At 33.1% G+C, this 1,153,433-nt stretch overlaps 12 protein-coding genes and 1 long non-coding RNA gene across 21 annotated transcripts in view; 8 read left to right on the forward strand and 5 right to left on the reverse strand.

Annotated features, from left to right (window-relative positions):
- Nucleotides 1-13,617, reverse strand: part of LOC140445544 (uncharacterized) — a 299,013-nt gene extending 285,396 nt beyond the window's left edge. Inside the window, exon 1 of the mRNA XM_072537640.1 lies at nt 13,251-13,617. Coding sequence (XP_072393741.1) covers nt 13,251-13,451 — 201 coding nt within the window. The 5' untranslated portion in view covers nt 13,452-13,617. The remainder of the gene's footprint in view (nt 1-13,250) is intronic.
- Nucleotide 13,618: 1 nt separating this feature from the next.
- Nucleotides 13,619-16,995, forward strand: LOC140445545 (uncharacterized). Its single transcript, XR_011951410.1, has 2 exons — nt 13,619-14,196; nt 14,338-16,995. It is a non-coding gene; the product is annotated as an uncharacterized lncRNA (long non-coding RNA).
- Nucleotides 16,996-32,539: 15,544 nt separating this feature from the next.
- On the forward strand, nt 32,540-35,690 carry LOC140446509 (uncharacterized). The gene is made up of 3 exons (XM_072539066.1): nt 32,540-32,742; nt 32,854-34,688; nt 35,635-35,690. Exons 1-3 carry the CDS (start codon nt 32,540-32,542, stop codon nt 35,688-35,690), a joined length of 2,094 nt encoding a protein of 697 aa, XP_072395167.1.
- Nucleotides 35,691-57,478: 21,788 nt separating this feature from the next.
- Nucleotides 57,479-60,957, forward strand: LOC140446510 (uncharacterized). The gene is made up of 2 exons (XM_072539067.1): nt 57,479-57,835; nt 58,507-60,957. The coding sequence occupies exons 1-2, from the start codon at nt 57,479-57,481 to the stop codon at nt 60,955-60,957; spliced, it is 2,808 nt and encodes a 935-aa protein (XP_072395168.1).
- Nucleotides 60,958-64,229: 3,272 nt separating this feature from the next.
- Nucleotides 64,230-66,053, forward strand: LOC140446511 (uncharacterized). The gene has a single exon (XM_072539068.1). The coding sequence runs from the start codon at nt 64,230-64,232 to the stop codon at nt 66,051-66,053; it is 1,824 nt and encodes a 607-aa protein (XP_072395169.1).
- An 8,272-nt stretch (nt 66,054-74,325) lies between these two features.
- LOC140446837 (uncharacterized) lies at nt 74,326-76,881 on the reverse strand. The gene is made up of 3 exons (XM_072539421.1): nt 76,598-76,881; nt 76,407-76,544; nt 74,326-76,348 (listed from the first exon to the last, which is right to left on the reverse strand). The coding sequence occupies exons 1-3, from the start codon at nt 76,839-76,841 to the stop codon at nt 76,110-76,112; spliced, it is 621 nt and encodes a 206-aa protein (XP_072395522.1). The 5' UTR covers nt 76,842-76,881; the 3' UTR covers nt 74,326-76,109.
- Nucleotides 76,882-102,386: 25,505 nt separating this feature from the next.
- LOC140445546 (importin-4-like) lies at nt 102,387-652,936 on the forward strand. Of its 6 annotated transcripts, none has more exons than XM_072537643.1 (16): nt 102,387-102,607; nt 102,708-102,880; nt 143,145-143,319; nt 188,194-188,379; nt 280,443-280,700; nt 280,795-281,017; nt 357,979-358,324; nt 361,109-361,335; nt 370,709-370,944; nt 473,307-473,509; nt 495,136-495,481; nt 520,728-520,913; nt 527,089-527,297; nt 536,985-537,117; nt 617,243-617,420; nt 647,722-652,936. In XM_072537643.1, the coding sequence occupies exons 1-16, from the start codon at nt 102,554-102,556 to the stop codon at nt 647,847-647,849; spliced, it is 3,261 nt and encodes a 1,086-aa protein (XP_072393744.1). In that variant the 5' UTR covers nt 102,387-102,553; the 3' UTR covers nt 647,850-652,936. The 6 variants fall into 6 exon arrangements, with proteins under 6 accessions (XP_072393744.1, XP_072393748.1, XP_072393745.1 ...); XM_072537646.1 differs by having other exon boundaries at nt 102,398-102,607; nt 102,689-102,880; XM_072537647.1 differs by lacking the exon at nt 617,243-617,420.
- A 3,236-nt stretch (nt 652,937-656,172) lies between these two features.
- LOC140446513 (uncharacterized) lies at nt 656,173-656,730 on the forward strand. Its single transcript, XM_072539070.1, has one exon. The coding sequence runs from the start codon at nt 656,173-656,175 to the stop codon at nt 656,728-656,730; it is 558 nt and encodes a 185-aa protein (XP_072395171.1).
- A 98,069-nt stretch (nt 656,731-754,799) lies between these two features.
- LOC140446514 (uncharacterized) lies at nt 754,800-756,425 on the reverse strand. Its single transcript, XM_072539071.1, has one exon. It carries the CDS (start codon nt 756,423-756,425, stop codon nt 754,800-754,802), a length of 1,626 nt encoding a protein of 541 aa, XP_072395172.1.
- A 12,913-nt stretch (nt 756,426-769,338) lies between these two features.
- Nucleotides 769,339-774,905, reverse strand: LOC140446516 (uncharacterized). The gene is made up of 2 exons (XM_072539072.1): nt 772,543-774,905; nt 769,339-772,186 (listed from the first exon to the last, which is right to left on the reverse strand). The coding sequence occupies exons 1-2, from the start codon at nt 774,903-774,905 to the stop codon at nt 769,339-769,341; spliced, it is 5,211 nt and encodes a 1,736-aa protein (XP_072395173.1).
- Nucleotides 774,906-776,486: 1,581 nt separating this feature from the next.
- LOC140446517 (uncharacterized) lies at nt 776,487-780,572 on the forward strand. The gene is made up of 2 exons (XM_072539073.1): nt 776,487-777,626; nt 780,171-780,572. The coding sequence occupies exons 1-2, from the start codon at nt 776,487-776,489 to the stop codon at nt 780,570-780,572; spliced, it is 1,542 nt and encodes a 513-aa protein (XP_072395174.1).
- Nucleotides 780,573-782,883: 2,311 nt separating this feature from the next.
- LOC140446518 (uncharacterized) lies at nt 782,884-786,204 on the forward strand. The gene has a single exon (XM_072539075.1). The coding sequence runs from the start codon at nt 782,884-782,886 to the stop codon at nt 786,202-786,204; it is 3,321 nt and encodes a 1,106-aa protein (XP_072395176.1).
- Nucleotides 786,205-832,613: 46,409 nt separating this feature from the next.
- Nucleotides 832,614-1,153,433, reverse strand: part of LOC140445547 (STE20-related kinase adapter protein alpha-like) — a 322,390-nt gene continuing 1,570 nt past the window's right edge. Inside the window, exons 2-6 of one of the 4 annotated variants that reach the window (XM_072537649.1) lie at nt 1,100,925-1,101,072; nt 1,100,791-1,100,875; nt 971,843-972,024; nt 886,822-887,001; nt 832,614-833,063 (exon numbers count right to left, since the gene is read on the reverse strand). In XM_072537649.1, the coding sequence (XP_072393750.1) occupies nt 832,774-833,063; nt 886,822-887,001; nt 971,843-972,024; nt 1,100,791-1,100,875; nt 1,100,925-1,101,072 (885 nt within the window). In that variant the 3' untranslated portion in view covers nt 832,614-832,773. The remainder of the gene's footprint in view (nt 833,064-886,821; nt 887,002-971,842; nt 972,025-1,100,790; nt 1,100,876-1,100,924; nt 1,101,073-1,153,433) is intronic. The other 3 variants (XM_072537653.1, XM_072537650.1, XM_072537651.1) reach the window with 3 other exon arrangements.

Below are 1,153,433 nucleotides of genomic sequence, written 5' to 3' on the forward strand. Positions count from 1 at the left end.
ATGAAAGTGTAAAATGTTCATCGGGCCTCTCAAATCCGACCAAATGCACGCATGTCTTAAAACAAATGCGATTCGTCCATCGCGTTCGTCGCGTCCACTCCGTCTCAATGAACGCTTACCTTTAATCAGCGTTTTTGGCATGCAGTTCTTAGCTGCGATATTTGATGGGGAATGATTCTAGATTATCAAAATACTCATCAGAAAGTTTATGTCCAGTGTTGTGTAGGAGTTTAGCTGGAAGGAACGGAACTTTTTTTTTAGGAACCCTGGTGAGTATTTACACTCGGCGATTGCAAGGCGTCTTTAATGTTTGTTTGGCTCGGCTGAGCCTGTAATGGTTCGAAGGACATACCTCCTGCTGAGAGATAGGATGTTGTCCTTAATCGGTGTCAGATTAGCTACCTGATATATGTGTGCTGATGGATAATGACTGCACTTCCTCATGCAGAATCTAAGGATTTTCCTTTCTGTGACCATAATGGTGTTAATTTGGCGGCCGTTAAGTGATGCGTAGAAGCATGCCTTGTATTCGATTATCGGTCTTATAAACGTTTTGTGGGTGTGCAATAATGTTTTAGATGGCGTCCTGCCCATTTTACCGGCTAGCCCTGCCAGGAGTTTAAACCTCTTTCTCACCCTATCTAGGATATATTGAATGTCGGTTTTCCAGTTGAGAATCCTGTTAAAATGAACTCCCAAATAGGAGACCGAGTTTCTGAGAATAAGGTCCTCTTCTAACAGAGTTATCCGGCCATGAACATCGCGACAATTGGAGGAATTGAATAAGATAAGTTGTGTTTTGGAGGCGTTTATGATCACTCTCCATTTATTGCACCACCTAATAACTCGGTCTAAGTTGTTTTGTGCTCTTTCGAATACAGACAATTGTCCACGCTCTCTGTGTGGTCCTGACGTGAGGAGTGCAGTGTCATCCGCATACAGAAGAAGGGTTTCCGATCTATGCTGCGGGCGGGGGATGTCACTATTGTAGAGAGATTTTCGATTTTCTTGTGCCAGACCTGATCGAACGCCTTCTGGGCGTCTAGGAATATGCCTATGACGTGTTTCCTTTCGTTAAGTGGTTGTGAGATGAAAGTTGTTGCTTCAACCAATGCATTTTGCGTGAAATGTGTAGCCCTGAATCTGAATTAGTAATCTGGAATGGCGAGGTGAGCGTCTAGGAATTCTACGAGTCTCAGTAGAGAAATGGGTCTATACGATTCAGGGTTGGTTAGGGTTTTCCCTTGTTTGGAAATCATGACTGTGCTTTCTACTTTCCATGGAATTGGATAATAGCTCAGCGTAAGACATGCATTGATTGTGTTGTTGAGCAACGAGATAATATTCTCTGGAAGATTTTAAACGCATCTATGAATGCCATCTGATTGAGCCAAATTTAAGTAATAGCAACAGAGATGGATGTAACTTAGCCAAAGATTGGTTTTATAAAGTTCTTAAAACTGGAGAAAAGGTAAAGAGATCGTGATTAGGCTATAGGGAAAGTAATAAAGCTCTATATTGTATTCCCTACAGGCTGTTGTTTTCACACTTAGCATCAAATCAAGTGTTTGCCTTAGCTAAAGAAAAAGGACTTGCCAATTGGAGAAAACTCGATGAAAAATTGCCTGAACATGAAGAAAATTCATCTAACCCCAAACTTTGATTTTATTCGTGGAAAGAGTTAGAATCTTGTTTATGTTTAGGGCAGGGACGTATTGATGCAGAATTCCAAAACAAAATCCATCAAGAGGAATTCTTACTGGAAGGCGATATTGCTCTACATTATTGATGCTATTCTATTCATAGCAAAGACTGATTTCAGTGACCCGCTTGGCAACAGTCTGTGTGATTGGAAACACGTCAAAATTATTTCGCTCCAAGGATAAGTAGAAAAACAGTGGTTATAAATTAAAAAAAATATACACAGAAAGTAGCATCGACATAGAAAAATGTGCAGTGAATAGAAATCCACAAGTAAAACTGTAAGTACACATAATAAATAGCGTAAACAACTAAAAAGTAAGCGGACAGTTTAACAAATTTGACAATTGACAGTTAAGGAACCCTCAGGTCACGGAATACAGACAGATAAACGGCGACGTTACCGGCTTGTGAGAGAAATCTGCGGAAGTAAGTGTGTCAAAAGTAGTTAACTCCTAATCTCTGAGATTAGATAAAAGCAAAGTCTTCCGTTATGGTCATACAGAAGGATCCTGAAGATACCATGGACAAAGTTACCAATGAAGAAGTACTGCGAAGTATGAACACAACTGCGGATTTAGTCAACATCGTGAAGAGCCGTAAGCTGCAGTACTTAGAAGAAGAATATCCTGGCTTGCTAACCTGAGAGCATGGTATAGAAAGACCTCAACACAGCTATTTCATATAGCAACGAACAAAGTCATCATAGCCAGAATGATCGCTAACGTTCGGAACGGACAGGCACCCTAAGAAGAAGAAGAAAGTCTTCCGAACCGTTGAGGTGAGAAACCTTTTAACGCTATCCTAGAGATTTAGAAAAGAATCTACAGTTGAAAAAAAATGGAGGAAATAATGAAAAAGATGAGTGAAAATTAGATTGTATGGATAATAGAGATAATATAAGAATAGAACAAAAACTAATTGAAGTGTAAAATGATTGACAGCTCATAAAACTGGAAATCGCAGAATTAAAAGCTAAAAATATAGCATTAAAATCAGAAAATAAAGTACACGAAAAAAGAATAGAAGATCTAGAAAGAGAAGTAAGAAAGAAAAATTTATAGTATATGGTATAACAGAGAAAGAAGGTGAACAAGAAAATGATATGATAAATAGTATAAAAAATATGGCAATTAAAATCCAAGTTCCACTAAATGAACACACAGACATAATAGATATAAAACGCGTCGGTAGCCAAAGAAATCCCCTACGACAGTTACCGAGACCTATACTACTGGAACGTAAAAGCGGTTCCAAAAGAACAGAAATAATGAACCAATCGAAAAGACTAAAAGGAACTGACATTTATCTAAGTGAAAATTATTCCAAGGAGATACAAGACCAGAGAAAAATACTGAAACAACTCTTAAAAGAAGCAAGAGAAAGGAGTCAGAAGGCATCGCTAAATTATAATAAGCTAAAAATAGACGACAAAACATATACTGTGGAAAGCTTAGGATACAAGAAGACACAAAGAGAAACGATGAATACTAAAACACCTCAAGGAAAATCCAGAGGAAGAACATATACTGAAACAACAATTTAAATATTTGGGAGAAATGAAGAAGTAACGGAACAAATACTAGCAGGCAACAAAACATACTGGAGATATCATAGGCTCATGAAGGACAAGAACTTATCCAGAAACACAAAACTGAAAATATACAGAGTTGCAATCAGACCAGTAGTTACGTATGCAGCTAAGACAATGTGCCTCAAGGAAAAAGATGAAGAAAAATTGAGAACTTTCGAAATCCTCAGACAGATTATGGGCCCGATAAGAATAGACAACGGAAAAATGAGAAGAAGAATAAACCATGAACTAATAGACATAATGAAGGGAGAAGATATAGTTAGATTTATTAAAGCACAGAGGCTGAGATGGCTGGGCACATAGAGAGGAGGAAAAACGACCTACTGATTAAGAAGATCACCAGATGGAAACATACACATCTGACATACGCGTCAGAGACATGGACTATGGTAAAAAGCGGGGCCGGGGGATGCGCTCTTCTTCTAATCGGCGTAAAGCTGAGCGGGAAAAGAACAAATCTCAGGGGACAAGTTTTGCACGGAGAGTCTTACGGCTTTGCACCTCCTTAAACTATCCCAAGACCGCTGGGTACCCCCAACAATGATTGGGGGTGTGTAATCAATCTTTGATTGCACCCTTCACGTGGTGGCCCTGTTGAAACTAAACTCAGCGGATCTAGACTAGATAGTCGATAAACAATCCCCACGCCAAGCCGTGAGACACCGTGGTGAAGGCTGTGAGGCACTGGGGTGACAGTGTCGCAAACGGTTCCTTTGGGGCAACAGGTCACACCCCTTAGTATTTAGACCTTACCCTCGCAAGCGGGGCTCTGCGAGGGGTTGACTGTCTTTCCCTAGCTACTCGTGGGATCAATATGGAATCTCAAAAACAAACAAAAACAAATACAAAAAAAACTCAGGGCCAAAGGGTTCCCGATGCCGAAGGGCCAGGGAACTCCAAAGTCAAAATCACAGTTCCTAAAGCCGAAGGGCAGGGAGCTTCTGGAGAAAATCCGAACGCCGAAAGGCCCGGAATTTCTAAAGAAATCTCCCAAGCTGATAGGTAAGGAAACAAAAAAGCTGTCAGAGTAACAGCGTTGGAAGACGTTGATCTCATGACAGACGAAGAAATTAGGGCTGCAAAGCTATCTGGCGTTTCTAAAGCCAAAATCAGTAAGCTGGTGAAACAAGGCCAAGATTACGTTCAAGCCAAAAGGGCTGTAATCAAGGCCAATTTCATCAACGCGACTGAAAGGGCAAAAGAGATGCCATCAAAGCCAATAAAGGCCATGACAAAAGTAATACAAACCCAGAAGATCGATGGCCCAAAAAGGCTAAGGTCAGACGGAAGCACACCACCCGAAAGCCTACGCAAAGGGAAAAGGCCAAGAACCGAAGGTGTGACTTTCAGCGAAGCTGCCGCTTCTGTTAAGGTTGCAGTGGTACTAACAGGATTCCCGGAAGCCAAGATGGATATAGACAAGCTTAAGGCAGTACAAATAGCCATCTTGGGTGCGTATGACAAAATTCCGGAAGCAGGACCACAGGTTCGCTTCCTGAAGAGTACATACAGGCCGGGTTTCCTGGAACTTAACTGTGCGGACGACATAAGTGCGTGGTGGCTGAAAGAGGTGATTCCAACCCTGAGGCCTTGGGAGAGTGCATCTCTCAGGGCTGTGGAGGGGGAAGACATACCCAAGCCGTACTCATGCACTGTCTTCGTACAGGACGAGCATGGGGAACGTCTTGAGTCCAAAAGGATCCTTAATAGACAAAGGATAAGTAACCATGGGCTCAGGACACATCTATGGACAGTCTGGGGTAGAAAGCCTTTAGAGAAAGGGGTGTTATGGACCTTCTCGATGGATTCTGCATCTCGAGAAGAACTCCAGAAATTAAAAATGTCACCCTTTTTCGGAGTGGGACGGTTAACGTTCCGACCCAAAGAAGGGAAGACAAAAACACGGAATGAAAAGCCAGTAGCAACTCGTTCCAGTGAAACAGGGGAGACCTCCCTACATATGGAGGTTCAGGACGAGGAACAACCTTCTTCGGGTGGAGCTGACACACCCATAAGGACTAATGTCCAAGAGTGTGTCGGACCCACGGAAGAAGGAATGTCCACAGATCCAGAACCGGCCATCTCTTCGCAATGAAGAGAGTAATAAGGCTCCTGCAGGCCAATCTTCAACATGCAAAAGCCGCATCGGCAACGCTAGTTAGAAGATTGGAACAAGAAGGCATTGATGTGGCCCTCCTGCAGGAGTCTTGGAGGATAGGTGAGAAGATTGCTGGCCTATCAACCAAACAAGGTAAGGTTTTATACACACCCAAAGCTGTAAGGCCAAGGTCGTGTATAATTCACAGTAATAGAGTAGATTGTACATTAATCCCGGTGCTCTGCACTGATGATATTGTTACAGCTGTTCTAACTATGACCACGGAAGTAGGAGAGAAGAAACTGGTGGTGTGTTCAGCCTACTTTCCAGGTGATAAGGCTCTGTGTCCACCAAGCATTATAAGCGACATAGTTGCATATTGTCTAGGAAAAGGATTACAGCTCATTATAGGATGTGATGCCAACGCACACCACACCGTGTGGGGAAGCACAAACATTAATGCAAGGGGTGAGTCTATTTTGAATTTCATCTTATCTGAAGGTTTAGTTATATCCAATATAGGAAACAAGCCAACTTTTGTCACTAAGGCACGCAAAGAAGTGTTAGATTTAACACTCTGCACGAGCAGGATAAGTGATATAATAACAAATTGGGTTGTGTCTGACAAACCCTCATGTTCGGATCACAGACATATACGATTTGACCTTGATATTTTTCCATCGGAAATTAAATACAGGAATCCTAGAGATACAAACTGGGTAGGATATAGGGAATCCCTCAGTAAAAATCTCGAGGAATGTACGATTTCGTTTAAAAGCCCAGAGGTTATAGATTCGGCGGCAGAAACGATAAGCGAAGCTATTATGGCGGCTTACCAGGAAAATTGTCCAGAAAAAACAAGGAAAAGTACGGGCAGTAATACAGTCTGGTGGAACAACGGCTTAAGGAAGATGAGGTCGGAAGTCCGAAGCCTATTTAATAAAGCCAAAAGTAACCAAGATTGGGATGCCTACAGGTATAAGCTAACGCTATACAATAAAGAAATTCGGAAAGCCAAAAGGAATTCATGGAGAGAGTTTTGCGAGGAGATTACAGATATCCCGGCATGTTCTCGAATCCATAAAGTCCTGGCAAAGGATGGTGCTACAACCAAAGAAGTAGGTTTCCTAAAGAAAGCTAATGGCAAATTTACGGACACCAAAGAGGAAAGTCTTAGAGAACTAATGAACACGCACTTTCCGGGCTCAACAATTCTGGATGATGCAGATAGGCAAACCAACATAGACCAAAGACTCACTAGACCAAGGTCTACAGATTGGAAAATAGCCACAGCAATCACAAGACCAAACAGAATTAGATGGGCTATAAATAAGTTTCGGCCATATAAGTCTCCAGGGACAGATGGCATATATCCAATACTGTTGCATATGGGATTAGAGGTATTGATACCACACCTATGCAAGCTCCTCAAAGCCACTTTAGCATGGGGGATCGTACCGGAAATACGGCAAAAGGTCAAAGTCATATACTTGCCTAAGGTAGGTAAAGTATCAGACCTAACACCAAAGTCATATAGACCGATAAGCCTATCTTCTTTTCTATTAAAAACGCTGGAAAGGCTTCTTGATAGGTACATCAGAGACGAAGTGCTAAAAGATAATCCTCTAAGCAATTGTCAATATGCATACCAACCTGGTAAATCTACGGACTCTGCGTTGGATGATCTAAATAGGCTTATCTCAAAGTCAATGGAAGACAAAGAGATAGCAATGCCCGCTTTTTTAGATATAGAAGGGGCATTTAATAATGTTACCACCAGCTCTTTGATAGGGGCTATGAGTAGACGAGGCGCACCTGCGGTAATATGCAGATGGATAAGGGCATCCCTGGAGAATAGGACAGTAATGTCCACTCTGGGTAAAGCAACCATCAAAGCAAAAGTAGGTGGAGGCTGTCCACAAGGAGGAGTTCTGTCCCCTCTACTTTGGGCAACCTTGATAGATGATCTCCTCAGAAATCTGTCCACAGAAGGCTTTTATTGTCTAGGATATGCTGACGATATAGCAATCGTTGTCAGGGGCAGGTTTGCTCAGGTAGTGTCCGAGAGAATGCAAGCAGCCCTAAATATAGTTGACGACTGGTGTAAACAAGAGAGACTGATAGTCAATGCTCAGAAAACACAAATTGTCAACTTCACCAAAAAACAGCACTACAAGGCCTAAAACCACCGGTGCTGGGAAGAACAGAGATTTCATTTGCCAAAGAAACAAAATACCTTGGGGTATATTTTGATCATAGGCTTACATGGAATACTCACATTCTAAAAACCACACAGAAAGCTACTATGTCCTTGGGCAGATGTAGAAGAATGTGCGGTAAGAATTGGGGACTTAACCCCAAAATGACTCTATGGTTATATACAAGGGTTATTAGACCCATGATAACCTATGGCTCGGTGACGTGGTGGACAAAGACGCAGCAAGTGGGAGCAATAAGGCTGCTAGGTAATACACAAAGGCTAGCATGCTTGTGTATTACGGGGGCCTTAAAAACAACTCCTACTGCATCGCTGGAAGTCCTGTTGAATCTACCACCACTTCATATCTTTATACAGGGCGAAGCCAGATCCGTGATGCACAAATTAATCCATAGTCAGCGACATATAAGCCAGATGCATGGTACTGACAACAGAAAGCTAATCGAGGAGCTAAAAGCCGATATTGTGATGGGGAAACCTATCGATGCAACAGTTACGAGATATAGCTTTAACAATAAGTTCACAATTAAGATATCAGGCAGGGAAGACTGGAATAAAGGTGTACCCATACAAGCTGCTGCTACCTGGTACACGGATGGCTCAAAAACATCGGAGGGTGTGGGAGCCGGCATAGTAGGGACAAATCAAGGGATAGATTTCCCGGTAAGTCTATCTAAGGATGTGACAGGCGGAAATAACTGCAATCCATCACTGCGTGGAAGAAATAGAAAGGCAGGAAAGAACGTTCTGTTCAGTTGCCATCTTCACAGATAGTCAGGCAGCGCTTAAGTCACTCAATTCAGTAGAGGTCAATTCTAAGCTAGTATGGGATTGCGTGTGTGCCCTAAATAAACTAGGAGACCGTAACAAGGTTACGGTAGCCTGGGTACCGGGGCACGAGGGTCATAAGGGCAATGAAAAAGCAGATGAAATGGCCAAACAAGGCTCATCATTGCCATTCATTGGACCGGAACCCTTCTGCGGAGTTGCTAAATCAGTAACAAGAACGGCTACAAGGAAGTGGGTAGCTCGCAAATCTCTGGAATGGTGGAGGAATTCACCAGGACAAAGACAGGCGAAACAGTTCATTACAGAACATTCTCCAAAATTTACGGCAGACCTAATAAGCAAAGACAGGAAAACAGTCAAGGTCATAGTAGGTCTTCTAACAGGGCACTGTAAGCTGAATAGGCACTTGAAGCTGATGGGATTATTAGATGATGACCTGTGCAGATTCTGTCACCTCGAAGAAGAAACAGCAGAGCACATTTTATGTCAGTGTGACAGTCTGGCAAATGTGCGGTTCTTTGCATTAGGAGAAGAAAATCCACTGGCAAATAGCTACATGGAAGGTACAGTCTCGAAGCTACTAGACTTTATAAAAAGGGTCACGCTAGAGAATGTTATGTAGGACTAAAGGACCACAATAGATCTGAAAAGGTCGCAGTGGAATAGGCCGAAAGGCCACCTCTCTTAATCTAATCTAATCTATGGTAAAAAGCGATGAAGAACTGTTAGGCCGCTTTGAAAGAAGAATACTTAGGCACATATACGGAGGAGTACAAAAAAGCGTGATATGGCGCAGGCGCTACAATTTTGAATTGTATCAATGCTATGAAAAATGCAACATCGTCCGGTCTATTAAAATTAATAGACTAAGGTGGCTAGGACACCTTGAAAGAATAGACACTGGAGGCCCCCAAAGACGGATATTATATCAAGAGCCAGTAGGAACCAGGAAGAGAGGCAGGCCAAGATCTAGATTTAAAACTCAAGTCGAAGATGACTTGAGGAATCTAGGGGTCAGAAATTGGAAAGCCAGGGCGAAAGATAGAGGGGAATGGAGACTAGTTCTTAAACAGGCCAAGACCCACACAGGGTTGTAGAGCCAAAGATGATGATGATGACCAGATGGAAACCAGCAACTGAAAGACCAAGGGGAAAACCCAGAGAGAAATGGGAGGATCAGGTCATGAGAGATATCAAAATTCTGGAAGTGAGAAACTGGAGGGAACTATGCACATATCGAAATGAGTGGAAGAAAATTGTAACGAAAGCCAAGTCATACAACAAACTTTGACAACATACAAGTGGAAGGAGGAGTGATTCACCACAATAAGCGAATCAGAGAGGCAAATAAGTAAGAGCAGCAAACATTCCACACATAATGAAAAGCCCTGATGATGATGATGATGATTTCAGTGGACCCATCCAGTGGAAAGTTAAAAACAACCTTAGCCGTAAAACAACGCTAGGCGCTTGTACTACCTATATTTTAAATTTTATCATTTTTGTTCTAGACGAGGTTTTTCGCTTGCTCAAGCCTTTGATATAATTTATAATGATGAACTGATGGCGATATTTTTGTAGAACCTCCAGATACAAATGTAGACACTGGCTATGATTCAGGAGAGTATGTAGTGATATAATAACCAAATCTTTTATAATAAAAATAGAGGAGATCCGTTTGTTTGTTACTATTTTATTTATAAGTGGGTATAATCAATTACCATACAAGCGACATTATTGGGATTATAATGACGATATGAAAAATTATGCAGTATCCAAGGCCATGCGAAGAGATCGATTTTTACAGATTTGCCGGTTTTTGCACTGGTCAGATAATACCAAAATCAACCAAAATTACAAGGCATAGGAAAATATGACCTCTTATGGACATGCTTAAAAAAAGTGTTAAAAATTTTGTACCAGAAGAACATTTATCTTATGATGAAAGTATAATAAAATACTTTGGCAGACATAGCTGCAAGCAGTTTATTAAAGGAAAGCCAATTAGATTTGGATACAAAATGTGGTGTGTCAATACACAAAAATTGGGTATTTAGTTAACTTTGACTTATACCAAGAAAAAAATCCAAAATCAAATAATGAAAAGTATGAAAAACTATTTGGAAAAGCTGCTAGTTCTTTGTTATTACTATTAGACGATCTGCCAGTCAAGAAAAGCAATCTAAGATGCAATATTTATATGAATATTTTGTTTTCTGGAACGGCTTTATTTTCATGTTTAAAATTTCGTTGTTATAACGCCATAGGAACCATTCGCGAAAACCGAGTTCTCAGAGGATGTCCTAAAAATGAGTTTATGAAAAATGATCGAGGTTATTTTGAAACATCTATTGAACGAAATGATGGACAATTATATATGGTGGTCCGGTGGATGGATAATGCAGCAGTAACAATGATTTCATCAACCTGTGGCACTCAAGAAGTAGGTCTAGTAAGAAGATTTTCTCAGAAACTCAAATGAAACATACTTGTTTCTAGACTGAAATTGATCGCCAAGTATAACACATTTATGAGAGGAACTGATCAAATGGGTCAGAAAGTAAGTTTCTACCTGATCAGTATTCGTGGCAAAAAATGGTATTGGCCAATTTTTACATGGATGCTCGATGTTGCATTACAAAATAGTTGGATATTGTATAATAAAACTGGCAGAGAAAATGTATCGCAATTAAATTTTACAAGAAAGATTGTGAGTACATATTTAGTAAAGTATAGTGTACTTAGCAAAGGAAGCGGAAGACTGTCAGCTTCCTTGACAGCATCTGTCGATAGCCGAGTATCTGATGATATTCATTTTGACACCATCAATCATTTGATACAGTACATTCCAGATGGGAAAAAGAGAAGATGTGCGACTAAAACATGCAAATCTATCACACATTGTTAGAACAATGTGTTTAAAATGTGATATTGGACTATGCACTTCTTGTTGTATACGGTTTCACTCTCATATAGTGTAAATTTTTATACTTAATCACACCGAATTACATTTTTTTATGAATAAATCTCTATTTTTTTTTTTATTGAATACTTTACTGTATCCCAAATGGTTTAATTTTTGGTTTATTATGTTCAACAAAAACTAGGTAGTGTAAGCACCTAGCGTTGTTTTAAGACAACACTTAATATCTCAGAAATAAAATATCTCAGAAAAAATATTTTATGAAGTTTTTTATTTGTTAATCTCAGCGCTGAGTTAATATGTATAAGTGTATTAATAAAAGCGTTTTTCATAAATAAAACTATTTAATGGAAGGGGAGGGGGCGGCAAACTGATCTTTGTCAGTGTCCTATTTTTTGCCAAAATTGCAAAGATGTAAATTAATTTCTTAAATATTTTCTTATTAAGAACAAGATTACTGATAATATGTAAATATAAGCAAAATTTTAAAACTTAAAAGAAAAATTAATTTGAGCATTAATGGGTTAAAAGGAGATTTCCTGTCCACATGGAAGGGCTACACCATTTTTTTTATCACTGTGGCAGAATTGTATCCACAGTCATACTAAGGTAGGTTGATATCCATATGTATTTGACTTAGAATGATTTAACAATATATATATATATATATATATATATATATATATGAGTCGCTCAGAAGCAGAGTGGCCTAAGTGTAAAATTGATGTTTTGAGATATCGACAAGTAAAGAATTGAGCTAAAAATGAAACCAGTTTTTTTCATTAACTAGTATTATTTTATTCACGTACACAAACATTTCTGGAACCTAATACATTATATGAGTCGAATGCGCAAAAAATTAACAAAAAAAAATCTTTTTTTCTACAAAAAAAAGTCAGTTGGGCCACTATGTCAAATATTAAGCTTTTACGAAACAACATATAACTTTCACTTGGTTCATATATCAGTTTTGGTTCAGTTTAACTTAAACTATACCTTCTTTTTTTGTTGAGTAAAAATAAATTTTAAATGTGGCAACAATATGCATGTCTACCAAAAATATGCAAACATGGAATCCTTTTAAATAGAGGATGCCTAAACAACATCCGCTATGCAGATGACACCATAATTTTTGGAGACAGTTTAAACAGTTTACAGCAACTAATAAACAAAGTAAATGAAGTAAGTGAAAGATTTGGACTACAAGTAAACATATCAAAAACTAAATTTATGGTCATCAGCAAAAATAAAATTAGAGACTTCCAACTGCTTATCAATTATCAAAGAGAAGTGATGTATACAATTAAAAGGAAAAAGGTAGAATATCTGGGACACATAATGAGAAGCAGCAATAAATACAGATTACTGAAAATAATCCTTCAAGGCAAAGTATTTAGAAAGCAAGGAATTGGGAAAAGAATATCATGGTTAAAAAACCTGAGGAAATGGTTCTCCACAACAACTAATGTATTTAAAGCATCAGTTACTAAAATAATTATAGCCAGAATGATCGCAACTATTCGAAACAAATAAGCACCAAAAGAAGAAGACCAAAAATCTACTATTATAGCATGTATAATTTCTATGTACAACTTAAATGAATTTGGACTATTTAACAATATTAATATGCATTTTTATATAATTTACATCTAAAACCTTTAGATAATTACAATTATGTTTGTACGTTTTATTACATTTCATAATATTATGACAATTTACTATTTTATTAGGTGTTTGTATTGTCAATAAGACTTTTTATTTGAGATTTAATTTTGTTTTGCCTTCTTTCTTAGTTTTTAAAACTTGCGGCATTACAATCATTAAAAATTGGCCTTTTCTGGGGTTTTCAGCCAAAGTCCAAAAAATTCACGATTTTCAACAAATATGTTTAATGAAAGTATTTACCAAATAATGAATTATACTTTACCAAAGTAGGAAAGCACTGGTTAGTAATCCTTTGAAACCAAGTATGTTCTTCCTGTTGTAAAGATTCTTTCATAAACCATCTAGTTATATTTGGGGCTTCAATTGACGGCATATGGAGATTAAAAACCTTCTTTTGATCACTATGTAATAGCAAATATTCGTCCAAGTCTTTTTTTAAATCAACCATATTTTGTTGCTTCATTCATCACTTCACTTCTTCTTTTCTTCTCTTCTTTTTTGGCGCTGCACTTAGGCAATTTGCCAGCTCGATACATGGGAATTCCAAATAATCGAGTATCCTGTACTACTGTGAATTCCTATAGCTAAAACACAAACTATAGCTGCGGGTGTGCCACAGCATAGATAAATTACACCTAGATTGGTAACAGGGATAGCCAAGGTCAAATCATGTTCGGATTAGGCGCCCATTCGCTTGGTGGCGCTGCTAGTCTCGTTCCTGCACGGAGTGAGTGTGCTGTGATCAAGTCAAAGTTGAGTTTAGACAAATACGGCGCCATATTTGTATTTGTTTTATTTTTTATAATTTATTTTATAATTTAAAATTTTTTGTATAAATAGTGCAAAATCGTACAATTTTCGACGATTTTTTATTATGGAATCGAACACATTACATGGAATAACAATGTAGAGACGAAGAACTGAACAAAAAAGATGTGTTCCAGATTGCATGGATACTACCAAAGAATATAGACGCTTAAGCGTCTATATTCTTTGATACTACTTTTTTAAGTCCAGGACATTATATGGATATGTTTGATAAATGGGTGAATGCTGTTAAGAGCCCTAATTAGAGAATGCTGCAAAAGAAACTATTTATAACAATTTTCGTGTATGCGCTAGTCATTTTAAAGAGGAAGATATAGTCAATGTTGGAAATGGCGGTATTACGAGAACAGCCGTTCCGAGTTTGTTTTTACCAGGACCAGGTAAGAACTATTATACCACTGACCTATATTCTTATTCACATTATATCTGACCTTTTACTATAAAATTAGTTTATAAATTTAACCTAAAATTATATATTATAAAACCAGTCTTACTTAGCTTAGTATTTGAATTATTTGTAGGTGGTGGTTCAACAACTATCTTAAAAAGCATCACCTTAGAGAGGGTTCGGCATAAATTTCTACAGGTGTGCGCCTTTCAAAGTTGGATTAGATTAGCAGACCATGACTACACTATCATGGAGAGGTCTATGAGCTTGCCTGCTTTAAGTATGAGGAGGGATCTGTCCCTCTCTTGTGAGTGAGATTGGTCTTAGAGTACCATATTATAATACCATGGTTTGCCTCATCTATGTACTTTTAATGTTCCATTTTGTAAAACAACCTATGGTGCTAATAGCCCACTGAATAGATACTTATCTTTGTTAAACAACCTAAATGTAAATGTATTTATTATGTCCCTCAATAAATATATAAATATTAGTAGAAGAGTTACTGGTACCATAGAGTTTGGAAACTTAACTGTGTAAAATACTTCATGTTTTTATTGTAACTAGGTAATACTTTACATATTTTTTTATTTTTGTTATGTTATTTTTCCATCTTTATTGTTTGTGCTGGATTTTAGAATCATAGAACTAACTGTTGGGTTTATAGGTTTTAAAATGTCATTACATCTTTAATTATATATATATATATATATATATATATATATATATATATATATATATATATATATATATATATATATATATATATGTGTACATGCATGTGTTTGTGTACATAATATATTTTTATTTCACATTATTTAATTTTATTATCTTAAAATACTGTGTACTTAACCACTAAGTTGTAACACTTAATCGGCTTGTCCCGTATATTAGCCTGCATCCACATAGACAGCGGTAAGGTGTTCAGAGTTATGAATAAATAAATTTGAATGTGTTGACAGGGATCTTTCCTATTCTGTTGATGACAGGGATGGGATGTCTGATCTTAAGATGACATACTGGTGAAAAAATCTGTTGATTGTAATTGTGTTTGTCATTTCAGGCATAAAAACATTATTATCCTCTGTTGTTTGGAGTTTATACTGAGCAAATAAAGTTACTATATCAGGTTTTAGCAAAGCTTACATTCTGGGTGAAAACTTTAAGCATACCTTAGAAATAAATTATTTACCTTATCCATTGTTCTTTTTTTTTGTTCGTTTTTTCTATTTGCTATCATTCGGTTATTCCTCATTCTTGGGTTTTCTTTTTGCAAGAAGCAATATTTTGCTAATCTAATCAAAATCATAATTTTGTTGATAACCAGAATATTTTTCTGGAACTCATATTATGATTCTGATTATAAGAATAAAAGTATTATCATATAAATATATAACATATAGTATGAGTATAAATGTATATAAACTTCTTTCTAGAACTAAATCATTTAATTGTTCTGTTTCCAACTTAGCAGGGTCCTTGAGTTCTCTCTTTCTGTGAGTAGAACGCCAGACTGTAAGAGTTTTCACTGACCACTGATAGTGTGTGTTATTGCATTAGGATGAAAGTACTACAAAAAACTCAGAATGTCTGATGGCTGTCTGTTGCTTATTAGGCTTTAATTTGACATTAGAATTACAAAAAAAATATTTAAATACTGACAAGTTCCTGTCACAACATTTAGAACACTAAATTATACTACATTCACCCGTCCCTATTTTTGAACAAAATATTGCAACTATTTTGGTTTATTTTTAGCTCCAGCTGATTTACAGCTAGAATGAAAATCTGAATTTTCCAATCTTGGTTCATCATTATCATCAGGTTTTTGAACAGGTAAATTTTCTGTCTCATCTGGTATTTATTTAGTAGTGGAATTCTCTAGTGTGTTATTTGGACCTTCATCATTATCTTGATTCAATAATATAACAATTCAACAGTAAACTTCTTATATAGTGCAGAGCACATGGTAAAGCAGTTTTCCATTAAGTGAATTCTAAATTTTTGGTTTTCTATGCTAGATTCACCAATTTCCATATAACTCATTGTATTTTTCGACTTAACCATTTTCTTCATGATTATATGGTGTTGTTCTACTTGAATATATTCCTTTAGAGTGTAGATAATTAATAAATTCTTGTGAAGTAAAGCTAGTTCTCCTTGTTAGATTTGATATATACCGTCATTCTATATAAACCAAATAGTGATTTAATCTGTAATTGGTTAGAATTGCTTTTCTACCAGATAATGTCTGCATTTTTTTAAATACTTCAACTCATTTGCTTTTTTTTTCAATTGCATAATGTTTTTATTCAGAATCTGTGAGGGTATGTGTGAAAAAAGCAATTGGTTTTCCAGATTGATTGCTTCGCTTATGTAATCGTAGATTAATTTTTTAAAAGCATGTACTTATCTTTACCTTCTAGGGATTTATCTTTAGATTCATTGCTTTCTAAAAATTCTTGAATGTTATATACTTACTAATGTTTGAATTCTTTGGTGGAAGTTTGACAGTTTGGACCAGCCTCTAGTTTATCTGGTCTAAAGTACTTCCCCATTGTAAATTTATGCGAATAAAATTGTAGTAAAATGTCTTTTGCAGAATTAGGCTTTTATTCACATAAAACTTGATAAGAATGACAAAACAATTATTTAAATACTGACCCGTTCTTGTCACAACATTAAGAAAACTAAATTATACTACACATGGCTTGTATTATTAATATTTCTTGTAACACATATAACATTTCTTGTAACATTTTTATAAATAAAGATTTTATTCTATATTTTATTCTGTAATTTTTTTAACCACTTTGGCATTTTAATGTAATGGAAAATAAATATAGTCCCAACATAACAAGAAAACCCAAAAAGTATACGAAAAATATTTATTATCGTATAGGATAAGGATTTTTCTTGTTATTTTAGGATTATATCGATTTTCCTTTACTTTAAAATGAGTTCACAATCCTAGGTAATATTACTAAACTTTTGAATTTAGCGCCATGTATATATAGTTATGCGCCCGATCACTAGGTGATGCGCCAATCATTGTTTTATTCCTTAACACGGAAGTTTCAATGCTAGGTGGTAGTGTGCTATGTGCCACAGTCAGAGATATGTAAGACAGGGGATATGACATACGGTGAAATAGATGCATCCATGATACTAGGAATAACAAGATAGGATCTTCCCGTAGCACAAAATCGGTCGTGTTCGCGCATGCCGTCATTGGAGAGCAGAATTTGAATTCTTGTTAAAGTTAAATGGGATTTTTATGCATTCTGTGATGAAATTATTCGATTAGCAAAATAATAATATTAAAAAAAGGTTTAATAATTACAATAATCGTACACAAAAGGATATCTCCAAACTATTTATTAAAGATTATTATTGACACATACAAAAACCTGACATTACGAACGTGCAGCTCTCCAATTACGTCACCACTTATGCGCAATATCTTATCTTCTTAATCATAGTATCATGGATGCATCGAGTTAGAATCTAAACTCGATGATCGGTTCGCCATATTGGTGAGTATCTGACAGATTGTTGTTTGTGTGGAGTAGTTCTGTGCATAGAAATTTAATTTTAAAAATATTTTGAGCTTATTTTTGTACGGTTTTTACGTTTATTTAAAGTGAAACTATTATGACATCGTGTTCTTTTATTTTGTGTCCAAATAACACTCGTAATAATAAGAAAATCTCCACTGGAATATCTTTTCATAGGTTAGTATGAAATTGTAAACAGTGTACAGGGCGGTATTACTTCCGTTTTTAGTGATGCCGCGTGTAAAAAGAATATGTAATCTTTTTAATTTGGTTTATGTGGTTGTAGATTTCCTAAAGATGTTGAAAGGAGAATTGCCTGGATACAGTTCGTAAATAGTGTGGGAACTGGGAACCTTCAAAATTTAGTAAATTGGACATTATAATTATAATTACACCTGGACATTACACAGTATACAACTTTAATTGTACATTTCACTTGCTTTCATTTGCAAATAAATAAGTTTGTATAGGTGTGAACAAAGAGATTTCAACTAGAAGGTTCTTGATATTTTGTATAAAGTACTAGTTAATAATTAATCACATTTTTGTTTTGGCCATTCTTTAAATATGTACTATTTGACATTTTTTTTTATGTAACAACAGCAGTTTTTTGCGTTTAAAAATATGATTTATGCTTTTTTTATAATAAAGCTACTTTATTTGTGTACAAAATGAAGTTTCAGTCAGCTTATAAAAAAATTTTGGTGCATGTTGAACTGAAAAATAAATTTAGTGGTAACTGCTTTCCTTTAGAAGATTTAAATATTTTAAAATGCAATCCCACCGATCACATTAATATCACTTTCAGAGAATATAGATTGAGTAATAGTTGTGATACTGATGTGTCAGTAGATATAATTGATCATGATCACAGCTATATCAATCCTTTCTCTCAATACTCTAAAAGCATAACTACATACATTGCTGGTTATGTTGTGTTTTACTTACAAAAAAGATTAGTCTGTAGTGAATGTTTAAGCGCATTAGTAAGTGTCACTCGGAACAACTTTTTATTTTTATTTATTGATAAAAAAAATAATAAAGGATTGCAATATCCATCTGAAAGTGTAATTGATATATGCTTTATGGCTGAGACAATTTTAAAAGAAATCCCTTCTACAACTTGTACGAGTACCAACGATTTAGTTACAAAAGTTTTACGGAGGTACATAAACAAAGATATCTTTTTAAATTTACTTAGTCATAGCATTGATCAACAATTCTCAGATAATCACAGAATACTCCTAATAAAGGCTGTAGCAAGCCGCTATATTGATATTAGGATGTTCTATATGTGCAAGAGTAAGACTGACAAATCTCTCAGTATGAGACCTCTTATTAATAAAGTGGTATTATTTAGTGAACACTTTAGTGGAATTCAAATTGTTTAAAAAAAAATATTGTTTAAAAATTCTTGTAAACATTGTTAACATCAATATAATAAAGCTCTTTCATTTTTCTAATTTTTATTCGAGGGCTCGATATACCATCATATTGTGAGCTAGTTTTTGTACCAGCTTTATACATAGGATGAGTGTCTCAAACTTTATATGTTACGGAAAATAAACGAAAAGCCGGTGAATATCGACAATCGCCTGTTAAGTTAGTTATTGTTGACAGTTGCAACAGCTAAAAAGTAGTATTTTCAACCGTTTAAAATATCCCGCGACTTTGACACTAGCCAGACAATATCCCTTGTCATAGGCTCGCATTACTGGAAAAGGGATCTTTATATGCAGATATAACAATTCCATAGAAACCACAATAAGTTCAAAAAGGATAAAGAACACGGCATGTCTTTGATACAATTCTTTAACTACCTACCTATACACAATAACTAATTTCTATATTTTTTATATAAATATATAAAATAATTATATATAAATATATAATTTATATTAATAGTACATGGAACTAACATATCTAAATGTATATAAACTTATGTAAGTGCACTTGCTAATTGTTGTTTTTTACTTGTATGTAAATGTTATAATTTTAAAACCATATCATTGACTGGTTTTGTACATTTTTTTAAACTTTATGTATGTAATAAATTTTATAATTATTATTAAACTGTACTTGAAGAGTACTAAAAATGAAAGTAATTTTATTCCAAATAACTATTATTAATCTAACTCAATGCTTATTCCCAAACTAAACAGTAAATCGTAAATACAATTTGAATTAATTTGAATCCGGACCTGCCCGTCGCCATATTGGAGAGTACATCCTGCAGAAGTGGACAGAAATATCGTTTGTGTCATATCCCCTCTCTTACATATCTCTGGCCACAGTACATAAAAAAAATAGTAGTGCCAAGCACATTACCACCTAGCATTGAAACTTCCGTGTTAACGAATAAAACAATGATTGGCGCATCACCTAGTGATCGGGCGAGTAACTATATATACATGGCGCTAAATTCAAAAGTTTAGTAATATTTAGGATTGTGAACTAATTTTAAAGTAAAGCTGGATTTATAGTTTGACGCTCTGTAAACGTAGACGCACTGGAAAAAGATCAATATATAATCATAGAATAATCGAACACACATAGAAGCGACGCAACTGTCCAAAAGCGTGTACCATTTTTGTATACGCATGCCCGATTCTGGTTGTGTAACTGTCAAAAACCCGTGCTTATTCTTGAATTCTGGTTCTTTTCGATAGTCCGTAGGCGTCTATGGTAAATACTCGACACAACAATTGCATTTGACCATTTATATAATTATTTATAGTTAAAAGGTTATAGTTATAGTTAAATATATAAGTTTATATTTATAGTTTATAGTTAAAAGTTTAATTTATATTTAAAATGTCTGGATATATTTGTGCGATTCGCGGATGTTCATCTGTGACAGGAAAAGGAATAAGATTATTTAGATTTCCTAAGAATAATAACAGGTAATTACTATTGCTTTGTAATTATTATTAGTTATTACATAATAGTATTGGTTTGACTTTCGAACAGTAAGCCGACGCCGACGTGTCTGTCCGAGCTATAAAAAATAAACTTTGGTCTGCCAAGGGATAGTTCAAAATGAAAACATTAAATTTGGTGTCAGTGCTATTTCTTTTATTGAAAGACGCAAGTCTCCGAAGGCTCAGGCCAAAAAATCAACAGATGGTTGCCGGGTATCAGCGCGCTCGAAGACAACAATACGAATATAGTATTTTTAGGAAATAAAAATATATAGAGGGTTTTATACACGAGAATATTTTTGATTTAAGAGCGTAGGCGCAAAATTTCGGGCAAATGTTTTTTAAATGTATTCATTTTTTTCGAATCCTGAAAAAACTAATAAGTATTTTTGAAAAATTGAAACGCAGAATGAAAGACCACATTATTACTGAGGGCCAAAAGTTCCCGAAAACTTCTATAATGTTTATTTTAATAAGTTACAGGGGTGAAAAAAAAGAGAAAATTTAGTGTGATTTTTAATTTCAAATATCTCATTCAAAAAAACTTTTTGTTTATTCTAAGGGACTTTCGGCCCTCGGTAATAATGTAATCTTTCATTCTGTGTTTAAATTTTTCAAAAATATTTGTTAGTTTTCTCAGGATTCCAAAAAAATGTTAAAAAGCATTGGCCCGAAATTTTGCGCCTACGCTCTTAAACGAAACAAAGAAATTACTAAAATGCTCAAACTAAAAATTGTTGGAATCATAATTAGACCGATAATTAGGAAAATCTTAAAATTACAACAGAACAAGACTTCAAAATTGCAAAAACATGGTTGCATATAAACAAACTTAAATTAAATTATGAAAAAACTAAATAGGTACTCATCTACTTTTTGCTATAGGTATACAAAAGTTGTCTGCCAATTTTTAATTCGTTAAATATAAATAAAAAAGATCAAATAGGTATATGGATCGAAGTACATAAAATATTTAGGAGTTTTAAATGGGAATTACAAATAAAAAATATTAAAACTTTAAATGGGAATGGGGAATTACAAATAAAAAATATTAAAACTTTATTTGTTGCATATCTCAATATTTAGTGACATTTTTGTGACTTAGGAGAAAACTGTAAATTTATTAAGATTAGATATTGACAAAAGTTAAATATTTCATTACATACAATATACTTAGAATATACTAATACTCTTATAGTTGTAAGTAATAAAGTATTATTTATAAATACAGAAAAAGTTCTTTGTTTAAAATATGTTCTGTTAAAAATTTGTAGTGCCAAAGTGTGGATAGAAGCTTGCAGACGAGAAGATTTGTTATTCAAAATGGATTCACTTTATAATAATTATAGGATTTGTGAACTGCATTTTGAAGATAATGTTATTGTAAAAGGAAATAGAAGAAAAATATTGGCGCATGACGCAGTACCTTCAATGATCTTTGTTATTTATATTTAACGAATTAAAAATTGGCAGACAACTTTTGTATATAGCAAAAAGTAGATGACTACCTATTTAGTTTTTCCATAATTTAATGTAAGTTTGTTTATTTGCAACCATGTTTTTGCAATTTTGAGGTCTTGTTCTGTTGTAATTTTAAGATTTTTAGTAATTTCTTTGTTTCTCTTAAGAGCGTAGGCGCAAAATTTCGGGCCAATGCTTTTTAAATACAATCATTTTTTTCGAATCCTGAGGAAACTAACAAATATTTTTGAAAAATTTAAACACAGAATGAAAGATTACATTATTACCGAGGGCCGAAAGTCCCTTAGAATAAACAAAAAGTTTTTTTGAATGAGATATTTGAAATTAAAAATCACACTAAATTTTCTCTTTTTTTTCACCCCTGTAACTTATTAAAATAAACATTATAGAAGTTTTCAGGGACTTTCGGCCCTCAGTAATAATGTAGTCTTTCATTCTGCGTTTAAATTTTTCAAAAATACTTATTAGTTTTTTCAGGATTCGAAAAAAATGAATGCATTTAAAAAACATTGGCCCGAAATTTTGCGCCTACGCTCTTAAGAATTTATATTGTGTGATATGCCCACTGACTATTAATTTTCTGGTTGTTAGCTGTCATTGGCGGCTTGGCCACGTAACTTCAAAGGACTGTCGCTTCTCTGTGTTCGGTTGTTCTCTGATAGAATTTTGTGTACTCTTATTTATAAATGAACGTAAACGCATGACGGAACGTAAGTGAAACGCACTGCAACGGAAGAGTTGGCCAATATTCATCTTTTACAGTGCGTTAATTGCGTTTGGCCAATCAAAAGGAAGAATTTTGTGCTGTCAACCAAAGTGAACTGTCTGGCACGCCCACCATTTTGTAAAGTTGTTTATCAACATATTCGAATTTTGATTTTGTTGATTATTTGTTACAATGAACGTTAAGAATTTATAAAATAATAATAATAATTAATAAAAGGGTATTATAGTATCATGTTTACCAACTCAAGCCACTGTTTCTACTCATGCGAACAAATTCCACTCCGTCGATTTATAAATTGAAATAATATTTACAGTCCGTTTGTTACGTCTGCAGTGCGTCTACGTCTACAGTCCGTCAAACTATAAATCCAGCTTAAAGGAAAATCGATATAATCCTAAAATAACAAGAAAAATCCTTATCATATACGATAATAAATATTTTTCGCATACTTTTTGGGTTTTCTTGTTGTTGAGACTATATTTATTTTCCATTACATTAAAATACCAAAGTGATTAAAAAAATTAAAAAATTATAGGCTTCTTATTGTTACCGCCTTTTTTTAATTTAAATTTGATGTTCTGTCAAGGTTGTCAATGTGTAATGACAGATGACAGACGACAAGAAGACAAGACATGCAGTTGGAATAAAATTGTGTGAACCATGTTGGTGTTTTATTTTTATTTCTTAAGAAATTGAAGACATCCTTTCTACATAATCAGGTGTGGGGTTATACTTATGTTCCCCCTGTGTTGTTAGGACAGAAGGAAATTATATTTTTTACGTTTCGTTATGGGTAACCTCGAAAATAACCTACCGGGTACACGACCACCTGTGTTAACACCCCAAGTGAATAGCCCCGGCACAAATAATAATGTGAATCCGAATGATGATATGGTAAATCTTGTTAATTCATTGCTTCAACAGAATGCACAGATGCTTCAGATGTTACAACTACAAAACAGCATCTCAACAATAAGTAATCCTGTACCAAATTTTAATATAATGCCAGATTTATCTAAAACTATTGAAAAATTTAGTGGTGAAGGTGATTCCAGCCAAGCAGCAGTATGGTTAAAGCAAATTAAGTCTACAGCGGTACTATACAATTGGCCAGATGCATTTATATACCAAACAGCCAAAAGCAATCTCGAAGGTGCTGCAAAGTTCTGGTTTATAGGCAGAAATGAAGAAATCACAGATTGGTCCAAATTCAAAACGGCTTTCCGGAAAACGTTTCTGTTTTCACAAAATAAAACAGATTTATGGAGAAAGATGCAAGAGCGTACTCAAAATCCAAATGAGAATGTTTCCATTTATTTCCATATGAAAGTTTCTCTATGCAAACCACTCGAACTGCCATTTGAAGAAACAAAAGAACAAATTGCCATTGGTTTGTGGAGTAAGGAATTAAGTAATTTTATTATGTCAAACGAACATCGTGATGAAGACATCCTGTATAAAGACATCATGAGTTATGAAAGAATTGTTAGTGCTCGAAAAGATAGAATAAGCGACAGAAGAGAGAAACCTAATGCAAAGGAAAACTAGAATACAAAACGTGAACATTCAAAATATGACTGGCAAAGACCAACTACTTTTAAAAATAATCTAGCTACACGAAGCAAAGCTATTAGTACAACTGTAATGAGATGGGACATTCTGCAGTTCAATGTACTAAACCAGCTAGACAGAAGGGTTCATGTTATATGTGTGGAGCAATGGATCACCAAAGAAATAATTGCCCCAAGAATGAGTCCAGGATGAATCCACCCAAGGTCAAGGTAGAAAGCAACACTGCACTTTTTGTGGAACAGCATAATGCAAGTGGGTATATGTTGCCAATTTGTCTTTTGAAGGACAACATTTCTATTTATATTGATTCTATTGTAGATTCAGGTAGTGCTATATCCTTAATAACTTTAGATACTGAAAAATCTTTCAATTTTGAATTTTATGATATTCCTGAGAAAACTTTCCAGGGTATTAACCAAAGTAGATTAGAAATTTTTGGTTCTGTGTTGTTTAAAATGAAAGTTAATGACATACTTATTGATTTACTCATTTATGTTGTACCAAACGAAACCATACCATATAAATATCTGTTAGGTAGAGATTTTATGCAGAACAACAACCTTACTGTATCTTTTTCAGGGAATCAAGTAGAGATTTCTTCTAAAGATATTGAAAATACAAATATTGACAATGATATTTTACATATTGATTATGTAGATAAAAATGAAATTAATATTGATATCAATCCTAATTTAAATAATTTAGATCGACAAAAGTTAGTTGATATTTTTATGACTGATTATGTAAATCCAGAAAGACCTAATGAACCTATGACTAAATGTGAAATGAAAATTGTTGTAGATCCAAATCATGTTCCTTTTTATTATAAACCACGTAGGTTATCATATACTGAAAAAAATGCTGTACAAGAAATAATTAATGACTTGTTAGATAAGGATATTATTCGTAAGAGTAATTCAGAGTATAGTTCACCAATAGTTTTAATTAAAAAGAAAACTAATGACTTCAGACTATGTGTAGACTATCGTTCATTAAACAAAATCACTTTACGGGATAATTTTCCAATCCCACTAATTGAAGATCAACTTTGTCAACTTAAAGGTAAACATTATTTTTCAACTTTGGATCTCAAAAGTGCTTTTTATCATGTTAATGTAGAGGAATCTTTAATTAAATACACATCATTTGTAACTCCCAGTGCTCAATATGAATTTTTGAAAATGCCATTTGGTTTGCGCAATTCACCATCTGTTTTTATGCGATACATTCATACTATATTCAAGGACTTAATGGAACATAACAAATTACTAATTTATATTGATGATTTATTAATAGCAACAAAAACTGTTGAAGAGAACGTATCTATTCTAAAAGAGATATTTTGCTTATTGGTTCAAAACAAATTGAATCTCCGTCTTGACAAATGCTCCTTTTTAATGACTGAAATAAATCATTTAGGCTACATAATTAATGGTGATGAGATAAGACCAAGTGATAGACATATTAATGCAATTAAAGAGTACCCAGTACCACGAAATGTTAAACAGTTACACAGTTTCATAGGCCTTACTTCATATTTTAGAAAATTTGTTTCCAACTTTTCAATAATTGCTGGACCACTTTATGATCTATTAAAAAAGAATGTTTCATTTGAATTTGGAAGAGAACAAATGAAAAGTTTTCATAGTTTAAAACAAATTTTAGTGTCCAAACCTGTTTTAGCTCTCTATTTTCCTACAGCTGAAACTCAAATCCATTGTGATGCAAGCTCTAGTGGTTACGGTGGGATATTACTACAAAAACAAGCAGACCAAAAATTTCATCCAGTGTTCTTTTACAGTCAGAGAAGTACTCAAGTAGAAACTAAACAGCATAGTTTTATTTTGGAACTAAAAGCCGTTATCAACACATGTAACCGATTTATACTTATATGGAATTAAATTTAAGATACTGACAGATTGTAATAGTGTAACAACAGCTTTACAGAAGAAGGATGTTAGCCCTAAAATTATGAGATGGAGTCTCATTCTTGATAATTTTGATTATACTATAGAACACAGAAGTGGAACAAGCATGAAGCATGTTGATGCTTTAAGTAGGTACTTTGGAAGTATTTTAATAATTGAGGAAAACACTTTTGAACATAATTTAGCTATTAAACAAGGGCAAGATGATATTATATGTAAATTAAAGGAGACGTTACAATCCAGTGAGCATAAGTTGTTTGAAATGAACAATGACATACTTTATAGAAAAAGTAATAATTTACTACTATTTTATGTACCTGAATCAATGGAAAACAATGTGATTCGGAGTTGCCATGATGAATTAGGACATGTGGGCTTAGATAAATGTTGTGAAGCCATAAAAGAATCTTACTTGTTTCCTAATATGAGACAAAAGGTAAGAACTTATATTACAAATTGTTTGAAGTGCATTGTATTTGCTCCTAACAGTGGAAAAAAGGAAGGATTTTTACACAGCATACCACAAGGAGACAAACCATTTAATATTTTACATTTGGATCATTGTGGACCACTTGAAAAATCTAAAGGAACTGGTTATAGACATATTTTTGCAATTGTAGATGGCTTTACCAAATTCTTGAAATTGTATGCTTGCAAGTCAACTAATTGTAATGAGGTTATTAAGTATTTAAACTCATACTTCTTTACTTACAGTAAACCTTTAAAAATAGTCACTGATCGAGGCTCAGCATTTACATCCAAACAATTCACTGAATTTTTAACAGATAATGGAATACAGCATGTTCTTGTAGCTACTGGCGTACCAAGAGCCAATGGACAAATTGAAAGGTTCAACCGGTTCATTATACCAAAGATAGCGAAACTAACCAAGGGCCCAGAATGTTGGGATCAAGTAATTAATGAAGTTGAATTTGGCGTCAACAACACTGTTATTCGAACTACAGGTCAGACACCTTCTAAACTATTGTTTGGAATGAACCAAGTAGGTAATATCAAAGATCATTTAAAGTATTTTCTGTCATCCATTAACAAAGACAAATCTGATATTAACGAACTACGACATAATGCATGTGACAAGATAGAGAAATCCCAAGAAGTCAATAAGCTGTATTACGATTCAAGACATAAACAAGCTTCAATTTATAATATTGGTGATTATGTCATGATACCTAATATTGATGTTACACCTGGTGTAAATAAGAAACTATTACCTAAATTTAAGGGACCTTATATTATTAAGAAAATATTACCTAATGACAGTGAAATGATAAAGCAAAACCTAGGATATAAGGTTTTAATCAACATAAATTGTACATAGAATGTTAACAAAAACAATAGAAATTAATAGAGAGTTTTTGTGCAAGCAAATACGTATACGTAACGTATCTTTTTGACATATAAGCATGCGCATTAATGGTTGAACTAACGTATCTAGATACGTATTACCTAACGTAACGGGCTGGTACGTTACGTTCATACGCATCCCTATCGAGCCGAAGGTAACCGAATGCGCAAGGGAATCTTACCCGATTACCAAAATTTCAACATCCACATTTCATAAGCACACGTGGTACGTGTATTTTTACATTTGTGGTTACGTATATTTGTTTTGATTTTTATAAATAATGGAAAGCAGTAGAAAACGACTTCACTTCAGCAATCAAGATGATTTGTTCTTGTTGAAGGAAGTTGTAGGCAAGAACCCTTACGACCATCCAGAAAGGTGGAATTTAATTCCAAAGCGAAAAATATTTTTAATTGTATCAAAATTAAAGCGGCCGTATAGTCGTGCAAGATGTGGAGAAGAAGGGCATCTTCTATGTCTTCGTCTTCTTCATCATCAATAAAGGCACCTACATTTAATATCGCGTCCATGTCAAAAATTATGAAAAATATTTGAATATCAAAAATAGGGTTAAATTACAAGGACAAGACTGGCACTGACAATTTATTAGTTAATCACTAATTCGGTGAGGGCAACACCATCGTTACGTTACGTGCAGAACAAAAACTATCAATTTAACGTTCATCTTCTTCGATACGTTAGTTCTTTACGTATAGGGAGATACGTTACGTTAGGTAGTTACAAAAACTCCCTAATATGGCAGTGACAGTGACTTCTTTCAAACACTGACAGCATAAAGTTGCCTACAATATTAGAAGTCTACAGCCAAAGCAATACTAAGGAGGTTAATATCACATCATTCTCCCACACTATAATCTTCCAAATACCGTGGTAAATGACGAATTCTTTCAGATCTTCTAGGTAGTGCTGAAGGAGGCGATAAGCTCTGTTCAGAACTCATTGGGGGTTCTTCAAGAAGTAATGAATCCGGTGGAGGGGGAGATGTATATGTATCTGCCAGGGGCTGCATGTTTTACGTGGTTGTATTGGATGAGGAATCATTAAGACTCGAATGTAACTCATGTTGGTCTTCTACGAACACTGATTCTTGACCTGGTATATCTAGTATTTCCCCTTCACCTCGTCCACACGGAGCCAGATGACGATTAGACACTGTGGTCTCCCGTCCGTCTTTCAGTTTAACAAAAGAGTATTCAGAATTTGACTCTATTACCTCCACTTCCTCTACGATAGGCTGGTACTTGTTCTTCCGATCGAACCTTTTCATCAAGACATGCCCAGATTCTGCTAGCCATGACGGTATTGTATTCCCATTTGGAGATCGACGTGTGTGCACGAACATCCTTTCATGCGGCGTACAGTTAGTTGCGGTACACAACAGTGAACGAATGGAATGCAGCACGATAGGTAGGTATTGTTCCCAATTCTCAATAGGTGCTTCATGTGATTCACAGGCCAGTTGAATAGCTTTCCAGACAGTAGAATTCAACTTCTCCACTTGACCATTTCCTTGGGGATTATAAGCAGTAGTTCTACTTGTTGCGATTCCTCTGGAGTTGAGAAACTCTTTGACTTCAGCTGACAGAAATTGAGTCCCCCTATCCGAATGAATGTATGCAGGCATTCCAAACATCATGAATAAGTTATTTAAATTCTTGATTACTGTTTTGGTACTAATGTCACTGCATGGGAAAGCAAATGGGAATCTGGAAACCTAGGATATAAGGTTTTAATCAACATAAATTGTACATATAATGTTAACAAAAACAATAGAAATTAATATGGCAGTGACAGTGACTTCTTTCAAACACTGACAGCATAAAGTTGCCTACAATATTAGAAGTCTACAGCCAAAGCAATACTAAGGAGGTTAATATCACATCAGACAGATATCTAATTTCTGATGTTGAGGGGTTTCAGATGACTCAGAAACCATCTCACATTAACAATGTTTTAGAAACCCAAATGGATACAGAACATGCATCATCTTCAAACGAGGAGCCGTTAGGATTTCAAAATCTGGTTCTGGTTATACAGATAAGTACCACAAAACTTGTTAATAATAAACCCATTATCGATAATGACTTTGCTAATGTACACACTTCAATAACAAATACCATAAACAAAGAAGTAGGAACAAAAAGGGAGGAATTTCTTTACCGACAAAACGACTTGGGACCTCATTACGTGTATTTGGAAAATAATTCACCCGATTTTAAAGGCAGGTTAATGCTTTAAGGATAGGTGACATTATTATCACAAATTTTAAAGAAATTGATGAAAAAATTGTGAGCATTGACGCAGTAGGGAGAAATAAAATACGTATAAAATTTAAATATTATAAATCGGCCAACTATATCATATCTAAAAAAAATGAAGCAATATTTACAAAAAATAATTTAGACATATACATTCCTAAGTTTCTTGTAGTTAGACAGGGCGTAATAAGAGATATTTCCACAGAATTTTCAGTAGAGTATGTTAAAGACAGAATCAAAATGTACGATTTACACTGTAAATTTGAAGTCATTCAAGTCAAAAGATTAAATAGGAGGCAAGTAGATGAAAAAGGTACCCAATATATTCCAACAAAAACATGTGTAGTTAGTTTTAGGTCACAGGTACTACCAAAATATGTAACAATCAACAAGGTACTAAAGGAAGTCGAGCCATATAAACAAAAGGTGCTATTATGCTTTAATTGTCTAAGATTTGGACATGCAGGGGGACAATGTAAGAGCAGGGCTAGGTGCGAAAAATGTCAGGAATCACATAACTCAAAACAGTGTAAAACGACCGATATAACTCCAAAATGTTTTAGTTGTTCGGGGAATCATTTTACTACAAATTTGAGCGCGTGTCAGGAATTTCAACGTCAAAAACTTGTAAAAGACGCTATGTCTTCCAGTAATATTAGTTATCAAGACGCCAACAGACAGTTTCCCAGGAACTCCTATGCAAAAGCAACAACCATTAATACGGAACAAACTACAAACATTTCCTGCCTCAAAACTTTCCCTCCATTAAATCCCAATAATTATACACCCACCCAGCTCCCATCAAATTCAATTAACCAAATGTCAACAAATAACATATTTTACAATAATTCAAATAATACAAATTCTAGAACATTTAAAAGACAGAGACCAAATAGTCCAGATCCAACATTAATTTTGCATAATGAAATTATAGCTTCCCCTAGATCTCAATTACCTAAGGGAGGAATATTAGACAGTATTAACTATAAAGGAAACATTAATAATAATTCAGTTGCATCTCCTTCAGACCTGAGCATGATAAATTCAATATTAGAATTAGTTATAGAAATTGTCACAAAAGTTTTAGTAACAAAAAGTATAAATATAAATAAGGAAGAACTCGAAAACTTAGTCAAATTAACTATAAATGGAAACACGTCATCACATTCTCAGACCTCAACCATTCAATAAATATTCTTCAATGGAACTGCCGTTCAGCAGTTTCTAATAAAACTAACCTAGAATATCTACTAGATAGGGGCAACTACTCCGTTGCACTTCTATCGGAAACATGGTTTAAAGCAGGAAAATATTATAATTTTAAAGGCCTCAACAATATTCGCTGTGACCGGGACGACGGGTACGGCGGCTCAGCCATTTTATTAAAATCAGACTTAATATACCAAGAAGTCTCAATTCCAACTACAATAAACTTTGAGCATAGTTGTATCTCGGTTAATTTTCCATTTATACATAAAAAAATCTACTTCGTTTCAGTATACTTTAAACCGAGAACTAGAATATCATTACAACAGTGGATCAACTTTTTGGAACAAATTCCAAAACCATTCATAATTGGGGGCGACTTTAACGCACATAGTTTGGCTTGGAATGATGGATATGACGATATCTATGGCAAGACTCTTTTGGAAGCTATCGAACAATGCAACCTAGTAATTTTGAACGACGGATCACCTACATTAGCAAACAATAAGAAGTCAGCTGTAGACTTGACCCTCTGTACACAGGATCTGACGCACCTAATTACGTGGTCTACTTTAGAAGAACCTTATGGCTCTAACCACTTACCAATACACATACAATTTGGAAGGAATAGCCCGCTTGCGCAAATTAAACAGACAAAACATAACATATGGAGACTCAAGGCTGCTAATTGGGATGTATACACCGCTACACTTGAAGCTACAGAACCAAAATCATCACTAATGGGCATTATCGACAATATTAACAAAGCTGCCAACAAAGCAATTCCCTTACAAAATTCAAACACACAAAATAGAAATGATTGTTCGAAGGACTGGTGGAATGAAACCTGTAACATAGCTGCTAAAGCAAGAAAACAAGCTTACTTAACCTACACACATGCTCCAAATCTTAATAATCTAACAGAATATAAAAGACTTGATGCAGTAGCTAAAAAAACTTTCAAAGAAACTAAGAAAAAAAGCTGGATTAATTATTGCCAAAATCTAAATCAAAATACACCAATTAAAGAAGTGTGGAACAAAGTAAACCAATATAAAAACCGAAAACAAGTAAATAAACCCCCAATAAACCCCAAAGAAGACTGGATAAATGAATTCCACACAAAAATCTCGCCCCCATGGTTGAAAACAACATTACTCAACAAATAGCTACCGTAAATAGAAACACTTCTTTTCTACAATCACTATTTCAATTATGGGAACTCGAACAATGCATTAAATCAACAAATAATAAATCTCCCGGGGCGGATAACATTTCATACAATATGTTGCATAAAATGCCCTTAGGCCATAAGAAAGCCCTGTTAGAATTGTTCAATTCGATTTGGATAAAAAAGATTCCTTTTCCACCAATGTGGAAAGAATACATCGTAGTACCTATCAAAAAACTTGGAAAACAGAACGGAAATGCAGATTCATATAGACCCATAGCTTTATCATCGTGTATATTTAAAACCATGGAAAGAATGATAAAGAACAGGCTTGAATATTGGCTAGAAAATGAAAAAATATTACCTGACACAATATGCTTTTAGAAAGGGAAGATCTTCCTTAGAATCCCTAACGATACTAGTAAATGACATCTATCTAGGATTCACACACAAATACATTTGGCTACATTTTTGGATATCACTTCAGCATATGATAATGTTCAAATAAATATACTAGAAGAGAAACTTATCAATATTGGTCTACCAACCTCCTTTGCCAACTTCATAAAATCAGCTTACTCTAGTCGATCAGTTTCCTTAAAGATAAATAAAGAAGTTTCGGAATCAAGAATATGTAGATCTGGATTACCACAAGGTAGTATCTTGAGCCCAATCCTCTACAGCCTGTACACAATGGACATAGAAAATGTTATATCACGTAAGTCCAAAATTATTCAATACGCCGATGATGTTGTTATTTACACCAGTAACAAATCAGAGGACAAATGTATAGAAAATATCAACACTGAATTTATAGAAATCCAAAAATGCCTAGACAACATGGAAGTTTCCATATCCGAGTCCAAAACCAATATATGCATTTTCTCTAGAAATAGAAACAACTATCAAAGACCATTAACAATAGGAAAATATAAACTCCGTATTAGCAACTCTGTAAAATATCTTGGCCTACATCTAGATAGAAAACTATTATGGAAGGACTGTATCCACCAAATCATCAAAAAAACAAGTAATTCTATAAATATTTTAAGAGCGTTTTGGAGGGGAAAGTGGGGAGCAGATCCAAATACGGCTTTACTTTTCTACAAAACAATGGTACGATCAATAATGGATTATGGAAGTCAACTCTATGGAACAGCAGCAGATACACATCTAAATAAAATCGAGATACAACAAAATAAATGCTTAAGAGTTTGCCTGGGATATCTTAAGTCAACACCCATAAATATTATGCAAGCTGAAGCTGTGGAACCTCCTCTTAAACTAAGAAGACAACTATTGAGCAGAAAATTTGTGATAAAAACCATTTCCAAAAAAACTTCTTACCTCAATAGTATACAATCACTAACAGTTCAAGTTTTGACCCATAGATACTGGCACTTCAAGAAAACCCCCCTCATAGTAGAAACTTTCTCAGAAATACTTGATATTACAGATATACTTTATTCCAACCAACTCCCCCCGGTTCTAATTTACTCGCCAGAACAAATTTTTTCACGGGAAATTAGAACCTACTATTTTGAAAGTCAAGAAGTAGCAAGTTTCAATCAAACAAAGTTTAACGAAACAAAAAACAAATACTGGCCAAACTATGATTCTATATTCACTGATGGATCAAAGTCAAAAGAATATACCAGCTGTGCCTTTTACCATGTGGAAGAAAATACTGACAAAAAATTTATTCTACCAAAGGAAGCTTCCATATACACTGCAGAATTAACAGCAATTGTGCAAGCTATGAAATACATACTCGGCTCTAACCACGACAAATTCATAATATGTACGGACAGCAAAAGTGCAGTAGATAAACTTAAAAAAGTAAACATAAATAGATCAGTTAATCATATTGAAGCAAATATCCTGTATTTACATAATGAGACCCACATCAAGAATAAAGTCGTCATATATCTATGGGTAAAGGGACACGCAGGGACAACAGGTAATGAAATAGTAGATACCTTAGCAAAAACAGCCCCAACATCAGGAGAAGAACTAAATCTTAAACTACCCCCGTCCGACCTATTCTTAAACCAAAGAAACAAAATAAATGAGATGTGGCAAAACCTACACAACGCTTCAACAACCGGAACAAACTTTTGTAAACACCAGCAAAGAATTCCCAGAAAACCATGGTTTCACAAAATACCAAACAGATACTTTGTCGCCACAATAAATCGAGTACGTGCTAATCAAGCACTAACACCTTATTATAAGCACAAAATGAAAATTACAGACGATCCATTGTGTAGTTGTGGTAAAATGGGTACATTAGTACATGTTTTACTTGAATGTCGAATAAATAATGTAAACATTAATAAACTATATAAAAACTTAATTCACTACAAGATAAACCTTCCAATAGACCTAAATTGTATTATTTTTTCAGAAAATAATGACATCCTTTATGTACTTCATCAACACATCATAAACTGTAAACTAAAACTGCAAAATTACTAACCAATTTTGTATGCAATTCTGCGAAAGAAACTGAACGTAAAGCACACAAAGAGGGCTGAAACCTCCGAGGGGATGAACCGGGTTGACGCCCTAGCGCGAAAAAAAAAAATGAATACATCATGCTCAGGTCTGATGAAACATTTTACACAAATTAATGATTCAATCTAACAGTCTGGCTAATTGGTTCTCACCAAAGCCATAAATTCCACGAAAAAAAAATCTCAGATTATGGATGAAATCATCAAACTAAATTACTTACTTTATGTTTAACAACTACAATTTATATTTGCGCAAAACAATTAGTGTCTATTATTACCCATTATGTCTACAATTAAGAACTTATTTATGATGAATTACGTTTATGAGGAATAATTCCTGAAATGTTTTTATGATAACTTATGTTTACGAGAAATAATGTTTGACAAATATTTATGAATGTTATGATTTTTGTCATGTTTATGTACTTTCAGTGTAGTTATATTTTTGTTTATTGACAGACGAGATATTGACAAATATTTATGTTAAGATTTTTCATGTTTATGTACTTTCAATGACAGTTTATAACAAATGACATGTTATGACAAATATTTATGAATGTTATGATTTTTGTCATGTTTATGTACTTCCAGATAGTTGTATTTTTGTATATAGAAGAGCGAGGGCGCTCTTGTTGTCGGTTTGCCGAGTTGTAGGCTTCTTATTGTTACCGGCTTTTTTTAATTTAAATTTGATGTTCTGTCAAGGTTGTCAATGTGTAATGACAGATGACAGACGACAAGAAGACATGAAGTTGGAATAAAGTTGTGTGAACCATGTTGGTGTTTTATTTTTATTTCTTAAGAAATTGAAGACATCCTTTCTACAAAATAAAATATAGAATAAAACCTTTATTTATAAAAATGTTACAAGAAATGTTATATGTGTTACAAGAAATATTAATAATACAAGCCAAGTGTAGTATAATTTAGTTTTCTTAATGTTGTGACAACAACTGGTCAGTATTTAAATAATTGTTTTGTCAAGTTTTATGCGAATAAAAGCCTAATTCTGCAAAAGGCATTTTACTACAATTTTAGTCGCATAAATTTACAATGGAGAAGTACTTTAGACAGGGACTGACTAAGGCCTAGGTACGGGCCTAGGGCCGGTAAATTTTGGGGCACGGAAATTAGGTCTTTAATTTTTGTTTTGATTTACTAGAATAACGCGGTATTGATTAATTAAAAATCCACCAAAATAAATAAATACATCTTTGGAATCATCTTCTATTCGATTTACCAAACAACGCTAATGACAAAAGAAACGAATAATTGACAATGACCATGCAATGACCACATCAACCTCAGCAATTTTTATAACAAGATCTAAAATTACCGGAACCATTGACACTGGACTGGAAAAAACAAATGATAAATGAAGAAAAATATTGGAATGAAGTACGTACACGTGTGGTAGCTACAATTAAATTTATTTCTTTATATTCTTTAGCGTCTCGTGGTAAAAATTAAGTGTTTTTAGTAAAAATAATAGTAATTTTATAGGTCTTTGGCATATGTATCTGAGGTTGATCCATTTCTGCAGGAAAACATGCAAAAATATGTAAACTGCGGCACCACTACTAAACTATTTGTCGTGTACAATATGTGATGAATTTATTTCTATTATATAGAAAGATTTACAACTCAAAATAGTGAGCGAAATAAAGGAAGCCAAATTTTAAGTGCAAACACTATTTAACCTATTTGTGACACCATGCGGTGGGCTCGTAGCGATGCTTTAAAATCCTTAACGGAAAATTATTAAGAAATTAAACATTATTTGTGCATTTTTCTTCAAACAAAGATCAAAACCCGCTAACAAGGTCCGAAGCTGCAGGTTTATATATACTAAGTGACATAGAAATCCGAACACCCAGTTTAAATGATTTTGTGATGTGGGTATTAGTTAAAATAGTTAGGTAATGACTGTGAATATTGATTTACACGATTTTATTAAAAGGAAAACCATGTATTACAATTTAACCTACATCTTACAACAACAAAACATATATATCTATCTGTGTCTCTTGTCACCGTTCACTCTCGGTGGACACTGTCATGGTAACTTCGGTGGTATTCAGCCATGGAGCGGTGTGGCTGTTACATCCTCCCCCTTTGCACCACCCTGGCGACTCGCGGGTGGGGCAACAGAGTCTAAGCAGGAATAGAGCTCTACAGGACAGCAATGACAACGTTTTGGTCGGGGTTGTCTACGTCTGGTAATAGGGTCAGGTTCAGGTTCAGCTTCAATTTGAGCAAGGTCATCTCCAACAGGGGGGCCCATTTCGCTATCGTCTAACCCAAGGGTCAAAGACTCTGGGCAGGAGACCAGTGGAGCAGGAGGGTCGGCTTCTGAGGATTTCGCTGGACGACCTCTTCTACGGAGAGGTTGAACTGGAGCAGGGCACGGATCTTCTGGATCGGCATGGAAAGGCGTCAAGGCTGAGACATGATATTTTCCAGCAGGAACATCCGGAGTGTCGATGTGTGAAACTTCATAGGTTGTAGGGGACAGCATTTTGGTCACCTTGTAGGGTCCGTCACGACGCGGCGCGAACTTCGAAGTTATGGACTTAGACGCGTCACTTAGTGTATGCGAATCGACTAGCACAATATCACCTACTTCGAACGAAACCGAGCGGCGGTGGCAGTCTTTATACTTCTTACGTCTATCTTGGGATTGTTCATGTGTCTCGCGGGCTTCACTAAGAGCTTTACTCAAAGTTATTAGATAGGGCGTGATTTGTGGCACGAAGTTGTCCTTGGCTATGATGCTTCGAGAATCGTAACTCGCGACCGAACGTGAGGTACGCGGGAGTGAAACCGGTTGAGTCGCACTTCACAGTGTTCATCGCGAACCGTATAGCGGGTAACTTTTCAGACCAAGACGAATGGTCATTATTTGTTAGAATAGCTAACTGAGTTTTAATGTCTCTATTTTTTCGTTCGACGGGGTTAGCTTCCGGGTGGTATACAGGTATAAGGTTCTGTTGGTACCCAAAACAATGCGCCACTTGTTGCATTACCGCACTCACGAACTGAGTACCGTTGTCACTGACGACTCGACGAGGGATTCCGTATCTTAAGATTATGTTGTCTATGAAACACTTGGCGCAGGCAGCGGCAGTAGCAGATTCTAACGGGAATAATTCTACCCAACGACTAGCAGTGTCTTCCACTACCAGAATCCATGTATAACCTTGAGGAGAGAGGGGCAAAGGCCCAAATAAATCAATAGATAGCACTTCAAACCTCTGGGACTGAACAGGGGTTTGTAGGAGACCAGCGGGTTTGAGGTTAGAGACTTTATAGCGTTGGCACTCAAGACATTTACTTACATGGTCAGAGATAATTTTCTTCATTCCAGGCCAATAGTAGCGTTTTATTATTCTTTGATATGTCTTCTCCACTCCATAATGACCAGCAGTAGCGGAATCATGGTACTCATGCAGTATGTGGGGAATACGTGTACTAGCCGCTACCAATTGGGGCTCTTCTTCATCTACTTCAGGAGTATAACGGTATAATATCCCATTGTTCATGACATATCCTCTTTCTGCCCACCTCTTGAAATCTACGCTTGTGTCAGAAGAGGGATCTTCTAAACATCTAATAATCTTGGCAACATCTGGATCATTAAGCTGCTCTTCTCGAACATCAGCAACACTAAGAGTTGGAAAATCTACTCTTACTAGATGAACTTCAGCTATGATGGGAACTTCTGTCATGGGAGGCCTTGATAGAGTATCTGCGATTACATTTTTTCTTCCTGTGATATATTCTATTTTTAGGTCATATGGCATGAGCTCTAAAGCCCATCGAGCTAACCGTCCAGTAGGGGACTTTAAGGGCATTAGCCATTTTAAGGCCTGGTGATCACTTTGCACTATTGTAGTAGCGCCTTCTAAGTATCTTCGAAATTTCTTCACGGCCCAAACCACAGCGAGAGCTTCTCGTTCTGTAGTGCTATAGTTTTGTTCAGCAGGAGTCAGAAGTCTCGAAGCATACTCTACAGGTCGTTCGTTCTCTTTCTCCCCCTGGAGAAGACATGCCCCCAAAGCATAATTGCTAGCATCTGTACGAAGTATATAAGGTAAATTGCAGTCAGCTTGTCGTAGGATTGGGGCGGAACACAATAATTGTTTCAGACATTCAAAGGCCTCTTGTTGTTCTGCTCCCCAGGTCCATTTCACATTTTTCTTGGTTAAATTCGACAAAGGTTTAGCAACATGGGAGAAATTTTCGATGAATCTACGGAACCATGAGCATGTTTGCAGGAATTTTAGCAGTTGAGTAACATTTAGGGGTGGTGTCATGTTTAATATGGCAGATACTTTATTTTCACTTGGCCGGATACCCAAAGGTGAAAGGATGTGTCCGAGATATAGGACTTCCTCACAGGCGAATGAACATTTTGCTCTATTTAGACATAATTTAAATAGGCGCATCCGGTTGAATACTTGTTTCAAATCGTCTATGTGATCAGAGAAGGATGGGGATAATATTATCAGATCATCTAAATAAGCTAGGATATTCAGATTTTGAAGACCAGCACGAAATTTATCAATCATCCTTTGGAAACTAGCGGGACTGTTACACATACCAAAGGGCATGCGTGTGTAACGAAAGGTGCCAAATGGACACACGAAGGCTGTTTTGTCACGATCAGCTGTTCGTACAGAGATTTGATGATAACCATATTTTAAGTCGAGGGTAGTCATAAATCGGGTTTCCTTTGCTGCATGCAAAATATCTTCAATACGTGGCAGAGGGTACTTATCTGCACGTGTTATTGCGTTTAAGCGTCGATAGTCTACTGTTAATCTGATACCTCCATCTCTCTTAGGCACAAGTACCACGGGTGAAGCATATGGGGACTCACACTCTTCGATTATGCCTTGAGCCAAAAGTTTATCTAACTCCTGACGCAGTAATTGCCTTTTGGGCTCTGACATACGGTAAAGTAAAACAGATATTGGTACATCATCAACCAATACAATGGAGTGTTCAGCATATGGAGTAGGGTCTATATTATATACGAATAAATCAGAATTTTCCTTAACAATGTTGTTAAGATTGGATCTTTCTTCTACGGATAGAGAAATTCCTTCATCTACTCGTAGTTCTAAATGAGCAAGAGTAACGCTATTGACCTGGCAAGGAGAGCTGACCTGATCTATATCTGGAGCAAATGAGTAGGGGATATTAGGGACATCACCATAAAACCATGAGTCATTAGGAATGTCTAGAATGATGTTAGCTTTTCTTAAGAAGTCTGCCCCCAGTAAGGTACGACTATTTGTGTGTGTGGGCACAGAAATTAAGGAAATGCTATGAGAGCGGTTTTGTAAGATAACAACTAAATCAAAGACCAAAACAGTAGTAGAAGTAGTCCTACCATCCGCTAGGGTCATGTCTACACTTTTTGTGGAAAAGGGTACCTCATCCTTCAAGAGGATATCTCTTAGCTGAGAGCCAGCAATACTGCACTGTGCTCCCGAATCAAGATAACAATGACCTACATGACCTTCAATAGTGACCTGAACAATGGGTTTAGTTGATAGGTTTGTGGCAAAATGTTGGTCGACATTAACTGTTTCAGCAAGCATAAATTCAGATACTGCTGAGGATTTACTGGATGATTTGCATTTTGGACAATTACTCTTAATGAATCCAGGAGTCTTACATCCATAACACGAAATCTGATTCGAAGTGGAAAAGGTTGGTTTAGGGCTAGTACGAGAAGTTACTAGAGGAGGATTAGGTTTGGGCTCAACCGAAGATTTTCGAGAATCTGCTTCCCTGGTTCTGGCTGCGGCCAATTTTCGACATTCATCCTTCACGTGACCTGGATTTTTGCAAAAGCTACACCGTACCCGTTTTGATTCGTTTTCGTTTTTAATGTTTATTTCCGGATTTTCATACGATTCTTCAATTTGCCTCGCTTCTTTTAAGAGTTCGCTAAATGTATTGATCTTATCACGTGCTACTTTTTCACGTATTTTCCTATGCAACAAACCGTATACCATATCTAATTGAGTGGCTTCGGTTAATGTATCTGCCGGTAACTGAGCTATTATCGCGCGCGCTTTGCATACAAAAATGTCACACGGAGTTTTAGCATCTTGTTCCGTCGAAAACAGTTCCCGATACACTCTGTAGGCTGGTTTTTGAGGTCCAAAAGTCGATCGTAATAAATTAATGGCGCTGGCCCACGTGTTTACCGTATTTTTAACACCTTGAAACCACGTGGCGGCGAAACCGTCTAGCAGCATGGGTATACCCTTTAATGCGTTCGCGTCAGACACGTGGGTGCACTCTTTATAGATCTCGACCGCATCTATAAAAGCTTTTACATCAGCCCCCTTTGATCCATCGAAGCGAGAAGCGCATTTTGCTAAACTACCTGAGTCCGAAATAGGCCTTGCTATTGTATTTAATAAGGCTTGAAACTGTTCGCTTGTTAAATTTACCGAAGACATTTCTGCTGATGTTGATTCGCTTGAACTAAAAACCGTCGTCGACCTAAGCGAATAACTGTGTTTATCGTTTGTTGCCGTGATTGCAAGTTTAACACAAAAATAGTAATAAAAATTAAAGGCTTACAGTTTCTGTTGCTTATTTCTTGTAAATACCCTTGAATGGAAGCTTGATATTCCCACAGGATGTTTCTGAATGGTCTGTAGTGGAAGATTGATATTCCCACAGGATGTTTTTGGATGGTCTGTGCGGAGTTTCCACAGCAGTCACATACACAGTAGATTTATTGTTGTGAAGCACTAAACTAAGTGAAAATGTCCACTAATCACCTTACAATGGCGGGAGCAAAAACACTTTTTCCTGTTCACAATGAAACTTTACGATTTTCACAGTACGAACTACACTTTAAACTATTTTGCCCAAGTTGGGTGCCAGTTGTGATGTGGGTATTAGTTAAAATAGTTAGGTAATGACTGTGAATATTGATTTACACGATTTTATTAAAAGGAAAACCATGTATTACAATTTAACCTACATCTTACAACAACAAAACATATATATCTATCTGTGTCTCTTGTCACCGTTCACTCTCGGTGGACACTGTCATGGTAACTTCGGTGGTATTCAGCCATGGAGCGGTGTGGCTGTTACAATTTTATTTTAATAAAATTTTGTATAAGTACTTAATGAAGCATAATAAGTAAATGATTAAAATTTCAAAATGATTGCATTGCTTTAAAGCCCTTTTACCTTTAATAATGTGTGGATGCACCCCGATGTGTTACGCGTTCTCCAACGCGCCTAGGCATGCTTCTGATCAGTTAGTCAATATCCTCTTGTGGTATCTCATTCCAGGCAACCACCAACTCCTCTCGAAGTGCTTGTAGAGTCTGAGGAGGACGTTGCAAATTGAGCAATCTCCTACTCATCATATCCCACACATGCTCAATTGGGGATAAGTCGGGATATCTTGGTGGCCATGCTAACAATGTGACATCATTATGTTGAAAGAAGTCTATTGTGACTCTTGCAATATGTGGTCGGGCATTATCTTGTTGGAAAGTTGGATTTGCCAGGGTGTCAAGATAGGGTAAAAGGTGGAGTTCTAGAACTTCTTGGATATAACGCTGCGCGTTCATGTTACCTCTAATTAAGATTAAAGGTGACCTGGAACCATAAGCTATAGCACCCCAAACCATAACTCCAACAGTGTGATGAACATGTCTTTAAAAAAAAACTGTGGATTCCTCCTTTCACCACGTCGCCTTCTAACCCTCCCTGGACCATCGTGCATGCCTAAACAAAATCGACACTCGTCACTAAAGATAATACTGTTCCATTCCTGATTCCAGAGTGACCGTTTTTTGCACCACTGAAGGCGATTACGGCGGTGTTCTAGAGTTAAAGGGAGGACCCAGTGTGGTCGGTATGAAAACAGGCCAAAACTTCTCATTCATCGGTAAACACTTCGCATGCCAATAGGTCTTCCGTGTTCTGCAAACCATTCATTGGCAATGGAGCTGGTAGTAGAGAAACGGTCTCTTAAGGCCAATGATCTTAGGCGGCGATCTTCACGGTCTGTTGTTCTACGGCGGCGTCCAGTGCCCCTTGCTCTTTGCGTACGGCCTTCTTGAAGCCATGCCTGACAACATCTAACCACGGTGTCTACACTTCTTTGCACTCTAACTGCAACTTCCCGAAAAGAAAGTCCAGCTTCCCGAAGTCCCATTATACGGCCCCTATCAAACTCACTAAGTTGACGAAATCGTACAGGTCTCCGTACTCTAGGCATCGTAACCAATCGTAAAGAATGTCAAGAACCACAATCCGCCAAATTTGGATCTTTACTGCGGCTGAAATATTCATTTTTAGATTGTTAGCGAATTTAAAAAAAAAAGGATAAAAACCGGAATCTCCAACTGATAAGGCTAAAAACTTTATCACTTGTTTTTTTCAGTAAGATAAATAAATTACACCAAATTTTATTGAAATAAAATCATTTAAACTGGGTGTTCGGATTTCTATGTCACTTAGTATACAAACTTCTAATAATACGAATATGAATATGGTTTACTCTTTATAAGTACAAGAAACCAATTCGCCAAAGGATTTTTGCTTAGATGAGGAGATATACCCTGGAATGCAACTTTTAGATTCTCCATATCTCTCGTACATCTTTTAGCATCGTCTGTTTAGTCCGTTTAGTTTAATCTCAGTCCGTTACTGACTTTAAGGCCCAGTTGTACATTCGTAGCTCAACTCAAGCTCAGCGCCATTACCGAGTTTAACGCATGAAGTGGGTTGTACATCTAAAGTTTAATTCTTGAGTTCGGCTTAAACACGGGTTCTACTGAGCGGTAGAAGTTTGACGGTTCAACGTCAGCTCAGGCATTTTTAACCTCACATGTTTCTATATATGTGTTTAATTGTCAACAGAAAGCTTAGCTTAATAATTAAATTATCTGTTACTGTTCTATTCTAAAAAATGAATCAAATTGAAAATTTAACTGATGATGAAGATTTTCTGGAAATGATAAATATTGTAGATGGAAGAACCCAAAAACAATTTAGGAACAGAGACAATCATTTTGAAAAATGGAATGATAATGAATTTTTGCAAAGATTTAGGTTATCTAAAGGTGCAGTTCATTATTTACATCAAAATATTGCTGATAAAATAAAAAATCCAACGGATAGGTAAGAATGATAAAAAATGGGAAATATGTTAGTTATTAAATGAAATTTATTTACATTTCAGGAACCAAGCTGTATCTTCTGAGAATATGGTTTTTGTTGCCTTAAGGTTTTATGCAACTGGCTCATTTTTGCAAGTAGTGGGTGATTTTATGGGCATTGACAAATCAACAGCTTACAGAATTGTCCATCATAAAGTTTCGAGAGCAATTGTCAGTCTAGGTAAACAATTCATTAAGATGCCACAAAGGGAATGTGAGATGAAAACAGTTAGCAAGGAATTTTATAAGATTAGCCGTTTTCCAAGATGTATTGTGCTCTTGACTGTACCCATATCAAAATTTCTTCTCCTGGTGGACAAGAAGCAGAAATTTATAGAAATAGAAAAGGATTTTTTTCTATAAATGTTTAAGTAATGTGTGATGCAGAATATAGAATTGAAAATATAGTTTGTCGATGGCCTGGTTCTACTCATGACTCAACAATATTTAATCATTCTAGGTTAAGAGCAGATTTAGAAAGTGTGTGTTATGGAAGATATCTTTTGGTTGGTGATAGTGGTAACGGAGTCAAGAAATATCTGATAACACCCTTAGGCAATCCTCAATCACCAGCCGAAAATTTATTTAATGAGGCACAAATTAGAACCAGGAATCCAATAGAAAGGACTTTTGGAATATGGAAACGGCGGTTTCCTGTCTTAGCCTTAGGGATAAGGGTAAAATTACAACGGGTAGAAGCAATTGTAATTGCAACATCTGTGTTACATAATATTGCAATTCTTTTTAATGACCCACTACCCATACTAAATTATATATTTAAAGATTATAATATAATCCGCCAGGATAGATACGATGGATATGCCGGTGTAGTAATTTTGATTAAAACTTCTATCTCATTCTGTCAAGTGAATATTACTAAAAATTTCAATGATAAAATTTTAGTTTGTGGTATCTGCGTTAAATTTAACAATTTAGAATTAAGTTTCTTGTCTGTGTATAGGCCACCTAAAGTCCATACTTCTAAAGATGATTGGAAAAATATCTTCTCTCAAGTTACATCACCTTGTATAATTGGAGGGGATATGAATGCCCATAACTCTTTATGGGGCTCACTGCACAATGATGCTGCAGGTCATCAAATCGTCAGCAGTGTCGAGGACCTAGATCTTATTATTTTGAATAATGGGGAACCCACATATCTTTCTAAATATGGTACTCAGAAATCTATGATTGACATTTCTCTCTGTACAGCTAATCTAGCCAGTAAAGTTTCCTGGTCCGTATCTTCAGATACCTTAGGGTCAAATCATTTTACTATAACCATGAACCTTTCAACAACTAACACGTCACATGAAACAATTTATCCAAAAAGCAAATGGAATATCAATAAAGCCAATTGGTCACTTTATACATCCTTAATAGAAAAAATGTTTGTCAACTATAGTATCTCTTTAAACACTTACGAAAATTATAATTTTCTTATTAATTGTATTAATGAATCTGCTTCAAAATCTATCGCTCAATATAAAATTCTTAAACTCAAAAATCGTCCCCCTCCACCATGGTGGGACCCTGAATGTGATATAATAATTAATGAAAGAAAAAAGGCATTAAAAGCTTACAAACTTTCATCAAGTTTTGATAACTACTTAAAATGTCAGGAAGTTACTGCTCGAACAAAAAAGCAGTTGAAGCAAAAAGCTAAATCCAGTTGGATCAAATGGTGCTTCAATTTAAACAAAAATACCTTTTCTAAGCAAATATGGTCACAGGCCAACAAAATGAATCGAAAACCGCAGAATAGTATAAAACCTTTCAGCAATGAAGTTTTAGATGACTTCTTTAATAAAGTTTCTCCTCCCTGGGTTCAATATTTCTCTAACCAATCCGAACAAAGTCACCAATCCAATCACTTTTTGTTGAAACCTTTCACTAAATCTGAATTAGATTTCGCTCTCAAAAATTGCAATAATACCTCCCCAGGGATTGATCAAATCAAATACCCTATGTTAATCAACCTACCAAGAGCCGCTAAAAATTTAAAAACGCCATTGTTGTTCCTATCCTAAAGTCTGGTAAAGATCCAAATTTTGCAAATTCATACAGACCCATATCGTTACTTTCCTGTGTTTTTAAAACTCTGGAGAGACTCATAAAATTTAAACTGGATTGGTGGTTACAAAAAAATAATTTGCTACCAGAAAATCAGTTTGGTTATAAAAGAAGCTTTGGAACACTAGATGCTCTAACAACCATTGTGGTAGATGTACAAAATACCTTAACCAGAAACAACTATTTAACAGGACTCTTCTTGGATATTGAGGGAGCATACGAATCAGTTTGCTTGTCAACTTTAAGAAATAAAATGGTTAATTTATTTTATATGCCAATCGCATTCGTGGATACAATAATTGGATTTTACACAAAGAGGATCATCTATGTAAGAGATCATAATAACAAGCTAATTGGACCGCGATATAATTATCAAGGTATACCACAAGGCTCAGTTTTATCTCCAATCTTATTCAATATATACAGCTCTGACATACATAACATCCAAATAAATAACAGTTCATTTAAAATCGTACAGTATGCCGACGATTTCTACATCTATACAGAAAACAAAAAATATGAAACCTGTATACAAAGCCTTAGCAAAATATGTGAATCCCTTTTTTCATGGTTCTTAGAGAATGGTCTCAATTTATCTATAGAAAAATCAGTAGTATCTATCTTCACAAGACATAACATTCCTAGAAATGAAAATATCATTCTGAACCATCAATGTTTTAAGCTTCAAAATCATGTCAAATATCTAGGCCTTATTTTGGATAAGAAGTTAACTTGGAGACAACACATAGAGTACATGCTTGATAGATGTAACAAAGGCAGCAATTTCCTCAGAATGACAACTAAAACGTGGTGGGGTTGCGATGTAGAAACATCCTTGTTGTTTTATCGCGCATATATACGATCTATTCTAGATTACGGTGCTACTCTATACGATTCCGCCTCTAAGAACCTTTTAAGAAAAATCGACACGTTTCAAAATTCTATTATGAGGGTATGTTTGGGTGCTATGAGATCAATCCCTATATAACCCTTATATGTTGAAGCCGCTGAGCTACCCCTGGAAAATAGAAGAAACTTTTTAAGTGAAAAAAGCCTTCTTAAAATTCTATTAACTAACTCCCAGTTATTTTCAAGCGTCCGTCAACTTAACGAGTCAGATCTTACAAACAAATATTGGGAGAAAAAACCTTCCCCGCCTTTATGCATGGCATTACAGAATAATCCTATTTTTTTCAAGAAATTGGACACGGTTGACAGAAGCTTAGACTACTATTCTTTATTTCACAGAACCCAGGTTATAATACCCACTTATAGTGAGAACACCATTATGAGTAGCAATCTTCTAATATCTCTACTGCAGGATTATAGGGAAGCCACAGTAATATACACGGATGCATCAAAAACAACAGAAGGGACTGGATGCGCATACTTTTTACCTGCTACAAACGTAGAATTCAAGTATAAACTACCATATGAATTTTCAATCTTTTCAGCGGAATCAATAGCTATACTTGAAGCTCTAAAATATGTTAAAAACACCTGCAATAGACATATCTTAATTCTGTCAGATTGCCTTTCAGTTTTGCAGAGCATAAAAAACATTGAATTGCCCTCAACATTTAGTAACCCCTACATATTTGAAATAAAAGACCGATTGTATCATTTATCATCGACTGGAGTCAACATAAAATTTATTTGGGTCAAAGCACATATTGGTCTCAAACATAATGAGTATGTAGATCACTTGGCTAAAATGGGTGTAACAACTGGCTCTACGTTGAAATATATGCTTAATATATCAGATGTTACTACGATTTTCAAAAAAAATCAGCAACTTAGATGGAAAGAGCAATGGAAACATTACTGTTCTACAAACCATAAAAGGTATACCTCTTTACAACCAACTATACCTCAAACAACCTGGTTTCAGAATTTCAAAGCTCCTCGTAAATATATTACTACTATAAATCGAATACGCTTTGGACATGCATGCTACCCATGCCATTTATTTAAAATTAAAGTCATCGATGATGATAGGTGCAAACATTGCGGCAAGTTAGTTGACCTCGATCACATCTTCTTTGAATGTCCTAAATTTATTCAGCATTCAAACTCCCTGTATATAAAATTAACTAAATGCAATACATACGCTCCATATAATATACAGTCCTTTTTAGCCATAGGTTCTGTAACAATATATAATTTAATTATAGAATTTTTGTCAGACACATGCATAGCTTTATAAATCTGGTACTCGTTCATGAAAATTTTCATGAGCGTGTATAGGGTTAGACTTGTACCCTTTGTTTATCCTACATGTAATAATACCTTATCCGTGGTCCAGTATTGTTTGTCTGTTAAAATAAATGTCTTGATGGACCCCTAGACGAGAAGCGAGTGTCCTTGTATTTTCCTTCGACGTGTTCTTCTATTAATTAATTTATATAAAAAAAAACTACCCATACTACATGAAGAAGAGGAAGCAGCAATGGCATTAGGAAATGTAGACAATGAAGCTGTCTTTGATAGAGGAGCAAGAGAAGTAGATAATAACATAACAAGATTTCAACTTGTAAATGAATACTTTACAAATTTATTAAATTAAATATACATAATTTATTAACAAATCTAAAATTATATTTTTACAATACTTACATTTAACACTTAATATAATAATTATACAAACCAATTTACATTATAAATTATTTAATTGCCCTACCCACTTCCCTAGAATAAGACAAATATTAACTTTTTGGTGATTTTGATACCATAGCAATTAGTATTAGTATCTTTTGGTTGGTGATAGAGGTTACGGAGTCAAGAAATATCTGATAACACCCTTAGGAAATTCTCAATAACCAGCTGAAAATTTATTTAATGAGGCACAAATTAGAAGTAGGAATCAATAGAAAGGACACTTGGAATATGGAGACAGTAGTTTACAGAATTGGATTTTTGGATACAGGTAAAGTTAGAACGCATAGAAGCAATTGTAGTTGCAATATTAGTGTCACACAATATTACAATGCTTTTTAATGGCCCTTTACCCATACTACATGAAGAAGAAGCAGCAATGGCATTAACAAATGTAGAAAATGAAACTGTCTTTGATAGAGGAGTAAGATACATAGACAATAATATAACAACATTTCAACTTATGCATCAATACTTTTCAAATTTATCAACATATCTAAAATTAATTATATTTTTGCAATAATTATATACATATCATTTTATCTAATAATAATACAAACTAATTTACATTATAAATTATTTAAATGCCCTATAAACTTCCCTAGATTAAAAAAATATTAACATTTTTGGGTGATTTTGATACCATAGCTATATACAGTTATCTATGAGAAGAGCATGTGAAGAGCATATAGTTTCCTGTATTGGTTTTTGGGGTAGGCGCAAAGTTAGAATGCATAGAAGAGATTGTTATTGCAACATCAGTGTCACACAATATTGCAATGCTTTTTAATGACCCTTTACTCATACTACATGAAGAAGAGAAAGCAGCAATGGCATTAGTAAATGTAGAAAATGAACCTCTCTTTGATATAGGAGCAAGAGAAGCAGACAGTAATATAAAATGATTTTAACTTGTGCATGAATATGGATAGAATGTGTATATAACATAATAGGAGGGTATATAACATAGGAGGGCTAATCCTAAGAGAAAATGATTTACCACAATAAAGTACTGAAAAATAGCATATCTAGGCATGCACTGAGAGAGGAAAAATACAATGTCCTGGAGATTAGACAAGACACGCAAGAAAAAAAAAGCTACAAAAAAGAGATATGATGACACAAATAGAAAGATGATCAAACAAAAATTCAAAATTTAGATTTGATTTATTTTAAATCAGAAATTTTGTTAAATATTATATTTATCTGCTCTTTTGATAAATTTGGATGTTTTTCAAATATTGACAATTTTATTTTACTTTTTTGGTCCTCTTTCATTGACGCAATTCTTGCATCGGATTCATCTTTTAATACCTGTAACTCTAACATATGTTTCTCTTTCATGAGCCCTTTTTTAAATTCCTCTATCTCTGTTTTTGCAGCTGCCCATTGCGATATCTTGGTAGCAATTGTATCAGTCTTATATTTTTTTTCTGAAAAATTAGAAAATTAAACTAATACATACAACTATTATTTATAAGGTAACTTACTATCTGCTACAACCAGTGGTTTTGAAACATTTTTTTTTAATTTCTCTGGTTCACACTTGCTCCATTTACTTTCACTTCCTGTAAGTTTTAAAAAACATTATAAGTACTGTAAATAAGCTATATACAAATCAAACATACATAAGTCAAAAAGTACTAACAATAGAATAACTCAACAACAATGATATTAAAATATTGAATTCAAAATATCAAATCCATTATGTTTGTCTTTTTAGCTTTGAGAAGCCAGATCTTTTAATTATATTTTTATATTTAATTCCATGTTATATAACACGAATAATAATTCCTTTCGTAGATACGCTTGATATAACCATATCTTATTTTACTCTTACTAGAAGAACTTAGTTCTTTATACAACAGTTATACAAGCATTCAAACAAATAAGGAAACAATAGCAGAGAATATCCATACAATTTTGAAAATATTGATAACATAATAAGATAAATATGAGAGCAACAATTCAGGAAATAAATGATCAGTAATATATCAAACTATAAACTGTATATGCAACTGGTACAGCCATGATTTTTTGCCAGAACTTATTATGTAAACCAGATAATTTACCAAAATAAGATAATAAAAAAAGTTACACTTTATTTGTTTCTACTTACTGTCACCAAGTATATGCTTTGATCCGCCACTAGTGGATGGTTCCTGATCTGCATAATATGTGTGATCATCAACAATTGCATTATTTGTAGGAAGCGAGGGACTCCAATCATACCACCTTCCTCGGTTTCATCAATAATACAATCACCAGCTTCATAAACCTCTTCAGGTTGTTGGACCACAGCATCATCATCAAATTCTGAATGCAATCCTTCTAATCGGGTACCTAATGTCTCTTTTATATCTATGTCAATTTCATTGATCTTACTGTCCATCTGGGAACCTCCACCTGTACCCATAACATGTGCTTTTCATCAGCAAATTTTCGTTTGGACCTTTTTTTAATGTTCTCATACTTCTTTCGAAGCACTTTTACCTCACGAAAATTTGACCCGACGAATTTTGATAATTTTAGGGTTAATGGTTAATCTCGCATAGAAGCATTGGTATGTTAATTGGGGTTTTAATATTAATTTTGATCAGCTCCTGGTAGACATCATAATCTTTTATTTTGTTTATTGGGCATTCCCAAAATATGTGTTCTAGTGTATCCATTTGCCCACATGAATGTTGGTTTTATATAAATGTACTCCTGTAAGGCAATGACCACTCCTCATTCTAATAATGGTAGTAATATGCAGCCTATCTATGTATGGGATTGTGTCAAACCATGGTTTATTAGGAAAAAAATTTTGTATGTTGTTATACCACTTGCCTTTATATTGAAAATAATGTTGTGAATTTATTAATTGTTAAGTCTTTAATTTATAATGTCTTGTTCTTATCTTAATTCATTAAAAAGCACAATAACTGATATTTATTTATTTATCACTACATATACAATAATTTATTAGTAGGCGAGCGTAACAACAATATCGCGAGCGCGAATCTTCTCTATTAACTGTTCTCAAAATAAAAGTTCCCTCATATTTATACGAAAACAGCTGCTCTAGAACTGCATGGATGTTGACCTCAATTGACCTGGTTTCGCCTCGAATGGACAGGCCTAATTCCGGAAGATTCGAATGGAACCAGCTTTTTATTACTTGGGGTTTATGGTCGAAAGGTCTCGTATAATCTAAAACATATTAGAATCAGTCATCATATATTTTACAGTTATTTTTAGGCCAGGATATTTATCGTAACATTGCCCCCCTCTTAAAAGATGGTTCCTCCTGGAACCTTGTCGGGACTAGAACTGGAACGGTATGCTGGTATCGGCAACTGGACCCTCTTTTACAACTTCCAGTTGTATAAAAATGACAAGGGACGGTTTTCTCTCCGCACCAGTAACTATGCGGATTGCAACAGACTAACACCTGGACTTCGGTGTCTTTAAAGATCTCCTCCACCATATTTCGGATAACCCTCCAATCTAATTGGCGGCACTCCAACTTTGGCATGGCTAACTTTTGCACGTCGGACTCCAGTACGTGCTCTCTCAATTGAAGTAAGGCTTCCCATACATCTCGGTAGGTAGGTTGGTCACGGGCAGTGTCTTTTGTTACCAGGTAGAAAAGGTAACGTGATGCATCTTGGAGTTTCAAGGTTTTACCGGGAGCTGGCACTTGGCATTGAAGTTCTGCAACTCGACCAAACTTCCTTCGAAAGACGGATGCCAACCCTGGTGCGTCTTTGATACTGGCCGGGATGGTAAGGGCCAGCGAGTAGTCATCGGGGAGCGCGAGTAGATCTTGCTTTTCTTCAGTGGTAACACCATGTCTCGCTTTACCGGTACCTCCATAGGCACCCATGAATTCCTCAAACGTGAGGTCAGACACATCGTGGACTTGGTTTACTTCCACTTCTTCATCTACGTCGTGGTCACCTTCGAAAGACGCCAACCGGTTATGGTGTACTATCATCGGCTTTCCCCTCGGAATCTTGCTTATTCGGTAGATGACATCGTTGATCTTCTCCATAATTAGGTATGGGCCTTCCCAAAACTGCTGCAATTTGGGAGAACAACCTTTTCGCTTCTTGGGATTATAGAGCCAGACCTTGTCGTTCTTCTTAAAGCAACCCTTTTCGGCTTGTGTATCGTACCGTTTCTTCATTCGGTCGCTAGCGATCTGAAGGTGGGAACGGACTAACTCATGTACATCGTCCATTCTTCTTCGTAATTCGATCACATAATCTTCACCTGCTACATCTTCTCCAGGTCGACATCCAAACTCGAGATCACAATTTAGTCGCATTTCGCGTCCGAATAGGACTTTGGCTGGTGTCTGGCCTGTTGATTCGTTAACAGCAGATCTGTAGGCCATTGTGAAGAACGGAAGGTATTGGTCCCAGTCTCGCTGATGATCGGACACCATCTTTGTCAAATACTTGCCAACTGTCCTATTCATTCGTTCTACCATACCATCCGATTGCGGATGATACGCGGTAGTTCTTGTTTTCTTCATGCCTAGTCTATCACATATTCCTTGGAATAGATCACTTTCGAAGTTCCTGCCTTGGTCACTATGGATCTCCAAAGGCACTCCAAATCGGCTGATATAATCTTGGATCAACTTATCTGCAACGGTGGCGGCCTTCTGGTCTGGAAGTGCGTAAATCTCGACCCACTTAGTGAAGTAATCCATTACTACCAACATGTACTTGCCCCCATTTTCACTTTCTGGAAATGGCCCTGCAATGTCCAAAGCTATTCTTTCAAACGGGCTTCCAACATTATATTGTCTCATAGGAGCTCTCCTTTTTCGGTGAGGCCCGTTACTCGTAGCACAAATAGTACATTTCTTACACCAGTCTTTTACGTCGTCGGAACTGTTCATCCAATAAAACCGTTCCCGAATTCGCTGAAGGGTTTTCCTTACACCAAAATGCCCTCCCGATGGACTGTCGTGTAACTGACGAAGTACTTCGGCTATTCTACTCTTTGGGATCACCAACTGTCTTCTCTTCTCCGAACCGTCATCATTTTCCAGGACTCGTTTGAGCAAGCCATCTTCGATGATAAATGAGTCCCACTGGGCCCAATACGTCTTAACTACTGAGCATAGGTTTGATATTTCCTGCCAAGGTGGTCGACGGTTTTCCTCTTTCCATTTTCGGATTTTCTGTATAACTGGATCTCTCTCTTGTTCTTCCCTTATCTTAGTAGGCGTCCAGTCGTCGTTGACAATCGTCGTTCTTAGCACTGCTGCTTCCTTGGATTCCGTTTTGTTGCAGTGGGAACACTCTGCTGGGCATGGCCTTCTGGAAAGAGAATCAGCGTTTCTATGGCTAACTCCGGCCCGGTGCTCAATCTTAAAATCGTATTCTTGGAGTCGTTCGATCCACCTGGCTATCTGACCCTCTGGATTCTTAAACTGCATCAACCACTTAAGGGCGGCATGGTCGGTTCGGATTAGAAACTTTCTGCCATAGAGGTATTGATAGAAGTGCTCTACTGATTTCACTACTGCCAGAAGTTCTCTTCTCGTGACGCAATAATTCCGTTCAGGTTTTGAAAGAACTTTACTAAAATATCCGAGAACTCGTTCCTGTCCTCCTTGAATCTGAGACAGCACTCCTCCAATTCCCACATTACTTGCATCCGTATCTAAGATGAACTCTCCTTCTGGCAGTGGATACCCTAAAATTGGTGCTGTTATTAAATGCTTTTTCAACGTTTCAAAGGCATTTTGGCAGTCTATATCCCAGCGGTATTCTCTTGCTTCCTCTGTAAGTCGCGTTAATGGCTTAGCGATATCTGCAAACTTCTTAATAAACCTCCGGTAGTAAGTACATAGTCCAAGAAAACTTCTCACTTGATGTTTGTCAGTTGGTTTTGGCCATTCCTTAATGGAATCGATTTTTCCCTTATCCACGGCCACTCCTTCTTTACTGACTATATGACCCAGATAATTGACTCTACCTTGAAATAGCTGGCACTTCTTGGGGTTTAGCATCAATTGGGCAGCTTTAAGTCGATTAAAAACGTTTTCTAAATTCCTCAAATGATCTGCGAATGTCTCTCCCAAGACGATTATGTCATCCAAATAAACCAGGCATGTTTTCCAAGATAACCCTCTCAACACATTTTCCATAAGCCTCTCAAATGTCGCAGGAGCATTACAGAGTCCAAATGGCATAACGTTGAATTGCCACAATCCAGATCCTGTGGTGAAGGCTGTCTTTTCTTTATCTACTGGGTCCATTTCTACCTGCCAGTATCCAGACTTCAAATCCAAAGTAGAAAACAATTTACTTCCAGCCAATGTGTCCAATGTGTCATCGATCCGAGGCAGAGGATAACTATCTTTCTTGGTAACGTTGTTCAGCAAACGGTAATCCACACAGAACCTCGTCGTTCCGTCTTTCTTCTTAACCAGGACGACCGGAGAGACCCATGGGCTCGTAGAGGGTTCTATCACCCCGTCTTTCTTCATTTCCTGAACAATCGTTTCAGCTTCCTCTCTCTTCGCCTGTGGTAATCGTCGAGCTGTTTGACGAATTGGCTTAGCATTACCAGTATCAATTTTATGCTTAACAACGGTAGTTCTTCCCGTCTTTCCTCCTTTCGGTACGAAAATATCACGATACTGCCGAAGAAATTCCCTTAATTTCCTTTTCTCCATCTGATTTAGAGACTGTCCTGCAACTGCAACCATTTGGTCGAATTTGTCGTTGGAATTATCAGATGTTGTCGCCTGACGGATTATGGATGTCACAGGTACACAAGTTCCTACTTTTGTCTCTTTCTTGATTGTCACTGGGTAGTCATTGACATTGATAAGCCTCACAGGAATTTCCTTAGCCAAAGTCACCAATTCCTTTCCAATTATGATTCCACGGCCAACCTCATCGTCGTGGTTCCAAGGCTCCATCATAACAGGTCTCCCTTCGTCCACAATTCCCTGTAGCCGCGCTACTATGATCGTTTCGCTTCTCGCAGGCACGACTGTATCTTCTTTAATGGCTGCTTGCACAGTGTTGTCATTATGTGGATGGAGAAATACTTCCTCGTTGCCAACTTTGATTACCTTATTCTTAAAATCCAATTGGAATCCATGCATATTCATTACGTCCATTCCTAATATAACATCCTCTTCGATGTCAGCAACTATAACAGTATGGACAAACTTTTCTGCCCCAATTCCCAATTGTACCTGGATTTCTCCATGAATGTTGGCATTTTCACCTGTAGCGGTCCGAAGTCGCAACCTCGTTGGTAACAGTTTCTTTCGGCTGTTTATAACTGTCGGGCGTATAATGGTTCTGGTCGCTCCGGTATCCACCAACAACGTATGTCTTTTACCATTTATTTCTCCATCTACATATACACTATCTTCACGACATTTCAAAGAGGCTATTAGTATAAGAGGGTCTTTGGAAAAGTTCCGGGTCGAAGCTGCTCCCCTAAAGCCGACTCGTTCTGGTTTTTCCGATGGTGAGTTTCTTGATTTTATGGTCTTCGTTTTCTTGTATGTCATGTGTTGTAAAAACAACATTTTATATTAATTTCAGTTTATTTTTCGTTTTCACAAATGTTGAATTTTATCTTATGCGACAGACTGTATTTGACAGACTGTCAAAAGTGCGGTGAAAAAAGTGCATTTAGTTTTCTCTATAGTCGCGCGCCCCTAAAACGCCGGTATAAAAATGAACAATTTATTAAAGCGAACTCTTTATTTAGTAATAGTGCCTTTGTAAATATTTTCTCGTTATTAAATGTGTAGTATCGATTAATTACGCTTATTTTTCTCTAAGTACAAACCCCTATAAAACCAAACACATACTGAACCATCGCCGTGAAGTCTGCTTATCTATATCGAAGGAAACTCTTGTACAGTCCATGGTCCTAAAATATTTGGTACTGTACACGCACGGGGAAAGGAATTTAATAAGCTTTCTCCCGAACAATTGTTGGAGATCAATCAAAGTTCCAACATTATTTTTGGTCCTTCGAGCCGGATTTTGTGTTTGGTGATCGCGTTGTTTGTACTTTACTCTTAGGTTTGCATATTTATATAAATGTGATTAAAAGACCCTCGAAAAGACTAATGTGTCGCAATAAACTCTAAAACAAAAGGACAGAAGTGAATTTTATCTGGTGTTTGTGCCTGTTGCTGTAAACTACTGGACAAATTGGGTGAGATTTTTCCATATTATAATTTCGCTTATGCACAAAGTGAACCGCTTTTCAAAAAGACTATCTCTTTAAAAAATTTATTAGTAGACATTTGTAGACATTTACCACGTGTGCGAAAAATTTAATTGAAAAGTAAACTCTCAGTGTAATTTAAGACATTTATCGCGTTTTAATAAACTATAAACTCTCGCCGTGTGCTACACATGTTATTATATGATATAAACATTATTGACTCTATTCGCGTTGTGTGCTCTACAGGTTATTATAATATAAACATTATTGACTCTATTTTCGCCGTGTGATACAGATATTAGTATATAATATAAACATTAATTTCTCTAAAGAATTCGGTGTTTGCACGGCCTTAGGCATTTGTTTTTGTAGTAGTACCTTTTGTTAAAGTCAAAATGGAAGATCTCAAGAAGAAGAGAAAACCACTGAAGGCCAAGATTACCAGAATAGCGAACTGGTTACTAGAAAACGCAGATGCAGAAACTGACGGTCTCCAGTTTCAACTCAGACACACCGAATTGAAAACATGTTATCTGAAATATGAAGACGTGATGGATCAGATTGAAGAAATCGATGAAACCGATTCTGAAACAGAAGACAGGGTACTGATGGAGGAAAAATACTTTTCTACACTAGCTGGACTGCAGCATAAGATGGAAGCTTTAAAGTTACCCTCCCACTCGCTCATCTCAAACGATACTCCACCAACTGTAGCCACTGCTAAGGTTAGGTTGCCGGAAATTACGATGCAGGTATTCTCAGGAAACTTCGCCGATTGGAACGCGTTTTATCAGCTATTTGAAACGCTAATAATCAATAATGTAGAGCTAAACAATGTGCAAAAATTTATATATCTGAAATCTTTCTTAAAAAATGAACCTTTACATTTGATAGAAAATATAGAAGTTGTAGAAGAAAATTTCCGGATCGCTTTGGAGACGCTTAAGAATAGATACGAAAATAAATCGCGTGTGATTAGTTTACACATCCAAAAATTGTTAAAGGCTCCATCTTTAGCTAAAAGTAACGCAAAATCATTACGAGAATTTTTAACTCTTTGTAAACTTTCCTTGCTCTTAAAAATATGTCTGTACCTATCGAACATTGGGATTTACTATTGATCGAAGTATTTTTACAAAAATTAGATTTCGCGACGCATAGGTCATTTGAGTATGAAATAGATTCAAAGGCTTTACCTACTCTCTCACAGTTTTTTAGTTTTCTCGAGAAAAAATGTGATATACAAGAAAAATTAAACGTTTCTGATAATGATAAAAAATTTAATAAACCTCAATTAAAAACATCTTTGTTTTCATCAGTTAATTTACAAACAAACTCGTTTTCGGATACTAATTGTATATGTTGTAAAAGTAATTCTCATAAAATTTATCAGTGTAATGATTTTAAATGTCTCTCTTTACAGGAAAGATTTAATTTTGTAAAAGGTAAGAAACTTTGTTGGAATTGTTTGGGTAATAAACATTTTTCTCAAGATTGCAACTCTTCACGCTCATGTAGTATATGTAAGAAAAGACATCACTCGCTCTTGCATAGTACCTCTGAAAATGTCTCTTCCTCTAGGAACACGAATAGGCAATATTTCTCTATTGATCGCAACGCTCAAGCTCCCAAACATTCTCAAGGCTCTTCCAGTCGTGTTGCTTACACATCTACTCCGCCCTCTTATAATGCTCATGCCCAAAACGAAGCTTCTACCAGTTCGTTCAAACCTCCTTTAGAAGTACAAAATACTGCAGATTCTCATACAGCCACTTCTCTCTCTGCTTTATCAGTTAAAACTGATGTATTGTTGGCTACCGCTTTAGTGACAGTGTATTCTAAAGATGGCAGACCTATGCATGCCAGGGCGCTCCTAGATAATGGTAGTCAACATTCGTTCATTTCTCGTGATTTGGTTGAGAAGTTAAACCTCACCCCTTATTTTAAACAGTTACAGATATCAACCATATCCGAAAATACCTCAATGTCAAATCAAATGATTAACATAGATTTTTTTCCCGATAATGTGAAGGATAGAAGTTTCAAAACTTCTTTTGCTGTACTTGATAGTATAACCTGTAGGCTTCCTAAAGCTACCCTAGATAGAAGCAAAATAAATGTTCCACCTAATCTCACTCTCGCAGATCCCTCGTACTCTGTTCCCGGTAAAATTGATTTGCTTCTAGCTGGCGACATCTATAGCGAATTATTGACTGATGGATTCATTCGTTTAGGAAAGAATCTTCCCATTCTTCAGAATACCCACTTAGGTTATGTTATTTTTGGTACTATTCCCCCTCATGTCTTTCATCGGAGTTCAAACTTGGCTATTTCTCAGTCAAATGTTTCTCTCTTTGTTCAGTCCGAATCCGAAGAGAATAATTTAGATAAATTGATACAACAATTTTTCGAAATTGAAGAAGTTCCCCACGTTAGTAAATTAACCCCCGATGAGGAATTGGCTGAACAAATATTTAATAAAACCACTCGTATTTTACCTTCGGGTCGTTTTCAAGTAAACCTACCACTTGTCTGCGAAAATGCGCATAAAAAATTAGGTGAATCTTTTAAATTAGCTTTAAAGAGATTTATTAATTTAGAAAATAGGCTCTTAAAAAATGAAAATACATACGCTCAATATAAGTCGTTCATTAGTGAATATCTTTTTCTCGAACATGCTAGAATAGTCCCTCTCTCTCTTACTAATGAAAATTTAGAAAATAAATATTTTCTCCCGCATCACTGTGTAGTAAAGGAAGAATCCTTAACAACAAAACTTAGGGTTGTTTTCGATGGTTCGATGAAAAGCTCTAGTAGTTACTCGTTAAATGATATCCTACTCAAAGGTCCCACTCTTCAACCGGAACTTTTTGATATTTTGCTACGCTTTCGATTATATTCCTTTGTTTTCACAACTGATATACAAAAGATGTACAGACAGGTTAAAATCAATCCTGATCAAACCTTTCTGTTAAACATACTTTGGCGTGACTCCCCGGAAAAAGATATCGAGTGCCTGGAATTGCAAACAGTTACATATGGAACTAAAAGCGCCAGTTTTCAGAGTACTCGCTGTTTAATGGAACTGGTAAATACTCATCAAACTGAATATCCCCTGGCCAGTGACGCTCTTCAAAATAATTGTTATATTGATGACATTCTCTACGGTGCTAATGATGAGCAAACTCTCCTCAAAGCTCACAAGGAATTAACTAGTTTACTTGGAACAGCATGTATTTCTCTACATAAATGGTGTTCTAACTCGGACTCGTTTCTAAAAAACATTTCTTCTCTCTCTTCAAACTCTTCTTATGTCATAGCTCCAGATAATTGCTCTAATAAGGTTTTAGGTTTATGCTGGAATCCTGTTCTTGACACGTTTTCAATCTCTCTTCCAGATTTCACCCTAAAGAACTCATACACTAAGAGAGAAGTACTGTCAATGATTGCCCAAATATTTTATCCTCAAGGTCTTATTAATCCCGTTACAGTTGTCGATAAGCTTATAATGCAAAAGATTTGGATTTCCAAAATCGGTTGGAACGATACCATTGACGCAGATACGTTACATGAATGGCTAAGTTTTATTAGCAGTCTCTCTCATTTTAAGGACTTAAGTATACCTAGATGTCTCTTTTTAAGTCAAGAAATCACTGGTGTTGAGATTCACTCATTCTCAGATGCAAGTTTAAAGGCTTATGGAGCTTGTATCTACTTACGTGTGACCTATAAATTAGAACAGGTGTCTTGTTCCCTTCTAGCATCTAAGAGTCGCGTTGCTCCGTTAAAACCCTTGACCCTTCCAAGATTGGAACTCATGGGTGCTCTATTGTGTAGTAAACTCACAGCAAAGATTGCTAATATTGAAAAATGAAAAAGACAGAAAATATTTTATTTCACGTTCAAAGCGTCTATGTACCTATTGATACGTATTTCGCTTTAATAAAGCTCATCAGAATAGTTATTCATAGCCGTTCTTAACGTGAAAAATAAAATTCTCTGTCTTATTAGAAGTAACAATAACATGACTTCGTTATGGACGCAATAGCGACATCTGATAGAAAAATCGGTAAGATAGTTTCGAAACAAATTCAGATTTCTGCTTTAATCTGGAGCCTTCTAAAAATTGCAAGGCATGGCCAAACGATGATAAAGATGTTAATAGAGACATGGGGAATCTAAAATTTGCATTCCACGACATGTCTATTCATCTAAGCAGAAATCCTAACGAATTTGTTTCTCGTACTCATACAGAGTAGATCCGAAGAAAAATGAAAAAGACAGAAAATATTTTATTTCACGTTCAAAGCGTCTATGTACCTATTGATACGTATTTCGCTTTAATAAAGCTCATCAGAATAGTTATTCATAGCCGTTCTTAACGTGAAAAATAAAATTCTCTGTCTTATTAGAAGTAACAATAACATGACTTCGTTATGGACGCAATAGCGACATCTGATAGAAAAATCGGTAAGATAGTTTCGAAACAAATTCAGATTTCTGCTTTAATCTGGAGCCTTCTAAAAATTGCAAGGCATGGCCAAACGATGATAAAGATGTTAATAGAGACATGGGGAATCTAAAATTTGCATTCCACGACATGTCTATTCATCTAAGCAGAAATCCTAACGAATTTGTTTCTCGTACTCATACAGAGTAGATCCGAAGAAAAATGAAAAAGACAGAAAATATTTTATTTCACGTTCAAAGCGTCTATGTACCTATTGATACGTATTTCGCTTTAATAAAGCTCATCAGAATAGTTATTCATAGCCGTTCTTAACGTGAAAAATAAAATTCTCTGTCTTATTAGAAGTAACAATAACATGACTTCGTTATGGACGCAATAGCGACATCTGATAGAAAAATCGGTAAGATAGTTTCGAAACAAATTCAGATTTCTGCTTTAATCTGGAGCCTTCTAAAAATTGCAAGGCATGGCCAAACGATGATAAAGATGTTAATAGAGACATGGGGAATCTAAAATTTGCATTCCACGACATGTCTATTCATCTAAGCAGAAATCCTAACGAATTTGTTTCTCGTACTCATACAGAGTAGATCCGAAGAAAAATGAAAAAGACAGAAAATATTTTATTTCACGTTCAAAGCGTCTATGTACCTATTGATACGTATTTCGCTTTAATAAAGCTCATCAGAATAGTTATTCATAGCCGTTCTTAACGTGAAAAATAAAATTCTCTGTCTTATTAGAAGTAACAATAACATGACTTCGTTATGGACGCAATAGCGACATCTGATAGAAAAATCGGTAAGATAGTTTCGAAACAAATTCAGATTTCTGCTTTAATCTGGAGCCTTCTAAAAATTGCAAGGCATGGCCAAACGATGATAAAGATGTTAATAGATGCAAATTTTAGATTCCCCATGTCTCTATTAACATCTTTATCATCGTTTGGCCATGCCTTGCAATTTTTAGAAGGCTCCAGATTAAAGCAGAAATCTGAATTTGTTTCGAAACTATCTTACCGATTTTTCTATCAGATGTCGCTATTGCGTCCATAACGAAGTCATGTTATTGTTACTTCTAATAAGACAGAGAATTTTATTTTTCACGTTAAGAACGGCTATGAATAACTATTCTGATGAGCTTTATTAAAGCGAAATACGTATCAATAGGTACATAGACGCTTTGAACGTGAAATAAAATATTTTCTGTCTTTTTCATTTTTCTTCGGATCTACTCTGTATGAGTACGAGAAACAAATTCGTTAGGATTTCTGCTTAGATGAATAGACATGTCGTGGAATGCAAATTTTAGATTCCCCATGTCTCTATTAACATCTTTATCATCGTTTGGCCATGCCTTGCAATTTTTAGAAGGCTCCAGATTAAAGCAGAAATCTGAATTTGTTTCGAAACTATCTTACCGATTTTTCTATCAGATGTCGCTATTGCGTCCATAACGAAGTCATGTTATTGTTACTTCTAATAAGACAGAGAATTTTATTTTTCACGTTAAGAACGGCTATGAATAACTATTCTGATGAGCTTTATTAAAGCGAAATACGTATCAATAGGTACATAGACGCTTTGAACGTGAAATAAAATATTTTCTGTCTTTTTCATTTTTCTTCGGATCTACTCTGTATGAGTACGAGAAACAAATTCGTTAGGATTTCTGCTTAGATGAATAGACATGTCGTGGAATGCAAATTTTAGATTCCCCATGTCTCTATTAACATCTTTATCATCGTTTGGCCATGCCTTGCAATTTTTAGAAGGCTCCAGATTAAAGCAGAAATCTGAATTTGTTTCGAAACTATCTTACCGATTTTTCTATCAGATGTCGCTATTGCGTCCATAACGAAGTCATGTTATTGTTACTTCTAATAAGACAGAGAATTTTATTTTTCACGTTAAGAACGGCTATGAATAACTATTCTGATGAGCTTTATTAAAGCGAAATACGTATCAATAGGTACATAGACGCTTTGAACGTGAAATAAAATATTTTCTGTCTTTTTCATTTTTCTTCGGATCTACTCTGTATGAGTACGAGAAACAAATTCGTTAGGATTTCTGCTTAGATGAATAGACATGTCGTGGAATGCAAATTTTAGATTCCCCATGTCTCTATTAACATCTTTATCATCGTTTGGCCATGCCTTGCAATTTTTAGAAGGCTCCAGATTAAAGCAGAAATCTGAATTTGTTTCGAAACTATCTTACCGATTTTTCTATCAGATGTCGCTATTGCGTCCATAACGAAGTCATGTTATTGTTACTTCTAATAAGACAGAGAATTTTATTTTTCACGTTAAGAACGGCTATGAATAACTATTCTGATGAGCTTTATTAAAGCGAAATACGTATCAATAGGTACATAGACGCTTTGAACGTGAAATAAAATATTTTCTGTCTTTTTCATTTTTCTTCGGATCTACTCTGTATGAGTACGAGAAACAAATTCGTTAGGATTTCTGCTTAGATGAATAGACATGTCGTGGAATGCAAATTTTAGATTCCCCATGTCTCTATTAACATCTTTATCATCGTTTGGCCATGCCTTGCAATTTTTAGAAGGCTCCAGATTAAAGCAGAAATCTGAATTTGTTTCGAAACTATCTTACCGATATTGCTAATATTGTTAAAGAAAAGTTATCTCAATTAGACTCTATAAATATGTGGTCGGATTCAGAAATTGTTCTCGCTTGGCTTCGTTCACATCCTTCTCGTTGGACCCAATTTGTAGCAAATAGGGTTGCACAAATTTTAGATAATTCTCCTAATGCTCACTGGAGGCACGTACGATCCAAAGAGAATCCTGCCGACATACTCTCCCGAGGAATGCTACCCTCTGAATTAATAAATTCGTCCTTATGGTTTCATGGTCCTCCATTTTTAAATCAACTTCGGTTGGATTTATTGAAATACAACCCAAAGGGGTATACTTCCAAGTTGCCTGAAGAAAGGAAAATCATTCTCCACGCTCGAAATGATCCAATAGATTTCTTCACCTCACTTTCTGATAGGTTCTCCAATTTTTCAAAGTTTGTAAGAACTTTAGCCTATATGTTTAGATTTGCTAATAATGCTAAACCGCTTTCTTGCAAGTTAACTAATACCCTTGAAGTCAGCGAACTTCAAAACGCTGAACTTAAGATTATTAAGATGCTTCAGTATTCCAACTTCTCGAGTGAGATTTCTGAGCTTAAGAAAGGTAAAACTTTATCTAATAAGTGTCTTTTACCCCTAAATCCCTTTTTGGATGAGAATGAAATGCTCCGGGTGGGAGGTCGCCTCAGAAACTCAGACGTTACCTTTGATCAAAGATACCCTCTTCTCCTCCCCTCAAAAAATCGTGTAGTTCGTCTCATCCTCCACAGAGAACATGTCAGACTCTGTCACTCAGGTCCTCAAAATACTTTGTCACAAATTCGTCTCAAATATTGGCCTTTAAATGGACTACGAGAAGTCAAGAAGGTCACTCACCAATGTATGGTTTGTTTTAAGTTTCGTGCCAAACCCGCTACCCAGATCATGGCAGATCTACCAAAAGAACGTTTAAACTCCTCTCGAGTGTTCGCTCACGTCGGATTAGATTTTGGCGGCCCCTTTCAGATAAAGTCTTCCAACCTTCGTAAGGCTCCTTTATTAAAATCGTATATTGCTCTTTTCGTTTGCTTGTCGACTCGAGCTGTTCATATTGAAGTCGTTTCCGGCCTCTCTACGGAGACGTTTCTTCTCGCTCTAAAACGCTTTATTAGCCGTAGAGGCCTCCCTCAAACAATATTCAGTGACAACGCCACGAACTTTCTTGGTGCTCGCAACCAGCTGTTTGAACTCTATAAGTTTTTCAAGGAAAAGGAAAGCTCTCGTTCTATTAAGGAATTTTTGGCCTCATCTCATATTCGCTGGAAAACTATAGTTCCTCGAGCCCCTCACCATGGTGGTATTTGGGAAAGTGCTATAAAGAGCGCAAAGCATCATATGCGTAGGCTCCTTGGCAATGTTAAGCTTACGTTCGAAGAATTCACTACAGTTCTCGGTCAAATTGAAGCTGTGCTCAACTCCCGGCCTCTTTGCTCCCTTTCAAATGACCCCTCCGATTTTACGTATCTTACTCCTGGACACTTCTTGATTGGACAATCTCTTACGTCCTTTCCTGAAAAAGATGTGATCCACATTCCTGAAAACAGATTGAATTTATGGCAACATTTGTCCAAACTCCAACAAGTGTTTTGGAAAAAATGGTCTATCGACTATTTGAATAGACTTCAAAATCGCCCTAAATGGTTTCTGCCTCATAAAAACCTAGAACCTAACGATCTCGTGTTGCTGATTGAAGACAACACTCCTCCTCTTCATTGGGTACTAGCAAGAGTTATTGAGGTCTTTCCCGGAAAAGATGGGAGAGTAAGAATTGCCTCGGTGAAAACTAAAGATGGAGTCTTCAAGCGCTCTATTACAAAATTGTGTCCTCTACCCAATGACGATTTAATTTAAGTTAGTATAAGATGATAATTGTAATGTATTTTTTCTTCCGCATGCTCTCTTGGCATAATATAATCTGTTTATTTGTGTTAAAGCCAGCGCTTCAACGAGGGCGAGTATGTTGTAAAAACAACATTTTATATTAATTTCAGTTTATTTTTCGTTTTCACAAATGTTGAATTTTATCTTATGCGACAGACTGTATTTGACAGACTGTCAAAAGTGCGGTGAAAAAAGTGCATTTAGTTTTCTCTATAGTCGCGCGCCCCTAAAACGCCGGTATAAAAATGAACAATTTATTAAAGCGAACTCTTTATTTAGTAATAGTGCCTTTGTAAATATTTTCTCGTTATTAAATGTGTAGTATCGATTAATTACGCTTATTTTTCTCTAAGTACAAACCCCTATAAAACCAAACACATACTGAACCATCGCCGTGAAGTCTGCTTATCTATATCGAAGGAAACTCTTGTACAGTCCATGGTCCTAAAATATTTGGTACTGTACACGCACGGGGAAAGGAATTTAATAAGCTTTCTCCCGAACAATTGTTGGAGATCAATCAAAGTTCCAACATCATGCTTTTTATCATATTAACGAGCTGGTCAAGTTTATCTTCATCTCCTTCCTCTTTTACAGTTCTAACTTTACTGTACCCGCCAGAGGCCTGCGTAGCTGACTCGTACTCGAGGGCGGCGGATAAGACATCAACCAGCGTCTTGTGACGAGCTAATCGTAGTGTTCTCTGCATTTCATGATCACGAAGACCATCAATAAACGTTTGAACGGCCAATTTTTCCATCATGTCTTCGGGAGCTGTTGGATAAGCATATCGTACTAATCTGGCAATATCTACCTCATATTCTTGAAGAGCCTCATCTTTCTTCTGTTTACGATTTTTAAGCTGCGACTGATATACATGCTCCAAATGTTCGTGGCCATATCGCATATTTAACCTCTTCTTCAGTTGTTCGAAATCATCGGTCTCCTCTACGGCTATGGTCTGAAGCACATCTAAGGCATCTCCTCGAAGAGCGATAGTCAGGTTTACCGCCTTTTCTTTTTCAGACCATCCATTGGCTCTTGCGGCTGATTCGAACTGTTTCATGTAGTTGTTCCATGACGATTTTCCATCGAAAGTTGGGACTTTCACATGGACAGAACCTCCACTTCCTTCAAATTTCGGCCGTGTTTCCAACTTACATTTCGTCTCTTCTTCTTTTGTCTCCACTGTAATTGGATTGTTTCCTCTCTCTGCTGTCCCTGTTTCCTCCATCTTCCTTTCCATCTCTTTAATCTTTTCTTCGAAGGCCAACATATCGGCAGCAACTTGGTTTTTTAACGAAGACACTCTATCGTCAAGAGCAGATATCTCTGAAGTGACTTTAGAGATGTTAGCAGAAACTTTGCTTTCCAGAGAAGAAATCTCGTTAGAAACTTTGCTTTCTAAAGAAGCGATGTCGCCGGATACTTTGTTCTCCAATGATGCGATGTCGCCGGAAACTTTGGCTACATCACCAGAAACTTTGGCTACATCAGAAGATACCTTCGAAATATCGTCAGAAACTTTGTTCTCTAATTTCGAAATCGACGAGATAACAGCATCTTCAAATATATAAGTCTCTGGATCTAGTCCTTCTTCTAGCAAAGCGTTCTTTAGTCGTTGGACTAACTCAGCCTTTTTTCCGGTAGAAGCTAATTCTCTGTCTTCGAGATGTCTTCTTAAATTAGTCACTGTCAGCTCATAAATCGTCGTCATTTTCACAATTTATAAATATTCACTTGTATTATTATTATAAGTCTTTAATTTATAATGTCTTGTTCTTATCTTAATTCATTAAAAAGCACAATAACTGATATTTATTTATTTATCACTACATATACAATAATTTATTAGTAGGCGAGCGTAACAACAATATCGCGAGCGCGAATCTTCTTTATTAACTGTTCTCAAAATAAAAGTTCCCTCATATTTATACGAAAACAGCTGCTCTAGAACTGCATGGATGTTGACCTCAATTGACCTGGTTTCGCCTCGAATGGACCGGCCTAATTCCGGAAGATTCAAATGGAACCAGTTTTTTATTACTTGGGGTTTATGGTCGAAAGGTCTCGTATAATCTAAAACATATTAGAATCAGTCATCATATATTTTACAGTTATTTTTAGGCCAGGATATTTATCGTAACAATAATTTAACCAATTATTTTGATGCATAGAACATATTTTATTTTTTAATAATGGCATGATATCCAAGTTACTTAATCGAATTTTAGCAGGAATATTTAATTCAGCCCCAATCTTTGCCAGTTTGTCAGCTATTTCATTTCCCTTGATATCTTTATGTCCAGGAATCCAACATAATCTAATATCTTTCCCATATTTATTTAAATAGTATAGTTTCTTTTTAACTTGCAAGACTCTGTAATCTTTTGTTGCAGTTATCATATTGTTATTAATGTTGTCTATAGCGCTCTTTGAGTCTGTAAATATTATAGCTTTATCAAAACTTTTTTCCTCACAAATCATTAGACCCTTTTGAATAGCTATTATTTCTGCTGTACAGATATTAATAAGTGAAGGAATTTTTTCAGAAAAGGAATAATTTATACTAGGTATGTGTATTCCTATGCCCGTTTTGGCTTCCTCGAGGTTTTGATTTTTTTGTTTTTTTGAAGCATCTGTAAATATTTGTATGTAATTATAGTAATACGAATTTACAAAATTGTAATATTCCCAAAGGTTATGGGAACTATTTTTTTTAATAATGTTTTTATAATTGGTACATTATAAGTGTAGATATCATATTCATTTGAGTAGCAGGCTGGTATGTCACTTGTGTTCATTGATGGTAAAAACTTTTTAACTTCTGTTAGAGCGTCAATCAAATATGTTGGATTTTTTCCCTTCCAATATCCTTGTTGATAACCATGATATTTTTTTAAGTCTAGAAGCATATTTAATAATGAGTGATTTGGAGTTGTGCTAATCTTTGCTATGTATTTCGTGGCAATCCATTTAAATCTATGGTGTAGATCGATAGTTGCACTTTCTGCTAAAATGACATTAGTGGGAGTAGATTTCATCATCCCATGTGTTGTTCTCAAAGCTTGGAATTGTATTCTGTTTAATTTCATAAAATTTTGTTGAGAGAAGTTATTAATTATACTAGCGCCATAATCTAATTGTGATTGTATCAAGCCATTATATATTAATTTTAGTGTTCTTGGGTCTGATCCCCACCATACTCTACAAAGAGCACATATTATATTAATGCCCTTTTGGGCTTTATTAATCATGTTATCTATTTGGTCTGACCAATTTAGATTGTGCTTAAATATTATACCTAAATATTTTTTCGGCAGAACATTAGGGATTATATAGTCATTAATTTTTATATCTGGTGGATTACTAATAGGACGGTTCATTTTAAACCACAAAGTCTCGCATTTTGATGAGGATCGTTTAAGATTATGTGTATCAAACCATTTGGATAATTCATATAGGATAAAATTTACCTGATTTGCTATATGGTTAAAATTACTACCTTTTGTTAAGATAATTAGATCATCTGCATATGACAGAAGTACACAATTTTCAGGTATTATTGTGTATATATTTAAAAGATAAATATTGAATAATATTAGGCTTAAAGGTGAGCCTTGTATTAGACCTTGTGTAGTATGCGATGGTCCAACCATTTTGTGATAATGATTTTTAACATATAGAGTCCTATTGTTTAAGAATTGAAATATAAGGTTATTGATGTCTACTGGAATATGAAGATTATTCACATGATCGAAAGCTGCTTTAATATCTAAGAAAGTAGCATTTACATATTGGTTTTGTGAGAAAGCCAATTGAACATAAGTATTTAAATAATTTAAATTATCGTTAACTCCCATACCTTTTCTAAATCCTACTTGAAATTGGCTAAATGTTTTTTGATTTTCCACGATCCAATCCAGCCTATTTTTAATCATTGATTCCAGTAGTTTTACTACACATGATGAAAGTCCCAGAGCTCTATAATTTTCTGCTCTTAAATTATAATTTTGAATTTTGTTGTTCTTAGGAATACTTAGGAATACTAGAATAATAATCTGAGTTTTCCACTCATTGGAAATCAGTTCACCTTCTTTAACCTTGTTGTATAAATTTAGTAGCCATATTAGCCCTATTTCAGGTAAATGTTTTAACATATTAAAGTTAATATTATCAAGGCCTGGTGATGTGTTTTTCTTTAAAAATAGACTATTTTTTAATTCCGTGAGATTGAATTCACTAGACAAGTGATCAATGGTCTGTAATTCAAAATCCGGTTCAATATTAGTTACTGAAAGGTTAGTTAATATTTCATAACTTATTTTTTCATTGGGAAGTTTATTGTTTGAAGGTTGAGAGAATGCATTTTTAAATTTTCTTATAGTTTGCCAAATAGAGCTGATGTCTACGTTTCTATTAATACTCCCACAATATTCCATAAACTTTTGCTTCTTTATTGTTTTTAGAAGTCGTTTTGATTTAGCAATTATATGTTTTGCATTGATATAATTATTAAGATTAAAATTATTTTTAAATTCCTTTAACGCTTCTTTTCTTTTATTTATTATTTCAGTGCATTCCTGGTCCCACCAAGGTACTCTTTTTTGATATTGCAGTTTTCTTATGCCTCTGCCTTGTTTATTTGGGATAGCAATTTCTACTGCTTGGTTAATTATACTTGTGAAGTGGTCATAGGATTGATTTTCTATATTTAAATGTTCTTCTATGTATTTACTATACTTGTTCCAATCAATTTCTCTAATGTTGTTTCTAAAATTTAAGTTTTTATTGGTTGTAATGCTTTTTCCTTCACTATAGTTAATTTTCATTAGAATAATTGTAGGAAAATGATCGCTACTACCACAATCTTTCAAGACATTCCATGTACATTGTATTGCTAGAGAGTCAGATACAAATGATAGATCTACAGGGCTGGATCCCTCTAGTGGGGTATGAATTCTAGTGTTTCTTCCATCATTTAAGTATATATAATTAAACTCGTCAAAGATTTTTAATAAAAGGTTACCATTTCTATTACTTACTTGACTACCCCAACATGGGTGATGTGCATTCAAGTCTCCCATAATGAGCACATTGTTCCAATTATTATATATATATATATTCAAAAAAATTATATGATAATTTATTTTTTGGGTTTGAGTAAATGTTTATAATTGTATATTTATCTATTTTGATAGCTATATATCTAAAGTTAGGACTTTGCCATTTGGAGTCTAAATTAACCCTACTGTAAATTAGATTATTTTTAATGAGTGTGGCAATACCTCCTGCTCCATTTTCTACATCTTCCCTAATTACATCATAACCTTTGATTCTACATATTTGATGAGGTTTAAGTTTGGTTTCATTTAACATAATGATATCAGGAGAATGTTCTGTTATCAAGATATTCAGGTTGTAATTATTGGATTGAAAGCCATTCATGTTCCATTGCATTAAACTAATGTTTTTAAGTGAGTTGTTGGTATAACTCATATTTTGTTTTATTTTTTTAATAATATTTGTCCTGATCGTCTAGATCAGGAATCGATTTGTTGAGTTCTGAATATGTTAATATTAATTCTCTAATTTTAATTTGTTCTTCTTTATTCATATTTGTAAATTTTCTGTATAAATCATCTATTGTATTACAGTAATTTTGCGATGCACTAACAGGCGTTGATTTATTAAAATTATGTTTTAAATTGTTATTAATACCAGATATAGATGGAGTGTCATTAATTTGAACTGTACTATTTAGTTGAGATAATCTACCATTTTGATTTATTAATTGCGATTCTTGTATAGTTTTATCATATGAAATATTTCTTTTCTTTATTGTTCCCGTTGATTTGGCTGCAGAAACGTAACTCCTTTTAGAATTTATGCACTGGCTTGCAGTAGTTCTTCTTTGATTAATATTAATACTGTTGTTTTCTGTATTTTGTTTTGGTTTTATACTTTGGAAGTTAGCCGGATGGTATTGACTATCTTCTTTTCTATAGTCTTTACTTAAATAATTTTTTGGTGCTAGTTGTGCAGCTTCATAAAATGATAAGTTTTCATATGCCATTAACTTTTTAATTTCTGTTTGTCTGGTATATTCAGGACACTTTTTATTAACTGAGTTATGCTCAGGACTCTTACAATATATACACATCGTTAGGCATTTTGCCTCTAGATGTGACTCTAATTCACCTTCTTCCACCTGTTGTCCACAATTATGACATTTTGGTTTAGTTCTGCAAAGAGTCCTGGTATGACCATATATCAAACATTTATAACGTTGTGTGACTCTCGACACATATGGAATAATGTTGAATTTAAGATAACTAATTTTTATTTCTCTTGGCAATATCTTACCATCAAAAGTTATAAGTATTGTGCCTGTAGGAGCATATTCAACCAAGTTATCATCTTTAATAATTTTCTTGTTTAGTCTTTTGATGCCTATAACATCGAAGGGTGAGATTAATGATTTTTTGATTTGATCTTCGGTTAGTGACGGGTTAACATCTCTGATGATGCCCTTACATGTTATTTGATTATATGGAATATATATTTTATATTTATCTTTAAGATTGATAGGGTTATTAATAAAATTGTTAGCCGCTTCGCTGTTTGCGAAACAAACACCAATTTTATTTATACCTTTGACTTTAACCTCCAAGATATCTTTTAAATTTAAATTGAAGAGGTCATTTGCTATTTGTAAATGATTATACTTGCCTATTTTTTCTCGATTCCTTCTACTACAACTAAGTATGGCCCTACAGCATTATTCTTGTATCTGTTGTCGCTTTGATTAAATTTATTTTTTTTTCTCATTATCAGACTTATCATTTATTATTGTATTATTTTCATTATTCGAAATATCCATATTATCGTTTTCATTATTGATCGCTTGGAGATCAGGTGGCTTTTTCTTGCCGCCATGCGGTGACATATCAGTAGCTGATCAAAATTTTACTAATATAGAAAAAAATATGTAATGGAAAAGACTTACCAATGCTCTAGAAGTTATTTTATGTATAAAGAGTTATATAAAAGTAGATTAATTATCTCTATCTCTTAAGACTCTTGTCTGAAATTTCTTTAACCCAGCCAGTAAAAATTGTAGTATATTACGTTGTATATCGAAACTGTTGTTTCTACGCTGTAATTGTGAATTATATATTTAATTTTGCGATATACTCTCGTAAGTATAAAGACAACCAATATTTAAATTTACCGCTAGAAAGATTCAAACTTTTTTTCAAAATTACACCTTTCCAGATTCAGGTTAGAATTCACATGTATGTCACAGTATAGACCTAGAATAACAGAGACACATGATACAGAGAACAACCCATGTGTTGGGTTGTTCTCTGGTATAGATAACAACATGATACTGTTAGTCATAGTATCATGGATAACAACTTGTTGTCTATACTGTGTGTATGTTTTATAAATATTAGGTTATGTGGTGATAGCCAGTGGAGGCGTTATAGTTGTTATTTATTTAATAAATAAATAAATTATTATTCATTATACTGAATACTAACAATTTCCATTAAATTTTTTGTTTTTTTTTTTATTAAAATCATTGCATAGAATTTTTCTTACTAATAGTACTAGCGTATTCTAAACTCCAACCAATTATACATCCGTACGTAAGTAGAATTAGCTTTACGATATACTTTTCTAAGTTCTATGTATAATAATCACAGACTCACGTTTTTTTCTGTCACTTCTAGCTTAATGTGTTAGAGAGAATTCGATCAACTATGTCGCACTGAAAGAAGGAGCGGCTATCGAGAGCTCTCCGTGCTGGTTGTGATATTGGCTACAGGTTGGAATCTTGACTTAAAACCGCGAAATTCAAATGTTTGTTGCAAGTGAACGCTGTTTCAAAAACAAAAATATTAAGTTATAAGCCATCGGAATTAGTATATTCTAAAAATTATTAGGTTATTATTTATAATATGTCCACGGAGACTGTGCTAAGAAACTTAATTATTTTTATTTTTAGCGAAAGTTATTCTTCATTAACTTTTACATGTTTTAAGACAAGGAAAAAATTCATAGTTGTTTTTAACAGAGACAAATTTATAGGGAGTTACAGAAAAGTTGACTATAAAATAAAGCAGGTTTTGAAAAACTTGAATTTTAGTTCAGTTTATGGAATTTTAAAACAAGAATTTTTGTTGTAAAAATTATTTATTAGTACTTTTACAATATTTGTGATCGTTATCCACATTTGAGCTAATATACGGACGTGTATTTAAAACATCCGAAATTAACTGTTTTTCATCCATATTTGGCTTTTTGACAAAAGTTTTTTTAAGTTTTTGTTTCTTCTTTGTAGAGAAAAACTGCAATTGCTTCTCAATTTTTTTGTTTGTAGGTTCAGATCTAACAGTATCGGATAGCGACAGCGACACATTATTAGCTTCAACATTTAATATTAAAGAAGCCTTTTTTAAATAGCTGCAACATTCTTGTAAAGCCTTTACATTTGAAGATTCTCTTACTTGTTCAGATATATTTGTTAGCAAAGTAAAAACTTTTTTCTGCATAGATTCAACTTCAATATTACAATTTTCATTGTTTATGTTTTGCATTGTGTTTAAGTGCATTTTAATTTCTTCACTACTTTCATTTTCATGTTTGTTTACTGTCGGTGGTTTATTATTATGTAATCCTACGTAGTGTATATGTTTACATATTGTGTTATTTAAAAAGTAATCTACACACGAACATTGGTAAACGTGCACACATATACTGCAGTATTTGCACTGTAATTCACAACAAGGAATGTCGTTTACTTTTGTAACAGTATAAGTAGTATTATCATCACCAAATGTTGATAAAAGCGTTTCATTTTCATTCTGATTTACCTCAAAAGATAATGTTATTGCTTGACGATGTTTTGAAACAATTGCAGAAATGCGTTTAGTATGCTTACCTTTAGTTTTTTTTATTATTCTATCAACAACTTTATCTCGAATATATTTTAAAACCGCATGTAAGCCTTTATCTAATCGTTTTACAGTTGTACCTTGCAAATAAAAGTATTTTATTGTCTTGTGCATAGACTCTAGGTACATATTGGTATTGATTCCACATTATCGCCTATAGCAGACTGCCCAAAGTTTGGAATTAGTACTATAATTATTCTTAAAATATTTTGCAAACTCTACAGTATCTGGATCTTCATAAAATAAATTTAAAGTGTTAATTAAACTGCTTTGAAATTCTTCTGTCTCTGGAATATATTGCAAATATTTCAGAGTTTTATACACCCACTTTTTTTTGTCACTGCTGGATATTTTTGATAAATTTTGTTGCCAGGCACGGTCAATGTGCCATGCACAATATAATTGATAATAAGGTTTGCCCATTACTTGCTGCCAAGCGTTGTAGAATACCCCCGTAATGTCAGACATAAAAGTTTTAGGAGTAATTATACGTCCTAGAGCATCCCTAAGTTTTTCAAAAAAAAGCTTATGTATAAATGTGTCTTGTCGGTTTGTGAACATACATGCACATGGAAACCCTTCGCCAAATTCGTCCACAACCATTAATGTTGTAAGTTCAAAGTTGTAACCATTTAAACCATGTGTTGAATCTATGGCAATTATATTTTCACCAAACTTCTCTAACATATATGTCTGTGATTTATTCATAATTATTAAACAGAAATCATTCTGCTCAAGATTATTATGTTCAATACCCTGCTTTTTATAAAATATGACCGCATTTTCCTCAAAACTTCGTTGTTCTTGCACCCACATGTCCACACTGACAGCATCATTTCCATTTCTTCTACCATCATCTGATATGCTTATACCATAAGAATTTTTGATATTGTATATATCTTTTTTTGTTAATAGATGAATTCTTTGCACATCAGTTTCAACAATCTGATCTCTATTTTGATCCAGTATCCTGTAAAATATTTTAAATTATAACTGATGTAAAATATGTGCTATTACACACCTATGGTCAGCAGACCGTCAGGTGAATATATGTGCTAGTAACTTACTTAGAAACAGATACTCCTGCTAATAATTTGTTTGCAACTTGGTTTTTATCTATTTTTGATAAATGCAAATGTCGAATTTCATTGTCATGGTGGTAGTGACTTTTGTAATATGTAACTATACATTTTCCATTATTTAGTTGGCTTGATATAATTTGACTTGTGCAAGAAAACAATAGTTTTTCTGAACCTTGCATCTTTGGCAACCTTTTTCTGACCTCATCCTGAATAATGTTACCTGTAATATTGAAAGTATTTAGTAAAACATTTATTATTCAAAACGTTTTATGCATTACATTTCTTATAGCTTCTATTACAGTGGTAATAATACATTTTAACAGTGCCATCATCAGTTTTCCTCAATTTGCATCCTCTTGTCAAAACATATTCTGTTTTTTCTTTTTTATTTATATCCTCCAACCAATCGTCAAACTCTAAAAATATATTTTATTATTTTAATAACACAATTTGTTGTACAAATACTTACCTTTAGAATCATTAAAGGTAATCTCTATCATTTCTATTGCTACGTTGTGTTTGTCCTGTAGGTGTGTGCGTAAATCCTTAATAAATTTAAAAGAAATTGCACATTCAAAACACTTCGAATTAAACACATTTAACTCGTAACTTATTATTTCAGTCTTTTTCTGGTTGTGAACTTTTTTATTATGTCTATTCAAGCATGATTGACTGGAGAGAATTTTTTTACAAATTTTACACATAACAGCCATATTAAAAAAAAGAAAATCGCAGTTCCCTGATTACAACAGCTTTATTTAAATAGCAATAATTTAAATGGTTATGTTACGATTTTTCTTCGCGCCCATGCCAATGACAATGCGTGCCAGCGCCCTCAGTCTGTCTTCGTCGTAACTATTACGGCACGGAGAGCTCTCGATAACCGATCCTCTGAAAGAAGGGTTTGGGACGAACTATAAGTGAAACGCACTGCAACGGAAGAGTTGACCAACTTTCATCTTTTACAGTTACAGTGCGTTACTTGCGTCTGGCCAATCAAAAGGAAGAATTTTGTGCTGTCAACCAAAGTGAACTGTCTGGCCCGCCCACCATTTTGTAAAGTTATTTATCAACATAATCGAATTTTGATTTTGTTGATTATTTGTTACAATGAACGTTAAGAATTTATAAAATAATAATAATAAATAATAAAAGAATATTATAGTATCATGGTCACCAACTCTAGCCACTGTTTCTATTCATGCGAAAAAATTCCACTCCGTCGATTTAGAAATTGAAAAAATATTTACAGCCCCTTTGTTACGTCTGCAGTGCGTCTACGTCTACAGTCCGTCAAACTATAAATCCAGCTTAAAGCTTTAACAAAGACAAACTCCTTTAAATGTAAAGAGAACCGATCCAGTAAGTTCATATGTAGTTTCATTATTTTTAACTATTTTAATCAATCAATCTATTTTAATCAATCTCTTAACTTGAAGAATCTCTACCGAGCTGTCTGTTTTACAGCAATCTAACAGTTCTCTCTCTCCTAATTCGACATCAATTTGCCTAACTAATCCCTTACAAGTTACAAAATTGAATGGGATAAATATTTTATAGCCTTTATCAAGAAGAGTTTTATTTTTTACAAAATTATTTGCAGCTTGAAAGTTAACAAATTCTACTGAGATTCTATTTAAGCCTTTGTTATTAATTTTTTTAATATCAGTTTAGTTTTGAATACAAATATCTCTAGCAATTTTAATATTGTTAAATTTACCAATATTGAAACCCACTTTTTCAGTGGATTCCACATATACCAAAAAAGGCCCATTATCGTTTTGTGAATAAAAAACTGGCTCTTTTTCAAGGTTATTGCTATTACTGGTCGGATTATTAACAAAATTATCACCATTATGCATAAGTTCCTTGCATTCTTGCCCTGTATTGGGGGGGCCGCCCCCCCCCTCTGTGTCGCGCATACTACTTCAAACAATCAACCAAAAGAGATAAGCATGCAATCAGAGAAAACAAAAAATTAAGTCAATAAGCAAAATATATAATCTAACAAAATAAAGCTTATTTAGCTGTTATCAAGCTCAACTCACCTTTTAGAAACACACACCAACAGAAAATTAGATGGAAAGGGTTGGAAACACAGCCTCCCAAACTAAAGCTTATGTCGTGAACGAACTCAAAATACTGTGCGAAGCCACAGTTTATTGGGTGTTATTTGTGATGAAAATCACATGTTATTATCTAAAATATCTTCTGTTTTTATTTGTGATGTTGATGTTGCATTGTCATATTGTATATATTAAATTTCTATTGAATCAAATGCCTTCTCATAATCTACCATAGCTATCTAGAGTGTTATATTGTTCTCGTTTGATTTTTTGATTAGTGTCCTTATTAGTTAATATTAAGTACTAAATTATTGTACATTTTATTTAATAAAAAAACTTTTGCATAATTCTGTTTTTATATTCTATTTATTTCTAAAAAAATACAAATTTATTTTATTTATTTATTTCAATGGTAGAACAATTTACAATAAAATACAACAAATAGTAAAAAGTAAAGATCATGTACAATAAACATCAAAACAAGTAAACAGTTCAAATTTGTACATTAAAACAGTATATCAAATCACAAAAATTAAAAAAAAAATCGGTTGCCTGTAAAGTCGGTTTAACGGGCGAAGATTTTACGTGACAACGTCTTTTTCTCGGTAGAATATTTATTGATATGAATATTATTAAATTGCACAATAGGAACAAGGAATTGAATGAAAATAAGAATTGCACAAATTTTAACTATAGAAATATATTTTGTTTACTAAAACATTGTACATGTAAACTTAAACTTAACTAATTTCTATTTGAGTGATTTTGTTGAGGATAGGACGATGATAGGAGAAATATGAAATGAAAGGAAGTGTTTCTGCTGTAATGTGTCTTGAACGCCAAGAACGCTCGAGAAAGACAGAGACACAAGCACGCATCGATTCAACGCGCCTAATTCTCTAGTGCTGCGCGCGCAGCGGACCGATCATGTTTGAGTGGGAGAGAGACGCAAGGCATTCGCCGGTCCGGCGGGCCTCTCTCTCGTTCGGTGACTCATCGTAACAGACGTGAGCGGGCGTTACACTTTTTCATGAATGACTCCGAGCCACAACCTAATTTAAGACGTTGTCACGTCAAAAAGTATCAGTGTCACATATCTAGATTAATAATTAGATTCTTAAGTTGCCCTTTGAAAGCATTAATGTTTGGGCAGAAAGGATCCAATAGGAGGTCATTGCAAGAGCTGAGCATTCTCGACAAGGGAAAATGACGAGCATAATCAGTCCTATGAAAAGGAATATAAAAGAGTGCAGTGTGTCGAGTTCTATGTATTGTGTTTAAGTGTACATTGGCTAATAACGAGCGACAATTAATAACATTGTTTAGAATTTTAAACAAAAATAACATATCAGCTCTCAACTCACGGTTCTTCAATGTAGCAATGTTAAATCGAGACATTATTATAGAATAATCTATGAAATAATTTTCAGTATTTTTGGACCAGAATGAAATGAAATAGGGACCAGACAACAGAGCAGTATTCAAGACCTGAGCTTTCCAGAGAGCAATACAATAATTTGAATACAATAGGTGAAAAATCATGACTGTTACGATAAATAAAACCAAGATTACGAAATCCTGTTTCCTCACTCACGATTGCCAGATTTATAGATAGGTGTAAGAAAACTATTTTTCCAATATTGTGGAAATACAGATGATGACAATGATAAATTGAAAATTTGTTGTAAAGGTTTACAAAGGGAAAAAATACAGCTCTTAATAAGTGCTGCAGGTATACCATCAGGCCCTGAAGAATATGTAGTTTTTAAACTCCTAATCCCTTCTAAAACATCAGTCAGACTAAACTTCAGAATCTGGAAATCCACACTATAGTCCAATTTAAAATTAGGTACATTATACTCACTATCATTATATGTACTTGAAAAATAACTGGCAAATAGATTGACTATTTCATCAATATTTTGAGCTATTACATCCATATAAGCCACACATATTTAATTTATTGACTCAAAAATATCAATTATTTTGATTAAACATCTTTAAATATAAAAAAATTACAGCAGTTACACTTTGACATAATTTCACATATCACAAATATCTGAGGACTAGTCACTGCCTGATAGGAGTACAATTACATAAAATCAACATTAGTAATAACCCATATTGTGAATGCGAACAAATAGAAACATTAGAACACATATTTTGGGAATGACAAATAAATAAAATAAAAGACTATGATGTATATCAAGAACTGATCAAAATTAAGATTAAAAACATATCAATGCTTCTATGTGATATTAATCCTAAAACTATCAAAATACTTATTAGATTCTTACAGCTTAATCATATAAAATTATAATCTATCCAATATTAACATTTAAATCACTTATAAAAAAAACCTAAACCAAATATATACACCTTTGCAGCTCATACCAAATGATTCAAGATCATAGGGCATGAGATACATTCTCAGAATCATGACAGTGGCCCTAAAAAATAAATAAAACAAATGCAATGACTGATTATTCGGGAGAATAAAACCCAATGAGAAGAAGAACAAGCTTATTACAGTTGAGCTGCTGTTCAACTGTTACAAGAAGACATCAACAACAATATTTGTTGTTGATATCTTCTTTAAAGATACCAGTAGATGAACACAAATATTTTCTATCAGGGTTAATATATAATTAATAAGGCCAACCTGAAGCACTTTGCAATTAAAAGTTTGTTCATACAAATGTCTGGCAACTGGTTCATTTGTTACACCGTATTTGGTTGAGTCTGTATTAACACTATACAGCGTTCCACATTAAGAAAATAACATTGCGGAGATAGGGCCATGTATTTCTTATGGACGATAGAAGCGCAGCGATGCCATGATGAACACAAGCACGATTCAGGGTTGTATAATTTGTATTTTCGTTTTCACAGCCATGAATTAAATAATTGTTTTTTAACGTAATTGACCAAAAGTGTCCATTCGAAACAAGAGATGAAAAGTAGGGAAAATGATTTTAATTAAATAAATAGTATTTACAAAAGATAATTTTATTTTATCTTATTTTAATTATAGTAACGACAGTTTATTTGTTTTTCGGTAAGAATATCATATACCATGAATCATAGAAATCAGTAGAAAATATTGCTTAGTTAAATCATGCACTTTGCCGGCTATTAAAGATTTAAAAGCTAATAAACGGACCGCTTGAAATGCATATGTCTAATTACTAATTGCAACTTAAAATAATACGGTGTGCGTATGTCAGCGATTTTATGTCGTTCTCTGAGACTACGTAATGATAATAAGGCTTTGCGGTTCTTCAGTTGTTATTCTGACTTTACAGTTAAATGTTAATTGAAAATGGAAATTCGAAAAATATATCGACAATCTAGTAAACCGCATGCCTGAGAGTTTTGGCAACACTGATCTCCATAAGCCTAATGTTATTTTCTTAACGTGAAACGCTCTATAGTTGGATTCAACTTAGTTTGAACATTCAATAGTTTTTGTTCTCCGAACTTTAATATTGTGCACATCTTTACTGGCTGTTAAACATTGCCTTCGCACATCAAACCATAATTTAGACATCAATTGTTTAATAGTTTCACAGCACAGTTTCTTCCTCACTTTTCAGAATGTTTTCCTCATAAAACTGTTTCACTTCCACATGAAGTTCATAACTTGTATAATAAATTTCATGCTCATCTATTTGAAGTGAAAAAAAAAGTGAATTTTGGTTATATAGTCCTTACAACCATAAATTATCATATTTTTTTCAACTTCATCTAACAAATATGAAACTGTTGCTTTGACTGCCAATTCTGTTTTATCTGCACATTAGCTGCAACTAACTACCTCTTCGGTAATTACTTACATTAGTGAGGATAGTCGGATTTGTCTGAAATTTGGACAGTGGATTATGTTTAATTTTTTATTCACTTTTCAATCTATACATTCTTTTACGCTGAGCTATAGTTTTTCTGTATTTCGCATTTAAAAAACTGATATTTTGACATAAATTTCAAGATGCCGCCGCCATTACAGCTGCTGTTAATGATGTGCGTGTGCGTAACTGCGTAGTACATACTTCTTGATCCAATGTTGCCACACTTTTTAAATATATTGTTTATTGTGAAAATATTATTTCTCAAGCTTCTCAAGTACAATAATAAATAGTGATAATGAGTATCATTTCCGTTTTCTGTTTCTAAGGGATTCGTATAACTGTATTTCATTTGTTATTCACTTATGTTATTACATATAGATTATAGTTTATTTCGTTTTATGTTGTATTTAGTTGGATGCATTAGTTATTAACTTCTTTATTAATTTACATAGTTAGATGTGATTATATTAATTAAGATTACGTTTTAATTTGTTTTTTTTTTATTGGTACCCCATTTTGCTTATTTAAAGTACGCCGTAGCGTGTTTAAATTCAACTTTCAAAAACGCGTGTGTTTTAAAGTTACCCTGGCAACATCAACAGTTTTAAATATTTAGCTGACGTGACAGGAGTACATAACTTGTAATGTCAAACAAATAATATAGGAATAAAATATTACTAACAAATATTTCAAAAGCTTTATTCAAATATTTGGAAATCTCAATTGTCCCAATCTTTTAATCTTATACTTACTTAATATACTATACTGATAACGAATTTTGCAAAAATATTTTGAGTATTTCGTTTTATGTTGTATTTTGTTGGATGCATTAGTTATTAACTTCTTTTTTAATTTAAAGTTTTAGATGTGATTGGATTAGTTTAGATTAGGTTTTATTTTGTTATTTAATAGTCAATAATGATTTTTACAAAAACACTAATTCTGCAACCTGACAACAGTGTTTAAAACTTAATTTCAATATATTTACTCCACAAAAAGCAATATTAAGTCATATGTGGTACACTTTTATTAAAACTTAAAAATTTAATATATTTACTCCGCAAAAAAACAATATTAACTCATATGTAGTATACTCTTATTAAAACTTAAATTCAATATACTTACTCTGCAAAAAAAAAACAATATTAAGTCATATGGAGTCTCTTATTAAAATTTAAATTCAATATATTTACTCCGAAAAAAACAAATATATATGTGGCAACATTGAACCTGCGCAGAATATTGTATATTGTGCGCAAACGCGCTTGACTTGTTTTTCCAAATAAATAAATTTTGGCCATTTTACAATATTTTATATTTTTGGATAATTTAACGGGGAAAATGATTGGTATTTACAATTGATTTATAAATTTTATGTAGCTACTAAGGCTATTTCGTCTTTTGATAACATTTTTCTCTTGTTAATTTTTGATTTCCTATACTTTTTATGATTTTTTTTTCAATGTTTGTTACATTTTTTCACTTTTTGTATATTTCCGTAGACGTAAACATGAAAATTTTGCCTTTTTTCTATTTTTCAGGCTAAGTCCAACAAAAATTCGCATTTTTAGGGACCCTCACTAATGTAAACAAATACCTTGTCGGTAAAGCAGAATGTTGTAATTCCCTATGATTGACAGTAAATTGTTTCCAAGATTCTGGAGGTTCTTGATGTTTTTTTGGAAACATTAACTTACAACTTCTCTCCTTTGAATATTTTTCCAGTGCTAACTGGCGAGTACTTGGAATTCCCCATTGTTTTACGCTACTTGTTTTTGTTACACTTTCATCACAGTTTATAAAATGAATAAGAGCATATAGATGCTTGTATCTTTGACTTTTATTATAAATGCATGTACAAGATACTTTAATTACCTTCCTCTTTTCATTTAGCCACAATTTTGTAGCATAAGGCGGTTTGGAAACTGACGTTTGTCGGATAACACGCCTGGATGCAGCTATTATATTCCGAAACATTGCGTACATGCCCTGCATCAACTAAATCTTTCCCCCTTTTTTGGTGTAGCTGGTTGAAATGGGATAACATGTGATATAGACTTAAAACCAGTGTAATGTTTAATATCCATTTTGATAAAATTCAAACAAATTAATATCTAAGCACTAAGGCCTACGCACACAAAAAATAACACCAACAACAGAATGAAAAATGAAAACAAGAGGTAAAGGTAACCTTTAACCATTAATATTTTCACATAAACTTTTTCTTTTTCTCAATGGCCTCGTGCGTAAGTAGTCATCCAGTCGCAGGAACTTATATCTTAAATATTAAAATTATAATGAATAAAATATTGTTGTTGTTGTTTGTTTGGGTTTATATGACTGCGGACACTAAATCCATTCACCAATCTTACAATTTTTACTCATTTTTTCATTAGTCATTGTTTCTTATACAATCTTATCCTAAATCTATTACTAAGTAGTATTTATCTCTAATACATAGTCTTTTTTTTTTGTAATTTGTTTCTATTTTTTTTTTCTATCAGGTGCTTTTTAGTTATTTATAATTATAAAATAGGTGTTGAGGTCCTCAGAGTTCCACAGCAAACTCTTCTGCAGCTATCTACTTAATTCAATAGCTACTTTACTGTGGACTGTCCAAGTTCCTCATTTTTTCCCTTTTTTTTTTTTATTAATTTTTTTTCATTTTATTATTTTTTTATTATTTTTTTATTTTCTTTTTCATTTTTTTTTTTTTTTTCATTTTTTTTTTTTTTCCAACAAATTTGAGTTTAATATCTAAAACATGTTTATACAATAATCTATATAAAACCTCATTGTTTTCTAATGTTAATAAATAATTTAAATTAATGGGATGGTGGACATCGGTAAAAGAATACAGCGAATTTAAAAAATTATTAATCTTATTAGATATAAGAGAACAGTCCAAAATCTTATGTTGTAGGTTACCTATCTGACCACAAGTACATTGTGGACTATCAGCTAGGTTCATTTTAAACATATATGATGGTGTAAGACAGTGGTTAAATCTCATTCTGCATATAGTTCTTGTCATATCCTTTGTCGACTCCATTTTAGAAAACCAAGATTTATCCGTAATATAGTTTCTGATTGCTTTGTAATGGTTTCCTGTATTTATATTCTCATTAATATACCTTTCTTTCCATTCTTTCTTAAGCTCTTTGTATATGTCTGATTCTATATCTCTAGACGTACAAAGATAATGAGTTAATACTCCTTGTGTAACCGCGTTTTTTGCCAATTCATCTACTATTTCATTTCCAGTTATTCCACAGTGGCTTTTAATCCATGCCAACTTAACAGTTTTGCCTTGTTGCTGAAGTTCTTTAATTTTATTTATTATATATAATTCAATGTAATTTACTTTTGATTTAGGATTTATGGCACCAATTTTACTTAAAGAACTTTTGCTGTCACTATAAATTGTAAACTTTGAATGATTTATATTAGATAAATATTTTAGTGCTTCCACTATAGCTATTAATTCAGCTGTGTATATACTCATGATGGAATTGAGTTTAAACATTTTACTGTTTTTATTATTGTTATCCCAGTATGCACATCCCACACCTTCGATACTTTTGGATGCATCTGTATATAGCATACCTATAATAACCTTTGAACAATTGTGAACTGTCAGATATAAACATTAATTTTCTTAAAGATAAAGGTAAATTGCTGTAATCCCTTAAGAAGTATACCTGAACTTGTTCCAGAGTATTAAAGTCAATATTGTAATTTGGGTTTAAGTCATATTTATATAGTTGTTTATCATATATTGTCATTTTTGAATAGAAATCTACTATATTTAGAGTTTTCTTTTTTATCCAATATTTTTCTGTTAAGTCTGCTAAGAACAGCTGGTGTATTTTGGATATTAAACTTGACTTTTTCTCGTACAATCTAACTAAAAGTCTGACTCCAAGTTTTTTTCGTCTTATATCCATTGGCATTTCACAGCATTCGACTTGTAGGTTACTAATGGGTGTACTTCTTAGGGCTCCTATACACAATCTAAGGCATTTATTAACGATTTTGTCTATTTTGTTTAAATGACACTGTGATGCGTCACTGTATAATATTGATCCATAGTCGATAATAGCTCTTATATTATTTTTAAATAATAACAAAGAAATATTTGGATCTGCTCCCCACCGTAAGTGTAACACGAATCGAAGAAGATTTATTCCCTTTTCTGTTTTTTTAACTATGTTGTCTATATGTTCTTTCCAGAGAAGCTGTCTATCAAGAGTAATACCCAAATATTTAACATAACTTTGCACTGGATAGTAGACATTGTTTATTAAGATGTATTTGGGTATCTCTTTTCGTTTTCTTGTAAAAATACATAATTTAGTTTTGGAATCAGATATATTTAGTCCATGTAATTTACTCCATGTTTTAATATGTTTGACTCCTTTTTCAATGGATTTGACTACATTTTCTATTTTAATATGTTCTTTATAAATGACTATATCATCGGCAAATTGTAAAATTCTTGTGGAGTTTAAACTTTTTGCTAGATCAGCAGTATAAATTAAATATAACAACGGGCTTAATATTCCTCCTTGAGGTAAACCATCCATCGCTAACCTTGGACCAATTGTGTTACCATTTACCGATACATAAATTTTTCTACAGTCATATAGTTTTATTATTTTTTGACAGAAACATTCGGGAAGACCTATTTGTGTCATTTTGTTATATAGTATACTTAAATTAACGTTGTCGTATGCTGATTCAACATCTAATAAAAGAGCTGTTACTGAAGAATTTGACGTAAACGCTAAATTTATGTCTGTTACCAAGTGGCTCACTGCTTCCACAGTAGAATGATTTTTTCGAAATCCAAATTGTGTTTGTGATATTTTATTATTTTTTTCTAACCATCTTCCGAGTCTAAGTTTTATCATTCTTTCCAGTGTTTTTATTATGCAAGAGCTTAATGAAATACCTCTATAAGATTCTGCCGAATCAGAATTTCGATTTGGTTTAAAAATAGGAATCACCCGGTACTCTCTCCAACTATCTGGAATATCTTCTGATTGCCATATTTGATTAAAAATTTTTAATAGTGTTTCTTTTCCTTTTTGATGTAAATTTGCCAACATAATATAATGTATATTATCTATTCCCGGAGAAGTGTTTTTCTTGTTCTTAAGACTTATTTCTAATTCGTATAAACTAAATGGCACTGAAAGTGGATGATTAGAGTTTTTCCTTTCCATTACATTAATTTTTGAAAATATATTATCTGGACATAATTTTCTCAAAAACTCCTCAACCCATTCTCCTTCGGTCACTGGATTTATTTGTGGTTTAAAGATGTTATTTAAACGTTTGACTTGATTCCACATATTTTTTATTGGTGTATTTTTGTTTAAAGTTTCACAAAAATTTTTCCATGCATTACGCTTACTCCTTAATATAACTTTCTTGGTTTCTGCTACACATTTATTATAATTTATATAATTTTGTATATTGGACTGTAACTTAAACTTGCGCAAAGCAAGTTGTTGTTCTTGAATAACCTTTTTACAATTGTCATTCCACCAAGTTTTCCTAAATCGTGGACTAGTCCCTGTTCTTTTCTCCGGTATACATATTTTACAATATTCGTTTAATTTATTTAAAAATTGTTGGTAATTTAAATTATTATCGAGTTCCATGAAATTATCCGTGATAGAAGAGAAAAGAGACCAGTCCGCTTTATTTATATTCCATTGGAATTTTGTATTTACACATTCAGCTTTATTAACATCAATATTTGACTTTATAACAATAGCAAAATGATTGGATCCCAAAGTATTGTCCACAACATCCCAATCGAAACAATGACTAATATTTGCTGAGCATATTGTAAGGTCTATTGCCGATTTATTAATACTGTTAGGTCTACGCAGCAAAGTTTCTTTGCCATTATTTAAAAGTACGAGATTACAGTCCTCAATAGCTTCTAACAGATTTTTTCCTATAGTGTCTACAGTACTACAACCCCAAACATAATTGTGGCTATTAAAATCACCACCAATTATAAAAGGCTTCTCCATACTATTAAAAAACTTTTTCCATTCATTGACTGTAATTTTGAGATTTGGTTTTACATAAATAGAATAAATGTTAATCTTTTTACCGGTTTTAATTTTAATCGATATGCTATTACACATTACGTCATTGATTGGATGAAAAGTAGGACTATTATAAAAATTAATTTTTTTTTTTCAATAGTATGGCCACACCACCATATCCATCATCCCTATCGTTCCTAAAGATATTATAACCCGTAAAGTTAATAAAGTTACTTTTTTTTAACCATGTTTCTGATATAAGTCCTATATCTATTTTATTGTCATACAAAAATTTTTCTAAATAACCCTTATTTGTTTTAATTGATCGCGCATTCCATTGAAGAAATGATATGTTAGCCATCACGATTTAATAATAATTGTGAAATATTGTTTTTCAGTAACAGCAATGTTTTTTCGTCTAAATTGTGATTAATCTGATTTAAAGTTGTTGAAATAAAGTTTACTATAATTTCTCCTATATTACTTTGATTATCGTTTTGTATCTGTGTTTTATTATAATAAATAGGGTTGTTAAAATTATAACAAGGTTGACTTTGTACTTTTGGTGTTTGCAAGATTTTTCTGTGCGCTTCCATTATTTCTTTGTCTACATTACTAGAATCAATACTATTTGATCGTTTTCGTTTATAGATTGTATATTTATTGGAAGTACTTTCTTGTTCTTTACTTACTGTTGAATAATATTTTCTATATTTATTATTAGCTTCGTAATATGTTATATTTTCAGTATTCATAATCTTTTTAATATACTCCTGTTTTTCTCTTTCCATACAATTTGCTCCCTTGTCAGTAGGGCTATGTTTTCCTTTGCACAATACACAAAATAAATTGTTCGGATTGGTACAATTTGATTTATTATGTTCTTCACCGCATCTTTCACACCTATCTTTTCCCCTACATTGAGCACGTATATGCCCAAATCTCAAGCACTTTAAACATTGTAACATTCTGGGTGTGTAATTTTCAACCTCGTATATCATTTTTTCTATTACTACGGTTGTAGGTATAGACTGACCTTTAAACGTTACTATTACAGTTCCAGTTTTTACATAAATGGTAGATCCATTTTCTTGTACCACTTTCCGCATTATTCTTTTTACATGTAAGACTTCAAACCTCATTCCAAACCTAGGTTGAATTAATGATAACAAATCATCCTCTTCTATCTCTTTATCTACAGACTTTATAACTCCTTTCCTTTGTGTAAAAAACGTTGAAATATATGCCTCGTACTGTTTGCTTTTTAAATTTTCAGATTCAATTAATTTATTAGCACTAGCAAAATTATTGAGTTCTACCTTAATTTTATTCCTACCAACTACCGTAATTTGTGTGATATTATTTTCAATTTCAGGTACTGAACGTAAAATTAATCGAGCCGTGCCTATCCTGTGTAATTTGCCGATATTACCGTTTTTATTTTCTATATGTACTATATATGGTGCATTATCTCCTAATTTATATCTATTATTTAATCTTAAATTTATAACTTTATTTAAATTTGGATTACCTGATCTATCTGTTACCTGATCTGTTGTTACCTTTACATCATTCACCCTAATACTTCTATTCCTTTTCAATTCCTCAATTTCCATCATCCTATCTTCCCCCAATTCTATATAAAACTTCCCTCCATCTGGAGGCTTCGGCGGAATCTCCTCCATGTCTATTTTTTACTGCCTTCTCTTCGAGTTGCTTCTGCTACGACTTGGTTTTTGCAGATTCAACCGTTGATCCTAGATGAATTTGATTCTAACACTGTTTTTGCCCAATAAAAACTAATTAACTCGAATAGGATGTTGATTTTACTACTATTCACTATTTACACGTTCAGAATTTAAGAAATAATCGTTTAAATATTTAAATTTTAAGGAGAAACTTTGAAATGCTTCTATACACTTTGACAGTTGTTTGACGTTTTGAATAAAATAAAAAGGCGTAATTACTTTTACTATTAATTCTGTGTATTCGTTCAGTCTTTCGAAAGTTCTGCGAACCTTTGGCAACAGTGCGTCGGCAGTACGTGAGACTATCAAATGGGGAGGCACAATATTGTGATAATTATAATTAGAGTTTGGATCGGATTTAAAAGCATAAAGAAACGCAAAAAAAAAGCATTCAGATTTTATGAAATAATTTTATTATTTATTTATTATACAAAAAAGAATAAACATAAGCATATAAATTTTAACGAACCTTTTTTTACGAAAATTAGTATAAAACATCTTAGCTTAAGAATTAGTAAATACCTATCATAAATTTAATAATAATATACAGTGTGTTCCAACGAAAATTTGACTCCCCATAAACTCAGAAACCAAGAGTTTTTCCAAAATAAAAAAAAACTCGTCAATTTGTATTGGGCGCGGGAAGAATTTTCATGCAAAATTCATGCCCTCAAATGTAACTCCCTACTGCCACGCATCAACCCCCAGTTTTTTTTTAAATAGCAAGTGTGGTAGAGTGGCATACCATCAGAAAGGTATTTTTTCCTCTACACGATACTTTTTTTATTTTACGAAATAACTTTGAAGATAATTTTGGCTAATTTATTGGTTGAACATCAGTAATAACAAAAAACATAAAATTTCATTAAATTAACCAATTTAATGTTCGAAATGACCTTCATACAATAATACAGTATATTTTCAAAGCCTCTTCGTGCATTTGCAAATACCTTTAATGGGCATTCTGTCACAATTATTTGTCGCAACTCTGCAATATCTACAGGCGAAGTGGCGTATATTTTTGATATTAGGTGTCCCCACAAAAAAAATCTAAAGGCGAAAGATCCGGTGTCCGATCTACTCTATTGGATCCCTTCTGACAATCCAGCGCCCAGGAAAACGTTGATTCAAAAATTGTCTTACGCGTATATGATAATGTGGGGATGCCTTGTCCTGTTAGAAAGTCATTTTATTGTTTAACAGATTATCATCAGATTTCAATGTGTCAGTGATCAGCGGATAAATACTATGTCCTATGTCTATTATGTTTCGGACACTTAAAGGTTCAGGCAGAATACTAAAATAAATTTAAAATAATATAAGACAAAATTGTTTCTTTACACTTTGTTTTAATATAAATAATAGTAAAAGTAACAATAATAACTTTGATTTTTTTTTAAAAAAAGCTTTACTATTATCAACACTGTCGACAATGCTCACTATGGGGTCAACCTAATTGCTAGTTGCACAGTCAGGTTGCGTGTCAGTTTGAATGTTGTTAGCTCCACTAAAAATATAACTGGTAAATTCCACAAAATTAATGTAGATACTTGCATCATGGTATTTTTAATATTTTGAAAAATTGGACGATTACTATTCCTGTAAGAACATGTCTATTTTACTATGTTAAACAGGGTGCTCCAAATATCTGATTTCCTTTTGTTACGGCTAAACATTGACATACAAATACATGTTTAATGGCCAGAATACTTTGGTTTTTGCTTAGTGAATGCACAAGCAGTCACAATATATCACCTAAATTAATAATGTATACATCTAAACAAATGAAGTATAAAGGAAATACTACCCTGGAAATTGCTCGCTCGATCCGAGCTCTACTACTTATAACGTTCATTATAAACGTATATATCAAATAGTTTAGCCGTAAGAAATGAACTACAAATTGATGCATAGTGGTGTATAGCAAATAAAAAATATAAGTTCGAAAATATTGTCGCCAATGAATATCTACCTACTGGAAAAAATTGGCGTTTGTACTCTTCTATTTTCTATTTCTGTACATAAATACAGATTTTTATTACCAATTTCATTTTTATGGGAAACCACTTTTCACACTTTTTATTTACGACAACAGTAAATTGCTTATAATTACATTATTAAAATTTGTGGTGGCTCTAATTTCGATTTTCGAATCATTTCGGACTTTTTCTTGGAAGGCGTGGCGTGACTTTATCTTTCGCTTGAGAAATTTTTCTGTTTTAAAAATATTTATATTTCTAGAATAAAAAATCCTCCTAAAACTATACAGGGTGTTTCAAAAAGGTATTATTAAAGGTAAATTTTGATATTACAATGGCCTACACATTTCAGGAAATGGCAGATATGTATTTAACTTTGGGTAAGTTGGATCAGATTAAATTATGATTTCAATAAACTATCGGGAATATCGTAAGTGAATGTCAAGTAAATAGTGCAGCCGCAAGGCGTTATGCAGTAAAATACCTAAAATCGAAATGCACCCGATAGACGATTATTTTTGACCATTGATCGTCGTTTACGGCAAACGGGTACTTTCCAACCGCAAGTTGCTGGCAATAGTGGTCGTCCAATAATGGATGCAACTGATGAAGACATTTTAGAAATCATTGAAGAAGTCCCTGGAACAAGTACAAGGGTAATTTTGCGATTAGTTGTTAATGGAAAACACTCGAAATGTTAATTTTATTAGAAATATTTTGTTTACCGACGAGGCTACCTTCAGTAGAAATGGAATAACAAACCATCATAACGAGCACATTTGGGCCGAAGAAAATCCTCACGCCAAAAAAACGACTTATCACCACAGGACTTTCAAAGTTAATGTATGGACAGGAATTGTGGATAACAATCTAATAGGCCCAATATTTCTTTCCAACAATTTAAATGGTGATAATTATTTGCAGTTCTTGGCGAAAGATTTACAAGAGTATTTGGAAGAAGTGAATATTGCAATAAGGCAAAATATGTGGTTTCTACAAGATAGCGCTCCACCGCGTTACAGTAATGAAGTCCGGGAATACCTTTGCAGGCAGTATCCTGGTCGGTGGATTGGAAGAGGTCGTGACGCACCTATTTCTTGGCCACCCAGAAGTCCATATCTTAATCCCATGGACTTCTGCTTTTAGGGGTTTATTAAAGAGAAAGTGTATTCTACAACAATAGAGGACGAACAACAATTGAGGGTTAGAATAATTGAAGCTGCAAATCAATTTCGTCAGAAAAATATGGTTTTTCAGCGCATTCGGTTTTCCTTATTTAAACGATACCAAATGTGTATTGAAGAAAATGAGGGTCATTTTGAACATTTATTGTAATATCATATTTATAGAGGTTATAAACATTTTTTGTACTTGTTAATTCATTTAAGCCATTTATTTAGTTGCACGTAATTTTTTAAAGGTTAATGAAAATAAGGTCAAACTGTTTTTTGAAAAAAGTGATAAGGCAAAAAATTTTAAAAATAATGTGTTAAACTAATGATGCCACAAACTTCATTTGATTTGAACGTACTCAAAAGTTTTGAGGGATTTAGGGCTGCACACCCCCCTTAAAATGTTTCTGTGCGCTTAGATTTTGTTGTTTCTTTTTTATGAAAAATGCTTTCAGAACAAGAAAGTAACGTGTCCATTTTTATTACAAAATGTCAAGTAGTTTAGGAGATAATGCAAAAAAACAATTTTTATTTTGTAATTTCAAAGGGCTGTAACTTTTTTGTGTATACTTTTGTACTAAGGTAAGTTGGATTCAATCAATTTATTTTTGTCCCCGGAATGCGTGATTTAATTTATGAAATATCTTTTTGAAACACCCTGTATACTTGCATTAGAATTTGAAATATTTTTACTTAAAATATATATTTTTTTCAAATAGTCCAACAACCTAGTTCTATTACACAAATATAATAAATTCATTTTAAACAAACACTAAGTACTTCACTATGAATCAACAATAACGAATAGAAAATAATATCCATAATCCACATCCAAAATAATATTCCAATATCTGGCTGAACAGATATCGATACAGATAACAGAGCAGAATCGTGCTATCACTTACACAGAAAACAGACGCAGGTGTGCAAATGTGATAGCACTGACTAATTCTCTATGTTGCCAACTCACTCAGTTAAGTTCGATTTCTTGTTATAGATCATTGATTTTAGGTGATTTTTGTAATTCCAATGTGACACAAAATCTAGGCATGGGATAAAAAAGTTTATTTGAAGAAAGTGTATTTTATTGTTTTTCTTAATGGCGGTACGGACTCGTTTTTGTAATATTTTATTTAGTTATAGAGTAATTTCCACAAACTAACATATTTCTCAAATTGGGCTCCGTACCGCCATTCTTTACTATATCATGTATATGTGTGCCAAATATCTCGACAAAATATTCAAAATTAAAGCTGTAATCTTGGAACGCGTTTTCCGTCTTGATGACGCGCTGATGTAGCCTCTTAAAAGAGGGTGGCTGCATAAACTCATAGCGTGGTGCCGTGGCCGTCGGCTTAAAACTATCATAATGAAATATGTAGTTAGGGGAAAGTGGGAAAGGAGTACGAACGGGTAACTTTGCATCTACGCCTAAACAAATTTCGATGCCATTTGCAAACTGTCTTTTTTTTTTGTTTTTTCACAATAAAATCTTTATTTTTAATATATTAAATTTTTAATTTTAAAACTTAAAAAATGTATGATATTTACAATATTCAAAGTAATTATTTTTTTAATTGTATAACTTTGAATTAAAAATTGGTTTGTTCCAACACAACGAAAAACCGTCACATAACTTTTTATTATACTGTTTTTCTGCCCAGAAATTAACGAAACATTTTTAAAAAATTTTCAATTTAAAAAAAGTATTCAATGAAACTTTTTACTAAATTATGAAATTTTCCATTTCGCCAAAACTTCCAAACTTCCATTTCATCCATAATTTTTTAATAACAACAAAAAGCATTCCTGATTTATTTTTGAAAGAACAAAATAAACTTTAACAGTACCTTTTAATGAATAGTATATGTGAAAGTTTTTACGCTGTATGGGTACTATTTAATCTTGTTTTAAAATAACAACTAGTAGTATCTAAAACATAATTTTCACAATGAATGAATATTGGTGAACTTATTACAATATAGTCTTAAACTGATTTATACTTAAGATTTGTACATATTTCAATTAAAAATTTGAATCATAATAATTTTTCTAAAAAGATTAATTTATTAAAAGTTAAAATAATATTATTTTCTTTAAAAAATTTTATAAAACGCAAAAATTTAATCCTATTCTACGACCACGCGGTATCTACATATAAAAATATCTAAAGTTTCATTTATTGCCCCACTCTTTCATATTTTAGAAGCAATAGTAGAGCCACAGACATGACCGCTCCTTAGTGGTACCACGTGCGTTCCACTCGACTCACTTTTTGCTAACTTTCAAAAATAACAGTGAACAATTCTTCTATAAGCGTTTTATACCGCTCGCGGCTTTGGGAGTACAGCAGGGTAAACCCTATTCATTCTACAAATTCCCAATCGTCAATAGAACCACGTGTAAGCCAAACAGGGTCGTACTGATGTACGACCTATGTATCATATGATTTTTAAAAATATTTACTTTTGAAACTGTTAGTGTAAGAATTCCTTGAAATTTAATCATTATATCACAATTAAACTAAACTCTAAAAAATAACACGACCAGTAAATAACTTAACAATAACTATAACATAAATATAACACAATATATTAATTTAAAAATCAACACGATACAATTAGAATTTAAAATGATCACAGGTTGGGATCTGTAACATGAGAATCTGTCTCGCTTACGGTAATAAATTATATTTTATAGCCTCTTGACGAATGAGACGGCGAATATCAACACGTGCTCATGTTTACTGATGGGAATTTGGTAAACGAATAAACTTTAGTCTGCTATATCTAGGGCCTACGGTATACAAGGACGGTAACATGGCCAGTGCTACGCTTCAACCGCCTATTATTACCCCTGGTTTTACCCAAGGTACTCATTTTATTCAGGCTGAGTCGACCTGGGGCCTAGACATTTTTAAAAATGTCTAGTTATTCTTGCCGGCGGTAGGATTCGAACTCCGGACCACCGGCATGCGAGGCAAGCATCCTACCGCTTGCGCTACGCAGGCCCTATATAACTATATATACATGGCGCTAAATTCAAAAGTTTAATAATATTACCTAGGATTGTGAACTCATTTTAAAGTAAAGGAAAATCGATATAATCCTAAAATAACAAGAAAAATCCTTATCCTATACGATAATAAATATTTTTCGTATACTTTTTGGGTTTTCTTGTTGTTATGTGTTACAAGAAATAATAATACAAGCCACGTGTAGTATAATTTAGTTTTCTTAATGTTGTAACAAGAACTGGTCAGTATTTAAATAATTGTTTTGTCATTCTTATCAAGTTTTATGTGAATAAAAGTCTAATTCTGCAAAAGACATTTTACTACAATTTTATTCGCATAAATTTACAATGGGGAAGTACTTTAGACCAGATAAACTAGAGGCTGATCCAAACTGTCAAACTTCCACCAAAGAATTCAAACATTGGTATATAACATTCAAGATTTTTTTAGAAAGCAATGAATCTAAAGGTAAATCCCTAGAAGATAAAGATAAGTACATGCTTTTAAAAAATTAATCTACGATTACATAAGCGAAGCAATCAATCTGGAAAACCAATTGCTTTTTTCACACATACCTTCACAGATTCTGTATTAAAAAAAATGCAGACATTATCTGGTAGAAAAGCAATTCTAACCAATTACAGATTAAATCACTATTTGGTTTATATAGAATGACGGTATATATCAAATCTAACAAGGAGAACTAGCTTTACTTCACAAGAATTTATTAATTATCTACACTCTAAAGGAATATATTCAAGTAGAACAACACCATATAATCATGAAGGAAATGGTTAAGTCGAAAAATACAATGAGTTATATGGAAATTGGTGAATCTAGCATTGAAAACCAAAATTTAGAATTCACTTAATGGAAAACTGCTTTACCAGGTGATCTGCACTATATACGAAGTTTACTGTTGAATTGAATTGTTATATTATTGAATCAAGATAATGATGAAGGTCCAAATAACACACTAGAGAATTCCACTACTAAATCAATACCAGATGGGACAGAAAATTTACCTGTTCAAAAACCTAATGATAATGATGAACCAAGATTGGAAAATTCAGATTTTCATTCTAGCTGTAAATCAGCTGGAGCTAAAAATAAACCAAGATAGTTGCAATATTTTGTTCAAAAATAGGGACGGGTGAATGTAGTACAATTTAGTGTTCTAAATGTTGTGACAAGAACTTGTCAGTATTTAAATAATGTTTTTGTAATTCTAATGTCAAATTAAAGCCTAATAAGCAACAGACAGCCATCAGACATTCTGAGTTTTTTGTAGTACTTTCATCCTAATGAATACATGAATAACCCATACACACACTATCAGTGGTCAGTGAAAACTCTTACAGTCTGGCGTTCTACTCACAGAAAGACAGAACTCAAGGACCCTGCTAAGTTGGAAACAGAACAATTAAATGATTTAGTTCTAGAAAGAAGTTTATATACATTTGTATAATATTTTTACTCATACTATATGTTATATATTTATATGATAATACTTTTATTCTTTTTATATATATATATATATATATATATATATATATATATATATATATATATATATATATATACATATATAAGAAAAATATTCTGGTTATCAACAAAATTATGATTTTGATTAGATTAGCAAAATATTGCTTCTTGCAAAAAGAAAACCCAAGATTGAGGAATAACCGAATGATAGCGAATAGAAAAAATGAACAAAAAAAAAGAACAATGGATAAGGTAAATCATTTATTCCTAAGGTATGCTTAAAGTTTTCACAGAAAGTGTAAGCTTTGCTAAAACCTAATATAGTAACTTTATTTACTTAGTATAAACTCCAAACGACAGAGGATAATAATGTTTTTATGCCTGAAATGACAAACACAATTACAATCAACAGATTTTTTCACCAGTATGTCATCTTAAGATCAGTCATCCCATCCTTATCATCAACAGAATAGGAAAGATCCCTGTTGACACATTCAAATTTATTTATTCATAACTCTGAACGCCTTACCGCTGTCTGGGTGAATACAGGCTAATATACGGGACAAGCCTATTAAATGTTACAACTTACAATATAAAAAATAGTGGTTAAGTACAGTATTTTAAGATAATAAAATTAAATAATGTGAAATAAAAATATATTATGTACACAAACACATGTATATATATATATATATATATATATATATATATATATATATATATATATATATATATTGTTATGATGTGTTTTTTGTTTGAATTATGAGCAATGAGTATTTTTAATCATATAATATATAGGGTTTTTATCGCGGTTCTCAAAGAATTAGCTTGTAAGTACTTTTTTAAATTATCTTTATTATAACTATTATGAAACACACATATATATCTAACCTAGTCAATGTAAATTTAAAATAAACTATCTTTAAACTGATATTCTTATAAAACTAATTGAATTCTATAGACAATCTAAAATTTAAACAAACTATCTTCAAAATTGAAATTGTTATGACACTAACTAAATTATATTAACAAAATTTTGTACCTTTCCTTCACTGAATGCCTAAATGAACTGTTTTCCACTAAGTATATAGATTCTAATCACCACTGAATGTCTTCGTACTTCAGTTATCCTTGTTTTTTGTGAAATTACTTTTTTCAATTATCAGCTTCTACCAATTTGAGATATAGTTTTCTTCACCAGCATTTATACACCACCAACCAAACCAGCAAACAGCATTTATATTTATTCTTCTTTTCAATATACCAATATCCAATTATTATAAGTTGATTTATACTAATCTCCAACCATAATATAATTTAATTTCTTCCAATATACCTTTTTTTATCTTCAATAATTATTTGTGTATAATTATAAATGTGCATTAAATTATATGCATAATTTTTAATCTTCATTTAACTCACTATATTAAACTATTGAACTATTTGTACTTGATTCACTGACTCTAATTAACTTTCATAATAAACTGCTTGACTTCTGACTAAAAACTTAAAAACTGCCAAAAACTCTTCTGACTGCACTATCTACAACTTTTCTGACTAAAAACTTTCAAAAACTGCCATCTTGAATCCAAATCACGGGTATTTATATCTTTTGGACATTCTAGAACCATCTCGTAAGAGATCATGTTCCAATTTGTTCTATTTCATACTTGTATGAATTTTCTGGAACAAACCATTTCGCAAACATGGCCATCTCCGGAGATCCAGAGAATTCCATTCTTTTCTATTAATAATTTTGTTTACATTTAGGCTTTTCAGATCAGAATATATAATTAAATTAGTAACTTAACATTCTAATTTAATAAAATACACATTTCAAACAATATATTATTATAACCCACTTTATATTCGTAAATATTTTTAAACGTCACTTCAGAGTATAAATATCTGTCAATCTCCGAGAGTATTTTTGGTTGCCTAAGCACATGGCTCACTTATATATATTTACAATATTAAAATACAACTTTTTACAATTATTATGCTAATTTATTAAAAATGCCCTCACATAAATATATTTTTATTAAATTCTCTAGTATATAACTTATTTAAAACAACCAAATATCTAATATTATGTAGTATATAACTTATAAATTATTTTCTATAAACCCTAATCGTCACAATATATATATATATATATATATATATATATATATATATATATATATATATATATATATATATATATATATATATATATATATATATATAGTAATTAAATTTTAAAACCTATAAACCAAACAGTTAGTTCTATGATTCTAAAATCCAGCACAATAAAGATGGAAAAATAACATAACAAAAATAAAAAAATATGTAAAGTATTACCTAGTTACAATAAAAACATGAAGTATTTTACACAGTTAAGTTTCCAAACTCTATGGTACCAGTAACTCTTCTACTAATATTTATATATTTACTGAGAGACATATTAAATACATTTACATTTAGGTTGTTTAACAAAGATAGGTATCTATTCAGTGGGCTATTAGCACCATAGGTTGTTCTACAAAATGGAACATTAAAAGTACATAGATGAGGCAAACCATGGTAGTATGGTACTCTAAGACCAATCTCACTCACAAGAGAGGGACAGATCCCTCCTCACACTTAAAACAGGCAAGCTCATAGACCTCTCCATGATTGTGTAGTCATGGTCTGCTAATCTAATCCAACTTTGAAAGGCGCACACCTGTAGAAATTTATGCCGAACCCTCTCTAAGGTGATGCTTTTCAAGATAGTTGTTGAACCATCACCTACAAATAATTCAAATACTAAGCTAAGTAAGACTGATTTTATAATATATAATTTTAGGTTAAATTTATAAACTAATTTTATAAGTAAAAGGTCACATATAATGTGAATAAAAATATAGGTCAGTGGTATAATAGTTCTTACCTGGTCCTGGTAAAAACAAACTCGGAACGATTGTTCTCGTAATACCGCTATGACTAGCATATACACGAAAATTGTTATAAATAGTTTCTCTTGCAGCATTCTCTAATTAGGGCTCTTAACAGCACTCACCCATTTATCAAACATATCCATAATATAATGTCCTGGACTTAAAAAACGGTATTGCTTGCCAGTAGTATCCATGCAATCTGGAACACATCTTTTTTGTTCAGTTCTTCGTCTCTACATTGTTATTCCATGTAATGTGTTCGATTCCATAATAAAAAATCGTCGAAAATTGTACGATTTTGCACTATTTATATAAAAAATTTTAAATGGACAGTGGAATATGACGTCACAACTGTCCAAACAGAAGTTACTTTCCAAACAAAAGTTGAAATGTCCAATCTCAAGACTTTTTAATTTCTATAAAGTTAACATTTTGCTTCCTCTGCTGCTTTTTCTTTTAAGTATAGTGTTTTTTACGATAATACCATCATAATTCAGTGTTCTATTTCTATGAAATATAGTTTAAAATTTTAAATTAAAGACATTCTAACCTTACTTTATTGATAAATGTATTTTATTGCTATTTTTATTAAACAACATGCTTTATTATTTACACAACCTTGTAAAATTGTTGTAGTAACTATTAGAATACTTAGATATTGCAAAAAGCGGAAAGATTCTGTAAAAAAAATGAAAAAATAACGAAAAATACAAATTATCCAAACTAAACAAGGTTTGTTTGGAAAGTGAAACTGACATATGTCAATAAAATCTACGTCATCACTTCCACGGTCCATTATAAAATAAATTATAAAAAATAAAACAAATACAAATATGGCGCCGTATATTTGTCTAATCCACAGACCACTCTAATCTGAATCTAGTCATTCGGCCATGACACTGCAATCGAGCTGCCCTCTACATTCAGTTTCAATCGCGAATATTGGGTACATATACTACATAAATATTAAGGTCTGGATTCTACTAAGTAGACGAGAGAAAAAAAGAGGACTTAAAAAACTTTATTTGTCATGTTTATTTTAAACCATATAATATGATCTCAAACTAAATGAAATATTGTAATAGACACCTGCTACTTGTTTCACCTAGGTTTGAATCACTTTCAGAACTTGACGACATAACTATTAAATTATTGTTACGCGTACAATAAAAAATTACGCTACTAATACAATAACACGACGTTACGAGTTACGACTTCACAAACCTCAACTGACTGAAATTTAAATCTTTAAATGAGTCTGTGACTAGGAATCGAATACTTATCCGAGAAACGAAAACTCAAGTATAAAACCTTTTTACAAGGAAATATTATTCAACAAACAAACTACCGAGTTTTTATGTGAGGTGCACTCGGAAGCTTAGATTAACTATGCGTTGTTCCGTTCCTAACTTGACAAATTCCCAGAACCAAGCGGTCGGGATCACAATGGATTTGGATTCATTTATTGCATTATTAGCTTTTATGACATCGTGTACTTTGTAAGTACCGCTTAGGTATCATTTAAGAATAAATTTTTGAATGTTTTCACACGTTTTCGTGAATACACAAAAATGCTCAATGCAAATTACACGTATCGGAAAAAAAATTGTTTTGTCTCTTACATATTTCTTCTCAAATTTAAGAATAAGTAAAAATTTCTATCTGAATATAAAAATCGGTAAAATTTAAGCCTGTGTCGGTAGATCGGTAGAAATACGTCGAAATCGGTAGATCTACCGATTTATCGGTAGGTTTGGGAACACTGATCTAGTCTAACTAAACTCAACCCTAGAATGTGTTGGGTTGTTCTCTGACTCAACTTTGACTTGACCACAACACAGCACACTCCCACCGCGCAGGAATGAGACTAGCAGCGCCATCAAACGAACGGGCGCCAAATCCAAACGTGATTTGACCTTGGCTATCCCTGTTACCAATCTAGCTAAGGTGTAATTTTAATTTTATCTATTCTATTCTATGTCGTAAATCGTATAATCTTTGTTCTTAGTTCTTTGGTTGAAGTTTTTAGTTAATAAAGTCATTTATTAAAAGACAAATAATAAAACCCTTCAATTCTGAAGAAGGTTTTGGCTTGTTAGATCTAGAATATTTATTTTACACAATGGAAGAAATATTAGGAAAATTACTAGTATCTAATAGCAAAACTATTCATGAGGTAAGTGTCTAGTAATTATATTTATGTTTATAACCTCACATTGCACGTGCTGAGCCTTGTTTGTAATACCGGAAAGTTTAGCGAAGTTTCTTCGTTTTAGGGCACTAAAGAACTTAAGGAAGCTTTTAAAAAACCAGAGGCTGTTTTCGCAATATGCGATGTCTTAGTTACCTCCACACATCCACAAATACGGCAAACAGCGGCCGTTCTCCTTAGAAGAAAATTCGGGAAAAAGAGATATTGGAGTAGAATTAATGTTGACATAAGAAAAAGGTATTTTTAAAAACAATATGTATATATATATACATATATATGTATATATATATATATATATATATATATATATATATATATATATATATATATATATATATATATATATATATATATATATATATATATATATATATATATATATATATATATATATATATATCTAAGGCATAAAGTGGACTCCGCCCATGTTAAAATTCAGGTTCAAGTGAGCTCCATGGTCAAGTGGCCACCGATATACGGAGCTCACTTGACCATTCCATAATATTGGCTCTGTCGATTCGTCAACATGTATAGTTTCACAATTTTTAAAAATTTTGTGGAGTCCCTAAGTACCCCTGTATCATGAATGTATATCGCTTAGTTCACGTGTATATATTATAGGGGTCGTTCAGATTTTTTTCTGTGTATATTGGAACCATAAGTATATCGGTTTAAGTATAGTTTTGGCAACTATGGGATTAAGCCGTTTATTTCCAGCGTATATTCTAAACGGTTCATATGGACTCCTTACTTTTGTTATCATTCATACGCATTACAGTATGTAACAGATATGTGTACTACCAAATACCTGTTTTTGGTAGGTACGTGCTTTTCTAAAAATAGATTTATAGATACAAAAGGATTCCATTACCAAGTTGGATGTATTTTTTCATATGCGAAAATTTTCTAATGTATTTTGTTAAAGTGAGTATGTCTTTATACGTTTTATTTAAGAATCCGGTTAATAAGAACTTCTTTTATTTCATCCATTGTTTCATGATATTTTATATACAGCTTTTTTATTATTTTATTTCTTCTATTTTATTATTTTATTTTTTTATCTGTGTACTACATATAATTCTGGATAGAAGGTTATCTCAAAATAAATATTTAAGTGCTGAAATAGATATTTTTTTGTTAAAATGGGTAGTAGTGCACAAAAAAGGGAAGAATGATTAATTTATCTAACATGAATTATACAACTTCACCAATATTATATATTTCTGAATGTTTTATCTCCTATTTAGGGGTAATATGTAATCAATATAAGTGGAGTTAGTGTCAAATTTGCAATGATCTTTATAAGTAATAGCTTACTGACTGTACTTTTCATGTTCAGTTCACATAAATAAACCTTGTCCCTTCAGAAAAGAGCGATTCGAATGGTAAAATTTACTAAGAAAGTGTGATAAGTCTTGTACCACCCCACATGCACACAAGTTAACCGGTGTTTGCAGACCAGAGTCCTCCTGGCAGATTTAAGAAAGATAACTACCATAAGGAAGTTCCTTTCGAGGGATCAGATGGCGTGGAGCAGCTTATTTTTGTTTGTATATCTTGCAGATTTGTTGATATAGCCATTTTTTCCTTGATTTTAGTCATAAAATGGGCTGATATTCGTGGAGTGAGTGTTACAAATCTGTACTTTGTTTCTTTTGCTCTCTAGCTACTTCGGATATTAGGTGGATTGATAGCTACGATATTGTAGAGCTTATGTATGGATGTGAGTCTTAATATTTGCTGAATTTGGCTGACTAATTTATAACTAAATCTACGTGTTAAGTATGTGTTGGTGTCACTTATACTATCAAGGTATATTAGGCAGCAGAAGCATAGAGTTCAAGCGTCTACGTTTTAAGGATGGAAGGATGTGCTTCCCATTTTTAGCTGACAAGTTTGCAGAGAATATTATTTTCTGGTTCTAGTTTGGCATTTGATTTTAAACAAAGTACTATGAATGACAAAGTGTGATAGAAACTATCTTCAAGCTATTTATAGCAAGTCCAGAGTTTAAGGATTGATATTCAGATTTGTGAAAGTGTCTCTGTTAGGGACATTGAAGGAGCACACCTGACTTTTTTCGGGGTTTGGCTTAAAATTGATTTATAATCTATTTTTGTTGTATTTAAGGTATGATTTAGATTTTTCTCCACTTCACCAACAAAAGTTTTTGGCTGTGCAACAATAGATAATCTGCAAAAATATCGTCTACATAATAAAAGTCCTAGTATTTACTGGTATGGGTTGTGTAAATGTTATACAGAATAGGTGCCATTAGAGTACCCCAAAGGAGACTGTTATTCTACGTTCTCCATCTGCTATTCTTACCATTGAGTGATACGAAAAATCTTCTGTTGTGTAGGCATACGCGGATAATACAAGTGAGTTTATTACCTCAGGGGATATTACATAGATTTTGGAGAAATACCCTATAATTTAAGGTGTCGTAAGCGGCATTTAGATTAACAAATACCACTCCTCATACCTGATATTTTTCGTACTTCTCTTCGCTGTGTTGGGCAAAATTTAGTATTTGTGACATATATGATTTAACCTGTCATATATAGCCACTTTTGTCTTTTAATTTGAGTTTTTCTTCTATTATCGGTTTATATTAAGGATCATGTGCAGAAGTATTTTGTATAGCTGACAAAATAAATAGATATATTGGCCGATAGCTTTTGTGGTCGTTGGGAGTGTTTGCCAGGTTTAAGCAAGGCAACAACTTTGTCTTTGCTTTGCTTGTCTAAAGACTTTGGATATTAGCCATTGTTGTATTTTTGGTTCAAATTTTAGAGTTAGTTTTGTGCTCAGATCCTCAGCCAGGAGCCGTAATATTGTTCATTATATACGTGGATAGCGGAGCCAAGCTCAACATCGTTGAAAGGTTCTCTCAGCTGACTAGTTTTGTTTTCTCTCATTATAAGTTTTTCTTTGCTTCTTTGCCTGCATTTAATATGTAATTTTCAGCGATCAGCTTAATACCAAATACCATAGGATTGGCCATCTATGTGCTTCCTGCATTTTGTTAAGCGCATATGTAAAGTGGAGTGTCTTTATCTCTAGATATACTCTTAATATTTATACACATAATTAGAATAGGTAGAGACGAAAAATATCCTGGCTTAAAAACTTAAGGGAATGGTTTGAAAGCAGTAGTGCAGAACTTTTTAGAGCGGCAGTCAACAGAGTCCGTATAGCCATGGTGATTTCCAACCTTTGATAGAAGATGGAACTTAAAGAAGAAGGTGGAAAAAAGCATAAACTATCTACGTAATAAATCCCATTAACCTGTTAGTAACGGATAACCAGATATATTTAAAAAGATTAAGTGCCTTTCTTTTTAAGCGCCTCTTGCGAGCGTTTTAATGATTGTAAATCGAATATTTGGCAATGTATGTACATAAACGTTGTTAACAATGGTGACGTTGGCAACTTGTTGAGGCGTTTAGGTTAAGAAGTAGTGGCAGTTATTGCTTAAATTTTTCTATAATAGTCACATTACAGAAGAGCTAACACAGAAAGAGAATACCTAACAAAAGACATAACATTAAGTAAAATGTATAAATTGTATATTGTAGAAGCAGACAAACCTTGTTAAATTTTCGTTTTACAAAAAAATGTTTTTAACACGATTTGATCTTCAAAGAAAAAAGTTGAAAAAAGTTACTTGTAGTAGATGTGATTGTTTCGAATTAGAAATTAAAAATTGCGCAGATAACGAACAATTAAGCAAGTTAAAAAAAAGAAAGCTGGACATGCAGATAAGCAACTATCAACCAGAAGTGGAAACCTTTTGTTTTGATTTAAAGAAACACTCTTCCCCTTCCGAGAATTCTAATAAATATTGTATATTATAAGCGTCAATTATGTATTTACAATCTTGGTATCCATAGCGACAAGGATAACAAAGGTCATTGTTATATTTGGATAGAAGGTGAAGCTGGTCGGGGAGCCCAGGACGTAGGCATTTGTCTTAAGAAACATATTGAAGAAAATGTTAGTTCTGCAGCACATGTAATTTTGTGGTCAGACTCTTGTGGCGACCAAAACCGCAACATCAAAATAGTTTTGATTCTGAAAACGATTTTGGAAACTCATCCTACCATTGAAAAAATTACATTACGCTATTTCCTTCCTAGTCAGCTTTTACCCAATGGTAGTGATTTTAGAGATTTTGAAAATGCCCTAAAATTTCAACAACGTTTATATATCGTTGATGATTAAATAAAAGTGATGAAAAAATCCCGTAAAAAGAACCCACTAGTAGTTCACAGAATGAAAAAAAGAAGAATTCGTTGGAACAAAGAAGTTAGAAACTATGATTACAAACCGTAAGTCAGACATAGAAAACAGTAAGGCTGGTTTAAAACAAGAGAAATTTAAATAAGAAAGGATTGTTATGATGTGTTTTTTGTTTGAATGATGAGCAATGAGTATTTTTAATAATATATAGGGTTTTTATCGCGGTTCTCAAAGAATTAGTTTGTAAGTACTTTTTTAAATTATCTTTATTATAACTATTATGAAACACACATATATATCTAACCTAGCCAATGTAAATTTAAAATAAACTATCTTTAAATTGATACTCTTACAAAACTAATTAAATTCTATAGACAATGTAAAATTTAAACAAACTATCTTCAAAATTGAAATTGTTATGACATTAACTAAATTATATTAACAAAATTTTGTACCTTTCTGTCACTGAATGCCTAAATGAACTGTTTTCCACTATATAGATTCTAATCACCACTGAATGTCTTCGTACCTCGGTTATCCTTGTTTTTGTGAAATTACTTTTTCCAATTATCAGCTTCTACCAATTTAAGATATAGTTTTCTTCACCAGCATTTATACACCACCAGCAAACACCATTTATATTCATTCTTCTTTTCAATATACCAATATCCAATTATTATAAGTTGATTTATACTAATCTCCAATCATAATATAATTTTAATTCCTTGCAATGTCCATCCAATATTCTTCTAATATACTTTTATAATCTTCAATAATTATTTGTGTATAACTATAAATGTGCATTAAATATATGCATAATTTTTAATCTTCATTTAACTCACTATATTAAACAATTGGACTATCTCCAACTAACTTTCATATTTCTTATTAAACTGCTTGACTGACTTACTAAAACTGTGAAAAATTTGACTTCACTAACTAATCTACTAACTTTCATAATAAACTGCTTGACTTCTGACTAAAAACTTCCAAAACTGCCATCTTGAATCCAAATCACGGGTATTTATATCCTTTTGGATATTCCAGAACCATCTGGTAAGAAACCATGTTCCAATTTGTTCTATTTCTTCGATATCGATGTTCTCGAAAAAATATCTGTTCCATCCACCGACATAATCATTATTCCAGAATGTTCGACTGTAAACAATAGTCACACTCTGCACTCTGGAGAATTCGTTAATGTTCCATTGATAATTTTGTTGACATTTAGGCTTTTCAGATCAGAATAAACATTCAAATTAGTAACTAACACTCTAATTTAATAAAATACACAATTCAAACAATATATTATTATAACCCCACTTTATATTCGTATTATGATTAATTTCTATCTGTCAATTCGAGAGTATTTTTGGTTGCCTAGGCACATGGCTCACTTACATATATCTACCACATTATAATTACTAAAATACAACTTTTTACAATTATTATATGCTAATTTCTTAAAATGCCCTCACATAAATATATTTTTATAAAATTCTCTAGTATATAACTTATTTAAAATAATCAAATACTTTTTTATATCTAATATTATGTAGTATATAACTTATAAATTATTTTCTATAAACCCCAATCGTTACAGGATATACCACTGATTATTTGTATGAAAACTTAACACTAGTGAAGTTGAAGTAAATCTTTACAAGGATTTTTAAAAAGGACGGCCTGTTGCAATGCAATCCGTAAGTAACCACTTGATTCCTCTTTGGCCCACAGGCAAGCCACTTTCTGTGCCTAAGCTTAACGACTTAAGATCTTTAACGCACCTAATACCAAATGATGCAAAACCTTTGTATTGCTCTCTTTTCAGAAACAATACAATAGAAGACGACATTAAAAGATTTTATATTTTTGATTAATTTCTTAAGTAATATAAAATATTCAAAAACAACGACTATTTTTGTCATACCCAAAAAGAAATAATATCTTGTGGCCTACCAATCATTCACTAAAAGTGATATTTTAGTTACTCATCACTAGACCAAACGAGCTCCATATCGCTTGGTCTATTGATGTATAACACAATTACACAATGTGGCGAAAATCGTAAGTCGACCGAAAGACTTTTTATTTTTTTTTTTTTTTGTTTATTTTGTTTATTGGCTAAGTTACTATTTCGCACTTATAAGAAACATAAAAAACGTAAACTAAAAAAGTAATATAAAATATTCAAAAACAACGACTATTTTTGTCATACCCAAAAAGAAATAATATCTTGTGGCCTACCAATCATTCACTAAAAGTGATATTTTAGTTACTCATCACTAGACCAAACGACCTCCATATCGCTTGGTCTATTGATGTATAACACAATTACACAATGTGGCGAAAATCGTAAGTCGACCGAAAGACTTTTTATTTTTTTTTTTTGTTTATTTTGTTTATTGGCTAAGTTACTATTTCGCACTTATAAGAAACATAAAAAACTGTATTCGAAAACAAAAAATTACGACAATTTTAACATATAGTGAATTTTAATAGAGTGAAAACTTTAAAGTCAAATATCTCAAAATCAATTTTTGGCGCTTGGTCAAGTGATGCATTACGCCGTCCATATAAAATTACGAGACAATATTCATATGCTGTGACCAAATCGGCATATTTGCGTTACATTGATATGTATACGACAATCAGCTGTAAAAGTCATTGCTTTTTTTTGCCGTATCATATTTTAGCATAGTCTTCTGATTTATTTTGTAGTATGTTAACTAAACCGGTTTAGTTTGCATGAAATGAATCCACAATTCGTCTAATAATATTATGTTTTTAAAACAGTTGTGTTTTTATGCTCATTCGTTCACCTTTTGTAAAGCAGTCTGTGTAAATATTAGGGATTTACTTATATAATCTTTTTGTATATATATTTTGTTTATTGATTTTACTTTTAAGATAAAGTTTCATAATTATAGTCCTCTTGCTTTTATTATCTATGGTAATACATATACATACCCAATTCGAAAGGGAGAAAACCAGCGGGTTCTAGATTAAACATAGACATTCTTCTCTCTATCTCCCTCTATGTTATATAAAGATCATCGTCATCGCATAGTCAAAACACAGCAAGATTCTATTGCCTTTTCTTCTTTTTGTCTTCTCATTTCTATTGTAAACTCAGCCACGTAAATGACGTTTTAAAAATTTATGTCAATATTTCTGAAGTGCCTTTCCTGGGATAATTTTTTTAAGCCTAGTTCGTTTGATTACAAGTAATTGATTTGATAGCCCCCAACAGAGAAGTATTGATTGTACGTAGAATAGCACGTGTTGATAAATATGATGGGTCGGTAGGTAGTCTCATTATTCCTAAATCTGATCATATGTTACCTCCACCCTTCATTCGTAGACATCGTCTCGTGGCATCCTCCCAATTTAACTTGGTAATGCAGTTATTGAGAGAGCCTTTGGATATAACGTTGGAGTTGAGATTGAGTTTCTTGTACGACATTGCTATCTTTATATATGTGTTTGACCTTGGCATTAGTTCCGTTCGGTATTGGTTAGTACGCGGACCTTTGTAAGTCGGAAAATACTTCTGATGGCTTTTATAGCAATCCTGATCTAATTAATACCTGAGTTTCACGTACATTGTTTTGTCAGCGTTCTCGTCACATATCCACACATTAGCACTGGTTTAATCACTGTTTTATATATCCTGATTTAAGAGAGTCGTATTAGACTTATGAATTTAAAAGTATTATAAGAGTTATGTATACATCAGTTAACTACCTGAATATTCCCTTTTATTTCTTATGTTACAAAGTTATCTACGATAGCTAAAACGTTTCAATCCTTTAAAATTATATGGGTTTATTGTTACGTTATGCCCTTCTCTACGTCATCTCTTTTGTATGTTAAAGAACATTTATATGCTTTATTACTGACTATTAGACCGATTATTTTTTTATTAGTGACTATTAGACCGTTTTTTGCTGCTAATAGCATTATTTTATAGCATCCTAATATTTAATTTATGGATTAAATCCGGATAGCAAATTAATATTCTTCACTTTTTCGGAAAAATAATATTCTAACACACAAAATCCTATTAAATTGCCAAAACCTTCCTTGCATATTCTATTCACTCATGAGGGGCAGCATCAATATCAGTACCATAATAAGGCGTATAGTACTGGACTGGCTAATCGTTGGATAATGGGAAGCATGAGTTTTAATGTTTTCGGGACTGCCATCTGTTAGCCGAGAGCAGAGATATCAGTACCAAGTTAATGCATATAGTAATTGTTGCTTGAACTTTATTATTATTAAACAACACTATATTTTCTAGTGAAATCATCATGACTTTACAGTAAGACAAATTTTCGAACGTTGGTTATGAAAACATCATGTACGTACCACCAGGTTCCCTATGTCGATATCCAGCAAAATCGTTGTCATAATGATACGGCAAACAAAAATCCAGAAATAAAAATATGCACCAAGAAACTCTGTTTTATTCAATACTCTGTTTAGTCGAATAAACTACAGATTCTTGATTTAAATAGTCAAAAAATCAATAAACAGCTTACTAAAATAGAAATAACGCCTATTTAAGATGTAATCCATTAACGGCCAAAGCACTCCTGGCATATGCTAATGATATGGATCTCATAAGAAACTCTCTCCGGTCCTCAAACATCTTTAACAAAGTGCACGAAAAATGTTTCACTTAAAATCAACGAAATCAAATAAAACATTTTAAATTTGCTGTTGCAAAATTATCATACTTGGGTTACATTGATATTTATGTGGCCATCAGCTGTAAAAGTCATTGCCTTTTTCCCTGTCGTATCATATTTTGAGTTAAATTGATCCTAAATTCGTCTAATAATATTAAGTTTTTAAAACAGCTGTGTTTTTATGCTTATTCGTTCACCTTTTGTAAAACAGTCTGTGTAAATATAAGGGATTTATATAATCTTTTCACTTCGTAATCTTTTCGTTTCATAATTATAGTCCTCTTGCTTTTATTATCTATGGTAATACATATACATACCCAATTCGAAAGGGAGAAAACCAGCTGGTTCTAGATTAAACATAGACATTCTTCTCTCTATCTCCCTCTATGTTATATAAAGATCATCGTCATCGTATAGTCAGAACGGAACAATATTCTATTGCCTTTTCTTCTTTTTGTCTTCTCATTCCTATTGAAAATACAGCCAGGTAAATGACATTTTTAAAATTTATGTTAATATTTCTGAAGTGCCTTTCCTAGGATAATTTTTTTAAAGCCTAGTTCGTTTGATTACATGTAATTGATTTGATAGTCCACAACAGATAAGTATTGATTGTAGGTAGGATAGCAGGTGTTGATAAATATAATGGGTCGGTAGATAGTCTCATTTTTCCTAAATCTGACCATATGTTACCTCCCCTTCATTTGTGGAAGTCCTAAAGGCATTTTTTTCTCTTGGGGCATCCTCCCAATTTAACTTGGCAATGCAGTTATTATAGAGTCTTTGGATAAAGCCAGCGTAACTTTAGCATTTAGATTTAGTTTCTTGTACGACGCTGCTATCTTTATATATGTGTTTAATCTTGGAATTAGCTCTGTTCGGTATTGGTTAGTACTCAGATCTCTGTAAGTCGGAAAATACCTCTGATGGCTTTTCTAGCAATCCTGGTCTAATTAATACGTTCTCGTCACGTATCCACACATTAGCACTGGTTTGATCACTATTTTATATATCCTGATTTTAGAGATTCGAATTAGACTTCTGGATTTAAAAGAGGGTTATATATACATATACATCAGTTAGCTACCTGAATATTCTCTTTTATTTTTTATGTAACAACATTACCTACGACATCTAAGACGCTGCAATCTTTCAAAATTATATGGCTTTATTGTTCCGTTATGCCTTACTCTCGATCCTCTCTTTTGTATGTTAAAGAACATTTATTTGATATTCTCATTAGTGACTATTAGACCGCTTTTTTTTGCTGCTACTAGCATTATTTTATAGCAATCTATTATTTAATTTATGGATTAAATCCGGATAGCAAATAGATATTCTTCACTTACTCGGAGAAATAATATTCTAACAGACAAAATCCTATTAAATTGTCAAAACCTTCCTTGCATATTCTATTCACTTATAAGGAGCAGCAGCAATATCAGTACCATAATAAGGCGTATAGTTCTGGACTGGCTAATTTTTGGATAATGAGAAGCATGAGTGTAGCAGTTTTAATGTTTTCGGGACTGCTACCTGGTATCGGGGAGCAGAATTATCATTACCGGGTTAATGCATATAGTAATTGTGGCTTGAACTTTATTATTGTTAAACAACACTATATTTCCTAGTAAAATAATCATAAATTTAGAGTAAGAAAAATTTTTGAACGTTGGTTATGAAAACATCATGTACATACCACCGGGTTCACTATGTCGATATCCAGCAAAATCCTTGTAATAATGATACGGGAAACCAAAGATGAAAATATGCTCCAAGAAACTCTGTGTTATAAAACAGTCGAATAAAATACAGATTCTCGATTCCAATAGTCAAAAAATTAATGAACAGCTTACTAAAATAGAAATAACGTCTAGTTAAGATGTAATCCATTAACGGCCCAATAGATCTTATAACTCTAATAAGAAACTCACACTTTAAATACTTTAAATATCTTAGATCAATAATCACGGTTAATAATAATGTCACTAAAGAAATACAGAGCAAAATTCTTCTAAAATTTTTTAACCTCATTATTATATCACTACAAATCCGTATAGAATAAAAACATATACTGAATAAAGAAAGCTCTTATAACGATATTGTTCAGGAAAATAACTCGCTTAAGGTAGATCGGACACATGCATAGCCGCCAAGATGTCAAACTTGTAAAATTGGTATGGAAGAAACTTAGCGCAGAAGAATGCCACTTGGGTGTCTCAGTATACAATGTAGAGAAAACATCCAATCATATCTTAGAAAATTAACATTTCATTGAAGATTCGTGGAAAATCGATCAACTTGGAAAAAAGTTGTAGTTAGCGAAGACCCACCCAGTGTTGTAGCGCTACGTAATAATGACAATAAAAAAAAAAACAGTGACAAAAAGCAACAAAAATGGACTAATGGAGCACATCTGCTTCAAAATCATGATAAGAAATACAATAGATGATTGACGGATTCGAGAAACTTGAGACTTGAGAAAGGCACTCTGCCGAAACAGCTGTAGTGATAAGATACAATTAATTTGGTGTAAGTTTTGAAAACAAAGTTTTTAGTATTTTGTTGTTAAATAAAATGGAATTAACATACGACATTATATACGCTATAATAACTAGACAACTTGTATGATACGGACATATAAGGAGAAAGTCATGAAACAATAAACTACCCAATATTCGTTATGAGTGAAATCGATATGAATAAAGAAAATGAGGAAAACTATGGCAAAAGGTAAAAAAAGTAGTGATTAAAAAATGAGAGAGGTACCTTGTGGACAACATGTGCTTAATTAAGAACGACTTGAGATACATAATCAGAAGACGACAAAGGAAAATCTATATAATATATAATAATCTATATAAATGTATACAATTTTTAACAATGCATATTTATAGGTCATTTCCAGTGCCAACGTGCTAATTGTATGTAAAATGAAACTTTTTAAGGTTTTTAATGTTTGTATGAAAGATGAAACCGTATGACACATAACCGTGAAATTTGTATACCAACCTATAAATCTCTTTTAAAAGAATACTGACACCTACACATTATCACAATACTACATATCATAATACTAAGAAGTTTGTTATTTTAATCTAAGAATAGGCTTTATAATTTACGAGAGATTTAATTTAATGTATTTAAAATTTTACAGGATCCGGTATAGATATATTAGATATTCTTTTAGATTTTTTAGATATAATATTTCTTCAACACTGAAGTTAGTCCAATCTCTGATATTTCTCTGCCAGATTTTGTCTTTCTTCCCAAGACTTTTCTTCCCTCTACTCTTCCTTGCATGATGACGCGTAGAAGAGAGTATTTATCGTTTCGAACTGTAGCCCAGATACGATGTCCAGATAGACAATTCGTCTTAACACTTCTTCGTTTGAGACTTTTACAGTCCAAGGAATTTTAAGAATACGCCTATATAGCCACATTTCGAATGCCTTTAATTTTTTTACAGATTTGGCTGTCAGGGTCCAAGCTTCTACCCCATATAGCAGTTGCGACCATACATAACATTCGACGATCTCAATCTAATAACCATACTCAATTTCTTATTTGTAAACATTGACTTTTATGTTTAGTTTAGTCCTATCTTTTTGCTTTATCTGTTAATGATTTCTATAAGAATTTGTAAATCCTCTATATTTTCTGTCATAATTGGGATTTAGTATGCAAATTTTATGTTATTAATGATGCTCACTCCATTGCTTACTTCTTTCCCATAGTGTCTCCTAAAATATTAGTTGGGAGTACACATTAAATAATTGTGGTGACAACGCACATCTCTGGCTGACTCCTTTTTGAATTTCTGCTTGATTTGTCTCTCTATCTTTCACCCGCATGACTGCTGTTTGATTTTAGCAGATTTTTTATTAAATTAATATCTTGGTATCTATAGAGCGTTTCACGTTAAGAAAATAACATTGCGGAGATAGGGCCATGTATTTCTTATGGACGATAGAAGCGCAGCGATGCAACGATGAACACAAGCGCGATTCAGGGTTGTATAATTCGTATTTTCGTTTTCACAGACATGAATTAAATTAATGGTTTTTAACGTAATTGACCAAAAGTGCCCATTCGAAACAAGAGATGAAAAGTAGGGAAAATGATTTTAATTAAATAAATAGTATTTACAAAAGATAATTTTATTTTATCTTATTTTAATTATAGTAACGATAGTTTATTTGTTTTTCGGTAAGAATATCATATACCATGAATCATAGAAATCAGTAGAAAATATTGCTTAGTTAAATCATGCACTTTGCCGGCTATTAAATATTTAAAAGCAAATAAACGGACCGCTTGGAATGCATATATCTAATTACTAATTGCAACTTAAAATAATACGGTGTACGTATGTCAGCGATTTTATGTCGTTCTCTGAGACTACATAATGATAATAAGGTTTTGTGGTTCTTTAGTTGTTATTCTGACCTTACAGTTAAACGTTAATTGAAAATGGAAATTCGAAAAATATATCGACAATCTAGTAAACCGCATGTCTGAGAGTTTTGGCAACACTGATCTCCATAAGCCTAATGTTATTTTCTTAACGTGGAACGCTGTATAGGTGTATGTGTTTTAATGCATGTATGGGCTTACCAGGTTGAACTATGTCAAATACTTTTGAAAATCTATATTAGATATGAATACGTTTTCATTATAATCTCTACATTTTTATAATAGTACCACCATTGCGCACAATTCCTATTTTGTTCCCAATCCACCTCTAAATCCAAACTATGTGTTGTCCAATTGTTCTTCACATTTTTGATTGATGACGATTTAATGTTGTTATTAATCGGATGGCATTTATGACTTTTATTAAATTTTGATAATCGTTACAAATCAAGTCTTTTAGTGACATATTATTCTTTTAATTTTTACTTCTCATTTAATGTCTATGTTTTGTTAGTTATTTTTAGAGTAAATATATGATGACTGACATTATTCCCACTTGATTCTTTTGTTTCAGTTATTGCTCTAGCCTAATTTGACATTTTCTTCCTTCAAATCATCAAATTTTCATGGTTTGTTTATATTTCGTTATAGCAAAATTCATATTTTCCACTAAGCCTAACATATGCAGCAGCAGTGTCATCAAACCGAAATAATCCAGTTGTGCATATGGTTTTTGCTGATCGATTTACAAATAAATTTTAACAAACACATCAAATTGATCATCCTTTTTACTTTCGTATACGATCATACTTATCCAAATTAAATTTTCAATTTCCAAAAACTTATGATACCTCCTCAATCCACAACCCTGCGCCATGGACAATATCTATTCCGGCTATCGACATCAAACAAACCTAAGAAACCAGAGATATCGTCAACCGTCATTAAACAAAAGTTTCGTACACTATTAAACAGATATGGCAATACCTACAGCGTATACACCGATGCATCAAAAAATGAAGACAGAGTTGGGCCAGAAATTTATTCGGAAGACATCTCAGTTAGTTTCCAATTGTCGTCAATTACAACCATCTTTTCGGCTGAATTATTCGCAATTCTAAAAGCACTATCGTTAATACAAAACAAAAACCAAGAAATATGTATAATAATCACAGATTCTCTAAATTCATTATCCTCACTGACTCAATAATTATACTGTGACAACTCCCTTCTACTTCTTAGTAAAAAAGAACATAAAAACATTTCAAATAAGAAAATCCAAGTTCATTTTTTATGGGTACCTTCTCATGTCAGAATTGAAGGTAAAGGTTATTCCACGAATATACGACTGTTTTGGATTATTTCGACAACGAATATTTTACTGTGCAAGTAGAAGTATGAAAGTAAATTGGTCTAATTATTATTCCAATAAAAAGGATCTACTCTTAGTATGACAAATAAACTAAAATTATTTCAGTTAATAGATGTTCAGATACAAAATTTATTGTGAAATTTAATCCGAAAATAACAAAAATTTTTACGCAAATGTGTTCATCAGACATTTGGGTTGGTTTTCGGTGAAATGTAAACACCAAAGAGGCGTGCCGGGTTTCTTTGATATTACACTATTTTATTACTTTATTAGGTACTACAACTGTAATAAAAAGAAATATACTATTTTTAATATAAATGAAAAGAAATTGGCAGAACGATGGTTCAGGAACCAGAAAAAGAATCTAATATTTCACTTTGTTAGTTTTAAATATTTGTTTGCTTTGAGTGGATGTACTCTTAAAAGTTCCGAAAGTAACGGGTATAAGATATCGGCTATTGATAGTTAAAGTACCGAGTTGTTACAGATATTAAAATATAACGAAAATTTACATACAATTTCATATATCGCCGACTGATTTTAGTTTTAAAAACCGTCCGTATAGAGGTGTCCGGTGAAGAGAGGTGTTCGTTAAGAAAGAGTTTAGAGTATTAGTGTTTTAGATGTAGACAACTTTAAATTTAATGTGCTTTCTTATTTTACTGCTGAGAAAACCAACGGGTCCCTTTGCGACCAGTTCAGTCCGTACATAAACGTGTGTGTGATACACTCTGTATTAGTGAAACAAAACTAAAGTCGGTTTTGCAAAAAGCAAAAAAAAGTGGACAAAGTGAACAAAATGTCGCACAATATAAATCTCGCCGACAACCAAAGACTATCGATCTTTCCGAAGATTGCAAATTTGAAATCCGTGAGACAATATGTAAAATGTGCGAAAAGAAAGAAAATTAGAGAATAAGAGAATAAGTAAGTTTTTTGATGTTTTTAATACTAATTGAATATTCGACTAAATAAATTACACTATTTAATCACTTAGGTATTGTTACACTTCGTTTAAATCACTTAATTTAAAAACCAACTTGTATACAATACTAAACTCAATGATAGTAATTATATACTTCAAAATCTAAATTACAACTACTGTTCTATAAACTATCAACTCTATATTTATATCATGACTTGATATTTAAATCTAAGGTTTATATTTGCCATAACAGTATTTTAAAAATGGGGAGAATTTACTATTGTACAATTCAGCACATTGGACCAGTTAAATCGATACCTTAAACCGAATTTAAAACAGTCTCGTATATTCGTGGAATGGAGTATAACGAAGTTGTAGATAAACTAGCTAAAAACGCACCAACTAACCTGATGTCCGAAGAAAGTAACATATTGGTACAAAACGATTTAAACTATAAACTTATACTTAAAACAAAAAATAATTCAAAAATGGCAACAAACTTGGAACAACACTCCATCAAGGCTTTATGAAGTCAACAAACATCCACATCTTTGGAAACCAAAAATAAAAGACAGAAGAGAGCATGTGATACTTACCCGTCTCCGTATCGGCCATACACGACTTACTCATGGCTATTTACTACAGCGCAAAAATAAACCAGTTTGTGAAGTGTCCAACCGTGTTCTAACGTTAAAACATTTTTTAATACAGTGTCCTAAATATGTGTGTCCTAAACAGTGAACGAAATGTAGCATACCCAACTGCCCTAGAAGAAAATACAGATACCCAAAGAATAATTTCTTATCTTAAAGACTGTCAACTTCTTCATAAGATTTAAAACATACATTGTAATACACATACATATTATTATTATTAATTCTAAACTAAATGATGATGATAGTGTGTTTGGCATGGAAACCAGTCCTTTTGTCACAGATTTTTAAATGATTTATGTTATGTTTATCAATTAAAAACTTGATTGTACTAAATTTATATTATATATCCGGATGCATATAAGTGGTTACATATGAGTTCGTATATAGATTTCTGATTCAATGACAGTAGGTGGGTTATGTTTACTGGAAGTTGCACATTACTTTTAACTAGGTTTTCATAAAACGTAGATGAGAGTGCTTTATTTTTAATACATCCAAACAGGATGTGGTTAACATTACACTGGGAAATATTATCGCATAAACACTTTCCTGATTCTATAATGTTTAATCTAGCCAGGTGAGCAGGAACAGCACCGTGACTAGTTTTTAATCTTGTAATAGTTGCTGCTGATCGTTTGGATATATTATAATGGAATATGTGTGGTAATTCTGTTAGGGATGGTAACGTAGGATGGATCTTGTAATAATGATTATTTGAAGTATTCGCCAATATTTTCCATCTGTCTTGCCAGTTAAAATTTATTTTTTTAGTATAAAAATTGATTAGGTCTGATACTGTGTAAATATGTTCTTGTATACCTGAATGAGTAGAATCCTTAGCGAGCTCGTCTACTATTTCATTACCTTTTATCCCGGAGTGACTTTTTGCCCAAATAAATGTTATATCTTTGTTTCTCATTTTTTGTTTAATGTCACATATCAGCTCACATGTTTTATGGTTTAACTCAGTATTATTAAGTCCACTAAGAATTGACTTAGAGTCTGAGATGATCACAGCATCTTGCAAATTTACGTGCTCTAGCCAATCCAGAGCTTTCCCAATAGCTACCGCTTCTGCAGTGTAAATAGAGCAATGTGGAGGAAGCTTTATTTTAAGTGATTTGTTTTTGGAAGGAATATACACTGCAGACCCTACTTTCCCATCGTTCAGTTTAGAGCCATCTGTGTGAATTATAGCTTTATTAGTATAGTCACTCAATATGGAGTTTAACAGCTTGTTATTTATTTGATGTGAATCTGAATGTTTCGGAAATATAATATTTAATTTTTTGAAGATTGTATTAAATTCTAATTTATAAGATGGTTTAATATAATTTGTTGAAAGTGTAACCGGTAAATCATTGGTTTCCAGAAAGGCATCTGCTAATGGTGGTGAATTTTTTATTCTCCAATAACTGTTTACTAGATTTTGAATGGATAATTCATACAGCATACTTAGTAGGCCACTTGTTCTAGCCCTTAATTTTAATACATATTTTGTTGCTAATAAATTTCTACGATATTCTAATTGCATTTCATTACTTTCAGCAAGTAACAGGGGGCATGGTGTTGATTTCATAGCACCCAAAGTTAATCTCAAACTTTTAAACTGAATACGATCTATTTTTAGTAAATGTGTTTTGCTTGCTGATCCGTATAACACACATCCGTAATCCAAAATTGATCGCACGTAGGTCCTGTAAAACATCAATGCAACTTTGGGATCAGCACCCCATTTCCTGCAAGTGACACATTTAAGAAGATTAATGCCTTTCTCACATCTTTTTTTTACATATTGGACATGTTTGGACCATAGTAATTTGGGGTCTAGGATTATACCAAGATATTTATACTCAGTGACAACGGGTGGAGTTGTCTGTCTCCCATCGGACGCGTCCCCAGGTGGTGGATAGGGGAACGCCCTAACCGGTTCTAGGACCGGCGGATAGGTGGGAAATAAAATACCACCCGTGAACCAAAACGGACTAAGGTATGGTAACCCTAACAGAAGAGTCCCTGGCCCTCCAGGTTGGAGGTTGGGCGTAGGGCTAACAACTCTACCCCGTAAAAAAAACATCGTTACGAGATCTACAGCTAAAGAAACCGGACGGAACTTACGACGACGACCAATGCAACGAAATAAGGACAAAGATTTAAAAATTTACACGTGGAATGTGCGGACACTTTATGAACCTGGAAATCTTAAAAAATTAATAGACATACTAACTCAATATAAAGCACACATTACTGCCGTGCAAGAAGTAAGATGGACTGGCCAAGGAATTATCCAAAAGAGACAATGCGATATATACTACAGCTGTCACAAGAATAATCACGAATTCGGGACCGCATTCATTGTTAACAAAAAAGTAAAACATCTTATTATGGACTTCAAACCAATAAGTCCAAGAATATGTTACCTAAGAGTAAGAGGTAAGTTTTTTAACATCAGTCTCATAAATGTACATGCCCCAACCGAAGACAAAGAAGAGGATGTCAAAGATCAATTCTATGAGGAAGTAGAGACCATCTACGATAGATGTCCCAGAAACGACATCAAGATCATAATTGGAGATCTTAGTGCAAAAATAGGGAAAGAAAATATATATAGTCCATACATCGGAAAATGCAGTGCTCATGACGTCACCAACGACAATGGAAATAGAATAATAGGATTTGCAGCATCCAAGGGCATGGTCGTTGGAAGTACCCACTTCCCCCATAAGAATGTTGTACCATCAGCAACATGGACGTCGCCTGATGGTACAACCAAAAATCAAATAGATCACATCCTAATAGAAACCAGGCACTTCTCTAATCTAATGGATGTACGTACTTATCGTGGAGCTAATATAGATTCAGACCACTTCTTAGTAGGCGCAAAAATAAGAGCAAGAATCTCAAATGCAAAAAAAGAAAAGGGCAAGAAAAGTACTCGCTACAATTTAAAACTCTTGAAAGAGCCCCGTGCACTAGAAAGGTATCAAAATTACCTTGAACATGAAAGCACAACAGGTGAGAATTTAACAGCTAGCGAGCAATGGGATATATGTAGAAGAACAATTAAGGAAGCGGCAAACAACGTCCTAGGACCAGAAGAATCCACCCCACGCAACAGTTGGTTCGACGATGAATGTGAAGATATCACTAAAAGAAAAAATTATGCATATAAACTTATGCAACAAAGAGGAACACGGGATAAGGAGCAAATGTACAAAGATCTTAGGAAGGAGGAAAAACGCATACATCGAAGGAAAAAGCGGACCTTCGAAAACCAGATTATGCAAGAGCTTCAATCATTAAAGGGGCAAAATGAAACTAGAAAGTTCTATAATATCCTAAATAAGACAAGAAAAGAATTTAAACCACGGCTGACGATGTGTAGAGACAAAAATGGACATATAGTCAATACCGCTGACGCAGTACAAAGCAGATGGGTTGAGCACTTCAAAGAACTACTTGGTACCGAAGTGGAAAATGACGCGTCACCCCAAAAACCAAGAAATAACACTCACGTAGAACCTCCTTCAATATTTGAAGTGAAAGACGCAATCACACGACTCAAAAATAGCAAGTCCCCAGGAGTGGATTGTATCCCCGCAGAGCTCATCAAACATGGAGGTAACAGCATTATGCACCAAATTCACAAAATAATAGTCAAAGTCTGGGAAGAAGAACAAATGCCAGAGGAATGGTGCACTGGAATCATATGTCCACTGCACAAAAAGGGAGATTTGTTGGAATGTAAAAATTATAGGGGTATAACTCTTCTGAATACAATGTACAAAATATTCTCCAACACCCTGTACAGCCGTTTAAGTACGTACGTGGAAGAAATCCTTGGTGAGTATCAAAGCGGTTTTAGGCCAGGTAGGTCAACAATTGACCAGATTTTTGTGCTACGTCAAATCTTAGAAAAAACCAATGAATTTAATATTGACACGTTCCATCTCTTTGTGGACTTTAAGTCAGCGTATGATAGCGTCCTAAGAGGTAAATTATACGAAGCCATGAATGAACTTAACATTCCCCATAAATTAATAAGGCTCGTAAAAACAACTATGAGTAAAGTGATCTGCAGAGTGCAAATACAAGGCGATATGTCACAAGCGTTTGAAACATATGCAGGGTTACGGCAGGGAGACGCGCTGGCGTGCCTTCTCTTTAATATAGCGTTAGAAAAGACTATAAGAGATGCCGAGTTACACAATAGGGGAACAATCTTTAATAAATCAACGCAGATTATGGCTTACGCTGACGATCTGGATTTGATCGCACGTACTACACGAGGACTTAAAGAGATGACTTCCACCTTCTTGACAGCCGCACAAAATATGGGCCTTAAAATAAACGAGGAAAAAACCAAAATGTTAGCATCTATTCCAAATAACAGAGATAGAGCTAGAAACGCCGAAGAAAACTTCAGTATAGACCAATATAATTTTGAGGTAGTAAATAAGTTTACATATTTGGGTTCTCTCATAACAAACGATAATGACACATCTGAAGAAGTAAAACGGAGGGTACTGCTAGCAAACAAATGTTATTTTGGACTAAGCAAGCAGCTAAAAAACAGAAATTTAAGCCAGAAAACCAAACTAATAATATATAGAACACTCATCCTACCAGTGCTGACATATGGGTCAGAAACATGGACCATCTCCAAAACAGACGCAAATCTTCTGCTCGTCTTCGAAAGGAAGATACTAAGAAGAATAATGGGCGCATTCTGTGAGAATGATGTTTGGAGAAGGCGATATAATTTCGAATTGTACGAGAAGTATAAAAAAATAGTAAACGGTAGAGATGTAATATCCTTCATAAAAATAGGTAGGCTTAGATGGGCTGGACATGTGTCAAGAGCAAATGAAAATTACCCACCCAGACGAACTCTATTATCGGTCCCAGTGGGAAATAGGAGTAGAGACAGACCACGACTGAGATGGAGGGACGGTGTGGACGAGGACGCAAGGAAAATCGGCGCGGCAAATCGGCAACGGTTGGCGATGAACAGAAACGACTGGCGAAATAGACTGGGGAAGGTCAAGGCTCAACTAGAGCTGTAGCACCACTGATGATGATGATGACAACGGGTATATCATATCCTGACAGGTGTAGACTATCAGGCGTACGTAACCTATGTCTTGTAAATATCATAATGGCAGATTTTTCTGGGGATATAGTAAGTTCGTGGTCTTTAGTCCAATTATCTACTAGTTTCATGATGTGTTCCAGGACCTCCACACAATCGTCATATGAATCACGGACGGAGTAAATACATATATCATCGGCGTACTGTATACATTTTATGGAATCAACAAAAATGTCGTGTATACTTGCCGAAAATATGTTGAAGAGAATTGGGCTTAATACAGACCCCTGTGGTAATCCTGTATGAGTTATTCGTGGACCATGTAACTGATTACTATGGTCTCTGATATATAAAGTTCGGTTGCTAAAAAGATTAACTATATTAGCGGATAAATTTGTGGAAAACCCCAGTTTGCATAACTTTGAATGCATTACTGTTAAATTAACACAGTCGTAAGCGCCTTTAAGGTCTAGAAAGAAACATGCTAAATATTTATTTTTTGAAAAATTTAGTTGGATATCTGTTGTTAAGTGACTTATTGCATCTAGTGTTCCCAGACCAGATCGAAATCCGTATTGAGTGCTTGGCAAAAGATTATAGTGTTCGACTGTCCAGTTAAGACGATTTTTGATAATTCTTTCGAAAGTTTTTGTTATACAAGACAATAGAGAAATGGGTTGATAAGACGATGAGAGAGTTTTGTCTTTGTTGGGTTTGATAAAAAGACATAATTGTTTCTTTCATTTTGTCAATGTAATTTCCTTTCAAAAGCCAATCATTAAATATTTTTAATAAATGATTTTTTGCCTTATCGGGAAGGTGGTTAATTATGGAATAAGTAATATAATCTTTCCCGGGCGCAGTAGATTTTGATATTTTAATGGCTGCATCCAGTTCTTGGATGTTTATTGGATTTTCTAGTAATTTAAATTTACTGGATTGCATATTGATACGTGTTTTAATTGGTCTTGAACGTATGGTGGAGCGAACTTGTCAAGTAACTCTTCTATTAGCTCTGTTGAAATTGGTTGTGTCTTTGAATGATAATTTTTGTTAGCCATTTTATTAACAAATTTCCATATTTTGTTGAGCGGTGTATTTTTATTGATAGTATTTACAAAGTTGATCCAAGATGTTTTTTGTTTTTTCATAAAAGCAACTTTGCATTTGGCTTGGATGTGTTTAAATTTTAGATAATTTTCAAGATTTGAGACAATATTATACTCTCGAAAAGCTTTTTTTCGACACGATATTAAATTTTTACATTCGTCGTCCCACCATACGGGAAGACCGGATTTTGGTTGAAATGATTTTTGAGTAATCATAGCAGAGTCTGCAGCTTCGCTAATTGTTTTTATTAAGTTATTAAACATTTCCAAAGATGTAACATCTATAGAATGAGTGTCTAGAAGGCATTTTTCTAAGTAATTTTCAAATATAGACCAGTTCGCTGAAGACTCTTTCCATTTTGTGGAGGTATGGATTGTTCTTGGGAAATATTTCAAATCTAGGGTGATTTGGATAGGGATGTGGATTGTACCTAGTGAGTCATTTAGAGGATTCCAGGTAGTAAAGCCTGTTAAATGAGAAGATACTAATGTTAAATCTATCATTGAAGGACGTTCGTTTGGTCTGGATATTTTGGTAGGTCTTCCGTCATTGAGTAAAATTAGATTAGTATTGTCTAAAGCGTCAGCTAAAATATTACCTTGTGCACTATCCTGTATGGAACCCCACCTACAGTGATGACTATTAAAGTCGCCCCCAATTAAAACTCTGCCTTTAATTTGTCCAAATAAATTTTCCCAATCTTTGGATGAGACATATATTTTAGGAGGTTTATAAACACATACTATTGATAATTAAACTTGTTCTAGAAAAACACCGCAAACCTCTATATTTGGATTATAATTTGTTTTGAATTTTATATCTGAAAAGGAAATGTTGTTTGCAACTAAAACAGCAACGCCTCCATAGCCATCACGTCGATCAACTCTAACATTATTAAAACCTTTAATATATAAATTTTTATTTTGTGACAACCAAGTTTCGTTCAGAAGAATGACATCAATTGTATGACTTTCTAGAAAATTAAGCAAATTAGTCTTTTGTTTTATAATAGATTGGCAGTTCCACTGAAGAATATTAAGTGTTCTATGATTCTCCATCACTATGGTTGTCTGATAAACAAGAAAGTATATTTCTGATTTCATTTTGAGTAACTTTTTGGAATTCAACTGAGACTAGTTTGGGGTCAATTTGTTTAATTATTCTTTCTAAATCAAATGGAATTTCTTGTAGAATTTGTAATTGTATTTTTTCTTTATATGCTATAAACTCATTACGATATGGGTTAGGAATTATAGGATGTGACACTGATTTTGTTTTAGAAGTTGAAGGAAATTGTAAGGCAGTTTTACATTGAGTCGGGGATATGGCTTTTCGTTTAAGAGGATTAGAAGTTTGTTTAGGTTTAGGAAAGAATGAATTGTTTACTGTACGGTCATTTGCCGCAGTCGGGAGTTGGGGAAAGTTATTTAAGTTACTAAGCAATTCAAATTTATTATGTGTCGTGATTTTGGCATAGGATGGATTTTTTGCTAAAAACTCAGCTTCTTTAAATGTAGTATTCTCAATCGCCATTATTTTTTTAATATTATATTGATGTTGATAAGCTGGGCATTGTTTCGTTAGAGTCGTATGATCGTTTGTTTTACAGTGAAGACAATACTGTGAGTTATTACAACGGGAGTTGTCTTCATGTTCTTTGCCACAATTTTTGCATAAGCTGAAAGTGGACTTACTCTGTCTGAGAGTATGACCAAATTTAAAACAATTTAAACACTGTACCACAGGGTATATGTATTGTTCAACTTGAAACCTTACCAAATCTAACGTTATATATTGAGGAATAATATTTCCTTTAAATGTTAAAATTACCATTTGCCTAGGAACAAAAATAGTTTCATTATCTGAATCAATAAGTTTTCTTTTCATACGTCTTACCTCGGTTATTTTTTGGTCGGAAATAATATTATTCATCATATAATTTTCGTCCAAAAAAGTATCAACTTGCCTAATTATTTCTTTTTTGTGATTAAAAAAATTCGGAATGTAAGCAATAAATTTGTTAGAAATAATTATGTCGTGATTGACTAAACTATTTGCACAAGTGTAAGAATTAAAAATTACTTTCACTTTATTTCTACCGACGAGTTTAATATCGACAACATCTTTCTTGAAAAAGTTATTAATGAATAAATAATGACCTACTCGGACTGGTGATAAACGTTTAATATTTGGGTCGATGGACTCGACAAAAACAAAAAACGGGCCTTTATCAGAGGATTTATACCTATTATTTAAATCAAAACGGGCACTTACTGCCTCCATATTTTCACTTTTATCAGGGGGTGGCTTTTCGCCAACCTAAGAATCATCCATTTTTAAATATAAAGAACAACCCTACCTTGTGTTATTATTCCTTATTATTTAAAAAACTAAACTTTAACTGCTTAGAAATTGAAAACTAATTAGCACTTAATTGATGTGGACACTATCGATGCCAGCACACAACTCAATTCTAAACTAATGTATATACACTATTTGTATCAACTGTAACATTAATCTAAATACGCTAATGCCTCTGCGTGGTAGATGCGTTTAAAAAAAAGGTATTTATATTAGATTATACATTATATTAGATTAGATATTCAGTTTTGTGAAAGCGCCTGTCTTAGACAAATTGAAGGAGCGCTCCTAAGATTTTTCGGGGTTTGGCTTAAAATTAATTCGTAGTTTATTTTTATTATATTTAATTTATCATTTTAGATTTTTTTTCACTTCAGCAACAAAAGTTTTGGTTGTGCAATGTATCGTCTACATGAAAGTCCTAGTATCTACTGTTATCGGTTAATCATTTGTGTAAATGTAATACAGTGTAGGTGCCATTACGCTACCCCAAGCGAGACCATTCATCTGCGTTCTTGATCTTACCATTGAATGATACGAGAAATCTTCTATTCTGTAGATATACGCGGATAAAACAAGTAATGTTTTTATCTAAGGCGATGTCATACAGTTTTGGAGAAATGTTCTCTCATTTAATATGTCGTAAGTGGCATTTAGATTGACAAATACCACCCCTGATACCCGATATCTTTCGTAATCGTTGTTGCTTTTTGCAAAACGGGTACGTTATTACGTACGTTAATAAGTATTACGAATAAAAATAAATAAGCCAGAAGAATATAAGTGATCTATATTTAAACTAAGTGACAGAAAAAAGAATATTATATATACATTTACTTCTAAATTAAAAATTAAATTTTGATATGCCTGACAACGAAAGATACAAAAACACAATTATTTAAAGTTGAAAATAATAATAGCTTGTACCAGCGACAAAGCATTTAAAACAATAAGACCGAACATATTATATGTAATTGTAATAGATATGTTGCCGAGAATCCAGTTACCCTAAGGTACCCAAATATTTCTTCTTTTAGTATCTGCCATAAGTGTATCCATGTGTTTATGTGTATCTAAAATATAGTATATAGGATATTGAATTCCCTACATATAAAAATCGAAATATTGAAATTAGACAGTAAAAAATTGGAATTTTAAGAATGATTTATAAATTGTTATGATTTAAATTTTACTACTCCATGAAACAAATATTTTATACGTCATAAACTGTAGTAATCGAAACATCGGAACGTACATTTATATAATAAATATTTCAGTGCCAACGCATTTAAAAAAATACTAATAAATAAAAATGAACTCTTGCCTTTTCCAAGTTTATAATAGACACTACTTAAGTTTAAAAATAATTAAAGCAAGTAATATAAATTACCACTCTAAAATATTTAACTGCATTAACCAAGTATTTGTGAAATTTCTCGATGACTAAATTGATTGATATTTAAATAAATTTGAAGTACCAAAATGTACCTGCTGTAAAATTTGAAAGTCTATGACTAATCACATTATTGGCAACATCGCAAGAGTTTGGTTGTGTACGCGAAAGTATATATACGGATCCCAAAAGTGTTTTAACCTATTACAGAGTTCACTTAATCCTACGTGTTGCTCGGAGTCTACATAAAGCGCTACGCAGATAATAATATACACGGTGTATATTCCACTGGAGTTAGTATAATATCGTTTTAGAACGGAGCTTACATTAACCGCTAGATGTATATATATATATATATATATATATATATATATATATATATATATATATATATATATCTAGCGGTTAATGTGGGCCCCGTACTAAAACGGTATTATACTAACTCCAGGAGAATATACACCATCTGGGTAGCGCTTTATGTAGACTCCGATCAACACGTCGGATCAAGTGGACTCCGTAATAGGATAAAACATTTTTGGGATCCGTATATATATAACTTTTTGCGTACACTTTTACACTCCTGCGATGTTGCCAATAATTTGATTAGTCGTAGATTTTTAAATTTTACAGCAGGTACGTTTTGGAACTTAAAATTTATTTAAATATCAACCAATTTAGTCATCCCGAAATTTCACAAATACTTGGTTAATGTAGTTAAATATTTTATGGTGGTAATTTATATTACTTGCTTTAATTTTTTTTTAACTTAAGTTAAGTTAGTGTCTGTTATAAGCTTGGAAAAGGCAAGTCAGTGTCCATTTTTATTTATTAGTATTTTTTTAATGCATTGACACTGAAAAATTTATTATATAAATGTACGTTCCGATGTTTCGATTGCTACAATTTATGATGTACACTATTTGTTTCATAAAGTAGTAAAATTTAAATTATAATAATTTATAAATCAATCTTAAAATTATAATTTTTTACTGGCTAATTTCAATATTTCGATTTTTAAATGTAGGGAATTCAATATTATCCTACTATACTTTAGATATACATGGATACACTTATAACAGATACTAAAATAATAAGGAGGCACAACACCTTATTTCGCTTTTAACTATAAATGTATCGTATAACGTAACATAGCAATCAGTAGTGAGTCATTACTCAGATAAAATATTTCGGTGACTTTATGGTAATTTGATTCTAGCCAACATATCTATTACAATTATTACATATAATATGTTCGGTCTTATTGTTTTAAAAAATACTTTGTCGCTTGTACAAGCTATCATTATTTTCAACTTTATTCAATAATTTATTTTGTTTTTGTATCTTTCGTTGTCAGGCATACGAGTATTTTATTTTTGATTTAGAAGTAAATGTATATATAATATTCTTTTTTCTTTCACTTATTTTAAATATTGTTAACTTATATTCTTCTTGCTTATTTATTTTTATTCGTAATACTTATAACGTACGTAATAACGTACCCGTTGTTGCGAAAAGCAACAACGGGTACGAAAGATATCAGGTATCAGGGGTGGTATTTGTCAATCTAAATGCCGCCTGCGACACATTAAATTAGAGGACATTTCTTCAAAAACTGTATGACAAACTGTAAACATCGTTTTATCCGCGTATATCTACAGAACAGAAGATTTTTCGTATCATTCAATGGTAAGATGGAGAACGCAGGCAAACGGTCTCGCTTGGAGTAGCGTATTCGCACCTACATTGTATTACATTTACACAAATGATCAACAGATACCAGTAGATACTAGGATTTTCATGTAGACGATACATTGCACAACCAAAAACTTTTGTTTTTGCAGTGGAAAAAAATCTAATAGATGCCTTAAATATAATAAAAATAAACTACGATTTAATTTTAAGCCAAACTCCGAAAATCTTAGGAGCGCTCCTTCAATTTTCCCAACACAGGCGCTTTCACAAAACTGAACATCCAATAGTGTGATGAAATCCTTGAACTCTGAATTACCTATAAATACCTTGTAGATAGTTTATGTCGCACGTTGTCAATCACAGAATCTTTTTTAAAACTAAAAGGCAAACTAAGGACCAGAAATAGTATGCTCCGCAAGCTTGTCAGCTAAAAATGGGGCGCACATCCTTTCACCCTTAAAACGTAAATGCTTGCACTCTTCTTCTTGTTTAACTGTCTTTTTCCTTTTATTCCGATATACTCTGTACGAGTACTAGAAACCTATTCATTAAGGATTTTTGCTCAGTTGAGGAAATATGTTGTGGAATGCAATTTTTAGATTCCCCATGTCTCTAATAACATCTTTATCAACGTCTGTTTTCCTTGCAATTCTAAAAGGCACAGATTAAAGCAAAATACTGAATTTGGTTTCAAAAATTAGTTTACGTTTTTTAACCAAGTTTGACATCTTGGCGTCTATGCATGTGTCCGATCTACCTTAAGCGATTTATTTTTCTAAACAATATAGTTATAAGAGCTTTCTTTATTTAGTATGTGTTCTTATTCTATACGGATTTGTACCAATATGACAATGAGGTTAAAAAAGTTTTCTTATTATTTTTCTTTCAAATATTCGGAGTTCTTCCTTATTTGTTTTAGTCATTGTCTATGATTCGCATCCATGTATTAAAATAGGTCTGAAGTGAGTTATGCTCTGTATTTGTTTAGTGACAATATTATTAACCGTGATTATTAATCTAAGATATTTAAAGTGTTCCATACTTTCGAAATTATAGTTGTTGACTTTAATATTTTATCTAGATGTATTGAATTGCTTTCTTCTGTTGATTCGCTTGTATTTGGTTTTTATTTTGTTGATTTTAAGTGAAACATTTTTCGTGCTCTCTTCACTTTGTTGAAGATGTCGTTTGCGGACGGGAGAGAGTTTCTTATAAGATTAATATCATTAGCAGATGGTAGGACTGCTTTGTACCTTGAACCATTAATGGATTGCATTTTAAATAGACGTTATTTCTATTTTAGTAAGCTGTTCATTAAATTTTTGAATATTTGAATCGAGAATCTGTATTTTATTCAACTGGTTTATAACACAGAGTTTCTTGGCGCCTATCTTCATCTCTGTTTTTTTTTTGTTTAGTTTGTTTAGCGTATCATTCTTCTTCTTCCTATGCCGTCCCCATTAACGGAGGTTGGCGACCACATTTCTAAAAGTATCTCTGTCTTTTGCAACGTCTACAGAATACGAATAATTCGTCTACAGTCATGTTTGTCCAGTCACGAATATTTCGCAGCCATGACTTCCTCTTTCTACCTTATTCCCTTTTTGCCATCGACTCTACCCTGCATGATGGCCTGCAGAAGACTTTATATTCCTTAGTATGTGTCCCAGGTATGCAGTCATGCGTACTTTTATTGTTCTCAACAATTTTTTGTCTCGACCCATCCTTCTCAGCACTTCCTCATTGGTGACCCTGGCAGTCCATGGAATTCTCAACATTCTCCGGTATATCCAAAATTCGAAGGCTTGAAGCTTTTTAACTATTTGCGCTTTTACCGTCCATATTTCTACTCCGTACAATAGTTGAGACCAGACGTAACATTCAACAAACCTCAATCTCAGCGCAGTATTCAGATTTTTGTCACAGAACAATTGCTTGAATTTTAAGAACCCTGCCCTTGCCATTTATATTCGTACCCTGATTTCTTAGTCTCGATTTAATTCTTTGTTGATGTAAGCTCCCAGATATTTATATTTTTACTCCGGTATCATTATTAAAAGGATTTTGCTGAATGTCGACCTAGGGAATCCGGTGGTATGTATATGATGTTTCCATAACCAACGTTCGAAAATTTGTCTTACTGTAAAGTCATGACGATTTTACTAGGAAATATAGTGCTGTTTAATAATAATAAAGTTCAAGCAACAATTCCTATATGCACTAACTTGGTACTGATATCTCTGCTCCCCGATACCAGGTAGCAGTCCCGAAAACATTAAAACTGCTACACTCATGCTTCCAATTATCCAACGATTAGCCAGTCCAGGACTATACGCCTTATTATGGTACTGATATTGCTGCTGTCCCTCATAAGTAAATATAATATGCAAGAAAGGTTTTGGCAATTTAATAGGATTTTGTATGTTGGAATATTATTTCTCCGAGAAAGTGAAAAATATCTATTTGCTATCCGGATTTAATCTATAGATTAAATATTAGAATGCTATAAAATAATGCTATTAGCAGCAAAAAACGGTCTGATAATAAGTAATGAGAAAACTAAATAAATGTTCTTTAACATACAAGAGAGAGGACGTAGAGTAGGGCATAACGTAACAATAAACCCATATAATTTTGAAAGATTGCAGCGTTTTAGGTATCGTCGATAACGCTGTCACATAAGAAATAAATGGAATATTCAGGTAGCTAACTGATGTAAATATAACCAACATAACACTTTTAAATCCAGAAGTCTAATACAAATCTCTAAAGTCGGGATATATAAAACAGTGATTAAACCAGTGCTATTGACTGAAAATGTGACGAGAACGCTGACAAAACAATGTAAGTAAAACTTAGGTATTAATTAGATCAGGATTACTAGAAAAGCCATCAGAATTATTTTCCAACTTACAAAGGTCCGAATACTAACCAATACCGAACCGAAACTAATGCCAAGGTCTAACAGATATATAAAGATAGCAACGTCATATAAGAGACTAAATCTCAACGCCAAAGTTACGCTGGCTATATCCAAAGGCTTTCTAATAACTGCATTGCCAAGTTAAACTGGGAGAATGCCCCGAGAGAAAAAATATTTATCAACACATGCCTGTACATCCAACTGCTATCCAACCTACAATCAATACTTATCTGTTCTGAACTATCAAATCCATTAGATGTAGTCAAACGAACTAGGCTTAAAAAAAGTTATCTTAGGAAAGACACTTCAGAAATATTGACATATATTTTTAAAACGTTATTTACGTGGCTAAGTTTTCAGTAGGAATGAGGAGACAAAAAGCAGAAAAGCCAATAGAACCTTGTTGCGTTCTGACTATACTATGACGATGACCTTTACAATATATACAATACTTGAGACAACTGTTTGTCTCAAGTTGGTCATTCAGAATTATGTCTGTATTTTTTAATTTGCTAATTTAGATAGATTCTAATTTCCATAGAATCTAAAGATATCTTAAGGCCTTTATTTTAAATATACTTTTTTAGTAATGAAAATACGTAAATAGAACCTGGAATATACATGTAACCTTTAATCTCTGGGATAAATCCATCTCCTGAACAATGGCGCCGATATATTTAGTTAAAATTCTGTGCACTTATTTTAACCGTTTATGTCCTTATCATTCATATATGAGTTGTGACCGATATTACAAATTCATATACTTTTCACAAAGAGACTCCATATTAACTATAGTTATAACTATACAAATCTGATTCGAAATATCGTCGAAAAGTAACAGTATGTAAACTTATTTTTAATGAAAAGTTATTAGCCATTTCTTATGGGGTTCAAAAGAGAAGCCTTTACGAAAATTTGAGTACAAATAAGACCACCGTAATCATTCGTACCCTGGGCAATGAATAATTAATTAATCGGCTAATCAGAATCACCCGTTCAATATGATTTTTGTCAAATCGGTCCTTTTTAGGATCAATTATTCTAATTATGTCTATAAATATTAAGGGCATATCTAGAGATAAAGACACTTTAGTTTACTTAACCTTATCAGACATATGCACTTAGCACAAATGTGACGTATTTCTAGTGCAGAAAATACATAGAGGGCAAAACCTAGGGTATTTGGTATTAAGCTGATTGCTGAAAATCACATAATAAATGTGAAAGTGCTATCTCTGCCGGCAAAGAAGCAAAGAAAAACTTAAAATGAGAGAGGACAAAACCAGTCAGCTGAAGGAACCTTTTAACGATGTTGAGCTTGGATCCACTATCTACGTATATAATGAACAATATTACGGTACTGACTGAAGATCTGAGCACAAATCTTATTATAAAATTTGGACCAAAAATACAACAATTACTGATATCCAAAGTGTGCAGACAAACAAAGCAAAGACAAAGTTGTTGCCTTGCTTAAACCTGGCAAAAACTCCAACGACCACAAAAGCTATCGGTCAATATATTTATTTTGTCAGCTTTACAAAATACTTCTTAAGAGGTAAAACAGAAGAAAAACTCAAATTAAAAGACAAAAGTTGCTATAGACAGGGAAGATCATGTACGTCACAAATACTAAATCTTGTCCAACACAGCAAAGATGGGTGCGAAAGATATCATGTATGAGGGGTGATATTTGTCAATCTAAGCAGAAATTTGCAGCTTATGACACCTTAAATAAGAGAGCATTTTTTCAAAATCTATATGATATCTCCTTAGGTAATAAACTTACTTGTTTTACTAGCGTATGCCTACACAGCAGAAGATTTTTGGTATTTCTCAATGGTAAGAATAGCAGATGGAGAACGTAGAAGAACGGTCTCCTTTGGGGTAGCGTAATGGCACCTACACTGTATAAGATGTACACAAACCATCAACCCATACCAGTAAATACTAGAACTTATTATGTATACGATACATCTATTATTGCACAACCAAAAACTTTTGTAGCTAAAGTGGAGAAAAATCTAAATCATGCATTAAACACAATAAAAATAGACTATAAATCAATTTTAAGCCAAACCCCGGAAAAACTCAATGGTGTTACTTTAATGCCCCTAACAGAGACGTTTTCACAAATCTGAACATCCAATAGTGTCATGAAATCCTTATACCCTGGACTTGCTATAAATACCTTGAAGATAGTTCGTATTACACTGAGTCATTCACAGAACTTTGTTTAAAACTAAAAGGCACACTGAGGACCAGAAATAATATTCTCCGCAAACTTGTCAGCTAAAAATGAGAAGCACATCCTTCCACCCTTAAAACGTAGACGCTTGCATTCTATGCTTCTGCTGCCGAATATACCTTGCCAGTATGAATGACACCAACACATACTTAACACGTAGATTTAGCTATAAATTAGTCATCCAAATTCAGCGGATATTAAGACTCACATCCATACATAAGCTCTACAATATCGTAGCTACCAAGACACCTAATATCCGAAGATAAGTAGCTAAAGAACGAAAGAAACAAAATCTAGATTTGCAACCTGTACTCCACGAATACAAGCCCATTTTATGACTAAAATCGAGAAAAAACTGGCCACATCAACACATGTGCAAGATATACCAAAAAAAAGCTCTTTTTCGTTATCTGAACCCTCGAGAGGACCCTTGCCTGCAAACACCGGTTAACTTGTGTGAATGTGGGGTGGTAGAAGATTCTTCACACCTTCTTAGTTGACTTTGCAATTTAAATTGCTCTTTTCTAAAGGGACAAGGTTTAATTATTTAAACTGAACATGTAAAATACAGTCAGTAAACTATTGCTTATAAAGATCATTGCAAATTTGACACTAATTCACTTATATTGATTACATATTACCCCTAAATTACCTTACCATTCAGAAGTATGTAATATTGGTAAAGTGATATATTCTGGCTAGATAAATTAAGCATTCTTCCCTTTTTTGTGGACTACTATCCATTTTTACACAAAAATATCTATTTTAGCACCCTAATATTTATTTTAAGATAACCTATCCAGAATTATATGTAGTATACAAACAAAACCAGAAATAAAATAATAAAGAAGCTACAAGATATCGTAAAACAATAGATGGATGAAATAAAACAAGTTCATATTAATCGGATTCTTAAATATAACGTATAAAGACATACTAACGTTAACAAAATGCATTAGGAAACTTCCGCATATGAAAAAAACATCCAACTTGGTAACGAAATCCTTTTGTATCTATAAAGCTATTTTTAGAAAAGCACGTACCTACCAAAAACAGGTATTTGGTAGTATACATATCTATAACATACTGTAATGCGTATGAATGATAACAAAAATAAGGACTAAGGAGTCCGTATGAACCGTTTAGAATATCAGCTGAAAATATACGGCTTAATCGCATAGTTGCCAAACTCTCAGAGCTTACTTAAACCGATAAACGTATGGTTCAAATATACATTGAAGAAGATCTGAACGACCCCTATAATATATACACGTGAACTACACGATATACATTTATGATACAGGGGTATTTACGGGCTCCAAAAAATTTTTAAAAATTATGAAACTATACATAACGAATCGACAGAGCCAATATTATGGAATGGTCAAGTGAGCTCCGTATATCGGTGTCCACTTCACCACGGAGCTCACTTGAACCTTAATTTTAATATGGTCGGAGTCTACTTTATATATATATATATATATATATATATATATATATATATATATATATATATATATATATATATATATATATATATATATCGTTATTGTTATCTTCATCGTACCTTTTAAAAAACCAATAATCTGGATTTTCTATATAAATATTTGATTGTCACATTGAAATCATTGAAACATAACGAATTACAATAATTAATTTAGTATAAAACGTTTAAAATTTTACTTAAAGTAACAGCCAGGATTTCCACTGATTGAATACAGTTTCTCATTTTTGAATTTTGACGCTGAATTACTTCTTTCAGCCGACCACGTAGTTCGTCAAATAATAAAACTGACATGCGGAAATAATTGAAGAATTTTACTTCATCCTTTCTTAAATCTTCAAATAATGTGGCAAACATCCCAACATCGTATCTTTTTGCGTTAATAGGATAGATCCAATGAATTTTGTCCCTCTTATTTCTCTTACTTCGACGATAGTTGATAACAACACTATAATTTGATTTGGCTCCATATATACACTATACCTGTTATTTTATGAAATTATATTATAGTGTTATAAGGTTAACGGCTCAATGAAGACTGAAAGATGGCGGCAGTGAAGTCTTGTGTGAAAGGACAATAAATTACCAACGTACGTCAAAACCACCGAACGTCCAAATTCTTGAGAGTGTGAAAGGAGCGTTACTAGTGCATTATAAATGCTCTTTCAGTTAGCTAAGAGACTAAGGATATTAAACGGAGCCTGTATATTAAGATCATCTTCAATTGTTGAATAAAGTGATCTCTTTCATTCTTATATTTTTGACATTCGAAAAAAATAGTATCTAAATTACCTTTTTACCACAATTTTGACAATGATCATTTTCGAGAACACAAATTTTATGTAGATGTGTGGGATAACAGGCGTCGCCAAATTGAAAACGTGTTATAGTTGTGATATATTTTCTTGAATAATTATATGACTGGAACCACGTTCGATTAAGTATTTAATTTTAAATACTTCAGTATCTAGAAGAGTTGTGAAGTGTACTAAATACTACAGTATCTAGAAGAATTGTGAAGTATGTTGTGCCAACATTCGTTCCAAATTTTGAGATATTTAATTTTAATATAAACGACTCCATCTCAAAAACTTATAGGTAGTTTATTAGTCAAACTATATTTTACATTTTTTTTACCAGCATATCATCATGCTCGTTATGTTCGAGACTGATATGTGCTTTAACCTATACAAAATTAATGTAACGACCTGACACAAAGAGGACAAAATGGATGTAAGAAACAGCGGAGATGTTAGAAAGTTAGAAAACACTTGGAAAAATTAATTGTAAAACACTATAGGACAAAGCTAGAAGTACAGATATGCGACGTAGATGCAAGCTGGAGAACATCAAGGACTTGGTAAGAAAGAACGACAACTTACTAGAGGCACATTGAAAAACAGACAGAGCCATGTCTACATAAAAGAAGAGAAGAGGGAAATTAATGTTTTTATTAACTTTTTGCAGTTCCAAAATCCGTTTTTTAATTAACATAATTGGAGGAGTAACTTGGGTACTTATCCAAAACCAAGGAATTTAAAACAGACTGGAGTCCGATATAATTATTACAGAATCAATTGTCGACTCTGTTACATATGTCAAAGCTTCGTAGATTGCAATAAATTCAGCACTGAATATAGAAAATGTTATAAAGTTTGTAGAAATAATTAATATTTTTGGGGATAATAAAAAAAGCACATCCCATCCTTGGAATTAGAAGCAACAGTATATATTGCCACAGATTCTTCGAGTCTTACAAATATTGAATTTAATAAATTAATAATGTGAAAATTATCACTATATGAAGGTTTTACAATCTTTATATTCAGAAACAATGAATTGTAATCATAAATATCTGACAGAGCTGAGTTCTGCGAGATATTTCAGTATTATCTAGCCTTAAAAGTCCACTGCTGAACATAGGCCTCTTCCTCGTGTTTCCAACCTCGTCTATCTTGCGCCATTACCATCGAGTTTTTATTTTTTCTTCTTAAATCGTCAACCCATCGTGTAGATGGCCAACCGACGCTTTTCTTGTCTTCCCTTGGTCTCCATTCCAATAACCTCTTTGTCTGGTCAATTATGGAAACTCCAAAATAGAGAGATGAGAATTATTTTAAGGATTCCTATATTTACCCTGACAATATTTATGTTTGTATGTACGGTAGTTTTCTTCACGAATTAATATTAAACTCGCCAGTCTTCAGAGTTGAACCGCGTCGATTATCATTGCGTCGAGCTTTCGACATCCTCTTCGATGTCTTCTTCAGGGATTCCGAGGTCTCATTCTCCCGAGTCCCCAGTCACTACTACACTGATCACTAATCAAAGCATTACTGGTGCTGGGAATAGAGGATGGGTCATTTTACCGTCGATGGTGACGTGGCTTTGGTGTGGTTGGCGTGGGGAGCTGTGTAAGTCTCTAAGCAGAGTTTTTTAAAAACTCTAAAACCATAACCCTCATCCGCTTCTATAAACCAAGAATTATCCGAGAAGCCATAGAAATTGAAAAAAAGCCAAATTGTCTCAATAAAAGAGATGTTACCTTTGACATGGAGACCTCTCAAAGAGCGGACATATCGTCCGCTCCACCCGCGAATCAAAATTCTAGTGTCCGAAATATTCGCGCCAACCTCCGCGCCAATCCCCACGCTAACCACCACGTCGCCATCGACGGTATAAATGAACCGTCCTCTGAAGACTCTTAAATTTAATATTAATTCTTGTAATAGTATTAATCTTAGCTCTAGGTTTAATTGTACTAACTGCGGAAATCTTTCGGAACATATGTATATATGAAGTTAAATGTGTCGATAGCAATTAAAGTAAATTGTATACTCACGCTTAATCAAGCCATTAAGAGCGATGCTGGGAATATTTATATTCCACTATGCATCAACAATTTGCCCATATAAATTACCATCTTTCTTGTACTCATTGCGCCGAGTAAGAACGATAAATATACGAAAATGGTTGCGTTTCGATTTAATTTGAGCTTCTTACCACTCCCTAACACGTGTTTCTGGGTCTACCCGTCATCAGAGAGAGTTTGTAAGAAAACTCTCAGTTTTCTTACAAACTCTCTCTGATGACGGGTAGACCCAGAAGAAACACGTGTTAGGGAGTGGTAAGTAGCTCAAATTAAATCGAAACGCAACCATTTTCGTATATATATATAGTAAAACCGCTGTTAACCGAAATAATTGAGGGGGAGGCCGTTTCGGAGAACAAGAATTTCGGTTAAACATAACATTGTTTTTTGTATTGCTCTTGTATCAAATTACATAGTACTCTTGGTCAAAGTTGGTATTAAAAATACTATGAGGTGATTTTGTAATGTTTTATAATATGTAAATAAAATACAGAATAAAGTAATAAATAAGGAAAATTAACATGTTCTGTTTTTTTTAAGAAATGTCTATTTTCGTTTGTGTTTTTCTTTGAATACGATGTTTTGCAGCTATACCTCTCCATCGTTTCATTTGCAGAACGTCATGCGGTTTTGCCTCATTAGATTGTTCGACGAAACGTAGAGCTATCTGAAAAGGACAAAACGTTATGCCATGGACAACAAAAATTAAGAACCTAGCCGTGTCCCTAACTAATTAGACCTACTGTATAAAATTCTTACCTCTAAGGCATTGAAAATCTCGTCGGCGTTGTGCTGTATGTCGTCTGCTGGGTCGTCATCTTCTTCGTCTGATACGCTCAGGTTGTCTGGATGAAGAACCATATCAATGTCTTCGTCGATGAATTCACTTTCTGAGTCATCGACTGCTAACCACACACGTATCTCTTCTTGGTTAATTTCGTCACATCCTGGCAAATTTCTTATCAAAGGTTCAATTTCTTCAGTCTTTTTTTCCACATTTTCTTCTTTAGGATCGTCAATCAAAATTCCATCAAAAAGTTTGTTCCAGCATTTTTCCAATGTTGAAGATTTGATCTTGGCCAACGACTCAGCACACCAATAAACAACATGTTCCATTGTTAAAGATTTAAGAATTTTAGGAATGCTTTTGGATTCATTCGTCTCCTGTAATAACAGATGCCTTAAGAATGCTCCTCCATAATGTCTTTTGAATGTCTCTGTTACTCCCTGATTATTATGTCAGAAAAATCTGACAATTATGTCACCATTTTGTAGATTTTGAGGGTGAGTTGGCGCATTGTCAACAAGCAACAATGCTTTGATGGGAAGATTTTTTGATTTTAAAAAGTATTTTACACTTGGGACGAATTCATTTTCGAACCATTCTGAAAACAAAGTGGTCGACATCCATGAGCTTTTTTGGCTTTTATAAAAAACTGGAAGTGCTTTTTCTGAAAAATCTTTTAGAGCTCTTGGTTTTTTTGATTTCCCATCACACATAGGCCTCAATCGGTGAGTTCCTGCTGCATTGCTACAAAACAAAACTGTTATTAGTTGTTTATTCATTTTTAGGCCCGGTGCACGGTGTTCATATTTTGATGCAAATAATTTTTTGGGCAGCATTTTGAAATTTAATTCAGTCTCATCTGCGTTGTAAATTTGATCTTTAGTGTAGTTTGTCAATAACTCATCCATTTCAGTTTTAAAAATATTCACAGCATCGTGGTCAGCAGATACCTTTCTCCACATAAATTAACTTGACGAATAGCGTAACTATATTTCCATTTGTCTAGCCAACCTGACCTTGCTTTAAAACCTTCACCTTCATCGCCCATCATTTCGGATAACATTTTTGCCTTCTCTTGAATTATTGGTCCAGATAATGCTACTCCTTTGGTTCTTTGTTGTGTGAACCACAAATAGGCAGCTTCATTTACCTTTTCATTTTGACTTAGTTTCATAGTTTTTTTGTTGGCATTTTCGAAGCATGTTCCTCAAATTTGCTTTTGATTTTAACCCATTCGGAAACTGTAGAAACGCCAACGCCAAAATCTCTTGCGACTGTCCGTAAAATCTCTCCATTTTGAATCCTTCGGGTAGCCTCTAATTTCTGTTCAATCGCAATCACAACACGTTTCCTTTTATTTGACATTTTCATACAAGGCACACAACAAACGATCAAGTATGATACTGAATCAAAGAACAGTCTGAGGAATGAGATACGGCCGCCTGCACCCTAAATGTGTCATAACAGTGAGACAGTGAGTAATTGATACCGATACAACATATAATTAGATAACTACAGTAATAAAAAACATGGTTTGTATATTTAATTGCATTCTTTAGTTGCATGAAAGCAATGCTGACGAGGTTTTTTCGTTTTGCGATAAAAATTTATGTTGTATTGACGAAATTATTGAAACTGTCAGCCGTTTCGGTTAAACGATGTTTCGGTTAAAAAGGTTTCGGTTAACGGAGGTTTTACTGTATATATGAGTTGATCTTTCCGATTTTCAACCCTTCCTTCTAGGGTAAGCTTCTCAAGAGCATCTTAAAAAAAACGAAATAGCCTAATCGAGATCTCCTATAAAATATGGTCAAACATTTTGCATGAGAAAGCCAATCCTTGCCCTGGGAAAATAATAATCAGATTTCAGACCTGGTCATTTGTCTACTAACCAGATCTTTTATTATCAAATTATTGAAAAAAATTAAACCCATTGATAAATCTAACCCAGCCCGATGACTCTTTTCTGTCTATTTGTGAAGGAAAGGATACTCAAAATTTTTGTGACGAGACAAAACAACTATTGAACCAGGAGAAATCCTTATAAGAAAATTGGTGATTTTATCAGAAGCACAGAACTTCTTGGTGTAGGTTACGACTAGGTTTTGAGACAATTGTTTTGAATCAATTTCAATGTTTGATTCCATTGGTTGTTCTCTAATTTCAGAAATGTGCCAATTGTAAAAACTAATATAATAATATTTTTAGGATTAAAGAAGGAATGCTGCAAGCTTTGGTCAATGAGCAAGAAAAATTGGTAAAAAATTCAATTGCTCAATTCATAGGTGTAATAGGAAAACATGAATTTCCGGAAAACTGTTGGCCAGAAGTTTTACAATTTATCCACACTTTAACAAGTGCTGAAAATAATTTTGATAAGGAGGTAAGCGATTAAAACAAAAGTATTTTTTGTTTAAGCATGTAATTCGTAGCTTAATATTACTAAACTATAAAGCCATCTACAGTTGGTACAGTATAAATCCCGATGCACGTCATTATCTACCTTAGAGATCTAAGTAGACATTGTTGCTGAATTACAAAAAAAACCTGAATTTCTTTTAAATCACATAATATATCACATAATTATTACAACAAAACAGGATTATCCAAAATCTGGGGTGTAATAGTTGGTAGAGCTTCTTTCCTCATGTTTAAAGCATCACATATTTGTAGTCATCTCTAATATGTAGGTTATAATAGCATTGTTTAAAAAAGAATAGTTAGACAATCCTTATGGAACAAATGTTTGACTTTAAATCAGCCGTCAGGTGGCGGCCTCTAGTAATAAATTTGAAAAACTATTAACAGAAACTTAATTGTACGCAGGGTTCTCCTCGAGTATATTTTCAGCTGTCTGAAAACCAATAATAACCTGTACACGGGTGCCAGATTGTCAAGAAAATATATTTAAATAAAACGCTTACTGCTATTACCATTAAATTCGTCTGATGATAGATAACTGAACTATTTCGAGAGAATATGTCTAATTTTCTTTTATTTACAATTTGTTTCAACCACAAAGGGCTATTATCATTGAACTGTATTTACGTGAAATGTGAAAAATGAACAAAAAGTTAATATTAAATTTGGTTACTCAGTCCTATGGTACGTAAGAAATTAAGAATTTTAAATGTATTCATTTTTTGGTAATCCACTTATCTCGCAATGTGAAGGTACCCAGAGGATCTGAGCTAATCTTTGATTTTGTTGGCATGTTAAAGAGTTTCGTCTTAATTAAAAGCAGGACAGGATATTCGGGGTACAATTGCTTGAGGGCTGTTAATGCACTCAAAGAATCGCTAATAATTAGAGAGCATATGATGCCATGTGTGTTAATAAATGTTAATGCCTGGAGGATAGAAAACAGTTGAGCAGAAAATATGGTGGTTTGGGAAGGGAGCTGATAGGAACTGTTATATTTATCTGTTGTGAAAGGCGCTCCTGCTCCTTTTGCAAATGCGTCGGTGAAAATAAGGATGTAATCATTAAAACCATTAGTGTTTCTCCAGTAGTATATCTCTAGTACTTTCTATTTGAAAATTTTGGCTGGTGTTTCACATTTCTTGTATGCAGAAAGGTTTGTATTACAATCAGGGAGGGCAATGGTCCATGGTAACATATGTTGACTGACTTCTGAAATATTATGTCATAATAAAATGCTAAGGTTCAGTCTGCTCATTTTTTAGCGTTTTGTGGGGGGATAGAATTATTCGTCGGATCGTGACGTATAATATATGATTGGAAAGAAGAGGGGGTAGCGAAACACATCATATCTCCTTTGTTAATGGTCCGATTGGAGCGTGTGATACGTTATATAAAAGGGAAGGATAGCACGAATATATTAAGATATTAAAAACAAACAAGACGACTACCAAAAAAGCACTACATAGTGTCTTCATTAATAATGAACGTATAGTTACATAAGAGATGCCATAGGATATGGCATCAGGTATGTATGGTATGTATGATATTATGGATAAAAAAAGTTTAAATAAAAGACAAATTATGAGTTATTGACTTAAAGAAGGCCTCTGGCTGGGTACAAAATAAACAACTGAACGAATCCTAACATGCAACATAGCGACTGAAAGGGAAGGAAATAACGAATATATTAGGTAAGAAATAACAAAAAAGGCGACTACCAAAAGGGTATTTCACAGTATCTTCAGTAATGATGAACGTATAGCAACATACGAGATATCATAGGGTACTATGCATACAAATAGATTTACTATAAGAAAAATTTTGAATTAAAGAAGGCCTCTGGCTGAATACAAAATAAAAAACTGATCGAATCCTAATATGCGACATAGCAAATGAAAGAGGTAGATATAATGAATATACTTAGATAGAAAAACAAACAAGGCAACTACTTGAAGGGCACTACACAGTATCTTCATTATTAATGATCGTATGGCGACATACGAGATATCATAGGGCACTATAGATAAAAATAGATTTGCTGTAAGACAAATTTTGATTTATTGACTTAAAGAAAGCCTCTGGCTTCATATAAAATAAACAACTGATCGAATCCTAACATACGGCATATCAAATGAAAGCGGAGGATATAACGAATATACTTAGAAAAAACAAACAAGGCAACTACTTAAAGGGCACTACACAATATCTTCATTATTAATGAACATATAGCGACATACGAGATATCATAGGGCACTATGGATAAAAGTAGATTTACTGTAAGACAAATTTTGATTTATTAACTTACAGAAGGCCTCAAGCTGAGTCCAAAATAAACAGCAGGTCGAATCCTAACATGCGACATAGCAAATCAAAGGGGAGGATATAACAAATATATTTAGATAGAAAAAGCTAACAAAGAGATTACCAAAAGGGCACTACACATCGTATTCGTTATTAATGAACGTTAACGACATACGACATATCGCACGATACTGTATGTGATAATAAGGTAAATATAAGGTTTGATTTATTGACCTGAAAAAGGCCTCTAACTGATTACAAAAAAAAACAACTGGCCTACTACTCGCATATGACACGTCAAATCAAACGACGTAAGACGTATAATACATATATTTTATATAGCGCTCCATTAATATATATATATATATATATATATATATATATATATATATATATATATATATATATATATATATATATATATATATATATATATATATATATATATATGAGAAGGTGAGAAGTGCATCAGACCATACTTTATATGTACTTGGATTAGGTATATGCAAAAGGTTTATTATTTTAAAAATTTAATGACTGATTGTAGATGATACTAGTGCTTAAATAAAGAGTTAGTTGTTCCTCTTCTTAGAAAATTCATTGGAGTTATTTAATCAATGCCAATATTTTGTAGTACAGCTTGTATAATACTGTGAGGTATTGTTGGGCAGGCATTAGAAATTATGTCTTTCGCTTAGTGTGACTAACTTCCTAGCTTGGATACGTTCGTGATTGATTACTATTGTTCCATTATCTGTTCCTAAAAATTCTGCGACTGTTTCTTCAGTACTAACATATATGCAAAGACGATCATTTACAATCCTGGAAATGCCGATAATTTTATTAGGGTCGATTTTTGTAGCTATGGCACTTGAATAATCTTCAATTTTAGTAGTTGGAAATGAATTGAACAAAGTGGCTTGTTTTTTGCTTGGGAATTTTTTGTTAGATTGGTTCATAGCAGTAGAGTATAATTTTGATGTATTGTATGGAAGAGTAACATCATTATTTAACATGTTGAAAATTAGTAAGTCCAGAAATTCCTTCCCCTGGATTTTGCCAATGGGTCTATATTACCTGATTACGGCCCTCATACTTGAACAGGTTCATTAGTAATAAGTAAATTGATTAACCTTACTTTAATATTTCTGGTCGTTGTTTGCTATTTGTTGATGAGGTATTAATAAAAAGATGGTCTAACTTACAGTAAAACATGTCCAGAAATTATTTTACTAAATTGCACTATTTAAAAATCAAAAATAAATACAATAATTACTATTATAGCACTAACGCAAACTGGAATTTAATTATATTTGACACACATCTTCCTCGTTCGAGTGCTTAAACAAGAATCAAATAATGTTTTTAATTGGTTTTTATAATTTGAGACTTGTGTGTGTGTGTAGCTAGTGGATGTCTATTTGCCACAAAATATTTATAATTTGACACTTGCTGAATCTAAATCGATCAGTAATCTATTTAAATGATATAAATATTTAATTAAAATAGACTTGATTGCCATCGTCTTAAAAGGTTCATCCGGGGGTTTATTTTTCAGTTGAGACTTAAGTTTTATCATTGTTTAAATGAAAATCTTTTTAAAACACATATTTGGGGACAAATCTATGCGTTGGATAAAAAGGATCAATAAGTAACAAAAATAAATAGTACTCTTTAGTTTATTTATTTATTATTATTACACTAGTGTCGTCTGTCTCCTTACATAAATAAGAATATTTTTTCAATCAATTCGCCGATCTGAGCTGTTTTTATTAATGAAATAATTTTAAATTGCAAATTGATAGATATTGAAAAAAATTGAATTTGCATTATTTTAATCGTTTTATAACAATAATTAAAATTTTAAAATCTACGCATAAACATTAATAACAAAATAATAATTTAAGGTAAAAAAAAACAAAACAAAATTGTTTACATAAATAATTATAAAAATGCATTGCAACATTGTTTTCATGAACTAAAATAAGCAATGTATGAGTATTCACTCGTGGACTACGGGTGTTGGATATGTATGGTTATGTATCAACCAGCAATACAAATTTAAAGATATTAGATCGTGCACAATACAGATGCTTAATATAAATACTGTATAAAGATGGGAAACACTGAGTCAGACCTTTTAACAAATCTCATTAGCATTATTAAACATTGAAAACTTAACTAATAAATATTGGAAACTGAAAAATTCACTCCAACTTACAGATCCATTTATTGAAACCAGGAGTTATACAAATTTATACAAAAAAATTACTACCAATTTATAGATTTCCGTACAAAAATTTGACAAAAAACCAAGAATCATAATTTTTAAATATATTTTAAATAACAATAGTTTAGTAAAATCTTTTGTGGACTTTGTGGATTACACATTAACCCCTTAACGTACACATTAATTTTAAAGTTATGGTCAAAAAATGATCGAATTTTTTTTTTAGCGAAAATGTTTTGTTTTGGTTATAATTGAATAAAAAAAATATTTTCAGTGGCGTAGAACTTTTACTTTTCCTGGGGGGCTAGGCGAAATATTTATTTTTGTTTTCATACATACACTAATAATAAACACATTATATATGTATATATATATATATATATATATATATATATATATATATAATGCCAATGATCTTACTAAATTACTATAGATAATAGTGGCGCACTCTTTTTTGTATGCAAATCCATTGAAATTTAAAAATTTTGTGCAGAGGAAACACTGTGAATAGGTAAATAGTAGTATGATTGATATGAAAAATACAAATAATCTAAAATATTGACACACACAATATGGTATTTTAGATGAATTATAATGAAATTTAGTAAAACAAAGAATATACGCATTACTCTAACCTACCGATTATTATATGCAAAATTTACTTGCCAAACAGTATAATAATATGATGAAAATAGAGCACAAATTAGTTCAAACGCAAAAACAATAAATATCGACTTCAAACGACTTTACACCGGCAAGACAGAAGGCTTGTATAAAAACAAAAGTTCGAAAATAATATCGGTTACCAATGGTGACGATTGCAAGTTATGAGATAATAAATATATTTTAAAGTAACTTAATACTGACTGAGTCATCTATTTTATAATAGAAAAATAATTTAGATATATGCTTACATAAACATAAATATGTCCCTTTATACAAATATCCGCTTCGCGCGAGAGCTAAAAAAATGTTGTGGGTAAAATAACTGGCGCCCGTGTCCCAGACGAGCGCGTACAAAATTACCAGTAAGGCGCGCCCGTGTCTGAGACGGGCACGTACGTTAAGGGGTTAATGTAAATTAATAATTATTTAGGGATCAAGTATTCAACTCGCAATACTACAATTTTTCTTAAATATTACACATGATGAAAAGGTCTAGGAAACGAGGTAATGTCGACAACAACCGAATGCAATCAATTGTTTGTATCAGGTATAGGTACTTTACAGACTGAGAAATATAACGCGAGTTATGGGAGCCAGCCCTGTTCTAGTCATTCATCTAAGAATGATGATCCAGGATTTGTGTTCTAATGAACTTTGTAATAAGATTAGTTACATTTTTATATTTACTTAATTAATCATTTTACCATTGCATTTTTATTATAGATATTTTTCAGACTGTTCGTAAACTTGAAGGAAGGAACATTATAGTTTTATATAAAAATTGTCACGATCTTTTTCGAATTTGTAATTTTTTAATAAAGTAATTATTTTTTAAAAACTACAAGTGGCGCAGTTAGTGCAGATTTTCGGAAAAATCCATCGCGGAAAGTTTTTTTCGGTTTCAACCCTTCGCGAAAATCGAGAACCAATATCCCAGTTTTGCCAGTGAACTCCATCGATGAAGACAGTGTGCAGCACAGATGTGGTAAGTAATTTTTGTTAGACTCCTCTTCTGAAAACGAATCCTTTAGTGAAATTGATACTAATGAAGAGTTAGGTTTAGAATTTACAAAATTTATTTACAAATATCCCAACACAAGAAGTCATAAGTATAATTACTATGGACTTATGGAATAACAATTATTCCCCAAATCAAATAATTGAATATGCAGAGCTTTTGAATATTTGCCTGAGCCAGAATTTCTTCAATTTCAACAATGAGACATTTGTTCAACCAGATGGACTTGCAATGGGTTCCCCTCTATCCCCAATTCTCGCAGATATCTTTTTGAATGATCTTGAATCTAACAAAATAATGAAGAACAATCCTTTTACTAATTACATCAAGTTCTACTCGAGATATGTAGATGACACATTTATTGTATGGGGTGGTTCTCTTGATAATCTACATTCTTTTTTAGATTACCTTAATCAATTACACCACACCATAAAATTTACATTGGAGATTCAAGATGACTCAAATAGCTTAAATTTCTTAGATTTAACATTAACATTAAATAATAGCACGATTATTCTTGATATTTATAGAAAGCCAACTCATACTGGTACAGTTATACCAGCTGACTCGCACCATCCTATTCAACATAAAATGGCAGCATTCTACAGTTACATTAATCGTTTAATATCGTTACCATTAACTTTAATATCATTCAATAAAGAATTAAAAATAATTCAACAAATAGCTGTAAATAACGGTTATTCAATTAATCTACTGAATAAAATTTTACACAAAAAGACAAATAGAATGCTAGAACACCAAGTATATACACAAAATTCTAATGAAATAGTGGAACAAAAACCTTACCAATCTTTAACATACATAGGTGAACTATCTTATAAGATTGCAAAAGTCTTTGATGACTATATAAACATCTCTTTTAAAACTGCCTCTAATTTAGGATTGACTTTCTTGAATAACAAGGATAAACGTAACTCACTTGAGTACAGCGGAGTATATAAGTTTAGCTGCCATACCTGCAATGCATGCTATATCGGTAGAACCTTCAGATCCTTCAATATTAGACTAAGAGAACATCTTAGATATATAGAACGTCTAACATATCCGACGAAAAAACCACAGCTTTGATCCACAAACAGATTTCACAATCCTTCATACTTGTAATAAAGGCTCCTTACTAAATAACCTGGAACATTTAGAAATATTAAAATCCCTAAAAAATCACACATCAGATACATTAAATGCACAGTTAGAACTAGAATACACACCAGTATACTCAGTATTGATATAAAATTTAATATAAATAATATTACCTGATCCCACGCCATTCCTGGTTTCCACACCAAAGCCCATATACTTATAGAATTGATTCACCAAAATCAACTTTCATGTGAGGTTTCCATATAGTATCCATTATCTTCATGCAATTTTGGAATTAACTTCAATATCATGGTCAAACAATATTTTATTCCAGAATCCCATATACATTCAGATACATTTGATATACTTCTTGGATTATTTAAATTTTCTACATAAAGTTTAAAATATGTTCCCCCATGGTTCTAAGTTTTTTGTTCACAGAATTTCATTAATATATTACTAGAAACTACATTTTCCTAAAACTATATTAAATATCAGTATTGAACTGGTATGGTACCTCAACTTATTTAACCCAAAATTATTATTACATCCCGATGCTGTGATCGTTTAACAGTTCGAACCGTGGGAGTGTCAATATTTGCGCATCCACTTCTACGACGTGACTTCGTAGTGGGATTCAGGACGGCTATTTAAGGCGTGTGAATAGCGGAATTAGACAGTCTTGTAGCTAGCGCTCTAGGCTCCCTGACTCGCCGGTGTAGTGAACCAGCGAGACATTCTGGACAGAGATAGTTCCGTATTGAGGATCATACTCTGTCCCTAACCAAGCGGAACCCATCGGTATTGCGTATTGAGCATTACCGTGGATCTGCACAGAACCAACCGGGACAGAGATTTCCGTATTGAGGATCATACTCTGTCCTTAGCCAAGCGGAACCCGTCGGCATTGTGTATTGAACATCGCCGTGGGTCTGCACAGCTAAATATTTTGTTTGCGAGCATATGCGGAGCTTTCTCTGAATTGAAGCGAAAGCGAGTATATTAGTAGTACTAATTAGTTTCTTTTCTTTTATAGACGTTTGCCGGGGAATTTCATTCATCGCGGGACCCAGACGGAAACGTAGAATTCATTTTATTTTTGTTTTATAAGTATACAACGTAGAATTCCTTTTTTTTTAGTTTTTATTTATTGTATATATATACTTAATAGATTTATTTTTATTTCAAACCTGTGTTTTACTGAGTCTGTCGCCCCGAAAGAGCTACCCATCACAAACTGTGGTCCCTGCTCGGGCGCCAGTTTGTGATGGGTAGCTCTTTCGGGGCGACAGACTCAGTAAAACACAGGTTTGAAATAAAAATAAATCTATTAAGTATATATATACAATAAATAAAAACTAAAAAAAAGGAATTCTACGTTGTATACTTATAAAACAAAAATAAAATGAATTCTACGTTTCCGTCTGGGTCCCGCGATGAATGAAATTCCCCGGCAAACGTTTATAAAAGAAAAGAAACTAATTAGTACTACTAATATACTCGCTTTCGCTTCAATTCAGAGAAAGCTCCGCATATGCTCGCAAACAAAATATTTAGCTGTGCAGACCCACGGCAATGTTCAATACACAATGCCGACGGGTTCCGCTTGGCTAAGGACAGAGTATGATCCTCAATACGGAAATCTCTGTCCCGGTTGGTTCTGCGCAGATCCACGGTAATGCTCAATACTCAATACCGATGGGTTCCGCTTGGTTAGGGACAGAGTATGATCCTCAATACGGAACTATCTCTGTCCAGAATGTCTCGCTGGTTCACTACACCGGCGAGTCATGGAGCCTAGAGCGCTAGCTACAAGACTGTCTAATTCCGCTATTCACACGCCTTAAATAGCCGTCCTGAATCCCACTACGAAGTCACGTCGTAGAAGTGGATGCGCAAATATTGACACTCCCACGGTTCGAACTGTTAAACGATCACAGCATCGTTACATGGTTTCGAAATACACTCATTTTACAAAATATTTGATTTCAAATTCAACACGTGGTTTGATTGTTCCCAAAATAACATTGTAAAGTCGTTCAGACTAGCAGTATTAATTAAATAGATCTTTGTTATTCCTAATAATATGCAAATCTACATTTTCAAATAGAAATATTATATTTTAACTATAAACTGCTATAAATTTGAAATTGTTAAAGTGTTACAGAAATTATTATACAAACTCACCATTGTTCATGTCGGTGTGATGATATTTCTGCTCATGGTACAGAAAATTGAAATAAGAATAATTTTGCTTTACACCGGTTTAAATAGAGAACCTTTTACCTGTTGGTATAACCAATTTCCGGTCCCAACTGTCAGATATTAAAATTACCAACTAACTATTGAATGCTTAATAATTCAGTCAATTTTCTTAAATTTATCATCAATAGTTTATTTGCTTATTATTTAAATTCCATATTAACATATCAGAACTGGAATAAATATTTGAAAATATTTATACACACCATGACAGATAACTCACACCAACAATTATTTCAAAGAAAGTTTGTAATTTTGTTATACATTTTGATTACAAATGTACATATTTATATTTATATTTAATTACCAAATAATCACTTAAGTTTGTTCTGTAACTTTGACTAAGCTGAGTTAGTTATCATAGAAGATGTATTACAGTTATTTATATTGTTTCATTAAAATTTAATTATTTATAGTTTGTTAAAGTATGCCAATATTAACACATCAAATAACTTTGATATCTAAAATTAAAAAATTTTAGACATTTATTAATATCAGCTTATTTCATAAAACTAGATAACTTAACTTACAGCTTAACTTACAGCATTTAAAATAGAAGAAGAACTGTCACACTTTAACCTACATTTGTCAAGTTTACCTCTAAAATCTGATATATATATATATATATATATATATATATATATATATATATATATATATATATATATATATATATATATATATATATAACATAAAAAACTCATTGTCTCCAAGTAAGAGATGTAGTTCTTCCAAATCCTCCCCCTTTTTAAATTTAATGTCTGTTTCGTCCCCCCGTTTTTTAAGTGTTTTCTGTGTGTCTTAAAGTGCCTCAATTTTAATTTTTAACTTTATATAGTGAACTTTACATCCATTTGCCACATATTACAAGATAACTCTATCAAAGAAATTTGATAATTACAAGCTAATCTAATTGCACACCCACACAATTTGTACATCTATTCTTATTCATTGTCTTACAACTGTCACCTTCCAAAACAAAAATAAAAATCTCAATAAATAACACACATTTCATAAATATATCTCCAGAATAAATATACTCAGTGACATTAGAAGTGTTACACTCAGAAGGAATAATTTCTTGAACTTAATTTTTTGGCAACATGGTAGATTTACATCAAGAATGAAACGATAACGTTGTCAAGAATTTTTATTAACAAGTAATCAAAAAAAAATTAATAATGTGTTTGGCGACCTCGTAGCTGAATACACTCCTGTATACGTCTAGGCATGGACAAAATGAGACGTTCAATATCTGCTTGTGGCTCCTCGTTCTAAGCAACTTAAACTTCATATATTAACTGTGCCAGAGTCTGTGCAGGATGGTGCAAAGTGGACAGTCTCCTTCACATTATATCCGATACATGTTCGATAGGATTTAAATCCGGAACACGGGCTGGCCGTGGCAACACATTAACGCCAGCTTCTTGGAAAAAGTCCATAGTTTGATGAGCAATATGGGGACGCACGTTGTGTTGCTGAAAAAGGACGTCTCGACGGCCCTCGAGATAAGGCAGTAAACTGGTTTGTAAGATGTCTTCAACATAACGCGCAGCTGTGATATTGCCTCGAATAAACACAAATGGTGATCGGTTACCATAGGCAATAGCCCCCCAAACCATTACTCCAACTGTCCTGTATACATGCCTCTCAACAGCAAACCCGATCTCTCGTCGTTCTCCACGGCGGCGTCTTACCATCCTAAGACCATTATGCATTACTAAACAGAATCGTGATTCATTGCTGAATGCTACATTACGCCATTCTGCTACCCAATGCTGCCGTTCTCTGCACCAATTTAAACGTTGATGACCGTGGTCCGCAGTCTAAGGAAGCACTAGTCATGGGCGGAATGAAACCAGTCCAAAGGCTCGAATACGACGGTATAGTGTACGCATAATAACAGGTCTACCTACTACTCCAAACCATTGGTCAGCAATTTGACGCGCAGTAGCAAAACGGTCTCGCAGAGCCAGTAATCTAAAGCGCCTATCTTGACGCTCTGTGATACGCCTTGGTTGACCAGTTGGTCTTCTTCGTATTCCTCTGCCTTAGTTTGTCCACACACGACAGACACGGATAGCCGTCATTGCCGTACAATTAACACCACGGCCAATTTCGCGATCCGACAAACCCATATCTTAATACACAATAATTGTACCCTTGTCAAAATCGCTAAAATGGTGGTAATTATGGTTTATTCAAACTCGAGGCATTTGCTTACACTGAATACAATTAGACTGAGGAACAATAACTAAAAATTTCTATACGAACCGGTTTTCACAGGTCGGTCTCTCACAAAAAAATTTAGAAGATAAAACTTTATTTTTGCAAAAAGTAGAAGAGATAAACCATTGGTATTGGTATCATAGCATGTTTTAAATATAGTCATTCTGTTGCCAAACAATTAAGTTCAAGAAATTACTTCTTCTGGGTGTAACACTTCTAATGACACTGAGTATATAAATAACTTTTAAAGAACTTAATGGTATAGAACATTACTTTCATCAAACAAACAATTACATTTCACCTATCTCTACTTCATTGGATAAAATCTGTCTCCTCAAGAACTTCCCTGTTTACTGTTAAGCAATTACAATAGTTGACTTGAGTTCTCCAATCAACAATACAAGATAGTTTGAACCATGTTCTTTCAACCATCAATTAATAGAGTACCGGCATGTGAGTAATGTTTTATTTATTTGTTTATTTATTAATTCATTACAGTTTAATAGACTATTTTACCAATTTGTGGGTCTTACCTTGTCTGCTTAAACATCTTATTCATTTTGAAAAACCACAGACATGTAATATTGGCATAATTACTGTAATTTATATAATTTATATCATCTATTTTATCTTTATTAGACAACACCCTAATATGGGTTTATTATTTTCAGCATTTATTTAGCTTTGTATCGTGACCTGAAGATGCTTTGCATATTGTAGAAAGCGAAACCGGTCGTCTGATTAGTTAAATTAAATTGATTGTGAGTAAGTCTAATTTATTATTTCTTTTACCTTTTGAAATGGACTCACACAAGTAACACATTCATGATTTTTTACCTTTTTGCTTTCCATGATATATTTGATGGCCTTTTAGGCATAGATACCTTAAAAATGTTACAAGCTCATTTGGATCTTAAAAATTCTAAATTAATTACACTTGAGACAACTTTGCCAATACATTAGTTGGGAAGTAATCCAGCTATTTTTAAATTACTTGGATTCTACAGAAGATACATAAAAGATTTTGCTCGAGTAACAAAACCATTAACATCTTGTCTAAAAAAGGGTGCCAAAATTGAACACACACCACAGTTCATTAAATGTTTTGAAGATTACAAAGAACTGCTTACCAACGAACCAATCTTACAGTATCCAGATTTTATAAAGAAATTTATTCTGTCAACTGATGCAAGTAGTTTCGCTATTGGAGCAGTTTTAGCCCAAAATACAGGCGGACAAGAAAAACCTGTTGCATACGCATCCAGAACGTTAAATGAATCCGAACAAAAGTATAGCACTATCGAGAGAGAACTATTAGCGATAGTATGGACCACAAAATACTTCAGACCTTATCTCTACGGAGTTAAGTTTACAATTAAGTGTGACCATAAACCACTTAGATACTTAATGTCTTTGAAGGAACCAAATTCTAGACTAGTTCGATGGCGATTAAAGCTAGAACAATTTAATTACGAAATCGAATATATAAAAGGAAAGACAAACGGAAATGCTGACGCTCTATCTAGAGTTGAAATAAATACTAATGAATTTATAAAATACATGGAAAATCTTAATAACGACCAAAATATGGACAATGAATCAGTACTTGCAAATGCAGGCGATTTGCAAACAATAGATGAAGAGAATCAAGAGAATGAAGACACAGAAGAAAATTTAGAAAGAGAAGACGAAATAGATAAATCCAACCCAGACGGAGACAAAGAAGATGATGACAACAATACCGTACATACAAGTGCAGAAGATCCTGTTCTATGAATGCAAATTACGGAAAAAAGCATAAATTCTTTTGACCACCAAATTGTTATTGACGTCGTTTTACATTCATCAGTTAAACCAAAGACCGAACAGATATTTCCTAACAAAAAACGTCTTCATGTACAAATTTCTACTAATGGCCTAGAGAATAACACCATAAACGTCTTTAAGAACTATATTCATCCAAAATATACATACGGTGTGTATTTCAAAAACCAGGACCAGAATTACATTTCCCAAACTCTCGAAGTATTACGAAATGTATTCAAAAATTCTGCTTACAAATTAATTCAGTGCAGATCCTAAGAGATATTACTGACAAAGACGAACAACACCAAACTATCAGACAATATCATGAAGGAAAAACAAACCATCGTGGCATACTTGAAACAGAAACCAAACTTAAACAACTCTACTATTGGCCTACTATGAAAACCGACATAACGAACTTCATAAATAAGTGTGAGATTTGTCAAACCAATAAATATGACCGAAACCCTCCACGGCAGAAATTATCTATTACACCAACACCGTCAAAACCAATGGAAATTATATTTTGTAACACCTTATCTGCACAAGGACATAAATTTTTGATAATTATTGACACTTTCTCAAAATACGGACAAGCCTATCCGCTTACAGCATTAACTGGTATCGAAGTAACATGAGCATTACTAATATTTATGTCTCATCACTGTGAACTAAAAAATTGGGTTGTTCAGGAATTTTTCGATGTTCACAAAGTCGAAACACATTACGTCACCGCAAACAGTACCCAGTCGAAAGGTGCTATCGAAAGATTTCATTCCACTATTATTGAACATCTGAGAATTATAAGAACAAAAAATAACAATAAAATAGGTATCCTAAACGATATGGTTTATGCAGTATTAGGAGACAATAATTCGATCCATTCTGTTACGAAACAGAAGCCAATTGACATACTGAATGGACATTTAAATTCAAAAGAAATATTTGATATACATTTGGACCAAATTGTAATTAATAATTATATCCAAAATCACAGAGAAGCTACTGCAAAAATTTATAGATCTTTAAACGAAAAACTAATATCTCAAAAGGAATCTACAATAGAACGTCACAACAAAGACCGACATGAACCATTAGACTATTTACCCGATACTGATGTATACAAGAAAAACACAACATTAACCAGAAACAAACTTAATCCAAAATTTTATAAAGAAAAAGCTATCGAAGACGAACACATAAAAGTAAAGGTACACAGCAATAAATTATGACAAACAAAACCTAAAAAAATTCCACAAGGAAAATAATTCCTGCGGCTGGCTGTATACCACGTGTCGCAAAAAAGAGGTTAAATCTTTGTAAATGGGTATATTTAAAAAAACCCTTAAAAGGGCTACATCAAATAACACGAACGTTTTCGGAACAACAGTTCCATCATCAGGTTAAAAATACAGGTTAACATGCCTGAGCCACCAAAATATTAGGGTAAAAACCCTTTAAAATATATAAGGTTAACAAAGATTGTACATAATGTTATTATTAATATTTGATGTTTAATATTTAATTAAATTTTACTTCTGGTAACATACACCCATGCCTTAAGTGAGTTCCAGCGTCCGGAGAGTAAACCTCTTCAAACGGACTTCAGCTGGTAACTGAAGTTGGTAACAGTTATTAATTAGAGGTGAGCGCTTTTTCAATATGAAGAAGTTCACTTTGGAGATGCTGTGGTTCACAAATTCTCTTCGCCGTCTCCGCAAGAGTTTTGTTGATACCTTGTTTTTGGTTTGGATGATGATTTGAGTTCCTGTTTAGGTATCTGTCCGTGTGTGTAGGTTTTCGATACACTTTATGTCCTAAGTAACCTTCCTTTAGATTTACTAATACATCTAGGAACGCTAGTTGTTGATCTTTTTCTGTTTCCATCGTAAATTGAATATTTGGATGTAGTGTGTTTATATAAGACAGGAAATCGTTCAATTTTTCTACTCCGTGACCCCAAACCACAAAAGTGTCATCGACTTATCTAAACCATACCCTTGGCCTAATCCTAATATAGAATCCTAACCTCATCGCTAATATAGAGTCTGCGATTCGCAACTTACCAATGGAAAAAGCTGAAGAAATAAGGACAGAATCAGCGAGAATTCTGCATAAAGCTAAGACACCGAAAAATAACCTGAGCCACCAAGAAATCCGTACCATAACTGTTAAACGCAGACAAAGATGTTGTAATTTTACCAACAGGCAAAGGAAACGCCACCGTCGTAATGAAGACAACAGACTACAAAACGAAAATACAAAATCTTCTAAATCCATAGGATCTCCGTCTTACAGCCTTGCTAAACATCTGGCCGATATTTTACAACCACATATAGGAAAAAACGATGCCTTTGTAAAAGACTCCACCCATTTCATTGAGAAAATCAAAGGAATAACTTTACAGGAATCTGACATTCTTGTTAGCTTTGATGTTGTTTCCCTATTTACAAGAGTTCCCCTAGAAGACGTTCTGAATTTAATTGAGGGACTAGTCTCCAAGGATATGGTGGAATTATACCGTATTTGCCTCACTACCACCTACTTTTCATGGGAAGACCAGATTTATGAACGGATAGATGGAGTAGCAATGGGAAGCCCACTAAGCCCGGTCGTAGCCAACCTTTTCATGGAGCATTTAGAGAAGGGGGTAATGGACTCAACATACAGGCCAAGGGTATGGTTTAGATACGTCGATGACACTTTTGTGGTTTGGGGTCACGGAGTAGAAAAACTAAACGATTTCCTGTCTTATATAAACACACTACATCCAAATATTCAATTTACGATGGAAACAGAAAAAGATCAACAACTAGCGTTCCTAGATGTATTAGTAAATCTAAAGGAAGGTTACTTAGGACATAAAGTGTATCGACAACCTACACACACGAAGAAATATACTCCATTCCACGAATATACGACTGTTTTAAATTCGGTTTAATGTATCGATTTAACTGGTCCAATGTGCTGAACTGTTCAATAGTAAATTCTCCCCATTTTTAAAATACAGTTATGACAGATATAAACCTTAAATTTAAATATGAAGTCATAATATAAATATAGAGTTGATAGTACAGTAGTTGTAATTCAGATTTTGAAGTATATAATTACTATCATTGAGTTTAGTATTGTATACAAGTTGGTTTAAGTGTAATGTAATGTAAAAGTGTAAAGTGGAAGTGTAACAATACTTAAGTGATTAAATAGTGTAATTTATTTAGTCGAATATTCAATTAGTATTAAAAACACCAAAAAACTTACTTCTCTAATTTTTTTTCTTTTCGCACATTTTATATATTGTCTTACGGATTTCAAATTTGCAACCTTCGGGAAGATCTATAGTCTTTGGGGCAAGATTTATATTATGCGACATTTTGTTCACTTTGTCCACTTTTTTTGCTTTTTGCAAAACCGACTTTAGTTTTGTTTCACTAATACAGAGTGCATCACACACATGTTTATGTACGGACTGAACTGGTCGCAAAGGGTCCCCGTTGGTTTTCTCAGCAGCAAAATAAGAAAGTACATTAAATATAAAGTTGTCTACATTTAAAACACGTCTCGACATTTTTGGCTTCAATAAATAAATACACTAGACTAAACTCTTTCTTAACGGACACCTCTCTTTACCGGACACCTCTATACGGGCTGTTTTCAAAACTAAAATCAGTCGGCGATATATGAAACTGTATGTAAATTTTTGTTACTTTTTAATATCTGTAACGATTCGGTACTTTAACTATCAATAGCCGGTATGTTATACCCGTTATTTTCGGAACTTTTAGAGTACATCCACTCAAAGCAAACAAATATTTAAAACTAACAAAGTGAAATATTAGATTCTTTTTCTGGTTTCTGAACGATCGTTCTGCCAATTTCTTTTCATTTATATTAAAAATGGTATATTTCTTTTTATTACAGTTGTAGTACCTAATAAATAATAAAATATTATAATATCAAAGAAACCCAGCACGCCTCTGGTGTTTACATTTAACCGAAAACCAACCCAAATGTCTGATGAACACATTTGGTTTCATAGACGTCATTTTATTTATTTGTAGGAGCGTTTGCGTAAAAATAATAGAGAATATAAAAAGAATAATAATTAGACCAATTTACTTTCATACTTCTACTTGCACAGTAAAATATATACTAGAGTTGAAATAAATACTAATGAATTTATAAAATACATGGAAAATCTTAATAACGACCAAAATATGGACAATGAATCAGTACTTGCAAATGCAGGCGATTTGCAAACAATAGATGAAGAGAATCAAGAGAATGAAGACACAGAAGAAAATTTAGAAAGAGAAGACGAAATAGATAAATCCAACCCAGACGGAGACAAAGAAGATGATGACAACAATACCGTACATACAAGTGCAGAAGATCCTGTTCTATGAATGCAAATTACGGAAAAAAGCATAAATTCTTTTGACCACCAAATTGTTATTGACGTCGTTTTACATTCATCAGTTAAACCAAAGACCGAACAGATATTTCCTAACAAAAAACGTCTTCATGTACAAATTTCTACTAATGGCCTAGAGAATAACACCATAAACGTCTTTAAGAACTATATTCATCCAAAATATACATACGGTGTGTATTTCAAAAACCAGGACCAGAATTACATTTCCCAAACTCTCGAAGTATTACGAAATGTATTCAAAAATTCTGCTTACAAATTAATTCAGTGCAGATCCTAAGAGATATTACTGACAAAGACGAACAACACCAAACTATCAGACAATATCATGAAGGAAAAACAAACCATCGTGGCATACTTGAAACAGAAACCAAACTTAAACAACTCTACTATTGGCCTACTATGAAAACCGACATAACGAACTTCATAAATAAGTGTGAGATTTGTCAAACCAATAAATATGACCGAAACCCTCCACGGCAGAAATTATCTATTACACCAACACCGTCAAAACCAATGGAAATTATATTTTGTAACACCTTATCTGCACAAGGACATAAATTTTTGATAATTATTGACACTTTCTCAAAATACGGACAAGCCTATCCGCTTACAGCATTAACTGGTATCGAAGTAACATGAGCATTACTAATATTTATGTCTCATCACTGTGAACTAAAAAATTGGGTTGTTCAGGAATTTTTCGATGTTCACAAAGTCGAAACACATTACGTCACCGCAAACAGTACCCAGTCGAAAGGTGCTATCGAAAGATTTCATTCCACTATTATTGAACATCTGAGAATTATAAGAACAAAAAATAACAATAAAATAGGTATCCTAAACGATATGGTTTATGCAGTATTAGGAGACAATAATTCGATCCATTCTGTTACGAAACAGAAGCCAATTGACATACTGAATGGACATTTAAATTCAAAAGAAATATTTGATATACATTTGGACCAAATTGTAATTAATAATTATATCCAAAATCACAGAGAAGCTACTGCAAAAATTTATAGATCTTTAAACGAAAAACTAATATCTCAAAAGGAATCTACAATAGAACGTCACAACAAAGACCGACATGAACCATTAGACTATTTACCCGATACTGATGTATACAAGAAAAACACAACATTAACCAGAAACAAACTTAATCCAAAATTTTATAAAGAAAAAGCTATCGAAGACGAACACATAAAAGTAAAGGTACACAGCAATAAATTATGACAAACAAAACCTAAAAAAATTCCACAAGGAAAATAATTCCTGCGGCTGGCTGTATACCACGTGTCGCAAAAAAGAGGTTAAATCTTTGTAAATGGGTATATTTAAAAAAACCCTTAAAAGGGCTACATCAAATAACACGAACGTTTTCGGAACAACAGTTCCATCATCAGGTTAAAAATACAGGTTAACATGCCTGAGCCACCAAAATATTAGGGTAAAAACCCTTTAAAATATATAAGGTTAACAAAGATTGTACATAATGTTATTATTAATATTTGATGTTTAATATTTAATTAAATTTTACTTCTGGTAACATACACCCATGCCTTAAGTGAGTTCCAGCGTCCGGAGAGTAAACCTCTTCAAACGGACTTCAGCTGGTAACTGAAGTTGGTAACAGTTATTAATTAGAGGTGAGCGCTTTTTCAATATGAAGAAGTTCACTTTGGAGATGCTGTGGTTCACAAATTCTCTTCGCCGTCTCCGCAAGAGTTTTGTTGATACCTTGTTTTTGGTTTGGATGATGATTTGAGTTCCTGTTTAGGTATCTGTCCGTGTGTGTAGGTTTTCGATACACTTTATGTCCTAAGTAACCTTCCTTTAGATTTACTAATACATCTAGGAACGCTAGTTGTTGATCTTTTTCTGTTTCCATCGTAAATTGAATATTTGGATGTAGTGTGTTTATATAAGACAGGAAATCGTTCAATTTTTCTACTCCGTGACCCCAAACCACAAAAGTGTCATCGACTTATCTAAACCATACCCTTGGCCTAATCCTAATATAGAATCCTAACCTCATCGCTAATATAGAGTCTGCGATTCGCAACTTACCAATGGAAAAAGCTGAAGAAATAAGGACAGAATCAGCGAGAATTCTGCATAAAGCTAAGACACCGAAAAATAACCTGAGCCACCAAGAAATCCGTACCATAACTGTTAAACGCAGACAAAGATGTTGTAATTTTACCAACAGGCAAAGGAAACGCCACCGTCGTAATGAAGACAACAGACTACAAAACGAAAATACAAAATCTTCTAAATCCATAGGATCTCCGTCTTACAGCCTTGCTAAACATCTGGCCGATATTTTACAACCACATATAGGAAAAAACGATGCCTTTGTAAAAGACTCCACCCATTTCATTGAGAAAATCAAAGGAATAACTTTACAGGAATCTGACATTCTTGTTAGCTTTGATGTTGTTTCCCTATTTACAAGAGTTCCCCTAGAAGACGTTCTGAATTTAATTGAGGGACTAGTCTCCAAGGATATGGTGGAATTATACCGTATTTGCCTCACTACCACCTACTTTTCATGGGAAGACCAGATTTATGAACGGATAGATGGAGTAGCAATGGGAAGCCCACTAAGCCCGGTCGTAGCCAACCTTTTCATGGAGCATTTAGAGAAGGGGGTAATGGACTCAACATACAGGCCAAGGGTATGGTTTAGATACGTCGATGACACTTTTGTGGTTTGGGGTCACGGAGTAGAAAAACTAAACGATTTCCTGTCTTATATAAACACACTACATCCAAATATTCAATTTACGATGGAAACAGAAAAAGATCAACAACTAGCGTTCCTAGATGTATTAGTAAATCTAAAGGAAGGTTACTTAGGACATAAAGTGTATCGACAACCTACACACACGAAGAAATATACTCCATTCCACGAATATACGACTGTTTTAAATTCGGTTTAATGTATCGATTTAACTGGTCCAATGTGCTGAACTGTTCAATAGTAAATTCTCCCCATTTTTAAAATACAGTTATGACAGATATAAACCTTAAATTTAAATATGAAGTCATAATATAAATATAGAGTTGATAGTACAGTAGTTGTAATTCAGATTTTGAAGTATATAATTACTATCATTGAGTTTAGTATTGTATACAAGTTGGTTTAAGTGTAATGTAATGTAAAAGTGTAAAGTGGAAGTGTAACAATACTTAAGTGATTAAATAGTGTAATTTATTTAGTCGAATATTCAATTAGTATTAAAAACACCAAAAAACTTACTTCTCTAATTTTTTTTCTTTTCGCACATTTTATATATTGTCTTACGGATTTCAAATTTGCAACCTTCGGGAAGATCTATAGTCTTTGGGGCAAGATTTATATTATGCGACATTTTGTTCACTTTGTCCACTTTTTTTGCTTTTTGCAAAACCGACTTTAGTTTTGTTTCACTAATACAGAGTGCATCACACACATGTTTATGTACGGACTGAACTGGTCGCAAAGGGTCCCCGTTGGTTTTCTCAGCAGCAAAATAAGAAAGTACATTAAATATAAAGTTGTCTACATTTAAAACACGTCTCGACATTTTTGGCTTCAATAAATAAATACACTAGACTAAACTCTTTCTTAACGGACACCTCTCTTTACCGGACACCTCTATACGGGCTGTTTTCAAAACTAAAATCAGTCGGCGATATATGAAACTGTATGTAAATTTTTGTTACTTTTTAATATCTGTAACGATTCGGTACTTTAACTATCAATAGCCGGTATGTTATACCCGTTATTTTCGGAACTTTTAGAGTACATCCACTCAAAGCAAACAAATATTTAAAACTAACAAAGTGAAATATTAGATTCTTTTTCTGGTTTCTGAACGATCGTTCTGCCAATTTCTTTTCATTTATATTAAAAATGGTATATTTCTTTTTATTACAGTTGTAGTACCTAATAAATAATAAAATATTATAATATCAAAGAAACCCAGCACGCCTCTGGTGTTTACATTTAACCGAAAACCAACCCAAATGTCTGATGAACACATTTGGTTTCATAGACGTCATTTTATTTATTTGTAGGAGCGTTTGCGTAAAAATAATAGAGAATATAAAAAGAATAATAATTAGACCAATTTACTTTCATACTTCTACTTGCACAGTAAAATATTCGTTGTCGCAATAATCCAAAACCGTCGTATATTCGTGGAATAACCTATACATAAAGCGATGAACAACATCTCTAGAAGAAAGGACGAAGAAACAGAATGTAAAGGCAAAGCGTTCTTGCCCTATATATCGGGGGTAACGGACAGAATTGGGCGAATACTTAAGAAAGCCAAAGTAAAGACCATTTACAAGCCTACAAAGAAAATCAAGGACTGTTTAAGATCGGTGAAAGACAAACGCGACCCATTAGCAACGGCCGGAGTATATCGAATACCATGCACATGTGGAATGGTATTTGTGAGAACCACGAAAAGACACACAAACACAAGGATAAATGAACATAAAAGCCGTTGACGTTTAGGACATATTGACAAATCTGCCGTTGCCGAACACGCTTTGGGTAGCGGAGAACATCGAATACTGTTTGAAGAAACGCAGATGCTGGACAAAACTTCACAGTACTACCCACGGTTGTACCGGGAAGCGGTGGAAATATATAAGCACCCAAATAATTTTAATCGGATAGAAGAAGGACTGAAAATTAACAAGACATGGATACCAATATTAAAATCCACAAACACCCTTCCCGCCAAACAAGAAGAAAGAAAAGCTACTACAAACGACGACACGCCCCCTGAAGCCGAAATCAGTGGAGGGGGGGCGAGTGGGAAATATAAATCTTGCCTCCGTAGTACAACGCAGCGTCATTTTCAGGTTACAAGCGAAGTAGTAACATCTCCAGAAGATGCCAACCCCTAGTGTTGGCGAAGCGTCGGGAACTAATTTCAGAAGACTACGGCCTAACAGCCCGAACAAACAGTTTAACAAGTTAGACGATGGCCGTGAAAGCCTAACGCAGTTTATCAATTGGCAAGGACTTTAAAGGCTCTTCCACCAAGAAAGTTTTTTACAAATAAAATATTACTATCTCAATTATAGTGGGATATTAGAGTTTGTCAATAATTTCTTTTTTGGAGATTAAATCAAATGCCCCTTCAATGTCAAATATAGTTGCTACGACATCTTGTTGATTATTGATTGCTTGAGAAATGTGTGTTTGAAGAAGAGCAAGGTTATTAAGAGTCGATTAATTACGTCGGAAGCCGGATTCATATCATACTTTTCAAGGAACCAGGTGAGTCTTTTATTGATTATTTTGTCAAGAAGTTTGCAGGAGGTACAAGTAAGAGAAATCGGTCGAAAAGGTTTAGCAGTTATAGAGGGCTGGTCAGGACTTTAATTGGAATGATTATACACCTCCAACACCCTCTATGTTGGAGGAACATTTTTGAGCTTTTTGTAGTGGAGTGAGACATCTAAAACAGTTCTCAAGAAATGCAATAGGTTGCGTGGAATTAAGTGTAAAATTAGTCAGATTATCTTTGTATATCGTAGATCGTTTCTATAGCGGGAATATAATTAGGTTTCATCGAGTGATCCAATCGAAGATTATATTTGAACCTTTTTTGGGTTGCAATTGGGTTCGAATTGGAGTTGTTTTGTGTAGATGTAAATAGTTAAGTGCTGTTTATGAAGTGTAGTTCTGGTTACCAAGACTGTAAAACAATATGTAAGAGTAAATAATAGACGATCTCCCAAACTGGAAAGTAAGAAAAAAGGATCTTTCCTGTTTCTCAGGATTTTCACTGGTTTTCTTTAATTACACCAATATAGCCACAATTAAATTCGACCATTAAAATATTAAACCAAATTTGATACTCGTTCCATTATCACATTGTGATTAAAGCACTTTGCTTCTTATTGTTAACTCATCGATGAATAAACTTATCTGTTTAACAGTGGACAGAAGAGGTTGCATGATGATGATGAAATCTTTCAAATACGCGAGAAACTTTAAAAAGCGTGTTTAAACTGTGACAGTTATTTGACCTTTTTTGAATCAATTATTTGAAGCTTTATTATAAACTTCCACATTTTATTAAACTTATTATTAAAAAAAGTTTGGAAAACGTGAGCACTTTTTAGCTTCTAAACATTTATACTGCCTTTGATTTTGTAGTGAAACTGGAGAACCATCTTTACTACACTGTCGCATTTATTTAACATTAACACATGAAACTTCTATAGCATCCAATCGAAATAGACCTATTTTTGATAATACATTCAATAACAAACATACACAAAATAGATCTAATTCACACAAACCTTTCTATGAGAGAATTCGATTCTATCTAAGATATTCAAACCTAGAGTTTCTAGATATATTTCAAATAAATTTGGACCATCTCCACCTTGGTGTACCCATATCCCCGAAATAAATTATAATCTTACTGTATTTAATAAGCGTTCTACAAATCCGGCTGTTATTAAAAATAACCTCAATTCCATCATAAACAAATATGGAGAAAATTGCTGCAGGATATTTACAGATGCATCCAAATGCAACACAGGAGTTGGTGCTGCATATGTAACGTCTAACAATCAATTTTAATTCAGACTGCCCAAATATTTCAGCATCTTCTCCGCTGAACTTTATGCAATACTCAAAGCTCTTGAACATATCAACAATAATAAAATACCAAAATACTTGATTCTAAGTGATTCTTTACCTTCATATGGATCCCATCTCATATTGGTATTGATGGAAACGAAGCTGCAGACCAGTGCGCGAGTAAAGTGTCGGAAAGTGTCGAAACAGATGTAACGGAGTGTCGAAATCCCGCGGGTGATATAAAAACGTCTATAAAAAATTTAATTACGTGTAAGTTAAATCAAGAATGGAATTATTCACAGACAACACTACGGAAAATTAAAGTTTGTCATGTTTATCCATGGCTACCTAGAACTCGAAACCGAAAACTGCAAACCTTCATTACTCGTCTACGTTTAAGCCATACAAGATATACGCATTCGTACCTTTTTACCACAGATAATCCCCCTAAATGTGACATTTGTGACGAAACAAACAGTGTTAAACATTTTTTAATTGACTGTCCACTTTTTGTAAATGAACGCAACAGGTTCAATATTGCAAACAATATCAATAAACTCTTAGGTACAGACTTAAATTATGCTGATTTGGGAAAATATTTAAAATGTATAGGATTATATTATAAAATTTAAACTATTAGAATTGTACACCTACACTGTGATCCCACTAATCACCTTATGGTGGGTGCGGTAAACTTTTTCAATAAAAAAAACAGAACCTTCCATGACCAATAACAAAAAACAAGCTAAGATATTGCAGCGGACAGTTCTCCCCGTTCTGTGGCGATATTTTACGAGTACCATTATTTAAACGTTCGATAACTTTTTACTTCTTCACTGTGTATGCCATCTATTCTATATAGATATTCTTTTACAATGTGTTTACGTCTCAGCTCTTAATGTTAATAAGATAATAATATAAAAGTGTATGACACAAAAAATTATTAGAAATGTTTATAAGCTAAAAATCTGCCCTTTTCAAACTGATTTTTAAAAACAAATTTAATATAATCTTGATGTTTAAATTCAAATATGGTTGTATAAATTAATCAATACATTTTTCCTCCCCTGTATTCTTCCGATCACTTAATAGTACCGCTGAGACTCGGAAATGCATTTCGCTGCAGAGAAGAGCACCAGTCGTTGAAAAGAAAAGACGTAACCCGGCAAGTGAACCCATGCACGCATATTGAATTGGTTTTGTTCGTTGTTTCGTAGTGCAAACCCTGGTAATTAGACCTAGCGGTAAGTTTTTACCTAGTTTTACCTAAACCTATAAATTGTTTTTGATTGTTTATTGCAACCATTTAAATTTTAATAATTATTTGCACCTATGAGTTAAAAGTTCATTTTTTCTCGCCAGAGTTACCGAAGGAATAGTTCTGTTAATTTAAGTACTATTAATTCGTAATAGTACATTTGTTTGTTAATACCCCACATTGGCCTATCTAGCCGGATTTAAACTCATTTGTTGAAAAAAAAATATTTTGTTATAATATAAATTTGAATGGTTGGTTTCGTCAGAGAACAACCGAACACAGAGAAGCGACAGTCCTTTGAAGTTACGTGGCCAAGCCGCCAATGACAGCTAACAACCAGAAAATTAATAGTCAGTGGGCATATCACACAATATAAATTCTTAAGAGCGTAGGCGCAAAATTTCGGGCCAATGTTTTTTAAATGCATTCATTTTTTTCGAATCCTGAAAAAACTAATAAGTATTTTTGAAAAATTTAAACGCAGAATGAAAGACTACATTATTACTGAGGGCCGAAAGTCCCTGAAAACTTCTATAATGTTTATTTTAATAAGTTACAGGGGTGAAAAAAAAAGAGAAAATTTAGTGATTTTTAATTTCAAATATCTCATTCAAAAAAACTTTTTTTTTATTCTAAGGGACTTTCGGCCCTCGGTAATAATGTAATCTTTCATTCTGTGTTTAAATTTTTCAAAAATATTTGTTAGTTTTCTCAGGATTCGAAAAAAATGATTGTATTTAAAAAGCATTGGCCCGAAATTTTGTGCCTACGCTCTTAAGCGAAACAAAGAAATTAATAAAAATCTTAAAATTACAACAGAACAAGACTTCAAAATTGCAAAAACATGGTTGCAAATAAACAAACTTACATTAAATTATGAAAAAACTAAATAGGTACTCATCTACTTTTTGCTATATACAAAAGTTGTCTGCCAATTTTTAATTGTACAAACTAATGTTTGTATTTTGAGAACGATTTCCGAAGTGGAAATTTTTTTTTTTTTTTTTATTTACAAAGAAAATAGTCGCTTCAACCACTTGGGTCATTAGCGACATTAGTTTTTACATTAGATTAAATTATATAAAGATGTATCTTTAAGAAAATTAATTAAGTCTTTGATGTTTAAATGTTCACCTAATACTGTTTTTAAATTGTTGGAAATATTGTTATTTTGTCTGTTGACTGTATATTTTCCACATTCTGTTAGGAGGTGTTTAACAGTAATGTTGATTTGACAGTATTCACACACTGGAATGTCTTCCTTATTCATTAGGTACTTATGTGTAATGTTGGTATGACCTAATCGAAGTCGAGAGATTTTGACTTGATCAGCTCTTTTTAAGTTCACTAGGCGCCACGGACTCACTGTCGATTTAATTTCTTTTAGTTTAGATTCCGATAAATTCCACTCATTTTGCCACGCACTGATCACTTTTTCTTTGACGAACTGTTTTATATCACTGGAAATAGTCTTTGACACTATTGTAGCATGATCGTTTTTGTAAGCTTCCCTTGCTTGGAGGTCTGCTTTTTCATTACCTTGTATTCCCATGTGAGATGGAACCCATATAAATTTGACTTCGGAACCAGTTTCTTGTAAGGCTGCAAGTTCTTTCTTGATAAGTAAGGCTATAGGGTTCTTAGTGAATAGTTGATCAATTGTTGTTAACGAGTTTAGAGAATCTGAGATAATGACGGAGGAAGACTGTTTTGTACTTTTGATATGAATGAGGGCTTGTAATATTGCATATAACTCTGCTGAGTATATAGAGGTGGCCGACGTTAATTTAAATTGGAAGGATGCATATGGAGTGACAAATGCTGCTCCTACGTCGTTTGCAGATTTGGAGGCATCTGTATAAATGCAAAAACTTTCCCCGCAAGTCTCGAGTTCTTTTAAAAATGACTGTCTGATTACATTTGGTGATGTCTCTGATTTGTGATATTGGAGTAGTGTCGTATTAATCTCGGGAATCATGATTAACCAGGGAGGGGGAGTTTTTAGATTTGAAGGATAGAGGTCAGGAATTTGCAGTTGCAGATCTTTTAAATTTCTTCGGACTCTTTCATAGAAAGGTGGATCGAACTTACTTTTTTTATAAGCTTCTAGATACCGGTCCGTAAATGTATTTCGAAACACTGGGTGGAATTTGTTACTGGCAACTGAAGATGCATACGAAAGGCTTAGATACTTCCTTCGTAGGGTAAGAGGTGGTTCTCCTGTAAGACATTGGAGATTCTTAACGGGTGTGGTTCTAAATGCACCTGTGGCGATCCGAAGTGCTGTGTTTTGAATGATTTCAAGTTGATTGGTAACGTGTTTTTTAGCCGAGTCATATACAATAGCCCCATAATCTATTTTTGATCTAACAAGTGACTTATAAATATTTAATAATGTGGTTTCGTCGGTTCCCCATTTTTTATTTGATAATGTTTTCATTACGTTTAATCCACTTTGGCAAGACTTTTTTATTTCTGAAATATGATGTTTCCATGTTAGTTTTTGGTCGAATACCATTCCGAGAAAATTAATTTTGTCTGAGAATGCCAGCGGCTTGCCACACAGCTTTAGTGTAGTTCTTTGCATCCGGTGCCTTCTTGAGAAAATCATGCATCTTGTTTTTAGTGTGGAGAATTGTACACCTACTGATGTAGACCATATCTCTAGTTTGTAAATGGATTCTTGTAAGTGTTTTTGAACCATTTTTATATTCTTGCCCTTTGCAAATAGAACCAGATCATCGGCATATAGGCCTTAACTAGCGGGGAGCAATGATCCAGTATATCGTTGATAGCGACAAGAAAGAGAGTTGGGCTCATAACTGATCCCTGAGGTGTTCCGTTTTCCTGAATTCTTTTTGTTGAAGTGGAATTATCGGCGCGCACAGAGAAAGCTCTTGACTGAAGAAAGTTTTCTATGAATCTTAGCATATTACCCCTGATTCCCCATTTGTGTAATTTTGATATAATGTTAAACCTCCAAACTGTATCGTACGCCTTGGTAATATCGAAAAACACTGCGATGGTTTCTTGATTAGTTGCAAAACCCTCGTGTATCTCTGATTCTAAATCTAATAGATTATCTACGCATGATCTATTTTGACGGAAGCCACTTTGCTGTGGAATTAAATGTTTTTCTTGTTCTAAGTACCACAATAGTCTTTTGTTTATAATTTTTTCTAGAACTTTACAGGATACATTAGTGAGTGATATAGGACGGTACGAGTCTACCTTTGTTCTGTCTTTGTTGGGCTTGAGCAGAGGAATTATAATGCTGTCCGACCATACAGATGGAAAGACCTGATTTGTCCATATAAAATTGTATAATTTTAGTAGCCAAGACATTCCACTTTCTGGTAGGTTTAACAAAAAAATTAATGGTATGCCGTCTGGACCTGGAGCGGAGTTTTTAGTTGACATTAGGGCATCCCTTAGTTCTTGCATTGTAATTGGCACATTTAGTATATTATCATCTTGAGAGTAGTATTCCAACTTCGTTTTTTCTATGCTTTGTTTCTTGAGCTTAAATTCCGGTGAATAGTTATCGTTACTTGAATTTGACTCAAATTCACCGGCGAATAGTTCCGCAATTTCTTTTCGGTCGCTTATAATTTTGTTATCTTTTGCCAGGAAAGGTATTTTATTTGAGCATTTTTTTCCAGATATTTTCCTTATATTTTGCCACACTTTACTTGCTGGGGTAGAACTATTTATACTTGCAACGAATTTTTGCCATGATGTTTTCCTGCATTTTTTGAGAATATATCTAGCTTCTGCTCGACGTTTTTTGTATTCTACCATATTTTCACTAGTTTTGTGATGATTATACCTATTGAAGGCTCTTTTATACGTTTTTACTGCTTCTTTGCATTCTGTGGTCCACCATGGTAAAGGTTTATGATATTTTAGTGTTTTTGTTTTTCCAATATGATTTTCTGCTGCTTTTTTAATTATTAATATGAAGGTATCTAGGTCTTTATCTATGTCATTAAGAGTAATATCTTTTATGTTGTTTATTTCATTTTGTATGTATTTTGTAAAGTTCTCCCAGTCTGCATTTTTTGTATTCCATTTCGATGGGGTTGTGGTAATATTGTTATTTTTTTGTTGTGGAAACGTAATTTTAATGGGATAGTGGTCACTTCCGTATAGGTACGGGATAACGTCCCATTCTAGTGTTGGGGATAACATTGGATCACATAAAGATATGTCGATGGCCGACTGACTACCCGTTTGAATGCTAAATCTGGTGGGTCTACCATCGTTTAACAAATTAAGATTTTGTGAGGTCATACAAAATTCCACAATCTTGCCTCTAGCGTTTGTTTTTGTTGAACCCCACATAGGATTGTGTGAATTAAAATCGCCTAAAATAATGCGGGGGCTGGGGATTTGTTGCAGTAGATTATCAAAATCTTCTTGGACTATAATTTGATCAGGAGGTAAATATATGTTGCAAATATTGATTGTTTGTTCCATGTTTACTGTAATCGCTACTGCTTCAAAGCTATGTGTGTTGATTTGTAATTGCTGGGCTTCATATTGTTTATCGACGTAAATAGCAACCCCTCCACTGGCTATATCAGCGTTTTGTCTGTGTTTGAAAAAGTTTGAGTATTTTTGAAACTTAAATGCATGGCTGGAATCCTTAAAGTTGGTTTCTTGTAAACAAAGTATCATTGGGTTGATTTCAGAGATAATATGCTTTAGCATTTCGTAACGGCTGAAGAAACCGTTTACGTTCCATTGTATTATGGACGCCATTGCTTCTATTTACTATGTACTTTACGCTGAATCGACAGAGGTGTCGGATTCTTCTTCTAGATATATCTTCATTGCTATCGGGTCCATTTTTAGTTGCTTCATAATCTTACGTCTTATTCTCGTGCTTCTGTTTTTCATTCTTCGGTCTTTGTAATAAGGATGAATTTTAGCTAATAGGTTCAAAAAATCATGAACATTCTCGGTATATGTTTTAACTAAGCTTAACGGATCTGTGTTTCCTTTCACATTTACAAAGAAATCGACGATTTCATCAAAACTGAGTTTAAGCGATTCTTCTTCGAATATTTTCCTAGTTGGTTCCAGTAACGGCAGTATTTCATTAGATTTTGGTTCATGTGTTTTGGGCAAGCATGATTCTTCTTCAGTATCAGTTTTGGATTTCTTCTTTCTCTGCGTAGTTGGTACTAAAAATGTAACTTCAGTTTGTGAGGACGGAGGAGGTGTTATTACGTCTGTAATACTGCGTTTGGAACCTGTTTGTTGTACATTTTCTGATTCCTTTATTTTTGGGGAAGGCGTAGATATGTCTGTGGTTGGTTGTTTATCTATATCGTTATTATTATTTTGTGTATTTGGTGCTATGTTATGGGTTAGAGGTTGGGAAGGTGAAGATTTTTCATTTACTTGTACAGTTGTCATGATAGGGATTTCATTTGGTGAGGTAGGGATGTTGGTATTGTTTGTAGGCTCTTGACTTACTGCAGTTAAGCAATTGTTTGAGAAATGACCTGTTTGATTACACTTTGAACACAGCTGGCTTTCATGAGACAAAAAAATACGATATGATATGTTATCATGAGATAATAAAATCGAGTCTGGGACCGTATTGTTGGGAGGTGATATATAGATGTAACGACGAAAACTAAGAATGTGTTTATACTCAGGGTTGGTTGTCCCAATTCTGAGAAAATTTAAAGGAGATACTAAGTTATAGCCTTGTTCTCGGAGTTCTTGTTCTATACAATCATGTGGGATAGATGGACACACATTAGATAATAATAAGCGTTGGCTTGGAGTAATGAATCTGCGAGTTTGAATTTGTTCTGAATTTACTGTAATTATTCCATTGTCAGTGTTCATGAATTCATCGACCTTTGCCACACTGGATAGATAAACACATATTCTATTGTTAGATATCCTAGACGAGAAAAGTATATTTTTCGGACTAATTTTCGTTCCGATGGATATAAGATATTCTTCTAGTTTTATTCCATTAAGGGAGTTGAAAACTATAGCTTGATTTTTTAAAGGGAATTTCGGTTGGGTAAGAGCTCTTGAGTAACTTTGTTGTTGATTGTTAGTATTGTTGACAGTAATAATTGCAGCATTATTTTGAAGTTCCATTATTTCCAAATAACTATTTGTACCCCCTCAGGCCGGACCTGCCTTGAAGCAAATCAGACTGATAAGAGGCACGAAAACTAATTAATAAGAAACCTGTCTTTGTTTTTATTTCTTACTTTAGTAGATTGTTTATTTACTTCAAAATAAAATAATAATTGTGCATCTTACTTTAGTTTTAAAGATGCAAAGAGACTGCACTCACTACTACTTATCACTACATACTTATTTGATTAGGAAAATTAACTATTAGTAGATAAAAATTATGAATAATTATTTTAAACTTGGTAAAATTAAAAATTCAATTATCACTAATTGCTATAACTGATAGCGTGTTTACACTTCGATTGCTCGATCGACCTCCGAAGTGGAAATTGAAACGTCAATAAACGTATTTAAACCTTTAATTGTGGCTTATTCCCATTTAAATAGTAATTAATTATTATATAATAATTATAATACCAACAAAAACGTAAAATTCAAATTAATGCATCTTAAATATGACGCGTGCACCGTGGCGATAATGAAAAATAATAGATGAAAAAAAAATAAACATTTTTTCATAATAATTGCGTATCGGAAACGGTCTAAAATACAAGAATAAAAGAGTAAAATAAAAGAAAAAAAAAGTTTATATTTACTTACCAGAGTGGAAATATCCATGTTTGACAATCTGAAGGATTTTTTATCAGAAATCTAAACATTCTCAATCCATGAGTTTTATATGGATTTATAATATATAAAATTCCCAATATGTATTTTTACTCATAGTTGTACTTTTCCTATATATTTGATTATAATGAGATTTCTACCAATTGTAAATATTCCAAATTATGTTGTTTTCTAATTATTGTACTTTTCCCATATTTAACTTTAACGTGATATATATTTATTTGTAATGATAATATTTTATATAAAACTAAAATAGGAGACATTGCTGAAGTCTGTTCCAAACTAGTAGTTGAGATTGTAATCATTAGTTGTAAGTTATTTTGTGAATAAAAGTTTTTAAAAATAGTTTTCTAAGAAGAAAAACAAAATTGGCGCAGTCAGTAGGTGAAAAGAAGAACTGTTTTCGCCTTTGGTCCCAACCAATTTCCCTGCATGACGAGAACCAAGAAATAAACCTCTGAACAAAAACAAGTAAGTGTTGAGCAACTATTTCCTTCGTTTTCCTTTCTTTTAATTTTTTCAAGTGAATTTTAAAGAAAATCATAGTTGAGAAAATTTTTTTAAAGTTTTATTTTGGTAAAAAGGTAAATTTTTTGTATAACAGAAAACGAATTCCCTAAATCCATATATTTTTATTATTTTATTACCTTCGTAAAAAGACTATATTATATTAAATTTTATAAAGTTTTATTTTGGTAAAAAGGTAAAATTTTTCTATAAAAGAAAACGAATTTCCTTAATCCATTTCATTTCAATCGGAATTGCTCTACACGTGTTTCGAGTTATTCAACTCATCATCAGGAACACTTGTGCAATCTTTACTTTCGTTTAAACGTCTTTCTCTACGTAAAGAGCGAAAAAGATAGTATTTTTCAAAGGTAAATCGTAGATGCATGTCGAAGTAAAAGGATACTTCTAGCGTCGTTAAAAGCCTCTAGTAAGAGGCTTTGAGTTTGCGGTTCATCTAATTTGCTATCAGAGAGAGGTCTCTGGACTTCTTGTTACTTCGTGTATATATATATATATATATATATATATATATATATATATATATATATATATATATATTTATTTTATTAACTCTGTAATAAGACTATTTTATATCCTTCATAAAATTTTATGAACATTAATCATTTAACTGAATCTTTAAATAATTTAAATATAAATTCCGAAATGGCAACAATCATTGCTGCTAAAGAAATTGCAAATACCCTTCGCCCCTTCTCTGGGAGAAGCGAATACATGGAAACACAACAGACAATAGCCTAAGTGAATTTGTTTTCGCTGCTATATGTTCTAAAATTGTTGACGAGGCTGGAGACTTTTTGTTGGCCCCAAATAAAAACTGCTCTCCGCGAAAAATTCGGAGATAAAGTTGACAGGCATGTATTATAACAACAATTTATATATTTAAGTAAAAATAGAAATGAATCAATGACAGAATTTTTAGACAGGTTAAAACTTATTAAAATGCGACTTAATTTAAAAATAAATTCTGATCCTAATATCGATCAAGCCACCAAGCTGGTCTTGATAAACCAAAACGAAATAACAGCTATTACTGTACTAATATCTAATTCTGACTGTGAATTAAGAACTCTTCTTCTATTAAAAAATCCAAAATCTATTGAAGAAGCTACATCTCTAGTCATAAATCATTCTCTCTTCGAACAACAAGTTAATTTGAAACATTTTAATCACCCTAGTTCTAGACCCCCACAAAAATATAATCCACAAAATAATTATTCTTCTAGGCCCCAACAAAATATTAATTCCGTTAGAAGCCCAAATCATCTACCAATGAGTTTTCAACACACCTACCCAAATCAAGCGTCAAACTTTCCTAACGTTCAAAGAAATTCATTTCCAAGTCAACCCATAAACATTCAGTCACGACCAGTTCCACAAAAATTTTTCACAAATGAACAAGTATTTGGCAAACCAGCTAATGTCTTTGCACCCAGAAATTCTCATAAACCTACAGGTAGACCAGAACCAATAGCTACTTCTACTTCTAGTAGATTACCCTCAAATAAGAATTTCTCACAGAACTATCAACCTACAAGAAGACCAGAACCAATGGATACTTCTACTTCTAGTAGATTACCCTCAAATAGGAATTTTCCAATGAACTATCAAAGACCACAAAATCATTTTCAAAATCGATATCCCAACAATACAAAACTACCATTTATTTTTGAAGAATTAACAAACGTAAAAACTGGACATAATAACGACTTTGAAAACTTTTCTGACTACCAACAAAATTATTTTGATCATCAATATAATGACCATTATACATGTAACGAGACTAATTACACTAGAGAATATAGTAAAAATCAATTTGAACAAAACCCTGTCGTAACAGATGAAGAATTAACCCAAGAAGAAAATTTTCAGTTTATCCATCCCCAAATAAACGACACATAGACCTTAATAATTTTTTGCCTAATTCATTGCCATACATACAAATTTCAAATCCACCTCTAAAATTACCTATTGACACTGGGTGTCATCCATCCTTACTTCGCCCCTTTGTGGCAGAAAAATATTTTCCAAATAAAATCTTTCATTGTAATATCCCTATTATCACCTGCAACGGCAATAGCAAAGCAGAATTCAAAGCCGATATTCCTCTTTTCAATGAATTTAGACCTCTTATAGGAAACTTAGAATTCGTTTTATATAATTTCCATGATTACTTTGATGGAATAATAGGTGTACGAGATATCCGTAAACTTAAACTAAATATAGATCTAGAGAATAAAATTCTTTGCAATGCCCATATAAAAATACCTCTAATGTATAGAAAATAATTTAATAGCCAAAAAATCGAAATTCCCCCATACACATCAACCTTAAAAAAAATTAAGACCAATTTATCTGATGGTGAGATTATCATTCCTGACATATCAAACAATACAATTATAATACCTAGTTCAATTTTACAAGTTAAAGATCATTCAACAGTTATAGAATTTTCCAATCCCACTTCTAAAACAATACTCTTACAAATAGACGAAAACTTCTTAAATCCATTCGCAAATATATATGAAAATGATGAATTTAAATGTTTTAATATTGAAGAAGTACTACCAAAACAAAGATACGAAAGAAATGAAGACTTTGACTTTTCTCTATTTAGAACAGCTCATATGAACCCTGAAGAAAAAGCTGCCATAAAAAATCTCCTTATTAAATATAAAGATATCTTGCATAAACCTGATCAAAAATTAACATTTACTAATAAGATTAAACATGAAATTAAAACCACAGACGAAATACCCGTGCACACAAAATCGTATAGATACCCTTTCGTACATAAACAAGAAGTCCAGAAGCAAATCGCTAAAATGTTGGAAGATGGTATTATTCGACCATCACAATCGCCCTGGAGTTCGCCTATCTGGATCGTACTGTTAAGTCTTTACTAATTCTAATTTATTGTTCTTATTTTAATTTACTAAAATACGATAATTTATTATCAATTTATTAAACCACTGTACAACAATTTATTTGACTAATAATTACATAATTTATCTATACGAGCGTTACATTTTAAACGCGAACGCGAGCTTTTTTTTGACTGCCTGTTTTCTTAAAAAGGTCCTGTTATATACCCAATACCGTTAGACTAGAAAAGTCGATGGTCTTCCCGACTAGACAGAGCGGCGAATGGTCTCCAAAACTGGTATTTTTACATCGGCTCGTCTCCAGAAAGTTCGATTGTTGTTTTTATAGCGGAGGGGGACTCATTGTGTGTCAGGTAGGTATTACCTAGAAAATACGCGAATGAATGAGAATATTATTAATAAATATGTTTACGGTTTTGGGTCAGAATTTATCGTAACAGTACCAAAGAAAGCAGATGCCAGCGAGAAAAAGAAATGGAGAATAGTAGTAGACTATAGAAAAATTAATGAAAAAACCATAGATGACAGATACCCCTTGCCCAATATTACGGATATCCTGGATAAGCTTGGAAGATGTCAGTATTTTACCACCCTCGACTTAGCTTCAGGTTTTCACCAAATTGAAATGCACCCAGACTCCATCGCTAAAACAGCATTTAACGTAGAAAGTTAAAACAAGTATTTGACAGATTGAAAGAAGCACATCTAAAAATTTAATTAGAAAATCTGAATTTCTTCAGGACTCAGTCGAGTTCCTAGGACACGTAATCACCCCACATGGTATTAAACCGAATCCAAACAAAATAGTAGCGATTGAAAAATTTCCCATCCCAAAAAATCCAAAAGAAATAAAATCCTTTCTTGGCTTAGTTGGCTATTACCGAAAGTTTATAAAAAACTTTTCAAAACTAACTAAACCACTCACAAACTGCCTGAAGAAAAATCAAAAGGTAGAACATACACCAGAATTTGTGAATGCCTTTAATATATGTAAAAAAATATGAATGAACGACCCCATTCTGCAGTATCCCGACTTTTCTAAACCTTTTCTCCTAACAACCGATGCTTCAAATTACGCAGTCGGAGCCGTCTTGTCTCAAGGACCCATCGGATCCGACCTTCCAATCGCATACGCCTCTCGAACATTGAACCCTGCTGAAATTAATTATAGTACCATCGAAAAGCAATTTTTTGCAATCGTTTGGGCAACCAAATATTTCAGACCCTACCTTTTTGGAGTAAAATTCAAAATTATAAGTGATCACAAACCTTTACAATGGTTATTTTCACTCAAAGAACCAAATTCCAAATTAGTCCGTTGGAGACTGAAATTGGAAGAATATGACTACGAAATCGTCTATAAAAAAGGAAAAGCAAACACAAATGCAGACGCACTTTCTCGAGTAGAAGTCAACCCAATCGAGACTGACGACATAGATATAGACAACTTATCAATATTCGCAAATCCAGAAGAACGAGACGAATTAGCAGACTTTGACTATCACGAAATTGAATCCCTTTTAGATTCCATTCAAATAAATCGAGAGAATTGCCCACAAAATGAAGAAACTATTCAAAACCCAGAACCTAAGATAATAATTCACAGTGATATACTTATAAACGCGGAAAAAAACCCGACGTCACCTGAACAAGAACAACCTGAAATTATTACCAATCCACTTAATCCCAATGACAATCGACTTACAGACACAGATAATGAAACCGTACATTCTAGTCACGAAAATCCGGTTATAGGTATTTCCCATATAAACAAATCTATTAATACTTTCAAAAACCAGATTATTATTTCTAGCCATAGAAATGCAGAAAATAAAAATCGTAAAGTAATAAGAGAAAAAATTTTCAAGAAAAATCGAATACAATTATCCGTTCCCGAATCTGACAATGAACATATTATCACAGATTTTATGAAGGAATATTTTATTCCGAAACAAACGTATTGTTTCCTTTTCAAAAATAAGACCTTAGAACCAATATTCATTAACATTTTCCACAAATATTTCAAAAATAACGCATTTATTCTATTCAAAACAGATACAATTCTTACGGATGTTACAGATGAAGACGAAATAAAAGAAAAGCTAAAATTATATCATGAAACAAAAACTAGTCATAGAGGAATACAAGAGAATATAAACGCCATTAAGCGAATATTCTACTGGCCCCGATTAGAACAAGACGTTAGAGAATATGTAAACTCATGTGAAATATGCCAGATGACGAAATACGAAAGGCATCCTACGAAATTAGTATTTAAACCTACACCTATAGGTTGCGAATCGTTTGACCATATATATACGGACACATATAAAACACATGGACAATATTTTGTCACAATCATAGATAGCTTTTCTAAATTTGGACAAGCCTATCCTTTAAAAACTCCTAATTCAGTAGAAGTTGCAAATAAGCTTATACAATACTTTAGCCACTTTGGACTTCCGAGACGCATTACAACCGATAACGGAACAGAATGGAAAAATGAAGTCATCCAAGGCTTATGCAAAACTCATCATATAGAAATTCATTATACAACTCTCTATAATCCCAATAGCAACAGCCCTGTTGAAAGATCCCACTCAACTCTAAGCGAAACAATTCTTACCCTTAAAAATTCTAAACCCCAAGAATCAATCCAATCTCTCATGAACTTAGCCTTACTATCCTATCATAATTCTATCCACTCTTCCACTAGTTATACACCCTTTCAAATTATCGGTGGAAGACTAGATTACAGAAACCCCTTTGAAATAGACGAGAAAACAAAAATCACACAATATATACAAGAGCACACCCAAAACCTAAAAACTTTAAATAATCTCATAAAACAAAATTTAGAAACAAAACAACAGAAAACACTTGAGAAAATTAACGAAAATAGACAATCAACCGTAGAGCTAGATACTAAACAACCCTTATATAAATTTAAGAATAAAAATGCATCGGAAAAGAAAAAAGCAAATCGTTACGAGAAATTAGAAGATCCCACCATAGTTAATGATATAAAATTTAAAACAAAATCTAAAACTTATCACAAAAAATTATTAAAACCACAACGTCATATTTTAGGAAGAAAAAAATGATCCATTTCATCGTTATACTTTGCGCTCTAAAGAAACTGCAAGCACTAGCCATAACCGAAATTAACAACCCAATACTACCTGTGTACATTGGACAATCTCATGTAATAACCTCCAAACATACCTTTCTTTATCACATTAACCTCACATACCCAGAAAACTCACTTTCTCAAATTAAAATTTCACTGACAAATCTCGAAACTACTCTTAGCGACCTAAAGACAACTAACCACTTTTCAACCTTTTTAAAACAAAAACTTACTAATGCACAAACAATTACTGATATAATTAAGAAAAAATTAGATTCTTTCTTAAAAGTTAAGCGAAATAAAAGAGCTTTACTTAATGTTATTGGATCGATACAAAAATGGCTTTTTGGTACCTTAGATTCAGAAGACGGAGAATACATAGAACAATACTTAACAAAATTACATTTAAATGAACAGACTCTCCACGACGATCTAAAAACCCAACAAAGTCTCATACAACAAATGTCAGAAACATATAGTAGTAATTTCAAAAAAATAAATGAAAATTAAATAACTTTAGAAATTCAACTAAAAAAATTATCAAAAGAAATCCGTTCAGTTATAAACTTAGAACATTCTTTGTCATTTTCCAATATTATAGATAATTTATTAATACAATTGCAATCAATTGAACATATAATAAACAATTTAGAAACTGCAATTTCTTTTGCAAGGATCAATATTTTACATAGTTCAATAATAGAACCTAGTTATATAGAAACAATGCTTGAAAAACTAGAACAAATATATGGAAATTCACAAGTACCAAAGTTAAAACAAATTCTAAATTATTACTCTTTATTCTCTACGCAAGTAGTTATTCGTAATAAAATGATTCTATTTAAAATTCACGTTCCATTAGTCAATTCCCAATATAAACTATTCCACTTATACCCCATACCTATATCAAATTATACCATTATTCCCGAACAACCTTATATGTTGCTTAATACCGAAACATACTGGACCACATCAGAGAAATGCCCAGAGATAGAAGATTGGTATTTCTGCCTCGAGAAGAACTTACTGCAACAAACTTGTCTAGCAGACCTGATCAGAACAGGGAAAAACTCATGCCCACAAACAAAAATACACTTCTCCGAAACAACAATAACACAAATCAACGCAAAAACCATCCTTATAATACCAGCCAATAAGACGACAGTCAAAACATCCTGTGACGCTGATGGAATTTATTTAAACCATGCACCATATCACTAGAGAAATGTAAGATCTTCGTTAACAAAAAACGTTCCAGTCCGAAACCACTACTCATGAACAATTGTATTTCAACTGCCTCAGATAGAAATCAACCAAGTAGAGAAAGATAAAAACAAGGATATATTTCACCTTAAACAACTTAACACAGACGAAATTGACCGAGTTAAAACCTTAAGCAACCTGCTACAAACAAGAGATCTAGAAAATGCACCATCACGACATGCATGGATCAACATGACGACATCATTAGTCATATTCACTATACTTTTAACTATCATTATATACTTTTGTATGAAGAAATATCGTTCAGCAAGAAAAACAGAAAAAGAAGCCAGTCATAAAATAGAAAAACCCCTATTTTCCGCTCTGATAAGGGAGGAGTTATAATATATAAAATTCCCAATATGTATTTTTACTCATAGTTGTACTTTTCCTATACTTGATTATAATGAGATTTCTACCATTTGTAAATATTCCAAATTATGTTGTTTTCTAATTGTACTTTCCCCATATTTAACTTTAACGAGATTTATATTTATTTGTAATGATAATATTTTATATAAAAGAACCATAAACTAAAATAGGAGACATTGCTGAAGTCTCTTCCAAACTAGTAGTTGAGATTGTAATCATTAGTTGAAAGTTATTTTGTGAATAAAAGTTTTTAAAAACAAGTTTTCTAAGAAGAAAAACAAAATTGTGGCGATAAACCACATTTGTAAATAGAATAAATATTTCTAGCCATCTGTAAAGAACCATTTATTTATTACGGAAGTAACATTATTTTAATTCAAAATCACTTTCTTTCAAATATTATTGAATGTATGTATTATCCGATAAAACTCATTTCTAAATAACTAATTCTGTTTTTCTAGTACAAATATTTTTCTTTATGTTTTAAACACATAGGATTAAAATGTTTTACTTACCTCGTTCCAAATGTTTTTAATACACTTCCAAATAAAATAAAAAATGTAAATTCTTTTAACTTATTTACATGTAAAGCCACAGTATGTTTACATACTATTTTTGTAGTCACGACATTTACTATACCAATTCCTTGATAGTAATAACTCTATTTTGAATGAATAATTGTGATTCATAGTCTTTTGCAATATTTTTATTTGTAACTAAACCTGTTGCTACTATGTCAGTGAAATATTTGAACGTTGGTTAATTTAATTTAGGGGAACAAAAATGGACGTTTAATTAGTCTTTAATATTTTCATATAGCACCATCTAGTATATCGTATATCAAACAAACAATCGTGTATTAAAATCTATATTGAGACAGAAAGAGTGGTGACATCTAGTGACTGTCTCAATTAGAATGAAACAAATTTATACATTGCGTTGGCCAACTATTCTTTTTTAATCAATGATAATAGTTTTTGGCAATCCCCCATATTTCTATAGCATTGAAAATACATTGGTATGGTGGCAGTCGTAATACGTTATGTACATATTGTTCTGGTAAAACATCAACAATGTATTTTGGAGGTGGCTTGTTTCTAAAAATAAATATTGATAACCTGGACTAAACTCTCATTAATATCATCAATATCATTAATATCATCATTTTATTAAAGCAATTTGGCTTAAATCGTAATAATTTAAAGTCTAGAATCTACTGTTTCTTTTTGTACAATTACTTAAGGACCCCGCTATATATATACAAACAACACAGTTTATTAGGGTTGTAGTCAGAAAATTGACCGGGATGTTCATGAAACACTCTTTTAACTTTTTGTCTAAAAACTCTGTAAAATTTAGTTTATGGCATCTTTTACTGGTGTGTTTTAACTCTGACAGATAGAGGACAGAAAGTAAAAACCCTATGATTAAAAAGTAATTAGGTGTACTTAATATTATATTTCTTTTTAAGAAATACTATAGGCCCATCTTGGCTGATTTACTTTTTAATTTTTAAACCTGTCTTAATGGTATGCAACATATTATGCATGCAAGTGTAATTTATGTACAGGTAAATATTTTATTTTCGATGTTTTTTCAGTAAGTAACAATAAATATTGCTCAGTTTATCTATGACAGACTTTTTATTGATGCACGATGTACTAGATTTTATGGAACACATTTCCAAGAAAACACGTTTTGAATGGTTCGTTTCCTTTGCCAAAATACAGGAATCCTCGAAATTATATTCATGTTTCAACGTTAATGCATGTTCGGTCAATGCACATGCATTTATTTTTTTGGTTTTTATATTACTACGATGTGAGATCACCCTACTGTGAAAATTGCGAGATGATTCTCCTATGTATATTTTGTTACAATTGGTACACGGTATAGAATAAACAGTATTCGATGACTCCTGTATTGTGAAAGGATCTTTTGTTTTTGTGTATAACTTCGATACCGTTTTCACATTGTTGGTTGTAATTTTTAAACAATGAGGTCCGACAATTGACACCGACACACAACACATCAGTGATACCATCTAAAATAACTTATGGTTGCCTACCCTACATTCCATTTCTGACACCGAAGCTAACGTACATCTTCAAAAATGTTAGTGGTTTAAAAATTACAACCAAAAATGTGAAAACGGTATCGAAGTTATACACAAAAACAAAAGATCATTTCACAATAAAGGAGTCATCGAATGTTGTTTATTCTATACCGTGTACCAATTGTAACAAAATATACATAGGAGAATCATCTCGTAATTTTCACAGTAGGGTGATCTCACATCGTAGTGATATAAAAACCAAAAAAATAAATGCATGAGCATTGACAGAACATTCATTAACGTTGAAACATGAATTTAATTTCGAGGATTCCTGTATTTTGGAAAAGGAAAAGAACCATTCAAAACGTGTTTTCTTGGAAATGTGTTCCATAAAATCTAGTACATCGTACTTTCTGTTCTCTATGTGTCAGAGTTAAAACACACCAGTAAAAGATAAACTAAGTTTTACTATCTGTACCTAAATTTTAAAAATTTTAGAATGTATTTTGTCCATTATTTTATATTTTATATGTGTGTTATTAATGTTGACTGTCAATACTTTTATAAATAATCTCAACGACTAGTAAGTTGCACTGAAGAATTGTGATATTTTATAAATATTTACATATTTTTCTTATTACAGTGTCTTGAAAAAGGAATAAAACCATTCCGAAAGCTAAACAAAAAGTCAAAAGAGTGTTTCATTAACATCCCGGCCAATTTTCTGACTGCAACCCTAATAAACTGTTGTTGTTTATATCGACAGTTAATAATATCCAGTATTTCTTATATATATATATATATATATATATATATATATATATATATATATATATATATATATATATATATATATATATATATATACACTTTGGGACTCTTTGGGAAAACAGCTGAAAGAATAGGCTAAGTGTACTCTTTAATTCCTTTATTATTCCAATATGTCCAGGGATAAGCTATAAATAGTTTTACATGTAAAATTGACAGTCTATTTAAACTAATTTGATGTTACTTGGATTTGAGATTAGCGCCGTAAACAAAGCTGGTCAAAGTTATAAAAATTTTTGTACAAAATTGTATAAGTTTTCGTACAAAAAACATATAAATACTTGAGGAGCTACATGTCTCTCTGCTTGGTTTTTAACACGTGGTTCTTGTCAGTTAAGACGACACAGACTAACTGACAAGAACCACTTGTTAAAAACCACCGAGCAGAGAGACATGTAGCTCCTCAAGTATTAAATTTATCCATTGTCATCGACCTAGAGTCAACATATAATTTAATTTTGGAAAGAAGATTTAATTTTTACATACCTAAATACAATGGTGAAGTGTTTTAACTTCTGTATGTTTTTTTAAACGATGGTATACAGCCAACTACTGGGATTTTCCCATTAATTTTTATATTATATTTATTTTACACAAGCTGCAAAATAAAATATAAAAATACACAAGAACACAGGTCACCATTTACATTTAGAATAAATATTTAAATGACATTGAATTAAAGACAGCATCAAAAATGACACAAATGTTCTTCTTTTTTTTTTCTTTTTTTTTTTTTTTTTTTGTTGTTTCTGCATTAATAACGAGTGAACAATTTAAGAATTTCTGACAATTTTGCAAAGTTGGTATTTTTGAGAACTTAGGTTTTTTCTTGGTTAAGTTAAGTAAAAACTTGTATGGTGGAACGCAAATTACAACTAAGAAATTATTTTGACTAAGCAAAACTTTAAGTTAGATTTTACTTAGATCACGTTGGTAGAACTGGACGTAACTGTATTTGAGGCTAGGCCAAGTGTAATATTCAATGTAAAAATAATTAAAGTGAGAACAAAAATAAAAATACTAAATTACATAAGATTTTTACTAAAATTATTTTCGTTTTTTTCAGCTTGGAATGTATACACTGTCAATAATGACTGAAATCGCTCAAAGTTCTTACATAGTACATGCTGAATCTTTTGCTATATTATTTACAAATATTATAAATCAACTTACAGATCTAAAATTAAATGTAGGTTATTATACAATAATTACCATGAAAAATCTTGTGCCTGCCATAGGAGGTAACCAACAGGTGCGTATTTAAAATACATTTGTATGTAAAGTTATTGTCCACAAAGATGTGTTTTTTATTTTTATATATTGGTTTTAAAAACTTATCCCATCTTTAAACTTTATGTTAATCAAGTTAGCTCAAAAACTTTGTTAGATAACAAGAGTATGTTTCCTAGAATATGTCGAAATATCGAAAATGCTTCTCCAACTGTATGCATTTTTACCTCCCTTCTCGTCTCTTATTTTTGTAAAATTAATTTTAAAGTCGCCTAACTTATTGTAACGAAGTCATTCGGTAAAAAGTCCGTTCTAATTACTCCTTCTACGTTGTCCTAAAAACTTAATTGTCTATAATGTCTATTGCCTTACCGAAAATTGGGGTCGCAATTTAATTTTTCCTCATTAAGGCAATATTTTAATTGGTTTGTGAGGATGCTGCCTACGATTAAATTTAGCTATTTATCTTTACATGGTCTTTTCTGTTCTTTGAATATGTTTCCCGTTGTAGTTGACATTAATATAATTAAAACCGTTTGTTTCGAAATTATTTGTTTCCACACGTGGGGAAACGAAAATGTCTACTTCACTTAATGAATTTGTTTGTAAATCATGCTTCGCGGAATATGTCCCCGCTGTATCTACGATCTATTCCTACAGTTCTCCCCTGTCTCCATTGATTATTGTTTTTATCTTTGAGCTTGCCATGCTCCGGTATTTCTTTGGAGTCTGTTTCCGTTCTAATAATTAAAGTTTTATTCGTATTTTTGTAATAGTTTTTCTTATATTTTTTTTTTCTTTTTGTGGAATTTTTTTTGAATATATATGTTGTATTTTTCTCCCACCTTTATAAGTTTTATCTATATGGTATATTCCTGAAGTTTCTAGTAGGATAAGTCATTCTTCGTCCTTAGCACTGGTAAGCGCCTCCGCTAAAGTGGTAAATTTCTTGTTTTTATTTGCAAATACGCTTATTGAAATTTTTTCGTTTACTTTGCCTAATACGTGTTCCGCTTCAATGTCTTCCTCTGCTTCTACAATGGGAATTGATTATTGTATCCAAAAATGTTCCTTTATATCGTTTACGAGCTCGGTGTTTGAGGCATAACTACTTTTAAGTCGTAACTTCACCGTCTGTTGTCAGTTTAACTTTCAGGATGTATTTTGTAAGTTTTGTTTTTCCACTATCGTCCAAAAATTCGTCGTATAATTCGATTACATCTAGAAATACTTTAATCAAAGCTTCGGTGGTTTCTATATGTGGGATAAGGTTCCCTACTGTTTTTAGATCAAATTTCTCTCCCATAGTGTCGTTATTATCTCGTAACTCTATTTGCACCTTTTCAATCTTATCTCTAATTTTCATAATGATATTTTCCATAAGACTTTCTTCCTTTGCTTTGAACATCTTTAAAATATATCTCACAAACACTCTTTTAAAATTTTTCGTAGTATTTTTGAGTTTTTATACCTATCTGTCGGTGACTAATTGATTTTTCCGTCGTTTTGGTATCTTTCGCAAGATTCCTGTGTACTACCCTTATGTCTTCTAGAAGACGTTGACAATTTTTCTCGAAGATAAGCTTACCTAATATCTAGCTTCCTTTATCGCAGATACGTAATGGGTTCCTATTGCGTATGTATGTCGTTAAAATAATAGTAAAATAAAAGACTCAAGGTAATTTTTTAAATGACAGGCATTTTCTGAATAAGATTATGTTTACCGATGAGGCTACATTCACCACTAATGGTGTTGTATTATCTCAAAATTGTAGATGCTAGACCACACTGGGTTATACATTGTAAAGATCAATGTTTCCAGAAAATCAATGTCTAGTGTGGGATTTTTGGAAACCAAAAATAGGCCCTTTTTTTTAATGAATCATTAAACGCTAGACGTCTAGTAACTTTTTTAATAGGCAATCATGGGATGCTATATCTCAATGTACGACAGGATATGTATTTCCAGCTAGATGGTCCATCTATTCACAATTCAAGGATTGTTGTTCAACGGTGAAACTAAAAATTTCCTATACGCTGGATAGTTAGAAACAGTCCTTTTGAACCCTGGCCTCCGAGGTGCCCTGATATTACACCACTCGATTTTTATTTTTGGGGAGTAACAAAAAATAAAGTTTTTAAAACAAGGCCCAGAAATCGAGTTGAACTTTGTGTCAGAATAAGACAAGCCTCTCAAGAAATCAGCATCCCAGAACAGACGAGTATCCAGACATAATCGAAAACTAATTGAAAAATGTATCTGAATAAATGGAGGACTAGTCGATTGAGATTACATTTTTTGATAAATTGTCATTTGTACTATGAAAATTATGGTTTTAATTATTTTCTTAAATTTAATCAGTTAACTATAAAAATTATTGCTTTTTTAAATAAAAAATTTGTGTTAGTGTTATTTATTTTACTGAAGAATTTAAATTACATGAATTACACTTTTGAATTGACCATATTGTAAAGATTTTTCTTTCCATGACTAGTTCATGACAACAAATATCGACGAAAACAGTGAAACAATCTTTGGAACAACTTTTGCAAATAACGTTTTTTGATATCTCTAACGCAAAGCAAAATATCTAAAATTTACCCTGTTTCTGGATACGTAGTAGGCCGCGTTTAAAAATTAAATTTCAGTTGAGTATCTTAAAAAATTGTCTATTTAAATCTTTATTTATTTTGATAGCCGAAATATAGTACTGTCTCCATCTTAAATACGACAAACATAACATATATAATATATATATATATATATATATATATATATATATATATATATATATATATATATAGTGAAAACGCGATAAACGCTTGTAATCAACGCTGATCAAATAGAATACAAAACTCAAATATTTGGGTGTGCAGCAGAAGATATTACAAAATACAGAAAAAGAGTTAATTTGCATCTTACACTAATTGAGGTTAGTTGTCGTTATGTTTATCAAATGAAATGAGCAACTCATTTGACCCCTACAAATGATGGCGAAAACTATCCAAAATTGTTTTTAAAAAACGTTCTTTAACAAACACATATTTAATATACTTTAAAACACATATACATAAACACTTAAATAAAATTATGTTAAAATAATTACAGAACATGTACTTAGTCACAAAATAAAATTTAGGTTATAAATATTCTTATCAGGAACAAAAGAATTGGTTGTGAATTCGTTACTGCCAACTTAAAACAATAGAACGTTAGATCTTAAATGATAACAATGTAAAGGTAATAGTATACCTGATAGACGCTGAACTTCTTGAAAAAGAAAAGGTAAAAAGACTTATTTTAGAAGTAGGAGAGATATTGTATGTCTCATATAGAATGAAACTTTTATTGTTGACGATGAATTGTCTCTGTTAGTAGATTCGTGTTTATCCTTGTTAACGAACCACCTAACCGAAAAAGAAATCACGAAGAAACAGAAAGTAATGAAAACGAGAACCCCAATTCCTCTCCTAAATACAGACGATCAGCTAAACCCTCGGAGATTAAATGGTACGATGGATATAACCATTTTCCCACTTTCGATGAAATCGATAATCCTCATGCATGTAGAATGGAAAACTGTCACAGTCGGTCAAAAATACGTTGTGAAAAATGTAATGTATATCTTTGCTTATCACGTAAACAAAACTGTTTTGCGATGTATCATAAGAAATAAATTGGCAAATAAAGGCAAAAATTGTTTTTTTAAGAGAAATATTTGTAAAATTATCTACCTTTTCTTTCAAACTCTTTAAATTAATATAGTTTGCATCTATTTCTGCATTTTTATTATTTAATCGAAACCACTAACCTATTAAATACCTAGAAGTCACGATAGTGCACAAACACATTTGAAGCCTGAACGAAACTTTTGTGCAGGGTGAATATCTGCCCCGTGGAGGGGGAAGTATTTTTTTCAATATTTTTTTGTGGCCTTAATATAAGGTCCCTTTAATGGCACTAAGATTAAAAACTAATATTTTTACAAAAAAGAAGTCAGGCCTGAAAGGGATATATATATATATATATATATATATATATATATATATATATATATATATAGGGTGTACCAGACTAATTTACCCACGCTATATCTCTTAAACGAATAGAGATTTTCGAATGAGACAAAAAGTGGTCTATTCTACTTGTAATACACTTAAATATGGCGTAGAAAAAATCATCACCTAAATATTAATCCCTTAGTTACAACCCCTAACTTTAATTTTTTTAATGGCACCCTGTATATTTTTTTATAGTTTTGGATGTGGTCTTCTATCGCCTATTCAATCGATTTTTTTTTTTAATAAAATGGGTTTGTTAAGTATCGAGAAAATATCAGTTTATTTTTTATTTTTGTTAAAATAATCAAGATAGCCTTAAAAAATAGAATAGAAAAGAAATATTATGCTTTATTATCATTGAAAATTTTACTATTTTAACTACGTAGTATAACTTCTTACGTGCGTACGAAGTACACAGTCTTTTTATTTAAACGTTATTTTTAATTTTTCAAAATTTAACTAACTAATACTATTTACATTAAATGTTCGAATTGTAACCCACCTGCTGCAACACACATTTCGAATCGTTCCAGAAGATTTCTCGTACACTTCCCGTCATATAAAACTGGTACACTTTTTTTTCCCAATGTAAACCTGGGTTCAGACTGGATACAGTGGTTCGTGAATTAATTCGCTGTTGCCATCACAGATAACGGAATTGCACTAAATCTAATTAAAAAAAAACAAAGTTATTATTAGATAGGTATTATTTTTATCATTAACAACAAAAAACCGTATTTCAGTACCTCGTAGGGTTCAGCTAATATCCAAAATATTTGAAGGATCTTTAAACCTAGATTATTTGCACAGGGAACATTGGAATGCATCTACTGTCTATCTACCTAATTTTTTACTTCAATTACCTACCGAACACGAACTGTATTTTGTATCAATAAGTTTAGTCACAGGCCAACTACCAAGATTAATTTATTATTTATTATATGAACGATAACATTAACAAAAACTAACATTATACTTTATCCTACGTAGATTATAAAGTGACAGTTACAATCCAATACCTCACTGTAATGTTTTATTATAATAATTTAAAGTTATGTCTAGATTGATTTTATCTATCACTATATTTGAATTGAAATATTTTCATAAATTATAATAAAACACAAATCAAGGTATGAGTACTTAATTGAGTTAATGAAAAATTACAAAATTAATATGAGAATTTTTTAGGATGCATGTTTAAACAAATTTAATGTGACTGACTGATCGATAATTCTCGATGTTTTAGTTTTTAGAATACTCAAAACTGGCGGTTTGTCACACAGTCCTGCTTTTAGCTGATTTCATATAATTTTCGTTGAACTGGCAACAGTGCCCTAAAAATTAGAATGACACATGTGACAAGATCAACTTACACAACTTAAAAAACATGATTTTCGGTAATACGAGGTGTACCAGTTTTTTATGACGTGAACGGTACATGTGGCTCGAATCATTTCTGGAGTAATTTGGCGACATGCTTGTCTTATTTTTCTTTTAATTCCTCTAAATTTTGCGGTTTTCATTGACAAACAATATCTTTTATCGCTCCCCAAAAGAAAGAGTCAAGAGGTGACAAATCACATGAACGTGCGGCCCACATAATTTCTGGAGAGTTGTTTGCTATCCAGTGGTTATCAAAACGGTTTTGTAGGTGGTCGCTAACGATTCTCGCATTATGTGGAAGAGCTCCGTCTTGTTGCCATCACATTTCTTGACGCTCATGAAGAGGAATATCTTCTAGCAAATCGGGTAGAATGTTTTCTAAAAAGTCTAAATATCGAACACCTGTTAGAGTGCCGTTAAAAAAGTAAGGACCTATAACACGGCCATTAAATAAACCGCACCACATATTTATACCCCAAATATTCTGAAATCTTGTTTCTATCGTCCAATGTGGGTTCACGGGAGACCAATAATTGGAATTGTGATGGTTGACAACACCATTATTGTGAAATCTAGCCTCGTCACTTCACAATATTTTTGATAAAAAAAGTGGATCATCACTGATTTTTAACATCATTTTTGCAATAAACTCAGGACGTCTTTGGTCATCACCAGGCTGTAATCCTTGAACTAGGTGCACTTTAAAAGGATGGTACTTAAAATATTTGAGAATTCTATGCACAGAACTTTTTGGAATGCCACATTCACTGGCGAGGGTTCTAACAGACACCTTGGGATTAAAATTAACATATGCTAGTACATTAATAAGGTTTTGGTTACATCTTACTGTGCGTTCAATTGTACCTCTTTTATTATTAGGAAAATGTCCCTGTCTAAGTGAGCGTTCCAAATTCTTAAAGGTTTTTTCGCTTGGAATGTTTCGATTTGGAAACCTTTCTTGATATAATTGTCAGGAAATTTTCCTATTTTTTAGGCATTCTCCATAAATCAAAATGATATCAACGTACTCGTCAGGCGAAAATAAATAAGGCATATTGAAATGTTATAGATACACAATTACAACAAATATAATTATTACTGGTCTAATACCAAACGTCAAAAATAATAATTATTGATTTGACAGATCAAATCATGGCAACCTGAATTAAGGGTAATATCCAAGACGTAAAATAACCGCAAAAGTTTTTCAAATATTGTATTTTGTTAATTTTTGCACACTGGAAGATGTGCTCCTTTGCTCCTTTGCTCCTTTGCTCCTACAAAGACCAAATTTTGAAAAATTAAAAATAATGTTTAAATAAAAAGACTGTGTACTTCGTACGCTCGTAAGAAGTTATACTACGTAGTTAAAATAGTAAAATTTTCAATGATAATAAAGCATAATATTTCTTTTCTATTCTTTTTTTTAAGGCTATCTTGATTAATTTAACAAAAATAAAAAATAAACTGATATTTTCTTGATACTTACAAACCCATTTTATTTTTAAAAAATCGATTGAATAGACGATAGAAGACCACATCCAAAACTATAAAAAATGTACAGGGTGCCATTAAAAAATTTAAGTTAGGGGTTGTAACTAAGAGATGAATATTTAGGGGATGATGTTTTCTTCGCCATATTAAAGTGTATTACAAATGGAATAGACCAGTTTTTGTCCCTTTAAAAAATATAGCCTGGATAAATTAGTCTGGGATACTTAATTAACTAAATTTAAAAAAAAAATTGATTTCTTGATTATTTACAAACCGATTTTATTTTTAATAAATCTGTTGAATAGACGATAGAAGACCACATCCAAAACTATAAAAAAATATACAGGGTACTATTAAAAAAATTAAAGCTAGGGGTTGTAACTAAGGGATGAATATTTAGGGGATGATTTTTTCTACGCCATATTAAAGTGTATTACAAGTAGAATAGATCACTTTTTGTTTCATTCGAAAATCTCTATTCGTTTAAGAGATATAGCGTGGGTAATTTAGTCTGGGACACCCTGTATATATATATATATATATACAGGGTGGTCCTTAAGTAATTGTACAAAAAGAAACAGTAGATTCTACACTTTAAAAAATTACGATTAAGGCCAAATTGCTTTAATAAAATGTTGATATTAAGAAAGATACAGGGTGTTAAAGTGCAAATTTAAAATTTTTCATGTTTGTAAACATTTATGCATAACAATTTACAACTGGGTACTTTTAAATATAAGAAATTATAATTTAATGCACACTTTGATGTAGCTTATAGAGGGCGCCACATATTCCACATATGTTGCATAAATTTGCACTTACCTTTTTTGCTCTTTGAGTTACCTGTATTTGTGACAAAAAATATTAAAGATACATTATTTTAACAAAAAAAAGGTGTACCTGTTAATAACTTCAAAACTCAATAGTTTTCAAAATAATCGCATTTTACAAATCAGCTGCATAATTCTGATTTAGGGCAACTACTCCAGGCAATGAAGGAAAAATGGACAAAAACATTAATAAATCTAAATTTTGGTATAAAATACCTTTAACTAAAGTTAATACTTAACGTATTAGCATTATTAACGTTTAATTTAATTAAATAAATTAAATATATCAGCAGGATAATTAATAATAGGATCTGACAAAAAACAGAATAATAGGATTTTATGTCAAACATTTTATGTTGTATGTTAAATTAAAGACATAACCAAAATAGTTTGTTTACAAACCAAATTAAGAAATAGTTAAACTAAATAATATAACTTTTTGTCAAAGTAAGTGTTCGATATGTCCACCATTTTCTTTAATTCATTTGTCAATATATTCCATAAAAGATCGTCTCGTATTAAATATCTTCAATGGTTCTAAAAAAACTGCTGCAGTATTCATCTCTTCCCATAGTTGGTTGCAAATGTTTATGGGATTCTTAAAGACACGTTGTTTTAATACGCTCCATACACCAAAATCAAGCGGATTGAATTCTGGGCTACGTGGTGGCTATTATGTATAATGGATAAATATATTCTTTTGGATATATAGCCAAATCTTATGGTATATTATTGAACTACATCTTATTTGTCGCAGAGGTTAAATAATGTATTAAACTGTGATGTATCTCATTCATTGGTTACTTATATACACACGGAATAACCTGTTTATATGATTACGTTACAGCTTACGAGTAACTATAATTACATCTCGAACAAATGGACTATTCCGATTAACTAACGAACTAATATTATGATGAACTAAATTGCCTGTGTGTTTACTATATTTATAAGAATATCGGTTATTAGGCCAACGATGATGTTTCTGTAAAAATGGTGAGTCTTTAAGGTTAGATTTGTAACAAAAGTATTATGAAACAAGACAAATATGTGTTATTCAATACCTGTGCTTTATTTTCTAATTGTTCTAATAAAAATGAGTAAACAATATACGTAATGAATAATAAGTATTATTTTGGGATTTTTTATTAATTAAATAATTATATCAATATCTCACCACATTGCCAAGGAATATGACTGCCACGACCAATCCAACGTTAAGAAAAGTTATATTTAAGTATATTCTCACTGCCTTCTCTCTAGAATGTGGTGGTGTACCATCTTGCATAAACCTAATATTTTTAGTTTTTAGCAATTTACAATATAGAAAAAGTAATATAACGCCATTATAGAAACTTAAGAAGCGATAGCAAAGGGAAATTGTAAACATGATGACGGCCAACGTCTGAATATGGCACCTAAAGAAGAAGATGAAATATATTTTCTCCAATAAGAGATTTACCACCCATAACAAAGCATTTTGTGATGTAACATTATCATCTTTGAGTTGTTTTAATAAGAATAAACTATGAATTATGCTTATCTACAGGTATTCAGTGTTTTACTGCACAAATATCAAACTAAGAATTATTGTGCAGCTGACTTATAAAATGCATTTATCTCGAAATCGGTTGAATTTTCAGGTTACTAACTAGTATACCTTTTCTTTGTAAAAATAATGTATATTTGATATTTTTTAAGATAAATAGAGCTAACTTAAAGAGCAAAAAAGTTAAGCGCAAATTTATGCCACACATGTGGCATATGTGGCGCCCTCTATTAGTTACAGTAAAGTAAGTATAAAATTTTAATTTATCCTACTTAAAAGCATTCAACTGTAAATTTTTGTCCAAAAACATTTACAAACATAAAAGTTCTAGCGAAAAATAAAATTTTAAATTTCCACTTTAACACCCTGTATCTTTCTTAATATCAACATTTTATTAAAGCAAGTTGGCTTAAATCGTAATATTTTAAAGTGCAGAATCTACGGTTTCTGTTTGTACAATTACTTAAGGACCACCCTATATATAATATATATATATATATATATATATATATATATATATATATATATATATATATATATATATATATATATATATATATATATATATAGATACATCTTTAGCACAAAGTCAGGCCAAGAATAGTAAACTAAATGCACAAATCCAGGCCAGTGCCGCAATCCCAGACCATATAAGCGGCCTGGAATTGTTTCGGTTTATAACTCGCTTGTTAGTAACGTTCGGGCCACCAAATTTGGTCAGATTAAATCTGCCGCGCCACAGAATCTGACGAATCCATAGCAAGGTTGATCTAACCTGTCTCAGTATAGTTATTTCAAATTTTACTGTGGTCTGTATATGTATCAATAGCCATTTTGTAATGTTCAAAATGACCGCTTGGGGCGCTGAAATCAACGAATTTGTATAGGTATTTCAATTGACAAATCCGGGCCAGTAAAATTGGCAACACTGCTATTCTGTTATTCCCGATCGAGTTTTCAATGTTTTACCAGGCAATTGAAACTGAACGCATTACGTCAGTACAAGTGTGGTGCAAATCCTAGCCATGTCGCAGAGAGCAAATAATGTATTGAGGTTATCCCTTATGAAACAAAATAACGGTAAGTATAAAATTAGTTATATTTCATCTGACGTACTATAATTATAATTTTTTAGCCCGTGCTTTAGAAATATCTCGAGAATGGAATATTACTTATTTTTACAAAATTTGCTAATGGACCTTATTTGTTAAAATTATTTTTAAAATTATTATTCTTCTGGAAATACCTGAAGTAGATTCTATTTTCACTATATCAAATGAAATGCTACCCTTTTTACTTATTTTTTAAATTTTTCCTTTATTAAGGTATTTTGTTCAAGGTTCCCCATATCTAAATTCAATATTTTGCCAGATATTTTTTTAAAGGTTGAAAAGTGGTATTACATAAATAATATTAATTGCTCCGTAAACAGGTGCATTTAGAATTTGAAATTTTTAAACAGAGCTTCCCATAATTTGATTCTAGGTATTGAGTCACATGTTTTTTTTTAGATCGACAAAAACCAGACGGACCGGCCTATCTTTTGCCATTTTTTTCTTTATTAGTTGTTCCAATGTGTAAGTATGCTTTAGGCATGATTTTACTGTGAACCATGCTTGGTCTTCTCCAATTTTTCCTCTTATTTCAGTTTCTAACTTTTCCTTAATAATTTTTCCGTAAAGTCTACGGTTATGAGTACTATTATACTACTGTTATAATGTATATGAAAAAGAAACGATTAGTTATTTGGCTATTTGGCTATTTTTTATTTTTTGCACTATGTCAAATAAAAAATTAAGAGGGGATCCATTATAGTTGAAAATTATAGTTGAAAACCCTGTACATATTAATCTTGCAAACTATTTCTTTATTTATATAATTATACTAAGTATATTATATAATTTATTTTATTATAAAGAGTTCAATACCGAACCGAAAATATATTTCTATTAAGTTTTATCTGTTTAATCTAGGCCATTTTTGGGCGAAAAAGGAAACATGATGATGATGATAACTTTGGAAAGGATTTCTTTCTTCTTTTCTTTCTTCTTAGCCTTCTGTCGTCCATGTTTGGACATAGGCCTCTCCTAACTCCTTCCATCGGTCTCTATCCTGAGCAACATATTTCCAATTTGTTCCGGCTATTCTTTTAATATCATCAACCCATCTCATCTGTGGTCTTCCTCTTGGTCGTTTACTTTCGTAAGGTCTCCAATGTTGCTATGTCCTCGACTTTTGTTTTAGATCTTACCCAGTCGTTCCTCTTTTTATCTGACAGTCGTATACCTAACATTGCTCTTTCCATTGTTCTTTTTGTTGTGGCTAGTTTATTCATGTTTGCCTTGGTTAGGGTCCAGGTTTGACATCCATATGTCATGATAGGAAGGATGCATTGGTTGAACACTTTGCTCCTCAAGTATTGGGGTATTTTGCGATTCTTAAGTATCCAACTAAGTTTTCCAAACCCTGCCCATGCTAGTCTTGCTCTTCTAGTAATGTTCGCACTTTGGTTCTCTTTGTGAAGTCTCAGGATTTGGCCTAGGTAGATATATTCCTGGATTTGTTCTATCTCACTGCCATTTATAGTTATACGTCTGGGGTCATCTGTGTTTGTCATTATTTTTGTTTTTTCATATTCATTTTTAGGCCGACGTATTGGAAGCTGGCTGCTAGTTCCCCCATCATAATTTGCAGTTCCTCGAATGTTCTCGCTATAATCACTATGTCGTCAGCGAATCTGAGGTGGTTTAACTTGTTGCCATTAACGTTAATGCCATAGGTTGACCAATTTGTAGTTTTGAAGACGTCTTCTAGGGCTAGGTTGAAAAGCTTTGGCGATATTACGTCTCCTTGTCTCACTCCCCTCTTAATGGCGATGGGATTTGTATTTTCGTCTAGTTGTACTATCGTAGTTGCATTTTCATATATATTATGTATTAGTTGCCTATATCTCGAATCTATTCTACAATTATTAATAGCTTGTTCTATGGTATCCCCCCACATCTCGATACTATCAAACGCCTTTTCATAGTCGACGAAGGCAAGAAATACGGGTAGTTGGTATTCATTTGCCTTCTCTATCAATGTTCTCGTTGTCAGCACATGGTCTGATGTACTATATCCTTTGCGGAAGCCAGCCTGTTCAACCGGTTGGTAATTGTCCATTTTGTAGGTTAACCGGTTGTTAATAGTTCTCATAAATAGTTTGTACACTTTACTAAGCAACGATATAGGTCTATAATTCTGTAGATCACATTTGTCCCCTTTTTGTGTTATGAGTATTACTAGACTCTCGTTCCAGTCTTTAGGGATCTTGCTATTATGGAGACATCTATTAAATAGCTCTGTTAGTACAGGGATTGTTAATGTCTTGCTTGTTTTTGGAAAGGATTTAGATAACACAATATGTAGCCGTTCAATATGTTCAGAGGTATATTTAATTTATCAATAAATTTTTTACAGTCTGCTTTAAATATTTTCCTTTTAGGACACCAAGTTGGATACAGAATGTTCTAAAACAAATTATTCAGCGTCATCTGCGATTATACAAATTCAACCAAATATATTTACATTAAAAAATATGGTAATTTGAAATTATTTTAAAATTATTTAGCAGATTTGCCTAAGTTTTTATGTTTTATAACGAAGAATCAGACAAAAATGAACATTTTCATCAAGATCCCATTGAGACTGTTCCATGTCAATCTAATATAATTTCTAATCCATTAGTTTCAAACAAAAAGGTGAGGCACCTCTCTTTTCAGAATCAAGGAAACATTTCAACCTAACCATATTTTTTGGTATTCAACAATCATGATTTTTTGTTTATTATAGGGAAGTATTACGAAAGTAGATGCAGGAAATAATACTATCTATGACAAAGTAAGTTTCAAACTAAATTTGTTTAATTTGTAATTTTAAAATAAAAAGACAGTGTCAACATTACCTTTTTTTAGGAAAATGAAGAGGCTGATGGAGTCGAAAAAGTTACGGATGCAAGTTATTATGACAAATTCACATTTTGTTTCTATTGCGAAAAAGACGTGGACCATTTTTCTAGACATATTTTCACTGGCATTTTAATGAAATTGATGTTCAAAAAATTATGGGTGCTTCGCTTGAGTCAAAAAAAAAGAAGTCAAAAAAAGAGAGCTAATTACGTCTTTACGTAAAAAAGAAGACTTCTTAAGAAATAGAATAACTAATGTTGTAAGACCCGTAAAACGATTGGTACAAAGTGACACGTCTCTAAGAGACAGCTTCCTGCCCTGCACCTATTGCTTCGGTTTTTATAAACGAAAATATCTCTTTAAACACACAAAGAAATGTCCAGAAAATAGGGAAATAAGTACTAAACAAAAGAGACAAACATCACAAAGTAATGGCCAAAGTGCAGTACTGGTGAGTACGTTGTTTAAGCATGACAAGTTATTAGTTAAAGAACTATTTCCTCGAATGCGTGCAGACAAAACGAACTTAACTGCACAGCGTGACTTTTTAATTTGTCAATATGCATATTCTAATATGAAAGGCAGAAAAACTAAGGGAAATTTAGACTTAGTCTGTCAAAACATGCGTCGCTTGTCAACCATATTGCTCGATACAATGCTGATCTTGACAAACATGAATCTCCCACAGTTGCAATGACTTTTGGTACCCTGCTTAAGAAAATTTGCGATTTAGCCTACATCCATTATATTTAAATAGAAAATACCGACGATCAGAGAAACGATTTAAAAATACTAAAAAAAAAATAATTCATTCGCAATGGTCTGACGAAATTTCCACTCAAGCAGGATTAAATCTGAATGAGAACAAGTGGAATAAAAATGGTTTAATACCATTAACGAACGATATAAAAAATATTAACCAATTTTTGAAAGAATGGACTGATCGGGCTTTTCTTAATTTACAGAATGACAATACAAATATAAGATCATATAATTTACTTAAAGAAATAGTATATGCGCAAATTATACTATTAAACAGGCGCCGACCTGCAGAGGTAGCTCAAATGAATGTTGACAAGTACCTTGCAATTAATCTTAAGGATAATCTTTCAACAACGAGTTTGAAAATTGCCTAACAGAGTCTGAAAGAATTTTGTTGAATTCTTATTATCGCATTGTTATACGAGGAAAGCGAGGTAGGGGTGTACCAATATTGTTGTCCCCAGAGATGAAAAAGCATTTCGACTACTTTATTTCCTTACGAGACCAATTTGCAAACCAGAGTCAATAATATGGTTTATTATATTATATTTATTATAATTCAAGTGGAGGATGCGAAGACGAGATCCGTAGACGCATCACAATGGCCAGATCGGCAAGCCACCTACCCTTCAGATACTTGGACCATTAAAAAAGCAGATTCAAAGCATATAATGGCGTTTGCAATGTGGGTCTACCGTAGAATGTTGCGCATTCTATGAACCGCGCACCGCACAAATAATTAAATACTAGCAGAACTTAATATAAAAACTAGACTACCACTATCAACCAAAATATACTGAGATATTTTGGATTTATATGTAACTAGTAAAAGAGAAGGCATGGAACGAATTATAGTTGAATAAGGTAACGTTACGGGCAAAATATCCAGAGGAAGATCTCCAGTACGATGGTCGGACCAAATAAAGGACATGACTGATTACTCACCCTCCGAAGCAGAACAACACGCAGAGAAGAGAGATAATTGGACAGAAATAGACAAACAAATTACATTACGCCACTACATCCTTACGAAGGAGAAAAGATACAGGAGGAGGACATACTAAAACTTTATAAATTCTCTTATGAACATTTACACTCATCATATTCTTATTTATATTAACACAGTAATCAATACACAGGTTTTTTGATATACGAAGTCGATAAAATAAGTTTGGCAACACAGCAGTGGCATGGGTTTATACTATTGGATACAAAATTTTGTATACCCTGGTCTGACTTTGTAAGGAAAGTCAATTGGACTGGAATGGTCTCTATTTTTAGGTCGATATACAAAACTGTTGTGGATGAAAAAATTAATTGTATATTGTGATTTCCATGTGCAACATACCTCATTTGAATATTTATACACCGCAATTTTTTGTCTATCTATATTAGAAAGTGGTGGCCCGGGATGATACGTAGGACCGATTGGCCTGGTTTTGTACTAGAGATGTATATATATATATATATATATATATATATATATATATATATATATATATATATATATACACACTCTGGCGCACCCAGGGGGGTTTTGGTGGTTAAACCAGGGCATATAAAGTAAAAAATATATAAAGAATAGTAGGAAAATGTAACTTGTCTTTCACACACAATACAAAAAATCCAAAACGCTAATTAAATAATTAAATCACCACTTTAAATATGTAGAACACAATAATTATTGTAAAAATACAGTATAATTAATATTTTTCATTATATTTATATATAGATACCTAATATTAGGCTTATGACAAAAGTAGACAGAACGAGTGTGTTGCGAGTAGCGTGCGCCTGCAGGACTGTATCTGCGGCGGCCTTGTGAACTATCACGGGTTGTGTTCCTCTGCATGTTTTAGCAGTAGAAAAGAGACATTTGTATGAGAGAAGGGAGCATTTGACAACAGCTGTAACAAACAAGAAGAAAGGAAGGAAAATGTTGCCCAGTGGACCAAGATGCTGATCCCGAACCTAAGGGACTGGGTAGATTGTCTGTTTTAGGGCGTATATTCATAGGTTCAGAAAGACAGATACAGATAAATGCCTATATTGCGAATATTCCGACATTGTTACTCACACAATGCTGGAGTGAAATAGATGTACAGTGGAGAGAAACAGAATGTATAAAGAAATAGGTTTGAACCCTGCGAATGTAAGAGCGATGATCGTGAAGATGACGGGAAGTACGGAGGGATGTAATAGTGTTGGTGATGGAAAGAAAAAAAAGAAGGGAAACAACAACCGGGCCAACGACAAAGAAAAGATCTAATTACTGTTTTATTGGGAATAAGTCGCAATTAAAGGTTAAAATAATATTATGGACGTTTGAATCTTTGATCTTGCACTGATAACTTGTTTATACTCCAACAAATATTAGAAAAAAGAATAGCGGTGGTTGGTACCGAAGTACATCTAGCCTTTATCGACCTAGAAAAGGCGTATGATATAGTTCCAAGACTTAAATTGTGGCAAGCTTTACACAACTCGACATTAGTCCATACCTTTTAGGAATAATCACAGAAGTATACAGCGATAATACTACTTACCTAAAAATCGGAAATAGACTATCAGAGCCAATAAAAATAACTAAAGGACTAAAACAAGGATGCAGTATGTCACCCTTACTGTTTAATTTATATATTGAGGCAGCCCTCCAAAATTGGAAAAACCACTGCCAGGGAATGGGAATCCCCATAGGAAATGACGTACTGTTCTCCCTGAACTTTGCGGATGACCAAGTCGTCCTAGCTCAAGATTCGTATGATCTAGAATTTATGATGAAGCGTCTATACAAAGAATATGTAAAATGGGGGTCACAAGTCAGCATGAAGAAAACAGAATATTTAGTTATCAATTCAGATGCAAGGTTTGAAGTGTTGATAGACGAGGACGTGGAAATCAAACAAGTGGAAAAATTTAAATATTTAGGTACACTCATTGCTAAGAACGGCTTGGGAGGAACTGAAATTAAAAACCGAATTAGTTGCAAACCATGGTTGAATCAGTTCTTTGTTATGGCTCTGAAGTATGGACAATTCATACCTGAAGAGAAGATTGTTGGCAGTTGAAATGGATTATTTGAAAAGAACTGCTAGAACATCAAGGCAGGAAAGGAAGACCAACGAATCTATAAAAAATAACATGAATGCTACAGAAACGGTCATTGACAGAATAGAAAGAAGGGGTTTAAAATGCTTTGGACACATTGAGAATGCCTGACGAACGTTGGCCCCAAATCTTCATAAATGGAAGCCCCCTGGAAGAAGAAAAAGAGGTAGACCTCGACGCTCACGAAATGAAGGAATTAGAAGAACGATGGAATCAAGAGGTTTGGAGGAGGAGCATGCCTTGGACCGGGAGGATTGGCGGAGGAGAAAGGGAATACACCGATAGCCGTCTCCAAAATGTATTGTATTTACAAGTTGGATTAATGTCAACCATCAATAAACTTATTTTAACCTTCAATTGTGACTTATTCCCATTAAAATAGTAATTACATTAAAATGATAAGATCTAGATAAGAGATAAGGGAGTGTTCCAAAAATGTCATCATCCTTACAGCGGCCACCTCACTTTCGGAGTACTGTACGTGCGACAGTCAACTGCGCACAAGTAAGAAAGGGTGGTTTTAGTTGGTAGGCAGGATAATAGGTACCTGAATCTTTGTCACTGCAATCTTTAGTAGTTTAAATTAAACTATAACCCAAATTTTAGGGACTCAAAAGGAAAATAGCATAAAAAATTTCAAAATCCTCCCCCCCTCAGACAAATTCTGGGTGCGCCACTGTATATATATATATATATATATATATATATATATATATATATATATATATATATATATATATTGTTATGATTCATTTTATCAGCCAAAGATAAAATTAAAAATTACAAAATAGACCATTTAAATAAATTTTCAAGATATCCTGGGGATTTGTTATGCTATGTAAAATTGAAAATAATATTGGTTTGCTCTTAAAATATTTCAAAGTACAAAATATCATAATTCAAGTAATTCAACTAATAAACTATAAAAGATATTTCGAAGAAATAAAAACCCATTAGCCTGGATGACCTGTAGTAAACAAAATTTAAGATATGCATAAATTATTTTCTTTGTAAAATATATTCGAGTGACGTGAGTGAGCTTAAGTGAAGTCATAGAACAATGCGACCGGGTTTTCCAAATGGACGTGTACAGTGAATAAGACAATAGAATAGATATTTAGAAATTATATTTCTCCGTTAGTTCTTAAGAATTTGTAGAAACCGATTATTTATTATTTAAATGGTAGATGGGGATAAGTGTGACGAACTCTGATTGGAGGAGATTGAAAAAAAGTGGGATAGGTATGTAGGAATGAGAGTTTAGCTAGTTTTTTGAGGGAGAAAAGATAATAAGTTGTTTTCCAAGGGTGCAAGGCGAACATTCGTTGTTCTCTGGTGGTTCCCAAGTGATAGTAAGCATTAGAAGTGAATGTTTGTGAGTTTTCTTGGAGTAAGTGTATCTGACGGAAGCTGATCCAGTAAAATATTGTAAGTTATACTTTTCTACTTATATATTCCAAGAGTCACTGTTCAGGCCGGAACGAGAGATTCAGTTTATCGAGAGGAGAAGAGGCTAGCATCTTTTGAACGATACGTGCATTTGAAGGAGATCATTAAAAACGAGAGGCTCGCAATAATTTGTTGTAAGATTGCTGATTACCTAGGGAACTGCTAAGAATAGATAGTGTAGGCTACAAGGAACAAGGATTTGGACAACTCATCATCAGAGAGATAGTTTTTTTTACCATTCGTCAGTTTTTCTTTATTAACAAAGTTTTTTTTTAATTGCTTTAGAAAAGATAGAAATATTTTGATCAGGAGATTTAGAACAACAATTTTGATTTGAAATTTTAATTTATATTGTATATAACATTAATTTTGGAAGGTTCACGTACGTAGAACAAAATTTTGATAATCATTATATGAGATATTTTTTGTTGAAGATATTTGAGTGTGAATTTTATTTCAATATATAGTTTTGTATCATATATGTTTTTTATTATTCCGGTATTCTTTGGACCTTACTTTTCAAATGTAAAGCATAGATATTGAAGCACGAATATAACCCTGAGATAAGAGAATTAAATAGTGTGATAAAATCATAATTGCATCATTTAAATAAATTTAATTAATTAATTAATGAGCTAATTAATTGCTTGGCGCACCTCTGACTTTTAATATCACATTAACTGGCTTCCAAAACGTGAGACTTGAAAATATCGCAGCTTTACGTATGATGGTAGGAAAAGAGATCCGGAATAAGTACAGGTGATCCAGAGATTAAAAAATAACATTGAGGGAATTTGAATTTGAAAGTATTTTGACAATTTGTCCAGTGGATAAAAATTTGATTTATTGATTGATTGTAGTTAGTTGATATTTACTGCTATTGAATTATTTGATTTTTCTTTTCTTTACCAATCGTACATTTGATATTTATTTTGAATTATTTGAATTTTACTGATTGCGTATTTGATATTTGTCGTGAAAATTTATTAAATTTGGGGAGAAATATTTGTCGTGTTCTGCAACATATAGAGTGTTGTAAAATTTCACATTTGGCGGGGACAAAAAACAGTAACGAAAAGAAACAACATGTCTACCACAAGAAGTCAAAGCAAAATGCAAGAAAGGAAGGAGGATAACAGAGAAGAGGAAACAATTGTTGAAGAAGGATTAGATAATGAAGGAAATTCTACAATAATGGAGGAAAGAAAAGAAACAGAGATGTTAGAAAAACTATTAGCAATGATGCAAATACAGACACAACAAATACAAGAATCATCACAAAAAATGGAAGAGACAAAACAAACAATAGAGAAAAACCAAAATGAAACATCAAAGAAAATGGATAGAAATCAACAAGAAACAAGACAAGCAATATAACTAAATAACAGGAATATAGAGCAGCGTTTGGAAATCTATGAACAGGAAATTAAAGGATGTGTTGAGGGGATAAAGAAAGAACTGATACAACAGATAGAAGAAATCACCCTAAAGAATGCAAAGCAAGAGACAGATTAAAGATATCCAAAATACAATGAAGGAGATACGAAATTGCCAGAAAAAGGAACTAGAGAAATTAGAAACAAAATTTGAAATGGCGTTACAAGAAGACAGGAAAGAAATGGAAAGGAAACTTAAGCAAAATGAAAAACAAATGGCAGAAATTGAACTAAGAGGAGCAGAGGGAAAAAAAGTTATCGTCCATGGAACAAGCAAGGCGAAAATACAATTTGGCGGGGAAATTAGAAAAACACACCCAGTACCGTTTGTTAAAAATTTGAAAACTAAATTGCAACATGTTAGATATTTTGACGATTGCAAAGAAACGATTAGAAACCATCTGAAAGAAGAAGCAGCGTTATGGTATGAAAGCAAAGAAGATGAGTTTGGAAATTGGACAGATTTCAAAAATAAATGTCTCAACTTTTTCGGGGGGAAAAATAAACAGAGGGAAATCAACCAAGAGCTACAGAATGGAAAATATCACGAGAAAATGGGAATATCTGAAGAAAGATATGCTTTGCAGATATATTAATTCAAAATATCTAGATTACAAATACTCTATCGAACAACTGGTAGAAATGATAAGCAGACATTTCGAAGAAACGTTGGAGGATCACGTGATTTTGAGAAACTATCAAGATATTGATAGTTTGTGCCAATTCCTTCAATTAAAAGAAGCGAAAAGAAGAGAAATGAGAAACAGAAGACAACATGACCAATACAATGGACCGGAAAGGAGGTACCAAGCAAATTATGACCAGAGAAAACGACATCCCCTATCAACAAATGAATGTAGGCCAAGAGAATACCACAATTACACTAGACAACAAAATTATGATAACCGGAATGACACACAAAATTCAACATATGAAAATCACAACAGGAACAGAGCTGCACAAAATCCTCCCAATAGGAATACGAACGAACAAAGGGACGGTAGAGATAATCAGAGCTTCCAACGAAAAATAGAAGGGAGATGAATCATGTAGCAATAGAAAACGAGGAAGAAGATGTATTGCAATGAATCGAGACAGGATCCACTAAACAAAAGTAAAAAACTCTCCGGTATATTTTGTCACCCGAGAGAGTCGACGGGAAACGAAAGACAAAATTCTATTTCCAATCTAATATTTTTAGATGCATTTATAAAACATAAATCGATTAAAATTTTGATTGATTCTGAATCGGAGATATCGTTAATCAATAAAAAACTAGTAAAAGAATTAAATTTGGAGAGATTTGTGTATAAGATTCCTAGATTTGCTTTAGTGGGTGCAAACAATAAAAAATTGACGACAGTAAACGAAGGTTTAGGAGTACGGATTAGAGTGGGAGACCAATTCTATATTATGCAATGTGTGGTGATCGAAGATTTAAATCATGATATGATAGCGGGAATTGATGAATTGAGTGAAAAACATATCACCATTAATTTTTCGGAAAATAAACTGGAAATCAGAGCAGAACCAGACAACACAGAAGAAGAAAAGGGAACAGATAGGAAAAAATTTTCGAAAGAATAAATGAACAGGAACAACATTAAGAAATCAATATGACTGTAGAGGATAAACCGAAAGGACAAGAAAAAAATCAATCAGAAGAGAAAAAGAGAACGAAGAAAAAGAAGAAGAGTTCGAAAAGAAAGCAGGAAAACAAGGTGGAGACAAGAGAAAAACAGGAAATAGAAGGTACAGAGGAATTGTTGGCAACCGACGATAAAACAGAAAGGAAGCAGGAAGAAAAGGAAGTGATCATAAGAGAAACGAAAGGAGTAGAAACGTGGTGCTCGGAATACCAAATGGAAATTGAAGATAGAGAAAAACCAGAAGAAGAAATAAAGGATGAGGACAGAGAAGAAATGGCAATTATGGACGAGAATCCAGAATTTTGTGAAGAAATATTATGGACAGTGAACACACCTGAACAAAATGAGGATGAAAGAAAAATAAAATGTGGAGAAAACACGGAAAAGGTCAAGAAACATGAGAATCGGAAAAATGATGATTTAAACAAAGAACAAACGGTGGAAATGAATTTGACAACGAAGCAAGGACAGAGAAAGAAGAAAAAGCAGAAAACAAAATTAAAAAAGGAATAGGGAATTCCGCAAAAGAAGAGATGAGCTCAGCGGAAGAAGAAAAAAAAATCAGGTTTAATAAAAGAAAAGGGAAAAGTTATAATTGAAACGGGAGTGTTTGAAGAAGTATGCGATATGGAGAAAACGGAATTAAATCCGAGTTGGAAGCTGTAAATTTTGAAAAGAAAAATTTGCAGATGTTGCTGGAAATAAAAACTGATGACAAAAAAGACTTATGGATAGCCTAAATAAATTTACATTTATAGAAGAAAGTTTAAACATGAAAATTGACAGATTGTTAAGACTTTTAGGAGAACAAAAACGAAAAATCGTGGAATTAGAATCTTATGTTACAGCCAGTAAATTTGTTTTTTCAAATTTAAGATCAAGCTTTGATGTAGAAAACTTGCAGAAACAAGGATCTCAAATACCTGACTCATCTGCGCATACCAAAAAAAATATCGGGTACAAAAACTCACAAAAAACATACAGGAAAGCTTTTTCAGGATCAGCTAAACTGGATTCGATAGCAAATGAAACTAAAGAGAACTTAGATCAGATCAGTTTGCAGTACGATCCTAAAATGGGATAAAAGTGTTGTTGCGAATTTGACAGTAGTATTAAATGGGTGAGGAAGCTGCTCGAGAAAGATATGGTTTTAAGACAAGAACAGGCTTCCCAGAAAATTGAATCTTTACGAAAAGTAAAAGAAGTAGGTTAGGATAAAATGATAACAAGAGAAATTTTTTTTTGCACTTATAAAAAAAAATGTATCTCAAAACAAGGCGGGGATGTTGTTATGATTCATTTTATCAGCCAAAGATAAAATTAAAAATTACAAAATAGACCATTTAAATTAATTTTCAAGATATCCTGGGGATTTGTTATGCTATGTAAAATTGAAAATAATATTGGTTTGCTCTTAAAATATTTCAAAATACAAAATATAATAATTCAAGTAATTCAACTAATAAACTATAAAAGATATTTCTAAGAAATAAAAACCCATTATCCTGGATGACCTGTAGTAAACAAAATTTAAGATATGCATAAATTATTTTCTTTGTAAAATATATTCGAGTGACGTGAGTGAGCTTAAGTGAAGTCATATAACAATGCGACCGGGTTTTCCAAATGGACTTGTACAGTGAATAAGACAATAGAATAGAATATTTAGAAATTATATTTCTCCGTTAGTTCTTAAGAATTTGTAGAAACCGATTAGCATGTTAATAGTTTTTAGGAAATTTATAATTGTAGGTAAAATTGTTGTTTGTTATCTAAATGGTAGATGGGGATAAGTGTGACGAACTCTGATTGGAGGAGATTGAAAAAAAGTGGGATAGGTATGTAGGAATGAGAGTTTAGCTAGTTTTTTGAGGGAGAAAAGATAATCAGTTGTTTTCCAAGGGTGCAAGGCGAACAGTCGTTGTTCTCTGGTGGTTCCCAAGTGATAGTAAGCATTAGAAGTGAATGTTTGTGAGTTTCCTTGGAGTAAGTGTATTTAACGGAAGCTGATCCAGTAAAATATTGTAAGTTATACTTTTCTACTTATGTATTCCAAGAGTCACTGTTCTGGCTGGAACGAGAGATTCAGTTTATCAAGAGGAGTAGAGGCTAGCATCTTTTGAACGATACGTGCATTTGAAGGAGATCATTAAAGACGAGAGGCTCGCAATAATTTGTTGTAAGATTGCTGATTACCTAGGGAACTGCTAAGAATAGATAGTGTAGGCTACAAGGAACAAGGATTTGGACAACTCATCATCAGAGAGATAGTTTTTTACCATTCGTCAGTTTTTCTTTATTAACGTTAAGTTTTTTTTTAATTGCTTTAGAAAAGATAGAAATATTTTGATCAGGAGATTTAGAACAACAATTTTGATTTGAAATTTTAATTTATATTGTATATAACATTAATTTTGGAAGGTTCACGTACGTAGAACAAAATTTTGATAATCATTATGAGATATTTTTTGTTGAAGATATTTGAGTGTGAATTTTATTTCAATATTTAATGTTGTATCATATATGTTTTTTATTATTCCGGTATTCTTTGGACCTTACTTTTCATATGTAAAGCATAGATATTGAAGCACGAATATAACCCTGAGATAAGAGAATTAAATAGTGTGAAAAAATCATAATTGCATCATTTAAATAAGTTTAATTAATTAATTAATGAGCTAAAGATTTAAATAGAAAATTTTTTTAAGATACTCAACTGAAATTTAATTTTTAAACGCGGCCTACTACAAATCCAGAAACAGGGTAAATTTTAGATATTTTGCTTCGCGTTGGAGATATCAAAAAAAGTTATTTGCAAAAGTTGTTTCAAATATTAACTCCGCATACCAAATTTCATGACAAAAATTTTTAGTTTTTTCATTGTTTTCGTCGATATTTGTTGTCATGAACTAGTCATGGAAAGAAAAATCTTTACAATATGGTCAATTCAAAAGTGTAATTCATGTAATTTAAATTCTTCAGTAAAATAAATAACACACAAATTTTTTATTTAAAAATGCAATAATTTTTATAGTCAACTGATTAAATTTAAGAAAATATTAAAACCATAATTTTCATAGTACAAATGACAATTTATCAAATGCAATCTCAATCGACTAGTCCTCCATTTATTCACATACATTTTTCAATTCGTTTTCGATTATGTCTAGATACTCGTCTAGTTCTAGGATGCTGATTTCTTGAGAGGCTTGTCTTATTCTGACACAAAGTTCAACTCGATTTCTGGGCCTTGTTTTAAAAACTTCATTTTTTGTTACTCCCCAAAAATAAAAATCGAGTGATGTAATATCAGGGGACCTCGGAGGCCAGGGTTTAAAAGGACTGTTTCTTACTATCCAGCGTATAGGAAATTTTTAGTTTCACCGTTAACGAACAATCCTTGAATTGTGAATAGACGCACCATCTAGCTGGAAATATATATCCTGTCATACATTGAGATATAGCATCCCATGATTGCCTATTAAAAAAGTTACTAGACGTCTAGCGTTTAATGATCTATGAAAAAAAAAGGGCCTATTTTTTGGTTTTCAAAAATCCCACACCAGACATTGACTTTCTGTAAACATTGATCTTTACAATGTATAACCCAGTGTGGTCTAGCATGTACAATTTTGAGATAATACAACACCATTAGTGGTGAATGTAGCCTCATCGGTGAACATAATCTTATTCAGAAAATTCCTGTCATTTAAAAAATTACCTTGAGCCTTTTATTTTATTATTATTTTAACGACATACATACGCAGTAGGAACCCATTACGTATCTGCGATAAAGGAAGCTCGATATTAGGTAAGCTTATCTTCGAAGAAAAATTGTCAATGTATTCTAGAAGACATAAGGATAGTACTCAGGAATCTTGCGAAAGATCCCAAAACGACGGAAAAATCAATTAGTCACCGACAGATAGGTAGTAGAAACTCAAAAATACTACGGAAAATTTTAAAAGAGTGTATGTGAGATATAATTTAAAGATGTGCAAAGCAAAGGAAGACAGTCTTATGGAAAATATCATTAAAAAGATTAGAGATAAGATTGAAAAGGTGCAAATAGACTTACGAGATAATTCTCCGATGTATACGTTGTTACAATTATTGGTACACGGTATAGAATAAACAAAATTCGAAGACTCCTGTATTGTGAAGGGGTCCTTTGTTTTTGTGTATAACTTAGATACCGTTTTCACATTCCTAGTTGTAATTTTTAAGCCATAACATTTTTGAAAATGTTAATTAGCTTAGGTGTCAGAACTGAAATGTAGGGTAAATATGAAGAAAAAGTTTTTTTTTAACGATTTACACTTAGAAAAGTTTGTAAATATAAAATTGTTAATCTGTTTAAACACTTAAGTGGGTCTTATACGGAAGCATCCAGTGGCGGTCGAGCTGGCCTGATGTCGTCTACGTGGATAACTCTGTCGACATCTTGATCTCTACGTCCTTAGTACGTATGGTCGCCTGCCACTCTGAGGATGGTGTGGGGGCCCGTCCAGGTAGGGCCGAAGTTCCCTTTAGAATGGTGCCTCATCAAGGCTTGCTCGCCTTGTAGGTGACTTTGGCTGTCTGGTTGTGGCCTTCGTGGTAGCACATATCAGGCATGACCTGCATATTTCGTCACATATTTTGAAATGGTTGGCCAGTAATAAACTTCTTTAATGGCTTTTGTAGTCTCCGCTTGGCCGGGGTAGTTAACTCTTCGCTGTCATGATAACACTCCAGGTCTTCAGATCTGAAAGCATCGGGTACGAGAATTTTTCGAGCATCCTGGCTGGCTGTGTAGTAGGCTATGTTATTTTCTACCGTTAATTCTTCTAACAGGCTCTGCTCGACTTCGTTCCTCGGGCGTCTGGCGGTGATTCGATGCCATCGTCGAATAAATCTTTGCATGCCGATGTGGACTCGGTGATTTCGTCCGATTCGGGCTTGCAGAGGCATATTTCTTAGGTCGTCGAGGATGGGATGTTCTGCACCCTCTTCTTCGTGGTCTAGGAGACAGAGTAGTGGGAAGTCCTCCGGTTCGGCTTCTGGCGGAGACTGTGTTGGCCAGGAGATTCGGTCAATTTGACTGTCTACGTCTTCTTCTGTGATTTGGTCATCTTCTGCTGGATTTCGTGAGAGGTGGTCAGGAAGTTGGTTTTCTTTTCCTGGTATATGAACTACGTCGAAATTAAATTCTTGCGGTAACAGTGACCATCTGGACAGTTTGGCTTTATCGGGTTGGTATTTATCTAACCATAGCAGCACTGTACTGTCGGTGAGAAGAGTGAATTTTTTCTCTTGGAGGAAGTGACGAAACTTCTTAAGTGCACATATAACTGCCAAGCACTCTTTTTCATTTATATGGTATTTTCTTTCGGCTTGTCGAAGTTTGGTGGAAGCGTAGGCAATTATCTTTCGTTCTTCGGTCGAGCCTTAAAATAGGACGGCCCCCATACTATATTCGGAGGCATCGGTCTGCAGGCTAAACGGCTGGTTCATGTCAGGTCGCTCTAGGTGAAGATCTCCAGATAGGGCTGTTTTCAATAGGGTTGGAGTGATAATGACTGCAAAATTCGGAACAAAATCTCGGAGCCAGCGAAGACTGATGTAACCTATATTTTGGAAGGCTGCAGGTCCATTTTTGAGTCCGAATGACATAACTACGAACTCATAAGACGATCCGTCGGGTAGACTGAATTCTGTAAGCGGAATCGAATCTTTGTTTAGTGGTATTTGCCAAAAACCACTCTTCAAGTCTAATGTCGAAAATATTCTCGCCGTTCCTAGCTCTTTAATTGCATCGTGGATTAGCGGCAGGGCGGAGACCTCGTCGATTGTTATCTTGTTGATTTTACGATAATCAACACAAAATCGAGGTGTGCCATCCTTCTTCTTGACGATCACCACTGGGTTGTTATAGGGTGATCGACTTGGTCGGATGACACCTGCTGCAAGCATCTCCTGGACTTCATCGAACATTATTTTTTCTTAGCTGGAGAACATTTAAATGGCTTCGTATTGATCGGCCGTGTATCTGTCAGCTTGATTTCCGTCACCGTGTCTCGGGTAGTGGATTGCTTAAGTTTGTCGTCGAAGGCGTCTTCGTACTCCTGCAGGAGTTCCCTCTCCGTTCGGCTCGCGGAGATAAGAATACCGCTGAGGTCAGAAGGACCTGTCTGTCGTAACGCACTCGAGACGTTTAGGAGTCACGGTCATCAGTCTACATTCCTAATATCCGAGACGAGACTCTCGGGGATCACTCTACTCTCATTCCAAGAGAACCAGGCGAGGCTGAACGAGCTGGGCCCGTACACATCTCTTTTGGCCTTACACCACCAATCGTGGTGTCTCGGCACGTAACCGCCTGGAGATTTAATAGTGGTAGAGGAGAGATGCTCGGCGGCGACCTGTCTACGTGCGAGGTGGAAATTCCTCTGCCTGCGTCACCTGTCCGCCCGTGGGAGGGGATAACGGATAGGTGAGGTAATCGCAATACAGGTACTACGGGGAAGGTGGAGCCCCGCGATGCGTATGCATCGACTTCCAGTAGAGGATTTTTCGTGATTCTTTTCCCACGTGTAGACATTTTCGGTTAATGTGTATTAGTACCTCTTCTTTTTGGAGCCATGGTATACCCAAAATTAGATCTTGGTTCAGATCTTTGACAATGGCACATCTCATTGTGGACTGGAAACTTTCACAATCGATAGTGACTTGGACTATACCCTGACTGTGTGTAGTGGTGTGTTTGTAAGCCAACTGGACCATTCTCCGCCTTTTATGTACATCTGCCGCTTGAAACAAGTCGGGATTGATATAATTCATCGATGCACCGGTATCGATGAGGACCTGGACTTTCTTTGAATTGATGTTCGCATCGATTCGTGGCAGATTTGAAACCTTCATGGCATTGATTGGATTTAGTTGGGGCACCGCATCTGGAGAGAGGCTTAGTAGGTGCCCCTCTCGTCGTTTCCCTGGTTGTTAGGCTGTTGTCGGGGTTTCGGCGTCGGATTCTGAGTTGGATTTTTACTTCTCCAATCATCTATAGTCTCAGAAGTTCTCGGTTGTCTTTGCGAATATTGTCCCCTGGCTTGGTTCTGGTTCGGCTGTCTTGCTGCTTTTGGCGGGTCAGGTTGTCGATTTGCACGTCGTGAAATGTTTTCGTCTGCTTGCAAATCTTCGCAAATTCGCCTCGGGTCTTCTTCGGTTCTCGGCATGTTTGGGACATGTTTTCTAATTTCTGGGCGAAGAAAGATTCATAATGGCCCTGCACCTTTCTTCCTCGTCGGGGTAGTAACCGTCGAAAAATAGCCATCTTGGTTGAAATACATTCTGCTATTGGCTGATATTTTTGGTAATGTCAAACAGTATTTTCGATAGTTACTACGATGCATAAGGTTTCTGGCGACGAAGCGCTATCGCAGCTCGACCCTGATTGGAAAAGCAATTACAAGTCCCCGTCGGGGCTTTTATTCGCTCTCTACTGTGACAGGTCCCAAAGAACGCTGTGGTCAGTTCGACACAATTTAAAATAGTTCTAAGACCAATGTCTTTCTATTTCAAAAAGTCGTGTTCTACTGCCAGGGAGCGTTCGTAGTCGACACGCAGGTTCTCGTGCTCTGCAGATTAAGCTTCTAAATTGGATGTAGTCTTCTTGGGTTCGACGTCTTCGACAATATCAGGTTTTGGTTAAATAATAAAACTAAAAGTAGCGTGGTAGCACACCAGGCCAACAAGGTCTAGCGGGGCTAGTAGTATATGACGCCTGGATCCCGATCGGAAGATGTAAAAACATGACAAAGTAACAATCTTTGTCGTGATTGGTTACCTTGTCGACAATATATATATATATATATATATATATATATATATATATATATATATATATATATATATATATATATATATATATATATATATATATATATATATATATATATATATATATATATATATATATATATATATATATATATATATATATATATATATATATATATTGTCATCGAATGCGATAGTCTGTGGACTAGTACGCATTTCGATGCGCATCGCCCCGCCTCGAATTTTCCCATTGGCTCTTGACCTGGAAATCCCTATTTATCGCCCGAACAGCGCATATAAATATTGGCGATTTTCAGGTCAGCCAAGGCAGTCCCTCACGGGCTTAGTGCTCTTGGGGCGCTGCTTCCTGCTGTTCCAATTATACTCTGTGGCTGAGATATTATTTAACTACAAGTTGATGTTTTATTTCGACCTATATTTTTGTCATGTAAGAAATATCTTGTCTTTTTCAAGACAAGCCATCAGAAGATTAATATTTACAAGTCCATACCCAGTAAATGGACTTGGGTAGAGGAGCTCTCGACTGCGATATTCGAAGCCCTCTACAGAGCACCCGGAGATAACAGAAGGTGGTTAGACCCTTATTTGTTCCCCCGAGGTGACAATATATATATATATATATATATATATATATATATATATATATATATATATATATATATATATATATATATATATATATATAGTAAACTCTTAAATATTAGGGAGATCTGCAAGAAAGACTCTAGTGGGTATCAATTGTTCCGCCGAAAGTTTTCGGAAACGTGTTTTCATGAAAATGTGTTCATAAACACTAGAGAGTCTTTCTTGCAGATCTCCCCAATATTTAAAGAGTTTACTATTTAACTTATCTGTACAGATTAAACCTTCTTCTTTATATATATATATATATATATATATATATATATATATATATATATATATATATATATATATATATGTAATTATATTTTAATTTCCTTTAGTATTAAATACAGTTACTGATCATATGAATATATCATATATCTTCTTCTTCTTCCTATGCCGTCTCCATTAACGGAGGTTGGCGACCACATTTTTAAAAGCTTCTCTGTCTTTTGCAACGTGGAATAATTCGTCTACAGTCATGTTTGTCCAGTCTCGAATATTTTGCAGCCATGACTTCCTCTTTCTACCTATTCCCTTTTTGCCATCGACTCTACCCTGCATGATGACCTGCAGAAGACTATATTTATTATTTCTTAGTATGTGTCCAAGGTATGCAGTCTTGCGTACTTTTATCGTTCTCAACAATTTTTTGTCTCGACCCATCCTTCTCAGCACTTCCTCATTGGTGACCCTGGCAGTCCATGGAATTCTTAACATTCTCCGGTATATCCAAAGTTCAAAGGCTTCAATCTTTTTAACTATTTGCGCTTTTATTTATATTTTGTCACTCTCTCTATTTGCTGTCCACCAAGAGTTAGTTGTTCATTATTTATTGGACTCCTTGATACTATCATAAATTTGGTCTTATCTGTGTTGATGTCAAGTCCCATTTGAATGCATTCACTATTTATTGCATCTAGTAAAGTTTGTAGTTCTTCTATACTCTCAGCCATAATTACCGTGTCATCTGCAAATCTCATGGTGTTTATGATTTCTCCACCAATTCTTATTCCCTCTTTTCTTTCCCATAAGGCTTTTCTGAATATGACCTGTGAGTACACGTTGAAAAGCGTCGGAGACAAGACGCATCCTTGCCTAACCCCTCTCGCAATCGGTATGTTATTTGTTTCTATATCGTTCACCTTTACTACTGCTTTCTGGTTCCAGTATATAGCCTTAATAAGCTCAATGTCTTTTTTGTCTAAATTGATGTTTTTTAATTCATCTATTAACTTCATATGCTGCACTCGGTCAAAGGCCTTCCTAAAGTCTATGAAGCATACATATGCACTCTTGTTATATTCCCGACATTTCTGCAAGAGTACCGTCAACGCAAATAATGCTTCTCTTGTACCCATGCCTCCTCTGAAGCCAAACTGAGTTTCATCTATCTGCTCCTCACATTTCTTATAAATTCGGTTTTGAACAATTTTCAAGAGAATCTTTAAAGGGTGGCACATTAGGCTTATCAATCTATAGTCATTACATGATTTGGGATTGTTGTTTTTTGGTAGAGGTAAAAATATCGATTTAGCCATTCTTCCGGGATGTTGCCCTCAACATATATGTGGTTGAGAATTCGGGTGAGTCTCTTTATATTACCGTCATCTAAGGCTTTTAACAGTTCAACTGGAATTTGATCAGGACCCGGTGCTCTTCCTTGTTTTGCATTCTGTAGGGCATTCTTTACTTCTGAGGGTAAAATTTGTAGGTATTGTTTTTCTTCACCTATATCTTGTTCATTTTCTCTCTCGTCATGGAACAGATGGATTATATATTGTTCCCATACTTCCTTTATTTTGCTCTCTTCAGTAAGTATTTCTCCATTATTATCTCTTGTTATGAGTGTTCTTCTTTGTCTGGTGTTGCCTGTAAGTTCTTTACTTTTTTTATGTAAGTTTGAGGTGTCATGTTTGTTGCTGAGTTCTTCCAATTCCTGGCATTCTTTGTTCATCCATTCCTCCTTAGCCTTTCTGATTTCATATTTGATTTTATTCTTGATGGTTTTATATTTATTTTCATCTTTATTTTTGTATTTTCTTTTTTCATTTATTAGCTCAACTATTTCCGGTGTCATCCAGTCTTTTTTAGTGGTTTTCTCTTCTTCGCCTAGGACCTCCTTTCCCGCTTTTAGTATGGCTTTTTTCATATCTGCCCATTCAACGCTTCCTTCAGTTAATTTATTTATCTCTGCGTTTAGTTGCTGTTGGCAGTTGTCGTCTTTTAGGTTTTTGATGTTAATTTTGGTGGTTTTAACTTTTTTCTCCGGTTTCCTGAGTTTAATGTTGACGTTTGCTAGTAATAGATTATGATCCGTATCTGCATCTGCGCTTGGATAGGTTTTTACACTTTGTACTCCATTACGAAACCTTTTGTTATCGTTATAAAATCTATTTGGTTTCTAATTATATTGTTGGTGTTATCTTTTGGAGAAGTCCACGTGTATAATCTTCGTAAGGGTAGGTCGTAGTATGTATTTGTTATGACTAATTCTTTCTCCTGGCAGTACTGGACTAGTCTGTCTCCTCTTTCGTTTCTTTTACCTAACCCACTACTATATTTCCAGTTTTTCCTCGACCGACTTTAGCATTAAAGTCGCCCATAATTATTTTTACCTCCTGCTTCTTTATGTTTTTTGTTAACAGTTATAAGTCCGCGTAGAATTTTTCGACTTCAGCATCATTGCTATCAGATGTTGGAGCATACACTTGGATTAGATTTATGTTTAGAGGTTTGGCTTTCAGCTGAAGTAGCATCATACGTTCGTTAAAGGGAATGAAATTTGTCACAAACTCTTTTAAGTTATTGTTGATAATAATACCAACACCATGGCTGTGTTCTCCAGTGCTTTTGCCTGAGTAGAAAATAGTATTATTATCCTTGGTGTAGTTTCCAGACTTTGGCCATCGGACTTCTGAAAGGCCCAATACTTGTATGTCTAATCTCTCCATTTCTAGCATGACTGTTGTTAATTTTCCTGCTTCATAAAGTGTTCCTATATTCCACGTTGCTATGCGTTTTAAATCGCTTACACTAAATTTGTTTCTCCATATCATATATATTATATATGAATTTCAATAAAATTTACAAAACAAACAATACAAATAAATTATCGGGATTCTTTTGTGAGTTCTGAAATACCTTTGCCTTTTGGTAGAGGTCACTACATACAACAGAAATAGAAGGAAAGAAATGCTAAAATGTCCGATATAATTAAAATATATATGAATAAAATACCTTGATAAATAATAAATATAAAATAAAATAAAAGAGTTTACTATTTAACTTATCTGTACAGATTAAACCTTCTTCTTTATATATATATATATATATATATATATATATATATATATATATATATATATGTAATTATATTTTAATTTCCTTTAGTATTAATAGTCCAAGATCCCAGAGCGATCAGACATAACTTATTTTCACACAGATGAAACCTTAGAGTCTGAGTAGCGTCTCGTGTGCTTTGAATACCTGCGTATTTATGAAACTTGCTGAGTGACACCTGGGCAGGTACCAGGTGAGAAAGGTAACTAAAAATAAGAGCTATTTAACTTAAATTTACATAACTGATTTTTATACATATTTTGTAGAATATTATTTTGAAAATGCTGTAATAAGTGTCAGACACTTGTCATGGACCAGAACTTTTGTCAGACGCTTTAAAGCTCCACTAAAATTAAATGAACTTTACTTACTTTTACATGTCTGATTTTTAAATATGTTATTAATGGAACTATAATAAAGTTATATTTAATCAGTCAGACAAATTAAAATGACCAAACATCCCTCAAACACAAAAATTAGTTAACCAGAAGTTTGAGCGCGAGAGTGCTGTGCGCATGAGCCTCAGAGTAAAAATTCAAATACATTAAGAATACTTACTGTTTTCGATCCGATAAAATATTTTTGCATCTCTATTTAAAAATCAGACATGTAAAAGTAAGTAAAGTTCATTTAATTTTAGTGGAGCTTTAAAGCGTCTGACAAAAGTTCTGGTCCATGACAAGTGTCTGACACTTATTACACTATTTTCAAAATAATATTCTACAAAATATGTATAAAAATCAGTTATTAAAGTAGTAGTAAAGTTATTAAGTAAAAAACAGCTCTTATTTTTAGTTATCTTTCTCACCTGGTACCTGCCCAGGTGTCACTCAGCAAGTTTCATAAATATGCAGGTATTCAAAGCACACGAGACGCTACTCAGACTCTATGGTTTCATCTGTGTGAAAATAAGTTATGTCTGATCGCTCTGGGATCTTACTCTATAAATACAGTTACTGATGATATGAATATATCATATATATTATATATGAATTTCAATAAAATTTACAAAACAAACAATACAAATAAATTATCCGGATTCTTTTGTGAGTTCTGAAATACCTTTGCCTTTTGGTAGAGGTCACTACATACAACAGAAATAGAAGGAAAGAAATGCTAAAATGTCCGATATAATTAAAATATATATGAATAAAATACCTTGATAAATTTTATTACAATTGAAGGGGTAAGAACCAAAAGGATCTAAGTGCCGTTATGTTCGTTTGGAGATATTCAATGTTAAAGTTAATTGCTTATTGTAAAATCTGTAAAGACATTTCGTATAGGGTTTTTAAGGAAAAAAGCGCATAATATATTTAAGTGTTTAATTAAGATTCACAAATGTTGTTACATGCTTGATTAACAAAAAAAAGTCACTTAGACCTCTTTGGTTCTAATCTTTTTTAGATTTTTTTTTTAGAAAACGATGATTTTTCTAATAAGAAAACTTTATTGCAATAGTAAACATAAAAAAATATTAATTGTCATAGTCAGAATAGATGTCAAGATCATTATTTTCTTCTTGGACATTTTCTTCCGTTTGAGTTTCCGTTGTTGGCTTACTTTTTGATGAATATTTATTCTTTTTGGTTGATGGGCCATATTTTGGTAAAAGGTATGATAAACTGGGGGAATAAAAGGCAAAAGCTGAATAAGATTTTCCCACTTAGCATATGGAATTTCCAAAACGGCTCTATACAGGGGTTGGTTTAAATTTTCCACAGATAAATTTGGTCTACCTACGTTAAGTAATAAACACCTTTCAGATTGGAAAGCAAGGCCATTATTTGGATGCCTCGTTGTATGGAACACAAGGAATAAAAAGTGTTCGTGTCTGTACTCAAACCATACGATTTCTCGCCATTTTATTGGTCGTTTTTCGATGTCTTTTTTTGGATCACACATGATCCTATGAAGGTAGTCAAAGTCGAGGAAGTCATTTTGTTCCATGGTATATACTTGAAACTTTTTGGAAGTTTTTGTTATTAAATCTGTTCAATGTTCTGGCATAAAAATGTTTAAGGATAGCTTTCTTCTTTTCTCGATTCTAGCAAAAGAACGGTCACATTCCATATACGAATGTCCTGGCTCAAAACATTTATGTTGTATTATTTTCAAAGTAGTACTTTGAACATAAAACATAAACAATTTAGCAATGTTCTTATTTTTATTTTGGCCACCACATTGGTCACTGTAGCAAATCAGTTCTTCGACAGTTGGTGGCAAATCTTTTATGTACTGCAAAAAAAAAATATTAATTAATAATAAACAATGACTAAGTAAGGTATAGCTTTACCTTAATAAGACATGATCCAATTTCTTGGGATCCTCGTTGGCCAATGGTCTCATTCCAGACGTACATAAAGGATATTCCACTAATAAGATCATGGACAAAAAAGTTATACGTCCATAACTGACGTAGATAGTAAACTTTATTTGTTGAAAGTAGCGGTGTTGGAAGAGTTTTCTGTAGATCAAAACACACTACACGAACTTTTTCTGGATTTGCCCTTCCATGTTCTATGTTTAATTTCTTGCCATTTGTTACACTTTCTACTTTCCTTTGATGGAGTTCTAATTCGGCTTTGCTTTTAGCCAACACTCCCAAATCGACAGAATTTTGTATTATAGTATTCAATCGGTCACATGTATGGCACGTATCAGAATGGGGCTTGTGGAATTTTAGATTAAACTCTGCACAGAAAATTTTTCTGTAATATGATTCTTTAACAGGAATTCTATTTGTTTCTTTGCACCACTCTATATACATTAAGTGCATTTTTTTTATATTTAAATCCTCTGGAAGGTAACTTGAATTATTGTTCGCGAATAATGGGTCTTATAGCGGGTAAACATTTTTATGTGACTTATGACATCATTGCGAATATTTGGGCCAATTTTATTCGAAGGAGTGTGAGATCCTCGTTTGTCAGGTTCAGTAATACCTGCAGAAGTTTTTTTTTTTGGCAAACAATTCGGAGTCTTCTGTTGGATATGTCAAATGTACGAAGAAAATACTCCTTGCAGACTCTAAAATTCATAAGACGTAATATTGTGGCCAAATTTTTATGCGAAACTGCCCCCGATTAGGTCGCTTTATATCCGTTTTACTCATACAAGATGCTAAATACTGAGTTTGCAAATCATACGTTTGTATTTCATAAAACTTAGTGAAGAGATTTATTCTCTGTTGTTCAGATATTTTGTCACACTCATATCTACAACGATGGTCATATGGTTTTAACACCTTCTTCGTAATCTTTTTTCCTTAACTATACAGCGTTCCACGTTAAGAAAATAACATTGCGGAGATAGGGCCATGTATTTCTTATGGACGATAGAAGCGCAGCGATGCCACGATGAACACAAGCACGATTCAGGGTTGTATAATTTGTATTTTCGTTTTCAGACATGAATTAAATTAATGTTTTTTAACATAATTGACCAAAAGTGCCCATTCGAAACAAGAGATGAAAAGTACGGAAAATGATTTTAATTAAATAAATAGTACCTATTTACAAAAGATAATTTTATTTTATCTTATTTTAATTATAGTAACGACATTTTATTTGTTTTTCCTTAAGAAGATCATATACCATGAATCATAGAAATCAGTAGAAAATATTGCTTATATCATGCACTTTGCCGGCTATTAAAGATTTAAAAGCAAATAAACGGACCGCTTGAAATGCATATATCTAATTACTAATTGCAACTTAAAATAATTAATTCATTCTCTGAGATTACATAATGATAATAAGGCTTTGTGCTTTGTGGTTCTTCAGTTGTTATTCTAACTTTACAGTTAAATGTTAATTGAAAATGGAAATTCGAAAAATATATCGACAATCTAGTAAATCGCATTCCTGAGAGTTTTGGCAACACTGATCTCCATAAGCCTAATGTTATTTTCTTAACTTGGAACGCTCTATAGTCACATACTCATTGCCACTTATTCTAGCCCGCTTTCTTTGCTGCTTCTTCCATTTACCCATATCCTTATTCTTTTTCTGGTATTTTTTGGGGTAACTGTAATAAATAGCAAGCATTATTATTACTGTTTGTCAGCACTATCAAAATAACATACCATGAATACCGCTAAGGTCTATTCTCCGTCCCACTAATTTCCGATTCAACATATTCTATCTTCTTCTTCTTCAAGTGCCATCTCCGCGGCGGAGGTCGGCAATCATCATAGCTATTCGGACTTTTGAGACGGTTGCTCTGAAAAGTTCATTTGATGTACATCCGTACCACTCTCTCAGGTTGCGCAGCCATGCCATTCTACGGCTCCCTATGCTTCTCTTTCCTTGGATCTTTCCCTGCATAATCAGTTGGAGCAAGGTGTATTTCTACATATTCTATAGATTCATCAAAATCCTCGGATAGGTAGTATTCACTATCCTCGTCTGCTTCGAAGGGGTCGTGTTCACTATCATCCGAATCTAAGCTATAGCTTACTCCCCCTAAAAATATTTTAGGTTAGGTTTAATTTGAATTTAAAAAATCCTATAAATATAAATTATTTAATAAAATATCTATATTCTTTAAAATTCTAAATTTACCTGATGCAATTATCTTTTCTGTAGTCATGTTCAAACACTATAAACTTAATATTTCACTTCGAAAACTACACTAAACTTGCAAGACACAACGTGGATAATAATCAACAACTGATAATAAATTAGCGGCATAATGGTCTAAGCGCGCTTGGACCTCTTTGCCACTAATGAAAACAGGACATCTGTAAACCTAATTTTTCCCCTTACCAAGAGATGGCGCAAAACGTTTAAAAATCAATTGGATCGTTTTGCCAGTAAGTAATGTTTAGTTTTAACTTTGGATATTTGCACTTAACTAGTTTTTAAAAAAAAATGTCACTTAGACCCTTTTGGTTCTTACCCCTTCAATTATCAAACAAATTAACTATAAATACCGCTCTCTTCCTATCCTGACAACTGAAGACTGCCCAGCCAAAATTAATTCCCTTTACTAAATGATCTATACCTTTTATAAACATCTTCTTCTTCTTACGATGCCTATCCGTTCCGGATGTTGGCGATCAACATGGCTATCCTAACTTTGCTTGCTGCTATTCTGAATAGTCCGGTTGTCGATGTATTTAACCACTTTCTCAGGTTTTGAAGCCAAGATATTCTTCTTCTCCCTGGTCCTCTTTTTCCAAATACCTTGCCCTGAAGAATGAGTTGCAATAAGTCGTATCTCTGTTCATTCCTCATAACATGGCCAAGATATTCTAATTTGCGCTCTTTGATGTTGTTAATAATCTCGCATTCCTTGCCTATTCTACGTAGAACCTCAACATTAGTCACACGATCCACCCATGGAATTCTTAAAATACGTCTGTTACACCACATCTCGAATGCCTCGATTTTCTTAAAGAAGCTTCGGAAAGTGTCCAGGCCTCTACTCCGTATAATAACGTAGAAAATACATAGCATCTAATGAGAGAGATTTTGATAGCAAGTGGTAAATCGTGACTTCTGAAAAGAGACTTCATCATTATGAACGCCGATCTCGCTTTTCCTATGCGTTGTTTTATTTCACTGGAGTGATCCCATTGGCTGTTAATGTTGGTACCAAGGTATGTGTAGCTGTCCACTCTGTCAATTGGATGTTGGTTTGATTGATTGTTGTTTTATATAAACATATATAAAAAAAATTATAAATTTAATTAGTTAATAACTATTTGTTCTACGCATATATCCATTAATTTCTGCATTTTATTCTCGAAATTTGCTATTGGTACTATGTCATCCGCATACATTCAGGACTATTGTTACCGGTTGTAACTTGTGGTATCCTATTAATATCTGTAGCTGATTGGTTCTTACTCTAGTATTTCTTATCAATTCGGTCATTACTATTATGAATAGCAAAGGGCTGAGTCTATCTCCTTGTTTAATAGCTCTCTTCCAATTAAATTCTTCCGATCTTTCCTCTTTTATTTGTACTCCTCCTTTTACCTCTTTGTAAGTACTTTCTATAATTTTTATCAATGTATTTGGTACATTTATTTTCTTCAAGCATTTCCCTATAATTTGTCTTTCTATCGTGTCAAATGCTGCTCTTAGGTATATGAATGCTAATATTAGTTTCCCTCCGTGTCTATGCTTCTTTCAGTTAGGTAGCTAATGATATAATGTTGTCATTTGTTTGTCTTCCTGGTCTAAATGTCGCTTGTTCTTCTTCTACCAGTTCTATTTCTACTTCTTGTCTCAGTCTCTTTCTATTATTTTCTTGTATATTTTAAAGCATAATGATGACAGACATATTGCTCTATATTTGTCGCTATTCGAAGTTTACATTATCTTCTTTTGTGTATATTGGTACGATGATCTTGTTTTGCCAGTCTTTAGTTGTTTTTACCACGCCTCTTTATATATTTTCCATAGTCAATTTATTCCTTTTCTCCCATATATTTTACCATTTCCGGTTCAATTTCATCATCTCCACCTGCCTTGCATATTTGTATGTTTGATAATCCTTTTATTACGTTTTCTCTACTTATTTAGTCTAGCTCTATGTTTTCTTCACCTTCATTTATTACATTGTCTTCCTTATTTACTTAGGTATCAATTTCTTTCTCATAATATTCTTTCAGACCTTAACTATTTGTTCCGGGTTTATTTGAATTGGCTTTGATGTATCTCTTACTGCGTTTATTTCCTTTCGTTTTCCTCCCTTCCTGTGTCGTATTGTCGTCCAAAAGTGTATATTATATTATGCCACTTTGCGTCATCACTGTAATCCCGATCGGGAATTATCTTTAAAGGCTCTAGTGTAAGAAAATGTCCAGGTGTTAACATTGAAAAATCATTTGGATCATTACTGACAGGACATAAGGGACGACTATTTAAGACAGCCTCTATTTGTATGAGTAATGTATTGAATTCTTCTTAGGTTAAAACCCGTTCGCCTATGACTCTCGACACATGTGTTTTTACGCTTTTTATACCCGCTTCAAATAATCCACCAAAATGGGAAGCTGCCGGAGGATTTAAATGCCATGTAATGACGTCGTTTTTATCAAAATGTGACTTAATGTCTTCTAAATAGGATTTTGCTCCTACAAAATTTGTTCCGCAAGACAACAGAACAACGTCCTCGACGTGTTATAAAACGTCTGAATGAGGCTAAAAATGCCTCGGTACTAAGTTCAGATACCAATTCTAAGTGCAAAGCCTTAGTGGCAAAGTATACAAATAGGCAAATATAGGCTTTCGTTCGTTTAGCATTTTCAAGCTTATTGGCTCGTATCAGAAAATTACCGCCAAAGTCGACGCCAACGCAAGAAAATGGTTTGGCCTTGGATATCTATAGGTCGGGAAGAGCCTCCATAGGTGGCTGATAATTTTGAGGTTTTAGTCTCCAACAGGAAAGACATTTTGAAAGAACACTACGAATAACACGTTTGGATGAAATTATCCAAAAGTTTTGTGACAAGGCGAAGTGCGTACCTTGAATGTCTGCATGTAGATGCATAATATGAATTTCCGAAATAAGTAATTTGATAAAATTACCTTTGGAAGGCAAAAGAAGAGGAAAGCGCTTGTCATACGCTGATTCTGACTGGCTAAGTCTTCCGCCCACTCTTAGGAGATCATGGGAATCAAAGAAGGGATTTAATTTCTTTCAAATATTTGAATTTTATAGAATTACCCTTAACCTGTTCTATTTCCTCCTTCAAATATCTTTGTTGCACTAATCTAATTAGTTGATTAATGGCGTTACTTTGCTCCTGAATAGAAAGCCTTCCAACTGTTCGTTGATTGGCTGATTTTAGGTTACCAACAAATCTAAGAACATAGAAAAAGATACGTTTTAATTTTGAAATGGAAGAAAATCGATTACAGAGATTATCAACAAATTCATCAGATGGAAAATATAAAAGACAAGTTTTCTGTTTCAATTCTAAGTTATGTTCGATAGAATCAGTCAAGGAGAATGACCAGTTATCTTCAGTAGTGCGAAGAAACTCCGGACCCGCCCATTAAGCAGGAGTATTTAAGAAATCCTCAGGGAAAAGTCCACTGGATCCGTGATCCGCACTATTTAATGAAGAAGGAATATATCGCCAGTGTTTTGAAGCAATCCTGTCTTGAATATAAGAAATTCTGTTACTGACGAAGGTTTTCCATTTATATGGCTGTGAATTAATCCAATGAAGAACAACAGTCGAATCTGACCATGCATAAATTCTACTAAACGGTATAGTGAGAGTTTGCAGTATATAAGATAATAATTTACTAAGAATTACTGCTGCATTGAGCTCAAGACGAGGAATAGTTTGTACCCTGGTAGGAGATACCTTTGTTTAGGCTAAAAGAAAATAAGTTTTGATGACTCCTGTATCATAACAAACACGAAGGTATGTAACAGCAGAAGATTCACGTAAAGAAGCGTCGCAAAAGCCATGAAGCTCACAGGAAATAATTCCATTTAAAGAAATATGACAAGGTATAGTAAACTTAGACAGTATAGGCAGTTGAATTTTAAATTGTTCCCACCTTGAAGTAATTTCCAAAGGTGGAGTTGCATCCCAATCTAAATCAAGTAGCCAAAGACGCTGAATAATAATCTTCACTATCAAAGTGACAGGATTAAGAATACCGTAAGGATCGAATATGCGAGCTATTTGGGCTAAGAGATTTCGCTTTGTACAGGAAGCTTGAAGAGGTAAATTTTGTAAAAGAAATGATCAGATGATGGATTCCATCCAAGTCCTAATATCTTCAACGAAGATTGATCTAAGTCAAATGAAAAAGACTCTTGCAGAATATGATCCAAAGGAATATTAGCGAGAGAGAATAACTGAGGGGCATTACTTGCCCATTTTCGCAACTCAAATCCACCACGTTTCAATAAAGATATTAATTCTTTTATAGCAAGAACACTATTTTGTAAAGAATACTTTCCTGTCTCCACATCATCTACGTAAGTATCTTTTAGGAGTATAGATGAGGCCACAGGTAAGTCCGGTTCGTCGAGTGCTAGCTGCTGTAGAGTACGAATTGCAAGATATGGTGAGCTGGACACACCGAAAGTAACCAGAGTTCGTATTCAGCAATAGATTCCTGTTCCGAAAAACGCCAAAGTATTCTTTGAAATCTTTGTTGCTCAGGAGCGATAAGAATCTGAGTAAACATGGATTTAATATCTGCAGTAAAGACATATTTATGAAACCTGAATTTAAGCAATAAATTTACAAGATCATTTTGTAATTTTGGACCTGAATATATCGTATCGTTTAAAGACGGAAAGATAGGGGCGTGTGTGGAAGCATCAAACACAACGCGCAATGGAGTAGTGCTGGACTCCTTGTAAATACAATGGTGTGGTAGATAATACGCATTATTTATTGCCGTACTTGGCTGAATAGGATTTAAATAATGATTATCTATGAAACTTTTGATAAAGCTTGAATATTGAATATTAAGTGATTTAAGACACCAAAAGAAGCTATTTCGTTTTTAAAAGGCAGATTTACTACAAATCTGCCCTCGGCATTTCTATAAGTGGTATGAGTATACAGCTTCTCACAGAACGAGTCTTCCGGAGAATAAGATTTACCTTCTGGTACTTCCTTAATGACCCAGAATTGTTTTAATGTCGCATCTAATTGCTCAGAATCGTTAGCAGAAAATGACGTAAATAATGAATAAATATTTGTTATATTTGTAGGTGGAATATTTCTCATCAAAACATAACCGAAACTTGTTTCAAGAGCTGAAAGCTGATCATTACGGGTTTTAATAATTCCTTCTGTTAAGATGGAAGGAAGAATATTTGCTCCTAATAGAACATCAACTTTACCTGGAATATTTGCCATTTTATCAGCCAACCTTAAATGTTGAAGATACGGCAAGTTGTCTAAGGAAATTATAACAGTTGGCATGTTTTGACAGATTTGAGGAAGAATTATTGCATCTATCTCGCAATGAAAGTTTATAAGACGAAGAAATGTTAAATTTTACGCCTGATTTGGCTGGGGTGCACATTCTATCAAGACCTTTTATCGATAAAGCCACATTGAATTTAGGGAGACTTAATTTGTTTGCACATTCTTTACTAATGAAGTTAGCTTGAGAAGCACTGTCTAACAAGGCTCTAACTTCCAAGGCTTTACCAAAACGATCGAGAACATGGATTGTAGCTGTAGCTAGCAAGACATTATTTGTTAAAGTATTTGATAAGGCGGAAATAGAAGGCATAGGATCGTTCGATGAACTAGCAACCTCGTTGTGAGAAGAAGAAGAATGATCATTTGCATTGAGATGATCAATGTGAAGAGCAGTATGATGTTTTTTATTACAATGTGTACATATTTTGGATGAAAGGCATTTGACCGTAACATGAGTTTTAGACAAGCAGTTTATACAACATTTATTCTGTTTAGCAAAGTCAAAACGTTTTTGAGGTGATTCAGCAAGAAATTGATTGCATTTATATACAGCATGATCCGAACCACAAAATAGACACTTATTTTTGACAGAACTGGTCAAAAATGAAGTTTGACGAGATGAATACCTTACGTTATTAGAAGTATCGGAATTAATAGATTTAACATTTTTGTTGACTTAACTTATAAACTTCCTCATAGGAAGGTACATTTTTTTAAGCAAAGTGTAATTCAAAAGCTCTAACTGTTTCTACATTCAATTTGTCCATCAGTAAATTCATTAGAATGAGGTCCCATTGAGAGGGAGAAAAAAGTAATTTTTCTAGAAAGGCTAAGTTTTCATTGAAAATATCTAATAACTTTCTAAGTGAAATAGGATCATCAGTTTTAACCACACTGGCATTTTGTATAATTTTGCATAATACTCTAGACAAGTCTCGTTTACCTTCATAGCGATCAATTAAGGTATTGTAAGCAATTATTTAATTAGAATCTTGAAGCTTAATGCTTTTAACTAAATTGTAAGGTACTCCCTTAAGTGATTGCAGAAGATAAGTAAACTTTTCTATATTAGAAAGATCGGAATTATTATGCACAAGAGCATTATACAAATCTATAAATGTGGGAAAATCGGTAATCTCGCCCGAAAATATACTTAAATTTAGTTTCGAAAGATTTACATTTTGAGTTCCACTAGTAGTAATGTTCAATAATGAATGATGTTTAAAATAAAGAGAAGCTATTTTATTAATACTATTAGCAAATTCAAATCTAATTAATTCTTCCGTATCTAAATCTACGCCTTCCTCAACAGCAATTAAATTAATTAATTCAGTATGTTGATCATTAAAACTAGTATTGATAGCATCGTAATCTTTTGCAGCAAAGAGAATCCCTGGAATTAATGAAGCATCAACTAACACTTCATCTGTCAGGTTTTCCATTTGTTTAATTTTACAAATGTCAACGTTTCTCAATGCACGCAAACGAACAATTCTATTTGAATTTCTGGAAGAGATTATTATTTATAGAAAGAGATATTTGTGTAAAACAAAGAACCTTTAAAGAATGATCTCAATAATATGTATATGTAATACTTTTAAAGTTATGAAACTCAATAAGTATCAGTAAGAATAAATATTTATTATATTTGAGTATGTATAATCGAGCAAACAAAAAACACTCCAAGTATTATTTAAACAAAAAAATTCAAAATATATTTATTTAATTGTAACTAAAAATATACGCATAAAATATTTTTAAAACCAAAGGGTTCAATAAATATTGCGTTTTTAAAATTTCCTAAGTTATTTAAATAAAATATATAATCTTATAAACCACCCTGTATTTAAAGAATTCTAGTATTCAAAGATATTTTATGTGATTTTAGAAATTGTAACCGCTTCTACTTAACAATAGGTCAGGTATTCGAAAGGGGCTGATTGCCAGATGTGTATACTGCTTGTGGAACTTTTAAATGATCTTAAACGAACTTTGTGAAGCTTTGCCCAAATATTTAAAATTTTATATAATTTGATCGCGTTTTAAATTGAATAAATTACTTTAAACTAATTTCAATCCGGCTCGAAGGACCAATGTACAAATGTAAATTCTATAAGAGAAACACTCGTTCATAATTGTTTATTTAGGTGCTGGTATTATTTTTATACGAAAATAAGTTATATGTAAAATTTATCAATTAATATCAATATGGTGTGTGTATGCAATCAAATTATGGTACCTGTGATGTTGAACTAACACTTCTTCTTCTTCCACAGTGCACTGGGGGAACTCAGGGGGGCAGAATCTTCTTAAAGTTCCCTAGTTAAGTTTACACAAAAAAACTGGAGTGTTTATCGCGCTGATCTGTACAAGACTGCGACTGATGTGCGTGTCGTCTCGTAGCTTCGCTTCCCTTAACTTAAGTTGCACAGTGCCGTATCATGGTTACGTATATAAGACATACACACACGTCAATTAAAGAATTAAATATAAAATAAAATAATAAGAAATACTTAATAAAAAATAAGCATATGTGTGGAGGGACGTAACACTAGTGGTAAAGCTTTCTGTAATTCATTGTCTTTTAACCCATTGACGAAGTTATCTACAGCAATTTCTTCCAAAATGTTGTCTGGTGCCTCTGAATTAAATAATCTAACCGCACTATCCGAGCAACATCTGCTTCAAACTCTTGCAAATTTTCACTTACTCGTTAAATTCTACTTCTTAGTTGCGCTTTGTAGACTTGTAGATGGGCATCTCCGTAACGTTTGTCTAGTCGAGTGAAAAAGGTCTGGTAACAATTTTCTTGGCCCTTAGGAATCGATCTTAGAATATCCGCACCATCACCACGCAAAGCAGCAGTCAAGGAAACAGCTTTTTCTTGTTCTTGCAAATTGTCTAAGGTATATGGACCAAGAAGACTTTCCAGCAAATGGTGGCAATTTGAATCTCATATGATGTGTCGTTTCATCTCTAGGTAATTCTTCTTTCACTGCAGGATATAAAACTATTGCATTGACTGGTGGTAGCACTTTTGTATTGGTTATCATGCTCTCTAACCGTTTGGTCTTCTCTTCTACTTTATCGAATGTTGTAGAAACTTCTTCGAATTTCTCATTGTTCTTTCTAGAAGTTTCTTCCCTCATTTGAGAAACATTTTTAAATTGCTCGTCGAATCTTTTCGACGAACATTTTCGAATTTATCATCAATTATTAGAGAAACGATTTTAAATTTCTTTTGGAAACATTGGAAACAACATTTTCGAATTTTCCATCAATTATTTTCGTTAAAACTGTTTCTTCCGCTGATTGAAACTGGAATGTCTCTGGGTCATCTCCATTCTTGTTGAGAACATTCTTTAGTTGTTCTTGGAAGGTCTTCTTGGATCCGCTGCAGTCTTCATCGCGTTATTCTAGTTGCTCAGGCAACTGTTTTACTGAAAGTTCTACTAGCAGCATCTTTGGTCAGGCACACACGTACTTTTGTAAATGATCTTACAAAGATCACTACCGAACTACGCGGATGTTCCCGACGAATAATACAGTTTAAAAGCCCTTTTTTTCTAGCAAATACTGCTGAATTTATCTTTAAATCAATGTCACACCGGACATCACTGTAGCGTTTTTAAATAAAACGAGCGGTTCTTAGTTTATATAAATATATTTATTTAAATTATCCTGTGGTAGCGAGAGATCCTGTTGTAACAGATCTGAGGGCTTTACTGTATACCATAGATGAAAAAATACAATATAAACGAAACTTTGATGATGAGTTGAGCGAGTTGTCCATAATACCTAAAATTATCCCTGAACCGATTGATACTCCCTTGCATGACAAAGTACTACCTATTAGTTCTACGAAGTATTCTCATTTACAACAATTGAAAACTGTGTTACCGCAAGACTGTCATGTATTCTATGACTCACTATCTCAGAAGTCTGAATGTGTTGATATGATTAATAATAATAAAGTTTTTTGAATTTAAATTCATTTTTTAATTATATTTAAGACCTCATATCTTCCATTAAAGACATATAGTTCAAGTATCAGAGAAAAACAATACCTCCTAACTGACAAACTGTCTTTTTCAAAATCTCTTTCAAAATCAAACATGTGATGTACATCTTATACATAAAAAGTAGAAAGTCCATATATTATCCGGTCGAAAATAATTTGAAAAATAAAAAACGATGGGCTTTTATCAGAATATTCGTAACATCTATGGAATCCACACTGTAAAGTTAATGAAGAAATGGTGAACATCAAACCAGCAGCTTGCAATATATATATATATATATATATATATATATATATATATATATATATCTACGGCATAAAGTGGACTCCGCCCATGTTAAAATGCAGGTTCAATTGAGCTCCGTGGTCAAGTGGATACCGATATACGGAGCTCACTTGACCATTCTATAATATTGGTTCTGTCAATTCATCAACATGTAGAGTTTAATAATTTGTAAAAATTTTTTGGAGCCCGTAAATACCCCTGTATCATAAATGTATATCGTTTAGTTCACGTGTATATATTATAGGGGTCGTTCAGATCTTCTTCATTGTATATTTCAACCATACGTTTATCGGTTTAAGTAAGCTCTGAGAGTTTGGCAACTGTGCGATTATACCGTATATTTTCAACATATACCGTGAATGGTTTATATGGGCTCCTTATTTTTATCTACTGTTTGCAAACAGTGTAATGTCATACGCATTACACTGTGTAACAGAGGATATCGTATTACCTGGTATAACTACGTACTAAAAGGTAACTGGTTCTTTAAAAAACAGGTATATAGATACAAAAGGATTTGGGCTTATTATTTAATGGAATGTTCGCTTGCATAGAAAATTTTATTTTTTCTGCATTTTTAAAAATGATGTTGATTTTTTATTTAATATAATTTTATTAGTTCAATGCTGAACTCGATGTTTTTTTTTTAATTATAGAAATTTTGTAATATATTTTGTTTACGTGAGTATGTCTTTGTACGTTTTATGTAAGCATCCGATTAATAAAAACTACTTTTATTTTATCCAATCTTCTGCAATATCTTGTATAAAGCTTTTTATTATTTTAGTTCTGCTCTTATTTGTGTACTAAATATGATATCTCGATAGAAGGTTATCTCAAAATAAATATGTTATACAGTGTAGGTGCCTTTATGCTACCCCAAGCGAGACTGTTCTTCAACTTCTATTCTTACCATTATGTGATACAAAAATTTTTCTCTTGTGTAGGTATACGGAGACAATATAAGTGAGTTTGTTATGTAAGGGGATATCATATAGTTTTTTTAGAAATATTCTGTAATTTAAGGTGTCGTAAGCGGCATTTAGAGTGAAAAATACCACCCCTGATACCCGATATTTTTCGTACTGGTCTTTGATTTAGTATTTGTGATGTACATAATCTTCCCTATCTACAGCCACTTTTGCCTTTTAATTTAAGTTTTTCTTCTAATATCGATGATATCATATTAACGATCTTGTGCAAAAGTATTTTGAATAGCTGACAAAATAAAGATATTGGCCGATAGTTTTTGTAGTCGTTGGAGTTTTTGCCAGGTTTAAGCAAGTTAACAACTTTGGCTTGTCTCTAGACTTTGGGTATCTCCATAATTTGAATACAGTTGTTCATTATCCGGATCAGCCATTGTAGTGTTTTTGGTCCAGATTTCGTAATAAGCTTTGTGCTCAGATCCTCAATGTCGGTAGTTGTATTATTTTTCATATTAAATATGTAGATGGTGGATTCAAGCTCAACATCGTTAAAAGGTTCTCTCAGCTGACTGGTTTTGTCCTTTCTTACTCTACAATATAAGAATAACTCTCTTCTTAGAGTTATTCTTTGCTTCTTTTTCGACAGAAATAGCATGTCTATATCTATATTGTGGTTTTAACGATCAGCTGTATACCAAATACCCTAGGTTAGGCCATATATGTGTTTCCTGCACTAGAAATAAGTCAGATTCGTGTTTAGCTCATATGTCTGATAAGTTTAAGTAAAGTAAAGTTTCTTGATCTTTAGAAATACCCTTAACAGTTATAGACATATGTTATTAGAATAGTTGGTCCTAAAAAGGACCAATTTGATTAAATCATATTAAAGAAGTGACTGAAGAATTAGCCGATTAATTAATTAATCATTACCCGGACTATGCCCGATTGCGGTGGCCTTATTAGTACTTCAATCTTCGTAATGGCTCGTTCTTTGAACCACAGAAGTAATGCCCAATCTTTTACTTTTTATTAAAAATTTAAATTTTACATGCCGTGTATTACTTTTTGACGATATTTCGAATCAGATTTGTATAGTAATAATTTTAGATATTAAAGGGCCTCTTTGTGGAAAATAAATAAGTTTGTGATATCGGTCGCAACTCATCTATAGATAATAAAAAAATAAACAGTTAAAATAAGTGTAAACAATTGCAACTACATAAATCGGCGCCACTGTTTAGGTCATAGTTTTATCATAGATATCAAAGGTAACATTTTAATTCAATGTTCTATTTACGTATTTTCAATATTAAAAAAGTAGGAAAAGACATGTTTATGCTTTTATTTTTTTTTAAATCTATTCTATTTTCTTTCTAGAGTTCCGTCTTTTTTTAACGACCTGTGTTATTTTTTCAATTGGGCACTTGTCCAAAGGTATGACAAATCCTCTGTCCTCTGCTATTCTATATTAATATGACTGATTCATTATTTTCTCTAAACACTCTGTCCTCTGCTATTCTACATTAATATGATTGATTTATTTTATCTTTCTTGCAGCTATTTTAATGATTATCCTGTGTATCTTCTTCTTCTTTCTTCTTTTTATATAGACATGACTCTGTCTGTTTTTAAATGTGCCTCCAGTAAGTTGCCGTTCCATCGTTTTCGTGGTTTTCCTACTGATCATTTTCCTATGGGTTAACCGTCTCTTGCCGTCTTTACTACTCTATTTGTTGTCATTCGGCTTATATGATTATTCCATTCTACTCTTCTATTTCTTAACCAGTTCTTGATGTTCTTTTCCTTGCATCTACGTCGTATATCTGTACTTCTAGCTCTCTAGCACTCTCCCATAGTGTCTTACCATCAATTGTTCTAAGTGTTTTCATCTCTGCTGTTTCTAACACCCTTTTTGTCCTCTCTGTGTCAGGTCTTGTTTCTGCCGCGTATGTCATTATTGGTTTGATGAGTGTTTTGTAAATTCTGCCTTTCGTTTCTTTCCCGATATTTTTATTTCTTCGTATTGTTTCATTTAGGCAGCCTGGGGCTCTGTTTGCTCTATTCACTGGATCTTCCACTTCAGTTTCGAGCTTTCCGTAGCTAGATAATGTGATGCCTAGATATTTAAATTAACATCTTAGTAAATTTGTTGTTGTAACCATGCATTTTGTCTCTTTTGGGGAAATTCACATGTTAAATTTTATATGAAATTGGTGCAGGATACGTTGTAAATCATCTTCACTTTGAAAGAGTAGTATTGCAGATTATTTTAATTTGTTTTTCTTCCATTTGGTATCCTTTTTAAGTTCTTACTTTTTTATTATTTCATCCATAATTAGGTTGAACAATAAAGGACTCAGGGAATATCCCTGTCTTATCCCATTGTCAGTTTCAATAGGGTCGGTTAGTTCTTCGTCTACTTTTACTTTTATTGTGTTGTTTTGGTATATATTTTCGATCGTTTTGAGTTTTTCTAGAGGTATCTCTCTTGCGTACAATAAGTGTATAAAGTTTTTTAATTTATATATCTTCTGTATATCATTATTTCTTCTGTGTATTAAAAGTTAAATTTTGGTTATTATTAAGATTCTCTTAACGTGTTTATTGTCTTGTTTCTGCGGTACGAATATATGTGTATCATAATAGATTGTAATGCATATTTCATTTATTATAATTAAAGTGCTCTTTGCGTTTGCCAATTACTTTCTCACTTCCTCTGCGATAGGTCTTTTTTTTTCTCATCAATAACCTTATCCTCGTTCGATACAGTTGTTCTAAGATATTTATATTTCACTATATGCTCTATTGTACCTATGAAATTTATAATATCTAATATCTGGTGCTTTCATATGAAACTGGAATAAAACACTTGGTAGATAATGTTTATTCGTTTTAAGTACACTTTTTTTAGAACCTAGTATATTAAAGAATAAATATTTGTCTGTTCAGTGTTTTCCAAGTCTGCAAAACTTAAACAGGCTTAAATATTAGATTATACATTTATTAAGAATGTTCAATATCTAAATTTAAGATTTTATATCTCAAAATATGAATAGGTTTTTACATTTTGTTTGACGGTTTAATCTTCGAATCGGAGTTCATTTTTCGAAAAACTATAAAATTGTGAAAACAAATTGCTATATAAAAGTACGAGGCAATATTCTCATGCTGTGAGCTTTGCTGCTCTGGTACTTTTATAACGCTTAAGATATTTTTAATTTATTGTCAACATTTTTGAGGTGTGTTTCCTTAAATGACCATGTCTAAGGTTAGTACGTTTGATTAAATGAAATTGACATTAATTTGATAGTTTCTATTTTATTAGTACTGATGGTATAATATGACTAGCATCTGTTGGTACTATATATCAATTTCAACATGTGGAAGTGAGAGCACTCTCTTGTTAGTAATTTCAGTGTAAATTATGACGAAACCAGAAATAACCCATAATATTCTCCCCGTGTGATCTTAGTATTTTTGTTGATTGAATAGTATAGGCCACGGTATCCAACATTTCAATCAGCGGTATGTCAGAGTGGTTTTTATTAATTTTTATATATATTTGCAAAATGAAGAAGAAAGTTCAGTACAGGCAGTTAAACGGCTGATCCGTGAATTTAGAAGTAAGAGCAAGTACCAACTTGCTGAAAAGCATACCCATACACAAAAGGAATATGTAATAAAATGTACTGCATAAACTATAGCGATATAAACTATATATCTATTAATTATTAGGATATACAGTATTTTTTCTAATACACCTAGAACGATTGAGTAAATAGGTGAACTATAAAATAGGTATTAGTGTGGAATTAGAAATACTTAATAAATCGTTGATCAATTATTCACTATTAGGCAGTTAATGAGAAATGTTGGGAATACAAAAAAAAAACATTAAACTAGTTATTTATAAATTTTAAACAAACACTGATATAAGCATAAGAATAAAACTATGAAATACCATGGAAGAACTAGGCTTACCTAATAAACTAATTAATTTAACAAGGAATAATCTACAAGTAAAGTCAGACTTCAAGGAAAACTGTCGACTTATTTTCAAATGTACATTGATTTCAAACAGGAAGATTCCATTCCAAACCCTATTTAAAAAGTAAAATCCAATAGTCATAACCCAAAGTGCTTTAAAAAAGGTGAACGAATTAGCGAACAGCTGTTTTGAAAACTAAATATTATGAAACGAATTGGGGATATTATATTACACAAACTAAACCGCTTGTCTACAAAAATAAAATCAAGAAAATATGATACGACAGAAAAGACTAATCACTTTATAGTTAATTGCCACATAAATATCAATGAATAACGGAAATATTAGGACGATTGTATACATATAAGACAAATAACGATAAATGTTACAAATAAAGGTTAAAACATGCTTTTCAATTCGCGGTAAAAGATTTAATAGAGTTCAGCACACAACATAAATTCGTAACAAAATTCATATACCAGTAAACGGTACTCGAGACAACAGCAAAGTAATTTTGGCAACAAATATGTAGGTTGTACTTTACACCATTGGAATCATAGCACCCGCTATGGAAAATTGTGTCTTCTTTGACATCCAGCAACCACAAATGTGAAATTAGGAAAGATTAATGTGAAATTAGAAAAATTCAATGAACCGTTGATCAAATATTCACTATTATATACTAAATTAAAAATGTTGGGAATAAGAACAACATTAAGCTAGTTTGCAATGCTTGAGAGCATTGCCCGGAAAGCAAACACAGAAAATCTCACAGTTTAATAATTAAGGTCCTCATATTATAGGGACTTTTGACGATGAGTTTAACATAGTAGTGAGTATAATTATTAGTGAGAAAAAAACATTAATACATTCAATAGAAAAAATCGCAAAAAAGGGTCCTCCAAATCAACGATAATAAAAAAATATATGGCTATCATAAGAAGACTATCATTAGAAACAGAATAGGACATAATATTTCAATAGACCAGTATAACTTTGAAATGTTTCATCGGTCTAAATATTTGAGATTTAAGAGCACTTTTAACAAAAACACTACAAAAGAGAATAACAACAGAATACAAGCTGGAAATTGCTACGTTTTAAGCAAAAAATTAAATCCAAAAATACATCCCGCAGTAAGAAAAATAATATTCTACGTATGTAAGTAAAACACGAACAATGAAAAAATTAAATAAGAGCCGATTGAGCATCGCAGAAAGAAGAATTCTTAGAGAAATATATAATTCTATTATGAATCAGACCACAAATCAATACAAAGTGCAAAACAATAACTTAATCGTTGAGATTTAGTTTCTTGTACGACGGTGCAATTTTTATATACCTATTTGACCTTAGCATTAGTTCCCGGTCGTAAAACACTTCTGACTGAGGGCAATCTTTCTAGCAATCCTGATGTAATTAATACCTGAGTTTTACTTACATTGTCTTATATATGTATATATCCTGATTTTAGTAGTATGTATTACACTTCTGGATTTAAAAGTGTTATGAGGTTATACATATATCAGTTTGCTACCTGAATTTTCCCTTTTGTCTCTTTTGTGACAACGTTATCTGCGATATCTAAAACGCTCAAATTTTTTAAAATTATATGGGTCTATTGTTACGTTATATGCCCTATTTTACATCGTCTCTTTTGTCTGTTAATGAACATTTATTTGGTTTTCTCGTTACTATTATACCGTTTTTTTGCTGGTAATAGCATTATTCTATAGTATTCTAGTATTTAATCTATGGAATAAATCAGGATAGCGGATAGATATTCTTTACTTTCTCGGAGAAATTATATTGTAACACACAAAAATCCTATTAAATTGTCAAAAACTTCCTTGCATATTCTACTTACTTATGAGGGGCAGCACTAATATCAGTACCATAATATGCATATATTCCTGGACTGACTAATCGTTGGATAATAGGAAGTATGAATGTAGCAGTTTTAATGGTTTGGTGACTGCTTGCTAAAATCGGGGAGCAGAGATATCAGTACCAAGTTAATGTCTATAGGAGTTGCGGATACATTTTCTGATAACTTTTCTGAGTTCCTCCCTTTTTTTAACATATACTATAGAAGTCTCAAGTACAGTTCCCATGTATTTTGTGAAAGATGCATAAGGTATTTAGACATCTTTTTTTGTAAAATTAATGTTTTAGATTTTCAGATGTATAAACTTGACGTTCATTAATTTGGACTCATTTAGTTTAAAAAAAAAAAAAAGAGGTTAGTCTTTGTATGTGGGTATATTTTATTTTATAAAAACCCTTAAAAGGGCAACATTACAAGCACGAACGTTTTCGGAACAACTGTTCCATCATCAGGTTAAAATGCAGGTTAACATGCCTGAGCCACCAAAATATTTGGGTAAAAACCCTTTAAATTGAAAAATGTTACCGAAGAATGTACATGATGTTTATAATCTTATATGATGTTTAATATTTTAATTAGATTTTACTTCAGGTAACATACACCCATGCTTAAGTGAGTTCCAGTGTCCGGAGAGTAAACCTCTTCAAACGGACTACAACTGTAGTTGCCAACCGTAGTCCGTTTGAAGAGGTTTACTCTCCGGACACTGGAACTCACTTAAGCATGGGTGTATGTTACCTGAAGTAAAATCTAATTAAAATATTAAACATCATATAAGATTATAAACATCATGTACATTCTTCGGTAACATTTTTCAATTTAAAGGGTTTTTACCCAAATATTTTGGTGGCTCAGGCATGTTAACCTGCATTTTAACCTGATGATGGAACAGTTGTTCCGAAAACGTTCGTGCTTGTAATGTTGCCCTTTTAAGGGTTTTTATAAAATAAAATATACCCACATACAAAGACTAACCTCTTTTGTTATACGTGGTATACAGCCAGCTACAGGAATTATTTTCCTTGTGGATTTCATTTAGTTTAGGTTTCCAATTTTAAGTACATATGAATTTTATTTAATAACAGTTATAATTTTTTTGCTGCTACTTTGCTGTTGTCAAATACTGTGAGTGTGACAGTGTCATTAGGTTTACTATTTGCAGGTTAAACTCCCATGCTATACTTTAGCCAAGGCCTAAGCTATGTCAAAAAAGACTAGCACAATTTTTTTTTCTAAAACGTGTTTCTCAACAAGTTTCTCACTTAGTTACCTATATCGATAATTCTGTATATTCAATTAATCATAGGATATTTTTTATCTCTGAATAAAAATTATCGGTTTGGAATCAGCTCTTTTCTTTTATTATTGGTTTCATTAACTTAAGGTGGTTCTTAACTAGCTGTTTCTCAAACAGTTTTAACATTACTGATTTAACAAATATGAACAATTTGTTATATAATATTTTGAATAAATCGAGTAGCGAATAATTAATAAAAATAAGCGATTCATTTATTTTGAAATATTATGTATATATGCAAGTATCACCATATTTACTGATTCTTCATCATCATTCTCTTTGCCTTTATCCCTTTACGCCTTATCCTTATATACAGAGATATCTTTCTATCTTTCGCCATATCAAGATGAATTTCTTTCATACACATATTTCTCCTATTCTTTTCCCGTCATCTCTTTTTCGGTCTTTCTCTCCTACTACTTTCTGGGACCTGGAAAACCAGAATCCTATGTATTGCATGACTCTCGTGTCGACGATCAACATGCCCTAATTATCGTAACCTATGCTTCCCCATTTTTGCATAGATGAGGTGCTGCGCCTAGACTTCTGCTAATATTTTAATTTTTAATTTAATATTTTCTTTTTAAGCCACCCATCCATCTAAGCATTGTCATTTCGTTCATTCAAATGCATTCATTGTTCTTATTTTTTGAACTGTCCAATTACGGTTTTATATCCGTTTTATGGAATTTACCTTTCAGTTTCGTAAGAAACTTTTCTATCACACAAGACATCACTTGCTTCTTTCCATTTTATCCATCCTTATTTGAGTCTACTATATCTCCATCTATTTCCCCATTGCTTTGTAACATCAAATCTAGATTCCTACCTAAAACGATTTTTTTTCAATAATTTCACCAGTCAACATTACAACCTGATTTAAAGTGAAGTTGAAGTTAATTTTTAAATGCACACTTTAGATACTCTGTTTTTGTCTTTCTTAGTACCTTTTTGCTCAAGCGCCCATCTTCATTGTCTCTCTCTCTCTCTTACTAACACCACATCGTTAGCATACATCAGGCACCATGGGATATCTCCTTGACATGTTTTCGTTAATTTTTCCAACACTAATTAGAAGAGATAAGGGATTAGCACTTACCCCTGATGCAATACTATTCTTAAATGAAATTTATCAGTCTTACCCTCACCTGTTCTAACATTAGTTTTCCATTACTTGCCTTATGATAAAAATTGAATCCGTTGTTGATTTGCCTTGCGTGAATTTAAACTGATTTTCTAATATTTCTATTGGTTGGTAAGTTGGCTTTCTCTCTTCTAAAAGCATTTACTAACAGTGGCCATACCTAGTGCTACTGCTAATTCGAGTATATTATCTGCTGCGTTATTTCTAGTTCCAATGCCGTATTCTCCATCTATATGTTCATTTCCTCTGTCTAATTAGCCTATATTAGCGTTGAAGTTACCTTCTATTATGAGTCATTTCTTAGTTGGAATATTTCTAAACCTAACTGATCATAGAAAGCTTTTCTTTTATCGTCACCTATTTACACATAGCGACATGGATTATGCCTGGAGGAACAACCGCTAACCAAATTGATCATGTCTTGATAGACAAACGGGCCGCAACAAGCATACAAGATGTGAAAAGCCGAAGTGGAGCATGCTGCGGATCTGACCATCTTCTAGTACAGATAAAATACAAATGCAGAATTCAGAGAAACAGGAAAGAAAGACAGGAACAAAGAACAGAACAGCTAGATATACAAAAATTTAAACAACAAGATGTCACACAGAACTATGAAAGAGAAATAACACAGACACTGACAGCACTAGGTACCGAAGAACATTGGGAAGAAATCAAAACAAAAGTTATTGACTCTGCAAGAAAAATCATAGGCAAGAATAAGAAAAATAAAAAAAGGGAATGGTTCAATGACTAGTGTAATAAGGCCATACAGAAAAGAAATGAAGAACACAAGAAATATATGGAAAGAAGAACCAGAGAAAGAAGGGCAAGTTACCAAGATTCAAAACGGAGGGCAGATAAAATATGCCGAACAAAGAAAAGAAAATACGAAAACGGAATATACAAAAAATGGAAGAAAATGTTCAGAGCAACAATATAAGACAGGCGTACAGATATATACGCAATTTAAGAGAAGGATATAAACCCCGAACAAATCTATGCAGAAATCAAGAAGGGCAAATAACCAGTGGTCCAAAAGAAATAAAATCAGTCTGAAAAACCTATTTCCAAACACTTTTAGGGACACAAGAAAATGAAGATCATATTGACATGCATCACAATGAGGGAGACACCGAAAATATAGAACCCCCAACGATGGAAGAGGTAAAACAGGCAATACGAGCACGAAAGATCAATAAGCCTCCAGGTATTGACAACGTCCCACCTGAGCTATATAAATTAGGTGGCGATCACCTAGTAGGACAAATGCATGTGCTCATGAACAAGATTTGGAATGATGAAAAGATCCCTAATGATTGGAAAACCGGGAATATATGCCCAATTTATAAAAAAGGGGATAAACTAAAATGCGAATGGTAAAAAATACATCCCCATCCCCCAAAAATACATCCGACTGGTAAAAACAACAATGGATTCGCCAATAGCAACTGTCAGAGTCCAAAATTAGCTCACTGAAAATTTTACGATAGCCCAAGGATTAAAGCAAGGAGACGGGCTTGCACCGACACTATTCAACCTGACCTTGGAATATGTGATAAGACAGCTGATTATTGGAAGAGGTAATCTCCTAACAAATAAATTAATACAGATTGCCCTATGCCGATGATATCAGCATCATGTGTTGCAGAACAGAAGAGGCGGCAGAAATATATTCACAATTAAAATCAAAGGCAAAAAAACCGGACTAGAAATAAATATTCAAATGACAAAAAAGTTAACACAGGCAAGAGCTAGGGGAAACAGACGCACAGTTGAATTAGAGGACGATATTGAAACGGTAGAAAGTTTCATATATTTAGAAGTTACATTAAACACGGATGGAACAGAAGAGCCAGAAATCCAAAGAAGAATAGTAAAGGGAAACAAAGCTTATTTTTCACTCGATCATGTGTTTCGCTCCGACAACACACACTGGAGATCGAAAATCAGGGTCTACAAAACTATTATCAGACCAATAGTATGTTATGGATGCGAGACATGGGTGATGACAGAAGAGACAAAAATAAAACTGGAAGTCTTCGAAAGAAAAGTCCTAAGAAAGATATTTGGACCTATTAACGAAAACGGAATATGAAGATACAGGTATAACCATGAACTCTACCATCTGTTTAAAGAGACACCGATCTCAGAATTCGTTAAACTTCAGAGACTTCCCTGGGCTGGTCATGTAGTAAGAATGGAGACAGAAAGATTGTCGAAAAGAGCCCTTGATAGTAAAATGCAGGGCGCAAGACCAAAAGGAAGGCCACGGAGAAGATGGGAGGATGAAGTGGCAGCGGACGCGCAAAATTTGCTAGAAGTTAGAACCTGGAGAAGATCGGCGCGAGACCGACAAGGTTGGAGGCATAGTTTGGAGGAGACCAAGGCCCGATTTGGACTGTAGCGCTATTGGAGAGAGAGAGAGAGAGAGATGTAGATGGTGGATCCAAGCTCAACATCGTTGAAAAGTTCTCTCAGCTGACTGGTTTTTTCCTCTCTCACTTTGAGTTTTTGTTTGCTTCTTTGCCGGCAAAGATAACACTTTTCTATTTATCACATGGTTTTATCTGCACTAGAAATACGTCACATTTGTGTTAGACACATGTCTTACCTATGAGTTTTAGTAAAGTAAAGTTTCTTTATCTCTAGATATGCCCTCAACTTTTATAAACATAATTAGAATAGGTAGTCCTAAAAGGTTCGATTTGACAAAATCATATTGCACGGGTGATTGAATAATTAGCCAATTAATTAGTTAATCATTCTCCAGGGTATGTCCGATTGCAATGGTCTCATTAGTACTTTAATCTTCGTGAAGCCTCCTTCTTTTGACCCCTTAACTAATGGCTTATCATTTACTTTTTATGAAAAATTTAATTTTTATATACAGACTATTACTATTCGACGATATTTCGAATCAGATTTGTGTACTAATAACTGTAGGTAATAAAGAATCTCTTTATGCAGAGTAAATAAGTTTGTAATTTCAGTCACAAGTCGTTTATATGGATAATAAACAGTTAAAATAAGTGTTCAAAATTTTAACTACCTATATCGGCGCTATTGATCTTGACAATGGCTACTTAGACATAGTATTTTTTAGTATGTAATATATTCTGGATCATATTACATACGTGCCAATATGCTGTACTAATACTGTTGAGCGATATTGATATATTTAATGTATGGAGGATATATTGTTCCCATTCCTACTTACTATGCACGCGTTTAAAAATAATATTTGAAAAAAATATATTGAAGGGAAGTAGTACTTTTACCTATGGTAGCGGCAATCAAATTTATTTCTTACACTTTAACGTTTCGTGGTAAAAATGATTTTGTGTGAAAATAATGGTAATTAAATAGGTGCTTTGGAATATTTATTGAGTTCAATCTACCTTCAAGATTGGTATAATAAATTATTTATCCCTACAATATGTGATGAATTTATTTCTATTGTATTGAAATATCTGCAACTCATAAGAGTGAACAAATTACAGAAAGCGAAATTTTACTCTCTAATTATTGATTCAACACCTGATATAGATCAGCGTACCGTCATTTTTCACTATGTTCTTTTAAGTGGTATAAAAGAGGGATTTTTGAGATTTGAGACTCATCAAACTGATGGTTCGGTAGTCACTACATCTTTTTGCATTTGCTTTTTTAGGTATCGTCACAAAAATCGACAGGCGCCAATCCGTTGGTAAATCCGTTTTTTATATAGCCAGTTTTATAAATTTTATTAAACAGATGAAGGAGAGATATTTTACCTGAACTTTGGAAGCACTTTATTATTTAACTCGGTATTTCATCTGGACCTTTTCGGGTCTTTGCTAATCGTATTGCTTGTTCAATTTCGTCCATAGTTATATCAGGTCCTGTAACTACTTCGTTAATTTTAAGCTCGGGCCTTTCATCACTAAACAGTTCCTCAATATACTCTTTCCATCTGTCTATTTTATGCGAATTAGTGATAGTCAGTTTTCCGTCTCTATCAACGTTGTTATTTGCCTGTTTTTTGTTCTGACCTGTCAGTTGTTTTATTTTTTTATACATATTAAATTAATCATGTTTTTCCTGTAATTCTTCAATTTCTGAACATTTGTTTTCGAAGTATGTTTGTTTTGCAGATTTTGTTTTAGTCCTTATCTCATTATTAATTACTTTATACATTTCTACGTTTTGGTTCTTAAAATTGCGTCTTTTTTCGATCAAATTCAAAATTTCATCGTTTATCCACTGTTGCTTTTTTTGACTGCTCTCTTTTAAGTTTGGAGTTGAGTTGCTTATAATCGTTTTGATTTGGTTCCAATGATCCTCGATGGATTCTTGTTGTGCATAATCATAATTATCAAAATTGCTCTCTAAATTGTTTGCAATCATCTGGCTATTGTTTCTAATAAAATCCATATACAGTTTGTTATAGGATCGTTGTTGCTTTATCCGTTTAAGTTTTAATTTTATTTCTGCTAACAACAGATTGTGATCAGATCGAACATCGGCACCAGGAAGAGTTTTTACAGACTTTACTACATTTCTGTAACGCTCACTGATAGTTATGTAGTCAATTTGATTTCTGACGATACTACGGGGAGTGTTTGCTGGAGATTTCCATGTAAATTATCTCCGTTTAGGTAGTTTGAAAAAGGTGTTCTTTATACATAGGTTATGTTCTTTGCGGAGCACAGAGCCACCTTCTCTGTCGCTCACGTGGGTAACTCCAATCTGGCGCGTCCATGTCGCTGGGATTGGCATCTATCATTTCAGTAGGCCGGAGTGAATACATGGCCAAGTTTAGATCGGGACCCAGCTCTGTGGGATATAACACTGACCCCTACCTAGGGATACAGGTGAAGACCACAACGGTAGGCACGGCGGAGAAGAAGATCTTCGGTGCGACGTGGATGGCGGAAGTGGCATCCCTGGATTTTAGGGATGGTATAAAATCAAACCGATAGCGTCTGACCCATATTGGGCGGTTGTCAATAGCGTCTGTACCTATAATGGGCGGCTGAACTAAAAACTCGTCAACACGCAAAGCAAGCGTGACGTTTTAATTGCTATTACCCTTTTATTATGTCAGATACAAATACAAAAACGGATTTACCCCAGGTGAGTAGAAAGAAAAATTCAGAATCTCACACTGATAGACTATCAGTCAGTCCCACGGATTCTGGGGCGGGGGGGGACAAAATTCTGACATATTTTAGAAAACCATCTAACAGATATATATTTCTAAAAATTGCAACTTTCAATCCAAGAACCCTGCTATCAGAAGAAAAATTCATAGAAATAGAATCTGAACTTAATAAAATCAATTGGGACATTGTTGGAGTCGCTGAGGTCAAAAGGAAAGGAGAAAGCCTAACCACTTTAAAATCCGGTCACGTTTTCTATCATGTCGAAGAAAACGATGGGAATTGAGGTATTGGGCTCTTTATTAATAAAAAACTAGCTGAGAATATCATATCAGTAAAAGCAGTTTCCACAAGAGTTATACTTGCAAAATTACAACTAAACACCCGTTACTCCATAAAGATCATTCAAGTCTATGCACCAACATCGAGTCACGCTGACGAAGAAATAGAACAGTTCTGTGATGACTTGTACACAGCTGTTTCAGAAGACCAAGAACATTTTACGGTAATATGTGGCGACTTTAATGCCAAAATAGGAATAAGCACTGATCCAGCTGAAAATGCCCTCGGAAATTTTGGCACACCAGATAGAAACGAAAAGGGCAAAATACTCTTAAATTTCCTATTAGAAAACAATCTATATTTAATGAATAGCTTCTTCTATAAGGAAATCCATAGAAGATGGACTTGGAAGAGCCCCGATGTTACAGTCTTAAATCAATTTAGAGATTTCTCAATACAACAAGAGAAGACGTAAATAACCTAAACGAAGAAATAGTAGATACATTAACACAAGCTCAGGAAAAATCTGGCCCTAAACATGGAAAAGAACAAAAAATTAGTAAAGAAACGAAACAAAAAATGGAAGACTGTAGAATGCCCAGAAGTCAAGGAAATGTTGACTCACAAGATATAAACAGCATCAATAAAAAAATCTCTAAAGCTATCAGACGGAATATTAGAAAATACAACAACAAGAAAATTATAAAAACTATAGAAGACAACAAAAGCATGAAAGCATTGCGGAGAAAAATGGAAAATGGCAAAAAAGAAATCTTCCAACTTAAAGACAAAAATTGAAATATTATCTCAGATAGACCAAGCATATTACATATAGTAGAAAGTTTCTATGAAACATTATATAAAAGTCAAGTTATTCCACAGCTCATCGAACAACCAATACAAAAGGTACATAATGTAGGATCGGAGGATATACCAGATATATCACGAGAGGAAATTCAACATGCCCTCAAAAATATGAAAAATAATAGAGCTCCGGGGGAAGATGGTGTAGTCATTGAGACAATTAAACTAGGAGGTCCACTTTTGATGTCCCGAATCCAAACACTTTTTAATCTATGTCTGCATAGTGAAAACATTCCAAGTACATGGAAGAATTTGGTTACAATCCTCCTCCACAAAAAAGGGGATAAATCAGATCTCAAAAACTATAGGCCAATTAGTTTGCTTAACCAACTATACAAGCTCTTTACTCGAACACTGACAAACAGATTAGAAGCAAAACTCGATTTCTATCAATCAGAAGAACAGGCAGGATTTCGAGCGGGACACGGAACAAACGACCATTTGAAATGCCTTAAAACTCTAGTTGAAAAGTCTATCGAATATAACAGACCCCTTGCTCTTATCTTTGTCGACTTCCCCAAAGGATTTGACACAGTCGAAACAGTTGCTATCTTAAAAGCACTATCAGAATGCAGAATAGATCACAGGTATGCAAATATTATTCGAAATATATACGAAAATGCGACAACAACCGTTAACCTCCACTGCATAACTGAGAAGATAAAAATTGGCAGAGGTGTACGGCAGGGAGATACCTTGTCGCCAAAACTATTTATAGCAGTTGTGGAGTACGCATTTAAACGGCTAGAGTGGGAATCAAAGGGTATTAGCATCGATGGAAAGATATTCAATCATCTCAAATATGCCGATGATATTGTTCTCATAACAGACAACTTAGGAGAAGCCAAAGTTACGCTACAATAACTACAGCAAGTAACCCAGAAAGTCGATTTAAAAATAAACTATGGAAAAACAAAAATGATGACCAATCTCGTCCCCAAAGAGCTAATAGAAATCGAAAAGTCGCCCATAGAACTTGTGGAATAATATGTGTATTTGGATCACGAAATAAGGTTAACGCGAGATAACCAAACATGTGAGCTACTTAGAAGAATAATTTTGGGTTTACTTACATTTTAGTCTTCTCATATCGCATTTTTGTTACTATTTTTTTTTTTTGTTACCTTCTTAAATCTAAACCGATGTTTACCACCAACATGAACATCATCTGACGATATGTCAGCACTTGCTTATATTCAGCATTTGCTTATATTCAATAAAAATACTTTAATTTCTGATTACTATGGTTTAAATATTTATTTACTGTAGATGTTATTGGACAACGTATAGGTTTCAAAAAATTTAAAATCACGTTCATAAATGTATACGTACCCAGTTTTTCAAATGTAATAAATGAAATAAAAGAGAAGTATAAAAACGTCTATTGTAATATTAGCCATTTTCTAATTTTTATAATAATTCTTATAGCCGACATACGTTTGACTCACATGTTTTGATTTATTTCCTATAATAAGAATGATGACGATGTGCAAAGATCCGGCGGATCGACTGTATATATATATATATATATATATATATATATATATATATATATATATATATATATATATATATATATATATATATATATATAAAGGAAGTAAAAGGACTTCTAGCGTCGTTAAAAGTCTCTAGTAAGAGGCTTTGAATTTGCGGTTCACCTAATTTACTATCAGAGAGAGGTCTCTGGACTTCTTGTTATTTCATATAGATGTCGCTGCTAGCGTACCTGGCTGTTATTTTGGTTATAATAACCAAATACTAGACTGCATTTCATTTCAGTTGAACTTCCACAAGTGCTCCTGATGATGAGTTGAATAACTCGAAACACGTGTAGAGCAATGGTGGAGTTCCGATTGAAATGAAATGCAATCTTTTACTTTCATATATATATATATATATATATATATATATATATATATATATATATATATATATATATATATATATATATATCATCATCATCATGTGCAGCTTTATCAACCGTTTCCAATTACGGTGCAGCCTCCCTTATTTCAATGTTATTCTATATTCGACGATGTCTTAGTTATACGTTGTTCTAATAATTTGCGCTCATTTGCGCCCATATTTTTCTATCTTGTGCTATTCGAGACCACGTTGTTCCTGTTAATTTTCTAATATCATAATCCCATCTGAGATTTGGGCGCCTCTTTGGTCTCTTAGCGTTCCTGGGGTACCACATAGTTGTTCTAGTGGTCCATCTGTTATCTGTTCTTCTTGCCATATGTCATATATATATATATATATATATATATATATATATATATATATATATATATATATATATATATATATATATATATATATATATATATATATAAATTGTTATGATGTTTTATTTGTGAATGATGAGCAATGAGTGTTTTTAATAATATATATAGGGTTTTTATCGCGGTTCTCAAAGAATTAGTTTGTAAGCACTTTTTTAAATTATCTTTATTATATCTATTATGAAACACACATGTATATATATATATATATATATATATATATATATATATATATATATATATATATCTAACATAACCAATGCAAAATTTAAAATAAACTATCTTTAAATTGAAATTCTTATGAAACTAATTAAATTATATAGACAATGTAAAATTTAAACAAAACTATCTTTAAAATTGAAATAATTATGACACTAACTAAATTATATTAACAAAATTTTGTACTTTTCTTTCACTGAATGCCTAAATGAAAATGTTCTCCAAAATAAAGATTTTAATCACCACTCAATGTCTTCGTTCTCAGCCTCGGTTATCCTTGTTTTTGTGAAATTACTTTTTCCAATTATCAGCTTCCACCAATTTAAAATATATTTCTGCTTAACTGTATTTATATTTATTCTTCTTTTTAATACACCAATCTCCAATCACCAAATATTATATAATTTTAATTTTCAATTGATACTTTCTTCCATTATCCAATTACCATTTTTACATAACATAATTTTTAATCTTCAATAATATTATCTTTATACTGTTTATTAATCTTCATGAAACTTATTATATTGAACATCTGGACCTTCTGACTAACAAGGTTTTACAATTTTATTATTATTATCTTCTATTTTCTTTTCTAATTTTCTATAATTCTCTTCCAATTTCTGTTCCATTTTTTTCATGTCTTCTTTGACTTCTTTTGAATTATGTTCCTTTTTTTCATGTCTTCTTTGATTTCTTTTGAAATCTCTTCCGTTTTTTTCGTATTCTCCCATTTTTTGTTCCATTTTTTTCGTATTCTCTTCCATTTTCTGTTCCATTTTTTTCATGTCTTCTTTGACTTCTTTTGAATTCTCTTCCATTTTTTTCGTATTTTCTTCCATTGTCTTGTTCATCTGCATCATTAATGACATCAAAGCTGCCATATTGACATTTTCCTCTCTTTCTGGATTCATTTCTGCAGTATCTTGTGGAACTTGAACTAAACTCTCTTGTATAGGTTGTGTTTCTACTTCCACATCTTCTTCATTCTTTTTGCTTTTTGTACCTTTCTTTCCTTGAGACATTTTGAGACTTTACTTGTTCAAATATGATTAAAAATAAAATCTATAATTTTTTCTTTCTAATGATAATTAATTTAATTATATGAGAGCACTTATCTTTCCAAACTAATTCTTTTAAATAGAGAGCCCCACGTTGGGCGCCAAATTGTTATGATGTTTTATTTGTGGATGATGAGCAATGAGTGTTTTTTAATAATATATATAGAGTTTTTATCGCGGTTCTCAAAGAATTAGTTTGTAAGCACTTTTTTAAATCATCTTTATTATATCTATTATGAAACACACATATATATATCTAACATAACCAATGCAAAATTTAAAATAAACTATCTTTAAATTGAAATTCTTATGAAACTAATTAAATTATATAGACAATGTAAAATTTAAACAAACTATCTTTAAAATTGAAATAATTATGACACTAACTAAATTATATTAACAAAATTTTGTACCATTTTTACATAACATACTTTTTAATCTTCAATATTATCTTTATACTGTCTATTAAACTTCATGAAACTTATTATATTGAACATCTGGACCTTCTGACTATCTTGAACTTACTTAACAATTGACTTCACTAACTAAATGTGTCTATCTTCTAACTAACTTTCTTACTAACTGACTGGCCATCTGACTGAACTGTAACTGATAACTGATAACTGATCCAAATCACCGGGTATTTATATCTTTTTCCATGTTCCAGAATCATCTGGCAAGAAATCATGTTCGATTTGTTCCATCTCCTACATGTCTGAATTTTCTGGAACAGTCCATTTCGCAAACAAAGCCATCTCCGGTGATCTAGAGAATTCCTTACTTTTCTATCGAGAATTTTATCGACATTTAGGCTTTTCGGATCAGAATATAAACTTAAATCAGTGACTATATATAAACTAAACATTTTTAAACTAACATATTATTATAACCCCACTTATATTCGTAAATTCTTATTCAACTGTCATTTAAATGTATAGTTGGTTGCCTATGCACATGGCTCACTTAAATACATCTACAACATTATAATTATTAAAATAAAACTTTTCACACTTATTACATGCTAATTTCTTAAAAATGCCCTCACATAAATAATTTTTATAAAATTCTCTAGTATATAACTTATTAAAATAACCAAATACTTTTTATATCTAATATTATCTAGTATATAATTTATAAATTATTTTCTTTAAACACCAATCATCTCAATATATATATATATATATATATATATATATATATATATATATATATATATATATATATATATATGAAGGTGGCTAGAAGAAAGCGAAACGTCTTCAATAAATAGATGAAGTAGCCACCTTGTTTGTCTTGTATTTCTCCACTTTGACCGAAAAACCCACCACTCTCCGAGTGTACCTTAATTTATATATATATATATATATATATATATATATATATATATATATATATATATATATATATATATATATATATATACAGTCGGTCCGCCGGATCTTTGCACAAGTATGTGCACATTATTCACGAATTATTTTTTATGTTACGTCTCTTTCCTACTCACAGAAACTAAAACTATTAACTTAAACCGCCTGTCCATAGACAACACCATGCATTGAACAAAGACAGCCATAGAACAATGATCGCTGATTGATTCGTCTACTGACAATTGACATGACAATTGGAAATTTTGTTTTGACAGAGTGTAATATTTTTATAAATTATTTTCTTTTGATTTAAATAATCAATACTTTTTCATACTTTAAATATACATATTTTTTAACAAACAGTTGTTATAACGACTATCCCTTACCTTCGTGTTCAATTTATTAAGGTAAGAATTCATGTATTAGCTAATAACGAATAATATATTTTTTGAACCTCTAAATTGACATTAATTATTTAAATATAGCTAAAACTACGTCAACGGACAATATGAAATATTTTTAAAGGTTTTTATTTTTAGAGTATGCCTGGCAAGCCTTTGACTTCTCAAGCTTAGCAACTTGTGTTGAATGTGTTGGAGTATTTCGAATTAGAAAAAGTAAATGGAGTGCCTTTGGAGCCATTTTCATCTGTTCAACAGGTAACATATTGAAATGTATGTTCGTTTATGAAAATCATTAAACAATTCTTTATTTAAGAGAGTAGCTGCTGCATTAAAAATATAACGACGAACAGTATGTACAATTATTAAAAGGAAAGAAAATAATCACATTCTTTCAAAGCCAGGCAAAAGTAGACCTCGTCCGAAAAACAAAACAACTGATCTGTCTGAGGGATCAAAAATGGCAGTGCGTAATACAGTACATATACAACATGTACCAACAAAGTAAGTAGTTACCAATTTCTTCAATCTGAATTTGATATACCATAAGATAATGGTATCATGTACCATGATAACCAGAAGGCACTTTTTAATCAATACTTTATATAAATGTATATTGTACAAAAGATTGTTGAGAGTAGTTTAAGAAAATTTCTGCTGAATACATTAATGGATATTAAGTCAATTTTCTTGTGAGTTTTTTAATTTGAAATAATTTATAGTTTTATAAAAACAAAATATTACTTTTTTTTTTCATTGAACTAGTTATAACAGTGTGGTTTATTCTGTACTTATCTGTTCTTTTTTTTAGAGAAACATGTTACTCTGCAAAGTATAAGTAATGAATTAAGGGATAAAGAAGTTGCATTTTTTGCCAAAACATCTGTTAGCATGAACTACTAAAAGAACACGGCCATGAAGTGTTGAGACTACATCCTTATCACTGTGAATTCAACGCTATTGAATTAATTTGGGCAAACTGCAAGTCATATTACAATAAGCATCTTGGTAGAGATGGACATTCTGATAGTGCTGTTATAAATATGTGGAAAGAGGCACTAAACCAATGTAACACAGAAATTTGGGAAAAATGTGTGAAACATACTCATGAAATTATTACAAAGTGGTATATCCGAGAAAAAAATATGGTTGACACTAACATTCAACCAATCATAATAGACACTGGTAATATGAGTGGCTCAGATTCTGACAGTGAAGAATTCTTAAATTTATGATTGGCTACGTGGCTGTATAGTGTATGAGGCTTCAATAAATATTTAAATTATATTATTGTTATAATAAATTCTTTTTTACCCAGCTCAAAAGTTTTCTATTTTTTAATTTATTATGCACAGATTTCTTTATTTGAAGTTCGTTGTGTTAATTTTTGTATGACCATTTTTTAAAACAAAGTGATTACTTAAGTCTAAAAACCATATTTAACACTGAATAAACAAAATTATTAAGATGATGGAGCACTGGAGCAGATTTATATTCCGTTTTTTAGATCTTCTTGTAGTGTCTACCCGTTTCGGATCTTGGCGACTATCATGACAGTTTGTACTTTGCACACTGCTGGTCTGAAAATATATGTGGTTGTTGTGTTGAACCACATACATAGATTCTTCAGCCAGGGAATCCTTCGCCTTCCTGAGCCTCGTTTTCCATCTACTTTTTCCTGTAAAATTAGTTGCAGCAATCCATATATTTCGTTGTTCCTAGTGATGTGACCAAGGTATTCTATTTTGGCTGTTTTTATTGTGGTTATCAGCTGTTTTTCTTTTTCCATTCTTAATAAAACGTCCTGATTAGTAACGTGACCGGTATAAGATATCTTCAGGATTCGACGATAAAGCCACATTTCGAAAGCCTCAATGTTCCTGCAGGTAGTGTCTGTGAAAGTCCACGGCTCAACTCCGTACAATAGTATAGGAAAGATATAACATGGTAGTAACCTGATTTTTATGGGTGTTAATAAATCATGACATTTGAATAGCTTAGCCATTTTTTGAAATGTAGATTTGGCTTTCTCTATCCTACATTTAATTTCTAAGGAATGGTCCCAATTTTTACTCTTTCTGTTCATTGACCTGAATGCTTTATTGTAATCAATGAAGTATGCATATATATTGCAGTTCACATCTCTACATCGTTGAAATAGCACTTTTATGCTAAAGAGAGCCTCTCTCGTACCCACTGCATTCCGAAAACTAAACTTTGTACTACGGCTGAATTTTTCTTCGCACAGTCTATATATTCTTTGATGTGTGATTTTAAGAAATAACTTTAAAAGATGGTTCATTAAGCTGATGGTCGGCAAATCACTGCAGGATACGGATTTTCTTTGGTACAGCAATAAACGTCGGCGTGACTTCAGCCATGTTCTTGGTTCATTAAATATTTTTATTAGGAGTTGAGTACCGTTGGTGTTAAATAGTTTTATGATCAGCATGTGCATTGTCAGGTCCAGGAGCTTTGCCATCTTTTGGTTGTAATATTGCCTTTTCCACTTCATTTGATGTGATTTGTAAGTGGTCATTACATATGTGGGATGGAGGTTGTTGGGATCTACTATCATCAGAGTTCTTTGATAAACTTGGTCCATATGCAAATTTCTTGATTTTTATCTGTGATGATGTTTCCCTGTTGATCTCGGAGTTTGTTAGCTGTATTTAATTTCTCAAGACCAGCTGCTTGTTTATGCATTTTAAACGTATCGTGTTTTTCTTCCAATAAATATATTTCTTCACACTGTGATTTTAACCAATTTTCTTTGGCCTTTCGTATTTGTGTTCTTATTTGTCTGTGAATATTGTTGTACATTCTTTTGTTGTTCTTTGATTTTTTCTTTTTTCCATGAGTTGCAGTGTCTTGTCATTCATCTGACTGTTCTTTTTCTCTTTTTTCTATTAGATGTTCTTATCTGATCTTTAAAAATGTCTCTTTTGTTTACTTACATTTTAGTCTTCTCATATCACATTTTTGTTACTATTCGTTTTTGTAACCTTCTTAAATCTAAACCGATATTTACCAACAACAGGAACATCATCTGACGATATGTCAGCACCATATATTTGCTTATATTCAATAAAAATACTTTAATTTCTTATTACTATGGTTTAAATATTTATTTACTGTAGATGTTATTGGACAACCTATAGGTTTCCAAAAATTGAAAAATCACGTTCATAAATGTATACGTACCCAGTTTTCCAAATGCAATAAATGAAATAAAAGAGAAGTATAAAAACGTCAATTGTAATATTAGCCATTTTCTAATTTTTATAATAATTCTTATAGCCGACATACGTTTGACTCACATGTTTTGATTTATTTCCTGTAATAAGAATGATGACGATGTGCAAAGATCCGGCGGATCGACTATATATATATATATATATATATATATATATATATATATATATATAAATATATATATATATATATATATATATATATATATATATATATATATATATATATATATATATAAAGTAGTTAGGTATTATAATAAAGTTTTATTTTGAGGTTGCAGTCATTAATAGGGCAGGAAAGTAAAACTCTTTGTTCTTTAATCAAGCTTTCGCAAAATTTATTTGCTTCTTCAGGATATGCTAAAATATGGTATCAGTAAATACAACGAAATTAGAACTAAATAGCATTGTATAAAACTAATATATATATACTAGAAGACATTATTAATTTTATTGATGGAAAGGTCCAAAAAATTGATGGAGAAGTTGGATTCTAATTCCATAGTGAATTTAATATTGGGGTGAATATTATTGATAGTGTTTAGTAAGGAAGAAGCTGTATTTGAGTTACCTCTAATGAACACTAAGCAATCATCAACGTAACGGAACCAGTGTAGAATTGTATTGTTAGTCATGATTTGAGTGGATTCTAGATGATTCATGAAGAGGTCAGCTAAAAAGGGGAAAAGACAACTTCCCATGGCCAAGCCATCAGGTTGTTTACAAAAAATATTATTAAACGAAAAATAATCTTGTGATAAACAAAAGGAAAGTATCTCTATTATATATTTCCGAAAAGATCTTTAAAATAAAAAATTTTAAGCTTTTAATAATCATTTTTTATACCTTAATACACACGACACCACCTGCTTTGTATTCAACAGGTATACTAGCCACTCCAGGATATCTTCACTTCATGGTTTGTTCCAGTTTCACTTTTAATTTTAAATTGACGATATGGTCATTTGGGCTAACCAATACATTCGTCTGGCTTACAAGGAGGAAACAATTAGAGTTGGACATATGGTTTATTCACCAATGTATTAATAATAAAGTAGTTCCTGTATTCGCTAGAGTTAAAACATCAAAAAATGTACCCAGTACATATGTTGATCAACTACAAACCAAACTCCTCAGGAAAGAAATAGGCAAACATTATTCCAAGTTAGATAACATCAATTGTAATATGAAGGTAATGTACAATAGACTTTTACAACATTTTGATAATCTAGACTTAACTTCTTTTTTGCATGATGTACAGGACAAAGTTAACCATTGTGCTTCAGTAAAATTTTTCAAACTTAATAATAAACTTCACAATCTCATTCAACAGAAGTTACATTTAGTGTCCACCAATTCTTCCAATAATAGATCCAAATTTTCTAACTTCAAATTTCACCCTAGAATCAAAAATTTATCCAATATAAATTTCTCACAAGATGAATTAGAACTCTTGAATCATGGCCTCCAATTTTCTATTCCCACAGACATCTCTGAAATAGACCTACAAGAACTTTCCATAGAAATAGACATAACTTTCAACTTATTTACAACAAAAAAATGTCATTAGAAATAATTGTTTCAAAAAACTTCATGCTGCATACAAAAACTTAACTTCCAATTCACACTTTCATCATCCACATCATAATAGTTTAAAAACTCTAAATTCAATAAAAAAGAAAATAAAAAACCATAATCTAATAATATCCAAATCAGACAAAGGAAATTGCTTAGTAATTCTGGATCACACTGAATACATCAACAAAGTTTCCACCTTTTTGAATAATAATGGCTTCATAGTACTTCCACATGACCCACTGAACAGATTCATTAATAAACAAAAAGCCTTTTTAAAGAAATATTCTACTTTTTTTACTGATTTTCACGCACCATATTACAAATTCCCTAGTAACCCATTAATTCCTAGACTGTATGGTCTTCCAAAAATCCACAAAGAGGGCATTCCAATCCGTCCAGTAGTCAGTTTCATCAACACCCCTGTCTCCATAATTTCTAAATTCATACTCAGGGTAATCAAGGACATAACAGGTTTTTCTCCCACTTTTTCCATCAAAAATTCATCCCAACTAATATCCAAACTCAATCACATAAATCTCCTTCCAGATATGACTATGCTTTCATTTGACGTTAGCAATCTCGTTACTTCTGTACCCAAAATGAAACTATTCAGTTAGTCCACGACCTTCTCACATCTAAATCAACTAATCCCTCAGTCATCACACCAATAATAGAGATACTTTCCTTTTGTTTATCACAAGATTATTTTTCTTTTAATAATATTTTTTATAAACAACCTGATGGCTTGGCCATGGGAAGTTGTTTTTGTAAAGTTTTTAAACTATTATAATGTGGATGATGAAAGTGTGAATTAGAAGTTAAGTTTTTGTATGCAGCATGAAGTTTTTTGAAACAATTATTTCTAATGACATTTTTTTGTTGTAAATAAGTTGAAAGTTATGTCTATTTCTATGGAAAGTTCTTGTAGGTCTATTTCAGAGATGTCTGTGGGAATAGAAAATTGGAGGCCATGATTCAAGAGTTCTAATTCATCTTGTGAGAAATTTATATTGGATAAATTTTTGATTCTAGGGTGAAATTTGAAGTTAGAAAATTTGGATCTATTATTGGAAGAATTGGTGGACACTAAATGTAACTTCTGTTGAATGAGATTGTGAAGTTTATTATTAAGTTTGAAAAATTTTACTGAAGCACAATGGTTAACTTTGTCCTGTACATCATGCAAAAAAGAAGTTAAGTCTAGATTATCAAAATGTTGTAAAAGTCTATTGTACATTACCTTCATATTACAATTGATGTTATCTAACTTGGAATAATGTTTGCCTATTTCTTTCCTGAGGAGTTTGGTTTGTAGTTGATCAACATATGTACTGGGTACATTTTTTGATGTTTTAACTCTAGCGAATACAGGAACTACTTTATTATTAATACATTGGTGAATAAACCATATGTCCAACTCTAATTGTTTCCTCCTTGTAAGCCAGACGAATGTATTGGTTAGCCCAAATGACCATATCGTCAATTTAAAATTAAAAGTGAAACTGGAACCATGAAGTGAAGATATCCTGGAGTGGCTAGTATACCTGTTGAATACAAAGCAGGTGGTGTTCGTGTGTATTAAGGTATAAAAAATGCTTATTAAAAGCTTAAAAATTTTTATTTTAAAGATCTTTTCGGAAATATATAATAATAGAGATACTTTCCTTTTGTTTATCACAAGATTATTTTTCTTTTAATAATATTTTTTGTAAACAACCTGATGGCTTAGCCATGGGAAGTTGTCTTTCCCCCTTTTTAGCTGACCTCTTCATGAATCTTCTAGAATCCACTCAAATCATGACTAACAATACAATTCTACACTGGTTCCGTTACGTTGATGATTGCTTAGTGTTCATTAGAGGTAACTCAAATACAGCTTCTTCCTTACTAAACACTATCAATAATATTCACCCCAATATTAAATTCACTATGGAATTAGAATCCAACTTCTCCATCAATTTTTTGGACCTTTCCATCAATAGAATTAATAATGTCTTTGATTATAGCATCTACAGAAAACCCACACAAACAGATCATGTCATACATTTCAATTCTAACCATCCCATTTCACACAAATTATCTGCATTCAACAGTTTCATTCATCGTTTAGAAACCATCCCATTATCCAACATTAACTACAACCAAGAACTAAACATAATCAAACAGATTGCTTTCAATAATGGCTACAACCCTGATATCATCTATAAACTCATTTATAAAAAGAAACGTAAATTGCTTCAACAATCAGCTTACCATAACATTACTTCAGATTCCCCATCTTACTTCTCATTACCATTTCACTGTCCAACACTCTCCGAATCAATCAAAAACACTATCCTGAATTCTGTTGAAAATATTAAGATTTCCTTTAAAGTTAACAATAAATTGAGTAGATCATTATGCAATAGTAAGGACTCTATTGACTTCAGCAAACGTAGTGGAGTTTATAAACTTCAATGTTCTGACTGTGATGCCACTTATATTGGTAGAACTTGTAGATCTCTAGTAACCAGGGCCATGGAACATTCTAAGTTAGAGAACACTTCTTGTTTTTTCCATCATCTCAAATATCACAATCACACAATCAAGGTACCAGATGATATTTCTCTTCTTCATAACATCCCAGGTAGAGATTATCTCAAACTTGACCTTTTTGAGGATTTGGAAATAGTCAAGGAAAGGAAAAACAGTCCCAATTGTGTTAATCGTCACACCAGCATCAACAGAGACTTTGTTCCACTTCATCGACAATTTTTTTCCTGATCTAACTTTCTTTCTGTTAACTACACATCCAGTTTTACTTACTTCTACATTTCTTTCTATTTTCCCATTGCTTAATATCACCTTATATAATCCGCCATACTTAACTCTATTCTTGTCACCATTAATACACTAACATCCCCTTTTCCAATATCCAATTTCCCATCCTCTCCAATAACTACCATCTAACTAATCACACAGGTTTTCTTATAAATACTCACTTTACATCTATCAATCTCTTATCACAATCAGTTTCAGTATCCCCAGCTTACATCTTTACATTCATCTCCTATTTCCTTTTCTTTCTTTTTCTTTTATTTCTTTTTCCTCGATTCATCTTCCATAAATTTCAAACCAACTTTTATCTATACTTACTTCATACAAGGAAACAATTAGGTAATAACATTCTTTTTATTGCCTTTAAAATGATTTATTAATTTCAACTACCTAACTTAAATTTTGCCTTACCCTGGTATACCAAATTTATTTTACATCGCAGTCACTCATTGTTTTACATTCTACCACCTTTTTAAAATACCAAAAATTGCTATTAATCCTACTACACACAAAACACAATTCTTCACTAAAAACTGCCTATTCACAAACTTAAGCACAATGACTTTTGCTCCTACTACATCATTCCACTTGACATTGACGGGTACTAACTGATTTTTCATATTATCTTTCTATCAGTTAGCCCAAGACTCCAGAACAGATCAGAGGTAATTTAAGTCTTGATAAATACCATGAGGATTATATTTTAATACGGATGTCCTTCCAATGTTTTTATGTTGCCATACAATATTTTTAATATTGGTATTTTTACTCTCTCTTTTAGTAAACTGATGATGGAATGATTTAATTCCGAAAAGATCTTCTTTAAAATAAAAAATTTTAAGCTTTTAATAAGCATTTTTTATACCTTAATACACACGAACACCACGTGCTTTGTATTCATCAGGTATACTAGCCACTCCTGGATATCTCCACTTCATGGTTTGTTCCAGTTTCACTTTTAATTCTAGAGAATTCTTTTTCGATCGAGATTTTTATTGACATTTAGGCTTTTCAGATCAGAATATAAACTTATATGTAAATTAAACAACCTAAATTAATAAACTACACTATTTCAAATCCGTAACTATATGTAAACTAAACATTTCAAATTAACAAATAACCCCACTTTATATTCGTAACTATTATTTCACTGTCTGTCACTTATTCAGAGTATATTTGGTTGCCTATGCACATGGCTCACTTAAATATATTTACAATATATATATATATATATATATATATATATATATATATATATATATATATATATATATATATACAAAACTCAAATATTTGGGTGTGCAGCGGAAGATAGGACAAAGAAGTACTCTTTTTAGTAAACCAAGCTTTCGCAAATCTTTATTTGCATCATCAGGGTGCTACAATAAACAAAATTAGTACAAAATACAGAAAAGGAATTATTTTGCATCTTACACTAATTGAGGTTGGTTGTCGTGATGTTTATCAAATGAAATGAGCAACTCATTTGACCCCTACAAATGATGGTGAAAACTATCCAAAATTGTTTTTTAAAAAACGTTCTTTAACAAATACATATTTAAAACACTTTAAAACACATATACATGAACACTTAAATAAAATTATGTTAAAATAATTACAGAACATGTCATAAAATAAAATTTAGGTTATAAACATTCTTATCAGAAACAAAGAATTGGTTGTGAATTCGTTACTGCCAACTTAAAACGATAGAACGTTAGATCTTAATGATAACAATGTAAAGGTAATAGTATACCTGATAGACGCTGAACTTGAAACAAAAAAGGTAAAAAGACTTATTTTAGAAGAAGTAGTAGAGGTATTGTATATCTCATATATAATTAAACTTATATTGTTGATGATGAATTGTCTGTATTAGTAGATTCATGTTTATCCAAAGTTAACAATAATGAATATAAGTTGCTTAAATTATTGGTATCTGTCTTTTTGTTAATAGTTTCTTTTTCTTGAAAAATGAAAGTCATCTCGAGAAACAATCTTTTTAAATAATTGGTCTCCGTGGATAGGATTTTTACATTTGGAAAATCGAAAGAGTGCCCTGTTGTGTTAGCATGTGTGGCTAGAGAACATCTATCAGGGTGTAACCTAATGTCACTCTTGTGAAGAGTCAAGCGGCTAGAAACTTTTTGGGAAGTGTGACCTATATAAGAACCTTCACAGCCCAAACAATTAAGTTTGTAGACAACATCACTTTTATCTAAGTTTGGTACTTTATCTTTCAATGACTTGTACAAAGATCCCACAACTAGAGTGCTTTTATAAGCAATTTTTATATTTGGTAGGTATTGAGCAAAAATTCTGGTCAATTTGGGAGAGACGTCCTTAATAAATGGAAGTGATACAAAAGATATATTAGAAATATTGTTAGTCTGTGAGTGGGAATCAGAGCTAACTTTCATAGCACCTGTATTTTGGGGAGGGTTTACTTGTGTGTTGAGTATGACAGAGGATGTGTTAAAGATGATTTTCCTAAGTAAGGATTCGGGGTAAGAATTATCTAGGAACAACTGTAAAAGGATGTTGAGATTCTTCTCTCTAAAAACAGGGTCAGCTAGTTTACGAACTCGTGTAGTCATTTGTTTGACTAGATTAATTTTCATGCTTGACTTGTGGTAAGAGTGGTAGTTGAGATATCTTCCAGAGTGACACTTTTTTCTATACCAATCAATTGTAATGATGTTATCCAGATCTCTAATAAACATTGTGTCGAGAAAAGGAACAGATTGGTTTTGATCCTCTTTTTCAAGAGTAAATTGAATGTGGGGGTCATAGCTATTGAAAATGTCTAAGAGCTCAAATTCTAAACCTTGTGGGCACGACATAATAATGTCATCAACATACTTTTTAATAAAAGGAACATTGAAAGGAACAACCTGAAGAATAATATCCAACAGATCATCCATTACATATGTAGCTAGAATTGGAGAGATACTGGCTCCCATAGGAGTGCCAAAGGTTTGTTTATAATATTTGTTATTGAAAGAGAAGCAAGTGGAATTAAACAAGAACTCTATCATCTCAATAAACATATCGTAATCGATGCTACATACTTGTGAAATTTTATTCCAGTGTTTATGAATAGATCGGAGAACGGCATTTAAGTAAACATTACTGAAGAGGGAGACCACATCTAGACTAACGAGAACATAATTATGTGGTAATACAGTTCTGTTAAATAACTCAACAACTTGAAAAGAATCTCTGATGTAGTAATCATTATTTGAATCATAAGCTTTGGTCAAAATGTTGGTGAGAAAGCATGCAATATGTTCAGTTGGTGAGCCTATGGAGGAAACTATAGGTCTCATAGTTAAGCTAGGTTTATGGATTTTAGGGAGGGTGTAGAATTTTGCAACAACACTTTTATAGGATGAGTGTCTCTTTTTTGTGTTCAAATCAATTTGTTTCTGTTGCCAAAGGCGTTTTATTATGGCATTAGATTTATTTTGAATATTACTAGTTGGGTCACTAGGGAGGGTTATGTAGGATGAACCCTGATCAAGAATCTCTTGAGAAAGTTTAAAGTAATCATCTTTCAACATTATTACGGTAACATTACCTTTGTCGGATTGAGTCACTACTAACTTAGGGTGAGATTTGAGGAAGCGTTTAGTTTCTTCAAAGAGATTTTGTAGGAGAGAAGGGGAACTCCTACGTTTAAACGAGTTATTAGTGATTATGTTAATCGATCTAGCAATTGCAATATTTCTACAATCAGGATCCGGAATAAATGATGATATAAAATCAATATCTGATAAAAGCGGTTTAATAGGAGAATCAATACCTAACCGTGGTTCAATGCTAAACTTAGGACCTAACGAGAGAAACTTAATAACGTTTGATGGAATTTCAACTCGGGAGATATTTTTTATCCAAGCATCCTTAGTAATAAGTTGGTTGTTCAACATAGTAGATTTTAAATTGTTGAATTTATTAATATTACTATTTTTTATCTTATGAAAAGAAAAATTATAGTGTTTCATTTGTTTCTGAATAAAATTATTACAAATATGTTCACTAGTACTACTAATTATATTTGACTTAAGGGTATTTAATTTATTCTCTAATGATTTTATTAGTTTATGATTAATGTTTATTTCAATAGTTAAAAGTTTATACCCTAATTTGTTAATAAAAGTTCTCGTAAGATGGGTGTGAGTATCTTGCCTGTAAATTAAATTCTCAATTGGGACAGCACAATGTGAAATGTGTTTCGGAAGTATTCCAGATTTCTTACATTTTAAAAGGAAAATTCTTCTATTTCTTTCTTTGGATAATTTTAGACTCGTCTTCGACCATCCTTTGAAGAATCCAACGGCTGCAGTTCCATATGTAGCGTAGATGTTCTCGTAAAAACCCATTACACTGTAAACTGAAAAAGCGATAAACGCTTGTCATCAACGCTGATCAAATAGAATACAAAACTCAAATATTTGGGTGTGCAGCGGAAGATAGGACAAAGAAGTACTCTTTTTAGTAAACCAAGCTTTCGCAAATCTTTATTTGCATCATTAGGGTGCTACAATAAACAAAATTAGTACAAAATACAGAAAAGGAATTATTTTGCATCGTCACGACAACCAACATCAATTAGTGTAAGATGCAAAATAATTCCTCTTCTGTATTTTGTACTAATTTTGTTTATTGTAGCACCCTGATGAGGCAAATAAAGATTTGCGAAAGCTTGGTTTACTAAAAAGAGTACTTCTTTGTCCTATCTTCCGCTGCACACCCAAATATTTGAGTTTTGTATTCTATTTGATCAGCGTTGATGACAAGCGTTTATCGCTTTTTCAGTATATATATATATATATATATATATATATATATATATATATATATATATATATATATATATATATATATATTGTTATGATGTGTTGTTTGTTTGAATGATGAGCAATGAGTATTTTTAATAATATAGGGTTTTTATCGCGGTTCTCAAAGAATTAGCTTGTAAGTACTTTTTTAAATTATCTTTATTATAACTATTATGAAACACACATATATATCTAACCTAGCCAATGTAAATTTAAAATAAACTATCTTTAAATTGATATTCTTATAAAACTAATTAAATTCTATAGACAATGTAAAATTTAAACAAACTATTTTCAAAATTGAAATTGTTATGACACTAACTAAATTATATTAACAAAATTTTGTACCTTTCTTTCACTGAATGCCTAAATGAACTGTTTTCCACTATATAGATTCTAATCACCACTGAATGTCTTCGTACTTCAGTTATCCTTGTTTTTTGTGAAATTACTTTTTCCAATTATCAGCTTCTACCAATTTAAGATATAGTTTTCTTCACCAGCATTTATACACCACCAACCAAACCAGTATATTTATTCTTCTTTTCAATATACCAATATCCAATTATTATAAGTTGATTTATACTAATCTCCAACCATAATATAATTTAATTTCTTCCAATATACTTTTTTTAATCTTCAATAATTATTTGTGTATAATTATAAATGTGCATTAAATTATATGCATAATTTTTAATCTTCATTTAACTCACTATATTAAACAATTGGACTATCTCCAACTAACTTTCATATTTCTTATTAAACTGCTTGACTGACTTACTAAAACTGTGAACAATTGACTTCACTAACTAACTTTCATAATAAACTGCTTGACTTCTGACTAAAAACTTCCAAAAACTGCCATCTTGAATCCAAATCACGGGTATTTATATCCTTTTGGATATTCCAGAACCATCTGGTAAGAGATCATGTTCCAATTTGTTCCATTACTTCCATATAGATGTTCTCGAAAAAAATATCTGTTCGATCCACCGCCATAATCATTATTTCGAGAATGTTCGACTGTAAACAATGGTCACACTCTACACTCTGGATAATTCGTTAATGTTCCATTGATAATTTTGTTGACATTTAGGCTTTTCAGATCAGAATAAACATTTAAATTAGTAACTAACACTCTAATTTAATAAAATACACATTTCAAACAATATATTATTATAACCCCACTTTATATTCGTAAATATTCTTAAACGTCACTTCAGAGTATAAATATCTGTCTATCACTCACTGTATAGTTGGTTGCCTAGGCACATGGCTCACTTAAATCTATTTACAACATTAAAATTACTAAAATACAACTTTTTACAATTATTATATGCTAATTTATTAAAAATACCCTCACATAAATATATTTTTATTAAATTCTCTAATATATAACTTCTTAAAATAATCAAATACTTTTTTATATCTAATATTATGTAGTATATAACTTATAAATTATTTTCTATAAACCCCAATTGTCACAATATATATACATACATCCCGCTATCGTTTTAAGCTCTTTTCACGTTGCAGTAATTTAGCATCACCAAGAAAAGCTATCATTTTCTATTTATAAGTCGTGTATGTTCGTTTAGTGCACCTTTGTAGGCTTGGCACCGTTGTCAGCTTTTCAATAATCCGATTTTTTTATAAATTAAATTTTTTACATCAAACCATCATTTTAACATTAGGAGGTAAAATTACTGTATTTGGTATCATTTTAAAGCCAATAGATGTTGCCAGTGTTAATACTTAAATAATATTTGAAAACATAAAAATATCGATCGGTTTGGGTCAAGTTCAAATGAAGACATTGAAACTACCTGCCGACCGGCTGGGGTCAACCAACTAGTTTTTTTATATCAACGTTCAGTTGTTATATTTATTCAATTTAGATATTTTTTCCCAGAGAGTTGTGTAGAGGAATATTTTACATATTTCAATTTCCAAGCTGTTTAATCGAAGCTATCAGTGAATAGTTTAAGATAAATATTAGATTTTTATGGGATTAGGTCAAAAATATTGGTTGTGATTGGGATGAGAATCACATTTTTAATTATTTAATGTTTAACATTTTGATTTCCATTCAGGAAATCGTTCTCAAAAAAACGTTTTTTGTACAAAATGTGTATACACATTTTTAAATAATTTGTACAATAAACAAGGTTAAATATTGGAAATCCTATCGTTAAATATTAGTTAATTTAAAATGTAATTTTCATCTCAATATCGACCAATAATTGTGGAATAATCACATAAAAAAATAATATTTGACTTTGACCATGCCATAAGAAAGTAGTTCACGGAACCTCGCTAAATAGTTTTAAAAAATCTTACAAAATTTTAAATTCTAAATAGTATGAGGGGTAGCCGACGAAAAATTCGTAAAGACGTACAGTTGATTTTGCTTTGTTTTTTTAAACAATCTTAAAAGGAAAAATAATTTAAATAAAAGTTGTAGACCATAAAAAGTTTTCTATGTAGAGAAATGCCAAATTTAAATACATAAATAATTGAGATAATTCCAAAAAACCATAAACTCTAAGATATTATATGTTTGTAGTAATTTATAAATGTTAAAAACTTTGTTTTTTGACTAACGACAGATAATATAGCTACTTGAAATCATGGCAATTGATGAGTTATTAAAGTGTGCTAAATATCAAGCAGATCAAAAAATATTTTACAATTTATTCAATTTGTTTATCACAGAAAGCGATTATTTAAACAACTGTACTTGTCCAAACTCGTATGACTCTATAAGTATTTTGTAACTTGCAATCGATTCGTTGCGCTTTCAGTTTTAGGGTATATTAAAAAAACTTTTAACATATTATTAAATTTTTTATTAAAAAAAAGTTTGAATAGGGGACTTTTTAGTTTTTAGACCACTTAACGTTTTTTTGGTTTCTTTGACAAGTGAGGATTCGGTTATTTCTTCATATGGGCTATGAACAATTGTCTAGTCAAGTCAACACTATTAGAGAAGTTACCTATACTTTTTCATTAGTCATGCAGACGGTTCATTTTAATTGTCCCCATATGGAACATAAGCTCGAGAAAAGTCTTAAATTCTGTTTGTGTTGTCTCTTTCCAAAACGCAATCCTCGATTTTTCTGAACGGCTTTGTGCAAGTATTTCGTCAGTCACTTCCACCATTCATTTAATCTACATCGTCCTCGCCAGATGCTTCTAACAATGATTGTAATTCAGCAGTGGTCAATCTACGTTTATGTTCACATCTAGCTTTTTTAGATGTCGAAGGCATATTATTTACATCCATTTTTTTATAAATACTATAACTCACTTTTACGGAGGTAATTATCAATAAAAACGTTCTACTGGAAACTATCAACTTACGACTTCCAATACTATAAGGCCACTTGAGGCACAATACGTTTTTACTCAATAATAGTTCCTGTATAAGTAAAATTGTTTTTTAATGTGCTTCATTGGAGCACACTAGATATATTTCAGTTTTGCCATCACATTCTTCAGAGTATGTTTTAACTTTTTTAACTTTTCTATCGGCCTTTCTACTAGTCATGCTTCTTCTTAAAATTTTGTAACATCTTGTACACTTTCTTCTCTTTGTATTATCTACATCGCTTTGTCTTAGATGGTATTTTTGGGTGTAACTGGTCGTAAGGGTTACAACATTTCTTTATTTGTAAATGCCTTCGCGAACTCCACTACGCGAAAGCCACTTGATCACTAAAATCAACACTCTTTTTCACCAAGTTATAATCGAGAATAATTTGTGGTTTTAGTACTTGTGTATAATTTTTCTTTTTATTTGATTAAACCAAGATACAACTATTATGTTTAAATGTTGCAAGGATTAAAACTGGTCTTTTGTCGACCCATTTTATCACTCGTAAAATCAATAATGGGGTTAAATTTCATCGAGAGTAACTGGTTGCAACTTTTTTAATCGAGATTTTAGTTTTACATGTTTTTAGAGTAAAACATCTGCACATAAATAATTCGTTTCTTGAACAATGATTTCAATTCATCGACCAATATTCTAAAATAAGGTGTTATTACGCCGTCCGGAATATTATAAACTGGTTCTCTTTCATAAAGCATTGGAAATATGGTTTACACTCTATATTTAGAAAAATCTTTTACTGCAACTCTTGTTCGACCTAAACTAAATTAATACACAAAACAAATTAATCTACTTTTTTTATAGAAATGCAGATTCCTGTCGGCTTTTTATCAGTGCGGCATGAGTCACTGGTGTCTCGTATATCCGGACCTCTTATCGCATTACAAACATAATTCTTAATTAGCAGTGCGGTACAAGATACATTTATGTCGTATAATCTGAAAGCCGTAATAAGACCATAAGACCGTATGTTATAAATAAATATATTCCTAAAAGAATTATCTTGAAACATGAAATAAATACACTAAAAAAGTGAAATATTAAGTGTTATTTAAAAAATGGTATGTCATTCACGACGGGCGTACAGTTAAAAACAAAAGTTTTCAGTGTTCTATTGCTTGAATATTATTATCTGGTACTCTGAAAATGTTGACATTTTTTCCTGGTCTGATCTTCCTCAACTAACGTCATCTTTCTTAATTTGTGGGTTGTGTTGTTCAGGTCTCTTTAAGTGTTTTTGTTGGTATCCATACTGAATGATCTTCTTTAGACAATATACTAATGTAGTATTCAAATGTGGCATTGCGTGCGTCATGTAGCGCTGATCTTAATTGTCTGATTAGTCGATTATATTTGTGTTCGTCATTAAGATTTCGGCTTCTTGGTCATCTAACTCTTGCTCTTCATTTTTCGACTATTAGTTGTATAATATAATTCGGAGTGTTACTTTTGTTTTCTTGATTTGGAATTGTTAATCGTGTAGCTCCATATGAAATAGTAAAAGATGAAAACGGCAGCATATTCATCCATAAAAAAAGGAAACGCGATAAAGATATCTGAAACAACTGTTTTATATTATAAGAGATGAAATAGTCCGAAATTACCAAAACAGGTGAACAGGGTACTATAAAGAGGAAGTAGAATTAGCTATGAAACAGCTTAAATGGGGAAAAGAAGTAAGCTTAGACCAAATACCAGCAGGAATTATTCAACTGGGGAAAAAATTAAACGGATAACACTATTCACTCCATATTCAGAAAAGGGGGTGACCTGCAAAAATTTTAAGAACTTCTTTAATAGCCTCCAGTCAACAATTTCCTAATCATGTTTAAAAAACGTACGGAATGCACTGTATATACTAACCCAAACCGTCAACATACTTGTTGTTGCAGTTATGTATTACGATCAACTTAAAGGTTATGCACGACTCCCCTTGTATAGGTACACAGGCATGCACCCGTGCGGGAGAAAAAAGACTTGTCATAACGTTACATTATGTCACATTTTAACGTTGAATATTTTATGGTCCCCTTTGGATTATAAAACAAATGATCGACTTTTTCTCGCACAGATCCCGCCTATGTAACTTTACAAAGCGAGTCGTTTGCTGGGTATTAAAGAAACGTCTATGGCCATCATATAATTTTACGCTATTTCACGTTCTACGACGCATTCCACGTTTGACACACTGTCTTGTTTAGTTTTCTGTCATTCTATTTGTTAAATCCTATCTCATGCTCGTCACAGCGTCAAGGAGCAGTAAATGTGTGCAGTGAACGGGAGGAATATGTTTAACAGTGAACGTTGGAGATTTTTCGAGTCTTTCATATTTTCTTCGTTGAGTGCCTCTCCTATCGGAGATTGGATATCATTAGGGCGATTCTAATTTTATTTACTGCTGTTTTGAATAATTCACTCATCACTAACTCATCAGGTGGCCAAAGTGTTTAAGTTTTCTCTTTTTTTATATTCAGTATAACTTCTGGATCGTTATGTATTCTACGTATTACCCCTTCATTTGTAATTTTATCCACTCAACTTATTTTTAGTATACGTCAGTAGCACCACATCTCAAAGCTTTCAAGATTTGTAACATTCTTCTGTTTAAGAGTCCATGCCTCAACACCGTAAAGCTAAGTACTGAATACATACTAAGTAGTTAACTAAAAGTGGACGTATGCAAAGAGATGTATGACGTTATCGTATGGTATTCGCTAAATCCTGTCACGTAATATGCCACATACCTCTGTGCGTAAATTCGTTTTATTGCTGCCAGTTTAAGGTGTTATTAGATGCAGCCATGTTGAATTTCTCTCCACTATCGTATTAACTTCGTTAAATCCTATCATTTTAGGCTCCATATATCCTGATTAGACCTATAGGACCGGAGATACGCAACTAAGGCTCTTTTGACATAACATATATAGGAGCAAAGATATATACCTAAGGTCCTTTTGATGTGTTGATGTATTTGATTTCTACGTCGTAGTATTCTATTGGTTAAATGTTACCATTTGAGGTACTGTACGTTACGATTGGACTAATAGGATCGAAGTAACATAACTAAGGCTCTTTTGCCAGGCTACTCTATTTAATTTTTGTATCTCATTGTATTCTATTAGTTAAATTCTATCATTTGAGGTACGAAACGTCACGATTGGACTAATAGGACCGCAGATACATAACTAAGGCCCTTTTGATAAGCTGATGTATTTTATTTTCCTATCTTATTGTATTCGATTGGTTAAATCCTATTATTTGAGGTACTGTACGTCACGATTGGGCTACTAAAAACGAAGATACGTAACTAAGGCCATTTTGACATGCTACTTTATTTAATTTTTATACCTCATTATATTTTATTTGTTAAATCCTTTCATTTGAGGTACTGCACGTCATGATTGGACTAATAGAACTAAAGATACACAACTAAGGCCCTTTTGACATTGTTCTGTATTTGATTTTTGTATCCCATTGTATTCTCTATGTTAAATCCTATCATTAGAGGTACTATACGTAACGATTGGACTAATAGGACTGAAGATACGTGACTACGGCCCTTTTGACATGTTGCTGTATTTAATTTTTTTATTTCATTGTTTTCAATTCGTTAAATCCTGTCATTTGAGATACTGTACGTCACGATTGGACTTATAGAAACGAAGATATATAATTAAGGCCTTTTTGACATGCTGCTATATTTGATTTTTCAATTTATTGTATTTTATTGGTTAAATCCTATCATTTGAGGGGCTGTACGTCGCGACTGGACCAATTGGAGCGAAGATACAATAGGTAGTTGCAATATATATCATAACCCGTTACTTTTAACCAACCATGATGCCAGAATGATTTGTGGATGAAAAGAATATATATATATATATATATATATATATATATATATATATATATATATATATATATATATACATATATATATATATATATATATATATATATATATATATATATTCTTAAATTTACTATTTCATTGTGGGTAATATTATATTCAACAGCGATGCCAAATTTCTGATGCTAAAATGATTGATAATGAAAGTGGGATATACATTTTCATGTATATAATGGCAGCGAGTAAACGGTAAAACCTTGAACTAAATATATATAATATTTTCACTGTACCATCATTTTAGACTCAAACATTTTCTGGAATAAACTTGTATAACTCAGTAAGGGATAAAAAGAGAAAGCGGATATTTTAAAATATCAACACGGTATCAACACTCTAATCAATGAGATGGTTAAAATTCTTGTAACAAGTACAGGAAAAAAATTATGGTCTTGTAAAGTAGCGTCGATATACAGATGCTACTTTGCAAGACGATGCTAAATTGATGGTAAAAGCATAATGTATCGATGCGAAAATGATAGTATGATGTATATATATATATATATATATATATATATATATATATATATATATATATATATACTTATATAAGAGTAAGAAAAAAGATATATATATATATATATATATATATATATATATATATTCTATATCTGTCAAACATTCCGATACTACTTCAGCCCTAGCCCAACATCATATTCAAACAGGCCACAAAATAGATTTCGAAAAAGCAAAAACCATCGCCCCCATCCGCTCCTTAAAATCGAGAATCATTCGTGAAGCTATCGAAATCGAAAAACGGCCTAACAGCTTGAACACGCGCGATGATGCGAAACGATTGCCGGCAACATGGCGACCCTTGCTTCAGCGACCTCCCGCCCACACCGCTCAGGCCACGTCAGTTCAGACCACGTCAGCGCATACCGTTCCCGCGCATACAGCGAATATAAAAGCAGCCACACAGGGTAAGACCGGTTGTCACTCGACACTGAGGAGTAGGCAGATTGAGACCTCAGTGCCGAGAGACAGTTCTTGCAATACAGAACACGATACTGGTACGTCTCGAGTGAGGGGAGTAGGCAGATTGAGACCCCGAACTCGAACCGAACCGTATCACTCTTGATAAAGATTCATAAGAACTACTTGAATTTGTCAGCGCATGTGTTCTGGCTAAAACAGAACCTCACTTTTAAACTTTCTAACAATCAAAAATTTAGTTATTGCCGACAATTCAAAGAATTACCTCCTTTTAAATGTAGTTACATTGGGTTTTTCGATTAACCTTGGGTAAACCTTTGCGTTTTAAGTTCAAAGCTACCATATATTTCCAACGTTATATTAAAAAAAAACTTTTTTTGCACATAGTAACAAAAAACACCATTATGTTACTAGCAAAGTTTTTTAATATTCTAACTCTACAATTCTAAGTTACGGTAAGATCAATGTTTTTTAATAGATAATATATGGTAGCTAATTATAATTTATTCTCTTTCAGCCCTGAAGAAGCCAAATTAATTCTCTTTGGCGAAAACGTTCGGCGAAACAACTGATACTCATTAGAGTCTTTCTTGCAGATTTCCCCAATATTTAAGAGTTTAATATATATATATATATATATATATATATATATATATATATATATATATATATATATATATATATATATATATATATATATATAGAATTTATCATTAAAATATCAACATACTATCAACAAACTTTCGGTATCCCTATGGGAGCTAAGATTTCTCCTATCATTGCAACTTACGTTATGGATTATGTATTAGACTCAGTCATTCCTTTACTATCCTTTAATATTCCATTTATTAAAAAATATGTTGATGATATCATTTTGGCTATACCCAATGACAAGGTAGATGAACTATTAGACACTTTTAATGGTTATGACCCCTACATCCAGTTCACTATAGAGAGGGAAGATGGTAATTGGTCCGTCCCCTTTCTCGACATAAGGATGATCAGGGAAACCAACAACATCAAAATAGATTGGTATCAAAAACCGACCCATTCTGGTAGATACCTTAACTACAACTCATACCATAATAATTCTACCAAAGTCAACTTAATCAAACAGATGAAAAATAGAGTAACAAAACTATCAGATCCTTCATTTCATACAAAAAACCTACAAATCCTACAGAAACTTTTTATTTCAAACGCTTATCCAACACCATTAGTTAATAAGATTTTGTTTAATACTATCCATGACGAAGATATTTCACCTTCCTTCGCGACTAACAATGCTGATCCTAATGTCTTAAGTGGGAACCCAGTCTCTGATACTCCTATAAACAAATATTTTTCATTACCATATTTCAGAGATATCACTCCGGGGTTAACAAGGATTCTGAAAAGTGTTGAAAATAGCTTTGGCAATAATAATAACAACATTAAACTTAATGTAGCTTGTAGATCAGCCCTAACAATTAATAATCTTTATTCTAAGATAAAAGATAAGACTCCCATAGATAGGCTTAGTAATATTGTCTACAACATTCCATGTCTCTCTTGCAACAATTCCTACATCGGTCAAACATCTCAATTATTGAAATCACGTATTACACTACACAAAAGTGATTCTCGACTTCACCCTGACCGTTGTGCATTAGCCAAACATGTCCATTCCACTGGTCATCTCATGGACTATACTAACACCACAATTCTCCACCGTGAGAACAATAAATCTAAAAGAGAGTTCATTGAAATGTCTTATATTTTCCTTAACGATTTCTCCATTAATTTTAAGAGTGACATCAAGAATCTAAGCGATATATACCACCTGTTACTTATATCAGATACCAAGAACAATACTATATCACAGATTACTAACTTGACTGATATATCCATTAACAACTAACATACCTTTATAATTAATTTTCATTAACAAAAAATATATAACATTCCCTTGCTTTTCTTAGATACGTCTCAATAAGATTCAATAATACATGAACAATATAATATAATTAAATAAAGAAAATCAAAATAATATTTCCCTTTACTGGGATTTATATTCATTCGTTTTTTACCAATGAACCTTAACGACATAAAGATTCATACCAACTAATAATGAAGTTGTCAGCGCTTGCGTTCTGGCTTAAACAGAACCTCACTTTTAACTATCTAAAAATCAAAAATTTAGTTATTGCCGACATTTCAAAGAATTACCTCCTTTTAAATGTAGTTGCATTGGGTTTTTCGATTAACCTTGGGTAAGCCTTTACGTGTCAAGTTCGAAGCTACCATACATTTCAATCCTTATAAAAAACTTTTTTTGCACATAGTAACAAAAAACACCACTATGTTACTAGCAAAGTTTTTTAATATTCTAACTCTACAATTCTAAGTTACGGTAAGATCAATAATGTTTTAATAGATAATATATGGTAGCTAATTATAATTTATTCTCTTTCAGCCCTGAAGAAGCCAAATTAATTCTCTTTGGCGAAAACGTTCGGCGAAACAATTGATACACATTAGAGTATTTCTTGCAGATTTCCCCAATATTTAAGAGTTTACTATTTAACTAATCTGCAAAGATTAAATTTCTTTTCTATATATATATATATATATATATATATATATATATATATATATATATATATATATTGTAACTATAACCAACGAAAATACTCCGACGTCAACAAACTTTTAAATTATTTATTTTTTTAAATAATAATTATCATCCTCATCAATTGCCGAGCAGTGTATTTTAATTATATATTAAATTTTAGATGATTAACGTATATCACTCTCTACTGCCAAAAATTCTTCAAGTGATTAACACAGTGGCAATGGATGACGAAAAGAAAGCTGTTGATATGTTTGAGCTTATCGAGGAATTGATCGAGTATGCTATTAGTGTTGTGGCGCCACATTTGAAATTGATTATTGAAATGTGCCTTCAATTAGCTAGTAATAATTCCATCCCAAAGATAGTTCAAATTAAGGTCGTTGGTATAGTCGGGTGGTTAATTAGATCAAAAGGAAAAGTTAGTATATTTCATATATTTTTATAATTTTTATAAATGCATTTTTTTTTGTGAAGCTAATTATAATAATCTGTTCTGTTTCTTGGCGATATAGGTAGTTCAGAAAAACAAACTCGTCGAGCCAATAATTGATGTTTTAATTTCATTAATGGCTCAACAGCCTGAAGATGAAGGCAACGAAGAATATTTCTTAGGTGACCCAGATCAATTCACATCTATTACGGCTGCCACTCAAACTTTAGATCTGATTGCTCTGCATATTCCGGCAGAAAAGGTTATACCATATATTTTAACTAAAGTGGAACCTGCAATTCAAGGTGAACATTTTTATTCGTTTTCATATTTCGTATTCATATTTCAGTCTTTTCTCCAATGTACCATTGGAGAAAACTTTAAAAATGATAAGAGACAAACTAGAGAGGGATGATACACTCACAACAAAAACCAAACTGAATGTATCAGCTGCCATGGGGCTACTAACACTTTGCACAGATAACACTTATTTTGAACTAGGTAATAATTTCTATAAGCAAAATTTCAAATTAGCAACGGGCTCATCCTTATCTCCATTATTAGCAGATATATTCATGGAGGTTCGAACATAACTTTGTACACAAATAAGACAAGCAACCCAAAGTAGATGATGGTATAGATATTTTCTATTTGGCCCTATAGACCAGAAGCATTAAATTAATTTCTGGTGTATATAAACAATAAAGAAGAATGAATCAAATTCACCATGGAAAAAGAAAACAATAACTCACTTCCTTTTATGGACGTGCTAATCATAACAGAAGACAGGACCAAAGTCTACAGAAAACCAACCAACAACAGATATATAAATTATCACTTCAACCACAACGTAAACATTAAAAAAGGAATTATCAAATTACTATATGATAGAACCCGAAACACCTACTCTAATAACAAGGAATTCCGCAAGATTGAAGAAAGAAAACAACACAACACCACAAGGAATCCAGAAACGCACACAAAAAGTGACTCAAACATGACAATAATACCATATGTAAAGGGCTTATCATAAAAACTGAAGAGGATAGCAAACAAGTACAACATCATAACAACATTCAAAACCACCAACACACTGAGGTTCATCCTGTCCAAAACCAAACACACAAGAAAGATAAAAAACTGCATCTATAAAATATCCTGTGAATGTAATAATTTCTACGGAGAGAAACCGCAAAACCACTAAGTGTCAGGATAAACGAGCATGAAACATACATCAAGAATAGAGACTTCGAGAAATCCCAGATATGCAAACATGCCTGGAATACCGAGAACAGACTACAATGCAAAGATGCATCAATAATCATGAAAGAAACGGACATGAAAAAGAGAAAAGTCAAAGAAGCAGTCCTCATTCTTCTTAAGTAGTCGGCTTTGGTTGCCAATACTAAAAGAAGAAGTCAACAGCAAGAATATACCAACAATAGCGGAGGTCGAATAACATCATCTGCAATCTTACACACAACACATATGCAACACACAATGCACATAAACACGAAATCTATTTTTGCTCAATTTATGTACTCAACCACAACTACGATACAGTGTTTTACACAAGCATTTGACACAAAATACACAAAACAGTCAGATTTTGTTATTCCTAGGGTAAAAAAGTACCTCCCTCAAATTTTGTTCAGCCATTATTTGCTGTTTGCTTACAAGATCAAGGTCTAGCATGTTAATTTTGAAGTGACAAAACCAATAACAAAAACTTTGGTTAGGTATACATTTCCTATAATCTATATTAAAATTTGCTTATTATGTCTGTCTTTCCGTAATTAAACTCCCAGCGCCACCTATCCACAAAGATTACTACTAATTTTAATAAAATATACGTCATATTTCACTGGTTTATTATAAGGAAATATTTATTAAATAAATAAATAAATAATGTTATAAAGAAATAAAGGCTTTGGAAAATTTATTAGATAATAAGTACTGTCTTTACATTACATGATTTAGAGCCTGTATCACTCTTACCTCTTACATAGGTATCATAATAATAATCGAATAATCGATTCAAAAAATTGATCTTCCAAAGTCTATCAAAGAGATGATGGGTGTCGATGTTATATTCACTTGTTTTTTCGAGGATCTGTCGCAGAACAAATATCTGGTCTATTGTTGACTTCTGTCTACAGAAGCCACTTTGGTATTTGCCAACTATTTTTTCAGCGTGTGGTCTAAGTCTTTCATAAATGACATTGGACATTATTTTGTATGCTGCATTCAGCAGCGTGATTCCACGGGAGTTTCCACATTCTAACTGATTTCCTTTTTTATGTAGTGGTACAATAATACCGCTATTCCACTCCGTTGGTAGCTGTTTATTCGACCATATCTTTGTTATCAATTCATGTATTGTTTTTTGTAGTGCGTCTCCTCCTTCCTTTAGTAACTCCGATGCTATTTGATCCGATCCCGGTGCTTTATTGTTCTTTAATTTTTCTACTGCTGCTCTAATCTCGGCTATTGTTGGTGGAGTCTTTTCTCTGTTGTCTGCTTGGTCTAATGGTATGTCAGGGGTCGTCTCTCTCCGATCTCCTTCAAACTTTTCCGTAAAATGTTCTGTCCATCTACTTAGTATCTCTTGCTGTTCTGTCAATATATTACCTTCCTTATCTCTACACATCGTTGTTCTCGGTTTGAAGTCTTTTCTGCTTTTGTTTAGTCTCTGATAAAATTTTCTTGTCTCTGTTGATTTACTTAGTTCTTGTAGTTCTTGAAGTTCTTTGTTCATATATTCTCTCTTTTTTCTTCGGTGAGTTTTCTTTTCTTCTTTGCGTAGTCGTTTATATTCTTCCTCTGCTTGTCGGGTTCTGTGCCCCTGTTGCATCAGTAAATATGCTCTGTTTTTTTTGTCTGTGATGATCTGACATTCTTCGTCAAACCAGTCATTCGTTCTTGTTTTTCTTTCTCTACCTTTTATGCCTAGTACTTCTTTAGCTGTCTCTTTTATGATGTCTCTGCATTCTTCCCGCTCTTTATTTAGGTTTTCATGTGTTATTCTGTTTTCTAGTTTGTTGTTTATCTTTTCTTTATACTCTTTATTTTTGTTTGTTTCTTTGAGTCTTTCTACCTTGTATCGTTCATGTTTAGAGCCTCTTTCCTTTTTGATGTTTGAAATTCTAGCCCTTACCCTACTTTCGACCAGGTAGTGATCAGAATCCGCATTTGCCCCTCTTCTAGTGCGGACGTTTATTATATTCGATTGGTGTCTCGAGTCTACAATAACATGATCTATCATATTTACTGTAAGTCCATCCGGGGATTTCCAGGTACCTTTGTGTATATCTTTGCGAGCGAAGTATTTAAGGGCCATATGTCACCAAATTTCAAGGTTTGAGACAATTATGAACTTCTACATTTGTATGGCGGAAATATTTGATAAATTATTTTTAATTTATGTTTTAATGAAACTTGGAAATATGGGATGATTGTGTTATTATTTTGAATGGAAAATAAGCCACATTTTAACTGAAGAATAATTGGTATTATTTATTTCGTAAGATGAGAGAGTGGTAAACCTGGCTCAAATTGTCGATGTCGGTTCTTTTGTTTATTGCCGATGAGTTCTTAAGGATCTCACACATTTCAATAAAGGAGCGTTTCTGATGGTTATTTTGTTTCGCCAGTATTTTGGTATTTGTGAAGTCAATGTGATGTTTGGTGGAAATGGCGTATTGTGCAAGGGCACAAGAGGGTTTGGAAAGTCTAATGTCACTTTTGTGTGAACTTATACGCCCTAGAAGAGACCGACTGGTATGGCCAATGTAGCAGGAGTTGCATTCTGAACAGGGTATCTGATAGACAACATTAGTGTGCTCTAAGGAGCTTAGAGGAGTTTTAGGTGTTGCTAGGATCAAGTCCTCGGCATAACGCTTTACAAAGGGAACCTGGAAATCTAATCACCACCTGATAAACACCTTATCAGTCTTCAATAGCGTTGATTCTCACCTTCAATTTACATGTGAATTGGAGGTTGATAACATCATACCGTTTTTGGACATTCGAAACATACGCACACATAGTAACACATTGAGCACTACATGGTACAGGAAAGAAATGACTAGCAACCGGTTCTTAAATTACCACTCTACACACCCAATAAGATACTTAACCTATGATAACCTTGTACAAGCTCTTAGCTTTAGAGCACACACTTTGACCCATACGCGGTACAAGAGGGAATCTTTGGATTTACTCAAATCCATTCTCATTGATAACTCTTACCCCATATCCATCATCAACAGATATCTTTTCTCTAAAAGCTATGGTCATTCTATTTCGGAAGCACCTAACGGTGCAATATTAGCCTCCATATCCAATAGCATACAGACGAACAATTCCCTGTTAACCCCAAAACCAGCCACATAATATGCTTCTCTTCCCTATTTCCCACAAATTACGAACAAGCTTACTAAACTATTCAAAAACTTACCCGTCAAACTATCCCTAAAAAATACTAAAACCATTGGAAAGTTATTCTCCAAGTCTAAAACTCCTCTAAGCTCCTTAGAGCAGACTAATGTTGTCTATCAGATATCCTGTTCAGAAAGCAACTCCTGCTACATTGGCCAGACCAGTCGGTCTCTTCTAGGGCGTATAACTTCACACAAAAGTGACATTAGACTTTCCAAACCCTCTTGTGCACTTGCACAACACGCCATTTCCACCAAACATTACATTGACTTCACAAATACCAAAATACTGGCGAAACAAAATAACCATCAGAAACGCTCCTTTATTGAAATGTGTGAGATCCTCAAGAACTCATCGGCAATAAACAAAAGAACCGACATCGACAATTTGAGCCAGGTTTACCGCTCTCTCATCTTACGAAATAAATAATACCATGTAACAATAAGACTACCAAAGAGAATTGAAGTATTATTGTAAAAATAATACCTCAATCAACCATGGGAGCTTATCGTCTATACCTTGCCTAGCTCAGTATCTCAAGGGTGAGTTCGTCTTGTCTTAAACTAGGGATTGAACCTGAGTTCTCAGTTAATAGAAAATAAGACAAATTTTAACCAAACATGTTTATTTAAAAGAATAAAAAACAATAATTAACCCTGCCAAAGCTTAACAGTTAATAAGTGCTACTTATTGCTTCGATGGGCTGCTTGTGTGTTCTAGTTGTTAGGTCCTCCAATTAGAAGTTGTGGCTTCTGGAGAGCTGCAGTCACACGTGGCTGTATGTCCTGACTAAGTTGTAGTGTTAAAATTGAATATGGCCAATCAATTCCATCTGGTTAATAAATCCAAATGACCCCATTAAGTTGTTGATATACCAATAAAGTTTTGATATGCCAATAAAGTTTTGATATGCCAATAAAGTTTTGATATGTCCAATAAACCAAAATATAAAGAACACTTGCATTAGAAACACATCAAAAAGAAAGGTTTAACTTCCTTGCCATCTTACAAAATTACACTTAAACAAATAGCGTATGGCAAGGTTAAAATGAAATATGATTGTTACTACTGAGTTAAATTCTGTTAAAGAGTCCTAATGCATATACCAGAAAAAAAATGTGCTCTCTATAGAAAGTAAGGTTACAAATATTGGAAATGTAGTCAGAATTATAGAATAAATATCAATTTGAAAGTACTTACCCCAAGAGAATTTGTAGACCATAAAAATGAGTCTTATACTAATTTTTGCCTTCTTTTATAAATTTCGAAGACGTCTCTATACATGGATATCACCGAGAGGTGGCCATGGTAGTGTAATGCGTAACCAAATAGATTATATCATGATTAACAATAGATTTCGAAACTCATGTAAATGTACTAAGACATATCCAAGTTCCGACGCAGCCACCGATCACAATTTACTGGCATCTAGAATCAACCTAAAATTAAAGACAATCAAAAAGGCTTCCATTACAAAGAAATACGATAGACAAAAACTAAAAGAAGAAGAATTTAAACATCACTTTGAACAGACAATGAACGAAAAAATTCGAGACAACGTCACACAAGTATACAATGTACCAACAGCCGAAGAAAGATGGGATAACATAAAGAATGGTATCATCGATACAGCAACGCAAAGTGGAACTGTCACCCATTATAAAAAGCAAGCATGGATGACAGATGAAATAATCGAAATGATGGACGAAAGAAGACAGCTTAAAAATAGAAATAACTCAGAGTATAAACGAAAGCATAATCTGATTCGAAGAAAAATCAGGGAAGCCAAAGAGTTATGGATGCAAGCAAAATGTGAGGAACTAGAAGGATTGCAACGAAAACATGACGAATTTAACACACATAAGAAAATAAAAGAAGTTTAAACAGTACACAAAAGAAATACACCCATAACATTAACGAATAATGAAGGTCATGCACTATCCCTAGAAGACGAAGTAATGGAGGAATGGGAAAACTACATTAAAGCATTATTTAAGGATGATCGAGGATCACTGCCTAACTTAAGTGCAAATACAGGACCATCAATCTTAATAGCTGAAGTGGAAAAAGCCATACACCAAGCCAAAAACAACAAAGCCAGTGGACCAGATCAAATATACAGCGAATGGCTAAAATTACTCTCAAATGACAATATAAAAGAACTCACTGTACTTTTCAATCAAATATATGATACCAGTGAAATTCCATCGGACTGGTTAAAATCGATCTTTATTCCTCTACCTAAGAAACCAAACGTTAAGAAATGTAGCGACTGTAGACTCATTAGTTTAATGAGCCATGCCGTTAAAATACTGTTGCATATTCTTCTAAATCGAATTAACAACAAGTACGAAGAAATAATTAGTCAAGAGCAGTTCGGGTTCCGGAGATGCCTTGGAACTAGAGAAGCACTATTTTCTATGCAAACACTCCTTCAACGATGTTGGGAGGTAAGAAAACCCGTATATATGTGCTTCATTGATTTTGAAAAGGCATTTGATCGCGTTCAGCATACCAGACCAATTACCGCCTTGCAGAGTATCCAACTAGATGAAAAAGACATCAAACTTATTGCCAAACTTTACTGGAACCAAACAGCCATTATTAATACCAACAACAGAGAATCAAAGCCAATCAGTATTGAACGAGGCGTAAGACAAGGCTGTATACTATCTCCCACCCTCTTTAACGTGTATTCTGAGAATCTATTTAGGGAAGCTTTAAAAGATCAAAAAGGAATTATCATAGGAGGAGAAATAATTAACAATATACGGTACGCCGACGATACTGTGATTCTAGCTGAAAACATCGACGATCTGCAGGAGCTAATCAATAGAGTTGACATGGAATGCACAAATTGGAGACTGTCGATAAATATCGATAAAACTAAATACATGGTGACCAGTAAAGTGGATATCGACGCAACCCAACTGATATTAAACCAACAACCGCTGCAGAGAGTTCAGAGATTCAAATACCTTGGATGTTGGATTACCCAAAATCTAGATCCATCCTTCGAAATTCGATGTAGAATTGAACAGGCAAGAAACTCATTTCAAAAATTCAAGCCTCTATTATCCAATAACTCATTAAATTTGGAAATCCGTCTGTACTTTTGTATGGTTGTGAAACTTGGACTTTAAACGCCGATATCATGAATAAAATCGAGGCGTTTGAGATGTGGTTGTATCGAAGGATACTAAAAATTCCATGGACTAGCAGAACCAGAAACGAAGAAGTTCTTCGAAGAATGGGACATCAACGAACTCTATTAAATATTATTAAGAGGCGTAAACTAGAATATCTTGGACATATAATCAGAGGACCAAGATATGAGTTCCTTCGGCTAATTCTCAACGATAAAATCGAAGGAAAGAAATGGATAGGACGGAAGAAACTCTCTTGGTTGAGGAATTTGCGGCAGTGGACAGGTTTGACAGAGGACCAATTGCTACACGTAGCGCAAGACCGAGATCAGTATAAAAATATTATAAGCATGGTAGTCGCCGACGTTCCGTAGGGATATGGCACTCTAAGAAGAAGATAAATTTCAAAAAGAGGCAAAAAATAATCCCACCACAGAAAAGTTGTTTTGACAGAAAGTGGGAGACTAAATGAATTTAGCACAGATATCATAGGATGTTGCTATAGATATCATGAAATGTCTAGCTTGCTTGCTAGCTTGTCTGTCAACACGGAATAGAATAGTCTGCCGGGCAAAAAGAGAGAGGGCGAATATTTATTCTACGGGACAGAAAGAGAGAGAAAATAAAGACAGAGGAAAAAAGAAAAAACGGAGGGCGCCAACTATTTTGTAAATAAAAATAGTAAAAATTAAACTGAAGATAAAGAAATTAATAAATTAATAAACAAATTAAAATGAAATAATTATTTAAAATATAAATTAATAGAGATGTGACGTTTATAACGTTACAACCAATTATTCTTCAGTTAAAATATGGCTTATTTTCCATTCAAAATAATAACAGAATCATCCCATATTTCCAAGTTTCATTAAAACATAAATTAAAAATAATTTATCAAATATTTCCGCCATACAAATCCGCCCGTCCAACTAATCATGCAATGACCCCTGTAGAAGTTCATAATTGTCGCAAACCTTGGAATTTGGTGACACATGGCCCTTAAAAAATTTTCGGTATCGCATCACTTTGTTTGCATATTGCAATAAATCAGTGCTTTGTTTGTCTTCAGTGGAGAACCATCTCTAAATGAAGCCAAATGTCCGTTTAAAAATTTTTAAATCTTCGTATCTACGAATATGAACATTATTTTCTGCAGAGTTTGTGTGTTTTTTTGTTAAGTTAGTTTTAAGTAATGAGTTAAGTTTACAGTACATATATAATAACATTGATAATATACTACATATTGAGTTATAAGTTATGAACTATTAAGATCTGTATTTCTTATAAACTCTATGTCATCTGTTACATTTCAGAGAACTGATGAAGCTTTAGAAATATAAAGCGAAACGTCTTCGATAAACTTATGAAGTAGTTGACTTCTTTTTTTATTTGCCAACCTGAATGACCGATTAAACCTCTGAATTCACTAGTTGAATACTTTAGAAATATAAATTGACGGTCGTAGTCTTTACAATGTCTATATATATATATACACATCCCGCTATCATTTTGAGCTCTTTTAACGTTGCTGTAATTTAGCATCACCAAGAAATGCTATCATTTTCTATTTATAAGTCGTGTATGTTCGTTTAGTGCACCTTTGTAGGCTTGGCTCCGTTGTCGGTTTTTCAATAATCCGATTTTTTATATATTAAATTTTTTACATCAAACCGTCATTTTAACCTCGGGAGGTAAAATTACTGTATTTGGTATCATTTTAAAGCCAATAGATGTTGCCAGTGTTAATACTTAAATAATATTTGAAAACATAAAAATATCGATCGGTTTGGGTCAAGTTCAAATGAAGACATTGAAACTACCTGCCGACCGGCTGGGGTCAACCAACTAGTTTTTTTTTATATCAACGTTCAGTTGTTATATTTATTCAATTTAGATATTTTTTCCCAGAGAGTTGTGTAGAGGAATATTTTACATATTTCAATTTCCAAGCTGTTTAATCGAAGCTATCAGTGAATAGTTTAAGATAAATATTAGATTTTTATGGGATTAGGTCAAAAATATTGGTTGTGATTGGGATGAGAATCACATTTTTAATTATTTAATGTTTAACATTTTAATTTCCATTCAGGAAATCGTTCTCAAAAAACGTTTTTTGTACAAAATGTGTATACACATTTTTACATAATTTGTACAATAAGCAAGGTTAAATATTGGAAATCGTATCGTTAAATATTAGTTAATTAAAAATGTAATGTTCATCTCAATATCGACCAATAATTGTGACTTAATCACATAAAAAAATAATATTTGACTTTGACCATGCCATAAGAAAGTAGTTCACGGAACCTCGCTAAATAGTGTAAAAAAATCTTATTCAGAAATTTAAATTCTAAATAGTATGAGGGGTAGCCGACAAAAATTCGTAAAGACGTACAGTTGATTTTGCTTTGTTTTTTTTTTAACAATCTTTTTAAAACAAGGCAAAAAAAAATAATTTTTTGCTTATAAAACGTTTTGTATACATTCTAAAGAAAAATAATTCAAATAAAAGTTGTAGACCATAAAAAGTTTTTTATGTAGAGAAATACCAAATTTAAATATATAAATAATTGAGATAATTCCAAAAAACCGTAAACTCTAAGATATTATGTTTGTAGTAATTTATAAATGTTAATAACTTTGTTTTTTGCCTAACGACAGGTTTAATAGCTACTTGAAATTTGGCAATTGATGAGATATTAAAGTGTGCTAAATATCAAGCAGATCAAAAATTTATTCAATTTGTTTATCACAGAAAGCGAATATTTAAACAACTGTACTTGTCCAAACAGTATGACTCTACAAGTATTTTGTAACTTGCAATCGATTCTTTGCGCTTTCAGTTTTAGGGTATATTAAAAAAACTTTAACATATTATTAAAATTTTTTATTAAAAACCAGTTTGAATAGGGGACTTTTTAGTTTTTAGACCACTTCACGTTTTTTTAGTTTCTTGACAAGTGAGGATTGTCTATTCGGTTATTTTTTAATATGAGCAATTGTCTAGTCAAGTCAACACTATTATATAAGTTACCCATACTTCTCCAGTAGCCATTCAGACGGTTCATCTTAATTGTACACATATGGAACATAAGCCCGAGAAAAGTCTTAAATTCTGTTTGTGTTGTCTCTTTCCAAAACGCAATCCTCGATTTTTCTGAACGACTTTGTGCAAATATTTCGTCAGAGTCAATCAGAGTCAGTTCCACCATTCATTTAATCTACATCGTCCTCGCCAGATGCTTCTAACAATGATTGTAATTTAGCAGTGGTCAATCTACGTTTATGTTCACATCTAGCTTTTTTAGATGTCGAAGGCATATTATTTACATCCATTTTTTTATAAATACTATAACTCACTTTTACGGAGGTAATTAACAATAAAAACGTTCTACTAGAAATTATCAACTTACGACTTCCAATACTATAAGGCCACTTGAGGCACAATACGTTTTTACTCAATAATACTTCCTGTATAAGTAAAATTGTTTTTTAATGTGCTTTATTGAAGCACACTAGACATATTGCAGTTTTGCCATCACATTCTTCAGAGTATTTTTTAACTTTTCTATCCTTTCTACTAGTCATGCTTCTTCTTAAAATTTTGTACCATTGCCTACTGCGGTATTAAATGCGGTATTAAATATTAATTCCACTGCCACTTTCCGGTACCACTTCAGAATTTTGCGTATTGGACTTTGGTAAGAAGCCACTTGATCACTAAAATCAACACTCTTTTTCACTAAGTTATAATCGAGAACAGTTTGTGGATTTAGTAATTGTGTATAATTTTTCTTTTCATTTGATTAAACCAAGATACAACTATTATGTTTAAATGTTGTAAGGATTAAAACTGGTCTTTTGTCGACCCATTTTATCACTTGTAAAATCAATAATGGGGTTAAGTTTAATCGTGAGTAACTGGTTGCAACTTTTTTAATCGAGATTTTGGTTTTACATGTTTTTATAGTAAAACATCTGCACATCTGGTTGTCTTTCACAAATCATTGGAAATATAGTTTACATTCTATATTTAGAAAAATCTTTTACTGCAACTCTTGTTCGACCTAAACTAAATTAATACACAAAACAAATTAATCTATTTTTTTTATAGAAATGCAGATTCCTGTCGGATTTTTATCAGTGCGGCATGAGTCACTGGTGTCTCGTATATCCGGACCTCTTATCGCATTACAAACATAATTCTCAATTAGCAGTGCGGTACAAGATACATTTAGATCGTATAATCTTAAAGCCGTAATAAGACGGTATGTTAAAAATAAATATATCCCTATAAGAATTATCTTGAAAGATGAAAAAAAAAACAATAAAAAAGTGCAATATTAAGTGTTATTTAAAAAATGGTAAGTCATTCAGCGAACAGTTAAAAACAAAACTTTTCAGTGTTCTATTGCTTGATTATTATTATCTGGTATTTTGAAAATGTTGATATTTTTTCCTGGTCTGATCTTCCTCAATTAACGTCATCTTTCTTATTTGGTGGGTTGTGTTCTTCATGTCTCTTTAAGTGTTTTTGTTGCTATCCATACCGAATGATCTTCTTTACACAATGTACTAATGTAGTGTTCAAATGTGGCATGGCATGCATCATGTAGCGCTGATCCTAATTGTTTGATTAGTCGATTATATTTGTGTTCGTCATTAAGATTTCGGCTTCTTGGTCATCTACCTCTTGCTCTTCATTTTTCGACTATTAGTTGTATAATATAATTCAGAGTGTTATTTGTGTTTTCTTGATTTGGAATTGTTAATCCTGTAGCTCCATATGAAATAGTAAAAGATGAAAACGGAAGCATATTCATCCATAAAAAAAGGAAACGCGATAAAGATATCTGAAACAACTGTTTTATGTTATAAGAGATGAAATAGTCCGAAATTACCAAAACAGGTGAACAGGGCACTATAAAGAGGAAGTAGAATTAGCTATGAAACAGCTTGAATGGGGGAAAGAAGTAAGCTTAGACCAAATTCCAGCAGGAATTATTCAACTGAGGAAAAAAATTAAATTGATAACAATATTCACTCCATTTACAGAAAAGGCGGTGACCCGCAAACATTTTAAGAACTTCTTTAATAGCCTCCAGTCAACAATTTCCTAATCATGTTTAAAAAACGTACGGAATGCACTGTATATACTAACCCAAGTCGTCAACATACTTGTTGTTGCAGTTATGTATTACGATCAACTTAAAGGTTATGTACGGTTATGGATGTATAGGTACACAGGCATGCACCAGTGCGGGAGAAAAAAGATTTGTAATACCGTTACATTATGTCACATTTTAACGTTGAATATTTTATGGTCCTCTTTGGGTTATAAAACGAATGATCGACTTTTTCTCGCACAGATCCCGCCTATGTAACTTTACAAAGCGAGTCGTTTGGTGGGTATTAAAGAACCGTCTATGGCCATCATATAATTTTACGCTATTTCACGTTCTACGACGCATTCCACGTTTGACACACTGTCTTGTTTAGTTTTCTGTCATTCTATTTGTTAAATCCTATCTCATTCTCGTCACAGCGTCAAGGAGCAGTAAATGTGTGCAGTGAACGGGAGGCATATATCTAACAGTGAACGTTGGAGATTTTTCGAGTTTATCGTATCTTCTTCTTTGAGTGCCTCTCCTATCGGAGATTGGATATCATTAGGGCGATTCTAATTTTATTTACTGCTGTTTTGAATAATTCGTTAGTGCTACAGCTAAACCACTCTCTTAAATTTCTCATCCAGGATATTCTTCTACCGCCTGGATTTCTGCGTCCTTGGATTTTTCCTTGCATTATATTTTGTAGGAATGTGTACTTTTGTCCTCTCATTAGGTGGCCAAAGTTTTCAAGTTTTCTCTTTTTTATATTCAGTATAACTTCTGGATCGTTATTTCTGTGGAAAGAAGCCATAACTTGATATATCGAGTTTCGCTAAGTTTACAGGAGAGCTATTTTAAGATAAAATGTATCTGGTAAATCTAAATATTAACGTACAATTTATAACTAATAATTTTCCTAAAGCTTAAATACCAATTATTGAAAGAGTTAAGTATGTAAGTGAATTTTTGTTAAATATCAAAGTTATTAAAGGTTGTTGAACATAACAAGTTTTGCCATCTTCTACTTGACCATGTTTTTGTAATCGGAAAATCAATAATACTACTAAAAAATAGAAAGTTTTTGTACAAATACTTACAATTTAAGTTTTGATAACTGTTTACCTACTAGGGAAAGAAGTCAACATCTCATGAAATTAATATAACTTTAATAAACAAAAAAAAGTTGTACAAAAAGTGAACTAGGAGTTTGCTTGTTCTTCAGTCTCGGAGTCGTCTTGCGTATTATTTAGCTCATCGAATTCTGGAGCCGTTAGCGTTGTCGGCAGCTTTTTATAAAAATTATGAAACTCCTTATCTATTAACGTTAACAACGATAAGAGGTCCTTCTTTTTTAAAGGATTTACTCCAATGGTACTGGCATAGGAGTTCGAAACTTCAATGTTTTTTGCACAGATCTTTCGGCCTTTTCTGTTGCGAATTAGATTAAGGGTTCGAAATGGAGAAAATGGATTCAGATCATATTTGAAACGAATGACTCCAAATTCTTTAGTGTATCTCAACCACTCGATTTATTTATTAACACATTTATCTTTAGCCACTCGACTGGCTTTTTTTCAGTATCTTGATTACGATGTACCAAAACGTTATTCTTAACTAAAACAGATAAAAATCTTTTGAAATCGGTCAAGTCCATCTCAATCACATTGAGAATCATAATCCTAAATTTATCTACATCAGCATTCAAAGATCCTGAAGAACCAAGTCTTTTTTTTGCTCGTTCAATGCGGGCATGATCACTGTCGCATTCAAGGCGAGTATGCCCTCGTAGGAGAAACTTTTGATCAATAACCTTAAGATGATCATTTTTGGCTAGAGCATACATAAACATAACTGCCATGTTAATGTTTCTATTCTCGCCGCCACACGTATCTGAGTACGTAATTACTTGTTCTACACTTGTGGGTAACTGAAGCAACTTTTTTAAAATACAAGAGGCAATCTGATCCTCTCCTTCCTTGACTCACTCCACATACAACAGTCTGACGATTCTTTCTCTTGTGAACAATCACGGATGGTTAAGTTGTACATAGTTAATAGCCTTTTGTAATAAACGATATTGGTTGTAAGATATGGCACAGGTAAAATTTGTTGCAAGTCAAAAACCAAAACTCTTTGGTAATCAGTGTTTTTTGCATTCTTTTTGTCTTCGCGTTTACGGTCATAACCTTCCTGTGCCTCTAGAACGTGAACATTATGGTTTTCATCGATTACTTCACGGTCAGCTTTATTAGTAGCATGTCTTTTAAATACATTAAATTCATCGCAAGTTTTGCACGTGTCGATGAATGGCTCTTTGAACTTATAGCCCTTTGTTTTAAAAATGTTTCTAAATGTGTCATAGCCAACCGACTTTTCGTACTCATTTTCTACTCGCCATTGTAAGTACTCTTTGTACATTATTTTGATACTTAAGTGACTAGGCAAAAATATTTTTTCTGATGAGTTATCTCGCCTAGCATAATGGCTTTCGAGTCTAGGGTATTTGCCTATAAACTGGTAAATACAATTCATCTCTTCATCACTTGTTTTATTAGGAGGTGCTTGCTTACCCCTCATGTCAGCATCAACCACACCATAGGAAGAGGCCCTTTTCTTTTCTATCAATATGTCCACTTTTCCTCTGGTTACCCCATATGCACTCATAAACATTAATTTACAAACATTATGTTTTATATTTTCAACAATAATATTATACTCAACAGTCACAAGACGGTCGCGAGTAAGAGCACTCTTACCTCTTCCTTTTGCATTATACTTTGTATCCAAAATTTTCATTCTTTCACACATTTGCAACCAACTATGGGAAGAGATAAATACTGCAGCAGTTTTTTTAGAACCATTGAAGCTATTTAATATGAGACGATCTTTTATGGAATATATTGACAAATGAATCAAAGAAAATGGTGGACATATCGAACACTTACTTTGACAAAAAGTTATGTTATTTAGTTTAACTATTTCTTAATTTGTTTTGTAAAAAAACTGTTTTGATTATGAGTTTAATTGAACATACAACATAAAATGTTTGATGTAAAATCCTATTATTCTGTTTTTTGTCAAATCCTATTATTAATTATCCTGCTGATATATTTATTTTATTTAATATTTCGTTAAGTATCAACTTTAGTTAAAGGTGTTTTATACCAAAATTTAGATTTATTAATGTTTTTGTCTATTTTTCCCTCATTGTCTGGAGTAATTGCCTTAAATCAGAATTATGCAGCTGATTTGTAAAATGCGATTATCTCGAAAACTGTTGAGTTTTGAAGTTATTAACAGGTATACCTTTTTTTTGTTAAAATAATGTATCTTTATTAACATGTATTTTTTGTCACAAATACAGGTAACTCAAAGAGCAAAAAAGTTAAGTGCAAATTTATGCCACATATGTGGAATATGTGGCACCCTCCATCAGTTACATCAAAGTGTGCATTAAATTATAATTTCTTATATTTAAAAGTACCCAATTCTAAATTTTTATGCATAAACGTTTACAAACATGAAAGTTATAGCGAAAAATAAAATTTTAAATTTGCACTTTAACACCCTGTATCTTTCTTAATATCAACATTTTATTAAAGCAATTTTGCTTAAATCGTAATATTTTAAAGTGTAGAATCTACTGTTTCTTTTTGTCCAATTACTTAAGGACCACCCTGTATATATATATATATATATATATATATATATATATATATATATATATATATATATATATATATATTAATGTGATATTAAAAGTCAGAGATGCGCAAAGCAATTAATTAGCTAATTAATTAATTAATTAAACTTATTTAAATGATGCAATTATGATTTTATCACACTATTTAATTCTCTTATCTCAGGGTTATATTCGTGCTTCAATATCTCTGCTTTACATATGATAGGTAAGGTCTAATGGAATACCGGAATAATAAACATATATGATACAAAATTATATATTGAAATAAAATTCACACTCAAATATCTTAAACAAAAAATATCTCATACAATGATCATCAAAATTTTGTTCTACGTACGTGAACCTTCAAAAATTAATGTTATATACTATATAAATTAAAATTTCAAATCAAAATTGTTGTTCTATATCTCCTGATAAATATTTCTATCTTTTCTGAAGCAATTAAAAAAAAACTTTGTTGATAAAGAAAGACTGACGAATGGTAAAAAAAACTATCTCTCTGAAGATGAGTTGTCCAAATCCTTGTTCCTTGTAGCCTACACTATATATTGCGAGCCTCTCCCCTCGATAAACTGAATCTCTCGTTCCGGCCTGAACAGTGACTCTTGGAATGTATAAGTAGAAAAGTATGACTTACAATATTTTACTGGATTAGCTTCAGGATACACTTAGTCCACGAAAACTCACAAACATTCACTTCTAATGGTTACTATCACTTGGGAACCGCCAAAGAACAAAGACTGTTCGCCTTGCACCCTTGGAAAACCACTGATTATCTTTTTTCCCTCTAAAATCTAGCTAAACTCTCCTTCCTACATAAATCTCCCACTTTTTCCACTCTTTGCCAATCAAAGTGCGTCATACGTATTCCCATCTACCATGTAGATAACAAACAACAATTTTACCTACAATTATAAATTTCCTAAAAACTATTAACATGCTAATCGGTTCTACAAATTCTTAAAAACTAACGGAGAATTATACATTTTAAATATTTCGATTCCATTGTCTTATCACCGTATCGGTGTACAAGTCTATTTGGAAAATCCACTTTCATTATTCCATTATTTCACTTAAGCTACCTCACGTCACTCGAATATATATTTTACACAAAGAAAATAATTTATGCATATCTTAAAATTTGTTTACTACAGGTAATCCAAAGATAATGGACTTTTATTTCTTCGGAATATCTTTTATAGTTTATCAGTTGAAATATATTAAGAGCAAACCAATATTATTTTCAATTTTACATAGCATAACAACTCCCCGCCATTTGATTTGCCGAAAACTCTTTGTTAATTTTTTTAATGACATAAGTTTTCCAGGATCAAATTATTTCACTATGTTATTAAAATCTACTCATGATACTGATATATGTTGTGAATGTTAAAAATACCCCGTATATTGCCTGTCTCTATGTGCGCTAATCCATAACTATTTACCCCATTTTCCGTATTGACCCTATATGGACCTTCAAATACCGGCATCAATTTAGCACAAATACCATTTTGTAAATTCGACACCCTCAATGCCCTCACTAAGACTTTATCTCCTTTCTGGAATGTGATCGGCCTTCTTCTTCGGGTCCTCTCTTGCCTTTGGAGATATTTCTCTCCACTTCGTCTCAATCTTCTTTGAACCATCTCGATCACTTCTTCGTATTGTCTGGGGGCGGTGTCTTTCCACGGTCTTGTAGGCATTGTTCCTTTCATTATATATAAAGGCGTCTCTTTGGTAACCGTATTTGGTGCACAGTTCAAATACGTCTCGATCTCACACTTTTCTGTCCCAATGTCGATGATGTTCTTCAGCAGCAATTCGTAGAAATGTTGTGACTTCTTGTATAAAACGCTCCGAAGGGTTGCTCTGTGGATGGCGGATGCTTATAAATTTTGTATTTATGCCTCTCTCTCTCTCTTAACTCCCCTTTAAAGCGTTCGTTCCTAAAGTATGTCGCGTTGTCCAATAAAATGTTGTCTGGTCTTCCCACTGTTTCTATAAAATCGTCTATCTTTCGAAGTATTTCAATTCCTTTCGTGGTTCGACATGCATACAATTTAACATATTTTGAGAAAAGATCCACCATAACTAGTATGTGTTTCTTCCTCTGTGTTGTTGGTATCAAGTCACTCAACATATCAATGGCGACAATATCCAGTTTCCAGGTTCGACATGCGTACAATTTAACATATTTTGAGAAAAGATCCACCATAACTAGTATGTGTTTATTCCTCTGTGTTGTTGGTATCAAGTCGCTCAACATATCAATGGCGACAATATCCAGTTTCTTCCGCGCTACGACGTTTTTTGGGACGTTTTCATTTTTGAAGTTCCTACTTCCACTTTCCACTTCTAACATGTCACACAATTTCGAGTCACCTCTTTGGCTATTGTATAGTCCTGTCGACAAATGTAGTTCTCCCTGAACATAAGCCACACCTTCCTGCTTCCAATATGTCCGTTGTCACAGTGTAACTTTAAAAAAAACTTCTTTTGCCATCTTCTCCGTGATAACATATAGTTCTTTACCATCGACCCTCTTAAAATATAAGTTATCTTCTTGTTCAACCCTTTGCTTTTCTCTTTCATCCAATTCTTCCTGATTTTCCCTGATCTGAGCCAAAGAAAATAAGCCTGCTTCTTCTCTCATTATGTTCATGCCGACGTGGAGAGTTTTGTGATCCTCTTTGCGGAATTGTTCATCTCTCGTCAACGCATCTGCCAAGATATTGTCAGTTCCTTTGATATATTTAAATTCAAAATCATACTCTTGAAGTAAAAGAATGCCCCTATGAATTCCATTATTTACCAGCCTATTTTTCATTATGTGTACCAACGCTGCATGGTCTGTTTCAATGGTGAATTTTGCTCCAAGTAGGTAAAAACGTAATTTATTTACACAAAATAATACACTGGCAAACTCTAATTCAGTAACGCTGTATTTTCTCTCATACGTTTTGGTTACACGGGAGACAAAACAGATTGGCACCTCTATATCGTCTTGGATCTGTGATAACACCCCTGCGAATTTTTTTATGGAAGCATCGGTCCTGAGAATGAAAGGTTGATCATATCTTGGATGGTGTACTCTTACAGCTGTGGAAAACGCTCCTTTTAAATTTTTGAAAGCCATTTCTTGTTCAGTTCCCCATTTCCACCTGACATTTTTCTTAAGTAATGCTATTAACGGTATTTCTTTTGTGCTGATGTCTGGTATCAGCTTTTTGAAATAGTTTACCATTCCTAAAAACCCCCGCAAAGTTTTTAAATTGGTTGGCCTAGGGTAGTTATTTATGACTTCGATTCTATCTTCTGCAAGACTAATCCCTTTTGTGTCTAATTTGAACCCTAAATACAGCATTTCTTTTTGGAAAAACTGACACTTTTGAATATTTAATTTTAATCCCGCTTGATCAAGTTCTTCGAGAACAGTATGAATATGTCGTAGATGGCTTGTTAAATCTGGTGAGAAAATTAATAAATCATCTATGTAATGTACAACAAATTCTCCATGCCTATTTAGGATTGTGTGTAATGCGCGAACCAAAGCAGCGCATGCACTCTGTAGTCCAAATGGTACCACCCTAAATCGGTACACCACTCCGTCGATAGAAAAAGCGGTATAATTTCGACACTTTTCTGCCAAAGGTATTAACCAAAAACTGTGTTTCAAGTCGATTTTGGAGAAAATGTGTGATCCTGTGATTCGTCCAAATATGGCTTCGATGTTCAAAGGCGCTTCATATTGAGCGATTGTGTGCGAATTAATGTTTCTTGCATCTAAACATAATCGCAAATCACCATTTGATTTTTTTACGCTTACTATCGGGTTGATATATGGAGAGTCACATCTTTCAATCACCTTGTCTTTGATCATATTTTCAATTTCCTGTCCGACGCTTTGCCTGTATTTATACGGGATTGGATATGTTTTCGATTTAAAATTTTCCAAGTTTTTAACTTTAAGGGAATGTTCATAATTTTTAGCCACTCGGCTTTCTTCATTAATAAGATCTCCATAATTTTCTAAAATCTTCTCTATTTCCTTTTCCATGTTTTCTCCACATTTTATTTTTCTTTCATCCTCATTTTGTTCACATGTGTTCACTGTCCATATTATTTCTTCACAGAATTCTTAATTCTCGTCCATAATTGCCATTTCTTCTCTGTCCTCATCCTTTATTTCTTCTTCTGTTTTTTCTTTATCTTCAATTTCCATTTGGTATTCCGAGCACCACGTTTCTACTCCTTTCATTTCTCTTATGATAACTTCCTTTTCTTCCGGCTTCCTTTCTGTTTTATCGTCGGTTGCCAACAATTCTTCTGTACCTTCTATTTCCTGTTTTTCTCTTGTCTCCACCTTGTTTTCCTGCTTTCTTTTCGAACTCTTCTTCTTTTTCTTCCTTCTCTTTTTCTCTTCTGATTGATTTTTTTCTTGTACTTTCGGTTTATCCTCTACAGTCATATTGATTTCTTTATGTTTTTCCTGTTCATTTATCCTTTCAAATTTTTTTTTCTATCTGTTTCCTTCTCTTCTTCTGTGTTGTCTGGTTCTGCTCTGATTTCCAGTTTATTTTCCGAAAAATTAATGGTAATATGTTTTTCACTTAATTCATCAATTCCCGCTATCATATCATGATTTTAATCTTCGATCACCACACATTGCATAATATAGAATTGGTCTCCCACTCTGATCCGTACTCCCAAACCTTCGTTTACTGTCGTCAATTTTTTATTCTTTGCACCCACTAAAGCAACCCTAGGAATCTTATACACAAATCTGTCCAAATTTAATTCTTTTACTAGTTTTTTATTGATTAAAGATCCAGAATCAATCAAAATTTTAATCGTTTTATGTTTTATAGGCATTTTTTATGTTTTTAGGCATCTAAAAATATTAGATTGGAATTAGAATTTTGTCGTTCGTTTCCCGCCAACTGTATAAACTCTCTCGGGTGACAAAATATACCGGAGAGTTTTTTACTTTTGTTTAGTGGATGCTTTATTGAAAATCCTGTCTGGATTCATTGCATACCTCTTCTTCCTCGTTTTCTACTCCTACATGATTCATCTCCCTTCTATTTGGTCGTTGGAAACTCTGATTATTTCTACCGTCCCTTTGTTCGTTCGTATTCCTATTCGGAGGATTTTGTGCAGCTCTGTTCCTGTTGTGATTTTCATATGTTCTATTTTGTGTGTCATTCCTATTATTATAATTTTGTTGTCTAGTGTAATTGTGGTATTTTCTTGGCCTATATTCATTTGTTGATCGGGGATGTCGGTTTCTCTGGTCATAATTTGATTGAAACCTTCTTTCCGGTCCATTGTATTGGTCATGTTGTCTTCTGTTTCTCATTTCTCTTCTTTTCGCTTCTTTTAATTGAAGGAATTGGCACAAACTATCAATATCTTGATAGTTTCTCAAAATCACGTGATCCTCCAACGTTTCTTCGAAATGTCTGCTTATCATTTCTACCAGTTATTCGGTAGAGTATTTGTAATCTAGATATTTTGAATTGTTATATATCTGCAAAGCATATCTTTCTTCAGATATTCCCATTTTCTCGTGATATTTTCCATTCTGTAACTCTTGGTTGATTTCCCTTTGTTTATTTTTCCCCCAGAAATAATTGAGAAATTTATTTTCGAAATCTGTACAATTTTCAAACTCATCTTCTTTGCTTTCATACCATAACGCTGCTTCTTCTTTCAGATGGTTTCTAATTGTTTCTTTGCAATCGTCTAAATATCTTACATGTTGCAATTTAGTTTTCAAATTTTTAACAAACGGTACTGGGTGTGTTTTTCTAATATCCCCGCCAAATTGTATTTTCGCCTCGCTTGTTCCATGGACGATAACTTCTTTTCTCTCTGCTCCTCTTAGTTCAATTTCTGCAATATGTTTTTCATTTTGCTTTAATCTCCTTTCTACTTCTTTCCTGTCTTCTTGTAGCGCCATTTCAAATTTTTCTTCTAACTGATCTAATTCCTTTTTCTGGCCAATCTTGATTTAGTTCATCTTATTTTCTACTTTCTTTTCTTGTTCTCCCATTTTATTTTTAATTTCATTAATCTCTTCTATTTGTTGTATCAGTTCTTTCTTTATCCCCTCAACACATCCTTTAAATCAATAAATCAAATTTTTATCCACTGGAAAAATTGTCAAATGACTTTCAAATTCAAATTCCCTCAATTTTATTTTTTTTATCTCTGGATCACCTGTACTTATTCCGCATCTCTTTTCCTACCATCATACGTAAAGCTGCGATATTTTCAAGCCCCACGTTGGGCGCCAGTTAATGTGATATTAAAAGTCAGAGGTGCGCCAAGCAATTAATTAGCTAATTAATTAATTAATTAAACTTATTTAAATGATGCAATTATGATTTTATCACACTATTTAATTCTCTTATCTCAGGGTTATATTCGTGCTTCAATATCTATGCTTTACATATGATAGGTAAGGTCTAATGGAATACCGGAATAATAAACATATATGATACAAAATGATATATTGAAATAAAATTCACACTCAAATATCTTAAACAAAAAATATCTCATACAATGATCATCAAAATTTTGTTCTACGTACGTGAACCTTCAAAAATTAATGTTATATACTATATAAATTAAAATTTCAAATCAAAATTGTTGTTCTATATCTCCTGATAAATATTTCTATCTTTTCTGAAGCAATTAAAAAAAAACTTTGTTGATAAAGAAAGACTGACGAATGGTAAAAAAGACTATCTCTCTGAAGATGTGTTGTCCAAATCCTTGTTCCTTGTAGCCTACACTATCTATTCTTCGCAGTTCCCTAGGTAATCAGCAATCTTACAACAAATTATTGCGATCCTCTCGTCTTCAATGATCTCCTTCAGATGCACGTATCGTTCAAAAGACGCTAGCCTCTTCTCCTCTCGATAAACTGAATCTCTCGTTCCGACCTGAACAGTGACTCTTGGAATGTATAAGTAGAAAAGTATGACTTACAATATTTTACTGGATCAGCTTCCGTCAGGATACACTTAGTCCACGAAAACTCACAAACATTCACTTCTAATGCTTACTATCACTTGGGAACCGCCAAAGAACAACGACAATTATAAATTTCCTAAAAACTATTAACATGCTAATCGGTTCTACAAATTCTTAAAAACTAACGGAGAATTATACATTTTAAATATTTCGATTCTATTGTCTTATTCACCGTATCGGCGTACAAGTCTATTTGGAAAATCCACTTTCATTGTTCCATTATTTCACTTAAGCTACCTCAGGTCACTCGAATATATATTTGAAAAAGAAAATAGTTTATGCATATCTTAAAATTTGTTTACTACAGGTAATCCAAAGATAATGGACATTCATTTCTTCGGAATATCTTTTATAGTTTATCAGTTGAAATATATTAAGAGCAAACCAATATTATTTTCAATTTTACATAGCATAACAATATATATATATATATATATATATATATATATTGTTATGCTATTTAAATTGTATTATATTGCTTATTTAGAAAAAATCCTGTCTATATTTATTAAATGATCTAATCTCCAATTAATCACAATAAATCAGCATTAATTAATTACAATCTCAGGCTATTTAACTTGTACTATTTACTTGTACTTTCTTCGTCACCAGGTTTATTTCCACCGTTTGTTCTTTCTCTGATTCGTCCGTAATTTGTTTCTCTTGTTCCTTATCCTGTTCTTCTTCTTTTTCGTTTGTTATTTTCATCGTATTGGTTTTGAAGTCGATCACTACATGTTTTTCCGTTAATTCGTTAACGCCTACAATCATGTCATGTGACATATTCGGCATTATTACACATTGAAGTGCATACATATTTTTTTTCAATCGTACCATTACTCGTATACCTTCATTTATTGTTGCCAATGTCCGTTTATTTGCGCCCACTAAATTCACCCTAGGTATTTTATAAATTAGACTTGTTAAATTTACTTCTTCGATTAATTTTCTGTTGACCAGTGTTCAGAGCCTGTGTCTATCATAATTTTAATTGGTTTCTCATTTATAAATCCATCCACAAATTTTAAATTAACTCCATTTCTCTTTTCATTGTTTCCTGCCAGTTTAATAAATTCCTTGGGGTGACAAAAAATTCCTGTTTGTTTCTTCGTTTTTAGTGAGCGCCTTCTTGAAAACACGCCTGTTGTTCTTCTGTGTTTTCTCGCCCGTCATCTTCTCTCTCATATTCATTTTCATTTTCATTTTCATTCATTTCATTTCATTCATGTTTTCATTCCATCTCTGGGTTCTGGGTTCATAATTCTCTCTTCCGTTCGGTCTATTTTCGTATCCCCGTCTAGGTATGAATTCTCGTCTTATATAATCTCTTCTAAAATTTTGACCTCTATCTCTATATTCTTGGTTTTCTCTTTGTCTATAATTTTCTTGCCGTCTTCTTTCTCTTCTTTCATGCCTACGTGATTCTCTCATTTGCAAAAATTGACATAAGCTGTCAATGTCCTTGTAATTTTGGAGATTTATGTGGTCTTCCAAGGTATCTTCAAAGTGTCGCGATATCAACTCTACCAATTGTTCTGATGAATAATTATATTGCAAATGTTTTGCATTATTATAGAGTTGTAATGCGTACATCTTTTCTGATACGCCCATCCTCTCATGGTATTTTCCATTTTGTAACTCTTTATTTACTTGTAGTTGCTGGATTTTTCCCCAGAAATAATTTAAGAATCTTCTCTCAAAATCTTGCCAATTGTCAAATTCTTCTTCCTTGCTGACAAACCAAAGATTTGCCTCTTCTTTGAGATGGTTTCTGATGGTTTCCTTTGCTGTTGCAAACGGTCCTATGTATTTGACTTTTTCCTTTAGGTTATTTATAAAAGGCACTGGGTGTAGTTTCCTTATATCCCCGCCAAATCGTACTTTTACGTCTTCCGTGCTATGTACGATGACTTCCTTTCTTTCTACTCCTCTTATCTCCATCTCTGCAATTTGTTTAAATCTCCTTTCCGTTTCTTTCCGGTCTTCTTGTAGCGCATTTTCAAATTTTATTTCTATCTGTTCTAATTCCCTTTCTTGCATACTCTGAATATCCTTCATTTTAGTTTCGATTTCTTCTCTCTGCAATTCTAGTTTCCTCTCTGTTTCTTCCCTACTTCTTTCTAAACAGACTTTTATTTCGTTTTCATATTTGTCCATACGCGTTTCCATTTTTTGTTCCATTTTTCTTTCGTTTTCTTCCAAATTGTCCAATTTTTGTTCCGTTCTTTGTTGTGATTCATCCATCTTCTGTGATTGGAGTTGCATCATCTGTATTAATTTTTCTATTCCCGATTCTTGTTTTTCTGTCTCCATTACTGTTGTGTCTAATACGTCTTCCTGGTCTGAATATTCTTCCTGTTCTGATTTATCTTCTTGTTTTTTGTTCTCTTTGCTCTTGTTTCTTGTGTTTGGCATTTATTATGTTTTTATCCCCGCCAAATATAAAATTCTACTGGTCTGTTGCAACAAACGGGACTTTTCTTGTTCAAATGTAATAACTCTTGAGTACGAGTATCAAATTTCAATATCCCACAAATAAATCAAATGGTAAAATATCAAATGTCAAAATCAATCAAATAAATCAAGTATGGTAAAATTATCAAATGTAAATATCACACAAATAAATCAATTATGGTAACCTATAAATTGTCAATATCACGAATAAATCAATTATGGTAAATTGTATCTTAAAAAAATATATATAAATCTTTATGTCCTCAAATTTTACATCATATTTCACTTTATCCACGGCATATAAACTTTCAAATATCTGCTCGTCTACTCCTATCCTTTTAAATTTGCCAACTAGAAATATTTTTTTCCATTCCTTAAATATTCACTACAATAATTATTCTTTACATTCTTTTGGGACATTTCCCTATCATCAAAATACATTTCTTCTTCATAAACATCATTATTTTCTTTTAATAATATCCTATCAACTCTTATTCCTTCTTCCACCTCATCTTTCTGCATAAATTTAATTATTTGCCCTTCCAAAGTTACCATTTTTTCTTCAAAATCTATCTTTACTTTCTTCTTTTCCAATTCATCATTTCCCATTAATATATCAACACATAAATCCTTGACAATAAATCCTTGCATATTAATTTCTTTATTAAGAATATTAATTTTAAAATTGGCTAGTTTATCAATTTCACCCAACTTCTTATTATTTGCACCAATAATTTTAATTTTTGGAATCTTTATTAAATCTGATAGTTTTAATGTATTAAAAATAAAATTCTCCGAGACTAAAGTACTTTCTGAACCAGTATCTATCATAATTTTAATCATTTTATTTTTGGCCAAAGCATTTATATAAATTAAATTAATAGATTCAATAATTTTCTCTTCATCTAAAGAAATAAATTCAGAAGGTTTTTCATAATAGCAATGGCCTAACTTGTAATTCAGAAAGTTTACTGCACAAAATTTTGATTATTAGAATTGTCAGATTGTATCTGACCACTTGGATCTGATGTCCTATGTCTTTCCCTACTATGACTTCTACTCACATTTCCCTGCCTTGTACTACTTCGTTCCCTGTCTTCGCAGCTTCTATTCCTTCGAACACAATTTACCTGTCTGTTATAGTTAGGTCGCTCTGTATTTCTTCTATTGTTAAAATCTTGTTTATTATTATTAGTACTGTTATTAAAATGTTGTCTATTATAACTAGTATTGTTATTAAAATTTTGTAAACTATCACCATATCTAGTATTATTGTTATATGATTGTCTATATTGTTGATTATCATTTCTATTATATTGAAAGTTATTATTGTTTTTTTTGTTGTTATTATTACTTGTCATATTGCCTCTTTGTATTCTTTGAATAAAATTAATAAAACTATCAATTGTTTGAATATTTTGTACAGTTACTGTTTGCACAATATCAACATCAAAATGTCTAGATACATTTAAGACTGTTTCATCCTCTCTAAGTGGTGGTTCTAAATATTTTGCAACTGTTATCAGTTTCAATGCATAATCTACCATATTTGATTTTAAATTGTGATTATACTTTCCAAAATATAGAATTTCTCTAAACTTTGCTTGCTCTAATTCACCCCAATAATAATTTAAAAATTTATTTTCAAATGTTTGAAAGTTATCTAAATCATTTTCAATACTAGCAAACCAAGTTGCTGCATTGTCATTTAATGTCATTCTAATATAATCTTTAATATCATTAATATTATTCACAAATCTTAATTTATGTTTTAAACTATTTATGTATACTCTAGGATGCAAATTTTTTATATTACCAGAGAATTTAATCCCAGTCTCATTTGTTAAATTTAAGTAAGGTCTCCCTATGTCTCTCATTTGTGAAATATCATCTATTCTCTGTTCCACATTTCTTATTTGATTACTATTTATTTGGATATTTTGTTGTATATCGTCTAATTTTTCTTCTGTGTTTCTCCTGTCTTCGTTAATTTTTACTTCTAAGTTACATTTCTGCAACTCTATTTTCTGTTCTATATCTATCTTATTATCTTGAATAATCCTCTTTACTTCTGTCCTCTCATTGTCTATCCTTTTCTTGTAGTCATTCCGTATACTTTTTATTTCATTTGCTACTTTTTTCTCTGCAGCTTCAAGTTTTTTATCCATTTGTTGTTCTATTTGTTTTACAATTTTATTATTATTATCTTCTATTTTCTTTTCTAATTTTCTATAATTCTCTTCCAATTTCTGTTCCATTTTTTTCATGTCTTCTTTGACTTCTTTTGAATTCTCTTCCAATCTTTTTATGTCTTCTTTGATTTCTTTTGAATTATCTTCCATTTTTTTCATGGCTTCTTTGATTTGTTTTGAATTATCTTCCATTGTCTTGTTCATCTGCATTATTAATGACATCAAAGTTGCCAGATTGACATTTTCCTCTCTTTCTGGATTCATTTCTGCAGTATCTTGTGGAACTTGAACTAAACTCTCCTCTTGTATAGGTTGTGTTTCTACTTCCACATCTTCTTCATTCTTTTTGCTTCTTGTACCTTTCTTTCCTTGAGACATTTTGAGACTTTACTTGTTCAAATATAATTAAAAATAAAATCTATAATTTTTCCTTTCTACTGATAATTAATTTAATTATATGAGAGCACTTATCTTCCCAAACTAATTCTTTTAAATAGAGAGCCCCACGTTGGGCGCCAAATTGTTATGATGTGTTGTTTGTTTGAATGATGAGCAATGAGTATTTTTAATAATATAATATATAGGGTTTTTATCGCGGTTCTCAAAGAATTAGTTTGTAAGTACTTTTTTAAATTATCTTTATTATAACTATTATGAAACACACATATATATATATCTAACCTAGCCAATGTAAATTTAAAATAAACCATCTTTAAATTGATACTCTTATAAAACTAATTAGATTCTATAGACAATGTAAAATTTAAACAAACTATCTTCAAAATTGAAATTGTTATGACATTAACTAAATTATATTAACAAAATTTTGTACCTTTCTTTCACTGAATGCCTAAATGAACTGTTTTCCACTATATAGATTCTAATCACCACTGAATGTCTTCGTACTTCGGTTATCCTTGTTTTTGTGAAATTACTTTTTCCAATTATCAGCTTCTACCAATTTAAGATATATTTTTCTTCACCAGCATTTATAAACCACCAAGCAAACCAGCAAAACAGCATTTATATTTATTCTTCTTTTCAATATACCAATATCCAATTATTATAAGTTGATGTATACTAATCTCCAATCATAATATAATTTTAATTCCTTCCAATATCCATCCAATATTCTTCTAATATACTTTTATAATCTTCAATAATTATTTGTGTATAATTATAAATGTGCATTAAAATATATGCATAATTTTTAATCTTCATTTAACTCACTATATTAAACAATTGGACTATTTGTAACTGATTCACTGACTCCAACTCTCTTACTAAAACTTTTCTGACTGCACTATCTTGAAAATTCTGAACAATTGACTTCACTAACTTAATGAGTCTATCTTCTACTAACTTTCATAATAAACTGGCCTCACAGTAACTGTAACTCATAACTGATCCCTTCTAATCCAAATCACCGGGTATTTATATCTTTTTTTCTGTTCTAGAATCATCTGGCAATAAATCATGTTTCATTTGTTCTATTACTTCTATATGGATGTTCTCGAAAAAAGTACCTATATGTTCGTTCCACAGACATAACCATTATTTCGAGAATGTTCGACCGTAAACAATGGTCAAATTCTGCATTCTGGAGAATTCGTTAATGTTCTATTGATAATTTTGTTGACATTTAGGCTTTTCAGATCAGAATAAACATTTAAATCATTAAATATATATAAATTAAACATTTTAAACTAACATTATTATTATAACCCCACTTTAATTCCTAAAATGTCACTTGGAGAGTATGTATAGTGTGTTGCCTAGTCACATGGCTCACTTAAATATATCTACAAAATCATAACTACTAAAATACAACTTTTTACAATTATTATATGCTAATTTCTTAAAATTGCCCTCACATAAATATATTTTTATAAAATTCTCTAGTATATAACTTATTTAAAATAATCAAATACTTTTTTATATCTAATATTATGTAGTATATAACTTATAAATTAATTTTTTAAACAATATCATTTCAATATATATATATATATATATATATATATATATAAGTATGTATATATATCTACGGCATAAAGTAGACTCCACCCATGTTAAAATTAAGGTTCAAGTGAGCTCCGTGGTGAAGTGGACACCGATATACGGAGCTCACTTGACCATTCCATAATATTGCCTCTGTCGATTCGTTAAGATGTATGGTTTCATAATTTTTAAAAATTTTGTAGAGTCCATAAGTACCGCTGTATCATAAATGTATATCGCTTAGTTCACGTGTATATATTATAGGGGCGTTCAGATCTTTTTCACTGTATATTGGAACCATAAGTATATCGGTTTAAGTAAGCTCTGATAGTTTGGCAACTATGCGATTAAGCCGAATATTTTCAGCGTATATTCTAAACGGTTCATACGGACTCCTTAGTCCTTATTTTTGTTATCATTCATACGCATTACAGTATGTAATAGATATGTATAATACCAAATACCTGTTTTGGTAAGTACGTGCTTTTCTAAAAATAGCTTTATAGATACAAAAGGATTTCGTTACCAAGTTGGATGTTATTTTCATATGCGGAAGTTTCCTAATGCATTTTGTTAACTTTAGTATGTCTTTATACGTTATATTTAAGAATCCGATTAATATGAACTTGTTTTATTTCATCCATCTATTGTTTTACGATATCTTGTAGCTTCTTTATTATTTTATTTATGGTTTTGTTTGTATACTATATATAATTCTGGATAGGTTATCTTAAAATAAATATTTAAGTGCTAAAATAGATATATTTCTGTAAAAATGGATAGTAGTCCGCAAAAAGGGAAGAATGCTTAATTTATCTAGCCAGAATATATCACTTTACCAATATTACATACTTCTGAATGGTAAGAAATTTAGGGGTAATATCTAATCAATATATGTAAAGTTAGTGTCAAATTTGCAATGATCTTTATAAGCAATAGTTTACTGACTGTATTTTACATGTTCAGTTTAAATAATTAAACCTTGTCCCTTCAGAAAAGAGCAATTTAAAAGGCAAAGTCAACTAAGAAGGCGTGAAGAATCTTCTACCACCCCACATTCACACAAGTTAACCGGTGTTTGCAGGCAAGAGTCCTCTCGAGGGTTCAGATGGCGAGGAAGAGCTTATTTTTTTTTGTATATCTTGCACATGTGTTGATGTCGCCAGTTTTTTCTCGATTTTAGTCATAAAATGGGCTTGTATTCATGGAGTACATGTTGCAAATCTAGATTTTGTTTCTTTCGTTCTTTAGCTACTTATCTTCGGATATTAGGTGTCTTGGTAGCTACGATATTGTAGAGCTTATGTATGGATGTGAGTTTTAATATCCTCTGAATTTGGATGACTAATTTATAGATAAATCTACGTGTTGGTGTCATTCATACTGGCAAGGTATATTCGGCAGCAGAAGCAAGCGTTTACGTTTTAAGGTTGGAAGGATGTCCTTCTCATTTTTAGTTGACAAGTTTGCGGAGAATATTATTTCTGGTTCTCAGTGTGCCTTTTAGTTTTAAACAAAGTTCTGTGAATGCCTAAGTATAATACAAACTATCTTCAAGGTATTTATAGCAAGTCCAAAGTATAAGGATTTCATGACACTATTGGATGTTCAGATTTTTGAAAACGTCTCTGTTAGGGACATTAATGTAGCACACCTGAGTTTTTCCGGGGTTTGGCTTAAAATATTTATATTTATATTTATTATAGTCTATTTTTATTGTGTTTAAGGCATGATTTAGATTTTTCTCCACTTCAGCAACAAAAGTTTTTGGTTGTGCAATAATAGATGTATCGTCTACATAATAAAAGTCCTAGTATTTACTGGTATGGGTTGATGGTTTGTGTACATTTTATACAGTGTAGATTCCATTACGCTACCCCAAAGGAGACCGTTCTTCTGCGTTCTCCATCTGCTATTCTTACCATTGAGAAATACCAAAAATCTTCTGTTGTGTAGGCATACGCTAGTAAAACAAGTAAGTTTATTACCTAAGGAGATATCATATATATTTTGAAAAAATGCCTTTTTATTTAAGGTGTCGTATGCTGCAAATTGCTGCTTAGATTGACAAATACCACTCCTCATACCTGATATCTTTCGTACCCATCTTTGCTGTGTTGGGCAAGATTTAGTATTTGTGACGTATATGATATTCCCTGTCTATAGCAATTTTTGTCTTTTAATTTGAGTTTTTCTTCTGTTTTACCTCTTGAGAAGTATTTTGTAAAGCTGACAAAATAAATATATTGACCGATAGCTTTTGTGGTCGTTGGAGTTTTTGCCAGGTTTAGGCAAGGCAACAACTTTGTCTTTGCTTTGTTTGTCTGCAGACTTTGGATATCAGTAATTGTTGTATTTTTGGTCCAAATTTTATAAGCTTTGTGCTCAGATCTTCAGTCAGTACCGTACTATTCTTTATTATATACGTAGATAGTGGATCCAAGCTCAACATCGTTAAAAGGTTCCTTCAGCTGACTGGTTTTGTCCTCTCTCATTTTAAGTTTTTCTTTGCTTCATTGCCGGCAGAGATAGCACTTTCACATTTGTTATGTGATTTTCAGCGATCAGCTTAATACCAAATACCCTAGGTTTTGCCCTCTATGTATTTTCTGCACTAGAAATACGTCACATTTGTGCTAAGCGCATATGTCTGATAAGGTTAAGTTAAGTAAAGTGTCTTTATATCTAGATATGCTCTTAATATTTATAGACATAATTAGAATAATTGATCCTAAAAAGGACCGATTTGACAAAAATCATATTGAACGGGTAATTCTGATTAGCCGATTAATTAATTATTCATTACCCAGGGTACGACTGATTACCGTGGTCTTATTTGTATTCAAATTTTCGTAAAGGCTTTTCTTTTGAACCCCATAAGAAATGGCTAATAACTTACAAGTTACTTTTTGACGATACATATTTCGAATCAGATTTGTATAGTTATAACTATAGTTAATATGGAGTCTCTTTGTGAAAAGTACAATTTGTAATATCGGTCACAACTCATATAGGATAAGGACATAAACGGTTAAAATAAGTGCACAGAATTTTAACTAAATATATCGGCGCCATTGTTCAGGAGATGGATTTATCCCAGAGATTAAAGGTTACATGTATATTCCAGGTTCTATTTACGTATTTTCATTACTAAAAAAGTATATTTAAAATAAAGGCCTTAAGATATCTTTAGATTCTATGGAAATTAGCAAATTAAAAAATACAGACATAATTCTGAATGACCAACTTGAGACAAACAGTTGTCTCAAGTATTGTATATATTGTAAAGCGTCATCGTCATAGTATAGTCAGAACGCAACAAGGTTCTGTTGGCTGTTCTGCTTTTTGTCTCCTCATTCCTATTGAAAACTTAGCCACGTTAATAACGTTTTAAAAATATATGTCAATATTTCTGAAGTGCCTTTCCTAATATAACTTTTTTTAAGCCTAGTTCGTTTGACTACATGTAATGGATTTAATAGTTCCCAACAGATAAGTATTGATTGTAGGTTGGATAGCAGTTGGTTGTACAGGCATGTGTTGATAAATATGATGGGTCGGTAGGTAGTCCCATTATTCCTAAATTTGACCATATGTTACCTCTCCCGTTAATTCGTGGACGTCCTAAGGTCATTTTTTCTCTCAGGGCATTCTCCCAGTTTAACTTGGCAATGCAGTTATTAGAAAGCCTTTGGATATAGCCAGCGTAACTTTGGCGTTGAGATTTAGTTTCTTGTATGACGTTGCTATCTTTATATATCTGTTTGACCTTGGCATTAGTTTCGGTTCGGTATTGGTTAGTATTCGGACCTTTGTAAGTTGGAAAATAATTCTGATGGCTTTTCTAGTAATCCTGATCTAATTAATACCTAAGTTTTACTTACACTGTTTTGTCAGCGTTCTCGTTACATTTTCAGTCAATAGCACTCGTTTAATCACTGTTTTATATATCCTGATTTTTGGGATTTGTATTAGACTTCTGGATTTAAAAGTGTTATGTGGGTTATATATACATCAGTTAGCTACCTGATTATTCCATTTTATTTCTTATGTGACAGCGTTATCTACGATACCTAAAACGCTGCAATCTTTCAAAATTATATGGGTTTATTGTTACGTTATGCCCTACTCTACGTCATCTCTCTTGTATGTTAAAGAAAATTTATTTAGTTTTCTCATTACTTACTATCAGACCGTTTTTTGCTGCTAATAGCATTCTTTTATAACATTCTAATATTTAATCTATGGATTAAATCCGGATAGCAAATAGATATTTTTCACTTTCTCGGAGAAATAATATTCTAACATACAAAATCCTATTAAATTACCAAAACCTTTCTTGCATATTATATTTACTTATGAGGGACAGCAGCAATATCAGTATCATAATAAGGCGTATAGTCCTGGACTGGCTAATCGTTGGATAATTGGAAGCATGAGTGTAGCAGTTTTAATGTTTTCGGGACTGCTACCTGGTATCGGGGAGCAGAGATATCAGTACCAAGTTAGTGCATATAGGAATTGTTGCTTGAACTTTATTATTATTAAACAGCACTATATTTCCTATTAAAATCGTCATGACTTTACAGTAAGACAAATTTTCGAACGTTGGTTATGGAAACATCGTTTACATACCATCGGATTCCCTAGGTCGACATTCAGCAAAATCTTTTTAATAATGATACGGGAATAAAAATATAAATATCTGGAAGCTTACATCAACAAAGAATTAGATCCAGACTAAGAAATCAGGGTACGAATAGAAATGGCTAGGACAGGGTTCTTAAAATTCAAGCAATTGTTCTGTGACAAAAATCTGAATACTGCGCTGAGAAATAGGTAGAAAGAGGAAGTCATGGCTGCGAAATATTGGACTGGACAAACATGACTGTAGACGAATTATTAAACGTTGTAAAAGACAGAGATACTTTTAGAAATGTGGTCGCCAACCTCCGTTAATGGGGACGGCATAGGAAGAAGAAGAATGATACGCTAAACAAAAAAAAACAGAGATGAAGATAGGCGCCAAGAAACTCTGTGTTATAAAACAGTTGAATAAAATACAGATTCTCAATTCAAATATTCAAAAATTTAATGAACAGCTTACTAAAATAGAAATAACGTCTATTTAAAATGCAATCCAAAAATGGTTCAAGGTACAAAGCAGTCCTAGCATCTGCTAATGATATTGATCTTAGAAGAAACTCTCTCCCGTCCGCAAACGACATCTTCAACAAAGTGAAGAGAGCACGAAAAATGTTTCACTTAAAATCAACAAAATAAAAACCAACTACAAGCAAATCAACAGAAGAAAGCAATTCAATACATCTAGATAAAATATTAAAGTCAACAACTATAATTTCGAAAGTATGGAACACTTTAAATATCTTAGATTAATAATCACGGTTAATAATAATGTCACTAAAGAAATACAGAGCATAATTCACTTCAGACCTATTTTAATACATGGATGCAAATCATGGACAATGACTAAAACAAATAAGGAAGAACTCCGAATATTTGAAAGAAAAATGATAAGAAAACTTTTTTAAACTCATTATGATATTGCTACAAATCCGCATAGAATAAGAACACATACTAAATAAAGAAAGCTCTTATAACTATATTGTTTAGGAAAATAAATCACTTAAGGTAGATCGGACACATGCATAGACGCCAAGATGTCAAACTTAAAAAACGTAAAACTTGAAACCAAATTCAGTATTTTGCTTTAATCTGTGCCTTTAAGAATTGCAAGGAAAAACAGACGTTGATAAAGATGTTATTAGAGACATGGGGAATCTAAAAATTGCATTCCACAACATATCTCCTCAACTAAGCAAAAATCCTTAACGAATAGGTTTTTAGTACTCGTACAGAGTATATCAGAATAAAAGGAAAAAGACAGTTAAGCAAGAAGAAGAGTGCAAGCATTTACGTTTTAAGCTATCTACAACGTATTTATAGGAAATTCAGAGTTCAAGGATTTCATCACCCTATTGGATGTTCAGTTTTGTGAAAGCGCCTGTGTTGGGAAAATTGAAGGAGCGCTCCTAAGATTTTCGGGGTTTAGCTTAAAATTAAATCGTAGTTTATTTTTATTATATTTAAGGCATCTATTAGATTTTTTTCCATTGCAGCAACAAAAGTTTTTGGTTGTGCAATGTATCGTCTACATGAAAATCCTAGTATCTACTGGTATATGTTGATCATTCGTGTAAATGTAGTACAGTGTAGGTGCCATTACGCTACCCCAAGCGAGACCGTTTGTCTGAGTTCTCCATCTTACCATTGAATGATATGAAAAATCTTCTGTTCTGTAGATATACGCAGATAAAACGATGTTTACAGTTTGTCATACAGTTTTTGGAGATATGTCCTCTAATTTAATGTGTCATAGGCGACATTTAGATTGACAAATACCACCCCTGATACCGGATATCTTTCGTACCCGTTGTTGCTTTTTGCAACAACGGGTACGTTATTACGTACGTTATAAGTATTAAGAATAAAATTAAATAAGCAAGAAAAATATAAGTGAACCATATTTAAAATAAGTGACAGAAAAAAGAATATTATATATACATTTACTTCTAAATTAAAAATAAAATACTCGTATGCCTGACAACGAAAGATACAAAAACAAAATTAATATTTAAAGTTGAAATTTTACAAGCGACAAAGTATTTTTTAAAACAATAAGACCGAACATATTATATGTAATAATTGTAATAGATATGTTGGCTAGAATCAAATTACCATAAAGTCATCGAAATATTTTATCTGAGTAATGACTCACTACTGGTTGCTACGTTACGTTATACGATACATTTATAGTTAAAAGCGAGATTAGGTGTTATGCCTCCTTATTATTTTAGTATCTGTTATATTAAATTCTCTACATTTAAAAATCGAAAAAAATTATAATTTTAAGATTGATTTATAAATTATTATAATTTAAATTTTACTACTTTATGAAACAAATAGTGTACATCATAAACTGTAGCAATCGAAACTTCGGAACGTACATTTATATAATAAATTTTTCAGTATCAATGCATTAAAAAAAAGACTAATAAATAAAAATGGACACTTTTGCCTTTTCCAAGCTTATAACAGACTCTAACTAAAGTTTAAAAATAATTAAAGCAAGTAATATAAATTACCACCATAAAATATTTAACTACATTAACCAAGTATTTGTGAAATTTCGGGATGACTAAATTGATTGATATTTAAATAAATTTTAATTTCCAAAACGTACCTGCTGTAAAATTTAAAATCTACGACTAATCAAATTATTGGCAACATCGGAGGAGTTTAGTTGTGTACGCGAAAAAATATATACGGATCCCAAAAGTGTTTTAACCTATTACGGAGTCCATTTAATCCTACGTATTGGTCGGAGTCTACATTAAGCGCTACCCAGATAATAATATACACGGTGTATATTCTCCTGGAGTTAGTATAATACCGTTTTAGTACGGGGCCCACATTAACCGCTAGATCTATATATATATATATATATATATATATATATATATATATATATATATATATATATATATATATATAGTAGTCCCAAATTTTTTTGACTAGTTTGGAAAAAATATATGTAAATACTTTTTCTTTTTGGGTGTGGTAGTCAATAAAAACAGAGCTTTGCTAAGGCGTACTATTTATTCTGAATCCAAGCTTTCGGTGGTTTTTTGCCACCTTTATCAAGGTCTACAAAGAAAATTACTATGTTGTAACAATTTGAATGGTGCCAAAAAAAGGCTATAAAAAACTTACCCGAATGTAAGATTTGTGGCAGAAACAACAACGTTAAATAACATGATAATACTGAAGTTGCAACTAAACTTAAAAAATTACTGTTAAAAAAACACTTTAAAATTACTAAATACGTTAAAAGTTAAAAACAAAATGACGGACGACATGTTAAAACAGTCGTCGCTGCAGACTTGATTTCAGTCACATTTCACGAGCAGAAAGAGAACGTGGGTGGACAATTATTGTTTAAATAGTTAGGAGAAAATACAAAAAACAACTTTGAAATTAACGTCTCACAAAATACTGTTTATGAATTTTGAGTACTACCAACTGTATTACCAACTTAAAAATAAGCGGGAAGTTAAAAATGTTATTTATAACATAAGCAATCGAAAGAAAATAGTATTTAGTAAATAGGTTTAGAAAAAATAATAACTCAAACAAAACAAAACTAAATTAGTAACTGAAGTTTGATCACAAGTATTCAATTAATACTGAAATTTAAAAAAAAGAAAAGAAACAAAGAAAACTCTGAGATGCAAAATAGCTCAGTCAAAAGTCAATATAAAATTGTAAATTTTGCTAAGATTCTGGATCTCAGATCTCTTATTAAGATTGTTATTATCACTCTTGCTGATATGTACCATCTCTAAGAAAGTTCTCTTAAATTTATTTTTCTCTCTGGCTAATATTTTTACATTGTTGAAATCTATCTTATGGTCTAGATCGATAGTATGCTCTGCCAAAGCACAAGTAGGTTTGTTTAATCTACAATCACTCTTATGAGAAATAATACGGCTAGACAGATTCCTTCCAGTTTCACCAATGTACGTGGATGGACATTCAGTACATTGAATGCAATAAACAACATCTGTAGTCTCTAGAGTGGTTAGGGGTTGTTTTATTTTGCTATACAGCTGACGTATCGTTTTGATGTTCTTTTAGCTATTTTGATATTCTTAAAGTCTTTAAAAATCTTAGTGAGTTCAACGGTTAGTTTTGGAATATATGGAAGGGCATAAAAATACACACTTGTTGAAGCTGAATTATTTTGTGCTGAGGGCACTGATTGTGACATAGTAAGTCTGTTGTTTCTATTAACAAAGGGAACATTAAAAATTAATTTATTAATCAAACCCACTAACTATAAGCTCGTTAGTTTTGATGTAGTGTCTCTGTTCACTAATTTACCATTACACACAATATTGGTTAGCGTTGAGAAACACTGGGATGACATCAATGCACACAACCCTTAACTTAGCTAATATCAAAAAACTCATTTCTTTTGTTTTTGACTCTAATGTGATTATTTTTAATGACTATTACTACAAACAAGTCTTTGGTACTCCAATGGGTTCCACTATTTCACCAATACTGTGCAATTATGTCTTAGATGACTTGATTGAAGATTGTTTGCAACAAATCAATTTTGAAATACCGTTCATAAAGAGATATGTGGATGACTTAATCTTGGCACTACCTGCAGACTCCATACATTCTACGTTAAATGTGTTCAACCAACAAAACCCACACTTGCAATTCACGTGCGAGGAGGAGCGGGAGGGATCTTTGCCTTTCCTTGACATGAGATTGCATAGATGTGAGGATAATGTTGTGAAAACACAATGGTATAGAAAACCCATATGTAGCAATAGATTCATAAGCTACCACTCTCACCATCCTCCGAGGATGAAAACTAATTTAGTCCTAGCCATAAAAGAACGTGTCAAAAGGTTATCTCATCCGGATTATCTCCAACATGATCTCAACCTCTTACGTAATATTTTTGTTGAAAATTCATATCCTCTAAGACTGATTAATAAATTAATTTTTAATGTTCCCTTTGTTAATAGAAACAACAGACTTACTATGTCACAATCAGTGCCCTCAGCACAAAATAATTCAGCTTCAACAAGTGTGTATTTTTATGCCCTTCCATATATTCCAAAACTAACCGTTGAACTCACTAAGATTTTTAAAGACTTTAAGAATATCAAAATAGCTAAAAGAACATCAAAACGATACGTCAGCTGTATAGCAAAATAAAACAACCCCTAACCACTCTAGAGACTACAGATGTTGTTTATTGCATTCAATGTACTGAATGTCCATCCACGTACATTGGTGAAACTGGAAGGAATCTGTCTAGCCGTATTATTTCTCATAAGAGTGATTGTAGATTAAACAAACCTACTTGTGCTTTGGCAGAGCATACTATCGATCTAGACCATAAGATAGATTTCAACAATGTAAAAATATTAGCCAGAGAGAAAAATAAATTTAAGAGAACTTTCTTAGAGATGGTACATATCAGCAAGAGTGATAATAACAATCTTAATAAGAGATCTGAGATCCAGAATCTTAGCAAAATTTACAATTTTATATTGACTTTTGACTGAGCTATTTTGCATCTCAGAGTTTTCTTTGTTTCTTTTCTTTTTTTTAAATTTCAGTATTAATTGAATACTTGTGATCAAACTTCAGTTACTAATTTAGTTTTGTTTTGTTTGAGTTATTATTTTTTCTAAACCTATTTACTAAATACTATTTTCTTTCGATTGCTTATGTTATAAATAACATTTTTAACTTCCCGCTTATTTTTAAGTTGGTAATACAGTTGGTAGTACTCAAAATTCATAAACAGTATTTTGTGAGACGTTAATTTCAAAGTTGTTTTTTGTATTTTCTCCTAACTATTTAAACAATAATTGTCCACCCACGTTCTCTTTCTGCTCGTGAAATGTGACTGAAATCAAGTCTGCAGCGACGACTGTTTTAACATGTCGTCCGTCATTTTGTTTTTAACTTTTAACGTATTTAGTAATTTTAAAGTGTTTTTTTAACAGTAATTTTTTAAATTTAGTTGCAACTTCAGTATTATCATGTTATTTAACGTTGTTGTTTCTGCCACGAATCTTACATTCGGGTAAGTTTTTTATAGCCTTTTTTTGGCACCATTCAAATTGTTACAACATAGTAATTTTCTTTGTAGACCTTGATAAAGGTGGCAAAAAACCACCGAAAGCTTGGATTCAGAATAAATAGTACGCCTTAGCAAAGCTCTGTTTTTATTGACTACCACACCCAAAAAGAAAAAAGTATTATATATATATATATATATATATATATATATATATATATATATATACATATATACATATATAAATATAGTTATATATATATATATATATATATATATATATATATATATCTTTTCAGCAAAAATTTAGTGTCAACGTTTGGGTATGAGTTATCGGACGAGAGTTAATAGGACCTTACTTTTTGCCAGGCAGGTTAAATAGTCAAGTGTACTTAGACTTTCTAGAAAATGAATTACCACCACTCTTAAAATATTTACCCCTCGCTATCAGACGAAGAATGGTGTACCAAAATGATGGATGCCCTCCACATTGTGCACGTGCTGTTATGGTTTGGTTCAACAATCGCCATCCCAATAGTTGGATCGGACGAACTGGACCGATTTTGTGGCCTGCTAGATCGCCCGATTTAACACCGTGTGACTACCACCTCTGGGGCAGATTCAAAGAACTTGTTTATCAAGATCCAATCCGAACTAGAGCTCATTTAATGGAAAGGATTATCGAAGCAGCTGACATTATAAGGGCAGAACTGAGGTTAAAAGTAACCACATCAGAAATACGAGGCAGGGCAAGAGCGTACATTAGGAATGGTGGTTCTCATTTTAAACAACAATGACTGTTTTCTGAAGTTTATGCACATACTTAATAAGGCATAATAAATGTTGCAAAAAGCATGATGTATCGTTGTTGTGTTTTACCTTTCTTACCCGTTTCATTAATGAAGGTTATTTTAACAATGCATTAAGATTCAACGAAGGGTTTTTCCAATCTGAGCAAGTAATACGTAAGGAATGTTATATGTCAGGGAAGTATCTAGCTTAGATAATTATTTTTAAAAATAAAATAGACGAACAGCCTTATTTTCGAATATTGACAAATTTAACTTTATTTCGGAAACCTTAACAGTTTGAGCGATACATTATTAGCAAAAAATTTTGCAAATGGCGTCCCCTATTATCCCTTAAAAAATTTCCATCGACCTACCAAACACCCTGTATATATACACTCACGATCATAAAATCCGGGTCACCTTGAAAATCACCGATATTTCATTTTTAACGAGCTTTATCGTAAATAATAATAACACAAATACAAACTAATGCATGTTTCTGGGAATTGTTGTCGGCTTAGCGGTTTCCTTTGCGACAAAGAATTACAATAATGCCGATTTCGCGGGAAAGCGCACACTTCCCAAAATGAACGGTACCTGTAACTACCGCTTGTTTTAAATATCTCATTTGTGCTTCGACTTTCTGTCCAAACGCAACGAACAAACGTTTATTATTGCCACCATTAGTGTTTATTAGTGCCATTATTATTGTTTATTTTTTGCCAAAAATACCCTTGACTGTTGTTGAAACGGCACAAATTGTTGCGCTTGTGAAAGACGGTCACACTCAACGGCAAGTCGCAAGAACTGTTGGCGTAAGCCTTTCTACGGTTCAACGAGTGGTTCAACGCTTTCAGGAGAAGGGTTTGCTATCCAGACGACCTGGCTCTGGACGAAGAAGAATGACCACGGTATGAGATGACCGTTTTCTTGTGTTTCAGGCTTTACGAAACCGGACATCAACTGCGATTATGCATCGAAATCGTCTACAGGAAGTACGAAATCGCAATGTTGCACCAGTTAGGAAAAGATTTCGTTCTTTTGGACTATCTCCTCGAGTAATGGCTACAGGACCGCCACTTTGCCTGGCGCATTGAGTTGCACGACTAGCTTTTGCTCGATAATACGCGCATTGGGAATTAACGATTGGACCAAAGAGTTATTCTCAGATGAATCCCGTTTCTGCCTAACTGGATCCGATGGACGTGTAAGAGTTTGGTGGAGAACCGGTGAATGATTTTCACAAGCTTGCATTGCTCCAAGAATGCCATTTGGTGGAAGCTCGGTCATGGCTTGGGGAGGTGTATCTTCCGACTTCCGCACAGAATTACCCTTCATCGAAAATGTGTCCTTAACTGCACGAAGGGACATTACGGAGATTCTGGAAGAACATGTTATGCATAACATGGCAAGGCTTGGAGAAAACGTCGTTTTTATGCAGAACAACGGCGAACGCACTTTGCCACGATCAGTATGCAATACTTGGACGAGGTTGGAAATACGAGGTTACCCTGGCCAGCTAGGTCTCTGGACCTGAATCCAATCGAACATATCTGGGACGATTTGAAAAAAACGTATTCAACCCCTAACATCTCCTCCTAACAACGGACAGGAGCTTAAGGATCTGTTAGTGAGAGAGTGGAATAACATACCACAACATGTAATCCGGAGAAAAATTGAGAGTATGCCCCGTTGTCTGCAAGAGGTCATTAGAGCAAGTGGAGGCAATACACGATATTAGTTATTGAAATTTCACTGACATTTCACCACGTTCTGTATTTTCCATTTTTTTCGTATGCCTGTTTTATCAACAATTTGGTTTGTTTTCTGCTTTTTCAATAAAAGCAATAAAAAACCGTTTTTTTTTCTTTCAAAACAAACATTGATGACAAATAAAAAATACGTTAGCCTAAAAAAAAGGTTATTACTGCACCAGAGGCAAAAATATTCCAGAAACTTGAAATTTTCAAGGTGACCCGGATTTTATGATCGCGAGTGTATATATATATATATATATATATATATATATATATATATATATATATATATATATATATATATATATATATATATATATATATAGATCTAGCGGTTAACGTGGACTCCGTACTAAAACGGTATTATACGAACTCCAGGAGAATATACACCGTGTATATTATTATCTGGGTAGCGCTTTATCCGCCCACACGTAGGATTAAGTGGACTCCGTAATAGGTTAAAACACTTTTGGGATCCGTATATATTTTTTCGCGTACACAACTAAACTCCTCCGATGTTGCCAATAACTTGAAATTTATTTAAATATCAATCAATTTAGTCATCGAGAAATTTCACAAATACTTGGTTAATGTAGTTAAATATTTTATGGTGGTAATTTATATTACTTACTTTAATTATTTTTAAACTTAATTTAGTGTCTATTATAAACTTGGAAAAGGCAAGTGTCCATTTTTATTTGTTAATTTTTTTTTAATGCGTTATCACTGAAACCTTTATTATATAAATGTACGTTCCGATGTTTAGATTGCTACAGTTTATGACGTACAATATTTGTTTCGTAAAGTAGTAAAATTTAAATTATAATAGTTTATAAATCAATCTTAAAATTATAATTTTTACTGTCTAATTTCAATATTTCAATTTTTAAATGTAGGGAATTCAATATCCTACTATACTTTAGATACACAAACACATGGATACACTTATGGCAGATACTAAAAGAAGTAGGCATAACACTTAATTTCGCTTTTGACTAAACTGTACGAATACACCACTGGACCATTTAAAGTAACATTAAAAGTAGATTGAAATTAATATTGAGAAGGCGTTGAAGAGTATCTGACAAATCATACCGAACCGACAATGCGCCTCAACTACACGATATGGATATTTAAGAAAAGTGACGATTATCTAAAATTTAATCAATTAACGACCCATAATGTAGCATAACATAACGTAGCATCAGTAGTGAGTCATTACTCAGATAAAATATTTCGGTGACTTATGGTAACTTGATTCTAGCCAACATATCTATTCCAATTCCATATAATATGTTCGGTCTTATTGTTTTCAATAGGTACTTTGTCGCTTGTACATGCTATCATTATTTTCAACTTTAAATAATTATGTTTTTGTGTCTTTCGTTGTCAGGCAAGTAAATGTTTACATAATATTCTTTTTTCTGTCACTTGGTTTAAGGTTGATCTGCACCCCCCAAAAGACAAACTGCACATTCAAAAAATTTGAAAAAATTTGAGAAGGTGTATGTGACAACTAGAAGTATTTTGACAAATTTTGAGCAAACTTCATATTTTCGTTTTCGAAAAAACTCAAAAAAACTACTTTTTTCCAAGTATAAAGCGGGAAAACCAGACATACAAATTTGTTAATTTTCTTACAGCATAAAGATTTAACCCTAAGTAATACTTATAAATATTTTGAAAATTTTTGAATGTACAGTTTTGTCACAATGGGAAAAATATGTTCCGGCTTATAATAAAGCTACCGGTAAGAAACCGGAAAAAATTTTAGTAACAACATATATAAAACTGTAAAAGTGGAAAGCTTTTGCAATAAAACGTTGAGTATTTTTCCCTAAACATATGAAAAATCTCGTTAAACAAGAATTATATCTTAAACTGCCACCATCAAATTGTATCATAGAGAGATAACTCCATCTGAAACGTGATTAATATTTATCATTGATATATTGCATTACTTTCGGCCTCGAAACGCTTCAAACGAAGCGTCAAACTAACAGGGTTGCCATATCAATTATTTTGTACAACACTTTAGCAGATTACAACAAGATTTAATAAAAATGTTATCGGTTTGAATGAATTTTAACTGGCATGCTGAAACTTACAGAATAGTAGATACTGTACTATTCCATCTACAAGTAATATATCTTTAAAAAAAAAAGTTTTTAGTTAATTATTTTAGTATTTGTAAACAATAGTATTCCTTGCAAAACGTATTTGTGTTAATTTTTATATTAGTATTAGTATTAGTTTTTCTTAAGGAATTCGCATTTGTCAACTTATATTTTAAATCTTGTTTTTCTTAATTTCTCAAATATTCTTAAGATTTACCATGTCGTCAATGTACACTATAGACAGAAGCTCCTCCAGGAGCTTCTTGGGAAATTTTGTTTGCATAAATGATATGGAGCATCATTACTACCACATTTTTTTCTCCTTTTGGGAGGTTTGCGATTAGTGTATTTTCAAACCAGTCTTCGAAAGACTCGCCGTTCATTTCGTCATGGTACTCGCCTGAATATTTTTTTGCTAAACATACACATTCTGAATTTGGTAGAAAACCTCTATCAGATCCAACATAACAAGACAAATCTCGGACCTCTTTGTTTTGGATCATTTAGACAAGTAGTCAAGCCTTTAAAAATGCATCCTTATAACTGGTTATGGTTGAATCCATCCATACCTTATTTACTGTATGTCCGATATTTACCCAACTTTCATCCAAATAGAAAATATTGTATCCTTGATTTCGATCATTCTGTATTTTTCTAAGAAATTTATGCCTCCAATTTATTATGTCAGGACGTTCCATCATTACTGCTTTCTTTCCTCTTTTTTCATAAACAAACCCCATCTCTCGCAATAGTCGATATAGAGTACTTTTGGAAAATTTAGGCAAATGTTCGTGTAAATTAACGGCATCCAGGATAACTTTGATTGTGGGAGGTATGTTCTTTAAGAAAAATTCCATGTGAACAAGTCTTCTCAATTGGCTCCTGTTTCGTTTTACATAATGACATTTAATATAACTAATTAAAATTGTGGCAGTTAATGAGTTATTAAAGTGTGGTATATTTCTTATAGATCACAATGTTATTCAATTTGTTTATCCCAAACAGCGATTATTTAAACGACTGTACTTGCCCAGACAGTGTATTCTGTATACACACTTGTATTCTTTACATAGAACTCGCTTTTATAAGAGTTCATTTTTAAGTTACTTTAAAAAAATTGCAACATTTTATTGAATTTGTTATTAAAAATGAGTATGAAACAGGGCTGACTTTTTAGTTTATAAACTTTCATAATAACTTTGTCATTTTTCATGTCACATGCTCAATGAAAAGCTAGTGAAAAACACAATTTCCAAAAAACAACAAAACCTGTGACCAATAGGGATCAAGATAACATTTTTTTTAAATCATATTTTTATTTTTTATTACCAATAAGAGCTGAAAATTGAATAGATTATAAACAAAGGCCTAAATCTTATCTAAAAAGTGGTACACTGGTATACCGAGAATGAGGTATTTTATTCATTTATAATAATTATATATTTATATAAATAGCATACACTTATCAATAAAATTTAAATATTTCTTACGATATAATAGTAAAATTCAATAATTTTTTTACAGAAAAATTTAGTAAGATAGGTGAAAATAGCACAATTCTTATTATTTGGTTGGGCTACCCCAGTAAAGAAATGAAGGTTCTACGTGCCACAGAAGCCGAGATATTAAATATTTTGCAAACGTGCTTCAATAGATCACATGTCATAAGTCAGTTAAAAAAATATCCGTAAGGGGCGTTTACGTCGAGGTTTGGTATTAAATCATAACCTCATATTATTCCTTAGATTCAGATATACGTTTTAACACATTTTTGCGGATTTTCAGCCATAGTTTCACAGTATTTAAAATTTGTGAAAATAGTGAATTATTTAATCTATAGATCAGAAAAATATTCTAAAATGTCCAAATAATTTTACTGGCAAAACTTTCCACTATAATAAAAAATTTAACGCGACATTTATCCTACAGCATTTCTCTAAAGAATACTATGGTGTGGAAGTGGATAAACTTGCATTTATCTGTTTTAATAAAATTTTAAGAAGTCTCAGTGCATGTTTATTTTATCTTAAACAAAATGCTTATCATGTATAAAATGGTGTGCTTGATAACTAATGTTATTTTTAGTTTTTAAGATACAAATACCAATACGAGGATATTAAACAACATTTAAGCGGCTTGAAACAAAATTTGGTAAACATTTTTTAACTTTGCCATAATATAACCATTCGAATTTTTTAAAAATTTGAATTACAACTGTAAACAAGTAAATAAACCGAAATAAAAGATCCACATCCGTGTTTCACATATTTTTGAAATGTTGGTGAATGTTTATCCAAATATATGTATATGTAACTGCTTTGTTTTATCAATAAATAACTTTTTTTGTCTTATACTTAACCAATGAAATAATAAAAATTAAGTCTTGTTTAATTATTATATTTCCCAAGTTTAGAACAAATTATAGTTGATAAATAGTAATAAGTCATAAATATTATAATATGTAACTAATAAAAAAATAAATGCTGTCTTACCAGGAATTCAATTGATTAATATAGGTAGATATATAGATAGGAAAATAATTTCCACAAAGTGTTACTTATTCTATTTTTAAAATTACAAATCATATTAACAGTTATAAATTATTTCATCAGATATGGGAATAATTTAGAAGAAATTCTATCTTTCAGTATTTTATGTTTTTTCATCCAATCCTATGATATTTTCAACAATGATTGATCAACAATATTTCTTCTTCTATTAACTGAGCCAGCCCATTTTTTATATGGAGGTATATTTAAATGTATTCTTTTTTTTCTAAAGTTCCGCATTCTACTATAATTTTTCTATCTGTAATTTCACCTTTTTAGAGTATTAATATTTTAAAGGTATTGGTTCCATAATATGTACAATATGTTGAATGTTGTATAATACGGTCATTGTTTCGGTCTATTGAAATTTCGGTATACTCCAGAATAATTTTGTACTGGTAGTTTAAATTGTTGATTTAAATTGACTGGTCGCAAGACTGTTCATTTAAATTGACCTGGACAAGGTTAATCGTGGTGGTAAATAGTTGATCGATAGGGTGAAGAAATAACTTGTAAAACGAAATCTCTTCACACGTTCTTTATTTTGTGCTCTTATGGCAACATATGGAAACATACTACTCTTATAAAATTGTAACGACTTTGCCTAGGGCTGACAGGGTTGCCGTCTAGGCAAATTAAAACTTAGAGCTAAGAATTTACATATAGGTACATAGAATAAAATATTTTGAAATAATTTTAAACAAACTCCCCCGTTGAAGGGTACCTTCAAAATAGATAATAAATATAAATAAAGTCTTATGTATCAATATTATAACTAACACTCTCGTGCTGCATTGGTAACGGACACAAATGACGAACAGAACGAATAACAGTCTTATTGTTTGTTTTTACCTCTGCCAATCTTGAAAGTTTATCTTTACCGGAATGCAAGTTAATAATACGTCCCAAAGGCCATCTACATGGTGGTTGTTGATAACTGCGAATTAACACTAAAGTTCCAATCTTCAAATGAGACGAAGATTCTTTCCATTTGTATTGCTGTTGCAGTTGCGAAACGTATTCTTTCACATCATCATCATATAACGGGGGTCCTACGGCGATTGCCGCTTCCCGCATTTCAGCCTCCATCTTTTCCTATCTCTCCAATCTCCCTCTTCTAAGCCTCTAGATTGCATTGTTTTTGTAATTTCTCTTCTCCAGGAATTTGGTGGTCTTCCCCTTTTCCTTCTTTCTGGCGGAACATACATTAAGGCTTTCTTTGGCCACCGCTCCTCCTCCATTCTCATCACGTGACCATACCATTGTAATTGTCTTCCTTGTATTCTATCTGAAAGAGTATCTCTAATTCCTGCACGGTTTCGTATTTCCTCATTCCTGATTCTTTCCATTCTCGATACTCGACATGACCTTCTAAGATAATCCATTTCCACAACGTCTACTTTATCTCGTTCATTCTTTGTCATCGTCCAACATTCGGCACCATATGTGGTAATTGGTTCTACAATTGCTCTGTATACGCGAAGTTTGGTATGCATCTTTATTTTATTAGACCACAGTAATGAATTCAGTATTCGGATGCATTTTTTCCCTTGGGTTATTCGGTTTTGTACATCTATCTTAACTCTGCCATCTGCTGATATGATGCTTCCTAGATATTTATACTGGTTGCAGCCTTTTATGACTGCGTTTTCAAGCCTCAGATCTGTGGTATTTCCTCCAATTTTTAAATATTTTGTTTTGCTTATGTTGACAGTAAGCCCCCATTTGGCATATTCCTCAAATAATTTTCGATTCATATAATTTATATCTTCCTCATCGGTTGCAACCACCACCTGATCATCTGCAAACAACAATGTATACAGAGTTTCTTGTCCCACTTCGATGCCCATAAATCTACATTTATTTCTCCAATTCCTCAATGCTTCTTGGACGTATATTTTAAAGAGTGTCGGTGACAAACAGCATCCTTGCTTTAGACCTTTAGTGACTTTAAATTCATTTGAGGTTCTGGTTCCAATTTTTACACAACTAACTGCATTTTCGTACAATTTATATGCTCGGATATACGTCGAATCCAATCCGGACCTTTTGAGGACCTCAAACATTTTCTTTAACGGGACACTATCATATGCTTTCTCAAGGTCTATAAATACCAAATGGGTCTCTCTACTTCTTTCGACACGCTTTTCAATTATTTGTCGTAGGATAAATATATTATCAAGGCAGGATCTCCCGGTACGAAAGCCGCTTTGTTCTTCAATATCTTGTATCTGTCTTTCAACCCTCTTCTTTAATATTCTGCCGTACAACCGGCCCACAGAGCTCGTCACACTAATACCTCTATAATTGGAACAGTCTCTTTTATTCCCTCTCTTATATATGGAGCTTATATAAGATTTATTCCAATCTCTATTCATTCTTTCACATAACGATTCCAAAATTGTTGATACATATGACGAATCCTTTTGTAGTTGGAGAGCCTGCCTATTGTGCTTAAGTCAGTGTCGGGAATGGTTGTAATAGGACGGCCAATCAGGAAATGGGAAGGAGTAAGTGGCGTTAGGTCAGTTGGGTCATTAGAGAGTGCAAACATAGGTCTAGAATTTAAGACTCCCTCGATCCAAATTAGCAAAGAATTAAAATATTCGTAGATAAGTTTTTTGTCGAGTAATACCCTCTTTAAGTGGTGTTTCATGCTTTTAACTGCCGCCTACCAAAGACCGCCAAAATTAAGCGCATACGGTGGAATGAAATGTCAATTTATATTATGATCAATAGCGTAATTTTGAATGTAAGTATTATTTTTTAAAAGAAATTGACCAAATTGTTTAAGTTCATTGCGAGCTCCAACGAAAGTGGATCCATTATCTGAATAAATGTTATTGGGGATACCTCGCCGAGCTATGAAACGCTTCAAGCAGAATAGGAAACAGTCTGTTGTGAGATTTGTAATGAGTTCAAAAAACACAAACGTAACCTTTTATTTCTTTGGCTCCCCTACCCGATTTATTGTTTAGTAAAAATGGTCCTGCAAAATCTATGCCACATTGCTGAAATGGCAGTGTTGGGGTTGTGCGAGCTTTGGGCAAACTGGCCATTGGACAACTGGCAAATGGAGGTTTAAATTTAAAACAAGTAAGACAATTTCTTACCGTTTTTCTTTCAAGGTCTCTCCCTCGAATTGGCCAATAATATTGTCGAATTGATGAGCGAAGGAGTTGAGCACCTGCATGTAATAGGACTTTATGTTTATGTTCAAATAGCAACTTAGTGAAAGGATGATTAGATGAAATTAATATAGGGTGTTTAGAGTTAAAGTCTAATCCAGATAATCTAAGTCGACCCCTACTCGTAATACATGATTTTCATCTAAAAATGGAGTAAGATTTGAAAGTTTATGTTTGATTTTCGATGGTTTATTGGAATTTAAAATAGATATTTCCTCCGCAATTTAATCCAATTGTGCAAGTTTTATTAACCGCAATGATGCTTGTTCTACTTCGGAAAGAGTTAAAGGGCCTATTGTTCTTTCTGACCTTTTTTTACACGCGTTATTACGAAATCGAAGACAATAACTAACGACATGTTTTAAGGTTATGAACAAATTCCCCTTCGTTGGCTCAGTGAAGATGTTTGTTCAGTTGTAATGGAAACACCAAATAATAGTAGCAGAGTTTATTGATGAGACGTATACTATGGGTGTTGACCCGGGATTACTTTGAGTAGAGACTGATGAAGTTGATCGTTGAAGACTATCAAGTTTGTTGAGTGAATTCTTCTCTAGGCAAGAGATCTTAGTTTTATATAAGTTTTAATTGGGCCAATATATTCGCGGATCTCGCGTGATATGTGTATCTAATTTATGTAAATTGTTTAACTTTTGTCAGCACTTTTGACTGATGTCCAAATTATATTATTGATAATTGACCAAATGTGTATGTAACCTAATTAACTACGTGTGTGTATTTAATAACAAATAAATTCATTCGGTCTACTGGGTGATAAAATTATACTGTCCAATTTCGGATATGAATTCTGAAGATTTGATATTGGACATACTGCGGAATCGGGTAATCTGGCCCAAGTGTCAATACTCAAAGTTTACATATAAGTATTACATAACATAGTAAAATTCAAACATGATAAATTATAAATAGTTTAAGAATAATCAATAATCTTCCAACCGTATCCTAGCTATCAATGTCCGACTCTATCTCTAGATTAAAATTAGGGCAATTGGATGAAAATGTGGAGAGTGGGATGTCGGCCTGGGAAGCCGACGGTACATTGTTGTGCCGATTACTAACTAATACAGGTACTTCTTGTTCGTTAGTCTGAGTTTGTGGATTCCCTGAACGACATAGTCGTGCAACAGGACGGTACTTCCATAACGTGAGTATCCCAATTATTACCATTATAGTAATGGTCCCGGTGGCCACAAAATAATGCCAATTAGATTCGTGAATCGATCGCCACTGCGTATGCGTCATTTCTTGTTCCAGACTCTCCTCCTCAAGTAACACATGACGTAGCTCTCCTCCTGGTATGTCAAGGTAGGTGTTTAGAGGCGTGTTAAACCTGCGGAGTGTCCTCGCCACCAGTTGGGCCACGGGAGTGATTGGCGACTTCAGGTAACTCGTCACTGCTCTGTCCACCCCACTGCTAGTGGGGAGTAATATAATATTTTTCGTTTGGGCGATACATTTGGGTGAAAGCTTCAGGAATGTGACTCGGTCCAGTACTCTTTCGCTCCGATTTCCATCGCAAATAATGGATATGTGTATCGTAACTGGCGTGATAACTAGCCAGAGGTTGGGAGTACCCATCTTACTCCATTGAGCTGTCTGTATTGTCCTGGCTACCAGTGGACATGTGCTATTCTTAGATCGCTCATAAATTTCTTCAAGTATGCAGTTTGGTTGGGTATCCATGTTTCTTATAGCCGTTGGTGAGCACGCTATCTGCGCCTTTGTCAACAGTAAGCACCTTTCTCTATCTTCCGCGGTCAATTCGAAGTAGTGCAGTGTGTTATAATCTACGACCAGTAGATTCCTTGGGGCGACAAATGTGCGCAACACCGACCCCTCAACGTTAAGTGGTATGGCCGTGACTTTGAGCATGCTGTACTTATTTTTTCCTGCCACTATGAAGTAGCCGATGACTGTTATATATCTGTCGTCATGACTGACTTCTGTTTCTATAATGGGTTGTCGTCGTATTCCGACCCCTTGAGGCAGTATCTGCCCTGCTTTCCCTATTAATTTGGTTATTTCACCCGGTTTCACTATATCAATGAAGTGTCCGTGGTTATAGTGAAGGTTTAATATTCCCTCGTAAAATTGAGTATATTCGTTTATGAAGTCCATAACTTGTAATGCTATCGTTTGTATTCGTAACGTGCTATATTCGGTTTCTAGTCTTTGTGCTTTGTCTTCTACTTCGTTAAGTCCTTTAGATATTTCTTGTAGACCTGTGATTAGTGCTTTGTTAAACTTGTTCATTTGCTCGTTTATCCTGTTCTCTGTGTGATTGATTGATGTTATTGTTTCTAACATTATCTTCGCCTGGTGCTGTGATCCCTTTATTAGCTCCTTTTGGTTATTATCTAATGCTTCAATGTTACTGTAGGCTTCGTCATTGACTCCAAATACTGAGGTTAATATTGTTCCTAATATTCCTCTTCTTTCCCTTCCTTTTATTTCTACTGTCAACCCCTCGCTTACTGACTCCGCCTTTCTTTGTCCTTCCTCTAACTTCCCTATTATATCCTTACAATTCACGATTTATATCTCCTGACACAATTCTCGTATGCCTTGTATCATATTTCCTATAAGTTGGTGCTCTGTTCGAATTCTTCCTTTTTCGAGTAACACCTTTATTCGAAATGTTCCCCGGTCTATGACGACCTCTCCAAGGTCTTCTGTGAAAAATCCTGGTTCCAGATTATATATTTTATACGGTTCTGCCTTTATGGGTTTTAACATCGTTAAAAACATTATAGCTATTAGTATTTTCTTCCATCTTAGTGCTGCTGCCTTCTTCGGCTTTTCCTGTTTCTCTTCTTCCAGTCGTATTAGCTTATGTATGGGTCTTTTAGTCAGTTTCCCGTTTGCCTTTATCACTGTTACTACTCTGGTTAATCCCTCCGCTCCAGGGTGTGTTTCTGTTACCCTCGCTAATGGCCATCTGCCTGGAGGTGTATCCTCTTCTTTAATTATAACTATTTCTTCTTCTTTTATGTTAGGGTGCGCCTTATGCCATCTATTTCTCTGTTGTAATTGGTGCAGGTATTCCTGTTTCCAAATTTTCCAGAAGTCTCTTTTTATTTTCTCCAATAATCTCCACCTCGTCGGCATCTTCAAATAAGTCGTAAGCTCTTCTTCCCGATTTGGTGATATAATTTCTCTCCCTATAAGGAAGTGACCTGGTGTCAGGGCTATTTTCCCTTCAGGGTCTTCTGATGACCCACATAATGGTCTCGAGTTCATACATGCTTCTATTTGTGTCAGCACCGTACTCAATTAGTTAGAACTGTTTCCCCGATGATTCTTTTCAAGTGATATTTCATTATTCGCACTGCGCTCTCCGATAATTCTCCGAAATGTGGTGCATATGCAGGTATGACATGCCACTGGGTACCTAGTGCCAGTAATCCTTGTTTTATCTCGTCATCTATTTTTTGATTTTCTTTTTTCAACAAATTTGCTGTTCCTACGAATGTGGTTCCGTTATCACTGTATACGTTGTTGCACTGTCCTCTGCGTGCCGTAAATCTCTTGAACGCCGCGATGAATGCATCCGTAGACATATCGCTTACTACCTCAAGGTGTACTGCCTTCGTTGACAGACACACAAATACTGAGATGTAGCCCTTATAGCTCCTCTGTCCTCTGCCTCTCGTGGTACTTATTTTTATTGGCCCGGCATAATCTATCCCTGTGTTAGTAAAGGGATGACTCGGGTTCACTCTGTCTTTCGGTAGATCTCCCATTAATTGTTGTGCTGCTTGGCTTTTATACCTCCTGCACCTTAAACATTTTGCTAGATGATCTTTCACGGTTCTTCTGCCGTTGATTATCCAGCATTTCCTTTTTATGTACTGTAGTGTTTGTTGTAATCCGCTATGTAGATTTCTTGCGTGACTATCTGTTATAAGTAACTTTGTTAATGCACTATCCTTTGGCAAAATTATCGGATGTTTTTCTCCGTACTTTAGATTCGTGTGTCTCAGTCTTCCGGTGACTCTTAGAATTCCTTGTCTATCCAGGAATGGTACCAATGACGCTAATTTATTTTTCTTGTCTAATTGCTGTTTCTTCTCCAGCTTATTTATTTCTTGTTTGAAGTAGGCGTGCTGTGTGTGCTTTATCACCTTTAATAGCGTTTCCTCTAATTCTTGGACTGTTCTCTTCTCATTCTTTCTAAATTTGAGAATCTCTCGCATATGTCCTCCTTTATCGTTGTCGTGTGCACCGTTATTTTCGTTTTGACTTCGTCCTCATTTGTCTCTGGTATTTCTTCTGATTCCTGCGTTAAAGTTTTGTTACTAGTCAGCCAAGTTAGTCCCTTCCACCATAGCTCTGCTTCTAATAATTCTGATGCGGTACTTCCACGTGAGAGGATGTCCGCTGGATTTTCATTTGTATCTACCTTATGCCAATTTTTCGGTCCTATAACGCCTCTTATTTCCTCTACTCTGTTGGCGACGAACATTTTCCACCTTTTTGATGATCCCCTTATCCAAGCCAGGGTTATCGTTGAGTCCGACCATGCATATACCTCAATGTTTTCCCTGTTCAATGCTTGTAGGGTTTTCTTCATTAAATTTGCTAGTAGTACCGCGGCACACAGCTCGAGCCTCGGTAACGTCGTTTTCCCTTTCGATGGTGCGACTTTCGATTTTGCTATCATTAGATTCGTTTTGATTTCTGGGCCTAATACCCTTGAGTAGATTACCGCTCCATATCCTTTCATAGGCGCATCTGCAAATCCATGTAGTTCTACTCTGTTTATCTTGCTTAAGTTGTTTCACCTGGCAATGTTATTTTCTCCAGATTTACTAATTGCGCCTGATATGTATTCCACCCGCTTTGTTGGTTGCTAGTTAATTCTTTATCCCAACTGGTCTTTTGCTCCCATAATTCCTGTATGAACATTTTCGCCTGAATTACTACAGGTGCTATCCATCCCAGTGGGTCGTATAGTTTTGCTACTTCTGACAGTACGTGTCTTTTCGTTATTTTCTTTGCCGCCGTTATCCCTATTTTGAATGTGATTATATCCTCTTTAGGGGACCAGTGTATTCCTAACGTTTTCCGTACTTCTTCTTGTTTGAATGCCTTGGAGTCTACGTTCCTCATATCCTCCGGTACGTTCTCCATTATTTTTTCTTCGTTGCTCAAACATTTTCTAAGAATGAAACCTCCTTTTCTGAAAAGTTGTATTAATTCCTTTTGGGCTGTTTCTGCTTCCTGCACTGTCTCAGCTCCTCCTAGTATATCGTCTACATACATGTTTTCTTTTACAATTTTCGATGCCAACGGGAACCTCGCTCCTTCGTCTTCTTGTAATCGTTGTATTGTTCTTAACGCTAAAACGGGTGCTGCGGCCGTGCCGTATGTCACCGTCGTTAAGTTATACTCTTGTATGGGGTCCTTTGTGTCCTTTCTCCACAAAATTTTTTGATATTTTTGGTCTTCTTCTGCCATTCTGATTTGTCTAAACATTTTTTCCAGATCCGCTGAGTATGCTATCTTATTGGATCTCCATCGTAATAGTATATTTGTCAAATCTTGTAATTTCGGCCCTGTGTGCATAATATCATTCAGGCTTACCGCCGATTAGCTTTTGCTTGATGCATCAAACACGGCTCTTATTTTCGTTGTAGTACTGTCCTCTTTTCTCACTGGATGATGAGGTAAGTAGTACCCATCTCCCTGGTTTTCTGCTATTACCATATGACCTTGGTTTTCATAATCTTCCATGAATTGTCTGTAATTCGCTTCTAACTGTTTGTCTTTTGCAAACTTCCTTTCTAGTTGCATCAATCTGGCGAATACTTGCTGTTTAGATTCTCCTAACTTTGCGACGTCTTCCCTAAACGGAATTTTTACTTCGTATCTCCCTGCTTCATTCCTTTTTACAGTCTGTCGATACAGTTCTTTACATTCTTGTTCTTCCACTGAGAAACTTGTGTCCTGATTTACTTCTTCTAATTCCCAGAAGTTCTTTATTTGTACGTCCATTTCTTGTCTTGATATCATACAGCATACTTCTGCTTTTATATTCTCCCTTTCTCGTGCTATTCCCGAAACTATCCATCCTAGTTTGGTGTTTTGACTCAGGAGTCCATTACTTATTCTGTGCATCCCTTCTGTCAATATGTAACTGTATTCTTTTACTCCTAGTAGTAAGTCTATCTTCCCTACCTTGTAATATCTTGGATCTGCCAGTATTGCATTTTTCTCGTTATAGTCCGGTAGAATTATATCCTGTTCCGGTAAATTCCTTGTTATCTTCGGTAGTACTAGTGGTTTTATTTCCATCTCGAAGTCACTTTCGTAATGAGTTTCGATTAAAAGTTTCATACTCCAGTTGGCTGTTTTTTCTCCTGACGAGCCTATCCCGGATATGGTCGCCTGTATGGGCTTCCTTGTTGTTCCTAGCGTCGTCGCAGCTTGTTCCGTTATAAATGCGCATTGTGACCCTTGGTCGATTAGTGCTCTCATTATGTGTGTATCTCCTTTCGCATCTCTTATGCGTACCACAGCTGTCGCTAGTAATGCTTCACCTTCCTTATGGCTTGCACAGTTTACTGAATTCTGCCCTCTTTGTTGGTCGTTGCTATTCCTATGCCCATTGGTATCTTGTGTATTTTCTCGCCTTCCGTTATTGTGTTCTCTGGCGTTGTATGGATTATTATTTCCTCCTCTGTACCTATCAGCTTGATACCCGTTTCTTCTATTGTTCGAATCTCTTCCATTTCTTTCTTGTGTTTGTTCTCCTTTCGTTTCATTGGAGTTTCTTTTGTTGCTTGTGTTTCCTTTTTCATAATGCAACATATGGTGGTGGTCTCCGCCACAGTGTCTGCACCTATATTGTGAATAACATTGTTTTTCTTTTTTATGTGCTAGGCAGTTTGTACACAATCCTTTTTCTTTTATCATCCTGTTCCGGTCTCTTACATTGGGTTCCTGAAATTCTCTGCAGTTCGGTACTCCGTGATCTCCGTTGCATATCACGCAACGTGTTCTTGGTTTCCTAAGAGATCTTCCTTGCTTCTCTTGTCTTTTTTCTGACTCCAGCAGTTCCAGTGTCTGAAATCTTCGCTGTAAGAATGTTTGTGTCGATTTGTACGTCGGTATCTCTCTACTGTCTCCAATGCGGTTTTCGTACAGCCTCCAAGTTTCATTGTCCCATTTCGTTATGATAATTCGGGCTATCAATGGGCTCCACGCTTCCGTGTCTCTTCCTAACCCTCCTATGGCTTCCAGACTTTCGTGGAAGGTGTCATGTAGTGATTTCAATGCTCTAGCAGAAGATTCCTTTACTTCCTGCGCTAGTAGCATCCTGTCTATTAATTTAAACAATATCATCCTTGGGTTCTCATACCTATCTTTTAGCATGTTCCAGGCCACTTCGTAGTTGGCCTCGGATATGTTTAAGTGTTGTATCATTCTGTTGGCTTCCCCTCTTACTTGAGTTTTTAGGTACTGCATTTTTTCTGCGTTTGATAACTGGTCGTTTTCATGTATTACTTTAGTAAACAGATCGTGGAAAGTTCTCCACGTTTCATATCTGCCTTCATACACAGGGATTTTTACCTGCGGTAATGTCACACCGTCCCTCCTCTGTGTGCTTTCTGGCCGTTGCATTCCTGGCCTTATTTTCTTCAAAACTTCCCTGACTTTCCTCTTTAGATGATTTATTCTTTAAAAGCAAGCTATATGTATGAACGTTTCTTTTTTCAAATTGTCATACAAAATTACTGTTTAGTAAATTTTAGCTGTGAATGACGTTTATTTTTGTTTTATCAATTCTCTGTATTATTTAAATGGTATACATTCTAAAGTACATTATTATACTATTGATAGAGTGGAGATTGTTGTTCTAAATTGTTAAATTGTAATAAAAAAAAACTTGTTAAATTGTAAGATTGTAAAAGTTGGAAGATTTTGTAATTATTCAAAAACTTACGGTTTTTGTGTTCTTAGACGTTGAGGATCCCTCGCTTCTGGTGGGTTCTGCAATCGGTCCTGTCCTTTGGCTGCTCTGCGGCTCTAGTATGGCTCTCGGCTTTGGTACTGCTCTCGGCTCTAGTATGACTCTCGGCTTTGGTACTGCTCTCGGCTCTAGTATGGCTCTCGGCTTTGGTACTGCTCTCGGCTCTAGTATGGCTCTCGGCTTTGGTACTGCTCTCGGCTCTAGTATGGCTCTCGGCTTTGGTACTGCTCTCGGCTCTAGTATGGCTTTCGGCTTTGGTACTGCTCTCGTTCTTCCGGGTCTAGTGGTCTCTCTCTGCTACTGAGGGTGTTGCTGGCGTGGACTGTATAGGCTCTCTCAAACTTCCTTGAAGTATTCTGTTTCTCGATAGGACCATGAACAAATTCCCCTTCGTTGACTCAGTGAAGATATTCGTTCAGTTGTAATGGAAACACCAAATAATAGTAGCAGATAGGGTGATAAAATTATACTGTTCAATTTCGGATATGAATTCTGAAGATTTGATATTGGACACGTTACCTCACACCTTAGGGTAGAGAGGTGTTCGATTATATATATATATATATATATATATATATATATATATATATATATATATATATATACATTTATATATAAATAATATATAAATATATATATATATATATATATATATATATATATATATATATATATATATATATATATATATATATATATATATATATATATATATATATATATATATATATCACCCGGCAAAATAGCGGAAAGGATAGAAGACAGATTAAGTTGTGAGATAGTATGAGATAAAGCTAGTTCTTGACGTGGCTATTTCACTTCAGTCATAATTATACGGATGACCTCGAAAATATTTTATTTTAATAATTTCTGTTGTTAGAATAAATGATTGAATAAATTAAGATATATAGTAAATATATAGTAAAAAACATTAATTATTAGCGATTTTAAATTATTAATTTTTAAGTTTATTTAATAATAAAAATAACTTAACTGAAATATTTGATTAAACTAAAGGTAGGTATGTTTATCCTAAGACAATTGTGTGTGGAATTGGCGTAATAGTTAGAGACGTGGTCTAGTGACACGAAGATTGGAGGTTCAATTCACACCAAGGATAAAATTTTTGTTTTAGTCAATCAAAAAATAATAGAAAATATGATACATATTAGGTAAAAAGTTTTAGAAAAACTCATTATTTACAATTTATTCTTATTCCAATGTTAAAAAATAGAAATACAAAATAATTCAATTTCAGTTTTACAGTCTTCAGTTGTGATTGCAAAATAATCCGGTTAAGACTGTTTAATGCCAAATCCATCACTAAATTCTCTGTACAGGTAATGTGTTAATATCAATTCCTCTGTACAGGTAATGATTTTCAAAACAATTAACAACATTGTAATGGATGCGCGCGAACAGCTGCCTGCTTTACAGCTAACCAAATCATCAAGCCATCAAAAATAATAACATACCGAGAAGTGTTTTTGCACGGTAAACAGAAACTTTTTATTGAAAAAACAATTCGTGAAAATGGTTTTAACGGTCGAGAAAAAAGTGCAAATTGTTGTCTGGCATGTGAATGGATTATCAGACAACATGATTAGACAACAATTTGTAAATATGTTTCCAAATAGGCCGGCTCCAGCACGATCAACAATTCAGTCTATTATACGTAATTTTTTTACTTATGGATCCGTGTTCACTCCAAGAGGAGTTCGTAGACGAAGGGAGGTAAATCCAGATTTTTAACTAAGGGACACTTTGATTTGTGCAAGTATTGAGCAAAATCCTACCCAATCAACATCTCGTCTCGGAGAACAATATGGAATTTCAAGATTTAGAGTAGGTAAAATTTTGAAAAGACATGGATACCGTCCCTATAAACTTTATAAATCCAACGAACAATTCCCTGGGGATCAATATAGACGTTTAGAATTTTGTCAAACTGCAATGGAAATGTCATCAAGATGAACATTTTTTAGAGAACGTTTTGTTCACCGATGAATGTACGTTTTCATTGCAGGGCCGTCACAATTCAATGAATGCTCGGTATTGGTCTCGAGGAAATCCTCGTCAGATTTATGTCGCTCGTACCCAGCGTTCTCGAAAAGTAAATGTTTGGGGAGGCATAATAGGGAATCATGTCATTGGTCCATTTTTTATAGACGGTATGTTGACTGGGCGGAAATACTTGGAACTTCTGCAAAATCAAATTGTCCCAGCCCTTCGTAATTTACCAATACCTTTCGATTCCATATGGTTTCAACACGATGGTTGTCCCGCACATAATTCTCGCATCGTCAGTGAATATCTCAGTGCGACTTTTCCTCATCGATTGATTAGTGGCCACGGAGATATTTTTTGGCCTGCAAGATCACCTGATCTTGCACCTTGTGATTTTTTTATGTGGATATATATCAAGGCCAAGCTATATGGAATTGAAGACAATAGGCCTAATTCTCTCCAAGAATTAAGAGAAAATATCTCTGATTCAATGAGAGGTATTAGTGGGTTTTTGTTCTGCCGCTAATGGAGGCTTATTCGAACATTTATTGTCTAGTGATCTAAAGCAAAACGATATGTCTGCATAATTTCAAATTTTTAAAAAAGTAAAACCTTCATGTGGGATTTGAACCCCATGAGAACATCGTGACTTGAACTCTGATCCATCAAACTTTTATATTTCTTCAGTGACAGTTTGGGATATTGTTCTGCTGCTAATGAAGGCTTATTTGAACATATTGTAAATACGTTTATTTACAATATTTTTTTTTATTTTTGTAGAATTTTTACTTATTTAAACATTCTTTAAACGTTCTTTTAATTTTGAAGAATTTTTACTTAATTTGTGTTTAACTTTAAACACTTCTAATACTAGTAACGACTGACATAAATGTTTAACGATTCAAAGCAAAACGATCCCTGCATAATTTTAAATTATTAAAAAAAAAAAAAGAAAACCACATGTGGGTTTTGAACTCTAATCGTCTGCGACGTCTTTGTCGAATTCTTACCACTAATCCACGAAGGATATTGATTATTCCGTGACAAGAGTGTATGAAACTCTTCACATCATAATAGAAATTATTCTTGGTTAATAATTTAAAACTTTAGATTAAATAATTACTATTAATTAAATTATTTTATTCACATTTTTGCTTTATTGTGGTCAATCAGTTTTTACTTTATGTGAAATTAAAGAATGGAAATACGTCACACATATGTTACACATAATAATTATGACCGAGGTGATTTAGCTCGAAGCTAACGTCTAAAGGTGTGAGACTATCGATTTATAATGTTAATTATAGGTTTCTACCGATTATTTCCCACCTCTACTACTTTCATCTCTTTTTATTTCACAACGTATTATATTTTCTGTCTTTTGCGTTATTTTGCCGGTTCTTAAGGCACTCATCACTGTATATACACTCGCGATCATAAAATCCGGGTCATCTTGAAAATTTTAAGTTTCTTAAATATTTTTGCCTCTGGTGCAGTAATAACCTTTTTTTGGCTAATGTATTTTTTATTTGTCATCAATGTTTGTTTCGAAAGAAAAAAATGGTTTTTTATTGTTTTTATTGAAAAAAACAGAAAACAAATCAAATTGTTGATAAAACAGACATACGAAAAAAAATGGAAAATACAGAACGTGGTAAAAAATCAGTGAAATTTCAATGACCAATATCGTGTATTGCCTCCCCTTGCTCTAATAACCTCTTGCAGACGACGGGGCATACTCTCAATTTTTCTCCCGATTACATGTTGTGGTATGTTATTCCACTCTCTCACTAACAGATCCTTAAGCTCCTGTGCGTTATTAGGAGGAGGTGTATGGGTTTGAATACGTTTTTTCAAATCGTCCCAGAGATGTTCGATGGGATTCAGGTCCGGAGACCTAGCTGGCCAGGGTACCCTCGTAATTCCAACTTCGTCCAAGTATTACATACTGATCCTGGCAACGTGCGGTCGCACGTTGTCCTCCATAAAAACGGCGTTTTCTCCAAGCCCTGCCATGTTGGGCATAACATGTTCTTCCGGAATCTCCGTAATGTACCTTCGTGCAGTTAGGGACCCATTTTCGATGAAGGGTAATTCTGTGTGGAACTCGGAAGATATACCTCCCCAAGCCATGACTGAGCCTCCACCAAATGGCATTCTTGGAGCAATGCAAGCGTGTGAAAATCGTTCACTGGTTCTCCTCCAAACTCTTACACGTCCATCGGATCCAGTTAGGCAGAAACGGGATTCATCTGAGAATAACACTTTGCTACAATCGTTAATTCCCCAATGCGCGTATTGTCGAGCAAAAGCTAGTCGTGCTACTCGAGGCACCCGGCGAAGTGGCGCTCCTCTAGCCATTACCCGAGAAGATAGTCAAAGAACGAAGTCTTCTTCTGACTGTTGCAACACTAAAATTTCGATTTCGAACTTCCTCTAGACGATTTTGATGCATAACCGCAGTTGAGGTCCGGTTTCGTAAAGCCTGAAATACAAGGAAACGGTCATCTAGTGCCTTGGTCGTTCTTCTTCGTCCAGAGCCAGGTCGCCTGGTTAGCAAACTTGCCTCCTGAAAGCGTTGAAGCACTCGTTGAACCGTAGAAAGGCTTACGCCAACAGTTCTTGCGACTTGCCGTTGAGTGTGACCGTCTTCCACAAGTGCAACAATTTGTGCCGTTTCAACAACAGTCAAAGGCATTTTTGTCAAAAAATAAACACTAATAATGGCACTAATAAACACTAATGGTGGCAATAATAAACGTTTGTTCGTTGCATTTGAACAGAAAGTCGAAGTACAAACGAGACATTTAAAACAAGCGGAGCGTTAATTTTGGGAAGTGTGCACTTTACCGCGAAATCGGCACTATTGGAATTCTTTGTTACAAAGGAAACCGCAACAATTCTCAGAAACATGCAATAGTTTGTATTTGTGTTATTAATATTTACGATAAAGCTCGTAAAAAATGAAATATCGGTGATTTTCAAGGTGACCCGGATTTTATGATCGCGAGTGTATATATATATATATATATATATATATATATATATATATATATATATATATATATATATATATATATATATATATATATATCAGGAAGTTCGATTTCAGACATTGCAGGAGGTGCGGGTTTGTCTATAGGACCACGTAGAAAAATTGGCCCCTTCCACTATAATTTAGGATTAGCTAGATCTTCTGGTAAAACTCCTCTGGAAGCCAGGTCTGAAGGATTTTCTTTAGTATTAACAAAATGCCAATCATCCTTGTTGGTTAACTGTTGAACTTTGGCGACGCGATTGCTTACGAATTGTTGTAACTGATTAGGATCCTTTTTTATCCAACATACTAGTATCTGAGAGTCGGACCAATAGTATATCGGTACTGATGGTGAACTGGCATTGACAACTTGGGCTGTTAATTGTGCTCCCAGTAGGACAGCACATAACTCTAATCTTGGAATTGTGAGTCGCTTTAATGGTGCAACTTTACTTTTGAAGCAAATTAAATGACTTTGATAATTGCCACTTGCATCTATGCTTCGGAAATATATACAGCTTGCATAAGCATCTTGAGATGCATCGCAGAAACAATGAATGTCTAGTATGGAATGATTGGATCCAAGAACATGCCTAGGAATCTCTAATTGATTGAGTTGGGACAATTGATTGTAAAATTGTGTCCATTTAATATAAATGTCATGTGGAACCTTTTCGTCCCAATTTAATTTGAGGGTCCATAATTTCTGAATTATGAGTTTAGAAAGTACAATTGCTGGAGAGAGAAGACCAAGAGGATCCCAGATCTGTGAAATGATAGATAATATCTTTCTCTTAGTAATCGAATTATCGTGTGGAATTGAAGATATTTTAAAATTTAGAATGTCTTTTTTACTATTAAATTGTACACCTAAGGTTTTACAGCTTTCGTGTTCACCGAAATTTAAAATTTCATTCGGAATATCGCAACATGGAATATTCATGAGAACACTCGGATTATTTGTAACCCATTTTCTAAGTATGAATTGTGCTGATTTTAATATGTCTGAAATATCTTTACATCGGGTTTGTAATTCTGAAAGGTCATTGGAACCCGTTACTAGGTCATCAACATAAAAATCATTAAGAATTGTCTGTGAAGCTGTCGGTAATGTATTACAGTGATCAATTGCTAATTGATTTATGCATTTTATTGCTAAGTATGGCGAACTAGTACAACCGTACGTAACGGGGTTTAATTGATAAATTGAAAATTCATCTGCTGGGTTGTCCCTCCACAGGATCTGTTGAAGGGGCTTGTGTGCATCATGTATAAGGATCTGCCTATACATTTTACTAACGTCAGCAGACACAACATACTTCATATAGTATAGTCAGAATCTAATTAAAATGTCAAATATGTTATTTTGCACCTTTGGTCCAACATATTGTAATTCATTAAGAGACCATCCATCGCCTAATGTCGGTTTAAGTGAACCATCAATTATTTTATTTACAAAATTTGTTAATGAAATTAATTTACGTTTAAGAGAACCTTTATTCCTTAATAATTGTGCAATATCTGAGCTCGACATTATATATTTTTTAATTGAAATGTTCGTAAATAATACTTTAAATCTGACCAGTTATAGTACCATGACCATGCAAAAAAGGATCGAAAAGTCTCAAAACCAGAATCTATAAATAGCACTGCGATAAGGGTATGATTTATCTTAAAATGGTATATAAGTGGAACTTGTTGCCGAGAGGGGGCATTTGGGCCTGTAGGACCCATCGCCGGCTCTGCGGACTTCTTCCTGTCCTCGGAATTAGACCGGGTGTTGACCATCTTTGCTTGTCACTGATAAAATGGTTTAATACTGCTACTGGTATAAAATAACGGTTACCGTGACAAGTATCTGTTATAGGTAACAGTTCCAAGGAGCAGTTACAAAATAACAGATCAAAAATAGAAAACAGAACAGGTAAAATAGTCTAAGTATTCCTTGACTTACGGAAGAAATAACTTAGTAAACAAGAACAATAAAATGGTATAAAAGTACAATGCAAAGAAAATGTTTCTAAGTGTTTCTTGACTTACGGAAGAAACAACTTAGAACGAAAAGTAAAATACACAAGATAAAAGAATAGAAAAGTGCAGAAATATTCCTAAGTGTTTCTTGTCTTACGGAAGAAACAACTTAGGACAGAAATACAGATAAATGAAATATGTAAATATAAAACAAGGTATGGAAATATTTCTAAGTGTTTCTTGACTTACGGAAGAAACAACTTAGAGTAAAAACAAACAAGAGAATCAAATATGGAAAAATAAGAATACAAATACTTATAAGTGTTTCTTGACTTACGGAAGAAACGACTTACAGATACGAAAAATCAAATACAGAAAAGATGTGGAAATATTGCTAAGTGTTTCTTGACTTACGGAAGAAACAACTTAGCACAAAATAGAAAATGAAAGAGACAAATGTATTAAGTATTTTCTTAACTTAAGGAAGAAAATATCTTAGATAAAATATCGGAAATAATAATGCAACAATGATTATGAAAATATTTCTAAGTGTTCTTTTGACTTACCGGAAAAGAACGGCTTAGACGCACAATTAAAATAACAAGTCGAATATTCAGAGAAATATTTCTAAGAGTTCTTTGACTTACCGGAAAGAACTACTTAGACAAAGTACAAATCAAGATATAAAATAGAAAAAGCAAGATAAATATTTCTAAGTGTTCTTAACTTACGGAAGAACAACTTAGACACAAAATACAAGAAAAATAAACAATCAGTACATGAAAAAATATAGATCAATGTAGTATCCTAACCTGAAAAGGTCTGAATATACAATAATGCTAAAATAAAAAGGTATACAGAAATCAGAAATAAAACAATAACTTAGTTGGAACAATAATAGCACCGACTAGGTCTACAGTAGAAGAGGCAAGCTCGACTGACCGATGAGAGAAAATCCACCTGCTTTTATGTAAAACAAATCCTTTGTTTTACGTAGCGAAAGTGGAATTTCCCTGCATCGAATCAATTAGAAATTTGGATTTGGCCAACCTTGGAATTCCCAAGTATTTTAACCGATATCCAAATTCCTTGATGCGTCGAGGACATCCCCCCTCCTCTGAAAGACCTAACGGTGCTAAGAAAATTTATTAAAACAATAGAAAAATACAATTTAAGAATAAAAAAAAATACAATAATAAAATTTTTACCCTAAAAGAATATAATGTAAAAGACTTAAGATAAAAAAAAACTAAGATATTGTACTTAAGATATTTGAACTTAATTGTATATGGTCCAGGTGTGCCGGGTGGCTCGTCTGCTTCCGTCAGGGCTACTTTATTCACCCTGAGGAGGTCCTACGACGTCGTGAAGATATAAGGCTACTCAATTCACCTTGATATCTCCACGTGTCGTAATGGGACCTTATCCTTGTTCATCTTTGGCGGTCGGCTGCGCTGTGGTTCCTTCATCCCGTCCGTCCGGAGGGGTCAGGGTCCTATGGTCAGCATCGTCGACCATCGTGAACTCTTGGAGGAGATTCTCTTCAATCTCGCTCCTGGGTACGTCTTCTGAGGTTTGCTGCTCGCGTCTTCGAAGTCGTTTCTTTCTCTTGTGTGTCCGGTGACTTCTCCGGATTTCCTCTCGGAGTGGTATGTCGACCGGACCGTCGAGGATGGGGTCGGTGTCCTCCTCCTCGTCGCCGTGCTCCATTGTCTCTATCAATAGAAGGCATTCGGCGTCTGGCATGTCATCTGCTGTTAGGCTAGATTCTTCCTCCTCGTCGACGTCCTCCATCGTCTCTAGTAATGGAACGCCGTAGGCTTCTTCTTCTTCTTCGGGTGTGCCTGTACTGATGTCCGCTGTTTCGGTTTCTTCAGTGGTCGGCTGACGTGGACGGTTGTCTAATACTTCATTGTCCTCTTGGGTTGACTGCTCTGCTTGTTGGGATGGGGTTTGATGGAATTCCAGCTGTTGTGGTTTGGCTTGCCTTTCTGCTGGGGTCTCCCAGTAGATGGTGGTTCGGCAGGCAGTACCAGCGTGTAGACATTTTCGGGGTATGTCTACATTGGCCTCTTCCTGCTCCAACCAAGGCATCCCTAACACAACGTCGTGGTTCAAATCCTCCATAACCATGCAGTTTACAGTCGTGTCCAGAGTGTCAATGTTCATATTGACTGCAGCAGTCCCTAGGGTGTGGGATGTGCTGCCCGTGCATGCCAGCTGAACCAATCCTGGTCCTCGGTGCAGGTCCCGTCTCTGGATCAACCTCTGGTGAACGAAGTTCCCGGAGGCACCGGTGTCGACCAAAATCTTCACTTGCTGCCCGTTGATCCTTCCATAGAGTTGGGGGAGGCCTGCTGTCGAGGGTTGTACCTGAATAGGATTCAGTTGGGGCACCATCGTCACAACAGGGTTCAGTTGGCGCCCCGATTGGCGTTTCCCTGGTTCTGTGGGGTTGGAGGTGGTGGTTGGTTCATTGATGGCATCCTATACTGTCCACTGAGGTTCCTCCATTCGTCTATTGCCTCAGGGTGTCGTGGAGCGTTATCCTGACGTGGGGGACGGTACGGTTGTTGTTGCTGCTGCTGCTGCTGGGGTTTGCCGGTCCGGCGGATGTCAGATTCTATGCCCTGGGCGATTGTCAGAAGGTCTTCCTCGGTCCTGGGGATGTTCGCTCTCAGGCAGATCGCGATATCTGGTCGCAGTTGATTCACAATTGTGATGCATCTCTGGTCTTCAGGGGTGTACGGGGCGAGACGTCTGAACAGGGCAGCTTTCCCATTGATGAAGTCTTCCGTTGGTTCGTCCTTCCGTTGGTGTTCGCCGTGGAGTTTGGATGTGAGGGCTGAAAGTAAAGCGGGATCGTTGTACTTCTTCAGGAGGCGGCCTCGGAACGTGTCGTATGGCAGGTCCGTATGTGAGAATTTCTGGGCCCATTTCTTCGCATCACCATGGAGAGAATTGTCTATTAGGTAATCAATCCATTGGTCCTCGTCGACATCGTATTTGGTGAGGAAGTTCTCTGCTTTGTTCAGGAAGTTGAGTGGATTCTCGATGTCTCGGCCTGAGAATTGGGGTGGTTTCATGTAAGTGATCCTGGGCTTCGGTGGCTCAGGTGTGTGTTGGGGCATCTGTGGTATTGTGCCTTGGGTAGTTGAAAGGGCCGTCATCGCTTGCATAAGTGCAGCTATGAAGTCAGCGGTTGAAGGCTGGCTTGAAGACGGTCCTGGGGTCGTGGTTTCGGATTTTTGTTGGGCGCCATGTTGCCGAGAGGGGGCATTTGGGCCTGTAGGACCCATCGCCGGCTCTGCGGACTTCTTCCTGTCCTCGGAATTAGACCGGGTGTTGACCATCTTTGCTTGTCACTGATAAAATGGTTTAATACTGCTACTGGTATAAAATAACGGTTACCGTGACAAGTATCTGTTATAGGTAACAGTTCCAAGGAGCAGTTACAAAATAACAGATCAAAAATAGAAAACAGAACAGGTAAAATAGTCTAAGTATTCCTTGACTTACGGAAGAAATAACTTAGTAAACAAGAACAATAAAATGGTATAAAAGTACAATGCAAAGAAAATGTTTCTAAGTGTTTCTTGACTTACGGAAGAAACAACTTAGAACGAAAAGTAAAATACACAAGATAAAAGAATAGAAAAGTGCAGAAATATTCCTAAGTGTTTCTTGTCTTACAGAAGAAACAACTTAGGACAGAAATACAGATAAATGAAATATGTAAATATAAAACAAGGTATGGAAATATTTCTAAGTGTTTCTTGACTTACGGAAGAAACAACTTAGAGTAAAAACAAACAAGAGAATCAAATATGGAAAAATAAGAATACAAATACTTATAAGTGTTTCTTGACTTACGGAAGAAACGACTTACAGATACGAAAAATCAAATACAGAAAAGATGTGGAAATATTGCTAAGTGTTTCTTGACTTACGGAAGAAACAACTTAGCACAAAATAGAAAATGAAAGAGACAAATGTATTAAGTATTTTCTTAACTTAAGGAAGAAAATATCTTAGATAAAATATCGGAAATAATAATGCAACAATGATTATGAAAATATTTCTAAGTGTTCTTTTGACTTACCGGAAAAGAACGGCTTAGACGCACAATTAAAATAACAAGTCGAATATTCAGAGAAATATTTCTAAGAGTTCTTTGACTTACCGGAAAGAACTACTTAGACAAAGTACAAATCAAGATATAAAATAGAAAAAGCAAGATAAATATTTCTAAGTGTTCTTAACTTACGGAAGAACAACTTAGACACAAAATACAAGAAAAATAAACAATCAGTACATGAAAAAATATAGATCAATGTAGTATCCTAACCTGAAAAGGTCTGAATATACAATAATGCTAAAATAAAAAGGTATACAGAAATCAGAAATAAAACAATAACTTAGTTGGAACAATAATAGCACCGACTAGGTCTACAGTAGAAGAGGCAAGCTCGACTGACCGATGAGAGAAAATCCACCTGCTTTTATGTAAAACAAATCCTTTGTTTTACGTAGCGAAAGTGGAATTTCCCTGCATCGAATCAATTAGAAATTTGGATTTGGCCAACCTTGGAATTCCCAAGTATTTTAACCGATATCCAAATTCCTTGATGCGTCGAGGACAAACTGACTTACAGCTTTTCAGGGATGCGCGTCTGCAATCGCTCAGCAAATTGGACACAGGAACACCGCTTCGTGTTTGTCAACGTTCTTTTGACTCGCTGTCCCGTTCTCTGATGGGTTGAAAGGCACACATACACTAATAGAAACTTTTGCTTTACTTTTAATAAATTAATGATTAAAAATTGAAATTGTTACGATTTACCACCGAATCCGGCTACGAACGAATGACCAAAAAATTGTATGTTTAAATTGTTGATTTAAATTGACTGGTCGCTGGTTAATCGTGGTGGTAAATAGTTGATCGATAGGGTGAAGAAATAACTTGTAAAACGAAATCTCTTCACACGTTTTTTATTTTGTGTTCTTATGGCAACATATGGAAAACATACTACATAAAATTGTAACGACTTTGCCTAGGGCTGACAGGGTTGCCGTCTAGGCAAATTAAAACTTAGAGCTAAGAATTTACATATAGGTACATAGAATAAAATATTTTGAAAACACTGGTCTCATGAATTTCTTCCAATATTCCAAAAGTAAGTTTTTTTAAACAAGTGTAAATATGTTTGGTCCGCTTAACAAATATTTTTCGGACAGTTCGAATGTCTACAGCAAAAATTGCTTTCATGTGGAATAAAACAAATTAAAACTATATTTTATAAGCGTTATTATAATAGTTCATTCTGTTTAAATTATTCAACAAAAAATGTATATAATTTTCTTGAAAAACCAGTAAAATGTTTTAACTGTTCTTCTGACAAAAATTCATAAGAAACTAATTGACTTCTATTTCATGTTATCACAGTTTGAGTTGTCATACATGTTTTTGAACTCTCTGATTTATTTTCATTAGCAAGTGTTTCGGTTGAACCACACCTTTTGTGTATCATTCTTAACAGTAATAATTTTGTTTCTGTTTACTCTTTTTGTTTGTTGGATGGCAATATTGCTACACAAAGTCTTATTCTATATCTGTCACTTCTCCCAGAGTCCTTCACTGGAGTCTCCAACTTTCTTTTTGGCAAATTTAATGAAGGTAGTGCATCTTTTTTAAGGATCCTCCATTGTCCTAGAAAAAATAAGGCAATGACAATGCAAGAAATTTGGATAAGTATTTTTTAACTTTCCCAAACTTGTAACGGTAAACATTCATCTGAAAAAGGACTGGAATAGATCTTTGTGTGCTGGTTGATACTTTTTACTGATAGCTGATACTGATAGCAATTAACCATCATTTTTGTAAAGCTTCATTCTAGGGGAATTTATGAAACTTAACATTGTCAGTTTTATTGGAAACTGAACTGCATTGTGGCACACAAAATTGTAAGGCATACTGCAAAGTTTTATTAGAAGTGTTCAAACAATTAAAATGTCCTAAATAACTTATTTAAACTTAAATCACTTACAAAATTGCAAAGCAACTAGGAAACAAGTACCAAACAATGTAAATAAATGGCAGAATAAAATAAGGTTACGTTTTAATACCAAACCGTGACGCTAGCACCACCTACATGCATGTGATCTATATAAAGTTCCAATCTAAAAAAAAAAACGAAGCTCAGACAGTTCTTATCTCCACTTTTCCGTGGCAGTAATTTACGAATACCATTATTTTAATGAGTTATAACTTTTTACTCCTTTACTGTATATGCCATCTATAACTTGGATCATACATTGTAGATCTTAATTTAAAATCCTTTCAATTTTTAGATCTTAGTGTTAATAAACAATGAAAATATGATTTTAAGAATTAAATGCTACCTTAGATCTTATTGGTTAAATAAGGTTGTTTTTTTTTTGACGTGACAACGTCTTAAATTAGGTTGTGGCTCGAAGTCACTCATGAAAAAGTGTAACGCCCGCTCACGTCTGTTACGATGAGTCACCGAACGAGAGAGAGGCCCGCCGGACCGGCGAATGCCTTGCGTCTCTCTCCCACTCAAACATGATCGGTCCGCTGCGCGTGCAGCACTAGAGAATTAGGTGCGTTGAATCGGTGCGTGCTTGTGTCTCTGTCTTTCTCGAGCGTTCTTGGCGTTGGAAAACCGAGAAAGCGTCATAATACAAGTTCACACGTGTGGTTAAAGTATCATCAGCTGTGTCTGTAGTGAAAATGTGGAGTGCTTAGATTCGTCATTTACAACAACTACAACAATAAAGGTAAATAATTGTACACTAATATTTCATTATCGTAAACTATGATTGATTGATTAATTGTTAGATTGACACAAAAGTTGAGAAACTGAGTTTATAGGTTATGTCATACTATTGACAAATGTTGATAGTGTTAAGTAAATTATTAGTTTAAATCACTCTGCAATCAATCGTAATTCAGTCGATTGAGAAGAAACAGCGCGTTTCAACTGCAAACAACTATTGTGCAATTTAATAATATTCATATCAATAAATATTCTACCGAGAAAAAGACGTTGTCACGTAAAATCTTCGCCCGTAAAACCGACTTTACAGGCAACCGATTTTTTAAGATTACTTATAAGCGTGTGCCATAAAAAGTTAATATAAATGTTTAGAAGCTAAAAAGTCCCCTATTCAAACTGGTTTTTAATAAAAAATTTAATAATATGTGGAAGTTTTTTTAAATATACCTTAAAACTGAAGGAGCAAAGAATTGATTGCAAATTACAAAATACTTGTACATGCCACTGTTTGGACAAATACAGTTGTTTAAATAATCGCTCTCTGGGATAAACAAATTGAATAAATTGTAAACTATTTTTTAGATTTACTTGATATTTAGCACACTTTAATAACTCATTAATTGCCATAATTTCAAGTAGCTATATTACCTGCCGTTAGGCAAAAAACAAAGTAATTAACATTTATAAATTAGTACAAATATAATATTTTAAAGTTTAGGGTTGTTTGCAATTATTTCGGTCAATTATTTATGTACTTACTGAATGCAAGAGACATACCTCTAGGAATAATCAAAACGATCGAAAATATCTACCAAAACAACACAATAAAAGTAAAAGTAGAAGAAAAACTAAACGACCCTATTGAGGCTGGCAATGGGATAAGACAGGGAGATTCCCTGAGTCCTCTATTGTTCAACCTGATTATGGACGAAATAATAAAAAAAGTAAGAACTAAAAAAGGACACCAAATGGGAGAAAAACAACTTAAAATAATCTGCTATGCAGACGACGCAATACTACTCTCTCAAAGCGAAGATGATTTACAACGTATCCTGCACCAATTTAATATAACCGCCAGAAAATTTAACATGGTAATTTCCCCAACAAAGACAAAATGCATGGTTATAACAGCAAATTTACTAAGATGTAAATTGGAGCTGGAAGGTCAGATAATAGAACAAGTGATGGAGTTTAAATATCTAGGCATCACATTATCTAGCTACGGAAAGCTCGAAACCGAAGTGGAAGATCAAGTGAATAGAGCAAACAGAGCCGCAGGCTGCCTAAACGAAACAATATGGAGAAATAAAAAAATCGGGAAAGAAACGAAAGGCAGAATTTACAAAACAGTCATCAGACCAATAATGACATACGCGGCAGAAACAAGACCTGATACAGAGAGAACAAAAAGGATGTTAGAAACAGCAGAGATGAAAACACTTAGAAAAATTGATGGTAAGACACTATGGGACAGAGCTAGAAGTACAGATATACGACATAGATGCAAGGTGGAGAACATCAAAAACTGGGTAAGAAATAGAAGAGTAGAATGCAACGATCATATAAGCCGAATGACAACAAATAGAGTAGTAAAGACGACAAGAGACGGTTCCCCAATAGGAAGACGATCAGTAGGAAGACCACGCAAACGATGGAATGACAACTTACTGGAGGCACATTAAAAAACAGACAGAGTCATGTCTATATAAAAAGAAGAAGAAGAATTACTTATGTATTTTAATTTGGTATCTCCCAACATAAAAAATCTTTTATGGTCTACAACTTTTATTTGAATTTTTTTTTAATGTATAAAAAACGTTTTATAAGCAAAAAATTATCTTTTATATTTTTTTAAGATTGTTTAAAAAAAACAAAGCAAAATCAACTGTACATCTTTACGAATTTTTCATCAGCTACCCCTCATGCTATTTAGAATTTAAATATCTGTATAAGATTTTTTAAAACTATTTAGCGAGGTTCTGTAAGATACTTTCTTGTTGCATGGTTAAGTTAAATATTATTTTTTATGTGATTAAGCCACAATTATTGGTCGTTATTGAGATGAAAATTACATTTTTAATTAACCAATATTTAACGATACGATTTCCAATATTTAACCTTGTTTATTGTACAAATTATGTAAAAATGTGTATACACATTTTGTACAAAAAACGTTTTTTGAGAACGATTTCCTGAATGGAAATCAGAATGTTAAACATTAAATAATTAAAAATGTGATTCTAATCCCAATCACAACCAATATTTTTGACCTAATCCCATAAAAACCTAATATTTATCTTAAACTATTCACTGATAGCTTCGATTAAACAGCTTGGAAATTCCCCCCAGCCGGCCGGCAGGTAGTTTCAATGTCTTCATTTGAACTTGACCCAAATCCGATCGATATTTTTATGTTTTCAAATATTATTTAAGTATTAACACTGGCAACATCTATTGGCTTTAAAATGATACCAAATACAGTAATTTTACCTCCCAATGTTAAAATGATGGTTTGATGTAAAAAATTTAATTTATAAAAAAATCGGATTATTGAAAAATCGACAACGGTGCCAAGCCTACAAAGGTGCAGTAAACGAACATACACGACTTATAAATAGAAAATGATAGCATTTCTTGGTGATGTTAAATTACTGCAACGTGAAAAGAGCTTAAAACGATAGCGGGATGTATATATATATATATATATATATATATATATATATATATATATATATATATATATATATATATATATATATATATATATATATATATATTATATATATATATATATATATATATATATATATATATATATATATATATAAAAAAGTTTTTATTAACGTAATCTATAGTAATCCGAAAAATTTTTTCTCATCAATATGTATTACAGCCATCTGCTTTGTATTCTAATTTTGTGTAAAAGTAACAATACGTATTTTTAATATAAATTGTAGTAAGTTTTTACAAAGACCCGTTATACATAGTGTACTTTGTTTAATCCCAAGTTTTGACTTCATTACCCAAATAATAATTGAAATTTGTGTATATATATATATATGTATATATATATATATATATATATATATATATATATATATATATATATATATATATATATATATATATATATATATATATATATATATATATATGTGTGTACAGTGCTTTTCAGACACAACTATCCACCTTGTATAACTTTTGAACTTCTAATTTTTAGGAAAAACGCAAAAACACGTTAATTAATTATCATTTCTCATTTCTAAAATTAGTACAAAGAGAAGAATCCAAATATCAAATAAAAAAGGGGGAAGTAATTAAAAAAATATAAAGGGATGATACGGGGGATGAGAGGGTGCGTTTCCTAGCAACTTTAAATATGATATAATGTCTCCCCCTTCAAAGATTAATTTAATTGACGTATTTTTGTGTTCTCCTAAAATCAGAAGTTCAAAAGTTATTTTGGATATATAGTGGATATATATATATATATATATATATATATATATATATATATATATATATATATATATATATATATATATATATATATATATATATATATATATATATATATATATGTTCGGAAAGATTTCCGCGGTTAGTACAATTAAACTTAGAGCTAAGATTAATATTATTATAAAAATTAATATTAAACTCACCAGTCTTCCGGGTTGAACCGCGTCGATATCCATTTTGCCGAGCTTTCGACATCCTCTCTGATGTCTTCTTCAGGGCTTCCGAGGTCTCAGTCTCCCGAGCCCCCAGACACTACTACACTCACTAGTCACTTCTAGTTCACTCACTAGTTCACTACTGTAAGTACTGTAAGTAGTGAACTAGTGAGTGAACTAGAAGTGACTAGTGAGTGTAGTAGTGTCTGGGGGCTCGGGAGACTGAGACCTCGGAAGCCCTGAAGAAGACATCAGAGAGGATGTCGAAAGCTCGGCAAAATGGATATCGACGCGGTTCAACCCGGAAGACTGGTGAGTTTAATATTAATTTTTATAATAATATTAATCTTAGCTCTAAGTTTAATATATATATATATATATATATATATATATATAATTTTCCTTTTAAATTTCTATTATTCACATTTTCTTCTATTTATTAGATATATTCGCTATTAATTTTGGTGATAATCAAATAGTGTGACCAAACCTATGAAAACCTTTTTTTAATTATACCTAGTGATATGTTTCATTTTCATTTTTTCCAACCTTTTTTTTTAATATATAATACAATTTTAATAGAAAATTACTGTTTAAGGAGGAGATATTTACTTCCAGAAAGCGGCCTATTTAACCTTAGCAGTACTAGCAGAAGGTTGCTCAGAATGTATTAGACACAAATATCTTGAAGATTTTTTAAAATGTGTCTGTACGGCTATTCATAATCCTAATGCTGTTGTAAGAAATGCAGCATTTTTCGCTTTAGGACAATTTGCAGAACATTTACAGCCAGAAATTAGTCAATACTCATCTGAATTATTACCTGTGTTATTTGAATGCTTACGTCAAATTTTTGTACAGATGGCTGCAGAAAGGAAAGACCCACCGAGTTTGGATAGATTGTTCTATGCTTTGGAAACTTTTTGCGAAAATTTAGATGAAGGGTTAGTATTTCACAACTTTTCTAGAACTGTTAAAATAGGTTTCAAAGCGATTGCTTTGATGTATTTATTCAAACAATATAATTTAGCACATTTTTTCATACCAAGTATTATAATTTTTTTAACACTAACACGTCTATGGATAACAAAGGATGAGCAGGTTTGAGTAGTGACAAGTTAATTTTTGATGAATTAGTTGATTGCAATTCCGTACCATACAAGGAAATAATACGTAATTGGTAGATGTAATCTCTGATAGGTATGCAATACCAATGAAAATATGACATGGTATAAAATCAATGATATGTATCTATGTACCCTTTTAAAACGAATAAGCAGCTTAGCCGTATAACAGGGTAGTGTATGTGTCTATGTGTTTTTTACTGCTGTGTTTAAGGCAATCATGCGTATATTACGGACGACTTTGATGGGGAGAGGACAATGTTTAAATACAATATACGCTAAATTATAGACTATTATGATGTTGCATTACATTAGAATGCAAATCCTCACGAATCTTGGAAATACACACGACCGAAAAAAAAAATGAATCCTAAAAACATTAACTATTTTAATTTAATTTTGAATTTCGTGGCAGGGTCGGATTTGCGCGTAGTGTTAAGTACAGGTCACATGATGTCGAGTATTTCCAATAAACAATTATTATGATTATTTAACTTGAAAATTCTTTAGTCAGCGCGACGCATTTATTTTATCTCTCACGCCGAAATATGTTATGTAGTAATAGAATTTTACGACTTCCGTTTTTGCCATCATTGTTGAAAAAAATGGCTATTTATAATAATGTTGATGTAAAATATTTACAATGTGTTTAACTATTTACATTCACAGTTGTGCCCGGTCTTTCATCCAGTGCGTATCGATTTGGATTTATCGAAAATTAACCCGTTATCTACAGACAAATGTTTGTGGGTAATTAGTGTTGTTTTTAAATAATATTGACTGTAAACTTAAGATAAAGTGAATTTTTCGTTTTATTACAATGGATACCTGATTAGACAATATGAATAGGAAAAGAGGAGATCCAAAATACAACAATAATCCTGCCATTGATAAGGAGCAATCAAAAAATTGTTTAATTTTGCAAAAAGCTCATCTTTATTCTAATAAAGTGTATATCTTCATCGAAAAACCAAATAAGGAGGAGAATTTAGGGAAAATTCATCCAATGAAGACACGTCACACTTCACATAAGATTTTTGCTGTCCAAAATATAACAAGTATAGCTAGTGTAGGTAAGAATAGTGTACGAGTTGACTTACAGTCAATAAAAGATGCCAATCAATTAATTAAAGACGAATGTTTAAAGGATCATAATCTAACTGTATTTATTCCTATCAATTTATTGCCAAGAAAAGGTATTATAAGAAATGATACAACTTTCAATGACAAATACCTTTTTGAAAATCTTATCTCTCTTATAACTCAGCTAGGAAATTTAAAATAAAAATAGTCATAGACGGAGAAAATGCTTATATACCCATGCAAATGATTTTATTGATTTTTGAAGGCAATGTACTACTTACTCATGTTTTTCTTATTAGTGTATCATGCGCAGTCGAGTCATATATACAGAAATTTATCCAGTTCTAAAGTGTCTTAAAAATGGTCATGTAGTAAAACATTGTCGCAACACAAAAACTCTCTGCCTTAATTGTACAAAAGACGACAAACGTGAGTGTAGGGATACATCCTACTTAGTATTATATAGCATATTTTTAAAAGTTGTCATAGATTCATTGAGTAAAACAAAATTAAAGAATGTATGACATAGACAAGATTTAACCTTTTTAGAAGCAAAAACTAGTCTTCGGAATAACTACACTGTGGCTTTAAATACAAATTAGAACTACAAACAGTAGAGGTTTTCTAAAAAATATTTATTTATCAATACACTACAAAAAAAATAGTTTGTTATAAATTAAAAAAAAAGTTTTGTTATAAATAAATTTATTTAATGTACTTGTCGCTATTTTATTTCATTACGACTGTGCTACAAAATGAATTGTTTTAAAGTTATAATCAAGGAAAGTAGAAAAAAATCGATGTCTTTAGTAATTTTTAAATATTTTAATTTTTTTACTAATGTTCCCCACGTATTTGAGAGGGAGAATAAGTCAATTATTATTAGTGAAGTCATTACCTAACTATTTCTGCAATAATCCGAATGCCACCTCTCACATCCACCTTGGTCTACACCTCTATGCCCTTCGGCACGTCTGTGGTTGCAAAAGAATATCCTTCAATTCTGCATTTACCGTACTTCTGTAGGAGTTGGATGCATTTGCCTTGTTTTCGTACAAAGTATACGATTAGAATAATAGTAATAGAAAAGTAATATGGTTTATTAAGTCTCAACTTGGTTTTCTGAGACGGAAATAAACTATGGACTTTAATTCACAACTAACAACTTGTTAACACAGGTTCGATTCTTAGTCCACTCTTAATTAATTTGAACCGAATAAATTATATACATACTTTGAGGTTGGAGTGCAGCATTTAACAATATGCAGACGATTTCTGTATTTATATCAACAAAAAAACTTTACTGTAATGTAAAGATGCTCTCCACGTAAATGTAAAGCATTTTTTGATAATCACGGACTAGACATATTACCTAAAAAATCTAGTGTGCTATGTTTTGTGTATGACAGAGTTGGACGAGAGTATTAACTGTTGCCTTATTTAGATTTTATGCTCATTTAATCTATAGAAAACTTTTACTGAACATTATTTACATTCATCTGATGTATATTTGGTTTTCAGGTTAGTGCCATATCTTCCAACATTGATGGCAAGGATTTTTGAAGCATTAGATCCGGAAGGTTTCTCCCTTCAATTAAAAAGAGTTGCATTAAGTACTTTAGGGTCGATCGCTAGTGCAGTAAAAGAAGGACTGCTACCATATTTTGACAGAGTAATAGAATTTTTAAAGATATATATCAATATCGATCCTAACTCGGAGATGCATCAAATTCAGTGTTATGCGATAGGTAAGAAAAAATAACATATTGCTACAACTGCACACTTAAACTACTACATTTTAGCTCGTAATAGTTTAAGGTAGCCAAGATACTTTTTGGTCATATTGATATAAACTAGCACAAGATGATATGACATTTAGACCATTAAAACGGATAGACACGCCTTATACCGAACCGTTGAAGCAAACACCTTTTGCGGAAGTGACGTCACAATACGGCAAGAGCCCGCTTGGATTCTTAGCAAATCACTAATAAAATTACCCAATTTTAGATTAATTTTAATATACTTCAATATTTTGTAAAAATATAGGAAAATAATAAAATACATGAGGGACAAAAAATGTAGTACACCGTACTTATCAACCTAAAGAAGAGCGTGCCTACAGAATAGTCATCAAACACCTACACCATACGACATCGATGAAATAAAAACTGAATTAGCAAAAAATGGACATAAGGTTAGAAACGCGATGAATTGTATAAGTAGAACAACGAAACAACCTTTAAATATATTCTTTGTCGACTTAGAACCAGCAGAAAAGACAACAAAGACATTTACAAACTGACAAATCTTCAAAATAGAGCTATACTCTAGTAAAGTGGAACCTCCGAAAATAAAAAAAGGGATCACCCAATGCATGAGATATCAGCAATATGGCCACTCAAGATCATACTGCAACAGACCATTTGTGTGCGTCAAATGTGGTGGAGAACACAATACGTCAGCCTGCAAAAAAAGTAAAGATACCCCTGCTAGGTGTGCTTTATGTGATGGTGCCCATCCAGCCAACTAGAAACGATGCCAATTCTATTATAACTTACTCAAGCCAAACAATGCCAACAATCGTATGAATATTCAACAAAACGTTAACAATACAACAACTAGACCTACAATGCGTACAGCAACATCAGTGCCTCTAACCCATTACCCAAAACAATCGCAAGGCAGCTATGCTAATGCAGTAAGAAATGGTACTGAACAACAGTCAAACATTAATGACATGATGAACGAATTCTTAGAGGAATTCAAAAACATGTTCCAACAATTACTACAACAAAACAGCATGGTCCTAAACATGCTGAAAACGCTTATATCTAAAATTCAATAGCTTCATTAAAATAGCAGAGTGGAATGTCAATGGACTTCCAAAGCTCAAAAATGAGGTTGAGTTATTTCTACTACACAACAAAATTGACATTCTGTTAATAAGTAAAAGCCATTTCACACGTCAAACTTACTTTAAGATATCTCACTACACAACCTATTCCTCAAACCACCCAGACAATACAGCCCACGCTGGATCAGCTGTTCTGATAAAAAATACTATTAAACATGCAGAACTACCCAAGTATGCTGAGAATTGCTTGCAAGTTACAGTTATCAAAGTCAGTATGAGGTCTTACGAACTAACAGTCGCAGCAGTCTACTATCCACCCCGATACAACTTAAAGAAAGAAGACTTCAAAAACTCAAAAACTCTAGGACATAAATTTATTGCAGGGGGAGACTTCAACAGCAAACATATATTATTTGAATCTCGTCTCACAAAAGGCAGAGAACTAGTAAGCTTAATACATGAAAACAACTACCACCCTTTGTCAACAGGCTCTTCTACATACTGGCCACCGGATCCAAACAAAACACCTGATCTGCTGGATCTATTTATCACTCAGGGCATAACTATGATCTCTCATCTGACCCCTCCCCAATTATCGCAACCATCAGCAACTTTATAATCTACAAAACGGCAAGGCTACACACTGGGACAACTAACTGGGAAAAATACCGCAGCAAATTAGAAGACGATATTAGTCTACAAGTAAGCCTCAAAACAACAAGAGAGATAGATGAAACATTAACGGCTTTAAACAACACTCTTATAGAGGCTGTACAAAATGCTACACCTGCGAACAAAACAGGTAGCAAAGCCCAATACATCCCAGCTGAAATTAAAAAGTTGATAACTCAAAAAAGGAAAGCTAGAACCAAATGGCACCCATGCCCCAGCAGACAAGACTACATTAGACAGGCTAAGCAATCAACTAAAATCCAAACTTAAAGAGGCACAAGAACTGTCATTTACAAACTACATAACAAATCTAAACCGGTACGATAACTCCATATGGAAACCGATAAAAAACTCCAAAATAAACCAAGACTCCGGTATCTCCAGTTAGAAACGAACAGGGACCAACACTACAGTGGACCAGAAGTGATGAAGAAAAATCAACGCTATTTGCCGAGCATCTAGCTCAAGTATTTACTCCCAACAACGACGCTCCAGATATTGAAATTGAAAGGGACATAAATAACATTCCAGAGAACATACCAATCCAATATTTCAATAAATCCAATCAAAATCCAATATTTAAACATTAGAAAAGCTCCTGGGCTGGACAAAATAACACCCAAGATGATGAAGGAACTACCAGATAAAGGAATCATACTGATTACTCCCATCTTCAATGCTATTCTACGATTAAACTACTGGCCAAAGCTCTTTAAAACCGCTGAAATAATACTAATCCCAAAAGCAGGAAAAAATCCAAACGAGGTTTCATCATATAGGCCAATAAGCCTACTATCAGTCGTATCCAAAATACTTGAAAGGTTACTCTTACAAAAAATTAACTTAGGCCCCAATACGGAGGAATGGATACCCAACCACCAATTTGGCTTTCGAAAAAAACACTCGACAATACAGCAGAGAACACACCATAAATTCTGCAATGGAAAGCAAACACTACTGCACAGCTGGTTTTTTAGATGTTAGTCAAGCCTTTGATAAGGTTTGGCACACAGGCCTGATTTTCAAAATCAAGAAATCTTTACCCATCACGTAACTGAAACTGTTAAAATCCTATCTGAGTGGGAGAGAATTCCGAACAAGAGTGAATGAAAGTAATTCCAATAATTTTCCTATAAAATCTGGTGTTCCACAGGGCAGCGTTCTTGGACCAATATTATATGTGCTATACACAGCAGATCTACCCTCCGCTAATGAAACCATCACTGACACGTTTGCAGATGATGCTGTCATTCTTGCAGCCGACGAAAATCCAATTATAGCATCTAACATTCTACAGGTACAACTGAATAAAATCGAGACATGGTCTTACAAGTGGAGAATTAAAATGAATGAAACAAAATCAGTCCAGGTGACTTTTACCTTGAGAAGAGATCCATGTCCCCGAGTTTCACTTAACAATATCCAACTTCCCCAACCCTCTAGCACTAAATACTTAGGAATACACCTTGACTCAAAACTCACCTGGAAAGGACATATTCTTAAGAAGCGGAAACAAATTGACCTAAGAATGAAAGATCTAAACTGGTTAGTAGCCAGGAAATCGAAACTGAGCCTTGAAAACAAAATCTTTGTATACAAAACCGTCATAAAACCTATTTGGACGTAAGGAATCCAACTCTGGGGATGTGCGAGCAAGTCAAACACAGCCATAATTCAAAGATGCCAATCAAAAATACTCCGAACGAGAGCTGATGCACCTTGGTATGTGTCAAACCTAACAATTCATGAAGATCTAAGAATCCTGTTCGTACAAGATGTAATCACTAAATACAGCACGAAGCACCATGAAGCACTGGAATCGCATGGTAACCCCTTACTCCAACCTCTACTAGAACACCAAGCCAATAGGAGACTCAAAAGGAACTGGCCAGCTGACCTGAAAACCGGTTAAGTGGTCTTGTCACTGGAGAAGACCTCACCACACCAACAGGAGCCCCTTGCTCCGCAGCCAGCAAATTAGCTTATAGAACTTTATTTGTGTTTTGATGGCGAAAGATTGTGTCATAATAAAAAAAATTGCATACAAACATATGTCACAATCTAATGTTTTCTTAACTTTCTTAACGACAAACCCAGCGATATAGTCAACATCACAAACATAAGATGACAATATTTTTGAAAACTTAAATTATTTACAGTATAATCCTGATCCTGGTTACTAGTTATTGTTTCCCTTTTATTTTCATCAGTTATAAAGTTGTCAATGAGTTGATGATCAACAGTTTTCATTTTCACAGTATTTGTTGTGCTCATTGCTAATATTATAGAAGATACCTGTTCTATACAATTAGCCTGGGTAGATCCTGTAACATTTGTGTGCATTAAGAGTCTTTTATATGCAGCTTTAAATTGTTTTGCCGTTGGGTTGTTGTAACCTCCATGACTCCTAATAGAGCTAAAGAAAACTTCTAAGTGATTTTGAGAAAGTTTATAGGCCGAAAGATACTTCAGACCTCCATCCATATCCTCCACGTAATTTTTCCAAATTCCCATTAGTGACTTTAAACTAATGATCATACCAATAAAACCCGTCTTTCTTTGACTTAGATATAGGGATTCACCATTTTTGGACGACTTAAGTGAACTAAGATATTTTATAGATTCTTCAATAAATTTCGGCTATTTAAAATATCGAAAATATCATTGATATGTTCAATGGAATTTTGAGTAGCTTCGCTATGTACAAATTCTTTTGAGCTTTTATTTCTCAAATAATGTATTACCTTAACAACTTTACTTGAACTTTTGGGCAGCTAATTTAACTTTCATTTTTTCCTTATACCAGTTTAAATGCCTTCGGATTATCCTAGTTGCAAGATAAAGGCCTTCCTTTTCTTGAATGTCTACTAATTTTTGCAAATATTCCCATTTAATCGCTTTATTATTCCCGTCAAAAAAATTTTTGTGATAACCTATTAACATATGTGGAGAGTCAAATATTACGTATATTGATTGCTGCTCCAAGTTGTTTAACCATGCTAATATTTAATGCTGCACCATCAAACGTTAAACTGGTAATTGTGACATCAGCTTCGTGCATTATTTTTAAGCACATTTTTATTAGATTACTTTTTTGAACACTTGATAACCCATCGATTAAAAAGTAGCCTATCGGCAGCTTCCATGAATCATTTAAACTATTAATTAAGAATACAATTGCTTCTTTTGCTTTAATTTCAGAAGAATCGCTTTGAGGTTTACTTCCTATGTCAACATACCTACAATTAATGTTTTCGATTTTATTTAAATAGAAAATATAATGTTAGGATACTTTTTATAATTGCTAATAAATATTAAGCTACACCTACCCTAAAAACTTTTCACCATCCCTTTCTATTTTCTGGTGTATAGACATTTCATCGACCATCAAAGCACAGATACATGATTTTCCTTTATTTCTAAGTTCAACTACTTTTTGTTTTAATACATTCACTTCTTCTTTTTGAAACCCAGGCTCACAAGCTACTACTTGATACCACTTTTGAAGAGTTCGTGGATGAGGCAACATGTTAGAAAAAGTTTTTCTGACATACAAGTAAGCTTTTGGTGAATAGAAATTAAGATTGAGAGCGAAGCTTTTTTACTCCGGTGGATATGTTTTAGTGCTCTTAGATGTAAGTAGCTGCTTAAAGATAGTTTTTGCAGAAGCATGCATCGTATCCTAATAAAATAAAAAGCAATAATCAAAACTTGATCTATTAACTACAAACAATATAAAATAATAAACTGTTATACATGCCAAAACTAAATAGATCACTAATAAGAAGTATTAATAATTTTCTTTACGAAAATTTCAGAGAGAGATCTTCATCGATCATCTGTTTTTTTTTAAGATGTTCTGATAAAGATTTTAAGGTATTTACTTTTTTAACAAGCCTTCTATTTCGTTGTTGCAACATTTTGATTTGTTTGTTTTTTTTTTTTGAATTAATTTGTTTACTACTTTATATCCCTGGTCTCTGTTAGATGATCCTTGTTCAAAGTCACCAAGATAATGTCTTCGCTTTTTCAAGGGACGTTCTAAGGTAGTTTCGTCTGAAATTTCTACTGGAGTCTTTATGGTGGTAGATTCACTCGTTATATTTATATTTTCCCTTTTAGATCCTGTTGGTTTGACTGAGACAGTCTCTTTTTTTACTGGAAATTTTCTAGTTGCAACTTGTTTAATTAAATGGTTTGGAAAATCGAAAATGCTGGGTACAGCATCTTTTTTTAGTTGTGTTTTTTTAACTCCAACCGCTAGTAATATACGAATCCGCTGTGAAATGTTTGGAGCAAACTTTAGAACTCTTTGTTAATTTAAAATTTGAATGGATGGAATGAAGATGGAGGCAGATAGTCGTGGTAACCAAAAATTGTTTTACAAGGCACTAAAGACGCTAAGAAAAGGTAAAGAAACAACGATGAAACAGGTGAAACGTAAAGACGGCACACTGATTATCAGTCCAAATGAGATTATGGAAAGATGGAGACAATACTTCAGCGAACTCCTAACACCCAGACAACCGAAAGAGGAAACTGTAATGATAGAAGTAGAAGGAGAACATGGACAAGAAAATGATATTCAAATAGAAGAAGTCAAAGAAGCAATTAATAATACAAAGAGAGGTAAATCAGCTGGTCATCACAAAATCACTGCTGAAATGTTAAAGACAATGGGACCGAAAGGAGTTGAATTTTTAACCAAAATTATGAACATGGCTTGGAACCGATGTACAGTCCCCGAAGATTGGAGAATTGGCATAATACTACCAATCTTTAAGAAAGGAGACCCAAGTTCTTGTGAAAATTATAGAGGAATTAATCTACTCAGTATCGTCTCCAAAATATATGAAAGCATCCTAGAAAAGAAATTAAGACACATCGTTGAACCACATCTGGATGAAGTACAAAGTGGGTTTAGGAAGGGACACAGTACGCAAGACCATATATTTACGTTGAAACAAATAATTGAGAAAGCTAGAATAAAGAACACAGAAATATATATGGCATTTCTAGATATTGAGAAAGCATTTGACAGAGTGTCCCAGGAAGCAGTTTGGAAAAGTCTGCAAAATAGAAATATTGACCATCAACTAACAGGTGCTATCAAAAGTCTGTATCAAAATAACAAGAGTTATGTGCGTAAGGATAACTTGGAATCAGAGATGTTTGCAATAAACGAGGGTCTAAGACAAGGAGGTGTTATGAGCCCCATACTGTTCATATTGATTATTGACGACATAATTAAGGAAACAAAAGCAAGTATACACAAAGTACATATCGGATATAGTAAACTACGACCGGTTGGTATAGCTGAGTGTGCATTCGCAGATAATCTCATGTTATGCGCTTCCAACGAGAGAGACCTCCAGAAAAATATAGATAGATGGAATAATGAGCTGGCAATTAGAAACATGAAGATTAATGTTAAGAAAACCAAGGTGATGTTAATAGCGAAAACGAACCGAAATGTTAACATAGAAATTAACCAACAACTCATAGAACAAGTAGATGCATTCAAATACCTAGGGGTTACAATAGACAGAGAAGGTACCATGCAGAATGAAATAACAGAAAGAATAAGTAGTGCTTCAAAAGTGTACCATAATCTTAGTAGAGCATTCATAAGTAAACCTGAAATCAGCAGAAGAACCAAAATGACAGTTTATAAGACAGTATTCCGACCAATATTGATATACGGAAGCGAGAGCTGGGTTTTAACAAAGCAATTAAAAAGCAAGATACAAGCCATTGATATGAAATATCTAAGACGAGTCAAAGGAATAACACGACGAGACAAAATAAGAAATGAAGATGCTAGAGAAGAACTGGGCATAGAATCTGTACTACACGCTATTGAAACACAACAAATAAAATGGTTTGGTCATCTGTGCCGAATGAGCGACAACCGACCCGTTAAGCAAATCTGGAAGGCTAAAGTGAAAAAGTTTAAAACCAGAGGCAGACCACGGAAAACCTGGGATGACGAAGTAGGGCAGATTTTGAAAAGTAGGGGAATAGAATGGTCAGAAGCTCAAAATAAGGCAAAAAACAAGCAAGAATGGACAAAATTCGTGCACAGAATAGAATAGAAAAAAAAAAAGAAAATTCTGTATTTTCATTGGATTTGAGATATAATGTAATGTATATCTGTAACATGTATTTGTATTTACCCACACCTTAGGGTAGAGAGGTGTTCGATTATATATATATATATATATATATATATATATATATATATATATATATATATATATATAATAATTTTCTTTACCGAAAATTTCAGAGAGAGATCTTCATCGATCATCTGTTTTTCTTTAAGATGTTCTGATAAAGATTTTAAGGTATTTACTTTTTTAACAAGCCTTCTATTTCGTTGTTGCAACATTTTGATTTGTTTGTTTTTTTTTTGAATTAATTTGTTTACTACTTTATATCCCTGGTCTCTGTTAGATGATCCTTGTTCAAAGTCACCAAGATAATGTCTTCGCTTTTTCAAGGGACGTTCTAAGGTAGTTTCGTCTGAAATTTCTACTGGAGTCTTTATGGTGGTAGATTCACTCGTTATATTTATATTTTCCCTTTTAGATCCTGTTGGTTTGACTGAGACAGTCTCTTTTTTTACTGGAAATTTTCTAGTTGCAACTTGTTTAATTAAATGGTTTGGAAAATCGAAAATGCTGGGTACAGCATCTTTTTTTAGTTGTGTTTTTTTAACTCCAACCGCTAGTAATATACGAATCCGCTGTGAAATGTTTGGAGCAAACTTTAGAACTCTTTGTTAATTTAAAATTTTCACGGCGCATCGCTATAATCCATTTTTTGCAATGATGAATCTTTAGGAAATCTAACACAATTTATTTACTTAATCCTTCAGTTTTCAATCTAATTATAAAATGAAAATTATATATAAGACTTTCTCGTATATGTATCTATTTTAAACACTTTGAGAGGGAAAAGTAAAATAATAGGTGCTAAATTTCTGGTATGTTTTTCAAGTTTAATTTGTGAATTTACTTTCCCATGAAATGATATATCTGTCCCTTTTTTTGTCGCTGCGTACAATTAAATGCACTGCAAGATAACATCATAATTAATATACTAATGTATTTTACTATTAATGAACACTTTAAAAAGTTTACAACGCCTATAAACACTTCTAATCTCTACCGTTTCTGCCGTAAACTGACGTCACCTACAGCTGTGTGACTAGTTTTATGTTGGTTTCACTCTTCGAGACGAGAGAATAGCATTACGGCGTGTCTATCAGTTTTTATGGTCTAAGATATGACACCATCAGACTTCTATTAAGATGTATACGCCAATATACAATATTTTTTCTCAGTATTCATTCCACGTTACTAAATTTTATTACATAAGTTATATTTTTAGTGATGTTTTGACATACAGTTTCTAAATTATTTTTTACCTAGTTATATCGTTGGTACAAATTATTCTCTGAAAGTTTTTTCATATATCGTACAAAAGTATAAGATTGTTTGATAATTACGGCATTCGCCAACTTGTATGAGCGTGATCATGTTGTTAGTTTTTTTATTAATTATATATTACTTATGTATTTGTTTTAGAATCCTTAGCAGTAGTAGCTCAATTTATAGGTCCTGATAACTTTAGACCTCTTACTGGAGATTGTCTACAATTAGGATTAAAAATATTGAATGAAACTTCAGATCCTGACATAAACAAAAGTATTTATGCCCTTTTTTCTGCATTGGCTATTAATATGAAAGAAGACCTTAGTCCTGCACTGCCAAAAATTATCAATGATATGATAGAAAGTATACAAAGTAGTGAAGGAATAGTTGTAAGTTTTTATTTTACAGTTTGTACAGCATAAATAATATTTTAATTCTTGTGACCAGTATAACCTGGTCCAATTATCAAGAACCTACATGATGGTATAACAGAGTATCATTTTGCTGCATTAGATTAATTTAATAAATATGTTGATACAACCTCGTTAAGTTTCTCCCTGATGAAGGACATAACCAATGTCCGAAAGCTTGGAATAAAAATTTAAAAGAGTACACATTTCATTTTTATTGCTGCAAACCCACTATTTAACGTTTACTTATATATATATATATATATATATATATATATATATATATATATATATATATATATATATATATATGACTTACCAAAACGTAAAACGGGACACAGACATTAATGAACTGACAAATAAAAGTTGATATCTGATATCTCATGGTTTACTGTCATTAGTGTATAATTATTTTTATATGAGCTTATCATTGATGTTTTCGAAAAAGGTTGAAATTATTAAAAAAGGTTGTATCTATGAAAAATCGTGTAACGACAATCTGTGATCGGAGTTTCCTAGATGTCAATTTAAAGAAACTTTTTGAAATGTTTTTAAACAATGGCTACCCAAAACATATATTAAAAAAACTTATTTATAACACTAACTTTTACAATAGAGCTTTAATAAATAATCCACAACCAGTTTCATATAAAAAAATACCTTTCATAAAAAATTTAACAGACCAAATTGTCCCACTTTTCAAAACATTTCCGAACATTAAATTAATTAAATACAATCCACTTCTAAATTCAAGGTTATTCTGAAAAATAAAAGTTAAAACTCCAAATTCATTAATGAGTAATATAATTTATAGAATAAATTGCAGTTAATATCAAAGTTGTTATATTGGTCAAAGTCAACAGTGGCTTAAAAAACGTGTCACTCAACACAAAAGTGACTGTAACATACAAAAAAACTCTTGTGCCTTAGTGGACCACCACTTGAAGACAGGACATAACTTTGACTTTATTAATGTAAAAATCTTGGAACAAGTTGATAATTATAAAAATCGGCTTTTCCTTGAAATGGTACACATTAATAAAACTCCTGAATCTATCAATTATAAGACAGACACCAATCATTTAAGTAATATCTACTGCAACATACTAAACAAGTAATTCTCTAGTAACTGTACCTATAATTTTATTACATTCCTAAATATCAGTGTTGCAGTAACTGACTACATACCATCAATTACATTTTATAGATCAATTTATCGTGTTCCTGATTCTTTCTCAATTCTATTAATTCCATCTTTCCACTTTATAAAATGAATAATACTGTCATAGTAATTGTTTATTTTAACCTACTCGCTGAAAATTGTACAACGGGAATTCACTCTATAAAATATTGCGGTTACCATAACTCCTAAATAAAATCAAACAAATATGTCATTTATTTAGATATGCCAAAAAAATTTAAAATTTCATTCTTATAGTTGTAAGTATTAAAATATTAATTTTGCTTACATATAATCATTAATTATTCTAATAAATTTACAGTTTTCTCTTGAAGAAGTCACAAAATCGTGACGAAATATTGAGACTGAACAAATAGAGTTTTATTTCCTGACCGATTGCTGATACTATAAATCAATATATATATATATATATATATATATATATATATATATATATATATATATATATATATCAGCACCTCAGAGGTAAACAGTACCAAGTCACTATTTTATCAAAAATGAGATTTCAGTACCATATGACTTAATATTCATGCTATTTTCTGTGGTAAACAGATCTCCGTTCAATTCTGTTCTATTCTAAAGATAGGTGGCGTTAAACAGTACTAACCCACAGAGTGTATTAGAAGTAAACTGTATTATGTCAGTTAATACTATTTACCTCGAATGCCTGTAGTCACGTGTCTGACTTGGTATTAAATTGTCATTGCGTTTACGAGTACTAGGTGATTAATAAATATTCTGAAGATAAGTTTGAACTTAGTGACTGTGTTTGTTATACGATATTTAAAAAAAGTGTTGACAAAATGAGCCGTGGACAACGTTTGTGTGCTTTAGTACAGAATATAAATGATATTCAGACGACCCCAAAAGAAGAATGGTTGGAAGAACGTGCCAACATAACCTCACTTGGAAATAATATATCAGGTAATTATTTTGTATTTTATTTTTCGTTAATACCTAACTAATCGTTGTCATCATATTAAAGTGAACAAGTAAAATTTAATCAATGTACTTATGTAAAGCACTTACTAGTTCGGTAAATAAAACAGTTTGAATGGCTTAGTACACAACACTTCTCAATTTATTGGTGGATGTATGTGACATGATACTTTTATTTTAGTAAGCAATTTTGAAAATGATAATTACTATTTTTATAGGTTGAAAAGTTATAAATAGATATCTGCATGTTACACAAAAAACATTTTAAACAATATAATTATTGCGAGATAAATTCAAATATTTAAAGCACTTAAAAGTTGGGTAAATGAAATAATTTGGGTGACTTAGTACAATGCACTTCTAAAATTATTGGTCGATGTATGTGACATGATACTTTTATTCTAGTTAGCAATTTTGAAAGTGAAAATTTCTATTTTGTAGGTTGAAAAGTTATAAATAGATATCTGCAGATTACACAAAAAACATTTTTTAAACAATATAATTATTACAAGATAAATTCAAATATTCAAAGCACTTCTTAAAAGTTTGGTAAATGAAACAATTTGAGAGACTTGGTACACTACATTTCTCAAATTGTTGGTTGATGTATGTGACATGATACTGTTATTTTAGTTAGCAATTTTGAAAGTGATAATTACACAAACATTTTTAAACAATATAATTACAAGATAACCATTCAAAAAAGAGTAAGAACAATCAGTTCCCTTAAATAAATTTTTTGGTGTCCACTTTTTGAATATATTTTAGTTGCTTTGCATTTTTAATGTTACCGTAATACTCCTACTTATACGAGACTTGTTTCAGGTGACCTACAACAGGGACATGTTAGAAATATTGCAACGGGAGTATGTGTTTCCAGTAAATTGTCAGATACTTGCTCATCTATTTTAACAGAAAACATGATACCGCCAGAAAAACCATTACATGATAACTCTAATCAATTTGTGACTGAAGCAGATCATATGTGTGCTATATCACTTAATAGCATAACTGAGCATACACAAAATGAGCAAACATCTGACATAGTATCAACGGAACCAAACCCAATTGATGAGCGAGATAGTTGCTCTGAAGCTGAACTAGACGAAATCTTTGACGACTCAGATGAAGATCCAAATTACCAGTTGTCTGATAATTCGAGTATTTCCGGTACAAATGAAGAAGATAATAATGAAAACGGCAATGTTCTCAATAACGAAGACCAAGAAAATATTACAATCAAGACACGTAAACGTAAGAGAAATTACAAAACATGGAAGTCGACAGTTAGAAAAGAAAAACGAGCAGGTGGTGAACAGTATGTATCAAAAAAGAATAAGTTAATGAAACCACGGGTACTGGGTCCAACATGTAAAGAAACGTGTAAATTGAAATGTACTGAGCAGTTTTCAGAAGAAAATCGTCACGATATTTTAAAACAGTTTTGGTCTGCTCAAATTGACATTAATCAGAAACGTCAATTTGTCGCATCTACTGTTAAAGTCGAGCCCATCCATACACGACGCGAAAGAACGGGAACAAGAAGAAATCAGCGAAACAAAACATTACGATATTCACTCGCAAAAGACCAAACATACATAGTAGTGTGTAAAATATTTTACTTGAATACATTAAATATTTCGCAAACTTTCGTTAGAACCGCTCTGTCTAAGAAAGGAACTAGCGGTGTAGTATCTGAAGATAGAAGAGGAAAAAAGGTTCCGCCCAACAAAATTAACGAAGAAGTAAGGCGTAGTGTAAGAGAACATATTTTACAATTTCCTGTTGAACAGTCTCATTACCGGCGTGAAAAGACAAATAAAAATTATCTAGGGTCGCATTTAAATATTTCCAAGATGTATGAACTCTACAAGCAACAGTGTGAGGAACAGAATATTTCATTGGAAAATATAGCCAAGCCATGGCTTTATAATGAAATATTTAACACAGAGTTCAACTATTCCTTTAAATCGCCAATTAATGACACGTGCGACACTTGTGACTGTTTCCAAATTAAACTGCGTGATTCGTCAACGCTGGAAGAAAGGAAAAGCTTACAGGATGAATATGATAGACATCTGGTAGAGGCATCTAACCGATACAATCTCAAAAAAATTGATAAAGAGAGGTCTTCCACAATTCTTAGTCTAAAAGTCATAATGGTTGATCTTGAAAAGTGCCTACCTACTCCTGTGTTAAAAAATGCACAGAGTTTCTATAGTCTAAAACTGTGGACATTTAACTACACCATCCACGATACAAGTAACAAAAATGTATATTGCTGTATGTGGGATGAGTCAATCGCTGGAAGAGGAGTCAACGAGATGGCCTCCTGTTTGCTGAAATGGATATTGTTCTCAAACATATCACCTACTGTTCAAGATTTAGTAATTTGGTCCGATAATTGCCCATCACAAAATAGAAACCTCGGTATGGTTATGTGCTACTTTTATATCCTCCAAATTTGTCCCAATCTTAAAAGTATAAGTCATAAATTCTTATTGAGAGGACATACACATCTAGAGGTGGACTCGCATCATGCAAGAATAGAAAGTGAATCAAAAAATCAGCCACAGTTTCATATCATGACACCTTGGGATTGGCAACAGATCGCCAGAATGTGTAACAAAAAAAATCCCTATGAAGTGTTAGCAATGGAAACGAACGATTTTAAGAACTTTAAAAGTATGTACACATCTCAACAGTCGTCTTATGTAGCACGTAAAAAATCGACAAATGGAGAACAGTTTTTAATATCTAAGGCCGTTCAATTGCAAGTGAGAGCAGATGCACCTGGTTATTTATTTTATCAAACAAATTTTGAAAGTGACTTTTATGAGCTGGATCTCAATAGACTTAGGAGAAATCCAAAATTAGGTGACATTAATTTGCCTCTTATCCGTGAAGGACTGAATCCATTACCCTCTACTAAATACCAACATTTGCAGAATTTATTAAAATGGGTTCCCAAGGTATTCCATAGTTTTTATATTAATTTACCACATTCTAATAATTTATCAAATGAAACTATTGATGACGATTACGATTAAGTCTATTGTAAAATGTTTGTATGTTTGTATAATTTACGAAATAAAAATTAATTCACCACTGCTTGTTTACTTCTATTACTTTCACTTACAGATAATTTTAATTGTTGGAATACTAAATAATATGTGACTCGAAATATTGGAGAATATTGAAGCTAGGTATTGATGAGCGTCTGTTTAGCAAAAAAAGACAGAGGAATAGTTGAAGACACCTTTATTACTTCAGTATTAAGTCATATTTTTGAATAAATAAAATCGAGGTAAAATGTATTAAGTCATTTTTTTCAAAAAATTCTAGGTTCAATGTTTTTTTATGTTTAGTGTCAAAAAATATAACTGTTACAGAAACATTTGGCCGAATTACAAAATATTTTATTTTACTACTTACTAACAATAGTGCTTTGAAGATAGATAACAACTTCAATCGTCATTTTCTCAATAATTCACTTTTGTGACTTAGTACACTTTACCTCTGAGGTGCTGATATATATATATATATATATATATATATATATATATATATATATATATATATATATATATATATATATATATATATATATATAACCTACATTATGGTATAACAGAGTATCATTTTGCTAATTTAGATTAATTTAATAAATATATTGTGTATACAAATATATTTTATACAATATTATGAATACAAATGGAAAATCCTCAAAAAAGTCAATTTTTATATATAAAAATACACTTTCCCAATGACATTATTCAAATGTATCTTCAATTCCCTAGGGGTACCCCTGAAAAAAATGAGGAGAGGTAGCGTGTTATACAGAGTTTAAAAGGATTGTCAATGCTCTGTTCAGCAATGTAAATATTTTTCTTTTTTGTACAGAGATAGTCAAGGAAAAAATTATTTTATTTCATTCCATCAAAAAGCCATCGAGTCGAATATCTTTCACAATTGACTGGTCTATTTTAAACTTAGGAAATTAGGGATTTTTAAACATTAGCCTAAATTATTTTAAAACGCGCTTAACTGAATTTCAGAAAATTGAAATATTAATAATAAAATTAAAAAGACAGTCAAGATTTCATTTCACGTACAAATCGTCTATGTATCTGTTGATACGTATTTCGCTTTAATAAAGCTCATCAGAACAGTTATTCATAGGCGTTCTATTATGAAATATTAATATTGATTGGAGTGAATGATAAAATAAGAACGCATTCTGAGGTATGCAGATTATTTTATGAAAAGTATCCCGGCCGTCACATTTCCCAGTCTACGGTGAGAAGAAGAAATTGCGAGAAGTTGGAACTGTCAAAGATCTTTCCAAACCTGGTCAATCAAAATTGAATGATCAAAAGAAATTAAATATATTGTTAACTGTTGAGGAAAATCCACATAAACCAACAAGAGAATTGGCTGGTGATAATAATATCAGTAAAACTTCTGTATTGAGAATTTTGAAAAAAAAATACCATCCGTATAAAATTCAACTACTGCAGGAACTAAATGAAGATGATCCATATCGTAGATTACAATTTTGTGGAGTAATTACGAGTAAATGCCAACGGAATGCGATGTTTCCAAGAATATTCTTTTCTCACATGGGGGAACATTTACCCTACATGGAACGGTCATGAAACAAAATAAGGTCAAGGAATGAAATAAAATAATTTTTTCCTTGACTATCCCTGTACAAAAAAGAAAAATATTTACATTGCTGAATAGAGCATTGAAAACCCTTTTAAACGCTGTATCGCACGCTACCACCTTTTCATTTAAAATTTTTTCAGGGCTAACTACTAACCCTAGAGAGTTCAAGATACATTTGAATAATATCATATGGAAAGTGTATTTTCATATATAAAAATTGACCAGTTTCAGGATTTTAAATTTGTAATCATAATATTGTATAAAATTAATTTATCCGTTACTTTAAGACCTCACTGTATATTATATATAAGGAGCAACGACTGTCAAAATCAATAAGCAGTGAAAACAATGAAATGAGGTAAAATCCCTTTCACAATGTAGAAGATCTCAGTCAGATAAGAGGAGAAAAGAAACAAGCTAGATGTTAACTATTCCATATAGCGTAAACGTTTCTATTTGTATTTGCAAAATAGCATCAACCCATATCTGTAAGAATAATGTTCACTTAGAAGGAAGAGAATGGTTCTTTTAATTAAAAGAGAAAGCCAAAAAGTGGCCTTTCATAACGAGTAAAACAGAGATAATAATGTCTAAAAGTGACTTACATGTGTATTAATAGAATATCGATGGTAAATACAGCTACCCAGTTTTACAAAGAATTTGTCATAAAATCAAAAATTCACATAGAGTAATCGTACTTGAAAGATTACAGTAGCTTACTTAACCCATGTATAACAGATTTAAACAAGTATAGTTGTAGCATAAAAGTAGCCTTAAATATTACAATGAAGCGTGAAAAAAGCCGCCTGGAAATTATTTAAGGATTTAAAACATAATTAAGGAAAAAAAGACAAAGGAAGCAGGTGTCTATTTTAAAATGTTAAATTGTTAAATTAAAAACCAATGTAGTTAAAACACAACAAATTTTAAGAAGTGAACTTGTTAAAAAATTATCAAATAAATAATTAATATTACATTGATTGATGGCACTAACGTGCACACCGTTAAAATTTGAAAATTTAAGGCACGTCTGTGATATTAATTCCCAGCCGCCTTTAGATCTAACGGACAAGTTGTAGTTGTTAGAGAGCAACGACGCAGAAAGGAAACAAACATTTACAAATTAACATTACTCTTACAGATATGGACTGATGCTGTTTTGTAAATACAAAATGAAACGTTTCCACTAATATATGGAACAGTTAACAGTTAACATCTAGCTTGTTTCTTTTCTCCTCTTATCTGACTGAGATCTTCAAGAGTTACAGTGATATATGATATATATATATATATATATATATATATATATATATATATATATATATATATATATATATATATATATATATATATATATATATATATATACAGTAGACTCCCTCTATAACGAGAACTGAAATGACAGACTAATTACCTCGTTATAAGCCGATCTCGTTATATCAGACAATCATAATACTGTGCATACATATGAATCTGTAGTTTTCTAAACCATTAACTTCCTATAGTGAAGCCATTCGGAGCAATATAAGATGCTAATAAATATGGTTTGAATGGCGTTTTTGAAAAAAAAGTTATTTACTTTTATTGTCAATGAAATATATTAAAACATAAAAGAGTTGTTTACTTTTATTATCAATGATATACGTTAAAACAAAAAAGCTGTACTTATATTTTTTCCAACTACATAATGTATAAATCGTATTTTCAAGGATAACATAAACTATTGCTTCTGCAATTTTAAGAACTCTGTTATTTTTAACTGCTTTAAATGGTCCAGTATCATTTTATCATATATTTTCTAAAGATGTGAAACAGTTGTATTTATTCATTGTAAAGAAGTTTATTGCGGGCTGCAGTTAAGTTTATTGAGGGGCTGTTTGAAAAGGTATTTATTTATAGCCACGACCGGACTAAAAACGTAAAAAACACGTTTTTGGATCTTATTTTTTCTCGCTATAACCAAGTTTGCCTAGCTATAGACGGTTACAGTTCAATAGAAATTTCACGGAACATCTAATGTATCTCGTTATAAGCGAAACCTCGTAATAACCGTGTTCGTTATAGAGGGAGTATACTGTATACAGATTCGGCAAATTTTCAACTACCGTATACGTTATTCAGTATGTGGAACAAAGATAACACTTAATTGTTTGAATAGAAGTGAGAGGCAGTCACCATCTCGATAGAGTAGGTATGACTTTTAAACAGTGTTGCTATTATTTCTGTTACATCTTTCCTTCTAAAATTTTAGTCCGATACATGAGTCTAAAATAATATTTAAATCCACTACAGTTCATTGTAGAATAAAAATTAATATTGTCGCAAAAAAATTCAAATAAAGTAGCCACGTAATTGTTATTTTCTAATCGATTTTATCAATTACTTTATTAGTTAACAAAGAACAGTGATTTAAGTAATTTATACGTGGCAACAAAGCATTGTTCCCCTGAAGAGTTTAAAATTTTAAGCAACGCCTTCTTTTACAGTGCGAAGCGGCATAAAAATACACCGATGACGATGACCGACAGTAATTATCGGACATTGATGGGGTGCAGTTCTTTGCATAAAATTATTTCGTCGCCAACTTTCCGTCGGTAAATCTTTAAGAAAAACTCAAACACTTAGGTATTCGAGTTTTAAATGTAATTTTTGTAGATTTTTAGCTGTGGTAGCTAGGAAATAAAACAATAATTAACTTAACAAACATTAACTAAATATAAATATTATTTTTATAAGAAAAAAACCAATCAAAAAAATTATTCTAAATAATTAAAATTAAAGGCATTTTTAAAAAATCTCTAACCAATTAAATGTTCAAACAAACCACCATTTTAAGCTAAACAAAATCCGAATCTATCAATTAAAGCTCAAAGTCTCATTGCATTTAGCTGATTTGGTTGTACTCGACTACAAAGTTGAACAATTTTTTCTTACAATTCTGCTAAATTGGTGGCTCGTTCGAATTCATGCCGATATAATTTTGATTTTAGCATTCCTACGAAATAAAATACCAAAGGTGCTAAATCTGGTGATCTAGGGGGCCATTTTATTGTTCCTCGTGTAGAAATTATTCGTCCAGGATATGTTTGTTCCAAATAATTTGTAACTTCGATTGCATTATGTGCTGGGCAACCATCCTGTTGAAACCAAACATCATCGAAGTTGACCGCAAGGTTTCAAACTGCTGGAATAATCTGATTGCGTAATAAATCTAGATACTTTCGTCCATTCAGATTTCCCGTAATAAAAAATGGACCAATTATATTATCGTTTTAAATGCCAGTCCACACATTTAATTTCTTTGGGAATTGTGTTTTCACAGCAATACTCAAATGTTTCTTTTCCCTAGACCATTAGCGGACGACAGATGGATTATGACGTTTATGGATTGTGAATGAAGATTCATCGGGAAACATTTTTTAAAAAGTTATTGTTTTTAAAAAGCAGCAATAAATAACTATTATTTCTACAATAGAATGGTTCCCATAATACCATTTCACCATTTGAATCTTTTCTTTTTGAAAATACAGTAGAACCTCGATAGGTCAAACCTCAATAACTTAAAAACCTCTATAACTTCAAAAAATTATATGTTCCCTTCCCATCGGAGCGCAAAACCTCTACAACTTAAAATACACAATCTCGATAACTTAAATAAATAATATCAATATTGGCCCTCAGTAACTTAAAGAAATGTTTTCACAATCTCTATAACATAAAATTGTTTACCAATGACAGCTGAACAGCTTACTGTATCATAAGTTTTGATCACTGTTCTAGAAACATCGAATTAGGTTACACCTTGCTTAAAATGAGTTCAAAAAGAAAATTAACAACGCTAACATATGCTGATAAATTAAAAGCTATAGAAGCAGTGAAAAATGGATTCAAAAGAAAAGAAGTTGCGGCTCTGTTTGGAATACACGAGAGTACATTATCAATCATCATAAAAAAAGAAACCGAACTATTGAAAAAACAAGAATCAGGAGACAAAAATTGCCGAATTCCCTAATTTGGAACAGTGTTTGTTTACGTGGTTAAAACAGTATCGAAACAAAACCATCAGTATCAGTGGACCCATACTGAAAGAAAAGGCTGTAGAGTTCGCTAATTCACTAAAAATCGATAATTTTAAAGCCAGCAATGGCTGGTTAGAGAATTTCAATAAACGAATGATTTAACCTTATAAAAATGTGCGGCGAAAGTACGAGCGTAAGCAAATCAGTCTGCCAAGAATGGAAATCTGACTTGCATAATTTAGTGAATAATTATGATCCCAATGATGTTTTTAATGCTGATGAAACTGGTCTGTTTTTTAAATGTCTTCCCGCAAAAACATTAACATTCAAAAATAAAAATGTCATGGAGAAAAACACAGCAAGGAACGACTTACGATTCTGCTTTGTGCAAATTCTACGGGCACAGAAAAACTCAAACCTTTAATTATATAGGTAAGTAAAAAAAAACTCGGTGTTTTGCAGGTTTAAAATCACTACCCATGGATTATGAAGCCAATAAAAAAACATGGATGACAGCAGAACTTTTTAAAAAATGGCTGATTAATATAGATTAGCAAAGGGCAACTTGAAATAGAAAAATTGTTCTGTTCATCGACAACTGAACAGCACACGGGGACATACCACCATTAAAGGCAATCAAAGTACAATTTCTTCCACCAAACACAACATCACAACTTCAACCTTTGGATCAGGGTATCATTAAAAATTTTAAAACATTATACAGAAAAGAAGTTGTTAGAAGAATGATAGCTGATATGGAGCAAAATACGATTTCTTCTATCAATTTTCTTCAAGTAATGAGGATGATGGACAAAACATGGCAAAACGTAACACACCTCACAGTGAAAAACTGCTTTAGAACCTGTGGTTTTTCTTCAGAACCTCAAGAAATCATTTTGAAGAGGAAGATAATAATGATCCTGAATAATGGAATAACAACATGTACTGTATTTAAAGTTATAAAGACGATGAATTTAATGACGACCCACAAACTTCATCTAAGAGCATATCAATCAACGAAGCAAGAGTGCTATAACGACTGTACGATCATTTATAGAGCAGTGTAGAAACATAAAAGATAACGTATTTTCTTCTCTATGTTATTGAAAATCAAATCGATTTAGAATCTATGAATTGTTTAAAACAAAAGAAAATCACAGACTTTTTTTAGTAGACTATACCTTTAATTATTGCTTTAACTTTTTGTAACGAATATAATAAATGAATGTAGTGTATGTAGTAATGTATAATAAATGCCTATATTTTAATAAACTTCTGACCTATATTAATCCATCACAACATAGACCCTTGATAACTTAAAATCTCTATAACTTAAAATATTTGGTTTTTCCCTTGTAATTTAATTTATCGAGGTTCTACTGTATACGCTTGGCATGTTAATTATTTGTTTTCAACCTTTTACCACGACAGCTAAAAATCAAAGAAATAGACCTTACCTTATTGACCTTAAACCTGCTGTACAGATAAGGACCGCCTATTCTTTTGAGGGGAAGTCGTAGAGGGGGCAAATGGTTTATACTAATTGTCTGTCTACTGAAGTGCGTTATTTATTTAGCTCACGCTGTTGTCGCATCTCAATTTCTCAATTCAGTATTCTTTGTTAATTAATGAAGTAATGATATAATCGTTTAAAAAATAATACTTACATGATTACTTCATGTAAGGTTCGTTGGGGCAATATTAATTTTCATTCTGCAATGAACTGTAGTGGATTTAAACATTATGTTACACTCATGTATCCGACTAATGTTTTAGTAGGAGTTATGTTACAGAAATTTCGCAACACTGTTTAAAAATTAGACTCGCTACTCCAAGTACGTGGATTGTGTCTCACTCGTATTCAAACAATTAAGTGTTATCTTTGTTCCACATACTGATTAACGTATACGGTAGTTGAAAATTTGCCGAATCGGTATATATATATATATATATATATATATATATATATATATATATATATATATATATATATATATATATATATATATATATCTGGCGTTCCGAAAAAGAAAGTTATTCAATCTGTTTATTAAATTTTTAATATATTTTATTATTTTATTTTTTGAAAATTTACTTATCATTTTTTTATCGAAACGGTATTTTCATTTATGTAATAAATAAAAATTATTTTCCGTATCGTTAATTTAAGAAGGATTAAAATTTTTTTTAATTAGAAATATCTAATTGCATATTAAAACATAGTTTTTAATTCAAACAACTTTTCATAAGAATTATTATCAATATTGTGAAATGTAAAGATACTTTACTCAAAAATAAAACTCATAATCTTTGACATAGGTACCTCGTATAATATTGATAAAATTGTTTCCCACATGATATACTTAATTCTACACACTGTATATATAGTATATAATATATATATATATATATATATATATATATATATATATATATATATATATATATATATATATATATATATATATATATATATCCTCTAAAATAACAGCTGAACTGTTAGATGAAAAAGGGGGGTTGAGGTTAATTGGGTATACAGCTGATTAAAAGCCAAGTGTACTCTGTTTAAAAATTCATTATATTTCGCCAATTTTCATTGGCATCATCAGATGAGAGCTACAATTATTTAAAACATGGTAAAATACAATTTAATAATAGTTTGTTGTTTATATACTTACTTAATTGAGGTTAATGGCAGTGCGATTTATTTTAATACGATCAAGTAAAAATTTTTTTGTTGGAATAATGTTGATTGTAGTTGATGTTGATTACAAATTAAAATATAGGAAACAAATACAATTTAAATTAAAAATAAAACAGACGTAACGTTTAGTTCGGTAAATGTCATTAAGGTTAATAACATTCGATATTTGATAGTTCTAGTACTTAACCTTAATGACATTTACCGAACTAAACGTTATGTCTGTTTTATTTTTAATTTAAATTGTATTTGTTTCCTATATTTTAATTTGTAATCAACATCAACTACAATCAACATTATTCCAACAAAAAAATTTTTACTTGATGGTATTAAAATAAATCGCACTGCCATTAACCTCAATTAAGTAAGTATATAAACAACAAACTATTATTAAATTGTATTTTACCATGTTTTAAAGAATTGTAGCTCTCATCTGATGATGCCAATGAAAATTGGCGAAATATAATGAATTGTTAAACAGAGTACACTTGGCTTTTAATCAGCTGTATACCCAATTAACCTCAACCCCCCTTTTATATATATATATATATATATATATATATATATATATATATATATATATATATATATATATATATATCATATATATATATATATATCATATATATATATATATATATATATATATATATATATATATATATATATATATATCATATATATATATATATATATATATATATATATATATATATATATATCATATATATATATATATATACATATATATATATATATATATATATATATATATATATATATCGAGAAAAGGAGTACGACCGTCAATCCAAAATAAACTAAGGTACACTCGAAGAGTGGTGGGTTTTTCGGTCAAAGTGGAGAAATAAAAGACAAAGAAGGTGGCTACTTCATCTATTTATTGAAGACGTTTCGCTTTCTGCTCAGAAAGCATCATCAGTTCATCTAAAAAGAACAATATGAAACCAAATATCCATAGAGAAGTTAAAAAATGTGTGTTACCTTACAAAGACATGTAGCAGTTAATGATGTTAAAAATATGAAAAAGCTTACGAAACTGGACATTTAGAGTTAAGGTTGTATAAAACAATTAATTGAAACTAGGTATAGTTTGCAATTTAACAAAATTAGCACAGCAAAAGAACATGTGATAAACATACATGTGTATAAAAAAGTTATTATAAAAACTTAAGTAAAAAAGGTTAGCTTTAGGTAACATTATTGAATTATTTAAGATTAATATAGTAATAAAGATAAAAATGAAGTTACCAGTCTTAAGCTTACTGAATCTCGCAGGTAAATGAATTTACAGGTTTAACACCCACGCAAACAACGTGAATAGATATGGCCTTGAGGTCAAAATAACAGAACAGCAAGGCAAAATACCAACCTCTAATATAGTAGAGCGGTAGATTCATAGAATGTGATAAATTTGGTTGACAACTTGTCGTTAAAAAGCCAAAAAATGAAAGGAAAAGGTGGTTAAGATCACCATTTACCTCCCAGTGATTGATTTGTTAACAAAGAACAAAGCATGCGAGGTCAAACCAAAATATCATATATTATAATATTTATGACGTCACTGGTTAGCCAGCCAATAGGTGAAGATTAATTCAACTTCCACAGTCAAAGGTTCATAGCATTTGGAACTGTAATGAAAAAGATTCTATGAATCAATTTCAGTTTAAAATTTTACCAAACAAGTTAGTCAAAAGGAACAATTACTTTAAGTATGTAAAAGTGATATTGACCAAATAGTTAATAACGATGAGTAATGGGTAGTTGGAGTCCCAAGTACAGTATTAGGCAGAACAGTGTTGTTGATTGAATTATTTGATATTATTCTAAGTTGGTCACCATTGGGTATGTCATTTAAAGAAGAACCATAGCTTTGCACGAAAAGGTATTTATTAATAAGGGAGGATGGATAGGAATTCTCAATCAGAATTTTCTTAAGTAATTGAAGGGATTCCCTTCGATTAACCGGATGTGTCAGTCTATTTAGCCTGCAGCTTAAAGCTTTAATTAGGTTTAATTTATATTTAAATGGATGACAAGAGTGGTAGTTGAGAAACCTATTAGAGGCCATTGGTTTCCTGTACCAACTTGTAGTTAGGGTGTTATCTCCCATTCTAATGACACGCATGTCTAAGAAGGGAATACTGTTTGTGTTAGAGTCCTCAAGTTCAACAGTGAACTGTAAATGAGGATCAAACTCATTGAACAAAGACAAGGTGGCCTGAATCTTGTCTGGAGGTAAGGCTAGTAATAAGTCATCAACATACCGTTTAATAAAAGGGATTTGGAAATCTAAAAGACCCAAACGGTCAGATACTAAATTATCCAGTACGTAATTAACTAGGATGGGAGAGATTGAGGAACCCATAGGTGTCCCAAAAATTTGAAGGTAATATTTGTCGCTAAAGACCAAAAAATTAGTGTCAAATATTAATTGCAAAAGTTCCGCAAATACATCCCAGGATACAGGACAGTTAGGTTGGATGGAGTTCCAGTGATTTCTTAAGGAGGTAATAACACTAGAGAGAGGTAAATTAGTGAAAAGAGATACCACATCAAAACTCACTAAAATGTAGCCTTGTGGAAGTGTGTAGCCTTAACCTCAGTCAATCGTTGTTAGATGATGATAGATACTATCAACCTCTCTCTACCAACCCTTGCTCTAAATTTACCAATAAAATAAATAAATTCATTACACACTTAAAAAACATAAAGATCATAGATCAACCACTTGCAAAATTTTTACATAATTATGATGAATATGCTCCCAGATTTTATTGTCTACCTAAAATACATAAGCCTACATTGAGCAAGAGGCCAATTGTTTCCTCCATCAATCCACCAAATACTAATATTTCTAAATTTTTAACTGACATCTTATCTAAATCTTATAATTGAGTTGTATTCGGTTCGTCAAAGCGAATAGACGTGCGATACTTAAAATCTAATTAACGAAATCGGTGTTATCACCTCGTAATTAAAAAAACTAGTGTATTCATATAAAAATTACACATATCGATTTAAAAAAAAGTAAAATTTAAGTGGTTTAAAGATCATGAGTGTTACTAGCGGGGGTAGAAAACCCCCCAAAAAAGATGAGTTGGAAGGTGATATGGATGTGTCCCATCCGGATCTTCCACCTTCTCCAGTGGAGGAATTTAGAGGATTTCAAAATATCAACCCTATTTCACAGATAAGTACTGATCATGTTTCTGAAATTGTTTCCGAAAAAAATTTAAACGTAAACACGGTCATTAACACAATAAATCAATATTCTTCAAAAGATAATGGGCCATTTTTTGTTTATATTCAAAGTAAAACAGGTAAAATAGGCAATTTACATAAAATAGCTACGGCTAGACTAATAATTAATGCGATACCAGAAATTAAACATGATATAGTTAACATATCGGTAATAGGAGCTAATAAAATAAAGGTTGAATTAACTTCTTATGCAAGCGCAAATAAATTATTAACAGCACAGTCATTAAAGGATAAACAATACGATACATACATTCCAATATTTTTTACTCTCGTAAAGGGAGTCATAAGGCAAATAGATTTAGAATTATCGGAACAGGAATTAAAAGAAATTATTAAACCGAAATTAGGATATAATTTAGAAGTAAGTCACGTAAAAAGAATTTCACGTAAAAATGACAAAAATGAAATTGTTCCAACAACTACAATTATAGTTACATTTAGAGGTCAACTTTTACCTACTAGGGTAATAATAGAAAAAATGGTGTATGAAGTCGAAAATTACGTGCCAAGAGTAATGCAGTGTCTTAAATGTCTAAGATACGGCCATATTAGTACACAGTGTAGATCAAAAGAACGCTGTCAAAATTGTGGAGAAGACCATAAAGTAGAAAATTGCCAAAAAAATGAACCAATATGCATTTATTGTAAAGAAAAGCATTGCGCCACTGATAAAAAAAATTGTTTAGAATTTAGTAGACAAAAGAGTATTAAAAAAACTATGGTATATGAAAACTTATCATACGCTGAGGCTTCTTCTAAGCACGAAAAAAGTTTTTCAAGTGTAGCAAAAACTGACACAAATTCAAACCGGTATACTGTTACTTTAAAAAGAAAGAGGTTAGCTATAACCCCAGAGATCGATGAAACATTCGAAAAACACAAAGAAATAATTTCAAATCCAAAAATTTTAACAGAACCTGTTTTCAATAAATTTAAAAATATACCAAATTATAATAATAGTTGTGATGATAATAGCACTTTAAGTAAACAGATAAAAACTCGCGAATCAATATTAAATCTTATCAAAGATGTTTTAACTTTTTCAAATATAGAAATTAAAAATAGTACACTTATTGAAAATATAAAAGACAGTATAACGCAAATTCTATCAGACTATGAGTAACTTAAATATACTGCAATGGAATGCTAGATCAATTCTGTGTAATAAAGGTCATTTTGAAAAATACATTTTCGATAATAAGATTAATGCAGTGTTGCTTTCGGAAACCTGGTTAAAGGAATCTTCACATTTTTTTATTAATAATTTTAATATATTTAGACACGACCGTAATGACGGTTATGGAGGAGTTGCAATCTTATTAAAAAAATTCCTTACATTTTTTCCTAAGCCAAAATTTACTCCAATAAAGTTCGTAGAATGTGTGTCGGTATCAGTGTCAATAAATAAAAATATCAAAATCCACCTATACTCTATATACGCCAAACCAAAACTAAACATTAGAGAAACAGATTGGGTTGCCTTTTTTGATAGCCTAGAAAAGCCATTTTTGGTAGGAGGCGATTTCAATTGTCATCATACTGCATGGGGAAATAGTTATTCAGATATATCGGGTTCAAGGCTTCTCGGTGCTATAGAGGAGTGTAACTTAAATTATTTAAATACAGGAAGCGAAACATTAATACCTAGATTTGGAAGTAATAATAAATCTGCTGTAGATATAACAATATGTTCTAGAGATATAACTTTAAATTGTGATTGGAAAACTGATATTATACCATTAGGTACTTCCAATCATTTTCCTGTTCTAATTAAAACACATTTTAATACTACTCAAGTATCCTTTAAGTGTAAAAACAAAGTTAATTTCAATAAAGCTGACTGGTCCCTTTTCTCTCAGATAGTAGATGAACAATTAGATGAAAGTAATAACGAAAGATCTTATAAAAGTTTTATAGAGTCACTAAATCATGCTACAAAACTAGCAATCCCACAGAAGAGAACAGAGATCAAATCAGAATTTAGCAAAGTTTGGTGGAATCAGAGATGTGCAAATGCCATTAAATGTCAACAAGAAGCTTTTTTGCTTTACAAAAGGCAGTCAAATTTAACTAACTATTTAAAATATAAAAATTCAGTAGCAGTCGCAAAAAAAATAATATTACAAAGCAAAAAAGATTCTTGGCAAAATTTTTGTAAACAACTCAACAGAAACACACCTATAAAAGATATATGGAAATATATAAAGAAAATAAAAAATACATTTAATCCTCCAAAAAATAGGATCCAGGTAGGGGAGTGGGTAGAAATGTTCTTCAATAAAATTGCTCCAAGTTGGGTGGAAACAAATATTCGGCCGATTAGTTTACTGAGCACGGATGATATAGATAGGGAATTCTCAAGTATGGAAATAAAACAAAGCCTCAAAACTAACAATAATACAGCGCCCGGAGTTGATAACATTTATTATAAAATGCTCGCTAGTTTGTCAGAATCAAGTATAGAAATTTTTCGCAAAATAATAAATACAACATGGAATCGGGCAGAATTTCCAACAAGCTGGAAGGAATATTCAGCAATCCCAATTCTAAAGGCAAATCGAGATGCGGAAGATCCAGATTCATATAGAGCAATTTCTCTAGCTTCTTGTGTCTTAAAAACTTTAGAAAGAATGATCAAAGTCAGACTAGTTCATTGGCTTGAAAACAATAAAAAATTACCTAAATTACAGTTTGGCTTCAGAAGAGGATGTTCAACCATTGAAAATGTAGGTAACCTAGTAAGTGATATAAATATCGCTTTTACTAACAACAAATCACTTCCAGCAATTTTTGTAGATATAGAATCAGCATATGATAATGTAATATTAGACATTCTCTATGAAAAAATGGAAAAAATGGGAATTTCTCAAGCTTTGACCTCACGTATCAGATTACTATATTCCGATAGAACAGTTTCAATAAATATAAATGATGAAATATTGGGCCCTAAAACGACCAATATTGGGTTACCACAAGGAAGTATACTAAGCCCTGTACTATACTTAATATACACAGCAGATCTGGAATGTAAAATTAAATCTGAGAACATTTCTATACTACAATTTGCCGATGATATTTGTATATATTCACCATGTCAATATATTGAAGAAGGATGCAAGAAATTAAATATAGCTTATAAGAACCTCAATAAATGGTGTAATGAAAATGGTCTAAAAATTTCCAGGAAAAAAACAGAAGTTTGCATTTTCACGAGAAAAAGAAAAAACATTCCAACCGAATTAACATTGGATACAACAAAGTATAGCGTACGTGCATCATTAAAATACCTAGGAATGCATTTAGATAAAAAAATGACATGGAAAAATCACATAGATTATCTAATCAAGAAAACAGAAAAAGGAATTAACATCTTACGGTCAGTATGTGGAACAAAATGGGGATCAGATCCAAATGTAGCAATCCTTCTGTACAAATCCTACATTAGGTCAATACTGGATTATGGTTGTTTCTTCTACGACCAAGCTTCAAAAAGTCAACTAGAAAAAATAGACCACGTAGTAAATAAGTGTCTAAGACTATGCCTAGGGGCTTTAAAAAGTACACCAATTGATTGTTTATTTGCAGAAGTAGCGGAAACTCCACTAAAATATCGCCGAAAGATTTTAGCTTCCAATTTTATAGCTAAATTAAGCTCCAAAAAAAGCGACTTAGTCCAAAAAATTAATATACTGTTAACATCGGATCTTACCCACAGTTATTGGAAGTCGAAAAAAAGTTTAACTATTACAGAGTCATATTATGTAATACATAACGTAATAGAAGAAATACACTCTTCAGATATAGATCCATTATATAGTATAAATATTTACAACATCCATCCAATTAACTGTGTTTTTCTCCAAGATTATTCAAAATTTCACCCAAGAATTAGACAATACATATTTAAGCAAGATTTAGAAAAGTATCTTCCCAGATGTCGCTATATATTCACCGATGCATCAAAGAGTAACAATAAAGTAGGTTGCGCTATATTTGATTCACATAATAACATTAAAAAATCTTATAAATTAAATGAAAAACTAACAATATATACGGCAGAATTAATCGCCATATTAGAAGCTCTTCTATATATAAGTAATATGAAAGTTACAGAAGAATCATTTGCAATTTGTTCAGATAGTAAAAGTGCTGTTATCAAAATAAAAAATATCCACCAGGTCAATAGTAATTATATTTTTACCAAAATAATTACTAAACTTCATGAACTACAATCTCAAAAGGTTAATGTATCACTTGTTTGGATTAAAGGGCATTGTGGAATAAAAGAAAATGAAGAAGTAGACGAAGAAGCTAAAATAGGAAGTAGAACAGGAGAATATTTAAAGTATAAATGTCCTCACAATGAAATTGCTTGCCACGTAAAGCCCATATTACTAACAGGATTGAGAGAAATGTATAGAAGCAGTCCAAAAGGAAAATTTTATAAAAACATAGTTACCGAGCCTCCTAGCCAATCTTGGTTCTCAAGACTGTCGGGAAGTAAGCGGTTTTTCTCTGTATTGTGCAGATTAAGGTTCAACCATGTTTTAACTCCGCAGTATAAATATAAAATAAAATTAAGTGATTCTCCTAATTGTACATGCGGAGAAGAAGGTACAACAGAGCACATGATATTAGGCTGTTCTAAAATAAGTAATGAAGTAAAAGTATTAAGTGAAGAAATAACCAAAATACCCAAAATCACCAAACCATATAACCTAACCCAATTATTAAGTTTAGAAGATTTTAATATTTATCAAATTTTGTATAAACATATTTTATGTATTAGATTAAGTTTATAGCCTATGTTTTTTTCCCTTTGTGCAAAGCCCTAAGTCTATCCGAGGTCCACCTGTCTCGTCTAAATGCTCTGATCGACCCCTGAGCGTCAAATTGTATCCTAGTCTAATATCCCAAATTATATAAGATAAAAAGATAGGAAAAAAAACAAATAAATAAATATATGTGTGTATATATATATATATATATATATATATATATATATATATATATATATGTATATATAAAAAAAAAAGAAAAAAAAAATAAAAAAAAAAATAATAAAAAAAAAACACAACAAAAGGAAATAATTCAAAACAAGCTGAATATGTTATAAGAGAAATAAAAATCTAAGGTATAATTGTAAAATTAGATATATAGGAAATATTTCTTTGTAAAATTAGAGCAGGACTATGATTGTATAGCAAACGAGAAGAAAGCAAGAGTCACTCCTTTAGAGCTTCCGAATAAAAAATACAAAATAATCCCATAAAGGTTAGATGGCGAATGGACAGAGACTCCGAAGCCAATAATGCACAAGCACACACACACACACACACAAATCTTATAATTATAATAACAACTTTAATATTGTTGATTATTTTCATTTTAGTGAATTTATTAATAATTTTGAACTTACACAAGGCTACATTTTAGTGAGTTTTGATGTGGTATCTCTTTTCACTAATTTACCTCTCTCTAGTGTTATTACCTCCTTAAGAAATCACTGGAACTCCATCCAACCTAACTGTCCTGTATCCTGGGATGTATTTGCGGAACTTTTGCAATTAATATTTGACACTAATTTTTTGGTCTTTAGCGACAAATATTACCTTCAAATTTTTGGGACACCTATGGGTTCCTCAATCTCTCCCATCCTAGTTAATTACGTACTGGATAATTTAGTATCTGACCGTTTGGGTCTTTTAGATTTCCAAATCCCTTTTATTAAACGGTATGTTGATGACTTATTACTAGCCTTACCTCCAGACAAGATTCAGGCCACCTTGTCTTTGTTCAATGAGTTTGATCCTCATTTACAGTTCACTGTTGAACTTGAGGACTCTAACACAAACAGTATTCCCTTCTTAGACATGCGTGTCATTAGAATGGGAGATAACACCCTAACTACAAGTTGGTACAGGAAACCAATGGCCTCTAATAGGTTTCTCAACTACCACTCTTGTCATCCATTTAAATATAAATTAAACCTAATTAAAGCTTTAAGCTGCAGGCTAAATAGACTGACACATCCGGTTAATCGAAGGGAATCCCTTCAATTACTTAAGAAAATTCTGATTGAGAATTCCTATCCATCCTCCCTTATTAATAAATACCTTTTCGTGCAAAGCTATGGTTCTTCTTTAAATGACACCCAATGGTGACCAACTTAGAATAATATTAAATAATTCAATCAACAACACTGTTCTACCTAATACTGTACTTGGGACTCAAACTACCCATTACTCATCGTTACCTTATTTTCCTCAAGTTACTGAGAAACTCGTTAAACTGTACAAACATAATAACGTACCGGTTAAAATTGCTATTAAGAATGCTAAGACTGTCAGGAATCTGTTTTCTAAAACTAAAACACCTCTGTCCCTTCTGGAACAAGTTAATGTAATATATCATATACCTTGTGCTGAGTGTGACTCATGTTACATCGGTCAGACAGGGAGATCACTGAGAGGGCGTCTCACGACACACCGCAGTGATATTAACTTATCGAAGCATACTTGTGCTCTTGCCCAGCATGCTATTAACACTAAGCACTAAGTGAACTTTAATGAAGTTAAAATTCTTGGCACTGAACGCAATCTCGTTAAAAGACAGTTTTTAGAAATGTGTTCAATATTAAAACATCCAAATACCCTTAATAAGAGAACCGACATTAGTAACTTGAGCCAAATTTATCATGCATTAATTTTGCAGAATTAGGCTTAATATGTTGTTTACTTCAAATTTGTCCCTTAATGGGTTTTTTATCACATTTTCATTTATAATAAATTTAAATAAAAATAAAATAAAATAAATTATTCTTTCCTTATTAACTTAGTTTTATCAACTTACATTTTATTAACTATTTGGTCAATATCACTTTTACATACTTAAAGTAATTGTTCCTTTTGACTAACTTGTTTGGTAAAATTTTAAACTGAAATTGATTCATAGAATCTTTTTCATTACAGTTCCAAATGCTATGAACCTTTGACTGTGGAAGTTGAATTAATCTTCACCTGTTGGCTGGCTAACCAGTGACGTCATAAATATTATAATATATGATATTTTGGTTTGACCTCGCATGCTTTGTTCTTTGTTAACAAATCAATCACTGGGAGGTTGATGGTGATCTTAACCACCTTTTTGCGTGGGTGTTAAACCTGTAAATTCATTTACCTGCGAGATTCAGTAAGCTTAAGACTGGTAACTTCATTTTTATCTTTATTACTATATTAATCTTAAATAATTCAATAATGTTACCTAAAGTTAAAATTAAAATCTAATTGATTTAAATAAATTGTTGGAAGTGCATTCTCATGATCTTTCTAGTTCTTTACACTATAAAATAAACCTTAAAGGCTTTAGGTTAAAAGATAATAGGAAGCATGAGTGTAGCAGTTTTATTGCTTTCTGGACTGCACCAGGTATCGGGGAGCAGAAATATCATTACCAAGTTAATGCATATAGGAATTGTTGCTTGAACTTTATTATTATTAACATCATTTAATCTTCGCTTATCCACTGCTGGACATAGATCTCCCTCATAATTTTCCATCTATTTCGATCTTGTGCCTCTTGCATCCAATTCCTATGACAACGTTTTAGATCGTCAGTCCAACGTGTTGGTGGACGACCTCTGCTTCGGTAGGCATCATCTCTTGGTCTTCATTCCAGTATCCGCTTGTCCATCTATTATCTGTCATTCGAGCCACGTGACCTGCCCAGTTCCATTTCAGTGTTGCTACTCTCTCTACTGCATCAGCCACTCCTGTTCTTTGTCGTAGCTGGCGATTTGGGATCTTGTCTCGTAGTGAAACGCCCAACATAGCACGCTCCATCGCCCTTTGACACACACGGATCTTTTGAACTGTTCTCCTTGTCATGGTCAACGTTTCCGCACCGTAAGTTAACACTGGCAAAACACACTGATTAAACGTTTTTCTTTTAAGGCATATTGGTATATCAGACGATTTGAAAATATGGTTCAGCTTGCCGAAGGCTGCCCAAGTCAGTCTTATATGACGGAGAAGCTCAACGGTTTGGTTATCTTTTCCTATGCGAATCTCATGACCTAGGTATTTATATGCCTGGTCTATGGACCTTGTTCCTACGCATATATCTTCACTGACTACAAGATTTGTCATCATCTGGGTTTTAGATATATTTATTTTCAATCCCCCTTCTACCGAGGAAAGGTAGAGCTGATTTAAAAGTTCTTTGGCTTGCAAACCTTAGATGGCTAAGCTTTTCTCCGTTTATATTTATGCCCTTGTCGGTCAGTTTTGCCCTTTTACATATATATTCCAAAAGCGTAGTGAACAGTTTCGGCGATATGGTGTCCCTCTGGCGTACTCCACGTTGTATCGCGAATTTCTGGGTTTGACGATCACCCACTCTAACACTGGCTGTTGCGTTTTGGTATATGTGTTTAATTAAACACATTATTAAACAACACTATATTTCCTAGTAAAATCATCACTTTACAGACTTTACAATAAGACAAATTTTCGATTGTTGGTTATGGAAACATCATGTACATACCACCGGGTTCCCTATGTGGATATCCAGCAAAATCCTTATACTCATGATACGGGAAACAAAAAACCAAAGATGAAAATATGCACCAAAAAACACTGAGTTATAAAACAGTCGAATAAAATATAAATTCTCGATTCAAATAGTCAAAAAATTAATGAACATCTTACTAAAATATAAATTAGGCCTATTTAAGATGTAATCCATTAACGGGCCAACGTACAAAGCACTCCTAGCATGTGCTAATGATATAGATCTCATAAGAAACTCTTCCGTCCGCAAACATCTTCAATAAAATGAAGAGAGCACGAAAAACGTTTTACTTAAAATCAACGAAATGAAAACCAAATACAAGCGAATCAACAGAAGAGACTAATTTAATAAATCTTGATAAAATATTAAAGTTAACAACTACAATTTCATTAATATGGAACACTTTAAATATCAGATAAATAATCACGGTTAATAATAATGCCACTAAAGAAATACAGATCATAATTTAAACTTTTTACCTATTTTAATACATAGATGCGAATCATGGACAATGACTAAAACAGATAAAGAAGAACTACGAATATTTGAAAGGAATATAATAGGAAAATTTTTTTAACCTCATTATCATATCGCTACAAATCCGTATAGAAGAAGAAGAGTACTAAATAAAGAAAGCTCTTATAACTATATTGTTTAGGAAAATAAATTGCTTAAGGTAGATCGGACACATGCATAGACGCTAAGATGTCAAACTTGTAAAACTGGTATGGAAGGAAGTTAGCACAGAAGAATGCCACTTGGGCGTCTCAGTATACAATGAAGAGAAAACATCCAATCATATCTCAAAAAATTAACATCGTGAAGGTTCTTCTTTGAACCCCATAACAAATGGCTAATCTTTTACTTTTCATTAAAAATTTAAATTTTAATAAGCCACGTAAATAACGTTTTAAAAATTTATATCAATATTTCTGAAGTGCCTTTCCTGGGATAACATTTTTTTTCTGGTTTGTTTGATTACATGTAATTGATTTGATAGTCCCCAACAGATGAGTATTGACTATAGGTAGGATAGCAGGTAGTTGAACAGGCATGTGTTGATTAATATGATGGGTCGGTAGATAGTCTCATTATTCCTAAATCTGACCTCATGTTACCTTTCCCCTTCATTTGTGGAAGTCCTAAGGACATTTTTTCTCTTGGGGCATCCTCTAAATTTAACTTGGCAATGCAGTTATTATAAAGCCTTTGGATACAGCCAGCGCAATTTTAGCATTGAGATTTAGCTTCTTGTACGACGTTGCTGTCTTTATATACGTGTTTGACCTTGGCATTATTTCCGTTCGTTAATGGTTAGTACGCGGACCTTTGTAAGTCGGAAAATACTTCTGATGGCTTTTATAGCAATCCTGATCTAATTAATACCTGAGTTTCACGTACATTGTTTTGTCAGCGTTCTCGTCACATATCCACACATTAGCACTGGTTTAATCACTGTTTTATATATCCTGATTTAAGAGAGTCGTATTAGACTTCTGAATTTAAAAGTATTATAAGAGTTATGTATACATCAGTTAGCTACCTGAATATTCCCTTTTATTTCTTATGTTACAAAGTTATCTACGACAGCTAAAACGTTTCAATCCCTTAAAATTATATGGGTTTATTGTTACGTTATGCCCTTCTCTATGTCATCTCTTTTGTATGTTAAAGAACATTTATATGCTTTATTACTGACTATTAGACCGATTATTTTTTTATTAGTGACTATTAGACCGTTTTTTTGCTGCTAATAGCATTATTTTATAGCATCCTAATATTTAATTTATGGATTAAATCCGGATAGCAAATTGATATTCTTCACTTTCTCGGAAAAATAATATTCTAACACACAAAATCCTATTAAATTGCCAAAACCTTCCTTGCATATTCTATTCACTCATGAGGTGCAGCAGCAATATCAGTACCATAATAAGGCGTATAGTACTGGACTGGCTAATAGTTGGAGAATGGGAAGCATGAGTTTTAATGTTTTCGGGACTGCCATCTGTTAGCCGAGAGCAGAGATATCAGTACCAAGTTAATGCATATAGTAATTGTTGCTTGAACTTTATTATTATTAAACAACACTATATTTTCTAGTAAAATCATTATGACTTTACAGTAAGACAAATTTTCGAACGTTGGTTATGGAAACATCATGTACGTACCACCAGGTTCCCTATGTCGATATCCAGCAAAATCGTTGTCATAATGATACGGCAAACAAAAATCCAGAAATAAAAATATGCACCAAGAAACTCTGTTTTATTCAATACTCTGTTTAGTCGAATAAACTACAGATTCTTGATTCAAATAGTCAAAAAATCAATAAACAGCTTACTAAAATAGAAATAACGCCTATTTAAGATGTAATCCATTAACGGGCCAAGGTACAAAGCAAGTTATTGCTCTAGCCTAATTTAACATTTTCTTCCTTCAAATCATCAAATTTTCATGGTTTGTTTATATTTCGTTATAGTAAAATTCATATTTTCCACTAAGCCTAACATATGCAGCAGCAGTGTCATCAAACCGAAATAATCCAGTTGTGCATAACGTTTTTGCTGATCGATTTACAAATAAATTTTAACAAACACGTCAAATTGATCATCCTTTTTACTTTCGTATACGATCATACTTATCCAAATTAAATTTTCAATTTCCAAAAACTTATGATACCTCCTCAATCCACAACCCTGCTCCATGGACAATATCTATTCCGGCTATCGACATCAAACAAACCATCAAAGAAGTCATTAAACAAAAGTTTCGTACACTATTAAACAGATATGGCAATACCTACAGCGTATACACCGATGCATCAAAAAATGAAGACAGAGTTGGGGCAGCAATTTATTCGGAAGACATCTCAGTTAGTTTCCAATTGTCGTCAATTACAACCATCTTTTCGGCTGAATTATTCGCAATTCTAAAAGCACTATCGTTAATACAAAACAAAAACCAAGAAATATGTATAATAATCACAGATTCTCTAAATTCATTATCCTCACTGACTCAATAATTATACTGTGACAACCCCCTTCTACTCCTTAGTAAAAAAGAACATAAAAACATTTCAAATAAGAAAATCCAAGTTCATTTTTTATGGGTAACTTCTCATGTCAGAATTGAAGGTAACGAAGCTGTAGATAAACTAGCTAAAAACGCACCAACTAACCTGATGTCCGAAGAAAGTAACATATTGGTACAAAACGATTTAAACTATAAACTTATACTTAAAACAAAAAATAATTCAAAAATGGCAACAAACTTGGAACAACACTCCATCAAGGCTTTATGAAGTCAACAAACATCCACATCTTTGGAAACCAAAAATAAAAGACAGAAGAGAGCATGTGATACCCGTCTCCGTATCGACCATACACGACTTACTCATGGCTATTTACTACAGCGCAAAAATAAACCAGTTTGTGAAGTGTCCAACCGTGTTCTAACGTTAAAACATTTTTTAATACAGTGTCCTAAATATAACAGTGAACGAAATATAGCATACCCAACTGCCCTAGAAGAAAATACAGATACCCAAAGAATAATTTCTTATCTTACAGACTGTCAACTTCTTCATAAGATTTAAAACATACATTGTAATACACATACATATTATTATTATTAATTCTAAACTAATCTATATACACTATTTGTATCAACTGTAACATTAATCTAAATACGCTAATGCCTCTGCGTGGTAGATGCGTTTAAAAAAAAGGTATTTATATTAGATTATAGATTATATTAGATTTATATTAGATTAGATATTCAGTTTTGTGAAAGCGCCTGTCTTAGACAAATTGAAGGAGCGCTCCTAAGATTTTCCGGGGTTTGGCTTAAAATTAATTCGTAGTTTATTTTTATTATATTTAAGGCAATCATTTAGATTTTTTTTCACTTCAGCAACAAAAGTTTTGGTTGTGCAATGTATCGTCTACATGAAAGTCCTAGTATCTACTGATATCGGTTAATCATTTGTGTAAATGTAATACAGTGTAGGTGCCATTACGCTACCCCAAGCGAGACCATTCATCTGCGTTCTTCATCTTACCATTAAATGATACGAAAAATCTTCTATTCTGTAGATATACGCGGATAAAACAAGTAATGTTTTTATCTAAGGCGATGTCATACAGTTTTGGAGAAATGTTCTCTAATTTAATATGTCGTAAGTGGCATTTAGATTGACAAATACCACCCCTGATACCCGATATCTTTCGTACTTGTTGCTTTTTGCAAAAACGGGTACGTTATTACGTATGTTAATAAGTATTACGAATAAAAATAAATAAGCAAGAAGAATATAAGTGATCTATATTTAAACTAAGTGACAGAAAAAAGAATATTATATATACATTTACTTCTAAATTAAAAATTAAATTTTGATATGCCTGACAACGAAAGATACAAAAACACAATTATTTAAAGTTGAAAATAATAATAGCTTGTACAAGCGACAAAGCATTTAAAACAATAAGACCGAACATATTATATGTAATTGTAATATATATGTTGCCGAGAATCAAGTTACCCTAAGGTACCCAAATATTTCTTCTTTTAGTATCTGCCATAAGTGTATCCATGTGTTTATGTGTATCTAAAATATAATATATAGGATATTGAATTCCCTACATTTAAAAATCGAAATATTGAAATTAGACAGTAAAAAATTGGAATTTTAAGAATGATTTATAAATTGTTATAATTTAAATTTTACTACTCCATGAAACAAATATTTTATACGTCATAAACTGTAGCAATCGAAACATCGGAACGTACATTTATATAATAAATATTTCAGTGCCAACGCATTTAAAAAAAATATTAATAAATAAAAATGAACTCTTGCCTTTTCCAAGTTTATAATAGACACTACTTAAGTTTAAAAATAATTAAAGCAAGTAATATAAATTACCACCCTAAAATATTTAACTGCATTAACCAAGTATTTGTGAAATTTCTCGATGACTAAATTGATTGATATTTAAATAAATTTGAAGTTCCAAAATGTACCTGCTGTAAAATTTGAAAGTCTACGACTAATCAAATTATTGGCAACATCGCAAGAGTTTAGTTGTGTACGCGAAAGTATATATACGGATCCCAAAAGTGTTTTAACCTATTACAGAGTTCACTTAATCCTACGTGTTGCTCGGAGTCTACATAAAGCGCTACGCAGATAATAATATACACGGTGTATATTCCACTGGAGTTAGTATAATACCGTTTTAGAACGAAGCTTACATTAACCGCTAGATGTATATATATATATATATATATATATATATATATATATTGTTACGTAAAAATATGAGTCATAGTTTTAACCTGTAAACATGTTTTTATTCACTAATATGTTTTAGATTATACGAGACCTTTCGACCATAAACCCCAAGTAATAAAAAAAACTGGTTCCATTCGAATCTTCCGGAATTAGGCCTGTCCATTCGAGGCGAAACCAGGTCAATTGAGGTCAACATCCATGCAGTTCTAGAGCAGCTGTTTTCGTATAAATATGAGGGAACTTTTATTTTGAAAGGAGTTAATAAAGAAGATTCGCGCTCGCGATATTGTTGTTACGCTCGCCTACTAATAAATTATGTATATTTAGTGATAAATAAATTAATATCAGTTATTGTGCTTTTTAATAAATTTAGATAAGAACCTTTAGAACAAGACATTATAAATTAAATAGACATTGAAATAAAATCATCACAGTGGTGTAAGAAGTGAGATCGAACATAAATTAGACTTATAATAATAATACAAGTGAATATAAAATAAATTGTGAAAATGACGACGATTTATGAGCTGACAGTGACTAATTTAAGAAGACATCTTGAAGACAGAGAATTAGCTTCTACCGGAAAAAAGGCTGAGTTAGTCCAACGACTAAAGAACGCTTTGCTAGAAGAAGGACTAGATCCAGAGACTTATATATTTGAAGATGCTGTCCTCTCGTCGATTTCGAAAGTTTCTGGTGATGTAGCCAAAGTTTCCGGTGATGTAGCCAAAATTTCTGGTGACATCGCATCATTAGAGAACAAAGTTTCTGACGATATTTCGAAAGTTTCTTCTGATGTAGCCAAAGTTTCCGGCGACATCGCTTCGTTGGAAGACAAAGTTTCTAACGAGATTTCTTCGCTGGAAAGCAAAGTCTCTGCTAACATCTCTTCGGAAATCTCTAAAGTCACTTCTGAGATGTCTGCCCTGGACGATAGAATATCTTCGTTAAAAAACCAAGTTGCTGCCGATATGTTGGCCTTCGAAGAAAAGATATGGAAAGAGATGGAAAAGAAGATGGAGGAAACAGGGACAGCAGAGAGAGGTAACAATCCGATTACAGTGGAGATAAAAGAAGACGAGACGAAATGTAAGTTGGAGACACCGCCGAAATTTGAAGGAAGTGGAGGTTCTATTCATGTTAAAGTCCCAACTTTCGACGGAAAATCATCATGGAACAACTACATGAAACAGTTCGAATCAGCCGCAAGAGCGAATGGATGGTCTGAAAAAGAAAAGGCTGTAAACCTGACTATCGCTCTTTGAGGAGATGCCTTAGATGTGCTTCAGACCATAGCCGTAGAGGAGACCGATGATTTCGGACAACTGAAGAAGAGGTTAAATATGCGATATGGCCACGAACATTTGGAGCATGTATATCAGTCGCAGCTTAAAAATCGTAGACAGAAGAAAGATGAGGCTCTTCAAGAATATGAGGTAGATATTGCCAGATTAGTACGATATGCTTATCCAACAGCTCCCGAAGACATGATGGAAAAATTGGCCGTTCAAACGTTTATTGATGGTCTTCGTGATCATGAAATGCAGAGAACACTACGATTAGCTCGTCACAAGACGCTGGTTGATGTCCTATCCGCCGCCCTCGAATACGAGTCAGCTACGCAGGCCTCTGGCGGGTACAGTAAAGTTAGGACTGTAAAAGAGGAAGGAGATGAAGATAAACTTGACCAGCTCGTTAATATGATGAAAATTATTACATGCAAGAAAACGAAGACCATAAAATCAAGAAACTCACCATCAGGAAAACCAGAACGAGTCGGCTTTAGGGGAGCAGCTTCGACCCGGAACTTTTCCAAAGACCCTCTTATACTAATAGCTTCTTTGAAATGTCGTGAAGATAGTGTATATGTAGATGGAGAAATAAATGGTAAAAGACATACGTTGTTGGTGGATACGGGAGCGACCAGAACCATTATACGCCCAACAGTTATAAACAGCCGTAAGAAACTATTACCAACGAGGTTGCGACTTCGGACCGCTACAGGTGAAAATGCCAACATTCATGGAGAAATCCAGGTACAATTGGGAATTGGAGCAGAAAAGTTTGTCCATACTGTTATAGTTGCTGACATCGAAGAGGATGTTATATTAGGAATGGACGTAATGAATATGCATGGATTCCAATTGGATTTTAAGAATAAGGTAATCAAAGTTGGCAACGAGGAAGTATTTCTCCATCCACATAATGACAACACTGTGCAAGCAGCCATTAAAGAAGATACAGTCGTGCCTGCGAGAAGCGAAACGATCATAGTAGCGCGGCTACAGGGAATTGTGGACGAAGGGAGACCTGTTATGATGGAGCCTTGGAACCACGACGATGAGGTTGGCCGTGGAATCATAATTGGAAAGGAATTGGTGACTTCGGCTAAAGAAATTCCTGAGAGACTTATCAATGTCAACGACTACCCAGTGACCATCAAGAAAGAGATAAAGGTAGGAACTTGTGTACCTGTGACATCCATAATCCGTCAGGCGACAACATCTGATAATTCCAACGACAAATTCGACCAAATGGTTGCAGTTGCAGGACAGTCTCTAAATCAGATGGAGAAAAGGAAATTAAGGGAATTTCTTCGGCAGTATCGTGATATTTTCGTACCGAAAGGAGGAAAGACGGGAAGAACTACCGTTGTTAAGCATAAAATTGATACTGGTAATGCTAAGCCAATTCGTCAAACAGCTCGACGATTACCACAGGCGAAAAGAGAGGAAGCTGAAACGATTGTTCAGGAAATGAAGAAAGACGGGGTGATAGAACCTTCTACGAGCCCATGGGTCTCTCCGGTGGTCCTGGTTAAGAAGAAAGACGGAACGACGAGGTTCTGTGTGGATTACCGTTTGCTGAACAACGTTACCAAGAAGGATAGTTATCCTCTGCCTCGGATCGATGACACATTGGACACATTGGCTGGAAGTAAATTGTTTTCTACTTTGGATCTGAAGTCTAGATACTGGCAGGTAGAAATGGACCCAGTAGATAAAGAAAAGACAGCCTTCACCACAGGATCTGGATTGTGGCAATTCAACGTTATGCCATTTGGACTCTGTAATGCTCCTGCGACATTTGAGAGGCTTATGGAAAATGTGTTGAGAGGGTTATCTTGGAAAACATGCCTGGTTTATTTAGATGACATAATCGTCTTGGGGGAGACATTCGAAGATCATTTGAGGAATTTAGAAAACGTTTTTAATCGACTTAAAGCTGCCCAATTGATGCTAAACCCCAAGAAGTGCCAGCTATTTCAAGGTAAAGTCAATTATCTGGGTCATATAGTCAGTAAAGAAGGAGTGGCCGTGGATAAGGGAAAAATCGATTCCATTAAGGAATGGCCAAAACCAACTGACAAACATCAAGTGAGAAGTTTTCTTGGACTATGTACTTACTACCGGAGGTTTATTAAGAAGTTTGCAGATATCGCCAAGCCATTAACGCGACTTACGGAGGAAGCAAGAGATTACCGCTGGGATACAGACTGCCAAAATGCCTTTGAGACCTTGAAAAAGCATTTAATAACCACCAATTTTAGGGTATCCACTGCCAGAAGGAGAGTTCATCTTAGATACAGATGCAAGTAATGTGGGAATTGGAGGAGTGCTGTCTCAGATTCAAGGAGGACAGGAACGAGTCCTCGGATATTTTAGTAAAGTTCTTTCAAAACCTGAGCGGAATTATTGCGTCACGAGAAGAGAACTTCTGGCAGTAGTGAAATCAGTAGAGCACTTCTATCAATACCTCTATGGAAGGAAGTTTTTAATCCGAACCGACCATGCCGCCCTTAAGTGGTTGATGCAGTTTAAGAATCCAGAGGGTCAGATAGCCAGGTGGATCGAACGACTCCAAGAATACGATTTTAAGATTGAGCACCGAGCCGGAGTTAGCCACAGAAATGCTGATTCTCTTTCCAGAAGGCCATGCCCAGCAGAGTGTTCCCACTGCAACAAAACGGAATCCAAGGAAGCAGCAGTGCTAAGAACGACGATTGTCAACGACGACTGGACGCCTACTAAGATCAGGGAAGAACAAGAGAGAGATCCAGTTATACAGAAAATCCGAAAATGGAAAGAGGAAAACCGTCGACCACCTTGGCAGGAAATATCAAACCTATGCTCAGTAGTTAAGACGTATTGGGCCCAGTGGGACTCATTTATCATCGAAGATGGCTTGCTCAAACGAGTCCTGGAAAATGATGACGGTTCAGAGAAGAGAAGACAGTTGGTGATCCCAAAGAGCAGAATAGCCGAAGTACTTCGTCAGTTACACGACAGTCCATCGGGAGGGCATTTTGGTGTAAGGAAAACCCTTCAGCGAATTCGGGAACGGTTTTATTGGATGAACAGTTCCGACGACGTAAAAGACTGGTGTAAGAAATGTACTATTTGTGCCACGAGTAACGGGCCTCACCGAAAAAGGAGAGCTCCTATGAGACAATATAATGTTGGAAGCCCGTTTGAAAGAATAGCTTTGGACATTGCAGGGCCATTTCCAGAAAGTGAAAATGGGGGCAAGTACATGTTGGTAGTAATGGATTACTTCACTAAGTGGGTCGAGATTTACGCACTTCCAGACCAGAAGGCCGCCACCGTTGCAGATAAGTTGATCCAAGAATATATCAGCCGATTTGGAGTGCCTTTGGAGATACATAGTGACCAAGGCAGGAACTTCGAAAGCGATCTGTTCCAAGGAATATGTGATAGACTAGGCATGAAGAAAACAAGAACTACAGCATATCATCCGCAATCGGATGGTATGGTAGAACGAATGAATAGGACAGTTGGCAAGTATTTGACAAAGATGGTGTCCGATCATCAGCGAGACTGGGACCAATACCTTCCGTTCTTCACAATGGCCTACAGATCTGCTGTTAACGAATCAACAGGCCAGACACCAGCCAAAGTCCTATTCGGACGCGAAATGCGACTACCTTGTGATCTCGAGTTTGGATGTCGACCTGGAGAAGATGTAGCAGGTGAAGATTATGTGATAGAATTACGAAGAAGAATGGACGATGTACATGAGTTGGTCCGTTCCCACCTTCAGATCGCTAGCGACCGAATGAAGAAACGGTACGATACACAAGCCGAAAAGGGTTGCTTTAAGAAGAACGACAAAGTATGGCTGTATAATCCCAAGAAGCGAAAAGGTTGTTCTCCCAAATTACAGCAGTTTTGGGAAGGTCCATACCTCATCATGGAGAAGATCAACGATGTCATCTACCGAATAAGCAAGATTCCGAGGGGAAAGCCGATGATAGTACACCATAACCGGTTGGCATCTTTCGAAGGTGACCACGACGTAGATGGAGAAGTGGAAGTAAACCAAGTCCACGATGTGTCTGACCTCACGTTTGAGGAATTCATGGGTGCCTATGGAGGTACCGGTAAAGCGAGACATGGTGTTACCACTGAAGAAAAGCAAGATCTACTCGCGCTCCCCGATGACTACTCGCTGGCCCTTACCATCCCGGCCAGTATCAAAGACGCACCAGGGTTGGCATCCGTCTTTCGAAGGAAGTTTGGTCGAGTTGCAGAACTTCAATACCAGGTGCCAGCGCCCGGTAAAACCTTGAAACTCCAAGATGTATCACGTTACCTTTTCTACCTGGTAACAAAAGACACTGCCCGTGACCAACCTACCTACCGAGATGTATGGGAAGCCTTACTTCAATTGAGAGAGCACGTACTAGAGTCCGACGTGCAAAAGTTAGCCATGCCAAAGTTGGAGTGCCGCCAATTAGATTGGAGGGTTATACGAAATATGGTGGAGGAGATCTTTAAAGACACCGAAGTCCAGGTGTTAGTCTGTTGCAATCCGCATAGTTACTGGTGCGGAGAGAAAACCGTCCCTTGTCATTTTTATACAACTGGAAGTTGTAAAAGAGGGTCCAGTTGCCGATACCAGCATACCGTTCCAGTTCTAGTCCCGACAAGGTTCCAGGAGGAACCATCTTTTGAGAGGGGGGCAATGTTACGTAAAAATATGAGTCATAGTTTTAACCTGTAAACATGTTTTTATTCACTAATATGTTTTAGATTATACGAGACCTTTCGACCATAAACCCCAAGTAATAAAAAAAACTGGTTCCATTCGAATCTTCCGGAATTAGGCCTGTCCATTCGAGGCGAAACCAGGTCAATTGAGGTCAACATCCATGCAGTTCTAGAGCAGCTGTTTTCGTATAAATATGAGGGAACTTTTATTTTGAAAGGAGTTAATAAAGAAGATTCGCGCTCGCGATATTGTTGTTACGCTCGCCTACTAATAAATTATGTATATTTAGTGATAAATAAATTAATATCAGTTATTGTGCTTTTTAATAAATTTAGATAAGAACCTTTAGAACAAGACATTATAAATTAAATAGACATTGAAATAAAATCATCACAATATATATATATATATATATATATATATATATATATATATATATATATATATATATATATATATATATATATATGTGACAACCATAATCTAGCTTAGAGGAGAGATTTTACATAGGATAAAGATAACCCCATGTCACTAGTTTTTTTTAAAGTGTGTCAACAGCAGTTTGAATAAGCTTCGAGGTGGTAGAAGAGTTTTGTCCATGACAGTAAATTACTAGATCATCAGCATACATGATATGTTTAATAGGAGAAATGAAGTGAGAGCATAAATCACTTATTGCTAGATTAAAAAGTGTAGGACTTAGTACCGATCCCTGAGGTACGCCATCAGTTTGAGTATGAGTAGAAGATAAAATACCGTTGACAGAGACTCTGAACGATCTAGAAGATAGAAAATTTCGTATGAAGTTAAATATATTACCATTAATATTAAGAAGGATAAGTTTGTTTAATATACATTGCCTACTTATAGTCTCAAAAGCACCTTCAATATCAAATATGGCAGCTACGACTTCTTGTCTTTTGTTTAAGGCCTCTGATATATGAGTTTGGAGGATTACAAGGTTGTCCTGGGTTGAACGGTTCTGACGAAATCCTGACTGTTCACTAGCAAATATCTTATGTTTTTCAATGAACCATAGGAGTCATTTATTAATTATTTTTTCGAATATTTTGCACATCGTACAAGTTAGTGATATAGGCCTATAAGAGTTGGCCAAGGAACGTTCTAGGTTAGGCTTTTTAATGGATATTACGATAGAGGTTTGCCATTGATTGGGAAATTGGTTCGATGACCAGATTAAATTATACATCTCAAGTATTTTGAGTAGGCTACAGTTTGAGAGCTTTTTGAATAATATGTAAGGAATGTCGTCAGGACCAGCGGCATTGTTTTTACAAGTTTGAATAACTGATACTAGTTCTTCAAAAAGAAAGGGAGAATTAAGATGTGTGATGTCCATTATTGTTTCGGGTGAGGAACAGGGTGGTGCGTTAGGTAATGGTTTTCGTAAGGAGGTATCTATTTTACTTTTGAATTTAGTGTCGAAGTGCGTTGCTAGGGTTTCACCGATTTCTTGATTGTCAGTGATTGTAGTGTTATTAACAGCAATACTAGAGATTTTGAGGTTGGTGTTGTTTCCTTGGATTTGCCTAATCTTTTTCCAGAGATCCGCCGGATTGGTGCTTGAATTAATATAGGATACATGTTCTCTCCAAGATGATTTTTTACTTTGTTTTATAATATATCGGGCTTTGGCTCTGGTTTTCTTTAGTTCAATGAGATTCTCCAGATTTTTGTTTTTACGGTAATTTTTAAGAGCTAATTTTTGTTGTTCTGTTGCAGTTTGGCAAGATGTATTCCACCAAGGTACTGCCTTTTTTTATGGGAAATACTATTTTTGCCAATGTGCAAATTTGCAGCTTTAAGTATGGAATCTGTGATTAATAATAGATTATTGTTAATATTGTCGGATAGGGATAGAGAAGGTAAGGTGTTATCTGTTTGTGAAGTATAGTCCATCCAGTCGGCATTTTTTAGCCGCCAGAAGTTTCTGGTTATTGTTTGTTCATGGTTGGATAATATCAGATGATACAAATATTGGAAAGTGGTTGCTGTCATATAGATCATCGGAAGTTTTCCAAGTTAGTGAAGTATATGTTTTTGGGTCGCTAAAACTAAGATCTATCGCCGAAAATGTGCCAGAGAAAAAGTTCAGATGCGTATTAGAGCCTGTATTTAGTAGACAGGAGCCTGTGCAATTGATAACGTTTTCTATAGTTTTACCTTTGCCATTAGTGTGGTTTGACCCCCACATAAAGTTATGAGCATTGAAGTCACCTACTAGAATATATGGAACGGGGAGCTGATAGATAAGATTTAGAATTTTAATTTCTTTAAGGGGGTAGTTAGGAGGGATGTATACACTGCATATCGTAAGTTTATTAGGACACCAAGTAGTTACGGCGATAGCCTCGAGTTCCATGGTGATGAGAAGATGGGATGAATATATTTCACTTGAAATAAAAATAGATGTCCCACCACTGGCTCTGTCACAATTAGTTCTGATATAATGATATCCTTCGAACTTTTTTAGTGTGGGAAGCTTAGATATTTTTGAGTTCGTTTCTTGTAGACATCTGATATCGGGTTGTTTTTCTGTCATTAGTTGTTGGATTCTTTCAATACGGGAAAAGAACCCATCGCAGTTCCATTGAATTAAATTGAAGGTGAATCTTGAGTTGAAGGGGTAAGGGGTAACTGAGATGGTTGTTCTGGCTGTTGGGAGAGAAGGGTTTTGGTTTCATCATCGGTTAGGAGTTCAGATGAGACGCTGATATTATCAGAGTCATCTGGGTTTAGCTGTCTTTTGATTTTCTTTTGAAGTCTCGTAAGTCGATTTCTAAGGGATCTTTCCTTACTTTCTAAATGGAGAACTGTTATGTCTTGTAAGTCCTTCAATATTTGACGTAAAAACAAAAGCTTCATTAAGTGGACTAGGATTACCATGTGTATTTTCTAGGAAAGCAATAAACTGAGTCTCGGTCAAAGTTAGACCAGATGGATTATTTTTATAAATGGCCGCTACGGATTGTAGTGAACTAGCTGTTAGATTATGTTCCTCTGATTTTGTAGTTTTTGTTTTTTTTTCTTGTGAGGTTTGGAGACAGTGTTTGTTTTTGTGGATAACGGAGGAAGCATTTGGTTAGACGCTGGTTCGGGTGTACTTGCTGAAGATAATAGAGAAGGAATATCAGAATTGCTGTCTGTTGATATAGCTCTTTTTTGTCCTTGTGTGAGTGGAATTGATGGGTGTATAGTTTCAGTATCTATTTCAGTGTGGGTTTCTGTGCAATTTGAAGTAGTTAGGTCTGATTGAACAGGAGTGTTTACGTCAGAAATTATATCAGTAATTTCAGATGTAGAGGGCTCTAGATGGGGTAGTTCAGTTTGAGAAAAAGTAGTTGGATTATTGGTACATGAGTCAGCGGTATGTCCGACCTCTTTACATAAAAAACAATGCAATTTATCCGTAGAAATAAATATTCTATAAGGTGTATTTTCGTATTTCGAAGTTTCTATGTACTGAAAAGTTCTCCTTATCGGGGATAATATACGTTACTCTTCGGAAGCTTATTGTGTGTGCATAACCTTCTCCGAGTGCACCACATTTCACAAATGACACAGGAGAGACCAGCTGTAATCCAATATCTTTAAGGGATTTCTCAATTATGGAATGTGGAATTGAAGGAGATACGTTAGATATAAGAAGGCGTTTAGCTGGGGTGATAAGTCTTCTGATGGGAACTACTGTAGAGTTGATAAAGATATTTTGATGTGTTTTTAGAAGGTTATAGACAACTGTAGGCGAGGAAAGATAAATACAGATGCGGTTATTTGGGATACGTGATGCAAAGGTAATGTTTTTTGGGATAACAATGTCCCCTATAGCTTTAACATAGTCAAATAAAACAGTATTTGGAATAGCGTGCATTAAAATGGCTTGCTCCTTACGTGGGAAAGTAGGAGGTGGAGGTTTGGATAAAGTAGCAGCGACATATATGATTTCGTGGGGATGACTTGTGGAGTTGTGAGGTTTTGATTTGAGTTCATTTTTGTGAATGTTCCTGGATACCAAAAACACTTCACTTAATTTTTAGTATTGCAACAGTCGTCCTAGTAGGACACTGTGGATAAAATAATAGGAATATAACAGTTACCTGCATCTGCAGTTTTCCTTCAGTTGAATATAATAATATTATAGTCCAATAATAATCGCTGTTTCCATAACACAAAATAATTCGAATTATCACATAATTATAACTATAAGAACTGGTTCGTAAACTGGTAGAAATCGAGAAGGTAATTAAGACTATACCGTTAAGGCAAGGTAATGTTTACTCGTTGGCTACCTGAATGGGAATCTTGAATACTAATTAATTGTAATATAACTATTAAACACTGTTTAATATACACACAATTATTAAAAACTAATAGGAGAACTTTTAATTATCAAGTTTAACTTTGACAGTTATTTGACAATTTTAAAATTTAAATTATAATAATTTATAAATCAATCTTAAAATTATAATTTTTTACTGTCTAATTTCAATATTTCAATTTTTAAATGTAGGGAATTCAATATCTTACTATAATACTTTAGATACACATATATTATACATGGATACACTTGTAACAGATAATAAAATAATAAGGAGGCATAACACCTAATTTCGCTTTTAACTATAAATGTATCGTATAACGTAACGTAGCGATCAGTAGTGAGTCATTAGTCAAATAAAATATTTCGGTGACTTTATGGTAATTTGATTCTAGCCAACATATCTATTACAATTATTACATTTAATATGTTCGGTTTTATTGTTTTAAAAAATACTTTGTCGCTTTTTAAATATGGTTCACTTATATTCTTCTTGCTTATTTATTTTTATTCGTAATACTTACGGCAAAAAGCACCAACGGGTACGAAGGATATCAGGTATCAGGGGTGGTATTTGTCAATCTAAATGCCGCCTACGACACATTAAATTAGAGGACATTTCTCCAAAAACTGTATGACAAACTGTAAACGTCGTTTTATCCGCGAATATCTACAGAACAGAAGATTTTTCGTATCATTCGATGGTAATATGGAGAACGCAGACAAACGGTCTCGCTTGGGGTATCGTAATGGCACCTACACTGTATTATATTTACACAAATGATCAACAGATACCAGTAGATACTAGGATTTTCATGTAGACGATACATTGTACAACTAAAAACTTTTGTTTCTGCAGTGGAAAAATCTAATAGATGCCATAAATATAATAAAAATAAACTACGATTTAATTTTAAGCCAAACCCCGAAAATCTTAGGAGCGCTCCTTCAATTTTCCCAACACAGGCGCTTTCACAAAACTGAACATCCAATAGTGTGATGAAATCCTTGAACTCTGAATTTCCTATAAATACCTTGTAGATAGTTTATATCGCACGTTGTCAATCACAGAATCTTGTTTAAAACTAAAAGGCAAACTAAGGACCAGAAATAGTATGCTCCGCAAGGGGCGCACATCCTTTCACCCTTAAAACGTAAATGCTTGCACTCTTCTTCTTGCTTAACTGTCTTTTTCCTTTTATTCCGATATACTCTGTACGAGTACTAGAAACCAATTCGTTAAGGTTTTGCTTAGTTGAGGAGATATGTTGTGGAATGCAATTTTTAGATTCCCATGTCTCTAATAACATCTTTATCAACGTCTGTTTTTCCTTGCAATTCTTAGAAGGCACAGATTAAAGCAAAATACTGAATTTGGTTTCAAAAATTAGTTTACGTTTTTTAACCAAGTTTGACATCTTGGCGTCTATGCATGTGTCAGATCTACCTTAAGCGATTTATTTTCCTAAACAATATATTTATAAGAGCTTTCTTTATTTAGTATGTGTTCTTATTCTATACGGATTTGTAGTAATATGATAATGAGGTTAAAAAAGTTTTCTTATTATTTTTCTTTCAAATATTCGGAGTTCTTCCTTATTTGTTTTAGTCATTGTCCATGATTCGCATTCATGTATTAAAATAGGTCTGAAGTGAATTATGCTTTGTATTTCTTTAGTGACATTATTATTAACCGTGATTATTAATCTAAGATATTTAAAGTGTTCCATACTTTCGAAATTATAGTTGTTGACTTTAATATTTTATCTAGATGTAGGCATTGAATTGCTTTCTTCTGTTGATTCGCTTGTATTTGGTTTTTATTTTGTTGATTTTAAGTGAAACATTTTTCGTGCTCTCTTCACTTTGTTGAAGATGTCGTTTGCGGACGGGAGAGAATTTCTTATAAGATCAATATCATTAGCAGATGCTAGGACTGCTTTGTACCTCGAGCCATTAATGGATTGTATTTTAAATAGACGTTATTTCTATTTTAGTAAGCTGTTCATTAATTTTTTTTTGTTTAGCGTATCATTCTTCTTTATGCCGTCCCCATTAACGGAGGTTGGCGACCACATTTCTAAAAGTATCTCTGTCTTTTGCAACTTGGAATAATTCGTCTACAGTCATGTTTGTCCAGTCACGAATATTTCGCAGCCATGACTTCCTCTTTCTACCTATTCCCTTTTTGCCATCGACTCTACCCTACATGATGGCCTGCAGAAGACTTTATAGTCCTTAGCATGTGTCCCAGGTATGCAGTCCTGCGTACTTTTATTGTTCTCAACAATTTTTTGTCTCGACCCATCCTTCTCAGCACTTCCTCATTGGTGACCCTGGCGGTCCATGGAATTCTCAACATTCTCCGGTATATCCAAAATTCAAAGGCTTACAGGTTCTTAACTATTTGCGCTTTTACCGTCCATATTTCTACTCCGTACAATAGTTGAGACCAGACGTAACATTCAACAAACCTCAGTCTCAGCGCAGTATTCAGATTTTTGTCACAGAACAATTGCTTGAATTTTAAGAACGCTGCCCTTGCCATTTCTATTCGTACCCTGATTTCTTAGTCTGAATCTAATTCTTTGTTGATGTAAGCTCCCAGATATTTATATTTTTACTCCCATATCATTATTAAAAGGATTTTGCTGAATGTCGATCTAGGGAATCCGGTGGTATGTTCATGATGTTTCCATAACCAACGTTCGAAAATTTGTCTTACTGTAAAGTCATGACGATTTTACTAGGAAATGTAGTGCTGTTTAATAATAATAAAATTCAAGCAACAATTCCTATGTGCACTAACTTGGTACTGATATCTCTGCTCCCCGATATCAGGTAGCAGTCCCGAAAACATTAAAACTGCTACACTCATGCTTCCAATTATCCAACGATTAGCCAGTCCAGGACTAAACGCCTTATTATGGTACTGATATTGCTGCTGTCCCTCATAAGTAAATATAATACGCAGGAAAGGTTTTGGCAATTTAATAGGATTTTGTATGTTAGAATATTATTTCTCCGAGAAAGTGAAAAATATCTATTTGCTATCCGGATTTAATCCATAGACTAAATTTTAGAATGCTATAAAACAATGCTATTAGCAGCAGAAAACGGTCTGATAGTAAGTAATGAGAAAACTAAATAAATTTTCTTTAACATACAAGAAAGAAGACGTAGAGTAGGGCATAACGTAACAATAAACCCATATAATTTTGAAAGATTGCAGCGTTTTAGGTATCGTAGATAACGCTGTCACATAAGAAATAAAAGGGAATATTCAGGTAGCTAACTGATGTAAATATAACCCACATAACACTTTTAAATCCAGAAGTCTAATACAAATCCCTAAAATCATTATATATAAACCAGTGATTAAACCAGTGCTATTGACTGAAAATGTGACGAGAACGCTGACAAAACAATGTAAGTAAAACTTAGGTATTAATTAGATCAGGATTACTAGAAAAGCCATCAGAAATATTTTCCAACTTACAAAGGTCCGAATACTAACCAATACCGAACCGGAACTAATGCCAAGATCTAACAGATATATAAAGATAGCAACGTCATACAAGAGACTAAATCTCAACGCCAAAGTTACGCTGGCTATATCCAAAGGCTTTCTAATAACTGCATTCCCAAGTTAAACTGGGAGAATGCCCTGAGAGAAAAAATGCCCTTAGGACGTCCACGAATCAACAGGGGAGGTAACATATGGTCAGATTTAGGAATAATGGGACTACCTACCGACCCATCATATTTATCAACACATGATTGTACAACCAACTGCTATCAAACCTACAATCAATACTTATCTGTTGGGAACTATCAAATCCATTACATGTAGTCAAACGAACTAGGCTTAAAGAAAGTTATCTTAGGAAAGGCACTTCAGAAATATTGACATATATTTTTAAAACGTTATTTACGTGGCTAAGTTTTCAGTAGGAATGAGGAGACAAAAAGCAGAAAAGCCAATAGAACCTTGTTGCGTTCTGACTATACTATGACGATGACCTTTACAATGTAAACAATACTTAAGACAACTGTTTGTCTCAATTTGTTCATTCAGAATTATGTCTGTATTTTTTAATTTGCTAATTTCCATAGATTCTAATTTCCATAAAATCTAAAGATATCTTAAGGCCTTTATTTTAAATATACTTTTTTAGTAATGAAAATACGTAAATAGAACCTGGAATATACATGTAACCTTTAATCTCTGGAATAAATCCATATCCTGAACAATGGCGCCGATATATTTAGTTAAAATTCTGTGCACTTATTTTAACCGTTTATGTCCTTATCATTCATATATGAGTTGTGACCGATATTACAAACTCATTACTTTTCACAAATGGACTCCATATTAACTATAGTTATTACTATAGAAATCTGATTCGAAATATCGTCGAAAAGTAACAGTATGTAAAATTATTTTTAATGAAAAGTTAATTAGCCATTTCTTATGGGGTTCAAAAGAGAAGCCTTTACGAAAATTTGAGTACAAATAAGACCACCGTAATCAGTTGTACCTTGGGTAATGAATAATTAATTAATCGGCTAATCAGAATCACTCAATATTATTTTTGTCAAATCGATCCTTTTTAGGATCAATTATTCTAATTATGTCTATAAATATTAAGGGTATATCTAGAGATAAAGACATTTTACTTTTGCTTAACCTTATCAGACATATGCGCTTAGCACAAATGTGACGTATTTCTAGTGCAGAAAATACACAGAGGGCAAAAAATAGTGTATTTGGTATTAAGCTGATCGCTGAAAATCACATAATAAATGTGAAAGTGCTATCTCTGCCGGCAAAGAAGCAAAGAAAAACTTAAAATGAGAGAGGACAAAACCAGTCAGCTGAAGGAACCTTTTAACGATGTTGAGCTTGGATCCACTATCTACGTATATAATAAAGAATAGTACAGCACTGACTGAAGATCAGAGCACAAAGCTTATTATAAAATTTGGAATAAAAATACAATAGTTACTGATATCCAAAGTCTGCAGACAAACAAAGCAAAGACAAAGTTGTTGCCTTGCTTAAACCTGGCAAAAACTCCAACGACCACAAAAGCTATCGGTCAATATATTTATTTTGTCAGCTTTACAAAATACTTGTTAATAGGTAAAACGCAAGAAAAACTCAAATTAAAAGACAAAAGCTGCTATAGGCAGGGAAGATCATGTACGTCACAAATACTAAATCTTGCCCAACACAGCAAAGATGGGTACGAAAGATATCAGGTCTATCTAAGCAGCAATTTGCAGTTTACGACACCTTAAATAAGAGGACTTTTTTTCAAAATGTATATCATATCTCCTTAGTTATATCCTTATCACATCTCCTCATAACTTACTTGTTTTACTAGCGTATTCCTACACAACAGAAGATTTTTGGTATTTCTCAATGGTAAGAATACCAGATGGAGAACGCAGAAGAACGGTCTCCTTTGGGGTAGCGTAATGGCACCTACAGTGTATGAAATGTACACAAACTATCAACCCATACCAGTAAATACTAGGAATTTTATTATGTATACGACACATCTATGATTGCACAACCAAAAACTTTTGTTGCTGAAGTGGAGAAAAATCTAAATCATGCCTTAAACACAATAAAAATAGACTATAAATCATTTTTAAGCCAAACCCCGGAAAAACTCATGTAATAAATAATCTTCACTTATCGTCTTGTATGGTAGATTTATTTAAAACACTAGATACTCATAGTTTAGTTTATTAGAATCAAGTACAATACTAAATAGTACTCAGTTGACATTGACTAACATAGACCGTTCTCTTGATTCTTCATTCTTAACTATATTGATAATCTAATCCCGTGATTTCCAGCTATTTAACACAAGTGCGCTTGTTGATATATTATTGTTTTTTCTTGTTTAGTTTGTACACATTATTTAATAAGCTTTTGATTACATTGCAAATTTCACTAGGTCAGAGCGCGTTCCAGTTACACCGATATGTTCAATGTCGTAAACAAACAATCATCCGTTTAACAACAAGCAATAAACTAAATTGGGTTACTTAGATCTGATGCTTAAGTAAATCCCGTTACATCCCTATCCCTCAGAAGAAAAATTTTCTGAGTGCTGTTCGTTTTCAATCAATTACATGAACTGTTTTTACTCTTCCCTTCCGAAAGAAGAAAATTTTTCGTGTCATCATCAACTGATTACTGTACATATATACATTATTTACATTCAATATTTACATATACATATTTATAGAATTATATACAAATTTTTGGTACATATTTCCTTATATCTAAAAAATTTAGTAACCTAACCTAACCTAACCTCAGCATATTATAAGGTTACCCAAATTGTTCCCTTATAATATGCTATCTGGTATCCTTCATTATGCCTTACTGGTATATTAATTTAATATTTTACGTACGTTTTTTCTTACCTTACGTTAAATCATTTAGATTATATTACCTTATATTACCACCGATTATGTGGTTGATTACATATTATATCTTACCCCCTATTATGTTATTATGTATTATATCTTACCCCCTATTATGTGCACATAATATTTACAATAACCTTTACATATTTTAAATAATAAATAAAAATTTATAATAATAAAATCTTATATTAATTCTTGTATTAATTCTTGCATTAATTCTTGCATTAAGTCTTGCATTAATTCTTGCATTAATTCTTGCATTAATTCTTGCATTAATTCTTGCATTAATTCTTGGTACCAAGTAATAGTTCTGTTTACACTTTGCATATACACTATTAATAACTTTGACATCTCACAATAAAGTTTTGTCGTTTTATTCATTTATTCATTTATCCCTATTTCGTTTGTTTAACTACTACTATACAGTCTAACATTTTTCTTTTTGTTATACACATTTTAAATATATATTGTACGAACTTAAAACTATATTTACACATTATACTCATTTAAATATATTTTTATATATTATTTGCATTCAAAAGTACATGTATATATTACGAGTATATTCATTGACTCTAATTGTAGCAAAGTATTGTTTCGTTAATTATTCTAGCTATAAACTTTGTGCCTTGGTCTGCTATTATTTTTCTGGGTACTCCATACCTCAAGATAAATTTTTCTACCAATGATTTGGCTACTGTTTTGGCTTATTTTATTGTCTATTACATATTCTTCTACGTAGTTGCTTAATTCGCATTGTACGTCAATATATCTGTTTCCATTTTCATCCATGTACATTTTCATGGGTTCCTTGTTTATGATTTAGTGCTTATGCCTTTGGCAGTCGTCGCATCTCTTCACATTTCACATATTTCTCAACATTTCTTCGTAATTCGTTCCACAAATAGTATTAACTTATATTTCTGTATTTAACATATCCTATTTATTCTTCCATATCCTTCCTGTAACATGTGGAAGTCATTAATTATAACTCTTCTTGATCTGCTTATCTTGTACTATATTATGTATTGATTGTATTATGTTTATCTTGTACTATACAAGCTTTTATACTTTCCTTAAAAAAATTATTATTTTTCTCTTCGTATTTTATTAAGATTTGGTTGATTCTTTTTTCATCTCGTTTTATTCTCATTTCATTATTATCATTTTCTTTATAATCTTCTGCACTCACATTTGTGAGACAAAATCTCAACAAGTCTCCTAATGCTATTCCTGAAGCATAAATCCTTAAAATAAATTTGTTTTTCTTCGATAAATCGGGGAATTCCATAATCGGGGCTTATTAGATATATCTTGGGCTTATTAAATGCTTCTTGACATTCAGTAGTCTATTAAACTTTACTTTCTTCCTAGATAATCTGTTACGTGGTTTGACTATTTCCGCAAAATTTTTCTTGCATTGTAAATAAAATTTTAGACATACGGATCATAATAATAAAATAATTAACCTGGTCAGTTATATTTTACTAATTTCAAGTTTATGGACATGCTTACTACGTACATTCCAACTGTATCAAATATCATACTATTAACCTAATGTCATTATGTAATGTTTTTATGACGAATACTGTTTGCTATAGTAATGAAATATTATAGTTATGGTTTTTTTTTGTTCATTGTTTGGTTTCTCGTCTTTTACAAACTAAATTTTGCTTGTACATATGGGTCTTTTTCTAAATAAAAACATCTGCATATTTTGCACTTTTTCTATGGTCATTTTTTCTTCAAATAATAATGGTTTTTTACTGTGCTTAATAGGTGTTCGACTCTTTTTTACTCTTTGCCTTGTTTCTTCCATATAAAATATATAAAAAATTTTTCCTGGTTTTGTATCTTCGGAATACAACTTCTAATTTATATTTCTCGATTATTTACATTTATGATTCGTATAGGTAACATAATTTTAATCGGTTTATCTATTAATCCTACTGTAAATTCCTTCTCAACTTCTGGTTTCTTTATTACTGTAACTGTTTCTTCTATTTTTCAGTTCGATCTTGAAATTAATTTCTTCAAATATGTAATAATACTGACATAATTATACTTTTCAAAATAATCTGTTCATCATTATTCGCCTTTGTGCGTTTAATTTACTTAACATATTTTCTTCTCTTGCATATAAATAAAATAATTGTAGGGAATCGTCTTTCATTGTGACAAACTTCCTTTTCAATAATTTTCCATTTACTTTATTAAAAAAAATCATTATTCAAAATTCGTTCCGCAATTTTAATCCATTCTGTAGTTACTGTATTGTCGTGCTGGAGACGCAGGACTCTCAGCGGGTTGGGATTCAAGTACCACCCTAGCTTATCCTCTTAGCAGCCTCCTGCTCGACGTAGGTTTCAACCATTAAGGTCGAACCATATGCAGTTTGCCTACATTTCTGTCAAAAATCTACTCCTCTCACTGTATTCGTATTCGCATGCGGTGCGTAATATGATCTTGCTGTGCCTCTATTTCTGTGGCATCTCACCTGTGTCCATTGACTATTCTTTGTTCTTCGTTGTGATTGCCAATCTGCTCTGTTTCTATTACGATATATCCTCGTATTATGTCTTCCATATTCCCTTATATTTCTATAATTTTTGTTTCTATATTGTTTTCTTTCTTCGAATTTATTTTTATAATATCCATATATTGTATTCTTACTTTCTTTTCTCATATCAAAATCGTATTTGTTCCTGTAATTTAATACTTTTCCTTGTGTGCTATCTTCTGTCTCGTCGATCGATAAAAATTTGTACATTATCTCTTGTGTGGTTGAAAAGTTACAAGCTTCCAAAATGAATTTAGCTTTTTCTGTGTTGACGTTGCGTTTCATTGCAGCTACTACTGCTTCCGTTGTGTATTTTTTTGCTAGTTCCAATGACATTCCTTCCGCTACGTATGCAACTTTTAGCTGTTCGGCTAATTCTTCAACTTCAGATGCATAGACCTCTGCATCTTTATGTCCTTGTCTTTTCTTCGCCAATTTAGCTATTACCGTCTTTGGACTGTCGCCTCTCAGTTCTCTCTTCAGTACCTCTGCTATTCTTGCGATTGTATCCTCTGTAGCTATAACGTTTCTGGCCTTATTGGTTAATCTTGTCTTTATTAATGTTGTCGCTGTCTCCTCGTGTCCTATCGCTATTTTCTCAAGGACTTCTAGTGCATCTAAAAATGACTGCAGTTTACCTGCTTTTCCATCAAACTCGCTGGGTAACACCTTGCTTGCGATATTTAAAAATTCGTTTGTTGTAAGAGCCATACTTATTTCTTGCTCTGTGTCGCTATGTTCTTCCCTCTTTATAGGTTGTTGTTTCTTTGTCACAGGTAGAGAAACTGGTTTAAAATCTTTTACATTTTGAGTATATTCTTTATCCGAAATTTCCATAATGTTATTATCATTTAAAACTTTTCTATCTCTAGTGAGTCCTTGTATTTGCAATGATTCGGCCGTTTCAATGAAGGTATTTAAATTTTCTTGTCTAATTTGTACTTCTCCATGGTATATAAATTGTAATAAGTCTCTTAGTGCTTCGTAAGTCACGTTTGTCAAAATTACTATAGGATGTTGACAGGGATTTGACATAAAAAGTTCTTTAAAATATGGGCTACAAACCGAAAGAACCATTTTATGCGCTTTTATGCATTTTCCTTGTGCTGAAAGCGTTACGTCTACAAAATCTTGACTTTTCCATAATGAATTTATTCCTGAACTCATATTTTCGTGGAAATTGTTCCAACATAATGAAAATTTTTCTGACGCCATGGTCAATTGTCTTTAAAAGTTCTTTTAAATTCGTTTTTCTTCCTTATAAATGTAACAATAATTCTAAATATCCTAATTTATTATAGCTAAATAGTTAAATAAATTCATATCCGATTTCTTCGTATATATTAATTGAAGAATTTGCCATTTAAGCAAATTCATGTCGTAATTTAATATTTTCCGACTTAGTCACAGTATATTTTCATGGTCAAATATAAATATTTTTAAAAATATACCTTTAGTAAATAAAATTATATGGCACATTTCTTTCATTAAAAAATAGAATTTGATATATAAACAGTTATTTGCGATAATTTGAAAATTATTTTCTGTACTTTTAAAATCAATAAAAAATTATGTACTCAACATTCTGAACTTGACTTAGTTAAATTCTTATATTCAAATACTAAGTAATAATTTCTGTTAGACTGCATAATTTACATAAGGGATAAAAAATAAAATTTACTTACATAATATATTTCAAATATTGTTTTTGATAATTCACATTTGTCCATTTATCCATTTTTCCCATTTATTGTCCTTTATCAGGAGCTGGAATTCCGTCGCGGGACTCCTGGCGGGTTTGGTTCGGAATTTGGCGGGAATTTCCTTACCTGCTGATGCATTTTCCACAGTGGGTTCCATATATCATCTATTATGTAAATTTCCATTTAAATTTCCAGTATGTGGTTAGCATTTTTGATTTGTTTCTGCGAATCAGAAAACTCCTTATTCGAAAGGCAGGATCGCCATGTAATAAATAATCTTCACTTATCGTCTTGTATGGTAGATTTATTTAAAACACTAGATACTCATAGTTTAGTTTATTAGAATCAAGTACAATACTAAATAGTACTCAGTTGACGTTGACTAACTTAGACCGTTCTCTTGATTCTTCATTCTTAACTATATTGATAATCTAATCCCGTGATTTCCAGCTATTTAACACAAGTGCGCTTGTTGATATATTATTGTTTTTTCTTGTTTAGTTTGTACACATTATTTAATAAGCTTTTGATTACATTGCAAATTTCACTAGGTCAGAGCGCGTTCCAGTTACACTGATATGTTCAATGTCGTAAACAAACAATCATCCGTTTAACAACAAGCAATAAACTAAATTGGGTTACTTAGATCTGATGCTTAAGTAAATCCCGTTACACTCAGGTGTGCTACTTTAATGTCCCCAACACAGACGTTTTCACAAATCTGAACATCCAATAGTGTCATGAAATCCTTACACTCTGGACTTGCTATAAATACCTTGAAGATAGTTTGTATTACACTTAGTCATTCACAGAACTTTGTTTAAAACTAAAAGGCACACTGAGGACCAGAAGTAATATTCTCCGCCAACTTGTCAGCTAAAAATGAGAAGCACATCCTTCCACCCTTAAAACGTAAACGCTTGCATTCTATGCTTCTGCTGCCGAATATACCTTACCAGTATGAATGACACCAAAACATACTTAACACGTAGATTTAGACATAAATTAGTCATCCAAATTTAGCGGATATTAACACTCACATCCATACATAAGCTCTACAATATCGTAGCTACCAAGACACCTAATATCCGAAGATAAGTAGCTAAAGAACGAAAGAAACGAAATCTAGATTCGCAACATGTACTTCACGAATACAAGCCCATTTTATGACTAAAATCGAGAAAAAACTGGCCAGATCAACACATGTGCAAGATATACCAAAAAAATAAGCTAATCCTCGCCATTTGAACCCTCGGGAGGACTCTTGCCTGCAAACACCGGTTAACTTGTGTGAATGTGGGGTGGTAAAAGATTCTTCACACCTTCTTAGTTGACTTTGCCATATAAATTGCTGTTTTCTGAAGGGACAAGGTTGAATTATTTAAACTGAACATGTAAAGTACAGTCAGTATGCTATTGCTTATAAAGATCATTGCAAATTTGACACTAACTCCACTTATATTGATTACATATTACCCCTAAATTACCTTACCATTCAGAAGTATGTAATATTGGTAAAGTGATATATTCTGGCTAGATAAATTAAGCATTCTTCCATTTTTTGCGGACTACTATCCATTTTTACACAAAAATATCTCTTTTAGCACTTAAATATTTATTTTAAGATAACCTATCCAGAATTATATGTAGTATACAAACAAAACCAGAATTAAAATAGTAAAAACGCTACAAGATATCGTAAAACAATAGATGGATGAAATAAAACAAGTTCATATTAATCGGATTCTTAAATAAAACGTATAAAGACATATTAACGTTAACAAAATTCATTAGGAAATTTCCGCATATGAAAAAAACATCCAACTTGGTAACGAAATCCTTTTGTATCTATAAAGCTATTTTTAGAAAAGCACGTCCCTACCAAAAACAGGTATTTGGTAGTATACATATCTATTACATACTGTAATGCGTATGAATGATAACAAAAATAAGGACTAAGGAGTCTGTATGAACCGTTTAAACTGTTTAAACCGATATACTTATGGTTCCAATATACAGTGAAAAAGATCTGAACGACCCCTATAATATAAACACGTGAACTAAGCGATATACATTTATGATACAGGGGTACTTATGGACTCTACAAAATTTTTAAAAATTATGAAACTATACATGTTAACGAATCGACACAGCCAATATTATGGAATGGTCGAGTGAGCCCCGTATATCGGTGTCCACTTCACCACGGAGCTGACTTGAACCTTAATTTTAACATGGGCGGAGTTTACTTTATGCCGTAGATATATATATATATATATATATATATATATATATATATATATATATATATATATATATATATATATATATATATATATATATATATATATTTATATTCTGATCTGAAAAGCCTAAATTTCCATAAAATTCTCGATAGAATTTTAGTTATAATAGTAGTTTTCTAGATAGCATAAAAAGAATTATCTAGAAAGACGTCAATAGACAGACTTTAACCTTTGTTCGCACTAGAGTCTTCGCGAACATGGTTATGTCTATGAAATAGAAAGATTCGAACAGATATTTTTTCAAGAACATTCGTGAACAAAAAAAAAATGATATAAATATGGTGTGATTTGGATTCAAAATGGTCAGTTGGGGAGATTTTCAAGATAGTGAAGTCAGTTGCTCAGGAATTTTAAGATAGTAAGGACAGAAAGTCAGTCAGTCAGTCAGATTTTCAAGATAGTCAGTCAGAAGGTCCAGATGTTCAATATAGTAAGTTCAATGAAGATTAAGAAACAGAATAAAGAGAATATTATTGAAGATTAAAAATTATGGTTATATATATATTGCATATTGTGATTAGAGATATATTTATTGGAGTTAATGTATATTGGATTGGAGTTAATATATGGTGATTTGAGATTGGAAGAAAAAAAAAAGATTATAAGAAAGAAGAATAAATAGAAAAGAAGAAAAAACAATATTTTAGTGATTTATAAATACTATTAAGAAGAAAAATATTCTAAAATGGTGGAAGCTGATAATTAAAACATTGTGGTGTATTTGGCAAGACAAGTTTACAAAAGAAAGATAACCGAGGCTGACAACGAAGACATTGAGTGGTGACTAAAATCTTTATTGTGGAAAACACTTTCATTTAGGCATTCAGTGACAGAAAAGGTACCAAATTTTGTTAATATAATTTATTTAGTGTCATAAGAATTCCAAGTTAAAGATAGTTTATTTTAAATTTACATTGTCTATATAATTTATTTAGTGTCATAAGAATTTCAATTTAAAGATAATTTCAAAAAGTGCTTACAAACTAATTCTTTGAGAACCGCGATAAAAAACCTATATATATATATATATATATATATATATATATATATATATATATATATATATATATATTATTATTATTAAAAAACACTCATTGCTCATTAAATCATTCACAAACAAAACATCATTAGCGGTGGCTCTCTATTTAAAAGAATTAGTTTGGGAAGATAAGTGCTCTCATATAATTAAATTAATTATCATTAGAAAGAAAAAATTATAGATTTTATTTTTAATTATATTTGAACAAGTAAAGTCTCAAAATGTCTCAAGGAAAGAAAGGTACAAGAAGCAAAAAGAATGAAGAAGATGTGGAAGTAGACATACAACCTGTACAAGAGGAGATTTTAGTTCAAGTTCCACAAGATACTGCAGAAATGAATCCAGAAAGAGAGGAAAATGTCAATATGACAGCTTTGATGTCATTAATGATGCAAATGAACAAGACAATGGAAGAGAATTCAAAAGAAATCAAAGAGAACACGAAAAAAATGGAAGAGAATTATAGAAAATTAGAAAAGAAAATAGAAGATAATAATAATAAAATTGTAAAACAAATAGATAAAAAACTTGAAGCTGCAGATAAAAAAGTAGCAAATGAAATAAAAAATATACGGCATGACTACAAGAAAAGGATAGAAGATGAGGGGACAGAAGTAAATAGGATTATTCAATATAATAAGATAGAGATAGAACAGAAAATAGAGTTGCAGAAATGTAACTTAGAAGTAAAAATTAACGAAGACAGGAGAAACACAGAAGAAAAATTAGACGATATACAACAAAATATCCAAATAAATAGTAATCAAATAAGAAATGTGGAACAGAGAATAGATGATATTTCTCAAATGAGAGACATAGGGAGACCTTACTTAAATTTAACAAATGAGACTGGGATTAAATTCTCTGGTAATATAAAAAATCTGCATCCTAGAGTATACATAAATAGTTTAAGACATAAATTAAGACTAGTGAATAATATTAATGATATTAAAGATTATATTAGAATGACATTAAGTGACAATGCGGCAACTTGGATTGCCAGTATTGAAAATGATTTAGATAATTTTCAAACATTTGAAAATAAATTTTTAAATTATTATTGGGGTGAATTAGAGCAAGCCAAATTTAGAGAAATTCTATATTTTGGAAAGTATAATAACAATTTAAGATCAAATATGGTAGATTATGCATTAAAACTGATAACGGTTGCAAAATATTTAGAACCACCACTTAGAGAGGATGAAACAGTCTTAAATGTATCTAGACATTTTGATGCTGATGTTGTGCAAACAGTAACTGTACAAAATATTCAAACAATAGAGAGTTTTATTAATTTTATTCAAAGAATACAAAGAGGTAATATGACAAGTAATAATGATAACAATGATATTCGGATGAATAATAATAATAATAACAGAAAAAAACAATAATAACTTACAATAGAATAAGAATAATTATCAACAATATAGAAAATCATACCCAATACCATATAAATACAGAGAAGAAGTAAACAGAACGATTAATAATATGTTAGAAGATGGAATCATTGAGAAGGCAGATACACGTTTTATAAACCCTATAGTAGTAGTACGTAAAAGATCAGGTGAAATCAGGTTATGTTTGGATGCAAGGAATATTAACAAGATCACTGAAAAGCAATTTGAAGCACCAATGAGTGTAGATGGAATACTAGGAAGAATTACAGGAATGTCATTTTTCACTAAAATCGATTTACAGCATAGTTTCTGATTAATACATCTAGAAAGAAAAAGTAGACAGTATACGGGACTTCAGATAGATGGAGTAGTATATCAATTCAAAGTAGTACCATTTGGACTTCAATAATCTTGCAGTGCTCTATGTAGATGTCTTCATGATATTCTGGATCAATATGAACATTTTGTAATTCACTGCATTGATGATATTGTTGTGAATTTATTAATTGTTATGTCTTTAATTTATAATGTCTTTATCAAAAGGTTCTTATCTAAATTTATTAAAAAGCACAATAACTGATATTAATTTATTTATCACTAAATATACATAATTTATTAAAAGGCGAGCGTAACAATAAATATTGCGAGCGCGAATCTTCTTTATTAACTGTTTTCAAAATAAAAGTTCCCTCATATTTATACGAAAACAGCTGCTCTAGAACTCCATGGATGTTGACCTCAATTGACCTGGTTTCGCCTCGAATGGACAGGCCTAATTCCGGAAGATTCGAATGGAACCAGTTTTTTATTACTTGGAGTATATGCCAGCTGGTCGAAAGGTCTCGTATAATCTAAAACATATTAGTGAATAAAAACATGTTTACAGGTTAAAACTATGACTCATATTTTTACGTAACATTGCCCCCCTCTCAAAAGATGGTTCCTCCTGGAACCTTGTCGGGACTAGAACTGGAACGGTATGCTGGTATCGGCAACTGGACCCTCTTTTACAACTTCCAGTTGTATAAAAGTGACAAGGGACGGTTTTCTCTCCGCACCAGTCACTATGCGGATTGCAACAGACTAACACCTGGACTTCGGTGTCTTTAAAGATCTCCTCCACCATACTTCGGATAACCCTCCAATCTAATTGGCGGCACTCCAACTTTGGCATGGCTAACTTTTGCACGTCGGACTCTAGTACGTGCCCTCTCAATTGAAGTAAGGCTTCCCATACATCTCGGTAGGTAGGTTGGTCACGGGCAGTGTCTTTTGTTACCAGGTAGAAAAGGTAACGTGATGCATCTTGGAGTTTCAAGGTTTTACCGGGAGCTGGCACTTGGCATTGAAGTTCTGCAACTCGACCAAACTTCCTTCGAAAGACGGATGCCAACCCTGGTGCGTCTTTGATACTGGCCGGGATGGTAAGGGCCAGCGAGTGGTCATCGGGGAGCGCGAGTAGATCTTGCTTTTCTTCAGTGGTAACACCATGTCTTGCTTTACCGGTACCTCCATAGACACCCATGAATTCCTCAAACGTGAGGTCAGACACATCTTGGACTTGGTTTACTTCCACTTCTTCATCTACGTCGTGGTCACCTTCGAAAGATGCCAACCGGTTATGGTGTACTATCATCGGCTTTCCCCTCGGAATCTTGCTTATTCGGTAGATGACATCGTTGATCTTCTCCATAATTACGTATGGGCCTTCCCAAAACTGCTGCAATTTAGGAGAACAACCTTTTCGCTTCTTGGGATTATACAGCCATACTTTGTCGTTCTTCTTAAAGCAACCCTTTTCGGCTTGTGTATCGTACCGTTTCTTCATTCGGTCGCTAGCGATCTGAAGGTGGGAACGGACCAACTCATGTACATCGTCCATTCTTCTTCGTAACTCGGTCACATAATCTTCACCTGCTACATCTTCTCCAGGTCGACACCCAAATTCTAGATCACAAGGTAGTCGCATTTCGCGTCCGAATAGGACTCTGGCTGGTGTCTGGCCTGTTGATTCGTTAACAGCAGATCTGTAGGCCATTGTGAAGAACGGAAGGTATTGGTCCCAGTCTCGCTGATGATCGGACACCATCTTTGTCAAATACTTGCCGACTGTCCTATTCATCCGTTCTACCATACCATCAGATTGCGGATGATATGCTGTAGTTCTTGTTTTCTTCATGCCTAGTCTATCACATATTCCTTGGAATATATCGCTTTCGAAGTTCCTGCCTTGGTCACTATGTATCTCCAAAGGCACTCCAAATCGGCTGATATATTCTTGGATCAACTTATCTGCAACGGTGGCGGCCTTCTGGTCTGGAAGTGCGTAAATCTCGACCCACTTAGTAAAGTAATCCATTACTACCAACATGTACTTGCCTCCATTTTCACTTTCTGGAAATGGCGCAGCGATATCCAAAGCTATTCTTTCAAACGGGCTTCCAACATTATATTGTCTCATAGGAGCTCTCCTTTTTCGGTAAGGCCCGTTACTCGTGGCACAAATAGTACATTTCTTACACCAGTCTTTTACATCGTCGGAACTGTTCATCCAATAAAACCGTTCCCGAATTCGCTGAAGGGTTTTCCTTACACCAAAATGCCCTCCCGATGGACTGTCGTGTAACTGACGAAGTACTTCGGCTATTCTGCTCTTTGGGATCACCAACTGTCTTCTCTTCTCTGAACCGTCATCATTTTCCAGGACTCGTTTGAGCAAGCCATCTTCGATGATAAATGAGTCCCACTGGGCCCAATACGTCTTAACTACTGAGCATAGGTTTGATATTTCCTGCCAAGGTGGTCGACGGTTTTCCTCTTTCCATTTTCGGATTTTCTGTATAACTGGATCTCTCTCTTGTTCTTCCCTTATCTTAGTAGGCGTCCAGTCGTCGTTGACATTCGTCGTTCTTAGCACTGCTGCTTCCTTGGATTCCGTTTTGTTGCAGTGGGAACACTCTGCTGGGCATGGCCTTCTGGAAAGAGAATCAGCGTTTCTGTGGCTAACTCCGGCCCGGTGCTCAATCTTAAAATCGTATTCTTGGAGTCGTTCGATCCACCTGGCTATCTGACCCTCTGGATTCTTAAACTGCATCAACCACTTAAGGGCGGCATGGTCGGTTCGGATTAGAAACTTTCTGCCATAGAGGTATTGATAGAAGTGCTCTACTGATTTAACTACTGCTAGAAGTTCTCTTTTCGTGACGCAATAATTCCGCTCAGGTTTTGAAAGAACTTTACTAAAATATCCGAGGACTCGTTCCTGTCCTCCTTGAATCTGAGACAGCACTCCTCCAATTCCCACATTACTTGCATCCGTATCTAAGATGAACTCTCCTTCTGGCAGTGGATACCCTAAAATTGGTGCTGTTATTAGATGTTTTTTTAAGGTCTCAAAGGCATTTTGGCAGTCTGTATCCCAGCGGTATTCTCTTGTTTCCTCTGTAAGTCGCGTTAATGGCTTAGCGATATCTGCAAACTTCTTAATAAACCTCCGGTAGTAAGTACATAGTCCAAGAAAACTTCTCACTTGATGTTTGTCAGTTGGTTTTGGCCATTCCTTAATGGAATCGATTTTTCCCTTATCCACGGCCACTCCTTCTTTACTGACTACATGACCCAGATAATTGACTTTACCTTGAAATAGCTGGCACTTCTTGGGGTTTAGCATCAATTGGGCAGCTTTAAGTCGATTAAAAACGTTTTCTAAATTCCTCAAATGATCTTCGAATGTCTCCCCCAAGACGATTATGTCATCTAAATAAACCAGGCATGTTTTCCAAGATAACCCTCTCAACACATTTTCCATAAGCCTCTCAAATGTCGCAGGAGCATTACAAAGTCCAAATGGCATAACGTTGAATTGCCACAATCCAGATCCTGTGGTGAAGGCTGTCTTTTCTTTATCGACTGGGTCCATTTCTACCTGCCAGTATCCAGACTTCAAATCTAAAGTAGAAAACAATTTACTTCCAGCCAATGTGTCCAATGTGTCATCGATCCGAGGCAGAGGATAACTATCTTTCTTGGTAACGTTGTTCAGCAAACGGTAATCCACACAGAACCTCGTCGTTCCGTCTTTCTTCTTAACCAGGACCACCGGAGAGACCCATGGGCTCGTAGAAGGTTCTATCACCCCGTCTTTCTTCATTTCCTGAACAATCGTTTCAGCTTCCTCTCTTTTCGCCTGTGGTAATCGTCGAGCTGTTTGACGAATTGGCTTAGCATTACCAGTATCAATTTTATGCTTAACAACGGTAGTTCTTCCCGTCTTTCCTCCTTTCGGTACGAAAATATCACGATACTGCCGAAGAAATTCCCTTAATTTCCTTTTCTCCATCTGATTTAGAGACTGTCCTGCAACTGCAACCATTTGGTCGAATTTGTCGTTGGAATTATCAGATGTTGTCGAATGACGGATTATGGATGTCACAGGTACACAAGTTCCTACTTTTGTCTCTTTCTTTATGGTCACTGGGTAGTCATTGACATTGATAAGCCTCACAGGAATTTCCTTAGCCAAAGTCACCAATTCCTTTCCAATTATGATTCCACGGCCAACCTCATCGTCGTGGTTCCAAGGCTCCATCATAACAGGTCTCCCTTCGTCCACAATTCCCTGTAGCCGCGCTACTATGATCGTTTCACTTCTCGCAGGCACGACGGTATCTTCTTTAATGGCTGCTTGCACAGTGTTGTCATTATGTGGATGGAGAAATACTTCCTCGTTGCCAACTTTGATTACCTTATTCTTAAAATCCAATTGGAATCCATGCATATTCATTACGTCCATTCCTAATATAACATCCTCTTCGATGTCAGCAACTATAACAGTATGGACAAACTTTTCTGCTCCAATTCCCAATTGTACCTGGATTTCTCCATGAATGTTGGCATTTTCACCTGTAGCGGTCCGAAGTCGCAACCTCGTTGGTAACAGTTTCTTTCGGCTGTTTATAACTGTCGGACGTATAATGGTTCTGGTCGCTCCGGTATCCACCAACAACGTATGCTTTTTACCATTTGTCTCCATCTACATATACACTATCTTCACGACATTTCAAAGAAGCTATTAGTATGAGAGGGTCTTTGGAAAAGTTCTGGGTCGAAGCTGCCCCCCTAAGGCTGACCCGTTCTAGTTTTCCTGATGGTGAGTTTCTTGATTTGCGTCGTACCTAGGGTGTTTACAGGAGCTTCGTACGTGTCCTATTTCGCCACAATTCCAGCATCTGATGGTCTTCGTTTTCTTATATGTCATGCTTTTCATCATATTAACGAGCTGGTCAAGTTTATCTTCATATCCTTCCTCTTTTACAGTCCTAACTTTACTGTACCCACCAGAGGCCTGCGTAGCTGACTCGTATTCGAGGGCGGCGGATAAGACATCAACCAGCGTCTTGTGACGAGCTAATCGTAGTGTTCTCTGCATTTCATGATCACGAAGACCATCAATAAACGTTTGAACGGCCAATTTTTCCATCATGTCTTCGGGAGCTGTTGGATAAGCATATCGTACTAATCTGGCAATATCTACCTCATATTCTTGAAGAGCTTCATCTTTCTTCTGTCTACGATTTTTAAGCTGCGACTGATATACATGCTCCAAATGTTCGTGGCCATATCGCATATTTAACCTCTTCTTCAGTTGTTCGAAATCATCGGTCTCCTCTACGGCTATGGTCTGAAGCACATCTAAGGCATCTCCTCGAAGAGCGATAGTCAGGTTTACCGCCTTTTCTTTTTCAGACCATCCATTTGCTCTTGCGGCTGATTCGAACTGTTTCATGTAGTTGTTCCATGATGATTTTCCGTCGAAAGTTGGGACTTTAACATGAATAGAACCTCCACTTCCTTCAAATTTTGGCCGTGTCTCCAACTTACATTTCGTCTCGTCTTCTTTTATCTCCACTGTAATTGGATTGTTTCCTCTCTCTGCCGTCCCTGTTTCCTCCAGCTTCTTTTCCATCTCTTTCCATATCTTTTCTTCGAAGGCCAACATATCGGCAGCAACTTGGTTTTTTAACGAAGATATTCTATCGTCCAGGGCAGACATCTCAGAAGTGATTTTAGAGATTTCCGAAGAGATGTTAGCAGAGACTTTGCTTTCCAGCGAAGAAATCTCGTTAGAAACTTTGTCTTCCAACGAAGCGATGTCGCCGGAAACTTTGTTCTCTAATGATGCGATGTCACCAGAAACTTTCGAAATCGACGAGAGGACAGCATCATGTTTGTCTTCAAATATATAAGTCTCTGGATCTAGTCCTTCTTCTAGCAAAGCGTTCTTTAGTCGTTGGACTAACTCAGCCTTTTTTCCGGTAGAAGCTAATTCTCTGTGTTCTAGATGTCTTCTTAAATTAGTCACTGTCAGCTCATAAATCGTCGTCATTTTCACAATTTATTTTATATCCACTTGTATTATTATTATAAGTCTAATTTATATTCGATCCCACTTCTGACACCATTTGTTGTGAATTTATTAATTGTTATGTCTTTAATTTATAATGTCTTTATCAAAAGGTTCTTATCTAAATTTATTAAAAAGCACAATAACTGATATTAATTTATTTATCACTAAATATACATAATTTATTAAAAGGCGAGCGTAACAATAAATATCGCGAGCGCGAATCTTCTTTATTAACTGTTTTCAAAATAAAAGTTCCCTCATATTTATACGAAAACAGCTGCTCTAGAACTGCATGGATGTTGACCTCAATTGACCTGGTTTCGCCTCGAATGGACAGGCCTAATTCCGGAAGATTCGAATGGAACCAGTTTTTTACTACTTGGAGTTTATGCCAGCTGGTCGAAAGGTCTCGTATAATCTAAAACATATTAGTGAATAAAAACATGTTTACAGGTTAAAACTATGACTCATATTTTTACGTAACAATATATTAATTTTTTCTAAAACGGCTGAAGATCATGAGAAACACCTAAAAATTATAATAAACAGATTAGACAAAGTTGGACTAAAAATAAATCAAGAAAAATGTACATTTTTTCAAAAAGAAGTAATATATCTAGGTAAAACTTAACACTAAGGGAATCGAAATGGATCCAGAAAGGACACAGGTTATTCAGGAATATAAAACACCACACAATTTAAGAACTTTAAGAGGATTCATTGGAATAATTAATTATTATAAAAGGATGATACCAGATCTAAGTATAAAAGAAATTCCATTACTTGAACTGCTGAGGAAAGGTGTAAAATGGAGATGGGATCAGAGAAGAGAACTAGCATTCCAAGAAATCAAAAACATTTTTCTGTCAAATTTAAAAATATACCATCCTGACTACACAAAGTCATTTATATTAAGAACATGCATCAATAGAGAGATTTTCAGGGGTATTATTACAAATACATGATGGGGTCGAATACCCAATACAGTTCATTTTAAGAATTACAAAGCCACATGAAAAGGGTTACTCAGTTTCAGAATTAGAACTAAAAAGTATCATACACTGTGTCACAAAATTAAGATTTTACTTGTTGGGTAATGAATTTACTATAGAAACAGATCACCAAGCTTTAACATCTATATTAAATAACAAATATGGAAACAGTAGAGTACATCGGTGGAGTCTAATACTGAGTGAATACAGCTTTGAAATCAAATACATTTCTGGAAAATCCAACATAGTGGCAGATGCTTTGTCAAGGTTAGAAAATACATCACAAAAAGGGCAGCGAACAATAAAAATTGGATTAAATCAGTTAGTAGAAAGCACTGGATTATATTCTAAAGAAAAAATCATAAGAGATCAGATCAATTTGAGTGAAAAACAAAAAGTCCTTAGGAAAGATGGGGTGTATTAAAAAATAATAAATGGCATAGAAGTATATGTAATAAGTAGAACTTTGGCAAGGAAAATATTGAAAAATTTACATAACAATTATATGCATATTGGTTCAAGAAAGCTATGGATGATATTTAGGGACAATTATTTTGCAAAGAATGAAATAAGTATAGCAAAAGAAATTACTACCCAATGCCAAATATGTCAAATAAACAAAGAAAAGAATTTCAAAAACCAGAACACATATAGATCTAATGTTGCATATGAAAAACTAAATACAGTTTCCATGGATTTCATTTCAACTTTAGTTCCCAGCCCAACAGGAAAAAAGCATATACTAGTGATAGTTGATTTATATACAAAATTTATTAAACTATATCCCTGCTCAAGAACAAATGTTAAAACATTGAAATTATGTATTAATCAATTTTTCGAAGAAATAGGACCATTTAGGAATTGCATAATAGATAACGCTACATATTTTAACAACCAAAAGTTTCGGGCATTTTGTGAGAAAAAGGGAATCAACATTCATTTTACAAGTATCAGACATCCTCAGGCAAATCCTGCAGAAAGATATATTAAAGAAGTTATAAAATATTTAAGGATAGTATGCCAGGATCAACATGAGACATGGCAGCAACATATACCACAAGTAGAATATTTTGACGTGACAACGTCTTAAATTAAGTTGTGGCTCGGAGTCATTTAAGAAAAAGTGTAACGCCCGCTCACGTCTGTTACAGTGAGTCGCCGAACGAGAGAGAGGCCCGCCGGACCGGCGAATGCCTTGCGTCTCTCTCCCACTCAAACATGATCGGTCCGCTGCGCGCGGCACTAGAGAATTAGGCGCGTTGAATCGCTAAAGTTGAAAATCGTTGAAAGTATCGTCAGCTGTGTCTGTAGTGAAAATGTGGAGTGCTTAGATTCGTCATTTACAACAACTACAACAATAAAGGTAAATAATTGTACACTAATATTTCATTATCGTAAACTATGATTGATTGATTAATTGTTAGATTGACACAAAAGTTGAGAAACTGAGTTTATAGGTTATGTCATAGTATTGACAAATGTTGATAGTGTTAAGTAAATTATTAGTTTAAATCACCCTGCAATCAATCGTAATTCAGTCGATTGAGAAGAAACAGCGCGTATTGCTAGTCAAACATTTAAAATAACAAATTATAACTTCTAACCTGTCAAAACAGGGCGACCAAACAAACGAACTAAACCGACCAATCACCACGCGCGGAGTTAGAATTTAACTGTGTTTAGCAAGAATTTCAAATTCCAATTTTAGTAAATGTTTTAATTTTCAACTTTACCATTTACATTTACAAATTTTAATTAATTTCAAATTTATTTAGCAAAAATTTGAACCTTCGATCTGAATAAGTGTTTTGATTTTCAAATTGATTCTTTAAAATTAAAAATATTAAAATATATATAATCAGAAGTGAACGTCACATAACATTATCTGTACTTATTATTATTTAATATGTAGGCAAATACATGTGACCATACTTGGTAGACACAATTGGAAATAGTAATTTTTTATAACTGAAAAAGATAAATATATAAAATACTGGTAGCAAACAATAACTTCAATGATCGATATCTCCGCAACTAATTGATATATCGAAAAAATTTTCAAATAAATTTTGTAGAAAATAATAAGATCAATAATATAATATAAAATAAATAATATATAAAATAATATATAAAAATATAATATATAAAATATAAATAATATATAAAATACCTAATAAATCGGTAATGCAATTCTTATTTTCATTCAATTCCTTGTTCCTATTGTGCAATTTAATAATATTCATATCAATAAATATTCTACCGAGAAAAAGACGTTGTCACGTAAAATCTTCGCCCGTAAAACCGACTTTACAGGCAACCGATTTTTTTTAAATAATACATATAATTTAAATACAGAGGAAGTACCAGAATATTTAATGTTTGGCCATATAGGAAACAGAAAATGGATTAGTTAATATAATCAGGATATGTTAGAACAAGTAATGCAGAAAGTGAATAACCGAATTATGAAGAAAGCTGAAAAATATATCAGAAGACAAAATCGAAAAATAAAAAAAACCAATCACATTTCAAAAAGGAGACAAAGTGTTAATTCGTTCACTTAGAAAGCGAAATGTTAGAGAAAACCGTTGTAAGAAATTACAACCAATGTTTGAAGGTCCATACAGAATCGAAAATCAGAATGGACTAAATAGTTATGTTTTGATAGATGCAGATAATAGACAGAGGAATATTTCATATCAATGATATGTTCAAATATCATGAAGAGATTGAATAATGTTTTCTATACTTTTAACACTAATAATAACAACACTAACAATTCACTGATAGATTAATTTCATTTTGATTTGTTTTCATTGTTGTGAATCAATTTGACATCATACTTGTTGATCTTGTCCATATGGAAATTGTTTTTGCCCTAAAAATCATAATTTGGGGTTAGATACTAAATTGATTCTATAAATGTCTTTCTAAAAATAATATGAAAAGTGTAAAACTTATCATTCATATTGATGAAAGCCTTTTGAATGGAAATGTTTACCTAGTTTTTGTCTATAAATAAACAGACCTGTCTAGAAATAAACAAACACAATATAGACGATTAGGTTATATTTTTATTCTCTGATATAGCCTCCATTGCTCCATTTGACATGACAGTTTGATATAGACAGGGAACAGGGGTGTATTTAATAGAACAATTTTAAATAAAAAATTGAATTATTTAATTTATTATATTTAGTAATGTATGCGGATAAGAAAATTAATATTTAAAAAAATAATAAGTGAATTATTTCTTTTAAAATTAATTTTGGGGTATTGAGATGATATTAAATATAGGAGAAAGAAAAATAGTGATTAAAAATAATTTATAAGTTATATACTAGATAATATTAGATATAAAAAGCATTTATATGAGGGCATTCTTAAGAAATTAACATAATAATAAATTTAAAAAGTGTTGCAATGTATTGTATTTTAATAATTATAATATTGTAAATATATTTGAGTGAGTCATCTTTGTAGGCAACCAAGTATACACTTAAGTGAATTGGATAGTAGGAACTTTTATATAGAATTATGGCTTAAAAAATAGTGTCATTTATTAATTTAAAATGTGTAATTTATATATATATATATATATATATATATATATATATATATATATATATATATATATATATATATATATATATATTTGTATTCTGATCTGAAAAGCCTAAATTTCCATAAAATTCTCGATAGAATTTTAGTTATAATAGTAGTTTTCTAGATAGCATAAAAAGAATTATCTAGAAAGACGTCAATAGACAGACTTTAACCTTTGTTCGCACTAGAGTCTTCGCGAACATGGTTATGTCTATGAAATAGAAAGATTCGAGCAGATATTTTTTCAAGAACATTCGTGAACAAAAAAAAATGATATAAATATGGTGTGATTTGGATTCAAAATGGTCAGTTGGGGAGATTTTCAAGATAGTAAAGTCAGTATGAAGTCAGTATGGGGTCAGTCGGTCATATTTTCAATATAGTGAAGTCAGTTGTTCGTGAATTTTAAGATAGTAAGGACAGAAAGTCAGTCAGTCAGTCAGATTTTCAGGATAGTCAGTCAGAAGATCCAGATGTTCAATATAGTAAGTTCAATGAAGATTAAGAAACAGAATAAAGAGAATATTATTAAAGATTAAAAATTATGGTTATATATATATATATATATATATATATATATATATATATATATATATATATTGTATATTGTGATTGGAGATATATTTATTGGAGTTAATGTATATTGGATTGGAGTTAATATATGGTGATTTGAGATTGGAAGAAAAAAAAAGAGTATAAGAAAGAAGAATAAATAGAAAAGAAGAAAAAACAATATTTTAGTGATTTATAAATACTATTAAGAAGAAAAATATTCTAAAATGGTGGAAGCTGATAATTAAAACATTGTGGTGTATTTGGCAAGGCAAGTTTACAAAAGAATGATAACCGAGGCTGACAACGAAGACATTGAGTGGTGATTAAAATCTTTATTGTGGAAAACACTTTCATTTAGGCATTCAGTGACAGAAAAGGTACCAAATTTTGTTAATATAATTTATTTAGTGTCATAAGAATTTCAAGTTAAAGATAGTTTGTTTTAAATTTACATTGTCTATATATTTACTGTCATAAGAATTTCAATTTAAAGATAGTTTGTTTTAAATTTACATTGTCTATATTAGATATATATGTGTGTTTCATAATTGATATAATAAAGATAATTTCAAAAAGTGCTTACAAACTAATTCTTTGAGAACCGCGATAAAAAACCTATATATATATATATATATATATATATATATATGTTTGTTTTGAGGTTTCCGCGGGAGCTATATGTGCTGTCACTATTTTTCCGGGTTTGACTCCGCGTTGTAAAATGCTGGTTTTCTTGAAAACCATTGTTTTGGCGACGTTTCGGCAAGGTCTCACTTGCCATTCTCAAGCCTGGTGGAACTACTTCTCGTCGTTACTCGATTAGTACTGGTCGACTGGGCATTTCGGCGCTCGTTTAAGTACTCTCTCGGCGGCGCGCGGGCTCTTGTGATTGGTCTTGCCTGTGTGCGAGTGGGCGGGGCCTTGTCTGGCGGTTTCGCTGTTTGTTTTTTCTGTGCGTTAACTGAAGTTGAATTTTTTTGGACGGTTCTTTGCAGAGCTGGTTTCCAAGTTGTTGGAAGTCTTTGGGCATCATCTCGAGTGTTTAGGTTATTTGGATATTTTTCTATTTCTATGGCTTCCCTGATTATTCGCTTGGTTTTGTGTTCGATGTTCGCTAGCATTGTTGTCTGTTCTAGATCGATTGTGTGTCCTGTTGTTAGGGCATGTTGTGCAAGGGAAGATGTCTTTTCTTGCTTTGCAATAGCGTTTCGATGTTCTTCTCGTCTTACTTGAATTCTTCGATTAGTCTGTCCGATGTAGGATTTGTCGCAGTCTCCACAGGGAATCTTGTACACTCCTTGGTTTTCTAGTGGGATTTTGGTTTTTGCGGAGTTAAGCATATTAGCAATTTTCTTATCCGTGTTGAATATTGTCTCTATTTTATGTTTTCTTAGGACTCTACTGATTTTTTCCGTAGTGCCCTTCACGTACGGTAAAATTGTCTTAGCAATAGGTTTTTCTTTTTCTTCTGTTGATTCTTTGCTTTTTCCTCCTTGTGCCTTTTCAATTGTGTACGTGGTGAAGCCGTTTTTTCTTAATGCTGTTTTGACCGTTTTCATTTCTTTGTTCCTGTGTTCTTCATCTGTTAATCTTTCTGATCTTATAGTCAGGGTTTTGATGACTGACTGCAGTTGTGCAGGATGGTGGTGTGAGTCAGCGTGTAGATATCTGTCGGTGTGTGTTGGTTTTCTGTATACCGTGTATCCTAAAGTTCCATCTGTTTTCTTTATTATTAAAACATCCAAAAACGGTAGCTGTTGGTCTTTCTCTAGTTCCATAGTAAACTGAATTTTGGGGTGGATGGTATTAATGTGATTTAGGAATGTATTTAGTTTTTCTTCCCCATGTGTCCAGATAATGAAGGTGTCGTCCACGTATCTCAACCATAGTTTCGGTTTATACTCTGCCGTTGTTATTGCTCGTATTTCTATTTCTTGCATAAACAGATTTGCTATCACCGGTGACAGTGGTGAACCCATGGGTGCTCCCTCGACTTGTTTGTACCTTTGGTCTTTGTATATGAAATAGGTGTTGTTCAGGCAGTGTCTCGTTAGGTTTACTGTATCTGGTGGTATTGGGTATTTTTTTCCTATAATCTCTAACGATTCTTCTACTGGGACGTTAGTAAAAAGTGACACCACGTCAAAACTCACTAGCAAATGTCCCGGGTCAAGAGTCACGTCCTTTATACGCTCGATGAAGTGGCCTGCGTTCTTGACGTAAGAATCCGCTTCCTCTGCGTACGGTTGTAACTGATTGGCTAAGAACTTTGCGAGCGGCTGTGTGGGTGATCCGATTGAACTAACTATTGGTCGTAGTGGCATCCCAACTTTATGAACTTTTGGTAAACCGTAGAGCTTAGGGCACCTAGATGATTTTTCGCGTGGAATCAGCTTGGGCTGATCCTCCTTTTTTATGTTTGAAACTTTGATCTTGGCCTTCGTTGTTTTTTCTAGATACGTTGTTGGATCTGTGGCAATTTTTTCGTATGCTGTGTCGTTTAGAAGATCTGTTAATTTTTTGTCGTAGTCATCTATATTCATTACTACCGTGGCGTTACCTTTGTCCGCTGGAAGGACGATTATTTCTTTGTTTTTCTGCAAATCTCGCAACGCCTCTTTTTCCTCACGTGTTAAATTTCTTTTCGGTGGTTTGGCTGTCCGTAATATCTGCGATACGTCTTGGCGTATGATCTCAGCTGTTTCCGGAGGTATATTGGCAATGGAACTTTCTACTTCGCTGATAATGTTTTCAACAGGGATTCGTGCGGGTGCTACGGCGAAATTAAATCCTTTTGACAGAACACTCGTTGTGGCCTCATTTAATTCGAGATTCGAAAAATTGTAAACCAATTTGTGTGTTTCCGTCGGTGGTGTTTCCTTTTTTCTCGGTCTTTGTTCGGCTGTTAGACTATTGAACTTTTTCAGTTGTTTTATTTTTGTTAAGTCGGCGTTTGTCTCTGCTCGGAAGTTGGATAGTGTTTCCAGTGTATTCCATAGTATTGGATGTAAACTATTACTTAGAACTAGGTGTAGCTCTAGTAATTCTGAATTGACTTTGTCGATATCCCGCCTCGTGTCATGGATAGCTTCCCTAATAAGTGCAAAACTGGCCCTTCTTAAGATGTTTTTAGTTTTATGAGTCTTTTTTCGAATCTCGAATCTCGAATTTTTCGAATCTCGAATTAAATGAGGCCACAACGAGTGTTCTGTCAAAAGGATTTAATTTCGCCGTAGCACCCGCACGAATCCCTGTTGAAAACATTATCAGCGAAGTAGAAAGTTCCATTGCCAATATACCTCCGGAAACAGCTGAGATCATACGCCAAGACGTATCGCAGATATTACGGACAGCCAAACCACCGAAAAGAAATTTAACACGTGAGGAAAAAGAGGCGTTGCGAGATTTGCAGAAAAACAAAGAAATAATCGTCCTTCCAGCGGACAAAGGTAACGCCACGGTAGTAATGAATATAGATGACTACGACAAAAAATTAACAGATCTTCTAAACGACACAGCATACGAAAAAATTGCCACAGATCCAACAACGTATCTAGAAAAAACAACGAAGGCCAAGATCAAAGTTTCAAACATAAAAAAGGAGGATCAGCCCAAGCTGATTCCACGCGAAAAATCATCTAGGTGCCCTAAGCTCTACGGTTTACCAAAAGTTCATAAAGTTGGGATGCCACTACGACCAATAGTTAGTTCAATCGGATCACCCACACAGCCGCTCGCAAAGTTCTTAGCCAATCAGTTACAACCGTACGCAGAGGAAGCGGATTCTTACGTCAAGAACGCAGGCCACTTCATCGAGCGTATAAAGGACGTGACTCTTGACCCGGGACATTTGCTAGTGAGTTTTGACGTGGTGTCACTTTTTACTAACGTCCCAGTAGAAGAATCGTTAGAGATTATAGGAAAAAAATACCCAATACCACCAGATACAGTAAACCTAACGAGACACTGCCTGAACAACACCTATTTCATATACAAAGACCAAAGGTACAAACAAGTCGAGGGAGCACCCATGGGTTCACCACTGTCACCGGTGATAGCAAATCTGTTTATGCAAGAAATAGAAATACGAGCAATAACAACGGCAGAGTATAAACCGAAACTATGGTTGAGATACGTGGACGACACCTTCATTATCTGGACACATGGGGAAGAAAAACTAAATACATTCCTAAATCACATTAATACCATCCACCCCAAAATTCAGTTTACTATGGAACTAGAGAAAGACCAACAGCTACCGTTTTTGGATGTTTTAATAATAAAGAAAACAGATGGAACTTTAGGATACACGGTATACAGAAAACCAACACACACCGACAGATATCTACACGCTGACTCACACCACCATCCTGCACAACTGCAGTCAGTCATCAAAACCCTGACTATAAGATCAGAAAGATTAACAGATGAAGAACACAGGAACAAAGAAATGAAAACGGTCAAAACAGCATTAAGAAAAAACGGCTTCACCACGTACACAATTGAAAAGGCACAAGGAGGAAAAAGCAAAGAATCAACAGAAGAAAAAGAAAAACCTATTGCTAAGACAATTTTACCGTACGTGAAGGGCACTACGGAAAAAATCAGTAGAGTCCTAAGAAAACATAAAATAGAGACAATATTCAACACGGATAAGAAAATTGCTAATATGCTTAACTCCGCAAAAACCAAAATCCCACTAGAAAACCAAGGAGTGTACAAGATTCCCTGTGGAGACTGCGACAAATCCTACATCGGACAGACTAATCGAAGAATTCAAGTAAGACGAGAAGAACATCGAAACGCTATTGCAAAGCAAGAAAAGACATCTTCCCTTGCACAACATGCCCTAACAACAGGACACACAATCGATCTAGAACAGACAACAATGCTAGCGAACATCGAACACAAAACCAAGCGAATAATCAGGGAAGCCATAGAAATAGAAAAATATCCAAATAACCTAAACACTCGAGATGATGCCCAAAGACTTCCAACAACTTGGAAACCAGCTCTGCAAAGAACCGTCCAAAAAAATTCAACTTCAGTTAACGCACAGAAAAAACAAACAGCGAAACCGCCAGACAAGGCCCCGCCCACTCGCACACAGGCAAGACCAATCACAAGAGCCCGCGCGCCGCCGAGAGAGTACTTAAACGAGCGCCGAAATGCCCAGTCGACCAGTACTAATCGAGTAACGACGAGAAGTAGTTCCACCAGGCTTGAGAATGGCAAGTGAGACCTTGCCGAAACGTCGCCAAAACAATGGTTTTCAAGAAAACCAGCATTTTACAACGCGGAGTCAAACCCGGAAAAATAGTGACAGCATATATATATATATATATATATATATATATATATATATATATATATATATATATATATATATATATATATATATACGTTCAAATTATCGGGTAAAGTGGTCTATAATAAAAATCTTTCTTTTTTCTAAATTACTCAATATTTCGCCATTTATTTAAAAGCTTCCTCACGAATATACTTCAATGTCAGTTTTTATTTGCGAAATCTTTTAAATTCTGTGAGTGTTTTAAAATGTATTTGTACGCCATTTTTTGTAATGTTCAAATTGTTTTTAGTTTACTCCTGAGGAAGCTTTTAAATAAATGGCGAAATATTGAGTAATTTAGAAAAAAGAAAGATTTTTATTATAGACCACTTTACCCGATAATTTGAACGTATTTATAAATTGTTTTTTGGTCGAAATAATCACTTCTAATATATATATATATACATACATATATATATATATATATATATATATATATATATATATATATATATATATATATATATATATATATATATTTATAATAAAAAACACTCATTGCTCATTAAATCACTCACAAACAAAACATCATTACAATATATATATATATATATATATATATATATATATATATATATATATATATATATATATATATATATATATATATATATATATATATATATATATATATATATATATATAAATATATATTTATATAAAAAAAAACGAAAAAATTTCTGCAAAGAATTTATTAACTTTAGTTTTTATTATAGCATTTTTAGCAAGAAATGAAACCTAGTCTATTTAAGATTTCCAAAGCAATACTATTTTTAGAAACAATTTAATAGAACAGTTTGTTGTTTACATAAAATCTATTATAAATCAATTATTTACAATTTTATTAAAAAAGTATAAATTTTCATTTCAATAAGTTTTCAAATAAAAATTATCTCAAATATTACAATCAAAATTAAAAAAAAAATGTAACAAATTATATAGTTTATTTAACAATTTTATTGATTTATTGAAATAATCCATATTTGTAATGTACGCAAACAGTATATACAAATTAAGAAAAGGTTAGTCGAAATCCATAAATAAAAACCAGAAATACAGTTAACACCTCCTTCCCCCTCCCTTCGGCTCCCGTGAGTCTTGAAGCTAGCCGATTTAAGGACCACATTTTAAAACTTTGTGGACGATTTCATTGAAGGGTCATCTTTTTAGAATTTGGTACGTTAAAACTACAAAGTATGTTCTTTTAAATATCGCTAATTAGATTTCTTAACTGTTATAAACAAAGCTGCTATGAATTAATAAAAAAAAATAAGCAAACGTTGTCCTAAATTATTTTAGAACAAATTTTTAGTCTTTTAAATTTGTGAAACAATTCAGGCTTTTTAAATATAAAAAAAATAACAGTCTTACAGGCAATGGTTAAAAAGTTATTCTAATTGTTTATAAGCAAAAAATCGACATGTTTTTGCAAAATTATTTTGCAATATTTAAAATTAATTTTCTTAATTTTTTTTTAATGTAAATAATAGTCTTCTTCCAGAAACTGCCCTCACAATTACTAAAAATATATAATTTTCTGACTTATATTGTTGCAAAAAAAATTCGTTTGGCATAAACAAATAAAATAACTTTTAAACTATTTGACCGATCACTTTGAAATTTTGACCATATTTTAAGCACTAAGACACAGTATTCCATGAAATATAAATGTTATGTTTATTTTTAAAAAAGTTATTAATATTTATAAAAAACCGAAATTTTTGACTTATTTTGCAACTTCCTAAGCAACAAATAAGGAGAGAAACATTTAGAAAACGCCATTTTAAAGGTTTTTATATGACTTATAAGTTTCTTCTCTCCTAAAATTTGTTTAAAATGCTTCACTTATGCGAAAATTTGTTTAAAATGCTGATAGGCGAAAAAAGCAAAAATTTTACGTTTTTTGACCTTAATTTGTTAATAACTAATTAAGTCCAAAAGTGGACTGTAGGAAACATATATAAGTTTTTGTTGTAGAGGTCCATACTACTCAAAACAACTGTCGTTTGTCTGGCCGGACGAGTGTCATGAAAAAATGCTTATTTCCCTGGGCTACATGTTCTCTTCAAAATTTTCAGACACGAACCGGCTACGACCATAGCCAACAGGCCAACACGCGTATTCACAAACAAAAGTGGTAACAACGTAATATGCAATCGAGTTACATAAACTCGCCAATATTTTCGTGCATCTAATTGGCTATTTACTGGAATTGCATATTTCTCTTGGTAAAAAATATAAATGAAATTATTTCACAGTAGTCAAAAAATATTTATTTGCAAGATTTTTTTAACTGTTACCAATGGTCATCATCACCATCATCATTGGTGCTACAGCCTTATAAAAGAGCCTCGACCTTCTCAATTCTATTACGCCAGTCAGTTCTATCCATTGCGAACTGTTGCCAATTTGCTGCGCCTATTTGTCTACCATCCTCATCTACACCATCCCTCCATCTGAGTTTTGGTCTGCCCCTACATCTACTTACCAATGGTAACAATAGTTATATGAACGCTTCGTCAGGGCAATATATGCAATGTAATTTTCGTTATATATTTCGACTTTATGACATACAGTATAGGTAAAAGTTTATGGTCGGTATGGACCTTATCTGAGATGGAGTGAGAAACACCTGTTTAAAAAGGGAGAGGTATATTAGGTCCGCCCTTTAAATCGCCGAACTTAAATGAGTGGAAATAATAAAAAAGGGGAAATTCAATGTTGCCAACTTTTTGGTTTTATTTGACCTGTTGTCTTTTTAGCATTTGAACAATGTTCTAAGATAATCAAATTTGGGCGAAATGGATTTAAATGGCAGCTTACTGTTTTTTATTGGGAATATGCCACAATTTTACTTTACAATAAGTGTAATATAACATTTTAATTGCCACTTCGGAAATCGTTTTATATAAATAAAATTAATAATGATTCGTATTTTAAGTACGATTTCCGAATTAAAAATGTAAACATCAAAATAAGCTTATTTTAAAGTCACATTGTGCCTTATTTCTAATAAAAATAATAAAATGAATATAACTTCACAATAAATAATCTTCATACGAGATTATTTGGCAACGTCTCATGTCGCGTAGTCAAAGCACCGAATCAGATGTAGAGGTGGGTCTTTGACATTTTTATCGTTAAGAGCGTAAACGCAAAATTTCGGGCCAATGCTTTTTAAACGCATTCTTTTTTCCGAATCATGAGAAAACTAATAAATATTTCTGAAAAATTTAAACGCAGAATGAAAGAATACATTATTACCGAGGGCCGAAAGTCTCTAAAAACTTCTATAATGTTTATTTTAATAATGCACATACAGGGGTGATAAAAGAGAAAATTTAGTGTGATTTTGAATTTTAAGTATCTCATTCAAAAAAACTTTTTGTTTATTCTGAGGGACTTTCGGCCCTCGGCAATAATGTCGCCTTTCATTCTGCGTTTAAATTTTTTAAAAATATTTGTTAGTTTTCTCAGGATTCGAAAAAAATGAATACATTTAAAAAGTATTGGCCCGAAATTTTTGCGCCTACGCTCTTAACGCAACTAAACCGATTTTTGTAAACAATAACTATGATTGTTTAACAATGGTTTCAAGTAAGAGAGTACCTACATAAACAAAAATAATGGATATTATCGTTTATGTGTATATTTATTGAAGTGAAAGAAACTACTGAAGGATATATTTATTATAACTTGAAAAATAAACTAAACAATACAAATAGTAAATCGTACTTACATTTACATTACACGTTATTATTAAATCGCGAATCGTCTAAATTGACATTTAAAAACGTAAGTTTTTCTACTTTACTTCTTGTTAACCGTGTTCTTCTTTTATTTAAAATTAAACCAGATTTTGAACATGTGTTCACATTTACAATACTTTATGAATATAGTGGTTAAGTTAGGATATACATGACAATGGTTTTTCCACCATTGTAATGGACTCTCGATACAGGTGTACGTTTAGATGAGTCATGTCTAATTAATTGTTCAAAAATACACCATGGACTTAAGTCATCTTTATCGATTTCCTTTTCTTGTACTGGTTGGTTTTCAATAGAACAATCTTCTTTTCCTTTTTTTATAGAAGTAACCAGCTTCTTAACTCTTTCTTTTGTTTTTTTACCTGCATTTTTATCAGAAAATCCCTGCACTTTAAATCGTGAATCCATAAATGTACATAATGACAATGTGCCACTCTGTTCTATCCCTCTAAATCTTTTTGCTAAACCCGATATTAGTAATTGTACTACGTCGGATACTATGGATGTAAGGTTACCGTTTGCTAAAATTTTATTGCAAGATTCTTGCAGGCAGCGTACCATAACAATCACTGAACTACCCTTCAAGTATTTTTGGCCACTTATTGTACTTGTTATTTCTTTAAAAAGCCGTAAAATTTGGGAAAGTTGAGAACAAATAATCCAGTCTTCATTATTTAGATTTGGTCCAAGTCTAAGTCTGTATTCACTAATAAAAATGTGGAACGGATTGCCTCTTCTAACTCGGTCATTCTTTTTAACATGTAATAGGTGAAGTTCTACCTAGTTTCCACGTCTTGAATTGGCCGTTTGGGAACTTTGTTATGTTGTAATTGATACTTTAAAAGCCTTTCTAAAGATAAGGTACTTTTTTTGAAATGTGTTTTTTTAGAAACTGAAATTTGAAATTAGTGAAATAATTTCACTAATTTCAAAAGCGATCTTTTCTGAATTATGGTTTCCAGAAAAATGGCAGCAACCTGATAAAACCGTTTTAAATTTTAAATTTTCGGTTAAATATTGTCCTGTTAATGCGATGTAACTCTCAGTTACTCTATATGTCCAGAGGTCAGTAGTAATACAGATATTTTCTACTTCTTTAACAACTTGTGATCTAATAATTTGCTTAGTTTTGATATAACATTCCTGAAGTAATGAACCTGACGCAATGAACAAGTTTTTCTTGTTGGTGGTTTATATCCAGGAATCCACCCTGCAAACTTTTTAAAAGCTCGTTCTTCAACTATAGAAAACGGATGAAACGAGTCTTTGCATAGGTTTAGTAAATCCATATCTATTTGTTTCTTTTGTTCTAAACTAATATTTTTATTAATGTAAGTATCCATCACCTTTTGACGCTTGGGTGGCGGTGGCAGTATGTCAGTACTTGTAGTAGAAGTAGTCGAAACGGACAGAAATGCGTCAGAAGAAGTTTCAATCATTGCAATATTCAGAAAGTGGACCATAAAAGCTGCATCTTCTACAAATGCGCATTTTTTGAAAATAAAATTATTATTCTTATACTAGGTCAATAATTTTGACTAAGAAAAAGAATTCTTAATTGAATATTTACAATAAATATCCTTTGACGAACTATGAATAAAGATTTGAAATCGAAAATGCAGATCAATCGTAAATCGAAACTCAATTATTAATCAGAATACCTAGTTATAAAAAACACAAGAAAGAGTTAAGCAGCTGGTTACTTCTATATAAAAAAAAGAAGATTGTACTATTGAAAATCAACCACTACAAGAAAAAGAAAATTATAAAGATGACTTAAGTCCATGGTGTATTTTGATGAATTAATTGGACATGACTTATCTAAACATCGAGAGATATAAAAGAAGTCGACATGTATTTGTCTGATGATATATTACCCACAAAAAATTTCGAACGAAGATTGGAACTGTCCATTACCGTGGTGGAAAAACCATCGCTAGGTATATCCTAACTTAACCACTATATTCATAAAATATTGTAATATTGTAACAAAATCTGTTCCTTGTGAACACATGTTCAAAATCTGGTTTAATTTTAAATAAAAGAAGAACACGGTTAACAAGAAAAGTGTAATAATGTGTAATGTAAATGTTAGTACTATTTGTATTGTTTAATTTATTTTTCAAGTTATAATAAATATATCCTTCGTTAGTTTCTTTCACTTCAATACTTATACACATAAACGATAATAGCCAATATGTTTGTGTACTGGCTTATTTGAAACTACTGGTAAACAATCAACTAGTTACAGTTTACGAAAAACGGTTCCGATAAAAATGTCAACGACCCACCTCTAGTTTCTTAGCTATATTACGATCGGAACCAGAAATGTAAAATATCTCTGATCGGAACTAATCGTCTCACTAATGGGCAATGGGTGTCAATTAGAAATAGAGAGGGGATACCAAGGGGAAATATGATTGTTATCTTTGTCTATTCGCTGAAAATATGATTTTATATCTGTGTTAGATATCCTGTTAAATTTTACCATACCGACCATAAACTTTTACCTACACTGTATATGCATTTTTACGTACACTGTCGTTGGATTTACATTGTTTTCTTGGATGTATGTATATATCTCAGACATTTATGATGTTGTACTACAGTAGGTATGTATAGTTATACTATAAATTACATAGATTGAATATTATGTTTTGAGTGACATCATTACCCAAAAATTCTACAATTATCATTTGTCTTGGTACTATAAGTTGTGCCGTTGTTTTTCGTTATTTTTCGTCGCATCCTTTGAACATTTACCACTTGTTTCTCGAATATTATTACGTTTTTTAGATAATCGCCCGAAAAGAAATTATCAGCCATGCGATCTATACTCTTATGTGTGTTAAATTTTAGTAGATAAACAGAGTTACTTCTGGAGCAGAAGTGACGTCACTCTAGGCCACGACTCCCTGGTAACGTAGGAACGTCCCTCATGTCTCTAGGCCACGCCCCTCTGCCAATGGTGTCATAGGAACGCCTCCAAGTAAACGCTTGACCAATGGTGACATAGTAACGTCCCCACTCGTGACGTTAGAAGATATCCTTGACCAATGGTGGCATAGGAATGTCCCCTTGTGACGTTAGAACATATCGTCGACCAATGGTGATACAGAAACGCCCCACTCGTGACTTTAGAACATATCCTCCACCAATGGTGACATAGGATCGTTCCCTCGTGACGTTAGAACATATCGTAGACCAACGGTGACACAGAAACGCACCCAAGTAAACGCCTGACCAATGGTGGCATAGGAACGTCCCCTCGTGACGTTAGACCATATCATCGACCAATGGTGATACAGAAACGCAACAATCGTGACGTTAGAACGTATCCTCGACCAATGGTGACCCAAAACCGCCCTACTTGTGATGTCAGAACATATCTATATCCAATAGCGGCATCATGACATCGAATTGAGTTCATCCTCGTATCTCACCGACCAATGGTGACATAGGAACGCCCCCAATGGGAATGTGTGCATCGACGTCCAATGAGAACGACGTACATCGACCAATGGTGGAGGCTATCACGAAAAGACACCCAAACGCCCCCCATTCCCCATAATAACGAAGATACGCCTCAACGTACACCAATGAGAACGACTGGTGGAGACATATCACGAAAAGACACCCAAACGCCCCCATTAACCCAATAATAACGAAGATACGCCTCGACGAACATCAATGGCGACAGCCGAAAAGAAGATGACGAATTAACGTTGACAGATAAAGAGAATAAGTGTGTAATTTTTAATCAACTTCGTATATATTTTATAGACGATGATTAGCGTAAGAACTTTCGTAAATTTTCTTAATTTATATTTTACGAGTAATTTTTAATAGACCTCATATATATTTTATCCACAACAATTAGCGTAATAGCAAAAATTCGTTTATTTTTCAATTTATATTTTATGTGTAATTTAAAATTCCAACCAGCGGATGTGCATTTCCTTTTAACATTTCTCACACGGTCGCAGGAAACACGTGCAATAATTTTTTTCAAGAATCAGCTTATTAGTCATTAGACACCGGACGTAATATGACGCCAAATATTGCGTATAATTATATATGCAAGGTTAATCGGCAACATTTGGTAAAGTAAATGTATATTTATGTATACAGGGTGCAACGAAAAAGTCTTGTATACAACAAATATTATTTATTGGATTTGTAAAACATTACAACCAAATAATTAGGTTAGAATAATAGCGTAGCAGTTGGGATTATCGAGAATATTATTTATATTGGGGTTTGAATGAAAGTCATTTATTTAACTAATGTCGCTCGTACAGTGCAGGCTAGAAGAGTTTTGCGAAAAAATACAAAAGTTGAAGGTGGATATACAGTGGTACGAAGATATAACGAAAATTGAAAAACGATTTGCAGAGTTTTTTGTCTGATAGAAAACTAACAAAAACACAATACCCATTAAAAAGAATTCAGCCGACAAGATGTCTCAACTGACAATATCATTCATCATTCTCACAGCTATTGTTAACAATGTCCTTTATACAAACGTTCCAAACAATGTTAAGAACATAACGATATGTTTTAATGATGTAAATACTGATTGTAATCGAACTGAATGGACTCTAATGGATCATGAAGTGGTGAATTATGGACAGCTTCCAATATTTTTCAAAGCGATACCAAAGTCAGGAGGAGCATTCTACAAGATCAGGCTAATATCCTCAAATAACACCGAAAGTGATTCAAAATGGTGTAAAACTAATAATGACGTTACGGTTCAATATGGTTCATCCATTATACTGTTAACAATCATATTAGTAATGAATGTATTTCTGACGATTAATATCATTATAAATTTTTTTGTAAATCGCAAATGCAAATCATCTTGCATTAAAATAAATATGTAAAAAAGGAAAAGTGTTAAAATAAAACTAAAGCAAAACTTTTATTCTTTTATTTAAAAAAATCCAATTTACATAGGTAATATCTTTTCACAAAACCATTGGCGGAGGCGATCCACATTTATCGAAGAGCAGAAAAATAATCCAGTTGTGTGACAAGCATTTGAATCTGCAACAAATTTTCCTGTTGCACACGGTGTACCATCATACTTGCAAACATCGATAATTATGGGAAATACGCCAATCATGTGACACTTCTGTTTTAAAAAATCTGCTTTTTGTTCTCCGCGAACGTAGATATAGTCGGCAGCATACAACAACTTAGATTCCAGTATTTCATTTATTTTGGAATATTCAACATCTCCATTAGGATACCGAAGACCATGCACGTTTTTCTCCAAGTACGCAGCAGTCTTCTTATCTTGATTACTCAATGTAGCAAACGGTTGTGGAAGTTTAAATATATAATGACAATGTTTAAAACCAATTTCCATACTTAGTGTATGGAACAAGTATGGCGAAGAAATATATCAAGAAACGGATAGAGAAGAAGAAAGAGAAACAATAACGAATACGAAACAAGATGATGAAGAAGAAGAATTGACCTCTAAAGAAGTGAAAGCAGCGGGAGAAGACGGAATATGTGCAGAACTTATAAAATTCGGTTGGAGGCACTATACAGACTTGTTATAATAATTATTATTTAAATCAGATTGACATATATTTTATTTCAAAAATAATTAATTCTGTAATTAAGGTTTTTTGGTATAAAAAGTCATGGCACTATGAAAACTAAATTTGCACTGAAATAACAAATTCATAAAACAAAAAATTGCGATCACTTTTAATCTCAACTTGACAACGATATTCGAACACATCTGTCCTCTATGACTGTCGGTTCGGTTTCAAACTATTTACGATGTAAATTCATTTTAGTTTATTGTTCATTTTCAAAGATATTGGTTTGAATTTTTAGAACATGCTCTACCTGCTTTTCTATACAGATATTCGGCTGTAAATATGAACGTGGCTGTAAATATGAAACCCCGCTAAATGGAACGCATTTTATCAGTTATTTGAGACGCTGATAATCATATGAAGCTGAACAATGTTCAAATATTTATATATCTCAAATTGTTCCTGAAAAATGAACCTTTACAGTTAATAGAAAACATCGAAGTTGTAGAAGAAAATGTACAGATCGCTTTGGACACTCTCAAAAATCGTTACGAACATAAATCGCCTGTTATTAATTTACACTTTCAAAAATTGATTACTATTTAGTTAAAGCACGATTTCAAGACAGAATATCAGAACAGAAAACTTAGAAGAAGAAGACATTAACAAACTATGGGAAATATACGAGATATTTTGTTACAGAAATCGGTTGAAATATTGAGCAAAACCAAGTCAGAAATAAGAAATTATTGGTTTGATCATGAGTGCGAAATGGCCACAAATAGAAAGAACGCAGAATATTAAAAAACCAACGACGCAGGTTGTACACGGAGAAAAAAAGAAGAGTATAGACGTCTTAGAACAGAGGAAACATGTATCCATCGACGTTAGAAGTGGGAATGCGAACAGAAGACTCTCAATGAGATACAAAGTTTATTCGATAAAAATGAAACGAGGAAATACTTCAAATCCTTAAATAATAGCCGTCGAGAATTTAAACCGCGATTAAAAATTTGTGAAGACACTAACGGTGAAATTCTACATGATAAAAACGCAGTTCTTAACATATGGGCACAACATTTCAGCGAACATCTAAATATAAACGATATTGAAGGATGTTACAACATAGACAACAAATCTACAACGTCAACTACACAGCCATCCTAAATACTATATACAAATGCCATCCTAAAACTAAAAGACAATAAAGCCTTAGGAATCGGTGAAATCTGTTCGGATATGTATAAAAAAGGTGGTGATCAACTTTTTGCAGCAATCCATAAACTAATAGTACTTATATGGCAGAATGAATTGGTACCAGAATAGTGGCTAAGGGGAATAATATGTCCATTGCATAAAAGGGGTGATCAACGTATAAAATTTTTTTCCAAAGGATATTGTTGGTCAATATCAATGCGGATTTACTGTTTTAAAGTCAACTACACATCAAATTCAAGCACATAGGCAGATTCTAGAAAAGTCACTAGAATATAACGTAGATACACACCACTCTTCATCGACTTCAAAGCAGCCTATGACAGTGTGAAAAGAACTGCATTAAATAATGTAATGATAGACTTTGGGATCCCACCTAAGTTAGTTAAGTTGACCCAACTAACAATGCAAAACGTATAGACTTTGGGATCCCACTTAAGTTAGTTAAGTTGACTCAACTAACAATGCCAAACGTAAGCACATGCATTAGAGTTGAACGAGAAAACTCTACGTTCTTTGAAATTAATGATGGTCTAAAACTGCGGAACGCGCAGGCGTGTCTCCTCTTTAATATTGCCTTGAAAAAGACAATCCGGCAATTAAATGTTAGAATGAATGGAACTATTTTTAATAAATTTTCGCATTCGCTGACGATATAGTTATAGTGAGCAGAAGTATAATAGATATGGTGCAGTGTTTTACAAGGCTTGCGGATACGGCAAGTGAATTAAGACTTGTGGTAAACGAGGAAAAAACCAAATATATGTTGTTTTCTAAAAACCCCCGAAATATCCCACAGAGAATTCAAATTAACAACCATACCTTTGAGCAAGTCAAAGAATTCACATATCTTGGATCGCTAGTAAACGCAACAAACACGACAAGCGAGAAAATAAAAAGACCCATAGCAATAGCAAACAGAATTGTCCAGAAACATTTAATATACAAGACCTTAATAATATCGGTTTTAATATATGGGGCTGAAACGTGGACCTTATCTCAAAATGATGAAAGACTTCTTGGTATGTTTGAGAGAAAAATTCTTAGAAAGATTTTTGGGGCCGTAGATGAAAATGAGCTATGGCGTCGAAGATACAACTTTGACCTATATCAGTTATACACCGATCCAGATATTGTGAAATTCCTTAAAGTGCAGAGACTTAGATGGGCTGGACACATTGCTAGGATGTCAGATCACGAATACACGAAGACATTAACATTTTCAAAACCAGAGGGCACAAGAAGTAGAGGACGACCACGAAGGAGATGGATTGATAATGTGGAAGAAGACCTACAGATTTTAAGTGTCAGAAGATAGAGAGGACTTGCCAGGAATCGACAGGAGTGGCGACTTGTGAGCAGGCCATTACGTGAATTTTTAACTTTGAACATTGAAACATTGAATATCGGGATTTACTATTAATTGAAATATTTTTACAGAAATTGGATTTAACGACGTACAGATTATTTGAATACGAAATAGGTTCAAACACTTTACCTACTTTCTCCAAGTTTTTTTGGTTCTCTTGAGAAAAAATGTGATATACAAGAAAAATTAAACTTTTCGGAAAATGACAAAAAAAGTTAATAAAACCCCATTAAAAATATTTTTATTTTCATCAGTTCACCAACCTATAAACTCTTTTTCAGTCACTAACTGTATATATTGTAAAAGTAATGCGCATAAAATGTATCAATGTAATGATTTTAAATGTCTCTCTTAACAGGAAATAATTTAATTTCACGCTCGTGCAGTATATGTAAGAAAAGACATCACTAGCCTAGCTCTTGCATAATACATCTGAAAAGTCTCTTTCTCTAGGAATACTAATAGCCAATCTTTCTCGATGCATCGCAATACTCAAATTCCCAAACATTCTCAAGATTTTCCCAGTCGTGTCGCTCACATATCTATTCAGCCTTCTGATTACTCACACCCAAAATGAAGCTTCTATCAGTTCGTTCAAACCTACTTTAGAAGTTCAAAACTTCCAGATTCTTATACAGCCACTTCTCTCTGTGCCTCGTCAGTTAAAACTGATGTATTGTTGGCTACCGCTTTAATGACAGTTTATATTAAAGGTGGCAGGCCTATGCATGTCAGAGCGCTCCTGGATAATGGGAGACAGCATTCATTCAATTCTCGTGATTTGGTTGAGTTAAACCTCACCCCTTATTTCAAACAGTTACAGAAATCAACCATATCCGAAAACACCTCACTGTCAAACCAGATTTAGGATTTTTCCCTATAATGTAAAGAATAGAAATTTCAACATTTTTTTTGCTGTTCTCGGTAGTATAACCTGCTGGTTTTGAGCATGGATTTTTTCCTTTGAATATCAAATATATAAAATTTATTTGATGCGTCCTTGGCTGGTACGTAACAGCGATTTAAAGTTCTTTGCTTAAACGCCGCTGGCTGACACTTCAACTCGAAGTTTTTTTTATTTAAGTATATTTGAGGAGTGATCTGGAGAAAATATTAACTGCGTAATTGTCGAGTTCTACCTCGCTTTAACTGCGTTTTAATTTAAATAAGTTCCCACAAAAATTTAAAGGCCCTGCGCTTTAAAGTTCAATATCGAATCCAAAACGTAGTTAAAGAGAGATCCGATTGGCTGCGAGTAAAAACTGGTACGACGAGATACGAGTTTGACACAACGGGAGAGGTTGGCGTGGCGGTAACGGAGAACAATTCAGGGTCTGAAAGGAGAAACATCGTTCTCGTAGAATTTCGAAAACCGGCAGTTTCGCTTAATTCCATGAGTTTTGGTGATAAGGTGATTTAAGCTTAAAATTCCATTTGGCAATTTTTGTAATATAGGATAATCATCCCGCTATATGCTTTTAAGCTATATTTCGTGACAGATGATTTGATAAGAGCGTATATTAGCCGACATGGTATCATAACAATCATATAGTTATCATCGAGGATAACCTGAAGCCAAGCTTTAGTGTTTGATTTCTCCCAGAATTTGTCCAGCATCTATTTTGTGTCTCCCAAGGGTCAGATTTAGATTATTTTGAAATTTATGGGACAGTGTTTTTGTATCCAAATCTAAGGAAAGGAAGGAAGGACTCTTTCTAAGTAGCAAGAGGATTTTTTTTAAACGGCGTACTAATTTTAATTAGTTTAGGAATTTTCTTGTGTAGTGTTGCCCAGGGCATCTCTGTAAGTATTTTTTTTATTTCTTTTTCGTAGTTAGTTCTCCTAGTCCTCCCCAAAAAAAGGAATCCTTATCCACAACCTAGCTCTCTAACCAAAATACGAGTAGCCGTTCGTAAATGTTTCATTTTAATTGTGTACTCTGTTTCCAAGCCCAATGATTGTTTAGTCCTACTTTTAGCCCCCTATAAGCAAATTATTAATTGTGACAGTTCTCCCACTCCTCCCAAAAAAAGGAATCCTTATTTACTACCTAGTTCTCCAACCAAAACAAGAGTAGCCATTCGCAAACGTTGTCAATTTATTTCTTTACCCTGTCTCCAAGTCCAGTTATTGTTCAGTCCTCCCTTTTAGCCTCCTATAAGCAAATTATTAATTGTTAAAACAGGCGCCCAACGTGGGACCTGTTGTAAATTGTTGAATCTGTTATAGTTTGGTTCAAGATATAAGAAATTTGGCCTGAGACTGGTGGGATGACCCAGTCGACCGCAGTATTATAATAATGAACGGCATCTATTGATGTTACTAATCACTCAATTATCTTTGCGACGGGTAGCAATAGTTTTAGAATAGCTTACTAGGACCGGACTTTATATTATTTAAAGAACTGACTCGTTACCTATCAGTGCAAATAAATTGTTAAAATTAAAATTTCTACACAATGCTTCGTATTAAAAAAATTTTGCTATACACGAATTAGTCATCTTTGCTTACTCATCTGAAATTATGTTCTTTGGAATCAATTATTATTAACGATCACAAACAATTTTCATGTTCAACGGGTTCATTACTTGAATTTTATGGAGTTAAATTATTATCTGTTTTATGTCGTTTTCACTTTAAATAAAATGGACTTTCGATAATGAAGCTTTCTATCTTTAAATAAAAGAAAATTAAAAAATCATTAGCAAGTATATTAATTAAAGATAAAGTATACCTCTTAATATGATTCTATAGCTTTACACATTATAATTCTCGTGTTAATAGGTATTTAGGTATAAGAAGGTATCATTTATTTATCTAGAAAACATAATTTATAAAACATTATGAAAGGGAGCAAACATATTTAAGTTTGACATTTGCAAATTCAGGCAGTTATTTTCTTGCATTTAGATCGGTGGTTAGATCACGACTATTCAAGTAAAATGTCAGGAATCGGTGAAGCTAGTGCTAAGTGTAAAACACGTTTATATTTATCTGATGATGCCAAAGAAATTATTCGGAATGTTTATCTAGCAGTAAAAGAAGATATTCCAAATCCAAAAGACGGTAAATTTCTCATGAAGGCAACATCTCGATTGACAAGGCTAAAACAAAGGGTCACACAACACAAAAGTGACTACACAAAGAAGAAGAATACATGTGCGGCAGTTGACCATTACTTGAAAACTGGGCATCAATTTGACTACTCAAATGTCAGTATTCTACAGCAAGAGAACAATTACAAAAAAGGTTGTTTTTAGAAATGTGTCATATTAATAAAGAAAAATATGCAGTAAATTATAAGGCAGACACGGGACAGTTGAGCAATATCTACTGTAATATTCTTAGTATGTTCAAATAATTTTTGTTTAAAATTATATTTTAAATCACCCTGTATATTTTTAATGTGTAATTTTATTGTGTTTTAATCGTTTCTTAGTTGTTTTTTTTTTAATTTAATTACTAGTGGCTAGGTGCTTTAACCAATATTGTCAGTACTGTTTTGAATATATTATGTACAACATTTTTAAATATTTTTAACTCCAAATCTGTAAGCAAATCATTGTTTATTTTCACCTGATATTTATATACATTTTAACCATATTTCAGTTGTCTCCTGATGAAGCCGACAAAAAAATCAGCGAAATATAGAGTAATAAAAGAAAAAAGAGTTTTTTTTTAGACAGACCGCATACCCGACATACCAATCCAATAAATTGTTATATATATATATATATATATATATATATATATATATATATATATATATATATACATATATATATATATACATATATATATATATATATACATATATATATATATATATATATATATATATATATATATATATATAAACTACATATAAAATATATACATTTATAATAAATCGAGAACGACTGAATCGAGTTGGCTTATTTTGAATTTGAAATAATTATTTGAAGTCCTAGGAAGGTCTAATAGGTGAGAAAATATGATGAAATTATAGGGAGAATAGTAGAAACAATTGTTTTATTCTCTCATAACTACAGTTACATTACACAAAATGTTTTATAAAACTCCACCTCTACTACAGTGGTAGTTCAATTAAACAAAGTGACGTTCAACAAACTAACTTCACTACTATTTACTTTTTTCGTTTCGCATAAACTCGAGAAAATAGTAAAAACAGTTTTATTTTCCCATACAGTTATATCCTGATCTATACCATATACCATCAGATATCAACTTTTATTAGTTGTATATGAAGTGTTTTAGAAAAATGTGATTTTTACTCGAGAGTAAAATATTTTTATTTTTGGCAGAATTATGTATGATTAGAATTAAAAATAATTTTAAAATGTTCTAAACAGAAAACACAAAGAAATAATAAAAATTTATAAACTAAGGGAAGAAACAACGAAAATAAGATACTCAGAAGAGCTAGAGAAAGAGATGGACAATGAACATGAAATAATAGAAACAATAGAAGAAGAATGGGGAAAATTTAAAAATGCGATGATAAAAACAGCTCAATCAATATGTGGAACTACAAGAAATAACAACAGAGGGAAGCGAACATCTTGAAAAGAAGAAATTATGAAAAGAACACATACAAGACAAAACAACAAAAATACGAATATTATAAGAGACAAAGAACAAAAGTTAAAGAGATAGTTAAGAAAGAGAAAAAGAAAAGTTGGGAAAAATTTGGGGAAAAAATGGAAGAAAACAGCACAGAAAACGTAAAATTATTTTATAGAACACTGAAAAACCTAAGAAGCAATAAACAAACGAAACTGAAACAAATAATGAACAAGGAAGGAACAATAATAAACGACGATAAGACAATAATGGAAAGATGGAGGGAACATTTCCAGCTGATACTGAATGGAAATCAAGGGAATACAATGGAGAAGGAAAGCCACAACAAGACAGTATCCATGAGAAACACGGAAAATCCAGAAACTGTAAAAGAAGAACTGGAAGAAGCAATAGGAAAAATAAAGATTGGAAAGGCGCCAGGAAGCGATGAAGTAGCACCAGAAATGATGAAATATATAGGAGTAAAAGCAAATGAAAAATTGTTATACATATATAACCTAATATGGAAGAGAAAAGTAATACCCAGAGAATGGACAAATGCAGTAATTATACCTATATACAAGAAAGGAAACACAAGAGACTGTAAGAACTATAGAGGTATATCACTACTATGTGTTTCAGCAAAAGTATACGAAACCATAAAAGAAAGGAAAATCAAAAAAGAAATAGAACATAAATTAGAGGACGTACAAAGTGGATTTAGGAAAGGACACAACCCACAAGACCATATATTCGTCATGCAACAAGTAATAGAAAAAGCCTTAAAGAAAAATAGAGAAATATATCTGAGCTTTATAGACATGGAAAAAGCAGTCGACTCAGTCAAAAGAAAAGATATATGGGAAAGCTTAAAGAAGAAGCAAGTAAGTGAAGAACTGATAGAAGCAACAAGAAGTATATACATGAAAACAACAAATACAGTAAGAATGTTAAATATACAGTCAGAACCATTTGAAACAACTCAAGGAGTTAGACAGTTAGAAGTCTCAGCCCAGTACTATTCATAAATGTAATAGATGAGATAGTGAAAGAATGTAAGAAAACAATCAAGAAATACTGCATCGGTTGGAACAAAATGCAAATAATAAACGCTGAGATGTGTATATTTGCAGACGACATAGTATTAATTGCGGAAACTGCAGAAAAACTGAAATACAACTTAGAGAAATGGAACCTAGAAGCAAGCAAATACAACTTAAACGTAAACAAAGAGAAGACTCAGATAATGAAAATGTCAAGGAAACAAGGGACGGAAGATCAAATAGAAGTAATGATAGACCAACAAAAAATAATACAGACAAATTCATACAAATACTTAGGAACAGTAATCAACAACAAAGGAGACATCGAGAACGATCTTAACAACAAAATGGAAAACACAGGAAAACTATTCGAAGCACTAAATAGAGGATTCCTTAATAACAAAGAAATATCAACAAAGACCAAGATGACAATATACAAAACAATATATAGACTTACAGTGACATATGAAGCAGAAAATTGGATATTAAACAAAAGACATCAGAGCAGAATTCAGGCAGCAGAGATGAAAAACCTCAGAAGAACGATCGGAGTAAAAAGAACTGATAGAATCAGAAATGAAGAAATAAGTGAAAGACTCAAAATCAAACCGATACTCGACTCAAGGAGAAAAAATTGGCATGGTTCGGACATCTAACCCGGATGGACAATAATAGACAAGTAAAAATAGTGTGGGACGCCAAACCAATAGGGAAGAACAGAAGAGGAAGACCCATTAAATAATGGAACAGTGACATATCGTAGATACTGCAGAGTAAGGGTAAGACTTGGCAGGAAGCAACACAGATGGCATCCAATAGTAAGGAATGGAGAAAGTTCGTTAAGAGCTAGGACACCTCAGAAGACTGTAAATTATTGTAATTTACTTTACTTAATCAGTAGAACCCATTTGTACTTTTCGGTGTTGGGCCGTTTACAATACAATTCATTAAATTACAATATTTGACAGTCTTCTGAGGTGTCCTAGCTCTTAACGAACTTTCTCCATTCCTTCCTATTGGATGCCATCTGTGTTGCTTCCTGCCAAGGCTTACCCTTACTCTGCATTATCTGCGAGATGTCACTGTTCCACTCTTTAATGGGTCTTCCTCTTCTGTTCTTCCCTATTGGTTTGGCGTCCCACACTCTTTTTACTTGTCTATTATTGTCCATCCGGGTTAGATGTCCGAACCATGCCAATTTTTTCTCTTTGATTGACTCGAGTATCGGTTTGATTTTGAGTCTTTCACTTATTTCTTCATTTCTGATTCTATCAGTTCTTTTTACTCCGATCGTTCTTCTGAAGTTTTTCATCTCTGCTGCCTGAATTCTGCTCTGATGTCTTTTGTTTAATATCCAATTTTCTGCTTCATATGTCACTGTAAGTCTATATATTGTTTTGTATATTGTCATCTTGGTCTTTGTTGATATTTCTTTGTTATTAAGGAATCCTCTATTTAGTGCTTCGAATAGTTTTCCTGTGTTTTCCATTTTGTTGTTAAGATCGTTCTCGATGTCTCCTTTGTTGTTGATTACTGTTCCTAAGTATTTGTATGAATTTGTCTGTATTATTTTTTGTTGGTCTATCATTACTTCTATTTGATCTTCCGTCCCTTGTTTCCTTGATATTTTCATTATTTGAGTCTTCTCTTTGTTTACGTTTAAGTTGTATTTGCTTGCTTCTAGGTTCCATTTCTCTAAGTTGTATTTCAGTTTTTCTGCAGTTTCCGCAATTAATACTATGTCGTCTGCAAATATACAGATCTCAGCATTTATCATTTGCATTTTGTTCCAACCGATGCAGTATTTCTTGATTGTTTTCTTACATTCTTTCACTATCTCATCTATTACATTTATGAATAGTACTGGGCTGAGACTTCCCCCTTGTCTAACTCCTTGGGTTGTTTCAAATGGTTCTGACTGTATATTTAACATTCTTACTGTATTTGTTGTTTTCATGTATATACTCTTTGTTGCTTCTATCAGTTCTTCACTTACTTGTTTCTTCTTTAGGCTTTCCCATATATCTTTTCTTTTGACTGAGTCGAATGCTTTTTCTATGTCTATAAAGCTCAGATGTATTTCTTTATTTTTCTTTAATGCTTTTTCTATTACTTGTTGCATGGTGAATATATGGTCTTGTGTGTTGTGTCGTTTCCTGAATCCACTTTGTACATCCTCTAATTTATGTTCTATTTCTTTTCTAATTTTCCTTTCTATTATGGTTTCGTATACTTTTGCTGCTACACATAGTAGTGATATACCTCTATAGTTCCTACAGTCTCTTGTGTTTCCTTTCTTGTATATAGGTATAATTACTGCATTTGTCCATTCTCTGGGTATTACTTTTCTCTTCCATATTAGGTTATATATGTATAACAATTTTTCTTTTGCTTTTACTCCTATATATTTCATCATTTCTGGTGCTACTTCATCGCTTCCTGGTGCTTTTCCAATTTTTATCTTTCTTATTGCTTCTTCCAGTTCTTCTTTTTCTATAGTTCCTGGATTTTGCGTGTCTCTCCTGTTGTGGCTTTCCTTCTCCATTGTATTCGCTTGATTTCCATTCAGTATTCCTTTTCAGTATGAAAATGTTCCCTCCATCTTTCCATTATTGTCTTATCGTCGTTTATTATTGTTCCTTCCTTGTTCATTATTTGTTTCAGTTTCGTTTGTTTATTGCTTCTTAGGTTTTTCAGTGTTCTGTAAAATAATTTTACGTTTTCTTTGCTGTTTTCTTCCATTTTTTCCCCGAATTTTTCACAACTTTTCTTTTTCTCTTTCTTAACTATCTCTTTAACTTTTGTTCTTTGTCTCTTATAATTTTCATATTTTTGTTGTGTTTTGTCTTGGATGTATTCTTTCCATAATTTCTTCTTTTCTTTTATTCCTCTTTTCACTTCATCGTTCCACCAAGATGTTCGTTTCCCTCTGTTGTTATTTCTTGTGGTTCCAGATATTGATTTAGCTGTTTTTATCATCGCATTTTTAAATTTTCCCCATTCTTCTTCTATTGTTTCTGGTATTTCATGTTCATTGTCCATCTCTTTCTCTAGTCCTTCTGAGTATATTATTCTCGTTGTTTCTTCCCTTATTTTATAAATTTTTATTATTTCTTTGTGTTTTCTGTTTATGTTCTCATTTCTTTTCTTTTGCTTTTGAATGTGGTTTCTAGTAGAATGAATTGTATTATAAACGGCCCAACACCGAAAGTTACAAATGGGTCTAGTGATTAAGTAAAGTTTAAAATGTTCAACATTGTGTATTTACAATAAAAAACGATTTTTCTGCATTTTATCTGCAATAAAGTAAAAAATATAATTTTGTGCATTAATTCAATACATTTTAACAATTATAAATTTAATGAAAGAATTCTAAATAAACTTAAATTTTAAAATCTACTGAAAAAATGTTAAAATCTTGAGTAGACTAAATCCATAAAATTTTCCATATATTTTTATCGTAACTAATATATTTTAATCGTAATTTGTGATAATTTACAGTCGTTGATATGTAGTCGTTGCGCCAAATGTAGGCAACTTATAGTTGTTGATTCAGAAAATTGTTAGATGGTGGGCGAACAGCACATTTAGTACTCAAGCTGCCATTAGACGTTCCTAGCAAACCAAATGCAATATGTAACATTAAAAAAAGAAGTGTAATGGTTGCAGTGATACAAAGGAGCTCAGTTATTATCTGGGATAAATGTACTATGGCTCATAAAGATGCACTCAAAGCATTACATAGAAGTATGCAAGAGTTAAACGGCAATGACACTTCCGTTATTCTTCTCTTTACATATGCTGATGAGAATAATGTATGTTTAACACAATCGTTTTTATGGCGAAATATCGAAACAGTTCGATTGACCATTAAGATAAGAGTACAAGTGCAAACTAATCTATTGGCATAAATATTTGCTAAATATTGGATACGGTAAAATAAAACTGCACACTGGCTACACTGAATAATTACTTGAACCATAATTGGCTAATTGATTGCACAATTTTGCCGCCCATGATACTATAACAAACAAGATATGCTCACTTGCTGTTCTAATTTTAATCGACCTTGCGCATGACGTCATAGCGAGACAAAGCCAGGGGACTTGTGTGGACCTTATTTTAACGATGCATAATATGGCAACGTTGTTCCATTACTGTAATGAATAACTTCGAAACTTAAACTGTTAACGGTAAGTATACCTCGATGCCATATATTGCACCAAGAAGTCATAACTATTTACTTTCTGTAAAAACGTGGTTTGAAAATTAATAAGTAATTTGTAAAATTAATTAAAGAAATATATGAATCTTCGATTTGATTGTGTGTATTACAAACAAAATAGATATTGTTACAAAACATAAATAAAATATAAAAGGCCGGTAAAAAGTAAAGAATTTGAAACATAAGGAAAAGCAGATCATACGTCAGACTTTATGAATATCATTTAGATATTTATTTTACAATCTTTTTTATTTTTCTATTGCGGTTATTGTAATTATCTCTAATATTTTTATTTAGAATTAGTTTTTTAAAGTACATTATAAAAAAATTAATTTTACTAATCTTCTTAATCTTAATCTTCTCTAACATGTACATATTTTGCAGCTTCTATTAGGTTTTTTAAATAATTTTTAGTTACTTTTAATTTTTTGCCATTATAACTACGAAAAATATGTTTCAGTTCACTACATTTAGTTACAAATTCCAGTGTTGGTTTGAGTAAACCACCCTTAGAAACGTGGTTTACCCAAGTAAACGATTTATCTTTAGCGTCCGGAATATATCCAAGTATTTCTTTTTTTTTTTTCTAACTTAAATGCAATGAAACCGGCTAAATTCCGTCCAATCCATCCCATTCCAGGTCTTTTATATTCGAATTAATAAAATCTTGATGGCTGTCAATTAAATCTTCAGGGTTAATTTCTGTATCACCACTAGGAAGGTTTAGCGAGGAAAAGTGACAATTTCAGAATTAATTATACTATTAGTAGTAACATATGTAGAAAACATAGTTTTTCTTTTAAACAATAGTCAGCTTTTGTAAAATGTTTTGATCATATTCTCGCGGTTTCTATATTAAATTTGTCTCTCTGAAATCACTTGAAGCCCATACTTTACGCGTTTGTTTGTCTCTAGGAAACACAAAAAACGACACTTCGAAAAAGATTTACTTTTTTTATTATAATTGTTTAAACAACCCACCACTGCACAATACATTATGGCAACCAAATAATTAATCTTCTTTATAAAGTAGCTACAGGTATTCGAGAGGAAGTTTCGTACGATAAATAAATAAGGTGATAAGTAAACAGTAAACACAGTAAACTGAATGTTTTCACCACAAAATTTATATAACAATATAATATACAAAGTCTTTGCTACATCAATGAATAAATAAAAATCTCATTCACTACGTTTTGAAGCACACAGGATAGCAACAGATAGAGCATTTAACTTATCATTAAAGTTGTCTCGGGCCTACGTCACAGATTTGCGAGAGAGATGCAAGAACATGCGCGTTGACTTATCTTGTTAGTTATAATATCATATTTCCCGCCGAAAAATTCCGCCGATTCAACAGTTGTTAACAGGTAATCTTATATTTTTTAAATCACTCGAGATGATATATTGGGGATACCATCATGGATTTCATGATATTTACTTTACCAAATAAATTTAACATAATATTAGTCGTATAATAATCAAACCACTGCAAAGCGTGGCCGGGTCAGCTAATATATTACACACACACACACACACACACACACACACACACACACATATATATATATATATATATATATATATATATATATATATATATATATATATATATATATATATATATATATATATATATATATATATATATTAAGTTATTATTTTTTTTACTTGATTAATTGAGCAAATCAAAAACATAACTTAATTGTTCTCAGGGTGAAAAATCTCCCTATATTAACCCAAGTTGTGTGGGTCCAAAGATTTCCTAGTTGTCCTTTATCGGGATAGAGAAAAAAGGATAATAATAAAAATAGTATGTTAAAAAAAATTGGTATTCTTTATTTTATTTAAAGAAGAATAAAACAATTATCAAATTTTGCTGGTATCTTATCAATCAGTGCAAATGAATATAATAAAATTTACACAAAAAGAATATTTTAAGTCTTCTTGAAGACAAATTAAAGCCAATTTCAATGAATATCTTTAAAACTTTTTATCTTTCTGATTTTTCAATATTTACTTTATTTGCAAAAACAAAACTTTAAAACATTTTACAAAAAATGAAGTCTACTCTTGAGTTAAAATGGTAATGACAATGATGTCAACAAACTTCATTCACAGTTACAAAATTTTCAATTCTGAACAGAAAATCACTGACCTTTCCTTCGTAGATTGTATTTGGACCATACCCAGAATCGCCCACGCTCCACAGCAATGTGATCTGCCACTATTTGCCTCGGCTTTCTTCTTTTCGTATCTGCAATCCTCCTGCAGCGACTGTACGAAACACCTGACTCAATTCTCCAACAATTAACACTTGAAATTTAATTCTCCAAAACACTCAGCTACTTCTCAATGATACAAGGACTTCTTTCTGTCAACTTGGTGCTGCCAAACTATTTCCTACGTATTCCAGAAACTGCCCACTTTAGATCCAAGGATATCTTTTCATCGACTTGTAACAATTCTGCTAACTTCCTTTCACAATAAAAATAGTATGTTCAAAACATCCAAACTTACGAACACACCCTCTATCGAGACGTGACCTTTCCTTTCGATAATCAAAATGACTACTGGTACTTTCTCTCATACATCGACTATCAATTCTCCCATTAAAAAAAAACTGTCGAATCAAAAAGCTTTATTTTGTTTACAATCATTAAGAAAAAACCCCATTACTGTTTCCAGAGAAACTAAAATTTTTGCTTTAAAATTGGCTTTCCCTTTGGTTACAAATACATAATTCATTCCTATAACAAAAGGTTAATTACAATATCTTAATCGTAGGTCATATACAAACAATGAAAAGATTATAATGAGTATGGGCTTTCTAATTCTATATAAAAAAGATTTTACCTGCGAGTGTTTAAAAATCAGGTGTTGATAGGCAAAACTTTCTGTTAATCTAATCTTATCTTAAATTTTGTTTACCAGGATGTCTTGAAAATTTATTATATATATACATATATATATATATATATATATATATATATATATATATATATATATATATATATATATATATATATATATTATTATATAATTTAGCTTTCTATGTTTAGAAGGTCCATGGCTTTGTTTACTGTTGTTTTCCATTCTTTCCCGTCTTCTGATTTACCCTTCCAATTTGGGATTTTAAGTTCTTCTATGTCTGTTTCAACCTCCTTCTACGTAGTTTTCAGCATAATTTTCTTCTTATTTCCTCCCTTTTCCGTTAATATTCCTCTGTATAGTCTCGCGTTTGGCATCCTTTGGATATGCCCCAACTGTCTCAGTCTTTGTGATTTTATGATCCCTACGATATTCGTTTTTTCATACATCATCTCTAGTTCTATATTGGGTCTTTTGACAGTTTGAGCATGACTTTTCTGATTTGTTCATCGTCCATGTCTCAATACAGAGTTTATTTGTACTAAAAATCTGGGCTCCTGGAGCCATTCTCTCTCCTGATGCCATCCAATATATAGCTTGGTCGATTTTTAATAACTTTTAAACTGTTTGTCCTTGTGTCATGTTTAATGTATCATTTAATGTTTATGACATTCTCCATATATTGTTGGATAGCCTAATTTTGACGAAATGCCCCTGAAGATGCTCTAGGAGCGAAAGTACTTGGGCAAGATTTAATAAAAACTATGCTCGATATCTGCCTTTTATTTGATTCAAATTCTTTTATTCGAGCATTCAACCTTATATCACTTTAAATTATTATTCATTTATAAAAAGTTTTTATACGCGAAAGGGCCTTCTACTAATAATTCTTCTTCAACATATTTAATATGGCTTTACATAAACGCTTTTTTTAAGAAGTGTATGATTTTTTTTTTGAGCATCATTATTACAATATAAAACTACTGCACATAATTTTAACTTTTTCGCCATCATTATTTACCTGTGTGTTTTGTTTACTCTAATCATAACACAAACTTTATTTTTAGGCTATCAATGTAAAATTGATAGACCGTATGCCTACATGCTAATTAAAATTAAGATAGTTGCAAACACAAATCCACATTTTTCGTACTAAAGCGACTTGTAACTAATATTTTTAGTACTTTTTATTCCTTGTATTATTACATTTTTTTCTTCTTTCTCTCTCCAATTTCTCGATTTTTTCATTTGCTGTGTTAATTTCCTTTTCTAATTGATCTACTTGTTTTACAGCTTTTTTTTGTTTGTAATCTTTGTAGTGGCTTTTGTTTATCTTTAGTTCTTTAATTTACTTCTTTAGTTGTTTATTAATTCACTCATCATTTTCATCATTTGGTCCATTCCATTTGTGTTTTCTTCATCTCTTTTTGCGGTGTTCTTGGTGTTTTTTATCTTTTGCTGTAGTATTCCTCATATTCTCTTCTCCTTTTCCCATCATCCTGTAGTACTCCTCATATTCTCTTCTCCTTTTCCCATCATCAGCTTGTCATCTTAATCAATTGTTCTTTCATTCCATTTCATTCCTATAAACTTCCTTTGCTAGAGTTATTACTCACTGCGTTACGGGCATAGTTACGCGAAAACTCTACTCAGTTCAAATTTGCACCCACACTCATTCTCGCCGTGCCCAATTCTCCAGCACTTTTATTCCTAGGTAAAAATCAGAATCCGGCCCTGCTTAACTTTTTAATAAAACTACGTAGCAAAATTATTCAAAGCTTTCTTTACAGTTCTTTTCCTAGTTATTAGATAATATTATTTATTTTCCTGCATGAATGCACCTCTCACAATATTGTTTTGTTAACTATAAAACCTGTCTTGTTTGTATTACATATTTCGGTACCTCGGAGGTAAAGGACCCTATGCCCATTTTCTTACTTTTTCAGGAGAGCAGTTTTAAAATTTTTTAAATTTGTAATCAGTAAATACTCAAATGTTTTTTATGTTTAACCAAGGTTAATATATTATTGTTGTGGTGTGTATAATCGTTTTTCCTTCTATGAAGTGTTATATAGCTGAAGTTTACCGTTCATTATTTAAAAAAATTTTAAAAATGTGTAGTTGGACATAGTGTTGTTTACCTCTAACAACTTTTTTAAATAAAGTGGCATTGCATGTTAAGATATCTACGAAATAAACAATACAAACACGTTAAATAGCCTATACTATTATTTTATTAGAGGTAAATATTATAATGTTTTAATAATTAAGTAAAATTATAGACGACAAGTTTAAAAATTGTTAAAGATGCTCCATATCATCTTCATCTTCTTGTGGGTAATCGTTTGTGGCTACATCGCTATGTGTTAAATTTTGATAAAACGCATGACAAACTGACCGAACAAAAGGCAGTAGTGCAATTAAGTAATTGTACTTTTGTTTTGTGATTGGTAATGGGATTACTGAGACTTGATTTAATTGGGCTGGAAACGTTACTTGCTGTCTTCGATACCTCATGAAGTCCACTTCATACATATTTTGATTATTGAAATCGGTCTTATAAAAGAGCTTACCAATGTGTTCTTGTTGGACTGGTACCAAAACACATGTTTACAGTTAACTAGTTGTTGCCAGTCCCATGGTGTTACAATGGCCAAATTGGAGATTTTCTTTCTTTTTCTTTCGATTAAAGCATGAACTCTGTCTGCTTCCATATGTGTGTGCCCTTTCAGTAAAAACTTTTGAGTGATCGACTTTATTTGAGGGTACGTATGCAGTATCGAAAAATAGCACATTATAATACTTATATTTTTATTTTGTCCATAGCAGTTATCGGTCCAAAGAGTGATGTTATCCAAATGTTATGTATCCAAATCGAGAGGTGTCTCTTCGTTTCTCGTAAAGTGTAGCACAAAACTGTATTGAGTTGTGGCATACTAGAATAAATAAAACACACTGGAAAAATTAAAAATTTAATTTGAAATTAATACAAAAACAATAACTTTTACAGTAAACAAGTGTGGAATTTAAATATATGTATTATAATTCGAAACTGCCGAGATAATAGTATTTTGTCATATCTCCATTATTAAAAAATTCTTCAAACATTTTGGACATTAACTCAACCGTCTCTCTGGTTATTAAATTTTTTAGATACCGTTTTTTGTTGTTAATGATAAAAATAATATTTATCTGAATACATTTTTGAACGTTATTTTTTTTATTTAGATTTAGTGCAATTCCGTTATCTGTGATGGCAAAAATGAATTGTTTCACGAACCATTGTGTCCAGTCTGTACACTGGTTTTCATTGGGAAAAAAAGTGTACCAGTTTTATTTCCCAGGCGGGAAGTGTTCAAAGGTATATAACACTATGTCCGGATGGTAAATGACGGTGCACACATATAGTAGAGGTAAACAACACCAAGTCCACATGGTATTGTTTACCTCTGACTGGAAGTGGACTTGGTGTTTATTAAAAAGTCGGTAACTTACCGTAAAATTGTCTCTGGACATAGTATGGTTTATCTATGTGTAGAGCCAGAAAAGTTATATTCAAAAGTGCAATAATCTAAATTTCGATAAAAATGGACATAGTGTCCTTTACCTCCGGGGTACACATTTGTTATCGACACGATAACACAAGTTTTTATCACTATCCATACAATTTTATTTCCCTTTCGTTAGGATTACTTTTTTCCCGATTATAATGTAATGGTCTATGTTAATATTTTTATTTAAATCGTACATAGTTTAATTAGTATTAAGTAAACAAATATTTCACTACTGTATCTGTCCGAGAATCGAGTTAGGATACTAGCTAAAAATACATGATTTCCTACGCCAGAACGAACCGAATATTTTGTAAAAGGGCATCTGAATATGTCAAGCTGAAACAGCCGTAAATAAAATATTTGAAACTATTTTTAGTTTTTGTATGGAATTAATATTTGCTCAGATTAACTATGTTCCCAAAATATCATGTAAACTATTATTTTATACAGAAAAACAGTTAATGAAGGACATGCTTCTGCATAGTCTCCCGGAAGAGTAATACGTATAAGCGAATAGTGGAAGCATTACTCTGAAATCAAATCATAACTGTCTTTCCGTATTTTCATTTACTCACGTTTTGAGTACTAGAAATAAGTTGGCGAAAGGTTCTTGCCTACATGAATTGATAGGAATGTTGTGGGATGCAAATTTAGATTCCGCATGTCGGTCTATTTGTAGTCTGTCGGTCAATTTGGTTTCGAAAAAATAAGAAATCTTCGGACTTCGACTGTTTTTTTTATACTTTTATAGTTGCTCTATTTTTAAATGTATTTTTAGGCACACTATGACGATGAAGATAAAGACGAAATAGATGTATATGCAGAATTATCCGAGGAGGACGACGATATTGAAGAAGATATTGATGGCTCATCAACTGGTAGTGCTGATTCAGCACAGTGCAGATATTCTGTTGAAAATTCTTATAATGAAGAGAAGGAACAGGCCTGCTTATCTTTAAAAGATATATGTGTAAATACAGGGTAAGGACTCACATATTTTTTAACTATCAGTGCCAAATTGTTTTTGATGTGAAAACTTCAGTAGACAAGCTGATAAAAATCTCATCTTGGCGTCAGCATAAAATCTGTTAATATTATGAGTTGCATAAATTTGGCGAATATGGGGCATAATTTAATAATGAAACTATTTTTTTGTGACATTTTTAACAATTATTTTTTAAACTTTAAAAAATAAAGGCAGATATCGAGCACAGTTTTATTAATTAAATATTGCCCAAGTACTTTCGCTCACTAGAGCATCCTCAGGGGCATTTCGTCAGTTTCGGGCTATCCAACAATCCCAGAATGTCATAAACATAAAATTAACAATAAAGTTGGACATAAAACGACACTAAACAAGGACAAGCAGTTTAAAATTATTTAAAATAGTCTAAGCTACATTTTTGTCGGCAACAGGAGAGAGAATGGCATTTTAAATAATTTTAAACTGTTTGTCCTTGTTTAGTTTAGTGTTATGTTCAACTTTATTGTTAATTTTATGTTTATGACATTCTGGGATTGTTGGATAGCCCGAAACTGACGAAATGCCCCTGAGGATGCTCTAGTGAGCGAAAGTACTCACTCTATTTATCTTATCTTATCTTATCAGTTACTCTATGTGTAATTATTAAGGACACGGGTCTTTATTAGTATCGTGTCATTGTCTGTATGTTTATCTCTCCGTTTAGGCCATAACTTTCGAGGGAAGAGTTTTACAGTCTCCAAATTCGGTACAAAGATCCCCTTAAAAGGTTCAAAGAAAAACTATATTGGGGTCAATCTTCTTCTTATATTCATTGATATATGATGTTGATGTATTGTTGGAATAAAGGTATTCCCAAGTAAACAGTCTTGTAACCTTTAGAAAGGTCGGATTTTGCAGTTTACTTAAAGCACAATGTCCTTTTGTTTTATGTTCTTTCGTATAGAGGTCGCCACAAGCGTGCACTGTTACATTAATTGTTAGTAATGACCAGGTAGAATCTCCTCCTAATGATTGGAAAAACATGAAATATGTATAAGGGAACGGTGAGACTCAAATTAAAAAGAAATATGACTGTCGATATATATATATATATATATATATATATATATATATATATATATATATATATATATATATATATATATATATATATATATATATATATATATATATATATACATCTAGCGGTTAATGTAAGCTCCGTTCTAAAACAGTATTATACTAACTCCAGTAGAATATACGCCGTGTATATTATTATCTGAATAGCGCTTTATGTAGACTCCGACCAACATGTAGGATTAAGTGGACTACACAACAGGATAAACCATTTTTGGGATCCGTATTTACCATTTTGCGTACACCTCTAAACTCCTGTGATGTTGCCAATAATTGTATTAGTAGTAGATTTTCAAATTTTACAGCAGGTACATTTTGGAACTTGAAATTTATTTAAATATCCATCAATTTAGTCATGGAGGAAATTCAGGACTATTTGGCTAATCTAGTTAAATATAAATTGTTAACCGACACATAACTTTATTTTACGTTTTAGTTTTAATAAACAAGGCGGTAATTTAAATTACTTGCTTTATATATTTTCAAACATAAGAAATGTAGTCCATAAATGTACGTACATCGGATAGAGTAATCGTGTAACAGTTTATGAAAGTAGAAGCCCCTTCGGTAGGATTATAATGTTTGTTACCCTATGAATTAAAGAAAACTCTGTACAATAGGGAGGTCTTTGTAATTTTTCGATTACTGTAGTTTATGACATACAATATTTGTTTCATAGCGTAGTTGAATTTAAACTACAATAATTTATAAATCAATTTTTAATAACATAATTTTTTACTATCTAATTTCAATAGATATGTCGATTTTTAATTAAAATATTTAATGCATTAAAGTCGCGTAGAGATTTTCACTAAACATTTAATTTTAAAGCTATTATTATAAAAGTCCAAAAAAAGTATAAAAGTCTAGGGAATTTAATATCCCACTATATAGTTTTATAGATTATCGTAAAGCGTTCGACAGAGTCAAATGGATACACTTATGACTGATACTAAAAGAATTAGGTGTACAACAACACCTAATTTTGCTTATAACTGAACTGTACGAACACACTACTGGACCATTTAAACTAACATTAAAAGAAGATTGAACTTCAAATGGTAGATTAAGTAACGAAATATAAGTATCTGATAGTATCTAATAAGATCTATTGGATTGCTTCTAACAGGATCGGTGAGTGCTACTTGAATAGGTTCATCAGTATTTTTGATCATTTCGGTCCAGGCTAGATGATTGCAGGATTCACTGAGAGTTTCTCTTAGAGTTGCCCCTTGTATTTCTTGTTTTGGTATAAGTATGGTGCCTTTTGTTTGTTTCACTGGAAGTCGTACTTGTGTGATTGTTCTGGGTTCCAATTGAATTGTATAAAATTGTGTTTTGTTGGTTTCGTAATAAAAGATAGGGAGAATTGAGTGTGCTGTAGTTAGTGTGGATGCTGGGAAATTAAGATGTGCTTGTAGAAGTTTTAAGTTATCGAGGCCGATAAGACCATTAAATGTTTTATGGAATTTAAAAAGGTAGAATTTTAAATTAATATTAGAGTTGAATTCTGGGAAGATTGGAATTTCAGCACAATATTCCTGTGAATGGTTTTGAAATATTGAACTGACTACAAACGGTTCATGTTTGATAAAATTTTTATAAAATTTGACTGCAATTTCGGGGTTAAGCAATGATTTGGTTGCCCCTGTATCAAGAAGTAGTTTAAGGGGAGGATTTTTAATTTCGATGTATGGAAGTTCTTTTTTATCTGAATAAGAATTGAGTTCGATTACGTTTCTTCGTTTTCCTCTTAGAGTTTTGGAAAATTTACATCTTCTTATTCGTATTGGGCATTTTGGTAATCTTCTACGTGGTAGTCATCTGAATATGCGTCCTGATTTGGATAGTAGTATGTTTGTTCTCCATAGTAGGCATCGGTATCGTTCTCGTCTTGTTGTTCAATATTGAACAGCTTCTCTACGGTGAACTTTGGGGTGTGTAGTTGCGGTTGCTGCGGCCTAAAGTTTCTGAAGCTTGAACCTCTGTTATGTCCCGTTTGGCGTGTGCTTATAGACATCGGTGTTGGTTTGTACTGTTGTGGTGGTCTGCTTGCCCATGGGTTAGGTCTTGGAGGTTGTGTGTTTGCCATGAATTGTTGCCTTGGTTGTTGGAATCGAGCGGGTTGTATTGGCCATCTTGGGGTAAATGTTGGTCGGGACGGTGCTCGATTACTTCCGAAAAATGGTTGATACTGTGGTCTGGCCATGGGTTGTTGCCATTGTGGTGGTGTTGTGAACTGCGGCTGTCTCTGGGGTTGTATGTGGGTAGAATTGTTATTTGGCAATGAAAAATTGGTTGTTTTCTGCAAATATCTAATATTGTTTTCTTCTTCGATGAATTGAAGAGCGAAAGCAAGATTTGTAGGCCTCATTGATCGTATGGTTGATCCCATTGGTTCTCGTAATCCTGCTAAGAACGTAGTTAGGGCTTGTTGTTGAAAGAATTCCCTTTTGCTCCCCTTTACATCTGCATTGTCGGTATGTAGTTCGATGTGATTCGAAATTGTTTTTAAAAGTGATATTACTTTCTCGTGAAATTGTTGAGGAGTTTTGTTGGGTCCTTGCCTTAAGTTTACCATGTCTCTTGTAAGTGAATTTTCATTACGTTTATCGGCAAAGTTTTGAATTAGTATGGTCCTTATTGTGAGCCAATCTTTACACCCATATACGGAAATGATTTCTCGAGCTCTTCCTTTAATTTTATTCATTACACCTCGAGTTATCATGTGATTTTGGAAGCTATCGGCATTATTGTGATCCCAGCAATGATTAAGAAGCATTGTAGTAACTTCAATGAAGTTGTGAAGTTCATTATGGTTACCATCGTAATCAGGCACGATAGAAATATCTTAATTGTAGTCGAAAACTAGAGCGGGAGCGGGTGCCACGGCCATAGTATTTAATTGACTAGCGGGAGTAATAATTATATATGGTATATCTAAGCTATTTAAAGTATTATTTAAAGAATTAACGTTGGTTTTTAAACTAAATTGAGAAGCTGAGTTATTTTGCGAAATAGAAGTAGCACCAGGTTTGATAATCGATTCACTAATAGTTGAAAAAGAATTACTAATTTTAAGAGATGAAGCTTGTGAAGCAATTATATTATAAAAAAATTTATTAAAATCCTTTGTAAAAGGTATATATTTTTAAAAACCCAAACGGGCTGTTTTAGACAAAACGTTTTCGGAATCCATTATTCCATCATCAGTGTCTAGGAGTACATGAATGTAGCCACTAAATACATGGGTAAAAACCCGTTAACAAATAATTAGTTACATTTGTTTTACATTATATTTTATAAATTATTAGGATGTTAAAGTTACCGTTGGATTAGGTAACATGGTGACATATGACTCCACGTTGAAGTTGCAAGTCCTGAGACGGTGTGTCTACGAGGACTTAATGAGACGTCTCAGGACTTGCAACTTCAACGTGGAGTCATATGTCACCATGTTACCTAATCCAACGGTAACTTTAACATCCTAATAATTTATAAAATATAATGTAAAACAAATGTAACTAATTATTTGTTAACGGGTTTTTACCCATGTATTTAGTGGCTACATTCATGTACTCCTAGACACTGATGATGGAATAATGGATTCCGAAAACGTTTTGTCTAAAACAGCCCGTTTGGGTTTTTAAAAATATATACCTTTTACAAAGGATTTTAATAAATTTTTTTAATATATGGTATACAGCCAAATACAGGAACGTAGATTCCTTGTGGATTACAATTATATTATGATTAGAAAAAAGATTAAATTTGCTTACAGATAAATGATGATGCTTGGGTGCATTTCTTTTCGAAGGAACTGGTTTCTTTTCTTCTTTCGCTTTCTTTTTATCGTCTTTCGTCATATAAATTGATTTCTACACTTTAACACTGGATTTTCGTTGACTTCTGGGGTTGAACGGCCGTAGTTTTCCCTGGAAGTTGGTTGGTTCGTAGCGGGTAAACGTTTAAGAACGACGAGGATCTTCTGTAGACTCTCCCACTATCCTACTGACTGCGCCACTTAAAGGTTTAAACTCACGAAACGAAAGTACTTTTTAACAACTATACTGCACTGCTTTATTGATTGAAAATAACTGAATTTAATTACAATACTATTCCTTTTATATAAAAATTAAATGCTGACAAACTGTTGATTGGGTTTGCTGACCTCCGGGGTTACTGCACCGTAATTCGCACATCGATGGAGTAGGAACTTCTGGTAGGGATGCGTGACTGCGAAGCGCTGACGGTATCGAGGCGAAGCAAATCGTTACAAGATATTGCAAAATTTTAACGTTAATAACATGTATCTGGTAGACATTGGGATGACGCAAAATATTAATGATGTAAATGATGAATTAATATAGGATTTTTTCGAAAGTTTCTTGATTAAAGCTTGTATGGAAGTGCAAAAAGAAATGATTTTTGCAGATCCAGTCATGGGCAAGATACACCTTCTCAATAAAAGTAGATAGGTTTAACAGTTGTCAAAGTCTTTTACCGCGACTATTAAAATTGCCCAAATTTTTAGTCCTCAAGACCAAGAACAACAAATGATGCAAAAGATCGATGTCGAATGGAAAAAACTTCAACAATACCTGGATATTCCAACAAAATTCGAAAATCTGGATGAATTATATTTTAAAGTGGGTAAAAGAAATATTTTGGCGGCAATCCTCTATTTGTTTTAATTTGAGTGACTTCTTATTATCTGTGTTAACTTAGTTAACTTAATTTAACTTGTTTAGAAGACAGTATACAAAACCTTTGACTAACCAAAAACTGAGTACTCTTAAATCCAGCATGTAAATACTTCTTATGAAAATGACGAACTAGAAGAGTAGTAAAGCTAGATTTTTTTGGTAAAAAAAGGATGTTTTGCTTAATACGACAAGGAAGACTGAGATAGAAGACTCTTAGACATTGAGTATTATCATCTAAAAATACTTCTAACTTACGAAATGGTTTCGGAAACGAGTTTGATTGAAAATGTTCTTCAAAATACTTTTTCTGTGTAAATCGGACACGAATAATTAATCAGCCTTTCAATTCTACAGAAGCCAAGGGTACTGACCGTTTCGACCTTTTATAACGAGAGTTGTGCGCGAATCGCAACAAAAAAGTCAACATTTTTTGGATCGAGGTAAAAGACGATTTATTTTTTAGCAAACAAGACAAAAAATGTTCCACTAAAGTTTTCCGTACTTTTTCCAAAGAGTATTTTGGAATGGCTGCAACCAGTATAAATATTGTAGCGAGATTAAATAAAACGAGCGGTTCGAATTTATATACATATATTTAGTTATAAGTTTACAGTTCGGTACTCTCTTATCAACTACAAACTTTAATCATCGTTACTTGTATATATACTACAGTTACCAGATTCTAGAATATTCTGGCGTTTTCCCACCTCTAATTGTCTCATCGAAAGAACCATCGAAGACGGGCGGTATTGACATGCCGATTCTTACGTTTTCTAGATTCGTCCTTCTAAGAATTATGACGTATCGGAGATGGGCTATTTCGTTACACTGCTCCCCTCTTAAATCTGATCGTCCCGATCAGCAACTCTATATGTAGGCACAGGATGGCGGAATTTACAGGACTCTCCAGCTCTGCATGAACCCTTTAGAAAGAAATAACAGTCTACTGACTTTGAAGGATACGATCTCATCGGGTTAATGCAACACACAGTAATTCGTACGCCGGTTTCTCGGAAGATCACTTCAAGCATGCTTCTGACAATCTTCCAGTCCAGATTATCTAGTGCATGGCCTATCTTGGGTAAGGCCAAATTCTGGATGTCGTAATTGCACACAATTTTCTTCAAATTAGTTAGAGCACGCATATATCCTCGTAGCTTGCCCTGTCTGTATACGACTTCCTGGTCACCATATATAGCAAAGATCGAGAACCATCTTCTAATCTCAGTACCCTTCCAACTTTAGGTTGCTGGTTTTTTAACTCGTCTAAACGACCGAATTTCTTAGAAAATACGGATGAGATTCCTTTAGTCATATCAAGATCTTGGGCAACACAGTGGGCTAGAGAGACGTTATGCGGAACACTAAAAAGATTATGCTGAACTTCTGTGGTCACGCCGAATCTAGCACTCTTTCTCTCTGCGTAATTTGACATAAATTCATTAAAGCTTGGTGGCCGGTCATCTTTGATCTCATGTTGAAGGGTTCGTGCTTCTTCTGTTTCATTTGAGCCAGCATATGGTGCAAGACGATTTATGTGAACTACTTTTGGTTTACCTTTCGGCAACTTCTTAATTCGGTATATTACGTCATTTATTTTCTTTTTAATTTCATATGGACCTTCCCATTGTCTTTGCAGTTTGGGAGACAAGCCTCGACGACGTTGTGGATTATAAAGCCAAACAAGATCACCTACTTCATAGCTTTCACTCTTGCATCGAGAATCATATTGATCTTTCATTCTGTCACTGGCTATCTGGATGTGTTGTCGGGCAAGTTCATGAATGTTGTTCATTCTTAGCTTCAGGCGGTCGACATAATCTTCGCTTGCAACATGTTCTTCGGAAGGTCTGCAGCCAAACTCTAGGTCGCAGGGTAAACGAACTTCACGACCTAACATCAGGCAGGTTGGAGTCTGCCCTGTAGTTTCATTCACGGCCGAGCGGTAGGCCATTAGGAATAAATGAATGTGCTGATCCCAATCTCTTTGATGTTCTGATACAACTTTGGACAAGTGTTTACCCATCGTTCGGTTCATCCTCTCGACCATTCCATCTGATTGAGGATGACTCGAAGTTTCGCCTTTGGTCGGAGTGGATCTCCAAGGGAACACCAAATCGGCTAAGAATTCTTTAACAAGTACCTCTGCAACCGTAGCAGCTTCTTGATTTGGTATCGCATAGGCCTCAGTCCATTTCGTAAAATAATCCATGGCTACCAAGATATATGTATTTCCATCATTGGTCTCTGGAAGTGGACCTGCAATGTCGATTGCTACTCTTTCCATAGAACTACCAACATTGTACTGTCTCATGGGTGCCCTCTTTTTACCAACTGGACCATTACTGCTTGCACACAGTTCACATTTCCGGTACCATCTTCTTACATCATCTTTACAGTTCACCCAATAGAAACGTTCTCGAACCTTTTGCAGAGTCTTCGTGATACCAAAGTGTCCACCTGATGCACCGTCATGCAACTGACGCAATACTTCTGACACTTTACTTTTAGGTACAATCAACTGAAGCTTAGTTTCTGTACCATCATCGTTCTCAAAGGTTCTATACAGAAGATCATCTTTCAGCACTAGGCAATTCCATTGGCTCCAGTAACACTTGACTTCTGGACTACATGAACTAATGTCTTGCCAATAAGGTCTTTCACTTCGACGCATCCAATCCAATACTCTTTTTATACATGGATCATCTGCTTGAGCGTCTTGTAGCTGTTGAGGCTGCCATTGATCATTAATGACGGCGGTTCGTCTCACGGGGCAAAGTCGTTCTTCTAATTCAAGACAATGATTACGATTTGCACTGTATGCCCGTCTTGACTGAGCATCAGCATTTGAATGACTCGTTCCAGCCCTGTGTTCCATTTGTTCTAGCTTTCTGACTGTTGTATTATTTTCTTGCAATTTACGGCGAATGTGACCTACGTCGCCATCATTCGAACATCTGGTTTCGTGTCTCTTCGGCATCATGTTACGAACTACTTTCCGTACGATTTCCTCCAGACGTTTCTCGTTTTGTTCGTCGCTCTCTTCAGAGGTTCGTACTCGATAGCTCCGTGAAACTTGACTAGCTGTTTCATGTTCCAAGGCAATAGCGAGCGCTTCATCTAAAACTTTCGGTCTTGCTAGTCGTAAAGCTTTCTGTAGTTCACTGTCTCTTAACCCATTGACGAAGGCATCTACAGCAATTTCTTCCAAAATGTTGTCTGGTGCCTCTGGATATGCCAACAGCACTATACGAGCAATATCTGCTTCAAATTATTTCAAACTCTCACTTGCTCGTTGGATTCTACTTCTTATTTGTACTTTGTAGACTGGTTGTAGATGGGCATCTCCGTAACGTTTATCTAGTCGAGTGAACAAGGTCTGGTAACATTTTTCTTGACCCTTAGGAATTGATCTTAGGATATCCGCAGCATCGCCTCGTAAAGCAGTAGTCAAGGAAACAGCTTTTTCTTGTTCTGTCCAATGATTGGCTGTCGCAATAGCTTCAAATTGTCTAATGTATATGGACCAAGAGGACTTTCCATCAAATGGTGGCAATTTGAATCTCATATGATGTGTCATTTCGTCTCTCGGTGATTCTTCTTTCACTACCGGATCTAAGGCTACTGTATTAACTGGTGGTAGCACTTTCGTGTTAGTTATCATGGTCTCTAATTGTTTGATCTTCTCTTCTACGTCTCCTATCTTGTCGTTTACATTTTTCTGTATCTTATCGAATTTTCTCGAGACTTCTTTAAATTTCTCATTGTATTGAATACATATTTCTTTAATTATTTGTGAAGTCTCGTCGAATCTTCTAAATACATTTTCGAATGTTTCATCGAATCTTTTGGGAACATTCTCTAATTTATTATCATCTCTTTTAGAAGATTCTTCTATCATTTGAGAGACGTTTTCAAATTTCTTATCATTTTTTCTGGAACTCTCTTCGATCTTCATTAAAACTGCTTCTTCTGCTGACTGAAAATGGAATGTCTCTGGGTCATCTCCATTCTTGTTAAGAACATTCTTCAGTCGTTCTTGGAGGATCTTCTTGGACCCGCTGCAATCTTCATCGCGTTCTTCTAGCTGCTCACGCAACTGTTTTACTGAGAGTTGTACTAGCAGCATCTTTGGTCAGGCACGCGTACTTTTTTAAAATGTTCAAAAGTCTTTTAAGTTACTGCTGAATTTATTTTTAACTAAATTAATTATCCTCACACCGTGACACCACTGTAGCGAGATTAAATAAAACGAGCGGTTCGAATTTATATACATATATTTATTTATAAGTTTACAGTTCGGTACTCTCTTATCAACTAAAAACTTTAATCATCGTTACTTGTATATATACTACAGTTACTAGATTCTAGAATATTCTGGCGTTGTCCCACCTCTAATTGTCTCGTCGAAAGAACCATCGAAGACGGGCGGTATTGACATGCCGATTCTTACGTTTTCTAGATTCGTCCTTCTAAGAATTATGACGTATCGGAGATGGGCTATTTCGTTACAATATCTAGGAAGCATCATATCAGCAGATGGCAGAGTTAAGATAGATGTACAAAACCGAATAACCCAAGGGAAAAATGCATCCGAATACTGAATTCATTACTGTGGTCTAATAAAATAAAGATGCATACCAAACTTCGCGTATACAGAGCAATTGTAGAACCAATTACCACATATAGTGCCGAATGTTGGACGATGACAAAGAATGAACGAGATAAAGTAGACGTTGTGGAAATGGATTATCTTAGATGGTCATGTCGAGTATCGAGAATGGAAAGAATCAGGAATGAGGAAATACGAAACCGTACAGGAATTAGAGATACTCTTTCAGATAGAATACAAGGAGGGCAATTACAATGGTATGGTCACGTGATGAGAATGGAGGAGGAGCGGTGGCCAAAGAAAGCCTTAATGTATGTTCCGCGAGAAAGAAGGAAAAGGGGAAGACCACCAAATTCCTGGAGAAGAGAAATTACAAAAACAATGCAATCTAGAGGCTTAGAAGAGGGAGATTGGAGAGATAGGAAAAGATGGAGGCTGAAATGCGGGAAGCGGCAATCGCCGTAGGACCCCCGTTATATGATGATGAATGATGTGGAATATAATACTTTCTTTTTATCTTTTCGGCATTAGGGACCAACTGCATATGACCTAAATCAAGATACTTCTGCATATGTAAAGAATATTCCTTTTGCAAACTCGGTTGACGAAGTAAGCGCTGTTCTAATGAAAACAATCTGTTTAAAGATTTATCATAACTATGTTGCAAACAAGGCGGTGATTAACGAAAAGGCAAAGACACAACATATTTACCTGATAATGCGTTTCCCGATAAATATTCTCACACAGAGAGTCTTGTGACTTCGAAGAGTTTAGTGGGTCTTCAATATTTGAAATACAAACAAACGAAGTCGACGAAAGGTTAGATGTGTTAGTTGGTCCTAATATATCCAAAATCGGTATTTAGGGCATCTGGTTGTCCCGGTTTACCTTTAATTTTACCTTCTAACAATACCTACGAAAATATACTACAACCAATTAAAAAATCGATAGATTGAGCACTGTTAAATTCGGGATCGGCTAACTTCAAATTTTTAATATAATTCCATGTCGATATAACAATTTTGATGCTAGGCAAATCCGAACAAATCTGATCTGTAATAACAATCTCCAAATGAAGCACCGGTGACTCCTGAGGTTGGGTAAAAAAACTTATTTGACTTTGACTCAGTTTCGTTTGCATCGAATTAAGTCCATTAACTTCACATGAATAAGAAGTCTTAGGCCAGCCTAATCTACTGGTAGCTTTTCGACTAATGAACGAACCCTAACCTAGAAGACATCTCAAGAGCTGTTTGCACCCCTTACTATCAATCGCATGAACCAAAACGGTACCGAGCAAGATTTCCTTTTTAGTTTCGTATTTCTTCCGTACAAAACTAGCGACATAATGTGATATTTGGAACGACTTCTATCGAAAGAAATGCATTTAAACCTCCTTCAACAAATCCTGAGTCGCTAACAATATGGCTAATAATGCCATGGGCTTTTAAACCTGTCGACAAACCATCTAGGAAAGCTTGTTGTTTGTTTTTCACATTTAAATCATACCAAATTTTTGTCACAGTATGTCCTTCATTTAACCATGTTTCATCTATATAATATATTTTTTCCGTCTCTTCGAAATTCTGCTATTTGTTTCATATACTTTCGGCGCCATAAAGTGATTTCTTCTTTTTCAATAAGGGTACTATTCCTCTTTCTCTTTAAATGCCTAAAGTTCATTTCACGTAAAGTACGTAACAAAACACATGATATTTTTGGAATATTTTCATTAGATTGAAGAGAAAAAGCAGTTTTTTTTATAGTTGATAATTCGTCTTTAAAATAAAATTCATGTACTGTACGAAAAATGGCCTATTTGGTTGTATAATCCAATATTCTTTGTTTTCTTCATCTTGTCTCAACCTTCAAAGTATTATTATCGTTTGTTTCATCATCTGTTTTAATTACTCTGTACACACTAGCTTTTGAAACTTTTGTCAAAATACTACATAATGTAACTACATCACTTACATTCATATTTTTTTCTCTGGCTCGAAGTCCTTCAAACACATTTCCGATCATAGTTTCTTCTTCGCGTGTTAAATTGTGACGTTTCTTTTTGATACACGGTTCACTATTACTAATGTCAGTCATATTTATTATTTGTCACCAAATTGAATTAAACTAAATTACCCGCAATTCATAAAAAGTAAACGTAAAAGCTTCTTCCACTAATTACTTTACACAATTATGTTCTGTGCTTTATGAAACCCCTGTCAGCGCGATTACGAAACTGACTTACGATACCCGAACAATGGCGTTGTTGTCAGTCACATCGCCTTAATCTGGGACACAATTGTTGATCTCAGACAGTATCTACCGCCAGAGAAAGATATAATCTACAATATTGTAGATAACTTTAAGTTGAATCATACATGCTGACAACGTTACATTTTCGCTAGAACCCAAATCTTTGCCAAAACATTTGAACAGTTTAAAAATAAACCAACCAAGTTATTGAAATGTATTTAATATAAAATTGGATCTCTTCTATCTGAACGTATATTCTTTGAACAGTCAGAAGAAGAAGGTTTTTGTCAATTTTTACGAGATTAAACATATTCTGCAATAATTCACTAATTTGTTTGTTAAATAGTATTTAAATTTTCTCCTTTTGTTGGAACAAAAATATTTTTTTCTAAAGGGTAAACGTCCAATTTTACTGACCTATAAAAAACCATTAAACATGAGTCAGTTGCTACAATTTTGATACTTTACTGTAGATAAGGTACAGTATATTGACGACGAATTGTAACAAAGAATGAACTACGATTATGTCTTGAATCATTGGAATATTTAGAATTATACTTTGGTTCCTTTTAAGTTGGGGCTCGCGGCGATTTGTTAGCTTCACCTAAATTGCTATTAAAATTATCGTATAACTCAATCAATTTTTGAAATGACGGAATTTTATTCGATTTGTTTTGCAACTTAAATAATTTTACTGAATACGTGTCTGGTTTCGACAAAAGTAAATTAAACATTATAAAATCACAATGTTCTGTCGGAAGACATAATATTTTCAATGCAGCTATATTTTATAAAAAGGTGTTACTAATTTAGCCAGATTTTTTGAATTGACTAACGAAATTTTCTGTACACCCATGATCGCATCGCAATGCGCGAACGAAAATTTGTGTAACGTTTCACAATAAAATCATAAGCAATTTGATAATTGTCGCTAGTTATTGGCAAGTTACGAATCAAAATAAGTGGAGTCTCCTCTAAACAACCTTTCAAATATTTAAACTTTTTGCTAAATCTACCAGAGCTGCATTATTATGTACTACCGAATTATATAAGTCTAAAAATGAATTCATTTTCAATCAATAATAGTGATTTTTTAAGAATTCTTCCCGAAGTGAATTTAATTCTTATAGTTTAATTTTAAATAAACCCCGTATAGATGAATCCGATAAAGCTTTATTTCCTAAATCGAAAATAAAGTTAACGTCATTCAATGCTGTCTTTCTTGAAAACTTGAGTTTCTTATTTTTGTCTTCAATATTTTACGTTTTAAATTTATAACAAATTCCAATTACACCCACGAAATGTACAAGAAATGTACTTACAATAGCAAAATCAACAAGTTGGATTTGAAACGCAAATAAATAGTGATATTTAATACTTTGTTAAAATAACTACTCGACTAAACGCACATAAAAGTGTTATGTTATTAACATCGACCCTCGAATATAATAGTTTTCGACGAGAGTAAATACTTAACCCGGATAGCCTACAATAAAATAATAAATGCGACGAAACCAACCATTCAAATTTAAATAAATCCTTCGTTCCTCTCCCAGTAAAATATGTGATATATGCGGACGACCTTATCATATTTTCTCAAGGAAAAGTCACTAAAACTGCATGTTCTTTACTTCAGAACGCTTTACTGTTCTTTACTTCATTACTTGATAACTGCATGTTCTTTACTTCATTAATTCAGGTTTATAATTGGTCGACAGACATTGATTTCAAATTTTCTCCCTCCAAATATAGAGTTATCCAATTTAGTAGAAGATATAGTTCCCATTCTCTTGTTATTTACCTAAACGAAGTTCCACTCAAACTTGTTGGCCAACACAAATTTTTAGGAGTTACTTTTGACACACGACTTACATGGAGATATCACATTGAAAACACTAAAAGCAACTGTTTAAACTGAATGAACATTTTAAAAACTCTAGCCGACTACCAATGGGCGCTAAAGATAATCTTATTGAGAATCTATAGAGCTCTTATTCGCTCCAGATTAGATTATGACAGCATGCTCGACATGACCTCCTGTAATACTTATCTCAAATCTCTAAATTCAATACAGACGACCTCTTTACGTATATATCTAGGTGCATTTAGATCTGGTCCCGCTGAAAGCATGTGCATTGAATCTTTCGAACCTCCCTTTTTCATACGACGTCAGCTTTTGCTCTCTTCTTATTTCGCTAGAGTTTCAGCCCATCCAAAAAATCCAGTAACGAACTAATCAATATTATCCATCAAGTTGCTAAAAATAGAGTCTGTCTCTTTCACAATTAGTAAAGCCTTTGTTAACATATACAAACCTGACAATAACCATCCCCATCAGTATCTCCAATATTCCTCCATGGACCAAAAAGCTACCTATTTTCAACACTAGCCTAACTCAACGTAAAAAAGAAAGAAAACTGCTAGCCGTCTTCTGAGACAATTATGTCAGGAAGCAATAAATACCAAGCAGTACAACCAAGTTCTTTATACCGACGCCTCAAATAATGTAGAAAATACTGTCTGTACCGAAACCACAACCTTACCTGTACACCGACTCACAGCTACTTGTAGCATTCATACTGCAGAATAGTATGGAATCCTTAAATCAAGGTTTACATGAGTCGAGTAGCTGTTCAAGTTACTTAAGCAAATAACTGGAAACCAGTAACTTGAATCATGTAGACAAATATGCGTTTGATCAAGAACTTGAACAAGCAGCTAAGCAAGTCAAATAACTTGACAGCCATTCAACTTACTTGCTCAATAAGGCACCCTAGAACGAAGTGGTGGTGGAACCATACTTAAACGGCCTACCTCACATTTGCTTCATGTAAACAGTCGTTCAAGTAAAGACGTACCCGTTGTCAAGAATTGGTACTGTGAAGTCGATTTTTAAGTATTTGAATTGTATTAAAAAAATATGAAAATTATTATTAAGTTTGTGGAGTTGTACGAAGAACAAACATGTTTTTGGGATATATCTAGTAGTCAGTATAGAAATAAACAAATGAGAGATTCTGTTATTAATAAAATAGAACAAGAAAAGAAAATAGATGATTTTGGTTCTCAAGATGTGAAGAACAAAATAAAAATCTGCGCACGGCATATTACCAGGAACGTGCTAAAATTGTAAAACATAAAAATTCTGGTGCTGGAATAGACGATCTTTTTCGCCTCATTTTTCTCTTTTCTCTTAACCGTTGTTCAAGTTCAGTTACTTTACTTGAATAGTGTAAATATGTACTTTACTTAAATGCCCTTCAAACTTGAATACTTGATTAAAGTTAGTTGTACAAGTAACTTAAACGGCGACACATGTAAACTAGGCTTAAACCTCTTGAAAGATCTCTACCTAATAGGAAATCTCTAGCAATATGCACTAATTCTCTTTCTTCAATTCTGTCCATTACTAACATATACTCATTAAATTCAAACATATAGTCCAAAAAATTCAACATATCTGTCATCAACATGGTTTACAAGCAGTAATGTCGCGCATATCAGATATAAGTCGAGATGTGCTGGAACTCAGTACGAACAAAACAAAGTACATGGTAGTTAGTAAGCGCGAAATATTAAATACACATATTTTCTTAAACCAACAGCCAATTGACATGGTAAACAGCTACACATATCTTGGTACTAACATAAACAATCAATGGGACCACTGTACTGAAATAAAACAACGCATAGGGAAAGCAAGAATAGCGTTGGTAAAGATGAAGTCTCTTTTCAGAAGTCACGATTTACCACTTAGTACCAAAATCTCTATCATCAGATACTATGTATTTTCTACATTATTATACGGAGTAAAGGCATGGGCGCTCTCTGAAGCTTCTTTAGGAAAGCTCGAGGCCTTCGAGATGTGGTGTTAGAGGCGCATCTTACGAATTTTATGGATGAATCGTGTGACTAATATTGAGGTCCTACGTTAAATGGGCAAGGAATGCGAGATCACTAACACTATTAAAGAGCGCAAATTGGAATATCTTATATTAGAATATGTTATGATAAATGAACACAGATATGGCTTATTGCAACTCATTCTTCGGGGCAAGGTATTTGGAAAGAGAGGATCAGGGAGAAGAATATCTTGGCTTCAAAACCTAAGGAAGTGGTTCAATATGTCTACAACCGGACTACTCCAAATAGCCACAAGTAAAGTTAGGATAGCTATGCTGATCGCTAACATCCAGAACGGATAAACACCGTAAGAAGTAGAAGAAGTCATTAACATCATACTAGAGCAACATCAATAACCACTCTTTGGACTCCATCTCATGTGGGGGCCAGTGGAAATGAATTCGCAGATATCGCAGCAATAAAGGCAAGTTGTTCTGACTTGCGCTAAAAAATTCAACTTCATCACGATCTAACAGCAACTATAAAACAAAAAATCCTGAAAACATGGAAAACTCACTGGACTAGACAAAACACAAAACTGCGTATGATCCAACCTACTGTTTACTCACCTAAGATACCTAAAATAAAGAGGAGGGATAAAATCATCATTCGAAGACTCCGTATAAGTCACACCCGCCTCACTCACGGATACCTCATGACTTCCAAAAATCCACCTGCTTGCGGACATTGTGATTCTCATCGCCTTACAGAGAAACACTTACTCATAGAGTGTAGTTATTATAGATTTTATAGACTAGCACATAATATAAACGATAACCTTAAGCAGACATTTTAAAAGATTGCAGATTATATCATCTTACATAATAAATATTGTAAAAAAATATTGTGATAATGTTCGTTAAAAATCAAATTAGATTATAGTGATTTGTGATGTAAGGCCTGTATTAAATAACTGTAATGGGACTTACTGCGTTAACTTAAATGTAATACAACAGATGTTTTTGTACCCGTGTCAATGGCCGTAGCTGTCGAGACACGTTAATTTCAATAAAAAAATATAATAAATATTTTTCAACAAATGAGTTCACATCCGGCTTTCGATAAGGCCAATGTGGCGAATTAAACAAGCAATGGTTTGTTACGAGATAATTAATAATAATTATATCATTACCGACTATATTTCTTTCGATAACCGTGGCGAGATTAAATTAGAAATGGTTGCAATAAACAATCAAAAACATTGTATGGGTTTAAGAAACTAATTAAAGGATTAAATTATAAATGGTTGCATTAAAACAATCAAAAACATTATATGGGTTTAAGGAAACTGTATAACAATTTCTAGGTATGTGTATTGCTCGACTTTCTAGTTGCGTCTGATCCATCTTATCTACTTCCACGCTATCGGTAGCGAAAATACAGTTTTTGAACAATGCTATAGGAATTGAAGGGAACAGAAAGGATAAATAAATGTATGTATTAATTATTTACACAACCATATTTGAATTTAAACAGGATATCTAATAACGGAGGAATTGTGTTCACGGACTTACAGACGGAAATGGTTAATTCAAGGTTTTCTCCATTTTTTTAATGTTGTAAAATGGGTGAAAACAATAAACGAGTGTTATTTAGTAGGTATATGTTGACAAACCAATTCACAGTAATAAGTTGTAGAATAAAAATGCTTCATTTAAGTGAAAAATATCGTATTGAAATATTAATAACTAGAATGAGGCCCGATTCTAACGCATCGGTATTCTAGAACGTATGATGTTCTACCAAAATGCTTTTATTTGTTGTACTCAGCCAGAGGACTTCTTTAGATCAATAAATCAAAATTTCTCTCATAGTAAATGTATTTTTATACATCATATGATATCTCATACATCTCGCTATACGTTCATTAATAAAGAAGATGTTGTGTAGTGCCCTCTTGGTAGTTTATTTTTTCTATCTTAATATATTCGTTATACTCTCCTTTTTCATTTGATATATCGCATGTTAGTATTCGGTCAGTTGTTTATTTTGTGCTCAGTCAGAGGCCTTGTTTGTTTTTTCTATCTTAATATAATCTGTATCCCCTAACCTTTCATTTAACACATCACATGCTCTAATCGGACCAATAACAACGGAGATATGATGTAATGCGGGCACTGGAGTTTTCGTTACGAAGAGACAGACAGAATAAGCAAATTATACAGGGTGTAATGATTTTAGATGTCCACAAAAATAAAAGTCCATAACATTGCATTCTGGTATTCTGGGTGGCCACAGAACGTGTCCATTTCTACCGATCCAACGACGAGGAAAAGTGATGTCGAGGAAATCTTAAATATGTCTCGTAAAATGTGCTGGAGCCCCGTCATGAAGAAACCACATTTCAGAGCGTATTTGTAACGGAACGTCTTCAAGAAGTATGGTAGAACATGCTGCAAAAAATTTAAATAGGATTCACCATTCAATCTTCTGGGAAGTTCGTACGGTCCAATCAGACGATTACCAATAATCCCAGCCCATAAATTTACACTAAATTGTTTTTGAAAATGTGTCCTACCTATAGCATACGGTATACTCCACACGTGACAATTGTGAAAATTAAACACACCATTTCTCGTAAAACAAGCTTCATCTGCACACAACACTTTGCACGGAAATTCGGGTTCTCTGGCGATTTTGTTTTGAAACCATCTACAAAATCTTAATCTTCGAGATAAATCGCCTTGGTGTAAATCTTGCGCTCGTTGGTAATGGTAAGGATGTAACAGTTGTTCCGTAAATGTCTTGTGAACAATGTTTTTTGAAATGCCAACTTCTGCATTTAGTCTACGGTTACTTCGTGTTCTACCGCTAGTTTTTAGGTATCACACAACCCGTCTCTAATAACCTTCGGGACACGTTCACAAAACTTCGGGCATTAGGATGTCATCATTCGGGATAGCGTTCAACATAAAGTCTAACAGCCCTATTACTGTCACAGTGGGCTTCACCGTACGTAATTAACATATCGTGATACTCGCGAATCGAAAACATGACAATACTATTTATTCTTGAGCTACGGGTAATTACAACTGTTTACAAATAATGTACCTTTTCTGTATCAAAATAAATTAAACTATCGCATTCTGCCCATACCTTTTGGAGCGCAACGTTGCCGGATGTATTTGCTTTTCTGTGGACACTAATCAAATGGATTAAATTTAATATATATTTTTTTTTGAAAACGGTTGACTTTATAAAAAAATGTTTCAAGACTTTTTTGTTTTAAATGCTACACTCAGCCCATACCTTTAAGGAACGCACTATTTTCCAGGACACCCTGTATATATTGATGCTCGGTTATGGTGATCGAAACTTAACTGGTGACAAGTATTTAGATTTACTAAATAACCAAATTATTCCTACACTTTAACAGATTTGCCAGTTACGACAAAATTTTTGGTTTCAACAAGATGGACCACTTATCCGCTATTATCAAGGGTTGGAAATTTTTTAAATACGAATTTTTCACATCGATGAATTGGACGTAGAGGATTCATTACCTGCTTATTCTCTGGACCTTAATACGTTAAGATAGGTTTACATCGAGGCCATGCAAGTCAGTTTTGCATGGCATATCTCTTACCTAGCCTGATCTGTTTACATCAGAGCTATTTTTGTGCAATTTTGAGATACCACTTTAATTGTTGCCAATAAAATAAATATATAAAAACATTAATTTTACATGTTTTACTTGGAAATTTCAGTCCAGCATTAAGTATATTCAAATATAAATCACAAATTATTACATCCAATAAATAACATTTACACTTACACAATAAAGTTCAGTTTTATTCTAAGCTATAAATTTTGTTATATCGACAACATGTATTTTGACGATAAATTCATTAAAATATCATGGGGTATCCAGGTATCGGCAACTGGACCCTCTTTTACAACTTCCAGTTGTATAAAAATGACAAGGGACGGTTTTCTCTCCGCACCAGTAACTATGCGGATTGCAACAGACTAACACCTGGACTTCGGTGTCTTTAAAGATCTCCTCCACCATACTTCGGATAACCCTCCATCTAATTGGCGGCACTCGAACTTTGGCATGGCTAACTTTTGCACGTCGGACTCTAGTACGTGCTCTCTCAATTGAAGTAAGGCTTCCCATACATCTCGGTAGGTAGGTTGGTCACGGGCAGTGTCTTTTGTTACCAGGTAGAAAAGGTAACGTGATGCTTCTTGGAGTTTCAAGGCTTTCCCAGGAGCTGGCACTTGACATTGAAGTTCTGAAACTCGACCGAACTTCCTTCGAAAGACAGATGCCAACCCTGGTGCGTCTTTGATACAGGCCGGGATGGTAAGGGCCAGCGAGTAGTCATCGGGGAGCGCGAGTAGATCTTGCTTTTCTTCAGTGGTAACACCATGTCTTGCTTTACCGGTACCTCCATAGGCACCCATGAACTCATCAAACGTGAGGTCAGACACATCTTGGACTTGGTTTACTTCCACTTCTTCATCTACGTCGTGGTCACCTTCGAAAGACGCTAGCCGGTTATGGTGTACTATCATCGGCTTTCCCCTCGGAATCTTGCTTATTCGGTAGATGACATCGTTGATCTTCTCCATAATGAGGTATGGACCTTCCCAAAACTGCTGCAATTTGGGAGAACAACCTTTTCGCTTCTGTTTCATGAATAGCGTCTCTATTGTTTCGAATATATTTAGTTGGTTCCATACTTTATTCAAACGCTGTATATACACATATATACATAACAATCAGATACAACAATAATGGCTTTTTGAAAGTTTCATAGGAAATATAACAATCATTAATATTGTTCTGAAGCTATTTTTTTGTGGCATTTGAATAAACGTATTTGACCGAACTTGTGGTTAATTCCTATTTAAGGTTGTAAAATATCAATTATTTTTAATAAATTTCTTTTTAACAATATGAAAAATATTTTGAATTTTTTTTTAAATTTTTTGTTACTTTCTTTTACAGGACATAGTAACTGTATAGGTATAAAAAAATTATTAACATTTATTAATTATCAATTAATATTTTTTCCATTTTTAGTATTGTTTTTCTACCCTATATAGAAAAATGCTTTGAAGAAATATTCAAACTTATCAACTACCCACAAGATGACATCCGCAAGGCTTCCGTAGAAGCACTTCTACAATTTTGTATTTCGTTACATAAATTCAGTACTCCAGATAATAAACAATCTCTGTATAGAGCTTTGCAAATGTTTGTCCCGAAATGTGCAGAACTGATTAGAATTGATGAAGAAAGGAGTGTCGTTATGGTATGTTTGGACGCCTATGCCACTCTATTAGATGAAATAAAAGGAGAAGTTTTCGTCATTGATGGACACAGGGAGGCTATTATGAATTGTATTATTGACGTATTGAATTTAAAGGTAAGCTATCTTTTATTATCTCTGTTTATATAAGATACACTTATAATAAAAAAACCTCAAATCACGTAATATTTCTTTTGTTGTCATATTTTTAATCTGCCGGACAAGTTAGGATGAATCAAATTTTATTAGCCGACTTTACAATTTCTTAATATTTACAAACACACTCATCATTTGACCACAAACCAACAATCACAATTTTTTTTTAGAAGTATTAAGTAATTAAGTCTTAATTCAGATAGAAAAATTCATAGTAGGATTGGCATTGGATCAAAATCTACAGTTAATTCTGCAGTCAAAAATGGACCGCCATTTAAACTAAAAGTTCTGGGTGCAGCCAGAAGTTAGAAAATCTAGTCTTCTAGGTACACAAACTAGTCTTCCTCTCACTCAACACCACTTCATATTGTCAGCCCCTAGATCAATCAATAATTTTTAACTTGAAATTTCTCTGAAAATATTTTGATATATCAAAAAGCTACTGTTTATGATTTAGGGAATAATTATGCAATTCATTTATCTGGATTACAGCTACTTAAGAAAAGGTTTTTTCTGCTACACTTAGAAAATGTTTTTTAAGGCTGGCTTCTATGGTATTATTCAAGAAGATACAAATTTTGATGAATTGACCTCAATGATTAAAATTAATTTACTTCCATAGTAATATGCTTACAGAGAGCCCCAGCTTCAGTATTACGGATATATTTTTGAAGAATTATGCAAATGATAAAAAAAATAGTCATTTTGAATAGAGTGATGTGGACGAATGTGAACACCACAAAACACTTTATCTAATATAAACGAATCGTATGCAACATTAAGAGATAGAAAAGTACGTATTAATCAGCAATAATCGTAAAATCTCTATGGGAGCTTTTCAAATTTTACTTAAATGTGAGGATGTCTCTTCTAAATGTAAAGAATTTAAAAGCAAAAAAATTATACAGATTTTAAAGTAAGTACATTGTATATCAAATGTCAAATATCGAATATCGAATATCGAATGTCGAATATCGAATATCGAATATCGAATATAGAATATCGAATATAGAATATCGAACGTCGAACGTCAAAGTCTAATGTCGACTGTCAAATATCGAATGTCGAATATCGAATGTCGAATATCCAATGTCAAATAGCAAATAAGAAATAGCAAATATAAAAAAATATCAAATATCAAATATCAAATATCAAATATCAAATATCAAATATCAAATATCAAATATCAAATATCAAATATCAAATATCAAATATCAAATATCAAATATCAAATATCAAATATCAAATATCAAATATCAAATATCAAATATCAAATATCAAATATCAAATATCAAATATCAAATATCAAATATCAAATATCAAATATCAAATATCAAATATCAAATATCAAATATCAAATATCAAATATCAAATATCAAATATCAAATATCAAATATCAAATATCAAATATCAAATATCAAATATCAAATATCAAATATCAAATATCAAATATCAAATATCAAATATCAAATATCAAATATCAAATATCAAATATCAAATATCAAATATCAAATATCAAATATCAAATATCAAATATCAAATATCAAATATCAAATATCAAATATCAAATATCAAATATCAAATATCAAATATCAAATATCAAATATCAAATATCAAATATCAAATATCAAATATCAAATATCAAATATCAAATATCAAATATCAAATATCAAATATCAAATATCAAATATCAAATATCAAATATCAAATATCAAATATCAAATATCAAATATCAAATATCAAATATCAAATATCAAATATCAAATATCAAATATCAAATATCAAATATCAAATATCAAATATCAAATATCAAATATCAAATATCAAATATCAAATATCAAATATCAAATATCAAATATCAAATATCAAATATCAAATATCAAATATCAAATATCAAATATCAAATATCAAATATCAAATATCAAATATCAAATATCAAATAAATATCAAATATCAAATTATCGAATATCGAATGTCGAACGTCGAATGTCGAATGGCAAATGGCAAATGTCAAAGGCCCAATAGCAAATGTCAAATGTCAAATAGCAAATAGCAAATAAGAAATAGCAAATATCAAATATAGTATAAAGTAAAGTATAAAGTATAAATTAAAAGTAAACGTCTAAACGGCTTAACGTACAACAATGTGCAAGGTATTGTCGGAAAGGGGAGAGTCTAACAAACACGTAGACACAAAAACGTTATACACAAAAAACAGAATATGTTAAAACAAAAAAAAAAAGATGGCGGTATTACCAAAAGGACACTAAGTTTGTAACGTCTAAACGGCTTAACGTATAACAAGGTGCAAGATATCGATGGAAAGGGGAGGGGCCAAAAAATACATAGACACAGATAAAAAAAACATGGTGGCGTATTGCCAAAAGGGCACTAAGCTTGTAAGGTCTAAACAGCTCAACGTACAAAAACGTGCAAGGTATCTTTGGAAAGGGGAGGGGGTAACGAATACGTTAACACAAAAAACAAAGATGGCGGCATTGCCAAAAGGACACTAAACTTGTAACGTCTAAACGGCTCAACGTATAACAAGGTGTAAGATATCGATGGAAAGGGGAGGGGCCAAAAAATACGTAGACACGGAAAAAAAATATGGCGGCGTATTGCCAAAAGGACACTAAGCTTGTAACGTCTAAACGGCTTAACGTACAACAACGTGCAAGGTATCAATGAAAGAAGAGGAGATATCCAATAAGTTAACACAAAAAACAGACGGAAAGACATTACCAAAACGGCACAAAATTGTATCCCCGTTGTTATTGGTCCGATTTTAACGTATGAGACGTCAAATGAAAGTAAATGGAATATCGAATAGTAAAAAACATGGCAGCATGCCAAAACGGCACTATATCATATCTTAGTTGTTATCGGTTCAGTTACTACGTATGAAGCGGTAAATGAAATAGGATGGGCTAATGAATATGTTATCACAGAAAACAAACGCAAAGACATAGCCAAAACGACAACCACGCTATATTAATATACTTGAAACGTAGTTTAAATGCTTAAACATCAGCTAATAGATATCTAACGCGATCTAACATATAGCAGACGTATACCTGACGCAATCTAACGCATATCAGACGTATAGCAGACGCATTCTAACTCATATCAGACGTATAGCAGATGCATATCAGACGTATAGCATACGTATATCAGACGTACATCAGACTTATAGAAGACGTATAGCAGACGCAATCTAACGCATAGCAAACGTATAGCAGAAGCAATCTTACTCATATGAGACATATAACAGACGCGATCTAACTCATATCAGACGTATAGCAGACTTATACCAGACGCAAGATGGGACAGAACAATCGCTAAAGAAAAACTGTCGGAAAAACGAAATTTGTCAGATTAAGAAATGAAAGAATCGTAAGAAATTATGTGCGTTAAACACAGAATAACGAAGGACATCACAACTACGCTGGTATGGACACGTCCAAAGAATGAGCAACAACAGAATGACAAAAAAAGACGGAAATGTAGGTCATCAACTACTATACATAAATAAATAAATCTCATCTGAGCAGCCATTACAAGTATCCTCCGAACGGTAACTACTTTAAACATCCACTACTCTACATAAATCTCCAATATGACTATTTTTCGATTTGTTGCATATTATATTTTATCTACAACAATTACCATTTTACAATGATATTCAGATATAATTTAATTATGACGAAGACTAACCAACGAATGGTTACCATCCATAAATTATGTTCAAAAAAATAACGTACCAAAAGACCATTACGTTATATCTTCGTTGTTATTTATCCGATTTTGACGTACGAGACGTTATGTGAAAGGCGAAAGAAAAGCTTACATATTTGCATACTATAGTTTATCTACGACGAGCAAGTAATTTATTGTTTTAAAGTGGATAATGAACATTGGTCGCTGTAAGAATATATTTTGGTCATGACGGTTCTTCGATAGCCATCAGGCAATAATTTCTCCTGATCATGTTTATAAAACATACAGAATGCGCTGTATATACCTAACCCTAGTTGACAGCTCACTTTGCAGGTCCCGTCTCACGATTAACTAATAGGTTTAACTACAACTCCCTTCGGGAAGGGAGCATCCTTTTTATACTCCGTTAAGGACCATCAAATATTTAACGTTAATATATGTAAGGTATATTAACAAAGAAAAAAGCCATAATACAAATAATATAGCAGGAAAAATAATAAGCATAAAATGGAAATAAATACAATAAAAATGTTTAAAAATAATATATATATCCCAACAAAAAATTACTCCAAGTATACAGACAGTCGTTTAATTACTAAATTTATTGATAACTCTATATAAAAACATACAGAGATCATAAAAGATCATAGAAAATATAGCTCGATACACACCAGATCAATAGTGTAAGTGAAAATATGAAATATCGAGCAAACAATTAAAATATAGTGTGTATAACCGTAAGGTAATATTAAAAACCGCAAAAAAAATCCGAATAACGACTAATAGGTATTTAGCAACTTGACACAATCAATACAATAGATAACCTATAGCCAAACACAACAAATTATTGTTGATATTTAGGCATACATACGTACAAAATTAATGAACTGAGAAAAGTTTTAACGATCAGTACTGTAGACATTATGTTAAGATAAAGTCTTTTCGAAAAAACGAAGTCAATAAACTAAAATCAATAACAGGAACGGTACAACAAATAAACATAAATTAATAAATATTTAGTCAGGGATTTAAATAATAATAATATCGCTTACCTTAAATATGATCACTTATAAACACAAAACAATAGCTTTTATATATCACCCATACATACATCCGATAGCTTCCAATATTAAAATTAAACTGACTAGTTCTGTAGAAAATGAAACGGGCTTTTTGAAACAGGACATGCCATTCTCAACAGATCATGTGACGTCATCAGAACAGATGGTCCCACGCATCGCCAATAAATTGAAATTACTTGATTGAATCTGCAACGATAAGTGCTATTAATTAACAAATAGATGTTATTAATTCCACAAATATATTTACACATGTTTCCGGTATATCATCATAGCTGTAGAGGATAACGACAGTTTGGAAAAATAATTATAAATATCAAGTAATTTATTCAAAGATATCACGACATATTGCTAAAAAGCAAGAAAAAAGTATAATGTAATGAAAGTGTGACTTTTAACATTATTAACAAGATATGTGTTATATAAATATTCTCGATAATTTTGGTTTATCTCGGTAAATTTAGATAAGATAAAATATATTCAGCATAAGGGGCATATTTAAATAATATATATATATATATATATATATATATATATATATATATATATATATATATATATATATATATATATGTATATATATATCCATCTGTATACATACCAATTTGCAGGTGACTAGAACAGAAAGCTATGGAATGTAGGGCGATAACGCTAGCTAAATAATATGACAAATGGAAACTTAGAATACTTGTTTGAAATAAGCTCATAAGGAAAAAGATGAAGTTTAATATATATGTTAATACCTATAAAAAAATAAAAAAATACTCGTGTATAATTGGTGAAACGTAGAGATTAACACTGAGAAAATGAAAAAAGATTCAAAAAATACTATGAAAATAATACAAATAGTAGACGATAAACAATAATAAAATACATACAAAATAAAAAACCATACATAAAAGTCTCAAAGTTCATCATAAAATCATAACATAAACATCGTAAATATATCTAGAAAAGTAAAGAAGATGACATAAGTTACGCATTAAATGTTAAGCATTAAATAACAAAAAGCCATAAAAACCACGAAGAAGCTTAAATTACAAACGGCATACAGACATATCAAAATACCGGAAAACTAAGTATTCCTAAAAATACAAATCATGCATAAAAAAATAACTCAAAATTGCGATAAAAAACATAAACGTCTATAAAAAATAACATACATATAGTAAAGCAAAAAACTAACAATATAATACACAAATAAACTATTTACGATCAAATATATAAAACATATTTAAGAAATCAGGAAAAGTGGAATTAACGAAATAACACTTAGTTAATAAAAACATAAGAAAGCGCATGAGGTCATAAAAGTAGCTCAAATTTAACGTGAACACGTGAACTTTGGCTTTTGTACATACATACTGAATTATTTTTATACATATATGAATGATTCATGTATAAAAGTTTTAGACCTGATTCTACTATCTTTACCTTTTCGGTATTTTAGATTTTTATTTAATTTTCTTATATATGTGTTGTGTGTCAGCAGTTTTGCTTGTAAAATGCGTATTTCAAAATAATAATTACAATAAATCACTGTATGACCGAGAACTGTCAATTTTGAAATACCTTAGTGTGATGTTTAACTGGCAAATTTCTTACGTGTTTGTCTATACGCTGGTATATGTGAGTTCGAGTCCCACTATGAATTTCCTTTTTTATTTTTGAAATATTAAAAAACCCCACGTTAGTCTTATTAAATATACGTTATATACGCAAAAATGCTGAATTTTAAAATAAAATGAAAATTTACAACATAATCCGAGTTATAAAATATTTTTTGAAGTTATACTTCTATACGCGCTTTAGACGTTGGAAATTTGTGTGTATTCGTATATATTGAGTGAATCGGCAAAATCATTACATATGTAAGATATAGATAAGAGAGAGACAGAAGATATATTTTCTCTCTCTCTTTCTCTCTCGAGAATAAAAATGTTCTTTTTGTAAACATGTTTAATATTTATTAATTATTATCATGGTAAATTAAATATATGCGTAAGTTATGTATATTGTCATTTTTAAATACTTATGAATATTGCATTTTGATTTGTATTATTGTATTATAATATTGAATTATGTGGCAGTGTATTGTATTGTATTGTATTTTTATATTAATAACAAAATAAACAATAAATTTTACTGCAGAGTATGTGAAAAAAAAATTTTTCTTCAGATTCAATCCTTTATTTACCTACTATACTCTTTTTGCTTTTCAAATTTCGCTTTTCCGACAGATTTTCTTTACCAATTGTTCTGTCCCATCTTGCGTCTGGTATACGTCTGCTATACGTCTGATATGAGTTAGATCGCGTCTGTTATATGTCTGATATGAGTAAGATTGCTTCTGCTATACGTCTGCTATGCGTTAGATTGCGTCTGCTATACGTCTGATATACGTCTGATATACGTATGCTATACATCTGATATGCATCTGCTATACGTCTGATATGAGTTAGAACGCGTCTGCTATACGTGTGATATGCGTTAGATTGCGTCAGGAATACGTCTGCTTTATGTTAGATCGCGTTAGATATCTGTTAGCTCATGTTTAAGCATTAAAACTACGTTTCACGTATATTAATATAGCGTGGTTGTCGTTTTGGCGATGTCTTTGCGTTTGTTTTTTGTGATAACATATTCATTAGCCCATCCTATTTCATTTACCGTTTCATACGTAGTAATTGAACCAATAACAACGAAGATATGATATAGTGCCGTTTTGGCAATGTTTCCATGTTTGATTTTACTATTGTCATATTCGATATCCCATCCTCTTTCATTTGACGTCTCATACATTAAAATCGGACCAATAACAACGGGGATACAATGTAGTGCCGTTTTGGCAACGTCTGTTTTTTGTGTTAACGTATTGAATATCCCCTCCTCTTTCATTGATACCTTGCACATTTTTATACGTTGAGCTTTTTAGACGTTACAAGCTTAGTGTCCTTTTGGCAATACACTGCCATGTTTTTTTCTGTGTCTACGTATTTTTTGGCCCTCCCCTTTCCATCGATATCTTGCACCTTGTTATACGTTGAACCGTTTAGACGTTACAAGTTTATTGTCCTTTTGGTAATGCCGCCATTTTTGTTTTTTTGTGTTAACATATTCGTTACCACTTCCCCTTTCCATCAATACCTTGCACGTTGTTGTACGTTGAGCCATTTAGACGTTACAAGATTAGTGTCCTTTTGGCAATACGCCGCCATCTTTGTTTTTTGTGTCTACGTGTTTGTTGGTCCCTCCCCTATATGGTTTCGGTCACGACTAAAGGTTCGGAACCATGCTAAGTTACGCGTCATGTAGATCCAATGCTTACCGACATTGGCGCCAGTGACGTCAGAGTCTGTCTGGCGACCTGTCTGGCCCAACCACCGCATACTCTTCTATTATATTTATTTAATTATATTATAGGAAAATACAATCTGGTATTACATAACCACAAATAAGCTGCTAGCAAATTCTGACAGATTTTTAACCGTCACATCGCCAGAATGCGCATCTAGTTTGGTCTCCTCTTCGCCACATATCTCCTTCGACTTATCTATGTATCACTCAAATCCTCTTCCACGTCCTCCAGCCGTTGTTTTCTTGGTCTAGCTTCTTTCCTTTCCGTTTTTTCGTATAATTTTTTTCTCTGGGGGTCTCTCCGGAAGCATTTTTCTACGTATCTGAGCCTTGCGTCTTTTATACTTTGCAAACTATGATTTTTTATTCACCAAGGGGTGCTATGATGTATCGTTTAGGTGAAATAATTACATGGTGTAAACTCCAATTTTAGCACATTAATGTCAACATTTTCAAATCTGTATGATATAGGAACTACGTATAACGGGTTGCCTACCTTGATATGTAATTGACCCATCGAACAAAAAGACAAAAGAGGTAATCTAATCGTTATGAAAAGGAGTCCAAAATTCATAAAAGTGGCAAATTTAAAGTAGCTAAAAAATATTTTTCAGAATGAGTCTTAGATGAGAAAGTTTTAATTAAATAATAACGATAATAGTCCAAAATGTGACACAACTGTTAAAAAACTTCAATATAAATAAACTTTCATGTGGCAGTTGGGACAAACAATAACATAACCCAACTAAATTTGATTTCTTAAACAAGGAAAGTGGCTCACTTTCCTTGTTTAATGTGGCCTCTCAAAATAACACTTTCCGTCTAACAATATTTTTGCCACCACTAAGTTTACATTCCCTCTTCTGTCTTTTTGCTCGATGAATTTACCTTATGTAAATGTAATTTTTAACCTGTCTAAAATTACATGCCATTTCGCTCTTAGTTATATTATGTTATTTGTAAAAACATTTGTTATTTGTTTATAATTATAAAAAACTAAAAGAATGGCTTCGGTAAAAATTCAGTAAACCGGAAGAAAAGGCAATTTTTTTTATTAATTTTGTTTCGGAAACTAAAACAAGTACAAAAAAATCTTAAAAAATGATAAAATTATAATTTATTCAAATTATAAAAAGAACTCCCGCGCATCTGTGTAATAATTGGAATTTTATATACATTCACAATGTTGCCACGTTTATAATTGCTTTTTACGGAATGAAAATGTAAAAAAATATATATTTGAAATAATCATATATAATAATTTGAAATAATTCTCAAATTCTCAACATTTTTTAATGACTAAAACATAACCTGACCAAACTTAACCCAACGTAGTCGAAACTAATAATAATAAATAAGTTATTAACTGGAAATTAAAGTGACAAGGTAGAAAATTACGTCGTCTATCTTCCCAACATTCCTTTGTGACTAAAACATAATCTGACCAAACCTAACTCGACGTAATTGAAACTAATATAAACTGTAATAACTGTACCACAGAATAAATAACAATCAGAATGTCCACTCTCAGATGCCGCCTTTGAAGTTTGTCGGCACGCGATCGCCATATTTTAGATGGAAACATAGACTCGAATTGAGAAATTTGTGACAAGCTACGACAGAACTGTTATTTATATTTTTAGAGAGTAAATAGGAAATGTGAGGATATCGGATATGGGGTAGTCATGAGAGCAGTCCGGATACAAGCAAACCAGTTTGTTGCACCTGTCGATTTGCAAAACCAGTTTGTTGCACCTGTCAATTTGTAGCATATGAGAGAATATGGGGTATGGGGTTGGCATGAGAGCAATCCAGATACAAGCAAACCGGTTTGTTGCACCTGTCCATTTGTAGCAAAAACCAGTTTGTTGCAGCTGTTGATTTGTAGCATATGGGAGAATATTAGATATGGGTTAATATGAGAGCAGTCGGGAGTAAACACCTGCGGGTGTATGTTGTTTTGTGCATATAGGGGCTCATTAAATGTTATACCTGTCGTTTTGTGCATATATGGAGCTTATTATATGTTGCACCTGAAATAAGGCGGTATTTATCCAATTAATCATATTCCCATTTTTACATGCAATTGATAATATAAATACTTAGTTTGAGATGGATTCATCATTTCATTTTTACATGCCATCATGCCACTAGCTAAGAAAAACATAAACATTATTATCAATATTAAGTTGAATCCAAACAAAAGTTTGAATTCGAGTTCTGATTCTTTAGTTTTTTTAGGTGATTTAAGTAAAGTAAACCAATTGGTTACAAAAGATTTGCAAAAAGCGTAAAATTTGTGTCAACCCCTATCAGTGTCAAAAACGAACTTGAAAGATGGAACCATGGAAAATAACAACCAAGATGGAAACTCCAGTCAAGAAAATGAAGAAATGGTCAACCAGGAGATAGATGAGTCAATAAACCTTGATGGAAGCCACGAGGACATACTCAACCATGTAGATAGTTCCATGGATTTAAACGAAACATTTAACTTAATAACAGAATCCAAAGACCAGGGATATCAGAAAAAATAAAACCAATAATAGAAAATTTTGTTAGGCTAAGCAGTCAAATATTAAGCCAGAGAATAAATAAACGAATGCTGTTTACAAAAAAAAAATTCAAAAATATAGTAAAAAAGAAGATGAGGCAAAGATAATGTTATCGCAAATTAGTGCAAAAAACAAAGCCTTCAAGATGCACTAGAAAATTTAACTTCAGGAATAAGTTCTCTAAACAAAATAACCAGTGTTGCATATAATTTTAAATTATAAATTGTTCATATTTCTTGTGTTCTTCTTGAATCATATTCAGGAATCTACAACTTTTGTTTAATAACAAATTTTAAGTAAAAATGTGTATGTTTTTAACTTAAATGTAAATTTATATTACTGATGTTTATGTTTTTCTTAGACAATGGTATGAATAAGTTAAAAGAATATAATTAGTATTGTAATAATTTTTATACATAATAAAAGTTTTCAATCATAAGTATGTACAATCATTTTTAATGACCTATTTTCACATTGTTTTATCATAATGACTTAAAAAACATCTACACAAAAATAACCTTGATTGTCCATCTGCTATTTCTGTATGGAATTATAACAAACTCTAATTGGAAAAATTGCAAGTGCATAATCCAATTTAAATTGCCATATTTGGGCGTGCAAGAAATGTGTAGTGTGTAGTAGTTAATTTTTAAAATTCAGTAATTTATACACTCTTCACTTTACTCATATGGGTATTTGTATAAAATAATTGCAAACAAGATCATAATTTCATTAGGTTCTGCTCTTATACAGCACACATGAAGTAAAATAATTAATATTTTGGAAATTTCATTAATTTTAGATGCTAAAATGAGTAAAGGTTAACTGTTTTAATATTTAATAATAAAAGTAATAATTTGTAGTCAGAAAATGTAATTAACAATAAAATTAAAATCATGAATGTGTTGCTTGTGTGAGTCCATTTCAAAAGGTAAAAGAAATAATAAATTAGACTAAATTGTGAGTAAGTCTAATTTATTATTTCTTTTACCTTTTTAATAAAATTAAAGACTTTATATGGATAGGAGTAATTAAATGTCTGCAAAAATACACAGAAGGTAATTAGGATTTACATCCTATAAACAAACTGCTTAATGACAAAAATCAGATAAAGTTGTGGTTTAAAAATACACTTCCACCTTTAATTACACATTTTTACCAAAAAAGGTTATAGTGGGAAAATATATAAATTATTATAAGTTATATTTTACAACCATGAATACATCAATAGGTCAGAAAAACATTAAAATTCATACTAATATTATTGTGCCTCAAACTCTATTTGTTCAAACTTGTATTTTATTGAAATTGTGAAGATGTGATATGTGATGCCAATCGGCTTTAGAAATTTTGGTCAAAATATGAGCAGAACACCAACACCAAACATAAAATTAGAAGATATTTCAGACCCAGAGAACGAGAGAGAAGAGGATAATGAAATAAAATTGAAAACTGAAAATAATGAAACCAAATATAACAACCGCATAAAACCAATCATCACCAAGTATGTAAAGATGAACAGCAAAGAGTTAAGCATAATATTGAAGAAAGAAGATGCCCTCATCAAAAAACTCAATAAATATAAAATTAAAGAGTCAGCAGCGAGAAAGTACTTAACTGAAATAATGATTAGAAAAGAGAAACTGCAAAACTATTTAACAAAACCAGAGGATCAAATTTCATCTCTAAATGAAATAACAAATTTAGTGTTCAATTTCCATTCGAAGAAAACACCAACATGAAACATGGTATTAGAAGATATTTCAGACCCAGAGAACGAGCCAAAAGAATATGATGAAAAAAGGTCTTAAGCACCTCTGAAATTACTGATAATGAAAAATGTAAGTTTTTTTCTGTTAATGATTTAATCAATTTTGATTTAACTAATAATTGCTTTAAGAATATTAAAATAAGTAAAATTAAGAAATAAATGCCCTCATCAAAAAAGTTGATAAATATAAAACCACAGAATTAGCAGCGAGAAAGCACTTAACTGAATCTAGTTTCATCTCTAAATAAAATAACAAATTTATTGTACAATTTCCATACGAAGAAAACAGCAACACGAAACATGGTATTAGAAGATATTTCAGATCCAGAGAACGACACAGAAGAGGACGATGAAAGAAGCTCTTAAACACTTAAATTGCTTTGAGAATATTGAAATAAGTAAAATTAAGAAATAAATGCCCTCATCAAAAAAGTTGATAAATATAAAATTACAGAATTAACAGGAAGAAAGCACTTAACCTAAATACTGACTAGAAAAGAGAACCTACAAAATTATTTAACAATAAATAGAAGATCAACTATCATCTCTTAAAAAATTATGTGTACTATTAGCGTAACTATATTTATTTTCTACATTTATTATTAAAAACATTACAATACATTTTTATATTTGTAAACATTGTAAAAGACCTTGTAACTTACTTTGAATGATATATATATTTCTTAGCTATTGATGTAATTATGGTTGTAAAATATAACTTATAATAATTAAAAATAAATATAATATTAATTGTAATGCTCTTTTATTTTCCAAAGTTTTTAGTTTCTCATTTTCATAAAATTTCACAGACAAGATTTTGGTGGTAATGAAATATAGACAACCAAAAGTTTAATACACGTGAAATGTTGCCACTTTTAAAATTAATTTTTACTGCAAACACAAAGCATATTTTATGAAATGTTAAACCAAAAAAAGACAAAATAGAATTTGAATGTTAATGCGAAAATACCTAACCTATAGTAGAAATCCTCAATTTAGAAGAGTGATTCATTCTATTAAAAAATTATTTAAACCACCCATTAAAAACAAAGTTCAATGTAAAAATATGGTAGGTATTAATGTAAATTTTATTGTATTGTTCAATCTAAAACAACGATTAAAAACTATCAGCTGAAATTTTATCTGACGTACACGGGCCCAGTGACAACTGAAATGGCAAAAATTACTTTGATCGTATACTAGCATCGAAATTCGAATGGTTCATACCCATTCGTGTCGTCGTATAGGAAAAAATTCGTATACGCACTATTCGAAAATATAAAAAACTGGATTTCGAGCGAATTTCTTCTAATTTCGTATGCGAAATATGCTCGAACGAATTCGAAAATACGACCCCTGGTTTATGATTTAGCTTAACAAGTTTTAACAGGAATGAGTTAACAACCCGCGAGCTCATAAAATCTAATAGACCTTCACCGGTACAACCTAGTGTCAATATATCATTAGGAGTGGGAGCAATGAGCTGCATATCTGTATCCGGTGTCAATGAGACTGAGGAGGGTATAAAAGTATAGAAAGGTCATTAATGTAAACAGTATGGACTCAAGCAGGTTTTGTGAACGGCTTAATCAGTTTAGTATACGCATTAAAAGGTTAAAACGTGATATTCTATTTTACAAAAGTAAGAGATGTATCAGTTATATAAATAATCATATTAACCAGTTAAAAACTGAATATGAAGATAAACAACATATGTTTAATCAGTTTTTTCAAAGCTGTGTTTGAGTGATGCGCTTGCGTAGTGGTAAAGTTTACGCACCAAAAGAAAAAGAAGACAAGAGACTATTTTTTCTCTCCCAATACGAAGAGCAAAAGTGGATAGACTTGTTCTTTAAGAACATTAACCGTTTTAATAAAGATGGATTGTTGCCCCCACTCTCGCATAATGGCAGAGCATCCGAAAAAACCGTTGTATAAGTTTACGACCACAGAATTGGAATATTTTAGCCTAGCCTACGTAAGAAATTTTGTAGACCCATATGAACTTCTCCGTTCGTGGTCTATACTACCCAAAAAATTTGTCCAGGATTGTGAAATTCAAACTCGTCTCCCATGTTTCGTTCATTTAAATCGTTCTGATTGGAGAACGGAGTTAGAAGGATTCGTTCCTGCTCAATCTCGTTGTCATTTGTGTAAACTTGCACTTAAAATGTAAATTGTAGATATAACAATTAATGTAATATTTATTGAATAAAATACTATTTTTTAATAAGATTTTTTATTAATAAAACAAAATGTAAAAAAAAATTATTTCATTATAAAAGTATCGTACAAATAAAATACGTTCGATAAAGCACACACACTTTCACTATTTGAATGATATGGGCATTTTGCATCCATTTTCTGCAGGGTTGGTTTTTCATCCAATTCTATAACTTGGGATAAACTATACTTTTTGATGTACTGTGCCTTTTCTCTCCCCTTGACATAAACATCATTAACATTTCTTGTCAAATATTGGATAATATTATGAAACTGGTGTACTGGTGTAAATCCATGATTCCAGTTCAAACTATGATAGTTATTCATCAACAAAACAGCTTGATTATAATATACAGAACTTAATAAACGCATCGGATACGGTGGTTTAAAAAAAAAGACTAATTTTTTTTACCATTATATGTTGCCATTTCCTTCACGATAAATTTATCTTTTTGATAATAAAACCTTGGACATCTACTACTAAGCTCATGATTAAAGACTGAGTTTGTGTAGTGCATAACTTGTATTTTTAAAACAATTTTCAGTCATGCGCATGAGAGAGTTTCACATATAATGTCATAATTAGCACCTGACCCCATACATTATATACATCTGTCCTCATACGGGATGTCTCTCATTAGATATAATTACGTCTTAACACCTTTTTTCTAATTTGCATACACCTGTCCAGCATAATATAAATATTTTACAATTTTTTTTTTTTGATCAGATAAAGGCATATAATTCGAGCATTCAACCTTATATTTATTTATTTTACAATTGTTTTACTATTTTAGTTAGGGGATTATATGTGAATTCTTTCTCGTGGAGTATTAGACAATTGGCTGAGATATCAGAGGTTGTAGCTATATCTGTCTCGAGTTCTATACTTAAGACAACAGAACCTGATTGAATTACTTCATTTTGACGAGAGCAGTCAATGTGTATAAGGGGGGCAATATCTTTAAAATCTTTTGGATTAAATATGGGTTGATTTAAGGTCATGTGATAAGAACTCTCCTGGAAATTGGCAAACATTTCATATAGTTTGGCAAACCTATTAGTCTTAAAATCTAGTTGAAGATCATTATAGGGATACCTTTCATAATTTAAACATTCTAATATACTCTTCACATTTACTATTCTAAAGTGCAATGATCAAATTTATTTATATCTTTTGTTAATTTTGATTTTCTGTTATTTTGAAAAGCAACAATGTGTCGTGGAGTCTCTATTTTGGTACTAGTCCGCACTGACCATGTATGATGTGTAGAGTTATTTAGGGCTGAATATGCAATCATTTGCCAACTTCGAAATTTAATAGGTAGTTCTTGGTTTGTATGTGAAATTTTGTTTAGCCGCAATTGTTCTCGAATACTAGGAATGACATGCGGTCCCTCCCAATATAATTTATTAATGTCAATTTTCGAACGCTCAGTCTCATCTTCGCTTACTACTGCATCAATATCATCATTTGATCGAATAAGTATCAATTCTTGTTTCACGTTCATAATAATTTTTCTGAAATCTTCAAAGAATCCGGATAATAATCTTAAAGGTATACACACATTAAAGTTTCCATTTGAATCCACCAAAACACTGTTTTTAGGGACTTCACTATTAGTTTCCATCCTATTCATTTTTGGAAACCAACCAGCATTTTCCAATAGCAAGCTTTAATTTTCGTTAAGGCTAAGATAGTTTTTAATACTTAATACTAATCCTACATCACGTACTGAGTCAATTATTACCCCATTTAATTAAAAACGTAGTTCACGAAACAAGTAAGCTATACTATTATTAATAAATTTTATTTTGGTTGGTGTTTTTTTGTCATGTGTAGCTAATTTGCCTTCAATATAGAGATCACTATTAGCTGGAAACGTCAAACTATCCAAATCTTGTACTGAAATACGAATTTCATCATTTTGTCCTAATTTTCCAGGAATGTAGGGTTGATAAGTATGGAACTGATAATCTTCAATAGTGTTATCATTAAAAGGTTGACCATTATACCAAGACTTTAAATCCTAATGATTGCAGAAAGCGAAGATTTGATAATGTTATTACTTTAGAAGATTGTGGTAGTGTCCTTATATATGTTTCCGGTCCGCGGGAAAAAACTAAAACCACTATATTTGTTTCTTAAGATAACGGTTTACTGTTACTTCTCCTCCAAAATCAACAAGTTTACCTGCTTGGTTGATAATTTTCACTGTAAGGTTAGAGATTGTTTTAATACTCACTGGAAAATACAAAATATTTTGGGGTACCTCAACTATTTTATACCCAGTTGATACGGTTGGAAAGAACTAATGGATAATGTGAACTGGATTCCCGTTTAAATATGATCCCGATGCTATGTTACAATCAACACACAATCCGTTTTCACTCGAAATCTCCACTGGATTATCTGAGATATGTATCTGATTTGCTGCTAGTACCCTGATTTAACCAAATAATTTCCCAATAGAATTCGCGGGAAGAAATGAAATTTCTCTATTACTATTAATAATAACTTTGGAGGTTGATAACTTTGGAGTAGTTTCTATAGTCGCATCACTATCTCTCTTTTTTATGTTGTCTTTTATAAGTTTTGTAATATCATCTAATTCATATGACCACTTTGGTAATTTATAGGTTTAAGTGATTTTGTATATTCCAGAGGAAAAGGTTATTGTTTTCATCGATATTTGAAATACTATTAAAACTATAAAAACTGGTTAGCCCAATTTCATAATCAAATTCATCTTCAAGGTAAATCGGAGGATTAAAACTATAACTCAGATTTGAAGCATTCCCAGTAAGCAAGTTGAAAGACATTGTTTTAAAATGTAAACAACTAACGTTTGCTATTTATAGTAGTTGTATTTCGTTGTAATCGTTTTGAATTTTATATTTTTATTTCGCCGTTACTTAAAAAATACTTTATTACGATTTGGGGGGGGGGGGTTTAGTCCCCATAAGAATCAAAATAAATTACGTTAGACTTAGATTTTACGTAAGCTACTTAGTGGGTTCCGACTCCACGATTAGAATCTAAATTTATAACACCACACTCGTTTTTATGATTTTTTTGGCAAATTATTTCTCATATACACACCTCTAAACAAAAGAAGAGCTTTACCAAGCTTTATTATATCAGTTCTTGTTAAAGCATGATGAGGAAGATTTAGTTTTTTGAATAAGGCATCAAGTATAATCCATAGCCCTTATAAAGTCTTAGATATAATCCTTTGCCTTTCTGTTCCATGGCTAGATTATGGCGTTTTTGTTCTTCAAGACTAATTCGATTAGCTTTCGCATCTCCAATGGGCTTGTAGATACTAGTACCAAGGCCCCCAACAGCCCCTAAAGCACTGATCAGGGGGTGAAGGAGGGGGAGGAATCCACCTTTTTTTGGTGTTTTAATGATCATTTTTTTCTTATTTATTTTTTTACGAAGAGATCCACCTTTTTTTGCGTTTAAGACCCATTCCCAACTTACGTTTTCCTTTCATAGCTGTTGTAACAAACCAAGCAGCTGCCTTTTGTCCAAAAGGGGCCTCTTTAGATTTTACAATATCCCAAGCTTTGTTTTCTAAAATATTATCCGCCTTGTGTCTGGTTGACAAATCAGTACTTGTAGAGTATGCAATATCGTGTTGTTTACAAGCCTCGTCTAGTTTATTGATTCCCTTATCTCCTCGCTCTAATCTTTGTTGTGAACGAGTTCCTGGTCTACAATAGGAATATCCTGGAAGATATATTATATTATATATAATATTATATATATATATATATATATATATATATATATATATATATATATATATATAATATATATATTAATATTATTATTTATGTGATATGTTTTGTATTATTTATTAAATGTTCATAATTATTTTAGGCTTTTGTATTTCAAAATAATCACTGTATGACAGACAACTGTCAATTTTGAAATCCGTTAGTATCATTGTCTAAGTGGCAAATCTTTTACGTGTTTGGTTCATACGCTGGTGTACGTGAGTTCGAATCCCAATATGAATTTCCTTTTTTGTTTTTGAAATATTTAAAAACCTCACGTTAATGTTATTAAATATATGTAATATACGCAAAAATGCTAAATTTTAAAATAAAATGAAAATTTACAACATAATCCGAGTTGTTGGTTTTTTATTTTTATCTTCGTAAAGTAAGTTATGTATACTGGCAGTTTTAAATACTTATGAATATTGCATTTTAATTTGTATTGTATTATTATATTGAATTATGTTGCAGTGTATTGTATTGTAATTTTTATATTAATAACAAAATAAACAATGAATTTTACTGCAGAGTATGTGGAAAAAAAATTTTTGCACTCAACTCCTTTTATACATATATGAAAATAAAAATATATATTTTCATTAAAATATTGATGCAATCCTTCATTTACTATACTCCTTTTATAGGTCAAATGTTTATATACAGCAAACGATGCATCATATACCTATATACCTAATTCTTTTTCTCTTTCTGCTCTCTCTTACCTATAGCATTAAATATGTAATGATTGTGTAACGAAGATATTTTGCCTACCACACGGGTCATTAATACAAGGGGTAGAAAATTGGGGATAGAAATTACTGGGGGCGAAGATAGGGCAAGCAAAATAATCGCTACTTATGCGAACGGCACTGAGGGTTTGTTAGGAGAGCTGGGGTCGTGGATAAGTAAATATCAAGGGGTTTGGATTGGGGCAAATACAGAAAATATGAAATAAAGGGTCATGAATCTCTTGGGACAAATAAAAACAAAACGAAACAGGGAACACCTCTAGTAATTTATAAAGAGCGCCACTTTAAAGTGCCTAATTATAACTATTACAACAACTAGTTGTAACTTGAGATATAATTATTAAACATAAAAAACATATCTTTTCCAAATGGAAACTCTAAAAAAAGGGTTAGTTGAAAAAAGGATAAACAAAATGTTAAGAAACAAAATTTAACATTTATTTTTGTGTCACCACAAACAGTTACAAAATAGACAGTGAAACAATACAACAATAGTCGCAAAATACAAAAGTACAAAAAAGACTTACACTTTCATCTGTTTACAAATTCCAGGAGTTGGAGATACTATTACAAACTTACAAAATTTACCGCACAGAGATTAACCTTTTTTTAAAAATAAATCAAACTAAAATCAAAAATAATAAAACGAGCTGTCGTGAGTTAACATTAAATTAAAAAAAAACTGAACAAATAAATTGACAGCTAAAGTCAAAGCCTAAAATTTTACAATTTATTAATTATTACAAATCCTTTTTGTTATGAAAGCAAATTCTTATTATTAAAAAAATGTCTGTCTTTACTTTAAAATTTGAAAGTTACCTGGATTTCACAAAAATTACACTTGCGCTGTAAACTGGACTTCTTAAAATCTCAACAATTACTGGGAATCTCGTGACACAAGAACAAAAAGGAAAATGGGTCACTGGAACACAAACCTTGGAAACTAAACTGGACTTGGCTTCTTAAAAACAGGGAAAGGTACAACTGGATACAATGGCAACATTTCAAAACTCACTTAAAACTGTAACTGAACCATTAAACTGCTACTATATTTTACATATTTTTCATAAAAAAAGACGAACAACGAGGAACATTTCAAATTTGACGTAAAATTTGGACATAACATTGAAGACCACCGCTCTTCACCGCGGCTCCAACGAAAGTGACGAAATTATCTTAAAAAATTGATCGCATAAGTTGGAATAAACAAAACACTTTGGGTTTAAGACACATAAACAAGACACAACGGAAATTAAGATGTAAATTCTTAATTTGAAAACGCAATATCGGGCGGTTTGAACAAAGAAATATCGAAGAAATTTGCGCCTGTGACATAAACAAACAATAAAATGATTTATTATCGACGGCGGCGACCTAAAAAGAACGAAAGATTATTTGGGTTTTAAATTGAAGGATACGAACTAAGAAACATTGAAAAAATTGTTCGTTATTATAATGTATATATAAGGGGATTTCAATTAACACATATACGAGGGGATTCCAATAAATTTCAAATACTACAATTGTGCAGATTGACTCCCATATAAATTTGTAACGCCGAACGCGTGTATAGAAGTATAACCTCTACCGGCAGTCCCACTGGACTGCCACACCTGTTTTTTTTTAATTGTATCAAAATGCCCCATTGTTTTTGTCGGACAATTAGATTTTTTTATTTTAAATATAATTATTTACAACATTGTTTTTGTCGGACAAATGATTTAAGGCTGTTTTATCAGTGCACCAAAACCTAGGGACAGTGTTTTCTCTGTTATTTACCGACAAAATGTCTCGAAATTTGGACACGTTATTTGAAATTATGTTGCCTTTAAACTGATGGTTTTACTTTTTTTATTTTTTTGAAACTTCTGTTGAAAAATTGGAATATACTGTTTAACGTTCTATTATAACCAAACTTTTTACGCCCATCACTCGAAAGAGTTTTTTTTTCTGTAATCGTTGATTTTTGTTTCACCTTTCTGTGTCCAGTAATAATCGAGAAAAGCGTGTTCCAACTTTAAAGAAAATTGCTAAAAAATACTGAAATCTAATAGTGAAACGTGTTACTCATCATTGGCGCTTAGTTTCATCGTTATCGCCTTCGTGACGTCAAATCTCATGAACGTACGGTCAGTTAGTTCGTGTTAAAACTAATTTGAATGGAGAATAATGTATTTGTTTTCATTAAACTACCCGTCGGCCGGCGGCACTGAGTAAAGATGGTCTCGCGTAAGCAGTGTAGAAAAGTAAGTGATACGCCCATTTCAAATCGCAGTATGCTTGGACTGCTAAAACAGCCTTAATATGAATTCCACATGCAAACAAACAGAAAAAAATAAACATCTGTGGTAATAAATAAAAATGTTTCATAAAATTGACATCTTTGGCGCGTCCGACTGCGCACATGCCCCGGGAAAATTGTCCGACAAGGTTACCATAATTTTTTAAACAGTTTTTATGATAAATTTTGTTAAAAACAGCTGTGTGGTAATAATTTTTTTTTCCATAAATTTGACATGTTTAGAGAGTCCGACGCGCCAAATGGCCCATTACTTTTGTCCGACAACATTCTATAAATAAACTGCGAGGCCTAAGTTAGGGATATAGCTGAATATTAAATAAACCATAATACAACAATTATACAATTGTATAATTCAATTAAGTCACTTATCTACATTAAAAATTAACACTAGTTTTTTGTTTTTATATTCAAAGAAATAAATAATTAAATTAAATTTATAAGTTGCTTATAGTTTATTACCCTATGAAACGAAGCCAAAAAATCACTTGAAAAATCGAAAATTTCTGGACGCTATTCTTTAAGTGGAGTATCTGTGGACCAATAGAAAAGGCGTATTATTTCATGGTTATCTAAACCTTTACTGCGTCATGACATTTAAGTAAAAAAAAACTTTTTCATTAATTTCTATATTGTGAAAAAATTACGCATTCTACATAAAAACGTTCAACAGACGACTTTCTTGAAAATACTTGCTCTTTAAAATGAAATTTTCTAAATTAAAAAATGTGTACAAACAAAAAAGTTATTGTAAATTAATTCCAAAAGTAAGCGTGTTTTTCAATTGTTTATAATTCATAAAATAAACAATAAAAACGTTTAAAACACATTTCATGATGTGAGTTTTTAAGTAGTTACTACATTTACGAAAGATGGTCACAAAATGGGTCACGTAGTTTTAAACAATTATATTTGTTTATGCCATTTGAGCGGCATAAACAAGAGCATTTTGATATGGTCATTTTCAAATTGCTGTACAGGTGCTTTGTCAATACTGATGATATGTTTTTTAACCTGATTCTCTTTGTACGGTCTCCAATTTCCATGTTTTTTTAAAACTATAATAATTTTTAATTGTTTTCTTACAAATAATTGATGCAAAATGAAATACCATTACCATTATATTGACAATATGCCTAACTTATGCCGCTCAGTAGGTATATATTTATAAAATTATATCTTAATTATGAAATAAACTGAACATAAACATTTTTATTTACTTAATTTAATTTTTATTTACTTAATTAATTTTGGAACACAAAGTTTGTGGTAATAACATTTTTTCGTATTTTCTACGGGTTTTGATAACTTTTGGGCCACTTTGTAATATTTCAAATTTGTTTTGTTTTGACCTCTTTGTAATTAATTGTAACCTATATGATTTATGTTTTTTTCTTAAGCAATATATAAATAGACCGATTGTAAAATTATATCGTGATTATGAAATAAACCGAACATAAACATTTTTATTTTAAAAGTTGTATAACAAAAAGTTTGAAGCAATTCTCTAAGGTTTTTCAAAACTTTTGGTTCACTTTGTAATGTTTTAGGTTTTTTATAGATTTTTTGACTTGTTTCGATCTGTGTGTTATTCTTTTTGATTTTGTAACTAATTGTACCATACATACATGTTTTGTGTTGATCGTAATATTTTATTATTAATATTTTTATTCAACAATATATAAATATATTGGTTATAAAATTATATCGTTATGAAATAAACTGATTACAAACACTTTTATTTAACAATTTGTTTTTATTTTATAAAAACAAGTTTGCAGCAATAATACTTCTTTATATTCTCTAAGGGGTTTGAGAACATTTTGACCATTTTGTAATACCTTTTAGTTTGTTTTAGATTTTTTTACATACATGATTTATAATATATATTTAACATTATATAAATATATTTCTTATAAAATTTTATCAATATTATGAAATAAACCGATTATACACTTTTTTATTTAACAAAAAGTTTTGATTTCACAACACAAAGTTTGCAGTAATAACATTTCTTCGTATTCTCTGCACTTCTAACATCCAAATATTGTTTCGATTCACCTCATTTGGAATCATTTCTAATGGAACTTCAGGAAGTTCTTCATTATCTAAAGGAGGTAGCTGTTCTTTCATAACCATGTTGTGCAATGCAACACAGGAATATTATGTTTCCAGCTTTAATGGTGCTGTAATGTAAAACCGTGTGCTTGTGCAATATAATATTATATTGCCGTTGTAATATGAGCTGCTTGAGTCTTCCTTCTGGGGTATTTTCTCCAGCATTTGAAATAGGACTCAATAGCCATGGTTGTAATGGATAACCTGAATCTCAATTTAAATAGTGATTATTAAGTTCATATGCCACAAATTGTCTTCTCAAAAATCAATTCACTACACTTAACTCCCAAATCCCCGAATCATATGTGGAAGCAAGCATTACAATTTAAAAATATAGAATTGGCATCACAATTTGCTTACGCAAATTTATACTTTAAAATCCTTTTCTGTAGAATAATGCCAGGCCAGGTCTGATCGGATCATCAGCAGATGATGCTATAATTGCAATATGTGTGCGATCAATAGCCCTAATTACACCACTCCGTCCACCAAATCTCATAAAAATAATAAATTTACAAAATCCATTTTTTCAAACCAACACAAAGCCAAAAGTTAGGTTAATCTGAATTACCTGACAGTTCTTCTATATTCTTTGGTTCTTCTTCAGGATGTGACAGAACAGTAAATAACATTTTATGTAATTATCAGCCGTGGCTTTGTCATTTTACACATAGAACGCAGGACATGATACATCATACCGTTTTTACACATTATATTTTGCGAACTGTAGTCTGATATAGGTTTTCTGAATTTTACACTTATATGTAATTATATACGTAAATGATACATTATAGCCCACTATGTTAATATGATGACAAATTTTATTATATCTTAATAATATTACTTAACTCTTCGTTCAGAAGTTTGATTAAAGTTTCGATCTGTTCAAATAAAGACCATAACTGTATATTTTTCAAAGGAAACTTTTCAAAGAAATCTAAATGATCACCTATTATTTTAAACAATTCATTATTGACTGTAAACTTTTGAGTGGCGTACACATACAAATTCGGGCGTTATTAAACAGACGATTTTATATTGTTTTTAATTGGGTGATACAAGATTTATGATGAATTTTGACGTTCTAGAATCTTTACGAATCGAATTTTAGAATCGATCTTTTATATTTCTGTTTGTTTTACTATCTTTTATGGACAGCTATACTTTTAATTTTTTACTTTTCATTTAATATCTCTATTTTGTTAGTTATTTTTCATGTAGTTTTTAATTTAAACCTGCTTAGAGTAAATATATAATTTGTTTTTCATTATTGTTTAATAAAGAATAATGAAAGAAAATTTGCCTAAACGTTTATTAGAAACACACTTACAGTTATAGATTCGTGTATCTAGCCTCGTTTAATTTTACTTGTTTAATAAGTTATGTTTAAAAGACACTATTTTTAATATACAAAAATTAAATTTTTTAATTACAAAATCAAAATTTTTTTAGTCCTAGTGATAACTTCTTTATTATGCAATCTTTTATATCGAAATTGCCCTTTTTTATGTTTTGCATACTGTGATTTTACCTTCCATGTGCTTTAGACTATGTGCCAGGATACGGATTTAGCTGGTCAAACTGAAAATAATGATGATGATGTTGAAGCTGAACAAGACGAACTCTTGCTGGAATCGGCTGGTGATGTCATTCCAAAATTTTCGGCGGCTGTTAGGCCAGATGATTTAATGTCCTATTTTCCAAACATTTTACAATTGATGTCTGCTAGAACGGTGAGAAAACCTATGATATAATTTAGAAACGTAGTGTTCAATAAATTCATAGACGTGCTGACTTTCTGATTTGTTAAATATTTTCCAAAACTTTACAGACAATATTCGCTCGATAGGTACCTATACTTTATAAAATTATTTAAAAAGGTTTTTAAACTGTTTTTTGTGGCATGTCTAATTTAAATATTGTTGTGAATTTATTAAAAGGTTCAATATTTATAACACTTACGAATTTAATTTATTTTTTTATTTATATTAATTTATCGTACAATAATTTGTATAGCCGAACGTAACAATTAAAATCGTGAGCGCGTCTTCAGAATTAACTGACCTCCATATAAAAATGTTTTATTTATATACCGTTATTATTATTATTATTTATATACCGGTACATAAATTGCCGTTATCTCGAAAAGTCGAAAACCTTCTCGACTAGACTGAATGGCAGCAAAACGGTAAGGGCAAACTGGATTTCCCATCGACTCGCCTCGAACATTGTTTTTATAACATCGTGTGTCAGGTATTCATGACCTAGAAAATACTCGAATAAATAAGGATATTAGTAATAAACATGTTTACAGGTTTTTAATATGACTCATATTTTTACGTAACAATATTATGTTTATTTGGGGTTAATCCACAATTTATTGTAATGAAAATTTTTATCTAACTAATATTTAACGTTTCGATTTTCACTCTGGAAATCGTGTTCAAAAAAGATATTTAAAAAAATTGAGCGAAAAGTGTAACCAACAAGTTGTTAAGTCGGTCATTGGTTGTACTTTTCGCACAATTTTTTTAATTTAAATTTTTACGTAACAATATTATGTTTATTTGGGGTTAATCCACAATTTATTGTAATGAAAATTTTTATCTAACTAATATTTAACGTTTCGATTTTCACTCTGGAAATCGTGTTCAAAAAAGATATTTAAAAAAATTGAGCGAAAAGTGTAACCAACAAGTTGTTAAGTCGGTCATTAGTTGTACTTTTCGCACAATTTTTTAAATATCTTTTTTGAAAACAATTTCCGGGGCGGAAATAGAAACGTCAAAAGTTATTAACAATGTAATTTTCATTACAATCAATGTGGCTTAACCCCATATAAATATAATATTTAATAGAAAAATTAATATCTTAAACCTTGCAGGTTAAGGTAAAACCAGAAAATAGGTGTTTCTGGCGACACCTGTACTTTTTATATTTCAATGTGTAAACCTTTGCTCAGAAATATTTTCTTACTTTTTGTCGGTATACTTACTGGCAGTAATTCTATCCGTCTTCCTTCATTACTCTATCCTCAATCCTCTATCACCATCACTTCGAGTAACTTAACTGAATTTCTAGAAGGCAAATGTATGATTTTTAAAAATGGGTGGTTTTAAGGGAAAGCCCGGGGGTAGAAGTGGTAATGGTTATTTTAGATCGGGGCAAGGCCATTTATGAGTCCTTTAGACACTTAGACCTCTTAAGACGGGTCCATTGTATCACCCCTATTATACGGAATACGGACCTAGTCTTCGGCGTTTCTGGGATCTAGGCTATTCCGGGCTTTCATATCTGCAGTAATCAGCAGGGGCTCCAAGTTTGAGCCCTTCCTGCCATTCTGAACGTCTAATCCTTTACTAACCTTGTGGCCTCACAGAAAGCCTATTTAAGGACACCATCCTATGTGGCTCGGTTGCATGAAGACCGAACCCAGGATCAGCCACCTCTGGCAGGCCAGTGCCGGGCATATCCAGAGGACATGTGAGGAGGTTTCCTCCTCCTTATTATAAAGACTGCACCGTGGGCTATCCGTCAATAGAGTAGAAGTTGGACTATAATACTTTTGGATGGCACCACTATGTGGACCTTAGCCTGTCTCATGCCTCCACAACTGGCCCAAGAGTCTTGGAACCTCCGCAGAAGAAGCTCTTTTAGACTACCCCGTCCAGTACTGAAGGGCACTACAGTCACAGGTTCGGGTCCCACCGGCAGAGAGAATGAGCCCTGTCCTATCAGGGTGTCAGCTCGTTCGTTCCCTTATACGCCTATGTCCCAGTACCCATACCAAGTTAACCCTTTTGGTCCGCGCAACATCAGCAAGTGCTCTCTAGCATTCAAGAATTGCGGTGCCCCTGGCCCAACTAACAAATTGGGTGCCATGCAGAGAGCACAGGACAACAATCGAGGGTATGTCTCCAGATGTCACAATGGCCAATCCGACCATTAATTCCCAACCATTATCCAATAGACTTCTCTCCAAACTCCAGCAACTTTTTTCGAGAAAGTGGTCGACTGATTATCTGAATAGACTTCAAAATCTTCCAAAATGGTTTTGTTCCGTTCAAAAAACTTGCATCCTAATGATCTTGTGCTAATTAAAGAAGATCTCCCCTCCTCTCTACTGGTCATGGGCACGAGGGATGGAAGTCTTTTCAGGTAAATATTGCTGAGTAAGAATTGCATCGGTTAAAACTAAGGATGGGATTTTCAAACGCATAATAACAAAATTGTGCCCCCTTACTAGTGAAGGATTATCTTAATGTTATTATTTTTAGTATTTTTACTCATATGTTGTTATATGAATTTGTTTACTATTATTCATATTGTTTTCTATGTTCTTTTTTTTAATGCTTCTATAATATTTCTGACATTCGCGGCAGAAATACGACCTGACACAGAGAGGAGGAAAAGGATGTTAGAAACAGCAGAGATGAAAACACTTAAAAAGATTGATAGTAAAACACTATGGGGCAGAGCTAAAAGTTCAGATATAGGACGTAGATACAAGGTGGAGAATATCAAAGACTGGGTAAGAAATAAAAAAGTAGAATGGAACGATCATATAAGCTGAATGACAACAAATTGAGTAGAAAGACGATCAGTAGGAAGACCACGTAAACGATGGAACGACTACCCTTAAGTACTGTAAAGCTAATGACATTTGTATAATTCTTTTTTTCACCATTAGAATTGCGATAACTATCAATGTATTGAATCAGCCCTTACGTTCACTATCAATAAATCGAAGGAAAAAAGGTTTCTTTAAGTGTTTTATTGCTTCAATGGTCCTAAAATATTTTGGAGCAATCAGGTATTCAAGTACGCCTCTCTAAAATGTGGAAAGTTTGGTAATAAATTTATCCTCTCCACCAACATCTTTGACATCTCAGATAACGAATACGAGGCTCATTTCTAGATAACGGCTCAGAAAGTAATTTCATTTACCAGCGCTTATTAAATCTTCTAATGTTGCCTACAACTAAAACAAATTTTTCTATTTCTTTCTATTTTTTTATCAAGTAATTTCTTGCTTAGTACTTCCGGCAATTGCAGGAAATTTACCTTCTGTCAGATTTGATAAGAAAACACTAAATATTCCTCCTATCGTTACTCTGGCCGATACAGACTTAAACATTTCATCTCCTATTGATCTTCTTATCGTTGCAGACATCTTCTGGAATTTAATTTATATTGGATATACATATTACATTCTCACCTGGACAACTAATACTTCAAAAAACTAAACTTGGATGGATTACCTCAGGTCCATTCACATATACAGGTTTTTCCCTGAACGACATTCTTATGGTTGGACCTACTTTGCAACATGATATTTTCACTATCATCACACGTTTTCGTAAACACAATCTTGTACTAAAAGCTGGCATAGAAAAGATGTATCGACAAATACTCATAAAGGAGGAAGAACGATCCATATAAAACATCATATGACAATCTGATCACACACACTCTCTCAAAACTTATACCTTAAATACCGCAACTGACGGTACTGCTTCAGCTAGTTTTCTTGCCACTAGATGTGTTCAAGAAGTGGCACATATGTATGCAAGCAATTTTCCCGGCATATCTTCTATCATTTTATTGAACTTTTATGGTGGACGACTTGCACACAGGTGGTTCTACTACAATAAAGATATCAAACGCATTAAATCACTTATTTCCGAATTATCATCTCGTCGTGGTTTCCAATTGAGAAAATGGAAGTTAAACGCATCTATTTTAAACATTGAAAATCAAAATAATGCTCCTTTGGAAATTGCAGCTGACAATACTATAAAAATTTATTTTGGAGGAAAAAATCTGACACTTTTCATTTCAATGTTCTACCTATAGTGCACAAGCGTAAAGTTACAAAGATACTTTACCTCTATATCGAAAATATTTACTTACACTTTCTAAACAATTGTAAATTTTCTCATAATCAAAGGAACTTCGACAACCTTTTTTGCGAGAATAGATAAGGCTTTGAAATGTTGGTGACGTTGACTGTAAAAGTAAACTACTTACCCTCAATCCTTTCATCAATAAGGATGGCATACTCTCCGTTGGTGGAAGACTACATAATTCTGATTTTTGTTACGATAAAAATTCTGGCCCTTTAATGGACGTCAAGTGGTTCGCAAAATCGTTGGCGATTTCATTATCTGTTACAATGTTGCTCCTAAATTAGAAACCTATCTTTGGTAATTACCTGGGTAATTTACCCTCGTCATGTCTTGTTCACTCTAGTCCATTCTACAACTGTGAACTTGACTATGCCTATGCTATGACTGCGTTCAAGGTTTGACACACCCGAAATTATGAAACTATTAAGGGTTACATAGCTCTATTCATCTGTTTAACAACTAAGGCAACATTTAGAAGCCGTGAGCAGCTTGATCACGGAAATTTTTCTAGCAACGCTAAACCGCTTTATTTTTCGACTCAGAAAATGCGCTTCTATCCTTTCGGACAATGGTGATACCTTCGTTGGCGCAAAAAATAAGCTTGCCAAATTTTTTGAAACTTCTAGTGCAAATATTAGGGATTATTTAATTATCGAAGATATTAACCACTTTATTGCGCCACGATCACCTCACTTTGGAGGAGTTTGGGAGGCGGGAGTAAAATCTGTCAAATTTCACCTGAGTCATTGGCAATACAATTCTTTCATGTGAAGAATTTTCCACTGTTTTATGTCAAATTAAAGCTTACCTAAACTCACGACTACTCTCACCAATGTCTAACGACCCTACCGACTTACTTCCTTTTACTCCAGCGCACTTTTTAATTGGATCCACATTGACCGCAATACCTGAACGTAATTTCTTAGATGTAAAGAAAAACACCCTTAGCAGATTCCAGAGGCATCAAAAAATGATCCAAAGTTATTGGACTAGATGGTCCAAGGAATACATTTCATCCCACCAGAAACGAGTTAAGTGAAAAAACATTTCAACAGTCTTCTCAAAATTGGAAGTCTAATAACGGTCAAGGAAGATAGGACTGAATCCTTAAGATGGTGTCTGGGCAGAGTGACTCAATTACTGGTTGATTCAAAAGACCAGTGACAAAGGTGTGCATCTTATCCACAGATCAGTGACTTAAACTTAAATTAAATAAACTTCTAACTCAAACTCTTTATTACTTGTTGAACCCCTAATGGCGTTCAAGGAGGCGGTTTAAATATTAAAACTTTCGAGCACCCTCGTATATACGTTTATTATCTTCGTTTCCGCCCCGCATGGGGCTGTAGGTAGTTGCGGACGGGGAGAGGTCGACATTCATTTATTCTCTCAACAACAACGTTAAGACAAGAACGCTATTTTTAAGTTTCTCGATATATGAGTATCATACATGTGTTTTTTCTTCAACAATACAGTTTAGTTATGACCCAGGGTAGTAAATAACAGTCAGAGACAGAATTCGTTTTTATCAAGACATTTATTTTGGTCTAAACAAACAAAATATGTAAATTATTTCGTTATTATTGGGGGAATTAATCAGAAGTTACATTTATATCTCAGCGCGAAATGAATGTCTACGGAAGGACGTGTCCCATTCAACACATCAGACAGTAAAGGAAACTCGGTAATTATATTCAACGCTTGTAGTCGCCGGGTAGGACGGGGAATTATCGATTTCTTTTAACACACCAAATCGACGGTATGGAACATGCTCAGCTCACCTGTCCCGGTAGGTAGGTGTGCTCGGTCTTATACAGCCAGTGACTTTATAAAAACATGTTCTGTTAATACATATGCGTACTCTAGACTAAGAGTATATTATCGTCACAAGTTAGTTTGTTTTTATATTATTACACAACGTGAAATTCAAATAATATTCAATTACAAACCCCCTACAAAAATCTCTTTAATGTTTTATCTCTGATTTATTATTTTTTAGAAAAAACAACACAGTATATCTCAAAGATCATTTGCATTTGGAACTTTAGCAGAATGTATGAAATCTTTAGGTATTTATGTAGAAAAGTTTGTCTCAACACTTCTAAATCTTTGGTTTACTGGTGCAAGGGATTCTGCTGACGAAGTAAGGAATAACGCTATTTTTGGTTTAGGGGAGATGATTTTACATGGAAAGGATAAGATATTGAGGTAAGACGTGTTTATTATTACTTATTTTAACTTTTTTTTACGTTTATATCAAGCGGAGCGTGCATACTCATTTAGGGCCTCAAAAAATTTTTTATTGCACTCCTGAAATCCTTATATTGAGATAGAGTATATATATATATATATATATATATATATATATATATATATATATATATATATATATATATATATATATATAGACATCATTGTACCACAAAATACAAGAATACATGAATTCGTAGATAATATATTTTTTCCAACGATCAAATCAATTAGATACTTTAATAAGAACCTAATTTCAGCAAAGATAGAAATTTGGTTTTTCTCAAAAAAATAATAATAATAATTGTAAAATGTGACTGTCGTTGTCCAAGAAAAAACTTAACTGGTTAAAAGGTACGAAAAATTACAACACATTTCTTATATACTATTAGATACAAACTATCATTAATTAAATATTTACAGAGGATTAAAAATATATTACAAGGTACAACGTACTATTAGAATTCTGGACAACAATATATATCAAACTTTTTCCCGGTGCGGATTTGGCATCTCTAATTACATTTTCCATAAATTTTTTATTCTGGGTTGTACCATATCAATCCCCTTTGCGTACATGCCCTACCTAAGCGTCTCATCCCAGATCTTCTTCTCCTATTCCTTCCAAGAACTAGTAGATCAGAGATTCTTCGTGTAGGCTGATTAACGTCTCGACGTTGAGCATGCGCAAACCATTTTTACCTATGCTCTCTCATTTTGGCATTAATTGGCAATTCTAGATTTATAGCTTGATGCTAGCCTCTAGGCGTCCCCTATTATACTGAGACTTATTTTTACCAATTTTTATCACCCCCCCCCCCGCCCATCCATATAAGAATTCTCATGTTCGCCACATAGATTCCTTTTGTTCCTCTTCCTTTTTATTTGTCCAAAATTCAGTTCCATACATCATAGCTGATCTAATGGCAGTTCTATAAAATTCTCCTTTCTGTTTCATTAGAATACTTCTATCACACAACACATCACTAGCTTCCTTCCACTTCATCAATTCCGGCCTAACTCGATCTCCATCTATTTCTCCATTACTTTGTAATACTGATGCTAAGTATTTGAAACTATTAATTTTCACAGTCGTTTTACCATTTAAAGTTATTATTTTATTTGTAGTGGTAACTCCATCTTCAAATGAACATTCCAAATATTCAGTTTTTATCCTATTACATTTTAAACAGCAACTTTCTTCATTATTTTATTAATCCGAAGTAACTCGAGCCGAGACACCTAAAAAACGCATTACCAATTCCCAAAGATGCTTTAGTTTCGTTGTAAGTAAATAAATTTATTTATACTCCAGTCGTCAGAGACGAAAATGTCACTGAACCTGTAAAATTCATACGAACAAGTTGAATTTTGCTGAGACTGTTAATTTGGGACTTCAAAAAAGATGCAAACGTTTACTATTCTCATCCCCGGCTTCCCGCTCAAACCACTTCTTCCTGTAGGGAGAAAAACGGAAAAAATCAATTTACCAAGATTGTGTACGTCATAGAAAAAATAGTTCAGATAAGAAATTAACATTTCAATCAACTTTTGTTCTCAACCAATACGGTTGATTTATTGCTAATTCATTATATAAATTGATTATTCAAATATTGTGAATCAGAAATTTTTCTACTTCACAGTAATTAATTTTTTCGCAAAATTGTTAAAAATATAGGTTATTGTAATTGTAAGGTAAGGTAAATCACGTATAATATATATTTATTATATTATATTATGGGTAAGATAAACATATACATACGATGAAAATAAAATTACGTTTAACGTCAACGTTTTACCAAAATAAAATAAAATTTTTAACTAAATAATATTGAATAAAAATAAATAAAATTATATAAAATTAAGTAAAAGTTAGCTTGTTATAGCGTTTCTGCTTCATTTCCCATGGTAAATCCCATAAAAAAATTTTAAGGTTCATTCTGCTCATTTTTTGAGCGTTTTGTTGTTGGGGGTAGAATAGTTCGTCGTGTGTTTGTGTGTTTATTTATAAATTATTTTGTATTTTACGGTAGACTTTGGAAGGTAAGTAGCTTTATTTTCTTAAATTTATTTGTTGGTTACATACACGTTTATTTATAATATGTGTATTATTTTTATTATATCCAAAATATAAAATGCGTATTGACAATATACATAAATATTATACTAGGAAATATATCTATACAGGGTGGAGGCGGTTCTAGAAATAAAACTTATTTACTGCCGGTTAACATCATTGGGTCTATTTTTACCATATTTGATTTAGTATAGGTACTAATGCCAAATTAAATATTTTCTCAATTTAAACATAGTTAACTAATTAATATTCAATTATTGATTTTGTTAAAATGTATTGCAGCATTGAACTTTTAAGGACGCGTATTTAATCGGAGAATATCTTTAGAACATTTTCATTTTCATTAATACCACTTATTTTCACATAATTTAGTTACATTCCTAGCTTTAGATTTATTTTATGTAATACCAACTATATATATATATATATATATATATATATATATATATATATATATATACATATATATATATATATATATATACACTTTTTTTAGTTTTAAAATATTAGTACAAATAGAAGTCAGTTTATTTTTGCCAAATAGGTAGACATAAACACATTTAATTGAATAAAGACCAACTATTTTATAGTTAATTTGTAATTTTAATTTTGTAACAATATTATTTTTTTCAAGAAATTCCATTTATTAAGCCATGGCCTCTAATAATATGGAGAGCAGTAACAAACGTGCTAGAACAATTTTAACTCCAGAGGTAAAAATTGTTGTGATAAATGTTCTACAAGGTGTTACGAAATGTTTCGGATGCTGTTTCTCTTTGCAGCATCTTAACGCAAGTATTGTTATAATATCGTGAGAGCAGTATATATAAAATTATAAAAGAAAACAAATAAAGTGTACAGGAAGAACACAAAGAAACAAAGGGGATAAAACCAATAGTACTAGATGATGAAGTACGAAGGGTCATTCGTCAAAAAATTCATTCATTTTTCTTTAGGAATGAAATTCCAAAGTTAAAGAAAATTTCTCCGGAAATTGACAATGATGCCACTTCACCAAAAATCTCACGGGAGGTACTACTGCGTACACTTAATTTAATGAATTTTAAATATATGAAACGATGTCGACAAAGCAGTTTATTAGAAAAAAGTGAGATTGTTATATGGTGTCGTAATTATCTTAAAAATGTTCGTCAATATCGTAGTGAAAGAAGAAAAATCTATTATTTAGATGAGACTTGGTTAAACGAAGGTCATACTGTAAACAAAGTTTGGCACGATTTAAATATTAAAAGCAGTCGACAAGCGTTCCTTGATGGTCTCTCTACGGGTTTAAAAGCACCATCAGGTCAGAACCGACGTCTAATAATAACACATATTGATAGTGAACATGGTTTCCTTCCTTCCGTGGAAGACTCTCAGAACCCAAAAAATGAGGAGATTATCATGAGGACAGGGATGCTGAGAAATTTGAAACTTGGTTTTCGTTCATACTGACAAAAATTAAAATTGGCTCAATAATAATTTTACATAAATCTTCCTATCATAGTCGTCAAATAGAAAAGCTTCCAACAAGTTAGCGAAAAGGAAAAATAAGTGAATGGCTAGATAGAGAAAAATTGGGGTATGAAAAATTTCAGAAATATGTTGTTGATGAAATGGCTCGTAGCCATGTCGTTTTTGTTTACTGATTACCACCTACCATTGTGAGCTAATCTGGGAGCAAGTAAAAAAAGAAGGTAGCAAGTAGAAATACTACCCTTAAGTTATCTGATGTAAAAGTGCACCAAGCCATAAATAACGTTAACCCAGAGAACTGCCAAAAGTGCATCTTTCACACGCAGAAAAAAGAAGAAAAGATGTGGAATTTAGATATACAGGCAGATATCATTCTGGAACCCATTGTCGTTCAACTTGGTGCAGAAAACGATTACTCAGACATTTCTGATGTTGAGTAAAAATAAGTTATGTGATTAATAATTCAATTTGAAAAGTATTTTCGCGAGTTTTCACCAAGACCGTAAGATGAAATTTGATTGTGTTGTTGATATCTTTGTGAACACACTTGTATTATTTGATGATGCCATTTAATTTTATTTTATTAATTTTATTGTGAATTTTATTTCGTTTCTTTTATATTTGAATCCGAAAATGGTAGTAAAGTTGTTTAACTTCAAATATGGTTGTGTAAATTAATCGATACATTTGTCCTCCCTGTATCCCTACGATCCCTCTAGTACCGATCGGGAAATGCATCTCGCGTACCACAAGAACGTGATCGTCGATAAGAGATACAGACGCAACCCGAAAATGAACCGATGCAGACATATTGAATTTGTTTTGTTCGTTGTTTCGTAAAATAGTATAAACCATGGTAATCAACTTCAATTACCGGTAAGTCTTACCTACTTTTATCTGAACCTATACATTGTTTTGATTGTTTATTCCAACCATTTAAAATTTGATGATTATTTGCACCTGAGTTAAATTTAAAGTTCAGTCATCTCTCCAGGCTATTGAAGGAAATATAGTTGATTAATAGGAGGAATAGAAGGAATTAATATAATAATTATTAATTATCTCATAGTAGATCATTGTTTGTTTAATTTGCCACATTGGTCCGTCGAGCCGGATTTGAACTCATTTGAAAAAATGTTTTTATTATATTTAAATTTGAATGGTTAGTTTCGTCTCGTGTCGCACTTTTTATCATTTTGGAGGTTCATAAAAACCAGGTTAATTGATTTGCGTCTCTTGTCGAAAACTATTAAATTCGAGGCTCGAGAATAATTTAGGAGCATTTGAAGTAGATATTTATGGGAGTTTTGAAGTAGGGATTATAGTCGTTTTAATAAAGTATCAAATATCAACTTGTTGATTTTGAGGTTTTAAGTACATTCTTGTAGGTACATTTTGTGGGTTTAGTATTAATTGGAATTTGTTAGAAATTTAAAATGGAAAAACTTGAAGAAAAGAATAAGAAATTCAATTTTTTTAGAAAGACAGCTTTGAATGACAATCAAGTAATTTTCGATTTAGGTTTTAAAGCTTTATCAGATTCATCTATCCGATCTTTATTTAAACTTAGTAGAAGAATTAGATTCAATTCGTGAAGAATTCTTAAAACATCACACAAATATTATTGGTAATATTCTTTCTGTACCAGATGCTGATACGAGGGCTGAAGAAAATGTTCGGGAATTATTTTTGGAACAATTTTATAAAATAAAACTGTTTAGTGCGGAAGTATTTGAGTCACAATCTGAAACTTCAAAACCATTTAGATCGGTAGTAGTTCAACAATATAACATTCGCTTGCCTAAAATAGAGCTGCCTAAATTTAAGGGTGATTTTAAGGAGTTTAGTTCATTTTTAGACTTACATAATTCGGTTGTACATAATAACGTAGGCCTAGTAGACGTAGAAATGTTTAAGTATTTGAAAGGATGTTTAGAAGGGACTCCACTCAGTTTGATTCGTAATTAATGAATAGCGATAATTATCAAATTGCTTATGATCTAATTGTTAAACGCTACACAAATGTTCGTCGTTGTGCGACCGCGCATTGGGATGCGATCATGGACGTACAGAAAATCTCTGTAGTTAATTCGAAAAATCTGGCTAAATTAGTAGACACTAGTAGTAGGTCTTCCGACAGAACATTGAGACTTTATTATTTTACTTTTGTCGAAATTATACGCTGATTCAGTAAAGTTATTTGAGTTAGAAAATAAATCGAATAAAATTTCGTCATTTCAAAAATTTCGGTAGTTTTTTTTTAGTAAACATAGAGTTTATTGAAACTCAGTACATTGCTTACGATAATTTGAATAGTAGCTTAAGTTAATCTAAGAAATCGTCGCGGGTCCCAACTTATACGGAGTTAAAGTATAATTATAAGTATTCGAATGAGGTATAATCGTAATTCATCCTTTGTTATATGCTGTGCCTTATGTAAACAAAGTCATTTTTTAACCCACTGTTCGTTGTTTTTGAAAATATCTCCAGAAGAGGGATACCAATTTTGTAAAGAATCTGCCTCGTGTTTTACGTGTCTTAATCAGGCTAATCATTCTGTCAAATGTAGTAAATAGTCACCTTCATAATAGTTTATTACGCTTCGACAGAAATCGTTCCAATAGTCAGTCGTCCACAGAGAATACTAATAGTCCGGGGGCATCGGGAGTCGAACAAATTTCTCCTGAAATATCACATTGTGCTGCTAGTTTTGTATGGTAAAAAACGAAACAAGAAAGGAAATCTTGCTCGGTACCGTTTTGGTTCATGCGATGGATAGTAAGGGGTGTAAACAGCCCCTGAGATGTCTTCTAGACTCGAGTTCAATAAGTTCGTTCATTAGTCGAAAAGCTGCTAGTAGAGTAGGCTGGCCTAAAACGCCTTGTTCATTTGAAGTTAACAGACTCAATTCGATGCAAACGAAACTAACTCAACGTCAAATAAGTTTTCTATCCAAACTCGTCATCAGGAGTCACCGGTGTTTCACTTGGAGGCTATCATTACAGATCGAGTTTTCTCGGGTTTGTCTAGCACTAAAATTGACATATCGGCGTGGAATTATATTAAAAATTTCAAGTTGGCCGATCCCGAATTAAACTGTAGTCAATCTATTTATTTGTTAATTAGTTGTAGTATATTTTCGAAGGTGTTGTTAGAAGGTAAAATTGAAAGGTAAAGCGGGACATCCAGATGCCCTAAATACCGTTTTTGGATATATTTTGTTAGGACCAACTAGCACACCTAATCTTTCGTTCACTTCGCTTGTTTGTCTTTCAAATATTGAAGACCCACTAGATTCTTCTTTACCAAAATTTTGGGAACTGGAAAACATACCGGAAGAGCCAGTTTCAGAACCGGAGGACGCTCTGTGCGAGAACATTTACCGGGAAACACGTAATCGGGACGTCTCGGGTAAATATGTTGTATCTCTGCCTTTTCGTGAATCACCGCCTTGTTTTGCAAGATAGTTATGATATTCAGCAATGTGTTTTGAGGATTTTGGAGTACGTACGTACCACGTGGAGTTGGAATACATTATATGGAGCTGTCAGCATGGCCTCCAAAATTCGCCGGTAAAATTCTAATAAAGAAGCCACATGTTGTCTATTGTCCCATTCAAGCAAAATCTGAATATCGCCCAATACCATTTTTTAGATCGAATTCGAATCCTATACAAACCTCTTAGCTTATGGAATAAGTCTACACTACCCATTCCCTTGCGCAACGTTTGGTTAAGAAACCACTATATTTTTTCTATCTTTTCTGGGCCATATGTTACATCTTCCTATAGTAAATATTTCTGAAATTGACATATTATTTACCATAGTAATAGTGAGCTTATGTTCTTCACTATGTATAGCGTGGGAAGTTCCACGAATTTCTTTTTTTTTATTTCTTTTAGTGAGGCTCTTTCAATCCTGGCTTCTCTAATTGTGACGATACAGTGTATATTTTGATCCCTCAACCTTGTCAGCAAAAATGAAAAGATATAAGAAAATTATCAATGTACGAGATTATGTACAATTATCTACGTCGTACATAGCAGATTCCTGTGGTAAAAAGCCTATGCACAGCGTTTCTGTTACTGAACTTCCTAATGAGTTACTCTGTAATTTATCTCCACTTCCAGTATAAGGATGAAATTTTGCGTGGTAACCATTACTGGTCGCAATGCATCAGAATTTATATCCGTAACAAATGGGTTTTCCCCCAATAAACTGCTTCATTGAATGATGTCCATAATACGGCTCCATCGTTTCGTCCACTGAGAAACTTCCGTTCACTGGCTTTAGGTAATCATGAACACGTTCATTTAAATAGTCAATTAGGGGTTGAACTTTGAATACTTTATTGGGTTGTTGAGACAACGTATTATCGTTAAAATGTAAAAACCTATGAATCTATTCAAATCTGTTTCTACTCATAGTATTACTAACTAGATACGAGTGAGAGTCTGCTCGACATTTCCAATAAATTCTCTTAAAAGGAAATGACAAAGGAAAGGAAAAAAACAGACAAAGTGAAAGGAAAGGCAGGATTTTTCTGAAGCGTACTTTACCGTTCCTTTACAAAGATAATCCATGAATTTGTCGTCAAAAAATAATTTAAACACATCGATTTGTTTCAAATTTTGTATATAGGGTTTAATTTAGTATATAGGGTTCCGTATTGTTTTTGAAAAAGTCATTTATGGCTGCTTTTTCCAGGTTTTTTCTTCGCACTTTCGATTTTTTTCATAGATTTTTTCTATTTTCACAATAGTGTGAAATTTCTGCAACCTCTCTTTTTCTTTTGTTACCTAATTCGTTAGTTTCAGTCAGTTTTATTTGACAGTACAGTTCTCTCAATTATTGTATTTTTTCGAGAAACAGTTGTAATATAACAGTTGCTTTTAAACAGAGTACCTAGGCCAATATTTGAAAAGTATAATTGAATTGGTCTTCCTCATCACTTCCAGCATCATCTGTCAGAATAATTTCCGTTGTTTGATTAATGCAACGTGAGTTGAACTTCGTTCTTCTTCTTCTGCTAGTGCCTATCCTCTATGGATGTTGGCTACCACAATGGCCCATCGTATTTTATTAGCAGCTGTTTGAAATAGGTCTGTGGTGGTCATATCTGTCCACTGTCTCAAATTCTTAAGCCAGGATATTCGGCGGCGTCCTGGTCCTCTATTTCGTTCTATTTTCCCTTCTAATATCAATAGTAGGATTCTGTATTTATTTTCATTTTCCAAAGTATACTAACTTTCTTTCTTTAATGGATTTCAAGACTTCAGATTCTTTTTGTAAACGTTGCATTACTGCGTCTTTAGTTATATGATGTACATATGATATTCTGAGCATGCGAAGTGAACTTCGTTACACTGGTGAATTTCCTGAGCCAAAGTATCGTCAACTTTTAAACTTTTATATATTTCTAAGAATTCCTCTGCATCTTTGGGATTGTTAGGATCATATTTTTTTTTCATTTCTTCTAAAACTGAAACAACGTTGATTAGTTACCACGAGTGCACAGCCTGCGTATTATATATCATACGCAAGAATTAGAGATCTTCAAAATACTCACAGGTATAAATTTCAACTAAATTTATATTACTATTCGATATTTAGAAGCCTTACTAGTTGAACACTACAAAATTTTCTCAAAATAAGTCGAAAAAGTCCTACAAACTCTCGTAACATGTAACCGGTGCACTATAATATAACCTAAGAAAGCTTAGCACGAAACTAATCACGGTTTACCGCCAAGCGGTTATAAATTTCTAATGTTATGATAAACAGTTACCTTCTAACATCTACTCTGTAACCTATATTAGGACAACAACTAATGTATACTTTTTTTCTGACAAGTAGATGGCTACATAATATGTAGCAGTGTCTCGCTTATTACATAAAATACGGTGGCATTAATGGGTTAATGAGAATATTCACTACTCCCAAATATGTAGGGTATCAACAGGATTGTCCCTGAATGGGTGCTTTCCATCTTAGCGAGCCCTAGGAGTCTGCTATTTGTTACAAAAATAACTAAGAATATTTAATTTCCGTTTTTACTTCCTTTTAATGTTTTTTTTTCTTTTCTGTTACTAGCCATTATCCTGAAATACTACAAGCTCTCTCCACGGCAGTGTCTAAAGAAGCACATTCTGGAACATTAGACAATATCTGTGGTGCTTTAGCAAAAATGATTATGGTAAATCCAAATGCTATACCTTTAGATCAAGTAAGTAGTGTTTTCTTTATGTTATTTAGTAAATAATTAATAGTAATAAAACAGTGTAACACTATAATAATAAATATAATTAAAAACTTTTTTTAATAAGTACCGGAGTTTATATATGCCAGAAAGGAAGATAAAATAAGATTAAAACTGCCATGTTTTAGATATACAGTGAGAGGATAGTAGAGGGGTATCTTACCCCCCTTTGCGAACTCGTTTATTATAATTATAAAACAAATTCGCTCGGAAATGTCGATTGCTCTACTTGCTCTAATATTTAACGGTATCAAAGTTTAGGTATTTCGATGAACACGATTAGGTAACTGCCACACCTTCATTTTTTTTAATAGCAAACGGTGTCATGTGACACTTTTGAAAGGTTTCAAAATCTGACAACAAAAATATATTTCACTAATAATTTTTGCTTATTTATAGTACGTCCACTCTATCTTTTCCCGTACATCATGATTCATTTTCAAACAAGTTAAATCAAAATATTAAATGAAACGTACGTCGATGTGTAGAAAATTATTATTGATGCCTACTACTGTCAATGTAATAATTACGAAATGGCTATTATTCCGGTGGATGTATTTTATAAAGTTACATTTAGTAAATATATTATTTATTATAATTTTTTTGCATTTGGATTAGTATTCGTCGGGAATAGGATTATTAAAATATGATGAAAAGAAGATTAAAAAGTAATCTTAATATTATTTGTACAATCTGCCAAAGTAATTAATTTTGTATCAATTTTATTCTATTGTCACATAGCAGCAGTGTAGAACGTGGTTAAGATTTGGATGGGTGACCACTACGGAACCACGTAGATGTGGAACACTTCGTGTTGTTGTCTTACTTTTTTTTCTTAGTATTATTTTAAGGACTTTTTGGAAAATAGTAAGTATTAAAATCAGTTTAATATTTAAAAAAATACAAATAAACTGTTTAAAATATATTTATTTCGTTGAAATCATATAATAGTAGTATAACTTCTTACGTGCGTACTAAGTAGACACACTCCTTTTTTTATTGAAGTGTTTATTTTTTTTCCCTATTGAGGAGATTGATCAACTCAACATTAAATAGTTTGAACCTCATACCAACTATTACTATTATAAACATAAATATAGAACGGTAATAAATAAATTTAAAAAAAGTCACAACAACAAAGTTAATATTGTTAATAAGATTTATTATTACCTAATCTTGAGAAATACAAAACTATCGAGTGAATTACATAAAAAACAATTAATATTTTTAATATATCACACATTTAGGGAAACATTAACACAAGTGCAAATTTTTCACAAATTGAGTTATCATCACTACGATCTTACTAATACTCATCGTTGTCTGGGGATCCAAAAGTCAGAATTGCAACTCTTCCTTTTGTCACTCATGTGACTTTGACCCATTTATGGATTCAATTGAAGGAAAAAGATCTGTTTAGTGGTTATCGTATGTCACTCAATATTATACTGAAAGATATTGGTTTTAAATGACTAAAAGATGATCCAAGGCGAGGACTGATGGAACAACAATCTCATATTGCTGTGAAAAGAGCAGAATCTTTAATATTATATAAAAAATATAAACATAAAGAACTGTACACGTTTGTTTTTATAGATGAAACTTGATCTATAGATCTATATGTAGCTTATGGCAAGATGAGAATAAAATATATGTAAAATCTATTAAAACTGATGGAAAACCGTAATATATTTTTATTCACCATAATATATAACCATAATAATATTGAAAACATGAAGGTGTTGAAATAATTTTTTTTGTAGATATATTATTCCCCATTCTGGTATTGAAAATAGCTTCATTAAGGGTGCACAGGTTATATTTTCCTTTAATATAATGGACTACCATGAAGAAATGCATCAAGCAAATTTTTTATCGTGGTTTGAAAATCAACTATTAAAAAATTTGTCTGAACCATCCCTAATAATTATTATAGATAACGCTCCATACCATAGCATATTCTTAGAGAAAGTACCAAACATGTCTTCAAACAAGACTGAAATAAAAGATTCTTCTTCTTCATGTGCCATCTCCTCTAAGAAGGTTGGCAACCATCATGGCAATTCGCACTTTCGACACCGCTGCTCTAAAGAGGTCAGCAGAAGTGCAGTTAAACCAAGCTCTCAAATTATTCAACCAGGAGATGCGTCTCCTTTCGCGACTCCTTCTACCCTGTATTCTTACTTGCATTATTAATTGCAACAAGTTATAACGCTTATAATGACATGCCCCAGATATTGCAGTTTTCTGACTTTAATTGTATTTAAAACCTTTTTATCTTTTTCCATTCTTCTCAAAACCTTGACATTCGTGACTCTATCCACCCAACGTATTCTTAATATCCTTCTGTAGGCCCATAACTCGAAGGCTTCCAATCTGTCCGAAACATCTTTCTTTAAAGTTTTAAGCCTCCAACCCATAAAATAATACGGAGAACACGTAGCATCTCAGAAGTCTTATATTTAAAGAAATTGAAATGTCCCTGCTGCAGACTACTTTTTTCAGTTTGTTAAAAGAATTTCTTGCTGTCCTATTCTTGCCTTAATCTCTTCAGTGTACTCATTATTTTCGTTAATTATTGTACCCAGATATTTATATTTTTCAACTTTTTTAATTTGTTCTCCATGTATTGTTATGTTTTATTTGCGCTGTTGGACTTTTGTAATTACCATAAATTGTGTCTTTTTTGTGTTTAGGGACAGTCCGTTTTCTTCACTGACTTCTACCACTCTGTCAACCATTTGTTGTAAATCCTCAAGACATTCCGCTAATAAAATAGTATCTACGGCAAACCGTATATTATTGATTGGTCGGCCATTTACTTTTATTCCCATAATTAGTTCTTCTAGTGCTTCCTGGATTATTTCCTCTAAATACAAATTGAACAAAGTAGGAGACAGGACACAGCCCTGCCTGACGCCCCTCTCAATCTGTATTTCATTTGAAAAGACGTTGTTCTCTTTTACCACAGCGATCTGTTATAATAGATAGCGCTAATGATCCTGATGTCTCTCATATCTAACTTTTTATTTTCAAGTAATTCGATAAGACGGTTATGTCTGACCTTATCGAAGGCTTTGTTGTAATCCAAGAAACAATATATACTGGCTGATTAACATCCATGCACCTTTGCACAAGTACATTCACAGCGAACAGGGCTTCCCTCGTTCCCAGTGCATTTCTAAATTAAAATTGTGTGTCACTTATGTCCTGCTCAAGTTTGTTGTGTATTCTCCGGTTTATAATTTTTGAAAATATTTTGAGCGTATGACTCATTAAACTTATTATCCGGTGGTCTTGGCATTCTTTTGCATTTGGTTTTTTTGGCAGTGTTATGAATGTTGACATCAGCCAATCTCTGGGAATGATTCCTAATAAAAGATTGGGTAACTATATAAGACAAAACTGCCAACCGAATGCCAACCGAAATAGAAACTCATGTATTTTAATTCTCGTCACTGTCTAAATATGAGCTATTACCCGGATTTATTATAATTGGTGAAATGTCAGCATTCAATATACTCTTGTCTCTGATATACCACTTTTTTCATAATTTCATTAGTAAGTCTGACACATTTCTCACAAATATCTGCATTACATTGTTCCAGTGCCTTATTCCACATATTTTAAACAGCAGTATCAGAATGCCCATGCCCATCTATACCACATATTTTAAACAGCAGTATCAGAATGCCCATGGCCATCTATACTAATATACTTATTGTAATACGACTTATACATATTTTCAAATATATTGTTATGATTGTTTATTTTGACTTTAATCTTAGTTCATTGAGCCAATAAAAAAAATATAACTTATTTGTTATCAAAAGTAAAATAAACTCCTTATATTACCTGTGTTCGATGGATTCAAAGATTTTCTAGTTGTCTTTTATCGGGATAGAGAAAAAGGATAAGAATAAAAAATATATTATATTACAAAAATTTACGTTTCTTTATTTTATATGAACGAATAAAACAATTATCAAATTCTGTCGTTATCTTATCAATCAGCATACAAGAAAATAAATCAAATTTTTATAATAATAAGATTTTAAATCTACATACATTTATATTAAGTGAAAACCAATTTTACTTAAATTTTTCTTTACTTGAAACAAGAAACAACAAAACTTTAAACTTTTGATTAGCCTAACAAAACCTCAGTTCTTAAATTTGAATGCTAATGACCATGATGTCAAACCGATCCTTCACAGATATAAAATTCAATTGTACAAAACACTTACAGCTTATTTTCTTATTGAGTCGTATGTTGGAACATACCCAGAAAAATCCAGTCTCCTCAACGATGTGATCTCTCCTTTTTGGCACCTAGGCTCCTTCCTAATGCCGGTATCCAACTCACGAACCACGCCCTACCTTGAGACAAACGACTGTTTCTTTCGATGACCAAATTATAACTGACTTCTCCGGTCCTCATGATCGGCTCACAAATTCCCATTTAAAAACGACCGTCCAATCAAAAGCTCAAATTGTGTTTACCATGATTTTGGAAAAGCCTAATTTCGGTTTCAGAGAAAAACTAAATAGCTTACTTTAATACTGGTTTTGTCAATACACAATTTATACATATTTCAAAAGATTAGAATATGGTCATTTAATACTCGATTATACAAACAATGAAAAGATTAACTTACAGGTAAAATGTCTTCTAATTCTAAACAAAGGTTTTTTGATAATTTTGTTTGAAACGGAAAAAGGGTTTGCCAAACAAATTTCTATTCTTATCTACACTAAATCTTATTTTAAATTACTATATACAATTTGTTTATATTGATATCTTAAAATTTTATTTCGATGGATTTTTTTATTTATTTTTCTTTGGTTGGGAAAGAAGAAACATAACAAATCCCCGCCTTTGCATATGATAAAAATTCCTGAATTATGCAGGGATTTTTCTCTATGCAAAAACAATACCAGTATTTTATTCATAATATTTGTAAACATCGTTGCTATTATAAATTCCCCTAATCTTGTCTGATTCTATGTGCTTCAACTCATAACTATTTATCCCATTCTCATTGTTTACTATGTACGGACCCTCAAAAACAGGCATTAACTTTCCGCGCACGTTGCTAGGTATGTTGGACACGCGCAATGCTCTCACCATAACCTTCTCACCTTTTTTGAAAGTAACTGGTCTTCTTTTCCTATTTTGGTCTTGCCTCTGGATATATTTTTCGTTTGCTCTCCGCAATCTCCTCTGCACATTTTCCATTATCTGTGTGTATTCCTTTTGTTCTCTATCTTCCCATGGTCTTAGTGGCATTATACCCTTCATTATATATTCTGGGGTCTCTTTCGTTACGGTGCTCGGGATGGTATTTAGATACGTTTCTACTTCGGCGACTTTCCTATCTCATCGTCGATGTTGACCCTCTGTTGTAATCCGTAGAAACTTCGTCACTTCCTGTATAAAACGTTCCGAAGGATTACTCTGTTGATGTCTGATGCTAACAAAATTTGTCTCTATTCCCCGTTCTCGAAGTTGTCCCTTGAAACGATCATTTCTAAAATATGTTGCATTGTCTAGAAGAATCCTTCTTGGTGTTCCTACGGTGGCTATAAAATTGTCGATTTTTCTCATTATTTCTTCCCCTTTCGTGGTACGGCAACTGTATAATTTTACATATTTGGAAAACACATCTACCATGACTAAAACATGTTTATTCCTCTTCGTCGTCATAATTAGATCGCTTAACATATCTATTGCTACAATATCTAGTTTGTTCCGGGATATAATATTTTTTGTAACGTTTTCATTTTTGAAATTTCTAATTTTATATTTTTGACAGATCTGGCACTTTTGTGTAATTTCTTTTGCGATGCGGTAATCTTGTCGGCAAATATAATTTTCTCGAAAAACCAGCCAGACTTTTCTGCTACCGATATGTCCATTGTCTTCGTGTAAATTTTTTACAATCTTCTCTGCCAATGTTTGTGTCACCAAATATAGTTCCCTTCCGTCTATTCTCTTGAAATATATGTCGTTTTCTATTTCCGCTCTTCTTTTTTCTCTTTCCTCCAATTCTCCTTGGTCTCTTCTTATTTTATTTAATGAGAATACACCTTCTTCTTGTGTCAAGATATTTAGTCCCACATGTAACGTAATTGCTTCCTTTTTTCCTGTGTCTTCATCCCGTGTTAGCGCGTCGGCTATGATATTGTCTTTTCCTTTGATATACCGGAATTCAAAATCGTACTCCTGTAGTAATAGAATGGCTCTATGTATCCGATTATTCACCAATCGGTTCTTCATGATGTGAACCAAAGCGGCATGATCCGTCTCGATTGTGAATTTAGCTCCCAATAAGTAATATCTTAATTTGTTTACACAAAATAGTACACTGGCAAATTCCAATTCTGTCACACTATATTTTCTTTCGTGAGTTTTGGTCACCCGAGATATAAAACATATTGGCACTTCTTGGTCGTTTTGTATCTGTGACAAAACTCCTGCAAACTTCTGTATTGACGCATCAGTTCGGTGTATGAATGGTAGATTATAATTGGGGTGGTATATTTTTGTTCCTTTTGCAAATTCTTGTTTTAATATTTGAAAAGCCTTCTCCTGTTCTTCTTTCCAATTCCATTTTATCCTTTTCTTCAGCAATTTTATTAGAGGAATTTCCTTTTGGCTTAAATCGGGAATTAGTTTTTTAAGATAATTGATCGTGCCAAGAAAACCTCTGGTCTTCGGCTAAGCTAACTGTTGTAGTGTCCAATTGAAAACCTAGATAAATTACTAGGTGATTCATATTGTGATACCGTGTGCTGGTTGATATGTCTGGCATCTAAACATAGTCTTAATTCTCCACTCCTTTTTTTTACTATTACAATTGGATTAATATACGGTGAATCACATCGTTCAATTATTTGATCTTCCAACATTTTATTAATTTCTTCTTTCACCTGTTGTCGATATTTATATGGGATCGGGTAAGTCTTCGATCGAAAGTTTCCCAAGTTTTTTACCTCAAAAGAATGTTCGTACTTTTTTGCCACTCTGTTTTCCTCATTTATTAAAGTTTCGTGTTCTTTTAACATCAGACGCACCTCATTTTCTTTTTCTTCTCCACATATCAATTTTCTTTCTTTTTCCTCAGATTCTTGACACATATTTATCGCACATTTTTCCTCCTCTTTTTCATCAATCTCTTCCTTAAATACCACTGTTTCAATCATATCCTTTTCATTTTCCTTTGTTGACACTATTTCTTCTTCTTCTTCGGGGTTCATCCCTTCTTTGGAGGAATCTCCGGTATTGACTTCCTTTATCCTTTTCTTAAGTTTTCTTCCTTTTCTTCTTTGTCCTTGCTTCGTTGCCAAATTCATTTCCACTGTTTGTTCTTTTTTCCGAATTATCAATTTTCTTTTTCCCATGTTCATTTTCCTGTTCTCCTTCTTTTTCTTCTGTTAGTTTCATCGTATTATTTTTGAAATCTATGACTACATGTTTTTTTGCCAGTTCGTCCACTCCTACAATCATGTCATGCGACATGTTTGGCATTATTACACATTGTAGTGCATACATTTTCTCATCCAATCGTATCCTCACTCGTATTCCTTCATTTATCGTTGCCAATGTCCGTTTATTTGCACCTACCAAATTTACCCTTGGTATTTTGTAAATTAAATTTGTCAAACTGACTTCTTCTATTAATTTTCTGTTTACCAATATTATTTCTGAACCGGTGTCTATCAAAATTTTGATTGGTCTATTTTTTATGAAACCATCTACAAATTTTAAATTAACTTCTCTTCTTTCCTCATTATTTCCTGCTAATTTAATGAATTCCTTCGGGTGACAAAAAATTCCTGCCTGGTTTTTTGGTTTTAGTGGGTGCTTTCGTAAAAAACCGTCTGTTGTTCTTCCGTATTTCTTCTTTCATCGCTGTGTCTTTCATTCTCATTTTCCTCTATTTGTGTATGATTTACCTCTCTTCTGTTTTCTTTTGGTCTGTCATATCCGTTCCGGTTTCCACGATATTCCTGTTCATTTCGTCTATTGTAATTTCTGTTTTCGGGATATGCGCGTGTGTTATTTCTGTTGTGATTTTCTCGATATCTGTCCTCATTCCATAGCCGATTTCTGAAATCATCATTTTCTCTTCTGTTTTCCCTATTTTCGTTTTCCCTCCTGGGAATAAATTCTCGTCTAGTGTAATCCCTCCTAAAATTTTGTCCTCTCTCTCTGTATTCCTGAGTTTCTCGGTGTCTGTAATTTTCTTGTGACCTTGCTCTTTTTTCCTGTATCCGTGATGCCCTTATTTGTAGGAATTGGCATAAACTATCGATGTCTTTGTAGTTTTGTAGATTGATTTGATCTTCAATTGTGTCATCAAAGTGTCTTGCAATTAACTCTACTAATTGCTCGGATGAATAATTGTATTGCAGATGTTTTGCGTTATTGTACATTTGCAATGCGTATGTTTTTTCTGATATGCCCATCCTCTCATGGTATTTCCCATTTTGCAATTCCTTGTTTATCTGTAATTGCTCTGTCTTCCCCCGGAAAAAACTCAGAAATTTATTTTCAAATTCTTGCCAATTTTCAAATTCCTCCACTTTGCTGTCGAACCATAGACACGCCTCATCTTTAAGATTATTTCTGATCATTTCCTTAGCTGTCTCAAAGTTTCCCATGTATTGTATCTTCTTCTTTAGATTATTCATGAACGGTACGGGGTTAAGTTTTCTTACATCCCCGCCAAACTGTAATTTTACCTCGCTTGTTCCATGGACGATAACTTCTTTTCTCTCTGCTCCTCTTAGTTCAATTTCTGCAATATGTTTTTCATTTTGCTTTAATCTCCTTTCTACTTCTTTCCTGTCTTCTTTTAGCGCCATTTCAAATTTTTCTTCTAACTGATCTAATTCCTGTTTCTGGCCAATCTTGATTTCCTTCATCTTATTTTCTACTTTCTTTTCTTGTTATCCCATTTTATTTTTAATTTCATTAATCTCTTCTATTTGTTGTATCAGTTCTTTCTTTATCCCCTCAACACATCCTTTAATTTCCTGTTCATAGTTTTCCAAACGCTGCTCTATATTGCTCATTGTTTGTTTTGTTTCTTGTTGATTTCTATCCATTGTTTGTTTTGTTTCATCCATTTTTAGTGATGTTTCTTGTTGGTTTTTCTCTATTGTTTGTTTCTGTATTTGCATCATTGCTAATAATTTTTCCAGCATCCCTGTTTCTTTTCTTTCCTCCATTATTGTAGCATTTCCTTCATTATCCGATCCTTCTTCAACAATTGTTTCTTCTAATCTGTTATCCTCCTTTCTTTCTTGCATTTTGCTTTGACTCCTTGTGGTCGACATATTCGTTAGATTATTTATCCCCGCCAAATATGAAGCTTTGAAATTTGTGCAATAATATCCCCGCCAAATATGAAATTCGAGTAATGTTGCAAAGACGAAAACTTTTCCTCTTATCCCAAATGCAATAAATTTAAATAAATGCAATAAAATTTTAAAACTTTTGTCAGTTGTAAAAATCAATAAAATATCATAAATTATATCATGTAAAAATTTGTACCTAGAGAAATTTGAAATGTAATGTCATAAAAGCAAATATTATAAACTTTAACCATCGGCAAATAAATTTTCAATCAATCTGCTTTCTTTCTCTATCCGTTTAAATTTTAACTAGAAATACTTTCTACGCCTTACACGTTGGGGGCCATTTGTTATGATTGTTTATTTTGACTTTAATCTTAGTTTATTGAGCCAATAAAAAAAATATAACTTATTTGTTATCAAAAGTAAAATAAACTCCTTATATAACCTGTGTTCGATGGATCCAAAGATTTTCTAGTTGTCTCTAGTTGTCTTTTATCGGGATAGAGAAGAAGGATAAGAATAAAAAATATATTATATTACAAAAATTTACGTTTCTTTATTTTATATAAACGAATAAAACAATTATCAAATTCTGTCGTTATCTTATCAATCAGCATACAAGAAAATAAATCAAATTTTTATAATAATAAGATTTTAAATCTACATACATTTATATTAAGTGAAAACCAATTTTACTTAAATTTTTTTTTACTTGAAATAAGAAACAACAAAACTTTAAACTTTTGATTAGCCTAACAAAACCTCAGTTCTTAAATTTGAATGCTAATGACCATGATGTCAAACCGATCCTTCACAGATATAAAATTCAATTGTACAAAACACTTACAGCTTATTTTCTTATTGAGTCGTATGTTGGAACATACCCAGAAAAATCCAGTCTCCTCAACGATGTGATCTCTCCTTTTTGCACCTAGGCTCCTTCCTAACGTCTCTGCAAACCTGCTGCACTAACTAAAAACACCTGATGCACTTCTCCAAAAACTCAACTACTTATTAATGACACAAGGACCTCCTTTTGTCAACTTGATGCCGTAAAACTACTTTCACAAATCTTCACAAAATGCCAACGGTAGATACAAGGACCTCTTTCAATCTACTTGCTATCTCCTTCTGCAAAAACTATTCAATTCTTTTCACAATGCCGGTATCCAACTCACGAACCACACCCTATCTTGAGACAAACGACTGTTTCCTTCGATGACCAAATTATAACTGACTTCTCCGGTTCTCATGATCGGCTCACAAATTCTAATTTAAAAACGACCGTCCAATCAAAAGCTCAAATTGTGTTTACCATGATTTTGGAAAAGCCTAATTTCGGTTTCAGAGAAAAACTAAATAGCTTACTTTAAAATTGGTTTTGTCAATAATACACAATTTATACATATTTCAAAAGATTAGAATATGGTCATTTAATACTCGATTATACAAATAATGAAAAGATTAACTTACAGGTAAAATGTCTTCTAATTCTAAACAAAGGTTTTTTTGATAATTTTGTTTGAAACGGAAAAGGGTTGTTTCTATTCTTATCTACTAAATCTTATCTTAAATTACTATATACAATTTGTTTATATTGATATCTTAAAATTTTATTTCGATGGATTTTTTTATTTATTTTTCTTTGGTTGTGAAAGAAGAAACATAACAATATATATATATATATATATATATATATATATATATATATATATATATATATATATATATATATATATATATATATTGAAAATGTTGTATTTTATAATTTTATTTTTATTTATAATAAATGTTGTAATTTTTAAAATCTGTGGTTCGTTGTTTAATTTAATATATATCTCAGCTAGCTCAATTATGTGTTCTAAGCAATCTGTCACTGTGTGACGTCGACTCTGTAGTCTCCTGGTAGAGTTCAAAAAGAAATTAAACCAAAATTTACTTTAGACCTTTGATAAATTAACCCAAATGAAGCACGTTATTTATTAATATTGAACAAATTTAATATAAACAATAAAATTCGTCTGCAACTTGGGTTGCCTTTAAAAATTTACAAAAATAGGAATCGTATAAATCTTAATGTGGTTTAGAGTCGTGACAATAAAAATTTATTACAAAATGTGGAGACTCTATACAAGTACCTAAAAACTAAATAAATATTGCAACTTTATAAAGTGTTTAAATGAACTATAAAGAAAAGAAAATGAACACTTTATTCCGCTGACTTTTAACTTGCATTCAAATATAATCAAAATTTCAAATGATCCCCAAAATTATTACCCAACCTTACTTTAAAACAGTTCTGATTTATTTAAAGAAAACTAACTACTCGCAAAATAATTGGTGAAACTGGAATATCAATCCTCTCTTCGGAAGTTAAGGTACGTACTATTCTATTTTTAATTTAATGATCATTAATATTTTCAATTTTTTTAAGGCCTATCGCAATTATGTTAATTCATGAATTTTAATTTTCTCAATTTAAATGACATTTCTGTACTCCAATAATAATTTATAAGTTAAATTGTTTCTCTTACTCTCTGGAACAAATTCTGGATATCTCTGCTGTGGAAACTGTGGAAAAACTAAAATTCTCTTTAGACGAGTTAAAAAAACACTCCCAACCTATTCCACAATTTCCGGACTCTCCTTTCAAAATTTCTTGTCGGCCTCCCCCAAAATCTATCATTCGTTGCTAACAGTAACCAACGTTCTTTTCTTTTTCTTCTATTTTTTTTTAAACCATAAAACTGTCCTGTTCTGACACATTTGTCAATCCACATTAATTTCTCATAATCACTTTAATCACATCTAATTTGGGAATTTATAAAAAAAAATGTTCAGATATAAATAAAACTTATTCTATTACAATGCTAATACAATTTATTATTTTCATCTCCACATCATTGTAATTTCTTATTTAACAAAACCCCTATTAATTTAGCTCCCACAGACTTGCTTGACAGTTTATTTTCTGACGTTTTTTTAAAATTTCTATGTTTAAATATTTTTTAAGAATTCTTCTTTTTTTTGTTCTTTTTAAGGTTTAGACGATTCACCTATACACTAGGCAACTATACTATTCAGAAATTATTAACACCATACCAGGTAAGTCAAAATTAATTTATTTAACAATTTACTAATCTTTTTCTCTCTTTTATTTCAGAGTCGAACCCACATTGTGATGGCTTCATGAAATTCATGAACAACAAACTCATATAAAAATTCATTTGTATCCAAAAAAGTTGTATCCTTTTTAACATATTGAAATCATTTCAATATATATATTGATATGATATAGAAGAAAGAAAAATAGTGATTAAAAATAATTTACAAGTTATATATTAGATAATATTAGATATTAAAAGTAGTTGGTTATTTTAATAAGTTGATATACTAGAGAATTTTATAAAAATTATTTATGTGAGGGCATTTTTAAGAAATTAGCATATAATAATTGTAAAAAGTTGTATTTTAGTAATTATGATTTTGTAGATATATTTAAGTGAGCCATGTGACTAGGCAACCAAAAATACTCTTTAAATTGACAGACAGGAATTAATAATTTGCGAATTATAAAGTGGGGTTATAATAATATGATGTTTAAAATGTGTAATTTATTAAATTAAAATGTTTAATTTATATAAGTTACTGATTTAAATGTATACTCTGATCTGAAAAGCCTAAATGCCAACAAAATTCTCGATAGATAAGTAAGGAATTCTCTAGATCAACGGAGATGGCTTTGTTTGCGAAATGTATTGTTCCAGAAAATTCTTTAGATATAGATGGAACAAATCGAACATGATTTATTGCCAGATGATTCTAGAACATGAAAAAAGATATAAATACCCGGTGATTTGGATTCAGTTAGTCAATCAGTGATGAGTTATCAGTTACAGTTCAGTCAGATGTCCAGTTTTAGTATGAAAATTAGTTAGAGGCAGTCAATCAGTTACAATTGTTCAATATAGTGAGTTAAATCAAGATTGAGAAACAGTATAAAGAAGGTATCATTGAAGATTAAAAATTATGTTATGTATAAATGATGATAATGGAAGAAGTATTAATTGAATATTAAAATTAAATAATATTATTTGTGATTGCATATTGATATATTGAAAAGAAGAATAAAAATAAATGCTGTTTGCTGGTTTGCTTGATGGTTTATAAATGTGAAGAAAAATATCCTAAATTGGTGGAAGCTGATAATTGGAAAAAGTAATTTCACAAAAACAAGGATAACCGAAGCTGAGAAGAAGACATTTGAGTGGTGATTATAATCTATATAGTGGAAAACAGTTCATTTAGGCATTCAGTGACAGAAAGGTACAAAATTTTGTTAATATAATTTAGTTAGTGTCATAACAATTTCAAATTTGAAGATAGTTTGTTTAAATTTTACATTGTCTATAGAATTTAATTACTTTCATAAGAATTTCAAATTAAAGATAGTTTATTTTAAATTTACGTTTCTTTATTTTATATAAACGAATAAAACAATTATCAAATTCTGTCGTTATCTTATCAATCAGCATACAAGAAAATAAATCAAATTTTTATAATAATAAGATTTTAAATCTACATACATTTATATTAAGTGAAAACCAATTTTACTTAAATTTTTTTTTACTTGAAATAAGAAACAACAAAACTTTAAACTTTTGATTAGCCTAACAAAACCTCAGTTCTTAAATTTGAATGCTAATGACCATGATGTCAAACCGATCCTTCACAGATATAAAATTCAATTGTACAAAACACTTACAGCTTATTTTCTTATTGAGTCGTATGTTGGAACATACCCAGAAAAATCCAGTCTCCTCAACGATGTGATCTCTCCTTTTTGCACCTAGGCTCCTTCCTAACGTCTCTGCAAACCTGCTGCACTAACTAAAAACACCTGATGCACTTCTCCAAAAACTCAACTACTTATTAATGACACAAGGACCTCCTTTTGTCAACTTGATGCCGTAAAACTACTTTCACAAATCTTCACAAAATGCCAACGGTAGATACAAGGACCTCTTTCAATCTACTTGCTATCTCCTTCTGCAAAAACTATTCAATTCTTTTCACAATGCCGGTATCCAACTCACGAACCACACCCTATCTTGAGACAAACGACTGTTTCCTTCGATGACCAAATTATAACTGACTTCTCCGGTTCTCATGATCGGCTCACAAATTCTAATTTAAAAACGACCGTCCAATCAAAAGCTCAAATTGTGTTTACCATGATTTTGGAAAAGCCTAATTTCGGTTTCAGAGAAAAACTAAATAGCTTACTTTAAAATTGGTTTTGTCAATAATACACAATTTATACATATTTCAAAAGATTAGAATATGGTCATTTAATACTCGATTATACAAATAATGAAAAGATTAACTTACAGGTAAAATGTCTTCTAATTCTAAACAAAGGTTTTTTTGATAATTTTGTTTGAAACGGAAAAGGGTTGTTTCTATTCTTATCTACTAAATCTTATCTTAAATTACTATATACAATTTGTTTATATTGATATCTTAAAATTTTATTTCGATGGATTTTTTTATTTATTTTTCTTTGGTTGTGAAAGAAGAAACATAACAATATATATATATATATATATATATATATATATATATATATATATATATATATATATATATATATATATATATATATATTGAAAATGTTGTATTTTATAATTTTATTTTTATTTATAATAAATGTTGTAATTTTTAAAATCTGTGGTTCGTTGTTTAATTTAATATATATCTCAGCTAGCTCAATTATGTGTTCTAAGCAATCTGTCACTGTGTGACGTCGACTCTGTAGTCTCCTGGTAGAGTTCAAAAAGAAATTAAACCAAAATTTACTTTAGACCTTTGATAAATTAACCCAAATGAAGCACGTTATTTATTAATATTGAACAAATTTAATATAAACAATAAAATTCGTCTGCAACTTGGGTTGCCTTTAAAAATTTACAAAAATAGGAATCGTATAAATCTTAATGTGGTTTAGAGTCGTGACAATAAAAATTTATTACAAAATGTGGAGACTCTATACAAGTACCTAAAAACTAAATAAATATTGCAACTTTATAAAGTGTTTAAATGAACTATAAAGAAAAGAAAATGAACACTTTATTCCGCTGACTTTTAACTTGCATTCAAATATAATCAAAATTTCAAATGATCCCCAAAATTATTACCCAACCTTACTTTAAAACAGTTCTGATTTATTTAAAGAAAACTAACTACTCGCAAAATAATTGGTGAAACTGGAATATCAATCCTCTCTTCGGAAGTTAAGGTACGTACTATTCTATTTTTAATTTAATGATCATTAATATTTTCAATTTTTTTAAGGCCTATCGCAATTATGTTAATTCATGAATTTTAATTTTCTCAATTTAAATGACATTTCTGTACTCCAATAATAATTTATAAGTTAAATTGTTTCTCTTACTCTCTGGAACAAATTCTGGATATCTCTGCTGTGGAAACTGTGGAAAAACTAAAATTCTCTTTAGACGAGTTAAAAAAACACTCCCAACCTATTCCACAATTTCCGGACTCTCCTTTCAAAATTTCTTGTCGGCCTCCCCCAAAATCTATCATTCGTTGCTAACAGTAACCAACGTTCTTTTCTTTTTCTTCTATTTTTTTTTAAACCATAAAACTGTCCTGTTCTGACACATTTGTCAATCCACATTAATTTCTCATAATCACTTTAATCACATCTAATTTGGGAATTTATAAAAAAAAATGTTCAGATATAAATAAAACTTATTCTATTACAATGCTAATACAATTTATTATTTTCATCTCCACATCATTGTAATTTCTTATTTAACAAAACCCCTATTAATTTAGCTCCCACAGACTTGCTTGACAGTTTATTTTCTGACGTTTTTTTAAAATTTCTATGTTTAAATATTTTTTAAGAATTCTTCTTTTTTTTGTTCTTTTTAAGGTTTAGACGATTCACCTATACACTAGGCAACTATACTATTCAGAAATTATTAACACCATACCAGGTAAGTCAAAATTAATTTATTTAACAATTTACTAATCTTTTTCTCTCTTTTATTTCAGAGTCGAACCCACATTGTGATGGCTTCATGAAATTCATGAACAACAAACTCATATAAAAATTCATTTGTATCCAAAAAAGTTGTATCCTTTTTAACATATTGAAATCATTTCAATATATATATTGATATGATATAGAAGAAAGAAAAATAGTGATTAAAAATAATTTACAAGTTATATATTAGATAATATTAGATATTAAAAGTAGTTGGTTATTTTAATAAGTTGATATACTAGAGAATTTTATAAAAATTATTTATGTGAGGGCATTTTTAAGAAATTAGCATATAATAATTGTAAAAAGTTGTATTTTAGTAATTATGATTTTGTAGATATATTTAAGTGAGCCATGTGACTAGGCAACCAAAAATACTCTTTAAATTGACAGACAGGAATTAATAATTTGCGAATTATAAAGTGGGGTTATAATAATATGATGTTTAAAATGTGTAATTTATTAAATTAAAATGTTTAATTTATATAAGTTACTGATTTAAATGTATACTCTGATCTGAAAAGCCTAAATGCCAACAAAATTCTCGATAGATAAGTAAGGAATTCTCTAGATCAACGGAGATGGCTTTGTTTGCGAAATGTATTGTTCCAGAAAATTCTTTAGATATAGATGGAACAAATCGAACATGATTTATTGCCAGATGATTCTAGAACATGAAAAAAGATATAAATACCCGGTGATTTGGATTCAGTTAGTCAATCAGTGATGAGTTATCAGTTACAGTTCAGTCAGATGTCCAGTTTTAGTATGAAAATTAGTTAGAGGCAGTCAATCAGTTACAATTGTTCAATATAGTGAGTTAAATCAAGATTGAGAAACAGTATAAAGAAGGTATCATTGAAGATTAAAAATTATGTTATGTATAAATGATGATAATGGAAGAAGTATTAATTGAATATTAAAATTAAATAATATTATTTGTGATTGCATATTGATATATTGAAAAGAAGAATAAAAATAAATGCTGTTTGCTGGTTTGCTTGATGGTTTATAAATGTGAAGAAAAATATCCTAAATTGGTGGAAGCTGATAATTGGAAAAAGTAATTTCACAAAAACAAGGATAACCGAAGCTGAGAAGAAGACATTTGAGTGGTGATTATAATCTATATAGTGGAAAACAGTTCATTTAGGCATTCAGTGACAGAAAGGTACAAAATTTTGTTAATATAATTTAGTTAGTGTCATAACAATTTCAAATTTGAAGATAGTTTGTTTAAATTTTACATTGTCTATAGAATTTAATTACTTTCATAAGAATTTCAAATTAAAGATAGTTTATTTTAAATTTACGTTTCTTTATTTTATATAAACGAATAAAACAATTATCAAATTCTGTCGTTATCTTATCAATCAGCATACAAGAAAATAAATCAAATTTTTATAATAATAAGATTTTAAATCTACATACATTTATATTAAGTGAAAACCAATTTTACTTAAATTTTTTTTTACTTGAAATAAGAAACAACAAAACTTTAAACTTTTGATTAGCCTAACAAAACCTCAGTTCTTAAATTTGAATGCTAATGACCATGATGTCAAACCGATCCTTCACAGATATAAAATTCAATTGTACAAAACACTTACAGCTTATTTTCTTATTGAGTCGTATGTTGGAACATACCCAGAAAAATCCAGTCTCCTCAACGATGTGATCTCTCCTTTTTGCACCTAGGCTCCTTCCTAACGTCTCTGCAAACCTGCTGCACTAACTAAAAACACCTGATGCACTTCTCCAAAAACTCAACTACTTATTAATGACACAAGGACCTCCTTTTGTCAACTTGATGCCGTAAAACTACTTTCACAAATCTTCACAAAATGCCAACGGTAGATACAAGGACCTCTTTCAATCTACTTGCTATCTCCTTCTGCAAAAACTATTCAATTCTTTTCACAATGCCGGTATCCAACTCACGAACCACACCCTATCTTGAGACAAACGACTGTTTCCTTCGATGACCAAATTATAACTGACTTCTCCGGTTCTCATGATCGGCTCACAAATTCTAATTTAAAAACGACCGTCCAATCAAAAGCTCAAATTGTGTTTACCATGATTTTGGAAAAGCCTAATTTCGGTTTCAGAGAAAAACTAAATAGCTTACTTTAAAATTGGTTTTGTCAATAATACACAATTTATACATATTTCAAAAGATTAGAATATGGTCATTTAATACTCGATTATACAAATAATGAAAAGATTAACTTACAGGTAAAATGTCTTCTAATTCTAAACAAAGGTTTTTTTGATAATTTTGTTTGAAACGGAAAAGGGTTGTTTCTATTCTTATCTACTAAATCTTATCTTAAATTACTATATACAATTTGTTTATATTGATATCTTAAAATTTTATTTCGATGGATTTTTTTATTTATTTTTCTTTGGTTGTGAAAGAAGAAACATAACAATATATATATATATATATATATATATATATATATATATATATATATATATATATATATATATTGAAAATGTTGTATTTTATAATTTTATTTTTATTTATAATAAATGTTGTAATTTTTAAAATCTGTGGTTCGTTGTTTAATTTAATATATATCTCAGCTAGCTCAATTATGTGTTCTAAGCAATCTGTCACTGTGTGACGTCGACTCTGTAGTCTCCTGGTAGAGTTCAAAAAGAAATTAAACCAAAATTTACTTTAGACCTTTGATAAATTAACCCAAATGAAGCACGTTATTTATTAATATTGAACAAATTTAATATAAACAATAAAATTCGTCTGCAACTTGGGTTGCCTTTAAAAATTTACAAAAATAGGAATCGTATAAATCTTAATGTGGTTTAGAGTCGTGACAATAAAAATTTATTACAAAATGTGGAGACTCTATACAAGTACCTAAAAACTAAATAAATATTGCAACTTTATAAAGTGTTTAAATGAACTATAAAGAAAAGAAAATGAACACTTTATTCCGCTGACTTTTAACTTGCATTCAAATATAATCAAAATTTCAAATGATCCCCAAAATTATTACCCAACCTTACTTTAAAACAGTTCTGATTTATTTAAAGAAAACTAACTACTCGCAAAATAATTGGTGAAACTGGAATATCAATCCTCTCTTCGGAAGTTAAGGTACGTACTATTCTATTTTTAATTTAATGATCATTAATATTTTCAATTTTTTTAAGGCCTATCGCAATTATGTTAATTCATGAATTTTAATTTTCTCAATTTAAATGACATTTCTGTACTCCAATAATAATTTATAAGTTAAATTGTTTCTCTTACTCTCTGGAACAAATTCTGGATATCTCTGCTGTGGAAACTGTGGAAAAACTAAAATTCTCTTTAGACGAGTTAAAAAAACACTCCCAACCTATTCCACAATTTCCGGACTCTCCTTTCAAAATTTCTTGTCGGCCTCCCCCAAAATCTATCATTCGTTGCTAACAGTAACCAACGTTCTTTTCTTTTTCTTCTATTTTTTTTTAAACCATAAAACTGTCCTGTTCTGACACATTTGTCAATCCACATTAATTTCTCATAATCACTTTAATCACATCTAATTTGGGAATTTATAAAAAAAAATGTTCAGATATAAATAAAACTTATTCTATTACAATGCTAATACAATTTATTATTTTCATCTCCACATCATTGTAATTTCTTATTTAACAAAACCCCTATTAATTTAGCTCCCACAGACTTGCTTGACAGTTTATTTTCTGACGTTTTTTTAAAATTTCTATGTTTAAATATTTTTTAAGAATTCTTCTTTTTTTTGTTCTTTTTAAGGTTTAGACGATTCACCTATACACTAGGCAACTATACTATTCAGAAATTATTAACACCATACCAGGTAAGTCAAAATTAATTTATTTAACAATTTACTAATCTTTTTCTCTCTTTTATTTCAGAGTCGAACCCACATTGTGATGGCTTCATGAAATTCATGAACAACAAACTCATATAAAAATTCATTTGTATCCAAAAAAGTTGTATCCTTTTTAACATATTGAAATCATTTCAATATATATATTGATATGATATAGAAGAAAGAAAAATAGTGATTAAAAATAATTTACAAGTTATATATTAGATAATATTAGATATTAAAAGTAGTTGGTTATTTTAATAAGTTGATATACTAGAGAATTTTATAAAAATTATTTATGTGAGGGCATTTTTAAGAAATTAGCATATAATAATTGTAAAAAGTTGTATTTTAGTAATTATGATTTTGTAGATATATTTAAGTGAGCCATGTGACTAGGCAACCAAAAATACTCTTTAAATTGACAGACAGGAATTAATAATTTGCGAATTATAAAGTGGGGTTATAATAATATGATGTTTAAAATGTGTAATTTATTAAATTAAAATGTTTAATTTATATAAGTTACTGATTTAAATGTATACTCTGATCTGAAAAGCCTAAATGCCAACAAAATTCTCGATAGATAAGTAAGGAATTCTCTAGATCAACGGAGATGGCTTTGTTTGCGAAATGTATTGTTCCAGAAAATTCTTTAGATATAGATGGAACAAATCGAACATGATTTATTGCCAGATGATTCTAGAACATGAAAAAAGATATAAATACCCGGTGATTTGGATTCAGTTAGTCAATCAGTGATGAGTTATCAGTTACAGTTCAGTCAGATGTCCAGTTTTAGTATGAAAATTAGTTAGAGGCAGTCAATCAGTTACAATTGTTCAATATAGTGAGTTAAATCAAGATTGAGAAACAGTATAAAGAAGGTATCATTGAAGATTAAAAATTATGTTATGTATAAATGATGATAATGGAAGAAGTATTAATTGAATATTAAAATTAAATAATATTATTTGTGATTGCATATTGATATATTGAAAAGAAGAATAAAAATAAATGCTGTTTGCTGGTTTGCTTGATGGTTTATAAATGTGAAGAAAAATATCCTAAATTGGTGGAAGCTGATAATTGGAAAAAGTAATTTCACAAAAACAAGGATAACCGAAGCTGAGAAGAAGACATTTGAGTGGTGATTATAATCTATATAGTGGAAAACAGTTCATTTAGGCATTCAGTGACAGAAAGGTACAAAATTTTGTTAATATAATTTAGTTAGTGTCATAACAATTTCAAATTTGAAGATAGTTTGTTTAAATTTTACATTGTCTATAGAATTTAATTACTTTCATAAGAATTTCAAATTAAAGATAGTTTATTTTAAATTTACATTGACTAGGTTAGATATATATATATATATATATATATATATATATATATATATATATATATATATATATATATATATGTGTTTCATAATAGATATAATAAAGATAATTTAAAAAAGGACTTACAAACTAATTCTTTGAGAACCGCGATAAAAACCCTATATTATTAAAAAAATACTCATTGTTCATCATTCAAACAAACAACACATCATAACAATATATATATATATATATATATATATATATATATATATATATATATATATATATATATATATATATATATATATATATATATATATATATATTGTAAAAACTACGACCGTCAATTTATATTTCTAAAGTATTCAACTAGTGAATTCAGAGGTTTAATCGGTCATTCAGGTTGGCAAATAAAAAAAGAAGTCAACTACTTCATAAGTTTATCGAAGACGTTTCGCTTTATATTTCTAAAGCTTCATCAGTTCTCTAAAATATAACAAATGACATAGAGTTTATAAGAAATACAGATGTTTATAGTTCATAACTTACAACTCAATATGTAGTATATTATCGATGTTATCATATATCTACTGTACACTTTACTCAATATTTAAAACTAACTTAATCAAAAAAGAAAAAACAAAAAACAAAAAACAACACACAAACTTTGCCGAAAATAATGTTCATATTCGTAGATATGAATATTTAAAAAATTTTAAACGAACATTTGGCTTCATTTAGATGGTTCTCCGCTGAAGACCAACAAAGTTCTGATTTATTGCAATCTAGCAAACAACTTGACGCGATACCGAAAATTTTTTTATTTAAGGGCCATGTGTCACCAAATTCCAAGGTTTGAGACAATTATGAACTTCTACAGGGGACATTGCATAATTAGTTGGACGGGTGGAATTTGTATGGCGGAAATATTTTGATATATTATTTTTAATTTATGTTTTAATGAAACTTGGAAATAGAGGATGATTTTGTTATTATTTTGAATGGAATACGCCAACTTTTAACTGAAGAATAATTGGTATCATTTATTTCGTAAGATGAGAGAGTGGTAAACCTGGCTCAAATTGTCGATGTCGGTTCTTTTGTTTATTGCCGATGAGTTCTTGAGGATCTCACACATTTCAATAAAGGAGCGTTTCTGATGGTTGTTTTGTTTCGCCAGTATTTTGGTATTTGTGAAATCAATGTGATGTTTAGTGGAAATGGCGTGTTGTGCAAGGGCACAAGAGGGTTTGCGAGCAACCGGTTCTTAAATTACCACTCTACACATCCAATAAGATACAAACATAACCTTGTACAAGCTCTTAGCTTTAGAGTACACACGTTGACCCATACGCGGTACAAGAGGGAATCTTTGGATTTACTCAAATCCATTCTCATTGATAACTCTTACCCCATATCCATCATCAACAGATATCTTTTCTCTAAAAGCTATGGTCATTCTATTTCGGAAGCACCTAACGGTGCAATACTAGCCTCCATATCCAATAGCATACAGACGAACATTTCCCCGTTAACCCCAAAACCAGCCACAAAATATGCTTCTCTTCCCTATTTCCCACAAATTACGAACAAGCTTACTAAACTATTCAAAAACTTACCCGTCAAAATATCCCTAAAAAATACTAAAACCATTGGAAAGTTATTCTCCAAGTCTAAAACTCCACTAAGCTCGTTAGAGCACACTAATGTTGTCTATCAGATACCCTGTTCAGAATGTAACTCCTGCTACATTGGCCAGACTAGTCGATCTCTTCTAGGGCGTATAACTTCACACAAAAGTGACATCAGACTTTCCAAACCCTCTTGTGCCCTTGCACAACACGCCATTTCCACTAAACATCACATTGATTTCACAAATACCAAAATACTGGCGAAACAAAACAACCATCAGAAACGCCCCTTTATTGAAATGTGTGAGATCCTCAAGAACTCATCGGCAATAAACAAAAGAACCGACATCGACAATTTGAGCCAGGTTTACCACTCTCTCATCTTACGAAATAAATGATACCAATTATTCTTCAGTTAAAAGTTGGCGTATTCCATTCAAAATAATAACAAAATCATCCCCTATTTCCAAGTTTCATTAAAACATAAATTAAAAATAATATATCAAAATATTTCCGCCATACAAATTCCACCCGTCCAACTAATTATGCAATGTCCCCTGTAGAAGTTCATAATTGTCTCAAACCTTGGAATTTGGTGACACATGGCCCTTAAATAAAAAAATTTTCGGTATCGCGTCAAGTTGTTTGCTAGATTGCAATAAATCAGAACTTTGTTGGTCTTCAGCGGAGAACCATCTAAATGAAGCCAAATGTTCGTTTAAAATTTTTTAAATATTCATATCTACGAATATGAACATTATTTTCGGCAAAGTTTGTGTGTTGTTTTTTGTTTTTTGTTTTTTCTTTTTTGATTAAGTTAGTTTTAAATATTGAGTAAAGTGTACAGTAGATATATGATAACATCGATAATATACTACATATTGAGTTGTAAGTTATGAACTATAAACATCTGTATTTCTTATAAACTCTATGTCATTTGTTATATTTTAGAGAACTGATGAAGCTTTAGAAATATAAAGCGAAACGTCTTCGATAAACTTATGAAGTAGTTGACTTCTTTTTTTATTTGCCAACCTGAATGACCGATTAAACCTCTGAATTCACTAGTTGAATACTTTAGAAATATATATATATATATATATATATATATATATATATATTCTCGTCAATTACATATATATTTGCTTTTCTGTTATTTTTGACTATTTGTGGCAATTCAGCTTTAGAAAAATGTGGGTCGCATTTAATAGTATTTGTTATCAACCAACTAATAATTTCATCTTTCCTTGAAGTAGTTGAAGGTTGTTTGTTTAAAAGGGCACTCTGGTAAGAACAACATAATCATAACAACCAATGATGGCTCTTCTAAATTAAGTGTTAATTGTGTTCTTATCCACTTAGTAAAAGATTAATTGTTCATTTCTTTATGATAATCATCTGCGTTAGATTTTAAACAAAACAATAAATTTGCTTCCGAAACAAATACTTTGCGTGAACCAGCCTGAATGTTTACCATCATAACCTCCTAGTTTTCGGACACGTTTAGCACTATTGTCTTGCCAAGAATTTGTTTTATTTCCTTTGGAGTAAATCCAAGTTTCATCTAAAAAACAACTTCTCTTGCGATGATTTTCCAATAACCACTACTTCTTTATCCCTTAATTGACAGGTCAAACTCCGCTGAGTAACATGCTTCTCTAAAAAAAAAAAATTATTATCGTCTTTTATAGCCAAAAATAAGTAGATAGAAAATTTCATGAAAATTGAAGTACCTACCCAGGTTCTTGTTTATCATAAAATTCACACTGAAAAAATCAATACCTATTCTGTTGGTACATATCATACAACGTATTTCGTACTGCCATTTTTGATGCCTCGGACATATCAGTCGTCTTACTTTTAAAACGACGCCTATTTTTGCCTGTTTTTGAAAAGACAGGATTGTTTTCTTTCCTTTTTTTATCGAGTATTGTCCACCATGATATTTTTAAAGCAACCCTCTTAAAAAATAATTATTATATAACAACTGATTAACAAACACGCATTTGATATTTTACCTATTGAACAGATATAAGAGGCTCCAAAGGTTCTCCATTACTTCTTTTTAACTCAAAATATTCATATAAATTCAACATAAGTTGCTGCGCTTGAGAATTTAGCATTTTTTAGGCTTATCTTAAAAATAATAATAATAAGTAATCTCGAAAATATACAGATGAGTCTCCGTTCGACGGAACTGTAGCGAGACTCATGTAGTATAATGACAATTTGTAGATTAGAAAATATTACTTTTTTCATTAGCTTAAAAATAAATACTTACCGGAAGTAATCAAATTAAGAAAGCAAAGCAACAGTTAGTCGTTCTAACGATATTTATGCTTGAAAATATATAATTCAAATGAGATACCCAAAGACTACAAGTTAAATAATTTGAAAAACAAAAAAAAAAAATTCAAATAAATAAATAAACACGACAATTGAGCTAATGCCACTGTCAATGAAAATTATAAACGTCAAAATTTACAGTAAACAAGTTATCAAAGACATGCCATATTGTTGATCCTTGTTTAGCTTATTGTGATTTCTATGGACGGGCGACTTAATTTTGCAATGCTAGTTTCTGTGAGTAAAAAAGAGACCTAGTATAAAAAGTAATTCGTGAATAATTTCATGCATGGGAAAAGATAGAGTGGACGTACTATATTAACTGATTAAATAGTAAAACTTAACGTGTTTTTGTTTTTACTCCACTAACGATAAGCAACCTTTAAAAAGCAATATGGACGATTTTAAAACTATCAAAAAATAAAATGGTTGTCAAGAACCTATTATGAAATATTTATTGTTTAATATTTAACTACATTAAGGTTTTGTTAACTTTTGGTTTTAAAAATTGCCCATGTTCGGAATTTAGTTAACAAACGTAAAGTAATTACTGTTTTTGGAGCTAGCCGTAACTACCAGGAAGCCGTAAGAATTTTTAATCGACGATTTTCTGACCGTAAAATTAATAGACATTATTCTAGATACATTATTTCTAAAAATTTTATAACTAGCAGCGTACAAAACAAGAAGCGGTCTGAGAGAAAATCCCCTACAGAAGACGAACAGATAAATATTTTGTCTCAATTCGTTGTAGATCCATCTGTATCAAGCAGATGTGTAGCGCGTGATGGCGACGTCAGTCCAAAGACAGTTTTGAAAATACTTAAAAAAACAGCATGTTTGCTTTAGCGATAAAACAACCTTTTATTCGAATGGCCAGGTTCACCGTCAGAATGTCAGGTACTGATCTGATATAAATTGTCATTATTTCACATTACCGGTCACAATTTACGGAAAAGTTAAATGTATAAGCAGGTATATTGGGTAATATAAATAGATTATAGGAATTAGAAAATGGCTAATATTACGATATATGTTTTATACTTATTTTTTATTTCATTTATTGGATTTTGAAAACTTTGTATACATTTATGAACAGGATTTTCCAAATCTATCGGTTGTCCAATATCACTGACCGTAAATAAATATTTAGACCGAAGTATTCAAAAATAAAAGCATGGATTATGATCTAAAAAACTGAATAGAAATCTACCTCAAAACTTCATCACCTTGATAATTCATTCTCTTTATTCAGAGTTAACTATGGTTTTCAGAATTAATTAATGACTTTGTTTTTACTACTGTTAAGAAGATTGGTTGATTCAAGATCGAAGAGCTTTGAGCCTCATAACGGGTATTATTCATACAATATGACTAAAACTATAATAAACATAATAAGACCGAATACAGGTTACACATGTTATCCAGCTAAACTGAAAAAAAAAATGTTCCTACAAAAATTAACACAACAATATTCAAATAAGGAACGATGTAAAATAAACTTTTGAGGTGGATAAAAAACAATTTCTTTTAAATATTTATTTAAGCATCGTATACAATCATAAATTTAAGATTTCTTCACTGTCAGAATCCGAGCTATTCATTACCACTGTCTAATATGATTAGTAGAATGTTAATGTCAACCATATTTTTTTCTCGGATATGCTACTTTTTAATAATTTCGTGAGTATACCTCACCCATTTTTTTTTTAAATTTCTGTGTTACATTGGTTTAGTACACCTTTCCACATATCTATAACATTACTATCAGAATGTTCATTCCTATCAATATACTTATTGTAATATGATTTGCAATTTTTGCGGTCTTCCAAAATAATTAATAAAACGAGCGGTTCTAATCTATGTAAATATATTTATTTATAAGTTTACAATACGATATTATCTTATCAACTAAACTAACTAATATCAGCGCTGCTTATATATAGAAATGTTTCTTCAACGTTGAGTCTCCCAAAAAAAATCTTTATTTCGAAAATAAAAGTTACAATTTTGAGAAATACTACAAACTACTACATTTAATGATTTTAAACTTGACTATCGAAACATAATAATTACAATAATAATAAAAATATTGATTTCTTTCTATTTATAACGTCGGATATCGGAATCTGCTGATTCTTAATAGTAGGGGAGCTTATGGCTACATTTCTATATACAAGTTATCATGAACTAGAACAATCTGGAATAGTCCACCTCTATTTTTGCTTGTATTGACGCCTCGATCTCTCATCCGGTCGATACATCAGGAACAATCTCGAACACACATTATCGTCTCGAAATGCAACCGTTACATGGGGTACGTCGAATTAAGCTCGTTCGTTACACTGCTCCCCCCTTAGTTCTGAGCGTCCCGATCAGCAACTCTATATGTAGGCCCAGGATAGCGGAATCGACAGGACTCTCCAGCTCTGCATGAACCCCTCAAGAAGAAATAACAGTCTACTGACTTAGAAGGACACGACCTTTTCAAGTTAATGCAACACACAGTAATTCGTACGCCGGTTTCTCGGAAGATCACTTCAAGCATGCTTCTGACAATCTTCTAATCCAGATTTTGTAGTGTTTGTGTAAGGCCAAATTCTTGATGTCATAATTGCACACGATTTTCTTCAAATTAATTAGAGCACGCCATAAATATCTTCGTCCAAACTTCTTATAGAATACGGACGAGATTCCTTCAGTCATCTCAAAGTCTTTGGCAACACAGTGGGCTAGAGAGGTTATGCGGAACACTAAAAAGATCCTGCTGAACTTCTGTGGTCACGCTGAATCTAGCACTATTTCCCTCTGTGTAATTTAACATAAATTCATTAAAGCTTGGTCGTCGGTCATCTTTGATCTCATGTTGAATGGTTTGAGCTTCTTCTGTTTCATTTGAGCCAGCATAAGATGCAAGACGATTTATGTGAACTACTTTTGGTTTACCTTTTGGCAACTTCTTAATTCGGTATAACGTCATTTATTCTCTTTTTAATTTCATACGGACCTTCCCATTATCTTTGCAGTTTGGGAGACAGGCCTCGAAGACGTTGTGGATTATAAAGCCAAACAAGATTACCTATTTCAAAGCTTTCATTCTTGCATCGAGAATCATATTGATCTTTCATTCTGTCACTGACTAACTGGATGTGTTGTCGGGCAAGTTCATGAATGTTGTTCATTCTTAACTTCAGACGGTCGACATATGCTTTGCTTGCAACATGTTTTTCGGAAGGTCTGCAGCCAAACTCTAGGTCACAGGACAAACGAACTTCACTACCTAATATTAGGCAGGTTGAAGTCTGGCCTGTAGTTTCATTCACGACCGAGCGGTAGGCCATTAGGAATAAATTAATGTGCTGGTCCCAATCTCTTTGATCTTCTGACACAACTTTAAACAGGTGTTTACCCATTGTTCGGTTCATCCTCTCGACCAATCCATCTAATTGAGGATGCAAGGGTATCGTTCTGGTCTTATTGACACCAATCAATTTATAAACGTTTTGGAAAAGGGAAAAGCAAGAAGTTTCGCCCTTGGTCGGAGTGAATCTTCAAGGAAACACCAAATCTGCTAAAGAATTCTTTAACAAGTATCTCTGCAACGGTAGCAGCTTCTTGGTTTGGTATCGCATAGGCCTCAGTCCATTTTGTAAAATAATCCATGGCTACCAGGATATATTTATTTCTATCATTCGTTTTTTGAAATGTACCTGCAATGTCGATTGCTACTCTTTCCATATGACTACCAACATTGTACTGTCCATCTTCTTACATCATCTTTACAGTTCACCCAATAGAACCGTTCTCGAACCTTTTGCAGAGTCTTCGTGATACCAAAGTGTCCACCTGATGCACCGTTATGCAATTGACGCAGTACTTCTGACACTTTACTTTTAGGTACAATCAACTGAAGCTTAGATTCTGTACCATCATCGTTCTCAAAGGTTCTATACAGATCATCTTTTAGCACTAGGCAATTCCATTGGCTCCAGTAACACTTGACTTCGGGACTACATGCACTAATATCTTGCCAAGAAGGTCTTTCACTTCGACGCATCCAATCCAATACTTTTTTTATACATGGATCATCTGCTTGAGCGTCTTGTAGCTGTTGAGGTTGACATTGATCATTAATGACGGTGGTTCGTCTCACGGGGCAAAGTCGTTCTTCTAATTTAAGACAGTGATTACAATTTGCACTGCACAGCCGTCTCGAAATAGCATCAGCACCTTTCCATCCCTGTGTTCGATCTCGAAATCATATTCTTGTAATAGTTCTAACCATGTTACCATCTGGCCCTCTGGATTACGGAATTGTAGGAGCCGTTTTACGGCCGGATCCATACGAATAAGGAACTTTCTACCATACAAGTGTTTATGGAAATGCTCGCAAGCCTTCACTACGCCTAGCAATTTTCTCCTGGCAACGCAATAGTTTCTTTCTGGTTTCGACAAGACTTTGCTAAAGTAAGCGATTACTTTCTCCTGTCCATCTTGGATTTGTGAGAGAACAGCTCCTATTGCGCTCGGTGTCCAACACAAATTTTCCTGCCTGTCTAGGCAGGCTAGAAAGCTTTTTGACACTCTTCACTCCATGTATATTGTTCGTCTTCTTCTGTCAACTTTGTTAATGGCTTGGAGATGTTGGCAAATCCTTTGACAATACGTCGGTAATATGTACATAGATCAAGAAAACTTCTAATTTCGTGTTTATTTCTTGGTACTGGCAATTCTTAATTGCTAAGTTTTTCAGGATCAGCTGTTACACCATTACTCGCTACAATATGTCCCAAGTACTTCACTTCTCGTCGAAACATGTGACATTTCGTCGGACTTAACTTCAAATTAGCTACCCGGAATCGTTGAAAGAATTCTGTCAGATTGTTGGCATGTTTATCGAAGGATCTTCCAATCACAATTCCATCATCCAAATAAATCAGGCATGTTTTCCATGTTAGACCTTTTAAAACTGCCTCCATTAATGTTTCAAATGTGGCAGGGGCATTACATAAACCAAATGCCATAACCGTGAACTGCCAAAGTTCTGATCCTTTCGAGAATGCGGTTTTCTCCCGATCAGCTGGCTCCATGTCTACTTGTCAATATCCACTTTTTAGATCGAGTGTGGAGAACCAACGAGAACCGGAGAGAGTATCCAATGTATCGTCTATTCTGGGCAAAGGATAACTATCTTTCTTAGTTACCGATTTGAGCTGGCGGTAGTCAATACAAAAACGCGTTGAACCATCTTTCTTCTTTACTAGAACTACTGGTGATGTCCTTGGACTGTTTGATGGTTCAATTACCCCTTGTTCATATATTGTTCACATATTTGATGATGTCTTCGGCTTCATCTCTTTTCGCAAATGGAAGTCATCTAGGTTGTTGTCTGATTGGCTGAGCGTCTCCGGTATTAATTTTATGCGTTACTATGCTTGTTTTATGCACAATAGGTGCGAAGAATACCTTAGTCGTTCTCAATATGGTTTTAGAAAGGGTACAGGCACTAGAGAAGCAATTATGGGATTGACAGTGATGGCAGAGAGTTATCTTGAGGTAAAAAAATGGCTGTATGTGTGCTTTGTCGATTATAGAAAGGCCTTCGACCGCATCAAATACGGAAAATTGATTGAGGTGCTAAAAGCAGTAGGGTTGGACGGACACGACATAGCTATCATAAGTAATACATACTGGAACCACACAGGATGCGTTCGAACAGAGAACCGAAAAACCAAGTACATAAACATAGAACGAGGAGTGCGTCAAGGGTACATTTTATCCCCCCTATTATTTAATGTATATGCCGAACATATAGTTAGAGCTTCTCTTGAAGATCGCCCTGAAGGTGTCAGAGCCAATGGAATCATCATTAGCAATATAAGATATGCCGATGACACCGTAGTATTAGCAGAAACAGAAGACCAACTAAAAATGTTGTTGAACATATTATCAGAAGAAAGTCACAGCTGGGCTTGGACATTAACTTTTCCAAAACCAAAATTCTGGTATTCCACAAAAACCCCCATGAACAAGTTACACCTAACATACAAATAAATGGTATCACCCCCTTCAGAGTTCTCAAAGCTTCATATACCTGGGCAGATAACTAAATAGTCAACTAGACCATCATCATCATCATCATTTAATCTTCGCTTATCCACTGCTGGACATAGATCTCCCTCATAATTTTCCATCTATTTCGGTCTTGTGCCTCTTGCATCCAATTCCTATGACAACGTTTTAGATCGTCAGTCCAACGTGTTGGTGGACGACCTCTGCTTCGGTAGGCATCATCTCTTGGTCTCCATTCTAGTATCCGCTTTGTCCATCTAATATCTGTCATTCGAGCCACGTGACCTGCCCAGTTCCATTTCAGTGTTGCTACTCTCTCTACTGCATCAGCCACTCCTGTTCTTTGTCGTAGTTGGCGATTTGAGTCAACTAGACCACTCAAAAGAAATTAGAAGACGCATTGAAATAGCAAGATCTGGTTTCATGCGTAAAATGCTCTGTAATTCCAAGCTATCAGTCTCAATAAGATTGAGAACACTAAAGTGTTATGTGTGGTCTCTAGTACTATATGGCTGTGAGACCTGGACATTAAAATAGTATGACGTCAACAAATTAAATTCATTTGAAATGTGGATGTACCGCCGAATGCTAAGAATAAGCTGGACCAGCAGAACTATGAATGAAGAAGTACTGAGAGCAATGAACACACGCCCTCATCTGGTCAATACTATCAAAATTAGAAAGACGTTATATCTAGGACACATAATGCGCCATAGGGAATTTGAGCAGCTACAGGTAATATTACAAGGCAAGATTGAAGGTAAAAGAAAAAATCTTGGCTACGAAACATCAGAGATTGGGCCCACACAAGAGGAAATGAATTAATTCATCAAGCCCAGAACAGAGAGAAATTTGCAACATCGAACTCAACAGAGAAGGTATTTAGGAGGAGGAGGATGCTTGTTTTGTTGCCCTTATCCTTCTTATCAATGGCAAACACATCTTGAAATTCTATCAGCATAGACTTCACTTTTTTCGTTCGTTCATCATCAAGATCTTGGCACGTTTTAATCACTATCTCAACAAGCTGCTTTGGATACTTAGATTTCGATGATTTCTCATTAGTATTCATACAACAAATCCAAGCCACGGGAACACACTGTCCGATCAAAGTTCTTCTACCTAACTTAATAGAAGTTCCCTTTAAGTTCATAAATCTTACAGGAACATCTCGAACTCTCACCAAAGTTTTTGCAATTAGGAACTCGACATTGTCCACATCTTCGACCATCCTTACACTTCCCTCTCGGCAGTGACCATCAAGTTGTAACGGTATAATTTCTCTACCACATTGGGTATCACTTATAGGGGTTTGAAAGTGGGGACTGAGCAATTACTGGGCTGGGGATAGGGTAAGCAAACAAACCGAAACGTTTGCGAACGGCCACTCTTGGTTTGGTTGGAGAGTTGGGTCGTAAGTAAGTGAATAAAAGAGGGACTGGATGGGGTAACTACAAAGAAAGAAATCAAAAAATACGTACATAGATTTCCTGGACAACAAAACACAAGAAGGTTCCTAAACTATTTGAATTTGGACGCCGTTTAAAAGAATCCTTTTGTTGGATAGAAAGAAAGCCTTCTCTTTCCTAAAAAATATTAAAGGGTGAAAATCTTTTTAAAGGAAACAATTTTACAACTCCTGGTTTAGAGAGAAAATTACATATTGATTATTACTTCACATCAACAGTCATTACAAATAATATTAACAAAATTTATCAACAACCCTTACATTTGTAACGATTGACAACAAGCTCCAGACGTTGGGGACACTTATAGGAATTTAAATTATTATTACAAATGAAAATTATCTAAATTTTTCAACGGAGCTTACATTGAGGTTAACCTTTAAACAAAACAATTCAAATTCATGTTTATGTACCAAATGTCCGAAAAGGATAATACTGACCGTCATATGTTGAAATGAAATATCAAACCTTTTTGAAATATTAATTAAATTTTAAAATGAATTGCATTTAAAAGAAGTCTAATATGACAATTAGCTAATCCATAAAACTCATAATTTCATTTATTTACAATTTTTTAGTTTGTCATGAAAGCAAATTTTTTATTAATGAAAAATTGTTTATTTTTTACTTTGAAAATTTTTAACAAAAAGTACCTCATATCAATCTGGTTGGTATTTCCTTTAAGAAGTTTTTGGGATTGGAATTGGATTGCATTGGGGATTGGATTGCATATAAACTGTAAATGGTCTGGAACGACCATAGAACATAAAAATAGACAAATCGTGGAAAGTCAGGACACTGATTCGTGCTTGGGATTATCCTGGATGACAACAAACTGCACTTTTCAAAACTTGGCCTCTCAAACGCTCCTGCTTAAAACCATCTGGACCTTGTCAGATTGTTGTAACACTGCTTTACAAAACTCTTCCATAGGACACAGTACAACAAATCGGTGAGTAACTCAACAAAGACTTCCATTTAGCATCTTGAGCTCAAATTCACATCTCAAAAAAAAATTACCGGCTTTGAAGAACTATACGCCGCAACCTAGTTCTTCTAAATCAAAATCCTAACCTTCACTTAGACCCCACACTGCTACTGAGTTCTCGATGACAAAAAACGAATAACAAAAAAAAATAACGACTTTCAAGAAAAATCCGAACTAAGCAATGAAACCGACTCCTATCGCGCTCCATCGTAGAGTAAATCATTTTACACTATAATTCCATGACAAAACGAGTAACGAACAATACAATAACGAATTTAAAAAAGAAAAATCCGGACTAAACAATGACCTGACTCCTATCGTGGTATATTGCAGAGTGATCTCATTCGCCCAACTCGGTATAAACAAAACATAAACGGAAATATTTTTGTTTATTTATGACACAAAACGATTGAAAATATTTTTCGGTGGTTTAATACATATAAAGGGAAATAGAAATGCTGCAATATCCCCACGTAAGAGCCAAAACTGGACAAACAACATTTAGAGCAAACAAAATTCAGGTTGGAAAACAGTAGCATTTTCTAGCTATTGCAACAGTACATCACGACTCCAGTGAGTCAAACAAAAAAAAACAAACTAAAACCATAACCAAAAACTATTTGTCATAACTGCTATGTTACTACATCTTTGCATTTAAAATAAAACTGGATGCTCGACTTAATGAATCGGCACCAGGTACAGTTCGTTGGCTCTTAGACACAACGATCAATGGCAGATTTCTATGAAAATGGCTCTAGCCTAACCAAAAAGGTGGAACAGACCAATGTTAAAGTTTTTGGAAGCTCAACAAAGGCGGGTGCCCAACAAAGTAGCTTAAGCAAGCTTCGCTATGGTTATCCACTATGTAGATAACCAAAATAGCATCAAACAATAATAAAGTTGACTATGACAGTCAAACAATGAATTTTCGAACTTCTAACTACTGGTTGAAAATCGAACTAACACAAAAAAAAGAAAAACAGCCAATAGTTCCGTAAGAATATCCTTCGGAATCGATCACAGCAGAAAATTTTCAAGTCAGGAAACTCCCGTAAGGTCAAAAGAAGAACATAAATCCAAAATGTTAATACACAATCTTGGAAAAGAAGAAAGAAAACGGGTATATGGCATACAAGCCATAATCGATACATAAACAGTTCAGTCTCACACTAATATTTCCAACAGAAACAAAAAAATCGCAACAGTCTTTCAAGGAAACAAAAAAGTTACGACAGTATATCGTCACTAATAAACAAATTCGTGATGTTGGATGTAACACATACCAACAATATAACACTAGAAGTTGAACACTTTTAACACCTAATCGAAATCAACTTGGTACAAAAATTTCAAACTTGATGGCAACAAGAGTAAAGAAGGAGAATATATATACAAAAGGTGAAAACTAATGCTTATTTTCCTTAGAAACTCAACAGGTCACCTGGCGGACGAATCGAAAACTCATCGCCCCCTAACCGTTCCTCTCGTGACAACTAATGAGGTCAAAGACATAATTTGGGAAAGGAATAAAAGAGCACCATCAAGAAATAAACCTCATCATTCTACGGATGATAATTGAATCCAATGTATCTTTACACAAATCACAAAGAAATGTTTACCATTCTTCAGCAAAACTCGAACAGAGTCACAACAATATAAGACTTTCGATTCTTAGTGGGTCATTTAACTGTAGTACCTACTAGAACTATTTCAGCTGTTTAACGAACGTGGCCTTACAGTCGACATAGACAACATTTTCACAATAGGCGGCGGCAGGTACTTTCACCTCTGCATAACAAAGCATCACAATGGACAATGCAAGTGTTTTTACCTCCGCTTCTACCATATCATGAACAACACCTCACAAACACCACAACACAAAGGAATGCTAATGCCAATTCAGAAAAAGGAATGCTGCTGGAAACGCAATCTTCTACAGAAATATCCAAGGATACAAAAATCTAGGTCACGTGCCTGTACTTCATACAGAATATCTCAAAAAAACAATAATCAAACCACAAAATATGTTCCAATACTATTAACACACATCTACTACAACATCTGACCACACAAAAGACACAAAATTAACAGACAGAAGAAACATAAGAATACTTTCCCTCTTTATCACCAACAAATCGGCCTTAGCCAGAGACAAACGAAGTCATATCATTATTTCATTATTTCCTCCTACTTGTACAACAAAAGACAACTACGGACAAACAAGAACTGCAAATCACAAACCATTTTCTTTTTCTGGAAATAAAAATTTTCACACAGCACCCGTACTATGAAACTTTAAAAAAAAATCTATAACCGAGTTCTTATGTCTGATGAATCACATAAACGATAGCTTTACAAAAATAAATGCAAAAAATAACGGTATTAAATAGTACTGTTATAACCATTAAACCAATTCAATATTATTAAACAAACTAAAATGTTATTAAATAGTTTGTCTACACACTTAAAATTCATATGTAAATATTCAATCTCAATATATTTGCTTTCATTGCCAATACATTAAATCTACAATTGCCAATATACAAAAATTTCTACAATACATTAAAGCAAAATACAACAATACATATTATGTTAATATACAATACATATACAATCATTAATTGTGGGACACTGGAACACTATTCAAAAGGGAGTTTCGTAAAAATGCAAGAAAACTAGGGAAGATTGAAAAAAGAAATGGCTAAAGGGAAAAGGAAGCTGTCTTACTTTGATAAGACTACTTGTAGGCAAAAGAAATGAAAAATGTTGCCACTTGGCATCAGATGTAGGAATATTAACAAGCCACACACTTTGGTGGGAGACTGTTACAAGAATATTCATACGCCCCACTGATTGAGCGACATTTTGTAGCGGTTCCAACAACTAGTTGTAACTATTTAAATAGTTATTTGAAATGAAAAATATTAGTTTACATAGGGTTTACACTTTTGAACAAAACAGATTAAAATTTATGTGGTTATAATTAAAATTGTTTATTTTTATCTTGAAAAATGTTTAACAAAAATTACCTTGTATCACTGGCTGATGTATCTCCTTTAAGAAATTTCTTGGGATTAGAATTGCATTAAAGCACTGCAAACAAACTAAAATGCGTCTCACTCAAGCTGAAAATTGGTTTGAAATGACCAGGGAAATCAAATAGACGATTCTTTGGAAGTTGGTACTGGATTCGGGTCTCGGATTAACAAATTGCAATGTTCAAAACTCGGCCACTCAAGTTCTTGCTTGAAACCATGTGGACCTATTAAATTGTTGTAACGCTGTTTTACAAATCTCCCACATAGGACACAATACAACACATTGGTGATCAAATCAACAAAACTGACACATTTGTATTTGATTAAATTCACCTCTCCACAATAAAAATTTGCCGGCTTTTTGAAGACTACACACGGAGCTCTTTCCCCTTCAAAATTTAAAATCCAACTTCCACTTAAATTACACATTTAACTGCTACTATGACTTTATACTATATTTGCATGACAAACAAACGAAAACCGAACAACAATAACGAATTTGAAGAAAATCCGGACTAAACAATGAAGTGACCACTTTGGCGATCCATTACAGAGTGATGTAATTCTCTTCCCCGCAATACTTTCTCACCAATTTAAGTGGATGTTTATTTGACGCGTAATATTAAGCGGCATCCATATCAGAAGAAGGCAATTAAAATTATGATAGACAAACCAGAATTACAATTCTCAACGACGTACAAGGATTGAGAAAATATTTCGGTGTTATAATACATACAGGGTGATTTGAAAATACTACAACTAATTGATACATTAACTTCAATAACATAAATATATATATATATATATATATATATATATATATATATATATATATATATAGATCTAGCGGTTAGTGAGGGCTCCGTACTAAAACGGTATTATACTAACTCCAGGCGAATATACACCGTATATATTATTATCTGGGTAGCGCTTTATGTGGACTCCGTAATAGGTTAAAACACTTTTGGGATCCGTATATATTTCTTCTCGTACACAACTAAACTCCTCCGGTGTTGCCAATAATTTGATTAGTCGTAGATTTTTAAATTTTACAGCAGGTACGTTTTGGAACTTCAAATTTATTTAAATATCAATCAATTTAGTCATCGAGAAATTTCACAAATAGGTACTTGGTTAATGTAGTTAAATATTTTATGGTGGTAATTTATGTTACTTGCTTTAATTATAGATAAACTGAAATTAGTGTCTATTATAAACTTTGAAAAGGCAAGTGTCCATTTTTATTTACTAGTATTTTTTTTAAATGCATTGGAACTGAAACATTTATTATATAAATGTACGTTCCGATGTTTCGATTGCTACAGTGTATGACTTACAATATTTGTTTCATCAAGCAGTAAAATTTAAATTATAATAATTTATAAATTAATCTTAAAATTATAATTTTTTACTGTCTAATTTAAATATTTCGATTTTTTAATGTAGGGAATTCAATATACTTTAGATACACATAAACACATGGATACACTTATAGCAGATACCAGCAATCAGTAGTGAGTCATTATAATATTTCGGTGTCTTATGGTAACTTAATTTTAACCAACATATGTAAGCCAACAGCATAAAGTGCTGGTACTAAATATACAGGTAAAATATGAAATAAAACCAAAATATCGAGGAGAGTCACAAAAACAATTAACTGACGTTAACAAGCGACAAAGTAGTTCAATTTAGAACAGAAATAAAAAAAAGAATGTGTTGAAATATGGAAAAAGGTCATAATGAAATTTGGAGAAATCTGTCAAAAATTATTAAAGAGGGTGCAACTAAAATACTTGGAAAATCTCATGAAATTGACTTAAAAATTGGTAAATATAGATAGTCAGACGATGTTTAAGACAATATAAAAGACAAGAGAAGGTTATATAAGGAGGGACAAGAAAATATATCAGACTAAGATTAACAAAAGTATCAAATAGATATAGAGGAAGCAAAAGTAGCGTTAGCACAACCTAAGGTAGCAGCGTATGAAAAGCTGTACAATGAACTGAATACTAAGAAAAAAACATATACAAAATTGCTAAAAGTGGGGCAAAGTACGAGATAAATACATTAAACTATTTATGCAAGGAAAGGATGTAAAAAATCGCTGGAAGGAGTTCTTTAACGACCAATTAAACGAAGAGTTTGAGAAAGCATCTATAGAGCCAACAGAGACAGTAATAGCAATGGTGCCGAAAATGACGACCGCGGAAGTAATTCAAGAGCTACATAAGATGAAAAAAGAAAAGGCATAGGTCCTGATGGCATCCCTGGATATATATGATCAGCATTAGGAAAATCAGGAACAAGTTGGCTAACAGGACTAGGAAATCAGTTTAAATTCATGCAAGGCAAATCAACAACGCATGCAATTTTTATCATAAGGCAAGTAATGGAAAACTAATGTTAGAACAAGTGAGGGTAAGACTGATAAATTTCATTTGAGAATAGTATTGCATCAGGGGTCAGTGCTAATCCCTTATTTCTTCTAATTAGTGTTGGAAAAATTAACGAAAACATGTCAAGGAGATATCCCTTGGTGCCTGATGTATGCTAACGATGTGGTGTTAGTAAGAGATAAGGAGAGAGAATTGAATTAATGATTGAGACAATGGAGATGGGCGCTTGAGCAAAAAGGTCTAAAAATAAGGCAAACAAAAACAGAGTATCTAAAGTGTGCATTTAAAAACCAACTTCAGCTTTACTTTAAATCAGGTTGTATTTATTTATGTAAGTTAATGAAACCAACAATAAAAAAAAGAGCTGATTCCAAACCGATAATTTTTATTCAGAGATAAAAAGTATCCTATGATTAATTGAATATACAGAATTATCGATATAACTAAGTGAGAAACTTGTTGAGAAATACGTTTTAGAAAAAAAAAATTGTGCTAGTCTTTTTTGACATAGCTTAGGCCTTTGCTAAAGTATAGCATAAGAGTTTAACCTAAAAAATAGTATACCTATTAGAGCCTAAACTAAATGAGTCAAATTAATTCACGTCAAGTTTATACATCTGAAAATCTAAAACATTCATTTTACAGAAAACGATGTCTAAATACCTTATGCATCTTCCACAATTACATGAGAAATGTACTTGAGACTTCTATAGTATATGTTAAAAAAAAGGGAGGAACTAAGTTATCAGAAAATGTATCCCCAACTCCTATAGTCATTAACTTGGTACTGATATCTCTGCTCCCCGATTTCAGTAAGCAGTCACCAAACCATTAAAACTGCTACATCCATGCTTCCTATTATCCAACGATTAGCCAGTCCAGGACTATATGCATTATTATGGTACTGATATTGCTGCTGCCCCTCATAAGTAAATAGAATATGTAAGGAAGTTTTTGACAATTTAATAGGGTTTTTGTGTTACAATATAATTTCTCCGAGAACGTAAAGAATATCTATCCGCTATCTGAATTTAATCCATAGATTAAATATTAGAATACTATAGAATAATGCTATTACCAGCAAAAAAAACGGTATAATAGTAACGATAAAACCAAATAAATGTTTATTAACAGACAAAAGAGATGATGTAGAATAGGGCATATAACGTAACAATAGACCCATATAATTTTGAAAAATTGGGGCGTTTTAGATATCGCGGAGAACGTTGTCACATAAGAGATAAAAGGGAAAATTCAGGTAGCAAACTGATATATGTATAACCTCATAACACTTTTAAATCCAGAAGTGTAATGCGAACTACTAAAATCAGGATATATAAAACAATGTAAGTAAAACTCAGGTATTAATTAGATCAGGATTGCTAGAAAAGCCCTCAGAAGTGTTTTACGACCGGGAACTAATGCTAAGGTCAAACAGGTATATAAAAATTGCACCGTCGTACAAGAAACTAAATCTCAACGCTAAAGTTATTGTTTTGCACTTTGTATTGATTTGTGATCTTATTCATAACAAAATTATATATTTCTTTCTGCGACGCTCAATCGGCTCTTATTTTATTTTTTCATTGTTCGTGTTTTACTTACATACGTAGATTCTTATTTTTCTTACTGCGGGATGTATTTTTGGATTTGATTTTTTTGCTTAAAACGTAGCAATTGCCAGCTTGTATTCTGTTGTTATTCTCTTTTGTAGTGCTTTTGTTAAAAGTGCTCTTAAATTCCAAATATTTAGACTGATGAAACATTTCAAAGTGATAGCCATATATTTTTTTATTATCGGTGATTTAGAGGACCCTTTTTTGCGCTTTTTTTTATTGAATGTATTAATGTTTTTTGCTTACTAATAATTATTTTCGCTACTATATTAAACTCATCGTCGAAGGTCCGTATAATATGAGGACCTTAATTATAAAACTGTGAGATTTTCTGTATTTGCTTTCCGGGCGATGCTCTCCAAAACGATGGTAAACACGATTGGAGACACGGCATCTTCCTGTTTGAGGTCACTGGACATTTGAAAGTAAGTTGGCAGTTAATTTTCTTATGTATGCCTAGTTCTTCTATAGCATTTTAGTTACAATCTTATAATTATATCATATGTTTGTTGAAAATCTATAAATAACTAGCTTAATGTTTTTTTTATTCCCAACATTTTTCATTAAGTATATAATCGTGAATATTTGATAAACGGTTCATTGAATTTTCCTAATTTCACATTAATCTTTCCTAATTTCACATTTGTGGTATGTATGCTCTTATGTATGCCTAGTTCTTCCATAGCATTTTAGTTACAATCTTATAATTATATCATATATTTGTTGAAAATCTATAAATAACTAGCTTAATGTTTTTTTTTTATTCCCAACATTTTTCATTAAGTATATAATAGTGAATATTTGATCAACGGTTCATTGAATTTTCCTAATTTCACATTAATCTTTTCTAATTTCACATTTGTGGTTGCTGGATATCAAAGAAGACACCATTTTCCATAGCGGGTACTATGATTCCAATGGGGTAAAGTACAACCTACATATTTGTTGCCAAAATTACTTTGCTGCTGCATCGAGTACGGTTTACTGGTATATGAATTTTGTTGCGAATTTATACTGTGTGCTGAACTTTATTAAATCTTTTACCGCGAAGCGGTTTAGTTTGTGTAATATAATATCCCCAATTTGTTTCATAATATATTGTTTTCAAAACAGCCGTTACGCTAATTCGTTCGCTTTTTTTAAAGCACTTTGGGTTATGACTATTTTTAATATTTTGACCACGCATATTTAGCTTTTCCAATATTTGGGATTTGTATAATCTTTATGTATATAATAATCTGTTTATTGATTTTACTTTTTAAATAGAGTTTGGAATGGAATCTTCCTGTTTGAAATTTGACATTCAATTCCTGTTTGACAGTTTTCTTTTCTGCCATGGTATTTCATAATTTTATTCTTATGATTATATCAGTGTTTGTTTAAAATCTATAAATAACTAGTTTCATGTTTTTTTTTTGTATTCCCAATATTTCTCATTAAATGCCTAATAGTGAATAATTGATCAACGATTTATTAAGTTTTTCCAATTCCACACTAATATCCACCTACTTTATAGTTCACCTATTTACTCCATGGTTCCAGGTGTATTAGAAAAAATACTGTATATCCTAATTATTAATAGAGATATAGCTTATATATAGCTTATATCGCTATAGTTTGTGCAGTACATTTTATTATACCTTTGGTGTATGGGTATACTTTTCAGCAAGTTGGTACTTGCTCTTATTTCTAAATTGACAGATCAGCTGTTTAACTGCCTGTACTGAACTTTCTTTTTCATTTTGCAAATAAATATAAAAATTAATAAAAACCACTCTGACATAACGTTGATTGAAATATTGGATACCCTATACTATTCAATCAACGGAAATACTAAGATCACACGGGGAGAATATTATGGGTTATTTCTGGTTTAGTTAAAATTTACACTGAAATGACTAACAAGAGAGTGCTCTCACTTCCACATGTTGAAATTGATATATAGTACCAACAGATGCTAGTCATATACCATCAGTACTAATAAAATGGAAACTATCAAATTAATGTCAATTTCATTTAATCAAATGTATTAACCTTAAAAATGATCATTTAAGGAAACACACCTCAAAAATATTGACAATAAATTAAAAATAGCTTAAGCGTTATAAAAGTAACAGAGCAGCAAAGCTCACAGCATGAGAATAGTGCCTCGTACTTTTATATATCAATTTGTTAACAGACAAATATCTATTCTTTTATATACTAGGTTCTAAAAAAAGTGTACTCAAAAGGAATAAATATTATCTAACACGTGTTTTATTCCAGTTTCATATATTTCCTTTATATAGTTTCATATGAAAGCACCAGATCTTAGATATTATAAATTTCGTCATAGGTGCAAATTTGAAATGATAACCAAATGATAGAGCATATAGTGAAATATAAATATCTTAGCCCTCTATTGCCCGACTTTTTTGTAAACTTAAGAGAAAATGTTTTAATTTGTATATGTGCTCAAATATCCATTTACAACAACTAGTAATTTTTTTAGATTTTTTAAATTTCGTTTGGGGCGAGTTTTGGGAGTGTTTAGCAAAAACTAACGAATTAAGTTATATACTTATTTATTATGCCAATCAAAAAAACAAATATTTGTAGTTGTAAAACATAAAGCAACTTTACATTTATCGCACATTACTTTAGAAGTATTACAGCATCCTGGTTTTTTGCATCTTCCCTTTTTTTCAGAAATTACTGGCCAGTGGAAGGTTTGGTCAAGCCTAACTTCCTTTGGGGTACAATAGCAGTAGCTCCTCTCCTCTATTTTTTTACAATTTCGTTCTCAATTTCACTTAGCCTGGGACGTCTTTTGTTTTTGATCTGGCCAGTTCTTGCTAACAGTAAGCTACATAAGTGGGACAAAGGCAAAAAACTGTAACAAAGGCAACTGGTTTTTCTTTTTAATTTCAAAGTAAGCTCCCCGATACCAGGTAGCAGCCCCGAAAACATTACCAGTCCAGAACTATACGCCTTATTATGGTACTGATATTGCTGCTGCTTCTCATAATTGAATGGAATATGCAAGGAAGGTTTTGACAATTTAATAGGATTTTGTGTGTTAGAATATTATTTTTCCAAGAAAGTGAAGAATATCTATTTACTATCCGGATTTAATCCATAAATTAAATAATAGAATGCTATAAAATAATGCTAGTAGCAGCAAAAAAAAAGCGGTCTAATAGTCACTAATGAGAAAGTCAAATAAATGTTCTTTAACATACAAAAGAGAGGATCTAGAATAGGGCATAACGGAACAATAAAGCCATATAATTTTGAAAGATTGCAGCGTCTTAGATATCGTAAGTAATGTTGTTACATAAAAAATAAAAGGGAATATTCAGGTAGCTAACTGATGTATATGTATATATAACCCTCTTTTAAATCCAGAAGTCTAATTCGAATCTCTAAAATCAGGATATATAAAATTGTGATCAAACCAGTGTGTAATAAATAATGCTTCACTTTTGGTCTCGTATGGTAGATTTATTTAAAATACTAGATACTCATAGTTTAGTTTATTAGAATCAAGTACAATACTAAATAGTACTCAGTTGACGTTGACTAACTTAGACCGTTCTCTTGATTCTTCATTCTTAACTATATTGATAATAATACTATAGTTTGGCCGCTGAAAAGATGGAATGATCACGTGAATGACACACACTCTTAAATATTCCTCTCCCTATGTTATCACTTTTCCCACGTTTACACCGCTCAACAAAAACGAACTAACACTCGCTATAATATATTTATACCGTTTTTTACAGGTTATTGATTTGCATTAAATGTAAACATTTTATTGGCTTTTGCGTATAGATTTAAATTCTAAATTTCAACTTTTATAGGATGGACAAATAAAAAAGTTTATATAAATATGTCAAAAAATAAATTTAAATAAAATTAAGAGATAAATTCGCTTTATAAATTTGATGGAATGCGAATCGTTTAAATAGAATAGAATATCTTTATTCGCAAGAATCGGTTGACAAAGAAATATATGATTTAAATGATTGAAAAACACGTTTCTGTTTCGATGAATATTATAGCAAAATTTAAATTTTGTAAAGAAATTAATAATTGTAAGAGTAAATGTCAAGAATTTTACAATAATTATAATTAATACATAATAATATATACATATATTATATACTTATAATATATATATATGTATATACATACATATATATACATATATATATATATATATATATATATATATATATATATATATATATATATATATATATATGTAATATAAATAAAATAATATCAGGAATATTACAATAATTTTAATAAAAAATAATCTTACCTATTTTAATATTTTTCCTGGAATGATAACTTTTGTAACAATCCTGTATACAGATGGGCACTTTGCATTTTGGACATCCAGTTGCTACAGCTGTGAGCTTTTGTTGTCTAAGTTGTGCATTTGCATATACATGGCAGTTCCTTTGGTGTTTCTGTCCTTTGCTAGTTGGCGAATGTCTTTCCATGAAAGTTGTGGCCGTTAGTAGATAAGACATTCCATTGCATTGTCTTCCATGAAAGTTGTGGCCGTTAGTAGATAAGACATTCCACTGCATTGTCTTCCAGGTCGTTCTGTTGTAAGGACTCCAACATGTGATACAATAATTTTTTGTACTACTTGATGGGTTTTCTGATCCATTTAACTGCAGATATGTGTATGTCTGCTTTATCTACCATTCGTATATTTTGCATATAATTCATGACAGAATCAGGTTTTATCACGGTTTTCCTCGATTATTATTTGTTGATGTAAGTTTGTCATCGTCAAATGTTGGCAGCATATAAAAATCACGTTCGTCTTTCCACCTCATTGCTAAAATATTGTTACTGGTTCTCGTGTCGAAAGTCACACGCGGAAGTACTTTTTGCGGAAATTTTGGAAATTGTTTATTGTGTCTATTTCCAATATATGTCCTGTATTTTCATATTTCGTTATAAAATGTGTTACTGCGCTACCACTAAATTCTAATAAATTGTTCTGCACTATATCTGTTGTAACACCTACGAAAACTAATAAATCTAATACCATTCCAGTTTCACAATCACACAACACACATATTTTCACTCCAAATCGGTGTCTTTTCGAGGAGGTATATTGCCTAAAATGGTGCCGTAATTTAATCACTATCATCAGAGTCTTCGGATGAAGAATCGTTACCTAAATTAATAATAATTGGTTCTAATTGCTGTTCGATAATAAAATCCAATTGCCACATCTTGGATATAATTCCATCAACATGATTGACAGCATTTTGCCAATTATTAGCTGTAACATTATTTAAGGCTTGATTGAACAATACTTTTACGTCGCATAACTTAAATGTACTATTTTTCCTCGCAACTTCGCCCTTTACTTGCGCCCAAATTAGTTCGATGGGATTTAACTCACAATGGTACGGTGGCAACCTCAGCACACACCTTCCTGTGAGTTTAACCATTTCGTCTACCACATATTTTTGCTCAATAGGATTATTTTTCACCAATGTTAATAGTTCTGCCTTGACCATATCATCAGTGTATGGAATACTTTTTTGTCGTAACCAAGTTTGAATATCAGCCTTCCGCGTGACACTGGTTGGCAATTTTTCATATTTCCTACTGTGGTATGATGCATTGTCTAAAACAATAACTGCATTTTCAGGCAAAGTTGGTAAAGTCCTTTGTAACCAATCCTCAAAAAGATGTGAATTCATATCTTCGTGGTAGTCACCATGTTTCTTGGACTCAAACAAAAGCAATCCATTTTCGACAAACCCGTCTTTAGAGCCGATATGTAAGACAATGAGTCTTTTTCCTTTTCCAGAAGGATGTTTCAGTCCTGTAGATAAGCCTTCCACATGTGCTTGTCGAGCACTGGTAATTGACATATCAGTCCAAACTTTATCAACAGTATGGCCAGCGTTGATCCAAGTCTCATCTAGATAGAAGATACTTCGATTTTCCTGTTTATACTGCTTTATACATCGCAAGTATCGACGCCTCCACGATATGATCTCATTTTTTTCCTTTAAGACACTATTGCGGCATCGTTTTTTAAAGCTGCAAAATAAAATAGTTTTAAAATAATTATACTATAAAATAATGTACAAACAAATCGACTTCAATAAACAGCGTATTCATATTCGTAAAACATTCGCATTAAATTTCGCAAATTCGAGTGCGAATGCGAAAATACAAGAATATGCAAATATTCGCGAATAGGAGTACGAATATTCGATACATCACTATTAGTAACATTAAAAATCATTCTCACCGAAAATTAATTGATTTCAATACTTTTCCCAAAGTAGTCTTCTTTAGATCAGGGATATGAGGATTTTCAGAAATTTTCTTCATAATCTTTTGGATTGTTGGAAGCTCATTATCGAAGAAGAAACTGTGAACTATCCGACGAATCATGTTCTTATGCTCATCTGTAATTGTATCGAGCACTTTGTTTCCTCTAGAATATAGTTTTGGTGGTCTAAATTCACCATTATTTTGACGATGTTCTTGTAAAATATTATACACTGATGACTTGGTGACACCTAAAATTTAAAAATATAATTAATAATATTGTTGACATAATAATGCTAATAGTTACCTGTAGCCTCAGCAGTGAATTTTACAATATTTCCCTGTTCTGCTAATTCTTGGGATGCTTTTTTATAAGTGTTCATTATTACACCTTTTTCCTCAATAGTTATATGTCTTTTTTTGATCTTTTTCTTGGTAGTGAAAGAGTGTTTACATCCATATTTAATAAACGTAAGACACAATTAATAAAATCGTTAATAAACCGAACTGACAATAAAATTAATACAAATTAATATACGTACGCGTAAACTCTACAAACAATTTTTAGCACTGCCAACAAAATTCTCCAGACGGCGGAAGTTAAACAAAAATAATTACGGTGTAAACAGTTTCTCAGAAGGTCTAGTTTTGACCGACTGACGATGCTTGCATTGAGTGATCATGCGACCTTGGATTCCATCTTTTCAGCGGCCCGAGTATAATCCCGTGATTTCCAGCTATTTACCTCCCGTGCGCTTGTTGATATATTATTGTTTTTACTTGTTTAGTTTGTACACATTATTTAATAAGCTTTTGATTACATTGCAAATTTCACTAGGTCAGAGCGCGTTCCAGTTACACCGATATTTTCAATGTCGTAAACAAATAATATATTTTGGCAAATGTGTGTCACGTTATTAAAAAGATTACTTGAATCTGATGCTTAATTAAATCCCGTTACATCCCTATCCCTCAGAAGAAAAATTTTCTGAGTGCTGTTCGTTTTTAATCAATTACAGGAGCTGGTTTTACTCTTCCCTTCTGAAAGAAGAAAATTTTTCGTGTCATCATCAACTGATTACTGTACATATATACATTAATTACATTCAGTATTTACATATACATATTTATAGAATTATATACAAATTTTTGGTACAATTTCCTTATATCTAAAAAAATTTAGTAACCTAACCTAACCTAACCTCAGCATATTATAAGGTTACCATGATTGTTCCCTTGTAATATGCTATTTATTATCCTTTATTATGCCTTAGATTAGCTTAATATTTTACCTACGTTATTTTACCTTGCGTTAAATTATTTAGATTATATTACATATATTAACCTTATTATGTTATTATGTATTATATCTTACCCCCTATTATGTTATTATGTGGTTGATTACATATTATATCTTACCCCCTATTATGTGCACATAATATTTACAATAACCTTTACATATTTTAAATAATAAATAAAAATTTATAATAATAAAATCTTATATTAATTCTTGTATTAATTCTTGCATTAATTCTTGCATTAATTCTTGCATTAATTCTTGGTACCAAGTAATAGTTCTGTTTTCACTGTTCATATACACTATTAATAACTTTGACATTTCACAATAAAGTTTTGTCGTTTTATTCATTTATTTATTTATCCCTATTTCTTTTGTTTAACTACTACTATACAGTCTAACATTTTTCTTTTTGTTATACACATTTTAAATAAAAATATTGTACGAACTTAAAACTATATTTACACATTATATTCATTTAAATATATTTTTGTATATTATTTGCATTCAAAAGTACATGTATATATTACGAGTATATTCATTGACTCTAATTGTAGCAAAGTATTGTTTCCTTAATTATTCTAGCTATAAACTTTGTGCCTTGGTCTGCTATTATTTTTCTGGGTACTCCATACCTCAAGATAATTTTTCTACCAATGATTTGGCTACTGTTTTGGCTTATTTTATTTTTTATTACATATTCTTCTACGTAGTTGCTTAATTCGCATTGTACGTCAATATATCTGTTTCCATTTTCATCCATGTATATTTTCATGGGTTCCTTGTTTATGATTTAGTGCTTATGCCTTTGGCAGTTGTCGCATCTCTTCACATTTCACATATTTCTCAACATTTTTTCGTAATTCGTTCCAGAAATAGTATTAACTTATATTTCTGTATTTAATATATCCTATTTATTCTTCCATATCCTTCCTCTAACATGTGGAAGTCATTAGTTATACCTCTTCTTGATCTGCTTATCTTGTACTATATTATGTATTGACTGTATTATGTTTATCTTGTACTATACAAGCTTTTATACTTTCCTTAAAAAAATTATATTTTTTCTCTTCGTATTTCATTAAGAATTGGTTGATTCTTTTTTCATCTCGTTTTATTCTCATTTCATTATTATCATTTTCTTATAATCTTCTGCACTCACATTTGTGAGCCAAAATCCCAAGTCTCCTAATGCTATTCCTGAAGCATAAATCCTTAAAATAAATTTGTTTTTCTTCGATAAATCGGGGAATTCCATAACCGGGGCTTATTAGATATATCTTGGGCTTATTAAATTTTTCTTGCATTCTGCGTAGGTGTAGGATACTGTTTATTCGAAAACTTATATCCTAAGATTTCCTCTTTGAGAAAACATGAACATAATATATCTGTTCATCGATTTTTCTTCTTTGTCAAAAAAAAAAAAAATTCCATACTTGTTAGTTCTTCTTGCATCGTAAATAAAATTTTAAATATTCGGATCTTAATAATAAAATAATTAACCTGGTCAGTTATATTTTACTAATTTCAAGTTTATGGACATGCTTACTACGTACATTCCAACTGTATCAAATATCATACTATTAACCTAATGTCATTATGTAATGTTTTTATGACGAATACTGTTTGCTATCGTAATGAAATTATTATAGTTATGCTTTTTTTGTTTATTGTTTGGTTTCTCGTCTTTTACAAACTAACTTTTGCTTGTACATATGGGTCTTTTTCTAAATAAAAACATCTGCATATTTTGCACTTTTTTCTATGGGCATTTTTTCTTCAAATATTAATGGTTTTTTCCATATAAAATATATAAAATTTTTCCTAGTTTTGTATCTTCGGAATTAAACATCTAATTTATATGTCTCGATTATTTACATTTATGATTCGTATAGGTAACATAATTTTAATCGGTTTATCTATTAATCCTACTGTAAATTCCTTCTCAACTTCTGGTTTCTCTATTACTGTAAATTTTTCTTCTGTTTTTCGGTTCGATCTCGAAATTCATTTCTCCAAATATGTAATAATACTGACATATACTTTTCAAAATAATCTGTTCATCATTTTTCGCCTTTGTGCGTACTTAATTTACTTAACATATTTTCTTCTCTTGCATATAAATACAATAATCGTAGGGAATCGTCTTCCATTGTGACAAACTTCTTTTTCAATAATTGTTCCATTTACTTCATTAAAAAAAATCATAATTCAAAATTTTTTTTCGCAATTTTAATCCATTCTGTAGTTACTGTATTGTCGTGCTGGAGACGCAGGACTCTCAGCGGGTTGGGATTCAAGTACCACCCTAGCTTATCCTCTTAGCAGCCTCCTGCTCGACGTAGGTTTCAACCATTAAGGTCGAACCATATGCAGTTTGCCTACATTTCTGTCAAAAATCTACTCCTCTCACTGTATTCGTATTCGCATGCGGTGCGTAATATGCTATTGCTGTGCCTCTATTTCTGTGGCATCTCACCTGTGTCCATTGATTATTCTTTGTTCTTCGTTGTGATTGCCAATCTCCTCTGTTTCTATTACGATATATCCTCGTATTATGTCTTTCATATTCACTTATATTTCTATAATTTTTGTTTCTATATTGTTTTCTTTCTTCGAATTTATTTTTATAATATCCATATATTGTATTCTTACTTTCTTTTCTCATATCAAAATCGTATTTGTTCCTGTAATTTAACACTTTTCCTTGTGTGCTATCTTCTGTCTCGTCGATTGATAAAAATTTGTACATTACCTCTTGTGTGGTTGAAAAGTTACATGCTTCCAAAATAAATTTAGCTTTTTTTGTGTTGATGTTGCGTTTCATTGTAGCTACTACTGCCTCTGTTGTGTATTTTTTCGCTAGTTCCAATGACATTCCTTCCGCTACGTATGCAACTTTTAGCTGTTCGGCTAATTCTTCAACTTCAGATGCATAGACCTCTGCATCTTTATGTCCTTGTCTTTTCTTCGCCAATTTAGCTATTACCGTCTTTGGACTGTCGCCTCTCAGTTCTCTCTTCAGTACCTCTGCTATTCTTGCGATTGTATCCTCTGTAGCTATAACGTTTCTGGCCTTATTCGTTAATCTTGTCTTTATTAATGTTGTCGCTGTCTCCTCGTGTCCTATCGCTATTTTCTCAAGGAGTTCTAGTGCATCTAAAAATGACTGCAGTTTACCTGCTTTTCCATCAAACTCGCTGGGTAACACCTTGCTTGCGATATTTAAAAATTCGTTTGTTGTAAGAGCCATACTTATTTCTTGCTCTGTGTCGCTATGTTCTTCCCTCTTTATAGGTTGTTGTTTCTTTGTCACAGGTAGAGAAACTGGTTTAAAATCTTTTACATTTTGAGAATATTCTTTATCCGAAATTTCCATAATGTTATTATCATTTAAAACTTTTCTATCTCCCGTAAGTCCTTGTATTTGCAATGATTCGGCCGTTTCAATGAAGGTATTTAAATTTTCTTGTCTAATTTGTACTTCTCCATGGTATATAAATTGTAGTAAGTCTCTTAGTGCTTCGTAAGTCACGTTTGTCAAAATTACTATAGGATGTTGACAGGGATTTGACATAAAAATTTCTTTAAAATATGGGCTACAAACCGAAAGAACCATTTTATGCGCTTTTATGCATTTTCCTTGTGCTGAAAGCGTTACGTCTACAAAATCTTGACTCTTCCATAATGAATTTATTCCTGAACTCATATTTTCGTGGAAATTGTTCCAACATAATGAAAATTTTTCTGATGCCATGGTAAATTGTCTTTAAACGTTCTTTTAAATTCGTTTTTCTTCCTTATAAATGTAAAAATAATTCTAAATATCCTAATTTATTATAGCTAAATAGTTAAATAAAGTCATATCCGATTTCTTCGTCTATATTAATTGAAGAATTTGTCATTTAGCAAATTCATGTCGTAATTTAATATTTTCCGACTTAGTCACAGTATATTTTCATGGTCAAATATAAATATTTTTAAAACTATACCTTAAGCAAATAAAATTATATGTCACATTTGTTTCATTAAAAAAAAAAAAATAGAATTTGATATATAAACAGTTATTGGCGATAATTTAAAATAAATTATATTCTGTACTTTTAAAATCAATAAAAAATTATGTACTCAACATTCTGAACTTGACTTAGTTAAATTCTTATATTCAAATACTAAGTAATAATTTCTGTTAGACTGCATAATTTATATAAGGGATAAAAAATAAAATTTACTTACATAATATATTTCATATATGGTTTTTGTTATTTCACTTTTGTCCATTTATCCATTTTTTCCATTTATTGTCCATTATTATGAACTGGACTGCTGTCGCGGGGCTCCTGGCGGGTTTGGACCGGAATTTGGCGGGAATTTTCTTAACTGCTGATGCATTTTCTATTTTTAAACTGGTACAATGCCTTCCATATATCATCCATTATGGTGATGAATACTTTACTTCATTTTTCCATTTAAATTTCCAGTATGATATTCTTCTCATCTTGAGCTTCTCTGGATGAAGATTTCTGGAAGATTCCTGGTTTCTACCACTTCAGGATCGCCATGTAATAAATAATGCTTCACTTTTGGTCTCGTATGGTAGATTTATTTAAAACACTAGATACTCATAGTTTAGTTTATTAGAATCAAGTACAATACTAAATAGTACTCAGTTGACGTTGACTAACTTAGACCGTTCTCTTGATTCTTCATTCTTAACTATATTGATAATAATACTAATCCCGTGATTTCCAGCTATTTACCTCCCGTGCGCTTGTTGATATATTATTGTTTTTACTTGTTTAGTTTGTACACATTATTTAATAAGCTTTTGATTACATTGCAAATTTCACTAGGTCAGAGCGCGTTCCAGTTACACCGATATTTTCAATGTCGTAAACAAATAATATATTTTGGCAAATCTGTGTCACGTTATTAAAAAGATTACTTGAATCTGATGCTTAATTAAATCCCGTTACAAGTGCTAATGTGTGGATACGTGACGAGAACGTAATAATTAGACCAGGATTGCTAGAAAAGCCATCAGAGGTATTTTTCGACCTACAGAGGTCCGAGTACTAACCAATACCGAACAGAACTAATTCCAAGGTCAAACACATATATAAAGATAGCAACGTCGTACAAGAAACTAAATCTCAATGCTAAAGTTGCGCTGGCTTATCCAAAGACTATAAAAACTGCATTGCCAAGTTAAATTCAATCAATACTTATCTGTTGTGAACTATCAAATCAATTACATGTAATCAAACGAACTAGGCTCAAAAAAAATTATCCTAGGAAAGGCACTTCAGAAATATTGACATAAATTTTAAAAACGTCATTTACGTAGCTGTATTTTCAATAGGAATACGTAGCTGTATTTTCAATTTTCAAACCTACGGTATTTGGTATTAAGCTGATCGCTGAAAATAACGAAATAAACATAATAAATGCCGGCAAAGAAGCAAAGAAAAACTTAAAATGAGAGAGGACAAAATCAGTCAGCTGAGGAAACCTTTCAACGATGTTGAGTTTGGATCCACTATCCACGTATATTATGAACAATATTACGGCTCCTGACTGAGGATCGAAACACAAAACTAATTATAAAATTTGGACAAAAAAATACAACAATGGCTAATATCCAAAGTCTGCAGACAAGCAAAGAAAAGACAAAGTTGTTGCCTTGCTTAAACCTGACAAAAACCCCAACGACCACAAAAGCTATCGGCCAATATATCTATTTATTTTTTCAGCTATACAAAATACTTCTGCAGATGATCCTTAATATAAACCGATAATAGAAGAAAAACTTAAGTTTAAAGATAAAAGTGGCTATATATGACAGGGTTTAGTATGTTCGTCACACATACTAAATCTTGTCCAACACAGCGAAGACGGATATGAAAAATATCAGACATGAGGAGTGGTATTTGTCAATCTAAATTCTGCTTACGACACCTTAAATTAAAGGACATTTCTCCAAAATCTATGTGATATCCCCTTAGGTAATAAACTCACTTGTATTATCCGCGTATGCCTACACAACAGAAGATTTTCCGTATCATTCAATGGTAAGAATAGAAGATGAAGATGGAGAACGTCGAAGAACGGTCTCCTTTGGGGTACCGTAATGGCCCCTACACTGTATAACATTTACACAACCCATACCAGTAAAGACTAGGACTTTTATTATGTAGACGATACATCTATTGTTGCTCAACCAAGCTGAAGTGGAGAAAAATCTAATTCATATCTTAAACACAATAAAAATAGATTATATATCAATTGTAAGCCAAACCCTGGAAAAAGTCAGGTGTGCTCCTTCAATGTCCCTAACAGAGACGCTTTCACAAATTTGAACATATACCTGAACCAATAGTGTTATGAAATCCTTAAACACACTTTGTAATTCACAGAACTTTAAAAGTGAAACTGGAACAAAACCATGAAGTGGAGAGTTAGCCCTAGACTCAGCACAGATCAGAGGTAATGTAAGTCGATAAAACCTCACCAGCTCCAGGGGGTTATGTAAGATGCCCCCTTTTTTAGTTTGTATTAATCAACAAAGTTAACAGTCTATTGCATTTACCTTTATAAATACCATGAGGATTGTTTTTAATACTGATGTCCTTCCAATGTTTTTATGTAGCCATACAATGTTTTTTAACAACTTTTTATTAAACTGATGATGGAATGTTTTATACCTTAATACACACGAACACCACGTGCTTTGTATTCAACAGGTATACTATATTATATTCGCCTAACAGAAAAGTAGAATATCAACACTACGGACGCGTGATATATTCATTCCCAAAATCTAGAGATGCTGAAGAGGTATCTCCTTGTCACAAAATCACTTATACTGTAACTGATTATATACAAAAGCGTATCAAAAGTAACAAGTAGAAACTCACAAGTACCGACAATCTACACCTCTAAACAAAGACGCATAATTTGCAGTTTTAACAGATATGGATTCAGCAATCCTTACGAATCACATTTATGTCTGTTGAATTTATATATATATTGAATTTATATATATATATATGAATTTAATCATATAAATATATGTGTGTGTGTGTGTGTGTGTGTGTGTGTGTGTGTGTGTGTGTGTGTGTGTGTGTGTGTGTGTGTGTGTGTGTGTGTGTGTGTGTGTGTGTGTGTGTGTGTGTGTGTGTGTGTGTGTGTGTGTGTGTGTGTGTGTGTGTGTGTGTGTGTGTGTGTGTGTGTGTGTGTGTGTGTGTGTGTGTGTGTGTGTGTGTGTGTGTGTGTGTGTGTGTGTGTGTGTGTGTGTGTGTGTGTGTGTGTGTGTGTGTGTGTGTGTGTGTGTGTGTGTGTGTGTGTGTGTGTGTGTGTGTGTGTGTGTGTGTGTGTGTGTGTGTGTGTGTGTGTGTGTGTGTGTGTGTGTGTGTGTGTGTGTGTGTGTGTGTGTGTGTGTGTGTGTGTGTGTGTGTGTGTGTGTGTGTGTGTGTGTGTGTGTGTGTGTGTGTGTGTGTGTGTGTGTGTGTGTGTGTGTGTGTGTGTGTGTGTGTGTGTGTGTGTGTGTGTGTGTGTGTGTGTGTGTGTGTGTGTGTGTGTGTGTGTGTGTGTGTGTGTGTGTGTGTGTGTGTGTGTGTGTGTGTGTGTGTGTGTGTGTGTGTGTGTGTGTGTGTGTGTGTGTGTGTGTGTGTGTGTGTGTGTGTGTGTGTGTGTGTGTGTGTGTGTGTGTGTGTGTGTGTGTGTGTGTGTGTGTGTGTGTGTGTGTGTGTGTGTGTGTGTGTGTGTGTGTGTGTGTGTGTGTGTGTGTGTGTGTGTGTGTGTGTGTGTGTGTGTGTGTGTGTGTGTGTGTGTGTGTGTGTGTGTGTGTGTGTGTGTGTGTGTGTGTGTGTGTGTGTGTGTGTGTGTGTGTGTGTGTGTGTGTGTGTGTGTGTGTGTGTGTGTGTGTGTGTGTGTGTGTGTGTGTGTGTGTGTGTGTGTGTGTGTGTGTGTGTGTGTGTGTGTGTGTGTGTGTGTGTGTGTGTGTGTGTGTGTGTGTGTGTGTGTGTGTGTGTGTGTGTGTGTGTGTGTGTGTGTGTGTGTGTGTGTGTGTGTGTGTGTGTGTGTGTGTGTGTGTGTGTGTGTGTGTGTGTGTGTGTGTGTGTGTGTGTGTGTGTGTGTGTGTGTGTGTGTGTGTGTGTGTGTGTGTGTGTGTGTGTGTGTGTGTGTGTGTGTGTGTGTGTGTGTGTGTGTGTGTGTGTGTGTGTGTGTGTGTGTGTGTGTGTGTGTGTGTGTGTGTGTGTGTGTGTGTGTGTGTGTGTGTGTGTGTGTGTGTGTGTGTGTGTGTGTGTGTGTGTGTGTGTGTGTGTGTGTGTGTGTGTGTGTGTGTGTGTGTGTGTGTGTGTGTGTGTGTGTGTGTGTGTGTGTGTGTGTGTGTGTGTGTGTGTGTGTGTGTGTGTGTGTGTGTGTGTGTGTGTGTGTGTGTGTGTGTGTGTGTGTGTGTGTGTGTGTGTGTGTGTGTGTGTGTGTGTGTGTGTGTGTGTGTGTGTGTGTGTGTGTGTGTGTGTGTGTGTGTGTGTGTGTGTGTGTGTGTGTGTGTGTGTGTGTGTGTGTGTGTGTGTGTGTGTGTGTGTGTGTGTGTGTGTGTGTGTGTGTGTGTGTGTGTGTGTGTGTGTGTGTGTGTGTGTGTGTGTGTGTGTGTGTGTGTGTGTGTGTGTGTGTGTGTGTGTGTGTGTGTGTGTGTGTGTGTGTGTGTGTGTGTGTGTGTGTGTGTGTGTGTGTGTGTGTGTGTGTGTGTGTGTGTGTGTGTGTGTGTGTGTGTGTGTGTGTGTGTGTGTGTGTGTGTGTGTGTGTGTGTGTGTGTGTGTGTGTGTGTGTGTGTGTGTGTGTGTGTGTGTGTGTGTGTGTGTGTGTGTGTGTGTGTGTGTGTGTGTGTGTGTGTGTGTGTGTGTGTGTGTGTGTGTGTGTGTGTGTGTGTGTGTGTGTGTGTGTGTGTGTGTGTGTGTGTGTGTGTGTGTGTGTGTGTGTGTGTGTGTGTGTGTGTGTGTGTGTGTGTGTGTGTGTGTGTGTGTGTGTGTGTGTGTGTGTGTGTGTGTGTGTGTGTGTGTGTGTGTGTGTGTGTGTGTGTGTGTGTGTGTGTGTGTGTGTGTGTGTGTGTGTGTGTGTGTGTGTGTGTGTGTGTGTGTGTTATATGAATTGTTATGATGATAAAAGGGTTGCAAGTGTCAGTCCATAATTGAAAAGATATATATATAAAAATATTTACTTTCAAAGTTTTACAGAAGCGATCGGTTTCGAGTCTTTCAATATTTGCCTCATCCTCAGGCCCAGCAAAGAGATTGTTTTGTTATAAACCAATAATATAGATATCGCCAATAGTTTTCCGCTTACATCCAGGGTACTGTCTGTCTTCATCTTTTCCTTATGACACTATCATTGTAGTGAGGTGATATGTTAATAATTATATACGTATGTAAATAAAAGGTCTTACTAAGTAAAGAGCTTTAGCTCTTTACCTTGTAAGAACCTGTGACAAAAACAACAAAAAAAGGACATCATACTGCATAATATGTAATTTTCCATCTTTCACAAGTTTTTAAACTATATAAATTCCGGATGGGGAATGGAGGATGAGGCAAATATTGTAAGCCTCGAAATCGGTCGCTTCTGTAACACCTTGAAAATAAAGATTTTGAGTATTGACCTTTTTAATATATCTATTCAATTATCTATTATCTATCTATTATCTATTATTTTATTAGAATATTAGCTTGTAAATAATATTTTGCAGGTTTGTATACACAGTCACTAAAACAAATTAATATGTCGGACACGGATTCTGCCGATGAACTCGTAAACATACCTTTAACTCCCCCCAAAAAGAGATTGAAAAAAGGCCATTTAAGCGTAAACGTTAAAGAAATAATTGTAAACGGGTATAAACACGAGTTACAAGAAAATCTGGCGTAAATATTGTCCGCTGTTGAGAAAAGAGTAGCCGATAAAGTTGGAGTATCGGATAGTTCTGTGTTTAAAGTTATTAGAGCGATAAGAAGAATAGTGCATCAATTCTTTTTTAGAAATGAAATTCCCACGATAGATAAAGTTCTACAACAGGTCAACGACGACCCAATCTACCTGATTACAAACGTACTACTTTTTACAAGCTTTTGAAAAAACTTCAATTCAAATTTGAAAAACGTGGCAGGAACAGTATGATTACAGACAGAGATGACCTTGTAATCTGGAGAAGAGAATTTTTAAGGCAGATAAAAGATTATAGGAATGGCAATCGTAAAATATATTATTTAGATGAGACTTGGATTAACGCCGGTCATACTAAATGAAAAACATGGATTGATAAGTCAGTCCCCTCATCAAGACAAGCATTTTTGGATGGACTTTCGACAGGTCTGAAAAATCCATCATGTAATTCCTGGACCCCGTTGTATAAATATTTTTCCTATCAGGATGGCTTATAGAAGGGCATATCTGGATTCATTTCGCATAATGTGTCCAAAGTACTGTAACTTTCGAGATTTTATGGTGGTCAGTACCTCTCGGTTTTTCTTCATTCTTCTGAGGACCTCCTCATTGGTGACTCGGTCAGTCCACGGAATTTTAAGTATTCTCCGATAGAGCCACATCTCAAATGCTTCCAATTTTCTGCACATATCTTCGTTCAAGGTCCACGATTCAACGCCATAAAAAAGAACAGATTAGACGTAGCATCGCAGCATTCTTACTTTTATAGCAAGAGAGAGGTTGTGGCTCTTGAAGAAGGCCCCCATCCGGTTGAAGATGGATCTAGCTTTTGATGTGGAAATGAGTAGCAATGATAAATAAAAGATACGAAATTATTCGAAATTACATAAACAAAATGGAATATTTTAAAAATGAAAAACTAACCCATTTTACTCATTGTACCTATGTAGTTTTCCAGTACTTATTTTTCGTAATTGGATATTACTTATATGTAATAGTAAAAAGTTTTTTTCATCATTTTCAAAGAAAACCTTTCGTTTTACATCCGCAAAGTATGTTCCTTTGTGCGTTGTCGCTTATGCAATATTGCTATCTATGCGATCTATCAATGGATTCATATATAGTTTTGTCTCCTGAATCAAAATCTGAAAATGGCATTTTGATATGTCGAACCATCTTCCACATAACCGGCATCAAAGTCAAAAATAGTGACGTCACAATTCTTCTAAATATACATTCGTTTCTGCTGACACAAATAAATGTTAAATCGAAATCGAAACGTCGACTTAATAAATTTTATTTATTAATGTTAATGTAATGTTAAATGTATAAGTCTATATACCCAATAATATATGTATAAGTATTTTCCCTAACTTTTACACAAGAAGAGATCTCTTTTTATATCATTAATGATAATATTATTACTTATTTCCAAATATTGGTCTTAAAGCGTAAAATGTATAAAAACAACTTTCTATTTTTTGCCTTTTGATTAATACCACAATTATCTAATGATGTGTGAATGACAGTTTACAAAAACTAATATTAAAGTATACTTGTTTGGAAGATTAATCATTGATTACTATTATTTTAACAGTAATCCTAAAAATTATAAATTAATTCATTTCAAATTTAGATGTTATAGACTGCTAGAATCTTAATACAACCCTGTACAATTATATAAATATCAGGTTTCGCGTGTTCTGTACATGCATTTGTTGACGGCTACTTTTCTGTTAAATGAATTTAATACTGCTCTCTCACTCCTGCGTATCTCCACTTCATGGTTTTGTTCCATTTTCACTTTTTTTTTACCTTAATACACACGAACACCACGTGCTTTGTCACAGAACTTTGTTTAAAACTAAATGACAAACTAGAACCAGAAAAATAATATTCTATGCGAACTTGTCAGCTAAAAATGGGAAGCACACCCTTCCACTCTTAAAAAGTAGACGCTTGAACTCTATGCTTCTGCTGCCGAATATTCCTTGCTTGTATGGGTGATATCAATACATACTTAACACGTAGATTTAGCTATAAATTAGTCAGCGGATATTAAGACTCACATCCATACATAAGCTCTACAATATCGTAGTTATCAATCCACCTAATATCCGAATATAAGTGGCTAGAGAACAAAAGAAACAAAGTCTAGATTCGTAACATCCACTCCACGAATAACAACCCATTTTATGACTAGAATCGAGAAAAAACTGGCTAGATCAACACATCTGCAAGATATACAAAAAAAATAAGCTGCTTCTCGCCATCTGAACCCTTGAAAGGAAGTTCCTTATGGTAGTTATCTTCCTTAAATCTGCCAGGAGGACTCTTGCCTGCAAACACCGGTTAACCTGTGTGAATGTGGGGTGATACAAGATTCATTACACTTTCTTAGTTGACTTTGCCATTCAAATCGCTTTTTTCTTAAGGTTTATTTATTTGAACTGAACATGTAAATTACAGTCAGTAAGCTATTACTTATAAAGATCATTGACACTAACTACACTTATATTGACTACATATTACCCCTAAATAGGAGATAAAACATTTAGAAGTATGTAATATGGGTGAAGTGATATAATTCTTGTTAGGTAAATTAAGCATTCTTCCCTTTTTTGTGCACTACTATCCATTTTTACACAAAAATATCTATTTTAGCACTTAAATATTTATTTTGAGATAACCTTCTATCCAGAATTATATGTACTACACGGATAAAACCAGAAATAAAATAATAAAAAATCTGTATACAAGATATCATAAAACAATGGATGAAATAAAAGTTCTTATTTATCGAACTCTTAAATAAAACGTATGAAGACATACTCACGTTAACAAAATACATTAGGAAATTTCCGCATATGAAAAAAATCCAATTTGGTAACGAAATCCTTTTGTATCTATAAAGCTATTTTTAGAAAAGCACGTACCTACCAAAAACTGGTAGTTAATAATATACATATCTGTTACACACTGTAATGCGTATGAATGATAACAAAAATAAGGAGTCCATATAAACCGTTCAGACTATACGCGAGAAGTATACAGCTTAATGGCAGAGTTGCCAAACTATCAGAGCTTACTTAAACCGACATACTTATAGTTCCAATATACAGTGAAAAAGATCTGAACGACCCCTATAAGATATACACGTGAACTAAGCAATATACATTCATGATGCAGGGGTACTTAAGGGCTCCACAAAATTTTTAAAAATTATGAAACTATACACGTTGACGAATCGACAGAGCCAATATTATGAAATGGTTAAGTGAGCTCCGTATATCGGTGTCCACTTGACTACGGAGCTCACTTGAACCTGAATTTTAACATGGGCGGAGTCCACTTTATGCCGTAGATATATATATATATATATATATATATATATATATATATATATATATAAATATATATATATATATATATATATATATATATATATATATATATATATATATATATATATATATATATATAAATATATTAAACGTGATTATTTCGACCAAAAAATAATTTATATTTTTATCACTTAGTTCCTACGTATTTATATATATATATATATATATATATATATATATATATATATAAACCTAGAGCTAAGATTAATACTATTAGAAGAATTAATATTCAACTCAACTGTCTTCCGCGTTAACGATTATCATTGCGCCGAGCTTTCGACATTCTCTTTGATATCTTCTTCGGGGCTTCCGAGGTCTAAGTCTCTCGAGTCCCCAGACACTACTACACTGATCACTAACCAATGCATTATTAGTACTGGGAACAGAGAACGGTTCGTTTATACCGTTGATGGTGACGTGGTTTGGGTGGAGATTGGCGAGGTGGTTAACATGGTGATTGACGCAGGGGATATTACTGACAGGATTTTGATTGGTGGGTGGAGCGGACGACCTTTTCTTTATAAGAGGTCTTCATTTTGACAGTAACCCCATGCCGTCATCTCTTTTATTTAGACAATTTGGCCTTTTTTCAATTTCTATGGCTTCCCGGATAATTCTTGGTTTATAGATGCGGATGGAGGCTATGGTTCTGGAGTTTTTAGAATCAATTTTGTGATCTGTATGAAGGTGATGTTGACCTAGAACTGAAATTGAATGGGAATTGCGAACAGAAATGGAATGTTCTTATTTTGTATTCTAGGATTTGTTTAGCCTATATAAGATCAGGGGCAGTCACACAAGGAATTTCATATACGCCATGTTGTTCATTTGGAATCATGTCTTTGATTGATCGGACAACAGTTGAAAATTTTTGTTGGGTGGTAAATATTGACTTTATTTCTCTTGATTTAAAAATTTTGTCGATTTTGTCAGTGACACCATTGATGTAAGGAAGAAAAGCTTTCGCATTATGAGGGTCTTGAGTCTTTGGGTTGAGATTGAGTGGGAGATTGATGTCTGTGGATGCTCCTATTGATGTGATTTTCGCGGTAACCGTTTTGGATGAAGGCTTGTGTTAAACTAGAGAGCTTAGTTAGAAATCCACCCGTTATCATCAAAAAATATCAATCCCAAGGTTTTCATCACTCTGTTTTTCGAAAACCCACCCATACCAAGCGTTACTTGCATGCCAACTCTCATTATCTACCTTCACAAATTAAATCAGTTATTAATATCCTTGTCTCCAGATTAATACGCTTATGCGATGATGCAAGTAGACCCGTTGAGCTCTCTAGTTTAAAACAAGCCCTCATCCAAAACGGTTAACTCGAAAATCACATCAATAGAAGCATCCACAGACACCGATCTCCCACTCAATCTCAACCCAAAGACTCAGACCCTTATCATATGAAAGCTTTTCTTCCTTACATCAAAGATATCACTTACAAAGTCGACAAAATGTTTAAATCAAGAGGAATAAAGACAATATTTACCCCTCAACAAAAACTTTCATCTTATGTCCGATCAATTAAAGACAACATTCCAAATGAACAAAACGGAGTTTATGAAATTAAAGATCTCTCATAAAGAAAATATCAACCGGTCGGCCCTACAATCAAAATCTCGCCGTCAAAAATACTCGCGTCAACCCTCACGCCAACTCCTGCGCCAACCTCCACCCAAATCACGTCACCACTAAGATGGATTGTAAATAACACAAAAATAATTAATCAGCACACTACAAACGTGGTCAAAACAAAACTTACTTTGGCCAGTAGGTGAATCGATCACCGACCATCGTCATATTGCTGTCTTTATTCAACGTTGTTCGATGTATACTGTTGTGTATGGACAGGCAGCTTTAGTTCATCTTTGGAGTTTCTGGGAGTAGGAAAGAGGGTAATAGAAAAAATAATTCGCGAATAATGTCACATTTGTACAAAGATCCAGCGGATGGACTTTAATTATCTTGTAGACGGCGAAAAATACCTTAATATGTTGGAGAATGAAATAAACACATTGTTTTCCGAACAATGAATTGGAGCACGTGGACCCACAGAATGACCAGTGAGATTACTGTATATTAGTCCATTAGATTTTTTCTTGTGGGTTACCTAAAGTTCAAGGTATATCAGGCAAATTCACAAAACATTGCTGGTCTATGTCAGAGAGGTATACAAGTATATGTAAGTTAAACATCATCATCAGTGACATTACAGCTCGTTATGAGCCAAAGCCTTCTTCAGAACAATCTACCACTCGCCCCTGTCTCTGGCAACTCTTCTCCATGCTTTAACTCCGATGGATTTTAGATCATCCTCTATGTTGTCTTGATACCTAAGTTTTGGTTTTCCTCTGGCTCGTCTTTACACTGGTCCTCTTCGGTCGAAAATTTTTCTGATCGTTGCATCTTCATCTCGCCTAATTACATGTCCTATCCACCGAAGGCGTGCTAATTTAATACATTTTACAACGTCAGGTTCCCCAAAACTTCTATATAACTCAAAGTTGTAGCGCCTACGCCACAAACCCTGTTCTTGGATTCCTCCATATATTTTCCTTAGAATTTTTCTTTCGAAACGTTTAAGCAATTCTTGGTCGTTCTGTGTAAGTGACCACGTTTCAGACCCGTATGTTAATACTGGCCTTATTAGTGTTTTATATATGGTGTTTTATATATGTAAGTGAAACATAACTATGTTAAAAAATATCGGGGAAAAAACAAAAAAAGATTATATAATGTCAAGAGGTGAGTGGTGACATTTTGAAAACCTAATAAAGTAAAATTTTTATTGTTGAAATTTACTAATGTAAGTTGAAAAATCTTTACTATTTAATTTAATTTATTTAATTTAATTTAATGTACCTAATTTAATCTATATTCTTACGAAATACACTTGGAACTGCATTTCTACTCCACGTAGTGTGTGGTGGCGCAATCTGTTGTTACATTGCGTTTCTTTGGTTCTTTGACACCTCGACGCGTTCTATTGCACCAATCAATGCATTTCATCAGTAACGCGCGATAAGAAAGTTATGCTTCCAAAAAAATGATAATAATGTAGTTTATTCTTAGAAGAAGACTTTAATAACCTTTTAAATGAAGAGTCACGTAACACCTTTTACTTTTTAAACTAAAACAAAATGGAGGTGTTGCTATTACCTGATGGGAGTCATCGAAATGCTGAAACTTTGATACCGTTCAATATTAGATGTTTAAAAATCGACGTGTCCAAGAAATTTTGATTTGTCTTCAAAATAATCTTCCGTCGTAGGAACCAGTGCACAATATTTTAAACATAAATATAGAACGTGTATGTCATCTAGATTCATAATACGTTGTTCCTGAATCTACGTCAGAACTTCAGGAAACGCGTCCATTGACCGCCTAGTTGCAAAAGTCAAAATGAAATGTCAAAAAAATTAATGAAAAAAATGTCGGATTGAATTTTTAATCTAAGATTCTCGCACAATAAGAAAAGATAATATTTTCTAGTTAATTTGTTCAGATGTTATTTATTGGTTATTTGAAGAAGTGTATTATTTGAATAGTTTCGTTGTTTGAAAAGAAAGAATATAGTGTTCCGATAACCTACCTGAACCGTCCTAATTGGACAGCTCGTCTAGAGAGAGTTCTCGTGTCTCAAATCACGAATATTCTAACCAACGACAAAGTCACCATATATAAAGTGAATTACAGAAATTTGTATCTGGAAGATTAAGAGGTATTGCAAATTTTAGCGCTCCTTGACCATTTCAGAGACACACCAATGTCTATATTTTCTAGTATTTTCTATTCACTACTTACTATATAGTGGAAAATATGGGTTAGTGGCATATCAGAATATCATCCAATAGGGCGAATAATATAAACCAATAAGGCGATAAATTAATAGGGCGATAATGTCTTATTTTCGCCGAGGCACAAAGTTGTAAGCTAGCAGTTACTGGTAGAATTAAACGGACATTTGTTCAACAAATTAGGATGGCGATCTTGCTACCATTTAGAGCGTACTAAGTATTGTAATTACTCCCAACTTGAAGGACCACCCACTGGCGTGGGAAATAAGAACACAATCAGTTTTAACAATATATAGTTTAATAATTGAACATTACTACAACTAAATTAATATCTAGCCAAAGTTTTAGCGCAAGTTCTTTTATTGAAAACAGCCGATCACTGTCCATACACTAGTACGCGAAACACTACACTATCACTGATACAGATTAAAATGTTACTAATAATTATCACTTCAACTAAGGACGTTTTCTTCTATATGAATATACTTGATTAATAATGAGCGTTCAGTTTTTAACTATAAGCTATGTAACGATAACTAAAATGCGAGAGATAAAACTCTAAAACAAGAAGAGACCAGCTCAGCTGGGATACAATTTGATAGTGACTAAAATTCCGATTTTCAATACCTGACTATTGCAAGGGGACAACTTCGATATTTCTATACAGAGGTAGGTAAAACCAACCTTTTGAATTCTTTGAAATGTTTGGAATTGGTCGGAGAAAGTTAATCTATGGGTAAAAATATCTTTTGAATACATTTTCGGCTTTTATGAGAATTTAACTTAGGTATAATTTAAGAAGTGTAAGTTAATTGCTACCAGTGGCGTAGCAACACTTGGATACATTTCTTACAGAAATTTATCTAGTTACTATAATAATTTTTGTTAAATCCTTAGTTTTATTGAATTAAAAACCATAAAAACCATTTTTAAAATTAACATAAAATACAAATAACCATTATTACGTATTTCCTACCTGCATTTTTTTGCTAATACCAAAGACATATATATATATATATATATATATATATATATATATATATATATATATATATATATATATATATATATATATATACATCTAGCGGTTAATGTAAGCTCCGTTCTAAAACGGTATTATACTAACTCCAGTAGAATATACACCGTGTATTTTATTATCTAAGTAGCGCTTTATGTAGACTCCGACCAACACGTAGGATTAAGTGGACTCCACAAAAGGATAAACCATTTTTGGGATCCGTATTTACGATATTGCATATCCTTCTAAACTCCTGCGATGTTGCCAATAATTGTATTAGTAGTAGATTTTCAAATTTTACAGCAGATACATTCTGGAACTTGAAATTTATTTAAATATCCATCAATTTAATCATGGAGGAATTTAAGGACTATTTGGCTAATTTATGTAGTTAAATATAAATTGTTAACCGCCATATACCTTTATTTTACTTTTTAGTTTTAATAAGCAAGGCGGTAATTTATATTACTTTTATATATTTTCAAACATAAGAAAGTGTGTATTATAAACTTGGAAAAGCGAAAATTTCCGTTTTTATTAATTAGTATTTTTTATTAAAATGCAATGGCACTAAAACATTTAGTACATAAATGTACGTATATCAAATAGAGTAATCGTGTAACAGTTTCTGAAATTAGAAGCCCCTTCGGTAAGATTATAAAGTTTGTTACCACAAAAAATCTACTAGCATGCACAGAGATGAGAGAGACCTACACAGAAGAAGATTTATTTTTAGCGAATGACAGGGCCATTTATGTAGCCAACCATTGGAAATACAAAATTTAAAGCTGTTGGTATTCCGGACACGGAAAGTAAAGTAAGTACAAAAAGAGGTGAAAGTAAAATGAAAAAAAAAAAAAAACTAAAATACTTAATATGTAGACCTGAAAGTACGCCGGAGGGTTTGAAATAAGAATTTACCTAAGGAATGAAATAAGAATTTACCGAATATAAAACAGATCTGAAAGAGAATAAAAAACAGATCAAAGAATTAATAGAGATTAAGTACATCCTTAAGTAACATATCTCAAATCCGCCTGCAGTTTTTTTGGGTAGATCGAGTAGCTCGACAGAACTGTTGCCGGTTCCAAGCCCAAATAAAGGAGGAGGGGGCCTACAGCCAGTTTAGCACCCTACTAATAGACTTTAAAACCATACAGCTCATAGAAACAGAATTATGCCTCGGGACAGGAATGATTTCATTACGACGACTAACGGGAGAAAGAGGTCAACGAATTTGTGGTAAACGAGAAATACACTTTGCATCGGTGCTTTGAACGTAAAGTCTCTACAAGAGAGCAGAAAATTACAAAAGAGCTTGTAGAAAAAAAATATAGACATGTGTGCGTTAAAAGATACAAAGAAAAAAGGAAAAGGGTCAAATTATTATAGATGACCATCTCATGATTTACAGTGGTGTTACCAAAGAAACCAGAGCCAAAGAAGGAGTCGCTCTGTTAGTACACAAAAATTTTTTACACCAAGTATAAAAATAGTAAGTGTAAAAATTATACTGGATGTTAAACCTCTGAATGTGGTAGCAATTCACTTCCAGAGAACAACAAAGATACCACCACAAGGGAAAACTTCTAGGAACACCTTCAGACTGTAATAAACGAGACCCCAAATGATAAATATATAATCATTATGGGTGATTTTAACGCCCGTGTTGGCAATGATTTAGTTCCAGCGATAAAACAGCGATATAACGAAAATATCAGAAATGAAAACGGAAACCTTCTAACGGACCTCTGCAGCAAAAACCAGATACGTAATAATACATTTTTCCCTCACAAAGAACAATACAAATACATTTTTGAAAACAGTAGAGGACAAAGATCTATTATAGACTATATTCTGTTGAATAGAGAGCACTAACATCAGCAGAAATAGAAAGCGATCACAAATTGGTATTGTGCCGAATGAAAACACATATATGTGATAACAAAACACCGAAATACACCACAAAGATAAAAGTCGAAAGCTTACAGGATGACTCGACAAGATACCTATTCCAGAAAAGAAGAACCGAAAAAAACAGAAATACATATATCACAGAAAGTGATGGAGTTGAAGAAAGCTGAACAATACTTAAGTCTAATATCTTAGCCTCGGCCAAGAAAGTTCTCGGTAAAAGAAATATAAGTAAAGTGAAGGAAAAATGTAAAGAAAACAAAAAAGCTTACCTGAAATACATGTCAACCAAAACACAAGAGGCATAACATAATTACAAGACAATTAGAAACGAAACACATGCACTTATAAGAAAAATAAAAAATGGTCACTGGGAACGTTTTTCGAAAGAAATGGAACATAATTTTTCTCGTCTGCAAAAGGAAATATAGCGCTTCATCAGACGTCAAAGAACGAAGGTAAAGTAACTAATAGAACTAAAATACATAGAAAATGATACGCGGATTGACTACCTAAAAAAGCTATATACAGGAGAAGAACAAACGACGCTAGAACCGGAAACATCAGAAATTACAACATATAAAGAACTTAATATAAATGTACAGGAAGTTCGGAAAATACTTGAAAACCTGAGGAACAGAAAAGCAGCAGGTCAAGACGAGATACCAAACGAATACTGAAATATTGTGGAGCAGCAATGACAGAACAATTAACAATATTAATTAATAAAATTATAAAACACAATAAAATGCCGGAAGAATGGAGAAGGAGCGAACTAACTCTACTATATAAAAAAGGAGATAAAAACAGACAAAAAACTACAGAGGTATAAACTTGTTAAATACTACGCTAAAACTTACAACTAAAATTTTACAAGTGCTAATTAATCACAATATAAGTTTAGCAGATGAACAACCGGGTTTTTTAAGTGGTAGATCGTGTACAGATGCAAAATTCGTTATAAAGCAAATTACTGAGAAATCACTGAAGTATAATAGACTAGCATTTCTGTGTCTGATTGACCTAAAGAAATTAAAGTACTCCGTTACGCAGATGACGCAATATTAATAGCCCAAGATGAAGATAGTCTGCAAAGATTTGTCCACAAATTTAACATAAGAGCAAAAGAATTTAATATGACAATCTCATCTCACAAAACTAAAACAATAGTAGTCAGCAAAGGACCACAGATGTAAAATAGAAATTGATAGCATTAGCAGAAACAAGACCCGACACAGCCACAACGCAAAGAATAATGGACGCGGCAGAGATGAGAGTACTGAGAAGAATTACAGGAAATACTCTGAGAAATCGAAAAGAAAATGTAACGTATAGTGTATAAATGAATGGATACAAAATAGAAAAAAAGAATGGAATAACCACATAGGTAATGGAAATAAAATACCTGGCATTATGAATTTATTATGACAATTTCATCTCAGAAAACTAAAACAATAGTAGTCAGCAAAGAACCAACTAGATGTAAAATAAAAATTGATGGCATCAGTATTGAACAAATAATGAAAATAATATACTTGAACTTTATTTTACTGTCGTTTTGAAATTTTAAACTTTCTACTGGGTATCTTTATGTCTTTATTACCAATTGTTATTAACATGCGTTTACACAACGTTATAACGTTGTGTATTATAAAAGTATTCTATTTCTTTTTATCGTAGTAAGTCATTACTCAGACAAAATATTTTGGTGTCTTATGGTATTGGTAACTTGATTCTGTAATAAAATTCATGGCAGACGACAAGCGGTTTCATAACCACTAAACATATCTATTTCTTTATTGTTTCCGTATATATTATGTTTTAAGGTTATGATATTATGTTCGGTCTAATTGTTTTAAAAACTTTGTCGCTTGTATAAGCTTTAACTTTAATAATAATTTTATAGACCTGAATCATTTAGAAGTAAATATATATATAATTTTTTTTCTGTCACTTGGTTTAAATATAGTTCTTATTATATATATGAGCAGAAAATAACACTTATTTCAGTTCGTACGATTTGCGGTAGTTTATTTAATGTTAATTTTGGAATTTCACGTTTATACTCAGTTTCTGTTGTTCCGCTTATTTATCTGAGAGATGTTACTTTTTTTTTCTTGTTATTATTTCTCTTTATAAGCAATTTTACTTGTTCATTGGTGGAATAATACCTCTATGGAAGGTTATCACTTCATTTTTTGCGCGATCGTCCGATACTTCTTCTGCCGATTCGTGACTTATCTCTTCCAATTTTGACGTCACGGGTCTCCTCCATTCTGCTTATGTGATTATTCCATTCTTTTTTTCTATTTTGTGTAAATTCATTTATACACTTTACGTTACATTTTCTTCTAATGTCTTCTTTCTGTTTGAGGTCAATGTACATTTGAAAATAAGTCGATAATTTTCCTTGAAATATTACTTTACTTTTACGTTACTCCTTGTTAAATTAAGCCTAGTTATGCCATGGTATTCCATAGTTTTATTCTTATTATTATATCATGTGTTTGTTCAAAATCTATAAATAACTAGTTTAATGTTTTTTTTGTATTCCCAACATTTCTCATTAACTGCCTAATTGTGAATAATTGATCAATGATTTATTTCTAATTCCACAATAATAGTCTCCTATTTGATAGTTCACCTATTCACCCAATCGTTATAGGTTTATTAGAAAAAAATCTGTATATCCTAATAATTAATATATAGCTTATACCGCTATAGTTTGTGCAGTACATTTTATCATCCCTTTTGTGTATGGGTATGCTTTTCAGCAAGTTGGTACTTGCTCTTACTTTTAAATTGACAGGTTAGCTGTTTAACTGCCTATACTGAACTTTCTTCTTCATGTTGCAAATATATATAAAAATTAATAAAAACCACTCTGACATACCGTTGACTGAAATATTGGAGACCCTATATTATTCAATCAATGGAAATACTAAGATCACACGGGGGGAATATTATGGGTTATTTCTGGTTTCGTCATAATTTACACTAGTAAGTAAGTAAGTTCGTGTAACCTTCTGGTTAGGGTTTTCAGGTCGCGCAAGCGCCCCTAACATGACTTAACGACTACTTTCGTAGGCGGGACCGACGGCTTTACGTACCCTCCGAAGCACGGTGGCAGCGCAGTTAAATTAGAAATTGAAAATTTTGTCGGTGCCAGGATTCGAACCCGGGCCCTCCAGCTTGTTAAGCCAGTAACACAGCCACTGAGCTACGGCTGCCACATAATTTACACTGAAAATACTAACAAGAGAGTGCTCTCACTTCCACATGTTAAAATTGATATATAGTACCAACAGATGCTAGTTATATACCATCAGTACTAATAAAATGGAAACTATTAAATTAATGTCAATTTCATTTAATCAAACGTACTAACCTTAAACATGGTCATTTAAGGAAACACCTCAAAAATATTGACAAAAAATTAAAAATAGCTTAAGCGTTATACAAGTAACAGAGCAGCAAAGCTCACAGCATGAGAATATTGCCTCGTACTTTTATATAGCAATTTGTTCTCACAATTTTATAGTTTTTCGAAAAATGAACTCCGATTAGAAGATTAAAACGTCAAACAAAATGTAAAAACCTATTCATATTTTGTGATACAAAATCTTCAATTTCGATATTGAATATTCTTAATAAATGTATAATCTAATATTTAAGCCTGTTTATGTTTTACAGACTTGGAAAACACTAAACAGACAAATATTTATTCCTTTATGTACTAGGTTCTAAAAAAAGTGTACTCAAAACAAATAAATATTATCTACCAAGTGTTTTATTCCAGTTTCATATGAAAGCACCAGATATTAGATATGTATTATAAATTTCGTCATAGGTGCAAATTTGAGATAAAAACCAAATGATAGAGCATATAGTGAAATATAAATATCTTAGAATAGCTGTATCGAGCGAGGATAAGATAAGGTTATTGATGAGGAAAAAAAGACCTATCGCTGAGGAAGTGAAAAAGTAATTGGCAAACGCAAATGAAATATGCATTACAATCTATCATGATACACATATATTCATACTGCAGAAACAAGACAATTAATAAACACGTTAAGGGAATCTTAATAATAAGCAAAATTTAACTTTTAATACACAGAAGAAATAATGATATGCAGAAGAAACACAAATTAAAAAACGTTATCCACTTATTGTACGCAAGAGAGATACCTCTAGGAAAAATCAAAACGACCGAAAATATATACCAAAATAACACAATAAAAGTAAAAGCAGAAGAAGAATTAACAGACCCTAATAAAGCTGACAATGGGATAAGACAGGGATATTTCCTGAGTCCTCTATTGTTCAACCTGATTATGGATGAAATAATAAAAAAGTAAGAACTAAAAAAAGATACCAAATGGAAGAAAAACAAATTAAAATTGCTGTACAAATGACGCAATACTACTCTTTCAAAATGAAGATGATTTACAACGTGTGCTGCACCAATTTCATATAACTGCCAGAAAATTTAACATGTTAATTTCCCCAAAAGAGACAAAATTCATGGATACAACAGCAAATTTACTAAGATGTTAATTGGAGCTGAAAGGTCAGATAATAGAACAAGTGATGGAGTTTAAATATCTAGCCATCACATTATCTAGCTACGGAAAGCTCGAAACTGAAGTGGAAGATCCAGTGAATAGAGCAAACAGAGCCGCAGGCTGACTAAATGAAACAATATGAAGCAATAAAACTATCGGGAAAGAAAAGAAAGGCAGAATTTACAAAACAGTCATCAGACCAATGACATACGCGGCAGAAACAAGACCTGACACTGAGAGAACAAAAAGGATATTAGAAACAGCAGAGATGAAAACACTTAGAAAAATTGATGGTAAGACACTATGGGACAGAGCTAGAAGTACAGATATACGACGTAGATGCAAGATGGAGAAGATCAAGAACTGGTTAAGAAATATAAGAGTAGAATGGAACGATCATATAAGCCGAATGACAACAAATAGAGTAGTAAAGACGGCAAGAGACGGTCAACACGTAGGAAGATGATCAGTAGAAAGATCACGAAAACGATGGAACGGCAACTTACTGGAGGCACAATGAAAAATGAAAGTCATGTCTATATAAATAGAAGAAGAAGAAGAAGAAGATACATAGGATAAACATTAAAATTGCTGCAAGAAAGATAAAATAAATCAGTCATATTAATGTAGAATAGCAGAGGACAGAGTGTTTAGAGAAAATAATGAATCAGTCATATTAATGTAGAATAGTAGAGGACAGAGTATTTGTCATATCTTTGGACAAGTGCCCGATTAAAAAAAGAACACAGGTCGTTCAAAAAAGACGGAACTCTAAAAAGAAAATAGAATAAATTTAAAAAAAAAATAAAAGCATAAACATGTCTTTTCCTACATTTTTAATATTGAAAATACGTAAATAGAACATTGAATTAAAATGTAATCTTTGATAATCTGTGATAAACCCATCACCTGAACAGTGGCACCGATATATGTAGTTGAAATTGTTTACACTTATTTTAACTGTTTATTTTGTTATTATCTAGATATGAGTTGCGACCGATATCACAAACTTATTTATTTTTCACAAAGAGGCTCTTTAATACCTAAAATTATTACTATACAAATCTGATTCGAAATATCGTCAAAAAGTAATACACGGCATGTAAAATTTAAATTTTTAATAAAAAGTAAAAGATTAGGCATTACTTATGGGATTCAAAGAACGCGCGTTAAGGAAGATTGAAGTACTAATAAGATCACCGCAATCGGGCATACCCCGGGTAATGATTAATTAATTTATCGGCTAATTCTTCAGTCACCCCTTTAATATGATTTTGTCAAATTGGTCCTTGTTAGAACCAACTGTTCTAATAACATATGTCTATAACTGTTAAGGGTATATCTAGAGATCAAGAAACTTTACTTTACTTAAACTTATCAGACATATGAGCTAAACACGAATGTAACTTATCTCTAGTGCAGGAAACACATATAGGGCCTAACCTAGGGTATTTGGTATATAGCTGATCGCTGAAAACCACATCATAGATATAGACATGCTATTTCTGTCGCAAAAGAAGCAAAGAATAACTTAAAGTAAGAAAGGACAAAACCAGTCAGCCGAGAGAACCTTTTAACGATGTTGAGCTTGGATCCACCATCTACATATTTAATGAAAAATAATACAACTACCGACATTGAGGATCTGAGCACAAAGCTTATTACGAAACCTGGACCAAAAACACTCCACAATGGCTTATCCGCATGATGAACAACTGTATTCAAATTATGGAGATAGCCAAAATTTAGAGACAAGCCAAAGTTGTTACCTTGCTTAAACCTGGCAAAAAAAAGACGGGTACGAAAAATATCCGGTATCAGGGGTGGTATTTTTCAATCTAAATGCCGCTTACGACACCTTAAATTACAGAATATTTCTCCAAAAACTATATGATATCCCCTTAGATAACAAGCTCACTTACATTGTCTGCGTATGCCAACATAAGAAAATATTTTTTGTATCACTCACTGGTAAGAGTAGCAGATGAAGAACGGTCTCGCTTGGGGTAGCATAAAGGCACCTACACTGTATAACATTTACACAAACAAACGATCCATACCGGTAGATACTAGGACTTCTATTATATAGACGAGACACCTATTATTGCACAATAAAAATAAACTATGAATAAATTTTCAGCCAAAACCCCTGAAAAACTCGTGGGTGCTCCTTCAATTTCCTCAACATAGACGTTTTCAAAATAGTTTGTATCACACCGGGTCAGACATAGATTATTGTTTAAAACTAAAAGGTAAATTGAGGACCAGAAATATTATTCTTCGCAAGCTTGTCAGCTAAAAATGAGGCGCACGTCCTTCCGCCCTTAAAACATAGACGCTTGTACTATATGCTTGTGCTGCCGAATATACCTTGTTAGACAAATTAACCATTCTTTCTTTTTGTGCACACTACTACCCATTTTAACACAAAAATATCTATTGTAGCACTTAACCATATTTATTTTGAGATAACCTTCTATCGAGATATCACATGTAGTACACAAATAAGACCAGAACTAAAATATTAAAAAAGCTTTATACAATATATCGCAGAAGATTGAATAAAATAAAAGTAGTTTTTATTAATCAGATGCTTACATAAAATGTACAAAGACACTCACGTAAACAAAATATATTACGAAATTTCTGTAATTAAAAAAAACATCAAGTTCGGCATTGAACTAATAAAATTATATTAAATGAAAAAACAACATCTTTAAAAATACAGAAAAAATAAAATTTTCTATGCAAGCGAACATTCCATTCAATGATAAGCCCAAATCCTTTTGTATCTTCATACCTGTTTTTTAAAGAACCAGTTACATTTTAGTACGTAGTTATACCAGGTAATATGATATCCTCTGTTACACAGTGTTATGCGTATGACATTCCACTGTCTACAAACAGTAGATAAAAATAAGGAGCCCATATAAACCGTTCAGGGTATATGTTGAAAATATACGGTATAATCGCACAGTTGCCAAACTCTCAGAGCTTAGTTAAACCGATAAACGTATGGTTCAAATGTACAATGAAGAAGATCTGAACGACCCCTATAATATATACACGTGAACTAAGCGATATACATTTATGATACAGGGGTATTTACGGGCTCCAAAAAATTTTTATAAATTATTTAACTCTACATGCTGATGAATCGACTGAACCAATATTACGGAATTGTCAAGTGAGCTCCGTATATCGGTATCCACTTGACCACGGAGCTCAATTGAACCTGAATTTTAACATGGGCGGAGTTCACTTAATGCCGTAGATATATATATATATATATATATATATATATATATATATATATATATATATATATATATATATATATATATATATATATATATATATATATATTGTCGTACGGCCGTAGCGTCCTCCTGGTTTCCAGGGGTTTCTGGACGATCTACGACCGCCGCTCTTAAAGAGGATCTCAGGTTTCGAGAGTCCATCTTCGTTTCAAGGAGTTAAATTGAGATACTGGCCTCTACGGGCAAGAAGTTTCGCCGAGCCTTTGTGGTAGGTGAGGGGCCACCGGCAATCAGAATTCTCTAACAGTTCGAGCTTTCTTACAGACAATATTTCTTACAATGACTTAATTTGTGTTAGAATTCTGATGCGTAGTGTATACCTCAAATTCCACAGAGATGTCGGCCTTCTCACTTCGTGTAGCCGCGTTCCCTCTCCTCGAGAGAGGCACAAGAATGCCGCCAATCTCGATTCTTCCTGTTGCCAGTCGCTTCGTATTGCTACCTTTCGTTAACAGTAATTCTTATAGTTACTATTTGCATAAGGTTTCTGGAGACAAAGTGTTATTACAACTCAACCTGATCGGAAAAGCGATTACAAGTCCCCGTCGGGGCTTTCATTCGCTCTTTACCGTGACCAAATATTTGGTCAGTTCGACACAATTTGAAATAGTTCTAAGACCAATGTCTTTTCTATCTCAGGAAGTCGTGTTCTACTGCCAGGACGCGTTTTGTAGTCGACACGCCGGATCTTGCACACTTGATTTAACTTCTAAATTGGATAACTATTCTTGGATAATTATTATCGAATTTCGACGTCTTCGACGATAGCAGGATATTGGTTAAATAATAAAACTCAAAGGTAGCGTGGTAGCACACCGAGCCGACAAGGTCAAACGGGGCTAGTAGTGTAAGACAACTGGATCCCGATGGGAAGATGTGCTGCTCTTTTATACACATCGTGTTTGATCATTTGCAGCAAACTTCCGCCGAGAGGCCAATGACGGCGCAGTTAATAACATGCGCTGTGGTTGGCCGGCCAAAGTAACAATCTTTGTCGTGATTGGTTACCTTAGCGACAATATATATATAAAAAATACATTAGAGTAAAAAAAAGGTTATTACTGAACCAGATGCAAATATATATATATATATATATATATATATATATATATATATATATATATATATATATATATATATATATATATATATATATATATATATATTTGCATCTGGTTCAGTAATAACCTTTTTTTTACTCTAATGTATTTTTTATTTGTCATCAATATTTGTTTTGAAAGGAAGAAAAAACGGTTTTTTTATTGTTTTTATTGAAAAAGCAGAAAACAAACCAAATTGTTGAAACAGACATATGAAAGAAAAAATGAAAAATACAGAACGTGGTAAAACATCGGTGAAATTTCAATGACTAATATTGTGTATTGCCTCCCCTTGCTCTAATAACCTCTTGCAGACGACGGGGCATATTCTCAATTTTTCTCCGGATTCCACTCTCTAACAGATCCTTAAGCTCCTGTGCGTTGTTAGGAGGAGGTGTATGGGTTTGAATACGTTTTTTCAAATCGTCCCAGAGATATTTGATGGGATTCAGATCCGGAGATCTAGCTAGCCAGGGTAACCTCGCAATTCCAACCTTGTCCAAGTATTGCATACTGATCCTGGCAACCTGCGGTCGCACGTTGTCCTGCATAAAAACTGCGTCTTCTCCAAGCCCTGTCATGGTGCGCATAACATGTTCTTCCAGAATCTCCGTAATGTACCTTCGTGCAGTTAAGGACCCATTTTCGATGAAGGGTAATTCTGTGCGGAAGTCGGAAGATACACCTCCCCAAACCATGACCGAGCCTCCACCAAATGGCATTCTTGGAGCAATGCAAGCTTGTGAAAATCGTTCAACGGTTCTCCTCCAAACTCTTACACGTCCATTGGATCCAGTTAGGCTGAAACGGGATTCATCTGAAAATAACACTTTGCTCCAATCAATAATTCCCCAATGCGCGTATTGTCGAGCAAAAGCTAGTTGTGCAACTCGATGCGCACGGCCAAGTGGCGGTCCTGTAGCCATTACCCGAGAAGATAGACCAGAAGAATAAAGTCTTCTCCTGACTGTTGCAACGCTAACATTGCAGTTTCGTACTTCCTGTAGTAACGGTCATCTGAAAAGGTCATCTCGTGCCGTGGTCGTTCTTCTTTGTCCAGAGCCAGGTCGTCTGGTTAGCAAACTCGTCTTCTGAAAGCGTTGAAGCACTCGTTGAACCATAGAAAGGCCTACGCCAACAGTTCTTGCGACTTGCCGTTGAGTGTGACCGTCTTCCACAAATGCAACAATGCGTGCCGTTTCAACAACAGTCAAGGCATTTTTGGCAAAAAATAAACAATAATAAACACTAATAATGACACTAATAAGCACTAATGGTGGCAATAATAAACGTTTGTTTGTTGCGTTTGAACAGAAAGTCGAAGCACAAATGAGACATTTAAAACAAGCGGCAGTTACAGGTACCGTTCATTTTGGGAAGTGTATAGTTTTCCGCGAAATCGACATTATTGGAATTCTTTATTACAAAGGAAACCGCTAAGCCGACAACAATTCTCAGAAACATCATATATATATGTTCGGAAAGATTTCCGCGGTTAGTACAATTAAACTTAGAGCTAAGATTAATATTATTACAAAAATTAATATTAAACTCACCAGTCTTCCGGGTTGAACCGCGTCGATATCCATTTTGCCGAGCTTTCGACATCCTCTCTGATGTCTTCTTCAAGGCTTCCGAGGTCTCAGTCTCCCGAGCCCCCAGACACTACTACACTCACTAGTCACTTCTAGTTCACTCACTAGTTCACTACTCACACTTCACACTAGTAGTGAACTAGTGAGTGAACTAGAAGTGACTAGTGAGTGTAGTAGTGTCTGGGGGCTCGGGAGACTGAGACCTCGGAAGCCCTGAAGAAGACATCAGACAGGATGTCGAAAGCTCGGCAAAATGGATATCGACGCGGTTCAACCCGGAAGACTGGTGAGTTTAATATTAATTTTTGTAATAATATTAATCTTAGCTCTAAGTTTAATATATATATATATATATATATATATATATATATATATATATATATATATATATATATATATATATATATATATATATATATATATATATATATATTAACAATTGTACAGTTTCTAACTACTAGTTCAATCATGAGTATATGAACTGATTTGTTTTGTTTTTTTCTAGATTTTGTGTAAAAAGTATCACTGGATACGCTAAACTGATGCTGTAGTGTCAGTCAGCAGTTTGCGTTTAAGTTCTGAGAATACTTTTTAGAAATTAGACACTCATTGCATATAATTTTTTGTTTGTAGGTTTTTCCAGCCTTTATTCAAAAACTTCCCTTAAGGGATGATTTTCAAGAAAATGAAGCAGTTATTAAATGTATCTTTTCATTATATCAGCAAGGCAACCCAGTATTAAAGGAGCATTTACTGGATGTCATTAAAGTTTTAGCTCACGTTTATTGTGAAAATCAGACTCCAAATGACGGTAAGACTTTTATTGACTACATAGAAATGAATTGATTTAAAAAGTATATATCTTTAACTATCCCCTTTTTTGGAGCCACGTTTTATCCATAATTATACCTTGTGACATAGTGTGGCAGTTGCTTTATCTAGCATTTCTACGGTAGGTCTCAACCTGGTGTAAAAAGATATTTAATAAATCATCTGATAATGGATTTTCTTGTCTCTAATTACATAATTATTTTCTATGATATAAATGATGTCCTTAATTCAAAAGACACACGAGCATAGGTAATATTCACACGAGCAAATAGTCATGAACATAAAATACAGGAAAATGCAACCGCAATTATTGAAGCAAACCTTTATATTGGAGTTGTATTATTTGTTCTTCATAGTAAAATGCTGAGACTAGCATCACGGAAGTAGCGCCACGAAACAAAACAGCGGTTTCGTTTCGTGGCAAACGAAAGAATTTAATGTGACAATCTCTCAGAACACTAAAACAATTGTAGTCAGCAAAGAACCAACCATATGTAAAATAGAAATTGATGGCATCAGTATTGAACAACTAATGGATATAAATTACCTGGGAATTACACTGTCTAGCTTTGGAGACCAGGACAGAGAAGTGTGAGATCAGGGAACAGACACATTAACACTGAGATGAAGTTAAGTATTTATAAAGCCAGTGTAAGACCAATAATTACATATGCCTCAGAAACAAGACTCGACACAGCCACAACGCAAAGGCTACTGGAAACTGCGGAGATGGGAGTACTGAGAAGAATTACAGGAAATACGCTGAGAGATCGAAAGAGAAGTGAAGATAATAGAAGAAAATGTAACGTATAATGTATAAATGAATGGACACAAAATAGAAAAAAAAAATGGAATAACCACATAAGCAGAATGGAGGAGACCCGTATCATCAAAATAGCAAGAGTTAACTCACTAATCGGCAGAAGAAGTATCGGAGGACCGCGCAAAAGATGAAGTGACAAACCTTCCATAGAGGTATTGATCCGCCAATGAACAAGCAGAATTTGAAGAAGAAGAATTTTCTTGTGGAATCTTAAGTTCCGCAGTACCGAAAGTATACCATTTAGACCTATTTGTTTATTTACAAATTTAAAATAAAAAAGTTAAAAAAATTGTAAAAGTTTATTTACAAATTACAGAATGATGATACATTGGCAACTAGAATAAGACTAAACATATCAGCTATAACGAAGTTATAGAGCCAAAATTTCTTGTTCTAACAAAAATTCGTTTTTAGAGGAGAAACATTTGTTAAAATCTGTTTTATTAAAAAATGATTATCTTTTATCGTTTATAAATAAGGAATAAGGAACAACTTAGATGAGATCCTACAGCATACACAACGAATAATACGAGGAAAATAAGAATACCATACATAAAAATATTATCGGAAAACTTAAAAAGGTGGGAAATAAATTCGACATTTCAACAACATTCAAAATAACAAACACTTAAGATATATTTTATCTAAAACTAAACCTAACAATGAACAAGAAAGAACAAAGAGTTGTGTTTATAAAATACCTTGTGAATGCAATCAGTTTTATTTAGGTGAAATATCAAGGCTATTAAATGTTAGAAAAAGTTAACATCAATCTTATATTAAAAATAAAAAAAAAAATTGATATATCAAATATGTAAATATGCATGGGAAAATGAAACATAGGACAATGAAAAAGAAACCTATGATAAAAAGGAGAAAAATCAAAGAAGCAGCTCTAATTATGGTAAATGAGATCAATTGTGTCGCAAATTTCTCGGCAGAATGTAGTAGGATCAGGTTACCTATATTAAAAGAGGAAGTTTTGATGTTTATCGAGAGTAAACTAAATGTAACACCAAATACTTACATTTCGGGATAGTATGCAGGAGAAATTTACTGTCATCATGGCATGTGGTTGTCTTTTTAACCACGAATCACATACTATGATTTTTCTGACAGATACTCTCAAGTTGAAGTTGATTTCATGTAATCGAATAAACTATATTACAATAAAGTCATCCCAGGAACCCTCAGTAATATTGGCAATATCATTTTAAAGTCGTCTACTTTAAAATATATAGTATGAATATATGTCTGAATTGTCAATATAAATATGTCAGATAAAATTAAATTAGAAGACTTTTTTACCTAGTAACAAAAAACAAAATTGGTTTTATTTAGTAATGTTTGTATTTTGAGAACGATTTCCGAAGTGGAAATTGAAACGTCACTAATTACTTTAACTTCAATTGTGGTTTATTCCCATTAAAATAAAAATTATATATATATATATATATATATATATATATATATATATATATATATATATATATATATATATATATAGATTGTTATGATTGTTTATTTTGACTTTGATTTTAATTTATTGAGCCAATAAAAGAATTATAACTTAATTGTTATCAAATGTAAAATAAGACTCCTTATATTACCTGTGTTCAATGGATTCAAAGATTTTCTAGTTGTCGTTTATCGAGATAGAGAAGAAAGGATAATATTAATAAAAGAAAATAGTATATTACAAAAATTTAAGCATTCTTTATTTTATATGAAAAAGAATAAAACAATTTTCAAATTCTGCCGTTATCTTATCAATCAGTATACAAGAAAATAAATGAAATTTTTATAATAATAAGATTTTAAATCTACATAAATTTATAATAAGTGAAAACCAATTTTACTTAAACTTTATTTTACTTGAAACAAAAAAACAACAAAACTGTAACTTTTGATTAGTCAAACCAAACTCAATTCTTTAAATTTGAATGATAATGACCATGATGTCAACACAGATCCTTCACAGATACCAATTTCAATTGTACAAAACACTTACAGCTTTTTTTTTCTTATTGAATTGTATGTTGGCACATATCCAGAAAAGTCCAGTCTCCTCAACGATGTGATCTCTCCTCTTTGGCACCTCGGCTCCTTCCTAACGTCTCTGCAAACCTCCTGCAGACTACACAAAAACACCTGATTCACTTCTCCAAAAACTCAGCTACTTATTTATGACACAAGGACCTCCTTTTGTCAACTTGATGCCGTAAAACTACTTTCACATATACTTCACAAAATGCCCACGGTAGATACAAGGACCTCTTTTAATCTACTTGTTATCTCCTTCTGCAAAACTATTCACTTCTTTTCACAATGCCGGTATTTAAACTCACGAACCACACCCTATCTTCTAACAAACGACTGTTTCCTTCGATGGCCAAATTACAACTGCCTCTCCCCGTCTCCTAATCAGGCTAACCCCATTACCATTCAAAAACGACTATCCAATCAAAAGCTCAAATCTTGTTTACTACTGTTAATGTTTGTTCTAAAAATTCTGTGTATCATTTGGGAAGACCAAATTACTATTTCAGAGAAGGAATAAATAAAAATTGATTTTTCTATCCTCAGTCTGTTAATACACAATCTATACCTGTTTCCAAAGATTAGAATATGGTCATTTAATACACAAACAATGACAAGATTAACTTACAGGTAAAATGTCTTCTAATTCCACACAAAGGGGTTTTTTGATAATTTTGTTGTAAACGGAAAAGGTCGTTATCCATTATCTTTGGATTACCTGTAGTAAACAAAATTTAAAGATATGCATAAATTATTTTCTTTGTAAAATATATTTGAGTGAACGTAGTGAAATAATGGAACAATGCGAGTGGATTTTCCAAATAGACTTGTACGCCGATACGGTGAATAAGACAATAGAATCGAAATATTTCAAATGTATAATTCTCCGTTAGTTTTTAAGAATTTGTAGAAACAATTAGCATGTTAATAGTTTTTAGGAAAGTTATAATTGTAGGTAAAATTGTTGTTTGTTATCTAAATAGTAGATGGGGATAAATATGATGAACTTTGATTGGCGGAGATTGGAAAAAGTGGGATATTTATGTAGGAATGAGAGTTTAGCTAGATTTTTGAGGGAAAAAAGATAATCAGTTGTTTTCCAAAGGTGCAAGGCGAACAGTCTTTGTTCTCTGGTTGTTCCCAAGTGATAGTAAGCATTAGAAGTGAATGTTTGTGAGTTTTCGTGGAGTTAGTGTATCTGACGGAAGCTGATCCAGAAAAATATTGTAAGTTATACTTTTCTACTTATATATTCCAAGAGTCACTGTTCAGGCCGGAACGAGAGATTCAGTTTATCGAGAGGAGAAGAGGCTAGCATCTTTTTGAACGATACGTGCATCTGAAGGAGATCATTGAACACGAGAGGCTATATATATATTATCTTTCTTAATGTGGTGGGATGTGTTGTTTAGGTCTCTTTAAGTGTTTTTGTTTCTATCCATGCTGAATGATCTTCTTTAGACAATATACTAATGTAGTGTTCAAATGTGGCATTGCGTGCATCATGTAGCGCTGATCTTAATTGTCTGATGAGTCGATTATATTTGTGTTCGTCATTAAGATTTCGGCTTCTTGGTCATCTACCTACTGCTCTTCATTTTTCGACTATTAGTTGTATAATATAATTAGGAGTGTTATTTGTGTTTTCTTGATTTGGAATTGTTAATCGTGTAGCTCCATATGAAATAGTAGAAGATGAAAACGGCAGCATATTCATCCATAAAAAAAGGAAACGCGATAAAGATATCTGAAACAACTGTTTTATGTTATAAGAGATGAAATAGTCCGAAATTACCAAAACAGGTGAACAGGGCACTATAAAGAGGAAGTAGAATTAGCTATGAAACAGCTTGAATGGGGAAAAAAAGTAAGCTTAGACCAAATACCAGCAGGAATTATTCAACTGAGGAAAAAAATTAAATGGATAACAATATTCACTCCATTTACAGAAAAGGCGGTGACCCGAAAAAAATTAAAAACTTCTTTAATAGCCTCCAGTCAACAATTTCCTAATCATGTTTAAAAAACGTACCGAATGCACTGTATATACTAACCCAAGTCGTCAAAATACTTGTTGCAGTTATGTATTACGATCAACTTAAAGGTTATGCACGACTCCCTTTGTATAGGTACACAGGCATGCACCCATGCGGGGAAAAAAAGATTTGTCATACCGTTACATTATATCACATTTTAACGTTGAATATTCTATGGTCCCCTTTGGGTTATAAAACGAATGATCGACTTTTTCCCGCACAGATCCCGCCTATGTAACTTTACAAAGCGAGTCGTTTGCTGGGTATTAAGGAACCGTCTATGGCATCATATAATTTTACGCCAATATTTCACGTTCTACGACGCATTCCACGTTTGATACACTGTCTTGTTTAGTTTTCTGTCATTCTATTTGTTAAATCCTATCTCATTCTCGTCACGGCGTCAAGGAGCAGTAAATGTGTGCAGTGAACGGGAGGCATATGTCTAACAGTGAACGTTGGAGATTTTTCGAGTTTATCATATGTACAGTAGTTAACTAAAAGTTGACGTATGCAAAGAGATGTATGACGTAATCATATGGTATTCTCTAAATCCTGTCACGTAATATGCCACACACCTCTGTGCGTTAATTCGTTTTATTGCTGCCAGTTTACGGTGTTATTACATGCCGCCATGTTTAATATCTCTCCACCATCGTATTATCTCCGTTAAATCCTATCATTTTAGGCTCCATATGTCATGATTAGACCTATAGAACCGGAGATACGCAACTAAGGCTATTTTGACATAACATATATAGGAGCAAAGATATGTACCTAAGGTCCTTTTGACGTGTTGCTGCATTTGATTTCTACGTCGTAGTATTGTATTGGTTAAATGCTACCATTTGAGGTACTGTACGTCTCGATTGGACTAATAGGATCGATGATACATAACTAAGGCCCTTGTACCAGGCTACTATATTTAATTTTTCTATCTCATTGTATTCTATTTGTTAAATTCTATCTTTGAGGTACGAAACGTCACGATTGGACTAATAGGATCGCAGATCCATAACTAAGGCCCTTTTGACAGGCTGATGTATTTTATTTTTCTATGTTATTGTATTTGATTGGTTAAATCATTTGAGGTACTGTACGTCACGATTGGGCTACTAAAAACGAAGATACGTAACTAAGGCCCTTTTGACGTGTTGCTGTATTTGATTTCTATATCATCGTATTCTATTGGTTAAGGGCTCTCATTTGAGGTATCATTTAATTTTTATACTTCATTGTATTTTATTTGTTAAATCCTTTCATTTGAGGTACTGCACGTTATGATTGGACTAATAGAACTGAAGATACACAACTAAGGCCCTTTTAACACTGTGCTGTATTTGATTTTTCTATCCCATTGTATTCTTTATGTTAATTCCTATCATTAGAGGTACTATACGTCACGATTGGACTAATAGGACCGAAGATACGTGACTACGGCCCTTTTGGCATGTTGCTGTATTTAATTTTTTTATTTCATTGTTTTTAATTGGTTAATCGTGTCATTTGAGATACTGTACGTCACGATTGTACTTACAGAAACGAAGATATATAATTAAGGCCTTTTTGACATGCTGTTATATTTGATTTTTCTGTCTTATTGTATTTTATTGTTTAAATCCTATCATTTGAGGGGCTGTACGTCGCGACTGGACTAATTGGAGCGAAGATACAATAGGTAGTTGCAATATATATATGCAATATTATAACCCGTTACTTTAAACCAAACATGATGCCAGAATGATCTGTGGATGAAATATATAGATATATATATATATATATATATATATATATATATATATATATATATATATATATATATATATATATATATATATATATATATATATATATATATATATATATATATATATATATATATATATATATATATATATATATATATATATATTGAAATGATATTGGACGTAGGAGGAGGAAAAATAGTGTTTAAAAAATTAATTTATAAGTTATATACTAGACTAGAGAATGTTATAAAAATTATTTATATGAGGGTATTTTTAAGAAATTAGCATATAATAAGTGTAAAAAGTTTTTTTTTATAATTATAATATATTTAAGTGAGCCATGTGCATAGGCAACCAGATATACCTACTTGAATAAGTGTCATAAGTTACAGAAATTAATAATTACGAATATAAGTGTGGTTATAATAATATGTTGTTTAAAATGTGTAGTTTATTAAATTAGAGTGTTTAAGTTACTGATTTAAGTTTATATTCTGATCTGAAAAGCCTAAATGTCAACAAAATTCTCGATAGAAAAGAAAGGAATTCTCTAGAATACAGAATTTAACCTTTGTTTACGGTAGAACGTTCTCGAATATGGTTATGTCTATGGACATAATCGAACATATACTGCTTCGAGAACATTCATATGGAGGAAATGGAACAATTCTAATAGGATTTCTTGCCAGATGATTCTGGAACATGGAAAAAGATATAAATACCCGGTGATTTGGATCCAAAGACAGTTCAGTCAGATGGCCAGTCAGTTAGTAAGAAAGTTAGTTAGAAGATAGACACATTTAGTTAGTGAAGTCAATTGTTCAGTAAGTTTAAAGATAGTCAGTCAGAAGGTCCAGATGTTCAATATAATAAGTTCAATGAAGATTAAGAAACAGTATAAAGATAATATTATTGAAGATTAAAAATTATGTTATGTAAAAATGATAATTGGATAATGGAAGGAAGTATTAATTGAAAATTAAAATTATATATTTGGTGATTGGATATTGGTATATTGAAAAGAAGAATATATATAAATGCTGTTAAGAAGAAAAATATTTTAAATTGGTGGGAGTTGATAATTGGAAAAAGTAATTTCACAAAAACAAGGATAACCGAGGCTGAGAACGAAGACATTGAGTGGTGATTAAAATCTTTATTTTGGAGAACATTTTATTTGGGCATTCAGTGACAGAAAGGTATATATATATTATTAAAAAACACTCATTGCTCATCATTCACAAATAAAACATCATAACAATTTGGCGCCCACCGCGGTGGCTCTCTATTTAAAAGAATTAGTTTGGGAAGATAAGTGCTCTCATATAATTAAATTAATTATCATTAAAAAAAAATTATAGATTTTATTTGAATTATATTTGAACAAGTAAAGTCTCAAAATGTCTCAAGGAAAAAAAGGTACAAGAAGCAAAAAGAATGAAGAAGATGTTGAAGTAGAAACACAACCTGTACAAGAGGAGATTTTAGTTCAAGCTCCACAAGATACTGCAGAAATGAATCCAGAAAGAGAGGAAAATGTCAATATGGCAGCTTTGATGTCATTAATGATGCATATGAACAAGACAATGGAAGAGAATATAAAAAAAATGGAAGAGAATTCAAAAGAAGTCAAAGAAGACATGAAAAAAATGGAACAGAAAATGGAAGAGAATATGAAGAAAATGGAAGAGAATACGAAAAAAATGGAAGAGAACACGAAAAAATGGAAGAGAATTATAGAAAATTAGAAAAGAAAATAGAAGATAATAATAATAAAATTGTAAAACAAATAGAAAAACAAATAGATAAAAAACTTGAAGCTGCAGAGAAAAAAGTAGCAAATGAAATAAAAAATATACGGCATGACTACAAGAAAAGGATAGAAAATGAGAGGACAGAAATAAACAGGATTATTCAAGCTAATAAGATAGATATAGAACAGAAAATAGAGTTGCAGAAATGTAACTTAGAAGTAAAAATTAACGAAGACAGGAGAAAGACAGAAGAAAAATTAGACGATATGCAACAAAATATCCAAATAAATAATAATCAAATAAGAAATGTGGAACAGAGAATAGATGATATTTCACAAATGAGAGACATAGGGAGACCTTACTTAAATTTAACAAATGAGACTGGGATTAAATTCTCTGGTAATATAAAAAATCTGCATCCTAGAGTATACATAAATAGTTTAAAACATAAATTAAGATTAGTGAATAATATTAATGATATTAAAGATTATATTAGAATGACATTAAATGACAATGCAGCAACTTGGTTTGCTAGTATTGAAAATGATTTAGATAATTTTCAAACATTTGAAAATAAATTTTTAAATTATTATTGGGGTGAACTAGAGCAAGCCAAGTTTAGAGAAATTCTATATTTTGGAAAGTATAATCACAATTTAACATCAAATATGGTAGATTATGCATTGAAACTGATAACGGTTGCAAAATATTTAGAACCACCACTTAGAGAGGATGAAACAGTCTTAAATGTATCTAGACATTTTGATGCTGATGTTGTACAAACAGTAACTGTACAAAATATTCAAACAATAGAGAGTTTTATTAATTTTATTCAAAGAATACAAAGAGGTAATATGACAAGTAATAATAATAATAACAGAAAAAACAATTATAACTTTCAATATAATAAGAATAATTATCAACAATATAGACAATCATACAATAATACTAGATATGGTGATAATTTACAAAATTTTAACAATAATAACAATAATCAAAATAGACAGAATCCTAATAACAATACTAGTTCTAATAGACAAAATTTTAATAATAATACTAATAATAATAGACAAGATTTAAACAATAGAAGAAATACAGAACGACCTAATTACAACAGACAGGTAAATTGTGTACGAAGGAATAGAAGCTGCGAAGACAGGGAACGAAATAGTACAAGGCAAGAAAATGTGAGTAGAAGTCATAGTAGGGAAAGACATAGGACATCAGATCCAAGTGGTCAGATACAATCTGACAATTCTAATAATCAAAATTTTGTTCAGTAAACTTTCTGAATTACAAGTTAGGCCATTGCTATTATGAAAAACCTTCTGAATTTATTTCTTTAGATGAAGATAAAATTATTGAATCTATTAATTTAATTTATATAAATGCTTTGGCCAAAAATACAATGATTAAGATTATGATAGATACTGGTTCAGAAAGTACTTTAGTCTCGGAGAATTTTATTTTTAATACATTAAAACTATCAGATATAATAAAGATTCCAAAAATTAAAATTGTTGGTGCAAATAATAAGAAGTTGGGTGAAATTGATAAACTAGCCAATTTTAAAATTAATATTCTTAATAAAGAAATTAATATGCAAGGATTTATTGTCAAGGATTTATGTGTTGATATATTAATGGGAAATGATGAATTGGAAAAGGAGAAAGTAAAGATAGATTTTGAAGAAAAAATGGTAACTTTGGAAGGGCAAATAATTAAATTTATGCAGAAAGATGAGGTGGAAGAAGGAATAAGAGTTGATAGGATATTATTAAAAGAAAATAATGATGTTTATGAAGAAGAAATGTATTTTGATGATAGGGGAATGTCCCAAAAGAATGTAAAGAATAATTGTAGTGAATATTTAAGGAATGGAAATTTTAAGCAGATGGATGCCTACGAGGTGGAGTGCTTAAAATTGGAAGCAAGGAATAATGAGTACATAATGAAGAATAATTTTATTTGTAAAGAAGAAGATATGATAAAGTTTTAAATTGCCCTGAAGAATATAAATCAATAGTCGTTTCCATATTGCAGCAACACAAGGGACTTGTCAATAAAGAAAATAGAATTGCACAAAATTATATCCATAGTATATATAAAAGTTAAAGAAGAAAAAGATTTTAAAACAAAATCATACCCAATACCATATAAATACAGAGAAGAAGTAAACAGAACGATTAATAATATGTTAGAAGATGGAATCATTGAGAAGGCAGATACACGTTTCATAAACCCTATAGTAGTAGTGCGTAAAAGATCAGGTGAAATCAGGTTATGTTTGGATGCAAGGAATATTAACAAGATCACTGAAAAGCAATTTGAAGCACCAATGAATATAGATGGAATACTAGGAAGAATTACAGGAATGTCATTTTTCACTAAAATCGATTTACAGCATAGCTTTTGGTTAATACCTCTAGAAAGAAAAAGTAGACAGTATACAGGATTTCAGATAGATGGAGTAGTGTATCAATTCAAAGTAGTACCATTTGGACTTCAATCATCTTGCAGTGCTCTATGTAGATGTCTTCATGATATTTTGGATCAATATGAACATTTTGTAATTGACTACATTGATGATATATTAATTTTTTCTAAAACGGCTGAAGATCATGAGAAACACCTAAAAATTATAATCAACAGATTAGACAAAGTTGGACTAAAAATAAATCAAGAAAAATGTACATTTTTTCATAAAGAAGTAATATATCTAGGTTATAAACTTAATACTAAGGGAATCGAAATGGATCCAGAACGGACACAGGTCATTCAGGAATATAAAACACCACACAATTTAAGAACTTTAAGAGGATTTATTGGAATAATTAATTATTATAAAAGGATGATACCAGATCTAAGTATAAAAGAAATTCCATTACTTGAACTACTGAGAAAAGGTGTAAAATGGAGATGGGATCAGAGAAGAGAACTAACATTCCAAGAAATTAAAAACATTTTTCTGTCAAATTTAAAAATATACTATCCTGACTACACACAGCCATTCATATTAAGAACAGATGCATCCATAGAGAGATTATCAGGGGTATTATTACAAATACATGATGGGGTCGAATACCCAATACAATTCATTTCAAGAATTACAAAGCCACATGAAAAGGGTTACTCAGTTTCAGAATTAGAACTAGCAAGTATCATACACTGTGCCACAAAATTAAGATTTTATTTGTTGGGTAATGAATTTACTATAGAAACAGATCACCAAGCTTTAACATCTATATTAAATAACAAATATGGAAACAGTAGAATACATCGGTGGAGTCTAATATTGAGTGAATACTCTTTTGAAAACAAATACATTTCTGGAAAATCCAATATAGTGGCAGCTGCTTTATCAAGGTTAGAAAATACATCACAAAAAGGGTAGCTAACAATAAAAATTGGATTAAATCAATTAGTAGAAAGTACTGGATTATATTCTAAAGAAGAAATTATAAGAGATCAGATCAGATTATAAAATAATAAATGGCATAGAAGTATATGTAATAAGTAGAACTTTGGCAAGGAAAATATTGAAAAATTTACATAACAATTATATGCATATTGGTTCAAGAAAGCTATGGATGCTATTTAGGGATAATTATTTTGCAAAGAATGACATAAGTATAGCAAAAGAAATTACTACCCAATGCCAAATATGTCAAATAAACAAAGAAAAGAATTTCAAAAACCAGAACACATATAGATCTAATGTTGTATATGAAAAACTAAATACAGTTTCCATGGATTTCATCTCAAATTTAGTTCCAAGTCCAACAGGAAAAAAGCATATACTAGTGATAGTGGATTTATATACAAAATTTATTAAACTATATCCCTGCTCCAGAACAAATGTTAAAACATTGAAATTATATATTAATAAATTTTTCGAAGAAATAGGACCATTTAGAAATTGCATAATAGATAATGCTACATATTTTAACAACCAAAAATTTCGGGCATTTTGTGAGAAAAATCAGCATTCATTTTACAAGTATCAGACATCCTCAGGCAAATCCTGCAGAAAGATATATTAAAGAAGTTATAAAATATTTAAGGATAATATGTCAAAATCAACATGAAACGTGGCAGCAACATATACCACAAGTAGAATATTTTTTAAATAATACACATAATTTAAATACAGAGGAAGTACCAGAATATTTAATGTTTGGCCATATAGGAAACAGAAAATGGATTAGTGAATATAATCAATCAGGATATGTTAGAACAAGTAATGCAGAAAGTGAATAACCGAATTAGGAGGAAAGCTGAAAAATATATTAGAAGACAAAATCAAAAAATAAAAAAACCAATCACATTTCAAAAAGGAGACCAAGTGTTAATTCGTTCACTTAGAAAGAGTAATGCTGGAGAAAACCGTTGTAAGAAATTACAACCAATGTTTGAAGGTCCATACAGAATTGAAAATCAGAATGGACTAAATAGTTATGTGTTGATAGATGCAGAGAATAGACTAAGAGGCATGTTTCATATCAATGACATTTTTAAATATTATGAAGAGAACAGCTTACTGATAGATCCATTTCGTAGATAGATGGTAGATTTCTTTGTTATGAATCAATTTGACATCATACTTGATGATTTTGTACATAAGGAAATTATTTGTGCCCTTAAAATCATAATTTGGGGTTTTTTTCCGTGGAATTTATGGCTTTGGCGAGAACCAATTAGCCAGACTATGTTAGATTGAATCATTAATTTGTGTAAAATGTTTCATAGTATCAGACCTGAGCATGATGTATTCATTTGTTTTGTTAGTAATATATAAAATGTGTAAGGTGTTTATATATATATTTGTCTTTTTTTTTTCTCCGCGCTAAGGCGTCAACCCGGTTCATCCCCTCGGAGGTTTCAGCCCTCTTTGGGTGCTTTACGTTTAGTTTCTTTCGCAGAATTGCATACAAAATTGGTTAGTAATTTTACAGTTTTAGTTTACAGTTTATGATGTGTTGATGAAGTACATAAAGGATATCATTATTTCCTGAAAAAATAATACAATTTAGGTCTATTGAAGGTTTATCTTGTAGTGAATTAAGTTTTTATATAGTTTATTAATGTTTACATTATTTATTGGACATTCAAGTAAAACATGTACTAATGTACCCATTTTACCACAACTACACAGTAGATCGTCTGTAATTTTCATTTTGTGCTTATAATAAGGTGTTAGTGCATGATTAGCACGTACTCGATTTATTGTGCCGACAAAGTTTCTGTTTGGTATTTTGTGAAACCATGGTTTTCTGGGAATTCTTTGTTGGTGTTTACAAAAGTTTGTTCCGGTTGTTGAAGCGTTGTGTAGGTTTTGCCACATCTCATTTATTTTGTTTCGTTGGTTTAAGAATAGGTCGGACGGGGGTAGTTTAAGATTTAGTTCTTCTCCTGATGTTGGGGCTGTTTTTGCTAAGGTATCTACTATTTCATTACCTGTTATACCTGCGTGTCCCTTTACCCATAGATATATGACGACTTTATTCTTGATGTGGATCTCATTATGTAAATACGGGATATTTGCTTCAATATGATTAACTGATCTATGTATGTTTACTTTTTTAAGTTTATCTACTGCACTTTTGCTGTCCGTACATATTATGAATTTGTCGTGGTTAGAGCCGAGTATGTATTTCATAGCTTGCACAATTGCTGTTAATTCTGCAGTGTATATGGAAGCTTCCTTTGGTAGAATAAATTTTTTGTCAGTATTTTCTTCCACATGGTAAAAGGCACAGCTGGTATATTCTTTTGACTTTGATCTATCAATGAATATAGAATCATAGTTTGGCCAGTATTTGTTTTTTGTTTCGTTAAACTTTGTTTGATTGAAACTTGCTACTTCTTGACTTTCAAAATAGTAGGTTCTAATTTCACGTGAAAAAATTTGTTCTGGCGAGTAAATTAGAACCGGGGGGAGTTGGTTGGAATAAAGTATATCTGTAATGTCAAGTATTGCTGAGAAAGTTTCTACTATGAGGGGGGTTTTCTTGAAGTGCCAGTATCTATGGGTCAAAACTTGAACTGTTAGTGATTGTATACTATTGAGGTAAGAAGTTTTTTTGGAAATGGTTTTTATCACAAATTTTCTGCTCAATAGTTGTCTTCTTAGTTTAAGAGGAGGTTCCACAGCTTCAGCTTGCATAATATTTATGGGTGTTGACTTAAGATATCCCAGGCAAACTCTTAAGCATTTATTTTGTTGTATCTCGATTTTATTTAGATGTGTATCTGCTGCTGTTCCATAGAGTTGACTTCCATAATCCATTATTGATCGTACCATTGTTTTGTAGAAAAGTAAAGCCGTATTTGGATCTGCTCCCCACTTTCCCCTCCAAAACGCTCTTAAAATATTTATAGAATTACTTGTTTTTTTGATGATTTGGTGGATACAGTCCTTCCATAATAGTTTTCTATCTAGATGTAGGCCAAGATATTTTACAGAGTTGCTAATACGGAGTTTATATTTTCCTATTGTTAATGGTCTTTGATAGTTGTTTCTATTTCTAGAGAAAATGCATATATTGGTTTTGGACTCGGATATGGAAACTCCCATATTGTCTAGGCATTTTTGGATTTCTATAAATTCAGTGTTGATATTTTCTATACATTTGTCCTCTGATTTGTTACTGGTGTAAATAACAACATCATCGGCGTATTGAATAATTTTGGACTTACGTGATATAACATTTTCTATGTCCATTGTGTACAGGCTGTAGAGGATTGGGCTCAAGATACTACCTTGTGGTAATCCAGATCTACATATTCTTGATTCCGAAACTTCTTTATTTATCTTTAAGGAAACTGATCGACTAGAGTAAGCTGATTTTATGAAGTTGGCAAAGGAGGTTGGTAGACCAATATTGATAAGTTTCTCTTCTAGTATATTTATTTGAACATTATCATATGCTGAAGTGATATCCAAAAATGTAGCCAAAGTGTTGTATTTGTGTGTGAATCCTAGATAGATGTCATTTACTAGTATCGTTAGGGGTTCTAAGGAAGATCTTCCCTTTCTAAAAGCATATTGTGAGTCAGGTAATATTTTTTCATTTTCTAGCCAATATTCAAGCCTGTTCTTTATCATTCTTTCCATGGTTTTAAATATACACGATGATAAAGCTATGGGTCTATATGAATCTGCATTTCCGTTCTGTTTTCCAAGTTTTTTGATAGGTACTACGATGTATTCTTTCCACATTGGTGGAAAAGGAATCTTTTTTATCCAAATCGAATTGAACAATTCTAACAGTGCTTTCTTATGGAATAAGGGCATTTTATGCAACATATTGTATGAAATGTTATCCGCCCCGGGAGATTTATTATTTGTTGATTTAATGCATTGTTCGAGTTCCCATAATTGAAATAGTGATTGTAGAAAAGAAGTGTTTCTATTTACGGTAGCTATTTGTTGAGTAATGTTGTTTTCAACCCATGGGGGCGAGATTTTTGTGTGGAATTCATTTATCTAGTCTTCTTTGGGGTTTATTGGGGGTTTATTTACTTGTTTTCGGTTTTTATATTGGTTTACTTTGTTCCACACTTCTTTAATTGGTGTATTTTGATTTAGATTTTGGCAATAATTAATCCAGCTTTTTTTCTTAGTTTCTTTGAAAGTTTTTTTAGCTACTGCATCAAGTCTTTTATATTCTGTTAGATTATTAAGATTTGGAGCATGTGTGTAGGTTAAGTAAGCTTGTTTTCTTGCTTTAGCAGCTATGTTACAGGTTTCATTCCACCAGTCCTTCGAACAATCATTTCTATTTTGTGTGTTTGAATTTTGTAAGGGAATTGCTTTGTTGGCAGCTTTGTTAATATTGTCGATAATGCCCATTAGTGATGATTTTGGTTCTGTAGCTTCAAGTGTAGCGGTGTATACATCCCAATTAGCAGCCTTGAGTCTCCATATGTTATGTTTTGTCTGTTTAATTTGCGCAAGCGGGCTATTCCTTCCAAATTGTATGTGTATTGGTAAGTGGTTAGAGCCATAAGGTTCTTCTAAAGTAGACCACGTAATTAGGTGCGTCAGATCCTGTGTACAGAGGGTCAAGTCTACAGCTGACTTCTTATTGTTTGCTAATGTAGGTGATCCGTCGTTCAAAATTACTAGGTTGCATTGTTCGATAGCTTCCAAAAGAGTCTTGCCATAGATATCGTCATATCCATCATTCCAAGCCAAACTATGTGCGTTAAAGTCGCCCCCAATTATGAATGGTTTTGGAATTTGTTCCAAAAAGTTGATCCACTGTTGTAATGATATTCTAGTTCTCGGTTTAAAGTATACTGAAACGAAGTAGATTTTTTTATGTATAAATGGAAAATTAACCGAGATACAACTATGCTCAAAGTTTATTGTAGTTGGAATTGAGACTTCTTGGTATATTAAGTCTGATTTTAATAAAATGGCTGAGCCGCCGTACCCGTCGTCCCGGTCACAGCGAATATTGTTGAGGCCTTTAAAATTATAATATTTTCCTGCTTTAAACCATGTTTCCGATAGAAGTGCAACGGAGTAGTTGCCCCTATCTAGTAGATATTCTAGGTTAGTTTTATTAGAAACTGCTGAACGGCAGTTCCATTGAAGAATATTTATTGAATGGTTGAGGTCTGAGAATGTGATGACGTGTTTCCATTTATAGTTAATTTGACTAAGTTTTCGAGTTCTTCCTTATTTATATTTATACTTTTTGTTACTAAAACTTTTGTGACAATTTCTATAACTAATTCTAATATTGAATTTATCATGCTTAGGTCTGAAGGAGATGCAACTGAATTATTATTAATATTTCCTTTATAGTTAATACTGTCTAATATTCCTCCCTTAGGTAATTGAGATCTAGGGGAAGCTATAATTTCATTATGCAAAATTAATGTTGGATCTGGACTATTTGGTCTCTGTCTTTTAAATGTTCTAGAATTTGTATTATTTGAATTATTGTAAAATATGTTATTTGTTGACATTTGGTTAATTGAATTTGATGGGAGCTGGGTGGGTGTATAATTATTGGGATTTAATGGAGGGAAAGTTTTGAGGCAGGAAATGTTTGTAGTTTGTTCCGTATTAATGGTTGTTGCTCTTGCATAGGAGTTCCTGGGAAACTGTCTGTTGGCGTCTTGATAACTAATATTACTGGAAGTCTTTTACAAGTTTTTGACGTTGAAATTCCTGACACGCGCTCAAATTTGTAGTAAAATGATTCCCCGAACAACTAAAACATTTTGGAGTTATATCGGTCGTTTTACACTCTTTTGAGTTGTGTGATTCCTGACATTTTTCGTACCTAGCCCTGCTCTTACATTGTCCCCCTGTATGTCCAAATCTTAGACAATTAAAGCATAATAGCACCTTTTGTTTATATGGCTCGACTTCCTTTAGTCTTTTGTTGATTGTTACATATTTTGGTAGTACCTGTGACCTAAAACTAACTACACATGTTTTTGTTGGAATATATTGGGTACCGTTTTCATCTACTTGCCTCCTATTTAATCTTTTGACTTGAATGACTTCAAATTTACAGCACTCAGCTTACTTACTAACTGCACTCATGAGTTTTTAATGTCTTTCCGAATTTCGCTTTTTTATTTGGTGTAATTAATTTACTTTTAAAGTTCACGAAATATTTATTTATATAGCTAATTTATCAACACCGGTTTTAAAAACAAGCTTCTTTCTTACGCACGTCTAACTACCACGACGAATGAAAGCTGACTGTAATTTGGGGTTAGATACTAAATAGATTCTATAAATGTTTTGCTAAAAATAATATAAAAAGTGAAAAACTTACCAATTTATATTGATGAAAGTTATTTTGAATGGAAATAATTCCTAGATTTTATCTATAAATAAACATACAAACTTCCATTTGACATGACAGTTTGACGTAGACATGGAAACATAGGCGTACTTAATAGAACAATTTTTAAATAAAAAAAAATTGAATTAGTTAATTTATTATATTTACTAAGGTATGTGGATAAGAAAATTAATATTTAAAAAAATAATAGGTAAATTATTTATTTTAAAATTAATTTTGGGGTATTGAAATGATATTGGACGTAGGAGGAGGAAAAATAGTGTTTAAAAAAATTAATTTATAAGTTATATACTAGAGAATGTTATAAAAATTATTTATATGAGGGTATTTTTAAGAAATTAGCATATAATAAGTGTAAAAAGTTTTTTTTTTATAATTATAATATATTTAAGTGAGCCATGTGCATAGGCAACCAGATATACCTACTTGAATAAGTGTCATAAGTTACAGAAATTAATAATACGGGTGGAATAAGTGGAAGTGACGCTACGGGTGTCACTTCCACTTGAACATCGACAAGAAGCAGACCATCCAGAGAGACTTGAAAATGGCAAGTGAGATCTTGCCGAAACGTCGTCAAAATGGTGGACATTTTAAACACGGTATCAAATCTCTAATCAATGAGATGGTTAAAATTCTTGTAACAAGTACAGGAAAAAAGTTATTAAGGTCTTGTAAAGTAGCGTCGATATACAGATGCTACTTTGCAAGACGATGCTAAATTGATGGTAAAAGCATAATGTATCGATGCGAAAATGATAGTAGGATGTATATATATATACAGTGCTAGTCAAAAGTCCGTTCCCCCCCTCGTATCTTTTGAACGGTTATTGTTATAATAGTGAAATTTGGAGGGAGGTAATAAACAGACGTAGGCTTCTCAACTAGTCATAACAGATGACGTAATAGTGACAGACGACGTTACAGCGCCACTGTGACAGATAATTTTAAATGGGACCTTATGGCAAGTGATACCTCATTTGAAAGGTATTGAAAATACCTATTCAGTCATAATAATTTTGTATGAGTTTAAGCTCATTTTGACGAATAAATTAAATAAATACTAAAATTGTAGCTCCTCATTTAATTGATAAATATTTAACAACCAGTTCTTATAGTAAGTGTTCAAAATGTGCTCCATCTACTTCCTGACAGTAATGCTCCTATTTCTAAACTCTTGCCGTTCAAATGTGTCGGGGGAAATTTCCCTACATTCTTCAACAATTCGTTGTTTCAAAATGTCAATATTTTCGGTTGCTGTAGCGTAAACTTTAGGTTTCAAGTATACCCACAGAAAAATGGTTGAGGTCCGGTGACCGAGACGGCCATTCTATCGTACCTCTTCGTCCAATCCATCTACCACGATATTCCTCATCTAGGTAACGTCTTACTGCACCATAATGGTGTGCAGGAGCACCATCTTGGTGAAACGTTATTTCCAAGTTGCCGAATTCATCTGGATTGTCCTCCTGAATTTCAAGTATTAATGGTTCAATTGCATTTTGTAACATCTCCAGATACACTTCACCGGTTAAGTTAGTATTGAGAAAAACAAGCCCAACTATGTGGTTTCCCAAAATACCTGCCCAAACATTTATTTTTTTTTTTTTTGGAAATTAAGTATGTGTTTCACGAAAGACGTGAGGATTTGTGTAACTCCAACACCTCACATTGTGTGTGTTAACACTTCCATTAAGAGAAAAAGTACTTTAGTCACTAAAACAAATTGTTTTTATGTAATTGGGCTGTTGGTTAATTTTATTGGACATATTTTCACACAATTCTAGTCTTCGGTTGGGGTCATCATCTGAAAGTTGGTGCACAATTTTTAATTTGTATGGATGAAATCTGTTTTCAGCCAACACTCGGTGTACTGTCTTTTGACTGATTCCATAGATAGATGCAACTTGGGCTGTAGAAGAAGTAGTGTTCACTACCATTTCTGAAATTATGTTAATTTTTTTGTCGTCACTAATTGTTGGTCGACCAGATCGTTTGACATCTTGAACACTACCTGTTTGTTTAAACTTCCGAAGAAGCTTCCTCAAATAAGCTCTCGATGTAGGGCGATCGGGGTACCTCTCATAAAGGCCATGATCGACAGGCGAGTAAAACTGCGGTTTTGTGGCTCGTCGGTAAAGCTCGTCAGTGTATCATTGCAATACCGCGGTTTTATATACCTACGAGCCTGGCTCGCGGCTCGTCAGTTTGTTTTATTTTTTACTTGGCTCGTCATTTAAAACCGCGCGTGTATCACTACTGGCGAGCAAAACCGGCAGTTTTCAGCGACCGTTGGAGTGAAAAGATCAGTTTTTAATCATGGATATGCGAACTCTCAGCCACGACTTTTTATTAGAATTTATATATTGTTTACGAGAATGTGTTTGTTTATGGAAATGTACATCTCCAGAATACAAAAACAAAACAACTCGACTTAACGCATATGTTAAACTTTTAAATACCCAACGTCTAGGGCGTCTCCGCTTTTTTTTTGTAATTTCGTAGTATGCTATAGCGAGGTAACTTCACTTTCAGTTGAACACGACATGTTAGCTGTGGGCGGTTGGCAATGACTGTTTTGCTCGCTAGTCGATCAGCACTAACGAGCCACGAGTAAAACCGTCGTTCTTAAAACCGCGGTATTATGGCTCGCTCGTCGATCACCCACTTTAAAAAGACGTTCCGCTGCATGGAAATTATTTCCACATTCACCAATTATTAACACAGCTGCTACTTTGTCGGCGACAGTACGTACCATTCTGCCTTTGTAAAAATTTAAACGTCTCGTTAAACAATATTTAAACTAAATATTAACTAAGAACAACTAACTAAAAACAACTTGACTAAACTTGAATTGACTAAACTAGGCAGAAACAGAAACTAAATATTCAGATATAAACGCGTTTGCAAACTAAAAGTAACTAGAGAATTGACTAAACTAAGTAAAAACAAAAACTAAATATTGAACTATAAACGCTTTTGCAAACTAAAAACAATTGGAGAATTGACAAACGTCAAATTTTTTGACAAATAACCAAAGGCGGACGTTAGAATTTTTATTAATTAAATATCAAACCAGAATTTTAATGTTAATTTTCTTTATTTATTCGTCAAAATCATCTTAAATCCAAACAAAATTAGAATGATTGAATAGGTATATTAAAATAATTGTAGTTAATTAATAAATATTCTAACGTTCGCCTCTAGTTAATTGTCAAAAAAGTTGATGTTGACGTACAAACAATTAGAGAATTGAAAAATGTCAACTTTTTGACAAGTAACCAGTGGCGGAGGTTTTAATATTTATTAATTAAATGCGAAACTACAATTTTAGTATTTATTTAATTTATTCATCAAAATGAACTTAAACTTAAATAAAATTAGTATGGTTGAATAGGTATTTTCAATATCTTTCAAACGAGGTATCACTTGCCATAAGGTGCTATTTAAAATTATCTGTCACAGTGGCGCTATAACGTCATCTGTCACTATTACGTCACTTGTTATGACTATTTAAGAAGCCTACGTCTGTTTATTACCTCCCTCCAAATTCCACTATTATAACTAAAACCGTTCCGTTGATTTAGTGGGTGCAAACAATAAAAATTTGACGACAGTAAACGAAGGTTTGGGAGTACAGATAAGAGTGGGAAACAAATTCCATATTATGAAATGTGTGGTGATTGAAGATTTAAATCATGATATGATAGCGGGAATTGATGAATTGAGGAAAAAGATATCACCATAAATTTTTCGGAAAATAAACTGGAAATCAGAGCAGAACCAGACAACACAGGAGAAGAAAAGCAAACAGATAGGAAAACAAATTCTGGAAGGATCAATGCACAGGAAAAACGCAAAGAAATCGATATGACTGTAGAGGATAAACCGAAAGTACAAGAACAAGATCTAACAGAAGAGAAAAAGAGAAGGAAGAAAAAGAAGAAGAGTTCGAAAAGAAAGCAGGAAAATAAGATGAAGACCAGAGAAAAACAGGAAATAGAAGGTACAGAAGAATTGTTGGCAACCGACGATAAAACAGAAAGGAAGCAGGAAGAAAAAGAAGGTATCATCAGAGAAATGAAAGGAATAGAAACATGGTGCTCGGAATACCAAAGGGAATTAGAGGATAAAAAGAAAACAGAAGAAAAAATGGCACTGATGGACGAGAATCCAGAATTTTGTGAAGAAGTATTATGGACAGTGAACACATGTGAACAAAAGGAGGATGAAAGAAAAATAAATTGTGGAGAAAACATGGGAAAGAAAATAGAGAAGATTTTAGGAAACCATGGAGATTTTGTTAATGAAGTAAACCGAGTGGCTAAAAATTATGAACTTTCTTTTAAGGGAAAATACTTGGAAAAATTTAAAACGAAAATATATCCAATCCCGTATAAAGACAGGCAATATACGGGGTATTTTAACATTCACGACATTTATCAGTATCATAAGTAGATTTTAATAACATAGTGAAATAATTTGATCCTAGAAAACTTTTGTCATTTTTAAAATTTAACAAAGAGTTTTCGGCAGATCAAATGGCGGGGATTTGTTATGATATGTAAAATCAAGAAAATATTGGGTTGATTAAAATATTTCAAAGTTCAAAAACATTAAAATAATTCAGATAAGTAGGACAATATCCAACAAACATTTCCAAGAAGGAAAGTTATTAAATTCTTGGATTACCTGTACTAAACAAAATGTAAGCTTTGCATAAATTATTTCTTTGTTATACTTGAGTGACCCGCATAATTTTAAGTGAAATCCAAAGACAATTGAACCACATTAATGCAGTGATTAGAGACAAATAGAAGAGATTTTAGAAAGAGGTTTTTGTTAGTTTTAAGAATTATAGAAAATATTATTTGTAAATAAGTTTTAGGAAATTTTATAATTATAGGTAAAAATTTGTTTGTTATCGAAATGAAAAAATGGGGGAATTGTGACGAGTTTTGATTGGCGGAGATTGAAAAAGGTGGGATAAGTATGTAGGAAAAAGTTTAGCGAGATTGAGGAGAGAGAAAAGATATAATCAGTTGGTTTCCAAGTCTGTAAGACGAACAGTGATTGTTCTCTGGCGGTTCCTGAAATGTAGCAAGCAGTAGTGTTGAATGTTAGTGAGTTTTTGTGGAGTTAGTGTATCTGACAGAAGCTGAAGCAGCAAAATATTGTAAGTCATATTTCTCTACTTATATTCCAAGAGTCACTGTTCAGGCCAACGAGAGATTCAGTTTATCGTAAAGAGAAGATATTCCAAGAGTCATTTTTCACTCGGGCCAACGAGAGATTCAGTTTATCGAGAGGAGAAAGGCTATCATAATTTGAATGATTTGTGCTTTTGAAGATCATTAAGGACGATATACTTGCAACAATCTGTGTAAGATTGCTGATTACATAGGGAGCGGTTGAGAGGAGATAATATAGTCTACAAGGAACAAGGATTTGGACCACTCATCATCAGAGAGAGATATTTTTGTTTCTGCAGTTTTTTTCTTTTATTGATAACACAATTTTTACACGTAATTTAGAAAGGATATAAATATTTTGATTAGGAGAGTTAGAATAGTTTGGGATTTTGAGATTTCAATTAATATTGTTTGTACCATTAATTTTGATTGTTCACGTACGGAGAACAAAATTTTGAGAATCCTTATATGAGATTTGTTTATTGAAAACTTTTGAGTGTGAATTATTTCATTATTTTTATTTTCAATATATAGTGTTAGATCATATGTGTTTTTTATTATTCCGGTATTCTCTGGACCTTACCTTTCACATGTAATAGCATAGATATTGAAGCACGAATTTAACCCTGAGATAAAAGAATTAAAAATTGTGATAAAGTCATAATCATATCATTTAAATAATTTTAATTCATCAAAAAAAATTAATTAGCTAATTATTGCTTGGCGCACCAAGACTTTAAATATCACAATAACTGGCTTCCAAAACGTGGGGCTTGAAAATATCGCAGCTTTACATTTAAAGGAAGGGAAAGAGATCTGGAATAAGTACAGGTGATCCAGAGATAAAAACATATAACATTGAGGGAATTTGAATTTGAAAGTATTTTGACAATTTTTCCAGGGAATATAAATTTGATTTATTGATTGATCGTAGGTAGTGGATATTTACTGCTATTGAATTATTTGATTTTATTTTCTTTACCAATCGTACATTTGATATTTATTTTGAATTATTTGAATTTTACTGATTGCATATTTGATATTTGTCGTGAAAATTTAATACATTTGGGGAGAAATATTGTCGTGTTCTGAAACATATAGAGTGTTGTAAAATTTCACATTTGGCGGGGACAAAAACAATAACAAAAAGTAACAACATGTCTGTCACAAGGAGACAAAGTAAAATACAGGAAAGGAAGGAGGATAACAGAGAAGATGAAACAATTTTGGAAGAAGTATCGGATAATGAAGGAAATATGACAATAGTTGAGGAGAGAAAAGAACTATCAGGAATAGATAAAATATTACAACTAATGCAATTACAGTCACAAAAAATGGATGAAACAAAACAAACAATGGAAGAAAACCAACGGGAAACAAGGCAAGCAATAGAACTAAATAACAGAAATATAGAGCAGCGTTTGGAAAACTATGAACAAGAAATTAAAGGATGTGTTGAGGGGATAAAGAAAGAACTGATACAACAGATAGAAGAAATAACCATAAAGAATGCAAAACAAGAGACAGAGATTAAAGATATCCAAAATACAATGAAGGAGATACAAAATTGCCAGAGAAAGGAACTAGAGATGCAGAGAGAAGAAATAGAAACTAAAATGAAAGATAGTAAGACTGTCCAGAAAAAGGAATTAGAACAGTTAGAAGAAAAATTTGAAATGGCGCTACAAGAAGACAGGAAGGAAATAGAAAGAAGATTAAAGCAAAATGAAAAACAAATGGCAGAAATTGAACTAAGAGGGGTAGAGAGAAAAGAAGTTATCATCCATGGAACAAGCGAGTCGAAAATACAATTTGGCGGGGATATTCGGAAAACACACCCAGTACCGTTTGTTAAAAATTTGAAAACCAAATTACAACATATTAGATATTTTGACGATTGCAAAGAAACAATTAGAAACCATTTGAAAGAAGGAGCAGCGTTATGGTATGAAAGCAAGGAAGATGAGTTTGAAAATTGGACAGATTTTGAAAATAAATTTCTCAACTATTTCTGGGGGAAAAATAAACAGAGAGAAATCAACCAAGAGCTACAGAATGGAAAATATCACGAAAAAATGGGAATATCTGAAGAAAGATATGCTTTGCAGATATATAACAATTCAAAATATCTAGAATACAAATATTCTACCGAACAGCTGGTAGAAATGATCAGCAGACATTTTGAGGAAACGTTGGAAGATCACGTGATTTTGAGAAACTGTCAAGATATTGATAGTTTGTGCCAATTCCTTCAATTAAAAGAAGCGAAAAGAAAAGAAATGAGAAATAGAAGACAACATGACCAATATAATGGACCGGAAAGAAGGTATTCATCAAATTATGACCAGAGAAACCGACATCCCAGATCAACAAACGAATATAGGCCGAGAAATTACAATAATTACAATAGACAACAAAATTACGATAACCGGAATGATACACAAAATAGAACAAATGAAAATCACAACAGGAATAGAGATGCACAAAATCCTCCGAATAGGAATACTAACGAACAAAGGGACGATAGAAATAACCGGAGCTTCCAACAACAAAATAGAAGGGAGATGAATCATGTAGCAATAGGAAACGAAAGACAAATTTCTAATTCTAATCTAATATTTTTAGATGCATTTATAAAACATAAAGCGATTAAAATTGTGATTGATTCTGGCTCGGAGATATCGCTAATCAATAAAAAACTAGTAAAAGAATTAAATTTGGGCAGATTTGTGTATAAGATTCCTAGGGTTGATTTAGTGGGTGCAAACAATAAAAATTTGACGACAGTAAACGAAGGTTTGGGAGTACAGATAAGAGTGGGAAACAAATTCCATATTATGAAATGTGTGGTGATTGAAGATTTAAATCATGATATGATAGCGGGAATTGATGAATTGAGGAAAAAAGATATCACCATAAATTTTTCGGAAAATAAACTGGAAATCAGAGCAGAACCAGACAACACAGGAGAAGAAAAGCAAACAGATAGGAAAACAAATTCTGGAAGGATCAATGCACAGGAAAAACGCAAAGAAATCGATATGACTGTAGAGGATAAACCGAAAGTACAAGAACAAGATCTAACAGAAGAGAAAAAGAGAAGGAAGAAAAAGAAGAAGAGTTCGAAAAGAAAGCAGGAAAATAAGATGAAGACCAGAGAAAAACAGGAAATAGAAGGTACAGAAGAATTGTTGGCAACCGACGATAAAACAGAAAGGAAGCAGGAAGAAAAAGAAGGTATCATCAGAGAAATGAAAGGAATAGAAACATGGTGCTCGGAATACCAAAGGGAATTAGAGGATAAAAAGAAAACAGAAGAAAAAATGGCACTGATGGACGAGAATCCAGAATTTTGTGAAGAAGTATTATGGACAGTGAACACATGTGAACAAAAGGAGGATGAAAGAAAAATAAATTGTGGAGAAAACATGGGAAAGAAAATAGAGAAGATTTTAGGAAACCATGGAGATTTTGTTAATGAAGTAAACCGAGTGGCTAAAAATTATGAACTTTCTTTTAAGGGAAAATACTTGGAAAAATTTAAAACGAAAATATATCCAATCCCGTATAAAGACAGGCAATATACGGGGTATTTTAACATTCACGACATTTATCAGTATCATAAGTAGATTTTAATAACATAGTGAAATAATTTGATCCTAGAAAACTTTTGTCATTTTTAAAATTTAACAAAGAGTTTTCGGCAGATCAAATGGCGGGGATTTGTTATGATATGTAAAATCAAGAAAATATTGGGTTGATTAAAATATTTCAAAGTTCAAAAACATTAAAATAATTCAGATAAGTAGGACAATATCCAACAAACATTTCCAAGAAGGAAAGTTATTAAATTCTTGGATTACCTGTACTAAACAAAATGTAAGCTTTGCATAAATTATTTCTTTGTTATACTTGAGTGACCCGCATAATTTTAAGTGAAATCCAAAGACAATTGAACCACATTAATGCAGTGATTAGAGACAAATAGAAGAGATTTTAGAAAGAGGTTTTTGTTAGTTTTAAGAATTATAGAAAATATTATTTGTAAATAAGTTTTAGGAAATTTTATAATTATAGGTAAAAATTTGTTTGTTATCGAAATGAAAAAATGGGGGAATTGTGACGAGTTTTGATTGGCGGAGATTGAAAAAGGTGGGATAAGTATGTAGGAAAAAGTTTAGCGAGATTGAGGAGAGAGAAAAGATATAATCAGTTGGTTTCCAAGTCTGTAAGACGAACAGTGATTGTTCTCTGGCGGTTCCTGAAATGTAGCAAGCAGTAGTGTTGAATGTTAGTGAGTTTTTGTGGAGTTAGTGTATCTGACAGAAGCTGAAGCAGCAAAATATTGTAAGTCATATTTCTCTACTTATATTCCAAGAGTCACTGTTCAGGCCAACGAGAGATTCAGTTTATCGTAAAGAGAAGATATTCCAAGAGTCATTTTTCACTCGGGCCAACGAGAGATTCAGTTTATCGAGAGGAGAAAGGCTATCATAATTTGAATGATTTGTGCTTTTAAAGATCATTAAGGACGATATACTTGCAACAATCTGTGTAAGATTGCTGATTACATAGGGAGCGGTTGAGAGGAGATAATATAGTCTACAAGGAACAAGGATTTGGACCACTCATCATCAGAGAGAGATATTTTTGTTTCTGCAGTTTTTTTCTTTTATTGATAACACAATTTTTACACGTAATTTAGAAAGGATATAAATATTTTGATTAGGAGAGTTAGAATAGTTTGGGATTTTGAGATTTCAATTAATATTGTTTGTACCATTAATTTTGATTGTTCACGTACGGAGAACAAAATTTTGAGAATCCTTATATGAGATTTGTTTATTGAAAACTTTTGAGTGTGAATTATTTCATTATTTTTATTTTCAATATATAGTGTTAGATCATATGTGTTTTTTATTATTCCGGTATTCTCTGGACCTTACCTTTCACATGTAATAGCATAGATATTGAAGCACGAATTTAACCCTGAGATAAAAGAATTAAAAATTGTGATAGAGTCATAATCATATCATTTAAATAATTTTAATTAATCAAAAAAATTAATTAGCTAATTATTGCTTGGCGCACCAAGACTTTAAATATCACAATAATATATATATATTTAGTGTAGATAAGAATAGAAATTTGTTTGGCAAACGACCTTTTTCCGTTTCAAACAAAATTATCAAAAAGCTTTGTTTAGAATTAGAAGACATTTTACCTGTAAGTTAATCTTTTCATTGTTTGTATAATCGAGTATTAAATTACCATATTCTAATCTTTTGAAATATGTATACATTGTGTATTGACAAAACCAATATTAAAGTAAGCTATTTAGTTTTTCTCTGAAACCGAAATTAGGCTTTTCCAAAATCATGTTAAACACAATTTGAGCTTTTGATTGGACGGTCGTTTTTAAATGGGAATTTGTTAGCCAATCATGAGGACCGGAGAAGTCAGTTATAATTTGGTCATCGAATGAAACAGTCGTTTGTCTCAAGATAGGGTGTGGTTCGTGAGTTGGATACCGGCATTGTGAAAAGGATTGAATAGTTTTGCAGAAGGAGATAGCAAGTAGATTGAAAGAGGTCCTTGTATCTACCGTTGGCATTTTGTGAAGATTTGTGAAAGTAGTTTTACGGCATCAAGTTGACAAAAGGAGGTCCTTGTGTCATTAATAAGTAGTTGAGTTTTTGGAGAAGTGCATCAGGTGTTTTTGGTTAGTGCAGCAGGTTTGCAGAGACGTTAGGAAGGAGCCTAGGTGCCAAAAAGGAGAGATCACACCGTTGAGGAGACTGGATTTTTCTGTTTATGTTCCAACATACAACTCAATAAGAAAATAAGCTGTAAGTGTTTTGTACAATTGAATTTTATATCTGTGAAGGATCGGTTTGACATCATGGTCATTAGCATTCAAATTTAAGAACTGAGGTTTTGTTAGGCTAATCAAAAGTTTAAAGTTTTGTTGTTTTTCTTGTTCAAGTAAAGAAAAATTTAAGACAAATTGGTTTTCACTTAATATAAATGTATGTAGATTTAAAATCTTATTATTATAAAAATTTGATTTATTTTCTTGTATGCTGATTGACAAGATAACGACAGAATTTGATAATTGTTTTATTCGTTCATATGAAATAAAGAAACGTAAATTTTTGTAATATAATATATTTTTTTATTCTTATCCTTCTTCTCTATCCCGATAAAAGACAACTAGAAAATCTTTGAATCCATCGAACACAGGTAATATAAGGAGTTTATTTTACTTTTGATAACAAATAAGTTATATTATTTTTATTGGCTCAATAAACTAAGATTAAAGTCAAAATAAACAATCATAACAATATATATATATATATATATATATATATATATATATATATATATATATATATATATATATATATATATATATATAACATGACGCTGTTTTTATTTTGCATTCAACGTATAAAACAAGTGTGTATATAATGTTTGTGCAATAAGGATGTTTCTTAAGAAGTAGTGAAAATTTCTAAAATTCTAAATTACCACATTGCGTGTAAAAAGTTTACTAATTATTAATACACCTTTAGGGACGTTGAAAAACATTAATTGAATTTTAAAGTTATTTTGAAGAGATATTTATTATATTCATTCAAACAAATTTCAGTCTAGAACAAAATTACGTTTTTCATTTTCCTTTTCTCGTGAAAATCTGTGTTAGCGGAAATAATTAAAAAGTCATACCTCTACAGCAACACAGGATGTCCAGAAAACGTAATTATTATAATGGAATTTAATAAACATTTACTACGAAATTAAACCGCTTTTTGTTTCTGAGTTTTTCTAAATTACTGTTTTCTTTTTCAGATGTTAAAAATTTACTGAATGACTTCTTAAAAACAATTAACCGAGATTTTCCTCAAGAATTCGTGGATTCTCTGTCTTCCTTTGAATCATCTTCTCAAAATTCTTTACAGGCTCTTTTATCATCCTAATACAATTGTATACAAAATTGATATTAAATAGCAAAGATCGGCAACTATGTAAAGAAATTTGTTTTTGTTATTATCAGATTATTAAAATATAGAACTAAGTTAAAATGTTTAAATTTTTAATATTTGGGTGCTACTTGGCTTTTGTACTAAAAAGTTGTCTATCTCTGTTACGGAAACTATATTTTGTTCTGTTGTACTTGCTTTATGTTTTTCAAATCCAAAAATATTAAACCATATGTTAAGCATATTTATTTATAAACATTATGTTTTCTTTATTTAACTTGTAACATTACCAACCTTCAAATATCTGTAACTGATTAATAAAAGTAATATTCAAGTATTTTCAAGAACGTAGTACTATAATTCAAGTTTCGTTTATGTGTAAAACACATATTTAGACACAGTGTAAAAGTATTTATGATATTTATTTTAAAAGACACCAGAGACGACAAATCAAATACTAATCTTCGTGGCGAATGGAAAATATTGTAAACAAATTTTGAATTAAATGTATGCTCAATGTGCGGTAAAATAAAATTTAAAAAAAAAGATGACATGATTGAGATGTCATATTCCTGTTGCCACTGTTCCATTTATTTTTTCTTAAACCATTGTTGGATATCATGTTTCTTCTATCGTTTGCCCTGTTTTAGTAGTATCCTTTGCAAGTATATCCACTATTTTATTTTCGTTAATTCCATAATGAGCCTTAATCCAAAATAAATAAATTTGTTTACCTTTATTGGTAAGTGACTGGACCGCTTCTAAAATTCTTATAATCACTACTGATGAAGAGCTTGATAATTTTGCTTGTATTATTGATGAGCTCAGCAGTGTAAATAGACATTTGAGTTAAAAGTTTGAATTTTTTTTATATATATTTTCATTTGAATAGTAAAAAGCACATCCAGTAGATTTCTCAAATTTGGATCCATATTTATAAATGTAATCTATAAATAAATGTAATTTAGTACAAAAAAATGTTTTAACATTTTTTTTTACATAATAGTATGATGAATATGTTCTTTCCAAGAGTACTTCTGATTTAAAAATATGCCAAGGTGTTTAACTGATATTTTGTATGGGAATGTGAAGGGTCCTATATTAATTTGGTTTAGTGGCTGATATCTTCTTCTTGTAAATGAACACCTGACTGATTTTTCTTGAGAGATGCAGAATCCATTTCGTTGTGACCATTCGGCAATACTTCTCGTGGCATTTTCTAATTAATCGATGGCAGGTGCGATCGACTTCTTTTCTGTATGAATGCAAAAGTCGTCTGCGTTTTGAAGTAATCTGGTTTCCTTAGTAATAGAACTGGTAACATCAGCAGTACACAGCATAAATAATAATGGACTTAAAAAGCTTCCTTGTGGCAATCCAACTGATGTTGATTGCGGTATACCTATCACTCCATTTATTTTTAAATGCACTTTTCTATCACAGTACAACTTCATTAGGTTCGCAATAAAACCTTCTAGAATTCCTATCGCATATAATGTATCTGTTAGTATATCTAGATTAACTACGTTATAAGCTCCCTTAATGTCTAAAAATAAGCAGGAGACTTAGTTGTCTCGGGTAAATGTTAATTGTACATCAGTAACAAATGATGCTGTAACTTCTTGAGTCGAGCGTCCTCTTCTGGATGCATATTGGATTGTTGGTAATAACAATAACTGATTTTTTTTCAGCCAGTGTTCTAACCTATTTTTAATAAGTCGTTCATAAGTTCATGACACAAGATCCCAATGAAATAGGTTTGTATGAACCTGGGGAATCCTTAGGTTTATTAGGTTTAGAAATAGGTATAATTAAATGTTTTTCCAGGCGTCTGGTAATTTTGACTTGTTTTTATACATCTAATAAGCGCTGCTTTGTTAAAACTGGGATCTCAGCAATCATTGGGCAATGGATATTTTCTATTCCAGGACATGTATTATTTCTGTTTTTATAAGCTTTTCTTTCATTGTAAAAGGTGCTGCATGCGGTCATTTGTATAAAAATTTTTGATCTCTAGGTTTTTCGTTAACCCAATTCTAAATATTGAAATATTCTGTCCAGTCTCCCCCACTCCATTTGATGTATATTTGATTGTTTTTTGTTTTTCTACCTATTTAATTTAGCTCAGGCGTCTTCATTGAGGTATTTTTGTTCAAACTTGGCGATCGCATCTTGATTTTGATATTTATTAAGGTTATCCAAATTTGAATTATCTTTGTACTTAGATAATAAATAACTATTTGCGTTTCGTTACCGCATTTTCGCAGTTATTATTCCACCATGGTTTGCAGTTTTTCCAAGTAAATGATTTATTTGCACCTCTTTTTGGTATAGCTACTGAAGCTGCTTTGTTTATATGTTCTAATAATTTGTCGTAACTATCGTCGATAAAATTCAATGATTTTTCATATAGGAAATTGCTAAATTTTGTCCAGTCTACTTTGTTAATTTTCCATATTTTATGACTCTTCGCTGGTGGCAGAGTTCCTTTAATTTGACAACTCATAATTTGCAAATGGTTAGACCCAAGGGGGTTTTGAAGTACATCCAACTAAAATATTTGATATTTTGAGAGCATATCATAATATCAAAAGCACTTCTTTGACCTGGTCTAGTAATAAGGGTTGGTTCCCCTATGTTTAAAATTACAAGATTTTATGAGTTTATTACCTCTAACAGGTTTCTTCCTTCGAAATCTTCTAGATTTGATCCAAAAGCCCAATGATGCGAATTAAAATCCTCACCAGTTATACATTGTTTTGGTATGCCATTAAAAATTCAGAATTTGTATCAGTGTTATTCTACTTCAAAGTTTTATATAAACTGAAACAAGATAAACTTTTTTTAAATTGATCACTTAGAAGACGCACATACACACATACTTAGCCATAATCTTTTCCATTTGTAATAATTCTATCTCAGAAAAACTGATTTCATATTTAATTAAAATTGCTACACCAGCTTTTCTATCTTCTTTATCTAAACGTGAACAATTAGTAAACCTAGTAAACGAGTAACCTACGAAAAGAAATGTTTGGTTTAAACAAGTCTCTGAAAGAAGACCTATATTGATTTTATGCTTATGAAATAGATATTCTAAATTACATTTATTTAAGAATGCCGATTTACAATTCCATTGTGCCATAGAAAATGTTTTGTTTATGTCTGCGAACTTAAACCTGATTTATTGAAGAGTTTATCCTTAATAATATTAACCATTTCAAACTGCTGTACATTTAAAATATTATCTCTATTTAAAAAGTTTAAAATATTCATAACCAATTCAAAACTAATTTTATCGATTCTGTTTCTGAAACCTCATTTGTTTTACTAATATTTTCTCGATAAAATCCTTTTTCTAAAATACCCCCTTTTAACCTAACAATTTCGATTGATGTTCTGGGACTCCTTTGGGAGGGGAGTCCCAGTCCACTTTAGAAACCATTTTATAGTCTTTAACCAACTTGAGACAAACAGTTCTCCCCTCCTCAACCTATTTTGTTAAAGACTTTAATGTGTAAATGCATACCAAAAATAGATCACTTGAGAAAGGTACTTTACCGAAACAGCTGTAGTGCTTAGATTTTATACTAAATTTTTTGGAAGTTTCGAAAACGAAGTTTTCAGTGTTTTATTGACAAAAAGTTATAAAAAACAAATAAATTTATACAGCTGCAAAAAAAGGTACTTTGCCGAAACAGATGTCTGCTTAGATTTTATACTAAATTTTTTGGAAGTTTCGAAAACAAAGTTTTCAGTGTTTTATTGTTACAAAAAGCTATAAAAAAATTTGTAGAAAGTTTATTGATGCTACCCGGCTGTCGCGGAAGTTACGCTAAAACGTCTATTGCCGTGACCTGACCAGGTTCTAATTTTGTTAAGATTCTCTTAAACCAGCGCTCAAATACTTCGGAAGTCATTTCTTTATGATAATCTCCTGTTTTTCTTGATTCATATTGAAGCAAACCATCATCAAGGAACCCTGTATCACTTCCTATATGGATACGTCGTCGCTTTCCTGATGCAGCTTTTAATCCTGTAAAGCAGCCTTCTATAAATGCTTCGCGTTTACCTTTGACATTTAAATCGTGCCAATCTTTTCCAACTGTATGATCTTCGTTAATCCAGGTTTCATCCAAATAATATGTTTTCCGTTTAATGCTGCGAAGTGTGCTTCGCGTTTACCTTTGACATTTAAATTTTGCCCATCTTTTCCATCTATATGACCTTCGTTAATCCAGGTTTCATCCAAATAATATGTTTTCCGTTTAATGCTGCGAAGTGTGCGTATTTCTTTAAAATATTTTCTCTACACAATAATTTCTAATTTTTTTTTTCTAATAACACACTTTTTCTGTTTTTACATATCGAAAGTTCATTTCGCGCATAGTTCTGATTAATACTCTACAAGATATCTTGGGTAAAAAGTAATTGTTTTCGAGCCCTTGAGAAATTTTTTCAGTGTTTGAAATTTTACTCCGAAAATAAAATGTCTTGTCCCGTCATCCAAAACAATGTTTTTTCTACCTCTAGTTTTACGTTTTACTTGCTTTTTATTTTACGATGTATTTTTAGGCACATGATAAATACAGCAAATGGATACTTTTGTTAAACTGCTACAAATATCGACCGTTTGGCTAATATTTGATGCCATTTTTCTGCATCATGCAATTCAAGTCCTTCATATCGTATCACTACCTTCTCTTCTGACTTTAACATTTTGCTGTCTTCTCTTGGAACAACTCGGTTGTTCGTCCATTATATTTTAATAATCACAGAATATAATTAAAAATTTACTATAAAACGACAAACTCCAACAACACTAGGATTATCACCACAAACTTCAACCGCAAAAAATATAATCACAAAAGGCAACAGAAGCACTCCCGCCAGAACCGCCTATGTAAATGAACGTTTTTTGTTTCGACAGGTGCGTTGGTATTACCGTTACGATGCTTTACAAATTCCCAAGTTGCCAAGTTTTTGAAACGGAATGGGAATGAAATGTAACATATCAATTATTATTTTATAAACTTTAATATGTAACAAAACTGAATATGTAAATAAAATTTATTTCAATACAATTTTGTGCTCAATTTTTACTATTGAAAAAACTCATTTTTTTGGAATTTTTATGTGGGTAATAATCGCTGCGTCGAAGAATTCAGGTTTGTATAACCATAACTGGTACTTGTAAACAAGAATCGGCTACACTGTACGGCATCTTGTGGTTACGTCTGCTACAGAGAAGTACAAATAAATGTACTAATTATACATTCTATGATTTCTGATGAGAAAACGCAAATTAAACGGGTAGTTTTCGGGGCTCGCTGATACATTTAAATTTAATGACATTCGGCGTTTAAACGATGAAATCACTCTTCCAAATAGTGGAATTTTACTATAGGAAGGTATCGGTCTGGTACTGTTAGGATAGTTTACAATAGGTCATACGAAGTAATATCCTTTTTAATTTTTCTATGTTATAATTTTCTTTGTTTTTCCTTTAATATAATTTATTATTCCTGATATTTGACTTAAAACTAATAAAATGTCAGATATTGCAATGCTACGTAAGAAACGTTCAATAATCAAAACAAAATTAACAAATTTCAAGAATTATTTAGATAAAATAAACCTTATAGACGAGCAGAATCTTCCAGTAGCGGAGTTAGAAACACGTCTTTCTAAAATGAATAACTAAATAGAATCGTTTTAAAATATTCAAGATGAAATCGACTGTCTGGAAGATTCTGTATCTGAAAATGATATTAGTTCAAGGGTAGAGTTTGAAAATAGTTTTTATTTTGCAGTAGCATTAGCAAAAGTAGTTATATCAAAACCTGTTATTGATAAAACATCTAGAATGTCTAATAATTCAAGTCAAAATTGTTCAAATAATGGTAACCATAGCAACATTAAATTACCTACAATAGACTTTCCTAAATTCTCAGGTAACTTTGAAAACTGGCTAGATTTTCATGACTCGTTTGAGTCTCTAATTATTAATAATAGTAGTTTAAGTCAAATTCAAAAATTTCACTATTTAAAATCTGCCATTTCTGGCAATTCAGCAGAGGTTATCAGCTCGTTGCCACTTTCTTCTACAAATTTTAATCTTGCATGGCAGCTTATATGTGAAAGATATGCAAACCAAGATCTTTTAATCTACAGCCATGTAAAGGCAATATTCAACTTGCCAACAGTGAATAAAGAGAACTCTTTTCATTTAAGAATATTGATAGACAATATCTCGAGCAATTTACGTTCTTTAAAATTTCTTGGTGAGCCCATTGAATACTGGGGCACACTTTTAAACTATATAGTATGCAGTAAGTTGGATCCTATTTCTGAACGTGAGTAGGACTCAGTTAAGCCTCAACACCATACATTTGATCAACTCTTAGAGTTTTTAAGGAAAAGAGCTGACATATTAGAAAATAGAGCATTTAAACTCAATGAAAATGAGAACTCACATAAAAAAACTAGCAAAATTATTAATAATAGGAATGCAAAATCATTTGTTTCAACTGAATATGTATGTCAATTCTGTCAAAATTCACACAAAATTTCAAATTGTCCAGAGTTTCTTTATTTATCTGTAAAGCAAAGAACCGATGAGGCAAAAAGTCATAAATTATGTTTGAACTGTTTACATCTGGGGCATATAAATAAAAACTGTAAATACGGAAAATGTCAAAAATGTGGTAGGAAGCATCATACACTACTTCATATTGAGTTTTCTGGTTCTTCACATGCTTCAAGGGTATCTTCAAATCCACAGCATGCTTCTTCTTCTTCTCAGAACATTGTGGAGTCTCGAAATGCTTCCATCACTCTTTCTTCTTGTTTTTCTGATACGCAGGTATTACTGTCAACAGTTACTCTTCTTATTAGTGATGCTCATGGCCGTTATCATTCGTTTAAGGCTATTTTAGACTCTGGTTCACAATCAAACTTTATTTCTGATAAACAAGTTTGGTACAAAAAGGAAACATGTGAATATTGCTGTTTCTGGTATCTCAGGTATCTTCACGTATAAGTTCTAAATGTTCTGTTTCTATTTAAGCAACTCATTCTAATTTCAATCTCTCAATCTCTTGTTTGGTAGTAGAAGAAATATGTAACCTAATTCCAAGTTTTCCTTTAGATACCAACTTATTCAATATACCTCAAAATGTTCGTCTAGCAGACTCAAATTTCTTTAAACCTTCTTAAGATTGATCTCTTAATTAGTTCTGCTGTGTTTTGGGATCTTCTAGTTGGTCAAATTCGTTTAGAGCAAAATATGCCAGTTCTTCAAAAAACAAAATTTGGCTGGATCATTTCAGGTCCTTTGCCAATTTCTCATACAAATAATATTAATTGTAATTTTTCTCAAAATGTGGAGTCACAGGAACTTCCTCGATTTTGGGAAATAGAGGAGTGTTCTACTTCAAGGCCTATATTGTCAGAGGAAGAACAGCTGTGTGAACAGCACTTCATCTCAACATTCAAAAGAAGTTCCAATGGCAGATTCATAGTTTCTATTCCTCTTAAAGAATCTCCAAACAAATTAGGTGACTAGAGTCAATCTGCTTCTAAACGGTTTTATAGCATAGAAAGAAGATTTCAAAACAATTCCTCTCTTAAATCAGCTTATGCAGATTTCATTCAAGAGTATATAGATTTAGGGCACATGTCAAAATCTCCTTTAATTTCTTCTTCAAGTATATCTTACTTTCTTCCACACCATACAGTTCTAAAGGAAGATAGTTTGACTACTAAGCTTCGTGTCGTCTTTGACGGGTCTTCCACTTCTACTGGATTGTCATTAAATGATCTTCAAATGGTTGGCCCTAATGTACAAAGCGACTTATTTTCAATACTTCTTCGCTTCAGGCAGCTTCATTTGTAGTTTCTGCGGACATAGTCAAAATGTACCGACAAGTTCTTATTGCTCCTGAACAGCGAAACCTTCAACAGATCTTATGGCGATTCAATCAATCAGAAGATTTATGTAAATATCAGCTAAATACAGTTTCTACAACTTTCTGCCACAGAGTTTCCTGAAGCATCGAACATAATATCTTCAGATTTCTATGTAGATGATCTTCTAACAGGATCTGATTCTTCTTCGGATCTCTCACGTTTATGCTCCGAAATTACTACCATTCTTGATCGTGGTTGTTTTCCACTTCGTAAATGGGTTTCTAATAATCCTAACATCATCGATAGTATTAATTCTTCTTCTATCTCTTGTACTGATTCTAACTTTCTTCGCATTGGAGAGATAACCAAAACGTTAGGTATTCTATGGTGTTATGAGTCAGATACCCTCATGTATCATATAAATAAACCCACATCTAATTTGGTAACTAAACGTTCAATCCTTTCTTTAATTGCACAAATCTACGATCCTTTGGGTCTTCTTGCAACTTGTGTAATAAAGGGAAAAATATTAATTCAGAAATTGTGGTTGGAGCAGTTGGATTGGGATCAATCAGTACCAATTAGCATCTATACTGAATGGTCATCATTCAGACGCCAACTTTCTTTTCTAAATGAACTTAAGATAGTCCGTAATTTCAAATGCAGAGAAGCTATTAGGCTTGAGTTGCACGGATTTTCTGATTCTTCAGAACAAACCTATGGAGCTTGTATAAACGTTCGTAGTGCTAATTCTTTTGGGGTTGTTTGTGTCAATCTTCTTTGTGCAAAAGGCAAAGTTGCACCTCTTAAGAAAATAAGTCTTCCTCGACTAGAACTTTGTGGAGCTCTTATTCTTTCTAGGTTAGCCTCCAAGGCTATTGATTCATTGACTATTGAATTTCATGTTTTTCTGGTCAGATTCCACTATAGTTCTTGGATGGATCAATACACCACCAAACGTTCTTAAAACATTTGTTGCAAACAGAGTGTCAGAAATTGTCTCCAATACCAATTCCAGCAAGTGGTTTCATGTTGGTACAAAGCAAAATCCTGCAGACTTACTCACCAGAGGCCTTGAACCTTTACTTCTACATTCTTCTAGCTTGTGGTGGGAAGGTCCCAGTTTTTTCTGTGGATCCCTTTGACACACCAATTCAACCTATTCAATACAATAAAGATCTACCTGAGTTAAGGATAGAATCCATATCAATGAAAATATCACCTACTATAGAATTACTTTCTTTTGAGCTTTTTTCCAATTTCAGCCGCTTGCAGCGTAGTTTAGCATATTGCTTTAGATTTATTCATAATGTAAAATGCTCGAATCACTCTCTTAGACAGTTTGGTCCTCTCTCGTTTGAGAAATTGCAAATTTCCGAAAGATATGTAGTTAAAGTAGTTCAAAATAAAGCCTTTAAGCTTGAAATTCAAACGCTGTCACTCAATTGAACTCTCCATCCTAAGTCTAACATAATTTTTTTACATCCTTTCATCGATAATGATGGTCTTCTTCGTGTAGGAGGTAGACTTAGAAATTCATTGTTTAGTTCATTGTTTAGTCAGGATACAGTACGTACTTACTCTAAAGGACAAAGTGAACTGTTATCTTAACAAAATATTCTAATGTTTTTCAAGGCACTGGCAAAATTCCCTATCAGTATAAGATTGTGTTGCATAAAAAAGCCGAGCCTGTAACTAGTAGTTGTCGAAGGGTACCTGATGCTTTAAAACCACATCTTAAAGAGGCTTTAAAAGATCTTGAGAAAAGAGGAATAATTTCTAAAGTTGAAGAGCCAACAGAATGGGTCAACAATATAGTTATAGTGGAGAAACCATCAGAGGCCCTACTTATATGCTTAGATCCAGTTCATTTAAATAAGTGGATATGTTTAGACCAGTTTCCTATTCCTACAATTGATGAGTTATCAATTAAGCTAAAAGATAAAAAAATATTTACTGTGCTTGATTTAAAAGAAGGGTTTTACCAGGTTCCTCTTGATTCCAAAAGTCGTAAACTATGTACATTTATAACACCATTTGGAAAATTTTGCTTTAATCGATTGCCTTTCGGTTTAAATGTTAGTCCTGAGGTATTTCAGCGCATGAATGAGAAAATATTTGGTGATTTGCCGATTGGGATCTACTTTGATGACTTCATGATAAGTGCTTCAACAGAAGAAGAACATGATGAAATCATTAAAGATGTAATTAAGAGAGCAGAGAGGTCTGGTATAAGATTTAATAAAAATAAAATTCAATACAAAGTCTCTGAAGTTAGTTATCTTGGTCAGGTTTTTTCCTCTGAATGTGTTAAACCTGACACTGAATATATAAAAGCTGTTCTGATACTTAAAGAACCTAAAAATAAAAAAGAATTGTTAAGAATATTATGTATGTTTAATTACTTGTCTAAATACTTACCGAATCTCTCTGAATTATTGTCACCGTTAAGAAATTTGATTAAAAATAATGTAGAATATAAGTGGACAGAAGATCACTTAGCAGTCTTCCAAAAAATTAAAAAATATAGTCTCTAAAATACCTATATTAAAAATATTTGATCCTATGTTGCCCATAGAAATACAAACTGATGCAAGCCAGCATGGTATTGGCTGCTGTTTGCTACAGGAAGGTCGGCCAGTAGCATTTGCTTCTAGAGGCCTGACTGACACAGAAACTAGATGGGCTCAGATTGAAAAGGAGTATCTGGCAATTTGCTATAGTTTAAATAAGTTCCATCAGTTTGTGTATGGTAGAAAAGTAATAATAAAATCTGATCACAAACCATTGGTGGCAATTAAAAAAAGACATTTGTAAAATAAGTTCTCGTTTACAAAGATTAAAATTAAAAATGCTTAAATATGATTTTGAAGTACAATACTTGTCTGGAAAACATATGTACATAGCAGATCTCCTATCAAGATCATTTATAAAGACCCCAGTTAAAGATGATAAAGAAATGAGAGAAATTGTTCACTCAGTTGAGTTTGATCTACCCATATCTGTGGAGAGAATTGAAGAAATCAGAGCTGCAACCAACAATGATCAGATTTTGTCACAGATAAAAAAGTTTTGTCAAACAGAATGGCCAAATAGAAAATCGATTTTAGAACGTGATATCCAAGCATTTTACAATATTAAGGACGACATACATATTAACAATTTTTCATAAATTTAAATTGGTCATTCCTAAATCGTTAAGACAGCAAATGTTAAATAAATTACATGTAGGCCATTTTGGAATAGAAAAGTCCAAAGCTAGAGCCAGGAAAATATTTTATTGGCCTGGTATATCACAAGATGTACAGAATTTTGTATCGAAATGTAAAACATCGATCGGATCGCCAAGCGGGCTGGGCGGCTGGCTTCTCCTTCGCTTCAATGCGAGAGATGTCAGTTCAAATCCCCGGCTCGGTGAATAGCAAACAAAAAGGCTAACGCAGTAGTTTAAAATTCTAAAATGAATCTGCGGCTTAGTCTAGAATATGCTGGTATCTGATCGGCCTATGGTGGAGCAGTACGGCAAGAGATAAGGGCTTGCGGCTAGGTGATACTCCTCCATAGATCCCTACCGGAAGGGCGTGGAACGCCTAAATACCGGGTATATATATATATATATATATATATATATATATATATATATATATATATATATATATATATGTAAAACATGCTTAAAATACAGTCGGAAAATTCCTAGAGAACCACTCATTCAGCATGAAAGATCAAATATTCCCTTTGAAAAAGTGGGGGCTGATATTTTAACTTATGCAGGTCAAGATTATTTGACTTTGGTTGATTACTTGTAATTGAATAGAACTTATTCCTTTAAAAAATAAAACTGCAGAGGAAATAATTGACAAGCTTAAACTTGTTGTCTCTACTCATGGCATACCAACTAAATTTATGTCTGATAACCAACCATTTAACAGTAAGAAATTTAAAGACTTTGCTAAAAGTTGGGAAATAAATTTGATAACTTCCAGTCCAAAATACCCAAAATCAAATGGACTAAGTGAAAAAGCTGTTAGTATTTGTAAAAATATCCTTAAAAAATGTTATGATTCAGGTAATGACATTCATAAAGCCTTATTAGAATATAGAACATCCCCCCTCTCTGGTCTAAATATTTCCCCATCAGAGCTATTGAACAAACGATTGCTTCGAACCAATTTACCTGTTACTAGGATGTTATTAACAGAAACAACTGATTTTGACTTTGAAAAAATTAAAGAAAAGAGGATTAAAACGAAAGCTTTATATGACAAGCAAGCTCACGAAAGACCTTCATTTGTAGAAGGGCAGAGTGTAATGATAAAGAAAGACAATCATTGGGTACCAGGTGAAGTGGTTCAAGAACATAGTACTCCTAGATCATATTTGGTGAGGGAGGATAGGGATAGGGTTCTAAGACGGAATTCATCGTTCTTGAGACCAAATCCAAATCCGGTGTCGCTGGAATCCAATAATAAGGATTTATTACCTATGTGCAAAACTGATGTCTCTAAATCAAAATTTGAGATTCAAACAGAAACATCTATTAGTAATGAAAATCAGATAAAACTCAAAGTAAAACAATTATACCAGTAACAGGCCCTAACAAAACCCGTTCTGGTCGTTGCATTATAAAACCAGCTAGATATAGAGATTAATCATATTTTAAATATTGTATTTTTTAGTTTAGTGTTTTCAGTTGTTTTTAAGTTTTGTAAAAGAGGGAGATGTAACATAAACAGCTTAGTGTGAACCAACCTTAACATGAGTTAGTTCACCTGTCGGTGTTATGTCTGTCACTTGTCACTAGAGAACAGACTAACAATAGTTGTCTCAATAAAACATTACAACGTCTCAACGCCCGACAGTGTTGCCAGACTTAAAAAAATAATATAGAAAGGGAAAACAAAGTACATATTACTGGATATATAAAAACTAAGTAGCTTAAAGAGGAGAATTGATCTTCGAGGAGTCGATCTGGATTCATTCTCCTATCGTAAAGCAAACAAAAAAAAATAATTACATAAAAACCATTATATACATAAACATATTTTTGTTTATGTATTTATTCTCCCACGTTAAAAGATGCAGCATATGAGAATCCACCTATAAGAAAGTCCGGTCTGGCACGAACTCCTCCACCGTCGCTTAAAAACAGAACAAACAGTATTTCCTCAAATGAAATCAGGATAAACGCCACTAATAGCTCATCTCATTGTGCCTCCACGTCGACATGCTTGTCAGACAGCAAACTAGCATAACAAACAGAAGCCACTGAACAAACTCGTCAGCATGATGATGATACAGGTTGGACGTTAATTCCAAATAAGAAGCGTCAGCGATCAGAAGATAGCCCTCCGCATAGAATTAAAAAGCAAACTACTATTCAGGATTATTGGTTGCAGAAACCTACTCCAACGACCAATAGATATAGCCCTTTAGCTACTGATGATATACAAGAAGAAAATAAAAATAAAAATGCCGAATCCAAAAAACCTCCACCAATATTCATTCAGAATGTCGAATATATAAAACCGCTACGCGAACTACTTGATGAAAAAATACCAAATGTATATACCATTAAATGTCTTAGGGATAACCAAATTAAACTCCAAGTAGATTCACCTGAAAACTATTCGGATATTATTAAAATTTTATCAGCAAAAAAAAGCAGTTTCACACATATCAGATAAAACAGGACCGTGGATTTCGAGTGGTTATCCGCAATATTCACCCCTCAACAGAAATTAATGATATTAAAAGGGCACTCGAAGAACTAGGACATTTAGTCAAAAATATCTCCAACATAAAACGTAAAGAGAATAAAAAGCAACCACCACTTTTCCACGTAGAATTGGTTGCTAATGCAAACAATAAAAACATTTATAAAGTCAATACTTAACTCAATAGTTGGAAGTTGAACCATCACATCCCAAAAGAGAAATTCCGCAATGCCACAGGTGTCAACATTTCGGACACACTCACAAATATTGCAACAGAATGCCTCGATGCGTAAAATGTACAGCCAATCACTTGTCATCCGAATGTCCAAACCCAACACGAATTAAAGATGTGAAGTGTACAAATTGCCAAGAGAATCATCCTGTCAACTACAGAGGCTGTTTGGTCTACAAAGAGCTCCAAAGAAAACAATTTCCAACAAAAAGAGACATCAAACGATGTCTACCTAGCGAAACCGAATTCAAATTTTTACCACTTTGTTTCCTAAAACTTGCGAAGCAAACAGCTGGATAAATTACTCGGCAAGGGAATCTAAAATTGCATTCCACATGCCGTTCATATAGACGGCGTAGTTACGTCCGGGGGTGTAGAGTTGTGTTATAGAGGTAGCACCTTTTATCGGAACGACCACATCGAGCGTCATAGACGGGAGATGGTTATTGATAACTGGTCCTCATAAGACAGCTAACTCTCACTTATGGCTCCACGTGCCACACCCCGGGCAACTGCATTGGTCTGCAGGCTAAACTAAGTGAGGGTAGCCAGATATGGCGAAAATTTTACCGAGCGATTGCTGGTATAAGCAATCCCACACTTGCAGACCAACGGCTTCGGGCGGATGAGTTGGTAAGTGGTAGGGCACTCTTTTGTCCTGGAGTTGAGAAATCGGCTCCGAAGGCGAATGAACCAAAATTTGGCCAACGGCATAAGGATGTAGAAGGCAAGGGGAAACCACTACATTAAAGATCCCTACGGATTTCTCCAGGAAAATTATCATGGCTTTAGGTAGTGATAAGGAATATGTTACTGATCATGGACTTCGGAAGTCAAGATCCGGCAAGGGAGGATACTTAAACTCAGAATGCAAGGCCTCCCAGGTCGACATCATGCGAAATCCTTGCAACAACAAAACAATTTTGAAGAGTAAAACACCTAAATTGAGATGCTTACAAATCGCCACCTGGAACGTTAAAAGTATGTACGAAAGTGGCAAAGCACATAACATCGTAAAAGAAGTCAAGAGACTCAAAATCGATATAATGGGTATCAGTGAAACTCATTGGCCCAACTCGGGAGAATGTAATATCCTAGACCATGCAATGTACTACTCTGGTAACGATACCCCTAAACACAATCATGGAGTTGGAATAATCGTTGCACCTCGTTTAAAATCGTCAATAAAATCCTACATTGCACTATCAGACCGAATGATTCTTTTACAGCTGTATGCGTCCCCATTTGATTTGAACATAATACAGATATACGCACCTACAGCTGACAAAGAGGAAACAATAATGAAAGACTTCTACGAACAACTAGAAATCTTAACTAAGGCAACCAAAAAGAATGAAATAACACTTATAATGGGAGATTTCAACGCGAAAGTAGGACGAGGCAAAACAGGAAAGGTAGTGGGAAATTTCGGACTTGGTGAAAGAAACGAAAGAGGAGATCGTCTAGTTCAATTTTGCCAAGAACACAACCTAGTACTTACTAACACTCTCTTTAAGCTCCCGCACCGTAGACTCTATACCTGGAAATCACCGGCAGACTCACCTGGTAAAATAATCAGAAATCAAATAGATTATATCGCTGCACCAATCAGGTTTAGAAAGTCCATCAAAGCCGTAAAAACTTACCCGGGTGTGGACGTAGCATCAGACCACAATCCGGTGGTATGTAAGTTTGAAGTAAAGTTAAAAAAGCCAAATGTAAAGAACAGGCCCGAAACGCTAGATATTAGGAAGCTTTCCAACAATAATATTAAACAACAGATGCAGGAGAATTTAAATACCGAAATATCAAAAATCCTTAAAAATAACAATGAACCGCTGGAAAAGTGGAGTGAAATTAAAGAAGAGATTAGGACTTCAAGCACTAAGTTTTTACTACCTGATAAGAGAAAAAAGAAAGACTGGATGACTGCAGAAATCCTTGACATGATGGAAGAGAGACGGATATATAAAACTAAAGATACTGCCAAATACCGCGAAACCCATAGACGAATTAGAGCTGAGATAAGAAAAACTAAAGAGAAATGGTTCTCGGAGAGATGCGAAGAAATCGAACAGTGCGAAAAGGTATACGACTATCACAATATGCATAAGAAGATAAAGGAACTCACAACAAAGAAAAGCTACAATATTTTATCGAAAGGGGTATGCGATGATAATGGAAATCTAAACTATACCCCGACAAAATAGTTAGAATCTGGGAAACTTATGTGGAACAACTGTTTAATGATGACCGTCCTAGTGGGTATACACTGAGCAATGATGATACTGGCCCTTCTATTCTAAAATCAGAAGTGGAGAATGCTATAAAGGGTCTTAAAAATAACAAAAGACCAGGCAACGATAACGTATACGGGGAAGTATTGAAAATGCTGTGCGAAACAAACAGTCAATTTCTAGACTCACTCGTTAGACTCTTTAACAATATTTATAACAGCGGGGAGTTTCCTGAAGACTGGCTAGAGTCAACTTTTGTTGCCATACCGAAAAAACCAAAAGCAAAGTCTTGTGATCAACATCGGATGATGAAGTCTAATTAACCACATTTCAAAGGCATACACCAAGGTTATTTACAACAGAATAAGCAAAAAATGCGAGGATAACATTGGAGATTCGCAGTTTGGGTTTCGGAATTCTCTTGGGACAAGAGAAGCACTTTTTAGTCTACAGGTACTCATCCAGCGCTGCAGAGATATGAACAAAGATGTGTACATATGCTTTATAGACTACGCAAAAGCATTCGATAACGTAAAGCACGAAAAGATAATTGAAGTTCTCCATAAGATCGGAGTCGACTACAGAGACATTCGAACAATAGCGAGTCTCTATTGGGGCCAAACAGCTAAAGTGAAAGTAGGATCTACATTGACCAATAAAATTGAGATCAAGAAAGGGGTACGACAGGGCTGTATCTTGTCTCCTATTGTCTTTAATATATACTCAGAAGAAGTATTTAAGACAGCGCTGGAGGAAAGCACAGAAGGCATAAAGATAAATGGAGAAATAATTAATAACATAAGGTAAGCTGATGACACTGTGATTCTAGCAAGTAGCATGGAGGAACTGAGTTGCCTAATGAGTAAGATACAAAAAACAAGTGCACAATACGGACTCAGACTAAATATCACAAAAACCAAATGGATGTTAGTAAGCAAAACCCAACAACCACCACAGCAACTGATATTAGACAATGAAAGAATTGAACACGTGGATTCGTACATCTACTTGGGAACAACAGTTAACTCAAATTGGGATCAAGCAAAGGAAATACGTATAAGAGTAGAAAAGGCAAGAGCATCGTTCACTAGCATGAAGCAAATTTTCACCTCTAAAAGCCTCACCCTACCTCTCAAAATTCGACTTCTGAAATGTTATGTATTCCCGGTTTTGTTATATGGAATGGAGGCGTGGACAATGACCGCAACATTGATGAAAAAAGTAGAGGCCTTCGAAATGTGGGCTTACCGACGTATATTACGTATATCCTGGACTGAGCACGTGACCAACGAAGAGGTACTACGCCGGATAGGTAAAGAGAGAGAGGTAGGAATAAGTATAAAGAAAAGAAAGTTGGAATACTTGGGTCACGTTATGAGACATAATAAATATAGAGTACTACAACTGATCGTTCAAGGGAAAATAGACAGCAGAAGGGGTCCAGGGAGGAGAAGACACTCGTGGCTCCAAAACTTGCGGCAATGGTTCGGATTATCATCTGCTGAACTATTCAGATCTGCCGTAAACAAAGTCAGAATAGCCATGTTGATTGCCAACGTTCGGAACGGACAAGGCAAATGAAGAAGAAGAAGTTACGTCCGCATATAGTTATTTTGATAACTATTGTCTAGGACGGGAGAGATTTTTGTTTTGGTTCAGAGCAGTGGCTATACCGTTCTGACGAGACCCAAAGAGGCCGAAATACGTATAAGCGGTTGTCGCTGCCCTGTATCAAAACAAAAATCTAATACCGTCTTTATGTGAAATATATATATATATATATATATATATATATATATATATATATATATATATATATATATATATATATATATATATATATATATTGTTATGATGTATTATTTGTTAATGATGAGCAATGAGTGTTTTTTTTACCTACCATTTTTACATAACATAATTTTTAATCTTCAATAATATTATCTTTATACTGTTTCTTAATCTTCATTGAACTTATTATATTGAACATCTGGACCTTCTGACTGACTTACTGAACAATGGACTTCACTAACTAAATGTGTCTGTCTTCTAACTAACTTTCTTACTAACTGACTGGCTTCATAGTAACTGTAACGGAACTGGTAACTGATAACTGATCACTTGAATCCAAATCACCGGGTATTTACATCTTTTTCCATGTTCCAGAATCATCTGGCAAGAAATCATGTTCGAATTGTTCCATCTCCTACATGTCTGAATTTTCTGGAACAGTCCATTTCGCAAACAAGGCCATCTCCGGTAATCTAGAGAATTCCTTACTTTTCTATCGAGAATTTTATCGACATTTATGCTTTTCAGATCAGAATATAAACTTAAATCAGTGACTATATATAAACTAAACATTTTTAAACTAACATATTATTATAACCCCACTTATATTCGTAAATTCTTATTCAACTGTCATTTAAATGTATAGTTGGTTGCCTATGCACATGGCTCACTTAAATACATCTACAACATTATAATTAATAAAATAAAACTTTTCACACTTATTAATTACATCCTAATTTCTTAAAAATGCCCTCACATAAATAATTTTTATAAAATTCTCTAGTATATAACTTATTAAAATAACCAAATACTTTTAATATCTAATATTATCTAGTATATAACTTGTAAATTAACCTGTTAAACACTATTTTTCTTTCTCCTATTCTATTCATTTCAATATATATATATATATATATATATATATATATATATATATATATATATATATATATATATATATATATATATATATATATATATATATATTGTTATGATGTATTGTTTGTTTGAATGATGAGCAATGAGTATTTTTAATAATATAATATATAGGGTTTTTATCGCGGTTCTCAAAGAATTAGTTTGTAAGTACTTTTTAAATTATCTTTATTAGATCTACTATGAAACACACATATATATATATCTAAACTAGCTAATGTAAATTTAAAATAAACTATCTTTAAATTGAAATTCTTATGAAACTAATTAAATTCTATAGACAATGTAAAATTTAAACAAACTATCTTCAAAATTGAAATTGTTATGACACTAACTAAATTATATTAACAAAATTTTTGTACCTTTCTGTCACTGAATGCCTAAATGAACTGTTTTCCACTGTATAGATCACCGGGTATTTATATCTTTTTGGATGTTCCAGAATCATCTGGTAAGAAATCATGTTCCATTTGTTCTATTAAATACATGTCTGAATTTTCTGGAACAAACCATTTCGCAAACAAGGCCATCTCCGGTGATCTAGAGAATTCCATACTTTTCTATTAATAATTTTGTTGACATTTAGGCTTTTCAGATCAGAATATACACTTAAATCATTAACTTAACATTCTAATTTAATAAACTACACATTTTATTATTATAACCCCACTTATATTCGTAATAATTCTTAATTTCTATCTGTCACTTCGAGAGTATGTATATCTGGTTGCCTAATCACATGGCTCACTTAAATATATTTACAACATTAAAATACAACTTTTTACAATTATTATATGCTAATTTCTTAAAAATGCCCTCACATAAATAATTTTTATTAAATTCTCTAGTATATAACTTCTTAAAATAACCAAATACTTGTTATATCTAATATTATCTAGTATATAACTTATAAATTATTTTCTTTAAACACTAATCATATCAATACCCCAAAATAATATTTAAAATAAATAATTTACTTATTATTTTTTTAAATATTAATTTTCTTGTCCACTAATTTAATTTCTTATTTAAAATTTGTTCTATTAAGTACACCTCTGTTCGCTGTCTATGTCAAACTGTCATGTCAAATATAACAATGGAGGCTATAATATGAGAAAATAAACATATATAATCTAATCATCTATTATTGTGTTATGTTTAGTTATAGACAAAATCTAGGAATTATTTCCATTCAACAGGCTTTCATCCATATGAATTGGTAAGTTTTACACTTTATTAGGTATATTAGAAAGACATTTATAAAATCAATTTTGTATCTAACCCCAAATTATGATTTTTAGGGTACAAAATAATTTCCATATGTATAAAATCATCAAGTATGATGTCAAATTGATTCGCAACAATGAAATCTACCATCTATCTATGAAATGGATCTATCGGTAAGCTGTTAGTGTTTGTTATTATTAGTGTTAAAAGTATAGAAAACATTATTCATTCTCTTTATAATATTGAAAGATGTCGTTGATATGAAACATGCCTCTTAGTCTGTTCTCTGCATCTATTAACACATAACTATTTAGTCCATTCTGATTTTCAATTCTGTATGGACCTTCAAACATTGGTTGTAATTTCTTACAACGGTTTTCTTTAACATTACTTTTTCTAAGTGAACGAATTAACACTTGGTCTCCTTTTTGAAATGTGATTGGTTTTTTTATTTTGTCTTCTGATATATTTTTCAGCTTTCCTCCTAATTCGGTTATTCACTTTCTGCATTACTTGTTCTAACATATCCTGATTATATTCACTAATCCATTTTCTGTTTCCTATATGGCCAAACATTAAATATTCTGGTACTTCCTCTGTATTTAAATTATGTGTATTATTTAAAAAAATATTCTACTTGTGGTATATGTTGCTGCCACGTTTCATGTTGATCTTGGCACACTATTCTTAAATATTTTATAACTTCTTTAATATATCTTTCTGCAGGATTTGCCTGAGGATGTCTGATACTTGTAAAATGAATGTTGATTCCCTTTTTCTCACAAAATGCTCGAAATTTTTGGTTGTTAAAATATGTAGCATTATCTATTATGCAATTTCTAAATGGTCCTATTTCTTCGAAAAATTGATTAATATATAATTTCAATGTTTTAACATTTGTTCTTGAGCAGGGATATAGTTTAATAAATTTTGTATATAAATCAACTATCACTAGTATATGCTTTTTTCCTGTTGGACTTAGAACTAAATTTGAAATAAAATCCATGGACACTGTATTTAGTTTTTCATATACAACATTAGATCTATATGTGTTCTGGTTTTTGAAATTCTTTTCTTTGTTTATTTGACATATTTGGCATTGGGTAGTAATTTCTTTTGCTATACTTATGTCATTCTTTGCAAAATAATTGTCCCTAAATAGCATCCATAGCTTTCTTGAACCAATATGCATGTAATTATTATGTAAATTTTTCAATATGTTCCTTGCTAAAGTTCTAGTTATTACATATACTTCTATGCCATTTATTATTTTATAATAAACTCCATCTTTTTTAAGGACTTTTTGTTTTTCACTCAAATTGATCTGATCTCTTATAATTTCTTCTTTAGAATATAATCCTGTACTTTCTACTAATTGATTTAATCCAATTTTTATTGTTCGCTGCCCTTTTTGTGATGTATTTTCTAACCTTGATAAAGCATCTGCCACTATATTGGATTTTCCAGAAATGTATTTGATTTCAAAGGAGTATTCACTCAATATTAGACTCCACCGATGTATTCTACTGTTTCCATATTTGTTATTTAATATAGATGTTAAAGCTTGGTGATCTGTTTCTATTGTAAATTCATTACCCAACAAATAAAATCTTAATTTTGTGACACAATGTATAATACTTGCTAGTTCTAATTCTGAAACTGAGTAACCCTTTTCATGTGGCTTTGTAATTCTTGAAATGAATTGTATTGGGTATTCGACCCCATCATGTATTTGTAATAATACCCCTGATAATCTCTCTATGGATGCATCTGTTCTTAATATGAATGGCTGTGTGTAGTCAGGATAATATATTTTTAAATTTGACAGAAAAATGTTTTTAATTTCTTGGAATGCTAGTTCTCTTCTCTGATCCCATCTCCATTTTACACCTTTTCTCAGTAGTTCAAGTAATGGAATTTCTTTTATACTTAGATCTGGTATCATCATTTTATAATAATTAATTATTCCAATAAATCCTCTTAAAGTTCTTAAATTGTGTGGTGTTTTATATTCCTGAATGACTTGTGTCCGTTCTGGATCCATTTCGATTCCTTTAGTGTTAAGTTTATAACCTAGATATATTACTTCTTTTTGAAAAAATGTACATTTTTCTTGATTTATTTTTAGTCCAACTTTGTCTAATCTATTTATTATAATTTTTAGGTGTTTCTCATGATCTTCAGCCGTTTTAGAAAAAATTAATATATCATCAATGTAGTGAATTACAAAATGTTCATATTGATCCAAAATATCATGAAGACATCTACATAGAGCACTGCAAGATGATTGAAGTCCAAATGGTACTACTTTGAATTGATATACTACTCCATCTATCTGAAATCCTGTATACTGTCTACTTTTTCTTTCTAGAGGTATTAACCAAAAGCTATGCTGTAAATCAATTTTAGTGAAAAATGACATTCCTGTAATTCTTCCTAGGATTCCATCTATACTCATTGGTGCTTCAAATTGCTTTTCAGTGATCTTGTTAATATTCCTTGCATCCAAACATAACCTGATTTCACCTGATCTTTTACGCACTACTACTATAGGGTTAATGAAACGTGTATCTGCCTTCTCAATGATTCCATCTTCTAACATATTATTAATCGTTCTATTTTCTTCTTCTCTGTATTTATATGGTATTGGGTATGATTTTGTTTTAAAATCTTTTTCTTCTTTAACTTTTATACTATGGATATAATTTTGTGCAATTCTATTTTCTTTATTGACAAGTCCTTTGTGTTGCTGCAATATGGAAACGACTATTGATTTATATTCTTCAGGGCAATTTAAAACTTTTATCATATCTTCTTCTTTACAAATAAAATTATTCTTCATTATGTACTCATTATTCCTTGCTTCCAATTTTACGCACTCCACCTCGTAGGCATCCATCTGCTTAAAATTTCCATTCCTTAAATATTCACTACAATAATTATTCTTTACATTCTTTTGGGACATATCCCTATCATCCAAATACATTTCTTCTTCATAAACATCATTATTTTCTTTTAATAATATCCTATCAACTCTTATTCCTTCTTCCACCTCATCTTTCTGCATAAATTTAATTATTTGCCCTTCCAAAGTTAACATTTTTTCTTCAAAATCTATCTTTACTTTCTTCTTTTCCAATTCATCATTTCCCATTAATATATCAACACATAAATCCTTGACAATAAATCCTTGCATATTAATTTCTTTATTAAGAATATTAATTTTAAAATTGGCTAGTTTATCAATTTCACCCAACTTCTTATTATTTGCACCAACAATTTTAATTTTTGGAATCTTTATTATATCTGATAGTTTTAATGTATTAAAAATAAAATTCTCCGAGACTAAAGTACTTTCTGAACCAGTATCTATCATAATTTTAATCATTTTATTTTTGGCCAAAGCATTTATATAAATTAAATTAATAGATTCAATAATTTTATCTTCCTCTAGAGAAATAAATTCAGAAGGTTTTTCATAATAGCAATGGCCTAACTTGTAATTCAGAAAGTTTACTGAACAAAATTTTGATTATTAGAATTGTCAGATTGTATCTGACCAATTGGATCTGATGTCCTATGTCTTTCCCTACTGTGACTTCTACTCACATTTTCTTGCCTTGTACTATTTCGTTCCCTGTCTTCGCAGCTTCTATTCCTTCGTACACAATTTACCTGTCTGTTATAGTTAGGTCGCTCTGTATTTCTTCTATTGTTAAAATCTTGTCTATTATTATTAGTACTGTTATTAAAATGTTGTCTATTATAATTACTGTTATTATTATTAAAATTTTGTAAATTATTACCATATCTATAATTATTATATGATTGTCTATATTGTTGATTATCATTTTTATTATATTGAAAGTTATTATTGTTTTTTCTGTTGTTATTATTACTTGTCATATTGCCTCTTTGTAGTCTTTGAATAAAATTAATAAAACTATCTATTGTTTGAATATTTTGTACAGTTACTGTTTGCACAACATCAGCATCAAAATGTCTAGATACATTTAAGACTGTTTCTTCCTCTCTAAGTGGTGGTTCTAAATATTTTGCAACTGTTATCAGTTTCAATGCATAATCTACCATATTTGATTTTAAATTGTGATTATACTTTCCAAAATATAGAATTTCTCTAAACTTGGCTTGCTCTAATTCACCCCAATAATAATTCAAAAATTTATTTTCAAATGTTTGAAAATTATCTAAATCATTTTCAATACTAGCAAACCAAGTTGCTGCATTGTCATTTAATGTCATTCTAATATAATCTTTAATATCATTAATATTATTCACAAATCTTAATTTATGTTTTAAACTATTAATGTATACTCTAGGATGCAAATTTTTTATATTACCAGAGAATTTAATCCCAGTCTCATTTGTTAAATTTAAGTAAGGTCTCCCTATGTCTCTCATTTGTGAAATATCATCTATTCTCTGTTCCACATTTCTTATTTGATTACTATTTATTTGGATATTTTGTTGTATATCGTCTAATTTTTCTTCTGTCTTCGTTAATTTTTACTTCTAAGTTACATTTCTGCAACTCTATTTTCTGTTCTATATCTATCTTATTATCTTGAATAATCCTCTTTACTTCTGTCCTCTCATTTTTTATCCTTTTTTGTAGTCATGCTGTATATTTTTTATTTCATTTGCTACTTTCTTCTCTGCAGCTTCAAGTTTTTTATCCATTTGTTTTTCCATTTGTTTTACAATTTTATTATTATTATCTTCTATTTTCTTTTCTAATTTTCTATAATTCTCTTCCAATTTCTGTTCCATTTTTTTCATGTCTTCTTTGACTTCTTTTGAATTCTCTTCCATTTTTTTCGTATTCTCTTCTATTGTCTTGTTCATCTGCATCATTAATGACATCAAAGCTGCCATATTGACATTTTCCTCTCTTTCTGGATTCATTTCTGCAGTATCTTGTGGAGCTTGAACTAAAATCTCCTCTTGTACAGGTTGTGTTTCTACTTCAACATCTTCTTCATTCTTTTTGCTTCTTGTACCTTTCTTTCCTTGAGACATTTTGAGACTTTACTTGTTCAAATATAATTAAAAATAAAATCTATAATTTTTTTTTTACTGATAATTAATTTAGTTATATGAGAGCACTTATCTTCCCAAACTAATTCTTTTAAATAGAGAGCCCCGCAGTGGGCGCCAAATTGTTATGATGTATTGTTTGTGAATGATGAGCAATGAGTATTTTTTAATAATATAGGGTTTTTATCGCGGTTCTCAAAGAATTAGTTTGTAAGTACTTTTTAAATTATCTTTATTAGATCTACTATGAAACACACATATATATCTAAAAAAGCTAATGTAAATTTAAAATAAACTATCTTTAAATTGAAATTCTTATGAGACTAATTAAATTCTATAGACAATGTAAAATTTAAACAAACTATCTTCAAAATTGAAATTGTTATGACACTAACTAAATTATATTAACAAAATTTTTGTACCTTTCTGTCACTGAATGCCTAAATGAACTGTTTTCCACTCTATAGATTATAATCACCACTCAATGTCTTCTTCGCAGCTTCGGTTATCCTTGTTTTTGTGAAATTACTTTTTCCAATTATCAGCTTCCACCAATTTAAGATATTTTTCTTCACAGCATTTATAAACCACCAAGCAAACCAGCAAACAGCATTTATATTTATTCTTCTTTTCTATGTACCAATATCCAATCACCAAAATATTATTTAATTTTAATATTCAATTAATACTTCTTCCATTATCATCATTTATACATAACATAATTTTTAATCTTCAATAATATTTTCTTTATACTGTTTCTTATCTTGATTTAACTCACTATATTGAACAATTGTAACTGATTGACTGCCTCCTACTAATTTTCATACTAAAACTGGACTAATAGTAACTATAACTCACAACTGACTGACTAACTTAATGGACCTTCTTACTAAAAACTTGACTGACTTCTTGAATCCAAATCACCGGGTATTTATATCTTTTTGGATGTTCCAGAATCATCTGGTAAGAAATCATGTTCCATTTGTTCTATTAAATACATGTCTGAATTTTCTGGAACAAACCATTTCGCAAACAAGTCCATCTCCGGTGATCTAGAGAATTCCATACTTTTCTATTAATAATTTTGTTGACATTTAGGCTTTTCAGATCAGAATATACACTTAAATCATTAACTTAACATTCTAATTTAATAAACTACACATTTTATTATTATAACCCCACTTATATTCGTAATAATTCTTAATTTCTATCTGTCACTTCGAGAGTATGTATATCTGGTTGCCTAATCACATGGCTCACTTAAATATATTTACAACATTAAAATACAACTTTTTACAATTATTATATGCTAATTTCTTAAAAATGCACTCACATAAATAATTTTTATTAAATTCTCTAGTATATAACTTATAAATTATTTTCTTTAAACACTAATCATATCAATATATATATATATATATATATATATATATATATATATATATATATATATCTGTCTGTATCTGTAGAGTAGGGAGGGCGAGTTAAGTTTCACAGCACTTAGGCCACAATTGACCCATTGTGCATCCTCCCAGGGAGCTGTCACCCTTAGCTCATTGTCCATCCTGCCATTTCTAGGAAGGTAGACAAGTCACCAGGAGACATCTCTCTTATGTGGGCAGGTGTGGGCCAGGACTCGCCGAACGCGTACTCTCGTATTAACGATAACTCTGGGCATTCACATAGGACATGCTCTACAGTTTCGTCTTCTCGTTCACACTTCTTACATAGAGGTGTGTCTGCTAGCCCCAGTGTATGGAGGTGTTTGCTTAGTTGACAATGACCAGTTAAAAAACCAACTGCCAAACGTAGGTTTTTCCTGGTCATTCCCAAGTACTTCTTATATGTTGACTCTTCAAGGTTACTTAGTGTTACCCTGGCAAGTTTACATCCTTTCCCTTCTTCCCATCTTTTTACGGTTTGCGTATGGGAGTGACATTTGACAATTTCCGTGATTGTTGTAGTTGATCAACCAAAAAGATCCCCAGGTCCTAAGAGTCTTAGGCCTGCCGCCTTCCTAGCTAATTGGTCAGCAATGCGGTTGCCTTTATTCCTATTGTGTCCTTTAACCCACCTCAGGATGATGGTATTACCATCCGAAGCTTGAATTAGTGACTCGTGACACTCTATTACTAAACCTGATGTGACACGTGGTCTATTCAAGGTTAGTAGCGCTTGTCTGTTATCTGTGCAGATCATTATAGTTTTCCCTGCTATACCTTTTTGGGTTATCTTTTTTGCGGCTATGGAGATACCAGTCAGTTCTGTCTGAACTACGCTGGCATTTTTGCCCACACCCCACTTTATTCTTAGGTTCAGTGATCTGGAGTATATCCCGCATCCTGAGTCTTCTTTCATTTTGGAGCCATCGGTGTATATGCAATAGACATTTGCCACGTTTGTGTCCATATACTGTCCTGTTTCAATTTTGTAGGGTTTGTTAAAGACAAACTTTGGTTCAATTGAGTCGCAGCCTGCCTGTAGGAGTGGTAACACATCCAACTCTCCTCGCCAGAAACGAGTTCTCAATTGTCCCATTCCTACATCAAGGTTTGCACCAGCTGAGCGCAGTCGCATCATTGTCACTAGCGCCACCTCTTTGACATATATATCTAGAGGCGTGATGCCAATGATCAACTCCATTGCAGCAGTTGGTGTTGTTTTCATGGCACCTGTTATATTTATGCAAGCCATCCGCTGAATATGGTTTAGTTTGTTAATCGCTGTTGCCTGTAGCACTTTTGGTACCCAAGCAATAGCTCCGTAAGTTAGCATTGGCCTAATGACAGCGGTGTAGACCCAGGCGATCACGCTGGGCGTGAGGCCCCAGGTGCGTCCGACCGTTCGTCGACACTGCTCATAGGCAATATATGCTCTTTTAGCTCTACCATCTAAGTGTGAGTTCCATGTTAACTTCTTGTCAAGGGTAATACCAAGGTACTTCACCTCGTCAGAAAAATTTAGACTGTAGTTTAGAATCCTTGGGGGTATTAAGCCCGTGATTCTTCTTTTCCTGGTAAAGAGAACTATCTCTGTTTTCTTAGGATTTATAGATAGTGAGTGAACTGATGATTTACTGATAGAATCAGAAATGAAGAAATAAGAGAAAGACTCAAAATCAAACCGATACTCGAGTCAATCAAAGAAAAAAAATTGGCATGGTTCGGACATCTAACCCGGATGGACAATAATAGACAAGTTAAAAGAGTGTGGGACGCCAAACCAATAGGGAAGAACAGAAGAGGAAGACCCATTAAAGAATGGAACAGTGACGTCTCGCAGATACTACAGAGTAAGGGTAAGACTTGGCAGGAAGCAACACAGATGGCATCCAATAGGAAGGAATGGAGAAAGTTCGTTAAGAGTTAGGACACCTCAGAAGACCGTCAAATAGTGTAATGTAATGAATTGTATTTTAAACGGCCCAACACCGAAAGGTACAAATGGGTCTACTGATTAAGTAAAGTAGTGATTAAGTTAGAATCCTTGGAGGTATTAAGCCCGTGATTCTTCTTTTCCTGGTAAAGAGGACCATATCTGTTTTCTTTGGATTTATAGATAGTGAGTGTTCCTTGCACCATGTGTCTATTAGTCGGAGAGCAACTTGTGATCTCTCACATAGTGTGTTCTCAAACTTACCGCTTTGCAAGACAGCAATATCGTCTGCATTGGCTATTGTATAGAAACCGTTGCTGCTGAGTTAGTCAACCAGGGTATCTAGAACTATGTTCCAGAATAGTGGTGATAGCACATCTCCCTGTGGACAGCCCCTCGTAACCATGCCTCTAACAGAAACGTCTTCTACATTTATGCTTATTGCTCTATTAGAGAGCATACTGAATATCCATTCGCTTATGACCAGGGGACATTCCTGACGTTGAGCTGTTGGGTGATAGTTGGGAATGTGGTTTTATCAAACGCTCCCTCAATGTCTATGAATATACCTAGGGTGGATTCTTTATTATCCAGCGTTCTTTCACTTCTTCCCACTACATGATGCAGTGCAGAATCGGTAGATCTTCCCGAAGTATATGCATGTTGATTTGGGTGAAGTGGGTTATGGACCAGAACTTCATCCCTTATGTACCTCTCGCATAGCCTTTCCATCGTTTTCAACAGAAAGGATGTTAGGCTAATTGGTCGGAAAGCCTTTAGTAGGGTGTAGTCCATCCTACCTGGTTTTGGTATGAAGACCACACGTACCTCTCTACACTTCCTAGGAATATATCTCAGAACCAAAGAGGCTCTGAATATTTCCACGAGGTGCGGCAGAAGGATATCCAGTCCCCACCGTAGTAGGGTTGGATATATGCCGTCAGGCCCTGGTGATTTGAAAGGGGTGAAGCACAATATGGCCCATTTTACCTTTTCCTCATTAATCATTGTTCTGGCGAGATGCCAGTCGTTTGTTGAGGGTATGATTGCTTCTTCCATCCGGTTTGGTTCTGTTGAGACACTAGAACCGGGAAAGTGTGTTTTCATCAGGACCTCAGCACTTTCGCGAAGGTTGGAAGTTTTATTCCCATCTTCCTTCGTTAGTATGCCGACATGCCGATGTGGGTCCTTTCAGTGCGCTTTTTGTAACCTGGAATCCTGCGGGAAATCTTCGATTTCCTCACAGAAGGTTCTCCAAGCAGCTCTTTGTCTTTGTCTGCAGACTTTTTTAAACTCTCTGAGATTTGATTGATAAGAATCCCAATCCTCTTTGAGTTTGGTACGTTTCGCTCTATTTAAAGCTGTTCTTACTGTCTTCCTAAGGTGTTCCAATTCAGTGCACCACCAAGAGTTGGTTTTGCGACTTTCCTGGACCATCCTTATTGGACAGGATTTTTTATAAGCATAGCTTATTTTGTTTTGGATAGATACCGCATACCTTTCCAATTCTGTATTAGTTCCTGGAGTTGAAGCCTTTTCATTCCGCAGAGCATCTTCTAAGAGTCGGTTGTAGAGTTCTACATCCGTCCTCTTAGGTCGCGCGATTTGATAAGGCTTGGATAATTTTATTCGATATTTCAGCTGTTGCCAGCGTGATATCGATGACTGTTTGGCTACGAACATTAATAAAGGTAGGTTCGGTGCCCTTATTTAAGATATACAAATCTTTTATAATAATATAGTTATAAAGAGACTTACCTCGAGCGTTGTTATCTCTGCTGCCCCAGCCTAAAAGGTGAGAGTTCGAATCGCAGCCGATAATAAGTTCTACCTTCTGACTGAGACAATGGTCTACTTCCCTTGTCGGTGGTAGGGTGGCTGCATCTGAGGGTAGGTAGACTGATGCTAGTGTCAACTCTCTATTTTTGCCCTTTCCCCATGGGCACTTCACTTTAACCGCAGTTACGTCTGAGGTGCAAAACTGCGCCATGGGGGAGGCTTTGATTTTTCTGGGAACATATATTGCTGTTCTCGGTTGTTGATTGCTTGGTAAGATGAAAATTTGACCGTTTAAGCTGCTAAGATCAGTTATTTTGGCCTTATTTATCCAAGGTTCTTGGATTAGTGCTATTGCATCCTCCGTTACATCCAGGCGTTGTAATCCGTTGCCACCTTTTTGTGTTGGAGGTTGCATTGAATAATAGTAACCTTATTTTTTTCGACTTCCTTGCCCATGGCTTAGGTATCGTTTCGGCTCTTTTTAGGTGTCCATTTCCTCCTCGTTTGAGAAGGGGGCAGCCTCAGTTATTTCGGAACCTCCTCCGCAGAGTTCGTCGACCATCATCTGATGATCTTCTCCCTGCTGTGGGTCCAGGGGTATCTCAGTCTCAGCAACCGTAGTCGGTTGCCGCGTGTCTGAGGTTCCTGGTTCCGAGGAGGTATCCTGCACTTTGCTTGTGCTTGTTTTTAGATACAATGAGGTGAACGTGCAGCTCAGCCTAATTGCCCTTTTCCTAAGGACAGCCATGTCATCGTCTCCGATTCCGAAGACAAACAGGTGTCCTTTAGAATCCTTTTTTACCTCATGGTGGAAGGTACACCATCTCGCAACTGCCATGTCTGGATTTTGCGCCGCTAACCTCCGCAGCACTCTTTCTGGGACATCAGAGGTGCTAATAGCATCCTCCGGGATCCATAGAGAGGCTTTGATAAGTTTTGGGAGCTTATCCTGACTGACAACAGCCAGTGATGCTTCCTCCCACGGTTTGAGGTCAGATGTAGCCTTTTCAGTCATGCAAGCGCCTCATCGTCATCATAGACTACTCTGATGATCTCACCCGAGTAAGTCCACGACTTGAACGTAGGTGCTTTTACCTGGCTGCTCGAGGGTGACAAGATTGTTCTGTCCAATTCCTCGATTAGGCTGTGTTTAATAAGGTTTGCCCGGTCGGCGGTGACCTTTCCATACGGGTTTACCTTATCTATAATAGCAACCTTGAGATGTCTTAAGGTAGCTTCCGCGAAGCTTTGGGAAGGCGCAGCGGTGTTTCCACCACCGCGTGACTTCTTATGCTTCCTCGGCGTGCCCTCCGTGGAGGTACTTGGGCGAAGGCGCTTCACACCGGGGGCTGTTGGTTCCTGTCCTCTTTTGGAGGTGAAGCCGTTGTCAGCCTCCGATGTGGGCATCTTCACCTTTGTTTTGGGAGGGGCTGGAGAGGGATGAGCTGCTCCCGTGGGTGCTTTTCCCATCGCCTCTCTGGCCTTCTTTCACCTTTTTGCCTCAGCGCCTCAGCAATTCTGCGGCGCTTTGGCCGGTTTTTCCGAGGTGGTCCTTGTCCATCCTCCGCTTGGGCCGAAGCTTGAGGTGAACATTGCTGTTCATCCTTAGCTCCGGCTTCAGACTGAGGTGAACGTTTTGGTCTAACCTCGGAATTTGGTTTTGGTTTTTTATTTTGCGTATTCATGTTGTCCCCACGAGTAGCTAGGGAAAGGTTGGTCGCCCCTGGCAGAGTCCCGCATTACCAGGGGAAGGCTTTATACAGTGGGGTTTGCCTGGTTCCCCAGAGGGATCGTTCACGACCACATAAAACCCTGTGGTCATACAGCCATCGGCACGATTACCTCACACCTTAGCTTGGGTAGGCTGCTTCTTGGTCGCTGAAGCAGTTCTTCCATTCCTAGTCTCTCGAATACCTGGGAAACCCATTAAAGAATATAAACCCATTATAGAATAAAGATACCCCAGAGGGCTATGTGGTATATATATATATATATATATATATATATATATATATATATATTATATCAAACGTATTATTCTAGAATCATCTTGAGTAGTCCCACCTCTAATCCGTTGTTTGACGGTTGATCCTCCCATGCGCTCAAGAGATCTGTCGAAAGATCTCGATTCCTTTTCGAGATGCAACCGTTACATGGCCAAGCTGAATGCATGTTCGTCACACTGCTCCCCTCTTAGATCTGAGCGTCCCGATCAGCAACTCTAAATGTAGGCCCAGGATGGCGGAATCTACAAGACGCTCCAACTTTGCATGAACCCCTCAGAAATAAATAACAGTCTACTGTCTTTGAAGGACACGATCTCTTCGGACTAGTGCAACACACAGTAATTCTTACGCCGGTTTCTCGGAAGATCACTTCAAGCATGCTTCTGACAATCTTCCAATCCAGATTATCTATTGCATGGCCTATCTTGGGTAAGGCCAAATTCTTAATGTAATTGCAGACGATTTTCTTCAAATTAGTTAGAGCACGCCATATATCCTCGTAGGTTGCCCTGTCTGTATACGACTTCCTGGTCACCATATACAGAAAAGATCGAGAACCATCTTCTAATCTCAGTACTCTTCCAACTTTAGGCTGCTGGTTTTTTTTACTCGTCCAAACGACCGAATTTCTTATAAAATACGGATTAGATTCCTTTAGTCATCTCGAGATCTTGGGCAATACAGTGGGCTAGAGAGACGTTATGCGGAACACTAAAAAGATCCTGCTGAACTTCTATGGTCACGCCGAATCTAGCACTCTTTCTGTTTGCGTAATTTGACATAAATTCATTAAAGCTTATTCGCCGAACTACAACCCTTTGTGAGTCTTGGCCTGCTTAACAATGTTCTTCCATTCTGCCCTGTCGGATACTTTCCTTCGCCACTGCCTGATGTTCATGGTTTTAAGATCCCTCTCTACGTCGTCTATCCATCTTTTACGGGGCCTTTCTCTTGTTCTGTTTCCTTGGGGCTTCCATCTCTGGACTACTTTTACAGCTCGATTATCTGGCATTCTTTCTAGGTGACCAAGCCAGTTTAGTCTTTGTGATTTTACAAATCTGACAATATCTGCGCTCTGCATTAGTTCATCCAGCTCGTGGTTCATTTTAATTCTCCACGAACTATCGCTGCATTGGGTTGGTCCAAATATCTTCCTTAGTATTTTGCGCTCAAATATTCTCAGTTGATTTTCATCAGTGGTTGAGAGGGTCCACGTTTCACATCCATATGTGGCCACTGGTCTAATTACTGTTTTGTAGATTCTCAGCTTAGACTCACGATTCAGTAACTTACTTTTCATTAAGTCTTTGTATGCATAAAAACACTTATTACCGCTAAGAATCCGTGCTTGTATTTCTTGACTGATGTTGTTGTTATCATTTATTATTGAGCCTAGGTAGGGAAAAGTGGAGGCATATTTGTAGGTATGGTTGTCTACCTTCAGATTCTCATGTTCATTCGATTTTGTGCACTCCATATATTTTGTTTTGCTTTCATTTATATATAGACCAAACGTAGCAGCTTCTCGTTTCAGTTCTATGACTTTTTCGCTCAATACCCTTTTGTTGCGGCTTATTATGGCAACATCATCCGCATATGCGCATATTTGCATAGATCTTGTATTAATACAGCCGTTTACATCCAGTTTTCTAACAACAGCTTCTAAAGTTAGATTAAAAAGTGTTGTTGATAAGGCATCCCCTTGTCTAACTCCATTTTCAATATCAAAGGCCTGCGTCATATCTCCATCTATTCTCACCATAGCTTTGGAACCCTCCAGAGTCATTCGTATAAGTTTAACCAGCTTATTGGGTATCCCTAACATAGATAGTTGCTTTAACATCTTTTGTCGATCTACTCCATCAAACGCCTGTTTGAAATCGATATACAAGTTGTAAATAGGTATGTTATATTCAACACATTTTTCATGTATACCTCTTAACATATTTATTTGGTCTATAGTTGACCTCTTTGGTCTGAAGCCACATTGGTATTCACCAATAATCTCCTCCGAAAACGATTCCAGGCGGCTATATATAATTCCTGATAATATCTTGTAGATGACATTTAAAACTGTTATGCCCCTATAATTTTTGCAGAGTCGTTTGTCTCCCCCTTTGTACATAGGAAGTATGATTCCCACTTTCCAATCTTCTGGGATGACTTCTAGTGTCCATATGCGGTCGATTAGTTTGTGGATACGCCTCCATATCGCATGTCCACCATTCTTTATCAGTTCTGCAGTTATTCCATCTGTGCCAGGTGCTTTGTTAGTTTTTAGATGTTTTATGACGTTTATCGTTTCTTCCAATGTTGGTTGCTCAACTAGTTGTTCTGCTGTGTGGTGAATTATCTCTTCATCTTCGTTTTGTTCTTTTTCTGGGTTTAACAGCTCTTGAAAATGCTCCTTGCACCTTTCCATTGTTTCCTCTTTCTCGCTGATAATTACCCCATTTTTGTCCTTGCAAACTGTTGATCTTGTTATGTATCCTTGGGTGCATTGCTTGATTTCCTTGTAAAATTTTCTAGCCTCTCTTCTGTTATTATAATCTGTAATTTGTTGTATTTTTCTATTCAACATTCCTCTCTTTTTCCTTCTGCATATTTTCTTTGCATCTTTTCTGAGTTCTTCATATGCCTTTCTATTCGATCGGGAATCCCTTTGTAGACATTTCTGTCTAGCTATATTTTTGCTATTTATTAGTTGTTGGCAATCTTGGTCAAACCATTCCTCGTTTCTTTGGCTTGAGGTTTCACCTAATGTTTCCTTTGCCATATTTGTAATTGTCGTTTTGATGATATTCCATTCTTCTTCAATGTTGTTTTGTTCTCCTCTTTCATTTAATATTACTTTTATTTTCTGCTGGTACTCATTCTTCTTTTTAGGATTTTTAAACATATATGTATTCCATTTTCTTTGTTTGGCGCCTTTCTCTTTTCTTACCATTGATATTCTTTGTTTTATCTTCGATATAACCAAGAAATGGTCCGAATCGCAATTTGCGCCTCTATATGTTCTAACATCTGTTACGGAGGTTGCCCACCGCTTAGATATTAATATGTGATCAATTTGATTAAATTTATTAGTACCAGGTATCATCCAGGTTCCTTTATAAATATTTTTATGGGGAAAACACGTACTAACAACTCTTAGTTTGTTTGCCATTGCCAACTGTGCCACTCTCATACCGTTGTTGCTGGTAATATCATGTAAACTATGCTTACCAAAGGATTCTGCATATATTTTCTCTTTTCCCAGCTTCGCGTTCATATCACCCAGAACTATAACTGCATCTCTCTTCTGTGCGTTTTCACATTCTACTTGTAGTTGGTCATAGAATTGGTCGGTTACTAGTTCATCTGCTGCTTCTGTTGGGGCATGGATATTAATAATTGTAACATTATGAAATTTTCCCCTTGGACGTATTTTGCATATTCTTTCATTAACTGGAGTAAAACCCAATACTGACCTGCGGCATTTATGGTTTACCATAAAACCCACTCCAAAGTCTCCTTGTCTTTCTGCTCCACAGTAGTACATACTGTATTCTTTTTATTTATGCAACCATGCCTTTTAAATCTGATTTCTTGGAGAGCTGCTATGTCTACTTCATACTTCAATAATTCCTGTGCAATACTTTGCATTTTGCCTGCCTGCAGCATGGTTTGGACATTCCAGGTTCCCAGTCGCAAATCCATCATTAAGTTCTTATTCCGTAGCTTTGGTCGTTGTCCGTTGGTCCGTCCGGTTAGTTCATTGTTCGTAGCATTCGTGATAGCTGAGTTTAAGGTAAACAGGTTATCGGCCTATTGCACCCGAGTCCAGTGCCAGGGCTGCTGGCTATAGCTTCTGAACAAGCTATGCTTTCTCCCTTCCTCGTCCGCCCTGACCCTACCTTCCATTGGGGTTGGTTACCCAATCTCCAATAGGGTTGCTCAGGTTTACCGGGGTTCACCTGTGTGATCAAGATCACACTTCTTGGAGGTGAGGATAGGAATTGAGTAGGAGAGGCTAGAGATGTTATCTGGAAGCAATATATTATATTGCGCCTCACTACTCCTTTGAACCCCTCTTAATTCGGTATATTACGTCATTTATTCTCTTTTTAATTTCATACGGACCTTCCCATTGTCTTTGCAGTTTGTGAGACAAGCCTAGACGATGTTGTGGATTATAAAGCCAAACAAGATCACCTACTTCATAGCTTTCATTCTTGCTTCGAGAATCATATTGATCTTTCATTCTGTCACTGGCTAACTGGATGTGTTGTCGGGCAAGTTCATGAATTTTATTCATTCTTAACTTCAGGCGGTCGACATAATCTTGTAACGAAATATATTGCCTACCTTAGGGTAATATTATGGGGGTAGAAAATTGGGGACAGAAACTATGGGGGCGAAGATAGGGCAAGCAAAATAAATCGAAACTTATGCGAACGGCACTCAGGGGTTAGCTGGAGAGCTGGGGTCATGGGTAAGTGAATGACAAGGGGGTAGGATTGGGGCAGCTACACAATGAAACAAAAGGTCATGAATCACTTGGGACAAACAAAACAAAAGGAAACAGGAAACACCTCTAGTAATTTATAAAGAGCGCCACTTCGAGGTGCCTAATTATAACCATTACAACAGCTAGTTGTAACTAGGGAAATAATTATCAAACATAAAGAAACATATCTTTTTCAAACGGAAACTCAAAAAAAGGTTAGTTAAAAAAAGAAACAAATGTTAAGAAACAAAATTTAACATTTATTGTATCTTAACACAAACAGTTATCAAAAATACAAATGACACAAAAAATATACTATATAATAATCAAATTAAAATTGTTAAATATTACAATTTTTAAATTGTTATGAAAGCAATTATTACTTTAGCAAAAAAATGTCTGTGTTTACTTTAAAATTTAATCGCTTAAAAAGTTACCTTAATTTCACTGTTTCGCACTTTGAAAAAAAACTTGTTAAACATCTATGGGACCTCTATCTGGACATATTCTCCAACAGGGGCAAAGCAAACATTTCTATACTTAGGGACGAACAATCAAGAGATGTAAATTAGGTTCGGTGGAGGAAGCAAGCTGACGACGGAGACATCCTATATAATAATTTCATCAGTTTCCGGTATCTACACAAATCTTTTGGTGGTTACTCTTTTCTAAACTGCAATTATTTGCAAAGAGTAAATTAATCACCTTAACCGGTCTTAAGACATTACCACCAAGAACATTGAATCGACCCTTGATTCAAAGTCCGCAAAACGTCTTCTCCATTTAAATCTCCTGCTTTACTCCCTTCTGCGTTACATTTTACAAAACTCAACGCCAAATAATTTCCCTTCACGTCTCCAGCCAGTTTGTGGTCTACGAACCTAAACAAACAAAATACCCCCCTTGGCCTCGTTCTTAGCAACGAACCGACAAAAAAACATCTTGATTATTTACTTTTAAATTGGGTAACTAGAAATTTTTTACCTCACAATACATACAGAGAATAGGAGAATTTTAATGTAAATAAAGACAAAAAAAATATTCTCAGCTTTATTACGTTTTAGAAAAATTGAATACCTGACTTGCAATATTTTTTCTAAGAACCTCTTTTTCAACCGGAATATTAGGAGACTCGAATGTAAACAAATCGTTTTTAACGACAAAAACAACTGAATACAAAACTTAAAACAGAATTTATATTATTATATAGATATTAAATATAAAACGTTACAATGCCCCTTCTTAAAAGAAAAAACTCGGATAATCTTATCCAGTTTTTGATAAAGGCAAAACAACAAAAACAAAATCAGAAGATGACCTCTTAAGTGAGTCGAGACTTCTTAATAATATCTTTTAGATGATGGCTAGCATGGGATTAAACAACAAAAACAAAGTTAGTTATAAAGAATGGGCTAGCGTGCCATCGATCGCCAGACTCTTTAAAGTCGAGTAGACTGAAATTTTTGACTCTCAAATAAACGTGAAACAATATTCCAAAGGGATGAAATCAAATCAACATACAAACTCGAAAGCAAAGACTCGAAACAAACTAATTACTTAAGGATGACATATTGTCCTCATCTGACACAAAAGGCTTTAAATCTTTAACATGCCACTTACCAAGATCAGAACCATTTAAATCTAAAAAACGATAAACCACTGATGACAATTTTTCCTTGATGGTTGCTTCAATATACTTCGGCGCTAGTTTGGACATAAACTTGTTGACAGCATGAGACAAAACCTTATTTCTTTTCCAAACTCTATCACCCACTTGAAATTGGGCTTCTCTTCTACGTAAGTTGTAACTTCTAGCGTTACGTTCATATCCTTTTCGAAGATTAGCCTTAACCTTTTCAAAAACTTTATCTAGACCTTTAACTTCTGAAGCATACATGTTACGGTTACCTGGAATTATCTCGATATCTTGGTTCTGTTGATCTTTGTGATCAACACCATAATAGTTTCCACTTAAAGGAACATGACGGCCATAATTAAGGAAAGCTGGAGTATATCCAGTTACTTCATGCTTTGTGGTGTTAATAGCTTATCTGATCTTTGCTAAATTCTTGTCCCAATCTACATGGTCTTTCACATATGTACGTATTGCTGTACCAATGGTTCTATTGTTCCTGTCCACAAAATTACACTGAGGTGCATATACTGGACTAAACCATACTTTCTGAACGTTATACCTATTACAGAGCTCAATTAAGAGAGGATTATTCAGATTTGAGGCATTATCACAAATCACATATTGAGGAACACCAAACATTAGGAAAACATCATTTTCCAAAAACTCAACAATATTCTTAGCCGTGGCCTTTCTTAAAGGTTGGACTAACGTATATTTACTAAACCAATCAGCAACTACTAATAACCACGTATAACCTTTCTTTGAACGAACAAAGGGACCTATCAGATCTATAGCAACTATTTGCCAAGGAAACTTGGCCTCTCTCTGCTTACCAATTTTAAATAATGGAGCATAATTTGGTGTCTTCTGAGCACCACAAACTTTACATGACCTGACAAACTTAAGCACATCAACACGCATCTGGGGCCAATAATATCTTTCTTGAATACGGGACAAGGTTTTGGAAAATCCAAAGTGAGCACACGTAGGTGGCTCATGACAAGACTGCATCACTTCAAACCTTTGTGGTTTGGGCACAAGAATTTTCCACTCTATATCATTAGTCTTAAAAGAATTGGTGGTCGGGACAAACTTATAACAAAATCATTCTCCACCTTCCACTGTGGAAAATCAATTGGGGATCGGAGAATCTTTGATCTCAAATTATCAAACCAAGGGTCTATTCTATCTACATCAACTTCTAAATAACAAATCTCTCGGGTAGTTTCTACTGGATCGTTGGTGTGAGCTCGAGATAGAGCATCAGGGACTAAAAGGGATTTTCCTTTTCTATGGATCAAATCAAAAGTATGCTGTCTTAGGCGCATGGCCCATCTGGCTAATTTACCAGTAGGATTGGACAATTTATTTAACCAAAGAAGTGAATGATGGTCAGTAATGACCGAAAACTTGACTCCCTCTATGTAACCTCGAAATTTCTCAATAGTGAAGATCACAACAAGACATTCTCTCTCTGTAACTGAGTAATTTCTTTCAGCTCTGGAAAGAGATCTACTAACATATGCTATAACCTTTTCTTCACCTACTATAGTTTGTGTTAATACACCACCAAGACCGGTGTCAGATGCATCACATTGGACAACAAGCGGAAGATCAAAATTGGGCTGGGCTAAAATAGGGGCAGAAATTAGAAGTTCTTTAATTTTCAAAAAAGCTTGTTCAGCTTCACTTGTCCATACTACAGGCTGTTTCTTTCTGCGATGACCTTTAAGAAGATCATTTATAGGGGAGGCTAAACTGGAAAAATCTTTAATAAAACGACGGTACCAAGAACACATACCGATAAACCTTTTAATTTTAGTGGAATTGGTTGGTCTAGGATAATTGACCATAGCAAGAATTTTTTCTGGATCTGCCTTTAAAGAATTATTACCAACTACATAACCAAGATACTTTAACTCTGACTTAAAAAAATCACACTTCTCAACATTAATGGTCAAGTTCGCTTCCTTAAGCTTCTCTTTAATTATCTTTAACAACTCAATGTGTTTCTCAAATGTTGGAGTACATACTATAATATCATCCAAATAACAAAATATATAGGGCTCGAATTCAGGTCCAAAAATAGCATCAACAAGTCTTTGTTGAATCTGTGCACTATTGCACAAACCAAAGGAAACAGAAGTGAACTGAAAAGAACCTCTACCAGAAACATTGAAGGCTATCTTTTTTCTTGAGTCAGGATGAAGTGGGATCTGCCAAAATGCTTTTCTCAAATCAATAGAGCTAATGCATTTAGCTCCTCTAAGCAATGAAAAAATTCTATCTATCTGGGGCAAGGGATAACTATCATGAACTGTAACTTCATTCAATGAACGACCATCAAAACAAAACCTGTACTCTCCTGCTTTTTAACTAACAACACTGGACTTGACCATGGGGATTGTGCTGGTTCGATTACTCCTAAACGTAACATTTCATCTAACTCTTCATGTAGAATTTTATTCATGTATGGGGACAAGGGATATTGTCTTTTCTTAAATGGTTTAGCATCACCTGTGTCAATAAACATTTCTATCTTGTTGGTTCTTCCAATATATTTAGAACTAGAGACTTCTCCAAAAGATTCTACTATTGACTTTGCCATATTTTTCTCAGAAGTAGATAACAAGTCTACAGAATACAAAGTTTCTATTTTATTCTTCCTTTGGGAAGAATGCCATGTTCCATCCTCAAAGTTCAATAACAGCGAGAACAGCTGCATAAAATTATTTCCCAAAATGAAATGTAAGGGACAGAAGGTACAACAAAAAATTTTACCATATGACAAACACCATCAGCCTCTACTGGAAGATCAATGGTACCAACAACTGATTTATTCGAACCATCTGCTAAGCAGACATGCTTAGTAGATGTGGGATTATATTTAATTTCTTGGGAATCCAAAAATTTAATTTAGAAGAACTACAAAGTTTCTAGAGAAAATGGAAATACTAACATGAGGACGACTATCAAAATCTTTCTTTTCAAAAATTGGGTTCAACGATGGCCTGTAAGGTCTATTGGTCTTAGATCTATTTGAAATACAACACTTAGGACAAGAAGATATGGTCACAACTTTATAACCATAACGAGAACAAGATACTGGCTTGCTTCTACAGTCACGGGAAATATGACCTGGCCTATTACAATTAAAACAAATAATCTTTTTCGGATTTCTGGGAGCTTGATAAGGGGGAGACTGCATTAATGGAGGTGGGGATGAAAAAGATTGCACCATTGGGGGTGAGGGTGAGAAAGATTGCATCATTGGGGGTGGGGATGAAAAGGACTGATTTCTTACTTTAGTATTCTCTGGTGGACTGGGTCTATCATTTTCATACATATATTTGGGATTGGGTCTCCTAGAAGAATTATTTTCTCTGTCCTGTCTGTTACCTACTCCACTTTTGTCTTGCTTATTTTGGTTACCCATCACATGAACTTGTTCGTTGGGCTTTTCTGAAACATCAATTGAAATACCTGCAAGACCTTTAGTAGTCTGCAACAATTTTTGCAGAAAGATTTTTTGCTTTCTACTTTTAATTTCACCAAAGAGATTATCATTATAATCTGGGTGCAAAAACATTTTCAAATGATTAACCTGAGTAGACTTCATTTTTCAAAAATTGGATGAAAGCAAACACACAAAATAACTAAGATCAAACTCAACAACTAGTAGAAAATATGAAAATTTTAAGAAACAACCGTTTCTATATAATATATTTACAGTTTTATACGCCATAATTATCGTGTCAATATCAATATTGATAATATCTGTACACCATATACCAAGTTGTTTGCACAGTTGATCCTCATCTTCGTATTAAAAAATTCTTAATGTAGTAATTATATTAGTGTTTGTATTATATACTTTTTCTAATTTGACCCACATAGCCTTCGCTCAGGTTCTGTAATTCTATATTTAGCATTTTTTTATAAGTGACATTTGTACTTTCATGGAATAAATAAGTAAAAAATGTGTTTGATGAAATTTTATTACAACTTATGGAAAAGATACCGGCAAGAAAAAAAATCAAGAATGCCTTCCAACTGCATTTTCATCATATAGAAATTGTAGAATCATTTTAGATTGTACAGAGGTGTACTTAGTTACTCCTACCAGTATGGAAAAACAAAAATTAACATACAGTTCTTATAAGCATCATAACACCTGGAAGGTTCTTGCAGAAGTAGCAGCAAATGGTGTCATCACATATATCAGCAGTGCCTATCCTGGATGCACTTCTGATAAAAAATTGTTAAAAACTGTGGCATTCTAGACCAAATGGGCTATGGTGATGTTATTCTAGCGGATAAAGGTTTCTTAATTAAAGATTTATTGCCTGAGGGGTACACTTAAATATTCCTCCTTTTTTAAGTGCTCCTCAGTTAACAGAGCCAAACAAAATATGTCTTAAATAACGGTGATATTTCAGTTATGTGCTGCTTTAACAAATTTTCAATATTCTCTTGAAAGACTCTAGGGTGTAACATTTATTCTTGTGAAAATAAAATAATGAATGAAGATGGTGAAAGATAAATTTTGTAACGATGAGTCCAAGCCATCACCGTTAAACCAGCGTGCGCGCGAACCAACCCATGAAGTAGGAGTGTATCGACAGTAGAAAGGGCAAAGCTCCGCTATATAAACGGCAACATTTCCTCACAGAGACAGAATCGACAGGTGTTGACTGAAGGTTCTCTTCTTCCCTACCCCGGCTTGTGGACGTGTTGAGTTCACAAGTTGTTTCCGTCCCATACCGTCTTTACCCGAAAAGCGTGTTGAGCTTTTCACTACCCGTACTCTGAAGCAGTCGTGTTGAGACTGTCGAGAAGTGTCCTATTAACCCGAATCACTTAAGGGACGTGTTGAGTTCCTTTCCTTTCTTTGTACCTATCGTCCGCTGTTATTAAATCGATACAACGTTACCGTAAAATTTCAAATACACATTCGCTTGCCGATAAGACTGGTTCCATATGACAAGGTCAAACTTAATTTGAATAAATAGGCCAGGTACTGAGAAGACTAAACCAAATTGTAAATATGTACATAAGATTTTTGTCAATTTAATTTAAGGAAGACAATAAAGTTTTATTTTTATTTTGAACTCTGTCTCTGACTGTCTAAAAGCTACCCGGATAGTGACTCCCACGAGAGGACGTCACAAATGGCGCCCGAGCAGAAAAATACGTTTTAAACAATAATACCGACCGAATTCCGAATTTTATTTTCATGAGACAGTACTACGTTTCAAATTTTAATCAAAGACAGGGTGATTCACAGTTCAAAAATGACAGACGCTCCGGAAACGTCGAAGGTTAGTTGGGTGTACCTATTAAAGAAAGACGAACTTATAGCCGAATTAACAAACAGAGAACAGCCGACGGAAGGGAATTTCAGCGAGCTAAGAGCGAGATTAGTTGCGATCATCAAGGCAGAGGAAATAGAAGAAAACCAGATGGAAGACAGACAAAGAAAGATGGAAATAGTACGCAAATGGGGGTTACACTTTGACGGTTCAAGAGACCCAATAGAATTCATAGAACGGTTGAAAGAACTCCAGACAGCTTACGGCCTACAAGACACCCACGTTTTACAAGCTCTACCAGGAACATTAAACGGGAAAGCATTACTATGGTACAGAAACAATAATAAATATTGGAACGAATTAAAAGACTTCGAACAAGATTTCCGCAATTTCTTCGTTTCCTCCGTTCTCACGCAATCTCTGGAAGCTCAAATCCGGAACCGACTCCAACGAAACAACGAAGGTGTAAAAGACTACATCATTGATATTCAAACAATGATCAGAAGACATGGTGAATTCAATCACCAAGAAGAACTAAACAGGATATACACCAATATGAACCCGAACTACAAGTTGTATATAAAGAGGCAAGACGTATCGTCAACACAGGACATCATCAGACTAGCGGAAGAATATGATATGGTCCAAAAAGAAATATATAACAGAAACAATACAAGGTGTGACTGGACACAGGCAAATAGTCGTAATAACAAAATACAGAATTTCGACAGACAGACTTGTTGTTGGAGATGCGGCCGCAGAGGCCACAATAGAAGAAACTGCAGAGCTATCGCTGTACTCTTCTGCAGCCATTGCGAAACCCGAGGAACAACTTCCAATAACTGCCAATGTAGAAGCCGACCGGAAAACTCCAACAGGACTGGACAAGAAGGAGGCAACCCAGTCAGCATTTAGAGTCCTCCCTAACAACCTCCAGCTACGCACACTATACAGATCAACGACCCCACACAACGATAACGTTCAGCAACGGTAAAAAGTTAAGAGCACTAATAGACACAGGAGCCCAAAATTCGTTTATAGGACAAAAAGGTAAAAAAATATTGGAACAATGTGGAACAAAAAGCGACAGAAAAGCTTTAAAGATCACGCTGGCAGATGGAAAAACCAGCAACATAGAAATCTGTTTTACAGCAAAATGTTCCATAGACAACGTTTGGAGAAAAGCCAAGCTACATTTTTTACCAAACCTAGCTTCAGAAGTAGTACTGGGAATGCATGAAATAACAAGATGGGGCCTTGATTTATCAAACATCTTAAATAGAAATCGCGTAAGAAGGAGAGAACAATACCCAACCAGGACAGAACACGGATCCAGATCGTACAATGCAGACAATAACCGAATACCGACCAATTCCAGGGTCAACGAAACACCAACCGCAAGATATCCGCTCCAACAGAGAAGCAAAATATATAACAAAACGATCTACCGACTACCGACCGATACCGCGGTCGAAGACCAGACCGAAAATATACCGACTACCGACCGATACCGCGGTCGACAACCAGACCGAAGATATACCGAACTACCGACCGATACCGCGGCCGACGACCAGACCGAAGATATTCCGTCATACATACCGGAATTCACGAACAGTCCGAAACGAGAGCAGCTCGGCATCAGTACTACACTAAACAATACCGAAAAAAAACAATTACAGGAATTGTTACTAACAGAATTGGAGAAATTTAAACAAATTAAAGGAACAACACATCTAACCGAACATACAATAAAACTCCAGGTCATACATAATATACCGATCAAACAAAGATACAGGCCCCGAAACCCGGCAATGCAGAAGATCATAAACGATGAGATAGATAAGATGCTAGAAGAGAACGTGATAGAAAAATCTAATAGCCCGTACAGTTCCCCCATCGTCCTAGTAAAAAAGAAGGATAACAACGGATACAGATTTTGCATCGATTTTAGGAAAATCAACGACATCTCAGAAAAAGATGCCTACCCATTACCGTACATCAATCATATCCTAGAAAAGTTAAAATCTGCAAAATATTTTACCACGTTAGATCTAAAAAATGGATATTGGCAAGTACCACTTTCCGAAGCAAGCAAACCCTTGACCGCTTTCATAGCACCAGGAAAAGGACTATTCCAGTTCAAAGTACTTCCATTCGGATTACACGCCGCCTCCGCTACTTTTCAACGATTACTAGATACAATAATCGGCCCAGAAATGGAACCACATGCTTTCGCCTATTTAGACGACATAATAGTACTGGGGAAAACGTTCGAGGAACATATCGAAAACTTAAAAGAAGTACTTCACAGACTACAGCAGGCCAAACTACGAATTAATATAGATAAATGTACATTCTGCAAAGAAGAGATAAATTATTTAGGCCATGTAGTAAACAAAACGGGAATAAAAGTGGACGACAACAAGACAAAAGCTATAGTCGAATATCCCGCGCCAAAAACCGTTAAACAACTACGCCGATTTTTGGGCATCATCTCATGGTATAGGAGATTTATAAAAGATTTTTCACGAACTGCAGCCCCTTTAACAAAGCTACTAAAGAAAAAACAACATTGGACTTGGGACAGAGACCAAGAGGAAGCATTTAACAAAATAAAATTACTACTGACACAAGCTCCAATACTGATCTGCCCGGACTTCCAGAAAAGATTTTTTTTACAATCGGACGCTTCGAACCACGGTTTAGGAGTAGCTTTAGAACAAACAAACGACGAAGGACAGGAACAAGTCATCGCTTACGCAAGTCGAACCCTAACAAATGCCGAAAAAAATTACAGCGTTACAGAAAAAGAACTACTAGCGATCATCTTCGGTATAGAAAAGATGAAACCCTACATCGAAGGATACCCATTTTCAATTATCACAGATCATCAAAGTCTACGATACTTACAAACAATGGAAAACCCTACAGGTAGAATAGCTAGATGGGCAATGCTGCTGCAACAATTTGACTTCGATGTCATTTACAGAAAGGGCTCCCAGAACGTCCTGGCCGACGCGCTCTCTAGAGAACCAGTAGATCTGGTTTGCATAATAAACGTAGAAGATGTGGAACCCGACGAATGGTACAATAAAGCTTTAAATAAAATCCAGACAAATCCGCAACTATTTCCAGACTACTCTATCAAAGATGGACTTCTCTATCGACACTTCTGGGACAAATACGATTTAAAAGAGACAGAGGTATCCAACCCCTGGAAACTATGCATCCCAAACCACAAGAGACAACAACTCCTGGCAGAAAACCACGAGCAACCGACCGCAGGACATCTAGGAATAGCCAAAACAATAACCCGCCTAGCTAGAAAATACTACTGGCCAGGGATGTTTACTGGGATGGCGAACTGGCCGCAAAGTTCGTCAGGAACTGCAAGAACTGTCAGCAATTTAAGCCGCAACAAAGCTTAACTCCAGGCCGCATGCAATCTACACAAATTCCGCCACATCCATGGCACAGCGTTTCAACCGACATCATAGGACCCCTTCCAACATCCAGCAAAGGAAACAAATATATAATGACATTCCAGGACACCTTTTCAAAATGGGTCGAAGCCATACCGATCAGAACAGCAACGGCAAAATCAGTCTGTCAGAACTTAAAAGATAAAATCATTATGAGATTCGGATCACCCAAAGAGCTAATATCAGACAACGCAAGAACATACGATAACAGGGAAGTACGAAAGTTGCTAGACGAATTCCAGATTTCTAAAAGAAACATTCCGCCATATTCACCCCAGAATAATCCAGTAGAAAGAACAAACAGAGTAATCAAAACAATGATAGCTCAGTTCTGCGATAATAACCATAAGAAATGGGACACGAGCCTTCCAGAACTACTATTCGCATATAATACAGCTAAACACGATTCAACGGGTTTCTTCCCAGCCTTCCTGAACTTTGGACACGAACTAGAAATTCCAAGTAAAGTCGTAAACACCCCAAACGACACACAACATACCGATCAAAACATAAAATGGCATAAACTACGAGAAACATTCGAACTAGTACGTACAAACCTGGCAAAAGCTTTTACAACTCAAAGCCATTACTACAACTTACGACGAAGAGAGTGGAAACCCACAATAAACGACAAAGTCATGAAAAGGGAATACCAACTCTCAAATGCCGCCAAAAATTTTAACGCCAAATTAGCACCGAAATTTTCAGGCCCATATACTATAACAAAAGTGTGTTCTAATGTAATATTCAAATTAAAACACGACGATAAAAACCGTACAATAACAGCTCATATCAAAGACCTAAAACCCGCATTTACCGATTTCCCTACTCCTTAATCAGTCCAAGCACTTACAGTCAACACCAAGTAGTGACAGTATATTTTAATACAGTTTACAGTTACCTTCAAATACAATGTCAGACACATTAGAAATATATTAAAGTGACATAGAAATGGACGGCACAGTTACGCCGCCACCATACACCGTTCCAGAATTAATATCACCATTAGGGAACACACCAAAACCTAACACCCCGGGCAAAGGCTGCGAGCCCCTGATAAAGGCTATTTCCAAATTCAAGAACCTTTTCGATGAACCAACCATGGGCATCACAAAAATTCAGAAAGTCCAGTCAATTCCAGTGTCAATCCCGCTGCTCTCACTAGTTCCGCCGCAGCATAAAGGAAAAAAAATACAGACTGAGACTCCCGAACCAGGTGCTGAGGATAAAAACCAATAATTGAAGCCCCACGAAGGAAGACGTTTTTTTTTAAGAGAGAGGAAGACGATTTTTTGTTTAAGAAGACGATATTTATATTTTTTTTAGGGCGGACATTTTTTATTTCGATGTATTGTAAATTTTTTTTAGGGTAACCAAGTACCTGGCAAGGAATAAAAATAAAAAAAAATTTTGTTCCAAAATTTTTTTTTTTCCCCAGGAAGAGGGGGTGTAACGATGAGTCCAAGCCATCACCGTTAAACCAGCGTGCGCGCGAACCAACCCATGAAGTAGGAGTGTATCGACAGTAGAAAGGGCAAAGCTCCGCTATATAAACGGCAACATTTCCTCACAGAGACAGAATCGACAGGTGTTGACTGAAGGTTCTCTTCTTCCCTACCCCGGCTTGTGGACATGTTGAGTTCACAAGTTGTTTCCGTCCCATACCGTCTTTACCCGAAAAGCGTGTTGAGCTTTTCACTACCCGTACTCTGAAGCAGTCGTGTTGAGACTGTCGAGGAGTGTCCTATTAACCCGAATCACTTAAGGGACGTGTTGAGTTCCTTTCCTTTCTTTGTACCTATCGTCCGCTGTTATTAAATCGATACAACATTACCGTAAAATTTCAAATACACATTCGCTTGCCGATAAGACTGGTTCCATATGACAAGGTCAAACTTAATTTGAATAAATAGGCCAGGTACTGAGAAGACTAAACCAAATTGTAAATATGTACATAAGATTTTTGTCAATTTAATTTAAGGAAGACAATAAAGTTTTATTTTTATTTTGAACTCTGTCTCTGACTGTCTAAAAGCTACCCGGATAGTGACTCCCACGAGAGGACGTCACAATTTCGATCTGTGACATCAATCAAATTTTGTACTTGAGCCAGTTGAAGTGTAAACCTTTATAGAAATATTTATTTCTTGATTTATTAACTCCAAGCAACGTATGTTTATAGGTGAGTATAAAAAAATACAATAATAATGTTCATACAATATACAATTCTCAAACAAGTAAAAATTATTAAACTGTGTCATTTTAAAAATTGCTTTATATTTAACAACAGATATATTTTTTTAATTTGGTTTTGAATCTTTAATGTTGCTTATAGCTTTTACTCTTGAAGGTAAAAATATATCTTTACAAATCAACTGTTAAACAAATTTATGACATGCTAGCTTTTTTGTAATAAGAAAAATTGTTTGATGATCAATTCCTAATATTTTTAAATAAATTTTACCATTTGATCTCTCCTAACATAAAATATGATTGTCACTTATTCCAAATTGTCTTCAAACCAGGCATAATTTTAAAATCTGTCTCTGAAGTTACTTGTGACAAGTCCATTTTTCAATCAGGAATTTATTATTGTAAATCTTGTAATAAGTATCCTTTATAAAATGTAACAATATAAAACACAGTAAAACAGGATACAAAACAGTCTCAGGTTAACAAATCCAATGAACAAACCATTTTAAACAAAAGTTATACTCATTCAAAGATTACCGGTCCATGAAAGTTTAAAGTTGGCGACATTGTACCTGTATCAAAGGCAAAACATTTCTTCGAAAAGGCCTACACACCCAATTGGACTACTGAGTTATTTAGAATTGCACAAGAAGATAACAAATCCTATAACGTATTTGCTCGAAGACATGCAAGGTGTATTGATTAGCGCCGGTTTTTACGAAGAAGAATTGCAGAAAACATCAAACCCCGACATATACCTGGTCGAAAAAGTACTTAGACGAAAAGGCAATAAGATGTATGTGAAATGGTTAGGAATGGATATCAAACACAACAGCTTGATAAATAAATCGAATATAGTTTGAGGATCTATATTTTGATACGCCGCGTAGACATACATTTTTTTTAAGGTTGACAATTAACCACAAGGAGTGGGGAATGGCAGAAGTAAAAATTTAAGACAAACTACGATGATCTGTTCAGTTTACATTCACTTCGTCAACGGTGTTCGAAACACAGTAGTACCATGAGCTCCCAAGATAGCGGCTACGAGTCATTTAATCTAGAACACGATGACGATGGCAGTGAATTTAGTGTAAAATTTGACTACGATGAAGATAGTTAACCACTTAGTCCTGGCGTCGAATTAGATCGAGTATTGACAAAATTTGAAGAAGCTGCCAAAAATGAGCCATATTGTTTATTGGAAACTACATATCTAATGAGTTCTCTCCACATAAAAATTGATCTATCTCCAGCTCGAGATTTTTCACCATCCATCATTCTGTGTCAACATGGTAATTTTAAAAAAATCAGTTTAAGCAAGTTCGAGTGGGAAGCCACAATTGAGTGGTTTAAAGAAAAAATGAAAAAATCAATTTTTTTCAAGCAGATCTACCGAGTTATGCAGATGAGTATGATCCAATCGAATTTATGTGTGGTGATTTTTGCAAACTAAGACAATTGGTGATGGAAAATGTAAATTTGCTGACTATCGAGAAATTTGGGATCTTCTTCTTCATGTACCATGTCCTTTCAGAACGTTGGTTACCATAATAGCTATCTTAATTTTATTCACTGCCACCCTAAATAGCATGCTTGTATTAACACCACACCAATCCCGCAACTTCTTTAACCATTAGGTTCGAATCTGGGATCGAATATTATTTATGGATAGATGAAGTCAACCAAATTATAGAAGTAGACCAGAGCATGATGTCCCATAGAGTGCCGTTGTTAAAGAGTTTACAATTTCACGAATACTATATAAATATTTTAACTTTCATCAAGAACAATTTTTTTGCTAGACTCTTTACATGGACCAGTTGAAGCCTTCACAGCATATTGCAATATTTTGCACCTCCAGATCTATAGAGGCACAACTCAAAAATTCACCATTTTGAGTTAGGCCTTTATTTATATGTAGTTTTGAACGATCTTTTTAATGGTAATATCGTTCTGTTTCTAATCTTGTCCATTAATTATATTTTTGAGTTATACCCCTATTTTTTATTGTTCCTTTGTACCGTAAACACAGGTACTTTTTGAGTTGTGCCCTTTGAAGTAATAGGTAAACAATTAAATTTTTAGTTGGGCCCGTATTACCACAAAGGAAGTTGATTAAAATATTATTTATATTTTAATATATTTATACCAAATTTATTTTATAATAACACCTGAAACAAAATTGAGAAGACTAAAGAAAAATGCTGTTCCATCAGCTAAATTGCCCCAACGGCATCATGTTATTAGTAGAAAACGTAAGGCGTAATTTACAAAATATAACGTGGTCAGCTCCAAAAACTGCCTCAGCCTCAACTAAATATCTCTGCCGATCTTTTAACCATATAAATAATTAAGATAATGTAAATTTTACTTCCCGTGTTTCAGACATACTGTAGAAAAACAAACATTTAATTTTATTTTTATTCAGTTTTGGGAGTCAATTACCTTATGTATAAACTCCAATCACAAACAAATAAACTTTGAAGAACGTACTTCAACTTTTACTTTGGCAAAACACACGTATAAATGATTTATATTAAACGTTTTATAGCTTCGAGATTAAATGATAAAATGATTTTTGTTTTCCCGAAGTCATAGATTTGTAGCATTAGCTAAAGACATCAAAATCATATTTTTTTTTGTTGAGACCAGAACAAGACAAGAAAACGAAAACGCAATACCAGACGCTGGAAGTTAGCTCAAGCCAAAGAAAAGCGCAATTCTGGGATGTCATACACAAATGCTAAAGGAAATCATGTAGCTAGTAGAAGTATTAAGCCACCTTGTAATGAAGAAAAATGTAGATTACAGTGTACTACTAAGGTTACCCACGATGATAGAAAAGATATTTTTAATAATTACTGGAGCATGTGTGATATTAATCGCCAAAGAGAATTTATTGTAAGGCATGTAACAATAATTGAGCCCAAGTATAGGTATATAAGGGAGGGCAGCACTAGAAGTAATAATCATGCGTTTAATTTTAATACTAGTCAGGGATTGCAACGAGTCTGTAAACATTTCTTTTTATCAACTCTTGATATCACTGCTAAGGCATTTCGCACAGCTATTGCCAAAAACCTGTCTGTTGGAGTTCTTGAAAAGGATAAACGTGGGAAACATAAAAATCACCCAGTTATTCCTGCTGCTGTTGTACAAAAAATAAAAGACCACATCAATAGTTTCCCTCGCATTCCATCCCATTATTTGGGAGCTCAAACAGACAGGGAATACCTTGAAGGCCAACTTACAATAGCAGAAATGAATAGAATGATTGTGCAACAGTTTAATGACACTAGTACTCAAAAAGTAACTTATGCTCTTTATGCTCATGTTTTTAGTAATAATTTTAACATAGGATTCTTTAAACCAAAAAAGGATTTATGTGTAAAGTGTGAAACATTCAAAAATGCTAGTCCTGATGAACAAGAAGGACTAAAAATTGAACATGACAAACACCTATGAAACAAAGAATTAGCTCGGAAGCAAAAACTACTTGATGCCGCTGAAGCAAAAAAAGGAAATTGTGTTTGTGCTTGTTTCGATTTGCAAGCTGTGATGCAAACACCACAGGGTGATGCTTTCCTATTTTATTATAAAAGAAAATTGTCCACTTTTAATTTCACTATTTATGAAATTGGAACCAGCCAAAGTTTCTGTTTCGTCTGGCATGAAGGTGTTGCTAAGCGTGGTAGTAATGAAATTGGCTCATGCTTATTAATGTTTTTAAAAGATCACTGCCGAGACAAAGATGTTATATTTTACAGTGATAATTGTGTAGGACAAAACAAAAACTAGTACTTGGCCAGTTTGTATTTGTATGCAGTTCAGGAGTTAGGTATCAAAAGTATTACACATAAGTATTTGGAAGTAGGGCATACACAAAATGAAGGGGATATGATGCATGCCCTAATTGAAAAGCAAAAACAAAGGCAATTCAAATCTGGTACTATCTTTGTTCCTTCCCAGTGGGTTACGGTACTGCAAAATGCAAAGAAAACCGGCAGTCCATTTAAAATAACAGAAATAGTTACAGATGATGTAATTGATTTTAAAAGATTATCAGGACAGATTGGGAGTAACTTTTCAAAAAATTCAGAAAATGACAAAGTAACATGGAATCAAATAAAAGTAATGCATGCTAATAAGAATGAACCATTTATTTTACTGTAGAAAACTGAATATGACGAGGAATCAAATTTTTCTCAGTTTAAATGTCAGATCACGTAATCGTGGAAAAGTAAGTAACTTGGTGCTTGAAAAAGCATTCTCCCATCCACCCTCTATATCAGATGCAAAGAAAAATGATTTGCTATCACTCTGCGAAGCAAATCTTATTACAAAGCCCTACCATAATTTTTATAAAAATTTGAATTCATTAGCTTATCTTAATGATTACGATGCAGATGATATTGAATGATGCAGTTGCATATGATCTTAATTTCACAAAAGTTAATTATCTTTTTAAATATTACTAAAGTAATTTACATTGTTGAAATACATAATATTTTAATAGTACAAGTCCAATGATTACCAACATTGTATTAAATGTATTTTCATTATTTATGTCAATAGAGTAATGAGAATAAGTTAGTAGAATAGAATGAAATAATTTTAGGCAGTAAGATTGTTTCCAATTCAAGTATTATTGTATAATGAAATAAACATTTTAATTGTTTTGTATTGTTTTATTAACAAACCTAAAGATGACCTATAGTGTCATATCCGTTTTATTAATGGCAAAACAGGCACTTTTGGGGTTGACATGCTTGAGATGTACATTTTTGAGTGGTAATATAGGCACATGTCAAAAAACAATTTAAATATTTATTTTTAAGTTTTTTTAATGATACTGGTGTAAAATACTGGTGAATAAAAATAGTTAGCTGTAGTAAAATTATTTGTATTTACATTATATTTGATTTCATAGCATAAACTATTTTGTATAAAACTTCAAAAGTGATTTACTCAAAACTATACTTTTTGAGTTGTGCCCTTATAGATCTGGAGGTGCGATTTGTCCAAACACTTTGTTAAGTTTAGCTTTAAAGGAATATGTACATTATTATAAAATTAACCATGTAAATCATTTAACTGAATAAATATAATTTATTAAATATGTTGTTTTTTATTTTACTATATATATTTTACTATATTAAGCGAGTTTACATTTATTAATATTATTTTATTGGTTATTCCATCATTGTAGTGGCATATTGTCCCCAAGGAAAGTGACAGATGAGTCTTTTTGCAAACATTGTTTATCATCATGTGGGCTTAAGGCATTTTTTCCTTGTGTGATTGTAAACATGTTATGCGCGTAGGAACGAAATGTTGAAAGACAATGTCATGTATAAGGTCTCTGCAGCATCCTATCATGTATTATTAGCACGAGTTATCGAACCTCAAATTAAACGATTGAACAAATTCCCCTTTGTTGGCTCAGTGAAGATGTTCGTTCAGTTGTAATGGAAACACCAAATAATAGTAGCAGAGTTTATTGATGAGACGTATACTATGGGTGTTGACCCGGGATTACTTTGAGTAGAGACTGATGAAGTTGATCGTTGAAGACTATCAAGTTTGTTGAGTGAATATTGATTGAATGCTTCTCTAGGCAAGAGATCTTAGTTTTATATAAGTTTTAATTGGGTCAATATATTCGCGGACCTCGCGTGATATGTGTATCTAATTTATGTAAATTGTTTAACTTTTGTCAACACTTTTGACTGATGTCCAAATTATATTATTGATAATTGACCAAATGTGTATGTAACCTAATTAACTACGTGTGTGTATTTAATAACAAATAAATTCATTCGGTCTACTGGGTGATAAAATTATACTGTCCAATTTCGGATATGAATTCTGAAGATTTGATATTGAACATACTGCGGAATCGGGCAATCTGACCCAAGTGTCAATACTCAAAATTTACATATAAGTATTACATAACATAGTAAAATTCAAACATGATAAATTATAAATAGTTTAAGAATAATCAATAATCTTCCAACCGTACCCTAGCTATCAATGTCCGACTCTATCTCTAGATTAAAATTAGGGCAATTGGATGAATATGTGGAGAGTGGGATGTCGGCTTGGGAAGTCGACGGTACATTGTTGTGCCGATTACTAACTAATACAGGTACTTCCTGTTCGTTAGTCTGAGTTTGTGGATTCCCTGAACGACGTAGTCGTGCAACAGGACGGTACTTCCATAACGTGAGTATCCCAATTATTACCATTATAGTAATGGTCCCGGTAGCCACAAAATAATGCCAATTAGATTCGTGAATCGATCGCCACTGCGTATGCGTCATTTCTTGTTCCAGACTCTCCTCCTCAAGTAACACATGACGTAGCTCTCCTCCTGGTATGTCAAGGTAGGTGTTTAGAGGCGTGTTAAACCTGCGGGGTGTCCTCGCCACCAGTTGGGCCACGGGAGTGATTGGCGACTACAGGTAACTCCTCACTGCTCTGTCCACCCCACTGCTAGTGGGGAGTAATATAATATTTTTCGTTTGGGCGATACATTTGGGTGAAAGCTTCAGGAATGTGACTCGTTCCAGTACTCTTTCGCTCCGATTTCCATCGCAAATAATGGATATGTGTATCGTGACTGGCGTGATAACTAGCCAGAGGTTGGGAGTATCCATCTTACTCCATTGAGCTGTCTGTATTGTCCTGGCTACCAGTGGACATGTGCTATTCTTAGATCGCTTATAAATTTCTTCAAGTATGCAGTTTGGTTGGGTATCCATGTTTCTTATAGCCGTTGGTGAGCACGCTATCTGCGCCTTTGTCAACAGTAAGCACCTTTCTCTCTCTTCCGCGGTCAATTCGAAGTAGTGCAGTGTGTTATAATCTACGATCAGTAGATTCCTTGGAGCGACAAATGTGCGCAACACCGACCCCTCAACGTTAAGTGGTATGGCCGTAACTTTGAGCATGCTGTACTTATTTTTCCCTGTCACTATGAAGTAGCCGATGACTGTTATATATCTGTCGTCATGACTGACTTCTGTTTCTATAATGGGTTGTCGTCGTATTCCGACCCCTTGAGGCAGTATCTGCCCGGCTTTCCCTATTAATTTGGTTATTTCACCCGGTTTCACTATATCAATGAAGTGTCCGTGGTTATAGTGAAGGTTTAATATTCCCTCGTAAAATTGAGTATATTCGTTTATGAAGTTCATAACTTGTAATGGTATCGTTTGTATTTGTAACGTGCTATATTCGGTTTCTAGTCTTTGTGCTTTGTCTTCTACTTCGTTAAGTCCTTTAGATATTTCTTGTAGACCTGTGATTAGTGCTTTGTTAAACTTGTTCATTTGCTCGTTTATCCTGTTCTCTGTGTGATTGATTGATGTTATTGTTTCTAACATTATCTTCGCCTGGTGCTGTGATCCCTTTATTAGCTCCTTTTGGTTATTATCTAATGCTTCAATGTTACTGTAGGCTTCGTCATTGACTCCAAATATTGAGGTTAATATTGTTCCTAATATTCCTCTTCTTTCCCTTCCTTTTATTTCTACTGTCAACCCCTCGCTTACTGACTCCGCCTTTCTTTGTCCTTCCTCTAACTTCCCTATTATATCCTTACAATTCACGATTTTTATCTCCTGACACAGTTCTCGTACGCCTTGTATCATATTTCCTATTAGTTGGTGCTCTGTTCGAATTCTTCCTTTTCCGAGTAACACCTTTATTCGAAATGTTCCCCGGTCTATGACGACCTCTCCAAGGTCTTCTGTGAAAAATCCTGGTACCGGATTATATATTTTATACGGTTCTGCCTTTATGGGTTTTAACATCGTTAAAAACATTATAGCTACTAGTATTTTCTTCCATCTTAGTGCTGCTGCCTTCTTCGGCTTTTCCTGTTTCTCTTCTTCCAGTCGTATTAGCTTATGTATGGGTCTTTTAGTCAGTTTCCCGTTTGCCTTTCTCACTGTTACTACTCTGGTTAATCCCTCCGCTCCAGGGTATGTTTCTGTTACCCTCGCTAATGGCCATCTGCGTGGAGGTGTATCCTCTTCTTTAATTATAACTATTTCTTCTTCTTTTATGTTAGGGTGCGCCTTATGGGTGCGCTATTTCTCTGTTGTAATTGGTGCAGGTATTCCTGTTTCCAAATTTTCCAGAAGTCTCTTTTTATTTTCTCCAAAAATCTCCACCTCGTCGGCATCTTCAAATAAGTCGTAAGCTCTTCTTCCCGATTTGGTGATATAATTTCTCTCCCTATAAGGAAGTGAGCTGGTGTCAGGGCTATTTTCCCTTCAGGGTCTTCTGATGACCCACATAATGGTCTCGAGTTCATACATGCTTCTATTTGTGTCAGCACCGTACTCAATTCTTCATATGTTAGAACTGTTTCCCCGATGATTCTTTTCAAGTGATATTTCATTATTCGCACTGCGCTCTCCCATAATCCTCCGAAATGTGGTGCATATGCAGGTATGACATGCCACTGGGTACCTAGTGCCAGTAATCCTTGTTTTATCTCGTCATCTATTTTTTGATTTTCTTTTTTCAACAAATTTGCTGTTCCTACGAATGTGGTTCCGTTATCGCTGTATACGTTGTTGCACTGTCCTCTGCGTGCCGTAAATCTCTTGAACGCCGCGATGAATGCATCCGTAGACATATCGCTTACTACCTCAAGGTGTACTGCCTTCGTTGACAGACACACAAATACTGAGATGTAGCCCTTATAGCTCCTCTGTGGTACTTATTTTTATTGGCCTGGCATAATCTATCTCTGTGTTAGTAAAGGGATGACTCGGGTTCACTCTGTCTTTCGGTAGATCTCCCATTAATTGTTGTGCTGCTTGGCTTTTATACCTCCTGCACCTTAAACATTTTGCTAGATGATCTTTCACGGTTCTTCTGCCGTTGATTATCCAGTATTTCCTTATTATGTACTGTAGTGTTTGTTGTTATCCGCTATGTAGATTTCTTGCGTGACTATATGCTATAAGTAACTTTGTTAATGCACTATCCTTTGGCAAAATTATCGGATGTTTTTCTCCGTACTTTAGATTCGTGTGTCTCAGTCTTCCGGTGACTCTTAGAATTCCTTGTCTATCCAGGAATGGTACCAATGACGCTAATTTATTTTTCTTGTCTAATTGCTGTTTCTTCTCCAGCTTATTTATTTCTTGTTTGAAGTAGGCGTGCTGTGTGTGCTTTATCACCTTTAATAGCGTTTCCTCTAATTCTTGGACTGTAAGCTGACTTTGTCCATTGTCCTTCTTTTTTCTGCATTTGTCTGCAAATCTCCTACAGTATGAAAGTACTCTTCTCATTCTTTCTAAATTTGAGAATCTCTCGCATATGTCCTCCTTTATCGTTGTCGTGTGCACCGTTATTTTCGTTTTGACTTCCTCCTCATTTGTCTCTGGTATTTCTTCTGATTCCTGCGTTAAAGTTTTGTTACTAGTCAGCCAAGTTGGTCCCTTCCACCATAGCTCTGCTTCTAATAATTCTGATGCGGTACTTCCACGTGAGAGGATGTCCGCTGGATTTTCCTTTGTATCTACCTTATGCCAATTTTTCGGTCCTATAACGCCTCTTATTTCCTCTACTCTGTTGGTAGATGTCTGACGAACATTTTCCACCTTTTTGATGATCCCCTTATCCAAGCCAGGGTTATCGTTGAGTCCGACCATGCATATACCTCAATGTTTTCCCTGTTCAATGCTTGTAGGGTTTTCTTCATTAAATTTGCTAGTAGTACCGCGGCACACAGCTCGAGCCTCGGTAACGTCGTTTTCCCTTTCAATGGTGCGACTTTCGATTTTGCTATCATTAGATTCGTTTTGATTTCTGGGCCTAATACCCTTGAGTAGATTACCGCTCCATTGTCCTCCGGAGGCGTGTCAGCCGGGAGCTGACAGCCGTGCCGGACGCATCAAGGAATTTGGATATCGGTCAAAATACTTGGGAATTCCAAGTTTGGCCAAATCCAAATTTCTAATTGATTCGATGCAGGGAAATTCCACTTTCGCTACGTAAAACAAAGGATTTGTTTTACATAAAAGCAGGTAGATTTTCTCTCATCGATCAGTCGAGCTTGCCTCTTCTACTGTAGACCTAGTCGGTGCTATTATTGTTCCAACTAAGTTATTGTTTTATTTCTGATTTTCTGTATACCTTTTTATTTTAGCATTATTGTATATTCAGACCTTTTCAGGTTAGGATATTACATTGATCTATATTTGTTCATGTACTGATTGTTTATTTTTCTTGTATTTTGTGTTTAAGTTAAGAACACTTAGAAATATTTATCTGCTTTTTCTATTTTATATTTTGATTTGTACTTTGTCTAAGTAGTTCTTTCCGGTAAGTCAAAGAACTCTTAGAAATATTTTCATAATCATTGTTGCATTATTATTTCCGATATTTCATCTAAGATATTTTCTTTCTTAAGTTAAGAAAATACTTAATACATTTGTTTCTTTCATTTTCTATTTTATGCTGTTGTTTCTTCCGTAAGTCAAGAAACACTTAGCAATATTTTCACATCTTTTCTATATTTGATTTTTCTTATTTTCTATTATAAGTCCTTTCTTTCGTAAGTCAAGAAACACTTATAAATATTTGTGCATTTATTTTACTATATTTGATTCTCTTGTTTATTTTCTGTTCTAAGTTGTTTCTTCCGTAAGTCAAGAAACACTTAGAAATATTTCCATATTTTACTCTCACATTTACATATTTCATTTATCTATATTTCTGTCCTAAGTTGCTTCTTCCGTAAGTCAAGTAACACTTAGAAACATTTTTTCTTTGCATTATATTTTTATACCATTTAATTTAATTGTTTACTAAGTTATTCCTTCCGTAAGTCAAGGAATACTTAGATCATTTTTACCTATCTGTTTTCCATTTTTGCTCTGTTACTTTGTAACTGTTCCTTGGAACCGTTACCTATAACAGATATTTGTCACTGGAACTGTTATTTATAACAGCGGTAGTATTTAACCTTTCTACCAGCGACAAACCAAAGATCGTGAATAGCCGATCCAATTCCGGGGATAGGAAGAAGCCCGAAGAGCCGGCAATGGGTCCTACAGGCAGAAATGCCCCCTCTCGGCAACATGGCGCCCAACCCACAAAATCCGAATCCACGACCCCAGGACCGTCTTCAAGCCAGCCTTCCACAGCTGACTTTATCTCTGCCCTAATGCAAGCGATGACGGCCCTATCCACTACTCAAGGCACTACACCCCAGATGCCTCAACCTGAGCCACCGAAGCCCAGGATTACATATATGAAGCCCCCTCAATTCTCAGGCTGGGACACTGAAAACCCTCTCAACTTCCTAACCAAAGCTGAGAATTTCCTAACTAAATATGACGTAGACGAGGACAACTGGATAGACTATCTCATCGACAACTCACTCCACGGCGATGCGAAGAAATGGGCCCAGAAGTTTTCACACACGCACCTGCCATACGACACCTTCCGAGACCGTCTTCTAAGGAAATACAACGACCCTGCCGTGATTTCAGCCTTGACGTCGAAACTTCATGGAGAACATCAACGGAAGGATGAACCCACGGAGGATTTCATCAATGGTAAAGCAGCCTTATTCAGACGTCTTGCACCATACACCCCTGAGGACCAGAGATGTATCACCATAGTAAACTAGCTGAGACCCGACATCGCGATCTGCCTACGAGTCAACATTCCCAAGACCGAGGAGGACCTCCTGACCATAGCCCAGGGAATGGGCTTGAATTGAACTTGAACCACGACGTTGTGTTAGGGATGCCTTGGTTGGAGCAGGAAGAGGCCAATGTAGACATACCACGTAAATGTCTACACGTCGGTACCACCTGCAGAACCACCGTTTACTGGAAGAACCCAGCAAAAAGGCAATCCAAGACACAGCGGTTGGAACCCCATCAAGCTCCATCCTTCGCTTTTCAACAAATTGAAAAGTTGATTCAAGAGTACGATGACGTTTTCGACGACCGTCTACGCCAGCCGACCACCAAGGCCACCGAGATGAAAATCGAAGTGACCGACGCCACGCCTATCAACGTTAAGCCCTATAAATATTCCACGGAGAAGAAGCAGATAATGGCCAAGGAGGTGAGAGAGATGCTAGCCGCAGGAGTCATCCGCCCCAGCAAATCTCCTTACAATAGCCCGGTGGTTATTGTAACCAAGAAGGATGGCACCCCCCGTTTCTGCGTAGATTATAGGAAGCTTAACAACGTGACCATCGACGAAGCCTCCAGCATGCCACCAATCCACGACTCCATTAAAGAGATTGGCACGGCTCAGATCTTCACCACCTTAGATCTGAAGAGTGGATTTTGGCAAGTCCCCTTGCACAAGAACTCCAGCCCGAAGACAGCTTTAAGCCTGCCTTACGGGTCCTCCTATGAATTTACCGTGATGCCTTTCGGACTCAAGAACGGACCAGCTGTGTTCCAGAAGCTCGTGACTTCAGTCTTTGCAGGATATATCGATGTATTCATCAAAGTATACATGGATGATATCATCATCTATTCAGAAGACTGGACCCAACACCAGAACCACCTCCGCCTGGTTCTAGAGAGACTTCGGACGCACGGACTATGGGCATCCCTTAAAAAACGTAAATTCGCAGCAGACGAACTGGAGTACCTGGGACATAAAATCACCTCCGCCAACACCCAACCTCTGGCGAAGCACGTGGAGAAGATCAAAGGCTTCGACACTCCACGGACGATGAAGCAACTGCGAAGCTTCATCGGGACAGCCAACTGGTTGAGAGATTTCATCCCTCGATTTGCAGACATCATAACGCCTTTGACAGATCTCACCAAGGGCAACAAGAGACGTCTACACTGGACGGACGCCGCAGATGCCGCCTTCCAACGTTTCAAGACCGAAATCGAGGGAGATCTCCTACTCCATCGACCAGACGCGTCCAAACCATTTTGCCTCCAGACGGATGCCTCCGATGTCGGCATGGGCGCAGTCCTGTTCCAAGGAACCCAAGACGACAAGAGAGTCATCGCATACGCCTCCACGAAGTTAAAGCCAGCAGAGACTCGTTACCACATTAACGAGAAAGAGTGCCTCGCATTAGTTTGGGCACTCAAGAAGTACAAGCACTTCCTCCAGGATCAGCACTTCACGCTGTACACCGACAGCCAAGCTCTCCTGTGGCTTCATCGGTTCAAGGAAGACAAGGCCAAACTATCCCGTTGGGCCTTGTTACTTCAGGAATTCAACTTCACCGCGGTACATATCCCGGGGAAGGTGAACGAACTCCCTGATCACCTGTCCAAGAACCCAACCACAGAAAGAGAAGAAGAAGCTGACCAAGACGAGGAAGTGGTGCGACTTAGCTGGCCTACAACAGACGTGAAGAAGACGGATCCTTCCCCCTATTATGTATGATGGAGGACGTCGACGAGGACGAGGACACCAACCCCATCCTCGATGATCTGGTTGACCTACCACTCCAGGATAAAATCCGGAGAAGTCACCAGACACACCACGGGATGCAGCGGTTTCGGAGACGCTATCTAAAGATCTCTGAACGTGGACCATGGAACGAAGTCGAGGAAAACCTTCTCCGTGAATTCACACTGGTCGACAACGCCGTTTATTACAACGCTGGACCAGACAACAGGACGCTGGTAGTACCTCCATCCCTCCGGACGGACCTGATGAAGGTCTATCACGACTCAGAGGAGGCCAATCACCCAGGACAAGACGAGACCATCCGGGCCATTAAAAACATCTATTACTGGCCCACCTTATCAAAGGATGTTCGTGCTTACGTCAAGTCCTGCCTGACCTGCCTGAGGACCAAAGCTGCTCCACGACAACCAGCAGCTCCTGTGATGCCCAGGGAACCCACCAACCCCTGGGAGAGAGTGTCCTTCGACATTTTGGGACCCTATCCACCAGCCAGAGGAACACGCAACCGCTACATCCTCTTGGCGACAGACTGCTTGAGCAACTGGGTGGAATATCGATGCGTCCAAACTACAAAAAGTCGGGACATCATCCAGTTTCTTCAGGAGGAAATCTGCGGCCGCTAGGGGAAACCTACCACCCTCATCACGGACAACGCAGCCCAATTCCGGACGGATGCATGGGAGAGATTCCTGAGACGGCACAACATCAAAGCCGAATTTAGCCCTATCTTCCACCAGAGGGCCAACCCGGTTGAACGTCGAACTCAGGAGCTCAAAAAGGGACTCCGCGCCCGATGCAAAACTGCAAATGACCCGAGATGGGAATCCTACCTGGCTGACATCATGTTCAGCCTAAGGACCCGGAGGAACGAGGCCACCCAGGAAACACCCGCTGAACTTCTGCTAGGCGATCTTCCACGGCGCGCAGAAGAAACACAGCGGGAACATCGTCTGGCAAACACCGCAGCCAGACGAGACGAAAGGGTTGCCAGAGCTGTTCAAAAGGCCACGGTATACGCGAGGAAAAACACGTTTCCTGACAACCCTAACGCTCCACCTGCCAGGAGGTTCATCGAAGGAGAGCAGGTCATGGTGAGGAACCACGTCCGAGGGAACTTCGGACCGACATGGACGGGACCACACACGATCCTGAAGGTGCTAGGCGATCATACCTATGAGGTGCACCGCGACCGGGACGTGAATAGGACCATTCATGTGGATGACATCCGCGCTGCTCCTCCACCTAGGGACGAACCTCCAGAGCAGGATTAAGGTTTATGACGACACGTGTAGATATCAAGGTGAACTGAGTAACCTTATATCTTCACGACGTCGTAAGATCTTCCTCAGGGTGAATTAAGTAGCCCTGACAGAACAGCTGAGGATAACCACCTGGGCCACCTGGACCACTTTAATTTTAAGTATGATATATCTTAAGTTTGAATTGTAGTTGTATTGTATCTTTTGTATTGTATTTGTATTTATATTGTATTTTTTTAGGTTAAGGACTTCTCACTGTATGTATTTTCGATTTTTTTATCAATAAATTTTCTTTTAGCACCGTTAGGTCTTTCAGAGGAGGGGGATGTCCTCCGGAGGCGTGTCAGCCGGGAGCTGACAGCCGTGCCGGACGCATCAAGGAATTTGGATATCGGTCAAAATACTTGGGAATTCCAAGTTTGGCCAAATCCAAATTTCTAATTGATTCGATGCAGGGAAATTCCACTTTCGCTACGTAAAACAAAGGATTTGTTTTACATAAAAGCAGGTAGATTTTCTCTCATCGATCAGTCGAGCTTGCCTCTTCTACTGTAGACCTCATCATCAGTGGCGTTACAGCTGTTTATGAGCCAAAGCCTTCTTCAGAACAATCCTCCATTCGCCCCTGTCTCTGACAACTCTTCTCCATGCTCTAATTCCGATAGACTTCAAATCATTTTCTAGGTTGTCTTGGTACCTAAGTCTCGGTCTTCCTCTTCTTCGTTGTCCGATCGGCCCTCTTCGGTCAAAAACTTTTCTGACTATGGCATCTTCCTCTCGTCTGATTACATGACCTATCCATCTGAGGCGTGCTACCTTAATGAATTTTACAACGTCAGGTTCTCCAAACCTTCTATACATGTGGGGGTTTAAATGGGGTAGTGATGCGCATTATAAGGTGTTGCTTCCAGTTAACACCTCTAGCCTCTCCTACTCAATTCCTATCCTCACCTCCTAAAAGTGTGATCCGGATCACACGGGTAAACCCCGGTAAACCTGAGCAACCCTACTGGAGACTGGGTAACCAACCCCAGTGGAAGGTGGGGTCAGGGCTGACGAGGAAGGGAGAAATGGTCCTCCGAAAAGGGGGTTGGGCAGTGGGTTAACACCCCCCTCCCGTAAAAAAAATTTACGTTACGGAAAATTCACTGTAGACCTAGTCGGTGCTATTATTGTTCCAACTAAGTTATTGTTTTATTTCTGATTTTCTGTATACCTTTTTATTTTAGCATTATTGTATATTCAGACCTTTTCAGGTTAGGATATTACATTAATCTATATTTGTTCATGTACTGATTGTTTATTTTTCTTGTATTTTGTGTCTAAGTTGTTCTTCCGTAAGTTAAGAACACTTAGAAATATTTATCTGCTTTTTCTATTTTATATTTTAATTTGTACTTTGTCTAAGTAGTTCTTTCCGGTAAGTCAAAGAACTCTTAGAAATATTTTCATAATCATTGTTGCATTATTATTTCCGATATTTTATCTAAGATATTTTCTTTCTTAAGTTAAGAAAATACTTAATACATTTGTTTCTTTCATTTTCTATTTTATGCTAAGTTGTTTCTTCCGTAAGTCAAGAAACACTTAGCAATATTTTCACATCTTTTCTATATTTGATTTTTCTTATTTTCTATTATAAGTCGTTTCTTCCGTAAGTCAAGAAACACTTATAAATATTTGTGCATTTATTTTACTATATTTGATTCTCTTGTTTATTTTCTGTTCTAAGTTGTTTCTTCCGTAAGTCAAGAAACACTTAGAAATATTTCCATATTTTACTCTCACATTTACATATTTCATTTATCTATATTTCTGTCCTAAGTTGTTTCTTCCGTAAGTCAAGAAATACTTAGAAACATTTTTTTCTTTGCATTATATTTTTATACCATTTAATTTAATTGTTTACTAAGTTATTTATTCCGTAAGTCAAGGAATACTTAGATCATTTTTACCTATCTGTTTTCCATTTTTGCTCTGTTACTTTGTGACTGTTCCTTGGAACCGTTACCTATAACAGATATTTGTCACTGGAACTGTTATTTATAACAGCGGTAGTATTTAACCTTTCTCCCAGCGACAAACCAAAGATGGTGAATACCCGATCCAATTCCGGGGATAGGAAGAAGCCCGAAGAGCCGGCGATGGGTCCTACAGGCCCAAATGCCCCCTCTCGGCAACACCATATCCTTTCATAGACGCATCTGCAAATCCATGTAGTTCTACTCTGTTTATCTTGCTTAAGTTGTTCCACCTGGGCAATGTTATTTTCTCCAGATTTACTAATTGCGCCTGGTATGTATTCCACCTGCTTTGTTTGTTGCTAGTTAATTCTTTCTCCCAACTGGTCTTTTGCTCCCATAATTCCTGTATGAACATTTTCGCCTGAATTACTACAGGTGCTATCCATCCCAGTGGGTCGTATAGTTTTGCTACTTCTGACAGTACGTGTCTTTTCGTTATTTTCTTTGCCGTCGTTATCCCTATTTTGAATGTGATTATATCCTCTTTAGGGGACCAGTGTATTCCTAACGTTTTCCGTACTTCTTCTTGTTTGAATGCCTTGGAGTCTACGTTCCTCATATCCTCCGGTACGTTCTCCATTATTTTTTCTTCGTTGCTCAACCATTTTCTAAGAATGAAACCTCCTTTTCTGAAAAGTTGTATTAAGCTCCTCCTAGTATATCGTCTACATACATGTTTTCTTTTACAATTTTCGATGCCAACGGGAACCTCGCTCCTTCGTCTTCTTGTAATTGTTGTATTGTTCTTAACGCTAAAAAGGGTGCTGCGGCCGTGCCGTATGTCACCGTGGTTAAGTTATACTCTTGTATGGGGTCCTTTGTGTCCTTTCTCCACAAAATTTTTTGATATTTTTGGTCTTCTTCTGCCATTCTGATTTGTCTAAACATTTTTTCCAGATCCGCTGAGTATGCTATCTTATTGGATCTCCATCGTAATAGTATATTTGTCAAATCTTGTAATTTCGGCCCTGTGTGCATAATATCATTCAGGCTTACCGCCGATTAGCTTTTGCTTGATGCATCAAACACGGCTCTTATTTTCGTTGTAGTACTGTCCTCTTTTCTCACTGGATGATGAGGTAAGTAGTACCCATCTCCCTGGTTTTCTGCTATTACCATATGATCTTGGTTTTCATAATCTTCCATGAATTGTCTGTAATTCGCTTCTAACTGTTTGTCTTTTGCAAACTTCCTTTCTAGTTGCATCAATCTGGCGAATACTTGCTGTTTAGATTCTCCTAACTTTGCGACGTCTTCCCTAAACGGAATTTTTACTTCGTATCTCCCTTCTTCATTCCTTTTTGCAGTCTGTCGATACAGTTCTTTACATTCTTGTTCTTCCACTGAGAAACTTGTGTCCTGATTTACTTCTTCTAATTCCCAGAAGTTCTTTATTTGTACGTCCATTTCTTGTCTTGATATCATACAGCATACTTCTGCTTTTATATTCTCCCTTTCTCGTGCTATTCCCGAAACTATCCATCCTAGTTTGGTGTTGTGACTCAGGAGTCCATTACTTATTCTGTGCATCCCTTCTGTCAATATGTAACTGTATTCTTTTACTCCTAGTAGTAAGTCTATCTTCCCTACCTTGTAATATCTTGGATCTGCCAGTATTGCATTTTTCTCGTTATAGTCCGGTAGAATTATATCCTGTTCCGGTAAATTCCTTGTTATCTTCGGTAGTACTAGTGCTTCTATTTCCATCTCGAAATCACTTTCGTAATGAGTTTCGATTAAAAGTTTCATACTCCAGTTGGCTGTTTTTTCTCCTGACGAGCCTATCCCGGATATGGTCGCCTGTATGGGCTTCCTTGTTGTTCCTAGCGTCGTCGCAGCTTGTTCCGTTATAAATGCGCATTGTGACCCTTGGTCGATTAGTGCTCTCATTATGTGTGAATCTCCTTTCGCATCTCTTATGCGTACCACAGCTGTCGCTAGTAATGCTTTACCTTCCTTATGGCTTGCACAGTTTACTGAATTCTGCCCTCTTTGTTGGTCGTTGCTATTCCTATGCCCATTGGTATCTTGTGTATTTTCTCGCCTTCCGTTATTTTGTTCTCTGGCGTTGTATGGATTATTATTTCCTCCTCTGTACCTATCAGCTTGGCACCCGTTTCTTCTATTGTTCGAATCTCTTCCATTTCTTTCTTGTGTTTGTTCTCCTTTCGTTTCATTGGAGTTTCTTTTGTTGCTTGTGTTTCCTTTTTCATAATGCAACATATGGTGGTGGTCTTGAAACCTAACTAAAGTTTAGGGGGTGGTATATGGAGAAGGAGATGATAAATTAGAGAAGAACTAGCAAAGAAGTTATAATAAAAAGAATGGCTTAGCTCAAAAGAACACAGAGACACAAAACCTCAAGCACGAATTCGGGCTAGCCTCACTACACTAGAATTTGGCTTTGAGATAAGGGGAAAAGAGATCTTTTTATCCAAAAGAATACAATATAATAATGCACCGGAAAATCTGGAACTATAAAAGAGGTAAGATAAGAGAATATACGGAGATGCCTAGGAAAATACTGAAATGGGCGCCAGCTAATTTTTGAAGGAAATTAACGAAAAAAATAAATGAAGTTATGAAGAACAAGGAATAATCTATTGATTTAATACCCTGTAGTAATGTTTAAAAACCGAAAAGACACTATTGACCTTGTTCTGCTATATTATAACTGTAAGCAGGAACTGAAATAAAAGCAAAACTACTTGTAACAAATATATTTATAATATTAACAACTAACAAAACTCACCTTCCCTTTTAAAACCCGCTATACAAAAATCATGAACCCCTTCCCTATCAATGAATCTAGTTTAATTAATTAATAACTATTTACCTAACTTTTTATAGCTGATACAAAAACTGTAATAAGTACTAACCTTGGTATATGCATATACAAAGTTATAAATTACAAGAAAAACCTTAACCCTGAGAAACTTGTTGTTAATGTCTGTCACAACACTACAGCTGTCCTGGTTAGGTCCCCTTAAGACTCTGACGGTCCTTGAGGCTCCGAAAAAAACGAATGACGAAGAACGCTGTAGTTCTGGAGACAATCGGTTCCTGGTTACCAATGGGTTGAAGTAGGTGTTTGGTTAAATTACTTCTAATATTAAACGTTATCCTAATCGGGTGAAATCTACAAAAAATAACATTTGGAGAAACATCAAGGCACCCAAAGATGAGTGTCAACACATACTCTTACATCGAATTACCACAATAAACAAACATTTTATTTTATCAGCTGACTGTCATCCTGTCTATTTATTGCGTCTGCGCATTTAAAGAATATCTAGTAAATTAGGCATGAAAGTTTTTATACCGAGGAGGTATACAAAAAAACAGAAAAAACTAATTAGGTGTCCGATAAATTTATGATCTAGGCTCAAGGCCACATGATACATATGAGAAAACTCGGATTTTACACTTTTAATATTTCAAAAGACAATGAAAATATCAATAAAATGATAGGCCTATAAAACTAAATGATTTAATTGCTCACCTGGGTTTTAAATAATTATTTCAGTAGATTTGGAAGCCGGGTTTTAAATATTCATTTCTGCAGATTTGGAAGCCGGTTTTTTTCAATCAAGATTTTTATCATTTGTTCCAATTTCTCCCTTGATGTTCGGGGAAAACATTAAATCCAATCCCAGATTTTCTACCCGATTTTAAGACAAAAAAAAAAAAATGCCGGTTAAGGCTTGGAGAAATACACCTCTCTGTGTGAGTTGTTGGCCAAAACTGACTTTAGGCGAGCACCTCTTGACCTGTAGTTGTTACACTTTAGTTTGCGCACCTTATCGTCTATTGCCCATAAACGTTTCATAAACGGGATTCTGAGGGGTTTTAGGATTTTAATAATAAATTATATTAATTAATTATATGTTAGCAGTTGTGACTGCTACATCCTCCCTCAACTCCAGAAAAAAAAAAGGAAAACTTTCCACTTACCAGAAGTTTCCTTTTTTTTATTGTCTAGGACAATCTAGCCTTAAAGACAAACCAGACGATGAATATGATGAAGCCGAAACGTTGTGGTGTCAACCACAAGGACTTTGAGCTTATCAGCCACACTGTTTACTCAGGAGATGGGATAACAGTAATGACACTGACAGACGTACAGTAGACAGACAGCATGTGATCTATTTAATAATGCGTAATTTACCAAAAAAAATTAAAATAATTTAATTTATTTAGACAAAGTATTAAGAAAAGTAAAAAAACATATAACCCAATCACTTAGGTACTTTCTAAATATAATTCAATAACCTTATAGCAATATCAATCTCAATACCAATATATTCAATATAATTCAATTCAACCTTATATAGAGTAAATTAACCTTCAACAATACTTAAATTCTATATTTCCAAGTATTAGTAAAACTATAAATAAACTACACTACTGAGGTGTGTTAACAACCTCTAAAAGATACGACCAAGAACCATTCACAACACAAACTCAAACAAAGTCCTATCAAGTTTACCCAACGTTGGCACTAGAGCGAACAGATTCTATTAATCACTCAAGAGTTCAATGAGGGCTTAATTTATTAGGACTAGTTGAAACTATATTACTATAAACCTAAACATCTATATGATATGGTTCTGGATATCAGCAACATATTCGAAAATTCAAGGTAAAAGATAATTCAATACATCTACTTGCTTTAGCAGCGGTAGGGAAAACACACAATCGGTAAAGGCACTAGCAAGCCTAGATACTAGCAAGCCCACTATACTCATGGTATAGGGTATGTACAAAACTCACTTCTACCAGCTATACACTTGGTAGAAGGAAAGATAAAAGAGATCCTAACTGTAATACCCAAACTGTACTATTGACGTGGTCCAATTCTTTACTCACGACAAGAACAGCAAAGGACAGATTTTTAGGACTCCATAATCAAGATAAAGATAAGATATATATTCATAAGATATAGATAAGAAATAAACTTATCCAGGTAATGGTAAAGATAACTAAATTAAGGTAAAGGTACGAGATAAACTCAATTAAGGTAAAGATAAAGATACACTCAAGATAAAGATAAACTCACATCTACCAATCCGTACGAATGGTAGGTAGACAGGTACAAACTCAAGATACTAAGACATGTTAAACTCAAATTCTTGAGAAGATAACAACATAGGAGATAACAAACCAAGTTAAACAGACTTACTTACTGCTGAATATCAGAACGATCCAATTCTAAATGACACATTCTAATTTCAACCTAAGAGACATTCAAGAAACAACTAATATGTATTGATATATTTCTGAGCCAAGTGAGGGCACACATCCAGGGTGATCAATCCTGAACCCACGCTAAAACACCGACACAGTAAGTGAATATGAATGCATAAGCTTTATGGCCATGGTCCACAAAACCATACAACACTATTAAAGAAAATATTTGGAATGTTTTCCGAATTATCCCTGTAAATATCTATTCAACTCAGAACTCCAGATGGGGAAATTCCCATATATCCATCCTGTACTCCTATGATATGCAGTTGACTTTTAAGAGAAAACAAACAACAAAATTAAAAAGTCCATAAACTAAGATAATAACCAACATTAAGATAAGATAAAAAAAATAGAAGGCAAAATAGCACATCTTATTGTTTTGCCAGGTAAACAAAATAGATAAACCGATCTTAAACAACCAAACTGGTACAGCATTGATAAGGGACCAGTTAATCTTCATTTGAAGATGAAGAATCCAAATTATCTGACAAGTTATGTGGACCTACTGTCTTGTCCTCCAGTAAGTCTTTGACATGAAACCTTCCTAGTTTCCTGCCAGTGGAAGTTTCCTGCAACTCATAAATTAAAGGAGAAATGACCTTAATAACTGTGCAAGGTATGTACTTCTGACATAACTTGGCCGATTGAAAGTTCACTTTATCAGATTTGACAAAGTTTCTTTTCAACACAGAATCTCCAATTCTGAAGGATAACTCTCGCTTTCTCAAGTCATAATGGCATTTATTTCTAGCATAAGATGCTTTCAAACGTTTGCGAACATCCACATAAATATCAGGAAGATGCTGAATATCTTCTAAACGGTGTAATTTATCTGATATAGTGGGAAAGTTATTGGCATTTTCTGAAATTGTACCAAAATAATCACCAGAAAGAGGAACATGACGACCAAACATCAAATAACATGGAGGACATTTGGTTATTTCGTGAGAAGAAGTCCTGATAGCCTGTACTATAGAGTGGATATGAGTATCCCAAGCTCTTTGATCAGGAAAGGAATATGACCTTAAAGCAGTCACGATTGATTTATTAACTCTTTCGGTATGATTGACTTGTGGATGATAGTTCGCATTGTACCAGATCTTTTGGACATTATATTTAGACATGAGGTCGCGAAAAGCCTTAGCTGTGAACTGTGGTCCATTATCGCAAGACACGATCTGTGGAACACCATAAATTAAGAAAACCTCATTCTCAAGATACTTGATAATGGATGAAGTAGTTGCCTTAGACATAGTATGAACCAAAGGAAATTTTGTAAAATAATCAACAACTACTAAGGCATACTGAGAACCTTTATAAGACCTAGGATAAGGACCAATGAGATCTAAAGATATAAGTTGAAATGGAAAATCAATCCGTCGATAACTACCCATTAAACCTGGTTGGGGAAGATTTGTCGGTTTGCATGTAGCACAGATTTTGCATTTAGCGATATAGCTACGTACAGTTTGACGCATCTTCGGCCAGTAATAGAGTTCCGATATACGACGGAAAGTTTTGTAAAAACCAAAATGAGCTGCAGTAGGATGGTCATGAAAAGTGGCCAAAACCTCTGCTCTATTAGGAGTTGGAACGACTATCTTCCAATCCGACATTCCAGTAAGGGCATCCATGGAACTTAAGACATGTTTATACAAAACACCATGTTTAACTTTAAAATCAGGAAATTTACCTGGTACATTCTGTACATCATACAACATTTTTCGATACCAGTCATCTGGTTGCAAGGAAGATAAATCTAACAAATTAATATCGAACGTTCTAGAGAGTGCATCAGCGACTACTACACCTGCAGCTTTACGATGAATAATCTTATAATCATATTGTGCCAATTTTAAAATCCACCTAGCCAAACGAGGAGATGGGTTCTTCATATTCTGTAACCACACCAAACTACTATGGTCAGTTATGACCGTGAAAGAACGACCCTCAAGAAAATATCTGAAATGTTCAATACCAGTAATTATAGCTAGCAACTCTTTTTCAGTTGTAGTATAATTTTTCTGTGCTTTATTTAATTTCTTGCTTGTATAAGCTATAGGGTGTTCTTCTCCATCTACCATTTGATAGAGTACACCTCCAGATGCAGTGTTAGAACAATCTGTCATCAGATAAAAAGGCTTAGTAAAATCTGGGCTACCATAACAGGAGAATTTGTGAGAGCCTCCTTGATTTTAATGAAAGCTTCATTAGCCTCAGGAGTCCACACAATATTTTGTCCCTTTTTCCGATTTTGAAGTAAATCTGTGATAGGAGACAACAAGGTCGAATAAGACTTAACAAACTTCTTATAATAACCAACCATTCCTAACAATCGACGGACCTGAGTGGTATTTTTAGGCACAGGAAAATCCCGAATCGCTGACATCTTATCAGGATCAGTACGAAGTCCCTGAGAATCTACAACATATCCTAAAAACTTAATAGAGTCACGACAAAAGCTGCTTTTATCCAAATTAATAGTCAAATTTGCGTCTTTTAAACGCTGAAACAACTGCTGCAATACAGAGATATGAGTTTCGAAATCAGGAGTAATGACAAGAATGTCATCAAGATAGTATTTACAAAATGGGTCTAAAGCAGGACCGATTACCAAATCCATTAATCGACACATAGTCTGAGGAGCAGACACAAGACCAAAAGGCATTGTAGTGAACTGATACAATCCTTTGCCATTTACTGCAAAGGCAGTAAGCTTTTTACTCTCCTCGCTGAGAGGAATCTGTAAAAACGCCTTCTTTAAGTCGATATATGAAATAAATTTTGCATTCTGTAATTTACTTAGGATGATATCTATACGAGGTATTGGATAAGCATCTCTGTTCATAGTTATACCGTTAAGTTTACGTCCGTCAAAACAGACACGAAAAGTCCCATCTTTCTTTTTTGTCAGCCACAGAGGGCTACAAAAAGAAGAAGTACTGGGCTCAATAATACCTAACTTAAGCATTTCATCTACCTCCTTTACTAGACTTTCATGCCAGGCTTGAGGCAAAGGATATTGATATTGCCTGAAGGGCTTAGACGAACCAACATCAATGTGATGTTCGATGAGATGAGTTCGACCTAACTGATTTTTCGATGAGATAGAAGAGAATGATGTGATGACACTATTTAACTGCTCTAATTCCTGAGCATTAAGTCGACTCATATCTTTAACAGCATTGACACAAGAGATATTAAAAGAAGACACAGATAAGGAAAATTCAGTAAAATTTAATTCACTATTAAAAGTTTTCAGAAAATCCATACCTAGGATGACTGAATTCTTAACTGAAGGAATAACAAAGAATGTAATCATTCTTTTACAAAAACTAACAGAAATCTCAGTAGTGAATTGACCTAAAATTGGTTGAACTTGACCATCAGCTGTAGTCACTTGCAAACTTTGATCTATTCCTATATTTACATTTGAATTCTGGAGAAATTCCAGACCTAGAGAACCTAAAATAGAGATATTAGAACCTGTGTCCAGTAAAGCTAAACAAGAATGTCCTAAGATAGATATTTCAAGATATGGACGATTATCCTTGTTTTTTCGAACTAACAATGAGTTTATATCTAAATCAACAAACGAAGACAAGAGATTACTTGAAGAAACTACAGAAGAATCACGGTGTTCATGCTCAACTAACGTTGTCCTCTCTTCGGTTGGTATTTGCCGTTCTGTGGTCTTTTGTCTTTCGGTAGAGCGTGAGATGTTTGGCTTGTGGAAGCTTGGGCATCCAGACTCGAGAAACTGGTTCCTTGGTTTTGAGGAGTTTGGACAGTGTTTGTATTCCCTGTATTTTGACGAGGAGTAGGAGCCAGGGCCAACCCACCGTTTCCCGAACAGAATTCACACTCAAATTTACGGACACCTTGACGTCCACAACCATAACAGAACCGAATTCTAGGCTCAGGACATTCGTAATACCCATGTTCTGGCTGACAACAATTCCAACAGCTAAGCTTCGAATTAAAAGAAGAGACATTACCAGACCGAGAATAGTTAGGCCTACCAGAATAGGATGAGTCATTATTTCTGAAATTTCTACTATTACTAGACCGTGAATAATTGGGTCTATCAGAATAAGATGAGTCATTATTTCTGAAATTCTGATGAATAGGGACTCTAGACACGTTGTCAGAAGACCATGACAAAACTTCCTTTAACTTCTTACACTTTTCCGTTAAGTCAGCAATTGAAGAAATATCTGTAAGTGCCAGACTAGAATGATACGATGGCCACAAATTTTTTCTAATGATCCTTATGATATGTGACTCAGACAAAGGAGTCTCCAACCGTTTACACAAACTAACAATCTCATTTACAAATATAGTTACCTTCTCCTGCGGAGCTTGTTTTCGAGACTTAATTTCATCAAGAAGATTGTCCTCATAGTTATATGGAAGAAAATCTGACCTAAGTTTGGCAACTAACTCTTGCCATGAAGCAAAACTACCTCGGTTATTGAGATACCAAGTAAAGGCTGAATCCTTAAATAAATCGGCAGCAGAAGAGTAACACTCTTCCTCGCTGTTACCACGCGATATACGCAGACATTCTACCTTCTCTAAGAAACTAACAACATTTTCATTATCTTGACCTGAAAAATGGACACCCCATTTATGAATGGGAGCAGACTTAACAAAGGGAAATGAATTTACTGAAACACTAGCATTATGAGGAGTAGAATGTGCCTGTGGAATCACTTTACAATCAAGTTCACCTTCCAGTATCAGAACCCTGAAATTAAGAGACCTCTTCACTTCCTCCTCTTCCTCTGTTGTAGCTTCTAACAGATGGACTCTAGCTGCAACATGACCTAAGCGAGAAGTATAGCGAGCATAGGCAGTATCACTAGGAGAACCAACAAAAGAACTAATTTTGACCACCAGATCTGCAAGAGTAACCTCTATTTCCGCAATCTCGTCCTTGAAAATTAAGATGGGAAGCAGACAGAATAGCATACTCCGATTTGCTGCAGCTTGCTTTAATGCACCACGCAACACTACCCTTTTCCTTTCCACTGTTGTCAAAGATGGATCGTTTAAGTGACGGACTCTCAACTCGTACTCTAATTCTGGACCTAACAGATGCTCTACCTTGAAAGCAGACATTTTATACAACTGGGAAATATACCAGAAAATATATGAGGGAAACTATGATAAAATAGGTAAAGTCTAACTTACTCTATGTGTCCAGGTTATTATTATAATTGAATTATTTTACCAGTAATGTTTGCTTGTTTATCCAGTCGTGAACTCAGATGCAAGGTACGGCTACAATCCCTGAGAAACCTAGAAATTTCAAAAAATGTTACTTCCAGACAGTGGTGAATTACTTTGGTGCTACTCCGGACTTTTATAGTGTTAAGATAGTTAAATTTAAAATATTTAAATAATTTTCCTTTTTAATATATACTTATGTTATTTATTATTAATCCAATATGGATATTTAGTTAATCAAAAAAAATAAAGCAATTTATTCAGTCTACCCACAATATAGCAAAACAAGGGTACTACGGGTATATTTAATAGATAATGTAGATAAACTAAATATTGAAATACAAAAACCAATGTTGCAGTTAGGAAACCAAGAGTTAAAGAACACGGCTGAAAATTAAAATACAACACCAAAGGTACACAACCAGAAATTAAAGTGGGAGAAATAAAAAACCAAAGATATAAAGCCAAAAGTACGTGCAAAAAAAAAGAGGCCCCACGTTGGGCGCCAATTGAAACCTAACTAAAGTTTAGGGGGTGGTATATGGAGAAGGAGATGATAAATTAGAGAAGAACTAGCAAAGAAGTTATAATAAAAAGAATGGCTTAGCTCAAAAGAACACAGAGACACAAAACCTCAAGCACGAATTCGGGCTAGCCTCACTACACTAGAATTTGGCTTTGAGATAAGGGAAAAGAGATCTTTTTATCCAAAAGAATACAATATAATAATGCACCGGAAAATCTGGAACTATAAAAGAGGTAAGATAAGAGAATATACGGAGATGCCTAGGAAAATCCTGAAATGGGCGCCAGCTAATTTCTGAAGGAAATTAACGAAAAAAATAAATGAAGTTATGAACAACAAGGAATAAAGTACTATTGATTTAATACCCTGTAGTAATGTTTAAAAACCGAAAAGACACTATTGACCTTGTTCTGCTATATTATAACTGTAAGCAGGAACTGAAATAAAAGCAAAACTACTTGTAACAAATATATTTATAATATTAACAACTAACAAAACTCACCTTCCCTTTTAAAACCCGCTATACAAAAATCATGAACCCCTTCCCTATCAATGAATCTAGTTTAATTAATTAATAACTATTTACCTAACTTTTTATAGCTGATACAAAAACTGTAATAAGTACTAACCTTGGTATATGCATATACAAAGTTATAAATTACAAGAAAAACCTTAACCCTGAGAAACTTGTTGTTAATGTCTGTCACAACACTACAGCTGTCCTGGTTAGGTCCCCGTAAGACTCTGACGGTCCTTGAGGCTCCGAAAAAAACGAATGACGAAGAACGCTGTAGTTCTGGAGACAATCGGTTCCTGGTTACCAATGGGTTGAAGTAGGTGTTTGGTTAAATTACTTCTAATATTAAACGTTATCCTAATCGGGTGAAATCCACAAAAAATAACATTTTGAGAAACATCAAGGCTCCCAAAGATGACTGTCAACACATACTCTTACATCGAATTACCACAATAAACAAACATTTTATTTTATCAGCTGACTGTCATCCTGTCTATTTATTGCGTCTGCGCATTTAAAGAATATCTAGTAAATTAGGCATGAAAGTTTTTATACCGAGGAGGTATACAAAAAAACAGAAAAAACTAATTAGGTGTCCGATAAATTTATGATCTAGGCTCAAGGCCACATGATACATATGAGAAAACTCGGATTTTACACTTTTAATATTTCAAAAGACAATGAAAATATCAATAAAATGATAGGCCTATAAAACTAAATGATTTAATTGCTCACCTGGGTTTTAAATAATTATTTCAGTAGATTTGGAAGCCGGGTTTTAAATATTCATTTCTGCAGATTTGGAAGCCGGTTTTTTTCAATCAAGATTTTTATCATTTGTTCCAATTTCTCCCTTGATGTTCGGGGAAAACATTAAATCCAATCCCATATTTTCTACCCGATTTTAAGACAAAAAAAAATGCCGGTTAAGGCTTGGAGAAATACACCTCTCTGTGTGAGTTGTTGGCCAAAACTGACTTTAGGCGAGCACCTCTTGACCTGTAGTTGTTACACTTTAGTTTGCGCACCTTATTGTCTATTGCCCATAAACGTTTCATAAACGGGATTCTGAGGGGTTTTAGGATTTTAATAATAAATTATATTAATTAATTATATGTTAGCAGTTGTGACTGCTACAGTCTCCGCCACAGTGTCTGCACCTATATTGTGAATAACATTGTTTTTCTTTTTTATGTGCTAGGCAGTTTGTACACAATCCTTTTTCTTTTATCATCCTGTTCCGGTCTCTTACATTGAGTTCCTGAAATTCTCTGCAGTTCGGTACTCCGTGATCTCCGTTGCATATCACGCAACGTGTTCTTGGTTTCCTAAGAGATCCTCCGTGCTTCTCTTGTCTTTTTTCTGACTCCAGCAGTTCCAGTGTCTGAAATCTTCGCTGTAAGAATGTTTGTGTCGATTTGTACGTCGGTATCTCTCTACTGTCTCCAATGAGGTTTTCGTACAGCCTCCTAGTTTCATTGTCCCATTTCGTTATGATAATTCGGGCTATCAATGGGCTCCACGCTTCCGTGTCTGTTCCTAACCCTCCTATGGCTTCCAGACTTTCGTGGAAGGTGTCATGTAGTGATTTCAATGCTCTAGCAGAAGATTCCTTTACTTCCTGTGCTAGTAGCATCTATTAATCCTATCTATTAATTTAAACAATATCATCCTTGGGTTCTCATATCTATCTTTTAGCATGTTCCAGGCCACTTCGTAGTTGGCCTCGGATATGTTTAAGTGTTGTATCATTCTGTTGGATTCCCCTCTTACTTGAGTTTTTAGGTACTGCATTTCTTCTGCGTTTGATAACTGGTCGTTTTCATGTATTACTTTAGTAAACAGATCGTGGAAAGTTCTCCACGTTTCATATCTGCCTTCATACACAGGGATTTTTACCTGCGGTAATGTCACACCGTCCCTGCTCTGTGTGCTTTCTGGCCGTTGCATTCCTGGCCTTATTTTCTTTAAAACTTCCCTGACTTTCCTCTTTAGATGATTTATTCTCTCTACTTCTCCATTATCTGTAGCGTCTAGTTCCTCATTTACTGCTGCTTCAATCATTAGTGTATTCACCTTTTCCATGTATTCCCTTAACTCTGACTGCAATTCTTCATCCTCCTGCAAGTCTTGTTCATTTTCTGGCCGTAATAATTCCTCGATTCTTTGTTTTCTTATCTGTATCTCCTTTACTTTCGGTGCTTTTCCTCTTTTCAGCACCCTTCCATATTCTTCCAACAGGGTTTTCCCCTCAATGTTTGTCTTAAATACCTGATCATAGTATTTTGTTTCAAAATATTTTTCTTTCGTTATACCCCCTTCTAGCAGCTTTTCGTGGTTATTCAAAAATTGTGCCCAATATTCTTTTAATTTTTCCTGTCTATCCCGGATGTATTGTTGATTTCTCCGAGATTGGGAATCCTTTTTTTGTATTTGAAACGAGTTTCGCTATTTCTGCTCCTATTTCCGCTTGCTTAACGTATACACTTTCCATGATTATTTTTATAAATTTTTACATTCAGCGGTAAATATATTAGACAATACGAAATGTACGTTATTTATTAAATATACGTGTACTATTACACTTTCTTCTCTATCGGAATGTGCAATTTAGCGAAATATGAGTTTGACCTTGCCTGCTGTGCTATTCTTTGTAATGAGGTAGGTCGAGATGTAATCAACACACTGTTATAATGATATATATTGTTATGATATGTAAAATCGAGAAAAATATTGGGTTGATTAAAATATTTCAAAGTTCAAAAACATTAAAATAATTCAGATAAGTAGGATAATAACCAACAAACATTTCGAAGAAGGAAAGTTATTAAATTCTTGGATTACCTGTACTAAACAAAATGTAAGCTATGCATAAATTATTTCTTTGTTATACTTGAGTGACCCGCATAATTTTAAGTGAAATCCAAAGACAATTGAACCGGGTTTTCCAAATACATTAATGCAGTGATTAAAGACAATAGAAGAGATTTTAGAAAGAGGTTTTTGTTAGTTTTTAAGAATTATAGAAAAATATTATTTGTAAATAAGTTTTAGGAAATTTTATAATTATAGGTAAAAATTTGTTTGTTATCGAAATGAAAAAATGGGGGAATTGTGACGAGTTTTGATTGGCGGAGATTGAAAAAGGTGGGATAGGTATGTAGGAATGAAAGTTTAGCTAGATTTAGGAGAGAGAAAAGATAATCGGTTGGTTTTCCAAGTCTGTAAGACGAACAGTGATTGTTCTCTGGCGGTTCCCGAGATGTAGCAAGCAGTAGTGTTGAATGTTAGTGAGTTTTTTGTGGAGTTAGTGTATCTGACAGAAGCTGAAGCAGCAAAATATTGTAAGTCATATTTTTCTACTTATATTCCAAGAGTCACTGTTCAGGCCAACGAGAGATTCAGTTTATCGTAAAGAGAAGATATTCCAAGAGTCATTTTTCACTCGGGCCAACGAGAGATTCAGTTTATCGAGAGGAGAAAGGCTATCATAATTTGAATGATTTGTGCTTTTGAAGGAGATCATTAAGGACGATATACTTGCAACAATCTGTTGTAAGAGTGCTGATTACATAGGGAGCGGTTGAGAGGAGATAATATAGTCTACAAGGAACAAGGATTTGGACCACTCATCATCAGAGAGATATTTTTGTTTTCTGCAGTTTTTTTTTTCTTTTATTGATAACACAATTTTTACACTTAATTTAGAAAGAATAAAAATATTTTGATTAGGAGAGTTAGAATAGTTTGGGATTTTGAGATTTCAATTAATATTGTTTGTACCATTAATTTTGATTGTTCACGTACGTAGAACAAAATTTTGAGAATCATTATATGAGATTTGTTTATTGAAAACTTTTGAGTGTGAATTATTTCATTATTTTTATTTCAATATATAGTGTTAGATCATATGTGTTTTTTACTATTCCGGTATTCTTTGGACCTTACCTTTCACATGTAATAGCATAGATATTGAAGCACAAATTTAACCCTGAGATAAAAGAATTAAAAATTGTGATAGAGTCATAATCATATCATTTAAATAATTTTAATTAATCAAAAAAATTAATTAGCTAATTATTGCTTGGCGCACCAAGACTTTAAATATCACAATAATATATATATATATATATATATATATATATATATATATATATATATATATATATATATATATATATATATATATATATATATATATATATATATATATATATATATATATATATATTGTTATGATGTGTTTTTTTTTTGTTTGAAGAGCAATGAGTATTTTTAATAATATATAGGGTTTTTATCGCGGTTCTCAAAGAATTAGCTTGTAAGTACTTTTTTAAATTATCTTTATTATAACTATTATGAAACACACATATATATCTAACCTAGTCAATGTAAATTTAAAATAAACTATCTTTAAACTGATATTCTTATAAAACTAATTAAATTCTATAGACAATCTAAAATTTAAACAAACTATCTTCAAAATTGAAATTGTTATGACACTAACTAAATTATATTAACAAAATTTTGTACCTTTCTTTCACTGAATGCCTAAATGAACTGTTTTCCACTAAGTATATAGATTCTAATCACCACTGAATGTCTTCGTACTTCAGTTATCCTTGTTTTTTTTTTTGAAATTACTTTTTTCAATTATCAGCTTCTACCAATTTAAGATATAGTTTTCTTCACCAGCATTTATACACCACCAACCAAACCAGCAAACAGCATTTATATTTATTCTTCTTTTCAATATACCAATATCCAATTATTATAAGTTGATTTATACTAATCTCCAACCATAATATAATTTAATTTCTTCCAATATACCTTTTTTTATCTTCAATAATTATTTGTGTATAATTATAAATGTGCATTAAATATATGCATAATTTTTAATCTTCTTTTAACTCACTATATTAAACAATTGGACTATCTCCAACTAACTTTCATATTTCTTATTAAACTGCTTGACTGACTTACTAAAACTGTGAACAATTGACTTCATTAATTAATTGTGTCTATCTTCTACTAACTTTTATAATAAACTGCTTGACTTCTGACTAAAAACTCCTAAAAACTTCTTAAAACTCTTCTGACTGCACTATCTAAAACTTTTCTGACTAAAAACTTTCAAAAACTGCCCTCTTGAATCCAAATCACGGGTATTTATATGTTTTTTGGATTTCTAGAACCATCTCGTAAGATATCATGTTCTAATTTGTTCTATCAAATACTTGTCTGAATTTTCTGGAACAAACCATTTCGCAAACATGGCCATCTCCGGAGATCCAGAGAATTCCATTCTTTTCTATTAATAATTTTGTTTACATTTAGGCTTTTCAGATCAGAATATATAATTAAATTAGTAACTAACACTCTAATTTAATAAAATACACATTTCAAACAATATATTATATAACCCCACTTTATATTCCCTTATGATTAATTTCTATCTGTCAAATTACTCCGAGAGTATTTTTGGTTGCCTATGCACATGGCTCACTTATATATATTTACAATATTAAAATACAACTTTTTACAATTATTATATGCTAATTTCTTAAAATGCCCTCACATAAATATATTTTTATAAAATTCTCTAGTATATAACTTATTTAAAATAATCAAATACTTTTTTATATCTAATATTATGTAGTATATAACTTATAAATTATTTTCTATAAACCCCAATCGTTACAATACCCCAAAAATAATATTTAAAATAAATAATTTACATATTATTTTTTTAAATATTAATTTTCTCATACCTTATTAAATTTAATAAATCAATTTTTTTTATTTAAAATGTGTTAAATACATCCCTGTTCGCTGTCTATGTCAAAACAGAGAACAACGGAGCACAGTTCGGCTATTCTATGGTCAAACTGTCATGTCAAATGGAGCAATGGATGCGATATCAGAGAATAAAATATAACCTTAATTAAAAATATAATAGATATGGTGTTCTGTTTATTTATAGACAAAATCTAGGAATTATTTCCATTCAAAATAACTTCATCAATATAAATTGGTAAGTTTTTCCACTTTATTATATTAGAAAGACATTTTTATAGCAATTATAGTATCTAACCCCAAATTATGATTTTTAGGGTACCAAACAATTTCCATATGTACAAAATTCAACAAGTATGATGTCAAATTTATTCACAACAAAGAAATCTACCATCTATCTATGAAATGGATCTATCAGTAAGTTATTAGTGTTATTATATTTGTGTTAAAGGTATAGAAATCATTATTCAATCTCTTCATGATATTGAAAAATGTCGTTGATATGAAATATGCCTCTTAGTCTGTTCTCTGCATCTATTAACACATAACTATTTAGTCCATTCTGATTTTCAATTGTATATGGACCTTCAAACATTGGTTGTAATTTCTTACAACGGTTTTCTTTAACATTACTTTTTCTAAGTGAACGAATTAACACTTGGTCTCCTTTTTGAAATGTGATTGGTTTTTTTATATTTTGATTTTGTCTTCTGATATATTTTTCAGCTTTCCTCCTAATTCGGTTATTCACTTTCTGCATTACTTGTTCTAACATATCCTGATTATATTCACTAATCCACTTTCTGTTTCCTATATGGCCAAACATTAAATATTCTGGTACTTCTTCTGTATTCAAATTATGTGTATTATTTAAAAAATACTCTACTTGTGGTATATGTTGCTGCCAAGTTTCGTGTTGATTTTGGCACAGTATCCTTAAATATTTTATAACTTCTTTAATATATCTTTCTGCAGGATTTGCCTGAGGATGCCTGATACTTGTAAAATGAATGTTGATTCCCTTTTTCTCACAAAATGTCCGAAATTTTTGGTTGTTAAAATATGTAGCATTATCTATTATGCAATTTCTAAATGGTCCTATTTCTTCGAAAAATTGATTAATATATAATTTTAATGTTTTAACATTTGTTCTGGAGCAGGGATATAGTTTAATAAATTTTGTATATAAATCAACTATCACTAGTATATGCTTTTTTCCTGTTGGACTGAGAACTAAATTTGAAATAAAATCCATGGAAACTGTATTTAGTTTTTCATATACAACATTAGATTTATATGTGTTCTGGTTTTTGAAATTCTTTTCTTTGTTTAGTTGACATATTGGGCATTGGGTAGTAATTTCTTTTGCTATACTTATGTCATTCTTTGCAAAATAATTGTCCCTAAATAGCATCCATAGCTTTCTTGAACCAATATGCATATAATTGTTATGTAAATTTTTCAATATTTTCTTTGCTAAAGTTCTAGTTATTACATATACTTCTATGCCATTTATTATTTTATAATATACTCCATCTTTCCTAAGGACTTTTTGTTTTTCACTCAAATTGATCTGATCTTTTATAATTTCTTCTTTAGAATATAATCCAGTACTTTCTACTAATTGATTTAATCCAATTTTTATTGTTCGCTGCCCTTTTTGTGATGTATTTTCTAACCTTGATAAAGCATCTGCCACTATATTGGATTTTCCAGAAATGTATTTGATTTCAAAGCAGTATTCACTAAGTATTAGACTCCACCGATGTATTCTACTGTTTCCATATTTGTTATTTAATATAGACGTTAAAGCTTGGTGATCTGTTTCTATTGTAAATTCATTACCCAACAAATAAAATCTTAATTTTGTGACACAGTGTATTATACTTGCTAGTTCTAATTCTGAAACTGAGTAACCCTTTTCATGTGGCTTTGTAATTCTTGAAATGAATTGTATTGGGTATTCGACCCCATCATGTATTTGTAATAATACCCCTGATAATCTCTCTATTGATGCATCTGTTCTTAATATGAATGGCTGTGTGTAGTCAGGATAGTATATTTTCAAATTTGACAGAAAAATGTTTTTAATTTCTTGGAATGCTAGTTCTCTTCTCTGATCCCATCTCCATTTTACACCTTTTCTCAGTAGTTCAAGTAATGGAATTTCTTTTATACTTAGATCTGGTATCATCCTTTTATAATAATTAATTATTCCAATAAATCCTCTTAAAGTTCTTAAATTGTGTGGTGTTTTATATTCCTGAATGACTTGTGTCCGTTCTGGATCCATTTCGATTCCCTTAGTAAGTTTATAACCTAGATATATGACTTCTTTTTGAAAAAATGTACATTTTTCTTGATTTATTTTTAGTCCAACTTTGTCTAATCTATTTATTATAGTTTTTAGGTGTTTCTCATGATCTTCAGCCGTTTTAGAAAAAATTAATATATCATCAATGTAGTGAATTACAAAATGTTCATATTGATCCAAAATATCATGAAGACATCTACATAGAGCACTGCAAGATGATTGAAGTCCAAATGGTACTACTTTGAATTGATATACTACTCCATCTATCTGAAATCCTGTATACTGTCTACTTTTTCTTTCTAGAGGTATTAACCAAAAGCTATGCTGTAAATCAATTTTAGTGAAAAATGACATTCCTGTAATTCTTCCTAATATTCCATCTATACTCATTGGTGCTTCAAATTGCTTTTCAGTAATCTTGTTAATATTCCTTGCATCCAAACATAACCTGATTTCACCTGATCTTTTTCGTACTACTACTATGGGGTTAATAAAATGTGTGTCTGCCTTCTCAATGATTCCATCTTCTAACATATTATTAATTGTTTTGTTTACTTCTTCACTGTATTTATATGGTATTGGGTATGATTTTGTTTTAAAATCTTTTTCTTCTTTAACTTTTATACTATGGATATAATTTTGTGCAATTCTATTTTCTTTATTGACAAGTCCCTTGTGTTGCTGCAATATGGAAATGACTATTGATTTATATTCTTCAGGGCAATTTAAAACTTTTATCATATCTTCTTCTTTATAAATAAAATTATTCTTCATTATGTACTCATTATTCCTTGCTTCCAATTTTACGCACTCCGCCTCGTAGGCATCCATCTGCTTAAAATTTCCATTCCTTAAATATTCACTACAATAATTATTCTTTACATTCTTTTGGGACATTTCCCTATCATCAAAATACATTTCTTCTTCATAAACATCATTATTTTCTTTTAATAATATCCTATCAACTCTTATTCCTTCTTCTACCTCATCTTTCTGCATAAATTTAATTATTTGCCCTTCCAAAGTTACCATTTTTTCTTCAAAATCTATCTTTACTTTCTTCTTTTCCAATTCATCATTTCCCATTAATATATCAACACATAAATCCTTGACAATAAATCCTTGCATATTAATTTCTTTATTAAGAATATTAATTTTAAAATTGGCTAGTTTATCAATTTCACCCAACTTCTTATTATTTGCACCAACAATTTTAATTTTTGGAATCTTTATTATATCTGATAGTTTTAATGTATTAAAAATAAAATTCTCCGAGACTAAAGTACTTTCTGAACCAGTATCTATCATAATTTTAATCATTTTATTTTTGGCCAAAGCATTTATATAAATTAAATTAATAGAGTCAATAATTTTATCCTCATCTAAAGAAATAAATTCAGAAGGTTTTTCATAATAGCAATGGCCTAACTTGTAATTCAGAAAGTTTACTGCACAAAATTTTGATTATTAGAATTGTCAGATTGTATCTGACCACTTGGATCTGATGTCCTATGTCTTTCCCTACTATGACTTCTACTCACATTTTCTTGCCTTGTACTATTTCGTTCCCTGTCTTCGCAGCTTCTATTCCTTCGAACACAATTTACCTGTCTGTTATAGTTAGGTCGCTCTGTATTTCTTCTATTGTTAAAATCTTGTCTATTATTATTAGTACTGTTATTAAAATGTTGTCTATTATAACTAGTATTGTTATTACAATTTTGTCTAATTTGATTACTGTTATTATTATAAAAATTTTGTAAATTATTACCATACCTAGTATTATTGTTATATGATTGTCTATATTGTTGATTATCATTTTTTTTATATTGAAAGTTATTATTGTTTTTTCTGTTGTTAGTATTACTCATCGAGCAAAAAGACAAAAGAGGGAATGTAACGGTAGTAGGGGCAAAAATATTGTTAGACAGGAAGTGCCATCTTGAGAGGCCAAATTAAACAAGGAAAGAGAGTCTTTCCTTGTTTAAGAAATCAAATTTAGTTGGGTTATGTTATTATTTTGTCCCAATTGTCACATGAAATCTTATTTATATTGAAGTTTTTTTAACAATTGTTTCACATTTTAGACTGTTATCGTTAATATTTAATTAAAATTTTCTCGTCTAAGACACATTCTAAAAACTATTTAATAGCTACTGTTAATAAGTGTCGGAAAATTTAAACTTGGCGCATTCGCATTTCCGGATATGTCCGCCATCAGAGGCCACTTTTTTGGTCGCCTTTTCATAACGATTAGATTCCCTCTTTTGTCTTTTTGCTCGATGGTATTACTTGTCATATTGCCTCTTTGTATTCTTTGAATAAAATTAATGAAACTATCTATTGTTTGAATATTTTGTACAGTTACGGTTTGCACAACATCAGCATCAAAATGTCTAGATACATTTAAGACTGTTTCATCCTCTCTAAGTGGTGGTTCTAAATATTTTGCAACTGTTATCAATTTCACTGCATAATCTACCATATTTGATTTTAAATTTTGATTATACTTTCCAAAATATAGAATTTCTCTAAACTTGGCTTGCTCTAATTCACCCCAATAATAATTTAAAAATTTATTTTCAAATGTTTGAAAATTATCTAAATCATTCTCAATACTAGCAAACCAAGTTGCTGCATTGTCATTTAATGTCATTCTAATATAATCTTTAATATCATTAATATTATTCACAAATCTTAATTTATGTTTTAAACTATTTATGTATACTCTAGGATGCAAATTTTTTATATTACCGGAGAATTTAATCCCAGTCTCATTTGTTAAATTTAAGTAAGGTCTCCCTATGTCTCTCATTTGTGAAATATCATCTATTCTCTGTTCCACATTTCTTATTTGATTACTATTTATTTGGATATTTTGTTGTATATCGCCTAATTTTTCTTCTGTGTTTCTCCTGTCTTCGTTAATTTTTACTTCTAAGTTACATTTCTGTAACTCTATTTTCTGTTCTATATCTATCTTATTATCTTGAATAATCCTCTTTACTTCTGTCCTCTCATTGTCTATCCTTTTTTTGTAGTCATTCCGTATACTTTTTATTTCATTTGCTACTTTTTTCTCTGCAGCTTCAAGTTTTTTATCCATTTGTTTTTCTATTTGCTTTACAATTTTATTATTATTATCTTCTATTTTCTTTTCTAATTTTCTATAATTCTCTTCCAATTTCTGTTCCATTTTTTTTATGTCCTCTTTGACTTCTTTTGAATTCTCTTCCATTTTTTTCGTATTCTCTTCCATTGTCTTGTTCATCTGCATCATTAATGACATCAAATATGCCATATTGATATTTTCCTCTCTTTCTGGATTCATTTCTGCAGTATCTTGTGGAACTTGAACTAAACTCTCCTCTTGTATAGGTTGTGTTTCTACTTCCACATCTTCTTCATTCTTTTTGCTTCTTGTACTTTTCTTTCCTTGAGACATTTTGAGACTTTACTTGTTCAAATATAATTAAAAATAAAACCTATAATTTTTCCTTTCTACTGATAATTAATTTAATTATATGAGAGCACTTATCTTTCCAAACTAATTCTTTTAAATAGAGAGCCCCACGTTGGGCGCCAAATTGTTATGATGTGTTTTTTTTTTGTTTGAAGAGCAATGAGTATTTTTAATAATATATAGGGTTTTTATCGCGGTTCTCAAAGAATTAGCTTGTAAGTACTTTTTTAAATTATCTTTATTATAACTATTATGAAACACACATATATATCTAACCTAGTCAATGTAAATTTAAAATAAACTATCTTTAAACTGATATTCTTATAAAACTAATTAAATTCTATAGACAATCTAAAATTTAAACAAACTATCTTCAAAATTGAAATTGTTATGACACTAACTAAATTATATTAACAAAATTTTGTACCTTTCTTTCACTGAATGCCTAAATGAACTGTTTTCCACTAAGTATATAGATTCTAATCACCACTGAATGTCTTCGTACTTCAGTTATCCTTGTTTTTTTTTTTTGAAATTACTTTTTTCAATTATCAGCTTCTACCAATTTAAGATATAGTTTTCTTCACCAGCATTTATACACCACCAACCAAACCAGCAAACAGCATTTATATTTATTCTTCTTTTCAATGTACCAATATCCAATTATTATAAGTTGATTTATACTAATCTCCAACCATAATATAATTTAATTTCTTCCAATATACCTTTTTTTATCTTCAATAATTATTTGTGTATAATTATAAATGTGCATTAAATATATGCATAATTTTTAATCTTCTTTTAACTCACTATATTAAACAATTGGACTATCTCCAACTAACTTTCATATTTCTTATTAAACTGCTTGACTGACTTACTAAAACTGTGAACAATTGACTTCATTAATTAATTGTGTCTATCTTCTACTAACTTTTATAATAAACTGCTTGACTTCTGACTAAAAACTCCTAAAAACTTCTTAAAACTCTTCTGACTGCACTATCTAAAACTTTTCTGACTAAAAACTTTCAAAAACTGCCCTCTTGAATCCAAATCACGGGTATTTATATGTTTTTTGGATTTCTAGAACCATCTCGTAAGATATCATGTTCTAATTTGTTCTATCAAATACTTGTCTGAATTTTCTGGAACAAACCATTTCGCAAACATGGCCATCTCCGGAGATCCAGAGAATTCCATTCTTTTCTATTAATAATTTTGTTTACATTTAGGCTTTTCAGATCAGAATATATAATTAAATTAGTAACTAACACTCTAATTTAATAAAATACACATTTCAAACAATATATTATATAACCCCACTTTATATTCCCTTATGATTAATTTCTATCTGTCAAATTACTCCGAGAGTATTTTTGGTTGCCTATGCACATGGCTCACTTATATATATTTACAATATTAAAATACAACTTTTTACAATTATTATATGCTAATTTCTTAAAATGCCCTCACATAAATATATTTTTATAAAATTCTCTAGTATATAACTTATTTAAAATAATCAAATACTTTTTTATATCTAATATTATGTAGTATATAACTTATAAATTATTTTCTATAAACCCCAATCGTTACAATATATATATATATATATATATATATATATATATATATATATATATATATATATATATATATATATATATATATATATATATATATATATTGTTATCAAAATAAATGAAATTATTTGCTACGTAATTATTTTAATTTTTCGAAATAAAGTATTTAATTGAAATTAAAAGCACGCTATATGTATGAACGTTTCTTTTTTCAAATTGTCATACAAAATTACTGTTTAGTAAATTTTAGCTGTGAATGACGTTTATTTTTGTTTTATCAATTCTCTGTATTATTTAAATGGTATACATTCTAAAGTACATTATTATACGATTGATAGAGTGGAGATTGTTGTTCTAAATTGTTAAATTGTAAGATTGTAAAAGTTGGAAGATTTTGTAATTATTCAAAAACTTACGGTTTTTTGTGTTCTTAGACGTTAAGGATCCCTCGCTTCTGGTGGGTTCTGCAATCGGTCCTGTCCTTTGGCTGCTGTGCGGCTCTAGTATGGCTCTCGGCTTTGGTACTGCTCTCGGCTCTGGTATGGCTCTCGGCTTTGGTACTGCTCTCGGCTCTAGTATGGCTCTCGGCTTTGGTACTGCTCTCGGCTCTAGTATGGCTTTCGGCTTGGGTACTGCTCTCGGCTCTAGTATGGCTCTCGGCTTTGGTACTGCTCTCGGCTCTAGTATAGCTCTCGGCTTTGGTACTGCTCTCGTTCTCCCGGGTCTAGTGGTCTCTCTCTGCTACTGAGGGTGTTGCTGGCGTGGACTGTATAGGCTCTCTCAAACTTCCTTGAAGTATTCTGTTTCTCGATAGGACCATGAACAAATTCCCCTTCGTTGGCTTAGTGAAGATGTTCGTTCAGTTGTAATGGAAACACCAAATAATAGTAGCAGAATTTATTGATGAGACGTATACTATGGGTGTTGACCCGGGATTACTTTGAGTAGAGACTGATGAAGTTGATCGTTGAAGACTATCAAGTTTGTTGAGTGAATATTGATTGAATGCTTCTCTAGGCAAGAGATCTTAGTTTTATATAAGTTTTAATTGGGTCAATATATTCGCGGACCTCGCGTGATATGTGTATCTAATTTATGTAAATTGTTTAACTTTTGTCAGCACTTTTGACTGATGTCCAAATTATATTATTCATAATTGACCAAATGTGTATGTAACCTAATTAACTACGTGTGTGTATTTAATAACAAATAAATTCATTCGGTCTACTGGGTGATAAAATTATACTGTCCAATTTCGGATATGAATTCTGAAGATTTGATATTGGACAACGATTTTAAAACAGGTAGTAACGGTGACAAATTACGTTATAGTGTCAGATACTTTTTGATTTTCATATTATGTCTACATACAGGTTACATGAAAAAAAATTTTTTTGTAAAAGATTTATCTTACATTATCCGTACTAGGTAATGTACTGTTAATACAGTATATACGACAATACACTCAAGGATTCCGTAAGTTCAATTTTAGACGTTGAACATGCCACATCTGTTATTAGACTTTCTGCTTTTTGCTTCGGCATTGTGTTTCAATAATACCGATTTAATTAGCTATTTTACAAAATATGGTTATATGGAAAAAACATTGGTAATAATGATAATCTTGTGGATGTAAAGTCTGTATTGGCTGCGTTGGGTAAGAGCGCTATAACTTACCTGTAGATGGAACATTAAATAAAGAAACGATGGAGTTAATGTAGAAACCAAGATGTACACAAGGAGAAAATGCTTACGCCATACATTCAGCATGGAACAAATTTGATCTTAAATGGTATTTTCCTCAAGCAACCCCTAAAACTCGGAGAATCGCCAACAGAATATTTGAATTATGGGAAGAAGTATCAAAATTTAAGTTTACTAATCTGCGATTAATTTAAACGATATTATATTTTGCCTACCTCAGGGTAAGAACATAGGGGTAGAAGATTGGGGACAGAAACTACTGGGGTAGAAATAGGGCAAGCAGAACTTGGGTTAACTACCAGAATATGAAACAAAGGGATACTTACATAAATCTCCTGGACAAATGGACAAATAAAGACAAGAAGAAATACCTCTAGCTATTTAAAATGGGAAGCCGCTTCGAGAAAACTTCCTGCTGGACGAAAGAAAGGTTCTTCCTTCCTCAAATAAATGCAAACAAAATAATCAGACAAATAAAATTAACATTTATTTTTGTCTCAAACAAACAGTTATAAAATTATAGATGGCACAAAAAATATACTCTTATTAAAAGTTACAAATACAAAATTTCAAAAAAAAAACTTACATGTGTTGTCTGTTTACAATGGGATTGCTACAAAAACTGTCAAAATTGTTATTAGGTTATTTATTGCTGTGGCCAATTTAGATTAATGAAATTAAAGATATCTTTATAATTGAAAATATTCTAAAGTTTAACCTTTCCTACGAAAACACAAATATGTCACAACAAACAAATTAAAGTTAGCTGTCATATGTCAACATTCAATTCGGATGACAAAGAAACAAAAGATTGACAGCAACCACGCCTAGTTTTACAATATAAAATACATATTATCTTATTTAAATTGTTATGAAAGCAATTATTGTTATTTAAAAGAAAAGGTCTATTTTACTATAGAAATCAAACACAAAATGTTACCTCTAATTCACATAAAATAAGCACTGAAACTTCTGGGATTATTGCTAAAATTTCTGGGATTGAACTCCGATCCGGGATTGACACGATCAAAAAACTACATCTATTTAAAGTGGGAACTGGCACAATCAAAATAAAGCTGCTCCAGGAACAAAACAGGAACAAGGACGAGGTTGAAGGGGGCACTTACTCAAACCTTGGAAACTTGGATTTCTTAATTACTTTTCAGATGTTCACACAAATCTTTTAAATATCGAAACAAGTGGTTACTCTTCTAAAACTGACATATTACACTCACACCTTCAAACTGACCTTTTCGTTTTCATTTCAATCGCAGGTCAGCAACACCCCTTCCTCTCCGCATTGCCTACCATTTGCCGAATCAACCCGAAAATTAACCTTGTGACATTTCTCAACTTGAATTCAGAAACGTAAACAAAATAGAACGAAATATATCTTAACATTTTAATTTCGTTGCAAACAGACAAAACAGGGGCGTCTTTAGAAATTTTTAACATATAAATATTTCGTAGTTAAAAGAAAAATTTAAACCGCTACAATATAACTATAACAGTCGTTCCAAAAGAACACTCTTTTAGATATAATTGCCAAGGTAATATCAAATGTGCTACTATATTTGCAAGTGGTGTATTAGCACATTCTTATTTTCCGTCAGCAGGTGGATGCATAGAAATTCATTTAAATAGCATGGTTAATTGGGATTTTAGTTTAAATTCTACGGCAGATGGTCGAAGAAGTTTCTTTATGACCCTTCTTCATGAAGTTGGTCACGCTTTAGGTTTATCACACATGCGAACGCTGTAATGTATCCGTGATATCAAACCATACCTATCAACATATCTTACGATGATGTACAGGGTTTAGAAGCGTAATATGGATCTAAAAGTAAATATAAAGCAATTCCTACACAAACTAGTGTACCAACCCTATCAACGTTGCATGAATCGAGGGTGCCTCCTACAAAAGCTCATTCCAAGAAATCTGAGATTATAGTCATAGTCCAATACGCAACGAACTCTTTACCGCATTTGTGTGCTATCGAATATCCTGATATACTCATTCTAGCATATGATTCTCAGTTTAATAACCATCATATGTATATAATACGTAGAGGTGTGCTATGGAAAAATCATCTAAATGGACATATGGTACCGAATAATCCTGAACATTTGAGTGCTTATTTACCTAAAGAATTAAAAAAGATTTCACATGTTTTCCAGAATATAGCTGGTAACTTAATTGCTACATCATATAAGACAATGTACTCAGTAACATTTCCCAGCATAACTATTTCAAGAGAAATATCTCTGTATGAATTACCGCTCGATGCCGAGATAAATGTAGATTTTCAGACTCACTCAGGAAAAACGTATATATGGTGTAATGGTGAATCATTCATCGAGTATGACGATATAATAGACCAAGTTATTAGCAGAGGACATATAAAGGACATATTTACTGGAGTGCCGACCACTGTTAAATCAGTATTTAAATATATAGATGGTCATTTATACTTTCTAGATGGCAGTACTTATTATAAATATAACGAATTTACAAAGAAGATCATTGAAATTGGTAGATTTCGAATAAGTTCCAATTAAATTTGCCCTGACGAAGGCTTGCAACACAGTTGAGATATTTACTGACTAAAGTTAACTCTTTATGTTATCCTAATTTAGGTTTTTTATTAACGCATACGTGTGTGGGTAAATGAAAAACGTTTTATTTTTCTCATTTCTGTATTTCAACGTTCATTTTATTATATACATTATTTCTATAGGCGACATCGAATACGGGATTAATAACTAGTGCAGTTTCATGTATACGATCTTGGAATCGCATTTGGTTCAGAAACTTAAAATTGTAGACCCTCTTCGGTTTATAGATAAAATATATTTTATTTAAATCTTCGTTAAACGTAACCTTCTTTGTTACCTTCTTCATGTTTGAGGGAGCTTTTTTTCTGATCTTTTGGGATAAAATTAATCAGGAATATTGCATATGTGTAGGAACCAATGTTAAAACGTGAAGATTCAAGTATAAAAAGATGATGATGTGAACAACATTCCCTTTAAGCTACCAAAATTTGTTAATCTTATATAAAAATTATACATTTATCAAGGCACTAATACACACATTGTGATTGACTAATGAAATATAACAAGAGTTTCTCTTTATATTTGACAATGTAAACTACAGCATCTATTATTTTAACTTACATTAAACATGCGAGAAATAACACAATATATTTTTTATAAATTTTTGATGTTTGCAAGATTTGTAAGAAACACTGTCTATTGGCCTGACTATTTTCATTTACCGAAAGAAATGTGGATCGACTACGTCACTGGTTTTCTTATACAATAATACCCTTATAATTTTATGTATTAATAAAATATGTAAGAGATTTATTTGTTTTTTATTTAAACACCTTATTTACTGATCAAGTCTTATATTACATGAAGATTCAAATTTTCTCTTCACAATTTCATTAATAATTTTTAAAAGTAAGATAAACACAGATGCTAATATTACACAAGACATTACAAAGACATTGTCTATTTCACTTTTCATATTTCCGCTGGGGCTGTTGCTATTCATGGTGTAGGCTGAATACGTCTTAATGGATATGTAACTTGTGGTAGTTTTCGAAAAGCGTAAAGACCTTGCTGATGCTGTAGATTCAACTCTTTAGGCTTCCACGTTGTGTCCTCAATATGTAGGTTATCGAATTGTCTATTAATTTGTTTTAATTCCTTATATGATTTAATATCTTTTCGTAACTGATTAAGTTTAATCTGAAATTCCATTACGCTATGTATGTACTCGATGTGATTCATACTAACACTGCTCATGCTCTGTGCGAAATATCTCATAAATGCCAACTTTGAAGCACATGTCCTGCGTTGACTGTCACATAAATGTCACGTCCTGCGTCTAATTTCACGTCATTCACACCATTTCACATCAAATGTTACGTCTTGCGTCGAATGTCACGTGTTGCGTCGAATGTCACGTCCTGCGTCGAATGTCACGTCATTTGACGTCTCGTACATAGCAATCAGATCAATAACAATGGAGATACGCCCCGTTTTCCCATGTTACCATATCTGTTTTTTTTCTATGTTGCCATGCCCCGTTGTCCTATGCTGCCACGCCATACGTAGTAATGTCCTTTTGGCATTGTTGTTGTTGTGCTTGTGCTCCCCTCCTCTTTTCAACGAGCTGTCGTAAGTCACGATCAGATGAGCCGTTTAGGCACTACAAGCTTAACGTATTTCGGCAATGCGCCGCCATGTTTTTTTTATATGTCTACGTACCCGTTGACCGCTCCCCTTTCGCACGTCAAAATAGATCCAATAGCAGCAAAGATATGATAAAGCGCCGTTCTGGCGATGTTGTCATGTTTGTTTGTTTCTCTGTTAGTCTCAGTGACTACTCTCCATTCCTTCAACGTCTATTATGCTAAAATCCGATCAATATCAACGAAGATCCGATATATTGCCGTTTTGACAATGGCTTGGTCTTTGTTTTTGTGATAACATATTCGATAGCTCCTCCTCTTTCCAAAGAGCCCTCATTCGCAAAGATTGGACCAATAGAAACGGAGATTCCCCAATTTAAAAATTCAAAAAAGTTTTGTGTTTCCTTCTATACCTATGAGAACAAAAATAAATGCCCTATTTCAATTAAACAGCGGACAAACGTATTTGCCACGGATGGGTTTATTTACTTTGTCCAGAACAATACCTATTATAAGCACAGCGAATACACACGTCACACGTAAAGTTGTAGCAGCAGGAACGATCAGCTGGGAACTTTTTGGGATACCCAGAAGGTAGCCTATTAAAACAATTAAAAATGTTGTTAAACACAATTATAACCAAATACGAATAAAGGTTGTTGTGTTCCTTCTTAGTGGTAGTTATTTTAATAAAAAATTACATTGTTTATGTAATGGTTTTTTTAATTCCAAAATAGTAGATAGGCTACAGGTCTTTGAGCGCAACCCCTAAATCGCAACCCTTAAAATTGCAACCCCCGGTCGTAAGTGCCAAACGGCTTAACGTAGGATGACGTACGAGGGCTCGTTTTAACGGGGAGGAGACGGGGAGACAAAAAAAAACAAAGATGGCGGCGTTGCCAAATGGGCGCTAGAACGTATCTTCGTGGCTATTGGCCTTCACGTATGGGGTGTCAAATGAAAGCGTTGGTGACACACAGAAGCCATGTCAACGTTCGAACATTCTTCTTTTCCGTACAGTGCCTAAGAAAACGTCGACGTAGGACGTGACATTCGACGCAGAACGTGAAATTTCACGTGAAATGACGTGACATTCGACGCAGGACGTGACATTTATGTGACATTCGACGCAGGACGTGACATTCATGTGATAACGCAAGACGTCGCTTGACATAAAACGTGACATTCTACATAGGACATATTCAGTAGTAATATGAATCCCATCGAGTACATACTGTCCTCCGGAGGCGTGTCGGTCGGGAGCTGACAGCCGTGCCGGACGCATCAAGGAATTTGGATATTGGTCAAAATACTTGGGAATTCCAAGTTTGGCCAAATCCAAATTTCTAATGACTCGATGCAGGGAAATTCCACTTTTGCTACGTAAAACAAAGGATTTGTTTTACATAAAAGCAGGTAGATTTTCTCTCATCGATCAGTCGAGCTTGCCTCTTCTACTGTAGACCTAGTCGGTGCTATTATTGTTCCAACTAAGTTATTGTTTTATTTCTGATTTCCTATATACCATTTTTATTTTAGCATTATTGTATATTCTGACCTTTTCAGGTTAGAATATTACATTGATCTATATTTGTTCATGTACTGATTGTTTGATATTTTATTTGATTATTTTGATTGTTTATTTTTCTTGTATTTTGTGTCTAAGTTGGTCTTCCGTAAGTTAAGAACACTTAGAAATATTTATCTTGCTTTTTCTATTTTATATTTTGATTTGTACTTTGTCTAAGTAGTTCTTTCCGGTAAGTCAAATAACTCTTAGAAATATTTCTCTGAATATTTGACTTGTTATTTTAATTGTTTGTCTAAGCCGTTCTTTTCCGGTAAGTCAAAAGAACACTTAGAAATATTTTCATAATCATTGTTGCATTATTATTTCCGATATTTTATCTAAGATATTTTCTTCCTTAAGTTAAGAAAATATTTAATACATTTGTCTCTTTCATTTTCTATTTTATGCTAATTTGTTTCTTCCGTAAGTCAAGAAACACTTAGACATATTTCTATAATCTGTTTCATTTTTGCATTTCTCGTTTTATATTTTGAGTATTTTATTTTTCCACTCTAAGTCGTTTCTTCCGTAAGTCAAGAAACACTTAGAAATATTTCCATATTTTACTCTCACATTTACATTTTTCATTTATCTATATTTCTGTCCTAAGTTGTTTCTTCCGTAAGTCAAGAAACACTTAGAAACATTTTTTTCTTTGCATTATATTTTTATACCATTTAATTTAATTGTTTACTAAGTTATCCCTTCCGTAAGTCAAGGAATACTTAGATCATTTTTACCTATCTGTTTTCCATTTTCGCTCTGTTACTTTGTAACTGTTCCTTGGAACCGTTACCTATAACAGATATTTGTCACTGGAACTGTTATTTATAACAGCGGTAGTATTTAACCTTTCTACCAGCGACAAACCAAAGATGGTGAATACCCGATCCAATTCCGGGGATAGGAAGAAGCCCGAAGAGCCGGCGATGGGTCCTACAGGCCCAAATGCCCCCTCTCGGCAACAATACATAGAGTAATAGAACTTCAAAGAAAACTTGATCAGTTAAAGAACGACATTAAATCATATAAGGATATAAAACAAATTAAAAGACAATTAGATAACCTGCCTTTTAACAACAACACGTGGAAACCCGAAGAGTTGAATCTACAGCCGCAGCAGCAAGACACCTGGATTTACGCCTGTAGAAAACTGCCACCAGCTACATATCCATTAAGACGTATTCAACCAACACTATGTTTGTCAGCAACAACACCACGGATGTCAGCAGCAACAACACCAGCGAGTATATGAAAAGTGAAATAGACAATGTCTTTGTAAGGGCTTACGATAAATGTCAAATATTGGAGGCATTATGGTGTTGTTTGAACGTGCTCGTTTTTCATACATTGTAGTCATTTTTTCAGTTTAAAACCAAGCGTTTGTAAAAACAATTTGTTTGCGAACGTAAGATGTTGCCGCTTAGACGGTTGCTCAACTAATGGCGTTCTTTGAGCAATAGATAGTCCTATTATTAGTCCCATCTGCTTCTTGATCTAAGTTCCAACACCAAGGTGCTATCTTCTCCTCTAAAGTTCACAGGTCGTCCTTCTTGATCGACAGCCAACACAGTGATATTGGTAATTTCACGCTGTGGCACAACAGGTAAATACAACAAATTGTGTGGAGTTTCGTCAATTGCGTATCCAGGATTTGATTGTATGACAAATTCGTAGATCGTGTGAGCAGGTCTGTTGCCATCAAAGGCTCCGGTACTAATGTTGCATTCAAAGCGTATGCTAGATACTTTAATAATCCTAACAGGAAGATCTGAAGAATCTGTCTGTCCAGGATTTAATAGTGCAGGAGAAAACCCCAAGATCGTACCACGACTATCATGCTGCTTAAATGAAATTCTATATTTGCTGAAAATTTGACACTGCAACGTATTGTGGTTGGGTTTTAGACTAAATATCGTGTCCGGCGCATTGTCAGCACCCAATTTCTTTTGTATGTATTCCTCGATATCGACAATTTCATAACATCCATCGGGGATATCAAAATGTTGCAATCGGTTATTGTCATCGTAGTAATAAAACTTGCAATTTTCAATGTTTGGTATACTGTTGTAGGAATAGAAAAATCGAAGAGCTATCTCATAATGTTTTTTCGGATCCAATACGATCGGTGTGGGAGGTTGAAACGAGAATATGTAATTGGTGCTATTTACTCTCAACAACTGCGACATGATGACTGATTCAAGTCAATAGAGTACTAGGTATATATTGAAAAAACAACAACAACAATTTTTATTTACATATTTTTATTTGTTCTAAAGCTAGTCTACACAAATGACATGATGCTTGAGAATCAGGTGATCCATCCCAGTGATTCCTCCAATCGGGTCTGTTGTAATGTACGAAGCAGGGAAGTAGTATCTGCAGGTTAAATTCTCTTCGATATTCTCCAGGCAATTTATGCTATATTTTTAACAATTCTGAAGGTCGTACAGTTCGTATAATATAATCTAGGGGTATTAATTTTAATTCTTCTTCACCGAATTCTTCAAAACATTTTTTGAGAAACATATGAGCCATAATGTAAAATCCATTATATAAAAACTTTAAGCATATAAATGCCCACAAATGATTTGATTGTAGGTTTGATACTGATGGTTATTATAGGAAATTTTGGTATGTGTACCTAGATATTTAACAAGTTCTTTGGTCGGCTTCAAATTACCAAATGAATCGAAATACTCTACGTTGTTGTTTATCTTTCTGTATGCTACCCAATGTGTTCCGTTATGTGTGGACACATCCAAGTTTACTACTGCACATTCTCGTTGTCGAGGACCGTCTCTCGGCAGAGCGTCATTCATGAAAACGCCTCGAAAATGTGGTATTTTTAGTATTTTGGCATAATGTGCAATCTCCACATCATATAGCGGATGATTGGGTAGCTTTATTGGAAGTTTTTTTTCAAATACAAGCCGAATCCACCTCTCGGTTTCTTACGTAGGTACAAACCCGACCCGATGTGTTCCATTGCCCTGTTATGGCGTATATCCTCCTCCAATTTCTTTTGGGCATTCTTTGCGTCGACTACTGTCTTCGCCACTCCTGCTGCACCCCCCGCTAAAGCCCCAAAGCGAAAAGGCCTGCAAATAGAGGTATGAGGGGTAGAAAACCTCCGGATTTTAGTGGTAGCACTCGTGGAACATCAACTTCTTTACGACCACCAAGTCTTTTGATTATGGATTCGTACGTATATTGATATTCGTACAGCCGTCAAAACAGTGTCTGTTAACGATGCTCCTCTTTTCATGGACTTTGCAATTTTTGAGACAACATCTCGATTGAAAGAGTAACGTCCCCGTCTTCCACGACGAGAGCATCCCATTCCCAACTTTCTTTTCATTTTCATTCCGCCGGTTACAAGTAATGCAGCACTTTTTTCACCAAAGCTAGCGTCTTTCGACTTGAAGCGCTCCCAAGCTCTATCTTCCAATTCTTTATCGGCCTTGTGACGTTCTTCGAGAGATGAATGCTGCGAATAAGCGATATCGTGCCGTCTGCAAGCTGCGTCTAATGGATTAATTCCTGGATCTCCACGTACAAGACGTTTTTTTAGTTTTGTTCCAGGTCCACAATACTGATAACCAGGAATATGTAGTTCAATTGGCAGTTTATTAATTAGAGAGTTTACGAGACCTCCTCCTTCGACGACCAACATTGGACTGATGTCATGCAAGTGGTGACATCTATAATATATATTACCGTACTTATGAACTACACTTGCCACACGATGAAGGTCGTTCAGCAAGAGCAGACGCTACCAATTGATAATCTGGATATTGCCCAGAAAACAACCAACAGTAAACATGGTAAATTGCTACCGAATTCATTCAGAGCCATTATTTGCGGTCCAAGTGGGTGCGGCAAAACGATTGTAATGCTATCTCTTCTATTCAATCCAAATTGCGCCAAGTTTAAAAATGTTTATGTTTATTCGAAATCCCTCTTTCAACCGAAATACCAACTACTGCAAGATGTAATAGCGCAAGTTAAAGGTGTAGGATATTACCCATTTAAAGACAACGAAGAAATTATTAGTTCCAGCGAAGCTAAACCCCACTCTGTGTTTTTATTTGACGATGTTGCGTGTGATGGTCAACAAAAGATTCGCGAGTATTATTCCATGTGTCGGCATAAAGATATCGATGCTGCTTACTTATGTCAAACATATTCAAAAATACCGAAGCAGCTAATTAGAGACAATTGTAATATGATTGTATTATTTAAGCAAGACGAGATAAATTTGAAACATATATTTGATGAACACGTATCGACAGACATGTCATTTGATGAATTTAAAAAAAATGTGTTCAGAATGTTGGCGAGATAGGTATGGTACTTTGGTAATTATGAAAGATTTTGCTCTCAACAATGGTCGATATCGCAAAGGATTTGATAAATATATAAAATTGTAAGGTAATTGTTTAGTCGTCAACAAAATGTCAGATGATACGGTTGTCATTGCCCTTCGCAAGAAGAAAGTCGCCGAATTGGCTAGATCAATTCGCAAAAAATATTTGGCATTGAAATTAGGTCGAACAGAACAAGATGAGTCCCTAAATAAACTGTTTAAACCACTCTCGAAACCTCTCAAGGATATTGCACAATCATCAAAAACGTTACATCATACTATCACTAACAAGTTTGATCAAGATAAGAAAGAAGAAGTGAAAAAGGAGGAGGAGGAGGAGAATGGTGGTGATGATGATGATGTATTTCTTGATGCAGCCGATCTAGCGATACCTGATGAAAACATTATTCAAGAACCAATCGAGATTCCGATGGATGCCACAGGCGAATATATCGATCAATATCCTCCAATAAGTCACAAGTACATAAAAGAATATTTGATAAAAGACGATAAAATTGATAAAAACTATCGTCCATTTTACGATACTATTAGTGGTTGGATATTGGGAAAACGTCGAATAAACTTTGACAAACGCAATGGAGACATAATAATAATTCGAGAACGTGATTTAGAAGAACGTAGGTTGGGTGGTACGCCAGGCCTGTATCAACTTTTATTTTATGTCAACCCCGAACAGTATAATGATGAGGATTTACAAAAGTATAAAACACTGTTGAAAAACACAGAGATTCATCTGGATACCTTAGGGCGTCTTAAAGGTTCCAGCGGAGAAAAATACCATTCTATTATTAAACCTCTATTCAAGCCATCTGATGCAGCAATGAAAAAGCATGCAACTCGATCAAAAAAAAAACTTGAACACAGAACGAAAACAACAACACGATCATCGTCATCTACGGCCAAAGGAACGGGATTGGATGACTCTCGTTTAACATACAACACTGCACCCATGGAGTATATTTATTGGGATGATCCAAATGAGCTAGTTGAACGTCTTAAACTATTGGTGGCTTCGAAAGACGCCGGCAACACATCTCTCGACAACGAAATCGTAGCCATCATCAATGAACTAAAAGAAGCTAATATAATAGAGTAACTGGGAATGACGACATCATTTCCACTATGAGTGTCGACAAATTCGGTCATCACTCTCGTTATAGTAGTAGTAAGGCCCAAAAGGTGGCACGAGTTACTTTTCCACATACGTCTGACGAAAATATTATTGCTGAAAATGTGAAAATTTGCAATGTCAAGGATCCATCAGACACTGACGATGCTGCAACGAAAAAATACGTTGATGAACAAATCAATGAGTTCCGTAACCTGCACTATCCATTAATTCAAACACATGGTGTGATATTGCAGCAAAAAACTAATGACATACAGGATTTAGCAATCGGACTAAACGATGTGAGAAGAAAGCTTCATAAAACTACAGTTCTCGAGCAAAAATTGCAGCAAAAAACTAATGACATACAGGATTTAGCAATCGGATTAAACGATGTGAGAAAGGAGCTTCATAAAACTACAGTTCCACTTCTCGAGCAAAAGTTACAAAAAATAATCAAAGATGGCCAGAATACACTAAAAAAAGATGCGAAGAACAGTATAAATATGTTGAAAAAAATAATCCAAGATGATTTGAATACACTGAAAAAGGATACGGAGAACAATTTAAAATCTGCTGCAGAAACAGTTGCAAAGCATACGATGTACGATATAAAGATGGAACAGAGGATAAAACAAGTGGAACAATCATTAAAAAGCATAGTAGATAGCGTTCATTCATAAAATATAGACAAACGTCTTAAGGTAGTGGAAGGTGCGTTAAAATAATGTCTAAAGAAAAGAAAAAGGTGGTGTATGAGTTGCATAAACCAGCACGAAAAAACTATCCTCGTCGTCGAACAATAATCAAAGGAATCGATGACTTGTAGCAAATGGATTTGGCTGAAATGCATCCTTATGCACACCAAAATAAAAATTACAAACTAATACTAGTTGTAATTGATTGTTTTTCAAAATTTGTGTGGACACGTCCTCTAAAAACGAAGACTGGTGAGGAAATTACTCGGGCATTTTCGGATATTCTCGCTCATACTCGACGAGTCCCAAAAAACTTACAATCTGATCAGGGAACCGAATTTTACAACAGAAAATTTCAAAATTTAATGAAAATACACGAAATTAATCATTACAGCACCTATACGATTAAAAAAGCTGCCATTTGTGAAAGAGTCATTAGAACGTTGAAAGCAAAGTTGTACAAGTATTTCAGTTTACATGGACCGTACAAATGGTTAGATGCTGGAACCCATAATTACCGAGGAATACAATAATACAAAACACAGTAAAACAGGATACAAACCGTCTCAGGTTTACAAATCCAACGAAAAAGCCATTTTAAACAAAAGTTATACTCATTTAAAGATTTCCGGTCCACGAAAGTTTAAAGTTGGCGACATTGTGCGTGTATCAAAGGCAAAACATTTCTTCGAAAAGGCCTACACACCCAATTGGACTACTGAATTATTTAAAATTGCACAAGTTAAGATAACAAATCCTATAACGTATTTGCTCGAAGACATGCAAGGTGCACCGATTAGCGGCGATTTTTACGAAGAAGAATTGCAGAAAACATCAAGCCCTGACATATACCTGGTCGAAAAAGTACTCAGACGAAAAGGCAATAAGATGTATGTGAAATGGTTAGGAATGGATAGCAAACACAACAGCTGGATAGATAAATCGAATATAGTTTGAGGATCTATATTTCGATTCGCCGCGTAGACATACATTTTTTGAAAAGGCCAAAACTTAACCGCAAGGAGTGGGGGATGACAAAAGTATAAATTTAAGACAAATTATGACGATCAGTTCAGTTTACATCCACTTCGTCAACGGTGTTTCGAAAACAAGAAGATGAGCTCTCAAGATAGCGGTTACGACAGTCAGCCTGTTAATTTCGATGATGATAGCAGTGAATTTAGTATAGAATTTGACTACGATGAAGATAGTCAACCGCCTAGTCCTGGCGCTGAATTAGATCGAGTATTGGCAAAATTTGAAGAAGCAGCCAAAAATGAAGTATATTGTTAGAAGCCTCCTTTCCACTCGAAAATTGCATACTTAAAGTTGGTCTATCTCCAGCTAGACATTTTACAACATCCATCATTCTGTGTCAATACACCAAGTTTCGAAGAATTAGTTTAGATAAATTTGAGTGGAGTGACATAATTAAACTGTGTACACTAAAGATGAATGATTTTTTCCAAGCAGATCTACCGACTTATGCCGATGAGTATGATCCTATCGAGTTTCAGTGTGGAGAATACTGCAAGATTAGACAATTGATGTATGATTCAACCAGGTTCCTTGTTATTGAAAAGCATGGTGTGGAATACTATCTAGATGTAAATGATGTTACGCAAATTCTACAAGTACATTACAGTATACTGACTCATCGCATATCCATGTTGGAAAATTTAAATTTTCATGAATATTATAGAAATGTTATAGACTTTATGAAGCAGAATTTTTGTACAGATACTAGTTTATATGGACCGTTGGAAGCTTTAACTGCGTTTTGCGAAATTTCTCCATCAGATACTTTGTTAGGTCAAGCTATGAGAGAATATGTATATTATTATAAAATTAAAGTTGTAAATGATTTAACTGAATAAATAATATTAATAAATATGTTGTCTTTTATTTGTAATCTAATATAAATAAAACCAAAAAACAAAAGAAACACAACTTGAGATTACACAAATTTATTATTAAAAATTACATTATAAAATTCTACAGTACTATACTTATAAAATACTATATTTAAAAAACTACAATTTACAAAAATTTTGCGATAAGTGATCTTTTTGTTCTTATGAGTAGCCATATACTGCACTAAAAGAAGAAAATTATGTATGCATAGAGCATCTACATTGAAAGGACCAAGTAGTATCAAACAAGACATGATCAAACGAAAACAAATACATGTTATTCAACACGATAATCTCCCCACGGAAGCGTATTAAATGATTTTGGTATTAAGTACCGCTTATCGTCATAAGGACTTAGACCCGTTTTGGATTACTCGATGCTGAATACTGAGTGTTGGTACGACCGAATACATCTTTGGCTCGCGGTTTGAATTTTGAATTCTTTAAGACATTTTTCATATTCTTCGTACGTAATTTTATTTCGAACGACGTTATATTTCACTCCTTTTGCCTTTTTCGTTATTCCCAAATTTCCCAAGTCACATTCAATTCTCTCTTTGTTTAGATATTTTCGTTCTAGACGCTACCTTTCCTTTTCTCTCTCTTCGTCAGTTATTTGGATTTTAAATGTGTATATTTTTGATCTTAGCCCAATAAAATGTGTAATTATTTTTCCATTTACCTCGTCCTTCATTAATCCAGGTACCTTTTTATTTAGTCGTTTTATCTCGTATGGGTTATTTTCGGCATAGTCGGAGGTATCGAATTTACTCTGATATGCTTTTAAAACCTCTTTGTATGCATCTGAACATTGTAGTTCATAAATAAAGCTGTCTGTATCCATATAGAGCAATGAACAGTTTTCTCCTCCCATCATTGGAAGCATAAAGTTGTAATGAAAATCATACATACATAATTTGGATATGTCAAGGATTGCTGCGCCTATAATCAGAGGTTTATTAAAACATACCTCTGCTTTCGTTAGTTCGGTGGCCACCAAATTTTCGCTAAAGATTTTACGACTATGAAACCGACTACTTGCAATCAGATTTCTGGCTCCGTACCTTCCATGCCATTTTTTACATAATTTTACAATACGATGACGCCTTATTTTCTCCATGGTCTTCCCGAACACAGCATTATTCATCAATTTGAACACATTTTTCTCGAAGCTACTTGTGGCTGCTGCTCGTAAGTTGGTATTTAACTCAATGTACGGTCGCAGCCACGCAGATTGATTAAATTTCAAAACTCTATGTATCTTTGTTAAAATTAATCCGTTGGCCAATGCCTGTTTAAGATTTCTATAATGAATAATATATTTTGTTTTGTGATATAAGGTTGGTATTAACTTTGGTAATTTTGAACCGGGCGGAATGCGGTGTTCGGCAGCAAATGGAAAATCTTTATGTTTGTCATGTAATTCACGTGGATACTCTAAGTCAACTTGGAAAAAATAGCCTTCTTTCGCATTATCCGGTATTGACATAATATCGATATGACCTTTGGGAAGATTAGTGGAGTTTACTTCAAATTTGGTTATGTCTTCAACCCACTTGAATCCTCCTATTGGTAAAGCTTCACTCATGGCCCAGCCATACAGATTGTTTACGTCTAAGTACAGGATGTACTTAGTGGGCTGTGTGGGATCATAACGTAATGTGTATTTATTATTAGCTTCCGAATATCTATTACTACAACCAGATATTCCACCTCTTATGCATTTTTCCATGAATAAAATCATATCAATATCCTTTAATAAATCTAATTTGCATTGTGTGTATTTGAGCATACAATCCCACGTATACCCAGGCATAGTATAATACCATGCTGGATCTAGTTTATATGTGTCTCGACATTTTTGTCGGAACTGCTCAAATACATCAGCCAACAGCAGAATATCTGTTTTTAAATACAAATCGCTAAATTCTCCCAAATTTTTAAAATTAAATTTCTTCCAAACATTTTGCGCATGAGCATACTTCTCATCACTAATATATTCATCATTCAATTTGTTATAGAAATGATCACTTGAAGGCAAAGAAGTTTCCTCTAATTTATCTGTACTGTCAATATAAACATAGCAAAATACTCCTTTACACGTTAGCAAATTGAATGCATCATCATCTAATTGACTAAATTCTCGTCTTAAAATCTTCTTTTCCGATGTATCTAAAATTGATGCCAATTCGTCGAGTGAAACTCCCATAAATCTTAGTGAATCAATAAATCGTAATTTAATTTGATCTTGATTCGTTTGTAATGTAAATGAAATGTATTTTTCTTTGTTTATGGGAAGTAAGGTCAAGTGCCCATGTTTGCAAAGATCTATAATCATGAAATGCGAGTCGTAACCACTAAAATTGTGAAATACAATGGGAACGACAAACAATTTTTTAAAGTTCAAATTACATGCTTGGTGCGCAAATCCTCGTACTTGTCCAGTAAAATAGTCGTGATCTAAAACAATTGTATCTGTAGCCAAAAAGCGTTTCTCACAAATATGGCACACAGTTGCTCCATTTGAGCAAGGCTTTTCGACCATAGGTACAATTGTCTTTATTTTGGAATTTAAAAATGTGGAAATTTCAGCTATTTCTTTTGCGAACCACTCCATGCAATTTTCACCTCTATAGCTCTTAAAATAAGATAAGCTGTCATCGTTATCACATTTCAAATAATAACCTGCACTAAAAGGTACATGTTTCTGATATTTTGCTGTTTTACTTAATGTGACATTGGAATCCGTAAAATTATGTAATTGACATTCAAAATCGGCATAAACTATAAACGGAGTTGTTTGTTGGTATGTAAAATTACGAAAAGCCACATGATCATATTTAGGAATTTGCATTTATTCTTATCTGAACACATTTCTTCGTGCTCTGCTAGTTTGCTTTCACTGTGAAAATAGTTTAAACAACGATCGCAAATATATTTTTTATTGTGGTACTTGTTTACTCGTGACCTCACTAATTTTCCTAAATCTTTAATCCAACAATAATGAAGGCGTATTTCAGTCTGATCGTTATCTTCTGGAAGAACATCGTAATCGTTTAATTTTGGAAAATATTTATCTTGTACAAGAAGCAAATTCACATACTTTTCCATCTTTTGCGGTGTCAGTCTGGCAGGTACTACTTCGTAAAATTATTTGTCCTTAACTACATTTAATTCTAATAAAAAACATTGACTGATATGGCGTTTAATTTTTCGAATTTTGGTTTAATGGCATTGGGCTTTCTAATTTACCCGTTTGCAAGATAGTAGAATAATGCGGATATTTGGATACTCTTTGTGGATCCTTAGTAACAGGACACAAAGCGCTAACTATTGACCAATAAAAGCATGCCTGATCGAAATTATGCACATTAATGCACGCTCGTTTTTTCTGAATCTCTATTGGTAATTCAATGACGGATGAGCCGTTTCCTATTTCCACTTTATTAATATTAACCTCCAATGAAATTACTTTAGATAGCGCGGCCCCCGAATCTTTTTCAGCAAATTCAGACAACTTTGTAAAAATTTTATCTTTAACGTATTCAACAAACCAAAGATGTAAATCGGTCGATGTATCTATAATAGCATTTTTCGTATTGAAATATTTTAAATCTAAACTTTCACATAGAATGCAGTATTGACTTTGACTATTCTATTTGTTTTCAATATAATTTTAATTTTTCTACTAAAAACTGTAAATACATCATTCAAAAACATTCCTACATCCTTATGACATAAATTTACTATTACCCCGGTTTTAACTCGACTATCGACTAGCGAAACACGAAATAATATTTTCCCATTTAACTCTATTGCGTAATTTTGAATTAAGCCCCAACCCAACGTACTTATTATTGAAATTTAAAATAATTTGCCTAAAATGCTTAAAATGTCCTATGTAAGTTTGCAATTTTCTAACTGTTCCTACGGATAGTTTATTGTTTTTAATTACTTTACTACATCTCCAAATTTGACTATTTAACCGTCTTGTCCAAACTTTACGATCCCTTTCAGTGAATTTGTCAAAAATTATTTGACTAAGCTTTGTAATAATGTGCATCAAATCATCAGACTGTTTAATTACTTGTTCATGCATGGCTACTCACAAAAAAAAATCACTCACCTCTTTAATCTAGTTTTCTACTATCTTAAAAGAATTGGCTGGTTTTCGGTTGACTCCAACAGCTACAGCTCCTTCGAAGACTATAGAATATTTTTTGTCCACCAAGAACTGCAAATACGGGTTATAATCTTTTGTTACACGTTCCGGTAGAAAGACTATGTTTTCCTCCAATTCCAATAGTATCGACTTTCCAAACTTGGAGTTTACCTCCCGGGCATTTATTATTTTCTTCGGCTCGTTTATGGGCAGTTGGTTTAATTTTATTGCAGGTTTTTGTTCTGCAACCAAAGAAACTGCATTTATTTTTGATAGATCCATCTACAATAATCGAAAAAACTAAAGTTTTTCTGTTTAACGTGAATGGAGATGCATTTTGGGAATAGAGATGAAGCATATACTACAAGAAATCGAAATACGAAAAGAAGAGAACACTTCTTATAAAAACAACTTTTTAAACCAACCACGATAGAATGGGCATAATAAATACAAATATTTATTATGCCCATTTATACATTTTTCATAAAATACTGCATGAAATACGAACAGAGATGTACAATCCTCATAAAATACATTGATAAAAAGGACATAATACATAAAAATATAAAAAGAAAAAAAAACGCTTACCTTTATCAAATATGTAAGTCACTGCACAACTGAATACTGCGAAATAGTTGTAGTAAGTTTGAAATGCATCTGTGACAAACAAATGCGCTCCTCGGTCTTTTAAAGGCCCGAACTGCACATCGCCCCACGCGAGCTCAAGTTGCGTCAACCAAATGCGCGTACGGTTACATCGGTAGATCCGTTACAAAGATAAGAAACGCATAATGTTTTGAAAATTTTATATTTTCTGTTTTTATTAGTAAAAACCACACATGATAACATATTTCATGCAAAATTAAGATTGCGGTATGAGAATTGTTTTGATCAATTTTCAAACTTGTAAATGTAGTTACCGCTATCATTATACATTTTACAAAATGCAGCAACTGTGGTTTTATTTCTGGCGTTTCGAAATGAAAAATAAATTTTGTTATCAGATGTTTACGTGTTATGAATTATGCGAGGTCGCGTTATCAAGATTCTTCATCCGGTTTGCTAAGAAATGAACTATTTTAACATATTATTTATTTTTGTATATAATTTCAATTCTTTGATTAATACTAATTTTATCCATATAATATATACTTTATAAAAATACGGTTAATATTACACAAAAACACTTTGTTAAACAAAATTGTAACTATATATGAATAAAGGTTCCTTTTAATGGTTGTTTTATTTAAATTTCATTACACTATACAGGGTGAGTCATGAGGAACTTTACATACTTCTACCATATGTAGAGTCCCTCAGGGAGCATATCATGTGGCCACTAAAAAATGTCAACTCCTCTTCTTTATTAATTAACAGGGTGATTTGTGTAATTGACCATTTATTTAATTTTACTGTAGTGTTTATACGGCTCATTTAATTTTTTTAATTTTTGCATGACACAGTACACTACTATCAAGCATTCGACTGGTATTAGCTAAATTAAAAAATTCCAGGACTGGCTTTGGAAAAATTAATTTAGGGATTCGTATTAAATATTACACCCTGTATATATTTTTTTTAAAATGCAATAAGTGATTTTCAAACTACATAAATAGCCAATGAAAACGACATATGCGACAATGTTGTCGCACTTTTATTAAATTTTTAGTGAACGATCAAATCTTACCAAAAATAGAACAACCATAATGAAGTATCAAATTATAAGGTAATTAATTTAAACAAATGTTATAAATTTCAAACATTTTAATTGAAATGATAAACTGAGTCACTGCACAACAAAAAACAGTAACTACTAACAATAACGAAGAACAATTAAAAAAAAAACTAAAAATATGTACATAGTTATGATAAATCCATAAATTAGAACTGGAAAAGATACAATAATGGTAACAAAATAAAAATAATTCAAAATATATTTTCGAAATGGAACCCTGCAGCCTGTACACATTTTTGTTGCCGAATTGTTAATTGAAGTATTGAATTACGGATACTCTGGGGATCGTTTCTAATAGTATTACAACAATGTATAATTCTATCAATTAATTGTTGTCGGTTATTAATATTCACTGCGTAAACTAGTTGCTTCAATCGTCCCCAAATGTGGTAATCAACGGGATTGAAATCAGGGGATCTTGAAGGCCACGAAATAGGACCTGCACGTCCTATCCACCTGTTGCCATAAACATTATTGAGATGTTGTCTCACTGCCAGTAAAAAGTGTGGGGGTGCCCCATCATGCTGAAAATACATCCCTCGGATAGCAACGTTCGCGTTGGCAAGCAAATTCGGCAAAATATTTTGTAGAAAGTTCAAATAGACCTGCCCTGTTAAAGGACCATCAAAAAAGTGAGGACCTACTAATTGGTTATTTATGACACCAATCCACACGTTAACCGAAAACCTTAACTGAGAACGACGTTCTCGAATAGCATGGGGATTTTCTTCTGCCCACACATGTGAATTTCGTGAATTATTTATCCCGTCTCTGGTAAATTGGGCTTCATCTGTAAATAGTGTCCTGTATAGCGTTGGTCGATTATTGTTAATCCATCTACAAAATTCCAACCTATCGATCTCATCTCCAGCATGTAGTCGCTGAACCATTTGAATGTGATATGGGTATAGATTATTTTTTTGTAAGACTCTACTTACTTTTGATTGAGTAACATTGAGTTCTCGACTTACTTGTCTAGTGCTTATTGTAGGGTTCATAGTAACGGCGTCCATAATGTCATCTTCCTGCGCTTCATCTACATGTCGCTCTGTTGTTCCACTAGGAAAAGTGCCATTTTCTCGCAAATAATTAAAAACTGACCCAAATGTTGGATGACTGGGAGTTCGACGATTAGGAAATCTCCTGCGATATTCTCTACTAGCAGCCCTACCATTCCCATTACAGAATCCATAAACAAATATTATGTCTGCATATTCTGTGGTCGAAAACTGATGTGGCATTTTGAACGAAAGTAACAAAAGCTCTACCAAAACTAACACAATGTACTTAACGTAGATATGACAGAAGAAATATGTATTCTTGTACACATAAATAACAATTGATAATGACAATAATGACAATGGGTATAAAATATCAAGAAACGTCAAACGGTCAACGCCAACCTTCATTTTAAACTTTTTTAGATTTATTTTTATTTAGTACAGTTGATGCAATGTATTATTATTTGACATAAAATTTTAATCATTTCCAATCAACAAAAACTAACACATACAAGAGGTTTGACTTTTTAATCAATTTAATTTATTATCTATCGAAAATAATGCCCCAATACGATCTATGAGTAAAAATTTAAAATTGAAAAACAATTAATTCTATCGTAGAGATAATACAAAGTGACAGTAAAGATGTTAATTTTCTACGTATTAGATTATGTTGTAGGAACTTATTTTAATTAAAATGTTTGAAATTTATAACATTTGTTTAAATTAATACCTTATAATTTGATACTTCATTATGGTTGTTCTATTTTTGGTAAGATTTGATCGTTCACTAAAAATTTAATAAAAGTGCGACAACATTGTCGCATATGTTGTTTTCATTGGCTATTTATGTAGTTTGAAAATCACTTATTGCATTTTAAAAAAAATTTATACAGGGTGTAATATTTAATACGAATCCCTAAATTAATTTTTCCAAAGCCAGTCCTGGAATTTTTTAGTTTAGCTAATACCAGTCGAATGCTTGATAGTAGTGTACTGTATCATGCAAAAATTAAAAAAATTAAATGAGCCGTATAAATACTACAGTAAAATGAAATAAATGGTCAATTACACAAATCACCCTGTTAATTAATAAAGAAGAGGAGTTGACATTTTTTAGTGGCCACATGATATGCTCCCTGAGGGACTCTACATATGGTAGAAGTATGTAAAGTTCCTCATGACTCACCCTGTATATGCCAAGGGACGTCTTGCGTTGACACATAACTGTCATGTCCTGCGTCGAATGTCACGTGAGTAGAGGGCAAATGAGAGTTCTAGCCGCACCGTTCGTATACCCCCACCACCAACCCCCCACCATTATTATACCCCCCTCCAATGGTAAGGTAAGGGGTGAGATTTCTAGCCACACCGTTCGTATACCCCCCACCACCGACCCCTACCCTTTTGTATACCCCCCACCACATCGCATACCCCCCACCACTGACGAGGTCAACGATCGGTCAAGGGGTCAACGAAAGGTCGAGGTCAAGGGGTCAACGACCGGTCAAGGGGTCAACGACCGGTTAAGGGGTCAAAGACCGGTCAAGGGGTCAATAGCCGGTCAAGGGGTCAACGACCGGTCAAGTATTAATAATACAGAAATGTTTTTAGGTAAATTTATTTTAGTTAACTTTATTTTATGTAATACATTTGTGACATTGGTATTTGTATGGTAGGTAATTGTTGTATAGTGAAATAGAACAATGTTCCCAACAAGGTAGCTTCATTTGGATGGCTTCATTACACCGAATATGTGGTGGAAGTTCATTCCATTTATCCAATAAATCAAACCCATCAACATGATCCAGAAGGTACCACGCTGGAAATAGTTCTAACTCTTGTTTGTTAAATAAACAAAAATCTTTACGGCGAAGATAATGATCCGTTATCACTTGCTCTAATAAAGAACTGTGTTCAACAAGATTTAGAATACAAATATAGCAGTCGCTGACCGAAGGAGGATACATCACTCCATCACAGGTGGAAGGCCAATGATTATAACAGCGAGTAATTTTCGCTCGTATATGCGGATTATTTTTCACTTCATCTGATAGTTTATGTTCAATATCTCGTAAATCTGATGCTTTCATATACTGAAGATATTGTAATGGAAAATCATGTAATTCTTCGGAAGAAAAGGCGCTCAATGGAACAGCAGGAAAGTGTTTACTGTAAGAAGTCATGTCGAATACTGTTTCATATAAAACATTTAACCGCCGCAAGAATAACTGGTTATACCCCCCACTCACAAACACCTCCCACTTACAAAAACCTCCCACTTAGACCCACTTACTAGACATAAAAGATAAAAGGTAGGCTAATCTCTCTATGCATTGAGTAAACATGTCTCAATACGACTTTAGTGGTAACACACCCGTTCAAAAATATGGGGTAGATAATAAAAAAGATGTTATAATTGGTGAAAGAAGTTTTCAGTTAAACAGATCGAAAAGCAAATTTGCGTCTATTGGGTTAAAGTACGGTGCGGAGTGTGTACCAGTGATATCACTATATGGAAATCAAGGACAACGGGTAGTATTCACGGAAGAAGATTGGAAAGATTTTTTATACTACCAAGGAGTGATTACAAATTATCTGCACACGGTGGAAAACTATGCACCTATAAAAAGGAAAAATTATAGTATAGAATTTGAAAAGGTACTAGAAGCAAAAGTAATAAAGATATTACAAGGTAACTCGTACATATATTTAGGATACGAAACCATTTGTAAATTATGGGAGGTGTTACCGCTTATACAACATTATATTAACCATTTGAAACAAGAAAGTTTCTGTGAATATTTGAAAAATCTATATCCGCAACTACGAAACAACACAGGTGATTTCTATGAAAACATATTAAGAAGTGTCAAGACAAACACCCATATTTGCTTTGAAGATATAAGTAATATTTTGGAATTGGTGTACGTGTATCCAGAAGCATTAAAAGATGTCTACAGAAACTGGGAAAAAAGTAACTTTTAATGATGATTTTAACAAAACACATGTTTTACGAGTTTGGAACTACGCATATCGTCAAGCACGACAAAGGTATTGGGAAATATTTGTAATAAATAAAATAAGATTTAAAAAAAGAATCGAAGAAACTTCAAAAGTAATATCTCCGATTTTAAATATAAATCATAGATTTTTTGTATACAATAGTAGGTTTAAATAAATATTAAAACACAAAAGTTTTTTATTTTAAAAATTTATTAAATACAAAATGTTTAACATATCTAATAATTACATTTAAAAGTAGAAAAGTAACACAAAAAACTAAATACCAGGATAAGCGAATGTTTGACAGATATTCTCCACCAACTTCGCCAGAAGAGCTGTAGAGCTGACGCCATTCTGTTTCATCATTAAAGTAATTGGGGAAAGGTAATCGTAGTTTGTACACTGTACTGTTATATGGTATGTAAGCAAATCTAAGATCCACCCCATTCAGTTTATAGAGACTCATGTTAGACCATTGCGACGGCCAGCTATCATTTTTTGTACCATTTTTATCAAAACATATATGAATATCCTTCACAGCATAAGGTTGGTAAATATAAAGCACCCCCTGCAAAACGGCATGTAAAATGAGTAGACCTGCTCCAGACATTACTTTATCGCAAACTAAATTCTGCTAGACAAGTTTTCTATATTTATACAACATTATTTTTACCAATCCATAAATTGTGACTTTTATCCAGTCCCAACCATTTAACATAAACTCGATTAGCTTTGCGTCGCAATATCTTTTCCACAAGATATACGTCTGAATATTTAACTTTTTGAAGCTCTTCTGTGTAAAAAGCCCCTTTAATTTCTTCTTGTTTAAAATCTTCAAGTAAATATGTAATCGGATTGGTAAACTGTACTTTTTTAACCTTAAATATTTCAGTCGTCCAAGATGGTGTATATCCTTTAGCAAAAGCGTGTCGATATTTACTTATGCGAACATAATTCCCTTTTTGAAATTTAGGTTTGTTTATCTACGGTTTTTAACCAGTTGTAAGCAGTTATACGCTTCGCATTTCGGTCAGTAACTTTACTTGGAATGACTCCAGTAGTTGAATGTTTGGTGTTATTATATTGTTCAACGATGGAAGGTAGTATGTTAACCCATTTATAAGAACCTTGGAGATTAAATTGTTTCCATAACTTGGACTTTAGAGTTCGTATAACGCGCTCAGCAATACTTGCTTTTAAATTAGAATAAGTACTGTAATGATTTATACCATAAGTCGACATTAGGTTTTTAAAGTGAGAATTATAAAATTCGGTTCCATTATCTGTTTGTAAATGTTTAGGAATTTTAGACATTTGAGATAAAATTTTCTTCATACCATTGGTGACTTCAGATCCCGTTTTTTTTTTAATTGGTGATACCCAGACATATTTACTAAATGCATTTATAACAATAAGGATATAGTTATACCCGTTGTTATATTTAACAAAAGGTGTCATAATTGCTAAATCTGCTTGACACAAATCATGCAAACCTTTAATAATAACGTGTCTCCGTTTAAAGTTTTTTCTTGCTGGTTTATGAAGTTCATTAACGACTTGTTCTTTAGGGTTAGACATTTTTTTCCAACGAGCACTGAAGTGTAATATGAACAAAAACGTTAGGATTCGTATCAAGTTTAAAAGAAAGTTTATCACCTTTTTTTACATGTAAACCAGGCAATTCATGGTATTTATACTCTACCGAATTTAATAAAACTAATCCATTAAAACCGTAATGTTGTATTGTTTCAATTTTACCGTTTACAGAAAATACATATGACGTCCCTCCATGATCCAACACGTAAAACTCCTTGTTCAAACTTGTTTTTTCTTCCCCTTTTAAAGCTATTATACATTTAGTGTGGTAAGACGACGAATCACAAATAAAATATAATGGATTTGTAGAATTATCGTAAGACTTTAAATCAGTTAGAAAGTGATTACCAAATTTATTAATAGGCATTATTATTGAATTATACCACCTTCTCGAAGTTCCTCGATAATGGAAATGATTTCGTTGCCGTGACCGTTATTTCCTGCAGATTGTGATGCTAGAAGCAGTCGAAGTCTATCTATTATTTCATTGTAATCGCCAAAGTATTTATACTCAGTTGGTTTCGTAGTATATTGTTTTGTTAGTAAAGTCCCACCTTTTTTACCGCTAAATTGTTTGGCCCGATTTCTAGTTGTTGCACCAAGACTTGGTCTTGGTGGACAAGGTGGTATAAAAGAAAGTTCCCCAAAGTTGGTAGATGTTTTAGATGAAGGAGAACGTTTATTTGGCGATGAAGTTGTAAGTTGATATGAACTAAGATTTGGTGTGCTTAATCGACGAGGATTATACTTGAGAGATTCAAATTTAGGTGATTTAGCTAGGACAGGCTCTTGTTTTATATTACTTGTAGGTTCTAATTTTAATAACAACTCCTTTAGAGGTTTTGTTATGGGTTGATAATTTTTTTCCAACTGACTTTGAGACTTGGCAATGTCACTTTTTAAACTACGGTATTTGCGTTTTAATGCTTGACGGCTTTTTAACAGCTGTTTCACGATTCGAGTATCCATTTTTACTAACGTTAACAAGACGCATTTCTTCCTTTATATATGTACAAATGTATCAAACCCTTTGCGATATTTTCCCGAAGATGACAAACAATCCTTATCAATCACTACAAACCCATATTTATCTTTCCAACAAAAAGAACTAAATTCTTTAAATTGTTGAAAACTCATATCAATATTAACATGGTCGTCATATATGTGTTTTAAATTTGTCATATCTTGTTGAAAAATCACTAAAAGATTGGCATTATCCCGTACTAACTGTTTTGGTATAGCGCTATAAGTTTGACATAAGTAAAAACAGTCGGTAAATTTATGTCTACCAAAACAAAAATAACTTTGAATAAGTTTTTGATCACACGAAGCAACATCATCAAAAATTATTATTGAGTGATTTTTAATATCTTCTGGAGTGGGTATGTTTGCGGAATCACTATATTCTTCATACCCAATCTCAGACATCGGTTTAATTAAGTTACGTAGGTATATATATTTTGGTTGGTGAAGTGATTTAGAATAAACATAAATGTTTTGAAATCTTAAGCCATTAGGATGCTCAATCAACGATAATAATGTATTAGTCTTACCACATCCACTCGGTCCAATAATAAGACACCGTTTTGAATCACCACCAAATAAATACCCGTGTTTTTTTATTTTAATATCTTGCGCAACTACATCATGGTTTGTAATAGGGAGAGATAGTTGTTGTTTTTCGATCTTCATTGTATCTGGGAATGATGTGAGTATATAAAGGGTATCAGATTATATATAAAAGAAAGTATAATGAGACGAAAAAGGATTAGTAGACATCGAACAGTTAAACGAAGAGGTTGCGGATTATTAAATTCTGTCATCAATAAATTACCAGTCGAGGTACACATCCCAGGTTATTCGTATTGTGGACCGGGAACTAAGCTAGAGAAAAGACTTGCACGTGGTGATTCAGGAATAAATTTATTAGACGAAGCCTGTAAAGAACACGACATTACATATTCCCATCATAAAGAACTTGGTGAAAGACACGAAGCTGATAAAATATTAGAGAACAAAGCTTGGGATCGAGTAAAATCCAAAGACGCTACATTTGGTGAAAAAGCAGCAGCTTGGTTAGTTACAACCGCGATGAAGAGTAAACGTAAATTGGGTATGGGGTTACGTAAAAAAATTAGACGTTTAAATCAAAAAGGTGGTTCTTTAAAAAGAAAAAGAATAACTCTGAAAAAACGTATTATTAAAACACCCAAAAAAGGAGGTTTTCTACCTTTACTATTACCGTTAATTGGAGCTTTAAGTGCGGTTGGGGGTGGAACTGCATCCATTATGAAGGCTATTAACGATGCAAAAACCAACCGTGAACAAATAGCTGAACAAAAACGTCATAATCTCGCTATGGAGAAAGGAGGTAAAGGGTTATACTTAAAACCTGCTAAAGGGTATGGGATGTATTTAAAACCATATTCAAAAAACTAATATTCCCCCATCATCCGTTAACAGATGTTGATTTAAAAAAATATGTAAAATTATTAAAAATCCCGCATTTTAGAGATGTATTCATGAGAGATACTTTACCGAGTAAAATTCGAAAATCTGAATGCGGTATTATAAACATGGATTCAAATAAAGGTGAAGGCACACACTGGACAGCTTATACAAAGGATAACAACGATATAATATATTTTGATTCTTATGGTGATTTACCACCACCAAGTAATGTGATCAAATACTTTAAAACTGGCGGCTCCGTAAATATATATTATAATTATGAAAGGTTGCAACGTAATTCATACAATTGCGGTCAATACGCATTACAGTTTCTATATAACCATTATAGTTAGGGTGTCTGAATCAGTCTAAACAATAGAACCGTCCAGCAAATATGTCGTATAATTTCACTCTGACCGGAAAGTCTTCTATTTTAAGTTATAATTTTAATCCCCCATTTACCTGGACGAAAGTCTTGAATATGAAGTCGGTTTAACGAACTTTTATTCTTTTAACTCCATACCCAACATTGATGATTCTAATAATATATTTCTCTTTGGCCTCGGTAACATTACTTATACAACTGTTATCCCCTCGGGCTCGTATGAATTGGAAGATATAATTCAAATTTTAAAGGTGTTGTAGAACACCGGGGGATTTTATCTTCTCCTCCTGACGTGTTGCTCACTGCTTGTTGGGGCAGTACCTTCGATCTGGTTCTAATTATATCTATTAATTAATTAAAATGTGTTACCTTACATTTGGCAATCACACTTCCCGTATTACACTTTAAAAAACATCTTACTACTTGAGAAACTTTATTTTGCGTTAATTGAACATTGTGTGTTGAAAAATTAGCGAATTAATTTTTTATTAATCAAATGTGACAGTGACACAATGACTGATGTTTTTTTTCTAATAAAATTGAGAAGAGAATACGTGATAATCTCGCAATTATGTGCAAAGAGTATATGCAACATCTATCGTGCATTCTCGGGTACAACTCGACTTAAAACTAAAAGTAGTATTTTTTAAAAAAGGGTGTTCGTCATTTGGATCATAATTTTAGGTTGCGCTATGCAACATAGTCCCCCTCTTGATGTGAACGCATCAAAAAAAAAAAATATTTATGTACAATTTGAAGAAAGGTATAACTAATCTAAAAAAACTATTAAAATTCTTGAAGGTGAGTCATAGGAAGAGGACACAGTTTAGCAATAGAGCGAACGTATAACCCTTCAGGAGTTCTGACCTTAACAACTCTTACCTTGTTGTCCTTTCCCGGATATGTCTCAACTACCCGTGCTATAGGCCATTTGAGAGGAGGCGAGTTTTCGTCCTTAAGCAAGACGAGATCATCAGGCTTTATGCCTACCTGAGGAGTGAACCATTTAGGTCTATTTTGAAGCCTATTAAGATAATCGCGAGTCCAAACCTTCCACATATGCTGCTGAATTCTTGTGCATTTATTCCACAAAGACAATTTATTTTCTTGAATATCAGAGAGATCTAATTCAGGATAAGACATTAAGTTAGATCCAATAAGGAAGTGTCCGGGAGTAAGAAAGGAAAAATCGGACGGGTCGTCTGAGAGCGCACAGATAGGGCGTGAATTGAGCACTGCTTCAATCTGCGAAAGTACAGTGAATAGTTCTTCGAAAGTAAAATTGGAGTTACCCATTATTCTTACGAGATGATATTTGAAGCTCTTTATGGCAGCTTCCCAAATACCACCGTGGTGTGGTGAGCGTGGAGGGATAAACTTCCATTGAATTTGACATGAAGTAGCGAAAGAGCGAATAGATTCAGAGGTATCACCTTTGAGAAGCAACTCATAAAGTTCTTTAAATTGATTTTTCGCACCTAGAAAGTTGGTGCCATTATCGCTGAAAATGATACTCGGATTACCCCTTCGGGCGATAAATCTTTTCAGAGTCAATGAGAACGCTTCAGTAGAAAGACTGGAAATTAATTCCACATGCACGGCGCGAGTAGCTAAACATACAAACACTGCCATATAGGCCTTAGTAAGGGGAGCTCTCTTGAGTTTAGAGGTCTTGGTTGGAAATGGACCACCAAAATCAACTCCAACGTTTATAAATGGACGTGCAATTTGAACTCTTTCCCTCGGGAGATTAGCCATGATTTGGGAAGCGACTTGTGCGTTAAAACGGTAACAAGTGAGACAATTTTGTATTATACGTTTGATTTGTCGAAGACCATCAAGAGGCCAGAATTTCAATCTAACATTGGACAGTGTATTTTGAGGGCCAGAATGTAGAAGTCTTCGATGTTCTCGGGTAAGTAATAAATTGACAATATGTGATTTTGAGGGCAACAGTAGAGGGAATTTCTGATCATAAGAAACATCTGAAAAGAGAAGACGACCGCCTACTCGTATCATTTGAGACGAATCTAGAAAGGGATTCAATTTACGAATAGACTTATCGTTAAGCAGACGATTATCCATTAAAAATTGGATTTCCGAACTGAAGAAATGAGACTGGGTCAATTTGATAATCATTAACTCAGAACTAGAGAGTTCATTTGGAGTGAGAGGACCTGTACGTCTATGAGACTTAGCTCTTACATTGTGAATAAAACGAATGCAGTATGCAAAGGCTCTCTGAAGTCGAGTGAAACATGAAAATTTGCAGAGGGCATCATACACTTGTGAATCTGGTTTTCTGATCAGATGAGTAACCCTTTTGAGTTCAGGCAGTTCATCAACATTAATACTCGAAGGACCATTATATACAAAGAGGTTGAAATCAAAGTGTGGATCTGACAAAAATTGAGGACCATTAAACCAAAGATCACAATCAAGCAACTGCAAGGGTGTAGCACCACGAGATAATATATCCGCAGGGTTGTCTTTCGATCGTACATGTCTCCATGTATGGTTGGAGGTGAGTTCTTGAATTTGAGTTACTCTATTGGCTACAAAGGTAGACCAACGAGAAGGGTGTGAATTAATCCATGCGAGGACGACTTCGGAATCTGTCCATAAATTGACAGAATTTATCTGAGATTGGGATGGAATCAAGACAGAAAGAATCTTCGTAACAAGATTAGAGAGTAATAATACTCCTAGAAGTTCTAATCGAGGAAGAGTCACAACTTTTACAGGATTAACACGACTCTTTGAGGAGATTAGATTGCAAGAGATAAAGCCATTTTCATGTGATGTTCTTAAATAAACGCAAGCACCATACGCGCTAAGACTTGCATCCGAAAACCCATGTATTTGAGTACTTGTTACATTGCTAGAATTTTGCAGCAACCTAGGAATCTTGAGATTGGAGAGGTGAGGAAGTGTTTGTAAAAATAGATTCCATTGTGTAAGCAAATTTGGACTGAGGTGGTCATCCCAATTCGACCTTTCTAACCAAATCTTTCTCATAATTAATTTAGCAGATACCACTACAGGGTTAATCAATCCGATAGGGCCATAAATGGAAGCAATTAAAGAAAGAACTTCTCTTTTTGTATAGGTATCCTTAACGGTAACCTTTGGCACAAGAACTGAAAAATGATCGGAGTGAGAATTCCAACATAGGCCGAGAATTTTGTTCGTGTTATTTTCAGGATTGATTACATAACTAGCTTCATTAGAGATATGAGAAATACCTGCGAGAAATTCAGGTGAGTTTGCACACCATTTATGAAGCGAGAAACAAGCGAGGTTCAAACATTCGGTTAATTGACGATGAATTTCGAAGAGTGTTTCAAAATCGTTACAGCCATACAGCACATCATCGATATAACAGCAATTTAAAAGAGCATCACTAGCCAAGGGAAATTTGTCGGAATGTTTTTGAGCTAATTCCTTAAGACATCTAGTGCTGAGAAAACCGGAGTTATTTAATCCATAAGTGACAGTTTCAAGTTGAAGACATTTCAAATCCTCTTGAGGTGAATCACGCCATAAGATGTTCAACAGAAATACCTGTTCGGGATTTACTCGAATTTGTCTGTACATATGACGTAGATCTGCTACAATACAGTATTTAAATAATCTAAAATTTATCAAAATATCGAATAATTCTCTCTCTGTTGTTCCATGGAACAACAGAGAGAGATGGAAACGGTTGAGCGAGGGAAGGCAGTGAATACTGTAGAATCCCTAAATATATATATATCGAATAATTCGCATTGTACCGTATAACCAGGAAGCATTATGTCATTAAGACTTAGATTTGAGGTAGTTTTCATACTGCCATCAAAGACAACACGCAACTTATTTGTTACGCTATCCTTTAAAACGCAATGATGAGGAATAAAGTATTTTAAATCAGAGTGAATATTTCGAGTGGAGAGAGGCACATATCTGCAATGTCCAAGTGCAATATATTCATGAATAAATTGTTTATACTGTGCGTATAATTGATCTGACTTGATCAGTTTCTGTTCGAGGTTTAGGAATCGCTTCTTTGCGAGGGAAAACGATTCGCCCAATTTTTTATATTCGTTGGGAGATTTGAAAGGGAGATCTACTTGGAATCTACCAGATGATAATATTTTAAGTGACGATTTAAAAATATCTTCGGCTTGTTGCTCCGAAGGAGTTAGGATTTTTGGAGTAAAAGTAGAAGACGAGATTTCTTCTATTTCCCAAAACGACCGTACGAGTGAATCGGTATTTTGAGTTTGAACGAACAAGGATACTTCATTTCGAGGTTGAGTATTTTCTTGAATGTTAAGTATAGAATATGAGTCAATTGACCCAGATGATTGAGGTACATTTCCACCTACAAGATAACCGAGATGAGTATTTGTTAAGGTAGGAAGATTAGGGCCTAATTTTATTAACCCGTAAGTAAGTAAGTCGAAATAAACATCTGCTCCAAGCAGCATTTGAACTTCGGCAGGAGTACAAAATTCTGGATCAGCTAGGTGAATGTTTGGTGGAATTTTGAGAGCATTAAAATCCAATGTAATTTGAGGGTGCTTACAAGTGATGGTTGGGAGAATCGCACAAGAGAGTGTAAAATGTTTTGTGGGATTAACATTTGAGAAAATATTTAAATCCACCATTTTATTCGACGTCGAACAGATTTCGGATATTCCAGAAATTTGAAGACTTTTTGTGTAAGGAATACATTTCAAGCGACTTGCTAATTCCTCAGTGATAAACGAAAGCTGACTAGCTGAGTCTGTAAGGCAGCGAACCTTAACGGGATTATTATGAGAATCATAAATTGTAACACATGCTGTTTGGAGTAGAACCTCCTTTTTGCCTGAGAGTGTAGAGAGAGATGATGCTCGGTAGACATCATTAGACTGAGATTGATTTGCTATTCGTGGGATTGCAGGTGAACTTGAAGTTTCGCTTTGAGTATTGGGATCACGAGATACATTAGAGTGAGTACGAGAATTTGGAGTATCATGCATATTGTGAGACTGGCGAGTATTTTGAGAATTATGATTTTCTTGTGAGTCTTGAGAGTGACGAGTGTTTTGGAAATGAGTGTTTCTAGTGGGTAGACTACGAGAATCTTGATTTGTTCTGAAACGAGAACTATTTGAGTTATGAGTAGAAGCGTTAGAGAAGTGGAGCAATGTGTGATGTCTCCTGTTACATTTAGCGCAATTTGACGCAGAGGTACATGAGCTTGCTGAATGACCACTAGCCAAGCAGTTGAGACACGCTTTCTTTGCCTTGACCGTTTGAAAACGCTCATCTTCAGACATATTTAAGAATTCCCGGCAAGTGTATATTTTATGGGAGTTATTTTGACATAAGAAACATTTAAAATACTGATTATTACTACTATACTGCAAATTATTGCTAACTGTGTTAAGAGAAGTAAAACGAGAAGGTTGTTTTTGTTTCGGAGAATGAGAGTATTCAGGAACAAGATTTTCGAGAATTTTGCATTTTCTTTCAATAAATTCAAGGAACTCCATTAAACTTGGGAGTTTGTTTATATTACGCTCGGTTTCAAATGATCTTTTAGTATTATAGTCTAATTTTTGAGTAAAGAGATTGATGAGAATTAAATCAGTGAGTTGATTCGAGATGTTGAGGTTTTCTAAGGCAGCGAGATGGCTTTTAATTTGAGTTAAGAAATCCCTTAGAGCATGTGCATTGGGTTTTGTAATGAGTGGAGCATTTAATAAACTGTTCAAATGACTGTTTACTATTAAATATTTATTTTCAAATCTATTGCATAAATTTTGTATTGCAATTTCAAAATTGGAATCAATTATTTCTAGATTGTCAATTAACTTTAACGGTTCATTCCTTAACACTGATTTGAGATAAATAAGTTTTTGAGCATTAGATAACTGTTTATCATTTGTTATTAATTTGGTGAAAACATCAAAAAAGCTGGGCCATTCTGAGATTTCGCCCGAGAAAAAAGGTATTTTTAATTCTGGCAACTTTACATTTTGAATTGTGCTAACAGATGGTATTACATTTGTTACAATAGGTTGAGTTTGAACTGGTTTTGCAGATAATTGCGTGATTTTCTCGTACAAATATGAATCTAAATTATAATACTGTTCTTCAACTATGTCTCTATCTGAACAATATTTATCAAAATCTTCTAATTCAAGTTCCTTTTGTAGGTTGAGATACTCGCGATAAGTTTCATTTAATACATTTTTGCGTGCAATATATTGACCGCAATCTAAAACTACATTTTGGTTTTTTGAGACAAATGTTTGAATTCTAGTAATACAAGCTTTAGTATGCCCTCTCAATTTTATAATTTTTGCAACATCAGTCATTTTGAACGTGAGAAAAAATAATACAAATTTTAAATACAACAAGAGATACTTAGTATCATGAACTAAACAATATTACCATAAAAATCTACTTATAATCACTGCGAATCTAAAATCTAAAAATAAAATGACATGCGACGATGCAAAAAACAATTCGTAAAAGTTACAATAAATGATCAAACCGCACATTAAGTCCAACCGCGACCTCACATAAACTCCTTATCCCTTGCAAGTGTCGATGTCGATATACCGGCCTCCCGGCGCTAATAGAACAACCTTGGATCCTGGAACCGCCAAAACTCCAATGTGTGTATATGAGAGAATAAAAACTATGTCTTTTCTTTGCGAAGAAATGAGGAAGCGAGTGATGTTTTTTACGAATAGTGTGAGAAAATCTTGAGTACTGCGTGAAAACGCCTTTGCAGAAACGAGAAATGATCGCCCTCGTGCTATAATTAATGAAAATTCAGCTTCCAGCTTTACATAAACGGGAACAGTTGCTGTATCCGGCTCGAAGGACCATGTAGAACACCGGGGGATTTTATCTTCTCCTCCTGACGTGTTGCTCACTGCCTGTTGGGGCAGTACCTTCGATCTGGTTCTAATTATATCTATTAATTAATTAAAATGTGTTACCTTACATTTGGCAATCACACTTCCCGTATTACACTTTAAAAAACATCTTACTACTTGAGAAACTTTATTTTGCGTTAATTGAACATTGTGTGTTGAAAAATGAGCGAATTATTTTTTTATTAATCAAATGTGACAGTGACACAATGACTGATGTTTTTTTTCTAATAAAATTGAGAAGAGAATACGTGATAATCTCGCAATTATGTGCAAAGAGTATATGCAACATCTATCGTGCATTCTCGGGTACAACTCGACTTAAAACTAAAAGTAGTATTTTTTAAAAAAGGGTGTTCGTCATTTGGATCATAATTTTAGGTTGCGCTACGCAACAGGTGTTGATGAAAGAAAGGGATACAGATGCTTATATAGATATTATTCCAGATAAAAACACATCTAAAGTATCTATTAAGAGTAATTGTTCACTATATTTCGCTATTGAAAACTCAATAGATAAAATTTTTGGATTTAAAAGAAGAGAACTGGAAGCAAATAAAATCCATGTTTCTGATGAACCAGTAGATATTTCAGTGACAAATGCAATCTGTGTTGATTGCAATATCGCTTCAGGCTCGTATTTAAATGGAAACCCAGTTCATATAATCCATCAATTTTTTCCGACCGTACCTAGTGGGTATAAAATAGTTGAGTCACCTCAAAATATTTTATATTACCCCATCAGCGTTAGGACAATCAACAACATTAGTGTAAAAATTGTTGATCAAAACGGTAAATTACTTAATTTTCGACAAGAAGAGATTACTATTAATTTACATTTACGACAACGATTATAATGGTTCTAAACTTTTCTCGCCAACAACCTGATTACATAAAAAACTATAAAAGAACCGACAAAACACAAAAATTGAACAGTTTCAAAAAAACAAGTGGAATATTAACACCATCTAATCGGTTATTATTAAAAAAACTTGGCTTCAAAGTTTTAGTGTGATGGAAGTGTTACAAGTAACCGGTCAACCTTATAACGATACAACTATACAGGAATATCAATTTCACACCTATTCACCATACATTCCCGGAAAGTTGAACTATAACGATGAAATACGAATCCCTATTCAAGATCTCGACGCGTATACGTTACCGTCACCATCATACCTAGATATTGAGGGAAAACTACTCACCCACGACGATAAGGAACCAACAAAACTTAAATTCATAAATAACGCTATTTCCTTTTTATTTCGTGAGCTACGGTATGAGTTAAATGGGGTTATTATAGACTCTGTTCGAGAGGTCGGACTGGTATCAACAATTAAAAATTATTTAAGTCTTAACGAAAACGAAAGTATTCTGTTCCAAAATGCTGGATGGTTCCCAAAAGCAGGGAATGAAAAAATAATTGTGGATGCTCATGGTAACTTTAACGTGTGTATCCCATTACGATTATTATCAGGATTTTTTGAAGATTTTAGAAAAATTATTATGAATGTGAAGCAAGAGCTTATTTTAATACGATCTAATGATGATGTTGACGCAGTTGTAAGTATAGACGACACCGAACGCCCTAAAGTTGAAATAACAAAATTGCAATGGAATGTCGCCCATGTTAGCCCAAGCATGCGTGAACAACTACGATTAAATAGTATAGCTCATAAAAATATTGAGCTACCAATTAAATTTCGTTCGTGGCAAATGATTGAATATCCATCATTAAATAATACAACACGGCATACGTGGGCGGTAAAAACCAGTACTAATATTGAAACACCGAGACATATCATTATTGCATTTCAAAAAGGGAGAAAATCAAAGATTACTAAAGATATGAGCAAATTTGATCATAACGACCTCAAAAATATAAAAGTATTTTTGAATTCTGAAAGATATCCTTATAATGATTTACAAATAGATTTTGAAACCAATAAATTCGTTCAAATCTATGAAATGTTTGGAAGTTTTCAGACAAGTTATTATAATTTAAGTTTAAATCAACCGATATTTAACCCGCAAGATTTTAAAACTAAGACGCCGCTTATACATATAGATTGCAGTAGACAGAAAGAAGTGATTCAAAATGGATCCATCGTTCTGCGGATCGAATTTGAAACAAATACACCATCAACAACTGATGTATCCGCATATTGTTTAATTTTACACGAGAAAGAATTTACATATAATCCATTAACAAAAATAGTAAAACAGTATTAATACGCATGCGTTTTAACTGTATATTATTCAATAGTAATAATTACAAACGTTAGTTGATGATGGAACGTTCACACGAAAACACGATAAGCAAATTTATAAACAATTTAAAAGAACTTAAAAAACAAATTCAACAATACGAAGCATTCAAACAAGTTCTCCAAAAACTCCAACAGTTAAAAATATGAAACTTGTTATTGATATCCAAGGTTTTAAAATTGAGAATAATAGGTTTATTTGTAAAGAATTAGCGTGTTATCACTGCATCTCTTGGAATGAAGGTTTTACCCCCTTATACGAATTTAAAAAAATTATCAAGGAATTAACAGATAAAGATGAAATTGTTTATGTAAAAGGAATGGAAAAAGCGAATTACATAAGAAAATATTATTCCACACCTGTAATTGAAGTAGGCGAATTTCCACCACTACCAATATCAGAAGCAAAATGTTTTCACCACTCTAAACAAAAATGTATATGCGCCCTTTCAAATGTATTTTTTATTTATGAAAATTTTGTAATGGAGTAAATTTGAATAAAAACAATATATTTTTCACTTTTTTATTTTTTTTGATCCAAACTACAATAATAAGTTCTATCTATAACCTACTTGCACCTACAGGTTCCAGCCAAACAACCTTCATACTCTTGGGAATGTTGACACGCTTCAATCATCCCAGAATCCCTGGTGCTAGCAGGTGTTCCATGAGCTTACAGAACCTAAACAACCTTCACATTTGAAGGGATGTTGATACCCCTTACACTGCAACCGTTTCAGAATCCTTGGTGGTAGCAGGTCTTCTATAGGCTTAAGAGATTCCAATTGTTGGTATTGGACAAGTTTTGGAAAAAGAGTGTCGAAAGTTGACGTCTTTTTTAAGAATTGGTCCACCCACAACCAAACGTCGGAAAATTTGAAAATTCTTTCCAAAGCTGTGTCTAACAGATAACGTTTTGTCGGTTATTCGTTGACATACAGACGTAATTTCAAGGGTAGACACACATCATCAAATATGTTGTTTTGACCGAGTTCACAAAGTGCCTCCACCCAACAGTTTACACAAATTTTATTCAATTTTTTTTTGTTGGTATAATATCCAATAGATGTTAAATTAGGTGTTGATTTTTCACTAAGTAATTTCACTTTATCCATAGTAAATTTAATACTTTCTTGAAACATGATTATAGTCTAAACTGATTTTGGAATTACATTAACGAAGTTATATACCATCGACCCCCACTAAACCATATCGAAACCGGTTTTAAAGCTCGTGTCGCTAATACCCCCACTTTTCTTTGTTACCAATAGTATATTCAACTCTATAATAAGTAGTACAAAAACATTTTATAATTTATTACAAATTATATATAAAAAAGATAGAATTACATTTCATCAGTCTTGCAAACAGACATGTAGAATGCTTTATGCACTCATCAATAGGTATATCGTATGGCTCCCATTTGTGTATTTCGACCTTACAGTAGAAACAGCTAACGACATCGACATTCCCTATATGCTGGAACCCTGCTTTGCTTAACAACACGAGTTAACTGCACCTTTCCAATATTTAAAGGATGGTAAACGATCTTCAAACAGATGTATACTACCAAAGTTACCATCGTCAAGACACATTTTTAATTGAAATATATATAAAAATATTTTAATTATTTATTAACAAAATAAAAAAATTAATAATACATATTATTAAAATATATGGTATTATATTGTTAAAACTTCGTTGAACACATTTTTTTTTTTGAACTTCGATATTTTGTCACCAACATTTTTGCAAAAAAACAGTCGCTATACTTTAAATGCTCTTCAATCGGTATATCGGAAGGTTCCCATTTATATATTTCAGTATTACAGTAGAAACACCGAACTATATCACTAACCCCTGTATAGTAAAACCCAGCTTTGCTTAATAACAGGGGTTCCTGTACCCTTCCAATATTTAAAAGAAAGTAAACGGTCTTCAAATTGCCACCCAGTACGAGATATACTATCATTGTTACCGTCGTCAAGACACATATTTAACTAATAAGTTAGTTCGGAAAATAATCTATATATGTAAACTTATATTGGAGGGAGGTATAAGCTTGAAATTTTTAAACAATTATCACATTAATAACACTAATTGTGCTATAAAAAGAAAAAAAATTTATATTAACAAAAAAGATTGACAATAAGATACAAAACCAATAAGACCTTGACCGTTTGTTCACATTTGTTACCCACGTTCATAGGATAAAAATAATAAAACCTTGACCGGTTATTCACCTATCTTTGTTTGAACCGGTTTGGTGACCGCATATTCACCTTTTCTTGTCTATGGTCGGACTATAGAATAAAAAGAAAAAATCCAACAAGACCTTGACGGGGCAATTACCCCCATTGTGGTTAAACCTGTTTAGCTCAGTCTTAAAGATGCTACTTTCGGTTGAGTTCTATCCAAAAATATTTGTTAGACAGTAAGCCTTACACATTCAACCATGGAAGTTGGTTCTTCAAGTATCATTGTAGAGAGTGGTGTGTGTGACTCTAGTACAGATTGGGATAATTATAGCATCATTAGTGATGATGGTCCATGCGATTCTACTACGAATTGTAATCTATCTGTATGGAGTTTGTCAACACTCGAGCTATCAGAGGAGTTTAGTTCTTTGTCTGAGAGTGATATGTCAGATATAGAAAATGATAGTTTATTGTATAATGACGTGGAATTTCAGGATGTCTTGGAAGATGATGTGTTTTTGGGACCTGTGATAGCACCACCCGAACTGATTGAGGATGTATCGGGAAATAATATGTTTTGCGGACCAGAGATAACACCATTCGAACTAATTAATGAACCAATAATTATCTATTAATCGTTTAAATATTAGTACTTTATTATGGTAATATATTTGTAATTCAATTATGTTGCAAATCCTTATTAGTTATTTTTGTACTCAAATTCTATACTTATAACCATATGCTTACCATGAAGTTTTATTGAAATCTCTTTTTAATAACTGTATTTAAAAATTTAAAATAAATGCCTTAATGCTTTTCCGTTTTCTCCTTTATTACATACAAAAACAAAATACATGGTTATAACAACAAATCTACTAAGTTATAAATTAGAGCTGGAGGGTTAGATAATAGAACAAGTGATGGAGTTTTACTATCTAGGCGACACACTATCTAGCTATGGAAAGCTTAAAACAGAAGTGGGAGATCAAGTTAATAGAGCAGAGCTGCAGGTTACCTGAATGAAACAATATGGAGAAAAAAAATATCAGGGAAGAAATGAAAGGTAGGATTTACAAAACAGTCATCAGGCTAATAATGACATACACAGTAGAAACACGAACTGACACAGAGAGAACAAAAAGAATGTTAGCGGAGATGAACACCCTCAGAAAAATCGATGGTAGGGTACTATGGGATAGGGCTAGAAGTCTAAATGTTGAAAAGAATGCTAGAAAAAACATAGATAAAAACCCTCAGAAAAATCGATGGTAAGACGCTATGGGAGAGTGCTAGAAGTATAGATATACTACGGAGATGTAGGGTAAAGAACATCAAGAAATGGGGTAGAAATAGAAGAGTAGAATGGAATGATTATATGAGTCTAATGACAACAAATTGAGTAGTAAAGATGGTAAGAGACTGTCATCTAATGAGGAGACGATTAGCGGAAAGACCACGAAAACGATGGAGCGACAACTTACTGGAGGAGCATTGAAAAACGGAAAGAAGAAAAAAATATAGAAATAACAATTTTTAGATGTTTTTTATTAAAAAACGATATAGAAAATCACAATAAAAATCATGTATACACAAAATGAAGAAGAAGAAAATATAATAACAACAATTTTTAGATATTTTTTATTAAAAAATAAACAATATATACAAATATAAAAACAACAATTTTTAGGTATTTTCTATTAAAAAATAAACAATATATACAAATATAAACATAATTAAAAGTAAACTATATAAACTATATATACTTATATACACAAAATGAAGAAGAAGAAAATATAGAAACAACAATTTTTACATATTTTTTATTCAAAAATAAATAATATATTTATATAAATATCTAAACACAATTAAAAATAAACTATATAGACTATATATACCTATATACACAACTAAAACTAAATATTATATACAAAAATAGACTAAAACTAAATTTACGTAACAGGGTCGTCGGGGTGGGATCTGTAACAAAGAAATAGCAGAATGTAGAACTACATAAAATATCATAATGATATATAAAATTAAAGGTGACACTTATTGAAGAAAAAATTAAAATTTCACAATAGAGAATAAACTAAATTTTCGTTTGTAAAAATTCATGGAAAACTGTTTTATTATGATCCTAAAGAAGGAAAGGTTAGTGTACAAAATTAAAAGTAGTACTTAATGAAGAATAAATTAAAGTTCTGTAATAAATAATAAATTAAATTTTTGTTTGTAAAAATTTGTGGGAAACTGTTTTAATTATGATTGTAAAAAGTAAAAGTTAAGGTAAAAAATTGGATTACTCACGGTTTACTCATCCCCCAGCATCGCAGGATATCACCACCAGCATTTTTGTTGAAAAAGTCTGTAACAAACAAAAAACATTATCAGTATTGTAATTATCATTAATAGCATTACGAAAAATTTTGTTAGTAAAATTGTTGCAATATATTGTAATAAAAATTCTTACCTCGAGAATCCGTTCTTACAGTATTGGCCAGGAAAGTTTTGGAAACTCCCTTTAGATCTATTGTTCATCCAGTTACCACTACATCCAATGTTATCGAATGTCAAGATTGTTATAAAAAAATTTCTGGGAGAGGACTAACAGGACATTTACGTAGTAATTCACACAAAAGTGTTATTAGTAATGATTGTGGGGTTGAGAAACTATCAAATGCGTTTAAAAATCGTATCGGTAGTTACCGTCTTTCTAGCAACAAACATCATACTGATCACTTGGAATTTTTTAGTGAAATTGAAGGTAACGTTTTGAAGCTCCTACATAACTATTTACATAAATTTAAAGTGTTAAAAGTTAATTTCGAACTTTACTCTATGTACACAATACCTGAAAAAGATACTTATGATTTAAAATCATTTAATACAAAAAATCAGATTATTACTATTTCTACTAATTTGAAACAAGCATATCAAGATTTTATTATGGAGATATTACCCAAGGTTTCGGAAATACAAGAAAAGGAATCTGGATGGAGTCTTTTACAAATCCAATCATTAGAAGTTAACATTAATAAGTACAACCCTCTACGATCTTCTTCATATATCAGGTTACCACGACAAATCGAGATGAAGAAAGCAATTATTAATATAATGAATAAAGATGAAGCATGTTTTGGTTGGGCGGTAAACGCATCAATTTTTGACCCAACAGGTAAATCCAATCTTACTACTTCTTATTCGCATTATACTAGTCTCTTAAAGTTCCATAATATAGAATTCCCTATGAAACTCTCAGATATACCAAAATTTGAATTACTAAATAATATTTCGATTAACGTTTTTGGGATTAGTGAATGTTTTAAAAATAATATCACACAATTGGAAATCGTTGGACCGTTGTATCATACAAAATCTAAAAAAGCTACACATGTTAACTTATTACTTATTTTTGATGAGTACGGGAATAGTCATTATTGTTACATTAAAAATTTATCGCGGTTAATATCAAAACAAAAATCACACCATAATGGTCAGACTTTTCTATGTAATGGTTGCTTACAATTTTTCTCATCCTTAGAACGTCTTCGCAAACATGAAGACAACGATTGCAACTTTGTATATACTAAGCTTCCAACTACCAACATGATTCTCAATAAATATGGACATCTACAAAAAGAAAATATCTTGCAGTTTTCCAACTTTCAGAAACAAATGCAAGTTCCGTTTGTTATATATGCTGATTTTGAAAGTATACTGCAACCGATACAATATGCAACACCTTCTGATAATTCCTCGTTTACTGTCAAAACCTATCAGCATACACCATATTCATTCGGTTTTTATGTTAAATGTTATTTTGATGACAGTTTATCACAACTTATCATTTATCGCGGTGACAACGTGGTTGAAAAGTTTATTCAAAAACTAGAAGAAAAAGTTTACACTATTTATCATAAATATCTTAAACATATTAAACCTATGAAAAAACTCACACCAGAAGAGGAATTACAATTTTTTACTAGTAAGTGTTGTCACATTTGTGATAAACCGTTCGATATTAACGAAATTAAAGTTAGAGATCATTCACATTTAACAGGGTTGTTTTCTGGCGCGGCTCATAACGCTTGTAATTTAAATTATAAATTACCTAAGTTCATACCTGTTTTCATGCATAATTTAACCAATTACGATTCGCATCTGTTTATAACAAAATTAGCTCAGAATAACGAAAAAATTGATGTTATTGCACAAACTAAAGAAAAATATATATCATTCACCAAACTACTTTTAGTTGATCGTGGTGATTTAGAGCGAAATGTATATTTAAAATTAAGGTTTGTAGATTCTTTCAGATTTTTACCTCATTCACTGGATAATTTAAGTAAAACCCTAAATGATAATCAATGTCTAGAGTTACAAAAATATTGTCGATCAAATGAAGAGTTCGGATTGTTACGACAAAAAGGTGTTTTTCCTTATTCATACCTGGATAACTTTTCAAAACTTGATGAGGTATCTTTACCCACACAAGAAGAATTTTTCGATATTTTAAAAGGTGAAGGCATTTCCGATGAAAAGTACTTACGAGCTAAGCAAGTTTGGGAAGTTTTTAATTGTAACACTTTAGGAGAGTACTCAGATGTTTATTTAAAATCAGATATTTTATTATTAGCTGATGTGTTCGAAAACTTTCGACATAATTGTTTATTTAACTATAAACTAGATCCTGCTCAATATTTAACAGCTCCATCACTTAGCTGGGATGCTATGTTACGTAAAACTAATGTTCAGCTTGAATTATTGACGGATATAGACATGCTCCATTTTTTTAAAAAGGGTATACGTGGAGGTATAAGTCAGTGTAGCACTAGATTTGCTGCTGCAAATAATCAGTATTGTGGGAATTATGATTGTTCTAAACCTACTTCATATATTCTTTATTTAGATGCTACAAACCTTTATGGTTACGCTATGAGCCAATTCCTTCCGCATGGTGATTTTCGATGGTTAGATGATGTAGAAATCACTCATTTTGATTGTTTATCAGTCGATGATGAATCTCCAAAGGGGTATGTCTTAGAAGTTGATTTAGCTTATCCTGAAACATTACATGATTTCCATAACGACTTACCGTTTTGTCCTGAAAATCTGATTCCTCCTAATAGTAAAGATCCCAAGCTTGTATTAACGTTGTTACCGAAAAATAAATATATTATCCATTATAGAAATTTGAAACAGTGTACTGAACAAGGTTTAAAGGTGACTAAAATTCATCGAATTCTAGAATTTTCTCAATCACCGTGGTTAAAACCTTATATTGAATTAAACACGAATTTACGTAATTCTTCAAATAATGAATTGGATAAAAGTACATATAAAAATTACACAAACTCTATTTACGGGAAAACTATGGAAAACGTTGATAAGAGGGTTGATATTAAACTTTTATCCCACTGGGAAAACTTGCCTGGGAGCGTCGGTGCTGAAGGGTTTATTAGTATGCCGAATTTTCACTCTGTTTCAATATTTTCTGATAATTTAGTTGCAATTCAAATGAATATCCTAAAAATAATTTACGACAAACCGGTATATGTCGGTTTTTCAATTTTAGAAATATCCAAAATTCGTATGTATGATTTTTTCTACAATTATATTAAAGCTAAATATGTAGATAATGTCGCACTTTTGTATACCGACACTGATTCATTAATTTTACACATTCAAACAGAAAACGTTTACCGCGATATCAAAGAAAACCTTCATTTATTTGATACATCCAATTACCCCGCCGATAATATCTTTAATATACCAAAAACACCATCAGTGGTTGGTAAATTAAAGGATGAGTTTAAAGGTAAACCAATTACAAATTTTTGTGGTACTGGTGCCAAAGCTTATTGTGTGACATTAAGTAACAATGATAACCTTAAAAAAGCTAAGGGAATTTCCAAAAACGTTATAAATAAATCTTTAACATTTACGGATTATAAACAAGTAGTTGATAATACTAATGCAAAGATTTATCGTAAAATGTATACATTTAAGTCACATTTACATGAAATGTATACTGAATTAAAAAATAAGGTTGCTTTAACTTCCCACGATGATAAGAGATATGTTATACCTGGAACTATTAACACATTAGCGTGGGGTCATTACAAAATAGATACGTTTATACCTAACCAACAACAAAAAAATCTTGATTATTTAATCCAGCAAGCTAAACTACTTCTACCAGAAGCAGAAAATGATGGTGGGGATAAATTTTATGTAGATAGTTTTGAAATGGATTTTTTATCGTAGTGGGAGAGTTTGTTGGTGGGGTGTTTGTTTAATAACACGTTGAAGAGCTAATTCCTACAGTTCTTCTTCAGCTTTACTGCTAGTATTTACAATGTGGATGTGTTACGTTACCGAAATTGAAGTTACGGATTTAAAAAGTGGTGTTCAAAACTTACACCAACTTTTTTCAAATCTGGAGTTTGATGCTTCTCATGAAGCCGTTTATGGTGCAGTGCGTCCATCATCTTATTCTCCAGAATTTTGTAAAGAATTAGCTAAAAAATATGAAAAAGGTGCTGAAATCTGTGACTTATATCTTAAAAACCAAATATGTTTATATGGATTTGTATCGTTACTAAAAGTTGTAAAGTTGGATGGTTATTTAATTCGAATAAAAGACTATCTTCCATCTGTTTTATACGAAAAAGAAGAAAATAACGAAGATGATACTTCCAGTAATGAAGTTATTGATAAAGACATTGATGGTATGGTTGAAGATGGTTCAAGTAAATCACCAACTTAATAATCCTATATTTAGACTTTATTGTATTAACGGTATAATGTATTTAATAAAAGCATTTCTGTACTAATAATAATTGTTTTATTTACGTATTTAGCATTTATTAATATGGTGTGAGTGTAAAATATACCTTGTTTCCACCACATATTCTATATAATGAATTTATCCAAATAAAGCTACCGTGTTTAAAACACTATTGTACTTCACTATTCTGTTTCACTATTAACCTACTTCTTGTTTTTTTCCTTATTTTACCTTATAAAAATAAAGTTGTCTATTGCTAATTCTTATTTTTACATACCTGACCTGTTTGACTTTCACTGATAATGTATATTTTTATCCTTTGTGTGTAACGTTCATTAACCCCTTGACCGATCGTTGATCCCGTGACCAATCGTTGATCCCTTGACCGATCGTTGACCCCTTGACCGATCGTTGATCCCTTGACCGGTCGTTGATCCCTTGACCGGCTATTGACCCCTTGACCAGCTATTGACCCCTTGACCGGCCATTGACCCCTTGACCGGTCTTTGACCCCTTAACCGGTCGTTGACCCCTTGACCGGTCGTTGACCCCTTGACCTCGACCTTTCGTTGACCCCTTGACCGATCGTTGATCTCGTCAGTGGTGGGGGGTATGCGATGTGGTGGGGGGTATACAAAAGGGTAGGGGACGGTGGTGGGGGGTATACGAACGGTGCGGCTAGAAATCTCACCCCTTACCTTACCATTGGAGGGGGGTATAATAACGGTGGGGGGTTGGTGGTGGGGGGTATACGAATGGTGCGGCTAGAACTCTCATTTGCCCTCTACTCACGTGACATTTCACATCCTGCGTCGAATGCCACGTTCTGCGTTGAATGTCACGTTCTACGTCGAATGTAACGTTCTGCGTTGAATGTCACGTCATTTCACGTTCTACGTCGAATGTCACGTCCTGCTTCGAATGTCACATAAATGTCAAGTTCTGCGTCGAATGTCACGTGACATTTCACGTCCTGCGTCGAATGTCACATAAATGTCACGTTCTACGTCGAATGTCACGTCCTGCGTCGAATGTCACGTCCTACGTCGACGTTCTCTTAGGCACTGTACGGAAAAGAAAAAGAAGAATGTTCGAACGTTGACATGGCTTCTGTGTCAGTCACCAACGCTTTCATTTGACACCCCATACGTCAAGGCCAATAGCCACGAAGATACGTTTTAGCGCCCATTTGGCAACGCCGCATCTTTGTTTTTTGTCTCCCTCTCTCCTCCCCGTTCCAACGAGTCCTCGTACGTCACGATTGGACCAATAGAAACGAAGATACCTAATAATGCCCTTTTGGCATGCTCCGATGCGCACGGCACATACTGCGTTCAACCCCATTTTTCATCCCCTTTCCAACGAGCCCTCGTACGTCATCCTCCGTTAAGCCGTTTGGCACATACGACCAGGGGTTGCGATTTTAAGGGTTGCGATTTAAGGGTTGCGCTCAAAGACCTGTAGACTATCTACTCAAAATTGCGTGAAAAATTAAGGTACCGACGGCACATCTGGTTTACGCACCCCCGTACGACGAAACATGCGCCGCCAAAAAATAGATACCGATCGCGCACCAGCGCCCGGCGATGTCACGCGTATTTTTGCACTTGGACGTCGCCACCGCTTTTATTTGACACCCCATACGTCAAAATCAGGTCAATAGCAACGAAGATACGTTATAGCGCCTATTTGGCAATACCGCCATCTTTGATTTTTACCACAACGTATTCTTTACCTCCACCCCGTTCCAACGAGCCCTCGTACGTCATGATAGGACTAATAGAAACGTAGATACAATATAATGCCCTTTTGACATGCTCCGATGCACACGGCACATACTGCGTTCAATCCCATTGTTCATCCCCTTTCCAACGAGCCCTCGTACGTCATCCTACGTTAAGCCGTTTGGCAATTACGACCGGGGGTTGCTATTTTAAGGGATGCGATTTAGGGGATGTGCTCAAAGACCTATAGCATATCTACTTATTTCGGCCCTACTCGTGGGATGTATATGGATCGTAGGATATGGTAAATGATGTTGGAGGAATGTGCGGTGGGGGTGCTGTGGGTGAGACCTGCAAAACTACCGTTGGCATGGTAGGGGTCAGAGTGGAGAGGGTGAAAGGAGAGATTAGGCCGAGCTGTGGGTTCCGGCTGGTCCCAGGTAAGGGGCAAGAGAAAGATGAGAGCGGAGTCGCCGAAATCGCCGGAGCATCCCCCTGTCAATCTCAATAAGGTTGGGAGGGAGATGTCCCAGTTAAAAGTAGAGCTGGAAGAGGTGTTGAGGTTGACGAAAGTCAACATCAACACTTAAATGGAAGTCAAGTCCGATGTAAAAAAGCTGTGCCGGGAAGCTATTCTCTTTGGCCTGTAGACAGGGACATGGTGAAAGATAGGCGCCAAGGAAGTGTATGACTTGGCCGGGAATGCAGACATAGCATTGCTTTGTGCCCTCCAATTATGAAAACTGGCAGGACTCTGATCTACCTGGCCTTTCGGCATACGACCGTTAGCGCCTCCACTCCCCTACGAGTCCGACACCAAAATGAAGGTGGCGCGATGCATGCGCATCACGGGGCTCCACCTCACCCGTAGTACCTGTGTTGCGATTACCTCACCTATCCGTTATCCCCTCCCACGGGCGGACAGGTGACGCAGGCAGAGGAATTTCCACCTCGCACGTAGACAGGTCGCCGCCGAGGATCTCTCCTCTACCACTCTTAAATCTCCTGGCGGATACGTGCCGGGACACCGACACCCCTATTGGTGGTGTAAGGCCAAAAGAGGTGTGTACAGGCCCAGCTCGTCCAACCTCGCATTCCATGAGAACCTGATTCTCTTGGAATGAGAGTAGAGTGGTCTCACGAGAGTCTCGTCTCGGATACTAGGAGTATAGACCGGTGACCGTGACGCCTAAGCGCCTCGAGTGCGTTTCTACAAATCCGACACCTCAAGCGACGGCTCTTCACCTCTCGATTCCTACCCATTAGTCGCCTCTTACGACAGGCAGGGCCTTCTGAACTCGGCCGTATTCTTATTTCCGCGAGCCTGAGTGGGAATGCAGACAGACGCGTCTTTTGTCGGACGTAGTAAAAGAAATGCAGGTGTGCAGGCTACAATGTCTGATGACCTGCAGATGAATGAGAATAGGGCGAACGAAATTCCAAAGAGTTGGGATGAGTGTAAAGGGGCTGATGAGATCATGGATTTAGTCAGTCAAGAATAGCCGGAGCTGCTTTTCGAGAGGATAAGTATGTGTGAGGGTAGTCTCCTCGAATCCGCTGGCGATGTGGCCGTTGCAATAACTGCGGACACGGCGTTGTCGCCATAAGCGGCCAGCTTCGGGAGATATACCCAGAACTGCCGGAAGTGATAGTAATTAATGACGCCAGCGGAGGAGTGGGAACAATGTTCTCGAAGGTAGGAGTACTGAAGGAGGATGGGCAACAGGTGTGCACGAAAAAGTGCATATACAAGCTTATTCTTGGAAAGGGAGAGGATCCTGCGGCAGTGAAGTTCCTGTCGGTATATAAGTTGCTGAGGGAGAAAATGGAAAAGTGTGGGAGAACGAGTGTTGGACTTGCCGCTCTGGCAGCTTTGAGAACTGAGGTGTCCAAGAAGCTTGAGGAGTGTACGTTCAACGACAGGAGCTTCAAAGCCGTAGTGTTTGGAAAAAGTGGTAAAGAGGCGAGAGCGATCAAGCCCAAGGTGAGAAATGGAGCGGTGATTGTAGAGAAGACGAAGAACAAAACGTATGCGGAACTTTTACAGGGGTCAGGACGGGCCTGTGTGACAGGAGTGATATGATTATCTAGATAGTGCGAAAGACGAAGGAGCAAGGGGTAGTCCTCGAGCTGGAGGGTGATAGTGAGGTGGTAGAAAGGGTCAAAGAAGTTGTCGCCTGGATGCCCTCCTGCGTTGCGAAAGTGACGACCAGGGGTGGTACAGCGAAGAGAAGACTTCTCTTGATAGGTATGGATGCGTTCACGATAGCCAAGGACGTCACTGAGGCAATGCAGAGTGATGCTGGCAGCAATGTGTTAGGAATCAGGCCTTCACGGAATGGCTTAAACGCCACTATGGAGGTCGACGAGAATGTTGCGAATGTGTTGCTTAAAAAGAACATTTTTTTGTATGTTGGTATTACTTGCTGTACCCCAGATTTGTGCTGCATATTGCCATACCGGTTTTAAAATACATTTATATATCAGAAGTTTGTTCTCCAGGCTAAGATTTGATTTTCGACTCATGTACCAATACATTTTCCTGTAGATTAAGCTGAGTTGAAGGCGTTTCTTCCAGATGTGGATGCCCCAATTAAGTTTGCTATCCAAATGGATTCCTAAGTATTTAACGACGTTATTAACTGGTAGTGGAGTGTTGTTTATAGAAACCGGTGGCGCGACACCTTTTTTTAAAGTAAACGTTATTTGTGTTGATTTTAAACTGTTAACTTGGACCCGCCACAGCTTAAGCCAGCTCTCTAGTTTAAGTAGGTGATTTTGTAATACCTGGGCTGCTTCAGCTGCTGTAGAATTTGAAGCCATGATAACTGTGTCATCGGCATATGTAGCGATTGTTGTATTGGTCGTCGTTGGGAGATCTGATGTGAATATTAAGTAGAGGGTGGGTCCTAGTATGCTTCCTTGTGGAACTCCGGAACAAATTGGAAACAGGTTAGTGATTTCCCCACCTCTTTTGACTTGAAAGAATCGATCTGTCAGGTAGGATCTTAAAAGTGAACTTATGGGATGAGGAAATATAGATTTAATTTTGGAGATAAGACTTACATGCCAAACTTTGTCGAATGCTTGAGAGACATCTAGAAATGCAGCAGTACAGTAATTTTTTTGTTCAAGCGAATTTCTGATAGTCTTTACCACCCTTTAATATTGAATTAAATATATAAGTAATTAAACTTACGCCTTCATTGGGTAGATTTTTTAGTACTAAACTAGATATTAAGTCATATCTAGGTGACTTTTTAATTTCCAGATTATCAATTATTTCTTTGATTTCAGATTTCTTAACAGGTTTAATAGGTGGAGCCATTTGATATGGTGCATTTATGACTTCATGGATAGCTTGTTCTTCTTCACCTGAGACTTCCCTCTGATGCGGTTGAAATACCTCGCATAGATGATTTGCAAAAGTATATGCTTTATCTATGTCAGTTTTAGCCCAAGTGCTATTTTGTTTCCTGATTGGCATATTCATTTGTTCGTTGTATTTAAGTTTTTTGTTAGTTTCTACAGCGAATAGTTTGTATCATCTGCAGGTGAGAGGTTCTTTAAATATTTGTTGATTCCACTGTCTTTATGCTGGATCAGTTTTCTTTTGAGTAGTCTGCAAGCTCTATTCAGATTTGTTTTATCTTCTGGATGCCTAGTGAGCTGCCATATCTTTCGCAGTTTTCTTTTTTCCAATATGAGTGTATTTATGTGTGGAGGATAGGACTCGGAATTGTGTTTGTAATAAATTTCTGGGGTGGACGTCCAAGCAGCTTGCTGAATAACTGTAGTTAAGTGAGCAACTGTGTTTTCTATGTCACTATCACTTTTAAGAGGCAAGTTTAGATTGATGGATGTTTTTATTTCTTCTCTATATCTGTTCCAGTTTGTTCTTTTATTAGAGAGTGTTAAATGTTTAGAACAGTTATGAATTTGGCTTTGTAGATCTATGAAGAAAGGGGAATGATCCGATGAGAGGTCAAATGAAGGAGAAATTTGGAGGTAGGTATGTGATATTCCTTTTACTATAGCAAAATCAATAAGATCAGGAATTTTTTGTCTATCAGTAGGCCAATACGTAGGCTCTCCAGTAGAGAAAGGAATTAAATGATTCTCATTAATACTTTTTAATAATTCTCGTCCACGTGAGGTTACGATTCTGGAACTCCATTTATGATGTTTGGCATTATAATCTCCAGCAGAAATGAAACGGTGTCCTAGCATCTTAAAGTATTCAGTAAAATGATCAGCTTTAATTATTTTATTCGGTGGACAGTAAACAGCAGATAGAATAATCGAGCCTTGTGAATCTTCGACCGACACTGATGTGGCTTGGATGAACTAACTTTAACTTTACTAATTTTATTTGTTTCATGATGCTTAATGTTATTTCTTCTAATAATTGCCGTACCTCCGTGGGCTTTACCTAATGGATGTTGAGTTACATAGGTTGAATATTTGGGAATATGGAAATGGCTCTTATTAGTCATGTGTGCTTCGGAAATAAACATAACATCTAGATTATGACAGTAAATAAATGCTTCAACTTCGTGGAAATGAGTGGTTAAGCCATTGGCATTCCAACAGCACATCTTTAGTTTAGTGTTGAAGGTTAAGCTTAGATATCAGAGAAATTATGAGATCAAACATCTTATCCATTCTTTCCGTTAACTTATGTACTAGTAGTTCTAGATTATTTTGTATATGTTGAGGAGTTGTTGTTTCTATTATATGAGGAGTCTCATCTATGGTAGATGTATTTCTATTATCTCTTCCTGCAACAATTTTCGCATAGCTTGTAGTTGGTTGAGTGCTTGAAGGAAATTCTGCACGAGGTGGTTGACTTGCGTTTTTATCTCTAAGTGTTGGAAATTTTTTTTTCTGTAGCTCTTTGTATATTGAGCATCCCTTATAGCTGGCAGGATGATTTTCTAGACAATTTACACATTGAACATCTTTTATATTTTTTGGTTTTGGGCATTGAGATGATAGGTGATCGCCCACACATTTTACACAGCGCGGACTCCTGTGGCAATAATTGTGGGTGTGGCCAAAATTTTGACATCTTTGACATTGGGGTAGTTCCCTTTTCGGATGCGGTGGCTCAACTGTGACAATAGAGTTTAGTAATTTTGTAATATTATATATATCTTTATTGTTACTTTGGATAGCCAGTTCTATATTAAATAGTGGCAGATCTTTCTTTGTGCCTCTTTGCTTAATGTTGGAGATGTTCAGTGCTGTATGTCCGTGCGCTAGCAACGCTTTTTTAATGTCATCTGGATCTGTTGAAGGATGTAAATGACGTATAACAACTCGGAATCCACGGTTTTGTTTCAGTTGGTATGTATGGTACTGAGTATTTTTTTCTGCTAAAGATTTTACAATTAATGAATAGTTTTTGGATGAGTCAGCTTGAACTTTAATTTGGTTGTTAGCAAGACATTTTAAAGTATATTTACCTGGAGTTATCTGCTGTAGTAATTCCTGTAGTGGTTTGATACACTCAACATTTTGGATAAATATAGGTGGTGGCTGGTCATCTTTTTTTTCTTCCAGCATTTCATCCTCTTCATTAGATTTATCATTTTCAAGTGCCTCGTATCTGTTAGATGTAAGAACAGTTTTACTTAGCCAATAATCTTTGAGTGTAGCTTGTTTGGTGTTTTTCAATTCAGGACTATCATCGTTGCGTTGACGTTTCTTGTGGTGGACTGATACCCATTCACTACCACTTTTTACCTCTTCTGCATCTGTGAGATTTTTTTGTGGTTTCTCTATTTGAAAGTTTGATAATTTTGTTTGTAGATCGATGTTGCGTATTTTAGATTTTTTTCTGCTGTTCATCTAGAGAGTTGTAACTGTCTTTTCGATTTCTTCCAGGTGGAGGAGTGCGGGCTAGGCAGGATTTTCTAATGGCTGGATTTATGTCCTCAGTGCATTGGTAGCTAGTTGGTTCTTGGTTATCTAGTTGGTGATCCATAGTTTTCCACTAATTACAACTAGGAATTGTTAAGACATTCCGGCATATTTTGTTAATATACCGGACTATTTTATTTGTATTTATGTTAATAAATGTAGTAATTAAACTTGTATTAGTTCTTTGTTGGATAATTATAATAACATTGAACACAATCACTTTTTCGGTTGTTTTTAACTTTCTTGATAACAAATGGCTTATACTAATTATAGGTACTAATTATAAAAAGATAAGATAATTGTACACAAGTACTTCTTCGATGCTTGTTTCCAACACGAAGGTTCGAACGAGACTGTGTTAATACCAACATACAAAAACTTCAACGTTTCCAATCGAAAGTACTGCGCCAGATCTGTAATGCCCCTTGGTATATCACGAACCACAGATTACACCACGATTTACAGCTACCAACAGTTTGCGAAGCAATATCTGCTGTAAACTCTGTATACAAGAACAGACTATCCTGCCATCCAAATCCGCTGGCCACGGATCTGCTCAACATTTCACACGTAAGAAGATTAAAACGACCAGACCCTTTGGACCTCTAGTAAATCAGGAAAAATAGAACATAGTGTCATGGTGCGGTGAAATAACAAGTTTCTATTCAGGTGTTTTCTAAATCTTTCCTTAATTTGTGTTTTTGCCTTGTAATTCTCATATGTGTGTCAGTGATGTTTACCTGTATTAAACTCTGTTTGTCAAGTGAAAGTTTAAATTAGTTGATATATCATAGATTATATTTATGTTATCTTTTACCTGGGTGCTCGCCACTGGGCAGCTTCCCACTATGATATTGTACATATATTATACATATTGCTTATTGTTTATAATGAGACAGATTGCAATAAACATTGGATGTTAAAAAAAAAAAAAGAACAACTGAAGGTTAGCTTTGTAACATGCCTTGTAAGGGAGAAACTGCCTATCCTACGATGCTATAGGTGTCAAGTCTATGGACATTCCAGGAATGAATGTAAGGAAGAAGAGAGCAAGTGGTGCTGGGGATGTGGCCAAGAAGAGCACATTCTCAAGGAATGCACGGCCAAGATAAAATGTTGCATGAACTGCAATGTAAAGGGTCATTTGAGTGGGTCGAGAGACTGCCCCAAGTTCAGATACCTGGTCGACGAAGCCAGACGTCGTTTCCTCTAGACATAGCAACGAATTGCGGTGCTAAGTTAAGGATTCTCCAGACCAATGTAGGCAGGGCGAGACTATCACACGTTCTCGCCCTGGCTTCCGCCGCTAAGGGGAGAGAGATATGATCTGCTCGTGGCGCGGAACCGAACCCCACGTTGGTTAGGAATCGGGGCTGGTTTGTGGATGACGCTGGTGTTGTCGGTGTGCATATCTGAAACCGCAAATTAGGAGTGTATGGGATTGACGCTCATAGGGCTATATATCGGTGAAAATGAAGAGACGGAATCTGGTCTGCTGCTATATTTCACCGAATATAGTGGTAGGTGAGTAAGAGAATAGGTTAAATGCAATTATGGAAGAGGTGAGGCGACTTGGTAACGAGTGCGTGGTGCTCGGCGACTTCAACGCAAAATCTGCAGAATGGGGCTTGCCGATCACTGGATCAAATGTTAAGGGGAGTTAAGAACATTTGAGGGGGGTGACCCGCAGACCTATTTAGAGAGTTAGCTCTAGCTGTTGTAATGGTTATAATTTGGCACCTCGAAACGGCGTCCTTTTTAAATTGCTAGAGGTATTACCTGTTTTCTTTTGTTTTGTTTGTCCCAAGAGATTCACGTTAGTGCCCCTTTGTTTCACTTTTTGTAGTTGTCCCAATCCGACCCCTTGCCATTTACTTATCCACGACCCCAGCTCTCCAAACAAACCCTGAGTGCCGTTCGCACAAGTATCGATTATTTTGCTTGCCCTATCTCCGCTCCAATAATTTCTGTCCCCCATTTTCTACCCCTTATAATAATACCACATGTGGTAGGCAAAAATATTATCGTTACAACATGACATTATATATGATAATAGACATATCTGCTTTATATATAAAGCGTAAGGTAAATTTGAATTATTGACCTGGAAAAGGTCTCTATAAACAACTACCCTAGAACTAGCATATAACACATCAAATCAAACGACGTAAGATGTATAGAATATAATTTATATAGCAGTTAGGGAATTTGCACTTAAAAAGTCCATTTTAGTATTTAGACGTATATACCTACCTACTGTTATATATATATATATATATATATATATATATATATAACAGTAGGTAGGTATATACGTCTAAATACTAAAATAGACTTTTTAAGTGCAAATTCCCTAACTACGTCCGTCACATCTAAATTAAATTAAAACAAATATCTTCCTCGATACTATTATTATAGCTAAATTTGTAAGCCTGGGTTGGCTCATGGTAGATCTTTAATGGTTTTTTATTAATTTAAGTTTTGAAAATGATAGCTCCCCATGAGCTACAGTGACTGGCATAGTTAAAAATATTCTAAGGGCAACAAATAATTAGGAAATATTCCTTTTAACTCGTTAGCAACGAGATAGGCTAACACTTGTTTGTCCGACATATTTTTTTATTAGTAATGTAAATAGACAATATATCAATCTCATTTTAAAGATCTATTGCATTTATATTTAAATTTTTTGTTTCCGGGTCAGTTAGTTTAGTTATTAAATTGGTACAATATTTCATTATTTCCTCTTTAGAAAAGAAACTTAAGTTATTTAAAACCCCAAAAGATTCAACATGTGTTTCTAAATCTTGAAATCTCTCCATTTAATTTTGAGATGGCAATATCAAGAATATAAAAAGACAAATTTACTTTAAAATGTAATTCTGGCTCTGAGATTGAATTGGCTCATCTTTATGGTCATACTCATAAAAGTCTTTTTTCTTCTTGGTCGAACTGTATGAACTGCAGAAAATGAAGTTTCTGCATCCATTTATTGAGTTATATTTTTAGCTTCTTTGAGCAAATTTATAAACCCATTGTCGTCGGATCTCATGTCTGTTAAAAATATTTTAATTCCATTTAACATTTGTACAGCTTCTGGTAAAATAACGTCAGATTTTTGCATGATTTTGCTAACTACATTTATTTTTAATAAAATATTGTACCAAACGCTAAGGAACGTATAAATTTAAATAATTTTATTTTATTAATCAGGGAACTTGCAGTATTCCTTGTGTCATTATCTCTAGATGTATCATTATAAAGGGCGAACACTGCATAATAAACTTTTTCCAATTCATACCTAAGAGTCTTAACAGCATCAATTCGACTCTCTTAGCGGGTATCAGAGAGCGGTTTTAGCGTTAACCTAGGTACTCCTTTTAAAACAATATTTCATCAACATGTTGATGTCGAAAAAAATACATATAGTTCCTGAATAATACTGAAAAAATTGGTAACTTTAAGCGAGCTTTTTGCTGCATCATTCACAATTAAATTAAGGCTATGTGCCGCACAAGAGACAAAAAACGTTCCGGGATTAATATCTAAGATTTTTTGTAGACCATTGTGTTTGCCTATCATATTGGCACCATTGTCATAACCCCGGCCTCGCATATCGGCAATATTAATATCAGACTCCTTTAAAAAATTTAATATGAAATCAGTTAAACCTTAACCAGTAGTGTTGCTAACTTCGCAGAATCCTAAAAAATGTTCTCGAGCCTCCACAGTTTTAGAAAAATCATGAACAAAAACAAATCAACAACAATTGTCATTTGTTCTTGATGACTAATGTCAGGTGTGCAATCAACGATAATTGAAAAATATTTGCACATGTTTAATGATTCAATTATATATTTTTTAACTTTTTCTTCTACTAAGGTGATTATGTCATTTTGGATTTTATCGCGCCCAATTAATGTGCCATATTTTGCCATATTTTTTAATTCTGCCGATATAATCAGCCATTATACTAGCAGATTTTGCAATTGTCTCAATTAATTTCCCAAAATTGCCATTACCTTTCTCGAATAGTTTTTGACTGTTGCCCATAAAAGCTAAATTTTGTCCAGCCAAAAATTAAATCACAATAATTCTTTCTAAAACATATGTCCATCTTTGTTTTTTCTATTTGAAATAAATTCTGATTCATATAATTGACAGTTAAACCTTCAATTAATTTTTTTAATTCAACCCATTTCTTACCACTTTCTAAATTCCCCTTACTAGTTTCGTGTCTTTCTAAAGCCCGTGGCAAGTGTTGCCAGTATCTAAAACCTTTATTGTCGCTAAAACTATTAGAAGAATCTTCAAATAATTTGCAGGAAAAGAAGTATACGGAATCTTAATATTTTGATTAAATAAGCCAGTTTCTCCAGTAAGATCTGTTTAAATTATTTACAGGATAAATAATATTTTTTAATTGTACTGGACTTATGTCTAAAATCATTAGTCTAACAGTACCTGTCAATACTTTTGGCCAATACGCTGGATCTTTAAATTGCTCTGCACTTACATCAATATCTGCGGTTTCGGTTTGCGTATTATTTGATGAGGGAGTATTCGTTGTATGGTCCAGTGTAATATTTTCGGCGGTCGATTTATTTTGGTCCTGTTCTTCTGCATCGTTTTCACTTAATTTAAAAGGTTGAACACAAAAAAAATAAATGCATGTGCATTTACAGAACATGCATTAACGTTGAAACATGAATTTAATTTCGAGGATTCCTGTATTTTGGCAAAGGAAAAGAACCAATCAAAACGTGTTTTCTTGGAAATGTGTTCCATAAAATCTAGTACATCGTGCATCAATAAAAAGTCTGACATTGATAAACTGAGCAACATTTATTGTTACTTACTGGAAAAACATCCAAAATAAAATAAATATTTACCTGTACATAAATTACACTTGTATGCATAACATGTAGCATACCATTAAGACAGGTTTAAAAATTTTTAAACGTTTACCGTTTTAAGTTTGGGAAAGGTTTTTACTTTCTGTTCTCTATGTGTCATTTGAGAGTGTAGAGTAAAAAACATGATGTCAGGTCAGTGCACCAGATCATACTTTATATGTAATTGGATTAGGTATATGCCTAAAAATAAATAAAATATATAAAACTTAAATAAATAGTACTATTTATTTTATTTATTTATTCATTTTATGTACACACACATTGTTGTCTGTCTCTTTACATAAATAAGAATGTTTTTTAATCAATTCGCCCGATCTGAGCTGTTTATTAATAAAATAAATTTAAATTACAAAGTGATAGATATTGCAAATATTGAATTTGCATTATTTTAATAGTTCTATAACATTAATCAAAATTCTAAAATCAAAATAATAATTTAAGGTAAAAAAAACAAAATTGTTTACATTAATAGTTATAAAAATGGATTGTAACATTGTTTTCATGAACTAAAATAAGCAATGTATGAGTAATCAGTCGTGAACTACGGGTGTTGGATATATGTATCAACTAGCAATATGAATTTAAAAATATTAGATTATGTACAATACAGAATCTTAAAAAACAAACGTTATGCTAGCAGAGTGTAATGAAATCCCATTAAAATTACGTAGACAACTATTAGCACAAAAATACCGTATAAAGATGAGAAACACTGAGTCAGACCTTTTAGCAAATCTCATTAGTATTATTAAACATTGAAAACTTAACTAATAAATATTGGAAAATAAAAAATTCACCTCCACTTACAGATCCATTTATTGAAACCAGGAGTTATAGTCATAGTCATCTTTATTGATCCTTTAAGACATTCAAAATAAATGTATAGGATACGTCACTACAGAATTTGGTATAAAAAACATTAGTGTGTATAATACAATATTCACAGTGTAAAAGAAATTGACGAAACATAAAATATATAAAATAACATTTTTACAAGTAAAATATGAAGCTATTGCAGTTTGTCCTCGAGATATTCATTTATAGAATAATATGCTTTTCTTAAGAGTAAATCTTTAACATTTTTTTTAAATTTAGAGATAAGTGGTATTTCTTTCACAGTTTTTGGCAAATGATTGTATAAGGTCAGTCCCATATATCTGAAGCAATTTTGAAATTTGGATGTTCTGTGTTTAGGAACTCGTATGGATTCAGCACTTCTTGTATTGTAGTAGTGATTGTCTGAATTTACTGGAAATATATTGATTTCCTCTTTGACATAAAGTAAACATTTATAGGTATATAGGCAGTAGAAAGTTAAAATTTGATGTTTAATAAAAACTGGTTTACAAGACTGTTGATAATCCAAATTAAAAATTTTACGGATAATTTTTTTTTGTTAATGAACACTTTGTTACTATCTACTGAGTTCCCCCACAAAATTACATTGTAGCACATGTGGCTGTAAGCAAGGCTATAATAAACGTTCATTAATGCCGAGATGGGTAGTGTGTTTTTAATTCTAGATATAGCATAAAAAGCTTTATTCAATTTCATGTTCACTGAATTCACTTGCTCTGACCATTTGAGATTACAATCAATGAATACACCCAAGAACTTTGTAGAGTGAGTGGACGATAACATATTGTTGATGGTTAAGATATAGTCATATTTAGATGAGTTGTATGAATGAAAATAAATAATTTGCGTCTTGTCAATGTTTAATATTAGTCTGTTGGTATTACACCAGCGTATAAAGCAGTCAACAACAGTCTTCATTGTCATTTTTAATTCCTCTAGTGTACGTGCAGAGACTATTAACGAGGTATCATCAGCAAACATTGATATTATAAGTGCCTTATGTGATCTGGTAGGTCATTAATAAAAATTAGGAATAATAATGGTCCCAGCACGGATCCCTGTGGTACTCCTTTATTTGTCGTGTATGGTTCTGAGCTTGATTCTTTCATCTTAACAACACTCTTCCTGTCACTTAAGAAATTTATTATCCATTCTAGAAATATCCCTCTAAAACCAACGTTATATAATTTATTGTGAATAAATGTTATGTCTAAGCAGTCAAAAGCACGTGATAGATCAAAAAATAGTCCTGCCACGTGGTTTCTACTATCTCATTCATCATAAATACGCTCAAACAAGCTGCATGCAGCCGTGAGTGTTGACTTTTTTTATCTAAAGCCGTGTTGGGTTGGAGTTAATAAATTGTATTCTTCTATAAAATTTAACATTCTGTTGTATACAACCTTCTCTATTACTTTTGAAATTATGCTAAGGACAGATACTGGTCTATAATTTGAAATATCATGAGGGTCTTTCTTTTTGAAGATTGGAATAACTTTTGCCATTTTAAATATGGATGGAAATTGGCTGGTTGTTATTGAGAGATTAACTAAATGGGTTAAAGGAATCGATATATGATCACTTATCAGTTTTATTTTTCAATTGAAGTTACCGGTAAAAAGAAAAATGTTTTGTTACACATTTTTGAGGTAGTACAAGAAGAAGGTAACGATGTGCCAAAATGAGTTTGAAGATTGTATTGTGTAATTGTAGCAAAATATGAGGCAAACGCATTAGCAATATCACAAGACTTGGTAATAATTTTATTATCATAATGTAGAATAATATCAGACCTGTTCTTTTGCCTACCAGTTTCACTGTTTACTAAATTCCAAACTGTTTTTGGTATATTGTAAGATTGATTAATTAAGTCACTATGAAAGTTTTTTTTTAGTATTTATTAATAGAGAATTATATTCTTTTTTTGCCTGTTTATAGGTATCTTGAGACTCGAGACTCCCTATATTTTTTGCTATCCAGTGTAGATTTTTTAGTTTTTCACTAGCGTGTCTTACCTCATTTGTTACCCATGTAGCCTTATTTGTTTTGTGTGCTTTATACCGTGTTTTTATTGGACAATATAAATTTAGATTGTAATCTAAAATGCTAACAAATGAATTTGTGGCATATTCAGCATTCAATTGTGAATAAACTTCATCCAAAACTGTAGAAGAAATCCCTGCTTTAAACATCAGCATATTTTCATCTGACATATCCCTGTAACTGATGGGTTTTTTATCTTTTTTCGATACTTTATTGGCTTGCAAATTTACACTAAGTGAAAATACTTTATGGTCATTGAAGTGACCCTCGAACACATTTGATTTATAAAGATGTGGTTTGATATTTGTCAATATGTAATCCAATTTTGTAGATGATGTTTTACCTACTTTATCTACGAAAACTCTTGTAGGAGCCTCAGATGTGACTCTCAGATTATAACTTACTAAAAACTCGTTAAAAGATTGCTTATTATTAGACATGACAAGATAATCAATGTTTTGATCCCCACAAATATAAATATCATGATATGACTTACTGCATAGCTCCAATATATTATGTGATTTACACAGAAAACTCTGAACTTCTCCTGATGGCGAACGATAAACACTAATAACACAAATTTTCCTATTGGCTATAAACAGAGAAATCGCACAGCACTCACACACCATTTCTTCACTAAACTTAGAGACATCTAATGTTTTGAATTTAATATCAGTTTTGATGTAGATGATGGATCCTCCATGGATATGGAACTTTCGACAAAAATAAGAGGCGATATTGTATCCATTCAGGGTCATAAATTGGATGTTTTCTTCAGTACACCAATGTTCTGATAGACAAATTATATCAGGTGTTTCCTGCAATGTTAAGACTTCAAGTTTGAGTAACTTATTTGTCAAAGATTGAGCATTTAATTGCAATATTTTTAAACACCTGTCTGGTGATGATAAAAGTAACGTTTCTCTTGGATTTACTTGACTAAAAAAGAGTCTGGTCTATCTTCTCCAGTTGACAGACCTCTATTATGATGCTCTCGATCTAAGAATCTTCTTCCTAACCTAAAGTTAAATCGTTCAATGCCAATTTTTTTCTGCCAAAAAAAAGGATTGTAAATTTCTTCCCTTAAGTCAGGTAGTACACCTATCATAAAACATTGATTATCCCTTCTTTTATGGTCAGTTGGTAACAATTTTACTTGTATATTCTCACAGTTTGTCGTAGTTATTATGAAACTCTTGATGTGGTCCTCATTTACACTATCCGGAACTTTTGAGATGAATAGCCACAATTTTTTATCTGGTTTTTCGGATTTTCCATGGAAATCCTTATCACCAATTCCAGTTCCCATTATTTTCTTGCGTCTTGTTGTCACAATCTGATATCCTTCATCGTCGGCTTTATTCTCTGAACCCCTTGTTGTGATATGATTAAGATTTATTTTTGTGCTTTCCTCATTCTCAACAACTAAATTTGTAATGTAGTCACACGTTTGTTTGGTTTGAATTTCCATTAATTGTGCATTTAATTTGTTTGCGGTAATTTTTGAAATGCCCTGTATATTGGAATTCCTTTCAACATGTTTGGTTTTTTTATCATTAAAATTTTTATTTGAGTCAGTTTCATTGTTTGTTTTGTATTTAGAATTAGTCAACTGGACACTGGCCGTCTTATCTTCATTACCTTGAGTTTTTATTAAACACTCATTAACAGTTGAGTTGGGTTTTTGTGAGATTCTGGTTCTGGTTATTTCTGATTTCAATAAATTTAATTTTTCTAGCAAGTGTTCATTATTTGATTTTAATAGATTATTGTTATTTAAAAATAAATTGTACTTATCATCTTTTTCAGCTAACAGCCTTTTTAACCACTGATTTTCTATCGCTATGGCACTAAATGATTCGATGGGTTGTCCATCACTATTTTGGCAACAGATTACACGTGAATCTCTCCTATCTTGAAGAATTTCACTTTGTTTTTCACAGCACATGAGATGTGATAACTATTTCCACATACTATACAAACGAGTATTTTATTAGGCTTAGTTTGACAACATTTAAATGTATTCTCTTCAAAATCTACCTCTTTTACTACAGAGAGAGGTGACGGCACATTTTTACTTTCCGCCATCTTGGATAAGTATCCAATACAGATACAGTACATATAATAATACAGTATCATATACAGATTTCTACAAAAAAACTACTACCAATTTATAGATTTCCGTACAAAAACTTGGTAAAAAACCAGAATCAAAACCAGAAATACAAAATCAAATCAATTAAACAATAGTTTAGTAAAATCTATACTGAGCGACTTTGTGAGCTCACATCTACCCAAGCTAAGGTGTGAGCTAATCGTGCCGATGGCTGTATGACCACAAGGTTCTATGTGGTCGTGAACAATCACCTTGGGGAACCAGGCAAACCCCACTGTATAAACCTTCCCCTGGTAATGAGGGGCTCTGCCAGGGGTGACCAACCTTTCCCTAGCTACTCGTGGGAACAACATGAATACAGAAAACAAAAAAAACAAAACCAAATTCCGAGGTTGGACCAAAACTTTCACCTCAGTCTGAAGCCGCAGTTAAGGATGGACAGCAATGTTCACCTCTAATCTCGGCCCAACCGGAGGCTGAACCAAAACGTTCACCTCGGTCTGAAGCCAGAGCTAAGGATGAACAGCAATGTTCACCTCAAGCTTCTGCCCAAGGCGAGGATGGACAAGGACCACCTCGGGAAAATCGGCAAAAAGAAGGAAGAAGACCAGAGAGGCGATGGGAAAAGCACCCACGGGAGCAGCTCATCCCTCTCCAGCCCCTCCCAAATTAAAGGTGAAGATGCGCACATCGGAGGCTGACAACGGTTCCACCTCCAAAAGAGGACAGGAACCAACAGCCCCCGGTGTGAAGCGCCTTCATCCAAGTACCTCCACAGAGGGCACGCCGAGGAAGCATAAGAAGTCACGCAGTGGTGGAAACACCGCTGCGCCTTCTCAAAGCTTCGCGGAAGCTACCTTAAGACATCTCGAGGTTGCTATTATAGATAAGGTAAACCCGTATGGAAAGGTCACCGCCGACCGGGCAAACCTTATTATACACAGCCTAACCGAGGAATTGGACAAAACAATCTTGTCATCCTCCAGCAGCCAGGTAAAAGCACCCACGTTCAAATCGTGGACTTACTCGGGTGAGATCATCAGGGTAGTCTGTGATGACGATGAGGCGTTTGCATGGCTGGAAAAGGCTACAGCTGATCTCAAACCGTGGGAAGAAGCATCACTGGCTGTTGTCAGTCAGGATAAGCTCCCAAAACTTACCAAAGCCCGTCTATGGATCCCGGAGGATGCTATTAGCACCTCTTATGGTCCAGAAAGAGTGAGAGGTTAGCGGCGCAAAATCCAGACATGGCAGTTGCGAGATGGTGCACCTTCCACCATGAGGTAAAAAATAAAACACCTGTTTGTCTTCAGAATCGGAGACGATGACATGGCTGTCCTTAGGAAAAGGGCAATGAGGCTGAGCTGCACGTTCACCTCATTGTATCTAAAAGCAAGCACAAACAAATTGAAGGATACCTCCTCGGAACCAGGAACCTCAGACATCCGGCAACCGACGACGGTTGCTGAGACTAAGATACCCCTGGTCCCACATCAGGGAGAAGATCATCAGATGATGGTCGACGAACTCTGCGGAGGAGGTTCCGAAACAACTGAGGCTGCCCCCTCCTCAACCGAGGAGGAAATGGACACCTAAAAAGAACCGAAACCGAAAATAAATAGGGTTACTATTATTCAATGCCACCTCCGACACAAAAAGGTAGCAACGGCGACACTATGTCGCCGCCTGAATGTAACGGAGGATGTAATAGCACTAATCCAAGAACCTTGGATAAATAAGACCAAAATAACTGGTCTTAGCAGCCTAAACGGTCAAATTTTCAGCTTACCAAGCAATCAACAACCGAGAACAGCAATATAATGTTCCCAGAAAAATCAAAGCCTCCCCCATGGCGCAGTTTTGCACCTCAGATGTAACTTCGGTTAAAGTGAAGTACCCCTGGGGAAAGGGCAAAAATAGAGAGTTGACACTAGCATCAGTCTACCTACCCCCAGATGCAGCGAGCCTACCACCAACAACGGAAATGGAAGATCTGATAGACCATTGTCTCAGTCAGAAGGTAGAACTTATCGGCTGCGATTCGAACTCTCACCACTTAGGCTGGGGCAGCAGAGATAACAACGCTCGAGGTAAGTCTCTTTATGACTATATGGAAGATCTGGTAGACCATTGTCTCAGTCTGAAGGTAGAAATTATCGGCTGCGATTCGAACTCTCACCACTTAGGCTGGGGCACCAGAGATAACAACGCTCGAGGTAAGTCTCTTTATGACTATATTATTATAAAAGATTTGTATTTCTTAAATAAATGCACCGAACCTACCTTTATTAATGTTCGTAGCCAAACAGTCGTAGATATCACGTTGGCAACAGCTGAAATATCGAATGAAATTCAGAACTGGCAGGTATCGGAGGATATTTCTATGTCTGACCACCGCTGGCTAACCTATATTAGTCTGGAAACAAGCCTTGTCAAATAGCGCGACTCTCGGAGGACGGATGTAGAACTCTACAACCGACTCTTAGAAGATGCTCTGCGGAATGAAAAGGCTTCAACTCCAGGAACTAATACAGAATTGGAAAGGTATACGGTATCTATCCAAAACAAAATAAGCTATGCTTATAAAAAATCCTGTCCAATACGGATGGTCCAGGAAAGTCGCAAAACCAACTCTTGGTGGTGCACTGAATTGGAACACCTTAGGAGGATAGCAAGAACAGCTTTTAATAGAGCGAAACGCACCAAACCCAAAGAGAATTGGGATTTTTATCAATCAAATCTCAGAGAATTTAAAAAAGTCTCCAGACAAAGACAAAGAGCTACTTGGAGAACCTTCTGTGAGGTAATCAAGGATTTCCCCCAGGTTTCCAGGCAAAAAAAGCGCTCTCAAAGGACCCACATCGGGCTGTCGGCATACTAACGAAGTAAGTATGACGGCATATATCCAGCCCTACTACTGTGGGGACTGGATATCCTTCTGCCGCACCTCGTGGAAATATTCAGAGCCTCTTTGTTTCTGAGATATATTCCTAGGAAGTGGAGAGAGGTACGTGTGGTCTTCATACCAAAACCAGGTAGGATGGACTACACCCTACCAAAGGCGTTCCGGCCAATTAGCCTAACATCCTTTCTGTTGAAAACGATGGAAAGGCTATGCGAGAGGTACATAAGGGATGAAGTTCTGGTCCATAACACACTTCACCCAAATCAACATGCATATACTTCGGGAAGATCTACCGATTCTGCACTGCATCATGTAGTGGGAAGAATTGAAAGATCGCTGGATAATAAAGAATCCACCTTAGGTATATTCAGAGACATTGAGGGAGCGTTTGATAAAACCACATTCCCAACTATCACCCAACAGCTCAAAGTCAGGAATGTTCCCCTGGCCATAGGCGAATGGATATTCAGTATGCTCTCTAATAGAGCAATAATCATAAATGTAGAATACGTTTCTGTTTGAGGCATGGTTACGAGGGGGTGTCCACAGGGAGGGGTGCTATCACCACTACTCTGGAACATAGTTCTAGATACCCTGGTTGACCAACTCAGCAGCAACGGTTTCTACACAATAGCCTATGCAGACGATATTGCTGTCCTGCAAAGCGGTAAGTTTGAGAACACACTATGTGAGAGATCACAAGTTGCTCTCCGACTAATAGAAACATGGTGCAAGGAACACTCACTATCTATAAATCCTAAGAAAACAGAGATAGTTCTCTTTACCAGGAAAAGAAGAATCACGGGCTTAATACCCCCAAGGATTCTAAACTACACTCTAAATTTTTCTGACGAGGTGAAGTACCTTGGTATTACCCTTGAAAGGAAGTTAACATGGAACTCACACCTCGATGGTAGAGCTAAAAGAGCATATATTGCCTATGAGCAGTGTCGACGAACGGTCGGACGTACCTGGGGCCTCACGCCCAGGGTGATCGCCTGGGTCTACACCGCTGTCATTAGGTCAATGCTAACTTACGGAGCTATTGCTTGGGTACCAAAAGTGCTACAGGCAACAGCGATTAACAAACTAAACCATATTCAGCGGATCTTCTTCTTCTTCTTAGCCTTCTGTCGTCCATGTTTGGACATAGGCCTCTCCCAACTCCTTCCATCGGCCTCTATCCTGAGCAAAATATTTCCAATTTGTTCCGGCTATTCTTTTAATGTCATCAACCCATCTCATCTGTAGTCTTCCTCTTGGTCGTTTACTTTCGTAAGGTCTCCAATGTTGTATTGTAGTATTCCAACGTTGGTCTTTTTGTCTAGCAGTGTGGCCCGCGAAGCTCCATTTAAGTTTGGCAATTTTTGTTGCTATGTCCTCGACTTTTGTTTTGGATCTTACCCAGTCGTTCCTCTTTTTATCTGACAGTCGTATACCTAACATTGCTCTTTCCATTGTTCTTTCTGTTGTGGCTAGTTTATTCATGTTTGACTTGGTTAGAGTCCAGGTTTGACATCCATATGTCATGATAGGAAGGATGCATTGGTTGAACACTTTGCTCCTCAAGTATTGGGGTATTTTGCGGTTCTTAAGTATCCAACTAAGTTTTACAAATCCTGCCCATGCTAGTCTTGCTCTTCTAGTAATTTCCGCACTTTGGTTCTCTTTGTCAAGTCTTAAGATTTGGCCTAGGTAGATATATTCACGAATTTGTTCTATCTCACTGCCATTTATAGTTATACGTCTGGGGTCATCTGCGTTTGTCATTATTTTTGTTTTTTTCATATTCATTTTTAGGCCGACGTATTGGGAGCTGGCTGCTAGTTCCCCCATCATAATTTGCAGTTCCTCGAATGTGTTCGCTATAATCACTATGTCGTCAGCGAATCTGAGGTGGTTTCTGAACTTGTTTCCATTAACGTTAATGCCATAGGTTGACCAATTTGTAGTTTTGAAGACGTCTTCTAGGGTTAGGTTGAAAAGCTTTGGCGATATTAGATACTTCTCCTTGTCTCACTCCTCTCTTAATGGGGATGGGATTTGTATTTTCGTCTAGTTGTACTATCATAGTTGCATTTTCATATATATTATATATTAGTTGCCTATATCTCGAATCTATTCTACAATTATTAATAGCTTGTTCTATGGCCCACATCTCGATACTATCAAACGCCTTTTCATAGTCGACGAAGGCAAGAAATACGGGTAGTTGGTATTCATTTGCCTTCTCTATCAATGTTCTCATTGTCAGCAGATGGTCTGATGTACTATATCCTTTGCGGAAGCCAGCCTATTCAACCGGTTGGTAATTGTCCATTTTGTAGGTTAACCGGTTGTTAATAATTCCCATAAATAATTTGTATACTTGACTGAGCAATGATATAGGTCTATAATTCTGTAGATCACATTTGACCCCTTTTTTGTGTAAGAGTATTACTAGACTCTCGTTCCAGTCTTTAGGGATCTTGTTATTATGGAGACATCTATTAAATAGCTCTGTTAGTACAGTAATTGTTAATGTCTTGCTTGTTTTCAAGAGCTCGGCAATTATACCGTCGTGTCCTGGAGCTTTATTATTTTTTAGCTTTTTTAAAGCTCTTCTATTTCGAATCCCTTTATATTTGGTAGTACTTCTGATCCCACGTTTTTTTATTTTTCTTTTGACGTTCTCCTTTCTTGTTTCATTAGGCTGGCCTTGCGGGCTGTACAAGGATGTGTAGAAGTCTTCGACAATATTTGTTATTTTATATTTGTCCTTCTCTTCCTTATTGTTGGCGTCTTTAATTTTGATAATTTTTTGAACTCCCAGTGCGGGTCTTAGACATTTTAAGCCTCTGTTGTTTTCAATGATTCGCTCTATTAAGTTCTCGTTCCATTTTTGTATGTCGCATTTTAGTTCTTTTCTAATTGTTTTATTAAGTTCTCTGTATTCTTGAGTATGGCGTTTGTTTTGCGTTAGTAGTTGTCTTCTTTCCGTTATTAGCTGTTTAGTTTCATTGCTTATTTTGTCGTCTTTAGTCCTTGTTTTCTTTGCGACCTGTAGTCCTGCTGCGAAAAGGTTTTTATTTATGTTTTTATTACTCTCGTCAATTTGATCTTGATTATGTGAAGGATCAGATTCGAACTTATCCGCTAAGACCTCTCGGAATTGCTCTTCATTTGTTCTTAGTTTAAAGGCATCTATCCTCGTTGTTTTTTTAAAAATCCTTTTTCTCTCTTCTTTCATTTTAATATTTATTTTTGCTCTAACTTTTGCTCTAATTGTCACTACCCGTTGTTACGTTGTTTATTGTTGTGACGTCTTCAAATATTCCTTTTTTGTTTGAGAGAAAATAGTCTATTTCATTTTTGGTAGTTCCGTTAGGTGCGACCCATGTCCACTTTCTGTTAGGTTTCTTTTTGTAGAAGGTATTCATAACATACATGTTTTCTTGTTCCAGGAATTCCATGAGTTTTTATCCTCTTGTGTTTCTTGTGCCGAATCCAAAATTTCCAATCTTACTTTCAGAGTCTTCAATCTTACTTTCAATTTTGGCGTTAAAGTCTCCCATTATTATTATTTTGGATTCTTTGTTGTTGTCTATAGCTTTTTTAAGGTCTTCGTAAAAATAATTTATTTCCCCATCGGTTGCTTTTCAGTTGGAGCATAAACTTGCACGATCTTTATTTTAGTTTTTGGACATAGTTTTAAGACCATGTATGTAACCCTGTCTGATATGCTGTCAATTATTTGAATTTGAGATTTTCTTTTCTTGTTGATTAAGAAACCTATTCCACCGTATCTGTGGACTCTATTATAAAGGCAATCCACCTGCCTTTATAATAGAGTCTGTTGCCTGAATGTAAGTCCACATATCCTTCACATCTTCTTTTAACTTCTGATAGTCCCATTATGTCCCAATTCAATTTCCCCAATTCCTCTTCTAGTTCGTAGAGTTTTTCATCTTTTGCCATGGAACGGATGTTGTATGTTGCTATGGAGTTGTTTGTTCTTCTTCTTTTTCAATGTCGACTTCCCCCCCCCCCCCCAGAATCCTCGGGGCAGACCGTTGTTACGGTGTGGGACTGTGGAATAGAATTCCTACCCACCTGGGGTACCTTCCGTATTTCTGTTGCAATCGACATGTTTGGTTTTTGGAGGTTTTGGCCATATCCCACCACGCTGGTCAGACGGGTTGGTGGGGTATAAGAATGTGTCGTGTCCACCATTGTAACCTAGGTTAGCGGCCTACTCAGTTCAGCCAACACCCCTAGGAAAAGATGGGTCAGCATTCAGCGGATGGCTTGCATAAATGTAACAGGTGCCATGAACACAACACCAACTGCTGCAATGAAGTTGATCATTGGCATCACGCCTCTAGATATATATGTCAAAGAGGTGGCGCTAGTGATAATGATGCCACTGCGCTCAGCTGGTGCAAACCTTGATGTAGGAATGGGACAATTGAGAACTCGTTTCTGGCTGGATACGCTACCACTGCTACAGGCAAGCTGCGACTCAATTGAACCAAAGTTTGTCTTTAACAAACCCTACAAAACTGAAACAAGACAGTATATGGAGACAAACGTGGCAAATGCCTATTGCATATACACCGATGGCTCCAAAATGAAAGAAGGCTCAGGATGCGGGATATACTCCAGATCACTGAACCTAAGAATAAAGTGGAGTATGGGCAAAAATGCCAGCGTAGTTCAGACAGAACTGACTGGTATCTCCATAGCCGCAAAAGAGATAACCCAAAAAGGTATAGCAGGGAAAACTATAATGATCTGCACAGATAGCAGACAAGCGCTACTAACCTTGAATAGATGACGTGTCACATCAGGTTTAGTAATGGAGTGTCACGAGTCACTAATTCAAGCTTCTGATGGTAATACCATCATCCTGAGGTGAGTTAAAGGACACAATAGGAATAAAGGCAACCGTACTGCTGACCAATTATCTAGGAAGGCGGCAGGCCTAAGACTCTTAGGACCTGGGAATCTTTTTGGTTGGTCAACTACAATAATCGCGGAAATTGTCAAATGTCACTCCCATACGCAAACCGTAAAAAGATGGGAAGAAGGAAAAGGATGTAAACTTGCCAGGGTAACAATAAGTAATCTTGAAGAGTCAACATCAAAGAAGTACTTGGGAATGACCAGGAAAAACCTAAGTTTGGCAGTTGGTTTTTTAACTGGTCATTGTCAACTAAGCAAACACCTCCACACACTGGGGCTAGCAGACACACCTCTATGTAGGAAGTGTGAACGAGAAGACGAAACTGTAGAGCATGTCCTATGTGAATGCTCGGAGTTATCGTTAATACGAGAGTACGCGTTCGGCGAGTCCTGGCCCACATCTGCTCACATAAGAGAGATGTCTCCTGGTGACTTGTCCACCTTCCTAGAAATGGCAGGATCAACAATGAGCTAAGGGTGGCAGCTCCCTGGGAGGATGCACAATGGGTCAATTGTGGCCTAAGTGCTGTGAAACTTAACTCGCTCTCCCACTGTACAGATACAGAAAGAATCTATGGAAATCAAAAAATTAAAAAATACAGACATAATTATAAATGACCAACTTGAGACAAACAGTTCCCCCTCCTCAACTTATTAAATTAAAGACTAGAGAGTGTGACACATACCAAAAATATATCACTTGAGAAAGGCACTTTGGCTGAAACAGCTGTAGTGATAAAATTTAAAATAAATTTTGTGGAAGTGTTGAAAACAAAAGTTTTCAGTGTTTTATTGTTAGATAAAATGAATTTCCATCAAGTAACGGTCGAATCCATCACTTATTAAAGTGTGTTAAATATCAACATGATAGAGCAAATCGTTTATAATTTATTTACTTTGTTTATTCCGGAAAGCGATTTATTAAGCTTATAAACATTTATAATAACTTTGATATTGTTTAGGTCACACTTATAGAGTGTGGCAAAAAAACAACCATTTATGAGCAATACGAACCAAGATAGCATTTGTTTATTAAAACTATAGCATTTTATTCTTAAAATCATACCAGTAAGAGCTAAAAATTGAAAAGATTCTAACATCTTCTACACATTCTCGGTATATACCATCTACAAAATGTTTTGTGTGTTATGTGTACAAAGTGTTGGTACCATATAAATAATTTTTTATAATTTGTTTAATACCCGGCTTTTAATGTTAATAAACAATAGAAATATTATTTTTAGAAAAAAATGCTATTTTGATTCCTATTGGTCATAAAAGGTATTGTTTTATTTAGAAAGTGTGTTTTCCGCCAGCTTGTCATTGCGCCTACTACAAGCATGTGACATAAAAAATGCCAAAGTTATTATAATTGTTTATACGTTAAAAATGTCATCAGGTGCCACCAATCACGCACCTCGATGTGCATCGCCCTTCCTTCTGGAACTTAGAATTAAATTTAATTGGTTGAGAAATGAAAAAGTTTCATATAAAAGTTAATTTATCTTTAAATATGGGACATTTTCGGATCTTGAGTCAGTATAGTGTATAGTGTGGTTTTACCCGTCTAGGTTAGCTCCCTAGAGCACTTTGCTCGAAGGGCTCTGCGAATTTTCTAAGACTCTGAAGCTGAGTTTTTTTCTTCTTAGAAAACCTGTGTTTTATTTCTACAAAGTAAATAAACCATAAAGGCATTGTCTTTTTCAAGACAATGCCACAATAAGAGCGTACCGGCTAACTACGCAATATTGCAACATATTGCGCAATAGCATTGATTATAAACCACACCCTAGATAGCTCACCTCGTGGTAACCGAAAGATGTATCAACAACTAGATGGCGCCATTCGAAAACCGTATCGGGATTTCTCATTCTCTCTCTGGCTTGCGAGGAGATAGGAGTAGTGTCAGGGCCGAACTTACCCTATAGGTGTATTATCTGTGATTAGTGTTGTGAGAAGTTATAGCGGAATTTTATCAAAAAAAGGATTTTAAATAAAATGGCCTCTGTAACGCATAAGTGTGTTTACGCGGGATGTTTTGAAAGAAACGATGGAACAAATAATAATATATCTTTCTTTAAATTTCCCCTGAAAGACGTAGAGCGCACAAAAATTTGGCAAAGAAATTGCGGGAATATTGATATTTTATTGATGGATATCAGTGACATGAAACAGAGGGTAATTTGCCAGCATCATTTTGCAGTGGAACATGTTTACCAAAGTGGCCAAAGAAAATTATCAAGGAAAAATGCAGTTCCTCTAAAATTTATACAGTTAGCAACTGATTTAGGTGAGTACTCAACTTTGTAAATATTTTTATGTTTGCCTAATGCGCTTTGTCAATGAGAATAATACTGTTAAAATATATTTTATATAAAATCAGTTGATATTGAGTGATTTATATATTTTTTATACAATTAAATCAAAAGAGATTTTTTTAATATGAATGCGTTGTTAGTATCATCATCATCATCATCATCACTGGCTCGACAACCCTTTTTGGGTCCTGGCCTATTCCAGGATTCTTCTCCATTCTGATCTGCTTCGTGCTTTTTTTCTCCAGTTTTTTATTTTTAAGGTTGTTATATCATTTTCTATTTGTTCTAAGTATCTCAGCTTCGGTCTTCCTCTCGTTCTTTTTCCTACTGGCATCTGTTTTAATATTTTGTTTGGTATTTCGCCTTCTCCCATTCTTTCTACATGTCCTGTCCAATGCAGCCGTCATATTTCCTTATCTCTACACATCGTTGTTCTCGGTTTGAAGTCCTTTCTGCTTTTGTTTAGTCTCTAATAAAATTTTCTTGTCTCTGTTGATTTACTTAGTTCTTGTAGTTCTTTGTTCATATATTCTCTCTTTTTTCTTCGGTGAGTTTTCTTTTTTTCTTTGCGTAGTCGTTGATATTCTTCCTCTGTTTGTCGGGTTTTGTGCCCCTGTTGCATCAGTAAATATGCTCTGTTTTTTTTTGTCTGTTATGATCTGACATTTTTCGTCAAACCAGTCATTCGTTCTTGTTCTTCTTTCTCTACCTTCTTTGCCTTCTGCGTTATTAGTATCACTCCAGAAATAATGGAGATGCTTGTTTTGCTTTAATTAAAATTACACATACATTTCAATGATTACCTATTTTAGGTGATACCCCACCAGTATGCTCTACATACGTTTATTGCGGTACGAAACGTAAAAGATCTACAAGTGGCGATTGTATGGTTAGGTCAACTCCATCGCCTAAGACATCAAGTAGTAGTCTCAGTGATATTTCCAGTTTTGAAATTAATTTGCCCACAAAACTTGAAACTGAATTGACGGAGAAGGTAAAAAAATTGGAGTATCAAGTAAATGTTTTAAAGAAGAAGTGCCGTCAGAAGAACAGTCAGCGTTGTAGAAGAACAACAAAAAACAGAAAATCGGCAACCAAATTCATGTTACAGGTACTGTTAGAAAATAAAAGCAAATACGTGCACACTTTTGTTAATATGCAGTTTTCACACAAAACTCGTTCACAATGGAGTCACAATGAAAAGGATTTAGCTCTGGCTATTTATTATAAGTCTCCTAGTTGTTACAAATTTTTAATTAGATCTCTTAACTTTGTATTACCTTCAGTAAAAACAATTCAAACTTGGTTGCGTGTCATAAAATTAAGAACTGGTTTAAACACTTCCTTAATTGGCAAGTTGAAGAAAAAAGCAGAGACAATGGATGAGTGGGAAAAAATTTGTGTTAATGTTTGATGAAATTTCTTTGAAAAAACAATTGGAGTACAATAAATTAGATGACATTATAGAAGGGTTTCAAGATTTAGGTGCTTTAGGAAGAACAAACAAACTTGCCAACACAGGTCTGGTTTTCATGATGCGCGGCTTGCTACATAACTGGAAGATTGCTATTTGTTATTTTGTTACAGGTGGTCCAATACATAGCGACAACTTAAAAAACATTGTAGATGAAGTTGTTTTAAAATGACAAAATATTGGGTATATACCAAAAGTGTTAGTGTGTGATCAAGCATCTAATAATAGAGCTTTATTTAAGCTGTTAGGCGCATGTAAGGATCAGCCTGCAATAGAAATAGGAAATCAGAGGATTTTCACTGTGTTTGATACACCCCACTTATTAAAAAGTCTAAGAAATAATTTTCTTAACAAAAAGTTGACGTTTTTTGCCGATTCTAAACAAATATCGTGGCAAGATATTGAATACACATACAATATCGATAGAACCAATGTGAGAGCACGATGAATGGTGAAAATAACAGACGTTCATATAAACCCTAATAATTTTCAAAAAATGCGTGTAAAATTAGCAGCACAAATTTTTTCCAACTCAGTTGCCTCAGCAATATCAACAGCTATAGCTGTAGGGCAGTTACACACCAAAACGGCTCCTCATACTGCTGAATTTTTGAAAATTATAAATAATATTTTTGATGGTCTTAACAGCAAATATTGTAGTGATAGTAATCCAAACAGAAAGCCAATGTCAACTTTAAGCAAGTCAACCCAAGCAGGTTTAGAATATTTTAAAAAAATTAAAGTTTTTGAAAATCAGAAAGAGAGAAATAATATTCACTGTCTACACGGCTTTCAGTGGACAATTTTGTCAGTTTTATGTTTGTGGGAGGAACTTCAAAAATATAATGTGTCATATCTTTTAATATCTTTTCTGAACCAAGATCCTCTAGAAAAACTTTTCTCGATTGTCCGCAATAGGGGTGGTTACAATCCAATACCTAGTGTTAGTCAGTTAAGAATTGCCATTAAGCATAACACAAATATTAAACTAAAAATTGCTTTAGACAATGGAAATTGTGAAATAGCAAAAACTGATAATTTAGATTTAACCCACGAAGTAACCAGCGTCGAAATGTCTGACAAGTCCATTGAAACCCAAACAGTTCATGTAGAAAAATCTTTAGACAAGCAAAAGGAAAATAATGACAACCAAATTTTAAGCACGGCAAATTCCAGCAAATCTAGCATAACAAATTTAGAAACTTGTGCTGTTACATATGTCGCTGGTTATATTTACTATAAGATTAGAAAGAATTTGAATTGTATTAAATGCCAGGAAGATTTGCTAAAAGACAATAAAATTCTATTACAGAAACACGAACTAATGTTACTTTTCAGAGATTATGGCGCAAACGAAGAAATAAAGTTTCTTCAGAGGCCATCAGAAACACGAACTAATGTTACTTTTCAGAGATTATGGCGCAAACGAAGAAATAAAGTTTCTTCAGAGGCCATCAGATTTGTTTGTTACTATTACTACAATATTGTTAGAAAAGTTTGACGAGGCTTTTGATTTATTTAAAGTAGATAATACAGTTTTTGAAAAAATTGAAACCTATGTGACTAAGCATATTTTATTAACTACTAATTGGCTTGAAAGCTGTGAAGACCATAAAAGAAAAATTATAAAATTCTTGGTAAAAATCAAACTTTTAAAAACTTGTCAGTGGTATAACGTTAATGAAAGTAAACAAAAGACTAAAAGGGAAAAGATTCACAGAAAATTACTTATTTTCGATCAAAGTAAAGGTAAATAAACTTCAAGATGTAAAAATTTGACAAATAAACATCAAAAAATTCAACAGACTGACAGCCACAAAAGTAAACAAACCAGAAACATCACAAATTGTACTTAAAATAAATATGAAAACGTCTTTTTTCTAACTATATCTTTGATACATGTAAATCTAAACTATATCAATGTACTGAGTCTAGGGCGTTCATAAAAATAACATGTGTTTTTACTTAATTATAGCTGATTTTTCTTTAGTTTTATGCGTGGAAGAGAATGATGCTAGATCAAAAGTATGTGTTTTATCTACAATAAGATATAATATAAGATATTAACAAGTATTTTATAATATCAGTATATCTTAAAACCTTGGAATCATATGGAAAACTTTTTTATTCAGTTTAGGGAAAAATGTATTATTGATTAAAACTTACATGTCCTAAAACTCAAAATGAAAGAATCAGATGTCAAATATTATGAGTCGTATACCAAGTTTGTTAAAGAATATTAATTCTTCTCAAGAGTAATATACCTTTATTTTTATAGCACTTTCATATAAATATGAACGTGGTTTTTAATTGTTCTCGACTTTTAATAATAAATTGTTTCGATATTGTCAATAATGAAAGTACTTCTTGAGAACAAGAAATAATAAATATTTTTTTTCCTAAAATTTTATTTTACAATCTTAGTTTGAAAAGAATTGACATTCAAATATATTTATTTACTTTGTTTTGAAATATGAACTAATTGAACTAATGCTTTAAACTTTCTAATCCTGTCCGTTTATCAGCTTTTACCTATTGCTCCTAGGCAGATGGCCCTCAACTATTTATATGTTGGAAATTCGCTGTCATTTAATCAAGATAAGCACTTGCATTATTCATTTTTAACGTTGGTATTTTCTGGTATTTTGTCAAAGTTAAAATTGCATTTGGTACTCAATACTACTTGCTTTTAAAACCTCGAGATGACTAATTCCAGATAGTCCTCAGAAAATTTTTAAATGTAAAAAGTATTCGATCGAACAGTAAATCATATTTATTTTAGTTCACCTCTATACAATTTCTTATTTTGTACAGAATATAATTGACTTCTATATTGCCATTTCTAGATAAATTGTCAATTTTTTATAGTACAATGTTACTATCAGAACAAAATTTATATCCTCTTCTTCTTGTCGAAGTTCCTTCTCCTATCGAAGGTTGGCCATCACCACAGCTATCCGTACTTTATTGGCGGCTGCTCTGAAAAGATCTATTAAGCTGCAACTATATCACTCTCTTAAGTTTTTCAGCCAGGAAATTCTTCTTCTACCTATGGATCTTTTACCCTTAATTTTACCTTGTATTATGAGCCTAATATCTCATATTTCGCACCTTCGGTAATGTGACCTAAATATTCCAGCTTTCTTGTGTTGATGTTCTTTATCACCTCGCAATCCTTTTGTAACATTGTAACCTTCTTAACACTTTTGCATTTGTAACTCGTTAGATCCGTTAGATCTCGTTAAATCGCGAATAGACTAAATCTGGAAATAAATTCTGTATATTAGCTTGAAATATTTTAATTTGCATCAATTCTCGAAATTAATTTGTTTGAAAAGTTACAAAAAAGTAATTTACATGAGATGTAATTTATCACTGATAATTGTATTATGTATTTTATATTTTGTTATTTTTTTTTTATAGTGTATTGATAAATAAATAATTTTTAGAAAACCTCTACTGTTTTCATTAATCAATTTTTAGCGTTTTTTCTGAAGTAAAATCGGAATTCAATAATATAGATTACAAGCACGTTAAAATTATTTGTGAAAATGCTGAATGCCATCCTTATATTGTCATCTATTGCACTAGACAATGGCCGGAGCAGGTAACTCAAATTTATTTTTCAATCTTGGCAAAGATTTGAATTAATGTCGCCACCATACAGTCTGGTAGTACTTAGGCGTGTGGGGCAAAGAGGTGTAAGTGGGCGGAGTTTAACACTGAATTCGTTTTTACCTTAGAGTGAGGTATCTATGTCTTAGAGTGAGGTATCTATGTGTGGTTTATAATCAATGGCAATAGTTAGAGACATTAATAAACATGGAAACTTGCACCAAGATGCTATCAACTTTTCATACGTTTATTAATTACACCGGAGACGACAAAAAGTTAGTCCTTTTTTTAACAACAAATTTTAAATCGAATTGTTGCAGTTTGTTTAACATACCTTAAAAATAAATACTTATAAAATCGATATCTGTTTAAGGAATACCTGTAGAGTCTAGAGTTACTGTCTGGACAAGAACAGTTGTTTAAATAATCGCTTTCCAGGATAAACAAATTGAATAACTTATAAACTATTCGGTCGATCTATTTAAAATTTAGCACACTTTAATCATGGTACAATGAACACAAGGTATGATACATAATGTTCCAAAATCGGTTCGCGTCGCGCATGACGTAGTCAAGACCGCTTCTTCACGCAACTTTTGAAAGACTATAGGAAAGACTTTTAATTTTAAGTGTTTTTATATAATTTGGCTAATTTAGTTATAGTAATTATAAAGAGATGATAAAATTATGTTATTATAATATTTAATCATAAATAAAATTTTGAAGTTAATTTAAATTTATTGATTTTTGGTACAGTTATTTTGTTAACATAGATACTCCAGAGTTTGATATTTCAGATGTTTAAAAAGATACAAAAAAGTGATAATGAAGGTACACAAAATTTGTATGTAGGTATATACTGAACTAAACACAAGATCAAAATAAATAATGATAAAGTCAACTTTATTTAGATCAGATGAGCTATCTGGCCATCGAATATGAGTGTAGTAGTGAGGTCTCACAATATTGCACAATATTTTAAATGACATCTTTTGTAATTTTCTCACATAAAATTATCTTGGTATTGTTTAATAATGATAACAATATATATTTTAATAATGATAATATGATTTAACAAAGAAAAATATGTTATTTTGGAAGATGCTAAATTGATTTCCTCCGAAACAAATCTTATTGCAAATTGCATAGCAGGCTGAGGATAGTTTCTTTCTTAACAAATCGATATAAAAGAACCATTTTAGGTTGCTGTAAAAAAATAACAACAATTTGACAGTAACATGTTAAAAAGCTTTAAACTGATATATTCATATGAATTCTGGGTCTTCGTTAATCTAAAAAATGAAAGATATTATAATGGAGTTTTTACTAGTTGCATAACTATGCACATCACTCAGTTTATCCAAATGGTTTTAAAAGCACTCATTTTTAATACATAACAAACATTCAAAAATAGCGATGGTTAATGAAGAATAAAAATGAATTAATGGAGAGCTGGATGAATTACTGCAGAGAGCAGATATCGTTAGATTTGTAAAGTCACAAAGACTAAACTGGCCACTTAAAAAGAATACCAGATAATCGAGCTGTACAAGTAACCCAGAGATTAAAACCCAGCATATAACCAAATTATTTTTCTATTATAAAATAGATGACTCAGTCAGTATTGAGTTACTTTAAAATATATTTATTATCTCATAACTTGCAATTTGCAGTCGTCACCACTTATAACCGATATTTTTGTCAAACTTTTGTTTTTATACAAACCTTCTGTCTTGCCGGTGTTAAGTCGTCTGAAGTCGATATTTATTGTGTTTTGCGTTTGAACTAATTTGTGCCTTATTTTCGTATTATATATTGTTTGGTAAGTAAATTTTGCATATAATAATCGGTAGGTTATAGTAATATGTACAATTTTTATTTCACTAAATTTAAAAATAAAAAAATCTAAAATACCATATTAAATTATAAATGAGATTTTTCTTTATTGTAATCTATTTTGTTTTTATTTCAGTAAAACTGCTTGGAAATGAGTGACAGTAAATCAAAATACGCAAAAAACTACTATTTACCTATACATAAAGAGTGCGTACCTATATTATTAGTATATCTATCAAAACAAAAATAAATATTTCGCCTGAACCCCCAGGAAAAGTAAAGGTTTTACGATACTGAAAATATATTTTTTATTCAATTATAACCAAAACAAAACATAAAAAAAATTCGATCATTTTTGACTATATTTCAAAATTATTGTGTACGTTAAGCTGTAATAATGGGTTCGAGCGGTCTTGACTACGTCACACTCCTGGGCCAGCTGTCAAATGTCATGCGCAATATCATACCTTGTATTCATTGTACCATGCACTTTAATAGCTCATTAACTGCCACAATTTTAAGTAGTTATATTACATGTTATGCAAAAAACATTACATAAAAACATAAAAGTTATTAACATTTATAAATTACTGAAAAATTAAGTGTTTTTTGCAACTATCTTGGTGAATTCTTTACGTATTTTAATATAGAAACACGCAAATTGAAGAAATTTTTAAGATCTACAATTTTTATTTAAACTATTTTTCTCTTAACTGGATAAAAACGTTGTATAGGTAAAAAACTCCCTCACTTTTTAAGATTGTTTAAAACAAAAACAAACCAAAATCAGCTGTACGTCTTCACGAATTTTTCATCAAGTACCCCTCATATATCTTTTAAAACCTTCAAATATCTGTATAAGATTTTTACGTGAAATGAATGATATTTTTCCAGGTGGACTGGTGTATAAATTAGTCCTCCGATGAAGATGTATTTAATTTTATTTTTTTATTACAATAACTAAAAATAATCTAAAGTTATATTTAAATAACTAATACTTTGTTTACCTGATATTTCTTCACTAATTTGCTTTTCGAACGTTTATTATATCATAATTATAATAGCAACAAAAAAGTAAGTATTCACTGTCTTATTAATTAAGATTATCACACGAATCACTTATCTTTCATATGTAAAATTTTTATTTAAATTTTATTATCTGATAAAATTCATTTTTAAATAACTAATTTTGTTTTTTTTTATACAAATATTTTTTAAAATCATGAATGTGTTGCTTGTGTGAGTCCATTTTAAAAAAGAGGTAAAAGAAATAAATTAGACTTACTCACAATCAATTTAATTTTACTACCCAAGACGATCGGTTTCGCTTTCTAAAATTTGCAAAGCATCATCAGGTCAGTGGTACAAAGTAAATTAAATGCTGAAATTACAAAAAAGCCCATATTAGGGTGCTGTCTTATAAGGATACAGATTAAAAAAGTTATGGTAATTATGCCAATATTACATGTCTGTGTTTATTAGTATGCATAAAATTGCTTTAGCAGACAAAGTAACAACCCACAAATTGGTAAGAGAAAAAAAATCTGTTGAATTGTAATAAATTAGAAATAAACAAAATACTACTTACATTCCGGTACAAGAGTTTTTATATAGTGATTGGTGATACATAGTTCAAACTATCCCGTATTGCTGATAATGGGTGATCTTCGGTCAATGTTGTAACTGTCTGACAATTTAGGAGGAAGTTTATTGAGGGGAGGGATATTAACAGATGATATAGGAGTAAGGTATATGTTATTGTTTGTTGAAAGAAAAAGTGATGTAACATGATGCCAATGTAACAAAATATGTGGGACTGCGAGGTTTAGGACGCCAATGTAATAAAAATGTGTAATGTAACACAAGTATTTGGAGTAATGTAAAGGTAACAAAAACAAATAAATTAAAGCTGGCTAGCAGAAGGTGCCGGAGAGTGACTACTTGTAACTAATGTAAATAGAAGTGATTATAGAGGTTGCTCCAAAGTGTGAGTGGGCGCCAGGAAAGTATTAACATGTATTTTCCAAGGTATCTTGTAAAGCTGTTTGCTGAAATAAAAAGGGAAACAGGTATCAATTGAAATATTTAGTTTTCACCAAAATGTAATCCCTATCCAAATATATACAGTCTAATTTTTCTTTTATAACTACCCACCACCAATTATGTACAGTCAACCTAGTTATATACAAAAAAATTAATTCCTTGGTTATACACAACTGATACTGGATGATCTGAATTTACAAATACTAAAATATAAGAAAATTTTAATGATATTAGCTAAAAAGGTAATTTACTTGCCTACTAGAGATGTAACTCTGTACTTCGGCTTTCAACTAAATGTTCTTATCAAGTAATGAGGACACTATCCTGACGGGATAGATGTCCAAAGCTTGTAATATAATAATAAAATACCAATAAATAACTCTCTGATTAAATGTGTACACATAAAACCGTACAACAGAGTTGAATGGGAGTATTTAAAAACTCAACCTGTAATTGACAATTAGTCCTTAAACGTTATTTAAAATTATTTAAAAAATGACGGGTCTTTATTATTAGTATAAGTAGTAGGATTTAAAGTTAAACAAAAATAATAGTATATAAAGATTATTAAAATTGATAACAAGACTTAACACAAATTAACTGTGTTCCACACTCTAAGTTGGTATTTCCAACTGGTTCCCTGAAGTTATCCGGGAAGTCTTAATATGAGACCTGGATCTCTGATGGAACAGCTCGAAGACGGCAGAGGTGCCAACCCAGTAGGGAATAACTCAATTTCTTTTCTTATATAATCCCCAACAAAAATAAAAATGAATTCTTGATTCTGGACTGAACTTCTGAAGTAGGCGGCTAAAATAACATTTGTGTTAGCGTTCCTCCTTACTCTTAATAAAAAGTAGGGAAAAACACAAGGTTTATTAACTTTGAAAGATACGATAAAAAAAGTTACTGGGAACAAAAAGCTTTAATGATTTTGTAAATAGTGTGATCTTCGCATGGTTTGACAATATTTTAAGTAAAATGGATTAATTAAATAGATAATTTTATAAACGAAAACGCATGCTATGGATCTATTTTATAATATCAAAGAACGGTATAGTACAGAATATTTTTATAGATAGTCTTAATAGATATATAATTCTATGTTTGTTTAAGGCCGGAAAGTAAGATAGAAATTGGATATATGATTTTATCTCATAAATTTCAACTTAGACGTAGAATATTTCTTAATGAAATGATGTAAAAAATTACAGATAGATATATCGACTATCAAAGGAAACATGACAATATAGAAATCAAAATGGCTGATGGTTTTTATAATTTTTATTGATAATTGAATCCCCTTACCGGCTAAGAGTGGCTATAACTCAAATGGTATACACTAAAACAAACTAAATCTTTCTTATCTTTTTCCCAAAAAAAATACTTTTCTTAAAACAAATTTAGCTCATCTCTTGCCGCCTATTTATTTTAGTTCAACGAACTTTCTCTTTCCAAAATTGAGACCAGAATGAGCGCTAATTCTTACTTATCAGTCGGATAAGAAGGTCTACCTAAAACAGCCGCTGGGGTCGCTGTTTAATACCAACTTATAAATTCAAAATTAAGAAATATTAATGGGATATGGATTTAAAAATTTTATTTAAAAATGTTTAAAGGATTATTGAAGTCACGGACTCGTTACATACCCCTCTTACTCGGAGAAAAAAAAAATTTAAACGAAAAAAAAATTAAAATATTTTACTTACCTCGGGTCAAAGTTTTTTAATACACTTCCAAATAAAATAAAAAAATTAAATTCTTTATACTTATTTAGGTTAAACACAGACAGGGCGGCGTGCGCCGCGTAGGTGGCCGCGGTGGTGTTGAAAGCGGTCTAAGCAAGCAAGCAATTTAATTAAACCCAGCCTATGAGAAATGTTCACCTCTAAGAATTACGTTCGGGTGTAACAATTCATTGGAGCGAGGTGTATTAACTCGGGTAAAAACAGGAGTCCCTCCACCGCGCTCCAATGCTCCAGACCATCCCTTTCCCCCCTATAGCACTCTGATGCGCGATAGGGGCACAACTATCAGCCAAATGCTCTTCATGTGGAGATCCTATCCTCCGGAGGCGTGACAGCCGTGCCGGAGGCATCAAGGAATTTGGATATCGGTCAAAATACTTGGGAGTTCCAAGGTTGGCCAAATCCAAATTTCTAATTGATTCGATGCAGGGAAATTCCACTTTCGCTACGTAAAACAAAGGATTTGTTTTACATAAAAGCAGGTAGATTTTCTCTCATCGATCAGTCGAGCTTGCCTCTTCTACTGTAGACCTAGTCGGTGCTATTATTGTTCCAACTAAGTTATTGTTTTATTTCTGATTTTCTGTATACCTTTTTATTTTAGCATTATTGTATATTCAGACCTTTTCAGGTTAGGATATTACATTGATCTATATTTGTTCATGTACTGATTGTTTATTTTTCTTGTATTTTGTGTCTAAGTTGTTCTTCCGTAAGTTAAGAACACTTAGAAATATTTATCTGCTTTTTCTATTTTATATTTTGATTTGTACATTGTCTAAGTAGTTCTTTCCAGTAAGTCAAAGAACTCTTAGAAATATTTTCATAATCATTGTTGCATTATTATTTCCGATATTTTATCTAAGATATTTTCTTTTTTAAGTTAAGAAAATACTTAATACATTTGTTTCTTTCATTTTCTATTTTATGCTAAGTTGTTTCTTCCGTAAGTCAAGAAATACTTAGCAATATTTTCACATCTTTTCTATATTTGATTTTTCTTATTTTCTATTATAAGTCGTTTCTTCCGTAAGTCAAGAAACACTTATAAATATTTGTGCATTTATTTTACTATATTTAATTCTCTTGTTTATTTTCTGTTCTAAGTTGTTTCTTCCGTAAGTCAAGAAACACTTAGACATATTTCTATAATCTGTTTCATTTTTGCATTTCTCGTTTTATATTTTGAGTATTTTATTTTTCCACTCTAAGTCGTTTCTTCCGTAAGTCAAGAAACACTTAGAAATATTTCCATATTTTACTCTCACATTTACATATTTCATTTATCTATATTTCTGTCCTAAGTTGTTTCTTCCGTAAGTCAAGAAACACTTAGAAACATTTTTTTCTTTGCATTATATTTTTATACCATTTAATTTAATTGTTTACTAAGTTATCCCTTCCGTAAGTCAAGGAATACTTAGATCATTTTTACCTATCTGTTTTCCATTTTCGCTCTGTTACTTTGTAACTGTTCCTTGGAACCGTTACCTATAACAGATATTTGTCACTGGAACTGTTATTTATAACAGCGGTAGTATTTAACCTTTCTACCAGCGACAAACCAAAGATGGTGAATACCCGATCCAATTCCGGGGATAGGAAGAAGCCCGAAGAGCCGGCGATGGGTCCTACAGGCCCAAATGCCCCCTCTCGGCAACAATCCTGGGTAATAGAACCTCAACATGGTTTCCTAACCGAATTCAAAACTCAGGACAGCGCATTGTCGCTATATTCCTGTTATCTTAATGTGGCTTATCCGCGAACTAAAATTGCTTACTTGAGCCTCAAGTCTCCGCTCTGAGCTAGGCTCAGTTCGGCGACTTGATGCTCAAGGGGTTGGGCCCTACATGCCCGAGTTTTTAGTGGTTTTTGTTAATATTTTTTTTGTGGCTTGCGCTGGTTTTTGTTAGTAGTTTTTTGATTTTTTTTTGGTGGCCGAAGGCGTTTTTTGTTGTTTTTTGGATTTTTTTTGTAGGATACTTGAAACATAAAATCAGAATTAGTGCATATTAATATAATAAATTATCTACATAAAATTAACTGGGTCCACGCTGTACGTTGCGATTGTCCACGAGGGTTATGAGCTACGAACTATCTTCATTGTGCGTTGTTGTTGTTTTTTGAAATGTTTTCTCTCTGGTGTGATTGTTGATTTTCTCTCTAGTATTATGATTTTATTCTACTATTTGTTGTTTGGGTCTTCCATCTGTGGAAAGCGTCGTACCTCAATATCTCTCGCAATATGTGGCTGGGGTGGTTCTCTATCTCCGCGAACTTTGTCCTAGCCTTTTCTTTCATTGTGTCAGTCACTCTGATTTGTTGTAGTTCTCTAAAGAGGAATCTTTCTGCTACGTATCTCGGTACGTTGACTGCTTCTCCTAGTCTGTTGTTATGTGCCGCTTGTATTTTCTTTTTTGATGTATTGCATATGTGTCCCCATGCGAGAGATGCATATGTTAGTATAGGAAGAATTATACTATTTATTAATCTTATTTTTGCTTTCAGTCTTAGCTTGCTTTTTCTTCCTGCTAGGCCTCTTATTGATGCTCTTGCCATGTTGGCTTTTTGTACTGTAGCTTCTACATGTTTGGAGTCTGCTGAGTATTATTCTCTCTACAATCTTGCTGATTGCAGGTAGTAAGCTTATTGGCCTGTAGTTTTGCGGGAATGTGCTGTTTTTTCAGGGCTTTGGTAACATTATGACATGGGCCTCTTTCCATCTGTTTGGGAATTTCTTGAATCTTAGCATCGCGTTGATAATATTTGTTAGATATACTATGGCTTTCGCTGGTTAATATTTTAGAGCCCTGTTCGTTATTTGATCGGGACCAGGTGCTTTTTTCGGCGAGCTATTTTTAATTAGCTCGTTTAACTCCTTCGGTGATGTAGGAGGGATGATTTCGTTCGGGTTTTCGGGTCTTCCTCTTTGTCTTTCGACTTCTTCTATGAAGTCGATGTCCTCGTCTTGGTGGTAATTTAATGTACACTTTCTTTCGAGAGTACTCCTCATTACCTCTGCTTTTTCCTCTGTGGTGTAGACTATTCCGTTTTCTCCATGTAATGGAGGAATTTGCTTTCTGTCGTTTCTCAGTATTCTCTGGAGCCTCCAAATATTTGGTCCTTGCTCCTCCATGTCTCTTATGTGGTTTGCCCAGCTTTCACTACGGTGTTTTTGTAGTGCTGTTTTGACCTCTCTGTTTAGCCTATTTGCTCTATATTTGTCTGCCTGGTTCCTTGTTCTTCTCGCTGTTTGCTTTGCTCTGTTATTTTCCCTTATTAAGTCTTTTATTTCTTGTGGTATATCCTTAAATCTTCCCGTGTGCATTTCTACTTCCTCTTCTGTAGTGCTGTTTCTGAGTGCTTGTTAGATGATGTTTTCCAACTCTAGACTCTGTCTTCTATTTCTCGTGGGTTGTCCATCTTTGGAACTATGTTAATTCCAGTGCTCACGAGTCTTTTAAAGTTTGTCCACTTTGTTTTCTTTTTAACTCTTTTGATTGTACTTTCTTCTTCCCACGTTCCTAGTTCTAATAGGATGGGGTTGTGGTCCGTTGTGTCTTCGTTTAATGTTTGTATTTCTGTTTGTAGTCCTAGGTTTCTTGCTAGTACAATGTCTATGTGTGTAGGAAGTCCGTTTCCTGGGTAATGCGTTGTGTGTATGGGGCCCATTGCCATAACGTCGTCATTATTTTCTATGTATGTGTTTAGTAGTCTTCCGTTTCTGTTCGTAGCTCTGTCGTTCCAGTTTGGGGATCTTGCGTTTAGGTCTCCTATTATGATTGAGGGTTCATCGTTTAGGAACGTATTTAAGTCGTCTTCAATTAGTAGGTCTTGTGGTCTTACGTAGGCGGAGGTAATTCTGACTTCTCCTTGCCTCATTTGTACTCTTATTGTTGTTGCTTGCATAATATTTAGTTGTGGTGTTAGAATTCTGATATGACCTACGCCTTTTTTCACTAATATTGCTGTGCCACCTGATCTTGCTGTGTTGTCGTTCCTGTATATGTCGTAGCCTGGAAACTTGATGTTATTCGTGAGCTTTGTTTCCTGTATTGCCACGACGTCCATTTCATATCTATTGACCAGTTCGTCCAGTATATTCTGGTTGGTCCTTATGCCTCCTGGGTTCCAAGAGCCTATACTTAAGTATCCCCTATTTGCTTGCACTAGTTCAGTGCTAGCTTTATATCTGCGATCGCCTCGTGGACAATTCTAGTGACCAGTTCCTTAACTGAGTTCATTAGGCCGTCTTGCTGTTGTTTCGAGATCAAGATGGTGTTCTCGGTATTTTGCGCTTTCGCTGCCTGTGCGTAGGAAGGTCCGCTTGATGTTTGTTGCGGCCTTTTTTGGGGGGCTTGTCTCTGTGTTTGTTTTCTTCCCCAGGTTGGACATCTGGGGCATCCTCCCGGGAAGTTTGCCGGGTGTTGCCCCTGGCAGTTGGCACATTTTGCCTTTTGTTCTCGGGGCATTTGGCAGTTTCTTGTGGAGTGATTTTCTCCGCATCGAGGTGTCTTAAAACACGCTCTCTGCGCGTGGTGGTACCCCTGGCAGTTGAAACACTGCGTGGGCCCAGTTGCTTTTCTGGGGTCCTCGATGTGGACCTTCATATGCATCAGATTAGTAATGCGCCTGGCTTTTTCCACGTCCTCCTTCTCCAGTGTCAGCACAAACATTGGTAGATTTCTTTTATCACCCTTTCTGAAAATCATGTTCTTTATCGATTCACATTCGATATCACATTCTTCTTTGAGAGTATTGAACATTTCTGTAACGTCTGTGTTTGGAGGTAATCCTCTTAAAACCATTCTTGGTTTTATGTCTTCCTCTAGTGGGAAGGCAATCCACTGTATAGGTGTTTTTTGACTATACTTTATGATTTTCACCATAGACCTGTAATGTTCTGAACTTTTCGCTTGTATTAAGGTTTCTCGTCCGCTTCTCGATAGTCTATTCGACGTTATCACCTTCTTTTTCTGAGCAATGTCTAGTGTTGCTCCTGTCTGGCTGACGCTCTGTAATTTAATTACACGCTGCTTTGGTTTCCACGTTGGTTTATCTTGTTTCGTGGTGGGTTCTCAGTCGGTATCCATTGCTTGTGCTTGGCATGGAGTCGGAGGGCGTAGTGTAGCGCGCGCATCTCTTTCCTGATGACTCTCTAGTGCTGTTGCACTAGGGGTCGCTAGTGGAGGGAAGTCTTCCTTCATGGCCTTCTTCTTGCTGTTTTTGGGTTCTTCTTGTGTTCTATTTTTGGTCTTTTCTATGGTTGTTTTTGTCTTTGGGATTGTTCCCGTAGACTTTTCTGTGGTTGCTTTTGTCTTTGGGATTGTTCCCGTAGACTTTTCCGGTTTTGACGCCTTTTTGGCCTGGGTTTCCCAGGTATCTTCTTTGCTGCTAGTGCTGTGTCTGCCAGGTGTAATTTCTAAAATATTACACCTCACAGTGTCATCCCAATAGTAGCACAGGGAGTGTCCCGACGGGCCAAGTCCGTTTACTTTTTCACTTGCCTATGCCTTGATTTTGGCCTCCGTGAAGATTCGATTAATACAAATCTCCCCGGTTCAGCTTTGTCTCGGCATAGATTTTGCCTCTAGTGGCCTCGGTCGCTGCTTACGCAAGTCTCCGCTCTGTCGTGCTTACATTCACGGCATAGTCTGATAAGTCCGGCTTCGACTCAACGCTGCAGCTCCTCGGCGGTCTTCAGGTGTCGCATCTATTCCACGTCCGTACTGTTCAGCGGCTGATGCTGAACTTGAAAACGGTCTCTTGTCTATAGTACTGATGTTGTGCAACAGACGAGCCGTCGTTCGTCAGCTCGCCGCGTCGGCCGCCGCGCGGCCTTTGCTGAGTACCATGCGCCGTCGGAGGTTTTATGACTTCTGGCGACACATAATAGATATCTCGTGCTTCAACACAGACGTGTGACTGTTTTGCAGCGGTTTTATTTGGTTGCTTTTGTGAGTGTTTGCCAAATTTTGTATATATTATGGAAGCTATAGATATCGATTAATTAATTAATATTGAATAACACCTGTATAAGTTAGATTGAAATATATGTTACTGTAGGCACTCGGCTATCAATTAAATACAATATATTAAAAAAATATAAGAAAAATTTATTTTATAAAATGTATTTTTCCTATATTTTTTTGTATTTAAAAAAATACAACAAACGTTAGCAACATTGTTAAAAATCATAAACAAAACACATAAATAATGCATACATAATAAAAATCACAAAACATGCGCAGTCAACGAGTTAAAATTACAAATATATTTTTAAGATATTTAAAAAGTATGTGACAACTACGTAGTTAACTTACCTTAGTGTTATTATTAGTTTTTCTTCTGGTGATATGCTTTTTTTCATATGGGTGTTATTTCTTGAACATGGCTCTTTAATAATTTCTAATAGCTCTTGAAAAGATTGCTTAGGCATTCGGATAAAATTAAGAAACTATTCTGGTCATCTTTAATTTCTTTAACTAACGTGTAAAACATTCCTTTATTTTTTCCTTCATTTACTATGGGATGTATCCAATACCTGCGTTTCTTCTTCTTCTTTGATCTAATATGAACTAAACTTGCACTTATTAGGAAAAACAAATCGTCGTCACTTTCACTAGATGATTCTAGAGACATCATTATACCATTATACGTCCAAAACTCGACTAAATTTGGCAATACCGAATACAATGGCAAAACTACTGCAACTGTTAAACCGCCTAATATGTTCTAAGCTGCGCAGCAGCCGACGAGGCGCAGACGCGGCGCAAACCGCCCTGCCTGTGTTTAACCTTAGACATAAAATCACAGTATGGTTACATACTATTTCTATACACCACATTTACCAGTTCCTTGATAGTAATAACACTAACTTTATTTTTGAAACATAAACGTAAATAGCAATATATACTTATTTTTCAGTCACTACGTCAGCGAAATATTGCAACGCTGGTTAATTTAATTCAGAGGAACAAAAATGGACATTTACTTTAGTCTTTAACATTTTCACACAGCACCATCTAGTATAACGTAAATCAAACAAACATTCGTATTCAAAATCTAATCCGACAGAAAGAGTGGTGACATCTAGTGATTCTCTCAATTAAAATCAAACAAATTTATTCATTGCGTTGGTCAACTATTCTTTCTTAAACAATGATACTACTGTTAATTAAACTGTCAACGTCCTGTAGTTAAATACATTTTCTGGCGTTCCAGACATTATTAGATATTTCGGGATTTTCGATGACATCCCGAACATTCTAGATTATTTTAATACTTCTTTTCTCGTCAAGGGACTTTTTCTATATAGAATAAATCTCACGGAACTGTCGTAACATATTAACATTGACTAGATTACTCATGAAAAGTTGTAAGATAAAATATTACTATTTAGTAAACAAATGATGAGAAAATAACTGATTAAATTTTTATTGCATCTATAATGATAATAATAATACTATAATACTCAAACAAATTCCTGTTAATGTATTTAAACATTTCTTTTATTTTATATAAATATATAAGAAACATGTTGATATGCATGTTACAGCGTTTTTTAATAAAAAAAAATAATTAAAAATCCCAGTCGCATGTGTAAAAATCTAGTTGAGCCAACTTATTTATTGTATCAAAATTTTCGATTTCATCTGTATCATATCCCACACGGTCGCTTAATGGCAATGCTGGCTTCAGCAGCTCTGGTAGAGGAAGCGCTCTTTTGACAGTCTTAAAAATAGGATGGTTGAGCAACTGTGCAGCGGAAGGTCTATCGGTCACATCCCACATAAAGCAGAGAGAAACAAATTGGTGTAAATTAGGGCTAAATCTTCTGTTTAAAATGCTCGAACTAATTTCTGTATCTACTGAAACAATATATACTACAATATCTCATAACAATGTTGTAAATGTAATTTAATAGGCTAGATAATAAATAATTATACAAGATAATAGCTTCAGAACAATTAATAATTAGTCAACAATAGTGGCGGACAAAGGCTACCCTATTTTTCATAGGTAACCTTATAATTCCGGGTCTATTTTTAGCCATGACACAAACTTTGTTTTTTTGGTTTCAATTCAAAGCATATAGTGTGTAGTTCTATTTAGTTATCGGATTATAAAAAAATGAAAAAATAATATACATGTACAAAAATACACCTAATTTACTAAAGCAAACTATAATACTTATTAAACAAATATACCCAGATTGATAAGTATCATTGCCTTTTTCTCACTTTTAATTTGGCAAACTCGTCAATTAGTTTGTCACAATTAATAGAGATACTTAATAACCCTTTTTCTATATAAGATAATGATAAACTATTAAATTTTTGTTGGCCTAATCTGGATCTTAAAATGTTTTTATTCTGGCCTTTACTTAGAATGATCTTTCTCCGTTTGCATTGCTCATTGGAAGAGTTCAATAAATTCTCAGTTTAAATTTGGGAATGTTGAAATAGTATTATTTTTCTGAATAAATGACCACATGGATACAGGCAAAATAAGATTTTCTTTACTGACCAAAGTCTTAAATTGTAATACTTCATTTTTAAATTTTGCTACATACTACTTACATCACTACTATATAAAATAGTTTTGAATTTATTGTTAATCGTTTTATATCCCTCAGATCTTTGTAACGTTGCTACTCAAAGAATCGCATCCAACAAATTAAAATGTTCTCTGTCATTGAATCTTATTTCATGTTCTGGAATTTCATCATGAAATTGTTTTTGTATTTTCTACCATTTTTTATCATTAGTATATGCAATATCTTTAACTTTTTCTTCTTCTTTTTCTAAATTGTCAAAATCATCATTAACAGTTTGTATTAAACCATCAATGAATCATATATATTAAGACTGGTGTCTTTTTGTTGAAGAGTGTTGTTTGAAACATTTAATCTCTATAATCTTTTTAGATGTTCAACCCGGAAGACTGGTGAGTTTAATATTAATTTTTATAATAATATTAATCTTAGCTCTAAGTTTAATTGTACTAACCGCGGAAATCTTTCCGAACATATATATATATATATATATATATATATATATATATATATATATATATATATATATATATATATAGGGTTTTTATCGCGGTTCTCAAAGAATTAGTTTGTAAGCACTTTTTTAGATTATCTTTATTATATCTATTATGAAACACACATATATATCTAACATAACCAATGCAAAATTTAAAATAAACTATTTTAAATTGAAATTCTTATGAAACTAATTAAATTATATATATAATGTAAAATTTAAACAAACTATCTTTAAAATTGAAATAATTATGACACTAACTAAATTATATTAACAAAATTTTGTACCTTTCTTTCACTGAATGCCTAAATGAAACTGTTCTCCACTATATAGATTTTAATCACCACTCAATGTCTTCGTTCTCAGCTTCGGTTATCCTTGTTTTTGTAAAATTACTTTTTCCAATTATCAGCTTCCACCAATTTAAAATATTTTTCTTCTTTAGCAGCAATTATATTTATTCTTCTTTTCAATATACCAATATCCAATCACCAAATATATTATATAATTTTAATTTTCAATTAATACTTCTTCCATTAACCAATCACCATAACATGATTTTTAATTTTCACTAATATTATCTTTATACTGTTTCTTAATCTTCATTGAACTTATTATATTGAACAATTGGACCTTCTGACTGACTATCTTGAACTTACTGAACAATTGATTTCACTAACTAAATGTGTCTGTCTTCTAACTAACTTTCTTACTAACTGACTGGCCATCTGACTGCATACTTTGAATCCAAATCACCGAGTATTTATACCTTTTCAATGTTCCAGAACCATCTGGCAAGAAATCATATTCGATTTGTTCCATCTCCTACATGTCTGAATTTTCTGGAACAGTCCATTTCGCAAACAAGGCCATCTTCGGTGATCTAGAGAATTCCTTACTTTTCTATCGAGAATTTTATCTACATTTAGGCTTTTCAGATCAGAATATACACTTAAATCAGTAACTAAAACACTCTAATTTAATAAACTACACATTTTAAACAACATATTATTATAACCCCACTTTATATTCGTAATTATTATTTAAAATGTCACTTTAATGTATAGTTGGTTGCCTATGCACATGGCTCACTTAAATATATTTACAATATTATAATTATTAAAATAAAACTTTTTACATTTATTACATGCTAATTTCTTAAAAATGCCCTCACATAAATAATTTTTATAAAATTCTCTAGTATATAACTTATTAAAATAACCAAATACTTTTTATATCTAATATTATCTAGTATATAATTTATAAATTATTTTCTTTAAACACCAATCATCTCAACACCCCAAAATTAAATTTAAAATAAATAATTTACTTATTATTTTTTTAAATATTAATTTTCTTATCCACATACCTTAGTAAATATAATAAATTAACTAATTTAATTTCTTATTATTTTTTTTGTGTTATGTGTTTACATTTTACAATGGATATTAGGATACAAATCTAGGAATTATTTCCATTCAAAAAGCTTTCATCCATATGAATTGGTAAGTTTTACACTTTATCATATTATTTTTAGAAAGACAATTATAGAATCAATTTTGTATCTAACCCCAAATTATGATTTTTAGGGCACAAACAATTTCCATATGTACAAAATCATCAAGTATGATGTCAAATTGATTCACAACAATGAAATCTACCATCTATCTATGAAATGGATTTATCAGTAAGCTGTTAGTGTTGTTATTATTAGTGTTACAAGTATAGAAAACATTATTCATTCTCTTCATAATATTTAAAAATGTCATTGATATGAAACATGCCTCTTAGTCTATTCTCTGCATCTATCGACACATAACTATTTAGTGCATTCTGATTTTCAATTCTGTTGTATGGACCTTCAAACATTGGTTGTAATTTCTTACAACGGTTTTCTCCAGCATTACTCTTTCTAAGTGAACGAATTAATACTTGGTCTCCTTTTTGAAATGTGATTGGTTTTTTTATTTTTTGATTTTGTCTTCTGATATATTTTTCAGCTTTCCTCCTAATTCGGTTATTCACTTTCTGCATTACTTGTTCTAACATATCCTGATTATATTCACTAATCCATTTTCTGTTTCCTATATGGCCAACCATTAAATATTCTGGTACTTCCTCTGTATTTAAATTATGTGTATTATTTAAAAAATATTCTACTTGTGGTATATGTTGCTGCCACGTTTCATGTTGATTTTGACATATTATCCTTAAATATTTTATAACTTCTTTAATATATCTTTCTGCAGGATTTGCCTGAGGATGTCTGATACTTCTAAAATGAATGTTGATTCCCTTTTTCTCACAAAATGCCCGAAATTTTTGGTTGTTAAAATATGTAGCATTATCTATTATGCAATTTCTAAATGGTCCTATTTCTTCGAAAAATTGATTAATGTATAATTTCAATGTTTTAACATTTGTTCTTGAGCAGGGATATAGTTTAATAAATTTTGTATATAAATCAACTATCACTAGTATATGCTTTTTTCCTGTTGGACTTGGAACTAAATTTGAGATAAAATCCATGGACACTGTATTTAGTTTTTCATATACAACATTAGATCTATATGTGTTCTGGCTTTTGAAATTCTTTTCTTTGTTTATTTGACATATGGGGATTATGTAGTAATTTCTTTTGCTATACTTATGTCATTCTTTGCAAAATAATTGTCCCTAAATAGCATCCATAGGTTTCTTGAACCAATATGCATGTAATTGTTATGTAAATTTTTCAATATTTTCCTTGCCAAAGTTCTACTTATTACATATACTTCTATGCCATTTAGTATTTTATAATAAACCCCATCTTTCCTATGGACTTTTTGTTTTTCACTCAAATTGATCTGATCTCTTATAATTTCTTCTTTAGAATATAATCCAGTACTTTCTACTGACTGATTTAATCCAATTTTTATTGTTCGCTGCCCTTTTTGTGATGTATTTTCTAACCTTGATAAAGCATCTGCCACTATATTGGATTTTCCAGAAATGTATTTGATTTCAAAGGAGTATTCACTCAATATTAGACTCCACCGATGTATTCTACTGTTTCCGTATTTGTTATTTAATATAGATGTTAAAGTTTGGTGATCTGTTTCTATTGTAAATTCATTACTCAACAAATAAAATCTTAATTTTGTGACACAGTGTATGATACTTGCTAGTTCTAATTCTGAAACTGAGTAACCCTTTTCATGTGGCTTTGTAATTCTTAAAATGAATTGTATTGGGTATTCGACCCCATCATGTATTTGTAATAATACCCCTGATAATCTCTCTATGGATGCATCTGTTCTTAATATGAATGGCTGTGTGTAGTCAGGATAGTAATTTTTAAATTTGACAGAAAAATGTTTTTAATTTCTTGGAATGCTAGTTCTCTTCTCTGATCTCATCTCCATTTTACACCGTTTCTCAGTAGTTCAAGTAATGGAATTTCTTTTATACTTAGATCTGGTATCATCCTTTTATAATAATTAATTATTCCAATAAATCCTCTTAAAGTTCTTACATTGTGTGGTGTTTTATATTCCTGAATGACCTGTGTCCGTTCTGGATCCATTTCGATTCCCTTAGTATTAAGTTTATAACCTAGATATATTACTTCTTTTTTAAAAAATGTACATTTTTCTTAATTTATCTTTAGTCCAACTTTGTCTAATCTGTTGATTATAATTTTTAGGTGTTTCTCATGATCTTCAGCCGTTTTAGAAAAAATTAATATATCATCAATGTAGTGAATTACAAAATGTTCATATTGATCCAAAATATCATGAAGACATCTACATAGAGCACTGCAAGATGATTGAAGTCCAAATGGTACTACTTTGAATTGATATACTACTCCATCTATCTGAAATCCCGTATACTGTCTACTTTTTCTTTCTAGAGGTATCAACCAGAAACTATGTTGTAAATCGATTTTAGTGAAAAATGACATTCCTGTAATTCTTCCTAGTATTCCATCTATACTCATTGGTGCTTCAAATTGCTTTTCAGTAATCTTGTTAATATTCCTTGCATCCAAACATAACCTGATTTCACCTGATCTTTTACGTACTACTACTATAGGGTTTATGAAACGTGTATCTGCTTTCTCAATGATTCCATCTTCTAACATATTATTAATCGTTCGGTTTACTTCTTCTCTGTATTTATATGGTATTGGGTATGATTTTGTTTTAAAATCTTTTTCTTCTTTAACTTTTATACTATGGATATAATTTTGTGCAATTCTATTTTCTTTATTGACAAGTCCCTTGTGTTGCTGCAATATGGAAACGACTATTGATTTATATTCTTCAGGGCAATTTAAAACTTTTATCATATCTTCTTCTTTACAAATAAAATTATTCTTCATTATGTACTCGTTATTCCTTGCTTCCAATTTTACGCACTCCACCTCGTAGGCATCCATCTGCTTAAAATTTCCATTCCTTAAATATTCACTACAATTATTCTTTACATTCTTTTGGGACATTTCCCTATCATCAAAATACATTTCTTCTTCATAAATATCATTATTTCCTTTTAATAATATCCTATCAACTCTTATTCCTTCTTCCACCCATCTTTCTGCATAAATTTAATTATTTGCCCTTCCAAAGTTACCATTTTTTCTTCAAAATCTATCTTTACTTTCTTCTTTTCCAATTCATCATTTCCCATTAATATATCAACACATAAATCCTTGACAACAAATCCTTGCATATTAATTTCTTTATTAAGAATATTAATTTTAAAATTGGCTAGTTTATCAATTTCACCCAACTTCTTATTATTTGCACCAACAATTTTAATTTTTGGAATCTTTATTACATCTGATAGTTTTAATGTATTAAAAATAAAATTCTCCGAGACTAAAGTACTTTCTGAACCAGTATCTATCATAATTTTAATCATTTTATTTTTGGCCAAAGCATTTATATAAATTAAATTAATAGATTCAATAATTTTATCTTCATCTAAAGAAATAAATTCAGAAGGTTTTTCATAATAGCAATATCTTAACTTCTAATTCAGAAAGTTTACTGAACAAAATTTTGATTATTAGAATTGTCAGATTATATCTGACCACTTGGATCTGATGTCCTATGTCTTTCCCTACTATGACTTCTACTCACATTTTCTTGCCTTGTACTATTTCGTTCCTTGTCTTCGCAGCTTCTATTCCTTCGTACACAATTTACCTGTCTGTTGTAATTAGGTCGTTCTGTATTTCTTCTATTGTTAAAATCTTGTCTATTATTATTAGTATTATTATTAAAATTATAACTAGTATTGTTATTAGGATTCTGTCTATTTTGTTATTATTGTTAAAATTTTGTAAATTATCACCATATCTAGTATTATTGTATGATTGTCTATATTGTTGATAATTATTCTTATTATATTGGAAGTTATAATTGTTTTTTCTGTTATTATTATTTATCCTAATATCATTGTTATCATTATTACTTGCCATATTACCTCTTTGTATTCTTTGAATAAAATTAATAAAACTCTCTATTGTTTGAATATTTTGTACAGTTACTGTTTGCACAACATCAGCATCAAAATGTCTAGATACATTTAAGACTGTTTCATCCTCTCTAAGTGGTGGTTCTAAATATTTTGCAACTGTTATCAGTTTCAATGCATAATCTACCATATTTGATCTTAAATTGTGATTATACTTTCCAAAATATAGAATTTCTCTAAACTTGGCTTGCTCTAATTCACCCCAATAATAATTTAAAAATTTATTTTCAAATGTTTGAAAATTATCTAAATCATTTTCAATACTAGCAAACCAAGTTGCTGCATTGTCATTTAATGTCATTCTAATATAATCTTTAATATCATAATTATTATTCACTAATCTTAATTTATGTTTTAAACTATTTATGTATACTCTAGGATGCAGATTTTTTATATTACCAGAGAATTTAATCCCAGTCTCATTTGTTAAATTTAAGTAAGGTCTTCCTAGGTCTCTCATTTGTGAAATATCATTTATTCTCTGTTCCACATTTCTTATTTGATTACTATTTATTTGGATATTTTGTTGTATATCGTCTAATTTTTCTTCTGTGTTTCTCCTGTCTTCGTTAATTTTTACTTCTAAGTTACATTTCTGCAACTTTATTTTCTGTTCTATATCTATCTTATTATCTTGAATAATCCTCTTTACTTCTGTCCTCTCATTTTCTATCCTTTTCTTGTAGTCATTCCGTATATTTTTTATTTCATTTGCTACTTTTTTCTCTGCAGCTTCAAGTTTTTTATCCATTTGTTTTTCTATTTGTTTTACAATTTTATTATTATTATCTTCTATTTTCTTTTCTAATTTTCTATAATTCTCTTCCAATTTCTGTTCCATTTTTTTCATATCTTCTTTGACTTCTTTTGAATTCTCTTCCCATTTGTTCATGTCTTCTTTGATTTCTTTTGAATTCTCTTCCAACTTTTTCATGTCTTCTTTGATTTCTTTTGAATTCTCTTCCATTTTTTTTGTATTCTCTTCCATTTTCTATTCCATTTTTTTATGTCTTCTTTGATTTCTTTTGAATTCTCTTCCATTTTTTTCATGTCTTCTTTGATTTGTTTTGAATTATCTTCCATTGTCTTGTTCATCTGCATCTTTAATGACATCAAGGTTGCCATATTGACATTTTCCTCTCTTTCTGTATTGATTTCTGCAGTATCTTGTGGAACTTGAACTAAACTCTCCTCTTGTATAGGTTGTGTTTCTACTTCCACATCTTCTTCATTCTTTTTGCTTCTTGTACCTTTCTTTCCTTGAGACATTTTGAGACTTTACTTGTTCAAATATAATTAAAAATAAAACCTATAATTTTTTCTTTCTAATGATAATTAATTTAATTATATGAGAGCACTTATCTTTCCAAACTAATTCTTTTAAATAGAGAGCCCCACGTTGGGCGCCAAATTGTAACGATATCGCACCTCCAGATCTATAGAGGCACAACTCAAAAATTCACCATTTTGAGTTAGGCCTTTATTTATATGTAGTCTTGAACGATCTTTTTAATGGTAATATCGTTCTGTTTATAATCTTGTCCATTAATTCTATTTTTGAGTTATACCCCTATTTTTTCTATGCGTCATGTTAGATTTTTAAATTAATATAGAGGCACTTTTTTAGATGTGCCTTTTTAACAATATTTTATTGTTCCTTTGTACCGTAAACACAGGCACTTTTTGAGTTGTGCCCTTTGAAGTAATAGGTAAACAATTAAATTTTTAGTTGGGCCCGTATTACCACAAAGGAAGTTGATTAAAATATTATTTATATTTTAATATATTTATACCAAATTTATTTTATAATAACGCCTGAAACAAAATTGAGAAGACTAAAGAAAAATGCTGTTCCATCAGCTAAATTGCCCCAACGGCATCATGTTATTTGTAGAAAACGTAAGGCGTAATTTACAAAATATAACGTGGTCAGCTTCAAAAACTGCCTCAGCCTCAACTAAATATCTCTGCCGATCTTTTAACCATATAAATAATTAAGATAATGTAAATTTTACTTCCCGTGTTTCAGACATACTGTAGAAAAACAAACATTTAATTTTATTTTTATTCAGTTTTGGGAGTCAATTACCTAATGTATAAACTCCAATCTCAAACAAATAAACTTTGAAGAACGTACTTCAACTTTTACTTTGGCAAAACACACGTGTAAATGATTTATATTAAACGTTTTATAGCTTCGAGATTAAATGATAAAATGATTTTTGTTTTCCCGAAGTCATAGATTTGTAGCATTAGCTAAAGACATCAAAATCATATATTTTTTTGTTGAGACTAGAACAAGACAAGAAAACGAAAACGCAATACCAGACGCTGGAAGTTAGCTCAAGCCAAAGAAAAGCGCAATTCTGGGATGTCATACACAAATGCTAAAGGAAATCAAGTAGCTAGTAGAAGTATTAAGCCACCTTGTAATGAAGAAAAATGTAGATTACAGTGTACTACTAAGGTTGCCCACGATGATAGAAAAGATATTTTTAATAATTACTGGGGCATGTGTGATATTAATCGCCAAAGAGAATTTATTGTAAGGCATGTAACAATAATTGAGCCCAAGTATAGGTATATAAGGGAGGGGAGCACTAGAAGTAATAATCATGCGTTTAATTTTAATACTAGTCAGGGATTGCAACGAGTCTGTAAACATTTCTTTTCATCAACTCTTGATATCACTGCTAAGGCATTTCGCACAGCTATTGCCAAAAACCTGTCTGTTGGAGTTCTTGAAAAGGATAAACGTGGGAAACATAAAAATCACCCAGTTATTCCTGCTGCTGTTGTACAAAAAATAAAAGACCACATCAATAGTTTCCATCGCATTCCATCCCATTATTTGGGAGCTCAAACAGACAGGGAATACCTTGAAGGCCAACTTACAATAGCAGAAATGAATAGAATGTTTGTGCAACAGTTTAATGACACTAGTACTCAAAAAGTAACTTATGCTCTTTATGCTCATGTTTTTAGTAATAATTTTAACATAGGATTCTTTAAACCAAAAAAGGATTTATGTGTAAAGTGTGAAACATTCAAAAATGCTAGTCCTGATGAACAAGAAGGACTAAAAATTGAACATGACAAACACCTAAGAAACAAAGAATTAGCTCGGAAGCAAAAACTACTTGAAGCCGCTGAAGCAAAAAAAGGAAATTGTGTTTGTGCTTGTTTCGATTTGCAAGCTGTGATGCAAACACCACAGGGTGATGCTTTCCTATTTTATTATAAAAGAAAATTGTCCACTTTTAATTTCACTATTTATGAAATTGGAACCAGCCAAAGTTTCTGTTTCGTCTGGCATGAAGGTGTTGCTAAGCGTGGTAGCAATGAAATTGGCTCATGCTTATTAATGTTTTTAAAAGATCACTGCCGAGACAAAGATGTTATATTTTACAGTGATAATTGTGTAGGACAAAACAAAAACTAGTACTTGGCCAGTTTGTATTTGTATGCAGTTCAGGAGTTAGGTATCAAAAGTATTACACATAAGTATCTGGAAGTAGGGCATACACAAAATGAAGGGGATATGATGCATGCCCTAATTGAAAAGCAAAAACAAAGGCAATTCAAATCTGGTACTCTGGTACTTTGTTAAAATAACAGAAAATAGTTACAGATGATGTAATTGATTTTAAAAGATTATCAGGGCAGATTGGGAGTAACTTTTCAAAAAATTCAGAAAATGACAAAGTAACATGGAATCAAATAAAAGTAATGCATGCTAATAAGAATGGACCATTTATTTTACTGTAGAAAACTGAATATGACGAGGAATCAAATTTTTCTCAGTTTTTAAAAATAAATGTCAGATCACGTAATCGTGGAAAAGTAAGAAACTTGGTGCTTGAAAAAGCATTCTCCCATCCACCTCTATATCAGATGCAAAGAAAAATGATTTGCTATCACTCTGCGAAGCAAATCTTATTACAAAGCCCTACCATAATTTTTATAAAAATTTGAATTCATTAGCTTATCTTAATGATTACGATGCAGATGATATTGAATGATGCAGTTGCATATGATCTTAATTTCACAAAAGTTAATTATCTTTTTAAATATTACTAAAGTAATTTACATTGTTGAAATACATAATATTTTAATAGTACAAGTCCAATGATTACCAACATTGTATTAAATGTATTTTCATTATTTATGTCAATAGAGTAATGAGAATAAGTTAGTAGAATAGAATGAAATAATTTTAGGCAGTAAGATTGTTTCTGATTCCAATTCAAGTATTATTGTATAATGAAATAAACATTTTAATTGTTTTGTATTGTTTTATTAACAAACTTAAAGATGACCTATAGTGCCATATCCGTTTTATTAATGGCAAAACAGGCATTTTTGGGGTTGACATGCTTGAGATGTACATTTTTGAGTGGTAATATAGGCACATGTCAAAAAACAATTTAAATATTTATTTTTAAGTTTTTTTAATGATACTGGTGTAAAATACTAGTGAATAAAAATAGTTAGCTGTAGTAAAATTATTTGTATTTACATTATATTTGATTTCACAGCATAAACTTTTTGTCTAAAACTTCAAAAGTGATTTACTCAAAACTATACTTTTTGAGTTGTGCCCTTATAGATCTGGAGGTGCGATATATTATTTGTGAATGATGAGCAATGAGTGTTTTTTAATAATATATATATATATATATATATATATATATATATATATATATATATATATATATATATAGGGTTTTTATCGCGGTTCTCAAAGAATTAGTTTGTAAGCACTTTTTTAGATTATCTTTATTATATCTATTATGAAACACACATTTATATCTAACATAACCAGTGCAAAATTTAAAATAAACTATTTTAAATTGAAATTCTTATGAAACTAATTAAATTATATAGACAATGTAAAATTTAAACAAACTATCTTTAAAATTGAAATAATTATGACACTAACTAAATTATATTAACAAAATTTTGTACCTTTCTTTCACTGAATGCCTAAATGAAACTGTTCTCCACTATATAGATTTTAATCACCACTCAATGTCTTCGTTCTCAGCTTCGGTTATCCTTGTTTTTGTGAAATTACTTTTTCCAATTATCAGCTTCCACCAATTTAAAATATTTTTCTTCTTAACAGCAATTATATTTATTCTTCTTTTCAATATACCAATATCCAATCACCAAATATATTATATAATTTTAATTTTCAATTAATACTTCTTCCATTAACCAATCACCATAACATAATTTTTAATCTTCACTAATATTATATTTATACTGTTTCTTAATCTTCATTGAACTTATTATATTGAACAATTGGACCTTCTGACTGACTGTCTTGAACTTACTGAACAATTGACTTCACTAACTAAATGTGTCTGTCTTCTAACTAACTTTCTTACTAACTGACTGGCCATCTGACTGCATACTTTGAATCCAAATCACCGAGTATTTATACCTTTTCAATGTTCCAGAACCATCTGGCAAGAAATCATATTCGATTTGTTCCATCTCCTACATGTCTGAATTTTCTGGAACAGTCCATTTCGCAAACAAGGCCATCTTCGGTGATCTAGAGAATTCCTTACTTTTCTATCGAGATTTTTATCGACATTTAGGCTTTTCAGATCAGAATATACACTTAAATCAGTAACTAAAACACTCTAATTTAATAAACTACACATTTTAAACAACATATTATTATAACTCCACTTTATATTCGTAATTATTATTTAAAATGTCACTTTATTGTATAGTTGGTTGCCTATGCACATGGCTCACTTAAATATATTTACAATATTATAATTAATAAAATAAAACTTTTTACACTTATTACATGCATGCTAATTTCTTAAAAATGCCCTCACATAAATAATTTTTATAAAATTCTCTAGTATATAACTTATTAAAATAACCAAATACTTTTTATATCTAATGTTATCTAGTATATATATATTTATATATTTTCTTTAAATACCAATCATCTCAATATATATATATATATATATATATATATATATATATATATATATATATATATATATATATATATTGTTATGATATGTAAACTCGAGAAAAATATTGGTTTGTTTAAAATATTTCAAAGTTCAAAAAACATTAAAATAATTCAGATAAGTAGGATAATATCCAACAAACATTTCGAAGAAGGAGAGTTATTAATTTCTTGAATTACCTGTACTAAACAAAATGTAAGCTTTGCATAAATTATTTCTTTGTTATACTTGAGTGACCCGCATAATTTTAAGTGAAATCCCAAAGACAATTGAAATACATTAATGCAGTGATTAAAGACAATAGAAGGGATTATAGAAAGAGGTTTTTGTTAGTTTTTAAGAATTATAGAAAAATATTATTTGTAAATAAGTTTTAGGAAATTTATAATTATAGGTAAAAATTTGTTTGTTATCGAAATGAAAAAATGGGGGAATTGTGACGAGTTTTGATTGGCGGAGATTGAAAAAGGTGGGATACATAGGGAGCGGTTGAGAGGAGATAATATAGTCTACAAGGAACAAGGATCTGGACCACTCATCATCAGAGAGAGATATTTTGTTTTCTGCAGTTTTTTTCTTTTATTGATAACACAATTTTTACACTTAATTTAGAAAGGATATAAATATTTTGATTAGGAGAGTTAGAATAGTTCGGAATTTTGAGATTTCAATTAATATTGTTTGTACCATAAATTTTGATTGTTCACGTACGGAGAACAAAATTTTGAGAATCCTTATATGAGATTTGTTTATTGAAAACTTTTGAGTGTGAATTATTTCATTATTTTTATTTCAATATATAGTGTTAGATCATATGTGTTTTTTATTATTCCGGTATTCTCTGGACCTTACCTTTCACATGTAATAGCATAGATATTGAAGCACGAATTTAACCCTGAGATAAAAGAATTAAAAATTGTGATAGAGTCATAATCATATCATTTAAATAATTTTAATTAATCAAAAAATCTAATTAGCTAATTATTGCTTGGCGCACCAAGACTTTAAATATCACAATAATATATATATATATATATATATATATATATATATATATATATATATATATATATATATATGTTCGGATAAATTTGCCGAAGTCGCCAGACAAGATGTCGCCAGAATTCTCCGTACTTCCAAACCCCCACCGTCAAATATCAGTCTTTCAGAAAGACGCGCCCTCAAAGAACTTTATAACAACCCTGACATTGTCATTCTTCCGGCCGACAAAGGTAATGCCACCGTCATTCTTAACTCTTCTAATTATTTCGACAAAATTTTCGAACTTCTCAATTCCACAGAATACAAACGCGTTCAAAACGATCCAACCACCTATCTAGAAAAAACGACCAAATCCATCATAAATAAGTCTACCCTACCTTCAGACATCAAAAAATCTCTTATACCCAGAGAAAAATCATCCCGAATTCCAAAGATATACGGCCTTCCAAAAATCCATAAACCTAAGACCCATCGTCAGTGCATACAACTGCTCCACTCAGAAATTGGCAAAACATCTCGCTTTATCCTTACAACCATTAGCCGAAAAAGCCTCGTCTTTTGTCAAAAACTCTTTTCATTTTATTGATCTTCTGAAAAATATTTCTATTTCACCCTCAGATATTCTAGTTAGTTTTGACATTGTTTCCTTATTCACCAACATTCCCATCGATGAAACCATTTCCATCCTGGACTCTAAACATCAAATCCCCCAAGACACACTATCTCTTATAAAACACTGCATGTCTAATACATACTTTTCATTCCAAAATCATTTCTATCGTCAAATCAAAGGTGCCCCAATGGGATCTCTCCTCTTTCCCGTAATAGCTGATATTTTCATGGAACATTTCGAAACAGCAGCCCTGTCCTCATCAAATCTCAAACCCACCTGCTGGTTACGGTATGTTGATGACACTTTTGTCATTTGGCCTCAAGGTAAAGACACGTTAGATCTCTTCCTCTCCCACCTGAATGGGATACATCCTAGTATTCAATTCACGATGGAAGTTGAGTCTAAAGCGTCTTTGCCATTCCTTGATGTTTTTATTCAGAAAAACTTACCTCACAGCTTTTCCTATTCCGTGTACCTATATATATATATATATATATATATATATATATATATATATATATATATATATATATATATATATATATATATATATATATATATACATATCGCACCCTTAGTATTAAAAGGGCACATCTCGAAAATCGTTACTTATGGGAAAACGAGATTAAAGATTAAGCAACTTCATCGTTTTCATTTACTCACCTATAAAATTTTTATTTGAAAAATAACTTTATTCTCAAAAACCAAAAAGTAATAGGCATGTAGCATACAAATCCAATAACAAAAACTATAACACTCTTTTTGGGGCAGTCATATAAAAAAAACCAGAGTTGTCTTAACGTTTATAATGTAACACAAAACTAAAATAGTTCTCAAAAAAATTTCGTTTGGTTTGTTTTTAAAAATATGTGTATGTCCATGTCAATTTTATTATACACTAAGAGATAGTGTCGACATTAAGGTAAGATTAAAATAACATCTCTAATTATGATATTGTAAAGAATGTTTTTCCATTACAGCAAGTTCTGATAGAGCCCAAAATTATGTGGCGAAACTTGACTCTTAATAAAAGACACTCACTTAGAAGCACCCGTTTTTTATTGCTTCCTTAGTATTGGGTCGTTCCCGGTTATCTATATATATATATATATATATATATATATATATATATATATATATATATATATATATATATATATATATATATAGGTATATATATATATATATATATATATATATATATATATATATATATATATATATATATATATGTAAAGAAAAACTATTGTTTTATTTTCCTTTAATAATATTTCTATTTATATTCTCATTTTGTTACGCCACTGTCAAAACATTAAGTTCTTCTTTTTGTTTTCATGTTAGACATACTTGTGAGGTGTTTTGACAGTGACAATTCATTAATTTTACGATTGTCGGACCGTGGAAGTGATGACGTAGATTTTATTGACATCTGTCAGTTTCACTTTCCAAACAAACCTTGTTTAGTGTGGATAATTTGTATTTTTCGTTATTTTTTTATTTTTTTACAGAATCTTTCCGATTTTTGCAATATCTAAGTATTCTAGTAGTTACTACAACAATTTTACAACGTTGTGTAAATAATAAAGCATGTTGTTTTATAAAAATAACAATAAAATGCATGTATCAATAAAGTAAGGTTAGAATGTCTTTAATTTAAACTTTTAAACTATATTTCATAGAAATAGAACACTGAATTATGATGGTATTATCGTAAAAAACACTATACTTAAAAGAAAAAGCAGCAGAGGAAGCAAAATGTTAACTTTATAGAAATTAAAAAGTCTTGAGATTGGGCATTTCAACTTTTGTTTGGAAAGTAATTGACAGTTGTGACGTCACACTTCCACTGTCCATTGTCTGGCCATTATTACTTTTGCCTGTAATTTTAAAATTAGAATATAAGCTTTAAATGTTGTTTCTTTTTTACAGGTAATGTATTTGTTAAGAATTAATATTGTACAGAAAATAATAAAGTTTACTTTTTTACAGAGAAACGCAGTTGAGTTTATTTTAAAGTTTGCTGATAAAAAACCTACAAAACAACATTTGTGCTAACAGAAAAAGGTATAATAATTTTTAATTATCAAAATGGCAAAACTGAGATTTGAATTTACTGTTAACTCATTGCAAACAGATACTAAAACAAATATTATTAGCATAACCACAATTGAGAATGAAGAAAATGAAATTTTTGCAATGCCTCATGATATGCAAAATATTTCCTATCATGAAAAAATCCAGACGCCAGCAGCTTTTCAGAAAGTAAAAAGGGCTCTAACAAAACGGGGTACTACAAGAAAAGTTTGGATTGCAGATGAAAATATTTTAAAAGTTTATATGGATAAAGATGGGAATATACAATTCAATGATTTTCTTTTAGACCAACAAGATATTCAAAGGAAAGAATCTCTAACATCCACAACTGGTATCCCACTAGATGCATTAGAACAGATCTTGGAGAGAGTTACAAAGTCAAATGAAAAACAATGTATTGAATCCTTTAATAAAAACAAAGTATCCGAACAATTTGTGATAGAAAAATTTACAGGTAAAAATGTGAACGTTTTACAATGGATGGAAACGTTTGAAAATGAGTGCACAAGATTACAAATAACAAGATCAAAATACGGAAAAAATTGAACTTCTAAGATTATTTTTAGAAGGATCATGTGTGGATTGGTATAGGTCAATGCTTATAAAATATTCAATAAATTCTAATTGGGATGAATGGAAAAACAAATTTTGTGACACATATGCAGACAAAGGGTGGACTCCAGTGAGGTATGGTTTTCAGTTCAAATACAAAAATGGTTCCTTGTTAGAATATGCTCTTAAAAAGGAAAGACTCATACTACAAATAAACAAATCAATAGATAAAAAAAGTATGATTGATTTAATAGCTATTGGACTTCCAAATTATATAGCTGATAGAATTGATCGAGACACTTTGAAAGAAACGGAAGATCTCTTCAATGACATTAGAGGTTTAGAACACTTAATTAAAATTAAGACAAAAAACTGTTAATACCACCACTAATTAGAATCAAGTTACTATTGAATGACACTTTAGAGATCTATGGAGTATATGATGATCATTGATTAATGCAAAATTATTACAGATAAAAGCACATAATAGAGGTGACCTTCAAATAGTAAACTTGAGGACAATTAATGGTGTTAAAAACCAAATGGTATAGTAACACTTAAGATAAAAATCTATGATATTGAAAAAGAAATGAATGTATTTATTGTAGATAATGAAAATTTCAATTATGATTTTTTAGTTGGGTTAGATTGTATTAAGAATTTCAGATTAATTCAAAATGAAGACCTAAGGATCACACAATACAACAACTCTAAAGAATTTGAAAATTTGTCAATTATTGATAATATGAGTATTCCTGAGTTTCCAGGTAACATATATTTAAATGCATCTAAAGAAAATATTAGTGATATATACAAATTTGAAATAAATTTTAATGAGAGTATAAATACCTACTGACAATTTTGAAATAGCAATTAACCATTTAGATTTAAATCAGCAATCAGAAATTGAACAACTGATTAATAAATATAAATCAGCATTTGCTAAAGACAAATATGATGTAGGTACTATAAGAGAGTATGAAGCTCATATTGACTTAATTGTAGATAAATACTGCTCCAAACGTCCATATAAATGTACCATTGAAGATAGAAAGGAGATAGAAAGTCAGATAGCAGAACTTTTAAAGAATAATTTAATTGAAGAATCATATAGTCCATAATCAGAAATTGAACAACTGATTAATAAATATAAATCAGCATTTGCTAAAGACAAATATGATGTAGGTACTATAAGAGAGTATGAAGCTCATATTGACTTAATTGTAGATAAATACAGCTCCAAACGTCCATATAGATGTATCATTGAAGATAGAAAGGAGATAAAAAGTCAGATAGCAGAACTTTTAAAGAATAATTTAATTGAAGAATCATATAGTCCATTTGAGGTTCCAGTGACACTAGCATACAAAAAAGGAGAGGACAAAAAGACAAGACTGTGCATAGATTTCAGGGAACTAAATAAAATCGTTGTTCCTCAATCACAACCTTTTCCATTGATGGAGGACTTAATAGTAAAAACTAACAAATTGTAAACATTTTTCTACTTTAGACATAAATTCAGCATTTTGGTCAATTCCAATGAGAGTACAAGATAAAAAAAAACAGCATTTGTGACACAAGAAGGTCATTTCCAGTGGACTTGTCTCCCATTTGGTTTGAAGACGGCTCCAGCAATTTTTCAACGGATTTTAAGCAGCCTTATAAGAAAATATGAACTCTCAGACTTTAAAGTCAATTATATAGATGATATCCTAATTTTTTCAAAAACCTTTGATGAACATATATTACACTTGTCCAAGTTATTTAATGCAATATTAAATGAAGGTTTCAGACTAAAATTTTCTAAATGTACCTTTGCAGAACAATCAGTAAAATACTTAGGACACATAATAGAAAATAGTTCCATAAAACCTTTAAAAGACTACTTGATTGCTGTGAAAAATTTCCCTGTTCCAGAAACTAGAAAGAATGTACGTTAATTCTTGGGAAAAATCACATAAGTTTGTCCAAGATATTGCAATCATTTTAGACCCTCTGCACAACTTATTAAGAAAAGATGTTGATTTTATTTGGTCTAAGGAGTGTCAAGAATCTTTCGATAAAATAAAGTCATTACTTTGTTCAGAACCAATATTAAGGATTTTCAACCCTGATTTACCAATTAATATATATACAGATGCCAGCATAAAAGGAGTAGGAGCTGTATTAAAACAAATTGATGAACACGGATGTAGCAAGCCAGTGGCATATTTTTCAAAAAAATTAATGGAAAATCAAAAGAAAAAGAAGGCGATATATTTAGAATGTCTAGCGATAAAAGAAGCTATAAAATATTGGCAACATCTGTTCATTGGAAAAGAGTTTATAGTATATTCAGATCACAAACCTCTAGAAAATTTAAACATAAAAGCTAGAACAGATGAAGAATTGGGAGACTTGACATTTTACTTATCTCAATATAATTTTAAAGTAAAGTATAATCCAGGAAAATATAACCAGGAAGCAGACTGTTTAAGCAGAAATCCAGTTTTAGAATCTCAAGAAAATACAGATGAAGTATTAAAAATAGTAAACCTGATCAATCTGGAAGATATCAAAATTGACCAACTCTCAAATATTAATCTGCAAAATACAGTTTCAAAAATGATATATATTATAAAAAGTCAAACAGAAAAGACAAAATTATTTTATCTGAAGCTTTAAGTAAAACATTGATAAAAAATGTACACAACACTTACTGTCACTTAGGAACAAACCAGATGTTAAATAAAATATCACCATTTTATACAGCCAAAAATATGACTACCAACATTAAGAAAACATGTGATAACTGTGATATCTGCATTAAAAATAAATCAAGAAGGAAACCTAACTATGGTTTAATGTCACAATTAGGACCAGCTACATATCCATTTGAAATTGTCTCCATTGACACCATTGGTGGTTTTGGAGGATCTCATTCAATAAAAAAATATCTTCATCTATTAGTAGACCATTTCTCAAGATATGCCTATTGTTTGACATCAAAAACACAAAACTCTGATGACTTCATAAAGATAATTAAAATGGTAACACAAGATCACAAAATTAAAACTGTTATGACTGATCAATATCCTGGCGTCAACTCAAAAGAATTCAAAGATTTCCTACAGATCAATAATATCAAAATGATATTTATTGCTGTTGATGCACCATTTTCAAACGATATCAATGAAAGATTAAATTAAACATTGGTTAATAAAATTAGATGCAAAATAAATGATATGATTGGCTGTCGCAATAGCTTCAAATTGTCTAAGGTATATGGACCAAGAGGTCCATATACCTTATTCCATCAAATGGTGGCAATTTGAATCTCATATGATGTGTCATTTCGTTTCTAGGTGATTCTTCTTTCACTACCGGATCTAAAGCTACCGTATTAATTGGTGGTAGCACTTTCGTGTTAGTTATCATGGTCTCTAACTGTTTGATTTTCTCTTCTACGTTGTTTACATTTTTCTGTATCTGATCGAATGTTTTAGAAACTTCTTCAAATTTCTCATTGTTCTTTTTAGAAGTTTCTTCCATCATTTGAAAAACATTTTCAAATTTCTCGTCGAATCTTCTAGAAATATTTTCAAGTTTCTCGTCGTTTTGTCTACCTACTTCTTTAATAATTTGAGACGTTTCATCCAATCTTTTGGAAACGTTCTCGAATTTATCATCATTTTTCCTAAAAGATTCTTCAATTTTTTTAGAAGTTTCTTCAATAATCATTTGCGACACATTTTTATTTTCGTCAAAACTGCTTCTTCTTCTGACTGGAACTGGAATGTCTGTGGGTCTTCCCCATTCTTGTTGAGAACAGTCTTCAGTCGTTCTTGGAGTATCTTCTTGGACCCGCTGCAGTCTTCATCGCGTTCTTCGAGTTGCTCATGCAACTGTTTTACTGAAAGTTGTATTAGCAGCATCTTTGGTCAGGCACACACGTACTTTTTAAATGTTCTTTCGTACAAAGATCACTACCGAACTACACGGATGTTCCCGACGAAGAAATACTTTTCAAAAGTTCCAAGGTCTTTTTCAAAAGTCACTGCTGAATTTATTTTTTTTTGCTCACAACGTAACACCAACTGTAGCAAGATTAAATAAAACGAGCGGTTCGAATTTATATAAATATATTTATTTATAGTTTACAGTTCAGTACTCTCTTATCAACTAAACTCTACTCCTAACATCGTTATATATATATATATATATATATATATATATATATATATATATATATATATATATATATATATATATATATATATATATATATATATATATATATATATATATATATATATATATACCATAAGTATTATGTGTTTTATGTTGGCGTAGGTTAGACCATTCTTGTTCTCTTGAATGATTCTGTTCGCCCTTGTAACTGGTGCGCTGGTTTAACTTCGTTAGTGGACTGTATCTCTAGTAAAAATTAAAGGATATCTGCACAGATACCAAATTTATTATCCAAACTCTTATAACAAAAATAATATCGACTATATCGACATGCCATCTGTTAACCTATTTTTTTGACCGACTGTCACTCTCGGCTGGCGGGTGGCGATTCTTCTCTTTTTCGGCAAGACATGAAGTGTCAACCGCCAATACAGCTAAGGCCCCGTCTACAAATGCGCGGCAAATTTAAATAATTCTCATTATTTTACATTTCTGAACATGCCCCCAGCCTTGAAAGACAATCTTTCAACAAATATGAACTATGCAAAAATAAAAGTATATATAACATTATAAATCAAATAAACATTGAAATACAATCATGTTACAAAAAAACGTACGTCTCGATTGGCAATAGACAAATTTTTGCCACGGCCCGTTTGTAAATTCCATTAACAGTTTTAATCGATACCACTCGCACTATATTGTCCTTTCCAGGGTGTACCTTGACGATCCGTCCTAGATTCCACTTGTACGAAGGCAAGTTGTCATCTTTGATTATGACCATAGCTCCCTCCTTGACACTAGCTGCATTAGTTTTCCACTTAGTGCGTTGTTGTAGCTCATTGATGTACTCTCTTGACCAACGAGTCCAAAAGTGTTGTTTACACTGTTCAAGTTGCTCAAAATGGGACAGCATCGTCTTTGAAACAGCTTCAACATTTGGGTATGGTATGGAATTTATCGGACGACCAATAAGGAAATGTGCGGGCGTAAGTACATTGAAATCGTTTGGATCTGAGGAAAGAAGTGTGAGTGGTCGAGCATTCAAAATTCCCTCAATTTGCGTTACAATTGTATAAAAACTTTCGAAAGTAAGCAAACGATTGGACATAATTATAATTAGATGATGTTTTAACCCCACTTTTAACCCCAGCCTCCCACAGTCCACCTTGATGCGGAGAGTAAGCTAGTATAAAATGCCAATTGATTCCATGATTAACACCCAATTCCGTTTGTAAAGTAGATTGGTTGCATATAAGAAAAGAACTAAGATCTTTCAATTTATTGTTCGCTCCAACGAAGTTACTGCCATTATCACTGTAGATGGCAGATGGTTTGCCTCGGCGAGCAATAAAGCGCTGTAATACTTCTAAAAATGCGGGTGTGGTCAGTTCAGTGGCTACCTCTAAATGTACTGCCTTTGTTGCCATACAAACAAAAAGACAAAGATAGCTTTTGAAAACCTTGCAACCACGACCCTTACGATCCTTTATCATGAATGGACCTGCATAGTCAACTCCTGTATGATTAAAAGGAAAAGTTTGAAAAACTCGTGATGATGGTAATTGACCCATTAATGGTGTACAAATTGTCGGTTTACATCGAAAACATGTAACACATTCTCTGACAATTTTTCTTACTAAATTTCTACCTGATATGGGCCAGTATTTTTCGCGAATGACTGATAACATTAGCTGCGGTCCTGCGTGACATAATTGTTGATGAAATTTGTGACAAATAAGGTAAGTTAATTTGTGATTTGAAGGAAGAATTATTGGATGACACTTATCGAATGGAAAAGAAGAATTTTGTAGTCTTCCACCTACAAGAATGATGCCCTTTTGAAGAAATGGTGTCAAACTTAGAAGTCGACTCTTCCTGTCTACCCTACCTAGTTTTAACAGATCATCGATTTCAGTCGAAAAGACTTCCCGATGTACAAGTGATATTAACATATCTAGTGATTGATTTATTTCGGTTAAGGAGAGATCACCTTGAACTCTTTCTTGTTTGGGTTTTCTGCAATTAGAAATAAATCTTAAACAATAAGCTGTTACACGCTGAAGTTTTTGTAAGCTAGAAAATTTTTCAAATGGAAATAAATGAACTGGTTGTCTCTGAAGAAATGTGTAGATTTTTCGAACTTCAAGAAGACTATCTGCTGAGATGGGACTAAGATTAGATATATCTTGTGGCCACTTATCTGGAGCTTGTTTTAACCAGGGTGGTCCACTAAACCAATGTAAATTCTGAAGTAAATTAGCTGAAGTCATACCTCGTGTAAGAATATCAGCTGCATTTGTTGCTGTGGGTACATATCTCCATTTATCTACATTTGTGAGAGATTGAATTTGAGCTATACAATTCCCCACAAAAACTTGTAACATATGAGGAAAAGTTTTAATCCATGCTAGTGTAACTGTGGAGTCGCTCCACAGATAGTAATCATCAATTGAGATTGTTAACGATTTAACAACTTTCTGAAATAATTCTGCTAACAAGAGCGCAGCACATAATTCCAACCTTGGAATGCTGATGGTTTTTAATGGTGCAACCCTTGTTTTGGACGTAAGTAAACTAGTTTGAATAGTGTTATTTGAATCCGTGGACCGTACATAGATACATGCACCATAGGCAGACTGAGACGCATCAGCAAACCCATGAATTTCAACATGTACTCGATCCATACAAACAACATGTCTAGGAATTTGGAGTGAGTTCAGTTCTTTGAGATCTGTTCTTATAGAAATCCATTTATTGCGAATGTCTAGTGGAACCTCTTGATCCCAAGATAAATGTAAAGACCAAAGCGATTGAAGCAATATTTTTGCTTTAATAAATAAATGACTAATTAAACCTAGTGGATCAAAGATCTTTGCTATTTCGGATAAGATAAGTCGTTTAGTGAATTTTGTAACTTGGGGTAACACTACCTTGATAGAAAAGACATCCTTGTTTGCTGACCAATAAAGCCCTAACACCTTTGAGGCTTCTGAAAAGCCAAAATAAAATTCATCAAATTCTTGTGTATGCTGAATATTTGTGAATACCTCCAAATTGTTTGATTTCCATTTTCTGAGATGAAATCCTCCTGATTTTAATATGTCATCTATTTGTTGGCACAATATGATTCCTTGATTGACTGAATCTGCACCTGTAATTAAATCATCTACAAAGAAATCATTCTTTATGACTCGAGCTGCTTCTGGATTGGATTTTTCATTTTCGATACCTAACTGGACCAGACATCTCGTGGCCAAATATGGACCACTTGCAGTGCCATACACTACTCTGTTGAGCGCATATGTCTGCAGTTCTTCGTTAGGGTTGTTTCTCCAAACAATTAATTGCAACGGATGGAACCTTTTGTGTACCATCACTTGTCTGTACATTTTACAAATGTCTGCACAAATTACTATGTTATGTTGTCTAAACCTTAACATAATTGAATACAATTCATCTTGAACTACTGGACCTACCATTTGAATGGAATTATATTAATGTCCTAAAGATGACAATGCGGAACTATTGAAAACAACACGAAGCTTGGTAGTGTCACTTTCTTCCTTTAAAACACCATGGTGTGGTGAATAATAGGTAATTTGAGTATCACTAGGAGTAAACCATGTCATGTGGTTTAATTCTTCATATTCTTTCATGAAGTCTGAATACAACTTCTTTAGTTGGGGGTTGACTGCTAGCTTTCTCTCTAAACTGTAAAACTGTTTCATTGCTATGTCCTTTGAGTTCCCTAACCTTGATATTGGTTCCTTTAACGGAACTGATACAATGAATCGACCTGATGTATCACGTTGAACTGTGTTTATGAAATGTTTTTCCACTTGCTGTTCTTCATTTGACAACTGCTTGTTGTCCGGAATGGTATCTAATTCCCAAAACCTTGCGACCTGTGATTCTAAATCGGTGACTTTCGTAAAATGACATTTGCTATTATTCGATGTTAATTTAGATAATCCAAGTGGACCTGAAATTATCCACCCTAAAACTGTTTTTTGTAGCACTGGTAGATGTTTTCCTAAGTGAATCGTACCTGTACATATGAGATTCCAATAAGAATCTGCACCAATGAGGATATCTATATTTTTGCGTTCATTGAACCTAGCATCTGCTAGTGTAATATTGTTGGGAATCGGTAATGAAGATTTAAAAAAATACCTATTAGGCAAATCATCTGTTATTTGTTGAATAACTAAACACTGAAGAGAACATGAAAACTGATTACTGAGAGACTTAACTGTTACATTACAAGAGGATTGAATCACAGACTGATTCTGTGCAAGTCCTGATACTGACAACTGAACCCTTTGTTGAGTAATCCCTAGGCGATCTGCTAAACCCATTGATATGAAATTAGACATTGAAGCATTATCTAAAAGTGCTGTACAAATATGCTGATTTCCATGCTTGTCAAATACTTGTACCAAAGCTGTGGCTAATAAGACCTGACCACTTGTTGAAAGATTACAAAAATTCTTGATTATTGTATCTGGTTTAGCTTCCCGATTTGATTCTGAAGCTTGATTTAAAACTTGCGACCCATTACTGACTGTACTCCTTAGCTGAGTATCTACTGGTACAGTAATGTTAGTATGTCTCTTTTGACAATATGAGGTTGGATCTGCTTCAAGTCGACAGTTTTGACTTGAATCCAAATTTATACTCTGAGGATTGTGAGCTGAAGAACAATATATACTACCATAAGCTGTAGTTGACTCTTTGCTCTGAGAACCTTGACCAGAAGTATAAAACTGACCTGCTTGTGAACCTATGCTCTAAAAACTTTGAGCTGAAGTATTGACTTGATCTGAATGCGAATCTGTGCTCTGAAAATCTTGAGCTGGACCATAAACTTGATCTAAATGCGACCCTGTGTGAACTACATGGGTATATGTTATCTTGGAATCATGCAACAAAGAATTGTGTTTCTCTGGACAGTGCCTACAATGACCATGCTTACAAGTAGTAGCTTGGTGTCCTTGACGAAAACAATTCTCACAAATCTTGAATAAACTTACCTTTTGCCTCCTCTGACTGACTGGCAATTGCAAAAATTCACTACATTTAAATAAAAAATGAGGTTTTTTGCAGTAATAACAAGATAATGTATTCTGCTTATCCTGTTGACCACCTGAACTTACCACAAACGCTTTCTGTTTGAAAGATGAAACCTTGTGCTTGATTTTATGTTTATTGACCTTGTCAATGAAATTTGCTCTATCTGATAAAAATGAAATAAAATCTTCCAGATTAGGAAAATCTGTATTTACTATTTGTTTCTGCCACTCATCAATAGTATCATTATCAAATTTACTAGAGACAATAAATATAATTAATAAATCTGCCAAATGACTTTTATTAACGCCTAAACTTTCTAATGATGCTAGTTTTATTGAGATTAAATCAACAATATCTCTATAGGAGCTTGAAACATCTGGTTTTAATTCTTTTATGTTCACTAATGATTTTATATGATTGTGAATAATTAATGATTTATCATCATACCTGTCACATAGTGTTTTCCATGCTAACTCATAATTTTCGGCTACAAATGCTATGGATTTAATACATTGTGCAGCAGAACCTTCTAGTGATGCACGTAAATAATGAAATTTTTGAATGTGTTCCATGTGATCAGAATTGTGAATTAATGATAGAAACAAATCACGAAACTCTAACCATCTCTCAAATAAACCAGTAAATTTTGGCAATTCTATAGTTGGTAAACGAATATTTGAGTAACCTTTAACTACAGACATGTTTAATTGTGACTTTTTTGACTCACCTTGTTTTGATAAATATTCTTTGGCTTCCGAAATCACCCTGTAATATGTATTTTCAAAAGTTAATGTTTCTGATTCATCAAAGCTTTGAGCATCTAAACATTGTAACTCTAATTGTAAAGCTAAAAATTCGTTTAATACAAATTGTAATTGATCCAATCTAGTTTGTAACTGAATTGTTTCAGTTTCAGATGTTTTTTCTAATCTCACTGACTGAAAAAAATCTACAAATCTATTTAATTTACTAATTGCTGCGTTTTTTCTAATTGTAAATCTAGCAATTTGACTTTGTAATGCTATTTGAGTTGGCATATGTGGTAATCCTGGATTAACTGTGTCTTCCATCATGTAAATGTACAATCAAGAATAAAAAATGCAAAACCACTCATCCACCTGAATAAATCCAAACAAATTTAAATGACTACTTACAATACCAAATCCTTAGTACTTCAACCTGTGAAGACGACATCCAAATCCTAGCTGTCTGGAAATGAAACCGGCTTTGCCTTGTGGTTGAACTCGTAAAAAACAGTGCTAGTTCATAAAAAAACTTGAAATCCTTGAACCTTGTCGGCAACTTGCTGCTTGTTTGATGTTTGCTTGCAATAAATTAGGTCACCTCTGGCACTTCAGTAATGTAAAAACATCCGGCTCGAAGGACCAAATGTTTTATGTTGGCGTAGGTTAGACCATTCTTGTTCTCTTGAATGATTCTGTTCGCCCTTGTAACTGGTGCGGTGGTTTAACTTCGTTAGTGGACTGTATCTCTAGTAAAAATTAAAGGATATGTGCACAGATACCAAATTTATTATCCAAACTATTATAACAAAAATAATATCGACTATATCGACATGCCATCTGTTAACCTATTTTTTTGACCGACTCACTCTCGGCTGGCGGGTGGCGATTCTTCTCTTTTTCGGCAAGACATGAAGTGTCAACCGCCAATACAGCTAAGGCCCCGTCTACAAATGCGCGGCAAATTTAAATAATTCTCATTATTTTCCATTTTATTGTTCGAGAATATTCTGGGGTAGTCCCACGTCTAATTCGTCTCATCGAAACCGCATCGAAAGACGGGCGCTATTGAAATGCCAATTCTTACGTTTTCTAGATTTATCCTTCTAAGAATTATGATGTATCGGAGATGGACTATTTCGTTACAATATTATGTCAAAATTTACGATTAAGGTTTGCACAAACATAGATACTTCCTCTGTCAAACTAACCTAAAATGAATATAAAAAATAGAAGAGACATGGAAAATATAGTAATAAGTTTTGACTGAAAGAAAAAAGAAAAGCAAATTAATAAAATGTCAAATGTTAAGTCATTCTGCTAATTTTATAGTACAATCCTCACAAGGGTAAGCCTATTGAAGGTCATTGTCTGATGTAGTTTTTTGTTTTCATTTTTAGTATGTTTTTTTTGAGAAAGAGTTAAATAAACTCGAAAGCTTAACAAACCTTAAAGAGTAAACCAAAATATCCATATATATATATATATATATATATATATATATATATATATATATATATATATATATATATATATATATATATATATATATATATAAATCAAGAGAAATCACGATAGTCCTAGGTGATCTCAATGCAGAGATTGGAAAGGGACAAAGCGGAAAGTGTATAGGAAATTATGGTCTGGGAAATCGAAACGAGAGAGGAGACCGTCTGTTACAATTCTGTCAAGAGCAGAACTTGATTATTACAAACACATTTTTCAAGTTACCAAACAGACGATTGTATACATGGCGTTCGCCCGCAGATACATCGGAGAAAGTAGTCAGGAACCAGATAGACTACATTATGATCAATAAAAGATACCGTAATGCTGTTAAAGCCGTGAAAGCATATCATGGATCAGACGTAGCCTAAGATCACAATTCACTTATCGCCAAGATTACACTCAACCTTAAAAATACTAAAAGACATCAAAGAATCCCTACAATAGACACAAGAAAACTTAAAGAGCCTAAAGTAAAAGAATGCCTCCAACATGAACTGCAGCAAATTGAACACAAACACCAATGATATTGACGAGTACTGGGATCGACTAAAACATTGTCTACTGGAACCCTGTAAAGAAATACTAAAGACTTCCGCAAGGAGAAAAGAAGAATGGATGAATGACGAGATACTCAATATGATGGAACAACGGAGACAATTTAAAAACAAAGACAACAATAAATACAAAGAGATAAACCACGAGATCAGGAAGATGATAAAGCAGGCAAAAGAAAAATACTTTGAAGAGAAATGCAAAGAGATTGAAGACCTTCAAAATAAATATGATCTGTTTAACCTACATAAGAAAGTTAAAGAACTGGCAGGACTAAGAAAACAAAATCCAACTCGTGCAATTCTGGATAGACTCGGGAATACTATGACACATAGGGACGAGAAAGTACAAAGATGGGCAGAATATATCGACGAATTGTTCGATGATGAAAGAGGAGATCTGGAGCACATAGAACTTACGTCAGAAGAAACAGGTACATATATTACAAAAGAAGAAATATTACACGCATTAAAAACAATGAAGAGTGAGAAAAGCCCTGGACCTGACATGCTTCCTATAGAAATCATAAAGATTCTAGATGAGAAGCACATTGATGTTATAGTGACACTCTTGAACCAAATTTATAGTTCAGGCGTATTACCCAAAGAGTGGTTAACGTCGATCTTTATTTGTCTCCCCAAAAAGAAAAACGCAAGAGAATGCAGTGATTACCGCACCATTAGCTTGATGTCTCATGTGCTAAAGTTATTACTAAAAGTCATCCATAACCGAATATATCACAAACTGGACATAGACGTTAATGATACACAATTTGGTTTTCGCAAAGGAACGCGTGAAGCTCTTTTTTCACTGATTTTTTATAAATATGTACAGTAACCTAATAATGAATTTATTCCATTTGGCTTTTACACACTGTATATATATATATATATATATATATATATATATATATATATATATATTTATATATATTATATATATATATATATATTTATATATATTATATATATATATATATATATATATATATATATATATATATATATATATATATATATATATATTGTTATGCTATGTAAAATTGAAAATAATATTGGTTTGATCTTAATATATTTCAAAGTATAAAATATAATAATTCAAAATATTTCAATTGATAAACTATAAAAGATATTTCGAAGAAATGAAAGTCCATTATCTTTGGATTACCTGTAGTAAACAAAATTTAAAGATATGCATAAATTACTTTCTTTGTAAAATATATTTGAGTGAACGTAGTGAAATATTGGAACAATGCGAGTGGATTTTCCAAATAGACTTGTACGCCGATACGGTGAATAAGACAATAGAATCGAAATATTTAAAATGTATAATTCTCCGTTAGTTTTTAAGAATTTGTAGAAACGATTAGCATGTTAATAGTTTTTAGAAAAGTTATAATTGTAGGTAAAATTGTTGTTTGTTATCTAAATGGTAGATAGGGATAAATATGACGAACTTTGATTGGCGGAGATTGGAAAAAGTGGAATATTTATGTAGGAATGAGAGTTTAGCTAGATTTTTGAGGGAGAAAAGATAATCAGTTGTTTTCCAAAGGTACAAGGCGAACAGTCATTGTTCTCTGGTAGTTCCCAAGTTATAGTAAGCATTAGAAGTGAATGTTTGTGAGTTTTCGTGGAGTTAGTGTATCTGACGGAAGCTGATCCAGAAAAATATTGTAAGTTATACTTTTCTACTTATATATTCCAAGAGTCACTGTTCAGGCCGGAACGAGAGATTCAGTTTATTGAGAGGAGAAGAGGATCTTTTTGAACGATACGTGCATCTGAAGGAGATCATTGAACACGAGAGGCTCACAATAATTTGTTGTAAGATTGCTGATTACCTAGGGAACTGCTAAGAATAGATAGTGTAGGCTACAAGGAACAAGGATTTGGACAACTCATCATCAGAGAGATAGTTTTTTTTCCATTGGTCAGTTTTTCTTTATCAACAAAGTCTTTTTTTTTAATTGCTTCAGAAAAGATAGAAATATTTATCAGGAGATATAGAACAACAATTTTGATTTGAAATTTTAATTTATATAGTATATAACATTAATTTTTGAAGGTTCACGTACGTAGAACAAAATTTTGATAATCATTATATGAGATATTTTTTGTTGAAGATATTTGAGTGTGAATTTTATTTCAATATATAATTTTGTATCATATATGTTTATTATTCCGGTATTCCTTAGACCTTACCTATCATATGTAAAGCATAGATATTGAAGGACGAATATAACCCTGAGATAAGAGAATTAAATAGTGTGATAAAATCATAATTGCATCATTTAAATAAGTTTAATTAATTAATTAATTAGCTAATTAATTGCTTGGCGCACCTCTGACTTTTAATATCACATTAATATATATATATATATATATATATATATATATATATATATATATATATATATATATATACAGTCCTCTCTCTCTATAACGATATGCAAGGGACCGGGAATTTTCATCGTTATAAGGAGAGATCGTTATACAGAGAGAGACAAAATTCGGCACTGTAATATTAATAATACTGTACTAAATAACCTATTTTAATTTAAAAAATTATCAAAACGAATATAATTGAATTAACATTGTATTCCACATAGATTTATTAACGAATAATATAAGCAATACAGTATAAAAAATGACTGTACAATTAAAACATGTGTACTGTACAATAAAAAAAAAATAATATGCTACTGTAAAACAACAATCCCAAATCATGTAATGACTATAGATTGATAAGCCTAATGTGCCACCCTTTAAAGATTCTCTTGAAAATTGTTCAAAACCGAATTTATAAGAAATGTGAGGAGCAGATAGATGAAACTCAGTTTGGCTTCAGAGGAGGCATGGGTACAAGAGAGGCATTATTTGCGTTGACGGTACTCTTGCAGAAATGTCGGGAATATAACAAGAGTGCATATGTATGCTTCATAGACTTTAGGAAGGCCTTTGACCGAGTGCAGCATATGAAGTTAATAAATGAATTAAAAAACATCAATTTAGACAAAAAAGACATTGAGTTTATTAAGGCTATATACTGGAACCAGAAAGCAGTAGTAAAGGTGAACGATATAGAAACAAATAATATACCGATTGCGAGAGGGGTTAGGCAAGGATGCGTCTTGTCTCCGACGCTTTTCAACGTGTACTCACAGGTCATATTCAGAAAAGCCTTATGGGAAAGAAAAGAGGGAATAAAAAAATAAAAAAAAAAAATAAATAAAAAAAAGGGAATAAGAATTGGTGGAGAAATCATAAACACCATGAGATTTGCAGATGACACGGTAATTATGGCTGAGAGTATAGAAGATCTACAAACTTCTATTGCATCTACTAGATGCAATAAATAGTGAATGCATTCAAATGGGACTTGACATCAACACAGATAAGACCAAATTTATGATAGTATCAAGGAGTCCAATAAATAATGAACAACTAACTCTTGGTGGACAGCAAATAGAGAGAGTGACAAAATATAAATATCTGGGAGCTTACATCAACACAGAATTAGATCCAGACCAAGAGATTGTCGCCGGGCGCTCTCATTCAGTAGCCAATCGGCGCACCGGACACATCTCAAACACACAGGAAAAATTGTCCATTGGTTGGAAATAATGATATTTTCAATCTTTCGACAATTGAAATTTCCTATTGGTCCGATGCTTTGGAAAATCCATCTTACTACGTCATAATCCTAAAGACAAAGGATTTTTCTGTATAAAAGAAGGTGGATTTTCTATCATCGGCCAGTTCGAGCTTGCCCTCGTATTTGAAGACTCTAGGTACGGTGTTAATCATCCACCTAGAATCTGCCTTATTATTTCTTACCTTATTTGCTATTGTTGATATTTGTGTGCATTTTTATATTGATTTTATGGTTGATTTCTATTGCATTTTTGTACGATTTTCTTACGGAAACCTCTACGAGGCTTAGCGTCTGAAAGCGTACGCATTTATTTGATATTTGCCATTTTATTGTGCTATTTTTCTGTTTGAAAAACTACGGTCTCACGTATCATACGTCTGCCCTATTTTTCTTATATATATATATTATTGTGTTGTACGATATTTCTCACGGAAACCTCTACGAGGACTTAGCGTTTGAAAACGTACTTATTATTTAAGTCTTACGTATAATACGTCTGACTACTTTTATTACTTGTTATCTTTGTGCTATTTTATTATTGCTATTTTCATAACTTGTATCTCTCTTATGTTTCTTCCGTAAGTCAAGGAACATAAGATATATATATATATATTCCGGTGTATTTCCTTCCGTAAGTTAAGGAAACACCAAATACATGCCGTTTTATTGTCGCATATATTCCACATATATATATATACCTATTTGATTTGATTATTGCTATTTTCATAACTTGTATCTCTCTTATGTTTCTTCCGTAAGTCAAGGAACATAAGATATATATATTCCGGTGTATTTCCTTCCGTAAGTTAAGGAAACACCAAATACATGCCGTTTTATTGTCGCATATATTCCACATATATATATACATTTTTGATTGGCGCACACAATCCTTTTTCTATTAATTTTGGACTCTAATCGGTCATATTTGTATCTCTACGACTCTAGTGAGTCGTATTTTACTATTTGTTGTTACTTATTCTTTCTCGAACTCATTGACTTGTGATATTTCTCGAAGGAGATCACACACTTGTCTCTTGATATCACATATCTTGTACATTTGCACTCGTATCGCAAGAATAAGAAGGTAGGAACATGGTAGACACCCGCACTACCTCCAGGTCCAATTCCCAGGACCGCAAGAAGTCCGCTGAGCCAGATACGGGCCATTCTAGCCCGATCGACGCCTCTCGGCAACATGGCGCCCAACAAACCAAAACCGAAACCACGACCCAGACAGGAAGGCCATCTACAAGCCAGGACCAACAACAACCAGCTCCAGAGGCATGGATGAACGCACTCCTGTCAGCCCTGACGACACTATCCGTCTCACGACCCACAACCGGACCTAGCCCGCCAAGGATTTGGACATCCAAACCTCCCAAATTCGAAGGACGTGAAACGGAAATTCCAAGACAATTCCTAGCCAGAGCAGAAGAATTCCTCACAAAATTCGAAGTCGAAGAAGATGACTGGGTGGACTACCTGACGGCCAATTCATTCCAAGGAGAAGCACGAACATGGGCGGAGAGTCACAATACAGCCGGGATAGGCTATATGACATTTAAGACTCGTTTTTTGGAAAAATTCGACGATCCAAACCTACTATCAGCCCTAACCGTAAAACTCTATGGACAGATACAGAAAAACGAACCTGCAGAAGAGTTTGTCACGAGGAAAGCAGCCCTGTTCAACAGACTACTACCAGACATACCAGAAGAACAACGCTGTAGAGTAATAGCCAACCAACTGCTACCTCAAATCCGAATCTGCCTGAGACTAGCAATGCCAAAGACAGAAAACGAGCTTAGAACCATAGCCAGAGAGATGGAAGGTGACGCGCAACACATACACGGCGGAAGACCACCTCCAAGACACGACAACCACCCACCTCGACGATCCGAGACAATAAACGAATGGCGAAGCAGGAACCCACCCAGGAATCAACAGAACAACAACCAGAACCGACCTCAACAAAATCAGCAGCCGGAAAACTCCAACAGGGGCACCAACTAAGCCCTGTTGAGGAAATGGTGCCCCAGCTGAACCCTATCCACCTACGATCGAAGACTGCAGGACTACCCACTCTTGATGCCAGGATCAAACAACACCGAGTAAAGATATTGATCGACACCGGAGCCTCCGGAAATTTTGTACACCAGAGGCTGATCCAAAGAAGGGACCTGCAATCTCGACCAGGAACGATACAGCTGGCGTGCACGGACAGCACGTCCCACAGCATAGGGACTGCCAATGTCGAAATACTTATGGACAACTTCTCCACCACCGTCAACTGCACAGTAATGGAGAATCTACATCATGACGTTGTACTCGGGATGCCCTGGTTAATACAAGAGGAAGCCAACGTAGATATTCCCCGAAAATGTTTACACGTAGGCACCGCCAGCAGATCCACACTCTACTGGAAGAACCAAAATAAACCACATCCCACAACTCAAACACTGGAAACACATCAGGCTCCACCCTTCGCCTTCGAGACGATAAAGAACCTGATAAAAGAGTACAACGACGTATTCGACGACCGTCTACGCCAACCGACCACAAAAGCAACGGAAATGGAAATCCAAGTTACAGACAACCGACCGATCAATGTCAAACCCTATAAGTACTCCACGGAGAAGAAAAAGACGATGTTCCGAGAGGTAGGAGAGATGTTAGCCGCCGGGGTCATCCGACCCAGCAAATCTCCATACAATAGCCCGGTGGTTATTGTAACCAAGAAAGATGGTGCCCCTCGTTTCTGCGTGGACTACAGGAAACTGAACGACATCACGGTCGATGAAGCCTCCAGCATGCCTCCTATTCATGATAGCATAAAGGAAATTGGTACAGCACAGATCTTCACCACGTTGGACTTAAAAAGCGGATTTTGGCAAGTCCCACTACACAAAGATTCCAGCCCGAAAACTGCATTTAGCCTACCAGACGGATCAGCCTACGAGTTTGTAGTGATGCCTTTTGGACTGAAAAATGGACCAGCCGTATTTCAAAAACTTGTAACAACTGTCTTCGCTGGTTACATCGATGAGTTCATAAAAGTATACATGGATGACATCATCATTTTCTCGAAGGACTGGGACCAACACCAAAAACACCTCCACCTAGTGCTAGAACGACTTCGCACCCACGGATTATGGGCATCCCTCAAAAAATGCAGATTCGCCTCCAACGAGCTGGAATACCTGGGACACAAAATCACATCAACAGACACACAACCCTTGGGAAAACACGTCGAGAAGATAAGAGGATTCAACACTCCTAAAACCATGAAACAACTGCGAAGTTTTATTGGAACAGCCAATTGGTTGAGGGACTTCATACCTCGATTCGCAGAGATCGTCACACCACTCACAGACCTTACGGCAGGGAACAAACGAAGGATGAAATGGTCACAAGCAGCAGAAAATTCCTTCAATCACATCAAAACAGCGATCGAAGGACAACTACACCTACACAGACCTGATGCCACCAAACCATTCAGCCTTCAAACAGACGCATCCGACCTCGGCATGGGAGCAGTACTGTTCCAAGGGACACCCGAGGACAAACAAGTCATCGCCTACGCCTCCACAAAACTAAAAGCAGCAGAGAAACGGTACCACATCAATGAAAAGGAATGCCTTGCACTGGTGTGGGCCCTCAAAAAATTTAAGCATTTTCTACAAGACCAGCACTTTACGTTATATACAGACAGCCAAGCCCTCCTATGGCTCAACCGATTCAAAGAGGACAAAGCGAAACTATCACGATGGGCACTACTCCTTCAGGAATTCAACTTCACTATTCACCACATTCCAGGCAAGGAGAACGAACTTCCTGACCACCTATCAAGAAACCCATCTGACGAAGAAGAAAGAAACGAACAAGACGAAACAGACGAGGAAGTAAACCGCCTTAGCTGGCCGACACATAAGGCAAACGAAACTGAGGACCCCTTTCCCTTGCTATGTATGCTGGAAGATGTAGAAGAAGGCGAAAACGACCCAATCCTGGACGATCTCACAGACTTGCCATTACAAGATAAAATACGAAGAAGCCATACCCATAACCAGGCAATGATACGCTTCCGACGACGCTTTCAAAAGATCACAGAGAGAGGACCAAGGAACGAAGTTGAAACAAACTTCCTCCGAGAATTCACGATAATAGACGATGCCGCATACTACGTAGGGAACCCAGACTACAAAGCACTGGTAGTGCTACCATCATACCGAAAAGAAGTGATGAAAACCTACCACGATTCAGACGAAGCAAATCACCCGGGACAGGACGAAACCATCCGGACCATAAAACGCCTATACTACTGGCCAACACTGTCCAAGGAAGTCCGGAACCACGTCAGATCCTGCATCACCTGCGCTACGACAAAAGCAGCAGCCAAACAACCAACAGCACCAATCATCCCGAGAGAGCCCAACAACCCATGGGAACGAGTCTCCTTTGACGTACTAGGACCATACCCAGCAGCCAGAGGAACACACAACAGATTCATCCTCCTGGCAACAGACTGTCTAAGCAACTGGGTAGAGTTCCGATGCGTCCAGACCGCCAAATCCAGGGAAGTCATCGCATTCCTCCAGGAAGAAGTGTGCAGCCGTTGGGGCAAACCTACAACCATAATCACAGACAATGGATCCCAATTCCGCACCGACGCTTGGGAGAGGTTCCTGAGGAGAAACAATATTCAAGCAGAATTCAGTCCCATCTACCACCAACGGGCCAACCCAGTGGAAAGACGGGCACAAGAACTCAAAAAGGGACTTCGAGCGAGGTGCAAATCCAACGACGACCCACGATGGGATACATATGTTCCCGATATCATATTCAGTCTACGAACCCGGAGGAACGAGGCGACACAAGACACTCCCGCAGAACTCCTATTGGGCTACCTTCCCAGACGATCAGAAGAAAGTCAACAGGAACGAAGAGAGGCCAACACAGCAGCTAGGCGACAAGAAAGAGTCAACAAAGCCATCCAGAAAGCCACTGTATACGCTAGAAATCTCTTCCCAGACAACCCCAACGCTCCACCCGCCAGACGATTCATCCAAGGAGAACAGGTCCTAGTCAGAAACCACACCCGAGGCAACTTCGGACCCACATGGACCGGTCCCCACACAATACTGAGAGTCCTGGGAGACCACACATACGAGGTACACCGGGACCAGGACATCAATAGGACCATCCATGTGGACGACATCAGACCTGCTCCTCCAACCAGGGACGAACCACCCGCGGATAACGAAGAAACAGAATAAAATACAATTATGATATACTTGTAAAAACTTACGATATACTTGTAAATCTCTTCTTTTGATTGTAAATAAAACTGACACCACCTAGAGTCTTCCAAAGGGGGGGGGGATGTCGCCGGGCGCTCTCATTCAGTAGCCAATCGGCGCACCGGACACATCTCAAACACACAGGAAAAATTGTCCATTGGTTGGAAATAATGATATTTTCAATCTTTCGACAATTTAAATTTCCTATTGGTCCGATGCTTTGGAAAATCCATCTTACTACGTCATAATCCTAAAGACAAAGGATTTTTCTGTATAAAAGAAGGTGGATTTTCTATCATCGGCCAGTTCGAGCTTGCCCTCGTATTTGAAGACTCTAGGTACGGTGTTAATCATCCACCTAGAATCTGCCTTATTATTTCTTACCTTATTTGCTATTGTTGATATTTGTGTGCATTTTTATATTGATTTTATTGTTGATTTCTATTGCATTTTTGTACGATTTTCTTACGGAAACCTCTACGAGGCTTAGCGTCTGAAAGCGTACGCATTTATTTGATATTTGCCATTTTATTGTGCTATTTTTCTGTTTGAAAAACTACGGTCTCACGTATCATACGTCTGCCCTATTTTTCTTATATATATATATATATTATTGTGTTGTACGATATTTCTCACGGAAACCTCTACGAGGACTTAGCGTTTGAAAACGTACTTATTATTTAAGTCTTACGTATAATACGTCTGACTACTTTTATTACTTGTTATCTTTGTGCTATTTTATTATTGCTATTTTCATAACTTGTATCTCTCTTATGTTTCTTCCGTAAGTCAAGGAACATAAGATATATATATTCCGGTGTATTTCCTTCCGTAAGTTAAGGAAACACCAAATACATGCCGTTTTATTGTCGCATATATTCCACATATATATATATATACCTATTTGATTTGATTATTGCTATTTTCATAACTTGTATCTCTCTTATGTTTCTTCCGTAAGTCAAGGAACATAAGATATATATATTCCGGTGTATTTCCTTCCGTAAGTTAAGGAAACACCAAATACATGCCGTTTTATTGTCGCATATATTCCACATATATATATACATTTTTGATTGGCGCACACAATCCTTTTTCTATTAATTTTGGACTCTAATCGGTCATATTTGTATCTCTACGACTCTAGTGAGTCGTATTTTACTATTTGTTGTTACTTATTCTTTCTCGAACTCATTGACTTGTGATATTTCTCGAAGGAGATCACACACTTGTCTCTTGATATCACATATCTTGTACATTTGCACTCGTATCGCAAGAATAAGAAGGTAGGAACATGGTAGATACCCGCACTACCTCCAGGTCCAATTCCCAGGACCGCAAGAAGTCCGCTGAGCCAGATACGGGCCATTCTAGCCCGATCGACGCCTCTCGGCAACAAGATCCGGGTACGAATAGAAATGGCAAGGGCAGCGTTCTTAAAATTCAAACAATTGTTCTGTGACAAAAATCTGAATATTGCGCTGAGACTGAGGTTTGTTGAATGTTACGTCTGGTCGCAACTATTGTACGGGGTAGAAACATGGACACTAAAAGCGCAAATAGTTAAAAAGATTGAAGACTTTGAACTTTGGATATACCGGAGAATGTTGAGAATCCCATGGACTGCCAGGTTCACCAATGAGGAAGTGCTGAGAAGAATGGGTCGAGACAAAAAATTGTTGAGAACGATAAAAGTACGCAAGACTGCATACCTTGGACACATACTAAGAAATAATAAATATAGTCTTCTGCAGGTCATCATGCAGGGTAGAGTCGATGGCAAAAAGGGAATAGGTAGAAAGAGGAAGTCATGGCTGCGAAATATTCGAGACTGGACAAACATGACTGTAGACGAATTATTCCACGTTGCAAAAGATAGAGAAGCCTTTAAAAATGTGGTCGCCAACCTCCGTTAATGGGGACGGCATAGGAAGAAGAAGATGCTACTGTAAAATATATTTAGCCTACTTTACCAAAAAAATCTGTCACCTTGGTCTGTCTTCTTTTCCCTTTCCACAGAACTGACCTGACCATGTCCTGAAGACTCATCGAATCTTCCACAGCACTCATATCGTCTTCCTGGTGGATGAAAAATCGATGCAGTACTTTTGCTGCATCCAATGCCTGCTGAGGGGTCGGAGCTGGTTCTGGCTCTGCTTCCACTTCCGAGTCACTGTTTTCTTCTTCTTCTACACGAACTGCTTGCAGGATGTCCTCGTCAGAAAGTCCAGATGTTGTAGCTACATTTTCATCAACTTCTTCAAAATCTGTTAGCTCTTCCGGTCCGTAGGTGATAGTAAGTTCAAACTGTCTGGCCCAAACATCTAATGGCAGGTCATCTTCATCATCAGTCAATCCTTGATCTTCCAGCCATCCTGCGTGTTTGAAGGAATGTTTTATTGTATTGCTCGTCACCTCGTCCCAGGATTTACTAATCATTAGGATGGCGTCAAGAATGTTTAGTTTAAGATCGTCATTATTCTCAACCATTTCCATCCAAAGTCTTCTCCTGTAATGGCTTTTCAAACTCTTGATGACACTTTGGTCCATGGGCTAAAGGACACTTGTGTTTGCTGGCGTGTTTGCTGGCAATGGCGAAAAGAGAGTTCGATGTTTTGAAGGTCGCGCAATACAGGATGAGCAGGACAATTGTCTACAAGAAAAAGAATTTTTTCCCTTTAAGCTCGATATCCCACTTTCTTATCGCTTCTTCAAAAATTTCCGAGGTCATCCACGTACTCTTGTTTGCTTTATAGGTCACCGGCAGATTTTTTTATGTTTTTAAAGCAACGCGGGTTTGTCGACTTCCCTATCACTAACAATTTTCGCTTCACCGAACCTGTCATGTTAGCAGTCACTAAAACTGTAATGCGTTCCTTAGAGAGCTTTCTACCAATGCACTTTTCCAATTTAAATTTTAAAGTTCTGTTTGGTGTCATTTTAAAAAACAATCCAGTCTCATCGTATCTTCAGTCATATCGTACCTTCAGTCCAGGCCACACGTTTTCTAGCCAATCATCCGTTACGTTTTTGTGCCGCAGCTTTCACTTGCTCAGCCAACCCTCAGATGCCTTGAAATTCTCAATTCCAAGTTCAGTTGCAAAAAACTCAGCTTTTGTCCTGACCAAAGGCCCAGAAAGTGGAATATGGTTCACTGAAGCGTAGCGCGATCTAAATCTTCGTGCTGAGGTTTCCACAACTTCTTCCTGCTACCGCCCTCCATCTCCGCTTTAAGCCACTTTTTTCTGTCCTTCCATATCGTAGCTACAGTTGACTGAGATAGCCCCGTCCGGCGAACGACATCCGATTGCTTTTCACCTTTTTCTATTGCTCGAGTTATCGATAACTTTTCCTCCACCGAGAGCACTTTACGCTTTTTCGAAAACATGTTGATTGTTGACACACTAAGATACAACTCAAACTGGAAATGAAAACTCGTCAATAGATGACAACATCTGTGTGATAACAGTTAGATACGCCGCCCGAACAATAAACGTAAGTCACTTAATTCTCTGATAAGAAAGAGTAGAATGGGTGGCCGCATTCCTTAAGCGCAAAACAAAATAACCGCTGGACAATGATCTTGCCACTCGTGACTCAAGTAGTCTGAACTTTAAACACAATAACATATTTGTCATCAACTATTGAACGCTAAAAAGTTATCGCTATAAAGAGAGAACGATATCGGTATAGAGAAAGAATTAATACATTGTTCTTATGATGAACCAACCAACGTTTACTATTTTCTTCATCGTTATAGAGGAATTATCGTTATATAGGGAATCGTTATAGAGAGAGACTACTGTATGTATATATATATATATATATATATATATATATATATATATATATATATATATACATATATATATATATATATATATATATATATATATATATATATATACATATATATATATATATATATATATATATATATATATATGTATATACAGGATGTCCCGGAAAATAGTTCGTTCCTTAAAGGTAGGGGCTGAGTGCAGCATTTAAAACAAAAAAGTCTTATAACATTTTTTTATAAAGTTAACCGTTTTCAAAAAAATATATTAATTTTTATCCATTTGATTAGTGTCCACAGAAAAGCAAATACAGCCGGCAACGTTGGCTCTAAAAAGGTATGGGTAGAATCGGTAGAATGCACCATTTAAAAGAAAATTTCTTATAAATTCTTTTCTAAAGTCATCTGTTGTCTAAAAAAATAGACATATTTTTACATCTATATTTGGCAACCCGACAGTTTAATTTATTTTGACACAGAGGAGGTACATTATTTGTAAATAGTCGTAATTACCCGTAGCTCAAGAATAAATTGTATTGTGTCATGTTTTCGATTCGCGAGTATCACGATATGTTAATTACGTACGGTGAAGCTTACTGTGACAGTAATAGTGCTGTTAGACTTTATGTTGAACACTTTCCCGAATGACGACATCGTAATGCCCAAAGTTTTGTGAACGTGTCCAAAAGGTTATTAGAGACGGGTTGTGTGGTACCTAAAAAAAAATAGCGGTAGAACACGAAGTAACCGTAGACTAAATGCAGAAGATGTGATTTTGGATATAGTCAGTAATAATCCAAGAGTAAGTACTAGATCTGTGGCTAGAATGGTTAGCATTTCAAAAAACATTGTTCACAAGATATTTACGGAACAGCTATTTCATCCTTACCATTACCAACGAGTGCAAGATTTACACCAACGCGATTTACCTCAAAGATTAAGATTTTGTAGATGGTTTTAACACAAAATCGCCAGAGAACCCCAATATCCGTGCAAAGTGTTGTGCGCAGATGAAGCTTGTTTTACGAGAAATGTAGGACAAATTTTCAAAAATAATTTAGTATAAATTTATGGGCTGGGATTATTGCTAATCATCTGATTGGACTGTACGAACTTCCTAGAAGACTAAATGGAGAAACCTATTTAAATTTCTTGCAGCATATTCTACCGATACTTCTTGAAGACGTTCCGTTACTAATACGCTCTGAAATGTGGTTTCTTCATGACGGTATTCATTAAATATTCGGCTAAAAATAGTATTCAAACCTTGTTTTATTAAATATTTATTGATTTACAGTAATTAACGAAGGATAAGGCAACGTTGCCGGCTGTAATTTTGCCGTTTGCTTTTCTGTGAAAAATAGTCAAATGGATTAAAATTAATAAAAATTAATATTTTTTCTTTTTTTGAAACGGTTGACTTTATAAAAAAATGTTTTTGTTTTAAAAGCTGCAATCAGCCCATATCGTTAATGAACACACTATTTTCCGGGACACCCTGTGACGATAATATATTTTATCGTCTAGAGTCTAGAGTACGCCTATGTGTTAAACAAAACATATTTTTGTTCCGTCTCGAATAGTATAAAAGTCGAAACTGAAAGACAGCTAACCATTCTCGATGCGTTGAGTTGAGAATATCTGACCTTGGGGACAGGTGAGTTGAACGTGTCCCAAATCCTTCCGAATCCAGTCGATCTGGCGCGTTGAGCGAGATTGACAATCCTTCCTCTGGCTGCGTCAATCTGGTGCGTTGAACGATATTGGCGTATTCTTTCTATCTGGTGCGTTGAACTAGATAGACATCCTTATCCCTGTCCAAGTACTCTTTCTGCGTTGAGGTACGAGTACGACTTCAATTCCTCGATCGCCGTATCTTAGTTTACGATATCGAGTATCGTCACACCCATCTATCGAAATAAATAAACAGTACGTCTTTGTATTCGAACATTTTATTTAGTAGGCACTTAACGATAATTACTTTTTCATTTGTATATGTAAATTCGAAATAAATGCCTATACGATCGAATCCTGTTTTTCTCTGGCTGAATTATACTATCCGACCTCACAACCCTTTATGTGTATAATATATATATATATATATATATATATATATATATATATATATATATATATGTATATATATATATATATATATATATATATATATATATATATATATATATATATATATATATATATATTGTTATGATGTATTGTTTGTTTGAATGATGAGCAATGAGTATTTTTAATAATATAGGGTTTTTATCGCGGTTCTCAAAGAATTAGTTTGTAAGTACTTTTTTAAATTATCTTTATTATAACTATTATGAAACACACATATATATATATATATATATATATATATATATATATATATATATATCTAACCTAGTCAATGTAAATTTAAAATAAACTATCTTTAAATTGATATTCTTATAAAACTAATTAAATTCTATAGACAATGTAAAATTTAAACAAACTATCTTCAAAATTGAAACTGTTATGACACTAACTAAATTATATTAACAAAATTTTGTACCTTTCTTTCACTGAATGCCTAAATGAACTGTTTTCCACTATATAGATTCTAATCACCACTGAATGTCTTCGTACTTCGGTTATCCTTGTTTTTTGTGAAATTACTTTTTCCAATTATCAGCTTCTACCAATTTAAGATATATTTTTCTTCACCAGCATTTATAAACCACCAAGCAAACCAGCAAACAGCATTTATATTTATTCTTCTTTTTAATATACCAATATCCAATTATTATAAGTTGATTTATACTAATCTCCAATCATAATATAATTTTAATTTCTTCCAATATCCAACCAATATTCTTCTAACATACTTTTTTAATTATATTAAACAATTGGACTATTTGTAACTGATTCACTGACTCCAACTAACTTTCATATTTCTTACTAAACTGCCTGACTAAAAACTTTCTGACTGACTGACTTACTAAAAACTGCTCTCTTGAATCCAAATCACGGGTATTTATATCTTTTTGGATGTTCTAGAATCATCTGGTAAGAGATCATGTTCCATTTGTTCTATTACTTCTATATGAATGTTCTCGAAAAAAAATATATGTTCGTTCCACAGACATAACCATTATTTCGAGAATGTTCGACCGTAAACAATGATCAAATTCTGCATTCTTGAGAATTCGTTAATGTTCTATTGATAATTTTGTTTACATTTAGGCTTTTCAGATCAGAATATATAATTAAATTAGTAACTTAACATTCTAATTTAATAAACTACACATTTTAAACAACTATAACCCCACTTATATTCGTAAAAATTCTTAAAATGACACTTGGAGAGTATGTATAGTTGGTTGCCTATGCACATGGCTCACTTAAATATATTTACAACATTAAACTACAACTTTTTACAATTATTATATGCTAATTTCTTAAAAATGCCCTCACATAAATAATTTTTATAAAATTCTCTAGTATATAACTTATTAAAATAACCAAATATCTAATATTATCTAATGTGTAACTTATAAATTAATTTCTAATCACTATTTTTCTTTCTCCTATATCATATCAATATATATATATATATATATATATATATATATATATATATATATATATATATATATATATATATATATATATATATATATATATATATTCTTGGAAAGGGCTTTAGTGACTAGGTGAGTATTAATATATATAGATATTTTGGGTCTTTTAGTCAATATTGTTTTTTAAGTTACACTCTTTAAGGTTTGCTAAGCTTTCGAGTTTATTTAACTCTTTTTCAAAACATACTAAAAATTAAAACAAAAAACTACATTAGACAATCAAGTTGTATCTTCAACAGGCTTACCCTTGTGAGGATTATATTATAAAATTAGCAAAATTACTTAACATTTGGCATTATTAATCTGATTTTCTTTTTCTCTCTGTCAAAACTTATTACTATGGTTTCCATGTCTCTTATATTTTTTATATTTATTTTAGGTTAGTTTGACAGAGGAAGTGTCTATATTTATGTAAACCTTCATTGGAAATTTTGATATAATATGTAAAAATGTTTCGTTTGCACTTATTAAACAAGCAACAGAGTTTATGTTACTAAGTAATTAAGAAGGGAAAAAACCAAACACAAATAAAAAATAAATTTTATATCATTTGAACTTAGAATAATCCTTTAATCTGTGTAACTTTTATATCGTTGTTGTTCTTTTCTTTAAAAGAAGATTACTGTATATAGCACTCAAGATTTTCAATTTTCAAAAAGAGAAGACATTTAAAGATCATACTTTATCTCTGGTGTGCAAGCCTGTACTTAGAAAAGTTAAGATACGAACACAGCACATAAGACTATACAGTGACCACAGACCACTAATAACTACACGTTTCACGCAGGTAGCTCAAGGTCAAACCATTTAGGTTTAGAACCAAATTAAAAATTATAATTGTCAATCGCCAATTATCAGTAATTAATTAGTGTCTATATAATAAGATTTCAGATGGTTATTATTCGTCTAAATTGTTTGATTTAATGGTTATTATTGCAAAGAAATCAAACTGAACTTGGCTTAATATCTCTGGGTTATTGTTAGCATTATCCTCAAATTAGTTTATAAATTACAAATCACCTACCTCAGTGATCTGTGTTTTAAATGTTCCTTGCGTTCAAATAGTATTTTGCAGACTAATAATAATTAGTTAAATATGGTTTTTCACAATAAATGTTGTATCCTACAATGAACCAATTCGTCAACAATTAGATATGCCTTTCCAAATCCTGATAAAGACATTATACATTTAGTAAGTAGCTTAGTGTTAATAATAAAAAATCCTAATTTAGATATGATGACACTACAGTTTTTAAAACAAAACGAATATGCCACAGGCACTTTGAAGATAAGTTTGCTTCTACATGGAGTCATAGCTTGTACCAAAATGCAATTCCCGAGAACAAATTGCTGATTGATTTTAGATTCCTCTACATCTAAGAATCTACATCCCAGAAGTATTTCAATGTTGTGTGCGGAAGTAAAAAATGTAATAGAAAGTAAGTAACCCTGATATGTAATTAATAAAAATTATTTTACTTGAAGTGAATCATGGTATAAATTATTATATTCACTTTTTGTTTTAGTTGAAAGTTCTTCAACAAGTAGAAATGCAAATCTACAAACATGTTTCAATCATTTGAGAGAGTAAGGATTTAAAAGGTAATTGTAGTTAAAATTTTATATTTTGTATTGTCATCAGCAGATTTATGAACATTCTCTAATATGATTAATTATAAAATTAACAGTTTGCTTAACCTTCGGATAGTGATACTAGAGTTTTTGATAAGTTTAGTTGCCTCCGTGTCATAGATCAGCTGGGGCTAAAAACTAGAAATAGGAGCTTGCCTGTGTTCATAATATCTTATTGCTAAAATCTAACAAAGATATATGAAGGTACTGAAACATTCTAATACATACAATAAATTGTTTAATACTCACATCAAAAAACAGTCTACTAAGTCTCTCATGCAGTAATGTCACTACACGAAGGTTAATATAATGAAACGATTTTGCCTTATAAGTATTGAATAAAGAAATTAACATCACATTTACTTTTAGGTGTTTCCCTTAAGAATATCACACAGCTGAAAATACTACCGCAGTGTAAGATATCAAGAAGTAAAATTACCCATAAAAAGAAAAAAATTAATGAAGCATTAAAACAACTACATCATAAATATTCTTTGGAAAGAAATAGTAAAAAGTCTTTTAAATGCAGACTGTTTAAAGCTAATGAGTTTTATAAAGAAAATAAATTGGCTGATCTTCAGAACATTAATAGAATGGCAGCTATGCTAATTCAAATTGAGTACAGAGAGAGCTGTAAAGCAAAAAAGCTAAGACGATTTACTCTTAATGAGAAATGTTTAACTTGTCGTTATAAAAACAAAGTGCTCGTTCATATAGTATTCTTCCCAATCTATTTATCTTACCCAGTAAGTCATCATTAAACAAACTTCTGGCTCAAACTATTGGGCTCCCAGGAATTAATAAGTTAATATGTATTTGAGTCACTAAAAGCAACAATATCAAAAATAAAAGGAATTGATAAGCATATAGCTATAATATTTAATGAAATGGCGATTATGCCAAGTCTTCGTTACAATGAGTATAGTAGATGTATAGATGGTTTTGAATACATGAGGGATGACAGAGATTCATATATAGCAGATCATGTTCTAGTTTTTATGGTAAGAGGTCTAAGAAAACAGTGGAAATCATCTATTCCAAACCAATTTTGTAGCAGAGATGGTGCAAAAACCCCTCAAATTAAAATCGTGTTGGTGGAAGTCATTTCTAATTTCTTAGAAGCCTCAGCCATCCCATCACGGGATTTTAACTCTTCCCTCTTTATATATTTTAGAAAGTGTTTGCTTAATTCGTAAACCCCTACATGTTTTTCCAGCACCTAATCATGACCATTCCACCAGAAATTCAACCTTTGATTTGCATTTACTGAACCTGCCCACTGAGTTAGTAAAGAAATCTATAGTATATTCAGCAAAAAAATTGTATAACCATCTCCCTTTGCAACTTAAATCTTCAACTTCTTTCCTTAAGTTCCGTAAAAGGACAAAAGCCTATTTATCTGAAAGACCATGTTACTCAGTAGAAAAGTTTCTGAAAGAATAGCTTTATGTACAAGTAACTAAAGTATTTGTATAAATATATATTTAAGTATCACATGCAGCAACTTACACTATGCAATTTATTTAAATTTTGCAATATATTGTGTATTTTATTATCTTTTATTTTGTGATATTGACGATTTATGTAATTTCAGTAAATTTTAAATTTTTGTTATTTTTCTGACTTTTTGTAAGCTTTATCCATAAAATTGTACAATTTTCAGTGGTAAAAAAGCATATTTGTATTGTATTCGAAATTTATATACAAAGTTGTTTTACATGTATTAAACAAATAAATAAATTATATTTTGCCTTATTTTTTCGTAAATTGTATTGTGTATATTTGAATTTAAAAATAATTTGCACATTTTAAAATTTCAAATGCAATTTGTTTTCAAACATACCAAATTATATTTAAATATTTTAAGCTTTATTTAAATGTTCCGACCAAAATTAAATTTTGAAATTTCCGCGTAATTTCTCCCTTGAATTAGTTCCGATACAAATCTCTTGGAGCGTTGAATTTCATATCTAACTAAAGTATTGTCGTGAAGCATCTAGAGGTAGGTGATTTGTGGTAACGATGGGTAACACACTAAATTTTTGAGTGTTGATACAGCAACACTGGCGCAGTTTATTGTATCAACTCAGTGTGTCAACACTATTGTGTCATATAACACAGTAAGTCATTGACACTACGTGAAAGTTTGAAACCTTCCCTAAGCTGTAACTTCTGTTTTGCATTTACTTAATAGCTGTGCGAGTCTGACCGAGAGTTGATCTTTTCACAAATAAAACCTTTTTGAGAACAAAGGACACAAAGCGATTAAAGATCAGACAGGTTGAAAACTCAAAATGTGTTTGTTGATGATTGATTGATGAACTAGTAAGATATATTGCGACGTTGTCAGTTTTTTGACAGCAGTCCGAGATTTGCAGAAAAAGCTAGAAGTGTGAAAAAATTATGGAAAAAATATGAGATATTTTCGTAAGATATAACTCGAAGTGATAAGAGGGATTGTAGATAGATAAGCCTCGAGAAAACTGACAATCAAAGGTGAGATCACATAACGTGGGAAAGAGAGAGAAAGAAGAAGAGATTCGGTCTCGAAGATAGACAAAAATATTTTAATAGTTCTAAAACGTTCGAATAATTATTTGAACCTCACTGTTACAGAAATAAATGAATTACATAAATTTTGAGAGTTTCACACTGAGGAATGATGAACTGATTCACTCAAAAGTTACCATCTTCAGTCTGCCTGTGCTGAACTGGCAATACACCATTTATCTTTGCGATACAATTCCTCGGTCGGGGGTTACAACCAACTTACTCACATCACATAAATACAGATTTCATTAGTTTAGTATTAGTTCAAGTTCATTGTAACTGTGTACTGTGTGTGGTTTTGTGATCGTTTTACATTATTCCTTTTCATCATATAAATAAAATAATCTTAGATACATTTTAAATAAGTTGTCGCTTCTCTCTAGATTGAAGGTAGAGTAGTTCTCAGTGATAACAACTTTGGTGAGGTATGTATGTTTGTTATATTTTTAGATTTTTGGATAACACGTCAATATGGTACCAAAAAAAAATGAAATTTGGATGCATTTTTTTGAACAGAATAAAAATAAAGTCAAATGTTTGTATTGTGGGCAAATATTATCTGTCAAAAATAAATCAACTTCTTTAATCAGACACGTGAATCAGAGACATCCAATGCAGCAAATCAAAAGGCAAAGAATAGAACATGAGGTTTTAAATGATGACCAACCTTCCACTTCAAAACAACTTACAACATTAGAACTTGTTGAATCTACATCATCGATAGTGCAACCTCATTCATCAACTTCTACCTCGTCAAGTATATTAAAAAAACCTCAAACTATAACCGATTTTTTCCAAAGACCTCTGGCTGTTAGCAAACAAAAAGAAATAGACCAACAATTAATTGTAAAGGCCGTATGACACTATACCTTCTCTTGTATCATTTCTTATATCGTTTCTGATATAGAAAGTTATTTATGTTTTCTTGTATCGTTTCTTGCACGTACATTTGTGCTCTGTATGACACTATGCAAGTTCTTTTATCGGAAATTGTATGTGATTCGGCACATGATTGGTCGAAATTTTGACACATATAAAAATAGAACTGCAGTACCTGAGGACCCCAAGCCAGATACTACTGATTATTTTTTAAAATACTGTGGTTCAAAAAGAAATAAAAAATGGAAAAAAAAAATAAAAAAATAAAAACTAAATTGGAAACCACAATTTTTGAACATATTCAACAGGCTGTAATGGAAGACAGAAATAATAAATAATTTGGTTGTAATAATTTATTTGTTTTTTTTTACAAATTATGTGTTTGAATGGCATGCTCTTGAAATTCTACTCTCTTATTTGGAGATATAAAATAATCTTTAAACTCATCACGAATTTTTAAAGCGGCTATGTATTGTTTTTAGTAATACATCTCCTCCTACTTTCAGTAGTTCCGATGCTATTTGATCCAATCCCTGTGATTTATTGTTTTTCAATTTGGCTACTGCTGTTCTAATCTTGGTTATTGTTTGTGGGCTCTTTTCTCTGATATCTGCTTGGTCTAATTGTATATCAAAGTTCTCCTCCAGCCGCCATTATGACAGAAGTTTTACGTTTTTACTTTTGGAGCTTTGCGCACAAATTGGCGCATTTCTTGTACAAGAAACTGTAGCGGACACAAATTCTTGTATCGTTTCTGATATAAGAACTTATACGCTTGTATGACACTATCCATTTTTTTGTTATATCAGAAACGATATAAGAAATGATACAAGAAAATGCATAGTGTCATACGGCCTTAATGATTACAAAGGAATACCACCATTTATTATTGTCGAGGATAAGGAGTTTAAGCGACTATTATTTTTATTAAATCCAAATTACAAGACTCCTACCAGAAAAACTATCTCAAACTCAATGATTCCAGCTCTCTACAATCAAACAGTTGATCTTGTTAAAGCACGGGTGGAAAGAGCTTACGCAGTGTGTCTCACGACTGACGGTTGGACGTCACGTTCAAATGAGAGTTTTTATAGTGTTACCGCGCATTACGTAGTAGAAAAGGATAAAAAAACATTTTTATCCTCAGATCTGTTAGGATGTGTATCTTATGCGAGGCGACATGCTGCTGAAAACATTCAAACCAAAATTCAGCGTCTGATAGCCGAGTAGAAATTAGACAACAAAGTTGCTGCCGTTATTACCGATAATGCGGCAAATATGAAAGCTGCTGTTCGCATTGGTGGTTGGCAATCTTAGGGTTGCTCTGCTCATTCCCTAACCCTTGTTACCCTATCAGTAGAAAAAATCAAAAATATTGTAAGCTATTTCCGACGAAATAGCCATGCATTAGCTCAATTGAAAGCGACAGCAGAGAGAATGGATATACCATCACTAAAGTTAAAAAATGATACGCGATGGAATTCCACATTTGATATGACTAAGAGAATTTTTCAGATGAAAAATGCAATCATATCAACATTGGCAGTTTTAAATAGTTCAGCTACAGAATCTGTTGGGATTTTACAAAACGAAAACTGTACTATTGCTGAACAGTCCATTAAATTTCTGGAAATTTTTAATTTAGTTACAACTGTTCAATAACATAATAACAAGTTCAACTCATAAGTTCCGAGCAAAAAGTTAGTGCTTCGTCAATAATATTTTATTACAAACAAATTACGAAACACATGAATTCATTTGACATATATCCAATGATGCCTCAGATTCAAAATATGGTAAAAAAGCTGCAATTTGAACTAAAACAAAGATTTTCAGATATAGAAGAACATACTTTCAATAGTTTAAGCAACAATCTTGGACCCCAGATTTAAAAAATTTGGCTTCATAGACGAAAGACAATATCGCAGAGCAGTAGAGAATTTCTACAGCAAGGTAGCCAACACAAAATTACCCACACAAAAAGAAAACGAAGAGGAAAATATTGAACAACCAATTCAAAATATACCGTCTAAGGAAGATCCACTTCAAAATTTTTGGAAAGATTTTGACAAGGAAGTTCAACAGCACCAACAACCAAGCAACCCAACAGCGTCAGCCATTGTTGAGGTAGACAAATATTTAGAAGAGCTCATTTTACCAAGAAAAAATAGCTCCGGTATATCCCAGGATCCTCTATTGTGGTGGCACCAAAGGAAGCACATTTACCCAAAATTATACCAAATTATGAAGACTAGGCTTTGTATTATGGCTACATCTGTCCCGTGTGAAAGGATATTTTCTAAAGCCGGACAGATAGCCAACGAAAAGCGAGAGAGATTAAAGACGAATAAAATCTCTCAAGTGATTTTTTTAAGTTATAACTTAAACAATAACGAATAAGTAGGTGTATATTTTTTTACTTTAAAATTTTTGTTTTGTTGCGTTAACCTAGATTTAGATTTTTTATGTAGGTATCTTTATTCTTTCTTTAGTGTTTAATATCTCTGAACTGATTTTTAAGTTAACTATAATTATTTAAACTATAACAAATTTAAACAATATTTAAACATAATTTAAACAATAAAAATTTTAATTTCAAATTTTTTGTTTTTTGTTTTGTTGTTTGGACCTAGATTTGAAATTTTATTTATTTGTTTTTTATAATACAGTTTTTTTTCTTTATTAATTATTTCATCTGCATAAACAGAAATATATTCAAATTTATTTTTTAAGATTTAAATTATCTGTCGACACTGTAAAAATATATAAAACCAACCAGCAACCAGGTATAATACAAAATAGTCAACGCAGTTGAAAGACACTATCGTTTCAGTGAGATTCGAACACTTTAAGGCACAACTTTCGTGTTCTGTCTCTTTTTGTTGTATCTTGTATCAAATCGCACTATTGCGGTGAATTGCATTGCTCGTGCCGGAAACACTCGAGGTGTTACGACGCTGTTACTGTGTCATGACACTTTATTGTCGCGGGGTCAATACACATGACGCACCGTAAAGTATCAGCACAAAAGTGTCATATCACACAGTGATATACATGACTAGATTAGAGATCGTAGAAAACGTCCTCTATAGCCAAACCGAATACCTAGTGGCTACCATTTGTTTCTATATTTGAAGTCATATCAAACTCAATCGTGATTATTTTGTCGAACATAAGTTAAAAATCTGAGCTTGTTAAAGATATATAATTCATTGTAACTAAAGTAATCGTTCTATGTAAAAGAAATTGACAGTCAAACCTGGCATTTAAAAAGTTAAAGAAAAAACTTTTAATTTTTATAATACTTACCTCCACAGTCTAAAATTTCTCCTCTAGGAATTGTAGTTTTATCTAAAAGGGGTGGAACACAACCTCGCACTTTCTCTGTTAACATTAATGTTTTTGACATTCCTGAAAATGGTTCCGATCCGTTAGCTAATTCGCATATTAAAATGCCGATACTGTAAATATCGGACTTTTCATTGTAACCTATAAAATAAAAATAGATGCTATTTATATTATTATATATAGGAAAAAAAAATTATAATATACTCATATAGTACTATCAAAAATTATCCACCTTAAATGTAGGTACCATAAGTTAGAAGCTACGTTTGTCAGCGTTTTACTCATGTTGTGTTTTTTCATCTTATTTTGCAACACCGTGTGGAATTTATTAGAAAGAACCGCTATATCTTATTAATATTGCGATATAGCTTTCTTTTCTCAATATTTTCATAAAAAGAACATCTTAACATATATTATCAATCTTATATATATATATATATATATATATATATATATATATATATATATATATATATATATATATTAATATGATATATTTTGAACTATGATAAAACAATAATTAAATTAATTATGATCCAATTAGCTAAATGAACTAAAAAAAATTATTTAATGAATTTTCTTTCGAATATGTGAATAATTTTATTAACGACGCCAATTTTATTTGTTTTCAATGTTTCATATTCATATGTTTTCTTATCTCAAGGTTCCTATTTGAGCTCAAAAAAATACCTTTACCTTCAATAGTGTTCAATAAAGAAGAGGGGTAAAAGAATAAAAAACTCAAATTTGTTAAATACAATTAAAATATAATAGCAAAATAAACTTTTTAAAACGGTTTATACAACTAATGAAATCCCTTAGAAATACATGTTCCCCAAATCATATAGCTTTCACATATAAAATTACAATATGAAGATTAGTTAAATCTATTGTCTCGTCTCAATAAATTTTGCTCTGCACTTTATGAAAATGATTCACTTTAATTAAATCTCTATAAAAAAACCCCTTCTCTGGTTCTGCTTATAAAAACAGTCCTGTCGATCAAAAGAACGTACTGACTCACTTTTCTACCTCCTTTTGGAATTGCCCCTATCTGCTTTACTACGAATCTCTCCGCAAATAATAATTTGTTGGTACTTACCGTAAATCTAAATTGAAAAAGTCTCTTTTCTTTACAAAACAATATAACTTCACAACACAATCAAATTAAACCGTACATCTAAATATGCTATAACTATAACATAAAGAAAAATTATAACATAATTATTCTTTATATACATTTTCAGATCATATCAATATATATATATATATATATATATATATATATATATATATATATATATATTATTATTATTATGATGTATTATTTGTGAATGATGAGCAATGAGTGTTTTTTAATAATATAGGGTTTTTATCGCGGTTCTCAAAGAATTAGTTTGTAAGTACTTTTTTAAATTATCTTTATTATATCTATTATGAAACACACATATATATCTAACCTAGCCAATGTAAATTTAAAATAAACTATCTTTAAATTGAAATTCTTATGAAACTAATTAAATTCTATAGACAATGTAAAATTTAAACAAACTATCTTCAAAATTGAAATTGTTATGACACTAACTAAATTATATTAACAAAATTTTGTACCTTTCTGTCACTGAATGCCTAAATGAACTGTTTTCCACTATATAGATTCTAATCACCACTCAATGTCTTCGTGCTTCGGTTATCCTTGTTTTTGTGAAATTACTTTTTCCAATTATCAGCTTCCACCAATTTAAAATATATTTCTTCTTAAGCATTTATAAACCACTAAGCAAACCAGCAAACAGCATTTATATTTATTCTTCTTTTCAATAAACCAATATCCAATCACCAAATATATTATATAATTTTAATATTCAATTAATACTTCTTCCATTATCCAATCACCATTTATACATAACATAATTTTTAATCTTCAATAATATTTTCTTTATACTGTTTCTTAATCTTCATTTAACTCACTATATTGAACAAATATTCGAGAAAGTTCTTCCGTAAACAAAGGTTAAATTCTGTATTCTAGAGAATTCCTTTCTTTTCTATTGAGAATTTTGTTGACATTTAGGCTTTTCAGATCAGAATATACACTTAAATCAGTAACTTAACACTCTAATTTAATAAACTACACATTTTAAACAACATATTATTATAACCCCACTTATATTCGTAATTATTATTTAAACGTCACTTTAAAGAGTATTTTTGGTTGCCTAGTCACATGGCTCACTTAAATATATCTACAACATTATAATTACTAAAATAAAACTTTTTTTACACTTATTACATGCTAATTTCTTAAAAATGCCCTCACATAAATAATTTTTATAAAATTTTCTAGTATATATAAAATAACCAAATACTTTTAATATCTAATCTTATCTAGTATATAACTTATAAATTAATTTTTTAAACACCAATCATCTCAATACCCCAAAATTAAATTTAAAATAAATAATTTACTTATTATTTTTTTAAATTTTAATTTTCTTATCCACATACCTTAGTAAATATAATAAACTAAATAATTTAATTTCTTTGTTTAAAAATTGTTTAAATACATCCCTGTTGTCTATGTCAAACTGTCATGTCAAATAGAGCAATGGAGGCTATATCAGAAAATAAAAATATAATCTAATCATCTATTATTGTGTCACGTTTATTTATAGACAAAATCTAGGAACTATTTCCATTCAACAGGCTTTCATCCATATGGATTGGTAAGTTTTACACTTTATTATATTAGAAAGACATTTTTAGCAAATCATTTATAGAATCTATTTAGTATCTAACCCCAACTTATGATTTTTAGGGCACAAATAATTTCCATATGTACAAAATCATCAAGTATGATGTCAAATTGATTCATAACAAAGAAATCTACCATCTATCTAACAAATCAAGTTTATTGAATAAAATGGATATATCAGTGAACTGTTAGTATTTTTATATTAGTGTTAAAAAGTATAGAAAACATTATTCAATCTCTTCATAATATTTAAAAATGTCATTGATATGAAAAATTCCTTTAGGTCTATTATCTGCATCTATTAACACATAACTATTTAGTCCATTCTGATTTTCAATTCTGTATGGACCTTCAAACATTGGTTGTAATTTCTTACAACGGTTTTCTTTAACATTACTTTTTCTAAGTGAACGAATTAACACTTGGTCTCCTTTTTGAAATGTGATTGGTTTTTTTATATTTCGATTTTGTCTTCTGATATATTTTTCAGCTTTCCTCCTAATTCGGTTATTCACTTTCTGCATTACTTGTTCTAACATATCCTGATTATATTCACTAATCCATTTTCTGTTTCCTATATGTCCAAACATTAAATATTCTGGTACTTCCTCTGTATTTAAATTATGTGTATTATTTAAAAAATATTCTACTTGTGGTATATGTTGCTGCCACGTTTCATGTTGATACTGGCATACTATCCTTAAATATTTTATAACTTCTTTAATATATCTTTCTGTAGGATTTGCCTGAGGATGTCTGATACTTGTAAAATGAATGTTGATTCCCTTTTTCTCACAAAATGCCCGAAATTTTTGGTTGTTAAAATATGTAGCATTATCTATTATGCAATTTCTAAATGGTCCTATTTCTTCGAAAAATTGATTAATATATAATTTCAATGTTTTAACATTTGTTCTTGAGCAGGGATATAGTTTAATAAATTTTGTATATAAATCAACTATCACTAGTATATGCTTTTTTCCTGTTGGACTTGGAACTAAATTTGAGATAAAATCCATGGACACTGTATTTAGTTTTTCATATACAACATTAGATCTATATGTGTTCTGGTTTTTGAAATTCTTTTCTTTGTTTATTTGACATATTTGGCATTGGGTAGTAATTTCTTTCGCTATACTTATGTCATTCTTTGCAAAATAATTGTCCCTAAATAGCATCCATAGCTTTCTTGAACCAATATGCATGTAATTGTTATGTAAATTTTTCAATATTTTCTTTGCTAAAGTTCTAGTTATTACATATACTTCTATGCCATTTATTATTTTATAATAAACTCCATCTTTCTTAAGGACTTTTTGTTTTTCATTCAAATTGATCTGATCTCTTATAATTTCTTCTTTAGAATATAATCCAGTACTTTCTACTAATTGATTTAATCCAATTTTTATTGTTCGCTGCCCTTTTTGTGATGTATTTTCTAACCTTGATAAAGCATCTACCACTATATTGGATTTTCCAGAAATGTATTTGATTTCAAAGGAGTATTCACTCAATATTAGACTCCACCGATGTATTCTACTGTTTCCATATTTGTTATTTAATATAGATGTGACAGCTTGGTGATCTGTTTCTATTATAAATTCATTACCCAACAAATAAAATCTTAATTTTGTGACACAGTGTATAATACTTGCTAGTTCTAATTCTGAAACTGAGTAACCCTTTTCATGTGGCTTTGTAATTCTTGAAATGAATTGTATTAGGTATTCGACCCCATCATGTATTTGTAATAATACCCCTGAAAATATCTCTATTGATGCATCTGTTCTTAATATGAATGGCTTTGTGTAGTCTGGGTGATATATTTTTAAATTTGACAGAAAAATGTTTTTGATTTCTTGGAATGCTAGTTCTCTTCTCTGATCCCATCTCCATTTTACACCTTTTTTCAGTAGTTCAAGTAATGGAATTTCTTTTATACTTAGAACTAATATCATCCTTTTATAATAATTAATTATTCCAATAAATCCTCTTAAATTTCTTAAATTGTGTGGTGTTTTATATTCCTGAATGACTTGTGTCCGTTCTGGATCCATTTCGATTCCCTTAGTGTTAAGTTTATAACCTAGATATATTACTTCTTTTTGAAAAAATGTACATTTTTCTTGATTTATTTTTAGTCCAACTTTGTCTAATCTGTTGATTATAATTTTTAGGTGTTTCTCATGATCTTCAGCCGTTTTAGAAAAAATTAATATATCATCAATGTAGTGAATTACAAAATGTTCATATTGATCCAAAATATCATGAAGACATCTACATAGAGCACTGCAAGATGATTGAAGTCCAAATGGTACTACTTTGAATTGATATACTACTCCATCTATCTGAAATCCCGTATACTGTCTACTTTTTCTTTCTAGAGGTATCAACCAGAAACTATGTTGTAAATCGATTTTAGTGAAAAATGACATTCCTGTAATTCTTCCTAGTATTCCATCTATACTCATTGGTGCTTCAAATTGCTTTTCAGTAATCTTGTTAATATTCCTTGCATCCAAACATAACCTGATTTCACCTGATCTTTTAGGTACTACTACTATAGGGTTTATAAAACGTGTATCTGCCTTCTAAATGATTCCATCTTCTAACATATTATTAATCGTTCTGTTTACTTCTTCTCTGTATTTATATGGTATTGGGTATGATTTTGTTTTAAAATCTTTTTCTTCTTTTACTTTTATACTATGGATATAATTTTGTGCAATTCTATTTTCTTTATTGACAAGTCCCTTGTGTTGCTGCAATATGGAAACGACTATTGATTTATATTCTTCAGGGCAATTTAAAACTTTTATCATATCTTCTTCTTTACAAATAAAATTATTCTTCATTATGTACTCATTATTCCTTGCTTCCAATTTTACGCACTCCACCTCGTAGGCCTCCATCTGCTTAAAATTTCCATTCCTTAAATATTCACTATAATTATTCTTTACATTCTTTTGGGACATTTCCCTATCATCAAAATACATTTCTTCTTCATAAATATCATTATTTCCTTTTAATAATATCCTATCAACTCTTATTCCTTCTTCCACCTCATCTTTCTGCATGCCCTTCCAAAGTTACCATTCCTTCTTCAAAATCTATCTTTACTTTCTTCTTTTCCAATTCATCATTTCCCATTAATATATCAACACATAAATCCTTGACAATAAATCCTTGCATATTAATTTCTTTATTAAGAATATTAATTTTAAAATTGGCTAGTTTATCAATTTCACCCAACTTCTTATTATTTGCACCAACAATTTTAATTTTTGGAATCTTTATTATATCCGATAGTTTTAATGTATTAAAAATAAAATTCTCCGAGACTAAAGTACTTTCTGAACCAGTATCTATCATAATTTTAATCATTTTATTTTTGGCCAAAGCATTTATATAAATTAAATTAATAGATTCAATAATTTTATCTTCATCTAAAGAAATAAATTCAGAAGGTTTTTCATAATAGCAATGGCCTAACTTGTAATTCAGAAAGTTTACTGAACAAAATTTTGATTATTAGAATTGTCAGATTATATCTGACCACTTGGATCTGATGTCCTATGTCTTTCCCTACTATGACTTCTACTCACATTTTCTTGGCTTGTACTATTTCGTTCCCTGTCTTCGCAGCTTCTATTCCTTCGTACACAATTTACCTGTCTGTTGTAATTAGGTCGTTCTGTATTTCTTCTATTGTAAAAATCTTGTCTATTATAATTAGTATTGTTATTAAAATTTTGTTTATTATAACTAGTATTGTTATTAGGATTTTGTCTATTTTGATTATTGTTATTATTGTTAAAATTTTTTAAATTGTCACCATATCTAGTATTATTGTATGATTGTCTATATTGTTGATAATTATTCTTATTATATTGAAAGTTATTATTGTTTTTTCTGTTATTATTATTCATCCTAATATCATTGTTATCATTATTACTTGCCATATTACCTCTTTGTATTCTTTGAATAAAATTAATAAAACTCTCTATTGTTTGAATATTTTGTACAGTTACTGTTTGCACAACATCAGCATCCAAATGTCTAGATACATTTAAGACTGTTTCATCCTCTCTAAGTGGTGGTTCTAAATATTTTGCAACTGTTATCAGTTTTAATGCATAATCTACCATATTTGATTTTAAATTGTGATTATACTTTCCAAAATATAGAATTTCTCTAAATTTGGCTTGCTCTAATTCACCCCAATAATAATTCAAAAATTTATTTTCAAATGTTTGAAAATTATCTAAATCATTTTCAATACTAGCAAACCAAGTTGCTGCATTGTCATTTAATGTCATTCTAATATAATCTTTAATATCATTAATATTATTCACTAATCTTAATTTATGTTTTAAACTATTTATGAGGATGCAAATTTTTTATATTACCAGAGAATTTAATCCCAGTCTCATTTGTTAAATTTAAGTAAGGTCTCCCTATGTCTCTCATCTGTGAAATATCATCTATTCTCTGTTCCACATTTCTTATTTGATTACTATTTATTTGGATATTTTGTTGTATATCGTCTAATTTTTCTTCTGTGTTTCTCCTGTCTTCGTTAATTTTTACTTCTAAGTTACATTTCTGCAACTCTATTTTCTGTTCTATATCTATCTTATTATCTTGAATAATCCTCTTTACTTCTGTCCTCTCATTGTCTATCCTTTTCTTGTAGTCATGCCGTATATTTTTTATTTCATTTGCTACTTTTTTCTCTGCAGCTTCAAGTTTTTTATCCATTTGTTTTTCTATTTGTTTTACAATTTTATTATTATTATCTTCTATTTTCTTTTCTAATTTTCTATAATTCTCTTCCAATTTCTGTTCCATTTTTTTCATGTCTTCTTTGACTTCTTTTGAATTCTCTTTCATTTTTTTCATGTCTTCTTTGATTTCTTTTGAATTCTCTTCCATTTTTTTCATATTCTCTTCCATTGTCTTATACATCTGCATCATTAATGACATCAAAGCTGCCATATTGACATTTTCCTCTCTTTCTGGATTCATTTCTGCAGTATCTTGTGGAGCTTGAACTAAAATCTCCTCTTGTACAGGTTGTGTTTCTACTTCAACATCTTCTTCATTCTTTTTGCTTCTTGTACCTTTCTTTCCTTGAGACATTTTGAGACTTTAATTGTTCAAATATAATTAAAAATAAAATCTATAATTTTTTTTTCTAATGAAAAGTAATTTAATTATATGAGAGCACTTATCTTCCCAAACTAATTCTTTTAAATAGAGAGCCCCGCGGTGGGCGCCAAATTGTTATGATGTATTATTTGTGAATGATGAGCAATGAGTGTTTTTTAATAATATAGGGTTTTTATCGCGGTTCTCAAAGAATTAGTTTGTAAGTACTTTTTTAAATTATCTTTATTATATCTATTATGAAACACACATATATATCTAACCTAGCCAATGTAAATTTAAAATAAACTATCTTTAAATTGAAATTCTTATGAAACTAATTAAATTCTATAGACAATGTAAAATTTAAACAAACTATCTTCAAAATTGAAATTGTTATGACACTAACTAAATTATATTAACAAAATTTTGTACCTTTCTGTCACTGAATGCCTAAATGAACTGTTTTCCACTATATAGATTCTAATCACCACTCAATGTCTTCGTGCTTCGGTTATCCTTGTTTTTGTGAAATTACTTTTTCCAATTATCAGCTTCCACCAATTTAAAATATATTTCTTCTTAAGCATTTATAAACCACTAAGCAAACCAGCAAACAGCATTTATATTTATTTTTCTTTTCAATATACCAATATCCAATCACCAAATATACTATATAATTTTAATATTCAATTAATACTTCTTCCATTATCCAATCACCATTTATACATAACATAATTTTTAATCTTCAATAATATTTTCTTTATACTGTTTCTTAATCTTCATTTAACTCACTATATTGAACAATTGGACCTTCTGACTATCTTGAACTTACTGAACTGTAACTGATTGACTGACTCTAACTAACTTTCATACTAAAACTGGCCATCTTAAATCCAAATCACCGAGTATTTATACCTTTTCAATCCTCCAGAACCATCTGGTAAGAAATCCTGTTCGATTTGTTCTATTCCCTACCTATATGAATGTTCTGGAAAAAGTATATGTTCGATCCACAGACATAATCATATTCGAGAAAGTTCTTCCGTAAACAAAGGTTAAATTCTGTATTCTAGAGAATTCCTTTCTTTTCTATCGAGAATTTTGTTGACATTTAGGCTCTTCAGATCAGAATATACACTTAAATCAGTAACTTACCACTCTAATTTAATAAACTACACATTTTAAACAATATATTATTATAACCCCACTTATATTCGTAATTATTATTTAAACGTCACTTTAAAGAGTATTTTTGGTTGCCTAGTCACATGGCTCACTTAAATATATCTACAACACTATAATTACTAAAATAAAACTTTTTTACACTTATTACATGCTAATTTCTTAAAAATGCCCTCACATAAATAATTTTTATAAAATTTTCTAGTATATAACTTATTAAAATAACCAAATACTTTTAATATCTAATATTATCTAGTATATAACTTATAAATTAATTTTTTAAACACCAATCATCTATATATATATATATATATATATATATATATATATATATATATATATATATTGAAAAAGTTGTATTTTATTAAATTTATTTTTATTTATAATAAATGTTTTTTTGTAATTGTTAAATGTAGTTAATGTTAATTGTTAAATTTTGTAAAAATTAAAAATGTAATTTTTAAAATATGTGGTTCGTTGTTTAATCTAATATATACCTCAGCTAGCTCAATTATGTGTTCTAAGCAATCTGTCACTGTGTGACGTCGACTCTGTAGTCTCCTGGTAGAGTTCAAAAAGAAATTAAACCAAAATTTACTTTAGACTTTTGATAAATTAACCCAAATGAAGCACGTTATTTATTAATATTGAACAAATTTAATATAAACAATAAAATTCGTCTGCAACTTGGGTTGCCTTTAAAAATTTACAAAAATAGGAATCGTATAAATCTTAATGTGGTTTAGTGTCGTGACAATAAAATTTATTACAAAATGTGGAGACTCTCTACAAGTACCTAAAAACTAAATAAATATTGCAACTTTATAAAGTGTTTAAATGAACTATAAAGAAAAACAAAATGAACACTTTCTTCCGCTGACTTTTAACTTGCATTCAAATATAATCAAAATTTCAAATGATCCCCAAAATTATTATCCAACCTCACTTTAAAACAGTTCTGATTTATTTAAAGAAAACTAACTACTCGCAAAATAATCGGTGAAACTGGAATATCAATCCTCTCTTCGGAAGTTAAGGTACGTACTATTCTATTTTTAATTTAATGATCATTAATATTTTCAATTTTTTTTAAGGCCTATCGCAATTATGTTAATTCATGAATTTTAATTTTCTCAATTTAAATGACATTTCTGTACTCCAATAATAATTTATAAGTCAAATTGTTTCTCTTACTCTCTGGAACAAATTCTGGATATCTCTGCTGTGGAAACTGTGGAAAAACTAAAATTCTAATTAGACGAGTTAAAAAACACTCCCGACCTATTCCACAGTTTCAGGGCTCCCCTTCGTCGAACAATTCTCGTCGGCCTCCCCAAAAAACCTCTTATCCGTTGCTAACAGCAACCAACGTTCTTTTTTCTTTTCGTCTTCTATTTTTTTTAAACCATAAAACTGTCCTGTTCTGACACATTTGTCAATCCACATTAATTTCTCATAATCACTTTAATCACATCTAATTTGGGAATTTATAAAAAAAATGTTCAGATATAAAACTTATTCTATTACAATGCTAATACAATTTATTCTTTTCATCTCCACATCATTGTAATTTCTTATTTAACAAAACCCCTATTAATTTAGCTCCCACAGACTTGCTTGACAGTTTATTTTCTGACGTTTGTTAAAATTTCTATGTTTAAATATTTTTTAAGAATTCTTCTTTTTTTGTTCTTTTTAAGGTTTAGACGATTCACCTATACACTAGGCAACTATACTATTCAGAAATTATTAACACTATACCAGGTAAGTCAAAATTAATTTATTTAACAATTTACTAATCTTTTTCTCTCTTTCATTTCAGAGTCGAACCCACATTGTGATGGCTATATATATATATATATATATATATATATATATATATATATATATATATATATATATATATATATACCTTTAAAATTAGTTGCTATCGATTTTGTCAGTAATTTAGCCATAAGTGAACAGGGTTGCAAAAATATTTTTATAATGATTGACATACATACAAAATTTGTAAAGGTATATCCCAGCGAAAGGACAAATGTAAAAACCGTAAAATACTATCTAGAAAAATACATAAAGGAAGTAGGTACTCCAGAAACAATTATCTTAGATCATGCCATATATTTTGAAAGTCCAAGATTAAAAAGAGTTTGTGAAGAAAAGAAAATCCAATTAAATTTCATTAGTATCAGAAGACCCGCATCTAATCCTGCAGAAAGATACGTCAAAGAGGTGGTAAAATTCTTAAGAATTTTGTGTGCTAGACAACATTATTTATGGCAGGAAAATTTGCCACAAGTTGAAAGATTTTTAAATGAGACACCACATGGAATCACCAAACAATGCCCATATTTCCTAATGTCTGGAAAGTATCCAGAAAGACCCTGGGAAATCAGTAATACAGGGGACATTCAAGAAGTAATGAAGAAGGTGAACCAAAATTTAATAAGAAATGCTAATCGTTATGTAAATAGAATCAATAAGAAGAGAAAGAAAAGAGTTACTTTTGAAAAAGGGGAGAAGGTACTTATCAGGTCACTACAGGTGCCTAAAAGGGATGAAAATCTGTGTGGAAAATTACTTTTGCCATTTGAAGGACCTTATGTCATTAGTACTGAACATGGGGTAAACAGTTATGAACTAAGACATCCAGAAACTAATAAAATTAGAGGGATATTTAATATAGAGGGAATTAGAAGTATTATGAATAAACATACAAGGGTAGGCAATATTATGACACGAATTTGGTATTATAAGATATAAGTTTTGTAAATAGAAGGATAATTAATAAATAAGCATATCTTGAGATAAATTTGATAATTAAATAATTTATTAGGAACAGATGTACAGAATAATGATGAATTTATATAAACAAAAAAGGTTGATTTATTTTCAAGTAGATTTATAGGAGTTACAAGTATAAATAAATCAGCAAAGTACTATGGACAAATCGATATTTTGTAGAAATTGGGAAATAGGGAATATTATAATGATAAATAGTATATGCGGAAATAAGATGAAAAATAGAATTATATGAAATATTGAAATATGAAATATAGAGAGTTATATGTAGAGATGATGAAATGAATATTATATGCGGATATAAAAAGAATAAATAATAATGCGGCAATGAATAAAGATACTGAAATAGTATATGAAATAGTATATAGGGGAACAATTATAAGAATTTCTACCAAAATAGTACAAGAAATAAATAGTACAGGAAAAGAAGTAAAGAAATTGGGAAAGTACTTGGAAATTTGATTCTGAAGTTGATATAATTAGTGAAAGATTTGTAGATTTTGTTTGGAGAATTCTGTATTTGTCATAGAGTAAATTATAAAAAAAAATATTCAAGAGATATGATTATTAATAAAAGTCAGTTTATTGTTATGTTAATATTAATAAAATATTTAAGTTTACCGGTAAGAATTTAGATTTAGTAAGTGCTGATAGTTAGCACTGAACAAAATCCAAATTGGGGGAAGTTGAAATGATTTCAATATGTTAAAAAGGATACAACTTAAATGGATTTTTATATGAGTTTGTTGTTCATGAATTTCATGAAGCCATCACAATGTGGGTTCGACTCTGAAATGAAAGAGAGAAAAAGATTAGTAAATTGTTAAATAAATTAATTTTGACTTACCTGGTATAGTGTTAATAATTTCTGAATACGTTTTTACATTTGTCCTTTCGCTGGGATATACCTTTACAAATTTTGTATGTATGTCAATCATTATAAAAATATTTTTGCAACCCTGTTCACTTATGGCTAAATTACTGACAAAATCGATAGCAACTAATTTTAAAGGTATATATATATATATATATATATATATATATATATATATATATATATATATATATATATATATATATATATATCGGTTTCAAAACGTCTTGCGTCGTTGTCCGATGCCTAATTTCCACGAATTTCTATCATTCCATTGTTCTTCGGCCAAGTCTCGGGAGCTCATTGCCTTTGTTATTCCCTCCTTCCATGTTCTTTTTGGTCTTCCTCGTTTCTTACGATTTGGTGGTATCCATTTCATGGCGATTTTTGGTAGTCTTGTTTCTGGCATTCTTTAAACATGGCCATACCATATAAGTTGTTTCCTTTCTATGTCTGTTGCCAGTGATCCATCTACCCCCATCCGATTTCTTATTTCATCGTTTCTAATTCTGTCTGCTCTAGATATTCGAAGTGATCGTCTAAATACATCCATTTCTGTTGCTTCGAGTTTTCTTTTATTGCTTTCTGTTAGTCTCCATGTCTCTGTACCATAGGTTAAGCTGGTTTTTATGAGAGATTCATATATATTGTATTTTCGTCTTTTACCAATTGCTGAGCTCCAAAGAACTCCGTTAAGGCATCCAATTGTTCTACGGGCCTGGGTTATTCGTTTTCTAATTTCCCTATTGTCTGTGCCTGTGGCACAGACAATATCATTTTAAAGGTCTCACTGCAATTATGGATTTTGCTACATTAACATTGTGGAAATTCTTCTCCTTTGCTAACTGACAAATGGTACAACTTTTAGTGATGTTTTTCGCCATGGATATATCTTTTCTTGTAAAATAATTTTCCCTAAACAACATCCATAATTTTCTGCTCCCTATATGACCATATTCAGCATGTAGATCTCCTTATCATAACTCCTTATCATACTGCGGATGATACACTTGCAAATTAGTTGTAAAAATTTGTTTTAATTGTAAAAAAGCTGTATTTCTTTCTGGAGTCCATTCCCATTTCTGGTTCTTCTTTAACAGTTCTATTAGTGGCACTTCCATCCTACTTCTACTACTGGTCTGGAATTAATCGTTTAAAATAATTCAATATTCCTAAGAAACCTCTGAGTGTTTTGAGATTATGTGGTGTGGCAAATTCTTGAATCGTTTGTATCCTTTCTGGATCCATACTGACTCCTTGTGTATTGAGCACATATCCTAGATATTTGACTTCTTTTTGGTAAAAAGAGCATTTTTCCAAATTTAATTTTAAACCTGCTGTTTCTAACTCCTCCATTAATGTTTTTAGGTGATCCTGATGTGACAACTCATCTTCAGAAAATACCAAGATGTCGTCTATGTAGTGGAGAATGAACCTTTCATATTTGTTTAGAATGGAATGCAAAGTTCTGACCAGTGCTGCACATGAACTCTGGAGTCCAAATGGTACCACACAGAATTGGTACACAATACCATCCACCATGAATGCTGTATAACATCTGCTTTCTTTGGCTAATGGAATAAGCCAAAAGCTATGCCGAAGGTCCAACTTTGAAAAGACTTTAGCTTTGATTGACATTTAAGTTGTATCCTTTTTAACATATTGAAATCATTTCAATATATATATATATATATATATATATATATATATATATATATGGAAAAGCATAATGCGAAAGTGAATTGAACAGAATGGTCGCATTGCTCCTGTAGTGATTCTTTCCCAAGTTAACATGCTCCTTTTCTAACTTGACTGCACCGTACTGGATAACCAATAGTCAGAAATACGTATATACGGTTGCCTTCCACCGATATACCTTTTTTGTTGTGTCAAATTTGTAACTATTACTGCCAGGTTCAATTCATATACTATAATTTAATATTTTTTTCAGCGATTTTTGTAAAATAATACGGTAAAACTCTATTGTAAGCTTATTATATTTATTAGAATTCCAAAAATTATTAGAGAAAAAATATTTGTGCACACATGCGTGCACGAATTCGTACTAGCATTAATCCTTACACTCTTGGCCGCTCGGCGGTACATTTTTTTTGTGGTTAAAAAACTGTTTCAATTGCTAATAGATTTGAAAAATGACTAAAGAAGTTTTGTATATGCTACAAAATCAAAGTTGTTCAAAATTTTACATAAACTTACTAATAGGCAAAAACGACTTTTCACAGATTTAATACCCTGAATCATAAAAAAACGTTTTAACAATTCAAACTTTGGTTTTCGAGCACCCAGAGAATTCCACCATCACTTAAGTTAAAGCTCTTGGTAAGTACTTTTATTATCTATATTGAGAAAAAGGGGTTAGTACATATTATGAAATTGATTCAATAATGCCAAAACTGCCGAGTACTTTGGCTTACTTTAGATGCATAATACTCGATTTTTCCAATTTTTGAAGCAGTTAGATAAGGTCGATAATGGCTAAAACACCAAAAATAAAGAGTTATAGGTTGTTGTACATATGAAGAACTATCATCACACCAAGTTTCGTTACTCTAAAAGTTCAAAGATTTTTTTGCTGCTAGCTTGAAAATTCGAAAAACCGCGATTTTCACGAAAATGATCAATTTCAAACAGCTCTAACTCTGAATCTACTCGATAAATTTTAATTTACCAAATCTCATTTTAAAGGTAATAAAAAAACCTTTCAAATAGGACCTATCAAAAGTATTTCTAATTACCCATTCACCATTTATGATTTTTTAAAAATAACCAAAATCTTTAAATTTCGTCGGCACTAATTTAGGCCCCGACAATGGATCTTGGGATCTAGGATTTTGAAAATTGTTTTGTAAATAGCTGACGTTATAACAAAAAAATGAGCTATTCTAAATTAAAATTGGTTTATAGGACATCGAGATATAACTTTTTGAATATAGGCTAAAAAGGGCCTTTTTGGGCATTTGAGAAGGGATTTCTCGGACCCTAGTGTACCTAGAGGGCTGAAATATGAACTGTAGTCTTATTTCATAAGATATAATACTATAATTTGGAGCAAATCCGAAGACCCCTCCCACAAAAGTAGGTGAAAAGTATTGGAATTGCTCATATATATATATATATATATATATATATATATATATATATATATATATATATATATATATATATATATATATATATATATATAATCCAAGATTTAAAAAAAACTGGTACAATAGGCGGTACTATAGGCTAGCGCGAAGCTTCATACTATGTTTTCTGTATCTTTAAATTTTAAATAATATGCCCTATTTAAATTTTCGCTTCAAAAATAGTATTTGTTACAGATTTTAATAAAATTGAACAATGAAAATGAAAGTTTACATGTTGTATGACGGACTTTATCGTCACGTAAATACTCTTTTAACTGTTTACGTCGCATCTTTCCTATGAAGCCTATTTCATGGCGTACGGTTTTAAATAAAGTTTTTTCTCTCAAAAATACTTATTAACGAGTATTCCTGCCTATATTTCTAATTACTTCTTCACAGCGACTAGGCATACTTAAAATTAAGCATCGTATTTCTTATTAATCAATTGCATTCCAAACTTTTCTTAACATGACTTCTATGTGTACCAAGAGAGACAGGTGGTCGTTGTCGACTCCTGAGTTGACGCTCAATAATATCTCACAAATTTAGATCAGAGCTGCAGGATGGCCAGTTCTTGGTTTATATACTAACCTCGTCCAAATATTCAGGAATCGCACGTGCAACACATTTGGCCGTGAATTATACATTAAAAGAAAATTATTTCCTATGCAAGGAACAAAAGTAACTATATTTTTAGATAAAATATCTGTAATATACCTGTCACTTGTTAAGAAACCTCTTTGTAAAGAAACAAGGTCCATTCGTCCTGTAAGAATATTCCTACCCAAAATCATTACAGATCCTCCATTGACTAAAGTTCTAGATCATATATTGCACTGTGCGTAGCATTCTCTTGGCTTTCGAATAACTCTTACGCTGAGCTATATAAGCAATACCTCGATTCATCTGTGAATAATACGTGCTTTCAGTCATTAACTTTTCAGTTAAGGTGCTCTCTGGCAAACTGCAATCTAATTCTACAATTATTTACGTCTAAAGCTGGTGCTCTGGCTGGTATCCTTATATGCAAATCTTGTTCAGCGAGACGCTTTTGTATAATGTTCCTACTTATTTGAATATTATGAAGATTTGCCACTTGTATTTGTAAATATCTCATTGTGACAAAACGTTCTCATAGCACGAAGCCTGATAAACTGATCTGGCGTGGTGTTGTGATTCTTCCTCTTCTTTGTCCAGACGGTATCTATGGTCGTGTCTTTCTCGAAAACGTTAAACGAGTCGTGATATCATAGTATAAGACACTTTGAACATCAAACCTATTTCAACATAACTTAATGCTGCATTAACTCAAGTAATTGTCTACACACATTCATCGCGGCTCAGATTTCTTGAAATACGGTCCACGTCCACGAACTAACTAAGATACGACAAGCTGCAAAACAAATTAACTGCATTCTAAACAATATTGTCACACTAAAACTGCCCTATTAATGTTTTTTATTTTTCATAACCAACTGTTTGCTTATATTCCATTAATGAGTATTCAAAATTCAATAAAATCACGTTATGCTTTCAATATATTTTCTTTTTTGATAATAAAGATGTTGAGATGATCTTTTCATGAAAATTTTGCAAAAATATAAAGCTATCTTGTAATATTAACAAAATGTAGCGTTTCTTTCTAATAAATTCCACACGATGTTGCAAAATAAGATAAAAAATACAACTTTATTTTTACATTTTTACATGTATATCCTCAAAACATTGACATTTCTCAGAAAGTATTAGTACAGTTACGGCATATTTAATGGAGTGCGTTAATTTTGGAGAATAGTAACGGGTGTTTTTTTAGAGGTACATAAAAGTTGGCAACACGTTTTTAACTGTCGGCCATTTTTACAGCTGTTAAGTGAGTTATGCTAAGTTCATCGAGTTAGAATCTATGGAGAAGCTATGAGCATATTAACGTGTGTATTAAAAACGGCGTAGGTAGGCGTGACTAACGATGATACCTATATGGCGGTGGGATCATGGCCGGACTCAATAATATTAAAACTACTATAAAAATATGACTAGTTATTCGGAAGATTTAATCATAATCTAAAAAAGTGCAATACATTTTTAATAAACTATGATTTATTTATCCCGCGGTAAACACTAAAAACACGATATATTAGACATAAAGATAAATTAATACAGTCAAATACTATTAATTTACTCTCTGAAGCACGGGCCATTACTTTGTTTACATATTTGTATACTAACCTGTAGAACGTTATTCCTGAAGATTTTTTATTAACATTGCTTCTGCTACTGCAACTACGTTGAGAACAAGAAACCATTATTATGCACTATCACAATATATTATTACAGTTTCTATAAAAGTATTATAAAATTAAAAATATTCGAAAAACAACAAACGTAAACAAACATATACGAACTGTCAAAAGTGTCAAAACAATCTTAACAATATGGCCGAAGTGAGGTCGTTTTTAGTCACGTGATGCCCTCTCCATAGATTCTAACTCGATGGCTAAGTAAACTTGACTTAAACTTTTTTAAACTAAGTCGAAAACGATTGAACCGATTGGGCTTATTTTGGTTTTGAAATCTTTATTTGAAGTCCTAGAAAGGTTTAATAGGTGAGAAAATATGATAAAATTATAAGGAGAATAGTAGAAGCAATGGTTTTATTTTCACATACAAACAGTTACATTATACCCTTATACCTCTACTACTACCTTTACTACAGTAGTAGTTCATTTAAACATAAAGTGACGTTTAACACAAACTTCATGTAGATTTACTTTTTTCGTTTCGCCGACTTGGGAAAATATGATGAAATTGTAAGAAAAATAGTAAAAGTAGTTGTATTTTCCCATACAAACAGTTATATATACTAATTTATACCATATACAATAAGATATCAAGTTTTATTAGTTGTATATGGAGTGTTTTAAAAAATGTGATTTTTATTCGATAGTTAAATATTTTTATTTTAACAGAATTATTTATGTTTAGAATTAAAATTAATTTTAAAATGTTTAACATTGTTTATTTACACTAAAAAAACTATGTTTCAACATTTTCTCTACAATAATGCTAAAAATTTAAGTTTGTGCATTAATTCAATATTAAAATTGAAAATTAAGGATATTAAAATCTACTGAGATGATAATTTATTTACAGTCGTTGAGTTGCGCCAAATGTAGGATACTTGCAGGTAAATTAAGGAACGCTAAGAAATAATTTCACTAATATTTCCTTAAAGTAAAGCTCTAGCTGTAAAGCTAGTAAAGCTAAAGCAAATTCTAATGATTCGAAATGAATTTCATTATTTATTGAAAATCGAGCAACACTGTTTTGTGATTTTTTTATTTTTATTCATTTGATCAATACATTATATGGTGTAAATAAATAAATTTCTATTGGTGGTAATTCACTGTAATTCACGATATGACTATACACCAAACAAATTATGATGGCTCAAAAGCTATTTTGTAAATAGTGATATTTCTATTTGTAAATACAAATCCATAGACGATTATATAATTTCAAAAATATAAACATTAAACCTTTGATTAATTGTTTAACGTTGTTTTATTTTGCATGTGTTAGTAGTGAATAATTTTTAGTTTACAGACATCCAGTTTGTCAAAAGAGTTAGACTGCGACTAGTGAACCGAGTATACAAACTATTTTGATTTTATTATCATTCTGCCGTTTGTTACTTTATATATTATTAATAACAGTACGCAAATTTAAATTAAGTATATTATTTATACTGTTACTTTAGTTTATTTTTAATGGAAATTTTTAGGTTTTTTAGGTTATTTATTGTCATAAAATTCTACAAAATACAAGAATAAAATAAAAAAAAAACAGGTGGGTTTTACATAGTTAATTTTTAGTAAAATATCTCTAAGAAAATCAAACTCCAATAATGCATATAGAGAAGTCGCTTGACGTAAACGAATTGCAAGGGCTAATATATCGGGCGAACAAACTAATTAAGGTTGATCTTCACCCTCGATTAATTTGTTTCTGATCCTAGAGATGGCTCTACTGCGGCATGCTACTGTGGTAAATTTTTTAACTTAAGTGTAGATTTCTACATGATGACTCTGTAATATTTTCAAACCCTAACATAAATTGCAGTTTTCTATCATTATATCTAGACTTAGGCAAATATGCAAATTGCATATTTTGCATATAATGCATAAAAAATGCAAAAATGTCAAATTTTGCATATTTTTATAAAAGTGAGCATAAAGTGCATATAATTTGAAAATTTGCTGTTAATTATATATTTTTATATTCAAACTTACAGATGGCATGAAAATGCCAATATTTAAGTTTGTTTTATAATCACTTGGTATTCAAATTCTTGGTATAGTAACTAATAAAAGACAGCGGCTTATCGTTTTGTCACGTTTTGTTCTGGAATTAAGGGTTTGTGTTTGCCAGTTTATGTCTCTAGGTAAAAATTTTTATTTTCACAGTCTGTTTCACTTGGTTTCACTTTTGTTGTAAAATTGGAGGCGTAAACAACGTGTATTTCCAATTGAATAATTATTGTGCTTTGAAAATGCCGAAAATAAGCAATGTTTCAACTTGGCAAAAACCTTACATATCTATGGATAAAGTTTGTTGCTCATGTTGTGGCAAAACCGTAAGTACATACGTAGTATTTTTTATTTTATTATAAAAATTTACACGGTGGTACAAACAAAGATTTTAAAATTGGAGATTATGTTTAAGAAAAGTACCGACACAAGGCTAGTTCGCAATAAATCGATGTATTTTTTCATTTTCCAAGCACTTTTTAAACTCCTTGCGATAAGAAATAGGATACCTATTTAAAATTCAAATCATTCAATCGTCTACTGAAAGGTCGCTATTATTTTCTTTCTAACAATAGCATAGGTTGCTTTAATTTTGCTAAATATAAAAACATATCATATATATTGGACTTAATTAATTAAGTGATTTTAATTTATGCTCACAGTATTTTTTCTTTAAATGTAAACAGAAAAAAACCTCATTTCTTGACATTTTCAAGATTACTACACCGATTTTTATTTGATTTAATTTAAATATTTTAATTGTTATGCAAAAACGGTTCATTTATAGTTTATTTCTACAATCTTAGATTTTTAAAATGGGTACAACTATAGAATATTTATATTCTTTTTTAGATTTCATCTGAAAAAAAAAACTTCAAATCGATCAGTATGTCAAAACCGCGAAACATTTAGCTAAAAAAGTAAAAACCACATCCGGTGAAAACTATCAACCTTCTGTGTCCAAGTGCTTTCAGTCAAGTTCCAAAAAACAAACCGAACAAGAAACTTTTAACGAAGGCTTGTGTCGTGCATTAGTATCTTCTAATATATCGCTTTCAAAATTATCTAATGGAAACTTTAGTTCTTTTTTAAAAAAATATTGCAAACAAAACATTCCCAGTGAACGAATTCTAAAGAGAAATAATGTCGATTTGTTATACTCCTTAGTTATCCACAACATAAAAGCCGAAATAGGTAATATTAATTAATTTAATTATTGTAATTACTTTTACATATGTGTCGACGAGACCGCTGACTCGTCAGGAAGATACATTGTGCACTTATTGATTGGTGTACTTAGCGATGAAACCTTTCCAAAATCGTATTTTATTTCCTGCAAACAAGTGGAAAAAACCAACGCTCTAACAATACCACGGTTTTTACAAGAAGCATTAGCAAACTTTTTTCTTCCTGCTGCTGTGCCTAATGATAAATTATTGCTTATTTTATCTGATGCCGCATCATATATGGTGAAAGCAGGAAAAATTTAAACATATTTTATCCAAACTTAACACATGTCACTTGTTTAGAGCATGGAATAAAACAAAATTGCGGAGGAAGTAAGAAAAAACTTTATTGGATACTAAGCAAGCCTTCCAAGATAACATTCTCCAACAGCAACTGTCATTCATAAAATCAAATTATAGTTTTCTCCAGAAAACTAGAACTCAATTAAAATCCTCCAAATTATCATTGTTAGAGAGTACAGTTTTAATAAAAGAATTTGAGTCATTGTGTCAAAACGTTAAAGGTACTATTGGAAAGAAAATTTTTCAAAAATAGTGGACACCAGGTTCTTTCTGAAGTGGTTCAAGTACGAGCTGGGACATTTTCCGAACCAGTTAATTTAGAAGCATCTATCATAGTAAATTTGAAAAATGCCCCAGTTACATCAGTTGATGTCGAAAGAAGTTTTTCTATTTACAAATATATGTATTCAGATAGAAGTTTTTATTAGAAAATTTTGAACATAATTTGATAATCTACTGTTACCACAATTCAAAATAATATTTATATCTTAAAATAATTACATGTTATATATTTATAATGTAAGTATTTTTCTAAATAAAAAATATTGTAAATATTTTTTATTACATGCATATTTTCTAGATAAATATGCATATTTTGCATAAAATACTGCAAATTTTTGCATAAAATACTGCCAAGTAGTATAAACAGTAATTTTATCAAATAAGCCTAACTTATCTGCTTACTAGTAGACCAATTAAGCAAATATATCTTTAACAACATCTTTATGTATAATACTTTACTGCTCTGCTGTGTCAGTCGGAATATAATATACCAAATAAATAATATTATCTAAACAATTTTATTGACAAAGAAATTATGTAGGTACTTGCGGCTATACCTGTGAATATCGTATTACCATTAAATTGTTAGATCATAATTTATACTGCATTTTTGTTGATAGTTAAAAATTAAATGATTTGGTATTATGTAATATTTTAGTGGAAAATAACAAAAATGTTATGCGAACATGTCTTCATTACTATTTCAGTCTTTATGGATTAATAAATTTTACTATGTCTTCCTCTTCGTTTATATTTCTATTTCTTATTTCATGCTTCATTAGTCTTTTATATTCTCCTTGTTCTGGCCTTATTGGTCTGTTTATCCTTATAATTTTTATTTTAATAACACTTACTTTTTCTTCATCTTTGTTCATAAGACACATTACTTCCGCTACGTATGCTATTATCGTTCTAATTGCTGCTCTATATATTTTTGTCTTTGTTTTTTTTTTTTTAAATAAGGTCAATATATTGGGATACAACTCTGCATTTTTTATGAGAGTAAAATGTTATTATAAAGTAAAATGCAGTTTTTTTCATTTACTTGTATATTGTCTTTTATATCATCTTATTTTAATATAATTTAGAAGTTTAAATATCATATTACACAACGTGTTTATTTCCAATTTTAATTGATAGCGTACCGCCTACCGCCTTTTGTTTTGATCTTTATTTGGACATTGTCTGAATATGTATACTCGCAAATTAGTTCATAATAGAAATAGCAAGCAATTTTACTTGAATTTTACAATGAATCATTTACTTGAATTTACCGTACGTAAACAAAAAATCCTTTTTGATTCGCTTTCCGTGTCATTTATTTTTAATGGGACTGATTGTATTTTTATTTTAATTTTGTTCAGGCTTCTTAATGCCATAGTGAAAAGTAATCACATTTTTATCTCGAAAAAGAAAATATAACGATCACATTACAGCTACAGAGTGAAATTAATTACTTTTACTTTTAAGTATACCTACCTTTTAAGCATACCTAATTTTTAATTGTAATTAATTTGTTACCAGCTCTGATATCTAATAAAAAGTCTATATTGTACCAAAGTATCTTTATATTAAACGCGTAGACAGTACACGCAAAAATTTTAACAACGCATACTATTTGCCTTTAGGTACTGAACGTAAGAGAGTATGCAAAATATTCTTTATGAATACCCTAGATATTTCCGAGAAAACCATCAGAACTGTTGTGAAAAAGAACAACTGTACTGTCAAAGGCATTCAGGATGAAGACCTTATAGGAAAACACAATAATCATCACCAGATTAATCCATCTCTACGACGACGTCAGGGATCATATTAACTCCATTCCGAGAATCGAGAGCCATTATTGTAGATCTCGTTCTAAACGCGAATATATAGAAGGCGGTCTTACCATTGCTGCTTTACACAGAAATTATGTTAATAAATGTGTTTCTGAGGATAAACAATATATTCCATACCAAATGCATTATCACATTTTTATGATAGACTAATATCCCCTGTCAGCCCAAGAAAGATCAGTGTGAAGAATCTACATTCTTTAATAATGCTGACGAGAAACCAAGTTTACAAGCGAAACATAAAAACCACCTGAAAGAGAAAATCCTTTCAAGATCAGAAAAAGAAAAAGACAAACAAAAAGTTACTGAGATATTTATAGTTGCAGTATATGATTTTCAGGCTGTAATGCCTTGTCCACAGGGCAAAGTCGCAAGTGTTACTATTCTGTAGTGATCCTTTCCCAAGTTAACATGCTCCTTTTCTAACTTGGCTGCACCGTACTGAAGACGACCAATATTCAGAAATACGTGTATACGGTTCCTTCCATCTATATACCTGTAGAAAATTAATTATATTTTCTACAATAGTTTGTATTGTATTACTTCTATAATAATTTTAATAATGATTGTTATTCTCACTAATATATCTCACTAATTTTAAGACATTCAATCAGCATGACACGCCTTCTTTCTGCTGCATTGTATCTTCTGCGCCTGTCAGTTCTTAAGATTCAAAATATTCAAACCCAACTACCCTTAATATTACTTCGTTTTTGCCTTCTCAAATAGAAGCACGTAAGTCAAACCTTATCTTCAGCTTCTCAAATAGAAGCAAGTTATAATTCTCACGCTTCTCAAATAGAAGTAGTTTTCAAATAACTTATTTTATTAAATAGTTAATTAAATTCAGTGTCTGTGCATCGAATATGTAAGTACCTGAAATTATTCTTTTATACAGAAGAAAATCGACAGTTTGTGTGCCAATATTTAATAAAAGCCGGTCCGACATATTACAGGGTTGCCGGATATTCAACAAACTATAAACTTTCTTGTTCTATAAATCGCATGTATTTAGCTTTAAGAACAATTAATATAAACAGTTGTGCGGTTTAAGAACATTTTATATGAACATTTATGTTTTTATTATTATTAAAAAGGGTGATTTGTTGGCAATCCCGATACTACTATTCATTCATGTAAATAATACAATAAAAATACTTCTAGCTTAATTCTTATTTTAATTATTCTACTTTTAACTTTACTATCCACTATATTATTACTAATCCGCAATTTTGCGACCTAATGGTCGCTGGTCCTTCGAGGTTTCATTTATTTTTTATCTACCAAATGTAGGAAGGTGGGACTATAATTTTTCAAATATTTACTTTTAAATCATCGAACCAGCTACCTCATCCTTTCCCCTACATTTGTTTTGGTCCTTCGAGCCGGATTTCTTGTCAGAATGACATTCCTCTAATAATAATTCTATTACTTTTCAATAGCTAGCACGTTATTTGTCAAAATGACATTTTTATCATAATTGTTCTATTATTTTTTGCTCACAATTGTTCTATCAATTTCTAAACTTATGCCGCTAATCACCTTCGAGTGCACCTGAACAATCTTTTATGAAAAACTCAAAACAGTGACAGTGATTTTATAACGGACAAAATAATTTTAAAACTTTATCGGGAGTGTTCGGTTTCCAGAAATTTTTGCGAACCGGCAACCCTGTTGAAACTGCATCAACCCTAAGTACGCGATAGTAACAGAACTAACAGTCCAGTTCCTTTATCTCTACACCATCTGTTGTGTTTGTGTTAAAAACATTAGCTTTATCGGCATTTAGTGACTGATTTTATAAGTCTTGCCGAAAGATCTTTATACCTGCCTACTTACAAACCTTTTGGGGTGTTTGGTAAATAAACACTACCTGATGTTGCAAGTTTATTTTAAAACGTTTTCGTGAACATTTGTAGTTTTAAGAATTCATTTTTACGATCATACCTGAATTTGAGTATTTATGTACATAATATATTGAGTATTTATATTTCGTTTTGTATATTTTGAACTGTTTGTTATTGTTTTATTTTTATAATCGATATCTGCATTGTGATTTTCGTGATATTATTATTGATATTATCATTTTAACTGGTAATATTTTATTTTCTGTCTATTATTTTCTAGGTTTTTAATGATTATTAATAATTAATTTGAATTTTACCAGTTTGCTTATATTCTATTAACATATATTTGTTACGTAGCGCATTCCTTATTTTCTGATTAGTGGCTTTTAATTCTTTCGTATTTTAAAATGGATCTAACCGCTATAAAAAATAAACGTAAAGGTTGTAAAATTCAATTGTCTAGGATCGAATCCTATATCAAAAATCTTGATGGATCGGAGGAAATCTGCATATTAAATGTAAAATTACAAAATATTTTAAGTACCTACGAAAGTTACAAAAATCTTCAAAGTGATATAATTGCACTTGAAGATTTTAGCGATGTAGAAGTAAATGCAGAAAATTTAGTATCAGATCGTTTCGAGATTGCTATTGCTCAACTTGGATCCAATATTGAAAATCTTAAGAATAAATTATCCAATAGTGATATTATTGAATCCTCTAATGTTGTTTTGCCAAAAATCAACATTAAACCTTTTACAGGGTTGGCTCAAGAATGGCCCTCATTTTTCGATCTTTTTTCAGCGGTAGTGCTGAATAACTCTAAATTAAAAACTGACGGGGAAAAATTTTATTATCTAAAAAGCTTACTGCGCGGTCCCCCTTTAGATTTGATTTCCAGTCTGAGCCTAACTAATCAGAATTTAAACGTTGCTCTAGATATTTTAAAAAAGACATATGACGATAATTTTAAGTTATTAATTTCTTTGTACCAAACTTTGGTAGAACAAAAAAGTTTATCAAAAAGCACAGCAAATGATTTGAAGGAATTCTATATTACCTCTCGTAAAACTTTCGATTTAATAAATAATACAGGTCATACTCCTCAAATAAAATTTGAATGTTTAATTATATTTTTGCTAGAACAAAAACTTGACTTCAATTCTAGGAAAGCGTTTGAGAGCGAGCGAGATACAGGAATCATTCCTACTGCGGAAGAATTTTTTGAATTTTTGAATAAAAGACAATCCGTTTTAGAAAATTTAAATCTTTTTGAACCCAATTCTTCCAAATCTTATTCCAGACAGACTGACAGCCGAAAAAATAAGGTTTCATTAGTTTCTAATATAAATAACCTTCAACGTCAATCTTACAACTTCCGTGCTAATTGTTTTTATTGTAAAGAGTCTAATCATCTTATTTATGGATGTTCGAAATTTTTAACTTTAAAACCCCTAGAAAGATATCAATTTGTCAAATCTAAGAAATATTGCATAAATTGCCTCAGTAACACTCATGCAATACCGCAATGTAAATCCTTAAAAAGATGCTCCACTTGTGGGAAACCTCACCACACTTATTTACATTTTGATAATCAATCAAACTCATCCCCTAGTACTCAGACGCATAATAAAGTTCCAAATATAAATACGACCTCTCGTTTTAGAGGAAACAATCATGGAACAGAACCATCTAATGTACATTTTGTAAATAAATCTTTGTCTCCAAATATGAACCCTGTAAGTAACGAATTTATTGAATATGCTCATCCCTCATCTCAGCAAGCTTCACTCCATACTGTATCTATTTCTGATAACATAGTTCTTTTACCTACAGCTCTTGTAAATATCAGATGCTCTAATGGTCAACAAAAGGTGGCAAGAGCACTATTAGATTCTGCTAGTCAAATGAGTCTCATTGAAAGCTCCTTTGCAAAAAATTTGCAGCTGTCCTCTCGAACACAATTTGTAAATATTTCTGGGTTAGGTAGTACCAATTGTGCTAAAAGTAGAGAAGTGCTAGATATACAATTTAGTTCTCTTGTTAACCCATCAATTAGTTTTAACGTTTCTTGTTCTGTTATAAACAAAATAACAAATAATCTCCCCCAATTTTCTATATCTCCTGAGGTTCTAAAATTACATGAACATATAATACCCGAACTTGCCGACCCATTTTTCTTTAAAACTGGGCCTATAAATTTACTTCTTGGTGCTGATATTTATTTTAATTTACTTAAATCTAATATTATTAATATGGGACCTAGATCCCCCTCTTTAGTTGAAACTTATCTGGGTTACATTATCGCCGGTCCTATACCTAGGAGCCGCTTAAATTTTTCCTCAAACCAAAATAATGTTCCTCATTCTTTTATTACAACTAATGATGTTCAATTCGAAAGAGAAGATGAGTTGACCCGTCGTATGGAAAGTTTCTGGGAATTAGAAACTATTCCACTATCAAAAAATCATTGTTCTAGCGAAGAATTTGCAGAACAAATATTCAAAAACACCACTACTATTTTACCGTCAGGTCGTTACCAGGTCGATATGCCCTTCCTTGAAAATATGCCCACAAAATTGGGGCAGTCTTTTTGCATGGCACGCCAAAGATTTATCTCTCTTGAGAAAAAATTCAATTGTGATTCAGTTTTATTTCAAAACTATAAGAATGTTATATATGAATATCTTACTTTAAATCACGCTCAAGTAATCCCTTTATCTTTTTACAATCATCCTACTAATGAATTTAAATATTTTATCCCCCACAGAGCTGTAATACGGAAACACAGTTCAACGCCTGTGAGAGTAGTTTTTGACTTTAGTGCCCGTACTGATACTGGAGTGTCCTTAAATGACCTAACTTCAAAAGGTTACCAAGTACAGGACAATCTCTTTGACATATTATGTAGGTTCCGTTGTTTCAAATTTGTCATTTGCGCTGATATTCAAATGATGTATAGATTTATAGATATAAATCCATCACAACGTCATTTCCAAAATTTTTTATGGAGAGAAAATTCTGCTGATCCCTTCACCTGTATTCAACTCTCAAGTCTTAGTTTTGGGCAAAACTGTGCACCGTATTTGGCGACGCGTGTCTTAAAGGATATCGCTGAGAGATATCCTAACTTCCCTAATGCTCGGTATGCTCTACTTAGACAAACCTATATGGACGATATTTTGTCAGGTACTAACGATTTTTCATCTCTAGAAACAATATATTCGGAGCTTAATACTATTTTGGGTAAACACGGATTTAAGCTTCATAAATGGCAATCCAACTCTTCTGAATTTTTATCCTCGATATCACAAACTTCGTCCTACGAAATTGATTTTAATATTAATGGCTCCCCTAGTAATATACTAGGATTAAAATGGAACCCTCTGTCTGACCTCTTACTTATTCGTACTACTAATATACAAGAACCTGCTGTTTTAACTAAACGCAGTATTTTATCTTTCATTTCTTCTGTGTTTGACCCCCTGGGTGTGATCAATCCGCTAATCGTGCAGGGAAAACTTATTATGCAAAAACTATGGCAATCCCAAATATCCTGGGACACGCCCATTTTTGATGATTCTATTTTGCAAAGTTGGAAAAAGTTTCTTTCTTTGTTATCTGACATTTCCAATATGTCTATACCTAGATATTTAATTGACAACAAAACCATATGTTCCATTTCCTTACATGGCTTTTGTGATGCTAGTCAACTAGCCTATGGAGCTTGTGTGTACCTTGTGGTTAGCTATAATGATAATACTTTCTCTTCAAGATTAATTGCCGCAAAGTCCCGAGTCAATCCATTAAAGAACAAACTTACAATTCCTAAATTAGAGCTGTGCTCTATGGAGTTACTTGCCATCCTATCTTCTCGGATTATACAAATTTTGCATGATACTATCAAAATTGAGTCCATTAATTTATGGTCCGATTCATTAGTTGCCTTAACATGGGTTAAAAGGTCTGAATTAGAGATATCTCCTTTTGTTAAAAAACGAGTCCTTACTGTTCGTGATAATAGTAGGAATACCACATGGCGACATATCAGATCTCCGTTAAATCCCGCTGATCATTTGTCGCGTGGAAATTTTTCATCTGATGTTCGTCAATTCTGGTTTCATGGTCCTCCCTTTTTATCTCAAACCAATGATTTTGATTCCATTGATTCTTTTGATCTTCTAAATGAAGTACCTGAATGTATGCAAGTATCATTTCCCATTACTGAATCGCCAGAACAATTCTGGAAATCTATATTTTTAAAATTTTCGAAATTTTCTAGCATGCAAAAAGGAATCGCTTTTAGTTTTAAAGTGATTCTCAAATTTAAAAAGATAAACATTTCTGGCAGTCCTTTGACCGTAGAAGAGCTTCAGAATGCCCATGATTTTATTATAAAACAGGTCCAATCTTATTCTTTTTCCAATGAAATCAAACTATTACAGGAGGGAAAATCTATTTCAACTCCCAAATTACTTCCTCTTAATATCTTCCTTGATGAAAATAGCATACTCCGTGTAGGAGGTCGACTTGAATATACCGAATTAAGTTTTTCTCAGAAATTTCCCATTTTACTCCCTGAAAATGACCATGTTGTCGATCTACTAATTAATCGGGAACATATGCGTTTAGGACACAGTGGAGCTCAAAATGTCCTTGGAAATTTTCGTCTTCGATATTGGCCGTTAAATGGTATACGAAGAATTAAAACTATCATTAAAAAGTGTGTTATTTGCCATAGATTTAATGCTCAATTTGCATCACAGATAATGTCCCCTTTGCCTTTGGATCGAGTTCAACAGGCTCGTCCATTTTTTAAGACCGGAATAGATTTTGCTGGTCCTATTATGATTCGCTCCTCTAGATTAAGGAAGGCCCCTACCACTAAGGCTTATATAGCCATTTTTATATGTATGGTAACCAAGGCTATCCATATAGAACTTGTCTCCAATTTGTCCACGGAAGCTTTTATTGCTTCATTAAAACGATTTATTAGTCGTCGAGGAAATCCTCAAATAATTTACTCTGATAATGGCACCAATTTTATTGGAGCTCGTAATCAATTACGAGACTTATCTTTATTTCTGAAATCCAAAGAAAATAATCACGAAATTCAGAATTTTCTTTCGTCCACTGAAATTACCTGGAAATTAATCCCTCCCAGGTCTCCACATTGGGGCGGACTCTGGGAAGCAGCTGTAAAGAGTGCTAAATTTCATTTGACCAAATTGCTCGGCAATACTTGCCTTACTTTTGAAGAACTTTCGACTTTATTAGTGCAAATTGAAGCCATATTAAATAGCCGTCCCTTGTATCCCCTTTCGAACGATCCTAATGATCTCTTGCCTCTTACTCCTGGTCATTTTCTAATTGGAGCTCCCCTTATTTCTTACCCAGAAAGGGATCTTTCTAGGACCCCTACTAATCGGCTTTCTTATTGGAAAGTGTGTTCCAAACTCCAACAAGAGTTTTGGAGAAAATGGTCTGTGGATTATTTGCACCGTCTACAGCATAGACCCAAATGGCAACTACCCCAACAAAACTTGGCGATCAATCAACTAGTTCTCATACAATCTGAAGATCGCCCTCCTTTAAATTGGCCACTAGGTAGAATATTGGAATTATTGACTAGAAGGGATGGTAAAGTTCGCGCTGCACGTGTAAAAACAGCAGAAGGTGAATATGTTCGCCCCATAATAAAATTAGCACCTCTTCCAATTTCTGATTAAACCTTTTCTTAACGGTCGTTTCGATCATTGTATATATTTTAAATTTTCCCCGCCCTCCAGTATGTAGAAAATTAGTTATATTTTCTACAATAGTTTGTATTGTATTACTTCTATAATAATTTTAATAATGATTGTTATTCTCACTAATATATCTCACTAATTTTAAGACATTCAATCAGCATGACACGCCTTCTTTCTGCTGCATTGTATCTTCTGCGCCTGTCAGTTCTTAAGATTCAAAATATTCAAACCCAACTACCCTTAATATTACTTGGTTTTTGCCTTCTCAAATAGAAGCGCGTAAGTCAAACCTTATCTTCAGCTTCTCAAATAGAAGCAAGTTATAATTCTCACGCTTCTCAAATAGAAGTAGTTTTCAAATAACTTATTTTATTAAATAGTTAATTAAATTCAGTGTCTGTGCATCGAATATGTAAGTACCTGAAATTATTCTTTTATACAGAAGAAAATCGACAGTTTGTGTGCCAATATTTAATAAAAGCCGGTCCGACAAATTACAGGGTTGCCGGATATTCAACAAACTATAAACTTTCTTGTTCTATAAATCGCATGTATTTAGCTTTAAGAACAATTAATATAAACAGTTGTGCGGTTTAAGAACATTTTATATGAACATTTATGTTTTTATTATTATTAAAAAGGGTGATTTGTTGGCAATCCCGATACTACTATTCATTCATGTAAATAATACAATAAAAATACTTCTAGCTTAATTCTTATTTTAATTATTCTACTTTTAACTTTACTATCCACTATATTATTACTAATCCGCAATTTTGCGACCTAATGGTCGCTGGTCCTTCGAGGTTTCATTTATTTTTTATCTACCAAATGTAGGAAGGTGGGACTATAATTTTTCAAATATTTACTTTTAAATCATCGAACCAGCTACCTCATCCTTTCCCCTACAATACCTTTTTTGGTTTTCTGTTTTGCGAGACATGCCATTACATTTTACTTTTATTATTCACTCGCATTATCCGTTTCCATTTGTTTTAAACGTTTCAACGTTTGGCATTCCTTTCCCCAGGTAGCTGTAGCTTCCTCCGTGGTTATTGTTAGTTGTTGCCCTGGAAACCATCATGGTCTTCTAACTTTAATGCCACATATTGGTCGCATTGCTCCTGTAGTGATCCTTTCCCAAGTTAACATGCTCCTTTTCTAACGGCTGCACCGTACTGAAGACGACCAATAGTCAGAAATACGTATATACGGTTGCCTTCCATCTATATACCTTTTTTGGTTTTCTGTTTTGCAAGACATGCCATTACATTTTACTATATATATATATATATATATATATATATATATATATATATATATATATATATACATATATATATATATATATATACATATATATATATATATATATATATATATATATGTATATATATATATATATATACATATATATATATATATATACATATATATATATATATATATATATATATATATATGTATATATATATATATATATATATATATATATATATATGTATATATATATATATATATATATATATGTATATATATATATATATATATGTATATATATATATATATATATATATATATACATATATATATATATATATATACATATATATATATATATATATATATATATATATATATATATATATACATATATATATATATATACATATATATATATATATATATATATATATATATATATATATATATATATATATATATATATATATATCTACGGTCTACGGCATAAAGTGAACTCCGCCCATGTTAAAATTCAGGTTCAAGAGAGCTCCGTGGTCAAGTGGACACTGATACGCGGAGCTCACTTGACCATTCCATAATATTGGCTCTGTCGATTCGTTAACATGTATAGTTTCATAATTTTTAAAAATTTTGTGGAGCCCATAAGTATCATGAATGTATATCGCTTAGTTCACGTGTATATATTGTAGGGGTCGTTCAGATCTTTTTCACTGTATATTGGAACCATAAGTATATCGGTCTAAGTAAGCTCCGATAGTTTGGCAACTAGGCGATTAAGCCGTATATTTCCAGCGTATCTTCTAAACGGTTCATACGGACTCCTTATTTTTGTTATCATTCATACGCATTACAGTATGTAATAGATATGTATACTATCAAATACCTGTTTTTGGTAGGTACGTGCTTTTCTAAAAATAGCTTTATGAATACAAAAGGATTTCATTACCAAATTGGATGTATTTTTTCATATGCGGAAATTTCCTAATGTATTTTGTTAACGTCAGTATGTCTTTAACTGTTTCATTTAAGAATCGGATTAATAAGAACTTCTTTTATTTCATCCATTGTTTTACGATACCATTAAAATAAGCCAAGAAACGTTTTTTAAATGAAGAAATTGATTAACCTCGATAAAAACTCGAAGTTAATGGAAGATAAAAGTTTACATACAGTATGGTCGGCAACAGGAGAGAGAATGGCTCCCGGTATTAACGGAAATGTTAAGGTGACATGTGACATATGACAGCTTGGATGGGCAGTCACAATCATGTAGATCTGATCTATGCATTTCAAAATTCTATGTAACTACGCATTGACCAAAGGTCCAACTGACACTACTATAGGAAATTAACTGATGAAATATGACATATAGAATATTTTAACTAGATTAATCTAGTTAATTTTCTATAGTAGTGTTAGTTGGGCCTTTGTCTTAAGTTAAATAGAATTTTGAAATGTGCAGATCACATTTACATGATTGTCACTGCCCATCCAAGCTGTCATATGTCACATGTCACTTAACATTTCCGTTAATACCGGGAGCCATTCTCTCTCCTGTTGCCGACCAGAATGTATCTTCGACTTTTTTAAATAATTTTAAACTGTTTGTCCTTGTCTAGTGTAATGTTATGTTCAACTTTATGTTTAATTTTATGTTTATGACATTCTGCAATTATTGTTGGATAGCCCAAAATTGACGAAGTAAGTTAAAACGTTAATCACACTTTTATCATCCATTAACTTCGAGTTTTTATCGAGGTTAATCAATTTCTTCATTTAAAAAAACGTTTCATCTATGATTTAGATTTTTTTCCACTTCAGTAACAAAAGTTTTTGGTTGTGCAACAAGAGATGTATCGTCTACGTAATAAAAGTCCTAGTATTTACTGGTATGGGTTGTGTAAATGTTCTATTATCGGTAAAATTATATTAAGGATTATGTGCAGAAGTATTTTATATAGCTGACAAAATAAATATATTGACCGATAGCTTTTGTGGTCGTTGGAGAATTTGCCAGGTTTAAGCAATGTTACAACTTTGTTTTTGCTTTGCTTGTCTGCAGACTTTGGATATCAGTAATTCTTGTATTTTTGGTACAAATTTTATAATAAACTTTGTGCTCAGATCCTCAGTCAGGAAACCGTAATATTGTTCATTATATACGTAGATAGTGGATCCAAGCTCAACATAGTTGAAAGGTTCCCTCAGCTGACTGGTTTTGTCCTCTCTCATATAAGTTTTTCTTTACTTCTTTGCCGGCAGAGATAGCACCTTTACATTTATTATGTGATTTTCAGCGATCAGCTTAATACCAAATACCCTAGGTTTGGCCCTCTATGTGTTTCCTGCACTAGAAATACGTCACATTTGTGCTAAGCGCATATGTCTGATAAGGTTAAGTAAAGTAAAGTGTCTTTATCTCTAGATATGCCCTTAATATTTATAGACATAATTAGAATAGTTGGTCCTAAAAAGGACCGATTTGACAAAAATTCATAAGAACCCCATAAGAAATGGCTAAATTTTTCATTAAAAATTTAAATTTTACTGTTACTTTTCGACGATATTTCGAATCAGATATGTATAGTAATCAGTGTACCTAATATAGAGTCCCTTTGTGAAAAGTAAGTAAGTTTATAATATGAGTCACAATTCATATATGGATAATAAGGACATAAACGGGTAAAATAAGTGTACAAAATTTTAAATAAATATATCGGCGCCATTGTTCAGGAGATGGGTTTATCCCAGAGATCAAAGGTTACATGTATATTAAAGGTTCTGTTTACGTATTTTCATTACTAAAAAAGTATATTTAAAATAAAAGCATTAAGGTATCTTTAGATTCTATGGAAATTAGAAGTTATGGAAATTAGCAAATTAAAAAATAAGCCATAATTCTGAATGACCAACTTGAGACAAACAGTTGTCCCCTCTTCAACTTATTCAGTTACATACTATAACATGTAAATGCATATCTGTTTTATTGTCAGATAGAATAAATTTCCATCAAGTAAAGACATGCTTATGCTTTAGAGTACGGGTACTTTATTACAAAGTACCCTTTGCTTTTGGCAATTGGTTTCTCACTTTCTCAGCGATGGGTCTCCCTTTCCTCATCAATAATGTTCTCGCTCGATACTATCTGAATATCTTATTCTACGATATTTAGATTTCACTATATGCTCTACATTTCTTGGCAATACTTCTGATGGCTTTTCTAGTAATACTGATCTAATTAATACCTGAGTTTTACTTACATTGTTTTGTCAGCGTTCTCGTCACATATCCAGTCAATAGCATTGGTTTAATCACTATTTTATATATCCTGATTTTAGGGATTCGTATTAAGGCTCCCCCAAACCAACGCGGAAAATTCGCATTACCTGCGGAATTCCGTACCGCATACGATTCGCATTGAATTGTTTCCACTGTGGTAAGTATACAAGTTCAGACAAGTACGATTTTCGTCGTTCGGGCATGCGTTTTGTCTGCGTATTTATTCGTCCGGAATCTTAGTTCGCACTCGACAGCGTTTTATTGAGTTGGTTCGAAAGTATATGACCTTTCTCATGAAGATTATAAAAATGTAAGGAAAAAGGACACGATTTGGACTAGAATAAGAGAAGAAATAGGCGAAAATGGTGAGTAGTTTTACGATTTGTATTGGTTTATTTTTCTACATCTAAGACTAAAGAAAAGCAGAGGCCTAAACAATACTATATTTACTGCAAGAAGAGTCATCTGAACAATCTATTCATAGTCCTGAATTAAAATACGTGGCAAATTTTTCTCGAACAGAAAATGCCAGTCTTGCAGCTCTCCTTGGGTCATTGTCCAAATTTTGAAATGCTCCAAGTTCAGGCTCTGGTGGATCTAAAAGTTCTATGAATCTATCATCACATTTTTTTGTCCTTAGAAAATTATGCAAAATACATGCAGTTTTCACAATGAGAATACTAGTATCAATTTTTGTTTCCATTGGTCTGTAGAATATACGCCATTTTTGTGCCAATATTCCGAAAGCGTTTTCTACTACTCTTCTCGCTTTACAGAGCCTCACATTATAATTTTCCTTGATATTATCTGTTCTGCTTTGACTGTATGGAAAGGGCCTCAACAAGTATGGTTTTAGTGCAAAGGCTTCGTCTCCAATTAAGACATGGGGGGAAAGTTCATTCTGGCCTGGGAGATTTTTCGGCTCAGGTACCCCCATCTGATTTGTTTCAAATCTTCTTCCCATGTTGGAAGCTTCGAATATTCCACCGTCGCTGTTTTTACCAAAACCGCCAATATCAACTGAAATGAATCTATAATCTGGGCCAACAATAGCCATTAATACTGTAGAAAACTTATTCAAATAACACCAATAATTAGATCCTGTTTTGTCTGGACACTTGATAGTAACATGCTTGCCATCGATGCTACCAATACAATTTGGGAATCGCCAGGTATTTCTAAAACCTTCTTCAGATTTTTTCCATATTTCTGTAGTTGGTTCGGGCAAGTAAATATGTTGCAAATTTCTACATAAAGCTTCACAAACTTCTACAACTATGGCACTTACAGTCGAAAACCCGACTCTAAAACTATGGCCTATTGTATAAAATGTATCTCCGGTAGCCAGATACCTAAAAAAGAGTATTTTGTTTCAGGGGATGAGATTAAAAAAAAATGGAGGAATCAGTACATAAGAACTAATAAAACTAGAACTGGACAAGCGGCAAGCGATAAAAAAAAATGGATATGGGCAGATCATATGGAATCGTTCAAACCGTTCCTAAATTTTGCTAAGACTGCATCCAATGTCACAGATGTTGATACACAAGAATCTGAAGCATTCCCAAATATAGAATCACCCGAAAATATATTAACGGATGAAAATTCAGCAGTACAGAAACCAACGTGTAGTAAAAATCTACTAACAACTCAGACAGATGATTCCCAGAATAAGATTCAACCCTCCTCATCGAAACCTACTCGAAATGAAGCTCCTAGGGTTACTCTTTCAAATGAAACTCCTTCTACAGGCAGAACAAACAGAAAACGCAATTCTGAGCCATCCACATCTGTGAAAGATATGATCAGTTATTTTGAGAGCAAAAAGAGAGTAGTGCATGATGCTACCGATCAACTGTTTTTGGCTCATGCTTCTACGGTAAAATCTTTCTCTCCTAGAAGGCAAATTGAAACAAAAATGAAGATTGCGCAAGTTATCATGGAGCAGGAGTTGCTTCAATTGGAGGAAAGTTCTTTGAATAGCCATCAATCTAGAGCTGAAAGTATAGACACCTATCAAAACCCCTCTTCCGTCGGAAGTATTTCGGTTGTATCCCTACCTTCACCAAATGACACTGCATTACCTAAACAATCGAATACTTCTGGGTTCTATGAAGTGAATTGTGAAAATAATTATGTTACACTACACAACTTGGCGCAGAGTTGCAACCAAGCAGCTTCTCATAATCCATCAGTTTCCAACTATGTCAATTCCTTTGACCCTTACAATACATAAAGTATATTTTAGAGTTATTTTGATCCTTATTCTCTTTTACTGTAGTAAATTAATGATATAAATAATGCCTGCAGTTTTTTTTTCATTTTCTTACCTTAATGTTATGGCCAACCGTTCTTCGGGAGAAATAGCTTCTCGGTAATTCGTGTCTGATTTTCTAATATCATTTTCTACAAGGTGCAACAGTTCATCGAAACAATCTATTGTCATTCTAAAATAAATGTAGCATCTTTTATCGTCTTTTCGTAATTGAGGCATCAGCGTGTGATATTTCCCACATTTCAGTCTTTCTAGATTGATATCATGAACCCATTTTCTTCTTTTCCTAAGATTAAATTCATAATATAGTCCATATTGTTGTTTTAGGATAACTATAGATAATAATTTTACCTTGAATTGTCGTCCTCCATTGCTAACATCACAAGAGCTTCTTCTTCATCTGATGATGTATACATTTTTGTGAAGAATTGAGATCACTGAGTAGTATTCTTTGTTTTTCGTTGTCACCAACTCTTCTCAATACTAGACACATACGAGTATGACGCGAATATATTCGCTTCAATATGAAGTTCTTTACGAATTCCGTCAGGAATTCGACTGCGAACTTTCCGTCACGAATCCGCTGCGAATAATTCGCGTTGGTTTGGGGGAGCCTTTAGACTTCTGGATTTAAAAGTGTTATGAGGGTTATATACAGGGTGGTCCTAAGTAATTGTACAAAAAGAAACAGTAGATTCTACACTTTAAAATATTACGATTTAAGCCTAATTGCTTTAATAAAATGTTGATTAAGAAAGATACAGGGTGTTAAAGTGCAAAATTAAAATTTTATTTTTCGCTATAACTTTCATGTTTGTAAACATTTACGTATAAAAATTTACAACTGGGTACTTTTAAATATGAGAAATTATAATTTGATGCACACTTTGATATAACTGATAAAGGGCGCCACTTATTCCACATATGTGAAATAAATTTGCACTTAACTTTTTTGCTCTTTAACTGTTACCTGTATTTGGGATAAAAAATATTAAAGATACATTATTTTAACAAAAAAAAGGTATACTTATTAATAACTTCAAAACTCAACAGTTTTCGAGATAATCGCATTTTAAAAATCAGCTGCATAATTCTGATCTAGGGCAATTACTCCAGGCAACGAAGAAAAAATAGACAAAAACATTAATACTTCTGAATTTTGGTATAAAATACCTTTAACTAAAGTTAATAGTAAACGAAATATTAAATAAAATAAATATATCAGCAGGATAATTAATAATAGGATTTGACAAAATAACAGAATAATAGGATTTTACATCAAACATTTTACGTTTTATGTTAAATTAAAATCATAATCAAAACATTTTGTTTGCAAACCAAATTAAGAAATAGTTAAATTAAGTAACACAACTTTTTGTCAAAGTAAGTGTTCGATATGTCCACCATTTTCTTTAATTCATTTGTCAATATATTCCATAAAAGATCGTTTCATATTAAATAGCATCATTGGTTCTAAAGAAACTGCTGCAGTATTTATTTTTTCCCATAGTTGGTTGCGAATGTTTATGGGATTCTTATAGACACATTGTTTTAATGCGCTCCATATACCAAAATCAAGCCGATTAAATTCGGGGCTACGTGGTAGCTATAATGTATAATGGATGAATATATCGATGACATTACTTATTTATATGATTACGTTACAGCTTACGAGTAAATATAATTACATCTCAAACAAATGGACTATTATGATTTACTAACGAACTAATATTATGCTGAACTAATTTACCTGTGTGTTGACTATATTTATAACAATATCGGTTATTAGGACAACGATGATGTTTTTGTAAAAATGCTGAGTCTTTCAGGTTAGATTTGTAGCAAAAGTATTATGAAACAGGACACATATGTGTTATTCAATACCTGTGCTCTAGTTTCTATTTGTCCTAATAAAAATGGGTAAACAATTTACCTAATGAACAACAAGTATTCTTTTCGGATTTTTTATGAATTAAATAATTATATCTGCCTTCTCTCTAGAATGTGGTTGTGTACCATCTTGCATAAACCACATATTTTGGGTTTTTAGCATTTTACAATAGAGAAAAAGTAATACAACGCCATTATAGAAACTGAAAAAGCGATAACAAAGGGAAATTGTAAACATGATGACGGCCAACGTCTGAATACGGACACGGCACCTAAAGAAGAAGATGAAATATATTTTCTTCAATAAGACTTTTAGCACATATAACAAAGCATTTTGTGATGTTATATTGTCATCTTTGAGTTATTTTAATAAGAATAAACTATGAATTATGCTTATTTACAGGTATTTACAGTGCTTTACCGCACAAATATCAAACTAAGAATTATTGTGCAGCTGACTTATAAAATGCATTTATCTCGAAAACGGTTGAATTTTCAGGTTACTGAAACTGTATACCTTTTCTTTGTAAAAATAATGTATCTTTAATATTTTTTAACACAAATAGAGTTAACTTAAAGAGCAAAAAAGTTAAGCGCAAATTTATGCCACGCATGTGGCATATGTGGCGCCCTCTATTAGTTACATTAAAGTAAGTATAAAATTATAAATTATCCTACTCAAAAGCATCCAGCTGTAAATTTTTGTCTAAAAATATTTACAAACGTAAAAGTTATAGCGAAAAATAAAATTTTAAATTTCCACTTTAACACCCTGTATCTGTCTTAATATCAACATTTTATTAAAGCAAGTTGGCTTAAATCGTAATATTTTAAAGTGCAGAATCTACGGTTACTGTTTGTACAATTACTTAAGAACCAACCTGTATACATCAGTTTACCTGAATATTCCATTTTATTTCTTATGTGACGTTATCTACGATACCTAAAATGCTGTAATCTTTCAAAATTATATGGGTTTATTGTTACGTTATGCCCTACTCTACATCCTTTCTTTTGTATGCTAAAGAAAATTTATTTGGTTTTCTGATTACTGACTATTAGACCGTTTTTTTGCTGCTTGTAGCATTATTCTATAGCATTCTAATATTTTTAATCTATGGATTAAACCCGGATAGCAAATAGATATTCTTCACTTTCTCAGAGAAATAATATTCTAACATACAAAATCCTATTAAATTGCCAAAACCTTCCTTGAATATTATATTCACTTATGAGGGGCAGAAGCAATATCAGTACTATAATAAAGCGTATAGTCCTGGACTGGCTAATCGTTGGATAATAGGAAGCATGAGTGTAGCAGTTTTAATGTTTTCCTGACTGCTACCTGGTATCGGGGAGCAGAGATGTCAGTACCCCGTTAATGCATTAAGGACTGTTGCTTGAACTTTATTATTATTAAATAGCACTATATTTCCTAGTAAAATCGTCATGACTTTACAGTAAGACAAATTTTCGAACGTTGGTTATGGAAACGTTAGGTACATACCACCGAGTTCCCTATGTCGATATGCAGTAAAATCTTTGTAATAATGATAAGCGAAACAAAAAAAAAACAGAGATTAAAATAGGCGCCAAGAAACTGTGTTATAAAACAGTTGAATAAAATACAGATTCTCGATTTAAATATTCAAAAAATTAATGAACAGCTTACTAAAATAGAAATAACGCCTATTTAAGATGCAATCCATTAATGGATCAAGGTACAAAGCACTCCTAGCATATGCTAATGATATTGATTTCATAAGAAACTCTCTCCCGTCCGCAAACGACATCTTTAACAAAGTGAAGGGAGCACGAAAAATGTTTCACTTAAAATCAACAAAATGAAAACCAAATACAAGCGAATCAAGAGAAGAGAGCAATTCAATACATCTGGAAAAATATTAAAGTCAACAACTACAATTTCGAAAGTATGGAACACTTTAAATATCTTAGATCAATAACGACGGTTAATAATAATGCCACTAAAGAAATACAGAGCACAATTCTTCTAAAAAATTTTAACCTTATTGTTATATCGCTACAAATCCGTATAGAATAAGAACATATACTGAATAAGGAAAGTTCTTATAACAATATTGTTCAGGAAAATAAATCGCTTAAGGTTGATCTGCATCCCCCAAAAGACAAACAACAAATTCAAAAAATTTGAGAAGGTATATGTGATGACTAGAAGTATTTTGACAAATTTTAAACAAACTTCATGTTTTCGTTTTTGAAAAAACTCAAAAAAACTACGTTTTTTCAAATATAAAGCGGGAATTCCAAACATGGGATTTTGTTAATTTTTTTACAGCATCAAGATGTAATTATAAGAAATTCTTATGAATTTTTTGAAAATTTTTGAATTTACAGTTTTGCCCCAATAGGAAAAAATAATATGTTTCGGCTTATAATAAAGTTACCGGTAAGAAATTTTTTTAATAACAACATATTATTATATAAAACTGTAAAAGTGGAAAATATTTGCAATAAAATGTTTATATAAAATGTTTTTTCCTAAACATATGGAAAATCTCGTTAAACAAGAATTATGTCTTGAACTGCCACCTTCAAATTGTAATGTAGGGAGATGGCTCCATCTGAAGCAATGGTAGTATTTATCATCGATAGATAGCATTACGTTCGGCTTCGAAACGCTTCAAACGAAACGTCATACTAACAGGGTTGCCATATCAATTACTTTGTACAACACTTTGGTAGATTACAACAAAATTAATTAGGAATGTTATCGGTTTGAATTTTGAACCTGTCATGCTGAAATTTACAGAGTTACAGAATAGTAGATACTGCAACTTTTATTTTGAAAGTACGATATCATAAAATTTACACTCTATAAGTAATATATCTATAAAAAACCTATTTAGTTTTAAAAACCTATTTAGGCGTTTTTAGTTAATTATTTTAGTATTTATAAACAATAATTTTCCTTGCATAACCAGTGGCGTACCTAGAATTTGTCTGAGGGGGGGGGGGGTTTGAAATTTTTTTATGCTACCTCCATTTTGAGTCCCTAAAATTTGGATTTTAGTTTAATTTAAAGTACTAAAGATAGCAGTGCCAAAGATTCAGGTATCTATTATCCTGCCTACCAACTAAAACCACCCCCTCTTACTTGTGTGCATTTGACTGTCGCACGTACCGTACTCCGAAAGTGGGGTGACGATATTTTTGGAACACTCCCTGCTCTTATCTAAATCGTATCTATTGTTCTGAAGCTATTTTCTTGTGGCATTTTAAAGTAATTACCATTTTAATGGGAATAAGCCAAAATTGAATGTTAAAGTAAGTTTATTGACGTTTGACATTAATTCAACTTGTAAATACAATACATTTTGGAGACGGCTATCGCCGTATTCCCGTTCTTCTCCGCCAATCCTGTCGGTTTAAGGCATGCTCCTCCTCCAAACCTTTCGATTCCATCGCTCTTCTAGTTCCTTCATTCCATGAGAGTCAAGTTCTACCTCTTTTTCTTCTTCCAGGGGGCTTTCATTTGTGAAGTTTTTGGGGCCAACGTTTGTATGGCATTCTCAATAGGTGTCCAAACCATTTTGAACCTTTTCTTTCGTTCTGTCAATGACCGTTTCTGTAGCGTTGGTTTTCCTTTCCTGCCTTGATGTTCTAGCACTTCTTCTCAAATAATCCATGTAACGTATGTAACGATAAGACTACCAAAGAGAATTGAAGTACTATTGTAAAAATAATACCTCAATCAACCATGGGAGCTTATCGTCTATACCTTGCCTAGCTCAGTATCTCAAGGGTGAGTTCGTCTTTTCTTAAACTAGGGATTGAACCTGAGTTCTCAGTTGATAGCAAATAAGACAAATTTTAACCAAACATATTTATTTCAATGAATAAAAAAAACAATAATTAACCCTGCCAAAGCTTAACAGTTAATAAGTGTTACTTATTGCTTTGATGGGCTGCTTGTGTGTTCTAGCTGTTGGGTCCTCCAATTAGAAGTTGTGGAATTAGAAGTTGTGGCTTCTGGAGAGCTGCAGTCACACGTGACTGTATGTCCAAATATGCCAATAAGACCAATAAAATTTCGATATGTCCAGTAAACCAATAAATTGTCCAGTAAACTGTCCAGTGGACCAATAAAGTTTTGATATCTCCAATAAACCCAAGAGAATTTGTAGACCATAAAAATGAGTCTTATAATAATGTTTGCCTTCTTTTATAAATTTCAAAAAGAGGCAAAAAATAATCCCACTACAGAAAAGTTGTTTTGACAGAAAGTGGGAGACTGAATGAAGTTGCACAGATGTCATAGGATGTTGCTATAGATATCATGAAAGTAGCTTGTCAGTCAACACGGAACAGAATAGTCTGCCGAACAAAAGTGAGAGGGCGAATATTTATTCTATGGGACAGAAAGAGAGAAAAAAATAAAGACAGAGGAAGAAGAGAAAAAACATGGGGCGCCAACTATTTTTATAAATAAAAAATAGTAAAAATTAAACTGAAGATAAAGAAATTAATAAATTAATAAAGAAATTAAAATGAAATAATTATTAAAATATAAATTAATAGAGATTATAACGTTTATAACGTTACAACTGCTAACAATCTTCTCTTCAGGTCTGCACTGACAATTGTCCATACTTCAGAGCCATAACAAAGAACTGATTCAACCATGGTTTGCCCTATTCTTTTTTTGTTCCTTTTGGAAATGTTGCAATCCCACCATAAGGAGTTCAGACATCCTACAATTTTACGTCCCTGAGTAATTCGGTGTTTAATTTCGGTTTGTCCCAAGCTGTTCTTAGCAATGAGTACACTTAAATATTTAAATTTTTCCACTTCCACGTTTGATTTCCACGTCCTCGTCGATCAACACTTCAAACCTTGCATCTGAATTGATAATTTTACATATTCTCTGTATATATGCTTCATCATAAATTCTAGATCATAAAAATCTTGAGCTAGGACGACTTGGTCATCCGTAAAGTTCAGGGAGAACAGTACGTCATTTCCTATGGGGATTCCCATTCCGGCAGTGGTTTTTCCAATTATGGAGGGCTGTCTCAATATATAAATTAAACAGTAAGGGTGACATACTGCATCCTTGTTTTAGTCCTTTAGTTACTTTTATTGGCTCTGATAGTCTATTTCCGATTTTTAGGTAAGTAGTGTTATCCCTGTATACTTCTGTGATTATTCCTAAAAGGTATGGACTAATGTCGAGTTGTTGTTAAGCTTGCCACAATTTAAGTCTTGGAACTGTATCATACGCGTTTTCTAGGTCGATGAAGGCTAGATGTACTTTGGTACCAACTACTATTCTTTTTTCTCTTAATTGTTGGAGTATAAACAAATTATCAGTGAAAGATCAAAGATTCAAACGTCAATAAACTTATTTTAACCTTCAATTGTGGCTTATTCCCATTAAAATAGTAATTAGATCTTATCTCTGTCGTTGGCCCGGTTGGTTATTCTCTTCTTCTTCTTTCTTTTTAATGACCGCTCGGATGTAATTGTTAACACTATTCCATTCCTTCGTACTACCCGTCATCTTCACGATCATTTCTCTTACAGTCACAGGGTTCATACCTATTTCTTTCTCTGTTTCTCTCCACTGTACATCTATTACACTCCAGCATTGTGTGAATAACAATGTCAGAATATTCGCAGTATAGGCATTTATCTGTATCTGTCTTTCTGAACCTATGCAGATACGCCCTAAAACAGACAATCTAACCAGTCCCCTTAGGCTCGGGATCAGCATCTTGGTCCACTTGGCAACATCTTCCTTGTTGTTTTTCTCTTCTTACTATCTTTCCATTGATCTTTTCCTTTCTTCTTTTTTTTATAGCTGTTCTCAAATGTTCTCTTCTCTCATAGAGACGTCTCTTTTCTCCTGCTAGCACATGCATTGTCCTATAAGGTCTTCATCCTGAATGCCTTTGACAGTACAGTTGTTGTTCTTTTTCACAACAGTTCTGATGGTTTTCTCGGAAATATCTAGGGTATTCATAAAGAATATTTTGCATACTCTCTTACGTTCAATACCTAAAGGCAAATAGTATTTTACTTTACTTTACTTAAAAGTAAAAGTAATTAATTTCCCTCTGTAGCTGTGATGTGATCGTTATATTTTCTTTTTCGAGATAAAAATGTGATTATTTTTCACTATGGTATTAAAAGCCTAAACAAAATTAAAATAAAAATACAATCAGTCCCATTAAAAATAACTGATACGGAAAGCGAATCAAAAAGGATTTTTTGTTTACGTACGGTAAATTCAAGTAAATGATTCATTGTAAAATTCAAGTAAAATTGCTTGCTATTTCTATTATGAACTAATTTGCGGTGTATACATATTCAGACAATGTCCAAATAAAGATCAAAACAAAATGCGATAGGCGGAACGCTATTAATTAAAATTGGAAATAAACACGTTGTGTAATATGATATTTAAAATTCTAAATTATATTAAAATAAGATGGTATATTACCATAATAAAGACAATATACAAGTAAATGAAAAAAAACTGCATTTTACTTTATAATAACATTTTACTCTCATAAAAAATGCAAGAGTTGTATCCCAATATATTGACCTTATTTTTATTTTAAATGATATAGGGCTTAGAGAATATCATAAACCAAAATGAACATATTCATCAATGCATCCTTTTTGATTAAGAAATAAAAATATATATGCGAATATTTTGTATAAAATGGCCGTATAAACTTAATTCCAAGCACATAGTAAAAGCAATAAACACATACGCAATACCACCATTCACATAGTACTCATTTGACGTTATAAAATCGTCGAATACGGAAACTGAAGAACAAATAGAACCGTGATAACTAAAGACGCATCAACCACTCCAAATCATACATCCAACATACGACTACCACGCACACAAGGCGGGAGAAGAATGTGGTGTTTTATAAATATCACCCACTACTTAAAAATAAAAAAACAGCAAAAAAAACAAAGACAAAAATATATAGAGCAGCAATTAGACCGATGATAGCATACGTAGCGGAAGTAATGAAGTATGAAAAAAGATGAAGAAAAAGTATTATTAAAAGAAAAATTTTAATAATAAACAGACCAATAAAGCCAGAACAAGGAGAATATAAAAGACTAATGAAGCATGAAATAAGAAATAGAAATTTAAACGAAGAGGAAGACATATTAAAATTTATTAATCCATAAAGACTGAAATAGTAATAAAGACATGTTCGCATAACACTTTTGTTGTTTCCCACTAAAATATTACATAATACCAGATCATTTAATTTTTAACTATCAACAAAAATGTAGTATAATTATGATCTACGAATTTAATGGTAATACGATATTCACAGATATAGCCGCAAGTACCTACATAATTTCTTTGTCGATAAAATTGTTTAGATAATATGATTTATTTGGTATATTATATTCCGACTGACACAGCAGAGCAGTAAAGTATTATACATAAAGATGCTGTTAAAGATATATTTGCTTACTTGGTCTACTAGTAAGCAGATAAGTTATGGCTTATTTGATAAAATTACTGTTTATACAACTTGGCAACTCAGCCAATGGATATAATGATAGAAAACTGCAATTTATGTTAGGGTTTGAAAATATTACAGAGTCATCATGTAGAAGTCTACAATTAAGTTAAAAAATTTACCACAGTAGCATGCCGCAGTAGAGCCATCTCTAGGATCAGAAACAAATTAATCGAGGGTGAAGATCAACCTTAAGGTAGATCGGACACATGCATAGACGCCAAGATGTCAAACTTGTAAAACTGGTATGGAAGAAACTTAGCACAGAAGAATGCCACTTGGGTATCTCGGTATACAATGGAGAGAAAACATCCAATGATATCTTAAAAAATTAACATTTCATTTGATTGCAGATTCGTGGAAAATCGATCAACTTGGAAAAAAAATGTAGTTAGCGAAGACCCACCCAGAGTTGTAGCGCTACGTAATGATGACGATAAAGAAAAAAGAGAAACAGTGACAAAAAGCAACAAAAATGGACTACTGGAGCACAGCTGCTTCAAAATCTTGATAAGAAATACAATAGATGATTGATGGATTCGAGGAACTTGAGACTTGAGAAAGGCTCTCTGCCGAAACAGCTGTAGTGATAAGATACAATTAATTTTGTGTAAGTTTTGAAAACAAAGTTTTTAGTATTTTGTTGTTAAATAAAATGGAATTAACATACGACATTATATACGATATAATAACTAAAATAGACAACTTGTATGATACGGACATATAAGGAGAAAGTTTAATGAAACAATAAACTGCCCAATATTCGTTATGAGTGAAAACGATATGAATAAAGAAAATGAGGAAAACTATGGAAAAAAGTAAAAAAAAGTAGTGATTAATAAATGAGAGAGGTACCTTGTGGACAACATGTGCTTAAGGTTGATCTTCACCCTCGATTAATTTGTTTCTGATCCTAGAGATGGCTCTACTGCGGCATACTACTGTGGTAATTTTTTAACTTAATCGTAGATTTCTACATGATGACTCTGTAATATTTTCAAACCCTAATATAAATTACAGTTTTCTATCATTATATCCATTGGCTGAGTTACCAAGTTGTGTAGACAGTAATTTTATCAAATACCTAGTAGACCAAGTAAGCAAAGATATCTTTAACAACATCTTTATGTATAATATTTTACTGCTCCGCTGTGTCAATCGGAATATATTAAAGTTACGCATTTGCAAGAACATAATCCACACAAATCATTGAAAAATGACACATATTTATTATGTAAACATTTTTATCGACAAAGAGGTACTTAGCGGCGCTATCTGTGAATATCGTATTACCATTAAATTTATACATGCAATCATATATTAGATTTTTGTTGACAGTTAAAAATTAAATTATCTGGTATTATTAAATATTTTAGTGGGATTTATATGAAAAATGGTCAATCGTCAAAAATGTTATTTAAAACATGCGAACATGTCTTTCTTTTGGTCTGTTTATTACTGGTTTCAGGTTTGTTATCTTCCTTATTAGTGCGTCTTTTTCTCTTCTTTGTATTTGTCCAAACCATCTCAGTCTGTATGGATTAATAAATTTCACTAAGTCTTCCCCTTCGGTTATATTTCTATTTCTTATTTCATGCTTCATTAGTCTTCTATATTCTCCTTGTTCGGGCTTTATTGGGCTGTTTATTCTTATCATTTTGCTTTTAATAATTCTTACTTTTTCTTTATATTTTACTTTTTATTTATATTTTTATTTTCTTTATATCTATTTTCGTAAGACATATTACTTTTGCTACGTATGCTATCACCGGTCTAATTGCTGCTCTATATATTTTTGTCTTTGTTTTTTGCTGTTTTTTATCTTTAAGTAGTGACTGATATTTCCAAAACACGATGTTCTTCTCTCACCTTGTGTGCGTGGTAGTGTCATACGTTGAATGTCCGATTTGGGGTAGTTGATGCCTATTTAGTTATCACGGTTCTATTTGGTCTAATTAGTTCTTCAGTTTCCGTATTCGACCATTTTATAAAGCCAAATGAGTATGTGAAAAGTGGTATTGCGTATGTGTTTATTGCTTTTACTATGTGCTTGGAATTAAGTTTACTTTTGAGTATTAGTATCCCAGATTTAGTCATACGGCTCACACTCCATCTAAGGGGAAAATTCACTCATCCCAGATACCTACGGTGTCAAAAGGATTGAGCTTTGGTGGGACTCTTTCCGTGTTATCGAGCCCTAGGTGGCTTGGTATGTTGGAGTATCTCCCAAAAATTTTCGTACACATCTGGACGTTGAGAGTACTACAGCTTTCTGCATAGTCTTGTAGAGATGTTCATTCAGACCTAGCTTTTTTATGTTTTCTAGGAGTTTCTTTGGAATGACTCCAGTAGTAGAGAGAATAATAGGTATTGTCTGGGTACTTTCCATTCTCCACTGTCTTCGTATTTGAATTTCCAGATCCCTGTACTTGGCGATTTTTTCGTTCTGTTTAACACGAAGATTATTGTTGTTGGGTATCGCCACATCAATTAATGTTGTTTGTCTCTTTAGTTTATTAACTAGTATGGGATCTGGTCTATTATGTGCCACTGTTTGTTCTGTGAGCACAGTGCAGTCCCAGTATAACTAGTAGTTGTCATTGTCAAGTATACTCTCAGGAACGTATTGATAATATGGAAGACGGTTTGTTTGAAGAAGTCCCAGTTTGATAGCTATCTCTTGATGTATGATCTTTCTAGAGTACTACAACTGATCGTCCAAGGGAAAATAGACAGCAGAAGGGGTCCAGGGAGGAGAAGACACTCGTGGCTCCAAAACTTGCGGCAATGGTTCGGATTGTCATCTGCTGAACTATTCAGATCTGCCGCAAACAAAGTCAGAATAGCCATGTTGATTGCCAACGTTCGGAACGGACAAGGCACATGAAGAAGAAGATGATCTTTCTTAGTGAGTCGTGCCGTTCCTTATATTCAGTTGCAGCAAATGCCTGACAGCCCCCGTAAGATGTTGGATGGTTTCCTGAGCTTAACATCCATATCGGCATTTGTCATTCTGGACCTGAGGGTCTTTGACGATATATTTCAGGTAATTTTTGGTTGGTATAACCTGATCCTGAATGGCCAGTAGTGAATCTTCTGTTTCAGGGAACATCTTTCCTAATGTCAGCCAATAGTCCGACGCTATATTGTCGACATGGTCTTGACTGACCTCAATGGGATGTCGCCCGTGCAGAGGTTTACCCATCCAGGTGCGCATTTTTTCGTCCTTAATAAGATGGTTTATGCGCATTTCTGGTTCCCTCAGTTAGATCGGTGTTGTGATCTACTGCACAAATCGCGCAATGTAAAGTAGATGAGTTTTCGAGTTGCTCACTTATATCCATAAGTCCTCGTCCTCCGAAATACCGCGGTAATGTTCTTTCAACTGCACTTCGAGGATGGTGTTTTTGTGCCTTGGTGAGGTGTGTTCGTACTTTTCGCTGAAGATTTTCTATATCAAAAATTCTATATCAAGATTAAACCTCTTTTTGTGTTACATGGTATACGTTTTTGTCCACTTAACAATACCAAATGAATAGCTAAGCGCGGAACATGCGTAGATGTTTAGTGCCTTAAACAAATTTTTACTGTTAAGGTGTAAACGAAGCAGCTGTTTTACCCTTCGTATAAACTCAGTAGTTATCTCAGTTTTTATTTGCTTATGGTCAATCTTCCGCGCTTGCTTTATTCCTAGGTATATATACATATCATTTTCACCGATGGCCTCGATGTTCTGGCCGTTTTGCATATCGAATCAGCCGGGTTGAACCTTTCCTTTGATTATACGGCACTTGTCAAGACCGAAGTGCATACTAATATCATTAGAGAAATTTTCTACTGTTTTTAGCATCTGATCCAGGTGGTTTCGAGTGGAAGCTAATAGTTTTAAATCATCCATATACAATAGATGATTAAGGTTGATACGCCGGGCTACACAGGATGTGACCAATTTATACAGAGTTGGAAGACAAGTAATTGGGCGGTACTTGGTTGGATCTGGAGTGTTATTTTGATCTTTGGGAATTAAATAAGTTATTTCCTGGGTTAGGAAAGATTTAAATAGAAGAAAAAAAATACAAACAATATAGTTAACATAAGGCTAGGTACAATATTCTGTTCGTTTTCATCAAACTTGTTTTTGAAACTATTTAAACTAGTAGCTTCTACTATAAAAACAAGTCCGGAGACATTCTATGAAAAGCTTTTGATATAAAGTATAAAGCAGAGTTCGCTTTACTAACTATTTTTACTGTTTGAGTAGACCAACTTAATGTTTGGTTGACCGTAACACCAAAACCATTAACTTCACGTAGCGACTTCAGAGGAACTCCATCCCAAACATATTATGTATATCGGAAATATGAATATCGGCATGAGAAGATTTAAATGACAAAAAGTCAGAAAACTTAGCATGTAAAGAAGCAATATTGGTCTAAAAAATATTGGTTGTTGTCTTTATTCGTTTTTTGCGGCATTTTGTTGGTTAGTACTAATAATAGTTGAAACTTTATTAATATACTTTATTGTTAGTTCTTTGTAAAGTACTTTATATTTTTCCAGTTCCTCTCGCCATTTATTCAAATAGTTTAGTTGATATTTAGTTATGTCATCCTTTAAAATTGAACTCTAGAAAATTTGGTTCTTAACCACCTCATCTAATTGTGCAACATAAATAATGGACTATTATTATCTGCAAATTTAACCGTTAATGGCCTAGGCTTATTACTATTGTTAACCTGCCAATACGAAAAACGGAAAAAACGTGGAAACTGATAACGAATATTTGCTTCTTGTTACAATCCTCGAGTTACTCAATTGAGTTACTTTAAGAAAGTTGTTCCAAGGCCTCGAGACAATCCTTAATCGATGCGAATCTATCTGATAACTTAGAAATTAAATCAGATAATTTATTAAACTGATCTTAGAATGTATAGCAACTATTACAGACGATTCTTAGTGACTTCGATTTTATCCTAGTTATTGTTATAACTTCTTCTTGTGCAATATTTAGACATTGAATATGAATACGAATATGAACAAGTTCGTTTGAAATACCTTCTATAATTATTACACCAGCATCCAGTTCAAATAATTCTAATATGGCACCCATTTTTGATGTTAATAAAGATTTTTCTATCTTACCAGTAAAAAAATATATAAAGAATAGTAGGAAAATGTAACTTGACTTTCACACACGATACAAAAAATCCAACAACGCTAATTGAATAATTAAATTACCACGTTAAATATGCAGAACACAATAATTATTGTATAAATACACAATATGATATTAGATACATATCTAATATTAGGCTTATAACAAAAGTAGACAGGTGGTAGACATTGTGGACTATCACGGGTTGTGTTTCTCTGCATGTGCTAGCAGTAGAAAAGAGACATCTCTATGAGAGAAGAGAGCATTTGACAACAGCTATAAAAAAAAGAAGAAAGGAAAAGATCAATGGAAAGATGGCAAGAAGAGGAGAACAACAAGGAAGATGTTGCCCAGTGGACCAAGATGCTGATCCCGAGCCTAAGGGGACTGGTTAGATTGTCTGTTTTAGGGCGTATCTTCATAGGTTCAGAAAGACAGATACAGATAAATGCCTATACTGCGAATATTCCGACATTGTTACTCACACAATGCTGGAGTGTAATAGATGTACAGTGGAGAGAAACAGAGAAAGAAATAGGTATGAACCCTGTGACTGTAAGAGAGATGATCGTGAAGATGACTGGAAGTACGGAGGGATGGAATAGTGTTCACAATTACATCCGAGCAGTCATTAAAAAGAAAGAAGAAGAAGAGAAACACCAACCGAGCCAACGACAGAGATAAGATCTAATTACTATTTTAATGGAAATAAGCCACAATTGAAGGTTAAAATAAGTTTATTGACGTTTGAATCTTTGATCTTTGATCTTGCACTAATAACTTGTTTATACTCCAACAATTAATAGAAAAAAGAATAGTAGTTGGTACCAAAGTACATCTAGCCTTCATCGACCTAGAAAAGGCGTATGATACAGTTCCAAGACTTAAATTTTGGCAACAACTCGACATTAGTCCATACCTTTTAGGAATAATTACAGAAGTATACAGGGAGAACACTACTTACCTAAAAATCGGAAATAGACTATCAGAGTCAATAAAAGTAACTAAAGGACTAAAACAAGGATGCATAATGTCACACTCACTGTTTAATTTATATATTGAGGCAGCCCTCCATAATTGGAAAAACCACTGCCTGGGAATGGGAATCCCCATAGGAAATGACGTACTGTTCTCCCTGAACTTTGCGGATGACCAAGTCGTCCTAGCTCAAGATTTTTATTATCTAGAATTTATGATAAAGCGTCTATACAGAGAATATGTAAAATGTGGGTTACAAGTCAGCATGAAGAAAACAGAATATTTAGTTATCAATTCAGATGCAAGGTTTGAAGTGTTGATCGACGAGCACGTGGAAATCAAACAAGTGGAAAAATTTAAATATTTAAATGCACTCATTGCTAAGAACGGCTTGGGACAAACCGAAATTAAACACCGAATTACTCAGAGACGTAAAATTGTAGGATGTCTGAACTCCTTATGGTGGGATTGCAACATTTCCAAAAGGAACAAAAAAAGAATAGGGCAAACCATGGTTGAATCAGTTCTTTGTTATGGCTCTGAAGTATGGACAATTGTCAATGCAGACCTGAAGAGAAGATTGTTAGCAGTTGAAATGGATTATTTGAGAAGAAGTGCTAGAACATCAAGCCAGGAAAGGAAGACCAACGCTACAGAAACGGTCATTGACAGAATAGAAAAAAAGAGGTTCAAAATGGTTTGGACACCTATTGAGAATGCCTGACGAACGTTGGCCCCAAAAACTTCACAAATGGATGCCCCCTGGAAGAAGAAAAAGAGGTAGAACTTGACGCTCATGGAATGAATCGAAAGGTTTGGAGGAGGAGCATGCCTTAAACCGGCAGGATTGGCGGAGAAGAACGGGAATACGGCGATAGCCGTCTCCAAAATGTATTGTATTTACAAGTTGGCTTATTCCCATTAAAATAGTAATTACTTTAAAAGCCACAAGAAAATAGTTTCAGAACAATAGATAAGATTTAGATAAGAGAAGGGAGTGTTCCAAAAATGTCTTCACCCCACTTTCGGAGTACGGTACGTGCGACAGTCAAATGCACACAAGTAAGAGAGGGTGGTTTTAGTTGGTAGGCAGGATAATAGATACCTGAATCTTTGGCACTGCTATCTTTAGTACTTTAAATTAAACTAAAACCCAAATTTTAGGGACTCAAAATGGAGGTAGCATAAAAAAATTTCAAACCCCCCTCAGACAAATTCTGTGTACGCCACTGGTTATGCAAGAAACACTATTTTTATAAATACTAAAATAATTAACTAAAAACACCTAAATAGGTTTTTAAAGCTAAATAGGTTTTTTATAGATATATTACTTATAGAGTGTAAATTTTATGATATCTTACTCTCAAAATAAAAGTTGCAGTATCTACTATTCTGTAACTCTGTAAGTTTCAGCATGACCGGTTCAAAGTTCAAACCGATAACATTCCAATTAAATTTTGTTGTTATCTGCCAAAGTGTTGTTCAAAGTAATTGATATGGCAACCCTGTTAGTGTGACGTTTCGCTTGAAGCGTTTCGAAGCCGAACGTAATGCTATCTATCGATGATAAATACTACCATTGCTTCAGATGGAGCCATCTCCCTACATTACAATTTGAAGGCGGCAGTTCAAGACATAATTCTTGTTTAACGAGATTTTTCATATGTTTAGGAAAAAATATTTAACTTTTTGTTGCAAATATTTTCCACTTTTACAGTTTTATATATGTTGTTATTAAAAAATTTTTCGGTTTCTTACCGGTAACTTTATTATAAGCCGAAACATATTATATTTTCCTATTGGAACAAAACTGTAAATTCAAAAATTTTCAAAAAATTCATAAGTATTTCTTATAATCATATCTTGATGCTGTAAAAAAATTAACAAAATCCTATGTTTGGTTTTCCAGCTTTATACTTGGAAAAAATTAGTTTTTTGAGTTTTTTCAAAAACGAAAACATGAAGTTTGTTTAAAAGTTGTCAAAATACTTCTAGTCATCACATATACCTTCTCAAATTTTTTCAAATTTTTTGAATTTGGGGTTTGTCTTTTGGGGGGTGCAGATCAACCTTAATTAGGAACGAATTAAGATAAATAATCAGAAGACGACAAAGAACATTTTAAATTGATAAATCTATACGATTTTTAACAATGCATATTTATAGGTCATTTTCAGAGCCAACGTGCTAATTGTATGTAAAATTAAACTTTTTAAGGTATTTAATGTGTGTATGAAAGATGAAACCGTATAACACATGACCGTGAAATTTATATACCAATCTATAAATCTCTTTTAAAAGAATACTGACACCTACACATTATCACAATACTACATATGATAATACTAAGAAGTTTGTTATTATAATCTAAGAATAAGCTTTATAATTTACGAGAGATTTAATTTAATGTATTTAAAATTTTACAGGATCCGGTATCGTAATAAGAAACAAAATTTCACTACATGGCATGGAAGCATGTTAAATTTGACTTTAAATATTCTTTTAGATTTTTTAGATATAATATTTCTTCAACATTGAGGTTAGTCCAATCTCTGATATTTCTCTGCCAGATTTTTCTCTCGTCCCAAGACTTTTCTTTCCTCTTCTCTTCCTTGCATGATGACGCGTAGAAGAGAGTATTTATCGTTTCGAACTATGTGGCTCAGATACGATGTCCAGATAGACAATTCGTCTTAACGCTTCTTCGTTTGAGACTTTTACAGTCCAAGGAATTTTAAGAATACGTCTATATAGCCACATTTCGAATGCCTTTAATTTTTTTACAGAATGGGCTCTCAGAGTCCAAGCTTCTACCCCATATAGCAGTTGCGACCATACATAACATTCGACGATCTCAATCTAATAACCATACTCAATTTCTTATTTGTAAACATTGACTTTTATTTTATAAATCCATTTCGAGGTATTTCAATTTTGACCTTTACCTCCTCTTTTAGTTTATAATTGCTCCGAGGTATTTATACTGGTCGACCTTCTCTAACGGTTTAATCTCCAATGTCAGATGTATGTTGTCAACAGGGGTTTTTCAGATCACCATGTATTTGGTTTTATCTATATTCGTTGCTAGTCCTATCTTTTTGCTTTATCTGTTAATGATTTCTATAAGAATTTGTAAATCGTCTATATTTTCTGTCATAATTGGGGTATCGTCTGCAAATTTTATGTTATTAATGATGATCGCTCCATTCCTTACATCTTCAGTTCTTTCCCATAGTGCCTCCTAAAATATTAGTTGGAAGTACACATTAAATACTTGTGGTGACAGCACCCATCTCTGTCTGACTCCTTTTTGAATTTCTGCTTGATTTGTCTCACTATCTTCCACCCGCATGACCGCTGTTTGATTTTAGTAGATTTTTATTAAATTAATATCCTTGGTATCTAGGTGTATGTGTTTTAATGCATGTATGAGCTTAACAGGTTGAACTATGTCAATGGTTTTTGTATATTTGGCAGCAAAGCATAGAGTGCAAGCATTTAAGTTTTAAGGGTGGAAGGATGTGCTCCCCATTTTTAGCTGACAAGCTTGCGGAACATAATATTTCTGGTCTAGTAGTATGCCTTTTAGTTTCAAACAAGATTCTGTGATTGACAACGTGCGATATAAACTATCTAAAAGGTATTTATAGGATTCAACTCTGAACATAGTAACTAATACGTGTTTTAAAATCGAGCTCTTAAAATTAATTTAAAAACTAGTGAAATACTAAAAATATTTTCGTTTATTAGTGATCCAGTAGTGAAAACAAAAGTTAATACAACAGAGACAGTAAGTTACTTTAATCATAACAGTTTTTACTATTATCAAATATTATTTCGGATTATAATCATTTAACCTACAAAAGCTAGGACAGGTATACCAAAGCTGTTCCACTACAGACTACGAAGGTTATTTTGCTTGGACCGTACTCCAATTACAATTGATTATTAAAAATGGATAGTTCTATTCAATCTGAAATTCCTACAACTAATAATACACCAAACAGCTCCTCATCAAATCAATTTAATGGATCACCTACATATTCTTCCGTAACCAATCAAACACCACAATCCAATATATTTCCATCAAGAAAACAAGCAATTATTTTTGATTCAATTGAAAATACCAAACTAGGTGATTACTTGTCCGCTCTGAGTCGTCTGATACAACCAACCTAGATCATCTTTTGTTCAAAATTATCAAATAATACAGTATGTATATATTTAGCAAACGAAAAACTAGCTGAGGATTTTATAAACAAAACTGAAAAAATTCAAATAAACCAACAACTCTTACAAGCTCGTAGACTAATTAGCCCCAGTCAGCGATTAGTATTGTCCAATGTCTGTCCCTCAATCCCACACTCAGTCCTAATATCTGCAATAAAATCACATGGATTAAATCTTCTGTCACCTATAACATTCCTAAGAATAGGTACATCAACACCACAATTCCAGCATATTTTGAGTTTCAGACGCCAAACATACATATGTCCACTAAATAACCAGCTCTTACTTGATTCTTTTCTTATCACACATGAGATAACGATATACAGGATTTACCTATCATTAGATAACCAAGCTTGCAACACATGTAAGCAAACCAACCACTTAACAAAAAATTGTCCAATGTATACCGCGATTACAACAGATAATTCAACATCAAATAATCCAATTTCAAATATAGACCCAATTGAAAACACAACTAATCAATTAACTTAAAAAACCCAGACAAACACTAAACAACAACAATCATAAGAAGAAAGCACACAACAAGAAATTCAACCACAAACTACCCAACAAGAAAAACCACACATGAAGCCAACCAGAGAAGATTCAACAACAAACGATTCAAAAATAGATATAGAAAATAAGACAACGCATATAAACACAAACAAAGCACAAAACAAACGCACAATCTCCCAAATCTCTCCACCAGCTACTACATCTACAAAGGAACCTATTTTTATTAAACCCTAAAATAAAGAGAAGAAAGGAAAATCAGTTCAAAATGTCAACCACAAACCACAAAAAACAATAGAAGAAATGCTAAGATACTGAAACACTATATTTGAGAACACAAAATCTAACTACCCTATAACTTATGAACAGTTATTAGACTTTTTTGAAAACTGCGAGAACTCACCAGACCTGTTAATTATCGCCAAAATGTATACAGAAGAAACAGCAGAGGTCACAGATCTATTAACTAATATATATCCTTACCTGAAGGACCGAAAAATTAAAGTCAAATGCACTCGAATAAAAAATAAAATATTAAAGCAAATCAACTCACACCTTCAAACAGACTTAGAAAGCGACGCATCTACAGAAACTTATTAATATATCATTTTCAACTCTCTAATTCAGTGGAACATAAGTGGGTATTATACCCATTTAGAAATGTTAAAATTATTAATTTCAAAACATAAACCTAGTTTGATATGTTTACAAGAAACCAACTTCAAAAACAACAAAGCTCATGACTTAAAGAATTTCAATTGTTTCTGTAGAAATCGAGAAAATAAGAAAATTGCAAGCGGATTGGTAGCAATCTACATAAAAGATAGCTTTGATGCTAAACCAATAAAACTCACAACAACTATCGAAGCAATTGGAATTAGGGTCACACAATCCGTTATGGGGTTCAGCAAAACTAACATCTCTAGGTCGAAAAATGGAAAAAATAATATACTTAGTCAACTTAAATATCCTTAACGACGGACAAATACGCGCTTTGACGTGGTGAAGGCACTAGTATAGATCTATGTATTTGCGAACCATCAATTACACATACTCTTACGTGGGGTGTGTTACCAGATCTATATGATAGTGATCACTACCCTATAATAAGAAATGAACTACAATCAACTACCTCGCAATAACTAAAATGGACCTTAAAAGGCGCAAATTGGACAGAATTTCAAAATTACGTTGAAAACAATCTGCAAAACCTAAATGACAATGTAGATATAGACAAAACAATATACTCTCTGACAAACGTAATCACAGAATCAGCAAATAAGTACGTTGGAATAATTAAGTACGATCACAAACACCAGTCGGTACCTTGGTGGAATCAGGACTGCAAAGAAGGATTAAAACAATCGTAACAAGTTATTAATAAATTCAAACGACATAATACTCAAGAAAATTCTATAGAATTTAAAAAATTTAAGAGCAGTCGCTAGGTATACCAATTAAAAAGCCCAAAGTGACTCATGGAGAGAATATGTCACCACAATACATAGTTAAACTCCTATAACAAATATATGGAAAAAAGACAACAAAATCTAGATCGAAACCCCATAAATCAATCAACTTTTTAAATCAAAATAACACTATTTATAAAAGCCCTGAAAAAATATCCAATATACTAGCATCTACTTATGAATATAACTCAAGTAACTTAAATTATACTTCCAACTTCTTAGATATCAAAATAAAAGAAGAAAAAATCCTATAGATTATTACGATCTAAATATACCAATAACAGACGAAGAATTAGAAAATGTATTTCAGAATTGTAAAAACACTTGTCCTGGACCCGACAATATACCGTTTATATTTCTTAAAAATTTAAGCCCTCAATCTAAAGAACGTCTACTCAAAATCTACAATATAATCCTATCCAGAAACGTGTTTCCTAAATTATGGAAAAATTCAATCATAATACCTATTCTAAAACTAACTAAAGCAAAATCAGATCCACAAACATATCGACCGATATCACTCACATGTAGCAGAGGTAAAATATTAGAAAAGATAATAAACAATAGGCTTATGTGGTATTTAGAATCAAACAAATTAATTATTCCAGAACAATGTGGTTTCCGAAAACATCGCACAACTTTAGACAACTTTGTTGACTTAGAATCAGATATCCACGAAGCATTCGCAATAAAATAGCACTATGTTGGAATATTTTTTGATATAAGCAAAGTATATGATACATTTTGGAAATACTAAATCATTAAAACACTTAGCAACTGGTTAATAAGGGGTAACATATTAAAATACATTTCAAATTTTCTTGAAAACAGACAATTTCAAGTCCGAGTTCACGGAACATATTCTCAAACAAAAATTCATCAAAATAGTATACCACAAGGATCAAACTTAAGTACAAGTTTATCTTAGTAGCATTAAATTCGATATTAACACAAATTGAAAACCCCGTCAAAATTAGATTATACGCTGACGACCTAGTTATTTTCTGTAAAGGAAAAAACATAGCAACGATTCAGTCACATTCAAAAAGCGTTAACACACATTGAGAAATGGTCAGCTACAAGTGGACTTCAGTTTAACACTTCAAAAACGAAAGCAATATGTTTCTCAAAGAGAAATCAAATCCAACCAAAAGAATTATATCTACACGAACAAAAGCTAGATTATGTAGAAGAAATCCGATTCTTGGGTATGACGTTTGATAAAGAATAACTTGGAAGATACATATTCAACAGCTGAAAAAATCCTATCTACCTGGTATAAATTTACTACGATCACTCGCCTTAAAAAACTGGGGTGCCGATTATGCAAGTTTAATACTTAATTACAAATCCCTAATTCGATCAAAACTTGACTATGGAGCCATCGTCTATAACTCCTTCAAAAAAACACATTTAAAGTCACTGGATATTATCCAAAGTAGATGTCTACGTATTTCATTAGGTGATCACTATACAAGCCTTATTCACATTCTCTATTGGGAAAGTGGAGAACTTCCTCTTTCTTTCAGAAGACAATATATAAGCCTAACATATGCAGCAGCAGTGTGATCAAACCGAAATAATCCAGTACTGCATAACGTTTTTGCTGATCGATTTACAAATAAATTTCAACAAACACATCAAATTGATCATCCTTTTTACTTTCGTATACGATCATACTTATCCAAATTAAATTTTCAATTTCCAAAAACTTATGATACCTCTTCAATCTACAACCCTGCACCATGGACAATATCTATTCCGGCTATCGACAACAGTCTAACAAACCTAAGAAAATCAGAGATATCATCAACCGTCATTAACACGTTCACGCCGCTACCAGATACATGGGTCTGGTATAAACTTTACGTTCAACCGGCACTGAAATTTGGAGATCTTGCGCTAGCGCCGACAACGATAAAATGGCTAATTATGAACTAAATATTATGATATAGGTACCTACGGAATCGTCATGATGTGCTTTATATTTTAGTTCTGTTTTAAGTTACCAGATGCCAGCACCTGGTAACGTCCCACAAAGAAATTTTTTACGCTATGGGATTTACCAGAACTCCGTATCTGGTTATTAGTATTATAGTAAACATTGTACAAGTCTGTTGTTTTTTTATTAAAATCCATAAAAATGTCGTCTAGAGGCGAAAAAATGGTTAAAATGGTGCTAAACAAGCACCAAAATGCTTGGATACAAACTGAAAGTGAATCTGATAGTGATCCATTTGAAAACTTGTCTGATGAAGATCCTGAATACATTCCTAGTGAAGATAGCGACAATTCTGATGGGGACGAATCCATATATTTGAACGAAGAAGTATCCAGTGATATAGAAACTGATAATTATGAATCGGAAAAAGAAATTGGTAAGAAGAAAAATGAATCTTATAATTTGATTCTCATTATCTTTATTTTTAGGTGATGCTGAGGAAGATGTATGGACTGACATTCAGGAAACAGATAAATTAGATTTTGATGAATATCCTACAGATTCTAAAATAAATATTCAATGTGAAAATATGAGCCCGTTGGATATTTTTTGTCTATTTGTCACAGCTGAAATTTTGGAATTAATTGTTCAAGAAACCAATAGATATGCAGAACAAGAAATTGGTGTACACAGTATCAAACAAAAATCTAACAGTAAGTGGGTTCCGACTAATAAAGAAGAAATTAAAAAATTCTTTAGTATCGTGATCTGCATGGGATTCGTGAAGGTCCCTAATATTCGATTATATTGGTCCAAAAATGACCTTTATAACAATAAGTTTATCTCCTCAGTTATGACTACGGACAGATTTTTGTTAATTCTACGGTATCTACATTTTCAAAATAACGACGGTATACTAGAAAGCAAAGATAAATTATACAAAATCAGACATGTTTTAGACTTACTTAATGACAGATTTACGAAAATCATGACTCCAGGACGGAATGTAGTCATAGACGAAAGTATGGTACCATGGCATGGTCGTTTGAGTATGCGGCAATATATAAAAAACAAACGCCATAAATATGGCGTTAAATTATATAAACTATGTACCGTCAGTGGATATACATATAAAGTGATGGTTTACTGTGAAAAAGAAAACAATATGATAAACAAAAGCCATTCTCAGAAAGTTGTGGTGACCTTAATGAATAGTTTGTTAGATTCCTGACGAACTTTATATGCTGATAACTTTTATTCGGGCATTCCTCTTGCAAAAGATCTATTAGATCGCCAAACTTTTTATTGTGGGACTCTTAGAAGCAATCGGAAAGGTATTCCAAAGGGAATAGTTCAAAAGAAACTAAAGAAAAATGAAATAATTGGCATCAAAAATAAGGACAATATAAAGGTAATCCGTTGGCAAGACAAGAGATCGGTATTAATGTTATCCAGTAAATCTGAGCATACCCTAAACTTCTGCACTACGGGCAAGAAAAAGAGATCAAAACCAAGGGAGGAACCAGTGGAATATATTTTTAAACCGCAAGTTATCCAAGACTACAACAAAGCTAAAAAAGGTGTAGATTACAGTGACCAAATGGCAGCTTATTATTCTTCCTTACGAAAAGGTCTTAAGTGGTATCGTAAGGTAGTCTTCGAACTAATCTTTGGTGCTACAATAATCAACAGCTGGATTATCTATAATAAAACAAACATCGAAAAAAAGATACCAATGCTAACATTTCGTGAACAATTAGCATTACAACTTTCAAATCAAAATGAGTGTATTTCTGAAACCAACTTATCAAAACGAAAACATTGTCTGCAACGAGAAGAAGGTCCTGGTAGAAAACATAGACGAAATTGCGTTGATTGTTACAAGAAGTTGAGACAGACTATGAAAAGTAAGGAAGCTGACAAGAAGGTGACCAAAGTAAACACTTTTTGTGAAAATTGCGGAAAGAAACCGGCTTTGTGCTTTACTTGTTTTAATGATAGACATATCTAATTATTAATTACTATCATTTTATTTATTTTTTAAAAGTAAAATATTTCAAATTGCCACATAAGTATCAGTATATTTTTTATATACCGTAAATACTTTACCGGACATCGGAATCTGGTGCTATGTCTGATAGAAATGGATTAGAGTGTTTACTATGAGATGGCAGTGTTAGATTCAAGGTAATTTCAAATACAAAGTCACAGAAACCATTTATTTATAGATATGTTTACCAGACCCATAGGTCTGGTATCGTCCGAACAGTAGACAGTGTTACCAGATACAGGGATCTGGTAACGTCAATAAATGTTACTGACAAATTTAATGCCGTCGTGAACGTGTTAAACAAAAGTTTCATACACTATTAAACAGATATGGCAATACCTACAACGTATACACCGATGTGTCAAAAAATGAAGAAAGAGTTGGGGCAGCAATTTATTAGTTAGTTTCAAATTGTCGCCAATTACAACCGTCTTTTCGGCTGAATTATTCGCAATTCTAAAAGCACTATCGTTATTACAAAACAAAAACAAAGAAAGATGTATAATAATCACAGATTCTCTAAGTTCATTATCCTCAATGACTCAATTGTACTGCAACCCCCTTCTACTTCTTATTAAAAAAGAACTTAGAAACATTTCAAATAAGAACATCCAAGTTCACTTTTTATAGGTGCCTTCTCATGTCAGAATTGAAGGTAACGAAGTTGTAGATAAACTAGCTAAAAACGCACCAACTAACCCGATGTCCGAAGAAAGTAACATATTGGTACAAAACGATTTAAAACCATACTTACACAAAAAATAATTCAAAAATGGCAACAAACTTGGAAGAACACTCCATCAAGGCTTCGTATAGTCAACAAACATCCACATCTTTGGAAACCAAAAATAAAAGACAGAAGAGAGCAACTGATACTTACCCTTCACGGTATCGGCCATACACGACTTACTCATGGCTATTTATTACAGCGCAAAAATGAACCAGTGTGTGAAGTGTGCAACCGTGTTCTAACGGTAAAACATTTTTTAATACAGTGTCCTAAATATAACAGTGAACGACTCAAATATAGCATACCCAACTGCCCTAGAAGAAAATACAGATACCCAAAGAATCATTTCTTATCTTAAAGACTGTCAACTTCTTCATGAGATTAAAAACAAACATTGTAATATACATACATATTATTATTATTAATTGTAAACTAATGTATATACACTATTTGTATCAACTGTAACATTAATCTAAATACGCTAATGCCTCTCCGTGGTAGATGCGTTTAAAAAAAAAGGTATTTATAGGAAATTTAGAGTTCAAGGATTTCATTACACTAGTGGATGTTCAGTTTGTGAAAGCGCCTGTCTTAGGCAAATTGAAGGAGCGCTCCTAAGATTTTTCGGGGTTTGGCTTAAAATTAATTCGTAGTTTATTTTTATTATATTTAAGGCATCCTTTAGATTTTTTTTCCACTTCAGCAACAAAAGTTTTGGTTGTGCAATGTATCGTCTACATTAAAGTCCTAGTATCTACTGGTATCGGTTGATCACTTGTGTAAATGTAATACAGTGTAGGTGCCATTACGCTACTCCAAGCGAGACCGTTCGTCTGCGTTCTCCATATTACCATTGAATGATACGAAAAATCTTCTGTTCTGTAGATATACGCGGAAAAAAAAAATGATGATTTTATCTAAGGGGATGTCATACAGTTTTTGGAAAAATGTCCTCTAATTTAATATGTCGTAAGTTTCATTTAGATTGACAAATACCACCCCTGATACCCGATATCTTTCGTATCTGGTGTTGCTTTTTGCAACAACGGGTACGTTATTACGTACGTTAATAAATATTATGAATAAAAATAAATAAGCAAGAAGAATATAAGTGAACTATATTTAAACCTAGTGACAGAAAAAAGAATATTATATATATATATATATATATATATATATATATATATATATATATATATATTTACTTCTAAATTAAAAATTAAATTTTGATATGCCTGACAACTAAAGATACAAAAACACAATTATTTAAAATTGAAAATAATGAAAGATTGTACAAGCCACAAAGTATGTAAAACAATAAGACCGAACATATTATATATAATTGTAATAGATATGTTGGCGAGAATCAAGTTACCATAAGGTACCGAAATATTTCTTCTTTTAGTATCTGCCATAAGTGTATTCATGTTTATGTGTATCTAAAATATAGTAGGATATTGAATTCCCTACATTTAAAAATCGAAATATTGAAATTAGTAAAAAATTATAATTTTAAGATTGATTTATTAATTATTATATTTCTAGGAGGGCTGGTTTGATTAGCCTGTGGAGGATTTCTTTCTGAAAAATTATAATTAGGTTGTCGTGGAAAATTGAATGTGGGCTCTTGCATATTACGAAGGGGGTACATGAAGTTATTTTGAAAATTGGGCTGATTGTTGGTTCTATTATTAAACCTATCTGAATTATTTTGATTTGAATTATTTGGTTTTTGTCTGAATATATTTCTTTCGCAATGTGAATGTCTTTCGCAATGTGAATGGATAATAGATAATATTTCTCTCTGTAATCATATTCAACTTGAACCCATCCATGTAGAAAAATTAAATAATTATGAAGTTTCAAATGGCCCAACAAACTTTGATCCTTCTGTTATTAGAACTAGTCATTTAAATTTAGAAGAAAAAGATAAAATTTTAAAATTGTGCAAAAGATACAAAGACATTTTTTATGATGATAAAAATAAGTTAACTTTTACTTCTGGCATTAAACATGAAATTAGAACGCGAGATGAAAATCCTATTTATGTAAGAGGATTTAGGCATCCAAAAAAGATGCAAGAAGAAATCACAAAACAAGTATATAAATTATTAGATAATGATATTATTAGACCTTCCATATCGCCGTTTTCTGCTCCTGTCTGGATCGTACCGAAAAAAGCCGATGCATCCGGAGAGCAAAAATTCAGGATGGTAATTGATTATCGTAAACTAAACGAAAATACGATAGATGATAAATACCCTTTGCCCAAAATTGACGAGATATTAGACAATCTCGGTAAAGCCACATATTTCACAGTTCTCGATCTTGCTCAAGGTTTTCACCAAATCGAGGTACATCCCAATTCCATCGAGAAAACTGCCTTCACAGTTCCTCATGGTCATTTTGAATTTAGAAGAATGCCGTTTGGTTTAAAAAATGCCCCAAGCACTTTCGAAAAATTGATGGATAATGTTCTTAGACCTTTTCTACATAAATTTTGTTTTGTATATATGGACGATGTTATTATATTTTCTAAGTCTTTACATGAACATCTTGTTCATATTGCTACAATATTCGATACATTCCGAAGAAATAATTTGAAAGTACAGTTGGATAAATCATAATTCCTCACAAAAGAAGTTGCTTTTCTTGGTCACTTAGTAACCGCTGATGGTATTAAACCAAATCCTAGCAAAATAGAAGCTATCCAAAAATTTCCATTGCCAAAATCAGTCAAAGAAATCAAATCCTTCTTAGGTCTTATAGGATATTATCGTAGATTTATACCAAATTTTGCGAAAATTACATCTCCTCTTTCCAGATGTACTCGCAAAGGAGCTGTAGTCGATATTAAGAATCCTAATTATCTAGAATCATTTGAAAAATGCAAACAATTAATAACCAATGCCCCTGTACTCCAATATCCAGATTTTTCAATACCTTTTGTTCTCACTACTGATGCTTCCAACGTAGCTATTGGTTCTGTGCTTTCTCAAAACAGTCAAACAAGCTTACTCCACAATTGAAAAGGAACTCTTAGCCATCATAGATTCTTGCAAACATTTCCGTCCCTATTTATATGGCCAAAGATTCTTGGTCGAGACTGACCATAATCCCCTTGTCTGGATCTATAAAATTAAAGATCCTACGTCTAGATTAGCGCGCTGGAGACTAAAACTTGATGAATATAATTTTGATGTAAAATATAAGAAAGGAAAGGAAAATCAAGTTGCTGACGCCCTTTCTAGAGTACAAATTAATGCTTTAAGTACCAGTTCAAACTGTGCCGAACCTTCAGATATTGATGAACAGTTCGACCCAGACGAATTTCTGGAACAATATGACCGACTGCAAAATTGTGACGATACTCAACACACTGCAGTTGAAAATCCCATTTCTGGAATCCAAATTTCGGAAGAACCAATTAATATGTCGACAAATCAAATTATAATTATCGATCACTCCGAAAAATTCGATTTAGTTTATCGAAAAATATTTAACAAACATAGATACAATGTAAATGTCACAGAAGATTGGAAAACAGAAATACCAGAATCCTTTAAAAATATTTTAAGACCCAATCAAAAATTTGGCATAAAAGTATCCCATGAATTTAGACCTTTTATTTGCAACTACTTTAGAGAAAATATTGACTCAACCGTTAAAAACTTTTTCTGTAATAAAATACTGCAAGACATTGAAGAAGAAGAAAGACGAATCGAATGCGTGAAGAAATACCATACCGAGAATCATAACGGTATCGTAGAAACCTACAAACATTTAAAAAATAAATTTTACTGGCTTAATATGCAAACTACTATTTCAAACTATATTAATCAATGCGAAATTTGCCTTAAAAATAAGTACGAAAGACGTCCCTACAAACTTTCACAGTTAGGACCTTTACTTGGTCAAAAACCTTTTGATATCATACACATAGATTTACATATACCATTGCAACAAAAATCTCTATTTGACAGTTATTGATTCATTCTCAAAGTATGGACAGTGTTACAAAATACCTGACAAAACTTCGTTGTCAATCCTAAGCAAACTCAGACACTACTTCTCACACCACAACTATCCCAAAAAAATAGTATGCGACAGTGGTACAGAATTTAATTCCGCCATAATTAAAGAATTCATGAATCTTCACAAAATTGAACTACATTTCACTACAGTAAATAATTCATCTTCGAACTCCCCTGTAGAACGATTTCATTCCACCCTTATCGAAAAGCTTAGAACTTTAAAAGACCAAAATCAAACGATCCATTAGATGATATCTTCACTCACGCTATATTAATTTATAATCAATCAATCCATAGTGCCACGAATTATTCTCCATTTTCTATTCTTTACAGACCTTATGCCGAAGAAATACACTTCGATTTTGATCTTCCGGTATATGAAACTTATATCCAAAGACACAAAGATGAACTTCAACCTTTTATTGAACACTTACACAAAAAAACAAAAAGAAAAAAGACAAAACATACTTGACAAAGCAAACGAGACTGCCGAAGAGATATCCGAAATAAATCTTGCAAATCCCCTGTACGTAACTAAGAAAAAACATCGACCTAAATTACAAAATCCCTATTCTACATTACGTTCCGATAAACAAATTAAGACAAAAATAGTCGGTAAAACTGACAAACAAAACGAAACAAGCACTCACTTAAAATTTGCAAAAAGACCCCGAAAACTTATAGACAAAACTTCTTTACAGGACGATCCTATCCCTGGGACATCTTCTCAAGATCCAACAAATTCCGAATAATGGTTATTTTGCCGAAGAAGTTGGAAAATCCAGAGAAACCTCACACTATCACAGACATATCTTGCACATAAATTTACAAACATTAGAAACCTTAGAAAGAAATCCTATTTACTATTTTAAAACCCCTATTAAAAATGAACCCCTGTCCTCATTGTATTCCCAGTATAATCATTTACATGACCTAGCTAAAGACAATTTACATAAAATAACTAGAAAACAGAAAAAAGGACTTTTTAATTTTCTTGGTACAGCTATTAAATATGTAGCGGGTAATCCCGATAATTCAGATCTAGATATGTTAAGAACACACATTACAGCTATTGAACTTAAAGAAAATGAAATCATAAAAAAATTTAACAATCAAATCTCATTTGGACAGTCAATTGATACGAGATTCGAGAACTTATAAACAAAATTAATAATAATAGTTTCGTACTTCTGTCCGCAGTTAATAAATTATCTGCCGATTTTGACGGCTATGTTGCTCTACATAATGAAATAATTAACCTTCAAAATATTAATGAATTTCTCATGAAACTTATCAGAACAATCACTTTATCTCATTTAGATATTCCAAATATTGAATTATTTACATTAAACGAACTCGAAAGTTTAAAAGAAAATCTTCTTTAAATTTATTCAAGAAATGCCCTCCTCATCGATGATAATCATCCTTATGAACTTATAGAAGCATCTAAAGCCCTTGTTTGTGTCACTTCTCAAACAATGCTCATAATAATAAAAATCCCTATCCTAGACATTAACCTATACCTCACCTATAGAATTTATCCTATCCCTAATTCAGATCACATTATGATATTGCCACCCACACATTTCTATGCTAACAATAAATGGTACGAAGACTGTAAGGGACATGCTGAGTACATAGTTTGTACGAAATTGATCAAATCGAGATGCTCCATACCCAATGTTCAAAATTGCACTAAAATCGTTGTCACAGAAAACTTCTTTCAAGAAACCAATAAAGTAGTATTATTAGGAGTAGTCAATTAAATAAAGATTCAAGAAGAAGAAGTCATAACCAGTAGTATCCTAATGACGGACGAACCAATTATCATAAAAGGAACCAAATATAATAAAAAGACTACACAAGAAATCTCCATCCCAGAAGTTGTTCCCATAAAATTGATACCAGAGCATAAGATTCAAATTGAAAAACTCAAAATTCCAGAGACCCAGGGCCAGCTTCAGCCAATAGAAACATTGGACCCTCTTCCACAAATTTCAACGGGAGTTGGCACGACCAGTTTAATCTTAATAGTTTTAATCTTAATAGTTTATTTTTCTAATAAAAAAGAAAAAAAGAATTTCCAGATTACTTTTTGGACCCAAACTACAGCCAGCCCAAATTCAAATCCTGGATCAGCTCATCGCAGAAGTTTCCCAGACTTCGAGGACGAAGTCAATTCCAGAGGAGGAAGGAGAAAAACTCAGCGACCCAAGCCGACCGATGACCCGGAAGCAGACTCAGCATAACCGAACCAATAAATAGATGCAACATCCATTTTTCAACGTTCTTTTTTGATTTGTAATTCAATTGTTAAACAAAAGTTCCATAATTCATAATTTGTGATTTCTCAAATAAAACCTTTTTTTAAAATACAAGTTTAAGTGCTCCCAACATTTCTGGCGCTGCGAACAGGATTCTTCGTACAGAAACCACCCGTTTCCTGGTCAACTTCAGTTGTTCGACGAGAATCCATTGAACCTGGGATCAGAAGGAAGAGCATGCAGAGAACATCATTACTGATCGTCATCCTGTAAGTCAATTTTCCTTTTATCCTTTATGAGCATTTTAAACGATATTTCTAGAAATAATTTAGAAGTTTTATTTGAAAATCTTATCTTAGATACTACTAGTTCTAGTTCTAAATATAATATTCGTAATTCTAAAAAATATTTAAATAAATCAAAAATGCCTATGTCTAACGCTGATATTTCTAGCCTATGCGCTACTTTGCCTGAATTTCCTACTGGAGATAATCTCTCCACATTTATTAAATCTGTTGATAATCTAATTGTATTTTTGGGTACACAAGATATTACCCAGCCACAAGAATTTATTTTAAATGCCAATATCGCTTCTCGTATCAAGGGCGAACCTAGAGATTTTTTAAATTATTCCAATAAAACTATTTGGCCTGAAATTCGGCCTGCTTTACTCGCTAAATATGGCGATAGACGTTCCGAAGAAATTTTAGTAAATCAGTTATCTACTACTGTACAAAAACATAACGAAAACTACGACCAATATCACCAAAGGGTTTCCAATAACTTAAATGATCTTTTACAGCATATCTCTCTTAAGAGCGTAGGCGCAAAATTTCGAGCCAATGCTTTTTAAATGCATTCATTTTTTTCGAATCCTGAGAAAACTAATAAATATTTTTGAAAAATTTAAACGCAGAATGAAAGATTACATTATTACCGAGGGCCGAAAGTCCCTGAAAACTTCTATAATGTTTATTTTAATAAGTTACAGGGGTGAAAAGTAAGAGAAAATTTAGTGTGATCTAGATTTAATCTCAAATATCTCATTCAAAAAAACTTTTTGTTTGTTCTAAGGGACTTTCGGCCCTCGGTAATAATATAATCTTTCATTTTGCGTTTAAATTTTTCAAAAATATGTATTAGTTTTTTCAGGATTCGAAAAAAATGAACACCATGTCCGTGGTAATATTTTCCAAATCGAAAATTCGCTATCTTTGTCATACAACGCAGTCAGTCGAACTGAAAGTGGTGACAAGGCTACTAAATATTTGGACGGCTTCAGGAATATTTTGTGTTGCTTATTAAATAATATTGATAATTTATTTGATAAATAATTGATTTAAGACGTGAAATTAATGAAAAAATATTTATTGTTTATTATTTATGGAAGATTCAAGTATTTTAAGTCATTAAAGTTCAAATGAAAGTATTATTTTATAAGAGTTTGTTTTCGTTTTCATAATCGTAAATGCGAGTTTGGCAATAAACTAAAGTGTTCATGGTGTAGATATGAAAAACTATGAAGGTGACCCATGACAATATCTTGAGTGAATTATTAAATTTTGACATCATATTATAATAAAGATGATTGTAAGAGTTTCTAATTAAAGGTTTTGCTTTTCATGTAGAGGTTTAACTTTTTTTTTTCTCTAAGAAAAATAATGAACTGGTATTTTCGGCTACATATCTACATATTTTTTGTTTATTTTTTTTTAGAGTGTAAAGATTAAAATACTGGGTTCAATTTACATTCATTGTTTATTTACAATATTTATCCTGAACTATATCAATGGTACATTTAAGACTTAAAACTAAAATTGTTTGCCTATTTATATAGAAGATAGTGGCTACATAGGCCTCTAGAAAATACGTAGTAGCTAGGTTAGCATACATTGAAAATAAATTAAAAGATATTTATGATAATTGTAATAAATATTCTCCGCAATAAGATCCTATTAATCATAATTAATAACTTATCATTATTGGATTATTTCAAAAGTGTGCTTCCTGGATTATTTTATATGCTTTTTATTACCTACCCTAAGAAATTACATATAAATGAGTGTTTACAAGAGGTAAAGAAAAACATCTGTGCTTGAAATGTTTGGGTCTCGATGCCGTTCGGAGAAAATGTCTCAACTCTCAAAACAGATGTATTACCGAAAGTGTTCCAAACCAAATTTGCTGATAATATAACTAAATAGGAATGTAAAGGCAATTTTAAAATTATTTTGAAATATACCAGGGGTCTCATAAAGTGGACATATTAAATTATGTTTGTTTTTATGGAACTCCCGTAGTTTATTGCATTTTTTATACCTTAATATGGTACTTCCGGAGATATTTCGATTTTCCTTAAATTATAGGTCATTAAAAAAATATTAACTCCGAAACCAATGAATTTAGCAAAACAATATTTTAATTGTGGGTACAAGCGTAATAATAGAAAATACCGACTTATATAAAGTTAGATGCAAATACATAGGGTGATAATTATTTACAATTATTATTTTATTATTTGTTATATCACAATTATTTCACAATTAAATTTGGTTTTTTTTAGTTATATTAAATTTTTTAATATTTTTTCCTTAATTAGAATACTTTGTATATGAACGTATGACTATAGTTTAATTATTTTATCGTTTAAACAATATTTAGGATATCTTAGCACAGAATACTGAACAATCAGAATGCCCACTCTGCTTAAAAAAATAAGTACGCGCATCTCGTTTGCGCAGACGAAATCAGCCATGTTTTAGTCGGAACCAGTGCTGTTCAGTGACATTTTATCTGGTGTGCATAGACAAATTAACCCAGTTTAGTTTATTTACGGCAACTACAGATATAATATGCACTATTTTATTCGTACCTTTAGTTGAAGAATAGATTAAATTAAATTTAAATTACAGTTCTGTCGTAGCTTGTCACAAATTTCTCAGTTCGAGTCTATGTTTTCGCCTAAAACATGGCGTTCGCGTGCTGACAAACTTCAAAGGCGGCTTTTGGGAGTGGGTATTTTGATTGTTAATTATTCTGTGTTCTTAAGTGTACCAACGTGTTTCAACATTATTGACATCACATATTTGCACGAAATTCTGAGTAGGCTTTAGTCAAAAAATACATTATTTCCTTAAAACCTCATCTTGTTTTTTGTATACTGAAGTTAATTCTAGGTATACCATTTTTCAAAGTAAAAACGTTGCACGTCACAATTTATATAAAGTGACGTAACTTTCTTTTAAAATTTCCAGAACGTCAATCTTAGAGTTCAAATTTTCCAAACACTGCTAATAATACGAAACCCATACGGAATTACTCGATCTTTTATAGGCGTCACCATGGTATAGTAATCAGAAAAATGTAATCATGATTATATTGGAAATTTTAGAAATATATTGATTAAATAACCAAAAACATTTGTTATTATTACTAATATAAATTTTAGGAAATAACTCTTTAAGTTTAATATTCCACAAAATCATAATTTTAATTAAATAGATTAGACAATTGTACGCAACTGATACGGGAATACTTCAAATTTCAATGACAGTTCAGCTTGTGGCAAAATTGTTTAAAGTGTTGCCGTTTTTGTATAGTAACAATTTTGTTTATGTTTTGATTTCTTACCCAATTTGATCATAATATATTATATATTAATAAATGTATTTATAAATACATATTAAATTTAGATTAGTAGCTATAAAAACTAATTATTGTTGTGTATTTTGATTGTGCTGTACCAAAACTGTGCTGTACCATAGAAAGCTGATAAACTTTCATATAAGATAGATTAGTTTGAACAAGAAATAATGGCGGGACGTTCTTACTGTTAATGCTCTAAAAGATATAAGTTTAAAATTTAGAATATATAATTTTGTATTAAAATGTTTTCTTATGTATTTTAGTGCGTTGCAGTCGTTTTAAAACTTAATGCATTTACTGTTAATATATTTTTGACAAATAGTTGACATTTTAAAAATTCCTCACTTACTGTGAGGAATTCTGATGTTTTGGCAACGCTGTGGGATTCTGACGTAGTAAATCTTGACTGACGTGCAATCATTTTTATATGAAAAATTCTATTTACAACAATGTTCTAAAAATTGTTTACTTTCAGGAGAAATGTACATACTAAAACCTCGATTCCTATTATACAGTAATAATGTAATTTAAAATAAATAAAAAAAAAGACTTTATACAATCAGCCGGCATTACAAAACTATGTAATCACATACAGATAAAATATTATACCTAAGCATTGTAATATATGGAAAATGTAAAAATAGAAAACAAAAAATATAAACACTCAACCTTACTTTTCTTCAATTATTTCTTGTATCAATAGAGGAAGATAATTGTTAAAATAAAATTCTCTTAATTTTTTTATCATTTGCTCCCATAATTGCTCATCTTTTTCAATAAGCTGAAATATCAATCCTTTAGGGGTCCACACGCAAAAGTAACAGAAGTTTTTATTTGCTACAAATAACTGCCCTTGAATTTGATAGTAATATGCATGATTTCTCTTTAAAATATATCTATCATCTTTCACCATATACTTTAGTATCTTCCTATCTATTGCATCTTTAGGAGATAAATCTTTTGCTGAAATTGGACATTTAATTTCGACAATCATATTGTTACCTATGAGTCCATCAGGTGTTGCAGCTAACAAAGGATAATCCTGATGAACATACATTCCTGATGGACAAATATCTAACGCAAGCATTTCGCTTAATTCTTGTACTGCAAAACTTATAATGAGAGAAAACAAAACCAGTCAGCTGAGAGAACCTTTCAACGATGTTGAGCTTGGATCCGCTATCCACGTATATAATGAACAATATTACGGCTCCTGGCTGAGGATCTGAGCACAAAACTAACTATAAAATTGGAACTAAAAATACAACAATGGCTAATATTCAAAGTCCAGATTCGTGACATCCACTCCACGAATACCAGCCCATTTTATGACTAGAATCAAGGAAAAACTGGCTATATCAACACATCTGCAAGATATACAAACAAAAATAAGCTGCTCCTCTCCATCTGATCCCTCGAACGGAACTTCCTTATGGTAGTTATCTTCCTTAAATCTGCCAGGAGGACTCTTGCCTGCAAACACCGGTTAACTTGTGTGCATGTGGGGTGGTACAAGACTTATCGCACTTTCTTAGTTAACTTTACCGTTCAAATCGCTCTTTTTGAAGGGACAAGGTTTATTTATGTGAACTGAACATGTAAAGTACAGTCAGTAAGCTATTACTTATAAAGATCATTGCAAATTTGACACTAACTCCACTTATATTGATTACATATTACTCCTAAATACGAGATAAAACATTCAGAAATATGTAATATTGGTGAAGTGGTATAATTCATGTTAGAAAAATTAATCATTCTTCCCTTTTTTGTGCACTACTACCCATTTTAACAAAAAAATATCTATTTTAGCACTTAAATATTTATTTTGAGATAACCTTCTATCCAGAATTAAAAAATAGAATAATAAGAAATAGAATCCAGAAAAAAATAAAATAATAAAATAGAAGAATTAAAATAATAAAAAAGCTGTATATAAGATATCATGAAACAATGGATGAAATAAAAGAAGTTCTTATTAACCGGATTCTTAAATAAAACGTATAAAGACATACTCACGTTAACAAAATACGTTAGGAACTTTTCGCATATGAAAAAACACATCCAACTTGGTAATGAAATCCTTTTGTATCTATAAATCTATTTTTAGAAAAGCACGTACCTACCAAAAACAGGTATTTGGTAGTACACATATCTGTTACATACTGTAATGCGTATGAATGATAACAAAAGTAAGGAGTCTATATGAACCGTTTAGAATATACGCTGGAAATAAACGGCTTAATCCCATAGTTGCCAAACTATCAGAGCTTACTTAAACCGATATACGTATGGTTCCAATATACACGGAACAAGATCTGAACGACCCCTATAATATATACACGTGAACTAAGCGATATACATTCATGATACAGGGGTACTTAGGGGCTCCACAAAATTTTTAAAAATTGTGAAACTAATACATGTTGACGAATCGACAGAGCCAATATTATGGAATGGTCAAGTGAGCTCCGTATATCGGTGGCCACTTGACCACGGAGCTCACTTGAACCTGAATTTTAACATGGGCGGAGTCCACTTTATGCCGTAGATATATATATATATATATATATATATATATATATATATATATATATATATTTAAACTAAGGTACACTCGAAGAGTGGTGGGTTTTTCGGTCAAAGTGGAGAAATAAAAGACAAAGAAGGTGGCTACTTCATCTATTTATTGAAGACGTTTCGCTTTCTGCTCAGAAAGCATCATCAGTTCATCTAAAAAGAACAATATGAAACCAAACATCCATAGAGAAGTTAAAAATGTGTGTTAAAAATATGAAAAAGCTTACGAAACTGGACATTTAGAGTTAAAGTTGTATAAAACAATGAATTGAAACTAGGTATAGTTTACAAATTAACAAAATTAGCACGGCAAAAGAACATGTGATAATCATACATGTATATAAAAAAGTTATTATAAAAACTTATGTAAAAAACATTAAGGTTTTTTTTATGTGTAAAGAACTAGAAACATCATGAGAATGCACTTCCAACAATTTATTTATAATCAGTTAAATTTTAATTTTGACTTTAGGTAACATTATTGAATTATTTAAGATTAATATAGTAATAAAGATAAAAAATTAAGTTACCAGTCTTAAGCTTACTGAATCTCGCAGGTAAATGAATTTACAGGTTAAACACCCACGCAAACAACGTGAATAGATATGGCCTTGAGGTCAAAATGACAGAACAGCAAGGCAAAATACCAACCTCTAATACAATAGAGCGGTATTACAGCAAACAAACTTAATATGAGAATATCAGTAGAAAAAACTAAATGTATAGTGATCAGTAAAGAGCTGCGTAGATGCAAAGTAGAAATAAACGGCAAAATTGTAGAACAAGTAATGAAATTCAATTACCTAGGAGTAGAGATCACTAGTGACCGGGATATAAGAACAGAGACCACAAGGCAAGCATCAAAAGCGGCAAGAGTAAGTGGTTGCCTCCGAGAAACCATATGGAGAAACAAATATCTGACCACGGAAAGCAAAATGAAAGTATACAAGACAACAGTAAGACCAATCCTAACATATGCAGCGGAGACAAGGACCGATACAAGAAAAACGAAACAACAAATCAACAATTTCGAAATGAAAGTATTAAGATCAATAGCGGGCATATCATTAAGAGACAGACAAACCAACAGAAGTATACGCGAACAATGCAAAATTTAAAATATTAACAGGTGGATAAAAACAAGAAAAATAACTGGAACGAACATGTAAACCGAATGGGACCAGATAGATTAGCGAACATCTGTAAAAACAACAAGCCGTATAGCAGAAGACCCGTTGGAAGGCCGCCAAAAAGGTGGAAAGATAATGTACAGTCAACAACGACTGAAACAGAATAAGAGGCAGACAAACAGGAGTAATCCTAGTCGGGGGAAGAAGAAGAAGAACAAGAAAAACTAGGTCAAGAAATAACTAAGTTTTTAAATAACTTAAGAAAATTAAGGAAAGAAAAGCGTACGAGAGAATATTTAAACAAAAAAAACAGACTAGAGGAATTGTGGAGCGACTTTGAAGTTCAAAACACAGATATTGAAGAAAAAGGTTCAAAAGTTGATAAAGATTTTACATCTAACTTTTACGAACAAGTACAAAAAAGATGTAAAGAAACGAAAAATACTTTAGAGGAATTTATTAAAAATGTATACAAGTCTTCGACAAAAATAGAAATAGAAATAGAAATTAGGATAAAAAAACTTCATCATTTACTGGAAGACGACGAAAACGATGAAGATATATAAGAGGATTTAAAAGAAGAGGTACAAAAAATAGATGCGTTAATAATGGAAATAACTGTAGACAATGAACAGGATGCACTAGAAGAAGGTGAAATAGAAAGATTTTATATAATGAAAAGAAGGGTGCGGCCGATCATAAAAGAAAATAAGACATTCAAGGCGGACGGATGCAAGAAAGAGAAAATAATATTACCTTAAGTGAAGTTACCCTGTTTTGAGAGAAGGTATGAATCCTGGGTAACATTCTATGATATTTTTAAGCGTTTGAGAATAACCAACTATCAAATGTGGAAAAAATGCAGTATCTGAAGACAAGCCTCCGAGGAGAAGCAAGTAGAATAATACAACATTTAAATACAACAGAAGCAAACTACAGTGCCGCCTGGAAAATGTGGCAAGATCGGTACGATAATCCAAGGATGAATCTATTTATATTAATAGACAAGATACTTCAGGCAGCGGAGATAAAAGAAGCGTCAGCAAAGGCGCTGAAAACATTACATGATACTCTCCACGAATGCTTAGAAGCGATTAGTGGACTAGGTATAATGACAGAGTCCTGGAGCCCTCTTATAGCAAGGATAAGCATGTTTAAGTTGGACACAGAAACCAGGAGATTATATGAAACGTCAATTCAAGACAGTAGGGACATTCCGACATATAAGTCAACACAGGAATTCCTACAAAGAAGATTCCAGACATTGGAGATGTTGGAAACAGCAAGAAAAGATCACAGACAACAGGTAAAGAAGAAGATAACCTGTGTGGTGTGTCATGAAGAACATAAACTGTTCAAATGTACAAACTTTCTAAGTCAACAAGTACGTGAAAGAAACAAAATTGTAAAGGAAAAGCAATGGTGCGGTAGATGCCTACTACACAAAAGGGAAGTACCATGTTATTTCTCTTTATAGATGTGCAGAATGTGGTGGCAGCACCATTCATTACAACACATGTCAGAAGGTTAGTATGATAACAAAAGGAATTCTGAAAACAGAAGGCCACAAAATAGACCAAATTCTAGTTGGTTAGAAGGTCAGTATAACAGAAGGAATTCTGAAAACAGAAGGCCACAAAATAGACCCAATTCTAGTGGGACCAGAGGTGACAACAGTTACGACGGATCGTCAAGGAGACCGCATTTCAAAAATGAATTTGAAATGAAGATCGAAGTACTTGTACTGCGAAAAATAACAAAAAATCTACCGGAGAAGGAGATACAGATGAAAGAAAAGAACCATAGGAACTTAGTCCTGGCGGATTCAAATTTTAATAAAACAAGTTCAATAGATATTATATTAGGAGCCAAAGAATATAGTTTGATATTACTGGACGGAGTAGATCGAACAAAATATGGTTTGCTCACCCAAAATACAAAATTGGGTTGGATAATGTCAGGGATAGCACAGCAAGAGAATATCCCTAATATACAAGTACTCAGCATGATATCTAGACGACAGATGAATGAAGAAATAAAAAAATACTGGAAGTTAGAAGAAGTAGATCAAAGCAATGCTCTGTCAGTAGAAGAAAAAGAGTGTGAAGAATATTATAAAAGAACAGTAAAAAGGGATAACGAAGGAAGATTTGAAGTTAAAATACCCTTTAATTCTTGTTCGAACAAATCCATTCAAACATGTAAAACTATTTATAAATATTTTTAATTTAGTATTTGTTGACAAAAATGAACCCAATCTATAAATGTCATAAATGTCAAACAATTTGTCAACAGTTTTTTAGTAATATAGTTTTCTTGTGCACTTAAAACTCTTCAAAAAAAGACTCCCCGAAAAATCAGGCACCCCGCTTACCCTCAGAGCGAATTTAGACGTGGACGAAGCAACATCTCTGTTTGGCAGAAGTCCTAAAAATCCGTCATGGATTTAATCCCCAAAAAGTATACAATGCTCTCCAAATCGGTCAACGATTTGTCCCGCTGTAGGTATAACAGCAATCGATTATAATCACAGATATATACATATTGATTATAATACAGTAGTGCCCGTTTTTGTATACACTAGAAGTGTTAGTTTCGCATGGTTCTCTGGGAGGCCTTTGAAACACGGTTACCACATCCAGGATCTTCGTGATAACGACTTGGATAGACAATAGTGCACATACACTTTCGAAAGATTTATTAACTAGTAAGTAGTATTTAGTAGTAGAAATTTTGTTTAGTTCTTTATGTATTTTTACTGATTTTATTTATGCTATTTGTTTTTCTCTCTTTTTCTCTTTAATAAATCGTTTTGTACCTTTGTATAGCTTTTTGAACCGTTAGTGTTTAAGACATTCTTATATTACAGGTAAAAGCTCTCATATTTTGTAACCAGCAATCTATGTTATACTCTCTATCTCATTTTAGGACATTCTTCATGTTTGTCCTATTGTGCAGATACTAATTTTATCTACAATTCTAATACCAGCCTATTAGGGAAATCAAAACAGCAAGCATATGCTGTTTTGAGTCCCCTTGTATTAGAATTCTTCTCAATTAGAGAAGAAATTTTTAACAATATATTTCAGGTAATCCTGATCCTGAATGGCAAGTAGGAAACCCTCAGTCTCGGGAAACATATTTCCTGATGTCAACCAATAGTTCGACGCTGTATTTTCGACATATTCTTGGCTGATCTGAAGAAAAAACTGTTTCTTTTATATAGTGACCAATCACAATCACAAATGAATCCCTTAATTTGTAATCTCACATTATTCTTAACTTCTTAACCTATTATAGTTTCACCGTGTATAATTGGTACATTGTGAAACCGTTCACCTGCATATCTGCAACTTAATAAATTGCAAATAATAATTTTCTAATCGAACTTCCTAAGTGTTGCAATAATGGCCTAGATTAAATTGTATGGTAAGCTCATAGTTCAAAGTTTGCTAGTATTGTAACGAAATAGCCCATCTCCGATACGTCATAATTCTTAGAAGGAAAGATCTAGAGAACACAAGAATTGGCATTTCAATACCGCCCGTCTTCGATGGTTCTTTCAATGAGACGAATTAGAGGTGGGACAACGCCAGAATATTCTAGAACATAGTAACTTTGTTATATATATGTAACGTTTTTAGGAGTTTAGTAGATAACGTAGTAACGTTTAGTTTAGTTGATAAGAGAGTACCGAACTGTAAACTATAAATAAATATATTTATATAAATTCGAACCGCTCGTTTTATTTAATCTCGTTACAGTTGGTGTCCGGTGTGAGATTTGCAAATAAATTCAGCAGTGACTTTTGAAAAGGACTTTTAAACTTTTGAAAAGTATTGTTCGTCGGGAACATCCGCGTAGTTCGGTAGTGTCCTTCGTACGAAAGAACATTTAAAAAAGTACGTGTGTGCCTGACCAAAGATGCTGCTAGTACAACTTTCAGTAAAACAGTTGCGTGAGCAACTGGAAGAACGCGATGAAGACTGCAGCGGGTCCAAGAAGATACTCCAAGAACGACTAAAGACTGTTCTTAACAAGAATGGAGATGACCCAGAGACATTCCATTTTCAGTCAGCAGAAGAAGCAGTTTTAATGAAGATAGAACTTCTAAAAAAACTGATGATAAATTCGAGACTGTTTCCAAAAGATTCGATGAAACGTCTCAAATGATAGAAGAAACTTCTAAAAAAACTGGTGATAAATTCGAGACTGTTTCCAAAAGATTCGATGAAACGTCTCAAATGATTGAAGAAACTTCTAAAAACATTGAAGAAACTTAAAAAAAAATGATGATAAATTAGAGAACGTTTCCAAAAGATTCGAGAAGAAATTCGAAAATGTATCTCGAAATTTGAAAATGTTTCTCAAATGATGGAAGAAACTTCTAAAAAGAACAATGAAAAATTTGAAGAAGTTTCTAAAACATTTGATAAGATACAGAAAAATGTAAACGACAAGATAGAAGACGTAGAAGAGAAGATCAAACAATTAGAGACGATGATAACCAATAAAAAAGCCTTAGATCCGGTAGTGAAAGAGGAATCAACGATGCAGGTAGCAGATCTACATTGCAGGTCCACTTCCAGAGACAAATGATGGAAATAAATATATCCTGGTAGCCATGGATTATTTTACGAAATGGACTGAGGCCTATGCGATACCAAATCAACAAGCTGCTACCGTTGCAGAGGTACTTGTTAAAGAATTCTTTAGCCGATTTGGTGTTCCCTTCGAGATCCACTCCGACCAAGGGCGAACCTTTGAGTCAACCCTTTTCCAAAACGTTTGTAAATTGATTGGTGTCAATAAGACCAGAACGACACCCCTGCATCCTCAATCAGATGGAATGGTCGAGAGAATGAACCGAACAATGGGTAAACACCTGTCCAAGGTTGTATCAGAACATCAAAGAGATTAGGACCAGCACATTCATTTATTCCTAATGGCTTACCGCTCGGCCGTGAATGAAACTACAGGCCAGACTCCAACCTGCTTGATGTTAGGTCGTGAAGTTCGTTTGCCCTGCGACCTAGAGTTTGGCTGCAGGCCTACATCTGGAGTTGTTGATCGGGACGCTCAGATCTAAGAGGGGAGCAGTGTAACGAAATAGCCCATCTCCAATACGTCATAATTCTTAGAAGGAAAGATCTAGAGAACACAAGAATTGGCATTTCAATACCGCCCGTCTTCGATAGTTTTTAGGAGTGAGTTTAGTTGATAAGAGAGTACCGAACTGTAAACTATAAATAAATATATTTATATAAATTCGAACCGCTCGTTTTATTTAATCTCGTTACAGTATGATAGAAGCATTAACCTCTGTGTTGACTGTTGAGGTATACATTATTTCTTTGTGAAATTATAAATTGGGGTTTTGAGCTCATTTGAGGGCAGTCTATTATAGAAAGTTACCTAACCAACAACTAGAGTGTAATTAACTAGCTGTCAATAAAACTATAATTTTTACTCCACAACTTCAACATTTTATTGTATTACCATCGTCGATCGAGAAGAATCGGACAAAGTAGCACTACAAAACAATTCGATCCTGATATTTACATCGAATCTGTCCATCTTAATGTCAAGAAGTCCTTTATCGACAATTAACAGAATATGAAGGTTAAATGATTTTATATTTTATAAGCTCTTTTTATTTCCTAACTTAAGTCGAAACGTCAAAATATGTAATTTTACCGACAATTATTGTGGTTTATTAACAAAAAATATATAAAAATTTCAATGTAAAACATGCTACAAGAAAGAAGTTATTTAGTGTTTAAACGGAATTAACCACAATTTCAATTAAAAATACTATTTTGACGTTTCCCCTTCGATTTCTACTTCGGAAGTCGTTCTTAAAAGGCAAATTATTTTGTTTTGTTACATGGTAATACAAAAAACTCTTCTAATAATTTAATTTTATCTGCCTCATTCATATTGACAATTCAGACATATAATACACTTTAAAGCAAATAACTTTGACATATTGTCAATATTTTTGGGGTACGTTTCTAAGACGATTTTACTAAAGAACAGTTCATTCGATTACATGAAATTAACTTTAACTTAAAAATACCCGTCAGAAATGTTCAGAGCATCTGATTGTTCTTTTAAAAAACACACCCAATCGTGAACGTAAAATTCTCTTATTAGTAATTCCATCGTAAATCATGAGTAAAAACTAATGATACTATCCCGACATAGTAAGTATTTGGTCTTACATTTAGTTTACTATCAATATTACCATCAAATGTATGATTTTAAATCATAACTGATGTATCCTCGATATATTACTGACTTACTAATAATGGTATTTTCTTTTTATTGGTTTCTTCTTGTAATATTTACACACAATATTAAAATTTCACAAGAAAACAGCTTTAGAACAATATAAAGTACTTCCAGAACCATATTTTTTGTGATATTACTCTTAGTAACGGCCTCAGGAGTTTCATATTTAGAACTTATTTGCTCATAGCAGACACATGAATGTCTAATCTTTTATAGGGAACAGCAGTGTATATCAGCTTATGACTTACCCTGTAAATTTTGTTCAAGTAGTTCAGGACTTAACCAGTTTAAGTTTTTTTCTATAGATCTAGGGAAAGAATGGATAGTTCTCTGCCATCTACCATTTTTTACAATGGGGCATGCATACCGCATTCCAGTTAAATAAATTTGTCCTGTAACTGAAACTAAAATGTGACTAGCCCTTATGGCTCTAAAATATAAAACAGAAAAATGAATTAATTAGCTATACAAACAATACAAAGAAAATGTCTTAACATTTAGATAAACTTTATCATGTTTATCAATAGAACTGAAGCAACTACCAGGCTTTTACAAATAAAACTAAAAACATAAAGCAAATAGAAAAATAAAGTTACAAACAATATAACAATAAACAAAATCTTTTTATTTATAATATAAACTCTTAATTTGACGCCTCTGCTTTCAGAACGCTAACCATTTCAAAATAGGACTTTTTGAAAGACTTAAAGAAAATACATTGTTGCTACATTAGAAATAAAACAAAGTAATTGACTCATGAATAAATCTTATCCACCTAATTAAAATTTGAACATATTAACATTTGAAAGTATACGACCTTAAAATGCTTCTTTAAATGTATTTTTAATGTGCACCTATACCCATGTGCTTATTTGGTTACATGAAATCAACTTTACAGTCTGTCCCAAACCCTTCTTTCAGTGCGTCACTAATTTTGACGTCATATAGGATTTTAAGAATGTCGAGAATTATTGCATAACATTTTAGTTAAATTTGACAGTTGCAGGATGGTAATCTGTCTTTTTCTAATTGAAAATAATTTAATAATTTTAATATTAGTGTTTGTTCTTTTTCGATATATCTCGGCATATTTAAAATATTTTTATGACAATAAATACAAAATTAAATTTTCACTGTAAAATATCTGATAATACTAACCTGGAATGACAATTATCATTTTATCAGTTGACATTGTGAAAGTACTGTCACGATCGAGACAATCTGCGTCAAATTATATTTATGCGCATCATTGATTGGATATCTATTTAGCGTATTCTAAACTCCAACCAATTATACATCCGTAAGTAGAATTAGCTTACGATAAATAATTTTCTAAGTTCTATGTATAATAATCATAGACTCACGTTTTTTTCTGTCACTTCTAGCTTAATGTGGTAGAGAGAATTCGATCAACTATGACGCACTGAAAGAAGGGTTTGGGACGAACTATAACTCAATAGTCTGTATAAGACAAAATATGATATACTCCATTCGCTTAGCTCGGGCATATTTTGACAGATTCATTGTCGGTAACCTACAACACAACAATTCCTACTTCTCAGTCTTAATAGCTAAAGTATACTACTATTGCAGACTTCTTTCTTTGAAAAAAGAAGAATTATTCTAAATAGTGGAAGTGTATACTAAACCCATAACATTTTGGGTAGTATATATTTAAAAGATGTATTTTATTTGCTATAATTTAACATAACTATTTATTATATATGGTGCAAATAAATAAATATTGATTGTCGGTAATTTGTAAAGTTCTATTTTATATACTATTTAGTTTGTTTACTATTAATATTGGCTATAAAGACGTGTGCTTGGTTGTATAGTAATTTCCAGCCACTTCGAGTCTGTCAAAAAGTAACTAACTTCGCAAAAAAATAATTACTAAATTCACTAGACAGTTCGGACTGGAGATAGCGAACCGAGTATAACATCTGATTGGAAGTTATTAATACCGAAAGTTCTATCATGACACTAAAGCTCCTTTATTAATAATTTCAATATAAATTATGAGGTAAAACATCAATGAACTCATAATACTACCCCGATATAGTAAAAATTTGACCTATCTAAAAATATTGGGAATTAAGTTTTCCCCCAATCCCAATATCAAAATCAAATTCTATTTTATTTCATACTTTATATAATTGTTTTTTTTTTTTTTTAATACTTGATGTTTATTTTTTGACGCTGATTATTACTGTAAAAAATGGTTCATGTTAACAGTAATATTATAAGTTTATTCATATGAACAGATATTGTGAGAAAGCCATTTCTTTTACTAAGAGAAACAACAATTTATAAAATTGTGTTGACTTATTTGGATGCAAGTTTTATTCTATTAGTGGAAATAGTTAGTTAGTTAGTTTTGATATTTCCGCGGGAGCTGTATGTTATATCAATGGTATTCCGGGTTTGACTCCGCGTTAAATGTTGTTGGTTTTGATAAAAACCATTTTGACGACGTTTCGGCAAGATGACGACGTTTCGGCAAGTGTTCTTTAGAACGGTGTAGGGACGAAAAGGTAATTCCTAAAAGCATGAAACTAAGTTTTCACAAAAAGAACCAGAAAACCAAAAACATCGTAAGACGGGCTAGTTTAGCACTGATTAGAGAATCCATCCATGACACCAGACGAGAAATCGATCAGATAAACTCGAGATTATTAAAACTTCACCTGATTCTTGGCAACACATTACATCCGGTACTATGGAACATATTAGATACGCTCAGCAACTTTCGAGCAGAGACAAACGCCGACTTAACAAAAACAAAACAAATTAAGAAGTTCGAGAGACTATCATTAGAACAACAACCGAGAGAAACGCCACAACAAGATACCTGTAAACTGGTTTATAATTTTTCGAACTTCACACTAGATGAAGCCACAAAGAGTGTTCTTTCGAAAGGTTTTAATTTCGCAGTAGCTCCTGCACGCATACCGATTGAAAATATTATATGCGAAGTGGAAAGTTCAATAACCAATATACCATCCGACACGGCCGAGACTATACGCCAAGACGTGTCACGCATATTACGAAGAGCTAAACGGCCAAAACGAAATTTAACACACAAGGAAAAAGAGGCATTAAATTCATTGCGCAAAAATAAAGAAATCATTGTACTTCCAGCTGATAAAGGCAATGCTACGGTGGTTATGAATGTCATAGACTACGATCAAAAGATGAAAGATATTCTAGACGATCCATCATACGAGAAGATATCGACTGACCCGACAACATATCTAGAAAAAACAACAAAAGCAAAAATACAAACATCTAATATTAATAAAGAACATCATTTTCAACTTATTCCATGGGAAAAATCATCGAGATGTCCAAAACTGTACGGTCTACCAAAAGTTCACAAGGATGGATTACCACTACGACCAATAGTGAGCTCCATCGGATCACCGTTACAACCACTGGCAAGGTTCCTGGCTGAAAAGCTACAGCCTTACGCAGAAGAAGCTGATTCCTACGTTAAGAACGCAGGCCACTTCATCGAGCGTATAAAAGATGTTACTCTTGGGCCGGGACACTTGTTAGTAAGTTTCAATGTTGTTTCACTTTTCACCAACGTTCCCATCAATGAATCCTTGGAAATTATAAGCAGAAAATACCCAGTACCGCAAGATACCCTAAATTTGACGAGGCACTGCTAAAACAACACATATTTTATATATGGTGATCAACGGTACAAACAAGTTGAAGGGGCACCGATGGGTTCACCGCTATCTCCCGTGATAGCAAATCTTTTTATGCAAGACATAGAGGAACGGGCAATAAGAACAGCAGAATATAAACCCAAACTATGGCTTAGATATGTGGACGACACTTTCATCATATGGACACATGGAGTAGACAAACTTGAACCTTAATTTTAACATGGGCGGAGTTTACTTTATGCCGTATATATATATATATATATATATATATATATATATATATATATATATATATATATATATATATACATATACATATATATATATATATATATATATATATATATATATATATATATATATATATATATATATACGGCATAAAGTAAACTCCGCCCATGTTAAAATTAAGGTTCAAGTGAGCTCCGCGGTGAAGTGGACACCGATATACGGAGCTCACTTGACCATTCCATAATATTGGCTGTGTCGATTCGTTAACATGTATAGTTTCATAATTTTTAAAAATTTTGTAGAGTCCACAAGTACCCCTGTATCATAAATGTATATCGCTTAGTTCACTTGTATATATTATAGGGGTCGTTCAGGTCTTTTTCACTGTATATTGGAACCATAAGTATATCGGTTTAAGTAAGCTCTGATAGTTTGGCAACTATGCGATTAAGCAGTATATTTTCAGCGTATATTCTAAACGGTTCATACGGACTCCTTAGTCCTTATTTTTGTTATCATTCATGCGCATTACAGTATGTAATAGATATGTCTACTACCAAATACCTGTTTTTGGTAGGTACGTGCTTTTCTAAAAATAGCTTTATAGATACAAAAGGATTTCGTTACCAAGTTGGATGGTTTTTTCATATGCGGAAATTTCCTAATGCATTTTGTTAACGTCAGTATGTCTTTATACGTTTTATTTAAGAATCCGATTAATATGAACTTAATTTATTTCATCCATCTATTGTTTTACGATATCTTGTAGCTTCTTTATTATTTTATTTCTGGTTTTGTTTGTATACTACATATAATTCTAGATAGGTTATCTTAAAATGGATAATGGATAAATGGTGTAAAAATGGATAGTAGTCCGCAAAGTTGATCTGGCCAGTTTTTTCTCGATTTTAGTCATAAAATGGGCTTGTATTCGTGGAGTACACGTTGCGATTTTAAATTTTGTTTCTTTCGTTCCTTAGCTACTTATCTTCGAATATTAGGTGTCTTGGTAGCTACGATATTGTAGAGCTTATGTATGGACGTGAGTCTTAATATCCGCTGAATTTGGATGACTAATTTATAGCTAAATCTACGAGTTAAGTATGTGTTGGTGTCATTCATACTGGCAAGGTATATTCGGCAGCAGAAGCATAGAATGCAAGCGTTTACGTTTTAAGGGTGGAAGAATGTTCTTCTCATTTTTAGCTGACAAGTTTGCGGAGAATAATACTTCTGGTCCTCAGTGTGCAGTTTAGTTTTAAACAAAGTTCTGTGAATGACTAAGTGTAATACAAACTATCTTCAAGATATTTATAGCAAGTACAGAGTATAAGGATTCCATGACACTATTGGATGTTCAGATTTGTGAAAACGTCTGTGTTGGGGACATTAAAGTCCTGAGTTTTTACGGGGTTTGGCTTAAAAATGATTTATAGTCTATTTTTATTGTGTTTTGATTTTTAACCACATCCAACCCAGAAGACATCCCAATACCTTCATATAATCATTTGGTCTGAGGGTAAATCAATGACCAACAAAACCAAAATAAGTTTTAAAACCAACGAAACTTGTCCTCAGGAGGGTGTGGGCCTATCCAAATCCCTTGCCCCCAGCAGATTCGGTCATCCTATTGATGATCGGTACTTGGCTATGGGGTGAACAAAAACTCATTCCATTAAGAAAGAAAGACTAAGAACAAGAATTTATAACCTTTCTAGTTTAACAGGTAAAACCATGGCGTTAGTTGCTGCACAAAAAGAAGAAGAATCCAAATTGCGTAGGTATAAGAGTATTTGCTAAAAAAGAAATAAAAGAAAGTTGTAAACGTGATAAAAACGACTAACAGAATAATATCCGTGAACTTTGTACTTACAGAGAAAAGTTGAATTTAGTATGTATTATGTACCAGGCTGGTTTCAGAGGTGGTAAATCAACAATTCATCAGATTTCAACCCTGAGACAAATTCTAGAGAAAACACTGGAATACGGTGTAGACACGCACCACATATTTATAAACTACAAGGCAGCCTACGACTCTGTAAATAGAAGAGAATTGTTTAGAGCAATGATAGACCTAGGAGTACCAAATCAGTTGGTAAGTTTAACCAAACTAACCCTTGAAAAAGTTGAATGCAAAGTACGAATCCAGGGGGAACTCTCTGAACCTTTTAAAATAAATAACGGGCTACGTCAAGGAGACCCACTCTCCTGTATACTATTCAATCTAGCTCTGGAAAAAGTAATACGTACGTCACAAATCACAACTACCGGTTCAATATATAACAAATCTGTGCAAATCTTAGCATATGCTGATGATATCAATATTGTTGGGAGAACGGAAAACGCAGCACGAGAGACGTACGTAGCATTAAAGGAAGCGGCTACAAAAATGGGTTTAATAATAAATACCAATAAAACAAAATACATGAAAATAGGTACGCAACCACAAACACTACGGCCACTTGTTATAGAAAATGACGTCACCGAAGCAGTTAACGAATTTGTATACCTGGGAACGCTCGTCAATACTGAAAATGACACTACCGCAGAGATAAACCGCAGAATTTGCACGGCTAGTAGATGCTATGTTGGGCTTAATCTTCTTTTTAAATCTACAGTTATATCAAGAAATACAAAAGTAAAACTCTACAAAACAATAATACGCCCAGTCCTAACATATGGTTCAGAAACCTGGACTTTAACAAAAAGCAATGAAAACATGTTAGGATGTTTCGAAAGAAAAATACTAAGGCGCATCTATGGAGCGGTAAATGAAAATGGTGTCTGGAGAAGACGATACAACTTCGAACTCTATAGGATATACCAGGAACCAGATATCGTAAAGCACATAAAGATAGGACGCCTGAGGTGGGTAGGCCATGTAATGCGGATGGAGCAAACCGACCCAGCTAGAAAAACGCTCCTTGATAGACCTATTGGTCAAAGAAAAAGAGGAAGACCCAGAACAAGATTCCTAGATAATATCGATGAAGACATGAGAAATATGGAAATACGTGCTTGGCGGAGGAAGGCGATGGATAGGGACGACTGGGGAAAAATTCTTGGGGAGGCTAGGACCCACACAGGGTTGTAAAGAAAAAATGATGATGATGATGTACCATAAGTGGGACTAGGTGACGATAAAAGAAAAGCTTTCTATGATCAGTTAGGTGGTCTTCTTCTTCTAATGGCGCTACAACCCTTTGTGAGTCTTGGCCTGCTTAACAATGTTCTTCCATTCTGCCCTGTCGGATACTTTCCTTCGCCACTGCCTGATGTTCATGGTTTTAAGATCCCTCTCTACGTCGTCTATCCATCTTTTACGGGGCCTTCCTCTTGTTCTGTTTCCTTGGGGCTTCCATCTCTGGACTACTTTTACAGCTCGATTATCTGGCATTCTTTCTAGGTGACCAAGCCAGTTTAGTCTTTGTGACTTTACAAATCTGACAATATCTGCGCTCTGCATTAGTTCATCCAGCTCGTGATTCATTTTAATTCTCCACGAACCATCGCTGCATTGGGTTGGTCCAAATATCTTCCTTAGTATTTTGCGCTCAAATATTCTCAGTTGATTTTCATCAGTGGTTGAGAGGGTCCACGTTTCACATCCATATGTGACCACTGGTCTAATTACTGTTTTGTAGATTCTCAGCTTAGACTCACGATTCAGTAACTTACTTTTCATTAAGTCTTTGTATCCATAAAAGCACTTATAACCGCTAAGAATCCGTGCTTGTATTTCTTGACTGATGTTGTTGTTGTCATTTATTATTGAGCCTAGGTAGGGAAAAGTGGAGGCATATTTGTAGGTATGGTTGTCTACCTTCAGATTCTCATGTTCATTCGATTTTGTGCACTCCATATATTTTGTTTTGCTTTCATTTATATATAGACCAAACGTAGCAGCTTCTCGTTTCAGTTCTATAACTTTTTCGCTTAATACACTTTTGTTGCGGCTTATTATGGCAACATCATCCGCATATGCGCATATTTGCATAGATCTTGTATTAATACAGCCGTTTATATCCAGTTTTCTAACAACAGCTTCTAAAGTTAGATTAAAAAGTGTTGTTGATAAGGCATCCCCTTGTCTAACTCCATTTTCAATATCAAAGGCCTGCGTCATATCTCCATCTATTTTCACCATAGCTTTGGAACCCTCCAGAGTCATTCGTATAAGTTTAACAAACTTATTGGGTATCCCTAACATAGATAGTTGCTTTAACATCTTTTGTCGATCTACTCCATCAAACGCCTGTTTGAAATCGATATACAAGTTGTAAATAGGTATGTTATATTCAACACATTTTTCATGTATACCTCTTAACATATGTATTTGGTCAATAGTTGACCTCTTTGGTCTGAAGCCACATTGGTATTCACCAATAATCTCCTCCGAAAACGATTCCAGGCGGCTATATATAATTCCTGATAATATCTTGTAGATGACATTTAAAACTGTGATCAGTTAGGTGGTAGACTTAGAAATATTCCAAATAAGAAAAGACTCATAATAGAAGGTAACTTCAATGCTAATATAGGCTAATTAAACAGGAAATGAACATATAGATGGAGGATACGGCATTGGAAATAGAAATAGCGCAGCAGATAATATGCTGGAATTAGCAGTAGCAGTAGGTATGGCCACTGTTAGTACATGCTTTTAGAAGAGAGAACGCCAACTTATCAAATTCAAAAGCAGACAAAATCAATTCTAAATATGGATCGTAAGCCAATCCCTTATGTAAAGACTCTAAAGTAATAATTAGTGAAACTGTAAGCCAACAGCATAAAGTGATGGTACTAAATATACAAGTAAAACATAAAATAAAACCAAAATATCGAGGAGAGTCACAACAACAATTAATTGACGTTAACAAGCGACAAAGAAGTTCAATTTAGAACAGAAATAGAAGAAAGAATGTGTTGGAACATGGAAAAAGGTCATAATGAAATTTGGAGAAATGTGTCAAAAATTATTAGAGAGGGTGCAACTAAAATACTTGGAAAAATTTCAGAAAATTGACTTAAAAATTGGTAAATATAGGTAGTCAGACGATGTTTAAGACAATATAAAAGAAAAGAGGTTATATAAGGAGGGGCAAGAAAATGTATCAGACTATGATTATCAAAAGTATCAAATAGATAAAGAGGAAGCAAAAGTAGCGGTAGCACAATCTAAGGTAGCAGCGTATGAAAAGCTGTACAATGAATTGAATACTAAGAAAAAAAAACATACAAAATTGCTAAAAGTAGAGCAAAGAAAACCAAAGATTTTAATCAGATTAAATGTATACGAGATAAATACAATAAACTATCTATGCAAGGAAAGGATGTAAAAAATCGCTGAAAGGAGTTCTTTGACGGCCAATTAAACGAAGAGTTTGAGAAAGCATCTATAGAGCCAACAGAGACAGTAATAGCAATGGTGCCGAAAATGACGACCGCGGAAGTATTTCAAGAGCTACATACGACGAAAAAAGAAAAGCCATAGGTCCTGATGACATCCCTGGATATATATATATATATATATATATATATATATATATATATATATATATATATATATATATATATATATCAGTATTAGGAAAATCAGGAGCAAGTTGGCTAACAGGACTATTTAATAGAATTATAAAAGTGGGGCGAATACCGGACGAATGGAGAAGTAGCATTTTAGTACCTGTATACAAAAACAAAGTTGATGTGAAACTATGTATAAACTAGAGCCCTAAAACTACTCTGTCACACCATGAAACTGTGGGAGAGAATAATTGATGGTAGGAGACAGGAAGAAACAGAAATATTAGGAAATCAGTTTAAATTCATGAAAGGCAAATCAACAACGGATGCAATTTTTATCATAAGGCAAGTAATGGAAAACTCATGTTAAAACAGGTGAGGGTAAGACTGATAAATTTCATTTGAGAATAGTATTGAATCAGGGGTCAATGCTAATCCCTTATCTCTTCTAATTAGTGTTGGAAAAATTAACGAAAACATGTCAAGGAGATATCCCTTGGTGCCTCATGTATGCTAACGATGTGGTGTTAGTAAGAGATAAGGAGAGAGAATTGAATTAATGATTGAGACAATGGAGATGGGCGCTACAGCAAAAAGGTCTAAAACGAAGGCAGACAAAAACAGAGTATTGTAACGTTCCAACGAACATTCATTGGACGTCAATCTATGACGTGCCAACGAATATTCATTGGGTGCCAATTTGTAACCCTTCGAGGCTCAATTTGTAACATCCCAACGTTGAGCTGCTGTTGTCAACTTGTAACCGCAAACCTTAGTTTGCTGCTACAACCCGACTAACATCACTAACAACGTTGGAGCGACAAATCGTTTCCCGTTGGGACCAATTTTTAACGTCATAACCCCTAATGTATCAATTGCAAAATTGCTACATTAGACGTTATACGAAACACTCCCTGGCTAGCTCACTCAGGACGTGAATATGGCCTACTCTGGAGCAACACACGCAAACAAGTAAAAAGAAGAAACAATACACAGTTAAATTAACACATGTTTATTAAAATATTTAAAAAAAATGACAGAAAAATACATGTTTAAATATGATATTGAATTTAAATAAAAATTATTCGACTTCTTGCTACAGTGTTACATTATAGTAAAGAAAAATGTTTGTCACCAAATCCTAGGTTTTATCCTGGTCTTTTCTGCTATGATTGTTAGCAAGCCATGTTGTTAGCTGTGGATTTTCTTGCCCCGGAGTCAACTCTCCTATCGGAATGATAGTGCCATTCTCAGGCCGGTTGGTCTTCTGGATGTTAATAGAATTTGACCCGCACCTGAGAAATGTATCCCGGAGGTGGATTACATACCATAATCATAAATAATGATCTTAGAATTTTCAAAGTTAAAATTATAAAAAGATTTTTATACAACAGGTAGAATCAGGAAACCGATAAAATATATTATACTCTTACCTCCTAATCAGGAGACGACACAATTGGTTATTGTACTTTTACAGAAGTAATGAAGAAAATCGACATTTTTAGAAATAGAAGCCATTATATCGACTTTTGTATCGAACGGGAAGGGGAAAATGTCAACAAAAAGGAGTCTTTGACAGACAGTTAATCAACAATGCAATGACAATGTCACATGTCACTAGCATTAAACTAAACATAGAATAAAGATGGCACCTCTCGTTCCAAAGTAACAGAAATAGAGATGAAAATAAAATTCATTCTTTAGAAACTTGAGTAAAAGATAAAAATGATGATTATTAAGAAAATAGGAAAGGTAGATACTGAAATATATATATAAAGAAGATAGATTTGGACGCCAACTGGTTTTTATACCAAATACCAGTAAAAATGAAAAGAGAATCAATTAAGTAACGACATAATTCTGATACAATCTATATCTGAGAAAATATATAGAAAAATAAGAGATACAATGGAGGATATAGAAGAATATGAATTATGACAGAAGATATGGAAATTGGGGAATAGAATTAACGAAATATATTAACATAAGAAAGAAAGCAGGCAATGTAGCAGTTATAACGCTACACACTTCCACCACCCAGTAGAAAAATTTCGAAAGTACCTTGAGAAATTTTTCTCATCACTAAACTCATTATATGTTATGATCATCAAAATACTAATAAAGGTAATCTTTACCAAATAATAAAGTTATCTAGATACCTAGATATAGGTATAATAACTTGTAAGTTTAGATACTATTATTTAAACAAAATAAAGTGAAAATGGTTAACTTGTGATAAGATATAAAAATTATTATACTTATATTAACCTAAGTCAAAAAATAAATGACTATCACCCAACGAATTATAGTATCCGTTAAACTAAAATTTTAACTACATAATTATAAACTATGTATTACAGTATTGTAATACTATATATATTATATATACAATAGCACTAAAGGCCTTAGAGGCCCATGGCTTAAAAAGTTTGTTCTTTCTTCATTTTCGCTTTTCTTTATGTACTGAGATCTTCTCTGGCTCGATATGTGATTTTTCTCCATTCCTTCTTGTTATTCATTTTTCTTTTCTGGCCTTGTAGTCCAATTTCTTCCATATCTTTTTCTACCTCCTGATTCCATCTATTTTTTGGCCTTCCTTTTCTCTTTTTTAAAGTTATAGTGTAGTTCATTACCCTTTTTGAAGTCCTCGTGTTCGGTATCCTTTCTAGGTGACCTCGCCATCTTAGTCTCTGTGCCTTTATGACTCCTATTATGTTAGGTTGATTATATAATTTCTTTAACTCATCATTTGATCTTCTTATCCATAAACCGTCCCTTATTATTCCTCCATATATCTTCCTCAGGATTTTCCTTTCCCATATCTCCAGTAAATTTTGTTCATTTTTTGTCATTGTCCATGTCTCACTGCAGTACGTTACTATTGCTTGTATAGTTGTTTTGTATAACTGTATTTTTGCCTTTCTTGATAAAAACTTGCTTTTCGACATTCCACTAAGAGCATGTACACTTCTATTGCCTGCCATTATTCTAGCTTGTATTTCTTCTTTAATGTTAGGTTTGCGTGATATTATTGTACCTAGGTATGTAAATCTTTCTACCATTTCGAATTCGTATGATAATCTTTCTTCTACTTCTACTTTAAACTTTTGTCCATCCCTGAACTGATCATCTGTCCACTGCATACATTTTGTTTTAGTTTCATTTATGTAAAGTCCCATTTTCTTTGCTGCTTTTACTATTCTCTGTACTATCTCCTGTAGCTCTTTTTTTCCTCTTGCCAGCAACACTATATCATCCGCAAATGCCAAAACTTGGTGTCTTTTATGATATAGGAGTCCTTCTCTATTGATTTTCGCTTCTCGCATTATTTTTTCTAGGCATAAATTGAAGAGTTTTTCAGATTTTTTATGATTTCCTCGATTTGTTCTTTGCTGGGTGAATTATCTTCTATGTCTTCTAAGTGTTCGATTCTTGCTTCTGTTTCCACGCATTCTCTTTGGTTTGACTTATTATTGCCATTTAGTAATTCATCAAAATACTCTTTCCATCTTTCGGCAATTTCTGTTTCCCCGCTTATATTATTTCCTGCTTTGTTTTTGACGTATATGGGTTTTTGTTGGAAACCTTTTTTTTCGTTTCTAGCACCTTGATATAGGTTTTTTATTTTTTTATTTCTGTAATTCTCTTCTATTTCTTTTAGCTTATTTTCTATGTGTTTTCTCTTCTTTTCTCTCAGCACTCTCTTTACTTTTTGTCTTTGCTCCCTATATCTATTCTTTGTCTCTGTTGTTTCTTTCGTGATCATTTCAATCCTTAATGATTTTCTTATTTCTATTTCTTTTTGGCACTCTATGTCGAACCAGTCTTTCCTCTTTTTATTCTCTTGTTTGTTACATTCTTTTGCTGCTTTGTTCATTATTTGCTTTATGTTTTCCCATTTGTTCTCAGTTTGTTCTTCTATTTGTATCTTTTTTAGTTCTCTTTCCATTGTTTCCTCGTATATTTCTTGCTCTTTCTTTGTTGCTAATCGAATTGGGTTATGTATACATTTCTTTTTTTTTTATTTTGTTTTTGTTTTCTGGTATCAGTTGCTTAATTTTGATGCCCACCATGTAATGATCTGAGTCGGCGTCTGGTCCTCTGTATGTTCTTATCTTCTTTATACATTGCTGTTCTTCTTTTTCGATGAGCACGTGGTCTATTTGGTTTTTAGTCTTTCTATCTGGCGATATCCAAGTTTCCTTGTGTATTTCTTTTCGTTCGAAATATGTGCTGATTATGATCATATTTTTTTCTCTTGCGAAATCTATCAGGAATTGTCCGTTCTCATTAGTTTTATTGTGTTTACTATATTTTCCTATTGTCGGTCTAAATACTTCTTCCTTCCCTATTTTGGCATTTGCGTCGCCTAGAATAATTTTCATATCATATCTGGGTATATTTTCGATTGTTCTGTTTAATTCATTGTAGAAACATTCTTTGACATCATTATCTTTTTCTTCTGAAGGCGCGTGAATATTTATGAGGGTGATTTTTTGGTATTTTCCCTTGAACCTGATACTACATATGCGGTCTGATACTGGTTTAAACTCTACTAGTGCTTCTTTTAGCTCTTTTCTTATCATAAAACCTGTGCCTAACGTTCGATTCTTTCCACCGCTGTTAAAAAACATTGTATCTTCTATTTCTAATATATCATTTCCCAGTTGTTTCGTCTCCTGTAAAGCTACTATGTCAAAATGGAACTTTTCGATTTCTCTCGCTAAGTGTTTAAGTTTGCCTTCTCCATATGTGCCTCTTACATTCCATGTTCCCAAAAGTAAGTGTTCTTTTCGTAATGTTTTCTTGTGTTTTGGTCCCGTTATCATTTTTTTCCTCTTTTTTCCTTTTTTCGTATTATCGCTAACCTTGTTCTGTGCTTGTTTCGTCAACTTTATTCCAGTAGTACATTTAGTTGCTAGTTTTTTGATGTTTTTTTACATATTGCGCCTTCTTTGTCATTCCACTTCCATTCGCTGTTATTTACCCATATTTTGTTTACTCCAATCTTGACTTCATTTCCTTTATTTCTTTCTTCTTGAGCAATGTTTCTAATTGTTTTCTGTATTTCTCGTTCTTTTGTGGTTGCATCTTCGTTGATATATATTTTGTACTCTTTAATTTCTTTTAACTTGTGCTTTTTTTCCATTATTTTTCTTTTTTCTTCCTGGTTTTCCAATTCAATTAGGCATGTTTTTTCGCCTAACTTGTGAGCATTCCTTATTTTAACCTCTACTCCTATATGTTGTTTGATGAAATTATTGATTGTTCCTTTTAACCCTGCTTGCTCATATGTGTCTATCTTTAGGCCGTACATAACTATGTTATTTATTCGTCGGTGTTTTTCCATAACTTCCATGTTTTTTGTTATTTCTCTGAGTTCCTCCTTGATCTCTATATTTTCTTGTTTTAGTTCTGAATTTTCTTTTCTCAGCTCTCTGTTTTCCATTATGAGCTTTTCTATCGTTTCCTTGCATTCTTGTTGATTTCTTTTTATTTCCTTAATATCATCGGTGAGGTGGCTCACCATTATTAGTAATTGATCAATTTTTGTTGCCTCATTTTTTTTCTCTGGAGTTTTTGTTGGTGTTCTCGAAAACTTCTTGCTCTTCCTGAAAATGTTATCTTCTTCCTCGCTGTCTTTATATCTGTCCTTCCTTTTTGCCCCTCCTTCTGAAAGTGTATCATCACTGTCTAAATTTTTCATATATTTTTCCATTTTCCGGCGCCAAACACTGTCTTCCACCTCAACAGTTCAGAGAAGACAGCGTTTACCGTATTTATTTTATGTTTATTAACCGTTGTTATTTTTCTGTGTCTACCCCGAAAGTCTACTCACAACGGCAACGTCGCAATTTCAAAGGTCAGAGTTTCGTTTCTATGCTTTGATGTTAATTAGGCTTATCAATTACAGCGATCTTACTTTTTATAGGGCCTTGGTGTTTTCGGATGTAATTTCACCGATTTTAAAGTTTTTTCTTAGCACTCTCCTTCACTTAATGTCTTATATTGTTCACTGGATATTTTCAATAATTTATTTCCCGTTACAACTCTCAGAAATTGAGTTTATTGCAGACGACAAATAAAATATTTGTTTACGTTTTGGTTACCGTGTTGCCAATCAAAATTGTAATACTATATACACTAAATGACTTTAGAGTGAGCACTCTGGGTATTATTTCATCCCCAACGAATTATAGTATTCGTCACACTAAAATTGTAAGGCAAACCATCCTATGCTATACCTTATAGCAATTCCTTACAAGGCTTTAAGAGTTAATACTCAGGGAAATATTTTATCCCAACGAATTATAGTATTCGTCACACTAAAATTATGAGGCAAATATTTATGTGCTATACATTGTAGCAGCATGTAACAGGGCTTTAGAGTTAACACTCAGGGAAATATTTCATTCCAACGAATTGTAGTATTCGTCACACTAAAATTGGTCGTAGACCAAGAGGGAGAAAAGCTCCGTTAAGGGTTATCCGCAATCTTTGGTACTGTACATCGATTATACACTGGGCCGATTGAAATCATGTTGTTATGAACGCAGTAGCCCATAATCCATGGTTAAACCTCGAAAGCGCTCCTCAGAGACGACAGTCCTGTGTACTATGAACCCCCCGACGCCATACCCTAAAGACAACCTTACCATTAAAGGAAGATCCAGTGGTATAAATGTAGATCTCCACCACAGTTCGGTCCCATATTTATGTAATTACATAAATATCATACAAAAACAACTAATATGGGGACGATGTATCTATCACTCATGTAGATAAACATCGTTAGAAAGACATTCTTTCAAGAATGTTAGTTCTTAAGGGAAGCTAATTTTAAACCAAGGTAATTATGATATTAGCAATATCACTAGATATGCATATAATCATTAAGTTATAAAAGATAAGATATCATAATCATCAGTAATGCAGTAGGTATATAAATCCAAATATTAGTTATCATAATACTAATCTAGATTTTAGTTGCATATATTGCATGAGATAGTATGAGTAGAAGATTATAAGCAGTTAAGAAAGATAAGGTAAACATCAAAATATAAAAGAAATAAGTAAAAATTTAGTAAGACCAATCTAGACATCTATTAAGTATAAAATTTACACAAGATGAAAAGAAAACTGCACAAAATTATACTCAGTTGAACTGAAGAAGAAAAATTAGTCATAAATATACTTTGATTTAAATCCAAACGTTATGCACCTGTTAGAATAATAAAGTAATCTATACAGAAAAATTGTATAGAGCAAAGTTGTACAAGAGGGTATAAAAAACAAAACCTTTCCATTGTCATTTCAAAGAGACACAACCCTACATCAGATTTCTAAATAGTAGTATGCATAAGGTTAAATCTACCTTGTAAATGCAATAAAAAAAATTTCATTAAAATATAACACTCAAGAAAAAGAAAATTCATTGTAGTTATGCATTGATGAGGGCAATAATTGTGAACTAAATCAGAGAAACTTATTATGACTAAACTTCAATAGACAGTATGGTCTGGAAACAATTACATTGTTTATTAAAGATAAGAAGATAATGATAATGAATTCTCGGCATATTGCATATGCATATTTATGGACTAAGGCAAGTCAATAAAACAACAAATTGACATTAAGCTAGTATAAGATAAAGTAATTTTTGTACCAAATAGTATCAAAAATTAAAGGTAGGTAAATATCAAGATAATTAAGTAACACAAGTAATTTTGATTGTCAGATAAAGATAAGTATATTCTTCACAATACCTAGTAAGTCAAAGTTCTACACAAAAGACATTAAAGATACTGCATAAAATTTGGCTTACTTATGATAAAGGAAAATACAAAGCAAAGATAAGATAAGTTGTGGTAATATCATATAAAATTGCTATAACACTAAACACTATCCAGGGATCTACACAAAAGAAATAGAACTAGAACTGCATAAATATAGACGTATGTATTTAAAATGTTAAAGACAATTCAAATGCAATCAAAAACTTCAAAACTTCATAATCTTACACCAGAGGTTTCTATAAAAGAAGATATATGCATAAGATTACTTTCACTCCAAAAGATAAAGAATTATGCCTAACGCAACACCCCTAATGGGTAAATGGAAAATATTAACGCCCTTGTTAATAGTTTTCCTGCAGTGACCTCAAGTCCCGCGAAGATAAATCATCCTAGGCAATTTTTATGTGCTTGTCCGAACAAATCTCATATTTGAAACTACTCAACGGAAAAACAAGACAGTTGCACTAGGTATGAAAATTAAACATAAGTTATTACCGCAATAGTTTTAATAACACCATAAAGGTAATACAAGTAGCTAACTTGTAAAGGTAAGAGATAATGTGTTATTAAACGAAGATAAAGAAAGTAAATAACAATCAAACTTGTGAAAGGTAGTAGATAAATTTTCTAGCAAAGGTTCTCATAACTAAATATTTTATTGAAAAGTCCATAAATAACGAAGATATTTGTTAACGCAGGTAATAAAAATATGTATAAGCTTAACAAAAGAGATAAGAAGATAATTTAAAATACATGCAATACAAGATATATGTAAGTTTAAATTACACTTAAAGGTAAGATATAATAGTATAACTGCAAGTTTTACTCAAAAGATATATTTTTAATATGCATTACTGATTTTCATCGTCACTAGAATCAGTGACATTTAATTTGATATCCTTGACCTGAAAATTTCCAAGATCATTTCCATCTAGATCCTTTAAATTGTAGACTAATTTAGACAAAACTTTATTGACAATACAAGGGACAAATTTTGGTGCTAGTTTTGCAGAGAAATCATCGACAGCTTTTGATAGGACAAAATTTTTCTTCCAGACTTTATCACCAACGTGATATTTGACATCACGTCTACGAAGGTTATACCTGCTAGAATTCGTCGCATAAGAGTGACGTATTCTCTTTTGCACTTCTTTGAAAATAGAAGACATATTTTCTAGTGGTCTTGGGTCGAATAGCTAGTTATTAATATTAATGACATTGCTTGCTTTGTCTTCTATTGCACCAAAGAAGGCACCGTCCAAAGGGATATTTCTGGCAAAAGTTAGAAACGAAGGACTAAATTGTGTAACTTCGTGTTTGGCTAGGCGAATAGCCTGGACAATCTTAAAGATTTCTTTGTCCCAATCTTTATGATTATCATGTATAAAAGAACGAATAGCTGTTACGATAGTTTTGTTAACTCTCTCAGTAGGATTTATTTGAGGAAAATATCTCGCATTATACCAAATTTTTTGTACCTTGTATTTATTCATTAAATTTTTGAAATCATTGGAAACGAACTGTTTCCCATTATCAACTGCGAAAATTTGTGGTACCCCAAAGATAAGAAAAACTTGATTTTCAATAAATTTAACAATAGCTGTAGAGGTAGCATTTGCCATTGGATGGACAAAAACAAATTTCGTGAACCAGTCGACAACAACTAAAAGAAAACGATTTCCATTTTTAGATCTAGGATAAGGACCTAATAAGTCAGCAGATAAAAACTGAAATGAAAAATTAATATCCCTGTACTTTCCCATTAAACCAGCAGGAGGTACATTTCCTGGTTTACTAGCAGCACAGATTTTGCACTTACTGATATAGTTTGCGACATAAAGTCTCATTCTAGGCCAGTAATACAATTCCGTGATTCTAGAGAGCGTTTTATATACTCCTAGGTGAGCAGCTGTAGGATCATCATGAAAGAGTTTAAAAATATCTTTTCTGTGAGGAGACGCAACGAAAATTTTCCATTCTGGGGAAGGATCTGAAAACTTATTCCTTGAAAAGATATGCTTGTAAAGAACATTACCATGAACTTTAAAAGCAGGAAATTGATCTGGATTATTTTGTACTTTTTGTACCATATTATCATACCAAGTATCTGTTTTAAGATTAGATAAATCTAAAAGAGAAATTTCAGGATTTTGTTCAGGTATTCTAGAAAGGGAATCAGCCACAACATTTAAAGAACCACTACGGTGAATGAGAGTGAACTTGTGACAGGATAATTTCATTACCCATCTGGCAATTCTAGGAGAAGGGTTTTTCATGGCATATAACCACTGTAAGGATGAGTGATCAGTAATCACAGTGAAGTTTTCACTTCCTTCAATATAACACCTAAATTTTTCAATAGATAATAAAATAGCCAGCAGTTCTTTCTCAGTAGTAGTGTACTTACGTTGAGCTTTAGAAAGAGTTTTACTAAAGAAAGCTATAGGATGCTCTAAACCATCTTCTTTTTGAAATAATACACCCCCAACACCAGTATCACTTGCATCACAAGCAAGATAAAAATGCTTGTCAAAGTCTGGACTAGCAAGAAAAGGAGCATATGTTAGTGCCTGTTTAATCTGACTGAAAGCTAAGTTAGCTTCTGGAGTCCAAACAATAGACTGTCCTTTCTTTTTACCCTTGAGTAAATCAGAAATGGGAGTACAAATGGATGCAAAATTATTCAAAAATCGACGGTAATAACCTATCAATCCGATAAGTCTACGAATTTGAGTAGTAGTTTTTGGAACTGGATATTCCAAAATAGCTTCTACTTTAGCTGGGTCAGTTCTTAACCCTTGTTGATCTACAACAAAACCAAGAAATTTAAGAGAAGGTCTACAAAACTGACACTTTTCAAAATTGACTGTAAGATTTGCATATTTAAGTCTCTTAAACAACATTTTAAGAATTTTGATATGACAATCAAAGTCAGGAGTAACAACAATAATATCATCAAGATAATAGAAAACATAAGGCTCCAGTAAAGGACCTATAACTGAATCCATAACTCTGCACATAGCTTGTGCACTATTATTTAAGCCAAAAGGTAATACATTAAAACAGAACAAACCTCTATTTTGAACTGTAAATGCAGTCTTTAATTTGGATTGATCATCCAAAGGTATCTGATAAAAAGCTTGTTTTAAATCGATTGACGAAATAAATTTAGCATCTCTTACTTTAGATATGATTGAATCTATTAAAGGCATGGGGTAACTATCAGGAACTGTTATCGAATTAAGTTTTCGACCATCAAAACAAACTCTATAGGAACTATCTTTCTTCGGAACCAACCACAAAGGAGACAACCAAGGTGTACTGGTTGTTAATGGTTCGATGACTTTCAACTTAAGCATCTCATCAACTCCTTAGTTGAGAATTTTCTGCATAGCAGGCGAAAGAGGATATTGTCTTTGCCTGATTGGTTTCGCATCACTAGTGTCTATATGGTGAGTATACAAGTGGGTTCTACCAATAGAATCTGTTGGGTCTATTTCCTTAAACAGTTTGACTACCGAATGTAGCTGTGAAAGCTAATGGGTAGATAAATTCTCTGAACTTACTATAGTATTAACAACACAAGTTGACAGTTTAGCTGTACTATACGAAAAATTTGTGAAATCCAAAGAAATTCTAAACAATTTCATAAAATCCATACCTAAAATCATTTTATGTGAGATAGAAGGAACCACTAAAACTTTTAACTTTTGTGTGCTACCAGATAAGGTAACAGGTAAAAACACATAACCTAAGGTACTTTGGACATTACCATCAGCAGTAGTTAGCTGTACTGAAACATCATAGAATTCAGCTTCTTAAGAAGAAATAAGGCTGGAGAGCCAATAATAGAGACATTACTACCAGAGTCTACAAGTGCAGATATCACTATATATATATATATATATATATATATATATATATATATATATATATATATATATATATATATAGATATATCACTGCCAATATTTATTGAAATATATGGTCGATTATCCTGTGTACGAATATCGAGAAGAGGATTAGTTCTACATAAAGTATAAGACGTTGAAATCAACGGAAAAGAAATATTCGCAGGATTTACAGAAACATTGTGCATTGTATCTATGGGAGTTTTGTCTATAGGTAAAGGATTAAAATCACAATTAGAATCAGAAGTTTCAGCTCGCGTTTTAATAATAGGTGGTAGTTGAAATGTTACTCTGCTTGTCTTTTGTTTGAAGTTTTCTTCAAATTTTTTCCTGGTATGTTCTTCCCTTTTAGGTTTGATGCAGACATTTGACTGCAATGAGGTTGATTCCTGTCCACTATCGAACAACCTCGCGCTTCGTTTTTTTGAACATTTGGGGCAATGTGCCTTAATAACGTTCTTAAAACCGCAACCATAACAAAATTTATTTTTCTGGTACCTGCACTGAGGATACACATGACCTCGTTTGTTGCAATTCCAACAAATTTAATCAAGTGAATTTGTTTCATATGAAAATTTCTTATTATTATTAAAGTTGGGTATAGATAACGCAGACTCAATTCTTTTACAGTAAGAGGTAAGATCAGATACAGTGTCTATATCGTGCAAAGCCAAAACTTTGATGTAGTCTGGCAAAAGACCACGTCTAATTTCAGATACTTTATCTTTCTCTGAAACGACAGAAGGTAAACGGAAGAAAAGAGCTTCAAAATTAGAGATAAATGTAGATACAGGTTCTCGAAAAGATTGCCTTGTAGAACGAATTTGTTCCCACAAATTCCTCTCATAATCTGCCGGAAGATAAGTTTCCTTTAAAGCGGCAACTAAGTCAGACCATGACTGAAATGTCTTTTTAAGAAGATGATTATGCCACCAAGTGAAAGCATTGCCATCAAACAGATCTCCTGCAGAAAGAAACAGGTCATCATTAGAACAATTCCTGGAGATTTTAAGCGTCTCAATTTGTTCAAGAAAAGGAATCAAAGGCTGTTCGCCGGAAAACTTTTGAATTCCCCATTTATAAATGGGCACAGACTTCACTGAAGATGCAGTATGTGGTTCTACCTTAACTGAAGTAGATTCTGAAGGAACTAAGTTTTTCCACAAGCACACCCTCAACTGACAATAATTTACTCCGTAACTGTCTTTTGACTGTTTCCTGCGTCGAAGAAGTGGTTTTCAGACGAGATACACGGCCAGACAAATGAGTTAAACGAGAACAAATACATTTGTACCTATAATCAGACTTACTACCTGAAAATTCATCGATGATACTAGATAAATCAGCAAGAGTAGCCAAGGCCTGATTATGGTCTTGCTCAAGACCTTGCTTGCGTTCTGGCTTAAACAGAACCTCACTTTTAACTATCTAAAAATCAAAAATTTAGTTATTGCCGACATTTCAAAGAATTACCTCCTTTTAAATGTAGTTGCATTGGGTTTTTCGATTAACCTTGGGTAAGCCTTTGCGTGTCAAGTTCGAAGCTACCATACATTTCAATCCTTATAAAAAACTTTTTTTGCACATAGTAACAAAAAAACACCACTATGTTACTAGCAAAGTTTTTTAATATTCTAACTCTACAATTCTAAGTTACGGTAAGATCAATGTTTTAATAGATAATATATGGTAGCTAATTATAATTTATTCTCTTTCAGCCCTGAAGAAGCCAAATTATTTCTCTTTGGCGAAAACGTTCGGCGAAACAATTGATACACATTAGAGTATTTCTTGCAGATTTCCCCAATATTTAAGAGTTTACTATATATATATATATATATATATATATATATATATATATATATATATATATATATATATATATATATATACAGGGTGTCCCAGACTAATTTACCCACGCTATATCTCTTAAACAAATAGAGATTTTCGAATGAGGCAAAAAGTGATCTATTCTACTTGAAATACACTTTAATATGGCATAGAAAAAATCATCCCCTAAATATTCGTCCCTTAGTTACAACCCCTAACTTTAATTTTTTTAATAGCACCCTGTATATTTTTTTATAGTTTTGTATGTGGTCTTCTATCGTATATTCAACAGATTTATTAAAAGTAAAATCGGTTTGTAAATAATCAAGAAATCAATTTATTTTTTATTTTTGTTAATTAAGTGTCCCAGACTAATTTATCCAGGCTATATTTATTAACAAAATAGAGATTTTTTAAAGGGACAAAACTGGTCTATTCCATTTGTAATACACTTTAATATAGCGAAGAAAACATCATCCCCTAAATATTCATCTCTTAGTTACAACCCCTAACTTAAATTTTTTAATGGCACCCTGTACATTTTTTATTGTTTTAGATGTGGTCTTCTATCGTCTATTCAATCGATTTTTTAAAAATAAAATGGGTTTGTAAGGTATCAAAAAAATATCAGTTTATTTTTTAGTTTTGTTAAATTAATCAAGATAGCCTTAAAAAATAGAATAGAAAAGAAATATTATGCTTTATTATCACTGAAAATTTTACTATTTTAACTACGTAGTATAACTTCTTACGTGCGTACGAAGTACACACTCTTTTTATGTAAACATTATTTTTAATTTTTCAAAATTTGGTCTTTGTAGGAGCATACGTTATCTTCCAGTGTGCAAAAATTAACAAAAAATTCTCTTATAATAAAGTCACAATATTTGAAAAACTTTTGCGGTTATTTTACGTCTTGGATATTACCCTTAATTCTGGTTGCCATGATTTGATCTGTTAAATCAACAATTATTATTTTTGACCTTTCGTATTAGACCAGTAATAATTATATTTGTTGTAATTGTGTATTTATAACATTTCGATATGCCTTATTTATTTTCGCCTGACGAGTACGTTGATATCCTTTTGATTTATGGAGAATTTCCCGACAATTATATCAAGAAAAGTTTCCAAATCGAAATAATAAAAGAGGTACAATTGAACGCACAGTAAGATGTAACCAAAACCTTATTAATGTACTAGCATATGTTAATTTTAATCCCAAGGTGTCTGTTAGAACCCTCGTCAGTGAATGTGGCATTCCAAAAAGTTGTGTGCATAGAATTCTCAAAGATTTTAAGTACCATCCTTTTAAAGTGCACCTAGTTTAAGGATTACAGCCTGGTGATGACCAAAGACGTCTTGAGTTTATTGCAAAAATGATGTTAAAAATCAGTGATGATCACTGATCACTTTTTTTATCAAAAATATTGTGGAGTGATGAGGCTAGATTTCACAATATGATGGTGTTGTCAACCGTCACAATTCCAATTATTGGTCTCCCGTGAACCCACATTGGATGATGGAAACAAGATTTCAGAATATTTGGGGTATAAATGTGTGGTGCGGTTTATTTAATGGCCGTGTTATAGGTCCTTACTTTTTTAACGGTACTCTAACAGGTGTTCGATATTTAGACATTTTAGAAAACATTCTACCCGATTTACTAGAAGATATTCCTCATGAGCGTCAAGAAATGTGGTGGCAACAAGACGGAGCTACTCCACATAATGCGCGAATCGTTAGCGACCACCTACAAAACCGTTTTGATAACCACTGGATAGCAAATAACTCTCCAGAAATTATGTGGGCCGCACGTTCATGGGATTTGTCACCTCTTGATACTTTCTTTTGGGGAGCGATAAAAGATATTGTTTATCAATCAAAACCGCAAAATTTAGAGGAATTAAAAGAAAAAATATCGCCAAATTACTCCCGAAATGATTCGAGCCACATGTACTGGAATAGACACGAATCTTCTGGAACGATTCGAAATTTGTGTTGCAGCAGGTGGATTACAATTCGAACGTTTAGTGTAAATAATACTAGTTGGTGTTTTGATTTATTTTTTCATGTAATTTTTATTGCATTTATTTTTATTGTTCCTTTAAGTTTTATTGTTCCTAAGGTTGTATTTTATTTGTACGAGTAGTATGTTCAATTTGCAATTTATTTAAAGTTTGCAATAAATTGTTTTTGTTTTACTTTCATTCTTTTCTTTTGTAATATTGACGATTTATCTAATTTCAGTGGCAATAAAGCATATTTCTTTTCTATTCTATTTTTTAAGGCTATCTTGATTAATTTAACAAAAATAAAAAATAAACTGATATTTTCTCGATACTTTACAAACCCATTTTATTTAAAAAAAATCGGTTAAATAGACAATAGAAGACCACATCCAAAACTATAAAAAAATGTACAGGGTGCTATTAAAAAATTTAAGTTAGGGGTTGTAACTAACGGATGAATATTTAGGGGATGATTTTTTCTTCGGTATATTAAAGTGTATTACAAATGGAATAGACCAGTTTTTGTCCATTTAAAAAATCTTCATTTTGTTAATAAATATAGCCTGGATAAATTAGTCTAGAATTAACAAAAATAAAAAATAAATTGATTTCTTGATTATTTACAAACCGATTTTATTTTTAATAAATCTGTTGAATAGACGATAGGAGCCAACATCCAAAACTATAAAAAAATATACAGGGTGCTATTAAAAAAATTTAAGTTAGGGGTTGTAACTAAGGGATGAATATTTAGGAGATGATTTTTTCTACGCCATATTAAAGTGTATTACAAGTAGAATAGATTACTTTTTGTCCCATTCGAAAATCTCTATTCGTTTAAGAGATATAGCGTGGGTAAATTAGTCTGGGACACCCTGTATATATATATATATATATATATATATATATATATATATATATATATATATATATATATATATATATATATATATATATATATATGTATATATATATATATATATACGGCATAAAGTAAACTCCGCCCATGTTAAAATTAAGGTTCAAGTGAGCTCCGCGGTGAAGTGGACACCGATATACGGAGCTCACTTGACCATTCCATAATATTGGCTGTGTCGATTCGTTAACATGTATAGTTTCATAATTTTTAAAAATTTTGTGGAGCCCCTAATTACCCCTGTATCATGAATGTATATCGCTTAGTTCACGTGTATATATTATAGTGTCCTCGACGCATCAAGGAATTTGGATATCGGTTAAAATACTTGGGAATTCCAAGGTTGGCCAAATCCAAATTTCTAATTGATTCGATGCAGGGAAATTCCACTTTCGCTAAGTAAAACAAAGGATTTGTTTTACATAAAAGCAGGTAGAATTTCTCTCATCGGTCAGTCGAGCTTGCCTCTTCTTACTGTAGACCTAGTCGGTGCTTTATTGTATCAACTTGAGCTATTGTTTTATTTCTGATTTCCTGTGTACCTTTTTATTTTAGCAGTTGTCGTATATTCAGACCTTTTCAGGTTAGAATATTACTATTGTTCATGTATTGATTTATTTACTATTTTATTTGATTATTTTTGATTGTTTATTTTTCTTGTATTTTGTGTCTAAGTTGTTCTTCCGTAAGTTAAGAACACTTAGAAATATTTATCTTGCTTTTTCTATTTTATATTTTGATTTGTACTTGTCTAAGTAGTTCTTTCCGGTAAGTCAAAGAACTCTTATTTCTCTGAATATTTGACTTGATATTTTAATTGTTTGTCTAAGCCGTTCTTTTCCGGTAAGTCAAAGAACTCTTAGAAATATTTTCATAATCATTGTTGCATTATTATTTCCGATATTTTATCTAAGATATTTTCTTTCTTAAGTTAAGAAAATACTTAATACATTTGTTTCTTTCATTTTCTATTTTATGCTAAGTTGTTTCTTCCGTAAGTCAAGAAACACTTAGACATATTTCTATAATCTGTTTCATTTTTGCATTTCTCGTTTTATATTTTGAGTATTTTATTTTTCCACTCTAAGTCGTTTCTTCCGTAAGTTAAGAAACACTTAGAAATATTTCCATATTTTACTCTCACATTTACATATTTCATTTATCTATATTTCTGTCCTAAGTTGTTTCTTCCGTAAGTCAAGAAACACTTAGAAACATTTTTTTTCTTTGCATTATATTTTTATACCATTTAATTTAATTGTTTACTAAGTTATTCCTTCCGTAAGTCAAGGAATACTTAGATCATTTTTACCTATCTGTTTTCCATTTTTGCTCTGTTACTTTGTAACTGTTCCTTGGAACCGTTACCTATAACAGATATTTGTCACTGGAACTGTTATTTATAACAGCGGTAGTATTTAACCTTTCTACCAGCGACAAACCAAAGATGGTGAATACCCGATCCAATTCCGGGGATAGGAAGAAGCCCGAAGAGCCGGCGATGGGTCCTACAGGCCCAAATGCCCCCTCTCGGCAACATGGCGCCCAACCCACTAAAACCGAATCCACGACCCCAGGACCGTCTTCGAGCCAGCTTTCCACAGCTGACTTCATCTCTGCCCTTATGCAAGCGATGATGGCCCTATCGACCACTCAAGGCACCACACCCCAGATGCCTCATCCTGAGCCACCGAAGCCCAGGATTTCATATATGAAGCCCCCTCAGTTCTCAGGCCGGGACACTGAAAACCCTCTCAGCTTTCTAACCAAAGCCGAGACCTTCTTGACAAAATACGACGTGGACGAGGACAATTGGATAGATTACCTCATCGACAACTCACTCCACGGCGACGCGAAGAAATGGGCCCAGAAGTTTTCCCACACAGACCTACCGTACGACACCTTCCGAGACCGTCTCCTGAGGAAGTACAACGACCCCGCTTTGCTCTCAGCCCTCACGTCGAAACTTCATGGAGAACATCAACGGAAGGATGAACCCACGGAGGACTTTATCAACGGTAAAGCAGCCTTATTCAGACGTCTCGCACCATACACCCCTGAGGACCAGAGGTGTATCACCATCGTAAACCAACTGAGACCCGACATCGCGATCTGCCTACGAGTGAACATTCCAAAGACCGAGGAGGACCTCCTAACAATAGCCCAAGGAATGGAAGCTGATACCCGCCGGAACACCGTCGCTAACAAACCCCAACATCAATCCCAGCAACAATCCCGACAGCGACAGCTCTACCGTCCCCCACGTCAAAACAACACACCACGCCACCCTGAAGCGATCGAGGAATGGAGGAACCCCAACAGACAGTCCAGGATGCCACCGATGAGCCAACCACCACCTCCACTACCTCAGAACCAGGGAAACGCCAACAGGGGCGCCAACTAAACCCTGTTGTGAAGATGGTGCCCCAACTGAACCCGATTCAGACACGACCCTCGACGACAGGCCTTCCCCAACTCCATGGAAGGATCAACGGACAACGTGTGAAGATCTTAGTCGACACCGGTGCATCTGGGAACTTCATTCACCAGAGATTGATCCAGAGACGGGACCTGCAACGAGGATCAGGATTGGTTCAGCTGGCGTGCACGGGCAGCACGTCCCGCACCCTAGGGACTGCTGAAGTCAAGATTAACATCGAGACTCTGGATTCAACCGTCAACTGCGTGGTTATGGAGGACTTGAACCACGACGTTGTGTTAGGGATGCCTTGGTTGGAACAGGAAGAGGCCAATGTAGACATACCACGTAAATGTCTACACGTCGGTACCACCTGCAGAACCACCATTTACTGGAAGAACCCAGCAAAAAGGCAATCCAGGACGCAGCGGCTGGAACCCCATCAAGCTCCATCCTTCGCTTTGCAACAAGTTGAAAAGTTGATTCAAGAGTACGATGACGTTTTCGACGACCGTCTACGTCAGCCGACCACCAAGGCCACCGAAATGAAAATCGAAGTGACCGACGCCACGCCTATCAACGTTAAGCCCTATAAATATTCTACGGAGAAGAAGCAGATAATGGCCAAGGAGGTGAGAGAGATGCTAGCCGCAGGAGTCATCCGCCCCAGCAAATCTCCTTACAATAGCCCGGTGGTTATTGTAACCAAGAAGGATGGCACCCCCCGTTTCTGCGTAGACTATAGGAAGCTTAACAACGTGACCATCGACGAAGCCTCCAGCATGCCACCAATCCACGACTCCATCAAAGAGATTGGCACGGCTCAGATCTTCACCACCTTAGATCTGAAGAGTGGATTTTGGCAAGTCCCACTGCACAAGGACTCCAGCCCGAAGACAGCGTTCAGCCTGCCTGACGGGTCCTCATACGAATTTACGGTGATGCCCTTCGGCCTCAAGAACGGTCCAGCTGTGTTCCAGAAGCTCGTGACTTCAGTCTTCGCAGGATACATCGATGTTTTCATCAAGGTATACATGGATGATATTATCATCTATTCAGAAGACTGGACCCAACACCAGAACCACCTCCGCCTGGTTCTAGAGAGACTTCGGACACACGGACTATGGGCATCCCTAAAAAAGTGTAAATTCGCAGCAGACGAACTGGAGTACCTAGGACACAAAATCACCTCTGCCAACACCCAACCTCTGGAGAAGCATGTGGAGAAAATCAAAGGCTTCGACACTCCAAGGACGATGAAGCAACTGCGAAGCTTCATCGGGACAGCCAACTGGTTAAGGGATTTCATCCCTCGATTTTCGGACATCATAACACCCTTGACGGACCTCACCAAGGGTAATAAGAGACGGATGCACTGGAACGACGCCGCAGAAGCCGCCTTCCAACGTCTCAAGATCGAAATCGAGGGAGATCTCCTACTCCACCGACCAGACGCGTCCAAACCCTTCTGCCTCCAGACGGATGCCTCCGATGTCGGCATGGACGCAGTCCTGTTCCAAGGAACCCAAGACGACAAGAGAGTCATCGCATATGCCTCCACGAAGTTAAAACCAGCAGAAACCCGTTACCATATTAACGAGAAAGAGTGCCTCGCATTAGTTTGGGCACTCAAAAGGTACAAGCACTTCCTCCAGGATCAGCACTTCACGCTGTACACCGACAGTCAGGCTCTCCTGTGGCTCCATCGGTTCAAGGAAGACAAGGCCAAACTATCCCGATGGGCCTTGCTACTTCAGGAGTTCAACTTCACCGTGATACATATCCCAGGGAAGGAGAACGAACTCCCTGACCACTTGTCCAGGAACCCAACCACGGAGAGAGAAGAAGAAGCTGACCAAGACGAGGAAGTGGTGCGACTTAGCTGGCCTACAACGGACGTGGAGGAAGACGAGTCCTTTCCTCTACTATGTATGATGGAGGACGTCGACGAGGATGAAGACACCAACCCCATCCTAGATGATCTGGTTGACCTACCACTCCAGGATAAAATCCGGAGAAGCCACCAGACACACCACGGTATGCAGCGGTTTCGGAGACGCTACCTAGAGATCTCCGAACGTGGACCACGGAACGAAGTCGAAGAAAACCTTCTCCGTGAATTCACACTAGTCGATAACGCCGCTTACTACAACGCTGGACCAGACCACAGGACGCTGATAGTACCCCCATCCCTCCGGAAGGACGTGATGAAGGTCTATCACGACTCAGAGGAGGCCAACCACCCAGGACAAGACGAGACCATCCGGGCCATTAAAAATATTTATTACTGGCCCACATTATCAAAGGATGTTCGCGCCTACGTCAAGTCCTGCCTGACCTGCTTGAGGACCAAAGCTGCTCCACGACAACCAGCAGCTCCTGTGATGCCCAGGGAACCCGCCAACCCCTGGGAGAGAGTGTCCTTCGACATTTTGGGACCATATCCACCAGCCAGAGGAACACGCAACCGCTACATCCTCTTGGCGACAGATTGCTTGAGCAACTGGGTGGAATATCGATGCGTCCAATCTACAAAAAGCCGGGACATCATCCAGTTCCTCCAGGAGGAAATCTGCGGCCGCTGGGGGAAACCTACCACCCTCATCACGGACAACGCAGCCCAATTTCGGACAGATGCATGGGAGAGATTCTTGAGACGGCACAACATCAAAGCCGAATTTAGCCCTATCTTCCACCAGAGGGCCAACCCGGTTGAACGCCGAGCTCAGGAGCTCAAAAAGGGACTCCGCGCCCGATGCAAAACTGCAAATGATCCGAAATGGGAATCCTACCTGGCTGACATCATGTTCAGCCTAAGGACCCGGAGGAACGAGGCCACCCAGGAAACACCCGCTGAACTTCTGCTAGGCTATCTTCCACGGCGCGCAGAAGAAACACAGCGGGAACATCGTCTGGCAAACACCGCAGCCAGACGAGACGAAAGGGTTGCCAGAGCTGTTCAAAAGGCCACGGTATACGCGAGGAACATGGTTCCTGACAACCCTAACGTCCCACCTGCCAGGAGGTTCAGCGAAGGAGAGCAGGTCATGGTGAGGAACCACGTCCGAGGGAACTTCGGACCAACATGGACGGGACCACACACGATCCTGAAGGTCCTAGGCGATCATACCTATGAGGTGCACCGCGACCGGGACGTGAATAGGACCATTCATGTGGATGACATCCGCGCTGCTCCTCCACCTAGGGATGAACCTCCAGAGCAGGATTAAGGTTTATGACGACACGTGTAGATATCAAGGTGAACTGAGTAACCTTATATCTTCACGACGTCGTAAGATCTTCCTCAGGGTGAATTAAGTAGCCCTGACAGAACAGCTGAGGATAACGGGGCCCTGTTACGATACGTTACAGACATCAGAGCGAATCGAGTAACTCTACGTGTTCTGAAACGTCGTAAGGCCCCAGCCGGGTGAATTAAGTAGCCTGGTCGAAAAAACACCCGAACCAACTGGACCACCTGGACCACCTGGACCACCTGGGCCACCTGGACCACTATAATTTTAAGTATGATATATCTTAAGTTTGAATTGTAGTTGTATTGTATCTTTTGTATTGTATTTGTATTTATAGTTTTTTTTTAGGATAAGAACTTCTTACTGTATGTATTTTCGATTTTTTTATAAATAAACTTTCTTTTAGCACCGTTAGGTCTTTCAGAGGAGGGGGGATGTCCTCGACGCATCAAGGAATTTGGATATCGGTTAAAATACTTGGGAATTCCAAGGTTGGCCAAATCCAAATTTCTAATTGATTCGATGCAGGGAAATTCCACTTTCGCTAAGTAAAACAAAGGATTTGTTTTACATAAAAGCAGGTAGAATTTCTCTCATCGGTCAGTCGAGCTTGCCTCTTCTTACTGTAGACCTAGTCGGTGCTTTATTGTATCAACTTGAGCTATTGTTTTATTTCTGATTTCCTGTGTACCTTTTTATTTTAGCAGTTGTCGTATATTCAGACCTTTTCAGGTTAGAATATTACTATTGTTCATGTATTGATTTATTTACTATTTTATTTGATTATTTTTGATTGTTTATTTTTCTTGTATTTTGTGTCTAAGTTGTTCTTCCGTAAGTTAAGAACACTTAGAAATATTTATCTTGCTTTTTCTATTTTATATTTTGATTTGTACTTGTCTAAGTAGTTCTTTCCGGTAAGTCAAAGAACTCTTATTTCTCTGAATATTTGACTTGATATTTTAATTGTTTGTCTAAGCCGTTCTTTTCCGGTAAGTCAAAGAACTCTTAGAAATATTTTCATAATCATTGTTGCATTATTATTTCCGATATTTTATCTAAGATATTTTCTTTCTTAAGTTAAGAAAATACTTAATACATTTGTTTCTTTCATTTTCTATTTTATGCTAAGTTGTTTCTTCCGTAAGTCAAGAAACACTTAGACATATTTCTATAATCTGTTTCATTTTTGCATTTCTCGTTTTATATTTTGAGTATTTTATTTTTCCACTCTAAGTCGTTTCTTCCGTAAGTTAAGAAACACTTAGAAATATTTCCATATTTTACTCTCACATTTACATATTTCATTTATCTATATTTCTGTCCTAAGTTGTTTCTTCCGTAAGTCAAGAAACACTTAGAAACATTTTTTTTCTTTGCATTATATTTTTATACCATTTAATTTAATTGTTTACTAAGTTATTCCTTCCGTAAGTCAAGGAATACTTAGATCATTTTTACCTATCTGTTTTCCATTTTTGCTCTGTTACTTTGTAACTGTTCCTTGGAACCGTTACCTATAACAGATATTTGTCACTGGAACTGTTATTTATAACAGCGGTAGTATTTAACCTTTCTACCAGCGACAAACCAAAGATGGTGAATACCCGATCCAATTCCGGGGATAGGAAGAAGCCCGAAGAGCCGGCGATGGGTCCTACAGGCCCAAATGCCCCCTCTCGGCAACAATAGGGGTCGTTCAGATCTTTTTCCGTGTATATTGGAACCATAAGTATATCGGTTTAAGTAAGCTCTGATAGTTTGGCAACTATGGGATTAAGCCGTTTATTTCCAGCGGATATTCTAAACGGTTCACATGGACTCCTTACTTTTGTTATCATTCATACGCATTACACTATGTAACAGATATGTGTACTACCAAATACCTGTTTTTAGTAGGTACGTGCTTTTCTAAAAATAGATTTATAGATACAAAAGGATTTCATTACCAAGTTGGATGTGTTTTTTCATATGCGAAAATTATCTAATGTATTTTGTTAACGTGAGTATGTCTTTATACGTTTTATTTAAGAATCCGGTTAATAAGAACTTCTTTTATTTCATCCATTGTTTCATGATATCTTATATACAGCTTTTTATTATTTTATTTCTTTTATTTTATTATTTTATTTTTTTATCTGTGTACTACATATAATTCTGGATAGAAGGTTATCTCAAAATAAATATTTAAGTGCTAAAATAGATATTTTTTGTTAAAATGGGTAGTAGTGCACAAAAAAGGGAAGACTGATTAATTTATCTAACACGAATTATACAACTTCACCAATAGTACATATTTCTGAATGTTTTATCTCCTATTTAGGGGTAATATGTAATCAATATAAGTGGAGTTAGTGTCAAATTTGCAATGATCTTTATAAGTAATAGCTTACTGACTGTACTTTACATGTTCAGTTCACATAAATAAACCTTGTCCCTTCAGAAAAGAGCGATTAGAATGGTAAAGTTTACTAAGAAAGTGTAATAAGTCTTATACCACCCCACATGCACACAAGTTAACCGGTGTTTGCAGGCCAGAGTCCTCCTGGCAGATTTAAGAAAGATAACTACCATAAGGAAGTTCCTTTCGAGGGATCAGATGGCGAGGAGCAGCTTATTTTTGTTTGTATATCTTGCAGATTTGTTGATATAGCCATTTTTTTTCTTGATTTTAGTCATAAAATGGGCTGATATTCGTGGAGTGGATGTTACGAATCTGGACTTTGTTTCTTTTGCTCTCTAGCTAATTATCTTCGGATATTAGGTGGATTGATAGCTACGATATTATAGAGCTTATGTATGGATGTGAGTCTTAATATTTGCTGAATTTGGCTGACTAATTTATAACTAAATCTACGTGTTAAGTATGTGTTGGTGTCACTTATACTATCAAGGTATATTAGGCAGCAGAAGCATAGAGTTCAAGCGTCTACGTTTTAAGGGTGGAAGGATGTGCTTCACATTTTTAGCTGACAAGTTTGCAGAGAATATTATTTTCTGGTTCTAGTTTGGCATTTGATTTTAAAAAAAGTACTGTGAATGACAAAGTGTGATAGAAACTATCTTCAAGCTATTTATAGCAAGTCCAGAGTTTAAGGATTTCATGACACTATTGGTTCAGGTATATATTCAGATTTGTGAAAGTGTCTCTGTTAGGGACATTGAAGGAGCACACCTGACTTTTTTCGGGGTTTGGCTTAAAATTGAGTTATAATCTATTTTTAGGTATGATTTAGATTTTTCTCCACTTCACCAACAAAAGTTTTTGGCTGTGCAACAATAGATAATGTATCGTCTACATAATAAAAGTCCTAGTATTTACTGGTATGAGTTGTGTAAATGTTATACAGAGTAGGTGCCATTACAGGACCCCAAAGAGACAGTTATTCTACGTTCTCCATCTGCTATTCTTACCATTGAGTGATACGAAAAATTTTCTGTTATGTAGGCATACGCGGATAATACAAGTGAGTTTATTACCTCAGGGGATATTACATAGATTTTGGAGAAATACCCTATAATTTAAGGTGTCGTAAGCGGCATTAAGATTAACAAATACCACTCCTCATACCTGATATTTTTCGTACTTCTCTTTGCTGTGTTGGGCAAGATTTAGTATTTGTGACGTATATGATTTAACCTGTCATATATAGCCACTTTTTTTTAATTTGAGTTTTTCTTCTATTATCGATTTATATTAAGGATCATGTTCAGAAGTATTTTGTATAGCTGACAAAATAAATAGATATATTGGCCGATAGCTTTTGTGGTCGTCGGAGTTTTTGCCAGGTTTAAGCAAGGCAACAACTTTGTCTTTGCTTTGCTTGTCTAAAGACTTTGGATATTAGCCATTGTTGTATTTTTGGTTCAAATTTTAGAGTTAGTTTTGTGCTCAGATCCTCAGCCAGGAGCCGTAATATTGTTCATTATATACGTGGATAGCGGATCCAAGCTCAACATCGTTGAAAGGTTCTCTCAGCTGACTGGTTTTGTTTTCTTTCATTATAAGTTTTTCTTTGCTTCTTTGCCTGCATTTAATATGTAATTTTCAGCGATCAGCTTAATACCAAATACCATAGGATTGGCCATCTATGTGCTTCCTGCATTTTGTTGAGTGCATATGTAAAGTGGAGTGTCTTTATCTCTAGATATACTCTTAATATTTATACACATAATTAGAATAGTTATAGACCAAAAATATCCTGGCTTAAAAACCTAAGGAAATGGTTTGAAAGCAGTAGTGCAGAACTTTTTAGAGCGGCAGTCAACAGAGTCCGTATAGCCATGGTGATTTCCAACCTTCGATAGAAGATGGAACTTAAAGAAGAAGGTGGAAAATAGCATAAACTATCTACGTAATAAATCCCATTAACCTGTTAGTAATGGATAACCAGATATATTTAAAAAGATTAAGTGCCTTTCTTTTTATTTTGGATTTTGAATTTTGCATAACTAGAGCAAGCGACTAATTTTTGTGTATTAGTTTTGCATCAGTAGACCAAGCGCCTCTTGCGAGCGTTTTAATGATTGTAAATCGAATATTTGGCAACATATTATGTACATAAACGTTGTTAACAATGGTGACGTTGGCAACTTGTTGAGGCGTTTAGATTAAGAAGTAGTGGCAGTTATTGCTTAAGTTTTTCTATAATAGTCACATTACAGAAGAGCTAACACAGAAAGAGAATACCTAACAAAAGACATAACACTAAGTAAAATGTATGAATTATATATTAAAGAAGCAGATAATGACCTTGTTAAATTTTCGTTTTACAAAAAAATGTTTTTAACACGATTTAATCTTCAAAGAAAAAAGTTGAAAAAAGTTACTTGTAGTAAATGTGATTGTTTCGAATTAGAAATTAAAAATTGCGCAGATAACGAACAATTAAACAAGTTAAAAAAAGAAAAAATGTGCAATTAGAAAAAGCTGAAAATGCACAATCTAGAAGAAAACTAGACATGAAGATAAGCAACTATCAACCAGAAGTGGAAACCTTTTGATTTGATTTAAAGAAAAACTCTTCCCCTTCCGAGAATTCTAATAAATATTGTATATTATAAGCGTCAATTATGTATTTACAATCTTGGTATCCATAGCGCTAAGGATAACAAAGGTCATTGTTATATTTGGATAGAAGGTGAAGCTGGTCGGGGAGCCCAGGACGTAGGCATTTGTCTTAAGAAACATATTGAAGAAAATGTTACTTCTGCAAGACATGTAATTTTTTGGTCAGACTCTTGTGGCGGCCAAAACCGCAACATCAAAATAGTTTTGATTCTGAAAACGATTTTGGAAACTCATCCTACCATTGAAAAAATTACATTACGCTATTTCCTTCCTAGTCATAGCTTTTACCCAATGGTAGTGATTTTGGAGATTTTGAAAATGCCCTAAAATTTCAACAACGTTTATATATCGTTGATGATTAAATAAACGTGATGAAAAAATCCCGTAAAAAGAAACCACTAGTAGTTCACAGAATGAAAAAAAAAAGAATTCGTTGGAACAAAGAAGTTTACAAACTTACAAACCGTAAGTCAGACATAGAAAAGAGTAAGGCTGGTTTAAAACAAGAGAAATTTAAATAAGAGAGGATATACCACTCATTATTTTTATGAAAACTTAACACTAGTGAAGTTGAAGTAAATCTTTACAAGGATTTTTAAAAAGGACGGCCTGTTGCAATGCAATCCGTAAGTAACCACTTGATTCCTCTTTGGCCCACAGGCAAGCCACTTTTTGTGCCTAAGCTTAACGACAATCTTTAACGCACCTAATACCAAATGATGCAAAACCTTTGTATTGCTCTCTTTTCAGAAACAATACAATAGAAGACGACATTAAAAGATTTTATATTTTTGATTAATTTCTTAAGTAATATAAAATATTCAAAAACAACGACTATTTTTGTCATACCCAAAAAGAAATAATAGCTTGTGGCCTACCAATAATTCACTAAAAGTGATATTTTAGTTACTCATCACTAGACCAAACGACCTCCATGTCGCTTGGTCTACTGATGTATAACACAATTACACAATGTGGCGAAAATCGTAAGTCGACCAAAAGACTTTTTTTTTTTGTTTTTCTTTATTATTGGACAAGTTACTATTTCGCACTTATAAGAAACATAAAAAACTGTATTCGAAAACAACAAATTACGACAATTGTAACATATAGTGAATTTTAATAGAGTGAAAACTTTAAAGTCAAATATCTCAAAATCATATTTTGGCGCTTGGTCAAGTGATGAATTACGCCGTCCATATAAAATTACGAGACAATATTCATATGCTGTGGACAAATCGTCATATTTGCGTTATAGTGATATGTATACGACAATCAGCTGTAAAAGTCATTGCCTTTTTTTTGCCGTATCATATTTTAGCATAGTCTTCTGATTTATTTTGTAGTATGTTAACTAAACCGGTTTAGTTTGCGTGAGATGAATCCACAATTCGTCTAATAATATTATGTTTTTAAAACAGTTGTGTTTTTATGCTCATCCGTTCACTTTTTGTAAAGCAGTCTGTGTAAATATTAGGGATTTACTTATATAATCTTTTTGTATATATAATTTGTTTATTGATTTTACTTTTTAGATAAAGTTTCATAATTATAGTCCTCTTGTTTTTATTATCTATGGTAATACATATACATACCCAATTCGAAAGGGAGAAAACCAGCGGTTTCTAGATTAAACATAGACATTCTTCTCTCTATCTCCCTCTATGTTATATAAAGGTCATCGTCATCGCATAGTCAAAACACAGCAAGATTCTATTGCCTTTTCTTCTTTTTGTCTCCTCATTTCTATTGTAAACTAAGCCACGTAAATGACGTTTTAAAAATTTATGTCAATATTTCTGAAGTGCCTTTCCTGGGATAATTTTTTTAAGCCTAGTTCGTTTGATTACAAGTAATTGATTTCATAGCTTCTAACAGAGAAGTATTGATTGTAGGTAGAATAGCAAGTGTTGATAAATATGATGGGTCGGTAGGTAGTCTCATTATTCCTAAATCTGATCATATGTTACCTCCACCCTTCATTTGTAGACATCGTCTCGTGGCATTCTCCCAATTTAACTTGGTAATGCAGTTATTGAGAGAGCCTTTGGATATAGCTAGCTGAACGTTGGAGTTAAGATTGAGTTTCTTGTACGACTTTGCTCTCTTTATATATGTGTTTGACATTGGCATTAGTTCCGTTCGTATTGGTTAGTACTCGGACCTTTGTAAGTCGGAAAATACCTCTGATGGCTTTTCTAGCAATCCTGATTCCTGATCTAATTAATACGTTCTTGTCACATATCCACACATTAGCACTGGTTTAATCACTGTTTTATATATCCTGCTTTTAGAGATTTGTATTAGACTTCTGGATTTAAAAGTGTTATAAGGGTTATATATACATCAATTAGCTACCTGAATATTCCCTTTTATTTCTTATGTGACAACGTTATCTACGATATCTATTAGACCGTTTTTTGCTGCTAATAGCATTATTTTATAGCATTCTAATATTTAATTTATGGATTAAATCCAGATAGCAAATAGATATTCTTCACTTTCTCGAAGAAATATTATTCTAACACACAAAATTAATAAATTGCCAAAACCTTCCTTGCATATTCTGTTCACTTATGAGGGGCAGCAATATCAGTACTAAAATAAGGCGTATAGTCCTGGACTGGCTAATTGTTGGATAATAGGAAGCATGAGTCTAGCAGTTTTATTGCTTTCGGGACTGCACCAGGTATCGGGGAGCAGAAATATCATTACCAAGTTAATGCATATAGAAATTGTTGCTCGAACTTTATTAATATTAACATCATTTAATCTTCGCTTATCCACTGCTGGGCATAGATCTCCCTCATAATTTTCCATCTATTTCGATCTTGTGCCTCTTGCATCCAATTCCTATGACAACGTTTTAGATCGTCAGTCCAACGTGTTGGTGGACGACCTCTGCTTCGGTAGGCATCATCTCTTGGTCTCCATTTCAGTATCCGCTTGTCCATCTATTATCTGTCATTCGAGCCACGTGACCTGCCCAGTTCCATTTCAGTGTTGCTGCTCTCTCTACTGCATCAGCCACTCCGGTTCTTTGTCGTAGCTGGCGATTTGGGATCTTGTCTCGTAGTGAAATGCCCAACATAGTACGCTCCATCGCCCTTTGACACAGACGGATCTTTTGAACTGTTCTCCTTGTCATGGTCAACGTTTCCGCACCGTAAGTTAACACTGGCAAAACACACTGATTAAACGTTTTTCTTTTAAGGCATATTGGTATATCAGACGATTTGAAAATATGGTTCAGCTTGCCGAAGGCTGCCCAAGTCAGTCTTATATGACGGAGAAGCTCAACGGTTTGGTTATCTTTTCCTATGCGAATCTCATGACCTAGGTATTTCTAGGCCATTACCTGGTCTATGGATCTTGTTCCTACGCATATATCTTCGCTGACTACAAGATTTGTCATCATCTGGGTTTTAGATATATTTATTTTCAATCCCCCTTTTAGCGAGGAAAGGTAGAGCTGATATAAAAGTTCTTTGGCCTCATCTATCCTATCAGCTATTAGTACAATATCATCTGCAAACCTTAGATGGCTAAGCTTTTCTCCGTTTATATTTATTCCCTTGTCGGTCAGTTTTGCCCTTTTACATATATATTCCAAAAGCGTAGTGAACAGTTTCGGTGATATGGTGTCCCTCTGGCGTACTCCACGTTGTATCGGGAATTTCTGGGTTTGACGATCACCCACTCTAACACTGGCTATTGCGTTTTGGTATATGTGTTTAATTAAACACATTATTAAATAACACTATATTTACTAGTAAAATCATCATGACTTTACAATAAGACAAATTTTCGATTGTTGGTTATGGAAATATCATGTACATACCACCGGGTTCCCTATGTGGATATCCAGCAAAATCCTTATACTCATGATACGGGAAACAAAAAACCAAAGATGAAAATATGCACCAAGAAACACTGAGTTATAAAACAGTCGAATAAAATATAAATTCTCGATTCAAATATTCAAAAAATTTATGAACATCTTACTAAAATAGAAATGAGGCCTATTTAAGATGTAATCCATTAACGGGCCAACGTACAAAGCACTCCTAGCATGTGCTAATGATATAGATCTCATAAGAAACTCTCCCGTCCGCAAAAATCTTCAATAAAGTGAAGAGAGCACGAAAAACGTTTTACTTAAAATCAACGAAATGAAAACCAAATACAAGCGAATCAACAGAAGAGACCAATTTAATAAATCTTGATAAAATATTAAAGTTAACAACTACAATTTCATTAATATGGAACACTTTAAATATTTTAGATAAATAATCACGGTTAATAATAATGCCACTAAAGAAATACAGATCATAATTTAAACTTTTTACCTATTTTAATACATAGATGCGAATCATGGACAATGACTAAAACAGATAAAGAAGAACTACGAATATTTGAAAGGAAAATAATAGGAAAATTGTTTTAACCTCATTATCATATCGCTACAAATCCGTATAGAAGAAGAACACATACTGAATAAAGAAAGCTCTTATAACGATATTGTTTAGGAAAATAAATTGCTTAACGTAGATCGGACACATGCATAGACGCCAAGATGTCAAACTTGTAAAAATGGTATGGAAGGAAGTTAGCACAGAAGAATGCCACTTGGGCGTCTCAGTATGCAATGAAGAGAAAACATCCAATCATATCTCAAAAAATTAACATCGTGAAGGTTCTTCTTTGAACCCCATAACAAATGGCTAATCTTTTACTTGTCATTAAAAATTTAAATTTTAATAAGCCACGTAAATAACGTTTTAAAAATTTATGTCAATATTTCTGAAGTGCCTTTCCTGGGATAACTTTTTTTATTCTGGTTTGTTTAATTACATGTAATTGATTTGATAGTCCCCAACAGATGAGTATTGACTATAGGTAGGATAGCAGGTAGTTGAACAGGCATGTGTTGATAAATATGATGGGTCGGTAGATAGTCTCATGATTCCTAAATCTGACCTCATGTTACCTTCCCCCTTCATTTGTGGAAGTCCTAAGGACATTTTTTCTCTTGGGGCATCCTCCCAATTTAACTTGGCAATGCAGTTATTATAAAGCCTTTGGATATAGCCAGCGCAACTTTAGCATTGAGATTTAGCTTCTTGTACGACGTTGCTGTCTTTATATACGTGTTTGACTTTGGCATTATTTCCGTTCGTTAATGGTTAGTACGCGGACCTTTGTAAGTCGGAAAATACTTCTGATGGCTTTTCTAGCAATCCTGATCTAATTAATACCTGAGTTTCACGTACATTGTTTTGTCAGCGTTCTCGTCACATATCCACACATTAGCACTGGTTTAATCACTGTTTTATATATCCTGATTTAAGAGAGTCGTATTAGACTTCTGAATTTAAAAGTATTATAAGAGTTATGTATACATCAGTTAGCTACCTGAATATTCCCTTTTATTTCTTATGTTACAAAGTTATCTACGATATCTAAAACGTTTCAATTCTTTAAAATTATATGGGTTTATTGTTACGTTATGCCGTTCTCTACGTCATCTCTTTTGTATGTTAAAGAACATTTATATGCTTTATTACTGACTATTAGACCGTTTTTTTTTTTAGCTAATATCATTATTTTATAGTATCCCATTATTTAATTTATGGATTAAATCCGGATAGCAAATTGATATTCTTCACTTATGGCATTCTGCAATTATTGTTGGATAGCCCAAAATTGACGAAGTAAGTCTAAAACGTTAATCACAAAAAACTTTTATTATCCAATAACTTCGAGTCTTTATCGCGGTTAATTAATTTCTTCGTTTAAAAAAACGTTTTTTGGCTTATTTCAGATACCCCTGAAGATGCTCTAGGGAGCGAAAGTACTTGGGCAAGATTTAATTAATAAAACTGTGCTCGATATCTGCCTTTATTTTATCAAAGTTCATTTATTCGAGCATTCAACCTTGTATCTATTTTTTTTATTGTGTTTAAGATATGATTTAGATTTTTTTCCACTTCAGCAACAAAAGTTTTTGGTTGTGCAACAGGAGATGTATTGTCTACGTAATAAAAGTCCTAGTGTTTACTGGTACGGGGTGTGTTAATGTTCTATTATCGGTAAAATTATATTAAGGATTATGTGCAGAAGTATTTTATATAGCTGACAAAATAAATATATTGACCGATAGCTTTTGTGGTCGTTGGAGTTTTTGAAGGTTTAAGCAAGGTAACAACCTTGTCTTTGCTTTGCTTGTCTGCAGACTTTGGATATCAGTAATTGTTGTGTTTTTGGTACAAATTTTATAAGCTTTGTGCTCAGATCTTCAGTCAGTTCCGTAATATTGTTCATTATATAGGTAGATAGTGGATCCAAGCTCAACATAGTTGAAAGGTTCCCTCAGCTGACTGGTTTTGTCCTCTCTCATTTAAGTTTTTCTTTACTTATTTGCCAGCAGAGATAGCACTTTTACATTTATTATGTGTTTTTCAGGAATCGTATTAATACCAAATACCCTAGGTTTGGCCCTCTATATGTTTCCTGCACTAGAAATACGTCACATTTGTGCTAAGTACCCTTAATATTTATAGACCTAATTAGAATAGTTGGTCCTAAAAAGGCCGATCTGACAAAAATCATATTGAACGGGTGATTAGCCGATTAATTAATTGTTCATTACCCAGGGTACGTCCGATTGCGGTGGTCTTATTAGTACTTAAATTTTCGTAAAGGCTTCTCTTTTGAACTCCATAATAAATGGCTAATCTTTAACTTTTCATTAAAAATTTAAATTTTACATACTGTTGATGTATGTTTTACATACATACAAGAGGTACCTTGTGGACAACATGTGCTTAATTGGGAACGAATTGAGATACATAATCAGAAGACGACAAAGGAAAATCTATATAATATATAATAATCTATATAAATGTATACCATTTTTAACAATGCATATTTATAGCGCATTTCCAGAGCCAACGTGCTAATTGTATGTAAAATGAAACTTTTTAAGGTTTTTAATGTTTGTATGAAAGATGAAACCGTATGACACATAACCGTGAAATTTATATACCAACCTATAAATCTCTTTTACAAGAATACTGACACCTACACATTATCACAATACTACATATCATAATACTAAGAAATTTGTTATTTTAATCTAAGAATAGGCTTTATAATTTACGAGATTTAATTTAATGTATTTAAAATTTTACAGGATCCGGTATAGATATATTAGATATTCTTTTAGATTTTTTAGATATATTATTTCTTCAACACTGAAGTTAGTCCAATCTCTGATATTTCTCTGCCAGATTTTGTCTTTCTTCCCAAGACTTTTCATCCCTCTACTCTTCCTTGCATGATGACGCATAGAATAGAGTATTTATCGTTTCGAACTGTAGCCCAGATACGATGTCCAGATAGACAATTCGTCTTAACGCTTCTTCGTTTGAGACTTTTGCAGTCCAAGAAATTTTAAGAATACGCCTATATAGCCACATTTCGAATGCCTTTAATTTTTTTACAGATTTGGCTGTCAGGGTCCAAGCTTCTACCCCATATAGCAGTTGCGACCATACATAACATTCGACGATCTCAGTCTAATAACCACACTCAATTTCTTATTTGTAAACATTGACTTTTATCTGTTTAGTCTAGTCCTATCATTTTGCTTTATCTGTTAATGATTTCTATAAGAATTTGTAAATCCTCTATATTTTCTGTCATAATTGGGGTTTAGTCTGCAAATTTTATGTTATTAATGATGCTCACTCCATTCCTTACTTCTTTCCCATAGTGTCTCCTAAAATATTAGTTGACAACACACATCTCTGGCTGACTCCTTTTTGAATTTCTGCTTGATTTGTCTCTCTATTTTTCACCCGCATGACCGCTGTTTGATTTTAGTAGATTTTTAGTAAATTAATATCTTGGTATCTAGGTGTATGTATTTTAATGCATGTAAGGGCTTACCAGGTTGAACTATGTCAAATACTTTTGAAAATCTATATTAGATATGAATACGTTTTCATTATAATCTCTGCATTTTTGTAATAGTACCACCATTGCGCACAATTCCTCTTTTGTTCCCAATCGACTTCTAAATCCAAACTATGTGTTGTCCAATTGTTCGTCACATTTGTTATTGACAGACGATTTAATGTTGTTATTAATCGGATGACATTTGTGACTTTTATTAAATTTTGATAATCGTCGACAAATCAAGTCTTTTAGTGACATATTATTCTTTTAATTTTTACTTCTCATTTAATGTCTATCTTTTGTTAATTATTTTTAGAGTAAATATATGATGACTGACATTATTCCCACTTGATTCTTTTGTTTCAGTTATTGCTCTAGCCTAATTTGACATTTTCTTTCTTCAAATCATCAAATTTTCATGGTTTGTTTATATTTCGTTATAGTAAAATTCATATTTTCCACTAAGCCTAACATAAGAAGCAGCAGTGTCATCAAACCAAAATAATCCAGTTGTGCATTACGTTTTTGCTGATCGATTTACAAGTAAATTTTAACAAACACATCAAATTGATCATCCTTTTTACTTTCGTATACGATCATACTTATCCAAATTAAATTTTCAATTTTCAAAAACTTATGATACCTCCTCAATCCACAACCCTGCGCCATGGACAATATCTGTTCCGGCTATCGACATCAAAAAAACCTAAGAAATCAGAGATATCGTCAACCGTCATTAAACAAAAGTTTCGTACACTATTAAACATATATGGCAATACCTACAGCGTATACACCGATGCATCAAAAAATGAAGACAGAGTTGGAGCAGCAATTTATTCGGAAGACATCTCAGTTAGTTTCCAATTGTCGTCAATTACAACCATCTTTTCGGATGAATTATTTGCAATTCTAAAAGCACTATCGTTAATACAAAACAAAAACCAAGAAATATGTATAATAATCACAGATTCTCTAAATTCATTTTCCTCACTGACTCAATTATACTGTGACAACCCCCTTCTACTTCTTAGTAAAAAAGAACATAAAAACATTTCAAATAAGAAAATCCAAGTTCATTTTTTATGGGTACTTTCTCATGTCAGAATTGAAGGTAACGAAGTTGTAGATAAACTAGCTAAAAACGCACCAAATAACCTAATGTCCGAAGAAAGTAACATATTGGTACAAAACGATTTAAACTATAAACTTATACTACAAAAAATAATTCAAAAATGGCAACAAACTTGGAACAACACTCCATCAAGGCTATATGAAGTCAACAAACATCCGCATCTTTGGAAACCAAAAATAAAAGACAGAAGACTGCCCTAGAAGAAAATACAGATACTAAAAGAATAATTTCTTATCTTAAAGACTGTCAACTTCTTCATATAATTTAAAACATACATTGTAATACACATAAATATTATTATTATTAATTATGAACCAATGTATATACACTATTTGTATCAACTGTAACATTAATCTTAATACGCTAATGCCTCTGCGTGGTAGATGCGTTTAAAAAAAATGTATTTATATTAGACTATAGATTATATTAGATTTATATTAGATTAGATATTCAGTTTTGTGAAAACGCCTGTCTTAGACAAATTGAAGGAGCGCTCCTAAGATTTTTCGGGGTTTGGCTTAAAATTAATTCGTAGTTTATTTTATTATATTTAAGGCAATCATTTAGATTTTTTTCACTTCAGCAACAAAAGTTTTGGTTGTGCAATGTATCGTCTACATGAAAGTCCTAGTATCTACTGTTATCGGTTAATCATTTGTGTAAATGTAATACAGTGTAGGTGCCATTACGCTACCCCAAGCGAGACCATTCATCTGCGTTCTTCATCTTACCATTGAATGATACGAAAAATCTTCTATTCTGTAGATATACGCGGATAAAACAAGTAATGTTTTTATCCAAGGCGATGTCATGCAGCTTTGGAGAAATGTTCTCTTATTTAATATGTCGTAAGTGGCATTTAGATTGACAAATACCACCCCTGATACCCGATATCTTTCGTACTCGTTGTTGCTTTTTGCAAAAACAGGTACGTTATTACGTACGTTAATAAGTATTACGAATAAAAATAAATAAGCAAGAAGAATATAAGTGATCTATATTTAAACTAAGTGACAGAAAAAAGAATATTATATATACATTTACTTCTAAATTAGAAATTAAATTTTGATATGCCTGACAACGAAAGATACAAAAACATAATTATATAAAGTTGAAAATAATAATAGCTTGTATAAGCGACAAAGCATTTAAAACAATAAGACCGAACATATTATATGTAATTGTAATAGATATGTTGCCGAGAATCAAGATACCCTAAGGAACCCAAATATTTCTTCTTTTAGTATCTGCTATAAGTGTATCCATGTGTTTATGTGTATCTAAAATATAGTATATAGGATATTGAAATCCCTACATTTAAAAATCGAAATATTGAAATAAGACTCTAAAAAATTGGAATTTTAAGAATGATTTATAAATTGTTATAATTTAGATTTTACTACTCCATGAAACATATATTTTATACGTCATAAACTGTAGCAATCGAAACATCGGAACGTTCATTTATATAATAAATATTTCAGTGCCAACGCATTTAAAAAAAATACTAATAAATAAAAATGAACTCTTGCCTTTTCCAAGTTTATAATAGACACTACTTAAGTTTAAAAATAATTAAAGCAAGTAATATAAATTACCACTCTAAAATATTTAACTGCATTAACCAAGTATTTGTGAAATTTCTCGATGACTAAATTGATTGATATTTAAATAAATTTGAAGTACCAAAATGTACCTGCTGTAAAATTTGAAAGTCTACGACTAATCAAATTATTGGCAGCATCGCAAGAGTTTAGTTGTGTACGCGAAGGTATACATACGGATCCCAAAAGTGTTTTAACCTATTACAGAGTTCACTTAATCCTACGTGTTGCTCGGAGTCTACATAAAGCGCTACGCAGATAATAATATACACGGTGTATATTCTACTGGAGTTAGTATAATACCGTTTTAGAACGGAGCTTACATTAACCGCTAGATGTATATATATATATATATATATATATATATATATATATATATATATATATATATATATATGTATATATATATATATATATATATATATATATATATATATATATATATATATATATATATATATATATATATATAGCGGTTAATGTAAGCTCCGTTCTAAAACGGTATTATACTAACTCCAGTAGAATATACACCGTGTATATTATTATCTGCGTAGCGCTTTATGTAGACTCCGAGCAACACGTAGGATTAAGTGAACTCTGTAATAGGTTAAAACACTTATGGGATCCGTATATATTTTTTCGCGTACACAACTAAAGGTTTCCGATGTTGCCAATAATTTGATTAGTCGTAGACTTTCAAATTTTACAACAGGTACGTTTTGAAACTTCAATATATTTTTGAATTATTTTTTGTTTTAAGTATGGTTTTAAATCGTTTTGTACCAATATGTTACTTTCTTCGAACATCAGGTTAGTTGGTGCGTTTTTAGCTAGTTTATCTACAACTTCGTTACCTTCAATTCTGACATGAGAAGGCACCCATAAAAAATGAACTTGGATGTTCTTATTTGAAATGTTTTTAAGTTCTTTTTTAATAAGAAGTAGAAGGGGGTTGTCACAGTACAATTGAGTCAGTGAGGATAATGAATTTAGAGAATCTGTGAGTATTATACATCTTTCTTGGTTTTTGTTTTGTATTAACGATAGTGCTTTTAGAATTGCGAATAATTCAGTCGAAAAGATGGTTGTAATTGACGACAATTTGAAACTAACTGAGATGTCTTCCGAATAAATTGCTGCCCCAACTCTGTCTTCATTTTTTGACGCATCGGTGTATTCTTCTTCAAGTGCCATCTTCGTTCCGAAGGTTGGCGATCATCAGGGCTATACGTATTTTCAAAACTGCTGACCGAAACAATTCGTTGTTGCTACAGCTATACCATTCCCGTAGATTCTTTAGCCAGGAGTTTCGTCTTCTTCCTATGGACCTTTTTCCTGCTATTTTCCCTTGCATAATTATTCGAAGCAGTTCATATCTTTCGCCTCTTGTAATGTGTCCCAAGTATTACAGTTTTCGTTTTTTGATCGTAAATATGACTTCCTTTTCTTTATTCATTCTTCCCAAGACCTCGACATTTGTGACTCTCTCGGCCCATGATATTCTCAGGATTCTGCGATACATCCACAGTTCAAATGCCTCTAATTTTTTGGTATCAATCTTTTTCAACGTTCATGACTCCATTCCGTAGAACAGCACAGAAAGTACGTAATATGTCATCAGGCGAAGTTTCATTTCAAGGCTCAAATCTCTTCCGCAGAACACTCTCTTCATTTTAGTGAATATGGATCTGGCTTTTTCTATTCTTATTTTGATTTATGCTGAGCTATCGTTGTCTTCATTTATAAAAGTGCCTAAATACTTGTATTTGCTAACTCGATCGATAATTTCATTGTGTAAATATAAATTTTGGACATTTTGTGATGATTTCGATATTACCATAAATTTAGTTTTCTTTATGTTCAAAGATAGTCCATATTCTTCGCTGCAGTCTGCTATCTTATTCAGCAATGTCTGTATCTCTTCAAGTGTTTCTGCGATTAGAACGGTGTCGTCGGCAAATCTCAGATTGTTTAATCTAACACCATTTATTTTAATACCTACGGATTGCTCAGAGAGTGTTCTATTCATTACGTCTTCGGAATAGAGATTAAACAGGTTTGGTGACAGTATACACCCTTGTCTCACACCTCGCTTTATTGCAATTTCTTCAGTGGTATTATTCTCTACTCTCACTACTGCTTCATGATTGTAGTAGATATTTGCTATTAGTCGGATGTCTCGTTTATCTAAATTCTTTTCTGTCAGGAGTCTGATTAGGTGATCATGCCGCACTTTATCTGTGAGAGGCCTTGTTGTAATCTATGAAACACATGAATACATTTTGATTTATGTCAAGACATCTTTGAGACATAACGTTCAGTGCAACCAACGCCTCTCTTGTTCCAAGTCCATTTCGGAATCCAAACTGAATGAATGAAATGTTAATTTTCTAAGATATGATTGGATGTTTTCTCTCCATTGCATACTGAGACGCCCAAGTGGCATTCTTCTGTGCTAACTTCCTTCCATACCAGTTTTACAAGTTTGACATCTTGACGTCTATGCATGTGTCCGATCTACCTTAAGCGATTTATTTTCCTGAACAAAATCGTTATAAGAGCTTTCTTTATTCAGTATATGTTCTTATTCTATACAGATTGGTAAGCGATATGATAATGGGATTAAAACATTTTTCTTATTATTTTTCTTTCATATGTTCGTAGTTGTTCCCTATTTTGTCCATGATTCGCATCCATGTATTAAATCTTCATCCATCCATCCATCTTCACTTTATTGAAGTTTGTGGACGGGAGAGTTTCTTATTAGAGTTATGAGATCTATATCATTACTAATGATTCATTAGCATATGCTAGGAGTGCTTTGTCCCTTGGGCCGTTAATGGATTACATCTTAAATAGGCGTTATTTCTATTTTAGTAAGCTGTTCATTAATTTTTTGACTATTTGAATCTGAAATTACAACACAGAGTTTCTTGGAGCATATTTTCATCTTTGGTTTCCCGTATCATTATTACAAGGATTTTGCTGGATATCGACATAGTGAACCCAGTGGTATGTACATGGTCTTTTCATAACCAACGTTCAAAAATTTTTCTGACTGTAAATTCATGATTATTTTACTAGGAAATATACTGTTATTTAATAATAATAAAGTTCAAGCAACAATTCCTATATGCATTAACTCGGTAATGATAATTCTGCTCCCCAATACCAGGTAGCAGTTCCGAAAACATTAAAACTGCTACACTCCTGCTTCTCATTATCCAAAAATTAGCCAGTCCAGAACTATACGCCTTATTATGGTACTGATATTGCTGCTGCTCCTCATAAGTGAATAGAATATGCAAGGAAGGTTTTGACAATTGAATAGGATTTTGTGTAATAGAATATTATTTCTTCGAGAAAGTGAGAATATCTATTTGGTATCCGGATTTAATCCATAAATTAAATAATAGAATGCTATAAAATAATGCTAGTAGCAGCAAAAAAAAGCGGTCTAATAGTCACTAATGAGTAAATCAAATAAATGTTCTTTAACATACAAAAGAGAGGATCTAGAGTAGGGCATAACGGAACAATAAAGCCATATAATTGTGAAAAATTGCAGCGTCTTAGATGTCGTAGGTAATGTTTTTACATAAAAAATAAAAGGGAATATTCAGGTAGCTAACTGATGTATATGTATATATAACCCTCTTTTAAATCCAGAAGTCTAATTCGAATCTCTAAAATCAGGATATATAAAATAGTGATCAAACCAGTGCTAATGTGTGGATACGTGACGAGAACGTATTAATTAGACCAGGATTGCTAGAAAAGCCATCAGAGGTATTTTCCGACTTACAGAGGCCGAGTACTAACCAATACCTAACACAACTAATTCCAAGGTCAAACACATATATAAAGATAGCAACGTCGTACAAGAAACTAAATCTCAATGCTAAAGTTGCGCTGGCTTTATCCAAGGACTCTATAATAACTGCATTGCCAAGTTAAATTGGGAGGATGCCCCAAGAGAAAAAATGCCCTTAGGACTTCCACAAATGAAGGGGGAGGTAATATATGGTCAGATTTAGGAATAATGAGACTATCTACCGACCCATCATTTTATCAACCCCTGCTATCCTACCTACAATCAATACTTATCTGTTGTGGACTATAAAATCAATTACATGTAATAAAACGAACTAGGCTTAAAAAGAATTATCCTAGGAAAGGCACTTTAGAAATATTGACATAAATTTTAAAAACGTCACTTACGTGGCTGTATTTTCAATAGGAATGAGGAGACAAAAAGAAGAATAGAATCTTGTTGCGTTCTGACTATACGATGATGATCTTTATATAACAAATATGGAGAAAGAGAATAATGTTTATGTTCAATTTAGAACTCGCTGGTTTTCTCCCTTTTGAATTGGGTATGTATATGTATTACCATAGAAAATAAAAGCAAGAGAACTATAATTATGAAACGAAAAGATTACGAAATGAAAAGATTATATAAATCCCTTATATTTACACAGACTGCTTTAGAAAAGGTGAACGAATGAGCATAAAAACACAGCTGTTTTAAAAACCTAATATTATTAGACGAATTCAGGATCAATTTCACTCAAAATATGATATGCTAAAATATGATACGACAGGAAAAAAGACAATGACTTTTACAGCTGATTGCCACATAAATATCAACGTAACCCAAGTATAATGATTTTGCCACAGCATATGAATATTGTCTCGTACTGTTATATAGCAATTTGTTGTCATATTTTAACCTGTTTATTTCGTTATTATCCATATATGAGTTGTAAACCGATATTACAAGCTCATTTACTTTTCACAAAGAGACTATAATATATTAAGTACAGTTATTACTAAACAAATCTGACTCGAAATATCGTCTAAAAGTAACAGTATGTAAAATTTAAATTTTTATTGAAAAGTAAAAGAATAATCATTTTATGGAGTTCAAAGTAGAAGCCTTCAAGAAATTTGAAGTAACAATAAGACCACCGCAATCGAGCGTACTCTTGGTAATGAATAAATATTTAATCGGTTAATTCTTCAATCACCCGTTCAATATGATTTTTGTCAAATCGGTCCTTTTTAGGACCTATTCTAATTCTGTCTATAAATATTAAGGACATCTACACATAAAGACACTCTACTTTACTTAAGCTTATCAGACATATGCGCTCAACACAAATGTGACGTATTTCTATTGCAGGAAGCAAATAGAGGGCCAAACCTAGGGTATTTGGTATTAAGCTGATCGCTGAAAATAACGAAATAAACATAATAAATGCCGGCAAAGAAGCAAAGAAAAACTTAAAATGAGAGAGGACAAAACCAGTCAGCTGAGGAAACCTTTCAACGATGTTGAGTTTGGATCCACTACCCATGTATATTATGAACAATATTACGGCTCCTGACGGAGGATCTAAACACAAAACTAATTATAAAATTTGGACAAAAAAATACAACAATGGCTAATATCCAAAGTGTGTGGACAAGCAAAGCAAAGACAAAGTTGTTGCCTTGCTTAAACCTGACAAAAACACCAACGACCACAAAAGCTATCGGCCAATATATCTATTTATTTTTTCAGTTATACAAAATACTTCTGCTCTGCATATGATCCTTAATATAAACCGATAATAGAAAAACACTTTACGACACCTTAAATTAAAGGACATTTCTCCAAAATCTATGTGATATCCCCTTAGGTAATAAACTCACTTGTATTATCCGCGTATGCCTACACAACTCAATGGTAAGAATAGAAGATGAAGATGGAGAACGTAGAAGAACGGTCTCTTTTGGGGTACCGTAATGGCACCTACATTGTATAACATTTACACAACCCATACCAGTAAATACTAGGACTTTTATTATGTAGACGATACATCTATTGTTGCACAACCAAAAACTTATGCTGAAGTGGAGAAAAATCTAAATCATATCTTAAACATAATAAAAATAGATTATAAATCAATTTTAAGCCAAACCCTGGAAAAAGTCAGGTGTGCTCCTTCAATGTCCCTAACAGAGACGCTTTCACAAATTTGAACATATATCTGAACTAATAGTGTCATGAAATCCTTAAACACACTTTGTAATTCACAGTAAAACGTAGACGCTATGCTTCTGCTGCCGAATATACATTACTTGTATGGGTGACATCAATACATACTTAACACGTAGATTTAGCTATAGATTAATCAGCCAAATTCAGCGGATATTAAGACTCATATCCATACATAAGCTTTACAATATCGTAGTTATCAATCCACCTAATATCCGAAGATAAGTAGCTAGAGAACAAAAGAAACAAAGTCTAGATTCGTAACATCCACTGCACGAATAACAACCCATTTTATGACTAGAATCGAGAAAAAACTAGCTAGATCAACACATCCGCAAGATATACAAAAAAAAAAAATAAGCTGCTTCTCGTCATCTGAACCCTCGACAGGAACTTCCTTATGGTAGTTATCTTCCTTAAATCTGCCAGGAGGACTCTTGCCTGCAAACACCGGTTAACCTGTGTGAATCGGGGGTGATACAAAATTCATTACACTTTCTTAGTTGACTTTGCCATTCAAATCGCTCTTTTCTGAAGGGACAAGTTTTATTTATTTGAACTGAACATGTAAAGTACAGTCAGTAAGCTATTACGTATAAAGATCATTGCAAATTTGACAATAACTACACTTATATTGACTACATATTACCCCTAAATAGGAGATAAAACATTCAGAAGTATGAAATAGGGGTGAAGTGGTATAATTCTTGTTAGATAAATTAAGCATTCTTCCCTTTTTTGTGCACTACTATCCATTTTTACACAAAAATATCTATTTTAGCACTTTAATATTTATTTTGAGATAACCTTAAATAACCTAATCCAGAATTATATGTAGTACACAGATAAAACCAGAAATAAAATAATAAAAAATCTGTATACAAGATATCATAAAACAATGGATGAAATAAAAGAAGTTCTTTATTATTTATCGAATTCTTAAATAAAACGTATGAGGACATACTCACGTTAACAAAATACATTAAGAAATTTCCGCGTGTGAAAAAAATCCAATTTGGTAACGAAATCCTTTTGTATCTATAAAGCTATGTTTAGAAAAGCACGTACCTACCAAAAACAGGTAGTTAATAGTATACATATCTGTTACACACTGTAATGCGTATGAATGATAACAAAAATAAGGAGTCCATATAAACCGTTCAGACTATACGCGAGAATTATACAGCTTAATGGCAGAGTTGCCAAACTATCAGAGCTTACTTAAACCGATATACTTATGGTTCCAATATACAATGAAAAAGATCTGAACAACCCCTATAAGATATACACGTGAACTAAGCAATATACATTCATGATACAGGGGTACTTAAGGGCTCCACAAAATTTTTAAAAATTATGAAACTATACATGTTGACGAATCGCCAGAGTCAATATTAGGGAATGGTCAAGTGAGCTCCGTATATCGGTGTCCACTTCACCACAGAGCTCACTTGAACCTGAATTTTAACATGGGCGGAGTCCACTTTATGCCGTAGATATATATATATATATATATATATATATATATATATATATATATATATATATATATATATATATATATATATATATATATATATATATATATATATATTATTGTGATATTTAAAGTCTTGGTGCGCCAAGCAATAATTAGCTAATTAATTTTTTTTGATGAATTAAAATTATTTAAATGATATGATTATGACTTTATCACAATTTTTAATTCTTTCATCTCAGGGTTAAATTCGTGCTTCAATATCTATGCTATTACATGTGAAAGGTAAGGTCCAGAGAATACCGGAATAATAAAAAACACATATGATCTAAGACTATATATTGAAATAAAAATAATGAAATAATTCACACTCAAACGTTTTCAATAAGCAAACCTCATATAAGGTTTCTCAAAATTTTGTTCTCCGTACGTGAACAATCAAAATTTATGGTACAAACAATATTAATTGAAATCTCAAAATCCCAAACTATTCTAACTCTCCTAATCAAAATATTTATATCCTTTCTAAATTACGTGTAGAAATTGTGTTATCAATAAAAGAAAAAAACTGCAGAAAACAAAAATATCTCTCTCTGATGATGAGTGGTCCAAATCCTTGTTCCTTGTAGACTGTATTATCTCCTCTCAACCGCTCCCTATGTAATCAGCAATCTTACACAGATTGTTGCAAGTATATCGTCCTTAATGATCTCCTTCAAAAGCACAAATCATTCAAATTATGATAGCCTTTCTCCTCTCGATAAACTGAATCTCTCGTTGGCCCGAGTGAAAAATGACTCTTGGAATATCTTCTCTTTACGATAAACTGAATCTCTCGTTGGCCTGAACAGTGACTCTTGGAATATAAGTAGAGAAATATGACTTACAATATTTTGCAGCTTCAGCTTCTGTCAGATACACTAACTCCACAAAAACTCACTAACATTCCACTACTGCTTGCTACATTTCAGGAACCGCCAGAGAACAATCACCGTTCCTCTCCCAGACTTGGAAACCAACTGCCCCTATCTTTTCTCTCTCCTCAATCTCGCTAAACTTTTTCCTACACACTTATCCCACCTTTTTCAATCTCCGCCAATCAAAACTCGTCACAATTCCCCCATTTTTTCATTTCGATAACAAACAAATTTTTACCTATAATTATAAAATTTCCTAAAACTTATTTACAAATAATATTTTCTATAATTCTTAAAAACTAACAAAAACCTCTTTCTAAAATCTCTTCTATTTGTCTCTAATCACTGCATTAATGTATTTTGGAAAACCCCGTTCAATTGTCTTTTTGTTTTCACTTAAAATTATGCGGGTCACTCAAGTATAACAAAGAAATAATTTATGCAAAGCTTACATTTTGTTTAGTACAGGTAATTCAAGAAATTAATAACTCTCCTTCTTCGAAATGTTTGTTGGATATTATTCTACTTATCTGAATTATTTTAATGTTATTGAATTTTGAAATATTTTTAAACAAACCAATATTTTTCTCGATTTTACATATCATAACAAATCCCCGCCATTTGATCTGCCGAAAACTCTTTGTTAAATTTTAAAAATGACAAAAGTTTTCTAGGATCAAATTATTTCACTATGTTATTAAAATCTACTTATGATACTGACAAATGTCGTGAATGTTAAAATACCCCGTATATTGCCTGTCTTTATACGGGATTGGATATATTTTCGTTTTAAATTTTTCCAAGTATTTTCCCTTAAAAGAAAGTTCATAATTTTTAACCACTTGATTTACTTTATTAACAAAATCTCGATGGTTTCCTAAAATCTTCTCTATTTCCTTCTCCATGTTATTTCCACAATTTATTTTTCTTTCATCCACCTTTTGTTCACATGTGTTCACTTCTTCACAAAATTCTGGATTCTCGTCCATCAATGCCAATTTTTCTTCTGTTTTCTTTTTATCCTCTAATTCCCTTTGGTATTCCGAGCACCATGTTTCTATTCCTTTCATTTCTCTGATGATACCTTCTTTTTCTTCCTGCTTCCATTCTGTTTTATCGTCGGTTGCCAACAATTCTTCTGTACCTTCTATTTCCTGTTTTTCTCTGGTCTCCATCTTATTTTCCTGCTTTCTTTTCGAACTCTTCTTCTTTTTCTTCCTTCTCTTTTTCTTTTCTGTTAGATCTTGTTCTTGTACTTTCGGTTTATCCTCTACAGTCATATCGATTTCTTTGCGTTTTTCCTGTGCATTGATCCTTCCAGAATTTGTTTTTCTATCTGTTTGCTTTTCTTCTCCTGTGTTGTCTGGTTCTGCTCTGATTTCCAGTTTATTTTCCGAAAAATTTATGGTGATATCTTTTTTCCTCAATTCATCAATTCCCGCTATCATATCATGATTTAAATCTTCAATCACCACACATTTCATAATATGGAATTTGTTTCCCACTCTTATCTGTACTCCCAAGCCTTCGTTTACTGTCGTCAAATTTTTATTGTTTGCACCCACTAAATCAACCCTAGGAATCTTATACACAAATCTGTCCAAATTTAATTCTTTTACTAGTTTTTTATTGATTAGCGATATCTCCGATCCAGAATCAATCACAATTTTAATCGCTTTATGTTTTATAAATGCATCTAAAAATATTAGATTAGAATTAGAAATTTGTCTGTCGTTTCCTATTGCTACATGATTCATCTCCCTTCTATTTTGTTGTTGGAAGCTCTGGTTATTTCTATCGTCCCTTTGTTCGTTAGTATTCCTATTCGGAGGATTTTGTGCATCTCTATTCCTGTTGTGATTTTCATATGTTCTCTGTTGTGTGTCATTCCGGTTATCGTAATTTTGTTGTCTATTGTAATTATTGTAATTTCTCGGCCTATATTCGTTTGTTGATCTGGGATGTCGGTTTCTCTGGTCATAATTTGATGAATACCTTCTTTCCGCTCCATTATATTGGTCATGTTGTCTTCTATTTCTCATTTCTTTTCTTTTCGCTTCTTTTAATTGAAGGAATTGGCACAAACTATCAATATCTTGATAGTTTCTCAAAATCACGTGATCTTCCAACGTTTCCTCAAAATGTCTGCTGATCATTTCTACCAGCTGTTCGGTAGAATATTTGTATTCTAGATATTTTGAATTGTTATATATCTGCAAAGCATATCTTTCTTCAGATATTCCCATTTTTTCGTGATATTTTCCATTCTGTAGCTCTTGGTTGATTTCTCTCTGTTTATTTTTCCCCCAGAAATAGTTGAGAAATTTATTTTCAAAATCTGTCCAATTTTCAAACTCATCTTCCTTGCTTTCATACCATAACGCTGCTCCTTCTTTCAAATGGTTTCTAATTGTTTCTTTGCAATCGTCAAAATATCTAATATGTTGTAATTTGGTTTTCAAATTTTTAACAAACGGTACTGGGTGTGTTTTCCGAATATCCCCGCCAAATTGTATTTTCGACTCGCTTGTTCCATGGATGATAACTTCTTTTCTCTCTACCCCTCTTAGTTCAATTTCTGCCATTTGTTTTTCATTTTGCTTTAATCTTCTTTCTATTTCCTTCCTGTCTTCTTGTAGCGCCATTTCAAATTTTTCTTCTAACTGTTCTAATTCCTTTTTCTGGACAGTCTTACTATCTTTCATTTTAGTTTCTATTTCTTCTCTCTGCATCTCTAGTTCCTTTCTCTGGCAATTTTGTATCTCCTTCATTGTATTTTGGATATCTTTAATCTCTGTCTCTTGTTTTGCATTCTTTATGGTTATTTCTTCTATCTGTTGTATCAGTTCTTTCTTTATCCCCTCAACACATCCTTTAATTTCTTGTTCATAGTTTTCCAAACGCTGCTCTATATTTCTGTTATTTAGTTCTATTGCTTGCCTTGTTTCCCGTTGGTTTTCTTCCATTGTTTGTTTTGTTTCATCCATTTTTTGTGACTGGAGTTGCATTAGTTGTAATATTTTATCTATTCCTGATAGTTCTTTTCTCTCCTCAACTATTGTCATATTTCCTTCATTATCCGATACTTCTTCCAAAATTGTTTCATCTTCTCTGTTATCCTCCTTCCTTTCCTGTATTTTACTTTGTCTCCTTGTGACAGACATGTTGTTACTTTTTGTTATTGTTTTTGTCCCCGCCAAATGTGAAATTTTACAACACTCTATATGTTTCAGAACACGACAATATTTCTCCCCAAATGTATTAAATTTTCACGACAAATATCAAATATGCAATCAGTAAAATTCAAATAATTCAAAATAAATATCAAATGTACGATTGGTAAAGAAAATAAAATCAAATAATTCAATAGCAGTAAATATCCACTACCTACGATCAATCAATAAATCAAATTTATATTCCCTGGAAAAATTGTCAAAATACTTTCAAATTCAAATTCCCTCAATGTTATATGTTTTTATCTCTGGATCACCTGTACTTATTCCAGATCTCTTTCCCTTCCTTCAAATGTAAAGCTGCGATATTTTCAAGCCCCACGTTTTGGAAGCCAGTTATTGTGATATTTAAAGTCTTGGTGCGCCAAGCAATAATTAGCTAATTAATTTTTTTTGATGAATTAAAATTATTTAAATGATATGATTATGACTTTATCACAATTTTTAATTCTTTTATCTCAGGGTTAAATTCGTGCTTCAATATCTATGCTATTACATGTGAAAGGTAAGGTCCAGAGAATACCGGAATAATAAAAAACACATATGATCTAACACTATATATTGAAATAAAAATAATGAAATAATTCACACTCAAACGTTTTCAATAAGCAAACCTCATATAAGGTTTCTCAAAATTTTGTTCTCCGTACGTGAACAATCAAAATTTATGGTACAAACAATATTAATTGAAATCTCAAAATCCCAAACTATTCTAACTCTCCTAATCAAAATATTTATATCCTTTCTAAATTACGTGTAGAAATTGTGTTATCAATAAAAGAAAAAAACTGCAGAAAACAAAAATATCTCTCTCTGATGATGAGTGGTCCAAATCCTTGTTCCTTGTAGACTGTATTATCTCCTCTCAACCGCTCCCTATGTAATCAGCAATCTTACACAGATTGTTGCAAGTATATCGTCCTTAATGATCTCCTTCAAAAGCACAAATCATTCAAATTATGATAGCCTTTCTCCTCTCGATAAACTGAATCTCTCGTTGGCCCGAGTGAAAAATGACTCTTGGAATATCTTCTCTTTACGATAAACTGAATCTCTCGTTGGCCTGAACAGTGACTCTTGGAATATAAGTAGAGAAATATGACTTACAATATTTTGCAGCTTCAGCTTCTGTCAGATACACTAACTCCACAAAAACTCACTAACATTCCACTACTGCTTGCTACATTTCAGGAACCGCCAGAGAACAATCACCGTTCCTCTCCCAGACTTGGAAACCAACTGCCCCTATCTTTTCTCTCTCCTCAATCTCGCTAAACTTTTTCCTACACACTTATCCCACCTTTTTCAATCTCCGCCAATCAAAACTCGTCACAATTCCCCCATTTTTTCATTTCGATAACAAACAAATTTTTACCTATAATTATAAAATTTCCTAAAACTTATTTACAAATAATATTTTCTATAATTCTTAAAAACTAACAAAAACCTCTTTCTAAAATCTCTTCTATTTGTCTCTAATCACTGCATTAATGTATTTTGGAAAACCCCGTTCAATTGTCTTTTTGTTTTCACTTAAAATTATGCGGGTCACTCAAGTATAACAAAGAAATAATTTATGCAAAGCTTACATTTTGTTTAGTACAGGTAATTCAAGAAATTAATAACTCTCCTTCTTCGAAATGTTTGTTGGATATTATCCTACTTATCTGAATTATTTTAATGTTATTGAATTTTGAAATATTTTTAAACAAACCAATATTTTTCTCGATTTTACATATCATAACAATATATATATATATATATATATATATATATATATATATATATATATATATATATATATATATATATGTATATATATTGATATGATATAGGAGAAAGAAAAATAGTGATTAAAAATAATTTACAAGTTATATATTAGATAATATTAGATATTAAAAGTAGTTGGTTATTTTAATAAGTTATATACTAGAGAATTTTATAAAAATTATTTATGTGAGGGCATTTTTAAGAAATTAGCATATAATAATTGTAAAAAGTTGTATTTTAGTAATTATGATTTTGTAGATATATTTAAGTGAGCCATGTGACTAGGCAACCAAAAATACTCTTTAAATTGACAGACAGGAATTAATAATTTGCGAATTATAAAGTGGGGTTATAATAATATGATGTTTAAAATGTGTAATTTATTAAATTAAAATGTTTATTTTTATAAGTTACTGATTTAAATGTATACTCTGATCTGAAAAGCCTAAATGCCAACAAAATTCTCGATAGATAAGTAAGGAATTCTCTAGATCACCGGAGATGGATTTGTTTGCAAAATGTATTGTTCCAGAAAATTCTTTAGATATAGATGGAACAAATCGAACATGATTTATTGCCAGATGATTCTAGAACATGAAAAAAGATATAAATACCCGGTGATTTGGATTCAGTTAGTCGATCAGTGATGAGTTATCAGTTACAGTTCAGTCAGATGTCCAGTTTTTAGTATGAAAGTTAGTTAGAGTCAGTCAATCAGTTCAAATTGTTCAATATAGTGAGTTAAATGAAGACTAAGAAACAGTATAAAGAAAATATTATTGAAGATTAAAAATTATGCATATATGTGTTAATGCACATTTATAATTATACACAAATAATTATTGAAGATTAAAAAAGTATAACAAGGATAACCGAAGAAGACATTGAGTGGTGATTAGAATCTATATAGTGGAAAACAGTTCATTTAGGCATTCAGTGACAGAAAGGTACAAAACGTTGTTAATATAATTTAGTTAGTGTCATAACAATTTCAATTTTGAAGATAGTTTGTTTAAATTTTACATTGTTTATAGAATTTAATTAGTTTCATAAGAATTTCAATTTAAAGATAGTTTATTTTAAATTTACATTGGCTAGGTTAAATATATATGTTTGTTTCATAATAGATATAATAAAGATAATTCAAAAAGTACTTACAAACTAATTCTTTGAGAACCGCGATAAAAACCCTATATTATTAAAAACACTCATTGCTCATCATTCAAACAAACAATACATCATAACAATATATATATATATATATATATATATATATATATATATATATATATATATATGTATATATATATATATATATATATATATATATATATATATATATATACAGTAGACTCCCTCTATAACGAGAACTAAAATGGCAGACTAATTACCTCGTTATAAGCGGATCTCGTTATATCCAACAACAATAATACTGTGCATATATATGAATATGTAGTTTTCTAAAACATTAACTTTCTATAGTGAAGCCATTCGGAGCAATATAAGATGCTAATAAATATTGTTTGAATGGCGTTTTTAAAACAAAGTTGTTTACTTTTATTGTCAATGAAATGCAATATAACAAAAAAGAGTTGTTTACTTTTACTGTCAATGATATACGTTAAAACAAAAAATCTGTATTCTGTAAATATGTATAAAGCGTATAAAGTTATTTTGTCATTTTTGACTGCTTTAAATTGTCCAGTATTCTATCTATCATATTTTCTAAAGATGTGAAACAGTTTTATGCTTCTTCATTTGCGTTTTTTGTCCTTGGATAAAGTTTCTGACAACCTTTAAAACACTCTCCACATCTTGTCTATTAGAACCCATATTATTAGGTGTGAATGGTCAACCCTCTACAATGACACTTATGAATAATAAATTTTACATTTCCGACTAAGAATCATAAATTGTAAGAAGTTTATTGCGGGCGGCCCGCAGTTAAAAAGGGTATTTATTTATAGCTACGGCCGGGCCAAAACGTAAAAAACACGTTTTTCAATCTTATTTTCTTCGTTATAAGCAAATTTACCTCGCTATAGAGGGTTATAGTGCAATAGAAATTTCACGGGACATCTAATGTACCTCGTTATAAGGTATATATATATATATATATATATATATATATATATATATATATATATATATATATATATGAAAATTACTTAGTTCTCGGAAAGAACCGCGTTGAGAATTTATTACTCGACGTTTCGGCACCCATTTTGGAGCCATTATCAAGAGTGATACGGTTCGGTTCGAGTTCGGGGTCTCAATCTGCCTACTCCCCTCACTCGAGACGCACCAGTATCGTGTTCTGTATTGCATGAACTGTCTCTCGGCACTGAGGTCTCAATCTGCCTACTCCTCAGTGTCGAGTGATAACCGGTCTTATCCTGTGTGGCTGCTTTTATACTCGCTGTATGCGCGGGAACGGTATGCGCTGACGTGGTCTGAACTGACGTGGCCTGAGCGGTGTGGGCGGGAGGTCGCTGAAGCAGGGGTCGCCATGTTGCCGGCAATCGTTTCGCGTCATCGCGCGTGTTCAAGCTGTTAGGCCGTTTTTCGATTACGATAGCTTCACGAATGATTCTCGATTTTAAGGAGAGGATGGGGGCGATAGTTTTTGCTTTTTCGAAATCTATTTTGGGGCCTGTTTGAATATGATGTTGGGCTAGGGGTGAAGTAGTATCGGAATGTTTGACAGATATAGAATGTTCGTAAATACGGTTATGGATTCGTCGGTTTGTCTGTCCGATGTATGTACGTGGGCAACTGGAACAGGATATCTCGTAGACACCATGGTCTTCATTAGGGGTTTGGTCTTTTACGGATCTGACGTATAAGAGCTCTTATACCCAGAGAAAAATCATCCCGAATTCCAAAGATATACGGCCTTCTAAAAATCCATAAGCCCAATGTTCCCCTAAGACCTATCGTCAGTGCATACAACTGCCTCACTCAGAAATTGGCAAAACATCTCGCTTTATCCTTACAACCATTAGCCGAAAAAGCTTCGTCTTTTGTCAAAAACTCTTTTCATTTTATTGATCTTCTGAAAAATATTTCTATTTCACCCTCAGATATACTAGTTCGTTTTGACATTGTTTCTTTGTTCACCAACATTCCCATCGATGAAACCATTTCCATCTTGGACTCTAAACATCAAATCCCCCAAGACACACTATCTCTTATAAAACACTGCATGTCTAATACATACTTTTCATTCCAAAATCATTTCTATCGTCTAACCAAAGGTGCCCCAATGGGATCTCCCCTCTCTCCCGTAATAGCTGATATTTTCATGAAACATTTCGAAACAGCAGCCCTGTCCTCATCAAATCTCAAACCCACCTGCTGGTTACGGTATGTTGATGACACTTTTGTCATTTGGCCTCATGGTAAAGACACGTTAGATCTCTTCCTCTCCCACCTGAATGGAATACATCCTAGTATTCAATTCACGATGGAAGTTGAGTCTGAAGGTCTTTGCCATTCCTTGATGTTTTATTTATAATATAATTTAGTTAGTGTCATAACAATTTCAATTTTGAAGATAGTTTGTTTAAATTTTACATTGTTTATAGAATTTAATTAGTTTCATAAGAATTTCAATTTAAAGATAGTTTATTTTAAATTTACATTGGCTAGGTTAAATATATATGTTTGTTTCATAATAGATATAATAAAGATAATTCAAAAAGTACTTACAAACTAATTCTTTGTGAACCGCGATAAAAACCCTATATTATTAAAAACACTCATTGCTCATCATTCAAACAAACAATACATCATAACAATTTGGCGCCCACCGCGGGGCTCTCTATTTAAAAGAATTAGTTTGGGATTAGATAAGTGCTCTCATATAATTAAATTAATTTTCATTAAAAAAAAATAGATTTTATTTTTAATTATATTTGAACAAGTAAAGTCTCAAAATGTCTCAAGGAAAGAAAGGTACAAGAAGCAAAAAGAATGAAGAAGATGTGGAAGTAGAAACTCAACCCATACAAGAGGAGAGTTTAGTTCAAGTTCCACAAGATACTGCAGAAATGAATACAGAAAGAGAGGAAAATGCCAATATGGCAACCTTGATGTCATTAATGATGCAGATGAACAAGACAATGGAAGATAATTCAAAACAAATTAAAGAAGACATGAAAAAAATGGAAGAAAATTCAAAAGAAATCAAAGAAGACATGAAAAAAATGGAACAGAAAATGGAAGAGAATACGAAAAAAATGGAAGAGAATTCAAAAGAAATCAAAGAAGACATAAAAAAATTGGAAGAGAATTCAAAAGAAGTCAAAGAAGACATGAAAAAAATGGAACAGAAATTGGAAGAGAATTATAGAAAATTAGAAAAGAAAATAGAAGATAATAATAATAAAATTGTAAAACAAATGGAAAAACAAATGGATAAAAAACTTGAAGCTGCAGAGAAAAATGAAATGCTGCAAATGAAATAAAAATTATACGGAATGACTACAAGAAAAGGATAGAAAATGAGAGGACAGAAGTAAAGAGGATTATTCAAGATAATAAGATAGATATAGAACAGAAAATAGAGTTGCAGAAATGTAACTTAGAAGAAAAAATTAACGAAGACAGGAGAAACACAGAAGAAAAATTAGACGATATACAACAAAATATCCAAATAAATAGTAATCAAATAAGAAATGTGGAACAGAGAATAGATGATATTTCACAAATGAGAGACATAGGGAGACCTTACTTAAATTTAACAAATGAGACTGGGATTAAATTCTCTGGTAATATAAAAAATCTGCATCCTAGAGTATACATAAATAGTTTAAAACATAAATTAAGATTCGTGAATAATATAAATGATATTAAAGATTATATTAGAGTGACATTAAACGACAATGCAGCAACTTGGTTTGCTAGTATTGAAAATGATTTAGATAATTTTCAAACATTTGAAAATAAATTTTTAAATTATTGGGGTGAATTAGAGCAAGCCAAGTTTAGAGAAATTCTATATTTTGGAAAGTATAATCACAATTTAAAATCAAATATGGTAGATTATGCATTGAAACTGATAACAGTTGCAAAATATTTAGAACCACCACTTAGAGAGGATGAAACAGTCTTATATGTATCTAGACATTTTGATGCTGATGTTGTGCAAACAGTAACTGTACAAAATATTCAAACAATAGATAGTTTTATTAGTTTTATTCAAAGAATACAAAGAGGCAATATGACAAGTAATAATAACAACAGAAAAAACAATAATAACTTTCAATATAATAAAAATGATAATCAACAATATAGACAATCATATAATAATTATAGATATGTTGATAGTTTACAAAATGTTAATAATAATAACAGTAATCAAAATAGACAGAATTTTAATAATAATACTAGTTATAATAGACAACAATTTAATAACAGTACTAATAATAATAGACAAGATTTTAACAATAGAAGAAATACAGAGCGACCTAACTATAACAGACAGGTAAATTGTGTACGAAGGAATAGAAGCTGCGAAGACAGGGAACGAAATAGTACAAGGCAAGAAAATGTGAGTAGAAGTCATAGTAGGGAAAGACATAGGACATCAGATCCAAGTGGTCAGATACAATCTGACAATTCTAATAATCAAAATTTTGTTCAGTAAACTTTCTGAATTACAAGTTAGGCCATTGCTCTTATGAAAAACCTTCTGAATTTTTTTCTTTAGATGAAGATAAAATTATTGACTCTATTAATTTAATTTATATAAATGCTTTGGCCAAAAATAAAATCATTAAAATTATGATAGATACTGGTTCAGAAAGTACTTTAGTCTCGGAGAATTTTATTTTTAATACATTAAAACTATCAGATATAATAAAGATTCCAAAAATTAAAATTGTTGGTGCAAATAATAAGAAGTTGGGTGAAATTGATAAACTAGCCAATTTTAAAATTAATATTCTTAATAAAGAAATTAATATGCAAGGATTTATTGTCAAGGATTTATGTGTTGGTATATTAATGGGAAATGATGAATTGGAAAAGAAGAAAGTAAAGATAGATTTTGAAGAAAAAATGGTAACTTTGGAAGGGCAAATAATTAAATTTATGCAGAAAGATGAGGTGGAAGAAGGAATAAGAGTTGATAGGATATTATTAAAAGAAAATAATGATGTTTATGAAGAAGAAATGTATTTTGATGATAGGGATATGTCCCAAAAGAATGTAAAGAATAATTATTGTAGTGAATATTTAAGGAATGGAAATTTTAAGCAGATGGATGCCTACGAGGTGGAGTGCGTAAAATTGGAAGCAAGGAATAATGAGTACATAATGAAGAATAATTTTATTTGTAAAGAAGAAGATATGATAAAAGTTTTAAATTGCCCTGAAGAATATAAATCAATAGTCGTTTCCATATTGCAGCAACACAAGGGACTTGTCAATAAAGAAAATAGAATTACACAAAATTATATCCATAGTATAAAGTTAAAGAAGAAAAAGATTTTAAAACAAAATCATACCCAATACCATATAAATACAGAAAAAAAGTAAACAAAACAATTAATAATATGTTAGAAGATGGAATCATTGAGAAGGCAGACACACGTTTTATAAATCCTATAGTAGTAGTACGTAAAAGATAAGGTGAAATCAGGTTATGTTTGGATGCAAGGAATATTAACAAGATTACTGAAAAGCAATTTGAAGCACCAATGAGTATAGATGGAATACTAGGAAGAATTACAGGAATGTCATTTTTCACTAAAATCGATTTACAGCATAGCTTTTGGTTAATACCTCTAGAAAGAAAAAGTAGACAGTATACAGGATTTCAGATAGATGGAGTAGTATATCAATTCAAAGTAGTACCATTTGGACTTCAATCATCTTGCAGTGCTCTATGTAGATGTCTTCATGATATTTTGGATCAATATGAACATTTTGTAATTCACTACATTGATGATATATTAATTTTTTCTAAAACAGCTGAAGATCATGAGAAACACCTAAAAATTATAATTAACAGATTAGACAAAGTTGGACTAAAAATAAATCAAGAAAAATGTACATTTTTTCAAAAAGAAGTAATATATCTAGGTTATAAACTTAATACTAAGGGAATCGAAATGGATCCAGAACGGACACAAGTCATTCAGGAATATAAAACACCACACAATTTAAGAACTTTAAGAGGATTCATTGGAATAATTAATTATTATAAAAGGATGATACCAGATCTAAGTATAAAAGAAATTCCATTACTTGAACTACTGAGAAAAGGTGTAAAATGGAGATGGGATCAGAGAAAAGAACTAGCATTCCAAGAGATTAAAAACATTTTTCTGTCAAATTTGAAGATATACTATCCTGATTACACACAGCCATTCATATTAAGAACAGATGCATCAATAGAGAGATTATCAGGGGTATTATTACAAATACATGATGGGGTCGAATACCCAATACAATTCATTTCAAGAATTACAAAGCCACATGAAAAGAGTTACTCAGTTTCAGAATTAGAACTAGCAAGTATAATACACTGTGTCACAAAATTAAGATTTTATTTGTTGGGTAATGAATTTACAATAGAAACAGATCACCAAGCTTTAACATCTATATTAAATAACAAATATGGAAACAGTAGAATACATCGGTGGAGTCTAATATTGAGTGAATACTCATTTGAAATCAAATACATTTCTGGAAAATCCAATATAGTGGCAGATGCTTTATCAAGGTTAGAAAATACATCACAAAAAGGGCAGCGAACAATAAAAATTGGATTAAATCAATTAGTAGAAAGTATTGGATTATATTCTAAAGAAGAAATTATAAGAGATCAGATCAATTTGAGTGAAAAACAAAAAGTCCTTAAGAAAGATGGAGTTTATTATAAAATAATAAATGGCATAGAAGTATATGTAATAACTAGAACTTTAGCAAAGAAAATATTGAAAAAGTTACATAACAATTATATGCATATTGGTTCAAGAAAGCTATGGATGCTATTTAGGGACAATTATTTTGCAAAGAATGACATAAGTATAGCAAAAGAAATTACTACCCAATGCCCAATATGTCAACTAAACAAAGAAAAGAATTTCAAAAACCAGAACACATATAAATCTAATGTTGTATATGAAAAAATAAATACAGTTTCCATGGATTTTATTTCAAATTTAGTTCTCAGTCCAACAGGAAAAAAGCATATACTAGTGATAGTTAATTTATATACAAAATTTATTAAACTATATCCCTGCTCCAGAACAAATGTTAAAACATTAAAATTATATATTAATCAATTTTTCGAAGAAATAGGACCATTTAGAAATTGCATAATAGATAATGCTACATATTTTAACAACCAAAAATTTCGGGCATTTTGTGAGAAAAAGGGAATCAACATTCATTTTACAAGTATCAGACATCCTCAGGCAAATCCTGCAGAAAGATATATTAAAGAAGTTATAAAATATTTAAGGATACTGTGCCAGAATCAACATGAAACTTGGCAGCAACATATACCACAAGTAGAATATTTTTTAAATAATACACATAATTTGAATACAGAGGAAGTACCAGAATATTTAATGTTTGGCCATATAGGAAACAGAAAGTGGATTAGTGAATATAATCAGGATATGTTAGAACAAGTAATGCAGAAAGTGAATAACCGAATTAGGAGGAAAGCTGAAAAATATATCAGAAGACAAAATCGAAATATAAAAAAACCAATCACATTTCAAAAAGGAGGCCAAGTGTTAATTCGTTCACTTAGAAAAAGTAATGTTAAAGAAAACCGTTGTAAGAAATTACAACCAATGTTTGAAGGTCCATACAGAATTGAAAATCAGAATGGACTAAATAGTTATGTGTTAATAGATGCAGAGAACAGACTAAGAGGCATGTTTCATATCAACGACATCTTTCAATATTATAAAGAGAATGAATAATGTTTTCTATACTTTTAACACTAATAATAACAAACACTAACAGCTTACTGATAGATCCATTTCATAGATAGATGGTAGATTTCATTGTTGTGAATCAATTTGACATCATACTTGATGATTTTATACATATGGAAATTGTTGGTACCCTAAAAATCATAATTTGGGGTTAGATACAAAATTGATTCTATAAAAATGTCTTTCTAATATAATAAAGTGTAAAAACTTACCAATTTATATTGATGAAAGTTATTTTGAATGGAAATAATTCCTAGATTTTGTCTATAAATAAACATAACACAATAATAGATGATTAGATTATATGTTTATTTTCTCATAGAGCCTCCATGGCTTTATTTGACATGACAGTTTGACAGAGACAGCGAACAGGGATGTATTTAACACATTTTAAATAAAAAAAAAATTGATTTATTAAATTTAATAAGGTATGAGAAAATTAATATTTAAAAAAATAATAAGTAAATTATTTATTTTAAATATTATTTTGGGGTATTGATATGATATAGGAGAAAGAAAAATAGTGATTAAAAATAATTTACAAGTTATATATTAGATAATATTAGATATTAAAAGTAGTTGGTTATTTTAATAAGTTATATACTAGAGAATTTTATAAAAATTATTTATGTGAGGGCATTTTTAAGAAATTAGCATATAATAATTGTAAAAAGTTGTATTTTAGTAATTATGATTTTGTAGATATATTTAAGTGAGCCATGTGACTAGGCAACCAAAAATACTCTTTAAATTGACAGACAGGAATTAATAATTTGCGAATTATAAAGTGGGGTTATAATAATATGATGTTTAAAATGTGTAATTTATTAAATTAAAATGTTTAATTTATATAAGTTACTGATACAAATGTATACTCTGATCTGAAAAGCCTAAATGCCAACAAAATTCTCGATAGATAAGTAAGGAATTCTCTAGATCACCGGAGATGGCTTTGTTTGCGAAATGTATTGTTCCAGAAAATTCTTTAGATATAGATGGAACAAATCGAACATGATTTATTGCCAGATGATTCTAGAACATGAAAAAAGATATAAATACCCGGTGATTTGGATTCAGTTAGTCGATTAGTGATGAGTTATCAGTTACAGTTCAGTCAGATGTCCAGTTTTTAGTATGAAAGTTAGTTAGAGTCAGTCAATCAGTTCAAATTGTTCAATATAGTGAGTTAAATGAAGATTAAGAAACAGTATAAAGAAAATATTATTGAAGATTAAAAATTATGCATATATGTGTTAATGCACATTTATAATTATACACAAATAATTATTGAAGATTAAAAAAGTATATTAGAAGAATATTGGTTGGATATTGGTATATTGAAAAGAAGAATAAATATAAATGCTGTTTGCTGTTTTGCTTGGTGGTTTATAAATGCTGGTGAAGAAAAATATCTTAAATTGGTAGAAGCTGATAATTGGAAAAAGTAATTTCACAAAAACAAGGATAACCGAAGAAGACATTGAGTGGTGATTAGAATCTATATAGTGGAAAACAGTTCATTTAGGCCTTCAGTGACAGAAAGGTACAAAATTTTGTTAATATAATTTAGCTAGTGTCATAACAATTTCAATTTTGAAGATAGTTTGTTTAAATTTTACATTGTTTATAGAATTTAATTAGTTTCATAAGAATTTCAATTTAAAGATAGTTTATTTTAAATTTACATTGGCTAGGTTAAATATATATGTTTGTTTCATAATAGATATAATAAAGATAATTCAAAAAGTACTTACAAACTAATTCTTTGAGAACCGCGATAAAAACCCTATATTATTAAAAACACTCATTGCTCATCATTCAAACAAACAATACATCATAACAATATATATATATATATATATATATATATATATATATATATATATATATACAGTAGACTCCCTCTATAACGAGAACTGAAATGGCAGACTAATTACCTCGTTATAAGCGGATCTCGTTATATCCAACAACAATAATACTGTGCATATATATGAATATGTAGTTTTCTAAAACATTAACTTTCTATAGTGAAGCCATTCGGAGCAATATAAGATGCTAATAAATATTGTTTGAATGGCGTTTTTAAAACAAAGTTGTTTACTTTTATTGTCAATGAAATGCATTATAACAAAAAAGAGTTGTTTACTTTTACTGTCAATGATATACGTTAAAACAAAAAATCTGTATTCTGTAAATATGTATAAAGCGTATAAAGTTATTTTGTCATTTTTGACTGCTTTAAATTGTCCAGTATTCTATCTATCATATTTTCTAAAGATGTGAAACAGTTTTATGCTTCTTCATTTGCGTTTTGTCCTTGGATAAAGTTTCTGACAACCTTTAAAACACTCTCCACATCTTGTCTATTAGAACCCATATTATTAGGTGTGAATGGTCAACCCTCTACAATGACACTTGTGAATCATAAATTTTACATTTCCGACTAAGAATCATAAATTGTAAGAAGTTTATTGCGGGCGGCCCGCAGTTAAAAAGGGTATTTATTTATAGCTACGGCCGGGCCAAAACGTAAAAAACACGTTTTTCAATCTTATTTTCTTCGTTATAAGCAAATTTACCTCGCTATAGAGGGTTATAGTGCAATAGAAATTTTACGGGACATCTAATGTACCTCGTTATAAGGTATATATATATATATATATATATATATATATATATATATATATATATATATATATATATATATATTGTCATACTTTTTCTTTTCCAACCAAAGAAAAACAAATAAAAATATCCATCGGAATAAATTTTTAAGAAATCAATATAAACAAATTGTATATAGTAATTTAAGATAAGATTTAGTGTAGATAAGAATAGAAATTTGTTTGGCAAACGACCTGTTTCCGTTGCAAACAAAATTATCAAAAAACCTTTGTTTAGAATTAGAAGACATTTTACCTGAAGTTAATCTTTTTCATTGTTTGTATAGTCGAGTATTAAATGACCATATTCTAATCTTTTGAAATAGGTATAAAGGATGTATTGAAAAAACCAATTTTAAAGTAAGCTATTTAGTTTTCTCTGAAACCGAAATTAGGCTTTTCCAAAATCATAGTAAACACAATTTAAGCTTTTTGATTGGACGGTCGTTTTTAAAAATGGGAATTTGGGAGTCGATGATGAGACAGGAGAAGTCAGTCATATTTTGGTCATCGAAAGGAAACAGTCGTGTGTCTCAAGATAGGGTGTGGTTCGTGATTTTGGATACCGGCGTAACGAAAAGAAGTGAATAGTTTGAAGACGGAGATAACAAGTGGATTAAAAGGTCTTTGAATCTACCGTGGGCATTTTATAAAGTATATGTGAAAGTATTCTTACGGCATCAAGTTGACAAAAGGAGGTCCTGGTGTCATAAAGAAGTAGCGGAGTTTGGAGAAGTGAATCAGGCGTTTTTTGTGTAGTCTGAAGGGGGTTTGCAGAGACGTAAAGAAGGAGCCGAAGTGCCAAAAAGGGGAGATCACATCTTTGAGGAGACTGGATTTTTCTGGGTATGTTCCAACATACAACTCAAGAAGAAAAAAAACTGTAAGTGTTTGTACAATTGAATTTTATATCTGTGAAGGATCGTTTCGACATCATGGTCATTAGCATTCAAATTTAAGAACTGAGGTTTTGTTGGGCTAATCAAAAGTTTAAAGGTTTGTGGTTTCTTTTTTCAAGTAAAGAAAATTTTAAGTAAAATTGGTTTTTCACGTAATATAAATGTATGTAGCTTTATAATCTTATTATCATAATAATTTGATTTATTTTCTTGTATGCTGATTGATAAGATAACGACAGAATTTAATAATTGTTTTATTCGTTTCATATAAAATAAAGAAACGTAAATCTTTGTAATATAATATATTTGTATTATTATCCTTTCTTCTCTATCCCGATAAAAGACAACTAGAAAATCTTTTGAATCCATCGAACACAGGTAATATAAGGATTATTTTACTTTTGATAACAGATAAGTTATAATTTTTTTATTGGCTCAATAAACTAAGTTTGAACTCAAAATAAACAATCATAACAATATATATATATATATATATATATATATATATATATATATATATATATATATATATATATATATAGATCTAGCGGTTAATGGGGGCTCCGTACTAAAACGGTATTATACTAACTCCAGGCGAATATACATCGTGTATATTATTATCTGGGTAGCGCTTTATGTGGACTCCGACCAACACGTCGGATTAAGTGGACTCCGTAATAGGTTAAAACACTTTTGGGATCCGTATACATTTCTTTTCGTAGACAACTAAACTCCTTCGATGTTGCCAATAATTTGATTAGTCGTAGATTTTTAAATTTTACAGCAGGTACGTTTTGGAACTTCAAATTTATTTAAATATCAATCAATTTAGTCATCGAGAAATTTCACAAATAGGTACTCGGTTAATGTAGTTAAATATTTTATGGTGGTTATTTATATTACTTGCTTTAATTATTTTCAAACCTAAAAAAAATATTTATTATAAGCTTGGAAATGGGTAGTTTTCGTTTTATTTATTATTATTTTTTGTTAAAATGAATATGCACTTAAACATTTAGTCTCTAAATGTACTAACATCGAGTAGAGTAGTCGTGTAACAGTTTAAGAAAGTAGAAGCCCTTCGGTAGGATTATAATAAACTACATAAAATTAAAAGAAACTCTGTAAACAGGAGATCTTTGTAATTTTTCAATTCCTGCAATTTATGACGTGCAATATTTGTTTCATAAAGTAGTTAAATTTAAACTATAATAATTTATGGGAAGCGTTTAAAGAAGTAATCGCTAACCTTAATTAGAATACGGCACAATAAGAAGATGAAACTTACTGTATTTTTACTTATTATATTCACAAAAAGAATATCCAAAGTAAAATTTAACACGTTTTAATGGAGTTGCAGTGAAATTTGACTTCTTATTACGATACCGGATCCTGTAAAATTTTAAATACATTAAATCTCCCGTAAATTATTAAACTTATTCTTAGAATAAAATAACAAACTTCTTAGTAATTAGGTACAATATACCGTTCACAATTATGTGATAATGTGTAGGTGTCAAGATTGCACGGTCATGTGCCATAAGGTTTCATCTTTCATATAAACATTAGTTTTCATATAAACGATAGTTTTTAACTTTGGGTGTATTTGATTCCACCGTGGTGTAACCGATCCAACTTGAAAAGTGTTATTTTACATAAAATTAGCACGTTGGCCCTAATAATGACCTATAAATATACATTGTTAAAAATTGTATACATTTATCAATTTAAAACATTCTTTGTCGTCTTCTGATCTTCATCTCCATTCGTTCCTAATTAAGCACATGTTATCCACAGGATACCTCTCTCATTTTTAAATCATTACTCTTTTTGCCTTTTGCCATGGATTTCTTTATTTTGTTTATTCATATCGTTTTTACTCATAACAAATATTGGGTAGATTATTGTATCATTAAACTTTCTCCTTATATGTCCGTATCATATAAGTTGTCTAGTTATTTTAGCGTATATAATGTCGTATGTTAATTCCATTTTGTTTAACAATAAAACAGCAAAACTTCTACAAAATTATTTCTATATTATCACTACAGCTGTTTCGGAGAGTACCTTTCTCAAGTCTCAAGTTTCTCGAATCCATCAATCATCCATTGTATTTCTTATACTTTCATTTAAATCCTCTCCAATCAAAGATTTTGAAGCAGCTTTGCTCCATAGTCCATTTTTGTTGCTTTTTGTCACTGTTTTTCCTTTCTCTTTATCATTATCAATACGTAGCGCTACAACACTGGGTAGGTCTTCGCTGACTACAACTTATCTCCAAGTTGATCGATTTTCCACGAATCTGCAATCAAATGAAATGTTCATTTTTTGAGATATGATTGGATGTTTTCTCTCCATTGTATACTGACATGCCCAAGTGGCATTCTTCTGTGCTAACTTCCTTCCACACCAGTTCTACAAGTTTGACATCTTGGCGTCTATGCACGTGTCCGATATACCTTAAGGGATTTATTTTCCTGAACAATATCGTTATGCGAGCTTTCTTTATTCAGTATGTTTTCTTATTCTATACGGATTTGTAGCGATATGATAATGAGTTCTGAAGCTATTTTCTTGTAGCATTTTAAAGTAATTACTATTTTAATGGGAATAAGCCACAATTAAAGCTTAAAGTTAGTTTATTGAAGTTTCAATTTCCACTTCGGAAATCGTTCTCAAAATACAAACATTAGTGAGAATGATTTCCGAAGTGGAAATTGAAACGTCAATAAACTAACTTTAACCTCTAATTGTGGCTTATTCCCATTTAAATAGTAGTTATGATAATGGGGTTAAATAAAAATTTCTGATTATTTTCCTTTCAAATATTCGAAGTGCTTCCTTATTTGTTTTAGTCATTCTCCATGACTCACATCCATGTATTAAAATAGGTCTGAAGTTTGAATTATGCTCTGTATTTCTTTAGTGGCATTATTACTAACCGTGATTAGTGATGTAAGATATTTAAAGTGTTCCATACTTTCGAAATTGTAGTTGTTGACTTTAATGTTTTTTCTAAATTTATTGAATTGGTTGATTGGTTTTCTGTTGATTCGCTTTTATTTGGTTTTCATTTCGTTGATTTTAAGTCAAACATTTTTTGTGCTCTCTTCACTTTATTGAAGTTTGTGGACGAAAGAGTTTCTCATTAGAGTTATAAGTTCTATATCATTAGCATATGCTAGGAGTGCTTTGTTTCTTGGGCCGTTAATGGATTACATCTTAAATAGGCGTTATTTCTATTTTAGTAAGCTGTTCATTAATTTTTTGATTATTGGAATCGAGAATCTGTATTTTATTCGACTGTTTTATAACACAGAGTTTCTTGGAGCATATTTTCATCTTTGGTTTCCAGTATCATTATTACAAGGATTTTGCTGGATATGGACATAGTGAACCCGGTGGTATGTACATGATGTTTTCATAACCAACGTTCAAAAATTTTTCTTACTGTAAATTTATGATTATTTTACTATGAAATATAGTGTTGTTTAATAATAATAAAGTTCAAGCAATAATTCCTATATGCATTAACTCGGTAATGATAATTCTGCTCCCCGATACCAGGTAGCAGCCCCGAAAACATTAAAACTGCTACACTCATGCTTCTCATTATCCCACAATTAGCCAGTCCAGAACTATACGCCTTATTATGGTACTGATATTGCTGCTGCTCCTCATAAGTGAATAGAATATGCAAGGAAGGTTTTGACAATTTAATAGGATTTTGTGTGTTAGAATATTATTTCTCCGAGAAAGTGAAGAATATCTTGAAATGAAAAAGACAGAAAAGATTTTATTTCACGTTCAAAGCGTCTATGTATCTATTGATACGTATTTCGACTTAAAAAGTCTCATCAGAATAGTTATTCATAGCCGTTCTTAACGTGAAAAATAAAATTCTCTGTCTTATTAGAAGTAACAATAACATGACTTCGTTATGGACGCAATAGCGACATCTGATAGAAAAATCGGTAAGATAGTTTCGAAACAAATTCAGATTTCTGCTTTAATCTGGAGCCTTCTAAAAATTGCAAGACATGACCAGACGATGATAAAGATGTTAAAGAAGACATGGGGAATCTAAAATTTGCATTCCACGACATGTCTATTCATCTAGGCAGAAATCCTAACGAATTTGTTTCTCGTACTCATACAGAGTAGATCCGAATAAAATGAAAAAGACAGAAAAGATTTTATTTCACGTTCAAAGCGTCTATGTATCTATTGATACGTATTTCGACTTAAAAAGTCTCATCAGAATAGTTATTCATAGCCGTTCTTAACGTGAAAAATAAAATTCTCTGTCTTATTAGAAGTAACAATAACATGACTTCGTTATGGACGCAATAGCGACATCTGATAGAAAAATCGGTAAGATAGTTTCGAAACAAATTCAGATTTCTGCTCTAATCTGGAGCCTTCTAAAAATTGCAAGACATGACCAGACGATGATAAAGATGTTAAAGAAGACATGGGGAATCTAAAATTTGCATTCCACGACATGTCTATTCATCTAGGCAGAAATCCTAACGAATTTGTTTCTCGTACTCATACAGAGTAGATCCGAATAAAATGAAAAAGACAGAAAAGATTTTATTTCACGTTCAAAGCGTCTATGTATCTATTGATACGTATTTCGACTTAAAAAGTCTCATCAGAATAGTTATTCATAGCCGTTCTTAACGTGAAAAATAAAATTCTCTGTCTTATTAGAAGTAACAATAACATGACTTCGTTATGGACGGAATAGCGACATCTGATAGAAAAATCGGTAAGATAGTTTCGAAACAAATTCAGATTTCTGCTTTAATCTGGAGCCTTCTAAAAATTGCAAGACATGACCAGACGATGATAAAGATGTTAAAGAAGACATGGGGAATCTAAAATTTGCATTCCACGACATGTCTATTCATCTAGGCAGAAATCCTAACGAATTTGTTTCTCGTACTCATACAGAGTAGATCCGAATAAAATGAAAAAGACAGAAAAGATTTTATTTCACGTTCAAAGCGTCTTATTATAACTTATCTGTTATCAAAAGTAAAATAATCCTTATATTACCTGTGTTCGATGGATTCAAAAGATTTTCTAGTTGTCTTTTATCGGGAAGAGAAGAAAGGATAATAATACAAATATATTATATTACAAAGATTTACGTCTATGTATCTATTGATACGTATTTCGACTTAAAAAGTCTCATCAGAATAGTTATTCATAGCCGTTCTTAACGTGAAAAATAAAATTCTCTGTCTTATTAGAAGTAACAATAACATGACTTCGTTATGGACGCAATAGCGACATCTGATAGAAAAATCGGTAAGATAGTTTCGAAACAAATTCAGATTTCTGCTTTAATCTGGAGCCTTCTAAAAATTGCAAGACATGACCAGACGATGATAAAGATGTTAAAGAAGACATGGGGAATCTAAAATTTGCATTCCACGACATGTCTATTCATCTAGTACTCGTACTCTGTATGAGTACGAGAAACAAATTCGTTAGGATTTCTGCCTAGATGAATAGACATGTGGAATGCAAATTTTAGATTCCCCATGTCTTCTTTAACATCTTTATCATCGTCTGGTCATGTCTTGCAATTTTTAGAAGGCTCCAGATTAAAGCAGAAATCTGAATTTGTTTCGAAACTATCTTACCGATTTTTCTATCAGATGTCGCTATTGCGTCCATAACGAAGTCATGTTATTGTTACTTCTAATAAGACAGAGAATTTTATTTTTCACGTTAAGAACGGCTATGAATAACTATTCTGATGAGACTTTTTAAGTCGAAATACGTATCAATAGATACATAGACGCTTTGAACGTGAAATAAAATCTTTTCTGTCTTTTTCATTTTATTCGGATCTACTCTGTATGAGTACGAGAAACAAATTCGTTAGGATTTCTGCCTAGATGAATAGACATGTCGTGGAATGCAAATTTTAGATTCCCCATGTCTTCTTTAACATCTTTATCATCGTCTGGTCATGTCTTGCAATTTTTAGAAGGCTCCAGATTAAAGCAGAAATCTGAATTTGTTTTGAAACTATCTTACCGATTTTTCTATCAGATGTCGCTATTGCGTCCATAACGAAGTCATGTTATTGTTACTTCTAATAAGACAGAGAATTTTATTTTTCACGTTAAGAACGGCTATGAATAACTATTCTGATGAGACTTTTTAAGTCGAAATACGTATCAATAGATACATAGACGCTTTGAACGTGAAATAAAATCTTTTCTGTCTTTTTCATTTTATTCGGATCTACTCTGTATGAGTACGAGAAACAAATTCGTTAGGATTTCTGCCTAGATGAATAGACATGTCGTGGAATGCAAATTTTAGATTCCCCATGTCTTCTTTAACATCTTTATCATCGTCTGGTCATGTCTTGCAATTTTTAGAAGGCTCCAGATTAAAGCAGAAATCTGAATTTGTTTCGAAACTATCTTACCGATTTTTCTATCAGATGTCGCTATTGCGTCCATAACGAAGTCATGTTATTGTTACTTCTAATAAGACAGAGAATTTTATTTTTCACGTTAAGAACGGCTATGAATAACTATTCTGATGAGACTTTTTAAGTCGAAATACGTATCAATAGATACATAGACGCTTTGAACGTGAAATAAAATCTTTTCTGTCTTTTTCATTTTATTCGGATCTACTCTGTATGAGTACGAAAAACAAATTCGTTAGGATTTCTGCCTAGATGAATAGACATGTCATGGAATGCAAATTTTAGATTCCCCATGTCTTCTTTAACATCTTTATCATCGTCTGGTCATGTCTTGCAATTTTTAGAAGGCTCCAGATTAAAGCAGAAATCTGAATTTGTTTCGAAACTATCTTACCGATGAAGAATATCTATTTGCTATCCGGATTTAATCCATAAATTAAATAATAGAATGCTCTAAAATAATGCTAGTAGCAGCAAAAAAAAAGCGGTCTAATAGTCATCATCATCATCATCAATCAGCCCTGAGTTGTCCATTGTTGAACATAGGCCTCCTCTAGACTTTTTCATCTGCTTCTGTTCTGCGCCTCTGGTATCCAATTGGTCACGATTCTTTTGAGGTCGTTGGTCCATCGCTTTGGGGGTCTTCCTCGGCTTCGCTTGTCAGCCCGTGGTCTCCACTCAAGCAATTTTTTTGTTTAACTGTTTTCTTTCATTCTTGCAACATGTCCTGCCCATCTCCATTTTTTTTGTAATATGTTCGATAATGTCTTCCACTCCGGTTCGTCTACGAACTTCCTCGTTTCTTATTCTATTGCTTAAGTTTATTCCAAGCATTGATCTCTCCATCTTTCGTTGTGTCCTTCTCAATTTTTCGGCTGATGTTTTTGTGAGAGTTAAGGTTTCTGCTCCGTATGTGAGGACTGGTAGAACGCACTGGTTAAAAGCTTTTCTTTTTAAATGGATCGGTATATTTGTTTTAAATACGTCTCTCATTTTTCCGAATGCAGCCCAACCCAGACTTATTCTCTTGAGTAGCTCGCATGTTTGGTTATCTCGCGTTAACCTTATTTCGTGACCCAAATACACATATTTTTCTACAAGTTCTATGGGCGACTTTTTGATTTCTATTAGCTCATTGGGGACGAGATTGGTCATCATTTTTGTTTTTCCATAGTTTATTTTTAAACCGACTTTCTGGGTTACTTGCTGTAGTTGTTGTAGCATAACTGTGGCTTCTCCTAAAATATCATCGGCATATCTGAGATGATTGAATATCTTTCCATCGATTCTAATACCCTTTGATTCCCACTCTAGCCTTTTAAATGCGTACTCCATAACTGTTATAAATAGTTTTGGCGACAAGGTATCTCCCTGCCGCACCCCTCTGCCAATTTTTATCTTCTCAGTGCAATGGAGGTTAACGGTTGTTGTCGCATTTTCGTATATATTTCGAATAATATTTGCATACCTTTGATATATTCTGCATTCTGATAGTGCTTTTAAGATAGCAACTGTTTCGACTGTGTCAAATGCTTTGTGGAAGTCGACAAAGAAAAGAGCAAGGGGTCTGTTATATTCGATAGACTTTTCAACTAGAGTTTTAAGGCATTGCAAATGGTCGTTTGTTCCGTGTCCCGCTCGAAATCCTGCCTGTTCTTCTAATTGATAGAAATCGAGTTTTGCTTCTAATCTGTTTGTCAGTATTCGAGTAAAGAGCTTGTATAGGTAGTTAAGCAAACTAATTGGCCTATAGTTTTCGAGATCTGCTTTATCCCCTTTTTTGTGGAGGATGATTGTAACCGAATTTTTCCATTTACTTGGAATGTTTTCACTATGCAGACATAGATTAAAAAGTGTTTGGATTCGGGACATCAAAAGTGGACCTCCTAGTTTAATTGTCTCAATGACTACACCATCTTCCCCCGGACCTCTATTATTTTTCAAATTTTTGAGGGCATGTTGAATTTCCTCTCGTGATATATCTGGTATATCCTCCGATCCTACATTATGTACCTTTTGTATTGGTTGTTCGATGAGCTCTGGAATAAGTTGACTTTTATATAATGTTTCATAGAAACTTTCCACTATATGTAATATGCTTGGTCTATCTGAGATAATATTTCCATTTTTGTCTTTAAGTTGGAAGATTTCTTTTTTGTCATTTTCTATTTTTCTCCTCAATGCTTTCATGCTTTTGTTGTCTTCTATAATTTTTATAATTTTCTCGTTGTTGTATTTTCTAATATCCCGTCTGATGGCTTTAGAGATTTCTTTATTTATGTTGTTTATATCTTGTGAGTCAACATTTCCTTGACTTCTCAGTATTCTACGATCTTCCATTTTTTGTTTCGTTTCTTTACTATTTTTTTTTGTTCTTTTCCATGTTTAGGGCCAAATTTTTCCTGAGCTTGTGTTAATGTATCTACTGTTTCTTCGTTTAGGTTATTTATGTGTTCTCTTGTTGTATTTCTGAGTAAGTTACTGGTGATATATTTTTCAAACTCAAGTTCATTCGTTGGGCGCATCCAAGGTTTGAATTTTTTACTTTTTATCATCTTCAGTCTTTCTTGCTTAATATTGACTTCTACAGTTGCTCGGACCATTCTATGATCGCTTGCAACCGAAAATTGATTTAAGACTGTAACATCTTTGACTATATGTTTTTTGTCAGTGATGATGAAGTCGATCTCATTTTTTGTCTTACCATAGGGGCTCTTCCAAATCCATCTTCTATGGATCTTCTTATAGAAGAAGCTATTCATTAAATATAGATTGTTTTCTAATAGGAAATTTAAGAGTATTTCGTCCCTTTCGTTTCTACCTGGTGTGCCAAAATTTCCGAGGGCATTTTCAGCTGGGTCAGTGCTTATTCCTATTTTGTCATTAAAGTAGCCACATATTACCGTAAAATGTTCTTGGTCTTCTGAAACAGCTGTAGAAACATCATAGAACTGTTCTATTTCTTCGTCAGCGTGACTCGATGTTGGTGCATAGACTTGAATGATCTTTATGGAGTAACGGGTGTTTAGTTGTAATTTTGCAAGTATAACTCTTGTGGAAACTGCTTTTACTGATATGATATTCTCAGCTAGTTTTTTATTAATAAAGAGCCCAATGCCTCCATTCCCATAGTTTTCTCCGACATGATAGAAAATGTGACTGGATTTTAAAGTGGTTAGGCTTTCTTCTTTCCTTCTGACCTCAGCGACTTCAACAATGTCCCAATTGATTTTATCAATTTCAGATTCCATTTCTATGAATTTTTCTTCTGATAGCAGGGTTCTTGCATTGAAAGTTGCAATTTTTAGAGATATATATCTGTTAGATGGTTTTCTAAAATATGTCAGAATTTTGCCCCCCCCCCCCCCCCAGAATCCGTGGGACTGACTGATAGTCTAATAGTCACTAATGAGAAAAGCAAATAAATGTTCTTTAAAAGACAAAAGAGGGGATCGAGAGTAGGGCATAACGGAACAATAAAGCCATATAATTTTGAAAGATTGCAGCGTCTCAGATGCGGTAGGTAATGTTGTTACATAAAAAATAAAAGGGAATATTTAGGTAGCTAACTGATGTTTATGTATATATAACCCTCTTTTAAATCCAGAAGTCTAATTCGAATCTCTAAAATCAGGATATATAAAATAGTGATCAAACCAGTGCTAATGTGTGGATACGTGACGAGAACGTATTAATTAGACCAGGATTGCTAGAAAAGCCATCAGAGGTATTTTCCGACTTACAGAGGTCCGAGTACTAACCAATACCGAACAGAGCTAATTCCAAGATCAAACACATATATAAAGATAGCAACGTCGTACAAGAAACTAAATCTCAGTGCTAAAGTTGCGCTGGCTTTATCCAAAGACTCTATAATAACTGCATTGCCAAGTTAAATTGGGAGGACGCCCCAAGAGAAAAAATGCCTTTAAGACTTCCACAAATGAAGGAGGAGGTAACATATGGTCAGATTTAGGAATAATGAGACTATCTACCGACCCATTATATTTATCAACACCTGCTATCCTACCTACAATCAATACTTATCTGTTGTGGAATATCAAATCAATTACATGTAATCAATCGAACTGGGCTTAAAAAAAATTATCCAAGGAAAGGCACTTCAGAAATATTGACATAAATTTTAAAAACGTCATTTACCTGGCTGTATTTTCAATAGGAAAGGGAAGACAAAAAGAAGAAAAGGCAATAGAATCTTGTTCCGTTCTGACTATACGATGACGATGATCTGTATATAACATATAGGGAGAAAGAGAGAATAATGTTTATGTTTAATTTAGAACTCGCTGGTTTTCTCCCTTTTGAATTGGGTATGTATATGTATTACCATAGAAAATAAAAGCAAGAGAACTATAATTATAAAACGAAACGATTACGAAATAAAATGATTATATAAATCCCTTATATTTACACAGACTGTTTTACAAAAGGTGAACGAATGAGCATAAACAGACAGCTGTTTTACAAACTTAATATTATTAGACGCATTTAGGATCAATTTCACTCAAAATATGATATGCTAAAATATGATACGACACGAAAAAGGCAATGACTTTTACAGCTGATTGCCACATAAATATCAATGTAACCCAAGTATGATGATTTTTGCCACAGCAAATTTAAAGTGTTCCATACTTTCGAAATTGTAGTTGTTGACTTTAATGTTTTTTCTAAATTTATTAAATTGGTCTCTTCTGTTGATTCGCTTGTATTCGGTTTTCATTTCGTTGATTTTAAGTAAAACATTTTTCGTGCACTTTGTTAAAGATGTTTGCGGACCGGAGAGAGTTTCTTATGAGATCCATATCATTAGCATATGCCAGGAGTGCTTTGTACCTTGGCCCGTTAATGGATTACATCTTAAATAGGCGTTATTTCTATTTTACTAAGCTGTTTATTGATTTTTTGACTATTTGAATCAAGAATCTGTAGTTTATTCGACTGTTGAATAAAACAGACTTTCTTGGTGCATATTTTTATCTCTGGATTTTTGTTTGCTTTCTCCTTATTACAACGATTTTGCAGGATATCAACATAGGGAACCTGGTGGTATGTACATGATGTTTCCATAACCAACTTTCGAAAATTTGTCTTACTGTAAAGTCATGATGATTTTACTAGAAAATATAGTGTTGTTTAATAATAATAAAGTTCAAGCAACAATTACTATATGCATTAACTTGGTACTAATATCTCTGCTCTCCGCTAACAGATGGCAGTCCCGAAAACATTAAAACTCATGCTTCCCATTATCCAACGATTAACCAGTCCAGTACTATACGCCTTATTATGGTACTGATATTGCTGCTGCCCCTCATGAGTGAATAGAATATGCAAGGAAGGTTTTGGCAATTTAATAGGATTTTGTGTGTTAGAATATTATTTTTCCGAGAAAGTAAAGAATATCAATTTGCTATCCGGATTTAATCCATAAATTATTAGAATACTATAAAATAATGATATTAGCATAAAAAAAACGGTCTAATAGTCAGTAATAAAGCATATAAATGTTCTTTAACATACAAAAAAGATGACGTAGAGTAGGGCATAACGTAACAATAGACCCATATAATTTTAAAGGATTGCAACATTTTAGATATCGTAGATAACGTTGTAACATAAGAAATAAAAGGAAATATTCAGGTAGCTAACTGATGTATATATAACTCTTATAATACTTTTAAATTCAGAGGTCTAATACGACTTTCTTAAATCAGGATATATAAAACAGTGATTAAACCAGTGCTAATGTGTGGATATGTGGCCAGAACGCTAACAAAACAATGTACGTAAAACTCAGGTATTAATTAGATCAGGATTGCTAGAAAAGCCATCAGAAGTATTTTCCGACTTACAAAGGTCCGCGTACTAACCAATACCGAACGGAACTAATGCCAAGGCCAAACACATATATAAAGACAACAACGTCGTGTAAGAAGCTAAATCTCAATGCTAAAGTTGCGCTGGCTATATCCAAAGGCTCTATAATAACTACATTGCCAAGTTAAATTGGGAGGATGCCCCAAGAGAAAAAATGCCTTAAGGACTTCCACAAATGAAGGGGGAAGGTAACATGAGGTCAGATTTAGGAATAATGAGACTATCTACCGACCCATCATATTTATCAACACATGCCTGTTTAACTACCTGCTATCCTACCTATAGTCAATACTCATCTGTTGGGGACTATCAAATCAATTACATGTAATCAAACAAACCAGGCTTAAAAAAAGTTATCTCATGAAAGGCACTTTTAAAACGTTATTTACGTGACTTATTAAAATTTAAATTTTTAATGAAAAGTAAAAGATTAACCATTTGTTATGGGGTTCAGAGAAGAACCTTCACGATGTTAATTTTTTGAGATATGATTGGATGTTTTCTCTTCATTGCATACTGAGACGCCCAAGTGGTATTCTTCTGTGCTAACTTCCTTCCATACCAGTTTTACAAGTTTGACATCTTGGCGTCTATGCATGTTTACGATCTACCTTAAGCAATTTATTTGCCTAAACAATATCGTTATAAGAGCTTTCTTTATTAAGTATGTGTTCTTCTATACGGATTTGTAGCGATATGATAATGAGGTTAAAACAATTTTCCTATTATTTTCCTTTCAAATATTCGTAGTTCTTCCTTATCCGTTTTAGTCATTGTCCATGATTAGCATCTATGTATTAAAATAGGTAAAAAGTTTAAATTATGATCTGTATTTCTTTAGTGGCATTATTATTAACCGTGATTATTTATCTAAGATATTTAAAGTGTTCCATATTTACGAAATTGTAGTTGTTAACTTTAATATTTTATCAAGATCTATTAAATTGGTCTCTTCTGTTGATTCGCTTGTATTTCTTCTTAGCTTGACGAATTCTTCTTTTTTCATTCTGTGAACTACTAGTGGGTTCTTTTTACGGAATTTTTTCATCACGTTTAGGTAATCATCAACGGTATATAAACGTTGTTGAAATTTTAGGGCATTTTCAAAATCTCCAAAATCACTACCATTGGGTAAAAGCTATGACTAGGAAAGAAATGGCGTAATGTAATTTTTTCAATGGTAGGATGAGTTTCCAAAATCATTTTCAGAATCAAAACTTTTTTAATGCTGCGGTTTTGGCCGCCACAAGAGTCTGACCACAAAATTACATGTTTTGCAGAAGTAACATTTTCTTCAATGTGTTTCTTAAGACAAATACCTACGTCCTGGGCTTCCCGACCAGCTTCACCTTCTATCCAAATATAACAATGACTTTTTTATCCTTGGCGCTATGGATACCAAGGTTGTAAATACATAATTGACGCTTATAATATACAATATTTATTAGAATTCTCGAAAGGGGAAGAATTTTTCTTTAAATCAAAACAAAAGGTTTCCACTTCTGGTTGATCGTTGCTTATCTTCATGTCTAGCTTTCTTTCTTCTAAGTGCACATTTTTTCTTTTTTTAACGCTTAATTGTTCGTTATCTGCGCAATTTTTAATTTGATTTAATTCGAAACAATCACATCTACTACAAGTATCTTTTTTCAACTTTTTTCTTTGAAGATTAAATCGTGTTAAAAACATTTTTTTGTAAAACGAAAATTTAACAAGGTCATTGTCTGCTTCTTCAATATACAATTCATACATTTTACTTAATGTTATGTCTTTTGTTAAGTATTCTCTTTCTGTGTTAGATCTTCTGTAATGTGACTATTATAGAAAAATTTAAGCAATAACTGCCACTACTTCTTAACCTAAACGCCTCAACAAGTTGCCAACGTCACCATTGTTAACCACGTTTATGTATATATGTTGCCAAATATTCGATTTACAATCATTAAAACGCTCGCAAGAGGCGCTTGGTCCAAAACTAATACACAAAAATTAGTCGCTTGCTCTAGTTATGCAAAATTCAAAATCCAAAATAAAAAGAAAGGTACTTAATCTTTTTAAATATATCTGGTTATCCGTTACTAACAGGTTAATGGGATTTATTACGTAGATAGTTTATGCCTTTTTCTATCTTCTTCTTTAAGTTCCATCTTCTATCGAAGGTTGGAAATCATCATGGCTATACGGACTCTGTTGACTGCCGCTCTATAAAGTTCTGCACTACTGCATTCAAACCATTCCCTTAAGTTTTTAAGCCAGAATATTCTTCGTCTTCCCACATTTCGCTTTCCTCGGATTTTGCCTTGCATAATAAGTTGTAATAATGCGTATTTTTGCCCTCTCATCACATGTCCTAAGTACTCAAGTTTTCGTCTTTTGATAGTTAATAATATTTCCGCCCCATTTCCTATCATTCTAGTTACTTCCACGTTTGACATTCTTTGAATCCATGATATTCGTAGGATTCTTCTGTAACACCAAAATTCAAAGGCGGCCAACTTATTCAGATGGACTTGTTTTAGTGTTCACGCTTCCAAGCCATAAAGAAAAGTAGAGAACACGTAACATCGAAGCATTCTCAGGCTCTAACTTTATATCCCGAAAACAAAGAAACTTTTAAAGTTTAAAAAATATTGCACGTGCTATTTCAATGCGTGTCCTAATTTCTTTTGTTTGGTCTACATCTGATGTTATCCTGTTGTTCCTCTTTTCCACCAGAAAGCGCCATAATCCACAATTTAAGAAATTGGGGCTGGGTCTAGTGATGCATAACGCCGTTCATATAGCAATTTGTTGTCACATGTTTATAGTTTTTCAAAAAATGAACTCCGATTTAATATTCTTAATAAATGTATAATCTAATATGGAAGCATGTTTATGTTTTACAGACTTAGAAAGCACTGAGCACACAAGTATTTATTTTTTTATGTACTAGGTCGTAAAATAAGTATACTCAAAACAAATAAATATTATCTACCAAGTATTCTACTCCACTTTAATATCAATGCATCAGATATATTATAAAGATTTCGTCGTAGTTGTAAATTAATAGGAGATAAAGCCAAATGTAGAGCATATAGTGAAATCTGAATATCTTAGAATAACTATATCGAGCGGGAACATTATTGATGAGCAAAAGGGAGACCCATCGCTGAGAAAGTGACAAAGCAATTGGCAAAAGCAAAGGGTACTTTGTACTAAAGTTACCCATACTCTAAGGCATAAGCAGGTCTTTTCGTACTCTTTTAGTAAGTGATAGATTCGACCGTTACTTGATGGAAATTCATTTTATCTAAAAATTAAACAGGTATGCGTTTACACATAATATTTTGTAACTGAATAAGTTGAGGAGGGGATAACTGTTTGTCTCAAGTTGGTCATTCAGAATTATGTCTGTATTTTTTAATTTGCTAATTTCCAGAGATTATAATATTCATGGAATCTACAGATAGCTTAAGGCCTTTATTTAAATACACTTTTTTAGTAATAAAAATATATAAATAGAACCTAGAATACACCTGTAAAAGTATGTAACCTTTGATCTCTGGGATAAACCCATCTCCTGAACAATGGTGCCGATATATGTAGGTAAAATTTTCTACACCTATTTTAACCTGTTTATTTCCTCATTATCAATATGTATGAGTTGTAACCGATACCACAAACTCATTTACTTATAGAGACTATATATTGACTATAGTTATTACTATACAAATCTGACTCGAAATATCGTCTTAAAATAACAGTAACAGAAAAGTGAAAGATTAGTCATTTTTTATGAAGTTTAAAGTAGAAGCGTTCACGAAAATTGAAGTACTAATAAGACCACCGCAATCGGGCGTACCCTGGGTAATGAATAATTAAGTAATCGTTAATTCTTAAATCACCCGTTCAATATGTTTTTTGTCAAATCGGTCCTTTTTAGGACCAACTATTCTAATTATGTGTATAAATATTAAGAGTATATCTAGAGATAAAGACACTCCACTTTACATATGCGCTTAACAAAATGCAGGAAGCACGTAGATAGCCAATCCTATGGTATTTGGTATTAAGCTAATCGCTGAAAATTACATATTAAATGCAGGCAAAGAAGCAAAGAAAAACTTATAATGAGAGAAAACAAAACCAGTCAGCTGAGAGAACCTTTCAACGATGTTGAGCTTGGATCCGCTATCCACGTATATAATGAACAATATTACGGCTCCTGGCTGAGGATCTGAGCACAAAACTAACTATAAAATTTGAACTAAAAATACAACAATGGCTAATATTCAAAGTCTTTAGACTACTCAAAGCAAAGACAAAGTTGTTGCCTTGCTTAAACCTGGCAAAAACTCCAACGACCACAAAAGCTATCGGCCAATATATCTATTTATTTTGTCAGCTATAGAGAATACTTCTGTACATGATCCTTAATATAAACCGATAATAGAAGAAAAACTCAAATTAAAAGACAAAAGTGGCTATATATGACAGGTTAGATCATATAGGTCACAAATACTAAATCTTGCCCAACACAGCGAAGAGAAGTACGAAAAATATCAGGTATGAGGAGTGGTATTTGTTAATCTAAATGCCACTTATAAATAGTTATTTAAATAACTTATAAAATATTTAGTTATAAATTAGTCAGCCAAATTCAGGGAATATTAAGACACATCCATACATAAGCTCTACAATATCGTAGCAATCAATCCACCTAATATCCGAAGATAAGTAGCTAGAGAGCAAAAAAAACAAAGTCCAGATTCGTGACATCCACTCCACGAATACCAGCCCATTTTATGACTAGAATCAAAGAAAAACTGGCTATATCAACACATCTGCAAGATATACAAACAAAAATAAGCTGCTCCTCTCCATCTGATCCCTCGAACGGAACTTCCTTATGGTAGTTATCTTCCTTAAATCTGCCAGGAGGACTCTTGCCTGCAAACACCGGTTAACTTGTGTGCATGTGGGGTGGTACAAGACTTATCGCACTTTCTTAGTTAACTTTACCGTTCAAATCGCTCTTTTTGAAGGGACAAGGTTTATTTATGTGAACTGAACATGTAAAGTACAGTCAGTAAGCTATTACTTATAAAGATCATTGCAAATTTGACACTAACTCCACTTATATTGATTACATATTACTCCTAAATACGAGATAAAACATTCAGAAATATGTAATATTGGTAAAGTGGTATAATTCATGTTAGAAAAATTAATCAAACTTCCCTTTTTTGTGCACTACTGCCCATTTTAACAAAAAAATATCTATTTTAGCACTTAAATATTTATTTTGAGATAACCTTCTATCCAGAATTAAAAAATAGAATAATAAGAAATAGAATCCAGAAAAAAATAAAATAATAAAATAGAAGAAATAAAATAATAAAAAAGCTGTATATAAGATATCATGAAACAATGGATGAAATAAAAGAAGTTCTTATTAACCGGATTCTTAAATAAAACGTATAAAGACATACTCACGTTACAAAATACATTAGGAAATTTTCGCATATGAAAAAACACATCCAACTTGGTAATGAAATCCTTTTGTATCTATAAATCTATTTTTAGAAAAGCACGTACCTACCAAAAACAGGTATTTGGTAGTACACATATCTGTTACATACTGTAATGCGTATGAATGATAACAAAAGTAAGGAGTCTATATGAACCGTTTAGAATATACGCTGGAAATAAACGGCTTAATCCCATAGTTGCCAAACTATCAGAGCTTACTTAAACCGATATACGTATGGTTCCAATATACACGGAACAGGATCTGAACGACCCCTATAATATATACACGTGAACTAAGCGATATACATTTATGATACAGGGGTACTTAGGGGCTCCACAAAATTTTTAAAAATTGTGAAACTATACATGTTGACGAATCGACAGAGCCAATATTATGGAATGGTCAAGTGAGCTCCGTATATCGGTGGCCACTTGACCGCGGAGCTCACTAGAACCTGAATTTTAACATGGGCGGAGTCCACTTTATGCCGTAGATATATAGATATATATATATATATATATATATATATATATATATATATATATATATATATATATATATATATATATATATATATATATGTAAATTACTTAGTTCTCGGAAAGAACCGCGTTGAGAATTTATTACTCGACGTTTCGGCACCCATTTTGGAGCCATTATCAAGAGTGATACGGTTCGGTTCGAGTTCGGGGTCTCAATCTGCCTACTCCCCTCACTCGAGACGCACCAGTATCGTGTTCTGTATTGCATGAACTGTCTCTCGGCACTGAGGTCTCAATCTGCCTACTCCTCAGTGTCGAGTGATAACTGGTCTTATCCTGTGTGGCTGCTTTTATACTCGCTGTATGCGCGGGAACGGTATGCGCTGACGTGGTCTGAACTGACGTGGCCTGAGCGGTGTGGGCGGGAGGTCGCTGAAGCAGGGGTCGCCATGTTGCCGGCAATCGCTTCGCGTCATCGCGCGTGTTCAAGCTGTTAGGCCGTTTTTCGATTACGATAGCTTCACGAATGATTCTCGATTTTAAGGAGAGGATGGTGGCGATGGTTTTTGCTTTTTCGAAATCTATTTTGGGGCCTGTTTGAATATGATGTTGGGCTAGGGGTGAAGTAGTATCGGAATGTTTGACAGATATAGAATGTTCGTAAATACGGTTATGGATTCGTCGGTTTGTCTGTCCGATGTATGTACGTGGGCAACTGGAACAGGATATCTCGTAGACACCATGGTCTTCATTAGGGGTTTGGTCTTTTACGGATCTGACGTATAAGAGCTCTTATACCCAGAGAAAAATCATCCCGAATTCCAAAGATATACGGCCTTCTAAAAATCCATAAGCCCAATGTTCCCCTAAGACCTATCGTCAGTGCATACAACTGCCTCACTCAGAAATTGGCAAAACATCTCGCTTTATCCTTACAACCATTAGCCGAAAAAGCTTCGTCTTTTGTCAAAAACTCTTTTCATTTTATTGATCTTCTGAAAAATATTTCTATTTCACCCTCAGATATACTAGTTAGTTTTGACATTGTTTCTTTGTTCACCAACATTCCCATCGATGAAACCATTTCCATCTTGGACTCTAAACATCAAATCCCCCAAGACACACTATCTCTTATAAAACACTGCATGTCTAATACATACTTTTCATTCCAAAATCATTTCTATCGTCTAACCAAAGGTGCCCCAATGGGATCTCCCCTCTCTCCCGTAATAGCTGATATTTTCATGAAACATTTCGAAACAGCAGCCCTGTCCTCATCAAATCTCAAACCCACCTGCTGGTTACGGTATGTTGATGACACTTTTGTCATTTGGCCTCATGGTAAAGACACGTTAGATCTCTTCCTCTCCCACCTGAATGGAATACATCCTAGTATTCAATTCACGGGTGAAATACAAATATTTTTCAGAAGATCAATAAAATGAAAAGAGTTTTTGACAAAAGACGAAGCTTTTTCGGCTAATGGTTGTAAGGATAAAGCGAGATATTTTGCCAATTTCTGAGTGAGGCAGTTGTATGCACTGACGATAGGTCTTAGGGGAACATTGGGCTTATGAATTTTTAGAAGGCCGTATATCTTTGGAATTCGGGATGATTTTTCTCTGGACGTCAGATCCGTAAAAGACCAAACCCCTAATGAAGACCATGGTGTCTACGAGATATCCTGTTCCAGTTGCCCACGTACATACATCGGACAGACAAACCGACGAATCCATAACCGTATTTACGAACATTCTATATCTGTCAAACATTCCGATACTACTTCACCCCTAGCCCAACATCATATTCAAACAGGCCCCAAAATAGATTTCGAAAAAGCAAAAACCATCGCCCCCATCCTCTCCTTAAAATCGAGAATCATTCGTGGAGCTATCGTAATCGAAAAACAGCTTGAACACGCGCGATGACGCGAAACGATTGCCGGCAACATGGCGACCCCTGCTTCAGCGACCTCCCGCCCACATCGCTCAGGCCACGTCAGTTCAGACCACGTCAGCGCATACCGTTCCCGCGCATACAGCGAGTATAAAAGCAGCCACACAGGGTAAGACCGGTTGTCACTCGATACTGAGGAGTAAGCATATTGAGACCTCAGTGCCGAGAGACAGTTCTTGCAATACAGCACACGATACTGGTGCGTCTCGAGTGAGGGGAGTAGGCAGATTGAGACCCCGAACTCGAACCGAACCGTATCACTCTTGATAATGGCTCCAAAATGGGTGCCGAAACGTCGAGTAATAAATTCTCAACGCGGTTCTTTCCGAGAACTATTTTTTTAGAACTAAATTTTAAAGATATCCTGGAGAGTTGTTATGCTATGTAAAAATACAAAATAATATTGGTTTGCTCTTAATATTTCAAAGTATAAAATATTATAAGTCAAAAATTCACCTAATAAACTATAAAAGATATTTCGAAGAAATGAAAGTCCATTATCTTTGGATTACCTGTAGTAAACAAAATTTAAAGATATGCATAAATTATTTTCTTTGTAAAATATATTTGAGTGCAGAAACTCAACTCTGCATTTGAACTTGCAGAAACAAGGATCTCAAATACCTGATTCATCTGCGCATACCAAAAAAAATATCGGTTACAAAAACTCACAAAAAACAAACAGGAAAGCTTTTTCAGGATCAGCTAAACTGGATTCGATAGCGAATGAAAGTAAAGAGATCTTAAATCAGATCAGTTTGCAGTACGATCCTAAAATGGGATCAGTGTTGTTGCGACTTTGGCAGTAGTATTAAAGGGGTGAGGAAGCTGCTCGAGAAAGATATGGCTTTAAGACAAGAACAGGCTTCCCAGAAAATTAAATCTTTACGAAAAATAAAAGAAGTTGGTTAGGATAAAATAATAACAAGAGAAATTTTTTTGTTTGAGAGAAAATATTTTTTTCACATATAAAAAAAATATTTGTATCTCAAACAAGGCGGGGATGTTGTTATGATTCATTTTATCCGCCAAAGATAAAATTAAAATTACTAAATAGACCATCTAAATAAATTTTCAAGATATCCTGGAGAGTTGTTATGCTCTGTAAAAATACAAAATAATATTGGTTTGCTCTTAATATTTCAAAGTATAAAATATTATAAGTCAAAAATTCACCTAATAAACTATAAAAGATATTTCGAAGAAATGAAAGTCCATTATATTTGGATTACCTGTAGTAAACAAAATTTAAAGATATGCATAAATTATTTTCTTTGTAAAATATATTTGAGTGAACGTAGTAAAATAATGGAACAATGGGAGAGTGGATTTTCCAAATAGACTTGTACGCGGATACGGTGAATAAGACAATAGAATCGAAATATTTAAAATGTATAATTCTCCGTTAGTTTTTAAGAATTTGTAGAACCAATTAGCATGTAATAGTATTTAGGAAATTTATAATTGTAGGTAAAATTGTTTGTTTGTTATCTAAATGGTTGATGGAGATACGTATGACGAACTGTAATTGGAGGAGATAAAAAAAGGTGGGATAGCTATGTACGGATGAGAGTTTAGCTGGATTTTTGAGGGAGAAAATAGAATCAGTTGTTTTCCAAGGGTGCAAGGCGAACAGTCGTTGTTCTTTGGCGGTTCCCAAGTGATAGTAAGCATTAGAAGTGAATGTTTGTGAGTTTTCGTGGACTAAGTGTATCCTGACGGAAGCTGATCCAGTAAAATATTGTAAGTCATACTTTTCTACTTATATATTCCAAGAGTCACAGTTCAGGCCGGAACGAGAGATTCAGTTTATCGAGAGGAGAAGAGGCTAGCATCTTTTGAACGATACGTGCATCTGAAGGAGATCATTGAAGACGAGAGGCTCGCAATAATTTGTAAGATTGCTGATTACCTAGGGAACTGCTAAGAATAGATAGTGTAGGCTACAAGGAACAAGGATTTGGACAAATCATCATCAGAGAAATAGTTTTTTACCATTCGTCAGTTTTTCTTTATTAACAAAGTTTTTTTTTTAATTGCTTCAGAAAAGATAGAAATATTTATCAGGAGATATAGAACAACAATTTTGATTTGAATTTTTCATTTATATAGTATATAACATTAATTTTTAAAGGTTCACGTACGTAGAACAAAATTTTGATAATCCTTATATGAGATATTTTTTGTTTAAGATATTTGAGTGTAAATTTTATTTCAATATATAATTTTGTATCATATATGTTTATTATTCCTCAGACCTTACCTATCATATGTAAAGCATAGATATTGAAGCACGAATATAACCCTGAGATAAGAGAATTAAATAGTGTGATAAAATCATAATTGCATCATTTAAATAAGTTTAATTAATTAATTAATTAGCTAATTAATTGCTTGGCGCACCTCTGACTTATAATATCACATTAACTGGCTTCCAAAACGTGGTGGCTTGAAAATATCGCAGTTTTACGTATGATGGTAGGGAGAGAGATCTGGAATAAGTACAGGTGGTCCAGAGATTAAAAAATAACATTGAGGGAATTTGAATTTGAAAGTATTTTGACAATTTTTCCAGTGGATAAAAATTTGATTTATTGATTGATCGTAGTTAGTTGATATTTACTGCTATTGAATTATTTGATTTTTATTTTCTTTACCAATCGTACATTTGATATTTATTTTGAATTATTTGAATTTTACGGATTGCATATTTGATATTTGTCGTGAAAATTTATTAAATTTGGGGAGAAATATTTGTCGTGTTCTGCAACATATAGAGTGTGGTAAAATTTCACATTTGGCGGGGACAAAAAGAGTAACAAAAAGAAATAATATGTCGACCACAAGGAGTCAAAGCAAAATACAAGAAAGGAAGGAGGATAACAGAGAAGAGGAAACAATTGTTGAAGAAGGATCGGAGAATGAAGGAAATGCTACAATAATGGAGGAAAGAAAAGAAACAGGGATGTTAGAAAAATTATTAGCAATGATGCAAATACACACACAAACAATGCATGAAACATCACTAAAAATGGTTGAAACAAAACAAACAATGGAAGAAAACCAACGGGAAACAAGGCAAGCAATAGAACTAAATAACAGAAATATAGAGCAGCGTCTGGAAAACTATGAACAGGAAATTAAAGGATGTGTTGAGGGGATAAAGAAAGAACTGATACAACAGATAGAAGAAATAACCCTTAAGAATGCAAAACAAGAGACAGAGATTAAAGATATCCAAAATACAATAAAGGAGATATGAAATTGCCAGAAAAAGGAACTAGAGAAATTAGAAACAAAATTTGAAAACGCGTTACAAGAAGATATGCGAGAAATAGAACGAAAAATGGAGGAAATCAAGAAGGAACAAAATTCAGGGGAAAGAAGGGAAATGGTTATCCATGGAACAAGCGAGGCGAAAATACAATTTGGCGGGGATATTAGAAAAACACACCCAGTACCGTTTGTTAAAAATTTAAAAACTAAATTGCAACATGTTAGATATTTTGACGATTGCAAAGAAACAATTAGAAACCATCTGAAAGAAGAAGCAGCGTTATGGTATGAAAGCAAAGAAGGTGAGTTTGAAAATTGGACAGATTTCGAAAATAAATTTCTCAATTATTTCTGGGGGAAAAATAAACAGAGGGAAATCAACCAAGAGCTACAGAATGGAAAATATCACGAGAAAATGGGAATATCTGAAGAAAGATATGCTTTGCAGATATATAACAATTCAAAATATCTAGATTACAAATATTCTACCGAACAACTGGTAGAAATGATAAGCAGACATTTCGAAGAAACGTTGGAGGATCACGTGATTTTGAGAAACTATCAAGATATTGATAGTTTGTGCCAATTCCTTCAATTAAAAGAAGCGAAAAGAAGAGAAATGAGAAACAGAAGACAACATGACCAATACAATGGACCGGAAAGAAGGTATCAATCAAATTATGACCAGAGAAACCGACATCCCCGATCAACAAATGAATATAGGCCAAGAGAATACCACAATTACACTAGACAACAAAATTATGATAACCGGAATGACACAAAAAATAGAACATATGAAAATCACAACAGGAACAGAGCTGCACAAAATCCCTCGAATAGGAATACGAACGAACAAAGGGACGGTAGAAATAATCAGAGCTTCCAACGACAAAATAGGAGGGAGATGAATCATGTAGCAATAGAAAACAAGGAAGAAGATGTATGCAACGAATCCAGACAGGATCCACTAAACAAAAGTAAAAAACTCTCCGGTATATTTTGTCACCCGAGAGAGTTTATACAGTTGGCGGGAAACGCAAGACAAAATTCTAATTCCAATCTAATATTTTTAGATGCATTTATAAAACATAAAGCGATTAAAATTTTGATTGATTCTGGATCGGAGATATCGTTAATCAACAAAAAACTAGTAAAAGAATTAAATTTGTGTATAAGATTCCTAGGGCTGTTTTAGTGGGTGCAAACAATAAAAAATTGACGACAGTAAACGAAGGTTTGGGAGTACGGATTAGAGTGGGAGACCAATTCCATATTATGCAATGTGTGGTGATCGAAGATTTAAATCATGATATGATTGCGGGAATTGATGAATTAAGTGAAAAACATATCACCATTAATTTTTCGGAAAATAAACTGGAAATCAGAGCAGAACCAGACAACACAGAAGAAGAAAAGGGAACAGATAGGACAATCATTTTTGAAAGAATAAACGAACAGGAAAAACATAAAGAAATCAATATGACCGTAGAGGATAAACCGAAAGGACAAGAAAAAAATCAATCAGAAGAGAAAAAGAGAAGGAAGAAAAAGAAGAAGAGTTCGAAAAGAAGGCAGGAAAACAAAGTGGGGACAAGAGAAAAACAGGAAATAGAAGGTACAGAAGAATTGGTGGCAACCGACGATAAAACAGAAAGGAAGCAGGAAGAAAAGGAAGTGATCATAAGAGAAACGAAAGGAGTAGAAACGTGGTGCTCGGAATACCAAATGGAAATTGAAGATAGCGAAAAACCAGAAGAAGAAATAAAGGATAAGGACAAGAAACATGAGAATCGGAAAACTGATGATTTAAACAAAGAACAAACGGTAGAAATGAATTTGACAACGAAGCAAGGACAGAGAAAGAAGAAAAAACAGAAATCAAAATTAAAAAATGGAATAGAGAATTCCGCAAAAGAAGAGATGAGCTCAGCCGAAGAAGAAAAAGAAAAATCAGGTTTGATAAAAGAAAAGGGAAAAGATATAATCGCCTAAATAAATTTACATTTATAGAAGAAAGTTTAAACATGAAAATTGACAGATTGTTAAGACTTTTAGGAGAACAAAAACGAAAAATTGTGGACTTAGAATCTTATGTTACAGCCAGTAAATTTGTTTTTTCGAATTTAAGATCAAGTTTTGATGTAGAAAACTTGCAGAAACAAGGATCCCAAATACCTGATTCATCTGCGCATACCAAAAAAAATATCGGTTACAAAAACTCACAAAAAACAAACAGGAAAGCTTTTTCAGGATCAGCTAAACTGGATTCGATAGCGAATGAAACTAAAGAGATCTTAAATCAGATCAGTTTGCAGTACGATCCTAAAATGGGATCAAAGTGTTGTTGCGACTTTGGCAGTAGTATTAAAGGGGTGAGGAAGTTGCTCGAGAAAGATATGGCTTTAAGACAAGAACAGGCTTCCCAGAAAATTAAATCTTTACGAAAAATAAAAGAAGTTGGTTAGGATAAAAAATAACAAGAGAAATTTTTTTGTTTGAGAGAAAATATTTTTTTCACATATAAAAAAAATATTTGTATCTCAAACAAGGCGGGGATGTTGTTATGATTCATTTTATCCGCCAAAGATAAAATTAAAATTACTAAATAGACCATCTAAATAAATTTTCAAGATATCCTGGAGAGTTGTTATGCTCTGTAAAAATACAAAATAATATTGGTTTGCTCTTAATATTTCAAAGTATAAAATATTATAAGTCAAAAATTCACCTAATAAACTATAAAAGATATTTCGAAGAAATGAAAGTCCATTATCTTTGGATTACCTGTAGTAAAAAAAATTTAAAGATATGCATAAATTATTTTCTTTGTAAAATATATTTGAGTGAACGTAGTAAAATAATGGAACAATGGGAGAGTGGATTTTCCAAATAGACTTGTACGCGGATACGGTGAATAAGACAATAGAATCGAAATATTTAAAATGTATAATTCTCCGTTAGTTTTTAAGAATTTGTAGAACCAATTAGCATGTTAATAGTATTTAGGAAATTTATAATTGTAGGTAAAATTGTTTGTTTGTTATCTAAATGGTTGATGGAGATACGTATGACGAACTGTAATTGGAGGAGATAAAAAAAGGTGGGATAGCTATGTACGGATGAGAGTTTAGCTGGATTTTTGAGGGAGAAAATAGAATCAGTTGTTTTCCAAGGGTGCAAGGCGAACAGTCGTTGTTCTTTGGAGGTTCCCAAGTGATAGTAAGCATTAGAAGTGAATGTTTGTGAGTTTTCGTGGACTAAGTGTATCCTGACGGAAGCTGATCCAGTAAAATATTGTAAGTCATACTTTTCTACTTATATATTCCAAGAGTCACTGTTCAGGCCGGAACGAGAGATTCAGTTTATCGAGAGGAGAAGAGGCTAGCATCTTTTGAACGATACGTGCATCTGAAGGAGATCATTGAAGACGAGAGGCTCGCAATAATTTGTTGTAAGATTGCTGATTAACTAGGGAACTGCTAAGAATAGATAGTGTAGGCTACAAGGAACAAGGATTTGGACAACTCATCATCAGAGAGATAGTTTTTTTTTACCATTCGTCAATTTTTCCTTTATCAACAAAGTTTTTTTTTTAATTGCTTCAGAAAAGATAGAAATATTTATCAGGAGATATAGAACAACAATTTTGATTTGAATTTTTCATTTATATAGTATATAACATTAATTTTTAAAGGTTCACGTACGTAGAACAAAATTTTGATAATCCTTATATGAGATATTTTTTGTTTAAGATATTTGAGTGTAAATTTTATTTCAATATATAATTTTGTATCATATATGTTTATTATTCCGGTATCCCTCAGACCTTACCTATCATATGTAAAGCATAGATATTGAAGCACGAATATAACCCTGAGATATACATACGTCAAATAACTGTCAAAGTGAAAATTTGAATTTAAAAGTTCTCCGATAAAAATTATAGTTTTTAATAATTTTAAACAGTATTGATTTAAAATTTAAGTGCAAAAACCATAATAAACGAGCCGGTTTTCTAATTAGTATTGTGATTTACTTTTTATGTATAATTAGGATTTTAATTTTGACCATATAGTTAAACGACAAGTGTTTTACGGTTGTAAACTTATATTTTGTTCCCCCAATGGGGGACACTAGTGCAGGGACGTCCTCGTTGACGCAAATGTTAGTAGATAATAGTGAGGACCATTTAAAAATAACTAATAATCAAAGCATGACCATAAAAAATGTCAACAGTGTAGGTGCTGTCATGGAACCGGAAAAGAAAACCTTTAATTTACGCTCAGATAAGTATAATATTAAAAATATTTGGGTTTATATTGAAAAAGTAAATGTTGAAAATTTAGGTAGATTACATCCGATGACTGTTGGTCACATATTATTCAAAAAATTAAAGCTTACAAATATTTTAGAAATTAAAAGCATAGGTAGAAATTGCATCAAGGTTTTGTTAAAGTCTTTACTGGAAGCAAATAATTTAGTAAATAATCAAGCATTAAAATTGGAAAATCTTAAGGCGTACATACCTAATCATTTGTTGGAAATCAAGGGTTTAGTACGGGACGTAGATACTCAGTATGACGTAGATTATTTAATAAATACTATAGAGTCATCTTCTAAAGTTATTAATATATATAGAACTAAACGTAAAGTTGTTAATGATAATAAAGTTGAATTCATAGATAAAAAGACAATAATTATCACATTTGAAGGCAACGTTCTGCCAAATTATGTTTCTTTTAATAAGGTATTTTGTCCAGTTGAACAGTATATTGGAAAAGTCGTTCAGTGTTATAAATGTCTTAGATTTGGACATGTATCCAAACAGTGTAAAAGTACACAAGAACGGTGTATTCAATGTAGTGAATTAATTAATATTTAAATGGGAATAAGCCACAATTAAAGGTTAAAATACATTTATTGACGTTTCAATTTCCACTTCGGAAATCGAAAAAAAAGTGGAAATTGAAACGTCAATAAATGTATTTTAACCTTTAATTGTGGCTTATTCCCATTTAAATATTAATTAATTTAAAATGCCACAAGAAAATAGCTTCAGAACAATACAATGTAGTGAAATTAAAGAAAAAGATCATAATTGTAATAGAGAAGTTGTATTTTGTATTCATTGTAAAAGTAGGAACCATCTGTCGATATCTAATAAATGTCCACAATATTAAAAACAGAAAAAAATAAAAAATATAATGGCTGAACATAACATATCTTTTGTAGAAGCACGTAATTGCTGTGAAAAGTCCTTTTCAAATTTTGTAAGTAACAACTCCTTTGAATGTTTAGCAGAATATGAAAGGGATTTTCCTAGTTTGCCTACAACTAGTAAAATTATTCCGGTATCTAAACAAGTTTCACACAAGCCAAATTCTGTTTTTACTCACACTGATTTAAATATCACGAAATCTCAAACAAATAAAAAAAGAAAAGTCAATTCACCAACTACGCAGTCGTCTACTGAGAAACCAATGTTTCCTTTTGTTTTTGGACCTGATAAACCTTTACATGTTAATCGAATTGTACCAAATTATGAAAACGTTGAAATTAAAAGAAATGTAACTGAAAGTCTTTCTACTTTTATATATCAGCTTTTACAAAGTATACAAACTTTTGATGATATACGATCTATAGATAAACAATTAATAGTCAATAATATTGAACAGGTATTGGAGGGTACTCTGATTAATACTAAATAAAAAAATGTCTTGTCAACCTAAGTTAAAAATAATGCAGTGGAATGCTCGTTCTGCTGTCTCAAATAAAAATAGTATGATGCATTATTTAGTAACTAACAAAATAGACATAGCTCTTATTAGTGAAACATGGTTTAAAAAAAATGTATTATATGATTTTAATGGGTATAATCTTGTTCGTAATGATAGGTTGGATGGTTATGGTGGAGTTGCTATACTGATAAATAAATCAATTTGTTTTACTGAACTAAAAATTGAAAATAATAATTACAATAACGAAATACAGTTATGTGCTATAAAAATTAAATATGGAAATAGTCAAATTAGTTTTATGTCACTATATAGAGACCCGAAAATAAGATGCACGATAAATGATTGGATTAATATATTTTCCCAGTTACAAAAACCAATTATAATAGGTGATTTTAATGCCCATCATACTATTTGGGGTTCAAGTACAAATGATGGAATCGGAATACAGCTGATTAAAATGGCAGATGATCTTGAATTTACAAATTTAAATAATGGACAACCAACAATACTAACTCAACCTAACCAGAATTACTCAATGATTGATGTAACTTTCTGCAGTCCGGATCTTGTTAGTAAGACTGAATGGTCTATCTCTTCAGACACGCTAGGATCAAATCATTTTGTTATACAGTTGGAAATTTGCATTAAAGCCGAAACAGAAAAAATATTACCAAAAAATAAATGGAACATCAAAAAAGCTAATTGGCCTTTATATACTTCTTTAGTACAAAACTTTTTTAACCAAAATACTGAAATTCCAAATAACACATCAAGCAAATATGAACATTTAATTAATAGTATAAATTATGCTGCTCACATTGCAATACCACAATATAAACCTTTTAAGCCAAAAACTCGAAACCCGCCACCTTGGTGGAATTCTGAATGTGACACTATTATTAAAAACCGGCAATATTCACTCATGAATTATAAAAAAGAACGTAATTTTGAGAACTATATAAAATGCCAATCAAACATGGCAAGTACAAAAAAACAACTAAAAAGTATTGCGAAACAAAGCTGGGTCAATTGGGTTTCTTCTCTTAATAAATCAATACCATCATCAGTACTTTGGACTCAAGCTAGAAAGTTATACAGAAAATCACCAACAAAAAAAAATCTTTTGAAAATATTTGGATAGAAGAGTTTTTTGATATAATTGCTCCTCCAACAGTGATATCTATGCCTAATAAAACTAAGAAAATAGTAACCGACAAAAACCACTTTTTACTTCAACCGATTAGACAGACAGAACTATAGTATATTTGAAGAATAAGCTGGAGTAAATTCTCAGAAAAAAAAACTAAATTGTTAAGCATATTTTAGTACGTGTGCTTTTCGTACAACGTCAATATTTTAGCTTATTTTACGTTGGGTTTGACTATTTAGATAGAAATTTTTCCATGTCACATGGACTATCGTAAAATTTAAATACCTGCTATTGTTAGAACTGTGTAGGCTAGGGTTTTTTCAGCTGGTCACAGACGTACTTTAAGGGTATTACATTATTTGTTTCGGTTTGTTAGATATTTAAACCATTTTCAAAGCATATTATATTTATATAAATCTGTTTATTTTAGTAACGTTATTTATGGTTATTTTTGTCGTTATGATAATGACCCATTAAATAACAAGAAATAAAGAAACTCTTAAAATACACAGGTATTTAGTTAATGGTCTTTTGATAGATTAGATAGAAAAAGTCGATTAGCGAAAGATGGTTTCTGATAAATGTGAACGCTATCTTAAATAGTATAAATTTCGATTTTGTTTGGAAAACCAATGATTAATAAAATGGTTAATGGTCTTTAAATAGTCATTCATTAATATCAGAAAATTTTTGTTTAGTCGATTATAAGCGAGTGAAGAGATCTGACACAGTTGTTTTTTGCAAGAGTGAATAGTGAGTTTATAGAATATGGAATTAACGTGTGATTATACACCAGTTAAAAAATTAAAGTTGAATCATTTATCACTTAACGAAAAGAGTGTTATCCTTAACGTCTACAATTATTTTAAGCAACACAATCCTTCCAATACTGTTGATAGTATAGTTGAAATTTCGTCTAAAGTAATGGGATATTCAAAATCAACTGTATATAACATTTTAAAAGAGGAAAAATCAGCTGGTATAACGCCACCCAAACCGAGACCAGGAAGACCAAAATTGTCGAAAGTGAATGTGGATGAATTCTTCAAAAATGCAATTCGTAGAATGGTCCACTCATTTTTTTTTAACAAACAAATACCAACTTTAGATAAAGTTTTACAAGCCATTACCGACGATCCCGATTTACCCACAATAAGTAGAGACCAACTTTGGAAAGTTTTGCATGAGTTAAACTTTAAGTATGAAAAAGTGGGCAGACAGTCAATGCTTATCGATTCCGAAGAAATTGTGTGTTGGAGACGAGACTACCTCAGAAAAATAAAAAAAATGAGGACAGAAAATAAGAACATTTATTATTTAGATGAAACGTGGGTTAATGAAGGTCATACTGTAGGGAGAGTTTGGAAAGACAAAACTATAAAAACATGTCGACAAGCATTTCTGGAAGGATATTCACCTGGTTTCAAGGAACCAACAGGTAAAGGTCGACGATTAATTGTTACCCATATAGGTAGTATGAATGGATTTCTTAAGGAGGGTTTACTTTTGTTTGAATCAAAAAAGACCTGTGATTATCACGAAGAGATGAACGGAGACGTGTTTGAAGAATATTTCGAACAGATGATTGAATTCATACCTAAAAATTCAGTTATTGTGATGGACAATGCAAGTTACCACTCTAGATTAGTTGAACGTTTACCAACTACTCAATGGAGGAAAGATGAAATTGCAATGTGGTTAACTTCTAAGAATTTAATCTTTGACGATACAATGACAAAAGCAGAATTATTAGAGCTTGCTAAAATTAATAAACAAAATTATAAAAAATATGTCATTGAGGAAATAGCCAAAAAACGAGGAATTGAAATACTTCGCCTACCACCGTATCATTGCGAGCTAAATCCGATTGAATTAGTATGGGCCGAAGTTAAAAGTAATGTTGCTCGAAATAATACAACTTTTAAATTGTCAGATGTTACTATTCTTTTTCATAAATCAATATCCGAAGTAACGACTGAACATTGGCAAAAATGTATTAATCACGTTATGGATATTGAGAAAAATATGTGGAAGCTTGATCATATAATAGATAGCAGTATAGAACCTATAATAATTCATCCCGGATCGGATAACACTTCGTCTGAAACAGAATATGAGGAAGCTTAACTTTAAACTGTAGCTCAGAAGTTTATTTTACATTTGAACTAATTGCCGACAACTTCATTGTTTATTTTTTATTTATTTTTTATTGCTAATATAATTTTCATTCTTATTTCCAATATTATTAGTATTAAGAATATTATTATTTATTAATAGGAATATATAAAAATTTACAGTTTTTCTGTATGTATTTTACGTTTCAGTATAATTTATTGTATTTTATTATTTTATATTAACTGTATGTTTCACAAATAATAGAATTTTTATTCTTTTTATGTATATCTTTTTATTTTAAACCAGTATTGGATTGGATTACTTTGTTCTAAATATCCAAATAAATTTAAGGCAAACTTTTCTTTTAAGATTACGTTTTAGTTAGAAGATGTGCACGCCTATGTATTTCGAGGTGCGAAGATTAGTATTCTGAGAATTTACTCCAGCTTATTCTTCAAATATACTATAAGCTATGTTTTAAATAATCGTTCTAGCACAAGTCCTGGTTATGACCACATTAAGTATCCTATGCTTGATCTGCCTCCTCCAATCGCTAAAGATCTTTTATTGGAAATATTTAACGAATTTATGTCTGCAGGTATACTTTTTCCAATGTCAGTTAGCCAAGCGTCGGCTTTTGAGATTCTTTGATGCCAATGCCGACCATTGGCGTGGAAATTAAGAAAAGGGATCAGTTATCAAACGCATATTTCAAGAAAAATCATATAATTTTTATTAATTTTGACATAATTATATTCAGGAAAATTTCTCAATTTTTGGGCAGAAATTGTTTAAACAATTTTTTAAACAAATTCAAAATATCACCTTTTGTGCTCCAAAAAATATTTTTTAGGTTTTTGGGTGACTCTAAATAAGATCTATGTCATTTTTCTCAAAAGTTAATAGTTTTGGAGATACAGGCGATTTAAAATCCGAAAAATGCGATACCTAATATGCATTTTCGAGGCTTGAAAAATATGTAAATGAGTATTTTTGAGATTCAAGAGTATCTAAACTAAAGTCTCAACATTGATTTTGGTGAGAAATCGGAGCAATATTTTCCGTAGCAGAAAAAGGTGATCTTTTGAATTTGAATTGTTTCCGGCAAAAATATCCGGCACCCTTCAACCTTCGATTTGTTTAAACGGGGCATTTTTGAATAGGACTCTTCAAAGGACAGAATGAGTTTTTTTTTCAAATGGGAGCGGGCTCACAACATCGAATAAATAACAAATTAATTCTTTCAAATTAAAGCTTGTTAATTTTAGTGATTTATAAGAATATTGGACTTATTATTTAGTTTTTACATAAACCATAATATTTTTTTTACAATTATCTGTAAATAATGGCTCATTCTGTCAGAAAATTTTAAAAGATTGTCTATCCAGCAATTAAGATAGTCAACTGAAATTTAATTTTTAAACACGGCCTACTGTTAATGCACAAACAGGGTGAATCTTCAATATTTTGCTTCGAGTTAGAGATATCTGAAAAAGTTATTTGGAAAAGATGTTCCAAATATTATTATAACCCTACATAACAAAGTTTTATGTCAAAATTCGCACTTTTACTTTTTTCATTAATTGAAGAGCTTATTTCCAAAGTGTCTTAAATCCAAAATTTCGATTTTTTTAATTTTCTTTTTTTAAACTTTATAGGTTTCTTCAAGTCTAGAATAAAGTTATATGCACCAAAACAACTTCTTATTTACCATTTAAAAGTGCATATGAAAATTGTAAAATTGTATAATTTGTATGGTAAATTTGTATGAAAATCTGTAATTTCATGGATTTCATTATATGGATTTAAGACACTTTGGGAATAAGCTCTTCAATTGTAGTCAGGATTCTAAAACGGACAGTTGGCTGTCCCGAAATGAATCTTTAGACAGCCAATTGTAGATTTAGGATCGAGATTACAAATAATACTGAAAAACTAAAATTGCGAATTTTGTCATGAAATTTGGTATGTGCGGTTACAATAAGTGGAACAACTTTTCCAAATAAGTTTTTCCGATTTCTCTAACGCGAAGCAAAATATCGAAAATTTACCCTGTTTGTGGATTCGAAGTAAGCCGCGTTTAAAATTTAAATTTCAGATGACTATCTTAAAAAAATGTGCACTATCAACATGTATGACTGTGCAAAATGTCAAATCTGTATGTATTTTAGTAGCTGATATATAGAGGTGTCTTCTGATAGCTGATATATGAGCTTCGCAATTTTTCCACACATCGCTATTAATGCCACTAATTATTTCTCGAATATTCTCAATGGCCATTGCGCTTAATGTTGGTGACTGATTATATTTTCGCAATCGTTTTTTTACGGTACCCCAAAACATTTCAATTGGATTAAAAATGCAATAGTATGAGGGTAATCGCAAAAGAGTATGGCCGTGCCTGCTGCAAATGGTGTCAATAACGTATTCGTTTTTAAAATTCCGACTTTTGATCATTCTAATTAATTCTTTCTTTACTGGAATCTTTTTAGGAACAGTGATGTTTTTAAGTTGCATAAATTTTAAAATTTCGTCCTTTTTCGTGTTATTATTAGGTATTTTATTTAATATGCGGGAATGATACGACGCATTATCCATAACAATCACTGAATTCGGCGGAATATATAATTATATTCAGGGAAATCTCTTAATTTTTCACGAATCAGTTCTAAAGTAGGCACTCTATTTTCTTTGTAAAAATTGTAAACTGTTCGCTGAATAACGTCTTTTGCAGCAGTGTCAATCCTACCCAATTTTTTATTTGGTCGCTTTCGTTTTAAGGAATGATCCGTAACTGTGCCTAATTTAATAATTGTATATATCGTCTTATACCCGATTTTTTTAATACATGAATTCTCGAAACAATTGCATTATCAGCCATCCCAATATTTTCTTTTTTCAAACACTCATACATATTTAAAACTATTCTTTGGGATTGTACGTGCAAATCTTTATTTTTAATTCGGAGCTGTCATTAAGATAATGGTCATTATTTATTGATAACACAGAAGTTGATGCATCTTAAAAAATGCCATCCTAGAAAAATATAATATTACTTATAATAAGCAAGCCTCCGCCTCTGCAAAAGGAAATATTTTAGGGTGTCACATAGCGAGACAAACAGGTGTTCATTAGAATTTATGGCTTTGCGCTTCGCTGTTGCCATAATGCATGAGTTTAAAATTAGTGAATATAACTTTAATACCATATTAATATATCTGCAATTTTTCATGTTTCCAGGTAAGGTATAAAATCAATGAAATTTGGAAAAAAAATAATACAATTCTTGAAACCGTTTTTGAGAACTTGGATTCTTAAAAGTTGTCTGATTTCTTAAAAGTCGATCATTATATCTATAAAAGTATTACCGCTAAATTCACCAACATGGCAACGTCTCCAACGTTCACCAACGTGGCCGATATGGACGGAACGTTCAAATTCTCTCCAGACTACAATGTTGCCGATATTCGAAAATTACTTAGAGTATAAGTAATATATACACAGTTCACGGTTGCTTTAATTCATTAGTGAAGTGTCCATGGAAATATTAGTACCTAGTTAATTAATTTATAGATATATTTTTTGAGAATATGTTCATATTATTTTTCAAGAGTGTCGTTCGTTGACTAGCAATTGAATAATAACGAATAGAGAATATTTTTTAAATATAACCTTAGGAATTTTAGGAAATGTCTGACAACCTTGATTTGAAAGGCGGTCTCTTTGATACCAATTTTAAAGCCAATGAAGGATCCGAATCTGGCAAAATCATACAGACCAATTTCACTTATGTCTTGTGTTCTCAAAGTATTAGAAAGGATACTAAAAGTATGGCTTGAATGGTGGTTAAGTGAGAAAAAACTACTTCCAAATTCTCAGTTCGGTTACAGACAAGGATGTGGTACTTTGGATGCACTCGCTACCGTAGTAACTCACATTCAAAATGCATATTCTCGCAATACGTATGTTCCACTATTATGTTTGGATATTGAAGTTGCATATGACAGTAATAATTTAGATATGCTAAAAGAAAAAATGATTCAACAATTCCAAATACCTTTCCTGCTTGCCCAAAATATTGTCAATTTCTACTTAAACAGGAAAATATATATTAGGATGGAAAACAATCAACTCATTGGACCACGTTTTAATAGTTCGGGTCTTCCACAGGGCTCAGTTTTAAGTCCACTTCTATTTAATCTTTACACAGCCGATTTTCATAATATTAGTATCGAAAAACTTTCATTTAATACAATACAATATGCAGATGACTTCTGTATCTATACTGAATCTAAAAAATACAATGACGGCTTAAACACATTGGAATGTGTTCATGAACATTGCTGTAGGTGATTTAGAAAAAATGGTTTTGAGTTGGCAAACAACAAGTCTAACATTTGTATATTCACTAGACATAACTTGCCTCAAAGAGAACAAATAATATTAAATGATAATTATTTTCCCCTATGTAAGTCGATAAAATATTTGGGTATGATTTTGGATACAAAACTGACCTGGAAACTGCATGTTGATTTTATGCTTGATAGGTGTAATAAAGCACTAAACTTTCTCAAATCAATTACAAAAACTTGGTGGGGTGCTGATGTTGAAACATGTCTTCTATTTTATCGTTCTTATATCAGGTCCATTATAGATTATGGCTCTGTACTTTACGGATCCGCTAGTAACAATATTTTAGGCCGTATAGATGTTTTTATAAACACAGTTTTGCGGTGTTGCATGGGTGCTATGAGATCTACCCCTATTGAACCACTTTATGTTGAGACAATGGAACCGCCCAGTAAATTTAGAAGAGAATATCTCAGTCAAAAATTTCTCCTTAAAGATCGTGGTTACAACACTTGTTTATATAAAGATATTAGTAGTTTAAACTATTTCGACTTAACAAATAAATATTGGACTCACAAGAATTCTCCACCCTTATGCGAAGCATTTCGAAATACTGCAAATAAAGATACTGAACTTACAGTTGCAAATAAAGTGGTACATTTTAAAAATTTCTTTGAGTTACTGGATCAAGTACATATAATACAACCTATTTATCATGAGAACCCTTTAATAAGTCGTATTGTTTTAAACAACTATCTAACAAATTGGCCAAAATCTGTTTGTATTTATACAGACGCATCTAAAAGTTCAAAGAGTACTGGTTGTGCCTTTTATATTCCAGATAAATTTATAGAAAAAATGTTTAAGCTGCCCACAAATTTCTCTATTTTTAGTAACGAGGCTGCGGCCATATATGAAGCTTTAATTTATTTTAAATTTGCATCCTATAGTTCAGCAGTAATTTTATCTGATTCATTATCTGTACTTACAGCTATTCAAAAACCGCAACTACCATGTAGTACTTCTAATCCATACATTTTTTTAATTAAAAAATGCTTATTTGAAATTAATAAATACACCCAAAAAATACAATTGATGTGGATCAAAGCACATTCAGGACTTACATATAATGAACACGTAGACCAGTTAGCTAAAAATTCCATCATTCATGGAACACTAACCAACTATCATCCTTGCATTATAGATGCTTTTGCTTGTTCAAGAACTGAACAAATGAACAACTGGAAAGCACACTGGGAAAAGTACTGTAGTATTTCAACAACACAATATAGTTTGATACAACCAAATATTCCAAAAAAACCTTGGTATAACAATTTCATCCTCCCTCGCAAATATATAACTACCATCAGTAGACTTAGATTTGGTCATGCATGTTATCCTGCACATTTATTTAAAATAAATATATTAGATTCCGATATTTGTCAAGAATGTCAGATTAAAAGTGACTTAAACCACATATTTTTTGAATGTCAAAAGTATAAACAACACACCAACAACCTTATTAAAAGAATGATGGACAAGAACATCCCACTTCCTCCTTAATATTCTCTTTCTACTATCACTTAATGAAAAGAAAATGTTTGACTGCTTGATAAACTTTTTGTCTGATAGTAAAGTATGCCTGTAATTAGATTTGTAACCTATGTTTGGAAAAAAAAAATAAAAAAAAAAGATTAAAAAAAAAGAATATAAAAAAATACTTAAAAAAATAGATTAAAAAAATAAATTAAAAAAAAAATAAATTAAAAAAAAAATAAATTAAAATAAAATAAATAAAAAAAAGGATTACAAAGAAATATTAAAAAAAAAAAAGAAAAAAATAAAAAAAAAATAAAAATATAGTAAAACAATCACTAAGAGGATCTAAACCTCCGAGGTGTTGAATCGGGTTTATGTCCTAACGTAGTGATTAAAAAAATATATATATATTACCATAGTTGTATTTATTAACATAGTAGGTAGATATTTTTATTTGTAAGATGTATACACTATGTATTTCACGTCTGTCAATAACTGAATTATAATAAAGGTATAATATAGTATAAAAAAAAACCCTGAGATAAGAGAATTAAATAGTGTGATAAAATCATAATTGCATCATTTAAATAAGTTTAATTAATTAATTAGCTAATTAATTGCTTGGCGCAGATATATATATATATATATATATATATATATATATATATCTTCTTCTTAGTCGTTGACCTGATGCAGGTATCGTGATATCATGAAGCTATTAGCTAAATTTCCCAATGTTTTGCCTTCTACTTTTCCCTGGATGGTAAGTTTTTCAAGATCAAAATAGCTTATTATTTGTTCTGATATTTGTGTTCTTAGTCTTTTCTTTATGTTTAGCTGGTCCAGTATGGATTCATTTGTTCTTCGGGCCACCCATGGTATTCTCAGCATTCGTCTCCAGCAGTACATCTCAAATACATCTATGTTCTTTTTGTCTTTCTCAGTAAGGGTAAAGCATTCCGATGCATAAGTGAAAACTGGAAAAACTAGACTTCTTACTAGTCTCATTTTTGTATCGGTAGTTATTTCATGGCTTTTCCAATTTTTTGTTAATTTTGCCATAGCGCTTTTTGCGATTGCTGACCGCCGCTTTATTTCTTCAGTACAACCTCCTTTGTTGGTTATTAATGAGCCCAGATACACAAATTTATCTACAACAGCGATATTGTTTATCATGACCAGATGATTTTGATTGTTGTTAGCTCTGTCAATTATCATGATTTTCGTTTTATCTCTGTTTATTTTAAGGCCCATCGTTAAGCTTACGTCTTCTATCCGTTGTAGCAGGTGAATCAATTCAGCTTCAGACCTAGCGGGGATAGTAGTATCATCTGCATATCTCAAGTTGCAAATCTTCTTCCCGCCAATGGTGATGCCACCGATCCAGTCCTCAGTAGCTTTCCGCATTATCCATTCACCATAGATGTTAAATAGAATTGGGCTTAGTATGCAGCCTTGTCTCACGCCCTTTGTGACCCTGAAACTATCGGTTAATTCCCCATTTATTCTAACTCTGGCATAATTGTTATTGTACAGGCTTTTAATTAGCAGTATCAGATGATTGGGGACTCCCATTTCAGACAAAACCTGCCACATTTTACTCCAGTTGACCAAATCGAAAGCTTTACTATAATCTACTACTAAGGATTTCCACAGTTTTCACTGTCTTCCTTCACTCAACCGTTTTCTCCAATTTTCCCTGTCATTCCAGTCTCCATCTCGCAGGGTCTCCATAGCCTCGTCGATTTCATCTCTGAATGACCTTCGGGGTCTTCCTCTCTTTCTTCTTCCAATCGGGCTCCATTCTGTGATTTTGTTTATCCAGCGTCCTCTGTCCGCTCTTCTGACGTGGCCGTACCAGGATAGTCTCTTCTCCTCTATATAGTCGATTATGTCTGATTGCACTCCCATTCTCCGCTTAATCTCTGCGTTTTCAATTCTGTCTCTTTTTGTAAGTCTACAGCTTCTCCTCAGGAACTCCATTTCTACTGCTCTTATTCTACCTCTATTTCTCTTGTTTATTGTCCAGTTTTCGGACCCATATGTCAGGATACTTCTTGTCAGGGTATTATATATTCTCTTTTTTGTCTTTATCGTAATGTTCTTATCCCACAACACTGAGTTTAGTTGTCTTATACAGTTTCTTGTTTGTCTCAGTCTGTTGTTTATATCTTCTTCTGTTGTTCCCTGGTTCGATGTTATGGTTCCTAAATACTTGAATTTATCTGTTCCATTTATTTGTCTTCCCTCGTCTATCTCTAGGTTTCTCATATCCTTGTTTTCTGTTGTTAGGTATTCGGTTTTCTCTAAGTTTATTTCCATTCCGTTGTTTTTATATTCATCTTCTAGTTTTCTGAGCATAAAACTGAGATCTTCTTCATCTTGTGCGATGACTACTTGATCGTCGGCAAAACTTAAGGTGTATAGGTATTCGTCTCTTACTGGTATGCCCATTCCTTCGCACTTTCTCCTCCATGGTTTGAGTGTCTTTTCCAAGAATATTTTAAACAGAGTAGGGGACGTAGCACAGCCTTGTAGAAGTCCTTTTGTCGTCTTAAATGGATTGTAGGCTTTATTTCCACATTTAATAGCTACTTTGTTTTCTTTGTATAGTGCTTTAACTGCTTTTATTATTGTGTTTGTCGGATTCCGAGGTCATTCATTGCTTTCCATAATTTGACTCTAGGTATTGAGTCATATGCTTTCTTTAGATCAACAAAGGCCAGATGGACCGGTCTACCTTTTGCCATTTTCTTCTCTATAATCTACTACTACTATAATCTACTACTATAATCTATGAAGCACAAATATGTTGTGATGTTGAATTCTCTGGATTTTTCTACAATCTGCCGTACGTTTAAAATTTGTTCTCTAGTACCACGTCCGGGGACGAAACCTGCTTGTTCCTCCGCAATGTTAGGTAGTAAAAAGGGCTTTATCCTCTCGAGAATTATGTGTAAGAGTATCTTACTGCAATGCGCAATTAGAGCAATTGTGCGATAGTTGCTACATAAATCTTTCGCTCCCTTTTTATGTATGGGAATATATAGTGATTGTGTCCAGTCCTCAGGCCATTTACCTGTCTCCCACACTCTTTGACGAATTTGATGTATTATATCCACTCCAACGTCATCTAGGGCCCAAATCATTTCAATAGGTATGTTATCTGGACCGGCAGCTTTCTGACTTTTTTGCCTCATAATTGCTGCTTCAACTTCACTTTTGAGTACGTCAGGTTCCGTCACAAAACTGACATCTTCTTGTTGTGATGTTGTCTGTGCTTTCCTCCATCATCAGTAGTCCACAGTATTCTTTCCATCTGTGTAAAATATCTTTTTTAGAAGTGAGTAGAGTTCCGTTATCATCTTTGATAGCAAAGTAGTTTGGTGTAAAGGAACGTGTTATCTGCTTTATTTTTTTAAACATGTCTCTGGTCTCAGTTTTGGTTTTATGTCCTTCTATTTCCATGCAGATTTTGTTCAAGTGTGTGTTCTTGTCCTTTTTGCAGAGCCGTTTTATTTGACCGTTCAGCGCTTTATAGGCCTCTTTATCACTTTCACTGTTCAGTCCTGTGGCTTTTAAGCACTTCCTCTCCTATATTTTAGTCCACGTGGAGTCTGTTATCCATTGTTTCCTTCTTTCTTCTCTATCACTCTTAATGTTTTTCGCCGCATTATGCAATATGGATTTTGTTTTTGTCCATATGCTATTTGAGGACTCTTCTGGATTTAATGATTGTTTGAGGTCACATAGCTTTTGCATTGCGGCTTTTTTGTATGGATCGTTATATCTTAGATGCCATTTAGTTGTTGTATTTCCTGTTTTTGGACTGTTTCTTAACTTCATGCGGAATTCAGCTGATAAAAATTGATGGTCGCTATTACAATCTTTTCCTGGATAGGTCTTAACATCCTTAACAGCGCTCCTCCAACGGGTTTTTACCAGTATAAAATCTATCTGATTTCTGTATCTATTTCCTGGTGATATCCAAGTGTATAGTCGTCTTGGGTGATGTTGAAAGCCTGTATTAGTAACAAACAGGTTGTTGTCTATACAAAAGTGTAGCAAGCGTTCTCCTCTGTCATTTCTTTGGCCAAGTCCATATAATCCAACGGTCTCTCGCAAGTAATGATCTTCTGTAGTTACATCAATTTTAGCGTTGAAATCGCCTACGACTGCTGTGATTTCTCTATTTGGAAGCTTCCTAAGCGTCTGCTCCAACGTACTATAAAATGTTTCGATCTCTTCATCGTGAGCTTCGCTTGTTGGGGCATATGTTTGTACTACATTAAGATTAACTGGACTGGCATTCATTCTGACAACAATTATCCGATCGCTGACGGTTATGTATTCTTTTACGGAGGTTTTAATGGCATTATTTACTATCACTGCCACGCCATTCCGAGATTCGTTATCATTGCCGGAGAAATAAATATCATTGCCATTTTTTGACGTATAATGTCCTTTATCCTTCCAGTGGGTTTCAGATAGACCTACAATGGCATAATTGTGTATCTCGTTTTCCACTATATCCAATTTTCCGGGTTCCAGCAATCCTCGAACATTCCACGTACCAATTTTAAGGGTGCTCCATATTTCTATGTTTATTCCAGACTCAGAGTTTCCATGGCGTGCCTGGTTTCTCACAACATCATGGCCGGTAGCCCATTCCACACCATCAGCCCCGGACGCTGATTGGCGCCAATTGCTAGTTGGATCGCTCGGCATACTGGTATGTTTAGAGGTCATCTTTCATGATATATATATATATATATATATATATATATATATATATATATATATATATATATAAATATATAAATGTCGAAAAGATGGTTCATTGGGTCATATTCAGCTGCTAAGCCCAATGAACCACTTTTTCGACATTTATATGATTTAGACAATATACGGTGTGTCTGTAAACTATGGAATAAATTCGATACTTCCTATATGCCTAAATGAAAAGCCTTTTTAAAAAAATCTAAAACACGCCGATTTTTAAGTTTAATGTTCTATTGTTTCTAATGTTCTATTCTGTTGATGACAGTGGCCCACAGTCAAAGAAAGCACTAGTCATGGGCGGAATGAAACCAGTCCAAAGGCTCGACGCCTGCAATAAACGTTGGAGGAGGATTTGATATTTTAACATTTACTTTTGTCTGTTTATCGCCATCATTGGATCCTTCGTTTAAAGAATTAATCCGATTTGACGTTGATGTAGGAGGATTAAGGCAGTAGTTGTCTTTTTTCATGTTTTAATTTGGTGAATAGTATTGTTGATTTCCCCCTGGTTGTATTTGTTGGCCAATGTATACTTGTGGGTATTGTATAACTGGTGGTGGTATTTGTTGTATTGTTTGCGTTGTCATAAATGAATTAATTTGTCTTGTTTGTACGTATTGGGTGTTCTGGTTGACCCAATTTATTTGACTGCCTTACGGCATGTGCATTTTAGAGGATTTAAATCCACTTACCATTTTCTGTTTGTTATTTATATGGATATACAGAATGTGTAATTATTTTTAGCATGGTGATTAAAATTTAATTACTATATCTTGTGTAATGTGTTTACACTTACTGATATCTGGTTATAGGCCAGGAACTGGTTTTCGATTCACAGCGAACGATATTCATTCTTTAACTGTGTCAACAGTTCTAAATTTAAAATATCGAACTGCTTTTTTAATTCATTTTTTAAATTGTTTAAAAAAGTGTTGGTATTCCATTTTCGATATCTCTTTTTTTTTCTTCAAACTTATAGCGAAAGGGAGAATGACCTTTCAAGTACATAGTTGATGGATTACGCAGCGACACTCATCCCTATTTAATTGCAAGCATAATGTAATAGGTACTAACGAGTAAATAACCAAAACAAAAAATGATAACAGGTCTTATAATATTCACAGCGCCCGATATCCTCGCGCTTTCAAAATTTTGTAACGGTGGTAACAACGTAACGTACAGCCGAGTCGCATAAACTCGCCAATATTTTCGTGCGTCTAGTTGGCTATTTACTGAATTACTATTAACACATATTTGTATTGCGTCGGCTTAGTGACACAAAAATGTAACTACATTTTTTCCCGTTTTGAGATATCTACACCATTGAAGTTACTTTATTGAGTTCTATCGAGTGACACAAAACTGTATCTCTCCGACCACCTAAAACCCCAGGAGTTTTCGTAACTACATTTCTTAGCAATATTTTAGTGTCACAGAAATGTAAGTGCTGTTACATTTCTGTGATACTATGTTTTCGTACTATAAATAAGCTGATATTGAGTTACATTCTGGTGGCATTCATTTTATTGCACTGAATGGTGATTGCAGGTGGCAACCGTGGATTTGATAATTTGTTTATTATGTTTAGTAGGGTGGTCCGTTGTATTTGCAGTTCTGTTACAGTTGTGAAACACGTGAATAAGTTGATAATTTGTTTATTATATTTAGCAGGGTGGTCCGTTGCATTTCCAGTTCTGTTACAAATGTGAAGACGTAAATACGTGAATCAGTTTTAAGTTAATTGTTGTAGAGATTGTTATAATAATCGTTATAATACTGTTTTATAATTTTATTATTACACAATAATGGATTCAAGAGACAAGAAGTTAGTTTTGTTAGCTCTTAACAAATCGGTACAAACACAGTCATAATTTACCGCTCTCATCACAAGTGACACATTCAGATAGTGCCTCCTATGTTTCTACCAGTGAACCTAATGTATCAGGATATGAACAATGTGAGGATATATTTTTTTGGTGACGATTAAGAATAAGTGACACGTGTGGTGGCCAAAACCGCAACGTAAATGTATCTGCTATGTTGCTTTACGCTGTTCAGACATTAGAGATTCCAAAAATTGACCATTGCTTTTTTGAACCTGGCCATTCGATGATGGAGTGTGACTCGGTCCATTGTCATATTGAGAAAGCATAAAAAATGTGGACATATTTGACCCCACTGTGTGGTACTCCACTGTAAGAATGGCGTCAAAGAAATCAAAATACACTGTACACGAGAGTGGGCAGGAAGAAATTTATGACTTTAAAGCTTTTGCCACAATTCTAATAAAAAAAAAAGTGGACATCGATGGTAGAAGTATAAATTGGCTAAAATTAACATGGCTGTAGTACAGAAAAGACGATAATAAACATATTTTTTAAATAAAACAAGGAAAATGAAAATTTTCCATGCCAAACTTAACAACGGCATATGAAGGACAAGGGCCAATAAAAGAGGAAACATATAAGGATTTAGAAGAGCTGTGCAATAAAGGCATTATTCCTTCCCAGTATCATCTCTTCTGTAAGTCGTTGCTCACCAACAAGAAGGTCAATCAATCAGATGTGCAAAGTGATTGACATAATTAAATTTATTTATGGGAATAACCACAAAATATTTATTAAAAAAACAAACTTTATTGTCATTTCGACTCCTAACTCAGAAATCGTTGTCTATACATTTTATAAAGTTTCTTTTTTTTAATAAATATATTATGGTTATTCCCATCGAGACGTTTAAAGAGTATTTAATGTCACAAGAAATTAGCTTCAGAACAATATTAAGTTATAAAATGAATTATGATTATTTCAGATTTAGCCATACGGCTCACACTCCCTCTAAGGGGAAAATTCACTCATCCCAGATACCTACGGTATCAAAAAGATTGAGCTCTGGTGGGACTCTTTCCGTGTTATCGAGCCCTAGGTGACTTGGTTTGCTGGAGTATCTCCCAAAAATTTTCGTACACATCTGGACGTCGCGAGGAGTACAGCTTTCTGCATGGCCTTATAAAGATGTTCATTTAGACCCACCTATTTGATGTTCGCTAGGAGGTTTTTGGGAATAACACCAGTAGTAGATAGAATAATAGGTACTGTCTGGGTACTTTCCATTCTCCATTGTCTCCTGATTTGTATTTCCAGATCTCTGTACTTGGCGATCTTTTCGTTATACTTAACACGCAGATTATTGTTGTTAGGTATCGCCACATCGATTAGTGTTGTTTGTCTTGTTAGTTTATTAACTAGCACGAGATCTGGTCTATTATGTGCTACAGTTTGGTCTGTGAACACAGTGCGATCCCAGTATAGCTTGTAGTTGTCATTCTCTCAGGATACTCTCAGGAACGTATTGATAATATGGGAGATGGTTTTTTTGTAGAAGTCCTAGTTTAAAAGCTATCTCTTGATGGAGGATCTTCCCTACTGAGTCATGCCGTTCCCTATATTCAGTTGCAGCAAATGCCTGGCAGCCCCCGGTAAGATGTTGGATAGTTTCTTGGGCTTGACATCCATATCGGCATTTGTCGTTTTGGACCTGAGGGTCTTTGATGATATATTTCAGGTAATTTTTGGTTGGTATAACTTGATCCTGAATAGCGAGTAATGAACCTTCTGTTTCAGGGAACATCTTTCCTGATGTCAGCCAATAGTTCGACGCTATATTGTCGACATAGTCTTGACTGACTTCATTCGGATGTCGCCCGTGCAGAGGTTTACCCATCCAGATGCGCATTTTTTCGTTCTTAGTAAGATGGTTTATGTGCATTTCTTGTTCCCTCAGTTTGATCGGTGTTATGTCATCTACTGCACAAATCGCGCGATGAAGAGTAGATGTCTCCGCCTGCACCTGAAAATAAGTTCATAAATTAGTAATCTGTCTTTCTAATTGCTCACTTATATCAATAAGTCCTCGTCCTCCTAAATACCGCGGTAATGTCGTTCTTTCTACTGCACTTCGAGGATGGTGTTTTTGTGATTTTGTGAGGTGTGTTCGTACTTTTCGCTGAAGGGTTTCTATATCCGTTTTAGTCCACTTAATAATCCGAAATGAGTAGCTAAGCGCGGAAAATGCGTAGGTGTTTAATGCCTTAAACAAATTTTTACTATTAAGATGTGAGCGGTGTAGCTGTTTTACTCTTCGTATGAACTCTGATGTTAATTCGATTTTCTTTTGTTTATGGTCAATTTTCCGCGCTTGCTTTACTTCTAGATATTTATACATGTCATTTTCGCCCATAGCCTCGATGTTTTGGCCATTTTGCATATCGAATCCTCCGGGCTGAACCTTTCCCTTGACTATATTTAGTACACGACATTTGTCTAACCCAAAGTGCACACTGATATCATTTGAAAACGTTTCTATAGTTTTTAGCATTTGATCTAAGTGATTTCAGGTGGAAGCCATTAGTTTCAAATCATCCATATACAACAGATGATTAAGCTTCGCCACTGCAGTATTGTTGTTTTTAATGCTAAAACCTGAGTCAGTGGAGTTCAATAGCTGGGATAATGGGTTCATCGCTAGACAGAACCACAATGGACTCAGCAAGTCTCCTTGAAATAGGCCGCGGTTAACTGCGATATTTTCCGTTTCGATATTGCTTTCACCAGGTATTTTGAGGTGAATTTTAGTCTTCCAATCTGTCATTATATGTCTTAAAAAGGCCACTATATTATCATCGACTTTATATATTCTTAATATATCTACCAGCCATTCATGCGGCACTGAGTCAAAGGCTTTCTTATAGTCAATAAAGGCAGTGAAGTTCCTTTTTTTGGTGTATGTCTGGTTAGAAATGACTGAGTCGATAATAAGTTGTGCTTTGCAACCCATGGAACCCTTAGCGCATCCTTTCTGTTGAGGTTCTATGATATTGTTTAGTGCGCAGTGTTGGTAGATACGCTGGGCTACACAGTAAGTGACCAATTTGTACAGAGTTGGAAGACACGTAATTGGCCGGTACTTGGCTGGATCTTGGGTATTATTTTGATCCTTCGGTATTAAATAAGTTGTTCCCTGAGTTAGGAATGATGGTATTTCCTGCGGATTAGAAATAATACGATTAATTAGTGTTGACAAGCACTCATGAGCACTCCAGAACTTCTTAAGCCAGAAGTTTTGAACTCCATCTGGTCCAGGAGATTTCCAGTTAGGAAGCTCTTTGATGATATTTGAGACTTCTTCTGTGGTGAAGGGTTCATAGACAGTTGTACGGTAGTGTTGACAGCTGTGCGCCGTATCTTCTATCCATCCAGCATTGGTATTAAGAGCAGCTGGTGTGGAAAGTTGATTTCCCCAAAACTCCTGAATTTCTTCTTGGCTTGGGTATGCTGTATTGGCACTTTCGACAGTGGAATTGAGTTTCCGATAGAACGACTTCTCGGAAAAAATGCTTCTCGACATGCTCAAAAAGCGCGTTGTCACATTTCAGCTGTTACTAACTTTGTACCTCCTTAGTCGTCCTGAATAAACGGAGAGTTTTTGTTTGAATGTATCCAGGCACTGTTGGGCTGTGTTGTTTTCTGGATCATATTGCGAGTGTCTTGCAGTGCTTAGCATTATTTGATCAACTTTTTTAACGACTTTTCTACTTGTTGTTCCTCGTATATATTCTGTCATTTGACCAATGTCCCTACGCAATAATTCAATCTTGTTTAAAAGCCGTTTCTCCCAGGGTGCAACTCTGTTATCTATCCTTCCGGCATTGGTACCCCGTCGTGTTCTGATCTTAATTCCCATTACACTAGCTGTTGCTGCACAGTAAATAAGCATGTGCAAATATTCCAGTGTATGGGCTTCTACGACGTAATTGGGTAGGACTTCGGTATTCATAATTTGTAACAGAGCACCTAGTTTTTTAGAAGAGTTTATTTTTGGTAGCAGTGGTCTGCTAAGTGGATTTGTTCCATTAAACTCTTGTACAGCACGTGCCATTTCGCTTACCAGAGTATCGCGTAACTCGTTGTTGTCCTGTAGTGTATTATCAGGTTGAGTTTCTTGTATGGCAAACTCACTTGATTCACATTTACCTCTTGGTGATTAATCTCCCGTTCGACTTCGCTTCTAATGGTATTGCGTCTAGTCTCTGGGATAAGATTGTTTCTTATAATTACACGGTATTGATCAGCAACTCGTTGTTCAGTTACTTGAATTTCTGGGTACTCCCTGCAAAATTCGGCATAAAGATTTTGTCGATACCCGATCGTTTCTTGACAGAAGTTTGTCACCTGGTAATAGAAGCGCAAAATATTTTCATTTATGGACGCAGTCCATTTCATGCGCTGCCTCGTTCGTCCCGCTTGGGTGAACGCCGGCTGATGTTCCAGCGCAGCACCTTCAGCGAGTCTAGCTCTTGATATTGTTTGGCTCGCTTGTGGTTGTTGGGCTGTAGCTAAGTGTATGACAGGGGCCCGCCTCCTCAGCATCCTGCCACCGACGTCCCGCATGCTGTCACGTCCAGCGCCGGCTCCAGACTACTTTTATTATTATTATTATTAGTAAATTGGGTAACCCTCAGTTGTGAAATTAGATTATAATACTACAGCAACAAAGATTTACAAGTAGGTACCATTTTATTTTAGAAAAGCTTAGTCTTAATCCTACTACAAAGTCATTTGTATTTAAATGGCGTGGTTAAGTTTTCGGACCAGGTAGAGATTAATTATATTTAATTTATTGTACTTTTAATTATTATACCTGCCACTCAGTATGTTCATTTCTCGAAATTTATCGATATTACTCAAATACAAATGACTTTGTAATATGATTAAGAGTAAGCTTTTCTTAAATAAAATGGTACATACATGTAGATGGAGATACAAAAATGTATCTCCGCTACTTTATCTAATTGTTGATATTTTGAAAACACAATTTATCCATTGTTGCGTATGATTGTATTACCGTAAAGAATACATTCCTAATATTAATAATTCGGAACAAAAAAGTTGAGAATAAACTACAGGTCATTACAAAATGCAAATCATTTTTTTAAAAACCTTATATAAGCTCTCCTGAAAAGTAGTCAAATATTTATTTGCAAGATTTTTAACTGTTACCCATGGTAACAATGGTTACATGGACCTTTGCCAGTGATAATACTAAGTAAATTTACTTATATAAGATTAATGATATCTGATCTTATTTGTAGTGAGTTTGGGTTTGAAGCTGTGAATTCTGCATAACTTAGTAGATTGTTTTTTATTATATACAATTTGTGCATTACTTCGGTTGAAGTTAAAAAAAGTACTCATATTTTAAAAAGCTACTATTCCAGCGCGGCAGAGAAGCAGTGATATAAACTAGTGAAGTGATCCTGGGGCTCAAAAGACTGAAGAGGAAGAAGGAAGATGAGACGCGAGCTCTTATGGAGGCTGTAAAGAGGAACAAATGAAGTCAAAAGTTCTCGGTATTCTCAAATTTGACGTGGCTTAACACGTTCGCTGCGTATTTCGCTCATTGGCGACATTCGGTTTATTTCTCCAGTGCGATTGTCGCCAATGAACGACATGTGTTTACTTACATTCCAACAATTAGTGTGAATTCACCATCGAAGTGTAATATACGTATTTTTGTCAGCGTGTTACGAAAGAATAAAAAAAAGTATATAAAAGTATGAATGTTTTTTTTGGACCTGAGCTAAGTCCTGTTGTATATAGAAGAAAATATGGATAGTGAAGCAAGTCCTTCTGGCATCAAACGCCCTAAAATAAGTATTTTAGAAATGATAAAAACCTGACAATTGAGCCAAATTTGCAACATACTTGCTCGGGTTAAAAAAATATTCGTCCTTTCAAACAAAATGAGCTGTTAGTTGATGTACCAGGGAACGAACCGATAGACTATTTTTTCTTAATACTGGATGAAAATATTTTGAACAATATTGTAGATTATACTAACAGATACTGTGGTTTGCAATAAAGCACATGCAATTTGTTCGCGTGTTTCAGAATGGAAGGACGTTACTGTACTAGAGTTGCTAAAGTTTATAGGTCTCTTTTGCATACAGGAGATCTCAGGACAAAGGTTCTGATAAAAAAATATCCTAGGTTTATTGGAAAAAGGATAAACTCTTTAATTGTTCATGTTTTTGTCATAAACAACAGAATATGTTATCTATGCCTTAAAGGAAAATTCTTTAATTATAGCTTACTTAGTGTACACACACCTACGGAAGAAAAGGAGGATAATGAAAAAGATGAATTCTATGACACCTTAGACAAAGAATACGATCGATGTCCACGTCATGACGTGAAAATCATTGCTGGGGACCTTAATGCAAAAATTGGCAAAGAGCAATTTTTCCAGCCAACTATAGGACGTGAGAGCTTACATGAAGAGTCAAATGATAACGAGTTGAGACTAATAAACTTTGCAAGTACTAAAAACATGATAGTAGGAGGAACAAGATTTCCCCATAAAATGATACACAAAGGAACATGGAAATCCCCTGATAACGAAACCATTAACCAGATAGATCACATCCTGATAGATGCAAGGCACTCTTCCGATCTCATAGACGTCAGAAGCTACCGAGGCCCAAACATTGACAGTGACCACTTTCTTGTAATGGCAAAAATCAGAGGAAGAATATCAAACCTGAAGAAAGATAAACACACGAAACAAGACAGAATTAATGTTGATAATCTGCGCATTGAAACCGTTGCGAGAGAGTATAGGAGACAAATTAACGAGGAAATGGAGAGCCTGGAGGTGGGGGAAAATGTAGAGGAACTGTGGACAAAATGTAAAAACATAATAACTGAGAAAGCAACAAAAATATTGGGGAAAACCAAACCAGTTAAAGAAAACGAATGGTTTAAAAAGGAGTGCCAAGAAGCAACAGATAACAAAAACAGGGCATACCTAAAGACAAATCAAGCTGGATGCACAAGAAGAGCAAAGGAAGAATACCGGACCCTAAGAAGAGAAGAAAAACGATTACATAGAAGAGAAAAAAAAGACAATTTGAGCAAAAGCAGTTGGAAAGCACAGAATGGCTAAGAAATCAAAATGAAACTCGAAAGTTCTACAGAAATCTAAACAAAATGCGCAAAGAGTTTAAGCCAAGAATAAGGAGCTGTAAGGATGTAGAAGGAAACATCCTAAATGATACGGACTCAATCCTAAACAGATGGGTTGAATTTTTCGATGCAAAATTTAATGGCCAAGAAGCAGATAACACCCGAGCAAATCGAAATGATTGGAATCCTTTCAACCCAAACGAAAGACCACCTACAATCGAAAATGTTGCCCACTCCATTAAAAAGCTTAAAAATAATAAATCACCAGGAATTGATCAAATTTGCAGTGAGCTCTACAAGAATGGTGGCGATGCCCTACTACAGACACTGCATAAGCTTTTGCAGAGAAACTTATCCTACTAACGAGAATGACAATGTCTAACTTAGAAGCCACTGTTAGAATACAGGGAGAGAATTCTAGATCCTTTGAGATAAAGGATGGACTCAGACAAGGGGATGCTCTGGCTTGCCTCCTATTTAATATTGCCTTAGAAAAGGCAGTCCGAGATACACGAATTAGGGACGGCGGTACTATTTACAATAGATCGATACAAGTCTTAGCATATGCTGATGACATTGACATAATAGGGCGTAGCAAGCGAGATGTTGAGCAATATCTCCTAGAATTGGAAACAGCGGCGAAACAGGTCGGTCTAGTCATCAACGAAGATAAAACCAAGTACATGTTGGTTACAAAGGATCCGATAGCAAATGAGGAACGAGAAACAGTCTTTGGACGTGTTGACAACTTCACATACCTTGGGTCGCTATTGACTGCTACCAATAAAACAAGCGAAGAAATCAAAAGACGAATAAATCTTACAAATAGGGCATACTATGGACTCCAAAAGCATTTCCACTCAAGAAACATTCATAGAAGAACTAAAATTATTATATACAAAACATTGCTGAGGACGGTCCTCACATATGGAGCAGAAACATGGACTCTAACGTAGAAAGATGAAAGACTTTTGGGAATATTTGAGCGTAAAATACTCCGCAAAATATTTGGAGCTATAAACGACCAAGGGCAGTGGCGCAGAAGATATAATTTTGAATTGTATCAGCTCTTTGATGAGCCAGATGTCATAACGTTCATTAAAACACAGCGACTTAGATGGGCTGGACACATAATACGAATGCCAGAAAATACGATTGCTAAAAAGCTAACCACAGGAACACCTGTAGGAAGAAGAAGCAAAGGCCGACCGCGAATTAGGTGGTTAGATGGAGTTGAAACCGACTTACGGATATTAAAAATCAGAAGATGGTAACATGTTGCCAGAAACCGAACAGAATGGCGACGAATCTTAGAGCAGGCCAAGATCCACAGAGGATTGTCGAGCCAAAGATGATGATGATACTAACAGATACTGTGGTTTGCAATAAAGCACATGCAATTTGTTCGCGTGTTTCAGAATGGAAGGACGTTATTGTGCTAGAGTTGCTAAAGTTTATAGGTCTGCTTTTGCATACAGGAGATCTCAGGACAAAGGTTCTGATAAAAAAATATCCCAGGTTTATTGGAAAAAGGATAAACTCTTTAATTGTTCATGTTTGTTGGAGCAGATAAATCTTGATCGAATTTGACTAATTTTACGTTGTCTACACTTTGTAAAAAATCCGTCTTCGAATAATTCAATACTAGTAGACCGTGTATACAAAAATAGATCAGATCAATATAAACAGATGTGTGAAGTCTATTACCCAGGTAAACAACAATCACTGGAAGAATTCATGATCTTATGGCGAGGTTGTTTGGTTTTGCGCGAGTAGATTAAAAATAAGAGAAACAAGTACGGGATCAAACTATATATGCTTACTAAACCAAATGATTTGGCATTAAAATTTCTCGTTTACACCGGACAATTGGATGAGATGTTTGTAGATACTCTGATGGAGTACTAATTGGAAAATGGAAAGATAAGAAAGATGTCTATATTTCCACGAGAATTTGAAAATGTTTTAGTAAACGTAACGGATGAAAGAGGGAATATAAAGTCAAGGCCTCTACCAATTCTTAAAATAATAAGAATATGAGTGATATTGACCGCCGAGACCAAATGATGGCATACTATCTAACCAAACATAAAACCATTAGATAGTACAAAAAGTTAGCAATACACTTGTACAAAAGTTTGTAAATGGAGTGTCCATAAACGTTATGCTTTTGCTTCTTAATATTTTCGAGTATTTTTTTGTTTCATTTTTGTGTTATCATTACTATTTAAAGGACTAATAAACTACTTTATCATTTTGATATTGACTTTTGTTGGAAAAAGTACACTTTATTACATAAAATAACATGTCGTACATCGGCGACATCCGCATTGAATGTAAAACTTTGTACTGTAATGCTGCTGCCGCCTATGTGCGACATGTCATTATTGACAGGCTTCACTCTAGGAAAAGTTTCGATAATGATTTTTCAATCTTCCCATAGGTAAATAATTGTAGTTCTGATAAAAAAGTAGTTCAGGTTCTGGGAGAAGTACTTAACAAAATATACGCACGTATGTGCTAAATATAACGTGTTAACTCGGAAATTAGATAAGTTTGATAAATATTTGGGATATCTGTAAAAAAGCTCAACGTATCAGTTGAAGTTCGAAAGGTGTTCGTGATAAATTATCACATTTTCAGAGCTGAAAAGAAAGAAATTAGATATTACTAATATCTCGTAATGGTGTAAATTTTTCCCAACACTACTCTTAAATTGTAGAGCATGATAAAACAAATGCTAAAAGAAATTTTAAAAGAAAAAAATCTACAATCTCGACCACGGAACCCAACAACTTAGGGACTGATCATTCAATCAAGAACACCAGCAACAATACGTTAAATAACCATAATAAAATTGTTAAATGTATTGTAATTATTAGTTTAAAATTTCAAAATCAATGTGACTTTCTACATGGAGGAAAGTGAAGTACTACGCTGTCTTTTATACATTTAACATATTTTCGATTTTCGCACATACGTAAGCAAAAAGGAGAATTATATGTTAGGTTATGAGTTCGTAGTCATATACGTAGACATCTATATTAAAATATAATGAAGAGGTATCAAATCGATAAATATCAGTTATAGTGATTTCAATATTTAACAGTAAAAATTACATCTATGAAAATTTTACAAAAAAATTAAATTAAAAAATTAAATCCTGTTATTAAAAGTTATTATTAGAAATTATTAAGAAGTATTTGTCAGTAATTGAGTGTATTTAGCAGACTTAAGGAGGAAATACTAAATGTCACTCAAACTGTTAACATTCCCTTTAGTATTAAGGGAGGAATTATTAAGAAATAGGTAAGGCATTTCCCAAGATGCTAGATTGGCTTTATGATGTAATTTGATAAAGGTATAAGAAATATTAAAGTTATGATAAGGCTTTAAAAATCATTTTGCATGAATTTAGATTTTGAATGGATTCTAGATTACCTCAATGATGCTAAATACCACTTAATTACCACTTACAATTATTTACTTTGCAATTATTACATAAAAATATTTTCCTATAACAAGTTTTTAAAAACTGGAAAAAGTATTGTTATCGACAATATTCGTAAGTTTTTGAAAAATAATATAATTAGACATTACCTGTGAATATAACCTTTTTTATGAATGTACACTAATGCAGATAATACATCTTTTATGATTAATATTATAGCAGTTTCTAGTAGTCCTAAAATACAGATCATTGAAAAAAATATATTCATATCTAACTATATTACCTTCATTAAAATGTCTAGTTAACAAATCTCTACAAGATCCATAAGCCATAAGTGGACTGACAACACAAACTTCAGGACCTGACACAAACGTTGTAATATATGGAAGAATATTTGGGTGGTTAAGTTGTCTCGTTAATATAATTTCTCTCTAAAAAGGTAATACAAAATTTAGTACAACCAATAAACGATTTTTATTGTGATGGATTTTTAAATTGAAAGTTGCTATGGTGAAATGATAACAGATAAACAGGTAATTAAACTTGTCTGGAATATTGCCACTTATTTTATGAAAAACGATAGGTATATATAATTGTAATGCCTCGATTGTAGTGAGAATAATTTAGATTTTTTGTATTTTTTAATGATACTTTTGAACTGCAAAAAAGTCCAATAATGTAAATAATAGGTATAGGTATAGTCAAAACTACGTTTTCAATATAGCTTTCAGTATCTGAATATTTTGTTGCTCTTTTATAAGTGAGCATATTAAGTAGTTAAATCTTAGGCAAATCGTATAAAATTCATTTGACTACTGAATGGTAAGGTTGTTGGTGCGAGAACTTTCTTATCTTTAAGTAATTACGGATATCATTTATCGTGAGTGGTATCCGATGACTGGTTTTTACTGTCATTAAGTTATCGCGAAAATAATTAACTAGTAAGCTGATTTTATTTACTAATAAAAATAGATGCATGATGTACCAACTAACCAAATAATTTAAAACGTATTTAGCGTAAACAAATAAAGCGTTATTTCAAGATAATCGTCAAAATAAACAGGCCTTATTTGATGCTTGTAAAGCTGACGAGAATCGCAAGATTAAACTAAGTGAAGCTGTTTCTGTTCTCGAAGTTGCAGTTGCAGACAGCACAGTTGCAGACACAACTTACAGAGTTTGCAACAAAAGTCAACCAGGCAGAAGAAAGAGCAAAAGAAGCAGACTACTGCACAGACCACGAGGAACCAAGGAGACAGAATGGATTACTTACCTCACACCGCCAAAACCTCTCTCCAGAGAAATGACATGACAAGAAAATCAAGACGCCGCTCCCAGTGATAGTAGAAGACATTAAACAATATTATACCATATATATAAATATCTTCAATTAGATTAGATTATATGAGATCGTTAAAACAGCCTAACCGCACTTCAACCTATACTAGAAATATTTTGTGCATACCTTAATTTAGTTGAAATATAGGATGCCAATACTTCTGATGAAGTTGACTAGCTTCCTAGGTGACTTGTTTCCTATGCCAGAGGGCGCTAGACTGACCTCCCCTAGGAATTTTAGTCGTTTGCAGAACAGTGCTACGCAGTTGGATAGTACATATGTGTACCCCGGAGGTAAAGGACACTATGTCCATTTTTATCGAAATTTAGATTATTGCACTTTTGAATATAACTTTTCTGGCTCTACACATAGGTAAACCATACTATGTCCAGAGACAATTTTACGGCAAGTTACCGACTTTTTAATAAACACCAAGTCCACTTCCAGTCAGAGGTAAACAACACCATGTGGACTTGGTGTTGTTTACCTCTACTATATGTGTGCACCGTCATTTACCATCCGGACATAGTGTTATGTGCCCTTGTACACTTCCCGTCATATAAAAATGGTACACTTTTTTTTCTCAATGTAAACCAGTGTTCAGACCAGAGATATATAAGAGAGCCTCTCTTGCATATCTCTGGTTCAGACTGGAGACAATGGTTCGTGAAACAATTCATTGCTGCCATCACAGATAACGGAATTGCACTAAATCTAAATAAAAAAAAAATAACGTTCAAAAATGTGTTTAAACCCTATTCATTCTACAAATTCCCAATCGTCAATAGAACCACGTGTAAGCCAAACAGGGTCGTACTGATGTACGACCTATGTATCATATGATTTTTAAAAATATTTACTTTTGAAACTGTTAGTGTAAGAATTTCTTGAAATTTAATCATTATATCACAACAAATCATTATAAACTAAACTCTAAAAAATAACACGACCAGTAAATAACTTAACAATAACTATAACATAAAGATAACACAATATATTAATTTAAAAATCAACACGATACAATTAGAATTTAAAATGATCACAAGTTGGGATCTGTAACATGAGAATCTTATTTTATAGCCTCTTGACAAATGAGACGGTGAATATCAACACGTGCTCATGTTTACTGATGGGAATTTGGTAAACGAATAAACTTTAGATAAATATTATTTTTATTATTAACAACAAAAAACGGTATCTAATAAATTTAATAACCAGAGAGACGGTTGAGTTAATGTCCAAAATGTTTTGGAATTTTTTAATAATGGAGATATGACAAAATACTATTATTTCAGCAGTTTCGAATTATAATACATATATTTAAATTCCACACTTGTTCACTGTAAAAGTTGTATGCCACAACTCAATACACTTTTGTGCTACACTTTACGAGAAACGAATGGCAGCTCTCGATTTGAAATTAAACATAATAATTTAAAGTCATGTCTAAATTTTTTATTTTTTAACATAATTTTTGAATTAAAATATTTTCATAAATTATAATAAAACACGATTCAAGTCCTTCTTTTAGCTGGTTTGATATAATATATTCGTTATAAGAAAGAAATGGACGAAAATGATAATTTGTTTGGAGATGAAAATTCGGATATTGATAAAATCTATGAGCCTCTAAGTGGTGAAAGCTCAGAATCGGACGACAATGATATGAGACGTATAAGTAAACCAGCGAAAACAAAGGTAAAAGAGAAAGCTATTATTACTCCTACGATTAGTGAGACAATAAAAAAAATCTTCTTCAGGACGATTTATCCTTATGCAGGCAATTTCAATGAACATAATGAAGTTATTTTAGAAGAGAAAAGTGTTAAAAGAAAGGTACAAAATATAACTAAGTGCAAACAAAAAGGTAAAAAACGTGTAGTAAATGAACAAATTTGGGCCTTTAATGTTCGCAAACGAAAAATAGCTGGTGGGAAAGAGTATCTCAGTAAAAGAGGCAAAGACATGCCTGCAAAAATGTTAAAGCCTCCTTGTATGTGTCGCATGAAATGCTCTGAAAGATTGCCAGAATACGAAGGACAAAAAATTTTCAACTCATACTGGACTGAGACAAACGTTTCAGATCTTAAAAAGCAATTTATCTTCTCATGTATCGACATCCAACCTACTCTTCGATCAAGAAAAAAGATCTAAATTCTACCAAATCTAAAAATAATACATTACACTACCATTTTACAGTGAACAATTAGCTATTGAAGGTGTGCAAGGTTATGTTTTTAAACACACTTTGTATATCTAATTTAGTAGTAGTAAATATGTTGAAAAAAATTGAGCTAGGAGGTTTAATAAAAGCTGATCAAAGAGGTAGACACACGCCAACCAATAAAACTCCTACCGAAACCATAAATAGTATACATCAACATATTAAATCAATCCCAAAATACGAGAGTCATTATTCCAGAGAAAGGAGTAAGAGAGATTATCTGGGCACAGAAAAGATGTATCAACTGTACATTGATGAATGCAATGAAAGATATGTAGATCCAAAGCTTAGAGCAAAAAAGTGGTTGTACCCAGATATTTTTAATAAAGACTTCAAGTTGTCGTTTAAACCGCCCGAAAGAGACATTTGCGATACATGCAGTATATTCACCGCTCAATTAAAAAATAATCTTACTGCAGATGAACTAACCAGTGTACAGGCTGATCATGATGCTCACCTAATTGAATCTAAAACTCGGTATAACTTAAAACAATTGGACTTTATAATAGCTAAAGAGTCACCAAAATACAAAGTACTATCTGGTGATTTGCAAAAATGTTTGCCTTCACCACTAACAAACAATTGTATTAGTTTCTGCAAAAGGAAGCTTTGAACATTAAATTTTACATTACATGATGCCAGTGATTCTTCTGTACAATGTATAATGAGGGACGAATCGAAAGGGGCCCGAGGTGCAAACGAAATTGCCTCGTCAATTTTGAAATGGGCTGACAATACAATTCCAGGTAGTCAAGTAGAGGACATCACTCTTTGGACCGGTAACTGCTATGGACAAAATAAAAATATAAGTATTATAATGTGCTATTTTTGGATACTGCAAATAAAGATGATCACTCAAAAGTTTTTACTGAAAGGGCACACACATATGGAAGCACACACTGTTCATGCTTTAATCGAAAGAAAAAGAAAGAAACTCTCCAATTTGGCCATTTTAACACCATGGGACTGGCAACAACTAATCAGGCAAACATCAGGTAAATACACAGTGCACAATATGGAACTTGCAGATTTCAAACATCAGGTAAATACACAGTGCACAATATGGAACTTGCAGATTTCAAAAACTTCAAAACGCTGTTTGATAAGAAATTGTCATCTAATCCTCCTTTTGTAAGTAGAAAAAAAAATGTTAATAAAGACCCTGTTCTACTGTCAACATGTGTTTTCCTACAAGTCCAACAAGAACACATTAGAAAGTTCTTTTATAAGACCGATTTCAATAATCAAAATATGTATGAAGTGGACTTCATGAGGTATCGAAGACAGCAAGTAACGTTTCCAGCCCAATTAAATCAAGTCTCAGTAATCCCATTACACAAAAGTACAATGACTTAATTGCACTACTGCCTTTTGTTCCGTCAGTTTTTCATGCGTTTTATAAAAATTTAACACATAGCGATGTAGCCACAAACATTTACCCACAAGAAGATGAAGATGATATGGAGCATCTTTAACAATTTTGAAACTTATCGTCTATAATTTTACTTAATTATTATAACATTATAATATTTACTTCTAATAAAATAATAGTATAGGCTGTTTAATGTGTTTATATTGTTTATTTCGTAAAGACCTTAACATGCAATGCAACATTATTTAAAAAAGTTGTTAGAGGTAAACAACACTATGTCCAACTACACATTTTTAAAAAAATTTTAAATAATGAACGGTAAACCTCAGGTATATAATACTTCATGGAATGAAAAACGATTATACACACCACAATAATAATATATTATTCTTGGTTAAATATAAGAAACATTCGAGTATTTACTGATTACAAATTTAAAAAATTTTAAAACTGCTCTCCCGAAAAAGTAAGAAAATGGACATAGTGTCCTTTACCTCCGAGGTACCGATATATGTTCTGCCGTTTCTTTTTCGTTGTCACAGAAACGACAATTCTCACTACCTGATTTGAGATTTTTTTGAGATGATATTTCAGAGGGTAGGGACCAGTGGGAAGGCCTGGGGAAATTTTGATACCTTTTTTACTCATTTCGAGAAGGCGGTTTGTTGCGACACTTTTATGAGCCTTTTTGCTTGTCTTTGTCCTGGTGTGTTAGACTAATGTAAACTTAGGTGATTGAGTTCTCAGGTCCGGAGTTCCTATCTGATGTGGCTTTTCGACAGTCCACAAAATGGTTTCGAATCCTGGAATGGAGTATTAGCCCCTTCTTTTGCAAGGCTGTCAGCTTCCTTATTTCCTGCAATTCCCTTGTGACTCGGCACCCATATCAAAGTTACTTTGTTGCATTCCGCCAGCATCTTGAGGATTGTTTGCAGTCCCAAACCAACTTTGACTCTCAAGTAAATGACTTAAGAGTCTTTAAGGTGGCTTGGCTGTATGATAAAATAAATAATTTTGCACGAGTGTCTAGTTTGAGACATTCTGGGGCACTAATGTCTATAGCATGTATTTCTGCCTGAAAGATAGTTGAGGCATTTCCAAGAGATTCGGATAGCATGAAATTGGGCCCCGTAACTTCCACACCGCCCCTTTCATCTATCTTAGATCCATCCGTATACCACACGAGTGAACCTTCTTCCAGTTTCAGGTAACTTATTAACCCATTTGGTTTTTTTTATGACCACTTCAAAGGGTGTTTCGAAGTCGAAACGGCATTTGATTGGAATGGCATCTGTCGGCATGTCCTTGAGATCCAATGGCATTTCTTCCAAAATTTTTAGGTGGCCGACAAGATCTCCAGATATCACTATTTGTGTCTGTTGTATCTGTCGTAGTTTTAAGGCGGTAGTTACTGCTTCCCTGGAGGCAGATTCAGCATCGCCTCTAGCCTTTCGGCGGAGTGGCTGTCCACCTAAAGGATTAGAATTTCCACTCGTAGACCTCTTCAGTATTCTCCAAGCGGAGTATGGAGGCTAGAATTTTGAGCCTCTACTAGGCCTAGAATTTTCTTCGTGGAATAATCCTTACTTCCGGGAAGGTACGCCGTAAAGACTTCAGTGTGAGTCATTTCTGCTTCCTATACAAGTCTCAGATGATAAGATAAAAGAAATAGAAAAAGAAAGTAAGAACAGAAACACAAAAGCATTTTATAAGAAAATTAGCGAGCAAAACAAAACTTTTAAAGGAAAGATAAAAGGCATAAAAGATAAAAATGGAAAAGTATCAGAAAATGATGAAGAGTATAAAGAAATTTGGACTCACTATTTTAAAGAATTATTAACAGAGCAAGAAGATCAAGACCTAAATGAAAACGTAGAAGAAGAGACAATGATGTTAGGAAACCAGCTAGAAAGACCAACAAAAGAGGAAGTTGAGGAAATTATAAATAGCAGCCGTAATGGTAAATCTTCAGGATCAGACGGGATCAATATGGAACTTATAAAATATGGTGGTGAAGAATTAAAAGAAAAACTGTACAATTTAATAAAAGACATATGGGACGAAGAAAAAATGCCGGAAGAATGGAACAAAGGACAAATTATCACGATTCATAAAAAAGGAGACCAACAAATGTGTAATAACTACAGAGGACTGACGCTATTAAACACAGCATATAAAATTATGTCGACCTTAATACATCGAAGACTGACCAACGCTATGACGAATATCATAGGACACTATCAATGCGGATTTATTAAGGGAAAGTCTACAACAGATGCCATACATACAGTTAAACAAATTATGGAAAAAGCTCATGGATATAAAATAGAAATTGAACTGCTTTTTATAGATTTTCAGCAAGCATTTGATACAATAAAAAGATCAAAATTAATGGTAGCTCTGAAAGAAATGGGAATACAAAACAAATTAAGACGATTAATAAAAATGACAATGAGTAGAACTGTAGTGAGTATAAAAACTCAAGTAGGAGACACAGAAGAATTTGTCATAAATAAAGGGGTTAGACAAGGAGATTCGTTATCAGCAACCCTGTTTAATCTTGCCTTGGAATACATCGTCAGGAAAATAAACAAAGGTACCCTTAGAACTAGAGAAGGACAAATAATAGCATACGCTGACGATATTGTGCTAATAACAAAAAATAGAAAAACAATGGAAAAAATGTTAAATGAAATGGTAACAGAAGGAAAAGTAATGGGATTAAAAATAAACCAAGAAAAAACAAAAATAATGAGATTTGATAAAAACTTCGAAAACAAAAAGGTTAGACTAGGCGAATACATTTTTGAAGAAGTCGAAAAATTTAAGTACTTGGGAATATTAATAACAAACAATGGAGAAAGAGAAACAGAAATCAAAGAAAGGATTATTACAGCAAATAAGACCTTCCATGCAAATAAGAAATTACTAAAAAATAAACTATTGAGTAAGAAATCGAAAATGAAGGTATACAAAACAATAATTCGACCGACGATGATGTATGCAGCCGAAACCCTCAGCATGACAAAAAAACAAGAGGAAAACCTTAGAATACAAGAAAGAAAAATACTAAGAGCAATACTGGGACCAATAAAAATAAATGAAAATGAATTTAGACAAAGAACGAACCTTGAGCTACTGGAAGAAATTAAGGAAGATATAGTGTGTAAAATAAAACAACAAAGAGCAAAATGGCTAGGACACGTATGGAGATCAGGATCAACTACGACGATATTCTCAATATTGGAATGGACACCAGCTGGCAAAAGAAGACGTGGAAGACCAAGATCTACATGGTTACAAGAAGTTGTAAATGATCTCAACAAGGCGGGCATACGACAGTGGAAAGGAAAAACCAGAGATAGGACACAATGGAGAAAAATAACTGAGAAAATTAAATAAGGAACATGAGGACTGATCTACCTCAAAACATAGATCTAGAGAGCGTAAGCGGCGTAACCCCTAAAGGGGTGTTTAGCCACATATATATATATACAAGTCTCAGTGTGTCACCCTCCCATGGCTGTATCTCCCCAATGTGTCTTTAGCCACTGCAACGTGGCTTTGTCGGCGCACACCAAAGCTGGCCAGCCAGTTTTGTTTTGACCTCTCAAAGATTTGCGCTTTTCGCTCTTTTCTTTTTGGAGCTCTTGAATCTTATTTAGGATCATCTCTTTAATGGCCTCTAAATGTTCCGTTGTACGGAGATGATGTGGGAATTCCGAGGGTAGAATTCCCACTTTAACCTCCATTTCAGTGTCCGGTATTTGGAAGTCGGATGTTCCTTTTTTCTCTTTATTATAGGGTTCCATACACATTCCCACGTGAAGCTAGGGAACTAAATGTCACCTGCAGCAGAGCCCCGCATGCTACGGGAAGGCTCCGATTTTTATTGTAAAGTAATAGACACGGTTTATACCATGCAGGTTTCCGCAGATGGCTGTCTCTCCCCGCAACAATCTGGACACTAATTCAGTCTTAAGATTCCATTACAGGGGACGAGCACAATCCTCAAAGCTATGAATCTTGGTATTGTTAAGTTAGGTAGGCTGCTTCTTAGTCGCTGAAGCAGTTCATCCGTACTTAGTTTCTCGACTATCTAGGAGATATTCTCAGGCATCCGTTCATACTTCCCATTCGCCAGGCCTAGCCCGTTTATAAGGGGAACCTTAATTCAACGGAGAGCTCCTTATTAGGGATATTTCATTCACTCACACACAAACGCACACTTGTTCCATTTCCTGCACCAGACTACAGCCCTATCTGAACAGTCAGCTTAAGCCCCCGAACCCACGCCAAGGTCTTGCAGCCACTATCGGGGGAGTCTAGCCACTATCTTCAATTAAAACCAATTTGTTTCAATACAAAAATCGTTAATGGTGGGTGATATAATAAAAATTAATGTTTAAGATGGTGAACAATATAGAAAGCTAACAAGAACGTTAAATGAGGAAAATTATCAATACCACTCATATGAAAATAAGCAGGACATGCCGTTTAAAGTTATAGTGAAAAAAATACATCACTCTTATTCAGATAAAGATATTGTTATTGTGATAACAATATCTTTATCAAGTGATAAATGTCGTCATAAACTTAAATGGTGAAGGGATTACAAATATCTTGGGATTAAGAGTGGATATCCAGCCAGCTAAGAGCTCTAAATTAGTACAATAATGTAAGAGATGCCAAGCATATGGACATACCTGAAAATACTGTACCAGAGAAACAAGATGTGTTAAATGCACAAAAAAGCATTTAACTAAAGATTGTGACAAGCCAAAAAAACGCAAAACCAAAATGTGTCCATTGTGGTGATAAACATCCCGCTAACTACAGAGGATGTGTTGTCGAAAAAAAGATGCAGAAAATAAAAAACCGAAATACAAAAAAGGTCAACCTACAAAATCCTCCAGAAAGAAGAGTAACTAAAAATAAAGATAATGCTACTGATTGGAAACAAACAGAAAGAGCTACTGTAAATAAGAAATATAGTGATGCATTAAAAACCATCAATGTAAATCTACAAATAGAAAACCAGAATGACAAATAATTAGACTAGACTCTACACAACTAAAAAAAAATTGAATTAGAATTGAAGAGTTACTCGCCCGGAACATAGCGCTAAGGGTGTGTGACGACCTATATGCTAAAGCCTTAATATGCTATAATAAATATTGTGGCTATAAGCACACAAACCAAAAATCGAATAAAATCAGACTATATTATAGAGACTACATACTTCTCTAGGGGTGGATTAGAATTCATAAGAAGGACTCAAACTAGTCTGGCATAGGATGAGTTATTCCAAGTAGATTTTAGGAATAATAAATATGGGCGCCATGCAAGATCTGTTAAGTTATAAATAATTCATACAATAATATGGTATATAATTAATATGGTACAAAATTAATTAACTTTAATTATATGTAGTTTTATTCCATCGTATACCATCTTATGAAGCAACACGTGGTCTATACTCCATAAAAAAAACAACTACAGCTACAGCACACAAAAGGGCTCCTACTAGGTATAGTATAAAGTATAGTATATTATTCCATATTCAAACATTTTAACAGGAACTTCAGAAAATTGACACAACAAACCATCAAGAAATACAACTCTCAAACTATTATGCCCGATTGGTCAGTGGTCTGTTCGCTTGGAATGCCGGCAGAAGACAAGCTCTGAGAACTAACTACTGTAAATACACGAAACTAAGTACGTTCCATTAGTGACACCTTAAACAAATAAGTAGGTATATAGTAATATAGGACTAAAAGCTATACACCTATTTATATATAGCCGCATAGACATTTAGCTTATTTATTGAGTGAATCCTTTTAGAACGTAACAACTCCCCCACAAACCGTATAAAAAACTCTTAAGAGTTTTTTTTTTCTATTCCTTACCATTCATTTAAGTAAAAATATTCACTTATTGCTGAAGGCAATAGTGAACAACGTACTATAATGTCCTGTTAAACCTTCCCCCCCCCCCCCCCAGGCCATATAAGTTAAACAATATATAAAGAATAGTAGGAAAATGTAACTTGTCTTCCACACACAATACAAAAAATTCAAAACGCTAATTGAATTATTGAAAATTGAAATTACCACTTTAAATATGTAGAACGCAATAATTATTGTATAAATACACAATAATTAATACACAATAATTAATAATATTATATTTAGATATTATATTTAGATATAGATACCTAATATTAGGCATATGAAAAAGTAGACAGAACAAGTCTGTTGCGAGTAGCATGCGCCTACAGGACTGTATCTGCGGCGGCCTTGTGGACTATCACGAGTTGTGTTCCTCTGCATGTGTTAGCAGTAGAAAAGAGACATCTCTATAAGAGAAGAAAGCATTTGACAACAGCCATAAAGAAAAGAAGAAATGGAAATATCAATGGAAAGATGGCAAGAAGAGTGGAACAACAAGGAAGATGTTGCCCAGTGGACCAAGATGCTGATCTCGAGCTTAAGGAACTAGGTAAATTGTCTGTTTTAGGGCGTATCTTCATAGGTTTAGAAAGACAGATACAGATAAATGCCTATACTGCGAATATTCCGACATTGTTACACAATGCTGGAGTGTAATAGATGTACAGTGGAGAGAAACAGAATGAATAAAGAAATAGGTATGAACCCTATGACTGCAAGAGAGATGATCGTGAATATGACGGAAAATACGGAGGGGTGGAATAGTGTTCACAATTACATCCAAGCAGTCATTAAAAAGAAAGAAGAAGAGAAACACCAACCGGGCCAACGACATAGATAAGATCTAATTACTATTTTAATGGGAATAAGTCGCAATTGAAGTTTAAAATAAGTTTATTGAAGTTTGAATTTTTGATCTTTGATCTTGCACTGATAACTTGTTTATACTCCAACAATTAATAGAAAAAAGAATAGCGGTTGGTACCGAAGTACATCTAGCCTTCATCGACCTAGAAAAGGCGTATGATACAGTTCCAAGACTTAAATTGTGGCAAGCTTTAAAACTCGACATTAGTCCATACCTTTTAGAAATAATCACAGAAGTATTCTGGGATAACACTACTTATCTAAAAATCGGATATCGACTATCAGAGCCAATAAAAGTACATATATATGTACATATGTATATACAGTAAACGACCAAATTATGGAATATTATCATTATTTCGAGAACCATCGAGTTTTGAAGGAAATCCCGAAACAGGTCGATTTTTGTTATAAAATACCCATCTTATAACGTATATGGAGTAGGGATGACGTCACCGGTATGGGTGTAGTGACATAACCGTTAATTTTTTTAAATAGAAATTGGTATAATGCGACACCTCATTTGAAGGAGAAGTTAATTCTCTATTTAACGACATTACATTTTTTAATAAAATATTTTTTTAAGGTTACAAAACAATTTTTTTTAATTTAAATTCAACTAAATTATAACTAATGATTTAATTTAATGTACTTTAAAGTAACCAAATTATGCATAACAATTATTATTATTATATTACAAATAAGGGCAGAGAAGCGAGCTCCTATTATGCCCAAAAATCAAAAATAAAAAACATCCTTATAAAACTAATATCAATTATAAAGTTAAGTAAACATAAACAATTAAGTATATCATACAAAAGTTGAATTGTGAGACAATAAATAAATAAATAATGCTGTCCGAGAAAAAAAAACACAATCCTATAAATAAAATAAACCGCTATCAAGTTTATTTTTAAAGATGTTAACATTAGTTGCCGATATGGTGTCTTGATCCAAATTGTTCCAGATATTAAATATTCTATTTGGCAAGAAGTTCACCCTGGACCTTGCAGTAGTTTGTTCCCTCTTTAATTTGTATCGATGGCCTCTTAATCTTTCGTCTTGATTCAAAGTGAATATAGTGCTTAGGTTCCCAAAATTATGTTTTAAAATACGGAAGGACATAATTAGATCACCTCGAAGACGTCGCTGCTCGAATGTCGTAAGATGAGCCATGCATAATCTATCTTCATAGTTAGGTCTTACACGGCCGTATGCCAGTCTTGTGGCTTTACGCTGAACATTTTCAAGTAGGATCTTATCGCGAATGAGATGTGGATTCCACACTGGTCCGGCAAACTCAAGAATAGGTCTAACGTATATTGAGTAAAGTTTACTAACAGAAGTTAGAGATATACGTGTAAAACATTTACGGATCAAAAACAGTTTCGAGTTTGCACGTTTACACACCGACACTATATGATCAGACCAATTTAAGTCACTATTAATTATCACTCCGAGATCATTGTGGGAGGTTACCGAGTTTAAGGGATGTCCATTAATAAAGTACGGTAGTGATGGGTTATTTTTGCCGATATGTAAAACAACGCGTTTTTCAATGTTAAGCGGAAGTAACCATTCTGAGGACCATTTGAATATTGCGTCAAGATCTTGTTGAAGGACATGTTGGTTAATAGTTGGATTCACATATAATTTCGTGTCATCAGCGTAAATGGAAACCTTACTGGATACGATGAGCGGAAGATCACTAGTGTAGACACAAAATAGTAGCGGTCCAAGTACTGATCCTTGTGGGACTCCACTCTTGACTGGCTTATCTAGTGAGTAGTCTTCCCCAACACGAACTCTGAAGTATCTGTCGGATAGAAAATTTTCAATCCAAATGTTCAACTTTCCACGGATACCATAGTGATCCAATTTAGCTAGTAATCGACGTTTTGGAACACGGTCAAAAGCTTTGGAGAAGTCTAAGTAGACTACATCGACAGGATTCCGATTGTTTAAAGATAATGACCAATCATTTACACAATGAAGTAAATTTGTGATCGTTGAACGACCTTTGATAAAGCCATGCTGTTGGTGAGGGATGATATTTTCTTGAAGAAGAAACTCAGACATAGCTTCCGAAATAATCGATTCCATGACCTTGCCGACAATAGGAACCAGGCTGATTGGACGATAATTATTGCAATCAAGTTTATTTCCTTTCTTGAATATAGGAGTAACCGAAGCCAATTTCCAGGACGAGGGGAGAGAACCTTGATTAAAAGAAGCATTCATTATAAGAGATATAGGGATGGCTACAGATTTTGCACATTGTTTGAGGAAAAAAGAGGTAAGTCCGTCTAATCCAGGTGATGAATTATTTCGTAGTTTCCTTAAATGATGTTTAATTTCATCCGGTGTAAAAGATATATTAAGAGTTTTAGACAAACGTGGGCACATTATTTGAGGAATGGTATCGTTAGGTTCATTTGTAAAAACCTGAGAAAAGAATAACGATAAACATTCCGAAGATTCGTTATTCGAAGAACATAAAGACCCGTCAGCTTTTTGAAGTAACGGTATGGAGACTTTAGAAGATAAAGATGTACGAATGTACCGATAAACTTTTTTACTATTACCACTAGCAATGATAGATTCTTCAAATTCTGTTCTTAACTTTAGCAAAGATTGTTTGACTTGGTTAGAAAAATTCCGGTGGGCGAGAAAATCATCAAGGGATCCAGTAAGTTTATATCTTCGCCAAAGCTTTCGCTTATGTCGAATTAAATGGGTAGCTGAGAGGTTAATCCAAGGTTTTAGTCGGTTTCTGTATAGCTGCAAAAATATAAAATATTACTTATTTTAAATTAAATATTCGAAATGCCATCCATCGGTTCCTGCATGACTTTCTAAAGTAAATACTTAAAAAAGCAAAAATAAGTAAAAATAATAATGGACACAAAAAGTTATCTCATAAACACTGAAACTTTTTATCAAATGTTAATGCAAGCAAGTGATAGTGGCATAATTACTGTAATATTTATTGACGTAAATGTTTTGATTTTGTGAATTGTCATCATCTGTCAAATGCAATTTTTACTTTTGAATACTAAATTATGGCTCACCTAAATAAAACACAATGCATAGAAATATTAATTCTTAGCGGATGCGGAGATAAAAAAGAACATAGAACGAGGTATGTTATTTATTGTATGTATAACAGTAAGTAAAATAGTCCGAAAATTTGGAGAAACTGGGTACGTTAAACATATTCCAAAGGCTAGGCGTCCTAAAATTGAAGACAATGTGAAATTTGATATTTTATTAAATGTACATGACAATCCTCACAGTAGTTCAACAGAAATGGGTGAATATGCTGGAGTTTCCCAACGATCGGTATTACGTATTTAAAAAAAAGAAAAATACCATCGCTACAAAATTCAACTACATCAGGAATTAAACGATGACGATCCCGATCGCCGGCTTCAATTTTCTGATATTATGCAGGATTTATGTATCCGCAATCTACATTTCATCAATCAAATCCTTTTTTCCGATGAAGCCACATTTTTTATACATGGTACCGTGAATCGTCAAAATTGCAGATATTAGAGTCAAGAAAACCCATATTGGATGACTGAGTCACATACGCAATATCCTCAGAGAGTAAATGTATGGGCAGAGATCATTAATGACAGAATCATTTTCCCTTTTTTCTTTGAAGAAAATCTAACAGGAGAACGTTATTTAACTTTTTTGAGAAATCAACTTATATCTGTCCTTGCTAACATGTATCCAAATGCCAATAATCCAAATTTACCTAGTGAAAATATCTGGTTTCAACAAGATGGAGCCCCTTCGCATTACGCAAGTGAAGTACGTCAATTTTTAAATCATTGCTTTCCCAGGAGGTGGATCGAAAGACGAGGTTTTATAGAATGACCAGCAAGGTCGCCAGATCTAACACCTCTAGACTTTTTCCTGTGTGGTTAAAAATTTAAAAAAATTGTTTTTGTACCCTTAAAAAATATTTTAGTTAAAAATTTTTAATTCTTAATGGTATGCAACCAGTTATGCATACAAGAATATTTAGAAACTTATATTTATTTTATTTTTCATGTTTTTCCAGTAAATAACAATAAATGTTGCTCAATTTATCTATGTCAGATATTTTATTAATGCAAGATCTACTGGATTTTATGCAACACATTTCCAAGAAAACACGTTTTGCATGGTTTTTTCTTTGACCGAAATACAGGAACCTCGAAATAGAACTCATGCTTCCGAGTTATTGCATGTTCTGCGAGTTCACATGCATTTATTTTGTTAGTTTTTATGTCACTGCGATGTGAGATCACCCTACTGTGGAAATTACGAGATGATTCTCCGATGTAAACGTTGTTGCAATTGGCACACGGTATAGAATAAACAACATTCGATGACTCCTGTATTGTGAAAAGATCTTTTGTCTTTGTGTATAACTTCGATACCGTTTTCACATTCTTAGTTGCAATTTTCAAGCCATTAACATTTTTGAAAATGTTCATTCGCTGAGGTGTCAGAACTGGAATGTAGGGTAAGGAACCATAAGTTATTTTAGATGGTATCATTGAAGTGTCGTTTGTTAATGTCACTTGTCGGACCTCATTGTTATGAAGATTTTGTTTGTTGGAAAATTGTGAGGGAAAAGGAGAACCGAAAATAAGTTTATTTAAAAGCCCTATGGGGTAGGAGTTCTCTAGTAGTATAGATCTTAACTTTTTTAGTCCCTTGTCCCTAAAATCGATGTGTGACAAGTTAGTAACCCTAGTTTTTAAGGCCAAAACCTAATTTATTTTCATCTTGGATAGATGTTGGGAATGAAAATTTATGAAACGGTTACTAAAACAAGGTTTACGATACCACTCCGTTCTTAGCATGCCATCACTGCCACGATGGATAAGCATGTCTAAAAAGGAATCATACCATCTGCCTCTCTCTCAACCGTAAACTTTAAGTGTTCACATTGGGAGTTAAATGAGTGTAAAACATCAGTTACTTTGTTTTCAGGGATCGATAAAATCAAATCATCTACATATCGTTTAATAAACGGTATGTGAAATTGTACAAAACAATAACAAAAAGAATGGAAAACGGTATCGAAGTTATACACAAAGACAAAAGATCTTTTCCCAATATAGAAGTCATCGAATGTTGTTTATTCAATACCGTGTGCCAATTGCAACAACGTTTACATCGGAGAATCATCTCGTAATTTCCACAGTAGGGTGATCTCACATCGCAATGACATAAAAACCAACAAAATAAATGCATGTGCACTCGAAGAACATGCAATAACTCGGAAACATGAGTTTAATTTCGAGGATTCCTGTATTTTGGCTAAAGAAAAAAAACCATGCAAAATGTGTTTTCTTGGAAACTTGTTGTATAAGGTCCAGTAGATCTTGCATTAATAAAAAATCTGACATAGATAAATTGAGCAACATTTATTGTTATTTACTAGGAAAACATCAAAAATAAAATAAATATAAATTTCTAAATATTCTTGTATGCATAACTGGTTGCATACCATTAAGACAGGTTAACAATTAAAAATCAAAACTACCCAAATATGGACCTCTTGCTTCTTAAAAAAAAATAAATACAATATTAAGAACAACTAATTACACTTAATTCACATTTTTTTTCTTTCTATTCTCTATGTATCATATATATATATATATATATATATATATATATATATATATATATATATATATATATATATATATATATATATATATATTTATATATATATATATATATATATATATATATATATATATTTATATATATATATATATATATATATATATATAAATATATATATATATTTATATATATATATATATATATATATATATATATATATTTATATATATATATATATATATATATATATATATATATATATATGTATATATATATATATATATATATATATATATATATATATATACTGGTGGTTTTGTTTACATCGACAGTCACGAATATCCTGTATTTCTTATATACATATATATATATATATATATATATATATATATATATATATATATATACGGCATAAAGTGGACTCCGCCCATGTTAAAATTCAGGTTCAAGTGAGCTCCGTGGTCAAGTGGCCACCGATATACGGAGCTCACTTGACCATTCCATAATATTGGCTCTGTCGATTCGTCAACATGTATAGTTTCACAATTTTTAAAAATTTTGTGGAGCCCCTAAGTACCCCTGTATCATGAATGTATATCGCTTAGTTCACGTGTATATATTATAGGGGTCGTTCAGATCTTGTTCCGTGTATATTGGAACCATACGTATATCGGTTTAAGTAAGCTCTGATAGTTTGGCAACTATGGGATTAAGCCGTTTATTTCCAGCGTATATTCTAAACGGTTCATATAGACTCCTTACTTTTGTTATCATTCATACGCATTACAGTATGTAACAGATATGTGTACTACCAAATACCTGTTTTTGGTAGGTACGTGCTTTTCTAAAAATAGATTTATAGATACAAAAGGATTTCATTACCAAGTTGGATGTGTTTTTTCATATGCGAAAATTTCCTAATGTATTTTGTTAACGTGAGTATGTCTTTATACGTTTTATTTAAGAATCCGGTTAATAAGAACTTCTTTTATTTCATCCATTGTTTCATGATATCTTATATACAGCTTTTTTATTATTTTAATTCTTCTATTTTATTATTTTATTTTTTTCTGGATTCTATTTCTTATTATTCTATTTTTTAATTCTGGATAGAAAGTTATCTCAAAATAAATATTTAAGTGCTAAAATAGATATTTTTTTGTTAAAATGGGTAGTAGTGCACAAAAAAGGGAAGAATGATTAATTTTTCTAACATGAATTATACCACTTCACCAATATTACATATTTCTGAATGTTTTATCTCGTATTTAGGAGTAATATGTAATCAATATAAGTGGAGTTAGTGTCAAATTTGCAATGATCTTTATAAGTAATAGCTTACTAACTGTACTTTACATGTTCAGTTCACATAAATAAACCTTGTCCCTTCAAAAAGAGCGATTTGAACGGTAAAGTTAACTAAGAAAGTGCGATAAGTCTTGTACCACCCCACATGCACACAAGTTAACCGGTGTTTGCAGGCAAGAGTCCTCCTGGCAGATTTAAGGAAGATAACTACCATAAGGAAGTTCCGTTCGAGGGATCAGATGGAGAGGGGCAGCTTATTTTTGTTTGTATATCTTGCAGATGTGTTGATATAGCCAGTTTTTTCTTGATTCTAGTCATAAAATGGGCTGGTATTCGTGGAGTGGATGTCACGAATCTGGACTTTGTTTTTTTTTGCTCTCTAGCTACTTATCTTCGGATATTAGTTGGATTGATAGCTACGATATTGTAGTGCTTATGTATGGATGTGAGTCTTAATATTCCCTGAATTTGGCTGACTAATTTATAACTAAATATTTTATAAGTTATTTAAATAACTATTTATAAGCGGCATTTAGATTAACAAATACCACTCCTCATACCTGATATTTTTCGTACTTCTCTTCGCTGTGTTGGGCAAGATTTAGTATTTGTGACATATATGATCTAACCTGTCATATATAGCCACTTTTGTCTTTTAATTTGAGTTTTTCTTCTATTATCGGTTTATATTAAGGATCATGTACAGAAGTATTCTGTATAGCTGACAAAATAAATAGATATATTGGCCGATAGCTTTTGTGGTCGTTGGAGTTTTTGCCAGGTTTAAGCAAGGCAACAACTTTGTCTTTGCTTTGCTTGTCTAAAGACTTTGAATATTAGCCACTGTTGTATTTTTAGTTCCAATTTTATAGTTAGTTTTGTGCTCAGATCCTCAGCCAGGAGCCGTAATATTGTTCATTATATACGTGGATAGCGGATCCAAGCTCAACATCGTTGAAAGGTTCTCTCAACTGACTGGTTTTGTTTTCTCTCATTATAAGTTTTTCTTTGCTTCTTTGCCTGCATTTAATATGTAATTTTCAGCGATTAGCTTAATACCAAATACCATAGAATTGGCCATCTACGTGCTTCCTACATTTTGTTAAGCGCATATGTAAAGTGGAGTGTCTTTATCTCTAGATATACTCTTAATATTTATACACATAATTAGAATAGTCGGTCCTAAAAAGGACCGATTTGACAAAAAACATATTGAACGGGTGATTTAAGAATTAACGATTACTTAATTATTCATTACCCAGGGTACGCCCAATTGCGGTGGTCTTATTAGTACTTCAATTTTCGTGAACGCTTCTACTTTAAACTTCATAAAAAATGACTAATCTTTCACTTTTCTGTTACTGTTATTTTAAGACGATATTTCGAGTCAGATTTGTATAGTAATAACTATAGTCAATATATAGTCTCTATAAGTAAATGAGTTTGTGGTATCGGTTACAACTCATATACATATATTGATAATGAGGAAATAAACAGGTTAAAATAGGTGTAGAAAATTTTACCTACATATATCGGCACCATTGTTCAGGAGATGGGTTTATCCCAGAGATCAAAGGTTACATACTTTTACAGGCGTATTCTAGGTTCTATTTATATATTTTTATTACTAAAAAAGTGTATTTATAATAAAGACCTTAAGCTATTTGTAGATTCCATGAATATTAGAATCTATGGAAATTAGCAAATTAAAAAATACAGACATAATTCTGAATGACCAACTTGAGACAAACAGTTATCCTCTCCTCAACTTATTCAGTTACAAAATATGACGTGTAAACGCATACCTGTTTAATTGTTAGATAAAATGAATTTCCATCAAGTAACGGTCGAATCTGTCACTTACTAAAAGAGTACGAAAATACCTGTTTATGCTTTAGAGTATGGGTACTTTAGTACAAAGTACCCTTTGCTTTTTCCAATTGCTTTGTCACTTTCTCAGCGATGGGTCTCCCTTTTGCTCATCAATAATGTTCCCGCTCAATATAGTTATTCTAAGATATTCAGATTTCACTATATGCTCTACATTTGGCTTTATCTCCTATTAATTTACAACTACGACGAAATCTTTATAATATATCTGATGCATTGATATTAAAGTGGAGTAGAATACTTGGTAGATAATATTTATTTGTTTTGAGTATACTTATTTTACGACCTAGTACATAAAAAAATAAATACTTGTGTGCTCAGTGCTTTCTAAGTCTGTAAAACATAAACATGCTTCCATATTAGATTATACATTTATTAAGAATGTCCACTCTCTGAATTGAAGTTTTTATCTTAAAATATGACTGTGTCCCACAATCTTTCACAAAAGTTATTCTTTTCTGAAATTTTCTGAATAAGGTTCAATAGGTTTTTATATTTTGTTTTAAGTTTTAATCTTTAAATCGGAGTTCATTTTTTGAAAAACTATAAACATGTGACAACAAATTGCTATATGAACGGCGTTATGCATCACTAGACCCAGCCCCAATTTCTTAAATTGTGGATTATGACGTTTTCTGTGGAAAAGAGGAACAACAGGATAATATCAGATGTAGACCAAACAAAAGAAATTAGGACACGCATTGAAATAGCAGGTGCATTATTTTTTAAACTTTAAAAGTTTCTTTGTTTTCGGGATATAAAGTTAGAGCCTGAGAATGCTTCGATGTTACGTGTTCTCTACTTTTCTTTATGGCTTGGAAGCGTGAACACTAAAACAAGTCCATCTGAATAAGTTGGCTGCCTTTGAATTTTGGTGTTACAGAAGAATCCTACGAATATCATGGATTCAAAGAATGTCAAACGTGGAAGTAACTAGAATGATAGGAAATGGGGCGGAAATATTATTAACTATCAAAAGACGAAAACTTGAGTACTTAGGACATGTGATGAGAGGGCAAAAATACGCATTATTACAAGGGAATGGTTTGAATGCAGTAGTGCAGAACTTTATAGAGCGGCAGTCAACAGAGTCCGTATAGCCATGATGATTTCCAACCTTCGATAGAAGATGGAACTTAAAGAAGAAGATAGAAAAAGGCATAAACTATCTACGTAATAAATCCCATTAACCTGTTAGTAACGGATAACCAGATATATTTAAAACGACTAAGTACCTTTCTTTTTATTTTGGATTTTGAATTTTGCATAACTAGAGCAAGCGACTAATTTTTGTGTATTAGTTTTGGACCAAGCGCCTCTTGCGAGCGTTTTAATGATTGTAAATCGAATATTTGGCAACATATTTTATGTACATAAACGTGGTTAACAATGGTGACGTTGGCAACTTGTTGAGGCGTTTAGGTTAAGAAGTAGTGGCAGAGTTATTGCTTAAATGTTTCTATAATAGTCACATTACAGAAGAGCTAACACAGAAAGAGAATACTTAACAAAAGACATAACATTAAGTAAAATGTATGAAGAATGTATGTATATGTATATTGAAGAAGCAGACAATGATCTTGTTAAATTTTCGTTTTACAAAAAAATGTTTTTAACACGATTTAATCTTCAAAGAAAAAAGTTGAAAAAAGATACTTGTAGTAGATGTGATTGTTTCGAATTAGAAATTAAAAATTGCGCAGATAACGAACAATTAAGCGTTAAAAAAAGAAAAAATGTGCACTTAGAAGAAAGAAAGCTAGACATGAAGATAAGCAACGATCAACCAGAAGTGGAAACCTTTTGTTTTGATTTAAAGAAAAACTCTTCCCCTTTCGAGAATTCTAATAAATATTGTATATTATAAGCGTCAATTATGTATTTACAACCTTGGTATCCATAGCGCCAAGGATAAAAAAGTCATTGTTATATTTGGATAGAAGGTGAAGCTGGTCGGGGAGCCCAGGACGTAGGCATTTGTCTTAAGAAACACATTGAACAAAATGTTACTTCTGCAAAACATGTAATTTTGTGGTCAGACTCTTGTGGCGGCCAAAACCGCAGCATTAAAATAGTTTTGATTCTGAAAATGATTTTGGAAACTCATCCTACCATTGAAAAAATTACATTACGCTATTTCTTTCCTAGTCATAGCTTTTACCCAATGGTAGTGATTTTGGAGATTTTGAAAATGCCCTAAAATTTCAACAACGTTTATATACCGTTGATGATTACCTAAACGTGATGAAAAAATTCCGTAAAAAGAACCCACTAGTAGTTCACAGAATGAAAAAAGAAGAATTCGTCAAGCTAAGAAGAAATACAAACGAATCAACAGAAGAGACCAATTTAATAGATCTTGATAAAATATTAAAGTTAACAACTACAATTTCGTAAATATGGAACACTTTAAATATCTTAGATAAATAATCACGGTTAATAATAATGCCACTAAAGAAATACAGAGCATAATTTAAACTTTTTACCTATTTTAATACATAGATGCTAATCATGGACAATGACTAAAACGGATAAGGAAGAACTACGAATATTTGAAAGGAAAATAATAGGAAAATTGTTTTAACCTCATTATCATATCGCTACAAATCCGTATAGAAGAACACATACTTAATAAAGAAAGCTCATATAACGATATTGTTTAGGCAAATAAATTGCTTAAAGTAGATCGTACACATGCATAGACGCCAAGATGTCAAACTTGTAAAACTGGTATGGAAGGAAGTTAGCACAGAAGAATACCACTTGGGCGTCTCAGTATGCAATGAAGAGAAAACATCCAATCATATCTCAAAAAATTAACATCGTGAAAGTTCTTCTCTGAACCCCATAACAAATGGCTAATCTTTTACTTTTCATTAAAAATTTAAATTTTAATAAGTCACGTAAATAACGTTTTAAAAGTGCCTTTCCTGAGATAACTTTTTTTAAGCCTGGTTTGTTTGATTACATGTAATTGATTTGATAGTCCCCAACAGATGAGTATTGACTATAGGTAGGATAGCAGGTAGTTGAACAGGCATGTGTTGATAAATATGATGGGTCGGTAGATAGTCTCATTATTCCTAAATCTGACCTCATGTTACCTTCCCCCTTCATTTGTGGAAGTCCTAAAGGCATTTTTTCTCTTGGGGCATCCTCCCAATTTAACTTGGCAATGTAGTTATTATAGAGCCTTTGGATATAGCCAGCGCAACTTTAGCATTGAGATTTAGCTTCTTACACGACGTTGTTGTCTTTATATATGTGTTTGGCCTTGGCATTAGTTCCGTTCGGTATTGGTTAGTACGCGGACCTTTGTAAGTCGGAAAATACTTCTGATGGCTTTTCTAGCAATCCTGATCTAATTAATACCTGAGTTTTACGTACATTGTTTTGTTAGCGTTCTGGCCACATATCCACACATTAGCACTGGTTTAATCACTGTTTTATATATCCTGATTTAAAAAAGTCGTATTAGACCTCTGAATTTAAATGTATTATAAGAGTTATATATACATCAGTTAGCTACCTGAATATTTCCTTTTATTTCTTATGTTACAACGTTACCTACGATATCTAAAATGTTGCAATCCTTTAAAATTATATGGGTCTATTGTTACGTTATGCCCTACTCTACGTCATCTCTTTTGTATGTTAAAGAACATTTATATGCTTTATTACTGACTATTAGACCGTTTTTTTATGTTAATATCATTATTTTATACTATTCTAATAATTTATGGATTAAATCCGGATAGCAAATTGATATTCTTCACTTTCTCGGAAAAATAATATTCTAACACACAAAATCCTATTAAATTGCCAAAATCTTCCTTGCATATTCTATTCACTTATGAGGGGCAGCAGCAATATCAGTACCATAATAAGGCGTATAGTACTGGACTGGCTAATCGTTGGATAATGGAAAGCATGAGTTTTAATGTTTTCGGGACTGCCATCTGTTAGCGGAGTGCAGAGATATTAGTACCAAGTTAATGCATATAGTAATTGTTGCTTGAACTTTATTATTATTAAACAACATCATATTTTCTAGTAAAATCATCATGACTTTACAGTAAGACAAATTTTCGAACGTTGGTTATGGAAACATCATGTACATACCACCAGGTTCCCTATGTCGATATCCAGCAAAATCGTTGTAATAAGGAGACGGCAAACAAAAATCCAGAGATAAAAATATGCACCAAGAAAGTCTATTTTATTCAACAGTCGAATAAACTACAGATTCTTGATTCAAATAGTCAAAAAATCAATAAACAGCTTAGTAAAATAGAAATAACGCCTATTTAAGATGTAATCCATTAACGGGCCAAGGTACAAAGCACTCCTGGCATATGCTAATGATATGGATCTCATAAGAAACTTTCTCCGGTCCGCAAACATCTTTAACAAAGTGCACGAAAAATGTTTCACTTAAAATCAACGAAATGAAAACCAAATACAAGCAAATCAACAGAAGAGACCAATTTAATAAATTTAGAAAAAACATTAAAGTCAACAACTACAATTTCGAAAGTATGGAACATTTTAAATTTGCTGTGGCAAAAATCATCATACTTGGGTTACATTGATATTTATGTGGCAATCAGCTGTAAAAGTCATTGCCTTTTTCGTGTCGTATTATATTTTAGCATATCATATTTTGAGTGAAATTGATCCTAAATGCGTCTAATAATATTAAGTTTGTAAAACAGCTGTCCGTTTATGCTCATTCGTTCACCTTTTGTAAAACAGTCTGTGTAAATATAAGGGATTTATATAATCTTTTCATTTCGTAATCTTTTCGTTTTATAATTATAGTTCTCTTGCTTTTATTTTCTATGGTAATACATATACATACCCAATTCAAAAGGGAGAAAACCAGCGAATTCTAAATTAAACATAAACATTATTCTCTCTTTCTCCCTGTATGTTATATAAAGATCAACGTCATCGTATAGTCAGAACGGAACAAGATTCTATTGCCTTTTCTTCTTTTTGTCTTCCCTTTCCTATTGAAAATACAGCCAGGTAAATGACTTTTTAAAATTTATGTCAATATTTCTGAAGTGCCTTTCCTTGGATAATTTTTTTTAAGCCCAGTTCGTTTGATTACATGTAATTGATTTGATATTCCACAACAGATAAGTATTGATTGTAGGTAGGATAGCAGGTGTTGATAAATATAATGGGTCGGTAGATAGTCTCATTATTCCTAAATCTGACCATATGTTACCTCCTCCTTCATTTGTGGAAGTCTTAAAGGCATTTTTTCTCTTGGGGCATCCTCCCAATTTAACTTGGCAATGCAGTTATTATAGAGTCTTTGGATAAAGCCAGCGCAACTTTAGCACTGAGATTTAGTTTCTTGTACGAGGTTGCTATCTTTATATATGTGTTTGATCTTGGAATTAGCTCTGTTCGGTATTGGTTAGTACTCGGACCTCTGTAAGTCGGAAAATACCTCTGATGGCTTTTCTAGCAATCCTGGTCTAATTAATACGTTCTCGTCACGTATCCACACATTAGCACTGGTTTGGTCACTATTTTATATATCCTGATTTTAGAGATTCGAATTAGACTTCTGGATTTAAAAGAGGGTTATATATACATAAACATCAGTTAGCTACCTAAATATTCCCTTTTATTTTTTATGTAACAACATTACCTACGGCATCTAAGACGCTGCAATCTTTCAAAATTATATGGCTTTATTGTTCCATTATGCCCTACCCTCGATCCTCTCTTTTGTATGTTAAAGAACATCTACTAGAACATCTACTAAAGAAAGCCTAACCACTTTAAAATCCGGTCACATTTTCTATCATGTCGGAGAAAACTATGGGAATGGAGGCATTGGGCTCTTTATTAATAAAAAACTAGCTGAGAATATCATATCAGTAAAAGCAGTTTCCACAAGAGTTATACTTGCAAAATTACAACTAAACACCCGTTACTCCATAAAGATCATTCAAGTCTATGCACCAACATCGAGTCACGCTGACGAAGAAATAGAACAGTTCTATGATGACTTGTACACAGCTGTTTCAGAAGACCAAGAACATTTTACGGTAATATGTGGCGACTTTAATGACAAAATAGGAATAAGCACTGACCCAGCTGAAAATGCCCTCGGAAATTTTGGCACACCAGGTAGAAACGAAATACTCTTAAATTTCCTATTAGAAAACAATCTATATTTAATGAATAGCTTCTTCTATAAGAAGATCCATAGAAGATGGACTTGGAAGAGCCCCTATGGTAAGACAAAAAATGAGATCGACTTCATCATCACTGACAAAAAACATATAGTCAAAGATGTTACAGTCTTAAATCAATTTTCGGTTGCAAGCGATCATAGAATGGTCCGAGCAACTGTAGAAGTCAATATTAAGCACGAAAGACTAAAGATGATAAAAAGTAAAAAATTCAAACCTTGGATGCGCCCAACCAATGAACTTGAGTTTGAAAAATATATCACCAGTAACTTACTCAGAAATACAACAAGAGAAGACATAAATAACCTAAACGAAGAAATAGTAGATTCATTAACACAAGATCAGGAAAAATTTGGAAACTAGACTAGGAAAAAAATAAATAGTAAAGAAACGAAACAAAAAATGGAAGATCGTAGAATACTGAGAAGTCAAGGAAATGTTGACTCACAAGATATAAACAACATAAATAAAGAAATCTCTAAAGCCATCAGACGGGATATTAGAAAATACAACAACGAGAAAATTATAAAAATTATAGAAGACAACAAAAGCATGAAAGCATTGACGAGAAAAATAGAAAATGACAAAAAAGAAATCTTCCAACTTAAAGACAAATATGGAAACATTATATAAAAGTCAACTTATTCCAGAGCTCATCAAACAACCAATACAAAAGGTACATAATGTAGGATCGGAGGATATACCAGATATATCACGAGAGGAAATTCAACATGCCCTCAAAAATATGAAAAATAATAGAGGTTCGGGGGAAGATGGTGTAGTCATTGAGACAATTAAACTAGGAGGTCCACTTTTGATGTCCCGAATCCAAACACTTTTTAATCTATGTCTGCATAGTAAAAACATTCCAAGTAAATGGAAAAATTCGGTTACAATCATCCTCCACAAAAAAGGGGATAAAGCAGATCTCGAAAACTATAGGCCAATTAGTTTGCTTAACTACCTATACAAGCTCTTTACTCGAATACTGACAAACAGATTAGAAGCAAAACTCGATTTCTATCAATCAGAAGAACAGGCAGGATTTCGAGCGGGACACGGAACAAACGACCATTTGCAATGCCTTAAAACTCTAGTTGAAAAGTCTATCGAATATAACAGACCCCTTGCTCTTATCTTTGTCGACTTCCACAAAACAGTTGCTATCTTAAAGCACTATCAGAATGCAGAATATATCAAAGGTATGCAAATATTATTCGAAATATATACGAAAATGCGACAACAACCGTTAACCTCCATTGCACTGAGAAGATAAAAATTGGCAGAGGGGTGCGGCAGGGAGATACCTTGTCGCCAAAACTATTTATAACAGTCATGGAGTACGCATTTAAAAGGCTAGAGTGGGAATCCAAGGGTATTAGAATCGATGGAAAGATATTCAATCATCTCAGATATGCCGATGATATTGTTCTCATAACAGACAACTTAGGAGAAGCCAGAGTTATGCTACAACAACTACAGCAAGTAACCCAGAAAGTCGGTTTAAAAATAAACTATGGAAAAACAAAAATGATAACCAATCTCGTCCCCAATGAGCTAATAGAAATCAAAAAGTCGCCCATAGAACTTGTAGAAAAATATGTGTATTTGGGTCACGAAATAAGGTTAACGCGAGATAACCAAACATGCGAGCTACTCAAAAGAATAAGTCTGGGTTGAGCTGCATTCGGAAAAATGGGAGACGTATTTAAAACAAATATACCGATCCATTTAAAAAGAAAAGCTTTTAACCAGTGCGTTCTACCAGTCCTCACATACGGAGCAGAAACCTTAACTCTCACAAAAACATCAGCCGAAAAATTGAGAAGGACACAACGAAAGATGGAGAGATCAATGCTTGGAATAAACTTAAGCAATAGAATAAGAAACGAGGAAGTTCGTAGACGAACCGGAGTGGAAGACATTATCGAACATATTACAAAAAAAAATGGAGATGGGCAGGACATGTTGCAAGAATGAAAAACAACAGTTGGACCAAAAAATTGCTTGAGTGGAGACCACGGGCTGACAAGCGAAGCCGAGGAAGACCCCCAAAGCGATGGTCCAACGACCTCAAAAGAATCGTGACCAATTGGATACCAGAGGTGCAGAACAGAAGCAGATGGAAACGTCTAGAGGAGGCCTATGTTCAACAATGGACAACTCATGACTGATTGATGATGATGATGATGACTATTAGACCGCTTTTTTTTTGCTGCTACTAGCATTATTTTAGAGCATTCTATTATTTAATTTATGGATTAAATCCGGATAGCAAATAGATATTCTTCACTTTCTCGGAGAAATAATATTCTAACACACAAAATCCTATTAAATTGTCAAAACCTTCCTTGCATATTCTATTCACTTATGAGGAGCAGCAGCAATATCAGTACCATAATAAGGCGTATAGTTCTGGACTGGCTAATTGTTGGATAATGAGAAGCATGAGTGTAGCAGTTTTAATGTTTTCGGTACTGCTACCTGGTATCGGGGAGCAGAATTATCATTACCGAGTTAATGCATATAGGAATTGTTTCTTGAGCTTTATTATTATTAAACAACACTATATTTCCTAGTAAAATAATCATAAATTTACAGTAAGAAAAATTTTTGAACGTTGGTTATGAAAACATCATGTACATACCACCGGGTTCACTATGTCCATATCCAGCAAAATCCTTGTAATAATGATACTGGAAACCAAAGATAAAAATATGCTCCAAGAAACTCTGTGTTATAAAACAGTCGAATAAAATACAGATTCTCGATTCCAATAATCAAAAAATTAATGAACAGCTTACTAAAATAGAAATAACGCCTATTTAAGATGTAATCCATTAACGGCCCAAGGGACAAAGCACTCCTAACATATGCTAATGATATAGAACTCATAACTCAAATGAGAAACTCTTTCGTCCACAAACTTCAATAAAGTGAAGAGAGCACAAAAAATGTTTGACTTAAAATCAACGAAATAAAAACCAAATACAAGCGAATCAACAGAAAACCAATCAACCAATTCAATAAATTTAGAAAAAACATTAAAGTCAACAACTACAATTTCGAAAGTATGGAACACTTTAAATATCTTAGGTCACTAATCACGGTTAGTAATAATGCCACTAAAGAAATACAGAGCATAATTCAAACTTCAGACCTATTTTAATACATGGATGTGAGTCATGGAGAATGACTAAAACAAATAAGGAAGCACTCCGAATATTTGAAAGGAAAATAATCAGAAATTTTTATTTAACCCCATTATCATAACTACTATTTAAATGGGAATAAGCCACAATTAGAGGTTAAAGTTAGTTTATTGACGTTTCAATTTCCACTTCGGAAATCATTCTCACTGATGTTTGTATTTTGAGAACGATTTCCGAAGTGGAAATTGAAACGTCAATAAACTAACTTTAAGCTTTAATTGTGGCTTATTCCCATTTAAATAGTAATTACTTTAAAATGCCACAAGAAAATAGCTTCAGAACTCATTATCATATCGCTACAAATCCGTATAGAATAAGAAAACATACTGAATAAAGAAAGCTCGCATAACGATATTGTTCAGGAAAATAAATCCCTTAAGGTATATCGGACACGTGCATAGACGCCAAGATGTCAAACTTGTAGAACTGGTGTGGAAGGAAGTTAGCACAGAAGAATGCCACTTGGGCATGTCAGTATACAATGGAGAGAAAACATCCAATCATATCTCAAAAAATGAACATTTCATTTGATTGCAGATTCGTGGAAAATCGATCAACTTGGAGATAAGTTGTAGTCAGCGAAGACCTGCCCAGTGTTGTAGCGCTACGTATTGATAATGATAAAGAGAAAGGAGAAACAGTGACAAAAAGCAACAAAAATGGACTATGGAGCAAAGCTGCTTCAAAATCTTTGATTGGAGAGGATTAAAATGAAAGTATAAGAAATACAATGGATGATTGATGGATTCGAGAAACTTGAGACTTGAGATAGGCACTCTCCGAAACAGCTGTAGTGATAAGATAGAAATAATTTTGTAGAAGTTTTGCTGTTTTATTGTTAAACAAAATGGAATTAACATACGGCATTATATACGCTAAAATAACTAGACAACTTATATGATACGGACATATAAGGAGAAAGTTTAATGATACAATAATCTACCCAATATTTGTTATGAGTAAAAACGATATGAATAAACAAAATAAAGAAATCCATGGCAAAAGGCAAAAAGAGTAATGATTTAAAAATGAAAGAGGTATCCTGTGGATAACATGTGCTTAATTAGGAACGAATGGAGATGAAGATCAGAAGACGACAAAGAATGTTTTAAATTGATAAATGTATACAATTTTTAGCAATGTATATTTATAGGTCATTATTAGGGCCAACGTGCTAATTTTATGTAAAATAACACTTTTCAAGTTGGATCGGTTACAGCACAGTGGAATCAAATACACCCAAAGTTAAAAACTATCGATGTTTATATGAAAGATGAAACCTTATGGCACACGACCGTGCAATCTTGACACCTACACATTATCACATAATTGTGAACGGTATATTGTATCTAATTACTAAGAAGTTTGTTATTTTATTCTAAGAATAAGTTTAATAATTTACGGGAGATTTAATGTATTTAAAATTTTACAGGATCCGGTATCGTAATAAAAAGTCAAATTTCACTTCAACTCCATTGAAACGTGTTAAATTTTACTTTGGATATTCTTTTTGTGAATATAAGTAAAAATACAGTAAGTTTCATCTTCTTATTGTGCCGTATTCTAATTAAGGTTAGCGATTACTTCTTTAAACGCTTCCCATAAATTATTATAGTTTAAATTTAACTACTTTATGAAACAAATATTGCACGTCATAAATTGCAGGAATTGAAAAATTACAAAGATCTCCTGTTTACAGAGTTTCTTTTAATTTTATGTAGTTTATTATAATCCTACCGAAGGGCTTCTACTTTCTTAAACTGTTACACGACTACTCTACTCGATGTTAGTACATTTAGAGACTAAATGTTTAAGTGCATATTCATTTTAACAAAAAATAATAATAAATAAAACGAAAACTAGCCATTTCCAAGCTTATAATAAATACTTTTTTAAGTTTGAAAATAATTAAAGCAAGTAATATAAATAACCACCATAAAATATTTAACTACATTAACCGAGTACCTATTTGTGAAATTTCTCGATGACTAAATTGATTGATATTTAAATAAATTTGAAGTTCCAAAACGTACCTGCTGTAAAATTTAAAAATCTACGACTAATCAAATTATTGGCAACATCGGAGGAGTTTAGTTGTGTACGCAAAGAAATGTATACGGATCCCAAAAGTGTTTTAACCTATTACGGAGTCCACTTAATCCGACGTGTTGGTCGGAGTACACATAAAGCGCTACCCAGATAATAATATACACGATGTATATTCGCCTGGAGTTAGTATAATACCGTTTTAGTACGGAGCCCCCATTAACCGCTAGATCTATATATATATATATATATATATATATATATATATATTGTTATGATGTTTTGTTTGTGTATAGTTTTATAAGCAATGAGTGTTTTTAAAATTATATTAACAAAATTTAGTACCTTTCTGTCACTGAATGCCTAAATGAAACTGTTTTCCAAAATAAAAATTTTAATCACCATTCAATGTCTTCGTTGTCATCCTCGGTTATCCTTCTTTTTGTGAAATGCATTGCCAAATACACCACAATGTTTTAATTATCAGCTTCCACCATTTTAAAATATTTTTCTTCTTAATAGCATTTATAAATCGGTAAAATATTCTTCCTTTTTGATTATTGCTTTTTTGTCTCCAATCACCATATACATAATATAATTTTTAATCTCCAACTAATACTCTCTTAATTCTATTTTTTAATCTTCATCTAATATACTTTCCAACTACTGAATCACTGATTACTGACTATCTTGAATACTGCATTAATGACTATTGAATACTGTACTATACTGACTGACTGACTGACCGACTGACCATACTGACTGACTATTTTGAATCCAAATCACATCGTATTTATATCATTTCAATGTTCACGAATATTCTTGAAAGAAAATATCTTCGAATCCTTCTATTTCATAGACACTACAATGTTCGCGAAGATTCTACTGCGAACAAAGGTTAAATTCTTTCTATTGACGTCTTATTTTAGAGTTCTAAATAATTCTTTACTATTCTATCTAGAAAACTACTATGCTAACTAAAATTCTATCGAGAATTTTATGGAAATTTAGGCTTTTCAGATCAGAATATAAACTTATATAATATATAAATTAAACATTTTAAATTAATAAATAACACTATTTTGAATCCATAATCATACACAAAAGTTCCTACAACCAAATTTACTTCAGTGTATATTTGGTTGCCTATAAAGATGGCTTACTCAAATATATTTATAATATCATAATTATGAAAATAACCAAATACATTGCAAAATAAAAAACTTTTTAAACTTATTATTATGATAATTTCTTAAGAATGCTCTCATATAAATACTTTTTATAATATTCTCTAGTATATAACTTATAAACTATTTCTTCAATCACCATTCAAGTTCATTACAGATTACCTTCGCTTCTCCTATACTCAATATTATCCCAATATATATATATATATATATATATATATATATATATATATATATATATATATATATATAAATATAAATATATATATATATATATATATATATATATATATATATATATATATATATATATGTATATACATATATATTACTATTCTTACGATAGATAATGACGCATCATATGACTCAAAACTGTAAACATATTTATTACTAATATCTTTTCTATTCAAGTATTTTCTAGATCATACATGAGCCGGCAGAAGCCGCTAAAAAACCAGTATGGCGTGACCTTCCAGTCTTTTCGCCAAGGGTCAGGAAGGCCGACGAGTTTCTAGACGTATGGGTCCTCCTCTGATATAAAAAAACCTGCTTTGGATGGAAGGTCATCGATTCTTCGCTGTCATTCTCGATAACGGCATTATATATTATATATATATATATATATATATATATATATATATATATATATATATATATATATATATATATATATATATATATATATATATATATATATATATATGGGACATTTTATTTAAAGGAACAGTTAGTTTTTGAATATCGCGTCGAGTTTTTAAAATGTAACGCACGTAGATAAATTATATAATTCTAAAGACTTTAAATAAACTTATAAGTGTTATAAGTGTAGAACCTTTAATAATAAATAAAAACAATAAATTAGATTAACAAAAACAGTACAAGTGGTGTCAAAAGTGGAATAGTAAATAAATAGTGAAAATGACGACGATTTATGAGCTCACAGTTACGAATTTAAGAAGACATCTCGAGGATAGAGAATTAGCTTCTACTGGAAAAAAGGCTGAGTTAGTCCAACGCCTAAAGAACGCTTTGGAGGATGAGGGTTTTAATCCAGAAACTTATATATTTGAAGATGCTGTCATCTAGTCGATTTCGAAATTAGAGAACAAAGTTTCTGGTGACATCGCATCATTGTAGAGCAAAGTTTCTGGTGATATTTCGAAAGTTTCCGGCGACATCGCTTCTTTAGAAAACAAAGTTTTTAATGGGATTTCTTCTCTGGAAAGCAAAGTTTCTGCTAACATCTCTTCGGAAATCTCTAAAGTCACTTCTGAGATGTCTGCCCTGGACGATAAAATATCTTCGTTAAAAAACCAAGTTGTTGCCGATAAGTTGGCCTTCGCAGAAAAGATAAAAGAGATGGAAAGGAAGATGGAGGAAACAGGGACAACAGAGAGAGGATACAATCCAATTACAGTAGAGACAAAAGAAGACGAGACGAAATGTAAGTTGGAAACACGGCCGAAATTTGAAGGAAGTGGAGGTTCTGTTCATGTTAAAGTCCCAACTTTAGACGGAAAATCATCATGGAACAACTACATGAAACAGTTTGAATTAGCCGCAAGAGCGAATGGATGGTCTGAAAAAGAAAAGGCTGTAAACATGACTATCGCTCTTCGAGGAGATGCCTTAGATGTGCTTCAGACCATAGCCGTAGAGGAGACGGATAATTTCGAACAACTGAAGAAGAGGTTAAATATGCGATATGGCCACGAACATTTGGAGCATGTATATCAGTCGCAGCTTAAAAATCGAAGACAGAAGAAAGATGAGGCTCTTCAAGAATATGAGGTAGATATTGCCAGATTAGTACGATATGCTTATCCAACAGCTCCCGAAGACACGATGGAAAAATTGGCCGTTCAAACATTTATTGATGGTCTTTGTGATCATAAAATGCAGAGAACACTGCGATTAGCTCGTCACAAGACGCTGGTTGATGTCTTATCCGCCGCCCTCGAATACGAGTCAGCTACGCAAGCCTCTGGCGGGTACAGTAAAGTTAGAACTGTAAAAGAGGAAGGAGATGAAGATAAACTTGACCAGCTTGTTAATATGATGAAAAGTATGACATACAAGAAAACGAAGACCATAAGATACTGGAATTGTGGCGAAATAGGACACGTACGAAGTTCATGTAAGCAGCCTAGGTACGACACAAATCAAGAAACTTACCATCAGGAAAACTAGAACGGGTCGGCCTTAGGGGGGCAGCTTCGACCCGGAACTTTTTCAAAGACCCTCTCATACTAATAGCTTCTTTGAAATGTCGTGAAGATAGTGTATATATAGATGAAGAAATAAATGGTAAAATACAGTATATATGGTATAAACAGCCGTAAGAAACTGTTACCAACGAGGTTGCGACTTAGGACCGCTACAGGTGAAAATGCCAACATTCGTGGAGAAATCCAGGTACAATTGGGAATTGGAGCAGAAAAGTTCGTCCATACTGTTATAGTTGATGACATCGAAGAGGATGTTATATTAGGAATGGACGTAATAAATATGCATGGATTCCAATTGGATTTTAAGAATAAGATAATCAAAGTTGGCAACGAGGAGGTATTTCTTAATCCACATGATGACAACACTGTGCAAGCAGCCATTAAAGAAGATACAGTCGTGCCTGCGAGAAGCGAAGAGAGAAACGATCATAGTAGCGCGGCTACAGGGAATTGTGGACGAAGGAACACCTGTTATGATGGAGCCTTGGAACCATGACGACGAGGTTGGCCGTGGAATCATAATTGGAAAGGAATTGGTGACTTCGGCTGAGAGGATTATCTTAGAAAACATGCCTGGTTTATCTAGATGACATAATCGTCTTGGGGGAGACATTTGAAGATCATCTGAAGAATTTAGAAAACGTTTTTAATCGACTTAAAGCTACCCAATTGATGTTAAACCCCAAGAAGTGCCAGCTATTTCAAGGTAAAGTCAATTATCTGAGTCATATAGTCAGTAAAGAAGGAGTGGCCGTGGATAAGGGAAAAATCGATTTCATTAAAGAATGGCCAGTACCAACCGACAAACATCAAGTGAGAAGTTTTCTTGGACTATGTACTTACTACCGGAGGTTTATTAAGAAGTTTGCAGATATCGCTAAGCCATTAACGCGACTTACAGAGGAAGCAACAGGTTACCGCTGGGATACAGACTGCCAAAATGCCTTTGAGACCTTAAAAAAGCATTTAATCACAGCACCAATTTTAGGATATCCACGGCCAGAAGGAGAGTTCATCTTAGATACAGATGCAAGTAATGTGGGAATTGGAGGAGTGCTATCTCAGATTCAAGGAGGACAGGAACGAGTCCTTGGATATTTTAGTAAAGTTCTTTCAAAACCTGAGCGGAATTATTGCGTCGCGAGAAGAGAACTTCTAGCAGTAGTGAAATCAGTAGAGCACTTCTATCAATACCTCTATGGAAAGAAGTTTTTAATCCGAACCGACCATGCCGCCTTCAGATCAGGGAAGAACAAGAAAGAGATCCAGTTATACAGAAAATCCGTAAATGGAAAGAGGAAAACCGTCGACCACCTTGGCAAGAAATATCAAACCTATGCTCAGTAATTAAGACGTATTGGGCCAGTGGGACTCATGTATCATTGAAGATGGCTTGCTCAAACGAGTACTGGAAAATGATGACGGTTCAGAGAAGAGAAGACAGTTGGTAATCCCAAAGAGCAGAATACACTAAATCTTATCTTAAATTACTATATACATTTTGTTTATAATGGTATCTTAAAATTTTATTCCGATGGATCTTTTTATTTATTTTTTTCTTTGGTTGGGAAAGAAGAAGTATGACAAATCCCCGCCTTTGCATATGATAAAAATTACTGAATTATGTAGGGATTTTTCTCTATGCAAAACAATCTCAGTATTTTATTCATAGTATTTATAAACATCGTTGATATTATAAATTTCCCTAATCTTGTCTGATTCTATGTGTTTCAACTCATAACTATGTATCCCATTCTCATTGTTTACTATGTACGGACCCTCAAAAACAGGCATTAACTTTCCGCACACGTGACTAGGTATGTTGGACACTCGCAATGCTCTCACCATAACCTTCTCACCTTTTTTGAAAGTAACTGGTCTTCCTTTCCTATTTTGTTCTTGCCTCTGGATATATTTTTCGTTTGCTCTCCGCAATCTCCTCTGCACATTTTCCATTATCTGTGTGTATTCCTTTTGTTCTATATCTTCCCATGGTCTTAGTGGCATTATACCCTTCATTATATATTCTGGGGTCTCTTTTGTTACGGTGCTCGGGATGGTAATTAGATACGTTTCTACTTCGGCGACTTTCCCATCCCATCGTCGATGTTGACCCTCTGTTGTAATCCGTAGAAATTTCGTCACTTCCTGTATAAAACGTTCCGACGGATTACTCTGAGGATGTCTGATGTTAACAAAATTTGTCTCTATTCCCCGTTCTCGAAATTGTCCCTTGAAACGATCATTTCTAAAATATGTTGCATTGTCTAGAAGAATCCTTCTTGGTGTTCCTACGGTGGCTATAAAATTGTCGATTTTTCTCATTATTTCTTCCCCTTTCGTGGTACGGCAACTGTATAATTTTACATATTGTGATACTGTGTGCTGGTTGATATTTCTGGCATCTAAACATAGTCTCAATTCTCCACTGCTTTTCTTTACTATTACAATTGGATTAATATACGGTGAATCACATCGTTCAATTATTTGCTCTTCCAACATTTTATTAATTTCTTCTTTCACCTGTTGTCGATATTTATATGGGATCGGGTAAGTCTTCGATCGAAAATTTCCCAAGTTTTTTACCTCAAATGAATGTTCGTACTTTTTTGCCACTCATTTTCCTCATTTATTAAAGTTTCGTGTTCTTTTAACATCAGACGCACCTCATTTTCCTTTTCTTCTCCACATATCAATTTTCTTTCTTTTTCCTCAGATTCTTGACACATATTTATCGCACATTCTTCCTCCTCTTTTTCATCAATCTCTTCCTTAAATACCACTGTTTCAATCATATCCTTTGTTGACACTATTTCTTCTTCTTCTTCGGGGCTCATCTCTTCTTTTGAGGAATCCCCGGTATTGACTTCCTTTATCCTTTTCTTAAGTTTTCTTCCTTTTCTTCTTTGTCCTTGCTTCGTTGCCAAATTCATTTCCACTGTTTGTTCTTTTTTCGAATTATCAATTTTCTGTTTCCCATGTTAATTATTCTGTTCTCCTTCTTTTTCTTCTGTTAGTTTCATCGTATTATTTTTGAAATCTATGACTACATGTTTTTCTGCCAGTTCGTCCACTCCTACAATCATGTCATGCGACATGTTTGGCATTATTACACATTGTAATGCATACATTTTCTCATCCAATCGTACCCTCACTCGTATTCCTTCATTTATCGTTGCCAATGTCCGTTTATTTGCACCCACCAAATTTACCCTTGGTATTTTGTAGATTAAATTTGTCAAACTCACTTCTTCTATTAATTTTCTGTTTACCAATGTTATTTCTGAACCGGTGTCTATCAAAATTATTGATTGGTCTATTTTTGATGAAACCATCTACAAATTTTAAATTACCTCCTCTTCTTTCCTGCTAATTTAATAGATTCCTTCGGGTGACAAAAAATTCCTGCCTGGTTTTTTGGTTTTAGTGGGTGCTTTCGTGAAAAACCGACTGTTGTTCTTCCGTATTTCTTCTTTCATCGTTGTGTCTTTCATCCTCATTTTCTTCTATTTGTGTATGATTTACCTCTCTTCTATTTTCTTTTGGTCTGTCATATCCGTTCCGGTTTCCACGATATTCCTGTTCATTTCGTCTATTGTAATTTCTGTTTTCAGGATATGCGCGTGTGTTATTTCTGTTGTGATTTTCTCGATATATGTCCTCATTCCATGGCCGATTTCTGAAATCATCATTTCCTCTTCTGTTTTCCCTATTTTCGTTTTCCCTCCTGGGAATAAATTCTCGTCTAGTGTAATCCCTCCTAAAATTTTGTCCTCTCTCTCTGTATTCCTGAGTTTCTCGGTGTCTGTAATTTTCTTGTGACCTTCTTGCTCTTCTTTCCTGCATCCGTGATGCCCTTATTTGTAGGAATTGGCATAAACTATCGATGTCTTTGTAGTTTTGTAGATTGCATTGATCTGCAATTGTGTCATCAAAGTGTCTTGCAATCAACTCTACTAATTGCTCGGATGAATAATTGTATTGCAGATGTTTTGCGTTATTGTACATTTGCAATGCGTATGTTTTTTCTGATATACCCATCCTCTCATGGTATTTCCCATTTTGCAACTCCTTGTTTATCTGTAATTGCTCTGTCTTTCCCCAGAAAAAACTCAGAAATTTATTTTCAAATTCTTGCCAATTTTCAAATTCCTCCACTTTGCTGTCGAACCATAGACTCGCCTCATCTTTGAGATGATTTCTGATAATTTCCTTAGCTGTCTCAAAGTTTCCCATATCTTCTTCTTTATATTATTCATGAACGGTACGGGGTGCAGTTTTCTTACATCCCCGCCAAACTGTAATTTCGCTTCGCTTGTTCCATGGATGATAACTTCTTTTCTCTCTACTCCTCTTAGTTCAATTTCTGCCTTTTGTTTTTCATTTTGCTTTAATCTCCTTTCTACTTCTTTCCTGTCTTCTTGTAGCGCCATTTCAAATTTTTCTTCTAACTGTTCTAATTCCTTTTTTCTGGACAGTCTTAATATCTTTCATTTTAGTTTCTATTTCTTCTCTCTGCATCTCTAGTTCCTTTTTCTGGCAATTTCGTATCTCCTTCATTGTATTTTGGATATCTTTAATCTCTCTCTTGTTTTGCATTCTTTAGGGTTATTTCGGGGTGTAGAGTTGTGTTATAGAGGTAGCACCTTTTATCGGAACGACCACATCGAGCGTCATAGACGGGAGATGGTTCTTGATAACTGGTCCTCATAAGACAACTAACTCTCACTTATGGCTCCACGTGCCACACCCCGAGCAACTGCATTGGTCTGCAGGCTAAACTAAGTGAGGGTAGCCAGATATGGCGACAATTCCACCGAGCGATTGCCGGTATAAGCAATCCCCCACTTACCTACCAACGGCTTCGGGCGGATGAGTGGGTAAGTGGTAGGGCACTCTTTTGTCCTGAGACAGAGAAATCTGTCTCGAAGGCGGATGAATCAAGGAATGGTCAACGGCGTAAGGATACAGAAGGCAACGGGAAACCACTGTATTAATGATCTTTAAGATTCCCTAGTATAATCATGATGGCAAATGTCACATCAATCACTCATGTTACTGATCATGGACCTCGGAACCCAAGATCCGGCAGGAGAGGAAAACCACAGACAGACCATAGGGCCTCTCAGGTCGTGAACCAGCGAAATCCCTGTGTAAGTAATGTCAATCACCTTAAGATGTTAAGAATAGCGACGTGGAATGTAAGAAGCCTCTTTGCAGCAGGTAAATTAACTAATGTAGCCCTTGAAATGGAAAACCTTAAAATTGATGTCCTAGGTATAAGTGATGAACAGTGGCCAGGATCAGGAAAATGCACGAATAATAGTGGAACACTTTATTATTCAGGCACCATCAGTTCAACTCATCGTTACGGTGTCGCTGTCTTGGTATCAAAGAAAATCAGTAACTGTGTAACAAGCTTTACTCCCTTCTCTGATAGAATAATGGCACTACAACTTCAGTCAAATAAACAAATTATAAATATTATACAAGTATATGCTCCTACGGCTGATAAAGATGATGATGAAATTGAAAGTTTCTACTACGATCTGGAACAAATTCTAAAATCAATGAAGAAACATCACACTACAGTAGTAATGGGCGATTTTAATGCCAAAATTGGACATGGATGTGTGGACGGTTATGTGGGTGACTATGGATTAGGAGAACGAAACGAACGAGGAGACCGTATGGTACAATTTTGTCAAGCGGAGGAGTTAGTAGTTGCTAACACTCTTTTCAAGTTACCTAACAGACGACTGTACACATGGAAATCTCCGAGTGACACCAAAGGTAGAGTAGTCAGAAATCAAATTGACTTTGTCCTTGTTAGACAAAGATTCCGCAACTCTATACTCTCAGCTAAAACCTACCCAGGAGCAGATATAGGCTCGCATCACAATCCTGTAGTAGTCACATTAAGAATAAAACTAAAGATCATTCAAAAACACATACAGAAACAAATTGACGAGAGAAGACTGAGTGAACAACATATAAAAGAGAAAACAATAGTGAACATCAAAGAAAATTTACAAAATATAGAGAAACTGAATAGAAATACTGATAACATAGATCAAAAATGGGAGAATATTAAACATGCCGTAATGCTGGCAGGGAGAGAAAATTTAACACCGAAAGAAAGGAAACATAAAGAATGGATGAATGAGGAAATACTACAGTTGATGTGTGAAAGAAGGGTACACAAAACAAATAATCCGATAAGATACAAAGAAACAGATAAACTGATAAAAAAGAAAATAAGAGAAGCTAGAGAAAGATGGCTAAGTGAGCAATGCCAGGAGTTGGAACAACTGGAGCGAAAATATGACTTTTTTAATGTACAAAAAAAGATTAAAGAAATGACAGGAAGAACAACACAGACAGGACAGATCAAAGATACAGATGGTATCCTCATAACAGATTTACAACAAAAAATGAATCGATGGACAGAATACATATCACAACTTTTTGATGACAAAGATAGACAAGAAATCTCAAACGAATATACAGATGATACAGGGCCTGATATAATCAGAGAAGAAATAGATTATGCAATCAAACAAGCGAAAGTGGTAAGGCCCCCGGTCCTGATGAAATTCCCGTAGAACTGCTCAAACTTATGGACGATGAATCTATTAAAATACTCCTAGATCTATTTAACACAATATATAGAACTGGAATAATACCTAGGGAATGGCTCCGTTCGACCTTTATACTACTGCCAAAAAAGGCAAATACAAGGGAATGCAGCGAATATCGTACGATAGCTTTGATGAGTCATGCTCTAAAACTGTTCTTGAAAATAATCCATAATAGGATCTATAGGAAATTAGACGTAGACATCAGTAACACTCAGATGGGATTCAGAAAAGAGCTAGGTACAAGGGAGGCTCTGTTTGCAATGAACGTTCTCTCACAGAGATGCTTAGACATGAACCAAGAAATTTACACCTGCTTTATTGATTTCGAAAAGGCCTTTGACAAAGTACAACATGAACCACTAAGACAAATTCTAATAAAGAAAAATATAGACAGCCGAGATATTCGAATTATATGCAACCTATATTGGAATCAAACAGCAAATGTGAAGGTTGAGGGTAGGCTAACAGAAGAAATTCAAATCCGTCGAGGAGTCCGGCAGGGATGCATCTTGTCGCCACTTTTATTTAATCTGTATAGTGAAGCTATCTGTGAACAAGCACTCGAGGAAGAAGATCTTGGTCTGATAATAAATGGTGAGACGATCAACAATATAAGGTATGCTGACGATACGGTTCTCCTAACGGGAACGCTAGTAGAACTACAACATCTCGTTCAAAGTCTCAATATATACTGTAACAGTTACGGCTTGAAAATTAATTTGAAAAAAACTAAATTTATGGTAATCACAAAATCAAAGAACATCAGAGCTAATCTTGTAATAGACAATACAACGATTGAGCGTGTGTCCTGTTATAAATATCTAGGTGCTTGGATCGCAGACGATACTGATCAAACAAAAGAGATTAGATGTAGAATAGAAATCGCTACATCAGTCTTTAATAGAATGCACAAACTCTTTTACAATCGTGATATCAATATAAAATTACGAATACGAATGCTGCGGTGTTATGTCTTTTCTACCCTGTTGTGTGGAGTAGAGGCTTGGACACTAAAACAGTTGACCACAAAAAACATCGAAGCTTTCGAGATGTGGTGCTATAGGCGCATTCTCAGAATATCATGGATGGACCGCGTCACTAACAAGCAAGTACTCCAAACTTTAGACAAAAGATGCGAAATTCTAAATGAGATAAAAACTAGAAAGATGGAATACTTGGGGCACATTGTGAGAGGTGAAAAGTACGAACTTTTAAGAAATATCATGCAGGGCAAAATTAAGGGCAAAAGAAGTGTGGGAAGAAGAAAAATATCGTGGCTTCGTAATCTACGTGAATGGTTCGGGTGTAGTTCGATTGAACTTTTTAGGCGCGCTGCTAACAAAGTCGCAGTGGCCATGATGATTTCCAATCTCCGCTAGGAGTGGCACGAGAAGAAGAAGAAGAAGGGTTATTTCTTCTATCTGTTGTATCAGTTCTTTCTTTATCCCCTCAACACATCCTTTAATTTCCTGTTCATAGTTTTCCAGACGCTGCTCTATATTCCTGTTGTTTAGTTCTATTGCTTGCCTTGTTTCCCGTTGGTTTTCTTCCATTGTTTGTTTTGTTTAATCCATTTTTTGTGACTGGAGTTGCATTAGTTGTAATATTTTATCTATTCCTGATGATTCTTTTCTCTCCTCAACTATTGTAACATTTCCTTCATTATCCGATCCTTCTTCCAAAATTGTTTCATCTTCTCTGTTATCCTCCTTCCTTTCCTGCATTTTACTTTGTCCCCTTGTGACAGACATGTTTCTTTTTGTTACTTTTTTGTCCCCGCCAAATATGAAGCTTTGAAATTTGTGCAATAATATCCCCGCCAAATATGAAATTCGAGTAATATTGCAAAGACGAAAACTTTTCCTCTTATCCCAAATGCAATAAATTCAAATAAATGCAATAAAATTTAAAACTTTTGTCAGTTGTAAAAATCAATCAAATATCATAAAATATATCATGCAAAAATTTGTACCTAGAGAAATTTGAAATGTTATGTCATAAAAGCAAATATTATAAACTTTAACCATCGGCAAATAAATTTTCAATCAATCTGCTTTCTTTCTCTATCCTTTTAAATTTCAACTAGAAATACTTTCTACGCTTTACACGTTGGGGGCCATTTGTTATAATTGTTTATTTTGACTTTGATTTTAATTTATTGAGCCAATAAAAAAATTATAATTTAATTATTATCAAATGTAGAATAAGACTCCTTATATTACCTGTGTTCGATGGATTCAAAGATTTTCTAGTTGTCCTTTATCGAGATAGAGAAGGATAATAATAAAAGAAAATAGTATATTACAAAAATTAAGCATTCTTTATTTTATATAAAAAAGGAATAAAACAATTTTCAACTTGTGCCGTTATCTTATCAATCAGCATACAAGAAAATAAATGAAATTTTTATAATAATAAGATTTTAAATCTACATAAATTTATAATAACTGAAAACCAATTTTACTAAAACTTTCCTTTACTTGAAACAAAAAACAACAAAACTGTAACTTTTGATTAGTCAAACAAAACTCAATTCTTTAAATTTGAATGATAATGACCAAGATGTCAACACAGATCCTTCACAGATACCAATTTCAATTGTACAAAACACTTACAGCTTTTTTTTTTCTTATTGAATTGTATGTTGGCACATACCCAGAAAAGTCCAGTCTCCTCAACAATGTGATCTCTCCTCTTTGGTACCTCGGCTCCTTCTTAACGTCCCTGCAAACCTCCTGCAGACTACACAAAAACACCTAATTCACTTCTCCAAAATCTTATCTTAAATTACTATATACATTTTGTTTATAATGATACCTTAAAATTTTATTCCGATGGATCTTTTTATTTATTTTTTTCTTTGGTTGGGAAAGAAGAAGTATGACAATATATATATATATATATATATATATATATATATATATATATATATATATATATATATATACATATATATATATATATATATATATATATATATATATATATATATATATATATATATATATATATATATATATATATATATAAACATATATAAACATATGTATACAATAAAAAATAATTAAATAATTAAACTTTTTTTGTCATTCTTCATCAGAACTGTTATTTAACTCTTCATCACTTGATCTAATAATGTCCGTATCGTTCTCTTCATTTTGACTTTCCGTATCTGAAATTGAGATTATGATTTTTTATAAGTACTATATTTCAAATATAAATAACAAGCATAAAATATCATTACCTGATCTATTTGAAGATATATCATCAAATGTAGGACACTGAGGGCCATCAAACCAATGGTGGTAATATTTTGCTTCTATCAGCGCCCATCCACAATTATGAGGTTTTAAATGTGATGGTGATCTTAAATGTGCATTGCACCGCACACTGCATATATAAATTGTTCTTTTAATTTGTTGCAATAGCTCTTCTTTAGATGAAGGCATACTTGATGCATCGAGACCTCTTAACTGAGCTTTTATTACCATTTCATTGTGATTTTTGTTTCCAAAAGCCTCCTCGAAGAACTCAACTCGCCCCATGTTGACGTCTTTGCTTTTTAAGGAATTAACTTTAGAAATAAATTCTTCAATGACTTTAAATGTTGGGTTTGAAGTATTCATTTCAGATAGAGGGGTTCTTAAAAGATCCAGGAAGGCTACCTGGTAACTCTCGTTTTTCTTCAAAATATCAAATGGTCTCTTCTTTCCTTTTCTATAAAATGCAGGGTTATAATCATTGCCAGTAAATACATGACATACTGTTAGAGATCGTGTCTATTTGCTCTCCATAATTTTGATAAATATCACTGATATTAAAATATTCCTTTTTTTTTGTTGGTTGTCATATCTATAATTACTTCCACATTGGATTTTAAAAATTCCATATTGGATAACATAATTGTAGGTATGTCAGAATCGCTACAACGAACTGTCATTCGGTAGTTCGTGTTCATCTGGCAAATATGGTGTACAATCTTTGTATCTGCTTCTTCATGTGTACAAGATGAATTATAATCTACAGATCTCTTCATTAGATTGTTGAAAACTTCATACACGTAACAATTATCATAATTCAATTTTAATATTTTTCCTTTACATATCTCAGCAAATTCGTCGTTGCACCAGTGTTCAATGAGAAATTCCACAAACTTTTCTTTAAAATTTCTATTTCTTAATAATTTGCCAAAATCTGTTAAGCGCACATTTTCCGTTCTGACATCATACTGTATTTGTCAAATATGATATGAACTTCTTTTCTTTCAAAGAGTAGAAATTTAAACATGTATTTAAAAATTGCTGCATACTTTTGAGGTAATCTTGTTAAAGTATGTAGCAAGTAAAATCCATCATAAATAGTAATGTTAGGTACTGGAGGATCAATAACTGTATTTTGGTTGCTTATGCAATTCCTTTAGAATAACAAATTTCAGAGTTTTGCAAATTGTGCCATTTACATGACAAAGAAAATGGTACAGGGGTCAAAGGATAACTTAATGCTTTTTCTAAATAAATGTTATTATGCAATGCTGCGTACAATAATCGTCCAAAAATATTTCTTTCAATTTTTATTTCTTGTACTTTCTCATTAATTTTGACTTTTTTCGTATTTTTAAAAGCAAAGTTTATGATGGTATTGTTTTAATTGCTTTATCAAATATTTCTGATGCTTGTAAAGTTTCTAAAATAAAATTAAGACGCTGTTCATTGCCAACACTTTCAACGGATGATAAGAAATTGTTAATATCGTTGGAAACTATTTGTCCAGAAGAGATGTTGTATAAATGATCTTCAGATAAGTCATGTGAGAAAGGATTAGTACATTGGTTGATCCATTCGAAATCCTATATTAAATTTATATATCAAAGATATTAATAAATAAAAACGCAAGTTTTACAATTAAAAAAAAAATTATAAACACAATTTCAGCGAAGGGTACGACGAAACGTGTCCGACTGAAAAATCGGAAAAAGATTCTTGTCCGTCAATTCTACATTTGTATACTACGAGATTTTACCTTTGAAGAACACCTTTGAAAAAATCAGCTTGTTATTTATAAATAGGATGTATCTACAATTTGACTGCTCACACATTCTACAAAAAAGTAATCTCGACTGTGTATTTTTTAATTTTTACATAAAAGGCCCTTTTTTTTGTCGGACAATTCATTCATTAAGTTGTAGTCTCCATTTAAAAAATAAAAATTATAAACAAAAAGTTATTACTAAAATTCCACAGACTCGTGGAAAATCCGATTTTCACTGTCGGACGGAAAAATCGGCAAGTACGTTTTGTCGGACAATGTAAAAATAGTATTTTTCACGTTATTTTTGAACGATACAGAGAAAATCAGCTTGTTATTACTAAATTTTTTGAAGTTGTTTTTTTGGCATGTTTAGTTTGGTGGACTCCCTTATGGAACCAAAATTTTTGTCGGACAAGATTTTTTTCGGATATTTCGCGAAGTTGACTTTTGTATTTATTAAACAGCAATACGTTATTCATAAATTTGATACATCACTTCAAAATTACCACTTTTGGATAAGCTGGAGAGAAAAAGCCCCCGGAACAGAAAGTATCCCAAGATATATTTGGGGGTCGAGGTCTTATGAAGCTATCCTGAAAATTGTAGCCTGTTATGTATGAGTGATACAGTATGTCGCTTGGCACCTAGACTATTCACAAAACTTTGCTTTTAAAGCTATTCCAAATTTAATAAAATATTCACTTACCAGAAACCAGAACAAACACTTGGGTCAACAACTAACAATATTCACAAGACACTCAATTATTACAGCAAAGTTTCACTTTGTATTATTAATTGACTGTAGATAAAGCTAAACTAAAATGTGTGATTTAAAATAAACAAAAAGTGTCATTATTGAAGAATCTCAAAAATTAACTGAAAGCTGAGTGTTCAGTGATTCACTGAAAATCAACAGGTATTTTATTTGCCGAGAATTAATTCTTCAGAGCAGGAGCTTGGGGTTTTGATTCAAAACATTTATTAAAAATTTCAAGTACTTCTGTTTGATTTACATTACTTAATGAAAATTTCAGTAACCAAGTTTGTCGTGTATATATCAAATTTCAATTTTTCATTATTTCTCCTGTTTTTTATTTTTTAGGAAAACAACAAAGTTTTTTCCTGAACACAGTTTTTCTGGAAATTTTAAATCTTTAATCTTTAACTTTCAGAATTGTCCACATGATCTTAAGGTGTTGATCATTTTACAAACATTTTAAGGTATTGTTTGATTGTGATTATATGGTATTGGACAGTGAAAAGAAGTTGTAGTATGATGTAAATATAATGAACTATTTCTTTTAGTTTTAAACCTGACACATATGTATTAAATATAGATTTTTGGCAACCATTTGAATTTGAGACCAGAGTAATTATTTGGACCAACTAAATCAATGATTAGGTAAGTGTTTCAAAGTTTTACTATATATAATTTTAATACATATTATAATCATATGATGATGATCCATTATAAACCTTATCCTCATAATCAGTGATTTTTAGTTATCCATATTGGCAATAGGAATATTGAGATGCTAATAGAGATATTGTTTTCTTCATAAAACTTAGTTTGGCACACATGACGTCATGCAATATAGCTGTATGAATAATAACAAGAAATACTACTGAAGTGTCCTTTTTGGAACCAAAAAAACAGGTTTATACTGTAGCATGCAGAAAATTCCTTTCTTATATTCAAATAATAAAATTTTATAGTACACTCCTACTTAGTATAAAATATTGCTGAGTCTTTGTGTTTATTTTCTAAATTCTGGTTACCGCTGGAAGTTAAAATAGTTCATATATTGCGTCTTAGTTCTACAATTCCAAAATCAAACTGCAAGTGATTCAAGGTTATTTTACGATAATTTTCAGCGTCTAACCAGAATTTTAGCTTTTCCGTGGTATGGACGGGTTAAGGTGAGACGCGAGGGGGAAGTGCCGGTACATGGGAGATCGATCGAAGGTCGAATGGTAGGTTGGAAGATTTGGTCAAACGGGACACACGTCGTTATGTAGTTTGCAGAAGCCGGCAAATTTGTCGAAGAAAAAGTGATTTTTACACAAAGTAATGTGTCAACTCTGAACGAGTAATCACTGTTTTTTTGTTGAGTGCCATATCTCATATGAGAGATTTGAAATGGCATTTTACAGTTTAACAGTTTTGAAGATAACCTCATGTTGCCATTGTGTTGTACCTGTTCCAGTCTTTAAAGGAGACGAGTTTTCAAGGTTTGTGTTCCAGCCAGTGCTAGCTTCCACCCTCATTTTCTTATTCCTGGTCGTCGTCTCAGTTCTACCCCCAGAAATTTTAGTAGGTCCAGTTTCCAACCTCAAAAATGTTAAGAAATGTAGCTTTTGTGCAATCCAGGTAACATTTTTGTCTTTGATTTTTAAAAGAAGAATAAACATTTTAATAATAATTTGCTTTCGTTAAAAATTTAAAAATTTGTAATAATTAAAATTATATGTCTTAGGGCGTGGTTAGCTGTCATTGTAATTGTTATCCGTTTTAAAATTCAATATTGACATATGACAGCTAGCATTATTATTTTTGGCATTGGTTTGTTTTGTTTTTAAAAGAAGGTTAACCTCTCTATAAATAGTTTCATTTTAAAGATATCTTTATTTGTAATAATTTTTTTTGCCACAGTTTATAGCTCAGTATATTTTTGTAAGTTTTGTAGCATCTTGTAAACGGATTTTGTAAACAAAAAGGACATTGTAAGTTTTTCTTTATTTTAATATTTATGTTTGTAACTATTAATATAGTATTTTGTACCATTTAATATCTGTAACTGTTTGTGGTGAGACAGTAATAAATGTTTAATTTATTTCTCTGAACCATTTTGTCTATTTATTTTAGAAAAGTCTCCTAACCCCTTTGGTGTTACTTTGTTAGGAAGGAAGAGCCTTTTTCCTTCATCCAGCAAGACAAGGTTTCTTCAGCTTCACGACCCCAGCTTTCCAAATAAACCCCGAGTGCCGTTCGCACAAGTATCGTTTATTTTGCTTGCCCTATCTCCACCCCAGTAACTTCTGTCCCAATTTTCAACCCCCATAGTAATACCCTATGTGGTAGACAAAATATTTCGTTACAATACCTATGTCTTGTTGCTATAGACCAATAACAAAGTAGTTCTCAACTGTCTTGCTAAGAGAATATGTGTGTTGCTAAGAGAATATGATGGCTTGAACTATTTAAAAAATGGGCAATGGACAGAACAATACATTAATTTAGTTGGCAGTAATGAACAATGTGTCATATCATTCTCTACTCTTCAGCAAAATTCCAAATATGGAGAACAAAGGTATGGATAATCTAAAAATGCAATATTTTTTTTCTATTTTCTCAATTGGTGATAGGATTTCCATGGACAATCCGAAAAACCAGACAAAAATTGTGGCTATTCATCAAAAGTTCCGGATAGTGTAAATGCGGACCACATCAAAAGTTTCATAATAACTAAGACAAACTGTGAGGATATACAAGTAAAATTGTTACCAACTGACCATAAAAGAAGGGATAATCAATGTTTTATAATAGGTGTACTATCTGACTTAAGGGAAGAAATTTACAATTCTGCTTGTTGGTCGAAAAAAATTGGCATTGAACGATTTAACTTTAGGTTAGGAAGATTTTTAGATCGAAAGCATCACAATAGAGGTCTGTCAACTGGAGAAGATAGACCAGACTCTTTTTTAGTCAAGTAAATCCAAGATAAATGTTACTTTTATCATCACCAGACAGTTGTTTAAAAATATTGCTACTAAATGCTCAATCTTTGACAAATAAGTTACTCAAACTTGAAGTTTTAACATTGCAAGAAACACCTGATATAATTTGTCTATCAGAACATTGGTGTACTGAAGAAAACATCCAATTTATGACCCTGATTGGATACAACATTGCCTCTTATTTTTGTCGAAAGTTCCATATCCATGGAGGATCCATCATCTATATCAAAGCTGATATTAAATTCAAAACATTAGATGTCTCTAACTTTAGTGAAGAAATGGTGTGTGAGTGCTGTATGATTTCTCTGTTTATAGCCAATAGGAAAATTTGTGTTATTAGTGTTTATTGTTCGCCATGAGTTTTCTGTGTAAATTACATAATATACTGGAGCTATGCAGTAAGTCATATCATGATATTTATATTTGTAGGGATCTAGACATTGATTATCTTGTCATGTCTAATAATGAGCAATATTTTAACAAGTTTTTAGTAAGTTATAATCTGAGGTTCTTACAAGAGTTTTCGTAGATAAAGTGTTTAAAACATCATCTACAAAATTGGACTATATATTGACAAATATAGAACCACATCTTTATAAACCAAATGTTCTCGAGGGGCATGTCAGTGACCATAAAGTATTTTCACTTAATGTAAATTTGCAAGCCAATAAAGTATTGAAAAAAGATAAAAACCCATCAGTTACAGGGATATGTCAGATGAAAATATGTTGATGTTTAAAGCAGGGATTTCTTCTACAGTTTTTGATGAAGTTTATTCACAATTGAATGCAGAATATGCCACAAATTCATTTGTTAGCATTTTAGCTAGTAATCTAAATTTATATTGTCCAATAAAAACACAGTATAAAGCACACAAAACAAATAAGGCTACATGGGTAACAAATGAGGTAAGACACGCTAGTGAAAAACTAAAAAATCTACACTGGATAGAAAAAAATATAGGGAGTCTCGAGTCTCAAGATACATATAAACAGGCAAAAAAAGAATATAATTCTCTATTAATAAATACTAAAAAAAACTTTCATAGTGACTTAATTAATCAATCTTACAATATACCAAAAGCAATTTGGAACAATAGTGAAACCGGTAGACAAAAGAACAGGTCTGATATTATTCTACATTATGATAATAAAATTATTACCAAGTCTTGTAATATTGCTAATTCGTTTGCCTCATATTTTGCTACAATTACAGATTATCTTCAAACTCATTTTGGCACATTGTTGCCTTCTTCTTGTACTACCTCAAAAATGTGTAACAAAATATTTTTCTTTGAAATAAAAAATACAATTGATTAACTAAAAAATAAGCCTAGTACTGGTATTGATAATATATCTGTAAAAATAATAAAACTGATAAGTGATCATATATCGATTCCTTTAACCCATTTAGTTAATCTCTCAATAACAACCAGCCACTTTCCATCCATATTTAAAATGGCAAAAATTATTCCAATATTCAAAAAGAATGACCCTTATGATATTTCAAATTATAGACCAGTATCTGTCCTTAGCATAATTTCCAAAGTAATAGAGAAGGTTGTATACAAAAGAATGTTAAATTCTATAGAAGAATACAATTTATTAACTCCAAACCAACACGGCTTTAGATCAAAAAAGTCAACACTCACGGCTGCATGCAGCTTGTTTGAGTGTATTTATGATGAATTAGATAGTAGAAACCACATGGCAGGACTATTTTTTGATCTATCACGAGCTTTTGACTGCTTAGACATAACATTTATTAGCAATAAATTATATAACGACAGGAAGAGTGTTGTTAAAATGAAAGACTCAAGCTCAAAACCATACATGACAAATAAAGGAGTACCATAGGGATCCGTGCTGGGACCATTATTATTCCTAATTTTTATTAACGACCT

Source organism: Diabrotica undecimpunctata, chromosome 7, assembly GCF_040954645.1.
Source record: "Diabrotica undecimpunctata isolate CICGRU chromosome 7, icDiaUnde3, whole genome shotgun sequence".
Classification (NCBI taxonomy): Eukaryota; Metazoa; Arthropoda; class Insecta; order Coleoptera; family Chrysomelidae; genus Diabrotica; species Diabrotica undecimpunctata.

Bases quoted from the DNA above. Each gene is read 5' to 3' on its own strand.
- LOC140446513 (XM_072539070.1), top strand. From the start codon at position 656,173: ATGTATCATATAAATAAACCCACATCTAATTTGGTAACTAAACGTTCA.
- LOC140446509 (XM_072539066.1), top strand. From the start codon at position 32,540: ATGCCCTTAGGCCATAAGAAAGCCCTGTTAGAATTGTTCAATTCGATT. The intron at 32,743-32,853 runs GCTTGAATATTG...ACATCTATCTAG, and splicing joins GAAAGAATGATAAAGAACAG to GATTCACACACAAATACATT. The intron at 34,689-35,634 runs GTAAAATGGGTA...TGTTCTGTCAAG, and splicing joins CGATCCATTGTGTAGTTGTG to GTTGTCAATGTGTAATGACA.
- LOC140446518 (XM_072539075.1), top strand. From the start codon at position 782,884: ATGGAGATATTACCCAAGGTTTCGGAAATACAAGAAAAGGAATCTGGA.
- LOC140446516 (XM_072539072.1), bottom strand. From the start codon at position 774,905: ATGACTGATGTTGCAAAAATTATAAAATTGAGAGGGCATACTAAAGCT. The intron at 772,187-772,542 runs GTATAAACAATT...GATAAATTTTAG, and splicing joins TCAGATCAATTATACGCACA to ATTATTTAAATACTGTATTG.
- LOC140445546 (XM_072537643.1), top strand. From the start codon at position 102,554: ATGGAAGAAATATTAGGAAAATTACTAGTATCTAATAGCAAAACTATT. The intron at 102,608-102,707 runs GTAAGTGTCTAG...TCTTCGTTTTAG, and splicing joins ATAGCAAAACTATTCATGAG to GGCACTAAAGAACTTAAGGA. The intron at 281,018-357,978 runs GTGAACATTTTT...TTACTGTTTAAG, and splicing joins AGTGGAACCTGCAATTCAAG to GAGGAGATATTTACTTCCAG.
- LOC140446517 (XM_072539073.1), top strand. From the start codon at position 776,487: ATGGAAGTGTTACAAGTAACCGGTCAACCTTATAACGATACAACTATA. The intron at 777,627-780,170 runs GTATCCGCATAT...AATATTTGTTAG, and splicing joins ATACACCATCAACAACTGAT to ACAGTAAGCCTTACACATTC.
- LOC140446514 (XM_072539071.1), bottom strand. From the start codon at position 756,425: ATGGGAGTTTCACTCGACGAATTGGCATCAATTTTAGATACATCGGAA.
- LOC140446511 (XM_072539068.1), top strand. From the start codon at position 64,230: ATGTGGTCGGATTCAGAAATTGTTCTCGCTTGGCTTCGTTCACATCCT.
- LOC140446510 (XM_072539067.1), top strand. From the start codon at position 57,479: ATGGAAGATCTCAAGAAGAAGAGAAAACCACTGAAGGCCAAGATTACC. The intron at 57,836-58,506 runs GTATTCTCAGGA...CTCTCTTTACAG, and splicing joins TGCCGGAAATTACGATGCAG to GAAAGATTTAATTTTGTAAA.
- LOC140446837 (XM_072539421.1), bottom strand. From the start codon at position 76,841: ATGGCTGTTATGTGTAAAATTTGTAAAAAAATTCTCTCCAGTCAATCA. The intron at 76,545-76,597 runs GTAAGTATTTGT...ATATATTTTTAG, and splicing joins TACCTTTAATGATTCTAAAG to AGTTTGACGATTGGTTGGAG. The intron at 76,349-76,406 runs GTAATGCATAAA...TCAATATTACAG, and splicing joins TAATAGAAGCTATAAGAAAT to GTAACATTATTCAGGATGAG.